Below are 1,038,975 nucleotides of genomic sequence, written 5' to 3' on the forward strand. Positions count from 1 at the left end.
GCTCCTGCTGGGATTTGAGCCAGGCAAAACGCACGTTTTAACTTTTTAACAGTAAAGATGTCACCTCACGAAGGAAAGGCCTGCAGGGATGGAGAGAACTGCATCCTTGGCTGGGCTTAGTGGCTTTTTCCCCCTTTCCTTTCCGCACTGTCCACGGCATCTCCTGGGCATCCCCTGCAGCCACTGCATCCTCCCCGGGCTCCTGGTGCCCTCCCCACTCCGTGCCGTGGTCATTAGGGAGATTTCAGAGCTCATTACCTTGCAGGGGATCCATGAAGCAACTCAGGGCAACATCTCATGGAAAAGGAGATTGGAAACGGCCGTGCTGGAAGGGATAATGGGGAGAGGGGCAGGGAAGGGAGGTCTCACCCAGCATCCCACCCACGCGCTGCAGGGAGGTCAGGCGTGGAAGAATTCCAATTCCACCTGGCCATTGGAATATTTGGCTGTGCTGGGAGCTGCTGGGTGTGATGAAGGCCGGGAATGGGGAAGTTCAGACGGTGGGCTGCGGAAAACCCCGCAGACAAAGCCTCCCTCATTCCAAAACAAACAGCACGTGGGGCTGGGGGGCTCCCACAGGACGTGGGGTGCCCCTGGGACACTGCACAGCTCTGAGGGTTGTAAGATCGATCCTTACACCATTTGGGGCACCATTTGTGGCAGTTCTGGCTTCTTTTTTTTCCTCTTGCCAAGGTCGGGATTAATAAACAGGAAACGTTGGTTTCGAGTTCAGACTTGGATGTTTATTGTTTCTTATCTATTTACAGACTCACGAGCTGTGAGCTCTAACTAGCAACTAAGAGAAATGAGGTAAAATGGAGAGCTTTTAACTCTTTCTAAGGTTATTTAAGAGATAATTACCCAATAACGACGTGACACCTATATTATTTATACTTTTGACGCAATAATGACCACCCAAGGCCCTCAATGTGGACCTTTTTCACCCAGTTACAGAAAACCACCCAAACCCATGAGAAAGAAGGAAGAAGGTGAAGAAGAAGGACCCAGACAATGCCCAAAGTCCTCCATCTTGTCTCACATGCATTACTAAATACTAAAATCTTAAATCTAAGTTTTTTCCCCCTGTGAGATCCCACAATACTATTCAAACTACACACCCACAACCCTCGTGCCATCACTCAATCCTGGGAGCCTGTTCCAAGGCCGCAAGTGAAATGTGGTGCTTGCCTGGGGGTCAGCACCCCTCAGCTCAGAAAGCCTGAAATTCTCAGCCTCCAGGGCTCCAACGCAAAGCCAGCTGGGGATAGCTCACGCCTTTAACCCTCTCTGCCTGGGCTGCCCCCAGGCTTGCAGTGCTGCTGGGGAAGGCTCCAGTGGGGTGTCACATCTCCCTGGCTGCTGCCCACGAGCCCTGACGCCATCTCCTCATCCTTCCTCCGTGCTCAGCTCACCCGTGGTGCCCCAGACAGCCCCAAAAACGCCGGTGCCCGGCGTGACCCAGGTGTGGAGGGCAGCGTGGGCGATGGCCACGGGCCAGCTGCCCTGCTGTGAGACCTCCCACTCTTCTCCAAACAATGTCCCCTTGTCCTCCCCAGGGGCTGGGGGCAGCGGGGCAGGGTGGTGTCGGGGACAAACCCCATCAGTGTGGAGCCCCAGACACAAGAGAGCCACAAAAGGGTCAGACAGGGCTCCCAGCAGTGCTGGGGTGACAGCTCCATGCCAGGGCGCTCCAAAGGCTGCTGCTCCTTCCCTGCCAGCCAGCACTGGGGACACATGGAATGAGTGGCACACTGGGGACAGGGCCAGGGGGCGCCGGGCTGGGGGAAATCAAGGCACAGAAAAATTCTCAGAACCTCGTGCGTGCAGCCCCAAATACAGCAGACAATACAGGGTTCCACCTGAGGCCCTGGAAAAGACTTCCAGCTTTAGAGACCATAAGCAAGGATGTGGATTTATAGTTTAAGCAGAAACATATTAAGCTTGGGTGGTCATTATTGGGTCAGAAATATAAATAATATAGGTGTCATCTCATTATTGGGTAATTAGAGCTTAAATAACCTCAGAAAGAGTTAGAAGCTCTCCATTTTACCTCCTTTCTCTAACTTGCTAGTTGGAGCTCACAGCTCGTGAGTCTGTAAATAGATAAGAAACAATAAACATCCAAGCCCGAACTCGAAACCAACGTTAATCATAAACATATTAGTGAAGAGTTTTAAGGTTTTAAAGTTGAGATATAGAAGTAGTTATAAAGCCAACAAGAAGTTGTAAGGTGTAGTTCTGTAGGATTTTGTGCCGCTACACGATTAGGTAAAATTGCCCGCGTTGCAGCAGGATGTGTGACACAGTTTAATTAGCCATGGGTGTGAAAGTTAAAACAATCTGTGCAGCAGTAGATTATGGGCAAATAAACCTTTAGAACCCGTGGTAACCCGTGGTCTTGTGCCCACTGGCCACAGGCTCCTGGCCTATGTGGTGAAGACGTTCTCACCCATCATGAGACCATAGAAGAAGAGCAATGAATCGTTTTAAGGCAGTGGTGCAGTCTCTCTTAAAATGCCGACACCGGGGGACTGAGGGGGTCCCACACATCTGCACTCCCTTGGCTCAGCACGGAGCAGCTCGGGTGGCAGGGAGCCCTCCTGCTGCACGGCTGGGGAGGCACCAGGCAGGCACTGGCTTCGAGCTGCGTCAGGAGTTTATTTTTCCAGCTAAAATAATTTAATTCAGTGGAAATTCTTTCTTTTCTCGACCTGTCTTCTCCTGTAACCAGCCCGTCCTGGGGAATGGCTGATGAGCTGGATGGGAACCAGGCTGGATGGCATGTCAAGTCAGCAGCCACAGGAAGAGCCAGAGTTTATGTCATTTATTTTCCTACCAAGCATAGCTGAGCTGGGGAAGAAAGTGGGGGTGGGCTTGTTTTTTTCTCACCAGCAGAAACCTAAAGCCCCAAATGCCATTTCTAATGGAATTTATTATTCCTGATGTCACAGCGGGGGGGATACGTTGTACTTCCAGCTTCTTGCAACCCCCAACAGGCAGCATGGCAAAGGTGGAACAAGGTGCAGAGATGCGGCAAAAATAATCAGGTGGCAGGTCCATTGCTGCAGCAAAATCCACTCACCTGCTCAGGGCTCAGCAAATCCCTCTCCCTGTGAAGATCCTTGTACAGCAAATCCACCAGCTGGGATCCTCGTGGGGTGTGGAAGGGTTGGACGTCGGAGCTGAGCCATCCACTTGTGGTTTTGTTAATGTCTCCTGAGCAGCAGAAGTTAATGAGCCTGTGGGAAGAAAAAAAAAAAAAAAAAAAAAAAAAGCTTGAAATTAAATTCTTTCTACCGAGGTTGCCAGCTATCCATTACAGTGAATAGGACAGTTATCGTGTGTGAAATGTGACATGATTAAAACCACATTTGTAAAGGATTAACTGCACCGTAACAGCTACACGTCTGCTCTGAGGTGGTAAAATCTCCCCAAATATGTCTCTAATCATCTGTACAATAACCACGTCGACAAATCGGAATGAAGACGTTATTGGGGTGAGCGTGGACTCCAGACTGCACTTGGTGGGTTTGAGCAGAGGGAAGTGGGGAGGGGAAAAAAACCTCAACAGCAATGAGAGGTTTGAAGGAAAAACAACTGTGGTTTGTGGAGATCCAGCGGGGTGTGAATGTGGAGAGCGTCCATGGGGACACAAGTGCCACTGCCCTGGGTCACAGTGACCGCAGGCTGGCATTCCAAGGACAAAATCCTGCCCAAGCCCAACCGCGCTGCTGCACTTGCCACCTGCTAAACCCCAAGGGATACCAGGAGAGAAACCCTTTAGCTCACAGTTCAAGCATAAAAGCACCCAAGGCAGTCTGCTGTGGCTGCTCCAGGACTTTCCTGCGCTCTGTTTGGTGCATTCCTCACCCAGCATCCCGACTCCCTGCTCCAGCATTGCTCCTGGGGATGGGTTTGGGGCGGTGGCTCCCCACGGTGAGCAGAACAGCCGGGTGCAGAGAAGGCATTCAGCAAAAATAAACGCCGAGACAGAGCTTGAAATGTTTATTTTCCAACTCCAGGCCATTCATCCAGTGACACCGCTCTGTTCCAGTGGGTCTCCCTCTGTTTACATCAGATGATTAATGAGACACAGATTGTCTTTAACCCTGATGGATGTCACAGCCACCAGGGTATGAATCTGGGCTCGGTGGCCCAGTTCTCCTCCCACCTCTGCCTGCAGCCACCACTCCATCCTCATTGACCCTCATTCTTCCCCTTTCGTGCAACCAAAATCAAGATTTTATTACAATATTTGCTTTCTGGCCTCTTCCCCTGCCCTCAGCAATCAGCACTCCCGAGGCTGGAACCTCTGATGGTGTGGGAAAGGGTCTGAGCTGCGGGAGAAGTGAAGGGACAGATCCAACAACAAAAGGGGAGAAAAAAGGGACAAGACAACTTGGGCTTGGCCTGCCCAATGCACAGAGATCTGTCAGGACACTCAGGTGTTGGAATTCTGGAAACTTAGATTTGAGATTTTAGTATGTAGTAATATATGGGGCAAGATGAAGGACTTTAGGTGTTGTCAAAAACCTTCTTTTTCACCTTCTTCTTCCTTCCTCTTCACGTGTTTGGGTGGTTTTCTGTAACTGAGTGAAAAAGACCTGTATTGCAGGCCTTGGGTGGTCATTATTGGGTCAAAAACATAAACAATATAGGTGTCATCTTGTTTTTGGGTAATTGGCCCTTAAATAACCTTGGAAAGGGTTAGAGGCTCTCCATTTTACCTCGTTTCTCTAACTGGCTAGTTAGAGCTCATGCCTTGTGAGTCTGTAAATAGATAAGAAATAATAAACATCCAAGTCCGAACATGAGCTGTGATTCCCGTGTATTAATCCCGACCTTGGCAGGGAAAAAGAAGCCAGAACCATCACACCCAGGCTGATGCTTGAGTTTGCACCACAACCAGACAGGGAAAAGCAGCCCAGCCCCAGGGTGATGCCCCCTGCAGAGGACACCGGGCTGTCCCTGCTCCAGGACATGTTCTACACCTCCAGCAGCCCCCGCACCTTTTATCCTGCTGGGCTGCTGACCTGCTCAATCAACACTCAGAATCCCAGGATGGTTTGGAAGGGAATTAAAGCTCATCCAGTTCCACTCTGGGCAGGGACACCTTCCACTGTCCCAGGCTGCTCCAAGCCCTGTCCAACCCGGCCTTGGACACTCCCAGGGATCCAGGGGCAGCCACAGCTTCTCTGGGCACCCTGAGCCAGGGCCTCACCATTCTCACATGGAATAATTCCTTCCCAATATCCCATCTAACCCTGCCCTCTGGCAGTTTGAACCCATTCCCCTTGTCCTGGCACTCATGGCATGGCCTGTGGGCGCCAGGATCACTGGCATCAGGTGGGATTCACCTTTCTCCAAGGGGAAGAGCTTTGAACTGGACTTGAGGGAGGAGGGGAACAATGCCAGGTTTGCCCAGGGCTCGCTGTGTCTGACCCCCCCAGGGTCAGGAGGATTTGCTGGGTACGCTGCAACCCGTGAAGTTTTACAGAGATGAGCCAGAGGCAGCAGGAGCCAAGAGGGAAACCCCAGAGAAAAACCTGAGAGAATTAAGGGATGTTCCTCTAAGAATGTGACCTGCAAAAGTCCCTTCCAACCAAACTGTTCTGTATTTCTGAATGGGGCTGGATTGAAACCAGATTGAACGTGTCACTTGCAACAATGCCCGTGCATCCCCTCAGAGCACAGCTCCAGGCAGCAGCAGTGGACACATTTCTCCAGCACTCAAAGCTCAAATTGAAAAGCTGCCATTAACATTAAAAGGAAAAAATGGCTTTTTAAGAACTCCATACGTTTCTATTTCTTTCCCCTTCCTTTCCTTCTTTCTGATTCACCCCTCTGATATTTTGCTTGGACTCCAATCCTAATGCATTCATCCTTCTTAGCACATTTTTGGGCTCTTTCCACCATTGTTCTTGGAAACTTTTTTTTCTGTAAGGACATATATTTAGATATACAACCTGGTCTCCCACATGAAAAAAAACCCCAAAAAAACCCACCTCAGGCTGGGAAGGGAAGAGCACAGAGAAAAGGGAGCTGGGGCCAAGGACGACACGGTGACCGGGCCTCCAGGTGCCAGCAGAGGAGGTGACATTGCCACGGGGACATTTGTCCGTGTCTAGCATTTGCTGGCTCAGTCTCCAGCATGGAAAAGCTTTGCTGGCACCAGTGCAGGGCTGGTCACTGCAGCTGCCCCCGTGGGCTCTGTCAGGGGAGGAAATGCAGTGACCACAGCGCCGTGGCTCCTCAGCATCCCTGTGCCCCTCACTCCAGCCCCTGACCCGCCCGGGGGAACAGAAGCACGTCCCAAAATCATGTAAAACACTCAAATACATCTGCAGCGAGGTTTGGGGAGTAGGCAGGGGTTGCAGTGGCCACAGTCACCCCACACTGGTTCCCTGTTTGACCAAACTGGGACCATCCAGTCTCCTGCAGGTCCCACCTGGAGCCAGTGGAGGCAGGGGGGGTTTGGCCAGCCTGGATTTAATAACCCCTGAGCACTCAGCCCGCACCCAAACATGTCATCTGAAAAGGCAGCTCCGAGTCCAAGAAGCACTCGCAGGCTTTTCATAAACACACTTTAATAATCTTCATCAAGAATTTTAATACAGAGCGAGCTGCCTGCCAGGAAATGCATTTACACTGTCAGCTGCCGAGAGAAATAGCCCTGCACTGCTGCTCAATAGCAGAAACACCCTCCCTCCTTCCCTCCCGGCTTTTCCTCTCTTCCTCTTTGGATGAAGTGTGCTGCTTTGGAAACTGGAGGGGCTAAAAACCTTGGCAGGGAGCCAGGCAGCTCCCTGGAGCATCCCCTGAACTGGGGGCAGCCCCTTTGCCCTGCCCAGCCTGCCCCCACCTCCTGCTGAGCTGGACCTTGTGCTTCACCTCTTTTTTTTAAATTATTTTTGGGAGGTTTTAAGACTGAAAGCAGCGTTTTCTTCCTCTCCCATTAACCTGCTGGAGGTGCTGCTGTTGGTGGTGGCGAGGGAAGGGTGTGTTTTTAGGCGATGGGAAGAACAGGGGGTTTTGAGCTGCGGATACGATTACAAAAGCTTTTCTTTCACAGCAAAGCTTACCGGGATCAGACCACATTTCCTTGCTGGCTGTGGTATTAAGCAATTAAAAGGATTAAGCGAGTGCTTTACCATCCTCCGGCACATCAGGTTTTGGTTTGTGCCAGAGGCAAATACCCAATTTGATGTAGTCCGAGCCCAGAGGGCTGGGATGGTGGGAATCACATTTTACAGCTTTTTTTCCCAACAGCTGAAAACACTCTGGCTGTAAGCACCCTCCATATGCTGCTCCAAGGCATCCGCACCCTGCTCAGCCTGTTCTCCCCAAGGATGGACAACCAGACCCCTCTGTGCCCCTTGGAACTGCCCCAAAGCCAAGTGTCACCAGCCCAGAGCCCAGAGAGGGGAAGGGGAGGTTGGAGAAACACCCCAGGGGGACTTCAGCATCAGCATCTCCTCCCCCACACTCATTGAATCCTATATGACATGCAAGGGGGATTTTTGAACACCGATTCCCGGGCAGTTTTGTCCATTTCTAAGTCTGTCCTCAAGCGATTGACACAAAAGGATTCAAACCCCAACGTCGATGCAGCGAAACCAAACGATGAGATGAGAAATACACATCCCAGCCTGTCCTCTCTGAACCTCATTCAGCAGGGGTGGGGAATGCCAGCTTGCCAGCAGGAATGGCACTGCCACCTTCCCCTTTTCCTTGTGAAGTTCCTGCCTTATTTATTTGCTCGAGATGTAAAAAAGCAGAAATACCAACCTTGTGCCAAGCGTTTTGAAGTCGCAGCACAAGTCTCCTTTTACAGGCAGGGGTGCGGAGGGGGAGAGGTAGAGGAAAGGTCACTTCTGCTGCAGGAATCCCCCAAAAGGCTTTGAAAGAGCTGAAGGGGCTTTTTCATCACACACACAGTCCATGGAGGGTCAAAGTGCCTGGGCTGGGGGGAACAGTGATGGGAAGGATGGATGGGAGGTGCTTGTGTGCGTCTGGCTCTGTCCCTGCCAGGGCAATTCAGGCTGCAGGGCAGAATCCCCAAAGAGTTTGGGTTGGAAGGGACTTTAAAGCCATTCCAGTCCCACCCCCTGCCATGGGACACCTTCCCAGGCTGCTCCAAGCCCCATCCAACCCTGGACATTTCCAGGGATCCAGGGGCGGCCACAGCTTTTGTGGGCACCCTGTGCCAGGCCTTCAGCACTCTCCCAGTAATACAAATAAACCTTAAAATCAGAAAGAATTTAAAAGGCACAATCCCTAAAAACCTCTCTGGAGAAGGCAAGAAGCTTCTGTGACTTTCTGAGCAGTGCAGCGAGCCTGAATGTAAAGAAACTCATTATCCCCAACAATGTCCTTCTTCAGCTCTTCAGGGCACCCACAAAACTGCTCCCACACCCCCCAGAGTTCACTCCCTTTCCCTGCCCAAGGGATGCTCCAAATCTGCGTGCAAACTCGAGGCCGCGGCACAGTGGCAGCAAGATCTGCCAGGAAATGATGAACCCCAGGCCTGGGAGAAAAAGAAACTTCTAAGAACCTCCAGCTGTGCCACGGGACTCTCCAAGTTGCAACCAGGAGCTTCCTTGGCACGAAGGGGTTTTTCCAGGTGATCCTTGCAGCAGCTTCTCCCTGTGCCTGAGGCATCCTAAAAAAACCCAATCCCTGCAGCTGCAGACACACCACAATCACGCTCTGAGTGGCCACGGGGAAAATGCAGGTATGCAGGTGCCTCCCATGGGGCTGGAAGCAGCAGGCTGCGCTGCCACGGAGCTGCTGCTGCTCCCCGGGGGCTCAGCGCTCCGGCGGCCGGAGCGGGATGTTGTACCTTGTTTGTGTTTCTATGGAATTACCCACCCCGCTGGCTCCCATCCCGCAGCCCCCACCGGCTACATCTCCACGAGGTTAATTTCAACATGAAAAGCAGCCTCCCAGGAGCGAACTGCGGTCGATTTAAAATAATAAAGAATGAAAATCTCAGGTTTGATGACTGATCCCGGGAGAGCGGTTTAAATTAGCGCTAGCCAATCGGCCACGAAAGTCATGGGGAAAATTCCTGCTGGACTTCTCTCCTCAGTCCACTCCCTGGCTTCATTTTCCATCCCCAGATCCTTCCAGCCTGCAAACATATACAGTGTTGCCTCGGCAACTGGGAGACCAGATATACGTACACGAGAAAATGAGACAATCTCTTTCCTCCCTGATTGCCTGGAAGGTGGAAAGTGGAAACCCATTCTAGTCTGAAAGCTACAGCAGCTTGTACCAGGCACACTCACAGCTCAGCCTGCTCTTAAATTTGCCACCTCCAGCTCCCACGTGGAGATAAATCCCCCTCCTCTCATGGGTATCCATAGAACCAGGTCTCTCATCCCATGGGATGCTCAACACTCGCAGAGTCACCAAAAAATGTGCTTTGCCCAAAGGTGTTCTCTGTCTTGCACACACCAACAGGCTGATTCCTCCGTCTTCCAGGAGCCCAGGTCCATGTGTGAGCTCCAGTTTAAGAAGCAAACATGCTTCCACTCTAGTCTGGGCCTGAACTTTCCCAGGATGAGCAGGGACACCATCCACAGGTGCCCCATCTGTGGTCCTCGGAAAGTTCCTGCATCTCGGGGGTTGTGTGTGCACGAAAAATAAGCAGCAGGACAGCAGGAGCTCCAAGCTGAGTATTTCCATCGTGTGGTGTCTCACACCATCATTAAATCCCGCTCAGAATTCCTGATGCTGTGCCGAGCATCACCCTTGGCAGCCCCTGGAAGCCTCTGCAGTCCCCGTTTCCTTCGCAGCCCCAAATTCCCTTTGCATCCCCCAAAGCCCTTTGCAGCTCCTGATGCCCTTTGCATCCCCCATTTCCCTTTGCAGTCCCATTTCCCTTTGCAGCCCCATTTCCCTTTGCAGTCCCCATTCCCTTTGCAGCCCCAAATTCACTTTGCATCCCCCATTTCCCTTTGCAGCCCCTGAGCCCTTTCAGCCCCAGGTCCCTCTGCACACAGCTGGGACGAGGCTGCCCTGCAGTGCCACAGGGATGTGTCCAGAGATGTCCCACAGCCACCAGCACCACCCTGCCTGCACAGCCCCTGTCTGCAGCAGCACCTCAGCTCTCCTGGGGTATTCCCCTTCCTCTCTGAGCCGTTTAGTCCTTATCCTGGGAGTCCCATCTGCATCATCAGCATTTTCCCCTCTCCAACCCCACACCTGAAGGACCTGCCCGGTCCCCTGGGTTGCACAAACTCCCTGTGATGTGTTGGCTGAAAAGGGCAGGATGTAAAGCCCAGCTCCCCCAGTTCACCCCAGCGCAGTCTGTGCCTCCCCACGAGCTTTGCTGTGAGCTGTGGCTCTCGGAGCACTCCTGAGCTCACACATCTCCCACCAGGAGTCGATTGCTCCGTGTGTCCCCTGATTGATTCCGACATGGACAATTTCTTACAAATAACAGGATGGCTCCAAAGCAAGGAAAATATCTGGAGGAAGGGGGGGGGGGGGGCACTTGTGGATGTCATGGATACAACAGGCTTCTCTCCAGACATTTACAGCATCCTTCCCCAGCCTGCCCAGCCAGGCCTGGGCCCATGGAGCCCTACTCCTTTTTTTTCCATCTGAACAGCACCAATCCAGCAGCAATTCAGTGAGAGAGGGAATGGGAGGGGCTGGGCAGGCAGTGTCCACTACCTGCTCATGTCCAAACAGCTCATGAGTTGGGGATATCCTTCTGCAGGGGTTCAGGAGGATGGGAAACACCTTCCCAGTGAAACTGAGCTGGAAGATGGGCTGGTCAGGGACATGGATCAGGGGCTGCCTCCATGATGGAACAACAAGAATTAAATTTCCTTTCTGCCCTACTACAGCGGAGCCCAATCCAGGACAGGAGGCTCTTGGGGAGACATTCCTTCAGCTCAGCCCCAAGTCCTCTGCCTGAGACGCCATAAAACCCTTAAAACTAAATTACAGCTTTCACAAAAGCAGCACAGGCTTTGTCACAGATCTCAACAGAGCCAGGAAACCCCACCTTGCTTCCATTCCCCCCAGCATTTGTTTCAATAAAGCTCATCCTCTGATATTTCAGAGATTCCCGGAATGGTTTGGCTTGAGGGACCTTAAAGATCATCCCATGGAACACCTTCCCCTATCCCAGGTTGCTCCAAGCCCCATCCAACCTGTCCTTGAACACCTGCGGGGATGGGGCAGCCACAGCTTCTCTGGGCAACCTGTGCCAAGGCCTCAGCACCCTCACAGTTAATTTGTCCCATCAAATAATAAATATTCCTGTTAACCCCACTGTTCCCTGTGCCAGGGGCGTAACCAGATCCATCCTAACCTCATCTCACATCGGGATTGTCATCAGCAAAACCAGGACAGCAGCACCACCACCCCCTGAGCATTCGGAAACATCGAGAGCGGATTTGAAATGCAAAACTGGGATGGCAGAGGACAGCACATCATTACTCATGAAGACAAAGTGAAACATGCTCTGCCAAAGTGTGAAAAATTTTTATATCCAAACACAAAGTGTCCCTCAAATTTACAGCTCCCTGCACGCTCTGGAACCTGGACGACATTTGTGGGAATGGCTGTGAAGGTAAACTGATTCCTGCCAGTAAAATGTGCCCGTGCTGGGGTGCAGAGAAGATGAAGTGAAAAAAAAGGGTGGGAAAATGGGATTTGATCTGCTTTTTAAAGCAATAATGGTTTCACTGAATAGCCTCACAATCTGTAACACGCAGGGTGGAGCAGGATTAGGATCATAAATAACTCCAGGGAAGAAAAACGATGCCTTTTCACACGCTGGTAGCATGTGATCTTCAAAACCAAAGAAAGATAAAATAAATGTCTTCAAATATCCCCATTTTCCATCCAGAAGGACTGCTTTTAACTTGTTTTACAGGGATCACTTTATTCTGTGGATGCAATGTGGCCACCTCTAGGCTGGAATGCAGCAGTGCCTGTGCCACGCTGGATCCTGCTGCAGGAGGGGATGGATATTTATCCCATTAAAATGATGAGCTGTTAGTGATAACAACCTCTGGAAGGGGAATTAAAAACAGTTCTGGCAGTGAGGCCGGCCTTGAGTCGATGTGAGGGTCCAAGAGAATTTTGTGCATTAGGAACCATCCTGGGATGTGACCAGAGTGGGGATGCTGGATCCTCCCAGCCCTGCTGGTCCCTTTCCCCCTCTATTTTTGATGATTAAACATCCCAGGTTTCCACCGCGAGACCTGTTCCACCTCTGAACAAGCCTCAAGATAAAGGCTTGAGATACAAACCATAAATCCTACCCCACAAGCAAGGGGTCTGCAGGAGGAATTCCACATTCCCAGCTGAATCAGCCCCATCCTGCAGCTTCAGCTGTTTTCTCACAGGGGAAGGGCAGAGAAATTCAGACCCATCAATCCATGGCTGGGAATACAGAGCCAGTAAAAACGCAGGTGGAACTCTAGGTAGTTGGGATGCATTTCCTTAAACTGGAATTTAGGCAGGAATCCAGGACTAACACCCTCCACCTTCCCTCCTGCAAACAGCGCCGAGGGCTCTTTAACAACCGCCGTGGTCGAGGCCTGGGTTAATGTCTTATCCATAAGTTATTCAGTATTTCCTTTTAAAGACAAAATAGTTGGAATACCACTCTTTCTCTCTGTAAATTACTCTTACAACCCCTCCTCTGCACTATTTCCAGAGCTGGGAAGTGTCCCTTTCTCAGGAGTCCCAGCTCTCGGTTTTTTATGGGAACTCCAGTGTGAGGGAGTTTATGGTGGCGTTAATACCCACAGAGATAAAAGCAGATCCTCCTTACCATCAGAGCTTGGTGGAGCTGGGAAAAGAGGCTTCCCAGCCGTCTGGTCATGTCCTAGAGCATATCCTGGGTGGGTTTTGGGGGCAGGAATATCTCCCAGCCCTTCTATGAGGTGACATCAGGGGTTGTGATGTCTTTGGGTGGCTCTCCGAGAGATATGAGCTGCTCCTGCTGTCCCAACCCAAAACCTGAGAACCTGGCAGCTGTGATAACATGATTTTCACACCAAAACAATTATACAGAACCCCAGAGTCCCAGAGTCCCAGAGTCCCAGAGTCCCAGAGTCCCAGAGTCCCAGAGTCCCAGAGTCCCAGAATGGTTTGGGTTGGAAAGGACCTCAAAGTTCATCCAGTATCAAGCCCGGGCCACAGGCAGGGACACCTGCCACCATCCCAGGTCACTCATGTATACCTAAATATGTCCTGGTCCCAAACACCTTGGAAAACTGGGAAAAGTTGACCACAGGTCTGGGTCCATCCAATCCTGCAGCCTGCTCAGGAAATTATGTCCCATGGCAACGTTTGATTAACATTTTTTTTCCCCTCTTCTTCTTTCAAGTTTTTCAGACCTTTGTTGAAAAAATGAACAGAGAAAAGCCAGAATTATTCTGTTTTCTGGCATCAGAACTCCTCCTGGCAAGCTCATTCCCACGTAAGGGATCATTGCTGGGGAGACACAGCTTTAGATGAAGATGAAAATTAGATATTGAATGAAATTTAGATCGAGAGAAAAGGCAAGGAACTTCAGCGCCCAGAGCAGACAGGGTTTGGCTGGAATGATGACAGAGGGGAATCCTTTGCTGAGGTTGGAGGACGCAGCCTAAAATCATGGCTCTTTTTGGCTCCCAAAGGGTAACATTTTCCCAAATGCCTCAGAGCCTTTAATCCTGACGGGATTTAGGGCTTAGTTTCTTAAACAATTTGGAAACTCGTCCCAGGAATGATTCTCATGTATCGCTGCAAGGCTTTGTGAACTGGTGTGAATTTAGGGTCCACTGCCCCCCATCTCCTCCTCCTCTCCTGCTGGAATTATTCCACACGGACACACGCAGGTAAGGATTAGGTCTTTCCCTAGATGGTCCCATCCTTCTTTGGTACGAGCTGCTGAGGGCTACCAAAATCTTACAGCCACCATGGAGGAGCTGGAAAGGCCATGGGCAGGAGGAGTTTTCCATCCATCCACAGCACAGACATCAACAGCATTCTTGGAATAGCTCAAAAAACCAGGACTCCAGAGAAATGGCATTAGGAGGGGGGAAAAAAAATGATGTGGCTTTGATGTCCTGTGCCATAATAAATAACATAAAAATTCATCTATATATACACAAACACATATATATGTTATATTTTTATAAATATACACACACATATATACACACACATATATATGTAATATATATATGTGTGTGTTTTTGTTTATGTATATACACACATATTTACGTTATATTTTATATATATACATATTTGTAATATTTATATACATACACACATATATATACATATGTTATATTTTTATATATACACACATATTTATGTTATATTTATACATACACACACACACATATATACATATTACATATGTTATATTTATGTGTGTGTGTTTATATATATACACACAAATATATATGTTACATATATATACATATATATACATATATATGTTACATTTATATATACACATATATATACATATATATGTTATATTTATATACACACACATATATATACACATATATCATATTTATATATATATATGCACACATATACACACATACATATATGCATGTAATGTATGTATATGTGGGTGTATATATATATATACATACATTTATACACACACATATATATTTATATACAGACACACACACATAAAACAAAGGAAATTCCATGCTCTGGGAAAAGTCCTCAGCAAACCCAGCTCCCCTTTTGGTAGTTGGTAAAAACATCAGGCACAAGGTCAGGCAAATTATAGCAAATCAAGCTTGACACAAATTCCTGGCTGGATTTTTCTCCTCTAAAAGAGAGCCATTTTCTGGCGTTTCTAAGCTCATTTGTGTGAAAAGGTAAAACTAGCAAGGAATGGGTATCCTGGAATGACAATCTCCATGATTTTCAGGACAACCTCTGCTTAATCCTTACCAAACACAGCAAAAGATGATTCAGCATCAACTTGGAGCTCAGCTTAAACAGAATGGGGCCAGTGTAGCTCATGAGTGGCAGAAGGCAAGCCCTGGGAAGGAAAGAGGGATATTTTATTGTTTCTCTACAGGTGAGCAGAGAGAGGATTTACCGGCTGTTCCCATTCCAGTCGCACAGAGCACAAACCTTCCCTGTTACAGCCTCAGGTGCACTTGGAGTCGCTCGGAATAAACCTCCACACTGTGCTTTAAGCCTCTGCCTCAGTTATTTCCCAGTCACAGCATCCCTCTGAGCAGCAGTGGGGGTTAAGAGGGGAAAAACCTGTCTGAGAGCACAGTATTTCCAGGAATTTTCAGGAAAGATGACCTTTTCACGTTTCCTGCCCATTTTTCCTGCCCGTTTCCAATCTGCAGCAATTCCTGTGGATGGCACAGGGCAGCCTGGATGGGTCCTCTCCATCTCCTCCTCCAGGACAGCATTCCTGAAGACAACCCCACTCCCAGCAATCTGGGGACAATTCCCAGCACAGGGACATTTTGCTGTCACTTTCCTTGTCCTTTTCCATCCTGCTGTGGTCTTGTTTTCCAGGGATATGGGATTGCCAGTGGTGCAGTGTGAACCTGACAGGGCTTCCCACCCCATCTTCCTCAACACCCTCAGACAGAATGTTCCAAAGGCTCCCAAAAGATAAAACCCCCTCATGCCAGCCAGAGCCTTGCATGAGCCCAGCAAATAAACTCAGAAAAGGGAAGGTAGAGCAGCTCTTCCAAAGCATTAACACCAAAAAACCCACAGCAGGAGTCATTTTCCCTGCTCTATTTTCACGTTTCTTGACAGGAATGGCAGCAGCTGCAGTGGAAGGAAGAAGAAAGGCCTGGCCTAGAGCTCTTTGATGTGTTGGTAAATGCTCCTAAACGCCCATTTGCATTTGGATGGAGGATCTGGAGCACTCTGTAGTCTGTCATGGAATATATTTTGGTTTTTTGAAAAATGTCAGTGAAAGAAAAGAAGTGTTTCCTTTGATATTTCCCTTCAAAAGGTTTCAGGCTTCTTTTCAAAAAGGATATGCCAGAACTCTGCAAGAGGGGAAATACCCAGACTGGACATTTCTAAGAGAAAACTTCCATTTGAAAATAATTTCTGCCCCCTTCTCCCCTTAGGATCCCTCTCATCTTGTCTTCCCCCTCCCTGTGTTTGAATGGCAAATTGTTCCCACTCCAGATGCATTTTTTTCATTCCTGCCAGGTGCAGCTTTAGCTGTGCTGCGGAACCCAGTGGGTCTAAAGGAAGATCCCACCAGATGTTTCACGGTTCCATTCAGTGCCAGAGGTACCTGGTGCTTCCCCAGGTCACCTCCCTCTATTATGTTGTGGCTGCCAATTATAAATCAAAGTTTTTAAATGGCAGATAATTATATTATATTATATAAATATAGATATATAAATATATTTATATACAAATATATAAATATATAAATGTGTATCAAAGATTTAAAATGACAGATCATTATAAATCAAAGATGGCGCATTCTGGGATAGGGTCAGAAATGACAGAATGTGTTCTGAGTGAGGGTTAACAAGGGGCTGGTGGTAATTCACAGTATGAATTCAGCTAAAAACGAAGCCAGTGCTCCTATCAGGAGCTTGGAGGGATGCAGCTCTCCCTCCAGCCAAGGATCTGAACACTGGGAAGATTTTGCCTTGCAGATAATCTCACCTGGAGGCTGCTCAGTGCAGGACTTCTCTCCAGCTGGCCTGTTTGACTCCTAACAATCAGGTGTTTTTCCATCTCTAGTGCCCTATAGAGCCCAAATTCAAATCCTGGCTTTATAATCCTGGAGTGATTTGGGTTGCAGGGACACTAAAGCTCATCCCACCCCCGCTCTGGGCAGGGACACCTTCCACTATCCCAGGCTGGTCCAAACCCTGTCCAACCTGGCCTTGGACACTTCCAGGGATCAGGGACTGCCCCAGCTGCTCTGAGCACCCTGTGCCAGGGCCTCCCCACCCTCACAGGGAAGAATTTCTTCCCAATATCCAATCTACCCCTGCCCTCTGGCAGTGGGAAGGCATTCCCTGTGTCCTGTCCCTCCATCCCTTGGAAAAGGAACCCTACTGCCTGCAAGGGCTTCACCCCCACAAGCAGAGAGGTAAAAAACCCCTTCTCTGCTTCAGAGCCGATCCAGATTTAACCTTACTTTGCTTTCCTTCCACAGCCCAGGGATTCATGTGTTCCCTCCCTGGACACCTGGCAGGGTCTGGCTCAATTTCCCTCCTCCCAGGCTGCTCCAACATGCGAGCAGAGAGCAGAGATAAAGCAGGAGTGAGACCAGGGCTGTTCCTTGGCTGTGCCACCTCCACCTCCCCTCCAAGAATCCCAGAGCCCTTCCCTGCCCGGGGCTTTGGGCTCCCAGATGAATGCCCCCTTTGAGCTGCCTGTTATTAAACACACCTCCGGGCTCCAAATCACGACACAAACGATTTGTTTTGGATGCCTCGAGCCACCGGTAAAAGTTTCCCTTGTTTTCATCTTCCCAGCCCCGGCAGAAGGCTCCTCTCCTGCCAGCCTAGCCAGAAAAACAGGAAAGGCCAGAAAAATCACCCAAAAAATGGGTGTCACACCACTCACAGCCACCCTTCCACACTGGGTTTGCTGCATCCACTGGAATATCACGGATACCTGGAGACTGAAGGGAGGAATAAAGGCAGGCTGGACTTACCTTGGCTAGACCTATAAGCCATTTTCCCAGAAACATTCTGGAAGGTTCATAAATAACACAAGGTCAGGCTGGTTTTGCAAATTGCTCCAGAAGGAAACAATTTTGAGGGAGTAAAAATAGGCCCCTTGAACTTTTTCACCAACCTAGGCACCGGGCTGGTTCCTCTCATGCCTATGATTTTCCAGTTCCAAGTAGAATTGCCACTTCTAAATTTTCACCTTTTAAATTTAGTTGAAAGAATGGGAATAGAAACAGGAAAAAAAAAAAATCCCCATGGACCAAAACAAGTCTTGATTTGATAAGAAACACTTCAGATTTTTTACTAGCTGAGAAAAATCAACAGAATTATTTGGACTGAGCCACAAGCACTTTCTTAATTATTAAGCTTTTAGGAGCTGCTTGTAAACCACAGAAACCATTATTCACACAGGTCAGGCTTTGTATACCTGACCTGGGAAACCTCGCAGAGGGCAGAATTTAAGACTTCCTGAAAATTATGGCAAGCCCAGGTTTTCTGATGGGTCCTTGCACTTGGGGAAAGAGCTCAAACCTCCCTCCGAGAGCTTCAGATGCCACGGGGGGGTTTGGCCTGGACCTGGCTCCGAGCAGGGGTTGATGTCTCATGAGATGACAGCAACAGCTCCAGGTTATGGAGCAATCTTCCAGCTGTTCTCATGTAAAGTTTGGAAATGTGGGGGGAGCAGATGGACTGAGGTTTGCTCATCCTGTCTTGGGTTGCAATGCAAGATGCAACCAGAGCTATGTATTCTATCACCAGCTGTTCAAAACAGTTGGGGAGGTGTTTCTCCATCTCTTCCAGGCCCCATCCTCCCTCCAGGGGATCTCTGCTGTCCATGGGCCATCCAGGCTCACCGCAGGGCTGATACAATCCCATCATCCCATGGGGAGAGGCTCCACCCAGGGGGAGGAGCCCAGCATTCCCGCCTGGATCAAACCTGGCATTCAGAACACCAGCACAGCCTGTGTGCACTGGATTCCCAGAGGGAGACCGGACCCATCTCAGCACCACTGGACCTTCAGAGGAAACTCCACCCTCCTACAGGATCATTGCTCCACCAGAACCACATCTGTCACTGCAGGAGGACTGGACTGGGCTGACACCAACAGCCTGACCAACAGGGCGTCGGGTTGTGTTCTGACTCAGTGTTTTCTTTTTTTTGTTCGCTTGCTTTTTTTTTTTTTGTACTACTACATCTTTATTTTTCAAGTTTCCTAGTAAAGAACTGTTATTCCTATTTCCATATCTTTGCCTGAGAGCCCCTTAATTTCAAAATTATAATAATTTGGAGGGATGGGGGTTACATTCTCCATTCCAGGGGAAGCTCCAGCTTCCCTGGGCAGACACCTCTCTTTCCAAACCAGGACACCTCCCAGTTCAGGTGAGTTGGGCCAGGCCATCACTCGCCCCTCCTGTCCAAGCCCAGCTGTGGGAATTGGCAGGGAAGGACAAGGTAAGGGTCTTGTCAAGCCTCTAAAATAGGGGAATGATCCCTTAGGATTTGAGCTTTAATATTTTTCATCTCTCTGTAATCCTGCAGCTCTTTAGTGCAGAACTCCAAACTCCACACACAGTGGGAGCTGCTGCTTCCCCACTTTGGGCAGACACAACAATTCCTCTCCAGGCCTGGCAGTCAAGGACACCCCACTGCCTCAGCCCCCAGAGATGGAAACAAAAGTCAGTTGGGGGCAGCAAACTTGGGGTCAATGACTTCATTACCTGGAGCTGGAATTGGAAGATGAACCCCCAATGTGCAAATGGACCAAACTGACCAAAGTGTGCAAAGCCGTGCCCATTGTCCATTTTGGGTGCAGCCCCTGGGGGGCTTTGTCTGCCCTAAATGTACCTGGAGACCCTTCAGTAAACAGAACTGCTTTTTATTCTCTTCATTCTGTCTGCCCTCTGTTTTTAGGTAGCCCAAAAAGGCACCAGGTGGAGAGGGGAAATTTGGGTGGCAGGAGGCTCTGCAGGGCTGACATCACCCCCCTTCTGTGGGTTGGGGGTGATTTAAAGCAGGGCTTGGGTGGGCCTAGGGGGAATTTTGGGGGCCACAGCCTGGAGGAAACCTGCCCAAAATTCCACACTGGAGGTTGGGGGTGAAATCCTCCAGCAGCCTCCAAACCAGCACTGGAGCAAGCAGGGAGGCAGAGAGAAAAATCCTGGAATCCCTCAAGGGTTTGGGGTAGAAAGGACCTTTCTAGTCCAACCCCCCGCCACGAGTGGGACACCTTCCACTCCATCAGGCTGCTCGAAGCCTCATCCAAAATATTTGGGAAACAACCGCAACTGCACTAATTTAAAGGTAGCACCCATAACCAGGAATCATTTTTAATTATTATAATTTTTTAACCGTTATTGCCTTCAAAGTGGGTTTGCCCAGTCAGAAAAGAAGTTAAAATGTGTAGGTGTGAGCAAGCTGGCTTCCCTTGGAGAAATCACAAAGCAAAGAGTTCATGACTATAATTTGAGAGGAGCTTTTTTGCTGAACATAATAGGTTTGTGACCTCGGTGGTTTTAAGCAGAGGAAGGAAAAAAAAAATAAAGCAGGAGAAACTTGCAGTTTGGGTCAGAAATAATTTGCTCTTGGGAGAGTTTTCAGGGAAAAAAAAATCCAAATATAAATAAAACTGGGTCAACTTAATATTTTCACTGATTTAAAACAGCATTCTGTTTCATTTTGATTCATTCTTTTCATTTGGTAGTTTATTCTTCCAATTTAGTAGAACATTTTATTCTCTTAATTTGGTCACTTCTTGAAAATCCCCCATACAAAAAGAAGGGTCAAAAGGGTTTATTTTGAAAAATGTCAAAGCAAAACATTTCTACATCAAAAAAGAAAAAAAAAAAAACCACCAACAACCTCAAAACCCCAAACGTCTTTCTGGCTGAAATGTACTTGCCAAATGAGACTGGTATTTGTGAGTCATTTCTCCACCACATTTTTTAGTGAATTTACTATTTGTCAGAAAGAAAAAAGAGAAGTTAAACCTTGCCCTAATGAGAGCACATATATGTTGGGTTCAAATAAACAAACTCACGAAAAAAAAAAAAAAAGGATTGGAAAGATCTTCCATTTAGTGTGCATTTAGTTCAGCATCTGTCCCTGCACAAATTGGGTGTAAAATAGAGGCACACAGATAAAATCCAGACACAGCCACCCCCCTTCTCCCTTCCTACACATATTTCCCCCTCAAGACCTGGGGAGCTGCAAGCCAGCCCGTGGAGAAAAGCAATTTCAGTAATATATTTCACCAAATAGGCTTTTAGGTTTATTTAAAATTCAGAGCGGGGCACGGTGAGTGGGATTGCTCAGGGAGAAAAACCACTGGGAGGGCTGGCACCTCGCATCCAAGCATGAGCAGGATCTTCATCCATGTCGTTTCCCTCCTCTCCATGACATTGCCCCACAAGGCCCCTCCTGTTTTAGGGAAGTTTTCTCCTCCTGCAAACGGTTTTCAAGGTTTCAACAAAACCAGCACAGAGAAGATGTGGCTGCCCCATCCCTGGAAGTGCCCACGGTAAATTTGGGTTTAGTGGGAAGTCTCCTGCCCATGGGGTTCAAAGGAGATGATCTTTCGGTTCCCTTCCCACCCAAACTATCCTGGGATCCTGTGATTAAACTTTCCAATGATGTAAATTCAAGAAATAAACAGTGAGTCCTTCCAGGTAAGCGCCAGACCTTGTTCCCTTCCGCTGCGGACAGAGGGTTTCCTGAAGCCTTTGCTTCTGAACAAGGAGGAAAAAATAATGGTGAAAACAACAGCAACTAAGGTCCAGCTATCAGCGTGGAAAATTTTTAGCATCTCCAGCTCCTAGAATTAATAAAGCCCAAGTCTTTACGCTTGTCATCTCCAAATGACTCTGGGCAGCTGCAGAGGGTGAGATCAGCCCGTGCTGTCGTGCAGGGGAGAGCTGCAGCCCCACATTCCAGCGTGGAAAATGGCCCTTGCTGCTCCATTCCCATCCCCTGTGCACGCACCCAACAGCATTTCTGTGCTCCCCTTCACTCCCCAGGAATAACCCAAGGAATAACCCAGTGAATCCCCTTCACCCCCCAGGAATAACCCAAGGAATAACCCAGGAAATCCCCTTCATCCCCCAGGAATAACCCAAGGAATAGCCCAAGGAATCCCCTTCACCCCCCAGGAATAACCCACCCTGCAGACAAGTGGTAAAACCCGCAGCTCCCCAGGCTGGGATTTGCCCCTGGGATTTACTCCAGAACAAAACAACACAGGCACAATTCAATATTAAATGCATGAGTTGTAGTTCCAGTCTCTGGAGCTCTGCTTTGCTCCGTGGTTCTACAGAACTTCCTCCCTTTGGGCTGAACTGCAAAAATCCCTGCTAGGACAGCTTGAAAATGGAACCATTTTCCCAAGGGAAGATTGTGCTTTCATTTAACTGGAAAAAGCTCACCAAAAGCATCTGATTTCCTTGAAAGTGTTTGACTTCTTTTATTGGAAAACAAAATGACCCAAACCTGAAAATTGAGAAGTACCACTTTGAGCAGGGAATGATAATAAAGTTTTGGTCACTAATCCTTTATTTTTATTGCCCAACAAGTGTTAACGCTTCCCTTTCTTCCCTGGACACGTCACAAAGGAATATTTTTCCTGGACAGGCAGCACTTCCACTTTGCATTCAGGCATCTCTGTAAAAGCAGAGACACTCAGGATTGTGGTTTTCATCTGCCTGGCCAAGGATCCAAGTGCAGTTCTCTAGCAGGGCTGTGTCCATGAGACCACCAGAGTGTCCCAAGGCCAGCTTGTTCCCCCAAAAAAGGCTCTTTACAGCTTCTTTAAATCTTCCCTGGGTTCATCCCACACCTTCTGCCTGCAGATTGGACAAAACCAGCCCCGTGCCCTGCAAAGGAGGGAGGACAAGACCCCTGTGCCCCCAGAGACAGCTCGCCCTCCTGCTCTCCTCTGCTATCTCCTCCACCAACCCACCACAGAACATAAACACAAAACCTTCCTCCAAATCCCTTCCCAGCGTTCTCTTGGGAGACAGGAGCCTCTCCTCACTAAGATTGACTCAACCACCCACATTTGCAGGGTTAATGGCCTAAAAAGCTTCAGATTTGGCTGTTCTGAAAAGCAGTTTCCACCTCCCCATGCTCCCCCAACTCAGGCAGCCCTTTGGTCTCCACTGGATAATTCACGGCGTTTCCCAAGGTTGTTGTTTTTCTTTTTTTTTTTTTTTTTCCATGAAGGCAGGCTATGAATACACCTGCTTGTTCGTGATTTTTCTAATGAATAATCCTGAATTATCCATGAAATGCTAAATGGCACCATGATCTCATCAGGCATTAACCATGCATGAGACAAGCTTAGCAACCCGGGGAAAACACAGCAGCCCAAGCTGGAGACCGCTTCAGACAGGGATGGACTTTCCAAGTACTTAACGAGGCAGGAAACAAGAATGTCTCTCCTAGAGATAAGGGCATCAGCACCAGCAGAGATCAAAGAGGCTGCGGTGGGCTGGGGCTGCAGTGCTTTGGGATTTCGCTCCCACCCCGACAAGCTCCGTCAGACCTGCTTAAACCCTATTTTACTCTTTCATTCTTATTTTTATTTTTTCCTTCTTCTTCCTGTTGTTTGTCTCCTCTTTCCCCTTTCTGGGCTTGTGTGCTGGAGGGGAAGCATCTGCAAGGGTAAGACTAGCAGCGTCAGTCAGTGTATTTCAAGGGCAGCATGAGCAGGAAAACCCTCGATTTGAAGGAATTTTTCAGTTGAGAATCAACTCGCAGAGAACTCTGATCACTGGCCTGGGGGTATTGAGAGAAAAGGAACTAAAGTCCTTTGTTCTCCCTTTCTTTCCCCTATTCCAAAGGGAAAAACAGCTCAAGAGAACTGTGGGGAGGGTTGGTTGGTAGTGACTGGTGTTTGCACGGAGCTGTGCTGGAGCAGGGAGCTGCAGGGGCAGGACCATCATATTTCACAGTTAGAGACCCCTCAGCTCCAAAACCCACCTGGCAGCCCTGATGGTGCCCCAGTCCCTACTCACTCCCTCCAGAGCAAGGTGTGAGTGAGATGCTCAAGTTACACTTCCACAGAACCTTGGAATGGTTTGGGTTGGGAGATCACCCAGTTCCAGCCCCTGCCACGGGCAGGGACGCCTTCCACTATCCCCGAGTGCTCCAAGCCCTGTCCAAACTGACCTCGGGCACTTCCAGGGATCCAGGGGCAGCCACAGCTTCTCTGGGCACGCTGTGCCAGGGCCTGCCCACCCTCACAGGGAACAATTCCTTCCCAATATCCCATCTAACCCACCCTCTGTAAGCTTGATGCCATTCCTCCTTGTCCTGTCACTCCAGGCCCTTGTGAATTGTCTCTCTCTTCCTTGTTGGCTCCTTCAGGCACTGGAAAGCCACAATTGGATCACTCTGAAGCTTTTGTTCTCTCAGCCTTTCCTCCCAGCAGAGCTGCTCCATCCCTCTGATCATCCTGGTGCCTCCTCGGGACTCACTCCAGCAGCTCCAGGTCCTTCCTGAGCTGGAAGGCAGCTCTGCAGGGGTGGGGGGGGCACTGGGGAAACTGAGGCATGGAGGGAGTCAGAGTTGCCCAAACCAGAGGCAAACCCTGCAGCAAGGTCAGGTGCTTCAGCTTCAATATTCTGAGGCTCCATTTAATCACAACCCCCTTTCTGCCCTCCACTCCAGGAGCCTGCTGTGCTTCATTCCCTTTCTGATCAAAGCCAGCGCGAGCTGTAAAACGGGGATGGTTTACAGTTATCTAATCATCAGCTTTGCAGTCCCTAGACACTCTGGAGCCAAAGGTTTGAGTCCCACCAGGATTCCCAAGGTTGTTTTGCTTTAGGAAGTTCCCTTCTGAGGAGAGATTTAAACCCCAGCTCTGTACTGGGGAGATGTTTCCTCAGAGGGATCAGAGAAGTAGAAAACTGCAGCCTGGCCCTGAATCACGTTTCCCTACACCATTTGAGGACCACAACCTCCGTCCTCTGCTCAGACATCCTTGTTCCCCAGGTCTGGATTCTGCAGAGTGCTCCAGGATGTTTGCAGGGGGGGAGGCTGCTGATTTAAGCAGGTCCCGATCCTGATGTCCCTTGCTCCATGTGCTGACCCAGGGCCTTGCACAACACCACGGGGAACGAACAGGGTGATTAATGCTGAGGAAAACACTTCTGGAAGCTGGTCATGACAAAGTGGCTGCCTGAAGGAGGACTTTGAGTAACTTCTCCAGCTCAGCTTTACTCAGTTACCCCCACAGGCCTTACTCAGTTAACCTCAGTGCACCAGGTGCCAGGAAACCCTTGGACATACCCTGCCCTTTCTGGGCAGGAATGAGATCCCGCTGACAGCTGTGCTAACAAATTCCAAGGAAATGCAGAAAGCTGGAGCACCTCTTTGTGCAGTAAGGGTGGCCCTAAAGGCATGAGAACGCTCACAGAGACCCACCCATGACCCAGACATCTCCTTTCCCACTGTTCCGGTGCCTGGGCTAATGGAGATACCGAAGGTGAAACTCTGGGAGTGTTTTCACACCGCAGGGCTTTGTGACACACCAGCCCCTGCCCTGGCACCCTTTGGACAAACCCTTCAGCAGGGCAGCAGCAACTCTTTGTGCAGACACAGTCACTTCCACACCAAAGCAGGGTTCCAGGCTCAGGGGGAAAGGAGAAAGTGGCTGTAAATCCCCTTTTCTCCTGCCTGCTCCCTCTCCAGAGCAGGGAGAAGGATTTTGTGGTATTTGCATAGCAGCCTGGCAGGGGCTTTGATGTCTTTGAAGCCTCCAGCTGCCACTTCAGAGCCTCACCGGACTCCCATTGATCCAGGACGCAATCAGAAGGGGGAAAGCCCCAGCCATCAGGGTGTTTTTATAAATAAAATTGATTTTGTTATCACCTTGCTTTTGTGGATGGCTCCAAAGCTCAGAGTCTAATGTCACGTCTACATGGCAAAGCTGTTTGGGGGTGTCATTCCCTCCTCAGGCTTTTCCCCTGGAGCCAAACCTTTATCGTGTCTGGGGTAAGAAGCTTGCAAGATGCAGAGTTGGGAGGTTGTTTGTCTCGTTGAACAGGCTCTGAAGTAAAGTGCCTTTTGCCTCTTTTGAGTGCAGGGAAGTCCACAAGCAGAAGCAGGTGGTGCTGGATTTAACACTCATATTTTAGCTGGCACTGAAAAGGTAAAAAAAGTCATAGAGATCCACCACATTTTGGAGTACCCCAGGAAAACAGCCCCATTTCAAGCACAGGAACCCAAGGAAATAAAATCCTTCCACTAGTCCAGGTTGCTCCAAGCCCCATCCAACCTGAACGCTTCCAGGGCCGGGGCAGCTACAGCTTCTCTGGGCAGCCTGTGCCAGTGTTCTACCACCCTCACAGAGAAGAATTCCTTCCTGATCTTTAACCTAAATTTTCCCTCTTTCACTTTGAACTCAATACTCCTTGTCCTATCCATCAAGCACTGAAATATTGTGCGGAAGAATCTTACATATTCCAGCCAATTCAGAGCAACGCTTGGTACTAAAACATACACAACCAGTTTCTCCACAAAGTGGAACACTCAGGGAACCAATTCAACAAATCCTTATTGCTGGATCCTGTTCATCCCTGGCAAGGAGCTGACAAATTCAGGGAGGATTGTGGTTCATTTTGTCCCGACAGATGTCAGAAGGAACAGACAGAGCCCCCTCACTGCCTAAATCTCATCTCACAGCATCATCACTGATTTCAAAGTGTCCTCTGAGCTGGCAGAGGGATCAGAGTGTGTGTGACACATGTTGGGCTGGCTCAGCTCAACTTTACAAGCCTATTCCTCAGTACAGTTTGTATTTAAAACACTGGGGACACAGTCATCCAATTAGAGCAAGCAGAGGGAACTGGGAATGATGCAAATTCTCAAAAGAAAAATGGAAAAAAATAGCAGGGAGAGCAAATGAAGCAACAAAATGCAGATGGAAGAGGGCAGCGAGGGCTGGCCAGGGATACAGCTGGGACTGGGAGGGTTAGGAGGCAGCAGGAGAGGAGCAGAGGGAGTTCAGGGAGTCCAGAGGGACACAGTGAGTGGATTTAAGGGAACAGAGCTGATGCAAGTCCCGTGCCCCGGGCTTGGGGGAAGGTCTGATTCACACCAAGTAGAGTCATTTCCCAGGTTACCCCGAGGTCTCTGGAAGACCTTTCTGCAAAGGGATCCTGAGTCTGGGTTCAGGAGAGGGCTGAGTTTACCTGCACTGGCCTGGCTCCAAAGTCAGCCTTGGAGACACAACCCACACACTGTGTGCAGCCGGGGAGGTGCATCTATGGGCTGGATGTTCCTGGGGAGGGCTGGAGCTGATGGTTACAGGCTTGAAAACCTGTTTGCAAGAGCAAGCTGTGCCAGGAGGGCAGCACAGAATGGAAAGGAACCCACCTAAGAAAGCAAATTGCAGAGCTGAGCAGTCACTGGGTGGCTGGGAGGATGCAGGGGTGGTTAAACTGCACTGGGACAGGATCCAGTAAATTCCTTTCCAATGCCTTGGGAGTTTGTTCTAGGTTGTCCTGAGATTATTCCAGCCAAACCCCTGTGCTTAATGTCCTTTGGATATTTGTGCCTAGGCGTTTTGTTATTTTACCATGGTTTTATCATCATCAGATGAAGAGTGGGATTCCTTTTTGGCATCCCTCGCTCCTGCCTGCTCGCTTGGGTCCCAAAGCAACCCTTGGATTGTTTTCCAAACTCACTGCTCCACAAGTGCAAGGACAACACGAGAGGCACCTGATCCCAGACTTCCAGCTCCACAGACACAGCCTGGGCACCAAATCCACCCCCACGATTCCGGGAGGCCGGGGTTGAGCAGCTGCAGACAAATCAGGTGCTGTGGTTTATCAGAGCACTGGAGGAGCTGCAGCTCCCCTGAGGAGTTGGAGCAGCCTGGAAAGGGCTGAGTTCCTGCAGTGCCCACCCAGGGACACACACCCAGCTCGGGACCCTGCTTTGCAAGGCACTGCCAGGCCGGAGGAGGGAAGGAACCTCTCTTTTTGGGATGCTGCAGAGAGCAGAGGGGAACTGTTCCGCTCCCTGGGCAGCACAGCAGGGCTGAAACCTCTCTCTCTTCCCAAGCTCCTGCTGCAAGCCAGGCTTAGGCGGCACTGCAGACCCCTCGGGCAGTTTTCTCACCCTGCCCCAAGCATCTCGCTGTGCTTCCACTGCACCCCTCCTTCCCAAGGGTGCCCCAGCACTGGATTAAGCTCCAGACAGCAGATCCCAGGGCAGCAGCAGGCTTCAGGGAATGCATCCTCCCCCCACCCCCGCTGGCTTGCGAGGAGCCTTAAAAATGCCAAATTCCAGTATATTCCATTACACCATATAATCTCAGCTCAAGGTTCCCGAGCATGCCTTTAATTTTAGCTTAATAAAGCTGTTATTGTCCACTCATTAACGACTGCTTATTAAAACCATATTTATTGCATGTGGCGCTGAGAGATCTCGCAGAGAGCCCGGGGCAGCAATCCCTCCCTGCAGCCCGTGGTGTTTAACGAGAGATCCATGTGGACAGGGCTGGGAATTCCCAGCAAACCTGCTCCTAATAAGCACTTGTCTCAGCTGAGGTGCTGTGCACACACCTGTGGGTGCACCCACGCCAGATGCAAATGGAACGTGGGGTTAGGGGTTGTGTTTTCACAGCATTAGCATTGGTTTGGGACAGGATGAAAACACGTCACGGTGTGACACCCAACAACAGCAACAACAACAAAATTAGGGTGGTGTTAATTAATGACAGTTTTAAAGATATTTAGCTGGGGTGGTGGGCAGCATCCAGATCCTCCTGCATCCTCCCTGGTGCCCAGCACTACCCCCAAACCAAACACTGGGACCACAGGCCTGAAAATGAATTTTATCGTGAGGCTGACAGACTTGCTGAGATCCAGAGATAATATCAATTCCAGAAGAAAAGCCCTGTGCAAGCACCAGGCTTTTTGCTTCCCATAGCCCAAGGATAAGAGATACTCTGCTATTGGTGTGAGGCAAGCTGGCATCGCTCAGTTTTATGAACAGGACTTGCAGAAAACAAAAGCCTTCTGCATCCCAGAAACTGCATTTTCAGTTCCGTGTTCATAGACTGGAGCCTCCTGGTTTGGGTGCTGTGATCCCAATTATTGAAATACCAAGAGTCTCAGTCGCCCTGCAGATAAGGAAAGTGCGTGGGGAAGAAGGGGGAAGACAGGGTTACCAGGGATCTGTCGGCATCTTACCTTGGCACCCACCCTCTGCTGTGTCCCGGGCCAGCAAAGGGAAATCAGAGCCCAGCAGAACTGTCTGGGATGGGGATCCACGGGAATTCACAGAGCTCTCTGCGCCTGGGATGCTTTGGGATCCCTCTCACACCAGTTCATGGTGTGACAGGGATGCTTGTCCTTCTTTGGGATCATTTCCACTAACAATTAATGGTGTCTGGGATGCACCAACCATCGACCCCCACCTGCAGCACTTGACCCGCCCCAGTCACTGGCCCAGGTTTGTTTGCTCAGCTCCAGGAGCCTCTCTGGGTCTTACAGAGGGGGCTTTTTTTAGCTCTGACTTTTGCAACATTCAAAAACACTCCCCCTCCTTCTCATTCCTTGTTTTCCCTCCGTGCAGCTCAGCCAGAAGTTGGGGGCAGGAGGGGAAACACTGCCAGAAAAGCTCCCAACAACCCTCTTTGGAGACAGGGTTTATACACTCAGTTGTCCCTTGTAAACCAAGCCCTGTGTGAGATTTTTTTTTTTCCCAAACCTTTCAATCCCCTTCCTTGCCCTCACCCCTCCTGCTTTGCTCATGCTGCAAATATGCAGAAAAAAAAAAATACTTGGGTACAAGAATGTCCTTTTGTGCTGCAGGAGAGAAGGGGGCAAGAGGAAAAATAAAACAACCCAGGCTGCAAAGAGGCAGCGGGGAAGCATCAGCATTGCCTTGGCTGTCCTTTCCCAGAGGGCTCCAGCAGGATTTTGTGGATGGAGAAAGGTCCCAGGTGCCCCAGACCACAGCGTGGCTAAAAACCACCACGGCAACATCACCCCCATGATCTGTCTGGGGAAGTGACAGCACGGAGAGCTGGTGCTGGGATTGTTTCCCTGACATCTGTGGGCGGGGGAGGTTCAGATATTGCTTGAGCAGACAAGGTCAAGGTGCACACGTGGAGCAAACCTTGGTGGGCACACTGATCCTGGGAGGGAGCAGGAAAGGGGAGTCCAGTGCGAGGTGGGAGATGCATTTTCATGGAAGCACCGTGTTACCTGGGTGGGATCTCGCTTATTTCAGCTGGAGAAGGAACCCATCCTTCCAAGGAAGGACCTTGAGAGGCTTGAGCATGTCCAGAGGAGGCACCGAGGCTGGTGAGGGGCCTGGAACACAAACCCCGTGAGGAACGACTGAGGGAGCTGGGGGTGTTTAACCACGAGAAAAGGAGACTCAGAAGTGACCTGATCACTCTCCACAACTCCCTCAAAGGTGACTGTGCCCAGGTGGGGTTGGTGTCCCACCAGGCAGCAACTGACAGAACGAGAGGACACAGCCTTAAGCTGCGCCAAGGGAAATTCAGGTTGGATATCAGGGAAAAGTTTTTTACAGAAAGGGTGATAAAGTACTGGAATGATCTACCTGGGGAGGTGGTGGAGTCACCGTCCCTGGATGTGTTTAGGAGAAGACTGGATGTGGCACTGGGTGCCAGGGTTTAGTTGTGGTTAGGGTTGGGTTGGACTTGACGATCCTGGAGGTCTCTTCCAACCTGGTGATTCTGATTCTGATTCTGATTCTGATTCTGATTCTGATTCTGATTCTGATTCTGATTCATCCTGCTGGCATCCCTCTCCAAGGCCCTTGGTGTGCAGAGCCTCTGTCCCTGCAGGACCTGACGTGGCCCAAATCTTTTGGGAAAGGGAAACACTGAGCACTCTCCAGCTTGCAGCAGGATTAATAAAACCCCAACAAAGCAGGATTTGCTCTGTTGTGGTGAGGATGGACGTGTCAGCACAGCGAGGCTCCGAGGATTCCTGGCTCCAGCTGGGACAGGATCACAGTGCAGGAAAGAGAGTCCTGGAAAAGCGTGTCCCTGCTGAGCAGATGTGTGGGAGAAGAAACTCCAGCCAGTCCAAGCAAGGCAGGGATCTGTCACCTCCCGGGCGGGCAGAGAGTGGGGAATGGCAGCAGGTGCCCAGGAGCATGGGGCCGTGCAGGCAAGCTGGCAGCAGCAGGAATTACTCACAGCATCCTCAGCACAGCGCCAGCATGAGCTCAGGAGCAGCTCAGGGCCGGGTGATGCTGTCCCCGGAGCCATCACGTCATGGGAAGGCATTGGCCCTGTCAGAGCAGGTGGGAGCTGCCCGCGGGGTCCCGGCTGGCTGACACAGTGATGGACGAGCTCCGGGCCCCCAGCCCGGCAGCTCCACTCCCTGAGTTAATGGAAATGTTACACACACGGAGCTGGCCCCTTCCCAAAGCCACTCCTGCCTCGCAGGGGGAGCTGCTGCTCACGGGGCTCTGCTCCACTGGTGGATGCACTGGAGGGAAGGAGCCAGGAGCCATCCCCGGGCTGCAGGGCATGGCCAGGAGTGATGCCTTGGGAAGGCTGGCCTGGAACAGAGACTGGGCAGAGCCAGAGAATAAAGTAGGGATTTATTAAAAGGCCTTTAAAGATCCACCTTGGGCAGGAGAGGAGCCTGGCCAGGGCTACACCCAGGGTGGATCCAAAATGGCCCCAAAATGGACAAATGGTCACGAGGTCTCACACTTTTATAAGTTTTGGTTCATTTGCATGTTGGGGTTTAATTGTCCAGTCGCAGCTTCAGGTTAGGAAGTCCCATCCTTCTTGTTTTCTCTCTTCAGTCCAACGTTGTTTGTGCTTTTGGGCCTGAAAGCTGTACTCATTGTCCTGGGTCTCCAGCAGGAAAAGGATTTGTTTTGTCTCCCTGCTCTGTGCAGAGCTGAGTGACACTGAATGTGAGCTCAGAGCTGCACCCCTGGGCAGCACAGAGCCTGAAATACATGAAAGCTGAAACTTAAGGCAGCAGGAGCTCTTGCCTGTCTCCTCGGGGCAGGAAGAGTTCCAAAGGGCTCTTTTCCAAGATGAGTGTGCCAGGAGGACCCCAGGGGTCACCACCCTTTGGCACAAGGTGTAAAGGCAGCAGGACACATCCCTTCCCCAGCTGTGCTGCACTGAGGCACCAACCAAGAGGTAAAATCCTTTAACACTCAGGAATCAGGAAAGGGTGAGGTTGGAGATCAGGGAAAGGTTTTTTCCCCAGAGGGTGCTGGGCACTGCCCAGGCTCCCCAGGGAATGGGCACGGCCCCGAGGCTGCCAGAGCTCCAGGAGAGTTTGCACAAGGCTCTCAGGGACAGGGTGGGATTGTTGGGGAGCCTGTGCAGGGCCAGGAGCTGCACTGGATGATCCCTGTGGTCCTTCCCAACTCAGGATATCCTATGACTTCATGAACAGCCCGTGAACTCGAGGCAACATTCAAGACAGGGAAGGTCAGAAGATTTCTGCACTCAGCCCTGACAGCTCCCTGAGGCTGTTTTCAAACCCCTTGCAATGCCTGGTTCTTCCATCCCTTCACAGAGTCCAAACCCGAGGAGGGTCTTGTTTTTATTAAAATGTTTTACATCTTTTATAACCTCCCTGCCAGCTGGATGGCTGCACTCTCAGGGCAATTATATGCATCATCTAAACATCATCTAAAATGAAAGGAACTTCATTTAATTAGGTTATTTAAATGACATGTTTGATGGAAAAGGCCAGGCAGACTTAACAGGATATTTAACGCTCGCGTTTCGTTTGCATGAGTACAGAACATTATCTGAAAGCCTGGGGAATGAAGGGCAAAATTCCTGGTGACTCCAGGAGAGGCTGTGGAGCAGATGTTGGCAGGGAAAAGACCAGAGAGGTGACACAGGAGCTGCCACCTGGAGAGAGTGGCACCACTGCCATGGGGGAGGCTTCTGGAGGGAATTCTCCCTTTGCTCACAAGCCTGTGGTTTATTTCTCCCCTCCAGAAATAGTCCTGCCCACAAGTTTAAACTGTTTTTTCCTCCTGCTTTTCTCCTGATTTCCTCCACGTGGAAAAGAAAGCACGAAGATTTTTTTTAAAAATGGAAAATACTTTCCCTTCAGCAAACCAAACCTCAAAGCACATCTGCTGTTGAAAAACAAGAAAACTGGGATTTCCTACCGAACCCAAGAGGTGCACTTCCAATTCCTTCAGCTCCTCACTCCTAAATTTGAGAAGCCTAAACCTAAGGGGAGATTTTAAGTCTATTTTAGGGGCATGACAGAAAATACTTCCAATTTCATTACCTTCTAAAATACACACACTGCAGGTGCCAGAGGCAGAGGAGGCACCAGGGCGGAAGGTACAGTCTCAGGCATGGCACCAAGCACTACAGCTTTAAAAAAACCCCAACAAAACCCCAACCAAACAACTACCAAAAAAACCACCCCAAAAAACCCAAAAAACCCCCCAAAAAACCCCAAAAAAACAAACAAACCCAAACCAAAAAAAAACCCAACAAACCCAAAACCAAAACCAAACCAAGCAAAAAAACCCCCAAAAACCACACCAAAAGAAACAAAAAACCAAAAAAATTCCCCAAAGCCCCCACAAAAAAAAACAAAGAAAAAAAACCAAACAAAAAACCCAAAAAACCACCAAAACAAAGAAAAAACCCACCCAAAACCTCCCCACAAAAAACCCCCAAACCACAACAAACAACCCCAAACCCGCCACAAGAACAAGCTCCCCCTCCCCTTTGCACACACAAGCAGCATTTACCCTCTGCAGATGGTGTTGTCTCCATCCTGCTGGAACACACAGAGCTCAGACAGCTTCACTTTCTGCACAGGCAGCGAGCAGTGCTGAGAGCTGAAAGCCAATTCCTAAATGCCAGGTTCAATATTTTCCCGACTCAAACAGCAGAACAGCAAATACAAAAAAAAAAACAAACCCCGAGAATACAGAGAATTGCCCTTGGGAAACAGAGAGGAAAGACACATCTGTTAGGCTTCACCGAGGAATTACTGGGAAATTTTTAGATTCCTCTGGCTGCCTGAAGTGTTTTGAAACATCCTTTTCCACGGTTTCTCAGGAAGAACGAGACACGGACCTTTCATGCTTTCCTAGATGCAGCTCCGGGTTGTCCCTGTGAGTGATGCAGTGCCCAAAATCTGAATGCTGGCCACAGCAGCACCAGGCACCCTCTGTGACACCCCTCACCACCTGCAGCCCCGCGTAGTGACGCACCCCAGACCCCCAGCAGGTGCTTCCAAACGGGGAAAGAGTCTCAATTTACCTTTGCACATGGCGGGAAGTTTGGCTGGAAGATTCCGTGGCTTTCTCACTGTAACTGGCTCGGAGCCAGCCCAGAATTGTGGATTGGACTCCGGGAATGTAACTCAAAGACAGTTGTTCATGTCATTGGGGCAAGGGCCAAAAAAGCCCACCTAGGCTGTGAAGTGCTAAAGAGAGAGAACAAAGAAACTCCGGGATTTTCGAGGTGTTGGAGCAAGATGCAAGAGGTTTCTCAGGCTCCCGTGTGCAGCTTATTATTTGTTTTCTGTAACGTTTGTTATTTTGTTATTTTTGTCTTTATTAAACCTTTTCATTTACAAAACACCTTCGAGGGGCAGTCTCGCTCAAATTAATCGTAGCCACTTTTCTGCCAGGCTGGCCCTCAGAGTGTGGGTCAAACCCCCAGCCCTGTGCCCAGGGCAGGGAGCGTGGCAAGGAGAAGCTCCAGGGCTTTTCCCTCTGCCCCTTCCAGCCCAGGAAGTGGCCAAAAATGTCAGTGAGTGAGTCCCCAGGGCTGGAAAGGCTCTGTGAGCCCAGCTCTTGGCTCTGTGTGGTGGTTTAGCACGAATATGAAGGGTTTTTTTCCTAAGGGAGTTATAGTGGCGTGTATCTCCATAAACTCTGAAGAAGCTCCTCTCCCAAAGTGATCAGAACTGTGTTTAAATAGTTTTAACTGAGTGAAAATCATCGTTTTGTCTCTGTGATGAGTAAAAAAGTGAACAGTTTGTGGTAGAGAAAAAGGTGTTTGAATGTCTCCATTTTTTTTTCCTTTCCTTAATGTATGTCAATAAAATCTATCTGTTTTAAGTTAAGCCTGTTTCGCCTTTTTCTCCCCAAATCCTCTCTCCCAGCTGGCAAACAAAATTTGGTGAACATAAAACTACCGCACTGTGCCACGACACATCCCCTTGGCACCTGGCCCTGGCTCTCCCTTTGGGTCTCTAACCCCATCCCTCTGCCCCACAGCTCTCTCATCCTGTCACACACACACTCTCCTCTGTCCCCAACACTTCAGGACAAAACTGTGGGCCTGAGAGATTTCAGCCTGCTGGCAGCTGCTACCTTTCTCCCAAGGAAAAATTTCTCAAGAAAGCTTCTTTTCAAAACAACCTTGGCAAACAACTTTCCTTTCTCCGAACAATCTTTCTCCAGGTGGTGTTTTGCTGTTTCTCTGGTTTAAACCGATGGGATCAGAGAGGTGTCGTTCCTATTCACCAACCGTGTTACGTCTGTATGGGAACACCTGATAAAAGGTAGTGAGAATTAAAAAATAAAGCCTTTTCTCTATGCTCTGTGCCTTCTGAAATACTCGGAGTCTTTCTTTGGTGTCCTAGAGCGACACAAAACAGCCCACGAGGCTGAAGGAATAAAAGCAGAGGTGCCTCTCGAAGCTGCAGGAGCTGCTCTTAAATCCTGACACTTCTTGAGACAGGAAAAGCTTTGGAGGGGAGAAAAACTTTTTGCTCGTCAGGAAGGTAGCAAGGAGAGTAATTCCCTGGGAATTTCCTGGCCACAGGCAGCCTGCAGCTGTGGGAATAGGCTTTAAAATAGGCAGGGAAGGCAGGGTGGGGTGCAGGAGGCAGCGAGAGGCCGAGGAATGGAGAATATTGCACACGGGTAATCCTCCTGGACGGGGAAGGGAAAGGCTGCAGGCACAGTGAGCCCGGACTTTTGGGATGAAAATACCTCCAGGATTTGTCTCCACAGAGGTGCATTTTGGCACTGGTGGCTGCTGGGTGGGGCTGGGAGCACAGCTCGGTGTGAATGGCAGTGACACTGGGGCTCCAGGCACACCTGCCTCCCCGAATGAAGACATTCAGATCCTCACCAGCACAGCTTTTAGTAATAATGATTCTCAGTATAATGATAATTCTCAGAGTCCTATAGTGACAGGACAAGGGGGAATGGCCTTAAAGTGAAGGAGGAGAGGTTTAAATTAGAGATTAGGAAGAAATTCTTCCCTGTGAGGCCCTGGCACAGGTTACCCTGGGAGGCTGAGGACTCCCCCCCTCTGGAATTGTTCAAGGCCAGGTTGGACAGGGATTGGAACAACCTGGGATGAGTGAAGGTGTTACAGCAGGGGCTGGAATGAGATGAGCTTTGAGGTCCCTTCCAACCCAAACCATTCTGGGGTTCTAGGATTATCCTTTAGCACCATTATCCCAATTCGATGCTCAGCACCACCTCCCCCTGCCCATCCTGCTGCCGTTTCCAAACCCTCTCCCTGCCAAGACTACAATTCCCTGACTGCAGTTGTGCTGGATTTCACTGCAGCCCATCTGTGAGAGCTCAGCCTGACCTGCAGGGCCTGTGCCTTCACACAGGGACAGGGAAAATGCTTCCAGCACTGGGTTCAGGCGAGTCCAAGTGACCCTTCCCAAACCCGGCAGAATCCCAGGGAATCCTCACCATGGCCTGGACCTGCAGTGCAGGCACTTGGGGAGGTCTGTGGGGAGGAAAAGAGCCCTGGGAAAAAAAAAAAAAAAAAAAGAAATGGAAGTCTGAGAAATTTACTGAGCTTGGCTTGGTATGTGGTTGTGCATCAGAGCTGGGTAAATGAAGATCTCAGGGAAAGCTTGGTTTGGCTCAAGCCAGAACAAACTTTTTCCAAAAATGAATAAAGAAACTGAAAACCAGATCCCCAAATAGCTTCAGTTCTTTTCCTGCTGTTTCCAAAACTCCATTTCTTCTGGTGAATTAACTTTTTGGACCTCCTACAATGAAACAGCCACTTCTGAATCCAAACAGAGCAACCCAGAGCACGTTCAAATAAACACTCTCCCTGTGTGTATTTGTATCTTTCATCATGTACTAAGCTTCGTGTAGGGCTTATTTGTATTTGTAAACTTTGAGATAAAGGTACTCCGAGAGTTTACTTCTATGTAACATCACACATCCAAATAAACTGCAGCACAAATCCCGTCCAGGTTTACTTTTCCCCCCTAATTTCAGACTTGAATTTCCTCCTGCCCTAAACCAGCAACAGCAAAGCCAACGAGGAAAACTGAACACAAACAACCTTGTTCACTTGATTCCAGGCTGCAAAAAGCTCAAGGATTCAAGCTACAAATCCAGCCAGAAGATTCCAAAAATGGCTGTGGGATTGGCAGCAGCAAGAGATTAATCACTTTTAATGATACTTAACGTTCCCACTTCAAATTAATTTAGGTCTTCACGAACCATTTGATTTCAAAATGGGTGAAGAAAACTGGCAGCAAAATGCACCACAAGAATGGGACTGCTGGGATCAGCGTAACCCTGAGTGTGATCCCTGTTTCCTCACGTGGTCCAGGACACGCAGGCACACTGATGGAACACGGTTTTGAGATGGGAAAAAATCCCCTCAAAAAATCACCAGATGGAGATGGGAGAAGGCAAAGTGTGTCTGTTTCTCTCCACACCGTGACAGGATGAGAAGCACATCAAGGCCTCCAATTTTTTCAGTCCAGCATCCTCTGAAAACACAGACATGACCAAAAGCACCCCCAAAGTTGTATCCAGTTATCATTTTACCTCTCAGCCACAAAATAGGGACCTTGGATTTTTTTTTTTTTTTAATCTGACAACTGGCCCAAGACACACGTGCAGAACAATTTTTCACCACAGAGGATGTGATTTCCATGATTACCACCTCACCCAGGCTCCTACCAGATGGTTTTTTGGGGAAAAACTCATGGGGTGCAGGCAATGACAGCCTTCCTGAGCAAAAGGGATGCTGAATCTCCTCCTGCAGTGGACTCCCCTTCTGTCCAATAATGGAACAAGCAAAAAGAAGACAGGCAAAAACAATAACCACATTCCTTCAAAAAACTCCTCAAAGAGTTTTCTTGTGAATTGTATGTCCAGAAAACCTTTTTTGTGGGCTTGTTTTATCAAAACCATCCCACTTCCTATATCAATTATCCATTACATGGTATTTCTGGCGTGTCACTTGATGTCTTGCCCGTGTTTCTTTGCACTGCAATGAAAAAATGTCTTGTCTATGAAGAAACTCTCGGATAATCTGAATTTTCCAGTTGTTGGCAGCTCAGAGATTGTTGGGTTTCATTTTTCCTTTTTCTTCACAATTGCTTGTTGACTGGCTTAAGGAAACATCCCTGTCCTCAGTTCTCTCTTCTCCCCAGCAAAGTGAACTCCAGGGAAACCCTGATACTCCACATCCTGGACAAGTCTCCATGAATTGCAGCAGAAGCCACGGGCACAGAAACCCATCCAGCCCTACACACCTGCAGGTATTTCACAAAACTGTCAGCAAGGAATAAACCCAGGGGCGTATCACGTCCCCTGAGTGGTTTGCAAACACCTTGAGCTGGGCTGAGCGCAGGGTCTGACCCTGTCTCAAGAGACCACTTCCTTCCTCCTGGATACACAAACCGAGAGTGATTTCCCCCGGATCAGGGTCACAGTGATGTCGGAGTGCACCAGAAGAGGGAAGGCAAGCCCAGCTTGCATCCCTGCCCTGGGACTGATTTCCTGACCGCTGCAGCTCAGAGATGCAGCCCTGGAGTTGAGCTCCACTGGTTTGCAGCAACAAACAGGTTTTATTAATTGCACTGGAGCCACCTCTGCGTCGCTGCTGCTTTTCCTGGCGGTCCCCCGCTGTCTGGGAGATGCTGATGTTGCATTTCTCCTCTCGGGCTGTTTGATGCCGCCATCCCTCCGATCCCCCCCCGGCGCCTTTCCGTGCTCTCCCTGCTGGCTGCCGTCCCTCCCATCGCCTTTGTAATCCTTTCCCTCTGGGCATCAGAGCCTTCCTCCCACCTTCAGCCAAACTTGTCCTTTGTCCAGCCGGGTCTGCCACTGGTTTTCTTTAATTCCACACCCTTGTCCTGCCGGGTGGGGATGAGGCAGATGCTTTGCTGTGGGGCTGCGGTCGGGCTTCACCCTCCTCTCCTTTCCTTAGGAAGCACCAAAAGCTCAACCAGATTAAATAAATTTCTCCCGATTGTTTTGGATTTGGAAGAAGGTGAAATTATCCCCCCCCGCGCCCCTAGAATCCTAGTTTTTCTGCCTCAGTTTACAGTTTTAAGGAGATTTAAGGGCCCTTGTGTTTATTTGACAGCTCTCCAGATGCAGTTCCAGAGCTGCATTAAGTAAAAACAGATGAACTGAATCCATTAACCTCTTTGGGACACTGTCTCCAAACATTGTGGAAGTCAACATCCTTGGAGAAGCATCTGATTCCCTGAAAGGTGAGGTTATTCCTAATGAATCTCTCCAGGGGAGTCAGAAGAGGGAGGTGGAATTTTTGCACATGCAATCCTGGAGATGGCTTTTGGCCGCGCCGTGCTAATAAATAAGGACTAATTTCTGAGAGCATAACTCATGCTGGTGGGAGATAAGAAAGGAATGCGAGTTCCCTCGGAGAGCAGCCTAGGAGAGAGTTATCCTGCAGGATCAGAGCAGGAATCAACAGCAGAGGCCAGTGGCCAATAATAAATCCAGCCTTGCAGAGCAGACCCCGGATCATGGATTCTCACCCTCCAGGCGGCGGGGGAGCAGGAGAAGAGCCAAACTCCCCTCACGGAGCAAGGACAAACACAGACTCCATTGGAACAGCAGCCCCTCGAGCTCAGATTTGAGGGGAATGCGTTCCTGCAAGGGGAGACAACAGGGAACAGCACCAGTCCTCCCAGCCGGGGTGTCTGGGGTGCTCCTGGTCCGGAAACCCTCAGGGAGGAGCGAGTCAGGTCCCAGTGGTTTCAAGCTGGAGGGTCCCCAGGCAGCCCAACACTTCTCCACACTCAAGAGAAGCAAACCTGGTTCCCTCTGCTCCTGCTCTGCCTGCTCCTCATTTCCCGAGGGATGGAGGTTCAACCAGCACCTCAGGCATGACGGGTCACCTCCAGCATCATCCTGTGGATTTAAAATCCCCATCCCTGAAGGTTCAGTTGTTTAGAAACCCTGGATGTGTGCATTCACCTTCCTGCCCAGCCCTTCATGCTCTGGCTGCCTAAATTTCCCCCTCTAACTTTCACCACAGGAAGGTTTTCACCTCAACTTCTCAGAACCATAAAATCAAGGTTTGGGTTTGAAGGGACCCTCCTGCCACGGGCAGGGACCCTGCATGGCCAGTTTGTCCCTCCTCCTTCAGCTGTAACAAGCTGCTGTCCCACACGTGGCTGAATCCTCTCCTGACACATTCATGTTCCCAGGATTAATCCAGTAAGGAGTGATTAATTTTTAGTTGGGAATCCTGACCTGAATTCTATAGCTCTACCCTAAAACTTAGGAAATGCTTAGTGTCTATCCTGACCCTTCCCAGTCTGAGTTTTAAAGGCCTCCTGATCCTGGGTGCACACTCCAAAGGCCGCCAGATCCATGGGAATAGCAGAAGCCATTCTGCAGGACATTTCCTATTCCTTGTGCTTTCCACAGAACTCCAATTTCTGGTCTCTGGGGGCTCTGTACACACCTCCCACTTCATCTGTTCCATTTTTTTGGCAGCCAGGCCTTGCTGTAGCACCTTCCACTGTCCCAGGTTGCTCCAAGCCCCATCCAGGCTCACCTTGGACACTCCCAGGGATCCAGGGGCAGTCACAGCTTCTCTGGGAAACCCGTGCCAGGGTCTCACCACTCTCACAGGAAATAATTTGTTCCTAAAATTTATTTCATCTTTATTGCATGACACGGAAGATGTTTGATCTTTCTTCCAGCACCCACCGGGGGTTGTTGGCACAGGACACTAAGGAGGAGTCTGTGTGGATGGTATTGGTTTCACGTGTGGTGTTGTGTTCATGTCTTCCTTCCTTTTAGGAAGCCTGGGGTCTGCACATTCCTTTTGTCTGCTCTGACCTCCTCGGATCAATACCTTCCAAAAAATCTTCCTGAAAGTTCTTGGCATAGGCAGGACAGGATCTTTTATTCCTTAACAGTGTCAGAGGGGGCAGAACATGGGAGGACAGTGCCAGTGGAGCACTGGATCTTGTGCCAGGCTCCCTCCCCAGGCAGTTCTCCTCTGATGGGAGCAGGACCAAAGCCAGGGAGAGTTCAGGAATCCCAGTTTTCAATGGAACAGCTGTCTATCAGGGCTGACAGCAGACAGAGCTGCTCCAGAGGACTCCCAGTTGTGCTGAGGGCTGGGTTTTACTCCTGCTCACTTGACCTGTCCGCACTGGGACAGAGGGAAAGGGACACCACATTCCTCTGGAAAGCAGGAGCTGAAGCCCAGCTCTCCCTCATGGATCAAACTGTTTCTGGAGAATTCATTGCACCTGGTCTGTATTTACAGACGAGGAGAAGTGAAGGGAATGGAGCTGTGGAGAAAATGGGGTGGGAAGATCAGATCTCAGCTATGCAACCCTGCATTGTTCTGTGAGCAGTTTAAATAAAATCCTCTATATCAAACCAAAGCCAGATTATTGAAGCTGTAAGGGGATAATCCAGTTTCCTATCCAACCCTGCATTTCCCCAGCACATCTTTTAACAGGATCTCAAAGATGTGCTCAAAATAGATGGAAAAACTGTGAAAGAAATGCACAGCAATCCTCCAGTGCCTTAAAAATCACCAGGGAAGGGTTCCTTGAAAGCAAAATATTTAGGGCCTTGCAGGAGCTTTGTATGTATCAGAAAAGATGCTTACCCAAACTGGCAAGGACAGGCAATTCTGCCACAGCAGGGACTGTGAAATCCATTTCTGGGATAGGGATTCCTGTGTTAATGAAATGCAGTTTCGTGTCTGGACTCTGTGTTTATTAATTCTTATCTATAGCACAGCCTCAAGAGTTGTGAGCTCTAGACAATAAGGTAGGAAATGGTTGTCTAATTCTATCCAAGTCCTTTTAAGTGCTATTTACCCAATAATGAGATGACACCTATATTATTTATACTTTTGACCCAACAATTGACCACCCAAGGCCCACAATGTGGACCTTTTTCACCCAATTAGAAAAAACACCTGAAACCAAGAAGAAGAAGGTGAAGAAGAAGGACTCAGACAACGCTCTGAATCCTCCATACTGCCCCATATATATCAGTATATACTAAAACCTCACATTCTAAGTTTTACACCCTGTGAGGTCACACAGTTCGATTCAAACTCCACACTCACAACCCCAATCCTATCACTCAGTTTTGGAACCCTGTTCCGCGGCCTCAGGTCAAATGTGGTGCTGGCCTGAGGGTCAGTGTCTGTCAGCACAGAAAGCCTGAAATTCTCAGCCTCCAGGTTTCCAACAGGAGGGGATTTTAAAGCTCATCCCCTTGACTCTGGGACACCTTCCACTATCCCAGGTTGTTCCAGGTCCCGTCCAACCTGGCCTTGAGCACTTCCAGGGATCCAGGGGCAGCCACAGCATCTTGGGACACCCATCACTTCACACACACCCTGGGCTCCACGAAGTGTCCTCCCAGTTTCAAACCCACCTTGTTAACTCCATTGGGACCGTGCCAGCGTGGCTGAGGACCCAACACAGTCTGTCACCTGGTTTCCAGTGCCCCAAAGTAATTCCTTCCAAAGCCCATTTTCCCTATTCACCAACCCATCATAAAAAATACCTGCAAACACCCGGCAGTAAAAACCTGCTGGGGAACACGCTGGGATTTGTGGCAGCAGGAGTGCCAGAGACATCACCAAATAGCTATGCAGAAAGCTCTATTTTTAAACCTTCACCTTGGCTACCTATTAACTCCTTTCCTCCTGGGAAGAGGCACAGAGATTCCTCAGTTTGCAGACAGCAACAGCCCCAGTCCCTGCCTTTTAACCTTTACGATTTGTTTTCATCTCCAGGAGGGAGAACTGCACCCCCTGGACTCCATCTCCAGGCTGGGCTGTGTTAGTTTTGGACAGACCCGGAGCTGTTTCATACTTGGCACCGGCAGGGATTTGTTACACCAGCTGCTCAATAACAACACACCTGTAAGCAAAGCCTGGGCTGGGGGCTGCAGGGGGACCCGGGGTGGGTTTAATTATCTCCGGGTGCCACGGTGATGCCAGCATGACCTCATGGTTTATTTTAGCCTGATCTGACACGATGAAGAGCCCGTGTTTGCTCAGCTGTCTCTGCTCCCTCCAGGAGACCTGGCTGACCCACGGGCCAAGCCCCTGCCCCCGACGTGGGCACCTGCAGGCAGGAACTGGAGCCGTTCACCCGGCCTTAATGAAGTTGCATCTCTTCCCTGCTGATGGATAATCAATTCTCCTCTTGGAAAGCTTCGCTGAAAGTGGTTCGGGGTTTGGTTTGGCTTTCCAAGCTGATGAAAAGGATTTAATTCTCTCTTTTGGAAGTCTGTTGCCTTCCTACAGCGAGCCAGGAAGCTACAAACCCAATGGCATCCACATAAAGACTGGGAAAACATCTCTGTGGCAAGCTGAAGGCTCGGGCAGGAAAATATGAGGCCCGTTTACGTAATAATTATAACTCACACTCGCACAGAACCTTTCAGCGGGGGATTAAAAAGCACTTTGCGAACATTATCGACCACAGCTCTGCTCTGAGGTAGGTACGATCCCTCCTTTCTCTCCAGGAGGAGCCAAGGCAGACAGAGGTGATTTTCCAGCCCGTGTTTTGAGGAGGCAGCCTGCACATTCGGGGACTTCAGTGTTGGGATGCTGGATGTGAAACCACAGGAGGTCTGGTGATGCCACTGGGTTCGGTGGCTGTGTTTCAGAGCTGGGGTTGGGATGATCAGAATCCTCACGAACCTGCTCTAAAATCACTGAATGTCCTGAGCTGGGAGGGACCCACAAGGATCACAGAATCCCAGAATGGTTTGGGTTGGAAGGGACATTAAAGATCATCTCATTCCAACCCTTGCCATGGACAGGGAACATTTACACTCGCCCAGGTTGCTCCAAGCCCTGTCCAACCTGGCCTTGAACACTTCCAGGGATCCAGGGGCAGCCACAGCTGCTCTGGAATCAAGTCCAAATCCATCCCTGCACAGGACAGCCCCAAAATCCCACCACGTGCCTGTTTTGAGAAAGTCAACCCCAGGGCTCCTGCACCCAAAAGCAGTGACCACTTCCACAAATAAAAACCTACATTAAAACCTGAGATTAGAGTCCAGGAGTTGTAATTACCAAAGCTTTGGAATAAATGCACTATTTCAGCATTATTAATGTGCGAGCTCGGAGAAAAATAACATGGTTTTTATCACTCCTCATGCTTTAGGGAATAACCAGATGTACCATGGAGCACAGTTCATTCCACCCTCACTAATTTCTGGGTTTGCAAGTGAGATTAATAGATTTTTGCTCTCCCCACAAAATTTAACTGCAGAATTGAAGGATACCGAGCCACACTGGAGACAAAAAGAATGCTGAGGTCACCTCTTTCCTCTTGCCTTGTAAATAGGACACAGCCAGGACAAGGGAGATACCAGGAGCATGAGAGGCAGGAGATGTGACAAGCCACCCCTCGAGCCACCATCACACCAGGGCACAGGGCTTGGAAAAATCCATCACAGGCCCTGCAGAAGGAATGTTTCCTGGAGATCTTGAGAGGCCGTGGGAAATCTGACCTTTAGGAGGAGAGGAGAGGTGACCCTGAGCTGGCTGCAAGGGTTAACTCACTAACCCTGCTCCCAGTGCAAACCCGCACTGAGCTCAATTACTCTACCCAGGTTTTAAAAGGACCATAAAACATATATTGCATTGGCAAGATGGTCAAAAAGCACCCCTGGGATGTGTGCTCTGAACTGCTTAGAGAGGCTTTGCCTGAGCTGATTTTTATTTTTTGGTTGGGTTGGGGTTTTTGCTCTTCGCTTATCCAATCCGTCTGCAGAGTGGCGAGGTATGTGCACAAGCTCTGGGAGATTAAGGAGCTTCTATCTAAGTGCTCCACTGACATAAACAGATCGCAGCGGACCAAAGGGATCAAATTCCAGAATATCAGAGGATCTGTCTCCCACTGACTGCCAGCAAAGGGCACGCTCCTGCATCCCTAAAGCTGAGCCTAAATCAAGGCACGGACTCCCAGCTCACTGCTCCCGCATCCCTAAAGCTGAGCCTAAATCAAGGCACGGACACCCAGCTCACTGCTCCTGCATCCCTAAAGCTGAGACTAAATCAAGGCAGGGACTCCCAGCTCACTGCTCCCGCATCCCTAAAGCTGAGCCCAAATCAAGGCAGGGACTCCCAGCTCACTGCTCCTGCATCCCTAAAGCTGAGCCCAAATCAAGGCACGGACTCCCAGCTCACTGCTCCTGCATCCCGAAAGCTGAGCCCAAATCAAGGCAGGGACTCCCAGCTCACTGCTCCTGCATCCCTAAAGCTGAGCCCAAATCAAGGCAGGGACTCCCAGCTCACTGCTCCTGCATCCCTAAAGCTGAGCCCAAATCAAGGCAGGGACTCCCAGCTCACTGCTCCTGCATCCCTAAAGCTGAGCCCAAATCAAGGCAGGGACTCCCAGCTCACTGCTCCTGCACCCCTAAAGCTGAGCCCAAATCAAGGCAGGGACTCCCAGCTCACTGCTCCTGCACCCCTAAAGCTGAGCCCAAATCAAGGCAGGGACTCCCAGCTCACTGCTCCTGCATCCCTAAAGCTGAGCCCAAATCAAGGCAGGGACTCCCAGCTCACTGCTCCTGCACCCCTAAAGCTGAGCCCAAATCAAGGCAGGGACTCCCAGCTCACTGCTCCTGCACCCCTAAAGCTGAGCCCAAATCAAGGCAGGGACTCCCAGCTCACTGCTCCTGCATCCCTAAAGCTGAGCCCAAATCAAGGCAGGGACTCCCAGCTCACTGCTGCTCTCCACAATTTTGCTCTGGACCACTCCAGTCTCAGCGGCCTTCCCCGATCTCAGCCCGGCTGCTCCTCAGGCATGCCAAGAAGCCTTAAAATGTGGCTGCTTTCAGGGGAGAAGCTGCAGAAAAGTGACACCTCATTAGCACAGACATCTTCCCCGCGCGTTCCCGGTGAGTCACATTGGAGCAGGAGCACAAACACATGTTTTTGCTCCTCGGCCCAGCACGGTGCCAGTGCAACCCGGGAAAAGCCCAGGAGGGTCTGGGCTAGCTCGGTGTTGTCATCACAAAACAACCAGCCCTGCAGTCCACATGGCAACAAAACACTCTCCTTCCCACACAACACCCTCTGCTCTGACAAATTCCTTCTGCAGGTAGGGGGAGAGAGGCTCCAGGGTGCAGGAGGGGTTTTTGAGGACGAGGAACAGACCGATGAAAGCGCTTTTTATAATATCCAAATGCTGGTGTCGGCAGCGACAGGGGGTGCAAAGCTGCAGGTATTCACTAGGACCGCGGTGAATTGGCTGGCTCAGGGGTTTGCTCTCTGGGTTTTGTGGTGTTGTGGCACTAGGCTGAGCATGAATAATATGCAAAGAGGCCTGATTAGCTGTTAGGAGCAGCTTTAATCGCCATCTGAGTGGGGAAACTGAGGCACGAGCTGACGATTACCACACACGCAGTGTAACACCAGGAGCTGAGAGCTGGAGGCACAGCAGCACAAGGGATGTGAAGTCACAGGTGATTCTGCGCGAGCAGAGGATGCAACTGCTTCAGGTCAGGTGAAACAGAAACATCGCAGTCCACATGACCTGGCGCAGCCGCCTTCTCCTGCTCTGGGATGGAATTCAACAAGCTGTAGCGATTTCCCACCTCAGGGAGTGAATGGTTAATGGTATCAGAAACCAAACTCAGGTCCCTCATCCCCTCAGCGACTTCCAAAGGGCTCGCTGGGTAAAGCACAAGAACAAACCCCAGTTTTTGTACTAAAGCACCTCATCCAGCCTTAGCCTACAGCGCAGAAGGCAGCCTGGCACACACGGCACTGGGGGAAGCTGGGAGGGGTGTAGGAGAAACCCCCTCAGACTGGGGCTGGAGCAGTCCAGGTGCTCTTAACCCTCCCTTTAACACAAAGCCAAGGGCTGAGGCCAGACCTGCAGCAGTGCAGGTATTCCAGACTGGGGCCACCTTGCAGCCGTGCCTCAGGAATTGCTTCCTGTGTCCACTCTGCAGGGTCAAAGCCAAGCAGGTGAGATTCCCATCCCTGGGAGTGTCCAGGGCCAGGCTGGACAGGGTTTGGAGCACCCTGGGATAGTGGAAGCTGTCCCTGCCCGTGGCAGGGGGTGGAACAAGATGATCTTTAGGACCTTTTCCAAGCCAAACCATTTGATGATTCCACAGCTCTGTGAGATACCCTCTGCTCGAGTTGAACTGAGTCATGCGAGTTTAGTCATCACCAAAAGCCATCCAAAGCTGCTCCACTCCTCAGATGGTTTTATCTTATAGTGCCAGGAACTACAACATCCTGGAAAAAGTCTTGAGAAAGAAGTTTTGCTTCAGCAGAATACTTTGGACTTGCAAAACCCGACAAAACAAGCCCAGTTCAGCAACGAGAACATCCCCAACTCTGCTGAAAAGGAACCTTGGGGCCTAACTCGAGCACCAGCACTGCAGTGCTCTGTGGGCTTTTAACAGGCAATAGCTGACCTCATGGGCTGAGGGTGATGCCATTTTAGGCTTTGCCTTTTTTCTATGTTCTCTGTATTCTTCACACACATATTTGGAGCTCTGTAACCTATTGTGTATTAGTGACCAGTTTCCCCAGTAATTTTCCAGGGCCTTTCCCCAGGCAGAAAGACAAAACGAATTCCAGAGCTCCGAGCCCCAGGGGTACAAGGCCCCTGTGCCATCCTGGTTCCTCCAGGCTGCCGAGGCTGAGAACAACTCTTGGAGATACATTTGATGGACAAAGCGCAGCCCGTGCCCAGGAGGAGACTTCAAAGAAAGAACTTGACCTGGGGGGGAATTGATCACCCCTTGTCCTCCTAATTGGTGCTTTTTATCAATTATGCTGATTTCCTAAAACCTTTAAAAATGTCCTCACCCCTGTCAGGGTGGGCTTTTGGGGGCATCTTTCCACACCTGCCCCTGAAGGCCTTCAAATAAAGATCCCCTTCTATATTACCTCCTTATTGAAATTATCTCGAGTTGCATTTGCCAGTTGGGAAAAAGGGCAGCAGGAAAAAACCCCACCCCTGGTGGCCCCAAACCCGGGGTGAAGGCTCCAGGCACAGTCGTTCCTTCCAGATCCAGACAGAGCATCACTGAAAAGCAAGTCAGAGCCAGGACCAGGCAGTTTTTTCAGGCTGAAAATGACTGTACTTGGAACTCAGAGACTCTTCCGAGCTACGCTTCATCACGTGTCTCTCTTCCTGATTTTGTACCCCTCCACTTGCCACAGAGGGGGGTCACACACCCCTGAGCCCTGCTGCTCTCCAGAGCCCGGCCCAGAACAGGCACTGGCAGCTCTCCGCAGTCCCTTCCAGCCAGAAATGGCACACAGGGCAGAGCTCTGATTAGGAAAAGCTGTTTCACAATGAAATGCAGTTACGGGACAACTGGTGGATTCTGCCAGGAAGAGTTTATTTTGTGCTTCTTCTTTTTTTTTTTTTTTTTTTTAAAGTAAACTAAAGTAGAAAAACGTGTGATTTTTATTACTGGTGAAAGGTGCTGGATTTGTACTCAAAGGAAGCCCAGGGTTATGAAATGAGCTGGGGAGAACTCATTGCCCGATCTGATCAACTTCTGCCCTGCCCCGACTTTCTTCACATCCACATCACAGCAGCAAGAACTCAGAAATACCATTTTTAAGGATTCTCCATTAGCTTCTGACTGTAAATCAGAATAACTGACCTAAGAATCATCAAAACTCAACTGTTTGTATTCCTCCCCTAAGATTTTTCGGTAGAAAAACCTCAGTTTCCTACAGGAATTTCCAAGGCCTGAAAAACACGTAACCAAAATCCCCCTAGAAGAGATTAGTAACCAACATGGCAAGCAAACCTCAGCAGGGGTTGGATCTTAATTTTCCATCTGCAGATGAGGAACATGAGGCACAGCTCACCCTTGGCTTAGATTGTTTTCCCACCTCTGGTGGTGTAAGGGCTGTGGGATTATCCCAGGAGCTCTTAAAAAAAGCTGTCTGGGTTTAAACACCCACCACCCAACTAGTCAAAACACATCAGCCAACACAGAATTTTGGAGAAATGAGGAAAAGGAAAGATAGTTGTGTGCTGATAGTGGTAGAGAAGATGATGGAGAAGGAGGTGGGGTGAAGAAACTTTAAATCCAAATCCCTTTTAGCAAAAGCATCACCGACTTCAAACTAAACGTTGGCAACAGCAGCTCCAGCTGACAGCTCTGAGTAATCACAGAATCCTGGAATGGTTTGGGTGGGAAAGGACCTTAAAGATCATCCAGTCCCACCCCTGCCATGAGCAGGGACACCTTCCATTGTCCCAGGCTGCTCCCAGCCCTGTCCAGCCTGGCCTTGGACACTGCCAGGGATCCAGGGGCAGCCACAGCTTCTCTGGGCACCCTGTGCCAGGGCCTCCCCGGCCTCACAGAGAAGAATTCCTTCCCAATATCCCATCTAGCCCTGCCCTCTGGCAGTGGGAAGCCATCCCCCCTTGTCCTGTCCCTCCAGGCCCTGGCCCAAGATCATGGCATTGTACTTGCCCTTCCATCACAGAGGGAAAGAACATCTAAGCGAAGAAGAATCCTGTTCTGTGGGAAAGAAAACAAATGTGTTGTGCGCTGCTTCCAGCACAAACCCTGCACGTCCCCAGGGCAGGGTCCCCGTGGTCCCTGCTCCGACACCCCCCGTGTCACTCAGCACCCAGCACAGGCCTCCAGAGCACACACCGAGCTGGGGCTGCTTCACACCACCAGACAATGTTCTCTCCAGCATTTTTCTTGGCCAGGGAAGGGCTTGCACGCTTGATTAATTCTGCTGAGGGGAGAGGCGGTGAATTCCAGGCCACGGCGCTGATGGGACGCGGGGATGGAAACCATCACTGCTGAGCACGCGAGCGAACCTTCTCCAGGGATGTCCCCACAAGCGCTGAACCCTTCCCAAGGTGCAGCTGCTCACACCAAAGCTTCTCTGCTGCCCCACTGCTGTGAAAAATAGGGCTGGGAAAGAGCTCAGGCAGTGCTAGGATGCAATCGTTCCAAAGAGCTCCGACCACAAAATAACTTCCCCTATCATGTACAAAAACAATCATTTTGGAAAAGCCTCCTGTGAGTACATACACTCATTTACACTCTGTTGTTATTATTATACATGTTATTCTCCAGTGGTGATGAAATCCATATGTCTGCTTTTCCCCTTCGTTCTTTCTACATTACTATCTGAACCTTTGATTTATTTCCTGGCTTTCCAAATTGATTATTCAGAGCCGTAGAGGAGGGAAAACATGATACCAGAGGCCCAGAGACAAAGTCATAAGCAAAAACAAAGGGGGGAGAAAAAAAAAAAAAAAGGAAAGACCCCAGTGCCAAGTATCACACATCTGTAGTGTCTCTCCACAGAGGTGGGGAAAAACACGGAGCTGTTCTCCGAAATGAAGCAGACAGGGATTTATTGGGAAAGCCACGGTAAACTAAACTTCTTGGGCAAGGGTTAAGAAACTAAGGACCCCATCTTATAAACACTAAAGCACATACTTAACTCGGTTCTGACATCAAAGCCGCCTCACGTGAGCGGAGCATGTGTTTGCAGGGCACGAGGGGTTAGGGCTGCAGCCATAAAAGCCTGAGGAGGCTGGGACAGAGAGGCAAACAAGCAAGGGATTAAAAATAACCAAAACACAGAAAGCTGGCAAGGAGCTCTTGGCAGCTAAAATAATAATAGTAAAAACCCCACGGAAATTCAAACATTGCTAGCATTCTATATGCGAGGGATCCTCGATCTGTTTGTTTGCCAGAGCCAACGCTGAGATGCTCTTGCTGTTGGGACCTTTGTTCTCTGTCACCCCTCCGAGCGCATGTGCAAAGCCTTGGAGGTGAACAAACAGCTTTATTTGCTTAAAACTTCTCACCCAAACGAGAGGGGCTGCAGAGCAGGCTGACTGCAGGGTTGGCAGCATCTTCCCAGGGCGATCTTCTCTTTCCTGGTGCTCGGACACTGCCTGATGCAGATAGAGCAAAAAGGTTGTTTAATGAAAAGGCTTATTAACAAATAAGTTGAATGACTTATCCACCTGTCCTATTCCTCTTGTATCACTGGGAGAGCACCTGCATGTCCCCAGTGCGGCTGAGGACCCACTCCCAGGAAGCTCAGCCTCAGGAAACACATCCACTGCAGTACAGAGCAGTGGAGAGTATTAAATATTCCCCCAGGTTCCACAGCACAGCCTCGGTGACTCACTTCACCCTTTGAGGGGCCACTTGTTGCCACCTCGAAAACCTCAAGGAAAGAAAAAAGTGCGTTGTAGAAAGTTTACTGTGGTTCAAAATTGCGTTTTTTAATGGTGGATTTCCACCTCCTTCTCGCGGGCAGAGAGGAAAAGCCTCACCCGTCACTGCCCTTGTGCAACTCCTGCCAGCTCACAACAAGAGCAACACTTGGAAACATCAAGCTGGAGCTGGAAAAACTTAGAGACAGCAAAAAAGTGAGGAAAAAAACCCACTTACCCACGACTTGCAAGTTTCCTGTGGGAAAATTAGGATTTTTTTTGGTGGAAGGCTGTCAAAAAAGGGATTTTTCCCATAACTTACTTTCTTTCAAGGGAAATGCTGGAGCTGCAGCCAGTTCTATTCTAAAGCTCTTTGGTTTCCAGTATTAGGCTGGGAATACAATAAAAATAAGCTTCCTTGGAAGAGTGCTGGTATTTCTAACTCCTAATAGAGCTGATTTTCGGACCAGCACGAAGAGCCATCAGTAGTCTCTCAGAAACTGTCACTGGGAGACAGAGCAGCACTGATTAAAAGTGTCAGTAGGAGCTTTGGAGAACAGTTTAGCTCCTGTTCCCTTTTCCCAGGCTGTTTCCTTCGCAATATTTCTCAGAGACAAATTATTAATTACTCTCCCAGAGATGAGAGAGCCTTCACGGTGTCTCTGCTGCTCAGTGTCCACGTCAAAGATGGTCTGCCAGACTTTGGCTGAGGAGCTTGATCACCTCTTCAGCCACCTCTTCCTCCCCTGGCTCAGCTATAAACACCTGGCCCAGGCCAGATGTCCAAAACCCCAGCTCTGATACACAAACCTTGTCTGAAGGGAAGGGAGCTGCTCACTGTTCTGGCTGCCGGGAAGAATCCTCCTCTCCTGGTTTCTTTACCTTCTCTCAGGTTGTTGGGAGGTCCCAGCAGCTCCACCTTGGGCTGGGAGGGCTCTGTGGAGAGCCCTGGGGGCAGACGTGCAGGTTCTGCTGGTTATCACACATCAAAAATTGCATTTTCTGGGCCCTGCTCTTCCACCAGCTCGTTGTGAACAAGGCACCAAGTCCTGGTTTAAATATTTCAGGCCGTTAAGGGATGAAGCGCTCACGACTCAGACTAAAGGACAGTCCTTTCCTTTCTCTGGACGTGAGCAGCAAACCAGGAGAGTTTGACAAGAGATCCTCACTTGGTGTGCTTTAGGAGTCACATCCCTGTGTTAGGGATTTCACTGACTGCTTTAGAAGTTCCTCCCCACATCCAGCCACTGAAAATCAAAGACGACTCCTGTGAGCAAAGTTACGGAGCCTGTGCTTGCTCCTTCCAGAAATAAAAGTGGAAGAAAGCAAAGCCGCCACAAAGAGAAATTGGGGCTTTCTTAAAGTTGTTTTCTGGGCTAGCTGAAGTGCCAATCCCAGAGCACTGCATTCCAGGAGAACCCAAGGCACGTTCACTGGAGCAGCTGATCTCAGGCCCTTGATACCACGGGACTAAATCAGCACAAACTACACACAACCAGGAATGTGGGGCATTTCTATCCCCGGCTTCTCCCAGAAACCATGAACTTCCTTCCTCCACTCTGGAGCTGTCTGGGTTTTCAGCATTTGGTGCCACATCCCACACAGGACTGGCAGGAGGGTTGCAGCAGCCTGCAGCCCTTGTCTTTGCACAGCACTGCAGAGGGATCATGTCAGGGCCAATCCCTCCCCCCACACCTATCACTTATTATTACAAGAAAAATAAATCGCCTTGGAACCAGGAAAAGTCCTTTTTTTGTGGGTTTTTTTTTTTCCCCTGTCTTAAGATTGTCTCCTCTTACAATCTCCAGCGTAACATTAAACCTCTCTCCAGTCACACGAGCCCCACTGGGCATCTGATCTCAGCAGCCAAGAGCTGTCCTGGCAGACAGAACCCCCGGGCCCAGGCTGGGGCAGGGAGAATACCTCGTGCTCTGATAAGACACAGCAGAAGGAAGACAGAGCCTCGGGGGCTTTGCTGAAGCCTTGCAGCTGGATGAGAGAGCAAGCGCAAGGCTTGGTCCTGAGAGCTGAGGAGTTCTTGCAAGAGAAACAGCTTCCCCTGGAGATCCCATCTGGGCCAGTAAACAGTAACCTGAGAGGGGCTGTGGTTACTGAGGGATGCCAGATAACACCCTCATCCCGTCACCAGGACCCAGACCCACCCTTCCCCAATCACTTTCCCAGAAATTCAACCTTTTCCCAGGACTGCTTTGTTTTGTGCAGAAACGCTTGTTTGCTGTTGCCCTGCAGAGGTGGTTGCGAACACACTGGCGGCCACGTTCCCTCTGCTCCTTCACCAGCCACAGCCTCTCCCAGACTTCCTGGAAGAAGCCCTGCAGCATCCCCTCACTCAACAGCAACAGGTATGGAGCAGATGGTACCAGGAGCATCCAAGTCCACCATCCCTTTCCAAAGGAAAACCTGCAGCTAAATGGACTCTTCATCCCTGGAGGTGCTCAAGGCCAGCTTGGATTGGGATTAGAGCAGCCTGGCCCGGTGGAAAGTGTCCCTGCCTATGGCAGGAAGTTGGAACAAACTAATCCTTAATGTCCTTTCCAACCAATTCTGTGATTTTATGATTTGATAAACACAAGCTCGGGATGAAGAGAGGGAATCTATCTGCCCTCCAACACAATGCAGAGGCATGAGCAGACACCAGTGACCTCAGCCCCCAGCCCTGAGGAATACCAGGAATTCTGTCCAGCCTGGGAATACCAGGAATTCTGCCTGTTCCGTGGCTTCTTGCCACAAATAAAAGTGATGGTGCTTCGGGGGCTGCGCTTTCTTCCCATCGCCGAGCTGCCTCTGCACATTCCCAAACAAAGCATTACACCATGTGAAAAGAAGGCACAAGCCCTGCAAAGCCCATCCCACTGGCTAAGACAGGAAATATCTCCCATCATCTCAGCTAATCCTCCACCAATACAATGAGAAATGATGTCCAACGGCCGCCAAAAGATTATTAAGTGAAGAACAAAAATACTGCACCGCCCATCGCGACGGAGCCAAAGGCAATAAAAGGGGAAATACAAACTGCAGGCAGTGGCTGGAGGGAGGAGGGGGCAGGAGGAGCAGCAAACAGCAGGCAGTGCCTTCAGCAAGGCCCCAGAGCTGGAGCACACCTGGAATCATGGAATGGGATCAACCCAGTGGTTTGGGTTGGAAGGGACCTTAGAGCTTATCCAGATTCACCCCCTGCCATGGGCATCCCTCCACCAGACCAGGCTGCTCCAAGCCCTGTCCAACCTGGCCATGGACACTTCCAGGGATGGGGCAGCCACATCTTCTCTGGGCAACCTGTGCCAGGGCCTCCCCACCCTCACAGCCAAGCATCTCTTCTCTGTATTTAAGGGAAATTTCCCCTTTTGTAGTCTGAAGCCATTAGTCCCTGTCCTATCACCACATTTCCTGATGAAATAATCACACATAATCAACCATCAACAACAATCACACACAAACCAGCTTTAGCATTCCTGCTGCTTTTAGGAATAAGGCATTTGGAGGCTTGGGATGAAATTCTTGCAGTATCTCCCTATGGCTCTTCTCCCTGGTGCTCCAGAGAGTCTGTAAAATTAAACACAACATTTGGATGGACAGCACTGAGGGAAACTTGGCATCTGCTTCAATACCAGCCTCCAAAATGCAGTTCCCAGGTCGAGTAACTTGTTTTTAAAGGCAGCATTCCTCGAGATATTTTTGTGTTTTTTAACAAGTGCATTTGAGGCGAACAGATCTGCAGAGGCAGCGGAGATGAGCCTCCTTCCCTTTGATCCCTCTTGGAGGAGGTCTTCCAATTTTAGTGAAAGAGCTCACATATGCCGCTGACACAGGAAATCTCAGTTTGGGGGATTTATCAGAAAGTTATTCCCCCCTCCTCAAAAGTTTAGACTTGATTTATTTCTTTCCATATGACATAACCCCTCCAGTTTAGTTCTCAGATTCCCGTTTTCAGTTAAAAGCAGTGCTTTGAGGTTTCATAGAGAAAACACCCACATCATCATCAAGCCCACTCTGGACTATTCAGAACTTCCATTCCACCTTCTCAACACCTTTCTCCATCCCCCCAACAAACCCTGCCCAGCCTCTGACCCCTGTGCCACCCTCACAGCCAAGGACATTCCCCAGCTGACACTGCCAAGTGATGCCACTTCAGAGCTGGACTCCACGATCCTTGTGTGTCCCTTCCAACTCAGATTATCCTGTGAAATGATGAGGTGCTTCAGCCCCAACCACCTGCAGAGCTCTTGGGGACAAGGAAAATTTTAAAAACACAAAAAACAACACTTTTTTTTTTTTTTCACCCTACAGCATGCAGACATCCTAGATGCCCTTGCAAACCTAAAAATCCATCAGGGCTTCCATAACTGCTGGTTTGCCCTTCTCTGGCTCCAGGCAGCAATTCTTCCCTGGCCACAGAGCGGAGCTGGGCTCAGCTGAACTGAGCTCTGTCCTTTGCCAAATCCCAACAGCCGAAGCCAGGCTTAATCCCCTGTATAAACAAAGGCCTGGGAAACAAACATAATTGGGTTTAACTGGGTGTTTGCTGACATTTTTGATAAGGAGCACAGGGATGGTGGCACTCTGCAGAGCACAGCCTCTCCTTGGTGAGCTCCTCGTTGCCCTCAGTTCCACGCAGGGATGGATTTTCACTGATCTGATCCCTGCAGGGAAACTCTGCTTTTGTGTGCTGGAACATCCTGCCTCACAACACCACCGGGCATTCCTGGTCTTCCAAAACTCCCAGGAACACCTCTGGGTCAGCTGAGAAGTCATGGTCAGTGGAATCTGCCTGAAGCCAGGTGAGGTGTAAACACCTAAACCTCAGCTGGCTTCCCCAGCAATCATCACCCAGCCTGATTTGAAGGCAAACCAGCAGATTCCAACACATTCTGCAGTCAGAAGTACCCGAGGAGACCCCGGGATCAATTGTTGTGGAGCACAACAAAAGCCTGGCTCTCAATTTCAGCTCCTCTTCAGTCAGGTTAGAGTTGCACATTTACCAAAAATTTGGTTGTTCCATTACAGTTCAGCAAAACACAGGGACGGATGATAAAGTTTGTGACTGTGGCACCACAATTATGCTAATAATGATAATAATAGAGGAGGCTCCTTCCCAGAAGGTTTGCAGTCTGGTGAAGCAGCCAGACGGGGCTGGAGCAGAGGATTATCGTTATCACTGGCTGCTGTGACTCAGAGGGGCTCACCCAGCAGTCACACACGGCCTGCAGCAGTGCTGGGAAGGAGTTCAGCATCCCAATTCCCACACCCATAACCTCCCACGTGCCAGACTTCAGCAGCTCCTCTCCCCACGCCTCCCCCACCTCCGGGACCAGCCAGGTTTGGAGACCAAAGCTCTCTTTCAGAGGGAAGAGTCCTGCAGCTACTCATTTCATCATCACATCCTCCAGTTTCAGAAATCCCCCAAGACTCTTGACAACAAAGTCTGGTTTGTGACATCTCCCAGCTCAGACTTCTGAATTTCTGCACGCGGGACGCTGCAAATTGTTCTACAACACATCGTTAAAACCCTGTGGGGACCCTCGGGTGGTTCCACCAAAGCTGAAACATCCAGCACATTCCAGAGGTGCTTTCCTTGAACGCAACAAATCCTTGCAGCAGGGAGACCTGTCCCGACTTTGGGGTGTTCTGTTCTGGCATTGTGCAATTGCCCACACCAGTAACAGGGCGTCGGTGGCACAGAGGGGACACACGCCCTCCTCTACAGCATCTGCCACCTGCTCCAAACCGGCACAGTGAGGCCTGGGGGGCAATTCCCTGCTCCTCTGCCCTCCAAAGCCGTGAGGAGCAAACTGGAGGATGTGCAAGCCTTGATGCTCTGGGTGCTGCTGGGTGATTTCATTTCTTGGGTCTGCTCCGAGCTCAAACCCCATCCAACCACATCCTCACCTCCAAGCTGCCGTTCCTGTTAAAGGGAATCCTTTTCTCCTGGAAGGCTGAGGAAGAGGGTGGCTCCCAGTGGAACTCCCCGTTAAACTGTCAGAGTCATTCCAGGGCTCCAGCACTGAGGACAATTGGCCACCTGGGAATGGCTTTGGTTCCAAAGCCTGACGACTCCTCACCCCTTCAGCAGTTCAGAGCCCCCCGAGGAGTCACCGGAGAGAGGAAAGGTGCCAGGGGCGCCGCACACCTTTGTTATTCTCCGTCACTCCTGGAGGCACTTGTGAGTCTATGGAGAGATGAATATGCACGTGTTGGTGACTTTGACACCTGAGTGTGCGCATCCAGAACGCTTCAAGATAATCCCCGACATCCCAGCTTCCACCGGCTCCTCCCAGGGACAGCTGAGAGCACGTTAATGTGGAGCCTGAAGGCTTGAGAGCCCTGTTTATACTTCCCAGCACGATACTTGTCTTTTTATTTGCGATACAAAAACCACCAGAGACCCAAGCCTAGGTCAGCTCCAAACCCTCCCAGGCAGCGCTCTCCCCGGCCAGCGTTTCTTCCTCCTCTATTTACGCACCTGGTGATTTATGTGCAAACTTTATCCGTGGCAAATTACATCCAGGGCTTTGTTCCCCACCCAGAAGGGAGGGGGTTTCTCCCCACTGCAAGAGCCACCTCGAAAGCTAATCCCATCCTCCTGCAGCACCTCCCTGCCTGGCAGCACTGACACACGTGTTCCCTCTCCTATCATCCACAGCCTCGGGGATTATGAAACACTTTGGGTTTGAGTGGGTTTTTTTTTTTTTTTTTTTTTTTTTTTTTTTTCTTTCCATGCCTGGCAAAATCTCACTTTATTAAGTTTGCTGTTTTGGCAGCGAACAACCAGCAACTGTTCTGTGTCTGGTTTTCTCCTGCTCACTTCTACCTTTCCACAGCAGCCTCCAGACCGTGCTTCCCAGGGCAGGGGAAGGACCACAACACGGTGCCAACAACCTGCGAGCAGAAGACATCCAAGTTTACTCTTCCCCGTCCTCGTATCTGGTTACCCAGCAGGAAAGGCAATTAAATTGTCTGGCTGAGGATAAATCACCACAAGTAGCCACTCTTCCCTGACATTGACTTGTTTTCTTCTGTGTCATAGCAAGAGCTTGAGTAAACAGCAGGCAAACATCGACACAACTCCAGGATTCCATTTCAAAGGAGATCTGGAGCCGTCACCGGTAGCACAGGCCACAGGTGTGGAGTTTCTTTGCACTGACACATGTTTATCTGCAAGATGTTCACAGAGCAGTTTGATGGGAATTTGGGTACTATTTATGCTGAACCTGCCCAGAATTTTAAACTCTGGATGGATTGGACGGGCTAAGGCCTGAGGCAGCACATATTCAATGGATGTGGGATCAGAAAAGCCAACAGAAGCATGCATGGAAGTTGTAGAAGTTTTTTTATTCTAAACAGCTCACCTTTTGCCACATAAAGCTTAAAATCTCTGTATAGGTCTGCAGGAGCACGGAATTGGCACACAGGCTAATTTTAAACTGTCTGAAGCAGAGAAAAACATAATTATAGAACACTGGGAGCCACCTCTGCTTGTTGCTGGTGGTTATTGAGCTCCCATTCCGTGCTCAGTTGTTTCTCATCCACCAAGAGGAGCAAAAAAAAAATCTCCCACATCGTATATGTTGCTTTATTTCCAGAGACTGAGAGCACAACTGTGATAGAGCAGAAGTGATCCAGCAGCTGTTTCCCCGTGATACTTTCCCAAAACAAAGCTCGTCTTTAAACAGCCACCTACGTACCCAGCACTCCTCCTGCTCACCCCTCTGGCCAGACACCACCACACCTCAGTCCATGTTCTGCTCCCCGTTTCAAGCAGGAAACATTGAGTTCCCCAGGAACAGGAGCGACCTCAACACCCACTCTGTACCCATATTCTGCCTCCTCCCTGTCTGTGGTCAAGGGTTTCCTGCCTTCCACTTCTGCAACCCTGCCCAGCCCAGCCCGGGCAGAACTCCTGCTTCTTCCATGGCTTATCTAAGCTCTTGCACCCATGTGGCCGCAATTAAAGGATGACTTCTACTCCTCCACTCTTGCCTCCCTGGCTCACTGCTAAGCCACTGCTCCTTTGCTCCCCTTCTCACCGTTTTATTTCCACATCAGCTGCATCTCTCCAAGGGGAGTCTCCAGGAGACCCCAGCTGAGTCTGGGTTTCTCTCTGGTTACCCCTTTATGTGTTCTTGTGCCAGGGAAGCCACACATGTCCCTGCAGTGCCAGCTCAGTTTTCCCACTGTCTGCCTTCAGCCCATCACCACCCTGCTGTGATCCAGGAGCCCTTTCTCCAAGGGCCACACACAGCCCCTGTCCCACCCTAACATGTCCCACAGGTTTCCTCTGGGACGTTTCTACTGAACAAGGGGGAAAGGCTTTAAACTGGAAGAGGTTTAGTTGGGATGTTGGGAAGGAATTGTTCCCTGTGAGGGTGGGCAGGCCCTGGCACAGGTGCCCAGAGAAGCTGTGGTTGCCCCTGGGTCCCTGGGAGTGTCCAAGGTCAGGCTGGATGGGGCTTGGAGCAGCCTGGGACAGTGGAAGGCGTCCCAGCCCATGGCAGGGGTGGGACAAGGCGGGTTTTAAGGTCCCCTCCAACCCAAACCATTCTGGGATTCCCTCATTCCTGAATCTGGACATGAATGTACTCTCTACCATCCCACTAGGAAAATCTCCAGTGCAGAAAAGCCTCCTTGCCCCTCTCTCCTTTTCTCCCTGCCCCTGGACCGATGCTTTGTGCAGTTCCTCACCCCACGGTGATGATCTCCCCGCCTGGAAACAGCAAATTTCTCCATCATTCCCTTTGGGACAAACCCCTCAGATAACTCTGGAGGAACAAACCCCCCTGACAAAGGCATTGACTCCACAAAAGGAGTACAGTGTACTCAGCCAAGGAGAGCAGGGGCATTTCCAGAGCTCCAAGGTACTCCAGCCACTGGGGATTTGAGAGGAAGCCCTGGGATTTGCCTGTGTCACGCAATGATGAAACAGCTCCTAATCCAACAGTAACTAAGGAGGATGTTAAGCCACAGCTAGTAAATGAGGTCTTTTGAAATCAGCAAGCGCAGAGAACTCGTATTTAAAAAGGACCTGGCCAGAGAGTGCTCTGGATCGTTAATGTTGACTTTTAATAAGTCTTTGGAACACTGAGGGCTGGGAGAAAGCTTATGTTGTGCCAGAGTTTTAAGAGGATAGAAACAGGATGACCCACATAATTATCCACCTGTGACCCTGACTCTTATCCCAGGTGAAATAATGGAACAGCTGTAAAAGAACTTCATTAATAGAGCATTAAAGGAGCGTAAGAGCAAATGCCAACAGCTTGGGTTTATAGGAAGCAGATTTGTCACTAAGTTGAGAAATTGTTTCGGAGTTGAATACGTTCCCTGAGTTTGCAGGCTGGATGTAAAAAGAGTACAAAGTTTATACAATTTAAAGCCAACGGAGGCCTTACAAAAACCTCAGCTTTCCTATCCCTGCAGAAGGACTACCAAAAGAGTTACAGGATCCCAGCAAGCCAAGAAATCCTGGGGCAGGATGGGCAAGCGACCCTTGAGTCTCCGTGTGCTGCAGGAAGGGACAATTGGAGGAGCAAAGGGAAAGGAACAACCACAGCAGGAATTTCTCCGGTGTGAAGGGCAGGACGCTGTCACTCCCTGCTCTGGGTTCCCTTGGCTCAACCCTTCCGCGACCAAGAAGCCCATTGGTGTGATTAGTTTCAATTAAATTTAATTAGTTTTGTTTTCATTGCAACCTCAACACAACATTCATTAAAAAGTTGATTTATTTGAGTCCATGAGCTGCAGCACGAGGATGAACACTGGGGACGTTTCCAGGCACAGCCCAAGAGCTGTGACACTGAAACAGCAACGAGAACCAGGACAAAACAGCGACATCCCAGTGGTGAGGGCCCGGTAAATCCTCTACACGTCAGCAAGGGTTTGGGTCCTGTGAGATGTGAGGGGAAGGAGCTGCTGGTTGTGTCACCTGCCAGAATGAAGCAGCCAAACTTCCCAGTGCTCCCCAGTTCTGTGTCACCCAGAGGATCCACCTCAGCTCCTGCAGCAGCCTGGGAGGTCAGCTATGGCGTGGCCTTCAGCAGCCAGCCAGTTTTCCAACCCAAAAATCTCCAGCCACGACCCTGTCGTCTTGTGCCTGCTTGTGAGGCCCTGGCAGCTCCAAGTGGGGCAGAAAAGTCATTTTTTCACTCCAAAATTGTGGGTCATGAGCAATGCACTCCCCTCTGCCAGACAGCTGGGGTACCCTGGGCATCCCATGGACAGAGAGAAGGCCTGGGAATTACTTCAGAATCCCCCTGATGGTCATTGCAGAGCCCTTATGACTTCATCTCAGTCACTGCTATGTTTCTGAGAGTCAAGAATAACATGAATTTTTCCATATCTTGTGGTTTTTGGAGGGTGTGAATAAATTCTCATGCTGTGAGTTATTTAGGTATCAGCAAACCCAACCCAGCAGCAGTGAAGCCATTGAGCAACGCAAAAACCCCCTGGAGGAGATGTGGCAGGCCAAGACTCACCAGCATGACACATCAGGAGGTCCTAAGAGTCCAGAACCACCAAGAAGAATTGCAGATCCTCCTTATGGTCATGACACACTCAGAGATGTCACCTAAATTCTGAACATGTGGAAAACTACTTGACCTTCTCTCTCTACCCTGGGTTTCATGCCTTGTGCACATGCATGAATATAAAATGCTGAAAGACAACAGACCTGTGGCCTTCTGGACCATCAGGAATCGAGTAATGCCCCAAAGCCCTCAGAAAAAATAACTCGTTGGCATGTCAACAAGAAGAGCTGTGCCACAGTGACTTCCCATCTCCGTGCTGTCCCTTCCTAAAGGTGGATCTTGGCAGGAGCTCTAAGCTGAAGGAGTTGGAATTGATGATCCTTGTGGGTCCAACTCAGTTCACAGAGGTATAGGATCATGGAATACACAGGAATTTCCTGATTCTCTTGAGTTCTCAGGGTTGGAAGAAGCAGGGAGGGCGCAATGAATGGTGGATCCCGAAGCCTGAATGCTTCCCAAAGGCAAAATTCTACCCCTGGAGCTGAAGGCTCCTTTCCTCCCAAAATACCTGCTTTTACCTGTGTGCTCCTCAGCTGTGCTAGAGCCTACAAAAGATGTTGACTTGCTGGAGTGAGTCCAGAGGAGATCACGGAGATACTCCAAGGGCTGGGGCACCTCTGCTCTGGAGCCAGGCTGGGAGAGCTGGGGGTGCTCACCTGGAGAGGAGAAGGCTCCAGGGAGAGCTCAGAGCCCCTGCCAGGGCCTAAAGGGGCTCCAGGAGAGCTGGAGAGGGACTGGGGACAAGGGATGGAAGGACAGGACACAGGGAATGGCTTCCCACTGCCAGAGGGCAGGGATGGATGCGATATTGGGCAGGAATTGTTCCCTGGGAGGGTGGGCAGGCCCTGGCAGAGGTGCCCAGAGAAGCTGTGGCTGCCCCTGCATCCCTGGGAGTGCCCAAGGCCAGGTTGGACAGGGCTTGGAGCAGCCTGGGACAGTGGAAGGTGTCCCTGCCCATGGCAGGGGTGGAACAAGGTGACTTTTAAGGTCCCTTCCCACCCAAACCATTCCAGGATTCTGTGATTCTACAAACCCTCCCCCCCACCCCCCGAAAGCCTCCATTTTACACTCCCTGGCTTTTTGAATCCTGCTCCTACATGAACAAGTGCAGGAAGAACAGGAGGAGAAGGAGAGACCTCATTTAGAACTGAACAAGGGGAAATTGCAAAAAATTACCTAAACCTTTAGGAACATATTTATATTTTGATTTCAAGTAATATTACTTCCTGGTTTCCAGCACATATTCCCTGGGCGTCCCCTATCAAATATCAGGCAGTATTAAATCACTGATCCCTGATCCCCGTAGCTCTCAGAAAAACATCTGTACTAATTTGTTGGTTTTCCTTAACACGAGGGCCAGCTGAACTCCTCCAGGGCCCAGCCAAGTGAGATCGCTGACAGATGCAGAACGAAAAGTGCAAAGATTTTTCCTTTATTAAAAAATAAAGGTTCCACACTCCAAGCCCTGGGCCCGTCGCTTGCCAGAGTGATGAAATGACACGCGGCAACCTTGATGCAACGTTGTTGTGGATACAAAAACAGGGGTTTACCTCATGCTGCTCCCCCAGAAAATGACTGCTGACGGCACAGGCAGACTGGCACAGGCCAAGGGGTCTGGCAGGGGGACACGGCCCTGCCCTGCTGAGGGTCTCGGAGTGTCCCAAAGGGAAAGAGTTATTCAAGTTCATTGCCCTGGGAACACAGCAGATCTGGCGCCCTGCCCCCTGCTAAGGATCTCACTCTGTTTTGGAGAAACTTTGCTGCAGCAGCTCAGCACAGAGCAGGGAACGGGGACGGAAGTGCAGGTAAAGGCAAAGTTTGTCCTTGTTGAACATGAGGTGAATGAACCCAGATCATGGAGGACTGCTGGGATAAACTCCAAAGCCCCTGAGGGATGAGGCAGCACATTTGCTGGGCAGTCCCCAACACCCCCAAGGCTTTTGTACAGACAAGGCACAACAAACCCGTGCCACAGGTGGGCCAGGTATCCTGCAGGAGCACACAGGAATTAATAACAGCTTTCCTTTGGAACCAAGAGCCATGCTCCTAAGACAAAGCTCCCTTCCAAGTTCACAAGAATCCTGAGTAACAGCACTGCCTTGGTTTGCACTTTCTGTGGTGGGCTCCGTGAGATGGATGCTCCTCTTCTGCAGGACCTCACACACCTCCCACCCAATGCTGTCCATAGCTGTCCTTGCATTCATGGGAATTTTATCCATTTTCATGGGAATTTTATCCATTTTTATGGGAATTTTGTCACTCCAGCTGCCAGGGAAAGAGCTCCTTGCACCAATAACCTCAGCCATGTGTTTCACCCCGGAGATTCGCCCCAGAGCTTGTCAGCACCACGTCTCTGTGGTGGGCTGACTCAGCGCCTGTGCCAGTGCTGGTGTTTCCCAACGGGCGCTTCCCTGCGGGGAATTCTCCCTGGAGATGGCCCAGTCAGAGTGCAGAGGATGCCACAAACCCACATCCCTTCTCCAGCAGCAGCCTGGGGATGGATCCCGGCCAGGGGCACTGGGCAGCCCATTGACAGCCTGTATCTGCTTCCAATAAACTTTTTATGGCCTGTCAATGGGCTGAATCCTGTGCAATAAAATCGGTGTCATAAAAAAGGTCTTGCAGTGCCAGTGTCCTTTCCCCCCACTCTTTTTAATTTGACGACATATGGGAGGGGCTGATTCAGAAGCCAAGTTCATCATAATTTTGGGGTGGGGGGGTGGAGGAAGGGTGAAAATGACTTTCAGTTACAATGGGAATTTTTGGAGCCTCCTTCTGGGGAGAGCAGCCATTTTCAAAAGTGACTTCATTTCCACAGCTGGCTTCCCTCCCGGTATTTGAACAAGCAAGCAAAGAAGAGTTCAGAAAAGTAAATGGGTTTCAAAGTTTGGTTTGATCGGTTTCAAATTTAACAGCCCTAAGCCAGACTTTGGAATTCCAGGCAAATTTGAGGCTGGTTTATTTTATCAGGCTGCCAGTGCTGAAGCTCACTGGGCAGAGATGACCCTGCACAGGAGACAGCTTCACACACAAGACACTAGACGGGGAACCTGGGCAACCTCAGCTGTAGATCTAACACCACAAGGCTTTTGCGTGGACTTTTACAGGGGTTAAAATGTTTTTCCCTTGCCTGGAATGTACTTTCGTGGCAGTCGTTGAGGGCCACATCCACTCATCTCAAATCCCTTTCCAGTCCCCGGAGTCGGTGACATGGGGAGCAGGGGACATTTAAGAGCAATTCAGACTTCAGTAAAGCACCACTGGGGACACCGGGACCAAGGAGACTTGAGGGCAGGAACAGTCTCTTCATCCCCCGCTTTAAAATGCAGATAACATTGTTTTCTTAATGAGCACGTTCGGAAGATAAATCGGCTGCGGTGGTCGAGAGGCTCCAAGACTCGGGATCCGCAGCCTCAATTCCCAATCCCACCGAGGGCTCTTTAGGGCACTTCTCACCCTTTATTGGCCGCCTGGTTATCGGGAAAAGCTTTCCCCGGGAGGAGCAGGGAAGAAAGCTGTGATAAGCAGGAGGGATTTTCCCTGCTCCGACTGTCAGTCCCCCCAAACTTCGCTGGGAGCAATCCCCGAGCCTCGGAGGGAGCTGTAAATCCCGTGTCCCAGCGTGTGGCGGAGGGAAGGAGGTTCCCCAGGCAGGGGGCAAACATCTGGAGCCGCGGACAGATGTTCAGCGCAGCGCTGACCCGCGGGGTCTCTCCCCGTCAGCTCTCGCTGGTGCTTCAGCAGAGATAAGTCACTGACGACGCTGTTTAAATGACTCTTGGCAGGGGGAACAACACCGAGGGCCTTCATGAAGAGCTGCTCTTTATTTGTCAGAACAGCAGAGCCAGTTAATTTGTTTTATTTCCACGTTATTGCTGTCCCTGGGGTGGGTTGGGGGACGCACGGAGGGGAGGAGCTGCTTTCCAAGTCTTCTGGGCTGGATGTTCGTGTCCAAGACGTGGTGGAGTTCCACAGCTCCATCTCCTCATGTCACATCCTCAATTTTAAAGGGATTTTTTGAATGTTTCGGGTGAAAAGGGGGGTTGACAGCCATCAGTTTGGACAGGAGAGAGGAGGGAAGCTGCCCTGCTGTGACACAGAGGGATTGGCTCCGTCCTTGCCCACTCCCAGGACAGGGATTTAGGCTGCTGGGCAGCCTCTGGTCAGGCCGGTTTCCCACAGCATCCCAAACAGCAGCTCCTTGGAGAGCCCTGCCAGCAACCCTGCTGGCCAGAAATGGAATTATATAACAAAATCAACGTCTCCAGGTGGCATCGCAAGAAGAGAAAGCAAAGACAACACTCCATCCCTCCGTGACAGAATCCTCACTCCAGATTTCACATGGCTTCAGGAGCCTCTCACTCCTGCTCACCCCGGATGTCTCCTGCTTCTGTGGATTTCAGCCTCTGCAGTGCACGGCAGCAAACTCCAGCTCTGGGCTTTTGGATCCAAAATAAGAATCTCTAAAGACAGCAGCTGCCAGATCCCTTTGTAAGGAGCAGGAGAGGTTCCTGTGAGGCCGTGCATGGATCAGTGAAAGGGCACTGGAACTGCAATGGGGAGAGCAGGTTCTGGGCAAGCTGGGTCTGATTCCTTCCCGTTTCACCTCACAAAGGTCACCCTTTCCCCCTCAGCCCCCACATCTGCAGGGATATCGTGGAATCACAGATGATGGATTGCCAGCCTGCCCCAGCAAATGGTGAGAATGAAGTGGTGCCTGTAAAGCACGTTGGGAGACTGGGATGACAGGCAGTATATAACTTCAAACTCTATTAGATCACTGCACCATCCCCTGGGCCAAAAACCTGCCTTTGCAGAAAAGATCCAGACACAAAACCTGTTATTAAGTGAGGACGTCTGACAGTAGTTCAGCTGCATAGAGATGTTAAATAGTAATCATAATGAAACAAAGCTCAGCGCTTGAGGATGCTGTACATCTTCAAAGCACTTCACCAAAACGTTTACTGATTGTACCCAAAATAAATTGCTCGCAGCTGCTGGAGATCCATGAGGTATTCACAAGAAATGGATGGAACCTCATCCATCCTGCATCATACCGGGGGTGCATGTGCTAGACTGCAATCAAGAGCTCAAAGGGAATAACTCGCAGGGAGCTGAGATTTAGTGCTCTCCTGTTCGCCTCAAAAGAGGGTTTATTGTCAGAGAAAGCAGCAGAGGCCTGAGCTCCTTCCTCTCATTGCAGAAAAAAAATTGTGACAGAGCCAAAGCCTTCATTCAAAGTTCAATGTCATCCTGTGAAAACTCCTATTTCAACCCAATCCGAGCAGAAACAGCCCCGTGCCAGGCACCTTAAGGCATCTTTGGTGTTGAGGCACAACCAAGGGAACACAGATTTTTGGCTCTCTTGTGCCAAACACAGCAAACTCCTCCAGCAACTCCTTCCACCCTCATCTGTCTTAATTTAATGTGGATTTCACTACTGCGGATCCACATTATGTCAAAAAATTAAATCTGTCTCCCCAAACAGCTCCTATCCATGACTTAGAAATCATCCCAGCCCTCCTCTTGCAGATTAAAAAGTCCTTTCAGGTGCACAGCAAAAAATGTGTAGCTTCAAGTGCCAGGTAACAAACGCCCTCAAAAGAGTAGCAGGGCACTGATATCTAAATAAACCCACAAGTTTATTTAGATACCAGTTTGTTTCCACAATTACTGGCTGGACTTCCACCACTGGAGCCAGTTCCTGGCCTGTTCCCTGCCAGAGCCTGGCTTCTGCCTGGAAAGACACATCAAAGACCTGCAATGAGCATTAAGGTAGAAAAGGTTGATGTTCCCTCACTTACAGTGCTGCCTCGGAGTGGCCGCCTAGAGCAGAGGGCAGACAGGGTTAGAGAACGAAGTGGGTGTTTGTTAAAGGCCTTCAACAGCTCCACCCTGGGCAGTCAGAGCCTCCAGAGGCTGCACCCAGCGCGGACCATGGGCACGAGTTTTTCACACAATTATAAGTTTGGTTCATTTGCATATCAGGGGTTAATCCTCCATTACAGCTTCAGGTGATGAAGTAATTTACGCTCAGTTTGCTCCTCCCCAATTCACTTTTGTTTATACTTTTTGGGGCCTGAGGCTGTCTGTGGGTTCCAGGCCCAGAAGGATTGTTTTGTGTGACCAAAGTGTGAAGACAGCAGCCAACACTTTATATGGAGTTTAAAGTAATGCACTAATGCAGCACAGGATTTGGAAAAATATAAAGGCTAAAACCTTAATGCATCAACAGCCACAGCTGACCTCAGCCCTGTGCTTACCACTGCCTCATTCTGTGGTTCTTCTGCGCTCCCTGAGGGCAGAAGTTGGAAGAAAACAAGCCTGAGAAGCCCCCAAACCAACCAACCAACAACTCAGCCTTCAGTCCAGCCCTGCCAAAAACAAAGGGGTTTGCCCAGCACTAACAGCTGGTGCTGACCTCACAGCAGGGTGCAGCACAGCAGGGCAGCTGTGCAACAACAGGAGGAAGGACGGGGCATGGCCAGCGGTGAATGGCACCCAGAGCACCCTGGCAAAACCTGCAGGGAACAGCACAAATCCACACCGAGAGGTCCGGCAGAACATTCTGGGGGATGAGCCCAAATGAGCATCACCGTGGAGAGATGAGAGGCAGGGCAGGAATAACACAGGCCAGGAACCTCCCAGATGCCAGTGGAGAAGGAATAACACAGGTCAGGAGCTTCCCAGTGGATAAGATCAGGGCAGAGCAGCCAACCCTGCACCCAAAGGGAGCTTCTATGAGACACCAGTCAAGGCTTGGTGGGAAAGGGGAACAGCAGGAGTGAGAACACGGTGCCACAGCCTAGGCAAGGGCAAAGCAATCCTTGATTTTCTTTCATACTAAAGCTCAGAGCATGCAGGGTCTCACAGGAGCCTTGGATTCAGCCTTCGCCACCCCTGGCTGGAGCTCATCCTGCCACACGTGGTCACCATCCCCGCAAACCCCGAGTGACTGCCTTGCAAACGGAGCCCCCAGCAGGCTCCAGGGCTGCCCTTGGTGCTGGAGGCAGCAAACCTGTTAAAGATGAGCTATTTCAGGGCAGGAGCAGCCTGGGGAGCTTTGCCCAACTCTTGTCACCCGAGGAAAGCACCACACCACATTTCCCTGCTTTGCCCCCACTTCACACACACCCCCACTCAGAAGTGGGATTTTGCTTGGCAAGCGACACTTTAGAGAGGGGTCACCGTGTTCATGGGGTGTTTCAGGCTCCTCAAGAAGGGAATCACACCCTCACGCCGTGCTACAGCTTCACTGGGTCTGTGTGGATTATTTTAAGGAAAGTTTAAACACAGCCCACATCATTCTGAGACATGGGCTTGAGGGCACGAGCATGAAATAAGGGCTGACACTCTCATCCCTGCCTCGTGCATGGTGTAAAATAGCCTCAGAATCTCACACCAGCTGGAGCTGTTGGGTCTGGCCTGACGTGAGGGCACAGTGCTGCACTGGACAGAAGGATGCCCTAAGGGACACTGAGGATCTTGCTCAAACCCCCTTTTTACGCCGCTCTGGCACGTGGAGTTTGCAGCATAAAACCTCTGACAGGCTGTCAGCAGGTTGCATTCAAGCCTGAAACACAGCTTAAAAAATAGATCTGTGTGGGGCATCAGAGTGGGACGAGCCAAGAGCAGCTGGAGATGAGCCCTGGAAGAGATGGGCAGAACTCACGGGAGCTCCCAGGGCAGGGATGGTCTGAGGAGATTCTCGGGGCCACCCCTCACCCCAATGCTCCTGCAGGGTCCAGGCACGGGCCAGGGAGGAGAAACCCGGGAGGGCAAAGCACACACAGCACCTGCTCAGGCTGTGCCTGGATCCAGTCAGCTCTGTCAGCCTCTCAGTCGGAAAAAAAGCCACCACTAACACACTTTCTCCCATCCAGGGCTCTCTCCTTCCCCTCTGAGCTCATTCATGGCTCGGGCTCTGGGACAGCTGCGGGGTTGCCAAGTCCCCCCAGCTCAGCGAAGCCCAGAGCAACACGATCGGGATGATGGCTGGGCCAGCTGTTGGAAACCACTGCAGGGCTCCAAACAGCTCAAGACAGAGCAGGGGAAAACAATAAACCAGCAGAAAGCCCCTCATTCCTCTGCCTCTGCCTGCACATTGTGGTCTCATTGTTACCACCGGCCCTCAATGGCCAAGTGAGGCCTGGCCAAGATGACAGCTCATTATGAATATTTTAAAAATACACTGGGTGGGGACTGAGGAGCCCTGGGAACAGGCGGTGGATTTTTTCACACCTAAGTGATTGTTTTGAATGCAGCTCAGGTCAATAGAAGTGACCTCCATCCTGACTGGGACCAGGGCCAGGCGGCTGCAGTGTGAAGTTCCCCCCTCCAGGCACCGTCAGAGCCACGCTGGAGTTCATGGAGTTCCAAGGAGCTTTAGGAGGGCTCATACACATCTTTGTACAGGCTCTGCTTGGAAGAGCTGCCCCACTCAGCCAGCTTAACTCAGAGGCAGAATCCCCTCTTTACCCAAAAAAACAAACCGAAACAGTTATTTAATAACAGAGTTCTGCAACAAACCCCCACAAACTCATTCAAAAAACATCATTTTGTTTAAGTCAGAGCACATTAAAGCAGAGAACAATGCCCCTGTGTAACTTAAATAGGGAAAACGCTCTCTGCCCGTGGTGGCTTGCACAGGGGGCTACCAAATGTCCTCAGCTGACACCAAACATCAGCCAAGGGACATGGAGAGGATGGAGAAGGACAGGATGTCTGCTCCCTGAATAAGTGGGGGCCAGAAACAACAAAATTCAACAGATCAGAAAGGAAAATGGGATTTCAGGACACACAGACCCACAGGACCCCCACTGACAGCAGCTGGGTTTGACTCTGGCTTGTTCTTCCCAACAAAACAAGGGAAGGGGAGAGAACTGGCTAACAACTAAAAACATCCACAGCAGTGCCCAAGTACCAGGCCCTGCATGAGACACCCCTCAGCAGGAAGGGGGGACACAAACACTGGGGATGGTGACAGGGGATGTCAGGGAAGCTGAGGAAGAGCAGCAGCAGCATTCAGATAGAGAAGAACACAATATTTTCTCAGCATATCTGAGAAACTATTCCTGCAGCTCGACAAAAACCTTCCAGCAGCCCCACAGCCTCCAGGCAGGTCTGCCCAGCCCCTGTTTCCAGCAGGCAGGACAAGGACTTGGAGCTCAGTGGGATTTGATGCCAGCACCAGGGATAATTTTGCTGTTTTCCCCATTTCCCCCTGCTCTGTCTGGCAGGGCAAGGCCACTCTCTCTTACACCCCACGGCAGCCACAGGGCCCACACCAAGGCACAGGATCCTGGGGATCTCCCTCGAGATTTTTGGTGCCTCTGGGATGGGAAGGGGGCCAGGCTCATATTCCATCAGCAGTCCCACAGGTGCCCTGCCCCACCCTGAGCATCAGGACTCTCGGGAGGAATCCCCACACCCCTCCATGCTCTGCCAGCTCCAGGGAAACTGCCGAGGCCTGACCCATCAGCGCTGCTCAAAGCACATCTGAGGAGGCAAAGCCAAAGGTGATGCTTCCCTTTGCAACCTGGAAATTCACAGAATCACCAGGTGGGAAGAGACCTCCAAGATCATCGAGTCCAACCCAGCCCTGACACCTCAACTAAACCCTGGCACCGGGTGCCACATGAGGCTGCAAGGACAATAAACCAGCGGGATGGAGCTCCAGGCTGTGCCTGCCGTGGGGATTCCTCCTGAGCTGCCTCCACCACAATCTCCCCAGGGCACAGTGGTGGTCCTGGGCAGTTTTTACTCCTCTTTTCAGGGCAGCACTGCTGGAGCCCTGGGCACCGAGAATTTCAGACTTCCTGTGCTGACGGGCACTGACCCCCAAGCAAACACTGCACTCGACCTGAAGCCTTGGAGAAGGCTCCCAAAATTGAGTGACAGCACTGGGAGTGTGGGTGTGGGGTTTGGATAGAAGTGTGTGATATCACAGGGTGGAAAACTTAGAGTTTAAGGGTTTAGAATATACTAATATATATATATATGTATATATATATATATAAAGCAAGAGGGAGGATTTAAGGCAGAGGCCAACAGTTCTTTTTCACCTTCTTCTCCATGGGTCTGGGTGGTGTTTTGTAATTGATAGAAAAATCCACATTGCAGGGCACGGGTGGTTGGTTATTGGGTTAAAAATAAAAAATAATTGAGGTGTCATTTCGTAATTGGACAGTTTGCCCTTAAAAGGCCTTGTAGAGAGATGGACACAGAACCATTTCTCACTTTGTTAGCCAGAACTCACAGCTTGTGAGACTGTAACATAGATAAGAATTAATAAACATCTGAACACGAACGTCTCCCGTGCAATTAATCCCGACTCTAACAGAAAAAGAGGACAAAATGCTACACAGCACGTTCACCCTGGTGTGGGACAACCCCAACCAGCCCGTTCTGAGTGTGCCACAGAGGAGAGGAAGGAGCTGCACCCCTGCTCCTCAGGAGACTCCCGGCTGCTCAGAGGAGCAGGCACTGCAGGGTCCAGGAGATCCAGGGGCTGCCACATCCTCTCGGCGCATTAACAGCCGACGAGTTCATGACCAGAGACTCTGCTCCAGCTGAACTCCTCCCTTCCTGTCCTTTCCCTCCCAGCACGAGGGGCTCTCCCCTTGGAGAGGTCTCTCACCTACAGCAAAGGCTGCGGAGCCCGAGGGTTTGTGTTTTGGGTGGGAACAGGAGCCACCAGAGCCTCTCCATTGCTTTTCTCCCCCCAGCCTCCAGCAGGAGCCTGCTGGCAGCTCCTCACCCTCCTTACAGCCCCAGCTCCCCACTCCAGGCTCAGCCCCACTGCCCCCACTGCACGACACAGCTCATCCCTGCCTGAACACCACTGCTGGGCAACTGGCTTCTCTCTCTCCCAGCCCTGTTTCCTCTGAGGCTTTGCTGCCTGCACACGAGACAGGACAGATGGAGAGGCTGCTGCAGCCCAGGGTGCCCTGAGGGACAGTAATTGCAGGATGAGGTAAGGCAGGAGGAAGTGGGTGCTCTGGGCTGAAGGGAAGGACAGCTGTGGCTGTTCCCAGGATCTGGAGGAAGTTAATTGATAAATACCAGAGCTGGACCTGCAGGAAAACTGGGCATTTACAGCCAAGAAAGCAGAGTTGCTGTAGAAGGAGCCCTGGCCTTTGTTGCACAATGTCCATGGAAAGCACTCACTGTACTCACAGAGCAGGAGGCAGAGTGGGGATAAGCAAACTCGCACCCCTCACTCACACAGCCCAAAACACAGCTCAGCACAGGCCCCCAGCCCCTCACCTCCCCAAAAAAACACCCTCTCCAGCAGCCAGCACTGCAGCTTGTCCCGCGCAGCTGCCCCTGGGGATCTCTGTGTGAGAAACTGCAAGATTCCCCCGGGCTCAGACAAGTCCAAGGCACACAGCATCCTGTCCAGCCAGGGCCCGTAACTCTCCGTGCCTGACAGCCTCTGCAGCCTCAGGGGAGGCTCAGCAGCAAGCAGGACCTCATCTCTCTTTACAAAACACTATTAAACACCCAGCCAACCGCGTGGTAAACAAAAACCACAAACCCCTTAGCTGGAAGCTTCGCAACATTCAGCAACACAACCTTGTGCTTCTCGGGACGCTTGCAGTTAAAATTCAAGAAAAGAAAACTCCAGTTGGTTCCCGCCACGCATAAGTTCAGCTAAACCCTCCCTTATCACACAAACAGCAACTCCGATGCAGCCAGGACATGCTCTGCTGTCGTGTGCTAGCTCAGGATGCTCTGTGTCAGAAAGGGAAAAAGAAATGTGTAAGCCTTCCGAAAAATCAGGGTATAACACGCTCACATCCTCCTTGCTGCTCCTCAAGCCTTTCATCTCTGAGGTCACTGCCAGCTTCTTGCCACAAAAAGGACATCAAACGGGCCAGAGCTGCCTCTCTCAATCCTTCCCGGGAAAACTCAGCGTCTCCTGAGCCTGATTTACATGACCTCGTGCCCTCACACACCCGTGAGGACAGGTTAATTGGAGCCCCAGGGTCACCCCTCCTTCTCTTCTGCAGGTGGTACAGTTCACTTGGTTAGCCCTCCTCCTCCTCTTCCTTCTTCTCCTTTCCCAAAGGGATGGCCCAGGGAATTGCCTTTGAGATGCACTTCAAAGCCTCTGTGTGACTGATGCAGGAAGATTTGGGCAGTCCTGTATTTTTCCACTTTATCTCAAAAGGCTTAGAGAGAACTCAGGGAATGACCGAGCCAGAGAACCTCTCTGAACTGCACTCGTGCACCTTAACTCACCTGTACCTCCCCAAAACTTCGTGTTTCATGAACACAGATCACTGATGAGCACCTCCAGGTGCAGCAGGGGGACACAGCCCCAGCCCGTGAGTGTGCACACACGCACAAACCACACGTGCACAGCCCTGTGTGCGTGTGCAAACCATCCGAGCTCCCTCTGTGTTTGCCTTGGCTGCACAGCCTGCGCCGGGCGGGCTGGGCCAGGAGATATCCAGGCACAGATAAACAGCAGACAGCTGCTGGGAGCCAGAGATATTTGGTGATTAACAGCTGCGTGGAGCTCCACAGCAGAGACCCCCGACCTCTGCAGGCCCTCCAGAACAGCCTGTTTCCTGTCAGATTCCTGCCTGTCAGGCAGAGGCTGGGACTGATGGGAGGAGGCTCTGTGAAATCACAGGTGGGAAAGCTGGTGAGGAGAAGCCCCAAAGCCCATCCAGCCCTCTCCCAGCACTCTGAAAGGGATGGATGGGCTTTAGGACGGATTGGCTTCCCAGCACCTCATGAGTCATTATTTCAATGCTTCTCCAGTCGAGGCAGGAATAGCAGAAATCCTGTTCTCTCCTGCTTTAGCAGAACCAAGTACTCCAGAACAAGGTGCTGTAGGTGTTTCACTTGGAGCTCCTGGCAAACGGGCTCTTCTCTCCCAGCACAGGCATCCAGCAAGTGGCAGACTTGTCCTGGGAGAGGAGCAGCTGGGAAAAGGGGTTTTGGAATAAGAATGGGGCTGATACATGTGGAAGAAAAAAAAAAAAAATATATATATATATATTACCCCTTCCTACCAAGAGCGAACAGAGTCATAGAATCCCAGAATGGTCTGGGTTGGAAGGGACCTTAATCCCAGAATCCCAGAATCACCAGGTTGGAAGAGACCTTTAAGATCATCACGTCCAACCCAGCCCTAACACCTCCACTAAACCATGGCACTGAGTGCTGTGGGATTATCCCTTTTCCTGACTCAGAGATGGGGCTCCTGAGAGGCCATCAGGCCATAAAATCTTTAAAAGATTTTATTCCGTTTTCAGTCTCATGTGAAGGGTGGGACTGTACAGATGTTACAATTCATGCCATCACAATCAGAAGCCAAACTATTTTTTAATTACAATCCATTATAAGCATTTTTGGCCTATCAGCTTTTGCCACACAATGCTGCTGATGTCTTAAAGCCAGTCATCTAAAACAATCCCTCGTGGGCCTTACCACAATACACCTTTCACAGTTCTATTTCTCCAAAATAGCTGGTCTATTTACAAGGCCATCATTTGAAACTTGTTTCCAGTTCTGTTTCTCTCTCATCAATGTCTGTCCCATCCCATGGCCTCTCTAAATCAGCACATTTCATCTCAGAGTTTGCACAGAGATGCCCAAGACTCTGTGAGCCTTCTGTCAGGCTTTGGGAATCCTCTACAAATCCATTTCTCACACTGTGCCGCATCCAACCTTCCTCTAAACGCACTCAGGGATGGTGACTCCACCACCTCCCTGGGCAGACCATTCCAGAAGCTCCTCCTGTTCCATTTGGGCAGGGACACCTTGCACTCCCCCCAGGTTGCTCCAAGCCCCATCCAGCCTGGCCTTGGAACGCACATTAGCCCTTGATGCCCAGTGGCTGTAGCTGAGTGTGTCCAAAGAGCTGCAGGAAGCTCCCAGGAAGAAGGAGGGTTCTGTGGGGTTCTGTGGGGTTCAGCAGGATTGCTGAATGGAGATCCTTCCCCTGCAGCAGCAGCCCAGCGGTGCCTTACACACCCCTCCAGAGCTAGAGAATTTTGATGGAGAAAAGGGGCGAGAGGTGGGAAGCTGCTCGCGATGGGACTATAAAAAAGTCTAGGGATTGGTTAATAATGTGTGGCCTGAGAAAACAAACACAGCTCCCCACCAAAACCCAGGTTCAAATAAACTGGTGGTGTTGTCATTAAACCCCGTCATCTGCATGTCTGTTCTCCACTGGGTCAGGTGTGAATTTAGGGACCACGATGTGGGGAAACAGCCCCCCAACCCCATCCTTTGGGACACTCTGAAATCCAGATGTGGCTGCAAGATGCCACGGCTTGGACTCATCCCTGCGTCCCTTTTGTGGTGAAGCTGAACACACAGAGCTGCAGTTCCTTAAGATTTTATGCAGAAAAGCCTACACTGAAGGCAATGGCTCCTTGTCTTCAGAATGCTGAAGCCTGAAGATTCTAAAAGGCCCGAAAATGTGAAAAGGCCTCCGAATCTCTCCTCCTCTCCTTACTCTCAGCTTTCTCCCTGCAACAGGCAAAGCCCAGATCTGAAAAACCAGGTCTAGTCCTAAACCCCCCCGAGCTCCGTGGGGGAGTGGAGACCTCCACAGGCTCAGGTTGCCCTTTCACGGCTGACTGCAGCTCATCAAGGCCCAGCATCTAATAATGAACCGAGGAGCCGAGCGCTGCCTCTGACAGCTTAACTGATGGCTGTAATTAGCGACTGGCCCACACAGCTTTTCATTAGTGCACAGCCCAAGACTTGTTACTCCTTGTGGAGAGACGGTGCTGCACAGCCAGGGAAAAGCCACCATTGAATGTTGCTTTATATATGTAGATATAGATATATATATATTTTTTTTTGCTAGAGTTGGGATTAAATGCTGGAGATGGTATTTTTGTGTCCGCACTCAGGTATTTAGTAATTCTAATCTATATTACAGTTTCACAAGCTGTGAGTTCTAGCTAACAGAATAAAAATGGAGCTTTCTCTCCCTCTCTCTCTCTCCGAGGCCTTTTGAAGATAAACTGTCCAATTAAGAAATGACACTTAAATTCTTTTTATTTTTAACACAATAACCAACCACCCCTGGCCCACAATGCAGATTTTTTTGTCCAATTACAAAATATCAGCCAGATCCATGAAGAAGAAGGCGAAAAAGGACTGGCCTCTGCCCCAAAACCTCCATCTTGCTTTTCATATATTACTATATTCTCAAACCTTAAACTCTAGGTTTTGCACCCCGTGATATCACACACTTCTGATCAAACTACGCACCCACAATCCCAGGGCTGTCACTCAGTTTTGGCCCCCAAAATTGCCAGGCCCCCAACCTGCAGGGGCAAGGGGAGCAGAACAGCCTGGGGCAAGCAGGGAGCTCTCTGTGCTCTCCTGGGCTCCCACCGGGCTGTCAGTGTGTGTTTCCAGTGGCATCCTGGGCACACCCAAGCACGTCCTGATTTCACTGCGCCTGGCACAGTTGTTGTTTTTTTTAAACTTCTGCAGTGCCCAGATGTTGGTGGCTGCACTCAGCAGTGTCTGAGGCTCTGCCTCCTCCTCTCCAGACACGCTGTGTGCCCCTAGAAGAGCCTGAACTTCTCTTTCCTCAGCCCAGGGCTCGCTGGTTTTGGCCGAGATTCACTCACCACCCTCGCTGAGTGCTGAGATGTCCCAGCACGGCTGTGGCAATGCTGGTGCCACAGGTGTCTGTGTCACTGCCTCTCTTTTCCTTCATGGAAAAATTAAAAATGTTTACTTACAAGGCAAATCCTAAGCATGCTAAGAAATCGACTCATTTTCTAGGTGACAGGTAGAACAGAGTCCTCTGGGCTCCCTTCCTTCCTCTGCCTTTCCAAGCAGGACCTGCTCCTCCTACATTTCAAACAAGATTTTGGGGTTTCTTAGTTCGATTCTGCAGCTTTGAGTTTTCTTACTGCAGGGTAATGTAATGCTCTTCTCGTGGCTGTTTTGTGGAAGAACTTGTGATTCGAAATGGCAAAGCGAAGGAAAAGGAAGTAAACTGGTTATTGTGCCAGAAACACTCCTGGCACTCCTCCCGTTTCTATTTTCCCTTACATTAGAAAGCTGGAATAAATCAAAGTGAGCAATTCACTGGCGAGCTGATGAAAGGGGAGCAGAATCAGCACTCTGGTCCCTTGTACTGATATAAAAAAGGTGTAGTCCCATGCAGGCAACAGTTTGCCTGAATTGCAAGTGGTGGGGATGGAGAATAGCCCTGGAGTGTTTATTAGCAGTCATAACCTTAATCAAATAACACTCAAGGATATGTAAAGAAATCTGTTCCACTGCAGCCTCCCAAGCCAAATAAAGGAGTAAATGGGACTTCTATCAAAAATCTCTTTTAAAACTTATGCACGCTGGGTTCTAAAAAAAAATAAAAAAAATTCTCCCTATTTCTTGGGGAAGAGCCAAAGCTCCGGAGGAGCTGCCCTAGATCAAACCAGCAGCCCAGCATGCCAGGCATTCAGCCTTGCTGGAACCAGCTCCAGCGCTGGAGAGGGAAGATGCTCCAGGGGAACCTGCCTGCCTGTGTGGAAGGAGGAGGATGAAGGAGATGCTCTCCCAAAGCACCAAGGTCACGTTGGATGGGGCTCTGAACAACCTGGATTAGTGGAAGGTGTCCCTGCCTGTGGCAGGGGGGTGGAATGAGATGATTTTTAGGGTTCCTTCCAATCCAGACAATTCTGGGATTCCGTAACCATTGGCCCTACAGGCATCTCCCAGTTCAGAGATCTTCACTTTGCACAGCAGGAGTTTCATTCCCTCCCTCTCCCCATCTATGGGGCTGCTTCGGTCAGGGTTTGCCTATTGTGTGGAGTTACTTGGGGCAAAAAGAAAGGAAAGAAAAGAAACAGACTCTGTGTAATAGAGGTGCATGTAAATAATCACTGCCCTAATCCCTTCTGACAATGAAAGATATCCAACCAGAAATTGTTCGAGCCTGTAACTCAACCTGAAATTTAAGCACAAGGAAGTCGTGTCAAAAGGGGACTTGGGTTCCCATAAAAGCCTCTCGACTTCCAGACCCTGGGCCCCTTAGCCAAAAAAACAGAGCAAACTTCCAGACATAACATCCGAGAAGTGCAGGCCTCTCCAAGGGACTCGCTGGAGAGACAACCACCAGGAAAACAAGCGGGGAGGAGGAAGCCTCCGAGCCCAGATGAAGTACCTGCCACGGGCCAGAGGCACGGTTTCCATCAGAGCTGCAGCAGGCCCTGGTACATCATCCCAGGAGGGCTGCAGAAATCTCTCAGGGAAGGCATTCCAGACCGGACAGAGCCCTGGGGAATCCGTGGCTGCAGTCTGCTCTCTTGCGCAGCAGCCTCGAAGTTGATGCATGGCAGAAGAACCCAGCGGGGTGCAGGAAGAGGAGACCCTGGGCAGACAGGGGGGATCAGTGACCTATTCGTGGTTCCAGTTCTCTGGCTCCATCACTTCCATCCCACCAAGGACTCATGGAGTGTGAGGCCCTGCATGGGCAGGGATAAAAACCCTCCTGGAAGCAGCACACGTCACCTGGAGAGTGGGGGGACCTCCCGTGGAACGAGTCCTCCTCTCTGTGTGAGGACACCTGAGGTGAGCACCTCCCTTGCAGCCAAAGAGAAGCATCAAGAGCCAGAGTCTGGGCTACTTTTAAGAGCAGAGGGCCAGCTTTTGGTTTTCCCAAAGGGAGAGAAGCCCTGGGAGGGCACTGTCCTTTCCAGGCCCAGCAGGCAGCCTGCCCCATTCCCTGTCTCCACTCACCTTGCCTTGCCTGCCCTACCTCAGCAGCTCCTCATGGACTGCCAGAAACCCAGGTCATTTTTCCAGCCACAAGGCCCTGAGGTGAGTCCAGGGTGTTTCAGTGTCCCCCCTCACAGCAATGTCCCATGGTCCATCAGAAAGATCCCTTGGGAGTGTGAGAACCTGTCATTGCTCGAGAGGAACCCCAAAGATAGAAAAAAAAGAGCTGCCTCCACAGCAAACAGAAATTTCCTCCACAGCTGAGCCACGGGACGAGCGAGTGGTGGGGGTGTGGAAAAAGCATCACTGAATAACCAGACCTGTTTGAGAGCAGGTCACAGAAACATGGGATGGTTTGAGCTGGAAGGGACCTTAAAGCCCATCCAGTGCCACCCCCTGCCATGGCAGGGACACCTCCCACTGTCCCAGGCAGCTCCAAGCCCTGTCCAGCCTGGCCTTGGACACTTCTTAGGCTTTGATGCCCAGTGACTGCAGCTGATCTTGTCCAAAGCTGGCCTCAAACACCTCCAGAAATGGGACAGCCACAACTTCTCTGGCAACCTGTGCCTCACCATCCTCACCACAAACAACTTCCACCTAATACCTGAATTTTCTAATATCTGACTTGCTCGCCTTGGTTTCTCCCATTATTTCAGATTTCATGGACCCCCTTTATCTTCAGACTCCCACCAAGGCACCAGCTGTGCTCCTCCAAGGCCCCTGGCCTGTGCTGCTCCTCGAGTGCTGTGTCCAGTTCTGGGTGTCTCAGTTTAGGAAGGACATTGAGATGCTTGAGTGCATCCAGAGGAGGCCACGAGGCTGGTGAGGGGCCTGGAACACAAACCCTGTGAGGAACGACTGAAGGAGCTGGGGGTGTTTATCCTGGAGAAAAGGAGACTCAGAGGTGACCTGATCACTCTCTACAGCTCCCTGAAAGGTGTGTTTTAAAGTTGTGCTCAGGTGGGGGTTGGTCTCTTTCTCCAGGCAGCAACTGACAGAACGAGAGGACACAGCCTCAAGCTGCACCAAGGGAAATACAGGTCGGATATCAGGATTAAGTTTTTTACAGAAAGGGTGATAAAGTACTGGAATGGCCTGTCCAGGGAGGTGGTGGAGTCACAGTCCCTGGATGTGTTTAGGAGAAGACTGGATGTGGCACTGGGTGCCAGGGTTTAGTTGTGGTTAGGGTTGGGTTGGACTTGATCCTGGAGGTCTCTTCCAACCTGGTGATTCTGATTCTGATTCTGATTCTGATCCTGATTCTGATCCTGATCCTGATTCTGCTCTGCCTGCACTGAGAGCAGCATCACCCTGATGGAAAGGAATTTCTAGAGGACAATGTTTGGAAAACAAGGAGCAGCCCGAGGAGGGCAAAGCTGTTCAGCTGCAGGACTCCTCATTTTCCCTGTGCCTGGAGCAGCGCTGGCTGCGCTTCATCCCCTTTATCCCGAGCCTGCAGACACAGGATTCCGCTGGTGTTAAATTCCCCCTGCGTGCGGCAGGATTCCTCCCCCGATACACCAGGGAGCTCCTCTCTGCTGGTTGGGAATTTCCACCGGGATGGTTTCTCATCGGAAAATGCCAACACGCTGAAATCAAAGCCCCTTGTGGGAATGTACCAGTTTCAGGGAATCTTTCATGGGAAACTTTTCCTCAAGGCCAGGCTGGAGCTTTCCCCTCGGGAAGAGTGAGCGAGGGCTCTCCACACCCCACATCCCTGTGGTCCTGGGGATGGGGACACCCTCACCCCCTCTGTATTTTCTGTCCCCCACGTCCCCACCCCCAGGAGCCCTTATCAAGAGATTCATGGCTCCACAGGTTGATTTCACCCCAAATAAATGTTGTAACCTCCGGGACACAGACCCTTCCCCCCGAGGGCAGGACGTTATCCCAGGACACGGGAAGTGCAGGTTGGATGTGAAGCCACACCCGCTGCGTGTTTCTCTTCTAGATCAAGGATGCACCAGCCTTTCCTGCGAAAAACCAGGCAGAGCCTTGGGATCACCTGAAGGAGGGCTGGAAACGGGCTCAGATCTGGGAGAAGCTCCCAGCCAGGAGCTGGGCTCTGCCCTGCACGGAGCTTGCAGGGCGGTGTGGTGGCACGGGGGGGTTCCCGGGGGTCTCCTGTCCGCTGGGGCTTTCCCTGGGCCCTGGCATGCCCCGCGATGGCCGAGACAACAGCACCATCTTGTGACTCTGCTCGGCCGGGGGAAGGATTCTCGGGATGCCCTCGAAGCTCCCTCTCGTGGATCCTGCAGCCAGCGGGTCACGCCGGCCCAGATGTTCCTCTGCGGCTTGGAGCACCCTGGGGTAGAGGAAGGCGTCCCTGCCCACGGCAGGAATGGGAATGAGATGGGCTTTAGGTGCTTTCCAACTTAAACAGCTCTGTTATCCCACCAACCCTTGAATTGGAGGGTTGGGAGCAGGCGTGAGGGCAAACCAAGCTTTGCAGCTTGCCTGCACCCCTGAACAAAAAAAAAATTTGGAGAAACCACAGGTGGGCATGGCAGGACACAGCACGTTCAGCCCCAAGCCCATCCACAACAGCCAGGATCCACATGGGGATGTGGTGCAGGCAAAGGTTTATCCTTGGGGTGGGCAAGGCTGGATCTGATGGCTCAGACTGCTCCTGTGGAGCACCACGCACGGCTTTAGGAGCTCCCAGGTGCCACTACATTTATTCCCCCCCAAAAATGCGAAGAGCTTGAGTCTCTCTTGAGGTGCTCAAAGCCAAGGGAGGTGTCTCCACCTGTCCCTGCAGTGCTGGGGCCTGCAAGCACAACTCTTACAGGCAGCATAACTGTAACTTGACAAGTTTTTTGGCACTTGAAGGTTGTTTCAGGAGCTTGCTCCCTGCAAACACACTGTGGCAATGCTGCCGGTGCCTGCCAGGCTCTCCACACCTGCAGGATCAGAGCTGGCACTCTGACGGGATTTGGGACAGTGCTGGAGGGGATCTACTCGTACGAAGCTGTTCCTTTTCTTTCCCACGTGATTTCTTCCCCTACTGCAACCATTTTCTAATTTTGCATCGTGATGAAATCGGGTCCTTCTGAAGTTTTCTCCCAGAAGGGCCCAGAGGGCTCAGAGATTGCAAAACCTCCCGGTGCCACCTTATCTGCCAGTGCTTGTGCTGCACTCCAGGCTAAACACAGCTGCTGCCAAGCACCAGAGATGAACTTTCTCTCAAGGACAATGGCAGCCTAAGGAGCTTTTTAAAGGGTATTAGGAGCTTTAGATGTAGCTTTAGATCCGTGTTTGCCACCCCAGAGAAGGACTGTGGGTCCTGCTCTCTCACGCTGATCTCACACCCGGATGTCTCAGGGTCCCTGCTGTGTGCTCCTCTCCCTCAGCCACCTGATTTTCCTCTCAAGCCACAGCAAAGAAGTGCAGCTTTTGCATCAGTTCACAGAACCATCACATTTGGGAGAGATCTTCAGGGTCATTGAGTCCAACCATCAACCCAGCAACATCCTAATCACCCCTAAAGCATGTCCCCAAGTGCCACATCCAGACATCACCACCTTCCTGGGCAGCTTATTCCAATGCCTGATTGCTTTTTCAGCCGAATCTTTTTCAGATACCCAGTCTGGACCTCCCCTGCTGCAACTTCAGGCTGTTTCCTCTGGTCCTTTCACTTGAGACACGGCAGAAGAGCCTGGCCACCACCTCACCACACCCTCCTGTCAGGGAGAGAAATGAGGTGTCCCCTGAGCCTCCTCTGCTCCAGACTGAACAAACCCAGTTTCCTCAGTCACTGCAGACATTTCAGCCCTGTTCCCCTCCTTCCCTCCATGCAATCTGACTTTTTCATTCCCAATCATTGTGCTGTGGGGCTGTTCCCAGCCTTCCTGCATCCTCTGCCTCCCTGCTCCATGGAGACACTTTTCCAGGGCTGCCAGGACCTTTCCGCACTGGAGTTATGCCTTGCCCTGTCCCTTGCCATGTGCACTGAACTTTCCAGGGAATATCCTGCCTGATGGCGTGCCAGCCTTGTTGTTGTCCACCACGGATGAGATAATGTCTCTCAAATCTGCATCTCTGACACGAGGGCGTCCAACCCCCTTTCTCTTGTGGCTGCGTTCCAACTTCAGGACAGAAATGACCAGCAGAAATATGAGAAGTTTGTGACATTCTTGGCTCGGGAATCGTCGGCCTGGCGTGGAAAGGAATGAGATCAAAAGGGATCAGTGTTATTTTCAAGGCCTTGCTTTGTGATGCACCGTTCCAGAGAGGCTTTTGGGCTCCAGGTGAACCTTGCTGAGGAGGGTGGAACAGGTTATTTTTGTTGATGGAGCACACTGGGACAAGAACAGCCTTAAAAAAAGAATTGGTGGTGCGTTGTGGCTGTTTATTCCCTGCACACTGTTTTCCTCGAGACAGAAGAGCCAAGGGATGGACAGGAATGCATCCTGCTTTTCCAGGCAGGTGCTGGCAGGAATACTGCCAAAAAAGATTGTGAGTGCCTGCCTCACAGGCCAGGGGGATTTTCAGATGGTGCACGTGAATGTGGGATAAAGCTCTCGGAACATGCAAGGGTGTGTTTGAAAGTGTGCTGAGAGCGGCAGCCAGAAAAGCAGTTTATAGAATTCACTTGAAGGGATGAAAGGGAAAGCCTAATGGCCCTGATGGAGCGTTGGAGCCCAGAGCAGCCTTGGTACAATGAAGGCACATCGGCTTTGGAGATAGTGATGAAGTGCGGTGCTGGGAACCCCCCGCCAGCCGTGCCAGGAGAGCTCCGGGGTCTTCATCACTTTGTCACAACAGGAGCAAGGAGAAGCAACCTCCATCCTCTCAGAGTTGTTCCAACAGCGACTTCCTCTCCCAAGGCTGCATGCAGAGGGGCTTGGGAAAAGATCTGGGTGAGAAATCAGCGTGCAGTTTGCTGCTGGTGTTTGCAGCACGTGCATGCCAGTGATGAGGGAGGAATCGGAGACTTTTTGTTGGCCTAATCAGATAAAAACCTTGCTGAAATCCCCACGGCTGCAGCAACACGCTCTTGTCACACAGATGAATCCCTCCAGTGGCCCTGACTGTACAGGAAGCAGATAAGCTCCACAGTATCTGTTGAGGAGATTTCCCAGAGCTAAAGCTCTAAAAGTGGCTGCAAACACGAGCAAACTGGAGAACACAGAGCATTCAGCAGCATCTTTGCAGCAAACGAGTCACAAGAGCTCTTGGCCATCAGAGGGAGGGGAGCTCGGCTCTGTTCGCTGTGCCAGGACTTGTGTCCTGCACCCCGTGGCAGCCAGGCCCAGAGAGGATGAGCCCCAGACCTGCCAACCCGAGCTCGTGTAACCCCAGCTCAGCTCCCGTGGTTCTTTCAGCGCATCCTGTACTGAGAGAGTGCCCGAGACACCCAGACATGGCATTAGCTATCACAGAACCCCAGAATGGTTTGGGTTGGAAGGGATCTGAAAGATGATCTCGTTCCAAAATCCCTGCCATGGACAAAGGCACCCTCCACTAGCCCAGGTAAGTGGAATTCTAGTGATGCCTTAAGGGGGGAAACGATGCCTTGAGCTTTAGCTTTCATATCTTCGGATTCTGGGCTGCTTAGTTCTGAGCCTCACACTCAGTGTCACTCAGGTCTCTTCACAGAGCAGGGAGACAAAACAAATCCTTTTCCTGCTGAGGACCAAGGACAACTTTCAGGCCCAAAAGCACAAACAAGGATGGCTGAAGGGAGAAAACGAGAAGGATGGGACCTCACAGCCTGGAGCTGGAATCGGACAATTAAACCCCAATATGCAAATGGACCAAAACTTTTAAAAATATAAGACCTCATGACCAGTCGGGCATTTTGTGACCATTTTGGATCCACCCTGGGTGTAGCCCTGGCCAGGCTCCTGTCCTGCCCAAGGTGGATCCTGGAGGCCTTTCAATAAATACCTACTTTATTCTCTAGCTCTGTCCAGTCTCTGTTCCAGCTCAGCCTTCCCAAGGCACCGCTAGTCCTTCTAGTGGAAGCCCAGTGGATTTCTCCAGGGGCTCAGGGCTGCCCTTGGGGCGCTGTGCATGTCTCAGCCTCACAGCAATCAAGTGAAGCTATTAAATATCAATCACTTCCCATGAAGTTGACGTTTTTAATCCCCACGCTGCCTTCTCTTTTCACACACTGCTGACTGGGGCCTTTCCCCACTGCGAGGGCTTTTTCCCCCTTATTGCTCCCTCCCAAAGACATAATAAAGAGCCCTTGGAGCGGATGGCGGGGGGAGTGGGTTAAAAAAAAAAATAAAAGCAGGTTCCTTGCTGGAGCCAGGGATTCATCTGCCTCTCCCCGTGGAGATGAAGAGGCCCTTTCACCCCAGCAACCAGCAGGTTGGAGCTGGATATGTGCTCAGCAGCAGGGCCGGGGCTGGGAGCTGCCAGCGCGGGGTGTGACGGCGGTGACATTTCTACCTCAGATTAGAGGGCACGGCGCACAACCGCGTTGCAGTTGCTGGGGAGACTGTCCCTTCATCAAGGCGGCGGGCCTGGGAGCGAGCTGGGGTAGCCATGGAACGGGGCCCAGCGTGGCTCCCAGCCCTCTGTGCAGAGCAAGGTTAATGAGAGCTGCCCGGCCCGCCGTGCCCACCGTGCTGGCCCAGACCGAGCACAGGTGGGAGCCCAGCGCCCCAAACCCCCGCCCTGCGCCCCCGCTTTGTTCTCCGCTGCTGCCCGCCGATTTTCATTACAGATATCCTCTTCTTATGCGCTCGCGGAGGGAGAGGGGGGGCGGGAGAGGGGCCCACACAAAGAGAAAGAAAAGGCTGCCCGCTAGAAACCCAGTAATTACAGGGCTGGGGCTTTCCTGGAGGAGGATTCATACGGATTCGACATGGCAGCGGTTCACACGTCCGGACCCTCCGGGGGCAAGCTCCTGGTTTGATTTCATTATCAGCAAGCTGGGCTGCCCGGAGACTTCTGCCCTGAAATGAGTTCCCAAAAAGGGAAAGTTGCACTGCTTTTATTTGTGCCTTTGAAAGCAGTTTTGCTGCTGCTCATGGAAGCCGCTGCATTTGCTCGGGCACGGGAGGGGAGAGCACAGGTGCCACGAGCTGGCCTGGCAGCACCAGTCTGGGTGGGATGGGAAAGGATTGGGATGATGTTGCATGTAGGTAAAGCCTTATAAAATAAGCGCCTTGTTACCCTTAAAAAAACGTAAAAAATGAAAAAAATTAGCCTTGTAAGATCATGGCTCAGGCCTGCTACTTCGGCTAAGTAGAGGAGGACTATGGGAAAGTGACTCAGCTGAAGTGGAGGTAGAAAAACAAATTCTGTAACCATGATGTGGTCACACTGTGGTGTGTGGTGGTCTGTTGAATTATGTTTGTTGTGATGTACAACTTTGTAACTGATACAACTGATAATGGGCGAACTGCTTGAAAAGGCCTGGCTTTTGCAATAATTTTTTTAAATTTTTTTAATTTTTATTTTGGCTCCCCTTTGCACCTGCCTGGGGACTCTGCAGCACTAGGGACCCTCACCCACAGGAAAACTTCTTACAGCATCCCAGAATGGCTTGGCTTGGAAGGGACCTCAAAGCCCATCCAGTTCCAGCCCCAGGATGGGCAGGGACACCTTCCACTATCCCAGGTTGCTCCAAGCTCTGCCCAGTCTGGCCTTCAACTTCCAGGGACGGGAATCCACATCTCTCTGGTCTGTTATTTAGATGTGCTCACCATTTATTTTAGGAAAAGCTGGTGGACTCAACCCTTCAAACATCTCCTAACCCCAGACAAGTGGAGACTCTGCTCTCACAGATAAGTCAAATCTCTGTCCTTCCAAGGGAGGTAAAACAGGACCCAGGTGTAAATGGAGGCAGGTGAAGCCTCCCAGGAAGCAAACTGGACCTTTATGTCTCACTTGTCACAGGTATTGTGTGATTTCCCCCAGCTCAGGCCAGGTGGGGCATGCCAGAGCATGGCAGTGTTGGGATGTTTGCACAGCTCTGGGTCAGTAAAAACCCCATTTCACACCTGGGTGAAACCATGGCTCAGATGAACCAGGCCAAGCCATGCAGGAGCTCTGAGAGAACCCAGCCTGTCCCCTCCCTGCTCAGAAAGCGTGTTAGATACCTCTCCCTGTCCCTAAAGCCTCCTCATGTATCGGACACAAACCCGAAACGGGGCCTGTTTGGGGTCACTTTACACCATCTCTCTGGAAAATGCATCTCAGGACCAGATTTTCACCTTGCTTGGTGCTTTGCCAACAACTCTGGGACACCTGTAGGACACTCAGCAGTGGCAGGGCTGATGAGGAGACAGAAACCTCAAGGGAAGATGTTTCTGCCTTTGGAACACACACTTTTAGGCGAGTTACCTTGATCCTTTGTGGTTTTATGATGTGCACAAGACAAGGACCAGCACATCAGTGCACTCTGCAGTCCCAGAGGTGAGTACACTCATTTGATGACAAACGGTAAGAGATCTGCTGTCATGGACAGGGCCCCCAGGAGCAGAAGTCACTTCATTCCCTGTAAGCTCACAAACAGCATCTGCCTCTGTGCTTGTGGGTGTCTGAATCCATTTTTCTTGGAACAAATGCAAACTGAAGTCTGGGGTTTGGGTAATCCAATCTTCTACTTCAAAAAAAAAAAAAAAAAAAATCCCAGAATGGTTTGGGTTGGAAGGGACATTAAAGCTCATCCCATTCCACCCCCTGCCACGGGCAGGGACACCTTCCACTGTCCCAGGCTGTTCCAAGCCCTGTCCAGCCTGGCCTTGGGCACTGCCAGGGATCCAGGGGCAGCCACAGCTGCTCTGGGCACCCTGTGCCAGGGCCTGCCCACCCTCACAGGGGAGAATTTCTTCCCAATATTTAATCTAATTCTACCCTTCAGCTCAAGGCCCTCCCCCCTTATGCTATCCCCACATGTCCTTGTGACAAGTCCTTCTCCAGCCCTCTTGGAAGCTCCCTTAGGTCGTGGCAGGTGAGTTCTGAGCCCCAGGTTAATGGTCTGGCTCCTCATGAAGACAGGCTGACTCACAAACCCAGACCCCAGCCCAGCCTTTGGTTTCCAAACACGCCGAATGTTGCTTTGCTTCTCTCTCTTAATTCCCATCGCCTTTTCTTTCTCTCTTCATTTACTTCTTTATTTCCATGGGTCTTAATTTCCTGCACCCCGAGCCCCGCTGAGCCCAGGCAGTGCCTACATGGGATTGCGCTCCACAGCCTTTCCCTGCTCAGGGAAAGGTCAGGGATGGAGGTTAGTGTGGCGAGAAGAAAGGCAGCAGCAGACAGACAGAGAGCTCTCATAAGGGTCTGGCTGTGAGCTTCTCTGAGAAAATGTCAGCTCGGGGAGGCTGTAACAGCTTTAATCTGCACTACAAGAGGATTAAAAGACTCGTTCTCACAGGACAAAAGGGAACGGAGGGAGCGGAAGGAGTGGAACAAGGGGAGAATGAAGCCTGCAAGGGGAGGAAGGGAGAAAGTTAAAGAGCTCAACTCTAAAGAGCATCAGGGCTTAAAGAGCTCCAGCCTGGAGTGTAATAAATGTGAAGTGGCCTGCACAGAAAAGGGGCTTTGGCCAATGGCTTTGCTTTTTCACACTAAGCACACACACTTCAGGCTGCTCCAGGCAAGGCAACTTGTTATGTTTGGCTTTGTTGATTTTCGGGGGCAAAGGAGTAGGAGGGGGAAGCAGAAGGTTAATGAGGCTTTGCCAGCTGCGACACTCCAGAGGAGCAGTGGGCACTCTGTGTTTTAAACAGTGCTTTGGGGGCTTTGATCCTCACCCCTGCTGTCCCTCCAACCCTCCTTGTCCTCGAGGGCCGGGGTGGAGTGGAGGGGCCTGGGAACAGGAAGGAAGTACGTGAAATTGCGGGACGCTGTCCTCAAGTACCGCTTGAGCAACCCTTTCACCCGCCCGGCAAGGCTGGGAGAGGAAGAGTGGGATTGAAAGGGGAAGGAAAGAAGGAGACTTGAAATACTTTTCAAAAGGAAAAAAAGCAAAAACCAACTGAATGCATGAGTTGCAGCAGCTGTAAAGGCCAAGGAGCCGCCAACACAGACAAGGAGCTGTGCTCCAGCAGGGAAACCAGGCACTCAAACCAGCGCAGGTACTGCAGGAAACGGGGGCTCTCAGGGCTGCACCCCAAACCAAGGCATGGCTGCTCTGCCTCACCTGCAAGGTTTGGACATGGCAGATATTCTTGGAGGCAGGAGGACTTTTCCCCCATCCAGGACATATTTTAGTCTCCCAAAATCTTTGGAGAAATGACACAGGAGAGGGAGGTCAGACACCAGCCACAGGTCCTGAGTTTCTCCCACGAACACGCTCACCAGCCTCGGGAACTGGCAGAGGAGAAAAGCAGGTTTCCAGCAGGGCTGGAAAATTAAATTTGAAACTGAATTAAAATTAAAACTGAATTAAACAGGGCTGTAAACAAGTTCTCTCACCTTCCACCCTGCCCACCTTCCCAGCTCCACAGCCTTACAAGCCAGGAGAGATGCACCAGGAGAACACGAGGCACAATCAAATCAATGTCTAAGGCAGCTTTTCTCTCAGCAGCTCAGCACAGTGCTGGGGCCTGGCTGGTGCTCTGGGCACAAATTCTACTGAGAGGGGAAAAAACCCTAACTCTGTAACATAATAAGCAAGTTCCAGACAGGAATTAAAGGGTATAACATATCCAGCCGAGACAGGGCCTGCAGTGGCATTAAGGTAGGAAGAATATAATTACCTGACCTGGACCGTGGCCAGGATAATGGTATTCATTTATTGCAACAAAGCCTGAAGTGCCAAAACCTGGATTTTCCATTTAAACCCAGGAGATGGCAAATCACAGCTCCCTGATTGAATTTTCCCGACTTCTGGCTGGAAGGAAGAGCCTTCCTGATAAGGGTGAAAAATGAACACCCACCTCAGGTGGCAATGATGGGAGGGCTGAGCCTCAGCTCCACTGGGGAAGGCTGATGGCATCCCAGAGCCATCCCAGGCTCCCCAGGCAATGCCTGCATCCTGCAGCACCCAGCACATCCTCCCACTGGCCAGGACTGGGCTGCAGGCAGCAAAACCACGCTCAGGCACAAACTCAGCTCCAAGCACGGCCCCGAGTTCGATCTGGTATTAATTATCCTGTTCTGCAGAGATAAATGCTTAATCCTCTGGCTGTTGACACTGGAAATGGCCCAATCTACCCCGGGGTGGATATTATCCCAGGGAACTTGGCCTCAGCCATGATCCCACATCATGTGCTGTACAAATGTTCGCTGCCTTGCAGGGAATGGATTTCACAGGGTGCACGGGCTCCTTCCGTGGCACAGCTAATCCAGAAAAATACATGACCCAAGCACTCATTGTATCAGGTTTTCCTTCTTTCCTCTTGGGTTTTTCTTCCTTTGACATAATGTTACAAATTTCAGGTGGAATTCCTCATTTTCAGACATTCCCCTATTTCCTTACAGCTTACCAGCTTTCCTACTCCAGCACTGATAGCAAGGAAATGTTCCTGCCCAAGGGAAGTGGAGATGGGTCTGCACAATCCCTGCGTCCAGGGAGTCTTGCCCTGTTTGCCAGAAGAAAGGCAGATGATCCACATTGCTTCCCTGGTTTTAGACTCCCGGAGAGCCTCAATCAAGGAGTTTGTGTCAGGGAGAAAGCAGCCACGCTGATGGGGTGGGAAATTGTTCTGATTCCTGGCCAGGCTTTAAGGACTTTGTTCTTTCCCATGTCTGAGCAGTCCCACTTGTGCCAGGAGGGAAAACCTGTCCCACTCCCACTGCCACCTGCCCTGGCCATGCATTTTGTGACACCTGAGAGACACCTCCTCCTCTTCCCACTCACACCCAGCCTCTTCCCCACTTGTTCTTCTCTTCCCCTTAGAGACCAAAGGCAAATTTTAAACTCTGACAGAGAAGTAAGTTTGAAATAAAGTATTATTGCACACACGTACGTGGGAGTGAAGGTTTGCTCCCCATTTAACAATGAGACAGGTTTTCCAGACAGCACAATTCCACACAGACTTCAAGAGCACCACGAAGAGCTGATACAGAGGGCTGAGTACAGGAAATAGGACAGGGAGTCAGTGCATGTGGGACTTTTTTCCCCTAAAAACACAGTTACTTAGCTTAGAGTGGTGCCCTGGAGCTCTACACCACTGCACTCATACACAGGAGCAATCCAGGAAGCCTCCGGTCAGCTGTGGGAAACTAATGCAGTGGGAAGGATTCACCGAATCAGCCAGTGGTGGCTGGAGGCAGATCACACCCAGCCAGGAGCTGCAGAGGGAGAGCTGAGCATCCACCTGAGGCAGGCACTGCTCTTCACCTAACAGGACACAAGGCTGCAGCCCTTTACTGAGATCAACTCTGGCTGCTCTCACCACCTTCCCTTTAGAGAGGTGGCTGGAGCCTTCTGCAAATTCCTTCTACAAATTCCTGCAGAAAAAAAAAGGAGCTCGCTGGGAATATGACACACTGAGCGAGCTTAAGCTTTTTTGTTTGTTTGTTTGTTTGTTTTTTGGGTTTTGTCAACTTTGTTTGTTTTACCAAAGCAGTTTTTCTAGTCTGGGTCCAATGGAAATAAACTTTCAGCCCACCTGAATGCAGAGGTTTGTATCTGCCACCACGGTGCTCCATTTAATCCCGAGGTCACAGTGAGGCAAAGAACTCGCAGCAGAGGAAAAGCTGAGCTTTTTATTGGATTTGTTTTACTCCTTAACGACACGATGCAGAGAGGGGCTATTTGCTCCTGGGCACTTCACCTCAGCTGTAAGGCTGTACCATGATCTCCCAAGGAGAGACTGAGAATTTGAAGCCCAGCCAGTGAGAGCATGAGAAAGGGCTCAAACCCCTCAAATCTGAGACCAGACAGGGGGTTCTGGAGAGTGAAACAACCACTTTGCAATTCAAACTCCTTAGGTCTGTTCCCAGCTCCCACACTGCCTTGACAGGGCACAAAAGGAAATCTCCTTTCTCTCTCTCTCCGTCCCACCTCTTTGTATCTTAACACAGAGGGGGGCATTGCTGCTGGGACAACCCCAAATCATTGCTGCACCAGCCCAGCAAAGCACCGGCTCCCAGACTGGCAGTAATCACGGATCCTTTCCATCTGCAGGACTCAATATTCAGTCATCTGCATAATTTCAGAGGTGGGGGATAAAAGAAGGGAGAATTTGGGCTTCCTGGCAAAGGAGAAGTGTCAGCTCATCCTTCCAGTGCCATACCCAGTGTGTGTAAGGGACTTTTAGACTTCTGCCCTAACCTGGAGCTGGCAATGCATCATTTGCACTCCATCATCCTCTCCAGCAAAGCCTCTGAATATTATCCCTAATCAACGACAGAGCACAGTCCTGGAGCTCCAAAGCCACACAATTAATTAGGAAGCAGCAGCAAACAGAACACCAGGAACATCTGGGAAGCCACAATGGGGCTCTGCTGCATCATCTGGTGCCGTGTCCCCCTCCCGGCTGCTGGGGTGGGAAATGGAGGCAGGAGGGAAAAGGAGGGAAGCAGGAGTCTGGCAGTAAAGACAAGGTGAAGCAGCTGCTCCAAGCAGGTATTTGAGGACTTATCTGAATCCTGCTTCCCAAATTGCTGCTTGGCCATTTGGGATTATCCCAAAGCACTCTCCACCTCATCTCCTCCTAAACTGCTGAACACACACCTCCCTTCTTCTCCAAGCAAGTGGCCAATCCACCATCTCCAAAGCCTCCCTGCTGAAAAATGGCTCCAGTAGTGATGCAGAATTGATTTGCTTCATGATATCGGACTCTGTCTGGTCTTGGGATGTCCTTAGAGCTCCCTAAAAATCTATTTGCTTGCAGCAAAATGATCCCTCTCTGTATTTTCACACAACAGAAGCACAGAGCAGCTCACACTGCTGTGTACCCGTTGTGAAGCAGCTCCCTTGGGAGGAGCAGCAGAGGCATGTTGGAGTTACACTGCCTTCTCTCCAAACACGCCATGGAGCATCCTGCTCCAACAAACTGCAGGCAGTCTCTTACAGCCTGGTATTCCACGGGTCTGTGAGATGAAACCACCTCACATCTGGTTCTGCAGCACAGACACTGCATGTGATCCTGCATGGTTCCCCGGCTGGAGCCTCCTTTGACCTGCAGGAACACCTGCAGCAGCCAAGGCCAGCACTGGTCAGTCCGTATTTCTCCCAGAAAATACACCAAAGCAGGTCACCAAACTGTCTGTTGGGGCATGTTCTGAGTCCTTCTGCACTCCCAGGAACCTGATTGCTGAGCAACATTAAATGCTCACAAAACCATTCAAGTCTTGGACAACCTGGAGAAGCAGCTCCAGATCCATGTTCCATGACCTGAGCAGCTTTCCAGAGCCCTGCACAGAGCTGCAGCAGCAGCAGGCACAGCCAAGCAAAGCCCAGAGACCCAGCCATGGACAGCAGAGCTCAGGCAGTGCCTGCAGGCCCTTTGCTGGGCTCTCACCCACTGTCCATGACACACCCAGGATCCCCCTGGGCTCCAGGGACTCCTCCTCCTCCAGAGCTTCCTGTGACAGCCACGTTTGTGTGGGAGCTGATTCACTTGCTGTGTCCCACATGGGTCAGCTCCTTTGGTCCTGTGCCTTCCAGGTGACTGTCCCAGGGATTAAAAGGTGACTCAGAAAGCGGAATGTAAGTGATTCCTGAAGTCCAGCCAAGCTACCACTCCTCCCCAGCCTGAGGAGAGTCCTTTTCCCAGGATCACAGCCTGCTCCATGGAGAACTGGAGCAGTGGCAGGGAGAAGCAGCTGATCTCTGTCCCTGAGGCAGGGCAGCACCCTGGAGCCCTGCTCTCACCTCCCAGGTGTTTGGGCAGTGGGATACTGAACTCCAGGACCACATCTCCACATCCATCCTTTGCCATGCTCCTTCTGGTGGCACAGATGGTGCAGAGCAGGCACAGGGCAGGCTGCTCAGACAGCAGGGACAGCACTGACCTCCCTCCACCTGCACAAACATCAGCAAGACCCCATCACACCAACTCTCTCAGCGCCAGCTGCACCCTGCAGCCACAAGAGCAAACCTGCATTCTCTGCCTGTGGATGTCAGAGACGTTCAGAAGGGTGGGGCAGGACCATGGGGTTTGTGGTTCCTTCTCCAGCTGGTCGGGTTGGTTCACTCCAGGCTCTCCATCAGGTCAGCAGTGGAAGAACAGATGCTGCACAGCATCTTCAGCCCCTCACACTGGGTTTGATCCACCACCCAGCTGAAACAACCCCGGAAGCAGCTTCATTTAGCACTGGCTGGAGAAATCCCTTACAAGAAGCTCCCAGGCACATTCAGTAAAGGCTGAAAATCCAAACACTCCGTGCCTGTGGCTGCTTTTCTCCTCCACTGCTGGGGCACCAGCCCTGGTTAAAGTGCTGGGACACCTTTGTCCGGGCCACTGCAGGGACATGGTGTGGCAGCTGCAGACTCAGGCTGCTCGCTGGAATCCTTCAGAACCAAGAACTCCAGCAGAATGTCCAGGAGGCAGAACACCAGATGCCTGGAATGGAGAAAAGACAAAGCTTAGGCTGGTCAGGGCGTGGGAGGCAAAGCTCAGCACAAGGCAGGAGTGTTCCAAAGCTCCAGGGGACAGAGGAACAATACTGGGTCCCCAGGAGAAATGTTTTCAGAGGTGGTTCAGCTTTTCTCCACCTCCCCCAAACCAGTGGGTGTTGAAGCTGCTGAGCAGCACAGAAAACACAAATGCATCTTCTGGAGCAAAACATGTGTTTAACAGGATCACAGGATGATTGAAGGTAGAAAAGACCTCTGAGATCATTGAGTACAACCTGTGACAATCCCCACCTTGTCACCCAGACCAGAGCACTGAGTCCTGCTGTTCCCTGGACACCTCAGCAGATGGGGACTCCAGCACCAGCCTGGGCAGCCCTTTTCAATGTTTAACAACCCTTCCAGTGAAGAAATACCTCCTGATCCCCAGCCTGACCCTCATTTCCCTGCTGTCCATCACCAAACCAGCACTGGGAATAGACAGAAACATCCCCTACGCAGACCTGCAGCTCCTCCAGAACCAAACTAAACCAGGATTTTCTTACTTCCCTGACATCCACTAAGCAAGCAGGCCAAACCACATAATCAACATGACTGGCTCAATAATCTGCAGCCACACTGAGGTCCTGGACATGCAGATGCCTCCTGGTATTGCAAGTCTGGAACAATTAGCTGGCTGTGTTTAGTGCCAGGCAGCCCTGGCAGAACCCTGGGCACAGCCCTCAGCAGGGTCAAGGACACAATCTCATACCTGTTTATCACAGGCTGGCTCAGCGACTCCAGCACCACGTTCCAGCTCATCCGACACTTACTGGTCCCAAGGATTTCCTGGATCACATCTGTAAGTGTTGGAGACAAAAGCTTTAGGAACTGCACGTTTCCACAGGTCACTCTCCTCCTGGTGGGTGCTGAATCAAAGCTTTTGATGGTGCTCTGAGGCTGGGACAGGAGGGGGTGCCAGGAAAGCATTCCTGGCTAGAAGGGTACATCCCAGCAGTGCTTTTTCATGCCCAAAGGATAGTGAAGGCCTTTTACACTACATCAAAGAGTTAAAAGTTCAGACTGCACTCATATGGATTAGGCAGCAGCTGCTTTAATGCTAAAGGTCCCCGTGTCAAACTTCAAGAGAGGGAAATCCAGTGCAGCTGGGACTTCAGTGCAGTGGAAAAGCCAGAGGCTTTGCACGGTGACTTTCCTCACCATGGGACCCTGTGGCAGCAGGTGGGAGCAGAGCTGTCCTGAGCCCTGCCTTGGTGAGGAGGCTCAGCAGCACTGTGAGCACTGAATCATGGCCTGGCTACAGACAGAACTGCCCAGACACACATCCCTTCCCTCCACGCTGGGCTGCTTCCCAAATCCTTACACAAACTATCCAGAACTGGAAAACTCCGGGTTTTGCTTGCAGGAAACCATCAAACCTCAAGGGTCATGAAGGTTTCCCAGTGCCTTGGCACGAGCAGCCTCCATCTCTGCATTTAACCACATTTGCAGAGATCCCAGTGCACTGGAGCGTTCCCCAGGCACTCTCCATCCCAGGGGCAGCTGCCAAGTCTCCAGGACACACTTACTGGGCAAGATCCCCATCAGGCTCTGCAGGGCCTGCTCTGCTGTTGCTTTCTTCTGCTCCTCTGTCCTGGGGGGTTTAGGCACTGCTGGTAGAACTCCTCCAGGCCAGATGGATTCCTGGAGCAACTGCAGGTACTGGACCCAGCGCTGGGTGCAGGTCAGGGTAAGCATCTGCACTTCCAGCCACCTGCAGCAACAGGGAGAGGGGGAAAGGTCAGGAAATGTCTGGCCTGGAACAAAGTTGGGGTATTTCCACCCATCAAGAGCCCTGGAGGGGTAAATCAGCTTCCTTGGGTTTGTTAACGTGTGGTTTTTGTGTCTGTACACCAAAGATTTTCACAAGTATTAATCAGCTGAGTTTTCCAAGCACCAAAAGCGGGATATGTTCCCTGTGTTACATACAAAAGGGAAAAGGAAAGGCCATAAAAAGGCCCACCACTCTGCTGATCACAGGAACCCAAGCGAATCACCGGCCACTAAAGGAAGCCCAGCTCAGGGATGGGCATGGCCTGAAGCTCTTAAGTTTTCTCCAAGCACAATCTGAGACAGAGCTGGGAGAACTGGTGTTTAACTACAAACAACTCCCAGGAAGGACTGGAAGGACACGAGCTCTGTTCTAGTACCCTCTGCTCCTCTCATCAGTCCCTCTGCTACCAAGACAGTCAAGAATGTCTTTCCTGGAGACCAAACACATTCTGAGGATGACAGGCCATGAATATCTTTATGCTTCACCCTCCTCTCCTCCTGCTGTCCAGTCCTGCTCCATCCACTGATGGCAAGCAATGAAATAATAGAATCCCCAAACAGTTCGATTTTGGGGCCTTAAAGCTCATCTCATTCCACTCTGGGCAGGGACACCTTCTACTAGACCAGGTTGCTGCAAGCCCCATCCAGCCTGGCTTTGGAAGGCCACAAGGACGGGGCAGCCACAGCTTCTCCAGATACCCTGTGCCAGGGTCTCCCCACCCTCACAGCCAAGAATTTTTTTCTTCCCATCCAAAATCCAACAGAACTGCTGACGGTCCCTCCCACTGGGGCAGGACTGTGCCCTTTCGACAGTAACCACCTGCAAATCCCCAAATCCCTGCTCCACAGAAGGGCCGGAGGCGTCTGCAGCTGCACTGGGATGATGTGTCCCCACCACCCAAGGGCTGGCCAGGCAGTTTCTGAATCAACCACACGGATGGACCCTCTTGCCCAGACGTGAAATCACTTCCCACGTCACAGCACAAGCCATCAGCCACAACTTCCACTGCCTAAAATGTTTCCCCTCAGAACTAGGAGAAGCCGTGGGTGAATCCCAGAGGATGGTCCCTGGTTTAGCAGGGCTCAGGGTGCAGCACTGATGGTGCTGTTGGCCTCCCTGGCAGGAGGCTCCGGAGCGAAGCTGGGAGTGTCGGCACGGCGCTGGGGAAAGGAAAAGGCTCATGATTTCGCCAGTTCTTCCAGATTCCCAGAGGACAGGAGTCAGCCAGCAGGGCCAGGAGACCCGCTCCTCTTGGCAGCTGCTCTTCGTGCTTGCAATTCCGTCACCACTACGCCCCGGCAGCTCCGAGTACATCCAAGAGCCCTGCCAAGGCAAACTTTATTTAACCTGCGCTCTGCCAGACTGTCTGCATTCTTCCTGGGCCAGGCATTCGGGCCAAGGGTGTCCTTCCCTCCCCACACAGCTTCCCAACACCCAAAGGGAAGCAGGGCAAAGGATGCAGGCAATGCAGCTTGGCATCACGTGAGACAGGAGTGAGGATCCCTTTGGCAGCAGGAAATGAGGTGCAAGCAGCAAATGCTTGAGGGATGCACACCTGGGAAAGGCCAGCTGGAAATTTGTAATTTTTCACTATGAAACCTGAAAAGGAGTCTCGGTGCAGTGGAAAGGCCTGGAGTGTCTCAGAGGAAGGGACATAGGTGATGTTCCCAGCACTGGAAATGGGGAAGCACATCCTCCAGGCTCAGCATCACCACGGACACGGAGCACGGATGCTGCAACAAGACAATGCCAGAGGTGCCAACCTCCCACCTGTCCTACAGGACAAATGTCACACCCCAGTCCTGCCTGGGAAAAGCCGTGTTGGAAATAAAATTAAAAGGGTTTTAATCCCCAGCCATCAGCAGATTTTAACACTCTGGATCGTGGTAAACCCTCCAGCTATTCCCAACCAAATTAAAGTGTTAAACTGTGACTTCTCTAGGGGCAAGAGTTTTCATTAACATGGTTTTCCATTAACACGGCTTTTCATTAACATGGTTTCTTACACACCCTGCTCTCCTAGCTGAGAAAACACCTGACAAGCAACAGAAGTTCAGAGACTTGGGGAAAGAGCTTCAGAGTCAACCCTGCACCAAGGGGCTCAGACTGAACGTTGACTCCAAACTCATTACAGCAACAGCCACTTTCCAGCCTTTAAAAGGTTGCAGAAAGCAAAACACAAGCTTTGTTTTGTTCTTCGAGACGTTCCTAAAATAGCAAAAAAACCCCAAGCAAATAGTGGACAGAGAGAAAGTTGAACCTACAGAGGACAGCACACGTTTCCAGACAGCTCAAGAGCAAGCTGAGAACTGACAAGTGCTGGAAGGCCCCACACAAACAACATCCCTAAAACCACCAGAATTAGGCAATGAGGCCCCCAGTAACAGCCCTAAATGTGATCACACATGCACGTACTGTGAGCAGGCGAGGGCTCACAGGTCTCGATTCCCACAGCTGGGAAACACCACGGATGGATTTTGTTCCTTAGGCTGGCAGCTTTGGGAAGCAGAGGGCAGGACCTGAGAATGGCTCCGTGGGCCTTGCACAGCTCCACACAAGCTCCTGAGAAGAGGCCAACTTGCCCCATTACATGGTGCTCAGACAGCTGGGGAAGGAGCACCCAAACCCACCAAGTTTACAAGGAAAAGTCAAGGAATCAAACAGGAAATGGGACAAGAAAGAAGGAGAAACCAAAGGCAGGTGCAAAGGGAGCACTGGGTTCCCTTCTGCCAGCCTGTCAGTGTGTGGAGCCATTCCAAAGGCACTGGGAAGAGGAGAACTGTCAAGACTGGCCCACGTGGCTCTAAATCCACTCTGGGAGAACAGCAGAGGCTTCGAAAGAAAATCTCAGAACACAGTGACCTGTAGTGAAGAATCTTCCTCCCTCCTCTCAACCACAGTCAACACCCATTTTGGGGAATCACATTCCATTCCAACACACACAGAGGCTGCACCAGCAGCATTTAAACTGTGAGGAGCAAAGTAATTCACAGAACATCCTGAATTGGAAGGGACACACAGGGAGAGTCAAGTCCAACTGCTGGCCTTGCACAGGACATCCCAAGAATGCCCCCTCAACTCCCACAGCTGTAGCTACAACTCAGAGAGAATCACACCAACTTTATTGAGAATTCCTACCTGAGTAAACCCCAGAAAATGGCAAATTGACCTTTCCATCATGCAGACTTGTTGCACCAGGATCGGGATTGACAGCTCAGGAACTCCAAATATCTGCTGGCTCAAAGCTGACCTTCACCAGCAGGTCACAGATGATTTTTTTTGTGCTATTAAAGGCCTAAGCATTTGAGATTCATGTGCCACATTGAAAGCACACACACACACTGCTCCCAGGTAGAAATAAATCCACCAAGAAACATAAATAAACTTCTCACTTTTTTTTTTATTTTTGGATGGCTGATGAGTTACTATTTTCATTCTGCTATTTCATGAAGAAATAGCCTTAATAAGAAAGAAAAAATAAACCCATCACAGAACCATCTCCTTACACTTCAGCTGAGACCAGAAATAGATAAAGTGACCTCCTGGGCTCAGAATGCTTTGATAGTGCTCAATGCAAAGAGCCAGACTGCAAAGGCTGCTGGGGCCTGGCAGATAATCTGGAGGGGCATAACTTGCCCATGCTGTAAGGCACCTCTGTCTGAAATAGCTGCTGGTGGAGGAATGAAATGGCTGCTAAAAAAGAGCCAAATTAATGCCACGGTTTAAGCAGGACTCCAAGGTCAGCCGAAGGGGTCCATTATGATAAGAAGGCCCTGGGAATGACAAACAAGGACTGGGGCGTGCAAACCTTGGCCTTCCTTGGGATCCTAGAGACAACAAGGGCTGCTAGGAGGGAGGAAAGGCAGGCTGAGAGGCAGGAACAGGGAAATGGGCTTGGTTTTACCTGGCTGGATCCACACGCTTAACTGGACTATCCACAGAGCTCAGCTCAGCAGGTAAAGCCTGGACAGGTGGGATTTGCTTCATCTGGACATTAAAGATGTACCAAGAATGAACAAAGAGATGTAATACTCTCCAGATCTGGAACCACCTGCCAGAAGTGGGTAAAGCTCTGCTCTTTCTGTCCATCAAGGTGAGGATAAGGACTGAGATCACTTCAGCTAAGGAACAGTCAAGTTAAATATGCTGACTGTACTTGGAATCTGAAGCAACAGCAATCGTGATTTCCTCAAACCCAGGGGTTTTAAGGATTGAGATAAACACAAACTGAAGGCCAGGCTAGAAGATGACAAAGAGGAGGAAGCCTCTCTGCTTTAGCTGGATAAATACAAACAGCTCTACAAATATACATGAACCAGCACGCCCAGCCCAGCACTGACTGCTGCCCACCCCAGAACATGGCCCCCCTTTCCCTAAGGAATTCCCTAAGGAATACAGTGTGGATATCCAGAAGCTCAACAAAGTCCTGTGGGACCGACGTAGTGAAAAGGATTGAAGGACAAAAAGCAACATCTGGAAAACACGAGGCATTCAAGCATGACTCCGAAATTAAGAAAGTCTGGTGCTTAAATCACCAGACCATCCCTGCCTTTCCAGTTCTTGTTCCCCAAATTCCTCCTCGGATAACGCACAAGATTATCCTTAACTCAAGGGCTCAGGAGGAGCAACATTTCAGTGCTTTGACTGCAAAACTTTTCTGAGGAAACCTTGTCAAAATGAAGCAACAGCTGCAGTGGGCACAGCAAGAATGGAAAAACACAAATGGAGAGTTTTTGCCCTGAGGTTCAGCTTTCAGCACCTGCCACCTGAGCCTACATCCACCTTCTCCACACAGCAGAGACCCATGCTCAGCTCAGCACCTTCAAAGCAACCTCACACCTGTCCAGGCCATGGGTAAACCCTGTGCTGAGGAAGGAAACAGGAAAGGAAAAAAACAAACCCCTCCATAAATCAAAGAACATGAAGCATCCTGAGGCCTTTTAAACTTCTGCACAAAGTAAATTCACCTTCTTGAAATGTTCCTCTCCTGCTGCCCTGGGAATGTTTAGACCTGTCCTGGAGCTGGCTGGGGACATCCTGGGCAGAGGGATCCTCCTACCTGCCTACCCAGGCAGAAACCCTGGGAGATGTGGGTGTGCAGGACATCTCAGTGCAGGGCAGAGAGGGAAAAACAAAATCATTCTCTTCTGCAGGCAATCATTCATCCCTGCAGGGAGGACACCACCCCTTGGTGCTGGGATTTCGGTGCCATTTTATGTGTTGCTCCCTCCAAACACACCTGCTGCAAGAAGAAATCATGGAAACTCACAGGACTCAGTGTCTTCACCCTGCAGTGAATTAACCCAGTTGCTCTGGATTTTGCTTCTCCCAGCCTAGATGTTCCTGTGGTGTCCTGGGGCTCAGGGAAGGGGGGAAAGGGACGTGATTAAAATAATCGTCCCCAAACCTCCTTCATTTTTCACAAAGCATCCTGGCTTTTGATAACATCTTCTCCAAGAATTTATTGAGCCAATTAAGCTCTCAGTGGTGCCCCAGGGAGAGGCCAGGCTGCCTCAGCCAGGCCCTGCTTGGAACAATTGCTTCATTAGCCCACTTCAGGATCAAAATACACAAATCCACTATTAACCCTTCTAAACCCAGGGAAAAGTAAAACCAACAGGGAGACATTACTTCCACTCAATCCTCTTCTTCTTTGTTCTATTTGAAATAGGAAGTTGTTGAGCTTTTTTAAATCTAGGAAGAAAGTTGGCACGTGTAACTGTTGAAACAGAATCAGAGTTAAAATAATGTTGCAATTATTATCAAAGCATGGAGTGCTGGCTTCGTTCTAGTGGCTGTTTTTGGAAGAATGCTGCTTCTAGAAGAAGGGAAAAAATTTTGTTTGGGACAGAGATTGAAAGCCAGATCCAAAATTTCCAGGTGCTTGGAGACAACTGAATCGAGGCCCATTTCCAAGCTGATTTTATTTACTTTACATATACACACCAAGACACACAGAGTCCTGAAATCGCTTTTACTGACATACCACAGGCTGCAGTTCCTGCTGCTCCTCACGGCTACGACACAAACAGCCAAATCCAGAAATGAGGAGTGAGATGCCATGAGGTTGGTTCCCCCAGTTCCCAACTCTGGTGCTGCTTTTAGGCTCGTTTTTTAGGGCCAGGGACTTTGCTGCCACATACCTGGGCCTGCCAGCACAGCCCCTCCGTGTGCAGCTGCAAAGGTCCTCATCAAACTCCCCAGCTAACAAACCAGGAGATTGAGTGGATTTAGATGCCCCAGCTGCACTGATATTGCGTTTCTGCCTGGTTGTTTCTGCCAGCACAACTCAGAGGCACTGCCTGAGGCTGGAGTGGTACCTGCCAGCCAGGCAGCCGTGGGGACTGGGAGCACTGTCTCAGCTGTCACACACGGCCCCTCCACGGCTGCAGGGCTGCCAGAACTCCCTGCCCAGGGGCACTGTGCTCCCAGGGGTGCTTGGCTGCTCCAGGTTTACTCAGGGACACTGAAGAGGGTCAGGCACCACTCTTTGCTGGTGGCACTTTCCAGTCAAGAGGATCAAGGTGGCTGCTAAGGGTCTTTGTGCCGGTTCTGTTGGCACAGAGATCAAAGAAAACCCAAGAGAAAATCAGGGAAAAGCACCCAGCCAGCAGCTCTCTGAAGCTCCAGACCTCCTTGACTTACAAGTGCCTGTGACACTCAGCCTGACAGCAACTCACCACAGGAGCCCAACACCAAGGTGACAGCACGAACTTGCAAGAACCAGTTCCCAAAAGCATGATGGTCACCTGCAATCAGTCTCAAAGCATCCCTGGCTCCCCACTTCAACTCACACAGACTGGAATATCACCTCCTCCAGTCTTCCACTTTGGCCAAGGGATGAGGGGACATGGACAAAGCCTGGAGGAGCACGGGAATGACCCAGAGCAAACAGCAAGCCGAGCAGTGCTGAGCTCATGGGTAAGGCAGGGATGATTTGCATTTATTTTAATCCACACCCAGTGGAACACGACACCTGAGTAGCTCCACATGCTCCTTTCAGGGACAGGCACTTCCGAGCCTGGCACAGACTCGGTGCCCCAGCCCTGCTCAGGTTCCAGGGCACAGACAGCCGGGCTGTGCTCAGACACCTTTCCCCCCCTCAGTGCTTTGTGGCCATGCCTTTCTGTTGCGCTGCATGGGAAGGAGCCAGGAGAAGCTTACAGATCAGGATCTGCCCCTCGAATACTCCCAGGTCCATCCTTGGGATGCTGGCCCTCTGCTGGGGCTCCCCTCTGGAAGGGGAAGCAGAGGTGGTGTCTGTCACCCTGGCCCAGCACTGTTCCCAGCTCTGCAGGGCACTGGCAGACCCCAGACCTGTGGCCACCGTGGGGACAACTGAGGGCAGGCTGTGGGGTCACAGCACGGCGTGCTTCGCGCCTTTGCCGCGTATTTTTAACACCTCTTTGACTCACAGGGCTCTAAAAAGCACCCAGATTCTCCAAACGCTTCTCAGCTCTTCCACTGAACACCCAGAATAGCCCCGTGTGCTCCCCTGTGCCAACAGGTTCCTGCTGCAGCCTCCCAGGGGAAGAGGAGCTGATCCTTTGCAGCCCGCGGGAGGGGAGCGGAGCCGGACAGAGGCAGCGGGTTTGTTTACAGGCACGGCCCCAGCATGCAGAGAGGCTGCTGGAAGCGATCCTGGGCCCCGGGGTCATTCCCACTCCCAGCCCCTCCATCCGCCTCTCCCTTCAGCTCCAAAAAAGGCTCACTCCCTGTTACATAATGGGATGAGCGCAGTGCGGAGCCGGGCTCGCACACACGGCCGCCCTTTCCTCAACAATCCCTTTTTCGGTCATGGAGCCTTCCTCTCCCCCTGCCACGGAGCTGACAGCAGGGGAGACGGATGGTGCCTGGCCCCAGCTGGCCCAGCTGAGAAGAAAGGGGGAAGGAGGAGTGTGGTGGGGTGCTCCTTGCAGGGAACAGGGAATGCAGCAGGTCGGGAGGCCCCACAGTCAGTAACAGCGTGGTCACAGCAATATTTGATGGCACTGCCAGCCCAAGGGAGAAAGTCCTCCAAGAAGAGGGGAACTGGATCTTGGGAGAAGCTGGATCTTGCTCTTGGTGTGGGTTTTGTTGGTTTGTGGTCATTTCTATCACTCTGCACCGAGTGTCTCATGCCAGAGCAGAATCATCATCTTGCAGCTGCAAGAAGGCAGCAGGAGCAGCACCTGCTCTCCAAATACAAGCTGGCAGAGGAGTATCAGCAGCAGCTCCCCCAAAACACTGCCAGGACACCTCCTTTTCATCCCCTGCCACCCAACCCAGCCACTGACAGGAACAGGATCTAATGTCCTGAAGGGATGATGCCCACTCATACTTTGTGACCAGCAATGGTTGAAGACATGACACAAATCCATCTGCTGTCCATGTCTGTCTGCCTGTTCTCAGAGGCAGGAGCAACAATTCCTTCAATAGCAGATGCTCCCAGAAGAGTTTCTGGTGCTTTCCCCACCTGCAAAGGGTCCCCAGACAGTGAGAGCTAGAATGGCAGTGCCAGGTCTGGCCAAGCAGGGATCATGTTGTAAATACTTTAATGGAAGAGGAATGTCACCAAATCCACACTGTGTCCCTGGACAGGCAGGTCTGAGCTAGAGATCTTCTGGCCTGCTCAGGACAGCAGTGACCACCTGGGCCAGGAATGAGGACAAGTCTCAGGGACAGGGTGAATGGCAAACAGCAGGAAGGCTCTCCATTCCCAGTTCTCCTCCTCTGAGGAGGCAACTACAGGCAGCAGACATGGGAGCAACCATCCTCCTGGAGACAGGTCAGTCCCCACTGTGCAACTCTTACCCCTGTCCCCTGGGATTCCTGACCGTCCCAGAACAAAAGCAGAGCCAGCCTCAACGTGTGGATTTCAGCAAGGACACAGGGTTTGTTCAAGAGGTTGTAGCTGCACCCTGAACTGACGGGGACACCAAGAAGTTCCCCGTATCACCCCCAGGCAAAGCTCTGCCTGCAGCACACGTGTGTTCACTCTGATCTGCCCAAGTGGAGAAGCTGCAAACACATTCCTCCTCACTAATCCACCAGCACAACTCAGGGAGCTCCTCCACCTCCCAGAGCCAGGATGTGCTGCGTGTATCCCAGCTTCTCTAGTGGAAAATGCCAAGGCCACGTGTGGGTGCTGCAGGCTGCCTGGGTGACCAGGACATGGCTTATTAGGAGGTGATGATGTGCCTGTTGAAGCGCTCATACCTCCGTGCTTACACACACAGGTTGGGTTGCAGCTAGTTCCCAAGAAACCAGAGCCCATTCTGGAGAAGTGGGAGCAACCCCCACCTCCTGCCACTGAAGGAACAGAGCAGGACTGAAGGACAGCAGTCCCTGACCTCAAAGCACTTTGGCAATCTCTGCTGAGGGCAGCTTAAGTTACCAGCTGGGTTATAATGAGCTGCCTTGCACATTCTGATGATGGCTTTGGATGCCTGTGGAAGAAGAAAGGGCATGGGAGTGGGAAAAGCACTGCTCCAAGACTCTCCCAAGCCCTTCAGGGAAGTCTTTCCTTGTACTCCAAAAAACCACATCCCCAGCTAGTGATAGTCACCATCCTACACCAAAAAACAGGAATTTTCTGTTTGTGTGTCTTGGCCTTGAGCCTTACCACCCAGAGGCACTGGCCCCAGGAAAGCTTGGCAAGTCCATCCCAGCTGGGAAGGAAGCCTGTCCCTACTCCATGCGTGGGTCCCTGCCCCAGGCACAGGCAGAGCAGAGGGGTGCAGCAGTGAGAGCAGAGACCACACTCCGAGCTGTCATCGACAACTCTCTGTTCCCTGGGCCTGTTTATTCTGTTTTTGCAGAAGGAACAAGCTGCAGCCCTGGGCAGCGAGAGACCAGGAGGCCAATCCTCCCTGGAGAGCCACAGAGCTGGGCACTGCTGCCCTTGCATGAGCCAAGGCTCCCACTCCCAGGGCTGGATCTTCCCTTTCCCTGGTTTCAAGGGACAGGAGGCTGCCCATCAGAGCTGCACCACTGCTCACAGAGAAAGCAGCTCCTAGTGCACATCTCCAAGGTGTTCACTCCATTTTCATGGAGCACCTGCTCTACAGAACCTTGCTGGTTGATGCACACGCAGCATTTATCTGCATTCAGGCATGAGCTCCACTTCCAACCGTGTCTCCAAAGGGATGCCTCACTGCCAGGCTGGTCACTCTGGCCTTACCTTTGAACCAGGGTCCCAAAGAGCAGGTTGAAGACCTTCTGCATGTTCTCTGTGCACAGCCAGCTCCAGTGATCCACCAGCACCAGGCGAAGCACGTCCAGCGCCAGGTCAGCCAAAGCTGTCTCCGAGTCTGCCGGGAGGAAGAGGAGGAAAAGATGAAGAAGCCACCTCAGGGCAAATCTGGTGAAAAACATCATCCCCAACTCGTTCTTTTCTCCCCAGCCTGGCCCTTTGTGCACACACAGATGACCTGCTGCAGCCCAGACAGTCTGGGACCCTGCCCTTCCCATTCTTTGACTTTCACCTCCTCCAGGCAGCCCCAGTCTCCCACCAAGGGCTGCGCCAAAGGCTCAGGTTCTTCTCCATTGAACAGCAGGATTATCAAATCCCAGTCCACACACAGGGATGGCCATGTGCCCAGAACAGGTGACAAAGCAGGTGGTGACTGTAGCCAGGAAGAGGTGCACTGCTGAGGACTATTATCCTGCTCTTCCCCTTTCCTTTCCCTCCATCCCGCCGTTTTCCAGGCACGAGGCTGTGTTGGTGGCTGTGGGCTGCCATCGTGTGGCAGATCCCAGTCTTGGCAGGACGGGGGATGAACCACATCTGGATAAACCAGGTTAAACACAAACCCACACACCTACCCAAATATCTCTGCTGTCACAGGTCTGGGACACCAAACCTCCCTCTGATCCTCAGGAGGATGGCAGAGCCTTCAGCAAAAACAGCTTCGGCTTGGTGAGGAATTACTTTCATGCTGTTTGGCCCTGAGGTGGTGTGCTGAACAAGCTCATTGACGTGCCACAAAGCTGCCCCAGACAGCCGCTCCCAGGCCACCACCCCCACCTGAGGCTGCTGCCTCGGCTCTGTTGTCCAGGTGAGATCCTGTGCAGCAGCTTTCCCTCATTTGGCTCCCCTCGTGCCTCATCTTCCAACCTCTCTGTCTGCAGAGACAATTTACACTCACAAGTTACTACTGGAAATAAAGGGAAGAGGGATTCTGGACCCCACACCACTCCTTCCCTCCTCTTCCTAAAAGCTGGACTAATTAATTCCAGGATTTCCCTCAGAAGACAGGACACTAGGCACCTCTTGCTCTGGGCCATGCACAAGTTACTCCCCACTTGTTTTTCCCTCTGAGACTTGACTTCCCAGTCTGGAGCAGGCTGTTCAGCTTCCCCATATCCTCACACAGGGAGCATCCCCAGCAAGCTGTTTATTCCCACAGCATCCAAACCCTCTTCCTCACAGAGCTGCTGGCCAACCACTTCCCCAAAGTCACACCACGAGCAGATAGGGACATGGGTTTGCCTTCATATCCAGACGTTTGTTCCCCTCACCCTGCCAGCCCAGCCTGAAGCATCCCAGACCAGCAAGGACTTGAGATACTGACATTCCATTTCCCTCAGAGCTCAGCTAACTTGGCCTGCTCTGTGCAGAACCCTGGCCTCCAGCTCCAGTCCTGCCTCCCCAAAACCATGTGTTTTGGGCATGTGTTCCAAGATTACAGGCAAAGCTGGTAGCACAGGCTGGGCTTCAGAACACCAGGCCTATCCTGTCACAAACACGTGCTTGCAGTCAGAGCTTGCCAAACTTGAACCACTGGAGAGGAGTTTTTGGGAAGTTCCAGCTGATACAGCTCAGCTATTCCAAGAAAAAGATTGGAGAACATATTTTTGCATGTGTTTAGGATAATCTTGTAGCTGTTCTGGGGCAGCCCTGTGCTTCAGAGGAGGGTTCTAGAATCACAAAGGGAACATCATGCCTTGAACTGAGATTAGATTTGTGCTACTCCCATCTAATCTATCTAAACTTCATCTCAAAAGGTCCTTTTGTAGTGTATGGCTTACTGGAAACTACCACAAAACTGTGATTTGGCCAATTTTTAGTTTGTAAGAACTTGATTTTAGAACATCGCCAGTTTAAACAACGTGTCCTTAGGAAAATTCTTTGGCGGTGACTGTGCTGAGCACACCAAGGTGAAGATCTACAACCGAGCCAAAACCCAATTCGCTCCCACCAGCAACAATGCTCAAAGCAATCACCAAGCAGCACTGGAAAACCTCGTTTGCTTTCCCTTCAATCAAGATGCAACAGGCAGGAGAGCAGGTCCTGAAGACATTTCAAGCTGAACCTGCAGATGTTGGAGCTGCTGTGGTGCTGAGGGAGAGAAATTCAAGCACTAACAGAGGGGCTGAACTCACCAGCATCCAGTGTGCTCGGCCCATCCGTTTCTTCCTGCACAGAGATCTCCTTGGCTCCTCTGCCTCCCTGGCCCTCAGGAGCTTTGCTGGGGACTGCTTCCAGCAGCTTCTCCTGCTTCTGGATGAAGGATTCCATAGCAGCCAGCGACAGGCTGCCAGAGACCTACAAAAGTGTGTTAGTGCCACAGAGCCTGGGGTCTGCAGTGCCCAGACAACCTCCCACCTCCTGGCTTGCACCCAGGTGTAGCCAACAGCACTACCAGGGCTGCTGATTGTCCTCCTGCCAAGAGCTGGCACGTGGCAACAAGGCTGCAGCAGCCACGAGCCTGGTGGAGGTTGATAATTCCCAAACAGGGCAGCGATTGGGGTTGTGAAAGGGATTACATGAAGATCTGAACTTACAGCACCGCCCTCCCTGATGGAGTACACGATCCTGTCGTGAGCTTCACTCGCACTCAGCACTGGAGTGATTTTACTGGATGAGAACCTCAGCCTGGACCTGGAAAGCAGAGCCATGGCAGAGTCAGTTTTCTCTGCAAGCTGCAAGTCATGAGTGTTCCAGCCTCAGCCAAGTCCTACGACCTGTCACTGCTGTCCACATCCAAGCTAAAAAATCTGGTTAAACCTGAAGTGGTTCAGAACAAGCCTCTGCCTCCAGGATAACTCGGGGATGGCAGTGAAACCACACGACAGAAGCATTAAAAGCACTTTTCCTCATGTACCTCTGAGCTGAGCCAAGGTTTTCCAGCATTGCACAGGGAGGTGTGACACAGAAGCTGATAGGGAGATGAAGGCAGATGCCAGCAAGGTGTGAGCACTGCAGCACACACAGGGAAGGGCTCAGAAAAGCCTCTGAGATGAAACACACTCAGCAGGATTGTGAAATCCAATTATAAAAGCTCACAAAAAGGAGGATAGGAAAGGACACTGGGATTTTGGGACAAATTGTAGAATAGCCTGTTTATCATTAAGGAATGTCCTTTCCAGCCAAGATGGTTCCAAACTTGTACTTTTTGAGTTTGCATTTTGTCCAAAGCAGCTTTTTCCAGCAAAACATCACTTCTTGGAAAGAAAAAGCCATACTTGTGCAGAAATCTTCCCTTCCTTGGTGAGGGAAGAATCACTGATGAGACAATCACACTGAGACTGGGCACTGTCAGCAGCACCAACTGGTGAGGAAAATACCTGAAACCATCTTAAATATTACTCATAAATAGCTATTTAAATGTTTTCTGGGCAAGGCCACTATGTGGAGCACATGGGAGAGGCAGGAGGGAACTTTCAGGTAGGTAATTTACAGCTGAATTTTGCAATCACTCCCTGCAAATAAAAGCAGTGCACACGTTTAAGGTTAAAAAGCAATTCCCCAGGAGCATTAGTGTCTCTGCTGGCAAATGGCAGCACCTCAGAGCTCCCTGAGGAGGAACCCACCTTCTGTGGAAACCAGAGCATTCCTGGGAAACCTTTTAGATAAAGTGGAGCTCAAAGAGTTGTGTTCAGTAAGGGAAGGAGAAAGTAATTCAGCAAGACAGAACTTAGTAATGTAATTTAGCAATTCAGCTATGACAGAATTTGCTACCCAACACATAAAGCACCACCTCAGCTCTTCCCCATCAGGGGCTGAGTTTCTGCATTAATTCCTTGCCCTGCAAAGCTGAGGGAGCCCTTACTTGGTCGCTTTCTTGCCGTCTGTCTGGGGTTTCCCATCCACTTCTGACTCACTCAGCTCCTCCGTGGGGCTCTGGGGCTCTGACCTGGGGAACGCTGTCTTCAGGGTGTCCACGATGGCATTGACGACGATCTGCAAAGCCAGCACTGCCTTTAATTACTGCATTCACCCTTGGTACTCAAATATATCAGGAGTCTTGAGACTTGCGCTGCATTTTCCATTAAATAGGTTCTTTAACACAAGCTCTGACCCTCTGTAGCTTTAGGGGTTTCTGAGCCCAGCTACAAAGAAAAGGTTTTGGCTCCTGGGAGACACTGAAGCCTCCCTGGGGGCAGCTGGAAAGGGCTGAGGTGAGCAGCTCCCCACTGCTCCCACCTTGTCTATCCTGGAGACCACGAAGGGCTTCTTGACAAAGGCGATCCTGGCGTCGGTGTTGAGGGCCAGGAACTCCTGCACCTCCTCACTGTTTGCAATCTCAGGGACTGCACACAGTTGCTGCAAGGACAGATGGAGAATTAGATCATTTCTGAGTCAAGCTCCCAACCTGATCAGGTAATGTGGAAGAGACGTGGTGTGCTCCACTGTCTGCACGAAGCTGTCCTGAGCTCTGCTTTTAGCTCACAGGGGCACACAAACATCTCACCTTCAGGAAAGATTCCAGCAGACTTTTCCTGGCTTCCACTTTATCACTATCCATGTTTCCAAATGGCAGATCAGGGAACAGCTTCTTTGGGCCTTTGATGTCTAGAAAGGAAACAAACCCATTGGCAACCCAGAGAAAACTGCAAAATTACAATGACCTTAATTTAAAAGACTTGTACAACTTAAAATCTAAAAATTTTCAAGATTAAAAATTAAAATGTTAACATCTTAAAATCTAAATACGGATTTTATTCTTTATTAAAACCTTAATGCTCTAACGATCAAGGCCATCTGCACTGCCTGGCATCAGCCTGAGGTACTACACAGGCACCAGTGTTTCTATCCACTGTTATGGTGCGAAACTACAAAGCCAACTGTCGTGGAATGGGAAGAGGAATGTTTTGAAACACTGGAATTTGCCTCCAGAAGAGATAAATCATTCCTCCAGCCAGCTCTGCACGGAGCAATGGAGACACAGCCCAGCACCCAGAGCTGCACAAGCAGGGCAGGAAACCCTCGGAGCAGAGGAACAGGGAATGGGACAAGAGGGAGAAGGATTCTCTGGGGGAGCCACTGCAGGCACTGACTTTTGAGGAACTTGCGGAGCTCCGGCTTCTCCTCCAGCCTGGTCTGGAGGTTGAGGAACTCGCGGTAGCGGCGGTTCACGGTGTGGTAAGCCACCTGCTGCAGGCTGCCCGCCGCCTCGCTCTCCAGGGCTGTCTCATACTGAGGAGGAAGGCAAAGGCATCATCCTGACACATCCTCAAACAATTCCGCTCCCTGCTGGCCCCTGATCCCCCTCACCCAGGAACTCCTCACTTCAACCCTTCCCTGAAGATGAAGGAACCAGTCACGATGGAACAAAAGCAGGAGAAGACTCAACCAGCCCCACAGGACCCCATGCCACACCCAAATTGCCACGGTGCCTGCTGTTTTCCCTCTCCCAGACAAAATTTACTGTGGACACACACCCAGAGCAAGTCCTCAGCTGCACACACCAGTCCAGGTGGCGGCAGCGCTGTGGCAAGGGGGTGAGTGCCCGGGGAGCCCTCACCTTGACGGTGTACAGGGTGTAGGGGTGGAAGCCGGTCCCGCTGTGCTCCCGGGCAGTGATGGTCCCGGTTATCCGCAGGTTCTGGATCACCACCGGCCCCTCGGGGCTGCTCAGGGGCTCGAAGCTGAAGGTGCTCATGGAAGCTGTGGGGGAGGATGAGAGCAGGGGCAGGCCCTGCCCGGGCTCTGGGGGAAACTGTGCTGGGCCCTCTGCTGCTCCCAGATCTCTCCCCAGGCTGGAGGGTCTTGGTGAGGAGAACCTCCTAGGGACAGCTGGGCTTTCCTCCTCCTTCTCAACCGCTGGCTCGATCTGGATGTCAGGGCAGGAGCTCAAAGCAGAGGTGGGAAGCAGGCCAGTATCTGAGCTGGGGCCAGCGCCCTGGTCCAGGTCCCCTGTGCCATTCTCCGAGGCAGGTGCTCCCTCTGGCACAGAGGGGTCCTGGGGGTGCTCTTCAAGGAGCTCTCCTGCGGGGGAAGGAGCCAGCAGCTCCACGTCCTGGCCCAAGTCAGGTGCAGGAGATTCCAGCTCCAAACCCTCACAGGGGAAGAGGGATCCCAGGGCTTGGGGGCGCAGGAAGGGCTCCTCCGCATGGCATGACCTGCTCACCTCCTCTCCCTCCTCTCCAGCAGCCTCTGCCTCTCTCCTGAGCCCCTCCCCAGCCCTCGGGGACGGGGGTAGCCCGGCGGGCGCTGCGTCTGCCTGCCCCGGGAAAGGCAAGGAATCCGGCACTGGGGGCGCAGGCTGGGGCTTCCCAGCCCGGGGCTTCTTGGAAAACGCCCCAATGAGCAGCAGGTTGATCCAGTCGGGATCAGACATCTTCCTGACGGCCGGCAGCAGCACGTTGCAGGCCACCAGCTCCACCACAACGAAACGTCCCGTCCGCGTCTCCAGGTGCGGCCACGGCACCAGCGCCCGCAGCAGCGCGTCCACGGCGGCGCGGGCGCAGCCCACCTCGGCGGCGGGGCTCTGCAGGGCGGGGTGCGGCCCCGCCAGCCGGCTGTACTCCCTCCACAGCGTCCGGCCGCCCTCGGGCTCGGCCCTCAGCGCGTCCCGCGCCCGCAGGAAGCTCTGGAGGTGCCGCCCGCACAGCAGGAGCAGGCGGCGGGCCAGGGCTCGCCGGTCCACCCGCCGCATCCGCCGCCTCAGCTCGGCGGCCAGCCCCAGCATGGCCCGCTCCACCTCGGCCTCGAAGGCCGGCTCTCTGCTCACCGTGCGGTACCAGGAGGCCACGAAATCCCGCACCACTTTGCGGACGGTGCTGGCGATCTCCTGCTGCAGGCGGCCCTCGTCCGCAGGGCAGCCGGCCGGGGCCCGCAGCGAGCTCACGAAGCGCTCCAGGCGCAGGCGGCGGCCGCGGGGGCCCAGGGCCGGCGGGCCCAGCCAGGCCCCCAGCACGGCCAGCGCCCCGCACAGCAGCCCCAGCGCCCGCAGGTCCAGCAGCAGCTGCAGCGCCAGCAGCCAGCCCAGCGCCACCAGCAGCGCCAGCAGCGGCCGCCGGGACCCCGCGGGGCCCTGGGCCGGCATGGCGGGGCGGGCAGGGGAGCTGTCACAGCCCGGAGGGGCGGGCTGCGGGCTGTCACAGCTCGAACCTCACCGGGCTCTTCAGAGCCCCCCCAGACTGTTCGCGTTCAAGCACCCCGAAACCTCACGGGCACTGGGGCTCACGGAGCCCAGCGGATCCGGACCCCTGACTGCGCCCCGGGGCTCCTCAGCGAGCACTGCGCTGGTCAGAGCCCCCACACCGGGACCCTGCCCGGCCAGCGGGGCTCACACAGCCCAGCACACCGGGACCTCCCGGGTCCCCCTCCGGGGCTCGTAAAGACTCCCGCACCGGGCTCCTCATCGGGCACCGACACCGACCAGAGCCCCCCGGACCGCGCCCTCGCCGAGCGCTGGGGGCTCGGACAGCTCAGCCCCTTACCGGGACGCACCGACCGTGCTCCTCACCGGGCACCGAGGAGAGGCACGGGTCCCTCACCGGGCACTGGGGCTCACAGAGCCCAGCAAACCGGGACCCTTGAGCGGGTATCCAGAGGGACCCTCCCAGGGCCCCGGGACTCGACTGAACGGACCTTTCACCGGGCACTGGGGTACCTCACCGGGTACCTCAAGCCCTCACCGCCCAGACCCCTTCACCGAGCCCCGACACGCAGCCCGCAGGTGCCGGGAGAGCGGGGCCGGAGCCGCCACACCGGGACCCGCGGGCCCCACTCACCGCCCGGGCTGTCCTCGCCACCGCCGCCACTTCCGCTTCCGGTGCTGCCTCCCGCAGCGCCCCCCAGCGGCCCGGAGGTCTCACCGGCGTTCTCCTAACACATTTTAAACTATAATTATTATTAGTATTGTTATTATTATTTCTAATCTATTGGTATTAAATTACATTTTATTATTTTTATTATTTTATTATTAATTCTAATATTAATTGTATAATGGTTGTATCTAAATTCTATATTAATTAGAAATAACTAATTTTAATTATTTTAAATATTTAGGTATTACTAATAACACAGCAGTGACAATTTTGTATTAGTTTTATAACACCCATAAGTACAATAATTTAGTAAAATATATTTTTATAAATTAATTTATTACTGTTGTTAATAATAATACATAAATTTCGCAGCCGCTCGGAACAAGCTTTTGGGCTTTATTTTACGTGCACAAGGAAAAGCATGAAAGCAGGATTTTACATTCATGATTTTTTTTAAAACAATGATAAATACTACTGTTGCTTGTATGAAAACGAAGTAAAATTGAATTTATTTATGCAAGTGTTAAAACTAGGAAAAAAGTGTAACTCCGAGCCCCTGGAAAACACCTGAGCCTTGTTACCTCATTAAGGAGCAATAAAAAGAAGAGGCGTGATTGGTGAAATTGGCGTGAGGCTCGTTAGTGGCGGTTGGTAATTAATGGGGTGATGCTGCTCAGCTGTCACGGGGCTGGGGGAGCAGCAGTTTTGTGTCGGGTCTCTGTGGATGTGGAGCCCCTGGGCGCGGTGTTGGGGTTCTTCCCGAAGGAGTTTGGACTTAAATGTTCCGTGGGTGTTCAAAAATGCACCTGGATTTTCTGCTGGTGGGACTGAGGAGGTGCGGAGACCCCCAAACTCTCTCTAGAAGAGGCTCCCTAAAGTTGCTTATGGAGCTGCGGGGACACCCCATGAAAACGACAACGCGGGATGGCAGCAGGAATGAGACATCGCTGCAAAAAGGTAAGAAAAAAAATTTTAAACTCATTTAAAACCACTTTGGGGAGCAGGGGACTTGAGGGGGGCCCCCACTGCTACCAGAGTCCTGGTTGCATCCAGATGTTGACAGTGTTGCTGCATGATTTGTTTGTTCTTCAAGATATTTGTGTTTGGTGCTGAAAAACTCCTCAGCTGCAACCTCCAAAACCTGCCAGGGGATTTCTGCTGCCTCCCTGTGTGTGGTTGTGGCTCTTGGGCTGGTGCTAAGTGCAAAAAAAACCCCCTAAAAGTGGGAGTAGAGGTTATTCCTGCCTGTGGCAGGGCGTGTTGGGTGGGATTTGGGTGCTGCAGGTGGCCGGGATGGCAATCCTGAGGTGGAATTGTTCGTTTCCAGTGAGGAATTTTGTGAGACTGTAAAAGTCGCCCCAGATATGTCAGTTTTGAGAGTGCCTTTCAGCTCTGTCTGAGTACCGCAGGAAGATAAGGCACCAAAGAAAACGGCCTTTAATCAAAACCTTACTTTTTAATCAAAATCTTTCTGCTTGAATCTGAGTTTTCAGGGGTTTTTTTCTTTTTTTTTTTTTTTTTTAAGGATGCTATTTTTAGCCTTTCAGTTGGGCTCTTTGCAGCCTGCATCCTGTAGGAAGCAGAGGGATGATGCTTTCCTGCACATCCAGGGGTGTCTGTGGGTTCTGGGGCTGCCTGTGCTGTGCCCCTCGTGGTTTGGGTGCTCCCACCCCTCTGTTGTGTGTTATGCCGTAAATATTTATGTTGAACAAGCTCCTGTGTCAGGTGGGTGTCGATAAATGCTGGAATGATTATTTTCACAAGGAAAAGTGTGGCTTGTGAGCTGTTTCTGGCTCCAGAATACACCAAACTGGGGGACGAGCTGAGCTTTTGTGGTTAACAAAGCTGAACAGCTGAGCCTGGCTTATCCTGCTCCAGCATTAACCCTCCGAGAGATTTCCAGCCCCTTCTCCTGCTGGATCTCACCACGCTGCGGTTAAAACCTCGTGCCTCAGTTTGCCCTTTACCTCCAACCCTCCCCAGCTGTTTCCTTCCCTTTTCCGAGTGAGATTTGGGACCGCTGAGAGGTTTTTGATGAGCTGAGCAGCCTTGCCTGTGCACCAGCACGGCAGAGCTGGGGGATGCTGAGCTGCCAGAGCGATGCCAGCCCTTTTAAATCACCTTTCTGGAGGTGACAAACGCCCCTGCTCCCCCACCGGCTTTTTTATTGCGGGTGGGAGAGGTCCTGGGGCAGGTTCTCACTCTTCCCGTGGTGTGAAGGAGCTGTAGTTCCCGACTTGGCGAGGCCAATTAAAGGTTTAATTTATACCAGGTGCAACCCAGGAATCTGACAGCTTATTGTGAATGGAGAAATGCAGAGCTCGGGAGGGGAGGTGCTCTGAGCAAAGCAGCTCCTGGTAATCCTCCAGCATGAGAGACACTGATATTTGGGGCTGAAACCACCAGTCCGAGGTGTTTTGCCTTTCCCAAGCACCTGGGTTCATCCAGGTCACAAGCACAAGGCTGGGGACAGGGAGGAATTTGGGAAATGTAAAATTTGGAAATTTAAATGTTTATGCCCAGTTGAGTTGAATTGTGCTTTGTCCACCTGGCCCCTCTTGGAAAGGGCTGCAAAGCTGCTTTGGGCGAGTTTTAATAGGATGGGTAAAATTTTTCTGGAAACAATGAACTGGCTGGAGTGTGCCGTCACCTAGAGCTCCTCCCAGGAGGAGAAATACCTGCAATTCCTTGTTTTGACAGCAGTTTTCTGTGTGGGAAGTGACTTAGAGTACAGTTTCTCTTCTTGCAATTCGGGTGCAGCTTCATCCCAGGGCTCTTCTCCACACTTTTCCCCCTGCCACAGAAAAAGCAGGAATAGTTTAATTAGATGGATGGGGAAAGTGGGGCAATATAAATCCCCTCCCTAACCGTTTTCTGTAGTGAAATTTGGGGCTGCTGCCCATGTTGCTGTGCTGTTAAGGAGGATGAGTCTCTCCTGCAGACCTGCAAATAAATGGGGTGGATGTTTAAAATAAGAGGTCGAATATGGAAGACTGACACCAGAATTTTCTGTGGAATTCAGAGGAGTACGTGAAGCTTTTGGGATGATTTTCTCAGCTTGGACTTTGACTTGAGCTCTGCAGCAACTCCAGCACAGCCCTGGAGAGTTGTTTATGAAGTCCTTTGGGTGCCTGCATCAAAAATAACTCATTGCAGAGCTTCCCTCTATTCACAGCCCTCCTTGCCTAGGCGTTATATCAGACTGGCTCCTCGCATTTGGTTTTGTGGGTGTTTTCCTTGTTTCATGCCTCTTTGGGAAGCAGGGTTATTAACATGGAGACTGCCTGGACAGTGTCTGGAACAAAAAGACCATGATGGGGCCCCAGTTGCCAAGAAAACGTTGTAATTTGGTAGGTTCTCTGCCTCCTAAGCAAGCCTTTAAGTGAACAAGTGACTGCCTTGTTGCTTTTCTTGCCACACTCTGTCTGCTTTGAACTTAGCTTTGTGCGTGCTGCCCTGTGATGTGGATTTTGAAGGGACTCTTGGGCTCTGGAAGCTGCTCATCCCATAATATCCTGAATCTGGGAATGTTTTCCGCAAGGGTTGATAGCTCTGGTCACCCACTGATTTGATAGTGTAGCCCTGTCTGCCAGGGGAGGGAGAACAGGAGTTGTAGTGAGGTGGAGACTGCTCTCTTCTCCCAGGGAACAAGTCAGGACCAGGGGAAAAGGCCTTGAGTTGTGCCAGGGAGGTTTTGGTTGGATATGAGGGAGAATTTATTGGGAAGGGTTGGAACAGGCTGTCCAGGGCAGTGGTGGTGTCACTATCCTGATGCCTCAGGATTTTAACTTTAATATTTTTCATCCATCTATAATCCTGCAGTTCTTTAGTGCAGAACTCCAAACTCCACACACAGTGGGAGCTGCTGCTGCTTCCCCAGTTTGGGCAGACACAACAATTCCTCTCCAGGCCTGGCAGTCAAGGACACCTCACTGCCTCAGGCCCCAGAGATGGAAACAAAAGTGAGTTGGGGGCAGCAAACTTGGGGTCAATGACTTCATTAGCTGGAGCTGGAATTGGAAGATGAACCCCCAATGTGCAAATGGACCAAACTGATCAAAGTGCGCAAAGCCGTGCCCATTGTCCATTTTGGGTGCAGCCCCTGGGGGGCTTTGTCTGCCCTAAATGTACCTGGAGACCCTTCAGTAAATAGAGCCGCTTCTTACTCTCTGACCTCTGTTTTTAGGTAGCCCAGAAGGCCTCAATCCCTGGAGGGGTTTAAAAGCTGTGAGGTCTGGCACTTGGAAACATGGATTAGTGGTGGCCCCGGCAGTGCTGGGTTTAAAGTTTGGGCAGGATGATCTTAAAGGGCTTTTCCAACCTAAATGATTCCAGGGGTTTGCTGTGGTGCTGGAGTGGTGTCTCTTCATAGCCAGTCCTGACTCTGGGAGGATGTTGGGTTGTAATCAAGTGTTTGGGATCAATCCTGTGTTGGAGAGCTGGGAAAGGGGAAGGATGTGTTGTCCTTGCCCTTCCCAGGTCTATGTGCCACACCTTGAGGATTCCTGGTGTCCCATTATTTGAGCATGGATAATCACTGCATCCAAACTTGTGAGCTGCCCCATGGCTTGGAATGCTTGCAGATGTGGTCCACAGAGGGATCACACTTCATCATCTCCTATATCCCATGTCCCTCAAACCCTCCTACAGGGATCACACTCCATCACCTCCTGTACCACACGTCCCTTAAACCCTCCACACTTCTGTGCCCTTCTGGGATAGCAGCATCAACTTGTGTTGATTAACGTACTCCAGACTCATAAATCGAAGGAAGTGGATTTGGGGAAGAACTTTCCTGCCTCCAGTAAAACTTGCCTCTAAATTATTTAATGAGCTGCTTAAGCGACTCAGCCATTTTGCATGGAATTTGTCAAGGCTCCACCGGCTCAACCCAGAGCGATGTGACAGCCACACTTTTATTATGAGCAGCGTATTAATCTTGGAATGGTGCTATTTGTTTTCCTCTCTTGCTTTTATGGTGCTTAAAAGCATGTATCTTCTCCTGAAAATCAATAACTGAAGCTATGAATAATAAAAAACACTGCAGTGAATGGCTCGTAGAGATCCTACGGATGGAAGTTGCAGCAGTAATGACTCTGTTTGCTATCCATTAAGTATGTGAACTCAGAAGAATTATGCAGATTATAATAGCTGTATCAACATAAGTATGTTTTGCTGATAGACTTTCCTGATTGGATCCACGGGATATAAGCCTGCTAATCCCTTGTGCGGAGGACCTGATTATATTAGAGTGCTCTGCAGATTTGCAGATAGGAAGTTAAGGAACAATTTAAAAAAAATTGTCGGCTGTTGCGTGGGGTTTCTTAGAAACACCGTGTTTGGGTTTGTTTGTGGGTTTTTCCGTGTCTTTGGTGGAAGCCAAAAGCCCAACTCCAAGCTCCGATGTAAATGTAGAGGTTTTATGTACTAAAAGTGTGAGTTGCCCTGTACTGAGCAGTAAATGTCCCAGCAGTGTGGCACAGAGAGGCTTGAGCAGTGATTTGGAGCTGGGAGGAGACCTCAAGTGGTGGTGCTCAGCCAGGTGACCAACTCCTAACTGCACGTGGATGTTGGATGCTGCCATGGACCCCTCCTGGCCTTCAGCTTTTCAGTGGTGTGGCTGAAGCTCATAATGGAACTGCAACAGGGAGAGAAAAAAACAAATCCCACCCTGTAATTAAAATAATCAGCTTGCTGCGCACTTGGCACAAGGTTAAACGTCACTGCAGTTCCGTGGGTGAAATTCTGCACGTAGGATCTGCTTATTAATATCACCTTGTTAATACAGTGTGTCACCTCAGGAGGTGACAGTGCGCTCTCATAAGTGACAACGCGCTCCACAAAACCTGCTTCCTTCTTCTTTTTACAATGTTCCAGCCCTCTTAAAGCTGGGCAGGCTGAGACTGTTCCCCAGGGAAGTGATGGATCCTCCTCACCTGGCTGGGCTTTCCCTGGGGAGGTGCCTCGAGTGGTGTGTCCAGGTCTGGCCCCTCCCTGGAACAGAGACATTGAGGGCAGGGAGTGTGTCCGAAGGTGAGCTGGAAAGGGTTGGGAGAGTCAGTTCTGTGAGGAGAGGCTGGGGGGCTCAGCCTGCAGAAAATGGGGCTCAGGGGGGACCTTCTCACTCTCTGAAACTCCCTGACAGGAGGGGCAGCCACGTAGGGGCCGGGCTCTGCTCCCAGGGAACAGGGACAGCACAAAGGGGAAACTCCTCAGGTTGCACCAGGAGAAGTTTATGTTGGATGTTAGGAGGAAATTCTTCATGGGAAGGGTTGTTAGATGTTAGAAGGGAGGTTTGGAGTCCCCATCTCTGAGGTGCCCAAGGAACACCTGGATGTGGCACTCAGGGCTCTGGGCAGGTGACAAGGAGGGCATTGGTCACAGGTTGGACTCGATCTTGGAGGTCTTTCCCAAGCTCAGTGATTCTGTGAAGGTGCCTTGCTTTGATACAGTGGCTGCAGCAGCTGAGCCATTCCTGTTCTCTGCAGGATGCACGACCCACATTCATTACCTGAAGCTGTAATTGGAATTAACTCCCAATATGCAAATGGGCCAAACACAAAAGTGTGAAAACTCATGACCCATTGTCCATTTTTGGGTGCCGCCCCTGGGGGGCTTTGTCTGCCCTAAATGTACCTGAAGGCCCTTCAGTAAATAGAACTGCTTTTTAGTCTCTTTATTTTGTCTGGGCTCTGTTTTTAGGTAGCCCAGAAGGCCTCAGTCCCTGGAGGGGTTTAAAAGCTGTGAGGTCTGGCACTTGGGAACATGGATTAGTGGTGGCCCTGGCAGTGCTGGGTTTAAGGATTGGACAGGATGATCTTAAAGGGCTTTTCCAACCTAAATGATTCCAGGGGTTTGCTGTGGTGCTGGAGTGGTGTCTCTTCATAGCCAGTCCTGACTCTGGGAGGATGTTGGGTTGTAATCAAGTGTTTGGGATCAATCTGGTGTTGGAGAGCTGGGAGAGGGGAAGGTGCCCCACAATGAGGTGTGGCAATCCTCCACCCATGCCCCTGCTGGATCTCCTTGGCCCTGCCCTTCCACGTGGACTCTTGGATGTGGAGCTCCTGGTGCCTGACAGACACCTTGGCTCCCCTCTGCCTCTTGCTTTGGTCTCTGGAGAGACCTTGGCAGCTGCAGGAACGAGTGGAAAGGACTCAGCAGAAAAAGATCCCCCAGTCAGCAGAGATGAATACAAAATTGAAATATGCTTTCCCCCCCCTTTTTTTCCCTTTTTTTTTGGAGTAATGAAAGTACCTTTCCACCAGGATATCTTTCCCAGCATCTCTGCTCCATGCTGAGGAAGGGGGTGCAGCATCACAGCTTGTCAGAGTTTTGGGGATTGCAGGAACTTCTTCTCTGTGAACTGGATGAGTCTGTGACAGTGTTTGCTGCAAAACTCCTTTGTTTTTTGGAAGAAATCAGCCCTGGGATGAGTGTCTTCAGCTGTCTTTTGGTGCGGGGGATGTTTGCAGCTGGCGCTGCTACCTGGAGTGGACCTTTTGTCCTTGTGTCTGTCTCTTGGCCCCCACTCAGCTCGAATTTTGCCTCAGCTATGGCCAAAAAACGGAAATTTATAGCTTGATGATGCTTCAGGGTCCACAGGACAATCCTTCATAGCTTGAATTCCATCTGGGATTTGAATGCACTTAATTCTGGTGGGAGAACTCCAAGAAGGGAGCTGTGTCTATGGCGCAACATCAGCTATAGGGTTGCCCTCATTCAGCGAAAGTGGAAGAGCAATGCCGTGGATTGGGTTAGATGAGGAATTTTTAATCAATACTGGTAATTTAGTGGCTGGGGAACCCATTTTGCTTCGTGCCATGGCGGTGTTGCCTCATGCAGCAGCCCCAACTAGCATCTCATTAGCAAATAAAATTGTTATTTTCGGGCTAATGCTGTGAGTTAATGTGATGTGAGCATCACGAAACCCCAAACGTGCCGCACGCAGAGCGGGGCGAGTTGCAGTGATGAATGTCATGCAAAACTCAGAGGCACTAATTGAAGGTGGTTTCAACAGAATATTCAATTAATGCTCTCTGCGTCGCAGACAGTCTGGAAAAGGCGCTGTTTCCTCCCGAGGATCTGTGTTACTGTGCAACAAACAGATGAAAATGAACCGTTTTACGGCCGCCTAATTGAAAGTCGATGCACCGGTTTTATTAAAATTTTCATGGTGGGGGGGAACTGGATGCCCCAAGGGCCCGGTAAGGGGATGAACAAGCTCCCTCTCCTCTGCTGCCTCGCATCCAGCCTCGGGCTGAAGCGACTGAAAATAAATTCCTGACAAATCCCAGCTGGGATCTGCGGCCTCGCCATCTCCCATGCGCGTGGATCCATTTTCTGTGTCCTCTGCAGGATCCTGGGAATCGCTGCTTTGCGGGGGCTGGTGGGTAAGGAGAAGGAAACAGCTTTTCCCATCTTTTTTTGAGACAAAAAACTAGGTTTCTTCCAGCTTTGAGTCTTTTTCCCCTCTTTCTTGGTGCCATGGTGCCACATGTTGAGGAGTTGAAGCTTATTAGTAGGAGTGTGGAGCAGAAGGAGCTTCTCTGCTCTTCCCTATCACCTCTCCAGGGCATTCCCTTAGGGTGGGGAATGAAATAATTTATTGGGGAATAAAATTGTTAAAGGAATTAATTAAATTTTTCTGTGTGTTTTTTTTCTTGTCATCCTGCTCCTCTGCATTTTCCAACCCTTGTTTGACTACCTGGGTAGCTGCAACTCTTCCCAGCCTGCCTGAGGAACCGTGGATATTCTTGAGGACATGACTGGGAGGGATTAGCTTCCTCCTTCTATCATTTTAACAGCTCCTCTCTTGCCTGATCTATCAATTTCCAAAAGTTATTGGCAGGGATTTGTGATATATTTTGAGCAAAATGCCTGGACCTGTGTGGTTGCAACTCCTGGGTGCTGGAAAGCAGCAAAAGGAGAACGTTTTCCATGCAGCTTCTGAAAATCCGTGTGCTTGATGAATGGAGGCTGTAATCTGAGCCATTCCGTGGGGCTTCATCTGACTATTAATTTATATTCTTGCCCCCCAATGATGATTTAGCTATTTTAAAGCCTTATTTATGACGAGTCCCTATCCCCATTTTGTCATGGTGATGTTGTTGTGACAATGGGAATTTACAGTTCTCCCTGACAAGAGCCTGCAAGCCAACAGGCTGGGTATTTTTTGTATTCCTACAGGCCTCATTTGTAACATAAAGCACTTAATAATTGTTATTAATGAACCTGCTGTGGTCGGTCTATAGACCCAGCTGGAAATCACATCTGCCATCAGTTTTGCAGCAAACTCTTGGAGTTGAGGGAGGTGTGAGCAGCCAGTGTGGTGCCCGAGGAGCAGCGGGAGCTTGCTTGGCCTTTTTTTGGGGGGAGAATCATGGGAATTTTAAAATCTGAACGGCTGCTGCATGAGGTAGCAGGATCATAATAGCGAGGATTAAAACCCCAACTGCTGGTTTCTTAGGGACAGAGTTGCTGGGACAATTAAATCCGTGCTGGTAAACAATTGCTGGGGACTTTAGTAAACATCCTTAGGGATTTTCAGACTCATTCCTCATTTGAAAGGAAAGCAGCCAAGATTTTTTTACAGCCAGGTAGGGATTTCTGACCAGTTCCAGTCTTGGATCTCCAGCCTGGGATGGAAAGATAACAGATGCTTCTCATTTATCCCCATCTCTCCCACTCGGTTGTGTGTGACCTTGAGGAAGGTGTTTAATCTTCATTCCTGGCTGGAATGAGGTGATGTTGTATTCCTTTGGGCTATGGCCAAACTGGTGTAAAGGTACAGGCAGCACAAGCTTTTCTGGTACTATCTTTGATTAAACCTTGCAAATCTCATTCCTGGTAGTCCCTCCTGCTCCAGGATATTCACTGGCTCGGGATAACGGGCTCGGCTCTTGGTAGAGGCGTCTTCATTACAAACAGCAAATTGAAACGTTGTTTGGAAGTGCACAGATGCTTCCCAGCGATGATGTCAGTAATTAGATGACTTGAGAGGGTTTAATCCATCTCAGCACCCCCCAGCTAAGCCCTCCCATCCCAATCCACATCCCCATGCCTTGACCACGGTGTTGGGAACGAGGTAATCCTTGCGAGTATCAGATCTTCGCGAGGAGGATATTTTGCATAATTGGTTTCTGACAAGGCCTAAAATACTATTTAGAGTTACAGGGCTGAGTGTTAATTTATGCCTGCTCTCCTCAGCGTAACTTCGTTACACGAAATGTTATTTATGACGCCGGCTCAGATCTATTGTGTGTTGGTGAGAGCGCCGGGATAATGGAGATGTATCGCTCGTTGTGGCAAGAAGCTATAAAAGAAACGGGGAGATGCTTCTCTGCAGTTATGGACTTAATTTTTTAATGTGAGCTATGGTAGCGATTGGGAGTGATGTGATCTGATAGTCAATAGGAAGCAGGATGGCAGAAGGGCTTTTATTCTTTGTTGTTGTTGTTTTTTTTGGGGGGAGGAATAACTTTCTTTTTGGAGATGTTTTTGAGCCTTCTTGCTGCGTTTGAAGTGATTTGAAAATGGAATAGTGGGTATTGACGCCTCGCTGCTTTGTTTCTCTTTAATTAATTGTGAGAATTATACTTAAGCTTAAATCACATGAAAATTTAATCCTGTATATTTAATATGATGCAACAGCCTAGAAGAGGTGAATAAATGGTGTTTTGCTGTCATCAATTTGATGCTTCTTGACTACTTCAAGCACTTCCACTTGATGGAAAGGGTGACTCTATCCTCATCCAATTCTGAAATACATTTGAAACGCATTTTTATGCCCTTCCACCAGTGAAATTGTCTTCAGCTGTGAGTTTTGGTGGCGGTGGTGGCTTTGATTTGAATGGGAGCGAAAAGCTGCGTTTCCTCACTCCTTTAAACATTACAGGCAGAAACATATCTCGGGTTTGCATTACCTTATTTATGTCTTTGTTGCAAAAACACAACAGGGAAACAATTGAGGGAAAACAAGACTGAGGTTAAAGTTGTTTTGAAACAATGCAAATACCGGATTTGAGGAGTATCAAAGCAGGATGATTCAAAGTTGTCAGATGTGATTTTTTTTTTCTCCCTCTTCTGTGAAATGAAATTTCTGCAGAAAAAGACCTGACTCCGCAAAGTGCTTCTCTTCCAACAAATCTCATTTCTCTGATGGAAAGTGGTTCCATCCCAGCTTTTTCCAGTCAAACTTGCAACTTACCCTTTCCTGGGCTGGATTTATTCCTCTGCTCAACATGTTTCCTTGTAATCGAGACATCCCCAAAGCTCTGGGAAAGGAATCAAAACAGCTCCGGGTACTTCAAAGGGTGGAAGTCGCTGTGTCAGATGTCCTGCCACAACTAATCCAGCGTGTGATGTGACCCCTTTCCAGGTGTCCCTGCCTCTCTCAAAGACCTTGAAAAGAGCCCAGACAGACTGAACTCAACTCCTGCTTAAATCACCTGCCTATGCTTCTGTCCCTGTGAAAATGCAGGGGACTGGGGGATATGAAAGGCGCGCGAGGCAGATGAAATGAGAAACAAGGGGAAAGCAGGAAACATGCACAGGCAGGGAAGGTGTGAGGCAGAGAGTAAAGGCTTTACTGCAAACGGTAAAAGCCAATATGAAACAATCAGGCTGGACATAAAGCCAACAATTTACCGAGAGTCCCGCCACAGTAAATCACGACTGAGCTCCTTCTCATGTCGAGTGCTGATGCGAGCAGAGGGAGCTCAGGATGGGGAGCAAAGAGCGGTGCATGAGCAGGAGGGTGTGTGGGCTGGATGTGTGTAAAGCACATTTCTTCAGCCTGGAGAAGATACTGAGGTCAGACCCCATCTGGGTCTGCAACGTCCTCCTGAGGGGCAGCTGCGATCTCTGCTCTCTGTGAGCAGGGACAGGACCAGAGGGAAGGGCTGGAGCTGTGCCTGGGAAAGTTCTGTTGGATATCAGGGAAAAGGTTCTTCCCCCAGAGGGTGCTGGGCACTGCCCAGGCTCCCCCGGGAATGGCCACGGCCCCGAGGCTGCCAGAGCTCCAGGAGAGCTTGGAGAGCACTGCCAGGGATGCCCAGGGTGGGATTGTTGTGGTGTCTGTGCAGGGTCAGAGGTTGGACTCAATCCTTGCTGGTCCCTTCCCATTCAGGATATTCTGTAATTCTCTGCAAACTGTGGATCATCCTGGCTCGGTTCAGAAAGGGCAGATGATCAGCCTCACGGTACAGCCTGGAGAGTGCACTGAAACTGCTCGCTCTTGGCTTCCCCATGAGCTTTCCTGCAAACCCATAATTTCCTGGGAGCTACTTGAGGAGTAAAACCCCACCTGTGTTTCAGTTCATTGAGGCTTAGAGTAACACCCATCAAAACTGGAAGGAATCTATTGTTTATTCTTGAAATGTCATCCCTAAATGATGCAGAGAACCCTTGTTAATATTCTCTTGGAAGGCTGTGATGATCCTTCACTTTTCACTTTGCATTTAAAAAAAATTTTCTTTAAGGGCTATCACTTAAAATATTCTTTGCAATTATGGTTGTTAAAAAAAACCCCACCACAACTTAAAATCCCCAAGGTCAAAGCAGTCTCTTCTTTATATGGCTCACAATAAATTACTTGAAGTCTATTTATAGCATAGGGAAGACCTTTTTATGTAGAAAGGATCATTATAAAGTTGCCAGGTCGTTAATTACATTGGGTTCTTCTACTTGCTATGTGAGTCATTTCCTTGAAGCAGCGAAGATCCTGGTGAGAGATAATGCAGTAAAAAGTGCATTAAAATGCCTCAAATGTCCTTTTGCTCATATCTGTACATCAGTCAGAACGACAACTGATTCCAAAAGGGCACCGCCGATTTAAATCAATAATTTTTTACTGGTGTGGCTGTGACCCGTGTAGATATTGGGAGTCGAGGCAGGGGGCTGGTTGTTGGTGATGCTCAGAAGTATTAAAGTTTAATAGACTCTCCAGTCCTGTCCTGGCTGTCTGTCACATTGGTGCAAATCCAACTTGAAATCCGTCGCTGCCGGTGGGGAAATGCAGGTGCAAGAGCAGAATCCAGCCCTCGGTGCCTTGTTTACCAGCCCAACCACCTGCTTGAGGAGATAAAGCAGCTGCTATCTCTGCAGCTTTAAATGTGACATTCAGCCGGTTAGATGCCTGGTCCCCTCATCACTTGAGATGCTTGTTGATTTTCCTTAAATGTCAGGAGAGTTTTCAAACACAATTTGAATTCGGCAGCCAGGCTTGGGTGGCAGTGCTGTCACCTCCCGCCTGGCTCTTCCACAAGGTCCTGTCAGTGTGGGGGTGTTGATTAAAATGTTGGGGTGAGGGGAAATTAACCCCTTTTTTACCTGCAGGAAGTTAATTTTCGCTGTGATTTACCTCCCTTGCCCTGTCCCTTTCCACAGGCTTTGGTGTGGGGTTGGAGATGGGCTGTTCCCATCCTGTTTTCCTTCCATCCCATGATGGTCAGAGATGGGACCAGTAAAGAAATGCAGTCTGGCTTTTTTTTTTTTTTTTTTTTTTTTTTTTTTTTTTTTTTTTTTAATGGTGCCCATAAAGAAATGTTCTGCAAGGGAAAACTCAGTCCTTTTTCTCTAAGTTTTTCTCCTGCAATGCATTCCCCTGATCCTCTTCCACTTTCCTTGGAAGTGATGGCATCACTTGGTGGTGATGGTGTCAGGACGAACAGGAGGTTTTATCTTTCAGTCTTGCTTTCCAGAGGGGTCCCTCATGTTTATGGGGGGAAGGAGCAGAGGGAAAGCCTTTGGAAGGTGTCAGCTCTGGCTCTGCCTGCTCTCTGTTCAGCTGAGGTGTCCCTTTCAGCCTGTGCAGGAACACGGACTGTCAGGAGACTAATTCTGGTTGGGATAAAAAACAAGGACCACTTCATCCAAGCAGATCCAGACCGTGAAGCTGTGAGATGAATCTGTTCTGGATTTGGTTCCTGTGATTTTTCGGCTGTGTAAGGTGCTTCCAGATAAAGCCAGGCAGGATTCCTCCTGCCTCCATCAGCTCTGAACAAGCTGGGTTGTGGCTGGGAAGACAATCCATGCTCTCCCAAGGTCTCCAGGCCCTCAGCAGGTCTTTGAACTTAAAGGGGAAACATTGGAAGGAGCATTGCCGTCATCACTGTGGCTCTTTAGGACAAAGAGGTCTTCAAAACATGGAGCTGATCTAAATCAGCTTTGTAGCCCTAAAGCTTTGTCTGCTGGGGATCACCCCAGAGCTGGAGAATGGTGTTTTTTTGAAAAGCTGTGGAGACAGAAGTGTTCAAGGCCAGGCTGGACAGGGCTTGGAGCAATTTGTTCCCATGGAAGGTGTCACAGGCGTGGCAAGGGGCTGCAATGAGATGATCTTTGGGGTCACTCCCAACCCAGACCCTTCTGGGCTTCTGTGATGTGGGTTGTGAGGAAGAGGAGGAAGAGGTGTGCAGGCACAGAACCCTGGGCACTGCTTTGTGCAGGTCAGGCAGCATTTTCAGGAGATTGGCTCTCCCCTTTTGAAGGGGCCAGGGTGGCTGTGGGGCAGGACCAACGTGCTGTGTCTCCCCACGAGCTCAAAGCCTTGGCTATCAGCCCCTCAGCCTTTCACAGCCTAATTACAACTCGCCTGGTGCATTGGTTACGACGAGCAATGAAGATATAATCACTGCTGTTATTTGTCCTTCCTGGCTCCAGCTGTTAAAACAATTCCTCCTTCACAGCCCAGACAATTTCATGGCTTTCATGTGTCCCCACCGCTCCCCAGCCCCGTGTGTGAGGAGCCATGCTCCAGGATCTCCATGAAAGCAGCCTATTTCCTGCGTGAAGCCCGTGAAATTGGGGAAGATAATATTTTCAGAGCTGCTGGTACCCTGATTGCATGTTTGTTTGAAATGACAGTTTATGTTGTCTCTCTCTTTCATTAGGGAGGTTCAGCGATCGCGATGTTATTAACTAACAACAGCACTCACTGCATATAAACATGATTCTGCAGAGACACTCCAAGGAGCACTTGAAGGCAGAGGGGAGGGAGATGAAGAAGGAAAAGAGATGTGATGCTTCTTTTTCTTTTTTTTTTTTCCTTCCTTTCCAGAGGAGGGAAGGTTTGGAAGAGATTTTTTAACTAGATTAGGAGCTCGGAAGAGTTTAATTTTGTACTGAAAGCCCTGAAAGCAAAGGGGAAGGGTAGCACTGACTCCAGGGTGGGATGTCTGGCATTCCTGCAGTGCTGGGCTCTTCCAGGGCTTCAGACAGAACACTGGGAAGCTCCTTTCTGTGCAGCCCAGTGTCTTAAAGAGGGCTCTGAAACAAAACTTGCCGTCTCCAAATGCTTGATCTTTTATCCTTGGCCTCTCACATCACACATCAATCCCTACACTAAAATTACATCAACACTCATGTAATGTAACAATGAGACGTTAACAGTCTGCATTACAGCAAATGATAGAAAAGCAAGTATTTCCCCAAACCCGGATGTGCTGGAAAATTTAGTGGTTTGCTCTTGAAAGACCTTCTAAAACTATTTGGGGAAAAAAAAAATAAATTAATCTGCTTCCAGGTCATCTAACACAGTGGATAGGCCACTTTGTGGGTTGGTTGTTTTTTTTTTTTGGTTTTTTTTTTTTTTTTTTTTTTTTTTTTGGTTTTTTTTGTGTTTTTTTTTTTTTTTTTTTTTTTTCCACAACAGAAAGTAGCAATACTTGTATGATGCAGCACTTTCCTGCCTTTTTTTTTTTTTCCCCTTGTGTGATCAGTTTGGACAGGACCAGGTGTCATTCTCCATCAGGGTGGGAGATGAGGGTTTTGTGTCGTGCCTGAGCAGATCCTTTCCAGCTTTGAGCTGCACCCGGTGAGATGCAACGTGCTGCAGCTGTACCCACCTCCCAGCCCCTGCAGCATCTCCTGGAGTGGATCCTTCCTCCACTCCCGGCTCCAGCTCCTCGTCAGGAAAACGCTGTCACTTAATTACCAGCCCGTGACTCCATCCCAGCAGTCCCTGTCCAAAGGCTCCTGGCAGCCCTGACAACTCCTGTGACAATTCCTGTGACAGGAGTGCTCTGCCTGGCGCCTGCCAGGGGAGCCGGGGCTGCACGACTGTCTTGATGCAATTCGGAGATGGGAATCAGTGTGGGCTGATGAAACTGCTGCTGGGGAGAGGGAAAGGGAGCAGGGCCTTTCAGGTTTTATAAGGGTGTCATTGGATGACGAGTTGCTGGAGTTTTCATGGCCAGAGGCTTCTGCAGCTAAAATATCCCACTCAAAATTCCAGCAGCACCTCAAAACATCCCCGCTCAAGTCTTGCTGTGCAACTTAGGGTGGCCGGGCTGTAAAAATAGCGTTTTCCCCAAATTTCCTGGGCTCCGTGTGGAGAAACAGCAGTGTCTGGGGCTGACAGCGAGGATGAAACTGTTCAGCTGTGGCATTTGCCCTTGGAAACACCAGAAAGGCAGCTCTGGCTGTGGGGCCAAGTGGTTGGATCTGTGGTTCTTTCATCCCTTGCTGGAATTGCTGGGAGAAGAGGAACTGGTTGTCCTGTCAGGACATTGGAGGGCTTTGCGCCTAAATCTGCGCTGTCTGTGCCATGGAGGAAGGAGATAAATCGGTTTTGTGTGTGCACCAGCACCCAACCTGCAGGGTGGATGCGCTGCTGATTTCCCATGCTGCTGGTGCTCCCTCTTATTAAACATAAATAGCTGTGAAATGGACTTCGGGAGAGGAAGGGAGGGGGGAGATCTATCCTGAGGTACCAACTCGCTTAAAATGAAGCCAGTCAAGTTGTTTATAGCCAAGACTGCCCATTATAGGATCCTGTTTGCAGCGAGTTAACTCTCTGCCAAGCGGTAATTGTTCAGGCTAAAAATTTCCATGCTCTGAGTCTGCCTGGGGCTATGTGAAATTGGGGGAGCGGGGATGGGTTTTGTCTGGTTTAAGGAGGAAAAAAAAAAATGCGACTTAACGAAGCTGAAGAGATCCAGTCTCTCCATGAGATGGAGGCAGAGACTTGGAGTTTGGCAGGGGGATGTGGAGGCTGTGCAGGAGCCGGCATTGAGCAGGGAGAGAAGCGATGGGTCTAGAGAGAGATAAGTGTCTATTTTCATTTCTACCCCCTCGTAAACAGGAGACTTTGTGTCTGTAATGGCTGTTGTCGTGTTCAGCCCTGGATGGGCCGCTTGGTTAATGCGGATCTCCTGGCTAGACACAGAAAAGGTTCAGAGAGATTGTTAAAGGGGTTTGATGAAAGGTATAACAATTTAGGGAATGGCAGAAGGCTCCTTTCAAGCCTTAATTTGGCCATTTGCATGGGTTTGTTCACTGTGATTGCTGGAAAAGATGTAATTGGGTGTTATTTTCTCTATGGGAGAGCTTTGTCTCCTGCCAGGATGTGTGAGCTCCGCTGCAAACACAGCTCCTGGCTTCTGGTGTGTGTCCATCCTGCCGGCAGGAATCACCATGGACAACGAAAGGACAGCAAAGGCTGGAGATGTCCTTAGATGCTGGTTTCCAGCAACCTGCGGTTAGGGAATTTGAGCTGGATGTGTGGGACTGCTCTCGCTCCAAATCCCTTTTCTCCCTGAATCTGGTTTCTTACAGGTTTTCCCCACACTTGTGCCTTTCACGGCACTCTGGTGCAACAAGTTTGAGTTAATTAACGACTTAATGTGCGTGTGCACACAGAAAACTCTTCTGTTTGGGACTTGAAGCCTGCAAAACCCCAGAGCCTGAACTTCGGGGCTGCTCCTCGCCCATGATGCCGCTGGAGGAAGGCAGGGAGCTGCATCCTTTCCCTCTCCCTGGGAGGAATGCTGGGCTGGGGGGGTACCCGAGCCTCCTCTGAAGGGTGGGCTGGCTCTGCTGGGCCGTGTGGATCCGTCCCTGCGTGTGCCAGCTGATTAGAAAGCAGAAGAATGGCAAGAGAAAATGAAAATGGGAAGGAGCTTGACAGCCCATGGAGAGGTATTTCAGCTGCAACACAAAACATTTGGTGGTAATTATAGAATAACCTTCATTTAAATGCAAATAAGCCTGTAATTAAGATAAGGGCTCTGTCATTTGCCAGCATTCCTCCTTCCTTCCTGTGCCAGCCATGGCTTTGGAGATGTTCCCCACCTCGCTCTGGTGCTGCCTGTTTGCTCGGGGGCTCCTGTGGTGAGGGATAAAGGAACCCAGTTCTGCTGCCCCTGGAGCCCATCCCAGCTGAGCAGGGGAGTCTGGGATGGGGCTGTGTCTTGCTTGGACCCTGTGGCTGACGGTTTCTGCTAAAACCCTCACTCCAAACTCAGCTCTGAGAACTGAAAGCTGGGTTTGGGCTGTTCTTTGCTGTTGAGGTGAAGACCTCCACTGGCCGTGCTGAGGCTGCAGGGTCCTGCTGCATCTGGGAAGAGCTTGGGGGCTCAGTTGGGCGCCCAGTTCACTCAAAGTCAGGGTGGTCCACAGTTCCCACTGCAAGGGTGTAGCCCTGGTTCCGTGCCTGAGATCTTTTGGTTTTCTGAAATTCTTTTCCCACGGAATTTTCTGTAAACAGGAAAAGTGTTTTTTGTAACTGTACCTTTGTTATTCATTCCTTTCCCTAGGAGGGACTTCTTCTTGATGTCCCTCTGCTCTGACCAATGTGAGTGAAGAGGTTTTGCCTTTGTGTCACCAATCAAATTGATCTGTGTAAAATAGTACATAAGGGAGACACATCCCAAAAATAGGGGAGTCATTTTCAGACTTCTGCAGCTCAGAATCTGTGTTGTTGTGGTGTAAAACAGCGTCGCTAGGGTGAGGTGTAAGCAGTGTTGTGGAGGGTTTTATGATACAGTTCTGCGTGAGGCCAGTGTGTTATCAGCCCCACGAAGGTGTATCAAGCTCTGAGGGTGACCAGCAACCTCCCAGAAATGGCTTAAGAATAATCAGCGAGTTGGCTTCATCAGAGGTGTTTTGAAAACGCAAAAGGTTTAGTTAAAGAGAAAATAACAAACTATACGGAACAAAAGAATAAAAGCCCTGCACAGTGCAGGGAGGGCCCTTGCACCTGCTGAGACACCCCGAAAAGCCTCGAGAATCTCTGTGCTCTCTCTTAAGTATTCAACGATCTAGGAGGGTTTTTTTGCCTTGCTGCCCGACAGAAAATACCGACATTCCTTGAGGAACAGCTAAAGATTCCAACAGGTGCCTTTGTCCTGGCACTGGGATAATTACAGTGAGAGAACCATGGAAGTTTCTGGTTCTTCTTCCTTAGAAGTTCAGGGGTGAAACTGAAACTCTTTTCCTAATATAGAAACACCTGCTCAGGTGTAGGGGTGCACTGCAGCATCCTCACACCTCCTTGAAGTGAGGGCTGGTCTCACTGGGGGGATGGATGTTACCTTGCTGTGACGCCAGGCTGACAGGCTGAGCTGGAGTGAACTACCCAGGCTCTAACGATGGAGTAACAACACAGCTCTGTTTTGGATGAGGTGAAAAAACACAGGTGGCGGCTTGGAAATGGCAGGCGTGGGGAGACAGAAGTTTCGTTGCTCCTGGAAGTGCTGGGACGGGCAGGAGCTGGGCTCGCCCTGGTTCTCCTGGCTGGGGAGGGAAACGGGAGCGCAGGAAACAGCCATCGCTGGAAAGGTTAACCAGCAACCTTTGCTTAAACTGTCTCAATCTGTATGAAATGTTATCTCTCTGCCTGACTAAAGATATGTGAGCCGAGGGAGCGGAGATGCTCCCGGATTGTATTTATCTAGCCCTTTGAAAGGGCGCTTGAGGAATTAACTCGGCGGCTTAGGAGAACTTTAATGTTCCGATAAGTGGCTGGGGCTGCGTATCCACCTGTCGCGGTGTGAAACTTGCACGGGAGGAGGAAAACTCTTCATCCCAGCTGTAAAGAAGCTGCCAGTACTGCCGGTGCCGCTTCCCTCCTGCCTGTCCCGGTCCCACGCCGCTGAGAGCCAGCACTGCTGTCTCAGGGGCTGCGCTGGCCTCTCCCAGTCCATCTGCATTGCAGATCCTGTGGGAATCGTGCCTGGTACATTCGCTTACTCTCTTTTTCTTGTCCATCCTTCTTGGGAGGCTTCTGCGGGTGTCAGAGAGGAGGAAAGGTGGGGTCAGACCCTGTTGTGTTGGGAGTGGAGGGGACCCCAGCCTGCTCCAGGAGTCTGGGGTGCTTTTTTGGGAGATGATTTGGGACCTGGAGCTGAGGGTTTTCCATTCAATGGCTCCCGGGGATGGAGGAGAAAGGCAACCAAATCATTTGGAATGGGTGGTGGTGGAGATGATTTCCTCTGGATTTCTCCTGGGCGGAACAGGAGACCTCGTGATCTCTAAGGTGTAAAATAAAGAGGTCACATTTCTCTCAAATATTTGCTCTTTGGTTGCTGAGCTGAGCAGGGCAGCTGGGAGAGGCTGGACTGAAGGTTTTCCTTGCTGGAGAAGACCAGAAATTCACAGCCTGCTAGCCTCAGGTGATTTCTGTGCTTCCAGAAAGTTCCAACTGGAGAGTGTGTGGGAGTGTAAAGATGCAATTAAACAGCAAGATACAGCAGCAAGCCCTCAGGCTGCTCAGGAAAGACTCCAAAGGAGCAGAGGGAAAAAAAAAAAAACAAAAAAAAAAAGGAAAGGAAAATTTGCTGGTAAAAGTATTGAATATATAAAGAATATGTGGATACAACTATGCTTTCAATATCTGAATAATATTGAATATCATTATGAATAATAAGTCATCATAATATCCAATATTTTCAAATATTAAAATATTTGAATATCGATTGGTTTAATATTTGAATATTGATTGAATATTGATTCAATATTTGATTATTGGCCCATGAATTATTCCCCTCAATGTACAGCCAGCTCGGTGACCTATAGAGTGATGCTGCGTGTGCGGGGGGAGCGGGGAACGCCTGGACACGGGATAAATGCCTGATAAGGACAAAGGGGAGAGAGAAGCCCTGCGGGAAAAGTCTTCCGCTGCCCACGAGATGGCAGACGGTGCCCGTGCAGCACCTGAGCACGTCCCGCCTGGGCTGGGGGTAAAACCACGCCTCGGTCTAACCTGCCAGCCTGGCCAAAACCTCGGCATCAGGGGCTCTTTTCCCACGTCCAAAGCCTTTTGGAGTTGCTGTGGCATCCTGAGAGGTGCGAGAGGCTGAAGAGTCATGGAATGGGTTGGATTGGGTTGGGAGGGACATTTAAAGCTCGTCTCGTTGTCCCCTGCCATGGGCAGGGACACCTTCTGCTAGACCGGGTTGCTCCAAGCCCCATCCAGCCTGGCCTTGGACAGTCGCAGGGATGGAAAGAGATGGAGAGGACCTTCCATCACTTTATTTTCTCTAAGATGGAGCTGCTGCTCCTTCCCTCTGGCTGATGGGCCCACTCAGGAATCCTGACGTGGTGCTGGATGTGGGAGGGGAGCCCATTCCCCTGGGAAGGCTCTGTGTGCTGGGGAAAACCCTCATCAGCTGCCTCCTCGCTCCCCCAGGCTGAGCACAGGGCTCGCTGTCAGCCTCCTGATGCCTTATTGATCACTGCCACTTGTAACTCTTCATTTTCTTTGTTTCCTCCCAATCCGAGCAGCTGTTGGGTTTTCTTCTCCCTGCCTCTTTGAAACCAATTTGAAGGTTTGAGACTTCCTGGGTGTAAATCTGGTTTTAAGTTGGAAAAAAAAAAAAAAAAAAAAAAAAAAAAGAGGACTCCAGCCCTTTACCTGCCTGCAAAGGGGGACGTGGGGGGTCCAGAGCTCACCTGGCACAGGAGGGGGGAGAGTGGGGTTTGCAGCGGGGGGACTGTGGGTCCGAGCTCCCCGGTGATACATTTGGGGTGCAATCCCCTCTCCATGGCCCATCCCAAGAGCAGCAAAGGAGGCCCCCATCAGCACAGCAGAGGGCAGCAGGGCCCTGCTAAGCCAGCCCGTCCTGCTCTCCACTCCTTGCCCCAATTGCTACAATAGTTCATGTGCTACAAACGGCCCCAATTACAGTATTGATCTCCTACACGCCGGGAGCTGCTGGTAGGTCCCTCCCCAGCTGGCCTGGTAAACAGAGCTCTCCATCAGCAGGCACTCCATGGATGTCACAGAGCAGCTTCCTCCTCATCCACAGCCCTGCGAGGAGAGGATGAACCGTTCTGGGGGGAGTGGGAAGAATTTGGGCCACCCCTTGCACACCCAGTGGGCGTTTTTTGTGGTCCTAAAGCTGGATCTCTTCACAATATCCTAGGGAGGCTGCAAGTGGCAGGTTGGTGATCATGTCCCATTTGTGCTGTGAGCTGGGGATGTGCTGATGGTGCTTTATGGGGGTACTTCCCATTTTCCGTGGGTTACTTACATGAGCTCCTCAGAAAAGTGAGTTCTGCCCTCCAGAGAGGTGGAAGAATCACAGAATGATTTTGTTTGGTGTAAGATATTGAGTAGAATCACTAACCCGCATCCCCAAGTGCCACATCCACATGGCTTTTAAATCTCTCCAGGAATGGGGACTCCTCACTTCCCTGGGCAGCTGTGCCAGGACTCACCAGCCCTTTGGGAGACCCTTGCTCCAGTTTAGGAGGAAAAATGGGATGTGATCCATGGTCCCAGTTGGGGGATCCATCTTTTGGGGGTTATTTTTGCATCGCATCACGTAGCTGAAAGCCAAATTTCTTGCTCTACCCTCATGGGATTTCATCCTCATCAACCTCATGTTTAGTTTTGGTGAGGAGAAAGTTGATTTGGTTTGGTGTGTTCCAGCCTTTGTCGCTTTCATGGCTGAACCAAAATAATTCAGCACTTGCAAAGCCCTGGCTGCAGGGTCCTTGAGGACAGGGAGCAGAATATCCTTCCTGAGATATTTGAGGTTCAGCTGGACGTGACCAGACACGTGTGATGGATAACGGCGGGTCACGAGTGGATGAGATCTGCATTTTTTTCTGGCCGGTAATGCAGTGTAAGGCATGGAATGTTTCACTCTGCAGAGCCCAGCGGTGTGTGGGGCATATTAATTTGCCAAACCTCTAACTGGAGCTCTCTGTGGCTCCTGGGAGCTGGATCACAGCTCAGGATGGTGCTGCTGTCTCTGCAAGTTCAGGACAAGGGTTTGTTTTTTTCCCCTCACTTTACCCATCTGGTCACCCTGTACTGCTGATATGGGTGAAAATTAGCAGAGTGCAGTGTTTGCTCTAGAGCTGATTCCGTGTGCTGTGGGAAAGCTGCTTCCCTGCCCTGTCCCCATGCAGGGGATGCTGTGCTGGATGAGTGGAGGGTTCCAAACCCTGGTGGAGCTGCTCATATTCCATTCACCACCCATCCCAGCCAAGGACAGCTGTGTCTGCTCAGAAATGGAGTCCACAGCGGTGTTTTCACTGTCCCCAACTGAAATATTGTGGAAGGACCCAGGGACATCCATCTGTCCTTGGGGTGAGGCGCTTGAGGAGCAGAGAGGAGAACCACGTTCCTTGGCAGTGCAGGGTGACCTGGTACCTGCTGCTGGGATCAGCCTCATGTCCCTGGGCTGTGCAAATCCGTGATCTGGGTGTGCACAAGGGGATAAGGACAAAGGGGGAAAGGGAAGCCCTTGGTGTGGCCTCCTGGCTGTGCTTTTGCACCAGCTGAAACAAGTGATCCCAGGCTTGGCTGAGCAGTCCTGCTTGGAGCATCCATCCTCATCTGGAAAGGGCTGAGTTGGCTTTAGCCTGGCTCCTGGTGTGTGTCTGCCTTAAATTATTCCTGAGCAGCTGTGGGGAAAAGTGTCCCAGCAGGGCTGAGATGCAGAGGGTGACATTGTACATTTAATATCTGCTGGGTGATGAGTCCTGCTCGTGCCCCTTTGGGGTGGGAGTGGAGTCTGGAATGATCCCATTGCCATTCCTCACCCTCCCTGGGGTTCGGAGGGCTGCCCTGGCTCTGCAGCCTCCCCGAGTAACCACAATCCCATCAAGCCAACGGGGCAGCTCTTCCATTGTGGGGGGGGGGATTTACCAAGAAGGTTGGCAAGCAAGAAGGATTTAAAACTCCATTTGTATTCGTCCACTGTTGCAATTTACAGCCAAATTGTGAGAGTTGGAGGCCGAGAGAAAATCTCTAGTTGCCATAACAACCAACAAACTATAATTAGTCAAAGAGTTGAGGAGAGGGGTCCAAAGAAGGGATGGAAAAAGGATCTGCTCTTTGAGGGATGCTGATAGAGATCAGAAAGCCTGGTCACGAGCGTGTTACGGGAGAACTAATCTCTCTAGAAGCTGTTCTGACTTTAGGCCCCCAGTAGAGTTGTTTGAAGTCGTATAAACTCTGGGTTCTCTGATGTTTCCACTTCTAGAGGATTAGAAACACCCCATGTGTTGAGGCTGGTGCTCTTGTGCGTGACTGGGTTGTACTGGTGGAGCTGTGCCGGCTGATTAAAGGGGCTGCAGAGTTCTTCCTTGACCTGGAGAAGGTGGAGTGTGAGGAAGAGCAGAGCTTGAGGAGCCAGGCTGAGCTGCAGGAAGGATTCCTTCAGCTTGGCAGGGAGATGGAGAGTGACGTTTTGGCACTGCTGAGTGACCAAAATGTGTGCTCTTGATGGGTGATGGGGACTCCCTTTCGCTGGTTCTTTTTACTGGGCTCAGTATCCCAGTTTAGACAGACGGGGATCCCTGTGCTCTGCCCTGCAGCAGCCCCCAGAGGCTCATGCCCTTGCCTTCCCTAAAAACACATTTTCCCTTTTTGTTTTGCTCACCTGGACCTTGCTGTTCTTAGGGCTGAAATCTGCCAGTGAAGTTGCCTGAGAGGTGAATTTTAGCAGAGGAAAATCCAGTGGCAGTTTAGATCAGGATTAGTGGAAAAGTCCTTTCATGGACCTTAGGACCAAAATCTTATTTTACCTTTTTTTTTTTGGTCATAATTGCATCCTGATGTGGCACAGACCACTCTGCTGTTCCCTGTCCCAGTTCTGCAGAGGGAACGCAGGCAACAAACCACGTGGAATGTGGGGAGAGATAATTCCTTTGTGTCCCTGAGCAGTGCTGCTCCAGCTCCTGCCCTCTTACCCCTTCTCATGCTCATTTCTGAGGATGCTGCTCCTGTGTGCACAGGGGCAAGAGCAAGGCAGGCAGCATCCACATGGCAAAAGTCATGCTAGCATGGAAAAAAAAAAATGCCACGGAACACCTCACAGACAATATAGAACAAAAAACCCCAAAAACCCAAAACAAAAACCCCCCCTTATAATATGTCTGGAATACAATGGAAGCAAAATCTCCTGGCAGCAAACATTCACACACTTGACTGCCAAGAAAAAAGGACTTTACAGAAGACGAGACATGAAAGGGATCCCTGCACAAAAACTAAAAGTCAGAACACAATAGTGTGTATTTCAGGCATATGAAAAGGAAGTGCGACAGTAATACTGAGGAGACAAGATACTCTAACAGAACCAGGAGGTGAGGAGGGAACAAACTCAATCAACACTGACACGGGAGGCCTGGAGAAGGCAGCTCTTTGAATGGATCAGAGTCCCTAAAAAAAAAAAAAAAGGAAAAAAAAAAAAAGAAGGCAGCAACCCTGCTTGTTTTTTTTTTTTTTTTTTTTTCTTCCCCCCCTCAGGAATTAATCTCTCTCCACTTTTCTCAGCTGGTGGAGGAAGAAATGACTGCGTGAATAATAAACACATTGCTAAGACCAAAAAGATACCGGGGGCTATGTGCACTCGTGGGATGGATAAAATGTTCTGTGTCCAAGGGAGGGTGTTACTGGAATTTCTCTGTGGAAGGTGTGTGCAGAGCTGGGGACTGGGGAGGTGAGGAGTGGGTCTGTTTCCTGGGACAGACTGGGAATGTGTGGAGAAGGAGTGGAGCAATGAGGGGCTGGGCCCAGGGCTGTGCAGGAGTTCATTTCTCCCTGTCTAAAATCACAGGATCCCAAAATGGTTTGGGTTGGAAAAGACCTTAAAGCTCATCTCATCCCACCCCTGCCATGGGCAGGGACACCGTCCCCTATCCCAGGTTGTCCAAGCCCTGTCCAAACTGGCCTGGAACACTCCCCGGGATGGGGCAGCCACAGCTTCTCTGAGCAGCAAAAAATCAGCTTTTTTTCCGGTCAGTAAAGACTCCCAGCAGCTCTTACGGCAGTCCCAAGGATCTGGGATCTGTGTGGGATCTGCAGTGGTGTCTGCAGGAGCCTTTTCAATTGCAGAAGGGGCTGGTGCTGCTGGGGCTGGGGGTGCTGCGAGGGAGGGAGGCTGAGAGAGAAATCCCTGAGCTGCCTCCTCGCTGTCATCCCCGTGACAGGGAGGGAATTCCCAGCTGGGCGCCTTGTACATCTCTCCTCTGTCAAACCTTAGTGAGAATTCCAGCCTTAGAAGGTCTCTTTTTTTTTTTTTTTTTTTTTTTTGGGTGTGTGTATATTTAACAAAGGAGATTATTTCTGTTCCACTGGAGTGACTGGGGCTGGTGCTTCAAGGGGAAGATACTATCACTGAGCTCAAACTGCAGGAGCTGCCAGGGCCTCAGCTCTCCTGCTCCAATGAGTCGGTGCCAAAGCAGTACAAGAGCTGCCTTTTTTTAAAAAAAAATTAAATATTCAAATACAGTCGAAGGGCTTAAACCTGGAGTTTTGCTGTCCTTGAAAGGTACAAGAGCCCAGAGGCAGAGAGCAGGGCTTTCCAAGGGTTTGATAGCTCTACATGAGAACTAAATTCCCTTTTAATAGGTTGTTCTCTCTTTCCAAGATCAGAGAGCTCTCCTTTCCCCTCGCTCATCCCTGGCACGGCCCCGCTGACTGCAGTTCAAGCACATACATTATTTTTAATGATGTCCTGTAACAAGAAGCCTCCTGCAATCATCCCGTTTAGATCTGGAACCTCTAAAGGACGGCTCGGAAAATCTGAAGGGCTGAAGCACCTTGGGAAGAAATAAAAATCCCCAGCCAGGCGTTTCCATGCTATGGCTGTGCTGGTTCTGAAGCCCTGATGCCACAGCTGAAGGCTGGAAGGGGGAAACAATTTGATTATCTGTGATTTCTCCAACTGAGCTTTACTTTGGGGCCCAGAGTGCAGCCAGGAAGGTTTTGGTCTGGTGCTATTTGCCCTAAAACAGAGGTTTGTCTCTATTCTTGGAGTCTGGCTGCTCTCAGGAGCCAAATCCTTGGCTCAGGGTAGCATTTTCTTCTTGTTTTTTGCCTATTTTACAAGGAGTGAATTTTCTGAAAAGTAAAAACCAAACCTGGTGCCAGTTTAGTCAAATTTACCCCTGAGGGCAGAAGGGGGGTAGGTAAGGATGGAAGCATCCCATTCCCAATGTGCAGAGATAACACCCAGAGAATCTGTGGCTGCTCCACCCTGGGAGTGTGTGAGGCTCTTTTAGATGGGATTGGAGCAACCTGCTCTAGTGGAAGGTGTCCCTGCCCATTTTGGGGTGTGCAACTAAACTTTATTTAAATTCCTTCCAACCCAAACCTTTCCAGGATTCTGAATTCACCGTGTCTCTCACCAGGAGCTGACTGGGAGTTTAATCTGAATTATGCTGTGGGTAAGTCTGCAAGGAATGTGAGGGACTGGCAAAGGTGAGTGCAGCTTGTAGGAGCACAGGACCTTGCTGCTTTGCCTGGCTCTTTCCCCGTTTACCTGTCCTAATGCTTTTTATGGGTTTGCCATAAAAGAACACTCATTAGTGTTGATTTTCATTAATGTTGATGCACCAAAAGCTTAATCACTCTTCTGTGACCAGCAACCCCCCGTTCCCAAGGGGGAGCAAAGCTGTTGAACAAATTAGCCTTACAGATTGGAGGCAGAGCTTGCAGATGCGACAGCCTGGGTACCAAAGCGTGGGGATTCCTGCAAAATGCCAAAGAAAAATGACACTCAGAGGCCTTTTCCCCCCACTTTTTTTTTTTTTTTTTTTTTTTTGCAGTTTACACCTTGGCTAAATCAGGCTGCCGAGGCAGCTCAGCCCTTCCTTGTCTCACCATCCCTGGCGTGAGCTGTGCTGTAGTTGGGGTGAGGAGGAAAGTTATTCACGGAGCAGGATGAAACGTGGTTATTTCTCTGCTTGCCACCAGTTCTGTGGTGGCCGTGAAGCCCCTCATTTCTTGCTGCCGTGGTTCCTTGTCCGTGATGAATTCAGAGCTTTTCCACCTCCCGGGGTGTTGAGAGGGTGCGAGCACATCGCTTGAATGGGGGTGGGTTTTGCAGCGTGAGGTTGTTAAAAACAGCCGGCATCAAAGCGCGTCCTTCATCTCTGCAGGACCGAAGTGTTGCAGCACCCTTGCTGGGAGAGGAGTGTAAATATCCCGGTGTTTTCCGTAAATAGGAGGGAATATCCTCAGGCTGCAGCCAGGGCGGGGGCGAGGAGCTCTGCAGCATCCCTGCTGGCAGAAAGTGCTGGGAGCTCAGGGAACGCTCCCTCCAGCTCCCAACAACTTTGTCACCCCGAACCGCCGCTGTTCGGACGGGTGCAGCCCGCTCCTCACCTTCCTGGTGGTTTGCAGCCCCAGCCCGGCTGCTGCCCGGCCGTCAGGCTGGTAATGACTTTCCTTCTCCCTCCCGGGCTGGACGTGAATGGCTGGGCTGGAGGTGAAAGGCCCCCGTTCCCATTACCGATCCAATTTCCTGGACTTTTACCGGCTAGATAGGAATTGCCAGAGCGGAACAGCCTGATGGGCCATCGAGCCCGGTGTCTCCTCTCTGACAGCAGCTTGTGTTTGGCGTGTAATTAAAAGCCTTTGTACTATTTGACTTGTAATTTAATATCACGCTGCCACATCCATATCTCATTCGGGAAAGAATAAGCCCTGACATTTGCAAAGACAGAGACGAGCCCTCACCCGCGCTGAGCATCGCTCGGGGTGCTCGGCCAGGGACTCTGTGCCCCGGGCATGTGTTTCCTGTAAGGTTCGGCACAGCAGCAGGGACGCTTCCCTCTGGCACGGGGGAAAAACCTGGGAAGAGCAGCGTTTGCAGGGAGCAGCTTTGTGGCCGCTGCTGGGGGGAGTTGTGCTGTGATTTATTGGGCTCTGCCGCAAACGCTGAGATTAAGGAAAGTGCCTTTAATGGTCCTTAAAAGCTGGGTTTGGGAGCCGAGATGAACCCGTTTGATTACACCCTGCCTGCCTCAGCCTGGGCTCTCCCGAGCCCCAGCGCTGCCTGGCGTGGAGCCGGAGCAGATAAGGAGAGGGCACAGCCCCGTCCGTCAGCGCTGCCGCGGGGGCAGGACGGCAGCAAGCCGCGCTCCCAGGGTTTGCTGGCAGTGCTGTGCCTGTCCCCTGCTCCCAGCAGAGGGGCTGGGCTGCTCTTCCTCCATTTCACAGAATCACCGAGTTGGAGAAGACCTTCAAGATCATCGAGTCCCACCCAGCCCCAATACCTCAACTAAACCCTGGCGCCGAGTGCCACATCCAGTCTTTCCTTAAACACATCCAGGGATGGTGACTCCACCGCCTCCCCGGGCAGAGCATTCCAGTACTTTATCACTCTTTCCGTGAAAACCTTTTTCCTGTTTGCTGCTCCCTGTCCGTGCTGATCCGTGTGGATGGTGCTTTCCCTGTGATCTGCCCTTTGCTCTGCTGGTGCCTGGTGGCATCATCCCTCCAGGGAGGGTCTGTCCAGAGCAGGAGCTGCATGTCTGGAACCAAGGGAGCTCTTGAGTCCGGCTGACTTCATCAATGGACAGCTGGAGTCCAGCCCTGCTGGGAGGGAACTGGGGGTGCTGGTGGGTGAGAGGCTGGATGAGGCCATGGGATGGGCACTGGCAGCCCAGAAATCCAGCTGTGTCCTGGGCTGATCCCCCAGCGTGGGCAGCAGGGGAGGGGGGATTCTGCCCCTCTGTCCCCTCAGGTGAGACCCCACCTGCAGAGCTGCCTCCAGCTCGGGGGTCCCAGCACAGGAAGCACCTGGAGCCAGTCCAGAGGAGGCCACGGAGATGCTCCAGGGCCAGAGACCCTCTGCCCTGGAGCCAGGCTGGGAGAGCTGGGAGTGCTCACCTGGAGAGGACAAGGCTCCTGGGAGAGCTCAGAGCCCCTGCCAGGGCCTAAAGGGGCTCCAGGAGAGCTGGAGAGGGACTGGGGACAAGGGATGGAGGGACAGGACACAGGGAATGGCTTCCCACTGCCAGAGGGCAGGGATGGATGGGATACTGGGAAGGAATTCTTCCTTGTGAGGGTGGTGAGGCCCTGGCACAGGGTGCCCAGAGCAGCTGTGGCCGTGCCTGGATCCCTGGCAGTGTCCAAGGCCAGGTTGGACAGGGCTTGGAGCAGCCTCGTGAAGGGACAGGGGTTGGAACAAGATGAGCTTTATCCCTTCCCAAGCCAAACCATTCTGGGATTCTGAGCTGGGCTCAGAGGGGTTGAATGTGGAGCCTTGCAGGTTGGAATCACTCTGCTTGTGATGGGAAGCAGAACAAAGTTTTGAGCCCTGTGTTTGATGGGAAGGAGGAGCTGCTGACCACCTTTTGCTGGCTGTTCTGTGAGGAGAAATCTCACCTCAGTGGGGTTGCTCAGTGAGGTTTTTTGTTGGCACCAGGGCCTGCTAAGCTCCTCTCCATGGGCGGGCTCTACTTAAGACTGATTAATTTACCCACCTGAGTGCTACTCCTAATTGACTGAGCCTACAACAAAACAACCCCGGGCTGATCAATAGAGAAATAATTCGGCAAATTGTGGCCATAAATCATTCCTGATCGACGTGTTAATGAATAAACCAAACTAAATCAATTTTCTTTATTAAAACACATTTCTTTCACCCAGTATTACTTCAGGCAGGTGGTGTGAGGAGGGGGATGGGGTTGTTCAGCTGCTTGTGCTGAGGTGTGATCAGGGCACTGCTGGGTCTGGGGTGCAATCCCAGACAGGCAGGTGGAGTGAGGAGCATCTTCTGGGAAGTTTCATGTCCAGCCAGCCAGGTGTTGGGGTGTTAATTAGCCGAATTATTGCAATGTTTCTATCTGCAAAGAGGAGATAAAGGAGGCAGGTGACTGTGCTGGTGTCTCACCACTGCTGTTGGCACCCATCGCTCACACTCCTGGGGTGATCTTCCACCTTTGACACTTTAGATCTTTCAGCTCTGATGTTTTGGGCGGTTGTCCCACCGCTCCCTTTCCCTCTGGGGGATCTCCCTCCTTGCTCCGTGGGTTTTGCTGCTGCCAGAGCTGAAATTGATGCCTTGCTCTGTCCTCAGACCTTTCCCATGACCAACCAGTGGTGATTTTTCCTCCTGGTTCCAGGCACTCAGGGGCTCTGATCTGTATGTGAACATCCAAACTGCTCCCCTACGCTGAGCTAAAAAGAAATTTGCTATTCACAGAGTTCACAGAATGACCAGGATGGAAGAGACCTTCAAGATCATCGAGTCCAACCCAGCCCTGACACCTCAACTAGATCATGGCACCAAGTGCCACATCCAGTCTTTCCTTAAAACACATCCAGGGATGGTGTCTCTGCCACCTCCACGGGCAGACCGTTCCAGTACTTTATCACCCTTTCTGTAAAAAACTTTTCCCTGATATACAACCTAAATTTCCCTTGGTGCAGCTTAAGGCTGTGTCCTCTCGTTCTGTCAGTTGCTGCCTGGAGAAAGAGACCAACCCTACCTGAGCACAGCCACCTTTCAGGGAGTTGTGGAGAGTGATCAGGTCACCTCTGAGTCTCTTTTTCTCCAGGATAAACAACCCCAGCTCTCTCTTCCTCACAGGGTTTGTGTTCCAGGCCCCTCACCAGCCTCGTCGCCTCCTCTGGATGCCCTCAAATGTCTCAATGTCCTTCCTAAACTGAGGGGTCAGAGCTGGACACAGCACTCGAGGTGTGGCCTCACCAGTGCCGAGTACAGGGGAAGAATGACCTCCCTGCTCCTCTGGCCACACCATTCCCTCACCAAGAAGAGTAGGACCAGGACCAGGGCTGCTTTGTGCCCTGATTTACAGCCCTGCTTGGCCAGAAGAGCTGCTGGGGGTCATTAGCCTCTTGCTGTGTGTGATAAGCACCTTGGAGAGGCGTGTGAGTGCCCCAAGTGCCTGTCCAGGGACCCCCAAGTTCATATTGATTTTTGAATAGTGCAAATGAACAAATAACAGTGCAGCAATAAAAAGGGGGATAAATAACCGGGTACTTTGCACACGGAGCTGCGCACGGCCGAGTGAAATGTGACACAGGCGAGCTCGGAGAAGGTCAAGTTTTTAAATCTAAACTGGAGTTAAGTAAAATATTGGCTAACTAACTGGATTCCAAAGCTCATAAAATGTTGATAGTGCTGAATGTCAGCTGGAATATATCTCCTCATCTTTTAGACGGAGAGCTGGTGCTTCCCTTGATCTTCCTTTCCTGGGGAAATGTTCCTCTGGAGCAGAAGGGATCCTGTCAAGTGGCTTGTTTTCCTCTGTGTTGGCAGGGCAGAGCTGGAAAGGTTGCTGGGGTTAAGAGCAGCAGCGAAAGCGAAGCTGGAAGCAGCGCCGCGAGTCGCCGTGCTCTGATTTCCTAAGCTGAGCAGCGGCTGGAATGGCTGAGGAGGAGGCCTGGGAGAGGAGCCCAGGGCTCAGACCCTGCCCGGGCATTTCCTGCCGGTGTCGAGTGTCAGCAGGGAGGGTTTGGTGTCTGCAGTGTCTGCTCAGCCTGGACCCCTTGTGCTGCAGTGCAGGACAGCACCCTGCGAGTTCAGGTCTTGGAGTTTGTCTGGCAGGGACTCGCTGTGAGGGTGGATGTGATGTTGTTCCAAATGAGATTTCCCACTGGATCTGCCACAGCTTAGTCCCAGAAAGGTTTGGGTTAGGAGGGACATTAAACCCATCTCCTCCCACCCTCTGCCATGAGCAGGGATAGCTTCCACTGTTCCAGGCTGTTCCAAGCCCTGTCCAACCTGGCCTTGGACACTGCCAGGGATCCAGCGGCGGCCACAGCTGCTCTGGACACCCTGTGCCAGGGCCTCACCACTCTCACAGGGAACAATTCCTTCCCAATATCCCATCTAACTCTGCCCCCTGGCAGTGGGAAGCCGTTCCCTGTGTCCTGCCCCTCCATCCCTTGTCCCCAGTTTCTCTCCAGCTCTCCTGAGTTCCTCTTTAGGTATGAGGAAGGTGCTATAAAATAATTAATAAACTCGAGGGTTTAGCTAGAGGAAGAATCAGCTTGTAATGCCCTTTTTCCACCCTGGCATTGCCCCCCAGCTCCCAAGGCAGGGCAGGGCGGCACCCAGGGCCCCCCCGCTGCAAACCTCAAACCACAGAACCCGCAAAGCTTCGGGCCCTGAACCGAGCTGCTCCTGCAGCACAGAAAACAACAGTGCCACCGCCAAGGGGTGTTGGGAAGACAAGTCAGTTAACATTCGTGCCATGCTTTGAAACGGGAAGGCTTTTGAAGCGGGGATTTGGTTCTCTGCTTTCCTTTCTCCTTTGTTCCCGTCGGTGCCCCGCTCGGAGCGCGGCTCGGCGCTGTGCTGGTATCAGGGTTTGATGGCCTCCCGCTCCCCGGGAGAATTGCCTTCCCTCTCCGTGGCTCCACTTCAAGGCAGCGTGTTCAATTGGTATTCTCCGTATGGCATTCGCTCCACTTGTACATAGCGCGTTTTTATTCAAATAACGGTATTGATCGGGGGAAAAAAGTAGTGGAGAAAATAAATGGAAACAAATAAACACAGAAGGTTTGTACTAAACTTCTCCAAGGTCTGGCCCTGAGAGTCAAGGAAGCGTCTGTGTCCCGTCTGTAGGGTGATGCAGCTCCTCCCTCCTCTGGTAGCCTGGAGGTGGAAGATGATTATGGCAGTGGGAGGAGTTTAAATATGCAAATATGACCCTGGGAGGGGAGGTCAAGCCCCGGCACAGGGTGCCCAGAGAAGCTGTGGCTGCCCCATCCCTGGAAGCGTCCAAGGCCAGGCTGAACGGGGCTTGGATCACCCTGGGATAGTGCAAGGTGGGATAGAGATGATCTTTGAGGTCCTTTCCAGCCCAAACCACCCTGGGATTCTGTTGTTGGGCTGGCGCCTACTTGTAGATACTGATCACAACCACCTCCTGTGGAGATAACTGGCAATAAATATGCCTGGAAAATTGTGTATTGCACCAGCTCAGCTCATGGAAAGGCCGTGGAAGGCTGCATTACTCCTCCTTCCCTGGAAAGGACATTTCACTGCTGTTCCTTTGACAGTTTTGTGGTGGGGACAGAATCTTCTTTTTTATTAGAGATATTTTTGGGCTTTGTGATTGATATGAAGGCAGAGGGCATTGCCTAATGCTATTGGAAGGACTTTAATTTTCAGCTTGCTTGTGGTTTTGATCTTTTATTGTTTTGGTTTTATTTTAAACGAGCCTGACAGAGGGAGGAGAGTGTTTAATGATGAGCTGCTTACAAAGTTCTGACCCTCACACTCAAAGGACAGGAATCCCTTTCTCATTCTGTGTTCCAACCTATTCCCAACCATTGGGAACTGTCCTCTCCCAGATCGGATGTGGCCTTCAGGTGGCCCAGGTGGGCATTTTACCTCGAGTGGCGCCTGCAGGGATTTGGGAGTGATAGAGTGTGCCGTGGGAGCTGGCTGGTTCCAGCTGACAAGATAATGAACTACTAAATAAAGCATGGGAGAAAGGGAAATCCGTGATAAATCCACCTCTCATGTGCTGCAGAGGAGACGGATAAACTCCCTCTCCTCTCTTGACAGAGGGATTTGTCTCTCCTGTGGCTGTTGCTGGAGATGTGGTGAGGATGCTGCTCCATCCCAGCCCTCCTCTGCCACTGGTGGGCAGAGAGAGAGACAGACAGACACAGGGGTGATGTGTGGTGTCCTCCTGGAAGGCTGGGCATGGCTGGGGACATGTCCCCGTGGCCCTTCCTCGGGCTGTGTCTCTAATGCTGGTCAGTGACTGCAAACCAGTCAGGGCTGACTCTGGGGCCGGAGGGTGTTGTCCCTCTCCTCTGGGATGGGAGCATCCTTCCCCCTCTCCCCTCACTGCATCCCAACTCGACACCACAAACTGCAACTCCAGCCCCAGTTCCCAAATCCAGACCCTTCTTCCTGCTTCTTCCCGTGCTCCCTTCGTGGGGGTGTGCTGTAGCCTTGGATTGTCTCTGAGATCAGTGCAGGGGCCGCGCTGGGTTGGAGGAGTGTTGGAGGGGGAGAGCTGGGGGCTCTGCGGTGCAGACCGTTCACCGCTCCGGCAGTGCATTAATGGAGAGGCAGGGAAGGAGCCGAGGTGTGTCAGAAAAGCACTTTAATGTGCGGGTCAGGGGCTGGAATGATGGGGAGGTGACAGGGCAGCGCTGGGATGTGTCACTGGAGCCAAGCAGCCCCAGCAAAGCGCCATTAGGGATGTTCTCCAGAGCGTGATGGAGCCGGGCTGGGGTCAGGCTGGCTCTCAGCCCTGCCCAGCAGCTCGGAAGAAGTTGGCTCCTTCTTTCCAGTGCACTCCCTCTCCCAACTCTTTTTTTCCCATGTTTGATTAATAAATCATGCAGTTTGCCCAAGACTCCCTCTGTCCCCACCCAAATACAAACATTCCCCGTCACCACCACCTTGCGACTGGCAAAGCTGCTCCCTCTGACAATCAATTACCCTCCGGAGATGAAATTATTGTTTAATGGCTTTTGGAACAGGCTCCTGCTCTGACATTCATCACAATCAATAATGCATCAGCGGGGACAAAAGAAATTACCTGCCTCCTGCTAAGTGAAAGAGTCCATTTGTATTCACCGCGGCCCCTTCACGCCCACTGAGCCGGCAAGCGCAGGTGGATCGCGCTGGCGGCACGGAGGGCAGCTGGCTCTGCCTGAACTCTGCAAAAGTTGGCTGCAACTTCATCCTCGCTGCTGCTTTCAGCAGGGCTGCCCGTGAGAGGCAGGATTAGGGCACGGAGGGTGCCCAGGGGATGGGCTGTGCAGGTGAGGTTTGCAGGGTTTCCTTAGGGTGAGGTTAAGATTGAGGTTGTGCCTCGCTGGAAATGCAGCTGGGATGGGAATCCTGGTTGCTGGAGGGCAGCAGGGGTTTGGAGTTCGTGTGTTGAGGCTGGAAGGGTAGCTGGTGTTGAGAAAATTAATCCACAAACGCCAGAGGTTTACGTCCAGAAAGGAGACAGAGGAGCCCTTTTACTTTATTCCAATAAAGGGAGAGGCCATGGGGCATGTCCTCTGCGATCTCTCGAATTTTTGGAGGACGCAGCCTCCTATTTATCTCCATTTCCCAGCCACATTTCCCTCTCTCTTTCCCCTTTGGCTGAGGCACTTGAGAGTTACAGACTTCCTGGAGTGCCCAATACCTAAAATTCCCATTTAATGTGTAACCCCCCTTTTAATTTTTAATTCTTACAGAATTTATGGGGTTTCTCCCGTTGTTTTTTTTTCATCTTTCAACATCCAATTTCATTTCTCAGCAAACCCACGGTTTGTTTGTAAAGGCAAATATCTCCTTTTCCATTCATCAATCATTGGAGTCCTTCCCATTGTTTCTTTTATCTCTCAGTGCTGGTTTTATCTCCCAGCAGACCCACAGTTTGTAAAGACAAATCTGTCATTCCTCGCACAGGGATCATGGTGGGGGACCTGGGGGTGAGGCAGGGATCCCCGGGCAGTGACATTATCCCTTGCAGGGGTCCCTGCTCTCCCTGGCTATCCTTTGGTCCCCATCCCCAGCACGACAGGAAGCTGCCTCTGTTTTTACCCAAATCCCAAAAGCCAGATCCTCCTCGGAGGGCTGGCTCTGATCCATCCAGCTGCTCCCGGGGCTGGGGGTGACCTCAGCGCGTCCCTGGGAAGGGCTCGGCGGGATCGATGCAGCCGCGGTGTGAGCAGCGTGTCCCTCAGTGTCTCTGCTGCTCGGCTTCCCGATTATTCCAGGCAGGAACCTGGGTCTGGCATGGGGAGCTGCAGCGTTAGGGAGCAGGGCTGTGTCCCAGCAATCCCAAAAAACCAGTTGCTGCAGGGAAGGCTTTGTGTTTTCTGCCTTTAAATAAAAAGCTAAAAAGCCCAGAGATTCACTAGGCAGAGGATGATCCTGGCGCTGCTTCCTTTAAGGTGACTTTTAAGGTATCAGCCTCCCAGAGGATGCCATGGCTGTGCCTGGGAGGATCTCAAGGTGATTAGGCAGCATTATTTTATTTTAAACATCCATCCCAATTAGTGATGAACCAGCTCAGTGCCTGAGCACCTCTTGCCTCAGAGGCCGGTTGTTTTCCCACCTCAGCCGCTGCTTTCTCCGCGGTGTAATTGGGGGAGTCGGGATCGAGGTGGTGACGGATCAGCTGGGATCAAGTGTTCTGAGCAAGCAGGTCCGTGTTTCTGCAGGGCTCTGAGCAAGGTGAGTCCCTGCTGTAGAATTCTGAGAGGCAGGAGAAAACCCAAATTCAGCTGTGGCTGCCCCTGGATCCCTGGCAGTGTCCAAGGCCAGGCTGGATTGTCCTGTGGCCAGAGGGGAAAACAAGTGCTTGTAAAGGGAGGAAAATCCTCTCTGCTCCCTGTGCAATAGGCAGGGAAACTCCTTTTCTTCCCACAGGTCAAATGTACACCTGTCCAGGGAGAGGAAATCCCTGGATTTCCCTGCACAGGTGTGTTTTATATGGACACACAGCCATCAGCTGACCCTGCAGGCGAGAACCTGCCTGGAGCTTCTCCCACTGCTTGTTCCTTCAGCCTGGAGCTCCTGCAGCCTTGTCTGTCCAGGCCGACACCCAGAAATCCCAAACCTCCCACATCCCTTGTGCAGTGCAAGTCTGAGGGATGAGGGGTGGCTGAGGAGGCTCAGCCTGGAGAAGGGGAGGCTCAGAGGGGATCTCCTCCCTCTCCACAGCTCCCTGCACGAGCCTGGAATTGGGTGGGGGTCAGGCTTTGCTCCCAGGGAGCAGTGACAGGATGAAAGGAAATGGCCTCGAGTTGCACCAGGCAAGGTTTAGCTTGGATATTGGGAAAATTTCTTCGTGGAAGGGGTTGGTAAACTCTGGGAAAGGCTGCCCAGGGCAGCGGTGGAGTCCCCATTCCTGCAGGGATTTAAAAGCCACGTGGACGTGGCCCCTGGGAACACGGTTTGGTGGTGGGCTTGGGGGAATGATTGGACCCGATTTTACAGACTTTAATGATTCTATGGTGCTCCCCATGTGTAAAATAAAATGAAATAAAATGAAATATAATAAAATAAAATAAAATCCCTTTGTCCTGCCTTCCCCCAGGCTCAGGCTCCTGCAGCTCCCCAGAGTTTTCCCAAAGTCCCATTGATCCCCCGGGTGATGAAGCTGTTGAATCAGCGCTGCCGTATTTGTTGTGTCGAGCTGTCATTTTTCTCCCAGGATCTTAAAAGGATTTTTAACTGTCAGCTCCATCCCGCATCTTTGCTCCTAATAATCAATATTGATTTTCCTGTAATGCCGTCCATCTAGATGCCATGCCTTATTTGCTGTAAGATTAGAATCTCGATGAGCTTATAAAATAGAGCACGGATTTTCCTCATGTCTCTGCACGTGTGCATATGCAGAAAATACCCTGGAAAGATGATTATCTCCTGGGGGAAAAAAAATATAAATGGAGCCATGCACTGCAGCTGCAACAAATATCCATTTTGGTCACTTTGCTCGGCATTAATATGTGCAGAGAGATCCCCTGCACCTGGGATGCTGCTGCCATTCCTGGATTGTTTTTATATTTTATCCTGTCCAGGTAAGAGTTTTGGCTCCTAAATTTCAAGCTGGGCTTCATTAAAGGCTTTTTAAACAGATTTTCCCTCTGTGAAGGGGCTGAGTTTCCTAATTATCATCCCCGACATTAATTCCTGCTGCACGTTTGTGTCTCTAAGTGGTATTTTTTCCAGTGGGAAGAGGTGGGTTGTTAGAAACCATGAAACTGGTTTTACTGGTCGTCTTTAATCCCCCAATGCCTTGGGGTTGGCCAAGAATCCAATTGTTCTGCTGGACAATGAAGACAAGACATAAACTATACCCCAAATATGTGGCTGAAATTTCCTGCATGGCATCACCTGCCTAAGCAATAAATGATATTCCTGCACTGGGTGTGTTTTTCCAGGAATCTTGTTTGTCAGTGTTTTGGGTCAGAATATTGTAGGATTTGACTGGAGACAAGCTCCTGTTCCCTAAGCAGGAAAAGATTTTCTATAAGGAGTCTCAGCAGAGATAACATGAAAACAAAAGGTGATTGAATGTGACTGAAAATGGGCCTAAGAAATATAGGGTTTTACCAAAACCGTTGGGAGAAAAAGTCGATTTTCCCATTTTTGACAGAGGCCTGCCAGATAAGATGCTTCAAATCGGCTTATTGAATTATAAACCACCGACATTTTGAAGCAGAACGCTTTGCTTTGAAGTGAAATGCTGAGATTTTTCATTCTGACATTTCCCAATTGATGTTTTTGGTAACTTTCTGCACACCTGGTAAAAGTGAGATTGGGGGGGGAAGAGTTCAAGGCATTAAAATACTGAATTGCTGAAGAGGTAAAAAAAAAATACCTTTTTGTAGATAATTCTCATTAAAACCAATGAGTTCAGCTTCTGCTTCATCTATTCCTATTTATGATCCCAAATGTCCGTTAGCTTGTTTTTTGGGGGGGATTATTTGTACTTAGTGTGGCAAAGATCCCTTTGTGCTTTGCATCTCTGACCCATTGGAGAGGGTTTTCTTCAATATGATGTTTTTTGTTCCATTCCACTCAAAACTTCAGGATTATTGAAATGAGCTCCCAAGGAGGGGAGGTTTCATGAGATGGTTCCAATGTGGGTTTTTTTTTTTTTTTTTTTTTTGGCTGGCATAAATAAATATTGTCTCCTTCTGGGCTTGCTGAGATGAGGATTTCTAGGAGAAAGCTTGATAGATTTATTTTTGATTCCACACAATTCAGTTTGGATAATAAAGCTGCTGTTCTTGCTGGAAATAGCTGCTGCAGTTGAGGCAGGGACACTTTCCACTAGACCAGGTTGCTCCAAGCTCTTTCCAGCCTGGCTTTGCTTGGATTTTGCCCACATTGCCTCTGCTATGAATTCTTGGCTATGGGATGGAGTTTGTCTCCCCACTTTGTGCACCAGGGATGTTTTCCCCAGCATCCTAAAGAGGGGAATATGCACGGAGAGAAAGAAGCTGGGGGGTTGTAACATGCGCCAAAAATCTGCCTTATAAAATAAATATAAAATAAATAAATAAAGCTAAGGAGGGGAGGAAAACGAAACATCAAAAGAAGTGAAACGGCAGCAAAAGACAAAGTGAAGCTCTGCTTCTTAAGCACCTTTTGTGACTCTCCCTGCACATCCCGCTCGGATTTCCTCTTGGTTCGGGGCTGCAGGAGGGGGCACAAAGCTGCGGCTGAGCAAAGCTGAGCCAAGGATGCTTCATATGGTAATAACCCCTCCTGAGAGTCCTCACATGAAAGCCCTGCCCCTGGCGCTGCTGATTAGACAGCTCTAATTGTCTCCCATGCCTGGAATACCGGAGCAGGGAGAAACCCAGATAGTGTTTGCTGAGCCGACCGAGCTCCTAAAATAAACCCCGGCTGCGATTGGGAGGGGAGAGTCGGGTCCTGAGAGCCACAGGTGCTTCCCATGGAGTGGGCGATGGGCTGAGCACGGCCCCGGGCTGGGGGGGATGCTGAGGATCCTCCCAGCCTGGTGCCTGTGGGGAGAGGGTTTCTGCTCAAGTTAGTTTTGGGAAAAGCCTCAGCTTTAGCTGTATGTGCTCAATAAAGCTTTTAGTTCAATACCTCTTAATGCTGAGCCTCAGTGTATTAACTCAGGACTTCCCTGGGATCGGGCCGTGAACATACAGCAGCTCTTCCTGCAAGGAAAATCGTGGATACTCCCGCCAATATGTGATAAAAGTGGGAGATACCTTATCTTCTCTATATTATCTACTGCAGCTGCCTCTTTGCTCCAGCTTGTGTCTGGGACCTTTTATGGTCCCCAAAACCCAGAATGCTTTGAGTTGGAAGGGACCTTAAAGCTCTCCTGCCTCCACCTTCCAGTATCGCAGCTTGCTCCAAGCCCCATCCCAGGAGCTCTTCACTCCCAGAGTTTTTTTGCAGCCCTCAGCTCCCCACAACAAATATTTCAGCCAAGTGTTGCTCTCACGTCGCCTGCATTTGCAAAGGAGCAATTTATCAGAGTGATTTTTATTCTCATTAAGGCAAATTAAGCCCACAAAGCTGGCAATGGATGGGGAGAGAGGTGGAAAAAAAAAAAAAAGGAAAAAAAATTGGCGCTCATGAAATATTTATTAAAAACAGCCATTGTAATAAATATTTGAAACCTGGTTATTAATGTTAAATCATATCAACGTCAAGTGCGTGTTTCACACGGTCTGTTCTGCTAATTGGGTGCAGGGGTTGGCAGACCCGTGGTGCCACGGGGTCAGCTGGCACCAGCACCAGAGGAAAAGCCGAAAATGCAGGAGCTGATGGAAATAAAGTGGGAGAGGAGCAAGGGCTTGCCATGAGCTCGTGCACTGGTGTCCCCCCGGCGTGCCCTGGTTGTAACCCCAACGCCTCTGCCTAAGAGCTGCTGATTATTTTCCAAAGCTGCTGATTATTTTCCAATATGGAACGAGCCCCCTGGCTCGTCAGTGGGGCAGGGAAATGATCCCCAGGAGCAGGGAAACGAGGGCTCCTGCTGGAAACTACACTCTGCAAAGCGAGGAAATAAATCTTTAAACCGGGATAATAGCGCAGGCAGGAAAATCAATATTGATTATTAGGAGAAGGGGGCTGTAAAACTCACTGTGAGGCAGAGGGAAGGGTTCTGTGGAGAGCAGCTGGGTGAGTGAGGACAGGCAGGTGGTGCAGGAATCTGTGAAGGATGAAAGTGAGCAGAAGGAGGGGCTGTGTTTGATCCAGGAGGTTCACAGTGGGTTTGGGATATCCCCACTCCTCCAGCGGGATGTGGCAGTGCTAACCCATGGACGGGGACAGGGATCAGGTGAGGGAATCCTCAAACATTTGGCTGTTTTTCTTGGCTTGTCTAGGAAAAATTGATCAAAAAATGAAAAAAAAAGAGTCTCCATTATTAATGGAAGCAGTCGTTAGTTCAACTGACCTTTTTGTTCGAAACGTTGCTTTTGCCTTTTCCAACAAATGGAAAGGATAAAAGCTTGAAAGGGAAGCAAAACACTTGGAAAAATCCCAAACCTGATTCCCCTCTTCTTGCAGCGGGTGTGAATGTGCTGCCTCAAAGGGGTGGGGCAGAGATAAGGGCAAACCTACTCCTCCCTTACTAGAGGGTTTTGGTGAGTGAAACTCCGTGCCTCAGTTTCCCTGCCTTGGAGGTAATTATTGAACTCGTAATTATTCTGAGATTAGTGGTAATCGTTTCACGTGTGATTATTCAGAGAGTGTGGGAGCACAGGGCGGCTGGATGGGCACTCTGGAGCTGCAGGGATGAAGCTCCCGGCTGCATCCTCCTGATCCCTCACGGGCTGGGGAGGGCAGATCCCACCGATGGATCAGCTCAGCCTCCTCCTGGCAGAGGTGGGACCTGCGCTGCCTCTGCTCCATCCAGCCCCCTCTGCAACACACATTTAGGGGTGCCAGCCCTCCAGGCTGAGCAGCAGCGGAGTTTTTTTATAAAAATATTGGAAGCAAGCAAATAAATAAATGGTAATTTAGTCGTGGACCCATCCCAGCCTCCCATAAAAGCTGGTGCAGACCAGATTTACAGCGCCGTGCTGAGATGCTTTTATGTGAAACAGAGCTTCAGAGGGGAAGCCATCTATCAGGCAAGGAGCCCGAGTGAATGAGATTTAAAAGGCAGCTTCCTTTTGTTCCCTAATAGTTTGAACAATTCGGTGCGAAAGTGGAGGAGGTGGGAAGGGGGAAATCAGGAGGTGTTTGGAATGACATTCAGAATGGCAACACCGCGCACCTATTTTGGTAATAGGCTTTAAACTCCTGAGAAGGTGAATCCTCTCATTTCCAGCGTTTATTTTCTCCTTCGCTGTAAATTTATCAGTCGGGGTCGAGTCTGTGCAAGCTGTGAGGAGCCTGATGGGAAACGAGAGCCCGGGGTCCTCGTTAGTGCAGGGAACCTGTAATTTCCCCGGTTTCAAACACTCCTGGGTTAATTTGAGTTTGCTTTTCAAACTTAGTCATCGCTGCCTTGTGAGCATGGGCTCTTCTGCTCCTCGGCATCCCTGCTCTCCTGTTCCCTGGAATCCCTGATTCTCCTGTCCCCTGGAGTCCCTGTTTCCTGGAGTTTCCGTTCTCTTGTATCCCTGCTCTCCTGTTCGCTGGAATTCCTGCTCTCCTGCTCCCTGGAATCCCTGTTCCCGTCCCTGGAATCCCTCCTCTCCTTCTCCCTGGAATCCTTGCTCTCCTTCTCCCTGGAATCCCTCCTCTCCTGTTCCCCAGCAGCCCTGCCCTCTCCTCCCTGTCCCTGGCAGGTGACATCCCTTGGCTGAGGGTGTCTGGCACACCAAAGCTGGGCTCGGCATCCCCCCAACCCCCACACTGACCAGTAAATCTCCTTCTCCTGCCTTTAACCTGGGAATTGAAGTTCCCCCATTTAAATACAAAACAATTCTCCCCAGGCTGTTTCACTGCCTCGTTTTTGTCCTGAGGTTGGGGCAATGCTGGTTCCCACATCCCTGAATCCACCATTTCCCCTTTCCACACACGCAAAGGGGATTTCCAATGTCATTGGCAGTCGCTGCGGGCTTTTTCCTCCCAAGAAGCGCAGGCCAGCAATTCCAGCCTGCCAAAGAGAGGGGGAAAAAAAAATCCTCAGCTTTAATCTTTGTGAAGGGAGAGCAGGTGAGGGAACAAAGGAATGGGGAAAGCGAGGAAAGAAAAGGGTGGACAGGAGGGTGCGGAGGGAAGCTGGTGCGCAGAGAGATCAGATGGAAAAGGCAGCTTTCGTGGGCAGGGATGTGAGGGGGAGGACAAAGGGCTGGAGGCAGACACTGATGGCGTGTGGGGAAGCAAAGCTTCAGGCAGGAGCCTCCTGGGATCTCTCGTTTTGGGGGAGCTCCATCCCGCCCACACGGGCGTCACCTCCCCAGCAGTGACAGGACCCAAACCCTGGGGGCATGGACATCTCTGAGCTCTGGGGACTCCCAGATGGTTCTCAAACCATCTCTGTGTCATCATTCCTAAAATCCCTGGGCTGGAGTTTTTCATCTCACGTTCCCTGGTAGAGCCGAAGGAAGGAGTGGGGAAATTGATATCCTGGGATTCCTGCTGGGAAGTTGTGGGTCATGAGACTTTGTGCTTCCCCTCTGTGATGGGAACACCTTGCACTGCCCTCAGCCCTCAGGATGGTCCTGGAGAGCTGGTCCCTCTCATCCCTTCTCCCACAGAGCTGGTGTTCAAGGAAAAGGAAGCACCATTCCTATGTGAAAGGATGGGAAAGCCAACATTTCTCTTGGATGGCACGGATGTCCAAGGCATGGCTGAAAGGTGCTTGGGTGTGCACGTTCCAAGAGTCTCTGTTAAGGGGAAGGTGTGCAGGACCTGCTGGGAAATAAGTTATGCCTGCATGTGAAACCCAGGAGATGCAAATTGACACAAATCAGCTCCCCGAACGAGCAAAAAGCTTCTAAAAAGTTCAAATGCATTGGCTTTGTAGCTTAGATTTGAAATGACTCAGCAGTGCAGGTGCCTGGTTCTTCCCTGCTGGAGAACAGATCAGAAGAGAGCACAAAAAGGTGGTGGAAATGAGACATTTTGGGGTGATCAGAGGCTAGTCCTGGCTGCCCTGTGGCTTTCCCTTTCTCCCCACTTAGACACATGCCAGAAATGTATCGTTTTCACAGGTTTGGTCTGGTTTGGGTTATCTCTGCCCTGGGATCAGGGTCTCTGAGGGCAAAGCAATTCCTCATTCAGCTCAGAGGAAAAGGCTGGAGCAACGTCTGGAGATGGCTGAACATTTATAGGATATGATTTCAACTATTATCATAACTATCCTGTATTGCATCGTCTAATAAAGACATCAGCTTAAACCCCTTACAAGTGGCAATTACCTAATAAAATGCAGTAAGGATCTTCCAAGTTGGCAGTAAAATTAGCATTACTGGGTTTTAATTAATAGCCCAAGCGTGAATGGCTCTTCTATGTCCTGTGCAAGAGGAAGGGCTGCGTGAGTGTTTGTGTGGATGGGACAAGAGCGGGAAGGGGAAGTCAGTGAGCCCCGAAAGGGGCTCCATGTCTGGAGGGGTCGAGTGGAGAAGGGGATGTGTGGGGCCAGTCTGTCCTGTGGGGAGCAATGGGACTGCTGTGCTCTTGTGGAATCCCAGAATTGCTTGGGTTGGAAGGAACCTTAAAGCTCATCTCATCCCACCCCCTGCTAAGGTCACCTTCCAGTGTCCCAGGCTGCTCCAAGCCCCAATGTCCAACTTGTCCTTGGGCACTGCAAGGGATCCAGGGGCAGCCACAGCTGCTCTGGGCACCCTGTGCCAGGGCCTCAGCACCCTTAGAGGAAGCAATTTTTTCCAGGTATCTGATTCAAATCTCCCCTTCTTCAGCTTAAAGCCATTCCCCCTTGTCCTGTCCTGATCCACTTCTCCACAGACAGAGCAGTGATGCTGTTATAACATCACAACTCCCTGGCACGGGAAATCCCCATGGGAGCCCAAAAGCTCCTTGTACCCGAGTCAGGGCTTGGGGCTCTTTGCAAAACCCCTTTTGGAAACAACACAGCTTTGCCATCCCCTGCAAGGGGGGTGATGTCCCCTCGCAGCTCTTTTTCCCCGGGTTTATTCCATATCCGCGATGCCCAGAGGGTGCAGAGCCCTGTGAGGACGCTGCCCCTGGGGAAGCAGGTGAGATCTCCCTCCCCCTGCAGCCACAGGCACGGACAGGGTTTGATCTGGGCTGTGACAAAGTCAGCGTGTCAGAAACCGCCGAGCACATTTGTGATGGCAGAGTGACTTTATTCCTCACTTGGCAGAGTGCCTTTATTCCTTGCAAATTTGTGATGGCACAGTGACTTTATTCCTCGATGGCAGAGTGGCTTTACTGCTCCTTCCTGGCTTTTATGGTGGAACTGGAGGGGTTTTGATGTGCTACAAGGAGCCCTAGAGCGAGGCTGGCTTGTGCTGTCATCCCCCATCCTCTCTGGCCTTTTTTCTCTGCCCCCCTTCCCATTTTCCTCTGCTTGCTGGCAAGCTGCCTGGTGGAAGCAAATCGCAGGGATGCTGCACTGATGGAGGGAAGGACCCCCGGTGTGCTTCCCAGGAGGGTGCCTCCATCAGCCAGAGAAATCTCACTGCAACAGCAAGATTGCTTTTCTGGGGAAAGGGGGGAGAGCCCAATCTGCCTGCAAATGTGCATGTTGGAGAGGGGAAAATCAAACCGTGGCGTTTAGCAGAGCCAATTTTCTCCAGGAGCAGGGCGAGGGAAGTGGTGGCTCAGATTGGTGCTTCCCCAGCTAATTGTATTGACAAAATAATGAAAGTATTTGTATGCACTTGTTCTTGTTGTGTATAAACTACAGCAAATAGAAATCCACAGGATTATTTTATTTATTTTTTTTCCGGTATTGCTGTTCTCAGGCAGTTCAGAGCCGGGAGATGGAGGGAATTCACTGCACTGGCAGGTCACTCTGCCTTTGTGTCCCACCCTACTCCTGCCCCTGGCGCCCCGGCAGGGAGGGATGGGGTTTAGTCCTGCCTGTGCCACAACTCACACACCATCTGGTGTCTCCTGGGATGCTCCTTAATTTAAAGGGTGGCTTTTGACTAAGGAGCATGAGCCGGGGGGTGTGTTGGCTCCCAGGCAGCCCTGGCGTGGTGGGAGCAGCTCCTGGAGTTCCTGGGATCTGTGTGAGCATGGGATTGATTTCCAGAGCTGCAGGAAACTTCATCCCAAAACTCCTGGGTCCCCTCCAGCAGCTGTGTTTCTTCCCTCTGTCAGGAAACCTGGCCACTTCTGTTGAGCCCGTACTACAGTGGGATTTTTTTTTTTTTTAAATGTGGTTTTTCTTCTTTTTGGCAAATCTGCTCCTTTAACCCGTTTCCAGTCCAAATTGAAATCATGGGATCCCGGGATGGTTTGGGTTGGAGGGGACTTAAGACTTGTGTCATTCCACCCCCTGCCATGGGCAGGGACACCTTCCACTATCCCAGGGTACTCCTGGGGGATTTGGGTGGTCTCAAATTCGGGGGTTCTGGGCTGATTTGGGGGGACTTTGAGTCCAAATTTGGAATTCTGGGTTTTTTCTTGGGATGTTTTGACCCCAAATTTGGGGCATTCTGGAGTGCTTTTGGGATGTTTTCCCTCCAAATTTAGAGGTTTTGGGGTTTTCAGCCAGAACTTGGGGCTTGTGGTGTGATTTGGAGGGGGTTTAACTCCAAATTTGGGGGATTTGGGGTGATTTGGGTTGGATTTCATCCTGCTTTTGGGGGTTCTGGGCTGGTTTGGGGGGTTTGGCTCAAATTTGGGAGTCCCAGGGGTTCGAGGGGTCCCAAATTTGGGGATCTTGGGTTTTTTTGGGGAAGTTTTACCCCAGAATTTTGGGGGTTTTGGGGAGGTTTTGGGGCTTTGACCCCAAATTTGGGGTTTTGGGGAGATTTTACAGCAAAATTTGGGGTTTTGGGTGTTACTTTGGTGGGATTTTTCCCCAAATTTGGTGCTTCAGAGGAGCTTTTATGGGTTTGACCCCAAATTTGAGGGGTTTGGAGCAGTTTGGAGCAGGATTTCAGCCCAAATTTGAGGGTTTTTCAAGGCCTATCCAACCCCTGAACACTTGCAGGGCTGCAGCTCCTCTGGAATGCCTTCCCTTGCTCCCGTTTTATGGAGTGGTTCATCGCACGCTGCTGTGTGAGTGAGATGATGGAGAGCGGTGCTGCTGGAGAGTAATTGTTTAACGTGCCCGCTGATCCCACATCTGGGATCAAGCTGCCAATATTCCGGCACTTTGGAGCCGGGGCTTGATCCTGCATCTATTTATGGCCTGTTCAGGGCTGTGCATCACTTGCTGTTTGTTACAGAGCTGCAGGTGCAGCTCCATGGGCACAGCCTGGTGGGTTTGGCTCGTTCAGGGTTGTGGAACCCGGACTGCAGACTCCTGGTCATGGGATGGGATGGGATGGGATGAGGGATCTGCCCTGGGAAAGCCTTAAAGACACTGGAGCAAGGGGGTCACTGCAAATGCCTCAGCTTTGTGGATAAGGGAGAGGAGAGGGGAGGGGAGGGGAGGGGAGGGGAGGGGAGGGGAGGGGAGGGAGGAGGAGAGGAGAGGAGAGGAGAGGAGAGGAGAGGAGAGGAGAGGAGAGGAGAGGAGAGGAGAGGAGAGGAGAGGAGAGGAGAGGAGAGGAGAGGAGAGGAGAGGAGAGGAGAGGAGAGGAGAGGAGAGGAGAGGAGAGGAGAGGAGAGGAGAGGAGAGGAGAGGAGAGGAGAGGAGAGGAGAGGAGAGGAGAGGAGAGGAGAGGAGAGGAGAGGAGAGGAGAGGAGAGGAGAGGAGAATGACCTCTGCTGCTGCTTTTCAGCTGTTTCTTCTTCTTTTTCTCTGAGTTCTCCTTTCCCTCATCCTCAGCCAGTGCTGCTCAGGAGGGAGACCTGCTGACCAGCCCTTCTGGCAATTCCAACCACCCAGCTGTCCAGGCCAGCGCTGGCAAAAGGGGGGACCAGTAACTCTGGAGACAGTGCAGAGAACCAGGAGCCCTTCACAAAGTGTCACTGATGTGGAAATACAGGATCAAATGAGTAGCAATTCGTGTGTCACCGCATGACAGAACAAAGCCCTCTACCGAAGAATTAAAGCCATAAATATCCTACAGGGCCCCTTCCTGCTAACATGTTCCTGACATCTGGAGTGGCAGCCCACTGGAACCTATCTGCTGTCAAAGAGCTGTTGCAATTAAGTCGTGAATGCAGAGGGGAGAAGGGGGGAAAACAATTTTTTAAATGACTTGGCAGGTGATGGAAAACCAAAATACCCTTTTCCATTAACGTGAGCAAATTTACCTTAAAAGGAACTGGGTTAGAGACTCAGGAAGTTAATTGCCGGAGTCATTCAGTCAGTTTTTGGTCTCCTTGGGGCTGGTGTGGGAGCGGTGGAGGGCCTGGGGTTGGGTTCCCACCTGGCTCTGAGCTCCTGCAATATTTAACACTTTCTTGGCCTCCCGTGCTCCAGCGTGGCTTGGTGGGCACGTGGTGGTGCGGGAATCCAGCCGGGACCAGCCATGGGGCTGGTTTTGGAGAGGCAGTGATGGGATTCACCATGCCAGGCAGGAGCTGTTGGAGTTTTGGTGTGGGGCAGCACCACAGCCTGGTGCTCCCGTTGTGCGGATGATGGAGGGACTTAGGAAATCACAGAATTACTAAGGTTGGAAAACCATTCCCAACGGGTTGGAATTCCAGGTGGAAATGGCATTCCCTCCAACCATTAACCCAGCACTGGTGTGTTCACTAAACCGTGTCCCCAGGTGCTGGAGACCTGCTGGGTCTGGATGTTTTTAGGTGGGACTAGAAGGAAAAGGGGGTCAGAGTTGTGTGATTAGCTCGAGCTGTGCTTTCAGAACCTGGAGGACACTTCCTGGGGTTTTGGGCTTTCCAGGAGCTTGCTGGGTACAGACAGCCAAGACCCAGTGATTCCTCTGTGGGTGAGCATTGCCCCTGCTTCAGTGGGAAGCTGAGGAGATGGGAAGGGCCAGTGGAGGTCCTGAATTGCTGTTCTCACAGTCCGTGGGGCTTTTTCCCTGCCAGCCTTAGGAGGAGCCAGGCAGCTCCTTGCAGGTGATCTTCACCCCCGTCCCTCGCCCGCCGCCGGATTTTGGATGCCTCAGCCAGGCGCTAGCCAGGGCATCCTTTAGCAGCCCACGGAGCATCCCCAGCACACCCAGAGCGAGCCACCCATCCAGCCCAGCCGGCAGGCAGGGCTGCAGGAGCCCCGGAGGCTCATTGGGATTCCGGGCACTGCTCGGTGCCATCCTGCTCGGCGCCTCGCGCCCTCCCCGCGGAGCAGAGGTGGGACCGGCGGCTGCGATTTGCATTTCTGGAGTTTGCAGGAGGTGTCACCAAGCAGAGACACTGGCAAGCTGCGTCTCGCAGAGAATTCATTTTCGGGGGGTTTCGCTCCCTCCTTCCCAATCTGGCTGGTTTGATCTCGGTTAAAGCATCCAGCTCCATTGCAAGACACACCAAAGCCAGCACAGGCTCTGTGTCGGGCTGGGTTTTCCTCCTCGTTGCCCCAGGTTTGGCTCCTCTCCAAAGGGCCAGCAGTTGGGAGACTGCCATCCCCATGTCTGTACTGGAAATCTTTTTTCCTCGCTGGTTATCTAAAAATCCAGGAGCAGAATTGATCCTAAATGCCTCCAGGTGACCACGGCAAGCTCAGAGAATAAAGAATCGCAGTTGACAAGAGGCTGAGAATCTCAGGTTGTGTCAGTGACTCTTTTGCAAGATTATATTTAAGGTACCTCGGAGTGGACCTGATTTTCAGAAGGGCCCTGATTGAAGATTGATACTTGTAAGAGACTATTTCAGAATTACCCGTCACTTTTGGCTGCAGGTTTGCTAAATTTTCAATTATTCCACCAGCAACGTAGTGTTGAGAAAACTGTTTTCTGTAATATTTTTCCCCTCTATAATTTACACAAATGGGGGAAAACGACCTAAACTGAATAACCTGTGGCCAGCGATTGGAGCTGTGCTTGTGTTCACTCCTTTTTGTTTAAATATTGTATCTTCAGCCCGAGGTGATTCAGCACATCCTGTTTGGGTTTCTTGTGTCAGAAATAAGGACTGAGAATCAACTGGAGAGGAGGGGTGTTTTTGCCCTCCTGAATTTGGGTCCACCTCTTAAAAGTAGGGAGAAAACCCACCCGTCCTCCTTGAAGTTCCTAGGAGACCTTCCCTCTCCATCCCTGCTGCCCTGCCTGAGGTTTGATGCACTTTGAACACTTATAATTGCTTTTAAAATGGGCAAATTGTGGCCTCAAAGGAGTTTCTTCATGGTTTTGTAGGAGGAACAGGGCTGGAGCAGCTCCCACTGAGCCCAGCTGTGGGTGCTCGTGGCGTGGAGGGGCTGAGCAAGGAGCAGGGACGGGGAGAAGTGGTTTCAGGGGTGATGCCTCCACCTCACACCATCCAACCTCTTCCCCACCGCAAGCACCTGAGTGATACAGGTTAAAACCTGGCCAGAGTCTTATAAACCAGGTGTTAATGCATCAATCTCTGAGGGTCCAGCCCTTGCAGATCGGCCTAAAATAATTTGAGCGAGGCTGCTCTTCAGAGGTGTTTTGTAAAGCTAAAGGTTTAATAAAGAAAAACAACAAAATCACAAACGTTACAGGAAACAAAAGAAAAGCTGCGCACAGGTGTCCGAGAAACCTCTGACACCCTGCCAGAAACACTCCAAAAAGCCCTTTACTTTGGGCTCCTTCCTAAATAGTGAAGGTTTTAGGAGGGACAGCCTGACCTGCTGCCAACAGGGAGAGATACAGGATTTGGGTTTCACTCTCGGAGCCCAATCCACGCTCCTGTGCTGGTGCTGAGCCAATTACAATGAGAAAAACACAGAACTTTCCAGTTAAACTTCCTAAAATGTCTAAAGGTGAACTGAAACTCCTTCCTTATTTGGAAACACCTGCCGGGGGTGTAGGGTGCACTAACACACCTGAGCATGTCGTCCATCCCTAAGCTCCAAACCCCCACCAAAATCAGGCAGGAATTTTCCCTCCTTCCAACTTCACCTTGCAGCACCTGTGCTGGAGCAGCAGCCAGGTTGCCTGGGCTACACAACCATCCTCTTGGATTATCCCTGGTAAATAATATTTAGTTTTTCACTGGGAGCAAATGGCCTCGGAGTCCATGGAGTAATTTTGGGCCAGCTTGCACCGCCTGTGAGTTTAACTCTCCAATTTGGCCTGCAGCAGCGCTGGGCAAATTGCTCCCAGCAACTGCTTTATTCATCCCCAAAATGTGGTTTTGTGCTGACCCAAGCGGTCGACTCAGCACATGTTTTCAGCCAGGAAAAAAGAAATTAAAAAAAAAAAAAAAAAAGAAAAAAAAGAGGCAAATTGTTTCCAAATGGTGCGTGTTTTCTATAAAGGCAGCTATACAGGATGTTTTTGAAGGGATGGTGGAAGAAAAAAAAAAATGCCATCTGAAAGCGGGGTGTTTCAGCTGGTTCAACTGCTCTGCTCATGTTTTCAGCACTAGGAACACAGGTGAGTGTTTTTTAACTGACCTGTTGTGCTCTTTGGAGTTTTATCAGGAGGCCAAGGATCCTGGATGTCTTCCCTGCATGGGAATGTTGAGGGGAAAGATTTAAAATAGGAGGAACTATGTTATTTTGCGCTGTCGGAGAACTCTTAAGACCAACTTTAGATTTGGACCCGGGTGTTGCAGGTCCCCAGGAATCACCCTGATGCTTGTTTGTTTTCCATGTGAAGACCCACCGACTTTCAAGGGGTAGCTTAACCCTTTTCCTTCAGCTGCAAAGACTGAGGTTCATTCCTTCTCCAGCTGTGTTCCAGCTGTTTGCCAGACCAGGAGCAGCCTTGACTGTCCCAGGGGTGGCACTGAACACTTGGCCTCCCCGGGAGCCACCCTTGGGTGGGTGTTTGGCCACGTGAAGCTGCAGGACAGCTCTGTCTTCTCCCCTTCAGGCTCAAACCACACCAGCTGGGCTGTCTGGGAGATGGGAACTGGCAGATCCTTATGGGAAAGGACCTGGGAACGTGGAGCATTGGGACTGCGGTGTATGGCAGAGTGACTTTATTCCTCAGTGGCAGGGTTCTTTAATTCCTTGCAAGTCTGCGATGGCGCAGTGACTTTGTTCCTCAGTGCCAGAGTGACTTTGCTGCTCCTTCCTGGCTTTTATGGTGGAACTGCAGGGTTTTGCTGCGTGGTTTTGTGCTGACCCCGCTGATTTACAGGCAGCTCTGGAAGGCTTTTCCTTCTTCTCACTCAACAAACCCGATGTTTCATCCATGGAGGGCTGCTCAGCCCGGTGCCACCTCCCAGGGCCACAGCTGGCAGTGGAGGCTGATCCGTGCCCAAGGCTGTGATCCTGCTCCTGGGCACTGCTCCCAGCCCTGGGGCCAGGCTTCAGCTTCACCCACTGCTCCATGGATTTGTCTGCGGGGATCTGAGCTTTGGGGGATGGAGGGGGCTGTCTCAGCAGCACTTGCACCTGCTCCTGCAATTTTATGGGCGTCCTACAGCAAACTGGCTCCCTGGAGAGATACAACTGCGGAGATGAGACGCTTTGAAATGGGTGAAACACGGCGACAACGGCTCTGATTAGAAAAGGGGAGCGTGGCTGATGGTTTTGTCTTATTTAATGCTGACATCCTGAGGTCAAACCGTTCCTCTCCGAGGAAAGCACAGCCCCATTAGTCAAACACAGCAATCTCCAGCTTTGTAGTTTTGTTGCATGATTTATAAGCCACGGGGGTAAAAAAGAAGTTTTTCTCTGGAAATACCAGGGAATGTTTCTATCCTTCCTGCGTTCCCTTGCTCATTTTAACTTCAGCTTTACAACATCAAAGCTGGAGTTGAGCTCTCCTGGTACCCGTTTGCAGGATTCAGTATCCTACAACGTCTGGCTGCTGGCTCTCGCCAGTTGTACGGCAGAAATTCATCCCAAATCCCTCTGGAATTCTGGAAGTGAGCATGTCCTGTTCTAAAGGGGTGGTACAGGAGCAAGGAATCCGTTCCTGAGCTCCTTGGCAGTGAGTGGCATGAGCTCTGCAGTGCTCGGAGAGTGGGCTAGCTGAAATCCAGAGGTTAATTTTCCAGTCCTGATTCCTGTTGGGAAATGTCAGCTCATCCCTGCCTGGGACCTCAAAAATGGATGTTTAAGGGACTGAAACACCTCTCTGCTGCTCTCAGCAAGGCCTGACATTTCGGCTCTGTGTGAACTCTTGATCAGGTCAAAAAGTAAAACTCCCTTTTAGGAAAGATTTTAAGATGATGGAGGGCTTTGTTTCGTTCTGCATTTGCAACTCTAATGTGTTCTTCCCCTGCGCTCCCACCCACTCCTCACACTCAACCCCAGACTCTCTACTCACATGGCTATCAGTGTCACCTCTCAAACATGTCTTTCCTTGGAAATCCAGCTTTTCATCAATTAAACATTTTTGACAGCTTTTCTGAAACAAATCTTAAAAAAAAAAAAAAAAAAAAAAATCAATCTTTGCTTTCCCGCAAAGTTTTGGTGGTTTTACCTCAAAGGACTCCAGCAGCCCTACCCTGGTGAAGGTGATCCCAGAAGGATTTTGGGGCAGCTTTGTGCTGCTCCCATGGGGCACAGCCTCACACCTGGAGCTTGTCACTGTTGCTGTTCAGAGAATTCCACTTAGTGCTGGCAGGAAAGGCTGCAGGGGGCTGGGATGGAGGTGCGTGTGCCAGGTTTGTCCCAGTATCCCGGCCAGGTCCTGTGCAGGGTGTTTGATTTCTACTTCTCTCCTCCCCTAGAAGCCCCCAGGTAACCACCCATCACCCTCCCCACGCAGCTGGAGCCCCTCTGCTCCCACCTCTCAGTCCATCTGCATCCCTGCTCTGGCTGGTTGGGGTCTGGCCTTTTCCCAGCCCAGCCCAGCTCCCCACTGGACACTTCCTGCAGGGGTTCCAAGCACAGACAGGTAACAAGGGGCTGCATCATTTACAGCAAGGGCCACATTCCTGGATCCAAACTGCCATGGCACAAACCTTGTGCAGGTGTGAGCCTTGCCCAGGGCTCGGATGGGCTGGTGAGCTCTTTTTCTTGGAAAAACGGGTAAATCCGTTGTTTGCTTCATCACCTTTATCCTCTTCTGCTGCCAGATTCCAGCCCTCCAATGTGACAGAAGACTTTGAGCTGAAATCAGTTTGAGTGTCAGTGACCTCCTCCATGGGTCCCTCCTGTGTTTGGGGAGCAGGGCTTGACAATCACATCCCAGACACAGCAGACGCCTTATAAACCATAAATGCAGCAATCACATCCTCCTGCTAAAAAGCAGGAAAGCTAAAAATAGTCCTGCAAATGTAACTTCTGTGGCCAGCTTTGCCCAGACCTCGCCCTTTTGCCTCAGAATAGGTCCCGTATGTTTTATCTCCCCTAAATGCAGTGCAAAACAATCTATTCCCCTCCCTGAGAATTCTTGCCTTTGTCATCCATCCTTCTCCTCCCATCCGAATCAGATTTAATTTTCTTGCCTAGTGGCACTTAGAAGCCCCTAATGAACAGAAGGTCCCATCCCTTAGTGCCAATCATACAAAATTGGTTTCGTGGGCATAAAAATGCTTCAGTGCTGAGACTGAACTGGCAGGACATGATGGCTTTGCAGTGACTTGCAGACTCCTTTAATTAAGGTGAACATGTTTAGCTGGGGGGAAAAAAAAAAAGCACAGTCCATGCAAGTATGCTAAGCATGTTGATTTAATTGGCAATTACTGAATTTAAAGTAAGCGTTCGAGTGTAGCCAAGCCCCTTGTAAGACAAAGTCCAGCCCCAAAGTCCTCTGAGGCAAAGCACCAGGAAAATGAGGCAGGGAAAGATTAAACGCCTTGCCCAAGGTCATGTGGGAAGACATGCTGGAGTTGGGAACTGAGCTGGGATTTCCTGTGGTTGTCCTTCCTCCGCAGCATCCCTCACATCCAGGGACAAGGGGGATGCCCTCAAGCTGAGGGAGGGCAGGGTCAGATGGGATGTTGGGAAGGGATTGTTCCCTGTGAGGGTGGGGAGACCCTGGCACGGGGTGCCCAGAGAAGCTGTGGCTGCCCCATCGCTGGAAGTGTCCCAGGCCAGGTTGGACAGGGCTTGGAGCAGCCTGGGACAGTGGAAGGTGTCCCTGCCCATGGAAGAGGATGGAACTGGATGGGCTTTAAGGTCCTTTCCAACGTTTCTGTGATTCTGGGATTCTCTGATTCTCCTCATCAAGCTGTGCTGCTCTGTCAGCATCGTGGTGCTCAGAAAGGCTTTTTACACATAATCTCCTGTGGCTTGGCTCCAGTGTCCTGCTGCTCTTTCCTTCCCTCTTTCCAGGGGCACTGGGAATGCCATGGAGCAGCTGGGGCGGGGCTTGTGTTTGATCCGAACCTGCCCTTTGTGCCCCGACCCCAAACACCCTCGTGCCTCCTTTCCCCCAAAGCCCATCGGTGTTTGGGGTGTGGGGCCTGCCGTGGGCACAGAGCAGCTCATCAAATCCTGCCCCCTTCACTGACCCCTGCTCTGCTCATCAGCAGCCGGGGAGGAATTCTAATTCCGCTCATTAGGGGTATTTGTGCTCCCCTCGATTTCCGAGCACCTTTCTGCATTTAAAATCCCTCCCAGAGCAGGTGGGGAGAGCTGCTGCTCCCTTTCATTCCCTATCACACAATCATCTCCCGGGCATGGCTGTGCTGCCGTGGCACTGGGCATGTTTGGAGGGACGTGTGGAGCCAAGCCGGGACTGTGAGCGCCAGCCAAGGACTGGCAGAGCCTGTTGGCACTGGCCAGCAAGAAAAAATTGTGGTTTTTATTCAAATACAGATTTCTTTTTTTTTATTTATTTACTTTTGCTATAAACCAGATTATTTTGTGAGTTTTCTTGAGGTTTTGCCACAAACTCCCCTTTGAGGAGGAAAGTTTCAGTAAGAAGTTTTGTTATTTCACTAAGAAATTTCTGGGGACTCCAGACCTGTGATGCCGAATCATTTATTTCTGCAGAGGAACATTTAAATTCTGCTTTTTTTAGTGCTTCCCTAAGCTTTGCAAGCAGGGAAACCTCCTCCAGAAACAGGGAAACTCGGCTTTTCTGGTTTCTAAGACTGCTTTAATGCTTGCTAAAGTAAATGTAAATCTTTTGCCTAAAAGTAAATCCTTGTCCCAAGGTGTGGGACAGCCCCCCTCAGCTCCTCCTCTGCGTCCATTGTGCTCTGACTTTCCCTGCTGAGGGAACGTGGAGAGATCAATTAAATCCAGCACAGTTCAAATTTGTTTTCTCGTTCCTCCAAAGAGCAATAAGTCAGGGCGTGGCTGGGCAAAGCTCTTTGCATTTTGAAGCTTTGCATCCTGCAGCTGGATGGAATGGGAACTGGGGATAGTAGAAGGTGTTGTGGGGATGGACCAGGGTTATACGGGGACAGGGATGATGGAAAGGTTTCTAAAACATAATTACTCCTGGAATTATCTACTGGGGACCTAAAGGAGTGAGGGATTTGTGTGGAAAGTGCTGACTGTGGAGGTGATGTGAGCAGGGAGAGGGGACTTTGGGCAGAGGCACTTCCAGCCTGGAGAGGAGGTGTGCCAGGGAAAAGGGCCAGAGAAATCCAGGCAACAGGGCCAGGGCAGGGTGGTCATAACTCCCTGGAGGATTGATTTGCCAGCTTCTAGCACAGGACAGCAGGAGCCTGGAAAGGAAGGAGACCAGCTCTGTGACAGCAACCAGGTGTCACTGCGGCTTTTGAGGGCAAATTGAGGGGCAGGGGAGGAGAGTGCCCGGCTTGGCTTGGGGTGGGCTGCTGGAACCCCTTGCTGGGATGTTGGGAATGTCAGGAATGTCTGTCAGCTGGGAACGGATGAGGATGAGGATGTCTTTGTGGCACCAGACTCAATGCACACAGCCTTTGGACGGGAGGAGGCTGTCGCTGTCCAGCAAAGGGAGGAGCTGCCATAGGATGCTGGACGAGCTGATCTGAGGTCTCTGTGGGCTGACAGAGGGACAGTAGCCAGGAATGGGGGCCCCCAAATTAATAAATCAGAGCCTGCCCGGTGAGATCCTGGGCATCAGTGAGGGAAGGGCTGCTGCCCCTGCCTGCAGGGGCTCCTCTCTCCCCAAGACCCTTAAACACACCCCTCCAGCAAGCCAGGAGTTAAACAAACACAGGGATTTCTGCAAGATGCCTACCACAAGCACATCGTTGCTGCCAGCTGCCAGCTACAAGCGTAACATATTTCTCTGTATGTGCCACTTACGCTCCCCACGATGACTGTGCACACGGGGAAGGCGCCCGTGCCTCGGCGCGGGGAGGGAAGCGCGGGACGAGCCGCTTGATGGGGGCAGGAGGCTGGTGGCAGGAGTCTCTTCTTTTTACAGAAAGTGAAAAATCAATCCCTGACCTTTAAAGGAGTTTATGAATTCCTGGCTTAGGGATCGATGCGCATCGATTTCTGTGTGTCTGCGTGGGCTCGCCGCGCGCACGGTCAGGTGATGGAAGCCGAGTTTTGCTGAGTCTGGAGCAGGCAGAAGCAGGTGTTGTCTCTGTTGAGCTGCCAGGAGTGAAAACATTATTTTTCCTCCTTTTTCTCTACCTTTTCTGCGTGGCAGCTGGAGGTCGAGGTCACTCAGAGACACTGTGTTTGGTATTTCGGTGACAGCACTTCCCTGCCTCCTGCCCTGCTGCTCTCCATCAGCCTGTAGAGCATCCCTGTGTCTCCCAGCCCTTCCCAGGGATGTTGCTGCCTGTGTCCCCTCATTTGAATGTTCTGGAGCATCCCTGTATGTCCCAGCCCTGCCCAGGGATGTCACAGCCTGTTCCATGCCATTTAAAGCTTCTGCAACAAGGGGGGGCTCCTGGCTTGTTTTGGGGGGCAGCGTCACTGTCCCTCCCCCCAAACCCAAACCCCTCGGGGTGAGGTTACAGCTGCGCGTTCAAGGGGTGATTTTTGGCAGAGCTGGTGATGCGGGTATAGAGGTTTAGTGGCAGTCGGGGCTGTCACCCCTGGGTGAAGCCCCCCAGCCCAGACTGGCCCAGGAGGTGCTGGTGGGAGCCCAGATCCCTGTGACTGGGTAGCAGCAAGCGAAGCCCTCCCATTCCCACCCCAATAAAACAGCAATTTCCTCAAGACTGCAGACTCAGCCAGCACAGAAGTTAGCTTAATGAATTAAAACTCAAGCGTGGCTTGACCTCGGAGGTGTGACGCTCCTCTTGTGAATGAGGCTTTGAGGGAGGAGACGTGCTGGCAGCCCATTCCCCGACCCGCTCCCACGAGACGTGTGAGCAGAAGCAAAGCCCTCCTGTGCACATTTCTATATATATTTGGTGTATATTCGTGTCCGCCCACTGATCTCCCGAGATGAAGCCGTGCGAGCTGACAGCTGCCGGGGAGCCGAGAGGTGCTGGGGGTGGGAGGGGAACAGAAGGCTCCAAAGCCTGTTCAGCTGCCACGGGCTGGGGAGGGGGGCAGGCAAACAGAAAGGCTGACGTGTTTCAACTCACAAATGCTGCGGGAAGCGTGGCACCAAGCAGCAGCTCCCAACAGCACAGGCCGGAGTCGAGGCTCGGGAGCAGCGTGGGGAGAATTGCTGTTTTCTGCAGCAAACCCCAAATGGGCCAAAAGCACCAGCTGATATTGCAGAACGGGTCAGGGAAGGGGGCACAGAGGCTCGTCTGGTCCAGCTCCCTGCTCCAACAGGGTCCATGCTGGAGCACGGGGCACAGGAGCTTGTCCAGACGGTTCTGGAACATCTCCAGGGAGGGAGGCTCCACACTCTCCCTTGACAATTTGTTCCACTGCTCAGTCACTGCACGGGAAAGTTCTGCCTCCTGTCCAGGGGAAACTCCTGGGCTCAGTCCCTGCCTGTTCCTCTGGTGCCATTGCTGGGCCCTGCTCTGCCCTCCCTGCAGACAGGGACACCCAGAGACACCCAGGGATGGACAGGGACACTCAGGGACACCCAGGGACACCCAGGGACATACAGGGACACACAGGGACACCCAGAGACACCCAGGGATGGACAGGGACACCCAGGGACACTCAGGGACACCCAGGGATGGACAGGGACACCCAGGGACACTCAGGGACACCCAGGGATGGACAGGGACACCCAGGGACACCCAGGGACACACAGGGACACCCAGAGACACCCAGGGATGGACAGGGACACCCAGGGACACCCAGGGACACCCAGGGATGGACAGGGACACCCAGGGACACTCAGGGACAGACAGGGACATACAGGGACACCCAGGGACACCCAGGGATGGACAGGGACACCCAGGGACACTCAGGGACAGACAGGGACATACAGGGACACCCAGGGACACCCAGGGACACCCAGGGATGGACAGGGACACTCAGGGACACCCTGGGACATTCAGGGACACCCAGAGTTGAGGGCCCCTTTCAGCTGGGGCTCCTCTCCAGGCTGAGCAGCCCCAGCTCCCTCAGCCTTTCTTGGGCGTGGAGATGCCCCAGGCCCTTCCTCAGCTCCAGGAGCTCCTGTCCCTGCTGTGCTGAGGATCCAGAGCTGGACACAGCACCCAGAGGTGCCTCCAGGACCGGGCACAGGGGCAGGATCCCCTCCCTGACCTGCTGGGAATGCTCTTCCTGGTGCATCCCTGGATCCCTTTGGCCTCCTCACCCCCAGGGCACAGGGCTGGCTCAGGGACAGCTCACTGTCTTCTCTGCAGAGCTGCTCTCCGGGTCACCTCCAGCCCAGGATTATCCTCCCCAGGAGCAGGACCTGCAGCTGTTCTTGTTGAACTCCAGGCAGTTCTTTCTCTTTCCTGCCCACCTCTCCAGCCTGTCAGGGTCCTTCTGGCCACTCCCCCCAGCTTTGAGCATCTCCATCTGCATCCCATGAAGGAAATTGGAAGTTAGGAAAGATGTGTTCACTGAAAGGCTTGTCCAGTCCAGGGAAGTGGTGGAATTGCCATCCCTGGAAGGGTTAATTGAGCGTGGATTGTTATTTGGTGTTAATTGGATGTGGTGCTTAGGGACATGGGTCTGTGGGGGCAGGGCTGGGTTAATGGCTGGACTCGGTGATCTAAGAGCTCAATTCCAACCTTTGTGACCCTGAGTGTGGGAAAAGAAGGTTATGAGGCTCTTGGCATGGGGAAACTGAGGCACAGAGAAAGAGTGAGCCCATGGATTCTGCAGCACAGTGAGGAAGCGAATTCAGACCCATCTTAAGGCATTTTTTCCCAGAAGATCCATCTTTTCCCCTTGCACCCTCTCCTTTGGCATGTTTTCCAAATCTTTGATCTAAAATGAAATCCAGTGGGAAAGATACTCCCCTTTCCCTTAGAAATCAGGGGATGGGGAGTGGGTCCTGCTGCCAGCAGGGCTTTATCCCCCACCCCAGGACCCTCCTACCCTCCCCAGAGCTGCTGATGCCTGGGCAGGGATTGGGGTCCATGGGGTGGGAGCTGTGAGGGAAAACCACCCCATTCCTGGTCAGCAGGGATTCTGTCCCACTTTATTTAATCCAACAGTTTCTCCAGCCTCTCCTACTGTCTCTCCTAATGTATTCCTATTTGTTTGATCTCCTACAAACTTCCCCTCTCTGATCTTCTGATGAAATAATAAATCTGGGGCCCTTGAAGACACTTCACGGCAGGAGGCTCTAAACGAAAAGCCTTTTAAGCATTTAGAGGTTTTTTAATGTGACAATCCCCTCCTGCAAGGGTACAGTATATCCTGGCTTGCTCCTGGCTGCTCCCTGGGCAACACGGGGCCATAAAACTTCTGTCAGTGGGAACACGAGGGTGTGGAATATCCTCCTGCCATGTGGCTGAAGGGCTGAAGAGCAGATGCAGAGGCTATTTGTACCTTAGCTGTTGCTCTTTGGGACACGAAAGAATGAGGCAGGCAGCAGAAAGGTCAGCAGGAAAGTCTTACGTTAATTTTTCTGACTCCATTTTATATGCACTTAGATCAGAAGGCAAAAGATTGGCTACACAGGTTGCCACCTCTTTGACCTCGTTGGTGAACGTCACCATCAATCACATTTCTCCTCCCAGAGGAGAAATGTGTAAACAAAATAGATAAATTCTAAAAAATATACATAGTTTTCTTGAAGCTGCGTGAGAACAAAATGCAAGCACTGAAAAGCAGGAAAACTCAGGGTGACACTCCGCTGTACCCAGACTGTGATGGGCAGAACGTGGATGTGCTGGATGCAACTGGGATTGGGAGGAAAGAGGAGTTGGAGGGGAGGTATTGCTTATTTTCGCTCCTTAAACTGCTTTAAAAGAGTTTTAAAAATCACCGCAGAGTGTGTGGGAATGTTTTTTTGTGATACCCGGCTGGAGAATGTGAGGAATAGAGGTCGTTATGGGCAGCTCTGCTCGTTATCGATAGGGATGTCAGCCTGTGGTGTGATCTGTTTGCAATCCTTGCTACTCCAATTCTGAGACAGGAATTAGTGAAGGCCAATAGCCTGGGCACTGCAGACAAGCTGGATGGATCCATGTGCTGGGTTTTTTACTGGGAGCTCCTTAATGGCATGAAAGCTCTTGGAGTATCCCACAGATGAATGAAAGGAGATTTTGGTCCCAAACAGAGACAGTAGAAAATGCAATTGCAACTATGCTGAGTGCTTAGTGAGACACGGGAGCTGCTTCTCCAGAGAAGCTGTGGCTGCCCCTGAATTCCTGAAAGTGCCCAAGGCCAGGTGGGACAGAGCTTGGAGCAGCCTGAGACAGTGGAAGGTGTCCCTGCCCCTAGCAGGGGGTGAAACAAGATGGGCTTTCAGTTGTCTCTCAACCAAAACCATTTAGGGGTTCTGTGGCTGAGCGTCCTGCCCACAGTGTGATGGAGAGCCCCCCTGCCTTGGGCTGAAATGGAATTTATTTAGTGCAGTTAGAGACAGGGTTGCAGCCTGGATCATCAGAGCTGCTGAGCAGTGACCCCAGCACCCAGGCACTGTAAAGCCTTTCCTGAGCCCTCTGTGCTGAGCTGGCAGCAGCTTGTGAGGTCTTTGCAGTTTTCCTGCAAACCCCGGGATGTTTTGCACGGGGAAATGCTGCGCTGGGTCCGGCAGGTCCGGGCACTGCTGCAAAACCTGCAGCAATTGGGGAGCTGTGGAAAACACAGTGCCATCGTGTGGCTTTGCTCCTGGTCCCTGCTCGCACGGCAGGGACAGAGGCTCGGTGTCCCCGCGCAGCTCGGCAGGTGCTGGCTGTCCCTGATCTCTTTAGGGCGTGTAACCGTGTTTGTCTCTTTAGTGGTTCTGGCTGCTGCTGCTCTTCATTGCGTTGGACCCCCCGGCCTGATCACATCAGGGCCCGCAGCTCCCTAACCGGGTTTGCTGCTGTGAGGATTTGTGTGGGAGGAGGAGAGGGAGGAGGAGGGCAGGTCCGGGGGATCTGGCAGCGAAAGAGCATCCAGTGCTGGGAAATGAAGTGTCTGTGTTGGGGGCTGTGTGCTTGTGCAGGGCACAGGCGTGTTTGGGGAGTCTGGAGTGTGACTCATGGAATTGTTTGGGTTGGAAAAACTTCCAAGATCATGGAACCCAATTGTTAAGCCAGCCCTGCCAAGCCCATCCCCAAACCGTGTCCTCAAGTGCCACAACCACGTGGGTCTGTGATCCCTCTGGGGATGGTGAGTCCAGCACTGCCCTGGGCAACCTGTGCCAGGGCTTGGCGACCCTCTCCATGAGGAAATTTCCCCCAATATCCAACGTAAACCTCCTCTGGCACAACCTGAGAGGCCGTTCCCTCTCCTCCTGTCCCTGTTCCCTTGGGGCACAGCCTTACCCTCTCTGGCTGTCCCCTCCTGGCAGGCAGTTGTGCAGAGGCACAAGGTCCCCCCTGAGTCTCCTTTTCTCCAGGCTGAGCCCCTTTCCCAGCTCCCTCAGCCTCTCCTGGGGCTCCATTCCCTTCCCTGAACCTGCTCCAGTATCCAGCCTGTCCAGATTCCTCTGTGGACTCCCTCAGCCCCTTTCACTGGAGGATGGCACATCTCAGAAGTGCATGAAAATTACAAATCCTTCATTTCTAGTGAAGGGGGAGGTTCCTTTCCCTCCTCCTGCCTTGGGGTGGAGATGATAATTCCCTTTCCCGTGCTAATGGATGTCTCTAAGTGCTTTCCAAACGCATGCATGGCTGCAGCAGTGCCAAGCTGTCATTTCTGCCATCCCAGTGGCATTGGGGAAGTTCGGTCAAGAGCAGGAGGAATCCTTTGTGCCGGGTTCTGCACGCGGCTGGCACAGCTCTGCACAGAGAGAAGGGGAGGCAACAGACAAAACGCTTTACCCAAGGTCACTGAAGGAGAGAACAGTCCAGGTATTTTATTTCCAGGACCGATAGCCTTTCCTTGTGTTTCTTTTTTATCATTCTGGCTCCTTTTTCCCCCTTTTCCAATGGTGGCACTTGCCGTTTCCATCCCATCCATCGCGAATATTTGGGCAGTCAAACACCCAGGACTGCCTAAACGTCCTTAAGTGATTTTAAAACGAGGGGAAAAACATGAGCTAGGAAGAAAATAATGAAGTTTGTGGCTCTGAATCCTAAGCAGTCGCTCTGGTCGGGGCTCTGTGGTGCGCAGGGATGAACTCATCCTGTGCCAGCCAATTGGTGCTTCCCTCAAGCCAAGCTGCTTTATAATTAAGTGATAATTGTTTTTGCTGGGGAGCACACAAGAAAGATAAACAGCTTGAGGAATCAATAAGCATCAAGGTCATAGGCTGAGTTATTTACTGAATCATCTGCAATTTATCTCCCAACTTTTCTGTACAAAAGAAAACAGTGGCTCTGTTTCACGGAGGGTTTGGAAGTGCCGCGTGAGAAAAAGAAAAACGGCAAATTTGGGGCTGTCATCTGAAAAGCCTTCAGAACGAACCAAGGAAGGTTTGGGGTCAAACTGCCAAGGAGCAGCGCAGCCATCCATGCACACGCAGCCCCAGACCCACACATGCACTCGCTCTCCTGCATTGGTTTAACCAAATCGATGGGAAGCCCTGCCTGGACACTTACTTCTCATTAGCTTAAATTTATCCCTAATTGGCGTGGACCAAACTGCCCTGAACTCGCTGTGCTCTGTGTGTGAGCAGCCCCTCACAGCCATGGATTTGCATCTCTTTGCAGCTGAATTCGTGCTTGGCAGAGGCCGGTGTGCAGTGCTGGGCAGTCAGTGAGTGCAGCACAGGGGTGGAAGGAGCAGGAGGACCCTCAGTGACAGAAAGCAACGGGTCCTTTTCCAGCTGGTGACAGCTGGAAGTGGCCTCTCTGTGCTGTGCTGCTCCCAGCTTCACTCTTGGCCTGGTCCAGTGGCAAAGAACAACAGGGAATAGCTTCAATCTCACAGGGGGTAGGTTTAGATTAGATGTTAGGAAAAAAATGTTCCCTGTGAGGGTGGTGAGGCCCTGGCACAGGGTGCCCAGAGCAGCTGTGGCTGCCCCATCCCTGGAATGTTTAGTGCCAAGTCTTAGCCTGGCCTAGTGGAAGGTGTCCCTGTCCAAGGTGGGCGGGCTGGACTGAGGTGAGCTTTACGTCCCTTCCAACCCAAACCATTGTGTGATTCTACCCTAAGCTGAGACTGCTCCTGCACTGTAGCTGATTTATGGGCACCTGTAGTTCCACGTTAGTCATGCCCTCCCTTGTGGTGTGTGGTGTCTCAGGCTTTGCTATAGACCCTTGTGTATGTTCCTCAATCACTAAAATAATGATTATGGAATGCTTTTCACTGGGAGACCTCAATTCTGGTTGGTATCTGTATTTTACTTAGGGGAAAGCAGAGACGATGCAATGAAGAGTTTAAAGTCCTAAAGATTATCTACTGAACCAGTACCAGAGTGGGAACCCCAGCCTGGTACATAATCCTTTGGACAGCACTGACCCCTTTGCACCAAAGAGGATGTTTAATTTATACAGCTTCAAGCGAGTGCAGGAGAGGCTTTTCCCTGGACAGAGATTGCAGTATCCTCATTACTTTATGTGAAATCCAAATAAGTTCTGAGCTGCAGAACTGATAAATGAATTAATAGTGCAGATATAGAATTCTGCAGCCTGGATTGGTTTGGGTTGCAAGTGACCTTAAAGTCCATCCTGTTCCACTCCCTTGCCGTGGGCAGGGACTGGCCTTGAACACCTCCAGGGATGGGGCAGCCACAGGCTCTCTGGCCATATGTGACCCCCATTTCCAGCACTTGGAAAATGCTCTGAGTGGGAGAACATTTCCATGTGAAATCTTTCCCCTTTTCCAAGGGTTTGGAGGAAGTTGTCGCGTGCCGCTTCGCCCACGGCAGCCCTGTGCTGCCGGCTGGCCCCAGCACAGATTAATGAGATCAAAATCCATCTGGCAGCTCACTGGCTGTTGTGGGAAGGCTTTGCCAGCACCGTGGCTGCGAGCAGCTCTCCTGCCGTGGTAATCTCCTCCTGCTGAATTCCACCTCCCTGTATTGGCTGGGTTTGGTTTAGATCAGTGACCTGGTGGATGGCAGAGAGCTGGGAGGATCATGGTGTTCCTGACTGTCATCCTGGCAGGGGGTGCTGGAAAAGCTTGAGCTTGACCTGCTGCTCTCTGATCTCAGAGCCTCACTCGGCTGCTCTGAGGCTTCTCTTCTCTGTGGGCTTCCTGCAATGCCCTTGGAGATGGTGTTACACCTTCCAAACCCTCCAGTTTTTAGCATCCCTAATCTCTTGATGGCTTTCCATGCACCTTCTCCTTCTCCTCCATGAGACCATTCCTCCCATTTTTCACCCTCCTGCTTTGTAATCCCTGTTGATCTCCATCACTTTGCTCCATCTCCAGTGTTTATTAGTCTCCCTTTTGTGGCTGCCAGAGCATCCTCCCAGTTCTTTGTCCTGGTTCCCTGTGCGCCAAACCATCAGAGCAGGTCCTTGGAGCCTGCCGTGCTCCTTTCCCTGTGGCACTGGAGCTGAATTTAAGCATGCTGGAGAGGGCTGGCTCAGTGAACTACCAGATCCCCGTGCTTGCAGGATCTGGAAATGCCAGGAGCTGGTGGTGATGCCTTAAGTTTTAGTTTTCATGTTTTTCAGATTCTGTGCTGCCCAGGGGTGCAGTTCTGAGCCTCACATTAATTGCTAGTAAGCTCTCTTCACAGAGCAGGGAGACAAAACAAATCCTTTTCCTGATGAAGACCAAGGACAACTTCCAGGCCCAAAAGCACAAACAGCAGTGGACTGAAGTGGAGGAACAAGAAGGATGGGTCTTCATAACTTGAAGCTGTAATTGGACAATTAAAGCCCAATATGCAAATGGACCAAAACTTACAAAAGTGTGAGACCTCGTGACCAGTTGGGCATTTTGTGTCCATTTTGGGTCCACCTTGGGTGTAGCCCTGGCCAGGCTCCTCACCTGCCCAAGGTGTATCTTGGAGGCCTTTCAATAAACACCTACTTTATTCTCCATCTCTGTCCAGTTTCTGTTTCAGGCCAGCCTTCCCAAGGCATCAGTGGGGTAGCAGAGATTACACAGCCTGTGCCTGTGTCACTCCCTGCTGCCCCATCCTCTGCATCCAGCCCGGACAGCGCAGCAGATTTCTGGTGTCAGATTTTGCATCTCCACCAGCAACATTGCAGACAAAACCTGGGGCTCCCCTCTACTTAGGGATATTTCATTTTTCTCACACTCTTCCTGGTTGGCATTTTGAGATGCTTTCCATGGGATGGCATTCACAGGTTCAAGCAGCTGTTGGACTATTATGTGGTTATCTCGGGGAGGAAAAAGTAGGAGTGCTTGACCCAAAGGTCCCTTCCAGTCCCCTGTACAAGTCTCTTTTGTTCAGTTTCTGCTCTAAAGCAAACCATGAGAGCCATGCTGTGACCCCCTTCCCCGCACATCCGTGCCACCAGATGCTTTCCAAGTGCTCTTCCTGTTATCTCGGGTTCCTTTATCTAATTAATTTATCGTATCGAGGAAGCAATTCACACACCTCCTCCTCTCTGCAAAGGCTGCAGTGCATTAACTGCCACGCTACCATCCAAAATTACAGCTTGGCAGAGATCAATCCTGGCTTTTGAAATCCATTTAAATGGATGGAGCGATCTCCAGCGAGAGGCTGGAGAGAAGAGATGCTGTGTTCATCTGTAATGAAACACGAACTAACCCTGAAGGAAAGACAAGAGCACGTGAATGGGGCCCTTGTTGGAATGAGCATTTCCCATGATGTTCTCATTCTCTTTCCATTTCTGCCATGTATCCTCTGCTTTCTCCCCCCTTTTTCCTTTTCCCTTTGGAGATGCTCTCTATAATGATCCCGTCACTGGAGTTTTCACGAACAGAAATGATTTCTTTTATTTCATTTGCTCACGACCTGAAGAAACTTTAAATGGAGCTGGTGGTAGTGAAAAGCAAGCTGTAAGCGTGGAGATGACAACCTTATATTATATTTATAAAGTCTGCCTTCAGATGAGTTGGAAAATACTTTCTGTACTTTGGGAAAGAAACTTTTGAAATTACTCTCCCACATTACCATTAATTTAATTTCTTAAAGTTGAAGTGTTTGCAAAGTCAAAAAGTGCTTCCATTCGCTGTATCTCTGTGTCATAAACTTCGCTGCTTTATAACACAAATTAAATTGTTTTGAAGCTCAGGACTGAAATTTTTAAAAACGCCTAGAGCACTTTGATTAGAGCTGGTTGGAAGAAAAAAAAATTCTAATGAATCAGTTTTCAAAATGAAAACACAGATTCACCGAAATCAAATCATTTTGTGTGGGGGGGGCATCACCATTTTCTCATTTAAAATTTATCAAAATGTTTTATTTCAATGAAGCCAAATCCCCTTGGTTCAGTTTTGCATGTAGGGTGTGCTGCAATCTGTAGTAGGGAACGGTGTTATGAGAGGAAAACAAAGCCTGTGATGAGACTCTCGTGCTATGGCTGAGGTCAACTCTTTGTTAAAAAAATATTGGAGGTTGGAATCTTGTTTTCCCTGGTTAATGAAGAAAATGAGGCAGGTTGGGATTTCCCAAGGACAAAGAGGTGGTGGTTGCTCCAGATGTGGTTTGTGGGGAGGTTCCTTCTGGCTCTGACCCCATCCAGCCAACACTTTCCATCTCCAGAGGAGCTCAGCTGTCGCCTCAGCTCATAAATCAAAACTTGCTCTGCTGGGGCGAGATTGCTTTGAAGATTAATTCCTTTGAAAGATTAGGGCTGAGGGCGAGAAGGGGACTTTTCTCACCCCTGGGAATGTCTCGGTCTGAAGGAGAAGTCAGGGCTGAGTGGTTGGGGACGTGCCTGTGGTGGTGTTTGGGGAGGGCTCCCCTGGAGCGGTGGGGTCCAGGGTCTCCAAAAAGAAGAGGTGCTGCTGTGTTCTGGGTCACCACAGGCCATGAATCTCTGGCTTCCTCATCTCCATCTGCTCTTGAGGAACATGATTCCATTGGAAATTTGGGAATTACAAGCTGGAGGATGTGCTCCTCCAAATCCCATCCCCATGGGAGGCACCTGCTCTCCTCAGCAGTCACAGACATCCCTGTGGTGCTTCTCCAGGTGTCCTTTGATTGAACCCATCCATGTGGTTTCACCAGTTGTGCACCACAGTCCCTCTGTGTGCAACACCAGTCTCTAATTCTCTTTAAACACAGAATATTCTCTCCTGGGGTATGGTCTGTGTGGTGGGACTCCACCTGACATCAAATCCTCCAGTGTTTGTTGTCAAAAAAAATGAAATTATCCACGTCTTGAGGAATTTCTTGTCCTAGTAGGTGACCAAAGCCTAGAGCGAGGCGTAAAGGGTGTTGCAGCCTCTGCCATATCCCATGAAACAACACTGAGCCAGCTCAGGCAGAAGCCACAATCCCGATAAAAGTCTTTCCTGGTTTCTTCAGAGCTCAGCTTTGCTCCCACTTGTTGCACTCCCAGTTCTGGTACATTTCCCATGCCCACGACATTGATGTTTGCTAATTTCGCCTATTTTTTGCACGATGCAGGGTTGGAAGTGAAATCTCTGTCCCTGAGAACCTTTCCTGCTCCAGCCTCTGGTGGATCTTGACATCCTTGCGCTACAGAATCCCGCTGGGATTTTGCACTGGGCTGGCCAGGAGGCTTTTCCATCCCAGTGTTGGCAGGTGCAGTGGGAGGGTTGGAATCTGGGGCTTGGCCCAGCCAGTTCTCCTGCCTGCTTGCCAGTTAATCCCCTGCCGAGTAAATACCTTCCCTTCACTTTATCGCCTCGCAAAGAGTCTTAAAGACAAACAGAAAAGCAAGAAAGAAACAAACCAAGGCACCCGCCAATAAATTCAATGCACCAAGGAAAACGCAGAAAACACTGAGCAAACTCCGAGCAGCCCCTTCGTCTGAGTTAATTAATTGGAGCCCTGTTTGGGAACAAGCACCCTGTTAAATCCCCCATTGCTGAATGCAATTTTCTCTGTACGATCGCTCGGTGTCCCTGACGGACAGGAGCCCAATCACTTCTCCGCAGAAGGCGAGCGCTGCTGCAGTGCCCAAGTGAAAATAATAGATTTTTAACACTGCTGTAAGGCTTGTAAATACCCAGTGGGAGCCGGTTCCAACCCTCCGCGACTGCCTTGTGGTCCCTCCGAGCTGACAGGAGGTGGTGTTGGGCTTCAGCTGGTGTTTCCTACAGCAGGAGGCACCGTGTTGGTGTTGGGGGTTGGAATAAGATGATCTTTAAGGTTGCTTGCAAACACAAACCATTCCACAGTTCCATGAATTTTTGGAGTTCTTTGACTTCTCCCACCAGAGTTTGCAGCGGGTGCAGGAACCTGTAAATGGCTGGGATGTGGGGTGTGGAAGATGATTTTTAGTGGAGGCAAAGACCTGGAAGAATGTGGAGCTGCTGGACAGAGTCCGGAGGAGAACTTGGAGTTATTCTGAGGGCTGGAGCCCCTCTGCTCTGGAGCCATGCTGGGAGAGCTGGGAGTGTTTACCTGGAGAGGAAAAGCTCCAGGGAGAGCTCAGAGCCCCTGCCAGGGCCTAAAGGGGCTCCAGGAGAGCTGGAGAGGGGCTGGGGACAAGGGATGGAGGGACAGGACACAGGGAATGGCTTCCCACTGCCAGAGGGCAGGGCTGGATGGGAGATTGGGAAGGAATTCTTCCCTGTGAGGATGATGAGGCCCTGGCACAGAGTGCCCAGAGCAGCTGTGGCTGCCCCTGGATCCTTGGAAGTGTCCAAGACCAGGTTGGATAGGGCTTGGAGCAGCCTGGGATAGTGGAAGGTGTCCCTGCCCATGGCAGGAAGGTTTGGAATGAGATAAGCTTCAAGATCCCTTCAAGCCCAAACCATTCTGGGATTCTGAGCTGAGACAAGCTGGGCTCAGAGGGCTGAATGTGGAGCCTTGCAGGTTGGAATCACTCTGCTTGTGATGGGAAGCAGAACAAACTTTTGAAAATAAGTTTTATTGGGAGTGAGGTGGTGCTGAACAGCCTTTGCTGGCTGTCTTGGACGGGGCTTGGAACAACCTGGGAGGCTGGAGATAGGTGAATGTCAAATTGCCTTCCAAACCAGCTTGAGTTTCTGTGCCACTGCTCCTGCCCATCCCTTGGGGTGGGAGAACACCTTGGGATGTGCAAAAAGCCAAGAAAGGACAGGGACTGGGCAGGAATCGTGTGGATGTGAGCAAATGGATGGAGTGGAAAATTTGGGATGTGTTTTGCTCAGCTCCGAGCGGCTTTTAGCTGTTAAATTGCCGGCTGCGTCCTTGAGCGTGAAGCAGCCCTGAAGATTTTGGTGGCTGCTGGTGCTGGCCAGCTGGCTCAGGCCACGGGGTCAGCTCTATTAAAGGCCTAATTCCCAGGCCCTGCGCTAACAACTTAACTATGTTTATGATATCAGCGAGAACCCATGTCAAATCCATTGTTGCATGATGTGACCAAATCCATTACTGCACACATGGAAATCAATTACTGCACATTAGGGAACATTTAACACTTGAGCCTTTTCCGCCGCCTTGTTTGCGCGCCGTGGCCGGAGGAATCGTTATCTGCCACTCTGGAAATGGATTTGCTTCTGATATTTTGTAACGTCTGCAGGGGGTGTGTGCAGGTACGGAGGGAAATGTGTGCGCAGCGCCTGGTTAATGGTTGGGGCTGAAGGGGCTGAAGCAGAGCTGGGTGGTGCTGAGCTGGAGTTACTACTGATGGGTTTGATCTCAAATGTGTGGGAATAAGTGTTTTCCTCCGCCGGATTCACACATTCTCCTCTAGCTGATGCTTCTGTCTCCCGGAGCCACCTCTCCCACGCAAGCAGAGCTCGTTGGCCCACACTGCTGCATTCCTTCTCTATTTTCTCTGCGTTTAGCAAAAAAAAAAAAAAAAACCTCAAGCAAACAGAAAACTGCGTGTTTCCTTTGGAGTCACGGAGGATCAGGCAAGAAAAGGTGTGTTGGGGTGTGCTGTGGTGGCAGGAGGGAGACAGCCCATGCTCACCGAGCTTTGGCTTCACCTTCCTCCTTAAACACGCTCATCCCCTGAGGTTTCCATGGGATTTGAGGCCAGGGATAGACAAAATCAATGCGTAATAACAGCTGGAAAAGAGCATCCCCCTCCTGTGTAATGGGATTGAGCAGAAATTTCTCCCACCCTGGAGCATCCCTTCCCACCTCAGTGGTGGGCTGATGCCCCTCTCCTTTTGCAGCACCCCAATTCTGGCGCCCCCTCCCCAGCAGTCGGATTTTCCCTGTCTACGGCTGCTTGCACATCCCACCTTTCCCCCAGCTCCGTGCCCTCACTTAGCAGGTGTTCTCCACCTTCCTTCTCCCGTGCACACCCTCGCACACGCTGCGAGATGAAGGAAATGGATGAAGGTTAATTTTTCCAGTCCCTCTCATAATGACTCATCCATAACGATTTCCATTGGTTATATTTCCTTGTGTGACAGAAACAATTTACTGCATTCCTGCAAAGCCTATTTTCTCTGCATGATCTGCTTGTGCGGAGGTTTGGGGAAGTAATTTACAGATATTTTGCCTCAAAATAGCTTACAAAGACAAAAGAGTCCTGTTGACACCAAGGTGCACTCCTCGTGAGCTGGGGAAACGGCATAAAACAGCTTAAAAATAAAAACACTTTGTGGTAGTCACTCAAAGTCAAATTCTACACCACACACTGTGGTCAAAAGCTCTTTTTGCTGGTGGGGAGGCGCAGGGCTTCTCCTAGGAATGCTTTGATTCGCGTTTGGCTTGTAGGAGGATCCTCAGTGACATAAATCAGCGGGAGTGTCACTGGGGGGTTGAGATGCTGCTTATGGATCTGGCCCTGGATTTTTTTGTGACAGGGGAAAGGCAGCCATGGAGCTGCCATGGGGTGTGAGAGCACAGAGCTCCTGAGCGTTTTCCAGGCAGGATTTTGGTGGTTTTGTTGTGGGATCAGGGCGAGAAGGCCCGGGAGGATGCAGGGGGTCAGGGAGCGATGTGTTTTGGCAGAGCCCAGGTTTCCTCTGAGTGTCAGTGCCCTGCTGTAACCTCCCTGCCTGGCCAAGCTGCTGCCTACACCAGCAGCACTCGGCTCATGACTATTCAAGGGAATTTGCTCAGGCAAATGCTTCTCCTGATGTCAGCGTTCAGATAATCACAGGATATTCTGAGTTGTGTGCTCAGTGCTCTGCAGTGGATAGCTCTGTTATTTCTTGGGTGTCCACTGCTCCAGTACATAATGCCCCCTCCCAGCTTGTTCCCCACAAGCTCGGCATCTCCCGTGCCTGGCAGGGCATGGGAATCACCTGTGGCTGATTCAAATGGGAGCAGCGGGGGGAAAAAAATTCACGCTCGCTTCTCCATCTGCTCACTTGGTTTGAATTTTGTCAGTAGATGGGGTGGCAGAAGGTGAGGAGTGTCATCCATGAGAGCAGGCACAGTTTTTGCCTTCCCCTGCAGTCTCTGGTGTAGATAACACAGATAACACCCTGAGGGCTGGGAGCAAAGGCCACTGGCACACCAGAAGCTGCAGGGTGAGGGCAGGCCTGTGTGCCAGGCACGGGGGATAAATTAGAGACGCTGAGTGGAGGGGAAAAGTTTTTCTGCCAAAGAGCTGGGCTGTGCTGCAGTCACAGCTCATCCAAAGGAAGCGGTTCATGCCATACATCGGAAAATTAGGAGTTGGAGGAAGAACACAGAGCTGAAAACATGCAGCTTTGAGAACAACAGGAGGCTCTGGTTTAACTAAAGATGGGCAAAGCACGGGATGATACCAGTTGGCCTCAAGTTTCTGCCTTGTTCCCTTCCGGATGCTGGTACCTGCCTCCAAATTGCTTGGGATTTACTGGGAGCCCTTAGTTCTATTTTTGTTTCCCCTCTTTTCCAATGCTCTGCTGTTCATTTTGGAAAGCAAACGCTAGTTCTGTGAAAGATTCGGTGCTGAGAAACCAAAACCAACCAGAAAATTCTTAGCACGTGCTGTTTTAACACCTGGTGCTCTTAGACCTCCAAGATATTGCAGCTGTCGAGGTCAGGACAATCACCAAAGCCGTGATGTTCGAGGGAACTGCTTGTGCTGCTGTCCTGCTATCCTGGGGAGCCTGAATCACGGGTTTGAGCTTGGTACCTGCCTCCTTCCAGCACCCATGTGACCCTTGGCGTCCCCTCTCAGCAGGGTGTTGGGGGGTCAGGGCAGTCACAGATCTGGGGCTGGGAAAGGCAGGCGGCTGTTGGCAGGCACGGGTCAGCCAAAAGTGGCTCTTTATCCCCCTCCCACCCCAGGAGCACAAGGGAACACAGGGGAGCAGAAGGGGACACAAGGGGACACAATGGAGCACAAAGGGACGCAAGGGGAAACAAGGGAACACAGGGGAGAACAAGGCAGCACAAGGGGATGCAAGGGAGCAGGAGAGAGCACAAGGGGACACAAGGGAACAGACACAAGGGAACACAAGGGGACACAAGAGATCACAAGAGAACACCACAAGGGAGAACAAGGAGATACAAGGGAACAAACAAAAGGGGACACAAGGGGACACAAAGGAACAAACACAAGGGGACTGAAGGGGACACAAGGGAGCAAAGACGAGGGAACACAAGGGGACACAAGGCCTCTTGTGCTGCCCACATTGTCACTCCCTGAGGCACGGGCTGTGGCGCCAGCCCCGAGGCCATGGCTGGCCCGGCCATCAAGGGCCCCTTTGTGCCGGCAGCGAGGGCCCGTGGCTGCCACGTCAGCCTCGTGTCCATCCGCGTGCTGTGGGTGACAAACGTGACACAACCACGCCATGTCAGCCTCGTGTCCATCCGCGTGCTGTGGGTGACAAACGTGACACAACCACGCCATGTCAGCCTGTGTCCCTCTGCGTGCTGTGGGTGACAAACATGACACGGCTCTGCCACGTCATCCCCGTGTCCCTCTGCGTGCTGTGGGTGACAAACATGACACGGCTCTGCCACGTCAGCCTCGTGTCCCTCCGCGTGCTGTGGGTGACAAACGTGACACAACCACGCCATGTCAGCCTCGTGTCCCTCTGCGTGCTGTGGGCGACAAACGTGACACAACCACGCCATGTCAGCCTGTGTCCCTCTGCGTGCTGTGGGTGACAAACATGACACGGCTCTGCCACGTCAGCCCCGTGTCCCTCCGCGTGCTGTGGGTGACAGACATGACATGGCTTTAAAATATAATATATTAATTAATGACCATTAACATCAATAAATATTATATATTATAAAACATCCTCAATTATTATAATATTACTATTATATTTTGATGTTATATATTAAAATATATAAAATATCAAATGAATGTTAAAAATATTAAATATTTTTATATTCAAATAATAAGATGAATGTTACATGTACAATGTAAAAATAACTCTGCTAAAAGATGTGGTTTTTATGTTTTAGCTTAAACATAGTAGTGAGGTAGATAATATATAGTTATGCTTGCAATTGAACTATCTTGTTTAGTTAGGATAACATCCAGTAAACACATGATGGAGACCCCTGTTACTGAGAAACCAAATTATCAGCACCTGCCATCTGAAGAAAATATAGACCCCAGCCCAAACTAGAAGTGATAATGAAGCCACAGCCAAAAAACACGCATGCTCTAAAAATAGCAGACCCAAAAAGTAACCGTGCTAAACAGTTCTTAAAAATATAGAAATATACATAATAGTCTATGAATATGCAACAGGCTAATATAATAAAAAAGGTATTTAAAGAATTTCTCCAAGACAGTAAATGTGCTCTTAGCTAAATGCCAAGCACCCAGCCGTTTAACCCTTTACTTTATTTCTGTCTCCTATTGCCTTTTCATTGCACTTTTTAAATTTTACCAAAAAAATAAAAACCAAAAAACAACCCTCATTTTTCACAGGCAGGAAGCAGCATCCTCACCCTCCAGATCTCCCCCCAGTAACTCATTTTTCCTCCTTTGCTTGGCTACTCAGCCTTCCCTGAGGCTCAGGAGCTGCTTTTGCAGCCCGGGAGAATCTGGATGTGTCCCTTTCCGAGGGTTGCAGAGAGAGGTTTGGGCACCTCAGGAGCTTCCTGGAGGTGAGAGAAGCTGGTGCTTCTCCTGGGAGCAGCAAGGGAGATCACAGCAAGGTTTTAACCCCTCCCTGAGGAAAAGGCTGATGGATGACTGCCAGCTCGTGTGAGTGACAGCAGGAGAGGTGCTGGGGCAGGTCACACGTGGCTGTGGTTGCACTGGTGAGGAATTGCAGCCCCTCTGGTGGTTGTATGTCCGTGTTCACCCTGCTGCATGCCCCATCCCATTGCAGAGGGTGTCCCCAGAGCACCAGGTCTGCTCCAGCCCCATCCCTCTGAAGGCAGGGGGCTGTTGGCATTAAGTTCTTGTCCAAGTGTACAGGTGGCAGCAGCAGCTTCTACCAGATCCAGGTTGAGGTATGAAAACAAGAACATTTCAGGCTCCAGGTTAATAGTGCTGCCTTTGATTTTTTTTTTTTATACCATCCATCCAGCACTGATATGAAACTTTCACCTGAAATCACAGCTATTGAAACCTCCTCTTTTGAAAATACAAAGCGAATTCCCTGGATGCTGAACACGTTTGTTGCAAATGCGGTTCGAGCCCGTTTCTATTCAGGGCCCTTTTCAAAAAAAGTTGCACACCAATCTGGAGGATGTCTTCTTCCTCGAGCCATCCCGACCTGCTGTGAGTATTCTGCACAGTCCCAGATGATGCCTTGGAGCAGGAACAAACCCCACCTCTGTGCAGAGCTCTGCTCCTCTACTCATCCCTTTCAAGTCTTCAGGGAGGGATTTTAGGGATGTATCTTTTGCAGGTTTGTTGGTAAAAGGCTGAATTTCTCCCTAATTTCATAGAATCACGGAACATTTTGGGCTGGAAGAGAACTTAAAACTCATCTCATCCACCCCCTGCCGTGGTCAGCAGTGCCTTCTACTATCCCACATTGTCCAAGCCCTGGCCAGCCTGGCCTGGAACAATTTAGGCAGCTTTGACCACGCTTGAGGGCCTGCATTTAATCTCCAGTTTTCCCCTATTCCTCTTTGCAGCAGGATAAGCCCTGCAACAGGGAGGGAGCAGGGATCTTGTGTAAGAGCCCCAAAAGAGCAGCTCGGCCGACAAGGTTTCTCTCTGTGCTAATTTGAAATGAGGTGAGCAATGGCAAATTGAGTTTCAAGGGCAGCGGAGACAACTTGTCAATTTAGCCTCGGCTCCTCTCCGCCGGTGCAATCCTTGGGAGCTGGAGCTGAGGCTTGTTTACGGCACTGGATATAATAGCTGCAATCCCCCAGGTAGATTAAGCAATTGCTTCATTTAGGACTCGCAAAACTCGATGACATTTTGAGGGATTTTTGTTGACCTTGCGAAGGGTGAGCGCTGATTTCCCCTCGCTGCCCTCGTGGCTTTTTCTAATGACTCCAGGGGGGAAAAAACAGAGCTTGTCAGGGTGGGAATTGCCATGGGATTGGGTTCGTTGGGGAGGTGAGGGTCTCAGCTCTGCTGGAGCCCCTCTGTTGGGTTTTCAGGGTTGCATTCCCAGCCAGGGATGTGGCTCTTTGCGGAGTGATGGGTGAGCAGGTCCTGTTTTCTTGGCGTGCCTCAGTTTCCCTCTATTAAACCAGCCCAGTGGAAGGTATCCCTTGGAACAAGATGAACTTTGAGCTTCTTCCCAGCTCAAACCATTCAAGGGTTCTATGACTCCTTGTTTAAAAAAACAAACAAAATAAAATGCAGAGATTTCCTAGCAACACTTGTTGGGCAAAAGGAAGGAAAGATGATTTTCTCTTGTGGGACCATCCAAAGTCAAACAGTGAACACAGGACTAGCCCCAGGCTCAGCAGCAAAACCCTTAAAACAGGTGATGTAGCACTGAGGGGAGCATGGAGGCACCAGGAGTTGTGGCAGCACTTGAGCAGGTGATGATGCATTTATGTCCTGTGCTTTCCACACCTCTCCTGCTGGTGTGTGCTGGAATGCCACCAGGCACTGGATCTGCATCTCCAGGTATCTGAGCCCCTCTGCAGACCTGCCAGAGGGAATCAGAGCAACGGTGTGTCCAGCCCAGGAGGCAGCTGCTGGCACCTCTGGCTGCCCAGGGAAAGCTGGAAGGAGTTTTCTCTGGAGCAGGAGACAAGGTCGGGGTAAGGGGTGAATCAGAATCATCAGGTTGGAAGAGACCTCCAGGGTCATCAAGTCCAACCCAACCCTAACCTCCACTAAACCATGTCAAGAATCAGAATCACCTTCAGCAGGGGCCACGGTGGGATAAACGGGCAACGACAACTCTCTGCTTGGGCGCTGAAACTCCTCAAGCAGAGAAAACAAATGGAAACTTGTGAAACATGAAGGAAAAACCCCACGACATTACCAACCTGAAAGCTCAGAAGGCGGGAGCGTGGCGGGTGCCATCCCTGCTCACCTTCCCGCTCTGCTCGCGGCTGATCCGATGTCGGAGCGAGTCTCGGCAGCGGGAATGTTCACAGCTGCATGTAGGACATGGGAAGTGCCTAATGACTGCTGGAGCTGGCGTAATTCCTAAGTAGCTGTGGCATGTGGCTGCTCGGAGAAGGATTTCGGGACTGACAGGCTGTGAAAAGTGATAGAGGAGGGAAATGCCAGGGTGTAGGGAATTAAACACACGCACGGATTAAATGAACTCGGGGCTGACAAGCAGGGCTGGGATCGCCTGAGCGTGGCGTGGGATGGTGAGGGCAGCAATGGTGTTTTGGGATGCAAGCATGGAAAATGGGTGAGGAGGGAGCAAGCCCTGGTTCATGCCATCCTCATTGTTCAGTGATGCTTCCTGGGATTTCTTGGATGTTCCAGAGGTTTCCATGGGAAACAGGGGCTCCCCAGCTGCCTGCTGCAGGTGCTGAGGGAGTTTGGGGTAGGAAGACGCAGGATCCATCCCTCTGGCCTTTGCACTCAGGGTTGCCTCACCATGTTTTTGGGGAGAATTTCTAAATCCCTTTCCCTGCCCATCCCAGCAGTGCTCCGTCTTTTCCACACACACATCCCTTCCCCAGGTTTTCATTATGATAATTGGGAAATGAAAATAATTTTCAGTATTTTTTTAAACCAAATGATGAACTGATGAGCTGCTTGTGCTCCTGCCATATTGCCAAGTGCTTTAATAGTCCTATTTCCTATTCAAATACACTTCATAAGTCATTGCTCAGATGGTCAATGAGCAACAGCCACTATAACTATCCCTGATTTTGCAGTGAGAGTGAGGAACCAGGTTGTGGAAGCCTAATAAAAGGAATGATCGGTGTTTTGGAACGGAAAGGAACACCTGGCAAGTTCTGTGTGGTTCAGAAGGATATTATGGGGATGAGGTGGTATTTTAGCATCGGGATTCAGGCAGAATTGAGCTCCTCCAGGCTGCGTGTCCTTGGATCACTTTGTTTTTAACCTTTGTATCCCTGCTGGCAACATGGCTGCACCAGGGAACTCAGCAGCAAACAGGGAGAAGCTTGGGAGCTCCAAAGACATGAAGTCAAATTCATATTTTGAGACAGGATAACACTCTGGGCCCTTGGGATTGATCCTCAGTATTGGAAAAACTTACTGGCTTCAACAAGCAGGAACTTGGTTTGCTCCATGATTCCTGGGTGCTCCTAAAAGTGAGTGGGAGCCCAATCTGGCTCTTAACCTGCAGGAGAGGGTCTTAGATAGATTCATTCTCAGCTGGAACAGGCTTTTTCCATCTCTCTGGGGTCGTCAAGGTGGTGAGGAAAGAAATCATATCAATAGTCCAAAGAAAAATAAAACCAGGACCCAAAAGAAGTCAAAAGCATCTTAATAAAGAGTAAAGTGCTGGAATAAATGTTATTAGAGCACCTTCAGCAGCAATAAAAGTATTAATTTGCCATTGCAGGAGGGAAAAAATAACAGCCAACAATGTGTTTATGCTGAAAACTGCTGCCAAGGATTGCTTTTCAGCCAGTGCATTCTGCTTGACTGGGATTTGCCTTTCCCCCTCCCCTTTTCCCCGCTCTTGGCGCTGCCTGTGTGGCTGTAGGTGATTGTGAAGGTCTGATCTGTTGGTAAGGTATTGCTCAAACGTTCACACGCAGCTCCCCAGGGCTCCACAACTCCTGATTTTACTTTATTTTCCTTATTTTTCCCCCCCTTTTTCTTTTTTTTTTTTTTTTCTCACCCTGAAGAAACCGTTTTGCCAGCAGCTGCTGAGAGGGTTTTACACACCAGACTGGCAACATCTGATGTATGGCCACATTTGGAGCCACAGACGACACCAGCCTTAATAACATCCCTCTTTCCAAAGTGCTTCCCATTAAATATTTATGAGACGATGCAGGAGCCGCCATCATCCATGAGCATCCCTTCTCCCCGTGGTTTAACTTTTGGAAAGGCAGGTGGGCAGCATTCCTGTTATCGTTCCTAAATAGCTCCAGGCTGGCCAAGGTTGGACCTGCCCTTGCTGATTGCGTTTGCAGTGGATGGATATCGGGCATTACGGCTTCACTCGGGGCACGGGATCGCGTGTGGAGGCAGAGAATTGTGGAGTTTGAGTCCTCTTAACTGCTCCAGCCTGGCTTCAGGCCAGAGAGATGATTTTTGTGGATGTGCAGAGGGTGGAGGATCGTGGCAAGCGCTGAGTGGAAAGAGTTGGAGCAAGACAAGGTCCTGTGCTGAGAAACTTTTTCTGCCTCTGAATAAATTCTCAATTTAGGGGCAAACTCTTCATCTTGATGCCTTGTTGGGACTACCTAAAACCAGAGGGCAGACCAAATTAAGGGAATAAAAAGCAGTTCTGTTTATTGAAGGGCCTTCAGGTACATTTAGGGCAGACAAAGCCCCCCAGGGACTGCACCCAAAATGGACAATGGGCACGGCTTTGCGCACTTTGATCAGTTTGGTCCATTTGCACATTGGGGGTTCATCTTCCAATTCCAGCTCCAGCTAATGAAGTCATTGACCCCAAGTTTGCTGCCCCCAACTGACTTTTGTTTCCATCTCTGGGGCCTGAGGCAGTGAGGTGTCCTTGACTGCCAGGCCTGGAGAGGAATTGTTGTGTCTGCCCAAACTGGGGAAGCAGCAGCAGCTCCCACTGTGTGTGGAGTTTGGAGTTCTACACTAAAGAACTGCAGGATTACAAATAGATGAAAAATAGAAAAGCTCAAATCCTAAGGCATCACTCTTACCTTACTTAGCCCCTGCCTTCCCTGTGGGAAGTCTCCGAGGCTTTTCCCACCTCTGGGTCCTCCCATAAGTCTTTTAAAATCTTGGAATACCACTTAGGTGCTGCCAAAGAGTGGCTGCAGGGGACAGAGGTGGCCTTTCTCCGCCCCGGGGGAGGATGAAAGCGCCGTTGCCTCTGGCTAACGATGCCTTTCCTTTGGATTTGGGAGGGTTTGTTTCCACAGCCGCAGATCCCGGCGCCGTTCTCCGCGGCGGGAATGTATCACTGCTGGCAATTCCAGCGTTACTTACACACAGCAGCATTAAAGCATGTATTATATCCCAAGGGGAGATGGTCTAAACTCAACATTTCCAATTGTTTTAAAGTTCTCTGATTTTACCCGAGCGATAACGATCTACAAATTGCACTCATCATCTCCCAAAAGCGGCTTTTCCTGGAACGTCTTTTCTGCCGGGAACTGCTTTAATAAGCAGAACTAGCTCCGATTTGCATTTCCACCATTGGGTTTGGAGGTTTTTTAGGCAATGGGCTTCCCCCACTGCCTTGCAAAGAGGGAGTGGAGGCACTGCCGGAGCTCCAGGCTGCCCAGGATCCTGCCAGGGGTGCTGTGGGATGTTTCTGGGCCATCAGGCTGCCTGGGATGCTACTGGGGCACCAGGATGCTGTTGGAGCACCAGGTTCCCCAGGACCCTGCTGGATCCCTGGGATGTTCCCGGGGCACCAGGCTGCCCAGGATCGTGCCAGGGGTGCTGTGGGCACTGCCTTGGGACGCTGCTGAGGCACTGGGATGCTCTTGGAGCACCAGGTTGCCCAGGATGTTGCTGGAGCACCAGGCTGCTCAGGATGCTGCCAGAGCCCCAGGGATGTTGCTGGAGCACCAGGCTGCCCGGGATGCTGCCGGAGCCTTGGGGATGTTGCTGGAGCACCAGGCTGCCCGGGATGCTGCCGGAGCCTTGGGGATGTTGCTGGAGCACCAGGCTGCCCGGGATGCTGCCAGAGCCCCAGGGATGTTGTTGGAGCACCAGGCTGCCCGGGATGCTGCCGGAGCCTTGGGGATGTTGCTGGAGCACCAGGCTGCCCGGGATGCTGCCGGAGCCCTGGATGTTGCTGGAGCACCAGGCTGCCTCGAGGCGCGTTGGCGCTTCTGTCGGAGGCGCCAGCCAAGCTCCCGCAAACCGCACACGAGCGTGTGAAAACTCACAGAGCAGCTTTAACTCCTTCCAATGCCGCCCTTGGAATCCTTAACCTCGGCGAAGGGCTTTCTGGCTGAGTTTCCAGGCGGTGCTGCCTGGTTTCTGTTTCATCCTCGGAAGGCTGAGTGGATGTGAACACGTTTGTAGCCTCCAATTCAGCGATAACGCTCCTTACCCCAGTAACTTCCACTCAGTGACAGGGTGAGAGCTCCAAAGCTGCTCACGGAGGCAGAGCAGTGTCTCTGTACAACAATCCAAGGCGCCTCGAATAAAGAAACGAGATTACAGCACGGAGGCTTTTAGGGGAGACAAACTGGGGTGATGCTTTAGCTTCCTGTTTGCTCCCTACTTATTCAGGCAATTGGATGGGTCATAACAATTTGCAGGGAGTGGTGGATGTGGGGTTGTGCTGCCATCCCGTTATCTCTCCCTCATGGCCGGCAGAAGTGGTCCCTAAGGATTGCTTGTGCTCGGAGCAGATGCACAAATACTCAGGGCTGTGCATTCCCAGCTCATGGTGTATTTAATGTGAAATCATGGCTTTAATCTCCACAGAGGAAGTTTTTAACCCTTGTAACAAGGAACAAAGCAACTGCCAGGAAAAGGGAGCAAGTTTTTATGTACTCCCATTATTTTTATGATTATCTGAGGACATTTGGGGCACGGAGGATTGGTGTCTGTGTATTTGTTCATTTGTTGGGTATATCCATATGGATGATACCTGCTGTGTGTGTGACGTGCAGGCAACTCAGTGCCGTGGGGCTGACTGTGCTCAAAGCCTCCTTCTCTTCCTGATGTTTTTATTCCCATGTCAGGGGCAGAGTTAGGGAAGTCCGGTGGGTGAAGAGGGAGATGGGGATGAAAGGCCGAGCCCTGAGGGTGAACGATTTGGTAGGAGATCGATGCTGGAAATGACATCAGGCTTGAAACCGTCCCAGCTGCTGGCGGGTGAGCCCCCAGGATGTGCGTGTTGGTCTGGAAATGGGACACATAATATTCCTAATAATTTCACAGGCAGCTCCCTTCATTTCTGAAGTGAGAGGAGCCACTTGTGCTATTCCGCCTGGCTCTCTTTATGGTGTAATCTCCCATTGAGATTCCAGGCACAGCTCCGCTAATTAAAATGATGAATGCCGGAGGAAGGCTTTGGGTTTCGGGTTGGGTTTTTTAATTTTTTTTTATCCTTTATCCTTCTTCTGGTGGGTCTCGCTGGTATCTGCACATACAGAGGCTGCTCCAGGCAGGGGATATTTGCTCGCTGGATGAGTAGCCAGGATAGATAGAAACGCTCCCGTACCCACACACAAACAGCGGCTCAGAGATCTCCAGTCCCACACGGCTCATGCCGGGCTGGGAATTGATGTGACACCTTCAGAGCCATCCCTCGGCAGCCCTCCCACCCCCAGCGAGGGTGCTGAGCTATGGGGTGAGGTGCCTTCCCGGGGCTCAGTGAGCTGCAGCTCTCCCGGCCTCGCTTTAGGGGCAGCTCCAGGGCTGCTGGCAGGATGTGCCAGGAGGGATGCAGGATCCCCAGGGGCACTTCTCCAGGGCTGTTCCATGCTCCCTGGAGTATTTTAAAGAGCTGCCGTGCTGCTGCCTACTGGCAGCCACGTACTGGTGACATTTATTTGCGCAAAAATAGCTGGAGCTAAACTTTGCTCGTTCCAGCTCCTGGGGCAGAAATCGAGGACTGTGAGGATCCTTTGCCTTCCCAAAACACCACCGGGGGGCTGATTTCAGCTGCCCACCAACACTTTCCTACTTCAAATGTCTTGTGGTTTAATTAATAAGAAGAGAGGCTAAATTAAGAGATCTGATGGGCTCTCTTCTGCTGTAATTAAAGCCTTGTTTTGGAGTAGAGGCACTTGAGAGCAGCGTTTCCATGCGGTGGCAAGATCAGGGAGCAGATGTGTTCTCCGGTGGGCTGTGAGGGAAGGGAATGAATGAGCAGAAACACATCAGGAGGGTCCGTGGGGGGGTTTGGAATGGCTGTCACCATTTGTGTTGTGCTGTCACCAAGGCAGAGCTGTAAAGAGCAGCTCTGTGGTGCACAGCCCGTGTGCTGACACGGGCTTGAGCAGGGAGGTTTTATTGGGGCAATCAGGAGGGAGCAGGATTATTTCCTTGGGATTTTTCTTTTTTCTTTCCCTTCTTAAGTCCTCTCTGTCCTCCCTGTGTCTGTGAGGAGGAGGATGGAAATGATGGGTGTGTTGGATGTGCCCCTGAGGTTTACGCACACAGGAGGCTGCCACATTCCCACATTCCAGATGGGATATGGGGCTTGCTGAGACAGCCCCGTGGTGTCCCCAGATCCAGAGCTGGGACACTGCACTCACTATTCCTTCTCCTCCCAACAAGGTGGCTCTTTTCTGAGCACTCAGCAGGATCATCCCATATCCCACATCCGAGCCAACCCGGACATGGGTGGCTTTGCCCACCCTGGAAAAGCTTTGCCTTCAGCTCCTTCACTTCCCCAGGGTGAAAAGGGCTGGAGGAGTTTCCTGATTTAGGAGTAAAATGAGGAGAAACTCCATACCTGAGCCAAAGGGAAAAGATCCCAAGTGATTTGATCAGTGCCTGCTTACCAGTGCATCCTCTGAGCATGCCAGGAGCAAGGAGAGCTTCAGCAAAGGGGTGACACGCATTGTCCTGGGATCCCAGCCCAGGATGCAGAGGGGATCAGTCCAGTGTCCAGCTGAAGTTGCTTTTCCAGCTCTGGGATGTCTCCTTTCTAGCTCTGCAATCCCATCTGAGTCATTAGCAACCTGACACGTTTTCCTGCTCGACTCTTCTTTGAATTCTGCTAAAAAAACCTGGAAATGGTGAAAGCCTGGTCCTCGGTGTGCTGTCATGGGATCGGTAGGGTTGGAAAATCCCTTTAAGACCGAGTTCCTCCAGTGCTGCCAACCCCTATCCCCAGGTGCCACATCCACATTCCTTTTGAGCACCTCTGCCACTTCCGTGGGCAAAAGATGACTTCCCTGTCACCTCAGTGTCCCCTTGGGACACAGCTCAGTGTGGGAATGCGCGGGCAGATCATTTCCAGCTCACGTCTAATTTCCGTCAGCCTTTGGTGAATTTGTGACTCCCTCCTCCGTCTCTGATCCAAACAGCTGGGCTCGTGGGGGCCCGGGAAGGCACAGAAATCTTGAGACAGATGCTCTGACTCGTACTGCTCTTTAATTCTGATGATTTAAATGGAAATCGTGAGCGCCTACTGCGGGATGAGTCCAGGCGCTCCACAGCCGTCGAGCGCTGTGAGTTTTACGATCGGAAGCGGGGGTTTTTTTTCAGGACTGGATTGGTTTGTTTTCATTTCTCCTCTTGCCTGCTGATCATCCGTCTCATTGTTTGGGTGAGACGCAAAGATGCTCGGAAATACCAATAATAATTAAAAATAACAGGCAGCAGAACCAAACCGGCAGCCTGTGTCTTGGCTGGTGGCCATTGGAAACAGCTCGGTCCTGAGGCAGCTGCAGGAAAACCCCGTGTCCTGGAGGTTCTGGGTGATTCCGGGGGAATTTCCATGGATAAAAGCACCCAACCTCTTCTCTTACTCTCCCTGGAGTGCATGTCTTAAGATTTTCCATCTTCATGGAGTCACTCAACTCCAGCATCCCACCCTCCGAATCCATCTGGCTTTCTGCCCGCAAGATTATGTTATATAAACCACCCCTAAATGCAGTGTCTGGGAAAGGGCCTTTATGTTTTAATTCCCAAATAGGCAGGGAAAATTGAGTGCTCTGATTGGCATCTGCAATCAGAGCCCCATTCAGCGGGCACTGTGAAGGGAGTTGATTGCAGTGAGCGCTGCTCTGACCTTCTGGGGCCTCCGCTGCTGCCTCGGCTTCATTAACAGGATAAATATTTTTCCAGAAACAACATTTCCGAGCTGCCAGAAGTCATGACAGGCATGGGGACTGTTCTGTGGCACGGTCTCTCTCGAGGCAGCTTTTTCACACGCTCTGTGGCTGAAGGTTTGGGTGCTGAGTGGGTATTTTTAGCAGTGTGGTGACGTGGCTGGGGACACCTGGGCTTCTTTCCTGTAGTGCCATCGAGTGGCACAGTGTCATCCTCCCTCCTTCCATGCTTTGCTTCCCTCAGCAGCTTTCCTCCCTCTTTTTTTCCATTGAGTTTGTGAGCAATGCAGAGCAAGAACACTGTTTTTGGGGTGTTTTGGCAAAGGAGCCTTGATATGGCCCCGGTGCTTTGGGATGACAACAGTGCCAACGATGGTAGTGGGGTGGTAAAGGGCAGCTGGAGATGTTGTGTCCCATGAGCACCCCTGGAGCACATCAGGGATGTGGATGTGGCTGATAACCTTCAATCCTGCGCTGTGACTGTGCTGCTGTGCCCACACCTTGGTACTGAGTCAAATGCCCCGGGGTGCCAGAGCCTGGGACTCAGATAACGGCATCTGCAGCCCCAGATGAGCCCCTCTGGTGAGTTACAGCCTGGTCTCTGCTCCAGGGGCCTCTCAGCATCCTGCAGCCGGTAATAGATGTTTTTAATTCTCAGAGAATTATTGAACAAACATCAGGGAAATATGTTTTACAGTCCAGCGCTGGCTCTGAGCATCATTAACATTGTTATTGGAGACGAGGTGGATGATTTAAGCAGGGACCTCTGACAAAGACACACACCTGTCCATGAATAAAAGGCTGCAATTTAATACCCGCACTGGTAATTAAGAAGAGGATAAGGGTCAAGTGTGATGCCTGTTTCGGAGGTGTCCCCAGGCTGGCAGACGGGGTGGCAGCACTAATGCCTCCTTCACCACTCCTTGGCGTGGGGACCAGCCCTGGCTGCAGGGAGGGGTCTGTGAGGGCACTGAGTGTGGGGCACCGAGTGCTGGCTGGGCTCTGGGCTCAACTCACACAGAGCTGCAGCGATGGAAACCAGCAGAGGCTGCCAAGCCAAAGAGCAGGAGCGCAGCCATATCCCCTCAGGGCAGAGCAGTCTGCCCCCCTGGCTGGGCACTCCAGCATCTGTGGCCCTGGCAGCAGCAGGAAGGGCTGGTGCATCCCTTCATCCCACGCCAGTGCCTGGGCAGTGACAGCTTCCCCCTGGCCTCTCCACCTGCCCTGATGCCACAGCTTGGGGCATTCACTTTGTTTTGTACTGAGCCCAAGGCATCCAGTTCCCTGCAACACTGAGCTCCTGAGGTGTGCCCAAGGCATCTCACCAGGGCTCTGTCACCAAACAATCCCAGAGTGGCTGGCTTGAGGCTGCCCCATCCCTGGAAGTGTTCAAGGCCACGTTGGGCAGGGCTTGGAGCCACCTGGTCTAGTGGGAAGTGTCCCTGCCCGTGACAGGTGGGTAGAAAGAGATGGTCCTTAAGGTCCCTTCCAACCCAAACCATCCTGGGATTCTTTAAATGATGCCAGAGCAATGTCCCTGTGAGCTGGGTTCGGGGGGAATGACGGAGCCGGGAATTGGATCTTCCCACTGCCTTGTGCATCTTCTCATTCGTGACACAGACCTGGGGCTGTGGCTGGGGAAAAGCTCTGTTTCCATTCCCTTTCACTCCTCCCTTGGTCTGCCGAGGTTCTCCTGTGCTGTTGGGGCTTGCACAGACTCCTCTGCTCTGTTTGAACCCATCTGTCCCGGGCACGGTGGGCACACATCAAGGCACAGCCTGTCCTGCCCTGCTCAGTCTCTCTTGCCTCTGACATCTCTGCCAGCCACTGAAAAGGCTGATGAAAAACCCAGCACTACAAACACGATAATCCTTGGAGGGCCTCAACAGCTGAAATCTTGTATTTTGGCTGTCAGTGAGCTCTAGAAATGCTGGTAAACACTGATTTTGCTTCATTTGGATGCAGAGATGAGCCTATGGGAGGGTTTGGAGGAGCAGAGCTTGTTTGCATGCATGTTTAAGCGCACAGGCGTAGTCGTACACATGTTGGCGCAGAGTTTGGTTCACTTCACTTGCATCCTGCGTAGGCAGCCATGCACGGAAATTACTTCTGCATCAGTCGTGATCCTCTGCTGTAATAAAGGACCAGCAGCTGGTGAGCTCCTACAGCTCCTGGCCTGCCTCCCCTCGGACCAAACAGCACCTCTGCTCCACCCACACACCTCAGATCGTTTTTGGTGTCCTTCTCTCCAGTGTTGCTGCTGCCTGTGGCTCCGGGAGAGAAGGGGGTGATGTAAATGCTGGGTCCATGGTGGGGAGACACCGGTTCTGATTAGGAGGGCTCAGTCCTGCTGCTGCAACACAGCTTAATCCCAGGAGGATTTGCATTGGAAAGGACCTTAAAGCTCATTCTTCTACCCCCTGCCATGGGCAGGCACACCTTCCACTGTCCCAGGCTTCTCAGAGCCTCATCCAGCCTGGCCTTGGACACTGCCAGGGATGGGGCAGCCACAGCTTCTCTGGGCACCCTGAGCCAGGGCTTCCCCATCCTCCCAAGGAAGAATTCCCTCCTAATATCTAATCCAAATCCATCCTCTTTTAGTTTAAAACCGTTGCCCCCTGTTCTATCACCATCTACCCATCACTGTTTGCACATTCTCCTGCGAATGGCTCGAGTGCCCACCTTGCAGCATCATGGGTTGGGAAACCTCTGGCAAACTCTTCAGAGCTGCAGTTTTGGGGAAGCAGGTTCTCTGGGGCTCTGTGTGAGTGGCTGGGATGTTTTTCCCCCAGAGTGCACCCACAGGTTGTGGGTTGGGTGTAGGCAGCTCGGTGAGGGGGCTGAGAAGCCGCCCACGGAGAGCGGCGGTGGGAGGAGAGGCAGCAGCTCGTCCCGTGCAGCCTCGGAGGATGAGTGGGCTCCCAGATGAGTGCATTGTTATGAATTCCCCAACGGTGGGGGAAAACTTTGATCAGAGCTTGCACCTCATTAGACATCAGAGAATTGAGCCGTGAGACACGGATCCATAGGCAGCCAGGCTTCATTAGCTGGGCTGCTCCTGGGACTGCCTGTTTGAGGAACACGGGGAGGCTACAAAATTGACTTTTGTTTTTAATTATGTTTATGAGGACTTGGTGTTCCCCCCCCGCCCCCCCCTCTGTATTATTTTGCTCTGAGGGCTCTAGTGAGATCAGCTTTGGGCAGCTGAAATTGGTACAGCTTTTTTCATCAAAGCGAGTCAAAATTTTCCTTTAGTTGAATACTGATGTGTGAATCCCTCTGCTGTGCCCAGGGGATCATATTTTGGATCATGGGGCTCATGGGCCAGGTTTCCATCTCGGTCACCACATCCCTTGTTGTGTTTCTGTGTTTCTCCTGCAGGAAACAAATCCCAACCTGATGTTTTGATTGAGCCCAAAAAGCCCAAGTTAAACATTGCAGTTCAGGGATGTCAGAAGCAGAAATGTCAAAAAGAAACATTTCAACATTTCCCAACCAAACCTTTTCAGAACTCTCTGATAAAATAAAAAGCAGTGGGATGTGTCAGCTGCAGTTTGGGGTCAAACAAGCAGATTTCAGAGCTGCAGAAATCACTGTGGGACAAATCCAGGCAGGATTTAGCCATTATGGCAGAACCCTTGCAGTTTGAGGCTGGGTTTGGGGAGCTTTGTGCGAGCTGGGCTGCCTGGTTTCCATCCTCTCCCCTGCCCTTGGTTTTTGGGGAGCCTCTGCCTGAACATCCCCTCTAAGAGAGCGAGGCAGAGGCCAGCCCCGAGCGAGGCAGGCACGGCTGCACAGCCACGGGCACAATTCCTGTGAAACTCCTCATTTGACAGACATGGAGGACGATAAATGTGCCCCTGAAAAGCCTGATTTGCACCATTCTCCTTCTCAGCTGCGCTCTTAGAAGAGACGTGCCAAAACACAGAAGCCCCACGTGCTACAGAGGGAGCCCACAGCTGAGAGGATGGAATTACTCACTCACGGACAGCGTTCCAGTCGGGATCACAGCTCAGAGGGAAAATAGAAGCAGGCAAGGTAGTGCTGCTATTGCCTCCAACCTGCTTGATCCAGGCATGGAGAAGAAAAGCCGAGTGCAGAGCAGATGAGAGAGACATTTGCCTCCTTGTGTGCAGGCTGACAAGAGCCAGGGGTGGAGGAATTCAAGCAGGTTCTCTCTCGAGTGGAGGGGGGAATAGGAATCCATCCAAGCTGATTAGTGAGAGGTCTCTCAAAGAGACAGGCTGGCTGGATTTAATTCCCTAGTCAGCATTCCCAGTATATTGATCTCCTCCTAAATAGGAAGGAGGGGGAGCAGAGAGAGGGGTGGTGGGGAGCAGGGAGAGGAGAGAAAAATAGGTTGAGGTGGTGAGAGAATGAAGGCAGAGGGAGAAAAATGAGGAGTGGGAGAGGAGAGCAGGAAAACAGGAAAATGGCAGGAATGCAGAGGTGGCAGGGAGGCAGAACCAGCAGTGATGATCCTCCAGCTGTGCCATCAGCCAGCCCTGGAGCTGCCACAGGAGGTGGAGGCATCACTGCTGGAAAATGTATGAATCCAGCTTGGTTGTCCTCCCCTAGATCCTTGTCCATGCTGGGGATGCAGCAGACCCCTGTGATGCAGCTGGCTGTGTCCAAGGAAGGGATGCAGGAGCATCTGGATGCCCCCCTGAGCTGTCTGGGAGAGGAAAGAGGATGTTCAGGTGCTTACAGATCAGTGTTCCAGAGCAGGGAGCAAAGGCAGGAAACTTCAGCATCCGCCGCCTCCTGCAACACCAGGGCTGGAGAAGGGAGAGATAAAGTCTTTGCAAGACAGGAACCCCCAGTTCCAGCAAGCAGGAAGCTTTAATTTCTAGCCCCAGCTGGTTGTGAGATATTGGGCATTAAAAGTACATTATTCTGATTGCTGTCTTACTTCTTTTTCCACTTTTATTCCTCACTTGGATTCCAGCTCAATTTTAGTGTGTAGTCCCTCTAGATCCACAAGTGCCAGGAGTCGGTGCCGTATACCACGCGCAGGCTCAGCCTCCCAGCTTTCAGATGGGATAATTAAAGCATTAATCTCTTACTCCAGCAGCCTGGAAGACAGCAGCTGCTAAAATAACATGGAGGGACTGCTACAAAAAGGAGCTTTGCTTCCAAGAGAATGGCAGCAGCACCTTTTGGGGTCAGCAAAGCTCCTGGAGCTGGGGAGGGCCCAGGGCAGAGCACAGTACTGGCCTTTGAAACTAGAGGCTGCTCTTGAGTCTCAGATCTGCTCCTCCCTAAACGTGTCCAACCTCCTACCAGGCAAAATGTTCGAATTTCTTCCTGTTAGGTTGAGCTTGGATTGAGTTGGTGGCTCCTTTTCCAAGGAGTTGATGGATCCTTGGGAAACGCAGCCTTGAGCTGGGAGATGAGGATCCATAGTGGGGTTGCTGGATGAAATCTCAAGAATTGTTGGCTTCTTGCTGTGGGAATATGAATGTTTTTAATTTTTTAATCATCCTTGTGGGAGCACTGTTTTAAAGTTTTTGGGGAGTGGGAGTTGTTTTGTTGTTGTATTTTTTTTTTTTTGTAAGTGCTCTTGCAAGTACCTTAATCTCTGTAGAAAAATATTAATTTCTGGGGCAATATTGAGGTTTGGGAGAGGGAGGGATCTGATATCCTGTGTGTGAGCTCTGTAATAAGGGATGTTTCTTCAGCAGGGCTAAGGAGAAAGTACTGGAGCGTGACTTTATTGAGATTACTGCTCACCTGTGAGGCTGGGGATGTTTGATGCCACTCTCACAAGAGTGACGGGGATTGTTTAGTCTTGATTAAATGTGGAACATCGCCTTCAAAAGCTCCACGCCCCCCCTGGGTACTGAATCCCTTCCCCTGTTCCTTTGGCATCCAGCTGCAAAACATCTGCAATGTGCAGAGGGGAGTTTTGGGCCCTTGTGAAGGTCCAGGGCTCTCCCTTAGATACATTATTCCAGAGGAGCTGCTGCCAGTGATGCCTTTAGGTTTTAGCCTTTGTAATTTCCAAATCCTGTGCTGCATTAGTGCATAACTCTGAACTCCATATAAAGTGTTGGCTGCTGTCTTCACACTTTGGTCACACAAAACAATCCCTCTGGGCCTGGAAACCAAGGACACCCAACAGCCTCAGGCCACAAAAAGTATAAAGAAAAGTGAACTGGGGAGGAGCAAACTGAGGGTAAATTACTTCATCACCTGAAGCTGTAATGGAGGATTAACCCCTGATATGCAAATAGACTAAACTTTAAATTGTGTGAAAAACTCGTGCCCATGGTCCGCGCTGGGTGCAGCCTCTGGAGGCTCTGACTGCCCAGGGTGGAGCTGTTAAAGGCCTTTAACAAACACCCACTTCGTTCTCTAACCCTGTCTGCCCTCTGCTCTAGGCGGCCACTCCGAGGCACCACCAGCGCAGATCTGGATGAAACTTCGGGCATCTCCTCTGAGAAAGCCCCTCCTACAGCCCCCAAACCCCACCACACACCCCACAGGGTTTCTCTTCACCCCTGGGTTTTCTCTTCATGAGGTGCTGTTAGAGCCCTGGAAGCTGAGAGTTTTGGGCTTTCTGCTCTGACAGGCACTGACCCTAAAGCGAACACTGCATTTGACCTGAGGCCGTGGAACAGGATTCCAAAATTGAGTGACAGCGCTGGGATTGTGGGTGTGGAGTTTGAATAGAAGGGTGTGATATCACAGGGTGCAAAACTTAGAGTTTAAGGTTTTAGTATATAGTAAATAGTAATATATATATATATAAGTCAAGATGGAGGTCTTAGGGCATAGGCTGAGGTCTTCTTTCACCTTCTTCTTCATGGGTCTGGGTGGTGTTTTGTAATTGGGTGAAAAAACCCACATTGTGGGCCAGGTGTGTTTGGCTATTGGGTTAAAAGTATAAATAACCTAGGTGTCATCTCGTAATTGGACAATTAGTGCTTAAAACACCTTGGAAAGAGTTAGAGACAGCTCCATTTTCTACCTTGTTGGCGGGAACTCATGACTCGTGAGACTGTGCTGTAGATGAGAACTGGACATGTGAGTCCCAACACAAGCACTGCGTCCCCTGAGCTTTGATCCTGGCTCTAACAGGAAAAAGAAGATAAGAAAAAAGAAGATAAGAAACAAGGTGCCAGTGATTCCCATGGCTTGATTAAAGCTCCTCAGCTCGATTTCCACTGGCTGCTGTGGAGAGAGGGAGAAGATGGAAGTGTTCCCTTCCCTGATGTGGTGAAGGCTGGGCAGGCTGACGGAACCTTCACAGCCAAAGTTCACCGAGAGGCCCCAAACCCTGAGCAGCAGCTGAGCTGGAGCCCCCATGTGCTGCCCATGGGGACCCTGATGGAGGAGCCCAGCCAGGGGATGGAGCTGGGAGTGCTGGAGCAGGGAAAGGACAGAGGAGAAGTGGTGGGGTGGGTGTGAAGTGGGATAAGTGAAGGGGGGACGTGGATTTTGTTGTTTCTGCCTTGTTCAGCTCTCCGGTGCATTGTCCTTCGTTTGATTTTGTTGTTTCTGCCTTGTTCAGCTCTCCGGTGCATTGTCCTTCCTTTTCTATCCCCCTAAGGGTAAATCCCTGCCTCTCCAGACTCTGGATTGCCAGCAGATCCGCGTTGCCACCTTCCTTCAGCTGCAGTGTTCTCATGGATGTAGGAATGAGCACAAATCCTCGGGTGTGATGGTTTTGGGGTTTGTTTTGGTTTGGTTTGGTTTTTTTTTGTTAAGGTTGGGATTATTAGTATGAGAGACGGAGTTTGTGTTTGGACTTAGAGGTTTATTAACTTTTTATTTATATTATAGTCTTCCAAGCTGTGAGTTTTGTCGTACTTCCAGTTAACAAGGTGCAAAACGGAGTGCCTTTTTATTTCTACAAAGTCTTTTTAAGGACAATTTGTTCAATTGCGAAATGCTACTTAAATCATTTTTAGTTTAAACTTAATACCTAACTACTTGAAGTCCACAATGCAAACTTTATTAACTAATTATAAAAATAAAAACTACTTAAACTCATGAAGAAGAAGGAAGAAGAAGGTGAAGAAGGACTTAGATACATTTAAAATCTTCTATCTTGCCCCATATATTGCTATATACTAAAATCTTAGAATCGAAGTTTCCAGAATTCCAACACTTGGGAACTGATAAAAATGTCTTCTGGAAGAATGGGTCTACACTGCAAAGGAAAACCAGAATAACCCTCCCACCTTCAGCCAGGAGCCACTTCAAGCCCCCAGCCCAGGGGAATCATGGCCAAAACGAATAAAGCACAGCTTTACTCAGGGCCCAAAGCAAGCCCTGCCCCAGGCTGCCCTGGAGGAGCCCCTGCTCCAGCCTCCCCTCTGCCCCCTTAGCAAGGACTGCTGAGGGGAAAATTAACTTTGAATGAAGTGGCCTGTGGGTAGATGGACAAAGGCCCTGGGAAGGTGATCTCAGGGCACACTTTGGGCCAGCTCTGCGTGTGCTGCTTTATGGACCTGGACTTCATTACCCTGAGAGCAGGGAAGTGCATTCCCACCCGGGGAGAGGTGAGTCTGCAATTTCCAGCTGAGTGAGCGGGTCAGGCAGAGTGTCAGCAAGACCTCCTGTGTGAAGCAGGAGATGTCCAGGCTTTTTGTGGTTGTAGAAGACAAGTCCTTGAGGAGCCCAGCTCCTCCTTGCAGCTGGAGGTGTTGGGAGGGCAGGGATGTGGTGCTCTCAGTAATGGGATCCACCTGCTCGCACACAATGCTGCAGGGATAAAAAACGCTCCATTGTGCCTCTGGAATAGCTGCAATTAACAAAATCTGAATAGCCAAGGGCTGGATTCATCTCACAGACGCGGTGGGAGGCAGCTCGAAATGTACCCACAAGCGCTGATTGGGGTCTTGAGCCTAATTAGACCCCGGGAGGCGCCCGGTTAGGATGCACGATGGATGTGGTGTGGGCTGCAGGCAGGTCTGTCCCGCACAGGAGCCCGGTGAGCTGCTGTGAGGAAGGGCTGGAAGCTGTCCTTGGGATGCTGCTCCAGCAGAGAGGGCACCTGGGCAGTGCCAGAGCCCCTGCCAGGCTGGGCAATGCCATCCCCATCCTGCTGCTGCTGGGATCAGACAATCCCGGCAGGGTTTGAGTTGGAAGGAGACTTAAAAATCGTCTTATTCCAACCCTTGCCATGTGCAGGGACAGCTTCCACTATACCAGGCTGCTCCAAGCCCTGTCCAACCTGGCCTTGGGCACTGCCAGGGATCCAGGGGCAGCCACAGCTGCTCTGGGCACCCTGTGCCAGGGCCTCCCCACCCTCACAGGGAGCAATTCCTGCCCAATATCCCATCCAGCCCTGCCCTCTGGCAGTGGGAAGCCATTCCCTGTGTCCTGTCCCTCCATCCCTTGTCCCCAGTCCCTCTCCAGCTCTCCTGGAGCCCCTTTAGGCCCTGCCAGGGGCTCGGAGCTCTCCCTGGAGCCTTCTCTTCTCCCACCCAGCTCTCCCAGCCTGGCTCCAGGGCAGAGGGGCTCTGGCCCTTGGAGCATCCCTGTGGCCTCTCTGGACTCAGCAGCTCCAGGTCTCTCCTCTGCTGGGAGCCCCGAGCTGGGCTCAGCACTTCAGGCGGGTCTCAGCAGAGCAGAGGGGCAGAATCCCCCCCTCCATGTCCTGCCCACGCTGGGGGGTGAGCCCAGGGTGCCCTTGGCTTTCTTAGGGACAGAACTGCGCATTATGGCTCCAAAGCTGTGTTTTATTCATGACTCAGCCGTTTCCCCACCTACAAGATGAGGATAATGATACATTCTTCCTTTAGAAAGAGCTTGTCGCCTCCGAGTGTGTTACAAACTCCGGTAACAATGCACCTTAATTGAACATTTTCACTTTTTCGAGTTCCAGGAGAAAGTTTGCGGCGAGAATAATCTTTATTTTATCTGCATTTAATACCGTGAGGTGTGTGGCAGAGTACAGATGGTCACATCCAAGGTGGGAAGAGGACAGAGAACTCTTTTGCCCCCCCCCCCCCCCCCTTCCCTGTTGTGACATTGGGACTCAACGTGCTGAGCAAGCACCTGTAAATCAAGGCAGCAAAAATTAAAGGCCCCAGTAATGGGTTGGATTAATCTGCTCTGACTTGACTGTCTAAAAGTTGGATGTCAACGTTTGGGGTTTGTTGCCTTGGGCTCCCTCCGAGTCGGTGCAGAGAAATGGGCATCTCCAGAGGCCATTTATCTCCTCCCAGACAGGCTGCCTGGATGAATTGCCCTCTGGAGGTGCTGGTCTCTCTCTCCGTGGATAGAACCCTGAGTACATCTTATATATTTATATGAAAAGTGTATGGAGAGGGATGAAGGTGAATCCTGCCTGTTGGGATGGAAAGGAGACAGCTCTGCAGCTGCCCTGGGTACCTGCAAGGCCACAGCTGAAAAAGGGGGATAACCAACATTTCAGGAGCTGCATCCCAAGGAGTGTTTCCCTAAGGAATATCCTGACTGAAGCTGGAGGTTTTTTGGCTGTTACAGTCACCTGTGTCACAGTTCGGAATAAATCTGCGTAGCTGCATCTCACACATGTGAGGGCACAGGACAAAACCTGCCGGCCTTGAGCAATCCCAAGCAAGCAAATAACACGGGTTCAACCAGCAAAGATTTGCATGGAGGCAGCAGAGTGATGTGCAACATTATAAAATCATAAAGCAGAGGAAATAGAAGTTTTGGGCTCCTAACTACCAAACCCCTAAGCTCTGTGCATTTTGTCTTCCTAAAAACTATTCCAGAGGTGTCAGAAACAAGCCATGCGCTTCCAGTCTCTTGTGTCCTCCTTCTGTATTTCAAATGAATAATAGATAAAGGAATCATTTTATTTAAAGAGAACGAGTTGAATAGTTTGCTTTAAAAAAAAAAAAAAAGAAACCACCAAAAAATCCACACAAAAAGCGCCGTGGCACTTGGTCCTGATTTCTGTTCTAAAGGAAAACTTCCCTTTTTCATTTATTATTGAAGTAAATTAAGCTGATTGTCAGAAACGTGTGTGTTGGGTGAAAACGCTGCCATTGTGAGTTGGGATGAGATGAATGAATTTAATTTACCCCTTCGGTACGTTCGGCTGGTGAGCAGCTCCAGCTCCCAGCTCCCTGTCTCCTCGTGGGAGAGCTCTGCCAAGCTTCCTGGGGGATTTTCCATGCTGGGATTTTGTTTCTTCACAAGGGCATCTTGTCCCTTTGCCCTAGGGCTGGACGGGGAAAAGGAGGACAAGGAGACGTGTGGCTTTCTTCGCTGCTCCCTCACAGTGTGTTGCAGCAGCCAAATCCTTGCTGGGTTTTTTTTTCCGAGCCAAAAAAGTGCTGGGAAGTTGCTCCAAGCAGGCCAGAGTCAGGTGCTGCTTCCAGATTTCCTTGGCCTGGAGATCCACGAGAGGCAGGGCTGCGTCCCCGGGCAAGGGATGAATTGGCAGCCAGGGGGATGCAGGCTGGGGCTCGGAGCCTCTCTGGGTACCTCGGGTGTGTCACAGGCTCCTACCACACACCAAAGCGTTTCTGTGCTGCTGTGGGTAGCCTGTTGATGCCATGAGGATTTTTTGTCTTTACTTTTATACCCCTTTTGTGTGTTCTCAGTGCCTGTTGCAGTGCACCCCCACACCCGAGCAGGTGTTCTTGTTTTAGGAAAAGAGTTTAAGCCTCACCCCTGAACTTTTAAGGAAGAAGAACCAGAATCTTCTATGCTTCTCTCACCGTAATTGGCTCAGTGCCAGGACAAAGGCACCTGTTGGATCCTTTGTTCCTCAAAAGATGTTGCTATTTTCTGTTGGGCAGCATACAAAAAATCCCTCCTAGATTGAATACTTAAGAGAGAGCACAGAGATTTTCGGGGTGTCTTAGCAGGTGTAAGGGACCTCCCAAAAGCACAGCCTTTGTTCTTTTGTTCTGTATAGTCTGTTATTTTCTCTTTAATTAAACTTTTTTGCTTTTTCAATACACCTCCCATCAGCCATCTCACTAATTGTTCTTAAGCCGTTTCTAGGAGGTTGTTGGTCACCCTCAGATCTTGATACACCTTCGTGGGGCTGATAACATGCTGGCCTCATGCAGAATGTATCAAGTGCCCTTGACAGGCATACCTGTAATTCCTTAAACCTGATAACTTAGCACAGTCCTGGTATTCTGTTAGGCCAAAAGATCAACCATCCTAAAAGGCTCACAACTAGAGGCCAGAAAGCCCCATGCTGTCTTGAGAAACCAAAGTCCCCTCTGGAATACAACCTGTAAACTAAAATCAGGCCCATCTAGGGCAGAATATTTTGGGATAAAGAGGTATCACACTCTTCACTCAAGCCTCTCATTGAAGCGTCTTTGTTAGATGTGGTAATTTGCAAAGTCAATAAAATTGTACACATGACCTACCATGTGTCTACATTTTTGCTGTATTCCTCCTTTACACCGTAAAGATCCTTATTAAATACCCCAGTACAAACCCTTTATCCCTTAACCGTGTCTGGCTCTTGATTTTAAGACCAAGGAAAAGGCATCACTGTGGTTTTGTTGGAAGTCAGGCTGTGGATAAACAGCGTTGGGCTTGGGACGAGGAGCGTCAGCTCCTTTGGTAGTTCTCCAAAATCCCCATTTCTGATCTTGCTTGCATCGGAGCGATGCTGCTGACTCCAGGCCCAGCTCTTCCATGGGTAAATGCAGCCCCCTCCCAGCCTGAGGTGGAAAAGACATCACTGATTTCCACCAGTGCCTCCAGGAACAAGCCAGGAGTGTTTCTCCTCTTGGAAATTGGAGAGGTGGGATCTTGTTAAACGTCCTGCAGGAATGCTGAGATGTTGGTGGAGCTCCTGTTGGGACAGTGAAGGCAGAAGTGTGCCTGAGGCAGGGAAAAGCACTCACCAGCTGGGAATAATGGGACTGCTGGAGGAGGAAGATGCTGCCGTTGAGGTTTCAGCCCTGGTGTGTGGTGAAGCAGCCATTGAATTCCAGGTTACTGCTTGTGCCACACAGGCAGCCAGGCAAAGGCTAAATCCTGTAATTATCCAATAATTAAGATTATGAAAACCTCTAAGATAATCAAGTCCAACCATTACCCAGCTCTGCCAGGCCCTCCATTAAGCCATGTCCATAAAATGTCCACGTTTCCCCTGGCTGCAAGCCCTGAGCTCATCCATGTCTGGGTTGTCAGTGGTAGAGGCTCAGAGAGGTGAAATTTCCTGGAGAGACCCCAGCTCAGGAGAAGACAGGAATTCTGGTATTGCAGGGAAAGCTTCTGCTGGAAAAGCAAGTGATCCCAGAACAAACACAGGGTGACTTCTCACAGGAGAGTGTAGAACCAGGACAAGGGGGATGGCTTCCCACTGCCAGAGAGCAGGATTAGGTGAGATACTGGGAAGAAATCCTTCTCTGTGAGGGTGGAAAGGCCGAGGCATTGGGTTTGGAGTCCAGCTGCTTCTCTCCTACAATGGTTTGAGACTCTCAAACCAACTTGGAGCAACCTGGTCCAGTGGAAGATGTCCCTGCCCATGGCAGGGGTTGGAACAGGATGGGCTTTAGGGTCCCTCCCAACCAAAACCATTCCATGATCTTGGAGCAGAGAGGGAGAACGGGGGCTGCGACCAGGTCTGTGCTGCCATAAATCAGCAGTGAAGGGGGATCTGATGCTGGGCTGGGCTCCGCGTGTGGTGGTTTAACGCTCAGGTGAGACCCATGTGCCGTGTTTGTGCTGAATTTGGGTGTTTGGAGCAGTGCTGTGACCTTCACGGCACCACACTCCCCCTACACAGTCGTGTCTTTAGGCAGTGCAAGATCCCTGGAGGGTTTTGGGATGGAGCACAGTAACCACAAGGTGAGCTCCAGAAAGCTCCAGTGACTCCTGGGGATGGCTGAGCTCGGGGCAAGAGCAAATGAAGGGCATCCTGCTGGAAAGAAAAGGCAGAGAGAAGGAGCCACAGCAGACCTTGGCACGGGGAATGTTTGCCACTCTAATATTGCTGGCTGGAGGTGTGATTTTTTGCTCTGCCAGTAGGTCTGTGTACACAGAACTCGCATGGCCGTTGCTATCACACCGCTCTAAAGTGGTTTTTCTGTCACGGCTTGTTCTGCCCAAGGAGCAGGACGACCTGTCCTGGTACCTTCCTCACCAATGGCACTGAGCCACTCATTATCAGCAGTGTTTGGGTACCTGCAAAGCCAGGGCAGTTGCTTGGGTCAACTTATTTCTTGTCTGGATTTGAAAAACTGGCTCTAGAAACTTGTTCTGGTCTTCTACTTATTATGATGTTTAAGATTATTCTCAATATTTATATTCTCAAATTCAATATATTCTGAATTATTCTCAAGGAAAACCTCTCCAGCCACCATTTTGTGCTTTATTCTCCCCCAGATTCACCAGCAGTCGCACAGGAGGATATGGCAGGGGGAGAAGGTTTGATTGAACCTTTTTCCCATTTGGTTTAGCTTGAATTTCAGGTGATTGTGGGAACTTCAATGACCGACTTTGGGTCTTGATTTCAGGGTCAGCCAGGCAGGGTTTTGCTTCCCAAGATCAGCTGAGGATCAGCTGCAGGGCTGCAATGAGTTTAGGGCCAGAAGGGACTTTTAGATCACATAAACAGGCCCTGGAAAGTCATTAGATACCTCTTTCCTGAGCCTTGGATTTGGTGTTTGTCGAACATAAATCTTCTGAAAAGGTGTTCAGGGTTGATTTAAGGATCTCGGGAGATGCTGAACCCAAGGCTGCCATTGGTAGTGGCTTTTAAAGGTTAATCACCTTTGCTGCTAAACATTTGTGCTGTATTTAATTTGGCTGTCTTTAACTTTTCGGTTGTTGGTTATTGCAGTGTCTTTCCCTGCTGGGAGAAATCACCTGGCATTTTCTTTGATCAAACTCCTTTCTCTCCCCCCCACAAGACTGAAGAGTTTCCCTGTGTCCTTCCGCTGAGCTTTGTTTTATCATCCAATTTATCCTCACAGATTGGGGTGATGTATCCTCTTTTACCTTCCAGGTTTCTCTTAACTTCCCCTCTTTGGTTATTTGATAAAAATTAGAAATTAAAAGAGCTTTGAAAAACTGATTTTCCAAGCCAACAGGATCCAGGGGATGGTAGAGGGTGAGGTTTGTGTCGTGCTGCTCCACTGCAGAAACAGCCCTGATAAGCACAGGAGAACCCTGGATACAGCTGGGCTCGGGCCAGAAATGGGTGGGACAAATCAAAAGCTTTGTGTTTTAAAGAATGTAATAGATTTTAAATTGCATTTCCTTTAATGAATGACTCACCCAATTACCACAGCCTGAACACCTGCGCCCGAGACCCGAAGTCTCCGGAGAGACTTTTGCTTTTACCAATATTTATTATGCTGAGTGTTATCGCATTAGGAGGACTCGGGGAAGGAGGGAGGCTGCGGTCACGGGCAGCACCAGGGCAGCCCCGGGTGATCCTCCTTCGGTGCTCTGCAGTGTGTGCCAGGAATTTCTGAGAGCCCCTCTCCACCAGGATGATCGGGAGGACAGGAGCAGGCTCTGCCCAAACTCCCCGTGCTGTGGGTGGGCTGATGTTTTGGAGTTATTTAGGTGGGGAGACTGGACAAAGGAGAATGGCTTTGGACTGATATGGGATGGAGTTAGATGGGATATTGGGAAAAAATTCCCGGCTGTGAGGGTGGAGAGGCCCTGGCACAGGGTGCCCAGAGAAGCTGTGGCTGCCCCTGGATCCCTGGAAGTGTCCAAGGCCTGGTTGGACAGAGCTTGGAGCAACCTGGGACAGTGGAAGGTGTCCCTGCCCATGGAAGAGGGTGGAACTGGGTGGTCTTTAAGGTCCTTTCCAACCCAAACCATTCTGGGATCCTGCGTTGCTCTTTCCAGTGCCCTAAGGGGCTTCAGGAGAGCTGAAGGGGAACTTTGGACACAGGCTGGGAGTGTCAGGATAAGGGGGAACAGCTTCCCACTGCAGAGGGCAGGGTTAGATGGCTATCAGGGAGCAATTCTTCCCTGTAGGGGTGACGATTATCCCATTATCAGCATCATAATAATCCCATTATCAGGCCCTGGCGCAGCTGAGGATCTGTGGCTGCCCCATCCCTGGAACTGCTCAAGGCTGGGCGTGGCTCTGAGCAGCCTGGTCCAGTGCAAGGTGTCCCTGCCCATGGAGAGGCTTGGAACGGGATGCAAACCCGCACCTTGGAGCCGTGAGGGCCAGGATAACTCAATCCTGACCCTTTTTGCACAGGAGTGGATGGCCTGGGAAGGCAATTTGATATCATCAGTTATTTCTCATCCCCCCTTCTCCAGCATGGAGCAGGTCTGTGCTGAGATCCCCTTTGTGTGGGGCTGGAGGAGCTGTCTGGGAGCAGATCCTGGGCAGGGCCGTGGCTGTGCTGGCCGGAGGGAGACAAAAATATAATTATCCCAGCTGCCTGTGCTCTCTGTGCTCTGCCAACGCTTCTGCAGGCCAGAGGGCTGAGCTGATGTATTTATGCACCTTCCCCTGTCTGTGTTTAAACAGCACCTTGGAAAACGCAGTAAAAGAAGCCACAACTCTCTTCAGTGTCCTCTAGGGGTTTTAATTTATTTTTATGGTGTTGGATCCTTGCTTTGTTGTGGGGGTTTTTTTTTAGGTTTTTTATTTTTTCTCCCAGTGCTGGAAGTTGGCTTTGCTGCAGAGCAGAGGTGGTGCAGAGAAACAGAGGCCAGTGAATTGCAGAGTGTGAAGAGATGTTGTGAGTTAGGATGGAGGGATGTGGCAGAGCTCCCGGTGATCTCCAGTGTTATTTTATAGTCTATACATTTAAATTCACTCTGGTTTTTTTTTCCCCCAATGGATCTAATTGTTTTGGGCCCCCGTTTTTCCTGGGGCACAGCCAGGATTCCCTGCTCTGTTCGTGTCTTAAGCCAAGAACTTCTCCTGCATCCCTTTGGACAAATCCTGGTGTGAGCTGAGGGTGCTCAGTGTTATCCCCAAATCAGACAGCCCCCACAATTGCTGTGGAGCCGCTTGCATTTTCTGGATTCTGAACTCTGGATCCTGTGCAACAAGGAAGGTTCCTGGGTGAATCCTTAGGCCACTGTTATGCACATTAAAAAATCGTTGAAAATAGTTTTATTGGTTCCCCCAGTGACTAAAATGGCAAGAAACAGTAAAATTCTCTGCATTTTGTATGGGATGAACATCCTCTTCTCGTTGCAGGCAGGACCAGGCTGATTTGAGGCCACACCAGCTCTCCTGGCCATGCTGGATGCTGCATCACCTCGAGGAGAAGACATCTCTGAGGTACCTGATTTTTGCTTTTGGTCTTCTCCAGGTTTGAGGTTTTCTGATTGCAAGGTGGTGTGTGTGCCCGGAGGGCACAGAGCACTTGTCAGAGCACTGAGGATGGTTTATCCTGTGGCTGTGAAGTGTGAAGTGCCCTCACAGTGGGTTTTTGGGAGCCTGGTTTCATCTGGCTGGCATTAGTCAGCCCTGTTCCATGCAGAACTGGAAGATTTTAAATATGATTTTGAAAACCTGGGGATGTTTGAAAGCTTATAAGGCTTTTGACCTGTCTCATTTATGCTCACCTCCTGCATTGCAAAGGGAGAAGCTTAGAAATGTGAATTATGTGAAATACAGTGTGAAATCTTTTGAGATGTCTAAATCATGTGCATATACACACAGGTACTTCCATCTCCTTAAAACTTCATCTCTCCTTGCTCAGTGGATGCGGGTGCTGGGAGGATGCAGGAGCAGCTGGGGAGGAGTTGGGAGGAGGGGGAGAATTATGAGGACTTAGTGCTCCTCATCTCCCATCCCCAGTGGCCTCCTGCTCCTCCTTTTGCTTCCCTCTGCACTCCATCGGGATCCAAATGCAACATCCTCACTCAAATCCCCTCTGGGATGTGGGGACAGCAGGAACAACCCCCAGTGTGCTCTGGGTTCTGCATTTCTGAGGCTTCCACGGCTTTTTGATCCTTTATTTTCTATTTCACAAAGCTGAGACCCGTGTCACAAAATGTCCGTTTGAATATTTCACATTAATATTTCTCCCTAAATGCAAGTTTTCAGAATCTACCTGCTTTTCATATAAGTGTGTGCTCTTCCTGCTAATTTTTCAAGTGGATATTTCAAACCTGGCAGTTGAGCTCGGGCTCTCTGCGGTGCTGCAGAGGCTTTTTTTTTTTTTTTTTTTTCTTTCTTTTTTTTTTTTTTTTTTCGGGTCTTGTTAAAGACAACAGTAAGTTAAATGTGTGCCAGGCAGTGTTGGAGGCGTGGGGGTGCAGGTGGGCTGTGCAGCATCTTTCTGAGGATATTGGTGGGGGAAAAAAAAACCAAACAAACCAATAAAACCCAACCTAAAACTTCAAAGCTTTTGAAAATTCCGGCTGCTGAGGGGTGACCCTCTGGTTCCTGCCTTCTCAGTGCCATCCCACCTCCCTGTCTTTTGTTCCTGCTGGCTGCTCCAGTCCAGTGCTGGTGTCCTTTGGTGTCCACGTGGGGTTGGAGGGCAGGGACCATCCTTCTTCCTCCTGTGGCATCAGAGCTACCTGAGAGCCCCTTCCAGAGGCTGCTGTGGCTGAGAGGGAATGGAAGGGTGAGGAAAACACAAGGAAAAGCAGAAAGAGGGAAGGAATGGAGGGAATGAATGAGGCGGTTTGAGCAGCACCAGAGACCCCAAGTTTTTCCAGTCATTCGGTGACACTGTGTGTTTGCCATCTAATTCCATCCCAAACACCCTAAACTGGAAATAAAGCCCTGTTTAATAAACAGCAGTTGGCATTTCATTTCCCTGAATATTCTGGGAGCAACTGCTCATTATTCTGATGATTTCCCCCCACTGTAATTATTCCAAACGACCATTCACAGATTCCACCGTTGACTTCCACGTCCATGCAATCTCAGGCTGGAATATGTATATATTTTGGTGTCCTATTGAAAATTCAATAGGATCCAATTTCAATTGCTATTGCCTTCGCCACCGTGCCTCCCCTCTCCAATTTCCCAGTGCTACAGCTGCACGGCAGAGAAGAAAGGATGCAGCAGACATAAACAGCAACGTCCAGCTGAAATGGGGAGAGAAAAATTACTTCCTTGTACTACCATGCTCCTGACAAGAGCTGACTCTTCCTTTTTTCTGTTGGTTTTTTTCCCCCCCTTTTTTTCCCCCCTTTTCTCTCTCTCTTTTTTTTTTTTTATTTTTTTTTTTCCTACCACATCCTATTTTCTAGCTGTGCCAGGCAGGTTGCAAGACTAATCTTGAATGTGCTTTGAGCCTGCTGTATAACACCACGGGCTTTTAAAGCTTGGGATGGGGGAGAAGGAGGAGGAGGAGGATGTGGGGAGTGCAATTAGTTTGGGGTGGCAGGATGAGCAGGAGAAACTAAAATTGCAAATGAGGGTTATTTGGGGAATACAAATCCCCTTCCTCCCAGGGCTGGTTCACCTGGCTTTCTCTTTTGGCAGATGGAGAGTGGGAGATGTGAATTAGATGGGAAAAAATTCCCTAGACAGTCTGCAGGGTCTCAAATGGTGCTTTCATCACAGCCAGTGTTTTGTAACGTGCGTGTTTATTTTCCCCTTCATCTGGAGTACAAAGGATGTGGTGTTTGAGACCTGCCAGGGGTCGACTGCTGACGGGAGGCTGGGCTGCATTCCGAGGTGTCGCTCCTGCTCTCGGGAACAGAGCAGGTGCTGGGTGCCTTTGAGCACTGCAGCAAAGGTGCTGCCACTGCTGCACCTTCCAGAGCTGAGAATGTTCATCAATAAATGACACCTGGAGGGTTTTCTGCCTGTTTCCAGCTCCTGAAGAGCTCTCTCGAGGTGGGATCGTCTGAGGCATCAAGGTGGCTGCAGGTTTCTTTATAAGCCCAGCTGGTGTGGTGGGTCACTGCTGAGTCACCTCGGTGTGACCTCAAGCTTCAGAGGAGCTGGAAAAGAGTTGTGCAAGAGTTTTTCCCCTCAAAATTTATTATCCCATTTGGAATAAGAGATGGGAATTATCCCGTTTGGAAGAGATGGTTAGAAATGCAAAAAATTGGAGGGTGAGTCTCTCTTCCAACACCTTCCAGGGCAGACTCGGGCAGCTGGCTGAGCCTTTGTCTTCAGTCCCCGAGTCAGAGAGGGAGCTTGAGGAGGGGGCCAAAAGGGAAGGGGAGGTGCGGATGTGCCAGGGCTGGGTCACCCTCAAGCCCAGCAGCACGCACAGGCAGCAAACAGCCTGTATCTCCTCGAGCCGTCTGTTTGCAGAGTCTTTGCCCATGCAGCGGTGCCTCTTCCCACATGGACTTGTTGCCTCCTTGTAATCCGTAGGCAAACAGACTTTTAATCAGCTGGAAAGCAGGGAGAGGAGGCGGTGAGCCCCGATAAGGGTCCGGTTGGGATGGGGACTGATGGCAGCACGAGCCCCGGCGGGTGGGTGCTGGGGAGCATCCCTGCAGTGTCTCTGGAATACAGAGAGAAATGGTTTGTTTGGGGGAAGGGATTGAAGGAAGGGAATAGTGGGACCAAGCAGAGCATGGCCACTGAGCACATCTCCAGAGGTTCTTACCACCTTGGTTTTCTTCTGTGTTGCTTGAAATCGGGAATTTTATGTTGGCAATAAAATTTCCTAGGGAATAACATCTCCCCAGGTGACACAGATGCCCCATCCTTGTGCACTGGGTAAGAGCAGGGCACTGTGGGCGTCACCTTCCTGCAGGGATGCAGGTCTCTGCTCCCTCTCAGCAGATTTGAGATGTCTGGGAGCATTCAGCCCAGGAGGGTTCTGGCTGGCTCTTGCACGGTGCTGTATCCAGGTGGGAACTTGGCCTGGCTGATCCAGACCCTTCTCCATCCACCCTTCTTTTCATCTTCTTCTGCTATGAAAACCACCTTGTCCCTCAGCGCTTATTTTACCATCAGAATCACAGAATATCCCGACTTGGGTGGGGTGACCCCATCAAACCCAGCTCCGGGTTCAGTTTGAAGGGAAAGCAAGGTGTGCTCAGTGCTGGAGCTGCCGGGGTTTTTATCTTCCTTGCAAGGTGCTGGGATGCCAGAGGATCTGCAGGAAGCAGCTAAAAGCAGCCTCAGCCAGAGGCCTGGGATTTGGGAAGGTGCTGTGGGCACTGGGAGCGGGGGCAGTGACCTGGTGCCCTACAGTACATGGCATTACCGTGTTTAATGTACTCAGCGCTAATCTTTCTCTAAACACAAGCGATCTTGCTGAGTTCAGCACTGAAAGAGCAATAACCAATGAAGGAGATGAGATTAAGAAAACTCACAAGAATCAAATGTGCTAGAAAGGGCTGGGGAAGTGCCAGGGGCACCGCAGTAAATGACCTCCCTGGGAATCGAGGACAAATAAAATCCATGCCCCGTGTCTCTCTCTCTCCTCCCAGGCGCCTTGTGCCGATGCCGGGGCCCTCCCCTCCCTGGTGGGGCCATAGATGTTGCTTTCAGGGTTATTTTTGCACTGGAATACAACAAATCCTCTGTGCTATGGGGCCGAGACGAGGATCCGTGTCGCTGCATTCAGAAAAACTAACCTCTCGAGCTCAAGGAGAGCTGCTTCAGTTGGCAGGAGCATTATTCTGTCTGGAACAGCCTTGAGAGGGCAAACAAAACCTCTGAGCTGTGGCTCTTGTTTCCAAAGGCTCTCTGCAGGCAGGGATGCTGGTGAGAGTGGCTTCTTTTAAAAATTATTTGTGAGCCAGAAACAGCCAAAAATTGACCCAAATGCCACCGGGGTGGGATGAAAATGGGGTGCAGCATCCTGAGGGAGTTGGTGTCCCAGCCGGAGCTCCGTTGGATTGGGTGTGGAAAAGTCTTACGAACAACTTGCTCAGTAGGCACTGTGGGGTTTTATCCGGCAGGATGGGATGGTGGAGGTGATGGGGGTGGATGGAGGTTCTCCCCCAGTGCTCAGCAGCCTGAGGATGTCCTTCACGGATCCCAGACATCCCAAATCTGCTGCCTCAGATCCCAACCCCTCGCGCCGTGCAGCCTCGGAGGCTGCGAGGATGACTTGGCAGTGATATATTTACTACAATTACCATCTCCCTTCCCAGAGGAGGAAAAAATAGATGAATAATATGTTTTGAAGGTGTCATGGAGTGAAAGCAGGAGAGGAGCTTGAGCCTGAACTTATGAATAACTTATGGGCTTCCTCCCTTCATGCAGCTGCTCCGTTTGGGCTTATCTTTCTCACCCGTAGGAGGTGTAATTAAAGGAGCAAAGCCGGGCACCCGTGGGCACGCGTCTGTCTGGCTCCGTGTGTCCCCTGCAGGCCGGGCCACGGGGGCGCTGGAATGCCTTTGTGCGGACACGTGGGCCGGGTTATGTGCGGAGCTTTACAAATTCTCCCCCTCGTCAGGAAGAAAAAAAAAAAAAAATGGTCATTTTGCACATAATTCAGAGCTGGTGTTTTTGGCAGGGTGGTGGGAGCGCTGCCTTAACTCTCCCCTTGGCAGAAGTGATTTTGGATGGGGGGAACGCTGCAAGGTGAAGCAGGTGAGCCCTGCACGCCTTGAAATCTGGGAGATTTTGGTTCCCTTCGTGGCACAGCTGGAAATTCCCTCCCTGGCCTCATGTGGCGGCTTAGCCTTCCCAAGTCTTATTTTTCCAGCCCTAAAATGAGAAGTAATTTGCTCTTGTCTCAACACCTTCCTCTGCTTTCTGTATTTTGACTTGAAGAGCTCAAGGGAGGGACTGTTTTTACCGGGTGTACACACGGAGTGGAACAGAATGGAGCCGGGATCTTATCAAAGGCATGCCAATGCTATTGTAATGCATACAGTAATTATAGGGATGTATATGGAGGGATGATGAAAAAAAATCCAATGAAACATGGCATTTCCCTCTGGAAAAAATGTTAGCGAAAGAAAACCACGCCTGGGAGTATGTCAGTTCCAGCAAAAAATGTCTATTAAAAATTATGCAGTGCTGTTCAGCAAGGTCACAGCGCTCCTTTTAGAGCCAGTTAGAGGTTTCCTTGCAAAGCAGCACAGCACTTTTTTCTTTTTCTTTTTTTTTTTTTTTTTCCCCTGCAGACTTTTAGTCAAGGTGTTGTGTTTTGGGCTTTTATTCAGATTTAGGGGCAGAAAAAAAAAATTGAATTTCATAGAAATTTTGCAGGAATTTCTGCCAAAAGGTGCCTTCTGCATCTCGATACGCACAGAGGGATGGTGTCCTTGGTTAACACCAGGTATAAATATATATTTATATATGATTTCCAATGAATAACTTGTCGTCCCCCCCCCCCAATCCCTATCTCAGGAGTGCAGCCCTGCTATCTGCATGTTCCTATCAGCCCAGCACACAGATATGGACGAGTGTAATGGAGATATTAGGCACTTATTGCAAGGCATTCTGTCGAACATCACCTGCTGTTCAACATGAAAAGTTGATGTTCCACAAAGCCACAAGCCAAAGGCTCCTTAAGAGCTGTTCTGGTGCATCGGGTAAATATCCGTGCTCGGAACGAGCGCTGTGTGGATTAATAATGCATGGAGCAAATCTGTAGGAAGGGCAGCCACTGCGTAGGGCTGACTTAGAAACTGCTCTCCCTGCTTAGGCAAATAGGCAGGGAAGTTGTGTTTTTTAAAGCATAATGTGTTGGTAATAAACCAGACCAACCTAATCGACCACTTCCAGCTGCTCCGAGCGCAGTCACCGGCTCGGCGTGCTGGGGTCAGAGGAGCCTTGCCAAGGGTGGTAAAAATTGCTGTGTGGCATCTTATTGTAGGGAATTTATGCTGGTGGGATGGTGGGGAAGCAGGGGAGAGGTTGAGATGGGATGGGGTTGGGAATCTTTCCCCCTCTCCAAGGGTTTTCCATCAGCTGGTGGTCGCTGGGGCAGCAGTGGGTTTGTGCACTCCAAGCCCTGACATCACGACAAGATTAAATCCTCCATCCCCTGTATTTGCTTCTGGAGAAGTATCCTGCTGCACCATGGGTCATTAGTGCTACTGTGCTAACGAGCTCTTCGTGCCCTAAAGAGCTGGGAGGTGGTGGAGGTCCTGGCAGGGTGTGAGGTGCTCCTGGGGGTACCAGAAGTGGTGCTGGAGAGCCCTGGATCCTCCTCGAGATCTGTGGATTGAACCAAGCCTTGGGAGGGGGAAAGGAAGGAGAGCTCAGAGCCCTCTGCATCAGTCTGTAGCCACATTTTGGCAAGTCCCCATGGGAACTGATGGATCACAGCAGAGGAGGTGTTGGGGAGCACCTAAGGATGGGTGAAATGATCTTGTCTGTGGCTGGGGGCAGTGTGACCCTTTGGCTGGGGACAGTGTCACCCTTTGGCTGGGGGCAGTGTCACCCTTTGGTCAGTGTGACCCTTTGGCTGGGGGCAGTGTCACCCTTTGGACAATGTCACCCTTTGGCTGGGGGCAGTGTCACCCTTTGGCTGGGGACTGTGTGGCCTTTGGCTGGGGGCAGTGTCACCCTTTGGACAGTGTGACCCTTTGGCTGGGGACAGTGTCACCCTTTGGACAATGTCACCCTTTGGCTGGGGGCAGTGTCACCCTTTGGCTAGGGGCAGTGTCACCCTTTGGCTGGGGACAGTGTCACCCTTTGGACAGTGTCACCCTTTGGACAATGTCACCCTTTGGCTGGGGGCAGTGTCACCCTTTGGCTGGGGACAGTGTCACCCTTTGGCTAGGGGCAGTGTCACCCTTTGGCTGGGGACAGTGTGGCCTTTGGCTGGGGACAGTGTCACCCTTTGGCTGGGGGCAATGTCACCCTTTGGCTAGGGGCAGTGTCACCCCTTGGCTGGGGACAGTGTCACCCTTTGGCTGGGGACAGTGTCACCCTTTGGCTGGGGGCAGTGTCACCCTTTGGTCAGTGTGACCCTTTGGCTGGGGGCAGTGTGACCCTTTGGCTGGGGGCAGTGTCACCCTTTGGACAGTGTGACCCTTTGGCTGGGGACAGTGTCACCCTTTGGCTGGGGGCAGTGTCACCCTTTGGACAGTGTCACCCTTTGGACAATGTCACCCTTTGGCTGGGGGCAGTGTCACCCTTCGGCTAGGGGCAGTGTGACCCTTTGGCTGGGGACAGTGTGACCCTTTGGACAATGTCACCCTTTGGCTGGGGGCAGTGTCACCCTTTGGCTGGCTGGTGGCAGGGACGTACAGGCATCAAACAGGGCTGGTGGCAGCATCCAGCCCGAGCTGCCAATCTCTCCCTGACATTTGGATCGTTGTCAGATCTGTGGATGGGGCTTGAGCCCAGGGACCTGTGCTTTGTCACCTTCCTGCAGCACAACGACTGGCCTGGATCTGACTCAGAGTCACTCTGGGTGATAGAGAAACACAGCTGGATTTCCAAGAGTTTGCAGCCAAGTCTTCTTCTGAATTGCAAAGTGAACAGCTCAGATTTTTGGAAGCCTCTGAGGAGGCATAAATACAAAAAGACAGGATATCTTTAATATTTTTTTTTCCTCTTTGTCATTTTTTTCTGGGTATAATTTTGTTTGAAGGGGCTGTGAGTCACCTCGAGCAATGAAATGAGACATCCTTATCACTTATGAAAATAATATTTAATGTGATAGTTTTTATTTAGGTTGTTCTAAGGGGGTCTCTAGGGGTTCAGAGCCTCAGATATTCTTTTTATTGGACAAAGGGTGGAAATAATTTAAAGCTTTTGTTCCAAGGATCTTTTCTGTGTGGGCATGTGGGTGTCACGTTCTTGGGTAGTGGTGTGGACAGATGTGTTTTATTTGGGAATCCTGAATTGGAAAAAAAGTCTACTTTATTTCTGGTGTTGTGAAATAGGGATCAATAGTTGGCATGGCCAAGGAGCTGAAGTAACAATTCAATCCTAAAGTGAGTCCAAGGGGTCCAGATGCTGCTCAGAGCAGGAGGTGGGCTTGGTGTGAGGAATCAGATGAGCGTGGTTACAACACAGAAAAACCCCTTGGTCTGGACTAAAAGGAGATTTCTGCTCCAAAACTGAAGAGTTTTTCCTTATTAAATTTGCTTTTAGAGCCATTTCCACATGGGTTTAGGTGTATAAAGGGAAGGGGTTTTGTTGGGGCTGTCCTGCAGACATCAGCCCCCCAAGGAGCAGGTGCCCCTCATCCTCTTGGGCCGGGCGGGAGGGACACGGGGTGTGTGTGTGCGAATCCTTCCCACCATCGTGCAGCTGGGGAAACTGAGCCACAGCATGGCTGCAGCTGCTCCAGGGGGGATTCACCCCCTTTCCCAGTGGGGAGGAGCTTTGGGGGGGATTGCAAGGGTGCTGTGGGGGTGTGTGGATGATGGGGCAGGGATGCTAAAGGGAAAATGTGGGGGGTGAAGATGTCAGGGCGATTTAGGGGGATGAGGATGCCCAGGGGGTGTAGGTGATGGATGCCCGGGAGTTTGGTGACATGACACCTTCAAAACATATTATTCATGCCCGAGTTGGGGGGATGCAGGTCCAGATGGAGGGGGTGCAGGTGCTGAGGGAAGTTTGAGGGCTGCGGGTGCCAACAGTGAGGGGCATGTGGGTACTGAGGGATGTGGGTGCCAAGGGATGAGGAGCTCATTGGGGTGCGGGTGCTGCGGGTGCAGATTCTGGTGGGGTTAGGGGGCTGCAAATGCCCGGGGCGGGGCAGTTTGGGCGTGTGGATGCCGGGGGGAAGTTGGGGACTGCAGGTCCCGATGGTGCTGGGGTGTGGGTGCTGGGGGTTGGGGTGCTGGTGGGGTTATGGGGGTGCAGATGTCGGGGGTGCAGATTCCAGTGGGGTGCTCGGGGTGTAAATGCCGGTGGGATTAGGGGGTGTAGATGCCAGTGGGGTGCTCAGGGTGTAAATGCCAGGGAAGTTAGGGGGTGTAGATGCCGTTGCGGTGCTCGGCATGTAGATGCTGATGGGTTTAGGGGATACAGATGTCGGGGATGTAAATGCCGGTGGAGTTAAGAGGTGCAGATGGCGCTGGGGTTAATGTGGTGCAGATGCCGGTGGGGTGCTCGGGGTGTCTTTGCCGGTGGGGTTAGGGGGTGCGGGTGCCGGTGGGTTCAGGGAGTGCAGATGTTGGGGATGCAAATGCCGCTGGGGTTATGGGGTCCAGGTGCCGGTGGGGTCAGGGGATGCAGATGCCGGCGCGGTGCTCGGGCTGCCTTTGCCGCTCGGGTTAAGGGGTGCGGGTGCCGGCAGGGTGCGGGTGCCGGCGCGGGGGGGCCCCGCAGCCAATGAGTGCTGCGCGGGGGCGGCTGCGTGCGCGGCCGGCGGTGTGTTGCAGCCGGGCGGCGAGTGCGGGCCGGAGCGGCGGGCACGCAGCGCCTGTCCTCGCACCTGCAACCCCTTCCGACCCCCTTCCCCCCCCCTTTTTTTTTTCTTTTGGGTTTTTTCCCCCTCCCCCACCCTCCGCTGCTTTTTTTCCTTTTTTTTTTTTTTTTCCCCTTCCTTTTTCCTTCCCCCCCCCCCCCCCCCCCCCCGCCCCTTTTCCTGCGCTTTGCTCTGGGAAAACGCTGGATTTTAAACCTCTCCCCGCTCGGCAGTGAGTGGGGAAGGAGAAGGAAAACATGGCCCAGGCCAAAATGCACCACCCCGTCTCTTGGGTGATCTTCGCCGGGATGGCCGCGCTCCTCCTCTCCCAAGGTAGGGAACGCCGCGGGGGACGCAGCCCGGGCGGGCGGAGGATGCGCGGTCCCACAGCAGCACCCTCCGAGGGGGCTGGGGGATGAGAATCCCCCCCAGAGAGGGGATGAGGATCCCTCCAGCGCGGGGACAGAGCTGGGAAAGGCTCCCCAGCCCGCTGTGAAGTTGCGGGGGATGCGGATGCGGGCACGGCGCAGGAATTCCCGGCGCACAGGGCTGGCGGCGGGGGGGACACTTCTCCGCTGGCGTCCTGATTATTTCTGCCGGTGCAGAAGGGTTCTGCCATCCCAGCACAATTCCGGCAGGATCAGTGATCCAACAGGCTGCGGGGGGGTGGGTAGCGGGGGCCGGGGTTCCTCTGTGCTCCCCCCACGCCTTTGCTTTTCCAGCAAGGTCGTCCGAAAAACTCGGTGCAGCCCCGCTCCCGCCGGGCCGGGAGTTGGGAAGTCCTCACGCAGTCTGTCCCGGATCGGCACGGCTGCCTCCCCCACCCGGGGGACGCTGCTTGGAGGGGAGGGGGGAAGCTGTGCAAGGGGAAAAAAAAAAAAAAAAAAAAAAAAAAAGAGCAAAAAGCGATGGGAAAAGGAGGGGGGAAGAGGCGGCAGGAGCCAACCCCATCTGGCCGGGAGCGCCGAGCCTGTCAGCTCGCGTTAGGCTCCTCGCAGCCATCTGGAGGGGCTGTGGGAGCGGGCTTTCCTCCATGGGAGGAGAGGATGGAGCCGCATCCTGCCCCGGGATGCGCCGGGGGCTGCGCCGTGCGCGGGGGGCGGCTGGTGCCGGGGCTCCGCGGCGGGATGCGGGCACTTCCCGGAGAAATGAATGCATCCCCATCCGGGAGGGGACGCGGGCGCTCTTTGGAGCGTGGATGCACCCCCGGCGCGGTGCGAGTATTCCTGGGCGAGACGGATGCACCCCGCGGGGGATGCAGGCGTTCCTCGGGGAGGGAATGTCGGTTCTCCGGAGGATGGATGGATGCACCCCGGGAGGGGATGAATGCACCTCCTTCTCCACAGCCGGATCCAGCCACCTCTGCGCTGCTCCGAGGTGCCCACGAGAGGCTGAGAATGTCCAAAGCATCCCAGGCTCGTCCCCCGTGTGCCGGGGTGCGCCGCAGCGGGACCCGGTGGGCTCTGGCAGTCCGGGCGGTGTGGGGCTGGGGGGCTGCGGTGTGGGCACAGATGGTGCCCGGGTGTCTCCCACCACAAACTTCTCTCTGCTGGGCAGGCCGGGCCCGCTGCTGCGGGGGGAGAGCCCCCCGTGCCGTATCGACCGGCACAGGCTGCTTAACATGCACATCACACGCCAAGGCATCGCTCCTCTTCGCCTTCCTCCCGCTCTGCCTCCTCCTGCTCTCTCCTTCTCCCAGGGCTGCTCCTTCCCGCTCGGCATTCCCGAATCCCAGGGGCTTCCCCGGGGCTTCGAGCCCTCGCCCCCTTGGCTGCCACCTCTGCAGGGCGCCCGGCTGGGGTGTGAAGGGTCGGGGCTTCCCAGGAGAGGGATGAAGCTGCACCTTTCCCTCCTAGCTTCTCCTGCCCAGAATTTGTGCTTCATTTATTTTATTATTTCGTTGTTTTATTATTTTTTAATGCTTGCTTTGGGGCTCCCGGTTTGGCTTCTTTGCAGTCTTATTCCATGCCTCTGGTCATCCATCCTATCTGCTTGCTCTCCCTGCTCCTATCAAAGCCTCCAGATCAAAAAGTAGTTGTGTTTTTTTTTTTTTTATTTCTTTATTTCTTATTTTTATAACTCTCCTGGGCAGCAGAGCAGTGGGGAGGAATGTGCTGCCTCCCTAAACCCAAAATCCCCCAATTCCCTGTATTACAGGAATCTGATGTGTGTGCCAGAAGTCCCTGAGTCACTCTTGGAGTGAGGAAAAGCAGGAACCCACGGTGCTCGATGGTCTGGGGAGGACCCAGGGCAGAGCTGTGGGGAGCCGGGTGAAATATTGCACAGGGCAGCAAAAAACTGGGGCTTTTTTGGGCTGGGAGTTGCTGCATTGTTGGAGGGAAGGAGTCCCCCTGGGAGGTTTTTTTTTTTTTTTTTCTTGCATAATTTTATTTAAAGGTCATTAAAAAAATGTAAACTCACCCTACAAATAATTTTGTACTTTAGCACAAACTTTTAAGGAGAGTTTTGAGAAATTTGGGTTCATTCAACCCCAAGGTAATCTTTGGGTCTGTATGCAGTGCTGAAAATCAGCAGTAGTGTGCTTCTGCTTCATGAATTCTTCTGATTATCACAGTAGTTTTTGGAATTCATCAGTTTTCTCCCTCATTTAGTGTCCAGAAGTAAAGCTGGCTTGTGTTTGAAAATGTGAAAATTATTGTCATGCTGGAAAAAACTGTGTTTTGCACAAACCTCCTCCAAATATCTCCAGAGATGTGTGCTGCCCTCTGCAGCGGTTCATCCACACTCCAGATCATTTCCCTATTTCCAGCCAAACAAACAATAAGAAAAGTGGTTTGTGAGTGTGCTTGAACGGAAAGTGGAGCGTGAAGTGGGATATTTCTGGGGCGTTTGACCACCTGCATTCCTGCAGACACCTGTGGGCCCTCCAAGTTTTGTAGATTGGCTTTTGTAGGAATTTTGTAGATTTGTTGACTTTGTGGAATGGGGGCCCTAAGATGGGAGCTGCTGAGTGTTGTGCCCGCCAGGAAGGAGCCCCCTGAGCCTTGGAATGTCCAAAGGAGCTGTTGGGTGCTGCTGCTGGGGAGGGAGGCCGGGGCATTTCTTGGGTGCTGCATCCCCTTGGGAAGGAGCTGGAGGCGTCCACTGCGTCCACTCAAAAGAAGGATGGAGCCAGAAAATGTCCAGCCACGACTTAGGGAAGGAAATGGAAAGAGGGGAGGTTGCAAAGGGTTGGGATAGCCCCGAGCGTCGGGAAGTGAGCGGCAATTTGGCAACACAGCTCTCATTGTGTTTGCTCTGTGTCTTCTGTGTGGTTTTTAAATAGCAGCAAGGAAAATCCGAAATATCCTCGCACAGGGACCGGGCAGCAGCGTTTTCTCTTCCCCCTTTCCCTGGCTCAAAGTAAAGGGGTGTCCTCACACGTGCCCCATGTCCCTGACTCACAGCCCACCTGGATTTCTTAAGGAAGAGGCAAAAATCTCACCTCAGCACTCGGGAGTGGAAGAGACAAGAAAACTCTTCACTCAGCCACGCGTAAAAGGATTAACCAGGCTAAAAGGTCATAGAAGATTTAGCTGGGCCTTTAGCATCAGTAAGCCAAGAATGATGGGAATTTGATTTACAAATTAGCATAAAGACCTTATTCTAATAAGCATACAAGCTGAAATAGGTATGTAAAATAATAGCATGTGTCAACATCCTACACAGAGCGTTCCTCATCCGAAAGAATTATTCGCTCGTTCGATGTGGCTGGGATGCAGATAATTCCCAAACTGAGACAGGCTGTGCTGGTGTGTGATGGAAAAGCTGGATCTCACCCAGAGACACATCCACAGCGAGGAGAGGCTGGGTGCTTCCCCTCAGGAAAGGCAGGATTTGGGGTCGGGGTTGGGGCTACGCGTCCTGTGAGAGTTTCCTGTCCGGGGAGGGGCGAGGGGAAACCTCCTGGCAGTTCACGCAGGAGGTAATTGCACTAATGAATGTGTGTAAGAAAAATGACGTGTATCGACGTCTTTTTGTGAATGCCTGGATTTATTGGTCCTCGGGAAAAATATTAGATGTGGTTAATAGTTCTCGTGCGGGTCAATAAAACGTGATATTCACCCCAACAGCAGAAAATAGCTATTTAATAGGTAATAACAGTAATAATCAATACCTACATGATTAGATAACCCAGTTATATGCAGTACATAAAAGGAGGGGAATGCACTCTGCCTGCTCAGTGGCTGAACATCTGTCATTCCTGCGGATCCTCAGCGGAGCTGTGAGGAGGTATCGGCACCTCTGGAAATCAGGCCACCACGAGGGATTAATTGGCACATTTTTAAGATGCAGCAGAGCAAACAGGAACCCGAGCAGACCTTTGGAAAGCAGTTGCACTGTGCAAAACGCTGGATGGCACCCAAAATGCTGGAAGGTGGGGCTTGGGATTTTGGTTTGGGAGGTGGAGTTGCAGGTGGGGTTTTCCACGTGGGGATTACTGCTGCTTCCCTGGGATCATCCCTGTGCTGAGCCGGTTACCCGGCAGTGGGTTGGCAGGAGACAAGGAGGAGTAAAGTTGTAGTTACTCTACGCTGTGTGTGTGGAGAGATCTCCACCACAACAGATGGAGATCAAAACGACAAAACTCAAAATGAAATCAAAAGGAAAGGTGTGTAACAAATTACCTCAGGGCACGGGAGCAGGGGCTGGAGTAGGTTTGTGTTGTAGCTACACCAGGTTTAGGAGCCCCACTGGTGGGTGGAGATGCGTGTGGTCCCGTTTGTGCTGACACAAATTCCAGGACATGCAGTTGTTTGCTGGCCATAATACACATGAGAACAAGGTGCCTGTGGCCATCTGCAGTGAGGAGGCAAAAAGTCATCTCAGATGTCCGTGGCAAAGGTCTGGAGCTGCAGCTTGGGCTTGGAGTTGAGCTCTTGGTTTCAAACAGGGACCAGAATGAGCAAAGGTGACAGATTTGGGGATTCTATGGAAGTCCAAATTGGTGTGGGGCTGCTCTCTCTTCCCCACATTTGGGGTGAGCCTCAGGGGTCAGAAGGAGATAAATATCCGTTTGATAAGCAGAGGGGATCAGGTGGGAGCTGGGAGCTTGGAAAAAACCTCCTCTGGTAAAACTAAACTTCTGAATCATCCTAGGGACCGTCCCTCTGTACAAGACAGGTGCTCTGGAGGCTGCAGCCGGTTTTGGGACATCCTTGTGCTTCACAAAACTTCTCCTTTCTCCACACAGGAATTTTGATCAGCACCATAACCCAGGCTCGTGGTTTTTCCATCTTCCTTTGGCTTACGCCTGAGACGAGTGCATTTGATACTAGACGTGTCGGCTTTGTGTGTTTTTCTTGCAGTTTTCACTTAAAAATACCCATATTGTGATTTCCCCTCTCATTTATTTTTTTCCCCACGGGGGAAAAAACTGATCAGTTGACAGATCTAGGTCAGGTTAGTGAGCAGGGCTTGTTGTTTTCTGGGATAAAATGGGAGTGGATGGGGAGAGCTCTTCCCAGGAAGCTCCACTCAGACAGTGGAGGTGGACTTTAGCTTTCCTCAGCCTGGGAAACAGCACGTGAAGAGCAAGTATTTGGCCACGGGGATCAGAAAAAGATCTTAATTTGTGTTTGTCTTTGCTTCCCAAACTTCAGTAGTGCAAGAAAGGGCAAAACTTCCCTTGCTTGTTCTCCAGCTGAAGGAACATGAGCTTTAAAGAGGAGAAATGGGATCTTTTTAAGCATTGCTGGTCACTCTGCTTTGATGGGCAGTGACAAATCTCCCGTTGGACTCAGCGGGACCCAGATCTGATCCCTCTCTGATATTCATAGCAAAGCCTTGGAGCTGTGACTTGGACTTGGAGTTGGGCTCTTGGTTTCAAACAGGGGCCAACATGAGCAAGGTGCCAGATTTGGGGATTTTATAGTGGGAGTCCAAGCCATGCTTCTGTCTCCTGTTGCCAGCCAGTGCCCACACCTCGACATGTGGGTTTTTCATGCCTCGAGAAGTTTTACAGGAAAAAAAAAAAAGTCTGGGAGGGCTGAGAGTGTTCACCTGGAGAAGGGAAGGCTCCAGGGAGAGCTCAGAGCCCCTGCCAGTGCCTAGAGGGGCTCCAAGAGAGCTGGAGAGGGACTGGGGACAGGGGCTTGGAGGGACAGAACAAGGAAAGGGATGACTTCCCATTGCCAGAGGGCAGGGTCAGATGGCATATTAGGAAGTAATTCTTGGCTGTGAGGGTGGGGAGGCCTGGCACAGGTTGCTCAGAGAAGCTGTGACTGCCCCTGGATCCCTGGCAGGGTCCAAGGCCAGGTTGGACGGGGCTTGGAGCAGCCTGGGACAGTGGCAGGTGTGTCTGTCCACAGCAAGGGGCTGGAATAAGAGGATGTTTAAGGTCCTTTCCCAACCTAAACCATTCTGGGACTCTCTAAAAAAAAAAAAAAAAAACCCCAGCAGGATGACAAAGAGTCATCCCTTGGTCACTGCACCCCTTGGGGCATCCCAATCCCTCCAGCCCTTCCGTGGGTGCATCCTGCAGGCATTGCATCCCGCAGGCATTGCATCCCTGGTGCTCCCAGCACATTTGGAGCAGTGGCTGGCCGCCGGGAGGAGCTGCCACCTCCCTCTCTCCCTCCCTCCCTCCCTCCCTCCCTCCCTCCCTCCCTCCCGAGCAGGCACCTTGCTCGTGGTTAATAATAAATCAGAGGTGCTGCCTTGCCGGGCTCTGTTATCTGCCGCCAGGAGGGAGAGCACGGACTTTTGATGCGCTTAACAGTTAATATGTCTGGTGCTGAAAGCTGTTGTAAATTAATTGACCCCTTGGCCCCCTTGTCCTGTTGACTGTTCCCACTAAAGACAGTGGTTGGTTCTTGGCATTCTTGCCCCCCTCCACCTCCTACTTTCCCTTCCTCCACCTCCCACGTGCTTCGCTTACTAATCAGGGCAGTCAAAAAAAAAAGGAGCCTGAACTCTGAAAGGCTTCACAGGAGCTGCGTGGGGAAGTCAGGATTCTGGGCATCCCCTGGGCCTCAATTCCTGGTGGTCAGGGTGTTCCCTTTAAAGCTCTGCTGGAAGCTGGCATGGAATCCTCTGCTTTCCCATGGGGATAACGGGGATGGAGGCCCTGCCAGGCTGAAAAGTCCCAGCACAGCACCGAGGACCCTCTGGAGGTGGATGGAAGGGTCACTTTGGGGCGTAGGCTAAGTCCTCCATCTTGCTTTATGTATATTACTACACACTAAACCCTTAAACTCTAAATTTTCCACCCTGTGACATCACACACTTCTATCCAAACCCCACACCCACAACCCCAGTGCTGTCACTCAGTTTTGGAAGCCTTTTCCAAGGCCTCAGGCCAAACGAAGTGTTTTCCTGAGGGTCAGTGCCCGTTAGAACAGAAAGCCTGAAATTCTCAGTGCCCAGGGTTCCCACAGGTCACCTGCATGCCCTGGGTGAGCTGTGGCTCGTGCCAGGTGCTCGCTGCTGGAACAGTGCTGGAACGATGGGGGCAGGTTCTGATCAAGGATTTTTTTTTTGGAAATACCAGGAAAAGATCCCAGAACAGTTTGGGTTGGAAAGGAGCTTCCATCTCATCCCATCCCACCCCCTGCCATGGGCAGGAACAGCTTCCACTAGACCAGGCTGCTCCAATCCCCATTCAACCTGGCCTTGAGGGGATGGTGTGTTTTCCTCGCACATCGCTGACCCTAGAAACCCTGATTTAAGTTGGAAAGGAGCTTGGAAAACCACAAAAGCTCAGTCCACAGGGCTGGTTGTGTCCCCCCCGTGACTCACAGAGAGCAGCTGCTAACGAGTGGGAAATGCCGCAGGAAATTGCGTAATATTGGAAACCAAGCAGAATGTTTCAGGTTTTTCTAATTCCAAACCGAAATAAAAAAGAACCATCGCAAATTCCCAGTGCAAGTAAATTCTGGGAAAAGTAAGGATTGATTTTTGAAGCTTTTTTTTTTTTTTTCCGGAGCTCACCAAAGCTTTATGTATAAAGTTGTGAAGTGATTTCAAACAAAAATAAAAAAGAGCTCCGAAGGCCGCGTTCCAGCAGTATCAAAGAGCCTGGAGTCTCCAGCCTTGTTCCATTTTGTATTGTTATTTCTTCAAAACAGATCCTTTGCTAATGTTTCCATTTTACCAGAAACGGAATTCTTGATTTAAAGAACTGGTTTGAAAGCCAAACCTGACCCGCCTCACTGGAGGCGTGACAGGCCCTCAGAGCAAAGCAAGGTTCATTAATACCATAATATTCTCTTTCTTTTTTTAGTGTTCGGGGCTTTTTTTCCCATCTTAGAGGAGTTATCTGGTGAATAGCACTTCGTTCCTGGGTTGGTTTGGGTGTTTTGAGCTTTTATTCCCTTTCTGCAGGACAGATGGTATTTAGAGATCAGAGGGTGCCTCAGTCAGACTTTTAGTTTTCCAGAGTCAATTCCCAAAGCCAGCACTGGGGTTTTTGATAGCGGGCCAAGGCACAGGAGAGCGGCAGGGCTGGCTGGCACGAGGTGAATTTGGATTTAGGATGAGTGACATCTCTCTTAATGAGGCCCTTTTTGGAACAAAGCTGGCGAGGAGCAGGATCTGTGATCCATTAGAGGCCGGGGTAGTGGCGGAGCCAAAACCGCCGTGTCATTGAAGACAACATGAAAAAAACCCTGTATTATTTATTGTTTACTTTTTGTGCTGCTTTTCTGCACGTCAACACTTCCCATTGTATGTTTTTTGGGCTTCAAAACCTTGACACCACATTAGGAACCACCTCCAAAGCCCCCAAATAATGCATAAACGATGATTATTCCTTCTGATCCACTTGTGTTTATGTAAATGGCTGGAAAAGCGTTTTTCAGCTTATTTCAGCAGCTTAAGGGATTCATACCAAGCCTATTATTGAAAAATCAGAAAGTGAAAAGCAACTTCTGAGACAAGGAATTAGCAACTCAATGGCAGCGTTGGTGCTGCAGGATCTGGCTGCACCGCAGATGGGAATTCCCTCGGGACTCAAAAATCCCACATGTGCCAACAGGTGGATGGGCTGTGAGGGGAACTCAGGGGAGGTTTGGGGTTAATCCAGGGGGATGAGGGGCTGGAGGCACAAACCATCGGTGCTGCTGGGGCTGGTGGTCTGGATTTTGGGGGATAATCCTGGCTCTCTGTCCTTGCATCCATGTGTGGGAAGGGGCTGCCAGTGCCATCCTTGCTCCATGCAAACCTTTTCCCTCTGTCCCAGGAGAGGTGGCACCAGCTACAGATTCGCTTTGGGCTCCATCCCGTTCCAACCAGCCCTGCAGCATCTCATCCCTCCTCTCCTGCTGCTTTTTTTTCCCTGGTTCGGTCCCTTTCCCCCTTCCTTATGTTAATTTCCCACCTGAGCACCAAGTACTTTATAAATAGCAAATCTGAAATGAATTTCCTAGCAGCAATCATTATCTCCCTCGACAGCCATTAAACATTCACACAAGCAGAGCAAAATGACAAAGGGGATTGATTTTTACAGTATGTTGGGGGGAGGTAGGAGAAAGGAAATATGTTGACAAGGCTTTTTTTTTCCCCTTATTTCCCCCCTCTCTGCCTTCTCCCCTCCCTTCCACATCCTCTGTCTTGTGGAATTCAAAATCACCCGTTTGGAGATCAGGTTGGGAGGGGATGGGAGGCAGCGTAGTTGGAAACAAATAACAATAAATTTAAAAAAAAAAAGGGAAAAAAAAAAAGCAGCAAGCTCCATCCCCTTCTTCTCCAGCCCCTGGAAGCCTCGCTCCAACCCCTTGGCTGCTTACAACTGGTAAACATGAAGTTGGTTCTGTGTCCTGGCTGTGCAGATGAATATGTCAGAGTTAATGCCTCCTAAGATGGAGGGGTGAGCTGCAGGGAATGGGAGGGGGCCCAATCTGGGAGCCTGCTCAGCAGAATAAATGTGTTGATGCAATCGTTGGGAGCGGGCGAGCCGCGGCCGAATGAGGCACTGTAGCTGAAAATTTAACTTTGATTTCAATTTTCATATTTGTCAGCAATAATTAGATTCAAGAAATGTTTTTGCCGCTGTTCTAAAATACTAATAAGTAGGAGCCTTTGTAGTATGGCTAATGGAGCCTTTTTTTTCCTAGTGGGCTAGAAAAATTCCATTAAAGGGAAAAGTCATACTGTATTACTGTGCTTCAACACGCAGTGACTTTGCTGCCACAGGAATATCTGCGCCGGGAAACAGCGCCCGTGCTCCCAAGTGCAGGGATGATGCTGGACCGAGACTGGCTTCCTGTGGTTGGGATTGGCTGGGCAGGGACTCGGGAGAGGGCCAGAGGGGACCCCCCACATCAAATTGGGCAGGGGGCGATGCTCTGAGGGGCTTTGGGAAGCTTTTGAACTGCTCGTGGGATGATATCGCAGCAGCTCTCATCCAGCAGGCTTTGGCAAATTTTTTTGGTGTTGCCATTTCCCTTTGGGTTTAAACCTTTGGATCAATGAGGAATTTCCCCTTGTCGGCTCTGCCAAAGGCAGAAGGCTCCTTCTACCCCTCCCCACCCTGCAGGGTGGATTTCCTTGGCAGCACGTGCCAGGATTTATCCCGGAGAGACGCCGGCAAGGAAAGTGATATTAAATTTGCTGGCGATATGCAGAGCAAATGGGGAAGCTCTAAGTTGTGTCATTCTCAAGTTACTTCAGCCTATTAAGCAAACAAAAGCACTTGTGGAGTGAGAAATGGAAATGGCCAACGTGGCCCGATTAATCCTGGATGTACAATTCCATTAATAAGCCAGCTTTTAATAGGTGGCTCTTTCCAGGAGCTGCTGGGACGAAGAATTGATGTATTCACTGTAATTGTATTGCAACTAATAGGATCGGAAGAAAATTGTATGGAGAACTTATTCCTTTGCCACCATATTCCAATCAGTTGAAATAATACAGGAGGGCCCGGCATGGTAATGAGACTTAAATCTAAACAGGAATATTTTAAATTTTCGTGTGTGGGGGGGTTTGGCCTGGGCTTTTGCGTCCCTGGAGAGTGGGCAGAAATAAAACAGCAGTTCAGAGAGGTGCTGGAGGAAATGGGGATCCCAATCCCAGGGGGAGTGTTCCGTGGTTGGGTGCCGGGGCTGCTGTCTCAGCTGGGTGACGGGACGTGGCTGCTGGTGCAGAGCTGTGCCGGGTCAGCCTCTCTCCTGAGTGCTGAGAGGGGTGTCTGGATGCCCAGGGATGGGACTGCCCCTTTGGCATCTCCCCCGGAGCCTTTCATTGCTGCCGCTGGCAGCGAGAGGAGCTTTCCCCCTCTGCAGTCACTGTGGGTCACTGGCAGAGCTCATTAACGAGCCCGAGGTCCTGGCTCCATTCATCCCGTTTATTCCCACCTCCATCTGCAGGCTCTGATGGTTTGCTGATCCTTTCTTTCCAAGGAACTCCTGCAAAAAACCCCTACCTCCTGCTTTGGGGAGCAAACGTACCTTTGTGGCTGCGGCTCTGGGGCCCTGTGGGATGCAGAGAGGGATTTGGGCTTTAATCCATGAGCGTCTCTCCAAGGGCTCTTGGAAGAGAGCTGTGGGGCTCCACAAATCCCAGGCAGGCTGGGTGGCTCAGCACATCCCAGGTGATGCACAGCAGTGCCCCAGATCTCCACAATATCCATGCGATTGTGGAATGATGCACATTAAAGCAAAGGAAATACTCATGTGGGGGCTCCCCGACCCAAAATCTGTGTGGTCCGTGATTACTGGAGCTGCGGCTTTGCCACGAGAAGTTTGCAGCCACTTTTTGTCTGTTCATCGCTGCTTCAGGGCTGTTTGTTTTTCACTCCTCCTCCCTATTTGTATGCATGCTCTGACCCTGCTTTGGTAACAGGCTAGAGAGTAAATAGAAAGGGGAGGGAAAAAAAAAAAAAAAAAGGCAAGGAGAAAAAAAGCCAAGGCACAGTTCAGCTCAAATCCCTGGGGAAACAGATGTGATTGCCTTCCAGAAATGGCTCCAATAAGGCCAGAAAGGAATATTGCTTTTATAGCTTTTGGGATATAAAACATTTAGAAAATGTGATTGACTGGCAATGCCTAATTTATCATTTACCCGTTTCTCTATCCACCCAAACACAGCAGTATCCTCAGACGGGCTCATTTCCACCTTTTTCTGGCTTTCTGCCTCTTTCCTGTGTGTGACACACGTGCAAACCCGTGTTCCCTTTCACGCCCAGCTGTGTGTGCACACAGGCACGTGTTTCCCCACGCTCCTGGCTCCTTGTCCCTGCGCCTGTGTCATGGATTTATCATCGTTCTGCTAAGCACTCAAACTCCTGTGGCTATTTATAATTAATGCTCAGAAACCTGCCAATCCATTTAATGACACCGGGAGGTCACGGCCTCCCTTATAGCTTCCCATTAATCATCATTAGAACAGTTCTGGGTTTTTTACGTTCTTTTTAAATGTTAATTCACCTTTATAATGCTCCTTTCAGCTCTGACTGTAAAGGGATACTCTGTAGTCACTCCAGACTGTCTTGCAAGTGTGTGCAGGTGAAAGGCGCAGTGGGACAATTGCACTTGATAAAGTCTCCTGGATGTCTCCCGCTGGAAGGAATTGCACTCACAAACCCTGCCAGATGGGATTTCTGCACAGCCCTCTGCCACCAGCTCCTCGCAGCAATGCTGGCACAGCTCCCCCTTCCCTGCTGGCTCCATCCCGGGTGCCGCGGAGCCCCTCACCATTTCTCCCTCCTGTGCTGCTGGGAACCACAGGGTCAGGGAATCCTAGAGTGGCTTGGGTGGCAAGGGACATTAAAAATTCCACGTGGTTCCCAAGTGGAATAAGCTTATCCGTGCTGGCACAGAGCTTGCTAAGGCCATGTCTGCTCTGCCAGGTTGTGCTCGGGCACATCTTTGCTGGGCAGATTTTTTGGATCTTTGCTGGGCTCATGCATAGTTTGGCTTTATGGGTGGTGGTGTCTGGGTTTGGGTGGAGCATCCAACCCTTGTGAAGGTTAACAAAATTCCCAGTTCCCACAGAGCAGGGCTGCTCCCATTGGCAAGTCCACCTCTTTCCTGGCAGTGCCCTGGGAGCCTCCAGCCCTTTTTGAGTGTCCCAAAGCCCCCCCTGTCATGGTCACAGCTCAGGGCATCAGCAGAGATGCCAAGAGGCAGCTTGGGGGAAGGAAAACTCCGGGTGCAATCTGGTACCTTTGGCAAGCAGCAGTTCCTCTACAGTTCCCCTCTCCTGGCTTGTGGCTGGAAGAAACCATCCCTCTCCAAAGCCAATCTGTGCTTGCCACCAATGGAATGGTCCCAAAGAGGTGCAATCCTGATCCACTTTGGGCTGCTGAGCCTTTTGGGAACGGTCCCACGGTGTGGTTGGTGCTAAGCATGGCTCCATGTGAGCTGTGGGGACTTTTCACAGCTCTGGGTGACAAAACTGCAGAGCCTCCCATGATTTCTGCTCCGTGTTCATCCAGGAGGGGAGAAGGCAGCACGGACACTGAGTTCCTCTGGTGGGAAGCATGCACAGCCCCGTGTGTGCTCGAGGTGCACAAAGATTCATGCTGGCCTCTCTTTTTGTGTGAAATAGGATCACTCCTGGTTCTTTGGACACTTCTGGCCTGGGTGAGAGCCGAGCCCAGCCCCATTTCTCTGAGTAAATACGCCAGCAGCATTTGGCTTAATGAACTGTGGCTTTTAATAAATGGCTCTTATCTTGCTGAAGTGCTGCTAAATTGTCAGGATTTAAAATTAGCCTAATAGATTTGTGGGCGATGTTTTATTCACTGGTTAGTTGGAAAGAGATGGAGAGAGGGAGAGATGGCTCCACCCAGTTCTCCCTGAATTATACACGAGTTATTTATTTGTTTGGGCCGAAGGGAAAATGTTCTGGATTAATGTGCGATGCCTCAGCACCTGACTTAATGAGAATTTAGAGACCTATCCCAAACTGATAGTCTCCCATTAATCACTCGGTGGCCCCTCTGCTTTGCTGTCCCTGGGATGTATTTTTCATGGTGGTGGTTGGGTTATGGTACCCACTGCTGCTTGCCAGGAGAAGGGCATGGGGATGGACAAGGGGAGTTTTTGGGTGCTGTGGTGGCTTCCAGGACCACGTCCAGCAGCTTTGCTCCGTGTTGATGTTGAAGTAGAGCCCGTAGATCTCTGCCTACACCACACCAACCTGTGCAACTCGAGCTCTTGAGCATAAAGTTGAACTTGCTCATTTTGTGACACATCCCCTGAACTTCCATGAGCCACTTCGCCTTTATTTCTTTTGGCAACGCTGAGCTGGTTATGATCCTGTTGACAGTTTGGAGACATATGGAGAGTCAAGGCAGAAACAGTGTCTTATAATAGAGTAAAATGGGATCTGGTTGGGATGAAAGATGCCAGGGAAATGTCAATCACTATCATTATCCTAACAAACTGCTGTACCTGCAGAGATAATAATAATATTTAGCAATTATATAGCACCTAACAAGCTCAAACAGCACAGACTGCAGCTAATTAAAACTCCCAAGACTTCCTTTGGGTGGGTGATTTCCTTAGAGCATGGACCAGCTTCCCAGGGTATTCTGTGGGAGGCTAAAGGCACTTCTTCCCCATTTCACAGGTAGGGAAAGGCTGGAAATCCGCACAGTGAGGGTGGTGAGGTCAGTCCTGGCACGGGGTTGGGCTCTTTGCTCCATTTGGAGCTGTTGGGTGGCCTTGACTTGGTCACCCAGATGGCCAAAGGTGTTTGGATGCATTGATGTGCTTTTCCATGTCCTTTTTGGAACTGGGGAGAGTTTGGGTGCTGGACACCCAAATGAGGGCCCCACCAGCTCCCCTTGGTGAAGCAGAGGTGCTGGTACAGATGGTTTTCAGGGCTGGACAGTCAGAGGGTGTTTTCTCCTGTGTCTGTCTGCTTTGCTGGGCTGCTGCTCCTTTGCTCTTGGTTCATCATCCCCCATCCCATCTGGACCAAGCTGCATCCTCAGAAACCTTTCTGGAGGGTGAGACATCAACCAACATCCCTAGTCTGGCTGGGTCACCCAAGGTCACAGTGGTGGAAAGCAAGACTTGGAACACTTCCCGGTTTGTGGTGGTCTCACCTGGCCCTCCCTGGAAAGCAGGATGAACCTACTGGTGTCTGTCTGGATCCATCAGGGCTCCCTGCTGTTGTTATGATTCAGGAGGGCTCACGTAAGGACATGTCACACTCTGGTTCTTGAAGGGCTCATAGCAAAGTTTATTGAAAGGAAGATTCTTTTATCCAGTGTTTGGGTACAATGAACAGGATTGGTCCTTTAGGGCACCACCTTCTTGTAAACATCTCCACCAGTAAACAAGTTGGAAAAACACCAGGTGTCAGGAGGAGGATGTCTACAAGGTTGTTTTGGGTTCCTCCTCACCATTTCCCAGGCCAGACTGGGAGAGTTCTGTCCTTGGCTTTCCCACAGGCTTGAAGATTCTGCCTGGAGCCTGAGAATCCATGTTCTGACCACTGTCAGTTCCCACATGCTGACCCCTGCCCAGCTGTGTGTAGCTGCAGCCCAGGGAGCCCGTGGTGTCCCTGTGACTTTGTGAAGGTCAGCGTCGGTGTCTGAAGTGGTAACAACGCGTGATGCGCGGTGTCAGCCGTAAAGGAAATATTGTATATAAAAGATAAGTTTTTTTTTTTTCTTTTCTTGTGGCAGAGGAACAAGGCGCCGGGTTCATTTAGCATTCATAAAGTCTTGCTTTGGAAATGCCTTTAAGTACTGCTGAGGGAGACTTGAAGGAGCATGTTTGAGAGTCAAATGCACATCTCCTTGGGCTCTCCTTTCATCTGCTTTAAAAAACACAATCATTTTTTTTAATCTTTTTTTTCCCCCTCTGTAAAAATACTAATCTTCTCCAACAGCAGCAGACACCCAGGGTGCAGGCGCTTGGCAATTAATTCAGTGAACAGAATAAGCGAGGAGCAGAGGGAAGGGGGGACTCAGCCAAGGACCCGAGGATGCTGAAATCTTGCCTGCTAATTAGGAGGCAGCACAGGATGGGGCCTGGTTAATTCAGGTGCTGAGTGTGTTGTCCGCTCGGGTGGCAACGTGGTCCTCTGCCATCCTCTGGGCTGACCTCTGGCTGAGAGGAAGGCCCAGCAGGGAATTTGGGTCCTGGGCTGGCTGGGGAAGAGTCCAAGTGGATGAGATGAGGATGAGTTTGGCTTGGTTTACAACCTGGCAAGAGTATCCCGACTCCAAGGCGGTCACGAGTGGTTGTTGGGAGAAACATGTGGAGGTTTTGGCGTGAGTCCTCCTTGGACTCTTGGCCGACACGTGGAGTGGAGTGTCCGTCCTCCAGAGGCTGGGCTTTCCCTCCTAGAGAGTCATCCTCTTGGAGTTCGTGTCGGCATGGAAATTCAGTGCACGATTCCTGCTATCCTCGCAGGAGCTGAGGCAGAAGGAGAGAGACAAAAGCAACAAGGGTTGTCGTCATCCAAACTTCTTCAGGTTGTGAAGAGCCAACTTCTCGGGAAGTGTCAGATGGGCAGAAGTTCAGCTCAGCCCCTTCTTTTGGCTGAAACTTTTCTCGTCCTTGAAACCCCTCTCCTTCGCTCTTCACTTGAGGGAAGGGAATTTACTGCGATGAAATATGTTGTCTTGTGGCTTTTTATGAAAACAGCACATGTCACTGCCCCTGTTTCCTGGAGCCAAAGGATGTGGCTGGGTTTCAAAAAGAAAAGGACTGGATGATTTCATTATTGCTAACAACTGTTCCCACCAAGATAAGGGCAGTCTAATCACATTCCCTGCGAACAAGTACCAAGGGAACCAAAAGGGAACGTTTCCATTTGATCTTCCAGTTGTCTGCTGTGTTTTGGTCCTCTTTGGTGCTGTGCAGTGCCAGGAGCAGGCTGTGAGGCTGAAGGGATTTGGGGGCAGCCAAGGCAGCAGTTCATGGTGGGCTGTCCTGGTTATCAGGGGTGTCCCAGGTTGGAGATGCTCTGCCAGCAGCCGCCTCCACATAAGGATTTATTTCACTGACCGCCTGCGGTCAGGGCTTGAATTCCACATCCCAAACTCTTTGAGCGGAGCCTGAGCTGATGAAGGAGGCTGAGCACTGAGCAGAGAGGGAGTTTTCAGCTTTTAATTTTTGATTTGCAAGTTGCCCAGAAGAAAAGTGCCACCTCCTTCAGAATAAAAAAAAAAAAAAAAAAAAAAAAAAAAATCAGCGCTTATGGCTAATAAATTTGCTTTTCTTAATTATGTTTCGCAGATTCCCGATGTAGATTCCCCTGAGAACTGATCCATAGCTGAAAACCCCCTGTGCAGTGAGCGTGCTCCATCTTTAACTGCCAGGAGGTGATGCTGACCGTGGTGCAACCCGGGTGGAGGGGGAAGGCAGAGCCAGCAGATGGAGGGGACCAGTTTTTGTCTGTGCCCTCCTCTCAACAGAGTGAGCTGCCACGTGTCCCCACTGCGACGATCCCTGTCGCAGGGAAGGAGCTCTCGAGGCTTTGATTTGCCCCCTGGCAAGACATAACATTATCATCTCATCCTTTAATGATTTGAGGACGGAACTGTTTTCCACATCAGTGTCTCCGTAGGCCTGATTCTGCCACGGGCGCGGGGGGCAGGCAGAGGGGATGCAGCAACTCAGCGTTCCCCCTCACCCTCTCGTTGTTTGCATGCCCTTGGCTCCTCAGGAGCTTGGGGGAGGCACTAATTGATCCATCCCGTTGGCACAGGCGGCCAGGAGTTGTCATTTGGCGAGCGGAGCGAGGTTCTCCCTGCTGCAGCGCAGGGTCACCGCTCCAGGTCCCAGCAGCGACCACCCAAAGAGAAAAGATGACTTATAATTACATTCGTAATTGAAAGTGATTAATGGTAGCAAAAGAACTTCGAGCGATTTCTTGTAATTAAATACTAATTTTAGTTCCTTTGCAGTGCCGAGCACCATGTTTGCCTTACTGGGGATATTTATGGCTGTGCCTTAGCACGGTTTAATATCTTAAAAATACATGTTAAGTCATTAACAATTTTTTTGGTGACTGGGTAAACAAGTAAACATCAATTAATTTGTTTACTTTGTGTCTGTAATGAGGTTCTATTATTTAAGATTTTGGAGGATTTCTATTCTGGAGGATTTGTGGCTTTGAGTGGAAGAGTGGAACCCTTGACCAGTCCCGTGTCAGGAGAGTCCTGCTCTTTGCTCTGGGCTGCTCTAGCTTCCAAAAATCCCCCAAAAGAGTTCTAAGAAGGAGGCAGAAACCACATCTGGAATGGTTTGGGCTCAGAGGACATCAGGGCCAAGTGTTGAGCCTGCTGGCTCCGAGGCTTCGGAGCAGGGAAAGGAGCTGTCTGCCCACGGCAGATGCTCGCTGGCTGTTGCTTGGTCTTGAGGAACAGAAGTGTCACAGAATCAGCTGTTTCTGCCAGGTTTTGGCTGCCTGTAAGTGACACCTTTCAAACTCAGCTGCTGCTCACGATGCTGCGTGTCAGGGGTTGCTCAGGGCTGCTCTCCTTCTCCCCTTGCTCCAGCTGCCAATGCCATCTCCTCTCCTCCCCTCTTTGGAGGCAGCTTTGACCCTGGATCCAGGTTGGATCCAGCCTTGACTGGATTTTGGAGAGAGATTTGCAGAATTTAGTATTTAATCCCTAGTACTAGCATTGTATGGATTTGATTTTGAATTTTGATCCGTCAGACAGGGCTGGTTTGGGTTTTGGCCGTGAACAGGGACCTGATGGACGCTGGTTTGGGTGGCCGTACCTGGGTACAAGCATTGGGGGTGACCAAATCGGGCAGAATTCCCATCCTGGGGAATGTCAGACACCTTCCAATGTCACAGTGGAAATAACTTTAAGCCTGGCTTTATTCATCGCCCATAGCAGCTCTTTCTCAAGCACTACAGGCTGAGTGTTACGCCCAGCTGTGCCCATGTCCTTCCTGCACCTTGACAGAGTTGTTTTGGGAATCTGTTTTCCCGAAAACTCGGTCCTGCTCTCATTGCAACACACTGGGCCAGAAAGCTCTTGATGGAAATCATGTCTCTTCCTCACCAGTTCCCTGATTCCTTGCTAATGCTTTTCATTCCCTCTTGCTGCTTGAGAGAGCTGATCGTCTGATTAAATTAAGACAGACACAAAAGCAGCTGGCCTGCCAAAGACTTGGATTTTATTAAAAATAATATTGTTTACAGAGTTCTCTCCCTTTATGGCGCATATAAAACAGTGTGTTCCACCCGAGCAGCCGGCAGACTCGCTGCAATTTACCCAGGAAGAGATGGAAAGACATTAAACCCTGTCTTGATGGGGAGCAGAGAGGGCACGGAGGAGACAGGGGTTGGGGATAAGGGATGGAGCGTAGCTGTGGCTGCAAGGGAGAGGGGAGGAAATGTGAGGGAAATAAGAAGAGGAAAGGAAGGATGATTCCCTGATCCCCACCTCCCCTTCTCCCCTCACATACCTGCACTGAAATGAAGCTTTCAGCAAGGAGAGGGATCATGGAAAAGGGGAGATAAACTAGGGCAGAGAGCTTCAGCTGGGGACACAGCCTCCGCTGGAGCGGGAGGAGAGCGGCTTGCCCTCCTTGCAATATTCAGGAGCCCTTCCCAGGCTTTCTGTGCAGGTGGAGATGTCTGTTCTCAGCTAATCTGAGGTCTTGCAGATGTTTTGCAAGCCCTGGGGCTGGGGCTAGGTCAGGGCTGGGAGCGCTGGCTCCTGCCCACACCAGTGCCTCACCAAAAAGCTCTGGTGCTGTGTAAATCATTTATTTGTGTTTTATTCGCACTTCAAGGGCAAAGGAGGGTGTGCAGAGAGCAGCACAGCGATGGGTCGTGGCGCGAGGGGCTGGCAGTGAGGCAAGGAGAGACAGGGAGGTTTTCCCAAGGTCACAGAGGCAGCTCGAGGTAACACCCGAAGGTGAAGCAGGGTCCTCACCTCCAGCAACCCTTGTGTTGGCTAAAAGGGGTTGTGCCTCGCTTTGGGAGTGAGGGATGAGCCCTGATAACAGCCTGCTGCAGCAGTGCCCTGGCTCTGCTTGCCTTTCTCTCCTCTTCCAGTGTCTTCTCTTTGTTTGTTTGATTTGGTTCCAAATAATTAATTGTAAACAGCCACGGCTAATGGTTTGAATGAAGGGCGGATGGGTGCTTTAATTAACTTGTGAAAGGATTATACACTTGTGCCTTCAGTCTCCCTGACCCCAGCTGAAGTGACAAGGCTTGAGCACCCCATGTTTGGAGGGGAGTTGAGCACCCCAAGAACACAGGATGCGCTGGGTGGGGGGATCAGCTTGGAAAAGCCACCCAGACTGTGCTGGGAAGGTTTGACAGGGATCCTGACTGTGGTCATCGTGGAATCATGGAATATCCTGAGCTGGAAAGGGATCCACAGGGGCATGGGGGTTACTCCTTTCCCCTGCATGGATGGGGCCCCAGGTCCCATGGGAGAAAGGTGTCCCACCCTATTTCCCTGGACCACTGAGCTCCAGCCCTGGCCCGGTGAGCACCTGACACTGATCCTGTGCAGCTTTTGACACTGTTAAGGGGTTTGGTGGCATGAAGGAAGTGTCCTTTGAGTTCTACAGACTTTAGAGATTTAATAAACCTGAACCACGTTCTAATACACGTGGAATTTGGGCGAAGCATGAGTCGCCTGCCCCTTCTCTGCAACATGGTTACTGTACAAGCTTCCAAGAAGATCTGCCTCCTCTTTTCCAACCTTTCCAGACCAAATCCAGCCATTGAATCTGGCTGGGAATAAGCTCAGCAGAGCAGTCATGGGCAGGAGGATTTCTGCAAAGCCAAGAGCTCAGGAGATGGTGAGACAGAAGGAGGAGGTGGCCCTAGGTCATCCCTGGCTGGCCTCCAGGCACGTGGGAGCCTGATGGGTGTCAAACCCTGCATTGATCCCTCGGTCTGAAGGCAGTGAGAGGTTTGGAGTCGTGGCAACAGGTGCTTCAGCCTCTGCAGCTCCACGCGTGGCTGCCTCAGAAGTTTTTGTGTCGAGAATTGGTGAGGAAATCTTGGAAGGAAAAGGCTGAGCTCTCGCTATCCTCCCCACCTGGCCACACACCTTCCCCCAGCCCATTCCTAGAGCTGACTCCTCCCAGGGGCTATTCCATGTTTTAGGACAAAGGTGCCTCCCTCATGGCTGTTTTAATGAGCAAATGAACACCAAGACCCAATTCCAGGAGGATTTAGTGATGGAGACAGACTTCTACAGCTGCATCGTTCAGGAAGCTGGGATGGAGTTGGGTCAAGTGATTCCCTGAATAAGGCAAAAGTGCTCTGAACATCCAGGAGAGGCACAAGGTTGTCGGTACATCGTGCTACTGAGTCACCGGGCAATTTCCTGTCCCTTCCCCTTGCAGAACACTCCAGGTGGGAGCTTTGGAATCTGTGCTTAAAACAAGGCTGATTGGGCTTGTTCTCTCATGGAAAATGCATGAGAGAAACTGCATTTCCATGCTGGGATTTTTTTTTGGGATCAAAAGTCGTTTTTACTCTAAACAAGGCTTTTTTGGCCTTTCTTCAGTGGTGATACGTGCCTCTAGAACCCTCCCCACTTATCAGGCCCCCAGCGAGCCGCTCGGTTTGATTGCTAATCTGCCTCATTATGTTTTTAAATGCACTTAAACAGTTGAGGTTTTGTGTCTTTTTTTTTTTTTTTTTTTTTTTTTTTTTTCCATTTTTGAGGCCAAACTCCAGCTTCTGAAGTGCCTGGCTGTCTTTTACTTCAATGGGAGCCTTCCCTGTTTATCCCAAGGCATAACATGGTCCTCACGCCGTTTGAAATTAGATGCAGTGATTAGAGCATCTCTCTGCACCTCAAAGGACAGCTCAGAGAAGAGGCTGGAAGTTGGAGCTGGGGGAATTTGTGCACTCAGATTTTTTAGGACTTCTGCACTTGTTGTAGCTCTCTACAAGTGACCTGGAAATGGATGTCTGCTGGCAGGTGATGAACTGGAAGCGGTGGTGGCGGCAGGAGGGCAGTGATGGCCACGTGAGGATGTCTCTGATCCGTACCTGTGATAGATGATTCTCTCTGTGCTTTTTTGCCCTGTGTTTTTTATAAGTAAGAATATAACTAAGAGTGGTGAAATACTCAGCAAACTGCTAAAAATTTGCTGCAGCTGGTACTCTGGGCTGAGAGTGCTACTGGCTCTGCCAAGGAGATGCCCCAAAGGCTGGAGCCCCTCTGCCCTGGAGCCAGGCTGGGAGAGCTGGGTGGGAGAAGAGAAGGCTCCAGGGAGAGCTCAGAGCCCCTGCCAGGGCCTAAAGGGGCTCCAGGAGAGCTGGAGAGGGACTGGGGACAAGGGATGGAGGGACAGAACACAGGGAATGGCTTCCCACTGCCAGAGGGCAGGGATGGATGGGAGATTGGGAAGGAATTTCTGGCTGTGAGAGTGGGGAGGCCCTGGCACAGGGTGCCCAGAGCAGCTGTGGCTGCCCCTGGATCCCTGGCAGTGCCCAAGGCCAGGTTGGACGGGGCTTGGAGCAACCTGGGATAGTGGAAGGTGTCCCTGCCCATGGCTGGGGGTGGAATGAGATGAGCTTTAAATTCCCTTTCATCTCAAACCCTCCCGTGATTCCTGTCTGACTCTGCTCAGTGCTGTGGGCTCTGCCCTGGGTGCAGACCCTGCTGTCTGTCAGTCAGGGCTGTGTCTGCAGGGCTGTCTGCAGCCTCACCAAGCGTCTACTCTGCCTGTAATCACTCCTTGGAGAGCCCTCCCTGGATTTCACAAGAGTTGAGCATTTTGTTTGGGAATTCAATTTGCTCGGTTGCTCTGCGGGGTTTTTTTTTTTTAATTCCTTTCACTTCAGTGTTTTTCCTGGGGAAATTGTGGGTGCCACAGGGAGGCGGGGTGGAGAGGACAGATGTTGCAGATGTGGGTTTGAGCTGATGCTGGTGGTACCTGGAGGTGCAGGATCCACCTGGGGCTTGGCAGAGGAGCAGGCACATGGTCTGGCAGTAATATCTTTTGCCCTTAGAAATACTTTTCCTCCTCTAAATGCTTTCTCACGGGGGTGAAACTTTAATGTCAGTGCTTCAGACAAGGAAATTGAGCCCCCCAAGAGAAGGAGGATGTGATTCCCAGGTCTGGACGGCTTCAGGAGCCACCAGTCCCACTCAGCTTGGGTGAAGGGGGCTTGTGTGGGAGGTCGGGTTGTGCTTGGGGTCTGACCTGAGAGCAAAGGGTGTGATCTGAGCTTGGAGACAACACACCACGATAACCTTTCGGCCTTCAAATCTTTGCCAAAGCATAAAGGTCCCTGTGCCCGCTGAGGTGCAGCCTTGAAATGAGGGAGATATATGGAAATACATTGGCTAGCTCTGTTTAATCCAGGCCAGCTGCCACCTTGCTCTTAATGATGAGCCCTTGCTGTCCCTCCAGGTAGGAGTGATATTTGTCTGAATTGCTTTAGCTTCTAACGATGGCCAGAAAACCTGTCCTGATTGAGTTGCCTCGGGAAATGTTCAGTGCTTCTGTCAGTCACTGTCTGAGGCTGAGCTGTCATTTTGGGCTCTGCTTTTTCAATCCTCCCCTTGTCAGAACCCTTGAGCGGTGCGAGAGGGGGCCTGGGATGGATGGAGTGGTTCTCTAGTTAAAGTCAATGCTCTTGCACAAACAGTGGTGTGTCCAAACTCCGCAGAAAGTGGGACAAGAGCTGGGGGAGAGCGGAGGGGAGAGGCTATGATCGCTCTATCCACTGAAGAGGGAAATGGAACATGGAATTGTCCCTGGAAATGGAACATGAATAAGTAATCTGGATAAATAATGGAGCTGTCTGAACTGTAACAATAAAGAATAAAAGTGCTGAGTGTGTCTTGCTGTGATTTGTGGGGTCACGCTGTCTGAAAGTGGAGCCCTTGCTCTCGCTGGTGAGAGGGAGCTCTCAGATGGATCTCCTGGATATCACAGAGAGGACTTGTACTCGCCACTGTCTGTGGTCCAGATTTTATGCCGCTGCAACAGTTTTGTGGACCCTGAGAGGTCCCTATGTCAGTCTGGTGACGAGTGACTTCTGTGGGATAAGGGTTGGGTGGATCCCAGCTGATTTCACCCTCCACTGGGCACATGAGCTGAGCTGGGCACCTGTGGGACTTGCTTCATGGGCAATTGGGCTGCCCTGTGGTGATGCAGCCCTTCTGCAAGGGCTCCGCAAGCCTCAGAGTTATCCCAAGTTCCCAAGCAAAATCCCCATTGCAAATCAGCGTTTTCTTCTTCCGTCTCATTGAAGGGTTGAGCAAATAATTATTCTCCCGCTTTGTATGATATTTATGTAAAGGAAGAGAGTTGTCAATTCTTCCTCAGTCTCCTCTTTTAGTGACAAAGCAAACCCTGGTGCCTTTCATCTTTCCCTGGAGTTGTCTGCTGCGTCTCTTGCCCGTTTCATTGCTATTCCATGGATTCACCCCGGCTCGTCCCGGCTGGGACGTGCAATCAATTGCTCCCCATCGATCCGAGATGTGTGTCTTGCACTGTGGCAAACGCACTTGAGATTGATCCGAGAAGAAAGGGAACCTCCAGCTGCAGGCTCGGGGCAGCCAGATGTGCTGGGAGAGAAGTCAAAGCGCCAGCACGGGTCAGTGGGGAGGTGATAACGTGTTAAGTTGCAGTGATTTGACCTTTGCCTTTCCGAGAGCCCGGTGTGCAGGTCGGGATGAAGCCCTTGCACTAAACCAAACGGAGCAAAACGATTCTCCTTTGTCCTTTTTACAACACTCATGTTAAGATTTGCCACCTTGTGTAGCCTGGTGGAATCCCCCATAATTTGAGCACAGCTCTAACACCCCAGTTTAGGTTTTCCCTGTCCTTTTTATCCAGTGGTGTCCAATGTTTTCTCTCTAAGTGTATCACATCACGGCCGTGCTCTTGGATTTCCTATTGCTCGTTTCCAGAGGAGATTTGAGATTCTGCTCCTGCCCTGGGAACCCTTCCAGCCCCCCTCCTCCTGGCTGGGCTTCATCTACAAATTTTTATCAACGTGCTCCCGGCTCTGTAACGCAAGCAGTTAAATGTAAATGTTGGAGAGAGCGAGGCTGGACAGACCCCGGAGGAATCCTGCTGTAGGTTGGCCTCCTGGCATGGTTGTAAATAATAGATAAGCACTCTTTGAGAGTGCTTTGTCAACAGGCTGTTATCCCTCCTCCCCTCTGCCCCCAGCCTCAGCGATTGCATCCACTCCGGGCTTCCTCAACTTTCCTCGGAGGTGCCGCGTGGGACTGGCATCAGGAGCCTTATTAAAGTCAAGGTATATCATGTCTACAGCTTTCCTCTTATCCACCAAGTCTAGTTATCCTGTCAAGGCGGGAATTAGGTTGGTTTGACATGATCTGTTCTTGACAAACTCGTGTTGGTGGTGGATGTGGGGTTTTTTTTTTTTTTCCTCACTTTATTAAATTCCCGGGCCTTACAAGCTATGATAGTTTCATCGTTTGTTTTAGTATCTTCCCAGTGATTGAAGCTGAGCTGATTGCCTACAGCTCCTGGGTTTTTTTACTTCAAGATATGAAGATTTCTTGCCCTTGCTGCTGGCCTCCACGAGCTCCCAAAGAGCAGCGCTGATGGCTCAGCGACGTTTCTGCCCGATTTTTCATCACTCTCCAGAGACTTTCCTCAATCTCTGCCAGTTTAATTTTTTTTTTAACCCCTCTTCTCCCCCTGCTTCAGTCTGAATGCTATTTCCCTGTTAACATGAATTTTGGAGCTGTCTGCTGACCATACACCTGCCTTTGTATGGATACAACCGAACATGGCTCTGAATATCTCTGCCACGTGCTTTCCTTCACTGCTTGGTGACTGACCCAACATTCCTTTTCCTTTTCCTTTGAACAAATCCAAGAGCCTTTTTATTCTCCTCTCATATCTCTTGCTAATTAAAACTTGTTTTGCATGTAAGTGCTGCTGACTTTATCCCTCTATGCCATTGTGGCTCTGTTATACCCATCCCTAATTATTATCCCTTGTTTCCATACTTTTTTCATGATTCCTTTTTTATTCCCAGGTCATTGAATGGCTCCGAATTCAGCCACAGCAGCCTCTTCCTAGGATTCCTACCTTCCCTTTGCACGGGGATAGCCTGCTATTGTGTGTCTAATAAAGTCTCTTTCAGTAACTGCCAGCTCTCCCCTTTCTTTGTGATTATTTTCCCAGGAGAACCCATCTACCAGCTTCCTGAATTTTTTGAAATCTGGCTTTTGAAGTCCATTATCCATGTTCCATGGCTTTCCATCGGGTTGAGAACTCAGTTGTTTCATCACCACTCTCACCCAAAATTACTTTCCTCCTTGAAGGCTGTTGTAGTCCCTGTTTCCCGGGCAGGAAATCTCAGGCTTTTCCCTGTGCCTTCCCAAACACTTCCCTTGGACAGGGATGGGCTGTGTCCTGCCAGACTCTGCTCTGTCTGTCCTTCTGCCTCTTTCCCTTAGTCCTTGGTTGAAGAAAGGCTTCCCAGGGATGGAAGGGCTTCCCATTCCCTCAGCTTGCAGCTTCTCCATGTCTCGTGCTTGCACATTTTGGGCAGGGCAGGGGGTGTCTTCCGGTTGTGTCCTGCTCCAGATGAGGATTTTGGGTGGTTTGCTGGCATCCTGGTCACCTCACTGCTTGTCCAAACCACATGGCCCATGTGTGTCCTGGTCGGTGCAGGAAGGACTGGATTCCTTTCCCAAGCCTCCTGCACCAGTGCCCCAGGAACACAAGGGTTTGGTGGCCATGACAGACCCCACGGGCAGGGACAGGACCTGGACATGCTGCTTGTCACTGAACCAGGCAAAAATGTCTCCCACTTGTGTGAGGTTTTTATCTTCTTTTCTTTGTGTTAGAGCCGGGATTAACACACGGGAGCCGCAGTTTTGTGTTTGGACTCGGTGTTTATTAATTCTTATCTATAGCACAGTCTCATGAGTTGTGAGGTCTGACTAACAAGGTAGAAAATGGAGGTGCCTCCAACTCTTTCCAAGGTAATTTAAGCATAAATTATCCAATCACGAGATGACGCCTTTAAGATGTATACTTTTAACCCAGTAATGACCACCCAAGGTCTGCAGTGTGGACCTTTTTCACCCAATTAGATAAAACACCCAAAATCAAGAAGAAGAGGGTGAGGAAGAAGGACTTGGACAATGCCCCAAATCCTCCATCTTGCCCTCCATACATTACTGTAGCCTAAAGCCCCAAAATCTGAGTTTCCAGGGTTTCAACAACTTGACTGTGAACTTTAAGGCAGCAGAATTGGGCGAAGTGATTCCCGTCCTCCCTAACAAAGATGTGTAGGGCTGCTTGTCCAAGACCTTTAAATGTCAATAAGGAATTCTGCACAGCACACAAATCTTGGTGGGGAGCTGACAGGGACTGCAGTGCAGGGTGAGCTCTGGCTCCAGAGCTCTGGGTCTGTCTGGGAGCAGAGAGCAGACCTGGGCACGAGCTGCAGTCACGAGCCCAGGGGTCTCAGCAGAGAGGGCTGGTGGTCACTGGAGCAGATCCATCTGCTTCAGTGAACCAGAGCAGGTTTAGATGGGATATTGGGAAGAAATTCTCCCCTGTGAGGGTGGGGAGGCCCTGGCACAGGGTGCCCAGAGCAGCTGTGGCAACGTCTGGATCCCTGGGAATGTCCAAGGCCAGGCTGGAGGGGGCTTGGAGCACGTTGGGACAGTGGAAGGTGTCCCTGCCATGGGCTGTGAGGTGCCTCCCGACCCAAACCAGTCTGGGATTCAATGACTGAGTAGTTTCTGTGGAGATGGCATGTGGGAGTCTCCTTTCCCATCGGATTAGAGGTGTTTTTTTTAAAGCAGCAAGGCCAGGCTGTGGCAGCTCAGGCGTGGTCCCTGCAGGGCTTGGATGCAAACGTGGAGATGTTGCAGAGTGGCTGGATGGCATCAGGAGACTCCCGGTGAAGTCTGAGCCTACAACAACAGGCCCAGTTGGAAATAACTCAGGCAAACCATCCTATTCCCTTGGAGTCTGGTGAGAATGAGGGATTTGCCCCTCCAGCTGTGCCTGAGAAACCACAAGTGTGTGTTGCTTCGCTTGTGCTGGCACCAGCCAAGGTGAAGTTAAACCCTGGCTGGCTCATGTGCTGGGTTGGTGTTAACCACAGGGATTTGGGGGCCGAACTCCCCCCAGCTGCTCTCTGGAGCACGGAAGGCTGAGCAGCCACTCACAGAGGCTGCAGTTTGGCATTTCTGCGGGGGTGGAGGAGCAGGAGCTGGTGGCAGCAGGGCTGTGGGTGCCACGGCCACGTCCCCACGTGCCAACACCTTGGCAGGGGGCACATGGGCACGCTGACAGACGCTTCCCAAAACAGGCTCTCGTGTCCTCAGGGACGTGTCACCAGCGCCCAGCTGTGACAGCTGGATGTGCTGCAGCAGGGAGGCACAAACACAGGTTTGGTAGAAAATACATCACCCAGGAGCTCAGGCAGAGGAGCTGTGGGGTGAGCTGGGTCCCACCGAGCCCCCCAGGAGCCCTCCTCTCTGTCAGAGAGTTGCAGTGCCTCTCCCCAGCCCAGCAGGACATTAAATTTAATGGATGTCCAGAAATTATCATATCTGGGAAACACTCATTAATCTCTGTCTGCCTCGCTGGGTTTTATTGTCTTCCCTTCCTGCGAGCCCCGCTCTGCCCTGATCCTTCCTCTCAATTCATGTCATCTTCTTTCCACCCAAGTTTTGCCTCCCACCCCTTTTGGTTCCTGCAGCATCTCTGCAGCCAGGGAAGCCCTTTGCAGAGTCCGTGATCCAGAGCCCGTGGACTGCAAGCTGAGAGGCTGGGGTGGAGCTTTTGAAACACATCTAGATTGTATCAGTGATTGTTTTTATTGCTGTGTAGGGCTGTGGGAGCAGAGAGGGAGATGGCTGCTGGCTGTGGGCAGGTGATGCTTTGGGCTGATCCCTGGGGTTACCTGCTGGATTTGGCAAGGGAACGCTCCTCCACACCTCCAGATGTGCTTCACTGATGGCACCTTGTCCCCATCTACACCACAGGGTGGATCTGCTGTCCACTCCTATATCCATGCCTGGAATAAGCCTGGATTTCTTGGTATCCCATCTTAAAATGACGGGATTGGAAAGGACCTCAAAGCTTGTCTTGTTCCAGCCCCTGCCATGGGCAGGGACACCTTCCACTATCCCAGGTTGCTCCAAGTGCCGTCCAACCTGGCCTTGGACACTCCCACACATCTCAGTGGCCGTTTGCAATGGCTTTTTCAGGTATTTAGGTATTTATTCTGGTATTTCATACAACACAGCAGCACATGCAGGATTGCAGTGATCTGTAGGGAAAGGCTCTGCCTAGCCGAGGACTAACTTTGGATGAAAGGTCCTAAAGAGTGGAGTCACACTGCTGGAGCAGTGGGGGTAAGCATCTCCAAGGCCCATCCAACTTAACCTTGTCCCTTTCCAAGGATGAAGCATTTTCCACCTCTCTGGGAAACCTTGTGCCAGTCTTTTACCACTCTTACCACAAAACACTTCTTCCTAATTTCATCTGTACAGTGAATTTTCCCTGCTCCAGTGAGCAGCCTGGTGAAGGAGAGAAGGTTACCCTTGCACAGGGGCTCCTGCTGTTTTGCAACATCCCTTCCCTGGAAGTTTCCTGACTGCTAAACATGTCAGTTTGTTGAAGTTGAGTGAAATAGGCTTCTTAACGAGTAAACTAATTTTTCAGGCTGGTGCCACTGTTTCCCTCTGCAGTGAGGGCCCTGCACATCCTGACACAGTTGGGAATAGCTCAGCCCCATCAGCAGGGCTGTAATTTGGCACCAAACCTCTTTCCACACAAAGATTTTTTTTGTTTAATAAAGCATAAGACTGAACAGTTTGCTCTCGCTCGTAGGTTTTGAAATACGCATTTAATTTTGGCTTAATGAGGAAATTATTGTGTATAAAATGGAATGCTTTGTCATGGCTCCCCAGGACGGGGCTGCTGTAGGATGAGAGCTGTTGGGACAAGAGATGCTGGGAGATCCTGGGAGTGGGGGATGTTGGGGGGAGAGACCTGGAACAATGAGGATGGACCTGCAAGGCAGCAGCGAAAGATCACTGGATCATGGAATAGTTTAGGTTGGAAAAGACCTTTAAGGTCACCCAAGGAGTCCAACCACTCCCCCAGCACTGCCAAGCCCACAACCAAACCATGTCCTAAAGTGCCACATCCACACCTGTCTTAAATCCCTACTCCAAGGACGGTGACTTCACCACTCCCCTGGGCAGCCTGTTCCAGCGCTTGGCATCCCTTGCCATAAAGAATTTTTTCCTAATGTCAAGCCTAAATCTCCTCAGGAGCAACCTAAGGCTGTTTCCTCTTGTCCTTGTGGTGCAACCCTAGGAGGGGAATGGCTGCAGCAAAGGAGAGCAAAGAGCTGTAGAGAGGAATGACTTAAAATTTCCAAGTATTTTTATTTATAGGGAGGTTTTCTTGCGTGAGCCTCACCAGCATCTGTAGAGCAATTTCATGGCACTGGTCTTCCGGAGCTGTACAGTCTGGGGGTGGCAGAGGAGGAGGTCATCAGATGCTCTGATGGTCCTTGGCGGAGGTGCAGAGCTGAGACCAGGCACTGTATGTTGTGGAAAATAAACGCCTGTTTTCACATCTGCATGGGAGGAAAAACAGGCGAAGGATTTGAAGATCTTTACTGCAGGTGAGCAGCAGCCAGGTGTGTTCCCTGGTGCCCTGACTTGGAGCACATCACAGCTATGGAAGGGCAAGAAATTCGGAGAATCCCAGACTGGTTTGGGTTGGGAGGGACTTCAGAGCCCCTCCCATTTCACGCCCTGCCATGAGCAGAGACACCTTCCACTGTCCCAGGTTTCTCCAAGCCCCGTCCAGCCTGACTGGGAGGACTTGCAGTGGCCGTTTGCAACGGATTATTTCAGGTGTTTTGGTATTTTGGGAATTCAGCCCATACAGCAACACGTGCAGGGCTGCAGTGCTCTGTAAGGAAAGGCTCTGGCTCACTGAGGATGAAAAGTCCTAAAGATCCAAGCTCCATCCAGCCCCTGCAGTCACACTGGTGGAGAAGTGGGGACGAGTTCAAAGCCACTGCACAAATAAACTCTAATAGCTTTCCTCTTGCATTTATGTTATTAGGGGGTTCGTTTGACTGGCATTATGATGATAAATGAAAAATGCTTTGCACCATTACGTTGGGCGCTAATGCGTAGTGGGAAGAATTTTCTACTCATTTAAAAAGGAAGAAAAAAAAAGAAAAAGGGAAGAAGAGGAAGGCAGAGGGGAAAGTGATGGGTTTGTGCGGCAGCACTGAGCTCTTCCCCTGCAGATCTGACCTTTCACATGTCCCCCCCTTGTCCCTCTTCTCTTCCTGGGCTGGGGCAGGCCGGCTGTTGAGCCCTTGTAATGCCCAGATCCACATCTCCACAGCTCGGTGTCACTCCCATCCCGTGCCTTACCCTCCCTTCTGCACCACATCCCACATCCCTGCAGGCTTTGGGATGCCACCTCCAGCCCCAGACACGAAGCAAGGGCAGCAGCTGTAGGGTGAGGGGCACGCTGGGCCCCCAAAAAGCTCACTCAAATTCTACAGCCACGCTTGGAAGCCAAAGGAGGAGTTTGAAAGTCCAAAGGCTTTCCTTGGTTTTCAAGCCGTGGAGCAAATTGAGTTCAGAGGGTCACTGTTACTCCCAGCTGCCGCGACAGAAATCCCTAATGCACCGTATGCCAGCTTTCTCCAAAGCTCCGGCTGCTTTTTTATGAGGCGCTGTCACTCTATTATCTGGCTCTGAGTTGGTCTTTAGCTCTTTAACCTCATGAGAAGGGAGGGAAAAGGAGCCTTGAAAAGGGGGAGAAATAAAGAGAAAACAGGATGCTCCAAGAGCAGCTTTTTCATCCTCAGCCGCTGAGCTGTAATTGTGTGAGGTTCTTTTGAAAGGAGCAGGTTTGAAATGTCCTGGCTGGGGGGGAGAGGGGGCTCCCCATGTCCTTTTTAGGGGGGGAGGTGGGTGCAGGGGGTCGGAGCTGACCAGAGACAGCGGCATCAAACGGGGACTGGCTGCCCTTGGTGCTGGTGTGCTGTCACCTGCTGTGGCCATGCAGGGAGGTGAGGAAGGGACGAGGAGAGGACCCTGGTGGCAGGTAAGGCCTGGAGGGGCTGAGCCCCAGCCTGCAGTGGAGGAGGAGAGCTCAGTGTGGGGCTGTGGCCTGGGGTGGGTGCTGGCTGGGAGGCATCACCCCTGGGTGCCAGGGGGCTGGAATGGATCACCCCTGGGTGTTCAGAGGCATCACCTGTGGGTGCCAGGTGCCAGGGTTATGGATCATCCCTGGGTTCCAGGGTGCTGGGATGGATCACCCCTGGGTGTTTGGAGCATCACCTGTGGGTGTCAGGGTGCTGTTATGGATCACCCCTGGGTGCTACCACTGTCATTGGGGTTGTGGGTGCCCAGTGCAAGCTGAGGAAGGGATGGAATGGAGCAAGGGGAGGTGGGAAGGAAGGAAGGGATGGAGCAAGGTGGGGATGGTTCCGGAGCAGTGGGATGAGATCCTTGCTGCTCCTCCCCGACAGTTTGGGGCCATAGCAGGATGGGTGGTGGGATTCTCACAGAGGGAAACTGAGGCAGAGGTAGCTCAGGCACCAAACCCCAGCCCCACTTTGCAGCCAGGAGCTAGATGGGAAGAGGAGGGGGAGCAGCCAGGGGCTGCGGATTCACCAAGCCCCCGGCTCCTTCCAGCAGCAATTTGCTGCTCCCGGCCGGCTGCTCCGTGGCACGAGACAGGGCTTTGCTCTGCGCTCTCTCCTGCATGCTAAACACGCCGGCTCCCTGCAGGATCCTGCAGCCTTCTGCACTGCTCTGCTGCAGAGGGGGTGGGGAGGCAGCTCTCGCCTTCCAGCACAGCAGCAGGCGGATGGTGGGAGGTGGAAAACTGCAGGACACAGCCCTGCTTTCCTGGACACCTTCCTGCCGGGCTGTTTTCACCCCAAACCGTCCCAGCTCGTGCACAGCGTGTGCCCAGCCCGTGCTGCTGCTGCTGCTCTGGGTGCTGCTGGAGCACAACTCACTCACCCCACAGGGATGTGCAATCCCAGGCCTGTGCTCTGCCTGTCCCGTGGGTTTGGCTGTCTCTGTTTCTGCTCCCCAGGGGATGACACTGTCCCAGGGTGGGGGTTGTGGGTACCAGTTCCTCGTCTGACCTCCAGAAGCTATCGCTGGTGATGTGGGATATTCTGACCAGGGTGCTGAGGCCATCCAGGGGTGCACAGCATGTCCCCTGCATGTCTGAGTGACAGTCACTCCTGAACCCATGCTGAGACTCCGCAGGAAGAAGTTTTGAAGAGAACAGAGCAGCTCCTACATTTTTTAGGGAACACATTTTTATTCCTTCAGTTAAGCGAGGTCTTGTGTTCTTCCTGTTGGGAATCCGCTTGGTTTCCATTTGGTCCTACTTGGGTGCACATTCCCCTTTTCTTTCCCTGTGTTCACGTCAGTTTATTCAAAATATGAGAGCAGGCTCTTGGAGTGGTCTTCATTGCTCCAACTCCTCCTCCAAACCCACTTGGAGATGGTTTTCACCAGCACTGGGAGCCGAGAGCCAGGGATGGCTCAGGCCAGGGGTGGTGCCAGGCTGAGCTTTGGGGCTGTGCTGGTCTCTGCTCTGCGGGGAAGTTTGAGGGAAGAGAGCTGCTGGGTGTATGCATGGATGGGAAGGAGAAGTCCTGAAGGGTTTTATCTCATGAGAATCCCTCAGGAGAACAAGCTAGGGAGGTGTGGAGAGAGTTGGGAAGGAGCTGGAGGGAGTTCAGGCTCTTGGCTGGCTGGAAACAGGCGGCTGCATGAGGAACAGCAGGAGCAAGGTGTCTGGGAGAGGTCTGGAGGCCAGAAGGACCCTTCAGTGTGGGCTGTGCTGGTGTCCCCAAGGGCTGGATTTCCACATTCCTAAATAAACCTCCATGGCTGCAGCCTTTGCTTGGCTTTACTGGCAAGGGAGGCTGCAGGGCAAGAGCACAGGAGGCGCCTGATGGTTTCCAGAAACACGTCCCTGCTATTTCCAAAGGGCTCCATATTTTTGAGCAAGGACCAGAAAATATCCAATTGTGCTTTTTCCTCTCCTCTAATAATTCCTCCTTTTCAGAGCTAAATAATAGAGAGGGAGAGGACACCAAAAATAAAAATGGAAGAGTTTTTTAAAGAATTTTTTTTTATCTGTTCCTAACAAAGAAACCACTAAGAAAACATGTCTGGGTTTGTTGTTTGTTTTTTTTTTTTTTTGAGAAAAGGCATTTTGAATGGGGTGAGGGTAGAGAAGGAAAGAGAGATCATATTAAAAACTTCCACCAGCTCCAGTAATGAGATTAAGGGAGCTGCCAGATGAAACCATCTGCCTAATCTTCTACCCAGAGTCGCTATGTTCCCAACTCCCATCCAAAGATGGGACTGAAGCCACTTTTTGCCATGGACTGGCTTGACAGGAGATGTACAGGTGTCTGCCAGGGAAGGACTGCTCACTCCAGACACGGAGCTCCTCGCTGAATATCTGAGGAGAAGGGGGAATGAAAAGAAAAGAAAAAAAAAAAAAAAAGGGGGAAAAAAAAAAAAGAAAAAAAGAAAGACACTCATAAAAAAGACAGTTTGACATTTTCTTGACTGTTTTGAAATTTTCCTAGCACAACAAGCTGTTTATCCGCCACTCCAGCTCTTATTGAATTAAAGTGTGGAGGGGGTGTTAGGAAGAAATCAATTCGTGCTCCATATGCTGCTCTGCTGGGGAACGCGGCTCTCTGCACACTATGGAATATGTAGGGAAGGGTGGGGGAAGGAGAGATAAATCCATCAGCTAACAAGATAAGTGCCTTGTTCCTCCATCTGTTACTGCTGTGTCCTTATCTGGGATTGCAGCATGGCAGCAGCGATACATCTTGTGTCAGGTATTATATTCCAAATCCGTATGAATGAATTCCCGCGCTCGCGCCGATCTGCGCTCCCGCCGCCGGCCCCGCCGCGGGGTTTGCCCGGCTCCTCTTCTGCCCTCCTCATTTGTGACTCCAGAGGGATCGTGCAGGGACAACTCCAGCTCGGAGAGGGGCTGATGGAGCAGGGAGGAGGGCCTGGATGATGGCCAGCCTCGGGATGCCAGCGGGGCAGACGTGTGCTTTACAGACAGGAAAATCAGCTTGGGAATAAAGCGCGTGTTTAGAGGTGGCAGGAGGGACAAGGGCTTCTCAGGGCTTTGCTTTTCTGCTGAGTCTCCATAGGTGGAGCACTGAATGGGCTTAAACCAAAGTAGGATGGGTCTAGATGGGATATTGGGAAGAAATTCTTCCCTGTGAGGGTGGGGAGGCCCTGGCTCAGGGTGCCCAGAGAAGCTGTGGCTGCCCCTGGACTCCTGGAAGTGTCCAAGGCCAGGTTGGATAGGGCTTGGACTAACCTGGGATAGTGGAAGCTGTCTCTGCCCACGGCAGGAGAGAGGAATAGGATGAGCTTTAAGGTCCCTTCCAACCCAAACCATTCTGGGTTTCTCTGTGCTACACATCCTTGGGCTGTGGAGGCTGTGGTCCAGCCCTCATGTCCAGTGGACAGCAGGGAGAGAGGCAGTGCCAAGGTGCCCTTCACATCATCCTTAAATTGGGCTTTTTTAGAGGCATCAACCTCTGCTATTGATGGAGGAGCCAGATTCCTGCCTTGGAGCAGGAGTTAGCAAAGTTTTTGGGAGCAGAAGTTGGATGGGATGGATCCACTCCTGCTGTGAGAGCGTGGGGAGCTCGTTTAGCTGTACATACTCAAACTCCTGATGGGCTGCTCTACCCAGCTGCAAACCAGCTCTAAAGGCATCTGGCTACAGAATGCCAAGTTTCTATACCGTGCTTGTTGTGTAAAATCAATTTATCTCTGGACTGGGCTCAAGACTTGCACTGGATTTCGTGGCTCAGTTTGGGATGAACCGGACTTTTCGGAGCTGGGAGCTGCTCTCTGAGTCTGCTCTCATGGCTAATCCTGGTGCACTTGTCATTGAAAGCACAAACCAAAGCTGCTGGAGAATTTTTGGGTGGTCTTCAAACCCCTGGTGTCTGTAGAACCAATCGCTTCCTGGTCTGTTGATTGTACAACCCTCTAGTGAGCTCGGGGTCCTCAGAGCTGTCAGCAGCCTCGGGGTATAAATCCAAGTCTGGCTGGGATGCAGGCAGGCTGGTAAAACCCACAGCATCATCCTGGAGTGAGGAACAGCTTCACCATTTGTTCTTTCGTGTTTTTGAACACTTGTGTGCTGTCGGGCCAGCTTTTCCTGGAGAGGACACTGTGGAGACACGAAAAGTTTAATCCGGGAATGGGAATGCATCTAAGTCATCTCAAACTGGCCATACTCCACTGAGTCTCTCCTGACCTGCAAGCCCTTGGGTTGCCCTCAAGGACCTGCTGCCACTGAGGAGATGAATTAAGTCTGTGCTGCTCAGAGAGGGTTTTCTCTCTGTCTCTCAGCATTGGAAATGGGATTTTCCTGGCTGGGAAGAAAAAAAAAAAAAAAAAAGAGAAAAAAAAGAAAGAAAAGAAAAAGAAAATCACAAAAGTTCTTTGCACAACTGGGCTGTGTGAGGCTGGAGCGAGAATGGTGAAGGTCAGAGCCAAATTCCAGCCTTTGGCAGCACGAGGGTTTGGAGCTGGGTGATTTATTTTGGGGCCAGTTTTCAGTCTGGGTTTGTGTGTGCTGGCACAAGGCACAGACTGTGGCACGGTGCCCAAGCCAAGAATTTAGAAACCTGATTTTAAACGTAAAATCTAATTTGGAACTAAAGCACAGGGATTGCTAATACACTCATGGGAATAATCTGTGCCTGGATCCTATTTTCTGCTTCTCATGTGTGTTAGACTCCTTTGAGTAACATCCACAGAGAGGGATCACTCAGGGTGATGTGCAGGGCTGGGAGAGAGTCAGGAAGAGGAGTCACTTATCACCAAAACCTTTGGAAGGGGAGAAAGTGAGATGCTGCCATAAAGCACCTGGCTCCTGAGCATCCCTCTTGCCGGGGACTGGGATCTGAGAAGAATTCTGAAGAAATGGTTCAAATGGACTCGGAGGGATGATGGAATTGTCTTTCTGCTGCCGAGGATATCGGTCCAGGTGGCCCTGGGGCGCAGAGGGATGTGGACAATGAAGCAGCAGTAAAAGCAGGAGTTGTGCCTTTTTTCAGGTGGTCTTTTCCTCTCCTTTTGTGCCTCTGAATAAAAGGAATGAAAGCGAGAACACTTATCTTTGCTGGCGTGAGCATCGGGGGAAAGAGCACGTTTCACTCGCAGAGCCATAAAAAGTTTCAGGAAAGAGTCGGGAACAGGACCCTGAGCTCAGCTTGCCCTGGGTTCCCTCAGAGCATGGGAGGTGTGGTTTGATCTTGAAATATCCTCTCTGAACCCGTCTCAAGCTGAAAAGGCAGAGAGATGCCTGAGGGAGAAGCGGGAGCATCGTCTCTGCCCTGCCTGCGGGAATCGGCGCTGGGACAAAACCCAGCTCCAAAGCCAAGACTGAGCAAACCAGGTGTGTCGAAGCCAGAGAGGAGCTTTTTTCTCATTCCCACCTTCTTGCTCTTGAATAAAGATGCTATTTATATTTTCCCTTCTGTTTAGCCCCGATGGGCTTAACCCATCTCTGCAGAGGCACCGAAATCCCAGCTCTAATTTCAATTAAGAGCGCTCCTTTTGATTGCAGCCCAGGCTGGGGTTTGGGATCTATTCCTAATCCCTATATTAGCACTGATTCATCTCCTCCATGAGCATTATCATCAGCGGCCCTTGGGGAAGGGAGGGGAGGGATCTTTTGGGAGGATAAATACCATTTGTTTGTGTTTGTATTAGCTTCCACGCCGCATCCTGATTACATCCCGCATTTTGACACAACAATTATTATTAATTTCCCGGCGTCTGCGTTTGGATTCTCGCCGACACAAAGGGAAGATGACGGATAATGTCAGGCTCGGTAATTGGGTGGGGGAGGGATGGGGAAGGATGGAGGAGGGGGTGCAGTTGGGATATTATTAGATTGCAATTCTCGGTGCGGAGCGGGGAAGGTATTTCTCAGCAGATGTCGGCGCTGGCTATTTATCCGCACGTTAGCGCCGGCGGAGCGATTGTCTGGGACACGCTCAGCTCCCTCACCCCTGCCCCTCTCTGCCCTCTTCCAACAGAAATCCCATCAGCCCTGTATTGTGGGAATTGGCTTTTCCAGGGAGTCCCGCCGGCTGCTCTCTGCTCCGGCGCTGCCGTCTTTGCAGTTAACTTGGCTGGGTGAGCCCCGGCTGGGAAGCGGCGAGCGCAGGGCTCTGCTCTGGGGGACGGGGTCTGGGAAAGCCCCCGCGGGCCTGGATCCCTCTGGTGGGGGGGCTAAGGAGCTGGTGCCCATTGTGGGAACCCCTGTGAGCCCCCCAATGTGACTGTGGGCAGAGCCAAGGTGGGAACCCGCCGGTCCTGTCCCCTTGTTCCATGAACATCCAACGGCCTTGACACTCAACCTTGATCCCAAGTGTTGGATGCTTGGCTGGGGGAAAGGTGGCAGATTATGGGCAGAAAGGTGATGGAGAAACATGGCCAGTGAAGATATCAGAGCAGGGCATGTGCCCTGGTGTCCCTCTGTCCTTGCTGGCGGGGATTTTTGATAACTGCCTGCTTTTTTCCTTCATCTGGCCTTCACAGGAGAATTGCAGCAGGGCTGGTGCGTTGAGTACAGCCCAGGTGATGCAAAATTCGGAAGAATATTCAGAAAAACCCTTGTTCAACAGCGGGCATGCACAGACAACCTTCTTCTCCCAGCTCTTGCATTCATCAGCTGATCACTGACTTGCATTGGGTCATTCCTTACTGCCATAGGTTGCCCAGAGAAGCTGTGTCTGCCCCGTCCCAGGTGGGATTTGGGGTTGGAACAACCTGGGATAGTGGAAGGTGGTGTAGAATTGGAATGAGCTGGGCTTTAAGGTCCCTTCCAATCCAAACCATTCTGGGCTTTGGAAAGCTGGTGGTGTCCAAAACAGAGAGAAGTTCTCCTGCCCTTCCCATGCCTTGCTGTTGTCTCATCTCTCCAGCAGTGCCTGTGCTTGTGAAACACTGCATGGTTCATCCCCTGCTCTTACCATGCAGAAAGAAGTTTGAGTTCAAGCTGGGGAAATAATAAATAAACCAAGGATCTAACTGTGATTCAGTGCTCATTGATTTCTGAGGCTGCTCCTGAAACATGGAGAGATGCTTGAGATGGAGGGGAAGCTACAGGAGAGGAGGAACAGATGGGTCTTTGAACCTTTGGGAAACCTCTCTCTTTATAAATCTCTGCAGGGTAGGTGATGTGCTGGAATATCTTTTAGTCCCCAGCACAGGCAGTGAAGATGGTGATGGAATTGCGTGGGGTTGATGGGGAGGAGACCTGCAGTCCTGGGGGGTTTTAGCAATGAGATCCCCAGGCTCTGTTTGAGCTCTGGCAGGGATTTGGGAGATGCTGCTGGTGCCTGACCCTGGCTGGGGCTGGAAAACGCCTTTACAGCCGTGCTTAGGGCAGCAGCACAAGGTCAAACTGTGTCTGCCTGAGAGAGGACCAAGAGCATTGACCTTGTAACTTGTGAAATCGTTTGAAGAGGGCAATGGGTTTTGTTCTTTAATGTTTGAGCTTTGGCTCTGCCTGGCATCCATCAGTGCTGGGTCCCACCCCCCCGAGGCAGCCCCTGGGCTGGGTGCTGCTGTGAGCACCCTGCAGTGCTGGGGCAGGAGGAATGCTCTGTTTCTTGGACTTGTGGTTGTTTTGCTCCCCATGCCCTGCTCTGACACAGCCAAATCCTCCTGCTCGTGCTCCCTCCCTCTGCATTGGGTCCTGTCCATCCCAAGCCCTCTCCCGTTAGAGAGTTCCAGAGCTGGGCCCTGGCTCTCCCTCATCTCTCCTGTGCAGGTTTTCCCTGCAGGGCAGGAGTCAGGATCATGGCTACATCCACATCGCCTCATGCATCAGCTGGGCCTTCCCAGTTATCCTGCAAAGTGTTTAACCCTGGGGACTGTGCTCCCAGGGCTGGCAGCTCTCACACAAAGGGACATCTGGGCCATCCCAGTGATGCTCAGCCACTTGGATGCCAAGAGCTGCGTTGCTTGGAGCTTGCACTTGTCCACTGGAAGGGCTACACACACACCAGCCCTGGAAGTCTTCAAGGCTGGAATGGGGCTTGGAGCAACCTGGGATAGTGGAAGGTGTCCCTGCCCGTGGCAGGGGGTGGAAAAAGAGGATTTTTAAGGTGCCTTCCAAGACTGACACATAGAGCTCCTGGTCCTGGTGGGGCACAGCTGGGATGGCAGGAGGAGACCCGTGTCCTGGCTCTGAGTCCTGCCCATGGATAGAAGCAGAAGGTGCTTCTGGAAGCTTTTCTCTGAAGTAGGGCTGCTTTCCCTGCTGCCCAGAGGCTTCTCTGGCCGACACACAAAGCTGGGCTGGCTGGAGCAGCAGCTTTGTCTCCACCAGCCATGCAGGAGGGGCTTTGGGATGAGCCAAGCAGCTGGACTGGGCTCACAAGGCAGAGTGAACCCACACTGGGGATGGGATCCTGGTCTGGAAAGAAAATCAAGGGATTTTGTTTGGGTTTTTCCCCTTCTGACAGCTTGTTGAGGGGGCTGTCATGGGGCTGGAAGCGGGGTGTGTTCCTGAAGTATTTACCTGTGGGTTGCAATGGGCTAGGCTTGGTGAAAGGAATGGATTTGATGCTTCGCTCTGAAATTAGGCCAAATCACAATCTCTGGATCCAGCAGCTGATTAAATTAAAGAACATGTGTTGCAATTAAATTCATTGTGATATTTAGTCTTTTTGGGAGCAAGATCAGCTGAAAGGGCAAGAAAGACTGAGTTAGGCAGGAGTGATGTGACGTGGTCCCTGTGTGTGCTGGGACCTGGGGGACGAGGAGCAGTTTGGTCCCAGCCAAGCCCCTTCTCCGTGTTTTCCCCTCTCAGACTTTGATCTTTTCTCTTCAGCCTTTAAGCACTTCCAGCCGTGGATTTGTGTGTTCAATATCCAGCCCAGTTCCTGTGGTGTTGCTAGGGGTTAGCATAATGGCAATAGTAAGGCAGGGAATTATCAGAGACCTTATCAGCACAGTCAAACCTGAAGGTTTTTTTTTCCATTTTTCCCTTTCACCCCAAAAGCAGGATGGGTTTTCTGTGCACTGTGACCTGTAGGTGCTGGAGCCAGGCCGTGGGGTCATCTCATCTAATAGCAAATCCTTTGTCCTTAGAACAATAAATCCAACGTTTCATTCCCCCTCTTGCATCTTTTTATGTCCATTTGCACATTGAAATCTCTTCAGCTGACTCCTGCCAGTCTTTACAAAAAGCTTTTGCTGCTTCAGATGTTTCAAAGATTGCAGGGTTGCCCATCAACCCGAGAGCTTTCCTCGTAAGCAGCTCCAGCTCTGCAGAAGGCAGTGGGAGGGAGGTAAATGTGTTTGGAAAAGATGGGGAAGGGAGGCAAAAAGAGAAGGGGTTTTGTACCCTCTTCTCCAGGGGAAAGCATTTTTTATCTCTAAATCTGTGTAATTGATGCTCAGATACTCTGGTGATGAGTGCCTTAGAAATGCATCTGCAGTAATAATCTAATATCCGTTTGTTAGGGCTCCAAGGAAATCTAATAATACTGATACTTTGCCTAATAGAGCTCTTTTCATCCCAGGATAAAATGCAAGGAGTTGGAGATGGAAAAGACCAATTTTAGGTCGTGCAGTTCATCTCCCTTCCCGTGCTAAGTCTCGAGGTGTCTTGCAGACATTAAATAATTAAGGAGTAGTTATGGCCAGGGAGGCAACTGAGTGAGGAGAGCAGCAGCTGGGGAGCTCCTGCTTGTGCTGCCAGGCTGGGAACTGGCAACTCCCCAGGATGGCACCTTCCCATCCCACTCCCGTGGTGAGGTGTGAGCCAGGGGCTCTGGGTTTTGCTGCAGCCTTGGTTGTGTGCTGGTCTGAGCATTGCTGAGGCTGGAGGTGATGCCCAGCTCCTGGGATCCTGGCCAGCCCAGCTGTGCTGGGACACTGTCCCTGCTGGATGGGGATAGAGCAGTGGCACCAGGATTCAGGGCAGGCGGTGCTGGGCAGGGCAGGGCAGGGCAGCAGCCTGGTGGCTGCAGGCACGGCTTCCTCTCATTCTGACCATCCACCTGAGAAATGCCAGACAGTGATGGAGCTCACCTGGGCTGGAAGCTCAAGGTGTCCCTTCTGCAGGAGCAGCTCCAAAGAGGAGGCTGTGACATGATTTTCCAGTTCACCGGCAGCTCCTGGCAGGAATCGCAGCAGATGAATCTCCCTCAGCTCCTGGCGGTTGCAATCACTCGGTATCAGTTTGTTCTCTTGTGGAGGAAAGCGTGTTAAGGGCTGGGTTTAGGTTTGCAGGGGATGCTCTTCAGCCTCGCCCCACGCAAGAGCCGGCCCAGCCCAGAATTCAGTCCCTCCACTGCTGAGCCCAAATCAAGCGTGTCCTGGGGCGACTTTTTGATGCTTGTATCCCCAACTGTGTGTTCTGTTGGTGCTGGATATTGAGTTCTGCACCTTTAAGTCTAGTTCTGAGAGGGAAGGGGAAGAAAGAAGTGCACAGTTTGTTTTTAGAGACAGCGTTCACTCCTCCACATTCCTGCTCCTGGACCAAGACAAGGTGTGATCCCAGCAATTCCCTGCCTGGGAAGCAGAGCCATGGAGAGTTTTACTCCCTCCCTGTTTGCTCCAACTGCCCGTGGACCAGGCAGCATCCAGCCTGTGGGGCTCCACTTTCCCCTGGGGCTGTGGAGGGAGGAGCAGCCAGGACAGCAGGAGCTCCTGCAGGACTCCGGCTGCTGGCAGTTTTAACCTGTCGTGGCTCTTCATTCCCCAGGACGAGCGTGGCAGGAGGGTGGGATTTGGGGATTTGCAGGATTAATGATATCTGCAGTGAGGAATCTGCCCCCTGCGGCTCCGTGCGGAGCGGGAGCCGGCGGCGCGGGGAAATCACCTGTGACCGCTCCCGCGGATGTGCCCTCCTGTAAATAACCTGGAGATGAAAATGTCAAGCCTGGAGCTCCTGATGCCGGGCTAGAGGAGGGGATGAGCAGAGGGAAATGCGTGCGTTGGTGTGGGAGAGCGAGATAGGGAGAGAGTGATGCGGGGAGACAGTCGGTGCACGATGGAGATGCAAACCCCGACTGGGAGGGCTGGAGCCAATCTCTCCCTGTTCCCCAGCAGGGAACAGCCTGGGAGAGATCCCAGGAAGATGTTTGTGATCCTGCGTGGGGCTCTGTGAGGATGGGAGAGTGTGTGCTGGGCTGTGAGTGACTCTGCCTTAGGATGCTTTCCCCAGGACTGCGGTCCCAGGATGTCCGGCTGCCTCCCGCTCCCAAGGGTGAGCCTCAGGGAAGGGATTTTCCTCCTCAAACACGGAGATGTGTCCTTTCATCCACACAGGAACACACGGCACCGAGGGGTGGCTGCTCCCCTTCGCTGGCCACGTCCTCTGCAGAGAGTCTTGGCCCTTTGCTTCTCTGCTGAGTGTTAATTAGAGGGCCAATTACCGTTCAAGGTCAATTGGGTTTGCACACTGGCTCCAGCAGCAATTGGAGGGAGCCCATCTCCTCATTTTGGGAGGTGGGAGGCTGCTCCCTCTCCATCATCAGCCTGGCAACGTGCCGTGCACATCTGGACTGCTGTGTGCACATCTGTGCAGCCCTCACACGGCTGATGGGAAGCAGCAGGTACTGGCATGGGGAGAGTGGAGAGGGGAGCACCTCTGCCACAGTGGAGTGAACCCAGAAACACTCAAATGGGAGGAAAAAATGGATTTGGGAAGCTGGCAGAGGTGATAGGGAAATGAAAGGGTTGGAATTGTTTAATCTGTGTTTCAGCAGCTGTGCTGCTGCTGGTTTTGCTGCAGTGGACAGCGGGAGGTCGAGGAGAGGGCAGGTGTCAAGCAGCCCATGAACAGAGACCTCAGCAAGGGTCAGCATCCTCAGCCTCAGTCTGCACCGCTGAACCTTGCTCCAGCAAGATCCAGACAGGAGGATTTGGCCCTTCCTGGGAGCTGTGGACAGTCAGGGTCTGCAATATCCTCTCCAGGAACTGATGTGTGCAGGGATAACACTGGCAGCTCCAGTGCAGCATGACTGGATGTTGCGCCATCCCAGCTGGCCTGAACATTTGGCTTTTTTGGGTGTGGGACAGGCAGCAGAGCTGGCTTTTCATGGCAGCCTCAAGTGCAAAGGCACAGCAAAGGCACAGGAAACACCTTCACGTGGTTCTCCCCAGCCTCAGCGTCCTGACAGGTGGCCTGTGCTGTGGGACTGGTGTCTGTGCATGGAAAATATTTTGTAGCCGAGATTTTGTCACCCCTCTGCTCAGCCAGTGTGCCCACAGCCCCCACGCTGGCCTTGCCATCGGGATTTCTGGGCACAAAACAAGGAGCAGCCAGAGTGGGAACATGCCCAGCGGCTGGTGCCTGCACCCAGGTGTGTGACACGAGTACCCTGCCCCATCCCTGCATTCCTCCCGTCCTGAAACTCCCCGTGGGTGCAGAAACATCCCTACAGCGTGCAGCCAGGACTGCACAAGTGCCCTGAGAGACACAGGCACGTCCACCATCTCCTCCTCCGCCAGCGCCTGCCTTCCCCACAGGCAAAGCTGGCTGTGTGAAATCCGTGCTGGGGGCACTCGCTTGATACCAGCTCCAGCCCAAAGCCGATGAGGAATGCACAGACTGGCAGTGCCGGACTGCATACTAATGGTGTGGGAGCTCGCAGGGAGCAGGGAAGAGAAAGGGAAGGAGCCAGACTGCAGCTCCTGGCTACCCGCGATTGATTTATTACCAGGTTTGCTGATGAATGTGTGAGAAACGCTATTGGTGATAAAGCAGAAAGCCCGTAATTAAAGTAACAGCTTTCAGTTTTTAAGCACTGCTTGGGTGTTTTCTTCTCTCTGGCAAATTTTGTGGCTCGGTGCCACTCGGCAGCATCCTCCCCCCCGCCATCCCGAGCCTGAGCTGCCTTTGGCTCCAGCCGGGAGGCGCTGTGCCAGCCCGGCAGTTGGTGAGGGGCAGGGTGCGGTGTGATTTGGTCAGTGCCTGATTTGGGGAGGGAATACAGCATTTGTGGAGTCCCGGTGCCATGCAGATCTGTGCAAGGAAAATTCCTCTCCTCCTACGCTTGCCAGAGGGGCTAGGCATGGTCTGGGGGGATACAGGGCACTGATGCTCTTCCCTAGTGTGGGGATCAGGGTTTTCTTTAAATCCTTGCTGCAGCTTGCAGAAAGCGCTCAGCACCTATCTCATACGTGTGTGCCTTGTGCATCCGCATGGTTTGCTCCTGCCCAGACCAGAAGCTTGCTCCTTCCTCCTGCCAGTGGATGGGCTGGTGCAGTCCAGCCTGGCTCAGCAGTGTGAGTGTTCCACATCCCAGCTGAGCAGTGTGAGCACTCCACATCCCAGCTCAGCAGTGTGAGCATTCCACATCCCAGCTCAGCAGTGTGAACACTCCACATCCCAGCTGAGCAGTGTGAGTGTTCCACATCCCAGCTCAGCAGTGTGAGTGTTCCACATCCCAGCTCAGCAGTGAACACTCCACATCCCAGCTGAGCAGTGTGAGCAGTCCACATCCCAGCTCAGCAGTGAACACTCCACATCCCAGCTCAGCAGTGTGTGTTCCACATCCCAGCTCAGCAGTGTGAGCACTCCACATCCCAGCTGAGCAGTGTGAGCACTCCACATCCCAGCTCAGCAGTGAACACTCCACATCCCAGCTGAGCAGTGTGAGCAGTCCACATCCACACCAGCACTGAGTCCCCTCTAGTGGCTCAGAGCTCCTTTCCCAGCACTAACCCACCCCATCCCCTCTCGGGGGGTGGGAGAAGAGGACCTGCTGCTTGGTGGGCTGCGGATCCAGCAATCCACCGGGGAATATCTGGTGCCCTCGGGTAGCAAATGGAGCAGAGAGGCAGCGAGCCCCTTGCAGCAAGAGGCTGTGATGGATGGGCCGGCGGACAGGAGGATACGTGTGGTGAAGGATGGGGGAGAGGAGGTGAGAGCTCTGCCGGTGACAGATGGACAGACAAGGGGGGTGTGTGGGCATGTGTGTGGATATATGGGCAGGTAGGTAGGGAAAGGGTCTCTCTGATGAGAGAAAGATTGAGAGAGATGGATGGATGGGATATTTATAGTGATGGCTAGGTAGATAGAGCTGGATGTGTGTTGATGAATAGGTGGATGATGGATAGAGGGCAAGGATTGTGGGAGCTGGCGAGCTAAAGGGTATATATGGTGCTAGATAGATTAGATAGAAGGATATATGTGATGATAGAGAGATAGTATAAGCAGCAGTCTGCGTCCCCAGCAAACTGCTGTTTTTAGTTACTCCGAGCTCATTTTGCCCTGGTAAATTCCTTATCAAGGCAGCTTTAAAAAAAAAAAAAATCTCCTTAAAAGAAAGAAAGAAAGAAAAAAAAGGAAAAGGAACAGATCACCACCAGCAGCACTTCCCGACTCCTCTGCCAACAGCCGCTGACCCGGGCTGGCTGTTTCCATGATGACAAATTAACTGATGCTCTGCAGCAGCTCCAAGTTTTTCCCAGCACCTGCGGCGGGGTCTGCCCGGGAGTCGGCAGGGAGAGCCTGTCCCTTGGCTCCCACCTCCCTCCCCGGTTTGGGGAAGCCTCTGTGTCCTCGGGCAAACTCCACGTGTCCCCACAGCGCTAGAGGCACGCAAGGCACCGTGTGTGGGATGTCCCCGGGGGGTGGGATGTCCCTGTAGTGTGGGATGTCCCCGGGGGAGTGGGATGTCCCTGGTGTGTGGGATGTCCCCGGGGTGTGGGATGTCCCCGGGGTGTGGGATGTCCCCGGGGTGTGGGATGTCCCCGGTGTGCAGGATGCCCCTGTAGTGTGGGATGTCCCCGGTGTGCAGGATGTCCCTGTAGTGTGGGATGTCCCCTGTGTGCAGGATGTCCCCGGTGTGCAGGATGTCCCTGTAGTGTGGGATGTCCCCTGTGTGCAGGATGTCCCCGGTGTGCAGGATGTCCCTGTAGTGTGGGATGTCCCCGGCGCTGGCTCCTTGGGAATGGGTTTTTCTCTGGGGTGTCTCTCCGGGCTCAGCGTGTTTTTGGCAAACCCCGGCGCGATTCCCGGCGTTCACCGAGGGAAGGGCTGTAAGATAAGCCTTGGCTCCTCTCCCTCTCCCGCTTCCTCCTGCAAGCAGCTGAGGAGCCCCGGGGACAGATTGCGCACAGAGGAGAGCGAACTTGCAGCCCGCAGGATGCGCCGGTGCTTCTCCCTCGTCCCCGGGCAGGCAGACAGACTCGGCAGACGCGGGGAAGTCTGGCGTTCCTCTGTGCCGATAGCAATTAAGATGTGCTAATGGGTTCAGATGAGCACCTAAAATATGTGGATGTTTCACTTGAGCCTTCTGGAAGCTTTTGCTCATCTGCAAACATTCCTGCTGGTGGGAAACGAAGGCGTTCCATGGCACAGGCGCCTTCTGTGATGGCATCTGGAGTGACCTCCCTGTCCTGATAGGGAGGGTGCGTGCCCGTGTCCTTACAAACAATTCCATGGGTGAAGTTTTGGGAGTTAAGGGATTGGAAATGTCTCCACCAACTTCAAGCAGCAGGTTTGTTGCAGAGCCCAGAGAGTTCGGCTCCTGGAAGAGCCAAGGGTCTGCACAAGCCTGAAGTGCTGAACTTTGGGATGAAATGACAGGTTTTAGGGGGATATGGGGTAGGCGGTTCGGGAAGGCTGCACCTTCCTAGTACCTTGGTCAGTGGGGGAAGGCAGAGGGCAACATGGGAATTGGGATAAAAGGGAAGCTGCACCCTCTGAAACACCGGGAGAGAAAACCCTGTGGGCGTGTGGCCCAGTGGACTCTCTCTCTTTATTCCAATAAATTTACAGGACTCTTCTGTCTCCTTGATGGGCCCTGGCTCCTCATAGCGGGATTTTCTGTGCACTCCCACACGTGGTGTGGAAGGTCAGGGAGCCCTCAGGTGTTTTCTGATCACCCCCACGGAGGTTTGACCTCAGCCTGCCTTTGGGAGCTGCAGGATGTTGTTTTATCCATCTCTCTATGGCTGTGTTGGGATTTCTGCTGTGGGGAGACACTGGAGAGGGACAGGAGTCCTGGACCGAGCAAAGGCCTCACCTCTGCGCTGCTGTGGGGATTTATTCCCACAACAGCCAGGTGCTATTTTTAAAGGATTTGGTGGAGAACACAGTTCAGACCTGTTGGCCTCACTGTCTCAGGTTGCTGATGAGATGAAAGGTCATTAGGTTCTCCCTGGCTCTTAGGTTCACTCAAGAGGTGGTTAAAGGGGTGGTTTCCTCTGCTGATACTCAGCACAGCAGCCAGAGCATCCTGGTGGATGGTTCAGGATCTGGCATCACAGGAGTCCCCAGGCTTTGCAGGGAAAGGCTGTGGCTGGTGTTTTCTGGCTGGATGCACACTCTGCATTTTGTAGAGTCATGGAATGGTCTGGGTTGGAGGACCTTACAGCCCACCTCGTTCCACCCCCTTCTACAGGCAGGGACACCTTCCCCAATCCCAGGTTGCTCCAAGCTCTGTCCAACCTGGCCTTGGACATTTCCAGGGATGGGGCAGCCACAGCTCCTCTGGGCACCCTCTGCCAGGGCCTCTCCACCCTCACAGGGAATGATTTCTCCCCAATATCCAATCTAAATCTGCCCTGTGTCAGCGTGAAGCCATTTGCTCAGTCCCTGTCTACTCCTCATCCTCCTCTGGACAACACATCCCCCGGTCACTGCTCCAAGTGCCCCGGAGTTCAGGAATAAATAATGCAGAGAGCCCATATGATGCTGCTTGACTTCTTTTTCCACAAGTATCTGTCCCTTTAGGAAGCAGTAGAGACCCATTTCTGGTGAATCTGCCTTCCCCTTTCGTGAAGTGGAAATAGATTCTTGCAATAATCAAGTATTTGCAGCAGACTGAGAGTCCCCCGCTCTCCTCCTGGATAGCGGAGGAGATCCCCTCTCATGCAGGCAGTGAGACATGGGGAAATGCATCTCCATGCAAATCTCCCTCCCCTTCCTTGGCAACTTCATCTCTTGATCATTTCTGACAGCCTAAGTTTTGTCAGCCAGACGCATTTGAGGCAAAAAAGAAAAAAGAGAAAAAACCAAAAAAAACCCGGAAAAACACAGCAAGTCAAAGCAAGTTGGAGATGTGGTTGGGGGAAGGGGAATAAGAGGTAGGAGGAAAAGGAAGGTCCCTGGAGACAGCAGTGAATATGTAAACTTTCTCGATTTCCTCTGCCTACTCATACCTCTGTGTGTTAACAACTAGACAGACATCTTGTATATATTTGATAAATAAGCCTCTCCATTTATTCAGAGGAGTGAATTTGTAGCTATTATGATTCAAATGGCATGACAGGCTCTGGATTGTTGTATTTTTTTTTTTTTTGCTATTGAGTTTACAAAAAGGAAAAAAAAAACCAACATGAAAATTGCAAAATTCAAAGCAATTTTCTTTGGCTATGGATCCTCACAATGCACAGATAGAGAGATACAGTTTTATATATATATATATATACACACAAAAATAATACAAAGGCCAGTCCGAGTGCCTCTTCCCTGGAGACAGGAGGATGAGGGGTGCAATAAATAATTTAGAAATTGCTACCACCACTTGATTCAGAGTGATGGATCTGGCATGTGTTCCAACAAGGCACATGCTGTATTCATTACCCATTGAGCTACATTTTAATTTCTCCCTCATTAACCTTATCTGTGACTGGGGTTGTGCATCAAGTCAGATCCTTCGGATGTCAATCAATTCATTAGATGGTTGTTTAGTTTGTCATATGTGCTGTTATCGCTTATTAGGCTGCCACGCCGATCAATCAATCAAAAGGCAGCGAGGAGCTGGCTGGAAGGGACACAGGCAGGCAGCAGGCAGGCAGCATTCCATGGATTCCATGCATAGGGCTGCCTGGAGCACAGCCCACGCCGCCCAAAGGAGCAGGAGCATTTCTGCAAAGTGGAAGGGGGAAAAAAAATAAAATTTGGAGGCGCTCAGATGGTTGCCGTTGATAACCACAGCTTTGTTTCAGGTCATTGAAGCAGGTTATAGGCACATAAAAATAATAATAATAAGGTTAGTTGAGTGTTTACAGTCAGGGCTGAAAGCTTGGTAGGAAAGAGGTCATCCCACCATCCTGCTGGTGCATAAAGTCTCTCCTCCTGACTGACCCTGCCTCTGTTTTCATCTGATATTTGCTCCCCATTGAGTTCCTCCAGGGTTTCCAGCTGATGGACCATCTAAAAAAGGCTCTTGTCTGGCTGGATCTACATTCCCACCTTCTTGGCATGGCTCATCTGAGTGTTATTCCCATTCATGGATTAAGTTAGAGGCCTCACCTGCCCTGTTAGGAGAGGGGCTGGATCCAGGACAGTCCCAGGAGCCCCATGTACCCTCCAGAAGAGCCAGCCCTACTCCTCCACAGCTTTGCTTCCACTGCTGGCACTTTGGGGGGAAGACCGAGAGCACTTGTGTGGAGGCTGGATAGCGGCCAGCAAGTGCCCAGGTGGCCAAGAAGGCCACAGGCATCCTGTCTTATATCAGCAATAGGAGAAATTCCTTCATCCAAAGGGATATCAAGCACTGGAATAGGCTGTCAGTGGTGGTGTCCCCATTCCTGGAGGAATTTAAGAGGCGTAGATGTGGCACTTGGGGGTGTGATTGAATGGTGGCCTTGGCAGTGCTGGGGGAGTGGTTGGACTTAATGATCTTAGAAGGCTTTTCCAACCTAAATGGTTCTGTGAGTCTAAGGCACAGCAAATTTTAATTTGTTGCCTTGGCTGCCAACAAATCCTCATACAGAAACTCCAGTGCCAGTCCCAAAACTCTCCATGGAGCATCCTGGAGCAGGTGAAAGCCCAGCAAAGTGCTGCTGGTTCTGGTACATCCCAGACTTCTCATTCCTCCTCTTCTCCCCAGCACGGGTCTGTGGGTGCTGCAGGGCTGAGTTTCTCCACCAAAATAAAACAGGGACCTCCAGAGAAGTTGTGGCTGCCCCATCCCTGGAAGCATTCAGGATCAGGTAGGATGGAGTTCTGAGCAACCTGGTCTAGTGGAAGTCGTTCCTATACATGGCAGGGGGTTGGAACAAGATGGTTTTTAGGGTCTCTTTCAACCCAAACCATCCTATGATTCCTCAAAATGCTGGTTCAGGTTTGTGTGCACTTGTGAAGGTGCTGCTGGGTGTTCGCTGCCCACACTGTTGGTGTTGGATGCTGCTTGCCTGGGAAATTATCCCTCTGTGCCTCGATCCAGGCAAGCTGTGAAGTCCTTGGCACTGAGCCGAGCTCCTCACAACCTCAATGAATCCCGCCCTGCTCCGGGAGGGAAAACCACTTCTCCTCCCACTTTGTGCCCCTGGTAGCAGCTAATGAGTTCCTTTTCCACCTCGCCATCCTCTCCCTAATGGCGAGGCAGGGACAGAAAGGACTCAGGTAGCACAGCTCCATCGCAGATGGAGTGAGGCGGAGCAGCTAGAGGGGAGAAAAAATATCCATCACTTTGCTTATAAAGTGCAGCTGGGTCTGCAGCCATTCAGAGGAAATGGCTGTGGATCCCCCCCCGTGTCATTCTGCAAAAATAGAGCCATTCTCCTCCAAGTGCTCTTCCAGGATTCATTTGAAACCCCCCACTGTAGATGGGCAGCCGTTGGGTTTGGAATTCAGGCTATTAAGAGGTCTGCTCCTGCCACAGGTGTCCTTTGGTGGCAGTGCCTCTCTATTAGGGTACAGCAGGTAGATGCCACCACTCAGTGTCGGGGAGGCCAGGACAAGCAATCCTAGCAAGGCGCCGGCGTTTCAATTAACTGCCAAGACAGCCAACATTCCAGGACCTGTACATCTCTCTCCGCAGCAGCCGGGATGTATTGTATTATAAATAACAATAAGCAGGCCCAGTCAAAGGCTGTAATTGAATCTCTTCATTTTGCTGACTCGGGTGAAAAAGCCCCTTTGAGTGAATTATGCCGCGGGGGTGGGTGATTTGGGTGAAGTGTAAAGGTAACACACACTCGCTGTAATTAAAGCAAACATCCGTCCCTGTCGGAGTCGCTGCCCTCGGCGCGTCCAGAGCTGCTTTGATGGTCTTGCTGCGGGCAGATCCTGTTGCTGGTCTGGGAAGCATCACTCAGCTCTCCTAAACTATCCCTTCCCTTGAAGGGGTGATCCTTGGTGACTGAGCTGCAGATGTCTGTTGAAGAGGAAAAGGGAATTCCCTCCTCCTCAAACATTGGAAGCAGTGAGAAGGGATTCCTCCACCCTCTTATGGTTTTCCTTGTAGTGGCACTGTAGCCTCCTTCCCACATAGCCAGCTGTTCCCAGCCTCCAAAATCCTCATTTTTGTGATCATGGAGACCTCCTTCTTGCTGATGATCTTCTGGGAGATGCCCATCTTGCAAACTCCAGCTGCGGGCCCAGCGTTAAGGAATTTTTATGGATTTAAGCAAGTACTCTCTTTTGTGGCTGAAATGGAGTCATGCAGGTGGTGTTGACGACAGGAAGGAGCAATTAAGTTGACCTTTGCTTAGAGCAGTAGCCTGGGATGTCTTTTGGCTAATGGAGAGAGCCAAAGGTTGATGCCTTCCAGTTCCCTTCCTTCCCTTGCGTCTGGCTGCTCTCAGCACACACCCTTCTCATCTCTTCTCTCCTATCCAATCCAACCCAGACATCTCCCCAAGGCCAGCACATTTTTCAGCCCAGATTTTGCACTGACAGAATATATTACATCTGCGGCGAGGCGGAATGTAAAGTGAGGAGGAGTTACTGGGGGAGCATAGGGAAACGAGGTTTTCTCCACTGCGAGAGCACAGGGTTAAATTGGCAGCTGCAGACACAGCTTCTTGGTCCCTCTGTGCTGCTTCAGGTTTTCTTAGAGATTTTTTTGTTGAGAACATGCTCCACCTTTTTTCTTTCCCCCCTCTAGAATCCACTTTGTATGTCACTTTCTTTTTTCTTTTTTTTTTTTTTATTATTATCTTAAACATCCATTATTTAGAAACTGCTGGAGCCTGGAAACCAATTTCCGTGCTTATTTCAAAGAGTTTGCAGCATTTAGGTGGTTATGTACAGGCTATTACATGGACTGACCATGGGAAAACAGCCTGGCAGGGCTGGGTGCCCTGCGGGGAGGGGACAGCGGGCAGGCAGGGGCGTAAATATGGGATAACTCCTGCCTGATGGACATTTGTACCTCAGGATGGCTGGGGGTGAAAATCACAGAGGACAAAAATCAGTGTTGCTTTTGGGACAGGGTCCTGTGCTGGAGGAGGGATGGAAGCCCAATATTCTCCCCCTGAACAGGGGGTTGTGGTGGGCAGCGCTGCCCCTGGGGTCCTCCATCCTGGGGTGCTGAGCTCCTGCCCGGGTGGGGACGCGGTTGTCACGAGTGTCCTTCGCTGTTCTTGGCTTTGCAGGGCTCAGCGTGTAAAGCAGAGGATCCCTGCGGATGCCTTAAGCTCCTCAAGGGATTAGGCTGGGTTATGAGCAATCCCAGGATGGAGGAAATGTGGAGGCAGCTTGCAGCCAGCCTCATCCTCCTCTCCTCAGCCAAGGAAAGGAGTGGAGGGATCGTTTTGTCTTGGTTTGGCCATTTGTGGGCGGGTGGTTGAGGAAGCCCCCGGTGCAGGAGGGCTCCCTCTTCCCAAAAGAAAACCCTTGCTGCTCATATTTAGGGCCAGGGAGGTGGTGGGAGGGAAATCCAGGCTTGAGGGATTGACTTCATCCCTCTTGTAAGCCCGTCAAAGCCAGCGGAGCCGCGGTAGGAGTGGAGCTGGGCGGGTGCATTCCCGCCCTGAGAGCAATCCCTAAATGCCATTGCCTCCGTGTGACCCTCTGCTGAGCTGCCTGGCAGTGACGGCAGTGACTCACAAGGAGCCCTCATGGTGCCACTTTGGTGGCGAGGGAGCACTGCAGAAGTCACCATCACGAGGGCATGGACAAAGGGAAGAGCTGTCCCAGCAGGACGTGCTCCTTTTTCCCAGTGTTAAGCCCAGAGTCTTTTATCCTGAGATTTCAAAAGAGCTGAAAAAGATCAATCAGCGGCATTATCTCTGCTTCTTGCAAACAGAATGAAGGTAGCAGAGCTGAGCTGGGGTCAGACAAGCCCCTGCCCTCCCTGGGTGCCCCCGTCCCTCTCAAAACTCTCCAGGGTGCCAACATGACCAACTGGGGTCTGCAGGAGGTGTCATCCATGGGACACCTCCCCTCCTGCTGCCCGTTAGAAAACCAAGATAGAATTATGGAATCCTGGAAGGGTTTGGTTTGGAAAAGATCTTACAGCTCATCGTGTTCTACCTCCTGCCCTGGGCAAGACACCTCTCACTATCCCAGGTGGCTCCAAGCCCCATCCAAACTGGCCTTGGACACTGCCAGGGATCCAGGGGCAGCCACAGCTGCTCTGGGCACCCTGTGCCAGGGCCTGCCCACCCTCCCAGGGAACAATTCCTTCCCAATATCCCATCCATCCCTGCCCTCCAGCAGTGGGAAGCCATTCCCTGTGTCCTGTCCCTCCATCCCTTGTCCCCAGTCCCTCTCCAGCTCTCCTGGAGCCCCTTTAGGCCCTGGCAGGGGCTCTGAGCTCTCCCTGGAGCTTTGTCTTCTCCAGGTGAGCACCTCCAGCTCTCCCAGCCTGGCTCCAGAGCAGAGGGGCTCCCGCCCTCGGAGCATCTCCATGGCCTTGCCCCGACTCTGTCCAGCAGCTCCAGGTCCTTCTGCAGTTGGGTGCCCGAGAACTGGAGGCAGCTCTGCAGGTGGGGTCTCACCAGGGGACAGAATCCCCTCCCTCTCCGTGCTGCTTTGAGTGCAAGATGAGTGACTTGGGATGACTGCCTTGGATTGGTTTGGTTTTCCAGGCTGCAGCCCAAACCTGGGAGCTCTGCAAACATCCACGCTGCAAATCCAACCATGTCAGAGCTTCCTGAGCCGGGGCCCTGCCCAGGGCCCTCTCAGAGCTCCATCTATCCTAATCCTCATCCTCACCACAGAAAGTTGAGGCTGGAATCCGAGTGGTGCAGTCGGTGGTGGGAGGCAGACAGCCGTGCTGTTGGAATTTTCTCCGCGTCGCTGTGAGTTAATACATTCCAGTAAATCATCCAAAATAATTTGCGGCGAATATCAATTTTCTGTGTGAACTTCTCGCTGGCTGCACAGAAGTATCTTCTGCCGACACGGCTCCCTTATTCTGCTGATCTGAGACAACAAAGCAGCTGGGGAATAAACAGGAGGCGAGCTGGAGTCCCCAGGGCTGCCGGCTCGAGGGAGGTGCCTGGGCTGAAACTCACTCGTAGATAAAACCCGGTGAAGGCAGGCGATGATTAAAGGCTAATTTGCTGTCTGTGTAGTGTTAAGTGCCCCCCTTTCCTAACGAGCAGGAGGCACTGCCAACCGTTCTGCTTCGCTGCCTCTCTTTTATTTACCTTTTCAATTATTTTAAGGCCTTTCCGAACTTTGATAACAAACGTGTTCTCCTCTGTGAGCCCTCTCTGTGCCAGGTTGGTGGCGGAGGGTGTTTTCTATGCTGAGAGAGACTTAGATGGGCAGCAAAATCTCAAAAAGAAAACCCCCCAAAACAAACCAGAAAGCCCAGGCTGCTCCGCCTGTCTCGTGATGGATTTCAGCCGTGAGCAGTGCTGGCTGTCGCTTGGTCGACCTTTCTCCCCCACCAGCTGGTAGAGCAGAGCTGTCCCAGAGCCAAAGGCATGGCTGCATGGAGCTCTGTCACCCCGGGAGGGTGGTGGCAGGGTGAAGAAGACTCAGTATTAGCATCTGAACCACCGTCTGCCCTCAAAAAAAAAAAAAAAAAAAAATCCCGAGGAAGAATTTTGGGTTGGTTTGGCTGTTTGTAAAGATGGCATTTTGTGATGTTTAAAGCGTGGTGCGCAATATTTTTAGTGTTATTTCACAGGATTGTATGACTGGTTAATCTTTGGCTACGCCGTGGCTGTGTTCACGCTGGGGTTGGGAAAACCCGATTTGGTGTTTTGGCTTTTGTTCTCTTTGTGATGGGAAAAGTCTTGCGGGGACTTGGGATGAGGAACCCACTCTATCACCAACTGGTTTGTGTTAGAAGGGACCTTGGGGCTCATCTTGTCCCACCCCCTGCCATGGCCAGGGACACTTTCCACTCAACCAAGCTGCTCAAAGCCCTGTCCCAGCCTGGCCCTTCTGCCATCTTTTATCATGGAGAGGAGGAGCCAGGTGAGAATTTCCAAGGGGGGCTGTAAAGGAGAGAAAGGAGGAGCTCCTTCCCCACTCACAGAGCCTGGAAGCAGCTTATCTCCATGGCACATACTGCAAATGTCTCCAGCATCACTTCTCAGGGGCTCTTTGGCCGCGGTTTAACCTGGATGCGAGGCTGTGAGTGCCTTCGGCTCCTCATCTGCAGGAACCCGCAGCACTGCAGCTGGAGGAAGGGAAATTGCTCCTCCTTGGTGCTCCCTGTGGCTCAGGCAGCTCCTCTCGCACCGTGCCGGGGTGTCCGGTGCTGGGCACCCGGCGGAGGCACAGCCCTGGGGAGCCCAAAATAGATCTGGGGCACCCATTTGCAACCGGTGCCAGGATCGCACACGGGCTCCCGGTGGGGGAAGCAGCCCTGATTAAAAGAACTATTTTTAAAGAGCCTGGATGCGGGGAGGAAGAGGGGATAATTAACTGGTGGCAGTGGCTGCAGGATGGGGCTGGATGGGTCCCTGTGCTAACAGGGAGATCCACACAGCCAGAAAAAAACCACAGCTGGGATCTAAAAAGGACTGACTCGCCTTTGTCTCCAAGAAACCCTCTATTTTATTATCACTGTTTTGTTTTCATAGATGTAGCACCTGCTCTTCGCTCCCACAGTGGGAGCAACCAGGGCATCGAGGGCTGGTTGGGAATTGTGTTTGTGCGGTGAAGATCGTCAGGAATGATTTGGGTGATGTTTTCCACCACGAAGAATTTATTTGTTTGTTTGCTTATTTGCTTTTTAGATGGCTGTGAGACAAGATGAATTTTTCATGCAGAAAAAAAAAAAAATCAAGTGTTTTATTGTTTGAAAAATTGGCTTTAAGTACACGTGTGTATATGTGCAGTTGGGAAAAAATGGAGCTCTTCAGTCATTTCCACATATTTATTTATTTGTGTGATGCATCATGCAGATTTATTTAATTGATGGCAGCACCTGGAGTGCGTTAGGCATTTCCTAAGCTCTCCCAAAGGCCGGGCTTTGGGTTTGTGCTCAGCCTAAGGACAGACAGACACGGCGCTGGAGGTCAGCAGAAGGGGAAGAGCTGCAGACAATTTATGTAGGAGCTAAATCTCTTCACTCTGAGCCGCCCAGAGCCAGTACCTGCAGCCTCTCAGGGGGCTGGATTAGCTCCTTGCCACCTCCCCAGAGTGGATTCAGTTTAAATATATATGTACATATATATATGTGTGTGTGTGTATTTCTCTTTCATTTGGCTGGGATAAAAATTGCTGAGTCAAAGATTCATTTTCTCCTCGAGCCCCTTGGAAGGCAGATAAAGGGGCTGGCTCGGCAGGGCCATAAATAATGCATAGAGCACAGGAGCAGCCAGCCCAGCCCTCTGCTTACAGGGAGAAGATTTCTCCATAACGTATTGCCCTGTCTCCGTGCCGGCGCTTCTTCACTCACCTTAGGCTAACTCCTACAGCTCGGAGAAATAAATAAATAAACCAGCCTAATAAAGCCCCTGGTTGCCACCATTCCTGCCTGATCCCGTCGCTGCAGCCCTCGGAATGCCCTGCCCTGTGTGGTGTCCTGGGTTTAATGCTTCTGGAAGTCACCGTGCTCAAGGTGAGGTGAGGACGAGGGGAAAAATTGTGCCTGGTTATCTTCCTGCCATCCCCCAAGGCTGGAACGCTGCCTTCCCTCCATCCCCCTTCGTCTTGGGGATATGGTTCTCGTCCATTTAAATGCAGAAAATGTCCCTGTGCCGAGCTGGGATGCCAAATCTGAGGCAGCTGAGAACGTGGAGGAGGTTCAGATCTAGCTGAGGTTGGGTCTTCACCCACAAGGCTTGTGATGCAGAAAATGCCTCCTAGGATTCACTCTTGCTCAGTATCATTGATCAAATCGCTTCCATCTGCTCCCAGAAGTCTTCCCCCTTTCCAGCTCTTGCTGCTGGTGGCCTGAGCCTCTCCACTGTTGGACAATGACTTGGGCAGGTTTGTTGGTGGGAGGGCGACAGCCCAGCTGAGGCATGGTTAGTCTTGTCTGCTCCACACAAAGCTCTCGCCTGCCCAGGGTGGGAAGAGGCTCCTGTGGAGCGACTGGGACTTGTGTGGGCTCAGCGCTGAGCTCTCAGCGATGCTCCAGGGAGCAGCCAGTGAGCCCTGGCACAAAGGGAGTGAGGGTGTTACCGAGTCAGTGGCGGCTCAGGGGCCTTTTTCATGCAGTCCCACACTGCGGGGGGCTTCAAAGGCCCCTTCCCTTCCCTTTGAGCTGCTTGTTCAAACGAGCCTCAGCCCTCAAAGAGAAACACCGAGCAAAACTGTCATAGTTCATCTGATTCCCATCAAGTCCTGATGCGATAAATTGGTCCCAGGTTGGCACAGGGGGTCTAGGTGAATAAACTGAACGGGTGGTGGCCCCCCTGTCTCGTGGTGCAGTCAGGAGATGCTGCTGAGAGAAGCCTAAAAGGAGCAAATGTCAAATCGATGAAAGAAAAATCTTTCTTCTCCTTTTTTTTTTTTGCCTCCCCACTGCTACTTCTGAAGTTTCTCAGCTTTCCCTTGGTCTTCGGCCTCAAATCCTTTGTCAGGAGCTACCTTTGAAACCAAAGAGTAGCTGTGGAATGGTGAGAGCGAAGGACACATTTCTCACCCTACCTGGACAACCTTGGAGGGTTTGGAGGAGCTCTGAATCGTCCCACTTGAGGGTGCCGGGCACCCTCTGGTTGGGGAGGGTCAGGAAGGGAGGTTGGCTTGGGAAGGGTAGCCCAGGAGTGCCATCTTCAGGATTGTCGTTACCTTTTTTCCTGAAGTTCTAACGAGCAGGTTGGGGGCTGCTACTGCAGTTTGAGCTCGCTGAAAATCCTCTGCGGCCAAGTTTTCCGTGTTTTACCCCAATTCTCCTCGCTGGCTCCTGCTGTGGCCGTTCATGCTCCGGGCAATGCCTCTTCAGTGACATTTCTTTGTCGCTTGGTTGTTTGAGTCCACATTTTCAAGGGTATTTGGAGGAAATGTGGATGGTTCGTTGACTGGTGTTTGAAGGAAGCGGCAAATTTAATTAAAAAAACATGAGGCAAAATTAGTAGTAAAGGAGACTGATTGCAAGGTTTGATGTAGGGCGGATTTAGGTGCGGCACAGGAGCACCGGGAAGTACTGGCTCCCTGCTCCATCCCGGTTCTCTGCCCTTGGGGAAAATAATAACAAGGAGAAGCTGAGGGAGGAAAAAAAAAAAACCCAACAAAACAACAAGCTGGTTTTTATTGTTGTTTGTGATTTTTACATAAATTTTTCAGATTGCACAGCCTGTCTTGTCTTTTTTTCCCCCTGTCTGCTCTGTTTAATGCAAACGGCACCTTCCCGCTGATTGCAATCACACACTGATTGAGAGCAGCTCCTCTGCCTGGGCGGGGAGGGAAGGAGGCAGCTTTAACCCTTTCTCTCACTTCCCTCTTTGCTGCCTCACTCCTTCCTTGCTTTGTCCCCTTGCCCGAGGACTCCAAACCCCCTCCCCAAACCTCCTGCTTATACATGCGCCAGAGGTCCGCGGCGCTAACAGTGAATTTATTTTCGCAAGTGAAAGCTTTGAAATAGATACTGACCTGCTGCTGCAGGGCACGGGCCCAGCTCCAGCTAACATGATTAGGAAGAAACTTTTCCTGCAGAGGAATCCTTGCCTATCTGCCTGCTGCAGCCGGGTGCCCCAGGATGCCGGGAGCAGCGGTCACCGGGGGAGGTGGAAGCCTCAGCTCGGCGAATCATTGTCTGTTCTATCCCAATTCCTGCGTCCTCCTCATCACAGCTGCATCCAGCAGCACCCGGCCCACATGGGCCCTTTGCTCCTTGCAGGTGGATTGGTGGGAAGCAGCCTCGCAGCTCATAGAAAGGTGGGAAGGTTTGGGTTGGAAGGGATCTTAAAGCTCGTTTTTTTTTTTTCCCCATGTGGTTTCTCCTTTTCGTTTCTCCAAGCAGTCCAGGTTGCTCCCAGTCTTGTCCAACTTGGCCTAGGGGTGTATTGATTGCATTGCAATTAGCAGAATTCCCATGGGGTGGTGGGAATTTCCAGGTGCTTCCAGGGATGGGGCATCCACAACTTCTCATGCACGTGCTTTGCATGACCCCAGGGACTGGGATCCAGGATCCAGGGATCCCTATAAAAAGAGCCTCATGGAGAGCGGCCATTCCAGCAGCAGTTTGGCACAATTTCTGCTGCAGCTGTCTGGGCTTTTTGCTAATTCCCATCTTGTGAGAACTCATAAAAGCTCTTAAATCTCCCTAATCCTTAATCCAGTGGACACACACCTTTTCACGGTGGAGATGCACAGGCTGTGGGAATGGTCCGGGAGTTTGATGAGAGCAAATCTCCATTCCACGTGTTGCCTTGGGGCTTGGATCACAGCACACGGAAATCTGGCAGGCACCGGGTGTGATGAGAATCCTCCCAAGAAAGTCACTCCTGCAGGCAGTGGGGCTGCAGCGATCCTCTCTGGCTGCAGGTTGTCCGTGTGGGGTGCAGGAGCTGGCTGTCAGCGAGGCCACGGGGCTGAGAGCTTCACTTCCTCAAGGCTGACAGCTTCACACCCAGCGGTGCAACCTGGTTTTGATGCATCATGCGAAAATAGGAGCAAAAACCGCCCTGGTCCTCCTCTGCAGCAGCTGCTATTCTGCTTGGAGGGAGCTCAGCCAGGCCGGGCGTGTGCATCCCAAAATTTGGCCATGGCAAGTCCCTCCCTTCTCTTCCTCGGCGATGAAGGTGCCCCAGGAGATAGGGAGGGGAGCTCTCTGCACGCACAGCGGTGCCTGCAGAGGTCGGGAGTGAATGTGTTCCATGGACTGATAAGTTACCTGAGAAGGGAATGACTTCAGGGATTGGATTGCGTTGCCCAACTCGGTTACGTCGAGATAACATCGCGGTTTGAGACATCGATCACTTCAAAGGAACCTGCAGAGGGATTTTAATGCCTCGCAAATTGCTTTTCCTTCTATTCAATTTACATTCACGATTGCACAGAGCATATTTAGGAGCTTTCCAAACTGCCACAAACAATGACGAATCTCCCCTGAAACGTTCTCCGGTTGCAATAAATTTGACCTGACAAAAGAGAGGGAGAAACTTCAGCCTCTTTCAGTGCCATAAGGGTCTCCTCACCCCACAGCGAGCTGGGGTTTGGGCTCCCCAGCCCCAAACCTTTGTGGGAAAGGCTTGGCTGTGATGCTGCAACATCTGAGGGCTGGGTCAGGATGTTCTGTCTGAGAGAAGTCACTGATCCTGAAATTGCTTCCCTGTGGAAAGTCTTATTGATGGAGCTGGAGCCTCTGAAAGGGCTGCTGGTGTAGATTAAACAGAGTGTGCTCCTGGCAGTGGGATGTACACTGCTCTTGCCACTGGAGACATGGTGAGGAAAGACGGGTCACTTCTGCACCAGAATAAACCCTTCTTGCTTTAGTTGGCGCTGTGAGGTTGAGCCCCGGTCCCAGTGCCCATGGGAGGGACTGATTGCCATCCTGACTAGCATAAAAATGAGTGGATTGGGAAGGAAGCGAGGAACTGGGAAAAAGGGAATGTGCACAAGGACCAGGCAGCATGGCTGGGATCCATAGCACAGGGCTCTTCTCATTTAACACAGTCTTCAGGCCATTTTTTCCAGGGATTCTTGCTATGGCAAGAGGCACAAGAAGTGCCTCTGGGCTGGGGTGTGTTTCTCTCTGCCAGGCAGGCTCAATATTCCCACCAGCCCCGTCACAGCCTCTCCAGTTCTGCCCAGCCCACCATCCCATGGGAATTCTGCTAATTGGAATGGAATCAATGCAGCAGACATTGGTTTTCTGGTGAGAGAGGATCCCTTTCTCCTGCCGGAGGGACAGGCTGATACCTGGGGGAGCATAGGAGTCCACAGCCTCATCTAGGGATCCCAGCCATGCTGTTTTGGGATTCCCAGGCTGCTCCAGCGCGACTGGATCTGATCCTCATGGTTTAGGAGATACAATGTGCCTTCAATGTTTGGTCCCTATGCTCCCCGTGGCCACTTTGCTCCCATACCCAAGGGTTTGGCCATAGGTATCTTTCTGTGGCTCCTGACGGGGAGAGGGCTGGCAGAGGACAGCAGATGCCAGGAGGAGGGAAAGATATTTTTGCCAGGCAATCTCCAGGGCTTGCTTCCCTCTAACACTGCTTTTCCCCATGCTTCCCAAAGCGTGGTCAGGCAAAGAACCCTCTCGCCCGAGTTTAATTTCATTAAAGATGTTAATTCTGACCCTACCTCTGCATATTCATGAGCCAGTGGTGTCCTTCCGCTGCCGTGGACAGCCAGGATGAGCTGCCATCACAGCACACAGCGGGTGCACATCCCAGGAACGGGAGGGTGCCACGCTCAGCTCAACCTCATTCTCCTCCAGCTCGTACCTGCTGGTTCCTGGAGGCTTGAAAAGCCATTGCAGAGCTGCAGTGGGCTTGTTCTGAAACCCCCACTGGGTTTTTCCAGCAGCATTTGTTGCTCCAAAGGACTTCTGCAAGTCCACGTGGCCCCTGCTTGCTTAGTTGCACCTGGATGAGCCCCAAGGCACCCCTAAGCTTCCGCAATTGGTTTCCCAAATGGAAATCTATAGATTCCAGGGGACAACTGAGCTCCCTGGCATGGCCAGGACATCAATGAAGTCTCCTGTGGTGTCCATGTCCTCAGATTTGTTATGTGGTACCTGCCAGAGCATCTCTTGCTCTGATAGAGCCAGAGATTTCAGCTGGGAAATGTCAGCTAGCCTTGGATGGATTAAGGGGTTTCGGCATCACTCCTGGCACCTTTTTATCTCATTCCTCCATGAAGCTGTGATCTCAGGGATGACTGTGCTCCAGGGGAAAGCAGCAATCAAGTGCAGCAAGGAGTAAAGCTCCTACAACAGAGCAAAACCTATTCCCAAGGCCCCGAGTGTGGACAGGCTTCCCAAGCCCTTTCATTCAGCTGGTGCTTCTGTTTGGGAGTGGCCTGTTTGGTACTTTCCCTGATTTTCCTGCGCCTTGGGGGTCTGAGATAAAGCCTGTCAGTATAACTCATCTATCCCAGGAGACTGGGAAGGGCTCTGAGGAACCGGAGGCTCTGGTGGCGTTTCTGCTTTCCAGCTGGAGCTGGCTATAGTGGGGCAGCCTCTCTGTGTGCGGTGTTCAGGCTGGTTGTGGCACTGCCACGTGCATCCGTGTCCCAGCTCTCTCCACCTCATCCCCTCCTTTTTGGAGCCACGCAGTAGCAGAGCACAAAGCTGCTCTGTCCCCTGGGCCCTCTTGCCCTTAGATGGCTGCAGAAGGCTGCCAGCCCCGTTACTGGGCTTGATTTAATCCTGGTTTTTGTGTAACAGTCTGAAAATCCTCACGGCCGTCAGGGCACAGCACATTAGGGATCGGGGGACACGTGTTCCAGCCTTGTTCTGGGCTCCTGTGGAAATACTCCCACGGCTGTTGGAACTGTGGGGAGGTGCTGGCTTGCACAGGCAGGACTAGATTACATTTAGAAAGTCCCTTCCCACTCCAACTATTCCATGATTCTGTTCTATGATCTTTCCCAGATGCTTGGGATACCCAGAGAAAATGAACCGATCTCATACTGGTCTCTTCTCCCAAGTGTTGTGTTTGGGTAGGGAGGTAGACTTGAGGCTCCAAAGAGTGAAGGAACATGATCCATGGGCATGGGAGTGCTGGGCCCCTCTCCTGTCCAGGCAGGTTATTTCCTCCAGCAAATCTTTGATCTGCACTGAATGCTTTCAGCTTTTAGGGCTCAACCCCTTTCCCTTGGATAGCCCTAAAAAGGCCCAGAGGAATTCTGAATTTTCAGTCTCTGCTGCCCTATTTGCTGCTTTGTCCCTCCAAATCCAAGTTGGCACTGTAGAAAATATCCTGATTATATTCCTTTCCCCTGCCTTGCCCCTTTTTCATCGAATTAGTGGCTGCAGCAGGGCTGATCATTAATCTTCCATGGCTCCGAGCTCTGCTGGTAAATCTGCTGGGGTGAAGCTGTGGAGTCATTGCCGCACAGGGCTCTGACCCTGCTCAGGGCTCAAGAGGGTCCCTGAGGTGTCACCCAGCTGGTGGCACGGTGTGGCTGTGCTGGCTGCCGGGGGGAGCAAGCCCTGGGCTGTCTCCCTCTCCTCTCCTCCTGCCTGGAATTCGCCAGTTTGCGCTGCACAGGAAGAAACGGGAAAGTCATAAATCAATCTCGAGTGTTTCTCTTCTCTTTAGGGGTAAAATAATAACCCCAAACAAAACAAGGTCGGGAGAAAGGAATTCCTAATGACAAACTTACTTCGGCTAGGACACCAGGGGCTTCAGCAATATGAGATTAAACCTGCTGTGCTGAGACTCTATTACTCCATATATTACTGTGTGCTGCTGGACTGATGGTTCTCACAGGCGGAAATATAACCCTTGGAAATGTCAAGGCACATAATAAAGAGACCTAGCAGGGGAGGCTGGATGGCTCCGGGGATTGATAAAGCCTTTACAGCACCAGGGCTGCTGTGAGGAGGGGTGGGTGCCCGCTGGAGCTCGCACACTTTGCTGGTCCCTTTGTTAGATGGCTCCAAGGGAGAGGTGACATGGGAGAAATTCTCCTGGAACAACTCCGTCTGGCCAAGTTTGCTTTGGAAATAAAGCAGGGACCTCAAAATGAAAGCTTGGATGAATAGTCGCCTCCTTGTGCAGTCCTCAGCTGTGTCTGTCCCCGGGGTGGCTGTCACACTTATACCTCTTCATTAGCTCTTAACACTTCCCATGTCCTCTTGGCATTGCAGATCCCTTGGGGACAGACTGTTTCCCTGGGAGCCCGACTGGGTCTCCTGGGCTTGTGTGGGACCACGTTGTAAATCTCTTGGGAAGTGTCTTCCTAATGGCTGCTGGATAGAGCTGGATAGAGCCATCTCAGGGGGAAGGCAGGCAGCACTTGGGATCGTCGCCAAGAACCTCGTAACAAATCCTCGAGGGCTGGAAAAAGCGTTTGCTCATTGGCATGTGGACCTATAAATCCTGGGTTTGGGAATGGGCACAAGCATGAGGTGCTGGATGAGCCAATGCCAGTGGGTCTGTGTGTGCTGTTCCCAAAAATCCCACTGGCCAGGGCTGTGCATAACAGGGCTCCCTGTTAGCCCTGCTGGGTGGCTGCAGAGTGTGAACCTTCCCATCCCTCCATGGCGGCTGTGGGCTCGTTAAGGCGAGGAGAGGGAAATAAATCTCCTGGAACTCATGAACTATTTACAGCAGTGCTGAGCAAGCAGTCTGCAATTATTTATTTATTCTCCCCAGGACGCTGCACTGGTGAACCCGGAGAGTTGGGAGTGCTGCCAGGCCTTCCCAGTCCAGCCCCACACTGTCTGCTCTGCATGGAGCTCCCAGTGGGCAGGACCCTGAAGGTCCCAAAAGGCAGCACACATGCCCTGGAAGCATCTGTGTGCTGTGTGTGCCTTTGGAGGGAATAAAACCCAACCCTTCCTTGTACTGAGGTATTTTCAGCCCTGCTCTGGCTCAGTGTTCTTGTGCCCAGGGCCACAAAAAGAAGGAAAATGGTATTGTGGAAGAGGAGGATATTTTGCAGGGAGATGTGTTGGAGGAGCCTGTTGCATGTGAAATGTATCTGTGTCTGGTTTGGGGTGTAAGAGAGGACCTTAAAGATAGTTACAGACCTTAAAGATAAATTTTTTTTTCCACTCCCTGTCATGGGCGGGGACACCTTCCACTTGGAACGTTGCTCCAAGCTCCATCCAGCCTGGCCTTGAGCAGTTCTGCAGATGGGGCTTGGCTTTATGGAATAGCCATTTTCCCCTGCGTAATTCCCAGACAATCAATGGACACTTAGGAGTGATCCATCCAGTAATTATACAGCCTCCTGTGTTTGTGACAACAGGTCCCTTAAACAGCCTAGAGACGAGTCAGGGTTTGCTGGGCCGTATCCACAGGGCCCTGCCTTGCACAGGGATGTGTCTGGGAGGCTCTGCCCTGTTGTCCTTCCTACCCTGTCCCTGTGCATTGCCTACCCCAGAATTAGGGTTTGTGGAGAGGATGCTGTGAGGAAGAAGGAATGGCCCCTTTCCCTTTCCTGGCAGCACTGGAGTCTCCTTACTGGCACTCAGGTTTCTTCAAAGGCATTTTCTCATTGTGGGGCTTACGGGCCAAGGACACTTCTCGCCTGCAGCTTTATATCTGTCAGTTTGATCAGCAAATGGGGGAGAGGGCCATAAAACTGTGGAGGCTGAGTCCTAGTCCCTTTAATCCCGCCAGGAGGGCCGGCGTTATTTCTCCGCCGGGAGCGCTAATAGGATTCTAATACGCTGGCAAATGGGATTTTTTACAACTGCCATTCTGCAGTTACGGAGACGGTGTGTCACTGGGACAGCCCTATAAATTCTGGAGATGGAGGGGGCTGGTGACTTGGGAGGGGGAATGGTGCCCTTGCTGGTGATGTGTGGGAAGGATTGGCTGGATGGCCCATTGCTGTTTTCCATGGAGCATCTTGGAGCATCACCATGGCTTGACTGGGAGGTGTTGCTGGGCTGGTGGTTGGGTTGATGTGGCAGGGGTGGTTTGGCTACTTCTAATGGACTTTTAGGGTTGGTGTCTGGAATTTTGGACTTGCCCTCCTTGCTCCCTCCATGGCCTCCTTGTTCCCTCCATGCCCTCCTGGTTCCCTCTGGGTCCTCCTTGTTCCCTCCCCCCTGGCATGTGTGTGCCCGGATGAGCATCTCTTTGATGCTCTCAGCAAGGAGTTGGGTGCTCAGTGGTGCTCACGCTGGTTTAAAGGACTTGCAAAGCCCCGATAAACCTGGGAATGTTCCAGCAGGATCCGGTTGTTCCTCCCCTCCGTTGTTACCCCCTGTCTGTGTCTCCTCTGTCACACTGTCTGGAAGGCTCCAGTGGGAAGGTCACATCCAGCTCCCAGCCGCCTTTCCCAGCCAGCTCCAGTGCTGGGCCCAGGCCAGTGGGGCCATCGAGTCTGTGGAGTGGCAGGACAGGGGTTTATTGGCAGTGCTCACTGCAGGGTGGCCGTGCATGGAACACCTGCCCTGGCCAGGGAAGTTCCCTGGAAGAGCAGGAATTATCATGTCTTTGGAACCCTATTCCTTGCCACGTGTTCAGGCACATGGAAATGCTGGTGGAATTGTAGGAGAGTGATGTATTTATGGCCTTGCACTAAATCCCTTGGCTAGAACAGAGCTGACAGAGAGGGCAGGCTCCATGGATGCAAGCAGATCCCACTCCATTTAAACATGACTCTGGCACCCATGGGACACACCGGGAGCTGCACTTCATCCCCTCCTCAGCAGGCAGTGCCTGGCTCGAGTGCCAGAGCCATAAATATTGTATCACTGTGTCCAATCTCAGCTCCGGGTTGATTTCCCTCCAGCCTTGATCGCGGGAAGGCAGGGAGACGGGATTATTTTCCAGGGCAATCACAGGTTGATGGCTCCTTGCAGCTGCTTCCACACTTTTTGCCATCAGTAAATAAGCAGGTCCTCACACTGTGCTCGGAGTAGCACCTATTTCCCTGGGACATTCTCCGGGGTTTCATCGTACTCTGCTGTAAATTGGTACGGCAGAGTGACCCGACCCTTCTTGTTTTACAGCAGCGTGGGCATGTCGGTTTTATCTTATCTATTATCACCTCTGCCCGAGAGCTAACAAGATCTCATCTACCTCTCCTGCAAATCTTATTTGTCATCACATTCCTACAGCTGCCCAAAAGTCCCACCCTGACGTCAGGAATCCTCATGCCAAGCGCTGCACGGGTTGATTGTGAGAGACAGAGCTGCCCCACAGGTAATAGAGCAGCTCTCCTTATTCCCATTTTACAGGCAGCTGAGCCAAGGGGAAACGCGTGGTCCAAGTTAATATAAACTCCTCGAATAATCCCCCTGTGATTTTTTCCAAGGTTATAAAGGAAGACTGAGGTTTGAAGGGAGATGTGGAGAGCGCTAAACAGAAATCCGGCAGTCTGTAAACAGCTCGCTCCAGGGTTTTAAATTGTCAGGATGCAACCGAAGCACCAGAGTTCCTTCCCCAATTAAAAAATAAAACAAATTTGAAAAGTTCTGCATGTAAATCGGCACCAGAGAATGAGCTCATGTTGTGCGATAAATGGGTGAAGGCAGGAAAATGTCACATTTTATTGAGGGAAAATCTGTGATGGGAGAAAAATATCTTCTCTGAGACTGATATGTTTGGGGAAAATAAAATAGCAGCAAAGTGGCTTTTTCAGAGTCTCAGCTGCAGGAGGAGGTGGAGGAAGTGGGTGTCCCTGGTAGGGATATCACAGGTACCTCTGCAGCCAGGACCTGAGAACATCATGAAAAAAAGGCTCCTGAGCTGCCATTGGTTCCAGCAGAGAGTTACTGCAAAATTTGGACCATCTGCTGCACTTCAGGATTTGCTTCCCCTGCTGTTCCATCCTCCCTGAACACATCTGGGCAAGGAGAGGTGGTGAGACAGCTGCTGGGGACAGCAACCCTTGAACTTACCAGGTGGTGTTTTAGCTCAGGCCGCTCCAAATTCTTCCAGATCCTGAAAATCCCAAGCTTTTCTCTGCTTGGAGTGATGGCTGCAGCTCTCTGTGCTCCCAAAGTCCTGGAACTGGGGTTGCATCAATGCAGTATCTCACGGGTTTTGGTGGGAATGGTGGGGATGTCCTCTCCTGGACCAAGGGACTCTCCAAATCATAGATCATGGAACCAATGAGATTGGGAAAGACCTCCAATATCATGGAGTCCAATCTATGGCCAACCTCCACCTTTTCAATGGGAACTGAGTGTCAGATCCTGTCAAGGCACTTCCCTCTCCCTTCTTTCTAGAAAAGCCAGGGGAGATATGTCCCTTGGACAAATTAATCTGGTGTTGTCACCTTGATTTTTAGTCTTTGGAGTGAGACTTTGTAGGAAATCATCTGGAATCGTGGCTATGTGTTGCAAACCTGTCAGTGGTGTGTGGGTATATTTTGGTTGGTCCTGCTCTCTCCGTGTGCTTTAACCTGAGGATATTCCATTCTCTGCCCAAACCTATCAGTAAGGTGAGAAGCAGGAGAAGGAGGTGAGATTTTTCCCTGTTTTAGTCCTGAAATTGGCTGTGACCAAATCCATTTGCTTGACAAGCAGTCAGGAGATCGAGGATTTGGACTTCGGAGAGGAAAAAATGCATCTCCAGTGCAAGTATTGCAGACCAGGATGGGTCCTGGAAGGGGTTTTCCACCTCCTGAGGCATCTGGCTCTGGGCATTGCTGGCAGCAAATCCCAAACCAATGGGATTTCAATGGAAACATCCATTTCTGCAGGTAGGAAACAAATGCTGACAACAAAGAGCTCAGCAGTGAGTGCAAGCAAGGCAGAAGAAAGATGAATATTTGGCTTGCAGAGAAATGTTTTATTCCTGTCCCTACCAGAAGAGGATGCTCCTTTCCCATTCAGAAGAAAAATGAGGTTGTAGTGATGATCTCTGGGTTTTATTTGTAGAAAGGATTTCATGGGAGGAAGACAAACAAGGAGGAGAGGGAAAACAAAATCGTGGAATGGTTTAGGTTGGAAAAGCCCTCTAAGGTCACCCAGTCCAACCAACCCAACACTGCCAAGGTTGCCATTATCTATGTCCCCAGGTGCCACATGGCTTTAAATCCTTCCAGGAATGGCAAATTCACCCCTGTCCTGGACAGTCTGTGCCAATCCTTTCAGTGTAGAAATTTTCCCCAATATCCAACCAAAACATCCCTTGCTGTAACTTGAGTCCATTTGCTCTTGATCTTCCTATGCTCTTGGCTGAACCTTAACACGATTTTTCATTCAATGGCTTTATGTTAAATATTTTTAATTGATTTTTTTGAAATAATAATTGAGCCTGGGAGAGTCTGAGAGCCTTTGTGCGCCCTACCAAGGATACGATGGATGTGAAAGTCGTGCATGGCCAAGCCTTGTTAGGAGCTGCAAACCCTCTACTTGACGGGAAATGGAAAATAAGACAAATAGATCAATTTTCATTGCAGCAAAAGCTTAGCAGTCGTGGGCTTCAAATTTCCTCTGGGGTCTAATGTTGTTTAACTCATTTCTTAATGGTCAGGACCATGGGGTGACTGGGGCTGTGGCCTTTGACTGCAAGAGAAATAGAAAGGTGCCCTAATAATGGAGCGTTGGGAGTTATGAAAAGGAACTGGATAAATTAGATTGTGGCCTTGTGTGTGGCCATGGCAGTGTCCTCCTGGAGAGATAACGATCAGTATCAACTGAGGGGATGGAGAAAACATGCCAAATCTGCTGTATGTGGAGAATCTGTTCTAGATATTGGGATGGGCCGTGTTCATGGAGTGGTGGGATTTCACACGTTCCAGGGGATTGCAGAGGGGCAGCTCCAAAATGCGCCGCTGGCAAAATCCAGGCAAGTTTCAGGGCTCAGCAGAGATGTGAGGGAATTAAAGCGCTGAGGAGGATTCTGTGTGTGATTTTATGGCAAGGAAAAGCTTGGTCAGGCACTGGCAGGGAGGAGTGGGTATCTCCTAACACATGGGGCTGATGTCCTTAGTCACGCCGGTGGAAGTGACCCGATGCGAAATAGAGTTATAGATTTTTTGTGCTGCTGGACATATGGCCAGAGTGGGATTTAGAACTGCTTTTGCAGCCTCTGGGCTGTGGCTGCAACTGCAAGGAATTGCTGATGCAAAGATGTTTCTGGAGACTCCTCACCATTACCAAGAAAATTAACATTAAAATAAAGACTTTTGCAATGCAACATTATATAAAGAGACCCAAGTTGAATTGAAGTACTTAATAAGAATCAAATTTTTGACTTAAAGCTGACTTTTGTCTCCACACAACCATTGCATGAAGCCAGCAGAGGCTCAGCCAGACCCATTTGTACATTTTTTGGTGCTGAAGTCTTGTCCAGAGCTGGTTCTCCTATGGATTATGCCTCATCTATTGTTCCCAGGGATTCCCTGAGCCCTTGGCACCTCACATCCTGCCCAATGGCCCCTGGGGGAACCGACAGCATCAGCAAACCTTGCAAACCTTCTTTAAATTCTCCTTTCTCCATGGGTTCGCTCCGTGGAAAGGAGCTGTTGGGAGGGGTAACTTATATCCCTTGCAGCAAGAATCTGGGATGAAATCCTCCTTGATCCCGGTGATTTGTGACATTTCACCTGTCATTTAAACTTCTGAAGTTGTTGCATTTGGGCAGAGCAAACCTCAGTGTACAGTGAAGAAAAAAATACGTGAATTAGGTGTGTGTAATACATACATTAGTATGTAAAACTCAGTCCATTGATGTTTTTAGTCCTCTTGTTGAATATTCCTCATCGGGAAGAAGGAGCGAAGTTCACAGCGCCAGGAACATAATCGAGCAAACGGCCTCTATGCTTATCAAGTGCCTCTGTTCTGCTTGGGCATTTAATCACCTGCAAAAGCCATTTATTGCCTCGTATACTCCTCTTCTATGAACATTAGCCCTTAAATACCTGGCATAATTAAAGGTGAAGCCGCAGCGCCGCGCTCCGTCTCCTGCCCGTGGAAGGGTAACAGATGAGGTGGGAGTTCTGGTGGAGTTCAAGGTGAGAGCCGTAAAGCCCATTTTCTGCATGTGTCAGGGACATTATTTTAGGAATGTCTAATTCTGCTGGCGAAAATTGAGGCTGGCTCAAATAATAATTCACGCTTAATGAACTTAGAGTTATAGCCCCGGTGCTGCGATTCCCTCCGTGCCTGGCGCGGTCGATTGGCCTTGTCAGATGTTTAAAGGATGGTGAGGAAATGACAAAAAGGATTTGATGGAATTAGACGGAATTCCCCCCAAAAAACCTATTTCTTTTGTGTTTAGATCCCTGTCTGGGAAGAAAGAGAGAAATTTGCCGCAGCTTTGGCTGTAATCCAGTCAGCTCCTTGATCAGGACTTTTCAGGGCTTTAACCTTGTGTGTTCTTCTTGCAGCTCAGCTCTTCAAAAGGGCTCCTGCCCTTCCTTTATGCGAGGGAAAACAAACACAAAGCCTTGATGAAGGGTTAATACCCGGCGCTGTGTGCAGGGAGCAAATTTAAGCACTCGTCTGCCACGTTCCTTGACGCACCCTCGGCTGCCCAACAATCAGACATCCAAAGGCTCGATGATTAACGCCGTTATCCTCGTAACACCCCTTTGATAGTAAATTAATGGGCTGTGGGATGTAGAACATCACACTGTTGCTGCTGCTGGGTTTATCCACTTGCCAGTTGTACGGCAGGGAAATGTTTGCCCGCTGACGAGGGTGGGGAGTGGAGGCAAGCCAGCCAAAACCAAGCATGGAGACAGTGAAATGTGGGTCCACTCAGGAGCTGGATGTGATGATCCTTATAGATCCCTTCCAGCTCAGGGGCATTGGATGATTCTACCCCACACAAACTGCCCTGGCTGCTGGTTTAATATCAACCTGTTTCGTTCCCAGGGAGTTTAGGTGCCATCTGCTGATGGTGGAGGTGTTTGTCCGTATGGGTTGTCCCATGACGTGTCCTAAAAAGGGCAGCAAAGCTGGGGAAGGTTGTGGAGTGGCTGAGGGAACTGGGGGGCTCATCCTGGAGAAAAGGAGGCTTGGGGGGGACCTTCTCCCTCTCCACAACTCCCTGACAGGAGGGTGCAGCAAGGGAGGGTCAGGCTCTGCTCCCAGGGAGCAAAGGACAGGATGAGAGGAAATGGCCTCAAGTTGGTGCCGAGAGAGGTTTAGGTTGAATATTGGGAAATTTTCTTCATGGAAAGGGTTGTCCAGCCCTGGCAGAGGCTGCCCAGGGCAGTGTTGGAGTCCCCATTCTAGGAGGGATTGCAAGATCGTGTGGATGTGGCACTTGGAGACGTTGTGTAGTGGTGGCCTTGACAGTGCTGGGTTCCTGGTTAATGGTCAGCGGTCTTGGGCTTTTCCAGCCTAAACGATTCCATGATTCTGTGAGTTCCAACTGCTACATCTTGGGACACCAGCCTGGGGTGAAGGAGTGGGGTCTGGGGTGAGTGGAGTTCACGACGATCCCCCAAATCACAACCTGTTTATCCACCCCTCTTCTCTCCAAGCAAATCCCCGTGACAGGATTGCTGAGCCCTGCATTGCTTCCTAGAAAGACAAGGGTTTTTCTGGCTGTTGGAAACATGAGGCATCTGTATAAACAATTGTATTAAGCTGCTGTTGTAGTAATTGTGTTTGTACAGTGGAGCAAAAAGGCTCAGTTTACCCCTCTGCTGTCTGGAAATGATTCCTTTAGGTTATGTGTGAAGCGTTTTTTCGGCGTGCTGATTTCATTCAGGGGAAGGAAAAAAGCAAAGATCCCATTACAGTGACATATTCTTCCCCAATGGTAACTTTATCCCCGCTTCTGGCTCCGTGCAGAACCATAATTCATTTTGTCACAAGGATAGCAAATAAATAATAAGAATAAATTGAGCAGATTATCTCATCTTTAAGCCATGCCCAGCATTCATCAAACCCATGCCAAGAAGTATGACTTATCCTCAGCCAAATTGATCCTACAAGAGCACCTACCTTAAGCTCCATTAGGGCACCTCAGAGCCATTCACCCATTTCCTGGTCCTTGGCTGTTTAAAATGACAAGTCATTAAAGTGACACATTCCCAAAGTGCCCTTTTTCTTTCTTTTTTTTTTTTTTTTTGATAATAAAAGGGCCAGTGAAAACCTAGATGTTCCTATTTTTTTCCCCATTGATTTTTCCTGAAAGAACCAAACCGTACAAAGGCTAAATCCAGTGCAGGAGAAGTTTGCTGCTCATGCTGCAGATGCAAAAACATCCATTTCTTCTCTCGCTTCACTGAAGTTTTAATAACAGCTGCTGCAGGGACTTTGCACAGGACTAAGGTCTCATTATTTTTAAAGAAGATGCTACTGTACATTTACTGGTGGTACTGCAAAGTGTTATAAATAATTAACGTGTAACTACAGCGACAAAACCTACTGCAGTCCAACTAATTGGTAAACAGTCATGTATTTCACTCGGAGAACATGAGAGGTATTACCACTTTCAGTGGGATGATTCACTTGTATAAATTTAAGCTTATGAATAATGGTTTGAGGGCCTGAGGTTTGCTTTAATTCATCTCACAGTACTCAAAAACCAGTGGATGCGTCAGATGAAAAAAGGTGAGGTTTGTTTCCCCAGAAAATATTGATTCTAAAGCCTCGTCTAAACTAAAACTGGGACTGAAGGAAGTCACTTTGGTAACAAATAACAATTAATTCACTGGAAGCCTTTGTGTTCAGTTGAAATAATATTCCCTGAACCTTCTCCGAGCCCCTTCCCAAGTCATCACAAAACAGCACGCCCTGAATGCAGAATTAGGTGGCTGATTTGCAGTTGTGCTCTCAAGGTGTGTGTGATGAGGGTTGTGCCAACAGCATAAGACTCATCTCCTACTAAGGTCTTATATGAGTTAAATCTGGTATATTTTATCTGGAAACATGTGAGGATGAAGGGCTCCGATTTGCTTCAACTTGATCTGGAACTTATTTAAGATTAGGCTGGAACAAGCCCTTTTCAGGCTGAAACAGTTAGTGCTCACAAGTGTTTTGCCCCCCATTTAGGTGGGTTGGTTTAATAACAGGGTCTTGTTAAATGGTGCAGGCTCCTGCTCAGCTCCACACCTTCTGTCGTTCAATCCTATGTGTGGATTCCAAGAGCAATTTTCCACCTCAGGTCTGCGTTACCTGTGGCAAAGGGAGCACAGGCTGGGCATGAAACCGTTCCCAGGTGAGAGGAGGAATGTGCTGGTGTGGGTTTCATGCAGGAGAAGGGAGACCTCAGGGTGGAGGCCAACACAGCAGCGGTGCCAAAGGGGGAAAGGTTCGGAAGCTGGACTTGCACAGTCCTCAGCTTTGCTGCAGGTACGGCGAGAAGCGAGGCTGTGCCTCAAAAGGCGAGCTGCCAGCGTGGTGGCACACAACATTTCAAGACCATATATAAATATCTGACCTATTTCTTATGGATAGCACAATAAGGACTCGATCAAAACCCCATTGAATTCTGCAGGAGTCTTTCCATTGACTTCAATGGCTTTAGGATTGGCCCCTATAAATGGCTCTTGAGAAGAAGATAGTGGTGCATTTGCCTGACTATTTTTATAATGTGTTTGATCACTCACTCGGTGATTTTTCCAACTTCAGCCGTTCGCGATGGGGAGCCAGTGCAAATTACAACGTTCGATGTCCAAAGAAATGTCTCTTGAAATTGAACGGAGATGCATAAAGCAGATAAATGTGTTGGCATCCCATGGCCGCAGAAATGAAAGGGGAGCATTAACACTCATTAAAAGGGACAAGTCAGTGCCACGCTTCCAGCGACCCTGTCATGGGAACATGAGGGTTTTCTCATTTATTTTTCACTACTCCCGGCTTTTGGACTAGCGTGGGACTTGCGGGATCAGTGGGCCAGCTCATCCCGTCCTCTTTTCTGAAAAATGGGAGTCTGGGGAAGGTCCAAGAAGCTTCTCAGAATGTGGCTGCAGAGTCACAATCACAGACTCACAGGATCTCTGAGGTTGGAAAAGACCTCTGAGATCACTGAGTCCAGCCATTAGCCCAGCACTGCCAACACATCCCACTCGGAGAAGTTTCTTTCTCTGAAAGCACAAGGGTTTGTTCTGTTCTGCCGTGGAGCTGTGCAGGTCCTCATTGGTCCTGGCAGTCCTTCAGCCTTATGGTTCCCTTTTAAGCTCATCTGTTTAATGACACCCGGTGTCAGAGGTTAATCATGCCTTGTGCAAAGAGGGGCCTCATCTCCTACCTCTGCACAGAGCTGCCTGTGGAATTTCACAGAGGGGCTCCTTTGTTTCTCCTCTTTGAGGACTGGGAGGCACCAGGCACTGGGTTTGTGGCAAAAAGCTTTTCCACCACCAGTTACAGTGAAATCAGAATATCTGGTACGATCTTTGCCACTGGACTTTTGCACGGTGTCATCAGTAGATAAAATTTCCATAGCTTGAAATGGCATAGATTTATGGAATTGTTTGGGTTCAAAGGGCCCTTCAAGCTCATCTCATTCCACCCCCTGCCATGGGCAGGGACACTTTCCACTGTCCCAGGTTGTTCCAAGTCCCATCCAACCTGGCCTTGGACACTTCCAGTGATGCGGCAGCCACAGCTGCTCTGAGCACCCCATGCCAGGGTCTCCCCACCCTCACAGGGAACAATTCCTTCCCAATCTCCCATCCAGCCCTGCCCTTTGTCAGTGGGAAGCCATTCCCTGTGTCCTGTCCCCTCAGGTCCTTGTCCAAAGTTCCTCTTCAGCTCCCTTGGAGCCCCTTTAGGCACTGGAAGACTCTTCCAGGGTTCTCTTTTTGTCTTATTTTATATAATAAAAACCAATGGAATCAAAATAAAAACCTTCCGTGATCTCACTGATCACTGGGAATATTCTGTTCCTGAAATATTCTGTGATGTGAAGAAAATTCAGTTTCAGATTTTTGCCCCAGGTTTCAAAGTCTCTCTCATATAAAAGAGAATTTACATTTTTTTGGCTATTCCCCCCCCCCCCCCAGGAAATAAAGCTGTCTGCTTTTGCTCTTGTTGGATCCCACTCATCAAGACAGGAACACTCAATCTTTGTCATGCCTTGAAATTCCCGACTGAAGGCGCAGAGCATTTCTGGAATATTGTGTTCATAGATTGCTTTATAAGATAATAATGGAGTTGTGTTTGGTTTTTTTTAAAGCCTTTTGTGGATGTCTTGGAAGCAACAGGAGGATTAGGGCTGGAAAAACTGGCTGGAGGTTTGCTCATCACACCGCAGCCAAATCTCTGGGTTCTGTAAGGATGCCTGCTTGGTCTGTCCTTGCCTTTTTTTTTACAGAATGGATACAAACACTTCCTTTGATTTCAAGGAAGAGGGAACCAATTTTTCTTGGAATATGGGGCCTGAGACTGTGCCACACCCCGTGGCAGGAGTTTGCCCTCTCAATGTCACCACCCGTCCCAGGATTTGTCGTTGAATTCTTTCCCTCTGTCTCTGATCCCCCTTCCATATGCAGCAGGAACGAGTCCGGGGCCACCGCCTCCCCCGGGGCTGCTGTGGGGAAGATGCCCACGGAATTATTTCACTTCTCCTCCACGTCCTTTCTCTCTAATTACTCCCCAGAAGACCCGTGTTGCTGGAAACCTTCCTGCTGTCCGTGCTCTGGGATTCTGCTTGGGAGCTGGTTTGGGGAGGTTGTGGGTGAGATGGGAAGATCTGAGGTTGTTCTCTGTGCTCTGACTCCACTCGCTGCCCACTGGGGAGACCTCCTGGCTCTTTTTCCTGGGTCACAGTGTCCTTCTCTGCTATTTACTAAGCTTTAAGCCCTCGATTTTCTCAGCAAATCCAGCCTTTGTGTGCCTAAAACAAGCAAGGAAACCTTTTCCACGTGAACTACAGAGTTTGTGTCTGTATTTGTTGTCTAAAATTCACACTGTGGACCCAAAAAGCAATGCCTGACCCAGGGAGCAGGTCTTAACCCCCCCCATTTTTAGTCTGCTTTAAGTAAAGGCATTGGAATGATCTTTCTAAATCTTGGGAGAGACCAGGATTATTTTGACCATGTGGAATTTCAGTGACTGCTCTGATGTATTTTGTTAGGATGCTCTTTAGAGAGATTTCCCATTGAATCCCATTCTGGGATTTCATAGGGACATCTGCTTGCTCTGTCCTTGCCTTTTTAGGGATGGATACAGTATTGGATGGTGGTCCCAGCCCTTGTTTTCAAGGAAAAATGATAAATTTTGGTTGGAATAAGTGGGTCTGAGGCTCCTCCACAACCTGTGGCTGCAGGTCACCTTCTCAGTGTCACTGCCTGTCCTGTTATGAATGTTGATATTCCCAGTGTCTCATTCCAGGGTTTAATATTGATGTGTCCCTGAGTACTGGAATAGGCTGTGAGAATGGACTGACCAAAGGCCTGGATGTAAAAAACGTAATTAAATAATGAAGAAAAATATAATAATATCAATAGTACTGATGGAAGTCAGCTTGGTGGCTGGGCTGCAATGTGTCAAAGCTCTGGTCCATGCACCTGCCTGGGAAATTAAACTGTTTTTTCTCCCTTTTTAAAGTAGGTGAGAGAATTATGCCCTGTACTTGATTTTTAAGTCTCTGTCCTGCTGAAGTGCAGGATCCTATATTTTCCACGATGGATTTGTCCATCAGTGCTGTTCCAGAGGGCCAGAGGGTGCTGCTGATGCTGGGGAGAGATCCCCCTCTGTCCCTGCTCTCAGGGACCCTCCCCTGACAGCCCCAGCAGGAATTCTCCCCATTCAAACACACCTTTTTTTTTTTTTTCTTTTTTTTTTTTGCCTAAAGGCGAACAGAAAATTAAGCGAACTGATCTGTTTAAACCTTTATAAATACGTGTTTAATATCTGCTTAATGGGAGATGGAATTTATGAGCCATTAAGTGATGCCGGATCGTTTTTATAAGAATAGAGAAGTCTAGTGGGAAAACTTCCTCCCGGGACATAATCTCATATTATTATTTTTTTAAGAGAGAGAGATTTAATATTTTACAGTTGACGTCTGCAGTGACACTGGGATATTTCCTACGCGGGAGCTTTCACAAGCGCTTTATAAATCTTGATGGGTTTAAGTTAATGAAATCCTTATGCCAGGGGGAAGGATTCCACCTCCTCTGCCAACGGGGAAACTGAGGCTCGGGTACAGGAATGTGCAGAGGGAGGGTTGGGATTTGTGAGTCCCACGTGGATCAGGGTAGTCCAGACACTTCATGGCATTTCCCCAGCGATGAGACAACGCTGGGCTTTGTATCTCCTTGGATTTGGGGTTTTTTGACGTTCATGTGGTTTTGCAAATGTTGGTGGAAGCAAAGGATGCACCAAGTGTCCTGCTGGGACAGCTCCTTGTCCCTGTCCTCTGCCCCCACCTCCGTCCCACCAGTCTTTTCCTATTTTTTCTTCTTTTCTTTTCCTTTTCCCCTTTTTCTTCTCTTTTCTTTTTCTCCCCCTTTTCCATTTTTTTTTCTTTTTTTTCTCCTATTTTCTTTTTTCTCCCTTCTAGTTGTTTCTTCTTTTATACTTTTCTTTTTTCTCTGTTCCTTTTTCTATTTTTCTATTCCCCTTCTTTTTTGGCCTTCATTTCCATTTTCCATTTTTCTTTCCTCTTTCCTCTGTTCTCTCTTTCCCCTTTTTTCTGTTCCCTTTTTTCTTTGGTTTTATTTTCACTCTATTTTCCCTTTCCCCCCCCCCCCACTCTTCTTTTTGTGCCCTCATCTCTCACTCCCTTTGCAGGGGATGTTGCTGATGTGAGTCCAAAATCCAACTCCTGGCTCTCCCAGGCTGCTGCTGCTGCAGTAACCCATCACCTTGGATCCACCTGGAGCATTATTGCTGCAAGGGCAGCCCCACCCCTGGCAGAGATCCACTGCACTGGGGGGACAGGGGGTTTTGGGGACATGGATCAGCCCAGGGAACATCTCTGATGCTGTTTGTGAAGTAAAGATTTTCTGCTTGGTGACTTTTGGGGGTGGCACTGCTGCCTGGAGGAATAAAGAGCTTTCTGCTTCCTGCAGCTGGGGCTGGAATGAGATTTTTTTTTTTTCTCTTCAATGCGAAAAACATCAGTGAAATCCCTCGGTGGCTGTTGCAGTTTGCTTCTAACATTTGGAGTATTTCTGAAAAATCCTCATGCATTTGTGATAAGAAACTTTTTTTTTTTTTTCCTAAACCTGCATTTTGAGGAAAATTTCAATTGCTGTATTCTCCTCAGAGGAGAGGATGGATGGACAGACAGGGGAGATGCCACAGTTTCAGCTCATCAGGTCACTCCCCATCAGGAGAGCTGACTCGGTGCTGAGCTGTTTTCCAACTCCAGCCGCATTTTCTCCCAGTCCCAGGAAAGCCTTGGCGGGGGGAGCTGGGAGATGCAGGGCTCTAGATCCCGGTGCAGGAATTGCATTCTCTCCCTGTGGATGCAGCTTCCTGGCACTGCTGACAAAGCCTGGGCCGTGCCAGCAGTGTCCCTGCCCCTGTCCCTGGCTGTATTTATCATTCCAGCCCTGTCCTGGGTTCAGATGTGGTCCCTGGCCTGCATCCCACCTCTCATCCCAGCCTCCTCCTGCCTCCAGCTAATTAGGGACAGCAGAGCCTCATTAGGATGGCATCCAGACCAGGGCTTTGACCCTTTCCCTGCAGCTCTTGGATGGGAAGTCAGAATGTGACTCACGTGGAGAGAATTTTGCAGTCCTGAGGACTGTCTGCCTCCTTCCCCCTGTTTTGGGGGTGCTGGGGGATCTCAGTATCCCACAGGATGCTCCTGGATGATCCTGAGAATGGCCCCATGGAGGAGCAGCGCTATCTCAGACTATCAGCACCCGTTTGTCGCGTTTCTTATGAATAATTATTAAAAAAGAAAGGCGAGAGAGGCAGAGAGAGAGCTGAGGAAATAATCTTTTTACATTTTAATCTGAGCAGTTTTCAAGCAGTTTGATAAGGCGGGTTGTAGAAATGTCAGCTTCCCCTTATCTCTAATTGACTTAAAGTAGAAGCCGGCTTTAATCCCGGCATGCAGAGGAGCTTCTGATGGGGAGATGAGGGCAATTGATTTCTGCCTTTTTAATTAACAGTCTGGCTGCTTTTAAAAACAATGGAGAGGGGGGAAAGGAAGGGGAAAAGCACATGGTGACATTTGGAGCTGACGGCGTGGGGATGGGCAGGTGCTCTGTGGGCTCTCCGGGAAGATCAAGGTGCTGCCCAGCTTCCAGAGAGTTAGGGTGGACTGGTTCCAGTTTGAAGAGGGAATTGCTTCCTGGAGGGGAGGCAGAGAGTGGGGCTGGGGGATTCCCGGCATTAAGCAGCCTGTGAGAGTTTGGGTTATCCCGTGCCAGGTCCCTGAGCTGGGTGCTGGGCGTGCTGGCTCTGCTCGGGCTGTGGGAGCGGTGGAGGGTGACAGTCTGTCCTGGGACACGTCCCTCACTCACCCCACAGGGGCAAACCCACAAGTGGATGGACAGGGGGACATGTTCCCACCACCCTCTGCCTCCTCCAGCATCCTGGAGCTGCTGTGAGGAGCAGGACCATGGGTTTGGTAGGGAAGGGGCAAAATGGATGTCGTTCCTTTGCCAGGCTTTCCTCTTGCCTCCCGGCCTTGCTGTAGCTCTGCTCCCCTCCAGCCCACACACAGGTCTGTGTAGGGATGTGTGGAAAGTGCTTCCAGCATGGACAGCCAAGGAAGTAGAGGTTTGCCTGGAGCCCTGTGGCAGCACACGGGTGAGCTCCACAGAGTCCCCAACCTCCTGCAAACTCCACATTTCTCTTGACCCCACCAGGCAGCGCATCAGCAGTGGGGAGGAGGAGAGTTTTCTGCGGACGTGGCTCCTGCAGCCGGTTCCTGTGCGGGAAGGCAGCCCAGATGTGCTGATGATTATGGCTTTCACAGCGGGGGAGCCGCTGCTGCCACCGTTCCGGCTCCATTTGCTGTCCTGCTGCAATTGGCTTCCACTTGTCCGCTTAAGTGTCAGCCACGCAGCAGAGGATTGTTTATGCAGCACTTAGGAACATCTACGGGGTAATGGGCTGTGCAGAGGACCCTGGCATAATTGGTAAAATGTCTGGAAGTGGATTAGCCGTGTGTCTACACGGCGGATGTTTGGAAATAGATACATACGTTCAATTTTTAAATACATATTAGGCTAAAGTCCCGGTTGGCCCGGGGATTGTGGCGCTGGGGTTAATGCCGTGTGAATGGAGTGGGTTCCAATCTCCCAGGAAGGCTGGGAGAGGCAGTGCTGGGTATCAGGAGGGGCTGCGTGCCCATGGTGGGGCAGGAGAGCAACAACCTTCCCCAGGAGAACACGCCCGTGCTAAAGAGCTGCTGAATCCCAGAATTTTTAAAGTTGGAAAAGACTTCCCAGATCAAGTCCAACCTGTGACTGATCCCCACCTTGTCAACTGCACCAGAGCACTGAGTGCCACATCCAGTAGCTCCTTGGACACCTCTGGGGATGGTGATTCCCCCAGGGATAAGGAGATTTGGACTGGGGCTGGAGGAGAGCAGAGGTGCAGGAGCATCCTGGGAACACGCAGCTCTGTGCCAGTGGTTTATTTGTACTTTGCTCAGGCTCTCAGTGGAGGTCAGGCTGTTCTCTCTCAGCCGTGCCCCAGCTCCTCTGGGCTTCATTGTGCTCTTGTGCATTCTTCAGCCTTCTTTTTACTCTTATTTTCTCCAAACACCTCCTCCCCTTCCTGCAGGAGGGGGAGGAACCACTAAACTCACCTGCCCAGGGGCGCAGCCTCTCCATAGCACCTGGAGCCATGCATGGCCACTTCCAGAGGTGGGCTTTGGGGCCATCCCGAACATCCTGGGGATGCAGAGCCCCTGGGAATGCAGAGCCCCGTGTGCCTGCTGGCACCAGCCTTCCCAACCCTCCCATTGCTCATTATATTCCAGGCGCTTGCAATGAATTGTTTAACGAGCTTTCTGCGAGGCTGAGCAGATGAGAGGAGTGCGGAGCTTGGAAAGGAGAGGAATAAATTGGGAATGCTTTTGATTTGTGAAGAGCTGTGATGAGCAGGAGGGAAATCAGAGCTGGAGCATCCCTATTGAGGGTTTGGCATGGAAAAGGGCTTAAAAATGGAGCTTGGCCCTGTTCTCTGGTATTTTTAGCCCGGATGCAGGATTGCAGGACCTGCACTGTAGCTGTGTGCGTTGTGAGTTCCAAAGGGTTTGGCGTCTGCTCAGAGCACTGGTTTATAGGTATCAAATTTTTGGCTTTTAAAGCTCCCTAATAATTCATAATTTCCTAATACCATGTGCTGTCTTGCTCGTTCTAACAAATCAATTTGTTACGGGTTCTATCTCCTGCTGAACCGTGGTGGGGAGGAGGAGGAAGAACAGTTTTTTTTTTTTCTCTGTACTTTTCACATTCCCTTTCATATCCTAAGGGTTATCAACCCAGCCACCAAAATGCCACGGCTTAATGTGACGGGTATTTAAAGTAAAAAACAATCCCAACAGTGAAGTAATGCAGCAGCAGAAACACTAAACCACGTCTGAAGTGATGAAGTTAGGTGCAAGTCCTGCTTTCCCACGTCCAGCTGTAATAAAAAATTGTCATCCTGTGTGAACCACTAATGTCAAGGAATCATGGAGTCCTAGAATGGTTTGGGTCGGAAGGAACATTAAAAACTGTCTTGTTCCATGGGCAGGGACACCTTCCACTAGACCAATATGTCCTGGTGAAGGAGCTTGGAATTCCATTTAAATTGTTTGGCTCCAAAAATGAAACTGTATATTCCAAATGTGTATTTCCAAATATGAAAATGTTTTCAAATCCACCCAGATAAAAGCCTTGTTGCCTCCAGATCATCTCCTGCCTTCTCATCATCTCCAAGGAAAAAGAAATGGGGGATCAAGCACAAGGGCGAAGGTGGAGCCACCCAGGACACAACAGCCTTGATGGGTTGGAGGCTTTGCTCCAAATTCCAGAGGAGATTTGGCAAACCACAAGCTTTCATTAAAAATTAATGGAGCTTAGACTGGGAATTGCATGGAAAAATGGGAATTGGACCTCTAAAATCACCTTGGTCCTTTGGGAAGTGCTGTCCTCATGGTGCTGCAGACAGGGACGTGGTTCCCACCCCAAAGCTTAGCATGGAGGGAGATGATACAGCTCCGGTGGTGGCACTGATTTCCCATCAGGATCAGGCCACAGCTGCTCTTCCTTCAGCCAGCCTGAGATTTTTTTGCAGCTTTGTGATTCAGTATAATTAACATCTGGGAGGAATTAAAGGGGTCTTGGGGGAGAAAAGCAAGATCTGAAGTTTAAATAACAATTTGGTTTCAGCGCAATTAAAAATAAGCTGCTTTGTGATTACCGGCGTGGCTGATTACACGGAGATGTAAACGGGAGGAGAAGATAAAGGTTGGGATGAACAAGGAAAGAGCAAGAGGCTGAGGAAGGGCTAAACCTGATCCTCAGGCTCTGGGGAATAAATCCAGGTTGCACCAATAGGATAAACATCACAAAAAACTGGAGCTCGGTTGCCACTTGTGGTCTTCTCTAGAGCATCCTGCTCATTCTTTATATGCAAATGTGGATCCGAGCTCCAGCTCCACTCACCAAAGAAAAAAAAACAACCCAAACCCACTCCAGAAAATCAAATATTTTGCAGGTTGGGTGCCAAGACCCTCTTGAAGCTGATTGGTATCAGTGGCCGTCTGGGAAACTCATGCGATTCCTTTAATTGCTTTATTTTCCCTCCTCTGATTGCATCTCGCAATGTAGAATTGGGAAAGAGGGAAAACTGAAGCAAACAGAAATTGTTGTGTGCAAATGAAATGCTCCACTTGCCCAGCAGCAAAACATTTGGAGAAAACTTCAGCTTCGGGTCTGATTTGAAATGAAGCCAAATCTTTACCGACTTGCGGCAAATTAAGGGTTTAATCCTGGTTTTGGAGGGGGTGAGGCTTTGTGATTGGATATGTGCAGTGAGGAACAGCTCTAAAAAAGCTTTTTTGGGGGGGGTTTGGCCATCTGCACCCTGGCAGGAGGATACAACAGAGTTCTTGGGGAAATGGCAAAGTGAGAAATACATGAGTGATCCAAGGAAATATCATTCTTAGCAGGGTTTAGTTGGGCTGTGGAAGTCACTGGTGGAAAACACAACTGGGAACAGCTGATTGGGAGAGTGGAATGAGGCTCCAAACCTGTAGGTTTGGGATGGGGTGGGTTTGTGGAGGCGAGGATGCTTTGCTGCACCTCCTGCTTCCCATTTATCCCTAAACCTGCTGTGTCCATCCCCCAGGCCAGTGATGGACCAGCAATATCCCAAAGCCTACAAAGCTCAGAGAAGGACTAAAGCTCCTCATTTCCCTACAAACCCGTGTTGTTCCTTGCTGGTGAGACACAGCAGAGTCCCTGGTTTTCCTTTCTTTACAGATTTCCATATTTATTACTCCTGTTGCGCCACAGGGGGGAAAAATGTTTTGCAATTGGAAATTTCAGTGGGTTTGGAGATGCCTGTGCTCCTCCTGCTTCTTTGGAGTGTTGGCATCCTTTGTTGCTGGATAATTATATTTTATCTGTTTGAGGTGATGTTTTTGGTGGGTTTTTTTTTTTATGGTTATGTTTTCTCAGGAGGTTTTATGTGATGGCTTTATTTAGATCCTTCCTTGGGCATAAAACCTTAGAGCACAAACGCAGCCTCTGCTTTGCTCGGAGGGAAAAACGCCTGTGTGGAATTTGTGGTTTGGGATTGTTTAGTTCCATGCATTTTGAAGGGTGGAAGGTGAGCAGACATCAATGTTAGAGGAGTTTGAGAAGCAAAAGTGACCCTTGACTGCCTTAGGAAAATCACCAAAGTTCCTCATAAAGGCAACCAAATGCTTTTCAGCCTGCGAGCAGAAGGTCTGTGACACACTTCCTTGTGTTTTGCATGGAACAAACATGCTGAATTCATGGGAAGCTTTAAAATTTGATTTTTAAAGCCCCAAAGGCAAGTGGAGCATGAGGCAGGAGAGATCTCCAGGTTAGAGATCTATCAGATCTACCGAATCTATCAGAAACCTGGAAATGAGATGTTTTTTCCCAAGTGGCAATGTGGGATGTGGCAGATGTGGGAAAGTCTCTCACCCCTTCAGATGTCTCAGAAGTTATCAGTGGGAGTGGCATGGGTCAAAAATTACAACTATTCTCATTTTGAAATACATTTGGACTTGTTTTAATGTCTCTGCTATTGTCCTCACCTATTTCTTTGACTGAAGTATGTAGACAAATGAAGCCTGGAGAGCTAACAGCTCCCTGGAACTGATTTGGGTGGAAATTACAAAGCATTTTTTAATCCCTTTCTCTCCTAATTTTTTTTTTAACTTTAAAGTGAATTTGATCCAATAATCTCCACAGAAGTAGCAATTTCGCACAGAAATCCAATTTGCATTTCCAAAATACAGCTAGAAAAAACATTCCCAGCTTTCACCAGTTACCACCGACTTGTGTTTCCTCTGGGAACGAGTCTCTCATTTGTCTTTTAATTTCTCAACACTCACTTGGTGCTTAGTTTTGGGCACAGATTTATTGCAGTGATCATTTCCCCAGCAGTTTGTACCTTTTCCTGTACAATGTAGTTGGTGTTTTGCCTTGCAAGTGGTTTGGGCAACAGTGGGAGTTTTGTTCCTTGGGCAGGAACATCGTTCAGAGCTCAGATTGAGTCTTCTGGGCGTTGTAGGTGCCTGAATAATAAATAATACTAGCAAAAGTCAGGAGCAGAGGATAATTGGACAGTGAAATACTTTGTGTTGGAAGTTCTGCTGCTGCAATGGACTTGTTCCTTTCCTTTATTGACCCTTGATTAAATTTTTGTAACAATTACAGACCAATAATAGGCAGCAATTGATTTCTGGGGAGGTGAATATCAAGATTTACGGACGGGAGAGTGGAACTATTGACTCTGAGGAGAATAATAGCTGGAATCGAGTGGGGGGTTGCTCATGGAGGCAGGTTCATTTCCTGATCCAGTGATTTCTGTCTCTCCAGCCTGGGAATGGACAGACATGGAAATGCAGAGCCCCTCGGTGTGTGTCCCTGCCTGCTGAGAGCTGTTCCCCCGTGGCTTGTCATCGGATGGGCTTTGAGAGTGGAAATCTAATGGATCTCCACATTATCGTGGAATTCCAGACTGGTTTGGGTTGGGAGGGATCTCAAGGATCATCCCATTCCAGCCCCCTGCCACAGGCAGGAAAGGCTTCCACTCGACCAGGTTTCTTTAGAGCCACCTTTGTCAAGCTCTAGTAAGTTCTACGCAAAATCCAGTTTTGTAGAATCCCCAAACGAATAGAGAATTTGGGTCCTGCCTCAAATCCCTGAAATTGCTCCTTTTGATGCTTTGCTGTCCGATTCTTGGCACTGAATTCAGCTCTTTTGTTTCGGGAAGTGGTTTGCGCTTTTCTTCGAGATCTTTCCGTTTCTGCTGCAGTTTGGGAGGGGAAAAAAAAAAAAAAAAGTGCTCGCCAGCTCTCCTTTCATCTCAAAAACTCTCCTAAGATCCCACTCTTGCGCTTATCACCTTTTCCAATTGAGGCTGGTGCGCGTCCTTCCCGGGCACTTGAAATTAAAGGGTGCTTTGAAAGAGCGCTTTTCAACGGCGTCGGGAGGATAACAGGCAGCTGGAAATCGCTGCTTCCATCTCCGAACCGACGGGAACCTGCCTCTCCCGGAGGATCTGGAGGTGCTGCTGCCTCCTCCACCGTGCCCGTGGATGTGCCAATAGGTGGCAATCTCTCCACGCACACACGGACGTGGCACCTCTCCTCAACACGTGTTATTATCCTGGCCGCGCAGGAGCCGATGTGGGAAAATTGGATGTGGCACGTCTCAGGCGAAGGGAAAGAAGAGGGGGGGGAAAAAAAGGGGATTCGTCTCATTTATGGTGCTGCCTTGGGATTCCCGCCAGGGTTTGGTGGCTTTGCTGGGAGGGTGGGGTGGGGAAGGGGGACAAAGCAACTGGCATGTCGCTTTAAGAGCTTTTGTTGGTGTAATGGGATCCTTGATCTTGCGGCTGCATAAATCACAGGCAGCCAGTTCAAGTCAATTCATATTTTTGCAGTTCGTTAGCAGCTCGGGAGGAAATTGCATTTACTATAATTGCCTCTAATTGCACCAGATTAGTGATTACAATTATTGATGGTGGCTGATTATTCATTAGGCTTCAAATCAATTCCCCTGCTTCATCATTACCCAAAACAGTAACTCTGATGAGGAGAGAAAGAGGTCTGGAGGAGTCCGCGGCCATGCTCCTGCCAGGGAGCCTGCCTGCCTCCAGAAGTCGTGTGAAATCAGCACTCCGAGCTGATTAATGCCTCGACAGGATGGCAAAGGTCGTTAGCCAGGACTCGGGATGCTTTTGGTGGCCAGGAGATGAATTATTCCATCCCCTCTGCACGGGCAGTGCTTCTCCTGTCTCAGGTGGCTTCCTCAGAGGGGCTGCTCTCTGCTGAAAGCTCTCTGAGCTTTGTGGAGGAGAGTCTCAACAAGCCATGGGAGGTCCTGCCGTGGTTTGTGGCCCCGAGTCAGGAGAGCAGTGGCACGGAGCGAGCGAAGGGAGCGGCTCTCCCCGAGCAGCCCCGGCTTCCCGGAGCGCAGCCCCAGGTGCAGGCAGCCACCTGCGCCGCCTCCAGTGATGCCTAATTGTCACCAGAGCTGCCTGACTCGCATAACAACCAGCGCTCCCGGCCACACACAGCCCCACAGCGCTTGGATTCTCAGCTGGAGCGCCGTGTGATGCAGGAATTGGGTTTGCCATCCCAGCCGTGCTGTCCTCACCCTCTGCCCTCTGGCGTGGGGGTCCAAGCTGCAGCCAAAGCAGGTGCTTTTTCCTGCGGGCTGCCCTGCCCTCCCACCTGGACAGCCACGGCTCTGAGGAGCTGGGGGCACTCGGGATAAGGCTGAGCAATTTATGAGGTTATGTTATCTGGCACTGGGTGATGCTGGCTCTGACTGAACGTGATGCTGCACACAGGTCTGACCCAGCAGAATGTGTTCTCCCTCCCTCCCATCACCACTGAATCATCACAGAATGGTTTGGGTTGGAATGGACCTTAAAGCTCATCCCATTCCACCCCTGCCATGGGCAGAGCCACCTTCCACTGTCCCAGGTTACTCCAAGCCCTGCCAAACCTGGCCTTGGGCACTGCCAGGGATCCAGGGGCAGCCACAGCTGCTCTGGGTGCCCTGTGCCAGGGCCTCCCCACCCTCACAGGGAGCAACTTCTTCCCACCTGCCCTCTGGAAGTTTAAACTATTTTCCTTTGTCCTGTTCCTGCCTTTTCCAAAGTCCCTTTCCAACCACTCCCTGTCTGCAGATGAAGGGTGCTTCAAAATCCCAAGCTGTCCCAGGGGCTCCTTTGCAAACCCTAATTATATTTACCCTAAACTGACTGGTGGGTGCTAAGAGTGGATGTGGTATGGGAGAGCTTGAACAGGTTCCCAAAAGTGATGGGAATACAAGCAGCCTTCAATACTATGGGGATCTCATCCCAGCCATGCCTCCTGCTACCCCCCACAGTGAAACAGACCCTGGATTCCTTCATTCTGTGGGGACTGGGGGATGAACTCAGTCCTTGGAGCAGCTCCAGTCGTTGGCCTCCTCCCCGTGACTCGCACCAGCCCAGGGACCCGTGTGCCAGAGTTATGCCTGTCGGGCAGGATTGGGATTTGTAGCTGAGCAGGACAAGCAGGTCCCAGCTGTCTTCTTAAAGGCCACTTATTACCTACATTTCCCACCTATTGATCCTGGTTCTGCTGCCATGCTCAGACACTGCTAGGAAAAAAAGAACCATAAAAAAAAGGGAAAGGTTGGTTCTGTTCATTAATCTCACCCGCTCCCATCATGGGGAGGAACAGGGCCTGAAGGCTCAATTAGCCTTAGTGGCTGCAGCTTGGTGACACATGGCAGCTTCCATCACTTTCCTCACGGATTCTTTCCCTCCCCATGTCTGTCTCCAGCTGTTTATCCCTCACAGCTGGCCCTGAGAGACCTTGGTGGTGGGAGATAAGGTGGGGAGCACTGGGAAGTCCCGGGAATTGCATCCTGCACCCAGGTGAGGATGGGAGTGTGGTGGGCAGGAGCTGACTCAACTGAGACAGAGCAGGTCACTGGTGTCTGTCTTCCCATGCAGGATTTGGAACTGCTGGGAGATCCATAGGGATGCTTCTTTTCAAGATCTGGGATTTTTATCTGAAAGTGAAAGGATTTGGATTCCTAAATCTCCATCCCGCCCTTGAAGTGCCAGTGCTGTCGCCATCTCGGATGTGTGTCACCTGCCAGGACTGGGAGGAAATTGCGTGGGCTGGAGGGACATCCCACCTCACTCTAAACGTCCCACATGTAAATCTGCCTCATCTAGACCTCCTGGAGTGCCAGGAATTACATTTGTCCTGAAGGAGATGAAATTCAGATCGTGGTGCTGATGGCGCTTTATGACATCTCCTGCTGGGGCAGAGGCAGAGCACGCTCTGGTTTAGGAATATCCCAGGAGTGTTTGCAGAATGGGAGTGTGCCAGACAGGGCTGGGGAATCATCAGAGTCGTGGGATGGCTTGGGTTGAGAGGGACCTTAAAGCTCATCCCATTCCAGCCCCTGCCCTGAGCAGGGACACCTTCCACTGTCACAGGCTGCTCCAAGACCTGTCCAACCTCACCTTGGGCATTCCAGGAATGGAGCAGCCACAGCTCCTCTGGACATCCTGTGCTAGGGCCTCCCCGCCCTCACAGGGAACAATTCCTTCCCATTTTCCCATCTATTCCTGCCCTCTGGCAGAGGGAAGCCATTGTCCCTTCTCCTGGCACTCCAGGCCTGTGTTTAAAGTCCCTCTCCAGCTCTCCTGGAGCCCCTTTAGGCCCTGGCAGGGGCTCTGAGCTCTCCCTGGAGCCTTCTCCTCTCCAGGTGAGCACCCCCAGCTCTCCCAGCCTGGCTCCAGGGCAGAGGGGCTCCAGCCCTTGGAGCATCTTTGTTGTTTCCTTTGGAATCTGTCCAGCAGCTCCACATCCTTTTTATGTTTAGGACTCATCCCACAACTGCTCCTCCTGTCACTCCCACCTTCCCAGTTACTCTCTGCCCCTTTCCTGGGCCTGGCAGGGCTGAGCAGCATCCATCCCATTCATCTGGGAATTCCTGCCTCCCGCATTTTATGTACCATGACTGGTCTGTTTGGGCCTCTCTGGTTTGCCTTCTAATTCGTCTGAGCATATGCTCAGGAGTGATTTGTCTGGTGATTGTTCACAGAAAAGACTCTTTCTTTTATCCTGCCATTCTGAATAGCCACGAGCATCTCGAGTCCCCAATTATTTTGCAGTTTGCATTCAGCAGGAAATGCCATAGCAAAATTCAGACAACTTGGATTCTTCTCCCACTGTCTCTGAGTGTCCAGACTTTGCAGACAAAGTAGGATTTTGGAATGCTGTGGAGAAATCTCCCCTTCCACTGAGGAAAGAAGCAACTCAAAAACACGTACCCAAACCAGGTTCTAGGTTAAAAGCAACCCCAGTATTTTCCAATCTGATTTTTAAGGACCAAACTCCTGCTGAAGGTTTGGGATCAACAATACTGAGAGCGCCTTCCATGGGTTTGCATGGAATTAGTTAATACGGATTTATAGAAAAAGGGGCTTTAGAGCAGTTCTCTTTGAAAACTTTAACTTGCTAAAATTAAAGGAAAAACTAAGGTACCAGTAGGGAATAAAACTGGCATCATCAGAGCCTTTCTAGTGGAGCCACACAGCTTGAACTGGACTAATGAGCCTGAGAGTTTAAAAAAAAGATTATATATGTCTCTATATCTCTATATCTCTGTATCGCTGTATCTCTGTATCTCTATATCTCACATTTGGACCTTTGAAGTACTGGCAGTTGGATATCTTGGGTTTGGCTGGGCTGCAAACACACATGATACAGGATGTCCGCTATTTATTCTGAATTTTCTGCATTTTACTACTTCCAGCGTTGTTGCAAGATGCTCCTCTCCCTCCGTGATGCTGCCCAGGGCCCAAAAGTGACATTAAGTGGGTGCAAAGTTCATCCTGGGGATAGCTGTGACCTTGGTGATGGCAGAGGAGTCTCCTCTTCATCATAATGCCGAGTCAGCATTATTTAGGAAGCTGAATAAGGACTTGGGGAACTGGGATTCCCATTTTGGGGTGGAAAGATCTTTACCTGCAGATAAAACAAATTAGAAAATTAATCAACTAGCTGAAATGGTTATATCCAAGCTGGATAATTTACCTGCTTTCAGGCAGTGTCCTTGCAGGGTGTGAACCTAAGAGAGCACACGATTCCCAGCCTCATCCCTCTCCCGCCTAAATGCTCCAAGGGAGTTTTTGGGCGATTTACGGCTGACTTAGGAGATCAATCTCTCCCGGCAGATGGGAGGGAACTCATTTTGGGGTTTTGAAGCAAACACAGTTAAATCTTCTTTTCCCGGCTGAGCTGCTTGTCTTGGAATGACAGGAGGGCGGACGGCTGGGAGCTCTTCCTTCCCTGCTGCTGCCGGGAGGCTCAGCGATGCTTCTGCTCTGCTCCTGGCTCTCCAAACTGCACCTGCCTTTGCTGGGGCGAGCGGGTGTTGTAGGGATCTGCCATGGAAAAGGCTGCAGGCTCGTCACCACCAAGGCATTGCCGCTGTTTTTAGGGGAACCCCCAAAATGCGAGGATTTATCTGGGCGTGGACAGTAGAGCTGAGAGGGAACCTGCTCGTGGGGGTCTGATCCCAGTGGCTGAGCTGTCACTTCTCTGTCTCTGTTGGACACCTTTCCATCCCATTTCTTTTTGATGGCTTGGAGGGAAGTTACCTGCTATTGTCATGGAAACGAGCTTGGCTGCAGGGCCAGGTGGCAGCAGGCGGCACGGAGCCATCTGACCCTTGCCTGCCTCTGATTGCCCCTGTTTTCCCTGACATCCTCGCTCCAAACCTCCCCAGTGCTTCTGCCAGACTCACAAACGGCCTCCCAAGGATGGAAGCTCAGCAGGAAGGGAAAGCAGAGGGTTGCTCCTAACCTTGGCAGGAGATTCCAGCTTTCTGCTGGGCTTTGTGTTGGCTGAGCCCACAGTAGGGTGACTCCCCCTCTCCAAATTCCCTCCATCCCAGGCCTGAGAGGAATTCCTGAGCGAGTGGAAGTTGTTGGAAAAAATATCCCCTGTCAAAAAGAGGGAAGTATCCATATCAAATTGAACCTGAGGCAGATTTGTCTGCTTTCTTTGACTGATGTTACAGGAGGAAAATTGAAGTGAAACACTTGGAGTTTATTGAAGAGATGAGAATTGACAATTTTACCTTTCTATTCCTTTGGTTTTGGTGCCATTGCTCACGTTTGGAGTTTGGTTATTGTAACTGTGCTGAGATGAAAAGCAGGATTTGTGGACAGCTGTTCCTGGCTCACAGTCAGACCTCATGGGAGTCACAAATCTGCTCCGTGCCTCAGTTTCCCCTTCCACACGAGTCCTCCTTAGGATTAACACGGCCTGAGCAGTGCAGGATCTCACTGGGGCACAGCCCAAGAGGCAGAGAACAATACGGAGGTTGGAAACGATCAGAAATAACTTTTTGTCAGTGCCCAAATTCCCGATCCAACCGACAGCCCTTCGGAAAGGTCCCAGCTGCTGGCGGGGAAGCGGCTGCTCATCCAGGCGGGACGGAGAGGCGCATGATCCAGCGCCGCGGTGCCGGAGAACGACAGCCTTGTCATGCTGACTTATGATGGATGAGGAAAAAACCTATTTCTCATCGGCGCCGGGAAGACGTGAAGTGTAAAGAAGGATGCACCAGGAGTCTCCGGGCGATTCATCTTGTGTCGGGCGCGCTCCCGGAGCCGGCGGAGTCGAGAGAGAGCTTGCGCCGGCAAAGCCGAGAGGCGCGAGGGAAGGAGGGGCCGGGGAGAAAATTCATTATGTGAAGGATAATCTCAGCGGGAAATATCAAAATGTCAGCGGCACCCCAGATAGGGGAGAGGAGGGAAATTAACTGGGGGCATTTGTCACCTGGTTAACCAGGCGTGGATCAGAGCAGAGCGGTTGGATGCCGAGGTGACGGCTGCCAGGATGGCATGGGAGGCCTTGAGGAGGAGTGAGAGGGGCAGAAGGGGATTCACTGGAAAGGGGAATTTTGCCTGCTGTCTTACAGGCAGTTTCTGCTTGGTGCTGTGGGTGCCACGTTGAGCTGGCGTTTTCAATGGAAGTTAAAAAAAAATAACTACATCCTTACTGCCGAATGGCTGCTCTTCACCTCTCAGGAATTAAAAATCTCAGGATATTTATTAATCCCAAAAGATGGTGCCTCTCTGCTGGCACCTCAGTTGGGGCTGGTCACTCCCAGCTTGGCCACTGGTTCTGGTCCCAATAAAGGCTGTGGAGCCCCAGTAGCCACCGAAGGGAACAGGGGGAGCAATTGGGCTGCTGGATCTGTGCTGTTCTCTGCCCAACATACATCAGCCTGGCCACATCCTGTGGTTCATCCCTGGTGCAGAGAGAACCAATTTCCAGCACAGGAGCTGAGCTCCCATCTGGACTGCAGCAGCCATGTGAAAGGAAATCAGGACCGAGCCCATCCAGAAGAGAAAACCTTGGTTTTCTCCCTGGCCAGGGCATTCAGGGAGTTTTAGTGTTTTATCCAATCCTACAGTGAATTGCCATGCACAGAGCTGCCTTCAGCACCCCCACAGGAGCTCGGGAAGGCTCTGCACTCCAGGAGGGTTCCAAATACCTTGTTTTCTGTTTGGTAAATCTAAAAGCAGCTTTGCTTTGAGAAATCTCTTGGGTCAGGTGGCAGCAGTAAATGACCAGGATGTTTAGAAATGATTGAGCCATTTATTTCTGAGTGTCACCAAACCCGCTGCCCCAGCAGCGCTTCCAGCTCCATATCCAGGGAGAAGGTTTAATAGCTGGAGTCCCAAGGTGCAGGGTTTGGGATAACAGTTGGGGCTTGACACCAAATAAAAATCCCCTATTAAAGAAATCAGGTAAATTTACTGTGTGAAATGAACCAACTTAAACTGCTCCCAAACAGACAATATATTGTACTTTTTTAGTGGGAGTGGAAAAATTATCGGGAGCGTCTGCAGCAGCCTCTTGGTCTCCTGCCCGTGCTGCTCCTGGGGTTCTGATGGATGCTCCGTGCCTTCCTTCCCCACCGTAAAACCCTCCTTCATCCAGGTGATACAGAAACCCACAGATGGGAGCGCTCAGCATCTCAGAGCCGCTCTCCAATGCACTCTGCAGCATCCAGGGAGCTGCTGATTCCATCCTGGGAGCATTTGGAGAGGTTTCTGCCTGTGCCTGAAACCAAACCCACGTGGAGGTCTGGGAACAGGTTGCACTCCTCAGAATTAATGTTCCTGTGTGATGTGTTGTGATCAGGGAGGAGAGCCCTGCACTGAGCTGTTGCAATCCCATTGGGGACCCAGAAAGATCTTAGAGGTCTTTTCCAAACTGAATTCCGTGATTTTATGAAGCGAAGGAGTGTTGGAAAGCTCTGGGTGAGAGACATCTACTGTAAAATCCCAGGGTGCCACTTAGGGCCCCATTCCACTCTCAAAAATTGCTGTGTTTTCCCCTGTTTTCCCAACAATGCTTTTTCCATTTGATTTGACTGAAACTTCTCCATTTCAGTGCTAGTCCTGTGTCCTTCAGCAGACACAAACCCCAAATTATTTTTCCTATCGATCCTCGCCGCGAACGTCGTGGGGAGCCAGAGGTGTAAGTGCCACTCTCTTTCTGCGCCGCTCTGTTAAGTGAGACTTTCAGTAGCAAATCCTGAAAGGGAAAGACAAGTCTCCTCCACAACCGGAGCCCCCTTCTCCTTCCCACCCCAGGAAACTGTGGTACAACTTGAAACCGATTAATAATACACAAAGGGATGATGTGGCTGGGCAAAGTGCGGCGGTTTCCTCGGCTACCTCGTGTTATGCTTTTATTAAGCTGCGAACTAAAGCGAAGGAGAGGGAGTGATTTTATAGCCTGCAGCGTCTTGTTTGCAGATTATTTTTTCCAAAGATGCTCAGTAGAATATCAATTGGCTGTGATGAGACATGCCGGCAGGTGCTGCCTTGCACAGAGGAGGCTGCGCGAGCCGGCACAGTCCCTCCTGGCATCCCTGTGCTCATCCCATGCTCTGTCTCCATGGAATACGGGCTGACACGGGTGGAACGGAGGGAGAATTTTGGGGCGGGCGTCGCAAAGTGCAGAGGATGGTTCGGGACTGAGGCAAAGCCCCGCTGGCTGCGCTGTTCCCTGCCTGCGGCCCCAATCCAGAGGTTTCTGGGGAAGCACAGATGTTCAGCCCTGCACGTCCAGGTTGCGATGGCACCGCTCATTAGCGTTTGCAGGGAGCGCTGCTGCGGCGGCTGGGGCTTGGACGGGGGACGAGGAAACAGCCCGTGTGTCAGATGGCAGAGAAGGGCAACAGGGAAGGAAAAGGGGAGAGCACCCGGCGGAGTGCGATGACTTCCCAAAGTCACACTGCAGCGTGGGGAGGGAGCCAGGAGCCTGCCTGCTCCCTCAGCCCCCCGACCTGCCTGCTGGATCGCGCTACCCGAGATAAAAAGCATCTTTTGTCTCCGCTGGGGGGACGGGCTGAGGGCAGTTCGGGGCGATTGGCGTCTTTCCGAGCGACTCTGGCGAAAGCAGCTGAATTCCTGAGTGTACTGCAAGAGAAAAAGGGGGGACAAAGAAGCTAAGCAGGGGTTTTGCTTTACAAAAGTAACGCTTGCTGGCTCTTTGTGATGCTCTGAGCCCTCCACGATGCCTTGGAGCCCCTTGAAGCACCAGTCGGTGGAGGGTGCAGGCAGATTCCTGCCATCAGGCAGAGCTTCCCAAGAGCCACAAAGCCCAATCAGCAGGAGAGGAACAATCGAGGCGCCGGCGGTCTCGGAGCTCTTCAGCTGATGAAGAAGAGCAGGGTCTGGACAAATTTGGAATAAGAAATCAGCTGCTGAGGAGGAACACCTAGTGACCTAGCTGGGGAAAGGAGGCAAAAAGTTCTCCTCTATTACTTGTGTGTCTTTTCAGAGCATCTTTAATCACATCCCGCGTCATCTTCATCAGAGGGAAGGTGGTAATCAAGGCAGCTGCCTGAGGCTGATGCTGTGTCTTTATGCTGCCGAGGCTGTTCTTTTTGGTGTAGTCAGGAGAGCAGCTCTGGAGTGTGGGAGTGCATTTGGGATGTATTTGGCTTTTTATTTTTTTATTGGAGCCACTTAGGAGTTGGCTCACATTGTGCTAAGGACAGGGATTGAGATGCTCTTGCCTAGGGAGTTAACGAAAGACAAATGCAATGTAGTCTCTTATTTATTTTTTTTTTTCCTCCTGCCTTCTTTCTTTCTAGTGGTAAAATGATAGAATTTCATGCAGTCAATTGAGGCTATTGAGTTGTTTTGCCACTAAAGTTCTGGAGCATTGACTGTATGGATTCACAGTGTCCCCTCGCAATAACATCCCTTTTAACAATGTGCTATCAAGGGAGAGCTGTGCAGGCTTTAAAAGGTTTTCCACGATTGTATTTCTCTCTCTCTCTCTCCACTTGATGTGCTGAAAGCAAACCTGGGGCAGGTTTCAAGGGAAGAAGGAGGCCTCGAGCCATGGCCGTGAGGGAATTGGTTGTGCCTCTGTCCTGCTTTATGGCAAGACACAAAATCACAGATTTTCTGGGAGCTGGAGGCCCGTGGGATGCTTGTCCTTCCCTGCTGGGTCCATCACTCCAGCTCTTGGCTCCTTCAGGAGCTACTGAGAGACAGCTAATACTCTGTACTTACAATAAAAGTAAGGGATAAAAGGAATGCAAACCCAGGGCTGAGAGGGAAAGCAAACAGCTGAAAACGCCAGTTTTCTCTGAATTTCTGTGATTCCCCCTCTGTGTGTGCTCACCTTCATTTGCTGTTAGCTCTGCTCTGCTGCCCAGAGGAGACCTTTGCCTGAATGGAGCAGCACAGGGACGTGCCAGGTCCTGAGATCCTGGCTGGAATCCCATCCTGGTCCTTCTCACTGTGGTTCCATGGTCCTGTTGGTCTTTTCTCTCCGAAGGCAGAGTTTAAATGAGTTGTTCCTTCAGTGGCTTTGCTGAGCATCCCCTGGTGTGGCCCCCGTGGCTGTCACAGCTCTGGGGAAAATCTTGGCACCCTGAAGGTTCCATCTGGGGCTGGGATAGCTGGGCAGACCCCTGTGGGCTCAGTGCCTCGGGTTATGGTCCATGTGAGATGAGCCGGAGCCGAAAAAGGTCTCAGGAGCTGTCACCAGGGTGGGACTCAGCCCCCTGGGGTCTCTGTGCTGTTCAGTGGGGCAACTCAGAGAATCCCAGACTGGTTTGGGTTGGAAGGGACCTTAAAGCCCATCTTGCCCCAACCCCCTGCCCAGATCTCAGCAGCTCCAAATCTCCAGAGGTCTCTGGGGAAGCTCCGTGTCTGTGCCTGCTCCAGGAGCATCTCCGGCATTGCTGGGCCTCCCACCAGCCCATCCATAATGCAGATCCCTCCAGGTGTCCTTGCTGCAGTATCCCTGCAACTGATCAGGCTGAGGCTGGGATATTTATGAAACTCAGCTTTCCAAATTTCAGCCAGTTTTAACCTTCACTGCTCGGTTTCCTGTCTCTTCGGCGTGTGCTCTTTTAATAACTGTAACCCATCTGATAATGTTGTTATAAATTAATGATCTGTTTACAACCTTAACTCTCTTTTAATGAAGACTTTTTTTGTTGAGGAAAATAAAAGCTGCTGTAATTATACCTTGTAACTGCAGGGTTTTATAGCCGGTGAACTCATCCAACAAGCAATTTCGATTAGTTTATCCAGGCAAATATTCCAGTGTTGATTTCATACATATAAAAACCACACACAGCTACTTCCATGAGCAGCAGAAATAATTGTTCCTGGATCCCTGTGCCTGTGTCTCGAGAGCAAACTCATGCTAGATTTTCTGATGCTTAAAAAAAGTTGAATTCACAATGCTTCCTTTTCTCTGGGTAAAAGCTTTAATAGTATCTTTCATCTGACTAGTTCCCTATTTCCCCCAAACTTGTATCTTGGAGATAAATGTGTCCTTCCATCAGATTTTATTGAAATGGGTTATAAGGTTTAGAAATCACTGGAGATGGGGAAAGGAAACAGCCGGGCAGGCACTGCCTGTGTGTAAGGCTCATTTCCTCAGGAAACCAGGCTGAAAATACTTTGGGTGCCATTAAAAAGTTGGAGCTGTCATTTCAGGGGAAAGCTTCAGAGAGACTTGGAAGCTGTTTTCCAAGTGGTTAGTTCAGTCTGTGTTTCTCAAAGTGCTCAGCTTGGATGGCTGGACAAATTCCTGCATTTTGGAGGCTCAACAGCCAACTTGTTGAGGACACTGGAAACCGCGGCTGTTTCTTTTGGTACCTGCACTGAGCCAAACCCGTCGGATCCTTCTGGAGGAGTTGGCCCACACAACATGTTGGTACCTTTGTTCCATTTTACTGGAGATTCCAGTTGTCATGAGGTTCCCAAGGTCCAAAGAGCCCTCGCTTCCCACCAGCTGGGGCTGGGCCTGATTGCCAGAACCTTTATGCCAAGGACTGAGACAGGGAGCAAAGGCGATGGGCTGGGATCAGGGCGATCTCAGTTTTGGATTGCCCTTGGTGCTTTTGGCAGAGCTGCAGAGGTGGGTGCAGTTGGGAGAGTCTGTCATTAAGTCCAGAAATTCCTGTGGGATTGGGAAAGTCAGGTCAGCCCTGCATGCTGGTGATGCTGCAGAGGAGTGCATGAGGATGGTGATCCCTCTCGTCTCTCGGAGCCACCCCTTCTCTCCACCTGGAAACCCCCCCTAAGCAACTGTTCCCTCCTCCCAGCCTTGCTGATCATGGATCATACAATCACAGAATCCCAGAATTGTTTGGATTGGAATGGATCTTAAAGCTCATCTCATTCCTACCCCCTGCCATGGACAGGGACACCTTCCACTAGACCAGGCTGCCCCAACCCCATCCCTCTCCTAACCCTCATCTGACCCAACCTGGCCTTGGACACTTCCAGGGGTGGGGCATCCACAGCTTCTCTGGGCACCCTGTGCCAGCACCTCAGCACCCTCACAGTCGCTGGGAATCTCCAAGATTCCTGGCTGTCTTCGGGCACTTCTGATGTTCACCATCCACGCCTAACCCCGAGACTGTTGCGCTCTCACAGCATCCTGTCCCAGCCCTGCTCTCCTGTTGCTTCCATGCTGCCATTGTCCATGGATCTTCATTGGCCAGCACTTCCTGTCTTCTGGGCTTTCTGCTCATGTGAGATGTGCAGGTTTAAAAATAACCAGTGCCGAGCATGAAATAGGAATTCTGGCTAATGAGGGCACTGGGGTTCACTGCCCACGGTCACTCTGGTGCACACCTGGCCTAAAACCTGCAGGGTTTGTGCCTCAGACATGACCTTTGCCATCCTGGGCATGACACCTGGCTGGTGTTTCTCTGTGCTTCTCCTCATCATCCTCAGAGTATAGAAAAAAAATGAATTTCCTGGAGATTTTCCTCATTTTATTTGAGCTCCTTTCCTGCTGTAGGATGCTGCCTCTGCCTCGTGGATTCCCCACGTTATCACGGTGTCAGTAACAATAGCGGAATGATTTTTTTCTTTGGAGGCTGTCTAGCGAGGCCCCTGGCGCAGGGACACTGGCCTTGGCATGTTGAGCTGCATCCCTGCCCTGCAATCAATTCCTCCAATTCCAGCCCCCTGCTGCAACAACAAAAACTTGAACCAAAAGCATTTCCCGCCCCTGAAAATCCATTACAGTCCCTGTCACCGGCCTTTTCTCACAGTTGCTTTTTTAAAATTTTAATCTATTTTTTTGTTGGGTCAGTGGGGCTGTTTTCCCATCCTGATTACAAGGAGTTATCGGAGAAATCCTTTGCCAAGTGTCAGCCCACAGCCACCTGAGGCAGCTGGAGCAGGAGTTATCAGTATTTGAACAGGTATGGAACAGGCTCCTGGCCACAGACTGGGGCGATGTCCTTCCTCTTGTCCTTGAGGCAGGCAGGAGGGATTGGCTAATTAAAGATGCTGAGGGAAAAATGGCTTGGATCGGAGTCTGGCTGGTCCCATGAACTCCAGCTCTCCGTGTGTGGGCTGAGGTCCCCAGATGCTGAGCCAGGACCATGCCTAGGGATGCTCTGGCTGCTTTGAGCTGTGCTACCACAGCTGCTTTTAGATCCAGCATCCCATTTTAAAATTCCTTTTCCTTTTTCCTTAAGTGCAGACCTCCAGGCGGTATTTTCAATCATTTTGTTTTACTTCTTTTTCTTTTTCTTTTTTTTTTTTTAAATTCCCAAGTGACGCTGCTATCTGAACCTTGGGGACGGGAATGAGAACATTGTGGGAAATCTATGCCTTAATTTTCTCTCTATATTTTTTTCCCCCCTTTTCTTCATATCTCCACCAAGAATCTGCATAAAGCTCCTCCATGTATCATTTATTCATCTGTATTTCAGTGCGAGAGGCTCTGCCTCGTGATGGAGATGTCATTTGCAAAATAATAAGGTCCCGCTTGCTGCAAGAAGAGCACCCCCACTCTTCCCCCACGAGGTCATTGCCTTCAAATTATGAATCTTTTTAACCATTACCTCGTGGGTATCCGTGAGCACAGCACTCAGATTAATTCCAGGTCTGCTTCCTTGCCGTCTCCTTTGCTTTTTCTTCTCGCCGTGCGTTCGGCTCTCGAGTGTCGGATCAGGATTCCTAATTGGGTCGCATCAGAGGATCTTTGCCGTCAGCTGCTGAGCTCTCTGCGTTGTGCAGGGACGTAAGTCACAGATATCACCCCGTAATTAAGCTGGTATTAGGTGTTGGAAGTGGTGTCTCCCTGTTTGATCCCTTCCTGTGCCCTACACGGCATCCAAGCGCCCGGCAAAGCCGCAGCACACGCTGGTCCCTCTGCTCAGGAGGAGGTGGAGGCATCGATAAAAAAGGACTTTGTTTGTATTGACAGGGTCATTCCTGGAGCAGGTCACTGTGTAAATGATGAGGGACAGTGAGGCGCTGGTGTTTTGGTGTGAAAAGGGCTTGGTTTTGGCCTCTGGCCATCCAATCCAGCAGGACACGTTGCAGACCCTCATGGAGGGTGCCCACAGGAGCCAGGGATGCAGAGTTGGCTTCTCCCAAACCCAAAATCCACGGGGACAGCCTTGATTTCTAATTTGGCTCATCCTTACCAGAGCCAAGGGAATTGAGCTGTGCCAGCGGTGAATCCCTCCCTGTATAAAGATGCATTTATGGGACTTATCCCTGGAGCCCACCTCACTGTCCTCTTCCCTAAACTTTGGATTTTATTCCTGGCACCTGCCCCCAAACTGACCTGAGGCAGAGCCAGCTGCATCCCAGGAGCTGCTCACGTTGCTGCTCTTACAGGGGGGAAATTATTAATGACCCAAGGTGTAATTATCTATGTCTTAAGCCTTGCTCAGGCTCCGCCGATATCTTTCCAGAGGAGGGAGGAGGGGTTTCAGGGAGACACCTTGCTGTTTAATAAATAAAAGAAGAGATTCATAAAGTGTCTGGCAAGCACATTCCTCACATAGAAATGTTACGGAATAGCACGGGATGAATAATAGAAAAGGTTATTGAAAAATTCATAATTTCCAAGCGCCAGTGAAGGCCAGGCTTCCATGCCGTTTATTTGCCTGTAGAAAAGTGATTAAAATATATATTATTGTCCTGTCTATAGGAAAATGTATTATTAAGTGGATACTAGCATGACATTTGAAAAATCCATTTCATTCCATTTAGTGGTGGGTGGTGGGAGGGGAAGGGGGGTCTTTTTCCTGCTTTTGTGGAGGAAGGTTTTAAGGGCGTTTTAGTCAGGCCTTCAGAAAAACAGCGAAAAACATAAAGAGGGGGAGGGTTTAATTACAGCCCCTTCCCTCCCAGCGGTGCCCTTCGCTCTCTGTTTTGATGCCTTTTGCCTTAAAAACGAAATGAGATTCCTTCACCTTTATTTATTGCTTTAATTGCTGAGAAGGGGAAATGAGGACAGACAGCGGGGGTGCAGGGATGAGGGATTTTCTCCCTGGACAACACAGCTGAAGTTTTGGGTCTCTGCCATGGTTTTCAGAGGTTTTCATCAGTTGATGATCTTGTAATGTTGGTTTGACCAGGTCAACCTCGATGACCTGGAAGCAGAAGGACTGTCCTCCCTCCAGGTTGTGCTGGTGGGGGTTGGTGACACCCAGCTTGTCAAACTGGGTTCGTCCCTCTTGGTTTTGGGTGGTTTTGTTAACCTGAGTGCCTGCACAGGCCATGCTCACAGACCTGTCCTGAGTGTTGGCCTGGAAAAGGTGGAGGATTTGGTTTTTTGGGGGGCATGTTGACTGTGTTTCTTGGGGTTGATCCCTCCCCAATCCATCCAGCCCAGTTGTACAATGAAGGGTGAGAAATTGTCCCAAGAAATTTTCTTGACCAAATACCAGGATTTTGATCAATGTGGCTAAAAATAACTCCAACTTATCTTCCTGTCCTCTTGGATAATTGTCTCCTCTCCCAGCCAGCAGACCCCTGCTGGCAGGGGGAGAGCAGTTGTTCTGGGGATCGGTGTGATGCGAGGTCTCTGGGCAGACCAGGTCAAACCAGAGGGTGAATTTGTGTCACACCCGTGGGATCTGGTTCCTAAAGAACTCCATGCATAAAACATCTTTCCACAGGCAAAAGACACACGTCACTGAACAGATTATTTTGGGATATTTGGGCTTTTTCTTCAAGAGCAGCCTCAGGAGATGGGCATTTTGGGCAGGAAAGTTGTGTCATGCATAGCCAGAGGCATTTTGTATATCCGCTGCATACACTGAATTGATCTGGGGATTAAAAGGCAAGAACTGTCCCTTCTGCCCTGTTAATGTCAGCAGGGATACGTCATTCCACATTAGCCTGGATCCTTCCTTGAGAAGAGAGGTGGGAGCTTTTCTTTTCCCCCCCCCCCATGCCTTAGATCTTGAGCAGAGTCTATATTTGCTGCGTTAATGACTCGGAGCCAATCTCCAGCTCCTCTTCAGTTTTATTCATAGATCCCATCTGGGACTGTCGGAAATAGAAAGGCAAAACCTGCAAAGAAGCCATGTGGCAGGAGAGGACATGAGGCAAGGAACTGCTTCTAAAAAGAAAACAAGGCTTGGGATCGACTTAAACTATTCCTCAATCTGGAAGGATTTGCCACGTATCCTCAATTAAAGCAGTTAAAAAGACAAAGCTGCTGCTTTTGTGGTTTTAATGAAATGTTTTGATTTTGAGGGAATGTTCAAAATTGAGCTGAGTCTCCAGCATCTCAAAAAAGCCACTCACAGAGCGCTGATGTTGAGCATCTCTGGAGGTACCTCACTCCGTCCATCCCTCCATCCATCCATCCCTCCATCCCTCCATCCATCCCTCCATCCATCCCTCCATCCATCCATCCCTCCATCCATCCATCCATCCATCCATCCATCCATCCATCCATCCATCCCTTGTGTGGAAAGCCTCAGACCCTGCCCCTCAAATTAGATAAAATACATAAACACGAGCGTGTCTGAGATGCAGAGGTGTTCACTGTGTAAAGCTCTTTAAATCTGCATGGAGAATCAGGCTGGGAGGACAGGAATATCGAGATCTCGCTGCAAAGGAGAACTTAATGTACCCAGAAGCCGCTGATAGACTGTCTGATAGCCGGAGTCACAGCCTGATGGGCAGCCTCTTCCCCTCCTGCCTGGAACAAAATAGCTCTGAGCAGGAATAGACACTGTGCCTAGGAAAATGGCAATATTTGGTGTGGAGGGGCTGCAGCTTGGTGCTCACCCTGGAATTGTGAAGGATTAGGGGAAAGGAGTTTGGGCAGGCACGGGGATGACAATTTGGCAGTGGCAGCTCCGTGGTCAGCATGGCAAATGCGTGGACACAACTTTTGTGATCAGCTATCTCTCCTTGCTTATTTATTTTTTCTTTTCTCCCCCCCCCCCCCATCTTATAACCTCCCCCCTTCTCTTTCTCTACCTCTCCCTGCCCAGCCCCAATACCCATCTTGGAGGATCTAAATTAAAATCTGTTATCATTTCCCGGATAATCCCCTTTGATGCCCTGAATACAGCAGAATCTGTCCTGCTTCAACCTTGCATGTAAGTGCTGATAGCTTTTGAACAGCTAAATGGCTTTGTATATCTCATACAAATGTCTGTCTCATCCAGGAGCTGGCAAGCCCCGCGCAGTCGGCTGGGGAAGCTTTATGAGTTACAAGTGGAATTACTTCAGAGAGATGCTAAGGAGGCCAAACCTTTCAGAACACGTTCCCTTGGCATCTTCTGTCTGGCAGGGACGGGACTCGCATTGTCTTAACCTCGCAGAGCAGCTAATTGCTGTCGTGGTGCTGATGCCGTTTGTCATCAGGGCTTTCCTGCATCCGAGCCGCTGTGCCAGCCTGGATCTGCCCCTCTGGGCTTGGCTGGGGATGCCAGCTTGCCCCAAACCCAGCTCCTGGGGAGCTGTGGCTCGAGGAGAGCTTGGGCATGGGGTTTGTTAGTGAGTTTTGGGCAGAGCTGAGGACAAAATGGGTGTTTCATAGAACCCCAGAATGGTTTGGGTTGGGAGGGACCTTAAAGCTCATCTCGGACCCACCCCCTGCCATGAGCAGGGACACCTCCCACTAGAGCAGGTTGCTCCAGGTTGGTTTGTGCATCTCTGCCCAGCCTGGCTCCCGATGCAGTCAATGTTCTGGCTCAGATCCTGGTGCTCTGTCGGGCGATTGAAGAGACAAGGTCTCCATGGTTTGCGTCATGAAGCCAATTTCATTGAACACACCACGGCTGGTTTACAGACCTTTCAAGCACGAGCTAAAAATAACTACCAGCCTAAACAATAACAACCATAACAACAATATCTATGTTACTTAGTGACGTGGCTTAACTAAGCTTAACTTTGCTTGGCTATGCCTTGACTGTGGGCTAGCACAGACCTGTACAGGCCTGTACTGTCTTACATACATACATCCACCACTATTTCTTCCTCCTTCAGGGTCCTGCCTCGACTTGCTAGGGCTTGTGGCCCTCTAGCACATCTACTTCTGTCATGAGTTCAGCAGTACTTTGAGTCTTGCTTCTTAGCTGTTTTCCCACATTCTCCCAGCAGAGCTGATCTTTGTGCTGGGGCTCCTGATTGCATCCCCGGTGTGATCCTTGTCCCTCTCCATCCTGGCTTTTCTCGTTAGTCACAGGATCATGGGAGTTCTGTCAGACGCTCCCTCCTCTGCTTTCCCTGGGGATCCGTGTTGTGTCCAGGTGCAGGGTGAGGGATTCCTCCCTCCTTAAACCAGCCCATCCCAGCACCACAGCTTGTGCCATCCTTGTGTGGAGAAAGGAGGACACAGACCCTTGCAGAGGGGAGTCTGTAAACTGACAGATCAGGGCTGCTTGGGGATGAGCAGGTCAGTGGTGTTCCTGGATATCCCAGGTCTGGCAGTGTGTTCATCCCCTGCCTGCCACGGTTTAACCCCAGCCGCAAGCTCCAGCCCAGCCCAAACCGGCAGAGTGCTGCAAAACACAGAGTGCAGCACAAAGTAATTGCCTGTCTAAAATAAAAGCCTCTCCAGCCGGGAGAGAAACCAGGAATCACTGCAGCCAGTGACGTCTTTGTGCCCCCTTCGAGGACCTGGAGAGATCTGTGGGCATCTGGGGAATACAGGGGAGGGAATTCTGCGGGAAGCTGATGATAGTTGAGCAGTGGCCGATGACATGAGCTGATGTGGCAGGACACAGCTGTGACTGGGAACATCCTCCCTGCTCCCCGCCCCAGGTGATGGATATAAAATCACAGCCCCGTGCCTGGGGAGCGGCACTTAGCCAAAAACCCTGAGGAGAGAGGATTGATGGGAAGGAGCCAGAGAAATGAGGAAGGGCTTTATTTTTAAAAGGAAAAGGAACAGTAAGTCCTTTTTAGTTGCAGCCACTTCTTCCCCATGACTGCCTTGCTGCTTCTCGCTGGTGCAGAGCTGGGAAACAGTGGACCTACATCCCTTGGTTAAATTGTGGGAGCATCAGTGATGGGCGGGGGGCTCCTGGGGGGACAGGAAAGGGGAGCTCATAGTTCTGCAGCTCACCAGCCTTGTGTTCAGCTCAGGGGGAGAGGACAGGGCACAGCCAGCCAGCGCCAGCTGCATTCATTCCTCAAAGCTGCCTGTTGTGCAGGAATTCATCTGCCAAATCGGCCAGAGAGCTAGCAAAGAGCACCGGAGTGGACTTAACCTTCCACCTCTGCTTGTGCTTCCTCAACAAAAAAAACCTGAACAAACTGCTCTTGCTGAGCAGGGACTTTATCAGAATGAAGGGGGAAGCAGGCAGCTGGGCTGCCAAGAGCTGCTGGCTCAGGGCAGGCAGCCCTGGCTCTCCAAATGTCCCCTGGGAAAGGGGGATTCAACCCTGCTTGCTCTTTCTCTCCAAAGGCTCTGAAAGCTCCCAGCTGTGCCAGAGGGAGCTTCCCCTGGGAGCTGAGGTGCCATGGCTGGTGGGAAGGGTTCAGGAGCTGACCTTGCAGTGTCAGATGGAGCCGTGGCACAGGCCTGGCACGGGCTCTGGCTCTGCATGGCACTGCTCTGCCATCCCCCTACAGGATGCTGATTTTCCCCTTTGGACAGACATTCGTGGCTGGGGACAGCAGCTGGTGCCATGAGTGCCTGTGGGAAGAGCAGGGCTGGATGCAGCCCATCGATCCCTCTGCATCCAGCCCTCTGCATCCATCCCTCTGCATCCATCCCTCTCTGTCCATCCCTGTGCATCCATCCCTCTCTATCCATCCCTCTGCAGGCACAGCCTGGGCTGGCAGAGCTGCAGGCACGGTGCCTGCCTTGCCCTTCTGACAAGGGCCAGATGTGTGTCCCTGTGACTGGTGACTCCGCTCCAGCAGTGGCCCCAGGTGCCCGTGGGCAAGGTCAGCCCTTCCCAGAGCTCTGTCTCAGTTTCTCCCCTCTGCAGAGCTGGGATCTTGCCAGGGAATATGGTGGTGGGTTGTTTTCAGGCTTTGGGATCAAAGCTGGTCTCTGCTGTGATGGTGGAGGGCAATTCCTCCCATCCCTGGCATGTGAGGATGCAGAGGGCAGAGATTTGAAGCTTGAGCCCCGAAATGAGCAGTGTTTCTAAGACTGATGCTGTTGGGCACTGGTGTGATGAGCTGCTTCCATTCTCTGCATCCTCAGGGGCAGGAGCTCCCTCCCACTGATCCCCTGCTTTTCCCCCCAGCCTTTTTCCCCCTGCTGAATCCAGTGGAAAAGAGAAAAAGCACTCACCCCCCCTTAATGAACTCAGCATTAATCGCTTGTGTCAAATCCTTGTGCTAACAAGCTGAGGAAATCAAACAGGCATCCCCGGGGAGAGCCAGGGAGTCAACACTCATCCATTAAAATGGTAATTTTGTATTTTTCACCGAGGCATTTGTCGCCTCTTGCCCTTGTGCACTCGTTAGAGCTTTGGCCTTTAAATTATAGTGAATTTTTTTTAAAAAAATACCCAAACAACTAAACCGCAAAACCAACTCTCTTCAGACTTCTTCCCTTCCTCTTCCCAGGAACGCTGAGCAGTGTGCAGGGGAGTGTGTCTCCAGGTGGGCCATTATTTTGGCTTCAGTAATGGCAACAAAGTGCTTGTGGCTTCCAAAACAACTCCTTTTCTCCCACTAATTCAAAAAACTGATCCCCACCAGCTCCAAAAAAAGCGACTTGTGAGTGTTTTGCTTGAATCCAAGTAGGAATTTCAGGTCATCCCGTTGTTCAGGGCCTTGCAATAGTTTCTTGCTTGTGAGGTTTCTGGGAAATCATGGAGATATTTGCATGTCCCCAGGGGTTTTGTGGATGTTTGAATGCAGGAGGTGGGGGCCGGCAGCTGTCTGCTGCTCCCTTGTTTGAAAAAGTTGGTGGGAGCGAGGTTTTTATTAGGCTGCCAGAGGAGGTGGACAAATGCAGCATCCCTTCATCAGAGCTCAATCAGATCTGGGTTTTCAGCATAAAAACAGCTTTTCCCACCTGCCTCAGCTGCTCCAGTGAAAGATATCAGCTCTCCCCACAAACCTCACAGCTCCGTCACTGTGCCAGTGGAAGGCTGTTAAAATCCCCGTGCGTGCAGCAGAAAGACCAGGAGTGATTGAAATGCAGCATCTCCAGAGAGGTCTGGGAGAGGAGGAGCAGGCAGGAGCCACAGCTCTGCTGCTTCAGCACTACTTGGCCTGGGGAATACCAGCCTCAGTTTCCCCATCAGCAAAATAACAGCAGGAAAATATCCTTCCTGCTGAGATCAGTTCCCCCTGATTCAGTGGAAAGTGTCCCTGCCTGTGGAAAGGGGTGGAATGAGATTTTAAGGTCCCTTCCAGCCCAAACCATTCCATGATTCTGCGATTCTGGAGGCATGTAGAAGATGCCATGAAGGCACAGATTGCTGTTGTGTCAGTGACACTGAGGACAGACACGATTTTAAATCAAGTCAACGCTCATTCTGAGCCCTAGGCAGGAGCACGAGGGTTTGGGTTGGGATTGGTTTCCCTTTTCTGGCCGGGATAGCTGTAGAGCTCAGTGACTGCGTCCTGCAGCTGGAGTTGCTCATTCCCGGCCTTGCAGAGGTGGGACGGTGCTGTGTTGGGCTCGCAGCTCTCTGAGACAGGGGCTCTCTCATCTCTCTCGCTCTGGCACAATTAATACACCCTCACGACGTGTCAGGCGGCGTGGGGATGCGAGCGCGACGGCGGCGGCGTTTCCCCGCGGAGCCCGCCGTGCGGAATCCCATGAATAATCATGCCCGCCCTCCTCTCCCCACACGGAAATATTCCGATAAATAAATAAAACAAATGACATTTTTTTTTCGTTCCGTTAAAGGTTTTTTTTCTTTCCTTTTTTTCCCCCCTTTCTATTTTTCATCAAAGCTCTCCCTCTGGTGAGCAATTTGCAGGCAGCGTGGCGCGGAGCGGCTCCGAGGAGAGGATCTGCTGTGCTTGATGTGTTTTTCATCATCTCATTGTCCCATTTTCCGGGACGAAGGAGACTGGAATGGGGAGGTATTCCCCTCCCCATGCTGGTTTCTGCTTGCCTTGATCTGGCTGCTGACCACACTCCCCTGGAGCTGGGACCATTGGCACCCACGAGGTTCTGCCTGGACAATAGGAATGGGGAGAAGCCACGAGTGGTCAGCAGGGGTTTGATTTTACCGACTTGGCGTTAAATTAGGGCTGGGGGTGGGTTTCAGTGGAGATCTGGCTGTAAAAGCAGCTGTGTGTGCGTGTGCACAGTGGCGATGCCACGGGCATTCCGCAGGGCTGTGGAATCAGGATTAATGGCTCCAGCATCCTTCAAGCAAACTGTATCTCAGAGTGCTTTGTGGAGTTAAATGACACAGGACGGTGGGTAATATATGGTGTAAAGCGCTGGAAAACAGCGGCACAAAGATATGGCAGGGGGAATAAATTAAAGCCTTCCGTCAGAAAGCCAATAATGGGGAAAGGGGGAGTGGAGAGGTGGAAACAAGGGAGAGGATATTTATTTTCAGCTGAGCTATGGAAGGAGTGGAGAATCAATGACTAGAACATACAGCACCTCATGCATAGCACCGATATATACACAGCCCTGGCCAGGTTTCGGGAGGGGGCTGGGGGTGCCAAATTCCTTCAGCTGCTGCTAGAAGGGATGCAGTGTGTTCCTGTGTCCCCTTGCAGGTGGATTTCTGTTTGTTTTGGGTTTTTTCAGAGGTGCTGAGAGCTTTTAAAAACGGTCTGGATTTGCCCTTAGCTGGGTCCAGCTTCCCTCCGCTTCTTCGGTGATTCAAGGTCAGTCTTGCCTGGTGTCATGCAGCAGCCGCTGTGAACCTCATGTAGAAAACTGGATTTAGCCTCACACCTTCCCCAAACCTCCTGAAAGAGGGAAGTCTCAATCACCAGGCTGGGAACGGGATATTAAACAGGAATTTTTACACCGTAACCGGGACAGCAGCATGGCTGCACCGACTCCTAGGAGCCAAGGGATGAGCACTCCATGCCTTGCAAGGGTGTCATCCATCCTCATTTATGGTTTATTCAAGGTCATGCAGTGCAGTGGGACAAAGCAGCATCGTTGCAGGCTGTTCTATGGAGGAGGGGCGAGAGGTAGAGGAAGGAGGGTGAGGTGAGGGGATGAAGGTCCCTCACGTGCCTTGTTTGCCAAGTTTGCAATGCAAGGAGCGGCTTTGCAGGCGTCCTCAGGTCCCTGGCTGTGCTGGGGAATGTGTCAGTGCTGCTCCCCAGCTCCCCGCTCACCCCCTCTGGTAAGGTAATGAGATGCAAGTCTTTGGTGTGTTTGACAGGCTGCTGTCCTACAGCGCGGGAGCCGGGAGTGCTCAGAGGCTGGGAGAGGAGATTAATTAATGCTAAAAGACACAGTTTGATGTGGCAATGAAATTTCGATTATAATAATCTCTAATTATCTTGTAGCACAAGTGCCTCGGCTCTCCCAGGTGTCTTCCCCAGTTTGAAATTGTTATTTGTCGGCATCCAAGGGAGAGAGGAGCCGGTGCCAGTGCAGGGGGTGCACCTGGGGTCCCCTGGGATGGGGAGCCCAACTTCTGCCGGGGGTGTCCCTCAGTGGGTACATCCATCTGTTTCCATGGATCCCATCCCCGCCTGCTGCCCCAAACCAGGGCAGAAGAGGGGATTTGAGGCATCCTCAGTGCACTTTCCACGGAGTGTAAGAGCACAGGGAGGCAATCTGAGGGCTGTGCAGCTGTTTTGTGGCACTTCCACTTTGCCTTTCCAAAGTGTGTCATTCAAACACCTGGTCCCTCACAGTTCTTTTTTTTTTTCGTTCCTGATGGTTTTTACTCAAAATCAACTCGTTCCCAGGGAGAACTTTGGTCTTGACAAAACGACACTTTACCCAGGAAAGTAATTTCCTTCAGCTGCTTTATTGCCTCTCCTCCAGGCTTAGCGAGCTTTAAAATCCTCCTCCTCCTCTCCCATCAGCCTGAGCCCTTCTATTCCCAGCATCTTCAGCTGTGATGTGTCCCTTCCCAGAGGGATCCGATGGCCTTTGGAGAGGTCCCTGTGAGCGGGGCTGGACGATCGTGCTCCGTGCATGGAATTGCAGATGGACACAGAGGCACCTCCAGGAGCAGCAATAATTGGCTGCTCTGCTCCTCAGGGTTGGAGTGGGGGGGTCTGTGCAGCTCCGAATCGTATTTATCTACTCAAAATAGTCTCTGGGGAGGAAACATCTTGGGTTTGGGGTCGTGGCCCCTGTGGCATTGATGCCTTAGGATTTGGGATTTTATGTTTTTTACATTTTTATAATCCCGCAATTCTTTAGTGTATAACTCTAAACTCCATGTACAGTTTTATATATATATATATATATATATATATATATATATATATATATATATATATGTTATGAGTTATGTGTGTATATATACATATATATATACATATAGCTACTGTTTTCCCAGTTTGGGCAGACACAACAATTCCTCTCCAGGCCTGGCAGTCAAGGACACCTCACTGCCTCAGGCCCCAGAGATGGAAACAAAAGTGAGTTGGGGGCAGCAAACTTGGAGTAAATGACTTCATTAGCTGGAGCTGGAATTGGAAGATGAACCCCCAATGTGTAAATTTATCAAAGTGTGCAAAGCCGTGCTCATTGTCCATTTTGGGTGCAGCCCCTGGGGGACTTTGTCTGCCCTAAATGTACCTGAAGGCCCTTCAATAAACAGAACTAATTTTTATTCCTTTAATTTTGTCTGCCCTCTGTTTTTAGGCAGTCCCAACAAGGCATCAGTGTGCTCACCAGGCAGAGACTCAGTTTATCTGGTGCTTCCCGGGGCTGCGGGGGCAGGAGACTTCCTGTAGCCACCAAAACCCCACAAATCCTGCGGGAGCTCCTCTCCTTCCCAGGAGCAGCAGCATGGTGGGGGAAGGCAGGGGGCATCTCCAAGCCCAGCGTGGGGAGGGGTCCAGCCCGCTGCTGGCTGTGACCTGTTGCGTGTCACTGTCGGTCGCAGCATTGTTCTAAGATTAAAAAAAGGTGGGGAAAAAGCGGCCAGTTCCAAATGAAGCAGCTTTTCCAAAGCCTTTCCCATTCTTTCATCCTTGTGGGTGATGGAGAGCCCACCTCCAGCCCCCACTGCCTTCCCATCCAGCTCCAAGCTTCTCCAGCAGCCTCCTGCATCCCAGCCTTGTACTTCAACATCTCCGGAGAGGGAGGAAAAGCAACACAAACCACAAAAAAAACCCCCCATCCCCATGTGGGTTGTTTGGAGTCACAGCTCTGTTTGCAAATGAGCTTCGGGGCTCACTGGGTAAAAAAGGGGCATGCTTGGTGAATCCCATTTCACTTCCCCAATGAACTGAAAAACTCTTGGATAATGGGTTATGAGTTGTAGATCTGTTTGATTGCATTGTTGCAAAGTGGGAATTGTTTTGCAACATAGATTCTTAATCACTGAGGCATCTGTGATTGAATGTGTCGAAAATTGGTTGAAATTGAAAGTTAACTATACTGCAGACAGCTTATTCTTGTGTATAATTGAAAATAAATTCTAATACTCTTCTTGAAAGAGGCTGCCAGGAGGAAATTTCCAACCTTGTCCTCTCCTCAGCTCCCTCCTCCAAATCCACAAATCCTCTCCCTTCCCCTCTGATCCTTTTCCTCTGCATCTTTTAGAGCTGGGAAAGAAAAACCAATCTCTGCACATCACTCCCTGCATCCTCGGCTGTAAAATATATAGAACCTGCAAATAATTCTGTTTGGAATGCCTGGGGATGGGAGAGGTGGAAGGATTTAGAGGACCAGCACACTGGGATCAGGGTCTTGTTTGCCAAACAGTTCAGTTCTTCTCTGAAGTGTTTTTCAGTGTGAACAGGCTCATAAAATTCCAGGATGGTTGGGGTTGAGGGGGACCTTAGAGCTCACCTCATTCCCCTGCCATGGGCGGGGACACCTTCCACTATCTCAGGTTTCTCCAAGCCCCATCCAACCTGGCCTTGGACATTTCCAGGGATGAGGCTTCCCTGGGCAGCACAACTCCTCTCACAGGAGGGTTGGTGCTGGAGGGGAGCTGAGCTGCAGTTGCTCCTGGCTCTCATTTAATTCAGCATCCAAGGAATGTCCTGTGGAATTGAAAATGGACAAAATTAAGGCTGATGCAGGGGAATTTTATACCCACGATAAAATTTTAGTAGGGATGCAATTGCCCTGTGACACCTCCTGCCCCAAGGCATTAGGGAGCTGAGAGTTTAGCAGACTTCAGGAAGAATGAACTGTTCCAGGGAATCACGTCATTTGGCACAGTGTGGGCTGGGGGAGAAACCTTTGCCAAGGTGCTTCCTGCAGTTCCCAGGGGATAGCAATGTGCAGGACATGAAAGAAAGATGGGACTCCAAATATTTCAGAAGGCAAAGAGCATGGAAAAAAGGCTTTTATTGTCTAGTTCTTACTATCTTTTATAAGGTGTTCCCATTCAGACTTAACATGGTTGGTGAGTAGGAACGACACCTCTCTAATGCCGTTGGTAGAAACAGCAAAACACCACCTGGAGAAAGATTGTTTTGAGAAAGGAGAGTTGTTTGCCAAAGTTGTTTGGAGAAGAAGCTTTGTTGAGAAATTTTTCCTTGGGGAAAAAGTTAGCAGCTGCCAGCAGGCTGAAATCTCTTAGGCCCAGAAATATCAGCCCCACAGCACTGGGGAATAATCCAGGCCACAGGTCACTTGGGATGAGCCCAGAGCTCTCCTAGCCCAGCTCTGGGTGACTCCTCCACCCTCCTGCCATCCTGCCCTTGGCACTGCAGTCCAAGCCCTTGCCTTGCTGTGTCTCCCCCAGCCCATCCGTGGCTCCTCACGCTCCGGGGATTTTTGGCTTAGAGATGATGATGCTGCACACAAAAGGTCCTGCCTCCCCGTTTTATGCAGCCCACGGGGGTGAAAAATCAAATGGTTCCCTGCTTCTTCCAAGCTTTTGGCAGTCTGCTGGGGGTTATTCTTCGTGGGATGAGAGGTCAGTTCTGCTTGACAAAGGGAGGGGACTTTGGTGTTGTTTTTTTTTTTTCCTTGCACTGATCTGGAGCTATTTTTATTCCTTTTTCCACCCTGTGATGGGACAGGCAGTCAATAGGGTGCTTTCATGGCCTCATTTCGGAGATGTCTTTGGAGGAATTGAAGAGATGGGTTATTATTAAGTCCTCATCAAGCTAAAGATGTTTGAAACCACACCGGGACACGCTCATGATCTAAGCCTGGACCACCAAAGAGGAGAGGGCAGGGCAGCAGCCCAGGATGGGGAACAGAAAAATGAAAAGCTTTTTTTTGTGTATTGATTCCCCTTTGGTTGCTTGGGAAAAGCAGGAAAATCTTCTGTGGTGCCCAGAAAACTTGGGACAATACTGCTTCCTCTTGGAGGTGTATCATGATTTTATAACAAATAATCACTATTTAAAGCTAGGTTAACTATGGACATTTCATCATTCCTTAAAATTGTCATCCAAATTTGGCATTTGACACCTTTTGGGAAATCACCAACAAGGAAGTAAAGCAAGCAACTGCCCAAAACTCGAACTGAGCTAAGCAATGCCTTTGCTTGTATCAGAAATTTGCACAAAATCAAGTGAATTGATTTTAAATCAATTTATTTTAAGTGGTGCAAACTCCTAATACAGACAGAACTAGTTTAACCTTTGCTAAAATTGATTTTGCTTGCAACAGTAAATTACCAAGTGAGACTGAACTGATTTAATGGAGGGTTAAGCCTGTTTAAGTGTGTCCATTTTTGGGGGTTTCATTGGTTTGGAGAGTGAGGGTGGCCCAGTCCTTGGTGGGGGCTCAGGAAACCTGATTTTCCTTTCTTGCTCTGCCATAGATGTTGTCAAATTCTCCTCTCTGGGGCTTGGTTTCCTCTGTGGGATGGGTAATTTTAAATTTTCCCTGTTTTGTAGGAGCATTGTTGACTCGGTGGTGAGAAGCACCTTAGGGGGTGTCTGTCGAGGTAAAAATAGCTGCTGCTCCACCAACTCAACTGGAAATGATAACAGAGGAGTTGCTAACAGGTTTAATTTAATTGGTCAGGCTGAACCAGAGCCATATTCTGTGTTGCAGGATGGAAAAATTGACATTTTTCCAACATAAAGTTTAAAGCCCGTCCCTGCGCTGCCGGCATCCCTCCTCCATCCATCAAACCCTGCATTTCAGGATGCCTCGGAGCATCTCCTCCAGGCTGGAGGGGGCTGCACGCTCCGCAGTCCTACATCCCTTTTGTTGTGACATTTGTTTTGCGGGGCTTGTTTGAAGAGATGGATGGGAATGCTCCGGCTTAGCCTGGCTCCCCAAGGCTCCCCCGTGCTGAGTTTAAGGTTAAGGTGGTTTTCTGTATGCCAGAGCAGCTCAAACCTGCGTCTTTGGACGTGGAGGAGCCTTAGTCCACCTGTACATCTGTTTTGCAGTGGATAGTAAATCCCTGTGACTTGTCTGCGAGCGATGTGATTTGAATTAATCAAAATGCTCAACTGCAGGAGGGGGGAAAAAAAAATCGGGTCTAGATTGACGGAAGCAATGGAGTGGTGATAACTGTGTTTTAATCCAGTAGCTGAGGACTCAGAGCAGCCGCCTGGGAATCAATCCTGCTTTTTTTTTTTTTTTTTTTTTTTTTTTTTTTTTTTTTTTTTTTTTTTTTTTGCCTGGAGAATTTGAAGTTGCAGCGCCTCAGGAAGGATGTCGGCAGATGTGGGGTGCAGGGCTGGGCCCTGCTCGGAGCTCTCTGCCTTGTGTACCTGTAGGTGTTTATTAATTAGGAATCCAAGTGGCTCCCTCGTTCAGAGGTTACGAGACTCGCTGGGGAAGCTCCGGTCCCTATTCTCATTAAGGTTTAATTATACAAAGTAAAATATCAACAACAGGAGGGTGCAAGTCCCTCAGAATGCTGGATGAGGGGGTGGCTGGCAGGATGCCGGACATGGCTCTGGGTCCCTGTGGATGGGGAAAGCTGGATGGCTCCCATCTGGAGTGGAGGGTATCAGGATCTTTTCCCTTCTCCTGTTGAGCTGTGGTGCAGATTTGGGGACTCCAGCCTGCAGTGGGGTGTAGCCCTGGTTCTGTGCCTGAGGTGTTTTGGTTGTCTGAAATTCTTTTCCCAGGGAATTTTCTGTAAACAGGAGAAGTGCTTTTGTAACTGTACCTTTATTATTCATTCCTTTTCCTAGGAGACACTTCTTCTTGATGTCCCTCTGCTCTGACCAGTGTGAGGGAAGAGGTTTTGCCTTTGTGTCACCAATCAAATTGGTCTGTGTGAAATAGTATAAAAGGGAGACACATCCCAAAAATCAAGGAGTCATTTTCAGCCTTCTGAATCTCGGAGTCCGTGTTGTTGTGGTGTAAAACAGCGTCAGTGGGGTGGGTGTAGGACAGCGTTATTCCCACAGAGGTTGATTGCCAACCAGGTATCGCTGTGGAATGAATGGCAAATGATCCAAGGCTGCTGTTAAGTTTCCATCTGCCTGCATCCCAGGAGCCCATAAATTCCAGGGATAATTAGTAGCTGCCATACAGAGAGCAGCAGGGCACTAACCATTTTTGCTCGAGGTTTGGAGCCACTGGAGCCATGGGGAGGAAGGGTGAGGAAGTTCCTCCTCCTTGGAACAGGAGAACACCAGCACAGCCCATCATCCCAGAGGATGGGAGCACGCAGGGAAGGCTCTGGAGATGGGTGACTTCTTTTTGTCTCAGAGAAAAGGTAATTGATGAGTGAAAGCATCTCTCTGAGAAGTCACCCCAAGCTCTTTGCTGCCTGCAGCCTTTGTCTCTGCTTCATCTCCAGCTCTTTTACCACCACAGGCATTTTGATCCTGGTTTCTGTGTTGTGGAAACTGAGGCAAGGTGGTGATCGGTGGTTTTACTGCCAAGATCAGGACAAGTTTCCTGGTTTTCCTGCTGCTCTGGCCAGCAGGGTGCAGGTTGTGTTCCCGGGTGGCTGTGGCCAGGGCGGAGGCAGCTGGGCAGAGCTGCTCCGGAGGAGGCAGGTGGTAATGAGTTCACGTTTTAAAAGTGCTCTCAGGTGAAAGTTGCTCTCCAGGAGAAGTGCAAAGAGTGCTGATTTGCATTCTTATTGCAGGCAATATCCATAGGGAGAGAATGTCAGAACAGCTGTTATGTCAAATTACCTTCCTCCAGTAACAGGGGATTTTATCTGTCATCTCGTGGAGGGCAGAGGCACTTGCACCCCTTGGGGGAAGCCTGGGTTTGCATATTTTTTGCATCCAGCGCTTTGTGTGAACGACTCGAGTCCAGCGCTGGGAGAGGGGCTGGGTGAGCAGCAGGGTGAGGGATGGAGAGCAGATGGAGCAGAATAAAGGGCTGGGATCAGCCCAGGGGCTGCTCTTCCCCATCACCTCCCCAGGATGGTGCCCAGGTCTTTCCCCATCCCGGCCTGTGGCAGCAGCTCGGCGTGTCCTGCGCCGTGACGCTTTTATTACAGCCTTTCAGTGTAATCACTTCTTAATTAACTCAAGCAATGGCTTTATTTCTCAAAGCTCGTTTCCAAAAGCTTAATTTTATTTCAATGCAAAATTAATATTTTTCGTTCCTCTGCTCGGGAAAAGCTCCCGCATCCGCGTTAGGGGGGAGAGGAGGAAGCTGAGCCAGCACAGCTCCTCGCACCAAAAGGTTTCTGCTGTCGTCTGTGTTTTCCCAAGCAGCCATCAAGTTCTAGTGATCATTTACAGGGAGGAAAAAATAAAAATAAAACCAAGATCGTTAAAAGGCTCCATCTGGACGGTGCTAAGGATGGGTGATGGCAGCGGGACTTGGCCCTGCCTGGCCTCAGCTGTCCCCATTGCAGCCAGGGACAGGCAAGCAGAGTATTTTTACATTTAGGTGGGCTCTGGGGGCTTGCAAGAGCCTCCAAATGTGCTTTGTGCCTCTGGGCTGTGCAGTGAGGCCCTGAAAGGAGGAGGGTGCAGTTCATGGATTTGGTGCAACCCAGCTCTGCATGTGGAGGGCTGGATTTGGGCAGGGGTTGCCCTTTGTTTTTGTGCCCGGGGCAGGGCTGCTGAACAGCAAAACCTGCTGCTGATGCTCCCTCTTCCTTACCCATCCAGGATACCCCCAGGCACTCCTGCCCTCCCACAAATCCAGTTCAGGCTCAGCTCAGGCTTGGTTTGTTCATGGTGACCCCATTTCATTCCGAACGTTGTACCTCAGTTTTCCCTTCCGCAAAAGCATGCTGATACCTTTTCTTGAGGTGCCCTGGAACCTCTCAGGAGGGCAAGGTGCCACTGCCATTGTCCACGTGGATGGCTCCAGCTGGGCTGTGCCTTTTGCCCAGGACGGCTCCGAGCAGATCCAAGCTCAGTTAGGTCTGACAGGACGTGTCCCTTCCCTGCTAATCCCGTGTGCTCAGTCCGGGCCAAAGCTGCTCAGTGGCATTATGTTTCTAAAAAAGCTTCAGATGGGACAGCGCACTCCAGGGAGAGGGCCACAAGCAGGACAGGGTGTCCCCAGCCAGGTGAGACACTGTGCCCCGAAATAGCCACAGGCCAGCTCAGATGGACTGGCTTTGCCTGGCCTCTGTTTGGGATTAAATCACATCCCCCAAATCCCAGCCCGTGGCCAAGCCTGGAATCTGTGACTCATTCCTGCAGGGGCCAGGACACCCAGGCTCTGTTCCCCGTTCCCTGACAGCCTCCCCTCCCTGCATCCCTGCTGGGGGATGTGTCTGTGCCCTGCAGCCCCAGGTCACGCAATGTTAAATATTCTGTGTTACTCATTGTAAGGGCTGGATCCCGCTCACAAGCTTTGGTGCATAATTCTTTTGCTGTGCCCTCATTCCCATGCTCCAAACAGAAGGAGTCTAGAGCCAGTTAAGTGCTGGAAGTGAGGCAGAGGGACGCTGAGAGATATTAAATCTCTGTAGCCTTTCAGAGGCTCCATAATTCATAATCCTGAAACGCACAGGCTGATAATTGCCTTAATCACTGGAGAAACATGGCCAAAATGTACTGAAATAAGCCATAAAACTCATTACAAGATAACAAGATTCTATCTATTCTCGGAGGTCGCGTTAAAGCTTGGCAGGTCAGGGAGTTAATCACCTCCTCCAGCAGAAGCAACACCGATAAGCAGCGGAGCAGAGCCCGGCCCTGCCCCGATCCCCCGGATCCCAGCCTACCTCCCACAGGCATCCCAAAGGGATGGGCTGCAAGGGGCTTTGGGGAAGCTGCCATGAGGACATTGGGGTTTGGATCAGCAGGGAATCACTTGCCTTGGGGAGGGGTCCCCAGGAACAAAACCAGCCTGAGCTGAGCCTGGAGTGGGAGGGCAGGACGGCCTGGGGGTCTCCTGGCTGGGTTGGGAGGGGAGAGGGAGCATCAGCTGCAGGTTCTGCTGTTCAGCAGAGACAGGGCTGTGCAGGATGAGCTTTCCCTTCTCATCAGAGAGGTGATGCTCTCCACGCTGCCTGCCACAGCCCAGTGCTCCTGTATCCTAAAATCCTACATTGGTTTCAGTCGGAAGGAGATTTAAAGACAACCTGATTCCAAACCAGGGACGCCTTCCACTCGACCAGCTCACTGCAAACCCTGTCCAGCCTGGCCTCGAACGCTTCCGGGGATGGAAGGACACACCTTGTGTTTTCTGCTCCTTTGCACTACCAATCCAGCCTTGGAAAAACACACTTTGAGAGGGAGATCCCTCTGCAGAATTTTGTGTGGGTTGGGCTGCTGTGTGCCCTGTTTTACAGGGATTGATAAATAAGGATGCTCCCCTCCATCCCTCATGCTGCATATCCACTTTGCTCGATCCCAGATCCATGCTGTGCCATATTTTGGGGGCAAAACTGTCTGGGATCGTGGGTTGGGGTCCCCCTCCCGCTCTGGAATGTCCCTGTTAGGTCTGTGCCTGAGAAGGGCCCCTAAAAAGGGCTGTGGGGGCTCCCCAGGTGTTCCCCCACCATGGGACAGCCGCGTGCTGGCCCCGCCGGCAGCTGCCCTCCCGCTGGATTTGTGGTGATGGATAGTGGGCACGAGGCTAATCCATAATCCCCAGTAAATGCTGCTGATGAGTCAGTGCTCATTTAACATGAAATAGCCCTCCTGCGAAATCCATCTCCTCGGATTTAGCACAGCTACTTGTTGACTAAATATTAATTGGTTATTAAAAAGTATCGGTGAGAGGGAAGGAATTCTGAGTTTCCCAGGGCTGTGGCTGGTTCTGTTTCCCATGGACGTGGCTTTTCCTGGTTCCTGGACACCGTGACCTCTCCTTCTCCAGTACCTGAACCCTCCTTTCCCAAATTTGTTATCCCCCTTTTATTTACCACTCTCAGCCTTGAAGAAACTGCAGGGGAGGGATCAAGCTCCTGGCATCCATAATAGCAACACCTTGCACATCCCTCTTTCTCTGACTTAATCCTCCTTCCTTTTTGCTTCTTTTTTTTGCACGGATTTTTAAAATAATTATTGTTTTTCCCCCTCTCCCCTGCCTTGAGGGATTAATGCAACAAGGTGGAACAAGGACAGGGGTTGATACCTGTGACACTGGGGAGCAAAAGGGGCTGGGGGGAGGGAGAGGAGTGCTGGGTTAGCGAAATGTCTTCTAAACCCCTCCAAATCCTGCTGTGCAGGAGGGGAGCTCTGAGGAGCCATGGGAGCTGTGCCTTCCCCTCCACCCCACTGGAATTGCAAGGCTGTGGGAGATTCCCAAGCCTGGAAAGGGGAAAAGGACCAGAACACCTCTCCTGATGGAGCGTGGGGGGCTGAAGGGGATCCTAGACCCTGGGATGTATTTACAGATATTGGAAAAGGGGGGTATTGCTTGGAGATCAGCAATAAGGGATGCAGCATCCCTCCGTGTTGCCACTTGGAGAGGATCCATTCACTTTGCTGTGGCTGGAATGGGGCGTTTTAAGCAGAGAATTGGGAGAAATGTGGATATTCGGTTATTCATGGGGAGGGTCCTCAGTGGCTCTGCCCTTGGTGCAGATCTGAGCAGACCCTCCACATCATCCCGAAGCCACCTGCAGTAATTTTCTCCTGGACAGGATTTTAACCAGGAAAATCCTCTCAGTTGGAAAAAACACATCATTTTCTTTTCAGTATGGAACGAAGAAAAGGAATGTTTTTTGTGTGCTCGCCACGGACCTGTGTCCTGCTGGGTGACAGGAGCAGCCGTTTAAAGCTGTCATGCATTTTTCTGTCCCTCCTGTTCCACAGGGGCTGGTGGGTCCTGCAAATGAAGATCCCCACAGGTGCAGAATGTGTTGCATTGCCCAGTGTGAAAAATCAATAAATATGCTCCCTGCAAAGAAAAAGAAAAAAAAAAAATCCCAAACAACAAAAAACCCCAATACGCAGGAAAACTTGCTAAAAAGCAGAGAGAAGGGAGAGCAAGAGCTCCTCTCAAAGGAATAGTTGTTGCAGAGGGAGATCTTGGGAAGCTGATAATAAATCCAAGCCCTTCGCTGGAGAAGTGCAGTGGGATCAGCGGGGCTGCCGCGGTTCCCGGCGGGAGGACGCACGAGCTGCTGGGCAGGGTTTGACTCTCACGCTGCCTTTTCCCAGAAGGGTTTTCTCACATTCCCACCCGGGCTCTGCGGTGATGCCCGGGGCGGGCCCGGCGGCCTGTGGTCCCTCTCGGCACGGCTGGAGCATCCCGGGGCCCCGGCCGGGGGACCCGGCCACTCCCGGCCGTCGGCGGGACTCTGTCCCCATCTAGCGATGGCTGTGCCGTGCCTGGCGCTGCCGCAGCTCCGCGGGTTTGCTTTCCATGGCACGGGAAAAAGCCGAGCTTGACCTCTGCCCTCGCCTCCCTGCCCCAAACCCGCGCCAGGCAGCGGGAGAGGGAAACCCATCACAGCCGCTTCTGCTCCTAAAAGTGAGGGAACTCCGGGAGCTGGGGCGGGTGAGGAGCGGGCAGGCTGTCACCACTCCTGATTTTGGGATGGAGCTAGAGAAAACCCTGAGAGTTTCAGGGGGTGAGGAGCATGCAGGCTGTCACCACTCCTGAATTTATGATGGTTTAGGAGAAAACCCTGAGAGTTTAAGGGAATGAGGAGCAGGCAGGCTGTCACCACTCCTATATTTCAGGATGTGCTAGAATGAGAAACCGGTAATTCATTACAGCAGGGTTCATTTGCCAGCTCTGGGCTGGGACTGCAGAGCACTTAAAGCACCCTCCAAGTGAGTCTCCCAAAAAGGGATTTTTGTCTCATGTACCCACAAAAGAGAGGTGTGAGAGCAGGCAGGGTTGGGGTGGGGGGTGTTTGTGAATCCCTCAAGGGGAGGAGGAGGAGGAGGGAGGTGAGGATGAAGCACTGGCAGCTGACTGTGGCATTGTGAGCGCAGGGACAGAGGTGACGGAGCTCTCAGTGCTCCAACCTCCCACTCCAAACAGGGGCTGCTGGGCTGTCTCAATAAAATAACAATAAAACCCTCAGGAGAGCGCTGGGCTGAGCCAGGCTGAGGCAGGAGGGGTTTTAAACCAACCTCCAGCCTGCCCAGGAAGGAGCAGGGCCCGGGATGGAGCGCTGCAGAGGAGCCCAGGCTGCAGCAGGACGTGCTGTGCTCTCTGCTGGGTGACTGTCCCTGTCACTGCTGCTGCAGCCCTACACGTGGCAGAGGCGTATGGATGGATGCAGGGGTCCTCCAGCTGTTCCCTCTGCTCCCGGGGGGAATTGTCTGCACCACGCTCAGCCTGAATGAATAACCAGCACATCCTCAACGCACCCTCAGCATCCCCCTCCGGGGCCGCTCATGGGGCTGCAGAGGCTTTGCAGAGGGATCAGGAGGGATGAGACCAAATTTCTCTCCCTTCCTGTTTGGGAGAAATTTCTCTCCCCCTTCCTGTTCATCACATTCCTACATTTGAGGGTTTCTATATGTAGCTCATATATGTGCTGTAAAGGTGGGCAGGCAGATGGATGGGGACGATAAAACTGCTCTTTAATAACAAATATCTCTTTTTGGCACTCAGCTTTCCTTAGAGATAGGGCCTGTTAGGCTGCAGATAGCACTGGTAAGGAGAATTGTCCTTAAATTGTTCAGGAATGAGCTGGAGAAAGCTCTTCATTGAGTCCTGAGCCGCAGGAGGAGCAGGGAGGTTTCCAGAGCTCCCCTTGCGCTTGGGTTTCCCATCCCTTGCATGGGATGTGCTGAAATGTGTGGAGATTGGAGCAACCTGGGATAGTGGAGCTAGAAGATCTCTAAGGTCCCTTCCACACTAAACAATCCTGCAAGTCTCTGCTTTCACCTCCTTTATTTGTTATTTTGCATCTCTCCAGCTCTTTCCTTCACCCCCTCAGGGGGGAAGCAGCACAGGTGGGACAGGAGGAAGTGGGCATTGGCTGAGCACGGAGCCAAAACCAAACCCCAACTATATCAGAGGGAAAAGTGGACTCTGAAAAACCTTTGAAAGTAGAGAGTCCTTTAAAAGAGTTGGAAAAAAAGATAGGAAGGGAAGTGGGAGGAAAATATCTTTCAATTTTTGCCATTTCAAAGCTTTAAGCTGACCTGATTTCAAAGAATACGTGTGTAATACTTTCCCTCTTTCTTCTCTTTTTCCCCCCTAATAGGTAAGTGACATTTTATTCTACTTATCCTTGAGGCAAAGTTGGATTATTTTTTTTTTTTTAGAGAGAGGGGGATAAGACATGCAGGGAAGGAGCCACACAGGCACAGCAGCCAGTGGCACCAGGAGAGAGGCATCCAAAAGCTGTCCAGGTAGGTGGCTCCAGGTGGGGACTGCCACCAGTCCAGGGAAGGGGTTCAGCCCTCGGGGGACATCCAGCCATCCCAAAAATCCTCAGGTGTGTCCAGATTTGAGAAAATCACAGGGAAAATCCTCAGGAGGGGCCTTCCCAGCAGCTGTAGGGAAGCAGGGGAGGGTACTGTTGGGAAGAGAAGCTCGTGCTGGCAGTCAGGACTGTGGGCATGGGGCTCACTGCCTGGTTTTGGGTGCTGCTGTGGGATTGGGGTGGAGGGGATGTGCTGAGGGTGAGTGTACGGGTAGGATGGCTCTTTGGTGTTTTACAGCCTTTTATTACTGACATTGGATGATGTTTGGGTGCTTTGGTGTGGGGCAAAGCACGACAGACATGGAAGTGGATCTTGTCAGCACATGGAAGCGCTCTCTGAGCTCCTGGAATACGTATTGCATCTCCTTGTGCGTCCCTCCCATCCCTAAAAACTCCTAGAAATGGGGCCAACCCTTGTCTTCCTGGGTTGCTGCCTGTGGACACCACCACACAGGGGGAATATCTGGGATAATTTACTGGGAGCTGGTTTTGCTGACGGTAGGAATGAGGTAATTTCTTGGGGGCCGTTCCAGGCTGATCTCCTGCGAGTGTGCTGACATCTCCTGAAGATTTGGCCTGGCAAGGCAAACCTGAATTACAGCAGCAAATACCCTGGGCACCGTCCAGGAGTGGCTGGGGAAGAATTATTGTTTCCTGCTCCGTTTTGCTCTGCAGCAAGATGACTTTATAACCACGTGTGTGCGTGAGGGGGACGGGGCACTGCCGAGCAGGAATGCGGCTGCAGGGCCGAGCTGGGAGTGTGGGAGAGACAAAAATACCTGTAAACAACAGCAAAAACCCCAACCTAAGCAAACAGCAGCACATCCCTCCTCCCAGCATTCCTCTGGAGCCCAGAGGAGTGCAGAGCAGCGGGTTGTAACCTTTGTTGTCAGCTCTTTCTTTATTTTTCATCTCCGTTTCTGCTCCTCATAACCGAGTTGACCACTGAGGGAATCCCACTCTGAGCACGCTGGTGCTGATGCTCCAAGGGTTATCCCAGGGCCCAGCTCCGGCTGAGCTAGAGAAACATGTGGAAATCTACAGTTTTTGACTCAAATGGAAGGCAGAACTAAGAAAAGAGGCTGGAAGATAATAAATAGAGGCCGCGGAGATCTCAGCTCTGTTGGAAGTTGTTATTTCCATGAAGTCCTACCCCAGGTTTGCACGGATGAGCAGCTCCCCGGGACTCTCAGGGATTGCTGTTCTTCGTTAGCAGCTTGCTGTGGGGGGAATATTTTCAAGCCGCATTCTTGTTTTTCAGCTGCTTTTCTTTATCAAGAGGAAGTGTCAAAGCCCTTTTCCAAGCGTGTTTTGCTGCACCGGTGTGGGGGTTTGGGGAGGAGCAGGGATGGAGGCGTGGGGAGGAGACAAAGCGTGCAGGAGCTGAAGCACATTCCCACAAATAATTAGTTATATTAAAAGTATAAATCGAACCTTTTTCGGCGAGGAAAACGAGGGCTTGAAAAAAGTCAGTGTTTTTATTTCCGTGTTGAACTTCGGTGTTCTTTTTTTTTTTTTTTTTTTTTCCCTCCTGCTCGGATTTGCAGAATAGAAAGGGAAAATTAAAAGTAAATGACTTAAAACCCACTTTGCTCCAAGAAGATAATTTTCCCTTCACTTTGATGTTTTGTTTCAGGGAGAGGGAGGGAGTCCATGCGTAAACTCGAGGTTTTATCGGGTGATACTTGAGATCCATCCCTGCGAATCCCGAGCTCCCGCCGGCGGCCTGGGAGACCCGGGATGGATGGGAAAAACAGAACGGAACACCCCCGAGGGGAGCCCAGCCGAGAGGCAAAACACAAAGTGTGTTTGAGGCAAATATTTGGACAATCTCAAGGCTTTGTTTAAACTAAACGTCAACTGTTAATAGCCGATCCCGCAGGGAAAAGCGGATCCTCCTGCCGAGCGCAGATTAGAGCATCGCTGATGGGGGGACCGCAAAGTCAAAGCAGTCCCAAGCTCCAGAGCTTCTGCTCGGATCCCGCTTGGAAAAAGCAAGAAATCAAGCAATTTCTTGCCCAAAAAAAGATGAGCGTGCGCATCCCTCAGTGGTTTGGTGTCAGGGAAATAAAAGGCGCCCCGCGGCCCCGGGCAGGGCCGAGGTTGGTGCTGGATGGAGGTTTCCGTGTATGATTTAACAAAAAATGTGGGAATTTACGGACTGGGAGATGAACGCAGCACCGAGGCTGCTCCTCCACCCCTCCAACCCCGCTATCAGACTTCACAGGAATTAGGAAGCGGCACTATATAGATTTTAATAATATTTCCTTTGATCTTGCTTGTCCTCATCCCTCTCGCATTCACACCCCCCGTTTTTGATCTCTGTAAAGTGTTTACACCCCACAATTATTGTAATTACCTGTAGGAAAACCGGGAGCGAGCTGCCAAACCTGTGTCAATCCAAAGGGTTTTAACCTTTTCCCTGCTGGGCAGCGCTGGCAGCAGATGCCTCTGAGCCGGTTCCCCGTCACGGTGCCCTGCTGGGTGCGAGCTCTGCTGCATTAAATGTGTTAAATACTGCAGGTGTTAGAGCAATTGCTCAGGGCTTGGGACGTGTAGGAGGGGATAAAAGAGCTTTTGCTCCTTCTCTGATTTTCCCTGCCTGTCCCCGGACCTCTGCCTTGCATGAGGAAGGATGAGCTGGAAGTGGTTCCTCCCCAGTCCCGGCTGTTATCCTTTCTCCTTTGGGATGGATTTTCCCTCTCTTTGGCCAATTATTTATTTTTTCCTCTGTTTGCTGCCTGGGGGAAAGCTCACTCGGGCACTGGAACAGGCTCCCCAGGGAAATGGTCATGGCTCCAAGGCTCCCAGTTCAAGGAATGTTTAACCAATGCTCCCAGGCACAGGGTGGGATTCTTGGAGCATCCTAAGCAGCCAGGAGTTGGACTCTACCATCCTTGTGGGTCCCTTTGAAGTCAAGATATTCCATGATTCTTGTGGCTTTTTGGGGATGCCCAGCTGGAGGTGACACCAGGAGCAGGACAGTGAGCGATAACAGAAAGAGAAATGGAAAATCATGAAATTATTATTACAGGGGAGCCGTGATTCCATCACACCGAGGTGGGATGTCCCCGAGGGAAGGGCAGTGTCTTGCAGGGATCAGTGGAAAGGGGCTGGGCTCAGCAGGACCTGGAGGGGGTTTGTTTTGCTTCAGCTCCAGCCAAGTCAGGGGCAGATGGTTCCCTCCGTCCCTTGAGTGAGGCCGATGGGAAAAATCCAACTTCAATCCAACATTTCCCAGGCCTTGGGAAAGCTTTGAGGGTAAAGCCTGGCAGATGAGGAATCCCTGCATGTGTCTGCTGCTGCAGAGAGGGGATGGACTGGGCTTCCTCCCCCTAAACACGATGGAAGTCTCGGGGGAAGCACCGAGCACCACAACAGGTGCTGTTTCCTCCCTCACTTCTAATCCCTGATTTCGGACAAACACCGACCCAGAAAGGGAGAGAAGAGGAATTAAATTAACGAACACAATTTCTCCCTGTCATTGCACTCTGACTAATGAGTCTATTTCTGGGTAATAAGAAGGAGCAGGAAGTGACAAGGCACTGTAATGAATTAGTGGCCCAGAACCTCGTTAGTCAGAATAATCTTTCCATGAAAGATAAACGATGCAAACATTAATTATGAAGCCGCTGCGGAAATGCATTTTGTTATTTGGCATCCCAAGACATCTCTCCAAGTTATTACTGAAGTGAGGTGATTTAAGAAACAAAATAAAAGGATTATAAAAAGAAATGAGGATAATATGTTGGGCTCCAAGCAGGATCACCTTTGTGAAGTGATGCACGAGGTGAGCAGGGGGGTGATTTCCAGGGGGCAGCACAGATTTCCAGGGTGTCCCTGTCTGCTCGTATTAATCATCCCTCTGCCACTGCTGCCTGTGGGTGCCTGCCAGCCCAGAGCCCAGTGCCAGAAGAAATGTCAATCCAAAGAATTGCACCCTAAGGGGTTTAAAAAAATAATAGCAATAAAAAAAAAGGGAAGTAGGATTTGGATTATTCATCTATGTCACTCTCCACGTGAGATTGCAAAGGTTTGGCTGCATGAGTTTTGGCCAGCCCAGTCTTTCCATAGCTGGGTCACTGCTGCTTCCTGAAAGAGATATCTTAAAACTGGCTCAGGGGCATCTCTGTGAGCCATAACCATGGCTTGTATTTCTCTGGAGGTAATGGTACAGCAGCTGAAACGAGGCTGGATTTTAATGAGGGGGGGAAAAAAAGCAGGAACATCTTTTAAAAAAATACTAAAATTATATAGATATTATATGTATGTCTATAGATTTCACGTGGGAATAAGGAGAATCATTCCACCCCCACTCTCCAGCTCCTGCCTGCTCCCACCTCTGCTGTATTAGTGCGGCTTGTCCCAATTTTCTTCTTTGTTGTTTTTATTCCCAATGTATTCCGGAGCTCTTCTCCCCGATTTCAAAGAGGCGGCGCCCGGTGTTTGGGCGCAGCGCCGGCTCTGCCTTCCAGGTGCAATTACTTTGCAACACAACTTTGTCTGGTGCGGTGCCTTTCATGGCAGCAGCCGGGGAAAAGGGTCTGGGGGGTGTGGTGGGGCTGGGGAGAAGGCAGGGGAGAGGGACGTGGGGAGACGGAGGGAAGGAAAGGGAAGGGGAGAGAAATCTGGGGAGGGATGGATGGATGGATGGATGGATGGAGAGGGCAGGAGAGAGAAATCTGGGGAGGGATGGAAGGAGAAGAAAGGGGAGAGAAATCTAGGGAGGGATGAAAGAAGATGGCAAGTCAAGAGAAATCTGGGGAGGGATGGAGGGAGAAGGAAAGGGAGAGGAATCTGGGGAGGAACGGAAGGAGAAGGCAGGGGAGAGGTACGTGGGAAGAGGGATGGAAGGAGAGGGAAAGGGAGAGGAATCTGGGGAGGGATAGGAGAGGGAAGGAGAGAGGAATCCAGGGATGGATGGAAAGAGAAGACAGGGGAGAGGAATCCAGAGAGGAATGGAAGGCAGAGGCAGGAGAGAGGTATCCAGGGAGGGATGGAAGGAGAGGGAAGGGGAGGGGAATCTGGGGAGGGATGGAGGGAGAAGGAAAGGGAGAGGAATCTGGGGAGAAACGGAAGGAGAAGGCAGGGGAGAGGTACTCGTGGGGACGGATGGGAGGAGGAGGCAAAGAAGAGGAATCCAGAGAGGAATGGAAGGCAAAGGCAAGGGAGAAGAATCCGGGGAGGGGTGGAAGGAGAAGCAGCGTTTGTGTCACATTTTAACACAGCAGCGCTACCAGTGACACCTTGTCACCCCCCGAAGCAGCTGCCGGGGTGGGTGGGATGGATCTGGTGGATCTGATGCTCTTCTGGGACTCTGCTTCCCTCTAAAGCTCCTCTTGGACGACCTTAAGTCTGTGCCACGGGTGATCAGGTTTAGTTTTGATGCCCTGGGGGGCGGATTTTATCCGAGCAGCAGAACGAGTCAGGTACTCGCACAGATGCTTTTGCAAACCCTGCCGAGCATTTCCAGCATTATTTCAATGTTATTTTGCAAAACCCTTTTCCTCGCCTCCCTGGATCGTAGGTCGCCGTCTGCTAATGGGAAGCAATAGTGGAACATTGCCTTCGCAGAGGGTTGCAGGATACATCGGTAATTACGAGGTGCTCAGGAGGGGCCGTAATGGGGCCAACCGTGAATTGTGGCAATGCAAATACTCCGTAACAATCTCGGTGCTGCCTCGGAGGGTCCGTCTCGAATTCGAGCGCGTTCCTACGGCTCCAGCTGCTCTGAGATGGGTCTGGTTAACGCGACACAACTCCAATAGCCCGAGGGTGGCTGCGCACCGAGACGGGGCTTTTGGGTCTGGGTCAGACTCAGTCACACCAGTTTAAGATGTTTTTATGGTTCCCATCTCGGAGGTCCACGTCCTGACTGCTTTACTTGTGGGGGTGGGCATATTCCGTGGGAAGAGAGGTGGGAGCCCTCTCTAGTTGCAGAATTTGTGGGTTATTCTAGTTAGCCAGCCCTGGCCGAGCACGCAGCTGCCACAAACCCATAAACATCTTTTCCTAGAGGCAGAAACACGCAGTGTCAGCCCGTCTCTCATCCGGTTCCTTATGTCGAAATGGGACCTGTATATAGAATCCCAGACTGGGTTGGGACGGAAGGGACCTTAAAGCTTATCCAGTCCCACCCCTACCATGGGCAGGGACACCTTCCACTGTCCCAGGCTGCCCCAAACCCCGTCCAACCCGACCTTGGACACTGCCAGGGATCCAGGGGCAGCAACAAATTCCCTGGGCAGCCTGTGCAGAGGCCTCACCATCCTCACAGGCAGGGATGAATTTCTTTCCTATATCAAACCTAAATTTCCCCTCCTTCAATTTGAACCCAGACAATGAATGATCTCCGCTTATTGTAGGCCCTCAATCACAGCATGAAATTCCCTGTAATCACCACCATCATCCTCCGCTATTGTCTCATGAAAGCGAGAGAGAGAGAGAAAAGAAATAACCCCGACCTTGTCTTTTTAAAACGTTGTTATTGTTTTCCGGCAATTGTCGCCTCGTTATGCCGGTGCTTGAGTTAAAGGCAGAGAGAAACAGGCTGGAAATAAGCTGAGGAACAGCCGTGTTAAAGCGCTTTGCACCGGAGCTAAAGGACTCCGGGGCCGGGTAATTAAGGAGCCCAGCATCCCCCCCCCGCACCCGGGAATTGTGTTTCTGCCTCAGGTGCTTCTCTGCATGTTCAAAGTGCACAGGAATGGATCAAACAGGATTTACTCCTTTCTGCAAGGGCTGCCTGACAAGCCGGGATTATGGGAAAGCATCTGATGAGGAATGAAATGAGACATGGCAAAAAAAGCGCTCCTTTAGAAAAATACAGGGAAGTGGAGAGGAGGGAAGGGAAGGGAAGGGAAAAGCGAAAAGGGAAGAGGGAGAAGGGAAAAGGTGAAAAGGGAGGAACAAATGAAGGTGTTGTCCTGGCTTCATGGCCAGCTGGCTCCTTGGGTGGCACGGGAATAGGAGCAGTGGCCCATGTTCCCATTAGGATGGTTGGGAACAGCCAATGCTCCTGGCCTGAAGGAACATTGAGGTTTTGGGTTGATTTTGAGAGGGGCTTGAAGCTAAATTTCCCAGGAGTCCTGACCTGCGAGGTGGGTTGGGGTCTCCTGTAATATTCCTGCCGTGACTTTCTGCCCCTTTGAGCCCCTCTCTGGAGCTCGGCGAGTCCAACAAAGCGATCTTTGATTTCAGTGGATTGAGGATGGAGCCTATAGGAGAAGGAGAGCATTTATCCCAATAAAATGTGCTGAATCGAGGAGGTCGCAAGGGGAAGGGGGGAATCTCTGCCAGGAGAACTGGGCAAAGAGCCGTGTCCTAATTCAGGGCACAGCCACACACCCTGGGGATGTTTGCACCCCTTTCCCCCTCCTGCCGACCAGGAGGTGACACCTTCACCTCTGCACACAGCTGGAGCTGAGCTCTGTGCTGTGCTGGGAGCAAGACCTGGAATTCCCGTGCAACCTTCCCGGCTGGAATTCCCGTGCCAGCTTTGCCGGCTCTCAGCGTGCTGATGTGCTGCCCGTTGTCTCTTGCTAGGAATTGTCATTTTGGAGGCTTGAAATCCCCACCCGGACCTTGTGTTTTCCCTTCTCCCATGTCTCCTTCATCCCCCAGCCCGGTTTCTGGCCCCCCGGGGTGTCTGCTGTGCAGAGCCGGGCTGGGAGCTCAGCCGCCGGGAGATAATTGACTTGGGAAGCGTTTCCTGTGACATCTGGGAAGGAAACAAGGGGAAATGTGTTATTTTACAACCTTGATACTCCTGACCTCGCTGGAAATAAATACTCACCCACCAGCCCGGAGAGATGGGATGCTGCGTTTGATGGAGAGGCAGGGACCGGAGCGCGGGGCTGTGCTGGCCTCGCTCGGCTCCGGCCGGTACTACAAGGCTCCGCGGCGGAGTAAACTGCTCGGGAGGATGCACGGGGATGCAGAAGGACAGCCCCGTTTTTCTCCCCATCCTGCCGCTGGGGGCTCAGCTGCCGTGCCGGACGGGAGATCCCGGTGGCGCTGGTGCGGAGCGGGGGTGGTTTGCTGTGCCCTGCGGGGTCTCCGGGGGATCTCAGCACCCCTGGGATGCAGCAGCTGGAGCAAAGCCCCTCCATGTGCCACGATCCAGCTGCTGCACCCCCAGATGGCGAAGCTTTGGCGCTGACACCGTCCTGTGCCCGATTCCCCGGGCCGGGGGTGGTGCTGTGACCTGAGTCCCTCCGGGGCACCCAGGGCACCTTGGCTGCCCCTGCTGTCCCTGTCCCTCTCTGCCATCTGTGCCAGGGTCGTTAAAGGTGTGAATTAGTGCTTGTCGTGGGCACTACTTAAAGGTAATGAAGTTTACTTGGCTGGGTAAATTACCAGCTCTCTTTAAATGGCCCTTTTTTTCCCTTCATTACTATGCAGATGTATGCTAATGAGATGGTCTCCAAACACAGCTTTGATGACCTTCTAATTTTTATTTATTTATTTACTTGACGAAGCAGTTTTGGCTGGCAGTGTAATTTAATTAGCAGCTCCATTTCGGAGCCTGCCTGGCAGCCAGGGGAGAGGAGCTGGGGCTGCAGAGGGGCTTCCCGAAAGGAGGTGGGGGGCTCCCCCCAAAGCTGGGGGTCACAGAATCCTAGAATTATGAAACGGTTTGAGTTGGAAGGGACTCTAAAACTCATCTCGTTCTACTCCCTACCACGGGCAGGGACAGCTTCCCCTATCCCAGGTTGCTCCAAGCCCCATACAACGTGGCCTTGGACAATTTTAGGGATGGGGAGCCCACTGCCTTTCTGGGCAGCCTGTGCCAGGGCCTCACCGCCCTCACTGGGAAGAATTTCTTCCTAATACCTGATCTAAGTCTCTCCTCTTTTAGTTTAAAACTGTCCCTCCGTGTCCTGTCACTCCATGTCCTTGTAAAAAGTCACTCTCCCTCCTTTTTGTATTCCTGCTTTAAGCAGCAGGAAGGCTCTGGCCTGTCTGAACTACCCAGGGGTGTATTTAGGGAGTGACCGTGCACTGGTGGGATTAATTACGTGAAGTTTCTGGGGTCCTGCGGAAGGAGAGTGCTGTAAATAAGCTGAACAAGAGGAAATCTTTGCATCTGCTCTGAAGGCGGGCACTGCAGGGAGCATCTCCTGCCGGCAGAGCCAGCCCGTGCCGTGCTGCCAGCTGTCCCCTGCCCGGGTGGCCGCTGCCAGTTCAGTGTCTGGGGACAGAGCAGTCCCAGCCCCGGGGACAGGGACCGCCAATGAAACTCCTCTTGCCAAGCACCAGCCCGGCTGCAGTGAACGGCAGCTCCGCTGATGGATCGGGAATGTCTCTCCTGCAAGGGAACGTGTGGCACAGCAGGAATCAGGGCCTGGCTCGGGAAGTCAGGTGCCTGGACGTGCAGGCAGTGTCTGAGCGCCCATGGGTAGCCTTGAGGAAGCGTGATTTCCCAAATTCCTCTTCTACTGGACGTCCCCTCCTTTACCCACATCCTTTCTCGGTGCTCCTTTGCCCCTTCCCGCTCCCACCGCCCTCCAGCTCACTCCCAGCCACAGTGCATCCTCCTCTTCCTCCTCCTCCCCTCCAGCCCCCTCCCAGCCACAGAGCATCCTCCTCCTCCTTCTCCTCCTCCTCCTGCTTCTCTCCAGCCCCTCTGGAGCGGTGCCGGGGGGCCCCGGGGTGCCCAGACACGGCAGCTCCAGCTGCTGCTGGTTAGGTTTAAGTGTTTACATTTGTTTATCACAAAGACGCCCCTGAGATTTCCTGGCTCATCCACAGGCTGGGCCAGAGAGCTGAGCGAGGAAACCCAAGGAAGCCGTTTGTCAGAAGAAAAACCCCCAAAAAACACCCCCAAAACCTGCACCCGGCGGTGTCCTCAGCTGGGAGGTGCAGGGAACAGAGCTGGGTGCCTAGGTGGGGGCTCTGGGTGATCTGGGACCCCCCCAGCTGGGGCCAGGCAGGACCTTTCCATGTTTTTTGGGTGCTTTCACAGTTGGACCAGGTTGCTGGCCCCGTGGTTCCCTTGCAGCTCTCACTGGCTGAGCTTGCCATAGGGAGAATAATACTAATAATGATGATAATATTAATAACAAGAATAATGATCTGGCAGGGATTGCAGCCTCTCCTGCCCATTCGTTCCGCCTGGTTAGAGGCTAATGGGAAAGCCAGAGGAGGGGACCACAGCCCGGAGGAGCTTGGCTGGATGGAGCCTCCCACAGCATCCTTCATCCTCAGGGATCCAGAGCAAGGCCAGGCAGGGATCCGAGCAGTTCTGTGCACACAGATGGTGCTGGTGGCCAGGGCAGAGCCTGGGAACGTCGGTGCTGTCCTCCAGGGGGTACAAAGTGGCCAGAGTGTGAGGTGACAGGGCTGAGGAGTCCCCCCGTGTCCCTGTGGACCCCCAGCTCCAAAGAGGATGAGCTCCCCCAGCCCCTCTCATTATTTGCTTTTCAAGCTCTCCGCGCTCTGTGCAGCAAAAGCAAACAGCCGCCTGCCAGGTGGGCAGAGAGGATGTCGCACACCTCTTCCCGGCCTCTCATCCCCTCGTTTTGTCCTCAGCCAGGAGCTGGGAAGCACAAAGACATTTCAGTGAGCCGTCCCCCTGCAGCCCCGGGCTGGGCCAGCGCCGGGCTGCTGGCAGCAAGGAGCTAGTTCAAACTTTTATTGGCGTATTCATGTCCTCCGATTGACTGATAAACTGGCTCCTCATTATGTTTTTGTGTTCTGCTCGTCTTTTTAATTAGCCTAAGGGCCTCATTAGCAGCAGCAGCAGCAATGACTCTGTGATCAGCCTCGCCTGGCGTCCAACCTGCATAATGTCGCACAGGCTCCGTGCAGAGGGGTTACCTGTGAAGTGCCTCCCCCTCCTCCCCAAGCCCCTGTCCCCGAGGGAGAGGGCTTGGGAACAGTCCCGGAGTGGGATGGGGAGTGGCAGCGCTGCCTTCATGACGGGATGCTGCAAAGAAAGAGGCTGCAAGTGCCAAAACGCTGCTCAGAGCTTCTGGCTCCTCTGCCTTGCTCCTCTCCCATTCCCTGTCGGGTGGTGGTTTTATGCCTCAGTTTCCCTGCCTGAGCCCCGAGCCCCTTTCCCTCCTCCTGCCCTCAGTGTCAGCGGAGGGTGAGGATCCCTCTTGCAGGAAAGGCTGCAAATTTCTCCCGGACTTGACTTCTGCACCCGACTTTGCTGGAGGAAGCCAAAGCCTCCGGTGCCGTGCAGCAGCCAGGGAAGGCCCTGCCTCGGCAGCCAGCTGGTGCCCCCTTGCTCTGCCTGTGCCATCAGGCAGCCAATTAGCAAGAAATTAATATTGTGATTAGCAAATATTATGATTTTCTATCTGAATCTGTAATAAGCTGATTATTCACTCGTGAGTAGAAGCCACTGCTGGTGGATGAGGCTGCCGGGATGGCGCCGGGCAGATCCAGGAACACCATCATCATCATCCTGCCTGGAATGGGGGATTCCATCCCGGCCTCCATCCCCAGTGCCTGGAGGGGAGCAGGGGCAGGAGAGGAGCAGGAGGAGGAGCAGGAGGAGGAGCAGGAGCAGGAGCAGGAGAGGAGAGGAGCAGGGGCAGAGTAGGAGAGGAGCGGGAGCAGCAGAGGAACAGGAACAGGAGAGGTGCAGAAGAGGAGCAGGAGCAGGAACAGGAGCGGGAGAGGGGCAGGGGCAGAGTAGGAGAGGAGCGGGAGAAGCAGAGGAGCAGGAACAGGAGAGGAGCAGGAGCAGGAACAGGAGCAGGAGAGGGGCAGGGGCAGAGTAGGAGAGGAGCGGGAGCAGCAGAGGAACAGGAACAGGAGAGGTGCAGGAGAGGAGCAGGAGCAGGAACAGGAGCAGGAGAGGGGCAGGGGCAGAGTAGGAGAGGAGCGGGAGCGGGAGAAGCAGAGGAGCAGGAACAGGAGAGGTGCAGGAGAGGAGCAGGAGCAGGAGAGGAGCAGGGGCAGAGTAGGAGAGGAGCGGGAGAAGCAGAGGAGCAGGAACAGGAGAGGAGCAGGAGCAGGAACAGGAGCAGGAGAGGAGCAGGGGCAGAGTAGGAGAGGAGCGGGAGAAGCAGAGGAGCAGGAACAGGAGAGGTGCAGGAGAGGAGCAGGAGCAGGAGCAGGCAGGGCTTGCTGCAGGAGCGTGCAGGGCTGCAGCCTGTCAGCAGATGGCAATGCCCTCCTGCAGCACGGCAGAGCAACCCGGTGGCACTTTGGGGACATCATGGGCTGCTGCGTATCACCCTCCCCCAGGCAGCACTGCCTTGCTGAGCAATCCCACAGAGAGAGAAACGGGCTCGGCGTGCTGAGCTGAGCTCTGGTTCTTCATTTTCTGGCTTGTGTGGTTCCTGGTGCAGCTTTTTGCATTTCCTTTGCACCAAGGGAAATATGGGCTGGGTATCAGGAAGAAGTTTTTTACAGAAAGGGTAATAAAGTACTGGAATGCTCTGCCCGGGGAGTGGTGGAGTCACCATCCCGGGATGTGTTTAAGGACAGACTGGATGTGGCACTTGGGGCCAGGGTTTAGTTGAGGTGTCAGGGCTGGGTTGGACTCGATGATCTTGGAGGTCTCTTCCAACCTGGTGATTCTGTGAATTCTGGGATTCTTCATGGGTCTGGGACTGTTCTTCCTGCTCACCTCAGAGCATCCGTGGTGCTCCTCCCCAGAGGGGATTGTAGAATTGTAAAATAGTTGGGATTGGAAGGGACCTTTAAAGGTCTCTAATCCAACCCCCCTGCTGTGAGCAGAGAGACCAAACCAGGTTTCTCCAAGCCCCATCCAACCTGGCCTTGAACACTTCCAGGCATGAGGAGTCCAGCAGCTCTCTGGACAACCTGCTCCAGTGTTTTACACCTCAGACTTTCTGTGCTTTCCCTATCAATTTTATTATTTTTGACCTAGCAAGTGTCTAGGTTGAGGTGGGACATGCTGAGGGGCATCAAAATCTGCTTTTCCTTTGCATTTTCCTGTGCATTTTGGATCTCGTGGAAGGCATCCTGTATTCAGGTGTTTATCCTTCAAAAAGGTATTGGCAAACTTCCCTCCCTTGCGGTTCCCAGAATACTGATGAGGCATGAAGAGAGATAATTTTCTCTGTGTTGTTAAAGAGACATTTTCCTCTGCCTGGGGAAACTGAGGCACACACAGTGATTTCTCAAAGGCAAGGAAAAGGAGCACGGGAAGCAGGAGGAGAAAGCAAGGTTTCATGGACTGAAAACTCTGTTCTCTCCCTGGACCTGTTTTGTGCCAGTCTGGGATGGCTCGGTTTTGTTCTCTTGCAAAAAAACACCCCAAAATGGCCAAAATGTGGTAATTTATGACCATCTCGTGCTCTGGGACTTCGGGTGCACAGGGGCCAGATCTGAACTGACATGGAAACGCGGGGTTTTATTCGGCACAGCTCCGTACTTGTGAAATAATCCGTGGTTTCGGCGGGTTTTCCATGGAAGAGCGAGCTGAGCACTAGATGGCGAAAACGAGCTGTGGAAAAGGCCTGTGGTCCTCACCCCGCCATCCTCCCCTCCCTCACCCTTCCATCCTCCCCTCCCTCACCCCGCCATCCTCTTCTCCCTCACTCCGCCATCCTCTTCTCCCTCACTCCGCCATCCTCCCTCACCTCATCATCCTCTCCTCCCTCACCCTGCCATCATCTTCTCCCTCCCCCCAGCATCCTCCCCTCCCTCACCTCATCATCCTCCCCTCCCTCACCCTACCATCCTCCTGGCCCTCATCCCAGTGGGTTTTTGTTTTTTTTTTTTTTTTTTTTTTTTTTTTTTTTTTTTTTTTTTTCTCCTCCCCATGAAGATTTGGGAAAAAAAGAAGAGATAATTTGGGAGAACACGATTTCTGCAGCTGCAACTCTTCCCTGAGCTTGAGCATCCTCAGCCCAGGATGCGTTGGCTGTGCAGGTGCTTCAGCTTGGCCCTCCTGCTCTTCCCCTCCCTCCCTTGCTCTGTGATCCCCCCAGACCTGTGGCTCACACCGAGTCCCCTCCAACCCCACCCGCAGGTGTCTGAGGCTGGACAGAACTCCTTGCAGCACTGGGAAGTGCTGATGGGGTTGGAAATGGCAAAGGCGGAAGTCTGGTTGGAGAAGGGGTGAGAGGATGTGCTCCAGTGCTGCCAGGCATGGACTTATCCTGGCCTGCTCAACCTGCTGTGTGAGAAATCACTGCACCTCCCATGGGCATCGTGCCACCTCCACACATCCCAGGGCGTCTCCACTGTACCCCCAGGCTGGATCCTCAGGGATTTTCCTTATAGGTGTGGGTTGCTTTTCCTGCCACTGTGCAAACACACACAGAGCATCTTTGTAGAAACAACAAAGCAGCGTCATCTCCTTCTCTCCTTCCTCCTCCTCTCCCACCTGACGCCGGTATCCCGGGGGGTTTGGATGCCTGGGGTCTCTCCCCTCCCTCTCGGGGAGCAGCTGCTTGGCAGCACCAGGCAGAGCCTTTCCTGGCTGCCACCGGCCGTGGGCAGAGCAGGCTCCTGCTGGTCAGCCATTTGTTTGCTCTCCTGCCATCGGGCTGTGCCGAGCTGGAATCGCTCCTCCCCGGAGCATCCTCTCCGCCTGTGTGTGTTTACGACCTGTGCCCGAGGCGTGTTTCCTCCCGTCGAGAGCTGGCCGCGGCTCCTGCAGCTGCTTTTCCTCCCGGTGCCAAGGCTGGAAGGAGTCTGTTGCGTGCTAAAGCGCCGCGATCCATCCCAGCAGGGCTGGCTCCGGGAGAGCCCGGCTGTTTGTCTGTCCGCCCTCAGAGCCGCCCTTCCTCCTGGTCACACAGCCCTGGTGTTCCCACCGACACGAGGGACGTGGGAAGAGAGGGGAGAAAGCCAGGTTGGGTGGAGTTCTGTGCAGCGTGTTCTAGTGAAAATTCGTCCCTGCCCATGGCAAAAGGTTGGCACAAGGTGGATCTTTAAGGTCTACCTGTTGGCATTCTGGAAATCAGATTGAAGATTTTAGTATATAGTGATGCATGGGAGTCAAGATGGAGGGCTTGGGGCATTGTCTGAGTCCTTCTTCTTCACCTTCTTCATCCTTCTTCTTCACCTTCTTCCTTCCTCTTCATGGGTTTGAGTAGTTTTCTGTAATTTGGTGAAAAAGGTCAGCACTGTGGGCCTTGGGTGCTCATTATTGGGTCAGAAATATAAATAATATAGGTGTCATCTTGTTATTGGGTAATTGGTGCTTAAATAACCTTAGAAAGAGTTAGAAGCTCTCCATTTTACCTCATTTCTCTAACTTACTAGTTAGAGCTCACACCTTGTGAGACTGTACATAGATAAGAAAAAATAAAAAGCAGCACTTATCCAGGGAATTTATTTTCTGCTCAGGATTTGCCACAATCAGGAACTGAATTCAGGATTTCAACTTCCTTGCCTTTTTTTGAGCTTAAATTACAATTCTCTTGTCTGCTGCGTTGCCTGAAACTCTTGAGTATGTGGATCCAAACTTCCCCAAAGGCTGAGCAGTTTGTAAATGCATTAAGGCCCTGTCCCAGCCCACGTCAGGGGAGGTGACCGCGTGCTTGGTGACTCTGCGGGAGTGACACTGCACGGCCAGGAGAACAAAAGGCAGCTCGGTGGGGACATGGGGACTCTGATTCAGGCTGAGTTAGAGACACCAGCTCTGTAATCACTGGCAAAAAGGGGATTAAGAAGGGGCTTCGTTGAGGGCTTACACATTTCTGAAGGGAATTGAGCGGATTGATGCCACGAGGCTCTTTGAGCTCGCGTCAGATTAGAGGAACAAGTGGGCATCAGTTTAAGCCAAGATGCCGCAAAGCAGGACATTAAAGGAATTGAGGTGAATACATTATATATATATTTAAAATATTTTTCTGTTCGCTGTGATTAGTCAGTCTAAGTCATTGACTACCCAAGGCAGCAGTCAGAGTAATCAGTGCAAACGACTTTAAAATGAAGCCAAGTTGGTAATTAGGGATAACAAATGTCATGTCAGGAAAGTGGTGGCTTGGCTCAACGGCGCTGGAGCTTTGCAAAGATTGTCCAGCCCCTGTGTCCAGCCAGTGAGGGAGGAGGAGGAGAACCTGATGATGCAGAGGATGTTGGGCCATGCTAATTGTGTCCCACTCAGCTCTGTGCAGGTTAATTTGTGGGATTGGTGGTGTCTGACCGCCCTTTTTGGGGTGCTAAGGGAACGTTACTTGGACAGGAAGCAGAAGGATGAGGGAGGCACAGCCAGAGAGTAGCTGAGCAAGTCGACTCCAACACCATGACGACTTTGAGGTCCCCATCAGCAGGTTTCAGAGTTAGCATCTCTCGGTGTGAGTGCCTGATAAGACATCTGACGTTCAGCTTAGCACCGAATCTCCTCTGCCTGCTGCAACTCAGAGCCAACAGTCCCCTTCCAGAAGGGAGGCGCGGTTTTTGCCTGTTTGTGAAGTGCACAGCAGGGCCCTGATTTCAGCTGCTATCTCTGGGGCTCACTGGAACAATAACAACATCAGAAATCCTCGAGTTCTGTAATGACTGTTTTTACAGAGTCTCTTCTAGTTGCGTTTGAATTTTTTTTTTTAATTTTTTTTTTTTAAGCTGCTCTGTGAATAAATTGAAAGCAGGATACAAACCACAGCCAGCCCCCTGGAAAGTGTCACCTTCACAGTGACGCCGACCGTGGCGCTGGCAAAATCTCCTGTCGGGTGTCGCGCTGGCAGATGGCAACGTCCGCTGGGATGGAGAAAATGAGCAGCTGAGAAATCCTGCAAAGAAACGGCCCAACCAACCCCCCGATCCACCCCGGGATGTGTGTCCGCTGGGAGGGGGGAATGCTGCCACAGGGTGTAAGATGAACTCTCCCGGCTGGTGTCTGCTGAGCCCACGGGCCCAGGCAGTGACAGGAGGAAGGGAAATGGGTTTAAATTGACAGAGAGCAGGGTTAGGTGGGATGTTTGGAGGGAATTGTTCCCTGTGAGGGTGGGGAGGCCCTGGCACAGGTTGTCCTGGAGAAGCTGTGGGTGCCACATCCCTGGAAATGTTCCAGGCCAGGTTGGACGGGGCTTGGAGCAACCTGGGATAGTGAGAGCTGTCCCTGCACGGGGCAGGGGGTGGAACTGGATGAGCTTTAAGGTCCTTTCCAACCCAAACCAGTCCAGGATTTTACAATTCTAGTCCCAACCACCTTCCCAACAAAAGCAAAGCTAGAAGTAGCCTGGGAGTGTTTTATCTTCCTCTTCTTCCCCTTCTTTTTCTTTCTCCCATCCCTGCTCATTCCTTGCCATGACTCCAGCAGACATCTGATGAAGTGAAGGGATTTATACTGGCCAAAGTGGAATGTATGAGGCTGATTGCCTTCATCTTATTACCCTTAATGGGAGCCCATGGAGATAAATCCTCCGGGATCCTGATGGAAGCTTACCTTTGAATATCTGGCATGCAGCGTGAGTTATGGGAATGCTGAGTCTGGGGGAAGGGGAGTCACACGTGCCACCTGCTGCAAAGCACAGGAGGTAAAGTGCTCCCCTGGGGATTTAGGAGTGGTCCTGATGAGACAAATGACACAGATGACAACTCTGGGCTGGATTTTTGTATAGATGGGTGTTCAGTGGCTGCTTTTGTGGGGGATCCCCCTGTCCTGGTTATGGTGGTGGCCCCATGGGTGGTGGCCTGGGGCTTTTTCACTGGATTTTCAGCCCCCACCGTGCTGGATCAAAGGGGACAGTGGGAGGCACCATCCTGTTCTCCCCACATCTCTGAGATGCTGGAACAGATCACACAGAGAGGTTGTGGATGCCCCATCCCTGGAAGTGTCCAAGGCCAGGCTGGACAGGGTTTGGAGCAACCTGGGATAGTGGGAGGTGTCCCTGCCCATGGCAGGAGGTGGAATGAGATGAGGTTTGAGGTTACCTCCATCCCAAACCATTCTGGGATTCTGTGATCTGTCCTTGATGCTGGCCATGGAGGGCCATTTCCTCAGTGGATAAGCGAAAGGAAAGGAAGAGCCCTTTCCCAGAGCTGTCAGAGCTACAGTCCTGCTGGTATTTACATTTTTTCCCCCAATAAGCCCTGAACTCCCTGGCTAATTAAATAGCAAGTGGCTATTAAGCTCTTGCCTAGGACTAAGGTTTAATAAGGCAGTAATAGGCACTGTGTGTTTGTACGTGTGTACCCAGCCTGAGGTGGGAAACCTCAGCCCAGGTGCTCTTTAAATAGTCAATAGTTATTTATTAAACATGGGGCAGCTATCCAGAGAAATTTAAATTAAAGGCCTGGCTGTGAGATGAGCTTGGATTTAAAGAATTAAAGGGTTAGCAGCCTAGCACAGCATGCGCTGGAATCCTAAACTTGCATTCCTAAAACTGGAATAGCAGAAGGAAGCAACACATTGCCATTTAATTTGTGTGAATTCCCTGTTTGCTCTGCAAATACCAGCGAAGGTTAATGTTTTTAAAAGTTTTGGGCTGGCTTGTTTCCCTCTGATGACAATCTGGGTGTGGAAAAGCCCAAATGGCAGCTCTCCTGGTGGTGTTGTTTCCCAGTGGATCCTTCCAGCTGCTCTTCCTTCCTTGGTGTGGGGCTGATGGGCACCGTATGTGTGAATTATCATTAAATTATGGAATGGTTTGGGTTATAAGGAACCCTAAAGCTCATCCCGTTCCTCCCCCTGCCATGGGCAGGGACACTTCCCACTAGACCAGGATGCTCCAATTCCCATCCAACCTGGCCTTGAACACTCCCAGGTGTCCTTGGAAGTGTTCAAGGCATCCACAGCTTGTCTGTGCAGCCTGTGCCAGGGCCTCAGCACCCTCCCAGGGAAGAATTTCTTCCTAAAGAGGTGTGAAAATAGATCTTAGACTCCAGGCAGTGACCTGAAGCCTGTGAGAAAAGTTGGCCTAGGAAATCATAAGAAGGAACCCAAAACAATCCCTATAAACAATCCTTGTACACATCCTCCTCCTGACACCTGGTGTTTTTCCAACTTGTTTTCTGGTGGAGATGTTTACCAAAGGTGATGCCCTAAAGGATCAATCTTGTTCATTTTACCCAAACACTGGATAAAAGAATCTGCCTTTCAATAAACTTTGCTCTAAGCTCTCTGAAGAAATCAGAGCTCTGCGTGTTGTTACATGAGCCCTCCTGAATGGTAATGATAAAGAGGATCGTCTTTTCTTCATGGGCTGCACCAAAAAGGTGATGCTCAGTACCCTACAAGAGTGGAGGGGGGGACAAAACACCTCAGTTAGGGCGGGAAATTGCATCCATGGATGGATAACACCTGCTCAGGGCGTGGAATGTCAGTATAAAGTTAATCAGCTGTCAGCATCGCTTTCCCATTCCTTGGCTTCCCTTTCCCACCGTAGTGATCCTCACTTTATTTCTCATTCCGTTTTCCTCCTGGGGGGGGATGGGATAGCTCTGTCCTGCTCACACTTGAGCCAGATGCTTTATGACATCTGGGGGCTCGCAGAGCTCCCCACGTGGAGCTGCTTTTCCTCTGGGTTTGTCTCCCCTGCCTCGGCAGCCAGCAGGGAGCTGGTTCCCAACAAGTCAGCTGTGCCTGCAAGCGCCTCGCTGTGTGTCAATAACTTTGCTACAGTTGGTTCAGCATTGCTCCAGGAAAGAACAGAAAAAAAAAAAAAAACAAAGCAGGGGGAGTGTGGGAGTGGGGAAAGAGCCTTAACTGCTGCTGTTTATCCCTCTTATTTTCAGTTCATTTTATGCGGTTTCAAACACAGCCGACACTCACCCGGGTCCATTAATGGAAAATAAAGGTCAGGGCTGGAGGCAGCAGTGCTGCCGTCCCCGGCTCCCACGTGGTGTGTGGTGAGTGCCAGGGCTGCAGGATTTTCCATTTCAGCCTCATCTGGGGGGACCAACTGGGGCTGGATTGGCTCCGAGCGTCGGCAGCAGCGGCTCCCATCATCCCAGCCCAGGAGTGGGGACAGCACCAGGCAGGATGAGTCCTGCTCACTTCCCTGGCCAGGCTGGATGTTCTGCAGTGTATCTCCCTGCATGAACAGTGTGGTTACGTTTAAGAGCCAATTCTAACCCCGTTTCAAGGATTTAGGGTCATACCGGACAAGCTGCGCCCCAAAACCTCACTTGTCCTGAAATATTGTTATTAACTTTCTCCTTAAGGCAGATTTACTGATTTTAAGGATTCAAAGAGGATGAAGTTTATTTGCTGGTTGCCGATGGTTTCAAGGTGGGTCCCTCTGATCCTCCAAAGTGTCCCAGGAATATGATCAGCTGGAATATTGGCCGTGAGTAGCACTAGTTGCTGACACAGGTTAGGCCTGAGGCTCCCGGACTCCATCCAAGCGGGAAACATGAGGATTTTGTCAGGGTGATACGGAGGGCTTGAAGCCATGTTTGGGTGTTGTCCAATGTGACCGAGGGGCTAGGACACTCTCCTCTTTCAAGAATTATGCAGAATGGACTTTTATCCCTTCACATTTTGCTGGTCCTTCAGCCTGCACATCCCATCTCCCCACAGGAAATTAGGGAATCCTGTAAAATCCTTTGGTATTTGCCTTTTGGGTTTTTTTTCCCCCCTGAAATTTGCTGCTGGGCTCCATGCAGGGCAGCAGGAGATGCTGGAGAAGTGGCTCTGTTTTCCCTTGAAATGATCCCAGGCCTGTGTAGGGCTCTGGCAGCCCCATCACCTTGCTGTGCCTCTCACACCTCACTCAGCTCTTGGCTTTATTGCCTTTGATGTGTAAACCTGACCAAACTACGGATCCTGAATAAAAGAATCCAGAGCAGCAGGTTGGCAGGAGCTGGATGACAGCAGCTGGAGCAAACCTGGTGGGCAGCAGACCCTTAAAGAGCAGGAACTCGCCCCTCCTGCCTCCCACCAGAGCTGGATAACTTATTCAAGGCAGGCAAAAGCTGGGTTTGTGCCTTGCCTTTGTATTTTCCTTTATTTGTGGCGTTTCCTCCTGGTTTTAGCTCCGTGTGAGGCAGCTCCTGCCTCTCCCCTGTGCACAGTCGCTGGGTGATGTCTCTATCAGGCTTGTGCTGAGCATCCCTCCCCAGTGTGGCAGCAACTCCCCCATTCCCAGCTCTCCTGACGTTTCTACGTGACAAAACCCTCCTGCCATTGCCCTCAGGCTCTTCACTCCAGCTCTGACAGAGGGATGGGGGAGCTTCATTTCCAGCTCGGATACAAAATCTCTGGTGCTTTATTCCTTCCAAGGCACTCACCTGGACACTTCCCTGAGGTTAGGATGCTGCTGCTGCTTCCTCACGCCTCCCTCTTGCCTTATCTCCTAACTTTTTCTTGTGCAGGCTGTAAAGATCATCCCTGCTTCTCCAAGGAGCGTCTCCAGGACTTCTCCATGGGCAGTGAGCCCCGGGGCAATGGGAAATGCTCTTTAGGATCTTCGTGTTTGTATTTCAAAGCACCAGTGGAGTGGGACTGGGATTTTTGCCAGAGTCTTGCTAGAGGGAAAGTTTTCTCTGGCTCAGTTCACACAACCAAGATTTCTCTTTCTTTTCCCCTCTCTGCTTTATTCTGATAGCTTTTTAACAGGATCAGCTAAATAAGCAGATAGAGTGTACCAGTTCACAGGCCCCTAGAGGTGAGGAGCCACTGCAGATTAAAGTATTTTTTTGTGATCTCCAAAGCAGCTGTATTTTTTATGCTGGCCCTGTTTTGCTGATCCTATTAAGGGGTATCGTGGAACACAGCACCCCGTGGCTGTGTGTGTCTGCCTTTCAGGGAGCAGGACTTCTTGGCTGTGTGGTGGATCTTGTGCCTTGCCTCATTGCCTCCCTTCCCAGACTCTCAGACAAAAGGTCTCTCCTTAAGCTGAAAGGAGATTTCCATTAATTCAGGACTAAATTCCATAAGGTTCTTTAGGAAAAGACATCCCCCACATCTTGAAGGTCACCCTCTGCTCTGGAGTGACTCATGCCCTGTTGGGATGGAGGGGACAGTGACAGTTCAGGGGTCAGGCTGGAAATTCCCTCATTGTATTGATCCCTGTATGGGATGCAGAAGGCAAGGTCAGGGGACACGTTCTGTCCCCTTTCCCAGCTCTCCCATATCTCAGGGGGCTGTAGCTTCATTTCCCCTCCCCAGTGCCCCCCGAGGTGCATTACTGCTCTTCCAGCCCATCTCCACCCCTCCCCTGTTCCCACCGCAGCCCCTGGCCCAGGGACTGTGCAGAGATTTGAGGTGCCATTTCTCTCCTCCCTTGTTCTTGCCCTGCTGAAAACCCAAATTTAATCTGAGTTTTTAAAACCAGCTCTTCTGCAAAGCGCCGGGCCTGCTCACCCTGAGCCACCTGTCAGCTCCAGAGGAGCCTGCCCAGGGACCCCCTCTCACACTAATGAATAAGGACAGTAATTAATGATCATTGCTATTTGTGTTGAGGGCTAAGACTGCTGTCACTGCTGACTGCTCTGGCAATTACCAGGGCTGCTCTCTCCCTGCTCTGGTCAGCGGGAGAGGAGGAGGAGGAGGAGGAGGAGGAGGAGGAGTCACAGAGATGCTCAGGAGTCACAGAGATGCACAGGGCTGGCCTTCTCCAAAGTGTCCCTCAGCATCACCTTGCTGAGTGTGGGAGCAACCAGCAGCAGGTCCCTGTGGTGCTCCTGCCACCTCACCCTCCTCCTCCTCCTCTTGGTATCAATCAGGCTGTTGGAGCTTTCCCAGATGGGTCTCACTTTCTGTTCCATCTCATTTGACACTTCATCAGCTGTAGACGGCAGAGAGACGTGTCAGCTCCTGAGATCCATCCCCGACCTGCCAAAAGGCTTGTGCTCCTTGGCAAGAAATGTGATTATTCTGCTCTGCGGCAGAGATTTCTCTCGGTGTTATCTTGGGGGAGGAAATCTCAGCCCCCATCCTATTTCCTGCCCCTTTCCCAGCAGAGGCTTGGTGCTTATTCTGGCGTGATGGAGATGTGACTGTGCTTCACTGGGCTGTGCACAAACTCACACCTGCCAGGTGAAAACCTCAGCAGCATGAAGGGTTCCTGGTCAAAAGAGGGGGAGAACCCCTGTCTTTCCCTATGGAAGTGCTCTGAGCCTGGAGATCTCTCCTGGAAGCTCTGATGCCTGCTCAGTGTGGAGAGGGAGGCTGGGCAGGTACAACAGTGCCGCTCCAGGAGCCTTGTACCTTCCCATTCCGTCCTTCCAAATTCAGCTGGAAAAATACTGAGCCACTCCCCAAACTCCCCTGAGATCCAGCTGCTCATCCCTCCCTGCAGCTGGTCCTCACCTACGTGTTCCAGCTGCTCTCTGGGTGACTGGTGGCTCGTGGGAAGAGCCCACGGCAGAGACAAAAATTCTCTGTATTTTTCCACATTCCGCTATTTTCTGTGTGTGTGGGCTGCTGTCCCATAAACACTAATGATGGACATTGTGTTTTGAAGCTGTTTGAAGGGAGAACATAAAAGCTAATAGGTAAAAATATGCTTTTCCATGCAAATTCCTTAGGAAATTTAACACAGCTCTGCTTTCAGCAGGTTTTGTGATGCCCCTTTCCATGGGGCTGGTGCTCCCACAGGCTCAGTCTTCCCTGTGGAGGTGGGATCCCATCCCTGGGCTCTGCTGCAATCAGCTCAAACCGAGCAAAGGATATTTTTGGGATTGTTGGCAGGTGGAGGAACTAAAGGAGGTGAGGATTTAAGAGCCTGGATTCCTCCCGTCGCGTACCGGGGCTGTGACTTGTGATAACGCCCCAAGGCACCGACTGAAATGCACGTCATAAATTAGAACCAAAAATGTGATTACTTTGTCGCTTGGAAGACAAATGTGTGTGCCTGGGGAGTAACAAAGCAGGTTTGATTTGTTGTTGTTTGTACTATGTTTACTATTATTATAACTTATTCCAAATTATTCCGGTCTGGAACAGAGACGAGGCTGTGGCTGGCAAACCTCTTTTGAGGGTGGGTTTGGGGAAAGGACCAAATCCTAAGAAGCTGAGTGTTATGGCATGAAATGGGCTTGAATATTGGGATGCTGCAGGGGGGAAATTGGGGAGGTCTGGAGAAGGTTTGGGTAATGGAGGGTGTTGAGTGGAGCTGGTGCACATCAGCTGGAGATCCCGACCCAGGAGTGCAATCACTGGGAGGATGGGGAGGTTCTGGTAGAGGGTACCCAGAGAATCTGTGGCTGCCCCTGGATCCCTGGAAGTGTCCAAGGCCAGGCTGGATGGGGCTTGGAGCACTCTGGGATAGTGAGAGGTGTCCCTCCCCATGGCAGGGGGTAGAATGAAATGATCTTTAAGACCCCTTCCAACCCAAACCATTCTGAGATTCTATGATAAAATAAATGAGAGAGAGTTGTCACCCCCTTCTGGGGACAGAAAGCTGAGGTGGAGCCCTGCTGGAGATTTGCCCACCCTGGGCAACCTTCAGCTCAGAGCTGAGTCCTTGACTTTGGACCCAGCTTGCTGCTCCACCCCTCCCTCTGAGCAGCATCTCCCAGGAGCAATGAGCTCCTGAGACCCTCCGAGCACCTCCCGAGATGAGTGACAGAGGATCCTCCCTTATTTTCTCCCCCGTAGGAGCAGAAATCTCCAAAGAAATCTCCATCCCCCCTCATTCCTGACTCGGGGAAAAAAAAAAAGAAAGAAATGCAGCTTCTAATACCCGTCTCCACAGGAATCTCTAATGCTAAAGAGCTTAGAGGGAGCACTCATGACTTTGAGAAGAGTAAAAGCCTCCCTTGCCCCCTAAGCGGTGTCCGGCTCAGTGAGCCAACGCGCTCTGATACCGTGGCAGATGGGTATTTCTAGCATTTGTTTTGATGATGAAAGTGTACATTGTGCTCAAAGATGCCCCCAGGACACATTGTTCTCTGGATAAAGGGATGAAAATTAAAACTAAGTTTCCTAGGTCAAAAGGACGCTCATTAAACCATTCAGGCCTAAGAGGAAAAAGAAGGGGAATAAAAAAAAAAATAATAATAAAAAAAAAGACCCAGCTAACAAAACCCAGCCCTTTCCTTAAAGGAGGGTGGCTCTGGAGGAGGTGTGTGGGCTCAGTTTGTTGTGGTGTGTGCTGGAAAAGCTCAGTTTGGATGATGATCTTGGTGCAGCGCACACTGTCCCCTCTTAGGGAGCAGGTTTGGGGCTGGAGGGGCGGAAAACCCCGGGGTAATTCTTATTTTGGGGTTGTACGCAGTGAGTTTGTACCCAGCACGAAAAGGCAAAGCCGTGGGGTTTAATCCAGGGAGAAAACATCAGGATTTGGTTCCTTGCATCACCAAGGCGGTGGGAAGCCAGGGGTGTGGTCAGCTGATGGTGGGAGCAGCATTGCAGGAATGGGATCACCCACTGCAGTGCTGCAAGGTGTGCGGGAAAAGAGGGGGAAAAAAGGGAGAAACTGGAGGAAAATGCAGATTTCCTTTAGGTTTGGGTCCAAGCAAGCGCTGTGCCTGCTCCCTCTGTGCCTGCTGAGCTCTGCCCTCCACTTTCCAACCCCTTCACTGCTGAAGAACAAGCCAGGAGCCCGTTAAGAACCACATTTCCCTGGGAGAATGGAAAAACACCACGTCGCGGAGATGGAAATGCCAATCAGCGGGAGCGAGGGGAAGAGAGGAACAGCGTGTGGCCTCTGCAAATTGCAGGAAAAGTGACACAGTTATTCAGAGCCGCTCGGGGAGGGAGGGAGCTTTAGTGGAGAGATGGGAAAAGTGGTCTCAGATTCCTTTTATAAGCGCATTATTGAGCCAGCATGGACAAATTGTTTCCCATTTTTGTTGCCCCAGTTTCCCCAGCTGTTGAAAATGGGACCGATTTTTTTACCTGCTGCCTAACAAGGATGGCAGAGAAGCTTGGGTTGTTCTTGCCAAGCGTTTGGGCATCCCCAGGAAAGTGATGCCACGGAAAGGCCGGGCACTTCTGGGGCTCAGTAACAGGCTCAGGCACTCAGCTGTCAGATTTAGGCTCTAAACTGTTGTTATCCCATTGGAAAATATGTAAAGGCCACCCAGATAATAACTCAGACCACCCACCAAAATAATCGGGTTTTGTTACTCACCATATTTAAGAGATGAATTGAGAAAAAACCCCACATTTTAAAAGACATCTCTCCCCTCTCCCCTTCCCCAGAACAACCCCAAACCAACCGTCCTCCTGTTTATTTTTCAGCGTGTCTCTCTTGGAGCCGCTGCTCCCCTCATTTGGGATTTGATTTGCCCTCCAGAGATCAGCAAAGAGCATCAAGTGTCGTTTTAGTTCTCTCCTCTAGATCAAGGGAGAAGATTAATAGATGAGGCTTTTATTGTGTGTGTGCTGGAGTGTGGAGCTCTTGTTTCTCCTTAAACGTTTCCTGCCTGGAATCAAATCTGGGACTCTCTGCCCCAGAGTTAACACCAAATTCCTCCTTTCTCCTCCCCAAAACCATATCAGAATTATGGATCGCCTTGACAGCAAGAAATATCCTGAGGCTGCCAAGTTTTTCATCCTTTTCTCCATCCTCCACCAACCCCCATTTGTATTCTGTCATTAAAAAGGTTCCTTTTGATCTGGAAATTAATTTCCAGATAAACTCGGGCACACGGGAAGCGTGCAGGGCCGTGCGCATCCATGAGCAGGAAGTGGTTTGGTGGCACCTGCTGCAGATCAGTCCCAAGTTCTGTGACATCCCTGAACCCCAGAAGTCCCGAGTGCAACAAGATTTTTTGTAGGATTAAAATCTTTGATGGAAATATAGATGTATAGGAATGTGAGCATATGTTTTTTAAAATCTCAATTCCCCTCTCCATCCCCTTTTTTTTCCGAGCTTTTCCCTTTGAGGGTGGCAGGGCTTTTTTCAGGAGCTTCACACCTTTCTTCATGCAATATTTTTTCACCTGCTTCCAAAGCCAAGGCGCTTTTCCTGATGCTCCAGCTGATAGGGAGTCCTGCTGTAATCCCAACTTTCCTTTTCCCTTTGAAGTAAGTCTCTATTCAGGGTGGTTGAGCACAAAAGCTCCAAAAGGCAGCTGCTGAGGGCTTAAAAACAGGGTGAAAAGCGGGAAAAATAGGAAAAAGCTGCAACTGCATCATTTTCTTTTTAATCCTTTTGTATTTTAAGGGCTGCATTCACCTAATGAGGAATGCCTGTGGAAAAGGGATCCCTTCAGAACAGCAGTGAGACACGTGGGAGGGGAAGGTGTGGGAATCACAGAATTCCAGAACAGTTTGAGTTGGAAGGGGCCTCAAAGCTCCATCCAGTGCCACCCCCTGCCACGGGCAGGGACACCTCCCACTATCCCAGGTGGCTCCAGCCTGGCCTTGGGCACTGCAGGGATCCAGGGGCAGCCACAGCTGCTCTGGGCACCCTGTGCCAAGGCCTGCCCACCCTCACAGGGAACAATTCCCTCCCAGTATTCCATCTGCCCTCTGGCAGTGGGAAGCCATTCCCTGTGTCCTGTCCCTCCAGCCCTTGTCTGAAGTCTTTCTTCGGATCTTTTGGAGCTCTTTTAGGCACTGAAAGTGGCTCTAAGTATTCCTGGAGCCTTCTCTTCTCCAGCTGAAAATCTTCCCCCAGCCTGTCTTTGTAGGGAAGATGCTCCAGCCTCTGGAGCAGCTTTGTGGTCTCCCCTGGACTTGCCCCAGCAGCTCCACGTCCTTCTGTGTGATGGGAAGGTGTGGAAATCCCAGAATTCCGGACTGGTTTGGGTTGGAAGGGACTTCAAAGCTCATCCGATCTCACCCCCTGCCCTGGGCAGGGACACCTTCCACTGTCCCAGGCTGCTCCAATCCCTGTCCAACCTGGCCTTGGACACTTCCCAGGATCCAGGGGCAGCCACAGGGCTCATAAATAAATTTCATTTCCTCGTGCCTCAGTTTCCCTTTCTCTGCTGCCACCTGGGCTTGGGAACACGCTTGGGAAGGGTCCATGGGCTGAGCACAGCCTTGGGCGCTGCTGAGAACCTTAATCCAGACCTAAAAGGTGCTTAAAAAAATCCTCCCTGCTTGACTTTCAAGTGGATTTATCTGTAATTCACTCTCCATGTATGTACTAGGAAGGATTTGGGCTCTCAGAGGGTGGGTTTAGGGTTTTTTTAAGAGGCATTACTTTTTTTATTCTTTAAAGGCAGCACACGAGGGCAAAAGCAGCTAAGTTCACCTTTAAGGATTTATTATCATTCCTCTAGAGCAGGTATTTACTGGGGGCATTTCTCAGAGGAAATGACTGTCGATTATAAAAAATAAAATAAAATAAAATAATAATAATAATGATAAAGAAAACCCTCTCTCCTGAAGCCAGTAACCTTGTGGAGTGATGGATTGTCTTGCTGAAAGTGGAGTTAGGGAGAAATGGAGATGGAGAGGAAGGAATGTAGATACTGTAACATACTCCAGGGGGTCGGGAAAGGGATATGAATTATTAAGTAAAATTAATAATTGAAATAATTAACAGCTGCAAGAGATTTTTTTGTCCATCCTCCACATAATAGGGGAGCAATGTTTAGTATCAAGCTGTAGTAACCATGAGTAATTTGATGTTAATTAATTCGTTGGCTCAGTATTCCAAGCATTTATGGGTGTTTTCTTTCCTTATAAATATATTAATAAGTTTAAGTCATTCTACAAAAGTAATTTTGAAAATAATAATAATAAAAAAAGAGCCTTGGCAAATGCAAGTCATTTATTTTTGATCAGTAATTAAAATGGCTTTTCCCCCACTCTCATGTACATCAGAGGAAAATGGCTTTGTTCTGAGGAGCGTCTAATCCTTATTTCCCTTCCTCTGATATGAATTTATATCATTGGTTATTTGGGTCTGGATTTATGGGTTATTTTTCATCGTGGGCTTTTGGAGTCTGTTGCTGGAGCTCCTAAAGACGGGAGGTTTTCCTTGGGAGGTTTTCCTTCCCCAGCCCCATCGCTCTGAACCCCCTGGATAATTCAGGAGAGGCTCTGAAAGATGGAGTTAAATGATGTATTTGGGGCAGATAAATTTGGGAGTGCTGGATGGGTGGGTGATGGATGTGGGTGGGAGGAGCCAAACCCCTCTGGGAGCCCTGCTGGGAGGGAAATCCATCCAGAGGGAGATGCAGGGGCAGATAAATGGGGCGCAGGGGGGTTGGTTGCAATCCCAAATGCTCCTCAACAGGGTTGGAGGTGCAGGATGCAGAGGGATACAGGGATACTTGAAGGATGTGCGGCTCTGGCAGGGCACAGCACGGCTCTGCTGGCCTTCAGCTCCATCTTTGGAGTGGAAAGGATCCCATATGTCCCTGTTTGGAACAGCAAAGGTGTCCAACACCTGTCCTGGGATCTGCTCCTTCTGCTCATCTCACAGCGAAATGCCACGACTTGGAGTGGTGTCGTTGCTCTTCAGGAAAGGGTTGGTCTGGTTGAACTCTGTGGGGTTTTCTAAGGGTTGGCAGCCTCAAACTGAACCCCAGGCCATGCTGCTGGAAGCAGATTCCCTTTCGGAGCTGAGGTGGCAGAGGTGCTGCCCTCTGTGCCTCACTTCGCTTCCACCTGGGGAAACCGAGGCCACAGCGACACACGGGAGAAAAGGCTCGGGGCTCCAGGCAGGGCTGTTTTCCCTCTGGGTTGGGATGTGGGGTGGGATGCTTGGTGTTGGGGATGTTCAGTGTTTGGCGTTCATTTGGGATGCTCCATGTTTGGGACTCTCGGTGTTTGGGGATGCAGTGTGTTCAGGACGCTCTGTGTTCAGGTTGCTCAGTGTTTGGGATGCTCACAGTTTGGGATACTTGACATTTGGAATGCTCAACTTTCAGGATCCTTGGCATTCAGGATGCTCCGTGTTTAGGATGCTTGGAGTTGGGGATATTCAGTGTCTGGGATGCTCAATGTTTGAGATGTCCACTGTTTGGGATGTTCAGTGTTTCGGATGCTTGGTATTTGGGATATTTCATATTTAGGATGCCAGTGTTTGGGATGTCAGTATTTGGGATGCTCAGTATTTGGGATGCTCAGTGTTTGGGATGATCAGTGTTTGGGATGCTCAATATAGGGGATATTTCATGTTTGGGAGGTCAGTGTTTGGGGTGCTCAGTGTTTGGGATGCTCAGTGTTCGGGGTGCTCAGTGTTTGGCATGTCAGTGTTTGGGATGGCAGTGTTTGGGATGCTTGGTATTTGGGAGATTTCAGATTTGTGATGTCAGTGTTTGGGAGGTCAGTGTTTGGGATGCACACAGGCTGTGGCCGCAGATGGAGGCTGTAGGATGGCAAATGGCATCTCCATCCTCAGGGAGCAGCGGGATGTTATCTGCAGGCAGAAGCAGCCGTGTCCCTTTGCAGAGCTCAGCACAAAATAGTGGAGCAGGAAAGGAGCTAATTCCCATCCTCATGGGCAGATGGGAACCAGACCTATTTCTGGCCTGGCTGTGGGAGAGGAGATTGCAGGGAGTTTGGATATCCAGGCTGCTTTGGAGCTGGGTACCAGGGGCAATTAAGATGCTGAGCTGGAGGCATAGAGGGAATCCCAGGAGATGGAGCAAAGGGTGGGAAATCCTTTTTTCCCCCCACTCCAAATGCTGTGGGAGCTGCAAGGTGCCTGGCGGCAGGGACCGACTGCTCCTGCCCCAGGGAGTGAAAGCATTAAAAGTTGGAAGTTAAAATGATGGAGCTGAGCTGTAGCAGCAGAGTTCTGCGCATTTCTCCCACTCAGGGATTTGCCCTATATTTAATTTTTTTCCCTGACTGCTTTAGTGACTCTGTAAACGTTGCGGAGTTTTTGTGTCTTTTTTTTTTTTTTTTTCCCTTTCCTGCTAGATGAAGTGGGTTTGGTTTTTATTGAATCAGTTCCCTCCGAGGATAGAGGTTGCGAGTGGATAAAACCTCTTTCAATCCCATAAAAATGCCGTCAGGGGATTCACTTAAATTTATTTAATCCTGTGCACTTTATCGCGGTCACTTCATCATGGCAGGTAAGTGGATGCTAATGGATCCCTTCTTTTTATGGCCTGCAGACTCCTGGAATTAGATCCCCCAGCTGCAAATCTCTCGTTTGTGGTTGGCATTTTATCTTCTTTCTTTTATTTGATTAGCGGAGGGAGTGAGAGGCACGACGCTGATTTCAGGGAATTAAGGCTAGGACAGCTCGTTGCTTTAATCTGCTCTGACCTTCTGGGTGGCTCCAGCCAAAATTTCACCTGGAGGAGACGCTCTGAGGGTGTCAGGACACAAAATCCCTGCTCCAGCCCTCCCATCCCAGTGAGCTGGGATCTCTCACTCCAGGTTCGTACGATCAAACCCACAGAAAGCTTCTGCTCTTCTCTGCCTCGGCAATGAGTCAGGGCTGATGTGAATTTGCCTCTTCTGATGGCCTGATTCACTCTGCTCCAAACCTGACAGGCCTTTTCCACTGAAATGTTGAACTTCATTGTCACTGAACCATTTTCCTTCATAAAGTCGAAGTGTTTGGGTGCTTTCGGGTGAAGGTTGTTGAATTGCCTGCTCCATTAATGCTTTTAAAACGGAGATATTTTTTCCTGTGCTGTCACAATTCTGCACAATTTTTTTTTTTTTTCTGAACCTGTTTTAATATCTAATTTTTGCCTGCCAAATCTGGAGCCTTGTCTTGTCTGACCTCTGAACTTCAGGGTGTGTGATGCTCAGGCTCGGGGATGAGGGATGCTGACTCCATGTGGTCCAGCCCCACCGGGGAGCTCCAGCACCTGTGATGCTGTTGAATCCTTTCCCACCAGGAAAATACATTATCCAGGTTTAGCATCCTGGAGTGTAGTGCCTGCATGGAAACTCAGGCCAGCTTAGGCTTTGGAGAACCTGAGGGCTGCAGGGTTTGTGTTCTGGGGCATCACTTTTTGTCCCCAAGGAATGCCTGCAAATCTGTCCCTGAGAGATGACAGGCTCCTCAGGCTCTCGTGGAATGCGTTGTGGGGTCTTATCTCCAGAAAAACCTTACGTGGGGGAGATAATGGAGAGTTTCCTCATGGCAAAACATCCTTCTATGGCACCAGGCACCCAAAACAACCCCAACTCCAGAATACTCTGCAGGGGAAAGGCAAAGCTTGGCGTGGGGAAATTAACCTGGTGATTGGTGCCATGGGAGGAGTGGTGCCTGTGGATTCCCAAAGGGATTGATTGCCTCTTGGAATGGATCCCCAGCATGCCAGACACTTCCCTCTTGTGCCCCCCAGGCAGGGGAAGGCTGGTGTTGGAGTGTTAATGGAAAAACTGAATAACACCGGAAACGCAAAACAATCGGGTGAAAACCAGAGAGTTTGAGTTATTAAGGAGCCCTCTCGCCACTCACTGTGGAGAGAGAGGGGGAAAGGGAGGGAATATTGGTGTTTGGGAAGCCCAATTATTTCTGAACGGCAGACAGTCTTATTAACTTGGGCAGAAAATTAATTACTCTAATTAGAAAAACTCATTGGAGTTTGGTGAGGAGTTAGTGGGGGAGATGATGGTGGGGGGGAGCTGGGGAGTCACGACAGTCGTGGGAGGGAGGGGACAGAGGAGTACACGAGCAATGGGGGAGCTGCTCAGAATAATGGGAGAAAAGAGATGGGGGAGAGTAAAGAAGATTTTTTTTTAGTCATAGTGGTCTAAATTTAGCTACTTTAGTCTTTAAAAAACATGAGTATTCTTACATGTGCACACTCCTATAAATATATATATAAAATATATATATATGCACAGACTCATATATATATATATATATAAAATATATCTGGAATGTAACACGGAGATTTATCCATTTCTGTGGGTGGCTGTATTTATTTCCGATGCGCCAGCCCCGTCAGCACGGGGGGTTGTTAGAAAGTGCTGGGTGGGTGGTTTTTTTTATCTTCACGGATTTATGAAGTCCTTAAAACATCTGTTCCATCCTGATTCCACAGCCCTTCAGCAGCTCGGGGAGAGGGAGATGTTCCTCGGAGGAGCTGTCTGGCTGCGCATGGTTTGGATAAAGATGCATTTGCTGAGTGTTAATAGTGGTGGTGCAGGAAGGGGGAGCAGGATCCTTCCTTGGAAGGGATCCCAGGAAGGAAATTCATCCAGGATTGATGCTGGTGGGCCAAAATGCTGTGGCACGGGAGCGGGAAATCAGGAGCTGGGATTTTTTGAGGGAGTCTTGTAGGAGTTCAGTAAGAAATCAATTTTCCCTTCTTTCCGCCTATGAGCTGTGGTTACAGAGTGAGTGCATTCACTCATCCCCACACAATAAAGACAAACACTTGATTCCCAGGCACATGGTGGGATCCTTGGGCCTGCCCTGTGCAGGGCCAGGAGTTGGATTCCCTGCTCTGTGGGTCCTTTCCAACTCAGGATGTTCTCTTTCTGTGACCTTGACTCAAGAATACCGAGGCCAGAAATGGGCAAGGACCAGGATCTGGTAGTCAGTCTCCTCATCACAAACCCAGCAGCCAACCTTGTAACACTAAAACAAATTCCAAAAACCTGAGATAAAGCCCAGATCTGGATGAGACGGAGCTCTCTGGTGTTCGGGACCCTGGTGTCACCTACGAGTCACCACGTGGCCAAGCTGAACGTGCAACCTCTGGATGGAAGGGATGGTGCTGGATTTACAGCTCAGCTGCAGCCCTACACGGAGCACCCTGTACCCCCATCCCGAGCCCCAGAGCAGTGCCCATGGTGACACTGTGGGACTGGCAGGGGCTGAGCTGACTCTCCAGCCCCGCCGGCTGCACGGCCCCCGGCTTCTCCCCAGTGCCTTTGCTCTGCTGTCTTTGCTGCCTGTTACTGAAATAACCTGTCAAGCTCTCGCTAATAATGAGCCATAAGTCAGATTCTCTCTGGTAGGTTGCCCTGGGTGTCTATCACAGTCTTTAGGGGTGACCCAATTATGGTAATTGGCCAATTTTTTGCTACCGGTGTTCAAAAAGAATTGCCAAACAAAGGAGGAGAAATCAAAGCTCCCTAGAAATTAGCAGAAACCCCAAATCTACCCATTTTTCAGACCTTCTTTTTAAAGGCGTGAAGCGCCTTTAATATTAACCTCTCCAGTCTGATACCTGCAGAGAAGAGTGAAATAAAACCCCAAAGGCAGCAGATCACGTCAGTGATGCTCCACTCGGGCACCACTTCGTGTACTCCATCCCCGGGATTGCTCACAGCCCAGAGACACAGACATTTGTTCAGCTTCAGAGCCCGAAACTATGTATTTAGAGCAGTAGTTTCCCTCCCACTCAGTCATAAGGCCTTGATTTTGCAAGAATCTCTCAGATTATACAAAGATGGACACAAAGGGGGAAGGCAGAGGAGAGGTTTCTTTTCCACCCAGCTGTGTATGACACGCGCCTTCAGTCAGTCAGGGCAGGATAAAGGGAATAAAGAACAATTTTAGCCCCATCCTTGCTCCTTCCCATCCGCCACCACCCACCTTCTCTTTCCCCACTCTCTGGCCTTGTGTGGAGCACCAGTATTATTTCTGCATCGGAATAATAATAATACAGAGGGAACACACTGCTACGACTGCTGTGACCTCCTGCCCAGCGGGCTCGGCAGAAACGCTGCTGGAATTGCAACTTGGCACCGAGCTTTGGAGCGAAGCATTGCTCCCGGCTAATCTATAATTTACAAAACACACTCAGATTCATTTTTTATGGGCTGTTTTAGATATGATGCCATTTAAAAAGCGGAAAGAAACAACGCACCTTTTTAAAGGTTGCTCCTGGTTCTTCTTGCTCTTTTTTTTTCCCCCTTCTTGTGGGAGGGCATGTTATTTTTGTTGCTGTTGCCATCTGGCCACAGAAAGGGAATTTCTGTCCTCTCACAGGTGTTGGATTATTCCCTGCGGTGCTGGGGACAGTCTTGTGTCACAACCTGCACCTTCAGCATCCAGACTGGCCGTGCCTACAGCCCTCTGGCTGTTCCTGATGGCTTTTCCCCTCTCTGCTGGCTTGGGGAACATATTTCAAAGGAGGAAAATGATGTTTTATTCCACCCTCAGCTTTTGCTCAGGAAGGCTGGGCAGGGATAGAGAGGGAGGACTCCCAGGGTGATGCTGACATCCCCAGGGGTGGGGATGGGCTTGGACTTCCCACCTGTATCATCATCCCACACCTCCTGCATCCTCTGGGATATAAAATTCCTGGTACACCGAGAGAGGAAGAGTTTCTGGGGTGACCCAGCAGGGAGGGTAGAGCCTTTCTGGGGGAGACCAAGGCTTGTTCCTCTGGTGGCAGTGCTTCTCCCAGGTGTTTTATTGCCTGCAGGCTCCTCTCCTCTTCCGTGTGCCTTTTTATGGTGCCCCTTCCTGACTAATGCGAATCCCATCCGGCATATATTAGCGGGAAGGGCATCGTTAGCAGGAAGAGCAGTGCCGTGAAAAACCAGCCATGAATCTTCCTGGGCTCGCAGGGCTCAGGGAATAGCAGGGAGGAATTAAATATGTTCATCCTTACAATCCAAAGGGAAAGGAAGAGGTTTCTCCTCAGCCCCCGGCTGCAGCCTGTCTGTGGTAGGATGATGTAGGTGTAATTAACCTCCTCCCCGATGGAGACTGAGCTGCTTTTCAGTCCCCCCATGCCTTGGGGAGGCTGATCTGAAACAGAGACTGGACAGAGCTGGAGAATAAAGTAGATGTCTATTGAAAGGCCTCCAGGATACACCTTGGGCAGGACAAGAGCCTGGCCAGGGCTGCACCCAAGATGGACTAAGAATGGTCACAAAATGCCCGACCGGTCAAAAGACCTTACATTTTTATAAGTTTTGGTCCATTTGCACATTGAGGTTTAACTGTCCAATTACAGCTTCAGGTTGTGAGGTCCCATCCTTCTTGTTCCTCCCTTCAGCCACCCTTGTTTGGGCCTGAAAGTTGTCCTTGGTCTTCAGCAGGAAAAGGATTTGTTTTGTCTCCCTGCTCTGTGACGAGAGCCGACTGGCACTTAATATAAGGCTCAGAACTGCACCCCTGGGCAGCACAGAATATGAAAAACATGAAAGCAGAAATTTAAGGCATCTCCCCCACAAGCTGCCCAGTGTGGGAAGCAGTGTCTTGAGCAAGAAAAGCTTCATATCTGTTGATAGGTAGAGGCTGTGATCTTCAGCAGCCAGGTCCTGGGATGCAGGGAGCACCAGCAGAGCTCGTGCTCATTTGTATCTGTGTGCAGATATTGGTGGTTGTTGGGTATATTGGTGTGCATCGGGTGTTTTATGCCTCCCTTCATCCAGAAAATGGGGAATGCCAGCGCACTGGTGAGGAGACCTGCTCTCCTCCAGAGATGGATGGGAAATCGCTTAACTCCCCTGACATTTCCATGCAGTCCCACAGATCTTCAGCTGTTATTTTAGCCAAACATTGAGGAGAAAGGAGCACAAACCACTCTCTGTGCCATCCAGATGATCTGGGTGGATGCTGTTCCATCAGGTGTGTGATGGGAGAACAGATCACACCTACAGCTGATCCATGTGGTCTCCTACAGGGGCACAGATGGGTTCAGTGGGGTTCTGGTGCTAAGAAATGGTTCAAGTGACACAAACCTCTTGAGGAAGGTGGGTTATAGAGGGGAAAGATGGTCCTGGGTGTGTCTGGAGGGAAAGGTGGAGTGGGAGCCTGGCAGAGTCCAGAGGAGGTCTTGGAGAAGCTCCCAGGGCTGGAGCCCCTCTGCTCTGGAGCCAGGCTGGGAGAGCTGGGGGTGCTCACCTGGAGAGGAGAAGGCTCCAGGGAGAGCTCCGAGCCCCTGCCAGGGCCTAAAGGGGCTCCAGGAGAGCTGGAGAGGGACTGGGGACAAGGGATGGAGGGACAGGACACAGGGAATGGCTTCCCACTGCCAGAGGGCAGGGCTGGATGGGAGATTGGGAAGGAATTGTTCCCTGGGAGGGTGGGGAGGCCCTGGCACAGGGTGCCCAGAGCAGCTGTGGCTGCCCCTGGATCCCTGGGAGTGTCCAAGGCCAGGTTGGACAAGGCTTGGAGCACCCTGGGATAGTGGGAGGTGTCCCTGCCCATGGCAGCAGGTTGGAAGGGGATGGAGTCCAAGGACTCTTCCCACCCAAACCATGCCGGGATTCTGTGACAGTTCTGTGACACAGCAGCTGACAGGATGGGACGTCTGGCTCCACTCCTGGGGCCATGCTGGGATGTCCAGCACCGCCTTAAGAGGCATCAAAGTGCCGTGTCTGAGGAGTAGTAAATCTGGAGTAAAGCTGGAGTAAAGCTGGAGTAAAGCAGGAGCAATGCAGTCTCTAGAGAGGAGCACGTGAGTGAGGAGCGCTGAACAGAACCAACCTGATAATGAATGCTGCTGTTACAGCACCTGTCACAACTGCTCAGCAGTTTAATACTCTGCAATGTCAGATGAGGGAAACATCTTTCACTGATGATTGCCGCTTCTTTTTTTTTTTTTAAAGGGAAAAATATTCCATTCTCTCAGTGTTTATTTTCCATTCATCCTTGTTTTTTAAAGGTGGGGAAACTGAGGCAGCACATGGCACCGGCAGTCCTGGGGGTGAGGGGTGGTGTGGGTTCCTGCGGCATTGCTCCCCCTCCTATCCCCTGCTCCTGTAAATTCTTGGAAAAGAACCCTGCAATGCTCTTTGAGGAAGTCCTGGCTCTCTGCACGGTTAATATTTAGGTCAGCAGAATCGAATTCCTTTTAAAATCATAATATTATCATTGTAATTGCAAATGTTTTCATTAGGCGCCGGCAGTGGGGAGCCTGGCACAAGCCTGCGGAGGGGCTTTGTTTCCTGCTCGGGTGTCCAAAGGAACAGCAAGGAATACTTTGTCCCTCTTTATACCCCAGCTCCAAACCTGTAGCTGACAGAGGGATCTGTGGCTGTGCCCTGCCAGCATTGGAGTGTGGACAACGAGAGGCACGAGTGGCATTGCCAGGCTGGCGTTTGAGCGTCGCCTTCCCACTGCACTCCCAATTCCCTGGCAGAGAGAATTAGCTCTCCTTAAGTGAGTTATTGTGTCTCCAAGCCAGGGCTCTGCTTCCAGAGAATGAGACAAAACTCTCCGGGGATCCAGTCTTAATACCACCTGCTTGGGAGTCCTGATAGGGGGCTTAGCGCTGAAATGAATATTCATCCTTTGTGGTGGGAGTTATGATCCTGCTTCCCATCTCAGGCGGGATTATAGCCCTTTCCAGGAGGGATGGCTTGGGGATGGCTGCTGTGGGATTGGGGAGCAAGGAGGGGACAGTCTGTTCCTAAATGTCCCTGTCCCAGGGCTGTGATACAGGAGGAACTGGGGAGGGGCTGTCTAATCCCAAATATCCCTGTCCCAGAGAGGAGGAACTGGGGAGGGGCTGTCTGTTCCCAAATATCCCTGTCCCAGGGCTGTAAGGAGTCAAGCTGGAGTCCTGATTTTCAGGCAGGGCTGGTGAGATGCTGGCTTAGGTTGGGACAGGGCAGAAAAAGTGATGCCACCTTCCCCATGCCCTCCCTCCTTTCCAGTCTGGAGATCCAGGATTCTCAGTGTCCAGGAAGATCATTCCATGCAGCTGCTGGCAATCATCCATCAGTCTGTCTGCAATACCTCCACGGGCATCCTGCTGTAGCACCTTCACACCACCCGCAAATAATCCGGGGCTATTTGCTGTGCAGGAATTGATCCTTTATCTGGAAACATGGAAGAGAAAACTGCAGGAATCGGATCCTGCATAGCAGAGTTCCTTTGCAGCTTAACTGTCCTGAGCTCGGGCTGCGGGAAGCTCTGCCAATCCCTGTGGCAGCCTGCAGGAGATAGCTGGACTTTGTTATGCCTTGATTAAATAACATTTTTGTTGTTACAGCAGTTAATCCATCCAATTCCCTCGGCGCGTCGCTGCTCAGCGATATCCGCCTGGGATAATTGGGATGGTGCCGGCGTCAGGGGCATCTCCCACCCCCTCACCAGCGCTGGAGGAGGTTGAGCACAATTTTTTTCCTTGCAGTTCCCCTCGCCAAAATCACAACCTGTGCAAACTCTGCCCTGATCAAATCTATCCAGCTGCAGTTTCGGAGCCGTCTGTTGATCAGGGAAATGGGCTCAAAATTGGCCCCTTTAATGGGGACGTGGCTCTCACACAAGTGTTGGAATTAATGGCAGTGCCCTGCTGCGAGCTGGCAAGTTGGGCAGTTGATTCCAGTTACAGGAAATTGCCATAATTTCTGCTCCATGCTCCTCTCAAGTGACACTAAACATCTCTCTCTTTTTTTTTTTCCCCTCCCTTATTTATTTATATTGGGAGAAGAGGATGGTACGTGGGTGCTTTCCCCCACCTGAACTCTCGTCTTGTTTTCATGGCAACCCCTGCTTAGCAGCAGACCTTTTGTGTACTGGAAAAGGGAGGGAGAAGGGAGGTCTGGAAGGAGAAAAGGATGGAAATTAGATCTGCAGGGCTGGTTTACGGACGGGGCTGTTGGTGTGTGGATGTTGGGGCTGCTGTTCCTCTCTGGGGTATTCCAGGAGATGTCTGAATGCTGGAGGTGGAGCGCTGGGGTCCTCAGGGTGCCATTCCCACAGCATTCCCTGCAGGTCCCTCAAAGCCATCCTGCAGAACATCAGGAATGGCTTCTCCTGGCAGAGCCCCTTGTTCTGCTGCCGGCAGGCTTCTCCTCGGGTGAGCCCCTGGAAAAGCAGCTCTGTCACACTCAGCTTTGCCAGGGGAACATCAGCTTCTTAAATTAGACGCTGGAACACAAGTGTGTAAATATCCCACCCTGCACTAAGGGTGCTGTGGGTCTGAACTCTTTGTTTTTCCCTGCCTGAAGCTCATCCTCATCCTCATCCCCCTGGATGCTCCATTGAGTTTGGTGCTCTTATTTCCTCCTCTCCTGCTGGCAACGTTTACCTGGGGAAGACTGAAGCACCAAAGCTCCAGGGGCTTTGCTCCCAGTTGTGAAACATGGAACACAGTGAGCTGGAGGGAGGGCTGCAAAGATGGATGTGAGGATGTTTCCAGAGCATTTAACACTGCTGTGGGAAGCACCAGAAAACGTTGAGGAGGAGGTGAATAATTTTGTCTTTGGAACAGGTTGGAACAGTGTAAAATAAATAATTTTGTTGTTGGAACAGGTTGGAACAGTGTAAAATAAATAAGACCTGGAGCCAGTGGAGCACTGAGGGCCTGAAGCCTGCCTGGGGTGGGGATGTGCCAAGAGCTGGAATCAATGCCTGACCTGGTATTCGAGCACTTCACTCCTTGACCCTCTGCTGGTTTCTTACCATGTCCTGGGGTTTTTCCACAATTCGGAGCAAAAAGTTGAGCTGAAATTTCTGGGCACAGGCTGTCTTTGAGAGCTCAACACCAGCAGTGCTGGAGGATGGGGGGATCCCACATCTCCTGGCACAGTGGCAGAGGGATGCTGGCTTTTCCCTTGGGTGCCTCTCTCTGTAACAGAGTCTACCCAAAACCCGAACAAGAGAAGGGAATTTCTTTCTCCACCTTTAAAATTATTTCTTTCACTGTTGTTTTTCCTGGGCTCAGGGTGGTGCAGGATGACTTATCTCTGCTCAAGTTAGGATTCTTTTATTTCCAACCAGACCTGGCCCTAAGTCATGCAGCGCTCCTTTGACAGAGCTGTAAATTCCCCATGGCAGCCTGGCAGGCAGTGAGCAGGGTGAGGACATTGGGAGAAATGAGTGTCTGGGGATATGAAGGGGATGAAGCTCCTGGCATCCTCTTCCAAGGAGGAAATAGGGGCAGGGGTCACAACCCAAAGACCCTGAAACCTTTTTTGGGGCTGTTCGTGTGGGAAAACTGGATAAGGTGATTCTCTTTTCTCCCTGAGGGAATATTGTCTTAAGAAATGATGGCAGGATGGCAGCATAGGACAGGGGAATGCAAAGGAGCGCACACAGGTGTGTGTTGAGAAATCTGTAAATAAGGTTTTAAAATTAAAATAAAACCCCATCACATGCAGCTGTGAAGATCCCAAATTGGTGAAGGCACAGTGTATTGCTGAGGGCTGCCTGCCAGCACCAGCAGCTCCCAGTGGCAGTGGCTCAGGAAGGTAGAAAGTGGAACCTGATCCTGGTTTGCCCCACGGGAGAACAAGAAAAAACCCACAGCTGTGAGTTTAGTGGAGCATCAACAGAGCTGGCAGCTGTGGGGGAGATCTGGTTTGTGTGTTTTGGGCTCACGTTTGGTTTTCTGATGGTGCGAGTGTTGGTGAGGCCTTTTGAGAGCTCACAGACACCCCTTTTTGCTGGAATAATCTCCCCCCTCTTTGCTCTGGGGTTTCTGCCAGGAACTCTGGACAAGCTCTTCATCCTCTGTGTGTGTGTGTGTGTGTGTCTAAGGGTGAGTTGTCACCACTGTCTAAGGATCATGGAATGGTTTGGTTTGAAAGACACTTTAAATCTCATTCCACCCCCTGCCATGGGCACAGACACCTTCCACTATCCCAGGCTGCTCCAAGCCCCATCCAACCTGGCCTTGGACACTGCCAGGGATCCAGGGGCAGCCACAGCTGCTCTGGGCACCTGTGCCAGGGCCTCACCACCCTCAATTCCTTCCCAATCTCCCATCCAGCCCTGCCCTTTGGCAGTGGGAAGCCATTCCCTGTGTCCTGTCCCTCCATCCCTTGTCCCCAGTCCCTCTCCAGCTCTCCTGGAGCCCCTTTAGGCCCTGGCAGGGGCTCTGAGCTCTCTCTGGAGCCTTCTCTTCTCCCACCCAGCTCTCCCAGCCTGGCTCCAGAGCAGAGGGGCTCCAGCCCTGGGAGCTGCTCTGTGGCCTCCTATGAACTTGCTCCAGCAGCTCTGTATCCTCACATTTTGGTCTCCAGCTCTGTTTTCCCATCACTCCCCCACTCGGAAGCCGCGGTGACGCCGGGGCTGAGCCGTGCCGCGCACTTGGGAGGAGAGAGCCAAGGGTGTCAGCGATGCCCCGGCAGGCAGTGCCAGCCCCAGCCTAATTCCAGCCCTGCTCCCAAGGGGAAGAGTGCAACTCTCCCTTTCTGCCCCCCTTTGCCAGCCAGCGCCATCCTGTGATCCCCACTGACCTTCTTAAAAGGGATCAACCGCCTCAAATGAAGAGATGAAGAGTGAAGGGAGGAGCCAGGAGCAGGAGGAGGAGGACTGAAATTAGGAGCAGATATTAATAACCATGTTAAATATTTATCTGACCTCCTTTCACATGATCCTTTTTAATGGTGACCCAAAAAGCTGATGTGATAATGTTCACTCTCACTCTTTTTTCTGCCTCTCTGTCAAAGCTTTGGGTTTGAGCAGGAAAAAAATGACTTTTCTCCTCTTCTTGGGTTTGAGCAGGAAAAACCCGACTCCTTTCTCACCCTCTTGGGTTGGAGCAGGAAAAAATTGACTCCTTTCTCACCCTTTTGGGCTGGAGCAGGAAAAAAACCGACTCTTTTCTCACCCTCTTAGGTTGGGCTGTGGGAGAAATGGGAGTCCCAAAGGAGCCTCCATTAATAAAGTGACACTGGTGATGATGGGCTTGTACTCATGGACTGCTCCTGCCTTAATGACGCTCATGCTCATCTGACTGAAGGATTTGTCGGGTTTTTAAAATTTTTCTTTGCTTATGTTTGTCCTGCTCTGAATGGCTCCAGGCGTTTTGAGCTGTAGCTCGGGGAAACATCGCTGCCTTGAAACGAGAGCTCAGGGACGGGAGCGTTATCAGCTCAGTGAATGTACAAGTCATTAGTGAGGGTTGCTGAATTCCTGACTGCTTTCCTCCTCCACGCCTGAAAGGAGGTTGTGCTGGAGTGCAGAAATGTCTGCTGTGGTTTGACCTGTTCAGGGGAAGATGAGAGTGGGACAAAGAATGGGAACAACAGGGTTTTGGTTGTGGCTCTTATGAGGCAGGCCCAAGCTGGGGCACAGGGGAAAAGCAGAAATAAGTCAGGGTAATTTTAGTTCAGGGAGCTCCATCGCGTGTTTCTGATCACATTTTTTGCTGTTTTTCCACTTAGCCCTCGGGTTTCCTTCTCTCATCAGCTCCTGAATTGCAGGAGCATCAACTGTGCATCCAAACTGCTCCGTGTTTTCCATCACCTCATCAGCCTGCCTTTTGCTGCTGAAGTGCCTGCTGTGCTCTCCCTCTTATTTTTGTGGCTCAAAGCCCGTAAAAAGCCCTTGAGAACAATGTGAAATATCCTCTCATATTATAGTATTTGTCTTTTTAAAGGAAGCTGAATCCATTAGAAGCAGGACTGAATACAGTAGCGGGATTTTTCTAATCTTGCCGACATCAGCCCCCTGGGAAGAGCTCCTTTCAGTCGACTTGACTGGATCCTCCGGGATTTAATTTGTGTTTTCCATTTAAACATCAGTTAAACCACATCATCTCCCCTCTTGGCCTCAGTTTCCCCTTTGCAGGGTGGAGCTGAGGGCACTTTGCAGCTCCAGGATCCAAACCTGCGGGGTCTTCCCCTTGCTCCGATGTCCTGCAGAACCAACAACCATTTTAGTGGGGCAACGCTTCTTTTTGGGGTTAAATGAATGAACTTAGGGATAAAAAGGGGCATTTGAATCCACTGCCAGAATGCAGAGACCCTGGGACAGATCGCTCCCCACCCCTGTAAGTGTCCAAGGCCAGGTTGGACAGGGTTTGGAGCAGCCTGGGATAGTGGGAAGTGTCCCTGCCCATGGCAGGGAGTTGGAATAAAATGAGCTTTAATGTCCCTTCCAACCCAAACCATTCCAAAATTCTGTGGTTTTTCCATTGGAATGGCTGTTTCCAGGACCTGCTTTAGGACTGTGCCTTTTAAAATTAATTCCATTTATTTTTGGGGAAGGAAAAAAAAAAAACCAAACCAAAGCATGTTTTTTGCATTCCTGAACTTGTCCTGGATGGAGATTTCCACAGAGAGTCTTTCACCAAGTCCCCATCCCCACCGCCTCCAGCAAAACAGAAATGTGTTTAATCTTCCTAAATGTAATCCTGTTGTAGAACAGGAAATTCTCCGCTGGTCAGAGAGGATATTAAGATGCCTGCTCTGAAAAGTGTTTGAAATTATCATCATTAATCTGGAAATGATTATTGCTTAGTTCAAGCTGAGTAACGTGAAAAATAAAGTTAACCTGAAGTGTATATGGGGAAAAGTAAATTGGATTTTTTAAAAAGCTCTTGTTTGCCTAATGGAAGATAAGATTAATAGCATGGCTCGGGAATTTAGAAAAAGTGCAGGTTTCCAAAATTTAAAAGCAACTGGTGTTTAAGGTGTTTGGAAACCTCCCAGCTGGAAAGATTTCTGTCCGACCCAAAGTATTCCATGAGTGTGCCATTCCATGAACCAGAGGTGCTGTGACTGGCAGGTGGGCTCAGGAAGGGGTGAGGGGGGTTCAGGTGTGGGGAGGGCTGTAGGAACCTGATTTCATCCTCAGTCAGTGTGGGAGGAGCTGGAGCCTCTCTGATGAGCAAAGCCAAGTTGTCTAGGTGTGACTTCCAAGAGAGGTTGGGAATGAGGAGTGTCTTGGAATCCCCACCTGGATTCTTCCAGAATCTCTCCCTGAAGGATTGTGACTTTATTAGAGGCTCCCTTGTCACTGTCTTTGACCACATCTGGGTTAGTTTGGGTTGGGTTTTGCTTCCAAGCTGAGCCAGCACCTGGCAGATGGAGACAGCCACAGGATGGAAAGGAGGGCTTTGGGAGGAAGTTCTTCTCCGTGTGTTTTGAGCAGAGATCAGAGATAATCACTGCTCTTCCTTTCTTCTCAGCCCTGCCTCCAGTGTGTTGCTGTGAACTCTCCCTGGTGTGTTCTTTCTGGTTTTCTCCCCGATTTGGATCTGAGAATCATCTCCTCCTGACACCTGCTGAGCTCCGATAGCAGCACAGTCATAAATCCTGGGCTTCTCTTGCCTCCTTGATCCATGTTGATGCTCCTTGATCCCAGGTCTATGGGGGCAGCAAACTCTTGTCCCCAGCTCTGTCCAGACTCTGTGCTTGCATTGACAGAAGGTTAATACCGATGGGGTTTCACAACTTTTTGATTTATTGTCTTTCAGTGTTCATCACTCTTTTCTTTAAATTAAAACTCCCTCCAGATGGGGTTTGTGACACAGATTTATTGATCTGCAATAAAACCTCCCTCATAACCTGTACAGCTGCCCATTCATCTTTCAGTGAAGGAGGGATCATTTCTCTGTGGATGTCCCAAGAATGAAAGCGAGTTGTTAACTTCTTCCCTCTTCTGCCTGTCTGGTTTCTTCCGTGTTTTCCATGGTTCTTCTCAGGTCATTTACAAGGCTCGAGATGGGAACAGCATCAGTTCTGAGCTACTCCTCATGCTCCTTCTGTCTTCAGGTGGGATTCTTCAGGTTGTCCTGTGCAGGGCAAGGAGTTTGACTCCAGTGAACCTTGTAGGTCCTTTCCAACTCAAGATATTTTATTATTTCTTGGTTCAGGTGCTCAGAAGGTGATGTGGTGGTAGAAAAGCCGCCCGGAAAAGCCCCATGGGACGACATAAGACATAACAGCCTGGTTCAGATCCTGCAGGTCCTAATGAGGCTTTTACCCCTGACTCTGATGGGGATGTACAGAGGGAGGGAGCAATGGCAGAAGTTGTGTGGCTTCTCTGGTGCAAGAAACAGCAATGATAAGATGCTGGAATAAATCCTAGCAAGATAAGTTGGCTGGAAGCTGAGATGATCTCCTTGTGTGTGGCTTCTTGCAGTCACTTGGCGTTTGTTTCACAAATGCCTCAATTTCCTAATCTAGGAGGAACCCAATCAGAAAGTGTTGTCTTGGGTGGTGATGGGATTTTGCTCAAGTCTCTGTTTTTAATGACGTGATCACACCTTCCATAATGGTTTCAGTCTTGGGCCTGAGTTATTAACAAGGCTGGATTTTTGGTTGGTTTTTTTTTTTTTTTTTAAGTGTGCCCAGAAGAATAGTGTGTCTGATAAAAAATATCACAGAATCCCAGACTGGTTTGGGGTGGAGGGAACCTTAAATTTCATCCTGTTCTAACCCCCTGCCATGGGTTGGACTATCCCAGGTTGCTCCACGCCCCATCCAGCCTGGTCTTGGACATTTCCAGGGATCCAGGGGCAGCCAGAACTTCTCTGGGCACCCTCTGCCAGGGTCTCAGCACATTCACAGGGAAGATTTCTTCCCAATATCTAATCTAAATCTGATTTCTGTCAGTTTGAAGCCATTCCCCTTGTTCTGTCACTACTTGCTGTTGTAGAGTCTCTCCCCATGATGCTGAAGTATTGAGTTGCTGCAATTTTAGGCAGATTGATAGAAAACATGTCCTCAGAACACAAACTAAAGTCTAGACTTGCCCAACTCAATTCTTCTTCCTGAGTTTCCCAGCAGAGAAAGATGAAAATGAAGTAGAAGGGAAAATTTCCGTGGCCTGAAGCCAACCCCTCGAACTTGCATTTGTGTGTGAAGTCTGGTTCCTGACTTGATAGACCTGATACTTAACAGCCTCAGGAATCATGTAGAGCTGCTCATTCTTCAGGAAGCAAATGGGATTAGGGAAGGATCAGTCGTCCTGACAATTGGAACAGGGTTTTTTTTCAGGTGCCTCAAAGCACAATGCTGTGTGAAGCAGGATTATGGAATGTCTGCTCCAAGTCACTTGATGCACTGAATGTGTATAAAGACAGCCTGTGTAAGGCTGGCAGGTGCTGGTGAGTACATGAAGGATGATTTTGGGTAACTGTCTTGACCCACCTACATCTCTTCAGGTCACAGAATCATAAAACGGACTGGACTGGAAGGGACTTTAAAGGTCATCTCCTTCCAACCCCCTGCCACAGACAGGGATATCACCCTATAAATCAGGTTGCTCAGGTCACAGTCATGCCCCAAAAATTTCTTTTCTTATGCTTCACCTAAATTCTAGAGGTGGGCAAAGCTGTACCAGCAGCCCTTTGGAGGTGGGTGGAGCTGTAGGAGAAACACATGTGCTGATGGAGACGTGGATGGATGGATGGATGGATGGATGGATGGATGGATGGATGGATGGATGAGGTGGCCCAGAAATGGTAAATGGGAAAGGACAGAGGGGTGAGAAGTGCCCATGGATAACTCAGGATGAGAGCTGGCCAGGGCAGGGGCGCTCAGGGGAGGCTGGGTGAGTGTTGAGTCAGAAGGGAAGGCACTGTCATTTGTCACCATAATCAGGAAGCCAGGCTGAGAAGGTTTTAATCACTGTGCACGGCGCTGGAATGCAGAGCAAGTTTATGGTTTACAGTGAGCGGACTGACACAGCTGATTGATGTCAAATATGTCATGATGTATATTGTAAAGCCAGGAGATTTAATGGTGTAACTCCATGGTAGTCTTGGAAGTGAGGAGCTGCAGAGCAGGGAGTGATGGATGGGCTCATTTACATGTAAAATTGCCGATGGCATTGACAGCACTGGTATGCGGAGGGAAGATAAGAGAGAGACAGTGAGATTCACTCTGACCCTGATACTGAAATATTAAAATACAGCTGTAGGATCATCTGGACTTTGCAAAGTGACTGCATGTCTGGGTGTGTGTGAACACATAAATACATGGGTGCCCGTGGTTATAATTGTGTGCACAGGGGCCTTGGCGAGGCACAACAGCTCCGGGCGTTGTTGGCTCAGGCAAGGAGAGTTTGTGCTGCTCCCACACTCTCAGGGAGATGAATCCTGTTATTTCCTGGCTTTGCAGGAGCCTTGGTCCCAATGCTTTTTGGGGCAGAGCAGAGGGAGCTGGATTCATCCTGGCAGCCGGGCTGGGAAGGGATTTCTCCAGAAAGCACAGGCTGGTAGCTCAGGGCTCAGCGTGGCCCATGGCACAAGGCTGGTTTTCCAGCTTCAGGGCTCCATTAATGCTGATTCCTGCTGTCACCTGGACAGCAGCAGGAGTTGCCTTTGTAGCTAGGCATCTCACTTCTAATTTTGGTTAAGTGAGGAGGGGAAGAAAAGAAGAAGGGAAATCTGGGGCTGTGAGATGATACCAAGTGAACGTGGTGGGGCAGAGAGCCTGGCCGAAATAAACTGTCCAAGGAAGATTTGTTTTCGTCATGCCTGCTGCAAGCCCTTCCAATTCCTGGCAGTGCTCTGTAACACCATCATCCAGGGAGCAAATTTCTCCAGGATAACACCACTGGGAATTGGTGAGCTGCTGGCAGGAGCCTGAGGAAGGTCATGAGGAGAAGCAAGAGGGCAAAGGGAAAGCCTGGAAGAGGTGCAGGCATCCAGGAGGTTGCAGACCCGTTTTGGGAAGATTTTATCAGGATTTAACTCTTCATCACCCACTCCAGCTCAAAGCCATTCTGCTGTCCCCCAGCACAGAGTACCTGTTCTGGAGAAAACGCCTCCAGTGAAGCTGATGGGTTCACCCCCAGGATAATTCACCCTTGTTACATCATGGAGAATCTGTGAGGGATAAGCAAGGGAAGGGAAACGCTGATTTGGGGAAGGATGCATGAGCAGCCCAAGGAGGGGATGGATGTGAGAGAGGAGATTATTCAAGTCCCTTACTCCCTAATGAGGGTTATTTACACGGCATTTACCTCCATCCACTTGGTCCCTGTTGCCTTTGATCCCATCCCTCATTCCAACCTTCTAGACAGTCATGCAAGGACCTCAACTGGGGAATTTTCAGAGGTGGGCTGACAAAGAACCAAGTGAGCTGACCCTGACAGAAACACTTAAGAGGCTTTGCAGGGGATTAAGTGACTGTATTTTAATCTTGTATTTTAATTCGTTGTGGGGATGAGTCGTGGGTCTGCCTGGGGCTGTGGAGTCTCTCTCCATCCCTGTCCCTGGCTGCAGATGCTCCTGGGACAGATGGACCAAGTGGAGCAGGCAAAAGACAGTATTTCCAGGAATTAATTTGAGTTGCTCTTTCCCTAAATGAAAAGCCTGATATTAAAATTATCCTTGAAAAGGACTTTTTTTTTTTTTTCCCCCCTTAAATTTATGAACTGCTCTGTGGTCTTTGGAGACAATTATAAATTATAGAGCAGCCATATATCTGAGCCAGAGTTGGAGGCAAAGGGGCTCTGTCAGGGAGAGCAGCTGTGGGGGCAAGGGGAAAAGGATTTAGACTTTTTTAGGCTTTTTTTTTTTACTTCCTGAGCTCATTTTGGTTCTGATCCCAAATCCTTGGAAGATGTTGTGTATTCCATTTCCCATTAACTCTCACAGACTTCAGAAAGCCTTTTTCTGAGCAGAAATTGGGATTGCAATGCCAGATCAGCGCAGTGTCCTATCTCCAAAAGCTGCCAGCAGCAGATGCTCAGGGAAAAAAAAAAAAGTACAAGAGAGTTTTGCTGGAGCAATAAATTTCATGTGGGAAGTTGGCTGGGGGCTGCACAAACAATTATTCTTAACCTGTCCTTGCCCAGATGGGTTCCTGAGATAAAACACAAGGGTCACAAGGATTTGAAATGCTGCTGGATGTGGGAGAACTGGAAGGGTCATCTGTGTTCCCATGTAGCCCTGAGCGTTAAATGACAAGAGAACGGTGAGGGGTTGAAGGGAAAGGTCATGAGGAGAAGCAGGGGGCAAGTGGAAAGCCTGGAAGGGGTGGAGGTGTCCAAGAGGTTGCAGACCCATTTTGAGATGGTTTTGTCGGGATTCAGGGGTCATCTGTGTTCCTGTGTAGCCCTGAAGTTTAAGAAATGACAACAGGATAGGGAAGGGTTGATGCTTGTTTGTTTTCTTGCAGTTCCTCTCTGCAGCTCCTTGAATCCATCCCCAGGGCAAGAACATTGGGAGGATTTCTGGGAGTGCCTCACAGAACACCATTCCTGACAAAGCGATGGGTTTATACGGATTTGGAGTTGCAGGGGAGAGTTTCATACATGGTGGCTTGCAGGAGCACTGTCCCATCCCCTCACATCTCCTGTGTCCTCTCTGGGGATCCATAGAGCACAAACCCCAGATTTGGGGCTGCCCTAATCCCAGTAGATACACTGGTACTACTGGGCATCAATTTGCCCATTTTTAGAGGGTCTAATTGTGCCCAAATCACTTTGGCTCTAATTGCCCCACGTGGGAAACACGGATTTATAGTGACAACTGCCCAGTTTGTGTCACTGGGGCACAGAGCTGTGTCCCCGAGGGCCATGTGGCCTCTCTGCAGGCCAGCTCATGGCAGACAGAGAGCCCAGGTGGCTCAGCTTTCCCACTGTGCTCTCCCAGGAAGGGCTGGCTTTCTCCTTGACTTGTTCCACGTTTTCTGCCAGAACAGCCTTTGTTAAAAGAAAAGACTGAAGGGGTTTAAATGATGACTTTGTGCAACGCTGTAAAGCTGCCTGGATTTATCATGGCATCCCTGAATATTTTGGGTTAAGGAAGGGACCTCAGACCTCACCTTGTTCCACTCCCTGCCATGGGCAGGAACACTTTCCACGAGGTTCCCTCAATCCCTGTCCAAGCTGGCCTTGAACACCTCCAGGGATGGGACATCCTGAGAGAAAACAGCGAGAGATGGAGTCTCAAGGTTTTTGGTGAGTCCACCAAATGAGGAGAGATAATTTTGGGGAGACTGGCACAGCTGGTTTCTGGCTTTGTGAGTTCCAGGGTACCAGCCCTGTTCCTGCAGAGTGGGGTAGGAGGATGCTGGCTGGGTTGTCCCTGCCATGGGGAGCAGCAGTGCATCCTCGGGGTCCCCTCATCCCTCCTTGGGATTTGTTCAGCCTTGTGAGGCTGTGTTTTGCAGGTTGCACTAAAGATGGGATGGTTTCACCATCCATTGGGTGCAGCTGCCTTTCACAACCTCTGGTGACAGGGACAGGTGGCTTTCCCGAGCATTCAGGATCCTGTTCCCCCCCAGCTTCTCCTCAGCTCCCCTTTTGCCCTCTGCCATGTCCCCATGGCACCCACCCATCCATCCCACCATCCCTCGTGTGGGAAGCTGAGGCCACTTTTTGTTTGTTTATTTTAATTATCATCTTTCTCCGTGGCTCGGCGCTCCCGCAAGGGAGACAGCGTCCGTGTTAATGGGATTATGTGTGCTGTTTGCTGATGTGGACGTGCTCACCACTTCCTCTCCCTTTGAATTTCACCCGGATAATTGATTTCTGTCTCTTCCTTGGCACTTGCTTTTGCAGCACGGGGTGTTATTAGTCCCCTTTTGTTTCATTGCTGAGAGATGAAGCCTTTACACGGCAGCCCAAGCACAAACAATTGTTGGATCTCTCATTTTCTTTATTAACTAACTGGGGATTCCAGGCAGCTAGAAGCCCTCAGAGAGACGTAATAACCTCAGTGATGGATTGGGAGCAAGGCAGCTCCTTCCTGCTGCCAAGAGGTGGGCTGGATTATCCAGGTCTGGATTGTTGGTCATGAACCTAAGTGGACTCTTGCTGTCTCCTGCCCGCCCATGTATCCCAAGATGCTGGGAGCTGAGGGAGCAAACCCTTCCCTGTTCTGCATGTGAGGGGCTGAGGGTGGGCTGAGATCTGTGGCACTGGCACAGAATTTCCTTCTGCTGTGGCTAGCGGGGAGGGAAGAGAATCGTGGAATGGTTTGGGTTGGGAAAGAGGTTAAGGCTCTGTGCAGTCCCACCCCCTACCATGGCCAGGGACAGCTTCCACCATCCCAGGGTGCTCCAAACCTCATCCAGCCTGGCCATGGGCCCTTCCAGGGATGGGGCAGCCACAGCTTCTCTGGGCAACCTGTGCAGGGCCTCCCCACCCTCACAGGGAAGAATTTTTCCCCAATATCCCATCTAATCCTGTCCTCCTTCCCCTTAAGGCCATTCCTTCTTGTTCTGTCACTACAAGGGAGAACGGCCTTAAATGAGATGGTGGAAGGTGGCTGGTTCTTCTTAAACTGGGACATGCAGATTTAGGAAAAGCGGCATTCCAGGAGAACAGGCCAGTTTCAAAGGGGGGTTTGAACAGAACCAAAAAATGCAAGGAAGATTAAAACATTTTTGCAAGATTTCAAAATGTAATTTTTTTTTTTCCTGGAAAAAAACAAGTGATTTTCTGGCTCAAATTATAAGATTGAAGCGTAGTTGAATTTTTCTTATAATTAATAAGCAAAAACATGTGAAATCTAAAGGTCACGTTGACTTCGGCCCAGCTTTCCTCGAGTTTGACTAATTTGAGAGTTTTGGTTTATGGCTTCTTCCCCCCTCCTTCTCTGCACGGGAAAGGGCAAATTTTTTATAGAGTGGGAACAGTTATTTTCTTCCCAGCTTTTTCCCAACTGCAGAGATTTCCATAAGAACATCATGTCTAATGCCATACAAACACTCCGAGCATGGAGAAGACATTGGGCTGTTAAAGAGAACTCAACTCCATGGAAAATAAATACAGTTGGGTCCTCACTTGTTAGACTGGCCTTTGCTCCAGTCTCTGGGCAGAAAGGGGACGTGCTCTCCCCAAACACAGGGACTGGCTCCTCTCTCTGCCCTTCTGGCTCTTGGCTTTGTTTTCTTCTATTTGCATAATTTCTCGGCTTGTTTTCCCTTCTCATTGTTTTTTTTCTCCTTTCGCTTCTCTTCATTTATTTCCTATTCTCTTGCTGCCTATTTTCTCTTTGATTTTTGCTTTGTTTCTTCCCTCCCTCTCTAGCCTCAAATGCGGGTAGTATGAATGAGTGATTTCTAGAAGGAATAAAACCAGTTAAAAAGGCAAAAAAAGCAGCAACATTTTCTGTGCATCACGGTGTAAAATGTACAATAATCAAGCAGAACCACTCTAAATGAATTATGGCAAAAAAATGCAGATTACCAACATGTCAAATACTATTAGCGCTGAGATTTGTAGAAGCAATGTATGCACAGAGGAAGGGGTTTTGTATTTTAGTTTATTTCAGCCTTGCTTTCTTTGTAGAGCGAGCACCAGCCACTCCTAACAGCTGGGTTTGGTGCCTTGAATGAATTACTGATAAAAAAAGAAAAGCAGGACCTTTTCCCAGGACCATTTCTCACCGTCTCAAGTACCAAGGTGTGACTTCTTGCAGGAACTTCAGGTGTGTTCCTGTGTATGTGCAAAAGTCTCATTTCCTTGGATGGGATTAATGATCCCTTATTCCAACTGGAGAAGGGAAATGGAAGAGAATCAAAACTAAAAGGTCACAGAAAGAGGAATTCTGTCTAGAAATTTGATTTGCTGACGTGGACTAGAAAATCAAGGAAGGATGGCTTTAATTACAGGGATTCCTGAAGGACCCTAAAGTGTCTCGTGGCATCCTCAAGGACTGGTGGGGTTGGCAATTAGTTGGTGGCCCTGATGACCACTGGAAGAGGCCACCAGGGCTGTTCATGTTAAATACTCATGGAATCATAGAATATCCTGAGTTGAAAGGCAGCAACAAGGATTTTCCAAGACCAAGTCCTGGCCCTGCACAGGAGAGCCCCAGGAATCCCACTGTGTCTTCTAACTTAGCTCTCCCAACAGCCAAGTTTGAGGACCTCTGATGGGGACCCTTTCCTTCTCCAAGTTTTATGAATATTTATTATTAATAATATTGCCCTCCCCATTTTATTAACAAAGATTGCTCTTGAATGATCACAGCTATTTCTCCATGTATGGTGGAGTTTGGAAGGATGAGGAGCTCAGCCAGGAGATGAAAACATTCCGAGTTTGGCCAACAAACCCCCATCTCCACCTCATCCGTGTTTGCTCCGGAGTGGATTCTCTGAAGAGCACGAGGAAGGAGCACGACTCCAGCTCTCTTTCATCGAAGCTGCTCCATTTTGCATGAATAAATATTTGTTGGGCCAGCAGGCATTTTATAGCCCAACAGCTCGGGCACTCAGCCGGGATGGAGGAGACGTGTGCTCAGGCCCCCGTTCCAACATGTGGTTAATTATTTATCTGCAGCAGAATGGCTGAGACAACAAGCCAGAGGCCAGGTCTGCAGCCTCCATCGCTGGGATGTGTGGTTGCCAAGGGAGGCCATGCATTTTATCCCTGCAGATAAGTGGCTTCTTTAGGGTTCAAGTGGCTTTGCTGCTCTAGGTCTGAGCAAGAAAGATTAGACTGGATTTTAAAGATTGCTCCTGATAAATTGGGTTGGTCTGGGGAAGTGGTAGGGGGGGGTTGTATTTTTCTATGTGGAAATTTTCCAAGATCTAGGAAAGATGATGGCTCTTTGAAATGTGCAGCTTTTGCCAGGATGGGATAACTCTTTCCCTTCACATGTTTTCTATTTCTATTTCTCTTCTTCCTCGGACACCTTGCACCAGTTTCCCTTCTCAAAGGACAAGTTGTCCAGCCTGGATTTTGTCCAGGCTGTCATCTACCCGCTGCCCAAGGAACACTGCACAAGAGGACCTGTTTAGTGCAGGGATCCTGGGAAATCTCTTTGAAGAGCTCAACTGATGCTGTTGTACACCATAATGACACAAAGACTCTGACTTCAGAAGGCTGAAAATGATTCTTTTATTTTTGGGATGTGTCTCTCCTTTTATACTATTCTACACAGACCAATTCCACTGGTGGCAAGAAGACAAACCTCTTCAATCACATTGGTCAGACCAGAGGGACATCAAGAAGAAGTCCCTCCTAGGGAAATTATGTAAACAAATCTGCCCTTACAAAAACATGTCTCTTGTTTACAGAAAATTCCCTGGGAAAGGAATTTCAGAAAACCAAAACATGTCAGGCAGGGAACCAGGGCTACACTCAAGGTTCAGCTGAGGTGGCTGTCGAGGCACCATGTGTGTCCTAGACCAGAGGTCAGCAAAGAGGTCACCTTACTCAAGACACAGGCATTTAGTTTAAAGTCAGTTAATTAGCAGCTGAATTAAAGTGAAATAAGTTGTAGTCTAATAGACCCATGGCTTGCAGAGGTTTCTCCCACCCATGCTTTTCCAGAAGGGCTGAGACTTGAGAGATGTCATGTGGTCACTAATGAAGACACGTTCTGAAGTCTCCAGCAGTTCAGACTCTCATCCTCTGCTATTGAGTGGGAAGAAAAAGGTCACCTTCCTTGACCTCCCCCAGGCAGATCTTATGCCAAAGCAAAGCTGCAGCTCCTTGACAGAAAGGCTGGGAAGCAAATTAAACAATACAAAGTGTTTGTCAACCCTCTGAGGCTTCTTCATCACTGATTTGCAAAATCATGCTGCTCCAACCGGCTAAAAAGTGTCTGGGATACTTCAAAAAAATTACACAATCAAAACAATTGACTCAACTAGGAAATGCTTTAGAAAACCTGTTTAGGTTTTTTTAAAAAAAACTTTGGGCATCTTCTTACTGGTGGTTAATAAGAAATAATGCAGGAGGTGTGCAGTTAGTAATGGGAGGTTCCAGCCCCCCTAAGACTTTGGATTTGGTCTGTAAATGAAAACAGTTTCAAGGTGTAGGTTTAATCTAAACCTGGAGGAAGTTTAGGCTCAACTTCAGGTTGAAACCTGCTCCTGCATTGAGTGGGGGATTAGATCAGGGGTGTCCAGAGGGCTCATCTGACCTGATGGCTCTGGTGAGAGACATTCTTCATGTCATTGCCATGTTGCTTGGATTTTCCTTTCAGAGTCATTTGAAAGGATGTCCCTGAGTAGGAAATCTTTACGATTACCTTGCTCTGGTTTTCTCTAAACACTGGATTCCTGCGGAGTGCCAGAATAACGACATTGAGATGGTCAGTGAGAGCTGGGGAAGCCTCCCAGCCATGGCACAGGTTCCAGTTCCCAGTGCTGATGTCCTTGGTGGCTGGGCTGCCCCAAAGGTGACAGTGACTTTATCCAGTGCCATTTGTCCTGTTGTTTGCCCGGTGTCTGAATCCATGTTTCTGCTGAGGAGCAGCTCGAGGACGGCCATGTGTGTAGTGCCACGTTTTATATTAAACAAAAATAAATTCCCTCTAACGTGAGCTTTTCAGACAGGTTGTCCTAATATATTAACTTCTGTCTGTGTTTTGAATAGTCAATTTCACGGTGAAATGAGTTCTTAATAATATATTTACCACCTGGGAGAAATCTCCCAGCCATCTGGAAAGGAGTGGGGATTTAGTGCCTCCAAATGGAGATTGTTTTTTTATTTATTTATTTTGCCCACGGTTTATTCCCTCCCCCAGATCAGACCCAGAGGATGCTTTGGGTCTGACTTGACCATTGCAGCAGGTTTCTGGGTCTTTTGCCCCATTTCCAGTCTGGCAGGAGGTTCCCTGCCCATGGTAGGGGGGTTGGAAACAGATGATCCTTAATGTCTTTTCCAACGCAAACCATTCAGGGATTCTGGGATTTCTTACTGGTATGGAGGTGTCAAGAAGCATGTGGAGGTTCTCCACAGCTTCTCAGGCTGGAGACTGGTGTTAGGGCAGCATGGGGCCATGTCACCTTCACCAAGCCTAAGCTGGGATGTCTTCTGTCCCAGGCACTGAGGGACCTGTTTGGAGGAAGAGGAATTTTTCTCTTAGGTCCTGGCAAAGCCTTTCCCTTCGGATGGAGATGTCAGTGATACATGGCCTAAATCCAGGCTGGTTTGTGTAATACATCTTTGGAACTCCGCTAGAACAGGAGCCAGATGCAAACCAAGCTATCCCCTGATTATGTGGGGGAAATGGTGAATTCATCATCACTCGAAGCCTTTTAAGCAAGACTGATTGTCCTGCTAAAACCCAGCCAGCGCATCAGCAAGAAGTGTTCGGGTTTGCTGGTGTTTGCCTGAGTGCAGGGGAATAATCCCTGTGTTTGCTCCGGGGCTCACGGGGTGAAATTGCATGGCTTGGCTTCTCCAGGCTGTCAGCTTTGATTGTCCCTTCTGGCCTTAGACGTTGTGGATTGATGGAAACTCATCACGGCCTTTCTCTGGTGTCCTCACGTAGCTCCCCCACGTGCTTAACCTTCATCTTTTATATCACTGAAGTCGGAAATTCCCACGTGGCTGAGAGAACTTGGTGCTCGCCCAACACAAGTCCCTGTGGAAGTGGAATCTGATGGCTCCAGGGCTTGAAAATCATTAATTTTGTTTGCAGAAGTGATAGCATTAGGGATATTAGCATATCCCCACCCCCTGCTTTTGCACAGGTCGCTTGTGTGACACGAAATGAAACTTTTTGCTGGGAGATTTTGCAAAAGCCACGTGGGATGTCATTGAATTCCCAAAACTGCTCAGAACACGTTTGCACATGTCATTGCAGGGGGAAAGCTCTGCAGCCTTGCTCTTGGAATTTTTCCGTGCTGCGGGAATATGTGTAATCTGGTGGATTTTATCTGCCAAAATCTTCCTGTTGGGAAGACAAGAAGGTTTAAAAGTGAGGGGGCAGCAAAGTTAGCACAGACCCATCTCTCCGCAGTCACAGAATCCTGCTCTGTAATTTCCAGTGCTGTTGTATATGCAAATTAAAGGCATGAGGTCGCAGACTCATGGAATGGTTATTATCCTTAAAGATAATATAGTTCCACCCTCTGCCATGGGACACCTTCCACTATCCCAGGTTGCTCCAAGCCCCATCCAGCCTGGCCTCAGACACTTCCAGGGATCAAGGGGCAGCCACAGCTTCTCTGGACAACAAGTCTGCCATCCCCAAAAGACATCTTAAATCTCCATTTTTTTTTTATTTTTTTTTTTTTTTTTGGACTAAATAAGTTCAGGAAGGAAAGCAAGTCCCAACTTTCCATTTTCCACTGTTACACTTTGCAGGCCGGAAAAGGGTGAGGAGAAGGGTTGAAGGTCCCCTTCAACTGAGGTTGAAAGCATTAAGGTTTTGTTTGTCAAAACCATTTATCCCACCTATTTCAGCAGTGCGTGGCCAGGATGCCTCCAGCCGTCCACACATTTGAACTCCACAGTCTCTAATTGGGTGCAGACACCTGGCAGCTCCTGAAATATGTATGGGAGAGGGGAAAAGACAAAGGGGAGTCCTGTTAGGGCTGCATTTGACATCAGGTTCCACCAAACCCCTGGATTTAGCTCTCCTTGAACTTGAAGTTGGCAATAATTGAAGACCAGATTTGGCAGCTGCTGTTCTGACATGATATTGCTGCCGGGTGTTATGAAAACCACTAGAGCCAGAAACCAGTGCAATATTCTCTGCTTGGAGTTTGAGCTTTCAAACATTTGAAGCATCAATCTCTCGCTAGCGGCTCCTGAGCTATCAGCTCCTACAATCAGGTGGAAAAGAGTCTTTCAAAAGTGCTTAGTTACTGGAACAGTACAAATGCTTTCTGGACCAGTAAATGCTTCCATGTATTGGTCCCGGAGCATGATTAGGATGATAAAAATCTGCACCCTGAGCAAATGCACTGCCTGGATGCTCCTATTGCTGAAATGTCAAAATAACCAGGAGGGTAAGAAAGGATGCAGGGCCCTGGCATCAGTTATCTCATCCTACGGGGCTGCTTCCAGCTGTGTTCTTGCTTTTGTTTCGTGGCAAATGAGTGATTTTCCCTCTTGATCTTTTAATGTGAAATCTTTGTTCTAGAGTCTCTGAATAGGCTGATCCCATTGTCCTCACCCCATGGATTTATTTGTAAGATTTAGGGTGATTCAAGCTATACCTGAAAGTTTTAGAGACATGGATGATCTTTGGGGCATGTGGGGGGTCAGACATACACTTGGGTCTAACTAGAAAATGCAGGAAGTTTATTAATCCTTGTTTGATGTTGTCAGGATCATAACTGGACTGTTTTAATTAATTCAATGATCATGATTCATGTGTCTGAGTGCTAAGACAACGTTGGCGTGGCCTGAGCTCTGTCTTCCAGCCTTACAAATACAGAATCCGGACCTACATTGGGCAATCACTGCTACAAGCAGCACTTTTAGCTATTTAAGCTAATCTCAAACCTCTGTTTGTGATACTGGCACTGAAACTGCAAGTTATACTTTGCAGTTGCTGTGATTTTATCAGTTATAATGGATATTGTGGGCTTGAACCCCTCAGGATGATGATTTGGGGGCTGAGGATTGTTGCTATTTTAACAGGACCTTGGTGGTATTAGTGCTTTTGACATCAAACGTTGGATGAAAACAACATTTTGTTGATTTTCTTGCATGATTTTGGTTTCACAGGGCAAATTACCCTGGATTCTTTTGCTTTTAAAAGCTACATGGCTGGTGAGCGATGGTGTGGGGCCAGATCCAGTGGAAGGAGCTAACAAACTCTGCACAAGGACCCGTTTCCTACCAGCAATGTTTTTGATTGTCTCAGCCCTGTCCCTAAAACAACTGTGGGGGTTCAATTTCCCCGTGTGACGTCACAGTGCCTTGGCCTCATTTATCTTGGGCCGATGTAAAAGGTGGGGATGTTTTCAATTGAAACCATCTCCATTCTCAGCCCATTTTGCAGGAGCCGTTTTACTGGTGATGTGACATGATATCAATAACAATGAGGTTTCTCGCTGCCTGCTCTCGTTGTTTATGGAAAAGGAGTTTCAGAAAACATATTATTATGGAGAATAATGGATGGGCTGTAGGGAGACAAGGAAATAATTGCATTGAGGGGGCTTGAAAACATCATAAAGGCAAGAATGGAGTTTGGTTGGACTCTCATGTCACAAGGTCCCAAGGACTAAACTAATTCCCCATAAATCTGCGCAGCCCATTTAGACTTACGGGATTTCTTTTCTTCCCTTCTCTACTAGATTTTTCCCCCCTCCTCTTTTCCTTTGAAGAAACACCACAGAGGAGATGGAAGTGAATAAAAGCCACCCAATCCCCAATTATGGTGATTAATTATCCGTTTGTATTTTGTTAGCACCTATAGATTCTCTGTCAGGGGGCTGAGAGTCATCCAAGCACAGGCTAGAAAAACACGCAGCCTTTTTCTAAGGAGCTTGGAGCTTTTTTTTAAAAGGAATGAATAAATATTAAAAATAAAAACAACTAAATAATTAAAAAGGAAAAGGAGCTGCCACAGAGTTGACATCCAGATCAGAAGTATTGCCAGCACTCTGACTGCTAAAACCTTTGCTCTGGGTTTATTTCAAACTGACAGAGGGCAGGTTTAGATGAGATATTGGGGAAAAATCCTTCCCTGTGAGGGTGGGGAGGACCTGGCTCAGGGTGCCAAGAGCAGCTGTGGTTGCCCCTGGATCCCTGGGAGTATCCAAGGGCAGTTTCCACAGGGCTTGGAGCAACCTGGGATAGTGGAAGGTGTCCCTGCCCATGGCAGGGGGTGGAACAAGATGATCTTTAAGGTCTTTTCCAGCCTGGACCATTCTATGATTCTCCTCCCTCCACTCCATTCTGCAGTTCTATGAATTTTGGCTGCTGTTGGGGAGATTTCAAGTTGTTGGAGCCATTAATTTATAAGCAGAACCTGTTTGAATTAGGTTGTAAAAATAAGTCCCTCTCAGGTGCCACGGCAGGAGGGAACTGAGAGGGCAGGATGAGATCCCCAGTTGTGTTTTTGGAGGAATTTGAGATCCATCGGGCATGAGGTTGGAAGGAGTTGGGCATCTCAATCCTTCCCACATTCCCAGTCCTGAGAGACACAGGGGAGAGCAAGCATCTTCCCAAAATTTGGCTGAACACTTCCCCTCCAGTGGTCCTCCCACAGGAATTCTCAGATTGCTCCATCACAAAACCCCCATTGACTGATTATTTCCCAGAGACATTTCCCCTCTCTTTTCCAGTCAGTCATTCCCGCCTCCCAGGCCCTGTAATTTTTATTTGCATTACATCAGTCTGGGGGAAAATTCCGAAAATCAGGACTTTGACCAGTTCTTTCCGAGGGAGAATGAAAAGGCCTTTTCTGCCTCGGGGAGGGGTTGTTTGTTCCAGCCTGGAAGCACGGCATTATAATTATCAAGGGATTAATCTGAAGGACTAAATTGGTGGTGGCTGGTCGTTACACAGCCACGGACTTCCTGGCATTTGGGGTCAAATTCAGGATGAATGAGACAATTGATATTGCTTGGGTGTGCTGGTTGTGTCATTTTTCAGCCCTGTTTTCTCCACATTCCTGGATTTTAGGATCCTCCATTAGTTCAATATGGACTCACGCTGGTTTAGCTCTGTCACAGCTGCCAAAACCTGTGACAACTTTCCGAGGGGATTTGTACACTTGCACCGGTCTGGAAGATTCCCTGTGGTGGGAACGGCTCCACGCACTCTCCCAACCCAATGTTGGATGAATAATTTCTTTTAAAATTCTTTTTCACAGCCGAGTTGGTGGCCAGGGCAAAGGAACAACATGGCCTTGAGGTCACCTCGGAGAAAAGTGGGGAGCTGGGTTTCATTCAGTGACGTCAACCCAGTGTTTCTGTCAAATCCTAATGAAACAGTTTATGCAAACGTGGAAACCGACCCATATGCTTCACTCAGCGTAGCCTTTTTTTAACCTTTTAGATAAATGTCAATTTCTTGGAATGACAATGACATTTCAAGTGAGAGATTGAAATGTAACACACAAGAAACATCATCCAGGAGATGTTTTGACTTCTCTGCAGCTCCCTCCTCTCCCCGTTCTATTTATTTTCCGCGAAAACTGTTCGCTAAACCTGACTTGAATCCACAGATAGTTTCGGTTCCTGAAAATGACATTTTCTAGCAAACACGCCGTCAATCGAAAACAAAAAGAAATCAATCTTACAGGCTCTGCTCACCCCTGGTGCCGGAGCCAGCCCTGGGCTTTACAGCACATGGTGTTGCTCAGAACCACTGGGGCTGGGACATGAGGGGCTTCTGACCCTCTCTGACATGCAGAGCTTTTGCTTTTCCCTCTTTGCAGCCCAGGAATTTTTCCATGTTGGATCAAATGCTGTGCTTTGGTGGCTCTCTGTAAGGTTGGAGAGGAGCATTTCAGGGCTTGGTCACCATCCTTGCTGGTGAAATGCACCAACCAGGCTCCTCTGTAATGAAAAACAGGATCAGAGAGTCCCAGAATGGTTTGGGTTGGGAGAGACCTTAAGGATCATCTTGTTTCAAGCCCATGCCAAGGGCAGGAGCACCTCCCACTGTTCCAGAGTGCTCCAAGCCCTGTCCAACCTGGCCTTGGACATTTCCAGGGATCCAGGGGCATCCATAGCTAACCTGGGAACCTGTGCCAGGGCCTCCCCACCCTCACAGGGAAGAATTTTTCCCCAATATCCCATCTATCCCTGCCCTCTGGCAGTGTGAACCCATTCCCCTTGTCCTGGCACTCCAGACCCTGGACCAAAGTCCTCCTCCAGCTCTCCTGGAGCCCCTTTAGGCCTTGGAAGGGGTTATAAGTTCTCCCCAGAGCCTTTTTCCTCTACAGGCTGAACATCCCCAGCTCTCCCAGCCTGTCTCCATAGGAAAGGTGCTCCAGCCTTTGGAGCATCTCCGTGGCCTCCTTTGCACTTTGTCCAGCAGCTCCATGTCCTGCTGATGTTGGGGTCCCACAGCAAGACACAGTGTTCCAGGAGGGTCTCACCAGAGTGGAGCAGGAGGGGACAATCCCCTCCCTGGACCTGGTGCTGATGGTGCTGGGAATGCAGCCCAGGACAAGGCTTGGCTTTTTGGGCTGACAGCACACATTCCCAGGTCAGGTAAGATCTGAGTGTCCTTGTCACACAGAGCAGAGCTCTGCATTGGCATCGTGAGCGCCTGTCTGCCCCGATGGGTAACGGAGACATGGAGTGGGGAATGACACAGCCTGGCACGGGATGAGCTGGGATTGGAGATATGGATTGGGCAGTGACACAGCCTGGCATGGGATGAGCTGGGATCGGAGATATGGGGCAGGCAATGACATCCAAGGCTTCCATGGGATGAGCTGGGATTGGAGATATGGAGTGGGCAATGACACAGCCTGACATAGGATGAGCCAGGACTGGGAGCAAGGTGCTGGCTCTGACTCAGGAGAGCGATGAAGTGCAAACCTCGAGTACTTCATCACTCAGGCTCTTGCTTAACTGCTGTCTTATGAATCAGTTGGTGCCCACATGATTCCCTGAGTCACCGTCTAGAAAGGGATAAACGCCGCTTCTCAGCGTCTCATCCAAATTGTCCTCCTTCAGCCCCTTTATTTTGGTTTGTGAAAGAAAAGCTTCAATTTACTGAGAGAGGAGATAAATCAAATCTTTGCTGTGCTGCTTTGCTTCTGTTTTACCCCAAAGAGTGTGTGGCTTTCATAGAATACAGAATGCTTTGGGTTGGAAGGGACCTCAAAGCTCATCCCATTCCACCCCCTGCTATGGGCAGGGACATCTTCCACTATCCCAGGTTGCTCCAAGCTCTGTCCAACCTGGCTTGGACACTCCTAGGAACATGGCAGCCACAGCTTCTCTGGGCAATGACCTGGGGAAGTCACAGCTGCGGGAAGGTCGCAGGGTGTGAGGATGGCCCTGTCCCCCCGCCTGCTGTCAGGCGGGTTTGTGGCACAGAGCAGGGTGCACCCATGTCACTCCCTCTGTCCAGTGTGAGCTCTCAACCTTCTTTACAGCCAGGGAAAATTAATGGCAGGCAGGTTTGGAAGGTAGATTATTTCATTATCATCGTAATTGGTGCTTATAATTAGTTGTTACTCTGGCGTGTGATGTGCCTTGAGCTCTGCGGCTGCAAAGTGCAGGAGCAGAAAGGAAAGGCTATTTTTATTTTATTATTAATTATGGCTGTTGTTTATTTTATTGGATATTTATGCACTTGCTGTTTCAATCAAGTAACCTCAGCTCGTTTGGCTTTGCAGCAGGCAGATGGTTGGGCTTTGCCTGGCCTGGCTCTGGTTCAGCTTGGGCTCTGCCTCCTGCTCTTCGGTCAGCCGTGCCTCGCTTTGCCCAGGAGAAAATTTGGAATAGCTCTGCCTGCCGCGCTCTGTGCTTGTGCTGTGCGTCCACAGGAATTGCAAACCCCGACATCAGCGATGCTGGACGCAGATCCCTTACTGGGGATCCGGAGCAGCATCGCTGCCTCTCCCGGCGGGGACCACCGCCAGCCCAGGCGTCTTGCTGGAGGACAGAAGCCTCTTGTCAAAGGCAAATCACCCTGGAAAAGCCGCAGATACTTGCTCTGAGTCAGGCAAAGGGCCCCCTTTGTGGTGCGTCAGCCTTTCCCCGCTGAAACAATAAATGGCCTTTTCCTCGTTAAGCTGACGCAACCCAACAAAGCGCCATTGATTTTGGTAGGTGCCTCATCAGTGACAGCCAGGCAGGGACGGGCTTTGTGACCCCACCGGCTTTTCCAGGCGCTCACGGACACGCGGCTGGGTTTTAATGAGCACTTGGGGCCACAAAGTGGGTCAGCACTTTCATCTGCTCTGCCTGGTCCCCCCAGCCCCGCTCCCTCCTGCAGCAGGGACCCGGGGATGTCACCGCGCGGTGGTACGAGCTGCCACATCCCGGGGCTGGCCCGAGGGGGGGTGTCAGGGTGGGGAGGGGTCCTGCTGGGACACGGGGCTGGACCTGCTGATGCGGCTCCCCACGGATCCCGAGCTTTGTGCCAGGGGCCGGCCTGGTGCGCTTTGAAGCCTGAAACCTTGAGCACTTCAAACGGCAGAGGACAGGGCGATGATGTATGGGAAATTAATATCTAACGGGGCTAAAAATTGTTCTGGATGTCGCCCGAACTCCCCTTCCCAGCTGAGCTCTATTTACTTTCATCCCAGGCAGAGCATTTAGCACAAAGAGACCCCTTGCACCCTTAATTTCCGAAAACACAAAGCCTTCCATTTCACCGCATCCAGCTGAAACCTTCCCCTTTTCTCTCTCATTTTCCGGCTCGCTTTTGAAACCCACTTCTCCCTCGCTGCAGCCTCTCAGGGGATGAAGCAGCAAAGTTTGGAAAGGAGAGCAGGTCGGTAACCCTTTTGTGGCCGGGTTGGTGCAGGGAGGGCACCCGTGGGTCAGCCCTGGCGGCAGCAGAGCCCCGCCGGCACCACGGGCACGTTTAGCACCGGTCAGTGCACGGGGGAGGATTTGTAACTGGAAATTGGGATGCTGGAATCTCATTTATGTCGCAGTAGGGGGATTGCAAGTGAGAGCTGCCTCTCTGGCACAGAGCAGAGCATCCCGGAGTTGTTTTGGCTGTAGGGCAGGGGAGGGAGGATGATTTCAACACCAGGGCACCAGCCGGGCTCAGCCCTGAGCTCTCAGTGTCACGTTGCTCTCCTATCTCTAGGCGCTGCACCCCATCTCGTTATCAGAGCTGGGAATGAGTTCAGGGAGGATTGCTCCACGCCGAGTGGGAACGGTGTGGGTTGGAATGAACCTGGCATTTCACACCCCAGCGCTGCGCGGACAGGGAGTGCCTCAGATTATCAATGCTGGGTGGGGAGAAAAAAAGTCAAAACAAGTCATGTTTGAAAACAACCTCGGGATTTTCCCAGGCTGATTTGCCGGCCCTCCTTTATAGGCTGGCGCAAAAAACACCAAAGGAAAAAACACCGAAGGAAATGTAGTTCCTTAGTGCTGACAGGTTAGAGGTGAGTGTTCCTGGGTGATCTCCCCGGGGGCAGCCCTGTGCCGAGGGCTCGGATAATTGGGATGGATCCAGCAGGGCTTTAAGAGGCAGAGCCGGTGCTGGGGCAGCAGAGCCCTTTCCGTGGGGTCCGACCCCACTGCTGCAATCCCGGGATCCTGTCGGACCGAGGTTTTGACTTCCCTGTAAACACAACCTGGGACTGCTGTGCCGAAATTGTGAAACAGGGAAGGGTGGGACCAGCAGTGCCCTGCCATCTTCCCGGCACCCAGCTTTGCCCCGGGGCCTTTCATTGCTGCAATTTTACCCGTGTCAATTCCAAGAGGTGTGTGAGTGCCCGGGGCAGAGGTGCCGCTCCCACTCTCTTGTGCCGCGGTGCTGCTGCAGGTGGGGCTTGGGCTGGGGGTGCTGACCCTGAACAGGGACCCCCCCTCCACTGCTGCTAGAAGGAGGCAGGAATTGCAGTCTGGGGGTGGAAACTTGTTCCTGGTGTAAGGGCTGGGTAGTTTTTAACTCCTTATATATATATATGTGTGTGTGTGTGTGTGTGTGTGTGTGTGTGTGTGTGTGTGTGTGTGTATATATATATATGTGTGTGTATATATATATACATATATTTATACATATAAATATATAAAACTCCTCATTTTTAACTCCTAGTTTATATACACACATATATATAAGTCTTTTTTTTAAACTCCTCATATATATATACACACACACACATATATATATAACTCATTTATTTTCAACTCATTGTATATATATACACGTATATGTATATGCTCAGAGAGGTTGTTGACTTCTCACCCTGGGAGTGTTCCAGGCCAGGCTGCAGCAGCCTGGTCTAGTTGGAGGTGTTCCTGCAGGGGGTGGAACGAGATGGGCCTTAAGGTCCCTTCCAACCCTAGCCGTTCTGTGATTCCGTGACTCTAATTTTCTATATATTTGTATACACTGGGTTGTTGAAGTGCTTGCAGCCACCGTGTGCCTTTTGGGGTCACATCACAGTGCAGTTGGGTCCCAATTGTGCCCTGGGAGCCCAAGACTGGAGTCTCAGGTGTGTGCAGGACATGGCTTTGTAGGTTGGTGCCTTCATGCCATGCTGTTTCTCTGCACTGGAGTGAAATTCCATATTTTTCACTTTTTGTTGCTTCTCAGCAGCCCCTGGAGAGCCCCTGTTAGTGCTACTGGAAGTCTGACATCTCCCCCTGGATATGAGCCAGCACGTGGAGCCTCCCCCAGCCCCTGCAGGGACAGTTTCCCGTGACCCCAGGGGTGTCCCTGAGCAGGTGCAGGTCCCGGGCACGTGTCCCTGGCCATGGCACCTGGAGCAGCTCCCAGCCCACATCTGCCAGCCACGACGGATCTACCATTCCCTGCGAGACCAGCGGCTCGCCAGCCATCCCTGCAAAGCTGGCACGTCTTCCATCACCCGAGGGCCTGATCCTCAGCTGGTGGGAGCTGGCACCGTGTCCCCCAGCAAACGGCCCAGCTGGTCCGTCAGCGGCTGCTGCTGCCCGTCCCTGAGCAGCCAAACCTGCAGCAGCCCAGGGCCAGTTGGAGCTGCTCCCCTCTCTCTGCCTCCCACTCTTTTCCTCACTTCTCCCTTTTAATTCTCTCCCCGTCTGTTCATCTCTCTCCCCTTCTGTTCATCCCTCTCTATTCTTGAGCCATCCTTCTTTTCCTTCCTTTTGGGAAGGAAGGGAGGAGAGCGATCCAACTCCATCGGTTTTTCCTCTACCCTTGCCTAAAATCTCACCAGGTTACACTGTGCTCTAATAGACTTTAAGCCAATCTGTCTAATGCCACTGCAAAGGTCAATTAAATTCACCCTAAAAAATTTACTCCTGGCTCATTATACATTTGGAAAATGACTTAGAAGCACAGGCTGCCCCAGAGGTTTCTGATATTTTCCTAATGAACATGTCTCTTAATGGAAAGAAAAGAAAGAAAACCAACACCAAAAAAAAAAACCCCAAAAAAAACCTCACAGCATTTTGAAAGGAATATTTTGCTGGTCCACTGGAGAGAGTAGAGTAAGGCTGAGCGTAAGGCGAAGAGAAGGAGGAGGGATGTGTGATGCAATGTCTCAGCGAGGTCATTACACCACCAGAGGAATTTTTTTAAGGAATTTGCTTGCCCAGGCATTTAGGCAAGAGCTTTGACCTTGTGTCCATGCCTGGCACCTCTTGCAGGGTGATTTGGCTTCGTGCTCTCAAGGCACTTCCACGTTGGCTCTGACTCAGGTGCACTCACAGCCCACCCACGGCTTCCTCACCCCGGCAGCGTTTCGTGCCTGCGGGGACTCGCAGGCTAAAGGAGGCAAAATTAATCAAGTGAATGATTAATTGCAAACTGTGACCCGGCTTGCTGAGAGTGACAACTTTGAAGGGCTTTTCAGGCTGAAGATGCTCAATGTGAAAGGCCTTTGTGGACCCTGAGAGGGTTTTTTTTTGGTTTGTTTTTTTCTTGAGAGAGTGGTGAGAGGCCTCTTGAAAGCCCTGTGCCTTTGAGGGCACAGAGCTATTTACTGCTCATCAGATTTGCATCCTCATTTCTAATGTGTAAATCCAGCCAGGTGCAGGACAGAAATAAATTCAAAGATGTTCACTGGTCCTTTGGGCACCCGGCTGTGGGTGCTCCCCACAGTGCCCAGGATTGGACTGATTTGGAATCCCTGTCAATAATGCAGAGGTTGTGTTAAATATGAACTGGATTTTGAATTTAGAATTTCATTTCCTGTCTTGCAAGTGGAGTTTCTCAATGAGGAGAAGTGGGGGAAGCAGAGCATCTCTCCAAGAGATTTCCTAGGAGTAGGAACCATTAAGAACCAGCAGAGGTGCTCGGAATTAAAATGAAGCAAATCAAGGCAATAAAAGCACAAACGTGACTTTGTCAAAGTCAACATGTTCCCTCGGGAAGTTTTAAATTTCAACAAAACAGCGTTTCTGACCAAACAAACAGCTCAAATCCCTCCCATTTGTGCAGGGATTTAATGGCCTGGGATGGTTTGTTGGGCAGGACTGAACGTGTAACATCCACTGGTGCAGAGATGCCGCCATTGGGTGTGCTGGGCTTCACCACACCCCGGCTTAGTCACTTAAATCATAGGGAGCTGGTTTAACTTGGTCATCTGCCAGCCAGGGAAGACCTTCCAGTGCCTAAGGAGGCTTCAAGAGAGCTGGAGAGGGACTTTGGAAAAGGGCCTAGAGTGACAGGACAAGAGAGAATGTATTCCCATTGCCAGAGGGCGGGGTTAGATGGGATATTGGGAAGAAATTCTTAGCTGTGAGGATGGTGAGGCTCTGGCACAGTTTACCCAGAGCAGCTGTGGCTGCCCCTGGATCACTGGAAGTGCCCAAGGCCAGGTTGGATGGAGCTTGGAGCAACCTGGGACAGTGGAAGGTGTCCCTGCCCATGGCAGGGGTGGCAGAGATGTTCTTTAAGGTCCCTTCCATCACAAACCCTTCCATGACCTGTGCTCCTCACAGACAGGGCAGTTCATCCCTTCCTGCAGCATGTGGCTAAAGGATGTGGGATACCTGGATTCCAGCCCTCTCCTTGTGTCTGGATGAAAAGCCCAGCCTAAGTACCATAATCTAAACCAGGCTGCAACTCCAGGCTGAGCCGCTGCCTTTTTCCAAGAAGCTGCTGGGAATTTTCTTGCAGAGCTGTTTTTTTGGCATGGGGAAAAGCTTCAGGGAAACCGAAAGCCTGGGCATAACTCCCTTCAGTTTGTCTTTAATTACAGCTAGGGAAGAGGTGGTAATTACAACACACCTTTCCCTTGCACAGATCCTCAGGTGGAATCAGCGCTCAGAAATATGCATACTAATCAGGAGCCTGGGTTTTGCCAGGGTTGCTGTTGTGTTGGTTGGGATTGAGCAGAGCGAAGCTGCCCAGATGGCATCCAGGATCTGGCTGGCAGAGGAGGCTTTGTGGAGCGACGAGGACAGGGAAAGCTGTTTTCTCCCTCTTGCTACGGATATTAGGCAGGAGCTGGGGACAGCGGGATGGTGCTTGCAATGTCAATTATTAGCGTGTTTAGTAAATTACCTAGTAAATTGGCCCTTAAAATTTCCAACTGCGTGTCCTCTCTTGCACTCCAAGCCTGCAGCTGAGTTGTTTACACTCTTTCAGCGGGGAAGATGGATCAGCTATGTCTCAGCTTCTGGATGTCTTGCAGAGAGGAGCCTGAGCTGATCCTGCACGCTGTGCCGGGCTGGGAGGCGGAGGGAGGGCCGTGCCCACAAGTGCAGGAACCCTCACCTTGGCCCAGCTTAAAGCTGAAAGAGCCGTGACGGGGAAGGCAGGACCCCAGGAATCTGTGTCCTTGCCATCCACGGGGTCCCAGCAGGTTCAGTGCTGTTTGTGTGTGACAGCATCTCCCGTGGTTCTCCTGATTGCCTTCCCTCTGTGCGCTTGTTCTTGGCGAGGGCTGTGCCTGGTGTGGCGCAGAACCGCTGGCACCGGGGGATGAGCTTGTCCTGCTTTTCTCGCAACAGCAGGCTGAGGGAGAGGCTGGCAAAAGAGAAAGGCAGGTATCTGTGTGATGGGGAGGGAGAAGGATGCTCTGCAGGCTGAATGAGATGAGTGAAACAGTGCTGGGGAGACTTTGCCATGGTCTACTTGCTCCCTAAGCTGATCTGGGGGATTTATCTCCCTCAAAATCTGTGATTAAATTGCTGGGAGATCACTGTGGATGAGCCTTAGGGATGCTTCTCAGCAAGGGCAACCCTCACCAGGAAGGCTGGTCCCGTGTGCTTTTGGGCTATATCTGCTCAGGGTCTGCCTTGGGACCTACCTTTGGGGTTGGGACAGCATCGAGAAGACCTGGCTTTGGTTGGGACTGATTCCAGGCCAGATCCCCTTCCTCCCCCGTTTTGCTAGGTGGGGTGTGCATGGTCTGTTTTCCATTGCAAGGCGCATTTTCCTTTCTGTGCATTCCCACCTCTCCTTTTGCCTTTTCATGTGTTCTGGAAAGGTCAGCCCATATCTGGAACATGCTTTAAATTTGCACAGAGAGCCAGGGGCAGGAGGAGAGGGGAGCATCGTGCTGCTGCAGCTCCAGCCCTCTCAGAGGGAGGTTTGCTGCTTATTTCACTACTTTTATGGATGGATGGGATGCAGGACTGCGTGAAAACCCACCTGCAACCTGAGGAAACCACCTTTTCTTAGCAGAAGTCCCCCAAAGCACAGAGTGGTGGTGTTGTAACCCCAATGGCTGTGGTGATGCGCTGTCCCCCCTCCAGCCTCAGCTCTTGGGGTGCATCAGCCTCGTCCTTCCTCTGTCCCCGGGGTGATCCTCACCTCCTGCAGCCCGCTGCTGTCAGCCGAGCCGAGCCCCCCCTGCTCCGTGTCCCGCTGTGCCGGCAGCGCGTGTCCGCCCGCTCCCCTTGCCGCCGCATCCCGCATCCTGCATCCCTCGCACTTTTCCCGTGGCCCGGCGCCGTGCCCCCTCCTTGTCTCCACGTCAGGCCCTTACCTTGCCTGTCAGGCGCTGCCTCCTCTCGCCGGGACCTGATGCTGCTTCATTTCTGTTTTAATTTTGCTGCGGTTTCGCGACAGCCACTGCGGGGTCAGGAGTTACAGAAAGGTTACTGGTGAGTGATGGGTATTGACATCCTTAACAGCGCCCTGACCCCATCAGTCTCGCTCTGTTCTTCTTTTTTCCTTACACTTGCCCTGGTTTTTTTTTTTTTTTTCTTTTAAATTGGCCTCTTTCATGCATAAAGCTGCTTCATCACATTTTTACCCAAAGCCACAGCCGGCCAGGCAGGAAGGGAAGGGCTGATTTGCCCTGGCTGGCATTGAGGGAAGCTTTCATCCTCTTATTTTCCTATCCCAGAAACCTAATGTGCTGCTTTTTGCCCCCCTTTTGCCATTTCATCTTTCCAAATGCCCACCTGGACTGTCGTGCTTGTGCCTGGGACTGTTGTGGGGGCTCACACAAACAACCAGCTCACCTTGTGCAGGGCCAGGCTGCGTGTTGGAGGCTCAGCAGCAGGAACGAGCTCATCCCTGCTCCTTTCCCGCAGCCTGCCTCCTGGTCTGATGGGTTCCATGTGCAAACAGCTGGGAGAGCTTGTCCAGAGATGTGCACCAGGCTGTAAAACCCCAGCGCAGCAATTCAGGTGCAGCCTGAGAAGCCCAGAAGGAGTTGGCAGTGGGGATATGACAGAATTTCTACTCAGAAATTGAAAAAAAACCCTCAAAAAACAAAAAAAGAAGCCTGATTTAATTTGTTTTGATGAAAGAGAGTAGCTTTAGAAGACCCTGGCACAGAGTGCCCAGAGAAGGTGCAGCTGCCCCATCCCCGGAAGTGTCCAAGGCCAGGTTGGACGGGGCTTGGAGCACCCTGGGGTAGTGGAAGGTGTCCTTGTTCATGGCAGGGAATGGAATGGGATGACCTTGAAAATCCCTCCCATCCCAAGCCATTCTGGGATTCTGGGATTGTGCATATCCCAGTGTTTCCCCCCAGCTGAGGTTCATGGCATCCCCTCCTTGCTGCACCTCATAAACCCCAGCCTGGCAGCCCATCACTGCTTCATCTGGCCAGACATAAACCTTCACACAGGCTGTTTGGAAATACGGCACAGCTCATTTTAAACGTGTCTTATCTCCCCGCTGAGGAGCTGCTGTGGCTTAGCAAGGCTGGGTTTGCCTCCCTCCGCATCTCCCATCCCAGTGCTCTCCTTCCCTCCATCCCATGACAAGCTGCCGTGACGTTATCAGATGCTTCAGCACTAAAACTCCTGGCACGCAAACTTCTATTTTTTTCTTTCTTTTTTTTTTCTTTCTTTCTTTCTTTTTTTTTTTTTTTTGTTGCATCCATAAAACTGGCTGGGAAAACTGCTGAAGCAGTAACCCTGCTCCGTTTTAAAGGCAGCTGCAAATCAGCCCCACTCCCCGGTGCAGCACTGAGCTGGTTTTATGAGCCCTAATTAAACAGGATCTGCCCTGTGGTCCAGCTTCCACCCAGCCTATCTGAGAGATGGGATTTAATGGCTGGGGTTATGGATCTGTGTCCGTGGGCTTCGGTTCCCCTGAAAATGAACTGCAATAGGGTGGTGAACGGATTAAGGTGAACGGAAACAGCCCGTGCAAAGCTGTATATCAGGTGTGTATTTTGTCTTAGCTGAAAAATGCGGGCTGGGGACTGAGTCGACCTGTTTGAGGGTTGGACAAGGAACAATCTAGCACTGCTTTGTGATGCTGAAAAATGGGAATGGGCATTAAATGCAGGAAATACTCACTGCTGAGGGAGCGCCAGGGCTGTCGACACGCCTGGGTTGTGCCTGTGGAATACCAGGGCAGAGCAGGGGTTTGGTTGCTTCAGGCTGGCTTGGGCCAAGAGCCTCCTCAGGATGGGATGGCACGGGCTGTCCCTTTCCTTGTTTTCCTGTGGAAATCTTTTCAAGGTTTGTATCTCCTGACATTTCTTTGTGGTGGCATCTCTACAGGAGGAGCCTCACGGTCCTGCTGCGGCAGGAGGAGGGAAGTGCTGGCACCCGGCACTTGACAGTTTATTTGAACCCTTGAGTCTTTCCAAGAAAGCAATTTCTTTGATATTTCTCCTGGCATTTGAAGAGGGGAAAAGGTATTTCCCACAAACACTCACTAGTTTTAGCCTTCCCTTCCCCGAAATGATGATTTCTGTCTTTGTGAAAGTCGGCTGCATCTTGCAACCCATAAACACGGTGAGGAGGAGACTTTGCAGTGCAGGAACTCTGTAGTGCTGTCCATAAGGATATTGGAATTTTTCATGGCACAAGGGGATCCTTCCAGACAATTCTGTGCACCCAACACTGGGCTTCCACAACCGTGTCATCCACAAGCAACAGTGAAATATCAGCAGCATCATGGCTGGGCTTAAATCTTTACTGAATCTCCATTTTTCTTTCTTTAAATGCTTACAGAATAAATGGAATTTATAATCAGAAACCATAAAATCCCTGATTTATGATTCATCTTGATGACAATATTTAATAACTCGTGTATATTTTATTACATCTTTTTAATGCCCTGTTGTGGAATTTTACTTAGGCATTTCGCCCTCTATATCAACCTGTCTCAGCACAGATGGGCTGACTTTTTTGCCTCGGGCTGGCGACGGAGCCAAACGTGCTCGGGGCTGGGCTCTTCCCAGGACTGCCATCAGTCTGTCCAAGCAGGCACAGAAAGCAGAGCTGGACATCCAGCCGTACTCCAGCTTCTTCCAAGAGCTGCTGCTCACATTTCAGATCTGATGTTTTTCCCTGCCTGGGCAGCTCTTTTCCAACATCCCCAGCCAAGTCTCGGTGCAGGTGGGGGAGAGACATTCAACTGTAGGGCCTCTCTTCCCTCCTCAAGGACTTTTTGCTTGGAAACGTGGAGCTATTTAGGTTATTGCTCAAGTGTGTTCTCCTCTGGAGAGCTCTCCCTGCCTTTCTGGGACCATTAGTGAAAATTAGCTGCTGCATCCCATCATCCCCCAGCCTGCTGCACCCAGGGAACCGATCCTCCCACGGGGAGGGGATGCTCACAAGCACCAGAGCTGCGTTCTGGCTTGGCTGGAAAGCAGCAGCTCCCTGCAGCCCTCCCTCCCAGCTGGCTTTTAGAACTAGAGCTGGAATGCAGGGAAATGAGGGATGGGCAACAGCTTGGGATGGATGTCTCCTGTGGTTTGGATGCAAGAGGGCTTCACATGCAGCCTGTTTTGGATGTTAAACCCGTCCCAGCACAGGGACAGTTGTATCTAGAGCTAGTCCTGGAGGGGCTGCAGGCTTGGGGCTACATCAGCCTGGTTTTAACCTGTTTTTTCAGCAAGTGAGCTGGGATTGTGTGGAAACATCCATTTTCCTCCAGCTGAGCGTGGTTTGGTGGTTTGGTTTTGTTGCTCCTCAGGAAGGATGATGCCCCAGCACTACACTGTGAGAACTGGTAGTGGTCAGAACATGGATTCTCAGGCTCCAGGCAGTGCCTTGAACCCTGTGGGAAAGGCAAGGACAAAACTCAGTCCGGCCTGGGAAATCATAAGGAGGAACCCAAAACAATCCCTGTAGACATCCTCCTCCTGACACCTGGTGTTTTTCCAACTTGTTTACTGGTAGAGATGTTTACATGAAGGTGGTGCCCTAAAGGATCAATCCTATTCATTGTACCCAAACACTGTATAAAGAATCTGCCTTTCAATTAACTTAGCTATGATGCCTCTGAAGAGATCAGAGTCCTAGGTGTGGTTACATGAGCCCTCCTGAATCGTCACGATAATCATAACGATACACCGGTGCTCGAGCAAGCCGGGCGAGGGGATGGGGCTGCAGGAATAGCTGGAGCACACGGGGCTGGGGCTGGCAGGCGCCCCAGGAGCTCGTTGGGAGCGTCTGCGCAGCGCTGACAGTCGCTGCCCATCCACCCGGCGCTCCCGCCCGCTGCCATCGCCTGGCTGCTCCCGCCTGGCAGGAGCCGGCCGGCCGAGCAGCCGGGTGGGGAGGAGGAAACGGGGCGAGACGGCGGCACAGCCTCCCCCGGGCTGCCCGCAGCCATCCGCACGGACGGATATATATATATATATATATATTTTTTTTTTTTTTCCCGGGCACCCAACAGCAGAAGGACATGGAGCTGCTGGACAGAGTCCAGAGGAAGTCATGGAGATGCTCCCAGGGCTGGAGCCCCTCTGCTCTGAAGCCAGGCTGGGAGAGCTGGGGGTGCTCACCTGGAGAGGAGAAGGCTCCAAGGAGAGCTCAGAGCCCCTGCCAGGGCCTAAAGGGGCTCCAGGAGAGCTGGAGGAGACTTTGGACAAGGGCTTGGAGTGACAGGACAAGAGAGGATGTATTCCCACTGCCAGAGGGCAGGGCTGGATGGGGTACTGGGGAGAAATTCCTCCCTGGGAGGGTGGGGATGCCCTGGCACAGGTTACCCAGAGCAGCTGTGGGTGCCCCTGGATCCCTGGTAGTGTCCAAGGCCAGGCTGGACAGGACTTGCAGCACCCTGGGGTAGTGGAAGGTGTCCCTGCCCAGGGCAGAGGTTTGAAATGGGATGAGCTTTAAACTCCCTCCCATCCCAAACCATTCTGGATTTCTGTGATACCTGGGGTTCAGCATTTTTTTGGGTTGCACTTTTTGGTTGGTTGTTTTATTTTGGAGCTTCGGCGAGGTGACCCTGTACTGTCCCTCCAACAAGGAGCACAGCAACCACTTGGCTCTTGCCTGGAGAAGACAGAAAAACCAAATACCTGAATTCCATGCACTGTTACGCACCCAGCAGTCTGTTGGTCCTGGGTGCTGACGGTTCCTTTTGAAATGAACAGAAAAATTCAGTCTCCTTCACAATGTTTTGACAGTTTTTTGGGTTTTCTTGTTGGTTGTTTTTTTGTGGGGCTCAAACTGTTTTGCAAAGAACTCTCAGGGCTGGATGAAATGTTTGTGCTGGGAAATCAGCCATCTTCAAAAGGGCTCCTGCTCCCTTGCAAAACATTTGCAGAGTTTTCATCTGCGCGTTTTGGCTCCTCTGATACCAGGCAGGAATCATCCTGGGAATTGTCTTCCCGATGGTTATTCTGCTGTCTCTTCTAGGAAATAGAAAAAGGTAGAAATGAGGATAACTTCAGCCAACCAACAGCAAGAAAACATCCTCTGTGCTGCAGGTTGGGCTTGGATGGTTTTGGTCTAAACAAGGTCATTGATCCCGAACAAAAGCCTGCCTGATGTGAGCTGAATGGCTGAGATCTCAGATCACAGGGACTTGGAGGAACTTTTGCCCTCCTTGAGTGCCCCCAATTGCCTTTACTGGCTGCATGTCACTGTTCAAAATTTATTTATTTCCTTGTTGAACACCATAACCAAAGAGGATTTTGTAGAATCAAAGAATCACGGAATGGTTTGGGTGGGAAGTGACCTTAAAGCTCATCTCACTCCAGTCTCTGGCACAGGTATGGGCTCCTTCCATTGGGGCAGGTTCCTCCAATCCTCATCCAACCTGGCCTTGAACAATTCCAGCCATGAGGCAGCCACAGCTTCTGTGGGCAACAGAGAATTTGAAGCTGCTGCACTGGCTGGGATGAGCAGGATGATCCCTGTGCATATTTGAGGAAAAAAAAAAAAGTCATTGTCAGGATAAAACTCCTTCCCTGGAAGGTGGAGGTGGCTTCTCAGAGCAGGCACATCACAAGGTTGGGCTGTGCCATTCCAGCCCTAAATTAAAGTCTAGCAAAAGAGAAGAAGCCTCCTGATGTCACCAGGGGACACGAAAAGGAGGACACTCACCCGTCAGGTTGAGAAGCAAGAAAAAGAAGAAAACTTTATTTTGAAATTCTGACTTATATAGTGTTTGGAATTTGTTCAGGGATTGGGGGACAAGGTTAACACCTCTCTGACCCCACTGGTTAACCTGGAAGTCCATCAATTTGTCCTTCCCCCTGGAAGGAATATATTATTTACAAAATATCAGTCTTTGTTTTTGTTACAAGCTTGAGAAAGCTCCAGTAGAAAATGCAAACATCAGAAGGCTGAAAAATCCGGGCAACATCCTGAGGAGGTGGGAAGGGACCACAGTCCCTAAAGATCTTCTGGGCAATGTTGGAAATGAAGAAAGGGAATTATTCCTGCTCTCCAAAAGTGGTAGGACAAGGAGCAGTGGCTTGGAGCTTTGGAAGGGGAAGTTTTTCTGCCTGGCTGTTAAGAGAGTGCCCCCCAGTTGGGAGGGAAGGGGGAGAGCCCCCAGGGAGGGAGCGCTGGCGCCGGCCACAGCGCAGAGACAGGACGTTAATGGAGGCGATGAAGGGAAGGATCTTTAGACAACACAAGAGGTCAACCTGTTGACCCGAGCCAGCTCTCTCCTGGCCCAACAATCTGTACGGTGCCATGATAAATTCCACTTGCCTGACTTTACTGCAGGCGCTTTATCGCTCGACTTAATGGCTGGGAAATGTCTTCACTTGACTGCTCCATTCAGACGAGAGGGCTGTCTGTGATCCTCGGGCTTAAGCAACAATTCACTGCCTGCGAAGGGATGATGCCTTTTTATTATCTTCCCTCTCAGAGCCTGGACTCGAGGTCCTGGCTCCTCTTTGCCTCTGATTTTTCCCTTTGTGACCTCGCTCCATCCCCGCTGCCTTGCAGATTCTCACAAGCTGCCTTTGGGAGAGCGTGTTTGTGGTTTCCATCCTCCGAGTTCTGGTTTGGCAATGGTTCTATTCATTCGGAGATGGGTGGGTGGTGAGGGGCTCCCCAAGGGTGTTGTGACTCCCTTGGATTCCAGCCTGGAGAGTAGGAGTCAGGTGTGGAGGAGGATGCTGGCAGCAGATGTGTGTGGTGCTACCAGCCCTCCTGTTTTTATTGCAGGTCTCAGTGGTCTCATCAGAGTTTATGGCGTTTTTTTAATGTTGCTGGCACCGTGCAATTGCAGAGGAATCCAGGCTTTGGTTGAGCAGCAGCTTTGAGATGCTGGGGTTGCACAAAAACCATGAAAATATGTCTGGAATCTAGCAGCTCATAAAACCAGCTCGTCTTTATTATGACTGCTTTTATTTTAGAGGTCAAAATGAAGGCTGGGGGGGCGGGTCTAATTTGGAGCAGTGGAGGTATGGAGGTGCTCCCAACGGGAATTTTGAAGGAGTCCAGTGCTGTGCTCTGCTGGGTGTGGTGATGGAGGGGTGGCCTGTGCTGCAGGGAGCTTGGACTCATTCCTGGAGGGAGCCAGCCGTGCTGGAAGCTTTGATTTAAGGAAGTGAGGGGGAGATGATGTTTGAGGCAGAGCCGAGGCTGTGGATGTGTCCCTGGGCTGGGCCGAGCAGTGTCTGGGAATGACGCCGCAGGCTGGGGGCGAGTGGGTGCTGGCAGAGTCCTTCCAGCTGCCCCCAGGCTGTGCTCCCCATGGAGCCTTCACCTTTCCCTGGGTAAACACCGAAGGAAGGAATGTGTGTCCCTTTCTGGAGGCTGTTGGGGTAAATTGTGAGCATGCGACGGGAGCGGCAGAAGAACTGTCGCCATCAGCGGCTCCTGGTTAATCTGATCCGAAGATTCCTGCTGTGGCCGTGGCTGGAGCTGTCCCTGCTCTCCCTGCCAGTGCAAATGGAAATGTGCAGGCTCCTGATGCCTCTGTCTGGATGGAGGGAGACAAGGGAGGTCGATGAAAGAGGGATTTTCCTGTCTCCACCTGTGCTTTTGCATCTGCATCTTTTTTTGCTTTGCTCCGTTTGCCCATTCCCAAATGCACCTCAGGACATGGGGAGGAGGGATGGAGAAACACACCTTTGGAATCCTGACTGTGAATCATGGAATGGTTTGGGTTGGAGGGGACCTGAAACTCACCTAATCCAATCTCCTGCGGTGACCAGAGACATCTTCAACTAGACCAGATTGGTCAGAGCCCATTGGTCTTCCATCAGTGTACATTTCTGCACAGAAAGTGCCTTTATTGCAAAATTCTTGGGATAATTTTATTTTTTTGTCCAGAGAAACTGATTTTCCATTGGACAAATCTAAATCAAGGTGATTGCCCGGACGGAGCTCAGTAGTTTTGTTGTCTGATGGCCAAGCCAGGAATTGTTCCTGCTGGCCAGGGAGACCTGCTGGGAGGCAGTGGGAAGCACCAAACCCCAAAACCTCAAAGCCTAAAACCCACTGGAAAGCAACTTGCCATGCTGTGTCTCATCTGCAGGACACAGACGACACTACCAGGAGCTGGGAGCTAGCTGGAATGTCCTTGCATTAGGTGAACAGAGATGAAAAAGAATCTATTCCATGAAAATTTTACTTTTAGTAAATTTCTGCTGAGACAGGGAAGTTAGAGGATATTTTCTTTTTTATTTAAACATATATATATATATATACATGCACATATATATTTGACTTTCAGCAGCTTTCCATTTCCTAGTCAGCTCTCTGCACGATGCCATTTCTGCAGGCACCAGATGACTTCTTTCCCCCTCAGGAAATTTTCTAATATCAATTTAATTTTGACTCTCACAGCTGCATCTATCCCGCGGGGAGCCCACTCTACGGCCTTGCCAAGGAAGTGTTTCCTCTTAGCTGCAAGTTCATTTTCCAGCTTTAAAACATCATTCAGTCATTCCTAACGAAAGGTATAATCAACTTTCAGGCTTCATGGCTTAGCTGAGCCCCTAATGGAGATGGGGATCATTCCTGTAAGATCATTCCGACAATGGCTCGGCCCTTATTTCCCATGGCAGCTGTGCTGGCACCTTGCAAGGGATGGATTTCAGTGGATGAAACTGCTCCCAGGGGGATTAGAGCCAGTCCACGTGGATGCAACTCCGTGAGTTGCTCCCTTGGGATGCATCCTGGCATCCCGCAGGGATTTGCTCCTTCTCTGTCGTTGTGGCTCCACAAATCCTGCGTGGCTTCTGCAGGAGCAGATGATAAAGAATTTAGTCCAGCTTGAGTTAAAACAAAGAAAAAGAAGGAAGAAACAAACCCAAACGGCAAAAACCCCCAGCAAAAACACAGTTTGTGTCCCATCTGATTGTATTTCCATGCCCACGTCTGCTCTGCATAAATGTTTTGGGAGCACCCAAAGGGGAATTGTCTTCATTTTCCATGCCGTGCTGTGCAACAGGAAGTGTTGGGGTTATTCCAGACTTTGCTGAATTCCACCATGGATACAGTTCCGTACATCCCCTCCTGTGCCCGCCTGCTGTGGAAATATGAATGCAAACAGCACCAGGAAAACAGGATCAGGTGGAAGGAGGGAGCAGTAGGAGACCTGTGAGGAACATCAGGGCTGGGCTGGGCTGCCTTGGGAATGCAGTAGTGTTAAATAAGGTCATGGAGCACTGGAGCTCCAAATGGGACCCCATGGAGCAGGGTGGGATTTTGTCCCTTGGATGTTTCCCCAGCCTTGTGGAACAGGAACCCTGTGCTGGTCTGGGGGGAGGCAAGCCCTGGAAATCATGGAATAGGATGGAATGGAATAGAAAGAAAGGAGAGGAGAGGAGAGGAGAGGAGAGGAGAGGAGAGGAGAGGAGAGGAGAGGAGAGGAGAGGAGAGGAGAGGAGAGGAGAGGAGAGGAGAGGAGAGGAGAGGAGAGGAGAGGAGAGGAGAGGAGAGGAGAGGAGAGGAGAGGAGAGGAGAGGAGAGGAGAGGAGAGGAGAGGAGAGGAGAGGAGAGGAGAGGAGAGGAGAGGAGAGGAGATGGAACCAAACAGAATTGGAATAGAAGAAAGAATAGAATAGAATAGAATAGAATAGAATAGAATAGAATAGGAGACAATAGAAGACAATGGAACGGAATAACTGAGGTTGGAAAAGCCCTGTAAGATCACTGAGTCCACCCATTTCCCCTGTGCTGTCACACCCACCACTCAACCAGCTTTACACAGCTTTTAAATTCCTCCAGGGATGGGATTCCACCAGTGCCCTGCTGCCAGAAAAAAATACCCTGGGGACCCAGGGACACTCAGATGTGTCACAGGGCAGAGGAAGAGCTGTAGGGATGAACCCACCCCTCAGCCAGGGCTGGGTGCTCTCCCTGCAATGGGCTCTTAGGTTTCCCCCTCCCTGTTCAACCCTGAAGTAGCTTATGAAGCATCGAAGTGACAGAAATTGGGAAATAAGCAAAACCTCCAAGTCCTTCATCTCTCTCCCCAGAGGAAAAACCCAAACAGATGAGCCAACAGAAATTTTTAATTGAAATGTTTGGGTACAAATTACCTGACAATCCAAACAGAGGAGTTTGGAACCAGCGCTCGAGCTTCTCGTTCAGAAAATATTGAAGCGTCGCGACCTGACACTTTCAGAACTCCCCATAAAGCTTCGGAAGTGAAAAATTAATCCGGAGTAACCTCTTTCTCTGCTTTCCAAAAGCTGATTGGCTTTTGATGGATGCTTTTACCTCCTCAATAGATCCCAAGCAGCCGAGCCTGGCACTTCCTGTTGCGTGGTGTGAATCCCTGGAGCATCAGAGGCTGGGAATGCGCATGGGGCTGCCCTGGGTGTGAGCGACTGCTCTGGGTACCTGGAGCATTTCCATTCTTACCTCCCATCCTTTTGCTGTGCCTGTCAGTCCACGTCCATCATTCCTTCTTGCAGCAGTCAGGTGTCTGTTGCTGCCGCCTTTTATCCCTCTGAATCTACCTCATGGGATTAGGCATGGAACAGAGAGTTGTAGCATATAATAGCAGGGCTGTAATTACCTGACGAATACGGTGTAATTACACCGTGGTAAAGCTTTTGGATAACCTCACCACCTCCCACTTGTCCCTATAACTGGAATTTCACTACATTTCAGCTCTTAACATTACCTCCACCTCCAAAAATTGTGGCTTTGGCTTCCAGGTCACCATGGAAGGGTATTTTTAACATTCAGTGGCACCACTGATTTTGCACTTACGCTTTAATTAATTTGCAGCCATGGAGCCTTGGAGTTGTAGGAGTAGAGTGAAAATTGCAGGTGTGGGAAGCGGAGTTGTGGTGCAATCACACGGCAATTGCTGGACAATCACACCCCTCAAGCTCAGCATAAAGCCACACTGAAGTTTTGGTGGGGGTCTGTTGGCACGGGTTTGGATGAGCAGAGGGATCTGAGCTGCTGCAGACCCCTCTGTGCAGGTGCAGACAGGTTGGACTTCTCACTCTCTGCAACTCCCTGACAGGAGGGTGCAGCCCTGTGGGGGTCAGCCTCTTCTCCCAGGGAACAAGGGACAGGACAAGAGGACACGGCCTCAAGCTGTGCCGGAGAGGTTCAGGTTGGACATCAGGTGGAATTTCTCCATGGAAAAGGTTGTCGAGCACTGGAAGGGGCGGCCCAGGGAGGTTTGGAGTCCCCATCCCTGGAGGTGTCCAAGGAACACCTGGATGTGGCCCTCAGTGCTCTGGGCTGGGTAACAAGGTGGGGATTAGTCACAGATTGGATTTGATGACCTTGGAGGGTTTTTCCAACCTTAATCATTCTGGGACTCTCTGAATTCTCTGATTCTCCTTCAGTTAGCAAGCTGTGGAACAGCATTTTCCCTGATCCATCCTGCTTGCAGCTTCGAGTCCCTCAGCCCAGCCTGGGTGTGACCTGGTGGCATCACTCAGCAAACTCCATCTTGATGAGTGACCCAAAGCTAATTACCACCCTCCTTGCACATTTCCATCCCCCTGACTCCATTAAAACCAGCCCAGCCATTTCCCTGCCTTTTGGAGCTGTTAGTTGGGATGCACAGACAACAAGCACTGCGACATAATGGATTTTTATTATTATTAGGCTCCCAGTGCCTGTTTCCCTGTCAGTGTGACAGGGCTAATGAAATGTCCCCACTGCTCATGGGGCTTGGGAGGACAATTTGGGCGGATCTCCACAGCATTTGGAAGAGGTGGAACGCTGGTTGTTATTTATTACAGATCTGGTTTACTTAGCCCTGGGTTTATTGAGTCTGTCTCCCACTTGCAAATGCCGACCACAGCTCCCAGCGCTGCTCCCAGTGCCAGGGATCCTTCCTGGTGCCTCTGAGCTGCCAGCTGGACTTGTTGTGGACTCCAGCTCAGGCCAGTGGGCCAGGTTCATCCCTGGTGTACCATCATTGACTTTAATTAAGCTGCCCCAGGGAGGAATTTGGCCCGCTCTGTCTGTGAGCTGTGCGCTGATGCCAGGCAAAAGGCACAGCGGGTGCCAGCCAGGGCTGTGACAGCCCCATTTCAGCGTGGGACAAAATTCCTGCACCTCTGTCTGCTGTGTGACACCAGCATCCACTGATGGGCAGGGAAAAGGGAATCCAACAGTACATTCCTTACAGGACTTCACGTCTCATGGGATTCCAGATTTCATCTCCCTGTCTTGTTGCCTGACTGCCTGGAGGTAGACAGGGAGAAAAAAAGGGGGGAAAATGGGCAGTGGATCCTTAAGTAATGGAGATCTGAGTCAATGCTGAAGAGCTGCTGCTCTCAGACCCTCTGGACCCGACCCAATTTGCTCCTTACGTGCTTGTAACTGGCATCAGAACACGTGTGTAGAAGCAAACCTTTGTTTCCTGGTGGCAAAGTTTACACCTGGTTTACTCAGGATGCTGGGTAGCACCGCCCCAGCATTGCCGGGGTGGGTGACAGTCACTCCTGCAGCATCAATCACCTCAGTCACCCCCCGGGGCAGCGCTGGACCCTGCCCGTATCCAATGTCCTCTTCCATCGCCTCCCGCACACTGCCCCGAGGCGGCCGCTTCCCGGGGAGAGAATTCACTTGCCTGGTTCAAAGCAGAGGCAGAGTTTCTGTGCTGGCAGATCTGGGGCAGAATTTTAAGTGTGTCTGAATTTCCTCCCGCTCCATCTGAAGTGAGGCACATCCAAGGATGCAGCCCTCGGCTTTCATCCCCCTCACCGCAGGCATTGTGAGCTGTTCTCCTCTGAATCCGCTCACCCGGCTTCGCGTTTCCTGGGGTGTTTTAGAGAGCGGCTCTGGCTTTCTGAATGCAGGGGCACTCTGAAAAAAATACATGTCGTTAACTCTAAATGCAACAGACCCGTGGCTTTTAGCGCATCCCCTCACCTCAGTCTGCTGGGGTGCGGTGGGATGGGGTTGGCTCTGTGGTGGAAAGAGATGGATGGTGTGATGCGATGAGGTGAGGGCAATAATGGGATTGAGATGGGTGCTGTGATGGGACAAGGTGGGTGTTATGATGGGACAAGATGGGTGCTGCGATGGGATGAGGTGGGCATTGGGATACGATGAGGTGTTGCCATGATGGGATGAGGTGGGTGCTGTGATGGGATGAGGTGAGAGCAATAATGGGACGAGGTGGGTGGCATGATGGGGTGAGGTGGGTGTTGTTGCGATGTGTTTTGAGGATGAGGTGGAGCTGCTGGGTGCACAGGGATTTATCTGTGGCTCACACAGCCCGAGATTTGCATCTCCCACCATCTCTGCCCTCCTGTCATTCCCAGCCCTTCTCCTCCCCAGGGGCTGTGAGGCCCTTTTGTCCCCGTGGCTGCACATCTCGGGTTATCTCAGGACGCGGGGTGCAGGGAGCAGCAGGTTTGATGACAGCAGGGACACGCATGGAAAAGCTGTGGTGCAAACAGTTGGAAACTGATAACTAGCAGTGATGCCTTTGCCAGGAGGGGGAAAAAAAAAGACTGTAAATTTGCTTTGTTTTGATATTCAAATACTCCTTTCCGTGTATGTGCTAATGGGTACGCTGGTGTTATGGCATTATTAGAACAAAATATTCAGATGATTCCTAACAGAATTTGTGTTTCACAAGCTACGTGGAAATGTTGGCTTGGAAACTGGAGCGGTGTTAGGAGACTGCTTCTCCCAGGGGGTAATAACTGTCCTGAGCTGCTCTGCAGGGCTGGGGCTTGGAGTGTGGGATCTGGGTGAATTCTCCCAGGAATCCCTGCTAGACAATGTTCCCCTCCCCAGTATGAAAGGAGCACCCTAAATACAGACCAGGAGCAGCCTCAGCCCCTCCTGTCCTTGATCCCTCTTCCTCACATGCCTCCCAGCTTTGTGGGATGTCAAAGGCTGTTTTGAAAGGACAGCTCTGCTTCTGCTGTGTAATGGCAGAGCTGAACCTGGGTCAGCATCCCCAAGATCCCCTCCAGCTCTGTCGGCTCCGTGCCTGGATTCCTTGGCTGAGGCCAGGCTGAGGCTCTTAGTTCTTCGTTCCCACTGAAATGAGCAGCAAATCAATGCAGGCCTAATAAACGATGATTGGGAATTGCTAATAGGAGTGTGGGAGGGCAGCCCTGCCTCCCAGAGCCAAGATGAGTATGGATTTTCTTGTGCCAGGGACTGTGAATGCTTCTGAACTCCCCAGGGAGCCTTGGATGCTCACCCTCTCCCTTCACCCTCATCATTCTCCCGCCGCCTTAGAAAGGAACCTGGCAGAGAAAATTAGCTGGGATAATTAGCTGGAGGTGGCAGGGAGGGCTCAGCCTGGGTGGGATGGAGTGAGCTGGGACAGGGTGCGTGGTGGGGGCAAGGAGCAAGGAGTCAGGGGCAGGGTTAGACTGGATATTGGGAGGAAATTCCTAACTGTGGGTGTGGTGAGGCCTTTCCACAGGTTTCCTAGAGAAGCTGTGGCTGTCCCTTCCCTGGAGGTGTCCGAGCCCAGGTTGGACAGGGCTTGGAGCACCCTGGGATAGTGGAAGGTGCTCATGGTGGGAGGTCTCTTCCAACCCAAACCATTCTGGGATTCTGTGATAAGATCATCTGCCCTGGTCAGAGTTTGGTCCCCATCCCACAGCTCCTGTGCAGGGGCAGGAAGGGGAGAAACGAGGTCAGAGATTGGGAACGTTCTTGGAAAGGTTCTCACTTAGTGCCTTATTGCTGGGCTTCAGCTCCAGCTCCTGGTAGCTGCTCTCTCCAGCTTGCCTTATTTATGGACTCACATCTCCCCTACTCTTTTCCCTCCAGCAGGCACGGTCCCAGCACCCCACAGGCTCCCCATCACCAACAGATCAGCACCAATGAACTCCCTGCTCTGCTCTGCATTCGGCAGCCAAACCCCTCCTGCCCTTCACATTGGTGCTGCTGGGGGATGATGTATGAAATCCAAGTCGGTTTGATTCATACGAGTTGTGTTCACCTTGCAGAACAGGCTGTCACCAAAAATAATAAAGCTCCTTGTTTTAATGCCTGGAGAGGCTGTTGGACGAGCGGCAGGACAGGTTTAGATCCTCTTCCAAGGAAAAGGACGCTTTTGAGAAAGACGGATTGCAAGCCACGGGATGGCTGCACAACCGGTAAATAATAATTAGGGCCATGTCTGGAGGCTGCACAGGGAGCAGGGACCTGTCAGGCTTCCTGTGACACTGCTGCTCCGGGCAGGACAATTCCTGACCCACGGCCTGTAAGGTCTAAATGACGTTGCCAGGAGCAGGGGGTTGGCAGCACGGGGTGAAGTGACTTGTCCCTTGTCACCCAGGAGAGAGGTGGCACAGCCCTGGGTGCTGCAGCTGCTGGTTCGTGCAGGGATGGAGACCAGGGCGGCTGCAGTTCATCATCCCTTACGTCCACAGGCCTCTGCCAGGAGAGGCAAAGCCCTGCTGGGCAACTCTTTACCCCCTGATTTATAGTTCATCCCTTGAATTTTTCTCACGCCACAGCGCAGCCCTTCCCTGAGCTCACGCTGCTTCCAGGAGGTATTTTCTGTGGAGCAAATGCACCAGCACAGTATCCAGTGAGGTTGAATCCTCATCTCTCTCCTCTTTGCTTGGCATCAGACCTGCCTGGTGCCCCCAGCACAGCCCCTTGGTCCTTCTCCCTTTGGATGCTCTGCTGTCTCCTGCCTCGGGATGTGATGCCCAAAGCCCCGTCCTCCTCCACGTCCTGGAGCAGCCCACACGTGCACACGGCATTGAGGCAAAAAAAGTGTTAATGGGGGGAAAAGTTAACCACGTTTATTGAACTGAGAAAAAGGTTGTTTTTATATCCCTTTATTGGAATATAAAGACAGCTTTTATAACCTTTTAAAGGGGCATAAAAGCAGCTCGGAGACCAGAAACCTTGCTCCAGTGGAAGGCAGGGAAAGGGGATGGGGAAAGAGGAAGGGAAAGGGGAGGAGAAAGGGAAAGAGGAAAGAAAAGAAGGGAAGAGAACATCTGCCATGTTCTGAGCTCAGGAGTAGCTGGAGGCACTGGCTGGAGCTCCTGAGACCCCAGGTCCGGGGTGGTTATGGTGTCACCTCTCTCGGGGAGGTTTGCAGCCCTCACTGGTGCTCACAGCCCTGGGCTGGGACAATGTTCCTCCCCTCTGCCAGTGCAGAGCCATCCCGGGAGGGGATGGTGTTGGACTTTATGAACTCACCTCTTTCCTTTCTTTTTTCTCCCCAGTCTTCTGTGAATAAATACTGCTTTGGCTTGGTTCCTCCTGAGGGAGGTGGGAACATGTAAAGGTCTGGCCTTGAGGCTGGAAGGGAAGTTTGCTCTGTGGCTGCTCCAGTCCCTCCTGTCACACCCAGCCTCTCTGGTGGCACTTTGAGGCTTCTGGGCGGACCAGCTTCCAACCTCAGTGGCCCGGAAAGCATTGGTTAATTTGGGATCTGGGGCTGGCACACTCATGGGTGGGATATCCTCTGTCCCCTGATGCTGTCTGTATTTTGGGATGAGCACAGGGCTGTGCTGCAATCCCTCTCCTCCATGGCACAGGATTCGCTGCCTCCCAGCCCATCCAAATCAGCAGCTCCAGCTGCTGGCCTGGATGTGGTTGAGAGCAGCATCTTCAAATCCAGGAGGAAGCTCCTTCCACCTCTCCCAGAGCTCCTGGACAGCGCTCTGCAAGCATTTGGCGTTGCAGGTGGTTGGAGCCCAGCCTCCTCCTGCTGGCACACGCCTCCCAGGACAGAGCTGGATTTTCTCCATCCAGTGGGCGAGATGTGCCTTTTTCTTTGCCTTGTTCCCTCAGCAGTGGCTGTGACACGACATTAAGAGAGGAGAGTGACCTTTCCACCGGTCTCCAGCTCCGGGAAGGGGAGGGCTGAGCCCTGCCTGCAGCACGGCACCGCTGGAATGCGGATAGGTCACGGGGCTCCCTTATCCCCACGCCATCTCCCAAATCATCAGCTTCCCCAGATAATGTTATAGGGCTGCAAAGAGGACGGGAACAGGAGCAGCTGCTTCTAATTTCCCTTCATGGGGAGGGAGGCGATGCTGAGAGCACCCCGCATTCTCGGCACATATTTTTCATCATTATAGGCAGAAATGCCAGAGCTCTGACAGATATTAATGCAGTTCACACCGGGAGAAAATCTTCTTTCCATCAGGCTCCATATGCAGCACGAGGGCAGTGCCATTTGCAGCCCTAGGGAGGATATGTTTGAAAGGTGATGTGTTTTTTACCTGGGAAGTTTTATTCCCAGACAAAGTTCTGTTTGGAGAAAGGGCACCTGAACCCATCCCACTGGGGGCTCTGGGGTCACTCTTCGTGGACCTGGGTGGAGATGCATTTGCAGCAGTGCTGGGAATTAATCTGGATTTTGGTGTAAATTCTCCTCTGCTGGCTCTCTCATGCCTGTGTGTCACCACGGGGGTGTCATTGTCCTATGGAGCAGTTTTGTCACCTGGACTTCCATCCTACCCTGACCCACAATGGTCCTGTGAGGTTTTCAGACTCATCCCACAGGGAACTGCACCTCCTTGCACCCCTCAGCCTCCTTTTATTTGCTTATCCCACTAAATATTCATCAGTAACATTTAAGACAAAGGAAAGAGATAATTACAAGGGGAGAGTTTTTTTGCAGTATTAAAGGTTAACAGAATTCTTGGCATTTGTGCCTTGTCGATCTCCATGTAATTATGCTCATTTCCCAGAATTCAGAGGCGACTGTGCCTGTTAACGCTCAAAGATGGTACCCCGGGAATTAAATTTATGAGATCATTTCTCAAAATCTTCAGATTCAAACCAAGTATCTTGCTTAATGGCATGACTATTATTAATATTATTCTTGGATGCGGAGAGCTGTGAGGGTCAGAGGACCAGTGGCAAAACTCAAATTGATACAGGCAGGCAGCAGCGAGCCTGGACTTTTTTTTCCCAAGGAATGTACTTGAGCAATTTGGTGACTTCAGGGAAGCAGACTGGCAGAAGATGGGCGCTGCAAAGGTGCTGGTTTGAGGTTGAAATGGGAAAAAGCCGATTTTTGGCAGCAGCTGGTGGGGGCTCAGAAAGGAAAGCTTGGCTTGGAGGTGACTGATGCCAGTCTGGAGGCAGGTGCAGGCTATAGGGAGATCAGAGGCTCCAGGAGAGGCTGAATCCAAGGATGCTTTCACCCAGCAGAGCTGAGCACACTCAGTGCTTTTTTAGGGGCTCTGCTCTCAGTGTTTGCTTTTTGCTGCATGTGGTCATCTAAGCTATGTGCTCCTTCCCTGCTGTCTGCTTCCCCTGGTGTTGTGGGGACTGAGCAGTTTTCTGTTCAGAAAGGGTTTGGGGGGAAACTGAGCTGGAGGGGGTGAACCAGCCAGGCTTTTTGCTGCTCCCTGCAGCTGAGGATGTGTGTGATATCCAGATGGGCTGGGGAAGGCTTGGCTCAGTGTGTCTGCCTTGGGACCATCCCAGGAGAAGGCACAGCAACTCCTGGAGCTGCTTTTCCAAACAGTTATCTAGCACCGAGCCCCCAGACTGTGGGCAGAGCCTCAGAGGGGGTAGAACCTTGTGTTTTCACATTTAAAGGAGCTGTGCTGGAGCTCCCAGATATCCATGGTGAAGCCTGAGGAGTGTCTGCCGTTGCTTTTCAGCTTATTCAGCTTTTTCCCCTTTTCACTGACTGCAGGGATTGAGTCGTAGAGCTCTGGGTTAATGTCACACACTTATCAAATGCCATTAGATGGATAATGGCATGGCTTTATCCCACATCATCATTGTCCCTGGCACCTGAGCCAAAAAACAAAAATCCCACACTGTGAGATTTTTTGAGTCTGTATCAAAGAAGTCTTTTGGGGTGTTCATACAGCACTGTGACCTCACAAGGAAGCCACGAGAAACGGATTTATGTAAAATCAATATTGATTTGTACCAAGGATCAATCCCAGTTCATAATTCTCACTGTGCCAGCATGGCTTGGTAGCTCTTTGATCAGTTTTTTTAACTCTCTGCATAGATGATGGAGTCATCTATGCAGAGAGTCATAGATGTGGAGTCTGGACCTGCAGAGGTGTCACCTCATAAATGCGTGTGCCTGCCTGGGCTGCTGGACAAGCCCCGGACACTGGGGGCTGTGGGAGAAAGGGCTGATCCAAAGGGAAAAGTGAGGCCTTGAGGGCTGCTTGGCATCCTCCCGATTCTGTGTCCCAGCTGCAGCCCTGCCTGGCCTCTCTGGAATGTACAAAGAATCCCAGGATGGTTTGGGTTGGAAGGGACCTTACAGCTCACCCAGTGCCATGGGACACCTTCCGCCAGCCCAGGCTGCTCCAAGCCTTGTCCAACCTGGCCTTGGACACTGCCAGTGACGAGATCTCAAGTATCCTCAGGGTGCTGCTGTGTGTGAGGGCTGTGGGGCGTTTTGGCTTTCCTTTTCCTCCGGGGTACGCTCAGGGTGAGATGGTGCAGGGAGATCAGCCCCGTGCTGGGTTTGCAGCACCACTTTGGGACAGATCTGCAGCTTTTTCCAGGGCACCTGCTCCTCCTCCAGCCCCTTGGCTGAGGCTTTGCAGCTCAGGCCACCCTGGAAGGAGTTAATTCGTGCTTGAGAAAATTCCGAAGTCCCTGAGCACGATGAGAGCAAGCGACAAACCCGAGCCTAGCGGTTTTTTAAAGGGCAAACAAAATGTTCCTTTTTTTTTTACTGCGAGGCGCTTGGTGCAAAGTGCAGGCAGAGCAGGGCAGCGTGGCTTTAGGGGAAGGCTCCCAAAAGCACATTTTAGTTAAATTTAATAGGGTGGTTACTGTAAGTTTATCTAAACTGCAGTTAAATATTAACAGCATCTGTGGCGGGGATTAATGGGGTCTCCTGCGTTGTTTTTAAGCACGGTGAAGAGGGTGCTGGGAGTCCCCGCCTGAGAGGGATTGAGGGCCCACGAGGATGCTGCTTGCATTCCAAAACCTGCCCTAGAAACAGCCCTGAACAGGAGATTTCTCCGGCTCGGAGCGGGAATGCCTTTGGGGCGAGAAGGGCTCCGGCCAAGTAAGGCTCCCAATCATTGTTCTTTAATTGGGGCCACCGCTAACGAGGGGATAAATGAGGCAGCGAGCGGAGCTGGAGCCCGCGTCCTTTGTGGCTCCGCTGAATGGCTGCAGCAGTTATTCAGGAAAAGCTCTCCCGGAGCCGTGTGTCATTCACCTGACTAACGCCAAGGAAATTAAGCACTTTTTTTTTGTGCAACTCGGAGCTTATTGGAGAATAATGTGGTATGCGATAGCACGGCCGGCGTTATAAAGTCGTGTTTTCATTTGGAAGGAACGAGAATGTCTGGAGCATAAATTATGTTTCTGATCATATTTTGGCCATTCGAGATTAAAAATAAATTTCCACTTTGGGGCTATAGATTGCCATCTATCAACTCCCTGAAAAGGGAAAAAAAAGGAATTAAAAGGAAAATCTGGCAGTACGAATTGCCTTGCTATGACCTACTTATTGAAAGTAGTTTTTTGTTCTCCAGGAATGAAATCCATTGGTGTGGGGAGGTGTAAGGATTGTATCGATGCAGGTTTGCAGGCAGGTCTGTAGGATGGGAGGACCTTTAACATGGACCTGCAAGCAGCTGCAATAAAATAGAACATAGATCCGTGCTGGATACTTCGGAGGAAGCAGGAAAAAAAAAATGCAAGCAACGTTGTTTCCCTTGATATAGAGGAACTTGAACTGCAAATTTACATCTGATTATCGGCCTTTGGGACAACTCCGATCTGCAATTAGCTGCTTAAGGCTTGGTTTTGCGTGAAAAGCCCGAGACTGGGGCAATGTTTGCTGGGAGGGTCCTTGCAGAAGGAGTCGGGGTCCCTCGCAGCAATCCAAATGCCATCATTCCTCCCTGGGGGACATTTTTGGGATTGCTTTGCTCCCCGCTCTGCCTCTGCACCTCCTCCTCCCCAGCTATCGATAGAGACGCTCCTTTGGGAAGCAAACCCACAGGGTTTTGCTCCTTCTAACCCCTTCTCCATCCAGGTTTTCATCACCCTCCCCTCCAGCTGCCATTTCCCGGGGGGAAAATCCTTCCCCTGGCTCCGTCCTTGCCGCTGCATCACTTCCCACCGGGTCCAGCCCTTGCTGCTTGTGCTGCCCTGTTTGTGGTCTCTGCCAGGAGAGGGGGGCCTTTAGCCTTGCTGGAGAGAGGAGAGCAGCCAGATGGATACGGAGATAAAGATACACCTCCAGTGTGCCGCGCTTGGCTCCTTCTGCTTGTCTCCTGCCTGTTGCTCGCAATGAGGAGGGAAAAAAAAAAAAAAAAAAGAAAAAAAGAAAAAGACTTTCACCTAAGTAGGAAGAAAGGGAAGAAGTTGAAAGCGAGAGGCTGTTTGGTGCTCAGATGGGCTCAGCCCGCGTGCAGCAAACTCTGCTGCTGCTGTGGTCAAAACCCAGTGAAGGAAAAAAGACTCTCTCATCCCCAGAGGAGGCTACAAAGCTCTCTTTCTCTCGCTGCTGAACCTTCACAGCTGGACTCAGTTGCTGGCTCCACTGCTGCTGGAGCAACTGAATTATTTAAAGGAACCTTGATTTGGTTTTCTCTTTGCTGTTTTCCCGCGTTGTGTTTATTGTCTATAGATATTTTTATAGTCCGAAGCAATTACAGCTGTCAGAAAAGAGACGAGCTGTGACAGGCTGATTTATATGTACATTGTATGTATGCAAGAGAGGGAGGGAGACCAGGGATTCTGCCGCGCTTTAGTATGCAGGAGCATATTGGATGTAAATTCCTTGGGATTTTCAAACAATGCTGCTGATGATCTCCTAACAGTGGGCCAAATTCAGCCCTGGCGAGGGCTGGAACAGCTCTGCAGGTCACATCTGCCCCAGCCTCGCATGTTTGCAGTGCAGGGAGATGGTTTTTTTTTTTTTGTTCGTAATTTAAGATGCTCCTGGCGATCCGGGCCTGAATTCTGTGTTAAAAGGTTAACTGGCTGTGGTTATTGGAATCCCTCCGGTTTTGCTGACACAGGAGTTGGTCTCTGCCCATTCAAAGGAGCGGCCCCACAAAGAGCAAGCTCTTGTGTGCTGGTCCTGCAGGTATCCCAGCGGGGTCCCCATCCTGCCGGGGTGCCTGGATGCCGCAGCATCAGCAGGATTGGTGTGATTTATTCTTTGCTATCTTGTACACCCCGGTGCAATGACACAACCCTGGAGAGAGGATTTTCCCCTGCCTCTCACGGTCTCTCCTTATGCAGCGCGGTTTCAGAGACCCCTCCCATGCAATTTGTGGCCCCAAAGGATCCGCTGATTGCAGCATTTCCCCCCCTCCCCTGCCAGTTCTGACAGCCGAGTTCACTGCAGGGATTGAAGTCCTTCTGCCAAGAGCTGGGGAAAGCTGCCGTCTCCTCTGGGAAAACACAGGGCTCGAGGCAGCACGTCCCACCAGCGCTCAATTCAAGGAGCAGAGAACCTTCAGACAAGGAAAAAGTAGAGAGACTCGCAGAGCAATCCCCTTCTCGTGTGACCAGTCAGCATGCACAATAATACTAAAGCTTTATTTGATGGAGTGTTTCCTCTGCCCGGCACAGCTCATAATGTTTTAGAGATTAAATAGCACAGTTAGTGAATTAAGCAGTAGTTTACAGGGGATTCGGAGACTCCAGGGATTAGTAACGGGCTATGGATCCTTTCACATCTAGGTCACCAGTTTGAATCCAGCTCAGGTTGCCAGCAGCGAACTCAAAAACAACGGCAAAAACCACCCCACGCTGGTGCCGTGCAAAAGCTGCCGGGCACACGGTGGGGGAATGGAGGGAGGATTTTTGGATAAGGCAAAGCAGGGAAGTCACTGGGCACAGCAAGGGGGGAGACCTGGTTTTCCCTAAGGCTGAGCTGCGGGGGTTTGAGGGGTGCAGCACCCCAAAAGCTGTGACCTGACTGCTGCCTCCAGGACTCTCTGCTCGGAGGATGCTCCCCAGCACCTTTTCACCAGCATGGAACTGTGCCTGGAAATATTAATGTGTTTAGCCACTAGCGGAGGGAAGGAGGAATTACTCGGCATAAGCAAATGTGATATTTGTTAAATTATGAGCTGATAAAAAGTACGCGGGGACCGTGCTTGCGGCTGGGGAGGAATTTACCACTTAAGCTCACGCTGTGTCTGAGAGGTGCAGGGGACCAGGAGGACACGCTCCTGCCTCTCCTCATCATCACCTGCCTTGGGAGGGAGGAGGGGGGATATTACCCGTGCCTCAGTTTCCCCTCCTGCACAGTGACTTTGCCGCCTGGGATGGGGAAGGTGCCGAGGTAGAGGAGGGCAAAGGGGAGAGTTGTGCGGCGCTGGCTGCGGGACGCAGGTAAGCGCAGGGGGGAGAGAGGAGAAAGCAGAGGAGGAGGGGGTCTCGCCATCCCCCCGAAGAGCGCGGCGCGGCGGGGGTTAATGTGCGTGTCCTCCTGCGCATCCCGCCCCGCTGCCGCCCGCCCGCCCGCCCGCCCGTGTGCGGGGCTCGGGCCGTGCGGGAGCCGAGGCGCCGGGCAGCGCTGGAGCCGCTGCCATGACAACCCCGGGGATGCTGCCGGCCGGGGCCGGGGTGCTGCCGCCGCCCCCCCGCGCCCCCCCCGCCCGCCGCTGAGGCCAGCCAGGGGCTCCGGCAGCCTGACATCCCCGCATTCTGCATCCCGCCGTCCTCTCATCCCCATCCTGCATCCCGGCATCCTGCATCCCGCCTGGACCAGCCCCCCGGCAGCGGGGCGGGAGGAGAGGAGCTGCAGGGCATCCCGAAGGCTTTTGCCCGCTGTGCCTTCTTGCGCCTGGACACCTTTGCTAGCTCGCCTCGGGGGTGTTTTTGGGGGTTTTTACTGGTTTTTGGACTGCCCCCGCCTCGGGACAAGCGTGCGGGAGTGGGGTACAGCTGGGCCCCCCCGGCGCCTCCTCGCCCAAGTGAGCCTCGGACTGCTGCCCGAAGAACCGGCTCGCCCAGCACCTTTGCCACTTCTCCTCCTCCTCTTCCTCCTCCTCCCCCCGGCCCTCCCGTCCTCCTCCCTCGCCCGAGGACAGCGGGACTCCCTCCGATGCCGCTCGGCAGGCTCAGCGCTCGCAGCCAGCCTTGCCGGGGGCTCTCCTGATCTCCGTGGAGCTCCGCAGCGCTCGCCCCGGTGGTTTTGCTCCCCCCCATCCCTCCTCTCCACCCGCCCCTTCCCCCTTTTCGCCTTGTCGGGTGTGTTTTTTGCCTGTTGGAAAAGTCCCCGCTGCCCAGGATGGGGGTCGGTGGGTGCTTGGCCCTGCCCTGGAGGTGCCTGGTCGTCCTCTGTCTCAGGCTGCTCTTCCTTGTGCCCGCAGGAGTGCCCGTGCGCAGCGGAGATGCCACCTTCCCCAAAGCCATGGACAACGTGACAGTGCGGCAAGGGGAGAGCGCCACGCTCAGGTAGGAGCAGCTGGGCCGGGGCCTTGGGGGGGTCGGGGGGTCCTGCTTGCTTGGTGGCTTTTGGGGACGTGACTCAGTTTCCCCGCGGGGGATGCGCCGTGCCGGTTTGGCGGTGTAGGATGGTACCGGGCAGCGAGCTGAGAGATTGGAGTGCCGGGGGAATGGGTTTGGGCTCAGCCCTCCCAGTTGTCTTCGGGAAAGTTACCGGGGGTTGAAAAATAAGGGAATGTGATTCCCTTTTGGCGCCCTGCCCCACAGCGGTACGAGGCAGGGGCTCCGTTGCTGTGTCGGTAGCGTGGCTCGGGCGCTTTGGCTGCGTTCGGCGCGGATAAATCCTGCTCTGCTCCCGGAGTGCAGTGCCCGGGGTGTCTTCATCCGTGTCAGACTGCCCCAGCCCGGGGAAAGGGGGAGGTTTTGACCTCCTGGTGTGGCTTTGTGATTTTTTTTTTTTTTTTTTTTTTTAATGTCCAGACCTGCTAGAATAGGGAAGTGCAGGACGGGGCTGGCTCCGGACAGGTAGATGCTCCACTCCTTAAAAATCCCCTTGCTCCAGAGGCGAGGGGTAGCTGCTCCCTGGCAGCATTCCCTCCCTGGGAAGGGGAGAGATGGGGGCTGGGCGTTGCACCAGGGTCCTGTCCCCTGCAGCAGCAGCGATCCGAGGGGTGTTCAGGGGCTGCCGAGGAATCCATAATTTTGCTCAGCATAATTTTTGGGACATCTTATGCCCAGACACTCGTCCCTGTCCTCACAGCAGATGGGCGCAGTCATCCCAGAGGATGTTTGATAGGGACATTAAAAATCAAAAGCCAGGTTTTAATTGCAGCGCTGGGAAGCGGCGCTTGCAACTCCGGCATGCTCGGGAGGGACTTTGCTCCTCCGGAGCGTTGCATAGGTGACACCAACATCTGCGGGGACAGCTGGGTGTGTGCGGTGACACCGCACTCCTGCTCTACACCAGCCAGCAGAGAGGGGCCGAGTCAGAGCAGGAAAAACAGCCCTGGGGGGAATTTCAGCAGGAATTTTCCTGCCACTCAGTTGTTTGTAGCCGAATCTTGTGTCCCCCCACAGCCCCTGAGTGTTCCTGGGAGGGTGGGGGCTGTGTCGTGGCCGTTCCTTTGGGTTTGTCTTGCGTCATGGCACGGCTGGGCAAAGAGGCTGGAAAACGGGTGGCAGAGGGTGGAGGACAGAGTGTCTCGCTTAGGAATTGGAGCTTGGCTTAAAAAAGTAGTGGCTCCTTTTCTCTCCTGAATCGCTGTGTTCTCCCAAGTGCCAAAAATCCTACAGACCCTGCTATCAAAGAGGGAGGGGTGTGGGTTACCGGGGGTCTGGGCAGAGAAATGCACAGCGGGTGAGGGGGTGCTCTGCAAACTTCTGGGAAGAGGCTCTGGTGAGGGCCTGCCCAGGGTTTTGGGCATAGATTGGGGATCTTGATCCACACCACGGATCGAGGTGCTCTGCCCTGGCACTGGGTGGTCGCTGGTGTTGGAGGAGAACAAAGGGAAGCTTGGGTGAGTCAGCAGGAGGGATTCTTCTGTCAGGGAGGCTTCGTGGGAAGGGGGACAAATCCTGCTCCAGGGAGGTGGCTCTGGGGAGAGGGAGGAAGGACAGCAACGTGTCATCATCCCAGAGCTGCCATAGGTGCATCCCAGTAGAGCCGGGAGCTGGCCTGGTGGCAGGGGCTGTCCGTGTCCCTTGACAGGTGCCTCGTCAATACAGGTGTGCCCCAGGAGAGGAGCACACGCGCTTTGGGATGTGCAGCCTGTGTGGATGCTGGTGACATTCCTGCTGTCTTGCCCCTGGAGCAGGGATTGCTCTTGGAAATTTATGGCTTGCTGCCACCACCAGTGCTCTACTGTGGTGACAGAGAGGTGCAGGAGTGTGGTTTTGCCTGGGCTTTTTGGAGGTGTTTTCCTGCTGGTTTGAGGTGGGAGCAGTTGGCCCAGCAGGCAGTGGGACATTGCTGCATCCCCTGGTCCGTCCCAGTCTTGCTGCGCCGTGGCACGAGCTGGGAGGAGCAGAGCATGTGAAAACCAGAGGAAATCAAGGGAGCATGAATCTTCCTGCCTGCTCCCCTCCCAGCCCGGCGTGCCCATCGATCTGTTGTGGAGGAGTTAACTTGTGCAGAATAGCAATGCTGCTACAAAGGCTCTGGCAGACCCCAGCCATGCTCCCAGCCACCTCCTGCCCAGCCCCGCATGGGTGGCAGTCAGGGAAGGTGGAAAAAAAAATCAGGTCTAATCCAATCCCACTCATTTCCATGCAAGGTGGGAGGATGGGGAGCTGCAGCCAAGGATTTGGAAGGAGAGATGTTTCTAGAGGTCCCTCCTTGGTGTTTCACAGATGCCAAAAGGGAAGAGCAAGCTGAAAACTCAGCAGCAGAAGCTGCTGTTTCTCTGGGAGCAGTTGGAAAGTCCTGTCCCCCACTCTTCCCAAGGGAGAGGCTTTGGCTGTGGAAATAGGTTGTTTTATTGGGGTGGCAGGTGCTGAGGAGCCTGAGAAGCTGTCGAGCAGCAGTGCCCTGCCAAGAGGCTCTTTTCAGCTCTGTCCCTCCAGGCAGAGCGAATTCAGTGCTGGGAAAAAAAAAGCTGGATTGAAAGCTGCAAGGAGACTTCTCTGTTGTAAAGGCTTTGCTCCATTCAATCCACTGTAGGGAATCAGTTTAGGACCAGAGACATTGGAGATGTTCAGATATTTCCTTCTGGCTTCCTTCCTTCTGCTGGAGGGTAGAGGTATGTCGTGGATACCAGCACTTTGGAGGACTTTTTTAAATTTAAATCAAGCTTTAGCTGTTGGGTTAGAGCTGCTGCCTGGGATAGGAGGGGTGGGATTCACTCCTGGATGCAGCAAATCCTGTGGGAATAGGGAAAGGGTTTGAGGGTGTACAGTGTTTTTACTGATGGATGTGTTGGTCCTGCCTTTGGGGTTACACTGAGGAATTGTGTGCAGGTGAAGGTCAGAGTTTTCTGTCCTTCCTTGTGTCCCCAAGTACAGATTGTGAGGACGAGGCTGATCTTCATCCCCTCCCACCACGTCCAGCCAGCTCTGCCCTCACCAGCAGCAAGCGGTTCGTGCTGGAGAGGGCCCATCCTGAACTTCCATGCAGTGCTTGAACCGAGTCCAGGCGCTGCTGAGACCTTTGGAGCAGCTCTCTGGGCACCAAAACAAACGGCTTGATTATGATTTCACTTTAATTGGCATCAGTCAGCGCTCTCCATGGCGAGGCTCTGACGTTCCCATCAGCAGCACAGGCGCCTGCATGGTGTCCCCCCGAACCCGCCTGTGCTCCTCTCTCCATCTCCTCTGGTTTCCTTGGCAGGGTGATCCAATGCCTTCATTTGTTCTCCTCTTTGATTCCAACACTAAAAGTCAAATCTGAGTTAAACATGAGGCAAAGCTTTTTTTAACCCTGATGTTTCCCGTGGTTTCCACTCAGGCTTTGAAAAGGGCTGTGAGCTTTGCCACTGAGCTCTGTCATTCTTTACCTAAGCCTGTTTTGCAAATTTATTTGGCCCCTGTTGTGCTCTTGAAATAATTTTGGAGAAATGATGACTTGGCTGTGAAACAAAACAAAATCAAGCATGTTTGTTTGATGGGTGCAAACAGAAAGTGCTTGTTTGCTAAGCAGAAAAGACTATTTTTCGGAGATGGGTCTGTTTTCTGTGACTCTGCTGCCCCATCTTTCCCCCTTCATTCACAGAAATTTGCCTTGCTGTGTTTTTATTGTGTAATAGAAAAATAGAAATGGTCTCCCAACGGGTAAATGTGGTGTGCTCCAGCACCCAGGTCCTGGGGGAGCCTCCGTGTCTCCCCCAGCGCTGTTCCTGCCAGGGTTTGAACAAGGCTGATTCTCGCTGAGGTTTTGGGCAGCTGCCTTTGTGGTTTGCAGTCAATGAGTGCAGAAATCCTGCGGGGGGAGGAGGGCAGGGGAGCCCGTTCCAGGCTGTCTGTGCCTGGGAAAGCCTCGGCTGAGTCAGGGGGGCTCAAAGAGCAGCGCCCAGCGCCAGGCTGGGCTCCTGGTGTGAGCAACAAAAGCCAGACAGGGCAGAGGATGATGATGAAAGGGGCCTGCCCCCATTGCCAAACCTCCTCTGGTGGCTGCCCAGCTCTGTGTCCGTTTTGCTCTGGGCTCCCACTCCCACTCTGAGCTGCAAGAATCCCACTCAGGGAGTGTTAGTTGTCCACCCTGTCCCACCAGCTGAGAACACGCCAAGTTAGGTATTGCCATCCCCTGCCCAGCCAACTCCTCCCTTCCCTGTACACCACATTCCTGATTTCCAGATCAGTGCTCATCTGCCTCTTCAGGGTTCAGACCTGTGGAAAACTCATCCCATTCTGACGGTCTCCAAGCTCAGTACCTGGTAGTTTTCATCCTGCTGCAGTTATTTATTTCAGAGACTCCTGATTGCTTGCCTGCGCACTTCCCAGCTCCAAGCCCCAAGTGAGGGATATAGCTGGGGCTTGCAGAAGCCAAGGTGTGACACCTTCGCTTTTCTCAGTTCCTGAGCAGTAAAGGAATTCTGAGCCCCTGGGATGGGCTGGGAGCGGCTTCCAGCAGTCCTGTGGGCATGGGGTGAGGATGGAGCTAAGCTGCACACTCATGCCTTAAACCCAAGTTAATTCCCCCAGTTCTCCAGTATCCACCACCTTTGCCCCTCCCCTTCAAACCTCTCTCCTTTTCATCCTGAGGTTTAGGGAATAAATTCAGGGCTGTGGTGACCCCTCCTGTATTGAGGTGAGGAAGGAGCAGAGCATGTTCTCCTGCATCCCTCACGGTGCCATTTCACCCCTGCCTCTCCTCCTCCCCTTGTCGCTGGCTCCTCCTTTCTGGCGGGGGTTTTGTCCCCACATTCCTGGGGATGCCCCGTGGGGAGGCTGCAGGAGCCCCACGTGCAGGGTTTGTAGCTCACGAGCCGATTGCTTTGCTGGCGATGGCACGTTTCTGAGAGAGGAGTTTATTACTAAAGTGACATGTCAGCAAATCTCTGCCACCTCTCTCCCATCTCGGAGATGGAATCAGCTTAAAGTGGTGAAAAAAAAATTGTCATATGCATGGATTATTCTTTTTTTTTTTTTTTCTTTTTTTTTTTTCCTGAGTGCAATTTCCATCTGAGATGAGACAAGCTCCTGATTGCTGTGCCAGAGGAGGGTTTCCCTTTATAGCTTTCCTGGTAGAGCTGCTGCCTCTGGTTCACTGGAGCTGTGGTCTCCTAGGGGACAAGTGGGCTTGTGTGGAGCTGTCATCTCCATCCTGGCTCAAGCATCTCACATCTGGAAAGGCTGAAGTCACACAGACTACATTGGGATGGGGAAGGGAGGCCAGAGCAGCCCCACAGGTGGCCAGTGGAGAGGTGCTGGTGTTTCTGATGGTTAAGGCAGGCTTAGGAAATGGGTTTTCAGTTGTCAGCCCTGCCCTCAGCTCCTCGTGTGACGTTGGGTGCCCTCCCAGGTCCTATAAATGTCTTGATTCGTGCACAGCAATTGCAATGCTTCCTTTCTCTGCTCCGTGAGTCATCTGCTTGCGTTGCAGTCTCTTTGTGGCAGGATTCATCCCTCTGCAAGGAAACTGCTCTAAGAACGTCCTACTGGAGGGCACCAGAGATGTCCACCCATGCCCTGCCCTTGCTTGGGGTGTAAAGAAGGGACTGGGTGCTTCATTTGGGTGGGAATTGTCATTTTGGGGGTAGCTATGTGGCTGGGGTACTGCAGAGCTGCTGGGAGGGTGGTTGATTGGGTGGGAGTGAAGTAAAATCAGGGATATTGGTACTTGGGAAAGCAATGCCTCTGTGGGGCTGCTCACAGCCCCAAATTCTGCTCTGGAGCTGCCTCACCACAACCATGCGCTGATATAAGCCTTGGACCCAAGCACTTGTGGGTGCCAATCCAAGGGATGGCACCTGGCCTCACCTCTGGCCTTTGGCTGTCGTGATGTGTGTCCCTATGTCACCCCGGCAGAGCCCTTTGGGCCACGCTGCTGCTGGCACTGCAGCCCTGAACTGGCAGCTCCACATTTGTTAACAGAGGTGGGCTGGGGATGTGGGTCATCTTCAGCTTGCCCAAGTCTTTGTCACTTCCGTTGGCTTCACTGGAGTTACTCCAATTTATGCTGTTGGAAAAATCCTCTTCTTGATCAGACAGAGTTGTTTTCTTCCCCCCAGACCTGCCAAAACCTGCCACTTTGAACTCAGACACCCTTATTTTCTTTCAGAGGAAAAAAATCAGGAAGGAACTAATCTACAACCACATCAGTGGGAGCCTGGGCTAATAGAAATTGTAATGAGAATCCAGAGCCAAACAAACGGGCAAATGGGGAAAATGCAATCCCACCGATGCGACAGAGAGATTTGTGCCAGCAAAGGGGCTGATCCAGGGCTCATTAATGTCACCACGAGTCTTTATCCCAACTGTAATGGACTGGGGATCAGGTTGGAAGACAGCATTTCAGCCTTGCGACAATATGCAGGCTGTTAACGGGTTGTGTGTGGAATAGCAATGTGGGATTCCTTCTCCTCGGGGTTTGCTCCTTGTTGCATGCGGCACCTTTGCAAAGCAAGTGGGAAATTCCTTCTGCTCCCCTTGGGTTTAGTTCTCGGAGGTGCAAGGCTGTGAAGGAGCCAAGTCTGAGGCTCAGGCTTGGCTGTCTGGTTGCTGCAGCGTCTGTGGAACCGCCAACAGCATCTCCATCATGAGGAGATTAAAAACCCTGGTTTAAATAAGGATTCTTCAGCTGCCGGGGAGTGGTGTTGGCTGTCACCACCACAGTCACGCTGGGAAGCATCCTGAGTTTATCTGCAAAGTGAGGAGGCAGATGGGTGGGTACGGAAAATCTGCAGGCAAACTTGACTTTGCAGCTGGATTCTCCCCTGGAAAAACCAGGGAGAGGATTGAGGAAAGGTGTGGGGAGCTGAGCCTGGTCTGAAGGTGGGGACACCTCTGGGGGCAGTGCTGAATAGGAAAGGACACCAAGGGTCAAACGGGAGATGAGTGAGTCCAGCTCTGCATGTCAATGAGGACAGAGTAAATAAGGGATAAAACCACCTTCCAACATGAGCAGCTGGTGAAATATCACAGGATTTTTTTCCCAGAGATGGGAGATTTTGACCGGCTCTGTGCCTGCAACCATAAATGGCTCTGACACCTGTGTCTGTTTTATCAGACACATGCAGAGCCCCGGCCATGATCCAAACATTCATTACTTGGGATTTTTGAGTCTCTTTTTCCCCTTTTTTTTTTGTCATGGTGGGATCATTATTTTCACATCTTCACATCCTCAGTTCAGCAAAACCAGCGTGTTTTTCAGCCTCATGGTTTTTACACATCTCTAATAAGAACCATGGGAGGAAGCTGTTGAGAAAAGCAAATTCTCAAAGGTATGAAAGGAGAGCAGGGCAGCTCCAGGCTCAGAGACGCTTCCAAATCTCAGGATACTTTGGACCCAGAGATAGGCACAGCACTAATATTTGAAGGCATATTTGGATCCTTATCCTTCAGTTCTCCAAATTCAGTCAATTTTATGTGTAGGGCTTTATTCCTTAAATAACCTTTAAAAACATAAAGATAACTTTTAATTATCTTCCATTCCTTTTCTTCACTTACAGTCCAGTAGAAAGCTCTTGATGAGCTCAAAGGAAGGGTGAATGAGGTGAAAATTCAAGGAATTATTTTCCAAGTCCTTTCTCTTCCATTACTATTCAGCAGGAGCTGGGAGAGCACCTGCTTCTACTTTCATTCAAAAAATTCAGACTTTAATCATTTGTTAAATAAGAAAATACTTTTTCTTTTTTTAATTCAAACCCAGATATTTTTATTAAACGATCCATTTCTTTCTTGCATACCTTGACTGGAAAGGATTTGACTTAGAATTCCCTTGTGGGGAAGAGGGCAGGTTTGGGTTTGCTTGGAAAAATATTATTTCTTCCCTTTTATCCGAGTTTGTGAGTTCAGCGAAGCATCTTCTCAAATGTTACAGGAAGTTTTCTGATGAAGCTAAAGCAAAATTTGGGGTTTAAAGGTGTTTTATAGGAAATAGTGAGATTCTGATTTCATTCAGCCTCAGAAGGCAAGGCTTTCTGAACACACAGAGTTTCCCTTTAGCTGAAAATAAATCTTTCCCTACTCACCTCTAAACTGCTTTACATCTTGGGTCAATCATTACTTACCACTATTTGGAAGAGCTGCTCGCTCTGTTTTGAATCAGGCAAAGTTCATACTGAATGATGTTTTCCAAGGCCAAACTTCTGGCTGGCCAAGGCACATCAGGACCCTGTTTGCTCTGCAAACTTCCACAGTGTGGGAGTGAGGGCAAAACGTGGCGGCGTTGGGAGGGAGCAGTTTGAAGTTTCCTCATGGTGTGTGTGTGTGCAAGTGGTGTGATTTAGTCCTCTACAAACAGGAGGAGCCAAAGGTTTCTTGTTGGCTTTGACTGGTGGAATTAAAGTCTCTTCCCTCTCTTGCAGTCTGTGGCAGGGCAGGATGTGGGGGTCGGTCTCCTCTCACGAGTAATGAGTGATAGGGCAAGAGGAAACGGCCTCAGATTGCACCAGGGGAGGTTTAGTTTGGACATTAGGGGATATTTCTGTACCAAAAGGGCTGTCAAACGCTGGAATGGGCTGCCTGGGGCAGTGGTGAAGTCCTTATCCTTGGAGGGATTTAAAACCCGTGTGCATGTGGCACTTGGGGACATGGGTGAGCGGTGGCCTGGGGGAATGGTTGGAGCTGATGGTCTTCGAGGTCTTTTCCAGCCTGAACAATCCTGCAGTGGGAAAGTCAAAATCCCACCTTGGGTTGCTATTGCTTCGTCATGGAGGTGGTTGGTCAGGGGAGACGCTTTCACTGGTGCATGTCAGCTGGGCTCCTAAATTTCTCCTGTTGTCCTTGTCTCCTGGAGGATGGCAGCTGCAATTTCCTTGCTGGTTCCAAGCCAGCAGCTTGCAGACTGTTGACATTGCTCAGCAGACACGGGGCCTTCACCTCGGACACCTCTGTGAGTCTGAAAACAACACAGACATTTTTGGCCTTCCAGAGGTGCTCCTGGTGACCTCCATTCATTCAAGTGGCGCTGCCTGAAATAATCTGAATTACTGAAGGGACCAGAGGGTGATCAGCATCCTCCTGATCCTTCTAGAAAAGACTGCAGGCTTGGTGGCCGTGCATTGTTTGGAGGGACTTCACCCACCTGGATGTGTCTGACCCTGTGGGGTGGGTGGGAGCTGCAGGATGATCCCCTGGCAGGTTTGGTGGGGAGAGAAGCTGCAGGTGATGCTTTGAGCAAAGGGCTGTGCCACCCACGCTGCACAGGGAGGCTTGAGAGGCACCGTGGGGCTGCCGAATGAGCACGCCGGGGACGTGTCAGCTCTTCCTCTCAGCTTCCCTCCGCAGCGCCAACTGTCAGTAATTTAACTAACGTTTTGTAAATAAATGTGGCATTCGGACAGCTGTCACCGCGCCTGTTATAAACACTCCCTTTGTCACTAAAAGCTGGCAGTGCTGCTCCGTTTCCCCTGCAAATGCAGCCACCACTGCCAGTTTAGCTCCCGAATCCAGGGCTGTCAAGGAATCACATGCCGGGCGGTGGCCGGGACGCCGCAGCTTCGCACAGGGAGCCTGGCGAGGCGCTGCCAGGGCCTGGTGTGAAGGCAGCTTTTGCATCTTGAAAATAAATAAATGGCCTGAGCAGTGAGTGAGAAAACCCATCAGAATGTGGCCGTAGGGCTGGTTCCCAGCCAGGAGCCCGGGCGGTCCAGCTGCAGTGTCGCTGGTGGCACTTGGTCCTGCTGCCATCTCATCCCGGCCCCGTAGGAAGCACTGAGAGGATGAGAGGGGGAGCTCAGCCAGACCCAGCGTTTGATGTGCCAAGGGAGCGATTTGGCACGGGCATCGCAGATGCTTTTCACTTTGAGCAACCTGGTCTAGTGGAAGGTGTCCCTGCCCATGGCAGGGAGCTGAAGTCAGATGAGCTTTAAGGTTGCTTCCACCCCAAACCACTCTGGGATTCTATGAAAAGTGGGCTACTGGCTCATCAGGATTTGGTTTTGGTGAATTTGGACTCTCTGGGACTGGTTGGATTTGAGTGGTGAGATCAGCCCTTGGAGATCTGTCCTCTGCTTATCGGTCTTGCTCAGCACCCTTGTCCTGTCAGGAGAAGATTCTACACTTTCAGGCAGTCAGGATGCTTCTCCTGCTAATGAACAGGATGGGCCCAGGGTGCCCAGAAAAGTTGTGGCTGCTTCAGCCCTGGAAGTGTCCAAAAAGCAGGTTGGATGGGGCTTGGAGCACCCTGGGATAGTGGAAGGTGTCCCTGTCCATGGCAGGGTGTGGAATAAGATGATCTTTAAGGTCCCATCCATCCCAAACCATGTGGGGATTCTACGAACCTGGAGAAGGAATGCTGTTAGGTTTCTCCTTGTCTGTGCTGCTTTTCTCCTCTCATCTTTCCGGGACCTGCAGCTGCAAACTCCCTTTGCCTGTATTCTCTGTCCTCGTGCAGGGTGGTTTAACTTCCAGCTGTCAGCACCTATGGCCTGGCCGTGCTGCAGCGCTGGGTGATGCAGACAGTACAGAAATCAGCACATGACATCTCTCTCCCTCTAAGCTGCTGTAAAATTAGCTTCATCTCAAGTGGCAGAAAATGATCATATCCTCGCTTGAGGGCGATGAAGAATATTCCTGAGTCACTGCTAGTGATGAAACAGGCAGAAAATCCAGAGTGATACACAGCTGCCCACTCAGTTCTAATCGCTGAGGCCATTTGCTGCTGCAGAGCCTCAAGACACAGCTTCCTCCTCCTCTCCCTCCCTTTCATCCATCACTCCCCATCGCGGCCAGGGCTGCAGATCCCAGCAGGAGCAGAGCAATTTCCCATCCCACCAGCGAGGCTGCAGGCTGTGAGCAGTGTGTCTTCCTTCCCTGTTCCTCTGAGACGAGAGGAGGGGGTCAAAGCTTCCCTTTCTGAAAGGAATCAGAGGGAAAAAAATGGAGCCTATCCTTCTCAGGTCTCCTCCTTCCACACTGTGATCCTGCAGTCTGGGCAAAACTCTCCTCTGAGCTCAGCCTCCTCTCCACAGATTTTCCCTGCTGTCTCTGAAGCAGCTGCTGTGCCCACGAGGATATTTCCTTTTTGTCTTTCTCCTGCATCAGCTTTAGTTCAAAGCCATCTCCCTGGATTTTTATGTCTTGGATAAAGCCACCCTCTTCCCTACAACTGCCAGCTCAGTGCTTGGGAAGCCTCTTGCCAAAATTGCTGGCAACTAAGGCCAAAACACCCCTTCAAAACAGGGATGATCAGAAGCTAAGTGCTGTAATCCTTCTCTTCCTTGCATATGCTCCCTGGCGGTGTGGTAATGGGAAGGACTCCTTGAAGGATGACTCCTGCAAACCCTGCTTCCCCCAAATTCAGATGGAGGCCCCCCACACTCTGGGGGCAGGTTGGAGGCTCTGAATTTCCTCCTCCTCCTGGTTTTCCATGTGGCTCCATCACCTTGTTCAGCAGCGTTTAGAGGGAAAACCGTAACAATCCTGCAGTTCATCGGGTGTTTGAATGAACACTCTTTTTCTCCAGTCAGGGCTTGTCAGTATTTATCCCTTAACCTGGTTTTCAGATGTTCTGTATCCTGCAGATTTGCGGGATATGCTATTCACACAGAACTCTCCTGGTGTCAGACTTCTGCTAGGATCGCTTCAGCGCTCCCGCCAGCCTGCCACGGGAATTAAACAGCCCTGGCAGCAGAACAGGGAGAAATGTGTCGGAGCACAGGGCTCCTGCCAGTGTCAAACAAAATTATTGCAGAAGCTCGCTTCCCTCCCCCTGGAAAGTGCTGCACCAGCACGAGTTTCCCGCACTGGTGGACCAAATCTGGGCAGTTTTTTGTGAATCCTGCTCCCTTCCATAATCCCAGACAGCTCTGCACTCTGGGCAGTTATTTGTCAGCACAAGCAGGTGCAGAGCTGCAGGACATGGGCTGAGCATCTTGCTTTGGTGGTTATTCCAGCACACAGCCGCTTTATCCTCCCGTCAGGCAGCACCAGCAGCTTAATTTCCTGTTTGCCTCATATCTTTCCCCAAAAAACACAGTCTGGATGGTGCGCTTTGGGTCAGGTTCAGCAGGAGAGCAGTGTCAGAATGAGTGTAGGGCTGGGGATTTTGGGGTTGAGTGTTGTAACAAAGCACCCCCTGAGCACAACTGGTTCTGCACGTGTCAGCCATCAGCACACACGGAGACCAAATTTGTGTGTGTTTATCATGGGGTCATAGGAATGCTCGGGCTGGAAGGGGCCTTAAAGAAAATCTAGTGCCAATCCCCAATATGTAAATAAATACCTATCTTTATATGCAAAAAATATAAAATATATAAAGAATTTTTTAAAGAGAAATGTATTTATATTTGTATACCCTGTGAACAAAGGTAGGAGAGATGGAACAGATGGCAAGCCTGGATGCCATAGCTATAACCTGGAAAAGTGTTTCTGTGGAAAAGCAACACTGGGGGCTCCTTTTGGGAGAGGTGAGGGGACAATCCTGTTGGTAAATGCTCCAATCTTTCCTCCTGGTGCTGCCAACTGCTGCTTGTTTCCCCTGCTGCGAGTCTGAAACCACCCCAGTAACCTCTGGCAAAATCAGGGGATAACAAGGATGGAAGGCTGACTTTGTTTGTGGCATTCAGTTATTCTTTTTTTTTTTTCCTGGCTTGGAAAGGAAGAAATAAAGTTGGATTTCAAGTGGGGTTGTTGCAGCAATGGAGGGAAATGAGATCTGCTCGTCAGCTGCCTTCTCCTTCCTCGTGTCCCCATAAATAACCCTCCTCACTCGGAGGCTGCTCAGCTCCTACACAAGGGACAGAGATGGCTTTGGTCTTTTATTTTTTTGCAGCGGCTGGTGGGTTCCTTCTCTTCCCTTTCCTGCCTGCTCCTTCCCAGGGCTGCTGTCAGGTAAAGCAGTTTCCCTTGCCTGGTGGAACAAAGGAGAAATGGTTTCCCACTGCCAGAGAGCAGGGTTAGATGGGATATTGGGAAGAAATTCTTCCCTGTGAGGGTGCTGAGGCCCTGGCACAGGGTGCCCAGAGAAGCTGTGGCTGTCTCGTCCCTGAAAGTGTTCCAGGCCAGGTTGGATGGGGCTTGGAATAACCTGGGGTAGTAGAGGGTGTCCCTACCCATGGCAGGGGATGGGACTGGATGACCTTTAAACTTCCAACCCCAACCATTCTGTGATCCCGTGATTCCAAGGATTTTTGGCTAGGTTTTACATTCAGTTTAGCCTGGCTATGTCTGTATCTCATCTGGCTAAAAGTCTTCCACACCTTCTTTGTGGATTCATGGAAGAAAGGTCGGGTGTCCCTTTTCCTCTTCACCATTCCTGCTGGCTTTTGTGAACCAGCTGCCCGGTTTTGGTCAGGTTTTACAGGGAGGTCACATTCCTACAACTCCATGAAAACAGTAAATCTTGAGAGAGACACCTCATTATCCTTCTGAAGGAATGACAGAACCAGCTCGACTCTGGTACGAGACACCCGAGAATCCGCGTGGGCGCTGGTTATGTGCAAAACTCGAGGGAAGAGGGAGCTCCAGCCTGGGCTTGCATCATTTGAGGTTTAAAATGTGTAGGAAAACACACGTCTTCCATGCAATGTGTGGAACTGCTCATTAAATGCAGCAAGGAGCGCAGGTGGGGAGGGGTTGGGCGCTCCAGATTGTGCGTAAGGAAAACTGCAGAGCTGATGTTGTGTTGGTGGAGAGAAGCTGCCAGTCCTGGTGTCAAGGAGAAGAGACAAAAGCTCAGGGCTCTGTGCTTAATTCTCCTGCTCTCAAATGGGGGATGCTGCACTGAGCTCGGCTGAATGGGAAGACCGCAACAGCTGGTGGTTGTGGCATTGCTGGAACGGGCTGGCTCACCCTTCCCTCCACTTTGAAAAAAAAAAAATAAAGGCAAAAAAAGGCACAAGAGCACTGACAAAAAAAAAAAAAAAAAAAAAAAAGAAAGAAAAAAAAAAGCCGGTAACTCGCTTTCCAGAAGTTCCTAATGCTGCAACAGGCAAAGCACAGGAGATAAAAGAAATATAAAAGCGAGGGAAAGAGGGGAAAAATGCATTTATGAGCTCTCAAACTAACAGCATGCAACTCTCATATTATTTTTCCTCCTTAGCCTTTGAAACAGAACAACGGCCTGCAGCCTTCTCGGCAGATGGACAATGTGCGTGCCTTAACCACTTAACAGCCATTAGCCTAATTTCACGTACTGGAGCCAAATTAAATAATAAGTAAGAGGCTATGAAAAGCTGGTTTGGAGGCTGCGTTACTGCCTTTCACTTGATAACCTTCTCATAAACAGATGCTCTCTCTCTACCCTATTAACCTTGTCTGAGAGTGGGGAGGGGGCTTCGGTGAGGAAAACAAGCCAGACCTTGGTGGGGAGGGGGGAGATGAGCTGGAGGGGCCAGATGTGGGGGGCTCTGCCTGTTTTGGAGGCTCCTCTCGTGTTTTGTCCCCGATGCCCCGGCCCTGGAGAGGGCCCTGAGCAAAGAGCCCGTTCTGCGGTTGCGCCCGGGTCACTGGAATGTGCCAAATGATCCATCTTGATCAGCGAGCCCATCTGTACCTGCTGGGCGAGGCTGCACCACCCGGAGCTGGATTTGTGGACAAATCTGCTTTACTTGGAGGAGAGGGGAGATGGTGCTGATAGACACGAAAGGGGAGGTGGCCACGAGGCTCAGTGCCTAATCCCTCCTTGCTTTTGGCTCGGGGGCGGGGGGGCTGCTGCCTCCTCCGTCCCCCCTGTGCCACCGGCTCGCCCTTTCTATGAAGTCGTTTTGCTGCTCTCTGCCTCTTTTCCCCCTGCACTGAAATAGAAACAAAAGTACTTGCCTAAGCTCTGGGAATTTGAGAATATTAGCTTGCAAAATGCTTTCGACACAGCTTTCGTGCTGGGCGGGTGAGGCGTGTGCAGGTGTGTGCAGAAAAGGTGTTCTGCATTTCTTCCTGGCTGTGAAGGTTTGGGAGTGGCTGCCCTAATTCCTCACCACCCCCCACCAACTCCTGCACTGTGCTTCTACATCTCAACTTTAGACCTTTAGAAGTTTTCAGGGGATTATAGATGACCATGCAGCTATTTTTGGTGAAAGCTTTTATTTATTAAAAAGCCATCTTCCTTCATTAAGAAGATACATTGATGGGAAATAGATGAGCGGCTCTATTACTGGCGTCTGCTGTGCTGGGTGAGCCTGGGGCCGCTGAGATCGTGTGTTTTGTGCCCTCCCTTGACGCAAGAAACGTCTTGAATGGAGCCAAGAAAATTTTGGTGCAGGAAAAACCCCAAATTTGCTGCATCAGTCATCCCCTCACCCCACCTGCAGCATCCAAGGCCCTTGGATAGATGTGGGAAGGTTTGGTGCAAGATTTCCTGCAGTTCCTTGGTGCCAGCAGCAACTTGACTTTGCCTCCGAGTTGGTTTTCCTCCTTTGTCTGAGTTGTCACACAGGCTCTGATTTCATATGCAAAATCCATCCTCTGGCTGGCACGGAGGCCGATGGAGCCGGGGTTCTTACGAGTTTACTTCATTTTAGTCCAAGTAGGAGTCAATGATTTGCTGCCTGTGGTGAGGACGTTTGGAAAGGCTTTGAGCTGAGTAGATTCTCTGAGGTTCAGATGAGGATGAATCTCATTTTCCTGTGGCCTTTTCCCTCCGTGGGGCACTCGCAGCGTCCCTCTGCTGTACCTGGCTGCCTATCTGCACTAGGCTTGCAGGTACTTAATGTCTTTGAGCCATCTGTTCCTCTGTCAAATTTAGTTAAAATTGGCCAAAGGCTTCACGAATTATTGGGGAAGATTGCTAGACAGAGGTGTGCAGGTGAAAAGCGCGACTGAATAAGCTCATCCCAGTAGGACTCAAGGCTAAAAATGTATCAGGGTATGTTATTTGGAGACAAGGCAGCTTGGAAAATGGGATCCATATCCAACCTTTCCCCAGCACTTGAGATATGAGCTTTAGAGTGTATTTTTTGGTGCTGCAGAAAGCTCCTCGGTGGAGATGGACTTTGCCTTGGGTGGGATGTGGCGCTTTATCTTTTATTTCTGGCAATGCATGGCTTCCTGTCCAAAATGAGCCCCATCCATGCTTTTCCAAAGCACTGGTCCTCACCCCAAGATGCTGCAGCTGTATTTTCAGGCAGCTGTTTGCTGAAGAGCTCCTCCATCAAGGGCTGGAAGGGCTCTCTCAGCCTGAGTAAGACATTAACTTTGGGAGAGCAGTGTGCTCCTGTCAGAGACTGCTTCATCATTGTCTTAAACCAGGATGCTTTGATTCTGTCATGGATTCTGTGCTCCCATAGACCCATCCAGAAATTTTGGCATCCAGAAATCAGGTATCTGATCCCAGCAGGTTTTGGGGAAGTGAGAGGGACCAGCCCAACTTCCAGAGTCTCTTGTTGATTACAGGAGGACATGGGGTAAGGGGGAAGAGAGAAAAAGCAAAGAACTGGCAAAAATTCTGCCAAAAGCTCGATCTATGAGCATTTCCATGGGAGCCCAGAAAAGGAGGAGCAGTCTGGGATACCTGCTCCTGTCACTGCAGGTGTCTGAGGTGATGGATGGCTGTGGCGGAGTGTGTTTGTCCCCTTTGCAGTCCCTGGGGAGCAGTGGGCCTTTTTGGGGTGCAATTCATCCCGGTCTAAGGCAGGTGTCTAAAATAGGTCGGACAGATTGTGTCCTAGCAGTGCCTCTTTCTCTCCATTTGCTGTGAAATGGGGTCCAAATGGCTGAACTTGGCTGGTGAGGTGATAAGTGCCAGCCCCAGCATTTAGAGGAAGTCACAGGATCAGAATAGAAAATATCTAACATTGATCAGGTGTATTAGAGCCTCCTGAGGGTGTGGAGCAGCAAGAAAACACCTGGTACTGCACTAAGCAGAAACGGGAAGAAATGGCTTTTTTTTTTTTTTTTTTTTTTTTTTTTTGGCGAGTTTTTGCATCCTGAGTCCGTTTAAATCTCATCCCCGTAACTTCCAGGAGACTCAGCTAAGCAATTCTGCATGTGGCTTGTCATTAGGTGCCTCACCCAGCAACCTGCAAGTTCATTAGTATTCTTTTTAGTGCTAACGAAATGTCTGAGCTGCATCTTTTCTGCCTGAGAGGCTGAAACAGAGGCAGTAAAGGGAAAAAATCCGACTCCAGCTCTACGGAGACCACCCAGAGCGGGTCCCTTCTGCCAGCAAAGCTCTGCTCGTGTCAGTGTGGCAAAACCACGGGAGCACAATAAAAAACCCAACCCCAAAAGTAGTTGGGAAGAGAATTTGAGCTTTGTAATTGCATCTGGAGCGGGGTCTCTGCCAACGTGGCAGTTTGAGCCGAGGCTCTTCCCACCCCAGCGCTGCAGAAATCCATGGGAGTGAACATCTGCAGGTAAAGAGACAGAGTGGAGGATTAGGTTACGGATGTTCCTGTTTCTCCTGCCTCTGTGAGAACCCACAGGGCTGCTTGGCTGTGCTTCCAGGGCTGGAAAATGTGGATCCAAGCTCCGCTGGTGGGTGAGGAGAAGGCAAAGCAGAGCGAGGGCTGTGGCTGTGCCCTGCCTGCCTAAGAGGCTTCATTGATTTTTCTTTTCTTCAATGGAAACAGAACTGACATCCATTAACCAGCCTCCCGGCCTCTCCAGAGCCAGCCATGGAGGCAGCAAAGCCTTTATCGCTATTTATTTTTTTCTTTTCTCTTAGGCTTGTGGGTTTCTCTCCTATTGCTCCTTGCTAATGCCTAGCGGCTCTGGCTGCAGCCTGGGGGATGCAGAGGGGTTTGAGAAACACGAGGTGGAAATGCAGCTCCCCAAATCTGACTTATCCCCAGTGTGTTTTGGGAGACCCACCATGTATTTAACCATCTTAGACCTCCACAGAGAGCTCTGTGGAATTTTTGGGGTGAGATGGATGGGAGAAACCGTCTCCTCTGGTTTTATTTGGCAGCTCGGATGCTTTTTGCTCCCTAGGGAAAGGAGCACAGCCAGGCTGTGAATCGTGGGGTGCAGTGTGGATTCTTGGGGTGTTATCAGGCTCTGGGAAATGAGATTCTTCTCCAGAGGCAGCTCCAGGCTGAAGGGTTTCATTCCTCTGCTTGGAATGAACATTTATTTGATAGAGGCTGGAGGTGAGAGCTGAGGGGCCTGAAGAAGCAAGAGCCAGGATCTGCCTGCAGAGGTGGGATGCTGGTGCCTTCATCATCTGCATCCTTCCCACCTCCTGGCGATTATCCCAAGTCACTGTGCAGTTGTTCAGGGGAAAAAGCATTTTCCTTTCTCAGAACCTGTGGCAGGGGAAGAGACCAAAAGCCGTTTATGGATGGAAAATGGAGCTTTCAATTTCAAGTTTTGCAAAATAACTAATCTATATTTAGCATTGTGTCTGTCTATATGATGTAGATTTATGAGCCTTATGTATATTTTATCCATACATATTTGATCTTAGACAATTAATGTCTCCTGAGTTCTCAGCAGAATTTTTTTCCTTGGTATTTTCCTTATTTACTTCTTTCTCCTCTTGCTTTGGGTGGGTTTGTTCCTCATCACTGTCACCGTGCAGCTCTCCAATAACTGTGTTTTGTATTCAGTTGCAGAGTTTTCTTTGGGGGGTTGGCTTTTTAATATACAGTTTATGAAGAAGGCTGATATTTGGGAACCATGTATGTTTACAGCAGAATGTTTCTGCAGAGAAAGGGAAGGTTTCGGAAAAACAAAGAAACAAGGGGGAAAAAAGAGATTATTGGGTCTTTCTGGCCAGTGAACGCTGCAGAAATACCTTTGACATTTTCCCAGACTGATTAGGCAAGTCTCGAGCTGACTCAGGTACCCGCTTTCCAAATGTCTCTGCCTGGACCAGACCTCAGCTGCAGATTTAATGGCAAACCTCTCGTTACTATCCTGGCTGCGCTGCACCTGCTGGAAAAACAGCCTGGGCTCTGGATTTTAATGAAGGAGTTGTTAATGCTGTGGTGCATGGAAAGCTTCCTGCTTTATTAGGGTGAGACAGGAGCTTCCTCTCTCAGCCATCCCCATGTGTCTGGAGAATGCTCACAGTACCCGTGCACATCGATCCCATTCCACTCCTAGATGCTGGTGAAGTTAATGAATTCCATCAAAATCAGGATCCTGTCAAGGATGTGCTGTCCTTGGCTTTCTGGGTGGCTTTTTGGTATTCATCTCAGCAGCTGCTCCAGAAACTTGGTGGGACATGTGGTTGTGTGGAGGCACTGGGAGTGAACGTCCTGAGCTGGAAGAAATTCACATGTTGGAAATGGAAGCACTGGGAGCTGTGGGCTTTGTGCTTGATTGCTTTCCTGATTGGTACTATTTTAAAAAAAATGCATTTGAGAAAGAATGTTTGATTTCAGGAGTGCCTCGGTGCCGACACCATCTCTGTTTGTTTTCCTTCCTTTAGCAGAAACCTTGTAAAATTTTTATGAAGCATTAATGGAACAGAGATTTCTTTTTCCTCAAGCAAATTTCCTGAGGTGAAGGTAACCCCCACAGCAGCCCAGTTCTCCACTCTTGAGAAAATGCAGGACAAGGAGTGCTCTGGGGTAGCTCCCAGAACATCCCTGATGTACTTCCCACCTGGCATTAGGAAGGGAAGGAAGGGTCCATTCTCATCCTGGTGTGTGCAGTGATGTGGTTGTTGGCCCTGGAAGGACAAGCTGCTGGGAAGGATGAGGAGGAGGCGCAGGATGTGTTGAAAATCGAAGGGATGCAAACGTGGATCTTCAGGTCAGCATCATAAACTAACCCTGAACTTGAGGTTCACCTCTACATTGACCTCTCAGTTTGTGGGGAAGGATATTTGAAGGTTAGTGAACATCAAGGGGAGAAAAAGTGAAACACAGCATCCCAGCCATCCTCTCCTGGTATCCCTTCAGCGTGCTAGGAATGTGCTTGCAGGCAGTAAACTGGTCAGAAGTGACAGATAAGAGGATTCTTCCATTTCTTTATTTTTTTAATTTTTATATCTTCTTTGTTGGATGCTGACATCTTCCTTTGGAAGAGAAAGGCTAAGCTGGGATCAGAGCAAAAACTCAGAGGTTGTGGTTTCTCTGTCCAGCTCTGCCAGGGATTTCCAGCCGGCCTGGTGGTAGAGAGCTGATTTTACAACAGTGCCTCAAGCCATATCCCTTCAAGAGTTAGCTGGGTAAGGAGAGCAAACAAGCCCTGGCAGCAGCCCTGCAGAAAAGCATGGAAAACATCCAGCTCCGAGGAGCTTAATGGGAAGTTATTAGCCGGAATATCCTCCTTATTGTGGAGGCTGGGCTGCCTTATCATCCTGACAGTCCCGAGTAATTGATGTCCCTTCAGAAGGAAGGTGAGCGCAGGATTTGTGGCTCAATGGGAGCTTTTGCTCTGCTTGACCTTCCCGTTGGCTGAGGATTGTGACACCGGTGGTGCAGCTCTGGGAGCTGGGCATGGGGCACTGGCCAGGATCCATGAGGGACAGGAAGGTCGGGATGGTAGAGGATGAACTGGGGGCAAACGGGGACACTGATGGCTCGTGGTGGACATTTGGTCCCGTGTGGAAGCCCAGGCTCAAGTCCCACGGCAGAGCAGGGAACATTCTGGCATGGGGAGTGGCTGCTCAGATTTGGAGGGGCGGGGTTGTCCCTGTAGTTTGCCTAATTTGCTAAATGATGGAGCTCAGAGCCCTGGGAAATTTCGAGCCTGGGCGCAGATGAGTCCCATGATTACGGGTTAAGGGATGTTTGCAGTTACTGTAGGCCATGGGACATAAACCTGCACCATCCCTGTGATGCTGAGAACACCTGGACGGGGCTGGCAGGGGCTGCTCCACCTGCAGCTTGGGACTTTTGTGTTCAAAGAAAGTTTCACCAGTTATCACAGAAATGGTCAAGGCTTGTGTGGTTCTGGAAGGGCTTTCACATCCTCAGGGTTTGTTTTGACAGGAAAAAGAAATAAATCAGAAGCTTCGAACGTTAACTCTTTCTGTTCTGGTCCCTATATGGCTCTTTGTTAAACTACCCTGTCTCATAGATTTTTTTTTTCTGAACTTTCTTCAAATATGCAGTAGCAATCAAGGCAATTAACTGTAATTGCAGAGAGACTACCTTGTGAAGGCGGGCCGCAGAAATAGGCAGGTAATTACAAGGAGTTATAAATGGATGGTTATTTACATCAGGAGTGATGCACAGGGATTTAGTTATCAGAAGTGGCAATTGGTGGTTGAAGCACAGGGCAGTTGTCTGGGGTCATTGGTCCGAGATCCTGCTGTGCCCAGGCACCTGTCTGGTGTTGATCTTTCCCTCTGCAACTTGGGCACTGTGTGCCCACCACCTCGGAATCATCAGCAAGCTGTCAGGGTCTTTAGGAGTGCTCTGCTGTCTTCAAACGAAACGAAAAGATTATTTAATTAGGCTCATCTCTGACGCCATGTGGGCTTTGAGGGCGAGCTGTTAGATCTGATTCCTGAGCGATGCCTTGCTGCCCTCCTGCTGCTCAGCAGCTCAGGGTGGGCGGGTCGTCAGCAGCTCCAGCAGCACCCAGAGCTGCCCCATTGCTGAGCTGACCTGTGCCTTACTCCTGCTTGCAAGGTCCTCCCACCTTGCAGTTGTAGAGCTGCCTTTCTCTTCTGAGACCAACGAAATGCCTTTTAGGTGTTCTTCCCCTTGGAGAATTCATGGGGCAGAAAGGTCTGGCTCGCCTCTCCATGCTCCTCGTGCTTTAGGAACGTAACCTGGTTGCTACAAGGGCCAGCCACGTCGGTGTAGCTACGTGCTGTGCTTTTGTAGGGCTGACGGGAGCCTCATGTCACCCTGCTGCCACTTCTCTCTGGAGGAGCACTTTGCAGGCATCATGCTCCACGCTGAAATGATTTTTTTAAACCAGACTTGAGAAGGCTGTTAGGGGTCGAGGAGAATGCCTTTCCTGTAGTAGTGACGAGCACCCTGAGGGAGCAGCCATCACGGGCGTGGCTCCGAGGAGCAGCACAGTCACAGGCAGTCTCGTTTCTGGAGACAAGGTACTTTAGTGGCAGGACATCTTGTAAGTTGTGTAGGATTTCCTGGTCCTGGTGTCCCCAGAGAGATGTAAAAGTTTCAGTGCCTGCTTGCTTGGATGTACTTAGCAACAAAGAGATTTCAATTATTTAAAGGTACAGGAAGACATGAAAGCCATTATGAAGGGACCTGGTGCCCTCAGGAGATGTTGGTGGCTTCCCCTCCAGCTTGCAGGACTGGCTGCAAACCCCAGCACTGAATCAGGGGACAAAGTGAAGTACAGATGAAAACCACCTTGGGATAAAGCTGGAGCTGGGCAACTCAGATTTTCAGCCCAGATGTGGCTGAGTTTCACAGCTGAGTGAAGCAACTAATTAATTACCTTGTGCTGCTGGGTCCATCATGAGGGAAGGCGATGCACAAACAGCAAATGGATTTAGTTACAATTTTAACCAAAATTAAGCCATTGTGATCAGAGGTACAGAGCAGGGAACTCTGTCTGGGCTGAGGACATGTGAAGTGGGTACAGTGCGTGACCAGCAGGTCTTCTCCAACTGTAGAAACTCTTCTTCACGCAGAGCAAGTACATTTGATTTATTACAACTGGAAGTGGAAACAGGACTGGAGCAGTAGGAGAATTAAAAACATGCGTGGCATGGATATGATACAGAATAACTAATCTTTGCTGACATTTACTGTCAGTCATGGCTAAGGAGAAGATAACTAACTCTGCCTCTCATGTTCTGTGGTCTGCCGTCTTCAGTCATGAAGATAAATGTCAGGCATCAGCTGTCCTTGTGTACAACCATATTCTGCTTTCAACAAATTCTTATGCTGGAATGGGAACATTTGTGGAGCCCAGACCCAAAATCCTGGAGACCTTGTGTGGAAAGGTTTTTGTCCCAAAAGAGGGACCTGAAGTGTCCCCCGCACCCAGAGCTGCCACGGTGGCATTGGTGGTGATGTCCCCATGAGCCAGATGGAGCTTGGAGGAAGGCCTTGTGCTGCTCTGATTTTCCTGAAGTGTTTATATCCTACATGGGTCTGCCTTTACACTCAGTCAGACATGGGATCACTTTTCCCATGGACAGCCGGACCAAATTCCACATGCATTTTTCCTGTAGAAATAATAATGCCTTTTTAGCCATCTGAAATCATTTCCCCATTCATACAAGAGCTCTCAAGTTGTCCGGGGGGAAAGGGAAAGCATGGAAAAATAAACCCAAAATGGCTCTTTATTTTCGAGTGTGTCATTTGAAATGAGGGGGGGCCAAACACTCAGCTCTTGTTGCTTTAATTTGAACTGCTTGACTCGGGGTTATTTTGGAAGGCGTGTGAAGTGGAGGAGGTTCAAGTTCAGTCACAAGGTGGGAAAATATATTTTGGGGCTTGTGCGAGGAGATTTGAGTTTTCTTTTGTGTGGGGGTGAGAGAAGCATTTATCCAGCTTATCTCCTTCGTGGAAAAAAAAAAAAGATGGAGAAAGTCACGAAGTCCTGGGAAGACAAACAGGGATGTGCTCCTGTTGATGGCTCGGCTGGGGAATCTGCCTGTGGACACTTGCAAATTCTGTTTTCCTCCTAGAGGTGCCTACAAGGGCAGAGTTAGCAGTATATTATTAATAATAAATAACAGTAGCATGGTAAAATGTTTACTTAAACATCCTGTGTCATTCAGTGCATCTCTCTGTGCCGAACAAGGGAAAATTGTAAGCACGTGTGAGAAGGGTAAATATGAGACTGGGTGGGACATAAGGTGACGATCAGGAGCTTTTTCCTCTTCTTGGTTTTTTTAGTTTGGTTTTTTTTTTTTTTTTTTTTTTTTTTTTTTTTTTTTTTTTTTTTTTTTTTTTTTGCTTAGATATTATAATGATCCAATTCCCAGTTACCCAGGTGCTCTGTAGGGCCGGCCGGTCATTTCTGCACGCAGGATGAATCCAGGCCGGGTGAAAAAGTGGAAGGAAAGGTCGAGTAACGTTCCTGTCATACAAAATCTGCGGGTGATGGGGGAGGGCGCGGGGCTATCGCTGTGTGAGCTGCAAATAGAGCTGTTAGTGTGCCATCAGATAGCTGCCGGCCATCGATAGCGGCCGTATCAATGGGATAAAGATAAATGCGAAGATAAGAGAGTCGGGTTTGCCTTGAAATCCACTTGTGGTTACCAAAAGGCTTTGTCTTCACGTTGATTTCTTCATCCCGCTCCTGTGGTAAATGCCAAGGCTTGAAATCTTATTTATGGTGACGCTAATGAAAAAATGTCCAACAGAGCCAGCGCTTCACCCAAAGGATATGAAGATCTTCTGTGCTGTCTTAATTAAGTGAGGTAACGGGGAGACTTCTGAAGCCACCCGGCAGGGCTTGAATGGCTAATTCTCTCCAGCATTGCATTAAAAAATTAGGAACATTTAATAAGCGGGGTTAGGTGCCCCCCGAGTTACGGTTTCAGCAAGATGCAGTTAAGCCCAGTCTTTTTGCCTGTTTTTGAAAGTCTGACTCATCTTTCCCAGCACTTCTCTGGCAGCTGTGAGGGCATGAAACTTTTTTAGATCAGAGATAAGATTCATGTCGTAATCACATGATTCGGGGAGCTGGCGCTTTAAGGGAAAGAGTGCTAAAAATAGCCAGGATTGGTGACAAGATAGTAGCAATTTTGGCTTTTTCTACCGTGAAGGGCTGGTTGCCAGCTCTAGGGAAAGGAGTCAAGGGTTTCATTCTGCAGTGGGGCTCCAAAATGTCATTGCTCCCGTGGTAATGTGGGGTAATGAAAAAAAAAAAAAAAAAGAGGAAAGGATAAGGAGACAAAAAGATGGAATGGGAGTGTGAGAGTAAGTAAAGGGGAGATTTGGAAGGGGTAAATATTAAAAAATAGATAAAAGGTGGGGAGGGAAGCAGGGCACATCTTGGACTAGTCCTGTATGGGCTCGGATAGTGTTGGAGGAAGACAAAGGAATGAGACAGAGCGAGAAGCACAATGACTTTAATTTGTAGGCAGAGACTGTTAAGAGAGAGAAAAAAAAAGGTGATTTGAGTTCTTTTATTCATTACTAACCATAAAAGGCCCAGACTGTGTTGCCAGTGGCTTTAAAATCCAGGATCCTATTAAACCTTCCTTGATAGTAACTCAGCACTTGGAAACGGAGTTAAAGGAGCAGCAGGCGAGAGGGAGGAGGGATGGGGGAGCTGGCTGAATCCAGGGGAAACTTAGGGCGAAGGTCTCACCTTTTTCCTGGCACTGTTTTTTGGGATCAAGTGCCCGTTTTCTTGGAGAACCATGACAGAAATGGCAGCATCCCGATGCCCCTTGCAAAGGGATAGGCCCCAGCTGCTGCTCCCTAGAAAGGGGCACTGCTCCCCATTCCCAGGTATTAAATCAGCCTTTATGCTGCTGCTCACAAACCAGCTGCAGCTCCGGGGAGGCTGCACGGAATGCGAGATGAGATGGGAGAGATCAGCAGATAAATGCGATGGATAAAGCCAGCAGCAAAAGGTTCTTTGGATTAAGTCCCTGTATGATAAATAGCAGCGTGTGTCTGTCTGGTTGGAATTTGACACCGCGGTGAGGTGAGGCTGGGCTGGATCAGGACAGTGCCGAGGCGGGACTGGGAATGTACTGGGAGAAATGGTTAATTCCCCCTCTTCACCTCCAGCATCACCAGCGGTCCCTGCACACCCCCAGGGACTGTCCTTCCCTGTTTTCCACCGCGCTGCCAACCTGCAAAGCCCGCGCCCAGCTCAGGGGAGAGGTGTAATTAAAAGAGCTGTTCCCAGAGACCCAACGACTTATTGATTTTGTGTGTGTGTGTGTGCGGGGAGCGCTCGCTCCTCTCTCCTCGGGGAAATAGCAGAAACCATTCATTCCTAAGCCAGACTCGCAGCTGACATGCAGGTCTGTGCCACACCACGGCCTCAGCTCCCTGTGACACGTGCACAGCAGTGCAGCCAGGCAAGGAAATCGCTCCCACGGGAGGTACTCGAGGGGATCTCAACTCCTCGAGGATTTTCCTTCCCTGCTGGGGTTCTGGTAGCAGCTGGAATACAGAGATGCTGTATTTCACCTTGCTCTGCACCTTGTACTCAGCATCTCCAGGCAGCGAGCAACAGGTCTGGGGAACCTCCACCACAGCTCTGATAGAGATGTCACTTGGCTGGGAAAGAAGGAGAATGAAACAGGGCTGAGCATCCCTTCTCTGAGGGACATCTGAGAAGGAAGACATCCCTTCTCTGCGCATCCCTTCTCTGAGTTGACACAGAGAATCCGGAGAGGCACAGGGAACTGCTGCTCCGGTTCGTGAAGTGGGTAATCAGCCCTTTTTATGAAGTCTGACTCCAACCTCTTTGAATTTCACCCCGTGTTCTTCCTGTTGTGGAATAGAATTGACTGATAAAGGTCTTATCTGGTCACTGTGCTTGAGGGAATCGGCGCAGCCAGAGGAGGAGCGTGGCTGTGACCGGAGCCTGGTCGGGAATGCAGGGTGCAGAGCGTGGCTGGGGGATGGAGGGCAGAGCAGGGGTGAGAGGACTGAGTGACCCCAGCAGTGTGGGGTGACAGCCATGCTGAAGTGGCCAAGAGGGATGGTGCAAGGAAATGGAGCTTAGGGTGAATCCCTTTCCGTGTGGAATTTGGGAATGGCCCGCTGTAGCTACCTTTGCCTTTCCCAGAGGGGTGCACTGTGTTTGCAGATGGTTCCTTTGTTTGCTTCATAAGAAAAGTGACAAATTGCAAAATTAGCCAGAAGTGCAGGCTTCTGTCATCACTTTCCTTTCCTAATGGAAATCCAGAGGATCCTGCGTAGTAACTAATCAGTCAAGCGGAGGAGTAAGATGGTTAATGCAGGAAAAATACTCCTCTCCCTGCCTTGTCTGGGAGAGACTCGACAGCCTCATGCTCAGTTATCAATCTGAGCCGTGGAAGGAGACACTGGGAGCTCTGCCTGTCTGAGCTGAGGAGAACATCAGGGTGGGTGGATCTGGGCATTTGAATACCTGAAATAAACCCTGTAACAGAATAAGGAGATCCTCGGCACCTTTCCCCTCTGTAGAATTATAAAGAAAACCAAAGAAATCCTCCAGTCCATGGGGTCTCCCCCTAAATCAGGCATTTCTGAAGGGGCTGAAAGGAGAGGAAGGAATCTCATTAGCCACCCTTTGGAAGCTTAATTTCAGGAGAGCCTGCCAAAGTTCCATCGCCCCTTGGATAGGAAGTGTTGGAGGGCTCCAACAGCAGCTGTCTGTGTCCAGACCGGACTGGGAGAATTTCTTTAAGTATTATTTGAGGATTTGGCTGGCTGGAGCTGGGCGAACTACGAAATCCAGATGTTGTTGTACTTGGCAAGGGCACCTTGCCCCTTGCAGGGGGCAAGGCTTTGCCCTTTGCTAAAGCCTGGACAAACTTCCATTAGGAATTATGCGGAGTCCTCTGCATTTCAGCAGTCTGGCAAACTTCCTTCGTGTTTGCCCTGCTTAGCTTGTGGAATTCTGCAGAGCATCCATTTTCCTAGAAAGCTTTGCGCCCATCTGCTCCATCGACTTCAGTAATGGAGTTAAGACCCCCCCTCCCGAGTCAGGGTGAGGAGATTATCCCTCTAATATAATTCAAGGAAACCCCTCAGCTCCCATCTGGCTCAGGCAGTTGCTGGGTGATAGAATTCACTCCAGAAACGAAAAACCTGGTCAATGTGGCTCCAGATGGAGCGCCTGCAGTTGGAGGTGACTCTGGAAGAGGGGGTTAAACAGCTCCACCAAAGTTTTTCCCATTTTCTCTCAATTTTGAGGCTGAATGAGCTTGTTCACTGAGGACACTGGTGTTTTGTGGAGAGATTTCCGGAGGTAAAATGTCTTTTTCCAGTTTGTGGAGTTGATTCTCCAGCTGGATCAATGTGTAGGGGCTCTGTGCCTCTCTTGGACACAAAATCTCTGCTTTTCCATCGCCTGTCTTGTGGATTTAGGCATCATGGGAATGGGATTTGGGAAAAAACTCCAGGTACTGAGTATTGAGGAGGGGGGAGCGATTCACAGCATCCCTTTTCCAAAAGGTGTCCTGCATCCCCCAGCAAAGCTGGCTGAAAGCTTCCCATCATGCATTTGCCATGGAAAACATTCTGTGTGGAATTTTGCTGCGTTAAAAACCACCCTCCTAACAGCAAAACCGAAAATAAAAAAATACAAACCCATAGAGACAAAAGAAAAAGATATTGATTTTTAGTTTGGATCCTTCCAGAGGAGTCTGTGCAATCATCGGTCCCTGTCTGTCTGCCTTACCCACTCCTACCCCTCTGTAGCTTCTGAGCCCTTTGGCCAATTCCTGGCCAATTTCTACCCAATTTGACAGAAGGAAAGAGGTCTCAGAGATATTAAATTTCTATAAATTTCATTAAAAGAGGTGGCTGGGTAAAGGAGCCCAGCTATTACAGCAGCCCCATGAGACTGGGGCTCCAGCATATGCAGAGCCTTTGTTAGACAGCAGACAGTGGCTGAGGAGACTTTTCTATATAAGCAATTTCAGGGAGGAAAAAATCATCTTTGACCAGCCCTTGCACCTTCAGAGCCGCCAGGGAACATGGCTAGAGAACCCTTGAAGGCCGTGTTACATTTGTTCCGTTGCCTGTGGATGGTTGTTCATTCAGAAATGTACTTGTAAGTCCCCGAAATAGGTCACGAGCGGGATGGAGGCAGCGCTCCGGCCTCGTTCCGACGTCTCCACACCAGAATAAATTCCAGCCGTGGAGATCTGCCTGATTTCTTCCCCCACCCCAGCACTCTTTGCTTTTTTTTTTAAATTATTATTTTTATTATTTTTTTTTTTCCTCCACGGCTGAAAATGCTGAGCTCCAAATTGGGAATTGGTTCCGAGCAGAGCCCCGCGCGCCCGGCGGGGAGAGGATGCGGAGGGGTGGAAGGAGGCAGCCGGGAAGGCCAACCCAAAAGCTCGGTGTTATTAAGATTTTTAAGATATACAGTTTTGATAAAAGCTTGCAAGTAGCAAATTTGCTATCAAGCCTAATGTAGCATGGCAGATTTTGTCTGAGCTAGCAAAGGATCACATTTGCAGCTCCTCTGAGGCGGGGAAGTGGGCTCAATAGGCTATTTTCCACATCCATGCTCTGTTCCTAAAAAAAAAAAAAAAAAAAAAGAAAAAAAAACAGGGAGGGGGAAGAGTGGAGATGGAGAGGAAAATAAAGATAGTTTCTCTTTTTTCACTTTGCCCTGATTTTGCATGCGTTCGCCCTGAATGTTAATTGCCAATAACCTGCGCGCTCAACGCCGGCTTTACCGTGGGATTTGTGTTTTGCTGGGTGTGCAGAGTTGCTTAGGAATACTTCCAGATGGATTGCAGAATTTTGGCAAGTCTGGCATGTTACCGATCTGTTGACATTTTCGTTTTGACCCTTGTTTTGTGGAATTTATACCTCGCTGCATCCTCCTGCGCCGTGCTGAAGCTGTAAGGCTGGTGAAGGGATGGGAGGAGGTGGAGACAACATAAAGTATCCATCAAAAGTTGGGTTAGTTGGATAGTTGATATTAATCAGGACCTGGCTTCTGCCATCTGAGCTTGGGATATATTAAGAAAATAAGAGTTTTGAGAGAAAAATGGTTAATTCAGCTGTCCCACCATCACCTGGAGGGGAACCTGATGCAGAGAGAGACAATTTACATGGGCTTGGAGGGAAGGGACAAGGGGGAATGGCTTCATGCTGACAGAGGGCAGGGTTAGAGGGGATATCAGGAACAAAATCTGCCCTGTGAGGGTGCCCAGAGCAGCTGTGGCTGCCCCTGGATCCCTGGAAGTGTCCAAGGCCAGGTTGGACAGGGCTGAACGTGTGACCCAGCCAGAGGATGGGATTCTTCACTCCCCTTCTCAGTGCAATAAAACAGATATTTGGATGCGGCCTGGAGGAGACTGGGTGTTTTCCTGTGCTGATATACTCACATTTTTCTCATGCATGAAGCAACTCTTCTTGTTTTAAGAGACTGTGGCGTATTTTCCTGCTCAGGAGAGCATGGGGAGATGGCTTATTTTTTTATGGGATCAGGCATGTGTTTTGTTAATGCCCTCTGCGATGTGCTACTGGTTTTATTTGCATCATTTACTGTCATTCTGTGGCTTAGTGACCCGATGTGCTTCTGCCCTGGCTCCCAGCACCGATCCTGAGCATCCTGCAAGCTCTGGCCACATTCTGGGATCTTGTATTATCCTTTTGCCCTTCTTTCCCCCGTTTCTGCGTGGCATTTGGTACCTCGTGCAGTTTATTAATGCTTCTTTGTCACTGCCTGCCTGATGGGTTTTCTTTTCTGCCTCCCTACCGCATCCCTAATCTTCCAGTCTTGGCTTCATTTAAGGGGGGGGGGGGGAATCAAAACCCTGCTGCTTCTGCTAAATCAAGTGGTGTTTGTGTTGGGAAATGAGAGAGTGTGATGCCATCAAACTCACTTATTCCAGAGCTCCGCTAGGATTGCATCCTGGCTGCTTGCAAATCATGTTACGTGGAGCCAGGGAGCTCATGGCTTGGAAGAACAACTCCCATGGCTGTGCCCTGCCCTGACAGGAGGGAAACTGCTTATTTTCCCCCCCCTATATTTTAGGAAAAAATACGGGGTTTGTCTTTGTAAGGGCGGTGATGAGGCTCTGGTGCTGCCCCTCATGCCGTGTCCTCCCCGGCAGCAGAGCTGAGCCAGGGTGACGTCCCCCAGGGCTTCCCTGGATTCAGCCGGCAGATCTTGTAAATGTACAGGACCATTTAGGCTTTTAAGACATCTGAGGTCACTTTTCATCGCAGGCTGGGCCGCTGCACAGTTTTACAGGGTCATAAAAGCCCTGACAGGAGTCATAAAAGCCTCCAATTGCACTGCACAAACCCGCGGAGTATATTTTAAGGGCCCCTGAGTTTTCATTTTGCTGCTTTTATGGGAACTCATAAAAGCCTCGATGAGCACAAGCCCTGATTGGCTCCTCAGCACGGAGGTAGTTAAAATTACAGCCGACGACAAATTGTTCCAGTCTAAATAAATCAGGGGTTTGCACAGAATGTGGGAGAGGAGCCCCGCTCCCCCTTCCTGCATGCGTGGACACGCGTGTTCTCCATGGGGGTTTGGCACCGCCCCGGTGACCTGTGTGCTCTGCTGCCCTTAGGGACACGTGGTGGCTGCCCTGTTAGAGGACACGATGTGACCCGTGCTGGGCTGGCCTCCCCTGGGCGCGCAGTTCTGCTGCATCACTCACCCTGCATTATGCTCACGCACGCGCCAGCCCCGTTCCCATCTTCCCTGCTCCCACCAAATGCTGCCCCGTAACCTTTCTGCTCCCTTCCAACCCAAACCGTCCTGTCCTGTCCTTCCACGGTGATTCATGTCCCCCAGTGGCACTGCAGGGCCGTCCCTGCTTTTTTGTGCCCAAACAGATGCTCTGCTGGCTGCCACTGAGGCAGGGACAGCCCCCTGTGCATGGCAGCGGTTGTGGCTGGAGGGGTTTGGCAGCGTTTTTGGGCTACGTTGTATTTCTAGTGAGCAATGTCGGTTTGTCAGGAGGGAAATATTTCACAGAAATAGCTTGTTGTGGTGTTTATTTTTAACATTACCTAGCTAGACGGAAATAAATAAGAGTGGTTGAAATTCAAATGTGACGCTTGGAAACTACAGAATCAGACCTCTGGGTGTGGTGTGAGCTGAAAATGGGAATGCTTGGGATGAGTTCCCTCTCTTCCTGGGGCAGGGGAATATTTCTTGGTTCTGACAGTCTCACCTGGGCAGCTGTTGTGATGGGGAGAGGGATGTGGTGACGGTCAGTGCCATGGGAGGAAGGAGGCAAAGCAGGTGCTGTGGAATGCTTGCAGCAGCAAGTGGAGCCTCTGGGTTTGTCATGGAAATCTCCTTGGGTGTTGTCGTGCTCTTTGCACCGAGCTGGGAATGCCGAGGGCAAGTTTTGGTGGCTGGGTGTGCACTGTGCTGCTCTCCCTGATCCCTTCCCTGCCGCTCATTCCCATGGGCATCTGCTTTTCTGCTGGGATATTTCTAGCCTTCCCCAGAGCCAGGGGTAGGAAAAGTCCCCATCAGTGGCCACCTCCATTGCTGTGACCTCCCCTTTGCCCTGGCTCCGTGCCCGGGGCACTGCCGATGGTGTGAGGCATGACCTGTGGGGGCTTTTCTGGCTCCCAGGGCTCAGACAAGCAAAGCCAAGCCCAAGGGAGCAGGCTCAGGTCCCACTGCCCCTCGGAAAGGGACTGGCCAAGTCTCAGCTGTGTGACCTTCCAGCCTGGAATCTGCTTGTCACAGCTTGGGAAAGAAAGGAAGCGATCAGAAAGGTTCTCTTTGCTCTGTGAAGATAAATGTGTCTTATTTCTGTCTTGCTGGAGCTTTATATAGTAATTATATCAACTACAGCTGATCAAAGCATTTGTTAAAGAGAAAACTATCTCTCCTTTGCTTTTGTTACTGTTTGCAGCCAATTTGACAGGCTTTATATCTCTGACTACATTTTCTCTTATTTTCCACGCTTGATTTCTCTTTTTTTCTTCCTTCCCCCTTGTTGGCACCTGGCACATAGATGTATCTCCCTCCCCTCCTCCCCTTCCCCTTCCCCCTCTCTCCATCTGGCTTAATAAAAATGTTTTTTAAGCCATCCCAGGGACTCTGGAGCAGCAGCAGTCATGCAAGTGCTCAGTCTACCTGGGCCTCGTGTTTTGGCAGAGGTGGGAGCGGGGAGTGAGGTTGTTCAGCCAAGCAGGAGAGTGCCCGGAGCAGCTCCCCTCGCTCCTCACCTCTCCTGGTTTTCTGTTTTCTGCCATTATTGTTTCTTCAGGTGTTTGCGAGGGTTTAACCTCTCGTCTCAGAGTTTTTCATGAGACTGGCACGAATGGGCTGACCTTTTGTCCGAGACATATCCACAAATCCCAGAAAGCGCATCCTTGCTGCTGCTTTAATGTTATTATTATTTTTTTAGGATTCCTTCTTTTCTTGTTGACTTTCCATTTTTCTCTAATCTCATTTGAAGCCTCCCTCTCCTCCAATGTCTGTACTCCTTTCTCTCTCTCTCTGTTATTGGCTTTATGGCCAAATGCTTTAATTTATTTGCCATACAATATCTCTTTACCACCGTCCTGGGGATACAAATTGTTTGAAAGACGTTACAATAATATCCAGGCTTGGCACATCTGTTTGTCAGTGCGAAGCTTTTCCAGCTCAGCCGCTCAGGGACGGGTAGGAGGAGGGTATTTTCCTCTGCTTGAGCAACTAGGGAGATTAGATGTAATTACCTGGGCTAAAACTGAGCTGGGATTGGAGTTCCTAAAACAAAATGTCCTGGGAAGCTGCTTCCTCCCCAGTATCAGCGCTGTGGTATCGATATCAGCCAAAATGATTTGTACCCTGGTGCTGGTTAGTCAGAAATTCTCTCCTTGCACAAGGCTTGAATTGATAACTGGGGGAAGAGCTCTTGGTCTAAGCAGGGGTCAGAGTGGGGGCATTTGTGTTCAGGCTGCTGGGGCTGGTCGGGAATTTGTTGGTGGGGCGGGGGTCTGGCTCTGTCCCTGCTGACAAGAGTGTGGGTGCTCCGGTGGCTTTGCACAAAGGTCACAGCAGCAGCGGGGACAGGAGCTGTCCTTTTACCCATTCCCAGCTGGGAAGGGAGCTGCAGAAGGCAGAATGGCACGGTTGGATTTGCAGAGGGTCTCCAGCAGCCTCGAAGGTGATTTATTCCTGCTGATGCCTTTTAGCTGCGAGAAGCTCAGCGATATTAGCAACATGCTCTAACCAATTGAGCTAACCCAGCTGCCTTGGGCTGGGCTGGGGGTAGTGCTGTTCAATCCCGTCCGTGCTTCAGGCAGGCAGCAATTGCCTCCCCCGTGGTGTTTTTAGCTCTCCTTATCAATGCACTTCATAACTCCTAATGTACATTGATTGCTGTCTATTCCTCTTTTATTTTTGTGTTATGCTTGATTGCTGCTTTAGCAATAAGAATAGGGCTTTTAGCCAAAATTGTCTTTTTTGGATTGTGGAGTCCTGACTTTTTGGCTCTCTAATAAGTTTTGTGTTACGAGCCCACATTTCTCTGTTGACATTTTTCCTTCCAGCCAATTTCTCCCATAATTTTCCCCCGCGTAGGAAATGAGTCCTTTTGAAGGCCTAAGTATATATATTACTGATTGGGGCAAGCCTTTATTATCCATTGTGAATGTAATCAGGTCCTCATCACTAGTTTCTTGATAATCACTGAGCACCAGTTCAGTCATTAATTTCGTCTTTATCCATCATGTCTTCTTTCCACGTTATTTGCTAAATAGCTCGGACGTGATTGCGCCACTCGGCATCTGAGCTTGTAACTCTTTGCTTTCTTAATGTGTTTACATTGTCAGGGTAATGCTGTCCCTGCTACTCACTTCTGGGGGATTTTACTGTGAAGGATGTTCAGCCAGCTCCAGCACGGGAGGGGATGAATACTCCTTTTGTTGGATCATCACCATTGACGGTCTTTAGACCCTGAGGTTTCAATACTGCCTTGCCTTCGAGCTCTAATTTATTATCTCCCCAAATCAAGCTCCTCAGAGCTGTTTGTCTTCCCCCTCGTTTGCAGCGTGGTGTGGAAATCCATCCTGGTGTGTGGTTTCCCTCCGAGGCCTGTGCCTGCTCAGGTCGATCCGTATGTATCCAATAGGTCGAAGGGATCAAAAGCTCTAAAAGTAGGAAAATAAATGGATTGTAGCAAAGGCGGCCCAGTCGTTCTGGCCGCTCGGTGCTGCCAATAATATCTCCTCGCTTCTTGTCAAAGAGATTTTCCAGTTCCAGCTGCCTCTGGGGAAGTCCTGTGGTGTGGAGGGATGCAAGGAGGGAGGAGTTGTTGGAGAGGCAGAGGGTGAATGGCTGCTTTGGGTGGTAATTTACAGAATCTCAGAGGGGTTTGTGTTAGGAGGGACCTTGAGGCTCAGTCGCAATCCCTGCCATGGCCAGGGGCACCTTGCACTATTCCAGGTTGCCCCAAACCCATCCAACGTGGCCTTGGACATTCCAGGCATGAGGCAGCCACAGCTTTGTCAAGGACGGTTGGTTTGCTCACTGACTAGTCTTGGCATTTGTGCGCTGCTCGTCTTTTTTGGGGTACCCCCACTATACTACCACTCTCTATTAATTGCAGGGGTTAATTAGCCAGGACAGGGCTCAGTCCTGCCATGCTCATAACTTCTGGTGCCCAAACCAGCTTCTAAGACCTGCCCCGAGCCTCAAGCTGCTCCTTCTGCATTGTGCAATTAGGGACCCCTTCAGCGCCTTTTGAGGAGGTTTTCAGAGCTCCTCTGAGCTCTGCCAGGGGGAATCTGAGGCTGCAGGCATTAAAAACCCAAACCTCCAACTGCTGCTGATCCCTGCACCGGTGTGAAATGAGCTGAGGGATGACAGGAGCCTCAGGGGGGAAGACATGGTGACTTGCAGGATTGAGCTGAGCCCTGGAGCCATCTCTGCTGCCCTCCTCCTCCTCCTCCTCCCCCAGCCAAGTGCTCTGCTAACTTTTTTATCCTGACAAGCTGCCATGCTCCCTCCTGGCTGCTTCTGTCTCCTGCCTTCCCTCAGTCTGCAGGGATTGGGCACTTAACATAGGGAATGAGACTCTCCGTGATTACATTAGGCTCATGAAAATTGGAAAAACAAATGCAAAAGGGCTCTGAAATCTGTTTAAAGCCACAGGCTGGTTTTTCATCTATGGGGGTTTGGAACAAATGTCACCAGAAGTGGTTGTTTGGTCCTTCTCACTGTGCCCTGCCTGGGTGGCAGTGACTGTGACAATCACCCTGTTTTGGGGTGGCCGGTTCTGTGCCCCCACATTCTTGTCTGGGGTGTTGGAATGTGGCAGCAGGGCAGGGAGCTGGGGGTGTTTTATACAGCACAAAAGGTGCAGCACCAGCTCTGGTTTTGTTGCTTTTCTGATGGAGTGATGGAGTCATCAGTCATCAGGATGCGCGGGGAATTTTCACAGAATCCTACAATGGATTGGGTTGGGAAGGACCTTGCGGATCTTTTAGCCCCAACCCCCCTGCCATGGGCAGGGATCTACCTGCTAGACCAGGTTGCTCAAGGCATGTCCAACCTGCCTTGGAGTTTTGAAGAATGTTGAGTTGCCACTTGGATCAACTTTCAATTTTTTCAAATTGTTTTAACTGAAATGTGGAGCTGTAAGTGATGGGTACAGAGATCCTCCACCCCATCAAGGATCAGCAGAGAGAATCTCCAAGAGGATTTTATCCCAGCCTGTGCCTGATGCTGAAGAGAATGAGGAGAACTCCTGCTACAGGGCAACCTTAGACTGACAGTCCCATGGGAAAGATAAATTCAGGAGGCAACGGATGCCACTGGATGGTGGCTGCAGGATAGGGGAAAGCTCAGTGCCTGCTAAAGGAGAAACCTGGGAGCTCTCAGTGCATTGAAAACTGAGCAGCAAATGGATTTCAAAATTCTCGATTTTGTCCTTCTTGATTGTGTCCTTCTTCCTTCTAATGCACATCTCGTCCCATCGGTCACCTCTCCCCGTTCTCACTCAGAGTTTCAACTTCCCTTTCTCCAGAGGCATCAGCCCCTCTGGATAATGTGCCCTGACAGCTCCTCTTATCAGAGCTTTCAGCCTCAGTGTGCAGGGCTCTGTGGAAATGGAAGAAAATCCACCTGGAAAATGCTTCTATGGGCTGAAAACAAACTGCACCGAACACCCAGCCCAGGCAACTTCTGCAATTCCCAAAGCCAAGCAAAACCTCGAGGGGCTTAAAAATGAGCAGTGGCTGAGCTTTGGGATTTTCCTCCTATTTTCCTGCACAGTTGTGAAAAATGAAGGATGTGGGAGATATTTTACCAAGAGGAAATCAGGTAGTAGGGAAGTGCAAAGGCATCTGCTGGGGTTTGTTCCTCAGTCCTTCCCCACCTCCCTCAGCCTTTCCAGAGCAGGGGAAGGGCTGGGAGAGCCAGGAGCGCCTCGTGCCCTTGGCAGAGATGCTGTGCCAGGACAAGGCACTCGTGTTCAGTTCCAGCTGTGCCTCCAGGGTTCCTGGTGTGCATCTCAGCTTTACCAAATCCCCATCATTTTTGAGAAGATTAAAGCTGCGCTTTCAAAAATCCCATTTTTTGATAGTTTCTTTGCTTCCGCCCCCCACCTCCCTTCCTATTTTCCCTCCTCTCCATCCCCCCACTCATCCACCACTCCTTGCTGTCATCCATCTCCTCACTGTACACACATGGAGAGGCTCCTTTCTGTTATCCAGACCTTGGGAGCTTCTTTTTTTTTTTAATTAGGAATGAGTGAAAGGCAACAAAGTGATTTTAAGGGGCCACATCCGGCTGCGGGATGCTGGGTCCCGCTGGAGAAGGAGCTGGAAATGTTCAATTTCTTTGTGTGCTTTACAATTTCTTCTATTGTTTTAGGATCATATAATTTACTTTGTTTTAAATACAAGGGCTGCATAAACCGCCATCTGTATTATTTTGTGGACCCTGACATAAATTTCCATTATGGTGCTTATTAAAATGTCTCTTTAATGCCCAGAACATCGACAGCGTTTTGCAAAGTGTGGTTTTTTCCCCACTGCCTTGTGAATTGACTGGATTTATCCCTGCCAGGAGTCTTTTGGAGGGTGATGCTCGGGGGGAGGGAGAATCTTTTTTATCTCATCCTGTTCAGTGGAGCTTGTGCCCCTCACAGGGGCTCCCAGGCCACCTCAGCGTGAGTAAGCAGAGGACAGCAAGTCCTGCTGGGACAATGCAGCCATGAAATGCACCAGGATTAAAAAACTGGAAAAGCTTTTATGAAATATGCGCGTCTCTTTCTTTTTACCCTGCCCCCAAAATCCAAATATTTCCTGCGAGTGCTGCTGTTTCATCAGAGCGGAGCTTTTCCTAGAAGCGATCTTTTTATTCTGCTCAGTGTTTGTGCAGCGTCTAGCCAGGCAAAGATCCCGTTCTCCATGTGTTCCTAGGCATCCTTCTAATAACCGTGGTTAATAATGAATGACAACCATTAAATCACTTTAAATATGTACGAGCAGCACGATGGAGACCCTTGTTTCCCGGCACTGGTAATGCCAGTCAGGTGTGGATAAGCACGTTGCTCTCTTGTGCCACGGCCACAAAAGGGGGGACCCTGTAGAGAACTGGGGTAATTTCCTTGCTTGTTGCTTTATTTAGCAGTAAAAAAGCCTGGAAATGGGATCAGGAGAGACATTCCCACGTCGGCCCCGGGGGTCGGGGGGGCATCAGTTCATCGTGGCGCCGCAGAGATTATGTGAGGCGGCAGCTGCTCTGCCTCCGTGGGCTCCACCGGGGTAAAGCTCGTTTTGTGGCAGCTTGATTCCTGCAGGCAGAAATAATCCAGATTAGAGGGACCTGCTGTGCTGATGGGAGCTGGTGAACAGCCAGCCAGGAAAGCCTCTGTGCCCATGACCTGAGTGTCTGATCAGGGGCTGTGCCACATCTGTCTAGAGATACAGAATTGTCCCTTCCACAGTCCCCACCTTCTGCCCTGGTGTTGGACCATCTCCTCTGGCAGGATCCAAGGGATGCTTTAGCCCTGTCTCCTTGAGTCTGTGGTGCCTCTGCTCCAACAAAATGCCTTTTTCTAGTATTCTGCCTTCATGCCACAAATCTGCCTGCATTGACAGCCACAGGATGAGGGACAGATTTCGGCAGAGCTGTCAAGACCCCTCCAAGGTTCAAGCAGCTGAGGGGGACACCTTCCTGTCCTGTTCCTTCTCACCCAGGGCGCTTTGGCTGCCATCCCCATCGGGGATGAGGAGCCCCCAAACCCTCTGCATGCTCCCTGCACCCCTCATAGAAGGCAGTCCGAAAGGAATCAAACACTCCCTGTTGTGCCCACACCAGCACAAACAAGAGCGGGATTTGCTCCTCTCTGGTGCTCCTCACCTGGATGAACCCAGCTCTGGGATTTTCCACTGCCCTGCACCTCGTCTGTCCCTCTTCTTTCATCATGCTCCCCTGGTCCCAGAATCCTGCTGCAATTCAAAGGAGCCTTTGGAACACAGGGATGGTGCCCAAATGCTTAACTTGTGATGGCTTTGGAGGTGTCTCCGTGCCACACGTACCCTGGGGAACTGTGGAATGACTGCACAGGGATGGAGATGGCAACAAGAAGCTGTTTCTGGCCTCTCAGTGGAGTAGAATGACATGAAAAGCTTGTCCAGCTGTGACAAATTCACATCATTGCTGACCTGCTGAAGTGGGGCAGGAGGAGGAATGCTGAAGCATGCTTGGGAAATGGGGAGGGAAGGGCGTGAGTGTGGAAGAGGAGTGGATGAATTATTTAAGATACGATCATTAGAGGAATGGGAGGGAGGAAAAATTAAATTTTATTGCCTTTTGCTTTGCTTGCAGTATTGAAAATGGGGGAGAAAAATCATTTGGGATCAAGCTGGAATTCAACCTTAGTAACTGACGGCTGAAGGGAAATAAGGGAATTGTCGCTGGGTTGACTGTTCCTCATTCAGTGAGAGCAGAGAAGAGCTTTGCTGAAGACTTTTCATAGTGAGATAGGCCAAAAGGCCAAGGGAGCAGCAGAATCCTTTGGGATTGTGCCGGAGAGGTCTGTTCCTGCTGCAGTTCTTGGTCTGGAAAACCAGAGAGAAGAGAAGAGCAAACTCTGATTGCCTCTGCTTTGTATGGCACCTCAAGCTTTGCATGGATAAACCCCACAGGTTTTGGGCAGCATCCTGAGGCATCCCCCTCCCCTGGGGTGTGGTTTGGCAGGCACTGCTTTCATCCCCGCTCCCTTGGTGCTGGGGTTCCCTTCCCTCAGTTGTGCAGCTGGGCTGGCTTGTTCCTTCCTTCTTCCAAGCCATGGTGGCAATGTCCTGGTGGGACCTGTCTCCCTTTCCTGGGATGAAGCTGCTCCAGTCTTCGGAATAGGATGTGATGCTTCTTCCCAAGGCCTGGCAGAGGTGATGCTGAAGGCTCTGGACAAGTGCTTTTATAGTCTTTTAAGATTTCCAGAGCCACTCTTGGAGGGCCGTTAAGACCTTCGGCTGGTGATAATTGGATTTGTAAGACAGTGCAACATGTGATAAAGTGCTCTTGTTGGACCGGATCCCAGTTTTCTTCTATCATTCCTATTAATGTGATAAATGTCGCTGTCTCAGCTGATAGGGCCGTGTTGGATAATAAGATTGGAATCAGCTTTGATTTCTCCAGCTCAGTTCTGCATCGAGGCTCGGCAGGAGCAGGCAGGAGAGACCCGGCCAAGGTGCCCATGGCTAAGGTGGGGAGTTGTGTCCCTTCACTCCACACTGGTTCCTGCCTGGCAGGGCAGGACACAAGGAGATGGATCCAAGGCAGCAGCTGTAAGCCTTCGGACCCCTCAGCATGGAGTGGGTGAGGAAAATGGCCTTGGAGGAGCTGGAGCAGAGGCTTGGATGTGTCAGGCAATGAGAGCTCTCCTAATTAAAGCTGATAGCAAACAAATGTAGGAGTGGGAGGACAGCTGGGAGGCACAGTCCAATTTGGAACTGAGCAGCTGTGAAATTGGACCCACTGACCACAGCTGGGGCTGGAGGAGGAGGGAAATCAGGACTGGGAGAAATCCATTGTGGCTTTAGGTGATCTTGTTGCTCCCTGTGGGTCTTGATGTACCATGGTCTACAGGACATCCCACTTTGCTCCTCGGGAGTTATGGAGCTGTCCAGGTGCTGGACCATGGACGAGTAGAGGGAGAGGTGGCACTTCGGCCGCCCAGTGTGCTCCACCTCCTCTGCCATGGTGCTGGTAGCCAGAATGAACAAAATCTTTCCTCCAAGGCATTGAGCTGAGGCAGAGAGAGGAGGACAGAGTGAGGTTTTTCCATGTCCAACCTCCAATATGTAGGAGAATTAATGGTTATCCTTTGTGTGCATAGATGAGGGTGTCTTTTAAAACCAAAAGCTCTCCTAAGCTGGAGATATTTTTCCCCTTGTCCTTCTCTTTGTGTCTCTCCATTTCATTCCTCTGAAGATGTGCTGTGCTTCACTGATTCCTCGGGAAAGGGATGTGTGTGCTGGGGAGGATAATGCTGCTGCGGCAGTCCAGTGTGGTGAGCAGTAAATAGTCATGACATCCTGCTCATGGCTTTTCGTAGGACTCGTGCTTTTCCTTGCTAAACAAATGCCAAATGAAGCCGCCTTCCTCTTCGAGGGTGGTTTGAAGAGGCAGCTGGAGGCACCAGCCTTTGAAATTAGGTGGCAAACTGAGCCACTGTCTCTTTCTGCCTGATATTTTGTGCAAGATGAGGGCAGCAGGAGGAGAGGGCTGTGTCCAGCCTCCTGCCTGCCCCTTGCAGAGTGCTTGGCCCTGCTGCCAGCTGTGACCAGGAGCGGCTCCCGAGGCTTAAAACATCACTGGGGTTTGGTGTGGAGGGGGACAGTGGCCAGAGAAAGTCGTTAAACACCCCCTGTGTTTAAAGTTGGACTTCGCCAGCCGTGCAAGCAGAAATCACAGCGCCGCGAGGCTGCTGCAGGGATCATCCCAGTGTTATTATCCTCAGGTTCCCTCCCTCAGGGAGCAGCTGCACTCAAAGGGAAAGAGGAGCACACACTGTTCAAAGAGCCGGGCAAAGTACCCTGGGCCTGCTGAGCCCCGTGTTGGTAAATGTTATTTCCCATCTTCATTGACTTCCCGGCGTGTCCTTTCCACTGGCTCTGATTGCTGCTTCTTCCACTCTGGGTTTTGTCCTTTTCTGTGATTGCTTTGATCTATACAACACACACACACCAAAAAGAAAGAAAAAAAAAAAAAAGAAAAAAAAAAGGGGTGAGGCCAGCAGGCAGCAATGTAGAAAATCAAAATTAAAGAGAAAAAGTATTTATAAATAAATACTTCCAAGCCCTGAATGATCTGCCCTGTTTGGGCAATTTGCAGCTTAGAAGTGAAGGATTTGAGCACTTGATCTGAAGCTGAGCAGGGTTGGGAAGGATGCAAAGAGCAAGAATTGCAGCAAACTGCTCCTGTTCTGGGGTTTGGGAGGTGAACTGTGCCTGGAGGATTTGTTTTAGTTGTTGGGAGAGATCTGGTGAGTCTTGCAAAGGCCCCAAGATCTGCTAGGGAGAACAGAAGTGTTGGGGATTAACAGCATCAGCATGGCCTGAGGTGTGTTTGTGGCAGGAGCTAAAAGACTGAGAGAGGAAACTCTACCTCTTCCTCCTTATCTTGTGGAAGGTGTAGAGGTACCTCGGACATCCAGCTGTTCCCACAGCCCTGCTCCATCACAACAGGGCAGCCAGAAGGATTTGGGGGTTGCATGTGCGTGGCATCTTTCTTGGTTGTGGCTTTGCATTGTCCAAGGGTATTTAGGCTGGAGATCAGGGAAAGGTTCTTCCCCCAGAGGGTTCAGGCACTGCCCAGGCTCCCCGGGGAATGGGCACGGCCCCGAGGCTGCCAGAGCTCCAGGAGAGTTTGGACAAGGCTCTCAGGCACGGGGTGGGATTGTTGGGATGTCTGAGCATGGCCAGGAGTTGGATGTGGTGATCCCTGTGGGTCTTTCCAGCTCCAGTTCTGTGGTTCTGTGTCTGGACCAGGGACTGCCTCATGCTGTGGCCAAGCACAGCTGACCCCGGGTCTCTTACCATGCCATGGTCTTCTCTCTGTCCTGCCTGCTCACTGCTGTCAGCTGTGGCCGCTTCTGCATGAGCAAGGAGTGTCAAATACACCCCAAAAATGTGCTCTGCAAGGACGAGAGATCTCAGAGCAGGATCCAAAAGCAGCTGCTGCCTTATTACACCTGACCTTGCACCCGGCGAGTCCGTCATCGCCTTGTCGGGACGGTGACACTCGGTGCAGCACAGAAATCCTGCTGGGTATAACCCGTGTTAGACAAGCAGGGGATGCTGCCCTGCTCTGCCTGCGAGATGGGATCAGCAGAAATGGCACCAGGCAGAGTTTTCCAGCTGCTCCAGAAGGGCCAGGCAGAGGAGAGATGCTCAGGGGCTGTGAGCCCCCTCCGCCAGATGTTTGCCAGTGGTTGCTCCCACCCACCACTATCAGCACTGAGCTCCCTGCATCCTCTCGCTGTATTTCCAAGGCTGCAAATACTCAGCTGCCTGTGCATCACCAACTCGGTGGCCTGACCCTCAGTCATCCCCTATTTTAACTTTTCTGGGCTCTGGTGTGTTTTATTGAAGCCCTGGAGCAAAGGAGTGCTCCTTCATGTAGCACTTTATGTGCCACAGTGCAGTCTTTTTTATTATTATTATTATTATTAAACGTTGGGTGTTTTTTTTTTTTTTTTTAAATCTGGAGAGAACGGATATTTATAATTTACCACCTAGGGCTTGGTAATTAATATTTGTGTAGAGCTCTCAGCGATGTCTTGGATGTGAAATGTATTATATAAATAAAGACCGTCTTGCAAGCAGCAGGGGAAGAGGGGAATTAAATAAAAACCCAGGTTTCTGCAATGTAGATGGGAAAAAGGGGAAGCTGGGAAGGGATTCAGCATGCCCAGCCCCAAAAGGGCTGTGGGAATTGTTATCTGGGATGCTGCCTGCGGAGGTCAGGGGCTCCAGGCCTGGAAATCTGAGGCTGCTCAGGGCACGTGGAATGAATCCGTGTTCTAACACCGGGTGCCAGCAGAGCAGGAAATGCGATGAACTGGCAGGAGCTTTAAAAAATGTTGGAAATATCTGCGTGGAAGTCCTGGGGATGAAATGGGCTGTGGTAGAAGTGCTGCTGCAAGGGGACTGTCACCACCTGGGTGCTCCTGTCCTTGTCCCCATCCCCTCATTCCTCTGGGCTGCAGAGGGGCAGGAGAGGAACTGTGGAGGAGCCAGCACTCCTCAGTCACAGGGGTGTGAACCCTGTTGTCCCCAGGGAATCTGTCCAATTCTCAGGTGACATTGTCCTGAGAGCATCAGGAGCGAGGATGAGGGAGAAAATCCCCCTGCCCCTTGTGGGGTTACCAGCCCCTGGAGAATTTTTGTATCAGAATCCCAGAATGGTTTGGATAGGAATGGATTTAAAGCCCACCTCGTTCCATCCTCTGCCATGGGAATCTCCCACTGGACCAGGCTGCTCCAAGCCCATGACTGATCCCTTTTGGGAGGCATTTGGGGTCACTGATGTCTACAGGTGCTTAAAATCCCTCCCAGCAAACTCTGCCTATTCACAATTTGACTTTAAAAGAAACCCATGAAAAAAACTGAAATATGTATATATTTAAAAAAAGGGGGGCAATAGTTGTAAACCACTCCCCTGCATGTCTCACAGTTGGGCTTAAAAAATTCCATCTGCCGCATCCCATCACAGGTTTTCACAGTCATAATAATTTCCCTGGAACAGGGAAGTCTGGGTTGACTGGAATTATTACTGAACAGAGCTCAAACCACCAATTTTGGGTCAGGGAAAGGAAAAAATCCATCTAGAAAACTTGTTTCATTTTCCAGAAAAATATTTGGATTTTTGTTTCAATTACTGTTTTGGGTTGGTGTTTGTTTTGCTAAATGTAGCAAACTGTGGTTATGAAGGTCAGAGAAACCTGCTACCTAAACCAGAGAACACCTGACAATGAAACAAAACCTTTATTTTCTGGTTGAACAAAATATTTAATTTGACTCAAACAATTTTTCACCTGATTTTTCACTTTTGTCATAAAATCAATTTCCTGCATAGCTCTGTTCTCCCACGCTGCCAGCCTTGTGGAGTCAGGGAATCTTTTTTCCTTTCCTTTCTTTGTAGCATTTTCTCCTTTCCCTCCCTTTTTTGCTTTTCTTCTCTTCCCCCCCTCCCGCCTTTTCTATTATTCGTTTTTGTTTGAATTTTTCTCTTCTCCTTTTGTCTGATTTTTTCTTTCTCCCTTCTTTTTCTTGCCCCTTCTTTCTTTCCCTTCTCCCCTTTCTTTCCTTTTCCCACCTTTCCTCTCTCCTTCCCCCTCTTTCTTTCCTCTTTTCTCCCTTTCCCTTCCCCACTCTTTCCTCTTCCCCCTTTTCCTTCTCCCCTTCTTCCCTGTCCTTTTTCCTCTTCCCCTCTTTTTTCTCTTCCCCTCTTTTTTCTCTTCCCCCTTCTTTCTTCCCCCCCTTTCTTTCCTTATCGTCTTTCTTTCCTTTCTTCCCTTTCCCCCTTCTTTTTCCCTGCCCTTCCCTGTCCTTCCCCTTCTCCATTCTTTCCCTTCCCCTTTCTTTCCTTTCCCCCCTTTCTTCCCCCTTCCTCCCATCTTTCCCCTTCCCCACCTTTTCCCCTTTCCTCTTCCCTCCCTTTCCTTTCCTCTTTTACCTTTTTCTCCTTCTTTCCCTTCCCCTCCTTTTCCTCTTCACCCCTTTTACCCTTCCCCCTTCTTTCCCTTTCCCTCCTTCTTTCCCTCTCCTCCCTTTTTCCCTTCTCCCCTTTCCCTTTCTCCCCACTCTTTCCCTTTGCCCCCCTATTTCCCTTCCCCATTTCTTTCCTTTCCTCATCTTTCCATTTCCCTCCCTTTCTTTCCTTTCCCCCCTTTTCCCTCCTTGCTTTTTCCTCCTTCTTTCCCTTCCGACCTTTTTTTTCTTCCCTTGTCTTTCCTTCCCCCTTCTTCCCTTCCCCCCTTTTCTTTCCTTCCTTCCCCTTCTTTCCTTTTCCCCTTTTTTCCCCTTCCCCCTTCTTTTCTTCCGCCTCCCTTCCCTTTCCCCACCTTTCTTTACCTTCTCCCTTTTCTTCTCCTTTCCACCTCTCTTTCTTCCCCCTTCTTCCCCTTTCTTTCCCCTTCTTCCTTTCTCCCCTTTTCTTTCCTTCCCCTTCTTTCCTTTTCCCCTTTTTTTCTCCTTTCCCCTTCTTTTCTTCTCCCTCCCTTCCCTTTCCCCTCCTTTCTTTACCTTCCCCCTTTTCTTCCCCCTTCTTCCCCTTTCTTTCCCCTTTCACCCTCTTTCCCTCCCCCCTTTTCCTTTTCCCCTCCTTCTTTCCCTTTGCCCCCTCCTCTTTCTCCTCCTCTTCCACTTTCCTCCTTTCTTTCTCTCTCCCCATTTCCCTTCCTCCCCCTTTCTCCTTTCCCCCTCTTTTTCCCTTCTCCCCTCCTTTCCCCCCTCTTTCCCAGCCCCTTTCCCACCTTTTATTCCCCTTCTCTTCCCCTTTCCCCCCTCTTTCCCTTCCCTCCCTTTTCCTTTCCCTCCTCCTTTCCCTTTGCCTCCTCCTCTTCCTCCTCCTCTTTCACTTTCCTCCTCTCTTTCTCCCCCATTTCCCTCCCTCCCCCTTCCCTCTCTTTTTCCCTTCTCCCCTCCTTTCCCCCCTCTTCCCCATCCCCCTTTTCCCCCCTTTCCCCCTTTTTTCCCCTCTGATCTCCTTGCCCTGCACTGCTGCTCTGGCAGCCCTTATGTAACTAATCTGCAGGTAATATTGTGATTATATATCGGGAGCCATATGGTCCTGTGCAGTCACTTCCCGTGTTGTTAAACTGCTGAAGCGGATAAACTCCATGTCCATGCACAAAGTAATTGCACAAAACTAATTTGTGTTTGCAAACAGAACTGAAATTAAGTATGTAAATAAGCAGAGCTGCAGACTAAATATTATAGTAGGGAAGGAGGGAGCAAGGGGGGGGGGGGGGAGGAGAAAGTGGAAACAACTTCATAACTGCAAAGTACGATCCATGCAGGAGATGGGAATGGGAAGTGTTTCTAATGTGCAGGGAGCTGAAGCTGTGAGCAACTCTTGGAGGGTTTGTGGTTATAAATCCTGCGTGTCTCCAGCACAGGCCCTGCCTCCAGCTGCAGCACCAGCTCCGTCATCCAGGGGGGAATAGAGGGATGTTATAATTTAATGGGTTTTTCTTTTTTTTTTTTCCTTTTTGCTGGGAAATAGATCTAGTTTAACCCCGTGTGTCATTTGGTTAGAGGCTCCGTTTTATTTGAAAACTTTTCAGGAGGAATGTTTTATAGCCTGGGGTGAGCAGCGTGAATAATGGATGTGGGAGATGCTTTGGAGATGGATCCATTTGGGGTTGAGCAGCAGCTCCCTCTTCCCCAACAGGCACTGACCCCGCTGTCCATGGGGTGTGAGCTTCTGCCTGAGCCAGGGGAGAGGCTGAATTTGATTTTGGGGACTTCTGGGGCGTCTCGGTACCAGTTCCTGTTGGGCAATAGGTGGGATCTGCAGGGATGTGTCCCAGGGAGATGCAAATGGAGTTTTGCAGTGGCGAGATTTGGGCACGGGGGGGGTGTGGGGGGGTGGATTTGTCACGCCAGGAAATGGAATATTTGCAGTGGGGCAGACACTCTGCACCCACCCGAAATTCATTGGGGTGTCTGAGGGGGTCACGAGCGATCTCTGTGTGTGCTGTGATCCCAAAGCTGGGCGAAGCTGAGCGGTGATGACTGCTGCAGAGAGGCTCTGAAGGGTCCCTCCGTCTCCCAGCCAGCAATGGGAAGGTTCCCTCTGCTGGCAAATGCCAGACTGGCCCTGGAAAAGCTCTGGGTGATTACACCGAGCCAGCGCTAAGCCAGAGAGAGGCTTTAATTGCAAGATGCTTGGGAAAATGTCACCGCGTGTACACACATGTGACATCCTGTATTTATCGGGAGAAAAGGTGCTGGCATCCCTGCCTCCTATTTATAACCCTGTTAGAGGCTTGTCTTGGGACTGGAAGAAGAGCTCAGCTTCTCTCTACAGGTTTTTACTCCTAAAATTAGCCCCGTGTTTGGCTCCTCAGATGGGTGCTCGCAGGTGACTGTGAAATGAGTTGAAATCTGCCAGCGGAGGCACGAGGCGAGTGCAGTGTCATTATTCCTGCTATCATCATTAATGGTGATGTCCTTGTCATGGAATTGTGGATTTCAGCTCTGTTAGAAACTGAAAAGCTTTAAAAAAAAGCCAGGGAAATAAAAGAGAATGGCTGTTTACCAGATGGATAAGGGGCAGAACTGCTTGAGGGATATTATGACTCCTTGTTTTCAAGATGGCGCAAAAGCACAAGGTAAAATAGATACATTAATTGATAAATAAATAAATACTCCTCGAAAACAGATGGGTTCTCTTGAGCCCAAAGCAATCTCTCTTTGTTTCTTTTCCAAGCTGGTACTTCAGATCAGTGCTGGAGAGTGCCCGGCACACAGAAATCTCCTCCAGTGTTCTCAGGGCAGGATCTGCACCGGGTGGGTTTGCCCCAGGTAAAGCATCTGAACTGGTTCCAAGGCTCCTGATTTCTCTTTGTCTTACAAAGACAATCCCCCCCCCCCCCATCCAACTCCTTACCTGCTTCTGCTTGGGCTTCCTTGCCCTGCAGCCAAACTCTGCCCCTCTTCACAAATAATGAGATTCAGCAGCCCGGGAGAGACCACGGAGCTGTTCCCCAAAGCTCTGACAGGAGAAATCGGTTTTTGCAGTGGGGTGTGCTGCTGGGAACAGTGGTTTGATGGGTCACATCTGGGACAGATGGCTGATCACCCTGGGTGACCTGCCCAGCTCCCAGCTCCTTGTGGGGAATCAGCAGGGAAGGCTGGGAGCAGTTTCCAGAGCTCTCCCTCCAAGGCATCCCATGGGATGTTTCCCAGCAGCAAAAATCAGGGATCGTCCTGACCCTGTGCACCCTTTGGCTTGGGAAAGTTTATCCTTCAGCAGGTGTGAGGCTGAGTGGTTGAAACCAGAGGAGGGTTTGGTCCTGGAGAAACTCAGGGAGCATCCTCAGCTTCAGCTGTTGGGGAGGTGTTCCCTCTTGTTTGTGCCAGAGCTGTAGAGACAAAGTTCCCACCTGACCTTGGCTGTCACTCTGAATCACTGCACACTGCCCGGGCTGAAATCTGGCTGAGTTCAGGACTCTCATTGCAGATTTGCAGCTCAAGGATGGGGATCAGACTCTTTGCCTTGACCTAAGCTCAACCCCAGCCTGCAGCAGGCAAGGCTTTGGGCTGGGGAAATGGGAAGGTAAAATTTCCAGAGCTGAGAGAGGCTGCTGGGAGGCTGATTTCTACCCTTAGCCATGATCATTAGGTTCTGTTGTTGTGCAAATGTTTTAAAAATAACTAGGGAGGAAAAAAAAAAATGCAAGTGCAGGGGGAAAAGCACTGATAAACACAGCCTGAAATGCTGTTACAGGCAGACTTTAGAGCCTGAAATCACCTCAAATGTATTCTGAATTACCTTGAGCATATTTAGACAGATCTATTTTTCATTGCAGGACATTAATGTACTGACTTGGGGGATTTTTTTTCTCTGCACAAACATTTCTGTCTCATGCTGGGAGGAAGGAGTAATAACCCTCCTTAGCACCAGGACAGGAAGAAAGACTTCACAAGGGAATGGCTGGGGAGATAGTTGGGGGCATGGCTGTGAATTTGAACTCTGGGGAGTTATTTTTTTTGGCAGTGCAATCCAAGGAAAACTGGAGCTTTGGAGCTGACTCGGGCTCTGGAGTCTTTTCTGATGAGGCTAGAAATGATTTTCTTACCCATCATGTACAGTTTGCGAGGCTGTCGTGCTCCGTGCAATATCTGTATCCCTAAAGGTTTGTGGATTCCCAAGGTATCCTTTCCACAGGCTAGGATTTGAGGAGCAGGTTGTATGAATTAATATAAATAGTAGTAAATGAGCTTTTTCTCCCAGGATCTGGGATATTAGGGCACCATCCCTCTGCCAGGCAGGGGCTTTGTGCACATCTGGGCATGAATTAAATAGGAGCTTGAGCATCCTGAATCCCAAATCCTGAGTTTCCAGCTGGATAAGAGGGTTGGGGTTGTTGCAGTGCCTGCAGCTCTTGCTGTGTCCAGCAGCAGGAGGACGTGGGGATGGAGAGGTCTGGGGGTTGGATGGAGGAGCAGGAGGAGGAGGAGAAGACACTGAAAAAATCCAGTGCAGCTGGTGTCCTGAGCCGGGTGGGGATGTCTGTGTGAACAGCAGGTGAGGGGCAGGAGGAGCAGCACGGCAGGTGTTGAGGGGCTGGCCCGGGAAGGTTTTAGGAGAGGAGGATGTGAAGGCACACGGGCTCCTCCCCGTGCAGGAGCTGCCGTGATGGGAGGAGCTTTACGGGGACGAAGAAAAGAGGAAGATTTCTCCCAATTTTGGTTTGGTAGCTGCAGTTCCTGGGCTTTGGTGGGCCAGTTCAAGGGAGAGGATGGAGCCTGGCATGGAGTGAAAGACTTCTCCTGCCTTATGGCACTTCCAGGATTATCCCTGAAGGCAAAAGGGGTCTCATATTTCCCTCCTCCTCCTCCTCCTCCATGCCTGGCTCGCTGCCTGCTTGGAGGAACTGTAACCCTTCCCTGTGTCCTTATGATTAATGACAGAGGCAAAGAGACACCGTGGCTGCTGCTCAGCTCCTGTGCTCAGCCTCCCACCCACGCTGTGCCCGACCCTGGGGAGGGCAGCCTGTGCCTGGATAGGGGACCTGGGCTCATCACATCCCTGGAAACACAGCAGCATCCCTCGGGAGAGCTGGGAATGAGGTGTTGCCCTTTCTAGCAGGGATTTAGGTGTGCAATCAAGGCAGTCCCTGCAGACGGTGTCAGGGCAAAGGCTGGAGCTGGGGGTGAATGCCTTGGAAAGTTTCTTGGAGCTTCCATGCTGTCCCCAGTAGTGGGCAGGTGTCCAAGCAGATGACTTTGCAGCAGGCGGTGGGCTGGTCCCTAAATAAAATGGGGCAGAAACAAGGTGAGGTCTCTCCTGTTTTCCCTTCCCCTGTTGCTACCCCCTCTCCTGATCCCGAGGATTTTATTCCATTTCCGCAATTCATCACCCATGGCTTGGCTGTGTCCTGTTGTCCTTCATGTTGCTTGGTTGCTGCTTGTGGGCAATTAAGAAGAACGTATCAATAGCAAAATGTGTGAACTTCCCCTCACCTGGATGGTTTTTTCCTATCAGGAAGGCAGATGGAGATGTAGAGCAATAGGTAGATTCAGAATTCAGCTATTAAAACACCTAAAAGTAGAGTCTTCCTGCAAATATAATGTAAGGAGAGGGTTCTAAGAGGATTTTCATCAGTCATAATGTACAGTTTCCAGGGATTTTTTGTCCTTGCACTGCCCTTATCTCCAGCATTTCCCTGCCTGAACTTCCAAGGCTGGTGCTGTTGAATTCAGCCCAGTTGCCATCTCCACGGAGCCCCATCCATGGCAGGGCTGTGGTGTCCCCTAAACATGACAGAGCTGTTGGATGGAGATCCACCTTCCTGGCTTTGGGACTGCTCATCTGAAGCAGGCCTGCAAGGAGTTTGTGGATTAACTAAAGCTTTAAAAAAATCTAAAAAAAAGAGAGAGATTTAATTTTTTTAATTAAGTCGATAAAGCCTGTGTTGTCAGAGCACAGCATGCCCTTAGCTGGTGACCTTGGTGTTATCAGTGCTGTCAGAGATCTTTACTGCTTCCATCCTGTTCCCCAGGGATGGAGTTTTCCTCGTGTTGGTGGCGTGACTGCCGGGACGTGACTTGTCTGGAGAGGGGGCAGAGCACTGAGCAGGAATTTTGGGGTGAGGTTTGCAGTTCTTCCACAAAGCCTGGAGCTGCAGCTGCATCCCCCTGAGTCCCCCGGGTGATCCCTGGGGATAACTCTGTGCCTGGCAGAGTCTTTTCCCTTCCTCCGTGGTGGAAGGGGACAAGATGAGGTCAGCTCGGTGTCCCCCGTAAGGACTGAGGAGGGGCAGAAGGAGGGAGGCCCTGGTGGGAGATGGAGAGCAGAGGAATGTGTCTCGGCCTCACATTTTTCCCAGCCCTCCAGTTTTCTTTGTGGGAACTGGCCTCTGGTTTTCCTGCCTCAAGGAGGCAATGATTTGTCAAGTAAAAGGCAAAGAAAACGGCAGTGATGAGAAGACAAAAGGGAACATTAAAAACCCTCCAGAAGAAAGCAGTGTGGGCTAAAGAATGGTCCCTGAAAAATATAAGGCATGAGTCCGAAGGAAGGAAAAGGGGAGCATGCCAAATTCCCCTCTAATCCCCTCGACAACAGTCAGATATAATGGGTTGCCAGACTTTTCCCTGAGCTTGTTTTGCTTGGGGCCGGAGATTTTTTACAAACTCTGGCATGTTGGGAATTTTAATCAGGGCCAGGGCCTTGTTCGTGGTGATGTTTATAAATGTGAGCGGAGGAGAAAGTCCAGATTTTGCCCTTAAAAAAAAAAAAAACAAAACAAAAACGCCAAGAAAACAACAACAACAAAAAAAAGCAAACGAGAAGAAAAAAAAAAAAAAAAAAAAAAAAAGGGAAGCTTACAAGCTGTTCCCATCCTCATTCTGTCCCAGCTGATGGAAAATCACCAGCACTTGCCTCATGTAAATGGCACTTTATCCACTGGAAATGTGAATGCTGTCACCAGTGGCCAGGTCTGTCAAGCTTATCAGCTGAGCTGGTGAGACGGAGAGATGCACCCAGTCCTGTTCACGCCAGGAGAGTGAGATAATAACATCTGGAGGGGAGAGAAGGCAGCCAGGCTGACGGGCAGGAATTAAGGCGCCCTGTGGATGTCCATTGCTTATTCACCCCTGGTTTCATATTCAGGAGAAGGGCGTTTGCGCTCCCCTCGGTTTCCTTTCTTCCTTTCATGCTTTTGAAGAGTCAACCCGGCAGAATTAATTCCCTCCTCCCCTGCTCCCGTCTCTGCATGTGTCATTCCTCATCTGCACCTGGAACAGGCTCTGGTGGATTTACTTTGTGGGCTTTGGGTGCTGAGAAAAAGAGGGATTTGGGGGTTTTCAGGAAAAACAAGGAGCGGTGTGGGAGCAAGGAATGCCCAAGGAGACATCTGCCATGGGTGACGTGAATCCTCCTCCAGAAGCACGGCTCAGGAGGAGGTGTTTGTGCTGGGTGTATGGGAATGAGGGATTGCAGCCAGGAATCTGCTGATGGAGTCACCATCGAGGGCTGTGCCATGGAAAGAGGCTCCAGCAATGGCTTTGGAGGTGTTTTGGGTTAGGGGGATGTTTTTCCAGCCTTAAAAGGGGGGTATATGAGAAGAAAGGGAGTCTGGAGATGGATCCTTATAAAACAGGGCAGCTGGGAAATGAAGCCAGGGATAAAAGGAGTGCAAAAGTCGGTTTTGTGGGAACTAATCATCAGCTTGGCATCAATGTATGGAGAGAAAGGCTTCCACTCTCCTGGGAAAAGAACCACCAGGAGGAAGGGGCTGTCCCTGTGCAGCACTCCAGGAGAGCTCTGGGATCTCTCCTCAGGCAGCCCCAGCCTCGGAGGGAGCATTAATGCAGATCAGAGGTGTGTTCCATATGTATGATCCTGGAATCTCTGCTTCCAGAGCGAACCCCAGGCACGAGCTCTATAATGTAATGAGTTAAACTGCTTGTTCGCAGTTCCACTAAAAGCAAATGGACTGGGAATTTGTTTTAAAAAACTGGACGGGGCTTTATCGGCCAATTAATCAGGATGTATAATGGATAAATTAAAGGGCAGAGTCAAGCGAGGCTGCCAAATAAAAACCAATAAAGTGCAATCTGGAAATGGACATGACATTATGGGATGCTGAACAACAGCAGCAGGGGGGATCAGCACATGGCCTTGGGCTCCCCAGGTCCCCTTGGCTTCCCAGTCCGTATCTTGGAGGAAAACCCATCCTGTGTGGATTGTTGTGGCTCACAGCAGGAGGAGTGTTTCTGCTTGAGGGGTATCACCATTCCTCTTTTAAACTGGAAGCTGAACAAGCTACGGGCTGGATTGAAGGCGGTTGGAGAGTTGGGAACTTCAGAAATTCAGATGAATCGTGGGCAGCCCCACGGGGTGAATTTTGCAGCACCCACGGGAGGGTCTTTTTCTCTCTTTTTAATTGACATTGCTGGGAATAGCAACATTCAGGATCCCTGGATATTACAATAACTGCTCCATTGCCTTTGTGGCAAAGGTCTTCCAAGGAGCACAGGCAGGGGGCTAAAAGGAAGAGCTGGCAGTGGCAGGGATGAGTTGAAGAGCTCATTTCCTCCCAAGCTGTGCAAACTCCGCACAGTTGATCAGACACCAGAGGAGCTGCGTGCGGCTCCCTCGGCAGCACCGACCCCTCTGTCTGTGAGCAGCCCTGGGGAAGCTTTGGGAGCAGCAGCTTGGCAGATTTATGACCCTTCTCCCTACAAGCCTCCATGGATGGGGAATTTCCTCCCCAACAAACAAAGCCAAGCAGTAAATTGGCTTTGCAGGTAGGGCTGGGGAGCGCAGCAGTGGGATGGGAGGTGCTCAGCTCCGGGATGAGTTCCCGGCTGTGCTCACGCTCCATAGCTAAGCTGTCCTTTAGGTTTAAAAAATACATGAATTTGCTTGGTGCCTGCCATGACCATCCTGCTTCCTCAGGCTTTGTCTCATGGCGGTTATAAAATCACCGGGAGCTCTCCTCTCCAGGTGACTGAGGCTTCCTGGGAAAATGAGGTGGCATCTGCTTCTCCAGCACTGGGTATCATGTCACAGCTCCAGCTGGGGCCTCTTCCAGGTCACTTGGTACATCACAAGTGTTTGATGCATCCTCTGAAGGGACAGCAGAGGTGTGAACTTGTCGGGAAGAAAAGCCACAAATTACCAGAAATAGATTTTTTGTTTATTTTTCAATTATTTTTTTTGGTAAGTGAAAGTGTGAAAAAAAAAAAAGAAGAAAACTTTTTTTGGGTCCTTGCTAAAACAAAACCAGCTGGGTAACAGCACCAGGGCACTACAGGCAAGGAGGGAAAGATATTTTAATGGTATTAGGCAATATTTAGTTAATGGAAGACAGATCTGATGGACAGGAAGTGTTTGGAACACCGGCCATGCCTTTTCCTTGGGAGCTTTGGTTGCCAGACCGATCCCACCGTGCGTGTTCTGTAGCGTCGCTCCCTGTGGAGAAACTTCCATAAGGAAATCTTCTAGTTGAGAGACGAGGCCAGATCCTGACGAGCATATTGTTTGTGAGCAAACACCGACAGCTCGCTCCTCAGCTGCTGCAGACACGGCCATGTGGCGACTTCCCCCCCCCCCCCCCTCGCCCCAGCTCCGGAAAATCCCTGCTCCTTTTTGCGTTATCAGCTAGGAACCTGTCACTCCTGACGAGGCTGTTACGGATCGAGGCAGGGCTGTGTTTGTGGGGTGCTGGTGGAGCTCAGGGTCAGCTCCAGAAAGACTTTTCCTCTCTCCTCTGACTCCCATGTTTTTGAAAATCCCACTGGGTGCCTGCCTGCTTTTCCAGGGCCTTAAATCTCTGTCTCCTTCCTCTGTCTTGCCTTCAAAGCTGCAGGGAGTTTAAGTTCAGGAGGGATTTCATTGTGTGTGTAGGACCCAGATTTCCCATCGGCAGCACGAATAAACACTCCTTGTTCCTTAGTTGGGGATCAGGAGCTGAGTGTTATCTCAGTAAAGAGATTGGGATTAGGTTTGGGGGCTGTTTTGTCTATCAGAGAGTCGTGGAGCTGAGGAGGGGTGGAAGGCAGGGCACTGTGTGCCAGCCATCCCCATGGTCCTTTTGAGGTTGTAGCATCACAGCTTTAGTGGGGTTGGAGGGTGAGGAGGGAGCTGGGCTGCCTTTGGGATTGCAGCAGGAAAGGGAGCTGGAATCCCTTGCAGAAACACGGGATGTTGGTGCCTTCCTGCCTGCCCACGGGCTGAGTGGCAACGCTTTGTCTCCCTTTTCCTGCTGGGTGCTGCAAAGAGGTTGCAAAGTGTTCTTTAAAAGCCTCTCCCAGCCCTCCTGGAGGTGCTCAGGATCAGGGTGTGCCAGTGGGATGTATCCCGATGGATGAGCACCCACATCTCCTGGGCATCCCCCCCGCAGGCTGACTCAGAGTGCTGAGCTTGCTGAACTGGGGCTCTCGGGATTAATCTCCTCCACTGGCTCCGCTTCCAGAGGCTCAGACTCAAAGAGGATTTGCCCGGCGATAGAGTAAATCTTACCCAGCACATTTGTTTGCTTGCAAATCACAACCATTCCCGTGCACCCCGGGCCAAGCTTTGCATCCTGTCTGTGGGCAGCAGAGGCCGAGAGAACTTGCTCAGCAAGGGAACAGCTCAGTTGGGTGCAAATATCCCTCCTCATTCCCACAGGGAGGCATTGGGTGCCGCTACGCCATCCACAGAAGATGCTCATTGTCAGGGATGGGCTTTGCAGGGGATGCTCCTGGCCAGGGATGCTCCTGGCTCACTGCATCCCTCTCCTGAGGAGGGAATCACTCCTCAGCTCCCCGAGGAGCCTCCCTGTCTGCAGCCGTCCTGCCGGAGCCTGTGCCGCGGGGTGGGCGAGCTGACGGCTGCAGCGGCAGGAAGAGCAGCGTGGGAGAGGGTTGGAACCTAGAAAATCTGGGCATGTTTTCTTCTTTTGGACAAATAGCTTATTCTCTGAAAAAATTCAGTTGTGGGTCGGCCAGCGCCATCTGTGAAGCCCTGCCAAACGTGGCGAAGAGTTTCAGCCAAGAGTGAAAGAAAAGGAAAAATTAAAAAGCCTGGAAAATGTCCATTTCCAGAAGCGCTTTGCAAAACAAACATTTCAGGTCTTTCTGTCCAAATTACGTTCCCTGTTGACATGTGTCTGTTTAATAATATATACTTTTTCCGAAGGTTTGGAGAAGATGACCTCAAGTGCTCTGGTTATTTGATTTGTGGCTTCTGTGCGGGACATTTTTTCTCCCTGGACACAAAGCTTTGGGAAGAGCAGATCCAGTCTGCTCAAGGACCTGTCTGGGGCTTGTACAGTGATTGTTGTAACCTGGCCTCACTCATGGACTGGTGTACAAGTCAGTGTGGTGGGATTGACTTTTCCGGGGAAGGGTGGCTAGTTTGGGGTGCAAACAGTGCAGCATCTGCTCCAGCTGTTAAATATTGAATGTGGGAGCTGTGGGGAGTGGCTGGTGGCTGGGTTTGCTATTTCAAAGAGAGTTGGCTTTTCTGGAAGGGCGCAGCCACACGTACTTGTGTTTCCACTTCCCCTTTCGTATCTCTCTTCCCTGGTAGTTTCTTTTCTTCAACACTCTTGGTTTCCCATCTGTGCTCATCCAAGAGCTGTGGCCCCAGATCAGTGTTGCCAATCCTTTCTCATGATCAGATTTTCGTGGAAAAGAGGAAATAACGCTGGGTGGTTGCCAGCACGGACAGATTCATGTAATAATTTAAGCCTGATGAAACTTCCAGGATATCACCTGGTTGAACCTTCTGCTGATGTGGAAATCATGTGCATAGCACCGATGTTATCACAGAATCCCAGAATGGTTTGGGATGGAAGGGACCTTAAAGCTCCTCTCATCCAGCCCGTGCCAGGGGCAGGGACACCTTCTACTCTCCCAGGTTGTTCCAAGCTCTGTCCAACCTGGCCTTGGACACTTCCAGGGATGGGGCAGCCACAGCTGCTCTGGGCACCCTGTGCCAGGGCCTCACCTTTCTCACAGGGAAGAATTTTTTCCCTATATCTAATCTAAACCTGCTCTCTTTGATCACCAATCCATTCTTTCTTGTCCATCACTACATTCATTTGCTTCATGCTTTTAAAACCGCTCCACCTGCAAACCACCAGGCATTCCAGTAAAATATCCTCCAGACCAGTGGAGGTCTGGAGTCATCAGCTTGCTGGAGCAGTTTATTTGGCTAAATATGCCATTGATTTGTTTGGGCTGCATTCCAACCGTGTGGGCTTTGTAAGTCAATACAACTCTCGTCCTCCTCTCCACGCTCGGTAATTGCAGGGTAGTAGATTCTGTTTAAAAAGGACAATGCTCTGTGCCTGCTCCCACAACAGGAGATGGGAGGGTCAGCACCAGGAGAAGAGCAGGGTCAGGGCTTGGTGGTGTGTTGGAGAGCAGAGGGAGAAGGAGGCAAGTGAGGGAACATTTCCAAGTTGTTCGAGGAAGAGACGAGACATGGTTGTGTCCCCTTTTCTCCTGCTGTGAATGTCTGGGAGTCTCTGCCTTTGAATGTCCCAGGGCTGGTCACGTTGGGAGGAATCACAGTGGATCACATGCTCCAACCTCCCAGGGACATCCCAGAACACATGGAATGGCATTTTGGATGGTTCTGGGATATCTTCAGTGATGGAGACTCCGCTCCTCTCTGGGCAGCCTGTTCCAGTGTGTGCTCACCTGCAGAGTAAGGAAGTTCTTTCCCATCTTACAGGTTTCCATCATCCTCAGGACTGTCTCCCCTTGTTCAGCCCATGAAGGTATCATCTGCCCCTCTCTTAGTTTTTGGTGCTGGCTGGGGAGGCACAGAGTGTCTGGTGGAGGAGACTGCCTGGATATGAAGAGATGCAGGCTCTGTCCCCACATGCTGTCCCTTCCCTCCATTGTGCTGTGATGAGGTTCCGTCCCTGATCCGGGTGTTTTCCTGCTTCCCAGCACAGATCCAGTCCCAGCTTAGTGGTTACCAGCACAAAAGTCACTGTGATATGTGATTATAACACTTATTAGTGTCCGCAACACTTATAAGGGACTCTGCTACCCCAGGGTAAAACACTCTGGGGGACACAGGGGTTAAAGAGCTGAGGCCAAGGGCATGGCCAAGTGGGACAGGCTTTTCTTTTCCCCTTTCTCTCTGGAAGTAGACAATTTTAAATACCCACATTCCCCCTAGAAATGTGGTTTTATCATCAGAAACTGCACACCCACCTCCCCCAGCACAACAAGCTCCCCAAACGGGTTCAAAACTGAGGTGGAGGGACTGAACAGAAGTCCATTTCTCAGCGAGAAACCAAGCCTTGCTTCCAAAGTCGCTCTGCATAACTCCATGAAGGCCAGGCACACAGGCAGCTGGAAGCGTTCCCCTCCCCACGCCGATGTTTTTTTCCGAGCTAATCACGAGCGTCACCTCGGGGCGCCTGATTGCGGGTGAGGTCCGTGCTGATTTCCCGGGGAGCCTCGAGGCGCTTTAATCCCGAGCCTGGCGCTCCCAGGGAGCCCCCCCAAAGCCAGCCCATCTCCCCCCATCAGCAAACACACCGCACTTGTTAGGACACAGCGCAGCCGAGCCTGCCACGCCAATCAAGGCGCATTCATGCGGCCGGGCAGGGTCTTCTCGCTCTCTCCAGTGATGTGTAATTAGTGTATATTTAGAATAACAAATTCCTGGCTTGCAGGAGGGATGTAGTCAGGGCCAATTCTGCCCCTTGTTAGGAGGAGGGGGTTGCATGGATGCCTTTTCCTGGAAAAAAGGACACCTGAAAAGAGAGGTTACTCCTTTCCTGCTCGTTCAAGTGGATTTGCACATTGAACTGCTGCTCTGGGAGCTTTACCTGTACCCTCAACACACAGGGCTTGTAAAAGCAGTGGGAATCTTTGGATTTTATGTGCCTTTCCTGCTCTATTAGCACTGTACACGGACAGCTTTGCCATGGGATGTTTTTTGATGCAGCTCTTGTCCTGCACAGATGCCAATTTACAGTGCCTGCACCCACATATGGGTTTGTTTTTAGTGCTGGTATTTATTATCTGCCTTCCATCTAATGTCACTGTCACTTCCACGTCTGCCACCAATTGCCAAGGAATAAATACAATTAAATCAGCATCTCCTTAGGATAGAGAGAAGGGAAAAACAATATGTATGCTGGTTCTTTCCAGTCTTGCTGGGCTTGCTGCATGCCATCTCCATCCCAGCAGCTTTCAGGATGTCTTTGCTGGGGCTGGAGCACAAATAAGGCAGGGGAAAAGATTTTTCCAGGTCCTTTGGAAACACAGAGAGAAGGAGGCGATGGCAGTCAAAGGGTGGAACTGTCAGACTTGAAGAAAAGCCATTTCCAGGCAGGGAGGAGGTGCTAATTAAATTAAATTTGAGATTTCTGCCACTCAATCCTGAGCAAGTCTGAAAAAAACCAAACCCAAACAACCTTTAAAAATAATTAAAAGTTAAACCAGAAAAGGAGAAAAACAACCAGGTGGGGAGGGGCTCCTGACTACAGGGTTTGCTGCTGTTTCCACCCCCTGGTGCCTCTCTCTGAGTGTGTGCAGCTCTGCCGGAGCCCTTTGGAGCTGCCTTCCCTTTGATGCTGTGATTGATTTCCCCCAGGGATGGGAGAACACCACCTGGGGAAGAAATTTATGATTATTTTTAGCTCTGTGAGCACCGAAGGGGATTCCGCAGCAAGGCTGAGCTCTGCCTGCCTGAACCTCTCCCGGCCCATCCCACCCCCGGTGCTGTGGGTTTGGTGGGAGGATGTCAAGGCTGAAAAAGCAAGATTACTGCTATGAAATTAGGGAATCCTTGTAGCTCCTCATGCACTGGCACAGAGAAATTGTGCCTGCCCCATCCCTGGAAGTGTCCAAGGCCAGGCTGGACAGGGCTTGGAGCCACCTGGTCCAGTGGAAAGCGTCCCTGCCCATGGCAGAGGGTGGAATGAGATGAACTTTAAGGTCCCTTCCAACCCCAAATATTCTGGGATTCAAGGCTAAGCAGCCATGATCCGAAAGGAATCTCCTTGAGAGAGCACCTGGAGGCAGCAACTCAGAGCAGGAGAGGGTTGGAGGAACGTTGCTCTTGTAGAGGGCAGAGCAAACAGCTTGGAAAAGGCAGCTGAGTTTGGAAGTGGTGCTTGGATCGATGGTATCAAAAAAAAATCGTTCAGGCTCAGCTCGCAAACGAAACGTTTCAAAATGTCAGTGGATTTAAAATCTGGGAAAATATTCTGACTGGATTTCACTCTTTTGCCTCAGCAAAACCCAAGTAGTCTGGTGTTTGCTTTTGAGCTTTCAGATTTGTGGCTGATATAAAGCAAATGTAAAGGAAAGGTTGCAGGGAAAGACTGTTTCAAACAGAAGAGTTTGGAGTTAAAATCCAGAACAAAAAGTGGGTGAATTGGTGTGTCCATGGTGCTTCTCCCTTTGCAAACCCGGATTGAGTAACAAAAATAGCACTTTCCTCAGAACATCTCATCCATCCCTAATGATGAGATGGAGGGAGAGAGCCAGAGCTCCTGGATGCTCCTCCAAACTGTGGGAAGAGCTTGGACTGGGATTTTGGATGGGTGTTTGAGCTCTGGGCAGCCAGGGGGAATGATTCCCACCACCCAGTGGGATACAGGAGCACGGGAGGAGAACCACGGGTTCATGGACCAGGCAAGCCCAGCTCCAGCCCCCCCTGCACCGCTCTGTCTTCTCTCCAGATGGATTTTTCCATCCTCTGGGCTTGGCCTTTGTGGTGGCGAGGCTGCTGACGGCGAGAGCCGGGGTGCTCTAATTGGTGGGGAATCGGTCCTGAAATGTCACAAAGATTTATATCTCTGTGCAGCCTCTCCAGGTGCTAATTGTGCTACAGGCCCCTGGATAACGGCTCCAGGAGAAAATAATCCCAGGCTCCCCTGCTCTCCAGCCTCTTTTTTTTCCCCCTTTTTATTCACTTGGTGGATCTGAGGGCTGGGAGGGGCACCGTGCAGGCAGAGGGAAATCTGTCCACAGCAAAAGTGGGAGCAGGTTTAGTAGGAGTGGGGAATAATAGAAAATGTCACTGCAGATGGCACTTGGGTGGGATGCAGCTCTTCAGTGCTGCTGACACAGGGAAATTTCTGGATGGATTACAATTGTGGCTGCTGGGAGGCTTCCCAGCAAGGCCCTTCTGCAGGACATGGAACTTCACAGCCCTGGCAAGGAGAGAAACCCCAATTTTTTCCCTCCAAGAGAGGAAAAACCTAATTTAGGGGTTTTTTTCTCCCCAAGGGTGGCAGTAGTTACTGGGATGAACCATCTGTGGTGGTTTGTCCACTCTAGACCAACGCAGTCAGCCTGGTTTGGGCAGTCCTGAGCAAGGTGCAGGTTGCTGTAGGCAGGTAATGATGTGTTTTTGTCAGACAGGACAAATTTTTTTCCTTCCCCGGCTGAAACAACAATATTGATCTATCGTCTTGGTCAGTTACATAAAGACCATCTGCATTAATCTGATTTAATGGGGATTTAGCTGGCACGGGAGGGAACCTGTTACTGTTCTAATCTCATTTCAGCAACACACCGCTGCTTTTTTTAATACTGTTTTCCTTTCCCCCCCATCTCTGCTGTTCCAGTCTATTTGGATCAGACTGTTTCTGGCTTGTTCATTACTTGGTTTTGCAGCTTTTCCATGACTTTTTGCGATGCTGTATGTGCTCCCTGGTGTCCCAGCCATCCCAGGAGCCCCAAACTCTTCTGTGTTTGAGCTTGCACCCCAAAATTTGGATAATGTTGATCTGTTTCTGCACAAGGGCTGGTTGCACCCTTGGGTGCTCCTGCACAAAGAGGAGGTGCTGGTGACTGCTGTGGCCATGGGAACCCTTCACTGCTGACCTCTCCCTACCCCAATCCTTTCCCAGCAGCTTCTGGACCACGTGTTGAGGTCCACAAATTGAACCTCTGCTGCTGCAGCTCCAGAGGTGAGACTGAGCCGGGTTTTGCAGCGCCAGGCCTCCTGATTATCAGTCCTGCGGCAGAGCAGGGAGTCCTGATGGGTTTTCCCACCTCCAGATGGTGAACAGGATGAGAAGTACATGAGTACCAGGGGAGGGAAGATCAAACATCGCGTTCCTGGCGCTCATGCTGGAGGCTGGGGAATTGCTAGGACCGAGCAGTGAGAGGCAAATTAAAACCTTGCATTAATTCCATTAACTATGATCATCTTCTCACCAGGGATGAGTTTAACTGCTCGCCATTAGTATTTTTATAGTCAAAAAGTTGCATGGAGAGGCCCACGCACCATTAACTCGACCCCAGGGCGGGGATGGTGTGATCCATCCTGGCTGTTCACATTCCCTGGGTGCACCGTGATCCCACAGACCCTCCATCCCTTCTCCCGCTGCCTCCCCGGGAGGGAGAGCGGGGAAGGTGTTAAAAGGCAACACCAGGCACCGGTTTAATTTGCCAAGTGAGTGGCTCAGTCCAGCTGTGCCATTAGTGCCTGCACAGCTGGACTGCTGTGCTGGTGGCAGCCAGGGCTGCGCGCTGAGGTCTCGCTGTAGAACCAACAGCAAATGCATCATAAATGCTCAGCTGCCTCTTGTAGCTCGAGGTTCTGTCCCATAGTCAGAGGTGATAGGAATTTTGGGGGTTTGGGTCATTGCTGAGCTCAGTTTCTGGAGGTGGTGGAGGTGGGAATGGTCCCAGCGTGGCGGCACCAGATTTCTGCTGTGCTCTCAGCTCTTCGTTCCCTTCTTTTCTTCTGGAGAGGTGGTCAGGACAAATGGTTATTTCCAAATTCATCTGTGACGTAGAGCCAGACTTTTCCCACCTTGCCAAGACACCAAGGATCTGGCTCAGAGGGTGCATCCACCTCGTGGCTGAGAGGTTCCCAGACCTGCTCTGGGAATTGTGCAGCATTCCCAGAGCCAGGAGGCACCATGTGGTTGGGATTTCTGACTCCAGAAGCAAAGATCCGTCCTCAAAGCATCCTGCAGTGCTGTGCCTGGTGCTCACCTGCCCTCTGGCACTGGTCTGAGCTCCCTTGGCAGGTGTTTGGACTGAGCACATCCCTCTGTTCAGCTGGGTGGGGGTAGGTTTGGCATCTTCTACTCTTTTGGGTTCAGCTTTGTTTAAATCCTTGTTTTGCCTGTTGCCCTGGAAACACTGCAGAGGAGAGGGATGGGAGAAGGGAGAGCCAGGTGACTTGGTGCTTCCAGTGCACAAGGGACAATGGGAGCATCTCATGCCATGCCATGGGGACAAATGGGAGAGTTGTCCACAGCACTGGTTATGCACTGGGACACCTGAGTGAGTTCTTTGCAGTTAGGGTATCTCTGTTAGGACATCTCCAGCTGAGGGGTGGAGGAGGAGGGGACAGAGAGGTGCAAAACCAGCTGAACAAGTGCTAGCTAAGCACAAATGGCTTAGAAGGAGCTTCCTCCTGGGAAGTTGTATTTCCCTCAATGTCCTCCTTGGACATTTACTTCTGGATGCTCAGTGAGCTCCTCCAGGTCTGCTTGTTGTCAACACTGATGTGCTGCCTCCAGACTTATCTTGGAGCCTGGTTTTGTTCCTTTACCCCTTCAAATCTGTTATAAAGCTCTCCTCTTTCACAGAGATCCTTTGAGGCAGGGGTACCCCACTGTGGAGACCAAAACACCCCAATTTCTCCCTCTTGTCTTCCCACCTTGTCCAAGTCTTGTGTGCATTGGGAGCTGCATTTCTTGCTGCAGAGCTGGGGCTGGTGGAGCAGGTTTCTGGGTTGGAAATAAACCTCCTCAGATCCACCTGAGGTCTTTCCTGTCCCCTCTGAGATGTCCTGGAGCCATAATCAGCCTCTGCACAGCTTGTGAAAAGTCTCTCAGCTCCATTGGCCATGTCCTCCTTGTCAGGATGGTCAAAACCTTGACCATTGCAGAGCGAAACGCCTCAGGGCCACGCTGGGACATGTCCATGCCAAACCAGGTCCCCTTCTTTGGCTTTGCATCCATCCTTCTGTGCCCACCCACACCTGCAGCTCAGGGTCTGCAGTTCATGGCCAGGGCTCTGAGGTGGCACAGGCAACAGGAGAGGAGTGGGATGGGGCTGGTGGCACAAAGAGCAGCAGCTTCTTTTGCTCCGTGCCCCATGGCTTTGGGGTCAGACGGAGCTCCGCAGAGGGCACACAACTTGTCGGGAAGCACTGGAGAGTTTGTTGGCAGCCGGTGATTTTTCCTCCTCTTCTGCATGGATTACACTTGTTCTCTGCTTGCCCTTTTCAGCAGGGAGAGCAGTTTGGATACACATTACCTACATGGCAAAGTGTGCTCTAATTGGCCAAGAATTGGTCCTAAAATGTCAGGAAAAGATTTATTTCCCAGTGCAGCCTCTCCAGGTACTAATTTTTCTATGGGCCGCCAGATAATGGCTCCAGTGCACAATAGCTCAGTTCCTAATCAGGATACAGAGCTGTAATTGGGTTGAAGGGATTTAAAATCATTAAAGCCACATTCAAGGGGAATAAAAAAGGAACTCCCCCACCTCCTTTCCCCCCCAAGACTGAGTGACTGTGTTTAATGAGCAACTCCTGGCATGTCACTCGTAATAGGCAGCAATGAAGTTGCAGCGAGAAGTCCAAGGGCAATCAAGAGAGACTTTGTGGCCTTGGTATGACTGGTTAAGGAATCAGGAGCGCAAGCAGAGCTCTCCTGTGTCCTTCCAGTCACAGGGAATGCTGAGGGAAGAATTGGAAAGAGCCAGCAGATCAATACCTGGCTCTGAGCCTGGTGTCAGGGGGAGAAATTGGGGTGTTTTGGTCTCCACAGTGGGGTACCCCTGCCTCAAAGGATCTCTGTGCAGGAGTCAGCAGAGCTTTAAACCAGATTTGAAGGGGTAAAGGAACGAAACCAGGCTCCAAGATAAGTGTGGAGGCAGCACATCAGTGTTGACAACAAGCAGACCTAGAGGAGGTCACTGAGCATCCAGAAGTAAAAAAGTCTCAGGTTGTTCCATTTTGATGATTTTTCCGGTCTGGAATCCAGCCCTGCCTTGGCAGTGGGAGCTGGGAGTCCAGCTCTGTGCATCTCCAGGTCCCTCCTTACTGCTGCATCTCAGTGTCCTCCAGCCTGGGGTGCAGGGTGATTTCACAGTGGTTGTCCCCATTTCATGGTTCTGGTTCCATACCGAAGTTTTGGTGTTGTCCTCTTGATGAGATCAGTGCAAAGTGGTAAAAATCACTGGTTCTGCAGCGGGCGAGGAGTGGCAGGTAAAGACCTGAGCAAAACTCTCCCACACTGAGCAGAGCAAAATTGTTTGGTCTTGCTTTAATTTGCTTAGACTCTTCCTTTCTTCAGCATCCTGCTCCACAATCTCATTCACTGAATTCCCTTTTTTTTCATGAGACCATACCTTAAAGTGTGTTGAGACCTTTTAAATTCCAGACCCGTCCCTCCACACCCTTGCAAACCCATCGGCCTGGTGCCACCCACCAAGGCCACATCAGCACAGCTCTGCTGGAACTGCAGTGGCTTTTGTCCTTCAAGCCGTGTCCTGTGCTGAATTCACGCCGTTATCTGGCCTATTACAACCTCAGGTATTAATTTCCCCCAGGTCTCACTTTCCAGCTCTGCACCCTCACTCCTCTGCGAGGATCACGGGGAAAGGTGACGTCAAGAGACTCACCGATGATGGGGGGGAAAGCGATGTCCAGGTTTAATTGGCAATGATTGTTTTGTCTTCTGTACAAAAGCAGCAAATCCCCAGAAGCTGGAGAGGAGCACAGCTGTTTATGGCGAACAGAAGCCGCTGCTTATCTCCTTGTAGCAACCTGTCTCCAGGAGATCACGGCTTAATTAACTCGCGTGTTATCGAGAGCGAAATTGTACAGACATTGTTAAAAAAAATAATATTAGAAAATAAAAAAAAACTAAGAGGAGATAAAGTGGGAAGGAAGGAGGTGACCTGGGAGCCAAGTGGAGTGAACTCTGTAGGGAGACAAAGCGTGTGGCCAGCGGTGGCTGCTGGAGGCGATGGGTGAATTTGCATGTGGTGGATGAGCTGGAGAAGGGAGAGCAATTCCCTGGCCACAACTGATTCTCAGGTGTGGTGTGGGATGGACTTGCCCAAAAATTCATACCTAGGTTTGCACTGGACGGGGTTTGTCGTTAGGAGGGGATCACTGTGCACAGCTGGAGTTGGAGCCTCATGGGCACCCTGCAGATCACCACAGGGTTCCCTCCTCCTCCTCCTCCTCCAGGCTGCTGGAAGGATAACTGCAGTGCTGCTGCTCCTAGGCTCTCCATCCCATGGATTTGGGGATGGGCCACACCCCTCAGCCTCTGATTTCCTAATCATAGAATCACAGAATGGTTTGAGGTGGGAGGGATCTTAAAGATCATCTCTTTCCACCCCCTGCCATGGACAGGGACACCTTCCACTATCCCAGGGTGCTCCAAGCCCTGTCCAACCTGGCCTTGGACACTTCCAGGGATGGGGCAGCCACAGCTGCTCTGGGCACCCTGTGCTGGAGCCTCACCAATCTCACAGGGAGGAATGTCTTTGTAACATCCAATCTAAACCTATTCTCCTTCAATTTTAACCCATTTCCCCCTTGCCCTATTGACAAGGACAAATAGATCCGGAATGACTAAATGGGGCAGTTATTTTCCATCAGATTGGAGTGCATAGACCAAGTGGCCACTTGCAGTCTGAGGGAGGGGAGAGCTGAGTCCTTCCCGAAGATACTTTTCTCTGGGAAAACCTCATTCCCAGCTCTTAGATCCCAAGTTTGTCAGCATCCCTGACTTCCAAGCTTTCCATCCATCCCACACCTCGGCCAACTGCCCCATCCGGGTGCTGGTGCTTTCTCCCAGACAGTTCACCCCAGAACAAGGGGCATGGCCTTGCTGGTGCAGGTCTTCCTGAGGATGTCAGGAAAGCTATTGCTGGAGGAAATTGTAAAGCAGCCTCTCAGCGAGGGCTGTGGAGTCACTTGGAGAGTGGTGCAGAGGGAAATCTGACAACCTCTCCCATTCATCGCTCAAAGTGCTCTGCAGATCAAAGCCAGGGAGACAATAATACATTTTGAACTAAGAACATTAATTTGTATCCACACCATTTTAATAAATAATTTTTTAAAATCCAGTTCAGCCCTGTCATCTCGAGCCAATTCCATTTAATATCCAGCCCTTCGACTGACAGGTTTTTAACACCATAATTAGCATGTATGGCTCTTAAAAGCCTCTGCCAGTATTCTCAGGTCTTCTCTACATTACAGCATCTCCTCTCCTGTCCTCCCAGCCCCCTTTTCCAATACTGTTATTCCATTTGTAGTTGTTTATTGTGCCTGCTGAGGCAGATTAAAGACAGGAAGGAGCCAGAGAGTTGTTCTTAGGGGCTCCTGTGCAGTGCAGAGTAAGCATGGCAGAGCTTAAGGATTCCAAATCCAGAGCCTTGCTTTTCAAACCGTGCGCTTGACAAGAGGAGATCATTTCAGAAGGATTTCATTGTTGCTTTGTTGGGTCGTTTTTGTTTGATTTGGGTTGTTTTCTTTTTTTTCCTGTGGATTTATTTATTTTTGAATGGGAAGAATGAGGAGCGCCAAGGGGTTCTTATATAATGATATATGAGTGAGGGCTGGGGCTTAAAAGGAAAATAAGAAAGGTTATAGAATACTTGGTCATATTGTAAAGTTTGGCAGCACCAGGAAATATCCTCATGAGTAGAACAAAGCTCCTTGGGCTCCATCCAAAGGTGAAGGCAGCGCTAGCAGAAGCCAAACACAGTCCAGTCCCCCAGTTCCCTCCTCAGTGCCTTTAAGTGGGATGTAAATTGTCCGCAGCACAGACACACTTCGATCTGGGTCTCCTTCCTCCAGCAGAAATTGCTGGTGAGAGCTGGAGCCGTTTGCCAGTTCCCATTTTCATGTGGGATCTGGCTCACAGAAGGAGCAGGATTTTGTTTTCCAAAGCCACCAGTGTGTGAGGGGAGAGGAACCAGACCTTGTCCAGAGAAACAGAGACGCCAAATGCTTTCTTGTAGTGATTTTGTTCCACTTCACTCTTGGCTGAGGATGGGCCCAAAGCAAAATCCCAGCTCTGAGCAAAAGCCTGAAAGCTGAACCTGCTCCCAGCCTGCAGCTGCTGCTTATCTCGGTGATAGGAATCAAACCTGGAAACCTGCGGCTCTGCTCTGTGGCTGCACCTGCCCCTTGGAGCATGCTTGTCCTGTCCTACAGAGGTGTGTAAGCCTCGGGGGCATCCGTCTGTCTCTAAATCTGAGCATTTCTGGGCTGGAAGGCTTCACGCTCTGCAGTGAGCCCTGTGTAACCCCCAATCCTTCCAGTGACCTGGGAGCAGGGCAAGGATTATCCTTTTGGTTTTGCCATGGCATGAAAATCGAAGCAAGGCTTTGAGGCAAAGCAGTGCCAAGCCCTGTTTTGCCATTCAGGACCTGCTAGTGTTATCCCCATTGTGTGAGGAGTCGCTGGGGAGGGCTTTGAGGATCCAGGATGCTCCCCAGCACTCAGCAGTGAGCATGTAGGATCACAGGACCACAGAATCTGCTCAGCTGGAAGGGGCCCATGAGGTTCACTGAGCCCAACTCGTGTCCCTGCTCAGGACCATCCCCAAGAGTCACACCCTGTGCCTGAGAGTGTTGTCCAAGCACTTCCTGAGCTCTGTCAGGCTTGGGGCTGTGACCACCTCCCTGGGGAGCCTGTTCAGTGCCCGAGCACCCTCTGGGTGTCTGACTGTCCAGCCCTGGCAGACACCCACCCCTCCAGGTGCTCCCAGCAGTGTGGGCCAGTGCACTGAAGCACAGCAGAGCCAATTTGGGCTGCAAAGCCCCATCCCTCTGCCTGGCTCCGGGATGCTCAGAGCTCATGCAATGCAAATCTGCAGAAAGCTGCAGCAAAGCCCTTGCTCTGACTCATTATTCCGACCACAGCAGATGCTTTGCAGAGGGACACTGCCTGTCCCCTGGCCGTGGCATGAAGCCACCAGCCCCGGCATGCCACAGCAGCCCTGCCAGCTGACAGCTCTGACAGGATGATGGGCTTTGGCACCTTCCCATCCCCAGCTTGGAGTTGGCCCACAGTGCCCTCCTGGGTCCACGGGGGCTTGCAATAAACTTTAGGGCTTGTGCCTGGCTTATTGTTGGCACTTGATGCTTCTCCTTGCTGCTCTGGTGGTATTTCTTGTCCCTGGCTCGTGGCTGGCTTGCAGCTGCAGCGTGCTCGCCCTCACGCTGAGGGGGGAAATTACTCTACAAGCCCCCAAATTGATGTAGAGTTAATTCCTTGCTGCAATTTGCTAAAAAATCCTCCCTCCTCTGTGCTTTCACTGTTAAAGATCACATGGAGTGGCTGGGTTTGGTGCCTGCTCTGTGGGAGCCAGCTGCAGTCCCTCGTAGCCTTTTGTTTTCAGATTGCCTTTTTGGAGAGATACGAAAATCCACCGAGGAATGATGGGCGAGCTCTGCTTTGTAAAGCTTCGCTCTCCTTTCTTTCTGGAGTCCCTGCAAAATGTCAAATGCTTTTTTTCCTGCCTCCTAAGTGCACACATTTACCCAGGTCCCTGGTATTTTGGGAGCAATCCCATTTACTCACAGGCTGTGTAGGAGGCACTGGCAGAGGTTGTCCAGAGGAGCTGTGGCTGCACCATCCCTGGAACTGCTCAAGGCCAGGCTGGACAGGGCTTGGAGCAACCCGGGCAAGTGGAAGGTGTTGAGGTGGTTGAAATGAGATTGAGCTTTCAAGTCCCTTCCAACCCAAACCATTTTGGGCTTCTGTGATTCTGTGCCTGATTCTCAGTGCTGGTCTGGAGCACTTTGAAAACTGGAGCCTTAGACGTAGAAATTGCAAACACTGGTGATTTTTGGTGCAGTGGCCGAGATGAGCCAGCGTGGTCATTTCCATTCCCCTGCCTTTACCCACGGCTCTCTTTTCTGTCACTGTGAGCTCTCAGTAGGAGATTTGGGCACTTTCACTGCGGGTTGTGCCTGATGCAGATTCCATCCGCAGTCTCCTGCTCCCAGTGTCACTCGTGGCTGGTGTCCCTGCAGCAATGAGCCACACAGGGTGAAGGTGACACTTCCCCTAAATCCCCAGCCCCAGAGGCTGAGCTTGACATGGGTCAGCTTTTGTACAAAACGAGGGAAAAAAACCCAAAAACAAGCAAGCAACTGAAAGTTGAGCAGGACAAGAAAAGTTCAGGCTGCTCTGTAATGTCAAGGTGAGCAAGGCGATGGCATTTACGTGTGAGAGAGCCGGGACTCAGGATCTGGGATTAGTGTCAGCTCTTCTGTGGCAAACTAAATTAGGAATGCAGAGGCTGTCTCTGTTTATGATACAGGGTTGTTAGGTGCTTCAGGTACTGTCATTCTTATTTAAGGATATATTTAAGGATTAACAGTAAGAAGACCAGCATTAGCAGGAGAGAAATGAATGTTAGTGAGCTTAGGCTTGGAGGGCTTATTTTTTGATCATCATCATCATGTGAGCTGCTTTAGGAGAGATGAGCTCCAAGATGGGGAGGGTAGAGGGAGATTCTTGTATTTTTTTTTGCAGGGAAAGAAAACGTTTTGCAAGTTTGAATAGAGCTCAGAACTTAGCAACAATGACGGCTGCATGGGTAAAGCTGCATAACTCCCCGGAGCCGGTGCCTTTGCTGGGCTGGGGATCTGGCTCACAGCACCCAGCCTATTTTTAGCCTCTATTTTTTTTGGTGTTTCTTTCTTCTCGTGCAGAATGTGAGTGATCAAACAATGTCCACGGATTTCTTTGTTGTTTGAAATCATTCTGTGTTTTTAATTGGCAGCTTTTCTGTTTCGCCTTGATCGTGGTTGACTGCAAGTAGGTTACATTTGCTCTGAGCTGTCTCAGGCACCTTGGGCTGGTGTGGAGAAGTCCCCTCCTGATCCTGCTCCTTCCAGCTCGGGTGTAGCACAAAGGTTTTCTTGCTGCCAAACGTTTTCTTATGTGTAAACGCCACGTTTTTGCTTCCCCAGGCTTTGGCTTTGATATTTGCTGCCCACAAGCACCTGGCACTGGGGAAAAGCTGCTGAGGATTCACAGCTCTTGACATCCCAAGATTTTCTTATTTTCAAGGCTTTTCTTAGAGCAGAAAAGGGTGAAAAGATTGGTTCATTTGTGCAGTGGGTTAAGTCGGTTCTGATGGCTGACATGCAGGAAGGGGGAGGTTTCACTCTCCCCCCACCTCTGTTTGAAGGAATAGCATAGAATGTACATCCCAAACTCCTGATTTTGACGTTCCCATTTAAACAATTTTAATTATTATCTTTAAATATTGCAGTTGTCAGGTCCAGCTCATCCTTTGAGGAGAGTTGGGTGTGCAGTGGGCGGTGTTTCACCCATCTGCACTGAGGCCTCTGTAAAACCCTTGCTGGATGATGGAGTGGGCACCCCATGACTCCAGCCCAGCACTGCTTGGGTGCCAGAGAAGAGAGGGGACAGGCTGAAGTCAAAAAGGTGCCCAATTTTGTGTTAAAAGTGCTTAACCAGACTGGACAACTCCAGTATCCATCCAACAGAGTATCCATTACTTCTGTGCTTCCTGAAGCTGAAACAATTGCTATTAAACCCCATCACATTGCATGACCTACATTTGACTTGAAAGCTTCCTGCTAATAATTAGTTTGAATTTCGATTTAAAAATAAACACATTCATATTCTAGGTTTCAAAACTTGAAGAAATCAAGCCCCTGGATAGATGAAATCCCCCAACTTCCCTCCTGGTCCCTCCTCTCCCTGATTTTCACACAGGCAGTGAGGATGGAGTGAATTAGCTGGGCTGGTGGAGGAGGAGGGTTTGGATATAATGAGACCACTGTGCATTTTCCTGGAAAACTGCAGGAGCCTCAGTGCTTGGAAGATTTGGGCCATCTGGATAAAGAGGGTCAAGCTTGGCGTTGGCAGGGATGAGGCAGCGGGTGCAGCGGGACAGCTTGGCCTCGCCAGAGGAGCTGTGGAGAGCACAGAGCCACGCTCAGAGCCCCTGGCAGAAGGCTCAACCCTTCCCTTCCCTTCCCTGACTCCACAATCCATCAGCATTGTGCTGCTTCTTCTGCTCCTCGCTGTCCATCTGCCTCCACAAGGAGCATCCCGAGGCATGCAGGCAGCGCCTGGCACTTGGCAGGGGACGGTGGGTCACCCAGATGATCAGGTGTTAATTAGCAGTTCTGGGGAGGTGGGATCTCTCCCAGAGAGGAGAGGTGCAGCTGGGCTGTGTCCTGCTGTCAGCTCTGGGACGTGGATGCGTGTTCCTGGCAGAGCTCAGATCCCATGCGATGGGATGCAGCCATGGCAGCGTTCCCATAAGGTCTGCGGTGCTTGTGGCACTGGCAACACCTCATCATGTGCCTTTGTCCACACACCTCGGGGCTTTCTGTTGCTGGAGGTGGAAAATGCAGAAAGCTGTTATGGACATAATGCTTTTCCAAAATCCCGGTGTCCTCATTCAGTCATTCCAGGTCCAAGCTTTCCCCTGTATTTCTTGGCTCCGGTCTCCTTTTGTCATGGTCTGCTACCACGTGCACATGGGTGGCTTTGTGCTTTTAAGAGAAAATGTGAAAGGTAGAACAGCCAGAGAATGTGTTTTTGGGAGATGCATCCTTGCCTGGACCAGGTGCTCCCTTCCCACCAGGTACCTGTCCACCCCCACCCCTCTTGCATTTGGCAGCAATAGCCCAGTGGGTTGGGATTTTGGAGTGTGCTTTTGTAGGCAGATCTCACAGCACAAGTGGCTGCACCTGGGAGAAAAAGCCCGGCTTTCTGCTTGATCCAGAAATCCCCTAAAACACAGCATAGCACCGTGGGGTCATTGTCATTCCAAGCTGATGAGGTGTCCATGCCTTGGAGCAAGACAATTCCTGCTCCTTGTAATTCCTTTATGGCAAAAAAAAAAAAAGAAAGTCCAATCAAACTTCATAGTGACAGAACCAAGAGGATCCTGTGGAAATTAATGTGAAATCCTATAGAAAATGGGAGACAATGAAGCATCCCTGGTGGGATCCCACAGGTGAATTTTTTTCCACCCATGGGAAGGGTTTTATTCTCCCGCTGCTTCAGCAGCACTTGCCCATAAGGTGTAATCCTAAATGATGCCACTTCAGGTGCTATTTTTATTCAGGAAAATGTCAAATCCTTTCTCAGAACTTAGTGACTTGTTGTCTTGGTAATTTCTTGCAGAAACAGGATCTATAAAAATCCCCTATTTTCTTGGCACTAGGCTTTTCTTGTCTATTTGTGATGTAAATATTTTTTACAATCGGCGGAAAAAAAAAGGGTGCTGCTTCAATCCTACAAGCGGTGTAATTTCCCCCTAGATTGTCTCCTGCAGGACTGTGCACTCAGATTTATGGTCCTGGCCCAGTGTCCTTTGAAGCAGTGTCCTTGTACACCCAGATTGTATCTGCCCCGTTCTCTCTTCATGCACTGGTTCCTAATCTGAACCCCAGCCCTTGGGAAGCTGGAAATCCAGTACTGTGCGGGGTTATATCCATTTTGAGTTGTGTGGCAATGTGGAGGGCAAACTGTGCTGTTTAGTGGGGATTTTCTTCTAAATTTCCAACAGAAATGACATTTTCTACAACAAATAATCACTTTGGCAATGAATCGTTTCCAAATTCTGGCAGCTCCGAGCCATTTGCAAATTAAAAGAATAAAATCAAAAGAGTGCCTCTGATAACACTGAGATGCTGTGCACTCAGGGGGGCTTGGGGCTGGGTCTGCAATGTCAGAAATCTCCTTTCCAGAGAGGCTCCTGCCTGGTGGCTCCCCAGTGAGGGTGACTGGCTCTGCCATGTCCCAGTGAGATTGGGAGCTCTGGGCAGGCCTGGTGGCCACTTCCGTAGGATCAGAAAGGTTGGAAAAGACCTCTAAGGTCCAAGGATTAAGCCAGCACTGCCAGATCCACCACTAAACCACGTCCCTGAGGTGGTGATGGAGGAGGAAGGGCAGAACCTTTGCTCCCGCTGTGATCAGCACTGACATCAGAGTTCATGGCTTGGGGTTTGCTGCAAGATGCAAGCAGAACCTTTGAGGAAGGCAGGGGGTCATTTTGGGATGTTCCTGCCACCATCCAGACTCCTGGGCTCCAATGCACTTGAAGTGAGATCCGAGGGAAAAGCAAGGCAGGAGCTTGCACAGCCCTTCCTGGGAGAGAGGGAGATGATGAGCAGTGTCTTTCCAATCACAACAAGATCCCCAGAGTCCAAGAGGAGCGAGGCTTGGGCATAAAAGCCAGAGCTGCCCTAATAAAACATTTACTGGGGTTTGGAGACCTGTGGGCTCTGACACGGTGCATACATATTAAATGATCAAAGTTTCCATGCCTTCCGAGGAGCCGGCTGCTAATCTAATGCAACCCTTGGGCTTTGCTCACCACTGACTCTGCATGAAAGCAAATGCCGGCTCTGTTTTCCTATTTAAAAGATTTCCGAGCTAAGCCGGGCGGGTCACAGTTCAGGAGGCAATAGGATCTGGCCTCTTCAGGGCTTCGGCAAGGAGGGGCTTGGGAAGGTTTGTTAGGGTTGAGATGGGTCCAGCTCCATCTCTCAAGCTCTGTCTGACTCCTGCCGGCCAGCTTGGTGCTGCCATGGTTTCACTCCCTCCTCCTCCTCCTCTGCTTGCCCCTCGCTTCCCTAAATCGCTCAGTCCACATCCCATTGCCCGGCTCTGCCGGCTTTTAGGCTCTCAGCCTGAGTGTGAAAGTGCTGCCATTGGATTAAAACCAAAGCAAAGGGAGAGAAAAAAAAAAACCACCCAAAAACCCAACCCAAACAATCCCACTCCGTTCGAATTTATAAACCCGGCTCACTCGAGCTGGAATGTGCCGAGGAGGAAAAGGAAAACACAGAGCCCCCGGGGAGCTGTTTTTCAAAGTGATGCAGCCCTTTATTTGCCTGCCTCCACTTGTTTTAGCTGCGCAGGGAGGCAGGCAGGTAGAAGCCTGGCAGGGTGCTGGTTCCTGGCGCTGGGCTCCCTCCGCACGGAGCCGGCTCAGCACCTCCGCAAACCTCCAGCTCCCCCATCACCTGCTGCTGCTGCTGCTGCAGAGCAAATACTTCACCTCCTGCTCGTCGCTGCTCCAGTGGCTTGGGACTGATGGGTTTGGTTTTCCGCTTGGTTACAGCATTTCTTCTGCTTCTCGAACGTCTCTCATGTCTTTCATGTAATTCCTTAACTAGTTTCCATTTACTGGCGGTCGCTTTCTTTTAAGGTACTTGAATCTGTTTGATCATCAACAAATTTCTCTTTCTGTTCCTCTGATAAAAAATTAAATCTGGGCACTTTTTGAAGGCTTCTTCCCCACCCCCTTTTCTCTTCCTCCATCCCTGCTCAGTGGGGAATCAGTCCTTTTCTAGGAAACGAAAATAAATAAAAATTAAAGTTCAAAGTGTGATATCTCCTCTTAAGAAGAAGAGGGGAAGAAGAAGGAAGAAAGCCCCACCATATATTCTTACAGATGTGACATCAAAATGGAAAACTATAAAGGACATGTTTTCAAAGGCTTGTACAGGGACTGAGTTGGATCAGTAGGAAGCAGGCAAAGTCTCTCTGGGTGCTTTGAAATCCCATCCCCAAGCCACCAAAACTGTTGTTTTAGCTGGAGTGCTGGTGTTTCTCCACCTGCCACAGCAGCTGGATGGGGAGCAGAGACTGCTGCGGGCCCCATGTCACCACAGAGGGGTGGGGGTGAGCTTGGGACAAGGGAGTGACATCGTGGCTGGGTGCTGGCACCCCCTGCATCCGCTGTGTCCTTGTGTCACCTTGGCACCTGCATCCATGTCTGTCAGCAGAGGCATCTCCTCCCTTGCTCACTGCAGAGGAGATTTGGGTGTGATGGGAGATACAGCAGCGACAAAGCTTGGCCAGCCCCTTGGGAAGAGACGGTACCCAGGGCAGGACAGAGCTGTGGGACCTCGGCTCCTGCTGTGTCTTGGTGATGGCCACCAAAATTTGGGCTGTGGGGATGGGCAGCAAGAGCTGCTGACTCTGCTGAGAGCTGCCCGTGCCTGGGGAGAGGCTGCCTCAGGGCAGGGCTGAGGGTGGGGTCACCTCCGGTTTCCCACCAAGCTTGGAATGGGGTTGGGAAAAGCCCCGTGACGCCGTGGAGCCGCAGTCTGGTCTGGGGGCTCCCCCTGGCAGTGGAGGAGCAGCTGGGCAGTCCTGCGGGGTGGCAGATGGATTAGCAGCTCACTGTTGCCCAGGTAACTGCCTTTCCTCCCCTGAATCCTGATTATTTGGTTTCTCACCATACGACGTGGGGCCCTGCGACTCGTTCCATCCTTCCCAGAGCTGCTGGTGCTGTGGCAGAGCAGGTTCCCAGCTCAGCTCCCTCCCTCCCCAAAGGGCTTTTTACCCTATGGGCACAGTGGAGGCTGAGCCATCCTGGGACCATCTGAAGGAGCCACTGTGGGGCTTGGAGCGGCCAGGATGTTCCCCAGGGGTCTCATCCAGCCTAGTGGCTCTGTGTAGATAAAGGGTTCAGCGTGCCGGTGGTTGTTTCCTGCAGGAAAAAGCTGTTGAGCTCGAGCAGCAGCAGTTTGATTGCATTAAGAGAAATTAAAGGAGTTTCCAAATGTGTGTGAACCCCCTTGGCTGCCCCAGGATGGAGGGGGTTGGGTCCAAACCCAGCTCAGCTTCAGGTCTGGGTGTATTCAAGGTCAGCAGAGCATCTCTGCTGCAGGCAAATATCTGTGGGCACAGGGACCAGCCCGGCACTATCCAAGCCTGGACTGTGCATCTCTGTTTTCTAGGGAAGCTCATAACAGCCAGGAAAAAGTCCCACAGCTCCCAGCAAGCAAAAGCTCCCCCCTGCTCTGGGGAGGACTTGCACAGGCACTGGAGGCTTTAGGAGGTTGAGTGATGTTTCAGACAGCAATTTTTCATCTGTCACTTCATCTCCTCCTGCACCTTCCCTGAGTTATCCTCAGCACAAACTCCTTTTCCCAAGATTTTCTCCAACAAAACTCCCTCACCCCGTCCCTTCCCTCAGTGCTCCTGGAGCATCCTGGCTGTCTAATGTGGAATACAAACGTCTGGAGCCCATGGTGTGACATCCACGTGCTTCCAGCGACAGCACAGACACCTGCCTGATGCAATCGATTATTCCTTTTGGGGAGGAGGAGCTGCAATTAATCTCTGCTTGTCTTTAGAGCTTTTTGTTGTCTTTCTGGCTGTTAAACTGCTTGTGTGGAAGGAGAGATGTCCACCTAATGGTGGGAACCTTGTCTGGGGAGGAGGCACCAGGAAACCTTTGGCTTCTGGGATGTTCCTGTTGTCCAATGTGTCTCTGGTGGAGTGAAGAGGGAGATTTCTTGGTTTGCAGCTGGTTCGGGCCACGGGGTGGGCTGCAGCCCGGTGATGTGCTGAAGTTTTGGGGCTGATTGTCTCACTGTGAATCCCTGGCTCCTGCTCCATCACCTTGGATTAATTACAGTACAATGCAATATACATTTATATGGTGTCTGCACAAGTGTCTCAGGGCTTCTGCAATCTGAAAAATCTAATTAAGGTGCAGCCTCCAACATGAATGCTTATCACCAGGATGCGTGCAGGCAGCCGGGGGCAGCTGCCTCCCCGCCTCAACCCCGAGCAGGATCCACACTCTCCTGGCATTATTAATTACTCCAAGCTTGGTGTCCGAGACACCGATCGATACCGCGGCTCTGCAGAGATTGGAGACTGAGTGAGTGTGAGGGAGCTGGAGATAACCATCAGCCAGAGACGTGGTGGAGGCTGTTCCTGGCCTGGGAGGAGGAGGGGAGGAGTCTCTTTGCAGACACCAGCACGTGTTTCCTGGTGACTTTGAGGCTGGGATGTTACTGATGGAGAGAAGCGTGGTTGATATTGAATCTTGGCCTGGAGAGGGTCATGCTTTGGGGATTGGATGGGTGATGGACACAGCAGCATCACTGCAAAACTTATTGGACATTTTTATTGTGTCTCAGGAGTGGCAGCAGCTGTTGGGAACACCCAGAAGGGAGGGAGGGAGCACCACAAGTGTGATGAGAGCATAAATAACCAGGGGAAAAGGGAAAGGAAATGTGAAGTGGCCCTTTAAATATGAGCCTCCAGAGCCCAGAGCCCAACTAGCTTTCCCTCAAGTATTCAAATGAGATTGCAGCATCAGATTGGTATGCATTAGGCTGGTCTCAATGAAAATTAACATGTAATTGCTTCAAATGAAGTAAGTGAGGAGGTAATCTGTTCTTAAATTGGATTCGCAGGATTTTGTGGTACCATAATGCAGCTGTGAAATGAAATATATTTTAAGGATGATGTCCTCAAGGGGAGAGGGAAGGATGGGGGGGTCTTTACTGGGAAGGGTCCCTTCCCTCACTCCCTCTTTTGTTTCTGGTCCCATAAGTGCTATTTTATAAATGAGGAAAGGCCTCTGGTGCCATGGCATGGCTGGAGAAGGTGCCATTGCTTTGGCTCCATCATGTTTCCTTCCTTGACATCCCTCCTGTCCCTCCCTTCCACTTCCTCTGCTTCTCCACTTGCCTTGCTATGTCAGTGCCTGCCCAGCCTCTCCTATCAGGCACAAGTCCCCATCCCATTGTGATGAGTCACATGGGAGTCATGGGACGAGCACTTGAACTTTGTTTTTGTAGCAAACCACCTTCTGGTTAGGTGGTGGGAGAAGATCTGGCTCTGTGGTGGGGTCTGTGTGTCTGTGAGAAGCTGTGCAGGCTCTTGTTGAGGATCTGGGTTCTCTGTCAGAGCAAGAGGCACAGTTTAGCTTCTTCTCTCATCTACCTGTGCTCTTCTGCCAAGAGAAGAATCACCCTGTGATGCAGCACAGCACTGCCAGGCCTCAGGATTCATCTCCACAGGCTTGGGATGTCCCACTCCTCCTACTCAGCCTTGAGTTGCCTGGACCACCTCTCTATTTTAATTTTAAGGATTTGCTGCTTGTCCTTGTTCTGTCTCTCCCCGTCTCTCCCCATCTGGCAGTAGAAGCACGAAGAGCTCGGGCGTCGTGGTGAAGATGCAATTAGGAGCGTGAGGGAGAGCTGGTGTAGGAAGGTGATGTAGTAACCTGCAATTATTGCCAGGCTAGAATTAGAGAGATGGCATGGTATATATAGATGTATTATATATAGATAGGGAATAGATAGATGGATATATATAGATATGGTGTGTATATATATGTTTTATAACAGCGTATTTTTGCTGCATAACATTGTGGCTGCCCCATCTCTAGAAGTGTCCAGGGCCAGGTTGGAGAGGGCTTGGAGCAACTTGGGATAGTGGAAGATGTCCCAACCCACGGCAGGGGATAGAACAGGATGATCTTTAAGGTCCTCTCCAACCCAGACCATTCCATGATCCTATGCAGACCCAGCTGGTCAGCAGAAGGCATTGACACTGCAAGCTCCCCCAGCTCCCCGGTGTCTTGGGCAGCTCTGCCAGTGCCTGGAAAACCTGATTCCTGATCTTGTGCCTTTGCCTGGGCTGGACTCCCTGAGTTGTCCCCACTGTTTGCAGCACCTCTCCCTCCCTCTCTCTCACCCCCTGCTCCTCCTCACAGAGCCCCCGGGCTGGCACCATCCTACAGCAGCCTCCAGTTCCCTCCTCTACCTCTCTCTGCAGCCCTGGCAGGAAGCGTTCACCCCTCACCATTCCTGTTTTGTGCCTCAACTTCTGAGGAAAAGCCACTTCAGTGATAATTTCCCACTTGTGATAAGTTAAGTGCATCGCTTCCTTTGGAATACATTTTCAGTGCAGTTAAGCTCAGCAGTCCCTTGCCTGTGTGCGTAGTTAAACGCGCTCCTTTGCAGCCTGTTGGGGTGGATGGCATCTCTTTATTCCAGGGCCATTAGTGTCACTTGGCAAAGCAGAACCAGGATTTATTCCGGGGCACAGTTCGTAACTGAGCGAGTTCAGCGCCGGGGATCGGCTCTGGCTGCTGGGAGCGCAGCCGGCAGCAGGAGAGTGGGATCTGCCAGGGGGGCTGGAGGGTGGCGAATTGAGTGGCTCAGCCCGGGACTAGGAGGAGGCAAAGGAGCATTTTTTTCTGGAGAGAAGTGCACAGCAAGGAGAGAGATCCCAGTTCTTTTGGAGGCAGAGGGAGAAATCGACTTCTCCACACCTCCTCGGATGAAGAGACCTTGTTTTCCAGGGTTTACACTGCTCCGTAACGCTTGAGGGGAGAGGATGAGATCATCAGGGAGTTATTTTCTTCTTATGGCATTTTCCACACCTCTTTTTGAAGCTGCCAGAGCCCGGTCCTGGGCTGGGCTGGTGCCCTCCCTGCAGGAGTGAGGATCCTTCCGTGGGCAACCTTGGAAGACTGCCCGGGTAGGGGTGGCTTTCAGTGAGGGCTGTTTGCCTGCTGGCATCCAGGAGCCTCCTGTTCATTACTTGGGCTTTGGGAATGTGAGGAAGGAGAAAACCCTGAGGAGTAACTATCCCACAGCTCAGCGCAGGAGTTCCCTGGTGCGATCCGTGTCATTTGTAAACCACCCATGTCCCTAGAGGGCTGCCCGCAGGCATTTTGGTGCCGGTGTCAGCCTGTCCCCGGTGCCATTAACACTTCTGGAGGACCCCCAAGCTCCGTGGTGGCCCGTGGGGGCAGGCACCGCCGGGCTTAGGGACGCGCTTGCCGCCGCGCTCTGCGAGCCGCTGCCCTCATTGATGTTTTGAGGCACGCTCCGAGATGCCGAGATGGGAGATGCTCTAGATGTGCAGAGCCCTGTTGTTAGCAGAGACAATAGGAGGATAAATAGAAAGGCTGGATGAGCCGAGCACGGGACTTGGAAAGGTGCTGGTGCGCTGCTGCATTGCAGAGAGATGAAGACTTTTCCAGACGAGCCGTCCCTGCCGGCTGCATCGCGATCTGCCCGCCCTGCACCAGCCCGGGGGCCGGCACTGGGGTCTCCCAGGACTGTCAGGACGCACACGGAGGTGTCCATGGAATCCGTGCCTGCTCCCTACCCTGCCTGATGCTCGGTCAGCGGGAGCTCCAGCTCTTTTTGCAGCTCTTCTTCCCTTCCCAGTCCGGTTTCCTCCTGTTTCCTCGGCGTTTGCCAATAACCGTGTCTAAGGCAGCACACTGGGAGTTGTTTGCAGCTCTGTGAATCCCGGGCAGTGAACCAAGGCAGATCTTTTTGAGCCCAGTATTATTATTAATGTAATTAGTGTGAATCATTTGCATGTATAAACTTTCAATTGAGGAGATCAGGTACTTTATAAACATGAGTTAACTCACACTCCCTGGCAAGGAGGTGCCAGATATCTTTAAAGCCTTGCAGAGGGCAGGAATGAAGGGCAGGAACTTGCATGAGCCAGTGGGAAAGGCAGAACCTCCCAGTTCAGGGCCCTGACTCCCTCTGCAACAACCGACATGGAACTGTCTGGGCAGGGAAGAGAGGGGGAAGCACAAAGAAGTTTTATTTTTCACTTTTGAGTGTTTCTTTTGACCAGCTCAGTGGTATTTTGAAGAGGCACTGGGCTGGCAGCTGATCCAACGCTACCTCCTCACCCTGCAGCCTTTGGAGGGGGGGTGGGAGGAAGGCGCCAGCCCCAGCAGGGACCCCCCTTTCCTCCTGGACCCCGCTGCTGAGTTAATCCTTGGGTCAGCTCCTGCCTGTCAGGAGCCAGGCTCCCCATGCAGGGAAGAGGTTTCTCAGTCCTGTGAGCCCTCTGTGCTGTGAAAACCTCCTCGGGCTCTGTCTTTGGTGGTGTCACATCAGTGGGAGCTCCAGGGATCCCCTCCAGCCAAACTCACCATGAGGGTGAGGATGGCTGAGCTGGTCCTGGGGAGCAGGTGAGGACAGGAATGCCAAGAACTGGATCACGGCCACTCCCCCCAGCAGGGCTGAGCCTGCAGCCCCCATCACAGTCCCTGACTGAGCACTGGGGGCTCGCAGCAGCACCAAACCTACGGACGTTTGAATCCAAGAGTCCGACTTCCACTGTGAATGTCTCCTGCAAGGAGCCTGTGACCAGCACATCCACCCTTGCCGTCCAAGCTCCATGGCCTGAGCTGGGTGTCCCTGCTCCAGCAGAACGGATTATTGCTGGAGGAGCACACGCTGTTGCCCCGTGTGTGGGTGCACACGCGTGCTCTCGGCGTGTGCTGTGTGGGGTTGGTGTGCAGGGCAGCACTGACCAGCCCCGAGGATGTGAGCAGATGGTGCTGCAGGGAGGGCGTGTGAGCAAAGGCAGGCTGGGTGTGCACGGAAAGGGAGCAGATGCTGTAAATCCTGCTGGAGAAGGGCTGGACTGGGAGAAATTGCTGGTGCGTGACTTAGCCCAGCGCAGCAAAGAGAGCAAAACCAGGCTGGGTTGTAACAATGAGAGGGTTGGTTCGATATTTATTAGTTAAAAAGCTTTCAGACCATGTTCTATGTGATATCCACACCTCAAGCTGTCCATGGCATGGGTATCCCAGCCTCACAGGATCCTGGGCAGTGCCTGTCCCAGGGACCGTGGCAGCAATCTGGCCCCAGCTTTCCCTTTGCTCAGGAGCTGATGGCCAAAATTCTCTTCTGAACATCAGAGGAAAGTCTGTGAGACTGAGCCTGACTGGGATTGAGTTGTTCACAGCCCGGCCTTTAATTAATCCTAATAAATAACAATAAAATGTGATAATCACAGAAATAAATCTGAGATGTGGAGCTCTGCCTCCGGCGGTGGGCTGGTTTCGTTGATCATTTATAGCTCGGCTGACAGTGCAGAGGCAGGAAGGTGATGTCTGGGCCATGAGAAGCTGGGGACCAGGCAGGGCCAGAGCATACTGTCATCCTACCCAGCCTCAGTGGGAGGATTTGCACTCAATTTTAGGATCAACCCCAAACTTATTCCTGATCTCTTTAGCTCACAGCAGAGACTAAACATTGATGGTGTGGGATTGATTACAAATCTGGAAGTGTGTGGGAATAGCTGAGTTAGACTGGGGAGAAAATGAAAAGACATCTGGGGATGCTTGATGGTGGGTGTGGCACTTGGGGACATGGTTTAGGGGTGGGCTTGGCAATGCTGGGTTAATGCTTGGACTCAGTGATCTTAAAGGTTTTTTCCAACCTAAAGAATTTGGGTCAATGCCGTTGTGAAATTCCGTCAAGTGGCCAGGATTTAGGAAGGTGCATATCTAGGGTGGGCATGCTGTGAAAATTAGGGGGTCATGGAAGACGAAAGGAGCCTGGGGAGGGTCAGTTTGGTCATAGCCCAGATTGGGCTCCCACATTTGCTGGGGTGAGCCAAGCTTAGCCCCATCCCTGCCTCCCCATGATGGAGCTTGTACCCTGATAATTGCAATGAAAGCAGCAATCAGGTTGGCAATTTTGCTGAGCTCTTTTCAGTTCTAATTAACATTATTCATTTCTTGTGTGTCCTGCTGGGTTGAGACAATCTGTGCTCTCCAGCCCAACCCTCTAGAACACCAGCAATCTGCATAAGAGGCAACAAAAAAGTGTTGTGTGCCAATTACTACACTTCAGTAATTAAAAACCTCCTTCCCCCCACTGCCTGCCCACCTCCTCTCCTGTCATTTTTTTGTGTGCAAACTCGAGAAAGCAAAGAGAGAAATTCAGAAGGGCACGTCACTGCTGGCGTGTGCCATCTGTGTCTGCTCTGGAGTCGCAGGGAGGTGCTGGGGGCTGGATGCAGCACGGGTGGGATCAGTGGTCAGGGAACTCGGCATCAGCACCCTGCTGCTTGTTTATTCCTGGTACTTGTTTGTGAGGCTGTTTTGTCCCCACTGATGGCTTTGTTGGCATTTTCAGCCCGGCTCATTTTTGTGCTCGCTGGCAGAATCCTCGTGGCGTTGCTTTCCCTCCTCCAATTTGTCTTTGAGTTCTGTCCCTGCAGCCAGGTGGGCTGTTGGCTGCACCTGTGGGGCCCTTTGGCTGCATGAGCTCAACCCTCAGGCTGTGGAAATGTTTGGGAATACCAGTCCGGGGAAGAATGACCAGTCCCTAATGGACCAACTTGATAGAAGAGGGTGGATAACAAAACCCAGGAGTTTTGGCTGTGGGAGATGTTGATAGATCTGGAAGGGGCAGCGCCAGCCTGTGTCCCTTTGCACCCATCACACGTCATTTATCGGGGAGTGCAGGGCGAGGGATGAGCAGGTGGGTTGGGACAGGTGGGGAGGATGGAGATTCACAGCTCTCACCTTTGCTCAGTGCGTGTAACTCTCTTAAAATGCCCAAATTTGTGGTCATTTTGAGGTGACCTCAGAGGCTGCAGGGAGCTGAGGGTCTGGTGCAGCGTGAGGAGCTGCATCTCCCTACAAACCATCCCTGCCTGCCCCAGGATGATGTAGCAGTGGTGAGTTAGACAGAGTTCCCATCTCCCAGAGGAGAAACCCCGAGGCTCGGGACTCTGGGTTTATTGGGAAAGAAGCAGCAGAGAGAGGCAGCAGGATCCAGAGCAGTATCATCTCTACCTTGTGCTGGCACGCAGCAGTTTTATCATCTTCCTGGAGAAGTCCTTGCTGTCTGAGCAGGAGTGGAACAAGGATTAAGGATCTTGAGAGAGAAAATTACCTCATCTGTGCATAATTGTTTTTAGATCATCTTTTTGGAGGCAAGCGCTGCCTTCCGGCACCCCAAGGACCTCTCCCTCCCTTCCTTCCCTGGCACATCATGGGCTGAGAGGGAAAGTGAGAGCTTCCAGCGAGGTAGAGGAGGCATCCCAGGGCTTTGCACTTTGCCAGGAGCAGAGTGGGCAGAGGGGAGGCTGTGGGCTCGGCAGTGGCTTTGCTCTCCACCTGTGCCTGGAGCGTGGCTTCCTGCCCAAAGCCAAAGGCTTTCCGCTCGGCTGCCCGTGTGTGGGAGAGGAGGCTTCCCATCCCTGTGCTGGGGAGAGGAGCTGCTGGAGGAGGGGAGGAGGAGCAGATGGAGGGGCTGGAAGAGCATCAGGTCGCTGTGACGAGCCTCGGCCATGGGGACCCCAACCGGAGCTTGTGTGAGGAGGAGCGGGAGGAGCGGGAGGAGCAGGAGGAGAAGGAGGAGAACAGCTCTTGGAAGCAGCTCAGGAAGGAGCAGAACTGCCAATCCCTAAATAGCCCAGCGCATCCAGAGGTCAAAGCACCTCTTTCCCAGGAGCTGCTGCTGTGCTCTATTATATATATATATGTGTTGGCTCAGGAGCTTTAAGAGGCAGGGAAGAATATAAAGTAACAGCTTGAAGCTTGCTGATCCCAGGGACAGGGAAGCGTGTCTGGGTGATAAGGAGAGATTGTGCCCAGGTGCTGTGAAGGGCGAAAGCACTTATTTCACTGCTGCCTCATGCGTTACCTGAGCCCCGCTGCTTTTCAAAAGCACTTAAATGCCCATATGATAGAGGGAATGCTTGGATTGCACACTGTCTGGCTCCATTATTATCCAAGGATCTCCAAGCTGATGCATTTCATAAAGAAATGTGGCGTGGAGGAGGAGAGAGGAAATATATATTTTTAGTTCAGCCTGCTTACAGTTCCTCAAGGTAACGTCTGCAGAGGGGGCTGGTTAAGAAATTCAAGTCACATCTGGTTTCTCATCACCCAGCCCTGGACACCCCTGTGTTTGTGTAGAACCACCACAGGAGCCTATTTCATGGTACCAGAGCCAAACACCAAATAACCACTTCATTTTATTCGTGCCCCATAGGTCTGAGCTACCAGCAGAGCTGAGATTTGGAGTTCAATAGACTAAACCCATCCTCTGGGAAGAAATCTCCAGTTTAATTCAACTTCTGCAACTAAACTCTTAGACCTTTTACTCAAGTTGTAATGCAGCTGAGAGCAAGAGCCAAGTTCTTGGTGTTCAGCCCATACTGAATCTATTGCTTTTTTTAATGTAGATCATAAAAATCTGCTCACATTTAATTTATTATTATCGTCATATCATTATGGAACAGTAGTGAAATTGTTTCATTTTTTGGCTGTTTTTCACACCAGAGAGGGAGGGTGGAGCAGGAGTTGGGTACTGGCAAATCAGGGGTCTCCTGTGCCGCAGACAACACATCTCACCTTGGGCACATCTCCTCTGTCACCCCGAGCCCCCAGAAGTTGTGTGTTGAGGCTGGTTGGGTTATTTTGGCTTCTCCTGTAATCTCTGGGGCCAAAGAGGTTCCAAAAAGAAGCTGAATGAGACGAGACAACTTGTCTCCAGGTGGGTGCCTGTGTCTTCCCTGGCACCAGTAATGGACACAGGAATAGAAGTCTCCCACCACAGAATCATTGAGGTTGGAAAAGCCTCTAAGATCAGTCCAACCATTCCCTTTTACTGCCAGGCCCTCTGCTAACCCATGTCCCCAAGTGCCACATCTGTGTGGCTTTTAGATGCTTCCAGTGACTCCAGCACTGCCCTGGGCAGCCTGTGGCAGGCTTTCGCCACCCTTTCAGAGAAGAAATATCCCCTAATATTCAATCTAAACCTTCCCTGGTGCAACTTGAGGCCATCTCCTCTTGTCCTATCATTTGTCACCTTGAAGAAAAGGTGAATCCCCACCCAAAGGAGGCTAAAGGACCCCCAAGAAGGGGGCAGCTCACCCAGAGACAGGACACACTCCCTAAAGTGCCCAGGACATGTCCACGTGCCACAGATATGCCCATCCTTGCCATCACCTCTCCTCTTAGTGCAATCTGGCACGTGGAGCCCATTAAGTCCTTTACATTCCTTGAAGTCATCCCGAGTAGGATGTCCTGGAAGCTGCTGGGCTCTGTCTGGGTGCCTCTGAGGTTAATTTGCATCCCAGTCACTGCACAGGTAATGAAGTAGTTCAGGGAAGAATATAAACAGTGGATCTTAGGCTGAGTGGTTTTACACAGGGACATTATGCTCTGGAGCCAGCATCCAGCAAAGTGTGGCTAAATCCCTATGGCTCCGTAATCCCAAAATTTCTCCCAGAGAAGCAGGGGTTTAGCTGGCTGTGGGGGCTGCAGGTTTCTGCTCTTTAGAGAAGGTCTTGATGCTTATCTGGAGATGATTGGTGGCAGTGGGAGGATTCAAACCTGGCTTGGGGACGGGGGGTTACAGGGCTGGCAGAAGCCTTTGGGAGAAGCAAGACTGATCCCAGCTGATGTTGACAGGAAAATAATCTCCTTCAGGATCAAAATAATTTCTAGGTTTGCACTGTGGTGTCTCTGGGGGGAACTCAGGTGCTTATTGAGGCTGAATATAGAGGATTTCTACCTCCAAAGCATCCCTGGATAAGTGAAGTGCTCAGCTGGGGTGAGTGCACAAGTGAGGGAGGTGCAGGTGATGGGTACAGAAGGAAAAGCTGACAGAGGGGACAAATGATCCGATGTTCAAGGTTTCACTTTAGAGGTGTGTGTCAGAGCTGGCTTCCTCCAAAGATAAATTTTCCTCGCTCCTTTGTGAAGCAGCACAAGCTTTCCCAGCACCACTTTGCATTTCTTTGTGTGGCTGCAGGGATGAAGGTCTGTGGAGAGAATGACAGGTGATGGATTTGGGCAGGAAGTGACAACCTGCACCCCCCAAAAAAAGTGTGGACTCGAGATGGAGGTTTGGGCACAGCTCTGTTTGTCTGGGAGTTAGCAAAAGAATACATTGGGATGGAGGAGTGCAAGGCTGGTACTGGGTGGCTCTGACCTCCCTGCATCTGCAAACTCTGTGAAGCTCTTGGGCAAATCTCTGGAGCTGCTGGTTTAGATGGATATCGGTGCCCTGAGCACCGCAGGGAAAGTGCTGACCTTGTCCTCTTTGGACACTGAAAGCACTTGGTCTCTGAAAGTACTGCTGACAGCAAAGCTAAAAATAGTGCCAGGAGGACCAGGAGGGCTGGGAGGGAGGGAGGGAGAGCACCCAGGAGCAGCTCACTGATGGGTCACCTCTCTGCCTCTCCCCAGGTGCTCCGTGGACAACAGGGTGACCCGAGTGGCCTGGCTGAACCGCAGCAGCATCCTCTATGCCGGCAATGACAAGTGGTGCTTGGACCCTCGGGTGGTGCTCCTGGCCAACACCAAAACCCAGTACAGCATCCAGATCCAGGATGTGGATGTGTACGATGAGGGCCCCTACACCTGCTCCGTGCAGACAGACAATCACCCCAAGACATCGCGTGTCCATCTCATCGTGCAAGGTAAGAAGAGGGGACTTTGTTGAGGAGTTGGGTTTGGGACTTTTCTTCCTGTTCCTTTTGCCCTGGTGTCGTCTCCTCCCATTGTTCCTGTGTTGAGCACGTGACACTGCTTGGTGCAGCAGTGGAGGCTGATCCACAAGCTTGGATCCTCGCAAGCTGGGTAATGAATTTCACAGAATCAGGGAACTTGCTGAGTTGGAAGGGACCCACAAGGATCAGGGAGTCCAACTCCTGGCCCTACACAGCAGCATCCCCAAGAGTCACACCACGGGTCCGAGGGTATTCTCCAAATGCGTCTTGAACTCTGTCAGGCTTGGTTTTATCCAACTTTGCTGACATAATCTCAGGCTCTGATACAGGCAGCTCTGCCTCCTGACAGTCACTGGCAAATCCACAGTGCTGTTTGTTGTTGTTGTTGTTTTTTGATTTTTTTTTGTTTTCCAAGCTGGAGGCAGTGCTTGAAGTAAAACTTGTGTTGGGGGAAAAGAGAGAGCCGGCAGATTTGTGTGCTTTGTGGGGGTGTGTGTATGCCTAGCAACAATATGTGTTTGTGTGTTGAAATTCCCTACTTCTGGAGGAGGAAGAGGAGGAGAAAGACCAGCACAGGGTGCTGGAGCATTTTTGGTGGCTAAGTGGGTGCCTACATGTGCTCTTCAGCAAATGTGTGAGCACACATGACTTCTCCAGAGGGGACAGACAGGTGTGGCCACATGTGATGGTGAACATTCATGGAAAGTAGATCCTGTGTCTGTGACAGGACAAGGGGTAGCCTCGTGGAGAGACACACGGAACCTGACGAGCTCTTAGCCTGGGGGAAGATTAATGGAAAATTTCTAATCCCTTGCTAGCAACTGTTTTTGGTATTTTTTTTTTTCCTGCTGCTTCTTCTGTGATTTGGCCGGGAGCCCTCTTAACATGACACACCAGCCTGAGTATTGGAATCTCGTCTCGGGCTAATTTTCGAATGCTGATGGGTGTATTGATTTGGAAACAAGCTGGGTTAAAAAGGCATTGGTCTTGTACACAGAGTCGGGTTGAGCTAATCCACCGTCGATATTCCAGGCCTGAGCACTATTGACAGCCTAATGAATAGAAGTGGGGAAAAAACCCAGACTCAGGGCCTTTATTTTCCCTCTTCCCTCCCTTTTCATTTTCCTTTTCCTCTTCAAGCAATCAAGCTGACTAACCAGAGCCGGACTTTCTCCATCTCCATTAAGCGCGGAGGGGAAGCGGATGCATTGCCAGCCCCGGGTCTGGCTGTTTATCTTGCAATCTCTTATTACCTGCCTGAGTTTCTTAAGCCAAAGTCGATCACCAGCAAGTTCTGAAGTCGCTATCAGATGCTGGGGTGATGCAGGACAATTTCTATCTGTTCTCTTCTGATTCCCCATTTCCTGACCTAAATTTCCTGTATCACCAGACATCCAGGCCCATCCCTCCCGTGTCTCGCTGTATCATTAGGAAGAGATATTTGGGTACTGCAGGAAAAGGTCAGAGCTTAACTCCTTGCAGCAGTTAAGCACGGGATGATTCAGTGATGGGCTCTGTCCTGTAATGTGCTGAAGATCCTCGTGCTGCAGGCAGAAATTCCAGCTCTGGAGAGCGAGCCCCCTAATTTGAAGAGCTGTTCTTTGGCTCACCCAGCCCTTTCTCAGAGCAGGACATGAAAGTGAATTATCGTGTCCAATTAAAGGGAAACCTGCCTTAATGACCTCCATGAAAATTGGACTGGGGTGCCAGGATTAACTCTCCTGCCTTGGAAAATGGGCCCTATAAATATGTATTCTGGAATAATCCTGTCCAAAATGACATTCAGCTTGTGGGAAGTGGGGCTTATTCCCCCTCCTAGGAAAGCAGGGTGGCTCAGCACCAGATTTCAGGGATGTGCCAAGTTCAGCACATGGCCCTGGGACGTTTTGCCCCTTCCTGCAGCCTGATAGGAAAGGAGAGGTGATGCGAGGAGGTGGGAAACAGATTTAGCCAGGAAGAGGGAGGTGTGCAGGTTGCTCTAAGCAGGTCCTGAGTTTTCCCTTGCTGCACCAGGGAAGGGCCTGGGGGCACGGCTCTGGAGGCAGGAGCACTCCAGCCTCTCAGGATGCAATTAAATCGTGCCCGGGGGCAGGCTGTGCTCTCCAAAGGGACTGGCTGCCGGGGGGCAAGGAGCTCTTCCCCTTCCGGCCAGGATTGCAGCAGCCTGCTGCTCCCCCAGGCAAGCAGGATGGGTGCATATCAGCCAGGCTCAGACACTCTGAGCCCGTTCCTGCATCCTCCTCCTCCCCAGGTCCGGGGGATATCGATGGGAAACAGCTATGGAGGGAGACATCTGTGGTTGTGGCCAAGGGCTGCTGGAGGGAAGCAGAGCTATGGGAGGGGGGAGAGCAAAAAACAGGAGAGGGACGGGGGTGGGAGAAGGATATTCCTTCAGGGTACGAGGGTCAGGAATGATCCCCAAGGGGAGAATCAGGTGGAAACACCCGGAACTGAGGACACCCACACTGCAGCAAGGGGTGAGCTGCACATTTATTTCTGGGTTGGCTCCATTGGATGGCCGAGATCCCAAAATAGGTGGGGAGAAGGCACCTCAAGAGCTAATTTATCCCGTCCCCCTGCAACCAGGCAGAGACCTCGCTGCCAAGCACATGTGAAAGCTATTCTTGAAAATCTTTAACAAAGCAGGTTCTTCAGTCTCCCCAGACAATCTATTCTACTGCTTTGCTACCTTTTTAATTAGAAAATGTATAGCTAATATCTAACTTAAACCTTCTTTGTTGCAAATGAAGTGGAGTTTTTTCTCAGCCTATTCCCAGTGGATGTGGGGAACAATTGATCAGTGTCCTCTGTAATAACCTTTTGCTTTTGGGAAGGTTGTTATCCTGGTGCCCCTTAGCTGCCTCCTTTCTGAAACCATCCAAGCGCTGTTTTTCCCACATTTGCTCATTGGCCAGGCTTTCAGAAACACTTGTCAGTCTTGAAATCCTGATACAAAAGGGAGAAGGTGATTGCTGCTGATCCAGGAATAGCAGGTCGGTGCCTCTGTGCTAATGTGGGACAAACGAGCTCAGGAATGAGACAACAGACCCTTGGCACCGAATGCACCAAAGTTCAGACCTGCTATTTTGGGGACTGCTCTAAACGGGGTCAGGCTGGTGGTGCCAAGCTGAGGTCAGCCAACAACGGGGCTGCCAAGGGGACAAGGAGGTTCTTAGCACCTGGATCTCTCCTGGAAAAATGAACTCGGGTTACAGACAGAGCTAAAATGAGCAGCTCGGGGAGCATCCCTGTCATCTGCAGGGTCTGGAAGGTGCTCCCACTCCTTCAGAATTCGTTCCTTCTTAGGAGGAGTTGCCACCAGACCAGACAAAGCACCAAAAAGCAGCACTGCCTGTGTTTGCAGGAATCTGCCTTGGATCTTGAGGAGAGCGAGATGGTTTTGGGAGTAAATCCCATAGAAACAAAATCCAAGAAAGCCGCACTTGCAATAGGCAAGCTGTGAACTTGGAGCGGGGCAGAAACCCGGAATGAGAAAGAGGATTTAGGTCCCACTGACCTCCGAGGAGTGATGCTTTTCCTTCCTCTCCTCTCCTCTCCTCTCCTGTGTCCCACCCTGGTTTCCTTAGCGAGTCCTACTTCTTGCAGCAGCATCTCAGGCACAGCCTCCCCCTTCTCCCTGCTCCCCGCAGGACATTTCAGCTATTTAAGCCACTCTCCGGGTTCCTGGGTTTAAAGGAGAAAGGGGAGGTGGGAGGAGAAGGACGATATCTGAAAAGCTGTTATTTGTATTGATAATAAGCCGTCTCCAATGCGTGCCTGCAAAACACTCCCACTGCCTTGTAAGATGCATTAAGGGAAGTTGGCCTTATCTCAGTGCGGGGAAATGGACTTGGGGAAGGAGGCACGGAGCCTGCCGGAGTTTAATCTCACTTAGGCACACGAATTTGCATGATAGAAAATGGTGGAATTTTAGTGCTTAAAAAGAAAGAAAGAAGGAAGAAAAAAAAAATAAAAAGGCAAAAGCAGGCAACTGGGGGATATTAGCGCTTTCCCCGCTTCTTTATCACTTTCCCTGGCCCTATCTGGCTCTTGCTGTTGTCACTGGAGCAACTAATCACCCCTCCCCTTTTGTTTGGTGTAAATGAGTTTTCCCCACTCCTTCCCGAGCCCAGGTTAATCTTCAAATCCCTGCCTTTGTCTGGGAGTTAATTACCTGCTCGGCGGAGTCGGGGGGCTGCGGACACAGGTGGCAGGGGCTGGCAGGGGGCAGAGGTGGCAGTGCCGGTGGCATCTGTCCCCGCATGGGGAGCAGCACGGCCGAGGTCTGTGCCGGCGAGATAAAGGCACCGGTGGGGCTGCGGTGCCCGGGCCGGCTTTGTTTCAACCGCCAAACTCTGCCCAATTCATTTTCCTTTGATGCCACGGGTCCCTTCCACTCGTGGGACAGCAAGGAGAACTTTTTGCGGCTGTTTCGCTGCCTGGGAAATGCCTTTGCTGGGAGGAAGGCTCGGTCCCTGTAGTCATCATCATCTCACCTGTGGGGCTGAGCCTGTGCCACCAATGCCGCTGGTTCTGGGGGCAAGGAGGGAAAAGGGATTTGCCCACCAGTGGCAGAAGATGTGAGGAAACTGGGCGCGTTTGAGGCCATGGGCTGGAATTTCACACCGGGCAAGATACTCCCCCTGCTTCTGGCACGGATTTACTGGTGTGTCCACACATTTCACCCCGTGGGAGCAGCTATTCCTCCTAGAAGCAAAAGCAGGTTTAGATAATAACTCCTAAAAGACACAGGGGAACTGGGAGAGCCTCCCCAAAGCGGTGGAGGGGAGGAAACCAGCGGCACGAAATGGAAATCGTCCCTCACTTCGCCTGCGCTCTCGGCTCCTTTGACTGATGTGTTCCTTCCCCGTCTCTCTTTTGTTGCTAATCACCGTCCCTCTGTCAAGGCATCTTTGCCTTTTGTATCAGGGCAGCTGTGGAGGACTGAAGGTCTCCCACACGCTCTCACGCACTGGCCTAGTTTTTTGGCTCTTTATCCTCGTTTTGCTCTGCCCTCGGGGAGCATCTCTGCAGGTCCCACATCCATTACTGCCCCTGGATCTCTCCATCTCCAGCACACCCTCGGGTCCCAGCCCTCGCTTCTCTGGGATGCGCTTGTCCACGTTCCCCCGTGGAGTGGCCTCGTAGCCGGCCAGGCTCCCTCCAGCCTCCCCAAAGTCACTTGACCTCTTTGCAAATCAGTTTAACATCTGTGAGGCAGAGATAATAATTGTCACCTACTTCACAGGGGGGTTGATGAGGATTAATTCATTAATGTCGACAGAGGTCTTTGAAGATGGAACGCGCTATCTGAGAGCTAAACGTTATTATTAATTAGCAATTATATCGTGGGGTGGGAGCAGGGAGGGAAAAGAGACTCCAGGGTCTGTACTGTGGAAGAGTTTGCTCTGGGCTCACATTCTGCCCTTGCTGCAGCTTCAGGCTGCCCCAGTTTCATGTCCGTGCTGCTGCTGGAGGGAACCAGGCACGCCGCATCCCACTGGGGGTGTGACCCACCGTGCCGCTCCTCCTACCTGGGGCTTGTGGATGAGCCCGCTGATGTAAAGAGTGGGAGGGATGGGGAGGTGAGCAGTGCTCGGGTGAGTTAACATTGTTAGGAGGGCAACTTGGCAATAGGGAGGTTGGGATGAAGGGAAGGCACAGAATCCCAGAGTGGTTTGGATAGGAAGGGGCTTTAAAGACCCCACTTTAAAGTTCCACCTCCTGCCATGGGCAGGGACACTTCCCACTATCCCAGGTTGCTCCAAGCCCTGTCCAACCTGGCCTTGGACACTGCCAGGGATCCAGGGGCAGTCACAGCTTTTCTGGGCACCCTGTGCCAGGGACTCACCACCCTCACTGTAAAAAATGTCTTCTTTAAATCTACACCACATCGACCTTTTCCAAATTCAAACCATTCCCTCATGGCGTCCTCTGGGCTTGCCTGGCACCCCAGCGATGAAGCAGGCCAGGCACCGCCAGAGTCATGGGAGGATGTATCCTGTTCCCGAGGAGAAATAACTGGCAGGAGACTGGAGCAGAGGAGAAGGAAAATCCAGTGATTCACAGGACACACAGACTGGTTCAATTTCCTTCCTGTTTTTCTTTCTTTCGTACACCCAGGCTGTGGCTGATTCCTGTTTGTCTCCCCGGTGAAGTGGTAGTGCTGTAGTCCTGTGTGTCACTGGGGTCCCTCAGGGCAGTCAGAGTTCTTTGTGGTCCCCTCCAGATGTCCTGTGCCTCGGTGCTGGGGGCATTCCCACCTCTCCGCTATTTCCATCCTCCCCGGCTCAGCTGTGTGCGCTTTTGTGGCAACGAGGAGAGCTGAGCGGAACTCTGTCTGCTACTCCCTCAGAGCTGCCGAGGTCACCCTCAGATCACCCCTCTTCTAGAAAACAAGAGTCTGCTCCTCTTTGAGCCTTTCTGAGCACGCGAGCTGCCGGCAGCCCGGTTCACCCAACCTCTCCAAAGGCTTTCATGGAGGGGTCACCCGCCTCACCCAGAGCCATTCAAGAGTGACTCTGCTAATCCCTTCTGCGGAGCGGGTGAAGCCGGGAGGCCAGCAGCTCTCCAGGCAGGGAGGACTGGAGCTGTGTGTGGCTCTCCAGATGCGCAGCAACTCCCCTTTCCTTTCCGCATGGATTTACAGGGTGGCACAGCAGCACCCAGGGTGCGCGCCGGGCACCTCGCGCTGCCGCCTGCGGTTTCCAGAGGAGCGCTGTGATAACGCCGGTGGGGGTTTAATGAGGTCACTGCAGTTTAATGTTACTGCAGTAATCTCTTTTGTTTTACTACATTAAAATATTTGTGGTGGAACGGTTGGACCACTGTAATGTGATATCGCTACCTTAATGTTATTGTTGCCATGGCAACACTAATGGCAGCTCAATAACATTATTGCAATTTAATCTTACGACAATAAAATTAAGGGTAGAACAGTGAGACCTCGGCTCCGTAATGTTACTACAGTAACAGCATTGTTATCGTAACCGCGGGAGCGGAGTCAGCCCGCTGTAGTGTAACATCGGTACCGGCGCTTTGTTGTTACTACAGGAACAAAATCACAGCAGGGGATGAATGGGAGGAGACGTCATCCCGTGTGCCGGTGCTACTGCTACCCTGGGGCTGTCAGCATGGGGAGGTCATGCTGTAATCCCATCACTTATTCATCTAATTCTTCAATTGTGGTGTTTTTATCGGGGTCTGTCCTCTTCTCCCTCTGTTGCTGGGGCTCTTTGGAGCAGGTCTGTTGTTTTAGAGGCAGTAACTCTGCAGGGAAGGATTTAAAGCACTGCCTCCATCTAGTTCCAGATCCTTCTGGCTGGCGTTTTATAGCATGTGGCTGTTATGGAGTGATAACGTTTTATATTTATATGTCATCTTTCAATGTGAAGGATCCCGGCACAAGCTACAAATTACTGCCGTGCTGCAGGGCCAGGCAGACAACCCAGCACACGCAGCGTGCCAGAGGAGGGGTTTCATTCAAGGGCACTGATTCCTGTGCAAGGGAGAGTCTCCTTTGCCTAGAGGATTTATCCAGAGCCCCCAGAATTTGTGAGGTGGGGCACAAATCTTGGTGCACCCTAAGCCATGTACCCCAAGAAGCACCTGCCATCGCTGGCGTGGGTATGGGCTAAATTCCTCCTTTCCCGGCTGGCAGCGTTGTATCAGGGCTGGAAGGGCAGTGGGGGGATAAGGCGCAGGTGACATCTCTGTGCCATGCAGGGGCTCGCTGCAGTTTTCTCCAGCCTCCAGGGGAGGGAGGCAGAGCTGCTGGTCTGTCTCGAGCATCGCAGAGCTTCCCTCATCCTCCCCAGGCCCAGCGCTGCTGGGGATCCACACTTGCCGTGCCCAGGGATGTGTGCTTTTGGCCGAGGGGTGTGCCCAGGGGTTTATGCTTGTCATGCCCAGGGATGCACTCCTTCTGTGTCTGGTGATTCATTATTATTTTGCCTGGGTACGAGCTCTTGCTGTGCTCAGGGATGTGCACTTTGTGCCAGGAGATGCAGGTTTGTTGTGCCCAGGGAGGCACTCTTGATGTGCCCAGGGATGCAGGTTTGCCATGGTCAGGGATGCACGCTTGTCATGCCCGTACCTGCACTCCTGCCATGCTCAGGGATGCAGGTTTGCCATTCCCAGGGATGCACTCCTGCCATGCCCAGGATGTGTGCTTGCCGTGCTTAGGGGTGCACATTTGCTGTGCCACCACACCTGCTAGCCCTGCTTAGTGCCCCAATTGCCCACTTGCCCACCTGAACTACGCACACCACCTCCTCTCCTGCTCACCAGGCAGGAATTCTCCCTCTGCTTTGAGCCCTTGTGCCCCCTCCCAGCTTGTCAGATCTCCATCCCCAGGCAGCTCTTTGGCACCAGAATCTGGGGGTGTTGCTGCCCACTTGCGTTCCTCCAGCCCAGCCCCAGTCTGAGGCTGCTCAGTGCAGCAGCTGCTCAGCTCCCCTCGTGCCTCAGCATTTGATCTCTCTCCATGAGTATTTGGATTCTGACCACCGCAGTAATTCCTTGTTTGTCCTTTAATAAAAGACCCGTGAGCTCCCCTTGACACCGGAGCTGGAATCACTGGGACCTGGGGCGTCCTGTGTGCCAGCTCTTTGTGGCAATCTGGTTCCACATCCATCCTGCCAACCCCGCTCCTCCGGGGGTTACATGTTTGAAAACACGACCAGCAGCTCATCTCCCATTCACTGTTTTTCTCCATCATTTGCTTTATTAAATATTGATTTTCTGTTGCATTATTAAACCTTAAGTCTTGAGCATAAATTCAGAGTTGATACTTTAATCTGGCTCTTCTTTTTGGCCTTTAGAACTGATTTTTCTGGCCAGTCTCTCCGGAGGCGAGTCCAGAAGCAAAAACCTGTTGCAGAGACTTGGGCAGTCAGAGGATGAAGCAAAGGGCTCTTCCCAAGGGATTTTTGTCTGTTTGGTGTAGTCTTTCCCATGAAGGTGGCATCCATGGGGATCCTGGCCTGCAATCCTGCACAGACCTCGAGTGAAAGGAGGTTGGGGAGGAATCAGCCAAGTTTTTTCAGGGAATTTTGTACGTTTCTGCCGGAAGGATGTAGCCCTCTCTTTTTTTGGTAGCACAGAGTGATTGCAATCTGGAATGGGAATTTAGCCTGGAGCCGCTGCGTGGGCAGGGTGGCAGTGAGGCATCCAGCCTTCCACGTGCCTGGCTCTGCTCCCCAGGGTTTGCTGCCTTGCTCTGCCAAAATTGCCCTGCTTGGGAGCAGGACTCTGCGAGGAAGGGAGCCACAGATGGCAATGCCTTGTCCCAAATGCCTTCCCAGCTCTGGAGTGATGCTGCACAAATCTGTGCTGCTTTTTTACCCTACAAATCCTCAGCAAAACCACAAATGGCCTTGGCCAAAGCTGCAGGCAAAGCCAGAGGGATGTGGGTGGTAGAAAGCCACCAACAAACCAGGAGCAGCGCAAGTGGCCACCAGCACATCCTTGATAGCCACGGTGGGTAGCTGTGACCCCCAGGGTGATCCCTGCTCTCCTCCCGCTCCCTATCGGAGAGCTGCACACTGCCAGCTGCTGCCAAACCCCACGCTGCCAGCAACCAGGTGTCTGAACATGCTTCCAGAGCCAAGAGAGCTCCACGGCCAAAAGGGAGGAGGGGAAAGCAATGTGGCAGCACCAGCAGGTTCAGGAGGATTTAAAAAAAAAAAATAAAAAAAATTTAAGAAAATTAGAGAAGAAAAAAGGCAGAGGGAGGTTTGCAAACGGCTTTTGGATCCCCCATCCAAACGGGGCATGGAACTTGTGCCTGGCAGCTGCTGTGCTGAGCAGTGATTTAAAAGCAGACTCCCAGCAGCAGGGAAAGAGGCAGAGGGGGAAGCAGATGTGAACACAATGCTGGATATAAAGGAGAGGCCAAGGGAACAGCTGCCGAAAAGCTGCCCGGCCCTGCTGCCTCCGAGGGCTAGAGAACCTCCAGCAAATATCCCCAGGCTTGAGGACAGGCTGGGCGAGGTCACTGGGAGAATAAAGGGGGAAACTGAGTGGAAAATGTGGGATTTTTCACCCTGTTCTTGCATGGGTTTTGGAGGAGAGGGGGAAGCTGAAAAAAAAGAGCTGCACTGAAACATGGGGAGAGTTATGATTTTGTTTTTCTTTCTGTTCTGGTAATGAAATGGAGAAGAAAGAGATTTAGAAAGACAAGGACAAGCAGGAAATGGAAAACAAAAAGGCAAGGATCTTTGTAAAAGATGTGGAAGTGTGATTCTTGAGATATAAACAAGATATTGAAATTTGGTCTTGAAATATTTCTGGTTTGAGTTTTCTGTGCCTTCTGTGCCCTTTGTCCTGTCCCTCAGAAAGGAGGTGGATTCGTTTCTTAGTCCATGACTGGATCCCTGGAAGGGCGCAGCATAGGGTGGGGAGGTCTCCTTGTTTTAGGTGGATCCATACCCTCATACAGAAGGAATTCTTCCCTGTGAGGGTGGGGAGACCATGGCACAGGGAGCCCAGAGCAGCTGTGGCTGCCCCTGGATCCCTGGAAGTGTCCAAGGCCAGGTTGGAGAGGGCTTGGAGCACCCTGGGACAGTAGAAGGTGTCCCTGTCCCTGGCAGGGGTGGAATGAGATGATCTTCAAGGTCCCTTTCAACCCAAACCATTCTGGGATTCTGTGATTTTTCATTTCTGGGTTACTGGTCCCTGTAGTAGAGATGCCCAAAGGATTTCACCTCTCCTTTTTGGCAGCATCTTGTGTAGTTTCCTGGGTAGGATTCGGGATGAGGCAGGAGGGGCCACAGTCCCTGTGCTGTCCTGTGAACAGGACTCAATCCACCCTCCTCCCTGCCCAAGTCTCCTGCCCACTGGGCCCCCACAGCCAAGAGACTCCCCAGTTTGTGCCCGGGGCTCTCCTTGCCTGGCCCAGCACTGACACAAGGCATCAACAGAGATGTCTCCTCCATGGTTTGCCCTCCTTGTAATCCCTCCTCCTCGCAGCCAGCCCAGGAGCTTCAGCCTTTGATCCTCCTCCTCTTTTGCAAACACTTCTCTCTGCTTGTGAAATTAAATCTCTCTCACAGTGATTTCCTTCCCTATCTTTTCTTTTTTGGCCGAGTCTGTCTGAAATATTCTCTTTTTTTTGCTCCTTCAGCAGCAGGGCTATATAATTGATGGCCTCGCCAAGCTCTCTGCGCTGAACATTAAACCCTTCCTGCCTTGGCTCCGACCGGAGTTCATTACTTTCTGAAAAGCTCTGTTGTCTGTTTGTGCTCAGATGATTGTTGTTGTGGAGGGGAGGATGTTGTCGGCACAGGGAGAGGAGGAGGGGTTGGATTTGGCCAGGGCTGCTTTGTAATCAAATCCCTCTCCCTTTCGCAAATTTTCAAGTGGAAAAGGCCTCTTTGAGTAAAATTGAAATATGGCACCCTCCTGAAGCAGAAGCACAAAACTCAGGGTCTGAATTAGTGCAGCAAAAGGTTGTCTGGATCTTGGGGCAGTGGGAAAACGCTGCTTTACAATATAGCCCTGCTCAGCACTGGGCTGGAAGGAGCAGGGGCTGATTTCCTGGGACAGGCATTTATTACCACAGCACCTTTCCCAGTGAACCTGCTGCAGTCATTCCTTCCAAGCTCCTGCATCCCAGGAGCTGTCCTGGCGAGGACAAGCCGCATGGAGAGCTGGCAGGGTCCCGTAGTGTCCTGACCCTGGAGCTGGGGGTCACTCTGTGTGTGTGTGTGTTTTTTTAAATGATGCAAACCCTTCCTGCACATTTTGGCCTTTCCTGGCAAGACAAAGTGGTGCTTTCTGTGCTTTGCCCTCACGTCCATGACGCTCCTGGCTCCCCGTCTACCTCCACGGGCTTTCCGCACTTAAAACACAGCAAGGCTGAGGTGATTACGAGGATTGGAGATGCAGTGACACTTCCCTGCCAACAAGTAATTGATTTATTAAAGACATTACAATGCGTTCATGGTTGAGCGTTAGGAGTTTCCTTTGAACTCGCTCAGAAATCCGAGGGGATTGTGCCTGTTTGCGAGGATGGCGGGCAGAATAAATCTGGGCTCCCCCATCGCCTCCCCCCCCCCCCCCTTGCGCTGCCACAATTTCATTTCCCTTTGACTGGCGCGAGTAAATATCACAGCTCGACAACTCCAGTCCAGTGACTGGTGTGATCCAATTTAATAGCATTTAAAAATTCAAAGTGATTGTTAGCCAAATGGAAATGTAAGATTTCATACCCAGCCTGCCTTGGGGAGGAAAGGGAGAATTAGGGAGGGTGCGGGGGATGTAGACAAATGGACTAGATAAAAAATAATGGAAAGTAACTTAATTAAGAGGCTCGAGTCAAGTTAAAAACAGTAATGATTTTGAATCGGAGAACCACAGGTATTAAAAATGAAAGGGAAAGAGGAAAGAAAGGAAAGGAAAATGTGGATAAAAAGCCTCCAAATGATTAAATGGGAGGAAAAAGAGGGACAGGAAGAATGGGGTAAAAATAGTCCTTCCATGTAAAGTAGGAGCACATGGGGAATAGACGGTGCTGGCGATGAGGCTGGGCATTAGGAAGACAAATAGGGAAATTAAGGATGCTCTGGCGGGGATAATTCCCTGTGGCTTTTCTGGCATTCTCGGAGGCACGAGTGTGGCCGAGAAGAAGGCTCGAGGGCTTTGTTTAGGAGAAACAGGAAATGAAGGAGTACTCCTAATGGGAAAGGAGAACAACCCCCGCGTTCTCCAGGCGCATCAATATCCTTCCCTTGTGGGACCGTCGCTCCCTCCTTTTCCTTTGCTTTGAGCTCTCTCAAATGTTTCTTGGCTGGGCTGAAATTGGGGATTGGAATTTTAATTGCCCCTCTGTGCGCAGGGATGCGCGGCTGTGTCTCGGCGGCCTGGTGACTGATTTTTAACCGTGGAGCTCTCATTGCGTGCAGCCCAATGGAAATACCTGCCCTGGCAGCCACCCTCACTCTCCCTGTGTCTTTTTGACGTGGTTTTCCAAGCTCCACAGAGCCTGAGAGGCAGGTGCTGCAGAGCGTTGATCCGAACAGGCGCTTCTGGCCCATTCGATCTTTGGGTCTCATTTCTCCATCCGTGAAGTGGGAATGATAACGCTCCCTTATCTCCCAGGGCGTTTTGGTGATAGGGATAAACCACATTGGATGGCTTGGGAAGGACAGTAAGCATCATCCCATAGACTCTGGGTCACTGGGATTTGCACTCCTGCTTGTTCCTGGCACATTTGGTCAAGCTTTGGCTTGGTCCCCTGGGCATGGGGCAGCTGTGAGTTGGCCTAGAAATGTGCCTTGAGATAGGGTGAGGGACCAGAAATGTTCCATAGGAGGGGTGAGGAAGAGTGGGGGGCTCTTGGGGCCCGAGAAGAAAAGCCTGAAAAAGCAGGGATGTAAAGAAATGACTAAGAGGAGTAAGGAATGGATCAAGGCATCTTTGGGAAGGTAGACCCGCCTCTGTTGGAGTGATGGATGAATCACGAGAAGTGTGTTCCCATGGGGATAGGAGGAGTGGCAGCACAGGGAGGCATGGATCACCTCACCTGTGCTTCATTTTGAACTGCTGGACCTTGCTGACCTCCCGCTTACCGGGCTTTGTTCTCCCACTTCACAGGCTTTGTTCTCCCACTCTGTTCTCCCAGACAAACAGAGTCTGGGCATAAGTAGCAGCCTCCAGACCACCTAATCAGAAAATAACGGGGCTGTGCTCCCTGCCCGATCCATTAATTTTTACCTGGAGTCAAAGGCAAAGATGGGAAGAGGCCCAAGCAGAAGTAAAAGCTCTGTCTGGAGCACGAGGGGCACCTGCAGCTCAGGAGGGATGGGAGGAAAGGAGCTGTCTGGGGACAGGCAGCGCTGGCAGTGGAGGGATGTAAACAAATAAATGAGGCAAAAAGGGCATGGATAGACTCAGAAGAACCGAAAAACTCAATCACACATTAACACCACGGATCTCGATGGTTTTTGAAGTAAAGGCGCCTGGTCCAGGGAGGCATTTGGGGAAGCACAGCTCGTCCTCCTGCGAGGGCGGGCGAGCCCCGCCTGGGCACGGGCTGGCAGCTCCTCGAATTAGCTGAGTGTCAGCGTGGAAGTGTAATCACAAACACTCACTTTGTGCTCCAGCCCAGGGAGAGGGAGCAGGAGAGCGAGAGCGCCGAGATAAGAACAAATATGCAAGAGCATAGTGTGTTTTTAATGGAAGGGAGATTTATTTCTTTCTGTGTCTTTTTAAGCCTCTAGATAGATCATAAAAAAACCCAGCCCAACCCACACACAACCTGTCTGCCTGAAATAGCCGAAATGTAATTTAAAGAGCATCATTTTAACTAATACTTCACTTCAGAGACACCTGCCCTATATTCATTGGAGATGCAGGCTGCATTAGAGCATCTGATTTATCTTTGGAGAGGATGTTTGAGCTCCTTTGTTCCTGTCAGGTCCCTTTTGAGGAGTAAAGTGGCACTGGGGCAGTTCAGCAAGCTCAGCCCTTGGTGTGATGGCCACTCTACATTCACAGAGAGCTGGAGGGGACAGGGAGAGCCCCTCTGCTGTCCAGGAGCTGGGTGGGGAGCGGGAGGGTAGGGCACAGCCACTCTGGCTGGTTGTGGGGAGGGGAGATGGGGGTTTGTGCAGAACTTAGCAGGACAGCCTGGGTTGATGGTTCAGGTGAGGAATGTTGTGGATATTTGTCTGTAGGAATGGGAGACTCCAGGTTGACTGGGAAAAGCTACAGGTACATCCACCTGAGACACGTCCTAAACTAGATCTGTGCATCCATCCCCATGGAGAAATGCCCCCACATCCAGTTCCTGTGGCCATAGGCTCTGGGTATCTTGTAATTTCATATGTTGTTGTCTTTTTAATGAGCCTGCAAGGATGAGAAATTCTTGTCATTATGTTGATGGAGAGAGGAGACCCAACACGACCGAGGGTTTCGCCAGGAGCACCCTGGCGGAGCCGGCATCCATCCATCCTTCTCTGCACTTATTGACTGGCAGCAAGGAGGTTTTTCTATCATTAAAACCAATGGGAAATCCACAAATCATGATTTTCTCCCAGGGTGGAGGAAAGGATCCTGTTGGCCTTCTTCCCCCAGGTCCCAGGCTGGTCCTAAGCAGCCCCAAGGTGGGGTCACCTGTCGAGGACGAAGGAGTGCAGGGATGAGCGTGAGGAAAGATGGGGAGAGGAGAGCTGCTGTGAAATCCCTCGCTCGCCCTCTCTGATCTGAAGTTCACTTGTAATATTTTCCCTGACTCGGGTTGCTAATGCGTTTTGTTCTCCAGAGTGTGCGTGGCCCGACTTCCCGCGCAGCCTTTAATTAGTTTCTGGATGATGACATCTCCGCCGAGAATCATCTCGTCGTGTCCCTCCGATCTCGGGGGGAGATAAAGGAATCTAATAAAGACATCCAGCATTTCGAGGTGATGGGTTTGACAAGCTTTGTATTAACCACGAGTCGTGTTCAAACTTTCTGGGGTGCTGTCGGCATGGTCTGGCTCGTCCCCACACAGGGATTTTCCCAAGGGTCTGATGGAGACTTCACTGGGACCCAGTGGAATGAGAGGAGCTGGGGACCCTGCATCCCCTGAGCAGGGTGTGACAGAGTCACTGTCACTTTGATGGTCACCGTGGAGGCAGTTGTGAGAGAGGCTGTCGTGCTTTGAGGAGAGGTGTCAATAATGCTAGAAAAATGATGCAGGTGTCTTAAGGATTCGAGATCCTTCAATTTTCTGCCTTTCATGAGGCGTTGCTTGGCTTGCAGGGGGAATCCCAGGTGGCTCAGGGTGCAAAAACTGGAAACTAGATCCGTGCAGCGTGTGTGGAGTTGAAAATGAGATCTGTCTAGACAGGGAGCTGAACTGCCAAACACTCCTTATTTGGCTGCATTTCTTCATGGATAATAATGGAAAAACTTTGCTTTTATATCTTTCTTCTTGTTCTCTTTCCACTCAGCATCATTAGACTCATTTTGAAGGAGTCAGTGAAGTCCAGAGCAGTGCCACATCTTCCTTCAGGCATTGTAACATGAACACAGAATTCTCCCAAACCTGAGGGAGGCATTCTGCCTCCTCTTAAAGCGGCTTATTAATAGCCATGCAAAGAAACTCTGGTTTGATTCCCCACAGGTGTGGGGCTTGGTGTCAGGTGTTCTCCTCATTTCTTTGTGAGGAAAAATGATGCAGATCCCTTCAGAATCTTGAAAACGAGGGAGTGAATCTTGTGAGGCAGCACCCTGCCTCCTTAGGGAGCTGCTCTTGATCCAGGCTCGTGACCTGGACCTGTCCAGAAATCAGGGAAAAATTCTTGTGCCTGAGCCCCAACTCTCCTATTGTGGCACGTTTATTGTGGTGTATCCCTTGTTGACTGCAGCAGTAGTGCTGATTTATGCTGTCGTAAGTGGAATCAGATTGGGCTCCCTTTTGGCACTTAGCTATAAAGTTTGTCTGCAGAAACCCTGCTGTTTATGCGGTGAATTATACCCGCGTTCACAAATACTTTACTAATGAATGATTGGGAACGTCTTGTTTCCCCCTCCTCCTCTGAGTTATTATGATGCTGTGCTGTATAACCTGCTGCAGAGACGGGCGTAAAAAATCTCGTGTCCTCCAAGCTTCCCTGCAACAGGAGCCGTTACCTGTTTGGGAAATCATTTAGACACATTTCGGTGCCGTATGACACATCTCATTACGCCTCGCTTTAGAACGAGCAATTGTCATTAGTTATTTATTAATTGCTTATTAAGGTCGTTATGTACGTCCTCTTTGTTTCCAGTCTTCTTTTTTCACGGCTTTGGCTGCTGCCAGGTTTGTGAAGAGGGGGATCAATCCCTTGGGAAAGCTGTGCTGAGCCCGGGACGGGGGTGGTGGTGCCAGCCCAGGGTCCAGGCAGCCCTGGGGAGCAGGGTGAGCACCCACAAGGGGTTTGTGTACAAACCTTTGTGACTGAGCAGGCTCTGAGGCTGTGTTTGCCCTTCCTCACACCTTTGGAAAGGCTCAAAACAGGTCCTGATATGATGGAAGGGTGATATGAAGGAAGGGTGTTATGATGGAAGGATGATATGACAGGAAGATGAAGCCCTCCCTGCTTTTCTCTTAACTATAATTGTGTTAGAGCAGCACAAACTGATTTAAAAGCCCATTATAATACACCTGTAATTGAAGGCACAGGGCTCTCAATTTGCCCCCTAAAGGCAGAAAGCTTTGGAACACAAAAGAGGGAGGAGGCACCACGGAGGTGCCTGGCACTGTGGCAGCCAGCACCGCACCTTCTCCTGACCTGGCAGCTACAAAGTGCTCTGGTTACAACCTGGAGGAGCCCTGGAGCTGGATGTTTGGGTTCCTGCCTTTGGCAGACCCTGGCTGGCTTTGGCAGACCCTCAGCTGCCAGGGGGTGGGCTGACTTTGACTCAGCATTGCTGCAAGCAGGGTTAGGACACCCAGGATTCCCCCTCACCAAATCCCAGTGGCAGGACCCGTGGCAGCAAACTCTGTAAAACACAGGGAAGTCTGAGTGTGACAGCAGTAAGAAGCTGTTACAAAAAGCAGGAGCAGTGTCAGGATGATGCTCAGGAAGCTGCCAGTGCACATCACAGATCACCTGCAGAACGCAAGTCTGACTCTCCCTCTTTTTCGTTCTTCCAGACACTTTTATAGTTGTTCTTTGTTGTATCCTTTGATCTGGAGCAGATGTTGCTCGTGCTGAAAGATGGAGGTTTGCATGTTTTATGAAGGGGAAGCAGGGCTGGGCTTACCCACTCTCTCCCAGGCTGTGCCAGGGGCTGAGACCCCTTTGGCTGGGACGGGCACCTGCTCTGCCTCACTCCCACACCAGAAGGGATTTGCCACTCTGGAAAAGTCACAGGTGTATTTCTGCACTACTTGCTTGGCTCCTAAAAGTGAGTCGAAATGGGGCGATCGAGGCAAAAAAAATTGCAATTGCTCCTAGAAGGAGGACTAGGCAACTTGGTGAGGCTCATTTGAAATCCCGTTGCCAGTCTGAGGTGGAGAGCTTGTTCCAGATGCACCTTCCACTCAGTCTGATGCGTGGCTGAAATTTGGGGTTCTGGGGTGTCAAGAGACAGAGGTGGGGACACCGGGTCAGGGAGAGGACAGCCCAGACAAGCAGCACAGGCAGTACGTGCTAGCAAGGTGGGTGGGGAGGTGATGGTGGAGATGGAGATGGAAATGGAGGTGGCAGGGCCAAAGCAAGGAGGCAAAGCTGCTGATGTTGGTGCAGTTTGGGATGAGCTATAAAAGGCAGCTGGAGGAATAATCAGGGAAGGCCTCTGCCCTGCAGTGTGTGCCATGGGAGAGGAAGCAGAGGAGGTGGTAGAAATCCCGGGGGAGCCCCACCACAATCCCAGGATGTGAAGATCTGTGTGCAGCACTGGGATACAGGCATGGGATGTGTGAGCTGTGCACCTGTGCTGGCTCAGGAGCGGGTGTTTGGAGGTGAAAGCAGAGCAGGGATCTCGTCTGTGCCAGTGGCAGGAGGGCGTCTGTGCGCCAGGGAATAGATGTGTGCCGGCAAGCACATATGCTTGGATGCGGAAAGACATCTATCACCTGCCTGAACACCCTCAAACGTGGAGCTCACCATATGCTTTAGTTAAATATTTAAGCAATCTGCTTTCTGTCCTGGGGACTCCTCGTGTGCGAGCGGGCACCACGTCAGGGCAAACCGGGAGTGTGCCCTGGGCACCCATGGCAGGCTGAGAGCACCCAGAGACCTTCCCCAAAACCCTGGCAAGGATGGAGGGGGGAGAAAGAAGGAGTCGGATCAGCGAAGCACCAGCCTGCCCCTGGGGAAATCTGTGCAGTGTCACCGGAGCAGCTTGGCCAACGCTGCCATGTTTAATCACTTCCGAGCGAGAGAGATGCTGAACACGAAAGGACTGCCCGCAAGGAGAGGGTTCCCGCCTGGGAAGCCTGCATTTACTTAGCTTTATTTATTTATCCATTCCCAAAGGGGCACAGCTCCATCTGCGCCCTGCTTTTGCCAGAGGAAATGTCTCCTCTGCCCCACTACTGCAGAAATGCCAAGTGCTGGTGAAAGTCCTTTAATGCAGAGGGAATGGAAGTGCCAGTGACTGTTAAATCATATTAAATATGTACCTGGATCATTTTTTTATTAAGATTTCCCTCCCCAGTCTGGTAAAAGCCTTACAACACACCTGTTGTGTCCCTAGAAAGGCATTTGGAATTGTTTTTGTGGTTAAATATTCAAATATTTATTAGCATACAATAACCACCGTTAAATCCTATCACTGCATAGGCAATTCCAGACTTAGTTAACAGCTTCAGTGACGTTTCTCTGGTTTGCTTCCCAGATGTTCTTCCCTCCTCTCATTCCAGAAGGGGCACAGTGCATTGCATCTCCCTCAAAGTGTCCTGAGCTTGCCAGAGTATGGCGAACTTTTTCCCTGTTGCATGAGCAGCTCGACCTGATTTTTATAGAATTATGGACAGGTTTGAGTTGAAAGTTGAAGACCCTCTAGTTCCACCCCCTGCCATGGGCAGGGATGTCTTCCACTATTTCAGGCTGCTCCAAGCCTCATCCAACCTGGCATTGGACAGTTGCAGGCATGGGACAGCCACAGCTGTGGGCACCCTGTGCCAGAGCCTCGCCACACTCATCGTAAAAAACTTCCTATACCTGTTCTAAATCAACCCTCCTCAGGTTAAAGGCATTCCCCTTTGTCCTATCAATCAAACCCAAGTTCAAGTTGTTTTAATTATGTTTTATAACCTGGTCAGTTGATTTTTGTCTCTCGCCTGGGTGGGTGCAAACAGGTCTGTGCAGTCCCAGAGCGGCAGTGTAAAGTCTGCCTTGTTTTTTTTTAAAGCCTCTGCAAAACAAGCTGAATTGGGTCGATGTGGATTCAGCAGTTAAAAACATCAGAAAGGTTCCTCTGTGATGCAGCAAACAGCGCATTAAAGATGATGGATCCTGCTTTATTTTTCTTGGGACTTAGAGCTGGAGGCTCTTGCTGCTTCCCAAGCAGAGGTGGGCGATCACTGCGCCTCCGCTTGGCTCTTCCCACCTCTCCAAAATGACAGTGGTAATACCCCCTTGGCCTATTTTTGTTGTCCAGACCCTACACTCTGTGTTTTTAGAGCACACATGGATTTCCTAGCTGGCAGTCCCAGCCTTACCAGGAACACACCAGGGCAATCATAATGATGTTGTAATTAATTGCATCTCCTCAGTGGTCCTGGCCGTGGGCAGAGGATTCCCAGCTCTGAGTGGTCCCACAGGGAATGTGCTGTCCCCTTAGTGACACCACAGCATATTTATATTTCTTTAGGTGTTCTCTTTGTACCCTCCAGTGTCCTGCCCCACAGCCCCCTCTGTTTGAGAGCAGCTGATCCAGAGTTGTTCTCCAGTGCATGATTAGCAGATTAGCCATCGTGCCCAGAGCAGCAAAAAAATGAACTCCCAGAAGCCCTTCAAAACAGAGAATAATTCATTACCCACCTTGATTTCCACTTAAAATGTACTTTAACTACACTTCCAACTACAAACCCTAAATCACCATCATGTTCACAAAAAATCCATCATTTTTTATTTTATTGCACGGCACTGGCATGACATAATCCCTTCCAGAGCGTCTTGGAGTGCTTTACGGATCAATAAATTACTTACCTGCACAGCAGAGGCATTGCGTGCAAGGCCATTGCAGTCATTCCGGCTTGGCGCAGCCCGGGAAGGTGTGGGAGGTGGGGAGAGGCAGGGAAGGGAGGCTTGGGAATGGGGGCTGAGGCAGGAATTGGGGTGTTGGGCTGCAGCCCCAAGTGGGGGGATGAATGGGGCTCTCCCAGCAAGGGTGGAAGGTGGAGGTGGTTTGTGACTGTCCTGCAGAGCGCTGCAGCAGGGTGCCAGTCCCTCCTAGGCTCCAGAGAAAGCCTGGGAATAAACCCAGGAAGGTGATGGTCTTTATTATGTTCTGCAGGTGCAGGCAGACAACAGCAGCTGATGGTTTCCCTCATACACCCCCCTGCAGATCTCCCTGAAACCCCAGCACTCCCCAGCAGCCACATCGTGTCCTCTGCTCATGCAGCAGGAGCTGAGTGTTCCCTGCTTGCTCCTCATCCCTTCCCAGCCCTCCTCATCACCCTCATCCTGTACCTGTGTCCCTTCCTGGGGTCCCCTGTATCTGACTCGCTCCTGAGTGCTCCTGGCAGTGCCAATGCAGGGGGATGGCTTTCGTCCCCACAGAATTTCCCTTCCTTTGCACGGTGATCAACGCCAGAGGCTCCTCAGCAGACTCTCTCTCCATGCCCAGCTCCTCTCGGTGCTCCTGTGCTCACAAGGGCCTGGCAGAGAGTCTGCACAGCTGCAGGAAAAGCTGCAGAAGTTTGGACGGGGTGATTTGTGTTTTCTCAGGAAGATGCAGCTCCGCTGGGAAGGGTTTGTCCTGGCTAAGAGGACACAAGGAATGCTGGAAGAGGGGTAGAAACAAGTACTGTCTTACACCACGGAGGAGCTTCTCAAGCCTCCCTAAAATGACTGAATCCCCTCTAGCTACAGTTTCTTCCCACTTCATCTGTGTCTTCTCTGCCCCCTCTTTTCCCTGCTTGTTCCTGCCAAGTCAGATGAGACTGATGGGATACTGCATAGATTGTCAAAGCAGAGGGAGGATGGAAATTCAGCCTCCTTCACCCACAGTTTAAGATTTGAGTTGAAGCAGAACCATTTTCATTTTCCTTCTCCTCTTTGCGTCGTTGCAGTGTCTCCAAAAATCATCGAGATCTCTCCTGACGTCTCCATCAATGAGGGCGGCAACGTCAGCCTCACCTGCCTAGCCACGGGCAGGCCAGACCCAACAATCACCTGGAGACACATCTCACCCAAAGGTAAGAACCGAACGTTACCAGAAATATTTTGGGAAGGGCACAGCACTCTTTGTGAGTGGCTGGGGAGGGGTTGGTGGCTCGTTCTGTTGCCAGGAGAAGGTGAAATGCCCCAAAAAGATGTGACTCAACACAGGGCTTGGTGACTTTGGTGGAGGAGCATCCATCCTGGTGGTCGGGAAGAGGAGCTGATGGTTTCGGTCCTGTGGAGGACTGGCTGTAGGTCCCAGTTGGAGTTGTTGTGCTTGGAGGTTTATAGAATCAGGGAATACTCTCTGTTGGAAGGGACACAGGGATCATGGAGTTCCTGCATGGGGCAATTGCACTGCACAATGAATGTGCTTGTCGGGCCATGTTTTGAAAATTTTTCAGGCAATTCTTACAGGTTGCTTCAAAGGAGGATTGTAAATAGTGCAAATGAGCAGGAAAACACATGAAGCATTAATTGGTGCCCTTGTTAATTGGTAAGCAAACCCTCAGCAGAACTGTGTGGGTGTGACTGCTGGGAAGCAAATTCCCAGGCGTGCAGGGCTGTATAATTTCAACCCCCTTTCCCAGCTGCTTTTTGGCACTTGCTTTGCATTTTGCTGCCCTGTTATTCCCAGGCGGCTGCGAGGTTCTCGTGGGTGAGCCAGGGGTGAGCTCCGGAGGCTCTGGGCGGGATGAGCCGTGCGGCCAAGCGGCAACGCCTGCCTCCGATCCTCTGATCCTGTCTAAGCGCTTCAGTTCCACCTCAGAGCCGTGCTTCCCCTGGGCTTTCACCAACGTGGGCTGTTGTTCCAGACAACTGCCTCAAGCTGTCCTGGGGGACGCCCGGCTGGGCTGTCCGGCAGCCCAAGGAGCCGGTGCAGGGGCGGCAGTGACGGATGGCGCCGTGGCTGCTCTCCCTGCCCAGCTCCTGACGAGGGCTGCGGTGTCTCGCTGCAGCTCCATTGATTTTTTTGCTGTTTGTCTGTGCTGGAGAGAACGGCTGGGCCAGATCCATCACTCTGGCACAGCCCAGGCAGAGCAAGCTGAGTCGGTGGCATCTCAGCCCCTTGACTTGTCAGGAGCCTCTACAAACCCTTCCCCCAGAGCACATGTTGGCTTATCCAGTGTAGGTGGCCTTGCTTCTGAGCTGGTGGCTTTGGTCAGGGTCTGTTCATGGCTCCATGTGCTCCTCCCCACCACTGAGCATCTCTGTGGAATCAAAGTTGCTGTCACTGTGTGTCACCATCAGGCAGCATTTATGGTCGAGGCAGTCCATGTGTTCCCACCTTGAAGCCTTTTCTTCCTACTCTTCCCCTTGTCTACCCTGACAACATGTTTTTGTTTTGCTCAGCCTCCTCAGCACCTGTTTTTCACAAGCATCTTGTTTTCCCACAGCCCCACTCTCCTTCCCACCTCCCCTCCTGCTCCCCAGAGCCCTCGTCTCCCACATGTGCCCCTTGCTGCCTTCTCCCACATGCCATCCATCCTCTCCTAACCAGGCTCCCAGCTCCTGATGCCCCTGCCTTTCACAAGGGCCATTTTCTATGTTTGCTGCCATCCAGCAGGTTTTTTTCCCCAGGGAATCTTTACATGCGCTTGAACCAGATGTTTCCATTTTACTTAGGACTTAGCTGCTATGGAAACTGAGGATGCACCAGGAGAGGAAGAGTGAGCTAATCAGAAATTACCTGTGGCGCTGTGTAATTTGCAGCAGCAGCTCTTTCCTGATTTTGGCCATGATTAGGTATTCTGCTTTCAAAACTCAAAGGGAACAAATGATCACAGAGATTTACCAGAGCCTGGTCTCCTGCTGATGGAGGGTGATGAGCCCAGAGGTGGCCCAGGACAACTTCCATGGTTGCCCTTCTCCGTGGGCAACTCCTCTGTTTCTAGGCCTGCCAAGCCACCAAGGGGAACCTCTACTTCTCCGTTTTGCATTCACCACACACAGCAAAGATGAAGATGGGAAGCGTGAGGCCTGAAATGAGAGCCAGAGAAAATGCATAGAGGTGCTCTGGCAGATGCCAGGACAGTATCCCTTTTCCTAGTAGGATACATTCTAATTCAGAGCACGGGGAGCAAGCAAAACCCAAAGCTTGCTGCTGGCCCCTCTTGGTTGATGTTCTGCTGCTCATCCCATGGGAAGTCTTGAGCGAGCTGCCTCCTGCTTCTTCCATCTTGCTTAAAGTGATGGAGGAAAGGGAGAAGGGAGAAGTGTTTGAGAGAATGCTGGTGCATAATTTAACACAGCGGGTGGAGAAGTGGCTCTCAGCAGTGGTGCTCAGTGTGTGTGCCAGGCACAGGGATCCTGAAGGTCCCCATGCTGACACTGGTGAGTACTGCTCTGTCCAAAGGCACTTCGCAGGTTTTATGATTTCCTTGGCACCTGTGAGCACGCAGTGCACCTCTTGGTGGTAAATGGAGCAAATAAAAGTGTTTGTTCACCAGGGAGTGCACAGGCAGGCCTTTCAGAGGATATACACCGAGAGCAGCCCAGCTCCCTGGTGACTCGAGCCCCTTTGCCAGCCACTCCAGGCTCCTCTGACTGCTTGGCTGTTCTGCCTCTGCTCCAGTGAATTTGCATTCAGTGGCTTGGGCTGGTAAACTCTGCTGAATTTTCCTGCCTGCAGCTGTTGCCATGTTCTAGGAGCTGTTAAGCCCATTTTGGAAGCTCTGTTCAGTTTGGGAGCTGGAGGAGTTCGTGCAGCTGGGATGAGGAGAACGTGTTCATGGTATAACTCAAGAGCTCAGTGAACCTGAGCAAGAAAGTTTTCTGCTTCTGATTTTGTGAAATGCAGATGTGCTGGCCCTGTTGGTGCCTCCATCAGTTCTCAGACCTTGGTCCTACCTGTGTTTACCCTCATCCTCCTGCATGAACAAAAGCAGGCTGTTGGCTCTGGAGAAGTGTTTTGTGAGCCTGTGGCTAGTCCAAATACGGTGTGACAAAGCTTGTCTTCTGTCCCTCTGCCCCACTTCTCTCTGTCTTGTTTTATTTCTCCTCCCGGTAATGCTGTATTAAGTCACAGTAACTCCTGTTAACGCAGCTGAACAGATTGAGGCGGAAAAAGAAGTAAAGCTGCTGGAGTCACAGCTTCTTCTGCCTCAGCAGAGGAGGCTTTGAGGCTTTGAGCTCTGTCCTGGCATCACTCGTAGCAGCAGAACTGCCAGGCACTGGGGCTTCAAAACTCAGCTCTCTGAAACTACTGTGATGTGCCAAGATCTGGCATAGGATGAGGCAGCTCCATACCTTCTTGGCCCCCATGGGGCCCAGACCCTTGGGATGGTGATTAAGAGGGTGAAGGGAGGGAGCAGAAGAGGCAAAGAGAGAGAGAATGATGTAGATAACAGGATGTAACACCTGGCATGAAGGCAGCAGCACGTGCCCAGAGGAGGTGGAAGTTGCATAGACTTGGACTCGGGTCTGAACGGCATTGATGTGTGTGCCCATCAACATCCCTTTTGCACCCTTAGGTGCTGAGCACACCTGTGTTTCCAAGGCTTTGGCTGGATTTCAGTCCCCAGCCTCATGGTCTGTAAAGTGCGGCGAGGTCTTCTAGTTAATAGCCTGGTTTTGGTCACTCAGGTGTTTCCATAGTTACTGGGCTTTTTATTTATTTTTAGGGGGTAACTGATGTTGTCATGGCGATTGTCATATTGTCAGGCCAGTTTTCATCTCTCAGGGGATGAGGGCTGGGGTTTCTTGGCTGGGAAAAAGCACAGCATCCCTGGCCACCGGGCTCAGGGTGACGCCAAGGCACTGGCACCGAGAGTGGCACCATGTTGAGCTGTCCAGGGGATATTTATCTGTGCTGCAGACACGAAACTAGTCATGCCTCGCATTAAGCTCGGGAAACGTGCCAAGGAATTGAAGTGAGGGATCTCCCAGGAGGGATGAAGGCTCAGCAGCCTCTGTCCCACGAGGAGCAGGCACAGTTGAGCAGTAATGATGAGGAGGGCTCTGTGGGCAGACAAGTGGGGTTATCGTGCCATGGCAGGGCCAGGGGCACAAGGAAAGGGTGTAAAGCTGGATGTGTGCATGCAGATCCCTCCAGTGGCTCATCCAGCACCTCTCTGCCACACACAGACATCCTGAGCCAGAGGCTGCGTCCAAGTCGTCATCCTTAATGACCCTTGATGGACTTTTCTGCCATGGTTTTATCTAATTGCTTTTTGATTATTGCTGTAGTATGATGGATTCTGGTGTGAGGCTTAAGACAGTGGCTGCCAGGGTAGGAAAACATTATGGTTTGGCCAATGGTGTATTTACTTGTAAGAGGTCTGATGGAGAGGCCTCTGTGGTGGGAATCCCTCATTAATCTCAGGATTAAGCTGGGTGCTGAAAGCTGGATCCCATGCAGAGCCTGAGCCCTGAGCTGAGGCCCAGCTGTCATTGGTGGGGCAGGTGATGCCTCAGTGCTACAAGGCACAGACTGGGGAGATGCTGGGATGATCCTGATGTGGCCACATCCAGGATATCCCCCATGATCAGCCCGTTTAACCTCCACAGCCTCCCTGGAAGAGGTACAATTGCAGTCCCTTGTCTCCCAGAGCTGCGGGAGGATAAACACATTCCAGACGTGAGGCACTCAGACGCAGCAGTAATCACAGCTTGTATATGCACTTAAGATAGATGAGACACGGTGGCCTGATGTGGCAGAGGTCTCATGAGATCATCTGTCTATACATCAGCAGCAAACCAGCAAAGGGGCTCTGGGAGAAGTCTGGTATATTTGGATATATTGATTCTCCCTGGCTCTTGGCAAGGCTTAAAACAAGAGGACAAACATCTGCAAAAAATATCCAGCTTGAAGAGGTGCTTGTCCCTGGGAAGGGGACACATCCTCCCATCTCAGAGGTTTGTCCATTAAGCACGTTGCCTGCCATCTTCATCCTCCCTGGAGAGGAGGCAGAGGATACTTATAGGTTGGACATTGGATCTGGAGCCCAGCTGGGAGGCACAGGGAGTAGGGGGATCCACTTGGGCAGGAAAATCTCTGCCTGCATCCGTGCTGCCTTGTTCCTCCCCTGATCAGCTGCACGTGCTGTGAGATTGCTCCTGTTAGCCCAGCCTCACGTCACCTCATTAATGGAAGACCAGAGAGCCGTGTCCTCTGCTGGCCCTTTTAGCAGGGAAATACCTCTCAGAGGGAGCAGATGGTTTGTGTAAGGCTCCTTCTGTGTTCATCCTGGGTCTTGTGTCTCTGCTCTGCCTCTTTTCTGCTTCGGAGATTTGCTTTGAGCCAACACGAGCAGTGTGTCAAAGAAGGGAAGCGAGTGATCCTGCTGTGTGATGGAGCACAGAGCACAGCCTGAACTGCCAGCTCTGGTTGGGCTGGGATGGGTAGGGTTTGGGTGGGTTGGGATGGGTTTGGATGGGCAGCGTTTGGATGGGTTGGGTTGGGTAGGGTTTGGATAGGTTGGGTTTGGATAGGTTGGGTTTGGATAGGTTGAGTTTGGATGGGTTGAGTTTGGATGGGTTGGGTTTGGATGGGTTTGGTTTGCATGGCCACCACGTTGTACGTGCTGTCCCACCTCGCTTTATTGCGTGTGTCCTTCCTGTCTTTTGGTGTCTGGGTGACTCAACAGAGGTTCAGCTGTGACCCACTTGATGACCAAGCACCTTGTCCTCCTTCCAAGAGGCAGTGGCAGGCCTGGGCTCCACTGTATTAACTGGAGCATTTCAACTGGCTCCAATCCTGTCGGCAGCTCAACCGTCCCCTTGTTTACTGTTGAAATAATTACTGCTTTGCCATAATATTAGCTCTGAGCCGTGACTCCATTACCATTATCGCCGGAATATTACCCATTTATTATCTCCCAGCAACCCTGGAAGATGAACACTAGGCTTCAGAGACCAATTGTTTTACAACAGACAGGATCTTGGTGTGCATTGTTTAATGAGGTAAACTACATTATAGCCGGCATTAATTTGGCTGTGGTGCTCTCCACTAAATCATTGTTAACCTGTAAATCTGCCACCACATTTGATACTCGTTTAATCAACGTGTGCCAGACAGAGCAGCCGGGCAAAGGGTCAGCAGTGGTCCAGCTCTGCTTGTATCATGTAGGGTATACAAATAGAAGAAATAAATAGGGTGAAGTGGCCGTGGAGAAGCAGGACTTTGGGATGGACCCTGGGGGTTTTTTGTGTGGTTGTGGTGAAGGAGGCAGCTGGCATTGCCAGGGGCTGCTTGAGAAGAGTGTGTGGTCACACATGTGACCACCAGCAAGATCCTGAAGGGGATCAGGAGGATATTTAGCCTGTTGAGTGCCAGCAGCTTCCCCAGCAGATCCCATGGGGGTGGGATCTGGCCCAGCAGGAGACAGAATCTGGTGGAATCACGTCATAGGCTCCAGGTTGTTCTTTCTCCAAGGAATGACTAAAACTTGGTTAGCGTGCCATGTGGATTGCTTCTTTTAGCATTTCCCTTCCTGATGCACCCTAGCTCCTCCTGCTTTTCCAAAGCAATGGGAGATTATGTACTTTCAAGTGTATAAAAGTAATATTTTTGGTTCCCTGCATGGTGGAAATGAACTCTTGGAGCTGATTTTGCATATTTGGCATAGCTACCTCTAAAATATGCATGTTGGTACAAAAATAACAAGACCCCTTCCAGCTACAAATGAGGCAATGTCTTTCCCTTAAGAAAACGGCGAAAAAACCACCCTCTTGGTTTCAAGACTTTCCCTAAATGCAGCTTTGCAGTGTCACACTTTCCCAGTTTGCCAGAGGCAGAGAGGGATCTGCTCCTCATCACAGTTTGGGGAGGCAGCTGCCTGCTGCCCTAATAGGGGGCAAAACCAGGGAGACCTGCCTGCACGCCCAGATTTCATCCTGTGCCTTATGCCCTTGGTCCCTGACCCCCTTTCCCACAAAGGCGAGACCCACTGAGGAGTTGCAAATGCCCTGATCCGTGCTCTGCATGGCATTTCCCTGCAGGGAGAATGGGATATGTTAATGGTGTGGTGGGACAAAGCGGACAAAACCCAACACACCAGCAATGTCAGCTTGTTGGATTTTCCATCTCTTCGTTACTGCTGAACACGACTCCCTATTTCCCTGATAAATGCATAGCTTTGTGTCTCTCCCTGTCTGGGACTTTCCTTTCATTCAGCTGGCCTGGGGAAGAGCAAGGGACAGGAGTGTCTTAGATTCCAGAGATCTTCGCGCAAATTAAAACCTTTTATCAGCCCCTAATAGCTGTGCAAACTAATTATATTTGGGCCAAACTTTGCCAGCGACTCCCCTGAGGTATTATTATAAAAATCTGAGCTGTGGAAATGCGTCCCCATTCTGTCAACACCAGGTCGCTCCAGCTATAGAAAACCTTGCTCTGGCTCCTTTTAGCTCCCGTGATGTGCTTTGCATAAGCTGCTGCTGTTGTTTTGAGGAAGGAGAGAGCCTGGCTGGGCTGTGTCACACGTGGCCCAGGTCTGCTGAGCCAAGGACAGGGCTGTGTGCCGGGTGATAGCGCTGAAATATTTATTTGCACAAGGCCTGCTGGCCTGGCTCAGTTTGTGGCCATCAGTGTGACTTTGGGGCTGTGGGTAAACAAGTACTTTCGTCCCTGGAGAAATGGGATGTGGTGATGAGGGGTGGGAATGATGCTGGAGAGGTGGGGATGCTCAAACACAGCAGGCAGGAGCTGGGAATGAGCAGCACAAGGAGAAAGCACATGAGGCTCTACATGGGTGGTTTTCCCAGTGCCAGTTCCTCGCTGGGTGGCTCCTTGTGGTGTTGGAGCTAATTCCCACCCAAATTTGTTCTTCCTTTTTCCTGACATCACCATTTGCTTCATTCCTTGCCTTATAACCTTGTTCCCAAGCTTGCCCAGGGTAGGGCACCAAAGACAACCCCATGTTCGCCTACCCCCACTGTCCATAGATGGAGGCAGCACAAGGAAATGCTTTGAGCCAAACTTCCCAGGGAGAAGGAGGGTTTTACTCTGTGCCACCATTCCCCCACCATCCTCATGCTCTTCCTGGGGCGCTGATTGCCAGCTAATGGGGCGGAGCTATTGCGAGCACTCTCCATTAATGGAGCAGAATATAAACAGAATAAAGCCTTCATTTCCCGGGCTGTGACTTCATTATTAATATACTTTACAGTTCACAGGTTGTTCATTTGCTTCCATGTTTTCTCAGCTGGTGTAATCTGCTGCGCGGAGTGAGAAGAGTCATAAAATTTCCATTTCCAGTTGAATGTGCGTCCAATTCGCCGTGAAATGTTTCTCTCTGTCGTGAATATTAAGTGCCCGAGGAGTTGGTGGCCCCAGGATTAGACAGGGCAGGTTGCCAGCCCCTCTCTGCGTCCCAGGGGTGCGGGAGAGAAGTGGGTGCAGAGAAGGAAAGGTGGCAAGGCAGAGTGGAGGGACTGAGGGAAGAACCATGTGGCAGAGGGAGGAAGAGGGGAAAGAGGAGGGGAGAAAGTGAGGATTGAGGGAAAAGGAGGAAATTGAGTGGCAAAGAGGCTTCAGGGGGGGATGTGGTGGGTGAGGGATGCTCCGTCAGAACTGACCTACATTCACCTCCTCGTTTCCCTGTCCCATGACCTTGACACTTGTCAGGGAAGATGTTGCACCAGTGTTTGCTCCAGTTTGTAAATCAGTTGTTGATGCCTGTGCTCGGTCACTGCTGTGGGCCTCAGGGTTGTGCCCTTCCCCTGGCCTGGATATGGGTAGAAAAAGAGTCTCCTTGTCTCTGGTGAGGCTGAGAAACGCTGCTGTGTTGTAAGGGCAAGGAGCTGGAACGTGCTGGAGAGCCAGAGTGGCTCAGCTGCCCCGTACTGAGCTGGAGAACAGCAGTGAGCAGCCACAGAGCTGTAACAACATTTTAGACACAGAAAAAGTGGCTTTTCACATGAATTTGGGGAGAAAAAAAATCATGCTCTGCTCATGTTAAACAGCCAGCAGGAAATTTGTTGTCTATTTAGGGTATTTAATGGCTTGTAGCCAAGCAATGGGTTTCTGGGACAAGGAAGCAGAAATTTGGGTAGTTAGGGCAGGTGGTCATGTCCCAAGGCTGGGAAGGTGGTGGGACCAGCAGTGCCATGGAGGGGTGCCCACAGCTGCAGCGCCACTGGCAGTGGGCACATCTGGCAGCACATCTGGCATGTTACTGCAGCTGGAGGTGGTGAGGGATGTGTTCCCTGGTTACCCCTCCCCAGCCTGCAATAGTAGCAGGGGATGTGGTGTCACTGCTGGGAAAGGGGACAAAAAGGCAAACCGAGGCGGCATGCCCAGGCTATGGGGGTAACCTGGGCACTGCCCCGAGCCGATGGCACCGTTTCTTTCTGACTCTTTGCTGAAATTTCTTCAGCCACAGCATTCCTTACTGCAGGGGAAAAAAATGCCTCTTCCTTTCCCATCTCCTCTCGGTCGAGTCAAGATAATAATAGTCTTTTTCTGATCCCCTGAACTTTCCCATCTGCTTGGTAAAACAATGGCAATTCTTTTTCCTCCTGGCCTCTCTCTCTGTCTTCCTCTCTTTTATTTTTATTCTCCTACGGTATAATTTAAAGCCAGAGCAATGCTGTAGCCCGTGGGTTTTTCCCCTTCCTGTGACACACTGCTGTTATTTAAAATGGCTTTTCCCTTGCAGAGCAATGCCTCTCGCTGCCCTCCCAGCTCCTGTAGCAGGGCCAATACCTACACAGAGGCCTGAGGAGGGGATGGTGGGCTCCAGAAATGGGGCTCAGCCCAGTCTCCAGTCCCCCATTCTCAGTCACCCAGCATCACACATCCCTGAAATTCCTGTCACAACCACCCCAACCCCCCTCCCCAGGCCCAGGACATCCTCACCAGCCCCCCTGAGCCCCAAACCCATCCAGCTCATCACCCCTGCATTTCCCTGGCTTCTCTCAATAAGCCACAATATTGCGAGTGATCCTGCAGAAATGGAGACATCAGTGCCATAAAACACGAGGGACAGAGCAAGGCCACTGGGCTGGAAAATAGCGTGTCTGAAAAAATAAAGACGGGATAAAGATGATGGAGAGGCGACAGCCAGTCTCACCCTGCCATGATTCAGATGGCTCTGGGGGGTGAGGAGTGCTCAGGGGGTCCCGGGGGAAAAAGAGGGATGGGAGATATCTCCCATTTGCAGGAAAGTTGTGGCAGCGACAGAGTCCAGGCTTTCCATGAGCTGCCTGCAGGGATATGCGTGGAGAAGGGAAAGTTTCCCAGATCCCCATGACTTCTTGCCAGCACTGGCGATGGATTTAGCCGGCACTTGATGCTTATTTTTTTACTTTAATGCCATTATGCCACTTGCTTCCCATCTGAGGGATATTTCCCTAATGCGGCTGAAATACGGCTTAACCGAGGTTACAGCCATTTAACACTTTGCATTGCAATTGCTTCTTAAGAGCTTGTCCTGTGGAGAAAGCCTTGGGGTTTAAATTTCCAGCCGGAGGGACCCTTTGGTCCTGGCTGCCAGCAGCTCTTTTTCACACAGATCCAGAGGAAAGCAGGGTGCCTCGAGTTTGGAAGGGGTTTGGGAATGCTTTCTTCTACACAGCAATGCGGTTGCAGGGAGTGGTTGGGAAGGGATGTGGTGGATCTCCCGCGAAATCTTTTCGGGTTCTCTGCAAAGCACCTGCAGATAACAGGCAGGAGCAACCTTGGTTCTTGCTCTCCTCGCCAAGCCCTGTGCACCACAGCTTCTCCTGGAGCCAGCAAAGAAGCTGCCAGAAATGGGATGAGCTCCAGAGGAGCCAAGTTGCGACAGGATTTAATGGAGGAGCAGCGTTCCCACAAACAGGATGCGTGTTTGAGCCATTTTCTCCAGCAGCATCTGTCGCTCTCCAGCATCTTGGTACCATTGCGACAAATTATTTAACCACTACCCACTGTACCCCATCTGTTAGGCAGCCCCTCCGCATGGATGGGGCCCCACTTCCCACCTTTCCAGAGGAACTCACCGGCGAAGGCGGAGCGCCAAACAACAGGACAAATTAAATCAAAAGCACAGCTTCGCACCCAGGGGGAAAATGCACATCAGCTTTGACTTATTGCATGGCGCACGCTTACAAGAGAGAAGCAGCGGCTTTTGTCACTGCAAGGGGCCATGAAAAATGAATTAGGGCCGCTGCTGGGAGAGGGCACGCAGGAGAATCTTTCATTCCGGCAACGCTGTCCTCTCTCACCTTGGAAGCAGCTACGGGGGGAAAAAACCACTGGGAGGAAGGAGAAGTGAGGAAAGGAAGGAGAGAGGACTTTTTGTTGGGCACCTGATTGGATGCTCTGGGCTGTGGGAGAGAACATGGGAGGAAGAGTGGTGCCAGGAGCAGTGCTGGTGCTCGAGCACGGAGCTGCTGGGAGATGCTGTCTCCTCAGGAGCTCTCTGGAGAGGGCTTGGCTCTGTGGGAGCCTCACCATTGATTTTCATATACCTTTTGCATTTGTTTTTGCAAGGAGGCAGGAAAGCTCCGTGGGAAGTGGCTCCATGCCAGTCAGAGCCTCTGCTGAGCATCAGTCCCTCCCAGTGTCACCACAAGGGTCACCCCTACCTTTCCAGGGCCAGGGAGAAAGGTATCCAGCTCATGCTGGTGATGATGGGTGGGAATCATTAAGAACAGCCGCCCTCTAACGAGCCCTGCACCCATCTTTGCTGCAGATCAGATGCCATTTAAGCTCTTTGTGAACTGTAGCCGTTGCTAATTTGCCCTAACATGGTGACAAGTGCCCTCTGGACCTTTTCCTGGGGTCCAGTGTTCTTATCAGCACCCCAGGAAGCGACAGGATCTGGGAGTGGCTGAAGACAGTGGCTGCCACTTTGCTGAGCCTTGAGCTGCCTCTGAGCTCTCCCTCTCACGGAAATAAAAGGGCTCATTCTTTATTCGACTCATTTACTCCTGAGTTAGAGCCTCGTTCAAGGGTGGTTGGTCCCCGAGTTGTTTTGTTTTGTTTCTTTAAATATTAATTTCCATAATCCATTTATTTCCCAAGGAACTACTTCTTGCAAACAAAAGGTTTAATGCTCCTCTTTTATTCCCGGTAACAAATAAGTTGTCTGAGACGTGCAAACATCCCGGCAGCAGCAGCAGCAGCAGCAAGCCATGCACCGTATGATGCCACAAACCACACTGAGGATGTGAAGGGACGGGGGAGATGCATCCCTGAGGGATCACAGGTGCCACAGCAGCATGTCCCTGGAGATGCTCGCCCAGAGAGGGAGGGCAGCAAGCCAGGCCAGCACCGGGAAGCCCCCACAAGCCGGGATTCCAATCTTTTGCATGGAGGCGTCTCTGACATGCCTTTTAGAGATGGAAGATTTGAGAGCCGAAGGCCGGGGAGCACAATAGAAGATAGACTGCTTGTACCTCATTGTCTGGAGAATAGATGGGCTGCAGGCTCCCGGAGAATAGGAGCTGCCACTCAGGTGGCTTTAATAGAACAGGCGGCAGATAGATTTCAATAAAAGAAATGAGTATAAATATTGTTAGCGGAGAATAGAGGGAAAGTGAAAAAGATCTTGTTTAACGAGTCACAGTGGGAAACTTTCAAGGACTTTTAAGCTAAAAACTCTTCACAATGGTGCTATAATGGATGGCTCAGGCAACTTGGCTGCTCTGGGTAGCATCAGTGGGGTGAGCGGAGTGGGCAGGCATCCCCAAACACCGCAGGGAAGGGCACTGCAGGGAGTCACAGACTGGTGTGGGTTGGAAAGGACCTCGAAGACCATCTCATCCCAACACCCTGCCATGGACAGGGTCACTTTCCATTAGACCAGGTTGCTCAGGCCCCCAGTGTCTTGCTTTCACTGTTTCTGGAGTTAATGCCACTATGTGTGACTGCAGGCTGAGTGACCAGGAGATGTGGTGGCATCTGGAAGGTCTCTGCAGGTCACCTGTCCCAGTGACTAGTGAGATGTGTGGCATGTGCCCGCCGAATAGTTAAATATCAGAGTTGTTGTATGAGATATGAGCCCCAAGTGTGATCTCAGGGATGCACTGAGCAAACGGAGCCACAAATGTGGATCCTGTCTCAGTTCTAGCTCTGCACTGAGCAAGTTGAAGAATGTGTCTTTCCCGCTTTCGTGACAGCTCCATGTTGGAATGTACCTGTCCAAATCCCCACATCCTGACCCTGTGGTCACGGGCAGCCAGAGGTAGGACCTTCAGAAACAGTCACCTGTGCTCATGTCAGCACAAAATCAAGCCTGGGTGTATCCATCATATCTTGGAGCAAAACTCCAGGCACCCTCGGCTCACCTGTGCTGCAAAAAGTTGGAAGGGGAAGAAAAGCTACAGCACTGCATGGCCGTAGGCAAGGAGAGTTTCCCACAGCCCCAGGGAGGCGGGCATGCTGACACCAGTGGTGGAGAAGGACTTATACCACTCCTTCAAAGCCTGTGCTGCCATGCACAAGGAGCAAAATTGGCTGTGAGAGTTCCCCAAATCCGATGTAAGAAAGGGTCCAATTAAGGAAAACATGTTTTCCCTCTGTTTGGTGACACCAGGCACAACTGGTGATGGTCACCACCCCTGGGGTGTGAGGATGAGGAGGAGAGACCTCAGACTGCAGCAGTGGAGCGAGCTCCTGCCAAGCTCCCACATCCCTGAGCATCACGCAGTGCCAGGCAGCGAGTGCACCATCCCCTGGGGCTTTGCACAACATCAGGCCACGGAAACATGCTAATTAACACGGAAAAGCATGTCAGAGGAGAGATTTCCTTCCTTGTCATCGAGAAACTTCAAAAACAGTGGCTTGGCCCCGTGTAAGCACGACGCAGACTCTGATATGCTGTGTGCCCGTTTCTGGGGTGACGGTCCTGCTTCTGAAGGCTTGTGAACATGAAGAACAGGAGGCTGGTACCCTGTACCTCATGTAGGTGTGCTTCCTAAAAGGATTGCTCAGCTAAGGGGGGTCACAGATGGAGATGGGCTGGAGCCTGTGGTTAAGGGATGCAATATTCACAAGAGGAGGAGAGGAGTTTGTCTGGGTCGATAGGGTAATCTTAAAAAAAATCATTTTTTGAATGATTGCACTGGATGGTTTCCAGCAGGTTAATTACCCCTAATCTTTGTCCACTGGAGCGTGGCAGCTTTAAGCTGGCACAGTGGGGGCCTGAAAAGAGGGGGTGCACAGAGGAGAAGCTGCCCTAGCTGGGGTCATTCACCTGATCGAATAAAAATGGGGAAGGGAATTTCAGAAATGGCTGAACTTTGTTCCTTATGTGTTAATTGAGCCATCAGGAGAGGGTAATAGTGGTTAATAAGAGGTGAGGCAGGTGCATCCCCCAGTTTGGCTGGGGCATGTACTGGAGGCAGCCTCACCTCTTGTTTACCCACCTACCTGCGGCTGTGTCATGCCTCCTTTGAGAGGGATTTGGGGTGATTTGGGGTGGTTCCTTTCCCCACCTGCTTCCCCATCTGCTCTGATTCTACTAAATCTCCCATCCTGCACTTTTCCTCTCACTGCTGCACGAAAGAGAGGTGAAGTGGGTCTCGGGTGCCAACAATTCTCTCATTACCTTTGTGTGTTTTATTTATTTACCATAAACTGTTATAGGATGGCCATCAGCACCGCATCGGGGTGACGTTTGAAATATATGGCTCTCGGGTTTAGTGCGTCACTCGGAGCCGGGAGTCTGCGCGATGTTAATTTTTATTGCCAGAAGTAGCCATAAATTGATAGTTGAGAATTGCTGTAGGGACTGTAATTAACTAGTTACTATTTCACCTCCAAAAGGAGCAATGTTTCACGCTCTTACTTTTACTTATCTGGAATCAGCTGCTGTCAACATCCGCTGAAGCCCGTATAAAGATTTATAGACCTTGGAGGTAAATATTGACTAATGGGCAGCTTGGCTTAATGTTCACCTTGAAGGACAATAAATTGTGCTATTGATTGAAGCAAGATGTCAATATCTGCATTGTTGTAAACATTTTAATAAAATTATCTCCATAAAATATTCTCTTGCTTTGGCTGATCGTGGCCAGTGGGATCAGTGCCTGGAAAATGCAGCAGCATGGTGTGGAGGGCAGGGCAGTGCTTCAGGATCACTGGTGGGACTTGGAGTACCCGGATACCAAACCTGTTGTGGGACCACTGTTGAGGTTGTGCCTTTGGGCTTTAGAGGTGAAAATCTTGCAGCCCTGTGTGGCTGGGCTGGCTCAGCTTGGTCTGAGGGGCAGGGAGTTGGTATGGACACAGGAAAGAGCTCCAAAGAAGATTTTTCAATGGCATCACGGGCAGCCTTCAGCCAGGGAAAGCTGTGAGCAGTGTCCTGGAGACCTGAACATGGCTGCAACAGTGAGCCGGGGGACAGTGGCATGTAATTAATTTGGGAACATGTGTTCACTTTCTGGTGAGTTATTATCTTGTCAGAGGCTCAATGGAAGCAAATGGGGAGGAGGAGTCAGAAGGGAGATGAGTTGGGATGGGAAAACGAGGAAAGCAATGGAAAGAGAAAGGCACGGAGGGAGCAACATGGATGCAGGAGGCATCTGCCCACACCTCACTGCATCCGTGCTGTGTGGGACCCCAAGCACAGCTTGGCCATCTGTTGGATTTGCCTTGGTGCTCCGTGCCACACCAGAACCTCGCCTCTGTGGCTTCTCCACTGCTGTGGTGGTCAAACATCCCCTTCCCTGAGGCTTTTAACAGAGATCTGCAGAGCAAGTCCTAGATACTGCATAGTGGTCTGTGTGCAGCCTCCTGCTCACTGAGCACAAGGATTCAGGCTCTGCTTTTCCATCTCCCCAGCTCACACTGGGTTAGTTCATCATCCGTGGCTGATGAGCAAGGATTACACTTGTGCGTTGTCCACGGCCATTCCATTTCTGGCCCGTATTATATTATTAGTATTAATAATAATAATGATGGGTGCTGGCTGTGCTGGTTTTCTAGCTCCTGAGGAGATGAGAGAGCTCTCCATTAATTCCTGCAATATTTCAGCTCCTAATTGTGCTCAAGCAGAGACAGCCTTGAAAGTTCCCACCATCAATTAAGGCAGAGAAGGACTGGTACGTCTGGCAGAGTTCCTGGAGCTGCAGGGCTCTGGTCAGGCCTTGCCCTGAGCATTCCCAAATTCCAGGTGCTTCCAGGAGGTGAAGCAGGTTTCCGGATCTGTTTTTTTGGGGTTTTTTTTGTTTTGTTTTGTTTTGTTTTGGTGGGTTTTTTTTTTTTTGTTTTTTTTTTTTTTTTTTTTTTTTTTGTTTCCACAGCTTTATGGATCTGTTTTTTCTGAAAAGCCACTTGTATAGGAGAGGATGGGGAGATGTTGTCTTAGTCACCTGGTGTCACCTGCTTCACCAGTGGGCAGGGACTCTTTATGTCACCCAAATATTTGAGATGCTGTAGCTGGGACTGAGGAGGCATCCCTGGGCTAGAGCCTCTTGCAGGGATGGTGCTCCTAATGCTGTTGTCAGCTGAGCACGATTTACATCACATTGTGCACAGGACAGAAACAGGAGTCAGCTCCGGCTCAGAGCATCCTGTCTCTGTCCGGGGCAGGCTCTGTTTGGCTGTAGCCAAATTCCCAAGATGCCAGACCCTGAGTCCCTCTACTTCCAGCTCTGCCTCTCCATCAGCTGATTACCATGCACATATCTCAGACTTCAGTGCCACACAGGCATGGAAGAAACCTTCATCCCCCAATTTCCTGAGCTTTTACAGGTAGAAATCTGACCCTTGCAGTTACTTTAATGAAGTCTATTGCTGGCGAACAAAAGGAACTCAAGCTGCTTTGCTCCCTGATCAAACCAGGCGCACAAATTATGGCTTGACTATGGCAAGAACTAATTCTTGCCGTGTATGAGCTGACTCTGGAACTTGGGAAAGCCCTTTGGTGAGTTGGGAAGCAGTGTTATCTGAGCTTTTGCACAGCCCAGAGTCAGATTTGTGCGTGGAGCATCTGAAGGCCACCGGCTGTGTCGTTACTTTATCAGCAGGCAGCGCTGTGCTACAGAGAAGCCGATTCTAGGTCAGCCACAAAAAGAATTTTTTTTTTCCTCCCCTCTCCTTTTCTTTTTGTAGTGCTGCAGGGCCGCTGGATGTAAGGCTGTAATTTGTGTGTCTCTAAAGGATATTGATTTTGGGGTAACGCCTTCATATCTCACCCTTCAGTTGCGCTAAGTAGTGATGAGCTCAGCGGTTTGCACCACGAGCCACTCGGGTGGGAATTTCAGCACAGGGCTGAGGACACTGGTGGATGTCAGCAATTCATCAACAGGAAAACTCACTTCACTCCTTTGCAAAGCTCTCACAGGGCTGCCTTCCCAGTTAGGCCAGCCTGGGAAGGTGGGATGCAGACGTGCGTGCATGGGGTCCCCAGTTCAGGGAGCAGTGGACATGCAAAGTCCCAGGGATGCTGTGGGGGGGTGGCACCTGTGAGGTCTGGTGCAGGGAGAGAGAGCCAAGGTGGGATTTCGTCATGGCTGAGCATATTTGCACTGGTTTGAGTTGACAGTAGTGGCACCTGGGATTGCAGCAGCAGGATCCTGGGGTGCTCACTGTGTCCAGCTGTTCCGGGGCATTCCAGGAACACCATCCATGGTGGGTGGGGGAGTCTGACCACACTATTCCTGCAGCATGGGAAGAGATGCCCTAAAAGCATCAGCCTGGTGGGATGCAGGTGGTGTGTGCCCCGCTGGGAGCCTCCCACGTGTGGATTTTGCATTTGTTAGGAGCAGGATGCACACGGTTGGCCGGCCAAGCGCAGCGAGCTGTGGCCCATCAGGTCACGCTAGCACAGACAGTGGTATCCGGGTGGGATGCCAGGGCTGGCCCAGCTCACGGCATCCCCCTGGGGACCAGGGACCTGTGCTTGGCCTCCCTGCCATTGGCACTCACTCCCAGAAACAGCTGTCCAGAGCTAATTTATTTCCTAATGCTGCAGCAATGTTAATTTATAAATTACACTGGTAATTCGAGCTATTATTAATTTCAGATGGTGTAGGGCAAGCCTAATTAAAATATGACACCAATTGCCACACATATGTACCAAGGACTACCGTTTAAAATTTATAGGAATATTAAGTGTGACACAGGGCTCAGAGATGCTCTGTGCAGTAATTACAGCATCCTGGCTGCAGGAGATCCAGTGGGGAGATGTAAACAGCAGGAAAGGGAGAAGTTGTCCATGTTTTGGGGGCTGCAAAAAGCAATTTTTGCTGCTTGTTTGGGGGATGAACCTGGGGAGTCTTGTGGCCCAACCTGCTCCCGGCCAGCCAAGCATTGTGTGCTTCCAGGAGTTTGTCAAAATAAACAGAGCTCCTGCAAGCAATGGGGGCTGAAAAATGCCACTGAGTGAAGGAAATTCCACTGATTGCATCTTTCTGGCTTTGAGTGAAACAAGAAGCTGCACTGCAGCCTGGATGGAGAAGAGGGGGACAAGTGCAGCCCCCCCAGAAATGAGCCTGGGGTGGCACAGGGATGAGGTGTTTCACCTAAAGGGGGGTGTTGGCACAACCTCTAATGTGAATAGACTTGCTGCAAATTAATCGAAGCTGAAAAATTAGAGAAAGGTGTTTACGTAAGCCTGGAAATACCTTCCAGCAGAGGGGATGTGCAGAGGTGAGCTCAGGTCATTTTGCAGGGTGGAGGTTTGCCCACTTTGCCCACCCTGAGCCCCTCAGGGACATTATCTCCAGCAAGTGATGCTCTCAGTGAAGCCAGAGCTGCTGGAGCAGTCCAGCGTTTGCTGAAACCTTTCTGTCACGGATTTTCTTGGAATGCAGGGGCACAAGGGCATTCTGGGCTGGCACCTGCAGACTGAGTGTCCCAGTGCAGAGTGACACGCTCACAGATGGCAACCAGCCAGTGGGCACAGGTTTGTTGTGCCTCCCCATCACTCAGGGCCCTCTGTCTCTGCCCCTGCAGCCGTGGGCTTCATCAGCGAGGATGAGTACCTGGAGATCACAGGGATCACACGGGAGCAGTCGGGAGAGTACGAGTGCAGCGCCTCCAACGACGTCTCAGCACCCGTCGTGCAGCGAGTCAAAGTCACCGTCAACTGTGAGTCCCTGGGACCAGCAGGGGACACGGCTGGGGCAGGACAGGGTCACATGCCACCCCACAAGGGAGTGGCACTTCAAGTGAGGCACACAAAGGCCCCAGAGTGAGACAGGCGGCAGCAGTTTTTCTGAGCAGGTGGTGTTTTGCCCTATTTTCTCCTCCTTTTTTTCGAGCTCCATCTTTTTCCCACCACCTCCTCCTCAGCTGTCTGCGTCAACCTGGGTTTTCTGCCCATGGAGAGATGCTGTGCTGATAACCTCTGAGGAGAGGAGAGAAGTGAGCAGTAAATAGAACTATTTTTTTTCTGTTAGAAAAAATGAGAGACAGGAAGAAAACAGAGTATTTCACGTTTAGACAGACATGAAGACCCTCCTAAACCTTTCTCTGGTCACTCCATTAGCTGGACATGTAACAACCATGAGCTGGGGGTCTCTTGTTTTTGGAGGAGAACCCCCATGAACCTGAAAACTTCTGGACAGCAGCGCCAAAGTGGCAGGAGCTGAGCATGGGCTCAGAGATGATTTTGGTGCAGGGAGAGAAAGAAGATCTTGAGGAGCAAGGGGAGGGGATAGAGATCTATAAGGCTGCTGGGTGTTCACCCCGGGTTTCCCCTCTCCCCGCAGACCCTCCGTACATCTCGGATGCGAAGAGCACCGGGGTGCCAGTGGGGCAGAAGGGAATTCTGCTGTGTGAGGCCTCCGCTGTCCCCTCCGCCGACTTCCAGTGGTACAAAGATGACAAGAGGTAAGAGCCTGGGGGGCACAATGGGGGGAGGACACCAACCCCACGTGGGCTGCACCCAGTGCCAGCAGCTTCATAACCCTTGGCACAAGCCTGGTTTTGATACTGAGGCATGTCCCCCTGACAGCAGCAGGTTGTGCTTGTGCTGGGGCAAATCCAGGCATTCCAACAGCTGGAATTGCCATTATCCAGGATCTGTTAAAGTCTTTATACTTAACTCATCGAATTTGTGGAGGGGGATTTTCCCAGGAACCTCTTGCAGCCCCCACTGGGGCAGGATCGTTGCTGCCCATGCCTTTGTTTGAAGGTGTTGTGGTAAATCCCTGCTTGGGTGAAGTATAATGTCCAAAATGGATATTGGCAGCACAAATCCAGGCACTTAAGAGTGGATGAAACCTCTGTCATCTCTTTAAATGCTTTGGCCAGAAGGCAGCTCTTGGTAAAGCAAAAGAAATGTGTCAGTCAAGAGACAGGGTTTGCTGCGCTCCAGAGACAGCCTGCCCTGCTTTGGGGTGAAACCTGCTTTTAGGTCATCCAGCAACTTCTGTGTCCTGCCAAAGCAACAGCCCAGGGACATGGGTGGGGAATGAGGAGTGGAGCAGCACAGCCCAGGGTGGGTCCCAGTCTGGAGAAATTGCCTCTTTCTGGCCCCAGGCAAAGTGCTTTTAACCGAGTTTTGTGTTGATTATCCTTGGAAAGCCCAGAGGGGCTATGGTGTGGCCAAACACAGGACAAGCCACACCGGTCCCTGATAAGGAGGGATGTTTTGGCCAAAAAAGCTGCTCCAGAAGCTGGAGGGGAACCTGGGTCTGCCTGCCTCACTCAGTGTGAGAGGAAAGGAGCAGCAGATTGTACAGAGCTGCGGATGTTTGTGTGGCAGATGAAAGGCTCTGCTCAGAACTAGGTCAGATCACGAGGGCCTGCGGAGTAGCAGCAGGAGCGGGCTCAGCCCGCCCGATCAGCACCCAGCGTGGATCATAACGAGAATCCAGCACTTCCCGGGAGGAATTAGCAGGAGCTGCAGGAGCTAAGCAGGATGGGGACACCAGTACAGGGAAGTCCAAGCACTTGGCTAATGCTTCAGCATCTGTGCTGGCTGAGAAGCCTCCCTGCTGTGCTGGGTGCCTATTGCATCACCCATTGCAGGGGTGAGAGAAGAGGAAGGTCACAGAAGGCATTCTGCAGAACAGAGAGGACTGAGGGCATGAGAGAGAAACCAGACTCTTCTGTAGGGTGGGAATGAGCCTTTCCCAGATTTCCTCCCAGGCATGGGAGCATCCCTCTCTCTGCACAGCATTTGGCAGGTCCCAGCACCATCCCATGACCCTGCAGCAGTGAGGATGCCTCTGGTCACACGGGGATGGTGTGGGCTGGCAGCTGGAGACCCAGCAGAGCAGCACCCATCTCCCTTACCTTTTCCAACACCTTCCCTTCTCCCTGTTCCCCCAAGCTCTATGTCCCCACTCACAGGCACAACCAGAGGATAACTGGGCATGGAAAATAGCGGCCACTTCCCTTCCTGATGCCACCCCCATGACCTCCCATTCCTCTTTTCTCCCAGACTGGCTGAAGGACAGAAAGGGCTGAAAGTGGAGAACAAACCCTTCTTCTCCAGACTGACTTTCTTCAACGTCTCCGAGCAGGACTATGGCAACTACACCTGCGTAGCCTCCAACCAGCTAGGGAACACCAACGCCAGCATGATCCTCTATGGTGAGTAGGGCTGAGGGAACCAGCCAGGAAGGGGGAATGGCTTCACAGTGACACCACCCATGGGAGAGACATGGGAAGGGTCTGCCATGTCTTTTGGGGGAGATGTGTATTTGCTGCTGATCCTTTCTGCCCTTGGCACGTGGGCTAGAGGTTGCAGGGAAAGGGGGGAGCCTCCAAAGCTGCCTCCTGATTCAGGTGCAGTGTCTCCCATCATTCAGAGGTGTTTGGCACTGTGTTTGGGATCAAAGTTAGGAGCTGGCTGCAGGTTTCCATCTTCTTGCTCTGATGGGTACCTAGGAGAGCCTCTGTGTGAAGGCATCCCCCTGTGTCGATGGGTGGGAGCAGAGATGCTGCTCAGTGTCATTTCTGCCCCATTCCCATGTGAGAACAAACAGGCTCCCTGCTCCATCACCTTCCAGGTGGTGTTTTCTGCTCCTGCCCAGCAGATATATCCTTGTTGGACGTGCCAAGGGAGATGGGGAGGTGTGGAGGGCAGGGAGGAGGAGGCTTGTACCCTTGTCCCAGGACTGTTTTCCCTGCATGCTGGAGCTGGGATGAGAGCAATGCATCCCTCTGACACTGCTCATGGATGGGAAGGGCTGTGATTGATTGACATATTTGTCAAGCCTCTTCAGGTGGCAGCAAAACCAGGGCTGTGCTCTCCGGGAGCAAGAAATGGATGACAGATCTCATCCCTGGGCACTGCTGGGGATATTTCCCTGCTGGGCTGTGGGGTGTGTGATTCTCGCAGCTGAACAATGTAGAAATGGTGACTGAGTTCCTCCAACCTCTCCCCAGCATTGTCTTTCTCCTTGCCACCCAATTGTTGTGCCTGGTCATCTCCTCATCTCTCGTTATTGTACAGTCAGAGGGAGCAGAGCAGAGTGACAGATGAGCCTTCCTTGTCCCCGGGTCCCTTGGGGATGGCTCAGGACTGTCTGTGCCCCAGCCATGCAAAGCGTTTCGGGGTAGGGAGCAGTCCCACAGTATGTGCCGGGCTCTGGGGTGTGCCGGGGCAGTGGGAGGCGTGTGGAGACCCTGGGAAGTGCTGTCCATGTCTTGAGGAGGGGCTGGATGGATTCCAAGGGAGCAGTTTTTTTAAGGATGTCGGTAGGGGATGTTGGGCTTTGCCAGGGGCCACACCACGGCCGTGGGGTCAGGGTGGCATCACAGGACAGGCTTATCCTCCCCTGCCACTGGTATTGGCAGCTGTGCCAGGTTCCCCTGAGTTGTGACAGAGGAGTTCATCCATCTTGGATGCTCAGACCCATTTGTTCCCCCAGTAAAGTCCAAGTCGTATGCGATGAAGGTTCACCTCTGCTAAGCCATCATTAGTGTTGCTTAGGAACTATCTCAATTCTCTTCCTCACCAGCCTATCTGGTAATCCAATAACCCCGAGTTTTAGGGATACCAACACCTCTGACCACCCAGGCCTGGCTCCAGCTCTGTTGCAGGCATGGGGTGGCTGTGCCAAGTGCCCAACAGCCTGAGCCACATCCTTAGCTGTGGTGTTGCAGCCTTCCAATGTGTTTATGAGGTTAAAATATTAATTAGTGGGGGCCTTCAGTTTGGCATCTGCAGATCCAGGCTGGATGAACAGGCTAAAAATAAAGATGACATCTCCCTGCTGATGAGCTCTTGGTTCCTTGGGTTCTAACCCATCTGTGGGACTTGTACTGTGATGGCAGTGTCAGGTGGGAGGCAGGGAAGTGTCCCACAAAAGCCTAAGCTTATTTTATGATCCCCCCTTAGATTTGTGGTCTGACTGTGAATCCCATCAGGGAGCGAAATCAGAGTCCTTTGACCGCCCATAATTTCCATAAAGGCTGCATTGATTGAATGATCCATTCAGTCTTGAATAAATGAGTTCCCTCGGGCGGTGACAGTTCCCTGAGGAGACTGTGGCATGCAGGGGTCCCCCATCTCCTGGTGCAGCACCCCCAGGTACAACCCTTCCCTAATCAGCAGTGTGATGGTCCCAAGCATCATAGGGCCGAGCTCACCCGTCCCTAAGCAACTGGTGTCCTCAATCTGGGGATTAATTGTCTTTATTTATCAACGTATTTGTTTATTTAATACAAGATAAGAGGGAAGTGGATGCGGTGGCTGCATTACCTGTGCATGAGAAATGTCTCTTCTGTGAGGTTTTGGGGGACAATTTTGTGAGTGGCCCCTTTTCTCTGAAGCTGATTGTTTTGGAGCTTTTCCCCACAAAAGGAGGTTTAATATGTGCAGGTACCGTGACATGAGCCTTTTTGGGGTTGTGCGAGAGGCTAATGTAGCGTTCATCTTCTAATCCTTTTTTTAATCTAATTTTTCATGGAGGTCAACTGGTGCTTTATTTAACATGTAGCACTCGTTATTCCAGACCTGCCGCCTCATTCAGCGGCTCATTTGGTGCTGTCTGGGATGTGATAGAGTGCTCAGGGAAACCACATCATTCTGTGGAGTTGGGGAGAAAACCAGCCCTCTGCTTCTCACCCATCACACAGCCCATGTTGCTCCCAGAGGTGGCTGTCAGGCCATAAATCTTTTTGGGATGTTGCAGGATTAGCAAGAGGGATGGGCCCCGAACTCACGGGGCAGAGGTGAACCCCCTGCACCCCCATATCCCAGCCCCTGTGCTTTGCCTTTTGCACAGGGTGCAACTACAGGCTTTGGCAGGTGTGAGGTCCCGTATTCAGCTCATCTCAGGTTCCCTCCGAGATGAGAGGACCATGGCCCCACAGCAGTGTGGTGTGATTTGGGCAACAGATCCCATTTCTACCCCATCCACTGGTTTTCCCACCCCAAGTCGAGGGCAGGCTGAGGGAGGTGTCTCGAGCCTGCACTTTCCATTGCCCTTTTGCCTTAACTTTCACTTGTTCTTTAATTTTTAGAAGAGACAACTACCGCTCTGACACCCTGGAAAGGTCAGTAATTTGGGGGTCCCCCACAATGGCAGTGCTTCCCCCGCTGTTCCCCTCGGGCCCCTCTGGCTCCCGTCACAACTCATCTCAGTGGGAGCCGCAGCACCCACCACCTGGATCTCCTGCCCCACAACCCCACTGCTTTCACTGGTGTAGGGATGAATTAGGGCTTTCTTCGCTGCCCTCCCATGCTGCCCCCTCCCCGCCAGCCTCCTGTGCCTGTCTGGTGGTGGTCTGTGCCCTCTGCATGCCTGTCCCCATCCCATGGTGTCCTGCTCCCTCCCCATTGCCAGGGCAATGCAGGGATGTCTTTGGGCTGCTTTCCCAGTGCTACTGTGTGAGTGGGTCTTGTGGCAGGTCCTTTCTCCTCTGGGATGCTTCTAGTGCCTTTTTTATGGGATGAGATAGGGGTGGACATGCATTTGGTCCCCTTCCTGGTGTTATTCTTGGCCAGGACAGCCAGCTCTCTGCTGTGCAATCTTACTATCCGGCCAGCTGGCTTGGTGTCATCTTGATTTTGGGGTGGCTTCATTTGTGATGAATCGAGTAGTCAGTCCTTGGGATGACTTGTAGATGTTTGTGGAGGTAGTGTGTGAGACCTGGATTTGTTGCCTGGATTTGTGAGGTGTCTGATTGTGCTGGAGAGTGTTGCTGGTGGGAAAACAGATGGTTACTGATGCTCAGTGCCCTGGTCAGGTTTTGAAGTGAGGGGACGTGTCCTGGGGTTTCAAAAGCAGTTGTGAATCCGACCCTGTGGTCAGACCTGCTTCCACAAGATATAAGTGAGGATGCCTTCCTGAGGTCTTTCTCCACCTTAGTCTTCTCCCGGGCCAACTATTTGGTGAAAAAATGGGTGTTTTGGTGAAAGCTATTGGCTAACATACCCTCCACATCCTTTCCCACAGTGAGCTTTGAACTCCTCACCCCCTGTGGTCCCCAGAGATGGGTGGGCTTGGCTCTTCTTGACCACCCTTCTCGTCCCATCTCCTTATGGTGGTCTGGGCCCATGCTGAGCACCACAGAGACTCTGAAGAGGTGCAAAACACCAAGTCCTCAATGTAGTGTTGCTGGCAGTGTCTCTGCAGGGTGGGCAGGTGGTTACTGTCCCTCCCACGGGACACTAGTGGGCAACAGGGTGGTCACCCTGGGGTGGGCAGAATGTGCTGGGCAAAAACTGTCATCTCCCCTACGAGTGTGGATAGAAAATTGGGACCAGTTTGGAGGGGGCTGAGGGAGGTCGGATGGAGAGTGGACTTGGGATGGGGGCTTAGGGCTGAAAAGGGACTGCAGAGGATCCTGTCCCAAACACCAGCATCTGTGGGGACAGGGATGGCTGTTCCATGTTTGTGAGACAGCACAGATGACGGGGAGAGCTCCACCACAGAGCGACCCCACCACGTGCCACACCACCGGGGCCCCGAATAGCGTGATGATTTTTCGGATTTAACCTTTATTTCATGGTTTCTGCTATCCGTTGACTTTGTGACCAACCGCACGGGCGTTGCTGTCCCTTCCCGCAGGCCCCGGCGCAGTCCACGATGGCAACAACGGCGCGTGGCGGCGAAGTGGCTGCGCGTGGCTGCTGCTCCTCCCGCTCGCCCACCTCGCCTGCCACTTTTGACCCCAGAGCCGGCCCGCGGAGTAGCGGCGGCAACGACCACGGCCAGCGAGCGCAAGCGGAAAGGAGAGGAGGAAGAAAAGAAGAAGGAGAGGAAGAAGAAGAAGTGTTCACCGTTTCCGAAAATAATCATAAGAATTGAGAGAGTATCCGGCCAGGCCACCTGGGGGAGGGAGAGAGAGGAAAAACACGCAAAAACAAAACAAAACAAAACAAACACCAACCCCACAAAATGGGAATTTGGAATGGAGAGAAAAGGGAAAAAAATTAATAATCCAAGGCTTCCGCTGAAGATGCAATGCGACTGAGTCTTTTTCTTTTCACCCTATTTTTTTTTTTTGTTTTTGTCCCCTGCCACTTTTTCCCCCTGTTTCCGCCGTTCTCTGCCACGGGCCAGCGTGGAGGATGGACGGGGCCATCAGAGTGTGGCACTTGTCCCCTGCCCTGTCCTCTTCACCGCCCCTGCCCGCCTGCTCCCTCCCGTGGGACCCTCCATCCAGACACACCGGTTTTCTCCTTGGCCAAGATTTCCCCGTCTTCTCATGGATTGTGCCGCCATTTGTGTTTCAAAATATATATATATATATCTATATCTCCACATATATATATATATATATATATATATATATATATATATATATGTATGTATAGATATATAGATCTTCAACAGTTACCACACCACCACGAAAGGAAAGGGAGGAAGGAGACCGGCATCGAGCCACGCTTTCATCGTACCATCCGCGGACATCGTGAATGATAAGGGATTCTGAGTCATGGTTAATTTTATTAATTGTATTTTCTGATACGAGCCTAGAACTCTTAGTTCCTAAAAAACAGAAATGCAAAAAAAAAAAAAAAAAAAGAGGGGGAAAAAAAAGAAAAGAAAAAAGAGGAAAAAAAAAATCCAGGAGAGGGGGAGCAAGCGGAGAGAAGTTTGTTTGCCAAGGAGGCAAGCAGCCAAGGAAGTTTGTGAGCCCAGCGAGGAGGAGGAGGAGGAGGAGTCCTGTGCTGAAACCCCCCAAAACCGGCCCAAAAGCGGTCGTCTGGACAGTTCCTGCTGAGGGCACAGACGACACTCGCCGTGCGTTGAGGTGGAGGGAGATACTGAATCTTTTTATGGGATATATATATACAGTATATATAAATATACATATATATATATATATAATTCTTTTTTTTTGTTAGAGTTCTAGCCACGGTTTCCCAGCAGGGTTCCTTCCGCTGCCATTACTGCATGCTGTATATGGAGTTAGGTGTGTATCGGTTTTCAACGAGACAAGCGTCTCGGTCCACGCATCCCTGACCCCCCTCGCCTTTCCACCCTCGGGTCACCGGGGACAGAGGGTCACAGGGGACCAGGGCCCCTCTCCGTCGCTTTTTTGCCGCGTGGCCCTGGCCTTTCCGCGGTGGAATAAAGCGAGCTGAGGGACGGAGGGAGATCTATATAGCTCAGTTTTATATATTTTTTATATATATATATATATATGTGTATGTATATGTGTGTGTGTGCGTGTGCGTATGTGTGTGTGTATATATATATATATATATATATAAAAAAAAAAGAACACCACAAAAGAAATAAGAAAAAGGAGACGAAGCAACCGGCCCCTGCCGAGGCGCAGGACCTGTTGCCTCGCCGTCCATTTCAGCGGGGGCTTCTCCTGCAATTGGTTTTCCTCCTTCAATTTCCTTTCCTTCCCGGCAGCCGGCGGCGGGGGGCACGCGGGGGGCCCGGGCGCGGGCAGGCGGGCGGCGAGGGGGCTCTCTCTGCCTATCCATTAAAACGATTGTTCCATGTGGCCGCTCCGTCTGGTTGTGGTGCTCATTGCCGCGGGGGCCAGGGCCACCCCGCGTTCTCCCCTTGCGCCACCAGGAGTGGGGAGGGATGTGGGGAGGGGTTGCTGGAGGTGGGGCTGGCGGATGGGTGCACCGAGTCATCACAATGGGGCAAGAGAGCATTGGAAAGGTGACCCCCGGACCTCACCAGTGAGCCCAGCAGGAATGCTGTCACAGGTAAGGCTTTGGTGAGTAGAAAGTGAGAGTGTGAGGCACAGCTGTGCCCTATTTCCCTGCTCAGGACCCCACTGAGTGCCCCTAAGCTCACGGTGTGGCTCTCTAGCACAGCTGCACAGCGTTGCAGGGGATGTTTGTGGAGCAGCTGAAGCAAATCCTGCCTGGGAAGGAGAGACAGAGAGATGTGAGGTGGGTGCAGGGAACAGGGTCCCCCATGCAATGCACACAGGTGAAGCACAGCAGGACTGTTTGGATGTAGGTGCATTTTCCTGTCCTTGGAGCCTTGTCTTGGTGAGTCCCTTGGTTTCTGGTGATGCTGGAAGGTTGCTTAGTGAGTTTGGTCCTCAGCCTCATCTGTAGCCTCCCGGTAGGCTGGGTTCTTCAGGTCACCTGACACATTTGCAGGATCAGAAGTTGGTTGCTATTGATGGCATGACAGTTTTGTGTGAGGTTTTTTTTATTTCTTGACCTTATGATGTAACCCAAGAGATGAGCATGGAGAAGAGGGATGGGAAGGTGCTGCTTTGAGGTGTGACATGCAATGTCCAAGTGGTAGCAACATGGGGTAAGGGAAGAACCATGCTCAGGCTTTGTGGCACATCCCAAGTAAGGGACAGGGTGCTGAGGTTGTGAGGACAGGACAGCTGGGCACAGGTAGCAGGGCCAGGATGGTAGAGATGATGGTGTTGGTCTTTACGCAGGTCTTGCAACTCCCAGGTTGGACCAGCCAGCCACAGTAGAGCAAACCTGGTAGGAGAGGCAATGCTTGGCATCTTGGGGCTAATGGGGAGGGATCCAGGGTAGGTATGGAGGTAACAGGGCTCTCTCCCTCACCTCCTCTCTATAATTGTAACTTTTTGGTGTTCTAGGTGAGAGATCAAGGAGTGTCCAGTGCCAAAGTAGCAGACAAAGAGGAAGTTAAAGAGAGAGAGGCGGCTCGATGGATGCATTTATGTAATAATTTATTGACATAGGTAAGGGTGTCTCTTGGTGCTGGGGAGGGATGGAAGTCATGGTCTGAAAAATGCCCTCCCTCCCCCTGAATGTAGCAGCTGAGGTCCTTGTCCTTAGGCACAGGTTGGGTGTTACTGAGGGCCATGAAGAAACATCCCTCTCAAGCCAGGAAAGGGAGATGGAGAGTATCCCATGGCCAGAGAGGGGCTGCATCACCTCCCCGTGCTCTGTGATGGGGACAGTGCAGATGAGGCATCAGGATGTGCCATGAGCAGGAGCGTTTGGGCTTCTGTAGGTATTCACTCCAGTGGAGGCAGGTCCAGCCCTGTGTGTCCAGCAGAACTGGCATGGGAAGATGGGAAGCATTAGGGAGGCTTGGATTGTGGCGGGATCCCCAGGGGCCACATGCAAGGGGTGAGTGTGCTCTGTGCTTCGTGGCACCTGTAGTTACATCAAATCAACCCTGGCTCCCTGATGGGTTGGGGTTTTTGGAAGAGGCTCAAAGCAGAGAGTCTCCCATGGAGGTCACCACTGCGTGATTCACTGCAGGTGACATTGAGCAAAGTGGGCAAGGTGCCACATCCCTCCCAGATCCCTTCCCTGAGGAGGTTGTTGGATTTTGGGAAGCACTTACCTTTCTGCTGGGGTCACCCGAGGGGGACAGCAGAGGTGTTCCTGATGTGCAAGGTCACAGCAGCTCATAGCAGTGGTGGGATGGAGCTGTTTGCTTGTTGTGGGGTTCAGGGAAAAACCCTTGGGATGGGCTTTCCATTCCCATGCTGGGGAAGATGAATGGAGGTCTCAAAGTAAACAAGACTGATGGGTCTGTCACAGTCCCACTGGCCCCAGTCTCCTGGCAGCAGGTCTCACATTAGAGGAGCTTGTTGAATGTTTTCTCCTGGTTGATGTGGTGTGGAAAGGTGAGGCATCCCCTGGGAGCGGAGGGCACAGCCTGCTGTGAGATTACAGACATGTCAGGGAGACAGATGCTGAGGGTCACGGCTCTTCTGCTCCTGGTCCTCGAGGGTTTTGTCCTTTGACAAAGACGTTTGGTCTGCATCGTGCACTGCCAGATCATGACAGGAGCAAACCTTGGGAGTGCATTGTCTGCAGAGGCATCTCTTCGTGGGGGCAGGTTTAGTTGTCAGAGTGAGCGTTGTTGCAAGATGATGGAGAAGATGCTGGGAATGTCTCAGTCATGGAAAAGAGGCCCCCGATCATGCTGCTTCCACTGAACGTAGGTGAGTGATGAGAACTAAGACCGTCCTTACCCTGCAGGGACTCCGTCAACAGGTGTGTGCTCATTGCTCATCAGCAGACAGAGGTGGGCAGGACCCGGGACACACTGGTGGATTCCCAGGGGAGATGCATGGATGGAGTGAAGGGTGGCCCAGAGAGCAGCAGGCCCCCGGCTATGGGGCTTGAAGCATCACTATCACAGGGGACGATCAAAAGAGGGTCCAACCAAGTGCTGGGTGAGACCCCAGGAGTGGCAGAGGTCCCAGGCACTGGGGACCCCTCCCAGCTCAGCTCAGCAGGTGCCCAGCACCGCATCCCTTCCCTGGGGTGCGCAGGGCCCGTGAAGCAAAGCCCCGAAGGTACAAAGTTCGTCAAACTTTATTGATACACTGCACAATCACAACCATCTCTTTTTCTTGCCGAATTAGAAAAGGTTACAACTACAATGTAACATGCACAAATCTCAGGTAGTATAGCCACCCTTGGAATACAATGATCGACAGAAACTCAAGACCGGCCATCACGGCCGTCAGCAGGAGAGACCCGAGGGCCATACCGCCCCCGCCCTGGGCACCCAGCCACCCCCCGGGCATCCAGACATGGAGAGCAGTGGTCACAAATGGGTCTGCCACCCGGCGGGGCCGGCCTCAGACAGCCAACACGTTCCTCACAATGGCACGTTACATGGCACGAGAAAGTCGAATGCTGTCCTGGCAGGGGACAGGGGAGCCCACCCGACCCCGGGACAAGGATGGGATAGGGGCAGCCCTGGCACCAGGCCCGCCAGCCTCAGTGTGCGTCGTGGCATCTCGTCGCCGCCACTCTCTGATTTGCCATGGCCTCTGGCCCTGCGATTCTGCAGCATTTCTGCTGTGGGGACAGAGAAATTTGGGGCTGACCAAGGAAAGGGCACGGGGTGATAGCGGGGGACTGCTGTGGGGCAGTGCAAACCAGTAAAGGCATCAGGGCAAGGTGTGTCCTGCTGTGTCCTGCACCCATGGTACTTTTGGAGCAGGCATGTGGGAAAGGATGCGCGTGCTGCCCTGCTGTCTGGAGACAGTGCCATCCACATGTGACAAACACGCCTGGGGCCATGGGATAGGACCCAGATCACTGACAGTGCCACCTGTCCTGCATGCCAGTGGAGAAGCAGAGCAGCACCGCAGGGACCGCAGGACGCGGACTCACCCCATCAGTGCCGGATCCCCGTCCACCAGGTAAGCCAGCACTGGGGCAGCCCCTGCCTGCGGCCAGGCGTTTTTTGTCAATCAGCCATGGTACATGTTGAACATCCAGGGGGAGGGGGGGCAGGAGCATCCATTGAGATTTTGTAGCAGGTCCTGGGCAGCCCATTGAGAGCAGGGATGAGGACGGGCACGGCTGCATAGAGAACACGGTGGTGGCCCATCATGGCCTCTGGCTCAGGGTGGTCTTTTCCATCTTGTGTGCTGAGGGCTGGCACCCCAGCTTCCTTCCAGCCACAGAAAGCAGGTTTGGGCAGCAGCAGAGTTTGCAAGGGGAAGACAGCGTGTGCGTGGCTGTTGTTCTTAAGTCATCTCGCTTATGGAGGGAGAGGGAAGGGACAAGGCACGGGGAGGCGCCGGGTCAGGGCAGGGGACACTCTGTGTGCTTGCTCAGTGCCTTGCTGTGGTCGAGTCTCCCCGTCGCAGCAATAGGGTCCGGTGCCACGCGTGACTTTTCAGGAGCAGGATGGGAGTGTCCATCCTCAGACTGTGGCCCCAAAGCATTCCTGGGTGGCCATGGAGTGAGAAGAAGGCTCAGGGCTGCCACAATGTACCAGGCAAGGGGGTCCATGGTGCACAAGACCATCAGGAGCACAATTCCATATGCGGGGAGATGACATGGATACCACCACCAGGGGTGGCAGCTCCCAGGGCAGCTGGAAGAAGCAGAGAGGGCAGAGTCTGGGTGTGTCTGTTTCGGTGTCGCAGGCAAGTTGCAGCAGGGAGCATTGGAGCCATCCTTGTCCCTGCTGTGTCAGCACAGCAAATCAACAGAGCCCAGGCGTCCTCCACAGGGTCAGACACATCAGACTTTCCTCAGGCAGGGGCATGTGATGGGCATGAGACAAGGCAGAGTGAAGACATTGCAGCTCAGGGCCCTCAGAGGGGCAGGGATACAGACGGTCATGAGCATCAGAGCCGTAGCAAAAGGGCCTTGCCAGCTGGTGTTTCGATCTGTCATTCAGAGCCTCTGCCCCACGCTGGTGATGCTGTGCTTTTGATGTGCAGGTTGGAAAGTGCTTGGAAAACAAGCCCAAAGTAAACTCCCCAAAAAGTGCTGGCAGAGCATCAAGGTGAGAGCCATGGGGCAGCCCCTGCTGTCAGGGGGTCAGCAGCAGAGTGGGCAGGGATCTGGAGCGAGGAGTGAGGGCCTGACTGTCCGATGCAGCGTGAAGGCTCTAGTCTCTAGGAGGGCTGGTGGCAGTCCCCAGGGCTCACATTCCTGGGAGAGCAGCCTCGTGTCCTCAGGAAGGTGAGGGGGTTTTAGTGGGAAGCACAGGGATACGATGTCAGCTGGAATAAAGAGTAGTGGGAAGTGTGGGACCCTCAAAGGACGACTGGTTGTGTGGGGTGACCCTCTCCCAAAGGGCCAGAGAGCATCCTGTCAGGAGCAGAGGCAGGTGACGGGGGCCTGGCGGCATCGGGGTGCTTAGGGAGGAGCTTTGGCGACGAGAACTGACATTCAGGACCGAGAGGGCTGAAGGCAGAGCCAGGAGGCTTCAACCTTGGGGTCTTTTTGGGCATAGGCGGCTTAGTGAGACGACGAGATGGACATCCCGGTGAAGGCTCTGGGTGGCACCCGCCCCGACGGCTCCATGCCCCCAGCGCTGGCCGTGGGGCAGCCACGGGGGGCACCGCCCGTGCCGGGCCGCACCCCCGGGGCCATGGTGGCGGGTGACAGTCTGGTGGCACGTGGTGGGGTCTGTACAGCGGAACCGGCGGCGAGAACGATCCCGGCACGTGGGAGACGGGGCCATCCTCGGACGCTCGGCGCCGCCGCCCATCCTCCGGTGCATCGCCCGTCCCGTGGAGAGGAGTCCCCGGGCGGCGCGGCGGCCGAGCCCACGGCGGGGGAGAGGTGCGGCGAGGCCTCCCGGGACCCTCCGCTCCCTTATCAAAAGTCGAGGAGGAGGCGAGCGAGGAGGGTGGCCCAGAGGCAGAGGCCAGCAGCCACCCGGGATGCAGCGTTGCCGCCGTCGTGCACCGCTCCGGGCCCTGTGTGGAGGAGAGAAGAGGAAGACAAAAGGACAGAGTTAGGGCCAGCACTGCAGTGATGAAATAGAGTGAAAGGAACCCACCTCCCCTACAGTTCCTCTTCACATCCCACCCCTAGGCTGACCAGGGTGTTGTGTTCCCCCTCGGAGGGGTGGTGGATTTGTCCATCCTTTGGAGAGCATAGTCAGTGTTGAGGAGGAGGTGAGGAGAGCTTGAGGAACACTTAAGGGAGGCACAGTTCTTAGAGGAGGAGGAGGAGGAGGAGGAGAATGCCCTGGGCAGGTGTCTGTCCAGCCCCACCATGCTTAGTAGCTGCCCTCCTTGGAGAGTCCTGATGCAAACAACCATGTGAGGGCCACCAGGACCAGAGACTTTGGTGCTCCGGGCTGGCAAAACTCTGTGACTTGTAACAAAGGATCATCCACTCAGGAAATGGCACTGTCCACATGTGGATTCTCAGGTATGAAGGAGTGTTCTGGGGTTGCTGAGGGGTTCTTGGAAGGCAGGTCAGGCAGGGAGGAGGTTGGTCATCTGGGTACACCACTGGAGTGGAGAACTGTTGCTTCTTTGTGTGTTAGGGCTGTTATTTGGGCTGCAGGGCACACAGTGGGCCAGTCAGGATAGGATGAGACAGCTGGACAGAGTGAGGGGAGCAGAGGAAGCCACCACACACTCTACCACAGGGCCATGGGTTGGTCTGCACCCCCCCTGGCCATGGAGAGGCATCTGGGGAAGTCACAGGTCTGAGTCCCAGTACTGGCGTTCTGAAAGGGAAGAAATAGAGAAATAAGTACTCAGCTGTCTTAGCATCAAAACTCAGGGTATGGATGAAGTGTGAAGTTAATGGGATTCTTAGGTATTGTGAATATGCTCTCAGGCCTCCGGTCACCTGGAATGGGTTCATCACAGAATCCCAGAATGGTTTGGGTTGGAAGGGATCTTAAAAACCATCTTGTTCCACCCCCTGCCATGGGCCAGGAGCCTTTCCATTATCTCTGGTTGCTTCAAGCCCCGTCCAGCCTGGCCTTGGACACTTCCAGGGATGGAGCAGCCCTGGCTTCTCTGGGCTCCCTGTGCCAGGGCTTCATCACTCTAAAAGTGAAGTATTTTTTCCCCAGTATCTAATCTAAACTCATCCTCTTTCAGTTTAAATCCATTCCCCCTTGTCCATGCCCTTATCAAAAGTGCTTCCCCAGCTCCCCTGTAGCCCCTTCCTGCCCAAATCATTCTGTGATTCTATGGAATCATATCCAGTTACAATAATTTCCTCAGGATGGTGTTATTCCTTGTCTTTTTATCTACTGATTTTTTGTGAACATTCATCTTAATTCAGGAAGAGGCAAAGGAGAGTCTGAGATGTTAAATCCAAGCACTGCCAAAAGGTGAAGGAAATGATGGGAAGATTGAGTGATGAGCAAGAAGCTGTGTCATGCCCATGCTCAAACAAAATTGATTATAAGAGCACATGATCATCTAAGGGGAGGTAGAACTGCTGTGCCATAATCAGACATTTCCTTGCTGAATAGACCTTGTGATACGAAAGGTGGAAACCCACATTTGTTAGGGGCAGGGAGAGCCTTTGCAGGCAGAATGGAAAGGGCTTCTTAGCTTGGTTTCCTTCACACCTGTTTCTGCTCCCTCTTCTTTGGTTTTGACCCCTCAAACCAATGGCAGCAGCTCAGCACATCACCCAAAACCATAAAAATAGTGAAAATTCCTGCAGGTTTAATACTAAACGCTGATTAGCCGTGAACTTTTATGTATTTACACCTGCCCAAACACTGCTAAATCGGTGCCTTTCTCTAGTATCTCTATAGATGTGGATTTTAATGTGTGACTAATTCTTATCACTATTTTCTAGTTCACAGTTCTGCGCTGGTTATTGGCTTTGATTTAATGACACTTTTAGAAATTTCATAATCTATCCTAAAGCAATTGCATTGTGGTTGAGTTGGAGAGCTCCCAAATAGATAAGTCACCTAATACAGAGAGGAAATAAAACTAAAAATGCTGGGTCATTACTAGAAAAAAATAAAACAAATATTTTCTCTTAAATTTATTCTTTATCCTTTTCTGTGGAAGAATGCATTCTTGTATCAGACAGCTTGGCCTTGTAAAGATTGTAAAGATATTCTACAGAAGAGACAAAAATAAAGATACAGGGACAAAATAATGTAGTAATTAGATACGATCACAAAATCAGGGCAGATGGCTCATTTCATCACAGGCTGCCTGTGACTCCTGTGTGTTCTCTGAACTGTCACTCTATGGGAAAAGGACAGCACCCACCAGGATAGGGAGAGAACTCTACTGAGGCTCCCCAGCCCTGTCATCCCAGCAAATATTTTGGCTCTGCTTTGCTCAAACCCCAGTGCCTGGGCATTGAGGTGTGAGTGCACCTGGACTCTGGCTGCCCCTACTCAGCTTATTTCTTATTGCAGTTATTCATTATTGCAGTTAGTTTTTATTGCTTGCTTTTAGCTTTCTTCCTCTTGATTTATTTTGTGTCCACTTTTCTGGATATTTTCTTCTTTTCCTGCCTATTTCCTTCCTTCTCCGTGAGGCAACCTTAGATTTTTTGAGACCTTGATTTGAGTACAGGTGGCAAGCTTGGGATTTTGTTTCTCTCCTAAGATCTTGAATACAAAGGTCAGAAGGAATCAGTGTGTCTACGGTGAATGGGTTTTCTTAGCCTGTGTTGGAGTTACTTTCAACTCCAGTGTGAGCTGTGGGAATAGCACAAATGTTTACAGAGCCAAGCAGGCCCTTCACACGCACCAAAAAAATAGCTTTTCCTTTCTTTTCCTGCCAGGACAAAAGTGCCGTGCCTTCCACTTCACTCCTCCCAATTTGTTACAACATTGACCTTTCTCCAGGTGAGATACAGACATGTGGAGATGAAGACTTAGAATGTGTCTCTTGCTGCTTTCCATTTCCAGGACTCAGGAGAAATGGGAAGGGAATGTGCCCACACTCAGGGTGCTGCTGGAGCTTCTCTTTCCTAGAGGGCTCAGGAAAAGGCAACTGCTCCTCTCTGCTTCTCATGGTCTGCAACAGCAGCTAATGGGGGAAAGTCTGTCCAATTCTTCATGTCTGAGGAAGTCCTGGGGCCCTGCTGGGGGGAAGCCTGTCCAGTGACTCATGTCTGAGAGCAGAGGCTTCTAGAGTAATTCTTGGCAACCTCCCCAGGATGAGATTTTTTCCTGATATTTTTCCTTAGGTAACTGCATGGTCCTTCAAGGCCTGTCCCTGCTCATTGAAGGGGGGTTGGACTAAATGACCTTTAAAAGGTCCCTTCCAAGTCAAATTATGATTCTAAGAAGGCTCCAATAGGGATGTTCACCTCCGTGACTGAACAGCAGCCCAGCACAGAGCAAGGAAGAAAAAGTGTTGGCTTCTTGCACACTAAAAGGAGACACAAGCTGAGCAAGATCTAAGGCTTGCCACAAACACAGACCCTGGAACACCACGGTAATGTGAGCACTGACTGTAGGTAAGCATTTTATAGCAGAGTATAATATATGGGTTATTTATAGCATCTAATGGCAAAGTCAGCAATTGGCATTTCATGAAATAGTTTAGAGAAAACGCAAAGTACCAAACGCAGGAAGACAACTGCACATGTGAAATACAGGGACCAAGTGGAAATAAGAGTGTGAAAAGAAAAAAAACCACACGTATAGTAGGTAGAGAAGGTGATAGGTGAGGGCAAAGTAACCCCACAGGATAACAGGGAATGTGCTGGGAAAAACCCTACAAAACAAAACAGCTGAGTGAAGAAGAGGGAGTTGTCCCTCATCCCTTCACAGGAAGATGGAGAACAAGAGAACACTGATAAATACTGAGGAAAACGAAGATATCCCACTTCAGCTCTGGCATCATTCACCAAGACATGAAGGAAAATCTTCCCCCTCACCTCCAAAGCTGCCCAAACCACAGTGCCATGGCACAGCCTCTGCCCCCCATAAAAGTGCTCCCGTTTGAGACTCACAGCTAATTTAGGCCAAGTTTATTAAAGACTAATTATTTGCCTGTGTGTTGATGATGATTAAAGCCTAACCCTGGGTGATGTGTCATCTTAATGATTGTCTAATAAAGCCTGGTTTAAGGTTTCAAGCTGTGTTGGTGTCTTTGAAACATCTCACCAGATCGGGATGGACAGAGGGACGCAGAGATCCAGGGGTCCCAGCCAGAAGAGATGGAGCTGCAGAGCTTTGCTCTATCTTCTCCCAATAAAACTGAGTGCAGGAGGAGCTTGTGGGAAGACAGGCCAAGAGGGGCAGATACTCACAGGACACAGGTGGGATGGAATTTGGAGGCACAGCCAGGGCCAGGGGACAGAGGGAAGGGCCAGGGAGCCTGTCTTGAGCAACTCATGGTGACAAGGGAACCTGGAAGCCACCAGGCAAGCGGGGGTGAGGGTGAGACCGACACAACACTGGCACCATGGCAGGCAGGCATGGCACAACAATGGGACACGGGGGGTTCCTTGGTGTGAAATGGAATGAAAGGAGTCACAACAGGGACACAAACTCAGGTTCAATCTCTGGTGTCACTGCTGGAGTTGGTGACCTCAAATACTGGAACAAGAGAAATGGTTGAACTCACTGAAGCCCAGCATGGTCCCCAGAGATGGAATGTGACCTCAAACAATCCCATGTTAATTGGCTCACTCAAATAACCCCAGTGACCTAAAGTAACCCCAAAGTGCTCTGTAGAGAGTGAGTTTGACCTCTAGTAACCCAAATGACCTTTGGTAACCCCAAAATGAACTGGTTGACCTCAGGTAACCCCCCAATAACCTATAGTAACCCCAAATATTAACTGGTTGACCTCAAGTAACCTCAAAGTCCTCTGCCCAGAACAAGTTTGACCTCTAGTAATCCCAATGCTCTTCAGTAATCCCAAATGTTAATTGATTGAGCCAAAGTAACCCAATGATCTAAAACAACCGTATAGTACTCTACAGAAGGTGAGTTTGTCCCAGGTAACACCAAATGCTAATTAGTTGACCAAATAATCCCAATTAACCCCAAGAGTTAGCCCTTTCCAGCTCTCTTCGAGTCCCTTTAGGCACTGGAAGGGACTCTAAAGCCTCCCCAGAGCCTTCTCTCCTCTGGGTGAACACTCCCAGCTCTCCCAACCTGGTTCCAGAGGAAAGTTGCCATTTCCTGAGGGGTGTTTGGAGCAGAAGATGCTGGGGGGATGGATGGCTGAGCCCAGAGTCATGAAGCCCCCAGCACCAGCCACTTGGTGGGCATCTGCCCAGCTCCCACCCAGAACATCCACACAGCATAATCCACTCAAATAACAGCAAAAAAATCATTCTGTTGTTGACCACAGAGAATGGAAGCCTGTGTAATTCCCCACCCAAGAGTGTTCTGTGCCCTGCACTGCTTGCAGCCAGGCTGGCTGTGGCACCATGGCACAGCAGCGTGTGACCACCAGCTCCTGAGCTGTCCACCAGCAGATTCCTGAAGCAAAATAAAGCTGGGCATTGCAATTCTCCAGACTCTTTGGCAACAACTTAGGAGTTTACATATCTCAGACTTTTTGTGGGGTATTAATAATGGCAGGTGGCAACTTGGAGAAAGATGAAGTGAGGTGTGAGCTGCTCCCTTGACCTGAAAATCAGTGCTGGTGGCAGACACAAAAGAGCATTTGGACAGACTTACCTGCCCTTCTAAGTTCCTGTAATGCACAAAAATAGATGTGGGGTAATTACTTTCTCTCCTGTACAAAAGACCTGGTTCAGATTTATACTCCCTGAGTACCACACTGCCTCCTTCTCCTCTCCTTTCTAATTTCCACCCCTAATATCGCCTAGGTTTGTCAGATTACTGGTTTGTGTGCACAAATAAACACAGAAAATCACTGCAATCACAGACACTCCACTGCAATAGGTAAACAGGGCAAAGATGCTATTTCTTACCAATTTTTTTTTTTTGCATATGTTTTGCATTGATTCTTTTTTTTTTTTTTTTTGCAAAATTCAAATATTTGTAGTGAGGCTCTGGCAACGCAGGTTGCCCAGAGAAGCTGTGGCTGCCCCTGGATCCCTGGAAGTGTCCAAGGGCAGGTTGGACATTTGGGATTGGAGCACCCTGGGGGTGGAGCTGGATGAGCTTTAAGGTCCCTTCCAGCCCAAACCATTCTGTGATTCTATGTCTTGTGTTTTAAGTGTTTTAAGTCAAGCAGTCTTTAAATATTGAATCAGAGCTCTTATTCTTAAAGACATAATTGCTTTCCCTTGCTTTTATGTATTTAGTCTGAAGCTGCTGATTTTTAAGAGAGTGCACAATAAAGCATGAGAAGATTTTATCTCTCCATAGAATAATTGGTTTAAATCACATCTAACACTTGGTGTTTTAACTTATATTCAGTTAACTCACCCAATCATCAATCACAAAGATTACATACTAGAAATGAGACCCTGAACATCGGAAAAATGCAGATGGCATCTTTTGTAAAACATCTACATCTCTCTTTATTCCAATATCTCTTCAGTGGAAATGGCCAATAAAAGGTCCCAGAGATCCCAGTTTGGAATGGGGGCTTGGGGGAATTTCCCTTGGTGAGGGACACGCTACACTTGAAAGAGATGTAAAAATCCAGGTTTGGGTGATTTCCCCCCTTATCTCTGCATATAAATATACCTATATAAATAGCAAGTACAAAATGCAACATGCTCATCAAAAAGTGAACCCAGACATTAAATTTTTAAATAAAAGAATCAGCAGATTTCCAACCACTTGTGCTCCTCTCCCCTTTGGCAAAGGCTGGTAGAGACTGTCCAAGAAACACCACGCACATACCCAAATAGAAGCTCTCCGCAGAGCCCATCTTTCCCACTCTCCCCTGTGTTTCCAAGAAACTGCAGTTTTGACTGACAAGCTGTTGAATTTCACAACATGTTCACAAAATGAAAAAAGCGCAATCCTCTAGGAGGGATGGAATCCCACCTGCTTATATTCCTTTTTGAGTTCACTCCATGGCCTGCTCCTCGCTGCTCCAGAGTGTTTCACTCAATACACATTTGAAAGATGGGGTGGAGGGAAACAGAATATGAATGTTTGCCTTTTTCTCCATTAAAAGTTATGAAATTAAAATAGCTTTAGGTATCCTTGAGTGTTCACACAGCAATATCCAAAGGATGTGCCAATATCCTTCCAAAGACAAATTTAAGCTTCAATGTTGGTGCAGGTAAATAACCACATGAAAACAAATGAAACATTTTAAGTTTTAAGTTTTCCTTGCTAAGGCTTTTTCTTACTGTCTCACGAGTGAATATTTTCCTAGTCCTCCTTATATAAAACAAGGATTAGAGGAATATTAGTATTCCACTGAACAGACCATTACTGACAGGAGTAGCTACAAGAGAGTTTGTTAAACTCTGCCACAGGATTTGGCTCCTACATCTCACTTTTTATGGATGATTTTTAATATCCCTGTTTTGTCATCAATGGAATCACCTCTAATGTACTTCACTTCAGCCTGCTGGACGTGTTTGGGGGATTAATTTATTAAAACAAGGTGAAATCTTGTGTTCTCTGCATGTTGGCATCAATTAATAACCGGTGTGAGAGGATTGCTGTGCTGTCACGGGAGGAGTGTGTAAAGAGCAACACTAACTGCTGAGAGAAGGAAAAATGCCTGAAAACAGATGCTGTCAAATAAAAGATAACCATGAGACAGCTTGGAACAAAACCAAAAATCCCTAATCCAGTCTCCTTCTGAGGAGAGGGAGTTACCTGCACTGCAACTTTTCTTTAATCTGGTTTCAAGTCATGGAAAAAAGAGACTTGGGTGATATCATTTTGTCTCACATCAGAGAAAGAGCAAGTGCAAGAGTGCCAGCAGGACAAGAAAAGAGAAAAAAAAAAGGGGGGGGGGGATGTTGGGAAAACTGGATTGGAAACTTAATGTACTTGTTTGTGTACTAAATATCACAAATACAATATTTACCATATAGAGTCATAGAATCATCAAGGTTGGAAGAGACCTTTAAGAACATCAAATCCAACCATCATTTCAGCACTGCCACTGTAACTCCTAAACTCCTAAACTTTATATATATAAAATACCTCATATAAATTGTAAGTTATATTGCACTATATAAAAACTAATAATGTATATGATATATTCTATAATTGATATACCACGAGTATAATACATAATATTTATAAAGAAAAATATGCTTATATATAATAACATATGTCAACAAGGCACTATTATTAAATATATTATTTGTTTTCATGTCCATATATTTGTATTATTGATATAAGATTATCAATAATCTATACTACATTATATTTGTATGATATGACATTATATATGGTCTATTGTACTATACTGCATTATACTGGATATTGGGAAAAATTTCTTCACTGTAAAGGTAAAACACAAGAGAACAGACCAGAAGAGTGGAGAGAGAACAGAATGCAGAGCTTTGACCCAAAGAGAAGAATTCAGGCCAGGACAGAGGAGAACTGGTAAGAACAGAAAGGCCTGGACCAGCCCCTGCCCAAACACCACAGACTGGCACTCACCAGACCCAAACACAACCTTACAGAACACAACGGGACACAGTGGAGCAGAAAACACCAACCAACCCCACAACCAAAGCCAAAGATGTGCCCTTCCCACCACCTCAAATCACCAAGCACCCCTCAGATCCCACCAGAGGGCAAAGTTTTGCTCCCACTGTCCATCCTGATGCTGCCAACATCCAAACTGGTGTGGAAACTTCTCCCTCTCAACATCTCCTTGAGCTTGTACCTGACTTCCATCCTGTCCCTCCTGCTGGGGGAAGGCAAGCTCCTGCTGTCCTCCCTTGGATCGTGACCGCCCTCTCGGCTTATCAGGATGCCAAAGGGACATGCCACAGGTGCACACAGCCTTCCTCAATGACAGCTGTCCTCAATGACACCATTCCTCAAACACCTTCCTGCCCTGGCCACCTGAATCACCCAGGCTGATGTCACCCATCCTGCTATTGCCAGCACAGCGTGATCCCTGCTGGCAGTCCTGCCAGCAGCAAACAAGGCAAAACCCCCACAGTGCACCCGGAGCGCGTTCTCACCTGTGCCAGGCTCCCTCCTCACCCCTGTGCTCCAGCAGCACCAGGGCTCAGCCGACTGCTGGCCAGCTGTGCTGTGCACCCAGTGTTGGGCTGATACAGATCTCCTCCTCTCTGCATCCTCTGGCAGCACCTCACTGCTCGGGGTTTGTGCTGTTTGGAACCTTGATGGACCAGGAACACCAAATACAGCCAGCTCTGCTCCATCACTCCATAAATCCAGCCTCGTTCTCTTCATCCTCCTCCTCTTCATCGTGCTCTTCAAACTCCTCTTCATCCTCCTCCTCCTCTTCCTCTTCTTCATCCTCCTCCTCTCCAAATGCCTCCTCTTTACTCTCCTTCTCTTATTCCTCCTTGTGACCTCACCTCAACCCAGAAAAACTGGCACCTACCATAGAGGATGATGCTGGCGTTGGTATTGCCCAGCTTGTTGGTGGCCACACACGTGTAGTTGCCGTAGTCCTTCTCCGAGACGTTGAAGAAGGTCAGCGTGGACAGGCGGCCCTTGCTCTCGATCCTCACACCCTCCAGCCCGTTTGCTAACCTGCACAGAAACGTGGATAGCAGCGCTGGGAGAACAGGGATGGGGCTCTGGGATGGATTTTGCCCCTCCCTGGGCACCCCTTTCCTTCCAGCCAACATCACCATAAACCCACACATTCCCCCACTGGACTTGCGGATCCCAGTTTTGAAGACAAACCCTCCATCCTGCTCTCCATCCCATAACCCAGCCTGACCCATATGTCCCATAGCCACCATCCTTCAGAGAAACAACTCTGGGATTTCCTCAGCTGAACACTCACCAAAAGGAGTTGATCCCAGCCTTTTTCTACATGATGCCCTTGGGCACTGTCACCTCCTTCTATGTCCTCACCTTGTCACCCCAAAGCTGTGGCTGCCCCCCATCCTCCACTGCTTCTGCCCTCACCTGGTGTCCTCCTTGAACCACTGAAACTCCGCCACGGGGACGGCCGAAGCCTCGCACTGCAGGATGCCTTTCTGGCCCACCGAGGCGCCCGTGTTCTTGGCGTTGGAGATGTACGGTGGGTCTACAGAGACACGGCGCTGTGTCACACTGTGTCACACTGTGCCACACCTGCACCCACCCCCCACCATTCCCCTGTGCCCTGCACTCACAGTTGACGGTGACTTTGACTTTCCGCACATCTGGGACGGCCACATCGTTGACGGCGCTGCATTCATACTCCCCGGACTGCTCCCGTGTGATGCCGGTGATCTCCAGGTACTCGTCCTCACTCACAAAGGTCTGCCCTGGGGGATGTACTGAACGTGTGGCACCGTCACCCGTGGACACAGGAAATTCCCTGTGCCCCTGCCCCGACACCCCCCTCCTGGGCATCTGGCATCCCCTTCACCCAGGAAGCACTTGACAAGCATTCTGACTGTGAGTCACCTTAATACCACCCTGACTCCCTCTACAGGGACAACCATGCATCCTGTACAGGCCAGGATGAGCCCTCCTCAGACCCAGGAACTTCATCCACCAAGCAAGGGCTCACCTTTCCCGGAGAGGTGCCGCCACGTGACGGTGGGCTCCGGTCTCCCAAAGGCCAGGCACATGAGGGTCACGCTGCTGCCCTCGTTCACGGTGATGTCCGATGAGATGTTGACAATCTGGGGGGGCACTGCGAGACAGAAAGGCCACCAAAGACACCATCAACACACCAGCTTGCCAGGCGCAGCTGGGAGGCCTCAGCCATGAGGCCTGTCCCATCATGTGACACTGGTGGCCACTCCATTGTCCAGTCAGCAATTCCATGGCTCCAAATCAGTATCTTGGACTGGAGCCAAGCATGGATCTGGGCTGTGGAGGGGTCCAGCCCCCCCACTCCATGGCTGAGACCCCGATAACCAGCTCTCATTATGGCCTGCGACAAGGCTCATATTTTAGCATATTTATTAAAGCTGTTTAAATTACTGAGCGTCTGCTCCTTCAATACTGGCCAGGGTGATTTATATTACTCTATCCCCAGATACTCCATCTAATAAATAACTTGGCAATCTCCGTACCCATAAATATCCCTGGCCATGGCAAAAAGCAATTAAAGCTCGCTCGCCGATGCTGCTTCCTGGTGCTCAGGGATGTTGGACAGAACCCCCTAAAGGGTCTGTTCTCCAGGGACTAAATGAGGCCATATTTAACAACTCTCCCCAAACGAAACAGCATCCCTATAATGCCAGAAAGGATGTCCTGTGCCCCCTCCCAAGCACACAACGTGCTGAGAGCCCAGGTCAAGTGGCATCAGATGTCCAACCCTTGCACCCAGGGCTCTTCTGCAGTGCTGGGATTCCAGGATAATCACCTGAAAACCACAGTGGCAACACCAGCCCTGTCTGCAAGGGAAAGTGGGGCTGCCTGGCTCTCCTCACACCCCCAGAGAAGCTCTCCTCACACTCCCAGGGAGGTTCTCCTCCCTCCTGGCGCAGGAGAGGCGGCACAGCAGGATGAGCCATGGCAAAGATGCGGCGTGGGCTCTGCAGCCCTATGGGTTCTGCAAAGCAGTAAATTTCCCAGCAACTTGACACATTAATATAGAAGTACAGTCTGTTATAGCAGAGGGAGATTGTCTGAGTCCTTCAGGGGAAAGCAGCAATCCAAAAATGAAAAGTGTGTGCCGGCAACTGCTGGAAAATGTAGTTAACGCTCGGAGCAGAACCGGCCAACTCCGACAGCGCAGCCACAATGAGCTCTGGGAAGGCTGCAAATGGCCCTTCCTCACTCAGACAAGATGACACTAATCCATATTACCAGCATCCTTGCACCTCTCCCCTCCAGTAACAGCACCTCAAACTGGTACCAGGAACATCTGAAAACTACAAGAACATCCAGGGTAAGGCTCCCCACAGCTGGGCATTTTTCATCTGCTCCTGAGCCTGCAAACCAGCCCTCCTCGGGAGCAGTTTTGGTCCAAGATGACATCACCATCACTAGGGGATGCTGAGACCTTGGGATGCCACCTCTGCTCCAGACAGCACCTGTCTCTTCTTTGTGTGCTTTTGCCTGCAGATGCTGGACTAGAGCAAAGGTGTGTGATGCAGAGCATCAGCAAAATCATGGTCATCATTCTATCTTTGCCCTCCAGCTCAAGGCTGGCATCCCTTTCCTGTCCCCTGAGTCCCAAACCACAAGTACAAAATGAGATGCAGAAACTGCTCTTCTGGGCACATATGTGAGCCTGTCCCCGTCCTGGGCACAGAAATACTTTCATTCCTGTGGAAAAAATTACCACTACCCATAACCACTGCAGTCCCAGTGCTCCCATTCAGAAAACCCCAAGCCACACAAACCCACACGTCAGCCTGAGTGCCCTTCCCTTAGCAAAGGATGCTGACACAGACATGCCAGCAGGTCTCACAGTGGGGAACTGCATTTCCTGAACATCCAGAGGCCAGGGAAGCACAGGTGTGCTTCTATTGCCTGCCCTAATCCAATCAGGAATGTCCCTGTGAGTCAGCAGGGACATGCAGTGGAGGGACACCCACGGACATCACAGGGACCTCACTGGGCAGCTCAATACCCATGACTGAGATCATTGTCTACGAGGTTACCAGGACTTGGAGAAGGACATCGAAGGATCTTGATTACATTTTTATAGATCCCACTGACTGGGCTGTCAAGGATGGTGTCTCAAGGACACACTGGTTTGCCATGGGAGGATTTAATCCTATGGGAGGAGTGGGTGGAAACTGGGTCCACTTGGGGATGCAGGCAGGGTGAGTTTGGTGTCAAAAGTGAGTGTGTGGATAAAACCAGCCCACAGCCACAGCCTGTCAACACCTTGACACGGGGATGGCCAAGGTATGGCTGCCCTGACAAGCACATCTCACCAAACCTGCCTTGTCTCAAGGTGGTGACAGCTCAGGATCAGTGCTGGGCATGGAGTCCAAAGTCTCTCCCATGCCCTATAGACCTCTCTTGGTCCCCTCCCAGGTCAGGCAGCCCTGCTAATTCCTTGCAGTCCTCTAGCATGACTGTGGGTGGTGTTCCTAGTCCTTTACCTGCTGACAGCATCCTTTCCCTGATTTACCTTTGCTTCTCTATATTTCCCTCCCTCTGCTCTACACAGCTGCAGTGAGAAAAATAGAGCAGAACACCATCTCTATCCCCTTTTATGCATAGTCCTTCCTCACAGAAGTTTACAACTACAAGCAAATTGAATAAAGAATAAATCCCGAGGAAGCGATGAGCGGCACGGTCTCACCGGAGCGACGAGTGGCGCGCAGAGGGTTTCGTCAGCCCTGCGTAATATTAATCACAGGGAAGTTAATGCATAAGGTTTGGTAAGCCAAAAAATACATTTACACTGTAATTTCTTGTTTGTTGGGAAAGCCGGCGAGAGAAATTGAATGTGAAAGCTATGCCAGTAAATTCAATAACAATAAGCCTGTGATTTATCTCCTTCCTTTACCACTCGAGACCTGCACTGCCTGATGTGCTGATCCACACTCTCCGTGGGGCCTAGGTGTCTGCCAGTGCCTGCCACCATCCGTGGGGACTGTGAGGTGCCATCCCTGCCCTCACCTCCCAGACTGGGCCCTGCGGGGCTGGCCATGGGATCACACCTTGGTGTCACTGCCATGTCCTGTGATGCTACAAACACCACCTGGGATATCTACGGGACTCTCCCCAGTGTGTCCCATCCCGCCATCCTCTCCGGGCACCAGTGATGGCTTCGCACTTGCTGTCCCATCTGGGGGGGAGCAAAAGCAACGGCAAAGCTCAGACCAGACACCCAAGCGTAAGGAGGGATGGTCAGGGACGGCAGGGACGCCTCTCCCCTGCTTAACCGTGCGGGGAAAAACAGCATCTCGGGAAGGGCTGCGTGCTCAGTGACTGCACATGACGGTGACGCACACACCGTGTGCAGGCTGACTCATCCCCGGCCGCTCCGGAGCGCCGATCCCTACCCGAGCCACTCGCCGCCGCCGCCGTGGCCCTGGATTATTTTTAGCTGCCAGATCATTACTGCTGCACGCCTCGGAGCGGAGAGCCTGCATGAGCACAGTGGCTGACACATGCAACTGATGTCCCTCCTCCACATCATTAGCTCCTAATCCATTAAAAGAGGTCTCTTCCGACATTGCTGATAAGGGGAGATGGCAGATGGATAACTACGGGCTCTTCAAACCGCCAGGCAACAGCCACTTGTCCACCTCTGCTTGGGGTTCAGGTCCCCACAGGGGCAGCAGAGAGGTACACCTCATCCTCGGAGCTCTGAAGCCTCCACGGACACTGTCACACGGACAGCACACTGTGCTTCTGCCCTGGCACCTCACTTTGCATGCCCTCTCACACACCTCCTATTTCGGGGAGATGCAGCGTTCATGCAGCTCCCTCACCTCTCCAGCTGCAGTGTCCAGCTGTGTCCTGTGACAGGCAATGCTGTCACCAGCAGGGAGAGGGACTGTCACCCTAGCAGGGGAGGGATGCCTGCAGGAGATGACACTGCCTCCTTTCCCAGCACCCCAGCTGCCTATAGCCCCAGGCATCTCCAGCTCCGCACAAACCGCCCCAGCACAGGCAGGATGGGGCTGTCAGAGGTGTCACTGTGCAAGGTCTCATTAGCGTACAGAAAGTCAGCACAAAGGAGGCAAATATGCTGAAAGCTCACATTTTGCCTGTGCTTTCCATCTCCTCCACTGATGAGAAGCACAGCAGGGTGGCACCAGGGCCTCCTCCAGTCCCTGTGAATCTGCTGGAGGCACCAGCAACACGAGACCTTCCCTAGAAAAGCTCCTGCTTGGGGGTGATGCCCTTAAATGGGGCACCTGAGAACCAACTCCTGGCTGCCAGATGGAAATGGACGTTTTCCCTCTCTCCAGCTCACCACTTTTGGGGTGCAGGGGACACCTGCGAGGACACACAGAGTAACCCTGTGCAAATGCACCTCAGTGTTCCCGTGGGGATAGTGACTGGGGCAAAGAGGGGACATCCAGAGTTTTAACAACATGTTGCTTCTTGGCAGTGACGATGATCATCTCTGATCGAACTGTTCTGGTGACAGCCCAGTCTGAGAGGCTCATCAGAGCTGATTTTATTGAGATAATGGATTAAGCACTTCTAAAAGCTACAGTTTGGTCAACAAAATTCTTTTCTCAAATTTCCCTGACAGGCAAGCTGCGTGTCATGCCCTCACTTTTTCTACAGGCGCTCCACTTTGGTAATATCTTCCTTTTCCCTTTTCTTGGGGTCTTGAACACCCTCTTCTCACAGCCTTCCCCCAGTAAAACACTCTCTGTGGGATCCTTTTACAGGAAGGAACATGGCAAAAATGAAATACAGGCACTGAGCACCTTTTGCCGGGCGGAGTCGCCCAGCTGCTCACAGTGCATCCTTTTTCTCCAAGTTTTCACGTTGAGACAGGGAAAGCAATAAAACTGAAACTCACAGTGTTATACCTACTGTGTAACCACCTGTCAGTAAATTTATGAACAATTAGGAAGTGAGAGTGCTTCCCAGGGAGCTATTTGTGCGCGAGCTAAAACGTTCTTTCTGTTCGGAAATATAATGGGGAAACAACTTCACCAGTTCTCCCTCCTCTTCCCCAGTTTTGTTTTTTTGCAGTAATTAATCATCTGTTGCTGCTGGTCCCTGTGGCACATCTGATGCCTCCTTTTCACCAGTTTCAGGCAGCTTTGAGACTGGGAGCCCAAGGATGCTGTAGGGTGCACCCAATCCTGTCCCTTTCCTGTTCTCCCATCCGGGTTTTGGGTTAGCACATCATGGCAGGGATACTGGCTGTTCCTGTCTAGGCAACGTGTGCTGTTTTCTGCCTGCCAGTCTGACTCTTCCTCCACCCAGGCCTTCCTCCTCTCCCTGCCTTCACTCCTTCATTACTCTTTCATTTCTCCCCTTTGCTGCCTCCTGCCCTTTTGATGTTCTAGTGCTTTTCTGTGTGTGCATATTTCGTTCTCTCTTTCCTTTGTTCTAGGGTCTCTGGGTTTTTCTTCTCATCCTTTATTTTTGTTTGCTGGTTTTTTTTTTTTCCCTTCTAGTTGCTTTCTTCTTCAAACTTTGCTATTCCTTCCATATTTTCTCTGGGCTGCTTTGTTGAATTCACTGCCACATTGCTCCTGCATCACCATCATTTGGCCATTTTCACTCTCTTGCCCATCCTCTGCTCCTTCAGGGAGAAAGGAAGGCTGAGATTGGGGTACAGTTGCAACTTTCCATCCAGTCTTTTCCTTTTGGAGAAAAAGATCTCAGTGGGGGTGGCTTGGTGGGGGGAGGGTGGTCCTTTGAGAGCCTTAAAGAGCCAGTTGTTATCACAAGGGAAAAACAGAAGACTCAGTTTGGTTTTGAAACATGCACAGAGAAGCTACATCTGCACTGGTGCTGCTTTGAGAGGTAACAAGTGAGACACAGGAGCAGCTCCAGGAGAGCATCCCTCAGTGCATTTGGATAACACATCACACAACCACACCCTGTAAGGCCATGGCCTGTCAAAACCTGTCCTGGTTCCCAGGGAGAGGAAAACAGCAAACATCAAGATGGGAAATGGATTGTGCCACCCAGAAACAAGAGAAACAATGCCAACAGCTGGGAGAGGCTTCAGTATGGCGAGTAGGATTAAGGCAGTACAGGGAAGGATTCTCTAAATGAATTGGAAACAGAGGACATCTGAGAAATACCAAAGACCACTGTTAGGTAGGGATGGCCAGTACCAACGTTCACCACCATAATCTCCACCAGAAGGGATTCCAAGCTCACAGCCTCCACCAAAACACTGACCCTGAGCTCCACATTTCAGACTGAAGTACACCCTGAAGCTGCCCAAGCCATGAGGGCAGGGCTGTGTCCTGCCTACAGTCTGCCACACTCCTCACACCAAAACCATCCTGCAGCATGATGCCATTAAGGTGTGCTGGCTCCTCCTTGCAAGCCTGCACCTCCCAGGAGCTCTCCCTCTCCCCCTTTTTGAGAGGTGGCCTTTGCAGTGCTCACCACTGCAGGCAGAGCACACACTTTACAGGGATGGGAGCAAAGCCCTGTTTTTTGCCTCAAATTGAGGTTTAAGTCAGGAGGCTGAGACAGGAGGGCTCACCAAGGTCCTCCCCACTTCAGCTTCACTCCAGCCTTTGTGACAAGAGGAGGACAGGGTGGCTCATCTTCTACTTATGTGAGCTTAAATGCCTGCTCTCTCTGCATCCTAAACTCTCCCCAGAGCACACCGTGCCATAAGCACCATGTATGTCTTTGAAAGCATCCATCCCTTCGTCACTTCATCCATCCCTTCCATCCTGCCTTTCGTCAGGCAGCTCCTGACAAAAAGAGGAAAAGGGAGATGAAAAAAACCCTCTGGCTCCCTGCCATCTATGCTCTTATAAACCCTGTTAACGGCTGTTGCAATGAACCAATGCAAGCGACATATTAATAGTGCTACTAAGAGACACATTTACTGTTGACGGCGATTCCCTGGCAGATTTATTGCTGGGTTGCTGGGAGGGAAGGCTGGGCCCCTCAGTAGCACAATTAAAACCCAATTGAACACAGGCACAAAGAATCAATACTCTCTCCGGCCAACTTTTAGTTTTGCAAAATACAAATAGAAATTAATTGACCTGAATATAGTTGCTAACTGGTCATTACTGCTTGTTTGCCATCCTGCTGGCACAGTGAGGGCAACAAACGGAGGACAGACCTAAACCTCAATTTGAGGCCAAAAACAGGGCTTTGCTCCCATCCCTGTAAAGTGTGTGCTCTGCTCACAGTAACAGCCAGGACCAAACCCATCTTTGGAAAATCACTCCTTTCCTCTCAGCGCTGAGCAAAGGACTGTATGTTGTTCACCCTCACAGAAAACACAATTTAGCCACCAAGGAACTGCAGTGGAGCTGAATGATAGAATGGCTTGGATTAGAAGTGACCTGAAAGATCATCTCGTTCCACCCCCTCTACCATGGGCAGGGACACCTTCCACTATGCCAGGTTACTCCAAACCCTGTCCAACCTGACCTTGAACACTTCCAGGGATGGGGCAGCCACGGCTTCTCTGAGAAATCTGTGCCAGGGCCTCACCATCCACGAAGGAAGGAATTTCTACTTAACATCAAGCCTAAATTTCATCTCTTTCAGTTTGAACCCATTATTCCTTTTAACTACGATTCCTGATGAAGAGTGCCTGTTGACTTCCTTCAGATCCTGGATGGCTGCTACGGCACATCCATACAAACTTCTCCTCCTCAGGCTGAGCTGGGAACAGAGCACAGGAGGATTTGCCTCTCTCATCACCACCATCAAAGGCACCTACAGATGGATTTTCTCAGCTGGGCAAACCATGTGGTTTGAGCTTAACATATTGAAAGGGAAGTACAGACACTGCTCAGCATGGACCACTTGACCTGTGCCTGCACCCCCAGTTCCTCACACTCCTCCCTCCAGCTGTGCAGAAATGACACTGCTGAGAACCACAGTCATCGCTGCGGTGGGAGCAATTCAACAGGACTTGCTCGCACTAGGAAAAAAACCTTCCCCAGCACAGTTAGGAATGCCTCACCACCAGACTGTCACTCTGGACACAAATTCTCTCTCACCTTCACCTGCCCGTGCCTGCAAAGTGCCTGCATCACCCTGAAAAAGGGGTGAGGGCAGCAGGGGCTGAGCATCACCGCCAGTTCACCTGATTTCATTAGGTGCAAAGCACTCGGATACTTCACCAGTGTTGACTGGATGGATTAGCACGATTAGAGAGCAGACAGGATAAACAGATTAAACCTCACAGATGGACAGCTCGCACACAACTCAAAAAGGAGGGGAGAGACAGCTCCGAACAAGGGGATGGAGGAATGCTTCCAGTGGATCTCCACTCCCCTCTTCCCGAGGTGAGCACCCCCCTTCTTCACCACAGCCTGGTGCACACAATCTGGGGTTTCCCAGCACTCTCCCACAACCAGCAGGCAGGAAAACCTCTTGGTTAGGTGACCACAATCAACCCCTGCCTCTAGCCAATGAGAAGGGTACATAAATACATACATAACTCTGTTGGGGGCTTCTCAGAGACGTGTCGAGCCTAAGAAAGTTTTCAGATTTGCTCATTGCAAAATCAATACCCATCAGCTGTTTGAAATTAAAGGAAAGATTAGGTCCTGGTTTTATACACGCTTTATTGTATTCTGAGAGCTTTCTACTCAGCCAAATAAATCTTCTTTAAGAGGATTAGGAAACTTTCATTATCTTTATCTAACCTGAACTAACACTAACTCTGAAAAATTAATCTAGAGACCGGACAAAAGCCAGTAGCTGGTGCAAAGCCACAAGAATCCAGAGGCAGCATCCATCAGAGTGCTACTGGCCCCTCTGATCTGCCAGCACCTGGATCCCCCCACCAGAACAGCCTCAAGACACTGCTTTGCAGCCCAACAGCATCTGCTATATTGATACACTTGCCTATGAAGCCCTGTGCCAAGGGCCCTTCATGGCCCCACAGTGACTTCGACCTCTCTCCCAAAACCACGGAGCCTTGTGCTGTTGGGATCTGCTTCTCCTCTGTGCCTGGCAGCACATCTCTTTTGGCTCTCCTGAAGCATCTTCAAATGTGTGCTTGAGCACCTTACTAATGAACCCCTGATGGAGCAAGCTGAGCAACAAGCAGTTGACACAGGTGAAATTCACAGCAGGGCACAGGCAAAGGAGGAATAAAGAAGAGCTCAGCAGCCCCACTGCCAGTTCTCAGGTGTCCTCTGCCCCACGTGACAACTGTACAACACAGCAAAGCTGCGACAGTGCACGTTCATCTCCTCCCTGGCATGGTGGGCACTTGTCCACACCACTACTCCCATGCCATGCAATCTCTGAAGCAACTAATGCTGGCTCCAACCCCACCAACCAAGAGGGCCTCCAAACCCTTCCCAAGCCCAGGCAGCCTTCCAGATCAAACCATGCAGCAACAGCACGAGGCACGCACAGACCTACCTTGCACGATGAGATGGACGCGTGAAGTCTTGGGGTGATTGTCTGTCTGCACAGAGCAGGTGTAGGGGCCCTCATCGTATATGTCCACGTTGTGTATCTTGATGCTGTACTGGGTCTTGGTGTTGGACAGGATGACCACACGGTTGTCTATAGACCACTTGTCATTGCCGGCATACAGGATGGTGCTGCGGTTCAGCCACGCTACCCGCGTCACCCGGTCATCCACAGTACACCTGCGGGGGACACACAGAGAGAGGGTCACACACCTGGAATGGGACACACACACAGCATTGCAGGTCCCAAAAAGGGATGGGAGCAGGATGGGAATGTGGCTTCCACAGCACGGAGATGCTGCGGTGCCGTGGCTGTGCTCCCTGTTTCCACATCCCCCCACCTTGTGAGGTTTCACATAAACAGTGGGTTTGCCAGAAATAAAACGTCCCCTTTTTTTTTTTTTTTTACACGCAACTGGGGAACCACAGACAAAATTCCTATTGTTTGACCTCCGCAAACCAGGCAGACCATCTCTATCCCCTTTTCTCACCCACCTCCACAGCCCCCCTTGCCTTTGCTGCGCACTGAGAATTCCAGATGAAGCTGTAAAACGTGCTGACAGTTCAGCTTGTTGGCACAGCCCTCGAGCCATCCCTGGGGTGATAAACACCCCTACTGCTGGGGACAGGGGCCACGGCACATGCACAGGGAGAGAGGAAGAACAGAAACAGCTGGAGACGGCCAAGCCGGCACACAGGGAAGGGAAGGGAACATTTGGATAAGCAGCTGTAAATCCTACAAGTGCCTTGAAAACACAGCGCGGTCGTTTCCATTATTTATTTCCTGCCTGGCTCCCACCCTCCCCGCTCTGAGACGTGCAGGAGCTCGGCAGCTCCAGTCCATGGCAGTGAGTTACACTTGGCAAAGAATGGGATGGGGGGGAAGGGAATTAAAATGTTCCTGGAAAACACGGCTTTTTCATGCTCTTTGATAGATTCTTCTCCCTCTATTTACTTATGGCCTTCTCTGCTGCTGCCACGGTATCTGCAGCAAAAACTCTGAGTGGTTAAATTAAGAGCCCAGCATCTCCTGGGAGCTTCATCTTTGCCCCCTCAGGACCAGGCAAGGGGCACTTTCTCTTGGCATGAAAAAAAAAAAGGGAAAATCAAGCTAGACGTGAGCTAGCACCGGCAGTGGCAGACCTGCAGCAGCTTTGTGCAGCCAAGATTGTAGGAAAAGGCACCTTCAGTGAATCAAGAAACTCGTGTGAGTCCCTCTCCACATGCCTGTAAATTCAGAGAGGGGCTGGGAGGCTGTTCCTGTCCTCGTCCCCATTGTAGCTCCTCTCCTGCCCAGGCTCTGGGGGTGTTATATGCCTCCCCTGCTGAGATTGCAGAGCGTCACCTCGATCGAGATTATTAATCGGGTGCGGGGAAGGGGCGATACTTGGCATGTTTGAGGGTCCCCCCGGGTGCTCAGTTCAGAGGAACGAGCCATATATTCTCCTGCAAACAAGTAATTTTCCCCATGCAGGAGCTGTACGTCTCTGCCAGCCACATCACGTAGGGACGCCGGGGAAGACGGATGGCCCTCCACGCCTGCCGCGGCACCGTCGGCACGAGGGGAGTCCGTTCGGTGTCAGACATGCCCCGCCGCCAGCTCAGCTCTGCCGGACCACGGCAGTCTTGTGCCAGCAGACGGCATTGTCCTTGTCGGGAAGCCGAGCCCTCTCTTCCTTCAAATTAACTGGGGGAGAGCTAAGCACAGCCGAGTTAAGTTCGGCCCTGGGGGATTCCAGTCTAGTGGACTATTACTGCTGTCTCACTTCATTATAATGAATAATAAAGAGATACTTACACACGGTTTCTGTAAATTATTCATTGCGTGCACTGAAAAATCAGGGCAGCAATATGTAAAACAGACAACTCGCATGTCTGCGCTCATATAAATATCCAGACTACAGCCCTGCGAGGTACTCTCGGGTCCCCTCATTAGGGGTGAAGCACAAGGACTCGGGTTTGAAGTGACAGGGATGAGACACTCGTGCCGGCGCTGAGTGCGTTCGACTGTCGCTGCCCAGCTTTGGCTGGCGCATGTGGGATGTGCTTCCTGAGGAGATCTGGGGCTGCTCCAGGACACCTGAGAACTGGGGTGGTTCATTCTGCATTCACAGCTCACGTTTACATCTCAGAGCTGTACCTGCGCAAGCACCCAGGGATGCCCCAGGTGGATGTTCTCACAGGAGGGAGGGCAAGGACAGCATCACCCTCCCTTGTCTGTGGTGCTGGTGACTGGCACTGCCCTCAAAACCACTTGGAATGAGCAGGCAGCAGCAACTCGGAGACCTCTGTAACAAACCTATGCCAAGAGCAAGAAGGCAAAGACTCCTGCTTCTGATCCCTCCAGCTCACTCTCCAGTCACTGCCACTCAACAGCTAATTTAAGACCAAGTCCCTCCGGCTTTGTACAGCATCATGTTCCTCTCCACCAGAGCCCAGACTGTCCCCTTCAGCTACAGATGACCAGACAAACCACCCTCCTCCAAAAAACCAGCCCTCCTGCGCCTCCTGGGAATGTGTCAGAACCACCAGCAGCAGAAAATCCACATCCATCAGCTGGCACAGCACACATGGCATTCCTGGAGGCACCTTCTCAGCTGACCTCACCTTCCCACCACCAGTTTCTCTGTGCCCTGGCAATCGGCACTACAAAGAATGCTGACGGATACCCTGGCACAAGGAGCACCTCATCAGCTTCTTTACCTGTCTGGGAAAGTGATCTCCATTAGCTGCTAAGCTGATGGCACTCGCTTGTCTGCTGAGCCGTCTTTGCTCCCCATTTCCAATTGACCAGGATTATGATAATGTCTCCAGTAAGCAAACAGGTAAAGAGACTTCTGCAAAGTGTTTAGATAAAGCAGACAAGCTCTGACAAAGCTGGATAATAAAGCAGGCCAGGAGGTTTTCCCTTGAAGGGATCTAATTAAAACCAAAGACAAACCCCCATTAACAGTTTCCTGAAGGCACCGTATCCCTCTCCAGAAACTGCCTTATGAGTCCAGAAGGGACAAAAGACAATAAAGAGCCTGACACATGAGAGGGAAATAAACTTATCCTGGCTCTGCAGTTCACCAGGAGAAAGCCCATCAGCAAGGCACGGGGAATATCTCGGGAATGACATCATCAGCCCCCAGCATACGCTGCATCCCAGCTCCCCCACACACCCCTTCTTTGGGCAACGCGACCCGTCCCATCAGCTCCTCCATCTCTGCATCCCACTTACACTCTCATTGCCTTTGAGCAGAGACTTTTCACCATCTGCAATCCTACAGCTGCCTCCAACCACTGCTGCTCCCCTCCAGAGTGGCTGGGGAGCTTTGGACGTCGGGCTTTGCTGGAGCTCCAGCCCGCACAGTGCTCACAATGATACATGTGGGCTCTCGAAGGCTTCATCTCCTGAGACCCACATTGATCCCCTCACTCTGTGGGAGGACAGGAGCTGCTGCAGGGATCCCAGTGCTCCACCAGAGACGAGGTGATGAACCTGAACGCAGCAGCGCGAGAAGATGCATGAGGGTGGGAGCTGGGGGCACTGGCGCTGCGCTGCTTCCCCTCTAATTGCCCCCATTCCTCATTCTTAAATGCTAATTTTGAAGTTTGCCGTGGAATTATTTCACTTAGTGTCAACAATACAGATAGCTCTGCTGACGTGCTCTTTGTGTTTGGTGGCACGCAGCGCTTGTCTCCCTCCTCCTGCACCTATTAGGAGAGACCCCACATCGCTCCCACAGCAGGCTCCTTCCCAGCCCCATCAATGACACTGACAGTGCCTCTCCTACGTGTGGTTTGAGCCAAAACACCCTCCACCTTCATCCCCTGCCTTCTCCCGCCACATCACAGACCTTTCCTGCACTGCTGACTTGGCTGAGCATGAAGGAGAAGCCTGGTGCTGCCCTCAATGCCTCCCCCATGGTGAGGGAAACACTGTGACCAGGGTCACCACAAGTTTTCTGGCAGTGATTTGGAGGAATAAATGGCGCATAAAGGGTTGGAAGCATACAGGAAGTCTTGCAAAACCCTCTGCATGGGTGCAAAACATTCTGAGGAATGGGATGCATGGGACCCCAAAACGTTGATGCACACCCTAAGAAATCCAGGGGACATATTTGTTACTGAAGAGCCAAGGCCACTGGTCCCTGGCTGTGCCAAGAGGCTGGGGGGATGGATCAACCCAAATTTATTGTCCAAACCTGTCTGGACACATGGTGGGATTTTTGGTGTTGTCCAGTGCAGAGCCAGGACATGGACTTAATGATCCCTGCGTGTCCCTTCCAGCTGAGGATATTTGATGACTCTAGGATTCAAATGTCTCCTGTTTCGTTGTTCAAACCAACAGTGCTCTACTTCTAAACTCCTCTATGGCCCTTCAACCCCAAACTGCTTCTCTCTCCTGTAGGTAACGTGTCTCGTCAGGATGACAAATGGAGATGCCAAACCCAGTTGCAAACTTGCCGGCTGACCCAGTTTTCAGCAGCTAAAATAGCTCACCCAGATCGGGAGCAAAGCCCCTCGACAGTGACCAGGTGATGCTTCACCCTGGGAAGCCTCCAACCAAAAATACCTGTTGGGGTAGAACAAACACCCTTGTCTTTGAGAAGTAATTGTTAATTACACTTGCCAGGAGCTCCTAATGGGATTTCTCCTCCACTTCCAATATTTGCCCTCACTACACAGTTAAGGGGCACCGGATGTTTTTTATTCTGAGCGGCTGGAGCAAAGGCAGAGAGATTTATTTGTAATCATCGGAAATAAACACATTTCCTCAGAAGTAAACACAAAAGAACAGAACCTGGCTGTGCTCCCGCTTCGTTCAAGATGCAAATGAGAAGCAGGCCATCAAAACACAGCGGCTCCTCTAATCCTCTCCCAACAATGCAGCCCACCGCATTATCTGCGGGGACAATGGCATCTGCGCCGTGTGACGGCAGGTCCCCCATGGCAGCTCCCAGGGCAGGACTGCACCACCTAACCCTCCGTCACTGCCATCCATGCTGTTTATTCTGGGGGTGGAGGGCACGAGGCACTCTGTCTTTCATCATGGTCCTGTCCACTGGCACTCTGTCTCCTCTCCGAGACAGCCTCTCTCCCATCCATCCTGGGGGCTGGATGTGGAGTGCACAGCTCCACACCACCCCAGAACCCTGAGAAAAGAGAGCACCAGCTCCATGACATCCCAGCACCCCGAGAACAGAGAGCACAGCCCCTTGCCATTCCAGCACCCCAAGAACAGAGGACTCAGCTACACATCATCCCAGCACCCTGAGAACAGAGAGCACAGCTCCACATCATCCCCACACCATCCCAGCACCCCTAAAACAGAAGGCACAGCCCCTCTCCATCCCCACACCACCCCAGCACCCCGAGGACAGAGGGCGCTCGGGATGCACCATATGGTATCACCCAGCACCACCACCTCCCATCCAGCCTTCACCAACCACTCAGCATGTCCCAATCCATCACCACACCCATACCCCCCCGTGGAAGAACAAGGAACATGGGATGTACAAGGGCTTGGCCAGCTCAAACAGTTCTCCTTTTCTCCATAACATTCCTCCCTCCCCACCATACGCCACTCAGCCACTGCCTCCTGCAAAGCCACACACAAACTGGCTCTCACTCTGCAAGTTTAATTAATTGCCTGGCCCCACTGCTACTGCTCTGATTCCTCAAGTGCTCCCAGTGCTGTTCAAACACACTCCGGGCCACTGGAAAACCTGTTCCCTGCCAACAACCCCCTGCCCGAAACCCTCCAAGGGCTATGGGACCCTTCCATCCTCTCCAGAGGCTCGGGGCTTGCCAGGGAGGTTTTGTCCCTGGTGGTTCCCCTGCGGTGGCAGCTTGCCCACCAGCAGGCACCAGAATAGAAGCTGCTCCCCGTGAAAAATCAAAGCCCAAATTGATACATTAGCGACTGCTAAATATAAAATATCCATCTGCAAAGATAATAAGCCTGTGAGGGCAGAGGCTGTCGAGTTGCTCCATTTCAGATAGTTTAATGGTGTTTTGGTCCATGACTGCAGCTCCCAGACATTAGAATGATAACAAGATGATGAGGAGGGCGGGAGCCGTCTGTGAGAGGCATGAGAAGTCAAGACAATGCTCGCTGCACAGTCCCTGAGGGGTCCATGTCACACAAAACACTGGCTGCTCTGCATCCAGAATTCACAGGGCTTTGGGTGGCCTCTGTGACAACCCAGGGCATGCAAAGGCTGGTGCCGGGTCGTTGCCAAGCTTGTGCTGACATTAATTCAGGGAGGGGGGGGTCTGAGCCCCTTGGAGTCAGGGGTGGACCTGGGTACCACTGCAGGTGGCACAGAGTGTTCCTAAAGCTGATACAGGCAGAGCTGTGCTGCAGGTGGCTTAAAAAGCAATCGTAGCTTGAAGAAGGAGAGGATGGCCTGCAAGGTGATCTGCTGCACGGTTCCCCCACTGACGGATCACATCTTCTCCCCAAAGCCATTCACGGGATTTTCTGAATTAATGCTCCACATCGAGCAAATCCAGAAACAGTCAGCTCTGTTAAAGAGAGCCAGGCGTTCCCTCCAGTTCGTAAAGCCCTTCTTTCACTCCTCATTGCTTTTACTCCCGGCTTGCGGGGACACACCTCACCCTGACATCACTGGCAAGGGGAAGGGGGGCTGGATGTGGTCAGGTGCTCAGGTACAATTCTCCCAGCTCCCACCTGGCCTTCCCTTGTTTCTGATACAACAATGCATCAATATCCGTGTCCACACACCAGGATGTTCCCCCCGTGTGGTAGGGAAAGTCGGAAGGCATTAGCCTAAGCCCCAACAGCCAACAGCTGTTATTAGCTCAGGAGAAATCTTCATAAGGAAATATGAGGTGGCAGTAAAAGAAATAAAACGGAAGGCCCTCGGATAGAGCAGATCAATGGGAATGTTTATAGAGCAGGTGGCACGTAAATGCTTCCATCAGAGTCAGTCGATGCTGGCGGCCACACCTCATCTCCCAAAGATAGAGATGAAAATGAAGGCACTGAGCAGGGGCAGCCAGGCCAGGAAAACCACAGAAATTGGAAGAAGTGCAGAGAAGCATCTTTCCTTGCCCAAAATGGTACCTGAATGATCGCACTTTCTCCCTAACAAAGCCAGGCACTGATTTCAAACTTCCCCGTGGTCACTTGGCCATCCTGTGGTTTGAAGACAGCTGGGACATCTTCCCAGCTCCTCTCCAAAAAGACAGTCACCATCCAGCAGCATTTACCACCAAGGCATCAGTACCTGTCATAGGAAACATGGGCAGACAGCTGTTTTCTCCCCAGGAAAGCCAAACTCCCCTGTCCTCACACCAAGCCCCACCTTACATCCCAGCAAGGAAAATCCCAGTGAGAGACACCTGCCAATGCTATCAGCACCCTTCAAGGGTGCTGATTAAGGGGCACAATCTGGAGATTCCCCTGCTCTGTGCCGGCACCGGCAGAGCCCCCTGCTCAATCAGCGCCTGCACCCTGCCTAAATCAGTGCTAATCTCACACAATACAGCACCTGCAACCGGCTGATTTCCAGTGTTCTTCAATCAAAAGCAGCAAAGACAACACCGAGTTCACCGCTAGCAGAGCTGAGCAGTTGAGAACCTCAAGTCCTCTGTGCCTGCGCTGGGGTTGTAGGGTTAGATTTTTTCCTTGCTATCGCTTTTTCTTTTTGCCAGGCTTTTTCATTCATCTGCCCAGGCAGGGAGAGAGAGGAATAACTTTGGCTGTCACAGCTGGACATGCAGTTAAGTGCGGTAATTAGTGTGTGGCAACACGAGGCTCTGACCACTCTGATTCAGCCATCCTGATGGGACTGGTGGCTGTCTCCATCTCAGCTGGATAAGGGGGACACTTTCAACCCAGGAGGATGTGGCCATGGCACCAGCAGCATGCCACAGTTGCAAAAGAAGAAAGGATGCTGGCAGGCTGATAAAAACCTGGACCAAGGCACATCCACGAGAGAAGGAGCTGGAACAAAACCATCAGACACTTGTCCCTGCATTGCAAGGAGGGGAAATTGGTCTGAAGCCACCCCAGTGGAGGACGGGGTGGCAATGCAGCGAGGGCGTGCCGTTGTCACCCCAAAAGAGGTTGCTGGTGGAAACAGAAGCATGTAGGGCCCTTTAATAGGAAAGCCATCCATGTCCCCATCACGTGGGCCTCAGGCTCCCGGTCGGTCTCCCTGGCCACACCACCCTCCCCAAAAGTCGGGTGGAAAGCAAACCTCTTCTCACATCCTGCTGTTGATTACCACCAAAAATATATTTGTCATGAGATGCCCACCGCTATCTCTGTGGCTCTTAAGGGTAATGGAGAGGTTTCAGTCTTTGGAGGATAAGTCTCAAGCTCTTGGCTGCTTGCCCAGGAGGATTATTTTACATCAGGTTGAGTTCTGTAGTAATTATCTTCAAAACAGCTGGACTGCTGGATAAACTCACTGTATCTTAATGCACAATACGGGAGCAAATGCAGGGAATTAAACTGCAATTCCAGACAGATCGAGGGAAAAAACCTCTCGCAGGTGTTTCAGAGGCCGAGGCTCAGGGCTCTTCACGCGTTAGGGGTGGAGAGGCGTTTGCTCATTTGAAATCAATTCCAGCTTCCCCAGAGACAAACGGAGGGGGGAAGAGATGCTGGATGAAGATGTTTTACCCTCAAGCTTTCAGCGAAGAAAAAAACCCACTGTTTTCCTGACCCTCGTGGCTGGAAAATGAAGTAGTATTTGATCCAGGCTGGACAGCTTGAAGTTCCACACAACCCCGAGACTTCCATAAAAGCTCCAGCATTCCGAGGTCTTGGCTCCACACTGCGCCATTCACTGCGGTGCCAGCGGGCAGGAAAAGCCGAGGGGCAAACCAGCTCACTCCATCTGTGCCCCTCACACCTGGAAGTCACTCCCAGTGCCCACTGTAGCCCATCCCAAGAGGATGAAGGGGCTGACAGATGGACAAACCAACTCCCAGACTGGTCCACCAGCATGAATTAAAAGGAAAAAAGATCAGGTACCTTCACGACTGTGCTGCCACAAGACTTAGGTGCAAAATCCTTGCAGACGGAACTAATAACCTATTCTGCCGCTGGAGAGTGAAGCTGTATTTCATGGCGAACACCATAAAGCGCTCCTGCCAAACGCGAGATCTGTAAACGACCTGGGTGAGCCATCAGCTCAGGAATATAATTGCCAATTTGCAGGAATTTCACCAGTAATTAGGCAAAATAAAATAACCCACCAGAGGAAATCCTTTGCTCCCTGCTCCCGTGCCTCCCTGACCCATCTGATTTCCACTGACCGCTGCTCTGCCGGGATGAGGGTTGGATGCTGCAGGCACTAAGGCGCCAGGTGACAGCTCAGTGAAGATGAAGAAGTCATCTCCAGTGCCAGACAAAGAAGTCGTCATCAGTGTGAGATGACAACAGACACTCCTGGGCACCAGCCAGATGAAGACCTCTCCTGCTGGTATCCTCTCTCCGAGCATCCCTGAGAACCAGGAGCCTGATCTCGGTAACCCCAGGGGCCGAACAACTGCATGCAATTAGGGGGTTTATTTGTTTGAGTTGCACGTGAATATCCCAAATTACATTATCAGATCATAGTCCTGCTTCTGATTTATTCCTTCTTTGTTCTTCAAGTCTTCGTACATCTAAGCAATTAACCTCTCAAAGAGCTGGAGAACACATAATTATCCTCATTTGTCTAAACGTCACCAAGATGGCTGCCTTTCAATTAACCTTCTGGGAATGGAGGGAAGTTGGAGTGATACAGTGATCATTTCCAACTTCAGCCTAGGCTACTGCTTTTTTTTTTCCCCCTTAAAGTAATTTAATTGAAATATTCAGATGATAAAATATAGCCAGCTAACTCTTTCTGCAGGTAACGGGATCAAGAGGGGGCTTGCAATCGAAAAAGAAGTCAAACGTGGTACAGTAATATTATACCAATACGTGGCACTTCCATCTAAAAATATCAACGCATTTTGTGCTTATTAATGAAGGGAGCATTTCGCACTCCCCTGAGCCTTACATCACTTCAATATGTCACTGCTATCAAAAGGGAAACTGAGGCAGGGGATGTGCTGTAGCACCTGGAGTTTGCAGAGTCAATCCCTATGCAGCCAGGAGCTTCCCAGGAGCGTCCTCTCAAGAGCCCCTCTCCCATCCTAGGAGAAGTTGGCTCCTTCATGAAGTCAGCACGGGAGACGTGGTGGCGGCCGAGCTGCTTTCGCTTTTATTTATTTTAATAATAATAACCCCCTGTTCTGCTGAGCCAGTGTCTGCCACGCCAGCGAGCGAGGGAGCCGTTCCCACCCATCGCCTCGCTAATAAATATGCATTGTTCCCGCCGGGAAGTGCCAGGTCAAGCTTTGCACCAGCACGAAGCACGACACCAGCACCGTCTGGCACGGGAGAGCAATATTTATACACACCCCCGCTCATAAATACACAGGCAAAATAAACAAGCCGGCTCCGAAGTTCAGCGCATCTCCTCCCTGACAAGCGTGGCTCCTCAATTCCCCGCGGTGCCACGGCTCCGCTCCCGGCGTGAAATTGAGCTCTCCAAAAAGCAATTTGGTCTCCCGCACCGCTCCAAGCCCTTTCTAGTGCCTCCTGCACCGGCAGCACCGAGGTGGCTGTGGCAGGACCAGGCCTCACCCTTCCTGCACACGCAGAGGGTTGGGGGAGGCTGGACAGAGCTCCCACAAGAAGGGAAACCGAGGCATGGTGATGCGCAGGACTCATCCCCTTCATCCTTCCCTCTCAACCTCACGTGTGGATCAGTGTTTCAGCACCAGGCAGCTGATCCGCGCAGGCAAGTGGGGAGGAAAGGACGTGGGAACACAAGAGGGTCCCCACTGGGGACACCACAAACCCGCGTCTCTCCCGGTGCATTCATCCAGAGAGGCGAAGCGAGGGTAACACAATAGCCACCGAGTTTATTCTCGGCACAGGCTGGCGGCGACATAATTAAAATGCAGGTCGGAGTCAAGGAACCCTCCGATAAATCTTTGCTTTTGGCTCTTGGGCTTGACAGGAAGCCTATACCTGGTGCGGGGAGTACAGACCGAGGGGGAGGCACGGATAAAGGCTCTGCTTTATGGACGGCCATTTTAATGTTTCGTTTGAGTAATGGGCCTTGCAAATTAGCACCCCAGCGGCCTGAAATACATATTTTTCCAAGGACATGCAGGCTCCTGATCCGACAGGTGATGTGGGCAAACAAGCCCCGAGGGCAGCTGCGATCTCAGCTCTTTGTGGCTGCAGTCATATTCTATCCCAGCCGCGATGATGAAGAAGAAAACAGAGAGCTTGGAGGGGGAATCCGGAGGCTGGGGGAGGAAATGGAGCAGAAAATGACCCTGTGCGAGACCAGCGAGGGGCTGATGAGCGGTGGCAGTGGCAGGGAGTGCCTGGCAGCCTCTGGAGGGAACTGATGCTGCACTGGCACAGCACGGCTCCTCTCTCCCTCGAGGAAAACCGACGAGACACTCCAGGGCATGTCTGTGGCACATGACACTCCTTGCACAATCAAAACTATGGATCTCTGGCTCTTGATGCAGCTTGTGTGAACATCCGTCTCTGGGCTGAATATTCAGAAAGGCTGGAGGTGCTGCAGTCACACTGGGGAGAAGGGGGTTGTGGGGAAATGAAGCCGACAGCCAGTGGACTGCCCAGTGGGGCTCCAGCTTCCCCAGTGCAAACATGACCGGAAAGATGGAACATCCCTGCAATAACTGGGAGAGGAGAGTCACAAGAGCAATGGAGAAATATGTGTGGCTGAACACGAGGGGGAGCTCAGGTCAGAGCGTGCAGGGCAGCACAGAGCAGAAAGCAGAGCCTACAGCTCACTCTCTCTCTCCATCCCTAATTTCTTGCCCCCTCCCCTTCTCTATCTATGCATCCCACCCCACCATGTACATAATCCGCTGGCTGTCACCTTCCCACACCAGCACAAGATGTGCTGCAGCTCTGTCAAACGTCCAGAGGAAGAAGCTGGTCGAGCACCCAGGGGATGTGTCCGAGCTGCCCCAGACTGATGTAACTCTGCACAGCAAGGGGGGAACCCCTTGCACAGAGCTGGACATGTGGCATGGCATGCACCCAAATCGGAGCTGAAAATGTGCCTCCAAATTGTTCTGCACATCAAAAGAGGTGATGGATGGATGGAATTCTCCTCCTTGTCCACACAGTCCCCTGCAAGAGGCACAGGCTGACATCTTCCTGCCAACACACATCTGTCTGCCTCTGGATTTCAGTGCACAGACCATAAAGGATGGGCAGACAGGATGAGAGCAAGCTCAGAGCCTGGAGCAGCAGTTTTCACTTTAGTTGCAGGGTCATCAGCTTAGATCAAAAGTGTCCAAAAAGGGCTTGGGAGCAAGATGAGCTGGTGACCAAGACATGAACTTTGCCGAAGACCCCTGTGTAGCATCACAGTGTGTCACAGAACTGGAGATGGACTCCTTCCTGACCGACTCCATGCCCAGGGCACAACTTGCTGCGTCTCCCGCACGACTCCAGCACAGGGAAGTTGTACTTTGCGAGCACGCAGCTCTGCCTGCCGCTGCCACTCGCCCTGCCAAGTTTCAGTCATCCAGGATGTAATTTGGAGAGACAGCTCTGAACTCCACGGGAGAGGCAGGAGTTTCGGTGCAGTGTATCCAGCACTCCCGAGGCACTCAGGAGCCGCGGCACAGAGTCTGTGTGCCAGCCACCGGTGCGTGCTTCCCCAGCCAGGGAGATGCTCCGATGCTCCGGGGCAAAGGGGAAGGAGAGGCCTTTCAGAAGAGCCACACATTCCGAGATGTTGCTGTTTTATGCACCGGCGTCTCCCTCCAGGAGGTTTGACTCACTGAGGCAAGTGTGAATTTCCACCTTCCTCCAAAGGTGCAGGGCTTAATTCTCAGGAATTCTAACCACTCAGAGCCAATGCACTTCATTTATAGCCACAAGGAGTGGCCAGAGCCACCATCAGTAAATCCATGGTCTTGTTGCCACTCTAAGGACATGCTGAGAGCTCTTCCGAGAAATCCCTGCAGCTTTAATACCCGGAATGCCAAAAAGAGGGGACATGGTGATGCCAGCTATTTTTGCCACCCACTTATGTGCACCTACAGAGCAGAGAGACAGAGGACTGGGCCAAGGCGCACAGGAATCATTTTCTGCTGGCAAAGCTGCCGACTCAAGGAGAAACATAAAACCCTCGAAGAAGGGCTTGTCTAGTTTATTATAACATCGGCATTAATTTATGCGCCTGCCTTTTATGATTGTTCTCTATCGCAGTTCCTGGGGCTTATTTATAGAGGGCCATTAGCACAGAGAGCAGGCCCTGATGAGGGAGCATTTGCAGTCTGCCGGGGGACCAGGATATAAACTGAGCTGAGGAGGAGGCAGTGAGCTCTCGCATGGGGCTGCCGGAGTCCTCTCCCTGAAAGCTGAGAAGGATAATTTGATCTCAGAGAGTGATACAACTTCATTTCACGTGGCTGTCTCTGGGCAGGCTGCAGCCTCCTTCACATGCACTTTGCTGAATTCCCTAGTCCCAAACAAACTCTGCAGTGGGCGGAGGGGAAGAAGAGAGCTTTGGATCCAACCGTCCACACCAAGCACAGAGGCAGGGAAAAGCCTCTCAAGGGTGTGAAAGAGATGCCAGGGTGAGGAGAGGGAATCACAGAACGGTTTGTGTTGGAAGGGATTTAAAGATCATCTCATTCCAACCCCATGTCATGGGCAGGGACATTTATCACTATCTCAGGTTGCTCCAAGCCCCATCAAACCTGGCCTTGGACACTTCCAAAGATCCAGGGGCAGCCACAGCTTGTCTGGGCACCCTGTGCCAGGGCCTCCCATCCTCACAGGAGGAATTCCTCCCCAATATCCCATCTAACCCCGTTCTCTGTCAGCTTAAAGCCATCCCCCCTTGTTCTGTCACTACAACACCCTTACACAAAGTCCCTCTCCAACAAGGGGTCCCTCCCCAACTGCACAGTGTCCACGCAGCTCATCCCAGGATGCTGACATTGGCACTCATCCCTGCCCGGGCATCCCAGCCCTGCGCCCATCTCATCTCCTTCCACCTAAAAGCAAAACACTTTGAAAGCTGTGCAATCACCCTACGGTACACAAACGAACTTCACAAATTATTCCTATTTACAAACATCGCTCTCCAATCTCTAACACAACTCAGACAGGCAATCCTGTGCTGGCAATTAAAACCACAGGCACCAAAATGATGGGTTAATTAAAGGTCCAACCAACCCCCAAAACACAGCAATGTGCAGGGGAAAATGCATTGGTTCAAACCCCAGCGAAGCGGGTAGGTGGGTCTGTTGGCAGAGAGAGGCGATGTAAAATGAATTTGTATGATCAAAACCTTCCCGTACAGTTCGCAGGTAATGTGCGACGAGAACAAAAGCTTTAAATTCATCTACTAAATTATTCACTACAAATCGTCCTCTCGGCTCCCGCGCTTGTGTCCTTCAAGCTGTTCTAGGTGGTGATTACGTCCCCTCGGTGCACGGGGAGGCCTCGGGGAAGCGGCTGCAGGAAAGACGGAGCCGCCGATCCGACACTGGCAGCTTGATTTACAGAGAGAACTGGGGAGAGGAGACAGCAGCCCTCAGGAAAAAAGAAACTTCAAGCTCTAACCATCCCATCAAGGGGCTTTCTGCCTTCTTTATGTGGCGGGGTTTTTTTTGCTCTCTTTCGTTTTCCGCAACAAGCTCCCGCTGCAGGCACAATAGATGATGCTAAATTATTTTGGAATATGCTGAGAATGCCCTGCTTGGCCAAGCGAAGCCTCATAAATCATTCCTCTTCTTCCACTCCCTTTCCAATTCCTGATCTCTCTTTCAGGCAGTACAAAGCCAGCCTTCTGGGGAGCCCATTGCCCTGGCACTGGCGGCACTGTGAGAGCGACCGGAGCCGTTCCTGATGTTGAGGGGATGAGACCAGGAGACTGGGACAGACTGGAGCCACCACTCAAGCTGCTCAGGTCTCTACATACCAGAAATCGGTTCTGGAGCCCACTTGGGTGCAAGGCAGCCCCACAGCAGCCCGTAGTGGTCACAATTCCATGTACTGCTGGGAAGGGATGGGAAAAGCTGTTGCATTTATGTGTTGGATGTTCAAGCATCACCCCTGATGGAGCCGGTGACGAGGACTGAGCTCCTCTCTTGTCACTAGCACAGATTCCCTCCAAAGCAGGGGAGATGCTGGTAAGGACCTGGCAGGGCAGCGTGCCACCAGAGGTCTGGAGAAGAGGGAAGAAAGGAAAGCTGGGGAGAGGAAAGCCCTGCATGGAGGAGATGTGGAACTCATTCAGCATTTGTGCTGTAGCTGGAGTGGCTGCATGGCCCGGGGCCATCAGCCTGACTCTTTGCACCACGACACAAATCACACTTTTCACTAAAAACCCCAGAGCAGAGATACTGTAGTCAAAGGCAGAGGCCCCTCCAGCTGGATCTGATGGGAGGAAAAGCACTTTGGATGAGGAACCACAGTGTGGCAAAAGCACAGTCATTTTCTAATACCTGAAGTGACATTTTCCGAGTCCCTCACGCTCAGCTGTGACACTGACAATGTCATAATAGGGATATGAGTGCTGTGCTTCTCCGTGCTGGCCTGGTACCCATCACTCAGGAATGATGGAGAGGCGGCAGGCTTGGGAAGCTGCTGACAAGAAGGAGCAGTGAGCAGTTCTGTTTGCAGCCCTGGGCAAGGACTACATTCCGCTCCCTCCTCAGCTCAAAAAAAGGTGGATTGCCATCTTTCCATGGCTTGGCTGTGAGCTGGCCTGGGAGGGCTCAGCCAGGCATTTTGGAGGATGAGGCAGAGTCCCCTGAGGTCACCCCAGGGAGGAGGGAGCCCTGTTCTCCATCAGCGTACGATGCACCCAGAGCTGCAGGATGAGGCTCAGGGTACCAGAGGCAGAGCTGGGGTCCCCCAGCCCTCAGCATCACCCCATCACTCCTTCCACCTTCCCACCCACAGACACGAGTGGGGTTCAGCTTGGGTTGTTTTTCAATCACCGCCCTTCTGCCCTCCCCAGGAGAACACTACAAACCCCAAAGGCAGTAACAGCCTCAGCAGCCACCCCTGCCTCTCCAGAGCCTGAGCTGTATGACTCTGTAGCCACGCTGTGTTGTGCACAGACCAGATGTGACACTCATCCTGAACAGCCAAATTTCAGGCCCCTTGGTTATTCCTTAGATGGAGCTGCTATTTTAGACATGACAGACGCAAAACAAAAACAAAACCTAAAGCAGAAGCAGAGGGAAAAAGCCTCTGAGCATCACAATGGTGACAAAAATCCATAGTGAGGCATTTGTCTTGGGATTTTAACCCAGAGGAAGGTGAAGAAGCTAAGTGGAGCTGCAAACACAGGGATCATGTGTCCCAGCAGCCCTGTGAGGCTGGATGGGAGCTGCTGGTGAGCAGGGAGATGCCAAAAAACTCCGCCGACACTGGGACCAGGGTTGGGGATGACCCTGTGGACAAGGAGATTCACTCACTGGACTTGTGCACCACCACATCTCCCATGCCAGCCCCTTTTCTGGGAAAACCAGACAGCCACAAGCACATGGCTTCCCTCCAGTGCTTTCCCCAGCATTTTTGGATCACCCAGCTGCAATTCCCACCTTTTCCATCAGGACCTCTGCTGGAGTCAAACTCCCTTCAAGCCAGACCACCCACACCAACAAGGCCCAAGGTACCCAATATTTCATCCCCAGTATCCCAGAAGGGCTGAGGAACATGTGGACGCGCTCCATAAAGCCACCATTAGAGATCCCCTGATGGAGATGAATTATAATTTGCAAATTATTAAAACACAATTAACGGTGGTAGGGAGGTACTCCAGGCTCTACAAAGGAGCTGTACAAATGAGGAGTTATCAGGACCTTCGGTGTCCTAAGCACCTGTCAATTCTTGGTTGAAACAAGTGCATTAGCCTCGTCCAATATCCATCTAACCTTTCCACTCTCCCTTGCTCTGTTTCCCTGGCAACCAGTTAAAAGTGCTGGAAAAAGGCACAGCTGCTTTCAGAGAAAAGAAAAGGAAGAGGGAAAAAAAAGGCAGTGTGTTCTTTTAAAGCACGTGTGCTCGTCACTCTTTCCCCCCTCTCTCTCTCTGTCTCTCCTTTAAGTGTCTGTGTTTTCCCTGCCCAGCTCGGCTCCAACTCCGAGACCTCAGCACGAGCTGCCACGCTCAGAGGGCAATAAGCAGGGTGGGGATGGTTCTGCCATCCTGCTCACCCTGGGGATGGACAAATGAACCACGAGCCACCGCAGAAAACCACCTGGGGCTGCAGAGAAATGGAGTGGGCTCACGGTGGGGAGCTGCTGAAAGGGGGGATGCTGTCCCAAACCAGCCCATTCCTGGGGCAGGGAAGCTCAGTGTGCCCCCATGGTGTGCCCTGCCAGGCACGACACAGCAGAGTCACACACGACCTGCACAGCTCTCCGGCGTGCTACAAGCTGAACACTCCGTATTTCACGGTGCTCCCTGTCAGTCTCTGAGCAAAACAGCAGTTTAACAAAGATCAAGACTTGAGGCTGTCACTAAACCCTGCTCTGCCGCCTGCTAAACAGGGTTATTTTTCCTTTCCTGCCTTTTCTCCCTGCTCCTGCCTGCCTGGGCAGAGCCACGCTGATGAGTGTGGCATTTGTCCTGACACCTTTGGGAACTCGGCTCCAAAGAGTAGAAGGAAATAGCAATGAGAGCAGCCGTCACAAAAGCTGGGGTGGGGAGGATAGTGCTCAAAGCCTGTCATTGCCATGATCTCCTGTCTCCCCAATCGCATGCCAGAGAGGGGCTGAAAACACATCCTCCTCCCCAGGGACAACCCAGCACCCAGGGCAGCCAGAAGAAAATGGTGTGGAAGAGGGAAAGGTTTTCCAGGTGTTTCAGGAGCTGGCACAAAAGACGGAGCTGGGAATTCAGTAGGGGGGAAGAGCGGTAAAGGTGGGATAGGGGTCACTCAGCCCCCTCTGATGAATCCTGCAGTTCCTCATGGCACTGTTCTGTCAGGAAAGGTACAACACTGAAGCTGTTCCATCCTGGAAAATGCTGGGAATCTCTAGGGAAGGAGCCTCGTGGTGTTACATTAGCAGGACCGTGAATTTTCCTCCACACCAGACAGGCTCCAGGGGAACGAAGCCCCTGGGATGGCTCCATGGGCAATCAAGCCTCATTACTCTGCTGCTCAGTGAACAGCTTCATCCACTCATGGATTTGCTGCTCCATGTCCCAGCCTGGCTACTGGCACACACAGAAATTGCTGACAGCCCTGTATCCTTTATCCTGTCCCTCCCCAGCATCTCCATGAGCAGGGACTGATGACCACCCCCGCAGCAGCATCCCTCTTACATAGGGGACAGGGAGCAGAAAGGGGTGGCAGCGTGTGTGGGGAAGAGCTTGATTGTGTTAATTAATTGCCTAGTTTGAAGAGCCACTGCCACTTTGCACTCAGCATCTTAAACAGAGGGAGGGGGGAAAAGAAACAACCCATTAAACAACACACATGGGGGAAAGAAACCAAAACAGAAGAAAAAAATCACCCTAATCTAATGTTTTGCAAACACTGGGCACCCAAACAGCTGATCTTTGTCAGGAACCTTAGTTCCAAGAACCACTTAGAGGCTTTCATCAACACATTATAATATTAATCAAGACTCATAATGCAGAGTGATTTGCATGCCAACAAATATATTTACACTGTAAATTGTTTGTTGAGAAGCCTCAGAGAAATATGCAATTCGCTGCTATTGAACTTGGGTAGCAGGGAAAAAAAATAAAAGTACCAAATCCCTGTAGAGTTGGCTCCTTCTGGTTTTGGCAACACAACTCATTAGCATGCACTCACACTTCCACGTGGGTTTTTGCTCGCAGCCCTGTAGCTGGATCACAGCAGTTGGAGGGGGAAAAGCTTAGCAAGGTCCTCACAGTTAAATCCAGGTCACTGTCTTCTCCACAGGGGAGACACAGCCTCTGGTAAACTTGTGCAACAAGAGCCAAGGAGTCAAAGCACAGCAACTGTCACCCATGGGTGACTGACTCTCAGAGTGACCCCCAGGCTATTTATGCAGTTCTGTTGTGAAAGCCAAAGTGACCCCAGAGAAGTCCTGCTCCCACAGAGGGGAGGATGGCCAAGCACAAGGAGCTGAGAGGCTGGAGAGGCAGTGGCAGAGCTCCCAGTGCCCACAGCCCCAGCTCAAGTCAGCCAAAAAGCCTGAGGATGGCTGGGCTTGATCTTAGAGGTCTTTTCCAACCATAATGACTCCATGATTCCATGATGTCCTGCTGCAGAGGACCATGGCAGCATGTAGGATGTGACTGCTCACTCCTGCGACCTCCCACATGAACACTGCTCAGAAAGACAGCCCAGTCCACATCTCAGCATTCAGGGGTTTCACCCACCCTGACAAGCCCCCACAGACTCCAGGGCACTGTGTGGAGAGGCCAAGAGGAGCAGTTATCCTTATTCTCAATCCGCATCTACAGCACAGAGGGAGAGGACAAGATGAGAAACAACACCACTGGGAGGTCTTCTCCAACCTAAATGATTCCATGACTCCAAGAGCATTCAAATGGTTTGCACGCTAATACCACGCTTCTCATCCCAAGGGATCTTCCCTTCCTTTCTCTCCCACTGCTTTTCCCCCCTGCATTCCTGCTCTTCCCACTGCGGTGTGCAGGTCCTGCCGTGCCGGGTGTAAATGAGCACCTGCTGTGCTTCCCATCCCAACCCTCCCCGCCCCGCCTGCCTGGGGCTCTGGGGCTGGAAAGGATGATTAGCAAAGGTGTTAGAGGAGAATTAAACGGAGTATTCTGTGGTGCCTCTCTAAGCTGCTGAAGAGCGGATTAGCAGGAGGCATTGATCTCCTGGTTCAGAGACCTTCTAAAGAGCAAGGCAGAAAAATAATGGGAGGGAGGAGGGGGGAAGCTAATTAACACTTCCAGGGTAGCGAGCCCTCCATGTGGAGCTGGTATTAATAGACTGGATAGAAGATGCCCTGGTCAGAGTGAGCGGTGTTTGCTCATCCAGTGGGTTTCCTTCTGTGGTGACTGGGAAGGAGCTGGGAGACAGGACCAGCACTAAGAAAGGGGAGATCACAGAATCCCAGAAAACACAGAAGTCACAGAATCCCAGAATGGCTTGGGTTGGAAATGACCTTAAAGCTCATCTCATTCCAACCTCCCTGCTGTGGGCAGGGACACTCTTCACTAGACCAGCTTGCTCAGAGCCCAATGCAACCCAGCCTTGAACAATTCTGGGTGTGGGGCACCCACAACTTCTCTGGAAAACCTGATGACCCAGAGCAGCAGAGAACCCTGTCTCAGGTCACTGCTGTCCCCATGGAGTTGGGACAGGACCAAAAGCTGCTCTCACGCAGGTACCTCTGGCCACAGCTGCTGCCTTTGCACCATGTTTTTATGGGAAGTCTGAAGCTGAAGATGCACTCCTGCATCCTGGCTAGTTATCCTACCCCCCAGTCAGCAGCTATTTTGGGATGATACCACATTGCTGCTCCCAAACCCACCATGCCGCCCTCATGATGAGCAGGGAAAATGTTCTGAAAGCCCAGGAAGCATTTCAGCGGAGCAGCGAACATCACAGGAATAAACTTTGCGCGTCCGTCAGGTGGTTTGATCTGTTTGCATTTAATACTCACTTTCTCTACGTGAGCGCAGTGCAAGTCCCTAATCCCTGCTCAGTAATTACCGACATTAGAGGACCAGAGCTCAGTCCTACCCATCCGTGCTCGCTAATGCCTGCACAAGCATTTCCCTAACCCTCGCCGTGCCACGACATTAAGGACAAGCAGATGCCTTCAAGCTCTCCGCTCACAATGATTGCCCTACAAAAACATCAGGGAAGGAGAGAGAGCTTGGTTGGGGGTGAAGGGGCATTTTATTTGATAAAATCATAAAGAGCAGTGCATCCTGCAGAGGAAGAATCTCCGAGACATAAATGTCAGGTTTATGAACAATTGAGCTGCTCTGTGCTTGCCCAAAATTGCTCTTTAAGGTCAGGGCTGTAAATGTTCCCTCAGGAAATGGACTGCAGGACAGGAGCCAAGCAGGGAATGGTGGCTGTCCCGTCACCAAAGTGGGGCAGAGACACAGCACCGGGGCGAGGAGCCACAGCCCTGAGGTGTGGCTGCCCACACAATCCCAGACACCCACGCACACTGCCTTTTTTTGGGAAAAGCCTTGGGAACAGGAGCATCGCTGCCTCCAGCCCACTGCCTGCCAAGCCCTGTGCTGACACTCCAAGGAAGCATCAACTGCCTCTCAGAAATGCAGATTTATCTGTGCAGCCACAGCACTTGGACTGGTTGTGCCAAGATGCTGCACTCTACCTTGGAATTAAATGATGGGATGCAGACAGACCCTCTTCCCTGACAGTGCGCCCCCCATGGAAATGAGTGTTATTTTAGCAGAATTTGGTAAAGGAAGGCTCTGAGCCCACAGGGGAACCAAGGAAAAGCCCCAGACTATTTGAGAAGATAACAAGCTGAGCACGCTCCAGATGCTTCTAAATCTCAAGGAAAGACCAAGCAGATGTGGCTTATCCAGCTTAGCAGTTGGGCTGGCTGAGGGCCGAGGGGGCTGGAGGCAGTGTGGGGTGAGCCATCAGTGACACCAAGAGGACACTTCACACTGATCCAAGGATGAGAAATGCTGGCAGGAGCACTAAATGCTCCAGCACACCCTTGGATGCCAAAAGGGCTCACACATGACACCCAGTTTCACATCTGCACACACAGGGTCTCCCGGCTTTCCCTAAACCAGGCAGGGTGACAGAAGACTGAGCCTGGATCCACAGATCCCAGGATGTCTCTGCTCCTCCTGCCTGCCCACCAGGGAGGACACCCCATGAGGGAACCCCCAGGGCTCTGGAAAGCAGCTCGGGGCATAAATCAGAGCGTGGTGGAGCTGGGGAACTGCTCTCACAAAGGTTACAGCAAACAGCCTTGAGAGGAAGCAGGAAGGGTGAACTAACACAAGGTGTTTTATATTCCTTTGGGTTGTTACGACGGGACCTTGATGGGCCATATGGTCTTGTCTTGACCCTTAAATCATCTGATGCCCTTCTAACAGCAGCCATCGCTGTTGCTGGCTTCCATTCCTTGTTATTCTTGGCACTGGGAGGCCGGGAGCACGAGGCAGCTCAAGCCCTTAATGAGATGCATCAGATGGAGACCATCTGGAAGGAGCATCCAACTTTAACCTTGAGGGCTACTTGGAAAAAGACCTTCAGCCAGCAAAAGCCGCCTTCCCACCGACAAACAGCCCTCTCTTGACTGCTCTTCGCAACATTCCGGGGTCCTGGGAGCCGTCAGCCTCCAGAGAGCTCAGCACTGAGCCTCCTGCACTTGATGCCCACAAGATGGGCTGTCCATCTGCTCCCTGCCAAGGCACCGTGTCCTGGTGTGGTGGGAGGGCGGCCGAGCGGGGCAGGAAAGCGGCTGCGGGCACTCAGGGGAAACGGGGCAGCCTACAGCCAGGTGGGGCACGGCCGGAATAAATCAATTATCCAACGTTTATCATCTGGAAAGGCAGGAGGAGGCTCAGAGGAAGCTCCAGCTCCGGTTGGAAAGCTGCAGGGGATGGCTCTGTCCGCTGGCGTTTTGGACTTTCCTCGCCATTCCCCTCGCCCTGTGCTCCCAATCTCCATTCACTAACAGCCAGTCCTTTGCATTTCCTGATTCACGTCTACTTAAGGGCCCCTGACAGATAATGCAGACAAATCTTGCCTGGCCATCCGGAAGGAGATCAACTTTGCCATTAGCGGAAAAAAAACCATTTTCCAAACAACTCAGAGGCTTCTGCCTTTGTTTCCATCTCAATTAGAAAAGAAACACACAAAAAATGGGGGAAAACAACATTTATAACTCAAGTTTGTGTGATGAGAACCTGCTCCAGGTGGATCAAAACACTTCCCATCAATGTGGACTTGCTTCTGGGGTGAAAAAGCTGGAGGGATTTGCACCAGTAGCCTTAGGACCCCAATTTCATGGAGCAAAGTCCCAAAACACCTCTAAGCCTGCACTGAAAGCCAGGAAAATCTGTTACTTCAACCATTTGTTGAAGTGCTTCGCTCAATTGTGCCTTTGTTCTTTCCATTTTTTTAATTAAGATTGAAAGGCCGAGGCTGTAAAAAGAGGCATCGGGAAGCTGCAGCAAGGGAGCAGGGAAAGTTCATTTGAATGGAAATTGAGAAGCCAAATCCTTGGAAAGGCTTTCAAAAGCCACCTTAAACGACTTTCTTTGTTCTCTGGCAGGTTAAACACCTCATTGGAACTGGGATATCTGTCTTGAAATGCCTCTGCACATCTCCCCAGAGGCTGTTCTCCATAGCTTGACTGCACATGGATGGGCTTTTTTAGGAAAGAGCTTGTGCCAGGGCCAAACAGGAGTAGGATGCAAGGGGAGAGCAGGAGGGAGAGATGTGCTGTGCTGCCTTCCTAAAATCCAGGGCTTCTCTGACAAAGAACCCTCTAACAGCCCAAGTCCATCCCCACAGCCTGACCCAGACGCTGCTTGAGATTATTTGAGAAGGATCAGGCAAATCGTTTCATATCAAACATCCCCCTGAGACACACTGAGGGAGAAGATTCATTAATAAAAAAAAATCCAAACGAGCAGCACTTAGGCAGAGAGAGGCTGGGATGGAAATAGCAACCCCAAAGGGCTTTGGGAGGGCAAGCTTTCCTTCACACGGAGGGTGACCCGAGGGGACAGCTGAGCTGTGCCAGCTGCACAGGCAGCTCTGCCCATGGCAAACGTTATCAGCTCCACGCTGAAGGATTTATTCCCAGCCACAGACTTCTGCTGTCCAGCCAGGCTGGCTGGAATGAATCATCCACACACCCTGCCTTAATTTAGCATCCGTCCATCCATCTCACCGAAGTGCACGCCAGTGGATGGAGGCCCCGGGGCAGGATCAGGCCTAGGGGATGCACATCTCCAGGAGAAACCCAGCAGAGAAGATCCTGAGAAGTAACACTCCACAGCTGCTTCTCTCAACATCTACAAAACTTCAATTCTCCAGTCAGAGCTGGGCAGCAAACACCACCAGGGTGCTCTCAGATGACTTTGTTCCCACCCCTGGGGCTCACACAATTTTCATTTCCTATTTCTCCCTACATAAATCTCTCAGATGCTGTGCCCAACAACCCCAGTTGACTTCCTGGGGAAGGAAAAGCCTCTCCCTGTACAACCATCCATCTCATATCTGTCCACTAAAGATGATTTAAACCTTTCTTCAACATGCCTGGTGCAGGCCTGGACCTCAGAAGAGGCACAGCACCAGCCACCATGCACAGGTGAGAGAGAAGCAATTTTGGCAAGACAGGCTGACACCCCTCCTTAAGAGAAGAGCTAATTGATGGGGTGGAGGGAAGAGACAGCATGAAAGAGACAACTTTGGAGCAAACCCCCAGCTCCTGATCCAGCATCTCCACTGACAAAGCCACCTCTTGGTGCTCTCCAGGCCAAGAAGGGTTGTGAAGCTCCTCACACCTGCTCTCTGACCCGACACAGGCTCCTGGAGCAGCACAAAGGAACTGGGATCCCTCAGCCTTTTCCACTTGTCTCTCCCCTCTTGCTGTCAGCTTCCTCATCCCTTCAGTGGGATGAAGGTGCCTCCGCCAGGCACGGGATGACTTGCTGATAACAGGGAGCCACACAGGGAGCGTGCGAGCCACCCCGCTGTGTTATTAATACATGAACTTTGCCACCGCCCTCCCACGCTGCCTGCTGATTTTTATACCATATTGCATAATTAATCTGTCAACATTCTGTGACGAGGTATAAATATTAATAATACGATCACACAGTTGGCTGTTCCTTTTAAAATTCAAACTTGGCGAAGATAAATCGCGCACTTAATCTTAGCAAGCTTTGAAGAGTGTATTAAAAAGGGAGAAAAAAATAATAAGGGGCGGGGGGGGAAAAGGATACATTTGATTTTGCAACAGGATTGCCTGGTTTTACCTGGCTTTATCTTTCCCTTTCTCTCTGCCTCTCCCCTTTCTGCACATGTGAGGGTGATAGTAGCATTTGCTCAAATATTTGGGTGCAAGTACCAAAACGGGGTGGTGAGGGGAACCCACACACAAGCTGTGCCCACGTCAGAGGGTTCTTTCCTAGGTTAGGTCTTCCTGCACACATTCAGCTGGGAAAAAGAAAACAAAACAGGAATGGCTTAAAAAATGCCATCAAGCACTGTTTGAAGGGGAAGAAGAATAGGGGAAGTGTGTATCCTCACAGAGTTCTGAGCTGCTTTTAGTGCCACCCCAAAGAGCTGGATGTTAGGGCAGTGGTTCCCAGTTGAGCCAATGGGTATGGGAAGCTTAAAGCACCACCAACTTCTCAAGTGCCTTTAAAAACACAACTCAAGAGGCCCCAGCGCTGCTCAGCACCTCAGAAAGTGACTGCCTTGCCGACATGGGTTGTTCAAGGCAGCACACACACACAGAGTTTCTGAGCTCTTTGCCACATGTACAATCCTCCCAGACCCTTCCCTCGACAGGATGCTTGGGCTGAGGAAAGCATGTGGCACAGTCTGCAGCTGAGACCTCTGAGCATCCACCAGCTCCTCCGTGACTCCCCAGACCTGTCTCTGACAAACTCCACTAAGCCTTTGCAGAAGCAACTTTCCTGTTTGTTCCGGGCTCCAAGACCTCAGTAATGCTCTCTGCCTTCCCTGCTCCAGCCCTGCTATCCCAAGACTTCCATGCCCTGTACTTTCCACACATTGCTCATCTCCAGTTGAGATGTTGCCTCTTCCCGGGATTGCTCTGCCTCCCAAGACAAAAAATACAACAACTCTCTGCTCATGATGTAACACCTCGTGAGCCATGGGAATTCAGCCTTTTCCATGCCCATTGAGTCCCAGCTCATGTGCTCTTTCTAATCCTGCTTTTGTTTCTGAAACAGGAAGACAGGGAGGGAAAAAAATCATCACATCACCCGCCTCTCTAGTACAAATAAAGCACAGTGATGGCAAACTCTTCCCTCAATACTCCAGTCACTTTGTTTTACAGAGTACTGAAATGAAAGGGATACTTTAGATTAAAAGATTTGTTTAATGGTCTGATTAATTCATTCCAAACAGACAGAGACTGTTCTGAGGATCTCTGTTAGCTCTTAACCTTTCCAGCTTGGGGTTTTTTGGTGTATAAGCGATGTGTTTAAATTTAATATTCAGTGCCTGCTGCGCTCTCTCTGGGCTGGATCACATGGCTTTTCTTCTGCACATGGAGAAGGGACCAAATGCTTCTTAAAATATACAGAGAGGCTCTGGTAAACAAGGAGGGCAAAAGTGGGAGGGCTCACCTGGCAGCCCGCGCACGCCACAGGCAATTACCCCATTCACCCTGGTTCAGTTCACAAAATTAATTAGCACTGAATGCTGCTGGTCCATATTATTTCTGAGCTAATGAGCAGGAGAAGCTGCAAATCCAAAGGCAAGCACACCAGGTGGCCAGAGGCAAGTTTCCATCCCTCAGGAAGGGAGAGAATCCCACCCTGTGATCCCAACAAGAAGCTTTGCAAAGATGGGACTGGAGCTGGGAATTTGAGCACGGAGGTTTTGGGGAGGAGGGCTCACCCGCAGGATGGCAAGGCATGAGGGGAAACTGTTCCTTGGTTTTTGGAGACCTGGACCGAAGAGCAAGGGGGCTCTTCGTGCCCTTTGTGCCCTGCCTTCACAGGCTCTGTAGGGCAGCTACACCTGCACCCTGGTCCTGGCAGTGCCCGTGTGCCCTCGGCGCACACAGGGCAACATGGACATGACCATCCTTCACACAGGCACACTGTCCTGCGCCTTCCAAAGCCCCTGGCACCTTCTGCTCCTCCAAGGAGACCTGAGGAATGGCCATCATCAGGCATGGGCACGTGCTGTGACAAGACAGAAAGGCTGCAGGATTGGCACACAGGTTAGAGGTGACAGAGCTTCAGTTCCTGGCTGGCAAAGGCCATCTCTCTAATGGCTGTCACGGCCATGCTGGAATTCAGGAGGCCTACCCTGTTATACCAGCCTCCTGCAGGATTTAAGCTGTTTCCCTTTCCCTCTGTCCTCTCTAGCTGTGAAGACAGATTGAAACACAGTGCCACTTTGCCAGGGGCAGCAGGGACAGTGACAAACAGGTGCAGGAAGCTCTCCCACCATACACCACATTTTGTCCTCACTGCCACCACCACTCATTTCCCTGGCTGGGTACACACAGCGTGCCATCAACCCCGAGCAAAGACAAGCCCAGCAAAGTGAGGGGGAGATGATCCCCAGGCACTGCTCGGGCATCAGGCTGGGAGGAGTGGAAACAGCGTTTGGTTTCTGCCTGACGTGCGATCGCTGACGCGGGATCGCAGCTCTGCGCTCGCCTCCCCTCAGCCCGTCCTCTACAGCTGCAGAGAAATAACACCGCTCGCTTCAAGTGAGGCAGAAAGTTCAGCGCTGGCATCTGCTAAGAGTACTCCAGTCTAGTGCTCATCTCTCACGCAAGCCTCCAACCACTGCTGCTCCCCGATCACCCCCTCCTCCCAAAGGACTTGAGCAGGTTAGGAGAGGCTCCATCAACATAAACAGGACGATTTTGGGTTGCATGGACAACCTCCAAGCCAGCAGGTCACGAGTGCCCCTCTGTTCAGCCCAGGCTCAGAGCTCCCATTAACACAATGTTATTTCCGTGTTCAGCCTCCTGTGTGTTCAGCCTCTCAATTAATTTCATCTGACTGATCTCTGTTTGCCTGTTTTACTGACAACATATCCCCCCACAATACCAATTCCAACAACCGCAAATGAAACAAAACCCAAAAAAATCAGCTGCCCAGCCAGAACATCATTTTACTTTATTTGTCTGTTTATTATTTTTCACCCCATATGCTCACAATTATTCTTGTTTCCATTTTGCTGCTTAACAAGCAGAGGGGAGGGGGAAATCACATTCTTGAGTTTTTCCCTCTATCCGCCTTTCCCCCTTTTTTTAGCACAGAACAGATGTTTCCCACGTCAGTGTCACTCTTGACAAAGGCAGTCTTTTTCTGGTGGGAGAAAGATACTCCAAAGGAAATTTTTCTTTCCTCCAAGATCTACTCCCTAATTTTTTCAGGTTTCCTGGGGCTCTTCCTGTGTCTCCAGCTAGAGCACAAGACTGAGCACATCCTCTGGGTTATCCCCGCACATCAGACTGCCTGGAGCAGTCACCCAACCTTGCTCACAATCTTCAAGGCAGTTTATACAAAAATAGCACAATAACGGAAACTGCCATTAATGGGAATAAATAACTTTCATTAACGTCAACTGCAACTGTCCCATGAGGGAAAAGGAGTCCAGAATTAAAGGTATTTAATTAAAGATGTTTCAGAAATTTAGGTTTGATAGATGGAAGAAATTCTTTCCAGTGAGGGTGGGCAGGCCCTGGCTCAGGGTGCCCAGAGAAGCTGTGGCTGCCCCTGGATCCCTGGAAGTGTCCAAGGCCAGGCTGGATGGGACTGGGAGCAACCTGGGATAGTGGAAGGTGTCCCTGCCCATGGAAGGGGGTGGAATGAGATGTGCTTTAAGTCCCTTGCAGCTCAAACCATTCTGATTCTTTAATGTGGCGTTAGCACTGTAGGAGGAATTCACCTAAAACCCAATATTGATTATAAAACCATAAAACCACATCTAGACTGCAGTGAGGGCACCAACCAGCACCAACAGCCCTGACATGGGACAAAGAGAAAGGAGGTCCCCTCAGCTGCCTGCGAAGAGCATCACAGTCAAAACAGTTCAATCCCAGGGCCTGGTGCCAGGACCTCTGGCTATTTTTTGGCTCCTTGTTATCTACTGCTCTTGTTTTCTGACTGTGCCTCAATTGATGTGTATGAAAAATGGGGATGATAATGGCCAGCTAACAGTGGCAATCTTTGAAATACTGGCTCTGCTAAAACAGATGAGCTGTCTCAGCTTACAGAAGCGACCCTGTGAGCATCATCAGGGATGGAGTTCTCTTTTCTTAGCGTGAACAATAAATCACCAGCTCATCTCTGCTCTGGGATAGTCAGGGAATCGGGGTAGCGGTCGACAAGGTATGCTTTGGCAATTTCCCCCACAAGCATCACCTACTAAATATTGCAGCACTGACAGAGGGAAGAGAGGACCAGGGCTCACTCTGCCTCTTCCTCCAGCTCCCCTATGTGAAGAGAACCATGTGCTTGAAGAGAAAAGCAAATAAACCTCTTGCTGGAGAAAAAGGCCAGAGAAGTACAACCTGTGTGTATGTGGAGCCTTCAGAACTCCCATCTGTTCTTGCTTGAGCCAGTTGCACAAACTGGCTTCACAAGTGTGGAAATATGGCCAGGACTGAAGGGAGTTTACAAGAAGGATGGAGAGGGACTTTTACAAGAGCATGGAGTGACAGGACAAAAGGAAACAGCTTCACACTGACAAAGAGTAGGTTTAGATTAGATATAGGGAAAAAAAATTTCTTCTCTGTGAGGGTGGTGAGGCCCTAGCACAGGTTGCCCAGAGAAGTTATGGATGTGCCATCCCTGGAAGTATTCAAGGCCAGGTTGGACATGGCATGCAGCAACCTGGGATGGAGGAAGATGTCCCTGCCCATTCCACGGGGGTGGAACTTGATCTTTAGTGTCCTTTCCAATCAGGGCTATTCTATGATTTTATGACTCCATGTGTGGCCAAGAGACCCAGACATGAAACTCCAGGAGCATTTTCATGCATGGAGCAAACCCCAAGCCCACAGTCCCCAGCACATTCCCACCCCAAGCCCAAATCCCAGTGCTTTGGAGCCGCATCTCCTCCAGAACCGCCGTGATCGCTGCTGGCACCAGCCCCTTCCCCAGGACGAGATAATGTGCATTATTTGCTAAAATAAGTTTGACATTAATGAGCAGGAGTCTCGCTGGCAAAGGCTCACACTGTGCAGCAGATGTGGTGCGGGCTCACAGCTCCTTCCCTCACTGCCGGGTGGATGGGAGGAAGAGCTGGAGTCACGGAGCTGGTGTAACGCGGCCAAGAAGACTGCGTCAAGAGGGACTGTCACCACCAGTGCCAAGACAAGACGTCCTCCCAGCAGCAGCCTGGATGCTTTTTAAAGAGGCAGGCTGGGAAAGAGACAGATGTCACCCCTGATAGACAGGGCAAAGGCAGGGGATGGCTGGCACTGGGGCTCCACTCCCCAGGAAATGCTGACATGGGACATGGTCATTTGACTTCCCCCAGAAAATGGGCAGTGAGTGATTGAAGCATTCGTCTGAAAGTGCTTGTTCCCTCCAGAACATCAGCTTCAGATTCAAGCCAGGCAGCTCAATTCCTCATCTTCTGTGCTCAACAAACCCTGGTCCATAAAATTTATTGCCTGCTTCTAGATGACAACTGCACGGAAAAAAAAAAAAAAAACAACCCAAAAAAACCAACAAACCCCATGCTGTAGTCATGTCTCGTGTAGACAGCCTTTACAGATGGCATCACCACGGCTGATTTACGTGAGACAAGAGGCAGGCCAGACCTGAGTCATGGGAAAAATCCCATACCTGGTCAGCAACAAATACCTTCTCCTTGGCCCCATCCTCTCTGAGCAGCACCCCACCCCACAGGTCATCCTGGAGAAAGCTCCAGTGCATCCAGGGACTTGGGAGAACCGGAGCTCACTCACAGACACCTGCACCAGCGTGTGCATCACTGTGGAACACACATCCTCTTGCCCCTGTGTGGAAAACATACAGAACAGGCAGACAGAAGGCACAGGGAGGACAGCCATGGCAGGAGAGCTCTCTCTGACTCCAGGAACGTTGCAGTAGAACCTGCTGCTCCTGTTCCTACACTGACAAGGAGTTCAGTCCTCCTGCATTACATGCTTCAAAATCCCAGAGTGGCTGGTCAGCCCCAGGGAAGTGCACGCTCTCTCCACAGCTCAGGAAGGACAGGTACAAGACAGAATTAAACCAAGCATCCACTGACCCTGAGAAAAGGGCAAGGACTCGAGTTAACCAGAGTATCCGTGCTGCAGGACAAGTCTTGGACAGGTCTGGAGTGCCTGGGAGAGGAGCAGGGAGCAAAACCATAAGGGTTGGGGAAGGTCAGCACTGAAGTATGCAGGACTGATATCCTGGGAGACACAGTCCCTTGGCTCTCATCCCCACCAAACTCACTGCAGCCATGGAAGTGAGGGTTGTGTGAGCAGAGCAACATCTCTGCCACGCTCTGCCCTCCTGTGAAAGCTTCACTGACAACAGGGGAGAGACGCTGCAGCAGCAAAGTTCAGAGCAGGTGAGGACCCAAACCACACAGCATCCGTGTGTGAACACAAAGCAGCCTCCGTGAGGCTGGGTGGAATTCAGGGTGGGTGTGACCTGCTGAATCCTCCTCCGTGGCACAGGGGCTAAGGGGCTGTTAGAGTGGGGAGGCAGCAGGAGGAGGGGGAAAAAAAGCCATGGTGAATGGAGTGGAAAGATTTCTGAAGGAGCCACGTTTGTCACATTAAAGTGAGTGAAAGGCAGTGCAGGCGCTTCCCTGCCTGTCAAGTGTGTTTGTCTCTAGTCCTGGGAATTTTCATTATTCATTATTCGCCTGGCATGGATAGCAACAGGAGCAGGAGGTTCTGTCTAATCCCCACCTGATAATGCATTTCTGATAAGCGTGACGGAGCCGACGCCACTGACCAGATTCACATTTCCAGAGGATAAAATGCCATTTACAGTTGGCAGGCGCTGAAAATTCAGATTGGGGAGATAAAGGGAGGTGTGGGCAATGGGTCCCAAGGGCATGAGGGATGAGCAGTGATGTGGGCCTGGGGACAGAGGTGACATCCACACTGCTGCCTTGCCATCTGTGGCAAAGATGAACGCAAGTATTTAATATTATAGATGTCCCAAGTGAGGACAAATCAGCACAGGAAGAGTTTTGGGTAGACTTGTCTCATCCAACCCAATTCTTCCCTCTGTAATACAGAATTTAAGAAAGCAGAGGCCAAAATTAACCCCCTAGAGACACAATTCAGAGCTCCAGAGATGCACAGTGCTTGGAGAGACAGCTAATTCAGTGCTGCCTGGGGTCCATGTCCACCAGCAATTATCATGCCTCCGATCAACCTCATTGACTCCAATCCTACCACAGTACAAAGCTACAGCAATGGGCCATTAATATTTATCAGGCTTCATACGAGGAAAAATGGCTTGTATGATACATTCTGTGTAATTTATGTCATGTATTTTAACAGTGGGTCATGGCAGAAGCCAGATAACAATAACCTTGTCAACCAGCAGGATTTATAGCCTGGTTAAAATACATAGAAAGGTACCTGTATTATTGCAAACATAAGTATTTCAAGTGTGAACACTCTAAAGAAGAGGAATATTGGGAGAGAGGATATTGCCAGAGGGCAAAAACTGTGGCTATTTGCAAGAGAGAGAATTTGGGTCAAGTACATATATGAAAAAAGTTCTTGATGCCAAGATCTGCAGGGCAGTGCTACCATCTCCCAGGAGGAAGGAGGAGATGCTCCATTGTTTACAACATTTGAAAGTAGACTTGATGGAGAACTAAATATTACATATGGTGGAGAGGAGCTCACACGCTAGCACAGGGAGAGACTAAAATACAACCCGCTGTGAAAAGTGGCAATGGGGAGATGGCACAGCCTTTCCATCCTATTCCACAAAGAAGCTCCCCACACATATCCAGAGCTGCAGCTGCTGATTTTGGGTGACATAGACAAGCCTGCAATGCTTTCTGTTCCTGGCAGCCATGCAGAGTCAGCCAGGAAGGAGGGAGTGGAGCCTCCCCTGACTGCTGTGTGATGAGCAGTGTTATTGCCATCCAAGCACTGGTTCTGCAACCCCTCAAAAGACAAGGAGGCTGCATGGATACGACCAAGGACAGTATTTCACCTGGAAAAGCCCAGCTTGACTTTTAGATCCCAGCCTCAGCCAGCAGAAAATCTTTTTCTCCTCATTAGGAGTCAAGAGGCAAATCCACTAAGGCTCTGAGAAGATGGCACGTGGATATTGGACTCACTGTCCCTGGCAGACAGGGAACACGCCCAGAGAGCCCCAGACTGAATTGCTGCTGTTGGTCACAACACCATGGCACGTGCAAACATCTCAGCCAAGAGATGAACGCGGATTTACCCTCACCCTGTGCCTATCCCCTAATGACCTCCCAGGATCCAGGATAAAATGCCAGGGAGCAGGTTCTCCAGGAAAAGGGGAGGTGAGGAGCACCTGATCCCAGAAGACAAGAGCATCCCCGCAGTCTCAGCAGCAGGAGAGGCGCAGCGTAACTCCCTCCACACAGAGATCATAACTTTGCAACAGCAGCTCTTTAACAGCTTCCCTCGCTAACAAGCTGCTCTTGTTTTCATGTTTTGGAATGGCTTAATCCTGTATATGATAACATCCCCAACAAGCGAGTGCATTAAACTGTGACAGCTTTTCACTGACCTAAGCAATTGCATTGTGAAAACGCCATTAGCGTCTCTCTCTTCTTCATCTAATCCCCCTTTCCCCCCCTCTGCCTCTTCGCTGGCCAGTAAGAGCTATGCTCAACACCACTATTAAATTACCCTTAGAAATACGCTCCTCAAAGAAAATCAATGCACATGTGTTTTAACACTTGTCACAAATAGATCAGCCGGGCAATCAAACATACATCATTCCACCGAAGGTTTAAATAAATACCAGGACCACGTGTTGATGGTGCATTCCCACGGCTGGAGCACCTCTGGGCTGCTGCCGTGCCCAACACTGGGCTCTGCTCCACCTAAATCTCCTCTAACAGGGGTGCTGCCCGCACAGTGCCACTACTGAAAAGGCAGAAGGTGGAAGAATCGAGCCCCATCACACCACAGCTCATTGCACCTGTTTTTCCAGCCATCCTTGTGTACCTCCAGTGAAATTTGGGAGAGTGGAACAGGCAGCACAGCCCATGGCAGCATCAGGCTGCTCAGAAGCTGCTGCACAAGCTCACTCGGCTTGTTTTTCAAACCCTTCTGCTCATTCCCTTCCTGCCACTATTATTTACTGCTCTGGGTGCCAGTGCAGTTGCCAGATTGTCCCCACGTCTGTCTGTAAAGAGCCATGGCTGATGGTTTGTATGGGGAACATGCACACAGGTCTAAAGTGCCTGATAAATAGATCGTGAGCCTTGAAATCTGTTCCTACTGTGAAGATGTTTGCTGCAACTATTTTTACTTCAATATCATTTTCTCTTATTTTTTTTAGAAGCCATCCTTCCTCTTTTTTCCTTGGTCAAATCGGGACAGAGAGGGATTTCTTGCCGGCTAATTAAAGCCCCACATGTTAATGAACTCCCAACACTTTACTGCCTCAGAGTGTCTGCAGCCCCACAGGAAATTAATAAGAGCTTTAATCACAAAGAGACTTGAAAGGTCAGTGCCTGCTATGGGTCTCCAAACACAGAAGGCAAAGGAATCATATCATATTTTTAAAACACCCCGCTGAGAAGCCACGGGGCTGAGGCCAGAGGCAAAATAACAGGCAGAAAATGAGTGGTACAGCTGCCGTCACAGGGCTGGGGAAAAGCAGGACAGGAGAGGCTGTAATCACACGCTCTCCCTTTGTCTTCTATTTAATCTGCCCTACCTTTGTTATTCCTTTTTCTCTCAGAGCAAGGCCAAATTGCACGTGATCGATCTGCTTGAGAGTAACCCTTTACCAGCCTACCTGATGGCTCATCTCCTGACCTTCCCCTCCATCCTCTTGCTAAACGAGCTCTTCCTAGTTTTCCTCTCCTCATTACCAGTGTGCATCTTCCTAAAGCTCCTTTCAAGATATTAAGAGGTACAAGGAAAAATTGATATTGTAAGTAGATGCTCCAGATGGACCAATTACTGAATTAATCCATAATACCCACCTGGCTCCAGCAGCCAGTTATTTACAGCAGGTACCAAGGCACACACATAATCTATTCACTCCTCAGCACAATATCAAAGCGCAGCATTATGAGCACCAGCTCCACAAGCTATTTTTAGTCCAGCCCCAGTGAAATTTCAGTGCTTGAAGGACTCCAACTCGAGGAGCATCTCCAAGTGGAGGAATGAACTCGGAAGCATTGCTTGAAGTGGGTGTTCTGGGGCCAGAGAGCACAGCCCCATCAGCAAGAAGACTGGGGTGATGAGTTCATGTGGCTGTGCCTGGGAAAAACCTCAGCCTTTCACAGTTTTTAATATCCAGTCCAGCAGCAGCATCTCTAGGACCAATGGGAGAAACCAGCCTGAGGTCACAGCTCTGACTTCAGACCTGGTCTGGCCACCCCAAGATGCCCACAGCACAAAAAACCAGACCAATACTCAGTGCCCAAGTCAGGAAAGCCTCAATTGTCCCAACCTGGGCAGCCAAACCAAGCTGAAGACTCTTGGCTGTTGTGAGCACCCTCAAAGCTTTGCATCCACACATCCTCCTTGCCTTTCCAAGCCCCTCAAGAGGCTCTGTCAGCTCTTCACTCTCCTCATGCTCTCCCCAGTTTCTCTGACCTCTGAACCCACAACGATGTGATTTCCTACCTGATGGACTCTAAAAGCTTCAGCTCCTCTAATCACAGATCAATGGCCTGTTCCTTGGAGAGAAAATCATCCTCGGTGGCGTTTATCATCCCTGCAAAGTTCTGCTGTCCTCCTCTTTTCTCTGCCTCCTTAACCCCTTGCCGCCCACAGTCTCCTGCTGGATGCCCTTGGGACAGGCTGAGGAAGGAAGCAATTCCCTCAGGATGTACAAGCAGCTGCTCCCACCACCCTCAGCAGGGCATTTTCTGCAGAAATCTATGGTCCTGCCTTTAAATTAAGCCATTTATCCCTCATCTCCCCCAGTCTCCTCAACATGGTTGTAATCCCAATAGCAAGAAGGAACAAGGCCAGAAATGAGTCCAAGCAGAAACCAAACTTCCCTGCAAGTTGGAAGGAGGAACCAGAGGAGGAGGAAATTTGGTTACCGAAAGCAAGCATCCAAACATAAGAGGCAAGTCTGGCTCAGCCACAAAGTGAGCTCCTGCAAGGCTCATACCCAAAAGCGAGGGATCAGACCCAACACATTGCTGCTCCAGCCCAACTCCAGAGTGCATTCAAAGACTTCTGTGCTCCAGAGGCCTTTCAGATTTTAGGTTTACAAGCTAAATCCCAAGTGGGAAGGAGCCCCCAGCACTACCACTGAGGCTCAAATAAAGACGTGGCAATGCACAGCCCAGGAGAAAACCCAACGTTCCAACGGCATCAGAGACATTTCAGGCACCCTCCTGCTTGCAGGCTCACAGCAAGTGTTTCTTCCCTCGAGTTCAAAGTCTTTTCCCTTCGGGCAAGTTATAATTGAGCACCGTGACGTTCCCCCCACGGCCGCTCTCGGACGAGACCCATCATCGCTCCCATTTCTCTCTGGCAATTCCTCGATCTCATTTTGACTTACGGTTCCTCGTCCCCTCTAGGGATTTGGCCCCATCTACAGAGATAATTGGAAACACACCCTCTGCATTCTCCTCCTGTCAGGAGCCAGCTGTCTGAGGCTTTGAAGGCAATCTCCCTGTTTTCCTACTCCCCATGAAAGCGTCTGCTGAGATCCTGGGGAGCGGGAAGAGACAGCCCCTCTCCCTCCCCAAATATCTCATCCTCTGCAGGCCAGCCACAGCTTCTCCCTTAATTTCCAGCCAGATTTCATCTGACAGCACTTTAGGAAGCGATAGGAGAAATCACCATCGGAGCAATAATATGATTACAGTCCCTCAGCAGCCATAGCTGAGACTGCAATAACTGTGGAAGCTTTGGCCTCACCTCAACCCATCCTGCTCCGAGCACCCCAATCCCCACTCCCACTATTTTTTTTTTATTATATTTGATTATCTGGCTGCACCAGAGAGGGGGAAAAGCATGCAGACCTTTGGGAGATGCAGAGAGCAAACTTTGCTGCTGAGACTCAGTCCTCCCACCACATCCCTCCCTCCCTGAGACAGGGAATGTCTTCCCTTTCCCGCCGCACTGACGTTGGCCTTCTGAACAACTGGGATATATATATATATACACATATATATATGTATATATAAAGAAGAACAACCCACTTAATGAGCTCTGATACCCTCTTTGTAAAGAGTGGGAAATTATCTGCAAGTCTAGGAATATCTTCATTAAAAATGCATTTAGCTGTGGAGCGCTCAGAAAAGAGAGACCTGTAATACATGAAAGATTAGCCCCAGATTGCTGATTGGGCTCTTTCACATCGTTATGGTAATTAGACTCACACAGCCTGTTGTGCTGACTCTGACACTTTGCCGGGTTTGCCTTTGTCTGGGATTTAAGGTGGATTTTCCCCCATTCCTCAGCCCTTCTCCCTCCCCTCCAGTTCCTCTGTCTCGGCCCCTGGCCAAGGAGCAGGCACTATCTCGGCTCATCAATTTGCCAAATGCTGGGATCTGATTCACCCTGCTCCCGGCTGCCTCAGCCAATCCCGGCCCTGCCTCGCAAGAGGAGAGAGAAATTAATGGCAATTATGAGGTGTGAATGGATATTACAGCTCTCAATCTGATTGCCACTGAAACAAAATAAAAATGCAATTTAATCAGCCGATTATTAAAGCAAGAAACAAACAAAAGGCGATGCACCCTCGTCCCTCCTAACTCTCTTCCCTGCCTGTGCACCCTCACTCCAGCTGGGGCTGTCTTTGCCCCATCTGTATGATTGGAAAGGGAAATCCATCTCAGCCCACCCAGCCTGTGGAGCTGAAGCAAAGAGCTGTACTTCAGACGAGGAGTGAGGGAAGGAAAGCGCTCAGAAGGTTTCCGAGGAGGAGCACATCTAATGATTGCAGTTTCCAACAAGTCTCTGGGCTCACTCCTTCTTGTGAAGTACTGCTCCTCTTTCCTGAGCTGCTGAACTCCCTCTGTGGACCACATGGCTGCAGACCCCCTCCGAGCCATGTGGGCAAGGCATAAAGACGCCAGTGAGCCACTTGTTTAACCCAGACAAGGAGAAAGGGCCATTCCATGGCACAGAACCTGCACACAGGGAAGCTGGAATGTGCTGTATTGCTGCTTGGGCACCACTGCAGCTTCTGCCCCTGAGCTACAGCAAACAGAAAAACAACCTCTCCCAGGGGCCTGAACTCGGGATCCACACCCTACAAAGTCCTTCACTGCTCTCCACTGCCTGAGAATTAGCCAAGACCTATAAAAATCCCAAGCAGGAGGTCAGCAGCCCCTGGACAGCAAAGATTTCCAAAAGCCCTTCTAGCCACCAGCTGCTGAAGCACCTCTGGGACAGAGAGCAATTTGAGATGCAATAGTCAAATCCAGCCAGCCCAGGAAGCGAGGAGTACAACCACTGACAACCTCACCTCATCCCATCAAACAAACAACAAGGCACTACTTTCTCCCTCCTAAACTATGTCTGGGATTCTGCACTGCTGCTATCCTGGATGATAATGCCCCTCTGGTGACCCTGAACCAGTGCCAGCCCATATCATCACTCACTAATCCCAGCCACGAAGCCCTCTAACCCCTCTGCTCACCCTCTTATCTCTGGGCCCCCTATCTGCCCACCTTAGGTTTCAGCTGGCGTTTGTCTAATCCGGCTCCGAGCCCAGGGGATCTCACGGAGCCATTGGTCTTGTATTAACCTTATGGCACTGGGGCAGGTTTGGAGACTTTCCAAGTGTGATCTGAGTGTCTGACTCAGGATAATAATAGACAGGAACGATCGTAAATTAATCTTGTCATCCATCTCTCCCTTCCTTATACATGTATTAATGTGTTTCTGTAGCCCCTCCTCATCCTCCCTCCACTCCATTCATCCATCTATCCCTGGCATGTCCTTTAATTACCTACCCATTAGGCTTCCTCTTGCCTGGCTCCACGTTTGATCCCCTCTCTGACTGCACTGGGGAATATGTTTTAACCCTGCAACAGACCGTGGGGGAAGATTTGGGGCAAGTTTCTTGCTATGCTCCCCAGGAGGGTCTCAGTAAATTCCTTCTGGAAGCAAAAGAGCTTCTGGTTCAGTGGAGGAAGCTGTAAGCTGGACACCTACCCCAGGGGACACAGCTGGGGTGCCAGTGTGTTCCAAACCACCACCGGGCATAGGAGAAAGTCAAGGCTCACCTCCCATAAGGACTTCAGCTTTAGAAACCCACCCTCATCCCATCCCCTTCAAATCCTTCTGCAAAAGTCCCATTTCTCCAAGTCCTTGCAAAAAAGTGAACAGGGAGGATGCAATGAAGGCTGTTGCCTTTGCTTAGAGGGGGCCCGGGGCAGCACCAGAGGGGTTAGATTAGATATTAGGAAAAAAATCTTCATCAAAAAGGATGTCAAGCCCTAGCACAGGCTGCCCAGGGGAGCTGTGGAGTCACCATCCCCATAAGGACTTAAAAGATGTGGAGATGTGGCATTTAGGGACATGGGTTAGTGGTGGGCTTGCTAGTCCTGGGCTAACAGTTGGACTCAATGGCCTTAAAAGGTTATTCCCAACCTAAATCAATTGTCTGACTCCATCTCCACATGGTTTCAGGGAACCATGGTGGGTGCTGACACAGCCTTTGCCTTTGGAGGCAGCAGATGGAAGCTCCCGCAGCTCCCAGCCCCAGGAGCTAACGTTCATGTCCAGAAAGCACAGCAGAGGCTCTCTGTGAACAACACCACCACCACAAATAAACCCAAGCACCAGCAGGATGACAGCTGTAATGAACCAGTGCATACGTCCCACTCGGAGGTTTCGGAGAGGCTGTTCAGCTGCTGATGACAGATGACATTTGGATTTCGGCGAGACAGTTTGCACAGGAAGGCTGCAGAGCAGCCAGCTTGGAGACACCTCTCTGCTTCCCCCCGTAATTGCTGAATAAGCATTGTATCCCTGCAGCCTCCATCACTGTGCCCACATCTGGCGGGGAGGGACAGCGTCACACTGGGAAGCCACCACTTACAGATTGTCCCAGGCTCCACCACGGAGCAGCACCAGCTGTCCCCATCCCATCCCCAGCACCGATTTGCTCTTAGAGCCTCCAGTCATGAGACACCGATCTCCTCATCCCCTCGCAGCGCTTTCCAAAGCTTGCACCAGACTGCTGCTCCCAAATATCTAACCTTGATCTTCCCTACTGCAAATTAATCTGATTCCTTCCTGTTCTGTCTAGCAGTGGACACGGAGAGCAATCGATCGGTCTCTTTTCTATAACAACTTCTGACATATTGGAAAAAAATGAGATCGCATCTCCCTCTCTTCCTCCGAGTCCCACAGGCGGCACTCGGATGTTTTCCAGGAGCTCTGTTTGGCTCCACAAACCCCCAGCCCTGCTGCACAGCGAGAGGAGCTGATCTGCAGATCTGCCCCTTCCCTCTCCTGCTACTCTGAGAGTTACACAAGGGGTCCAAGCCCCCGAGCCTGAAGGACACAGGGTGGGGAAAGATACAGGAACTAATGGCTTTAAACTGAAAGAGGGAAGGTTTAGATTAGTTACTAAGAAGAAATTTTTCCCTGTGAGGGTGGTGAGGCCCTGGCACAAGTTTCCCCATCCCTCGAAGCATTCAAGGCCAGGTTAGATGGGGCTTGGAGCACCCTGGGATAGCAGAAGGTGTCCCTGCCCATGGCAGGGGGTGAAAGAAAATGATCCACGAAGTCCCATCCAACACGAGGCATCCTGTGATTTTGTAATATCCAACAGACCACGGAGTTGTTTCTAGCTTGGGCAATAGAAAAACTTCAAAAAGCAGCATCCAGCCTGTCTCCCTGTGTGCACACGGCTGCATCTCCTTCCAGCCCTGCATTTCTCCCTTGGAGTGCCCTGTGAGCAGATGCCCAAGCACCACCCTCCCAGGAGGGTCTGTGACAGAGCTGGTTCCCATCCCAGGGTCTGTGTGCCATCCCAGGGTCTGTGTGGCCACACTGAGCACCACCGCAGCATTTGGGGCATCAAAACAACAGAGAGCAGCTTTGTCAAGAGCTCTGCTATTTATACCTGAGGGCCTGATGAGCACCAGCCACAAGGGAGACACAAAGGCGAGCGGCGGGAGCTTGATTACCAATGGGTATTTTTAGAGCAAGCAGGGGGTGCAGGAGAATTCTCTGCTCCCAAGGCTGAGGGTTTTCATTCCCCCATCCGATCCCAAATGGCAGCACCGCTGCTGCTCCCCAGATTTCGACCCCTGCCTGCCAACTCACTTGTGCTCCCAACTGCAAATGGGTAAATCACTGCAATTACACTCAAAAAGTCACATCCCCGACCTTCCTTTCTCCCGCCTCTCTGCACACACGCCCCAGCCCCACAAAACAAAGTAATGAGTGGCAATTGAAATGCTTACACAGTTAATGAGCCCACGTCTCGCCCCGGTGGGTGCTGCTCCTTTGCCTGGCAGCCAGAGCAGGGTGCGTGCGTGGGAGCCCAGCAAGGAACCATCTCCAGTCAAAGGGGAGGCAGCAGCTTTCCCAGCTCCCAGGTGAGGCCGGGCCCCACCGGGCTGACTCACAGGCAGGCAGGAGCTGCTGTGTGCCGGCACATTAACACAGCTGTGTCAGCTTCCAGGTGAATCAGCTTTGCTTCATCAGACACATCAACACGCTCAGCACTGCCATCCCCTCCCCTGTTCAGACTTATTTTAATTGCAAGATGCAAATAGCATTCTCCTCTCATTTTTCTACCCACGTCCATCTAGAAATATCTCTCAGATCATCTACTTTTGCGTTCATGACTTTTTTAGCTCTCTCTTTGTCTCTTTCCCACTTTGTCCTGATCCAAGTTAGTAGCAGGGGCCAGAGAATCCAGAATGGGAAGGGTCGGGGTCTCTGCAGCCACTTTTTCAAAGACCAGAGGGTCTAAAAGCTGGACCCTTTCTGACCAAGACCTCAAAAACTGCTTCTCCAACGATGCCAGCATTCCATCGTCATCGTATGCACGACCCACAGGATGTGTGCCAGCATTTCTGGAGTTTCAGAGCTTCCCTTGAACACCTCATTCCCACATTAAAGATGCTGGACACTCAGTAGTTTCTACCTGTATAGAAAAATACCAGCACAGCACCTCTGGAAACCAGGCTGTGTCTCCAGGGACCTGTGGTGGGTCCAGGCACAGAGCAGCTAAGGAGAGAAAAACTTCACAGCGACTAACCAGCCACTTCAACACCTTCCCAAAGGGGTTCCTGCTTCTCAGCCACTCTAGGGAGGGTGTCTGCCAGCACACAGCTCCCCTTGAAGCTGTCAGCTCTTCCCGACTCCCCCTGGATTCACAAGAGCCATTTCAGCCTTGTCCTTGGACACCTCTTACACGCAGCAAATTAATACCGGCAATCAATCATTAATCAGAGCTCTCCTCCAGCTACCAGGGAAGGGAGCTGAAGCAGGCCAGGCTCTGCTCCCATTTATGTCAGACAAATGCAAGCCCGTGGAGCAACTCCAGATCTACACGGTGCAACAGACAGCAGAACAGGGCTGGGCACTCAATCACCAGCGCCGGGAGCCAAGCAGAACAGTCAGTGGCCCGGCAGCTGGGCCAGGCTTCAGCAGCTCCAGCAAGGCTATTAGCGAGGAGAAAAGGGAAGAAAAAGTACCCCGGTGGTTATTCACCCGCCCGGCCTCGCTAAGAGAATGTAATCATTAGATACGGCTTTTCCCATTATAGCTCGTTAATGACTTGCCATTGTCCTCCAACATGTGAGGAGGGAAGCATGGAGGACAGGATCGGCCTGATTGCTGAGGTGTCCTGCACTCGCCACAGTTGTAATTAAAAGCTGCTATTGCCCATTTCTTATTAGGGCAGGCTGGCAATTAAACCTGCTCTGCCAAGAATTGTGTCTTCCCTTATATATATACACACGTACATAGAGAGATATAGGTAAATTCTAAATGCAATTATTTGCAAAATAAGAAATGACCTCATTCTGCAGGCGTTTCAAAAGAACCCCCATCATTCCAGACTGTATAAATATTTTTAATATCTTTAGCAGGGTCATCCAACCCGTCCAACTGCTGCAGGGCTATTTCTGCCGTGCCTCAAATCACCCGTGCCCACCCTGAAATAAGGGAGCTGTAGTCCACGCGCCCAAGCAAGGCTCCTAACCCGCTTATTTTAATTATCTGTGACACCAGCCCTAGATGTGTACTGTGAAACTCATGATCTCGTGATTTCCAGCAGCTCTCTTCAGGGACCACGCCACACGTTACTGCCACAGCCCTGCTCAGAAACGGCTCTGCCTGTGGTGGGGGGACAGCACTGGCTTTTTTATTTGTAGCTACTGAAAAAAAAACATGCGGCAACTGCCTGGAAAAGGGCAGAACAGCAACTCGGGGGAGATCTGGGAGCCAACAGGTCTCCTAGAAGGATGCAACCTGCCGGAGAATGCAGGAGGAATGACCAGCAAGGCTCTGCTCTGGCCACAGAGCAAACACCAGGTCGGTGGTGCACACTGACACTCACCTGGTTGAGCCTCACACATCTCCAGAGAGTCAGCAGGGTTTCTTTTATTTTTCCGTGGCATGAAAAGCTCCAGCAGCACCAACACAGCGTGTAGCCCCCCTGCCTTAGGTCCCTGCAGACTCCTGGAAGCAGCCTGCCATGGATGCCTTTAATAACTTTGCAATCAGGTTTAAATTGCCACTGCAAAAGGTTTATAAAAGTTTGTGTTGCCTGCTAATTAAATCCATACAAATGCCGGCTTGGCATTAATTTACTGTAAAATTAGTGTGAGGCTACAGTGGGTTATTTTCAAGAAACTTGTCCACGCTGAACTACCACTGAGGAGCAGCTGACCTTGGGAATTATCTCCCCAAAGCCTCCCTGCCACAGATCAGACACAGCTTTTCTTCCAGGCGCCACATGCAAATATTGTTGCTTTTCAATTATTTGCTGACTGATCCAGTGGCTGGGAGACAGCAGCTAATTAAAATCTAATTGAAATAAAATAATTTCCAATTCTGCTGCCTTTCATCGCCTCTTGGAGCAAAGGTTCCTTGTGGCACGGACTGGCTGTTCTCAATCCCATTTGTCCCTTAGTTCTGCACACAGGCCATGTGCCACCCTGCTCTCTGCTGGGGTGTTTCTAGATGTGGGGCCAGGTTATATCCCCAGGGGGGGAAGTAGGGAAATGGAGGAATAAGGGAAATTTTGAAATAAATAGGGAGCAAAGTGAGGAAAAAGAAGAGGATGGCAAGGGGAAGTATGGAGCAGGCAGGGAAGGGGGAAGAGAGGACACAGCCAGGGAAGAAGGGAGCAAGCTCTGGCCATATGGATGCCCAAGGCCAGGCTGGATGGGACTTGGAGCAACCTGGTCTAGTGGCAGGTATCCCTGCTTACAGCAGGGGGCCTGGAACAAGATGAATTTCAAGGCTGTTTCCAAGCCAAACCACTCTGGAATTCCATGATCAGTGAGAAACTCTTCTCCCAGAGCAGCACCCAGCCAGCACCTGGACCAAGCCACACCTGAGCACAGAGGATAAATCTACCCTTGGCCCACTCTGGAGACAAAGCCCCACCAGTTGCCCTTGATCTAATTCCATGGGGAGGATGGAGCAGAAATGAGCACGACAGCAATGCCAGAACAGCCTCATCCTACAAGGCTGAGCCGAGGGATCCCCTCCAGCCACACAGCAGTGGGGGCAAGGAACAAACTGCCTGCACAACCACCTCTATTTCGTCCTTAGAAGTGAGGGAAAAAATCCTCTGCATAATTCAAGCAGAGGTGGCAGAAACGGCTTCCTGATATAGCTGCGCCTCAGCCACCGAATATAGAACTGGACACACTGTATAAAACCCAATTACTACTGTGAAAACCTCTCTCAGACATACACACTTGAGACTGTATTAACTCCAGAAACACACTATATCTTGTCATGCCAATAAAGTTCTTGACACTGAAATTGAGAGGAGGGAGAGCATCTATATGTACATGGGGACTATGGAGAGAGAGCCATGGAAAGCCAAGGATACAGCAGCAGCAGTTGATTATAACAAACCAGTTCAATTTGCCTGATACGGTTGCCCTAGTATTTTTTTTTTCCTCCTTTTTTCCTCACCGCCGTTACAGCTCAGCAGGAGAAATCATAGTAATAATTAAAAAAAATCCAACCAGAGTTATAAATAAAACGAGACAAAGAAAGAAAGGAAAAGGCACATGCAGTGTTTAGAGGCAGCGGAGCTGCCATGCCAAGGACTTTGGAGAGAATTCCTCCTGCGCACCCTCCCAGCTGTCCTGCTTTATCCCTTTGTGGCCAAATTGGATGCTGTATCCCCAGCTGGTCACTCAGCAGCACAGGAGGACCCCATGGTGATGCTGAAAGTGCAGGGATGGGGAGGTGCCATGGCCAGTTCCCCATTTTTGAGGTGATGGGGAGGCTCTGTGCTCCAGTGGAAGGAAAGCTGCCAGCCTTGCCCTCCCTGCCATTGTGTGTCTTTATTTGCTGCATCCTCCCCCTCCTCAGCGGCAGGTCAGGAGCACAGCTCCCTCAGGAGCACAGCACCCACCACAAGTCCCTCTCCCTGGAAGTTCTGCTCGCAGCTGGCTCCCACCTGGAGCGCAAGGATAACCAAAGCTGCTGCTCCTCAGGTTTCATTCCAGTGAAACCTTCTTCATTATTAATCCTTGGGAGAAGTTGCAGAGGATCACGCTGATCAAATGATATCTGCATTAGCAGGAACACAGCACAACTGTCACTACATTACACAGCTCTTTCTCCCTCTCAGTATTCACAGGAGCTTAAGGGCTAAACAAACTTCATTTGAGGAAGGAAGAGAGAGTGAAAATCTTCTGCCTCCACGACATGGAATGGGCTGTGGGAAATGGCAGTAATGTCTGGCAGTTTGAGTTTGGGGAAAGCATCACGGGTTGGGATATGTGGGAGGGAGAGGCACCAGGCAGGATGGAGGACCTGCTCCAGCTCCTGGTGGGCAAAAATCCACAGCAGCAACCTGTCGTCCTTCCAGCTGCAGAGACAGAGGAAGCTCCTAGAAAACAAATTTCCCTGTCCAAGCTCCCCCATAGTCGTGGGAAGAGATGCTGCAGAAGAGGATGGGGGACTGTGGATATTGCCACTGCTGTGTTTCTGCACAGCACTGGGGGGGGGGGGGGGGGGGGGAGTTCACAGCTGTCTCCAGATGTGGGGAGACTCAAATTGCTAAATATCTGGGGGAAAAAAAATCAACTCGCTTTTGGTCTCACTCATTCCCATATAGTCTTTTTTTCTAGCACCAATCTATGTGCCCGAAAGTGAAGGAATCTGGAGTGAAGGTCCCCTCGCATTGCTGAGGTGGCATTTGGGACAGGTCTGAATGTTTCTTGTCAAACCAGTCCGTGATCAAATGGGGAGCATAGGGCAGGGAGGGAGGAGGATAGCACAGGGCTGAACACCTTGCACAGAAGCTTCGGTAGCAAGTTTAATTTTAAAAAAATAAAGAAAAATCAGGGAGTGGGACATAAGGATTTGCACTGGGACAAGAAGAGGCCCTTCTCTGCCCCTCAGAGCATTGGCAAAATGCTTCCCATCCCCTCGTGCTCTTGGGGGAAGATGATGGTTCTTCATATTAATGATAAGTGTCAGCGTATCAATTTCAGCCTCTGCGCGAGTTGAGATGAAACATGTGCCAAGGTCAGGGCTGGAAGGCTTAAGTGTATCTATTGTCATCCACATAATAGCACACGGATTCATTTCTATCATTTTTATCTCCTTTCTTTTTTTAATAATCCTATAGCGAGGATATAATTCTCTATTAATACATTATAGAAGAAGCTTAATGGAAAAAAGCAGGGTGCTGCCTTTTTTTCCCCCGACTTACAAGCGGTGCATACAGACAGGCGGGGTCTGAGGTTGCCCATTCTCTTATTTTCTGAACTGAAAAAGTGTTTTCACTACTTGACTTGCCTCTTCTTTTCTCCCATTACCTCAGACAAAACAAGAATACAGAGCTGGGCCTCCTGGGGTGGCTCATTAGAGGCTCCCCCAAACTGGAGGTTTTCAGAGCCATTATTTCACGGTGCAGGGTTTAACAAGGACATTCCCCTCACGAGCTTTTCTCAAAAATAAGCATTCCAAAAGGAGGTGACAACACGATCCACCACCGAAAGTGGGGTTTCAAACAGCCAGAGCTACCCCTCAGCCTCCAAAGAAATCGTGTCTCAAACAACAAAATCCTAACAAGTTCTCCAGATGTCCTCTGAGCCTCCCAGAAAATAGAAGACAGACATATCTTGAATTTTTAATGTGAAAACACTCCGAAAAGTAAGAAAGCAAACAAAGAGGAACCAAACCAAACAAAAATGAAGCTTTTTAGCCCTTCTATATATGTAAATCTCTTCTCACTGATTCCAACATCTGTTTTTTCCTATTTCTTTTTTTAAATCTCAGCATAGCTACGTAAGAGAAACTACAGCAAACAACTCCAGAGCTGGAGCTACCAGGTGTGCTTTGGGAGAGGATGAGCTTGTCCCTCATCCATGCCGTACCCACCATCACACACAGCCACCAGCACACAAATAAATCCCTGTGAGCTCAATCTTTGGGAAGGTGAGGCCAGATTTTGCCTGGACAAGCCAAGTGCTGTCTGTGGCCAACACGATGTGCCATGGCCCATGCTGCCTTCCTGGTGACAACTCATCCATTTCACTGTGGTCAAAAAGGAGCTTCCAACCACCACCTTGCCAGGGAAGATTAATCTCATGGCATCTGGAGACGCAAGTGTATCAACACAGAAGAGACGACAACTGCTGGACAAGTAAAAGCACTTTCCAATGCTGTTTGCTCCCCCCAGCACAGCTGAGGAGCAGCCCACACGCATGGCGAGGTGTCAGCTGGACCTGTCATCCCCAACTGGGAGCCCAGCTTCCCATCACTCACTGCCATCGAGCTGCCTGTCACCTGCCAGCCTCATCACATCCAGCCCTAAAGTGCCACATTGTTCTAACCCAGTGCTGGCAGCCAGAAATGCCGTGGGGTGGAGGTGGGAAGGGGAAAATGGAGCAATGAGGGACCAAGACAATGACTACAACACCCTTGCACAATGCCGAGCCTAAGGTGGGGGAGTGTGTCCCACATCCACCACCACACCACAAAACATTTCTTACACACTTGTAGGAGGCAGCTGGGACATCCACCTCCTCTCCACAAAAACCCTCCTCCACAGGGGTTTTTCCTGTGACTCATCCTACTCCAGTGGAAAAGCCTGGTGGATATATATTCCCACCAGCACAGCCCTTACTCCTCATTTAAAATATGATGATCAGGGTAAATGGCTTCCAATTCCCTGACATTGAAAGCCCAGAGCAAAGAGATAAACGTTAACACTTCCAGAAAGCTGTAGAGATAGAGAAATTACGGCTGGCTCCTCTGTGGCTCCAAAGACCTGGCTGAACTCCTTCTGGGGCCTCCTGCTATTCCCAGCAGAGATCAACACAAGAGCTGGATGAGGCCCAGAGGTCCATGCTCTCAGCTCATTTTTAAAGGAGCCAAGGGTGTCCAGAAAGCCAATAATTTTAGCGTAGTCTAAAGAAAAAAAAAATAATAATAAAAGCAAAAGCACCCTTCTATTCATAGCACAGCTCCGGAGGATCCAAGTTGTAATTCTGAATGAAGGCATCCTTGGACGACAGCTCCTGGATCCCTGCTATGCACAGCAGGGATGAGGCTCAGGAGAGAAACAGGATTAAACCTCTGCCCAAGCCACAGGCTGAATCCAAATGCCAAAACATCCCAGAGTTCACAAGCAGGGGTACGGCGAACACAGGCACATCTAAAATGCTTTTAATCTTTGCTCCCGAAAGAGCAACCTCCTCCCGTGGGATTTCTATGGGAAAAGAAAGAGCTGCAGGTGTTCAAGGGGGGAAAAAAGTAAGAGAGGGATGAAAAAAAAATTATTCCCATCTTTGAAAACAAAGTTTTGGGCAAAAGACTGTCCTGGAGCTGCTGCTTGGCCGTGGCTGGGCGGGGGCCAGCACTCACTGGCTCCCTGGGAAGGGACATTGATCTCACCGTCGCATTAAACACCGAACCAGTGCTCACCGTGTTGAATTAGTGCCGGTAGATTTCTCTGCCTAGAACATGTTAGAAATCACAGTTGGGTTACAAGAATCAATTAGGGCCAGATGGGGGGTGTGAAGAAGTCAAACAATTTGCCTTATTGCAGGATTCAGCACTCCGGCAAAGGGTTCTTTACATTTTCATTTAGATTTAAAAATCACTCGAGTGCACCCTCTGTATAATTCAATCGAGGAACAGAAACTACCAAGCGGGTAAGAGATATAATGTTCTTCTCCAGAAGATAAAAGTGGGGAAAAAAAGAAGAGAGGATTATAGCACGGATCCTCAGCAGGGGGAATTCTGTGTGGAGATATGGAAGTTGATTCAGCATCACCATAATCCAGGGAAGTTAAGAGCACATCCTCTCCCATCATCCCTGGCTCCATTTGACCATTGGTGGGAAGTCAAGCTCAGCATTTTGTTTAATGAATCATGGAATCATGGAATGGTTTGGGTTGGAAGGACTTTGAAGATAATATAGTTCCAACCCCCTGCTATGGGCAGGGACACCTTCCACTATCCCAGGGTGCTCAGAGCTCCATCCAACCTGGCCTTGGACACTTCCAGGGATCCAGAGGCAGACACAGCTTCTCTGGGTAAACTGTGCCAGGGCCTCACCACCCTCACAGCCAAGAATTTCTTCCCAATATCCAGTCTAAACTTACTCTCAGTGTGAAGCCATTGCTCCTTGCCCTGTCACTCCAGACCCTTTTAAAGAGTATTTCTCCATCTTTCTTATCAGCTCCCTTCAGGTACAGAAGGCTGCAAAGTAGGTCACCCTGAAGCCTTTCCTTTTCCAGGATGAACAATCCCAATACTCTCAGCCTTTCAAACTCGATGGTTTTAGAGGTTTTTTCCAACCTAAATAATTCTATAAATTAGCAGGACAAAGCATATGGAGGCTGCTGGTGGTCACCACCCCATCCCCAGCAGGATGGGAAGCAGGTCACCTTCCCATCGATGGGACGTGGACCCGCATAGACGGACAGCCCAGCAGAGCCAGGAGCGGGTAATGAAACCTGGCCAAGGTTAGTCAGGGGAAAAAACTCCTCGCTAATATGCAGCACACCTCCACCACCGCAATAAAGACAAGATTGAATTGCAGAACGTGGCTGCAGGTCTTGTTTCTATACATTTCAATGTTGTGCTCCAACAGGTCGGAATATTGTTAACAATTCCGTCTGCAGAGGAGACATTGCTGAGCTGGGTAAAACATGTGGCAAATTTCTTTCTGGGCTCATCTTGGATCAGGTGAAGGCGTTTGATTATAGAGGCTCAGGGGTTATTTGCATTATGGGATTCCCAACACTCCTCCTGAAATGGTTCGGAGCATTATGTAAATCAGCCAGAGGGGAAGCTTTTGACGAATGTCTCAGCTGATGGAACAACTTTAATCTCAAACCTGGCTACTTTTCCAATTACCTCGTAGTCTTTTGCCAACAACAGCTTCATAAGGGAAATCCAGCCTTTACGGGGGATCCCTGAGCTGTTACGTTTGAAGAAGGAAAAGGTCAAAGGTCCTCTTCAATTTTCCATCTGTGTGCATGGGCTAATGTGATGTACTTCCCTCAGACAAGAGGAAAGGTTAAACGGAGCCCTGTCAGGCAGGAAAGCCGCAAGGCTTAAAGCCGAGATCTGCAGAGGAATCTGAGAGCCAAAGCCCACTGAAAGTCAAAGGACGATGAACATCTAAGCACACAAGGCTGTTCTGAACCATCTAAATGAAGATAAGTCCAGGTGCTTTTATGCCTGGTCTCGTCTGCTCCAAAGTACCAAAGGCAGAGGGAGATGTGATGGGGTCTGTCCTGCCCTCCATATGATGCAAGGCTGGCAGGGATCAGGAGGAGGAACTCCAGTATTGATGGGAAGGAAAGGGATGAAAAAGGGGGGCAGAGAAAGGAAGCTCTGTGCCTCAGACAGCTGCCCTTTTCCAGAACCCAGCTTGAATTTGCATCCACCCAGCATCACTAGAGATGTTCAGCTCCATTCCATTTTTATTTCTGCCTTTCCTCACCTTTTCCACCTACCAGACAAGACTGGAACTGAAGCAGCACCACTTTTCCTTGAGAAACCCTTTTCTTGGTCATGGACAACTCTTTCTGGGCAGCAGTGAACCCTTTAGCACAAAATCCCAGAACAAATCACAGCGTTTTAAGGAAGAGGAACATCATCTGGAGACTCCTCTCTGGCTGGTTTTTAGGTACAACTTCATTTCTGTTCTGTGTTGACAGTTGCTGAGCTGCTCCCGAGCTCCCTGCATTGGAACATACATTCCTCCCCCTTCGGATACACCTTGATTAATTTTGCTTCATTTATTATTTAAGCCTGGTATCTTCATGTAAAATATTGAAGACCTGACTCATTCTTTATTATTAAGCCCTGCCACGCACCCTTAGGAGGCTCTGAGGTCTCCGCAGCCTTCAATCTGCTAGAAGAGAACAAACTCATCTCAATCCCTCAGTAAATATGAGGGATTGCTGGAGGGATGCTGTCAGCATCCTGCTCCCTCTTACCTCGGCTGCCGCGCCGCCTTGCCACGGAAAACACTCTGAAAGGCTAATTCACTCTCCAACATCTGCACGGCTCATTTCCTGCTCTCCCCTCTCCCTCTCTGTTCCTCCGCAGCTGGCATTGAAGCTGGTCGGCTCCCAGTAATCCCCGTTTGTGGATATAAATGGAGCGAGCCAGGAGCTGCAACTACGGCCAATTAGACACCAAGGGCGGCTCTGCCGGCAAGGCCGCGAGGAAATCCCGCTCATCCAAAGACAGCCGGGGGGTTCCACGGACACAAAGCACCTCAGATTGGTAGTGGGGCACCATGCAGATTTTTTCCCCCACCAGAATCCCATCTGGGTCCCACGGTTTTCTAACCTTCCTTTCTTCTCCATCACAGACACATTTTGGTGGCAAACACAGCAACAGCCCAGCTTTCACAAGGTGAATGTGGAAAAAACGTGGTGGCTTCCCACCAACGTCACTCCCAGCTTGCATTCTGGATGCAGAAGGATGACAGTCAGTGGTCACTCCTATCTCCAAGGAAGCCATTCCCGAGTTTCCATCCTGACTATCAGAGCTCGCCAGCTTAAAAAGCTGGGCAATCAAACCATGTCTGGTGGTGGCTTAGGAGGAATTTACATCTGAATTTCACAGCTTGGTTCCAACTTCGTAATAGGCTGAATGGGAAAGGAAAATGTAGTGAATGCTTCCCTCCTTTGAGCGTGGATCTACACCTCGAAATAAAACTCCATGGCTAAAATTCATCCCTACTTCAAAGGCACCTGTGTAACTCAAAGGCAATAAACCCAGGAAGGGGAAAGAATAAAAATATTTCAATGGCAAAAGACAAGGCTTCACATTTCTGCGGCTCTCGGAGTACTTTGAAACGTAACAGAGCGCACAGCCAACTGCAGGTCACAAGAGAAGTCAAGTTCACACCTTGAAATCAAGCCCAGCTGATGGAAAGTGAATTTCGGAGCGATAAAAGACTATCGCAAACTCCAGGTGAGCACCTTGCGTTGAGCACTCAGGGTAGCGCCGAGCTCAGCTAAATGCAGCAGTCTGGAAGTCGCATACCTTGTGCATGTTCACCTTCAAAGGTGTTCAAAGAATGGTGGCCAACCCCAACCAGAGAGCTGTGGAGGTTGGAAAAGACTTCTTAGCTCATCAGGTCTCATCGTTAACCACCACAGGTTTGGACTGGGAGGACATTTAAAGCACTCTTTAGGGATAGTTTAAGAGGACTCAGACTGCACCAGGGAAGAATCAGGTTGGACATCTGGAGGAATTCCTTCATTGGAAAGGTTTTAAAACATTGGAAAGGGCTTCACAGGGAGGTGGTAGAGTCACCATTCCTGGAGGTGTCCAAGGAATGCCTGGGCTTGGCACTCAGAGCTCTGGTCTGGGTGACAAGGTGGGAATCAGTCACAGATTGGACTCAATGATCTTGGAGGGCTTTTCCAACCTAAATTCTGTGATTCTTAAAATGAACACCCTTTAAGCAGCTTTTTAGGGTGCACTGAACTGCTCTCTTGACTGACCCAATGACCACCAAGATGCTCAACAGCTCCCACTGCAATTTCAGCCAACAAGCAGGAGGTCTTTGCCTCCCTGCGCCCACACGCAGCTCTGCTGACAGGTTCACACCAAATCCGACAAGAAGCAAATTACACATCTGTAAATATCAAAGGCAGGTTGTTTTGTGAGAAGTTCAGCATCCTGAGTTCGGGTTTTCTTTTTTCTCCCATCTCCCCCCCCGCCTTTTTAAGCTTTGTCAATACCAACTATGTTTTTCTTCCTAGAAACTGTATAATGATGAGAGAAGCTGTTTATTTTTCTCTTTAAAGGGATGAAGTATTTTTCACCGTTATTTTACATGTCTGTAAAAACGATTTATGGGATTCAGCAGATGGGTTACACGATGCCCTTTGACTGCTCAAGGGAAGGGGAAGAAAGGTCACTCCAGGGTGAGATTTCAAGAGCTTCTTTGCTTCTCAAAGGCTTTTATGTGAACATCATTCCCCTGCTTTTCTGGCCAGGGAAGAGAGAATGGGATTGTAAACACTGATCAGCATGGGCTCATCTCGAGAAAAAAAGATGATGCAAGACAAATATAATTGCATTTGTTGAGGGACTAAAGCAGAAACACAGAAGGAAGACAGTGGATGTGCTTTGCTTCAGTGCCAGCTAATCCTCTGGAATGGAGAATGTGCAGCCCCAGCATGGGGAAGGGGGCAGGAACAAATCCCTGTCATGCCTCCTTGGCATGTGGTGACAACCAAAAACCACTGGGCATAACAGGACACACGCACTCCCTAAGCAAGTCAGATTGGATCTCACAAGTGTAGTGTTTTCTGGGATAGAAAGGCAGCCAAGCTCCAGAGAGCATCCAAACGAAGCAACAAGCCTCGATAAGGGAAACAGGAATTTTTCACTGGATAATGAGCAGGAAGGGTGGAAGATACTCATGTGAGGATCCACAGCTGATCCCGGGAACCGAGGAGTGTTTCTGTACCGGTATTTACCTCTCTTCCTCCACCACCTTTGCTTCTCCTCCCGCCCACTCCAAATGAAACCAGCACATCTTATCAGCCACATAAGCCAGAGACAGCTGGAAGGAATAGATTTCCTCCCTTCTTTCTCTCTCCTTTTTTTTGGATTTATGACAGAGAGCTGCAAACCAAGAGCCTCTATTCCTGGAAGAGCGAATGCTGGCTGGGAAGCCCTGCGGCTGGCAGATGCACGAGGCAATTAACCCCTGTGCAAGCAGGAAGGGATGGAGAGGGACTGCCTGCAAAACACATGGCAAAGGACAGAGCAGCTGATGTCCCTGCACCCCCTGCTCGCTGCCGTGGGGCACAGCTGGACAGGGGACTTCACCTCCCCAGGTGACAACTCTGTAGGAGCTACCATATGAGCTGGGGCTTGGATCACCCAAAGTATTTAGGCAGGCAAATATCTTGCAGGTCCTGAGCCCCTTGGAGCCTTCTCATGCCTCAATCCACACTCCTGTACCACGGAACCGAAGCCCCACAGCACCTAGCAAGATCAGCCGCTAATTAAATCGTTCCCACGACAGCTTGCAAGTTAGTTATGGCTCATTATCCTCACTTAACCGACTGGAGAAACTGAGGAAGGAGAGAGATTAAAGGATTTGCTAAATCTCCGGCAGCAGTCAGTGGCAGAGGCAAACCCCGAGCTCATAAACATTATAAATCCCCCACCCCAGGGCTCCCAGCCCCCACATCCCTCCACTCGATGTTTTTACTACAAACTTTTGCTCATTAACTACTGAGTGTATGCAAGAAGCAAAGCCTGGGGAGCACCTTGCTTGAGAGCTCATGTCTGGAGGGCAGGTATGAAAGGAAGAGAATGCTGAAAGCCAAAAGACCCTCAAACATCTCCAAAAACACAACCTGCAGGGGAGCTCACCCAGCCCAAACCACAGCACTTGACTGTGATCCTGAAAACAAGCCCAGTGCCCTCTTAGAGCCCTCCCAGCTGCTGGCAGTATCTCGGAGGTGCAAATACTAGCCCAAATTTTCTCCAAGTGAGTCAATAAATCAGTTGTGGGAAGAGATGGAGGAGCGGAGGGCCCCCAGGAGAGGCTGCAAAGCCTGGCGGCGATGGAGAGGATGCTGAGAGAGGAGGAGGGCTTGGGAGAGAGAAGCAGCGATGAATTTAAAGGGAATAAAGGAGATAGGAGAGCGGAGGAAGGGAAAGGAGCTTTAGAATAAAGGAAGAGATTGACAGAGCAAAACAAAGATGGAGGAGAGGCACAGAAATGAGAAAGAAGGAGACAAAAATAAAGGAGAAAAGCAGGAGGAGGTAGTGGGGGAAGAGGGGAGGTGGCGAGACAGGGAGAATTAAAACAGTAACAGCAATTTAGCAGCCGACTTTTATCTTCAAGTTTAACGGGAGAAACCAATCCACTGCAAGGAAGGTGGGTTCTGTCTCTGGCTGTCACCGCAGCACGACCACCGAGGAATGGAAGAGCAGAATTGGGTCCTTCCCCTCCTACCAGCAGTGCTGCTGTTCATTAAAGATGGGATATTGCCTGCTCCCCCCATGTGCTCCCCTGCTGCACTGGATTATATCCTCATTACCCCCTCAACGACAGTTTGCCAATCATAATTTGGTTGTTATTATTCTTGATGACGAACTCTGGCAGCTCCAGCTCCCTCGACAGAAAATTCCTGCCTCCCGTATCCTGCCCTGCCATAGGGAAGGTTGCTTTTCTTTATTTTTCTTTCCCAAGGATTAAAAAAAAAAAAAATCAAGTGAAGGTTTTTTTTTTTTTTTAACTCAATCTTATCTCTTTCCTTGTGTTCTGTTTGTTGTTTCACTGCAGATGGGCTTGGTTTAGAAACAAACAGCATTGGCTGTGACACCAATAACTTCCGCCTCCCCAGGGAAAAGAGAAACCTGGCAGAGCAGGTTGGAAGTTGGGATGTGGGGCTGCACAACCCCGCTCTGGGGAGCAGCTCTGTACCTCCAGGCGCCCCACACCCTGCACAGCACTCTGCCCTGAAGTCTGTAAGTTGTGCAGCTGGAAAAACAAAGCAGAAAGAATGGATTAGACCTTGGGTCTGAGACTCCCTTTGCCCCTCTGGCTTTATCCAGTAAGAGAAACCATTCCTCAGCTTGTCCTGGAGAGCCCACGTGCTGAAAAATGGGAGTCCTGAAAAACCCAGTTTAGGAACCTCAGGAAGCAAAAGCCCACAGAGATGTCATGAAAGGGGCTGAATGAAATATTCAGTCCCAGGTTTGCTGGGGCTTACAGTGGGGTGCTGACCCACACAGATTTGGGATGGCAGTGGGATTCTCATGCTCATGCTTTGGGGCTCACAGTGGGATGCTGACCCACACAGCGACCCAGCAGAGAGGTTTTGGGGGATTTCAGCCCTGGGGGCAGGAGCACACCGCTGTGAGCTCTGCCCAGACTGAAACCAAAGACTTATTTATGGGGTACAAGCACTGCCAGCATCACAGACAGCCCAACTCCCGGAGAGGTCCCCTGGACAGAGACATGGATTCACAGGAAGACACGAAAGCACCAGGACAAACAACCCAAACAGGATCAGAATGTCCCAAAAAGGCCTTCCTTCCTATCATCTTTAAGCCCATGGCTCTCTCTCCCTAAGGCAGCCTCTCACCACAGGCACAGAGCAGCGATTTGAGGGCAGACACTGCATCTTTCACTTGTCCTCCCCAGTATCTCAACAAGGCTGACGAGCAAAACCACAATGCAAAAAGATCCCTCTGGAGATGGGAAATCGGGGTCATCCAGTTTGTCTCCGTAACAGTATCAGGCAGGGGCTGGAAGCGCCGCTCCTCAGAGCTTCACCTTGCAAATAAATAGCTCTGAATTGCAGCCAGAAGCAACGGGATCTTTCAAAGACATTATCTGGGAGCAGTCAGTGGAATGCACCTAAAGTCTCATTAATCATCCCGCCGCTTACAGTACTTCTTAATGGCTTTTATGGTTTATCCTTTGAACGCCAACAAAGAGTGTGATTTCTCCTGGCTTATTCTATTAAACAGAAATCAATATCTAACACAAATGTGCCGACGGTGGGAGATTTGGAACGGCCGAGGAGGCACCTGTCGGGCCTTCTCTCCTCTCCTCTGATGTGGGCAATGGGCTCTCCGAGGGGCAGGGGTCTGCTAAACTCAGCTCCTTGTTTTGCAAAGCCAGGCCTAAGCAGGAGAGAGGCTGGGAGCTCACACAGGGGCTCTGAAACACGTTCAGTGACAACTTCTTTTTCCTGGCGCTCAAAACTTCGGAGGCAAATGCTGCGAGCGTGCAGGAGAGAGAAAATAGAAAAGAAAGAGAGGCAGAAGCCGAGATAGGGTGGTTTTCATCTCCTTTTTATGAGAGCTCTTGTGAATTTGAGTGATGCATGTGAGGCAGCTGAATCAACACTAAGCACAGGTATAAATAAGCTTCTGGGAACACGGGCTCGGGGAGCTGAAGCTTGTTATTAATTTTTGCAGTGTGAGAGGCTGGCGAGAAGAACAGGCTTTGGGTCTTTCGCTCCCTCTTGCACCCCTGGAAATGGGACCAGAGGGTGAAAAAACAGGAAGAAGAGGGAATTTGCTGTGCTGAATTAGTTGAAAATAAGCACAGCTTTAGGACAGGGATGATCCTTCACCAGCACGGCTTTCCAGCCCAGCTCAGGTCTAACTGGGGCCCCCTGGACCACACCAAGGGCCAGGAGTGAGAGCAGCCACCAAAGTGATTCAGCTCTGGGGTTCAACCTGCATTACACACGGCTGGCTCCTACACACGCAGAAACAGGACCCAAAACAACTACAAAAAGCAGCATTAACCACCTCAGAAACCAATTCCAAGATCCTAATAGGAAATGAAATTTGTGTTTGTTAAGAACCACTTAGAAGCTTTGGAGCCTTCTCTTTATGCTCCTCTCAGAAACACACTGTTAAGTAATTAGCAATTTACCAGGTTTAAACAGTTACAAAAATCCTCCCTGAAAACACCAGAGGCAAATCACATCACTCCAGAAATGAGCTCTTTCCTCCAGAGCCCTCAGTGGTACCAACCACCTCATTCCAGAGAAGGAGCAGGGCAGAGCCCACCCCACTGCTGCCTCAGTGCACTCCCAGCGTCCCAGAGCACGTGGGAATTACGGAGCGTGAGTGGGTTTAAGTTTGTTTGGTGCCTCAGACGTCTGGAGCTCTCCATCCTGGCACATCCCAGTCCAGCCCATCCACACACTGGTGTGATCAGCAGCAAGAGGATTCTGAGTCCAGAAGCATCACAGAGGCCCCAAGCGCACCTTCCTTTCCGCCTTCCTTTGGGTCTAGCAACACCCAGCTCCAAGCACTTCCCTATTCCACAGATGCCACCAAAAGGATCCAGAGGAGATGAGAGATGGAGGGGGTGAAATTGGGGAAGGAGCCAGCCCAGGCAGCCCACACATCAGTGCTGATGGCACCTCCTGCAGCACCCTACAAGATTATTTAGCACGGCTGATTGCACTCACTTCCCTCTTCAGAAAGTTTCTCTTCATGGAGAAAAAAAAAGCAAATCCCCGAATAGTTGGGGATGCTCGAGGCACTTAACTACACTTAGCAACCCCGAGCCTGCCAGAAACATCCTTGTGCAAGTGATGATTCCAGAATTAACTCCCAGCTCTTGGCGTGCTTGGAAAAAAAAGGAGAGAAGCAGGCAAAGCCCCTTCAATGGCAGCTCTTGATTCGGGTTCAGCACCGGTTCACGCTCAGCTCTTATCCCACCAAACGCTGCCTGGATGGGGAACAGCATTTGACCTGCTGGGCAGCATCTTCACCTGCCAAAAACAGCTGGAATTTTGGTGGTTTGGGTGAGCATCCCAGCCCGGGCTCCAGATGCAGCTGCTGGCTGGGCTGGCGGTACGTAATTCAAGAGGAATCACACAGCAGTGCAAAGATGCAGGTGAAGAATCAGCAGGTTAAACGTGTGTGGGAACATCTCTGGACTGGGTTGGGAAGGAGCTGCCCCATGCCAGGTTCCTGGAAGGAGAGAGGAATCACCTGCTCCTCCGCCTGCTAAAGAATTAAAGGAGGCAATGAAAGAAAATGCCATTTCTCTGGCACTGCAACAAAAGGTCATTATTTTTTTATCTCTTTCCCAGGGAAGGGCAGCACCAGTTTACATAATTAAAGCTGTTGGGATTGTCCTTACACCTGCCTGGATCCTTTTAATTATTTATTTTCTTGGCTTATGCTTCTCCAGCCTGAACATGACCACAGCACCAGAACCCTCCCAGAGCCACTCCTACTCCTGCCACGCCAACTCGGAGGCAGAACCCCCAGCCAAAGCAAACAGCTCCAACATCTCTCCTCTGAACTGAACTGGGTGTTAATAATTTAAAGCTTTACGGGTCCTTTTTGGTTGCGTGGTAAATTATTCACCGATTTCCCCCTGCTAACAGCACCCCCGCCCACGGCGCGCGCGGAGCAGGTGCACCCACACAAAGAGAGATGCTCTTTACAACTTCGGAGATGCTCTATCATGTCAAAGAGAAGGGATGAAAGGCAGAGGGAGGACGCCAGCCTCAAAAATCACATCCTCCGCTATTGCTCTCGAATAGATAAACGCTCCAGGAGAGTTTCGCGGGGCATGTGATGATAGGAGACGTTTTTGTGATACACAGGTGTGAAAAAGGGAGACAGGCGGGAGAATAAAACCTGATAACACTTCACTCAGGCAGCGGCAGCAAAGGCAGGTGCTTTTTATTCCCCAGCTGCATAAACCAAGAGGAGCAGAAGGGAAGCGTGGAGCAGCCGAGCCAGCTCAGATCCCAGGCAGGATCTCACCCTGGATGTGAGAACCTCCTGCAGCGAGGCAGCTCTGTTCTCCCTCCACACAGGTATTGCACTCCCAGCAGCTCAGCTCGTGGGTTTCCAGGCTTGGGTGCACAGTGCCTGCCTGCTCCTGACAGCCTCCCAAGGGTTCCCTGGAAGCAACCGGGTTCATTTGCATCACCAAACATGAATTTAACTTCTTTGCAGAGAGACTGGAAGTGGAAGATGGTCAGAGGCAAGTCTGCTGCAGGATGCATGGAAAAAAGCCCACCTGCTAAAGGAGGTTCTGCCTGATAAGCTGAGGGCAAACCCTGTCCCTTGAGCCCAGCCTGAACTAAACCAGAGCAGTGCAGTGCACAGGGAAATCCCAAAGGATGTGAAAATTAGAGGAAATATTATTATTTTTAACTCCGAGATTAGGAGTAACAACTTTTGGGGCTTATCTGGGAACCACCTATGCATGCACACACCTACACACATGTGTATCTGTGGGAACCACTTCCTGAGACACCTGCACCTTTGTTTCCATATCACACTGTATCCTTAATTTCTCTATATCCAACACTTTCTTAATAATCAGCGTCTTTTGCCCTGATTTTGAACTCCTCAGGGTCCCTTTCATCTGAAGGAGCCTGTCAAAAGGAAGATTCCTGCAGGGACCTGCTAACAGGGAGCCTGGGGGTCATTCTGCTGGTCACATCCCACCGGGAGATCCTTGGAATGGTCTGGGAAGGGCAGTGACAATGACAGCTCAACACCAGGGTCCCACAGGGCTTTTCAGACATCCTTGGGGGACACTGCATTTCCTGCAGCTCCCAGGAAAATGTTCTCCAGCTCTGCTGTGAGAAGGACGGTGCTCATGGGTCAGGTGACACAAGTGGGATTTATCACCCGACACACTGGGAAGAAAAGCCAGTCCAAACTCAGCTGAGCGCAGAGGTTTTGCCTCAGCCTGGGCTTGTGAGGGACACGACCTTTCTGAAAACTCTGTTATTTATTTTGATAATCCTTTTGTTGGGATAAACGCTTTGCTCTTGCCACAGCCCCAAGGTCACGGGAGTTAATGAGGAGAGGAGAAAGGTCAAGTGAATGGGATCTGTCCTTTGCAACCGAAGGCGTTAGTGAATGAGAGGTGAAATGAGGGGGCTGAACTCCTTCTCCTCTGCTTTTCACTCGAAAAAAGGCAACAACAGCAACACAGCTGCAAAGTAAGTCTCTCTTTCTATCCCTTCCTTATTCTTTTATTCCCATTACTGCCCTCATCGCTCTTCCCTAGGTGGTACCACCACCTCCATACTCCTCTTCACAAGCTACACCCTGATGGGAAGAGAAGAGGTTCATATCCAAGCCCTGGATGCTCACACAAACACCCCCAAGGCAGCAGTGTCCTGCCCCCTCCAAGGACCCCACATGCTTTTACAGACCCTAACACCGAGGTGGCCTTAGAGCAGAGCAAAGGGGTGGACGGGAATCTGCCAACCCCTCCCTGCTTGGATACAGCCATTTTGGTGCAGAGATCTGCAAGAAGAATATTAAGCTTGGTCTGAATGCAGCAGCCTCGCTCAAGATTTATGAAGGATGAAGGAAGGAAGATTCTGAGGCAAAGCATCATCTCAAAAATAACTGCCGAGTCCTAGCGGGTATAAAAGATCTGTCCATAAACCAGTTTGTCATCACCAGTCAATAAAAAAATTCAAGCAATGGGAGGTGGAGGAGGTGATAGCTGAGGTCCCTCTCCTGCCACGCTGCCCCTGTGTGATCCCAGCTGGATCACCTGCACACAGAGGTGCGCAAAGGCCATCCTCAGCCTGGCTCCCAACACACGTCCCCTGCCCCAGAGTCCCAAGGTGGGCACAGTTACACCCATCCAGTGCACAGAGCAGGGTCTGATGGCCAGGCAGGACCAGGGCAGCAGGACCAGAACAAGAGGGAAGGGCCTCACGTTCCTCATGTTCAATTTCTAATTGGATATTAGGAATGAGTCCTTCATGGAAAGGGTTTTCAAGCACTGGCACAGGGCAGTGGTGGCATTTAAAAGATGTGCAGACGTGGCCCTTGGGGACATGGGTTAGTGGTGGGTTTGGCAGTGCTGGGGAATTGTTGATCTGGATAATTTTAGAGGGCTTGTCCAACAGAAATTATTCCGTTATTTAATGGAGGAGGATAGAGTCACACCCACAAAACCCATCTGGGGCACGGTGTCAGCACCAAACCCAAGAGCTGGTACCTATCAGATGTCCAGGAGGACCCTGTTTCTCTCTGCCACCTACTGCTACCACTTCAGCCACCTTCTGAGACAGAGAGAGGGGATCTGGTGCCAACTCAGACAACCCATGCAGGGCGAAGCCTCCTGGCCACAAGCTGTATCCAGGCAGAGCTGCCCGAAGAGGCTCTTCAATGAGCTGCACCAAGCTGAGGGCAGTTGGCAAGCACAGCAATAAACTGCTGTGATAAAATCTGTCTTTAAAGGAGCTTGGTGCCTTTTCTTTCTTTTCCATGGGTTTTTTGGTTTTGTTTTTGTTTTTTTTTTTTAATGCTGCCTGATACAAAGGAAAACACCCCAGCTGGTAAAAGATGAAGGAAAACTTCTGTCATCACCTTTCCCATCACAGGCAGCTCAGGCACTCCGAGACACTTCTGCTACCTGCCAGCCCTGAGATCCTTCACATCTGATTTCCCCGTGCTGCATGTTCAAAGACGGGACATCCCCGGGAGGTGGGGCTGGATCAGCCGCCAGGGGCTGACGGCAGCAGAAAGGGAAGTGCCAAAGCTGGGAGGGATCTGTCAGAGTTCTCCAGGCTCTCATCCAGCTGGGGCAGGCCTGTTGCTTTGCTGTAATTCTCCAGTGCTCTGTCAAGTCAAATTTTAAATAGCTCAGGTGATGGAGAGGACTGGGGAGGCTTCAAGTTCTCTCCAATGGGAGGATTTCTTCCTCTGCAAAATAATTTATTCCCTAAGGGAACATCTGATGATTGCTTTGGCCCACTTCAGCCTCTCCTCAGCTTCCAACCTGATGGATCGTGTCCCTCTACCCCAAACTCCTGTAGTGTCTCTCGGCAAACTCCTTTGCCCATCAAGGCATGGGGACAACCCCAGTGCTACCAAGCCAGTCAGAGCCAGCACACACAGAGAAGCAGGAGCAGCACCAACATGGGGGGAAAAACCCCTTTTCTACCAAGCCCCAGCCATAAATTCAATTATTTGGGTGCTTCTCTGCTGGAACAAAAAGGAACAAGGAGGGATATTACTGAGGTTGATTTAGAGCCACCAAGAATGAAGCACACCAGCCATGTGAGTCCTTGCTTCTTCTCCATCTCACCAGGTTTTTCATTCCCTGAACCTTCTGGCTGGAAGAAAAAAAAAAAAAAAAAAAAAAAAAAGGCACCTCACCATCCCTTCTCATTACTAATCATTCCCATCAGCCTCCCAGGAAGCACTCTGGGGCCACTTGACCATTAACAGGGCACTAAATGCAAGGCAGAGGAGGATGTATTAATATCTAATAAGAGTGATAGATGATCTGAGCCACTCGGGCACTCCAGCTCAGGTACTCATGGCAGGTACTGGAGCTAATTTAAAATAATAATAATAATAACAACAATAACGGCAGCAGCAGCAGCAGCTGCCTTCATTTTCCAAGTCAATTGATTCCTCAGCAGGAATGCCATCTTGACAGATTTATTTTGATCGAATTGTCTAATTGAATACAGTTCTTGTTTCCCTTCACTTTGTGACCTTTCACGCCTGTGAAATAAATGCGATTTGGAGAATTATTCCTCAGCATCAAACTCAGCTCCTCCAGGGCTGGGGTGCCTGCCTTGTGTCACCAATGCTGCCAACAGAACACTATCAAAGGATGCCAATGCAAAGGGGGTGCCCAGGCATGGGCACTCTGCCAGTTTTTCATTTCCTCTTCCACTGTAAAAAATGTTTAATAAAAAAAACCCCAACTACTATAGGAGGTTTGCAAGAAGAACAATCAAACGTCCTGGCCGTTTGGGCAGATTTTATTTTCTGCCTATTCCTGTCCCCAGTATTTACTGTACCACAGCTCCTTCCAGTTTAATGAGAGAAGATTTGCTCCCAGTCCTACGATGCTGCTGGAATAAGATGTACCAAGCTCTTCCCTTCATCCCGCAGAGACACGGACTCCAACCCCCACCAGCCATTCATCCAACTTCACCTCCTCCCCAGGCCCTCCCAGCTCCCGCCTGGGATGCTCTGATGTGCCAGATACGAGACGATGCTTCCCATAAATTTCACAAGAACGAGTATCAAAGATTAAAAATAACTAAGCCACGTCCCTCACAGACAAACGCTCTGTCTGCGCGCCAAGAGAGGTCCTGGTGAGAAGAGTTGCAGCTGAATCTTTTATAATAATATCAATCAATATTAAAAATGAATGGCCTGCTCAATTTTTAAAGCATCTTAAATTAATCTTTAAACACAACTATTTTGCTTAAACCAAAGGCTTTTGGTAGCCTGAGAATGGTATTTCCATCTGCTCCCTCGGGCTCGTGCCAGGTAGCTGGAAGAGGTCTAATAAATAAGCAAATAATATACATCCAGCATAATTCCCTTGAACCTCAAAAGGGGGAAAATGCAGAATTTACTGCTAAATTCGTTATTGACTTAGCTGCAAAAAACATCTTTGTCAGTGCATTATAATAGGCTCTATCAAGACTTTTAAACCTGCTAAATCCACTGGGTTGAGGCTGGATAACAAACCTGGCTGCTACCCCTGGAGATCAGGATGGTGCAGGACCACAGAACCACCTGGGCTGGAAAAGACCTCTCAGGCTGAGTCCAACCTGTGACTGATCCCCACCTTGTCACCCAGCCCAGAGCACCGCAGTCCTTCCTTGAACACCTCCAGGGATGGCGACTCCACCACCTCCCCGAGCAGCCCCTTCCAATGTCTAGCAACCCTTTCAGTGAAAAAAAATCCTCCTGATGCCCAATCTGAACCTCCTCTGGCACAACTGAGGCTGAAAAAGGGAGGAAAGGGGGCACGGGGAAGGCATGGGACTACAGTGAAGTTGGGTTGAACCCATCTAATCCCCTCCAACAAACGCCTACATCTAAACAAATCAAAATTTGGACATTACCTCCATGCTCCAGGGGCTGCCCCAGAATCTCAAGAGCTTTCCCAGCACAGGAAAAGCCACTCAGTCAGGCAGGGAGCTTCCCAGTGCAGTGTTTTTAATATATTCAGGAGAATGTGGCATTTCTGATGGCAAGACTTCTGCCTCGCTTGCCGTTTAATGTTAAGAGGGTTGTACAGTCAGCAGCGTTTAAAGAGTAATGACTGTTTTCATGGTAAATGCTCTGTTAAATAACCCAGGATTATTGTGTTGTGTTATTGCATATATAAAATGGCATTTCAAAAAAAAAATAATAATTGTTTTAGAACTAATTGATGTTTTTAACCGGCTCCGTGCGTGGAATTTTTATTTGGCGGAGGGTTGGGCTGCTGTCAGGAAGAGGCAATAAAGGCAGGGAGGTTTTGACCTGCCAAACTCACTCTGTCTGGGCTTTGTATGGTTCAGGTGCTGCTTGCGGTGGAGCAACAGGAGAAGGTTCAAGCTCTCTGCTCTAAAATGCAAAATTTAGCCACAGGCAGGCATCTCTGCAGCCCAAACCTGAGCGTCCACACACGGCTGGAGCATCCCTTGGCCACCCACACATGGTCAGTGAGGCACCAGGGATGCACCGTGCCAGCAGCACCCCTGCCTCCAGTCTGCAGATCTCCTTCTCTCAACCCCCCCAGCTCTGGTCGGTTGTCCATGTAGTGACGCTTCAGAGCCATCCAAATCTCCCTGGGGGGTGACACATCCCCCTCCCCTGCTCCCCAGTGTTATTTCTGCAGACAGCAAGGGAGAACCGCCCTAATGCTCAGGCTGATGAATCACTGGTGAGCAATCCTGCTGCGGGAGTTTAACTCTGATCGTTCCAGGAGGGATTAGGACGGCTCAACTCCTTCCCCGCACCCACTTCCCGCAAGGGCATTGTCCTCGCCGCATCCTCAGCAAAGCCATCACCGTCTTTTCTCCGATCACACGGTGATTTTGGCATCTACCACAGCCCTGCCCTGCTCAGCTGAGCACAAACATTCAGTGACCGTGTGGCTGAGAGCCCAAACCCCGTTTACACCCCTCGGAGTCCGTGGGTGTTTCAGTCCTCAGTCCAAGGGTGGAGAAGTGCTCCTGCCTCTCCAAGCTGCAGCCTTTGAGCTCCTCTAAGAGCAGCTGCCTCGCTGACCCCTGACTGAAGACTCACAGGGCACTGGAGCAGTCAGAAGCACCGGCAGGTCCTGAAGCTTCGGAGAGGCAGCGACTTTGGGGATGTGCAGTTAATTACAGGAGCTCTCGGAGTGGCTGGAAGGGAGAGCAGGGCCATCAGAGCCCACAGTTAAAAGCCTCAACCATCTCCTAAGATCCCTGAGTCCACACATGACCCCGGTGCCAGCGCACTCAGATCACAGGGTGAGAGAGCAGGGGGTGACACACACCTCCCATAGAGACCCCGGGTGTCACTGAGTGTCATCCCTTGCAATCTGGCAGTTCATTAACTCCGAAGAGTCCCCATCATCTCTCCTCTGCGTACCAGAGCACAACGAACCACCTCACAACAGCTTATAACAAACCAGAGACCCATAGTGCAGAGGCCAAAAGCCACCAGCTCTGAATCATCACAGGGAAGGAGGGATGAAAGGCACCATCGTGCCCCAGACCCTGGCAGCAGCAGGGAGTGGGTAAAAGGAAAGTGTTTAAATGAAGCACACGATGAGGTTTGCAGACGGGCAGGGAGGAAAGCTCCACACTCCTCCGGCATGGGAAGGATGGCACAAAAATAATTGGGCTGAAAAATCTAAGGGAAGACTGCCCCAGAGCAGGAGAGTTCAAGACCACGAGCCTGGTAGTTTGAAGTTGTTCCACTTCTTCAGAAGTCACTCCCAGCTCTGTCTTTGCTGAGCCATCTGCCTCACACCAGCACTCAGGGTGGACCCTCTGGACAGTCCCAGACCTGGCATCCTCAGGGCTGGCCAAACTCACCCATTGCTGTCCTGTAATAGGAGCTGTCACCTTCTGCTACAGTTTTTCCCAGTCCCCAAAGACAAGCTTGATCTGATCTGGGAGACCACATCTTGCTTTAGGAATCATGGAAAGGTGACAGGAGTCATCTCCTTTCTTAGCATCACCCCATGCTCTGCTCACGTCCTGTGATGCTACAGCAGCTGCCCAACCCAGGAGGGGCTGGTTAAATGCAGCTCTGTGTGCTCTAACACTGCCAATAATATCGCTGGCTGCACACACAGACTCTATAAAACAAGATACAGACGTGAGAACCTGAGGCCAAAACAGTCTCACCATCATTCTCTCCCAACGTCACCCTCTGCAAAACCCAGAGAAGCCTGTCCCTCAGACAGGACAGCTCCTCAGTTCATCCTTTCCTTCTTCAGAGGGAGCCTTCTCCAGGTCCTGGGGCTGTGTCTGAACTCTCTCCCTCCCCTGGAGGCACCTGGATCCCAGAAGGACAGTGCCCTAATGGGTTACATCTCATTACCACGACCGCAATGTCAAACCACGTCTCCCTTTCCCTTCAGCATCTGTCTCCACGGTATCCAAGTGCCTCAAATGAGTAGAAAAGTCCCTTTGTGTGTTTTCCCAACCCTTGGCTGTACAAGCACCGTTTAATCAAGCTCAGTAATGAAGGCAGAAATGAGCCAGAACAGGCTGTGCTGCCACAGGCAGGATCAGCACAGACTTTGAATCAGAGGTGGGGGCTGACCCTGCTACCCACAGGTGACAAAGGGGACAGGAGCAAAAATGGGGTGAGGCACCTCTGTGATGTTCCAAAGGACCCAAGCAGCCTCAAAGTACCAAACAGCCCATGGGCACGTCAGCTATAACACAAGCGCGTGTGGTAAATCCCAAAGCTGTCCCCACACATTAACACTGTGGGATACTTAATTCTCCAAGGTTCCCAGGCTTAAGATTAACCCTCCATAGAGGCAACACTCGCCTGAGGACCCCTAAAATATATTTAGGGCACAAAGTCTGTGCTTTGGAGTGTACTCCTGCCTGGCACTGCAAGCCCAGATGCTGCTGCCAGCTCCCAGGCTCACTTCTGAACGTGGTGCCTGCTCTCTGGGCTTGGCTTTCTCCCTCTCTCCAGGATCCTCCTCGCATGGATGCTGTCACCATGTGCTTTAATTAGCACTTCCCTCCAGCCTGGCCAACTCCTGCTTCCAGCATTTGTGAGATGACTTCCCCATCTGTAAATCAGGCATCAGAAGACATCTCTCCCTCCCACACCATCCCTGACACAAGTTCTACCCTGCTGAGCATCCATCGGATGCTTTGAGGGGAGTCACACACCTGATGGAAGGTGCTTGGGAAACACAGCTTTCTTGAAACCAACTCATTTGGCCAGAGCTCTCTCCATGTCTGGTGTCACACTGTCAACTCCCACCACTTGATGCTTTTCCCTCTCTGCTCAAATCTGCCAGTCCTGGAAATGGGACTACATGAAGGTCTCACCTTGTACAGAGCTGAAGTGCATGTGTGGAGCTGTAGGAACATGGTTCAAAGTTTGAAACCACAATCTGAGATCATCTTAGAAAAGCCACAAAGCAGATAAAAGTCACTTTAAAACACAGGATCCCAGAATGATTTGGGTTGGGAAGGGGCCTTAAAGCTCATCTTGTCCCAAGCCCTGCCATGAGCAGAGTATCTTCCACTATCCCGAGTTGCTCAAATAATCTATAATTTAACTAATCAAAATACGTGGGTTTTGTTCCCCCCCTGATGCTCTGGACTTTGCCCCTCCTCTTCAGACTGATCAACCATTACTATCACTACCAGGGAATTACTATTTCCCCCTAATCAGGAAGAAGGAGAAACACGTTTGCAGCCTGTGACCACAGGTGCAAAAGACTCCAAAGAACTTTTATTTTTTGGAAGAGCACGTTCATGATCCTGCTGCTGCCATAAAACTCCCTGCAAGCTGTTCTGGGCAGAGACTATCTCTGTGCTATACACTCACACAGTGCCTGTCCCAGTCTCCAGGCCCTACTACAATATAAATAATGATAATCCCTCACTCAGCAATACAATGAAACACTTGCATGATATTAAAAATTATTTAAAATTCATACCTACATTGGGAAATTATTCAGTAAACTCTAATTACTTATCAAAAGCAACGATGATAGTTTTAAAGAGAAGGAGTGCCCATAAATACAGAGCCATAAATAAACTGCTTCTCGGTAGCACGAATTAATTTGTATTTAATTGCTAGAAATTGCTATCAATTACTAAACATTCCTTGCAGAATAGGCAAATTCTTTTAAGAACAATTTCAATTGCTAATTGACAGTCTTTCTTTTTAAAAAATTTTTCCTCTTTCTCATCCTTGCTTCTACTGAGTGCAGAAGACCTCCCAGCCAGTGAGGTTCTGCACTTTTGGGGGGCAGAGAGAGACCTGTGAGGAGCCAAGGACCTGCTCAGGCTTCAGGAGGTTTTACCACCTGTAAAACCCTGACGAGACAGGAAAACCAGTGCTGAGAAACATCCCTGACATAGCAAGGAGAGTGATTCCTTGCGAAGGATTGAAAGGAGGGAACTAAGAGCTGAAGTTACACATCCATCACACATCCAGGGAGAGAAACACCTCCCAGGGACTGCGCATCTCCCCTGAATGCCACAGCAAAGCCTTGGCAGATGCTGAGGGAGGCTCTCTGTGCTCCACTGCTCCTCTCCAGAGCCAGACCCTGCCCTCAGTTGGAGGCTGCAGAAGGATGCTCCCACTCCCGCCGTGTGGCAGGACACGAGCCGAGCCGCACGCCTGGCTGCCACTTCCCGCCTCTCCACGCTGAACAGCCCCGCTATCGCTCCTGACTCATTTTCTGGTGTTTTCTGCTTTGCTGTTGGCATAACATCCCATCAGCACAGTTAATTACATCCACGCTGAGTGTGAAGGACAGGCTGAGTCTCGCAAGGAGCCGGCGGCTGTGCAATCCTTCCCGCTGCTCTCGCAAAACAGCTTCCATGGATGCTGACAAACTGCGGCGCGGGGCTGCCGCGTGCGAGACGGCGGCTCCCGAGGGAGCTCCTCCCTGCAACACCAGGATTCAGGATTGCTCTTGTCCCCACACCCCTCCGAATTCCCCCAGGGTCCCTGCTGTGAGCTCAGACTTGTGGCTGCAAACGTCTTGTGTTGGGGATGTCCCATCGCTGGAAGTGTCCAAGGCCAGGCTGGAGCACGCTGAGATAGTGGAAGGTGTCCCTGCCCTTGGCACATGAAATGAGCTTAAAAGTCCCTTCTAACCCAGTTCTGGAGCTCTCTGATCTCCCTGACCCTCATTGCCCAAACAGAGGCTACACAGACTCCAAAAAAGTTTGCTGGAAGCACAAGATGCAGAAGAAACATCTGCCCACAGCAGCTGATCTGCCCTCTGCCAGCAGAGAAAGCCCCGGCACAAAAAGCCCTGTTCCCACCCAAACCCACCCTGCTGGTGGAGACACTTGTACATCCAAGGGTGAGGAGCAGAGGAGGGTGCTGGGAAGAGCTGTTCATGTCTACAGCTCGATTAAAGAGAGACCCGGGGTCTCCAGGACTGTCAATCCAACATCCAGACACCGCTCCATCACCGTCCCCCCAGGAGCGGGCTGACAGTCACAGGGAGCCATGTGCCAGCCATGACAAGCAAAGCAAGTGACACACACACATCTCCTGCTTACAATAACAGCCCTTCCGTGTCTAATCCATCATATTCGATGCAGATCTCTTACCCTGAAGTGTTGTCAATGAGGATTTAATTTAGTGCTAATTAGACAAATATTGCATGTTGAACAGCCATTGATTATTAAGAGACAGGGAGCGTGGCTCGGCTCAGCAGTGTGCACGGACACGCTGGATTATATCCGGGATGAGGCTGGTAAATGTCTTGCTGTTTCTAATCATCAGATAGTAATTAACGTCCAATAACTTGTAACTTGGTTTATCATTATAGATTTAGGAAGGCAGTAATAGTACTGTATGCTAATTAAATATCAATTGATTATTTAAGGCATATAAAGATTTAGCAGCAAGGTAATAGATATACACAGTTGTTAAAGTTTAATATCCATCACATGGCATTCCCTTGTTCTATTAAGTTAGTGTTTAATGAGAAAGAGTGTTGTTACTGCAGGAAACTTTTGGATGGGAGTGTCCAAAATGTTTGGCAGCACGCAAGGTTCAGAGTCTCTAAAAGGAAAAAAAAGTCAGGAAATTTGGAGCCTCAGGTGAAGTGAGGCCAAGCAAGAGGTGGTGGCAGAGCCCAAGGCACTCCTAAACCTCCTACCTGACATTTTACACCTCAGCTTTCCCCTCAGTTCATGCAACCCCCACCCAAAAACAAAAACAAGTTGTCAATTCCCTGCTGGAATAAAACTTTGAAACCCCAGCCCAGAACCTTCTGGAATTTCACCACTCCACAGGGCAGCCTCATCCAATTGGAAGACATACACAAGAAGCTGCAGTTTGAAGCAAACTTCCCTAAATAATAATGGGGGGAAAAAAATCAATAGAGCCTCGCCACCCCCTCTCCCACAGCACCTGCCCCCAGAGCTGCCTCTCCTCCCCAGGATGGGCTCTGACCCCAGGCCCAGCACCAGTGATTTGGGAGGGTTGGGAAGACTGAGCTCCTCCCCACATGAGAGATAAAACCAGAGATGAGAGGCAGAAGCCCGGCATCTGAAAGGGAAAAGATAAATGGCTTCTAAAGGGAAATAACCTGCTGGACTCCATGGGTTTGGCAGCACCCTGCTAAGTGCGGCATCAGTCTTGAAAACCGCTGCAAGCTCAGCAATCGGAGGACAAAACACAGGATTTGGCGAGTGAGGCTGAGCAGACGCCTGGACTTCTGCCCAAAGGGAGCCCAAGGCCCAGGACCATCTGGTTTCGGCCACCCTGGATGGTTCCCAGCCTGGGGAGATGGGATAGGAGAGAGATGGAGCGGAGAGAACACCTTTCAGTGCATGGAGCTCTTTCCTGCAGACGGGCTGGCCCTGTTGCTGATTTACCAGGCAATAAAAGCAAAATCAAGGAAAATGCCTCAAGTGCACCCCTGAGAGTGTCCAACCTCAGTTATAGAGTCTGGGCAGGCCCCAGCTGCCTCTTAAAAGCCTGTCTTGTACACAATGGGTCGGACGTGACTGGGGAAGGGGTCCAGAGATGGCTGGCTCTGTGATGGGTGCTGGAGCATGACACCCACAGCAAGGAGAGGAGGAAAAGTGCTGCTGCTTGGAGAAAAAGGGAGCAGGAAGCAGCAGGATGAGGCCAGCACCCATCCTGCTGCGGGCTGGAAAACCCCATTGCATGGGAGGAAAATCAATGCACTCCATCATGGGCCTTCCCCCTCGGGGCACCACAGGATGGGGTCTAGAACGGGACATCAGCAACTGCACATCTGCACTTCAGAAACCTCCAAAGTCCTTGGTGGCATCCCAAAATGCCAGTCCTGCAGCACAATGGTGCTGTGAACAGGCACACTCCTGCACAGGCAGATTCAGGACATAAGGCCAGTTCCCCAAGCTCTCTGTGCTATCCAGAAGGATGTTACCAGCCATCTGCACCCTGAAACTACCGCAAAAATGGTTTTTCCTACCCATTGGGAATGGATCTTAGACTGGGCTGGGTCTCAGAAGAAGGGAAGCACCTTAGAACTGCCAGCCTGCTTCCTTACAGCTGTCCCAGACAGCGATTCCCACTCCCTCACAGGGCAGCAGCTCCAGCCTTGCCCGGGTCACCATCTGAGGCACCCCCTGCATCCCCTCTGCTCACCAGGCTCTTTACTCCATGGCACAGATGAGATTCGATTCGTCTGACACAATTTCTCCTTGACAAATCTCTGCTGGCTGTGGCACAGCTTCTTGTCTGTTTTAGCTGATCACGAATAATTTTGCTTGTTTTCTCCAGAGCTTTACCAGGATGGAAGGTGAGCAATCTCCTATGATAGTTTCTCTCCCTTTTCTACACCTACCACTATATCTGCCTTTCCTCAAGGGTCTGGAACATTCCCTGCCCTCTGGGATGAGCAGCAGTGGTCCTGACATCACTCCAGCCACTTCCCTGCAGAGCCAAGCAGGAACAGCATCAGCCCAGGTGATTTAAACCAGAACTCCAGCAAGAGAGCTGAGCAAAAGCTGAGAGAAACCCCTCTTATATAGTTTTGCAGTGGAGTTTACCCAAGCTGCAGCAGGCAACAAAGAAATGTCAAGAGCAATGAGACGAGGCAGGCGAGGCGTCGTAGCAGATAAAGGATTCTTCAGGTATGAGACAAAACCAGCTTTGGAAACCTCGCAGAAGTGAGTTTAAAGTCTCCAGAGGATATCAATTGAGAGTCTGTCACTTGGTGTCAGGATAACTTTCTGGACAGCTCTCGGAGCTTGTTAAGCTCTCGCTTGGGCTGCATTTGAGCTCGGGTGGCAGCGCTGTCTGCGAGCACCAGTGCTGAAACCAGAGAGGAAAACGATCTGCTGCGTTCATGCAGCTTTTCCATTATCCCTCCAAAATTCCCCACCATGACCTGCAACACCCTACTGGTGTTGGGCACGGGGAGCTCAGACGGTGTTGCCCCAAGACATGGTTCTTCAAGGAGGAGATGTCTCTAAGCAGGAGCAACACTGTGAAATTGGGCTCCTCTCACCCCAAAACAGGGGCTGGGGTGTGCAGGAGGGGTTTGTGGGCACAGGGCGGGAGATGCAGGATGAGACGCAGCAGCCCGTGTAAAGCAGGTGGCCAAACCAGACGGTCGTAACACTGTCTCAGCATCACAATCTATGGCTCTGGGTAGAAAATAGCCGCTTCCCCCACAGCAATCATTTCATCAAAAACCCTGCTAGACTCCTGCTGTTCCCACTAGCCCTGGATCCCTAACTTTAATTAAGTCCAAAGAGCCTTCCCGCAAGAACAAGGGAGGAGAGGGTGACTCAGACAGCGATGGGACCAGTCAGTGCAATTATCATACAGTTAAGAATATTAATTAAAACCAGCCCTCCCCCCAGTTTAAAAAAAAAAAAAAAAGGCAAACTAATCAATTCTACTTAAAGGAATATACGGGGATGAGGAGAAGGAGCAGGGAGGGTGACGGAGACAGAGATGGGATGCGCTGTGAATGCTAAGAGCTTCCCACCGTGGCCGCTGCCGCAGTCAGCCCCAGGCCTGGCTGCTTCCAACAGTTACTCCGAGTCTCCTCAGAAACGGGCTCAATCTCTCCTTCTACCTGCTGCCGCATCAGAGCAACTCCTGTGATCACACAAAGGACTTTAAATCTTGGCTTTAACTGCCTTGATTGAATTAAATGCAACACCACGGCAAAGCAGGCTCTTCATTTCATGTAGGAGCATGGAGCCCCTGCTCTCCCGCTAACGGCACTCTCCCTCTCTCGGAAATGATGAGTTGCTCACGGGTTATGCTCTTTAAGAAAGGGAAAAAAAAAAGTCATCTGATAAAGTGGGTTATAAAACTGGTGGTGGTAATAAACGGAGAGCAAGGAGCCTGATGCAAAGCCTGCAGAGAAGGCAGAACCCGCTGTAGGGACACAATATCTGAACCATGATTAATACATGACCACGGGTGACAGCTCAGGAGCAGCGCAGGTGCCACCCGTGACACAGGGAACAACAGCAAGGGAAGTCACCCAGACACCAGAGGGAGGGTGTCAGGGGAGGATGATGAGTGACTGGCCCTCAAGGGTTGAAGCTGAGGGAGTGGAAGGTCCTGGTTGGCACCTTCGGCTCAAGTGCCTGCAGCCCATCAGTGGAGATGTTTCCACCACTGCAGCTGGGATAAAACCCAGCCAAGGTTTCCAGGCAGGATCAACCCACCAGGATAGCCAACCACGGCCTGCCAGTGATGCCCCCACAGCAACCCCAATGAGCAGTGTGCAGTGAAAACTGCGACTGAACAGCATTCTGCCACAACAGCCTCTGACTGTGGGCACCACGGGACAGGCCACAGGCTCGAGGGACAAGGCCAAGCAGTGATGTAATGAGATGGGAACAGCCGTGCAGTGACTCCTGATCCTCCAACAAAGCTACTGTCCCGTGAGTGAGAGCTGCAGGAAAAGGCATCTCAGCTTCCTGGGTTTATGAGAGGAAAGGGAAGAGACACTGCAGGAAAGGACTCTGAGTGGAGAACAACTGATGAGAGCACAACTCTGGCACTCCCAGCTCCTGCCTGAAACTCTCCAGGCTGTGTCACTCCAAGCCAGACCTGCAGGGACCAGCAGCACCATGGACTCATCACAGAGGGCGGAGAAGAGCTCAGCTCCCTCCTCTCCTTCCATGTTCATCCTCCTTTCCTGGGACTCTCTTCTCAGTGAAACAGGGATAAAGAGCAGCACACTCCCGTGGCTCCTACCAGCCCTGACATGGAGCAGGATCTGTCACAAGAAGGTGCCCTGGGAGCATAAACCATTTCTCTTTATCAGCCTCTATTATTATCACATTAATGGAACCTTCACTGGAAGGATGGATGCTCAAGTACCCAGGAAGCACTCCTGGCTCTTTCCTGCCCCTCCACGGGAGCAGGGCACTCTGCCGACAAATCCCCAGGAGAATTACGGCCGGGTTCCGGGCGCAGACACGACTATCGGTTCTTTTTTATGAGCCTTCATTGTTATTACCACCTATTTCTTTTTACATTCCTGCCAAAATACCAAACATTAATCTCCCTCGCTCCCTGCAGGCAAAACATGGGTAATTGGATTTATATGGGTTAGAAATTTGTTAGATTTTTATATAAATAAATATATATATACACACACACACATGCACACACACCGGGAAAATATAAAAAAACCAAGTGAGGGGATGCACTATCCCATTGGAACTCGGGCACCAACTGGCTGAAGCCAAACCCCCCACATTTCTGTGCTGGCTGGAGGGCTTTAATTTAGGACCTCATCCCTCAATGCTGAACTTCACACACTGAGAGTTATCAGTCATGGATTTTTCTTTGGTGCACCCTTTGCAACGCCCTGGTTTTACGTTTACCCGCTCCCTTCTTTCACCTGATATTGTTCTTTCCCCCTTCTCAACTTTTCTTTCTTTTCTTCCACTTTCTCCCTCCTGGACTCCCATTCCTCTTCTCTCCAGCTTCAGCCTGGAGGCGGCACCACACACAAACCTTGGCACACCAAGAGAAGAAAAAGCAAGATGTGTGACATGTCCTCAAGCGTCCCCACTCTGAACCCACCAGCAGTGGAGATGGCACAAAGTACCTCATCAGCATCAGCACAATTTGCTGATCTTTTACAGGATGAGAAAAAAAATCTTAAATTTACAGCTTACACCATAACAGATGTTGTTCTCATTATCCTCCCCCTCCACAGAGAAACAGACTTGGAGACCCATTTGTATCCCAAGGAACAAGTCCATCAAGTGAGCATAGTCATGGAAACAACTCATTTTAAGCAAATCTTGGGAAATATTCATAGGAAAACAGAAATATAAAATGTGAGTGTTTTGCACTGAAGAGCCAACCTTGAAGGGTTCTGTCAGGAAAGACAAGACCTACACATCAAATCCAACCTGCAGTAAACAACCCATTACAGGCTAAAAATTGTTGACATGGGCTGTGGGGAAATTATTTTTCTCATTAAAAAAAAAAAAAAAGAAGAAAAAACAGCACATCCTAACCCTCAAAGGCTGCTCACAAGGACAGAGGAAGAAGTGATAGTCACCGAATCAGATATTTCTTATGAACTGTCTGCTAGGCTGCAGTATCTAAAGATTATCACTTAAAACAATATGTCCAGCTGTTGTAAAAAAGCATCCGTGGTTTAGGGCTGAGGAATGCAAGGAGGAGGCAAACTGTGAGAGCAGTCAAGGGAACAGAGAAACTCTTTGGAAAGCAGGAATGTGAAAGACAGCTACTGTGCCCCCGTTTCGTTTTGCAGCGTTAACACCTAATCCTGTTCCAGAAACAAAGCCCTGAGCTCCTGGAGGAGTGTGCGTGATCCAGGGGAAGGACAGCTATTACCAGGGAGTTTATTATCCTTGCAAAAAGATCTCTGTACCCTATAGCGCCAGGATTACCAACAGTTCAGTCTCATCCCCGGGAGGTAAATATCACCACTTGGAACTACTTCTGCTTAGTGGAGCTTAAAAAATTTCGTGTGTGTGGGGGGGGTGGGGTTTTTTTTTGCTAGACAAGAGCACCTTCCCAGGGAGGTCGTGACCCTGGGAGATGTGACAGTGAGGGTCCCCTTGTCCCTCTGCAGAGCCCCACCAGCTCGCTGTGCTCTCCAAACCAGCATTTTCTGCAGCAAACCCCCAGTGTTGCGGTTCCAGCCTGTGTCAGCAGGACTCCCCAGCTCTCTGACACTGAGTCCAGCCCTACACCCACACAAAACCTGCCTGGTGCTGGCTCAGCAGGAGAGGAGCTGGCACAGCCAGCAGCCCAGGCCTTGCTGGCTGAAGGTGAATTCCCCAAAGCCAGCCCTGAATCTCCTCAAAGCCAGACTCGAATCTTCCCCTTGCACAGCAGGACTGTGCTCTTGGAGCAGGGACAACCAGTGTTGGGGACAACGAACTGCAGGGAACACACACCAACCTCAGGGACAACCAGCCTCAGGGACAATGAACCACGGGGAACACAGCCTCAGGGACAACCAGCCTAGGAACAATCAGCCTCAGGGACAGTGAACCACAAGGAACACCAGCCTCAAGGACAATCAGCCACGAGGACAGAAAACTGCAGGGAACACCCTTCTCAGGGAAAATCAACACAGGAGCAACCAACCTTAGGGACAATGGACCACAAAGAACTGCTGTTCCTCATGAGGAACAACCAGTGACAACCAGCCTTAGGGACAATGAACCACAGGGAACACCAACCTCAGGAACAACGAGCTCCAGGGACAACCAGCCCAGGACCCACCAACATCAGTGACAACCGGCCTCTCATTGCACAACCCAAGAAGTGACCTCACACAAACCAGCCAGCCCTGACATGAGCTGGAGACCAATATTCACCCCACAGGGAAGGACACCAGTACTTAAACCTCCATCCAGCATGTCCCTCCCCGATGCCAACAAGGACAACAGCGTGGCGGGGGTTGTGAGGCTGCTCCAGCCCCACCAGGGTGGGAAGGGGCACAGCCAGGGACGTTGGGTACCAGCTCCATGGGCTCAGCATTTTGGCAGCATCATTGGTGCAGTGGGCTGGGGAGGAAGGAGCCCTCCTGCAACCCCCTGACCTTTCTCCAACCACCCTTCCAGCGGCTGCAATATTCAGTGAAATTAGCGGGCACTGTAATTACAACTATCAGGAGCAGATAAGACAAGTTAAATACCAGCTACCTAGGGAGAAATTATTATGCCAGCCAGGAGGATCCAAATGCCAGAATCCGTGGCTGTAATTTCCCTGAGTCGCCAATTACAGCTCTGCCACGCAGCGAGCTCTACCTTGGAAACGGCAGGTATATATTTAGCTGCTCCAGAAAACTTTTTGGGCAGGAGGGGGGGGGGGGGCAAAGGAAGGGGCAGCAATGGAGCAAGTCCTCACTAATCTGCTCTGTGCTAATCCCCACGCTTTTAGCATTTTCACACAAAGAGCGGTGACTCTCTCTCGCTCCCCAGCAAGGATTTAACAGCAGAGACGTGGCTGCATTAACGCTTCTTTTCTCTGCCAGGTCGGTGGCTGCTGTTGCAGGGCGGCAGGTGAGTGTCACAACCCCCATTAACAGGTAGGTACACAGAATATCAGCAGTTTGACTGAAAAAAAAGCAAAAAAATGTAGTTTCCTGACTTCCCAGACCTATGCCTGGAGACTGTGGTCCCGCCGCCTGCTCTGCTGGTTGTATTTCACTGAGGTCTCGTCGTGTGCTGGGAAATAGACTGCGGTAGGTTATTACACCAAAAGAAAAAAAAAAAAAAGAGGAGAATCAAAGCAGCATTGTCAGAAATAATTAAAACTATAATTGCAAAAATAAATGGAAGAACAGCATCTCATGATGTTTTATTCGGGCTTTTTATTTTTAATTGGAATTGTTCTCACACTCGCTAATTGACAGAATACAGCCAGGCACGGAGTCTCGGATATGAACGAGCAAAGCTATCCTGACTTCTTGGTCTCCTTCATGGGCAGGCAGTGGGAGAGGCCATGGGTTCACCAGAAGCAGACAAGCCCAGGGGATTTGACTTGAAAATTTGCCCTTATATACAGAGATAAAGCAGCTCTGTATTATTTAGTTTGGAAAAAAAGCCTAGTTATACCTGCCTTAGCTTCACCTATGAGTATTCCTCTAATCATCACTGATAAACCACTGCTCTTGAGTCATTTTACAGATGGGGAAACTGAGGATGAGAGCAAACAGAGGGGCTTCCTGAAATCCTGGTTTCCCTGTGGTGACAACCACAGAGAAAACTCAGCATACCCCATCTCCCAGCTAATCCCTCCAACCTCTAAGACACACTCTCTCCCTTAAAAAAAAAAAAACCCAAACAAACCAACAATATTTCTTAAATGCAGATAAAACTATAAAGCCCTGAAATTTTGAGCAGCTGGTGGTTTATGTCTTTATGAACTGTACTGATGGCTGCTGTAAAGGTCGGTTTGCCAGCGGCACAGCGGGACGCTCCCGTTCCCATCCCCATTTTAACACCGTGGGAATACTGGCCACAGTTTCCCCTTTGGATCATGGAGATGTTTCCACCACTGTGATGCAGCTGGGATAAAACCCAACCAAGGTTTCCAGGCAGGAACAACCCACTGGGATTGGCCAACCCTGGTCTGCCAGTGATGCCACCACAGCAAGCCTAGGACACACATCCAACGAGCAGCATGTGGAGAAAGACAAGACTCAATGGCATTCTTCCCAAAAGCAAGAACTTAATCCTTGTTTCCCCATCAAATCCCAGTTGGGAGATTAAAGAGTGATCATCTCCAACATCCCCGGTGGTCCCCAGTGTGCTCCTTGTCCCATTTCATGTCCCAAACTGGACACGCGTTTGGGACACGTAACACGAGTTACTCCTGCCATCTCAACACCTGAGCTGTGTGTTCCTGATTCAGGGAAGAGGCAGTTAGGTTTTATTTTTAACAGTACACAGAGAATTTCCATGGTGCCTTTAGTCCCCGGGAGAGGAAAGGTGCCTGAGTATTATGGGAATTGTTTGTTCTTACAATAAAAGGGAGTGAATTACCAACAATCTCTGTTAAAAACAGAAATTATTTGTTGCTGATCTAAGATGACCTGCAAGTTGCCTGTAGGTGGAGCCTGAGTTTCTGCAAGGATTATGCTGAGCCTCCCTCGGAAAAAGGGTGGAGAGCTGGAAATGGAAGAGCCCAAAATCCAATACAGGAAACCCACAAGCAGCCTGAAAAGCCTCCAGGTTTCCTCCACCACTTTCACACAGGTCTGCTTGCTCTCCCAGCTCCTTTCTGCAGTTCAAGGGGTGGTTAAAGGGCTGATCCTGGAAAGCAAAGAGCTTCCACCAACCCTGCAGGAGGCAGGGAGATGTGCAGGCTCAGTCCTTCTCACGACCAGGACAAGGGAGAGGACCTGGCCATCCAGACCTGCCATGTCTGGGGCTGATTCTGCGAGAGCTACACGCTGGAAATACAGCTCTCAGTTTTTCCAAGCTCAACTCTTTGGTCTGAGCCCCAAGAGAAGCGTCATTTGTGGGGAGGACAACTGAGGACACCACCACCTCCTCCTGCTCCAGTGGGTGCACAGGAGAAAACACCATTTAGCAATAACACCACTCACTGGGAAAGACTTCCCAGGGCACTTTTCCCTGCCTGGCTCTTCATAGGAAAGCACAACCTGCAAATGAGCATCAGCCCATCCTCAAGATGCTCCACCTTTGTCCTCCTGCCTTCAATTCCCCACTGATGCCACCTCTTTGGCTTGCTGTCTGCAATTCCCTGCCCATCTCCAGATCTCAAGGGAAGATGGAAAACAACTTGCCACCCAGAGGCTGCAGAGGGGCAGCAGCAGGGAAACAGGGAGAGGAGGGAAGGGAAGGACCACTGGGAAACAGCAGTGCAAGAAAAGATGGAGCAGACTGGGAGCAAATGGGAGCTGGAGGCAGAAACCTGCCTGCTGACCTTGAGAAGAAGAAAGCGGGGGGGGGGGGGGGGGGGGTAAGGGCATGGAAAAGATGCACAAGAGAGCCTGGGCATGAGCAGATTCCAAGGGGGGGAATGGATAAAACCAAGTGCTTTTGAGGTAGGGGCTTCCCATAAGTGTCAGCATTTGGGGGATGAAGAGTTTCTGACGGGAAGGCTAAAATCTCCAGGGCTGCTTCACAAACATTCCCTCCTGAAAACAGCACAGAAAAGGGGACAGAAGCTTAGAAATAAATAAATAAATTGGGGGGGGAAGGGGGGGGGGGGGGGAGGAAAATAAAAGAAAAAAAAAAGAAAAATAAAAGGAAAAAGGAGATCCAAGTCAGCCCTCTGCTGGCAGCAGGCTCTGCTGGACCTGCAGGGGCTCCCCAGGGAGCAGGCACAGGCACCTATCCTGCTCTGGCCGTCACCAGCATCGCCTCCGAGAGCCCCAAAGGCCACACTTCACTACGGAGACAAATTCCGACAGCGAGGAAAAGAGCGCCAGGGCCAAAGGCACCTCTCCAGGGGATTGTCCTTCTTTTAACTGCCTTGCTCACACAGCTCAGGTTAATCATCATTGCAGTTCAATTAGGAAGAGCACAAGGAGACAGAGCCCTCTGCTCTCCAGCTGTGCCCCAGCCCCCAGGCACACAGAGCGATGACAAGCGTGTCCCAGCGGGTCCCTGGCAGGCACCAAAGAAAAGGGACAGCATCCCGAAGTCTGGCAGTGGCCGTGGTGAGATGAGGGCAGGCAGGCAATCAACACCTCCCTCCGCAGCACGGAACCCACAGAGCCTCCAGCCAGACCCTGATTCCCACAACCACCAAACACTTCCCCCTACAGACCCCACCTCAGGCACGGAAAACCTGCCCGGCCCAGGTGAGCACAGCACCCTGCGCTCAAACAGCACCAGCTCACGGCTGCTCACGGAGAGCGTGACGGGCTCTGTCTGTGCCATCCCCACGCCTGGCTTTGGGAAGAGCAGCTGCTCCCTGCTGCAGCCCTGCTCCTCCGGGTCTGAGCCGGGGAGCAGCCAGCCTCGGCTGAGGGGCACACGCCGACCGCTGGTGCAGACAAACAAACTCCTCCGGGCTCTCTTGCCCCACCATCCCCGAGCTCCTTCCCCCGGTCCCACGGCTCCCGGATTAACCAGCTCCGGTCCTCCCGGGGCTGCCTGGAGCACGCACAGCACGACCCAAAGCCCGAGCCACACGCTGCCTCCCCGCTGCCCTCCAAAAACAAGGCTGGACTGCTCCTCCAAAACAAAACTCGGCTGGCTCCGCTGCTGCAATGCCTGTGGAGGGCTGCTGTGCTACCTGGGCAATGCACCGCGTACACCTGTAACTCATTCAGGGAGGGAAAGGGATGCTCGGCTGTGCTGAGCGGCACGGGAGTGACCCATCTGCATATCAGCCGCCCGTGTTTCTCCTACAGCAAACAACGTAAGGGAAAGCATCCATCAGAATTCATAAGATGCACCCCTGGAGTAAAAGATTGATTTGATATTAACGGATTCGTGCGGAGACTATAAAGTGATCGAGGCGAGCTCTGACACCTCGGAGGCATCGCAGCCCTGGAAAGCTGCTGGCAGTGCAGCCTGGCACCGGTGCCTGGAGCACGGACCCCTCTCCCCTCCCACAACTTTGGGAGTGTCAGGCAGCACTAACTCACTGTCTGCCACCTAAACCCCTGTGTCGGCTCCTCGTCTGGCACCCGCAGCCCCCCGCAGGAGGTTGCCAGCCCCGCGCTGCAGCCCGAAAAGCACCGGCGCATCCGTCCCTCCAAAACCGCTCCGACGGCGTGACCCCACCGCCACGGGGACAAGCTGCCATCCAGAGCGTCCCCTGCCGCGATGGGGACAAGCCCCTGGGACACGCGCAAAGTGTCCAGTTGGTCCCAGGACCAGAGGGCACAGAGCATCCCCCCAAAAGCCGCAAGCAGGACCCCCCGACCCCCCCAAGGCCCCGGCCCAGCTGCTCCTACCTGAGCGTGGCGCTCTCCCCTTGCCGCACTGTCACGTTGTCCATGGCTTTGGGGAAGGTGGCATCTCCGCTGCGCACGGGCACTCCTGCGGGCACAAGGAAGAGCAGCCTGAGACAGAGGACGACCAGGCACCTCCAGGGCAGGGCCAAGCACCCACCGACCCCCATCCTGGGCAGCGGGGACTTTTCCAACAGGCAAAAAACACACCCGACAAGGCGAAAAGGGGGAAGGGGCGGGTGGAGAGGAGGGATGGGGGGGAGCAAAACCACCGGGGCGAGCGCTGCGGAGCTCCACGGAGATCAGGAGAGCCCCCGGCAAGGCTGGCTGCGAGCGCTGAGCCTGCCGAGCGGCATCGGAGGGAGTCCCGCTGTCCTCGGGCGAGGGAGGAGGACGGGAGGGCCGGGGGGAGGAGGAGGAAGAGGAGGAGAGAAGGTGCGGAGCACGAGATGAAGGTCACAGATGTGTGGCTGCTGGAGACGCTACTTTCAGCTGCAGCTGGGCAGGCGCTGCGGAGATCTGGCATCAAAAGTTTATAACCCACGGAGGAAACGTGAGTGTCTGTGAAAGGAAGGGGAGGGCGGCATCGGCACCGGAGGGGGCACAGCGGGCCGGGGCTGGGCTGTTCTCCGGCTCTTGAGCTTTTGTTTAAATCACAGAGGGAAAGGAGAATTAAAAAAAAAAATACAAAAAAATATAAAAAACCCAATAAAGCTCCCCAAAATCCCGGTTCTGTCGCAAGATCGAAACTTCCCCGCGGAGCTGCAGGCGATGTCCCCGATGCTCCTCGGCTGTGCCCAAAGGGTCCCGGAGTCCCCGCGGGGCCGGTGGCTGCTCCGGCTGCGGCTCAGGCGCGCAGCGGGGCGCGGGGGGGCGGCGGCAGCACCCCGGCCCCGGCCGGCAGCATCCCCGGGGTTGTCATGGCAGCGGCTCCAGCGCTGCCCGGCGCCTCGGCTCCCGCACGGCCCGAGCCCCGCACACGGGCGGGCGGGCGGGCGGGCGGCAGCGGGGCGGGATGCGCAGGAGGACACGCACATTAACCCCCGCCGCGCCGCGCTCCCGCACAGGGACCAGGGCTGCCACTAGCCGAGGGACCCCCCCCAACCCTTCACCCGCTTCAGCCCCGCTGCAGAGGGGGTTTGTTTCGCACCACGCACCCCTGAGCCTTCCCCAGGGCTCCTCAAGAGCAGCACACCCTTGCCCACCCCAGCATCTTTCCCTGCATCCACTTGTTGATGCATATCCCTGTGGGGGACGGGCTCCACTTTTTCCTCCCTGTGAGAAACAGGGTCCTGTCCCCACGTCCTTGCTCCACAGGATGGTGTAAGGCTCCAAAGCTTCTGCCTGTCCTGTCCCTGCTCCCTGACACTGACATCCCTGATTTAGGAAGCCCAAGGGCTTTCCACCCTACCACTCACAACAGAGCATCAACAACAAATTTCAACAAATTTCCTCCTTTGGAGACACCCTCAGACCACCATTTATCTCCTCAAAGAGCAACTGAGGGTACCAAGACCTTAGTGGCCATCCAGACAGACACATCTGTGTGTGTCCACAGAAGGAAACCAACCCCATGCTGCCAGTGTTACACAGTTCCTCACTCAGGCTGGACTTCGGCTGGGTGGCTTCCTCCAAAGGACATCTGCCTCCTCTACTGATGCATTCCAGGGCACCTGCCCCTTCCAGGGGGAAAATAACCACGACTAAAGGAGTTTTAGGTAATTCAGGAGCCTGAACTCATCCAGAGATCTAAACACAGCTGTTAGAACTGACAAAGGGGTTTTGCAAGGGGTTTTCAGTGATCCCAAGCCCAATTTTCAGCAGAGCAGGTCCTTTGTACGTGGCAGTGGCACTCAGTGACCCTAAACACCCACTAGCCACGGGCTGGCACTGCAGAGATGTGTGCTGGCACCCAGCACCAGCTCCAGCACCAGAGGGATGCTGGCTGCAGCTTGGATAAATAGGACAGCCTGGGAGCCCAGGGAGGCACAGAGAAAAGCAGGGCTGAGTTCTCCATCAGAAAGCTCTTCAGCTGCTGAAAAGTTGGCTTAACCCCAAACGTGCAGGTTGGCTGCTTCCATGCCTGGGATTTTTTGGTGGGGGTGTGGGAGGATGGGAGAGGAAGGACACTCCATCTCCTTCCTGAGCTGCTCCAATCTGGCATGGAGGAGCCGTGTCTGCTGGAAGGGACAGAGCAGCAGGAGCCCCCAGCAGTGAGACCAGAGGTGCTGCTGAGTCTCACTCAGCAGCAGGATGAGCTCCAGGGGACAAGGATGCTGCAGGCACCACAAGCTCTGCTGGGTAAGATGGTGTTTACCCCTTGGGATAGAAGCTGTAGGTGTAGAGTGCATGTAGCTCAAGGCCTGCTAGAGCCAGAGCAGTCCAGGAGAGGGAAGATTTATAGGGGAAAAAAGCCTGTCTGCCTCACAAAGAGCCTCTGAGGAGGCTGGAGAGCCATGGATCCATGCCTGCAAAGGCAGGGAATAAATGAACAGAGAACTAAACTGGCTGCTACAGACAGGTAAGAGGACATGGGGCATCAGAGAGGGGAGAGAGAGAGGGCTGGAAAATTAACGTGATCCATATCTATGTGACTGGGTAGGGACCCAGCAGCCTGGAATGGTTGTGCAGAAGACATGGCTCAACCACGCTCATCCCAGAGGCCACTTTGGGCACCCAGAAGTGCTGCAGGCAGCCAGAGCAGCCTCTCCTGGCTTGGTATTCTGGGACACCCCATCACAAACATGTCCCAGTCCCACTGCTGGGGTTAACAGCACCTCCCCAGTGGCTGCACTGACACCAAATGAAGGGAGCGAGATGGGACGTGGGAGAGAAAAGGGCAAGGGAAAAATACTTGAAATCCAGGCGGCTGCAAAAATTTGCATGAAGCATAAAGTCAGCAGAGGCAGAGGCACTTTTGCACTGAGACAGTTGCAGACCTGAGGTTGTACAGGGTGGCTTCAGTTCAGGTCCGTGGCTAAAAATATCGCCTGGCTGAGAGGGACTGGAGGCTGGCACAGGCCCTGGGGGCACCAGGCATATGGCAGTGGCGGATCCTGCTCCTCACGGTGACGTTAACGAGCCCTGACCTTCTCTCATCATCCCAGAGGCTCAGAAAGAAACGGAGCCGGCAAGGACGAGTCCCTGCCCCTCCCCGGCTCTCGCCTCCCAGCCGATTGTCAATCTCGGCTTTTATTAGCGGTGCAGTTTGGCCTCCCTCTCCCTCCGAGATTTCTCCCTCGTTGCTCTAATCAGGAGCCTGCAAATGTCAGGAGTACAGGCCCGGAAGTAATTAGTGAGGGACCAGACCCTGGGGGCCGTGAGGCAGCTCAGCCACAGAGCTGCCCCAGCATCATACTGGGAGGCAGCCTGCAGCCAACTGGGCCCAAAGGATGACCACCCTGGGTTTCATTCCCCAGTCTCATTCCTGCTGCCAGATTATTTCTCCTTTCTCCACACAGCTCAGGGCACACTGAAATGCTCACTGAGCAGCAGGGAGTGAGTCCAGCTCCCTTGGGGTCAGTGCAGTACTGAGGGGTGGAGTGACTGCAGTACCACTGGGACGCTGCACACTTGGCCAGCAAGTGCCACCTCCTCCTTTGGGACACTGCCTCTTCCAAAAAGAGATCCAAGGATCATTTCTCACTCCTTTTAAACCTGCCTGGGTAGGGGAATGCTGGGAAACATGGACACAGCTGCACCATGGACATGCTTCACCCTAGGACAGTAGCTTTTCCCTCAGCGGGCACAACAAAGCATGTGATTGTCACAGTCCTCAGCAGGCAAAGAAAATTAAATCTTAAGGCAAAGATAATGGGAAAGAACTTTTTTCTTTTTTCTTTTTTTTCCCCCTTCTCAGAGATGAACTTTGCTGTCTCTCAGCTGTTCAGCCTTGTTCAAAACAGAAGGGGTTAATGCTGCACCCAGGAAAGCAAAAACCCGGCAGAGATGTAGGGAAGTGCAGCCCATGGAGGCCTTGTGCTTGTTTAATCAAAGAGCAGTCTTTGCTCCCAGGGATTCGCCCTCCAGCAGCAGTGGAAGTGGAAGTTCTCCAGATCTCCCTCTGGAAACCCCAGACAAGATTTTTCAACAACAGCAGCTCCTCTCTGGTCCCCAGCTGGCAGACAGCCACCGGCACTTTTTTCCCCAAACTGGGCTCTTTTCAGGCATCTCTCTCCTGGGGCAGGGGGAATCCTGAGCATCTTGGCCACCCTGCCTGGCCAAGACATGTGTGACACCTCCGTGGTGAATGTGGAGCTGTGTCTCCGTACCCTGCACCATCCAGATGGTGTCTGGGCTCGGGGCTATAAGATTTTTTACTAATTTCTTTCCACACTATTATCCCCTCCTCCCTTTTCTCCCACCTCCTCTTTCTCTCCCTCCTTCTCTCCATCTGTCCCTACCCCTTTTCTTCTCCACCTTTCTCTTGCACACTTGCAGCTGCTAATTTTTCCCCGGCATATTTGGCAATCCATCCCGACACCTCTTCCCCCACACCCCTCCACCCCACTTCGTGCTTTTCCCATTTGCTGCCGAATATTCTCATTTCTTCACCCAAAAGAGACGGCACGAGCAAAGGCAGGAGGAATATCCACCCTCCCCATGCAGGGAGAATCACATCTCACTGTCCTGGGGCAAAACTGAGCATCCACCAGCTTGTGGGAGGGGGTACAAAGCAAAGCATGACCCCTTTCCCAGGTGGAAAGCCTTAGGAATGGGATTCCCAGCTGCACTGACCACTGCCAGGCCACTGCCACACACACACGCCTCCCCCTCTCTCACCTCGGCCTCTTCCCAGCAGAATTTATTTACCCCACTTAATTTTTCCAGTTGTTTTATCTTGTTTTATCTTCACACTAAATCAGGCTCTCTCTGCAAACGGAACTTTTATTTTCCATGCTGTTACGTTTAATGCGTTTTATCGCGTGAATTTAGCAAAAGAGAAAAAAAAAAAAAAAAAAACACCAAAAACAACCTGCTAAGGTAATTATGGGAAAAAAAAATGTGGCTTGTTCTTCACATTGACCGTGGTGCTTGAGCTCCATGGGCAGAAAATCCAGACTGGAGGCTCAAGCTCCTCACTTACAGCTGGCTCAGGGCTGGTTTAGCAGTCAGTGCCCAGGTAGCCCCTCCAACACCATCTTTCTGCCTGAAATTCACACACAAATCCTTTCCTCTTCCGTAAAATCCCCCCAAGGCCACACAAACCCAGCCTGGAGTCAGGATTACAGCGTGGGAAGGCAGGTCGTGGTTGAGCAGGACCCACAGCACGGGGATCCCTGGGGATTTTAATGGGATTACTCTACAGTTAACGCTCAGCCGCAATCCCCAGATGAACCCTGGCATATGGCACCTTTAAAGCGTGTGTAAACCTGACAAGTGAAATCCAAAACCGAGGCAGCTCCACAGACACCCACCTGGAGCAGTTAAAGCAGCCTCATCCTTATGCCAATTATTAAAGGAATAAAAACCACCAGCTCTGAGAACACCCGGTGCTGCTCAAGCAAAGCTCGGAGGGGTTGGGACACCCAGGGGCAGCAGAACCATCACAACATCACCCTAAAAGCTTGAAAAACACGGATTTAATTTTCCTGCAGCATTTCTGGCAACCATCCGGGATGGTTTAGGGTTTTTGAATTTTTTTTTTTTCCTAAGGAAATCAAAATGTTAAGATTTTCTCCACCATGCCAAGATTTTTTTTTCTTGCCATTTCTGATGGTATTTAGTGCATTTGGGCAAATTTTCAGCTCCTGTGTGGTCCCTTTCCCTGAAAACCCAACTCTAGAGGGAAGGGATAGGGGGGCCATTACAGACATGTGACATTTTGCTTCAATGCCAAAACATTTCCATATCAAAACAGCCAAAGTTCAGGCTGCTTCACCAAGGACATTGTCTTGGAAAATAAACAAAAACCAAACCCAATAGCACAACAAAAACCCCATCACAGTGCACAGTCTGCCAGAGAGATCCTTCCAGGAGCCCTGTCCCAAATTTCCCACATCCCTGGGAAGCAGACAGTGACAGAACACCGGGGAATGACTTTGACCTGACACAGGGCAGCTTTAAATTGGATATTAGGAAGAAATTCCTCACTGTCAGGGTGAGAGGCACTGGTCTTTTCCAGAGAAGATGTGGGTGGCCCATCTCCATAAGGGACCTTAAAGAACATCCAGTGCCACTCCTGCCATGGGACACCTTCCACTATCCCAGGGTGCTCCAAGCCCCATCCAGCCTGGCCCCGGACACTCCAGGGATCCAGGGGCAGCCACAGCTTCTTGGGGCGGCCTGTGTTTAACAGGTTTCCCCATCATTAGTAAGGGGTGGCCTCTCCCTGGGACAAGGTGTGGAGACACAATCACATTCTCAAATTAGTCCAGGAGCAGAAGAAACACCAGAAAAGGAGATCTGGACCACAGATGCTGAGCCTGGGCATGAAATATGCATTTGAACCCTACCAGCCATCACAGACTGGGAATGGAAATCAGGATCTGGGATCCACCTCTGCATCTACCACAGTCTCACCCTGGCCATGCATACACAGGGAGGGTGTTGGAGACCTCAGCTTCCCCCACCAGCCCAGTGGAGCAGGAATCCTTCTCCCCTCTCCTGGGAACATTACAAGGCTCATTTCATAGATGCACACAAAGTGTTTTGTGAGCTCTGCGCTGAACTAATAAAAGAGCAAATAAATAGATATCACATTGCCCTGTTTTTCCTGTTTCTAAACACGAAACCATCGCGTAGCCTCGGGGCTTATTTACAAAACGCAGAGATGCAGGAATGATCAGAGAGCAGCTGTGCCACCTACACTCCGTGCTGGAGGAGGGAAACACCACGCTCTGGGCTGTCCTGGGAGGCTCCAAACGGCATCCCCAGCACAGGTGAGAGGAAGGAAAATCCCATCTTCCCATCCTCCTCGGTGTATGCTGCTCTTTTTCACACCTGGAGGCACCAGAGCCTCTCTGCTCATGGAGCTGGCTGGGCTGGCACCACCAACTCCCGTGGTGTCCCTCCAGCAAATCTGTGTGATGCACGCTGCACACCTTGGAGCCCCAGCCAACAGGATTTGTCTGCCCAAACCAAACCTTTTATACCAGCAGAGCAGCCAAACCAGCCAAGATTTCAAGATAAAGAGGGAAGGAAGAGAAAAACGTGCCTGACTGATTCCATGGAGATAAAGGGTGCCTTGAAAACTTGTATTCCCCTGAAGGATTGGCACTGAATGCAGCACTTGTGTTCCTCTGCCCACCATGTACCCCAGTCCTCTCCAACATGGTCCTCTCAGCTTGGGCAAGACAATCCCAAATATCCCCGTGGCTCTCACCACCACCAGGGCAGCCCTGCCACGCATTTTTAATGCTGCTCAGAGAAGCTGTGGCTGCCCCATTCCTGGAAGTGCTCCAGGACAGGTTGGAGCACCCTGGGATAGTAGAAGGTGTCCCTGTCCATGGAAGGGACTGGGACTGGATTATCTTGAGAGTCCCTTCCAACCCAAACCCTTCTGGAATTTTCACACCTACACACACACATCCACTCTCCCAAACCAACCAACACAAACCAGCCTCCAGGACATCGCACTGCTGGGGCAGCTCCTGGGAGCTCCCACATCCTGCCTGTGCTGCTGCTGGAAGGGGCAGAGGCAGGAGGGCTGGGAGCAGGAGAGAGCTGGGTGGGATCTCTGCAGAACTGGGGAGGAAATTGCCCTGTTCCCACTCCTCACCCCATCCACGCTCTCCTTTGTCTCCAGGCGCTGCCAGGCAGGTTTGGCAGTCGTGTTATGCAGGTAAAGGTCTGAACACTTGTTCTCAGCCTGTCTGAACTACCCAGGCTGCTCATGCTGCAGGTCCCAGGAGAAATAAAAATTCTCAGTATTTTCAGTCTTCCCTTCTGTGGCCAGTGCAGGTGATGTTTTTTCACCTTTGAAATTCCTCCTTCTAAGGGCTGAAGTGAGGGGGAGAAAACCATTAGGTGAGGGAAGGCTCTTGGTTCCTGCAAGCTTTGGAAAACTTCCCTGGGAGTTTGATGGGATCTGTGGGTAAATGCTGGTGCAGGTCTCTGCTCTCAGAGGCAGCAGAGCTGCTCCCTGCATGTCTCACTGCTGATTTATTCCCAGTGGTACCGGGCACAATGAGATAAATATGCAAGTGGCACAGCCGGGGTGTGGATGGGAACATCTCCATCTTCCTAGGTCAGCTTCAATTCATCTGTTTCCGTCAGCCTGGCCTCAGCCATTCACTTCTGACTCCAACCCAATTCTCTTCAAAGCCCGGCTGCTCCTGGATGCCGGGATTAAAATCTAGGTTTGCAGCAAACAAAACTAAGGGTGTTTTATGAGGAAGAGTAACCTTGGGGGAGGGTTTGACTGCGGTTTCAAAGGCTGAGCAAGGTTTCTGTGCGCAGCTCTGACTGAGTTCTGCTTGCTGTCAGCAATCCCTGCTATCTCCAGGCTGCTGACAAGCCGACAATCCCCGATACCGCAGGAAGGAAACAACCTGCAAGCTGCAAAGCCACTATCCCTTTATGCAGAGAGAATGACAAGGGAGGAAAAGACAAAGGAGCCCAAACACCTCTGGGGAAATAAGACAGCTTCCCACAGATATCCTGGAAGCCCCAGGCCCCTCCAAAGCATTGTTCCCCGTGGATACATGGCTTGGAGCAGCCTAGGTTGTCACCAGGAGCTGTTGCTCCACAAACAACCAACCCTGAGGCTCCTTCTTCCTTAAAACCCCTTTAACCCCACCAATTCAAACAAGGACTCAGCACTTCAAAATCACGACTGCTCCCAAAACAGCAGCCACTGGCTCCAAATTGATCTTCCCAAGCTGGAAAAGGCGGTGCAGGACACCAGGGTGACCTGGTCACCCCCAGGGAAGAGCATGAGAGAGCAGGACGAGCAGGAGAGCTCCATCCCTGCATCTCCTCCCGCTCCTCGTTATTAAAGCCGGCGTTTGTCATGTTAAGCAGCTGTTCTAACATAAAGCAAAAACTGTCAAGAAAAATATGAGTGTTGCAGATGGGCGGCATTTTCTTCCTAACTGCTTTATTTTTATTTATTTGTGGTTGCTTTTTTTTTCTTTTTTTTTTCCCCTTTTTTTTCCCTTCCCATCTCCTTCACCCTTTACAACCACCCCTGCTATTGCAGCTGCCTCTGTGAGTGAGCCACCATCCTGATAAGCAGCCGCTCGCTCGCTTCTTCTGGTTTTCGCAGGCTCTTCTATTCATTGTTGTTTCTCTGTCGCTACAAATTGGCACTTCTAAAGAGATTTCCAGGCCAAGTATTAACCCCCTCCGGAGCCCAGGCACATAAACACACACGTTATTTGTCAAAGGAGAGGAAGGCAGTCGAGCTGCAGGGAAATTTAAGTGACTTGTCTGAAAGAGCAGCGAGGAGCTGCGAAGGCAGAGGAGCTGACAGACGTTTCTTACTGCTACAGGACCTGCTCCCTTCCTTCCAGCCCTGTCTGCAGCCAAACCCCTGAAATCCTCCCTCTGCCCCATAAATCAGCAAACTCAGCTCCCTTCCTGAACAAGAAACAGGACCCAGGAGTCCTGACATCACACAACACAAAATCAGGTTTCCTCTCATTGCAAATTCTGGTCGAAACTCCTTTTAGAAAAAAAAAAAAAAGTTTTATAGAGGTTTTTATTTATTGTCAACTCCTGGATGATAAAATGAGGCCGCTACAAGCCCTATTTATTTCCCACCCTCGCAGGAAATGGAGGGGCTGAGATGTGAAACAAATCCAGGGCTCCAGCACTGACCCTGGGCTCGTGCTGGTTCGCAGAGCGCTGGGTGATTATTTTATAATAGCTGATAGCATCTGTGATTTAATGCAGCTGTTAGAAATTAGCAAGGACTCCATCGAAAGCGTCCCAGTCACTCACGATAACAGGCTAATAAATCATTCCCCCAGTGCTCCGTGGCATTTATGGTTCTATTTTAGAGATGCAAAGCATAGATCCGGCTGCTCTCCTGGATTTATTTTTATTTATACTTTTAATAATGCAATTAAATAAATAAATTTAGGATGTTGTGACTCTGTTGCCAAAAATGGCACCGATGAGAACTTCCCCTGCATGACTTCCCTTCGTTATTTTCTCCCCACTAGCCAATTAAAGGGAAAACAAATGGCTCCAAAGCTGCTCCAAGATATTGTTTCCAATGCACTGGGTGAAAAATCTCACGACACGGAAGTCCAGGGGAGGCAGGAAGGGAGATGGGGGAGGAGAAGGAAAAGCTGGGCTGGCTGTCACTCTCCTCTCCATCCAGATTTCTTCCTATCACCCCTCAATCCTGAACACCCAGAGGCTACATTTCATGGATACCTGCAGGAATGCACTCACAGCTGCCCGGCCTTCCCTCAGCCAGCAAACCCAGCTTTATTAATTCCTTATGGGGTGATAATCTGGAGCATTCCTTATGCTCCTAAGGAAGCAGAAAAGCAGCAGATTCCCTGTCTCTCCCTACTGCAACCTGGGTGCTTAAAACCCTTTCCTGGAATGGGATGCCTGATCCCAGAGCTGGAGGAGCTGCCCCGAGGCCGCACGGCCAGCCTGGCTCCCCACTGAGCCACTTCAGGATGGAGCACACCCTGCCCTGTCTGCATCCTCCCAATCAAACCGAGGGAACTGCATTTGCTGCCAGGGATTGTGTGTCTGGCTCAGCCATCCTGCTCCCCAGGGAATGGCCAAGGGGCAGGTGGGAGCAGCCCCACAGAGAGGGAGCTCACTGCTCTGAGGAGAGCCCCAAATCCTTCCTTCTCCCTCTGTTTGCACCTTGCCACATTTTGGGACATTCTTGTGTCCCAAGTGGCTCCAAAAACTTCACAAAGGGTGCACCAAGGAGCAAAGCACCCATCACTCTGCTCACCATCCTCTGGGATCCTCCTGCCTCTGCCTTGGCACACTCATTTTTCCACCTGCCAGAATTTCACACGCACCAGCCTTCAAATGTCTCACTGATGGGGCTGGAGCAGAGCAGAGCCAAGTGGGGTCTTTAGAATTGGGAATTCAAATCCAGAATTGGGAGGAAAACCCTGCCATTCCCCAGGCTTTCATGCCAGGGAGAGGTCAGGATGCATCTCTCCTGCTCTTCCCCCTAAATGAACTCCCTGAATTCACCATGTCCTGGAATCCAACACACCATCCATGGACAGCTTCAGGTCACAGCTCCTTTCAAAGGGCTTCTCTGACAGGGTTCACCAGGCTGGCTTTCCTCAGCCACTCTAGAGAGAGAGAGGGAAAACCTTGGGAGCAGAATTGGGACTGGAAATGCCTTCACTGACTCCCAAGGGAGGCTCATGTTGGCTCACGTTTTGAGCTTTTGTAGAGGGTTTCTTTTCACACTCCTTAAAATGAGCCTTGTCGTGTATTCCCCCACACGGCCAGTGAGCCTGACAAACACACAGACATCCTTGGTGCTTTTCAAGGTCAGCTTCACCCTTGGGAGGTTTCCGTCACCTGAAGACCTGATCCATCCTGAATCCTGTGTGGAGAGCCCTGACCCAGGTGGAGAGCAAACACCCCAATGCCTCATCTCAACATTACCAACCTCCTTGCTCTCATGCCTTAAATCCCACCAAAATATTAAAATGAGACAGTTCTTTCTCCTTCATCTGAGAGTATTTTCAGCTAATAAGGAGAAGGAACAAATTTATTTCTCAGTCACGCACTAAACTCTGGTGTTAGCAAGTTTAGAGTAAGCCAACACCCAATGAAGTCTGCACAGACTTCACTGGAGCTGAAGCAGATCTCTGCTGGGTCCATTTAAAATGCTCTAAGCATTTCCATCATATCCTTACTTTTAAGTAGAGTTACAGTCAGAAAAATTACTCTGCATACATGACCCCAGAGGTTTCATATTTCTTCTCCTGCAGTGACAGTTCTCAACCAGATCTGCTTAATTTACAAGTTGGGAGATAGGGCTCCTTTCCCCCCTCCTTAAAACTGCCAGCCCTGCAAATTCCTCCGGAATGGAAATAATTGCCTCCCTTCACCAGCTCTGCCACTGGAGTGCAGGATATACAGCCCTGGGCATGGCTCCCGAGTGGATGGGACAGGGAATCCCATCCCAGTCCCCATCCTGGCTCTTGCTGACCATGAGCAACCCAGAAACTTGAACATGAGGATCCTCAGCACTAAGATGCTGAAGATGGAGATCTTTGGAGCTGCAGAAACCTCCATGCCTGGCTGGGAGGTCTCCTTTAATTATAGAAATTGATTTTTTTTTTTGCAATTACCGTTTAATATAATGCAATCTCTCATTAAAGCAGAGGGTTCAAGCGCTCTGATCTTTTCCCATTTAATAAAGACAGCAGGAGAAGGCTCTGGGAATTGGCACCACCCACCAGACTGGCATCTCCAGCTCGGGAGCGCCGGCGCAATCAGGTCAGCCAGGAGAGCTCTTCCTGGCGTGTTCCCAGCTCCCTGCAGAGACAAAACAAGCAGAGCTGCTCCCCAGTGCTCCAAGCAGGGAGATCAGAGGTGTCCTGAGGAGGAAAGGGCAAGGAGCACAGCCTGGGAGCTCCATGGCACTCTAAGATCCTTCTCTTTGCTCCCCCTGTAAGTTTTTTTGGGTTTGCACATCTCCCGTGGATAGAGGAGCCATAAGTCCATCAGCCCACCTGGGATTTTTCCTGCCATTCCTGACAGCTTGCTGCCATCCTCAGAGTCCAGAAACATCCTGCCTGACACTGAAGCTCCTCAGATGTCTCTCCTGGCCCATGAAGTATTTTGATTTTGCAAAACCCCTTTAATGCCTTTCTAAAATAATCCAGCCTAGACAGGCATTCCCATGGGTCCAGCCAGGCCTCATCCCACACCCAGCATCCAAAGGAAAACTCCTGTTGCCTTCTTCAGAAGACATTTGGTACAATTATTCCCTCCTTTACCCCAAATCCTTCTTTAGCATGCGAGAAAATGAAGCAGCCTTGATCTCCACAGAAAGAAGAGGGTTTCAGAAAGCACTTGTAGCAAGACTTTAATAATAAAAATTCTAATTAAATTTTACATGTTTAAGTACATTTGTCATGTATTTTCATTAATAGCATTCTGTGCTGTCTTTAATTTGATAATCTCCTCACCCTGTGCAAATAACCTCCTCCAAATCCTGCGGCACATCTGGCACACCAGCAGCACAGGGAGCTGGAAAACATTCCCGAGGGTACCCAGCACATGGGGGGCAGAGATCCATGGTCCTCTGCTGGGATCAACGTGAATGGGAATGGGAAACACGACAGAGGGAGCAATCTGGAATTGGGTACCCACAGCCATGTTACGCTATGGCAAGTGGAGATGTGAGAACGCTTTTCCTGCCAGGACCAGCACACAGCAGGTGAAGAAGCAAAAGGACAACAGGAATCAGAGGCAGCTCTCAGAAAACACCCTGGTTTTAAGAGCATTGGCACATTAAAGACAAGCCACTCAATTTTCCAAAGACTTGAAGATCTTCTGAGCTTCAGCTCCTCTCACCAATGTGGAAGATAAAAGTGGGAAACAAGAAATTATTCCAAACATTCCTCAGTCACAGAACCACAGGATCAGCACAGAATAGTTTGGGCTGGGAGGGACCTTAAAGTTCATCTTGTTCCAATCCTTGCCATGGGCAGGGACACCTTCCATTATACCAGGCTGTCCAAGCCCTGTGCAGCCTGGCCTTGGACACTTCCAGGGATGGGGCAGCCACAGCTGCTCTGGACATCCTGTGACAGGGCCTGCCCACCCTCACAGGGAGGAATTTCTTCCCAATATCCCATCCATCCCTGCCCTTTGTCAGGTAGAAGCCTTCACACTTGTCCCATCAGCAGTTCTCAGAAAACATCCTATTTTTGAAACCATAGGCACACTAAAGACAAGTCCCTCAAGTTCTCAAGGCCTCAAGGATTTTCTGAGCTTCAGCTCCTCTCCCTAATGTGGAAGATAAATGTGAGAAACAAGAAATTACCTCAAATATGCCTCAATTGATTCTGACCTCTCTGATTCCATCTTTAGAGGGGGCAAAAAACCAGCAGACTGAATCCAGCTGCTTGTTGATTCCTGCCTGGAGCAGGCTGGTGTTTAGTAGTAGCTGGGCAGAGCTCTTCTGCAGTTATGTATTTATTTTATGAATATTATTATTATTATTTTTAACTGTGGAATCATTTTATTAATATTAATAAACCCGTAGAAAGTGCTAATTTCCTCCATCATCCTCCTAATTACCTCTATTGAATTGTGAGGATCATCTGCATGAATAATGATTCCCCATGCATTTGCTTCACTGTTCAGCAAAGGAATCGGCAAGAGCCAGATCCTGCACCCGCAGATGGCAGGGAAGGAGCTTTGGAACCACCACCAGATGCCTCCTGCAGTAACTCATGGCCTCTCCCCAGCTTCAAACTCCTGGCTGGGCCACCAGAGTCATTCTGCATGAACACAAGGTGTTGCCTTGGTTCCATGCCTGAGGTGTTTTGGTTTTCTGAAATTCTTTTCCCAGGGAATGGTCTGTAAGCAGGAGAAATGTTTCTGTAACTGTAACTTTGTAATTCATTCCTTTCCCTAGGAGGGACTTCTTCTTGATGTCCCTCTGGCCTGACCAATGTGAGGGAAGAGGTTTGTCTTCGTTTCACCAATCAAATTGGTCTGTGTAAAATAGTATAAAAGGGAGACACATCCCAAAGATAAAGGAGTCATTTTCATCCTTCTGAAGCTCGGAGTCTATGTCGTTGTGGTGTAAAACAACGTCACACAAGGGGCAGGACAGGTCTGCTAAGGGGAGGTGACCTCCTGTGCTGCTTCTCAGGGAACAATGGATCTCCCTGCTCCTCTGGAGCTCCAACACCTTCTCAAGTCTTTTCAAACAAAGATCACATGGAGAGCCAGTGACTCTTTGTCTGATCCTCCTGGTGACTCCAGAGCCAATGGCACTTTTGGACGACTCTGGATGAGGCAGAATCTAAGCCTGGGTTTTGGTCAAGAGCAAGGAGCCAGCACAGCATCACTGAGGAACAGCTGTGACTGCCCCATCCTTGGAAGTGTCCAAGGCCAGGCTGGACAGGGCTTGGAGCAACCTGGGGTAGTGGAAGGTGTCCCTGCCCATGGCAGGGGGTGGAATGGGAAGGTTTCTACAGAAACACCAAATCACAGAATTAATTATGTTGGAAAATACCTTTGAGATCATCAAGTCCAACCTATGACCCAACACCACCTTATCAACTTTTAGGTCCTTTCCAACCCAAACCATCCTGGAATTCCATGGTTATCTCCCTTAATCACACACAGGGACTGGAACCAGAAGGTCCCAGATCAGGTGGAGGAGGTGATGCCAGGGACATCATACCCAAAGCGGGGTATGCAAGACAGTCTTCCCAGGAAAGACTGAGAACAGAAAAGCCTTCCATTTATTTCTTTTCTTGCTGCTGATGCCAAGATGCTTTTCCTTTCCAAGTCATCTATAAGCTCCTGAAACCACAGCCTGGAAACGTTTTCCAGCTCCAGAAACACCCCAAGTGCTGCTGCTCAGCACGAAACCAAGGAAGATGCATCAGTGTCACCTCCATGGCTCCTTCAGGGTCCCTGCTGTGCTGGCTTTGCAAGATGAGCCGCAAGAAAAGGGACACCAGCGCATTTCTGCAGCGTGTGACTCCAGCCCAGCCTGGCAGTGACAGCTGCACAACCCCCTCGGGCTTGCTGGGGGACCATAAGTCTTTAAAATATGTATGATGTTCTTGGATGGGCTCCATTCCCTGCAGCTCCGCCATGCCAGCAGGGCTGCGGGATGCGTAGGGACGCCAGCACATGGCACTGTGGCACCACATCCCCACGATGGACCCCGGGCAGGACCTGGCATCCTCTGCCACCACTGCTGCCTGCTGCAGGACATCTGGCTAGGGAGAAAATTCCGAGCACGAAGGAGAGCTCCATAACCATAGCTTCTTTTTTTTTTTTTTTCATGGAAAAGCAGCTCTGACCAGCTGCTTGCTCAGGCAGAGGAAAAAGATGGGATATTTCTGAGTCCCCCAGCCTGTTCCCCTCACTGTGAGCACACTCAGCTCCTGTGACACCCTTCAGCCATGTCCCCATGCTGCAAGGTGGCCACGGGCAGCCTTTCTGCCTCCACAAAGTTCCCTTTGGAAAAGGAATAGAACACACATCCGTGTTTTCCTGGTGGGGAGAGGGAGGGTAGGTTAGTGAGGCTCTCATTTCACAGGAGAGGCTGCCCAGATCCTATTTGTATTCATTTTCATGAAATCCCCATAAAAGTCACTAATAGAACACAATCTGCTAATTAAATTTCACGCAGGAAGGCATTTTCACCTTAGATTAGCAGTGTCCTTGCACATTTTTTGCTACTAATGTACTAATAACATCTTATTTATCTTATAAATGAATTCCGTTAGACTTATCATTAAACTTGAGATATTAACGTGCTCAAATGAACTCAACGTGAAAGGAGGGGGGAGATGTGATAATTCCAAAGGGATGGAAAACACAAATCCGTTTTCCTTCTATTCTGCAGCTGGGAAAGAAAGGCAGCGGGCTGGCAGCTTTGGGGAGCAATGTCCTGACTTTAATTGCTGCAGAGGTGTGAGGGAGGGCAGGGAACTCTCCACAGATCCTGCTGCCGGGGATGTTCTATCCTAGCAAAGGACACACCCAGAGCTTCTGCATCTCCAGGTTCTCTTTGTGGGAAGGCCCATATTGAGTGGTTTCACACCACAGGAGAGGATTGAGATGCATCTCAACCCACCAGACCTTTCCTACAGACCTCCACCCCAACTCAAGGAATTTTGCTCCGGCCACAGATGTCCCATCCAGGGAGAGGCACCTGTTTCCCAGCCCAGGGCTTGGCTTTAAAATATTTGTGGGAAGCAGGAAGGAGGTGGGGGAGAGTCGTCCTTGATCATGAATCTTGGCAGGATACGGCTGCTTCCCCACGGCTGGCTGGGAGGTGGATAACGGGGAGGAGGCCAAGCTGCAGTGTTTAAACCCAGATCTGCTTCCTGAGAATCCTCCCCTTCCAGAACTGGATTTTCTGAATGCACATCCTCCAAGGAACTCATCCCTGTCCTGCTGAACACCACGCAAGGGTGCCGTGCCAACCACCAACACCTCAGCTGTGCCTCAAGGAAGGGGATACATTTTTTTATCCAGCTTTTCATTCTGCTGAGGTTTTTCATCCCAAATCAAGGTTTAGTCTTTATGCAGATGGGATCAAATCCCACCCTGGCTGAGCCAAACAAGAGCAGTGACTGATTCCTCCCCTTCGTACGTGGCTCTACGGTGTTTAATAACCAACTTCGCCGAAGGAAACAACATCCGACCCGCGATATTCTGACAGCAGCATTTTCTCCCCCTTTCTGAAGATCCACGACTTTCCCACTTGTAATTGGATGAGGCAACATTGACATCCAGTGGCCGATGAGATTAATCGCAGCGAAGCCGGAGTGAATTCCCGGGGGATGGAGCGAGCTCTCGGCGAGGGCTGGCGGTGCTGCCTGAGCCGCGACAGGCAGAGAACAGCGGCATCCCACTGCTGCACGTCCCTGCCAGGTCCACTAAACCACTCAAAACAGCGGGATAGGCATTCCAGGCTGCTATTCCCAAATCTTCCTCCACGCTGCAGGGGGCTGAGGGTCCAGCAGCACAAATCAGCATCGCTGCTCCAGCTGGAGGTGTGTGAGTTTGTGGCTGGTGGCCCCCAAATTCTGTGCCCCAGTCTTGTGAGAAGCACAAACACTGCGGGGTGCAAGCCAGAGCTGCCCTGCTTCGTTTCACAGAGTCATTTTCCCCTGAATCATTCATGTCGGAAAAGCCCTCTAAGACAGCCAAGTCCAACCATTAACACTGGATTTTTCCCAGTGGCTCACCAGCACCTGCTATGACATTCCACAGAGGTGGGGACACATCTTGCTAAACACAGATCTATCCTGCCAGTGGGCAGCCTCTCCTCAGGCATTTACACCTTTCCTACTCCCACACGGAGCCAAAACCTCCCAGCTGAGCATCAGGGCCTGCCCAGGAGCCTCTCTGCTGCCTCAGGGGGATGGATGAACTCCTCGACCTGGATTTACCTCTCCATCTGCCCACAGCACAGAGCTCTGCCCATCACGCACCCAGCTCCACATGCTGCTTTACCTCCACAGCACCGTGGCACAGGGCTGAGACAGACTTCTGGAATGGTTTGGGCTGGAAAGGTCTTTAAATCATCCAATCCGATCCCCTGCCATGGGCAGAGACACCTTCCATTCTCTCAGGTTGCTCCAAGCCCTGCCCAACCTGGCCTTGGACACTTCCAGAGACGGGACAGCCACCGCTTTGCTGTGCCAAGGCCTCAAGGGTTGTAAAGGGTTGTAAAGGTTTTCTTTCCAATCTAAAACTGACCTCTGTCACCTCAAAGCCGTACCCCCTTGTCCTGTCACTCTGTGCCCTTGTGAATTTTATGGATACTCATTACGATGAATAATTTGATGACTTCTCATTCTCAAAAGGCATTCCAGATGCAAGCTACAGCTGGACACCTGTGAGATTCGGGGGAATTCCTGTACTTCTTGTTTACAGACAACAAAACTGAGGCCCCAGGAAGGGAGTAAGACTGTGATGGATGGGGCAAGGCTGTAAATCCCTGGTCTAAGCCTGAATCCAGGCCGTTTTGCCAAGCACAGAACAATTTGCATGCCTGCGGGGGCAGTTAGATGCTGTTCCCTCCCTAGACAGCTGTAAAAAACCAGAAAGACTCCCCCTCCTCAAATCTGCTTTAAAGGTTCTCCAGTTTCTGTGGGGCTTTAATTTTATTTTAAAAAATACTAAGGCAGATTACATGCTACACAATTAAATATTGATTGGGAATTCTCCCCAAGTAGGTTTCCCCCTCCATCTCTCTGCCTCCACCGGGAGATGTCAAGTTCTGTTTCCTAAGCTGTCCCCATCCAGTGATTACGTTCATTAGGACACCAGTGTTGTGGTTAAAAGTACTTTCTTTGCTGCTGTACGTTTAATTAGACAACTCTTTCCCAGAAATTATTTATAGCCAAGCTTGGGAGCTATAGTTAGTCCGAATGTAAATAAGATTCAAAAGGGAAATCCCAGGGCACCCCTGTGGCTGGTGAGCCGCTCGCTTCAATCCATTAGCACTGGTCCCAGCGCCCCTGCTTAGCACAGCCTTCCAGGGCTTTATGGCTGCAAGTTGTGCTATTTAACAAAATAATAAAGCAAACCAGCCCGGGCACAGGTTTCCAATCCAACTTTCTGATGGACAATGAATATTTTCCCTCTTGTCAGCGCAGGGAGCTGGGAAACTCCCCCAGCTTGCAGAAGGAACAGGATGTGGATGGAGGAGAGCAGCAAAAAAGACTTTGCCTTCAGTAGGAAAAACCTCTAATTAATTAGAGCAATATAGAACTTTGCAAAAAAACCCTGAGAACACCTGAGCAGGGTTCTGGGTTTGTTTGGAAAAACTGAGTTTGGAAATGTGCTGAGGAAGGAAGAACCCTGACCAAGCCCAGTGTCTTAAAACCCCTTGCAGCACATCCGTGACACGTCACAGCACTGCAATTCCTGCAGGAAAAGCGAGGACTCAGATCTGATCCTCACCAAAATGACCACAGAAGTTTAGAGTCCCAGAGCTATTATGGTTGGAAAAGACATTTAGGATCATCATGTCTGACCTTATCCCTGGAAGGGATATTTCAAGGTCATCTGGTCCATCTCCCAACCAGCTCACAGACACACCCACCACCTCCAGGTGGGATGTTCTCCCCAGTCCCAGTCCTCCTCCTGAGCCCCCTTTGGAAGAAGCATGGTCAGAAACCCAAATATCACAGAATTCCAGAATGGTTTGGGTGGAAGGGACCTTAAAGCTCATCCCACCCCCTGACACGGTCAGGGACACTTTCCATTATCCCAGGTTTCTCCAAGCTCCACCCAGCCTGGCCTGGTAAACTTCCAAGGATGGGGCAGGCACAGCTTCTCTGGACAATGGTTCTGCTGTCAACCCAGATTTAGTCCTGGGCTGGACAGGCACAGCCATCCCACCATCCCACAGGAGCTTTGTTGAGAATATTTGCCAACCATCACGTTCATCATGCATTAACAGAGCAATCCATCCGGGATCCGCTGCCTCCTGCCTCACAAACACTGGCATCACTTGACGGCTGATTCACGGGGTTAATCTTGCATTTTCACACCTTTGTCTCCTCTCCTGGCATTTGGGGGAGAGGAAAACCGCACTCAAGCGGTGTTGTGTAGCACAGCAGCACTCAGCTGCTCGGAAATCGCTGCTCCAGGCAGGGAGAGGCCACGCACGTGGAGGCAGCTGACAAAGTAGGAAAAACGGTAAACCTCTAAAAATCTCTGCACCAGGCGTCGCATCCACTGGCTGCATCCACACGCCACGCGTGGCTCTGCTGGGAGCAGGAGGAGATGCAAAATGAAACGCCAAAATCTCAGCTGCTACTTTAGATTTCGGCCGCCAGCACGCCGAGCTCCCTGGTGCCACAGAGCTGCCTGCACGAGGTGTCCCTGGCCCGGTGGTGACAGTGCCAGCAAGTGCCACCAGCACTGCCAAGCCCAGGCAGGAGCCATCACCGTTCTGGAGACTAACACCGTGGGGAGGTCTATTATTTTAAACATATAATTGATTCTAATTCATCACTTATCGCACAGTGACAGATTTTGATATAGTTTATTATCTCAGTCGCAGCACGAGGGCCCGGGGGGGCCGGCTCCTATTGTTCAGCGGTTCCTGCTCCTGCCTCATCTCTAGCTGCTCCCGTTATCTGTCTGATTAAGTTAGGGATTCTGGTATCTGGGGGTCCCCAGGTAACTGTCAGCACTCATCTCCTCACCTGGCAGGATCTCAGCAGCCTTTGTGCCCCTCTCCTCCTTGACCTGGCTGTCAAGCGCAGCCGCCGCGCTCAGAGGACAGTTTGGGGACACAGAGGTGGCCGTCACCTGCCTGCTCCCAGCATCCAAAGAGACAGGTGCCACAGGATCAAGCCCTTTGGACCATGCAGGAAGGAACCTTCATCCTGTTGCCTCCATCCCATCCCTCGCTCCTGGCACCTCGTCTGGGAAATGCAAAAGGGGCAGAAAGCAAAGGGGTCCAAACCTGCCTGGTTTAGCTCGGGGATGCACAAACACCTCCCTGCTTCCCAACCCCTTCCAAAACCAATTCAGCCCCGATCCACAGGGCTGGGCACTGCTGCAGACTGAAGAGTCCCACTCCTATTCCTCCTCCTCCTCCTCAGTTCTTCCCCTCTCACCACAGATAGGGAATCACAGCCAAAACGGGTCGATTTGCAGAATTTCCATTTCACAAGGCACTTTCAACTCCTCCACACTTTGTTTTCGCCCGGATTCCGAATGAAAAAACCCGAAAGCACCGGCACAGATGCACAAACGCCTCTCTGCTTCCCAACCCCTTCCAAAACCAATTCAGCCCCGATCCACAGGGCTGGGCACTCCTGAAGACTGGAGGGTCACACTCCTTTTCTTCCTCTTTCGCCCCAGTTCTTCCCCTCTCGCCACAGATAGGGGATCACAGCTAAAATGGGTCGATTTGCAGAATTTCCATTTCACAAGGTGCTTTCAACTCCTCCACGCTTTGTTTTCGCTCGGATTTGGAATGAAAAAACCCAAAAGCACCGGCACACTTTCTTCCGATGAGCTCAGCAACTCTGAAACTGCCAGAAACCAGAATTTTCCTTTGACGCTTTAAGGAGCCACTTTGCAATTTCACTATTTCATTTCAGCATTTTAGATTATTTTGAATTATTTCTACAACATTTCCCGATGCTAAATGCAACACTGAGCATCACACAGCACATCTACGAGGGTGTCATTATGTGACATAACATAATGATTGAAACATTTGATCCTATTTTAAAATCATTAAGGGCTGCTGCTTTTCCATTCTGATTGAAACATCTTGGGCTTGTGGTGTTTTTTTTTTTTTTTCCCTAGATCAAAGCGTGTCTTGTTCAAAATGTAAGGAAACAGTTTGACATTGTTCAAAAATGGCGTCAAAACCAGTTTTTACAACACAAACTGCAGAGACTTTCATCTCCGTGTCAAACTACTTCATTACAACAACAAACATGAGGCACTTTTATCTAAAACTGGGATGTTTTTGCTGACTTTAAGTAGCAGCTTAAAGCTGCCCTTAATTATTTTAAAAAGAAAAGGAAACACTGCAAGGATTAATCTGCTTTTGTGAGGGCGATGTCTCGTAGAAATTTATGAATAATAAAAACAAGCCTCCCAACACAGTCACATTCAAGAAAAACTTTAAAACAATGGAATTCTCTGGGATTTTTCTGCTGGGGAGAGTGGTCTGCTGAGGAGAGGGGGGTCTGTGCATCCATGAGGATGCTGGAAGCAGTATCTGTGTTCTGTGACCCTTTTATCAGCCATCACCAAGTGATGTAAGACCAGGTGTGGAATAAAAACCAACAGCCCTGACCTCACAGCCAGTCTTCCCCTGCAAACACACCGGGAAAGCTCAGGAAGGAATTTTTGCTGAGGGTAAAAAGGAAAGCTCAGTGTTGGTTTGGACTGGATGTCCCAGCAACGCCATCCCTGATGTTCCCTTGCAGCAAGGGATGCTCTGTACGGCCAGGAATGAGTAACATCACCTAGACAGACCTTGATAAGCTTTAATTTGATAAGAAATACTATTGAAATTCCTTCCTGTATCTGGAGGGAGTATCCAAGGAAGTTGAAGAGGGTCTCTATCAAGAACTGTAGTGCCAGGACAAGGGAAATGGAACAAAATGACAGAGAGCAGGTTTCTATTGTGATACTGGGAAGGAATTCCTCCCTGTGAGGGTGGTGAGGCCCTGGCACAGGGTGCCCAGAGAAGCTGTGGCTGCCCCATCCCTGTTGAAGGCCCAGCTGGATGGGGCTTGGATCATCCAATGTTTTTTTTTCACACAGAACTCAGTGCCAGGGGAGCTGAATTGTCCAACGCCTTGGAACAGTGGGAAGGAAGCGAATAGTAACAGTAATTATAAATGCATCTTAGACTAAACAAAGGGATATTTTCCAAACACACACCTACACACAGAGAGGGGGAGGCTGCAATCTGCCCAGGCTTCAGTGCTGATTCAGATGGGCTCAGAGCAATCCAGAGAGAACCACGCCAGAATGGAGCAAGTTAAACACTCTGCCTGACCAGAAAAATTGCCATTAGAAGCACCAGCTTAGAAAACACAACTTTTCCCCCTCCTTTGGGTGCCCACTGGCACCACGGTGGCAGGTGACCAGCGGCAGCTTGGGCACGATGCTGCCATTCCCAGAGCTCTGCATCCATGCTGCATCCTTGGAAACCAAAATCCTCCTCTCTTACAACCCAGAAGAGGCTCTCAAGGTTCTCTCTCAGCTCTTCCTGGGAGAGACTGAATATTTCAGAGATGGGCTGGGGCTGGGCTCTCGGGTGCAGGAAGGAGAACACTCTTTTCCCCACCAGCTATTGCCTTTGCTGCTGACATTTTACTCGGTGCACGATGAGCTTCCTCCCCCACTTCCCCTAGGAATGACACCGCTGTTATCTCCACTGCATCTAAAGCACACACAGACTCAGTTTAGGGACAGTTAATTTCCAATTCTTTCCAGATGGGTTGGAATAATATCCCCAGGTGGTAAATACATTATTAAGAAGGCAGTTTGGTGTGAAATTGGCTATTAAAATATAGATAAAGTTTAATATATTGAGCTCCTTGTCAGAAAAATCACTTTAGAGGGAGCTTATTATTTGTTTGATATTAAAAGAGTCACAGCTCCGCACCAAGTGACAAATGGGGAGGGGGAGGAAATGCCACCAGTAATGAACAAAAGCTTTTTAACATTTAAATTTAGGTTTCCACTCAAGGCCCCGTGCTGTTGTGGCCACACCTGCCCGGCCAATCCATTCGCAGGCCAGGAATTCCAGCATCCCTGCCCATCCCAAACCCAAACCCTGATCCATCTGCAGGGGCCAGGAATTCCAGCCTCCCTGTCCATCTCGAACCCTGAGCAATACAGCAGGAACACCCATTGCTCTCCTTCGGGGAATTTCAAACCAAGGCACTTCCCCTCCTTGCTCCATGATTCCTCACCCCTGGGGCATTTAGGGGCAAAAATCAAAATAAGAATAATTAAGAGGGAAACCCCACTTCATAATCAATTCAGTGGGATCACAAATCCTTGGCATGATGTAGGATGTCCTAATGAGGGCAAGACTTCCCTCTCACTAGAGCGTCCCATCAAAAGGGAAAAAGTTTTCCAGCAAAACCAGAATAAAACTTTGGGATGCACTTCCCACGCAACTGGAGCAGCAGCAGCATCCTCGCCTGGGTGGGATTCCTAAAGGATAATCATGCAAAACATCCCCGGTATGATGCGGATTAATCAGACGGAGGGAGACAAGCTGCATCTTCCCGCGGCTCCGTGCAGGGCTCCAGTTAGGTCTCCTATTACTAAGACTTCATTAGTTTTACAAAATATCCTACAGAACATTTTCTAGCGGGCTATGAAGAATCATAAATAATTAAAATTAAATTACACTTGTCAAGGAAATGAACGAACCGCTTCTCCGCGATGCATTATCCTCCCGAGCTTATGCCTTTATTTTTAAATATCTCTCTTAAAAACTTTGCTGGTTTTTCCAGGGTTAGAACAATGTGCTCTTTGGACAAAAAAATTGCCACCGACCTGATTTTTACCCCAATTAGCCACAAAGCAGAAGGAATGACAATTTAAATCAATGGTGCTGCAGCACATGTACCCACATTTGAAATCAACAGTGGTGTTAAAAGCATTATTAATCAGCATTATTATTAGCTGGCAATTAGCAAACTTCGATAATTGGCACTTATTAGATCTTCCACTTGATGACAATTTACTGTCAGAAGCCTTTGAGGGGAGGCACAATAACAGTGGAAAACATCTTAACTAATTAATTAAGCCTCCCAACAGCTCCAGAATCCTTATAAATTAAAAAAAAAAAAAGAAAAGAAAAGGGAAAAAAAGGCATTTTGTCACTGCCAGAGTTTGTGTCAGGGCTCCTTACCCCGAATTAAGAGATTGCTCTGGGCTTCCAAAAGGCACCTTCACATCACTGCCCCATGCAGGAACTGGACTCCTCTCTCACCTTCTTGTGCCCTTAGTTGTAGTTATTTATTCCTTTTTTTTTTTTTTCCCTCACATTTGCCAAAACTATCTAAAAGTCCTTTCCACAAGTTCACACCTCCAGGGGTGCAGGGATCCCTCTGGGGATGGAGGGAGGAGAGGAAAGGGATAGTCTATCTTCCATTTCTGTCCTCTTGATAGGTTCTAATGGTTTGGATGTTTTATCAACAGGTCCTCTCTGCTACAGGCAGTTGGAGCCTGGAGGAGGATGAGGAGAAAGAGGAGAAACAGGAGAAAGAGGAGAAAGAAGAATAAGAGGAGAAAGAGGAGGAAAAGAAGAAAGAGGAGGAAAAGGAGAAAGAGGAGAAAAAGGAAAAAGAGCTCTGTGAGCCTGGCTCAGCTGAGCTTGGACCCCTGCCTCAGTTTACCCCTTCATGACAGAAATCCCCCTGTGATCACGCTTCATTAACATCTGTAATGGGATTGGAGCTTCTGGGATGAGAGGTGGGATAGTAGCCCACAGCATTAATGAGTTAATCAATATCTAATTCCTTCAATATTTGCAAAAACAATAAAAAATCCCTGAAAACACAATTTACCAGGGAAGCTTTACACACTCAGATTTACACCCCAGGCTGGTTCTGACACTTCATTGCCCAGAAGCTGCTTTTCATGGGGGGGGTGGGGGGTGGTGAGTGTGCTTTTTTTGGCTTTCTCCTATAACAAAAGGGGATGGCCCAGCAAGAAGCACCTTAAACAATCCCAAACCTTCATCCTGGCGTTGGAGAAGATGGAGCACACGTGGCAGGATACGGAAGGGGAGAGCCACACACTGAGTGCTGTCCCATGGAGAAAGGTGAGGTACAGCAGTAATCTCTGTTTAATTGCACACAGCACCATGGACAGCAGACAGGCACCAGGGAGAGCCAAATCCCCCAACGATTCAGAGCCTGAGTAGGACAAGCTGGTGGTGATGCTGTACTGGGGTTCCTTTTCCCTCCAAAGGGTGCTGAGAGCACATCCCCTTTGGAGGATGCCCTCAAGGCTTTGGGGAGGAAGATCCAGATCTCATTTACAGTCTCTTCCAGGCTGCACTGATTAGCCAAGCACCAGCGCAGATCTGCAGCTGCTTCTCCAAAGAAAACTCCTACCCCTCCATGACATCTCCTCCCCGCTTCTCTTCCCGGCAGTCAGACACGGGCAATTATCCGCCCAGCCCGACTCCCGGCCCTCCACGCCCGGCTCCCCGCGCCAGAGGAGTTTGCAGCAACTGCCTCCACTAGTGGGGAAGGAGGAGGAGGAGGAGGAGAGGAAGATCAAGGTTGCTGCTGCTCATTTCAAAGAAGGCCAGGAGAAGTTTGGCGGAGGGGTGGGGCTGCCTGCAGGCTTCCCCAGAACATCTTATTAGAGTCACTTTCACACATCACTTGAAAGCCGCCTGACAACGTCCTTCCTTTAACAAAGCAAATGTTGTATAAATTAATAGTCCTTCAGGGAAAGACAGAGCTGAGCGCTTCCTGTGGCAGGCCCCACGGCCACTTTCCACAGCCCGCTCTTGGGGAGGTCACACGAGGACACATGAGCAGAGGTCCCTGGATGCCAGGTACACCTCAAAGCCTCTATGGAGGAGGCTGCAGATAGCAAAACACGCCCTGAATCCCGATTGCTCCGGGCTGCTGCATTCCTGAGGCAAGCCCAAGGATCCCTCTCAGTCCCCATCAATATTTCAGTGCACACGTTTGTAATTTATGAAGGTAAAGTGACGCTTTTGCAAAAGCCATCGCGTGTTCGCAGCTCTGCCGCCTGCAAACCCCAGGGCTGCTCCTGCTCATTGCAAGTCGCAGGTGCAGAAGGCCTGCAGAGAGGAGATAGGCTGTGGGCTTTGTTCAGAAAAACCAGGAGACTCCTGGATTTGAAAGGCACTGGAAGCGCTATCCAACCTGGCCTGCTCCAGCTGCCACTCATTGCTGCTGTGTTTGGCTCCCAGGGCACACACAGGAGGATGCTGGGCGGGGACGCCAAGCAGGAGAGCTGCTAAGCATGGCCAGGGATGGTTTGGTGTTAAGATGGAGCTCGAAATCCTCCTAGAGAGGCTCACACCTGGCTCTGCACGAGATTTTGGTTGTGGGACCCTTGGCCATGAAGTGCCTTGGCCTTTCTGCAGCAGCCTGGGAACCTGCACACAGCACATTCCACCTCTTTCCTACTGGACTCCTGAAAACCACATCCCCCACTGTCCCCAGCTTCTTATCTTAGAGAGAAGGTTCTGGCAACCACTCTCACAGAACTGTGGAGTCATGGTATGCTTTGGGTTGGGAGGGACATTAAAGATCACCTCATTGCACCCCCTGCCATGGGCAGGGACACCTTCCATTAGAGCAGCTGCTCCAAGCCCTGCCCAAACTGGCCTCGGACACTTCCAGGGATGGGACAGCCGCAACTTCTCTGGGCACCCTCTTCCTTGTCCAAACCCTCGTGGAAAGACTCGAGAGCAGGCGGAGCTCCCTGCACCCCACCCAGCCACTTCGCGACTGCATCATCCTCCCAGCAGCTCAGCCCTCGTGGTCTTTGCACAGTGCTCCTAAAAATATCCACGGAGCCGGCTGCTGGTTTTCTCCCTCCCCTCACTTTGCTACAATTCCCTTTCATCATGTTTAAAACCCCTGAGCTTCCACCTCCATCCATCCCCGCGTCTGCGTGGCCCCTCGCCAGCGCCCCGCAGTTGATTTAACCTCTGTTATCTCTGTGATTAGCCCCGCCATGGAGCAGATAGTTGGCTCTTATCAGCCCATTAAAGAGCCAAAGAACGCTGTTACCAGTTTTTTATCTGCAAAACGCACACAAAGCCCTGCTGATTATTCTATTAATTTGTTAATGAACCTGTCTTGCCAGACAGACTCTCAGCGCCTTTCGAAGTAGGGGTAGGGAATTTTAATCTTCCTAGGGGTTCAGGCCCTGGGCTCACAAGGTTTTTCAGCTCCAAACTTCTGTAGGATCTGAAACAAAAAGTTCAGCCCCGTTATCAGCTGCCAAACACATCCGCGAGGGTTCAGAAACTGCTCCTGAGCGGTGCTGCTGCTCAACACGGAACAGGAGGAGCTCTGACAGCGACCACCAAGGCATGGATAACTGCTGAGTCCCCTCCCCAGCAGAACCCACCCAAACCCTGAGCTGAACCAACCTGGAGATGATATTGGGCAACAGCACCTTGAGCCCGACTTGGAGGAGTGTCAAGCAGCCAGATTAGCTCAAAATCCTCAATTTCCCAGTCAGGGGTGCCATGGAGAGCCTGCGCTGCCAGCACCGTGCACCTTGGGCCTGTTTCTAGGGAAAGACAGCGCCTGGACCCAATAGCACGAAGGGAGGGAAATCAAAGCCACTACTCTGGACCTCGGGTTGGACATCAGGAAGAATATCTTAACTGAGAGGATTGTCAGGCATTGGAAGGGCTGCCCAAGGAGGTGGTGGAGTCACCATCCCTGGAGGTGTTCAAGAAATGACTGGATGTGGCACTTAGCGCTCTGGTCTGGTTGACAAGGTGGGCACCAGTCACAGGTTGGACTCGAAGATCGTGGAGGTCTTCTCCTACCTAAATTCAGTGATTCTATGACCTGACAAGGAAGGTCTCCTTCTCTGCCAAGGACGGATCAAAATCCTCCAGCAGACTCAGAAATAATGAGATATTAAAAATAATATATTTGAGGCTGCTTTTGCCGACCCTCTGAGCCGCTGAGATTTGCAGGTGCATGCTCTCCTGCTCTGCAGGAGCCTTCCCACAGCACCTTAATGCCTCCCAATCTTTAATATATTTACTCTTGCAACCCTCCTGTGCAGAAATGGTGATATTACAACTGCGGAGAGACTAAGATGACACAGAAAGACAGCAGCAAAATGAGAGGTTCAGCCTGAATCACCTGAATCCTGAGCTGGTGCGGTAACCACCAGCCTACACTTCCTCCCTCAGAGCTGCTTGTGGCCAGAGCTGCTTTGAACTGGGGAAGGGATGAAGAAAAGACCCAAATAACCAGAAAACCATGGTGGGTCTGTCAGGATTGGGCTGCTTTTCTGGCTTGCAGAACACATTTGCCTTCTTGGCCCACCTCCTCCTGAACACAAAAAAAAACCCCAAAAAACAACCCCAGTTGCTTTCCAGTTATTTTTAGGCAAGGACGGCTGGATGCTTAAGTACTTCTAAAGCTGCCAATTGCACAACAAATTAAATGCATAACCCTGGAGCACTCAGAGGATGAATACATTAAGGACAAAAGAAACATGTCATCACACCCACACGCAGCTTTGTTTACTCTGCATTCATACATGACTCTGTTGTCACCTCCATCCCTGACTCCTAATGATAAAAGACAAAAGGCAGAGAATTCCTGCTCAAACCCCCAAAGTCTCCATCTGATATGCACAAATGCAATTTGTCTCCAAGCCTCCCGAGGCCCCTGGTCGAAGGGAGATGAATACAGAAAGAGCTGTGGGTAGAACCCAGCCCAAGTCCTGCCACAGAGCTTAGAGTACAAGCCAAGCTCAGCCATCACTGCCGTATCCAAAAATTTGGGACCAAGCTTGCTGGACTGGCTCAGACATTTACATATCTGGAAGAAAATGATTTCCCATGGACATTTGAGAGCCGCTATTGTTCCTATAGGAGCCCTCCCTGTTTATCATGCCGTGTATTTTGTATTCACGCTTCTGGCTTTCAGCTGTGCTCTCCAAATCAGCCCTCCTGTTTTTATGCTGAACCAGGGCCTGATGCAAAAACCAGAACTGACACTACACCATCAAAGCCACGCTGCCTTTGTTAGATCCACCACTTGGAGCCTCCTCTTCGTTCATCCTTGTCTCCTCAGAAATGAGTCACCTCATTTCAAGTACACATTTTGATGCCTCGCCCCAAGTTTCCTCTGATACATCCCCAATTTGACAGCAGACTGGAAGTTTCTTTCAACCAAAGCATTTAAATACCAAAGCATCCCCAGCACCTGGCAGGGCACGGAGCAGCTGGGCCTGCAGGTCTGCTCCATCTGCTGCTGGCAGCGGCTTTCCAGGTCAGAGCACGTTTGCACTGCACAGAGCAGAGACAACTCGTGCTGTAAGGAGGCCAGAAGAGCTCTGCCTTAATGCTCCCCAGCATAAAACCACGGGATCCATGGCTGAAAAGAAACAGGGATGTGTGGGAGACAGGCAGATCTTGAAACAGACAAAAATACCCATTTTGCACCCAAACACGGTCTTCCACAGATCCTCAGGGAATGGCCTTGGGAGGTCCGACAAGGAGATAATACTCTGGGAGGACCAAGTCCCAGAGAGTCCCCTGGACAGGATCTTTATCCTTGACTGTCTCAGATCCTCATACCAAACAAGGGACTTTGAACCCTTCCCTAAGGAAAAGGCCACAGGAATCCCTGCTTGTCGTGTTTTTGTTTTAGTTCCGGAGACTGATTTGACAAAAAACAAACTGAGAAAAAAAACATCCTTCAGCTAAGAGTTTTTCACTACCTGAAGTTCATTTACAGCACTCCTTGCCTCACGTTTTGCATTTCTTCCCTTCACCACTACAAGGTAACACTCAACACACAAAGACAAACCCATCTGTGCAATTTTCAGCCTGGTGGTTTTCCTACACCTGAGCACAACTTGGTGTCAGCTCCTGTCAATGGTTCTAAGCAATAAATATCAGCAACAGCACATGAAGGGGAGCTGAGCAGGAACACACTGGGGGAAAATAGTCTGGGAAGGGGTTATTCTTCCTTCTACAGTCTGGTAAAGGGAACTAAACCTCCAGATCCAAGCCTCGTGTTATTGCACAGCCTGCTCTTCCTCCCAGCATCATGCAGGTGTCTTCACCCCAAAGGACTTCTCAGAGCCCAGGATCCTCCCAACAGGCACTGTCGTCTTCCTCCCTGCCCGCACCTTTCTGTCTAACCAGTGCTTGGTATTTGAGTCTAAAGGTTAATTAAGTGTGGCTGCAAGAATGAAAGGCCACAATCAATTACCGGGCCTGCTTGTCCATTTGAGTCAATTTTTAATCATGGTGATTTGGTATTTTGGGAGGCGTGGGGTGAGGAGAAGGGCGAAATTCTCTTTCTTTCCTCTCTTTTTAAAAGGTATTTATTGAAGCTGGATAATTCCCCTGTCTCCAGGCAGACAGCACGCCTTCCCCTGGCACCCGCCAACTTCTCTCGCCTTCCCTTTGTTTCTGCAGCGCTCCAGAAGAAGGGAGCAGAGACAGGGGAATGCAAGAAAAATGGGATCCAGTGCATTCCCATCACAGTTTTCCAGACCTGCTTCCCCAGGTTTTTCCTGTCCTGAGGCTGGAGAGACTGGAAATGGACCCTGCACATTGCTGGGTTAGCACACGCACATGTGCCCTCAGACCCTCGTCTCCACAGCTCTTTGAACTCTGCCCAAAACTTGTTTGCTCCAAGATATTCACTTCCAGAAGTCATAGGGCCACCCACCTACCTTTTCAGCTGGATAAAGACCCCCCCAAGCACTCCCCAGGCAGCATTCCAGGTGTACCCTGCTCATACTCACACCATATGCAAACAAACCTTCCAAATCTGAGCCACGTACACCCCAAAACATTCACTGCCACCACCCCAACACTCACCCCTTCACACACAGCCACCACCCCAAACACAACTCACTCTCCCACCCCCAAACAGCTCCTTTTGCCTGTTGAAATAATTAACTATTTAAAATTCAACCAGTGCTAATCACAGCAGCCCGGGCTGTGTTCTCATTACCTGGGATCAATTCCTGTTTAATATTCACCTCCAGGGGCAGATGTGGCTGGAACAAGTTGCCAATTTCTCTGTGCTATGCCAAAGCTAATGAGTGGCTCCTGCTATTGTAGTACAGTCACTCTCCTGTAATCAGTCAAAATAACAAGCAGCAGCACCTTCCAGGGACGCAAAGTCTTCTACATAAATATACACAGACAGTCAGCCACGCCAGTGGACTTCAAATCTCCGTGAGCTATGGCCAAGGCACAGCCCTTTCCCCAGCTCCTGGCTCAGGAAGCAGCTCCTGCCTTAATAGGGCATCACAGCCATTTACAAGAGCTTGTGCACATCTGGAAGCTCCTCTGGCTTCAGAGCCTGCACAGCTGTCCCTGCATCCCTGCACACACACCCACACCTAGGGCAGACATGCTCCTTGTCCCTCTCCAGCTCCAACAAATGGATTTGCCCACCAGGAGAATGATCTTCGAAGTCATTCCTGAGGAATTCCATGTGTTGTACATCACACGCAGTAACTCGCAGCCCTGAGAGTCACCCTGCCCTTCAAGCCTCTCTCTGTGGAAGAAAATAGGGCTCCTACAAGGTAATAGCAGGGAAAACCCACCCCACCTGCTCCCTCCAAGGCGTTCACTAATAGACCTTGTATGGGATGTGACTCATTCCTGCCTCCCATCTCTCCCACATGAGTGAAAAATGGAGATATCTGATGGAGATATCTGCTGTTCCTGTGGATTTTGTGAGCACTGGGGGAAAGTCAGCTCCATTCCTCTGGGAAGAGCCCCCTAACACCTCAGGCTGGTGGGACCATCACCAAATACCAGCATGAGCAGGATGACTGACCTCACTCACAGGGACGTGAATTAAAAGTCCTCTTAAGGGTGGCCTGATTAAAAGGATGCAATGGTGAGACACAAGGAGCACAGAGGAACAGAGAGTGGATCTTAGCAGGGCTATAAACTTGTCACCCCCACATCAGCTGGCTCATCCGTGTGGAGGTGCCAGGGGCATGTCATCCAGGGATGTGCTGGGAGTAGTGAGCGTCAATTCTCATCAGCCTCAGAGTGGACAGGTCACAGGACAGCAGGAAAATGGGAGCTGGCAGGAAGCTTCATCAAATGTCCAAACAAGCCTATTTTTTTTTGTTTGTTTTTCCTTAGCAGCAATTAAGGGCAGAAGATTAAACCAGAACATTCGCAGCAAGCAGTTGTCACCCTGGCGGGTGGCAGGGACCTGTCTCCAGCCAGCACTGCTGGATGGGAGTGACCTTGGCCTTGGGAAAACCCAGAGGGAGAGGGAGAAATGCCCACCAGCTCTGCCCCTCTCCAGCCATGGCACCACTGATGGAGCAAAGCGAAATCGTCTCCCTGGTTCGTGTCCATCACCTCCCAACAGCTCACAGGGAGGAGGAGGAAAACCACAGACATCTCAAGGCACTTTGCTCGCTGAAAATCAATAACTGGTATTAAAAAATGGATCCAGTTCCCATTGGAACAGACTGCTCAGGGCTCTGCCATAATTCTGCAGAACAGTCAATATTTACTGTAAGTGTCTCAAATAAAGCCTGAGCTTCGATTTAGTGAGATCGTTATTGTGCGTTAATAACATGCCAATTGATTATTAAACATATTTACCCAGGGTATGAAAAATAGGCTACGAGAGGAAAGGGCATCTGATGCAGGAACATGATGTTAACTGAGGAGCCTAATTGTGCAGAGCTGCATTAGCCAAATTATCTTCCTGTCGTTAGGAAACGTTTTATAAAGGCATTAAAATGCTACAGACAGAGGAACGATACATGAACAATCCAAGGAGTTGGGCAAGAGGACAAATTGCATCCCATCAATGTGCTCACCGTCTTCATGATGTCCTCCCCAAAAAATGGAAGTAAAAGGCTGGGAGAAAACCACAAACTTTATGGATAACCCCAGTGCCATCTACTCCTGGATCCCGTGTCCCTGCTGTCAGAGAGCTGGTGACAGTTCCACACGGTTCAAAGTGACACATGGCTGCTGCTGAACAAAGCTTTGTGCTGTCTGAGGATTTTCACAGCGCACCCACAAATGTCACTTCAAGTAACACTTGTGGCTCGGCAGTCAATTCTCACTTTGAAAATACAGGGGAAAGTCAATTTCTCTGTGTTTTGCTCCTGAATCCTGCTCCTTCTGCTGAAAACCTCGCATAACCGATGGGGCTTGCTTTTTTTCCTTGTCCTTTTTCCACAAGTTCTTGATGAAATGTAAATTATTCTCAACTTTGATCTTTATGTTTCCTGGCTCTTTCTGATTATATTTCTTCCTTAACAACTTGACTCGAGCTTTCTCCAGCAGTAAAGGCTCCGCACTCCCATCTGCACTGCACAAATTACTGAGCAGCCCAGTGCAATAGCTCAGAACAGGCCACTCTCTTCCCTAGCAATAGAAATTATTTCCATTTGGAGCAATATATCCTCCTGCTCGATGGACTGCTGCTCACCAGGCATTAAGATTTTGTTCATCTTATGCCGCAGGGCAATTTTGAATGCACCAAGCCCAGGTTGCTCGGCCACGGGACGCTGATCAAATTGGTGTTAGAAACAGGGTTCTCTTGAGCAAAAGGAGGATTGGGATGTGCAGTCTCCCCACATGCCCTGAAGCCTGTGGAGGTTTCAGTGGAGGGACTTTGTTTGGAGCTATCCAAGGAGCACGGGGAACCTGCAGAGCTGGGCTTTGCACTCCCTGCACATAACACTCCTCTGGCTCCACGCTGAGTACACTCATTATGTTTGGGCTACCGGACACATTTTACATACAGCTGATAATAAAAAAAAGGAGAAGCACAGATATCTAAAGCCTGACTATTTTACAATATTAAAAAAAAAAAAGGGGAATTAAAATTCAATTCAGAGCCAAAGCACACGATGCTTTCCAAGAGGTAGCACTGGAGGCCCATCTCCACCCCCTGTCTGCCCAGCCTCGGCACAAACACCAGCACTCTGCATACCTGGGTTTGATCCTGGTCTCCAGGCAGCAAAGGAAGGCTGGATAATTCATGTGTTCTCACAGGCAGCGAGAGAAGAAAGGTATAACTTGCCTTCAGGCTTCCCACCCCTCCTCCTGAGATACTCGTGGCTGGTGTGGCTGCCAAGACTTTCTACTTTCAGCTCAAAAAATGTGATTCTCAGTGTCCTTTGTAGGGAGCATCTCTCAGGGATCCCACTGCCAGCTTTCCCCCTGCACACCGAGCCTCACCACGCTGACAGAACCACCTCCTCGGCCCCTTGTGCTTTCCGCCTCTCCATTCATCTAAAACCCTGAATCCTGGAAGACCTCAGTGCTCTGTCAGCACCTTTCATTGGAGGATTTCGGAGCATCTTCCAGACATGAACAGAACAAACCTCCCCACTCCCCTAGGAGGAGGGTAAGTAAGACTAAGATTAATCCCAGTTCAGGAAATGAAGGCCTGAGAGGTGAGAAGAGGGAAAACAAAATAAAAGCAACACAAGAAATCACAGTGGGTCCCCAGCGCCTTCGATTTACCTTCCACTGGTCAAACTGAGGTGCCCAGACCTTGAAACACAGCCATGAATCCCAGCTCCACCCTGGGCTGAACAGAGACCTCAACCCTCCTGCTCCCCGGAGCCCATCAGCTCCTCTCCAGCGTTATTCCATCCCTGCTTCCCTGTCCTCCAGAGAGGCTCAGGAGAGACACAGCCATGACAAGCTCCCCAGAGATACATGGACCTGTTTGCAGAATATGACTTTTTGTCGCGGTGTTTGATGGAGAGGGAAAGTTTCCCCGGGAAGAGACGGCTCTGCGGCAGGCACCGCCGGTGCCGGAGGGAAGGTGACGGATAGGGTGGCGGATGGCTCTCTGTTACCTCTGCTGTCTGCCTGAGTGCTGCTGGAATGAAGATAATCTATGAGCAGCAGCGAGCATCAGCACTGCTCGCTCCCCTGTATAAATCAGCAGGGCGAAGCCGTATTGAAGGCGACGCTCCCCAGCCTTCCTCCTGCCTGCCCGCAGCATTATCCATCTGCTGCTGAAGGTCAAAGAAGCCTCCAAGAACAGGATAATCACTACAGAGAAGAGGGTTACACTCCATCACTCGCAGGGTGGAGACAGCACGAGCATGGGAAGGGTGCAGGTATCCTGTCTTGCTGCTCTCCCTTCTTCCCACCCACATGCGGATCCATCCCTGCTTCCACCCGGGCTGAGCTTGGCTGTTGGCCTGTGGGAGCATCAAGAGGTTCTACCTGCAAGGGCTGGGTGGGCTTGTCAGCTTTTCACTGCACCCCTGTCTTGATGTGAAGCCCTTGGCCTGGAGGATAAGGAATTTTCATGCCTCTTTTCCAGAGAAAGGAGCCTCCAGGAGTGAAACAGCTCAGGGCATAGAGCCAGTTTCCACCTGGGACACACAGATAGTCAGGCAAGAGGAGAGGAGGAGTAAGGCAGTAGAGGACACACTTCTGAGACCTTAAGGAAGCACTCTGGCAGCAGGAAGCATCACTACTGATGTCTCTTAAGAAACACCATCCTCATATCCATGGAGGGACACTCAGAGCTGGGCAGAGGATGAAGCCCAACCCAGGCAGACCAAGGGTATCTTGCACTGCCAGGCTTGGAGGCTGTGATTTATCAGTCCTGTTGACACGGTCAATAACCTCATCCCTCTTTTTGACACAGCTGTGATGAAAGAGGAGGTCGGAGGGCGTTCAACAGGCCCTGAGGTGTGACTGATGGTCGGGAAGAGCCAGACTCCCCCCAGCTGTCCGCCCTGAGGAGAGCCTGGCCCTCATCCACCATAAAGGTCCTTCCCTACTAGAACTTGGCAATGGCCTTAATTTATCTGCTGAACAACTTAATTATAGTCAGTGCCCAAAATGAGCTAAGAGAATCATTGAATCTGCCCCAGATCCTTCTGTCCTCCCTCCATCTCAGCCACTGCCCAAAGCAACTCATTACTTACTTCCCACTCTGCACTATTTCCTACGAAAGAGCCACCTATTCCTTGTTTCCTTCTGTGCCATCTTGCAGAGCTGTTCCTGCCCACCTGCCAGAAGAGTGTGTGCAAAAACCAGCCCAGTCCCCCTTTTCTGGGACATGGTTCTCTCTCCCAGCCAGTTCAAGGGTGCTCTTTTTAGCACACTGGGGTTTTACAACCCCACCATAAGGAGAAGCAGGATGGCCTTAGGAAATCCGGGCTTGGTACTTGTGGCATTTGTCTCTGCCAGTCAACAGCCATAATTGGTCCCCGCTTTAGGGAGGGAAAAGAAATAACCTACCTCCAAAAACACCTCTCCAATCAATAAGAATTTGTCCTTTGCATCTGTGGCACGGTGGCTGGGGGCTCCCTGGGGTTGCTGCCAGCCTATTTTTCTTTCCTTTCTCTGGCCCATCGTTTAAGCCTGGTGCTGAGCTTCACCTTTGGACCCTCTCTCTCCCCCAAGCCGATCAATAACTAACCCTCTGCTAATGACCTTTCCATCCCTCTGGAGGAGCAGATCCGTCAGAGAGCAGGGACGAGCCAGGAGCTTGCTCATCCCTTCTTGGACAGTGACTAATTGCTGCCATTAGATGCAGAATTACAGACAAAGAATGAAGGCAGGGAAATGACTGACCCGATGTTTAATGCAACCGGTGTCCGAGTGTCCATTGCTGCCGCAGTGCCGGGGGAATTGAAATGCAGCAGGGAGGCCAAAGTCCTCTCATGATCATCCCTGGGCCAGCTGGGCTGCCCAATTACACTCCCAAGTCATTCCAGTTATTCCAGGCCAGTTATTCCTTACCAGAGGAAAAGATTTTGCTGGTATCAGCAAAGCTTCCTCTCCCAAAAACAGGAGCGCTCTCACTCAGACTGAGTATCTCAAACCGGTTAAAAATCTCCTGCAGCACACCAGTGGGCATTTCTCTCCTCCTAAGACTCATTTTTAAGAACTCCGGAACAACTCAGAGCATGGGCAATATTTTTCCCCTGTAGCTGAGCTGCTTGTTTAATCACCAAGAGGCACTTTGGAGGGAATGAGGAAAATTTCCTCCCTGTGAGGGTGGGGAGGTCCTGGCACAGGTTCCCCAGAGTGTTGCCCTGCAAGTGCTCAAGGCAGGGCAGATGGAGCTTGGAGCAACCTGGGATAGTGAAAAGTGAACCTGTCCATGGCAGGGGGTGAAATGAGATGAACTTTAAGGCCCCCTCCAACACAAACCAGTCTGGGATTCTACTAAAATGCAAAAAACCACCATTCCACATTAAAAAAAAGATTAAATTAATACCCACAACTGCTTCAACCAGCCCTTCTCCACAGCACAGCTGCTCTCCAGCCTCTCTGAGCCCAAACACAGCCCAGCACAGGTCTGACACCAGCAACACAGCTGGGATGGGCACACAGCTCCACTGTGACCAGTGACACTGGTGCAGGGCTGCTGGAGCCTGGCACACACCAAGGGCAAACACACAGATCCTTTTGATTTGTACACGGAGAAAACTGACTTGGAAAGTCACTGGAAGAGCATAGACAAGCAATTCCCACCAGCGTGGAAAGCAGGGAGAGTTTTTTATTGCTGCTGTTGTCACCACTGCTGTTTTCCTCCCTGCAAACCCCAGGCCAGACTATCCCTTTTTGTAAAGCAAGCCTCTGATATGGAAAATTTCAGCGGCTTTCAGCGCACAGCTGAAGCAACATATTCCCATCTCAGCTTGGCCTGCCTGTCTTTATGCATCTGATTGAGCCTGAAGATCTGCACCTCTGCCAGTTACAGCTTTGCTTTAGACTCCGAATCAAGTTTCTGTGTGCTGGGCTCTTTTGTGGGGGATTTCTAAGCCCTGAACTGCCAAGCGCAGAGTGAAACAGTCAACGCAATTATTCTGCGCTGGATCAAGCCCAGGCGAAAAGCAGCAGGCACCTTTCTGCCTGCTCCTCGTGAGTTTAGACCATGAATTTACAAAGGAATCAGTGCAAATTGTACAGCTGAGCAACGGGATTCTATTCAGCTCAGAGAGGGTTGGTAAAACACTGATGGCAGCGGCTCTGCCTGGTTTTTTGTACCTCAGCTGAGCAGGTGTGAAGGTGCTGGACCAATGCCTGGCACAACCCCTTGCTCCAAAAAATCCCTCTGGGCTCGTTGGGCTCAGCCCCCTGTGGGACCACGACCACCAGACCGGCCACCACAATGTCCCAACAGGGCTGCACCTTGGGGCTGGCAGGCACAAAGCAGCTTGGGTTCCTGACAGACCACAAGAGGAGCTTCGCTCGGGATTTGCCTTTGCAGTCCAGAGCGGACGGCTCTCATGTCTTTGTTAGGATAAGAAATGAGTGGTCATCGGAGTCAAAGCAATTAAGAAGAGCGATTACCATAACATGGGGCATCCTTCTTCCCTGCCTGCTGTCTTGCTTAATTTCCCAACTCAGTGCCTTTCCTGGGAAAGCTCACGTGGAGGTTTTAACCTGCCAAGGAGGTTTTTCCCCCATCTCCTCTGCAGCTGCCACCCCTCACTTCTCTCCCTGACTCCCTCACCCCTCTACCAGCCACACTTGAACCACAGTACAGGATGATTTACCAATTTGAAAAGAAGTTTTTAGCACCAAATCTTTTCTCTGGTGCAGTAAATATTCCTCAGTGCATCCCTGAGGAAAATGCTGGTGCTGCCAGCCCTGCTCCACACGTGGCTCTGTGGCAACTCTCCTGCCTGGGGCCTTGTTCTATCAAGGTAGAAAGAAGCAAAACAGTGAAGGGCCATATTTTGGGTTTTCCTTTTTTTCCCCACAAAGCCATTTCAAGTATCCCTTGTGGGAGAAGAATGCAGGAGACATTTTCTAAATATACACACCCGTATCTTTCTCAGGAGCAATATCGTCGGCTGCAGACAGAGACAGGAGGTACAATTGCCGAGACAAAGAGAGATTAGACAGACCAAGAGCAGAGAAAAATGTGCATTTAAAGCGTGATTGATCTAGAAAGACTTCCAAGTGCCTTGTGAGTAGAGTAAAACTTTGCAGCATCATGCTCCGAACTGCGCCCACTCCACACTCAACGTTTTTCAGCGCACCCAGCGGAATATTAAACTGCCAAAAATCCAAGTTAAAATGCCCACGGGTAGGAGGGGAGCAAAGTGCCAGACTTCCTCGTGGCCACTCACCTTTCACCAGCAGCTCACAAAAGCAGGACCCTGCACCCAGCAATACAAACCAGGATGAGCATCCCCATGCTGCACCCTCTGTACCCCCCGGCCCAGGAGCTGTTTTCCCAGAGACAGTGCAAATATACCCAGCAAACACAGCTCCTGGGGACTCCAGGAGCTCCACAGACTCGCAGTTACATAGCTACAAACCAGCATTTTAATCTCAAAGGCAGATACAGCCTTGTTTGGGAGCTCTTTGGCACAGCTCAGAGGACAGTGTGGCACAGGGGATGGGAATGTTCCCATCAGTAGCGCTGGTCTCTGCCATCCTTCTTCTCCCAGGAGCTGATCCTGATGATGACTGATCCAAAGTGAAGGATGCTGAAGTGAAACCGTGTCTCTCTATCCCGGGAAGCCTGAACTGCTTCTCTCCCACCACCCCATTGCTATTCACTCACACACAGCGAGGTTTATGCTCTGCTTGATTGGCACGCACTTAATTAACGCTAATGGAGCACTCGCATCACGATCCAGGAGAGATTCGGAACCCCAAAGTATACTAAATCTAAAGAATTACAGAAGAATTCATGGCCTAATTACAGTGTATTGTTGAAATACTACTTAAATACAGTGATTATTAAAAGCATATTATTGATTGGGGTTTAACTGCTATGTAAATAAATCTCGTCGAGGCAAACTGAGTTACAAATTCATTACTCAGCCGTAAATCCTCTATAAATATTTTTTCATAGAATCAGTTGTTGTTTATTATACAATAAATGTCTTATTAAGCCAAAATTAATTGCGTATTTGGGGAAACTTCATTGAAGGCTCCCTCCCCTCCTCTGCCACATGGGTGCTTTGCCAGATGTCCTTTTAATATCCCCCTTCCTGGCTACCTGTGCCCCCGGGGCTGGTGGGGAGCAGGTGTTGCGTCTGCCTCGTGCCAGAGCAAACCCAGCAGTCACAACGTCAGGAGAGACCTGGCCCAGCCATCTGCAAGCCTTGGCAATTAGCAAAGCTCATCAGCTGCCTCCTCCTTTCCCAACCCAGCTCCCACAGGATCCCCCCTTTTCCCACGCTCCCTCCAGTGATGTGCCAAGAGCATGGCCAAAGCGGCCCAACCTGGCAAAGCAAGGCCCACCACGTCTTGGGCAGCCAGATGACATCTCCCAGCAGAGCTGGTCAAAAAAGTAAACAATTTAAGCCAGAAATGATGAAATTTCAATGGATTTCCCATGTCTTCCACAAGTGCAGGCAGCCAGGCTCTGTAACTGGGCAATTTTCACGGGACCCAGCAGCTAAGAAAGAAAGAATATGAATTCCTCTTTGGGCATGAACTATCATGATGAATAATAAATAAAATAAAAAGCAGCAATATTTTGCATCTACCAAGAGCTTTTCATCTGTAGAGCTCAAAATGATTTACAACAAAAAGTAAGCGTTAGAGGTGTTAGGAAAGCAGAATTTCCTTCCTCTGGGAAATCTCTGTAGTTCAACATTTGTTTTCATCTTGAGATAGGGTGAGAAGTTGAAAGGTTTTTCTGGAATCATCAGTTCCGCAACGCTGAAATTCAGAAATGGGGACTTTTTTTCTTTGTTTCATCAAACCGGGGCGTTGTACCAAACTGCATTTGCAATGTTTTGATGTACCAGTTTCAAACAAAAAAAGTCTTAGTTGGATTTTCTCCAGGAAATAAAAAAACCTGCGGCATAATAGATGCTCCTGTTTCCAGCTCATTCCTATCACCACAGATGTGGATCTCAGCAAAACTCTGTTTCTTTATAGAATTTTTTTTTCATTAAAATTCACCCCGCTCCAGGATTCCTAAAGTTCCTTTTCCAGACAAGGAAACCAGAAGGCTGCAGAGGTGGGATTAAGCTCCCACGGAGCAGGAGTACAACATTATAGAATCATAGCATACACTGAGTTTGAAGGGTCCCACAAGGATCATTTAATTCCAGCTCCTGGCCCTGCACAGACACACCCAAATCCCACCCTGTGCTGTGTTTTCCAAAGGCTCCTGGAACTCCGGCAGCCTTGGGGCCGTGTCCATTCCCTGGGGAGCCTGGGCAGTGCCCAGCATCCTCTGGGGGAAGAACCTTTCTCCTAAAATCCAACCTAACCCTACCCTGGCACGGCTCCAGCCATTCCCTCCTGTCACCAGAGAGAAGAGACCAATGCTGTCCCTCTGCTCCACGCCAAGACGAAGCTGCAGATGGCCATGAAACCTCCCTCAGTTGCCATTCCCATGTAACAGTCCCCATCCTCATCTGGCCAGTCCATCCCAGAAGGCACGAGGAGCAATCTCTGCCCGCGCTGTGTTTTGTCCTAAGCAGGTGAAAAAAAAATGAGCTGGGTTTGAACACCACAACACCAGGATGGGAAAGGCTGAATCCATCTACTGGAGAAAAACGAATGCTCTCATTAGAAAGCTTAATTATTAACATCAGCCTCCAGTTATTCTCCCTGACACTTGTTTCATTTCTGCCTCCAGAGCAATTGCTCTTTGCAGACCCACGGCACACGCTCCCTGTCTGAGCCTGGCTGGTGACTGCTGTATGAATTTCCCTGTCCACCAATCCCCCTACCCCCAGAGAATCGATATCCCCTCATTCCTAATGCCTCAAACAAACAACGAGCCCCCTTCTTCTGCCCCCTCCAAATGTTTGTAAAGGCTGCATGCCACGCAGAAGGAAACGAGACAGGGACAGGACAGGATCATATATATTTTCCTTGACGTACCATTTATTGGAAACACATCAGTAGCTTTTCCAGAGCTCCTGATGGAGAATTGATCGCCGGGTCATAAAACTAAATTGTGGTGCTCATAAGAAGAGTAAACACAGGAGTTGGTGGAGGGAGACCGCAGTGAGGACAGAGCTGCAGAAGCAGCTGCCTCCAGATCTGCTTAAAGGCTCCAGGGATTTGGGAGTCCACGGGATAAATTGGATCAATGCTGAGCTTCCCCTGAGAACCCATAAATCCCTAAATAACCAAGTGCACAGCCCTCTCTGGACGCCACCAAAATGGGAATGAGTGAGATGCCTCCCAAAGGTGCCCAAAGAATGAGGGCAGGAGCCTTCCTGGTGCCCTCACACCCTCCCCAGCACCGGCAGCGTGTCCAAGGCAGCACACACGGATCTGGGGACATAAAAGCTGAGGAGGAAGAGTGCTTTTTGCTTCCACTTTCCTGGCTGCCCGAGGGGTTGAGCACATTTTGCCCTATACTCCCTGAGACACGTGGCCCAATTACACAGCAATCAATTTTGGGAGCACTGAGGAGATAATGGAGTGATAAGGAACAGCCACTGCGGATTTGTCAATAGCAAATCATGTCAAACCAACTTAATTTCCTTTTTTGACGGTGTAATTGGTCTCCTGGATCGGAGGGGAGGAGGCACCAGATGTGATATACCTTGACTTCATTAAAGTGCTTGACATCGTCCCGCGTGACATCCCCTACAAGGGAAGCTGGGAAGAAAGCTCAGGCAGCACCAGGGGTGGAAATGTCATCAGCTGAACTGACACGGGGAGCAGCTGCCAAGCATTTCCCATCACTGAGAGAGGGCATTTCAAATGGCTTCCCCTCATCTGTCACAGGCCAGATTCTCTTTGCTTTATACTTCAGAGGTGCTGGGGATAATAAAAAAGAAAGAATCTGAGACCTTTCAGAGAGGAGCCCGGAATGCTCCAAAAATGAGGACCAGAATTCAAAATATTGGTGATAAATTAGACTAACAATAAAAAGAAAGAATCAGAGAGATGAAATTCAATAAAGACAACCGCAGAGCAATACAGTGAGGATGAAGAAATCAAAGGCCAGGTAGACGGCAGTGCTGTGGCACAGGGTGTGCAAACACACAGTCACCAGGTAAACACGAGCAGGGCTGAGAGGAGCAGCAGGCCCCAGTTTGGGATATCAGTTCCCAAGGAAAACCACACCCCTAGCAGGAATGAGTTGAATTGGGAGAATGTGAGTTATCCTCTTGCTGGAAATTTTGAGAATGAATTAAAGATCTGCCTGAAATATTCTTGACCCTTTATTAGCAAGATGCTGGCTGATCTCTTGATCATCACAACAAACAAGTGGTTTTCTCTCTGCTGCCTTCAGCAGGTCTGAGCCATGAAAAAACTGAGTCCTGCCTCTAAAAAAGTCTTAATAAATCCATCCTAGCAGCTGGTTAGAAAGTGCCTACTTGTTTAAGAGCTGCTTTTGCTGCTAAATGCCACCAAAGCATTGTTACAAGAGAGCAACAGGTGGAGAAGGAACTAAGGGTTAGACAAAGTTCGGGCTGATATTTTCCTAGTCACCTCTGAGACAGATGTCCTCTTCTTATTAAAATTAATGGGAACTGAGCATCCCAATCTCCCAAGTGACTTTGAAAATCTCAGCCTCGCTCCTCGTTTCCTGCCCAGCACCTACACTGGTGCCTCCTTCCTTCCACCCCAGCACTGCCAAGAGAACCAGGGTCACAAAAAATGACATTTATACCAGAATAAATTATTGTTTTGTTTTTTTTTCCCCTCTCTCTTCACTCATCTCCCTTTGATTCTGCTCACTCTGTAATTTACATACAGATAACTAATTGCACATTAGGAAACAAAGGAGGGGAGGAGAGATGAGATCTCAGATCTCCTGCAATCCAGGTTGGATGGGCACCTGTCCCAGGGACAGCCCTTCCTACTCGACATCCACAGGGCCAGCAACTCTGCTAAGGGCATCCATCCTCTGCCTGCAAAGCAAATCACACCTGCAAGCCCCCACAGCCCCAGCCCTGGGGGAATCACATCAACCAAACCCAGGCAATGTGCACGGATCACAGCCAATATTATTCATGGGCAAATGAGATCCCAAACACTGCCCGGCCAGTGAATAGACCGGTGAAAAATGCACTTGGCAGGAGGGAATTCTGACACAGCTCTTCATAACCAGGAGGAAAATGCACCAAGAAAAAGAAGAGTAAACAAACTGATAGACTTCTCTGCACTGATAGACTTCTCTGCACCACCTGCCCTGAAGGCACTAAAATATTCTCTGCTCATTATTCTGAATAAGCTGGACAGGAAGTGACTCCTGGCCCAACTGGGCTGCTGTGGATGCTCCCATACAGCTGAGGGGAGATGTGAGGCATCCCACACAGCCAGGCTGTCCCATGTCACCTCAGCTGCCTGCTGTGGAGGAAATACTCAGGTAAGTCCTCTGGGATCATCTGCTCAGAAGATACCCTTCACCAGGTACAGGTCACGGAACCATTAAAAGCCCCATTGTGCACCCAGTGCTAATAAAATCACATTAAATGCACCTGGAAGGCCTGCAAGCCTCCACATCTGCTGCAGCTGGAGGAGAAGGCCTAATTCTGCTCCTGGGTCTCCCTGGGTCACCTTCCCATCCCCATGGTATCAGGGCTCTGGAAGGTGCCAAGCCCTTCACACCTTTCTTCTCCCAACCCTCACATGGTGCAAAATCAAGGTACCTGGAGACTGGCAAACACAATCCATTGGTGACCTGCTCCAGGCTCAGCAAAGAGGTGTGAAGCTCCTAAAAGTGCTGGGAGCAGGAACAAACCTCTCCCATGCATTAATCGTGGCTTGATTTTGAACAATCCAGGGCAGAGAGGAGGGATTGATGACTTGAACACCCTCTCTCCACGTCACCACAGGTTCCTTCCCTCTGCATCCCCTCGTCTCCCAGCACATCTCTCCCAGCCTGGGGCCAAGACATCCCGGGCTGACAGCAGCCCAGAAAGAAACAGCAAATTGGCCAAAAGCTGATTAATTCCTCCCTTTGCTTTTCCAACCATCCTGAGATGGCAGCGAGAGGGAGAGGATGAATCACCCACAGGGGATGGCAGTGCCCAGGTATGGTGAGAGGAAGAGGAGACACAGAGTGAGCCTGAGTGTCACCTGCAAAAGAAACATCCTTGTGGGACTAAATTGGATCCAATATAATAAACTATCATCTTGAAACGAGTGCTCCAATTGAGTTTTGATGTAAACACTAATATTTTCTCCACTCCGCTATTCTCTTCCACGGAGATCTCATGTTTATTTCACTATGTGTCCTACCTACTATTGCTCTCATACATCAAAGGGTTCGAGGACAAGGAGCCTGATTTTGAAAACATTATTCTTTTAAAGATTTATTCGCTCGTCTTGACCACCTCCTCTGCTGAAAGGGAGAAGCTCTCCATAAATTATTTCAGTGCCCTATGTAAAACATGCACGTGCATGCCGCCCTCAGCTCAGCAAACTCTGGGAGGAGACCTCCCGACCTTCTCCCTCCTGGTTCATGTTTTCCTGAGAGCCTTCCTTGCCCTCTCCACTCTGGGCTACTCCAATTACCACCCCAAACTAATCCTATCATGATCCCAAACAGGGAGAAGCTGTGACATACCCAAGGTCATACGGGGACAGTGTGGAACAAAAGGGCTCTCCAGGCACCTTGATGCCCTAACTTGCGCTTCTGCCCAAGTAAGACCAGGCCTGGGGCTCAGCCTAACACCTCTAAACCCTGCTCAGAGCTCTGTGTGACAGTGGCATCCACCAGAGCCCCCATGGCCTCGCTGAGAAGTGTTGGCTCTAAGCAGTGCAGACAGACACATGTCGGAGAGATGAAGAATTCATCTCCTCGTTTTGTAGCCACAGAGCCTGACTCACTCAGGGTCACCAAGGACAGCTGCAAGAAACATGAAAAACTTTGCAAAGGCCGAGTAACAGGCAGGTCTTTGAGGAGCAGCACATGCAAAATTAACCGCTTGCTCCCTCTGCCCCTTCACGGCAGATGCTGGGAGCACTCAAAGGAGGCTACGTTTATTTAAAATTAAATAAAAGAAGCTAAATTTGGCATGCAAGAGCAAGTGCACCTGGGGGACTCCTTGCTTCAGGGCACTGCCAACAGAAGAGGAGTAACGAAGTTAAGAAAGCAATTAAGAAACTGCTGCAGACACTCGGTGGGAGGTTGGCTGCTCCTGAGTGAAGCGCAGCATGCACAGTGATGAGAGGAGATTGCAGCCCTGCTTCTGCCCCCCCGCAAACCCAGGAACTGAGTGTGTCTGAGCCCACCCAAAGCCCGCAGCACATAAGCAGTGTTCGGGCTTTGTCCTGCTCCTCCGAGCACAGATGTGTCCTTTCAGTCTCACCTGCTGGCCTGGAAATGGGAGGATGCCCACCTTGCTCACCCTGACCCCACAGCTCGGAGAGCAGCAAGAGGAGCAGGGCATCACCCAGGGTCTCCAGACCCTACCACAATCAGGGAGCTGAGAGATACATCCTAAACATCCAACTGAGCATCTCCTTCTCTGCATCCCTGGAGCCGAGCTAATTCTGCTCCAGGGCTCACGGGGCGGGCACTGCCAGCCTTTCACCGCTCGTGGGATGGGGAAAGCTGCCAGCACTACGGAGGGTGGCGGGACAGCGTGGCCTATGGAGCGAGGATCCAGAGCCTTCTGCGTCTTGTGTGGAGTTTTGTCAGCACCGTGTGGAAGAGCCGCAGCACTGCACGCTGCTCCTCACCGCGCAGCCCAACCCGCATGGATCCGCATGGACCCGCACCTCCGTGGGGCTGGGTGCTGCTGTCACACACCTGCCCCGTGCAGCACAAGGCTTGGCATCCCTCGGGATGCCTCAGACATGCCAGCGGGCAGGGAGGATGCCCCAGGACCCACGAGGATGCACAGCTGCCTGCAAAGCACAGGCGTGAGGCCAAGGCGCATGAGAGGGGGGCACACAGAAGAGAGAGGCCGGGAATGCTGAACAGCCCTCAAGGCTACTCTTGGGCTAAAATTACCCACCACAGGCTGCACGCTGTGTTCTGGCTCTGCAGCCCTTTGCTCCTCAGTGACTCATCGATATTTTGAGGCTGGGAGAGATGGTTCTGACGATTTTTAGCCTGGCTTTGGAATAAATGGCAAACAGTGATTCAGAGCAAACTCCGGGTGTCCAGTGCCTGGTCCAGGCAGGGAGTCCATGGAGATGAGGAGAAGCAGGGCTGCAGAGCATTCCCCAGTCCCTTTCAAAGTCTCTCTCTCAGCCCAGGTGGTTTCTCTCTGTGCAGAAGCCCGAATGCAAATGAAAGCAAAGTAAAAATGTTCAAAGGCTTCAAAAACCTCTACGTGAGATTCGGGCAGGCCCAGAGGCGCCCCTGCTTCTCTCTCCACTCACACTCTTGCTCCAGGTCTCAGCCAGATCAGCCTCCCCAGTCCCTTGTGCCGTTTGAACATGGGCACATGCCCTGACTGCAGGCTGGAGCAAACCCAGGGAAGGAAATCCATGGCCCCTGAGGGAGGCACAACCATGTGCACACACAGCATGTCTGCAATGGCTCAGTGAGCTCCAGCTCAGATCACTGAGCCTTCCCCAAATCATCATCCCCAGAGCCCCCAGGAGCAGAGAATATTCCTCCAAAAGCCAATTTTTAATCCGTCAGTTTGTCCACATTGATGCAAAGGATTTGGAGAGCCACGGATACTCCCAAGCCTTGGGGTTCTCTCTTCTGTAGGAAGGTAAAGAAAGTGAAAACATGCCTCAGAGCAAGAAGAAAGACAAGACCAGTAAGATCAAAGCCCACACCAGGCTTAAACCCACCAGGACATAACTCTGTCCTTTCCCATTCCCTCTGCCCAGCCAGCGAAACCCTGAAACATTCCCTGCTCCTCTGGCAGCCTGAGGGCTACGTGGGAATTGTTTTGCTTTTCCTTTCCTGTTGGATGGTCTCAAAACAGGATTTTCTGAGCACAGGTTCACGACTGCAGAAAGAAACCTGCTTTGTATTAGTGTGCCATGGGACACTGAGTAACAGAAGGGCATTTCTGGCTCAGCAGTGGCCCAACAGAAGCTGAAATGTCAGGCGCAGCTGACTTGCATGATTTTCCATTGATTAAGATGACAAAGTTGGGCCAAAAGCTTACAGAGACCGATTACAGAGGCCTGATGCCATCTAATCTAAGCCTTGGTTCAGTAGCTTTAGGCCTAAATCCTAGCTTAGTCTGCAAATGATCTGTGCTTCCTTGGTTATCTCCACCAACTCGGAGAAAAAGCAGTCATGTAAAACCACACACGGGAAGATGCTAAGGAATTAATGAAAAAAAATTAAACATATGTTTTCCCCACTCTGAGGCTGTTCCTTGGGAGAGAGGAAAAGCAAAAAGAAGGAGATGGAAGGAGCTCGTCCAAGCACCATGATAGGTAAAGCCACACCTTGAGCCCCCGGCAGCGCAGCAGTGCCGGCAGGAGCTGTTTAGCTGAGGGTCTCACCCCTGTATCAACAATAAATACATCTGCAATAAATATGCAAAGTTGTAACTGATTTGCATTGACATTTGGACTGGGGGGAGAGCCGAGGGGAGAAAGAAATAAAGTCCATTACAGCGCGGAGTAATTTAGGATATTACCACCAGCATCTGAATTACAAATCTACCTCTCATTACTGGTATGTTAACCGGGAAAGGCAGCTTCTCCACAACATGCAAGGCAGAGTTTATTAGCATGAATTTGCATAATAATTAGCTCTGCAGCAAGCAAAGGCTGTTGTGCCTTTCAAAAAGCCAACTTTCAATGTCAATATCCAGCCCCAATTTGGCTGCTGCCCTTGGGCCCTCCGGCAGTGAAACCCCTCAGCCGCTGCCATATCCCTGGTGCTGGTGCCTGGTGAGATCCAGGGAGGTCCTGCCTCATCCCATAGATGCTGGGAGGCACAGGAGAGCTCCTAGGGAGGGGTTTTGGCCAGAAAACCTCATTGCACAAAGAGTTTCTGCATTGCACAGAGTCCGTGTACTCCATGAAGAGTCCCTGCATCCCATGGAGAGCTCCTGAAAACCATGGAGAGTCCTTGCATACCATGGAGAGTCCTTGCATACCATGGAGAGTCCTTGCATACCATGGAGAGTTCCTTTCCCTGCTGCCTCAGCAGAGCTGCTGCTGGACAGCTACAAAGAGCTCCCAAAATCTCCCTTTAAGGTACCTCCATCCCATTGCTCTCCAACAATGCCACGATGAAGAAAAGAGGGTGATGACAGAGGGAATTGCATTTATTCTCCATCGACCCAAGCTGGCTGCCAGAAGGATGACACTGATCCAGCCTGGCATTTTCCAAGTAGCCTTATGCCAATCACAGACTCTTTACTAACCAGAATGGGGGAAAAAAAAAGGCAAAAACATGAGGCTATTTTAGTCTTTTTGCTGAAACTACAAGTTTCACCTTCTAGGGCTCTATCTATAAATATATATACATGTAGGTGCGTTTCAAATGCAAATATCTCAATTTAAACAAGCCAAAGAAAACTCACTTGCTGGTGGAAGGAAACTGCACTATTTTGTTTCTCCAAATGTTTTCTTTGAATTTATTTATTTTTTTTCACAGCTTTTCAGCAGAAAGGCTTGCCTGGAAAAACTCACTCTCTCCAGTCCCCAGTGCTGCAGGCAGCCTCCCCTACCTTGCATGATCCAGGCTTTCTGCTCCAAGAACTTCTGGGGACACACCAAACACACTTTGCTTCACAAAGGATAGAGGTGCTGTTCCTGCTGTTTTAAAGACAACGTGTCTCGGTTTCCCCTAAAATGAAATTACTCCCAAGCAGGGACTGAGCTGATCATTTCTGGGTAGCAGCATCTCAGTGTCCGATTGAACTCGGCTGCTCCCAACACAGGAAAATCCTTATGGCAGCTCTAAAAAAGAAAGGAATTACCCAGCAAAGTCTCAGATCTGCCATCTCCAGGCCTTGGGCTGCAAGTCCTGCTCTCTGCAGCCTCTCCTCACCTCGACACACACAACTCCTGACCAGCGGGAGCGGTGACGCACCAGCTTTGCCTTTCAGCATCTCTCCGTGCTAGAAATAGACCTCTCAGAAAGAGCTTTTTTTGGCCTGATGCTGTCCCCAGTCCCGTTTTCATCAGAAACCCTTTTAACTCACCATCTCTGGGTGTCAGCAACCTTAGAGAGGATAAAACTGCTTTAGAAGATGCAGCAACTCCTTGCTCTAAAATCTGGGTCCTACGTGCCCTTGAAAACCACACCTCAAAGGAAGAGCACCCCTAAATACATTCTATTCTGCTATTAATTCAGACAGACATAAATAGGGTGGTATAAACGGAGTCTGAGCAGCAGCAAATAAACCTCGGCACTTCCGCATGTCCTGAAAGATGAGGAAAAAGAAATGATGCACGTTTGAACCACTCAGCATCCCCCTCAGTTAGCAGAAGGCTTCAGAATTCCCTGTCCTTGAAAAACAGGAGGGGAATGAAAGGAGGAAAGCAGGATGCACGTTCTGAGAGGGCGGAATGAGGCAGCCGGGATGAGCTGGTGCTGGGGAGTGCCGGCACTTCCCCGGCTTCTCCAGGAGGCGCGGTCGCGCAGGGACGGGCTGTGCCGGCTCCAGGCCGACGCGAGATGGTGCTGCTTGCCCGGGCACGGGCGGGGATGCGGGGCCGGGGTGCGAGCGGCGGGCTGGGATGGGGATGAGGCTGCCCAGGCAGGGATGTGAGAGGGGGATGCGGCCGGCGGGGCAGGGATGCAGGTGACCAGGCAGGATGCAAGGCAGGGATGCAGGTGACCAGGCAGGATTCAGGGCAGGGATGCAGGTGACAGGGCAGCGATGCAGGTGACCAGGCAAACCGCAGGATGCAGGGCAGGGACACAAGGGAGGGATGCTGTTGTGTAGCCAAGGATGTAACTTGGCAAACCTGGGCAGCGATGTAGGATGGGGATGTGGCTGTCAGGGCAGGGATGCAGGTGACCAGGCAGGATGCAGGGCAGGGATGCAGGTGACAGGGCAGGGATGCAGGTGTCCAGGCAGGATGCAAGGCAGGGATGCTGTTGTGCAGCCAAGGATGTGACTGCCCGGGCAGGAATGCAGGGCAGGGATGGGATCGCTGGCACAGAGATGCAGAGCAGAAGGGCAGAGGTGTGGTTGCATGGGCAGAAATGCAGGAATGCAGGGAAGCTGGGGCAGGGATGAGAGTGGCCAGGGCAGGGATGTGGCTGCCTGGGCAGGAATGCAGCTGCTGGCACAGGGATGCAGAGCATCCTGGTGCATGGGCAGGAATGCAGGGCAGCAGGAATGCAGGGATGAGAGCAGACAGAGCAGGGATGAGAGTGGTTGGGGCAGGGATGCTCCAAGTCCTCTCTCTTTGCGGCCCCTCACACTCCTGCACCACACCCAGCAAGGAGCAGATGAGGGAAATGCAGATGGGAAGAGCTGGCAGGAGCCAGTACAAGTTCCTGCAGCTCCTGGTTTTCAGCTCATTTAAAGTCTGTTCATAGAGAGAGAGAGAGAGATGGGTAAATAACTCTATTCCAAAGCACTCTCCACCTCAAGAGATTTGCTCTCGAAGAAGGAAATGCTGAGATTCTGAGAGAAAAAAAAGTCTGCTTAAAAGTTGAACAAGTGAAAAGACATCATAAACCACATAAACACTTTTCTTCTTCCTGTTAAAATCAAATATTTGTTCCCAACTTGAGCTTCTAAAGAAAAGTTAGGGAAGCTGTTCCTGATTTTTTTATGAAATTCTACTATACAAGGCACATGCCATGCCTGTTTTTCCTTTTGGAAAAACACGGAGCTGACGATCCAGCAGAACTCATCAGCAATCCCAACACCCATGTGTGCAACCCCAGGATAACAAACCCAGGCAGGGACGGGGAGGAGGGGGAGAAGTGGGGAAATGAACATTTGGAAGAAGATGATTCTGTAGTGAATTTAAAAGGAGTTATCAGCTGCTCCTGGGTAAATCAGCTTGGCTAAGATAAGAACCAGAACAAATACTTATTCTAAATTTACACTGACCTAAACCTGAATGCTTCAGGGTTGAATAATTTTGGTGAACTATATATTTTTTGTGAAATCATTTCCTGGGCTTCTTGCATGGGTTGAAAGAGATTTAGCTGGGAAGGATAAATTCTGGCTGCTCATATACTGTTGTCAAAAGGATGGGAAGGAGACACAGATACAAACACTGATAGATGGCAATAAAAAAGATCTTTATAGTGGTTCAGTTTGTGCTGTTTCACTGTGGCAAAACTACACCAAGATTCCTCCAAGCGATTTTTTTATGTCTCACTGTTTAAAGGGCTCATCCAAAAAAAAAAAAAAAAAAAAAAAAAAGTCCCAAATTTTCAGAAAGCCCTTCATGACTGCTCATCCATAGACAGGCCTCCCAAATCATCACCTCCTAGGAGAAGTCTCAGTTTAGCTCCTCAAGATGGCATCACCCAGGAAATCCAGCTGAGATTTCCACCACACAGACTAATTTGGAGAGCCTTAAAAACATTCCTTAGCTTTCCTGCCCTGCCTGAAGAGACAATTAGACCTACTGCCTGCACATCTGGCCAGGTGGGCTCCACATCTGTACGTGCAGCTGCAGGCTGTGCTGATCAGCCCCAGGCACTGGCCTGCAGCAGGTATCCAGCCAAGGTTGGAGGCTGCACCCCAAGGACAGCACCTTTCCCACCACCACACCCCAGGACAGGTGAGCTGCTGCCTGCAAGGACCCAGTGCTGGCACAGTCCTTGTTGTCACAGACACACAATTGTAACCTGGCACAGAAGGCACAGAAACATCCATCTCTCGGTTCCTGTCCTGCCTGCACAGCTGGGTTCCCTTCAAGCCCCCGCAGGAGAGACCCTTTTTCACCAGGAAATGCTCACACAGGAAATTTTCCCTGCTCCATCTCCCCCTCCATCCCCAGAGGAGTAAAAGCACAGGCACGGTGTCACAGGAACAAGCAGAAGCCAAGTTTACATAAACAGTGGAGAGCAGGACGTAAAGGTTATTTGTGCCTGCAGGCTGCTTGGGGAACCTGTGAAATACCGAGGGCTGGCACTAGACAGAAAATTCCTGTAACGCTAAAGACTGCAGCTTTTTGAAGTCCCTGAGCAGTGCAGGGGCAGCTGAAAGCGAGTGTGAGCAGCTAGAGCAGGTGGTTCAATGTTACTGAGCACCTCCCATCCCTTCCTGGTGCTGGACAACAGCCTGATCCCAACCTCAGCTCAGGAAACATCCACTCACCTGGCTGAGACCTTACAGGAGTGGGCAAAGACAGGAAAATTTACATTTATGTTGTACCTCACACTTAACACTGTTTATGAGGACTAATTTGAACTCTGGGAGAGTTATTCACATTTTATGGCTAAGGAAAACAGAGCCATGGAAATCAGGCACCTTATCCAAAGCCCCAGCAGAGCAAATAGAAGATCCAGGGTTGGAGTGAACAGAGCAGCAAAGATCTCCTCCTCCCACCCCACAGATCACAGCAGGAAAGTGGCTGGTCCAAACTCCGCAAAGCAAAAATGACCCAGGAACAGGCAAACCTTGCAAAGTTGTGCAGGGTCTGGTCTGTGGGACAGGAGAACAGTGGAAATCAGGGGACAACAATCCATGAGGAGCACATTCAACTCCCAGTTCCAACAGGATCTCCTCAAGGTCACCTTAAACCAGTCTCCTTCATCCCTCTGAACTGGGAATGGGGACAAAACTCTCCCTTTGGCTGATTTTCCTTATTCTTTGCTCCCTCACAGGCAGAAACTCTCTCTTATCACTTGCTCATGGACGACCTAGATAAATTAGACAATTCTGAAAGCTCCCAGACTATACCACAGCAAAGAGCCAAAAAATACTGAGATTTTTTTTTACATTTTTAACCCACCTTCAGGTTTTGGGGAGGGACTAACAATGTTTCTTTCCTACCAGAGATCTTGCTCAAGGCAAGGCAATTGAGAGGGAAGGAGTGAGTTACAAGTGGGCTCACAAAGCACCAGTGTTTGCATGTGTATAAATATAAATACATCTCTCCGGGTGTGTACACACACTCACATGGTCTTGGGATGAGCAGGGTGGAGGTGGAGCACGTAAACTTGGGCAGAGATAAAAATCAACTAAAACCCAACCAAAATTAACAAGGGGAGAAAACCTTTTACTCAAACAAAGAAAGTCATTTTGCAGCCGCCGATTTTTTCCCCCCTTCTTTTTTTTTTTCATTTTTTTTCTCTCTAAAACCGGCATTGTGCAGAGCACTGTTCCTTTGCGAGATTTCAGATGTTGCCGTGTTCAAATGAATCCCATTTTGTCACAATCAATGACTTTCCCCGCTCGTTATTACCTGCAGCCCTCCGGAGCCGGCGGTGCCGCTGGCAGAGCTCCAAGCGCCGGGCGGGGAGGCAGAGGAGCCCACACCTCTCCAAAACCCACAGCGAAGGTAAACGCGAGAATGTCACCTACACCTGGGTAATTTTTAATTTTCTTCCCTTTTTTTTTTCTCCCGTACTGTTAAATTACCTCCAGCTTATTTGTCTGGCTAGAGGTTAATGAAACATTAATGATGTTAATGAGCCTTTCATGCTGCAAGTTTTTTCAAGAAAGAGATAGAATGGCTGTTTTCCTTCCCTCTTAATCTTTTCCATCATTCGGGAGTTGCAGGGCCAAAGCAATTAGTGACTAAGGCAGCTCTGTCTCCCCTCCCGGTCACAGCCCAGTGGGGCAAAGAGAAGAAACCTATTAAAGCCCCTTCACATGTCCACAGGTGAGGAGCTCACGGGCTGATGCAGCCACGCTGCTTTAGCCAGAAGGCAAAACGCCATTCAGGGGGAAAAACAGGGGGAATAACAATCTGGAGCTGTCGGGAATGGTGAAGTGTCGCCATTAGCTGTGCACTGTTTGTTAGAGAAGGTGACAAGTGATTTTTAAAAGGTTCGAGGAGGTTCGGGTAGGGCTCCAGAGCCGAGGGGTGGCTTGACAGCTTCCCCCATCAAACCCCACGTCAGTTTTCATCCCGCTGAGCTCTGATTCCGGGTGCATGACATCCCTCTGGATCACGGCCAGCCAAAAAAATCAACCCTTCCTTCCCAACTCGTTCGGTTTAAATACAAAAAGCGTGTGATGGGGGAAAGACACGGCAAGAAAAGAACTAAAAAATTCAGAGGAATGGCTGCTCTCCACCCTGCCCATCTCCACCCTGCTGCCTCAGACACCGGGCAGGATTTCTTTATCGTTCCTTAATCCCCTCAACACAACCACAGAGTGAAAAAAACCCCACTGGTCTCAGCCCATTTTACAGGAGGTTCGTCCCACAGTGAGCAAGGAAGGTGGGAGCTGGGGTCCCTACACTGCTGAGCCCCCTCTGCCACCACAGTCCCTGGTGCAGCACCGGGAGGTGACGCCGCCTCCGCTTCCCGTGATGGATGCGCCGGTGCCAAAGGGCACACAACTAAATTACGAGCTGGCACTTACAAGGAGTGAGGGCTCTGGCTTGTGCTTCCATTAGAGGGTATCTATCTGCATTTAAAGCTGTGGCGCTCTGATAAGGAGAAGGGAGGAAGCCAGAGAGACCTCAAAAAATTGCCTGGACGAACTCCGAGATAAGACTTTTCAGACAGACAAAAAAGCCTGTCCTGATTTATAGAGCTTCGTCCGTCCTTGACAGTACCTCTGGAGCTCCTGATCTCGGCTGTAAAAAAGAAAGTTCCATCAGAAATGTGTGTTCTGCCCCCAAACTATTTATCCAGACAACCTGTCAACCCACCACAGCCAGATCCTCTCTTGACACGGACAAGGCAGCAACACAATCGGCCGCCTTTTATTTTTACCCTCTCCTCTCCCCTGCTCCAACTAATCACAGATGCTTTGTCTGCTCAATAATAAAGATCCCGGGCGCCTCAGTTTCCATTTTTTTGTTATCGTGCCTTTCACCCGGCATGTTTATTTATGACTGCTACAAAGCACTTCCACGGGAAGATGCCATTAGGCTGGAATGATGCTCCCTTGACATTGAGATCAGAATCGGCGCAGGAGCCATGCAACAACTCATCTTTATGTTTGCTTGTCTTAATTCCTTTTCTTTTACTGTTGTTATTATTGCTGTTATTATTATTATGATTATTATTATTATTATTATTTCCAGTGCAAGGGCTGCCAGGGAGGGAGAGGCAGAGGGGCACATGCAGGACAGAGATGAAGCAGCTCTGGCTGAGGGCACAGATGGCACGGGCTGGCTTGGATAATCCTGCCCTCTTCCAGGGCAGCTGCTGGCACATGGGCCGAACAAACCCATTAAGAGAACAGGACCCCCACTGACAAGGGCACAGGGATGGATTTACCCTCGCTCATGGCTTGCCCACATAGCGGTGCAGGAGCTCCCCCAGCAGAGACAGAAATCCAGGGAAAGATGGATTTTGGGGAGCTGAGGTGCATTGCTGTTGAGGGGAGGGCAGGGCTGGGGAGCAGCACGTGGTAGTCAGGGGTCAAGGTCTCACTTCCAGCCAAACCCTCGTGGTCAGCCTGTGCTGATGGGGTCACTGGGGTGCTCTGCTTGCAGAGCCTGGCTTGTCACTGGACAAGAGGAGCAAGCACACAGTGACCGTGACTTTAACCCTCTCTCCAGAGCCCCTATAACCCACCCAGCCCTGCTCTACTCTCTTCCCCTGGAAACTCCTGGCAGAGTGCACCATGACCGCAGGACAGCTCTCCAAAGCTGTGCAAACACTCCTGAGACCTTCTCAGTCTGCTCAGCAGATGAAAATGGGGGGAAACCAACCCTGCTGCACAGAAGTCAGCTGTCCCCTCTGCTTCCCAGCCCTCAACCACGCCAGAAGGTGGCCCTGGGGCAGGGGACACGCTCCCTTTCCAGCTCTGTCCCCCAAAGGACGGTGTGCCCTGTCTGCCACACTCAGGCAAGGCGCTGGGACAGACAAAGGGAGGGTTTTGTGGGATCTGGCACCGCTTCCAGCGCCAGCCACGGCGCGTCCTTCCCCGGCACCGGCTCCCTAATTAGTTCTATTGGTTTCAACAGTTCGGCGGGCTCGGGGAATGTAATATTTAACACCCTAGAGGGAAGCCTTTCACGCCAATGCCTCTTTCATCATCTCTGCCCATCTGGTGCTCACTTCAAGCTCGCAAAGCACCACCTGCTTGGGAAACAATGAACTCCTGTGGCTCCCTGTCTCCTCCTGACTGGCCAGACCCTCCAGGAAAGGCATGTGGGAGCAGCCCTCCCCAGGGCAGCAAGCTTTGACACCCATGGTGCATGTCGTGTTGACTCAAAAAGGGATTATTAGTGTGTGTTTATGCCACTCTCATCAGGATGATGATTCCAAGGGAGCAATTTGTCCAAGGGAGCAATTTGTCCCTTCATGGATTGCTCCACAAGAGCTCAGGAAACGCACAGCACGTCCATGGGAGAGGGGCAAACAGGCCTCTTGTGCTCCTCCTTTCTTGGCAGCCTCACGACCACCACCCTTCCCAGATTAATCAAGGATGGATAACTGGGTAAGGGCCATTAGTGGGGAAAGGATGGGTGGTGCAGCCTCACAGCAGCAACAGGTAGCATGTGCTGTCTGTGTGACATGGTGACACCCACGAGTGGCATGTCAGGACCCGGCTGCAGTGGACAGTGCCAGGTGGCCATGGACACTGCACCATTCCAGCCTCTCTAACAACAAGACTGAGCAGAAATAGGAATTGAGCCCATAAAACCATTTGCTTTCTGCAGCCACAGCAGCGCGGCTGACGTTTGGAGACACCACTGCGTCTGGAAATGATTAGATTCCTTCCAGTGACTGACACCTGCTAATAACCTGGAGGATGGGTAGAGCATACTCACATTGTCATCTCCAGCTATCTACAACTTCATTTTCCATCATCTTTGTCACTCAAGGACAGCAGCAAAGGATATTATTGCTACTGGTATTGTTATTTTTATTGTTATTATTTAAACCATGCAGCGACAAATCCACAGGTATTGGGCTGGGTTGGGCAGACCAGCAGATTCTCCTTCAGACCAGAGTGAAAATTATGGGGAGCATTATGTACAATGCATTTTTCTATTAAATTAAAATAAGCTTCTCTTGACAAAGTTCGGTGTGCTAAGCAGCAATGGGAAGGACGGAGGGTTTAACCTCATGCTCAGGGAGGATGGATGGATGGATGAATGGATGGATGTTCAATCCCAGGGAAATAAAACCACATTCTCCCTACAGAATGCTGAACTGTATTTCAGTTTCAGAGGCCTCCTGCCTCTTCACATAGACCCTATTATTCACCCATCAGTGCTAAAAAAATAATAAATAAATACACCAGTGTACAAGAGTGCCAAGGGCAGCGAAGTTAAAGGACATTATAACTCTTTAATTACATCGGTCTTGGAAAAAAAAAGAGCTGTCATTCCCTCCTCCTTCCCTCTGGGGAACACTCGGTATCTACCTTGGCCAGAACCCCCTTAGGAAAGTTGTCACAACATATGTCCTCCCTGTGATTCATGCCAGGGATGGGTTTAGTCTTGTATTAATATTCCCTACCCACTATTTACTGTGCTGCATTCCCACACAGATGCACACAAACAAATGCCTTTCATCTCCTGCCTTCATAGGAGGGGGGGGAAAAAAACCTTAGTTAAGCTTTCAAGATAAGGCTGGTGTCTGCAAGTCACTGAGTTTAGCCAGGAGGGAGAATTTTCTTCTGTGAGCACCTTAAGGAGGGTTTAAAAACATGATTGCAAGGAAACAACCCCTCGAGGTCGCTGAGGACCCTGCCCTGGGGACCCTAAACACAATCAGTCATCACACCCCACCTTCCCACCACACCCAGCCCATCATGTGCTGCTCTGCCATGCCCAGAGCCATCAAAAAGCACCCAGAGAGCTCTGAGAGTGTCTTCAAATAAGAATGTTTTTAAATATATTTCTCCCTGACAAAAATGCTCTTTGTAGAAGTGAAAACGGTTGTCATGAACCCATCGCCCACCTCCTAAAAGATCCCATTACATTTCGGCATTGAACTTCTTTTTCATCAAGGAAGTTATTGGAACAGTGATGGCAACAGCCAATAGTGCTTTCGATTAAAAATGTATCACAGCGTTTTGTGATTTAAAAGCAAACAAACAAGAAAGGCTCCATGAAATGTTAATGCGCACGTGAGCGGGTTTGATTCCTGTTTGCTGTTTGTTTGTCAAACATTTTCAACTATCAATTAATTATCCAAACTGGGCCAGAAAGTGGAGCCTGATCCTCACCCTCATGACACCAATCAGGAGGCTCCAGCGGCACCACTGCTCCTGTGAGGATGCACAATCCCGGCTGTGGGATGATTCCAGGAAGGTGAGCAATGAGTGATCATCCTTTCACCCCTTTAACCGACACAAGAGACTGATGGGGCTGCAGCCCATCAGCAGCTCCCTGGTGACCTTGGAGCCAAGGCCATCGCTCTGTGTTGTCACAGCCACATCACGAAGCCCAGGACATCTTTTGTGGTGATCTCTGACGCTGAAGGACACGCCACGAGGGATGGGAAAGGACTGGCAGGTGCCTTGGTTAGCCCCACATCCTCCTCTCCTGCTGCATCCTTAAAAGCCCTTGCAACACCAAAGAGAAGCAGGGAAAAGGCAGAAAAAAAAAAAAAAAAAAGGCAAAATAAAGAAAAGACACCATTGGAGCCGAGGCAGGTGAATAAGGAGATATGGCAGAGTCAGGAGGCAATGGCCCAAGGGACCCATTAACAAGATTCCTCCCACACAACATCCAGGAGCCCAAGCCATCAATAAAACCTGCTCTCCTCCCCAGCCAGCCTTGCGTGGCTCTGAACTTTCCATCTACAGCCTGCAGATTGGATTCTTCCGTCATCACCATAAAACCAGATGAATTGTCCACGGCTCAGGGACCTGTGAGAAGGCAGGACCCTCTAGGCAAGAAGGCAGCACACCTCATAAAACCACTGCTGCCTTCCAGCAGGGCTGGCCCCGTGATGCCAGGGTGGGTGTCTGGTCCTATACACTGCAGCAAACTCCTCTCCAAGATTTTCATACCCTAAAAAGAGGGGTGGAGATCCCCTGCCCTCTTGCAACCCAACAGCTCAGCATGGTGATCTCTGCCTCAGCACATCCCCAGGTGATACCTGCATCTTTTATTGCCTCATCCCTCCCTTGTCAGGATGTGCAAGGAGCCCTCTCATCCCAAATTTCTCAGGAATAGCTACAGCCCTTGCTCTGCTTTTTGCTGCAGAAGCCCAAAAAGCCAGTGGCAAAAGCCATTTCACTGCTGCCTCTTCCACTTCAGCAGCAGGGAACTACTCCTGCATGGGCGGAGAAGGGCACACAACCCATCCTGGTCATGGACAATGTGTCTCCTGCTGTAAGATCCTGTCCCAGGAGGTGCTGGAAAGCATCACCCTGCTCATAACCCCTTTGTGGTACTGGGACACCCTGGCTGAGTCAATGTTAGTGCCATTGAGGCCTGAAACAGGACATTCATCCTCTCTTCCCACAGCTCTGGGGGTGAAGCAGCAACTCCAGCATTGTGAAAAGCACCATCCCAGCCACAAATAAAGTCTTTGGAAAGCAGCAAGAAGCTGGAGCAGACAGAGCCTGGACTCTGCAACAACAGCATTTCTTCCTGTTTTGTTTTGCTTTGCATTCTCATTGCCAGGTTCATTATCTGGGCCCTTATTCCTGCACACGCTTCCCATTTTTCTCCCTCCTATCTCCCCACGTCCAACGCAGCAGCCTGTATTAGTTTATGTTAACAAGCTGTGGCAGCAGTAATCCTGGCCTCTCCAGCTCCACTGCCTGTTCTGCTGACCAGGCACATTGTTTGTCTCCACTGCCTGGTCCCCCGAGCCTTACTCCACCTCGAATCCCAGCCTCCTGCGGGAATTACACCAGGATATATCCCGTGCCAAACACTGTGACCACGCTGTCGCTGGAGCGCGAGTTGGGAAACGTGCTGCTGCCCCACTGCCATCTCTGCAGAGCACCAAAAGGATGGAAAAGGGAGGTTTTTTTGGTTTTTTTCTGCTCAAAATAGAGGCTTTCTTTCTGTGCTGCAGAAACAAGCATCACCCCCGTGGCCCCAGCGTGCCGGGGGCTCCCGTGTGCCTGGCAGTCCCTCCTCCTGCTGGGCACGGGGCAGGAGGCCGGGCTGCCCTCTCCGTCCTTCCCCACCCCTGCGATGTGACAGCCCGCATTTGTCTCCTCAGCTTTGACTTCCTCCTCGGCCCAGGTTGACAGCCAACAACACTTGGAAAAAGAAGAGAAGAGGAGGGAAAAAAAAACAACAAAAAACCCCCAAAAAAACCAAACTAAAGGGCAGCTGCTGTGGCGGAGGGAGTGAGGAACAAAGAGAGATTTCAATCACTGCTCTGCTCCAAGGGCACAGGAGCACAGTTGAATGTCCGGGAGAGGGAAAAGCCTCGCTGGGTGCCTGGGCTCAGCCCTTCTGCCCGGGCACCTCTCTGTTCAGCACATCAAAGCCTGTCTTCCCACGCAAGCTCAGCCAGCAGGGGTGGGTGCTGGACCCTCTTCACCCTTCAAGCATGAGCAATCCACCAGCCTGAGGCCCTAAAATAAAGCTGTGTGCACAGAACCTCGTGCCACTGCACCAAGACACTGCTCGGAGCCCTGCTGGGCTATCGGTGGGGCTGGATTCAGTGGAAGTGTTTAACGAGTGGCGTGTGTGCTGCTGATTAACAGTGTGGCTCTCCAAGGCCAAAGAAGAAAAGAAATTCAGTGTAAGAACTGCAAACAATTACTTCTTTTAGATAATCACTGTTTTACAGTCCAGACACATGCATAAATATTGCATAATGCTGGGGCTCAGCACATAATTGTCAGATATTATTCAAACCGAGTCGCTGCTTTATTGGCAAGAGCTGTGAGCTTGTCACATCCCAGGGTCAGCAGCTGGATGGCTGAAGGATTTTCAAGGAAAGCTCAGGTAATGTGAGCAGCAGATCAGCCGTTCCCTAAACTGCTCAGCACCGACCTCTGCAAAGTGATCCCACATTCAGGAGCACGCGTGGAGCCTCTGTGTGTGAGGACAGGGATGAGAGGCAGAGGGAACAAGCAGCTCCCAGCCAGCTCTCCAGGGCAGGATTTGGGATCAAACCCTCACCCTGCAGCCACCAGGTGGTTTGCAGGGGCACCAACACCCCCAAGAGCCACAGAGCCAGCCCGCCCACGGCCACACACCTGCCCGTCCCGGGGAAATGCTGCTGCCAGAGCCCCGCTCGCGGTGCCGGGGCTGAGCTCCAGCCTCTTTGGACAGGTCTCCTTCCTCCCCTGAGCCGAAGCTGTTTTGTTTGCAAACCATCTGCTCGGCGCCCCACCGTGCCGGCAGCAGCCAGGGGGCCCAGATGGACGGGCTCTTTGAAAATTCTTTAAAACGAAGCACCCAAGCACAACGGCTCCATATGCCAAAGAGCCGGCCAGCCCCGAGAGCTGTGGCACAACCCTCCCTCCTCCCTTCTCCCTCCCTCCCTCCTTGGCTCGGCCCTGCCCAGACCCCAGTGTGCTCCCTCACCCGCTGAGAGCTTGCAAGCCTTACAGAGCCCACAAGCCTTTCCAGAGCCCACCATGTCCCTGCCCAAGGCAAAGTGGTGAGGAGGAGGTTGGGGCTCCCCAGCAGCCTCCGGCCTGCACCCTTTGCACAGCAGGTCCTGCCTCCTGTGGGTTGAAGGATCAGCCACTGCACTCCCTCAAGCTTTCCAAGGCAGGTTTTGGGGTGAGGAGAGGCAAGTGGAGAAGGTGAGGCTGACTCTTTGGAGAGTTATTTCCTGGCCCTGGTTCATTCCTAGTTTAGATGAGACACCTCTATGATTACTCTGCACAATAACCAGGGCTGGATTTGGCTCAGAGCAGCTCATGGACAAGCTCAGTGGCACAGGAGAAAGCCAGCTGCTTATGGGCAATAAACCCCTGCCTGGAAGCACAGCTTCCCTTCCCTAGGAAAGCTCTGCTTCACCTTCAAATACTCAGACAAACTTTCTCATTAGAAGGAGGAGGCAGAAAGAGATTCCTGCACTGTCACAGGAACTGGGGTTTTAAGGAAAAAAAAAAAACACCTTGCAAAACCCACACCACAATCAGATGAATTTTGATCCAAGCCACAGTGAAGGACAGCTCTGTGGGATTTCAGATAAATAAAGGCACAAAGGCCAGTGAGATTGCACTGACACCTTTCAGGCTTTGCTTTCCTGCCCCTGTGCCTTGAATAGCAAATCCTCCCTCTTGCCAGCAGCCCTGAACCCCACAGCTCTGGTGAGTGGGGTGGAAAGGATGGATTCTCTTAACAGAAGGTCAGCAAAGCCTCTGCGGTTTATAGATTTGGGATGTCAGAGCATGGGAAACCCTTCCTGAGGAATCTGCATTACCAAGGCCCCCCGCTGTGGTCCCAGGACACTGCTCTCACCCGTCTGAGGAGGCAGGAATTGCAATCCCAAATAACGGGGTTTCAGTGACCTGACTGCCCAGCTCCTGAGCTGCAGCATCACCCCCAGCCTGTATTCTCCATAAGGATCTGCTGAGAGTGTCAATAAGGAGAGAGATTACATCGTCTTCCCGAGAGAGAGTGTGGAAAAATCAGTCAGAGCAAAGAAAAGCTGCTTTAGAGCACGAGCTGAGCAGGGTCTGCAGGAGCACGCTGCTTCCCCAGGGATCGCTGAGCAGGTGGCGAGCATGGAATGAGAGAGAGATTGGGGGGTTCAGGGTGTCCTTCCTCTGCCTGGCTGGCCTGGAATGAGCCAGAGATGGAGCAGGGAGTGATGGAGAGAGGAACCCCCACACCAGAACCTCCTAAGCTGCTCTTCTCAAGACATCAACCTCACCTCTCACCATTTGGTGGTAGATGAATTTTTTTTTAAAACAAAAATCACACTCATTGCCTCCAAAAAACATCTGATCCGGGGCCCACAACTGCAGCAAAATAACTGTGAATGCTGGTAACTTTATCATCCAACAAGACTCACGTGAAATGCTTCTCCTGTGCTAACTATATGCTGGAGACAAAGGGAGCTGAGGCGGGACAAAGCTCCCGGCCAGCTGCTAATGGAGGACCATAAATTGTGCACAAAATCAGCCTCGAGTTCCTCTCTGCAGCCCTTGATCAAGCAGCACCCCACCAAATAATGGAAATCTCGCTCTTTTGTATCCATGCAAATCACAGGAGCCGCTGGAAATCGCCTGCATTAATGGCTTATCTGGTGGGCCAATAAGGGAAAAAAAGTATCCCATTATCTTGTCCACTTAAGCATTAGAGCAGCTCGAAGTGTTTTCATCCACCTCCTGTGAGCCTCGTGGCTTCCAGCTCTGTTCCCATGGATGATATTTCCCACCATCCCTGCTAGCTGCTCTCCTGGACAGACAGATGCCAGCCCCATCCCAGAGTGATCAAGCATTTTGGGATAGCCACCACGAAGGCCCTGCTGCTGCCCTGGGGAGCTCTGAGCATCACAAACCCACATTTACACCCAAAGGCAGAGGGGTCTGGCTGCCCATGGCTCTTTAAGGCTCACCAGTGAAGGATACCGTTATCCAGCTGGAATTCCACAGGGGAATTCAGGTGAGCAGACTGTAATTAACAGAGCTGGCACGATGCTGCATCTGACAGATGTAGAAATGCACCTTGAAAGGAGGAAGAGGAGGAGGGAGGGAAAAGCAGGAGAGCAGCAATGCCTACCCAGGGTCCCTCCCCACACTCTCGGGGGGGATTTGGGGAGATGCAGTGGCTGCAAAGGAGCAGTCAAATACGTGGCAATGCTTTCCTCCTCCTCGTAACTGTTGGGCAGGAGCAAAAACCCCATGGAAAGGCAGGCAGAGAGTCTCAAAAGCACAGATAGCGAGCTGGAGCTGGAGTTAGGCTGTCCAGCACCCTTGGGCGGAGATGGCTGACACTTGGAGTGGGAAATGGGGAAATTCATGCTCCTCGGCTTAGGAGGCTCAAGCCACAGCTCTGCTGTCAGGCACGTCACGCTGGGCTTTCGGAAAGCAACCAGAAAGCAGGATTTGTCTGCCTGACCCCGAGCCAAGCAGCAGTAATCTCCACCCAGCCCAGCTAACTCCCATGTCAGCCCCACTCCTCCACAAACCACTTGGAAGAAATTTGCCCAGGCAAATGCCTGTGAGCGAACATCCTGGATTTGTTCTGCTCTGGCCTGGCTCACACCAACACCCACACCTCCAAATCCTGCAGCGATGAACCTCCCCATCCCAGCACGCCCAAGGCAAGACCTTCAAACTGAAGCTTGGACAACAATGGCAAGGGCAGAAGAGCAGCTCTGCATCACCTGCTGCCCCCAGCACTGAGGCACGGCTTTGCCGCTTTCTCTTTTTGCTTTGTTGCATAATTTGACTGTCCCCTGCTCTGCCCTGCAATCAGAGTGGCAGTGAATTACGGCAAGGGTGACTCTGCTCCTTTCAGATGTCAGAGCCTGTGGTAATTGTGGCACCCACTTACATTTATGTCAATGGGGGAAGCCTTTGCATGGCAGAGATCTTGCCCTGCCAGTGCCAAACCCGGGACAGCCTCTGCTCGTCCTCTCTGGGGTCCTGCTCCTGCTTTCCTGGCGGGAATGTGGGCAGCGCGTCACCAAGCAAAGCTCCCTGTCAGAGGGGAACATGCTCCTCAGCTCAGTCCTGCTCCAGGAGCCCGTCCAAAATGCACAGCCCCCCTGTCACACAGCCTGCAGGGCTTCTCCAGACCCTCCACCATTGTCTCTCTGACAGAGACTCCCCAAATCCCCCCAGGTGACTTCAGCACACCCTTCTTGCCCTCTCCTCCCAGACCCTCAGCTCAACATTTCAAGACATGAAGGTTTTCCTCTGCAGGGATGTCCCAGGAGAGGGAAAAAGCCATCAGGAGAGTAGAATTTATCCCAGCTGCAGGAAATGTGCTGTCCAGGTGGGATCTTTGCTCATCTGCACCAGGAATGGGACCAAGCAGAGGACCAGGGTGGGAAGAAGAGGTCTGAGGCAAGACCAAGAGTTTCCCAGGAGTTCACCTCCCTGCTGGCACCCCCAGCTTCAGGCAGGGTGACACCAGCAGCAGGAGGAGTGTGAAAAGCCGTATGAGCATCCTTTGCCTCTTCTCACACACAGGAAGAATGCAACCCCTAACTCCAGCTGGAAAGGTGGATGGAGAGAATCAGCAGGAATCTCCCAGGTCAGGCAGCGTTTCCAGACCCCCAAGTGTCACATTTGCTGTCACACTGCCTGCCCTTCCCCTGGCTCCTGCAGAGCTCCCATCCCCATGGCAAATGGGCAGCTGGTTCTGAGGAGCAGCGTAGTTTAAAAAAAAATAAAAATAAAAAATAAAACAAGTCAAAACCCACGACACCAAAAACAAACATTGCAAAAGACAGAATGCATCAAATATTAAAGGAATCAAACTCCTCCTGTCAGCAAGGAGGACACAGAAACTGTTCCCAGATGTGGCAGGGCTGTCACCTTCTCTGATCAGCTCGGCTTCAAACAGCTTGTCACAGGGATGTTTGTGCTTTCGGGGTCCCTAACCCCAGTGTCTCTCCCACCCTCAGCTCCTGAGGAGGGCTGGATCCTTCTCTGGTGTAAATCCACCTGGAGCTGCTGCCTGACAGCTCAGACAGGCTCAGGGCCGGTTTCACTGGCAGCAGCAAGTGCCAGTCGCCATTGTGGGGACAGATCCAGGGAGGGGACGAGCCCAGGAACACCTGGTTTGGCCAGGAGAGCCCACGGGGAGGGCACAGCACCCTCCTGCAGTGTATCCATCCCAATCCTCCCCAGCTTGCACGGCCTCAGGCACAGCAGCAGCTCCCAGGCTGGATGCTGCTCTCCCTGGCACAGGCACACAGGGAATGAGAGCACAGCCCTGGGCTCTCCCTCCTCCCCACGCCACCCCTGGCACCTCGTGCCACAGCTGCAGTGTCCTTGATAAGAGGCGCCACACCCCAGCTGTAAACCAGCCTTGTTCTGCAAGGGATTGACAAATGAGGAGTCTGGGACTGCTCCCAGGAGCTGGACCATTGCTCCGAGCACCCAATCTCACCTTCCCAGGGCGGGTATTGAATACCCCTGTCCCAGCTGCCTGGAAAGAGGCACTCCCACACAGGACAAAGCCCTGCAGGAACACTGCTCCCAGCTCCCGGGGATGCTAACTCTGTCCCAGGATGATTTCCAGTACCACAATTCTATTCCCACTCTGCATTTGACACATCACTGCCTGAGTTTCAACCTCTGAATCTGGGCTGTCTGAGCCTATGAACTTCATCTCTGCTGGTGGGTGATGCCAGGAATATTAAAAAAAAACCACAACCCACAACAGGCTTTGGAAGGTGGCTGCGTGCCAGGTTCATCTGTTCCCAAACTCCTCAAAGTTTCGTGAAATCCCTCCCTCTCCCTGCAGCGCACAATCTGCCTCCCCTCCTCCCCAGACCCCCACCAAAGCCTTCTCTGACCTTCCCCCTGCACAGCTGCTGCCTCCAGGGCAGAAAAAAATGTGATTGGAGGGAATTCCTGTGGCAGGGCCCTGGCTGTGCCTCGCCTCACCCTGTGGCTTCTCCCCGTGCCACAACCTTTTATTGCAGCAGCAAATTGTTAATGGCCTGGCTGTTTGGAGCAGGAATGAGCTTGGCTTTCCCAGGGAAAAGCAGCTTTGCAGCTGTTCCCCCAGGTCCCATTTCTCCAGGTCTCTCCATTTAGCAGCCACACAAGGGACACTGGGGGAACCACGGCCTGGGGGCTCCTTCCAGCGCTAATTTAGGCCCATGAAATATTCAACAACCCCCAGAATAACCCCACAGAAGATCTGATGGACTCTCTGGGACTCCCTGGCAATGGGATCTCATCAGTCCAAGGATGCAGCACCAGGATGGGGTGGGATGTGCTGACAAGGACAAGGGGAATCAGCTTTTCTCTGCCTCAGCTGGAGATCACCCAGCCCCAAACCAAGTGCTCCGTCAAGGTCAAACAAACAATTTTTGGAGTGTCCAAAGCACTCACAGCCCAAAACAGCTCTTCTGAGGAGATACTAAATCTGAGTATCTGCTCTTGGAGGTTCTGCCCACAGAACCAACCCGGGACCCCCTCCCTCCAAACTCCTTAATTTAACTTTTTCCAGAGCACAGAGCAAGTCGCTCTCTAATCAAGGGAGCTCTAATGTGGTAATGCCGGTAAATTGTAATTAATTTTCCCCCTAATTGATGCGTGGGAATATCCGGGACCCTCATTCTCCTGCCTTCAATTCCCTTATAAATATATGATTTGACAGGTTAATTTGAAAGTAAAAGTTCGGTTCTTTCCAGCAATCCAAGCAGAAGCCCCAGAACAGAGCCGGCTGCCTCACTATGTGAGGCAGAATGAAAAGGGTTGAAGTCAGGTTACAGTCGTCATCATCATCATTTTTTTAATTTCACTAATTTAATTTCTGCCCCCCCCCCTTCCCCCCACCCCTCCTTCTCAGAAGATAATAAAAGCTTCATTTCACAGTCCAGAAAATTTGGCAGCCAAAGGTGACAGACAGCCAAGGAAAGATGGGAAAGATGCGTAAGAAGGGTGACAATTCCTTCAAAGTTAAAAGACGGTGCTCAGCAGCCCGGGGAAGGGCACAGGAGGGCACACAGGACACTGAGGCATTAAAATCCAGCTTTCCCAAGGTGGCAAAGGGAAATCAGGCAATACTAATGATGCAGCTTGGTGCCAGAGGGTGCAAAATTCCCTGTGCTGCAGGTAAATACACCTGCAGCTCCCCTCCCTGCTGGCTGCAGGAGAGCCAGGTCACCTTCCCTGAGTTTTAATGAGTCTGGAGGCACTGTCTGGCCCTCGTGAAGCTTTTTTGGCTTGAAACTCATCAAGTCCAAGGCTATTTTTTCCCCAGGACAGGACATGGCACCGCTCCCACCCAGAGCCCCAGGGCCCTTCCACGCAAACGCCAACTGCTCCTGAGTCCGCGGGGAAACAGCTCAAACACAATCACATAAAAGGTTTCAAAATCTTTCTTGACTTGCTCCTAATTAGAAAGGAAGCATCAAACCCAACCCTTTTAATAAGAAGAAACATCCTGGGTTGATATATTTAACCTTTTCTAATGAGAAGTTGCATTGAAACATCCCCTCTCCCATTTCTCCCAGGAGCTCTAGCACTGCTCCCTCTCTGCCAGCCCTCTCCCTGTCATCTCCACGGGCTCCAGCCTGCAGGTCTGGCATTGAGTCAGTCTGGAAATGCCATCCCCATCCCCTGCATCCCTCAGCACCAGGGGACACAGGCTTCTCACCTCACCATTCCTATTGGAGTTATAATAAAAGCCCGAGGAGCTGGGGAAAGAAAGGGCTGAAGTCACGCCAGACACTGGCCGAGGGAATGATAAAGGATAAATAAACGCAAGTCTTAGATGAGGGTGACTGGCAGAGAGTCGAACTTCAATCCTGGCTGCTGAGGATATTTACTGGAAGCAGATCTGGACTAAGCAAAGCATATGGGAATGCTGTTCCTCCAGAATCAACACCAGCGCTGTCTCCTGCCAAGCTGCGTTTTGGGGCTTAAGGGACATTTTTGGTGGAAATCTGCAGGAAAACGTGATGAGGAATGTGAAAAATGTGCCTGGATTTATGTCTCTGTGCTGACAAAAGGATGTTCAAGCAGTACATTTTGTAAAATCCCCGCTCCTGCTTGCTGTTTTCTAACCACGTCTCTGCTTCTTGGTCACAAAACTGCCCTTTTCATCCACGTAGCCAATTGCAGTGGCAAAACACCAACAAAATCAAGCAACAACAAAGGCAGGCAGAGGGAAAGACAGGCCTTTCTTGTGCTTTTTGGAGTAATCCAGCGATTTGGTGGAGTTCCAGGAAACGAGACAAAACTATCAATTTGCAGTTCCAAGGGCAGCCGGTCTGATCCCTGCCCATGCCTCCCCCAAAAATCACTTTGCCCAAATTCAGGGTGGGGGAACTGCTGAGCCCCTCTGCACCAGCGAGGAGCTGGAAGTTTTCTGAGCCCTGCAGAGATGCAGCAGGGATCAGGTTTTCCCATCACATGCATCTCCCTCTCCCTCCTGCCGCCTCTCATAAAGGGGAGAGATGTCATCTGACAATTTCCCAGCGGGGGAAAAAAAAGGAAAAGAGAAGAAAAAGAGGGGTTTTATCTACTTTAGGTTATATTTTTATTGCCAGCCGTGACTGTAACATTTGTTCTGATTACCAGATTAATCACCAGATTGCAAAGCCCATTAAATAAAATCAAGTCGGACAGTTGAGGTGTTCCAAGAGCGATGTCCCTCGGAGCGTGTCCCAGCCTGCTTCTCCCTCATCCTCTCCCTCCCTGACACTCATCTTGAGAGAAAGACCATTCCCCAGCTAGGACAGAAGGGCAAACAACATTCCCTCTCTCCTGATCCGTCGGGAAAGGCCAGCACAGCTGTATTCCGACACCGCCGGCATCACCTCTCCCCTGTCCAAGCTCTATTTGCCAACCCTGCACATCATCAATTAGGGTGATGGACAGCACAAACAGGTGAAGATGTGTTTCACAACCCTCGGCTCAGGTCTCTGCAAATGAGCGCTGTAGATCTCCCCTTCTCCTAATGCCACCTGTCAAAAGCCTCCCCTCTTCCCGGGAACAGGATCCCGCATCAAAGCACAGTTAAATGGGGTGTAAATGCCTCTTTCACGCACAGAAAATGGGCTGGTTGGCAGTAATAGGGGGAACTGTAAATGCTGTCAGCGGCTACATTTTGTTTATTGATTTACACCGTGTAATGGGATGACTCGATTTGAATCATATACACAGGTGTCATGTCCCATTCATCGCCATCGGATTTAATAACCACAACAGTGCACCGCCGAGCCGGGCTCTGCAGTGGGCACAGAAACTGCCCAGGAGCTCAGGGATCCCAGACCCCTGGGGTCTGTGGGCTCACAGCAAAGCCAGAGGTAGGAGAGGCGCACCAGGGTCTCACCCAGCCACCCCCTACGGTCACGGAATGGGTTGGAAGGGACCTTAAAGGTCATGGTAGAGAGGCTGGAATTCGATGGTCTTTAAGGTCCCTAAAGGTCATGGTAGAGAGGCTGGAATTCGATGGTCTTTAAGGTCCCTTCCAACCCAAACCATTCTGGGATTCTACACTGTACTTCCAACCCCACAGCCCTTGTGATGTTCACTGTGGTACTGGGGCAGTTTTTGTGTTTGCCCTGGGTTTGGGGCTGTGAAATTCCCTGCGGGCACACACAGATTAACTCATTGACAACCCTGGAACACCTTCCAGAACTATCCATCTCTGCTGGCACAACCCAAGCCCGCAGACTGTGCCTCCAGCCCTCCACCTTTGCAGAAGCTACGCAAAGTCCAGGAGCCCACAGCACCAAGGGAGAAGGGAAGGGATGAACTCCCCTTGACAAACTCTACCTGCACCATCCTAATCCCGGGCTGAGTTCACCCTAACACGGCAAACCCAAGGGATTTCTCCCTTCTGCATCGCGCGTCTCTCGAACAACACAGAGGAATTAAACCCCATTGCTTAATTCCTGCGGCATCTGCCAGGCTTCCCCCCTTCCAAAAAAATAAGGAATCCAATCAAGAGCCTCTGAGCGTGTCACCCCGGCGGTTACGATGCCAATTAGGAGAGAGTCAAGCATTCAAATGGCCAAGCAAAACAAGGCAAATGACAAGTAATTTAAACCCTGCTGGGCACTCTCCGACGAAGGCGGCTGCCGTGTCGCAGTGAGCTGCGGCACTCGCTAATTAGTAACCACTCAAAAGCCTGTAAATAGCCCTAAAACACTCTCCGAGTGCCGACAGCGACGGGCTGTCGTGTTTATCCCTGCTCCCGGATTTATCCCTGCTCCCATCACCTCAGGGTCCCACAGCTACCTTCGCTGGGACAGGGGACAGGCGGGGACACGGGTACAGCAGGATGATGTGTCCCGTGTAAAAGTGTGGCTGGGACAAAAATGGTGCACATTGCATGTCCTGGGACTGTAGACTTCTCTTCCCGTTCCCAAACCTCCACAGCAAGCCAGAGGTGCCTCTGCAGAAGGGGCAGGGTCACTCCCACAGTGACACAACCGCACACCCAAGCCCCAAATCCTTCCTTTCCACTTCTCTTTTCCTCACCAGGAGAGTGGGGGGAGGCTGGGACGGCACCGCCTCCATTTTTTTCAGGTCACGAGTCCCCTCGAAATACCATCACTTGGAGCAATGAAGCTGTCACATTTTGTATTTTTAGTTTTTCAAACCTTATATTTCATTTCACCGCCAGCTGCTGAAAAGGATGAGCAAAAGGCCAGAGCACGGAGCAAAAAATCAATACACTGCAGGAAGACAGAAGATCTGTTTCTGTTCTTCATCTCTGATGCCGGGTACCCAGGGAACATCACTGCAAACAAGGCTGGGGGCTACTGCCCTCCTGCTCAAGCCAAGTCCTCTGATTCCCCACCCCAGTCATCACAGAGAGGGACACCCTCACTGCCAGGGAAGGGGCTGGCTCTTTGGAAAATGATTTCCCCATATGGATGAAACTGAATGAGTCCTATTTGGGTGGTAGGCAAAAAAAAACCAGCCCTAAGGAAAGGACGAATGCATCAATTTCTCTCCAAATCCTCCAAATTCCTCTCCTCAGACTCTTCCTTTAACTCATCCCACACAACCTACACATTCCTATTTTCCATGCTGCCCATGGGATTCCCCTTCCCTGCTCATCAATGATCTCACCTCAATTTTCTACTCGGAGCTGCTCATTGTCAACACCCTCAATTATCACCTGTTCCCTTTATCTTCTCTTGCTCCCTCCACTTTGGGGGTGAGGTCCCCAGAAGTCTCCCTGAAGCCACCTTGGCACCAAGTTCCCTCAGAGCTACTCTGGCTCCTCAGCACAGGCTGAGGAGTCACTTGTGCTCAGCCACTTCATGCTCTGCCAACCTGCTGCCTGTACAGTGTGGGAACGTATTGGACACGTCCAGAACAATCAGACTCCCCTCGACAGGCTCGACAAGGGAGCCAGCAGCTACAGGAGCTCTCCGAGTGGAACAGAAATGAAGGGATTGGCATCCCAGGCAGTAGAAACATCTCTCAGATGACAAACCAACCTCACTCACAGGCCAGCCCAACTTGAAGGGGCAGGAAAGATCTTTCAGGTCACAGGAAGATGCAGGTAGGGGTTTTCTTGGTGTGCAGAGGAAGTGGAGGATGGATGAGATGCAGAATCAAAGGCTCCCTCCCGTTCCAGGCATCATCCTCCCAACAGGTATGTGATGCATCCAAAACACCTCAAAAATGAGCTGATACAGCAGTTGAATAGGTCAAGTCCTGAAGTGCAGCAGGATGTGATGGCTGGTATTACCCAGCTGGTAACACCATCCATCCATCCATCCATCCATCCATCCATCCATCCATCCATTCCTTCCACAGGGGCCCCTTCCCAGCAGGAGCCTCCACATAAATCAGGGGGTGAGGAATAAGCATGGAGCATCGGAACTGCAGAAGCAGCAGCACTGCAGTCATAAATCAGGATTTAATTCAATCTTGTGAGATGCCTCGTTTGATTAATTTATGTCAGCGCTTTCTCTTCCACCGGCAGCTGCTGTCCTTCCCCGCATCGCCTCTGCCTCCACACTCCTCTGGACAATCCAGCAGGCTCCAGGCAGGAGGAATGGCCAGGAGGGGACACAGCCAGGCCCCATCCAAAGAGATCTCTGTGAGACTTGACCAAACCCGGCCTCCTGACCTCTGCCAAAGCCCCTGGGTATGCTGGTTACACCCACCTGCCACCCCAGGGCAGGGCCACCGATGGACGTGGGTCATGGACCTGTTTGATGGAAGACACATTCAAACCCCTTCCCAACATGGTAGAGACTCCCTCAGATCCTGGTCTTTTCCCATATATTGCTCTCAGTAACAGAATCCAGCACCACTGTGTAAAAAAAAACCCTGTCCTTTAAAATGGGGGCTGATTTTTTTTCTTTTCTTCTTCACAAGAAAACCAAATGCCTGTTGCCACCTTAAAATAGAGATGGACCTTATTGAAAATCCAGATGCTTCATCTGAGCCACACTTTCCTGGGGGAAAGAAATTACTGAACTAAATGAACATGGAGCAAGGAAATAAAATAATACCCATGCTAGCTGTCCCTGCTGAATCTCCAGTAATGAGAATCTGATCAAGTGCTGCATAAATTAACTGGTGTCTCAAGACAAGAGGGTGTAAGAGCGACATCCGTACTGACCCCAGCAGCCTCAGCCTTGCCTGGAAAGTGTCCTCCCTGAAAGCACATTACACCCTCCAAACTTCTCTGTGAACCACTCATTTATTTAGGAAGGAGGTAGGAGACAGGGAGAGTGATACTTGGGCCATCTGGCTGAGCTCTCCCTCCTCCCTCCCTGCACAAAAATTAGCAAGAGCCTGCAAGAAGCAATGGCACATGTTTAATTCAGTCCTGCAGAGGGCTGGAGCCGTATTTTGGGCTTGGCCTCCTCTGCAAGAAGGGTTTAAATAAATCACTGGGTCAGAGATGCAGACACTGATGCACAGGGACTGCAAACAATGGACATTTCTCTTGCCCTCCATGAGCCTTCCCTCTGCCAGATCCCAGGGCCAGGAGTTGACACAGGCAGTTCTGTAGCTTAACCTGGTGCAGCCTGGTTAGCATCAAAGGCAGCTCAGATAAAGCTGCCTGTGAGATGCACGGCTTTGTTCTGAGCAGCCACATCCTGGTGGGGATCAGTGCCAGGTCCTGGGCTGGAGGACTCGGGCTCTTTGCTCCCCAGGGGCTGGCAGGAGTTTGCTGGAGCACTGGAAGACCAAGCTGCTCTGGCATTGCAGAGGCAGAAAACAGACTGTTAAAAATCTGCTGAACCCAAGGAGCTCTGGGCAGCCCCATCCAAGCCAGAAGGTTTCACACCACAGGGGCTGCAGGTTGACACTCTGCCCGAGCAGCTCCTTGCTGGAACCTCACAGTTTGTGTGATGGAGAAGGTGGGAAGATGGCCTGGTGGCCCAGGGACAGCTGTGCCTGCTGGGTCTCTGTGTCACGGACAAAACCCTGTGGTTTCACTCACATGCTCCATCCCTCAACACGGTGCTGGAGAGGCCCAGCTAAGGACACTGTGCCAGGCTGCTGTCAGACCAAAAGCCAAAACTGCTCAGGGACCCTCACTGAAGAGGGACCAGTGTGATGGAAATGTTCCTACACCTCTCCTCTCTTCCCAAAGAGCTTTCACCATGCAATGCCCCAGATAAATTCTGGCTCTGTACTGGACTACCAGCCTGGGGCAAATCTGTCTGAGCACCTGTAGCGTCCCATTGTCCTTCCTCATCCTTCACCCTGCTCCAGAAAATGGGGTTTATAGGGAAGGAGACAATCCTAAGGGAAAACACTGCCCTTCTCTTTTCACCCCCAGCTCAAGGCAAAGAACAGCCTTGCTCTTCCTGCTCTGGTCCAACAAACTCCTGCTTCAACCTCTTCCCTCTCACCAGCTTTAACCCTCTCATCCTGGCACATCACCCTGGGAGTCAGTTCCCACTGGCCTCCCTTGGGGCTCTGTCTCTGCCGCTCCTCCCCAGACTCCCCGCAGGCTCCTCTTCAGAGGAGACTCCACTCTCCCGCTACATATCCGAGCAGCAGCAACTTACAACATTTGGAGCAGTTTCAGAACGTCTTCACTGACAATTTCCTCAAAGGCCACTCTTCAAACGGCGACAAACCCACCTTGATCTCCTCGGCGGAACAGCGGGAGACGGGCTGAGCCTGTCCTCTTAATTGGTGTTACTCTCCCATTATTTCCAGGCTGGTAGAAATCCTGCAGACTCCTCTCCTGGCTGGTGGGCAGAATGGGATTTCCTCGGGACTTAGCAAGGAGCAGCACTCCGAGGCAGTGATAACTCAGAGCGCACCTCCCCGGGGAACAGACACGAAGCCAAGGGCTTACAGGCACTGTCATTTCACGCCTGCCTCGGAGCGCAGCGGAGATGGCTCTGAACGGATTGGGAATGCCATCCCCTATTCAAGCCACAGACAGGCCTGCTGCACCCAAACTGGGTCAGGCCATGCTTTCAGACTAAGGTAATTCCTCACAAACTCAGCTGGTTTTCATACGTATTATTCACATGTCAGGCTAAAAGCTGTCCGAGTTTCCAAGGGGGATAACTCCGTGCATTCTGGGAATCACAGCTGTGATGTCCCTGACACTTCCAGGCTTGCACAAACCAAATCAGCACCCAACATTTGCCAGCCACAACTGTGAGCATCCCTCAGCACAACTGACCATGAGGCTCTAGCATCGCTTTTTCCAGAAGTGAGGGAATAAGAGCATCCTTAAGCTGGATGCACCAAGGCATGGGTCTGCTGGCTTCCCAGTCCAGCCCACTGGAAAGAAATTCCTCCAAATTTGAGTGAAATTGCAGGCAAGGAAAATCCATTCTGTTACCAAACCGTTAAGACAGAGTTATGTCCTCACATGCAGCAAGGACAACACGGAAGTGGACTTCCAAAGGTTGCATTATTTACACTGAAGGCTCAGCCAAGTTGGAGACAGATCTGCTCATTTTAAATCAATCTAATATTTATGACAGAGCACAAAAGATTATGGGCCAGAGCCTCAGCCAGTGTAAATCAGCGCAGCACTTGACCCAGGTGAGGACCCAGTTCTGGCTGTTAGCTTTTAAAACTCTATTTTTCTTTAGCTCTGTAGCTCTTGCCAGCCACATCTGGGCAAAAAGAGCCAAAACTGTGGGGAGAGACAGAGACCGGTTTCTATCATCAGGGCTGCAAGGAAAGTGACCAAAAGTGAGGAGGAAGTTTGAGAAGTCCTAGCCTGGAAGGGTCTGGGAGTATGTGAAACAGCTAAAAAGGAGAATTTAAAGAGTAGATGATACATGAGGTCAGGAAATCTTCTTTTTGTGAACTCTGTTATCCCCACAGAGTTCAGGGATGGGGAGTGGGAGTGCAGCTCCACCGGACTCCCCACTTCTGGTGAAGCCCAAATAGTCCATGTAAAGCAGCCCTGATTCCATAACCACATGCCAAGGATGCAAAGGTGCTGCCTATTGGCAATGGGAAACCACCTGATTAATTTATTTAATTGTTTTTTTTTTGATTTGCCAAGATTTAGCAGGATTTGCAGCCCTCTGGCCCTCCCCTCACTCCCCAGCTGCCCCGAGCTGCCTCTCCCCAGATTTTGGAGACTGCCTGCAAGGAGGAGTGGAGTTTTTGTATCTGTCTCAACAATTCCCAGATTTGCTGATGTTGTTCCTGTGTCTCCTGTTGCTTCTGTGCCCTTGAGACAAGGAATCCTGATGAGGTCCAGCCAATCATGCTCACGTAACCCTAAGTGCTGCTAATCGAATGAGCAATTAGAGCAGGATGCTTCACTTCCACAGCCCTGTTACTGTGCATTCCCCAGCAAAGACACCGTGATGGATAACAACTCCATATTACTTATTAAACACCTAATACGGCTTTAACAGTTCTGTTTACTGAAGAGTGTTAATCTTAATGAAAACAATATTTGAGGCAGACTGGCAAGGATAATTCTCTACCCTTTTATCCAGGGATCTCAGAATACAGAAACAGTAATTGATCCTCACGGCATCTCTGCGGGTATTACACCTTTTTAAAAGGGTAAACAGAGGCATGGAGAGGTTAAACGGTTTGTACAAAGTGCATTTGCTTCTTGGAGAGTGTTCATTTCTGAGCCCTCAGGAAAGCCAGGGAAGCATGTCTCTAACAAGAGAGGTCTGTGGTTTTTTATCCCCCTTTGCCTCTGACAAGGCTGGTTTGAGCTCTGCGATGACGAGGGAGCTGAAATGGGGCTTCACAGAAGTCAGAGATGGAGGAGACCCACGAGGAAACTCCTCGTTAAATCAGGAGAGATCAAAACACGGCGGGGCTCCAAACCCTCCTGCTTTGGCACACGAGTCCATCACTGACTGACTGAGATGTGCAGACAAAACTTCCCAGGCAAGAGACCATCCCAGGTCCTGGGCACCTGTCTGCCAAGCATGTGGGACTGGAACCATCAGGTGCTGACTGGACCAGTATCCCGGTGCCCAGGGCTGCCAGAGCATCCCACTCCCACTGCCCAGGCCAAGGACACTGGCACAGGCAGGGCTGGTGGAAAGGGAGTAAGGAGAGCTGGAGCTCCCTCAGCCCAGAAAATTCATTTTGCTCTCCTCCACAGCCTTTTCTGCCCTGTCAAGCCAGGAGAGGGTGTAAGACAGGAGGAGGCACGACAGAGTACAGAAAACACTGCCCTGTGGCACATTCTCCAAGTAATTTTCCAGCTCTAAGAGTTCACAGGCTGCCTCTGGAGTGAAAGAGATGTCAAGGTTCATAATATTTTCCTATTTTTAAAGATAAATACTCTTTTACCATCCCAAAGCCTTCACTATTTACTACTTCAGTCCATCTCATAAAATTCATAAATCTTTCCCAAAATATCCCCCAGCCAGAAAAGTCCAAGTTAGTCTCAATTCTAAGCAATGCACAAACCCTTAATGACAAGCTCCTGATAACAAAGGCATCAATCTATCAATCCACAGGCTGGCAAAAAGCACCTTAAGAGGAGGAAAGGAGGGACACAGAGCCAGCGCTGAATCACCAATTTCATTAGGACAATCACTGTCCAAACGCCTTCACATTTGCGTAGGATTATTTGATTTCCCCCAGCACTGAAAGGTCTTTCATTACACACCAACAGCACCATAACAACAGACCTGGAATGGGAAGGAGAGCCATCTAAATTAATATTGCTCCTGAATTCCTCTGCCTGTGTCAGTGGGGACTCTCAGCGAGGCCCTCTGCATATGAAGGGCAACTCTGAACACTTGCACCCTGTCACCAAAATGACGCCTATATATCTATATGCTCTCATACATACACCTATGCACCCAGTTCTTCAGCAGGAGTTTAATTTCACCCAGGTATTCTCCTGACACCTTAGCAGGTGTTTATTATTTAAAGTCCTTCATCTGCTCTAGTGAAACTCCTGTCCCTGAGGCCACAAACACGCCCAAGCAAAAAAAAACCACCAAAAAAACCAAAAAAACAAAACCAGAAAAACACTCAAACCCAGCATTCGAAATGGGTGCACAGACAGAAGGTCTGGCAAATCTGGACATTTCCAACATCAGTATCTTGGGAGATGGAGACTGAAACAAATTGTTCTTAGCCCAGAGTAATTTCACAAGATTTTATCCATGCAGCAAAGTCACTTTCCACCACCGAAAACGATTTTCTGCCATGCCTGCAGATACCACCAGAGCACTCTCAGCTCCTGCAAGTCTTGCAACTCAAGAGGGGAATTGTGGACATGCAAGTCACGTCCACCCGGATTTAGCTCCCACAGCCTGGCAAACGCATCCCCTTACAGCCCCAGAGCTGACAACCTGTTAGCACCACGTATGAGCTGATCCCGAGTGGGATCCAACCCCCTGCAGCTCAGGGCTCTGTCGGCTGGGAGAGACAGGGAAAGGCAGGGACAGCAGCTCAGGGGTGGATGCTCGGCAGGAATGTGGCAAAGCAGCAGCAGAATATTTACATGTGCACAGCAGCGTTAATGACCGTGCAGTTTGCACTCATCCCGGGTCCTGGCTGTAGACCCCCCCTCTCTGCTGGATCAGCCAGCCCCACTGAGAAATGCACTCCCATCCCTTCTCTACTGCAGCAGGAAGTCTAAATAAGTGCTTTGCACACATTCTGGGCTTGTTTACACGCAGTTCCTGTACGAGCTGTACTGGCTCAGCAAGAAAGAGCACAGCCCAATGTGAGGGATGGAGTTATTCTGCCATAAAGGCGCTGTGTCAGGGATAGCTTGTTCGCACATGCATGGAGAAACTGCAGGGCAACAGTGAGGGTTATCCATTATTAGGGAGCCTTGGAATGAGCCTTTCTCCAGCAGGGAAAGAGCAGGTACCTCTGACCGAGGTTTGCAGCCTCAGGGGATACCTGAAAGGTGTTTCAGTCCCAGGGAGGAACCCCAGGTTTTCTCAGCCCTCCCTGCAATGCAAAGCTCTCCATCCTTCCTAAAGCCTCCAAGCCTTTCAAAAGCCTTTCCTCCAACCTTCCAAAGCTCCCATTCCTTTCCCAACGTGATGCTGGCACTCGCATCCCTCTCCCTGCCCAGCACATCCCTTTCCCTGCCCAGCACATTCCTCCCCTCCCCGCCGTCACTCCACCTGCGGCAGCATCCCTGCCTTGTACATATTTTGCTGGGGAACTTGTAGGGCTTGTCTGGCTAATGAAAAGCTGCTTTGGATCTCCCTTTGGGCTTTTCAGGAAGGATTAGCAAGGTTTCTCCAAAGCAGACACAGCAAGACAGTGTGTTTCTCTAAATACATCAGGGACTTCTCCGGCGCTTGGCTTTGGCAGGGGCTAAGTGCAGTTGTCTCACAAGTTGTCTCCTTGCTTGGGTGTACAAGCAGGAAGGTGCTGTCAGGCATTGATACGGGGCTGCTCGGGCTCTGCCTCTCTGGGGTGCTGCACAAAATAGCGAGTGAAAGCTGTTACCTGCTGACAGCTCTGCCCAGGCTCGCTCAGAACAATGTGGGCTGCAGAGAAGCTTCCCTGCTAAAGATGCTGACACTGGCACCAGCTGTGCAGCCCTGGCAGAGTCCAAATCATTCTCTGCACTCCACAGAGCCACCATCTCCCCCTTCTATGTCTCCCCAGAGCAAGACCCAGGAAGGGCCACCCACTGCTCGCTTAGGGAGCACAAACTCCAGCTTAACTTGGCATCTCCCTGGTCTCCCAGACAGCATCCATGGCCTTTCTCTCACACCCTGCCACAAAATGAAGTGAATTTCCTGTGGTCAAGCAGCAAAGCCAGGGCAGAGCTGGGATCAAGGCTGACCTCCAGCTCCACAACCTCCTCAGGACACTCCAGGTCTTTAGGGCATCTGTGCAGTCCTAAAACTGGTTCCATTCCCAGTGATCCTCTTGGCCCCACACAGCCTCAGAGCTGCCTTGTACTTCTCATCTGGAGTAAGTGGGGCAAGCAATTAGCTGTCTCAACAACCCTTATGGGAAGCTGCTGTTGGCAGGGGTAATTGAATGTTATCCCAGCAAAACAAGGGGAACAAGATGTGATAGCCATATCATCTCAAAATAGGCTACACACAGGCCATTCATCCCTCTCTCTGGGGGCCTGGCTTTGTTTGAGCAAGATTATGAACTCCCCTTCAGAAGAGCTTCATCATTTCCACATATTTCCCATTGGCCATGGGCAGGCAGGATCAATAAAGACGTAATCCGAGAGACAGCTGCAAACACAAAAGTTCCTAATGAATTCCTGACCAGCCGGGCAGCCCAAACACGAGTCCCCGTCAGCTGGGAATTTGTGCAAAGCCATCACTCCAACACGCTGAAAATTTCCCCGTGGAGGGCAGGACCAGAGGCAAGATAGTGTCAGGTGGCTCCCAGTCCATCTCGGAGTTATCCCTGGAGTAATTACTCCTCCAGACATCAACACCTCCAGCCAGGGCAGAGACTGGAGGCACAGGAAGGTATATTTGAAGAAAACACTATGGAAATGGCCTGGCAGTGTGGCCTTGGGGACAGAAAGTTGATGTGTGGGTTATAAAGGATGAGTCAGTAGCCCAGATCATTCCCTCCAGCCTGGCTAATTCACAGGCTCCACCTTTCTCCTTCTTCCTTTCTCTAACTCCTCCCTCTAAATGCAGTTTAGCATCTCTAAAAGTACATATTGTCCCACCATCTAAACAGTTTTACTACAGATGTAGCAAGGAAAAAGAAAACACACATGGATTGATGTGTTCTTAAATTGTACTGGACAATTTGACACCTCTTTAGGAGGTAAAAGTTCCACTGAAGGGGATAACTGGAGTTTTATTTCCTCTGTTGGACCACAACATCCCATAGCTGCTAATAAGTTAAAAGCCAGCCATCCAAAATTCACCAGGTTTTTTTTTGTGGCAAAACACATTTTACTGGTGGTTTTCCACGTTTTTGTAAATCCTCCTTTTGGAAAATTCATAGCAAAACTTTCTAAGCCATCCGGGGAACGTGGGATATTAAAATACCATTCAAATGAAGCACAAACCCGAAATCCCGGGTGGGTTTGTAAATTCCAGTTAAACTGTCCTGACTTTACACTAAGTCCCTTGCTCCCCCAGAGGACCCCGTGGATCTGCTGCCACTATTTAGGTGAAAAACTCCTCTGAGTGATAGAGATCTGTCATTTTCAAAAGCTGAAGGAACAAGATGCTTATCCAAGCTTCCCAGAAGTCATTTTGCGTGCATGCAGAACCGCAGATATTTCCATCCCTGTTCACTCACGTCCCTCACCCACACCCACAAGAGCTGAAAAGGGGGAACTCTTCCCTTTTGGGGCCACATCTGGTCAACAAAACATCCTTAAGGGACTCCCAAACAGCAGGTTTAGTCAAGAAATTGATGCACATATCTGCATAAATACAGAGAGACTCAGTGCAATTACAGGGGTCTGCCAGGAGCAAGAATAAGTGCAGGGGAATTTGAGCAAAGCCCTGCAGCTAAAGGTCCAAAGATCTTTCATTTTACTTATCATGAGCACAAGAAAGCCTCTCCAGGCAGCATCAGTTCAAGGCAGGACAGATAAAAACACAAGAGGTCTCTCATTTTGCCTTGTAACACAGAGGTTAAGCAGCGTGCACATGGCCTCCAGCCCCTGGGCAAAGCCACGTGTCTTGGGTTGTGGGCAAAGACAGAGTTTGCAGCTCTTTGTACTCACTCACTGCTTTCCAAGCCCTTCCTGACCCACCAGCCAAGCCTGGAGTCCAGTCTTAGACATCAAATACTCCACTCAGTAGAAGTAATTTCAATGCCCCAGCGACTGGGATCATGCAGCAGCATTTGCTACCGCTCCCGCTTCCCCAAAAGTTTACAAATGATGTCACTGATGGCAGTGGATCACGGGGATCAATAAGTGCTCTGCTGCAGTTTGTACTGAGCTAATAAAAACACTCAGCACCGGGCACTGGCCCTGCTGGCAAGCACTTGGCTCTGATTGACTCCGGCAGCTCCTCGGTTAAATGGGCACGGACCAGGAGAGCAGGAGGTCATGTCAGCCTGGGCTCCAGAGTCATGTGCCAGCTTCAAACCAACGGGTCAGGGAGGAGATCAATGCTAAAATGGCAGAAATCTTCTGCTGTTTCCTGCTACCATCCCTCCCAGACTCCCTGTGAACTTCATTAACACTTACTTGCTGAGGCAGGTGATGGATTTCCAGCTCTGGCCCGTGGGTATCACTCCTTCCTGCAGTAAGGAAGTGGAGCCTTTCAGAGATCTGCCACAGGCCCTTTTTAGGTACATGATGAGAAGGATTCAAGTGGCAGCCCAGGACGCTTTGAAATCAAACACCTTCTTTTCTATTCTAGGTGTTGCTGTGATTTTTTTGAATGGCCACAGTGTGCCTGCAGCGAGAGCTCACGTACCTAGCAGCACTCAATTTAGCTGTATGAATAGCATTAATTACTGAGCGATTAAATGACTTGCTCAAAGTCAAAATGAATCAGTGGCAGCACCAGAGAAACAGCCCAGCGGTCCTGGCTCCGGGTCCTTCACACCTGACATCAGATCTCAGGACTCCAGCCACCTGCTTGGGTGATATTTAGGGACTTAATTGCACACCACCATCAGTGGTATGAGCCATGCTCCAGGTTTCGAGGCTCAGGCAAAGCTGATCCCCAAGGATCCAGAGGAAAAGGAGGTTCTCTGTGGTTGAAAGGCTGCTTTGTCACCAGCTCCTCTCCAAAGTTAGCTGTCAGGAGCATCTGGGCTTTTGGCTGGATCGCTCTCTGATATATGAGGAGCATGCTGAACATGTGCTGCCTGCAGTTGGTACAAGGTTCTTTGTCAACCCAAGCATTGCTTAAGTGCCCATAATAGGGAACAGGTTGCCCAGCCGTTCCTCCTCCCCGATACTGATTATGGGGGTATAACACTGCACAGAGCAGCAGCAGCTGTCTTTCACCGCCTGGATATTCCGCACAATAAAGCACTGCAAGTTCCTTCTCCCGAGCAGTCATTACCTGCTGCACCACAACAGCTCCTGCAAGCAGGCTGTGCTGCCTCAGCCTCGCCACAGGCAGCCCCAACTTAAAACAAGCACTCAGCAGGGCCGTGCAGAGCCATAGCCCTTCCTGTGGGAGCTGACAGTGGTCAGAACATGGATTTTAGGCTACAGGCAGAACCTTGAAGCCTGTGGGAAAGCCAAGGACAGAACTCTTTCAGTCTGGCCTGGGAAATTATGAGGAGGAACCCAAAACAATCCCCATAAACAATCCCTGTAGACATCCTCCTCCTGACACCTGGTGTTTTTCCAGCTTGTTTACTGGTAGAGAAGTTTACAAAAAGGTGGTGCCCTAAAGGACCAATCCTATTCATTGTACCCAAACACTGGATAAAAGAATCTGCCTTTCAATAAACTTTGCTATAATGCCTCTGAAGAAATCAGAGTTCTACATGTCGTTACATGAGCCCTCCTGAATCATAAGGATACCTTCCAGTCCAGCGTCCTGGGTGATCCCTGTGGGGCCACAGGAACGTTCAGGAAGCTGTATGGAGGAGTCTGTGCATGCAAAGAGGCAAAGGGAACAGGCAGAATTGGCTCATCCTCATTTATGGTAACAACAGGCACCGTCAACTCTGCATCAGCAGTGTCACAGCAACCGCATTGATCCCTGTGTTACACGAGACTGGCACCCCGTCCACTGCCCTATAAAATCTTAATGCCAGCACACACTCTCACCTCTGCTTGACTTAAGCCCTTGGGTTTAGTCCTACAGGCACAAAAGAAAAACCAAGCGGAGGTTGCAGCCCAGGCTCCCTCCTGCCCTACTCCAGCACTCCTCACAAGCTCCCCACATGTATTACTGCAGCAGCTGGAACGAGCAGCTTCTGTGCCAAGTTCAATACACACAGAGAGGAACAAAATCTTTTACCAAAGCTGCCTGCAATCAGATGAGAGGAGTGAACAAAATGATGTGCTGCTGGGGAAGAGAGAGGCAGCCTGTAAAGCCATTTGCTGAAGGTCACGCAGTCAGGACTGCAACAGAGCAGGACTGAGTCCTGAGTCCCAGGTTAATTCCTCAGTCTCTCCACTTTGCAGATCCCACATACATTTGGGTTTACCTCTTTTTGAACTCCTTCCAGAGGCTGGAAGGCAGTGCTCCGTGCCTGCTGTGGTCTTCCTGAACTTCTGTCCTGGCAGGGATGGCTCTGCCTGCACAACACTGAGACTTTTATGCAAATGAAACCGGGGGACACTGAAAGGAAATACTGGGGCACCTTTAACCACCTCTGCTGTTCCCAGTTTTAGCAACAAATGGTTTCCACAAAGGTGATCCCTCTTGGGAAGCCAGACAGAGGAGCTGGAGTCTCCCAGGGGAAGGCTTCTGCATCCCCACATCTCCACCTCCACAGGAAGAACTCTCCCTAACTATTCCATATCCCCACATTCGCCCCTGGATAACACCGCGGCTCATTTTGTCAGGCTGTCACTCAGCACATTGTTCATTACAGGGAAATGAACTCTGTTCCCGAGCGTCTGGGGGACAGAGAGTAATTGGGTTCTGGGCAGCCTTTTCACTTAATTTACTCAAGTTGTATTTGTTTCTTACAAAATTAGGTTTTAGCGGCTGACGGACAAGACATCAGAGAAAGACAGAGGCAAACAGATGGGATAATAAACTTGGAGAGGGAAAAAAATTATGCCTCTCCATCTCTCCTTTTTTCTTTCCCTCAGTGTCTCAGTCATCTCTGCCACTCTTTCATCCTTTTATAAGAAACATGGAGGGCTGCTGCTAAAAAGCTCTACTTCATCACCATGTGGCTTTGTAAAGGTAACCTTATTATCTAAGTTCATCCCAATATGGAAAAAAGGATATTTAGTGTGGGTTAAAACATGCCAGCAGAACAATCTGCTGAGTTTAATGAAATGAAAACATTTGCAAGAACCTATTGATTGTGTTGACATTTTCAGCGAAAAATTATCAAAATGTTATTTTTGATAAGGTTGAAGTACTTCATTTCAACATATTATAATTATATCTGATATCCTTATGGAGAGAAATTCTGAATATAATATAAAAGTCAGAAGAAATTGCCTCAGCCTGCCAGAATGAATCAGTCTAACCAACACCAGGCTTTCTCATATGCTTACACTTGGGGCAAAGCGAGACCCCAAAGGGAAGAAATCCACCTTTTCCACCTGATTTTAAAGCCTTTTCCAGCAGCACCATCCTGCTGCAGGAAGGCAGGAGGGGAACGTCATGGGGTGACTAATTAAACCCATTATCTCTGCCCCAGCAGGCAGGGACGACCTTTGATGGGCTGAACGTCAGCACCTCTCATCTCCCACGGTCACAACACCCCTGGGTGCGTAATCCTGAGATATTAAATCCCTTCTCTGACTGAAAGTGGGATCTGAAGAGCAAACCTGGCGCCACCACTTCCTCAGTTTGCTCAGAGAAAGGGCATGGGATGGCACAGGGGGCAAGAAGAGAAGGAAGAGCACACAGGGTTTCGCCTCGCCCTGTGGCACCATAAATTATGCATCTGCCTTCATCCATTATTCAGCATAATTTATTTTGAACATTTAGATCAGCAGTTTGTGTGAGGGAAAAAAAATAGAAGTGGAGGGGAAAGGAGGGAAAAAATAGGGAATTAAGTGAAGGAGAGAGGGAAGTACTGGAATGGATGATCCAGTCATTAATCAAAGACAGGTAAGGAGACGACAGGATGAGAAGGAGCAGCTGGAGAACCACTTAAATAATAACAGGAGCTTCAAATCCCCCAGGCCTTGAGGAGAAGAGGGTGAATGAAAAGCCCTGTGCACACACTGGTTTAAGACTATTAACAGGCTCAGCCTCTTTTCCTCCCAAACCCAGAGCTCCTCACACCCAACAGAGCAGGGCTGGAGAGCAGGGTGGATCAGAAAAGAGTTTTCTGAAGGATGTTTTCCCCAAACAACTCAGGGCAGCCTCCCATCGTCCCTCATCTGCCCCTCTGAGCTCACCAGCCAGCCCTGATTGGTGAATTACAAATGTTTTCTGACACAGAAACCTCAATGTATATTGGCATATTACTCCACAGCTAATAAATTGAAGGAAATAACAACTTGCCCAGCAGACATACCCCAAGCCTGAGACTGGTAAATTCAATGAATAAATTGCTTCCATGAATTTTTCACTCAAATCTGACACACTCAAGAGCAGCTGTCCCATGGCATTATCAGCAGCTCTGAGGTACCTGGGGGCAAGAGGAAAAATTGTAACTGTGATAAACTGGGCCAAATTATCACCATGAAATATCCCTTAATGCAAATAGGAGGTGCCCTGGATTTGCAAAAGTCTCCCTGTGCCCAAGAAACAGCAGGTTCCTCTGCAAGCACCTTCTTCTGCATCTCGAGGGGCTTTTCAGACACTCATTCCAATCCTCTGGAGAGCGAGGAGTTGCCATCTGATGGTGCTGTGAGATCCTTGGACAGCAGCAAGCGATGGATTCAGGTTAGGGGTGTGTGAAAAAAATCACAAGGGGTTGCAGGAGTGTTTACAGAGCAAATGCAAGTTATTGTCTGGAGGAAATCAATAGAAGTGGTGGCTTGTGCCTTTCAGATGTGTAGGGAACCATCAGCTTCATTTAATGAGAGCCAGTTTTGTTTGCAGCTGAAAGGAAAAGGTTTTTATTCCCAAATTGCTGTGACACATGAGGCGCTCGTAAAAACCAGAACACCCACAAATTCCTTTCCCATCTCCAACCAGGTTGGGAACACACTGAAAAGCAGATGATTTGCATGATAACCATTCACATCCCAAGTGGGCACAGCAGAACTGAGTCCCAGCCAAACCCTCCAGGGGTGCCACTGAGGCTCGGTGTGAGCTGGGAAAGCCACCAGTGCTGATGAACAGAAGGCAAATGATTCCATGCACGCCCCTCTGCTCCTGTTTTTCCAGGCCATAGCCCTGGAAAGGCAACATGCAGGATGGGGCAGGGACAGGCAGGCTCCAAGTGAGCAAACACCGAAATGAGGAGGGGAGAGCTCCAAGTCTGGATGACTCGGCAGCTGCTCCTCTGTCAGGACTGGCACTGCTGGAGCACAGGAGCCACGGCCCGAGCATGGAGCAGTCCCTGCCAGGGCTGCAGCTCCCCTCCCCAGGGCAGCTCACTCCCCACCTTTGCAAAGCTGTTAAGAGAGGGGTGGGAACGTGGGGATGAGGCCCTGGACCACTTTGTGCACAGCACCGGGCTGGGGCAGTCAGTGGGACCCAGCTGGAGGCCCTCATGTCCTGGAGCAGCTCCCCACAACTCCTGCCCGAGAGGGGCTCTCGCTGCTGGTGAAGCCATTTTTCAAGTTGTCACCACTGCTTTCATAAAGAGTTACAAGGTCTCCTTCTCTCTGAGTAACCTCAGAGGAAAAGATGCTGATGGTGTTTCACCAGACAGGAAGGTTCCAGCTGGAAAACCATTCCTTCCATACACTTGTGTACCTCCAGGGCAGGCACAGCAAGGAGCGCCGTCACCACTCAGGGTTTAAATGTCAAATTGCTCTCATCCCTCTCCCCCTGGCCGTCTGTTTGTCAGTGCTCGCTTTTCCTTCATCCCCACACCTCACCTACTCTTACTCCTCCTCTTCTCAGTTCCCGGGAAACTCAATTCAATCTAAGCTGACTTTGAACGCTTTAATGGGACCAGATGGTTCCATAAAATATAAATGCGGGGATAAAAATACCAACAGACCTCTGAGCGATTAACTTTGGATCTACCCTGGCTGGGAAGGATTCAACTGAGCTCGCTGAACTGGCAAGTTTGCTGCCTTCCTCCTGCAGATGGGTTCATAAACTCTCCCTGTGCCTTTCATCTGCCTCGGGAGCGATGCCAGAGGTCTCTCCACCTCTTTTATGGTCCTCCAGCCCCTTCTGAAGGTCTGCTCTGCCAACCTGTTAATGTGGCATCCAGTCCTTCCTCAAAGAGGTGTTACAAAGGGAGAAAAGCCATTCAGGGTTCTCAGAAAGGCCAAGTTAGCAAATGCTTTAATTCGCTGCAGCAGACTATTTTGGGCAACACTGAACAGAGGAGATCCTTTCACATCATTTAAAAATATCGAGAAACTTTCATAGATTGAAAACCAAATTAAGACTAAAATTATCACCCAATTTCACTCAGTAATTTTTGCTGGCATGGAAATGATCATTCCATGCTTTCGAAGTGAACAGATAATTCCAGACTTGAAAGGCTCACTTCAACGGTAAGTAAACTTGTTAAATTAGGGGTTTGAAAGTTATAATAAACTATCTGGATGAACGTGATGTGGCACAGTGTGGCTTTTAGAAAATAAAATGTCCCCTCTCTAATCCATTAGAGTCCTTTGAGGCAACAGTACTTTCAAGAAAAGCTGTTATTATTTATTAGGCCTTCAAAAATGTCTTAATTAATAATAACCAGTACCCCTGAAGAAGCAGCAGGCTCCGAAGATGAAAACCATCTTCCTGCAGATGCCTTGTGAAGGGATGTCATTTGAACAAGGGAAGTACACAAACTGAACAGCAGCTGGAGGAAAACAGCAGCTTGTCAAGATCCATACGAAGCAGGGATGTGGGAGAGTGAAAAATAAAAGCCCGATCTCCTGAACTGTGGTTCTCCCACTCCTGTATCAGGCGGATTCCCAAAAATCACATTGATATGGCCAGGAGGACACGAGACCACACTCAGATTAGCTGGATTTGAGTCACCATGGCTGAAAAAAATCCTGTTTTAACGACCCAAACCCATATCCCAGAGCTCCTGAAGGGTTTTTACCACTTTTACCCTTTCACCTTTAGGAAAATGGAGCTTTCCTTACCCATCCTGGCTAAAAATCCAAGGTGTGCACCTCCTACCACGGAGGAAACCCCCTCAAAGCTGTCAGGGCAGCAGAAGGAAAAGAAAGAAAAGAATGCCTCAAAATATGAGAAATTGATAGCAAATTAAATCAGCCAAGCCAAGGTGAAGTTTTAAATGGCATGGGGAAAAAAAAAAGTTGTCAAGTTTGAAGCATTTGTGATACAAATGCTATTCATTTTAGTCAGGAGGAGAGGACTGTGGGAAATTCAACATTATCTAACACAGGCAATTAAGAAAACAATGACAGCTGAAATTTAATACAGACAAGTACAAGGTAATGCCTATCAAAAGCAACATTGCCAACAACTCATATACATTGATGGATTCTAACTTAATTGTAACCACCCAGGGGAAGGAAAAAACCCACACATCACTCTGGACAACTTAACAAAAAACATCTGATCAACAGCCAATGGCAGCCAGGAAAGCAAGACATGGAGAGAAAGGGAGAGAGAACAGTAAATAAAAGTATTGTTGTGCTTTCATGGAAGAAAACAACATTCTCAACTTGCAATATCACCTCCTGCATTGGAAAGACAGAGGTGTGTAAAGAGAATATGAAAATAACAATGAAAAAATGTGGTCCTAAACACATTTCCATACCTAATGAAAAAGTTGTGGGTGGATCGTTCAAGAGCAGGATGAGAAAGGAGAAAAACATTTCAAAACAAAAACCCGAGATTGCATGATGCCTTTTATTCATCCTCCCATAAGGAAAATCACAAATTCACTGACACTGAAAGCCAACAAATCTGGAAGAGACACACAGTGAGTGCCTCAGCAGAAACGCCCAAACTGCTCTGGGAGCATCATCCACGAGTTCCCAGTGGTGCAGGGCGCAATTCCCCTGATCACAGGGATGATCAGGTGTGTTGCAATAGCATCGGATGTGAACACAAATGTCAAATCCCAAAGACGTGTTTGTAGGATAAAAATCCATTAGGATCTGAATGGAAGCTGAATGAAAACTTCTGGGAGTCTGGGAGACCCTTTTGTGGCTTTGGCCAACCTGGTATGTATTTAATGACAGGTCCTTATAGAGGTTTGAGGCCAATTACCAATGGCTTGCATTCAGAAAAGAAAATTTTCCTTCAGTTTTCTCTTGGGAGAACTTCTCCCCTTAGCTCCCGAGGAAGCCAGGCACTGCTGTACCCCTGTATCCCGGTATCTCAGCATCCCTGTATCCCTGTACACCTGAACCCCTGTGCCCCTGTATCCCGGTATCCCTGTACCCCTGTATCCCTGTACCCCGGTATCCCTGTACCCCTGCATCCCTGTACACCTGTGTCCCTGTACCCCTGTATCCCTGTACCCCTGAATCCCTGTACACCTGTGCCCCCGTACCCCTCTCTCCCTGCATCCCTCCAGCAGCAGCTGTGGAAGCAATACAGGGGCACAAGGATACAGGGATATGTATCTCCGTGTCCCTGTATCCCTGTGTGCAAATCACAGAATCCCAGAATCACAGAATCACTGCGTTGGAAGAGACCTCCAAGATCATCGAGTCCAACCCAGCCCTGACACCTCAACTAAACCCTGGCACCGAGTGCCACATCCAGTCTGTCCTTAAACACATCCAGGGATAGTGACTCCACCACATCCCATCCACGCAGATCATTCCAGTATTTTAATACTCTTTCCGTGAAAAACTTTTTTTCCTAATATCCAACTTATATTTCCCTTGGAAAATATCAGGTGATGCTGATCACGGGGGCGCTTTGCACAAAGGATTTACCGGGGGAAAGGCTAGAAATCGGGACCAGCAGCGCGGCCTTTCGCAGGAAGCAGGATCCCGGCAGCGTGCGGAGAGGATGCGCTGCAGCAATAGCCCGGCTCAGCAGCGTGAGGCACTATTGATTCAGCTTTCACCGAGCGCAGAAAGCAGCGGCGCTGGCCTGATGTGACCCGGGGGGGAGACATGACACAGCTGAACAGGGACTGGGTCCCTCCGTGCCACTCACAGGAGCATCCCTAAGGTCGGCGGCTCTGTGAGGAGCCCAGAGAACCGTGCAGGAGAAGAAGCCACAGGAAGGAGGCATCACCCTTCATCCCTGCCAGGCGGGGGAAGAGAGCCCTTTCCTTTCCTCGTAGGACACTTTATTAATTCCTAAACTGTTGACAAGCTCGGTGGGGAGGCGGGGAGAAGGTGGGTGTTTGTGGGGACCTGGGATTTGCAGCCACGGGCTGCCACCGCTCATAACCAGGGGTGGATGTGAAGGGCAATCTGAGCACATTTGCAAACAGATTTAATAATAAGGGGCTGTCTGCCTCGATGTGTCAAGCTATCTGCAAGTACTGCAAAAGAATATCATCGAGTGTGACATAATGCAAAGCAGGATAAGGTCATTTGCTTTGCTTTCCTCTGTTTTAAAGCATCAGAAAAATTCTTTTCAAAATACAGCTTTCACAGAAACATGACCGGCTGCCTGAGGAACGGCTCGAGATCAAGCGTTTGATATTCAAAATTAATCCCAGGAGGACGACGCGAGATGCATTCCCTTTCCCTTCATCCATTTCCAGACTGGAGATATCTCTCTTCCATTAACTCAGCTCTCCCCCTCCTCCCTTCTCCCCCAGCCAGGTTTTCTTCACAGGCTCCAAGTTCATCTCTCTGGTTTTTTTCCTCTTCCTGAACCATTGATCTAAATGAGGGGTCTGATCCCACACTCCTCATTCAACAGGGATTTTCAGCAGAGTGAAGCCTTCACAAGTGAAATCTTAGATTTTATCATCCCTGCGAAGCTAAACAGCACAAGTTTGCAGCGAAAAACACTCAAGGTGAAATTAAGACAACTGGGGACTCCTGCAGCTTTCACCTTCAGGGAGAAACAGAAACAAACCTGAGAAGGAGCCTTTAATGACAACTCCAAGAAGTTATTTAACTCACATCTATTTAGGGTTTAAATTGAGATCACTGTGACACAGACAAGAAAAAGCCTTGCATGTGGGGAATGTTTAAAAACACAATGTCTTGCTTTTTTTCTCTGGCACCAGAGTGGATTTCCAGGCTGTCCTTTCCCTGCAAACAGGTCACCTCTGTCCAGCTGGGCACTGCTCGTTGTGCCCAGTGTTGTCACCGCAGACACGCTCCCCATGGAGCTCAGCTGGGGGCAAAGTCACTGCAGGGGATGAGGGTTTATAACAGTCTCCCTCTGGCAGTCCCCAGCACCAAACCACCACTCAGACGCCCAAAACAGAGCCAATGAGCACAGCTGGATGCTCCCAGCACAGCTGGATGCCCCCAGTGCCCCACTGCAGGGAGCGGCAGCTGCAATACGCGAGCACACGGCGCAGTGAGGCCATAGAGAGACCCAGGGAGGGGAGTGAACTTTGCAAAATACGGCTGTTCCTTATGGAATGTGGCATTAGAGGTGGAGCCCTGGTGCTGGCACCTCCAGAGGTGTAAACATCTGGAGACAGTTCTGGCTGGGGACACTCGGGGACTCGCCTGGCGCTGGCAGCAGCGGAGGCGCTCAGGGAGGTGTCGGGGATGGGGTCACTCACAGCCAAGAGGCAAGAACCAGTTGCAGAAGAGGTCAGGGGAAAGTCACAACACATAAATCCAGGCTTTGTCAGCGTCGCAGCGCAGCTGTGGGAGAAGTCCTGCTGGGAGCACAACGGGGTCTTGGGGCTGCGGTGCAGAAGCACAGCTGCACACAGCGCTGCACAGCTGCAGCAGCAGAACCATGAGGGGAAGGGCAGACTGGTCCCAGCTGAAGCCTCAGCACAGTTCTCTTTCCTACCTGGTCCCTGGGTAGCTCCTAACACTGTCAATAACTGCTGTGGAAAGCTGAACTAAAAAGAAAGGAAAAATAAAACTTAAGCAAGCTGATGCTTAAGGGAGAAGCCGCCCCTTCCTCTGCCCAGACATCAGCATTGTGCTGAGATTTCAGCTGAAGTTCAGCCTGGAGACAAGGAGGATCAGGGGAGACCTTATTGCTCTCTACAACATCTTGAAAGGAGGGTGGAGAGAGGTGGGTGTTCAGCTCTGCTCCCAGGTAACCAGTAACAGACAACAGGAAATGCCTCAAGTTGCATCAAGGGAAGTTTACATTGGATGTTAGGAAAATTTCTTCACAGAAAGGGTTGTAAAGTTGGAGCAGGTTGCCCAGGGAGGTGGTGGAGTCAATGTCCCTGGAAGTGTTAAAAAACCCCATATGGATGTGGCACTTGAGGACAAGGTTCAATGGTGAACTTGGTGGTGTCTGGACATGGTGATCTCAGAGGTCTGTTCCAATCTGAACAATTCTGTGATTCCACATCTGCCCATGGTGACTGACTCAAAGTTTCCAGCTAAAGAAAGGCCCCAGGCCACCAGCACAGTTCCTGGCCCAGCCAGATATTTGCATTCTCCTCCCAAAACTCCACATATCAGGAGTCCCCGGGGCCAAGGAGCTCACAACAAGCACCTGGATGGGCTGAATCCCCAGCCACAAACCTCTCAGGAGGCTTTGGGAAGCAAAGGCCATCAGTGTGGTGCTGTGGCCATGCCCACAGCTCCCAAACTGACCAGCTAAACTCCTTCAGATGGAGGAACACAGAGCCACACCCTGACTACAGAATGATTTCAGTGGTTTTTATGGGAAAGTCTGCTGTGCACGTGGCCCAGGAATGGAAAGCCAGGTCATTTAGCATCCACCAGGTCTCCCCAAATTCACTGCCAATCATGAAGGTGAGCCACCCTGCTGTGTGACATGGGGTACAGGCAGCCCACATGCTGTATGTGGCCCCTTGGGCTCATTTATCAAACCCAAAGTGAAGGATCCTGACCTCCCCACCTTCTTTTCCACCGGCAGTCGCTCCTTCACGCAGGAATCCATCCCACATTTGTGCTTCCCAAAGGTCCTCCAAAACTACAGCTGTCCCAGCTGGTATCTGGGCTCCATTCAGCTGCACTGAGGAGACCTCTCCTTTTTAACAAGCCTGTTAACATAACACACAAAACCCTCCAGCTCTCAAATTTCTCACGAGCCCCAGAGGAGTACAGGAAATTCTTCTTAATTACAATGTGCGTGTTAAGTAAGGACACCAGAAAGCAGCAGCTGAAACTACCTGGGTAAGGTTGTGAAGACATCACCACCACTCCTGCTTGGGTTTAAGCGTGGCCACCACCCCTCGGGGCTGTGTCACCCCCAGGGGTTGGTGGTGAGGCCACCAAGGTTGATTTAAGGGGGACTTCAGAGCGGGAAAGGTGACGCTGGAGAGTGACACCTGATGCCGCAGAAGCAGCAGCCCGCGACACAAAGTTTTAACTAAATAATTACAAGTCGCTATTTCTTTAACAAAAAAGACCGAGCCCTTGAAAAACCACTTGCAATGCCACGGCAGCAAACTGGGCTCGTTTGTCATCTGGCGAGTAATCACTCACCGTCACAGGAGTTTAACCCTGTCACGGGAGACAGCGGCTCTGTCACTGCCGGCAGCGGCACGGCCGGGCGGGGGATGTGTCCCTGCGGGTCACTCCTCATTCCTCGGGAAGTGGCTTTTTCCCGAGGGCACGGTGCGTGTCCCCGGGTGCACATCCCCACCTCACCGCCACCCGGACGCTCACCGTGACTGGATCGGTCCAGCCCCGCTTCTCAGCCGAGCGCTGCCACTTAGAATTTGCTAATTAGGTCCTGCTAATGAATTCCCGCCGATGCCTATTCACAGCACATTTGTGCTCCCTCTCTGCCAGCGCTCTCGCACACCCGTGCTGTTGGGAACTTGTCTGAAATCTGGGGGATGGTGCCAAGGAAGGCCCATTTCGGCTTCATGGTCATGAACGCTCACGCCAGGAGCACAGCTTAACGCTGCATTCATCCAAGGAGGGAGCAATCACAGCCTGCCCGTGTTTCTGGCTCTGGCAGGAGAACAAGGATATCACACATCATCCATTATTTATCAGGGCATTTTACGGCTACAGAAGTCTCTACTCCCAAGCAGGTACCTACAAACAAGCTACAGATGAGTCCCACTAGCAGAAATTACCCATCCACGGCAACTGGCTCTGGAGGAACCACAGTCTGTCCACCCGTGGATGAAGAACAAGCAGGGAAGGTGAATTATTTGTCCAGACAACCACCCGGCCCTTCTGCTCCCCAGCACAGATCCCCCTGTACAGCTGACACGCACACTAATAAGGGAAATTCAGGTAGACGCTCAGTCGACGCTAAATATTCTTGTTCCTTAGACACTTCTTTTCATCCCCAGGATGTCTCAACATCTGAGCACGGTAATTCCCTAGTGATTAACTTCTTTATTTATTTAAAACAAGCAGAGAGGTTTCCACCAGCGCGACTGTCACTCGGCGTGTCTCTCCGACAGCGCGACGGGGATGATGTGTGACAAACGCTCCGCGCCAGGGCTGGGTGTCTGCTCCAAAGGGAGATAAATCCCCTGACCAGGGCACTCCCTGGGGGGCTCCTGCCATCACTGGTGCAGCAACAGCTCCCAGTTAAACAATAGTCAGTGCCTCAGCTCTTCTCCTCCCTCCAAACATGCCCCCCAAAAACACGGGAGCACCGAAGTGCATCAGACACAGCCCATGGACAGGGTGGGACACAAGCTGATGGTGGTGACAGGCAGCGAATCCATCCTCCAAAACAACCCTCCACAGACTCCCAGCAAAGCACTAACTGGCAGCCAATGGCTGAGGCAGCTCAGCACAGAGAAAAATCTTTAAACGCAGAAAGAAATGCGACAGAGGCAAGGGTAAAGCTTTGCAGCTTTTCCCCAGCCTTCCCAGAGGCCGGTAAGGGCTGCTCCTAGGCAGAAAGAGGAGAAATGAGAAACAGTCCTGCTTAAAATGAATAAAATATGTCACTCCTGATCTTGTAGCTATTAAATCACTGGCTATACAATTACTTAATTATGTAGCAGTTAAAAAAGGGGGGTGGGGGGGTGAGATGGTATTTTTCCTCCTGAAAACTTCAATTTGCTACCTCAAGAAAATAATTGCTCGATTCAAACATTAAATAATTGAGACATTCATTAGTAGTCCTATTGTATGATTAGCACGAGGAAGGTACCATTTAAAGACTTAGAAATTGATTCAGCTGGGAAAATGAGAGCCAGTTTTAATAGGCTGAATGGGACCATGGCCTTGAGGGCTGGTGGCTCAGCAGAAGACAGAGGCAGGTTGTCACTTCACCCACCAAGGGAAGCATTCCCAAAACTCACAGTGCTGGCTTCAGCGAGGGTGTTTACAGCCCAGCTGGCTTGTCCTGGTGGAGGTTCATGTGATCTCCTTGTCTGTCACAACTATTCCTCTGGCATGAGCACAGTGAGGATCTGTGTGCTCACCCACAACACCAGAACACCCAGCACTCTGCCCTGTCCGTGGTGCCACAGGGCTCTCCAGAAAGCCCTAATCCCCCTCAGACACACCAACTGGCACCTGCAGTCCCTGCCTGGAGAACACAAGCTGCTGGTCCCCTCAACTCAGACCTCAGCTACACCTCAACATGAACCTTGAGTGATTTCACTGCTGCTGCAATAACCAGCTGAGAAATAACCGAGGTTGCAGGAAAAGCAGGAACCCTTTATCCCTCTAGATGCAATCGAGACGTTTACAGTGGCTGAAAAAACTTGCAAACATGCTCCAGCCCAGCAGGAGGTGGGAGAAAGCTACGTGGAGTGGTCAGGGGATGGCAGCTCCTGTAAAAGAGAAAGGGCAAAGGCAGCACCGGAGGGAAAGCAATTACAAGCAATAATTGGCAGAGGCTGCCATGTGGAAACACTCTCATTGTTTAAAATTTGACCCACTGCGAATATCTTTCTTAAAATGGTTATTGCCTTATCCTCTCAGATCTAAATAGCCCTCTCCACACTTGGCTGCTCCAGGGAAGACTAAAGAGAGGCTGGTGAATGCAGAGGATTTTTGGTCGGTCAGTGTTTACCTCCTGACCCATCTGATGGGGTCCCGAGGCTAATGAGAGGCACATCACTGCCTGGAACAGGCAAAACATTCCTGCTCCATCCCACCCATGCCCTGAGTGGGTTCACGTTCACACCGCCAGTTTTGCTCAAGGCAGCACTTTCATGGAACAGGCCACGGACAGGACAAGCATCCCCCACTCTGTGACAGAGGAGATGTGTGGAGAGGGAAGAGCACGGAGCAGGAGGAGCTGCTGCAGCAGCCCCTGACTGTAGGCCAGGCAGCTGCCATCCCTCAGCCCTGTTTATTCCCCTTTAACAAGCAGGGAAGCCGGGGAGTTTGAAGTCCTAGACAAATTATTCATCCCCAATTTAAGTCTGGAGTTGAAAACTGAAAAGACAGCTTAGAGCTGAGCGTCTTTCTAACTTAGATCATGATATGGCTTCTTTTATGAGCCGACACCTTGCAAATATATTTTTTTCCCGTCAGAAAATACTGTTACATATACAAAAGATGGGCTTTCCTAGTGAGGGAGAGGGTTATCTTCATTCCACTCTGAGCAATTCTAAACCTCACCCTCCACCAAAGATTCGGGTTCTTCCCGACAGTGGATCAGACAGCTCAGAGACTCTTTAAGGTGGAGCACGAGCTCCTGCAGCTGCCTCAGCAGCTCCCTCAAAGCTGCATCAATGTCACTGCCCTCCCCAAAGCAGCATCAATGTCACCACCAAGCGATGCCACCGGCAGGAGGGTGGCGAGGTCCCAGCGCAATCCAGGGCCGTATTGAACCGGAACGATCGCGGAACAAAAGTGGCCGTGTTAATCTCATCTCCATTGAAAAATAATAATGGATCAAAGTTTGCCAAATAGAAAAGGACAAAATCAGCAGAGAATTACTTTAATTATTACCTTCAAGCTTGCAGGAAAAAAGTAAAAATTGGTATTACGACCGAGAGCACGCGCAAAAGGAAAACTATAAAGGAAGCACTTGACAGTGTCCCTTTAATTAAAGTGCTCTGAATATCATTAGCAATGGACCTTTGGAATTTAAAGCCAATTACAGTCTAAATGCAAAAGTTACTTGCTCGCCAAGTCGCTTACACAACATCTTTCAGAAGTGGGCTTGGTGCACAGGGAACAGCTTTTTCCCTGCTAAATTTTTATGCAGGGTGGGGGACGTCAGTGCAGAGAGATCCCAGATAAAGGAGGAGCGAGAGGATCCCACAAGAGGCTGCAGTTATGGGTCTGAATATGCCCACTGCATCCTGTGATGCACACAGGGCTCATCGGCCAACAGATGATGAACCTTAAAGCATGGTTCAAGAAGTTTTTGACTTGCAGGAAAGTTAAATATTTGGGATCGACAGGCCGGCAGCCTGGTTAGTGTCATACAGATTTCTGCTCGTGCTCCTGGGACCCAAGTGTTTCACAGCAGCTCAGGAGAAAGTCAAGGCTCTGGAACAAGGTTCCCATCACATTGTTTTCAAATGAGGTTCTCCACTGCTGCCCAGCCCAAAAAGGGACAGAAAATCCATTTCCTTCGGATTTGCAACACAACATCGCCCGGGATGTGGCTCTGCCCACAGTGAGATGTGGGATAGTGCAAATTTGTGGGACACGTCCTGGCTCCCAGGTAATCCCTCCCACACTCTATCCCAGGCACTGCCTCTGCAGGCCCTTGTGGTGTCCCCAAGGTTTGGGTCAGATCCTGACTATGATGCAGCAAAACCCTACAGTTTAACTCCTGGACAAAAGACCACGGCAGCAATGCCAGGAGATGATGGCTGTTTGCAGGGAAAGAGTTTTTCCCGTGGCACCACAACGGGGAGAATCCTGCTGTGCTGGGGCTTGTGCTCTGCACTGGGGTCTGGAGGGAAAGGGAAGAACAGACGGCACAGGGAATGATTCACCCCAAAAGTTACACCACGACAGGGCCAAACACATGCTGGTTTGGGTTATCCCTGGGTTTGGGATAATCCATGGGGCTCATGAGAGCTCTGAAAATGACAGAGGACCCCAAATTCTTGTATGAGGGGGTAGAGAGGGAGCAGAAGGCAAAAACTCTGTTCCTTGGTGCCCAAGACTTCTGTCACTAAAACCAAACAGTAATTAAGCATTGATAATCGTTTTCCTTTCCCTTCACACCTTTCATCTTTATGGAAAAAATCCTGCAGACATTACAGACTGCACAAGTGTTTGACTTTCAAAGCAAAGCGGGGAAGCATCTCCCCGGCACAGCATTCGGTGGGACAGCAACACAAACCCAACAGAAATATTCATTGCCATATGTTTCGGGAACAACTTCCACAGACGTTCATTAGTATCATTGCCATGAAACTCTCCAGGACTTTCCTGCAAGGGAAGCGGCAGTTGCTAATTAAAGTGCAGACGTCACCCTGAGCAAAGATGGGGAGGCTCAACACCTCCAGTTGAAAGAGCAAGAAAAGGTGATGGAGGATGCTGTAGATCCCCAGCTCTGTCCTGACTGTAACCTCAGCTATTCCCAACCATTAAAAAAACAGGATTTCAAAGGGAGACTAATGATTTCTACAAGCTCCACATATTCAGGATTTTTGGCAAATAAACCACAGCACAGAGAAACTCTCTTGCCCAACTTTGCTCATGCAGAGTTGCCCAAATAAGACACAAACCAAAGCACTCATTCTATAATTAAAACAAAATTGCCCAGTAGTTTGTGAAACCAAGGCTGGTGCTTTCCTCAAGTTGTTTATTATTAACACTTCCAGCTGTTTTTTTTGTTTTTTTGGTGAATGTCCTGAGGGACTTGTGTGGAGCAGAGATGAGGAGCACTGGTCTTTTTTGTGCTTTCACCTCAGCAGCAGACAAAGCTGCTGCCCACCAGGAGCTGCTTCTGGCAAGTGCCAGGAAAGCGGAGGCTGGCAGGAGAGGACAACCCCACATCACAATATCTGAGAAATTTTCTCCAGACAACCAGAGCAAGGAAACCAAGCCCAAATCTGGGATATGTTCCTAGGTGTGCCACAAGAGCCTTCTGAGCTGGGAGAACCAACTCCTGATGGAAAACAAAATTGTTATTCAAAAGTTGCAGGCTTAATACAAACTCTCAGAGCCTGAAACATCAATTCAGAAGGGAATTAGATGTGGGCTGATGGCTTTTCCAGGCAATTTCTTCCATCCTTAGCTGGACTCCCAAAGGGGTAGCACAAACGAGAGAAACACAGCAAGAGGAGGAGGATGGAGCCAGAATCAGTGCTTAGACATGATGACTGATTCTGTCATCTTGCAGCTTCCAGCTTCCCCCCAGGGCCCACCACACGCCTCTTTACTGAACTCTGAAGCACATTTTGCTCTTCTGAGCCCTAGGAAGGAGCATAACCCTGGATGGCAGAATGGTTGGGCTCCATTTCCAAATTGCTCCTGACTGGCTGCACAGTTCTGGGCTCTGCGTTGCTTTCCCCATGTGTAAAAGAGACCTCAGCAAATTGCTCTGAGACGCTCAGGAGGAAAAAACATCACAAATGCCGCTTTTAATAACTTAATCCGTGCAGTCCTGCAGTTATCCTGCTCCAGGATCTCCCCACGGAGCAGCAGAACACGTGTGCGCAGAGCTGCAGAACACAGTTATTCTGAGGAGATGGATAGACAGGGGGAGAGACAGCCTTGACAGCCAGCAGAACATTTCAAAGAATCTCAGCTGTCCAGGAGTCATCCATCATCCCCAGGAACACCAGCGAGCCAGGGCTGTGGGATCACAGACAGGGTTTAACACCTGTGTTCATCTACACGGGGTCCCAAAGGGCATCTCCTGGGCTGGGACCCCAAACCTGGCTCACAGCCATGGTAAAGTCCCCAGGGACATCACCTTGAGTTGAAGATGCAGAGAGTGAAAAGCTGTTGCTCTCTAATTCGCATCCCGCTGCCTGTTACGCATTTCGGATGCATTTTATATGCAGATTCATATTTATGAATCTTATAGATTCTTATTTATAAAGCAGATTTATCCCCAGGCACAAAGCCCTGCACACACAACAAGGTTAAGTTCTGGGATGAGCACGCCAAGGCTGGCTGAGGGGGAAACTGAGGCAGGCCAGGAGCAAAGAGACCTGCCCAGTGTTCTGGGACTGAAAACCAGATCTTATATTCCCAGACTGGCCACAGGCATTGCCTTTTTCACTCCTCCGATCCCAGCCAGGAAAGTAATTTTATTTTTTTATAACACAGAGCAGACCCTCTTTGGTCCTTTCTGCTGGGCCCCAGTGGCAGCAGTGGTGAAATGCTCTTCCTTCCCAGCACTTCAGGCAGGCAGAGCAAAGCCTCAGTATGCTGATGGGCAAACAAAGACCTGGGTTTTGTTCTCTCCCTCCACCTAAGGAAGCACAAAATCACTCAAGGATGTTCGTTGGTTTTAATCAATACAGAAAGAAAATGGTTCTGTCTGTTCCCTTGCAAGGAAAGAAAACATCCCCTGTGTGCTAAGTCAAAGGAGAGAGCTGGAGAGTGAACTCCTCAAGGGAGGAATCATATTCCCAGACTCCTGAGCCTACCTCCAAAATGAAGTAGGGGGAAATACAATATTTTTTTTCTTTTCCCCTCACTGCCACATCACTCAGTGTCTCCCAACCTGTAATTTTCAAAGTGACATCTGGGAGAAATTACTCATGGGGAGAGCCTGACCCCAGCCCTGATGAGACTCCCATGTCCCAGGGGTGTCCTGACAGCCTCTGGCAGGAGCAGTGTGCCATCCAGATGGACAAGAGGATCTAAAGTTACCTTGGGATAGATTTATCCCTTTATTCCTTTCCCTTTCTACCTTTACAGACACCATCCAAAGCCACCTTGTTTCCTAGAGCTCTCCAAGGTGGGCATGTGGAAAGCAAGCTGAGGAATGGCTGCAGGCAGAAACATCCCAAGGATAACCCAGGAAGGGCCTGCCAGGAGGGAGAAACCCTGAGACCGTGCTGGGGGAAGCAGCACAGACATCCCTGCACAAGATACCCCTCCCAAGAAGTCTGCAAAACCACCCCAGTGGCTCCTGCAAAGCCTTGGCCTCTTTCTGTGGCCAAACAAATCCTCCCCCACCAGCAGAGGCCTTGGTGGGACAAACTGGTGTCCTGGAGGTGACCACAACCCTGACCCACTGCTACCTGGGTGTACAGAGATGCTCCTGCGCCGTCAAACCCCCACGCAAGGAAGGGGTTGCAACATTGGCTGTAAGAAATGAACTGGAAGGGAACAGAAGGACCTGGCAGGCAGGCAAGGTTTGGGCTCTGCAATCTGGATAATCCATCTGAAATTCAGAAAGCAATGAGGGGAATGGAGGAAGAAAAAGTAATGAATAAAATGAAAAGGAGCACAAATCTGTCTGCAGCCGTTCTAAGCAGCAGTTTTACCTCTAAGTGCTCCGACAGACTCAGGAGATTTCCTAGTAACACAATATTGGGAGCCAGGGGATCCTTAGGATATTTTGGAAATCATATAAACTGCACACCAACACCAGGAGTGGTCAGGCTGAGAGGAACTTTGCCCAGGATTTTAATCCTCCTTTGGAGCTCCATTTTAAGGAGGTTCCAGAGGGCTGACCTACCCCAATAATGAGCTGTGATGCTCCCATCTCTTAAGCACCCCAAAATCCCTTCTTTGAACACCAGCCCCCCCCTTGCTGGTTAAGTAGGGAAGGGAGGGAATGCCCAGAGGGAGGGAAAGGTAGCGGGGATGTCTGGGAGGAGAGACGGACGGCGAGGAGACGCAGCAGGAGAGCAGAGAACAGATCCCGAGTCTCATTTAAAGAGGGGGGAATCTGCAGTGCAGACATGGCAGGAAAATAGAGAAAAAGCACATCAGTGCAAGAAAGCTCGAACAGATGGGACTGGGAGCCTGCAAGGAAAGGCAGGGATGGAGACTGTAAACGCACGGACAGCAAAAGCTGGGATTTGCTCCTCTTCCCAGCACAAGAAACTCAAAGCAAATATCAGATGCTTTGCTTTTCCAAACACCTTTTCCAGGAGTTAAACACAGTGGAGGCTGGAGGAATTCAGAGCAATTTCCCACACACATGTCACTGTCAAGGCTCCAAGCAGTGCTTAAAATGGACACCCCAGCTGGAATTTGCTGTGTGCAGAGACAGCACAATTACCTGCCTTTGTCTTCTCCTCTGCTGCAGAGAGGAGGAGGAAGAAGGTGAAGCAGCCAGATCCATGGGATGCCTGAGCAGCTCCAAAATGGGATCTCAGTGAGGGCAAAGCTGCTTTGAAACCACAGAATATCCTGAGCTGGAAGGCACCCACAAGGACCATCAAAGTCCAGCACGTTTTAGCTGACACCATTCAGGTCTAAAAGCAGGGCCACCTGAGCTATCAGGGTACGAGCCTGACAGCAGTGGAAGTTTTCCATCAATCCAAGCCCCATATTTTTTAGGAGCATTATGAAATTAGCAAAAGCCATTGCCTCCCTGCAGGCCTTACACTCCCAGACACTCCAGCTGGACCCCTACATCACAATAAAAAGCCCAGTGGTGTTTTGCAGCTCAGAGGCGTCTGGCACAGGACTCCAAGACTTAAAGTGAAGTTAGCTGATCAGTCTGTCCCTTTCCCAGCAGTGCAGGCACAAAACAAACCCCTCTGAGTGCACTAAAACTGTGTTGAAAGCTGCATTCATCCAAAATCTGGGCTGGGAGCAGCACCAGGTACCCACCCCCAGCAGGTAAAGCCCACCCAAGGCAGGCCAAAGGCTGCATTAAACAGAGAAGATGCCTTGAACGAGGCAAAAGCAGTAACTCAGCGCAGGTTTAAAAGTGACTCTGGTGGCAGAGACGGGGCTGGAAAGGCAGAGTTTCTCCTCCCAGCCCCACAAGCCGTCAAGGGGCTCCCTTTGTGCTGCTCCCTTTGCACTTTAAAGGGAGAGGTGATAGCAGAGAAGAGACTTGAGAGGGGAAAGCCCTGCAGGGCAATACGGTGTTAAAAATGCAACAATTAAGCGAGCACCTTTTGAAGGCGCTGGTGAGAGGGGCTTCCCGACACACCAAGGTTAGGCAGCTCTCAGAAGTGGTTTTGTTTTCCCGGAGAGATGGGCCTGTTCAGCTTTTGGCTCTTCCTCTGCAGCAAAGATAACTGATCTCCTCAGATCACAGCATATTCAGGTTCACTAATAATTTAGATAAGTCCAGACAAGCTGGGTTATTAAAAGTAAAATAAAATTAAGAGAAATCTGGAAATTTAGACGTATAAATCTACAGGCATTAGGGAGAATTGAATTCTTTCTTATATGGGATGTAAAATCAAGTCTTTTTTTATACGATTCAATTATAGATTGATGGGAAGGCTCAGAAACATGGATTAATGATCTTTTCTTAAAGGAAAAAAATTATATAAGGGAAAATAAAAGAGAGCCATATAAAAGAAAGAATTACTACTCCCCAAACCATGATTAAGGTTTAGTAGGTTACGTTCAGAACAGCGTAAAAGGGAATTTGTGGATTCCCAACCATATTAAGAGAGTATAAATGGAGATAAAGGAAGCAGCATGGTACTGTAAATTATTGTCCCTGCAAAGGTGGGGGAAGCACATCTCCAGTGCGTGGGACCACCAAGGAGATGGTCATTTCCCATCAGGAAGAAGAACGTGTTTTAATGGAATCTGGAACTCCTGAAAAGTCTCAGATTTTCACAGACATGGGGCAATTGCATGGATGGCAATGGAGCTGGGCTCCATTGATTTCCACCAGCTGGGGAGGGAATATCAGCTTCTCCTAGTGAAGGGAAAATGATGGCAGGGGCACAGCATGAAATAGTCCTGATGTTAGTACTCCACAGCACCTCGCTCAGCCCAGCCACCTCTGTAATTCATCCCAGCTTAAGTATCCAAAAAATCAATGCAATCCAACCAAAAAAAGCCACTCCAGGCCCTGTGCCCAGAGCTTTCCTTATGCTCCTGATGATTCAGCCCCCAGCCTTTTATAAAAAAGGATAACGCCACAGGGTTAACGGGAAAATAACCATCTTCAAAAGCCGCAAGGCGCTCAGATCCTATGGTAATAGGAGGCATGGAGTACCTGAGATAATCTGGTTTCTAGAGACTATTTCCCTAATGCTGAGTCCAAGCCCCACTCAGCGTGGTGCAGCAGCCGAGCACATTGTCAGGGAAGCCATTGTTTATGGCTTTGTCCGAGAAGAAAGCTCTATCTGGGTCACACATTACAGGGGAGCGGGCTAGGAGAATGCAGCCCCGGACGAGCTATGGAAATGAAGGCAGTAAATGCAGGAAGAATAGAAGGGAAGGAGGTGAGAGGAGCTGGGGAAGGATTGCATTGAGGGGGGAAAGTGGCATAACCAGAGCTCCTGCGCCGCGACACTGAAATCTAATTCACACCTCTGCGCTGCCTGCCCGTGCGGCTCCTAAGCACGGGAGAAATGTGGAGAGAGCACCCAGGATTACTTTTCGAGCTCGCCTCCAAGGGTAAAAACCATCCTCAGCCAGAAGGTGGGAAGTTGCAATAATATAAATAAATGTATAGTTACATAAATAAAAGGCTGGTGGCTGATTCTCACGTTTGGCAAGGGGCCGGGGCTTTGCGCAATTAAAAGGAAAATGGATTCCAGCGGAAAAAGAACAACTTCCCCTTCTTCAGGAAGATGTCTTTCTGATGAGATAAAACCTTTACTTCACTCAGTCTGGAGCAACATTAAAGGCCAAGGTAGTATTTAAACTTGCAATTAATTCCCAAGCATTTTGGAAGGCTGCGATCAGATGGCAGCAGTTGAGCACAGCGCAGGAGGAGCAGGAAGGGACAGGGACTCAAAGCTGTAAAACCCTTGGAGCTGGGAAGAACTTTCGTCAGGTTTTTTATCAAGTTCTGAGGTTTAGGTTGTTTTTTTCCCTTTCTACACCATTATCCACAGACACTGCAAATGGCAAATCCTTTGTCTTTCATCCCAGGGAGTTTGCTCCAGTATCTCCTTCCAACGCCCACACAACCCACTGCTCTCCACCCCTACTTCCATTAATTGATTTGTACGAATCCTCCTGTCAAAGAAAATTGCCTGGGAAATCCAAACCCTGAAGACAAGTCACAAATTTTAGAACCCAAAGATTTTGTGAAATGGTAACAGCTAGTGGGAATCGGGAAACATTATTGAAAATTAAGGGTCTGGGGTTAAATCAAAGTTTCTCTTTCCCTCTAATAAGATGACAACCCAGACCATTTGACTGACTGCTGAGACACCGACTCCTCGCTGGCTTTAGATTGCTCAAGTGCTCAGAATTTAATCTCAAATGGCTGTTATTGAATTTTCCCTTGGACTAGCTGGCTGACGGGCACAGCAAGAGAAGCCAGCCCCTACTCACCCGGGCAGCCTCCCAGCCTCTGGAGTTGGAATACCTGCTGCTACACGAGGGCTTTGCAAGAGCTTTTGCTCCAGCACCTTCCAGGAGGGAACAGCATGGCTCAGGAGGGAGGAAAACACCGGGAATAATTTATGGAAGACAGGCTGGTTGCTTCTCCACACACTGTTTCTTACCACAAAATGTATTAACTGTAAGCAACAGCAAGGAACCATGCAAGAAGTGATCCCTCCAGATGTGTTTAACGCCCGGCGAGGCGAGGCAATCCTCCAATGTACACATGGCTCTCCGAAGGGTAAATGTTTCCCAGCTTCTACCGGCATATTCCTGTCATTTACACAGCGCCGTCAATCACTGCTCTCCCAAGAAGGGGAGCAGTGTAAACTCATGTTTAATGCCAGATTTACACACATTTCTATTCGCCAGTAAATGAGACCATTACATATGTTGTGTCAATTGATTTTTATAGTCTGAGCTGTGAGCGTTGGCACAGGGGAAGTGCAAAGGAACCCAGGCGCTGGAAGTTGGAGCTGGCTCCTGGTTTCTCCTGGTATCGCCCCATCCTGAGGCACATCCTGACCTTTACCCTGTGACATTAAATTTCCCCTGGCCGTGGACTTTCTCAGCTCTATCAGCTGATGCCATCCCTGCTGTGCAGACTTTCTCCCTGAGCTGTTCCCCACTGCAGGGAGGGAGGCAGCTGTGCCGTGTTTCATGCATGGACCAAAATCTCGGGATCTGCCCCAAAGTTTTGCTAGGTCCATACTGAGTGCGAGGCCTCAGAATGAAACTCAGACCTGCATTAACCCCTAAAGCACAACCCAGGGTTGGTTGTGCTTTGCTGAGGCCACCACAACCACAGGGCAGGACACTGTCTCTTCCCTGCAATGCCACCAAGGAAGCTCATGTTCAGCTGAGGAGTTAATTCACCACCCTTTTAAGAAAGTCCTACTAAGGACGTCTTGCCAAAACAAAGCAACCTCCCTGGAAGAATTATCATTTGTAAATACCCCCCAAGGAGTTAGCAATTCCCTTCCCCAAGATGACTCATCCTCCTACGCAAGGGACAGCGAGAAGAGCAATCACACCGAGGTGTCAGCGCTGCAGAGCCGGCGCTGCCTCCCTGCATTGCCCCGAGAGAGGCGACGGGCACAGCCCTACCTGCCCCCCACAGCATCACCCACCTCGTGTCCCCTCCTCTGAGCAAGCTCCCTCATGGGGTGGCCTCTCAAGCAGTGCCACCTGGACAGAGGGGATGATCCATGTGCAGGCAGCGTTTTGCTGCTGACCTGGGTGCTTTGCCTTCATCAACATGCACGGCAGCACCTTCCAAGGCTGGAGAAAAGGAGGCTGATCCTTTCAAGGGGCGGCTTTTTGCACCCCCCGCAGCAAAGCAGAGCTTTCTCTCCATAATTAACTGCTCCAGCCGTGTCTTGGCTGAGCTCCACCAGCAGCACGGCAGAGGCAGTGACCTCCAAGAGCAGAGCCCTGGATTTTGGCGGAGCCACTGCTCCCCACCACCCAGGCCACGCCATGAAAAGCCAGCCTGCGGATGTGGGAGGCAGCAGAGCCATTCAAACCAGCCACAGGCAGTTTCACAGAAACAGAGCTTCAATCCAACATTAATTTGCAGCATCCTGGGCTGAACACTTTAGATAAGGAGCACGGGAGCCAGGGAGATGACAGGGACAAGCTTGTGACTGTGGCACATCTGTGCGTGATCACAACACCCTGCCTGGATCCGCTGCGGGCTCCGGCGACCTGGGTAACACAATGGCAGGATGGTCCTCACACGCAGGCCCCTTCTCCAAATCCCCAGCAACATCTTTTTTTCGCCCTCCCTGCAGGGCTTAAAGCCTCATCCTGCTCCAGTTATTTTGAAAGGGAATTTAGTGCCTTGCCATAAATTATACGAGCATTGGACATAAGCATCGTTTATGCACAAATCACTGTTCCCTAGAACAAAGCAAGTATCAGCCTCCTGACAAAACACTTTTTAGTAGGATTGGCAAATGAATAAAACCTCCCTATGAATACCAACGTGCTGATGAAAAAGTCCTACTGATTTTAATAGAAAATTATCATTTTCCTATAGGATTTTTGTGAACCATCTCGTTGAATTTAATAGAGATTTTCTATTCTGGTCTGCAATTATGTAAGAGTTAAAATACCTCCAGAGACGAGGAGATTATCTATTACATTCTATAGGATTGCAGAGTAATTTCCATAGAATCCTGTTATGTTTCTATAGAGCCTGACAAATTTAATCCCTATTGAACTTTAAAGGGACTTTTCCATAAGGGACAAATAGACACTGACATCTGTTAGCTGCAAAATGAGTAATACTCAGAAAATAGAGGCCTTACACACCACTACTGCACTCGAAATGGTCGAAAGATGTCTTGAACAAGCAGCTTAATGGGGAAAATGCATTAAATTGGTGTCACATGGCTGCATTAGTAAGGCTGTGTTGCAACATTTCTTTTATACACAATGTCATTTATCCAACCAATGCTTTACAAATTGCATTTGCTACCAATGCGCACTTGATCTCATCATCCCATGCTGGGACTTTCCTGTATCAGCGAAGGAAGACTGAGAACAATCTAAATCCAGGAGAAAAATGTGGAGCTGGCGATGTATCCGTGCACATTCCTCTGCCCTAATGGTTCTAATAAATGCATCAACTCCCAATCTCTCTCTCTCATTGAACTCCACTGTGCAGCTTGAAGGGCTGCACTTCTCTTTTATGCTCAGTACTAAAGGGAAAAAAAAAAAAAGCATTCAGCTGAGCTATCTGGAGAATGAAGTCTTTTAAAGTTAACTGTAAGGTACTTATAATGAGGAACAAAACAAGCAGGGACAGCCTAAGGTTTCCTACACCAACATGACAATTTGTCCTAGACTGGTTCAAGGAACAAATTAAAAGACACGACAGCCCCTTGGGTCTTTTTCCACCTTTCCCTGTGCAAGCTGGCATCAAACACAATACATCCTTGCATGTGGCTCTATCACCCACTCATCCAGTTATTCCTCAAAAATCCAAAACCCACTCTAAAAGGTCCTTCAGGAGATCTCAGTTTTGAATGCATCCCCTCTGCAGAGTTGCTCTGGTTCTTGCCTAGCCGTTCCCTCACATTTTTGGAGATTTTGGGTGCTTTAAGATCGCCCTGGATAAAGAAGCTTGGGTGTCCCTAAGCCAGTCTTGTGGCACTTAAAGACATACGAGTTGCTGGAGTGATCACAGTAGCCCGCACAAGAGCCTCAGAGCAGTAGTAATAGAATAGTAATATCCAAATTAACCTTCAAATTATAGAGCTGACAGGGAAAATTATCCGAAAATAGTACAGGAGGCATCTTAGAGAAGGAGGGAATTGGCAATGTGGACCTAAATCCCCTGACAAGCATCTGGCAGTGGTGGAGCTGAGGGGACCAAGCCAAAACTGGGCACCCAAAGCCACATGTCTGAAGACACCACAGACATACCCATGGCAACGAGAAGAACAAGCACCTCCATATGTCTTCCCAACTGCATTTCCTTTCCAAAGAAAAGGACAACGTGGTAACTGAGCACAGCAGGAAAATATATGGCTTTAATATTTTCTCATTTGCCAAATGCTGGCGGGGTGTGGACAGTGTGTGCAGGGAAGGCTGTGGGATGGATTTGCTTTATTCCTTCTTCTGAGCTATATCTGCAAGTGAATAAAGTCCCAAGTGGTGCCAGGACAGCTCTTTTGTATAGTTACTGCCCAGAAACCCCTCCAAAGCAAGCCTAGACCATGAAGGGGATGCATGGCAAAAATCAATGTATAAGTTGTGGGTACATCTCGCGCCCTCACTGCTTCCCTTCCCTTTTTTGAATCAGTTCCTGTGTTTCTAGAAACCAAACTTAGCTTCCACATGGGCTAATAATGATGATGCCTCATGTCCCTTTTAGGATCCCATTACTGGGTATGCCAACATCCACGCAGAGTAAACCTCACCAAGGTTTCATCCTAAGCGTTGTAAGACTGGAAAAGTGAGAGAAATGAGAGAGGCTCATATTTCTAATACCAAAAGGAAGCACAGGGAGAAAGCCTTTGAAGCCAGCAGCCAGGTGAGGGTTTTCACACACACATTGCTCCCTGGGACAAGGGAAAAGACAGCTCTGGAGAAGGAAGAACAGGCCAGGCAGACACCAAACTTCAGCACTTAGACCAGAAGGCAACTGTTTAAATGAGTAAAATTTTAATTTTTTTTTAAATTTTAAAATTAAAATTTTAAATTTTAATTTTATTTTTTTTAATTAAATTAAATTTAATTTTTAAATTTAGGAGTAAAACAACAGGGTTGGAGTTTCCCAAGGGCTCCACTTGGGTCTGGGCCAGCTCCTACCATGCCCACAGGTACAGCCCTCACTGACACCATGGTCACAAACAGGTCCTTGGTGTGACCTTGCATTTCAGGCTGGCATCACTCAGGGCATTTCACCTGAAGACTTACCAAGGTCCACATAGGAGGGAAGGTGCTGCCAGCCCAATTTTGTTAATAGGAATGTCACATCATGCAATTGGCTCTAGGGAGCCTAAGGAAAAGTTTCCTGAGGTGATGGCATCCCCACAGGGCCCACGGGCAGGATGAAGGAAGGGATGCTTCTCTTGCTGAACCCAACACTGAGCTGGCTGCTCCACCATCCACCGCCAGGGCAGAGCATCACTGCAAGGGGAAGTTTGGAGCAGTTTCAGCCGGAGCAAGCTGTGCTTTGCTTCAAACCCTCCCTCCCCACGGTGTGCCCAGGGCCGCGCCGTGCGGAGGCTCGGCATGGCCGGGACGGTGATTTGCAGTCTGCTCAGACACAGCCCTACATCACTTGGGAGAATGAACCTACAGTTTTATAAACTATTTATTAGCCCTGTCCTGTAGCGCTACATCAATATGGCCATCGGTGAAGCAAGGCAGGAGCTATAAAAATACCATCTATCCAAAATAAGCTTCATAAAATCAAACAGAGGCCAGTACAGCCTAGGATGGGATTGTGACTTGACATATAAAGGGCCTCTCAATCTTTGAGATAGACCATTAAAATCCTCAAGCCCTTTTGGTTCACAGAAGTCTAAAACAAAAGGGGAAAAATAATGACACCTTTTCTGGCGGAGCAGGAGAAGGCAGCAAGGCAGTTGTGCAATATCATTTGTTTCCACAGAAGCCAGATTACTCCCTCTTCCAAGCAAGAAAAGTACCAGCACCGAAAAAAAAAAAAAGAAAAAGAAAAAAAAAAAGAGTAAAAGAAAAAAAATAATTAAGTGCTTGTTTTCCTTTGCCTTCCCCACCCACGAGCTGCTTTTCAACAGGCAAAAAAGTTTCTTCTCTGTGTGCCAGCAGTGATGTTCCCTGCTCGGCACAGGAGAGGCGGTGCGGGAGGGGGAGAGGGCAGGCACGGCTGGAGCACACCGATATCCCAGCCTGCACTCCCCCTGGCTCCCGAGGCAGTGGGGTAAGGCAGAAGGCAGGTCAATACATTGTCAGAGATGATGATTAACATTTCCAGCCAGTGCTCCCTCAAACCACCTCTAAAACATGTCTTAATAAACTGCATTGCAAATAGCCTTGTATTTCTACCTCGCTGCATCTGCCAGGGTGAGATAATACAGCGACCTGAGGAAAAGTGACACACAGGGAATGAGCTGCCGGGAGTTATACGACACCATGAGACCTGGCTCAGCACATCGCTTCCAACCCAGGGTGGCTCTTGCTGTGGCTCACCCAGGCTTTTTGGGGCTCTGTAGAAACAAGGGGTACGCTTTGAGCAAAGAAAATACCAGCTCGCAGAAGGTTTGGGGCTGAAAGGGTTTGAGGAAGAAAATCGCCCTGAATTGCTATTGAGTGTGAAAATCGCCGTACGAGAGAAATATTTCAAAGTCAGGCACGTGACAGGTTTTTTTGCAGAGGCAGGCACCGTGCTTTGAAAGGTCAGAGGGAGGTGAGAGCAAGCACAAGCATCATTTTCCTGAAAACACGGCCCTGAAGCTTTCCAAAACTGCGTGATGGCAACCGGCTCGGTGACAGTTTCCAGCCTTGCTGAAATACTTGGCTGGATGGAGCACGGCGTGGCTCAGCATCACCTTTACGGGGGATTCTGAACCTCACACCTTGCTGCACTGCGATGCTCAACCCTGAGGGAGACAGTCAGAGCTGACAATCCAAACTGCAACTCAGCTTCTCAAAGCAGTGAACTGGAAATGAAGCTCACACACCTTCATGCCCTTCCCCTGCTTATCAGCCTGCCTCAGTAACATCAAAAGGGAGAGGAAACAGCTTGGGTTGGACACGGGCTGAAAAGAGGAAGGAAAAGATTTGGGTTTACCTGACAAGTCACCTTCAGCTGGGCAAGGATGTTTTACATCCCCGCTCTGGACCTTCAAGTACTTCAACATTAAGTAAATGCCACTTACCTAGGAGGAAAAAGAAGAAAAAGTTAAAGTTCACCAAGTATTTTAACGCAACGCATTTTAAAAATGATGGGGTTTGTAATTCACTTGTAGGCTGGAGGAAACACAAAGGGGAAAACTCCAGGTTTTAATACACTTTCATAAAGGTCAGCTCGAATGGCACAGGGTCACAAGGCCATCCTATGAGCTGTTTGTTTCCTTACTTGCTTCTCACAGTCTCAGCTTTTTCCAACCCCCCTACCCAAGCCTGTAGAACAGGCCTCAGATCCAGAGGCAAGAGCTGCCTCTTCCCATCCCAAAATTTGAATCCCTACAGAGTGGTGCTTCCTGGTCTTTCTTACATTGTTTTATTCCCAACAGACAAATTACCCATCCTTGGTCAAGATCTGCCACCAACCTTTCCATTTCTGCAGTCCCAAACAGGCAATGCCACCAAATATTTCCAACATCAGCCCTGATTCCATGCTCCAGGGGGAAAAAAAAAACCAAACAAAAACAAACAAACAAACAAAAACAAACAAACAAACAAACAAAAAACCCCACACAAAACAACAAAACTGCTCAGGATCCATCTTTCCCAAGCTCTATAGCTGCAGCAATTCATCCTTCCAGGTGGGGATGCCCTACCTGATACCCAGCCCACCAGGCAAGACCACAGACATGGGAAAAACACAGCTATTCACCCTTCCCTTCCAGAAAGGCCAGTTTGACCTTCTCTAGGACAAAGAAATTCCAACTTTGCCAACCCAAATCAAAAAATCCACCGCATGGATACAATAAATATTAATTGGAGATAAATGAGAAGGCTTTCCCATTTTTTCCACAGGCATTTGGAAGCATGGAAAAGCAAGCAAGGAGGCTGTGCCCATCCAGCTGTTGCTTCATGGGCTGTCGTAGGAATTGAGGATGATGGGATGGGGCATGTCTAGCTAATGTATGGTTGTGTGTACTCTAAATGACTTAAAGGGTGCCTGGGGCTGTGGACAGATGCTGCTAAAACACACAATTGAATAAATAAATGGAAGGTAACGGAGAGGGGAGCGATGCCATGGGAGAGCAAGTGGCAGAGTTGTGTGCCAAGGTGTTAAAAAAACTCCCACAGAGCTGCCTAAACCTCTTCTGGGGCTCCGCTGCTACGTGTTTCAGATGCTGAGAAGATTGAACTAATAAAAAAGAAATGAGAGAACTGTCACTGCAGATTACATGGTATTTATTCCAAAATCTGCTCATTACAGAAATTTGCAAGACAAATGGGTTTTTAGCAGGAAATGGCAGCTTTTCCTTAAGTGTATAACGACGAGCAGATCTGGTTGGGAGCTGAATCTCTCTCTCCCTTTACTGAGCTACTCCGGCTCCAAGTCTTACCAACCACCCGACAAATACTCGCGAGGCTGAAAAAAAACCCAATTTTTTTTTTTTTAACATTCTCCACCAGCCTCTTCATAATCCTATAAGAAAGTACGATTAAGAAATATTTGAAGCAAGAAAAGCTCATTTGGCCTAGAGAGTTTCTAGGCAGCAAGAGCTTCTGCTGCTCCTCAACAGCCTGCAATCGGCATTGCTAACGCTCTGGATCCTTCCTTCCTCGCAGGGAAAGCCCTTCACCAAGAAGAGTATTTGTGGTCAGGCTTTAATCCCCCAGCCTTGATAAATGTTTAATTCCTGGGCCTGCCTTCGTATCTGAATATAGACTGGAGGTGCTTCGCATTCTGCCGTATCCGAGTGCTTCTAATGACATTTTGGCTTCTTTCCCAGTTAATTCCAAGTGCCTGAAACCCAAGCATCTCCCCTCTCTCCCTCCCCATCGTGGATGCACATGCGGATATTTGACTGATAATATACAGAGCCAGAATATGTGGGTTTAAAACAAGTCTCTGCAGCAGAGACTCAAGAAGGAAGAAGAAGAAGGGGGAAAATATGCCTTGAAATATTACAGAGTAGGAGCTGTCAAGTTGAAAAAGCTTCTACAAGGTTTTCAATGCCATAACTGTGTTATTTAGCTGGGGATGAGAATTTTCAGACACATCAACAGGAAAAAAGGGGTTTCAGGAGGGAAAAAAAAAAAAAAAGAAGAGAGAAGCGGCCTGTCTTATTTGCAGCTCTCCTTTGTTGGAAAGCAATTACAGCCTTACTCAATTTATGACCCAGAATGCACCCTAATCTACTTGTAAATGCATCTTATTCACCACACAGCACTTTCAGATACAGCCAGGGTAAATAAACGGGAGATTGTTCCTACCTACATTGCGGCACAACTGTTAATTGTAACGCCCCATGAAACTTAATTATGCAAAGCAGAGTGGCGACACTGCAGCCATTAATGAGATGTTTGATTCAAGAATAATTTGTTGTTTGGAGCCTCGGACTTGTTTTGCCTGTCCCTTCCACTGTGCTGCACTAATTCTCAATTCGTGCTTATTTTAATAGTGCGGCAGCGGGGCACAAAATGGCTCGGCTGAGGCAGCAACGGGAGGGCTCCTGGTTGGAATCCCATTTTCCAAGTGTGCAGCAAGGCCTCACCACATGGATTTCCCTCACTTCAACAGATTCAGTGGAAAGCCGGTGACGGGACACAAAACATTCTGCAGGTAAAGTACTGGGAATGCTACTAAGCCCTTTAAGATTAGGGACTGGCTAAAAAGATAAAAACTCAGCTTTGTTAGGCCCCCAGAGCCTCCCAAAGCCACGCTGGGTTGGACATGGGTGTGAATCCTGTTCACCACACACACGAACACCCACGGCATTGCTTCCAGCTCCTTTGCAATGGCTGGATCTGAGCAATGCTTTGGGCTGAGCCATCGCGTTTCCTGCCTGGAAATAACATTTTAAAAATGACAAATAGAAGTCGAGAAGAGGTTGAAGAGACAAAGAAAAAGCTGACTTGGAACAAGAAGTTGTAGTACACCCACTGATAAGGTAGGTGATAGATAGAGCTACAAGATGTTGCGTGGAGACTCTCCCTGCTGCTCTAAGAGACTTCCTCCCTAAATGGGGAAAGGAGATTGGTAGTCAGACCAAAGTCTATTATTTAAGCCTCTGGTTATTGATAGAAACACACTATCTTTTTAAATTTACAATCAAGCAAGCAATTCACTCTTTCCCATTTACAACAGCACAAGATGTTTGCTCATATCTGCCCTGGAGATGCCAGAGTCTTTCCTCCTCTCGGTTCTCTCCCAAGCTCTGACTGCAGAAATCCTTCTGCTAACATCATCTCCGAGCTTTCCCCTCGTTTTTCTTCCTGGTGGCACGCTCTGTTCCTGACTCAGGCCGAGCACTGACCCACTTCTCCAGTTGGCTCCATTAATACCTGTGATTAGTAGGCCTTGGAGCCAACAGCCACCACCAGCCCATGAATCACCAGGATTTCTTCCCTTGCACAGCACCAGCAAGAGGAAGGAGCCAGGGTACTTTATCTCTGATATATCTGCTGGTGATAGGAAAGACATTGTTGGTCTACTGCAACTGTCTATTTTTTCCCTTATAAATGTGACTCTTAAAATAGCAAGTCACGAAGAGGGTTTTAGACATATTGGAGGCCCTTGGGAGCGGGGCCCTCAGTATTGATAGCAACAAGATAAAGAGGAGCCCGGCACGCACCGAATCCCGCCGACGCCTCTAATAAGATCAGGACAGATGACAAGGCACTCAACTGTGCCCCAGCAAGGTCATTACTGAGCATTAATAACAGAACCCTATTATGAACAGATCACTCAGTGGTAGAGCCTTCCCCACCTTCACTGCTGAGAAAGTCACAGCACCCCAGGCCCTGGAGCAGCAGGTTTTGGGTTCTGCTGCCACTCACCTAGGCTGAACATGGCCACGGGAGTCGAGGTGCCCGATGGAAAAATCCCTGGGGGAAATCTGTCTTCCTATGAAATGCTCATCATGGAACCATTTAGGGTGGAAAAGACCTCTGAGATCACTGAGTCCAACTGTTGCCTCAGCACTGCAAGGGCCACCACTAAATCACGTCCCCAAGTGCCACATCCATGTCTCTTAAATCCTTCCCGGGATGGGACTCCACCACCCCCCTGGACAGACTGTTCAATGCTTGACAGCCCTTTTGGTGAAGACATCTTCCCTAACACCCAATCTAAACCTCCTCCCAAGGCCATCTACTCTTGCCCTGTCATTTATTACTTGGGAAAATAGATCAATCCCCACCTGGCTCCAACCTCCCTTGGGTGGTTGCTGAGAGGGAGGAACTTTCCCCTGAGCCTTCCCAGCTCCTTCAGCCACTCCTCACAGGACTTGTGTTCCAGACACTTCCCCGGCTCTGTTGTTCCTCTTTGGACAAACTCCAGCACTCCATGTCATACTTAATGTCTTTGTATCTTACTTGAAAGTCATGACCAGCTACGTGCATCAAATCAACTTTTAATATTCTCCTTCCCCCTTGCCTTGTGTGACCCCCTTGCAGTCCAAACCAGCTCTTCCTGTGAAGATACTCCCAGAAAAGCAGCAGCCAGCCCTGCTCTCCTCTGCCACAGCATCCAGCAGCTGTTCTCTCCCTTTTCATCTTACACAGAAGAGAAGGTTCAGATTTGTCTGTTCCTCCATCCACTGCCCTTTTTCCAATGTACTTTGGAGTCCAAGCCAGGGACAACTGGCAACACCAGAAATCTGACCCTGGCTCTGCTGAAACTCTGAGTGAAATTACGCCAAGCCCACTGAATGGATTTTGACTTTTAGAAAAATAAAAAGCATGCCTGGAGAAGGGCGAGATCCTTCTTTTTCGAACAATTTTGTCTTCTCTTTTCCCCTTACTGTCTGATATTTCATTTTGGGTGTTACTTTGATTTTATAGAAAAAATCAAAACCAATCTGACCCCAATTGTCCAGAAGTACTACGAAAAAAAAATATCTGATATTCACAGAGCTCTGGTCCTATTGCCCTAATTCTCACCTTCTCTTATTCTGTAATTTCCTCCTTCGTAACGCGGTGACTGGAGCTGAGTGCAGTGTCTCAGACGTGCACTCAGTGAGGGCTGAGATATTATTGTTGATTTATGGGGGTTGGCTCTGCTTAGGGAGCAGTGATTTACTTCGGTGTGTTTTCACAACGCTGCCATCTCTTTGGAGACAGATCTCACCCTCAGCTTCCCCACATCCAAACACCTGGTGCTAAGCACTCGGTCACAGATTGCTGAGACATTTCCCCATCTTTCCTCCTCTCTCCAGCTTTGTTTCCAGGAAGGTCATTACCACATTTTTGCTCCCCTAGGGTTTAACAGCCCAATTAGGGGAGACAGCAACACTTCAGTAGGTGCTGGCCAGAGCATGGCCTTATCCCTGGAAACCAATTCTCCCTCAGACTTAAATACGGACCCAGTTTTATACGTCACTTATCTCCACAGTGGAACAGGTCAGGAATTACTCTTCCCAGCTTTATCTGCTATTCAGCTCTGCCTTTTGTTGGTCTCCTTCTTTTGATGCTGTGAAAGCAGCAGACCTTGCACACAGAGGTTTCCCAAAAGTACTTATTTTCCTCCTATGGGAGCAGGCACCCAAAAATCCAGCCAAGTGACCACACCAAGATGAAGCACGCTGCTCCCTGGGTTGTTTTTCCAAGGAGAACTGTGTCTGCAAAACACTCTTGGGAGACAGGAAGAGGAATGGGAACAATGCTACAGCAGGACCTGGCAATAAATACCTGTTAAAGGGGCCTGTTATGGCTTTGCCTTCTGCAGTGGTTTTATACATACATAGATCAGTAAATACTGTAATAGAGGCAGTTTTCTGTACAACACCTTTTGCTGCTATTTTGCAAGTGCAGATACATCAGTGCAGCATCAGGCTCTTAAAAAAGCTCAGGAAAAGCTGCTCAGGGAAACTGCTGGTGCCATTACCCAGCACCCACACACCAGAACACACCAGCACGCCTCAGACTCACATTTCTGCTGCAAAAGAGGGGAATCAAGACACTTTCAACAGCAGAGCTCGGGACTAAGTGTCCTATGGAGCAAGTCCCAACACCCCGCTGGGAGACAGGAATCACGATCACCTCTTTGTTTCCCATCTCCCTTTTCATCCTCCCTTCTCCACCGTTTCCCCCGCTGCAGGAAACCTTGAACGCTGGCTCCCTACCAGAGGTATTGAGAAGCTGAACAACTGAGCAGCATTCTGAGAGCCTTTGAAGGAGCTGTACAATGTGGGAACAGTGGTTCACGCCAAACAATAACGTGTCCTCGCTCGCAGTGCGGCCCCCGCGATGACTGTCCTCAGCACAACTGTCAACTCCACTCCCGTTGAAGGATCTTTATTATTTGTGATGAGCTATGAAGCAGGGTGGATGCAGCCTGATTTTGCAGCTCCAGCACTTAGGGGAAAGAACAAATCGTGTAAATCCGTAATCGGAACCACGGAGTTAAGAATAAATGTGGAATCCCATCAGGTGACATCTCGCTTTAGGTCCATGTTTTCCCTTGCTGCCCCCCACATCTCTCCTGTGAAAGAAGCACCAGCTCCTCTCCCCTCCCATAGCCCTTACCTATTATTTATTTCTGCCTTTTACATCCTCAAACATTCCCACATTCACTGTAAACTCCAACACTCTCTCTCTTAAGCAGTTTCAGGCAGTTCCTCTGCAGTGCTCATAAGTATAAAATCTTTCAGTGATGGTTGCAAAAGGCGAAATCAAATGACAGGTTGATTTAGTGCAGCTCTTACTAACAGCTTGCAGAAATTAGAAGTAAATAGGAGGTCAAACAGCTCGCAAGCAATTTGACATTGGCAATTGCAGCTTAGTTAGGCTCCTCTAGTAATAAAGAACCACTGTGTCTTTCCTTTACCTCAGTGCTCGGCAATAGAAAGGTCATTACCAGCTAAAGATACTGCAAGAATAACACTTTAAACCTTTATTATTTTTAACAAGACATGGGTATTTTAAACAGTGTCTGTGCAATACACTGGTGGCATGCTACAATGACTGGAAATGGCTCAAAATAATAATAAAAAAGCCAAGTGAAATTGGAAACACAATATGGAACCATCCATGGTTCTTAAAGCTGTGTCAGTCAGTTAAGCAAAGACTATGCTTGGGCATAAGTGAGCATGAAATTCAATATAAACATCCCGAATGTGGTAGAGAAGCAGATGAAATATGTATACAAAATGCTAAAGTAAAATATACAATGAGCTTTGTATAAATAAACAATAAAGGAATAAGAAGATTATGAAAGAGCTGTCTTTATGATACATAGGATTGCTGAGAGTCAACCCGTTCTGCAATTGTCTGACTTAGATACTTTGGGGATGTTGATTATGCTTTTAATTCTCTTTCATCAAATATAGAGGTAATTAGGGACAAAATAATTCCAGTAAATGTCAACTGCCTAAGACTTGAGAAAACTCAGAAGAGGCAAAGTCATACACAAATGTTTTGAAGTGAATAATAAATGAATTATGGGCTCTAAACAATTATTTTTTGAAGTATCCCTAATGTAAACTAACCAGATGCCTTGGGTGAAGGGGGTGAGAAATTGCCTTGACAGGCCACTAATTCTTTCACTGCAGATCCCTTCTGTGAAGTGGGGATTATAAAAATAAATAAATAAACAAATGAAAGCAAACACAAGAGGCACAACGTGGCTTAAAAAGCCAGAGAAGGCCAGTGCAGTTATTACAAACAACTGCAGTCCTAAAAAACATTTCTGAAAGTTCCTCTCTGAACTTCAGTGCCCATTTTCAAATGGGAAAAGCGCATCCCTGGCTTTCCAGACCCCCCTCTGCAAAGCACCAAGTCCCTCACTTAGAGATGTGTGTCCCCCAAAACAGCAACAGCATCACTAAGCCCAACTTGATTCCCGACTTCCCCACGCCTCAGTTTCCCACCTCTCTAATGGGAATAATAGCAGGGGCCCATTTCCCGAGCTGGAACATTGCAGAAGCACTCAGGTGCCATGGAAACGGGCGACATTTCACCACCCACGCTCCCCCAGGCCGGCTCCGTTATTCAGCAGAAATGCAGATGGACCAGCAGCTGGCCCAGAGGAAACCTCCTCCTCCTTCTCCTGGGTGTAGGACAGGCAACATTTGGCCAACCTCTGCTCCCAACTCCATTTTGTGAGTGTCAGCAGCCGCTGTCTGGGTTTTGTCCTCTGGAAAGATTTCTCAGTCCATGCCATCCCACCAGGACACATCACTGAATGCCACCTGCAGGCTCCCCTCTAGATATTCTCTGCTGGGGCCCAAAATCCTGCATGCAGGTGCAAGGAAACACATCCCCAAGGTGCAGAGGACTCCCACATTGCACAGAGATGCTCAATACCCCAGTCAGGATTACCAAAACGGCTGAGGAGCAAAGATGTTCCTCTCCTGAAAGCTGAGTCCAATCCCATCCATGTACAGTCTCCTCCATGCCCTCCCCGAGCAGGGAAAGGGTCTGACCTGTAACTCATCCCACCTTCACCAAGCTGCAAGAATTACTCATCATCGTTCCAAGCTAACAATTTCCCAGATACACCCCAACTGGCCACACCACAGGTAATTAGAGCCCACAGCCACCAGTGATTCAGGAGGGTTAGCACTGAGCCCCAGCGTGGGATCCAGGAGTGCCCTGGGAAATGATGGGACCATGTGGGTCATGCTGGTTCATCTGCACATGATTGCCTTAATCAGAGATAAGACTGACAATAGAGCAGAAATTTGAGCTGCAGACCAGGTCACACGGGCCAGCTTGGTAGGAGACAATGAAAATCAGAAATGTCAGTAGCAGGTCTATAATAATTGCATAACAATTTCAGATAATAATTTTACAGCAGAATTTTTTTCCCTGGCTCCCTACTCTGTGCAAATCCCAAATCAAGGCTAAACTGAGGGGTTCAAATGCCTGAAGATTTTGACAATGAAGAACAAAACCAGTAAGGAACATCCTCACACTGATTGCCACTAGGATGGAGGGACAGGGCCACCAGGAGCCAGACGCAACCAGAAAAAAGCAGAAACATCACCCTGGCTAGCAAAGGACACAGCTCCACCCCACTTTTGTCATCTTTCCCCATTCAGCAGACAAGCTCCTTGGTCACTGCAGAGGACCAGGGCCGTGGAGAGCAATTCTGAGCCATCTATGCCTGCAACCTGTATTTGTTGCTCCCTTGAGTGGCTGCCTCAGACAGGCTTTGCTGTATTTTAGACCTGACATTACCCAGCAGGCAGTGAAAACTGGCTACTCATTAACTTTGCCGAGATGGGAGCAGCTCCCATAAAAGCCACTGAAACCACTCCAGCATTCGGACTGTGTGTCATTTAGCTGTGATGTGTCCCTCTTGCTGTTTGGCTTTTCCTTTTCCCTTCAGTTTTATTTTTACGTGGTGACATTTGGAAGAGAAAGCCATTGAAAGCGGCGATATTGGACACTCAATTCCTGGCTCCCTCGCTGTCACTTAGCAGAAAACATTCAGAAATTTGATATTTGATCTTCCACCTCCTCTTTGATCACCTTTTTGTGCCTCTACCACTCCAAGGACAAAGTGGCTTAATAAATTGGAGAAATGGGCTGAGGAGGCTGCTCCAAGAGGCATTCAAAGTAAAGGCAGAAATCAGATGTACAAATTACTCGCTAGCCAAGATTTCAGCAGAGATGTCGAGAGATTTGTGTACTTGGTGCTATTTCAGGCCAAATTTCCCAGAGAGGGACTCTGGCTGGTTAGCAGAGAGTTAAACAAGGCTTAATAAAGGCAAATAGTTAGCAGGTAATGGATTGCTGAATATTCAGCCGATGAGGCAGTGCTCAGCTCATGTCCGTAGCCACCAGCAGCATCATCCACTGATGGATTTATCCCAATCTACCACTAATAACTGCAATATGCTTCTAACATCTGCTAACCACTTATTAACTCTGTACAGACTCCTGAAGAGCTATCAATAACCCTAACTTTAATAAGAAGGGTGACCCCGTACCCAGCATCAGGACAGAAATGTCATTCAATCAACTTTTCTGGCTGGGCTGTTTTCCTCACAGAAATCTCCTGGGAGCATCAGGCAGGACAGAGCAGCACGTTCAAGGTCAGAGAGTCCTCAACCAGCCTTGTCCTTGGGACTGCAGAGCCCCAGCCCCAAACTTCAAGGCAGTGCCATATATCAGGCTGCACGTCCTTCCTTTGAGCTCCTCGGTGGCCACTACACAGTTGATATTCACCTTTCAACCATAAAAAAAAAAAGTTCATGATGAGATCAAGCGCAGTGACCTCATTCTGCATGCACCAGCTTCCCATGTTAGAGCAGATATTTTACTCTCTGCAGATGTGAGGTGAAAAGCGTGTGCTGAGGGGAGGCACCACAGTGAGAGCCGTGGGGAAGGACGGCACAGAAGTCACATTTTCTTTCCATGAGGGAAACATCCTCCTTCTCCACAGCCTGCTCAGCTGCATGGGGAGGGCTCACAGGGAGGAGGACACGGGGCAGAACCCTGCTGCCTTCTCCTCACCCTCACAGATGGTCCCTCCCTGGTGCTGCGGGTGCCAGCACGTCCCCAAGCCTAACGTCACATGTCACAATGTGCTAATAACATTCCATGGTGCTCTCCTTGCACAGCTGCATGACACTCCCCACTGCACAGAAGGGGAAACTGAGGCAGACTGGGTCACAGCAGATGGGTTCCTGCTGCTGTTTCAGTGCTGCTTCCAGCTCATCTCCCAAGGTCAGTGTGCCAGCAGCACTCTCACATCCTGCAGGGATGGAATTAACAAGCCAAAACCCAATTCTTCCACCAACTCGAGTCACAGGCAATCTTCAAGCCAATGGATTTGGGTTCCAGCAAAAGTTTGAGTCCCAAACTAACACAACTGTGCCCCATCCTGTCCAAAGGGGACCCTATGCCAGCTTATGGAGTTAACACCCCATTTGCCCATCGTTACTCCTTCCAAAATAAACAGGTTTATGGTCACGCCATCATTCCATCGGTCCAAGACTCATGGAAAAACCCAGCCTGCACCGTGGCCAGCCCCACCACAGACCGGCTGCGGATCTGCTGCCGCTTCAAGAGCCACTTTCTGCATCCCAACCTTCCAACACAGCCCTGCCAACCTCTACCACCTGTTCTGCTCTGGCCTGTACCACCACAGCCAGGAGAGGCCCTGGCATGGCGTGGATCCCCATGGGGTTTGCAGCTCCGTGGCAGCGCCGGCGGGTACAGCTGCCTGGATGCTGCTGCATCCCACACCGCTGTGCCGGGTAATGGCCATTGCAGCACCAAATTAACGGTGCATCTGCTCCTCGCTGCAGACGCCGCCGAGAGTGGGCTGTAATTTCGTCTCCGATCCCCCAAATAATGTTTGTTGTCGTGCTGTAATCTTGGCAATCAATGTAACAGCTGAACAGATCGTTTCGGCTGAAATATTTGCTAAACACGCGAAGACCTTGAAACCACACCTCAGCGTGTGCGCATTGTGTGCAGAATTACACACTGAACTAAACGAGGGCTGGGTGGGGGGAGACATGGGGAGAGCTGCCAGCCAATTAAAACAGAAAAACAACGAGGAAAAAATACCAAAACACCAAACCCTTGTGAGTTTATCTGCAGCACCTTTCACCAGCAGCACCTTATTTCCTGTAAACCAGGCAAAACAAAGCTTCAAAGCGCTCTTTGGAGCACTCCGCTGTCCAAGATGGATCAACTGAAATGTGTATGCAAGGCTCTCAGAAGTGGAATTTAATGGTCACAAAAATCAATTGGCCAAACCAGCTGCACGCATATTAACCTCCTGATGTCCCTCTCACTCAGCGCTGCCTTCACTCAGCCAGCTATAAATAGGCTAAGCCACAAAATGTTTTTATTTAGGGAATTTAGCAAGAGCTGCTTTTTTGATTTCTGTGTTTAACCTGCTTGAAGTGCCAGGCTGGGAAATGAAAGCAGCAGATTAGTGAAGACAAAGCTGCAGGTGACCAGGTTACACTCATGGCCACACTATCAACCACCTGCACATCCTTCTGCAAGTCATGGTACTGTGATATTTCCCTTTTTCCTCTTCAAGAGCTGTGTTTATTTGGAAATCAGTTTCCTGAAAGAAAGAATCTGACTTAGATACAACAGCTGGGCTGCAGGACCCCGACTGGGGCTGGGTTCCCCAGGCATTAACTTCACATTTACCTGAAATAACACAAGGTCTTTGGGGACAAGAAAGAAAAGTTGCTCTTTTTTTGAGCAAACTCTTGTGCTTCCAAGGTTTTGATTTCTTCTAGCACTGCAAAGCATTTGTATAAATTAGTGCAGACATCTGAGATGCATCAAATTTGACAGGCCTGGGGCAAGTTCAAACTTCTGATCACAACATCCATCACAAGCACTGAGCTATTTATCAACAATTGATCAAAAGAAAGAGGGAGAACAAAACCTTTCACTTCAGTAATTGATACCTAAGGACTGACAAGAGCAGGCCCACCACCTCCCCCTCAAGACTGCAGATTGCTTAGTTGACCCCTGAGATAAATTATTCCATTAAAGCACCTCACCAAATGTGGACCTTCAGCAGACCCAACACCACAGTAGGGAAAAAAAATATCTCATGGACCTGCTCAAGCTCCACCTTTGACCCTGTAATTCAATCATGCAAAACCCCTGATGCCCTCAGTGTAAGAAATAGCTGGAAGAGTTTAGAAGACCAGAGATGTTACTGATGGAAACAGGGTCTGGGATTCTGGATAAGAGGGGACAAACAGGATCTGGGATTCTGGATAAGAGAGGTCACTTACCGCTCTGCCACGGCCTCCCAGGGAGGCCAGGCACATCACCCAGACTCCCTGATCTCACTCCCGGTGGGGTTGGTATCTCTTTTAGGGGAAAGAAAACACATTTGCAAGTCCGGGGTGCCAAGATATGACAGCAAAATGGACAAAATCCTTTCAGTGAGACCCAAGCAGCCTTTTAATCCTCCAAGCAGCAGATCACAGCTGCTGAATCACAGCACTCTTGACTGGGATTCAAAAGAGAGAATTTGGGGTCACTGGGCACCTCCATGGTGATGTGTCAGGCTCAATTCCTTGGCTGTGACACCCCATCCATTTCTAAACATCTCATTCAGTGGGGTTTCAACCATCTGCACTGCACAGGGACTCGTCTCCAGCCCGGGCTGCAAATTTGGCTTGGATAAAACTGGCAGGAGCCAAGGAGGGAAGCCAAGGGGACAATGGCCTGGAGCCAGGAGTGCCACACCAGCACAAGCAGCACCTCCACGGTGCCATTATCCCAGGGACCGGGCTCTTCCCTCCCCAGAGGAGAGGAGGGAAACACTTTGCACATCTTTATCACGCCGCAGCCTCTAATCCAGCGGCGGCGGGAGCCAGCCTGGCTTGCCCAGATCCCTCATGGAGACACGAGCCTGCCAACCTGCTGAGGAGCAAACGGCTGCCAGCGCTCCCAGCCTTGGCAGCCCTCCCAAGGTGGAGAAGCAATGGGCTTTCCCTGGAGGCACCAGGCAGACAAAGCAAGCTCCCTGCTTCCTACAAGGCGTGTGCGGCCCTTGCCAGGGGACACGTGTCCCCAGCAATTGTCTGTTGGGCCACAGGACTCCAAGGGAGCTAGGACAAAACCTCATTGCAACAAGGCTCTTCATGGAAGCCGTGTGCGCCAACCATGGCAAGAAAAGACATTGATTTCTCTTTTTTTCTTAAATTAAAAAAAAGTAGCCATTTTCCACACATTTGCTAATTACTCATCAGATTTTCTAATGAAGGTGCCACATGACTCCAAGAGAGCTGTGACAAAATCTCATCGCAGCAAGGCTCCTCGTGGAAGCCATGTGTGCCAATCATGGCAAGAAAATACATTGTTTTCCTTAAAAAAAAAAGTAGCCATTTTCCACACATTTGCTAATTACTCATCAGATTTTCTAATGAAGGTGCTGTGCTGGGCGCTGGGAGATGGAAGGATTTTCTGCTAAAATCAAACCGGGAGTAAGTGCGGCGTTTACCAAGGGACAGGCAGCTTCAAAGCTTTCCCTTCCACTTAGATTTTAAGCACTTCTACAAAAGAACATTGATTTTGGGTTAAATTGACTGATTTTATTCATAGCTGGTTCGTATGGTGTATTCAAAAGACAAATTGTATGAGACTGCAAGCTATGGATCAGCTCTGATAATTCAGAGTCCTCTTTTTTTTTTCTTTTTTTTTTCCTTTTTTTTTTTTTTTTTTTTCTAAATATTTTCCATGCTTCTAATTTGCTATTATTTGGCCCCTGCCTGGACAGAAAAGGCATTTTCACAGTATGGGAGCCTGTCTTTGAAGGGAGAGTATTATATTTTAATGCCAATTACAACACAAGTAAGAATCAGACATCCCTGCAACCCTTTAGAGCTCCTGCACAGCAAATGGCCTATTTGGGGAGGGGATGTGTGTTTTGTTCAGAGACATTATATTTATGCAGAGAGTTTATTGACTCCAATTTAGTTGAAATATATAATAAACATGTGTATCAAGCACTAAACACTTGTGACAAAGATCAGCTCTAATCCCTCAGGTGCACTGCTGTAGCTGTTAAGAGAAGTGCTATGTGAATACTCCTTAAAAATATCACACGCCAGGAATATTTAAGGCTATTGCACATATTAAGCACAAAGCAGCAGATCCGGGAGATGCTGCCAGGTGCCTTTGGACAGGCAGGAGGGAGCATCAGCTCCTGCCACCCCATCACAGGTCCCTGTAAATGTCCTAAAACATCCTCCCAGGCTGACTTCAGCACATCCCTCCTCACACACAGCTGGCCAGCTGTAAACAGCTGGATGCAAACCAAAGCTGTGGTCTGAGGCTGGGCAGATCAAGCACTGTGACTATGTTTCCCCCTGGAAACGCAGATGTTGAAAGCCACTGGTGAGAGGAATTCTAGGGGGAATTGTTTGCAAAATGTATCTGAGGAATTAAGGCATCAGCTGCTAAATTAATATCTGCATCATCACTCCTAGAATCATTGGAAAAGCCCTCCAAGGCCATCCTGTGCCCAATGCCCACCTTGTCCCCAGCCCAGAGCTCTGAGTGTCACATCCAGGTGTTCTTTGGACACCTCCAGGGATGGGCACTCCAAATCTCCCTGGGCAGTTCCAAGGCCTGAGCACCCTTTCCTGGGGAAATTCCTGCTGGTGTCCAACCTGAGCCTTCCCTGGCCCAGCCTGAGGCCGTTCCCTCTCCTCCTGTCCTTGTTCCCTGGGAGCAGAGCCCGACCCCCCTGGCTGTCCCCTCCTGGCAGGGAGTTGTGCAGAGCCACAAGGTTCCCCCTTAGCCCCGTTTTCTCCAGGCTCAGCCCCTTTCCCAGCTCCCTCATCTGCTCCTCATAGGCCCTCCAGACCCTCCCCTATTAACTTTGGTTCCATTCCACATTTTCGTGCAGCAGCAACACAAACCTAAAATGGCAAAAATCCTCCCATCCCCACATCATGAAAGGCTGCAAGATTCATTTTCTTAACTAGGAGGAAGAGAAACTTAGCTATCAAAAATCTTTCTCAAGAAACCAAAAGTTTGGTGGCCCCAAACAATTCTTGGGTTGAACTCACCGGATTGTTTCAGAAAGGGGAAGAATTGAACAACTTCAAAAGATGCTGAAACACAAAAACATGCAGAGCATTCGGTTCAAAGGCCCAGGGTTTCCTTCTGTTTTATTCAAACCCTTTGGGAATATATTTAAATAAATGAAATCTAAACAAAACAGTGGTTGTTTGCAGGGAGTGGGGCTGAGCTTTCCACACCTCCTTTTTTTTTTTTTTTAAAGAATTTTGTCATCCAGCAAATGAGCAGAAAAATGTGTTATTCACTGAGCTCTACTTAATGTGCTGAATAAAAAATAATAAATAAATAAAAAAGGAGTACAAGTGCATCAATCTGAACAGATAATGAGAGCCTGGTGGTGATGAACTTGAGGGAAGCAGGACAAACCAGCACTGAGAATTGTGTGGGGCCCAGGACCCATTGTTGTGCTGTACACACGCTCCCCAACAGATGCTGAGGAATTAGGAATGGCTCCTGCAGCTGTGGACAATCCAGAGGAACATTTCCAATGCGGCTGCTCATGTCACACCCTGAACGTGGAGGAAAAGAGGGGGAAGAAGGCACAGACTGCAGAACACCAGGTCAGGAGTGCTGCTCCTTCAGCTGGATTTTCTACTGATCTGGAATTACTGAAGTAAATGCCTTAAGAAACACCCAAACATCCCAAATCTCTCTGCATTTCAAGTACATTAGGACTGTCAGCACTCAACCACTACAACCACCTACCCCACACAAGAGCTACAACCCTTGAACAGGGGATGAGATTTGGACCAACCCAGGAGCATCCCATTCTTTTTTCCCCATGAAGCCCAGAGCCTGAGTCCAGCACCCTCCCTTCCCCAACAGCCAAAATCCCACCAACTTTTGCCACATCCTGGCACCTCCTCTCTCAGTTTGCAGCCTGGGATGCCAGAAAGCTCCTCTGTTATCATTTCAGGGCATCCGATGCTGCTAATTGATACACCGTAATACTCTCATTTACTCAGCAGCAAGCTGGAGCGTTGATAATTGATGGATTGGTTTGCCTTTGATGATCTGCAAAATTAAAAGCCCCAGCTCTGCGAGATGCTGAGGATCCCACGTGAGAGCCTGCAAACTCTTGGGCCCCCACTGCAGCTGAGCAGAAAGGAAAGGCACTCAGGACCAGGCAGGGCTGGACCTTAATTCAACAGCCTCCATGACTTTGTGGAGCTGTATCTATTAATATGGATTTAATTGTGGGTTTATATCTTATTACTGTCAAGTGAAATGAAATTAGGAGGAAGGAGATGCTGGTCCTCCAGAGAGCATCTGTATTTCCAGTCCCAGAGAGCTTTAGCTTCTGGAAGAGGGTAAATAGACAATAAATGTCAATAAGACATCTCTTTTCTGCTCTTTTTTCATGAGAAAAATGCTTCCTGCAAAAACCCCACAAATCCAAGGGGACTGCAGGCATAGAGCTGTGCACTCCTGCCCAGTTTCATGACGCTTTTCTGAGAGGAGCTGCTTTATCCCAGCCCAGCTTCCCTAGGATACACCCCGGAGAACATCAAGTGTAGCAAACAAGCAACCTGTGCCACGAACCAGTTGCTGAGTATTTTTCTCCCAGCACGCTCAGCAAACTGCATGGCTAGCTATGGAGGAGGGGGGAATGTCTGGCCACGCTGACATTAATCAAAACAGGATTTCTCGAAGGAGTTTTACAGATTCCTGACCCAGCATCGCACGGCACATTCACGAGGTCAAGGAGACGTATGCTTGAAGGATGGCAGTTGCGTGGCTCCTCTCAGACACCAAGTCAGTCAATCCATACTTTCCCTCAATACATTATTGCTTCCTCAGAACAACTCCCCCATTTGCAAACGATGATTAACGCTCTAATCTTGGCATAATTGCTCCTGCCTCTCAAACCACACCAAAAAAAGAAAGAGAAAGGGGAGGAGCGCTGAGGAGTCACTGTCCCACTGTCACGCCGCCGCTTCGGAGCCAGCTGTCCACGAGACAAGTCACGACAGCAGCGCTGTCCACCTGCCTGGGGACAATGTCACAGGAGCTGAGGAGGACACTGGCCATCTGCATATATTCCCCTCATTACTGTCTCTCCAGCTCAAGTCACCGTGGCTTATCGGGTTTTAAGACGCAGCAAGGTCATCGCTACCAAAGTTCTCCCGTTCACTTCCCAGAATTTGTTCTAGTTATTCCTATCTGGGTGCTCAGATTATTGCCATTAAATTATGATAATTTAAGCATCCTGCATTCTGGGCAAAGCAGACAGAGATACCCAGTCAGGATTCCTGCCAGAAACACGGGCTGGCTGCACCTCCTGAGTATCTCTTAATTATCTCTTTCTCTTTCTGGTGGGGAAAAGGTCTGAGCTCAGGTGAGTGCTCCCTGCTCTCTTCTATTTGATTCAATTCTCCGGCTCATGAAATATGCTCCCGCTTCCTTCGAAGGACAAATGAAATGAAGCAGCCTCTTGGAAGGAGACAAACGACAGAGGATACGAGTGAAGACATAATTCAAGAGACTTTGGGAAAGTCGGGTGGTGATTTTGAAAGGTACTCAAGGAATTAATCCAGGAATGAAAGAAACAGAGAGGGAAGTCAATTAATTCACTGCAGCACTGCGTGGACCTCTGACTGGAAGTGAGCTGCAAGGAGTGCCCAGGGAGGCTGAAAGGCACTACAGACACTGTATTTTTTAAAAAAGGGGGCTGAAAGGTGGTTTTTCATGCACAGAGAGAGGATGTGGAGCTGGAACAGCACTAAGGAGGTGGGCAAGAACAAGAGCCACCAGGATTCACCTTTCCTCCTCCCTTTGGTGAGCCCCACCGTGGCTCTGAAGGGAGGTGCCTTGGATGATGGCATTTGGCAGCACTGTGTGCCTAACAGCAACCACAAAGGACTGTCATGTGGCTTCAAGGACAGACAAAGCAGGAAAAAGGGATCTCCAGGAGGTAGGGAAGGACAGCTGGGCACTGAGCAGCACAGGTGATGCAGGGCTGACAGAGGAAGTCAAAAGGAATTTGGCAGAGAGGTGAGTGGACAGATGGAGTGTACTCAGGGCAGCCAGGAGCAGCCACCACCCATGGAAAAGTCCTCAACAGGTATTAAGACCATCACTGGAGGAAGGAAACAGCAACACCTGGGAACAACACCGGCCAAATTTTGTCCCTTGAGATCTCTGGAGATACCGGACTCTCCCTGCAGCCAGAACTAGGTCATCTCCAGCAGCACAGACCAGCAACCAAACACAGAAACCCAGAATGGTTTTGTTTGAGAGGGACCTTAAAAATCATCTTGTTCCAATCCCCCTTCCACAGGCAGGGACACCTTCCGCTAGAAAGAACAATTCCAGGGATGGGGCAGCCACAGCTTCTCTGGGCACATTTTAGTGGACACCATTTTAACCACACTGTGTTTGTTCTTTGAGGCTCTCCAGAGCCCCAGCAAGGACCAGAGGACGTCTCTCTAAAGCACCGATGAAGCCGGAGGTAATTAAATACGAGGGGCCTCCCATTGTCAGCGTCGTGCCTCTGTTTTGGCAGCCAGCTCCAGCAGAGCAGAAGAGGGAAGATTTGATTTTAATCACACAGATTTCAGGTTTTATTTTGCTCATTAAAATTTCTGATAAGGATTTAGTCTGACATTATGCAGTATTTTGGAAGAGGATGTGTGGCAGTGGGGGGGATTGAAGCAAACCACGTCTCCTTGTGATGAGAAGATCTCTCTGCCTCCCCATGACAGACACAAGGATGTCAGCAGGTGTTATTTCAAAGGGAAGGGATTTGGGGGGGAAGAGGGAAGCAGGAGGGACTCATCCACACCGAATCAAGGATCTAAGCCTTGGATTATGGAGAAAAAAGGTCCAAAGTCTGAGATTACAGGGCCCATTTCAGAGCCGCCTCCCGGAAGCCACAGATCGGTTACTCTCCTAATGCCTCTCCAGGCCCCATCAGAGGGAAGGGAACATTTTTCCCAGAACAGAACCAGAGATTTCCAGTGTCTCAGCCTCCCCACATCCCTCCAGAAATGGCTCCAGAATAGGCTGGCACTCTCCATTCAGCTTTGTCCTGGCAAGGGGAAAAATGATGGAGTACAGGGAATGGAATTGTCACCATTTCACTGCGTTCGGGAGCAGCATCAAACACTTTGGGGGAGAGGAAGGGTGACAGCTTGGACAGGGGAGGGAGCAATTCTTTTGTTTGCTTGTTGATTAGGATCCAGCAATTGCAGGCAATTTGCCTCCTATTTCTTCAGCAGCTTTACACAAATACTACTTTAAGACCTAAGTGTTATTCACCAAGAACAAGAAGCCTGCATGAAGCCAAAGTCACCTGAGCAAGAAATAAATGAGTGAATGTGAGCTTCACCCGGGCCTGCTATTGCCAGACATTTGGATTTGTCCCCACAAAAGCATTTGGAAACAAGATGGATTTCTTTGTCCCCAGAGGATGTGTTGTTCTTTTAATAAGCCTTAAACCAAGCGAGTTGTGCAGCGTGAGTCGTGCAGAAGATGAGATGAGCTTTTAACTGCAGTTCCCTGGGTGCTCTCAGCCTGCGTACCCACCAGCTACCAGCCAGGCAGGAGATCTGGGGAATGAGCAGAAATCCGGGGAACAGATGGAAAAAGAATCCATGAAATACCCAGTAATTCCCACCAAACCAAGGGCAGCCAGGATGACAACAGCAAGAAATGCCCAGCCAAGTATTTCCAGTGTATCTGAAGGGCTCGTGCCACCACAGAGGTTCCCGGTGCATTCAAACCAGCACCCAGAGCAAGAAAACTCCTCTGCAAAAGGGATTTCTCTGGGTCAGCACTGCCAGCCACTGAGGCAGCAACTGGCACCAGTCCCCTCTTGAACCTCCCCTCAATGGTGACTGGGCCTCAGTTGTGTGCCAGGTGCTGCAATTAGAAGGCAAAGAAAAATAATGCAAATGACACCATTCATGTATTTTTAAATTCTTCTAATGGAAATCAGTAGCTGGGAATGAGCAGGGATGCACATCCTAAGTGCAGTGAAGTCCCAAGGGACCAGAAATCCATCCTGGATGCCAGGAAGGGATTTGATTTACTGTGCCAGCTATAATACATGACTGCCCAGGGTTGGATCTGTCCTCCCCACCATGGTGCTGGCATCGAGTCCCCAAACCCTCCCCCAGGAGAGACACAACACCCAAAGCAGCAGCAAAGGGCTCAAGCTCATCATTCTTTGTGGTCCCAGCCATCAGGTGGCCCCCGGGGTGCTTTAAACCCCTCTGGTACCCATTAAAGGAGTCAGTTCTGAGTTTAAAATCAATTAAAAGGCTTGGGTTGAGCCCTGCCCTGCCCTGCCCCGGCAGCCCTGGCACACCGTGGGGGGTAAAAACAGGGAAAAAAGCTATTTGCATCCATGGAGTGCCGAGCAGGACCCCTGAGCCACCTCCCCCAGCAGTGAGGCCACCTCTTCTCAGGTGTTGCAACTCATTTATTAGATCTCTCCTCTCTTTTCTCCTCCACCTTTCACTGCCTTTATTATCTCTTTTTTTTTTCCCCAACCAAAGGGAAAAGGAAGAAAAGGAAATCTCTCCACCACAATAGTGTGTCAGGCTCCTATCATTTTCAAACCCTCCTCTCCCCTCCCTTTCAACTCTCCTTACTTAGCAGAGAATTTTTCTTCATTAAAATTAAGCCTCATTTCAGGCTCATCTTTTTCTCTCCCTCTCCTTTTCTCCAAATTGAATGAAACGTGATCTCCATCAACCTGGCCTCCCCTCCCTCTCCACTCGCTTTCAGAACCAGGCCTTCCTCACCATAAGAGTAAAAAAAAATTACCCAACCATCCATCCATCCATCCTCCTCATCCTCTCCTCTTGCTGCTGCAGGAAATCAGCCTCACTGAAGGCGACTGTTTCTGCCAGGAGCCGCACGATTCCCCCGCTGCCCTCTCCCCCCGCCCCAACACATCCCACTTTCAGCTCATTCTCTTTAATTGGGAAGTATTTTCTCCCACATAATGGAATGAGACCTTCTCCTCTCATTTTCTCGCTGGCGTTTTTTTACCTGCCTTAATAATCCTGCAGCTCTCCTGGAGGGGCTGGGGGGATCCTCCCATTAATCCACACCCTGCCAGAGACGCCGAGCGGCTCAGCCCACGCAAGCCTTGGCATCCTCTTGTAGGAAAAGCAGACAGATGGCTTTAGCAGGGCTTTCCCCTCCCCTCCAGGTTTCCAGTAACCTGTGTCACCACTGGATGGTCAGCAACTGCTTCAAAGACACCTTGGAGATGACAGCAGGCACAATCGGCACATCCAACCTGACCAGAGACTCTCCCTGGCTCCATGACCAGTGCTCAGCAGGGATAACCCCATCCCATTTCCCAACCTCTCCCACCTTTTTTGTCCTTCCCTCCATCCTTCTTCCCAATGCTGCTTTCTCCTCCTCACTCCAGCTTTTTCTCCACCAAAAAAAAAAATGTATTTAACATTCCCTGATGCTCAAGGCCAGCGGGCTCGTTAGCTCTGCTACACCTGGATCAGGATCTGGAGACAAATTGCTGCTTCATTATAGGAGCTGAGGCTCTAATCCATTTTTTTTTCAGGCTGTTTAACTTGTAAGGACAACAGATGGATACAGGGCTGTATAATGCAGACTCCTTAAGATCCATCACACAGTCTTGGAAGTGCAAAAACACAAGGCTGAGGAATGTGAAACCAGAGCAGATCTTAGAGTGGTCACCTCAAATCAGGCACAAAGAGAAAATGTGCCAAGACTGGAACTGGACTGAAACTGCCAACTTGTATTGCTGAAGATTAAAGGAAAACCAAACTTTTTCCCTCCACATCCCACAAAGTCATTTAAGTTTTTTCACTTTTGTCTCTCCAGTGAAAAAGAACAAGGAAAAAGTTCAGTAAAAAAAAAAAAATTAGCTAAGAAATGAACATACTCCTACTTTACTTTTGAACGGATGATGTGAAAGAGCCGCAAACTGAAAACCTCAGGTTTCACTTTGGGATTTTACAGAAAGGAAAACTTTGACCTACCAAAAGACCTCCTGCAAATATTTTAAATGAGAAAACATCCAGCACCATCTTCCTTTCAGCGTCTCAGACAAGAGCTGAACCCACCTGCAGAGCTCTCAGGCAGTGCAGGAGGCTCTCAGCTCCCTGCCCCCCTGCCCAGATGTGCAGCACATCTGCTGACCCTGCCAAACCAGCTGTTTGCTTTCTGCCCTGCAGAGCTCCAGGGACCCAGAAGTGCCGTCCCAGTGCTTGGATCCACCCGAGGTGCACACAGGCACCGACACGTGGGTTTGGCACCCACAGGGAGCAGCGCCCATCCTCGCCAAAATCCAGCTCTCCCCGGGCTCTGCTCAGGCGTAACACAGCAGAGAACAGCAGCACATGCTGGGAACACCCTCTCCCTACCAGGCTGGGGAGAGGGGCCTCGGAGGTTGGCTGAATCTCTGAACCATCGGCCGTGGAGAGGGGTTTTCACCCCTCCGAGGCTTTAAGTGTTCCTCCCTCCCGGCAGCAGCAGGTGCCTTGGAGCCCCCATGGAATTCCATGGTTTCCCCATGGAATGCGTTGTTTAGGGCTGCGAATGCTGGCATTTCTCAGGCCTTTAATCACCTCGCAGGGGATACTGAACTGGGGAGCCTGGCATTTACCCTGGCACGGCCTGATCCTCCCGAAGGAGCCTCTGCTCCAGCCAAGCCCGGGGCTGCCAAAGCAAACCGGTGCCTGGCCTCGGGGCAATTCCCTCCTCTCCCTGGAACACATCCCAGGGACGTTTTCATCCTCAGGGCACCAGAAGACTCAGAAATCACAGAGCTCGTGCAGGGATGGGCAACCATCCTTCCCAAAGCCAGCAAAGCCTCCGGGAACACTCCAGCTTTGCAGAGGAAACCTTGGACGCCCGCCACAACACGCTCGCCGCTGGTTTAGGGATTTGCTGGGACAATGGCAGGGCAGCAGCTCCTACCCAGGGGCAGGAGGATGAATAGGCACAAGAATCCCTATTTAACACACACAATAGCCCAGCCCGGCTGCCCGTGTAGGTTCACCCGGCATTTGTGCACGTTTCCCCGCTCCTTGGACTCTCTCCTGGTCCCTCCCAGAGCCTGGAGGCAGTAACTTGCCTTCTTATCTGACCCAGAAGGACGGCCAGCTGTCAGCACACAAACACGGCCTTTGTTTATCCTGAAATGAAAGCTCAGTTAATTAAAACCAGAAATCACTTTCTCTTATCTGCAGCCTCTGGCCCCTGTGGCAGGCAGGAGGCTCCGGGGCCGCGCTCACGCCCCAGGCTGCTGACAACAGCCCCCACACAGCGTCCCAAACTCCCTGCCAGCACCTGTTGCATCCTCCTTCGGGATTCATTCATGGGCAATGGGAATTGGTAAGGCAGCAAGAGCTTCTCCACATTCCCAGGCAGGTTAATGCCGCTCAGTACTGCCCCATTCCCTGACCACGGGGCTGCAGAGCCCTTGGCTGATGTGCAGTGAACTTAACGGTCTCAGGGCTCTGGGTTTGGAATTCTGGAGTGACCGAGTCCATTGTGCTGTCACAACTGTTCCCTCACAGCCCAGACCAGCATTTCTTCAGCCCCACGCAGACATTTTACCATCCTTTTCCCAGCAGCCAGCCCCACACCATCACCAGAGGGACCCCAGGCAGGGGGTGCTGCTCACAGCCAGCCCCACTGTCAGCCCCACAGCCAGCCTCAGAGCCAGCCCCACTCCCAGCCCCACTGCCAGCCCCATTCCCAGCCCCACTGCCAGCCCCATTCCCAGCCCCATTCCCAGCCCCACTGCCAGCCCCACTGCCAGCCCCACTCCCAGCACGGCTCTGGGTGTGCTTTCCAGCCCTTGCCAGCAGCAATCATGGTTATGCAAGGCAGGAGCTTGACAGAGTGCCAGTTCTGCATGCTGAAAATTGAAAGCGATCAACTTCCACCTTGTGTGTAAGGCAGAGAAAATCACATTCAACTCATTGAGAGGCTTCAACAGCAGAAAGATTGATCAACTTGATGAGAAGTGACTCTCTCTGTCTGCCGTCCTCCTTCCCCCCACCCTCCTCTCCTGTTGATCCCAATTTCAGCACGAACAAGGGAGCCAAGGGCCCGAAAAGGAGCCCATGTGCTGCTGGCTGGGTCAGATATATGGAAGAAGTTCTTCCCTGTGAGGGTGGGAAGGCCCTCACACAGGTTTCCCAGAGAAGCTGTGGCTGCCCCATGCCTGGAAGTGTCCAAGGCCAGGTTGGACAGGGCTTGGAGCAACCTTGGATAATGGAAGGTGTCCTCGCCCATGGCAGGGGTTGGAATGACATGAATTTTACTGCCCCAAACCATTCCATGATTCTATCCCAGGGTCAGTTCTCCCTAAGCAGGCCAAAGCTGCACCAAACTGCAGAGGATGTTTGGTGATGTTCCTGGGTACCACAGAGGACACAGCAATGGGCTGCTCCTCACTCTGGGGACACGAGGAGGATGCCCAGGGTGAGGGACCCCACCTCCCCCAGCTGCCGGCCCACACACAGGCTGCTCCTCCCCTCCCCTCTCGCCTGGCACTCCTCACTTCGCCATTTACACGTGTCACACCAAAATCTTTCTCATTAAGCAGAAATTGAATTTCGTTAATTAAAGCAAAAGAAATCAATTAACCTTATCAGCAAACGGGAGCCATTGGAAAGGGAATAAGGAGAAGGCATCCCTCCCTCTCACCCCGAGCCTCCCCTGGATGCTCAGAGCTGTGCACGGGCAGCTCACTGTGGGCTGCAAACAAGCGAGACGGGACTGCGGGGAAGGTGGGGAACTGCTGACGAGAGGAAAGGGATTTCAAAGCAATTAACACCCCCAAGATTTACCATCAGGTTGACAAGCTCTCAGAGTAGCCATCACTCAAACCTAAGGATTCAATTAATTTTTTTTTCCCTCTTCCCCCAACTCCCCTGGTAGCTTTGCACGTAGCAGCAGAATGACTCCAGTGTGGAGAGAAGATTTAAAAACCAAACAGAGCAGAGTGATTTTAAAGGAGATAAAAGCATCGTTTCCCCGTGTCCCCCAACAGCCAACATTTGTTTTTCCTTCCTTTGCTGTTCGCCTCGTTGGCACAGCTCAAATGCAGCCATTTTGTCACCACCCCTGGATATTTGTACGTGCTCCTTTGCTTTTGCATCTTGCAGAACCTTAATCCCAGGCTTGAGCCTTGTAGGGAAAGGCTGGCTACTCTGGGATGTTTAATCCATGCTAAGGGGCCCAGAAAGGACCTGGCAGTGGCTCTGCCACAACACCTGTCCCCAGTAAAGGTGATGGTGGTGAGGTGACAGGAGACACCCAGGCTCGAGCACATTTTTAATCTGATTAAGACCGTTTGTCAATAATTGTGTAATTTTTTCCCAGCCAAATGGGACAGGCTTTACCTCCAGCCCTGTGAACAGAGTCTGTGGGACCTCCTGCTTTTCAACACCGCCCTCTGCAGAGGCAGGGAGTCAGGGAAGCTTATCCCTGCTTCCCGTGGGCAAGGATGCTCCAGAGGAGAGCTGACATTCAGAGCGCTGGTGGAAATCTGCAGTCTGAGCATGAGCCTCTCCTCCAACCCAGGCAGATGAGCTCAGCTCTTTGCTGCTTCAGGTTGTCTCTTGGGGTGGATGTTTGCACCCAAATCTGCTCTGGCCAATCTTCTCTACCTCTAAAAGGCTCAGCAGAAGGAGTCCTTTAATGTCTCAGTCTCTCTATGCAATAAAAGCATCACAATAATAATAGCTTCTGCTGAGCACCCTTAATCTGTAGAGATCCAGGCACTTTAGAGAGGAGCAAAGCTATTATATCAAGGGGACAGCAGAGAAAAGAACGGGGACAGGGGGAAAATATGAGGATTTGCACACGGAAATCAGCAACTCAGGCAGCACAGACCCCCCAGTCTTCCACACCTCCCTCCAAAGCCTGGAAAACAGAGACACAGCCCCCCAAAATCAGGCGGGATAAAGGAATGAGCAGGTCAGCAGTGCCCACCGGGGGCAGGTGCTGAGAGCAGGGGGAGGGAAGGTTTCCCTTTCCAGCTGGAATGCTCTTTGCTCTCCCCTGGGCCCCTGAGAAAGGTGCTCTCAGGGGTGATGAGCTCTTCCTTTCCCATGAGAAAGGGGGGTGACCTCCCCCAGTTTCCCCACCCCTAGAAGGGCATGGAGTTGTCCCTCTCCCCCACCTCCCACAGCCTCTGATCCTCCTGGAGCCCAGACCCTACACCATCCCTCACTTACCCCAAAACACCACCCATGGGAGGCCCCACAGCTCAGGAAAACTTTTGTGATGCCCCCCTCTCCCCCCAAACTGCCAGTGGGCTGCAGAGACCCTCAGATATCCCAGGAGAGGGTTAGAAAGACCCATCATTGTATCAAGGAGCCAAAAATCCTCACTCTCTCACAAAATTTTACTGCAGTCTTTGCAGCCCCTGCTCTGTCCTGCCCTTAAACACCCCCAGGCAGCTCTCAAACCTCCTGCTGGAAATTCCAGAAAACCTCTCCTTGAGCAGCCTAATGAATGAGGTGGGTTCATGCAAAGCCCGAGCCCAAGGATGAAAGGAGATGGAGATCTTCCTGGCTGATTCAGGGATTTTTTTCCCACAGATCAGGATGCTCAGTTCTACCAGGTGTGGTGCTCCTCCTGGGAGCAGGACTGGCAGACCAGGAAAGCCCAGGAGTTAGCAGAGATTTCCTGAAGGATTCTCATCTGTATGAGGAATCTTTGGGTTGCAGGGCCAAACCAGCACGTGTTTTCAGGAGCCCAGACAAAATTAGGGAAGAAAGAGATGCAAATATCACAGGAATGTGCCCGGCAGTCTTTTGTGTGAGCACATTAGAATACAATAGAAATGTGACTAAAAAAGACTCAACAGAATAAATACTGCACTTATAATAGGCCTCAGGGAGAGAAAGAGATTTAATGGCAACATATTAAATGTAAATCAACACAAAAGGTAACTGGGAAGGGAAGAGATATACCAGCTTAGGGATTATAGCACAAAGCTGTAATATTTACTCACGAGATTAAGGCACTTATAGGAAATGAAATATTGTCCTTTGGAAATAATTCAATCCTTTGCCTTTATCCAGGAGGATTGGATATATCAAGCTGTTGGAGAGACGCAGACATAAATTCACATCCAATACTAGTGGAGGGATGGGGATCTGCATCTGTCACAGTGCTCTACGAGGGCCCCAGGTTTTCCAGGGAAAACTCATCTTGGAGCAGCAGCCTCTCCCTGCACATTCCTACTGACACCCAGAGCAGGGATTTTGGATGGTCTGGACGAAGCAGAAATGACTATTTCAGGGGGAACCTTTCTTGCCCACAATTCCCAACCATCCAGCACATCCTGGGATCTGCTGACCTGCTGGTCCCCAGCTGGATGGCAGGATAATGAGGGCAAGGCTGCTCCAACGTCCTTTTGGTCAAGGTGATCCCCATCCCTTCCATCCTCAGTGTCTCAGTTTCCACATCTGCAATTTGGGAGTGTTTCCCTGCTGTGTAAGAAGCTTCAGCCAGAACATGCTTGAGGAATGCGACGTATCATCACCAAACATAAGTTACCTCCCAGTTTACTGCATTTTTTTTTTTTTCCAGACAAAAATAAAATTCTAACAACTCAATCTGATTTCCAGGTGCCAGGCAATAAAGACAATCTTCTGATTTCACAACTGCAAAGTTTCCCCTAAACCAGATACCTCAGCTGCTTCTATGGCCCCAATCAGCAAAGCATCTTTAGCACCTCGCAATCTTTAATAGACTCGTCCTCTGCAAACCCCCGGTGAGGCTGGGAAGTGCTATTATCTCCTTTAAACAGGCAGGGAACAACGGCTGGGAATCAGCCGCCCCCCGGCGTTGTCTCGCTGCATTGGAGACCTGTCCAAAAACCTTAAATTAAACCTGGGCAGTGCCAGGCTGCCAGGCTGGGCTTAACTGCTCCTCGCTGCAGAGGACTTGGTGCTGCCAAACCTAAGGCGTCCTGGTGGCTGAAATGGACGGTTTAAGGTTAAAAATAAAATCAAAAATCCAAGCAAAACCCCCAACAACAATGGGGAAAAAAACAAAAAACAAAAAACAAAAACCCACACAAAGCCACAACAACCAATCAAATGAACCAACGCTACCAGAAAACGGTGGGGAAAAAATAATGGGGAAAAAAAAATAAAAGAATGCTTAAACTCAAACAAGAAGACTTCATCATCCTTTTAGGCAGACAGGGAGGCAGGAAAGCCAGACCTCCCTGTGGAGCTGTCTCCAAGATGTGCTCAGCACAGCGGAGCTCCTGTCCCTTTCCCTGCATTTTTATTTCTTTTTTTTTTTTTTTTTTTTTAAGAACCAACTCCTGGTGGAGAAAACAATATCGGCACTGAAGTGTTGCTGCCGGCTCGGGGGAGGGAGCCCAGCCGGGCTAAGGGGACCATTAGCTCTAAAATCAGCCTCCACTTAAACGCTCCCGGGTTAATTCCGGATCAACAGCCTCTTCAGCTGCCACGCCTCGGGTGTTCCCCGGAGTGCTCCCAGCCCGGAGCATCCCACGGCCCTGAAGTGGTTAACGCCACTTTGAGTGCTCGGGGAGCCTGATAGACACAGTCCCACTCTGCACTTTATTTAATAATAATTACCCGGATAGTAAATGCGACCCTGCTGTTTTGCTCACTTAAATTTTTTTGTTTCCCCAGCTCTGGCAGTGTCACTTCTCCCGAGGCGGCCTCCCCCACTTGGCAGAGTTAAATTGCATTCTGATTCTATTAAATGGTACTAAATGTCTTCGAAATCAAAGAGCAAATATAATTTAAGTGCCATTTGGGTCTTCCCACAGGTTCTCAGCTGTTCACTCTGCAACCAACCTGTAGAAAGCTGCCTGGTGACAGGGGTATAGTTTAAAAGGAAGCACGCAGCCGGCATGTACAATACAATTCCCTTCCACAACACGGCCTTTATGGAAATTCACAATGCACGGTGGTTACAGCCTCAAACACAGCAACTGCTCTGAGCAGCGGAGAGGAAGGGAGAGGGGAGGAGAGCTGGGGACAGCGCTGCGCATCGTGGCACTGGCATGGGGTCCAACCCACGGCAGGGGAAAGCAGGAACCCGACAAATCTTCCCTGGATCCAGATCTTACCACGACACTGAACGCAGCCCAAAGATGCCGCCCACACCAAAGCCCCGGGAGCCCAAAGCACACCCCATTAATCTCAAAACACTCCCCTAATTCTGTTTTTACAGGCAGGAAGGAGGGCAGAAAGGTTTCAGCAGGGCTGGCATGTGGGGCAGCCCTTCCAGGGAGATCCCAGGGAGATCCCAGGAGAAGCAGTGGTTCACAGGCAGAGAAGAATAGGGAGCAGTGATTGCTCCAGCTAGAAAGAACCTGTAAGCAGAAAGTTAAGATGATAAAGCAACCTTAAGGTGTTGGTTATATGTAGCAATTTCAAGGCTGGTTTTTAAGGGCAGGGGCTCAATAGAAGCAAAAAGCACTTAATTAAGGTTTTCAGGCACACCAATTGACCTGAGGTGCTTTCACACTTCCAGCAACTACCGACCAGGAGTGTTTAAAAGCAAAGTGCAGTGCAGAGAGAAGCAATCTCCTTTAAGGCAGCCGGGCTTGGGTACCAAACTGGGAATAATCTCACCCAAGGATGTTCTTGGCATGGCGCGAGCTCCTGATGAGGCAGAGCTCACCTGCAAAGGAGCAAGGCTGCAGCCAGCACACCTCTGCGAGGCCAGGAGGCAGCCTGCCAGCTGACAAACCTGCTCCTTAGCTCCTGCTGAGCAGAGAAACAGTCCTGGGGGCAGAGCCCAAACCATCACATCACCACCAGCCAGAGAGAAGGGAAGAAATACAGCTGTGTACAGCCTTTCTCCCACTCCGGTGAACAAAATGACAACCTCTCTGTGCTGGATTCTGGCAAGTCAGGTTTTTCTCCCCCTTCATGTTGTGGATGGACACAGTTGGCTCCATCAATGCCCATCCTCTGCCTCCAGCACCTCACCTCACACACAGGGCACAGCTGCAAATCTGAGGGTGCTGAAAATGCAGACACATAACACAGAGCTCGATTTGAGCATCGCTAACAAAAGACACCACGAGGCAAAGCTCATCTGGAGCTGTCCAGACCAGGAGGACTCACTCTTCTGCTCCCTCAGCACAAAGCCACAAATAGTTCAGGCCCTTGCTCTCCTTTGAGCTGGTGGAAGTGACTAATTGTATTTTGAGAGAGAAGCAAATCATTGCTCAGATCATCTGCACCAACTCCAATAATAGCTGATCTTCCTGCAATGATCTGCCACACAGCTCTCAGGCTGCTGCCTAAGCCTCATTAGGCAGCAAATGCTGTGCAAAGGCTCTGTGAGGTCAGAGTCCAAGGCTCTGCCCTGCCAGACCATGGCTCCCTCTTCCAGCCACAGCAGCATCCCCTAAAACCGCTGAACTGCCAGAAAATGGGGCCCATTTGCAGCCAGAAGAAGCTTTGCACAAACATCCCGGCTGCTCAAATCCAGTGCACCAGGAGCAGGAGGATAACAGCTCTCCAAAAACTTCTGGCTGCTGAAGAGGTGACTGAGATGGGCAGCTTGGGAGGCTGAAAATGCAGCACTCCGTGGTGACTGTGAGGTCGTGGCACCAGTTGCCAGACTCTCCCCCTAGGAGCACTGTTTGGGGGAAGTGCATGGCCAGCACCTTAAGGACAGCAGCTCCTGATCCTTGATGGCCTTTCCAAGCTTTTATCCCCGCCCTTGGGGATACTCAGGCACTGCTGACCAGTTTGAGAACCAGACAGGGGTTTCCTAAGGAAATCAAAGGTCTAGCAGGGATGAATTCAGCCCTGACCCCTGTTCCATTGCTGCAGAGCAGCCCCAAGCCCCAGGGATGCTGCTCTAGCCTGAGGCACTTCCCCAAGTGACCCCTGAGCAAAAACCTTTGGATATTACACTGGTACCTGGCACCCAAGGGTTTGCCAGGTGTCCTTGTCCTCCCCCTATCCCCTGGCCAGACAAAGGGGGAAACAGATCTGTTTTTAAGCTTGCATCACTCCCCTGTAGCGAGAGCAGCCCAGGGTTTTTAAACATTCAACACTTCCTGGCCAGTCTGGCCTGCACTACAGAGCTGCTCAGATCAAAAGATCTCCAGCTCAGAAGATTAAAAGGCTCCAGGGATGGGTAAGAGGATGCAGAGCTCTTCACCTCGAGGTGGCTGGCCCCATTTCTAGGTCAGGAACAAGCACACAACCTTTTTCTTCCACAGCAGAGGAAGCAGCCAGCTTGGCTTCAGCTGCTGTCTGTCGGCTGTAAGGGTAATAAAGTATTGGAATGGTCTACCTGGGGAGGTGGTGGAGTCACATCTTAAACACATCTTTGGATATGTTTAAGAAAAGACTGGATGTGGCACTTGGTGCCATGGTTTAGTTGAAGTTAGGGTTAGGTTGGACTCGATTATCTTGGAAGTCTCTTCCAACCTGGTGATTCTGTGATTTTGTGATTCTGTCTCCTTTGTGTTCCCCCTGTGCAGAGAAGGCTGTACTCTGCATTTGGTTTCTGTGGGGGGCAAACAGGAGCTGGGCTGGCACACAAACACCCTCAGGGACCCGAGATGGGCTGAGGCCACCCCGCTGCGTGGCCATGAGGAGGGAATTGCCAGGTGAATGATGAACGGGGGATATTTTGGAGGGGATGACTCAAAGCCCACACCTGGGGCAAACAGGGATATCCCTGGGTGGTGCAGGAGCATCCATCTATGGAGGGACGCTCCAGCCTTCTCCGTGCACCCTCTGGAAAAAAAAAGCGTGGCACGCTCAATTCACGCCTCGGCTCTCTCCCCGACAGCTCGCAGAGCCCGGAATTCTTGGCTGGGCTGGCAATCTGGCACTTTCCTGCCGGCGCCGGCTGCACGTTCGGGGAGAGGGGATAAAAATACCCTGAGCGTACCCCGCAGCCTCCCCATGCCCGCAGCCTCGGCTGTGTCCCCTGCCTCAGGGAGGTGCTGCAATGCCGGCAGTCACCGCCGCCCTCCCCTGGGGTCTGCAAGGAGAGGTGGGCAACAGACAGAAGGGGCTCTTCATCGCTTTCTCTGTTTTTAACCCCCCTGCACGCAGCTGTTGAGGGAAGCAGTGGTGCTTCCAGGAAAGCCACCCTCAAACCGTGGTTGTGGCGCTCTGGAGTGTGTTTAATTCACGGAACAGGAGAGTAGGACTGTGTCTGTAGGCTGGATCCAACAGCCTGGGCTCAATAATGTGGATGAGAGAGGACTTTTAAGAATTCAGGGGAGGTTCTCATCATCTCGGGGATGAGTCATCTGTTGTCACAAGGATGATGTCACAGTTACTATGTCCTGTACCAAATGTTTCTGTTGTATGGAGTTAAATCATCATCTCAATCCCCTTTAGTTTGCCAAGATTGGGACAATTCCTTCAGGAACTGATTAAAGTCACCTTCAAAGTTGAAGGGTAAGGGCCAGAAGAGAGCTCTAAGATGATCCCTCTGTTCAAATTTTGCTCAAATGGGAAGATCTTCTTCTAAAAGTCCAGCAACCATCACCTCAGGAAGTTCTTGCCTTTTCAAAGGTTGCCAGCCAAGCAAATCCTCCAAGTTTCCTTCACCACCACCAGAGAGCTGCAAATAGTGAGCAGTAATTCTCAGGTCCCCCCTCAGTGACTATGGAGAAACTTGGGCACCTACCAGAACTGAATTTTTATGGAGTTAACAACAGGTGCCATGAATTAACTCTCTGTCCCCAGAGAAACCATGTTTATGAAGAGGTTCTCCGAAGGGTGCATTTATAACCAAGACTTTGACACCTGCCTGAAGTTGCAAGAAGCAATTTATGAGGCAGGGGGGAAAACAGTTTGACTGGGCTCAAGCCTGCTGAGCTGCAGCAGATGGCTCCTGCAAGAGTGAGGAAGGAGGAGAGACATCTCTACGCAGTTACGAAAGGTTGCCTCCTCTTCTTAGTCTGCTCTTCCCCACCTCCTTCCCCACACTCCTCCTCCCCGAGACAGAGAAGATGCGGGAAATATGCCGGCGAATCCCACACAAGGCGCTGCTGAACTGACTTCTCCAAGTTACTTCACTCCCATCCAATTCATCCAAACTTTGCAGGCAAACTGTGGCCTGCTGAGAGGAAACTTGGTCGCCTCATCAGCGTTCACGTCACGTCAGCCTTGCCTGGCTTCACCTCGGCAAGGGCTCACCGCGTTCTTTGCAGAGACCTCACGCAGCTCGGCAGCACGAGGTGAAACCGAGAGGCTCCGAAGCAGCATGGATCAAACCCAACAGAAATATTTGTACCAGGCTCTGTGAAGTGAGACCGCCAAGCTTCTCACGGCTTTAATTATGGCTGGCAACCTTCCACGGCGTTAATAAACCCGGTGGTTCTGAGGCACCTTTCCTCCCGCAGGTCCCCGAAGTCACAGCCCTGTGCAGACGTGGTGGGAGCGTGTCCACCAAGGGTATTGGGATGCAGCCACTCCAGCTTCCACCTTCCAAAGCAGCCAGTAAGGTTGGCCAGGCTCCATCCTGCTCCTGCTTTGCAGGGATACATGGTGGGACCTGCTCCATCATCCCTGGACTGACACGCAGCACCAAGGCTGTCTGAGCCAGCTCAAAGCAGAAGGTAATGGCTGGAACTGGAAAACGAGCAGCACATTTCCAATCTGATCTCCTGACTTGGGTCCTTTCGTGGCTTGTTTCTTGTGCCATTTATCTTCCCACTTTCCAGTTTTACTAAGTGCACTTTTTTCTCTTTTGTAAAGAAAACTGTTCCCCCTTCAGACCACTCATTATCTGCACTGCTAATGGGAAAGGATCAGTGAGGAGGGGGTCCAGTAACCCCCACTTTTCCCCTACACTGAAGCTTTTCCCAGTACAAACAAACTCCAAAATGGGACCAGGAGAAAATATAAGGAATGCCCCCTCCATGCCTTATTGCAAGGTCATCTGCAGCCACATTACATCTTTTACCCAGGGGTCTCCCGGGCAGCCAAAGCCTCATTCAGGCCACAAATCAGCCTTTCCAGGAAGGAAACAATTTCCTTGACGGCAGAGGAACAGAATTATCCATTTGGAAAAACGGTGCCTCGTCAAGCTTGACACACACAACAAAGGCTCCATCCTCCACGACTGGCAGAGGCACAGGAGGCAGGATGAGTGGAATCCCACAAAACATCATTTAGAGGTATAAAATATTCACCATAAATTGCGAGGCCACTCGGGACCTGGCATTCAAAGAGCAGAGAAGAAAGCGGAGCCTCAGCAATGACATTTGGCTCCCGAGCTCAACTTTCTCCCAAAGCCCTGAGGGGAGATGAGAAGCTGGACGAGATGCTCTGGCAGCAAAGATCCACCTCCCATTCCGGGCTTTTAATCAGCATCTCCCACAATATTTCACCAGGAGTATTAATACCTTTAACCCTGTTTTACTAGGCAGAAAGAGAAATAAAAGATGTTTGAGAGAACAGCTGCCTCTCACATATCCCAGTTTGGATCTCCAGCCATTAGGCAACACTTCCAAGAGATAAATCAGGAGATGAGGAGGCAGAAAACTTCCATGAATCCCAAAGGAAGGAATCAAGGAAACATTTTCTTATGGTTAGGGAAGCTGCTGTGTATTTATGAGGCTGCTTTAATGGGGAGGTGAGGTGAGTGTTTGATAGCAGGGATGGAGCCAGGGGCTTGCACCCCCTGAGATGGAGGTGACCAACACCCAGCAGGCACCTTCCCAGTCTGGCACTGGGGAGGGGGGACACTTCATCTGCCACTCAACAGAAGAACTCCTCAGCTGCTTTCTGACATCTTTCTGTTTCCTTTCTCAGCTTTTTCCTTCCTTTCTTTCTTTCTTTCTTTCTTTCTTTCTTTGTCTCCTACCACACACCCAAATTTCCCTCAGAAGGTGAACACTTCCCAAGGAAATTTCACTTTTGATGAAAACCCAAGTTTCTGTCAAAAAACAACCCTGATTCTCCTGAAAATTTTTCCACTAACTCTAATAAGTAACAATAACACTTGGATCTGAACCGCCCCTGGCTTGGTTTTGTTGTTTGCAAACGCTGCTGGAGGCTTTGCCCACCTGTAGTTACTATTTCATTGCTTTGTTCCTGGCTGTCAAACTTCATCTCTTTTTTTTTTTAACCTTAACACCATATGCTTCCTAATGAAAAACGTCTCCATATTCACACCTGAAATTAGAGTCTTGTGTCAGCGCTCTTTCACAGAGCCCTTATGGAATTTCACTCCGAGGCTCAAGGTAAATGAAAAGGCGAGAGAAGAGCCTTAAAGAAGAGAGAAAGGACCCTTTTTTTTTTTTTTCTCATCTCCCCACAACGAGTGCAGCAGAAGACACCTTTCACCAGAGGGCTGGGCTTAGCTTTATGGAAAATTCAGATTTCAAAAAGGGGAGACGAAAAGGGTCAGGGCACCACGCACCGCAGCCGTAAGAACCACCTGGGCTTTTCCCTCGGAATGGAGGGTGGGAAGGTTGGCAAGGCTGCTTGCTCTGAGCTGAGGCACAATTTAGCTGTAAAAAGGTGGCCAAGACCCTCTCCCTATTTTCTCCCCTATTTTCAGAGGTGACCTTGCTGTTTGAGAAGATTCCCTGATGAAATTTGATTTGCTGACTGGCCTTATCTTTCTGGAGGGTTCAAAAGCAGACGGCACCCCACAGCCTTGGCAGGTAAATCCAGGTAAAGCTCCTGCAATGGGAATGATGTCCCCGCAGGCAGCTCTCCCTGGGGCACCACACACACAGCATCCCAAAAAGCCCTGAAAGCTCCCCCTGAGCAGCGTCCAAGTGCAGGGAGGGCAACACCACAGCTCGACAGCTCAACCCACTCTGCAGCACGCGATGTCCTCAACACCACCGAGGATTCACGCCAAGGACAGGAAGTTTCAGAAGTTTCCAAGGAAACCTGACATGCTTTTGCAGGAGAACTTGAAAAAGCAGACAGCACACTGCTTGCAATCAGGGCTTAAAGAGCCTGCACGGCTGGAAAATTGCTGTTTATTTTATTTCTCATCCGCAGCACCGGACAGCTGAGCGGGATGTGGCGGGGGAGAGGCTGCGGATGCTCCGGATCCCAGCTCGGCACCTCGTGGCACGAGGATGGAAACACTCTGGCCATCAAGCTGTGCTTGGCCTTGAGTCATCTCCACAGCCCCTGCTCCTGCCAGGCCAGGCTGTCAGCGAGGCTTTCGCTTTACTCCCAGCAAGCACTTAATGAGCCAGCGCTCACCGCGTGCTTAATTACACCGTGCTTTGCATGTTTGTCATTCCAGAATCCCAGAATACTCAGCGGAGCCAGAAGGGGCTGGCGTGACCTGCAGGCACCCGGAGCTCCAGAAGGTGCACCCAGCTCAAGTCCCCAGATTGTTTTCAGCACCTCAGTGTGGCCCCAAAAATACTTTACAAAGTATTCCCTGTGTTCCCCTGTTCTGTGCAACAGCAGGGCCAGTTACTGCACCTGCTCTTCCCTGATGAGAAGATGTAATCCCAAGAATTGACAGAAAACACCACGAGGATAATTAGGATTGCATCCTCCCAGTCCCCAAAGCCAGCAGGCAGCGCTGAGAAAGAGATGCTGGGAAGGAAGAAAAGCAGCTTGACAGTGGAGCTCCTGGATGCAAGACAGAAAAGAGAGTTGCTGCAGAGGAATTTCTGGAGGTATTTAAGTCCTGGATTAGGTCCTGCAAGACATGTTTTCTGTTTTGACAAGGAGGACGTGCAAGGTGGGGAGCTATGATGGTTTTCTCACACGGATTTCAAAGCCTCAGGCAGAGGTCAGCGAGCAGCGATTGGAGCGATTCCCGCAGCCCCCGCGGGGCACGGCGACCCTTCACTTCCCACCACCACCTTCCCACCAACAGCCCACAAGGACTTCTGGCAAAAACTGCCACCGTGCTGTCAAGGAGAGAGAAAGAACAGGTTGAAAATGCATCTTGTTTATGTGTGGGCAGCTAGACTAGGGAAAAGGTTTATTTAAGGCATTGGGAAGGGGTTTGAGCCCCTTTTTCCCTCCTCCATCCACTTAGACCAGGAGTTTTCCTTCCCATCTTATCCCATGACAAGAAGTCAAATTGCTTCCCTTGACAAGAAGTCAAATTGCTTTTTTGCTTCTCCCCCCCCCCCCCCAACACCTAAAAACTTGGGACCTGGGTGCAGACCAAAGCAAAAGACCAGGGCCCCTTCAGTTTTAGGTGCAGCCCTGCTGGGGCTGCACCAGCCCAAGCTGCTCTAGAGTCAAACAGGAAGAAAGGATAGAGCAAGAAAAAAGAAGAAAAAATGTAAAAACCCAGGAGAAAAACTGAAAATTAGATCTATTTATTTTACTTCAACCTTCCCCAATAGCTGCTGGTTATTTACCATTATCTCTCCTTGCAGTGCTGGTGTTGCGCTGAACTCCCCTCCTAAGGCTGCTGACAGTCCAGGATTACCAGGCAGTGCAGCAATTCCTGCACAGCCTGCCCAAGGAAGACCCTCTGTGCCAGAAACAACCAGCCCCCCTCGAGGGGGAATGAGGGGAATGGGGACAAGAGAGTCACAGGACCTGCTGAGATCACACCAGGCACACAGAGATGAATTTTACTCCCAGGGACCCAGCAAGGATCCCCCCGATCTTCTGCTGCTCCCACCTTGCACCCACAGATACGAATTTGGAGGTGCCATGCATAAATTTTCCCCCTCAGCAGGATGCTTGCCAAGGCAGAGCTGCTTCTCTGCTGCACACCACAGGGATGACAACAGTGCTCAGGTAGAGGACAGTGCCTTTGCCACCCTTCTGTGCTCTATTTGCTCAAGACACAATTTGTTTGGCCTGGGTGGGAGGGGCTACACGCAGCATCTTGTGTTTTATAAGAAATATTGTCCCTTGGGAAGGGCTTTAACCAGCTTGTACCTCCAAGCATGGATGAGCCCTGGAAATGACCCACTGCACGATTCATCTGAGATTTCCTTGTCTGCTTTCAGCAGCCGGACGAGGAGCTTCACTACCCACCCCGAGTTCCCACGGTCACGCAGAACGTTTCCCAAACCATTCTCAAAAACACCACCCCTCCTGCCGAGATGAAAAGAGGGGGAGCTTGGCTGGGTTCCCCCGCAGAAATGAGCCCGTCACTTCCCCCTGTCTGTGCCGGAGGCAGGGGATGCTGCTCAGCACAAATAACTCAGGCTGAGAGTGACCCCTGCCCCCAGAGCTGAAACACGGGCACGGGGAAATCAAGTCTGACCAGATGAGGTCGGGGAGCCAAGACAAGGGGGCTGCTTCTGGCTCTGCCTCGGCTTGGTCTTGTTTTTCAAGCAATCCCTGGCCTCTGCCTCGAAGTCAACAAAACTCTCCTAAAGCCAGGCTTTTCCCTTGGTGAGTGGCCAGCTGGGGATATCCTATTCCTTAAAATATGCATCCTTAAAATACACACCCTTCACCCCTGCAGCCCCCTGCAGCCCCCTCTCCTGCCTCCTCAGAGGGTGCATTGGCTCCAGCATCCTCCCATCTGTCTCAGGCAGGTCAATGCTCTGTCACCCTTTCACCCATCCCCACAAAACAGAGAGCTCTGGAGGGAGCTGCAGGTGTCTTCCTAGATTTATGGCCTCTTTATTTATTTGTATTGATTTTTAAAAATGCTTTTGAAAGGAATAAAAAAAAAAAATAAATTAAAAAATAAAAAAAGGCACAACGACTGTGCCCATCCCTGGAGGCCTGGCAGTGATTAGTGCTTAATGCATCTGTGGTTGCTCCCGGCACCTGGGGACACCCCAGCGCTATGCAGACATCCAGACTGGGATAAAAACACCCTTGTCCAGCTTTCTGGAGGTGAGAGGCCAGCATGGCACTGTCCCCATGCCATGGATGGCAGGGTCCTGCCACCAGTGGGTCCTGCACAAGCTCCCAGCTTCCCCTCAGAAACGTCTCTCTTAAGTGTAGGGCTCAGGGGTTATGGCAGCCCTGCTGTGGCTCAGAGTAAGTTGTTGCAATGATTAATTACCCTCCCTTCAAAAATCGGACACTGCCTCTATTGTAAATGAGTCCAGCCTCACCTTCCAGCGCTGGATCCTGACACACTCTTTGCTGCTAGATTAAAAACCTGTCCATTTTCAGCAGCTTCTCCCCCACAGAGAAATATGTAGACCACAACGAAGTCACCTCTTAACCTCCCTTTGATAAGCTAACCAGGAAGAGATGCTTCCCTCACACTCCGAAGTGAGCCTTACACGCCTTAATTTACCCAAATGTTTTGTTTTCAGCTTTCTGTGTTGGCTTTTTTCCCCGACTTCTTTTGAAATATGCTCCCTTGGAGCTGCACAGAGCCCTGTTAAAAAGGTCCTGCTCGTACTTGTAATGCCACCTCTAAACACTGGTTACTCCTCACGTGTTCTCAGAGACACTTCTTGCCCAAAGGAGTTCGTATTTACACTGAAAGAGTGACATAAACTGAGAGAAAATAAGGATTATTATCCCTGCTGTCTAGATGAAGGGATCAAAGCAAGGAGATGAAGAGATTTGCCTACGGCCATGGGGAGTTGAGGAGCTGCCTGTGCTCACCAATGCCAATAATTATTTAGCAATCAGAATATCCACAGATAGCAAGAGGAGCACAGTTCAGATCCTGGATCTTGCTGCTCCGATGGTACTCCAAGACCTTCACTGTCCTCACAACAGGATTCCAGTGCAGAGGAGCACAAGCTCCTTGGGGTGAGAGGCTGTTCAGAGAGTTTTCCATCACTGGGAAGAAAAGAAAGGCCCTGTTTGGGCACCCAGACCAAAGAGAAAACCAGATTTCCCACAGGACCAAGAGCCAGTTGTCCCCAAAACTCCATCAGCTGGAAATGCCCAAACCAAGGTTCAAGATCCAGTTCAGTCCCCACTCCAACAGGGCTCTGTGCAAAATCTTGCCTGTGCCCTCTCTGACTGAAGGCAGGGGCACCTTTGTATATCCAAAGCCTGTGAAAAGGTTCAACCTATCCAGGTTGTGACTCTTCCTGCACTCTGCAAAACAGGGACGGTCCTACCTCCTCCCCAGCTTTTCATAACTCCACAACTTGGGATGGAAAGCTCCTCCCTGACTCCCCTGCCTCCAGGAGAAACACCATGTTATGGTTTGTCACCTTCCTGGTGACAGGGAAGTTGAAAAAGGGACTTGTACTTTTTTTTTTTTCCCTCGGTTTTTTTTGTTTATTCCCACCCAACATCTGGCTTCTCCCAAAACTTCCAGCGGCCAAACATGAGGGACTCATGTGACAGCCAGCAGGGATGGCAGCCTGCTCCAGCTGGGTGCTGAATGAGCACTGCTAATTCCACTCCTGCCCGGATGGTTCTGATAAGTTCGGAGATAAACACAGCCATCACAAGCAGTTTTTTCACGCTGCCAAGTACCCTTGGCCAACACTGTTCTCCTCACTTCTTCTGACACAGTCCCACTTCATTCCCCTAAGCCACTGATAGGACAGTCAGAGGAGATGAAGAGAAATCCCAAGGTGCAGCATCCCTCTGCTCACTCCTCTCTGGGAAGATGACACGAAGGGATCCATCCCACTTGCCAAACAGTTAAAAAGAAAACAGTGCAGCACATCAAAACTGCACTTTAATTAACTTGGGATTGTTTTCCCTCTCCCCCTCTTGCCTTTTTTTATTCCTTTTCTTCTCTGTCTCCTGGCATCAAGAACCAAATTGAGATGCAGGTGAATTCATTTTCATAAACTATCAGTTTCCATCAAATCTATCTAATCCATCTCTCTCTACAAAATCCCTTAAGCAGAAGATCTCGCTCCCACTCTGCCTTCCCCAGCTGTGTAAGCCTCGCAGAGCCGGCAGAAATACCAAGCGTGGGTGGCACTACAAGTTCCCAGCTCTCTCTAGATGTGAATATCACTGAGCTTACACGTCCCCGCCGTTCCCTCTAAAACATATGGCTTTAATGTAGCACCAGTCACTTCCCATCAAGATCAAAGTTTAAATATATCTGCGGACCAGGACGGGCAGAGCAGGTGCTGCTTTTGGGTCCAGAGAGAGGGGCTGAGCTGGGATGGAGAGGGGATGAGCCACAGCTGGAGCACAGCTGCAGGGAGAAACTAGGGATGGATAGAGAGGCTGGGGTTTGGAAAGGGGTTTCAGCCGGGAACGCACATCCCTCAGTCCCTGTCCCTCCACAGATATGCCACAATACCCCGAAATTCCTTCATCCAACTGGAACAGCCAGACAACATTCCCCAGATCTGAAACAACTATGATGCCTTGAGTTGGAGCTTTGATGTATTTCAGGCTCTGTGGTGCCCAGGAGTGCAGCTCTGAGCTCACAGTCAGTGTCACTCAGCTCTGCACAGAGCAGGGACACAAAACAAATCCTTTTCCTGCTGCACACCAAGGACAACTTTCAGGCCCAAAAGCACAAACAAGGGTGGCTGAAGGGAGGAACAAGCAGGATGGGACCTCACAACCCAAAGCTGCAATTGGACAATTAAACTCCAATATGCACATGGACCAAAACTTTTAAAAATGTAATGACTCGTGACCGGTCTGCCATTCTGTGACCACTTTGGGTTCACCTTGGGTGTAGCCTTGGCCAGGCCCTTGTCGTGCCCAAAATGTATCTTAAGGCCGTTTCAATAAATACCAACTTTATTCTCCTATCTCTGCCCAGTCTCTGTTTCAGGCCAGCCTTCCCAGGGCATCAACTAAAAACTCACGATCAACAGCGTGAGCAGGGCCCTGCCTTGAATGTCACACTGGCTTTTCCACAAACTCTGCTTTGAACCTCTACCACCCAGGGACTCAGCCTGCCAGGCACAGTGATGGCAGTGGGCAGGATCAGGGCTGGGGAGGCAGGAGAGGAGGCAGGAGGAGATATTGCATTTCTTTCAGCATCACCCAAAAGTGTTTATCAGGGCCACACACAAAGGTATTGGCCGCAGATTGAATTCATCTCATGGCAAGTGTTTTCCAAAGCCTCTGGGAGCTGGAGGGCTCATCAGAGAATCTTAATTGGTTTTCTCTTAAAAAACTCCAAATGCATCAATTAAAGCAATATAATAAACTCCTGCCTATTTCTCGTTATGAATAATATGAGCACAGCAAGACAACACTGCAAAGAAACTTTCTCCAAATTCTCTCTCCCAAGATGGAGCAGCCAGGAGAGGGGAAAGGCTCTGGCTCCCAGGGCAAAGAGGGACCTGGAGAAAGGAGAGGATCGATATGGTAATGCACCCCACACCTCCAGCGAGTGCTTCCCAATAGGGAAAGGTGTCAGTTCACCTTTAGACATTTTAGGAAGTTTAACTGGAAAGTTCTGTGGGTTTCTCATTGAAATTGGCTCGGAGCCAGCCCAGGAGCATGGACTGGGCTCCAGGAATGTAACTCAGAGCCTGTTGTTCACCTCATTGGGCCAAGGGCCAAAAAGCCCACCTAGGCTGTTAAGTACTAAAGAGAGAGAACAAAGAGACTCCAGGCTTTTTGTGGTGTTGTAGCAAGCAGGAGACTTGTCTCTATACTGTGCTCAGCTTTGGTTTTGTTTTTTGTATTATTTTCCTTCCTTATTAAAAACTTTTTGATTCTTCAAGCCACACTCGATCATGCCGTCTCGCTAATTAATTTTTGCCACGTCTCTGCCAGGCTGGACCCTCAGAGGTATGGGTAAAACCCATCGATCCTGACTGCTGGGATAACATCCTGGGGGTTAAGACTGGGGCTGCTACAACCTCCTTTTTGCTGGGGTTCATGCTGCTGCCAGCCAGGTCTCTTTATGCTCATCTTTCATCTCCCTCTCTCCTTTTATTTCCTTTCCAGTGCAGGCACTTGCTCTCAGGAACTCTGTTTCTCTCCACGTTGTGGATGGCTCTGCCCTTTCATCCCAGCCTCCAGAGGCTCCAGCAAAGCTCAAAGTCTCACCCTGGCCCAGGCAAAGCAAACATCAAAGCAAGGAGCTGATCCTCAGGCTGGGGTTCGGATGCCCATCAGCCCAGCACATCCCAAGCTGTCCCAAGGCCACCCCATCTCCCGTGGGTGATGGATCTTGGTGGGATCAAGGAGATGGAAGGTGGGCAGTGGAAATCCAAGACCTGACATTCAGCTGAGAGCCAAAGTTACAACAGCAAGTCCAGTTTCCCTACTTCTGGCGAAGTTTTTCCCTGATATATTTGTTTCAGCTCAACAATCACTGAGTCCCAGAGTGGCGTGGGTTGGAAGGGACCTTAGAGAACATTTAGTTCCACCCCCTGCCATGGGCAGGGACACCTTCCACGAAACCAGAGCCCCATTCAACCTGTCCTTGAAAGTACCAGACTTTATCTTAGTAAACTCTCCGGTGAATTAATCTCCTTTCGAAGTGCTCAGTGATTCTATTTCCCAAGTTACGAAGCCAGAATCCGATGGGTGAACAGAGAAAAGGAGCCAGTCCCCTGCATGCACAGCCACATTTAAAAAAGAAAACACAAACCAAAACAGACCTTGCTCCTTTTGTTCTTTCTCTTTATTCCTCCCCAAAAGTAGGTTATTTATATTTTAATTAAAGTGAGCACAATGTAACTCCATGAGTTTGGCCGCTGAGTGTTGTCTCAGCTCTGTCTGGAAGATAAACAGGTTCAAATACTCTCAGTGTGGCCCTTTTCTGGGAAGCGCAGGGATCACGCTCACAATTCATCTTAAACCATCACAAGATGATGCCCATTAGTGGGGAGAGAAGGGGTGTTAATGAGATGAAGTGTGAGAATAGGGGGGAAATGAATAAAAGCAACAGCATGAATAGCACATGAGAGGCAAATGAAATAATTACTCCATTCACCATTGTTACAACAACACAATAAATTTAATGCAATTTCTAAAGGCCAACCAGTTTTCTTTCTTACTTGCTGCTTCTTTTTTCAGCCCCCCCCTCCTTTTTTTTAAGTTCCTTTTTACAGTTTCAGAATTATGCTTTAATTAGCATAACATTTAAATTAGCGAATAGAATCTTAATTAGCTGAGGAAATAGACTTTTGTTGGAGTGGTTGCTAAAACAAATAAATCCTCTTCCTCTTTCAAGAGCCATTTGCTTATGGCACATTTAATAGCCTAGTGTACCATAAACAATTTGAGACAAGGATAAGTAATTAAATTAGAAAACATGCCGACAGAAGTAGCCCAGCCTGGCCTTCTGGAGCTACAAGGAGATAATGCAAACCTCCCTTCAGGAGGGAAAAGTGGCCATGCTGGGATGTTCAGTTTTTGTTTGCAGAATTCCAGTTGCTCAATGTTTTGGGTTGAATATTGGAGGCTCGGGGGTGGTTGAACCCTGACTGATGGAGGGCTCTGATGGGAATGCAAGGAAAGGGTTGCAGAAAGTTCATCCAGAAAGACAAACCCATAAAGGATGCTTCGTCTTGAAGAAGGGAAAGCCCACAGTGGTGAAGGTCTGGGATGAGTGGGGCAGGAGCCACAGGTTGCAATGCCAAGGGAATTCCCCTCCAGAAATTCTTTCAGTTGCTGCATTTGAGGTTCATCCACCCCAACAGGAGACCCAGGTCAGGGACCACCTTCTGGGTGTGATCTAACTGTGCTCCCAGCCTGGTCCCTCTCTCCTGGATAGGGAACATCTCCCCCAGCTTTAGCCTCAGCATGGTTGCAGAGGAACCAGTGCCTGAACAAGGTGCCTGAACAATTCCTGTCCTGGAATTCTATTCCGTGAAAAATGCCCTCAGCAGGCAGCTCTTCTCTCTCCCTGTGCCAAGAGAGTGTCAAGTCAGGCAGCTCAGGCTGCAACATCCATATTCTGTCTCACTCACATTATCACAAGTGATAAATTTTTTCCTATCCCTAAACAGGCAGGATCCTTTCATTAATATTGTTAATATTTAGGCGTGAGATTTGTGGATTAAACAGGAAAAACAGCACCACCCAACATTTCCACATGAACCCTTGGGAGGACATGCTTCCAGATCCTCATCTGCACAGGCAAGGTGTACAGCAGGTACTTAAAACCCTGGATAGCCCCAGGATGCAACAAAAATAAGAGTCTTAAGCCTCTTGCACTCTCAGCTTTTAAGGATGAGCAGGGATATTGTCAGCCAAGAGAGGTGGGGAAACAGCAAGACCCAGGGGAGGATGTATTCGTTGATCTTCTCTGCCTTGCAGAGGATTGTGACAACCGTCCTCACATCCAGAGCATCTTCCAGCTGATGAGCAAATCCTTGGGTGGCCCTGGGAGGCTTCTCCCTGCTGGCCCTCCTCTCCAACACAACCCTGGCAGCTGAAGATGGAGCGTTTCCAGCAGCAGGGCTGCTCTATCCCGCTCCGGCCAGGCAACTGCAGAGAGCAATAAAAGTTTAATGGCTCCCAGTGGGTCGATTCCAAAAGAATGAAAACGCTATAAATCCAGCATAGTGCTTATGTGGAGCTTAAAAACAAACTGCTCCAATCACACTTAGCGAAGTCGTCCAGTCTTCACAGAAGACAGGGATGAAAAGGAAAGATTTAACCTTAGCCATGCCTTGGGCAGAATTCAGGTTGGGCAGAAAAAACAGTTTGGCCTCAGTGGGAAGATTTTCCTGGCTTTGTTGTTATTTAGCACGATGTAAATCCTTGTGTGTGCATCCCTGCCACGAGGGCTCACACTCCCAGGCTTCACCAGGGCCTCAAAAAAAGGCTGTTAAAAGCCTTGCTCCATGATGGTTCCCCATGCAAAACTATTCCATCCCTCTGCCTCATTCCTCCTCTCTGTGCATTGTAACAGCCAACAATTTTCAGTAAGAGCCTCTCTCAAGGAAAATGCTCCATCACAGGCCTAACCCATTCCTGGCCACCACTTTCTGTCCATCTTATCTGCCTTTGTTCCCTGCTTCACTACACCGCTGTGGGCTCTGGAGCTCCTTGGGAGGATGGGAAAAGCAAAGCTCCCTGTGTGTAATCCCATTTCTGACAGCAAAAATGCCTTTGGGGTCGTGCCTCTCCCAGGGTGCAGCACAGTCCCATCCATCTTGTGTCCCCCTGCTCTGTGGTGCTGATGGTGCCAGGGATGGGGATGGCTGCAAATAACAATTAACCTCTGCTCTCCCCGGGGGAAAAATCGATCAGCAAAGAGGAGCCAAATCCTGGCTTTTTCCACCTGTGTTCTCCTTTTCCAGCAGCAGTGGCAGTGCCATCCTCTGGGTTCTTGTGTTTCTCACTCCTCACAAGCTGCTCTGCCCTCAGCAAAAAGAGCTGTTAGGTCTCAGGGAGGCTGAGAAGAGCAGCATTTCACAAGAACACTGACACTCATCCTCTCCCGACCTCAGTGGCTGGGAAAACCCACGCTCCAGGCAACAAGACCATCCCAAACCAATTGAAAATTATCCAAGGAAGTCAGATTCTTTCCCATTTGAAAATAGGTCATCACCCAACCCTCATTTCCTATTTCTTACACATCAATTTTCAGCTTTCACGGCTGAGCCATAGAATTGTTTAGGTTGGGAAAGATCTCCAAGATCATCCAGCCCAACCTTTGAGTCCAGCCAAACCATCCCACAGAGTTAAATCCCATGAAATACCTTGCTCTGCTTCTAGTGGAATGTTGATAAGTCAAGTGATCTTTGTTTCTAATTCCTGTAAGGAATATAAATATAAAGAGGATGTTTTGGTACTGCTGGGATGAGGACACTCAGCCTAAGGACAGGCTCCCCTCCAGCATCTCCCATCCACAGCTTCCCTGTGGGAACCCCAGCACCCACAGACCAGTAATTCCTCATTTTTAATAAAAAAAAACCGTGTTTAATATTTTGACCCATCACTTCTAAAGCCCAGAAAGCTGCTGAAACACCACAGCTGGAACACTGCACCACGTAAACATCCCTCTGCCAGGAGACAGAGGCACTGAGTCTAATTACTAAAATTGCATCTACACTGCAGTCACAGAAGCTGAGCTGGCTTAAAATGAGCTATGCCCTCATCCCAAATAGCACTTTTTATGGACATACTTATAGACACAGACAAGCAAAAAAACAACAAAGCCAAACAACCCACCAGAAAAAGAATCTCTCTTCTGGTAAAACTCCAAATGGCAGCCAAATTCCCTATTACAACTACTAAACTCTTCTCCTTAGGATACTTCCAGCCCTTCCCTGCTTTGTTGGGGGCAGGGGATGCTCAGGACATGGGTCAGGATGAGGATACTGGATAGGATTGGATGTTGCAGCAGTTCCAAACACTTGGAGTTGGAGGGACAAAGTGTCTGATGGAGACCAAAGCAAAACCCCACCCAATTCCTTCACTCCTTTCACAGCATCGGCGATTTTTTTCATTTTTTTTTTAAATACATTTCAGCCCTCCACAACTCAGACACCCCAAAATGGCCCAGCTTCATCCTCTAAGCCATTACTCCAGCAATATTTATAGTTTTCCAAGAACAAACAAAGCCATCACGCCGAAGCCTGAGCATTAATGGCACAGCCTGGGGATAGATGACTTTGGGGAAATCACTGTGGCGAGCGCGGAATGGTGATGGATGGAGCAGGAAAAGGGGGGAAAGGAAAGGAAAAACAGCAGGCTGCAGAAACAGGGGGGCAGTTTGCAGACTTGAGTAGAGTCACACCTCCTTGCTCCAGTGACAAATCTGCTCCATTAGGCCTATAAACCACACTTTGCCATCACCACGCTGCAGAGAATGGCCTGCGCTCAGTAATGGGCCCCACAAGGCAAATGCAAGCCCAAAACAAACACTTTTCTAAACGCCTCATAACTTTTTTGTTCCACCTGACTGCAGTCAAACCTGAACTCCGACCTTGCTGTTTCTGCCACACGCTTCAAACTTCCAGGAAGAAAAACCAAGCCAAAACAATACAACAAACCTGGTAAGACCCTCATCTGCATTCCTGGGCTGCACCACCTCACAGGGCAGCCCTCTGATGCTCAGCAGAAAGAATTTTCTTTCCTATGCTGCTTTTATTTAATGAAAAACAAAGGGTCACCACAGAGGTGATGATGAGAGTCAGGATTCCTCTCCAACCGCCCATCTTCAGAGAAGTGATTTCAGGGAACCATGGAAAGGACCTGAGTGAGAAGGAACCCACAAGGATCACCGAGTCCAGCTCCTGGCCCTGCAGACACACCCCAACAATCCCATCCTGTCCCTGAGAGCGTTGTCAAAATGCTCCGGCAGCGCTGGCAGCCTCAGGGCTGTGCGCATTCCCCGGGGAGCCTGGACAGTGCCCCGCACCCTCTGGGGAAAGAACATTTCCCTGTTCTCCAGCCTGAGCCTGCCCTGGCCCAGCTCCAGCCGTGCCCTGGGTCCTGTCCGTGGTCACTAGAGGGAAGAGATCCGGGCCTGTCCATCCACTGCCCATCACAAGGAAGTTGTAGGCTGCTGTGAGGTCTCCCCTCATGCCTGATATCCCCCAGCCCCAGGATGCTGACCCTGCTGTGCCTTGCAGCATTAACACATCCCGAGATCCACTGACAGAAGGATGCTGCAGGTAAGGGAAAAATGCGATTCCCTCGGACACAAACTCTGACATCCTATCTTAATCCGCAGCTGCAACAGGAGCGCTACCCTGGGACCTCACCCCATGTTATTAAAGCACTCCAGATGGTTTTGATGGGGAAGAGACATTCATTGCGATACCCCAGACACCAAGCTGACATCTCAGCGGCTGCAGGAACATCACAGAGAAAATCGGTTCCCCACCAGAGTGTTTGTGCAGCAAGAGGGAACTCGTGAACTGAAGCAGAAAATCCTCCACGACTGCTCTAGACTAATAATTGCCCAAACGCCGGGTGGTGGCAAAAAAAAAACCAACAAAAAAAAAAAAATAAACCCAAAAAAACAAACAAACAAAAAAAACCACACAGCGATGCCTGGCTTTGTAACGAGCCCTGCTCCTCGACCCGGAGGCAGGGGCTGTGCTGGTGCCCCGAGGGGGCGAGTGAGCCGCGGGACACGGTGTCCAGCAACAAATTAAACGCCAACAGAGCCGCCTCGCTCAGCCCGGGCACCCTGCGGGCAGCAGAGATGAGCTCGCTCCGGCTCTCCGGTGTTTGCTCCTCTCCAGTCCCCTCCCGAGCATCCATCCGCACCGCCTCTCCTCTCATCCCTGCCTCCTTCGCCTCTCTTCCTCCCGGCATTTGAATCTCGCCCTTCCCAGGGGCTCTGCCTTCTTCTCTCCCCTTGCAGCAGCGGCACAGAGGGACAGAGGGACAGAGGGACAGAGGGACAGAGCCCGCGTGTGCATCGTGGTTATTTACAGGTGCTTCTCCCTCTCTTTCTCTCAGAATTCCAAAGGTGCAAAGCCACCCGGAGCCCACCTCGGACTGGGAAGGCAGCCAGGCTGCTCGTGTCACCACGACGTCCTTGCACTGCTCAGAGGCTGGGCAGGAAAAGCAAAGGGGAAAATGCCTCTAGGGAGGTGCTGCAGGATGCTCCCTACCCCAGGCTGAGGCTGGGAGCTGGGAAGAGCCCATCCCAATTCCCAACGCACCGCCACCCTCCGTCCTCACCCTGGAAAGAGATGTCACAGAATTAGCGCATCAGAAATGAGCAGAGAGCCCGGCTGTAAGCAAAGGACACAGGGAAAGCTCCCAGGAGGGACGGGATGAAGGGGAAAGGCGAACCCCGGGCCGGGGGAGCGGGCGGTCACAGCAGCCTAACCTTCAATCACCGCCAGGCAGCCGCGCTTGGCTGCGAGCAAAATAAAAGCGATCGCTGCGGCCTTTTAAAGAGCAATATAATCCGGGGTGATTACCATACAGAGCGGCACGGAGAGAGCTCGGCACAGCGGGAGGCTCCTGAGGAGTTTGGCTGCTCCGCAAAGCGCAGCCTGGTGCTTTTTGAACCGCGCTGGCAGCGCATCGCCCCGGCTCACCCGCGCCTGGCATCGCTGCCCGGTGCCCTCCCCGGGCACACGCGGCCCTGGAGAGCCAGGGAAGGCTTTCCATCGGTGAAGCTAATGAGGCCGATCGTCGGCTGATGCTGCTTGGCAAAACGCTGCGGGTATTTTGCTAATTCGCACCACCAGAGAGTCCTACCCCAGACATTCACGATCATTCTGGGGTTTGGGCACGCTTGCTGGCTTTGGTTCCCCCTGCTCTGCACGCTGGACTGTTTCCCCCTCTGCATCAGCGAGGCTGGAGCTGGTCCCTCCTGCCAGCTCGTGCCAGCACAGATGATGGCACAAACTGTGCAAAGGGAGGAAAAATAATAACCAGGACCAAACCACTTGGCAGAGCAGTGCCGAAGGCATGTTCTGTCTCTCTCCTTCACGTGGGAGATGAACGAGGAGCTTTTAGGAGATCACTCGTGTGTGTGGGACAAGGAGATGCTTTCTGGCGAAGAAATCCTGCCTGGAGGGAGGTAAGGACATCACTTGAAGAGGCACTTGGGCATTAGAGGGCACTGTTTGGGTGAAATGAAGCTCATCTCCAGCCAAGAGCTCCTATTTGAGCCAAGCCCTCCCAAGGTATCCACCAGCTGTGAAACCTCCTCAACCACTTAGATTTTGCCCAACCAAAGGACATCAGAAATTACACTGATTTGTGATGCTTTCACAATGATGATAATAATGCAAGTTGCACTTCTGGAAAAAAATCTGCCCCTGTTCACATGAGGTAAATCCCCTTTTGAGAAGACCTGGGGCTTGGAGGCCGCCATGCTCCAACAAAGAGCTCTAAATACAACAGTGCCCTTGGGTGAGAGCCCATTCCACCACCTGGCGTTCAGGTACCCAGCACCAGAGAGGCCAAATGCTCATTTCTGGGGGTGCTCTCCCTTCCACTGCTGCCAAAATGAAGACTAATGATGATGGTCCCACCCGTCCACACTGTACAAGAGCATCTTCTCCTTGAAGGGCAACAACACAAAGAGAGAACAAGCCCATTTAAAACTCTGCTTTCTCTGCAAGTCAAGCCCACGTCTGACCTGGCAGTGAGAAAACAGCTCAAGTGATGATAAGGAAAACAGCAGATCAGGCAAATTTAGTCAGACTGGATTATGGGAGACCAGCAGTCTCCAGGTTCTCCATAGAAGAAGTATATCCAGGAGTCTGCGGTGAGCTGTTCCAACGAGAGGCAATAATTGAATTTGTTTTCATTTAATTTGAAGGACCTTTAATTAAAAGCCAAGCCTGTGTGTGCAGAGAGATAAAGCTGAGCACGTGGAGAGCGGGGGTAATTTGGGTGCTGAATGCAATAATTAATTGTAAACGTGGAGGTCAGGAGCCGGGCTCTATCTCCCTGCAATCAGCACGCGGCGCTGGCCGGCCGAACGGAATGGGCTCGCCAGCGCCGGAAACGCTTAAGTGATTTTTGAAGCCTTAATGGCAATTATAGAGCAGCGAGGAGGTTAATTTGCAGAGTTCATTAATCAGAGAAATAAACACGTCAGCGATCGCCACGGAGAGGGGAAGCAGGGGAGCCTGCCTTGGAGATGGAGAAGGCCGACCTCGGCAAAGGGCGTGCCAGGGGATGGGGTTTGCCTCCTCCACTTGGGGTGAGCTCTGGCTTTTCATGCTCACCACGAGCTGTGAAACCCTTGGCTGCTCACCCCGGGGCTCCTGCTAACCAGAACTAAATATTCCCCGGCTCCTCGAGGTGTTAACTGGATAACAAGACCACGTCGCTCTCCAGCTGGTAACTCCAGCCCTCTCTGTCCTGCTACTCCCCCTGCAATCTCAGCTTCTCGTGCATTGACACTTTATTACTGTTGGTGAAAAGCTCCTCAGCTTCTCAATAAACCTGGCCACCACCTCTGAAGTGACAACAGTCACCCTCAAATTTAGAACTCACCCCAATTCCAGGAGACCTAAAGCCCAGCCCTCCCAGTGCATCTCTTCTCCAAATCTGGGAGAAATGGACTTTTAACACAGCACCTTCGATGTTATGTCAGGTCACAGAGTGTCTATTAAGGGAAAACACTTAGAAAAAAAGAAAATGGCTTGAATCCTATTAGGCATTAGTGAAGTTAAGAGATGGGTGGCTTCCTGGACAGGCATCATGAGGCAAGAATGATGCACCATGGAAGAAAAATCTCAGCAATGAGGTGAGGATAGTCCCAAGCTGCAGCAGGAGAGGAAGGGGCCAGGAGTCAAGGGTGTCTCTGCTGCCCCACACAGCTCAGACAAAATGGAATTTTGCAGTGGGAGGAAAACCACTTCAAGGAGTGAAGGGGGCTGGAATCCTTCTGGGCAGAGCAGCAGGAGAGCTTCAGCAGAATCCTGGGATAAAAGCAGAGCAATCCAAGGCTGGAGACCTCCAACAGCTCCCTGCATTCCTGGGGATCTCCTGGCTTTCCTTCCCCTTCAGGCTGAGGAGAATAGGGTGAGGCTTTAGGGAGGAGCTCCACACTCTCAGTGAGATGGTTCTGGAGAAGCTGGGTGGCCCCTTCCAAGGCTGGTGTGTCCTCCTGTCCCTGCTGCTGTGGGACCAGCAGGAAGAGCATGCACAGATGGAAAGGTGTTTCAGGGAATGCAGCACCAAGAGCTTTTCCTTAGGCTGGTAATTGCTCCCTGGAGAAAGGCTGTACGTTGCACCAATTTATTTTTTCCACTCCTTCCTTTCTTCCTTCCTTCCTTCCTTCCTTCCTTCCTTCCTTCCTTCCTTCCTTCCTTCCTTCCTTCCTTCCTTCCTTCCTTCCTTCCTTCCTTCCTTCCTTCCTTCCTTCCTTCCTTCCTTCCTTCCTTCCTTCCTCACAGATTATTTCAGGAACTGATTTCTGATGCTTTTTGGGATGTACCTGCACAGAAGACCCGTACTTCCAAGGCAATGGACAAAAAGGCTCCAAACCCAGCACACATAGGTCTTGTCTTGCTGATCCATTTGTCCTAGTGCAATTAACACGAGTCAATTAGTCCATCCATTGCCTTGGCTCTTCTGCCTCTTCAGGCGCTGTTATCCCAGGGACCTCCATATGGAAAATGAGTTTTAAACACCTCAACAGACTTCAGGGATTTGTTTTTACAGGAGCAGCTGTGTTCTTCAAAATATTGAAGAGTAATCTATGACATCAAGCAGAGTGCCAAGCTGAGCACCTGGAGCAGGATAATCCCACTCACTGGAACAGCCTGGGAGGGGATGAGCTGAGCAGGAGAGCTGCTGAGAAGGACCCGGGGCTTGTGTGCAGGATGAAGAAGATGAGCCACTGTGACACTGTTTTACCCTACAACGACACAGACTCCGAACTTCAGAAGGCTGAAAATGACTCCTCTGTTTTTGGGATGTGTCTCCCTTTTATACTATTCTACACAGACCGATGTGATTGGTGACACAAAGGCAAAACCTCTTCAATCACACTGGTCAGACCAGAGGGACATCAAGAAGAAGTCCCTCCTAGGGAAAAGAATGAAAACAAAGTTACAGTTAAGAAAACACTTCTCCTGTTTACAGAAAATTCCTTGGGAAAAGAATTTCAGAAAACCAAAACACCTCAGGCACGGAACCAGGGCTACCCCACTGCTATGAAAAAAGAGAAGAACCAGCCTCCAACTGCAGGAGGTCCAAGGAATCTGCCATTCCCCCCTAACTGGACCAGGGAGAAATTAACAAGCAGCACACAAGTGTTCACTGTGACTTAGTCCCTGTGGCTTTGTCCCTCTGTCCCTGCGACCAGGTTCAGCTCCTGCCCTTCTGAACACTGAAGAGAGTCCATGATGTCACTGAAGGGCAGCCCAAGCCATCTCCTCCATGCCCACTCCTCCTCTCCCCTGCTCCCACTAACCCCAGGTCTGGGGACCAGCCAGGATCGGTGTTAACTTTTCTGCCTGCTGGAACTGTGTGTAATTAAGCATTTTAATTAAAATCTACAAGAGTGATTGCCCTGTCATCCTCTGAAGGGAAGGCTAATCACAGCCCTTTTATCCAGTCCGACGAGTGGCCCAAGGACATGATGCTGGGCAGAAGTTTTGGGTGGCAGCAGGAGTGTCTGTAAGGGGCCAGGCCCTCACCTGCAGCTGAGCAGAGCCAGAGCCTGGCATGGACACAAAACCTGAACATGTGGAAGCTTGGATGTAGAGACGGGAGGATGCAGACCACCCAGGGAAGTGCATCACTCACTACATCTCATTCCCTCAAAGGATTTAGACCTTTGGAAAGCCCTTCAAGGACTGTTTTCACACCACAAGCAGCCTCTGTGCCACTGGGGCACACCAAGCCCACCTTGCTCCAGCTCCATCCGCCCTCCCTGGTCCTCCACAGCCTTCTCCTGCTGCCTCTCCCACTCCCTGGCCAAGAGCCCGAGGGGCTGTGGAGGCACAGAGCATCCTCAGAGCGCTCACCCTGATTGCAAGTGAAGTGTTTGAGCAGCCTTTCAAAAGTTTTCTCCCCCAATGCCCGTCAAGAACAAACAAAGTATTTGTTGTTGTTGGAGTAAAAAATTCATCAAAATAAAGTAAAATAAAGTCAGGAGCAGAAATGCACACATCTACATTTGACTAAGTGGGGAGAGAACACACTTGGAAACTTTTTGATCAGAGAAGAGAGCCTCAAATCCTGACAGAGAAAATGTATTCATAATTTATTAAAAAAATAATTTATAATTTATTTTAAAATTCATCAGACTCCTCTTTTTTTTCTTTTTTTTTTTTTTTCTTTTTGCCTCCCTTCTGACAAACAAGATTTTCTGTAATTCCCTAGGAGGGCAACCGATGGGGACATAATTGCTGAAGGCTTCTCTGCTTTCAGAGGTTGGGAACATGAAAAGACAGAGCAGCAGTGCCAGCGCCACCCCTGACCAGCACCCCTGCTGTCCTAACCCCTTCCAGGGATGCTCCTGCATCTCAGAGCCTCTCTCTCCTATTCAGGGGCTTTACAGACTTAAAATAGGAGTCCCCCCACCCTCCCTGGCTGCTGCTGGGTTCCATCACCTCACCAGGCTTCATCCAGCATTCAACCCTTGGCTCTGACAGGTGAAAAAAAAAAGCAGCCAGGGCACAACGTTGCGGCTCAGATCCCTCCTGCTGGACTCCTTATCCGGGAAGATTATGAGGTTTACTGCTGCTTCTCCATTATCCTAAATAAAGCAGCCTTTCAAAATTGCTTCAGACATATTAGATCATGTACTTTTTACACTTCCAGAGACACTGGTTATAATATCTTTTTAACAACACTGGGCAGAATCTATTTTCTTCTTCCACTGAGCTGAAAAATACTGTTTTCTCAAGGAAGAAGAAAAAGGAGGAGGAAAGAAAAAAAGCTATTGATTTTGTTTAGGGTCAGAATAAAATATCATTGGAGTGGGTGTTGAAATCCTCAGCCACAAATTACTTCCAAAGTGACAGTTTGGGCTGTGAAGATTTTTCTTGTGAAATAAAACAAAACAAATGAAACATTGTGTTCTTCCTCTCTGTGTGCACGTTTGAGGTTTCCACCGGCTCCAGCTGGTTCCTGCTGGGTATATTTAGCGTTTCAATCTATTCTCTTCCCATTCCCATCCCTGCTGGAGCTGTTGCATGGCCAGCACCAAATCCTGCTGCCCAGATGGAGTGAGGCAAAGAGAAATGCTGTGGGTGGGATGTGGAGGGACAAGTCCCAAAGCCACAAGGAGAGGAGACGTTGTCCCCTCCGATGCCTGGGGGATGCTGTCAGCTCTCTCTTCTCCCTCCCTCCTGCCCCTCTGCCACTCAGGAATGAGGATGGTACCCAGCATGCCATGATTCAGCACCCCCCTGGCCAGGACTGGCTCCTCTCACGCTGCTTTTGAAATCAAAAACACCCCCAGGAACCTCCAAACCCCGGAGCTCTCAGCCAGGTTTCACTTCTCCAAAGAGTCAGCAAATTAACCCCCATTTATATGCACAACCCACTTCCCTCTAATCTATCCATCTATCTCTGCTCTCTGCTGGTACAAGAGATGAGTATTGGCTTTAAATACAATAATTTCTTTATAAATAAAGAACAGGCAACGCTTGTGAAAGGGAAACCAGATGTCTACCTCGGGCTTCTGTGCTTTCTGCTCCTCAGCATTGTGTGCGGGAGATGGGAACACGCCACTGGAATGAAGAGATCTGCAGGTCCCTGCCTCCCACTCTCAATTCTTATTTTATTTATTTAGATTTATGCAAATGCAAAAAAGAGGTCACCTACCCATATGCTCTCCATGCCCTTGATGTAACTTTAAAATGCATCATAAAAATGCCCGGTATACCACAGTATAATTCAGTACCACACACCAGCAGGTAAGAGAAAAGCCAAAATCTCCCCCTGCTGCAAACAGACACATTCCCACCCCGGCAACACCTGCACACACACAGATCTTAACTTCCATCAGCTCTTGCCTTCCCCACCACCTTCTGTTTGGGGCAGCCAAAAGCTTTACCCCCACACATCTGCTTCTCTGCTCAACATCTGTCCCCCACTGGTCTCTCCATGTCCCACATCACCATCCAGGAGCCACTCCTGCTATCCCATGCCACAGCCAAAGGGACCATCCCAATCCTGCCACTGGATCAGGAGCCCCTGTTCTTCTCCACTCTTCTGAGCATGGTGGTCTTAGAAACCTCTTGGTAGTGGGAGAAGGAAGAAGAATGCTGCAAAAGAACCAAAAAACTCATTCCCAAGTGTGCCCTTGTGGCACTGCCAGACTGGTCTGATGGAGCCACTGTATTCCAGGCAGGCCAAGATATTCCCAAGCACACGGAGGCTTTTGTGGCACCAGGGGATGGTTTGGACCATGTTCCTGCTTGGGACAATGCACCCACCCACACAGCCACACTTGAGCCACCAGCCAGCACAAAACCCAGCAGAATTTTGGACAGGAAAGACCTGCCCATGACTCAAGCCAGCATGAGGATGTAAATTTTTAATTCCTGAACCTCACGGAGCCAACCCTGACCCAGCAGCAGAGCTCCCACGGCTGGCTCCTGCCTTGACAATGCCACGGGATTTCTCCGCAGCAACTCTTCACGGTTCCCGGCCATCCTCCCTTGGGAGCACGTGCAAAGAGTGAACTAATGAGTCTATTAGACTTAATTAAGCTAATGTGAAATTATTTACTTAATCTGGGAAGATCTTATGATGGCGAGAAATCCCCATGGACAAAAGCTTCCAGCTGCCTCACACGGGCGGGCGAGAACCTTGTGAGCAAAGACCATGGAGATGCTCAACCACAGGGCATGGGAAAAGCGTGGAGAGGGGGCTCAGCCCCCACCACAGCCCAAAATCTTGCGTGGCATTCCAGCACCACCAGGAAAACCAGCCAGGAAGCCCCAGCCGTGTTTCGCCTTCATTTTCCAAGTGCACATCTCTCCCCGGCCAGCAAACCCATCCAAGGCTGGCAGCTGGGAGGGAAAAGTTTTCAGGAGTGGTTGGCCCCTGTCCCCCATGGATGGCGAGTGTCCCTCATCCCACAGCTCCTGCAGCCAGGCTGTGCCTCAGCATGGAGCGGGAGCGCCCAGCACAGGGGAATTTGCCTCACGCATTTTCCTGGTTATTTTTTTTCTTTCTTTCCTCCCTTAATGTAGAAAAGCTTAACGCTCGCTTTGAATTCCTAATACGACTGAGTTCTTTTTGCCACTTATTTTGTTTTGTCATGCACTACATACAATTACACATCTCTAATCCGCAAATCCTCCCCCGATGCTGGAACACGTGCCAAGCCTTTCCTTTCCACGGCCGCTGCATTAAAAGCCTTTGGAGACGAGCTGACATCATGGGATGCCGGGATGCCCTGGCATCACTCACAGCCACGATTCTCCACACACAGAAGCCTCTGACCCCCAAGGGTTGGAGTTAAAAATTCCCCAATCCCGCCCTGCCTAAAGAGAGAGTCTCCAGGCCTGGCAGTGCAGCCAGGAGGCCTCGCCAGGACTAAATCCCAGAGAAGGAGCCCCCTCCATCCTGGCTAAAGGAGCTCGGCTCAGCATCTCTGAGACGGAAATCACATTTTGTAAATCTCCCACAGTGAATCAACTCCCCAGTCAGATATGAGCTCAGCAAAAAACTGGCAGGCAAATGATCTCATTAATAATCAGCACTATCAGGAGTTTCTGCTTCTCTCAGGCAGCCAAACAGGCGAGAATTTATCTGGGAATGGGAGCACAGCTACCTGGAACACAATGTAATTATTGCCCCAAGGTCAGACAGTGGCAGCCATGCTGGCAGGCGCTGCCCTGCTCACAAGTCAGGCCACCTGCAAAGGGGACACCAAAGCTTTGGTGGCCCCTTACAATGTCTGTGCTGGTTCAGACCTGGGTTCCTCATCCACAGAAGTGGCCTCTCCACCAAATCCAAGGAAAAGAAGCTAGAAGTACCCCCAGCACATAAACCATAGTGTGGGTTCTCACCTGAGAGCATCAACCCCTCAAACAAGCCCTGGAGGGGACCAAGGGTGTCCCTGCCATCCCTGCTGGGACACCCAGAGCATTTCAGTGAGGCATCAATGAGATTTCAGTGAGGAGTTAATGAGATTTCAGTGAGATACCTATGTGATTTCAGTGAGGAACCAATGCAATTCCAGTGAGGAACCAATGAGATTTCAGTGAGGAATCAATGAGATTTCAGTGAGATATTAATGAGATATCAATGTGATTTCAGTGAGGTATCAATAAGATTTCAGTGAGGTATCAAAGAGATTTCAGTGAGATATCAATGTGATTTCAGTGCGGTATCAATGCAGTTTCACTGAGGTATCAATGTGATCTCAGTGAGGTGTCAATGAGATTAAAGTGACATTTCAGTGAGATATCAATGAGATTTCAGTGAGGTACCAATGCAATTTCAGTGAGATATGAATGAGATTTCAGTGAGGTATCAACGTGATCTCAGTGAGGTATCAATGAGCAGCAAGGGCACAAACAAGCCTGAGAGTTTCCCTCCATACAAAAAGCCTCGCTGCAGCCTCAGATCATCTCCCGACCCCGCTCAGGGAAAGAAGCAGTAAGAGAGACATCAATTTCCAGAGCTCTGCTCCAAAATCCGGCCTTCGCCTTTGAAAGCGTAATTTATTCAAGCTGCTTTATTATTGCACAGCCCAGCGTCGACGGGGGATTATGGAGAGGTCACAGCTGGAGCAATAACAATAATAAGAAAAAATAGTGAAGTCGGGAGAGCATCTTGTGTGAGCTCACCGTGCAGCAGGGACTCAGGTTTTTTTTTTGGAGCCACAGCGTTGGAAAGCACAGGAAGAACATCCCACGTGCCACCAACTTAACACGAAAGTGGCATCCAACAAATCTTTGGGGGAGCAACAGGGACGGGGGCTTCACACCCCCTCTGTTTGTGAACCCAATTAGGCATATGTTGAGGAAAGGGTGTATGTATATTAGATTTTAATTAAGCAGTGTTAATTATAATCTATGAGATGTGCTTACTGCTTATCTGATAATTATGAGAAAGCCAATTTGGCTGCTGGCTTGTGACTAATTAAGTGGAATTAGTAATGATAATTATAGATTTAATTTTTTGTTTGCCTTTATTGGCAGTGCGGGGGGAAAGTGGCTTCCAGGGCTGGGTAGGGCAGGGATGGGAAAAGTCACGGGGAGAGGTCACCACGCCAAGAATTTGGCCCACAGAATGGGGATTTGCCCAGGACTTCCCAGAAAAGGAGGATTTTTGGTGGACCCCCCCCCCCCCCCAATTTGGCATTAATAAAGAGTTTTGCAAGAAATGCTGATGGAAACAAAGTTCTCCTAAAAAGCAGCAGTTTCGTGGAAGATTGGGCTGGGTTTTGGCAGCTCATTGCACAGGAAGCCGCAGGGTTTTTTTAAAAAATATTGAAATCTTGGGCAATTCAGGGAGTTTGACTTTTCCAGCCACAGGAGGAAATTCCCTGGGGATCTCACCCCTTCCTCCCACACCCACCATGACCCTGACTCCTGTTCTCAAGAAACAGGGGACTTTTTAACACCTTTTTTTTTCCCCCCCAGTGTAAATTGATTAGCTACAAAATACATACCAAATCCTGCAAAAACTGCCCAAACCCTGGGAACGGGACTTGCATATATTCAACGTGCCCACAGGTTGCTCTGCCTGGCTGCAATCCTTGAAATACTCATTTTTCTCCCCTTTCTGAGCATGCACTGCACTCAGAGGCTGCCAAATTGACCCAAAACATAAAAGCAAAGCTTTTATGTGAGACAAAGAATAAAAATACAGGGAAAAAAAAAAAAAAAAAAAAAAAAAAAAAAAAAGAAAAAAAAGGAGAGGAGGGGGGAAAAAAAATAAATACATTGCAGCTGGATTTTTAAAAGGCCCAGCTAAACTTGCAGCTGCACGGGCAGCACGTGGAGCTGTGCAAGCTCAGCTAATGATAATTAAATCTCCTGCTGCAGGGGTGAACAGCAATTTCGCGCTAGGTCTGCTGCCCGGGATGAGAGCTCTCCCGGGAAAAGCCACGGCGGCAGCGCAGGGCCGGAGGGGTCGGACGGCGGAGATGCTCTGCTCGCTTGCCAGGCAACACCCGGAGCCGGCGATGCTGTGCCCGGCTCCTTCCCGAGAACAGCAGCATCTCCAGCGCCGAGCTAAATAATACATGGCGATCCCGGGGATGAATTGCAGGCGGAGAGCAGGGAATTAAAAAGACAATGCCGGCTGAATGCATTAAGGCAGCAGCCCCGGTGCAGCCGCGCTCATTTGCGAGGCCCCGCTGCAGACGGGGGGTCCCCGCTGCGGCACCCCCAGGTCCTCGGCGAGGACGGCAGGGCTGGAAGAGCCTGACCTGACTGCAAAGCGGCTCTTTGCCTCCAGAGCCTTCGCATCCAGGCTCTCTGCAGCCGGAGCCAGGGCGTTCCCGGGATGCAGCCTCGGCAAGGGGCTGCGGGAGCGGTGCGCTGCTCTCCGCACGCCGGAGGAGTCCCCGGCACTGACCGAAATAGATTCTTTGCCCAGCTCCCGGTCGGCTAAATTTGGTGCCCGGCCCCCCCCTCCCCGGATCCAGGGAAGCAGCACAGGCAGATCGCTCGTGTCACATCAGGAACTCTTCACCGCGGCAGGCAGGGACACAGCCAGCCAGCAGCCGGCTCGCACGGCTCCGAGGAAGAGGATGGCACGCAGGTGATGCTCCTTGCTGGAGGAAGCAGGAGTGAAACAAACCCCAAGTCCCGGCCGCCTGTGAGCATTAAAGATTATCTGCCAGACAGACTCTTGCCCTGACCTCTGTGGTGGCTGGTTTAAAGAGATTGAGAGCAAACTCACAATTTCTGGGTTTTTTTCCTTTTTTTCCATTTCAGCAGCTACTCAAAAATAGGCTTGTTCATAGAGGGAGAAATTCCCCACGAGTCACACAATATCCAGGCCGAAAAATACTGCCGGCATCAGCCCGATGTGACCAAAGCACACGCACAGACGGACAAAATTTGACCTCGTTCCTAATGATGATCAGAGTTTGTGCAGCCATGGACATCCCTACAAACTCCCTCCTGGGTTTCCACCTGGGATCCTGCAGCACATCAGGATCCATTATAACAGGGCATCACCCCTAAGTGCCTCTGCTGAATCATCCATTCCAGCTCCTGGAGTTAATTTCTCCATGATACATTAAATACCTTCCCTTCCTGTCCTAAAGAGCTGTGGATGCACTGGGAGAAGCACAAATGGTTTTGGCTCTGACTCGATGCTCAGTTCTGCAAGGGAATTGCTCACTTGGAATTCCCTGAGGAGCAAGAGAGATAAAAGAGGTCAGTGCCCAGTCCTAGAGGGATAAATAATACTCCAGCTCCACGCCAGGACCTCCTGTTGAACACTTCCACCTGTAGTTGGCAAAGGATGAATCACTGAGTGCTTCCCCACCCCTCTGAAATGAGGAGTAATGGGGTTTTAAGAGAATAATGCTTCATAACACTCGGCATTCTGTTGGATAAGGAAAAGACAAGGCAGAAGCCAGGAGCTGATAAAAGCTACAGCTTGTAATTCCATTGCACCTTCTCTACTCAATAAATGGGTTTCAGTCAGAGCATCTCTTCCATCCAACCCAAAAAGGACCTGAAGGGTAAGTTGATTGCATTGATCGTGCATGCATTTTCCCGGCAGGGAAACTGGCCCCGTCCCTGGCTGCTCCTGTCCAAAGTACTCCACTTACTTATTATGGGAATATCGCCAGAGACTCCAGGGCCAGGGAGCGGGACGCTACGGGGAATTCATTGCTCTCTGCGTGCTGGGAACATTAAGTGGGAAGGCAAGCAGGGGGGTATGGCAGCGGCTCGGCTCAGCCTCTTCCCCAGCACAGCCCCTGGCAGACAATCACTCCTGCCACGGGATTTGCCAGCCCCGTGGGATCCTTCCCACTGGCCTGTCGTTAACCCCTGAGAGAACAGGGGGACTGCAGGGGGCAGAGCAGCATGGATGTGCTGAGACGAACTGCCCTCAAGCTGCTCCGTCCCCCACAGCTCTGTCACCACTCACACCTCACATGTGCATCCTCCAGGCAAGAAACTCCCTCTTCATCCTCCCTCGATGCCTACACGCAGCTGTGACACTGCTCAGGGGTCCAGCCCTGAGCCAAACCATCTCCTCTGCTGCTCCCCAGCTGCTCACCACTGCAAGGTCTGCTGGTGTGACGGTGCCCATCCCTAAAACCCTGCCTGTCTTCCCCAGGGAAGAGTGTAAATCCCTGGACTCGGTACAAAGCACAAACTCCTCTCAGTAAGATCAACACTGCTGTTGGGATCCACTGTTTGGAGGGCACTGCCATCCCAAACCAGCCACAGGGAAAGCTGATGGAACAAGGGGTCTGAGCCCAAATTCAGCATCAAACCCCAAAACTGGAGCAGAAGGCACTGCACAAGCTCTGTGTCCCAGCTGTCATGCCCTTTACCCAGTCGTGTCCCCCGTAAGGGTTGGCACACGTGCCGGGGAGGTGGGAAGGGGACATCCCAGGGCAGCATTCCTTCCTTCTCCACTGCAGGAATGACAGGCAGGACACAGGGCAGGCTGGCAGCCTCAGAGCAGCGCTGCCCAGCCCGGGGACACGGGCTGGGGTACCTGGGTTTGCTAATTAACCCCGAGGCGATGCCCTGCCCGCTCCGCAGCACTCCTCCGACAGAGCTGCCCCCACCTCTCCCGGCAGGAGGCTGAGCCGTGCCTTGCCAGAGTGTCTTCGAAGGAGAAGGCTATCAGCTCCAAACAGCCGAGACCTTTAGCTCAAATCCATTAATCCTCTTTATTAAACCCGGGTCACCTCTGAGTCCTGGCAAATTAACCAGCATCTCCCCACTGCTAGTACATCAAGAGGAAACGCGCTGTACAGCGCCTGTAATTTTCATGGACCAGGGCTCTGAGGTCAGAGGGCTTCCCGGGCTCCAGTCTCTGCCTTTGTCAATTTAAAAGGGAACATCGGCTTGAGCTTGTATAAATTACGAGAGAGGCAGAGCAGGGGCCCGGGGCGCTCGCAGGGCGCTCCGCCCGCTCCAGCCGTGCCACTGCCCCCGCCCCAGCCGGGGGGCAGGAGCAGGGGACAGCGAGGCCACGTGTACTGAGTCCCCTGGGGGGAAAAGTGGGGCTGGGGATATCCTCCAAACAGCTGGGCAGGCAGGGCACCGCGCTTGGCATCCTCCAAGGCTACCTTGGCCACGTGCCTTCTTACTGCCTCTAATAAATGGCACGTCCCTGGTGCCAGCCCAGCTGGGGAGCAACAGAAAGGGAGACTGGAAGGGCTTTGCTCCAGCTCAGAAGTGGGTGGAAAATTGCTCCCTTGTTGCCTAAAATTTCACCATTTGAATTATCTCCCCCTTTCTGCGCTGTCCTGTTGGAGCCACTCTACTCTGAGTGCTCACCACGCCAGCACCAAAGCGAGAGCGGCACTGGTTCTGAAGAGCCAAGGACATTTAGCTGGGCTGGGGAAGACCTGGGGCCAAATCTCTTATAAAAACTAATTATACACCCACTAGAAGAGCTATGAAGGAGAAAGCCAGCCCAGCCTGGCCTGAGGAAGAAGAACTCTGTGTGGGCTGAGGGATAAGGCCAGCATGGGGATCAGAGGTCACAGCACTCCCTTCCTCAAATGAGTCTCCTCCTGCTCCTAGAAACAGCATCTTCAAGATAAGCAAGCTTCCCAGAGCCAAGCAAAGAGAGCTCCTACACTCTGTGAGTGAAGATAACAAAAACTCCATTTTTCATGGGGAAAAAAAAATGTGGGAAAATTTCCAAGCGGCTCCTTAAGAGCTGTAAGCATCACATCTATTCCCCTAAGACAACTCCACACCTGACACTTCCCAGCACACTCTCCATCCGTAGCTTTACCACAGGGCTATAAATCCTCTGGCTTTGGCTGAAGTTGCTGTGTTTTTTACACCAGCATAGGCCGGCAGAGACCGAGCTGGGGAATCATGATCCAAAGGCCGGGATGCTCGCCCTTAACTCAGTCCAACAGCACGAGGAGTTTTCAACCTGGGGTTGAGATACAGGTGGGATTAACACACAGCACCTCAAATCTCCCAGCCATCAGCTTGTATCACAGCTGTAGTTTTTTATTGAAAACATCACTTCTTGCTGTATTTAATCACGGCAAGGTCATTTCGGTGACAGTTGTCAGCATCCTGGCCAAGGAGCCAGAGGAGCAGAGCCCTGGCCTGCTGGCCAGATAAAAGGAGGAGATGCTGGGTTTCATTTCCTTGTTTTCAATTGAGAGGTGCCCACCTCAGTGTGCAGATTAAGGTGTGGGTGGGCCAGTGTCAGCCTCCCATGGGCAGAGATGGGAAGCTGCGGCTTGCTCTGCTCATCAGGAGCCCAGAGGAGAGAAATTGCATAGTTCTCCCTGTGGCCCTCTGCCCACCTCGAACCAATTTCTGCTCCTTTTAATTCAATTCAGCTCCTCCTGACCCTGGCTGGCTGGAGTTTCAGAGTTTCTCTCAACAGATAGCACCAATTACAGAGGTGTGAAAATGGAAGGCTTTCAATTCGGAGAACAAACCCAAGAAACTGGGACTTTATTGAACTGAGAATCAGGGGGTGGGGAAGGGGGAGCAGGCAGGGGCATGGGCTCAGAACATCACCTGTGCTCGCTGTAAAAACCAAATTCTGGGACTGATCCCTCCATGCGTGAAGACATCCCCAGGGGCTGGAGTGGCAAATTGCAGGAGAGGTGCACGTTCAGGTGTGCAGAGCTGATGGCAGCTGGAGATGAGGGATGTGGAACCCAGAGCTGCACCCCTGGCATTCTGCCTCGCTGGTTACCAGCTGTGTGCACCTGCATTCCCCACCGGGCTGATTCCAGACCCTCGGAATCAGATCCCACACATCTGACACAAACTGAGTTTGCTTCCCCACAGCAGATCCTGGCTGGATTGACTTTGCACCATCTGCAGCCCAATCCAGCCGTTAGGCACAGCAGCACCTCCCTCCACACCCCTCTTGGTGTGACACCGCTTTCTGTCCTCCCACAAAGGCAAGGACTGTGGGTCAAGCCTCTGGAAACACAAGTGGCAGCATGAGCCTGGTCAGATCTGGGTAGGAGGGCTCTGGCAGTGCTGGAGGAGCTGCCTGACAGCCTCAGCAGTGAGATCAGCACATGGACTGACTCTATAAAAACTGCACAGTACAGCCTGTGATGATCAGAGAGTCCCCAGACAAAAGCAGGAATGTTCAGTTCATGGGAAGGAGGCAGGGATAAGCACTTCCCTCATCTGAGCTCACTGTAGCTCTTTGCCCAACATGCCCTGATGCTAAAAAAAAATTTTAAAAAGCTGAAATAAGTCCTAGAGGCCCAGGAGAGAAAATGGGGTTACTCTTATGGGAAGCAGAACCACTAAATAGGGTGCCCACCATCTCTGGATGCTTCCATGGGCTGTAAGGATGCAGTAAAGCTTTCCCCAGACCTGAAAATTCCCCTCTCCTGTCCTGTCTCCACCCTACTGGTCAGACCATCAGCACAATGCCCATGTGCCAGCCAAGCCCAAGGGCTTCCTTTAATCCAGACACTGGAGACTTCTCCAGACTTCTCTCCACCCCTGGAGATGTTCAAAGCCAGGCAGCCTGGCCTAGTGAAAGATGTCCCTGCCCATGGCGAGGGTGTGAGATGAGATGATCTTCAAGGTCCCTTCCAACCCAATCCATTCTGTGATTCTATGATTCCCTTCCTCGATGAGAAAAACCTCACATGGCAAAGCTCAGTCTCCCAGGCCAACACACCAAGAGCAAGGGGGGTCCTCTCTGAATTTTGAGCAACTGCCCATCTGGCTGGCACATCTGAGCCAGGCTCAGCATCTCATTTTGGAATCCCAGAACTGGGGAGGGGAGCACCAACAAAAGCAGTGGCTCATTCCTGCCTCTCTCCCAAGAGTTCCACGACTCGGGAGCAGCTCTGAAGCCTTAAGTTTTAGCTTTCATGTTTTCCAGATTCTGTGCTGCTTAGGTGTGTGGTTCTGAGCCTCACATTAAGTGCCAGTCAGCTCTTTTCACAGAGCAGGGACACAAAACAAATCCTTTTCCTGCTGAAGATCAAGGACAACTTTCAGGACCAAAAGCACAAACAAGGGTGGCTGAAGGGAAGAACAAGAAGGATGAGACCTCACAACCTGAAGCTCTAATTGGACAATTAAACCCCAACATGCAAATGGACCAAAACTTATAAAAATATAAGACCTCCTGACCAGGTGGGCACTTTGTGACCACTTTAAGTCCGCCTTGGGCGTAGCCCTGGCCAGGTTCCTCTTCTGCCCAAGGAGGCCTTTCAATAAATACCTACTTTATTCTCTTATCTCTGCCCAGTCTCTGTTCCAGCTCAGCCTTCCCCAGGCATCAGCTGGGAGCGTGGTTTCCAAGCCAGTGCACGGCACCTCCTGTGCCTCCAGCCAAGCTGTGGCCGCGGCTCCTCCAGCACTGCCCATAAATCCTGCAGCCCGGTAAACAGCGGAATTACGGCGCCCCGCCATTGCTTAGCTGCCTTTGACACTAATTGCTCTGCGGAGTGTGTGCAACTGGCAACACCTTATTAAAAGTGAAATATATTATACTGTCCACTTATTGGGACTTTATAAAGATAAAGTGTCCCGAGGATACGGAGAGGCTGGCAAAGGTAGCGGCTCTCGGCCTCGGAGCGGCCGGCGGATGCTGCAGAGCACACAGCCGAGGCAGGGCAAGCACTGACAGGACAAATGTGTGCTCTCCCTGAAAATCCCAAAGAGCATTTCCATCTGGAGACCAAGGGCTGAGTGAAGAGCATGCTTGAGAATTTTCTCCTCTGTTCATCTCTTCCTTTCAAGCTCCGGGATCATCACTCTCAAAGCTCAGGGGAAAGACAGGCAAAGATGCAACGTGAAAGGGCAGGGGGATCAATCACGTGCCGCCCTCCTGTCAGCCTGGAGAGGAGCAGAGGCTGCCCCTCAACCCACAAAGTCAGGCTGTGTAGGAATAGGGTAAGAAGCTAGTCTGTCGTTTCTTCTAAGTGCAGCTAACAAGCAATCTGTAAGTTCCCGTGTGAAGCTATTTTGAGAATGAGAAGCTCCTTTAACACGACAGTCTATTCTGAGGGTGAAAAATAAGTACACCTGTAATAATGAGGGATTTGTCCCATGAGAATCAGTAAAGAAAATATGTAAACCCTCCAAGAATAGGTGGATTTAATAGACAAGTAAAATCCCATTTACTAACCAATAGAATAATTAACAAGGAAGCTATGAACCAATTAGAAGTTGCCCTCGAGGTTTGTAAAAACTGCATAAAAGACAGCATGGGGCCATAATAAAGAGCCTTCTGAACATTTATGGTGTCACTCTATGCGTCATGACCGCCCTAACAATGACAAGGCTGATCATGAATTCACATTTTCCTATTTCCAGACATCGCTGCCTGAACTGTGGTACAGACTCTCCTGCCAGGACACAAACTGGGGCATCCAAGTATGAACCCAGGAGTCTGGTGATGCTCCAGCTCCCTGCCAGCCCAGCACAGGGATTTTAGCACCCAATGTATTGATCCTGCACTCTTTCTCCTGTGTTTCTCAAAGCAGGAAGCTGAAACTCCACTGTTTCACAAGGAAAAACGCACTTCAGATTTGGAGCTACAGCAAGAACACGTCTCTCAAACATGTGTCTCTGCACATGCCTTGGGCAAGTCATTTTCCCTCTTTATTCCTTGACTCCCCTGTCTACAAAAACAGGTACAATGAAATTTCTCTTCTCCGTGAAGTATTTTAAGATCTACTGGAAACAACCACTGTGTAAGAGTGAGACCTGGTATCACCGAGTTTCAGTAATAAACGTTTTGATCCAGGCCCCCCGGCCTTGTCTCACCAGGTAATTTTGGGAGAATTTTCAGGTTTATTTTGAACTGATGGGCTATTTCTGGTTGGGAACACAGCAAGACAGAAGGAAGGCAGACACAGGGGATGCCATCAAAGGCACTTCTGCAGCCTGCAGTGCTCACAAAGGAGTGGTGAGCAGAGAGGGCACAGAAAACTCACCCATGTGGGGTAAAAATCAGCTTCTGAGGACTTCTTCTCAGTAAAATTGAGATATTCGCAGGCACATCACAAAAGTCATTACATCTACATCCCTCCTGTTTTGGGGAGAGTACAGACAATATTATCCATCACTTATTGGTCATCTCCCCTGTGGCAGAGAGGAGAGACCCATCTCCCACAGCCCATGTGGTGCAGAAACACAGCCTGCATCCCACTTTGATTCCTGAAGGAAACGGCACGTCCTCAGCAACGGATTTGAAATATCCAGAGTCTTTGGTTCAACAAGTTCAAATCCAAGCAGGATCAATACCTTCTCACTCCTGAGGTATCAGCAGGTAATTGGATATCGTGCAGTGATGAGTAACCTAGTTTGCTCAGAAACTGCAAACTTTAATCTTCATCCATTCCTGGTACATAGAATAGCGAGGGAGGAACAGATCAAAGGAGAGCAGATCAAATTCAGCTGCATTTGGACCCAGATTGCAGAAAAAAGGATTCATTCTTAAGCAAAATGGCCCAGGCTTCTGAGGTTCAGCACCTTGAGAATCTTGAGTGCAACACAAGGCAGGGAAGTTTCCACTTCTCCAGTGCAGACACCTGTGACCCCAGTGCCACCTCCCACGGGGTTTAGGCTGCTCCTGACCCCCCAGCTTGGACCAGAGCCCTCTCCAGATTCACACACAGCATCTGAGCACCTCAACCTCTCCAAATATCAATGACTCCCAGCCCAGCCCTCTCCCCTTTTCCCATTTCCAGCCCTGCAATACCCATGACACCATCCCTGGTGTAGGCAAGGCGAAGCCGGTCCAGTTTTCCAAGCAGGAAGGTCCTACCTCGCTGTAGGAAGTTCCCACATCTGCCATGGAAAGGAGAAGTGCCAAGGTAGACTTATGGGCAGAGTGAGACAGGAAAGCACCGGGGGCAGCAGAACGACCTATTTGACAGATTTCCCTGCCAATCAAAGCTAACTTTGCTGAGAGCTTTTGACATCTGATTAATTACGTGGCGCTGGCTCGCCTTGAAAATCCCGAGTTTCCGGCAGCCCTGGCTTTTCCTCCTCGCAGCCCTCGGCGGCCAAACCCGCTCCCCTGGTGCCAGCAGAGGAGGGCATGGCAGGAGGTGGCTTTGCCAAAAGTCCTGGCCCGTCCCTTGGAGGAAGGAGATAAGGAGGGTGAGGGAGGGCCGAGGACAGAGCCCCTTTGTCTGAGGTGCCTTTTGTCACGGGGAGATAGGAGGAGGCTGCCGTGCACTGACATTTCGGTGACCAAATTAAAATGCACCGCCACAGAGACTAAATGTCATTAGCCTCATTAGGAGTGATCGCATTAAAATAAACAACTGAAAGGGGGGAAAAGAAAAAAAAATAAAGTGGAAATTAGCCAACGCCATTAAATAAAATAAATAAATGGAGAGATCCTTCGAGGACGGCGCAGCCAATGCCAATGGAGCTGTGAGTCAGGAAGGGAAGCAGACAACACGTCCAGGGGCTCTGCTGCCACCCTGGACTGTGATGAGACAAGTCCACTGCTGCTGTGACCCCAAATGGAGCTGCCCCTTTGGGAGAATCCTATGGGGTCTAAGTCTATGGGGTCTTTGGAGCTCCCAGAGAGTTCCAGGTTGGCTTTAAGGACCTCAATGTCCCCCAGGGCTGGCACTGTGGGCACTGCTGTGCCAGCACCTCTGCATCCCAAGGGATACGCCCCGTGTGCTGCTCTGACAGCAAGGAGGATTTTTTTTAGCAGCATCCAGGTTGCTCTCAGACACATCCCAGTCAATTACTGGCCAACACCAACTACATTTGGCTGATGCTCTGTGACAGGACCGCCACATGAGGTGGAAGGCTTGGTGAAAGAAGTGCCACTTTGTCCTTGTAGAGAGAGGAATTTTTCCTCCAACCCCTCTTGCTATGCAAACGCCATTTCCTTTGGGGCGGGAGAAGTCATCAGAAGGTCCTTGCAAGATCCTGCTTATGACAGAGCAGATTCGAAAGCCCAGAGATCTCCTTCCCCCTCCTTCCCTTCTGTCAAAAATTATAATCATCATTTTCCAGCTTGCTGAACAATCAAAGTGTGGCCTATATTCGCTGGAGCTCCTTCCACATGCTGCATGCATAGCAACAAGTCCAGGAAACAAAAGCCAGAAGTAAACAGTTGGGAGAGAGGAGGCAAAGGGCTAGCAGGGGGACAGCAGGGGGACACTGCTTAGAAAACACGTTGGGCACAGCCTGGTTCAGCCCAGTCTCACCAGTTTGGAGCTGCTCTGAGGGCCAAAGCCTCATGTGAAGACCTCTTCTTCCATCCTCTGCAAGAAGCATGGGAATACACATGCCTGGGAAGCTTGGTTAGTGGGAAATGTGGTACCAGAAGGAAGTACAAGCCCTCCTGCTGGTCCTCGTTTGGCTGAAGAGCCACCCATGGGGTGAATCATGGAGAAAAAGCCTTGCAGAGCACAGGTAACCCCAGCTGCCCTCCTGGGAATCTCATATCCACTGGAAAACCCCACGAGCACACCAGCTCTGCTCAGCACTACTGACATTCCCTGTGGTTTTGCTGTCCAGGCAGTCTGAGCTGGTGAGGTCCAGTCCCAGCACTCCCTCCTGAAGTGCAGAGCTCCCAGGGGAGCTTTCCTGGACTAGCCCTTCCCTGCACTTTGCAGCCCGCCTCAGTCTCCAGAGCAGTCAACCCAGCACTTTTCACTAGCGCTGAATTCACAGAAAAGTAAACCTAAAAATATCTCCTCTTTTTCCCCCTTCCTTGCCTCATCTCACACGTGTCCCTGGCGCACATGACTCTGCCGCACAGGCAACAGGTTCAACTTCCCAAAAGCAGCTCCTCCCAAGGGGGTGGCTCTCGACACTGATGGGTCCCTGCAGTACCTGAGTATCCCAAACCACTGCCCTCAGCCAGCCCATGATGTCTGAACCTAAGCTACGACTAGAGGGAGAGTCCCCCAGCTCCCACTCAGCCAGACCCCACAACACCTGGGCTCACGTGTCCATCCTTTCACGAGGGTGACACATCCCCTGTCACTCCCACCAGGCAAGCCACCTTGCCTTGGTCGCCCTTAGAGGGTGAAAACACCATCCCAGAGCTTTGGAGAAGCAGGCAGGGAAGTGTTTCCTCCCTCTAAGCATGAAACGAAGAGGAGCTCCCTGGAAAAACCCACCCACGGAGCAGCAAGTGTCAAAGCCACCTCTGTTATGTGCTGTTGCTGCATTGGTAATTATAAGTACCGTGCCTTCATTAGGGAAAGATGACTGGGAGGCAAGGAGATTTGCAGAAAAGCTGTTATTATTTTTAAGTTTAAACAAAAAGGGTGAGTGTGACAGCTGAAATCACTCCCCATCCTGCACATGCCAGGAGCCAAGAGCATCGCAGGGGGTGCACAGAAGGTAAGAAGGGTTCAGGATCAGTGCCCAGCTTTGCCTAACTGGGGAGGGAAAGGCAGGGCTGCAAAGCTGAGGGTGACCCCAGGGTGATAAAGGAGATTACAGATAAATAACAACAAGTTTTCCTCTATCCCCACCTGACTGCAGCAGAAGGATCCTCCTGGGTACCCTGTTTCCCACCCCCCACCCCGAAACCTGTCGGGGTTCATCACAGCACCCCAACAGCTCCACTCAGTGATTTTGGTTTCTTACCAAGCAAAGCACAAACTCCGAATTTCATATTCAAGTGTAAAATACGAACACATCTGTTTATGCAGCTCAAAATTCGCCATAACCAAATATTCAAGCCTTTGGAGAAGATTTTCAAAGGCGCCAGTTAAGGCACAGAGCTCCCATCGGTGCCTTTGAAACATCTCTCCCTTTTCAGTTTTTCACAGGGATTCGCACCAGCAAAAGCTCCTCCACCCGGCCGTCTGCAACCGCGGAATGCACAAAGGAGACGCTGTCAAAGAGAAACTGCTGGAAAATGCAAAGCAAGGTTCAGCATTTTGGGGCATCCTGAAAGGCAGCTGCCAGAGCCACCGGCCCCCGGAACCCACAGCCCCCAGGGCAAATTGTTCTGAGAACTTGCACTGGGGGCGGTTTGCACGGAGCAAGAGCTGGGTGTGCCTCCTCTCCCGTCACGCTCTCTCCCCACATCGTTTGGAAATGACAGCGAGGGCTGCTCCTCCCCAGCAGAAATAAAGCATCCTCTAAGAGGCCGGCATCAACCTTCTCCCTGTACTGGGAGCCAGGAGATGGAGAAATCGCCCTCTGACAGGGAAACTACAGGCCAAGCCTCAGGGAGAGGCAGAGGAAGACCAGACAGTGGTTTTGGGCTCACACCCCATCCTGCTGGGACGTCTTCCCCAGCTTCCCTGACTCCTGGAAGACTGATGGTTGCAGTGCCTTATCCACACCTATCCCCAGCCTTTGGGAGAGCACAGAAAATCCCTTTAAGCCCCTCTTGCTCATATTGAAATGACACTAAAGCAGAACTAATGTGCTCCAGGTACTTATTCTCAGGCTTAGTCGCAGGGATCAGCAGCCCTCCACCAGCCCGGCATCCCCCACCAGAGAGAGGTGACAGTCATGTCACAGGCAGTGGGAAAAGCATGCTCCTGCAGCAGGGAGCCCTTTAGGAAGGGATGGGAAGGTGTTTTTAATGCCTGCAATGTCCATTTCGTAAATTTGGATGGGTTTTACAACCACCACCAAAGCCCCAGCAAGGATGAAGTGGCACAGAGTCTCTGGGAGGGTGCAGAAAGCAGGTCCTGGGTGCAAGGGTGACCGTGGAGCATGCAGGGACACCCCAAGCTCTACCAGCTTCACCTTGATCCCCGTGCCCTGGAGCAGTGAAAAACAGTATTGTCCATCTCTCCCTACACTGCCAGATTTTGTGACCGCTGCCATGACAAGTCATTTCCCCCAGCCTCCAAAGGCAGCGATATAAATGTCCAATGAGGTTGATGAGCATTGATTTGTGCCACCTGTAGAGCCATGATGTCACCCTGTAACTGCAGCTCAGACAAATGGATCCCCCCCTGCCCCAGATTCATTCCCCACCACAGCCCACCCTCGTCTCAAAACAGCAGCACCCACACTGCCCAGCAGTTCAAAGCATTTGCCAACAGCTTGACAATTAAATTACCCACTCACCTCCCCATCCTGCAGTGCTGGGCTCATTAAAAAACCTCAGCATCCTTCCCACCTCAGAGAGCAACCCATGTCCAGGAACCCGCCTCCCCCAAGGCTCCAGATGACAACAACACTAAGCCTTCGAAATTATTTTAGATAGAAACTTGTCTTACAAAGAAATAAAAAAGCTGCAGAGTAAGACGCTCTCCATGACCAGAGGGGTCAGGGTTTCATTATTGCATTAACCTTTCGTGTCTTTAGATTCCACGAGAGTAAATTGGTAACGAGATGACACGAGACCCAATGGGAAAAATGCATCTTTCCTAACAAAAATAAGAGAAGGGGGGTAGGACAGAGGTGGGAGCAGGAGAAAGAGGAAAAACTGGCAAATAAGCTATTACAGCTAATAATAACTTTGCGATGCTATTTTCTGCAGGAGCCTTCAAGTTGTGATGTTTCCCTTCACTCTAATTACACCTTCTAAAAGCAGGTTCCCTTCTCACTTTAACCACCCCGTGTGAAACTCCCGCAGGATTCAGATAAAAACGGAAAGGAAAAGAGTTGGCATCTCAGAAACAGCCTCTGCATATCCCAGGGGAGCGTCACCTGCATAAAACCCTTGGGATTACGCCTGCAAATAATAAACAGCCCCAAAAAACCCCACTTTGGGAAGGTGTAGGCTCCAAAGGACAGCAGGGACCATTCACTTTCCCTCTGCCATCCACGACTTTGCCAACATGACTCGTGTTCCAGCCCACAGCAGTGAAACCATGACTGAAATCACTGCTGGGACAGGTCAGGCAGGGAGGGAAAACATCCAACGTTCTACAAGCCAGGCACAAATAAAAATGTTCAAATGTTCAAATCCAGGGCAGGAAGGCAAAGCACCGAGCAGCCCAGAGTATTTCCCTTCCTCTAATGCAGGCAGAAGGGTTTGGATTGATGGATTAAGGGCTGAGCCCAGCCAGGCAAAGTCCTGGGCTGGTTTAGCTCAGGGGACATCCAAAGCCAAAGCAGATATTGCTGCTTAGTGGAAATAAGAAGGAAAAGCTACAACTGCATAAGCGTGGATCAAGAAGCCTCTCCCAAGTTTTCAGGGGCTTAAATTCAGGGGTTTTTCCTTCCCTGGCACACACAGAGGCCAGAGCCAGCCCAGGCCTTGGCTTGGCCTTGGCCCAAACAGCCACATCCTGAGGAAACTGCAGCAGGGCACTGGCAAACAGCAAATGAGCCCTGTCAGGTTTCTGCCAGCTCCTGCAGCTTAAGGACATCTCGATGACAGCCCATCAAGTGTCACACGTCCTCCCATTTGGCCCGCACAGCTGCTTCCATGCATTTCTCTGCCATTCCAACCCACAGAACCTCATCCAGCATGAGGGTGAAAGAGCCAAAGCTGTACTCAGCGCAGCCTTGCTGAGGCACGCCTGCCCCCACACCAGGCACACCCACCCTGTCCTGATGAAGATCTATTTTCAAAAAAAATCCCTTTACATGCACAAAGTCAGGCAGCTCACACAGCCACGGCTGCCTCGTGCTCACGTGCCAAACTACAGATGCACCATTTTGGTTTCTGGTGTTGCTGAGGAGCTCGAGGCTCTGCTGTCAAGGGTCCTCCACCACTGCTCCCCAAGAGCCAAAGCTCAGCCCAGGGGACAGCGCTGACCCCAGCGCTGATGCACATCCCAGCCCCCTGCCATCCCACAGAGGGGCACCCAGCCCATTCCAGGGGGTCCTGTGCCCACTGCTCTGCTCAGTTTGCACCATGGCAGCTCCACAGGACCCAGGATGTGGCTGGTCCCATGGCACAAGCCTCCACAAGCAAGTTTTAACCCAAGACCCCTCGTGTTCAGCGCAGCTGTGGGCAGAGATGTTCGCCAGCTGTGACACGAGTAACCTCTCCCCAGCCATCCTCACCCTCCTGCCACACACCCCAGCCGTGCACAGCAAAGCGCTGTGCTGAACCATGGGCAGCTGCTGAAATCACAGCCGTGCCTCTCTCTGCCCCCCCCGAGCCCGACAGAATTCTCCCTGGCAGTCAGAAAACACACAGGTTGGGTTAAGATCGGATCCGAGCCTCGACACCCAGTCCCCATCTGCTTGCACAGGGACGATAATCTCCCCAGCTGCTAAAAGTGCACATCATCATCATCATCATCATCATCAGAAATCCGCCGGTGCCTTCCTCCCCCCGGCGCTGGGCTCCGCTGTCCACCCCCCTCGCCCTGGCTGCCTGCAGCGCTCGCTGCCCCGCGAGCATCAGCACGGAGCCAGCGCTGGATCCAAACCCAGCGTCTCCCCCCGGCAAGGCGCGGGGACGAGGCCAAGGCACATTTCGGGAGCCACCCGCTCAGTTCATCGAGGTTGCGGCACCGGCACGGCCTCCCCGGGTGCCTGGATTGAGGCGGGGGGTTCGTTTTCACTTTGTAAAAGGGAGCGAGGGGAAGGCGCCGAGTTTGGCTGGCAGGAATCAGGGAAGCACGGATGAGGGGAGCCCAGGGAATAGCATGACAGCTCTCGGAAGAGGGAGGGCACAGCAGGTGCCCAACTCTGAAGGGGAAAAACTGCACGAGCCCATCATTTCGAGGCGGAGGTTGCCCGAGGGGACAGACCGTGCCCGGCTCGGGGGCCGCTGCGGGATCCCGGCCAGCCCCCACTGCAGGTGCCGGCACCGCTCAGGTACCGGCGGCTCGGTGCCCACCTGGGGGTCCAGCAGGGCTCCGGAGCCCCTCACTGGGAGCACTGGGCAATCCCCCGCTGCAGAGCAACTCGCTGCCTTGCCTGCATGTGCGCGTTCGTGCTCAGCGTGCGCGGAGCCCGGGTCCCCTGCGCGCAGAGCCCGCTCGGCTCTCCCACCCTGCCGGCCCCTGCTCTCCCACCCGCTGGAGAAAAAAGCTTTGTGCGCTACCTGGGATGAAGAGCAGGGCAGTGGTGGCCGTGAAGACGATCCAGCAGGCAGGATGGTACATCTTGGAGCTGCGGTAGGCGAGCGGCTGCTTCGCTTGCTGCTTGCTGCTGCCGCCGCTGCTTTTCGTCTGCGCTGAATTCTGAGCAGGTTTAAATCCAATGTTTGCAGAGGGAGGGAGACGGAGTTAGCGAGCTAGAGAGAGGGGGAGAGACGGGAGCAGGCAGTCAGCGTGTCTGATCTCCCCTTGCACACGCACGCACACTCGCACACAACTGGCAGAAGGAGCACCAGGCTCCGTGCGTGCACCGGGAGCGCAGACCTCCTACCGGGCACCCATTGGTTCAGGATGCTGACTGACACACGCACACCCGCTCTCCTGCGGGTTTCACTCCGCAACCAGGGAGTTAAATGCAGGCATCGACCCCCCGAGCATCTCTCCCGGCACCAGCTGGTGCCCGGGATGCTGGGAGCAGCTCTGGGATGGAGGGAGCAGCCTTGGGATGGAGGGAGCAGCTCTGGGGTGCAGGGAGAAGCGCTGGGATGCAGGCAGCGGCTCTGGGATGCAGGGAGCAGCCCCGGGACCTAGTAGCACCCCCAGGATCCAGTGAGCAGCCCCGGGATGCAGGGAGCAATCTCAGGATAGAGGGAGAAGCTCTGGGATTGCAGGAAGCATCTCTGGGATGCAGGGAGCAGCTCTAGAAGGGAGAGAGCAGCTCAGAGATGGAAGGAGCAGCTCTGGGATGCAGGAAGCAGCTCTGGGATGCAAGGAGGAACCCCGGGATGCAGGGAGCAGCCCCAGGATGAAGGGAGCAGGTTTGGGATGGAGGGAGCAGCCCCGGGATGCAGGAGCAGCCCTGCACGGACACGGGCATGGTCACAGCGGCTCCTCCTGCACCAGCCGCCTGCAAAGAGGAATTTTTCCTTCTCCAGACAGGAGCTGGCTGGTGGGGCAGCCCCGGGCTTCAGCCCCTTGGCTCACCCTGCCCTCTGCTCCCCTCGCCGGGAAGGCAGCAGCAGCTCTTCCTACTGCTGAGGCAAACCAGGGAGCAATCCAAGCTTTTTAGCATGAGTGGGTGTTTTTCACACAAAATCTCTGAAACCAAGCAGCAATCTTCCCCGTGCATCCCAAATGGAGACATGGGGGGGTTTTTTTCCCCTTCAGCAGCTCACAGAGCCCCCAAAAAGACCCTGAGCTCAGGGTACCTGCTCCTGCAGACCCCCTACCTGATACCATCCCATACCAAGGAGTTATCCTCAGGCTCTCCTTTCCTTCCAGGATGCCACAATTTCCCTCCTTACCCCCAGACCCCTTCCCTGGCACGTTCCCACACCTCTGCTGGACCCTGAGCATCCCCAGTGCAGGGCTTGGGCAGCTGTCCCTGCCATGTCCCATCCCACAGCCACCTCCAGACCAAGGCATACACCAGTCAGGGCTGGAGTTTGCTGCATTGCCAAAAAAAAAAAAAAAAAAAAAAAAAAGGCTGCAAAGGTTAGTTTCCAAAACCAATAATACTTATTTTTTATATTTTCTGAACAAAAAGATGCTTCTTATTTCTCATTAATTACAACTTTGTCAAAAGTTGTTTTGTTTTAATGCTTCAGGACAAATTTAAACTTTCAGTTTCTCTCAAAACAATCTCTTTCCCCACTAACTCAGGGTTAAAGGTCTCTTTTTGAGTTCCAGCCCAGCCCAAGAGAACTTTCAGCCCAACACATCAGATTTCCAGCTAACTCACCGCAGCTTTCTGGCACCAGCGGCCACACACTCCTCCACATCCCACATCCCAAGCTTTCACCTGCTCCTCGCCTTAGTCTCTGTTCTCATCTACCTGGGCTTGCCCTCACCATCCCTGGATCCCCATTTTCCTGGATTATTTTCCCTTTTTCCCTTAAACCATCCTCTCAGGGAGCACCTGGCTGAGAGACACTCTGCATTGGGGTGCAGCAATCCTGGGAGAATAATGATGCATCCACAGACACCAATTCCCACGAGCTGAGGCCAGAGCTCTCCTGGCATCCAAATCCAGCCACGAACCCCTGGCCATTCCCTCCCCTCGGGGCTTTTTCTCTGTTTTTCTCGCCCATCTGTTACAACTCGATACCACCACATCCCCATCCATGCACATCCCTCTCACCTGGCATTATTTCCATACATAGCAGCACTGGCAGGAACAGGAATAGTGGGTCTGGTGCACAAAGCCATATCCATTGTGCTCTGGAAGGGGTATCCTCACCACAGAGGGATGGGAGCCAAGCACACGCTGCCAGGACACACTTCCTCTGGCTTTTAACCATTAATCCTACTTCATTTTCTATTCTGCATGAATAAACCACAAGTTTTTAGAAGCTTTTAACTCACCCATGTTCCCACATTATCTGCTGAAGGCATCCCATCTCCTGCATCCTCAGGAAAGCACAAAAACAAAACAAAAAAACATGACTAAAGATATAACTCCTTTAATAAGAGTAAAGTTGTGTTGTTTGACCTCTGAAAGAGCTAAATCATCACATGGAGCAACAACCAGCGAGCAGAGTGTCTCCCTCAGCCGGGGATGAGGATAGGGATATTTCTGTCCTGAATTTCCCTCTAAATGACACCCCAAGCAAATTTATCCTTTGTTTCACACGTATTTTTGGGAAAAAACAACTGCAAAGAGACATTTGGGATTTCCCAGGGCTGCCAGGCACGTGGCTGCATCCTTCCTGGCCAGCCCAGGACAGGGACATCTGTCCCCAGGGGAAACTGAGCTGCTTTGGGGCTCAGCTGAACCCTGTGCCTGCAGCTCATTCTCCAAACCCACACAGCGAGCTCTGAATCCACCCAAGGCAAAAAGAAATAAAGTTATCTTGGAGGAACTAAAGGAAATGAACAAAGAAATCATTTCTAATTAACAGAAATGTTTGATGGACTCAGAACAAACATGTTGCTCTGCTTTCAAACCCTGAGTTGAAAAGCTATATTTGGGTAAGTTTCAAAACAACACATTCTTACTTTTTTTTTTTTTTTTCTCCCACCACCACACTTCTCCCATTTGCTTTTTTTTTTTTTTTTTTTTTTTTCACCTGGCAGTGATTATTACCCAAATCCAGCACACACTGAGCTGCTCTCTTTGCATATATTTTGGCCAATTAGGCTGGCACCCGAATTGCCAAACACAGCTCTGAGGGTGACCTCGGAGCAGACCTTTGGTACCTTGCTGCCTTTACCTTCCCATCTGCAAAATGGGAACAAATGTGCTTTGATCACCAAACAAATCCATCACTGCTCACCAGCTCTGCAGGACCGAGCAGGCACTGGCCTGTTTCATTTGTTTGATTTCCAAGACACATAATAAAAAGGTGTATAAATATGTATTTAGCTGGTGGAGCTTTTCTGGGATATTTGGGGTTGTTTGCTTTCCGATATCAAGCAGAGAATCTAAAATGCATATTTAAATTTGACAGGCAGCCCCCAATTGGAGAGGAGACATTCTGCTCCGCTGGGCACATTTAGACATGATTTTTGTGTGTATTTCCAGAGGTTTTTTTCCCCAGCTGTCTCAATGCATATTCACATCTGGGACCAGAGTAGTCTCTGGGGGAAATAACACATTTTCAGTGAAGCAGAGGTTTCCTCGCCCTCTGCTTGCACAGCAGGGGAGAGGGGGCAGAGCAGCCCAGGAGAGCACTGTGAGGAGCATCCCCGCTCCCACCATGGGACGTTCCATCACCAGAGCAGCCTCCCCTGGGATGATTCCTTCTGCCAGGGGTGATCCCTACAGGGTTCTACATCACCTCATGCCACAGATCACCACGTGCCACAGATCACCTGATCCCACAGATCACCTGGTCCCACAGGTCACCTCATGTCACAGATCACCTTGTCCCACAGATCACCACGTGCCACAGAGGAGCTGTGTCCCTGCCCCTCCAGGTCCTGAGGACCATCCCTGCTCTGGCCACCTCCACTCTCCTTCCCAGCCCCAGCATCCCACAAGCTGTGCACACACCCCCAGGGACCACCCCACCCGGACCAGTCCCAGGGAACGGGATGGTGCCTCTCTGCAGGGCTGTGACTATGCAGGGAGCCCAAGTGCTGCCTGCTTACGCTGGGAAGTGTAGGGGGGCAAAGCGGGAGTGCTGGGATGGGCAGGAAGGGGAGCCTGGAGAGTCTGCATGGGCAGGATGGGATGCAGAAGGCTTGGCATGGGCAGGAAGGAGAGCAGAAGGGTTGGGATGGGCAGGAAGGAGAGCAGAAGGGTTGGGATGAAAGGGATGTTGAGGTCGACAGGATGGAGAACAGGGGCTCTGGGATGGGCAGGAAGGGGAGCAGAGGGCTCCAGGGAAACAGAAAGCCTCCCCAACCGGCCGTGCCCGTGGGTTTCACCCCCGTGCCCTCTCCGCAGGGCCCACCCCAGGCAGCCCCCGCAACCTCCTCCCGCCCGCGCTCCCCCCTTCCTGTCCCCTCCCTCGGGGGGTGTGTGTGTGCTCTGCTGAATGAAAGGCTACCCTTTTCTCCTTGACATCTTGTTAGAATGTGAATACAACAGCTATTGATTTGCATTTCGTGCAAGGAGAGAGAGAGAGGAAAAAAAACCTCGCTTTTTTCTTTTTCTGTTTTTTTTTTTTTTTTTTTTTTTTTTTTTTTAAATGACTCTCTGAACTCAAGAGCTCCTGCAGGAATAAACAACCTGGATGGGGCTTGGAGCAACCTGGTGTAGTGGGAAGTGTCCCTGCTCATAGCAGGGGGTTGGAATGAGAGGATACCAACCCAAACCATCCCATGATTCTATGAATTGAGCACTCACCACCTCAAGCTCTGCAAGGAGAGCACAAGGACCCACCTGACCATCGTTTCATCCCTGCAGCCCTTGCCAAGGGCAAACGCTGCGAGTTACCCCAGGCTGGGCCAGCAGCGTCCACCCAGCCCCGGGGGGAAGGTAAACAGAACAATTAAGCTGGACACAAGGCAACTAAATGAGCAGGAAAAGCCAAGGGAGAAGCAGGCTGGGGCTCGGGATGAGATGGAGCAAGCAGCACTGCCCACCCCTCGAAGGTCCTGGCTTGCAGTGCCATCAGTCAGGCTCCTTCCACGCAGGTCCCCAACCATTGTGACACAGACACCAACTGTCCTGCTACCCTTCCGTGGGGAGAGTGTCCCGCTCCTCCAAACCAGGCCAAGCACACCCAGCAAGCAGGGAAGAAACCGAGGGGGAGAAATGAGGGTGCTGGCATTGGTGGCTGAGGGCAAACAGCGATGCATCGCCTCCCCCAGCGGGTTGCTGGGGGGATTAATTAGTGTTTGTAAAGAACTTTGAAGATAAATGAGACTGTGGGAGGGCTCCTAACCAGGAGAGAGGGGGAGACGGGGATCAGGGAACCCAGGTATGGTGTGGTTCCTTATCTGGTGTGCAAGCTGCAGCCCCGGCTGGGCTGGTGCCACGCAGGTGCAGATGAAAGGTAGAACGGGAAAATTTCCGCAGCGTGAAAAAAAAGGAGAAATCGTGCACACGCTGCTTGGGAAAAATGAGTGAGAGAGAGATGAAAAGATGGGATCTAAGTCTCTAAAAGCTGTAGAGACCTGCTATTGATTCTGGCTTGGGAAGAAGGGGCCTGAACAAGAGCTGGTGTGTTGTTAAGTGCACTTATCTCCTCTTGTTAGATGGCAGAACGGGGCCAGATGGACAGGGTCCTAATTCCCGTCAAGAATCATTACCTGCCGCATGCTGGATGAGGCACCTCCAAAGATGTGCTGTGAGCACTGCAAAACGTGGCAGCACCAGGAGGTCGGGACCCCACAAAGTCCCTGGACAATCCATTCCAGTGCTGGAGCACCACTTCCCTGAAACAGCTTTTCTTACATTTAAAGAGGATTTCTTGCGCTTCGATTGTGCTCGTTGTCCTCTCTGGGCATTCCTCTGAAGAGCTCAGCCCCTGCATGCCCCCAGGTGCTCCCAGAACACCACCACCACCCCCAGAGCAGCCCATCTCCTGGGAGGAATCCTCATGGGAAGGAGGACGGTTGGAAAAGACAGCGAGGGAGTTTGCTCCCCTCCTCAGCCGTCAGGAGGATGGGCCAGCGCCAGGAGCGATGAAACACAAGATACCCTCACACAGATCTTTGATCACAGTAATTACCCATTGTTGTCATGTACAAAACATTATCTCCACGCAGGCATCAAGTTCCTTCTGTGCCACTCCCATTCCCTCACGCCCCACTGCTCCGGGCTCCCCATCCCACCCTCACCAATGATGCTCTCGCCAGGACCAGGGCAGGATTCCCTTCTCCCAGTCAATGGGTTGAAAGCAAAGAGTTTTTTGTTTGCCTGGCTTTGATCAAAAATGACTGAATGTCAGGGAAAGAGAGGGGAGAAAAGAAAGAAAACAGGGCAGAAATGATGCATCCCTGATCCATAAGCAGGAGACGGTTCAAGGATGAATCCAGGCGTCACTCACTGGCTGCGCGCTTCTGGGGGTTGGGTTTTCTCTTCTTCTTTTTTTCTTTCTTTTTTTTTTTTTTTTAAGAATGAGAGAGAAAGAAAACATTTTTTTAAGCTTTGCTCCTTTTCATTTTTCTCTGAGTTCAGTGGCTTTCCTCGTCAAGCCTCTGTAGCTCAGGTAAGAACAGAGGGCTCCAGATTAAAGAGCAACACGGCAGCCAAGCAGAAGCCGTCAAGATAACAGAGAGGACGGAGGCAGGAAAGACAAAGGAGGGAAGTCTGCTTTCTGCAAGATTCCCACTCTCAGCTTTAATGTAGATTATTCCAGAAACAGGGATCAAGCTGATCAAGCTGCACATTTCAGACTCCAATCCTGACCCTCTTCACCTGAGCGTGGGGTTCCAGGACAGTGATCAGCATCAGGAGCCCTGGCCTCAGCAGCAGGAGCTCTGACAGACATTTAATCCAGCCTGGGTTTTTGTAGATGCCTGGGTGGGTGGACAGACAGACAGCACGCCAGACTGACAGCTCAAAATACCTCTCTGCACGAGCGTGGGTAGCAACCGAGCGTGGAGCCTCCTGCCAGAGCATCTCACGTGCCGGCGAAAAACACAGCCCTGCAGCTCATCCCAGCCCTCTCCCCTCTCCCAGGGCACCCAGCGACACAGGTTTGGGAGGAAAATTGGTTCCATCACTGCAGATCCCAACAAGAGCCCACCAGCTGCGTCCTGCAACATCGCCCACCACAGCCCCTGCAGCCACGGGATGCGAAATTCCCTCTCCTGCCTCAGCTTTGGGGCATCCAACCCCAGCGCTTCTCCTTGGGACCAAAAGCAACCTGCAGTGTGGGAGAGGATTTGCTCAGAGCCATCCCCCACACAGGAAAGGTAGGCACCCCCCAGAGCAAGGGCTCAGCAGGGCCCACATCTCCTGTGACAATGACTCCAGAAATGACATTCTCCGAGAGTCCCGAGAGGTTCCCCAGGGAAGCCTTCCCTACTGGCTTGTTTATAGATCTATTCTTAGCTCGACTTGGACTCATTGCAGAAGCAGCAAGGAGCCTTTCATCCCGTGACCCCGAAGTACCTCAAAGAATATGAGCTGAGCCTTGTGAAGAGGAAATATTGTCCTCTCTGTTTGACAGAGGGGTCAGCCTACGTGTGAGGCCAGGCAGACAGGCAGCAGGAGGAGCAGGGAATAGCAAACAGGCAGGAGAGGCTTTGGATGTGCACAGGGCGAGAGGCAGCCCAGGGACACCACGGGCAAGAGGAGCACACGAGATGCATCCAAAATTGGATGGACTGGGGGGGCTCAAAGGATGGAGAGCAGGGACAAAACTCCAGCTGGAGAGCCGGGGCTCTCCCAGGGGTGAGGGAGGTGCTCCTTCCCTTCCAGCAGGTCCATTCTGGGGGTCTGTCTGCTCCCACAAACCCACTGGCCTCTGCTTGAGGCACGGGGAGGTGGGAAATATGTGGCCAAAACCTGTTTACAGCAGAGCAGCAGGAGGGAGGCTGGATAGCCACAAACGCCGTGCAAGCAGCCCCTTCCTTGGGAGGCCCCCAGGAAAAGGCTGTCCTGGAGGTTGTTGTTGTGACGAAGACACCAAACCACCGTGTTCTCACTCTGCCCTTTAATGACAACAACTTCATTTCTTTTTTTTGTTAATCATGCTGGAATGGTGCTCCCAGCTGCAGGGCCCTGTCCCAGAGGTGTGACGGGAACATCTCCCATTAAAGATGGGAGATGCTCATTGTTGCGTGGCACCCCTAATTTGGGGAGGCAGAGCAGGTGCTGGGAGAGGGGGCACTGCACCCTCACACAGCACAGAAAGTCTTTTCCATATGCTGCCTGATCAGTTATATCAGTTTCTTAAAATGCTATTGCACAGATATTTCAGAGGCATCCTGTAGGACCATCTGGTATGTTATATATTGCACAGAGCCCGGCCAATTCTCGGATCCTGTAATTTTATCTCCTCCATTTCATATGCGGCGCAGGCATTTTGCGAGGCGGCGGGGAATGGGAATTTGTGGAGTGACGGAGCGCACGCAAACCTAAAGGCAAGGCCCAAAACTGAGAGGCACTGGCAGCTCCCACCCACCCCAGGCTCCAGAGAGGAGTTTTGGGGCTGCACGGGGATGTTTGGGGTCACCCAGTTTGTGTGCATTGCCCAGGGCAGAGCGCAGCTCTCTCCATCCCTCCCTCTTCCTCCCTGCCTCCGACAGCAACGCTGCGGGGTGGAGAGACGCCTCCGGCATCTCACAGATGTCCTTTTCCCTGCCTCCCCCAGCTTTTCCAGGCGGCACCGTGGTCCCCACACTCCCCATGGAAGCAATGAGCTGCACTCCAGCACGTCTCCTGTGCGAGCCCAGTGTCCTCCTGGGAATCACAGAGTCACAGAATGACCAGGTTGGAAGAGACCTCCAAGATCATCAAGTCCAACCCAGCCCTGACACCTCAACTAAACCCTGGCACCCAGTGCCACATCCAGTCTTTCCTTAAACACATCCGGGGATGGTGACTCCACCACCTCCCCAGGCAGATCATTCCAGTACTTTATTATTCTTTCCATGAAAAACTTTTTCCTAATATCCGACCAGTATTTCCCTTGGTGCAGCTTGAGACTGAGTCCTCTCGTTCTGTCAGGAAGGGATGCTGCAGCTCCATGCTGGGACTATCCCTGCCATTATTCCTTTTTCCAGGGAGAATGTGTACACTGACCTTTGGAAGTGTCCAAGGCCAGGTTGGATGGGATTTAGAGCAACCTGGGCTAGTGGAAGGTGTCCCTGTCCATGGCAAGGGGTTGGAATGAGTTGAGATTTAAAGTCCTTTCCAACCCAAACCATTCTGTGAGACCGTGAATTATCATGTGCCTTGGCCCATCCCAGAGCCCATCAGCGAAAACCATCTCTGCTTTGTGGGGAGAGCAGCGACAAGCCTGGACAAGCATAAATTCCCAAGCTATCCCCATGGATAGCTCTGTGCTGCAAGAGCAGGGAAAGCACCAAAAATAACCCCTGAGGTTATTGCAAAAATTAGACTGGAGCAGGTGGGCAGAGCAGAAAGGAGAAAGCCCTGTCCTCCCAGAGCCACAAATTTTGGATTTTAAATCGAGCGCTCCCAACTCATCCATCACACACTGACACCACTTTATCAACTCTTTCTCAACTGACAGCAAAGTTTGGTGCTGCTCCACTCAATTTCTTCTGATTTCATTAGGAAAAGAGACATTAAAAAGGCAGAAATGTTCTGATTTCCTGTGTTTTGCTGGCTCCCTCCTCTGGCACTTGGAAATATTTTTATTTTGTAATGGGTTTGGCCATGAAGTAGTTGGAAATATGTCCTGTGTTCTCCTTGGAGCTGTTCTTCAGGACAAGCAAATCTTGCTCTGACTCATCAGACGACCTGTTTTTAAAAGCTTTTTGTGTCCTCGCTACAATAATTAAAAGGAAAAGGAGAATTTACTAAAAATAATGCCTTTGCCACTGTCTAATATTAAAAAAGTCAAACACACTTTGAGAAAAGCACTGTCAAGCAGAATTAGCAGCACTTAAGCAATTCCATGTCCCATTGCTTAAGGAAGATGCAAGAACCTCAGAGACAACTCCTTGAGTGTTTACCACCCAGAAGGGTCTTCCCCTGGCCACCATTAATATAACATCAGTGTAAACCTGGAAGCCCCATGGCTGATTTTCCCCCCGAGACACATTTTGTGGCTTTATTTGTTTTTAAATAAAGATATGACCCTCTCCTGTGGAGATGTGGCAGAGCCTTCACAAAGGTTTTGGTGTCAGGCACGAATTTCTGCTTTCAGTTGCATTTTATTCTTCTCTTAGCTCATTAATAAGCATTAATATCTTGTGTTTGTGGCATTTAATATTCCCCCCAGCACTTCAGTTTTGCTTTTGAAAGGGACACTTTCAAAAGGCTTTTTAAACATTATTTTGCTATTGTTCATGAAGTGGTCCTGACAGAAAACAGCATTTCCATTCTGGTTTAAAACTTGTAAACAACCTTTCCCCTTTCTAAAGAAATGAAATGTGTTTATCCATCTACCAAATCCCAGCCAGTGGAGAGCTACAGGGAGCCTGTTAACTCTGGGAGCTCGGGGTGGGAGGTGCTGGAAAATAATAAATAATAATGCCAGTTTCTCCATCTTTCCTCTAAAGTTTAAGGACTCTTGGCACCTCTACCCAGCGTATAAAAACAGGTTTCGTTTCAAAACATGAGCTTGGATTAAGGACATTCACCTTTTTTCCCTGGGTGTGCAACACCTGAGTAACCTAATTGAAGGTTCTCTGTTACAGGCCACGAAATTTAAGCAGGTAATTAACAGCAGGAGCAAGTTCTGCTCCCGAAAGAAACTGAGGGTTCATGGCAAGCATGTGACCATCCCCTCCCTTCCCCAAAGGAAAATCTGAACCCTCCAGAGTGGGGATGAAGAGGGAAAAGAAGAATTTCCGAGAAGGAGGAGGGAAGTGTGACCAGCACAGGGAGGAAATTGCTACTCTAAGGCACAGAAAAATCACCAGAGCCCCTCAAAGGCTGCTCCTTCCTTTGCCAACACAGACCCCTTCCCAGCTGGAGAGTTCCCCGTGCCTGTCCATCACTCCCCACACTGCTCTGGAACACTCAGCCAGCTACAGGCTACATAAATATTGACAAGGTGCATTCTTAAATAAATAGCTCTGCTCGAGCAGTCGATATTGACCACTCGGAGAAGGCAAAACAAAAAGGCCTGGGGGACGAGGGGTTTCATCCAGTCCCAAATTGGATAATCAAGGATGGAGCCAAGGCATGGGGACGGCCCTTTGTTTGTGTCCTGACACCAGCTGGGCCACGAGGAGGGAAAAAAAAAAGCCCTGGAGAGACAAGGGGACAAAATCCTTGCATGGCAATGATGTCTTGACGAGACATTTGTTTTTATGGTTCTGCTGCCTTCTGGTCAAGTAACTTGAAAATTCGATAGTGTGAGTGGAGAACTGGGGCAAGGGAGGAGCAGGGAGGCAGCGCGGTCCTCTGGGGACCATCCATCACAGAGGCAAGGCTGCCAAACTACCCTGGAGCTGGCCAAGTGTGTTTATGGAAGAGATTAGAGAGCTCCTTCTGGGGATCAAAGAAAAGCTCTCCCCCAGGAGCGTGCTGCCTTCAACTCCCAGGTTCCCAGAGGAGTCCTTTAGCAGCATCTCCCGCAAATATTTTCTTTGGGAGGGTCACAATCCCACGAGTCTCATTAAGGACCTTGAAAGAAAACAATACTTAATTTGAGGGAACCACACTTGATCTAGTTTTGAGTCAAAATTCCACATGGGTGCCAGCACTGGGTTATTTGGATGCAAAGCCTCGAGTCTCAATTTCTAACCCAAAAGGTATCCACTGGTGCATCCCCTGCGCCCTGCACTGTAATTAAACTGGAAATTATCATTCCGAGTTGCAGCCCTTGTGCAGCCAATGGAATTCATCTCTCTGATATTCAACCCATAAAAAAATAATAACTACAACTGGAGCTTGCTGGAGGAAATGAGCGTCGCAAGCCACGGGGTTTGGATCACAGGAGTTCAAACCCACCGGTGGCAGGAACCTTGCAACTCCTGGCCCCTGGTAATGGGAACTTGCCTATTCCACGAACTCCAAAAGCAATCCGAAGGAGAATCATTCTTTATAATTGTTTTTCAACTTCTCCTCCAGCTGGAGGAATAATGACTGCACAATTCTCCTAACAACATGATCATAATCTATCAGTTCTATGAACTATAGAATGAACCCAAAGAGATAATTGGTGCAGGCACTGAATGATAAACATGTCAAGATTATGATTTCTTTGCTTAAAAATGAAACGAAGATATGATTGGAAATGCCATGCTTGGGGAGTATGAGCAATATTCCCATGCTCCATCATCTAAATTAGTTTATAATTTGCATACACTAGTATTTTTAGGCATTGTTCGAAGGCAGGGGAGCTGTAAAACATTAAGATCCAAACATCACCAGACTTTGTCCTTCAGTGGCACCTTCCCAGCCGTGCATCAGGAGGTCCCATTACCCCGGGAGCATCTGCAGCTCTGCCTGAGTCTCTGGGGGTTTTATCACCTCCTTCCACAGGGTTTTACAGCCCCAGAGACTCGCTGGGAGCTCGAGGTGTGCGCGCACGCCAGCAGCCAGCTCAGCAGGCGATGAATTTTAGTGCTGCACCTTCCCGCCTGCCGGCTCCCGACGCTCCCAGAGGGATGACAAACCCAGGCTGACATTCAGCTCGTAGCAAACTTAAACCACAGCAAAATTCTCCTGATTTCCATGGTTTATACAGGAGCTGCTGCGCAGCCTTGTGAAGTGATCAGCCCACGGTGCTCTGTTGAGTTAAACAAGGGACAAAAGCACCTCCACCCCAAGCTGTGTTTGTCTGAAGGCTGAAGGAGCCTCTGTCTCCCCTCCTTCCCTGAATCCACCTTCACTTTTTTTAGCAGCAGTGCCGATGTAAAAAAGGAGGGAAATGAGCATCTCCCAAAACCTGGGGAGGGGATATTTCAGCTCCAAATCCAATGCACACCCTCATCCCAAGCAAAGATGCCCCACATCCCACAAAACTCCCTGTTTCCCCTGCCCACGGGGACTCCCTGGAGAGCACCAGGTGGAAACGGAGCCTGCTGAACCATGAAAGAGCAGCTAACAGGTCCCTGTGCCTGTGCCTGTTCCTGTCACTGCTCAGAAACCCCTGGGGGCTCCTGGGGAGCACGGGGGAGGGGGTGGGAGGCAGAGCCAAGGCTGGCTGCTCGTTCCATATGGCCCCCATTAGCCTGCTGCTGGGATGGCAGTGACAGCGTGGCGCGGGCCAGCTGCCAGCCAGCTGTGGGGACATCGCCCCACCCGGACAGCTCCTGCTCCAAAGGGGATGGGGAGGAAGGAGAAAGAACCTTGGTGGGCTTTGCTGCAGCCCCTCCCATGGATCCTCCCAAATCCCTGCACAGGGAGCGGAGCCTTGACCCGAAAAGCCGGCAGAGCATCCCACACACAGAGGGATGGGAACCACAAAAAGGGACATCTCTGTTCTGGGACAGGCTCTGCAGAGCTTGGGAGCAAGGGGGGAACACCAGTGAATGGAGCTGGAAAGATGAAAGCACCAACTCCATCCTTTCTCTGCTAAAACAGAGTCCCTTAAAGCAAGTCTACTGAATTAAAGAGGAAACCCCAGAGAGCCTCCATGCTCATGAATAAATTCAATTTGCCATCTCATTTTTGAACTTATAAAAAGCCAAGGCTCTCTAAACAAGAGACAAAGCCTCACACTATGCCTCCAGGCACCTGGAGATGAGCCCTCAGATGGGGCACCAGGCTCCTCGGGGTGCTCAAGCAACCCAGCTCCATGTCCCTTGTCCCCTCTCAGAGCCCCAGTCCTGGTGACCAAGCCCCGTGCTACAGAATTGGTCACCAGACACACAGTCAGGACAGGAAGGGAATTTGCATTATATCTTCCTGTGGCATTATTTTTTATTCTGCTTGTATTATTACTATTATTATTTGCTTGTATTTTCCCCCTCCTCGCTTCATGCTGCCTTATCCAGAACTGCTGTGACAGAGCCCCTCTGCTTGGACCCTGCTCCCTCACCCACCGCCTGCCAACAAAACAAATCCACCTTTTAAACAGCAACCCGAAATCCAGTGTGATGGAGGTGCTGAACAGCAGCTGCTTGGCTCCAGTGACCAAGCACCTCTGATTTCACAGGTTACAAACCACCACCAGCACCTCTCCAGTGGGACTCTGCAGGCAGGGATGCCCTGGCCCAGCCTCTCCCAGAATCCTGGATCTGCACACCTGAGGCTGCCTGCGGCCAGCAGCACCTGAGCAGGTTTCTAATGTAGCTGCAGTGCAGAGAGAGGAGCCCCAGCACATCCTGGGCACCGGGGCCGTGGGATGCTGGCTGGCACTCCCCCTGCATCACACCTGCCCAGCTCCCCCTGCTGTGTTCAGCACACTTGGGAAATTTGGGTTCGCAGTGGGAGCAGGCCAGAAGCAAATCCAGACAGAGACTCCCTGGGTTCTGCAGATCCCACCATGCTGAGCTCTGTAAACCGAGGGTTTGTGGCTCTGGCAGCTGAAGGGAAAACCAAAGCGATCTGATCACACCCCTCCCTCCTCAAACACCATCACTCCAGCCCTAGGAGTGCTATTAAAGGCTCCCTGGTTTTTCCTGCGTTTTGTTGCTTGCTGTGTCCCTCGTGTGTTGGGAACACAGGCAGCACAGGCTGGCTCAGCACGCAGGAGCCAGCACTGAAGTGCTTTAGGAACCCAAGCCAACTGAATTATGTGCTGTAATGTGTTCAAGAAACACTGACACACTTGTCAAACTCTTCACAATTCCTCCTTTCTCTTTTCCCTTTTTATTTTTCAAATTTCTGCCTAGCTTTATAGATCATTGGATAACATTCAGAAAATCATGGGGATGATTTTCTTTTCTTTCCCCATCATTGCCATCAAACGAAGTTATTTGTGAATACATCTGCTGGAAACCAAACCAAACGAAACATGACAAGTCTATTTTCACCGTTGGCAAGGCACCGAGGTGCTCACAGTCCCGTGTGTCACGCCTGGCTGTGGCACCAGGAATTAGGGAATTTTAGAGAACATGGGAAGCAGGGTGTCCAGAAGGTGACTGCAAGAGGAGCTGCAATGGGATTTTACACCAGGGGAAGGATTCTCTAATGGCAGAAGGATGAGGAAGCCAAAATACACAGGAACAAGCCATCCTCTCCGATAAAATACAGCAGGTTTCGGAGTTGCAACATCCCAGTGCAACCTATTACTAAGTCATTAGCAGTAAAGTAATATTCTAATAGTCACCAATTTGACTAATAAGCCTCCAAGGCAAAGGAAATGCAAAGACAAAAGGCTCTGCCTGATGCACCAATTAATCCTGGTGATAAACTCCTGAATCAGAGACAACTGTGTTGAGGCTTGCTGAGGTTTGCTGAGGGAATCCTCTCCTTCTGGAGAAACACAGGTGCTCCTTCCCTCTACCTGCTCCTCTGCAGCCATCTCCATCTGCACCGCAAACCTCCCGAGGTTACAAGAAATAAAATTCCTTTTTTAGCATGTCCCAGAGCCAAGCACAACTCTCCCACCTCCTCCCAGCCAAACTGCAAGAGTTTTTTCCCTCTCCCAGCTGTGGCTGGAAATTCTTCCTGAAGAGGTGGTTCAAGGGCCAGGGGAGCCTCCTGGACTTTAGGCTTCAGAGCCAAATCCTGAGGATTTGCCAGGGAACGCACACAAAACCCCAGCGAGGGGCACAGCCCAGGATGGGAAGGGGAGCCAAACACTCTGACTTAGGCACACACCATGCCAAGCATGGCCCTTTCTGGATTTAAAATCTTGATGCTTGTGAAATCTCTTCCCAAGAGGATGCCTGGAATAAATTGTCATCTGATAATAGCTACCAGGTGGTGAGGGAAGGAAAAAACAGACATGCACAGAATGTTTTGACTTCAAACTCATGTGGATTGTCAGAGAGGGAGTGTATTTCGTGTCCCTCATGCCCACCGCCCCCTCCCCATTTTTACCCCCTCATGGATTTTTATAAATTATTTTGGCTTTCTTCAAGTGTTCGGCAGATTCCCTGGGGCAGTGGCTGAGGCCAGAGGCAGAGCCCAGAGCAAACCCACACCACTCCTCAAAGGCTCAGGGGTGGCCAGGTTGGGGTCTCCTCTCTAATTAAGTGAGTGGATGAAGAAAGTCCTGCACAGACATCCCGCTTCTCTCTCCTTCCCCCATCCTCCCCACCTCCTGCCTTCTCCATCTGCCCCTTCCCACTCCGCTCCTCACTCCCCATCATACCTGTAACCTTTCCCATTAACACCTGCCCAGGCAGGGAAAACCCTTCCTGAGCTCAAAGCATCTGCTCCTCATCAATTTGCCACGGAGCTGCCTCAGCCTCGGGCGAGGAGCAGGCACAGAGCTCCCTCTCCTCCCAGGATGACATTTCCAGGGCAGGGGAGCAAAGGGCAATCCTCTCACCGGCTTCAGAGGCCAGGGAGAGGCAATGTCAGAGCTCCCTGCTGCATTTGGGGAGTGCACATCCCTTTCTTCCTGCTCCAGGAGCCTGATGCTGCTCTGTGTGAGCCTGTGAAGGCACACACACACAGATTACATCTTGTTCCTAGCAGGAAGAGATATTGACTTGGAAAATATCAAAACCGCCTCTTAGCCTGCAGCACCCTCGTCTCACGAAACAAAAAAAAAAAATAAAAAACACAACAACAACAACAAAAAAGAAGATAGAGGTTGAATCAAAGAAGAAGAGACATTTTATTACACAGAATATCCGAGGAAATTTGGGTCTGTAATGAGGAGGTCAGCACTGAGAGCAAGAAGGAATTTTAAATGGCATCTCGGAATGTTAGGGAACTCAACACAGCAGGAGGGAGTGAAGGAGAGCTGAGCTGCTCGGCCACCCCCTGTGGGAGGGGACATCCAGCTGAAGGCACCGAGCAGTGACAACCAAGAGAGCATCAGCCACTCCCCTGCATGAGTAGGAAGAGCTGCTCAGGTCCAGAACCACCTAGGCACTGCCCTGGGCAGGTCAGGGCTGCAGGAAAACCCAACATCCCAACCCCAGCCCTGGCTCTGCCTCCACAGCTCCATTCCTGCTGTGGCAGACACGACTGGAGGAAAAAGAAAGTGGTCACAGGCAGGCACTAATGATGAGTGCCAATCTAATAACACACATAATGCAGGCAGCTCCATTGCAAGTGTAATTGCAATCATAATGCAATCAATACCAATGGAAACACCGTATTTATACAGGGCCTTTCATCACTCACACGGAATGCAGTCAGTGCCAGTGCAAATATGCCAGCATCTGAAATAAAATATTTGCCACACATCTCGTGTACATGCAGACCAAACACTGCATTCGGGAGAGCCTTGGGATGTTGAAGGCTTTGGGAAGTTTCTGGGCATCTGACAGACTCAGGGAAAGCAACATAAAAATCCCGGGTCCAGCTGTACTTTGAGAAATACCAAAACCTCCATTCACATTGAATTCTCCTTAGCTTAAGTCACGATTTCCACATTGCTCTGCCTGTCAGCTCCCTGCCCTGGCACATTGCTGTGGTCAGGCAGTCATTAACCTCCTGACGGGGAGAAAATGGGGAGAAACGCTCCTGGCTGCCAGCAGCATCCAAATCCTCCCCACAGGGGCTGCACCAGAGACCTGTGGTGCTGCTTCATCCAGTGATGGGTGAGCCCCCGAGCTTGGCATTCCCTGCTGGCATCCCTGCAGACACCTGTGACTGGTTCCATTAAGGTGAAGCAGCTGAAGGACTCTGACATTTGGGAAAGCGCAGCATTCCCAAGGCTCTGGAGCCCAGCAGCGCTGGGAGAGCAGAGAAAACCATCCTGCCCTCACTCACCATCCTTCTGCCCTCTGTATCTGATCCACACAGTCCATCACTAGGTCTTGACACATTTAATGTCTCAGTAAAGAAAAACATGATGTGTTGATGCTCCTGTAAAGCTCTGACAACTGACAGCCTAATGGCTTCTTATTTTTTCCCAGCTGCAGTTTAGAAAATGAAATAAATTTAGGTCCTTAAGGAGGCTGGCTGCTCCGTGAGTAACGTGTTTGCTGCCATCCCAGGCACCAGCTCCGGGCTGCAGGAGCAGGGAGCAAGGCTGGGGAAGGGAAGGACGAGGGATGGAAGTGGATGGAGTTGCTCAGTACTAATTTAAACATCCAAATCCACCGGGAGTATCCTTCACTTCCGTTTGGTGAAGGCCAGAGCAGCACCTAAAACTCCAGCTGCAAGTGATGCTTCTGTCCTACCCTGGAAGTGATGGGTGGGGGAACAGGATCCTGTTAGGGTGGATTTTAGGATGATTGGGAAAAGGTTTTCCCCCAGGGAATGGGCACAGCCCCAAGGCTGCCAGAGCTCCGAGAGTGTTTGGGCAGCGCTCCCAGAGACAGGGTGGGATTGTTGGGGGGTGTGTGCAGGGCCAGGAGCTGGACTGGGTGATCCCTGTGGTCCCTTCCAGCTGAGGATACTCTGTGGTTCTCTGAGCCCTCTCTGGTTCCATGCACACGGAGGGACTGGTGCTCCTGGGGCAGTAAGAGTCGTGAGACACCGTCACAGCTCCCAAGTCTATTAAGCAGCGCTGCTGTAATTAGGCTAAAGCAGAGCATGGCCACAGGGCTGGGAAGCAGTGATGGAAAGCCTTTCCTGAGAAAAGGGCTGGCTCCTTGCGGAGCACACCCCAGCCATCACTCAGCAGCAGCTCGCCCAGACGTTATCCGGCCTCAAGGCAGCAGAGTGGAAACCCTTTCTCTGAAATCTTCCTGAGGCCCTGAGCGATGGAAGATGGACAGGGCTGCAGACAGAGCTCTTATCTCACCACGGAGCCTCTGCAGGGCAGGGAAGGAGGCTCAGGAGTGGGGACACCACTCCCAGCAGCTTGGAGGCAGCTCACTTCTGGATGCAGACGAGGAGGGATGGGGGTGGTGGGATCCTGCTGCCCATTACAGTCACTGTGGGACATCACACCCTCTCCAAGGCATCACACAGCTGGCAACCCCAGCAGGGAGCTCCCAGCCATCCAGATTTTGGCACCTTGGCAGTGCCAGCATCATTTAGAGGGCACTGCAGAGGTAAGAGCAGCTCTGATCTTAATTATGTGGAACTCTCACATTCAGCTAAAAGCCATTTTTCTTTATTTATTTCCCCGCACAAATGAACTCCTCTTTAGGCCATTTCCCCCGTGAAATCCTGGCCCTTGTTGCAAAGCCCAGCTTTGATGGTGGAAGCTGCCGGACCCCACCAGCCTGTACCAGTGAGCAGTAAACCCCAGTGACCCCAGCGTGAAGGCTCAGGGGACCCCTTTATCATCCCACACCTTCCCACTGGAGGGAAAAGCCAAGCAGAAAGACAGGACAGCTGCAAAGCCAACGAACACAAACTGCTGCACCCCCCACAGCCCAGCAGCAGTGTGGGGTGGGGGCTGCAGCCCGCTTGCACACCCCCAAAATCCTGGTGGTGACAGGAGGAGTTCACACAGCCCCTCCAAGCACTGTCCCTGCACTCCCAGCCCAGCTGGAGCCCGGGGGGGACCTGGTCCATCTGCACACACCACACGCCCCTCGGGCACAGCGAGGAGCACAGACTGTTCCTTTCAGCACTTTTCTCGCCCCAAATTTCCTGCTCTCCCCCTCCCTCACTGCCAGAGGCTGTTTTTCTCTTGATCCAGGCCAGCTTCAAAACCAGGGCCACTGCAGCATCTCTTTGCAAGTGGTGTTTACTTCTCTAAATGCATTCCCACCCGTACTCAGGATGACCCCGTTTCTTTTTGGAAGCTCCCAGGACTTGGAAAAGGGATGAGAAGGGAAGACAGTCTGCAGGCTGCTCTGAGGCCAAAGATGTTGAGATTTTCAAAGAGGGCATTGAAGGTAGGAAAGAAAAGGCGGTGTTAACTGCTCTGAAGGGAGCAAAGGGATGGGAAGCAGCAGAGGAGAACTTAGAGAAGCTCCAAAGCATTGGGAACATCGGGGACAAGGGCAAAAGCAACCTCAGCTCCCTGACTCTGCTATGGATGAGTTCATCTCAGCTTGGGAAAGTCATTCCATTCTTCCATATCCTCCCAAAAATACCTGTGGCCATAAGAAAAGCATGTTTGGGAAAGTTTGGGCGGGCAGGGAGAGGCAGAGAGGAGGAGAGTGATAAACTCAGGCTCAAGAGCTGCTGGGACCAAGCGAAGGGCCTCGTCTCCTTCCGAGCACGGCAAGACACATGGAGTGATGAAGCCGCCAAGAAGTTATAATCAGGACTAATAGTTTGAGGTTCTTAATATTCCTGCAATCCAATAAATCAATGCTGCTAAATACGAGCGCGGGAAGGCGAGCGGGGGATTGACAGCACAAATTAGGTTGGGCTGCAGGGAGAGATTTCTCAAGTAGTTGGTTCCGTCTGAGCTCACAGGCAGCTCCTGAGCGAGGGGCAAGGTGAGGATGCTGCAGAGACACCTCTCAGGTGAGCTGTGCCTCCTGTCCAGACACCTGTCCTGGCATCAGCTGCTCCCAGGGTCCTCTCCCTGCTCAGGGAAGAGAGAGCAGCCCCACCCACCCCACAAACATTAACTGCTTGTTCCCCCTGCTGCTCCCCGGGCACTGAGAGGATTAGCTCCGTGTTTATTTCCTTATGGGTGTGTTTAAACCATCATTCAAGTGCCAGGAATTATTATTAGAGATATAAAAATGCTGGGATTTACAAGAGGATTAGTACCCTAAAACAGAGCTGCTGCTATTCCTGCTCTGATCCTCCCGAGTATCCCAGGAAAGACTGTTGTGTTCTGGGGGAAAACTGTGATGAATAACCTTCAAATTAGGAGAAGGGAATAAGATAGCCTAGCTCTTCCAAATCCTCCAGAAGACACCTTGCAATTACAGGAGATCTAGATCAGATCTTAAGCAAATACCAGAGCTACAACTTCAGCCGAGTTATAAAACATTCCTGTGAAGGGAATTACTCAAACACGTTCAGCATCCACTTCTGGGTTCAGCTCTAAGAGGCCATACAGACAGCTCCTATCAAATTCAGCTTATTCCTTACGAAATTCAAACTTATCACAGCCCAGCATGTGTTATCAGCAGCAAAAATGGGGTGGACAGATGTGTTTCCATGCACTTGTCCCTGTGTTAGCCACAGGACATCTGCAGAGAAACCAGGATATTCAGCCCAGTCATCTCCATCTTCTGCTCTGTCCTCCAGGAATGAAAGGACCAGACTCAACACTTGAATCTCTGTACCCCTTGTCATATGGAATGTTCCCAGCTCCTTAAATCATTCTTGTCTGCATATGATAAGGGATTGGAAGGGCTGAGATTATTTATCTTAAAAAGGAGACAAATAGGAAGTCTTATGATAAATGTATATGAATTAATGAGTGAGGGAGACAAAGTACATCTGGTATTTCTACCCTCCCTGCCTTGCAACACAAGAAGTCCCGTTTGATTCCACTGAAATAGTGACAAATTCAAAACTGATGAAAAGAAACACTTTCCCTAACCAGCCTATGAAATCCGTCAAAGCCCGGAGCTCGGGAGGTTTCAAAGACATTTATATCAATAACACGGCTCTCTAGAGCTAATGGTCAATGCTAATGAAAAGGAGAGAATGAGTTTAAGGCCCTCTTTAAATGACTGCAGTGGGCTGGAGAGAAGTCCTGGATTTTAGCCAGCAATTCCAACCTGAAAAACTCTACTTCATGTCAGGTGCTGCGTGGATTTTTTAGGGGAGACTGTTCTCCCCAAATCCTCTGCTCCTGCCTGCGATTCAGGGCCCATCTCACAGCCCTGCTCTAGGCACTATGAATTCAAACACATCCTCTTAGGAAACATTTGTGTTTCCCTTCCTACCCTCCCACCCAGGTAAAAGAGCACAGGGAGGTCTGGAAAGGTTGTTTGTTGTACGCCAGATTTCAGCGCACACTAGAACTGCAGTCTGAGCTCCCCAGGACTTCTTATTTCTTGTCAAAACTCATCTGTATTCCTTACCCCTGAATTACCAGTACAGGAGAGCACCACTGCTCTATTTTTCCTGGGAGCTGTTCCTTTGTCTTTGGTCTCTCTCTATCATGATTGTTATTGATATCAAAAGCAGTGCCCAGAGACTTCAAACAAGAGGCAAACCTCGATTAAGCAGACATTGTAAGAGATGGTCCCTGCCCTAGAAATCCCATATACCAGAAGAAAAGAAAGATTTGAAAACATCCTCAAGGTCACAGAAGGAATCTGCAACACATCCAGGGGAAAAAGTAGTGCTGAGCCATCCCTGTCCAAAATTCACCCCATCCTCCTGTTTTCCCATCACCCGTGGCTGTAAGTTTCACGAGCTGCTTCTGCATCTGCTGTGACAAGACCAAACCTGGCCCACCACATCTGCCTTTTTAGGCTCTCAAAACTCAGGACATGCACATTGCAAGGATCTCAGCTCGTCCTTCTCTCTTTCTTTTGCTTCCCACCGTGTTCTTCATGGCTGGCGAGGACCTCTGCATGTGACAGCCTCTCTGTCTGAGCAGGACATTAAACTCACGATATTAAGGCCAGGTAATTAAGGCCAGCTCTCCAATGAGTCCTGATAATTGACTGAGGAGGTCAATGGACCAAGCCAACAAGAGAGATGGACTCTTCCCAAGGGCAGCTCTCCTTCTCCACTGACACAGCTTGGGACTTTATTAGACAACAGAACTCAGAGAGTGTGGAAGTCCTCCAGCACCCCTGAGCATAAATCACAACCCAAAAACTCTGAGCAGAACGATGCTTCCCTACACAAATACCTTGCGAAACACGGGGCACATTTGTCCTGGCCATCAGCAGCTGCAGTGATCACTGTAAGAGGTTTGAGCACAGCAGAATGTTCTTTACTCTGGAGTGTAACATGCCCATTATTAAGTGCTATATAATGCCGAGCTCCTGCTGTAAAAGGGTCTTCAGAAATGACAACATAAAGAATTAACGTCCTCCAAAACAGGGCTCAGGTGAAACCTGATAGTTAAAGCTGGGGAGAATTTTATATCAAAATCCTGCAAGTTTCACAGGAACATAACACAAAGCCATAAATCACATTGGCTTTGCTCACAAGGTTGGTGGAACTCAGGAAATATAAAACCCCCAAACTTTTGATGAACATCCCAAGTCCTGAGCTTGTTACATGGTCCCAAGCCACTGTTTTTCAAACCCTGTTTACCAACACACCCTCAAATAATTCATGGGCTCTTGCCAAGCGTAAGGCAAATACTACTCAAATTAATAAAGTCACAGCACTGTCCAAAGCAGGTGTAACATGGGGATGGCATGTGGAAGACATGGCTCCTAACGCCCAAGGAATGAGATCTCTGACTGCAGTAGGAGTCCAGCATTGAGATGCAGCCCTGCAACCCAAATCCCTCTGCCCAAAGCAGAGACAGAACCATTTTTCACCCCCACACTGTTTCAGCGTGGAAATGATGAGGAAGCACTCAAATACTTAATAAAGGCCATGAAAAAATATACACAGACAAAGAAACGCCCCCAAAAAAGAACATGGGCACAGCAAGAGCTCAGAGAAGAGTATTCTTCAACAAACCACCAGCACTTTTCCCCTTGTGCTCCATCTCCTGTGACCTACTGATGCCTTGGAGTGGCTACCTAGAACAGAGGCTGAACAAGATCAAGAGAATAAGAGTAGGTATTTATTAAAGGTCTTCAATAGATACACCCTGGGCAGTCAAAAGCCTCTGGGAGGGGCTACACCCAAATTGGATGGCGGTCACAAGTTTTTCAGACAATTATAAGTTTGGTCCATTTACATATCAGGGGCTAATCCTCCAATTACAGCTTCAGGTAATTAAGTCATATGGCCTCTGTGAGGAGAGGAGTTTTCTCCCCTCTCCAACTCACTTTTGTTTATGCTTTCGGGGCCTGAGGCTGTTAAGTGTCCTTGGGTTCCAGGCCCAGAGGGATTGTTTTGCCTGACCAAAGTGTGATGACAGTTAACTACATTTTACATGGAGTTCAGAGTTCTGCACTAATGCAGCACAAGATTTGAAAAACATTAAAGGCTAAAATCTTAAGGCATCCCTTAAGATATGGATATGGTTATGGATAAGGATATGGATATGGATATGGATATGGATATGGATATGGATATGGATATGGATATGGACAGGGATAGTCCCTGCCTTTCTGCCCCCTTTGCAACACCACAGTGTCACAGACCTTCTCCCAGTTTGTGGGAACAGGCCAGCAGCAGAAGAGAGGCTTTTCACTCCGTATTGACAATATTTTGTAGTATTTGCACTCTTAAAAAAGCAGGAGCACAGCTTCCCCAGTGTCTTGGAGCACTGCTATCAGTACCTGGCCCACAGATTCATATTTCTGCAGAGTGCTGGGACTGGTGAGTAGTGTGACCACCTCAAACCTGCATCTTCTATCACCTACCTTGCCCTGAAGGTCCCAGCACAGCAGGGCCCAGTGTCCAGCCCAACCCCTGTGAGGCATTTTGCCAGAATGTGTCTATCAGCAAACAAAACCTGACTCAAGAATAAAGTTGCTGAGGACTTTCATCGGGTCCATTTTGGTGGCGTTGCTTCCCCTGGCCGTGGATTATCGATCTGTGAGGAGGAGAGGCAGCAGCCAGGGCTGATGTGCTGTCCCTCAGCCAGGGGGAACGCACGGCGCTGCCGGGATCCGCAGGTAACTGATGATCCCATCTGGCACGGCAGCGGGAAGTGATTGATTTACTCTCCATCCTGGTACTTAGACTTTTCACCCTCAACAGGCCACGAAGCCTCGTTCATCATCTTCATCAATCAAGTGGGCAAATATCATTAAATCTGCAGGCCACAAACAGCATCATTTATATTTTTGTCTTTTTTTTTTTTTTTTTTTAACTTTGTTTCAAAAGTTTGTCACCTCCTCTTCCCACATCCCTTTCTGAAAAATAGTGCTTCCACCTGCCAGGAGTTCAGTGAGGCAAAATGCAGAAGCTGAACCCTGAGAAGAGGGGATGGCACCTTTAAGGTCCTCACTCCCAACCCACAGGGAATGCTCAGAGGAGTAGAGCATTCCCAAATTCTCCAGAGCTGCCAGGCATCAGTGATGCCTGGTTTGATCCCTGTGTGCTCCTGGACACACCAAGGGTGTTTTGCCACAAGGCTGACCCAGGACACACCTTTTAAGTGCCACCACCCAGGATGCGGCACAAACCAGGGCAACCCCTCAGAATTCAGTGGAGCAGCCATGACCTGTCTGTGTGTTCATCTGCCCCGTAACTTCCCAAGGACAACGGGTACCTCCAATTTGTCACCACTGTTTATTTAAGCATTGATTTTTTTTCCTTAATGCACTTTTTCAAAGTCACGTTTTACAGTGTGGGAATGTACCAACACCTCCAAGCACAGGATGTGCAGGAAGGGGACGTGAAACCCATCAAAAATCAGGGATAGGTTTGAGGCCATCCTGAAAGAAGCTGACAGTTCACCCTGGCAGGTTCCCTCTTTCCCAGAGCTGTGTGAGCCCACTCTGTTCATCCCAGGGCTCTGACCAGCCCAGAGTCAATGCTGAATGGGTGGATGGATGGACAGCACTGCCAACAAGTTCACTGCCTCCCCTCCCAGCAAGACACTCCATTAGAAAAGTTTTTAAGAAATATAAAGAGAAACAGCCGTAAACACTGGGCAAAATAATCTGACTCAGTGAAATTTCCAGCGAGTTCAGAATAGCCTGGAGTGAAAATCCATCTCTAATGTGACTGAAAGAGCCTTGTGAAGGAACAGATGCAGCCTGTAAATTAAATCACCAAGAAAGGTTGGAGGAGCCAAATGAAATCTCCACCTGCCATTACTTCTGAGGCAGAGACAGGGCTGGGCACAGGGAAGGAGGGCGATGGATGGGCAGACGAATCATTTTATTAGCCTTAATTGCCATTTCAATACCATACCCATGTCTCCACGTAAGCCTTCATTCTCTGCAAAGTTGTCAGTTCATGTCCTGAATGGGCCAGGCTTGTTATCAGCAAGGCGTTTACAGCCCCTGGGCTGTGCATTAATTAAAAAGGCTTTGTGCTGAGGCTCATTCATTAGCACACTGCTCCTTTAATCACTGCCTCTTCAGCCACCAGGACAATCTATAAATCTCCTCAAATATGAAATAATGAAGTGGAATGGTTCAATTTATTACAATGTAATAAGGCAGGATAATGTGGGGGTGGACAGGGTGGCACTGGAGCTGTCTCCTTGCCCAGCCTTCCCACCTCGTTATTGACAGCGGCCATGAGTGAGGAGAGCAGGAGGGATGCGGGACAGGATGGAGAAAGCACGGGACGAAGATCTTCCCATCTCCTGCCATCCCTCCCACATGAAACCCAGCATGCCACAAGTCACTGAGGAAGATGCTGAAAGCCAGACCTGGTTCCTTGGCGTTGGGAGGGAGGCTTTGCCCTGACAAAGTCCCCAAGACTCTGCCCTTTGATGCAGACACCAGTGTCCATCAGCAGTAGGGAAGTCTGTAGACTCGATATTTTCTGAACTTGAGAAGAGCTAGCTCTTCTCAAGGGAAACTATTCAACAGTTTTTATTTTTCCCAAAACAACCCTGTGTAAACAATGTTCCTTTCCCACAACAACAGGTGTTGTTTGCTATTTCTGTTACTGAGCCAATGGGAGAGGTGTCAGCCCTATGGACCAATAATGTGTCTTCTTAGCACAGCGTGTTATAAAAGGGCTGAATGAATTGTAAATAAACCCTTCTGATTTCTACTGCCTCCTGACTGGAGTCAAGCGTCTTTATTTCGTGTCCTATTGTGACAGAAGTTTCTCACTCTCCATCCCATTTTCCCATCTGCGCCCCCATTTCCCCACTTCTCCTCCTTCCACCATTCCTGGAAGGATCCAGGTTGAGCTGGACAGGCAAGTGCCAAGGAGCAGATGTTCTAGGGAACATCAACAAGCTCCAAAAATTCACATATTAACTCAGCACAAAGCTCCTGTTTCCCCTCTCATGGCTCATCTCCCAACAGCTGGGCTCTCCAGTCAAGCTGCCAAATAAAATGTGATTGTACACATCGGGTTAATTAACAGAGGGAGACGGGACAACACTTGCCTGGCTTTGCATTTCCTAAATAAATGCATCAAGGACACCTAACTAGTGAGGGGAGGCCAAACATGCGGTTTTCTCTCCGCAAAAATTGGAGACTAAAAATGCCAGGGGAAGAAACAAAACTTCAGCTATTCCAGAAAAGCAGCCTCAGCATTCAAAGAAAGTGCAAAATGAAAACTGCCCATAGAAAAGTTGACAAAAGCTAATTATGCTCTAGCATAGAAGGGAAGCATTTAGAGAAAAGCAGGAATTGTAAAGAACACTGTAGTGGATTTCAAAAAGTTACTTTTCCTTGTCAAAAGATACCAAGTAAGAAACATCAAGTTCACACTATAACAGCTCTACCATTTGCCATTTTATTTTCATTGCTCTCCTTATTTAGTCTCAGAAGCCCTTGAATTCTTATTCACTGTTATATAATTAATGTGGTTATTAATATAATTAATACAAGCTGTTGATTTATCCGAAATTCATTCCGAGGGAAGTGAGTTGTGATAAATTCACAGTAAGAAAAAAAAATTAAACTATCAGAATATCCCATATCAACATTCTGTTTAAAACTGAAATTTGTCTTAAGGATTTTATTTCAGAACCCAGGTTAGGATTGTTCCAGGTTTTTCCACAGGGAATATGTAAGCCATAAACGTGAATCTTTTTAACTGACCCAGCTTAACCCTGCTGGGAGGGGGTGCCCTGGCCCAGAAAAAGACTCAAGAGTTTAATTTTTTTCTCCCTATTTATTACCAGAAGTGCATTCAAATGCTGTTAGAGAATGGGAAAATGATTCTTCCTGTGTTAAAAAGGCCCAGTCGTACACATTGCTCAAACCCACAGCTCTTTCATACCAGCAATCTGCTAAGTGCTAATTTATCAAGACAAAACCTTTCATCTCCAAGGCTCCCCAAACGTTTCATTTGCTGGAGAATCACTCACCCCATCACAATAAAATTCCAGATCATCCACAGGGCGCTGCAAGCAGGAGGTTTGGGTCCCTCTTCCCCTCCAGGAAGGGTTCCTCCAGGAGAAGGGCAACTAATTACTGCTCAAGTCAATGAATTAACCCTGTCCCTGGCTACTCCGTGAGTTTCAAGGTGCTTTTTAGAGGGAACAGCGTGGCAGGGTCCTCACCATCAGAAAACTCTATTACACGGATCTTCAAAAAAGCTCATTACTACAAAGCTACCAGCATTCAATCCCATTAATAAAACACATCGGTGTATAATTATAATATTAGGCACTTAAATTGCAGTTTTCATCTGCGGCTCTCAAAGTAGTCTACCAGAGTAAATTGAGTCCCCCCTAATTTGGGCTGGTCAGAGTTTTCCATTTGAAGCTTTTCCTGATGGAGAATTGGATTTTGCGTTTGAAAAGAAAGTCACGAGAAGGATCTGTTGTTCCTCAAAACGGTTCTTTCCTTCTGGCGAAGGATACGCAAAGGGGAAAAATCCCACAAAATCTATAGAATTTGATGGGGAGGAAGAGTTAAAATGCTGCCAAGAAAGGAATAGCCATAATCTATAAACTTCTTTTGGTGACAGCAAAATCAGCTCTGCTGCAAACTGTTCGCGGTGTGTTTGCACACTATCCAACATTTGCATTGGGGTTGTCCAGCTTGCAACGTCATATCAGGGATAAAAAAGACAAAAATGCTTCATTTTGTGGACAAAAGCATCCTGTGAGCCATTTTTATTCTCTGATGGAATCTCCAGACTGGGAATCTCCAGGTTGCTAAGAGCTGCTCCCCAGGTCTGGGCTGCTGGGGACAAGGCCACCCTCTCTGTGAGCTGACAGCGGCACTGCCCGTGACAGATGGAGGGCGACAACCACTCCTCCAGTGCCACATCCTGGTCCATGCTGGAACAAATCTGCTTCCAGCAGGCAACGAAGCTGAGGAATTCAGAGATGAAGATGAAAGTCTTGAGGAAATTGTCTGTCTGGGAGCCGGAGCCAGGCGGCACACAGGGTTCAGTGCTAATTTGTGAGGAGACCTGTGTGCTTGGGAGGTTATCCCAGGAATACCACTGGAAATGATATCACCATGGGCACCCACCAGGCAGCTCCCTCACAAATATATTCCCTGGTAAACACCAATTTGCAGCAATTCCAGCTATTAAAACAACTTGAAGAGGACTCAGATCTCATTTTGCAGAGAGCGCAGGGGTCTCGAGGACTGTTTTTAAAGTTTTCCTGCACTGGAGTTAACAGTCTATGGCTTTGATATGTTCAGCTGCTGTGCTGCTTCCAGGTTTATTAAATTTACAGCCAGAGAGACAGCATGGCTTGTTATTTTTCCCAAAGAATCCCCAGAAGAAAGGCAGAGTTTATCAGGCGTTAATGCAAGCTGCAATCTCGGAAACCATGGGTGTCCAGGAGACCCCTTTCCTCCCACCACATGACAAATCATTGCTCCATGCACACATTTATTCAAATCTCAAAAGGGTTACACACACATACCCACCTTTGGACACTCACATCGACAAGAGTGCACAGATTAAATAACCAAATGCAGTCCTCAGTGGGGAAGGTTAATGTACCTGCTAATAGAAGATAAATACCCCAGCAGCACCTTTGGGCACTAGGAAATACCCCAAATCCTCCTATTCTCCAAGTATTTATCCCCCACTGAAGAAGGGGCATGGTTTTGAACATGAAAACACAACAGAAATTATACATTTCCCCCCCTGTTGATGACCAAAAGCTCCTTTTTGCTGAAACTGCTTTTCAATCAGCTCTCATTAAAACTTTTGCTGGATCTGGAGAGGTTTTATGGCCCATCCTCACACGTGCTTGGTGACCAAGTGGCTCGCAGGATGATGCATCTCCAGGTTTCCCATGCTGCTTCCACGTTCTGTGTGAAGGGAGATTCTCCCTCAGGACAAATAAGAGGATTTAACGCTGCTCATCACAGACATCCCTGAGATGTCTGGGTAAAACCCCATTAAATCCATCCCGCTTTTTGCAAACCCTGAGGAAGGAGAAGAAAGGACAAGGCCAGGCACAAACCACCAACATCTACTGTGCATCACGAGGGGAAGAGGTTGGGCTCTGGGGACATTTTTCTTTTGGCACTTATTGTCTTCTAAACTCCGCAATCTATACAATAGCTATGTTTGTAATCACTCGAAAATTTTCAATTAAATGTAAAAAACCAGAAACAAGTAAATCTATTCTCTCTTTTGACTGTTTTATTGATTAAAATGGATGCCTGAGCTGCGGCCACTGAACCATGAAAAGCAATCTGTCTTGGATGGGTAAGAGATCGTTAGGAAATCGTTGTGCTGAGGCAAGAATAACTGTGCATGTACACACACGTGTGGAGCTGGGCACAGATACCCACATGCTACCATGGAAAGAGCCACCTGCAAACAAAGATTGTGTCTATATATTTCACTATCGAGTTCAAAGCAAGCTGAGGTGTTAGCCTGTCACAAGACCTCTCGTTTTCCAAGTTTCATCATTTCCCTCAGCAGCCAAACCTCGTCTCTGTTGCTGCAGAGCACAAAAAAAAAGAAAAAAAAACCGAGGTGGGAGAAGAAAAACCTCAAGGTCTGTCATGTGTTACAAGCTCCGAGAGCAAGGAAACCACTCCTTGGGTCATTAGGAGATTTTCAGGATGGTGACAAGGAGATCCTTCAGTTGATGTCTCGGCTTCCTTTTTGTCCCTGTCCTTCCAGGGCGAAGTGGAGGATGTTAAACGAGTTCTAGACATCACCGGGAACACTCAGTTTTGCAAAGCCTGCCTGGTTCGGGTGTGAGTTAACCTCAGGCAAGGCAAAGGAGGGGAAAAACTTCCCACATGAAGCTTTTGCCACGAGCCCTCACTCGCAGATTCCCAGCCTGCAGCGGAGCCATCTAATATTGGCTCCTAACAGCCACGGGAACAGATGGAGAGCACTTCACTCTGCGCTGACAATACTCTGCTTCTGAAGCAAGACTACTCTGGTATCAACTCTGTTTTATCTCAGCACCTCAAGTTGAAGCTTAAATTAACCAAACATTGCTTTTTTGTTGTTGCCCATCACACAAGCCTCAGGGAGTTCAGGTCTGCGAGTTCTCAGCCTTTGCAAGAAAATCCTCTTATTTGCTGAAGCCAGTCCAGAGCCTGCTCTTCTCTAGGAGTCCTGGACCCAAACATCACCCCGGGGAAGAGCCCTAAGAGAGGTCAGGTTGGGAAGCTTTGCTGCAAAACACAGCTCTGAAATCATCAGCTGATGCTCATCCTCTCCAACAGGAGCAGCAGGAAACTCCTTTCCAAAATCCACTTCCTAGCAGCTTTTTGAAGGCTGGGACTGAGACCACAGCAGCTTTGTCCCACCAACACCGGTCTGTCCTCATCTTAGCAATGGAAAGATCAACAGCAGCCACTCGCCTGTCCTGGGTATCTGGGAGAGGCAGGGATGTGCTCAGCATTGGCTGAGCCAGACTGGAAGGCTGGGAATGTTCACCAAAGCAGCATCACTAACGAGTTTAGCCCAGAAACAAGCTGTCATTTAGGAAGGAGGGGATACCCACCTCCCCACACATTCATCCGTGGTATTTGCTAATGGGAAGAACGAGGCACAACAGCAGATTCAGGCTGACTCACGCAGTTTGTACTTTTATTGGGTGCGTTTTTCCATCCCCCCCTCCAAAGTGCAAACAACGCACAGGAACGGCGCTGAGTGAGAACAGATCTTTGGGAATGGAGCTCCAAATCGTTCCAATTCTGTTTATTTGGGTGTGGGAACCCTGAGACCATGACTCCATCCCGTGCTGCAGGCAGGGAGGGGTAAGCACAGGGTGCTCGCAGACACTGGGCAGGTGCTTTAGAAGAGCCCTCAAATAATAATAGTAATAATAATTGTAATAATAATAACAACAACAACAACAACAACAACAACAACAACAACAACAACAACAACAATAATAATAATAATAATAATAATAATAATAATAATAATAATAATAAATCATTGCTTTGATTTAAAAGAAAAATTGTAAGAGAATAAACTTTTAAATCCTCCAACTGGACAGGCCTAGAAAAGCCCTGCCAGGCTTTAGAGGGCAGTAAAATCTCTCATGCCATCACCACACCACAAAGCATCACCTAAAGGCAGCAGCAAACATAAACTGGAGGGGGTCTGGAGCCCCACACATGTGCAAGACCAGGCAGAGGTACCAAGAGGAGGCACTGAATGGGTTAGTATCTCCCAGATCCTTTAATATATTTTCTCTAATTAAGCTGTTCAATTCGGCAGCTTAAAGAGCTGCCGATAGCTGCTACAAATTGATTTATCTTTTGATGAAGGTAAAATTTGCTGGAAAAAATGAGAAGCAAACAACATATGGGTTTGGGAGGGATTAAATTACTTTGTCTTGTGTTAAGATTCAAACATATTCTGGAGGCAGGATGAGTCTTTTACAAGTAAATTGTTTTTATACTATATATCCATTTCTTTGTAAACAGAAGGATCCTCATTTACACATCCACCTACAATACCTGCTAGGTAACAGAAGCAGATCCTTAAAAGCCAGATGAGATCCCAAGCTTTCCGTGGGCACACATACACAAATAAAAAGAAATCATCCTGCAACCCTTCCCCCCACCAGGATGGGGGAGAAAAAAAACCTTCTGGAAACACAATAATCCATAATAAACATGGCCTAAGCAGTCCCCACAGGGAGGGTCATGACCAGCTACCATGGGGGCCATCAGGGCTCCAAAACTGCCCTGAAATTCCCAATCCATCCCTGCCTGTGAGCTGCAGTCCCCTTGGAGAGCACGAGCTTAGAGTTTAATGCCACCACTTCATTATTCTGCTTTACTCATCAGTAGGAAATTTCAGGTGAAGAGGGATAAATATTAAGAGTAAATCACAGGCAGCCTGACAAGACCAAGCAACAGCAGCAGCCAGAGCAGGGTAATTTGCTTGATCTCGGATGAGGAGTGTCCCTGGTGGATGGGATGTTATAACCTCAGTAAGGAACAGGAGACAAGGACTTGGCTCCTGCAGCTCCAGAATCAAAACACCCCGGGCTCTGAGCACTGACATCCCCTCAAACACACATCCTCCTCCTTTCCTCAGCAAAGCCATGCCCATCTCACCTCCGCAGCAGTAAGGAAATCCCTCTGTGTGCTCCCTCACTCCAGCCCAGCTCCAGAGCATCGCTAGGTCTGTGTCTCCAAAAAGGGAGCTCAAGAAAGGTCACCAGGAGGGATGCAGCAATACGGAGGGGCTGCATTTATTAACTGTTGCTCCCCACGTCCCCTTTATCAGCTATTTTGGTCACACACATTTCCTACACAAGCACATGCCAGACATCTGAGAGTGGATAATTTGCCCAGACAGGCAGTAAATACGTCCCATCTCATGCTTCCTCTGAGAATAATGTGCTTGCCACTGTCACCTGTCATGTAAATCATCACCTTGCAATTTATCCTGAGCTACATTTCAACTGTTTCTGGACCAGGGAGAAAAAAAAAAAAAAGAAACCCTCAGAAAGTCCAGTAACTCCTTCTGCAAAACATAGATGCTTCTTCCCTGGCCAATATTCTGAATTTATTGAGGGAAAGACATCTACTGAATTTATGGCTTCCCAGCTGAATTTCCAACTCTTAGATTTAAAGGAGTCCTAGACTCTCTCTGAGCTGTACAGAAGACATTTACATAAGTTTTTGTGCAGCATTCCTTCAGCCTGTTCCTCTCTCACCATATGAGTAGCCAACAGCTACCCACTGAGTTACTGCAACTCAACAACTTTGAGGTGGATTTGAAAAAATCCCACGAGTTGCATGAGAAATGACACGCCTGTGATTTTTTTTTTTCTCCTCATCCCTGGCATTTTTTATTTAAATCTTCCTGCAAAACCAGAGTCATGTAAAGAATTGGGGTTGATGGCGCTGCCTGGGCTGCCGCCTTGCAGGGGAAAAAAAAGAGAAACTATGTTTTCTTTCCAGAAGCCAGCACAGAAAAGCTCCCATGGGAACTTTCCACTAGAAAAAAAAACAAGACATGTTCCCCAGAAATCCATTTAAAAAGGTCCAGTGGGAGGTTCTCTAGTGGAAAGTGTCCCTGCAGAGGATTGGAAGAAGAAGGCCTCCGAGGTCCCTTCCAAACCACACCGTTCCATGATTCTCTGAATTCATTCCCAGCAGAAATTCCTCCAGCCAGCTGGGCTTGTCGAAAAGGTTGGATTTAAAGAGGTCTTTAGGCAGCTTAAGCTGGCTGGGGGTGCACAGCCCTGGAGGACCCCTGTAATCTGTGTCCTCTGGCTGCAGAGAGAAAAAGCCCCGCGCGCATCTGTGTCTCCTCAATTCTGTGTTCGAAACACTTGAGGATCTCTCTTTTGTTCCTTGCCTGTCTCCCTTAATCCTTGCCTCAGTCATTATTCAATATTTGGTTTTGTGACTACATTATTTAACTTGGCGGAGCGTTTGGGGACGTAGTTTGCATAAAAGCCGCTATTTTTAAGCAGCGGAGGGGACCCGTCACCGAGGCGGGGAGGAGACAGCAGTGACAGCAAAGAGGAGACCAAAGCTTCACCCATCAGGAGGAAAAAAAAAACCTCACCAGGGAAAAGGCAGTCGCAGGATCGTCATTCCAGGGAATAAATCACCAAAGCCAACTCCGGTGTCAGTAATTTTGTGACGCAGAAAATTGATTCCTACGTTACAATCAAGGAGCGCCCCGCTCCATAATGTATGCTCGGCGTTTTAACATAATTATTTGCGCAACAGTTTTAATGTTCGCAGCCTTCCCTGGCTGTCAACCTGGAAGTAGCGGAGGAAAAAAATATAAAATTTTAAAATACTCTTCTTCTTGTTCAGAGACAGGATTAAAGGGAAAAAAGAAAAATCAATCTCCGAGCAACCTCCTTTGTATTTTGTTGTGACAAGCCTGAATTTAAACAGCCTGTGAAGTCAAAACAACGGGAGAAATATCAATACACATTAATTTAATCAAGAAACACAACTCTGCCATGCCAAGCCCAACTTGGCTTTATTTCCTCCGAGGTTTCTGTGGGAGCTGATGACACCCTGATATCTGCCCAGCCCCCCCCCCCCCGGTGACTTCTCAAGGGCCCTCTCTCCATTTGGATGCTTTGCCACACAGAAATCAAAATTCCTGGTGCTGCAGCTCCCCGCTAGCACATCTCCATCTCTCCGCCCCTAAAAAGCTGATTTTGCTGGCAGAGCCGCCCCGAGTGGCCGTCCTGCTGCATCCTTATTGTGTGCTGGGGAGCTTTCAAAGGACAGGCAGATAAAAGGGTAAACATGATAACAAAAACTATCTCCAGCACACTTGACTCTGTCAAATCCTGGGCACAGCGCGACTCTTTGAAACAAGAATCTCATTAAGGAAGGGAGAGTTGAAAGGATAAGCCCCCGCATACCAAAGGCAGAAATCAGATGTGCTTGACCTTTCAAATGAATGTACATTTTTCTGAGGGACTGTTCATGTCAGAGTAATTCAAACAGACACGTGATAATCCTCTTAAAAGACTGAAATTTGGGTACTGGATTGAGCACAATGCCGCGGGATCTGCGGGTGGTCTCGGCGCTGTGCTCCGTCCTGCCCTTGCTCCCAATTTCCTGATGCACCCTCAAGTCTTGTCCCCTCCCTGGGCTTTCATGTCCCCACACACACACAAGAGATGTTTCAAGTCCAGGATTCATTAACAAGGCAGCATCTTCTGTGCTGGCACAGCTGGAAATGAAAAGCCGATGCTCCTTAGCACAAATTAGGTGATTAAACATTTTGGATGGAAAAAAAAAGTGCCCCAACAGCAAGGGAAGAGGGGAATTTCCTTCCAGACAGGCCCCATGTACAAATCCAAGAACCATGAACCCCACCTGGGTCGTGAATCTTGTAAACCAACATAACCCATGTGCTGGGGCTTGCTGAGAAAGAGAAACCCTCAACGGAGCCATGAGCATTCCCAGAAAGTCCAGCAGCTTCACAGGGAAACATTCACATGGAGAATGGCTGCAAATGGAGATGTTCTCTAAGCCAAGGATGCACTAATTACAGCCCAAAGGTTGTTAATGAGCACAGAGAGCAACTGAAAGGTTTCCTCATGGACAGTGTTGCTGGAGAGGTCACCAGAATGAGGTCCAGGAGTCAGCCTGAATCACCTTCCCCTCAGCCTTTGGATGCCCTGGTCAGATCTAGTGACTGTCCTTGAACTTCAGTTCCATTTCCACCGACGACTTCTGGGCCTTGCTTATCACATCCATTTGTTCAGCACAAACAGATTCTGCCAAACCTTAGAGATCACTGATCCTGGGGAGTCAACAACCCCACAGACACTGGGGGAAAAGGGGTTTTTGGTGTCTATTTATGGCCTGTGTCTGTAAACAGCCCCACAGAGTGATAGACCATGCAGTGACTAATACCAGGTTTCTTTTAAAAACCCCAAAAATCAACAGCTCAGCTTTTCCAGTGGAATCCAGTGGTGTTTTATGACCTGTAAGGAAGCCGGGAGTGCACCAGCCTCCTGCTGATGTCCCAATAACATCAGCCCCAGCCGCGGCAGCACACACAGGCTGCTGGCTCCTGCTCATGGATATTGCCATGCTGGACAGGTACCTTATGGCTTTGTATCCTCAGGTGAGTCCTGCCCTTCCTCCTCCCCCTGGGCTCCCCAGCACCTCATGTTAAACAGCTAATATTTGTTCAGATCCTTCCTGACACTGTCTTTTGATTCTCTCCACAGTGCATCAGCAGCTCCAGACTCCTGGAGGAGCATCTCCATTGCTGGGAGGAAGGAGAACACAGCTCCAGCCAGGGAGGAGGGTGGGACTGGGGGACTGCTCTGCTTCCACGTCAGCCCCCAAACACACAGGACAGGCTGCAAAGGAATCTCTTGGAAAAGTCAGATGTGAGGGTGTCAAGCAACTCACGTCACAAGAGACGGACTGGAGCACACTGCCCTTGCAGTGACTGCGGGGAACTGCCTCTCTCTGTCCCAGTCCTTCTGAATTCCAGGGAACGGAGCTCATTTTATGGATTCCCAACCAAAGTTCCAAAGAACCACAGGTTCAAAGTGCAAACCAGCAGCAGGCTCCCTGAGCAGGCTGAGTCCCGCTGTTTCCAAGCCCCTGTCAGCACAGAGCCTGGGCTCCATCCCTGAAAGGATTCCTGCATCTCCAGTGGCTCTCTGAAGGCCACCCAAGGAAATCTCTGCAGACCTTCCAGCACAGTGAGCAAGGAAGGACACAGTGGTTGTCACCAGGAGAAACCAGCACCTCTCCCCCTGTGGGGACTCTTCCCTCTGTCCTACATGAGGCTCTCACATCCCATCTCCAGGCCCCACACTGTCCCCAATGCAGGACCCTGCTGGATGTGCCGGCAGCCACGTCCCTGCTGCTTCCCAGGCGTTTTTCACCCCTCCTCTCCACACTTCCTAACAGCTCATGAATTTTATAAACTAAACTCATTGTAACCAAACCATGAAATTGCAAATTTAACTCCGTCAACAAACAAAGCTTTGGCAGGGAGCTGCTGCTGCCTGAACCTTTCCAGCAGGGAAGGGAATCTCCTCCGAGGGACACTGCACCCCCTTCAGTCCCCCTTGGCCGTGGGGACGTGGCACGGATGGGATTGTGCAGGACCCTGGAGCATCACAGCCTACACAATATCACAGCTCAGAGCTCCCAGCAGTGCCGGCCATTCTCATCACCCTTCTCTGTCCTGGCCATTCCCATCACCCTTCCCAATCCTGGCCATTTCCATCACCCTTCCCAATCCTGGCCATTCCCACCAGGGATCCAAAGGCACGGAAAAGCCTCGGCAGCGCCAGGACCCCGGGGCAAAGCCCTCCCCGCTCAGCCACCAAGGCTCTGCCGCAGCCCCCGGGTCCAGCCAAGCCTGGCTCCCGCCTCCCCCTCTCCTGGCAGCCCTGAACGCCGTGTCCACGTCCAGGGTGGCCGGCAGAGCCTCGTTAAGTTAATGGAGTGCTAATTAGCTGGCAGACCGAGGGGAGGGATCGGAGGCGCTGCCTCATTTGCTCGGTGGAATTGGGCCATTAAAGGAAGGGTGGGCTGCAGAGGCTGCCGCTGCCTGAGGGATGCGGCGGGATCTCCGCGGGGACATCCGGGGCTGCACAAACCATCTTCCCGCTGTGGAAAAGCCTCTGGAGCGGAGAAAGAGGGTGCTGCCTGCACCACTGAGGACATGGGAGCACCACCAAGGAGACCTTCTCCCTTCTCCCATCGCCTGCAGCATCTTCAGCCTCGGCTGCTGGAGCCCTTCCAGCACACTCAACCAAGACAACCCTTCTTTCCCCCTCACACACAACTCCCAGTGACCAAAGGGACTTTCTCCAGGTGGGAAAAGTGCAGCGTGTCTTGCCAACATGCCAGTGCCACCTCGCTCCAAACAAGCACGGTGCCACGGGGTGTTTCTATGGCAACAAGCAGCCGGTACAGCAGCGGCACCGGGATTCCAGCACCACCGAGATTCTGCTGACGCCCCAGCCAAGGTCCCACTGGGCCCAGAGTGGAGCTCAGCCTTTGAGAGGCTTCAAAACCGACTTTGTGCTCCTTTCCCAGGGCGGTCACAGCACTATGGCCCACTCAGGTATCCCACACGTGGGAAGGACACAACATTCCTCCTGTGGATGTCACCATTAGCTGGCCCTGGCACTGGCAGCCCTGCAAACTCCCAGCCCAGAGAGCAGCAGCAGAGCTGGGGTCATCAGTCACAGAGTTGTGCTATAGGCAGCCTTAAATCCCAGGTCTACCTTCCCATCGATCTCCTCAGCTCCGTGAAATTAAGAAAAACGCAAGACAAACACAAGCGAACGTCCCCGAGCAGGCTCTGTGAGAGGCAACCAAACAGCTCCAGTTCCCCCGAGCAAGGCTGGGGCAGCGCCTGGCTGGGAAAAACAAACCCCAATTCCAGCCAGAATGCCAATCTCAGCTTAAATATCCCCCCCTGGAACCCCAGGAAAGGGGGCCTGCAGTACCCGGCATCGCCAGCATCCACAAACACCTCCAGAGCCTTAGGGGAGGCTGCAGCAGGAGAGGGGCTGCAAATCCCTTTGCCATGGAGTAAATCTGCCATCAAATGTGGCAAGAAATGACAAGGAACACCTGAAAGATTTCCCTCCTTCCTCAAAAATCACTTTCCCAGAGTAGATGTGCACTTTAAGGATTAAATGTGCCTGGACAACTCAACACAGCATTATTAATGTCTATTTTCAACAAGCTTCTCCCTTCCACCCATCTTTTCTCTCTCTCTTTTTTTTTTGACCATCAGTTTAAAGTCTTTCCTGTCCAACCATGTATTGTGGGAGGGAAAAAAAGAAAAAAAAAACTTGTTTAAAAAAAAAGAAAATAAGAAAAAAGTAATTTAAAAGCTTTAAATCCAGTTCTCTGGTCTCCGACCCCCTGAAGATTCCTGCACAGAAAATAAAGTGCTTAGCTGCCCTCCTTAAAAAGATTTAATCTCCCATATTTCAGAGCTTGTATGATTAAACCCTACCTCTAATTCTGCTTTCAGAGCCTCAGCCAAATCTCTGCTTAAAGGGAAGCGGTGCAGGCGCCTCTCCTCCCCTCTCCCTTCCACACAGGGGAGCAGAGCTGCATCCACGTGGATGTGGGGGAAGAGCTGGAGGTAGAGAGGCAGCTCCAAGCCTCCCTTCATCCTCCTGCTTCCTTGCCAGACGTGGAAATACCTTTTTTTTTTTTTTTTTTTTTTTTTAGGCAGCTTTCAAGAAAATTGAGCTTCCTTATATGCAGCTCTGAAGGAATAAAGAGTGTGGATGTGCAGGGCCAGCTCACACTCCCAAATATCATCTGTTTTATTCCATCCATGGCAGTAAGGAGGGAAAGAGCCTGAGATAAGCAAGGAGAGGAGAGCCAAACTTCAGCTGGGAGAGTTAGGGCCGGACAGAGCCCAAAACTTGGCATGAGAACACCCAAACAAGGTTTGTCTCCGAGATGAGGTGCTCCCTGCAGCAGCAGAGGATTGGATGGAAGCAGGGGCTATGCTGGAAACTGGATCCTGCTGAATTCCTGACAGGCTAATCACTCATTTACCCCCAGCTAGGAATTATTGACCAATTCTAGCAGACAAGAGAATGCCAACCTGCCCTGTCCCAGGCACCTTCATCCCGGGCCAGCAGGACACAGAGCTTCAGCAGGAAGGCTGCAAAATAAAAACCTCACTTTTGCTTCAGACCAACACAGGCCCTGCCCCTGCCTTCTCTGCTTTATGATAGGCACAGAGTTTGTTTAAAACCTGCGCTAATAAGGCAGAATGCTTATTGGAAGTGCAGGAGAAATCAGCTTTCCTGAGACACAGCACAACAACTTTCACCAGCTGAAATGTGGAGGGAGCCAGCTCTCCAACACACCCAGCAAGCAGCAAACATGGCCCAGGGCGAGATGGAGACAAATCTCCAAGGAGCAGAGCCCTGCAACAGCCAAGAAGGTGATTATTGATACGGGAATGTTGTAGCTCTCACCAGCACCAGGAGATTTGGACAGGGGCTTGATGGAAAAATATCCCCTGACACTTCTGCAGAAGAAGTTTTTGCTGAAATTCCATGGGCAAACGACACCAAATCAAGTTTCACACCTTCCCCATCCCCTTGTTCAACAGAGACTTTTATGCTGCCAAAACCTATTTATTTCTTGCAAATCTCTCTGAGCTACTGCTCATGAATAGAAATGCTTTTATCAAAAAAACTGTTCACATTTTCCACTGAAAATTTTGAAACAAGTGTTTTCAGGGGGAGGCAGGTTGCCTTCTGTGAGAAAACCACATATAATGCCCCTTTGGAATATTTTTACTTCAAAAACAAATAAGAAAAGGGATTTTAGGTATGTCAGCCTATGAGATGGGAACAAAAAGCTGTCACTGCTGCTTCTGGGCTTGGTTTCAAAGAACTTGGCCTCAGACATCCCCTGTGGAGCAGCCACTTCTCCAGGGTGTGTTCCCAAGGACCCCCATCACCCACCCCAGGCTGGGCTCTGCTGCTGCTGCAGAGGATTCACTTTTGAGCCAAAAAAACACCGTGCGGAGGAGCGAGTGTGTCCAGGAGCACACAGAGCTGGGCTCTGAGCAGCCCCAGGTCATTTATCTTGATTTCTCTTTGCAGTGCTGGTGAAGGCTGGAAAACATCAACTGCATTTGCTGGGCTCGAATTCAGCACAAGGCAAAAACCACGAGTGCTGCAAGGGCCATGCCAGGGGCTGCAGCAGCCCAGGAACCCCCATCCTGCCAGGAAGGGGATCTCCGGTGCGACCTCCCTGAGGACATCGCTGTCATGAGCTTCCCAAACAGCACAGAGGGGTTTGGGGCTGAATCTCAGCCCCAGGACAGCTGCTGTAATTATCAGGGCAAACCATGACATTTGCACGAGCATGTGAGATGTGCATCCACCAGCTTTGGATGGTCCATTATTGTCATCTCCTGGGGTAAACCACCACCCCGGAATCCAAGGCAATCCCACTTTTAATTAAGGCTTTCTGAAAGCCTTAATGTACAGCCACTTTGGAAATTGCTGCATCTGGTATATTTGGATTGCTTTGGGAAAAAAAAAAAAAATAAACTTTTTAGTTCCCTAATGCGAATGCATTGTCTCCTCAGCCCTGCTAAACATTTCCACGCAGAAGAGAAAAAGGCATCTGCTGTCCCTCTCACCACAGATCCAAAGGGCAACGGTGTGTGTGGATAAATGAACAGGTAGATGTACTTTCATTAAAATCACCACGTTTAAATTACTCACAGACGAGATTGAAGACATGAGGTTAAAAACTTAATTGACTAAATCAGCTGAGACGCTGAGGGCTGATTATATCATTTAAAATAAATGTAATATTGGCCATCAAAAAAAAAAAAGAAACCACCGTACAATATTATTACATATCAAAAGCCATTATTCAAGAAGCACAAACAATATCCTCCTAAAGCCCCGGTGGATTTAAGAACATCACCCTCCCTGCTTCTTTGATTGTTTTCCTTCTTCCACAAACTGGATTGGGAGAGAAAAACAGACGCCTTCCTGCGAGTCCCTGAAATTCAGCATCGCAATAAAAATCTCTCTGGCTGCTTTCTCATCGAGGGCTGCACCTTTGATTTAAGGCTAAAGGTGGGCTAAGGCACAGCCACCTTGCCCAACCTTGCATGGAATTTGGGATATACCCTCATGATGTCCAGGTTTAACCTTGGAAAGTCCAACTGGCTGAAAGCCGTCTCCTCTCGCCAATTGTCTTCTTCAAAGCACTTTGGGTTATCCAGGCTCCATCCACTTCCAGCTCCACACTTTGTTCCTGCAAGCCACCAACAGCCCCAGTGTCGGAGCTGGTGGCTGCCACCAGATTTGTCCCCATGCCAAGAGACAGGAGCACTGTCCCCCCTCAGCATCTTGGGGACAATACACCTGGGCATGTGGTGTTCACTCCCTCCTTGCTACACCATCCATTGCAGAGACAAAAACATTCACACTCTTAATAAGGGCTGGAAAAGCCAGAAACCCTTCACCAGACCAGGGTATTCCATGGAAATCCAGATCAGCTTCCAAATGGTTTCCTAGCCTGGACTGGGATGTCGTTACAGCATGAGAGTTATCAATCATGGATGGCCCTGGTGATCCTTGACCCCAGGTTGTGGTGTCACAAGGAGATGTTTGCTCCGTTCCTCCTTGTCCCCCTCCTCTCCTCCTGCTCCCCATGGACAGGCAGGAGGAAGGACCCAAACCAAGGCAAAGCAGCATCACTAACCCCCACAAACCAGGCCTGGGGAGGTGGAGAACGCCCGCAAGCCTCAGTACAACCAAAACCACACAAACCAGCCCCTGGGCTCCCCATTACTCCAATTACATTCTAATTACAAGCAGCGCCATCAAGGGCTTCTCAAACGCCGTGTCTGTTCTTAGAGGCTCCTGCAAGGCAGGAAAAGCACATTAATATGCGAGTGCCATGCCCACGGAAGAGACCACAGGCTGCCAGCACTGCCAGCTCGATGGGAAGCAGCCTGGCAGAGATCAGGGCTCCCTGGATGTTGGCTTTGCCGGGCTGGCAGGCAGCGGTGCCATCCCTCCTCACCTTCCCTCATCCCTTTGCCCGTGGAGCCAGGAGTGTGCTCCAATTAGTCATTCCCCTCGTTTCCTCCAGACCTGAGGGATCTTTCATGCAGCTGGGCACCCACCAGGGCTCACCCAGCTGCCAGGATGAGCTTCGCCCAGCGAGGAGGGAGGGTGACAGGCGGCAGGGCAGTCACAGCGGTGTCACAGCAGGGCTCATCCTAAATCCAAACCACCGTGGCTAGGAAGAAAATTAACCCTCACCCAGCTGAGAGCAGGACAGCAGGCTCCTCATCTGTGCTGAGCTAAGCAGGAACACAGTTCCCCCTTTCTTGGATCCTATCAGGATCCTTGATCCAGGATCAGGGTCTGGCCTGGATGTGTCTGGGATCCCTGGCACAGCCCCTGTTTGTCCCCACACTGCCATCCCCGTGGCTTTTAGGGCGTGAAGCACGTACTGTGTCCCATGGAGCGTGCCCTGCAGGGGGGCTGCATTACAAAGCCATTTACTGAAAATAAGAATCCCGAGGCCCCAAGCAAATGCAGGGTAATTGCAGGGTGTGCAGGCGTGAGGCTCTCCGAGTCCGCGCACACTGCTGTGATCAGCCAGGCTCCGGGAGCCCTCGCCAAAACCCACCCCGTGCGCTGCCTGAAACTCCTCCCGAACACGCACACGGCTTCTCCAATCCTCCCTGCTCCTCTCCTGCTCCGGAGGAGGGAGGCCGGTGGCAGGAGGCAGCGGCAGGGCTGGGATGCTGCACATCTGGCAGCTGCAGAACTCGGGGTGGCTCCTCTCCCCAGGCTCAGGTGTAAAACGGGCAGCAGGGCATCATCCAAGGCAGGGTGCTGCTCCCCTGCCTGCTCCCCCTCGGCCTCGCAGGGCCTTTGAGCTGCTGGATGCTCTGCAAAGAGCCGGTGTGGGCAGCAGAGGTGTTAAAATTCCCGTCACGGCCCGCGAGGAGACATCCCCAGCATCCCGCTGCAGAGCGAGCTAATCCTGCCAGGTTAATTCTCATCCTCAGTTCATTCCAGCTTATTAAAGCCAGCAGGCACCCTGCAGAGGATTCATTACCTGTGTCACTCGAAGGCAAAGCTGGGCCTTAATGAACTGAGAAATGGGGCAGCGGTGCTGGGCAGGGTCCATCCTGGCTGGGGGGATACCCAGGGCTCCTGCAGCCCCGTTCCCATGATGGGCAGTGCTGTCATAAACGAGAGCAGTGCTCAGGTTCTGAACGTTCTGCGCGGTTCCAAGCTCCATCCAGACACATCTCGCTCCCATTTCCTCCCTTACACCTGCTCTCCCCAAACCCCCAGCCCAGCCCAGCTGGCCTTGGAGCTCAACCCGGAGCTCAACAGCTTTTATTTGCTGGGAATTACTGGCAGAGGGCAAAAAGGAGATGAATTTTCAGCTAGGTGAGTGAGCACATTACCAGACAGAGAGATGGCAGCTGCTGCAGTACATCTTCATCCCTTTAAATAGTTCCCAGCCTTCCCCCTGCAGAGCCGGGCTGGCGGTGGGAGAGAGATCTCTCCTAATTAATCTAGTCCTCTCCATCGCTGGTGAAACCGAGCTGGGGCTGGTGGATAAAATATTGCAGGAGCTAACAGAGGATGGCAGGCTTGGGGCAGCGAGGCAGAAAGCGGCGCTGGACTTCAGCCGAAGGGGGACAATTATTTTACCGCCATGCTATGCCTCTGTTCCCAGACCTCTCTGGCATCTCCCAGCACCAGCTTGCCTTTTTCATCTGGGTTTCATCCTGCCCCCCCACCCCCCCCAGTCCATTTTTCACTCCACTCCCTTTTTTCTCACCGGGTGGCTATTTAATTTGTTGTATTCCATGCTTTCCTTTTCATGAGCAAAAAGAAAAAAAAAAAAAAACTTGCATCTGAGCTTTCTTTTTCTCTCTTTCTCTCTCTCTCTCTCATTTCATTTTCAAAAATTTTGCTTTTTGTGGGAGAAGAAAAAAAGAAGGGAGAGGGGAAAAGAATGGGATGGAAAATGCTAAAGAAGGCAAGAGATGAAAGCGGCTTTTATTCACAAGAGGGAGGATGCAAAAAAAGAGTGAAGAGAGCATTGGATGCCGCTCACACAATTATTTTGGCCATACAGGATTGAGACGTGTTGGACAACAGCTTTCAGTGGCTGCAGCAGAGCAAAGCCATGCCCGAAAGCACTGTGGCATCCAAAAAAGCTGGGACAACAGCACGCTGGGAATGCCTGGGAATCACTTTTCTCCTGCACGGGGCCGGGCTGATGTTGCCACCTCAGGAAGACACTGCCTTCCTCCTCAGTGCTCTCCCCAGCCATCATCTTCCCTGACAGCTCTGCTCCACCTCCTCACCTCCACCCACTGTCCCTGCAAATCCTTTTTTTCTCTCAGGAGCAGCATTTTGGGCCCCCACAGCATCACCACCGAGCAGCTCAGCAATATCTGCACACGCAGCCCCCAACACTTTGCCTATTTAAGTCCAAGCAGGTCTGCTCAAGGAGGAATATTATCTGCAAGAAGCAGAAAGTCTAAAAAAACCATCTTTGCTGGTGATCAGAGAAATTGAGACAACAAACAGCACAGGAGGGAGGCAATCCCTCATTTAAACCTGAGCGAGGAATCTGGCTGCCAGATCTGGGCTCTGCTGATGAGAGTGTTTAAAAACCAGTGGGAAGGCTTGCAATCCTCACAGGGCCAAATCCAGCCCAGAAAAAAGTCCCTGGCTTCCCATTTGGCTGTGGCAGGGGAAGAGGCACAGAGAATGTCACCAGGGTTTGCCTTGGATGAAGAGAGAAAACAAATTACCATGGATCATCAAAGGTACCAAAGCCCCCACAGCCATCCTCATCTGTGCTAATAGCAGGGCTGGCCCCTGAAAGGTTAAAAATACCATCAGGAAATCAAAGTAAATGACACCTGGGCGCCAGCAGCCTCCCACCTAGAGCCGCCATGCCTGCCAGGATGCCCAAAGCAAACCTGCTCACTGTTAAATGCTATTTCATCCTTCCTGGCTGGCCTTCATCCACGGGCTTTTACTTTCTCTCCTCCCCCACAAGGCTTTAAAGAGCATCCTGGTGCTCCAGTGATAGCTCTCAATTACTGCAGAGCCAGGAGATGTTTGCTTTTAATAAGTTTTCCTAAAGAGCAGAGCAGCGGTGCTTGAAAAGGGATGGATATCACAGCTCTGGGACACCCCGAGGCGGCAGCTCCGGCTGTGCCAGGGCCCTGCACATCCCCTGGGTGGCTTGGACACCTTTCCCTGCTCATCCCGTGGCTCTCTAGCCTGGGGCTCCCTCTGCCTGTCAGCGCACTGTGCTGGCTGTGTGCTGTCCCCACGGCCGGGGGGACATTCACGCTGCCAGTGACAATGGGTGGCCAGAGCAGGCATCACCAGTACCTCCTCCTGGAGGTCTCAAATCCACCACCCAAGCCCAGAGCACAGGGCCACGTTATCAGGGGAGCAGGGGAAGGTTTTCATGTCCAGCTGAGCTCAGTTCTCACCTCCTCCTGCCTTCTCCTTGATAGCAGCTGCTGAGAGCATCAGTGAGGCACCAGCACCTCCTCCAGAGGTTCTACCACGACTGAAAGTTGCTGGCAGCTCAAGTAATAAAAATACTGATGGCTGTTAGACGCACCGTACAATTTTAACATTTTAAAAACCACCAAAATCAGTAATTATCTGGGCTTAAGTAGGAATTAATGGCAGGCACCAGGAGGTTCCAGCAGGAGCGCGGGCCCTGTGCAGGTGACACACGCAGACGTGTCATTCCCACCGAGCGTGGGGGAACGACGGCAGCATCCACGTTGCCATGGCTCTGCAGATCTCATAGGCTTTCCCACAACAATGGTAAAAATAAAATCCAAAAGTATTCCCAGCTCGGGTTTGCCTCCCCGCCAAGCATGGAGGTTGTATTGCCAGGTTGGGATGTGAACCCTGACAGCAGCTCTGTCCTGGGGGGAACAGGGAAAGCCCAGCCACAGGGGACAGCCAGAGGCAAGGATAGAGCCCTGGCACTGCAGGGTGTGTTCCCTGGGCTGGGTGTGCCAGAGCCTGGCAGAGATCAGGGGTCTGGGAAACCTCACCCAGGGCTGCTGGAACCCTGACTAGGAGAGGATGGCAGAGCCCTGCTTGTTTAGGGGTGGGATGGCAGCAGCTTTCACTCCACAGCTCAGGTGGGATACAGGGGGATGTGACTGAACAGCTGCACAGCACAAAAATGGCACTGAAGTGACAAAAGACTTTTGCAAAGCTCTGGTAATGCCAGGAGAGCACTGCCACCCACAGCCTCTCCCAGGAGCCCTACACCAAACCACAGGAAAGGCACATTTTGCCTTCAGACGTGTCCTGTGCTTCTCAAATGTGCAGTTCGGCTGCACCTGGATCCTTCTGTCTCAAACTCCACGCTCCCAGAGGAGCAAACTCTTTTCTCACCCCCCTGGTTGCTCTTTCCAGCAGAAACTCCCAGCTCTTTCCAGATCAGCTCATCCAGGCTCCATCAGTCCCAAGTGCCTCAGCTCCAAGCAGGAGGGTGGAGAGAGCCCAAACCCTGCTCTGTAGAGCCTGCCAGCATTTGTTTGCAGGTGCTGTTCACCTCGTGCCATCATTTCCCCTGTCTGGAAGGCTGCTGTGTTATCTCTGCTGCCACCACAGCCGGCAGCTCCCTCTGCTCCACACGCTGCCCCTCTTTGGAGGATTCCATTCCCCTCCCCTGCACTCCTGCTCTTCTCCCTCCTCCTGCAGCAATCCTGGGGGCACTGCGGACTGGCAAAGCCAGAGGCAGCAGCTTTGGGCTCTCCCTTCTCTCTTTTCAGAGATGGAGCATCCCCAGCCAGGCTCTGTCACACCTCAACGAGATAAAGACGGGACAGGAGTTTTAAACTGTTTATCAGCAGGATGTGAAGCCTCCAAAAGGGAGAGCATGATAAATTCACCCAGAGAATCAGAGGCACAGAGTGCAGGGTGACGACTTATCCTTCACCATACACACAGATTTATTAAAAATTTAAAATTGCTACATAGATCTAAAGGGCCGGGTTATTTATTTTTGCAAGGCTGATCAATCACATGTGTCCCCACAGGATACCAGACCTTTAACTACTCATCTGATTATTCCTGCTCTACCTGCTCTAGCCCCAGTGCTTAATATTTCATCCACATGGTTCCTGGGCAAAGCTGGAGTGGAGTCTGATCTCCTGGCAGAGCCTTTGGATTTTATCAGCTCCTACTCAAGGGCAGAGGTGGAAGGAAAGGAATAACTTTTCTTTTTCCCTCTGCCCCTCCTTTCAAAGCTACACATTTATCTTCAGTCATCACCAGCCTAAAAATACAGGGGTTTTGATCATGAATGACAGAGGTGACGTGGTGTTTCATCTCCCTGGAGAAGGCATGGCTGGAGAAGTCCTGGGAGTGACACGTGCGCTCACCTGCCTCTCCTGCAAACCACGTTTTAGCAGCAGAACTGAGGCTTTCCACAGAGAAGGAGGGGAAGTGTTGGAAAGGCGGGTTTTTGTAGTCTATAAACTGCAAGGAAAAGCTCACACCGCCTCCCCGAGCTGGCTCCAGCCATGTGTTTAATCTCACCCCCGTCACTGCAGCCCACCTGCCAGTGCTGCACAGGCAGGACAAAAATGCAGCTCCGGGCTGGGGGGTGAGTCCACAGCAGGGCTGGGGGCCCTCCCCACAGCTCAGCACCCTCCAGGGCACAGCTAAAGAGCTGAGGGAATTCTGCAGCCCGACACGCTGGGATTGCTGCTGCCAGGAGGCTGATCTGTCCCCTGGGAGGGGGAAGATGCTCAAAGCAGCTCCAACCACCCTGGATTTTGCAGCAGACACACATCCAGCAAAGGAGGCAACACCAAAGCACCTGTTTGGGAGTCAACAGCACTTAAACACCTCCATGCCCACCTGTTGCATCTCTTGGCATGTTCAGGCTCAACTCAGCCTCTGGAACCTGTTGTTATCCCAAGGGATGAGGGCAGAGGATGTGCTGAGCACCAAACGGGAAAGCTCCAGTGCTCCCCACGGAGTGCTCTGTGTGGGACAGTGTGGGCCTGATATTTCTGGGTCTGAGAGATTTCAGCCTGCTGGCAGCTGCTAACTTTTTCCCGAGGGAAAATTTCTCAAGAAAACTTCTTCTCAAAACAATCCTGGCAAACAACGCTCCTTCCTCAAAACTATCTTTCTCCAGGTGCTGTTTTGCTGTTTCTCTGGTTTAACTAATGGTGTTAGAGAGGTGTCGTTCCCATTCACCAATCATGTTAAGTCTGCATGGGAACACCTTATAAAAGGTAGAAAGAATTAGACAATAAAAGCCTTTTTCCTGTGCTCTTTGCCTTCTGAAATATTTGGAGTCTTTCATCTTTCTTTCATGTCCTACAGCAATGGGACAGAGCCCCTCTCAGCCCAGGGCTGTGTTATTCCACATGTCCCTTTTGTGCACGGGGCTAATTGAATGGTGATGGCAGCACTAAGCAGCCCCCACGCTCTGAGACCAGAGTCGGCCCAAGCTCTGAAATCGTGTAATTTTTTGCATGACTGAGTGTGCAGATGTAATAATAAAAATTTTTTAAAAAAAAATTTAAAAAAAAGAAGAAAAGAAAAGGAAGAAGGAGGAAATCAGGCCCTTAAATGAACCTATGATGGATGGCAAGGAATGATTGAAGGAGTAAAGTTACAAAGAGGCCAGAGGGGAATTGCCCCACTCTGACCATGCAGGGAGCAAGAGACCTCCCCTGGTCAAAGCTGTGCCCCTCTCGGAGCAGAGGTGCTCTGTCAGACCTCCTCTGTGAGGAGCAATAGGCTCATTAGCAGACCCAGAGCTCATTAGGGAAATGCAGAGATGGCAATTACCCCTCCAGCCATGCTATGCCAAGCGTGGACTCTGTCTGGCCGGAGGGAAAATGATGGGAGAGAGAAAACTGAACCCAGACCTCTGAGAGCTTCCTCCATCCCTGCCACAGGAAAGCCCTGCAGAGCTATTGCAGACTGAAATGCCTCTTCCAAGAGCTCCTTCCTTCCTTTGTCAGGTTATGCTTCTCCATCCAAGTCCTTCCCAGTGCTCCCAGTGGAGCTACAGCCACCACTCCCTGCGCCGAGATGCCCCAGGGCCATGTCCCTTTGTCCCTCTGCCTCTCAGGTGGTGCACAGGCCTAGGAGAGGTGACAGATCCCTGGAGCAAGGTGAAGGATGGCATCTGGCATCCCCCGCTCCATCTCTGCATCTCAACAATTCCCAAAGGCAGGAATTCACTCTCCTGGCTCAGGTCCCTCAGCCAAAGCCAACATTAAACCTGCTGCTGAGGCTTTGCACGGCTGTGGGTGCAGAGCCAACACCCCAGCACGGCCAGGGCATATCCAGGGAAGATTAATAAAGCCTGGAGGATTGACAAGGAAAGGCTGAAGGGGAAGAGCTGGCTGTTAATATAATTCCAGGCACGCCAGGTGCCCCTATCGCCCACATCAGGAGGAACAAAAAGAGTTTTCAGAAGAATCACGGTCAGTTAGCTAAAGATTTATGAATTTTATTCTTAGTGCGCTTTAATTGCGCCTATAAATTAAAAATGAACTGATTCTGCACTGTGTAAAGTGACTGCATTCACCTAAAAAAATTGCACTTCAACTTTTAATTCCACTTCAATTGCACGCAGGCACCGCGGCAGCGCTGCTCCCGCCCGGCAACCTGGGCTCGGGCCCTCTGGAAATTGCCTTGGCAATCCCATTCCACCTCAGCTAAGCACATACATTTTTTAAAAGTTACTGCTGCGCCGTGCAGAGCGACATTAATTGAGTGTTAACGAGCTGTCTGATCAGCTTCCCACTGTCCTTATTACTGGACGTCAGGGTCTCTGCAATGTCCCAATTAAACGGAATCAAAGAATACTTAATGCACGGTAAACTGGTTCCCAGCCACTCGAACTGATTACCCAGCTGTTCCCTTTATTTGGGGCCCCATTAAGCGGCGCAGTCTATAGTGCCCAAGCAGCTCCTATATTCTGGGTTTAAATGGAGATTTTTCAGGAGAGGCTGTGGGAAGTTTGGGGTGGCAGACTCGTGTTTCATCCCGAAACAGGGTGGTGCAGAGACATAGGATGAGAGGAAATGGCCTCAAGTTTCACCAGCTTAGATATTAGGAAAAGGTGTTTTTTTTATGGCAAATGTAGTGAAACGTTTGAAAAGACTACTCAGGGAAGTGGTGGAATCACCATCCTGGAAAGAGTACAGAAAACATGAGGATGTGGCACTTGAGGACATGGTTTAATGGTGAACGTGGTAGTGGCTGGACCCGATGATCTTAAAGGTCTTTTTCAGCCTTAAAGATCCTGGGATTCTGTAACAGAATCATCATAATTCAAATTGGGCTCCTGGACTCAGTAGGCATTTTGTAGCTCCTGTTTTATTTAACCAGCTCCAGTGATAAAGATGGAAAGGGAGAAAAAAACTTGAATCGCTGAAGAAGAAATGCCAATATCCCCATACCAACGGAAATACAGAGCCTACAAAAACCCCATTGGCAGCATAAGATAAGCTCAGGACATCGGGAAGGACCAGCAAACTGTCCCTGCATATCTGCTCTGGGCTGGCAGGCTGCTTTGGCATAAAATGGTGGTTTTGGTTTGGCATCCACCTCAGCTTGGGTGGGAAATACAAGTGCAAGAGATTCCCTGAGGAAAAGCCCCCCAGGCCCTTGCTGTACGTTCTGTGGAAATACCCAGGGATGCACAAAGTCTCCCAGCTTTGTCTTTCATACTTCCAGACGGACTCAGCACCAGAAACGGGGGGAGGTCAGTGAGGTCATTGTGACCAGGGGGGAAGGAAACAACTTGACAGAGCACGTGGGTCTCCCATCACAAAATTTCTTTGGAGCTCTTGAATCACCACTCCAAAGGCTGGGAGCATCCCTCTCCCTGGGATCACCCTTCCCACCAGGATCACCCGTCCCACCAGGATCACCCATCCCACCAGGATCATCCCTCCACCAGGATCACACACAGCCACCAGGAAAGCTGCAGAGCAGAGACACCCATCACATCCTCCCAAATGCCAACCCTGCTCCAGCCAGTCCATACAACAGTCCCACGTCCCACGGAAAATCCTGGGATGGGGACAGAGCAGAGAGTCCCGCCCACGTTTTCCAGCCGCAGGAGGAAAGCTGCTCCAGCTGTCTGCGGGCTCGGCGGTGACACCAGTTGAGATAAAAGAGAATTTAAGGTGCAGAGGAGAACCAAGGAGATCCTTGTAGATTGGAGGAGAACAAGATAAGGGAGCAATGATTAATACAGGCACATTACACTGGGATAATTCTGAGCACACGCAATTTTGGCGGATGGGAAAATGCGATAGCGCTGCGTCCTCACAGTCCCCGAGCCGAGGTTCTCCCGAGTCAGCCTCAGCCAGCCACGCTCTGGGGGCAAAGAAAACAGACTTTTAAGGATCATCAGCATCCAGTTTTGGGAGAGAAGCCCATGCTTCACCGAGGAGGGCATTCCTGGAGCTCGGGCAGTAACAGTTTTATTCGCTGTTATTTTACAAGACGTTGGCAGAGCGCGCAGCACAATTATCGGAGCCTTCAGCTCCCCCTGCGCCTAAATGGAACAGTCAAGGAAAATAGTCTAATTTGACAATTTTCAGTCAGTTGAAATGATACGTGGAGGAGACATGGAAGAAGGGAAGCGTATTATTCACTATTTGATAAATTATCCCCATTATGCGGAAGGCAAATCTGAGCAGGGCCAGCACGGGCGGTTTTGGCAGCTGCAAAGGGCAGGGCTGTTGCGTTGGATGGAGAAACAACCCTGCTCTGCCCAGCCCCTGCCTGTGAAGCCACAAACCCAAAGGAAAGGGGGAAGATGTTTGGAAGAGTCCAAAATTTATTGCCCTCTTCTGCCACTTCCACATGTCCCTCTCTGCTCTGGGGAAGGGTCTCATTTTGGCCACACTTTTCCCTGGTTTTCTCCTTTCTCCCCACCAATCCTTACCCTGGTGTGGGTAACAACCCCAGACCCTGCTCCTCCCAGCACCAAACAATGCTGCAGACAGACACACACCCCAAGGGGACACCCACTGCTCTCCCAGACAAGTTCTTAGGGATCCATGTGAACGCAGACACCTCCTCCCCACACCCCTGCACCCCAAAGCCCATCCCCAGCGCTCCCGATCCGCACAAATGTATTCATGAATTCGCTCAGAAAGTTCTCCCCGTGCTCGAGCGGGTGCTGCTTGTAATTGCTGGCGGCCAAAATCTGTTCTGTTTTTTCTGGCTGAGGTACCAGGCAATCATCAGCTGTAATTATTTCGAGTCTTGTTACAGATGGATCTCGGAGCTTTCAGTCTTAAGCAGAATTCATTATTCAAATGCTGGCTCCAGCCTTCTGCAGAGGGGTGGGCACGGGCGCTGCCGGCCCCCCGCAGCCGCCGCCGGTGACAAACGCTCGTGGGGAAGGTGAGGATGTGGTGGGATCTGCTTGTCAAAGCCACCCCTGCAGCTCCCTGTAGTTCCCACCCCACACATGCCTTGGCTCAGGTTTGATCCAAGGAGAATGGGAGTGTCTGAGGGGAGCAAAGCTGCAGGGAGCTGGCTGGGGATAGGGTCAGTACCAGCCATGCCCGGTCCAAAAACCTCCAAATTCTGGCTCCGAGCTCACTTTGGATACATGACAGCACAAGAGAGGAGCCCTGGGGACTCAGGAGTGACTCCAAGCAGCTGGACAAGGTGTTACTGGACCAAATCACGGAATCATTTAGGTTGGAAAGCACCTCCCAGGGTCATGGAGTCTGTTTAACCCATCACTGCCCTGTCAAATAAACCAGAGCACTGAGGCCCAGTCCAAGTGTTAAATGGCAAAAGTGAAGTTGAAAAGGGAATAGATTGGAGCTTTTTATTGACCAAACCACCGATTTCAGCCTTTTCTTTTCAATTTTGAAACTGCTAAAGTCAAACACTTGGAGATCCTTAAAATACATTGGGCAGAAAACATTCCCTTCCCAAGGGAAAGCACCTGCAGGAATAGCAGTGGGCTCAGGGCCGGGCTCTCTGTGGTGCTCAGGCACAGCTATTTGGGGACCTGCCACTGAAAATCCCCGTGGTGACAGTCTAGGAATCACAATTTACAGCAGGAAGACTCAAAGTCCAGCAGGAGAACCAACTGTGGCTGCACCATGTCCACCCAGATGCACACCTCACTCCCCTCTGGCTCAGAATTCCCTGTCACAGGGCCAGCACATCCCTCTCCTCCCTCCATATGGATTTCAGGTTTATGACACATCAAGATTTGCAAGGAAGGCATCGAATTCCAAACTTTCAGGGTCTGTGTAGGAGAAGTAAAAAGGGGATGTTTCCTGGCTGCTCCTCAGGCCAGAGCAGGGGCAACGTCCAATTTAAAAAGTCAATATTTTCTGCAGGAAATCTCAATCATCTCTTTTTTTTGGGTTTTTTTTTTTTTTCCCCTTTTGGTCCAAAAAGATTTCTTTTTTTGGTCAAAGTTTCCCAGGAGGAGGGGAAGAGGGATGCTCGTAGCAGGCAGCAAAGTGTTGCTAATCTTATGCACATACAAAATGGAAACACCGCTTCCTGGTGGGATTGCTGCTATTTTGTTTTTATAAAAATTTTAATCTCTGTATCCCTCCTGCTACTGTTTGTATTTTTCGTGTGTCTATTTGAAAAGCAAACAATATTGCCGGCTCCTGTGGCGCTCTGGGTTTGGGTTTTGCTTTACACTTATTTATTTTGCTCAGCAGTTTAAATTATTATTCCCTGACCCTGCAAATATCTTGTTGCACGTGGATCGTGGGGCACACAAGCGAGACGTGCCCGGGGTTTATTTGCACTTGTGAGCACAGCGCTGGGCCCAGGGGGAGGTAAATTAATTTGAACTCCAAAGAAACAAACTCTGGTGATGCCCCCCAGCACAGAGGCCAATTTGAGGTTTGTTTGTTTGTTCAGCACCCACTGGTTAGCTGGACAGGCTGGAAATGGGATGGGAAAGGGCCAGGAGAGGCTTCAACAGCTCTGGGTGATGCCAGAGGATGTCGTTGTGTCCCCCTCTGACAGCTGGGAAAAGAGAAGTAGAAATCCCTTTCTGCTCCATCCCCACTGCTTCGGGGCCAGGCACAGAGAAAACAGCAAAAAAATCTGTTTTATATCAAAGCAGAACACTAAAAAGAGGGAGGAAACATCTCATTCTCTCTCCAGGAATGAAAATCTAAATAAAACAAGTCATCCCAGGAGCACCAGAGCTGATGAATCCTGCCTCCCTCGGGATTTCTGCCTGGAGCTTGAATGACTCAGAGGAAACAGCCTGCGGAGCTGGGGCTGGGAGAAAGTTTCCCCAAAGAGGGGCTCAAGATCTGCACTTTTGGGATCCCCCGATCCCAGTTAAATCCTACAACACAGCGGGAAGTTAAACCTCTGTCAAACCACGCTGCTCCTGTTCCACATCACTCCCTCTTTCTCTGCCTTTCCCCACAGAAGCAGCTGGGCCCAGCTCCTTCCCACCCCAAAACCCCAGCCTGTGAGCCTCCATCCCACAAGGGTGACCTTGTTCTTACTCTTCCCAGTCTGCCCACCCTCCCCAGGACCCCTGCCCAGCCATCCAGCCCCCCTTTCACCCTACAAATACCTCAGTAGCAGCCAGACCCATCGAAAACAGGGAGAAAAATCCTTCCTGGGCAGCAAACAGCAAATCCAGCCCGGCCATCCCCCTGGAAAAATGAGGTTTCACCTCCAACTGAGGGCTCAGCAGCTCCACTCTCCCTCCTTCCCCGGCAGTTTGGGGGTGTCCAGGGGATGGGGGGAAACCCTCTGTCCCCCAGGATGCTCCCTGGATCCCCAAAGGCCAACAGGACCCAGCTCTCTGTGCTGGAGCAGCTCCAGGGCCACCACCATGGAGGTGGAACCCACCAAACCCAAGTCCTGCTTAGAACCCAAAAACTTTAATTCCTCTGGGAATTCAGTATTAATTTGTTGTGCCCCAGGCTGAGCCATTGGAGAGCTCTCTGGGGAGCTGGGGGATACTTGGGCACACTCAGGGACAGTTGGTGACACTAAACACAAGCCCTACACTTGCAGGGCGGTGATTTTGGGGAATGCACCTTGTAAATCATTTTTCCTATGGGGTATCAAGAGTGGATGAGAGGAGTTTGTTTCACTGCAGCTCTTGGACACCCCACAGCAGAATTTGGGGAGGGTTTGTACAACGTGGCTTCCTCTCAGAGGGAGAAAACCACCAAAATTCCCTTTCCTGAAGCAGCAGAGCTGAGAGGAGGCAGCTGCACACAGCAACAGCTCCATTCACCTATTTAAAACTCCAACCCTTCTATTGTAGCTAAGGAATTAAACCCAAAAATAAAGACATCCACGACTCACCCTCAGCCTCCTCCACATCCTCCAGCTCTTCCACTCTGCAGGATGAAATTCCCTCTCCAGGGGCTCAGGGATGCTGGGAGGTCCCAGCCCATCCTACGGCACCCAGCCACGTGTACTGGGCTGGGGGAACCATCCCAAATTCCCCAGAGCAAGGGAGCCTCTGGATGGGGCCTGTGATAGCGAGTGAAAAATGTGCTGTGAGTTAAAAACACGGGGAGAAAGCATGGACATATCCCCCTCCAAACCCCAAATCACCTGTTTATTAATGAGAAACTTCATTTTTCCTACTAGAATAGAACAGGGGAGGGGTTTTCTGGAATCGTTTGGGTTGGAAAGACCTCTTAGGTCATCGATTCCAACCTCCTGAGCCCCCCCCCCCATCCTGCCCAGACCTGGTGGTTTGGGATCTGGGATGGGGGTGCCGAACCCAAAATTGTTCTAAGAGTGCTCTAAAATCCCAGCAGCAGCACAGGGATGGGGAAGGACCCTAAAACCAGGAATTTGGGAGGGAGAGGAGAGCAAAATTCACCCCGGGGATGAGGATGTGCAACTCCCCAGGTCACAGCTGAACCCCAGGGGTGCTGCAGGTCCCGAGGAGCACATGCAGGGCCCAGGAATCTCACCCAAACCCACACCAACAGGGATATTTATTTCTGCCAGTTTACCCACAGCTTTTGTGTCTCGCTGAAAAACAAAAGCCCTGAAGAAACGCAATTAAAATATTATAATTATTGGCGGTGGAGTATTTGCTTTTATCGGCTCCTATTTAAAAAGATGCAAATAGGGGCGTTTTTAGCATTCCAGTCAGCCCGGCTGCCTCCTGCAGGGATGGAAATATTTGCTTTAGTCAACTTTGTTGTGCTGATTTCCTACTTTCCCTTATTTTCCCCTTTTCTTTTCCCATCATTACACTCACTCCTCTTCCCTGGCACCGAGTCCCTTGTGGTGGTTTTGTCTTTTCCATGGAGTTGGGGGGTCCTCAGTGCTCCAGGGGGGGACTGAGCCACCCCGGGGGTGCCCTGGGGTGAGCCCCCCTTCCCATGCCCGAAGCCCCCAAGCTGGGGGCGATCAGAGCCCGGGGGGCTGCAGGGCTGGAAGGGGACAGGGGGAGGCTGTTCTGCACCTGGGGTGGGGTAAGGGGGGATTTTGGGGGACGGGGGGGGGCTGCAGAGGGGCGGGGCAGGGGCTGGGTGGGGCAATCCTGAGCCAAGAGCGCCCTCCTCTGGTCACTGCGGCCGGGCACAGCCCTGCGGGCCCTCCCGGGGACACCCAGGGCTGGGGGACACGGGCTGTCGGACATGGGCTGGGGGACATGTGACATGAGCTGGGGGACATGGGCTATGGGATATGGGCTGGGTGACATGGGCTGGGTGACATGGGCTGGGTGACATGTGCCATGGGGCTGTGTGACATGGGTTTTATGACATGGGCTGGGTGACGTGGGCTGGGTGACATGGGCTAGGTGACATGTGCCATGGGGCTGTGTGACATGGGTTTTATGACATGGGCTGGGTGGCATGGGCTAGGTGACATGGGCTGTGTCATGGGCAGTGTGCCATGGGTTTTGTGACATGGGCTGTGTGATATGTGCCATGAGGCTGCATGACATGGGCTGGGTGACATGTGATGGGAGCTGTGTGACATGCGCTAGGTGACACGTGCCATGAGCTGGGTGCCATGGGCTGGGTGACACATGCCAAGGGGCTGTGTGACATGGGTTTTATGACATGGGCTGGGTGTCGTGGGCAATGTGCCATGGGCTTTGTGACATGGTTTATTGACATGGGCTGGGTGCCATGGGCTGGGTGACAAGGGCTGTGAGCTGTATGACATATGCCATGGGGCTGTGTGTCATGGGGCTGTGTGACATGTGCCATGTGCAATATACCCAGGGCAATATACTCTGGACCATGCAGATTTTGTGCTGTCCCCTGTGCCCTGTCCCCTGTGCTCTGTCCCATGTGCCCTGCACAGTGCTGGGCTTTCACACACCGTGTGTGTTCCTGCTTTTTGCTTTCAGTGTCAGAGACCAAGCAGGTGACAGAGAGGCCACCAAGAGCCCACGTCCCCATGGGCCACCACAGCTCCTCAGCCACATGCCACTTGCTGCAGCCCCTGCACCAGGGTGGTGACACCCAGACCCCCACACCACCAGGCACAGGGAGTGGAGGGCTGGACTTAGGCTGGGATCCATCCCTGGGGGCAGGAGAGGAGGGACAAGGGGACAGCTCAGGTGCCCACTCCTCATCCAGCTACAAGCAGGAGCCTCCAGCGCCCCCAACCCCAAAGGTCTTTGCCCCCTCTTACACTCACAAAGCAGCTCCCCTCCATGTCCAGCTTCCCCCTCATAAGCCTCCGAGGGTAATTAACTCTCTAATTAAAGATTAGAGCGCGGCTGTTGTTGGGTTTTCCCCACAGGGACAGTCCCACAATCTGGGCAGGGATAATCCAAAGCCGTGTGCTGGCTCCGGCCACGGGGTTTGGGTTTGGAAAGGTCATTCCAAGGTGCAGAGGAGGGGTGCAGGACGTGCTGCTTCCCGTTCCTCACCCTCGGTGCTGATCTGGGGAAAGCAGAGAGCAAGAGGAAGGAGAAAGGCTGGGAAAATTGTTGTGTGGGTCCACGGGGAGCCTGGCTCCCACCCACCAGCCCCAGTGATGATGCTGAGGCAGGACAGGTGGGCAAGGGGACACCCCAGGGAGCTGGGATTGGGAATAACCTGTGAAATCAAAATTTTTCATTCTTTTCTTCCCCCTCCTCCTCCCTTCAAGGCCAGAAATTGTGAAAAAAAAAAAAAAAAAAAAAAAATGGAATATTTCCTACAGTTTCCGAACGTCAGTGGGATCAGTGTTGGGTGAATCCCTGGAGAAAAGCCAAGGGGGAAAAGGAGAAGCCCAGGCTGGCACCAAACACTCACCCCCAGCTCCTGGGGGTCCCCCAGTGCCCCCCTTGTGCTCTCCCAGCCCTTTCCTCACCCCGCTCCCTGCACAAGCCCGGGCAGTGCTCAGCAAGGCTCTCGTCCAATGTTATTAAGTTTGCCTTGCTCATAAACCCCGCAAGATTATCAAAATGCAAAAAAGGCCCTTTCTGTTCACCCCCTTCATCCTCTGCTTTGCACTTTCGATCAGATTCCAGCACAGCTGGCTAATTTCCCTGTTTCCAACCCTTTTTGCTGCTGGGTTCTCATGCCGGAGGGGGGAATTCTGTGGCATCAGCCAGCCTTGAATTCCACGGAGGGGGAACCCACCTCAACCCCACTTTTCTCCCCTGTTTTGGAGCAGATCTCTGGATTTAGGCTCTTTCCCAACCTCTAACAACCTCCTCAAAGCAACAGGCTGATATAAATGAATCATAGCCAGACTTTCTTCTTTTTATGTCTCTACAGTTTGGCCTTGTTGTAGAAAAATCTATATTTTAACCCTAATTGTCTCCCGGTGGTAATGATTAAGGCATGGCTGGGTGATTTGCATTCCAAATGCCACAGAGCTCTTGGTCCAGCCTGGATGAATCCCAGGCTCAGTGTCCAAACCCCATTAAAAAAAAAAAAAAAAAAAAAAAAAAAAAAAAAAAAAAGGAAAAAGCCCATTAATGTGCACTTGCTTTTGATACAGTTTGTGGGAGCTTCTCGCTCCTCCGGCAGCCACCAGTTCCTGTTCCCCATCTGAGCATCAAAGTGGGGAAAGGTAAAGATTCCCAGAGATCTTTTTCCCACCACTGGGGCGAAATAAAACATCCTGAAGCTGCTTTACCGTCTCCTCCTCCCAGATTTGCCCTGCATGGGGAATTTGGGATAATTCCCCCGTCCACCTTTCCCCCAAAACTCACACCCACATCCCTATGGTTAATAAAACCTCCCCCAAGAGGGGAAAACCCAAAACAGAGTCATCCTTTGGGGAATTGCAAAGTTATATTTGGAATTAAACACAATAGACCTGAGATAATTACATAGCCAAAATACCTATATATAAAAATATTTCCTATGAAATCTGCATATTAAAAGAATTCCCACGAGAAATCACACAAAGCAGCAGAAATTGGAGAGTGGAAACAAGTTTGTAAATAATGAATATGTATTAAAAAAAATGAGATATAGTCAAGTTAGGAAGTAGAGGAGTTGCTAGGCTGGTAAATATCAGCCTATAAAGAGCAAATTGCAATGGAGCCTGAGTTTATTTAGTCTTATGTGAGGTTTTGTAAAGGCTCAGTCCAACCTACTCTGCAGCTCCATAAATGGAGTTTTCCATTATTGTTTTGCAGATTAAAACACACAGGCTGCAAGTTGAGGAAGGACATTAACCTTTTTTTTTTTTTATTATTGCTTTTTATAAAGTGATATAACCGGCTTTATTATATTTTCAAATTTCAATGGAACGAGCACTTTTGCTGGGATTTACACATTCCCCCTGCAGTTGGGGAAGCTTGGCAGGGTTGTTACAGGGGATGAGACCCCCAGCACCCAAAAATAAAAAGAGAGTGATTACAGAGCACATCTTTATTCATATTTGTCAAAAAAAATCAGGAAAACAGCCCCACAAAATGTTGGAAAACCAGTGTGCACATACAGGAAAACATGGCTGGAATAAATTAAAGGGAAATGCAAACCCTGCTAGGGATAACTATTTGGAAAAGGAAACGAAAAATGATGTCTCTTGACGTTAAGAGCTGAAATACCATCCCCACGTGAAATTCATTTTGGATCCACTGCCTTCCCAACAGGAATCTTGAAGTCTTGCTGGATCCCTGGCCACGTTTCCCCCTCCCACAGCTGGAGCAAACCCAGCTGGCCCCAAAAACATCCAGTCCCACCCCATTCCCGAGAAGAAATATCTCCATTACAAAACTCCTCGAGCCTTGAGGGTTGCTGGAAACACAGAGAGAAAGGGAAGACACACCTGTATTTTAAATTCCACAAGTTTAGGGCTGGTTTATCCCCTCCTCCCTCACCAACAACCCCACCTGAGCCGTGCTGGGCACTGGAACAGGCTCCCCAAGGAAGTGGTCCCAGCACCTGCCTGACAGAGCTCAAGAAGCATTTGGACAACATTCTAGGGATTGGACTGGATGACCCTTGTGGGTCCCTTCCAACCCAGAATATTCTGTGATAATATGAATTCTGTGTACGTACTTTCACTTCTTTTGCACGATTGCACTTCCCAAAAGCTCTTTCCTTGCCAAACATGAGCCCGAGCCCCTTTCCTCCCAGCAGAGCTGCTCCATCCCTCTGCTCCTCCTGGTGCCTCCTCTGGCCTCTCTCCAGCAGCTCCACGTCCTTCCTGAGCTGGACGGACCTCTCTGCTCTCCGAGCTCATGGAGAGGGGGCAGTTCCTCCTACCTCAGAAACAACAGGATTCGGGGATTTTCCTCCGCTGTAGGAGCAGCGACACAAAGGTGGGCACATCTGGAAGTCAACCATTCCCCTCAGGAGGGAAGACCAGGAGGCTGAGGCGGGGCGTGGGGAACAGCCCGTCCTGGCGCCGCCGTCGGCGAACGTGAGGGCAGATCTGATATCCATAAATCAACATATTCCTCATTTCCGAGCATTGCAGCCTGACAGCTGTTACATGAGCACATTGTTAGGAGCTGTCAGGAGCTGATACATAGTGCCTTTTGCAACATATGTTGACTTTTATCTAATGTTGTTCCGTAATTAGCCCCGGGGAGTGGGAATCTGGGCAGCCGGCTGGCTCTGTGATCTCGGCTAACCTTTGCTGCCGGGGGGAAAAGGGCACAGCCGGGAGGGCTGCGAGCTGGGGACGCTGCCATGGATGCAGGAGAAGGCAGGTGGAGTGTGGATGTGAGTGGTACCTGCAGTCCAGCACCTGGGGATGGAGCAGCTCCGCTTGCCTCCTGCAGTCCCTGAGCGGTTTGGAGCCATCTAGGAGATAAAATAAAGCCCCAAGGGCTCTGGGAGCTTCCCTCCTGGATGGAGCCTTGAATTCCAAGCTCAAACCAGGCCCTGGGGGTCCGGGATGAGGAGGGGACCAAGAGGTTCTTCTCTCATGCATGGATGGAGAGGGACGACAGGGATGATTTACTGGCCAGGATGGGAGATAAATGGAGGAGCAGATGGTGGAGTTAATGAGTGGAAAGGGGAGATGGATGGACAAAGAGACGATGGAGACAATGTGGTAATGGATGGTTGCACTTCTGCCCAGATGAGGACGAATGTTCTGACGTGTCCTCACAGCCTGGCTCCTGTCTAGGACCTGAGATGATGCCCACAGAGGAAAATTCCTGGTCACTGTCCCTCTCACCACTCCATGGTCCATGTCACCCTCCAGAAGCACCTTTGCTGTCACCAAAAATGATTCCACTCCCTCTTTGAAATATTCCTAGGGTCATGCTCCACCAAAACAAGCATCAGAGTGCTCAGAACACGTTGGTCTCTACAAAAGAGCTCCCAGCTCTGAGGAGAAATCCCGTGGAACTGATGGCTGCAGGGAGAGGACACTGTCCCACTGCAGCCCCTCGGCTGCCTGGGCTGTTTTCCCTTCCTCGCTGCAGCCGCTCGAGCTTGAAAAAACAGGAGAGGAAAAATAAATCAATAAGACACAAAGATAAATATGCTTTGCATGTTGCAGCCGATTCCTCTGGACGTGCCGTGGTGGCTGCATAATTCATAAACTCACCCCTAATATGCAAATGGGGCAGCTCCCGCCAGGCTGGCCCAGAGGGACCCGAATTTTCCTCCACTGGCAGACAAGCCCCCGTTATGTGTGGTTTTGGGGTGCAGGGTTGTTTTTTTTTTCCTCCTGTTTGCATTCAGCCTGGCTCTGCTGAGATCCCCAGTGTCACCCCACAAAGCTCCTTGGGGGTTTGGGGCTTTCAAAGATGCTTTGCAGGGATAACATCCAGCACAGGATTCATTCCCTGCCCTGGCTGCAGAAATCCTCCTTTTGGGATCAGGAACACGCACACACCCCACCACAGAGTGACCCCGGGACAGCCCCGGGTTGGGAAAAGGCTGGAGAATGAGGCACAGCTCAGCCTGCAGGCACCCACGAGAATTCTCTTGGGGAATAAATTCCCGCCCAGCCCCAGCCAAACACAGACCACTCTGCGTCCACCCACTTACAAACTTCCAAGGCAGCACTTCATCTCTCCTCACAAAAGCCATGTCTGTGAGAATAAACCCCAGCCAGAACCCAAAAAACTTCTCTAAACTGAAGGAAAAATCCCTCTGCATGTGTCTAATGCTGCATCAGCCAACTCACCCATGGCTGGGCATCTTCTTGTGGGGCAGAGCTGCACAGCCCCTCTCACTGCAGGGTTACTGGTATTTTGCTGGGAAAATCCTTTTTCCCCACATTTTTACCCTGTCCCCCTCATTCTGGATCGCTGGGGGGATGATCCAGCTGAAGATTTCCCCGGGTGCTGCACGCTCATGGAACCAAAAGGATTTATGCCACCACGTCAGGGATGAGACATTCCCCCTGTCCCATGGAACCCATCCCCTGCCCAGAGCCTCCCTGGATGGATTTGATCCAAGGATCCAGGTCTTTAAAAAGGAAAATTTCATCGGCATTTCCTTCCCATCCATCAGACAAACACAACAGAGGAGGAAAGCGCCAGGCTAAGACCTTGATGCAGCAGAAGGGCAAGAAAACCTACGTGCTTTTATGAGGGATTAGGGCAAACTTAGTTGTGTCTTAAGCTACTAAAGGCTTATAAAAGCCCTGAAGAATAGGCTGCACTCCTCGGAAAAACCTCCCAGGGCTCCACTAAAAAAGTCAATTTAAAGTGCAGCCTGCCTCAGTGCAGAGCCATGCTCTGCAAACATCAATCCCGGTCTTCCTGGAGAGGCGAGTTTGAGGGGGGAAAAAAATAGGATTTGAGTCCCCTGCATGAGGGGCAGCTGGGAATAAACACTGTTTGTCAGTGTGGGTGGGAATGATGGGCGTTACAGAACTCAGATAGATACACCAACTCCTCAGATGGAAAAGCAGTTTATTGGTGATTTTAGCACGGCAGCATCATCAGGGGCTTGTTTCAGGCAGCACACGGAAGACCAGGATCTCTCCTAGGGGTCGGCAGTGTCCTGGCAGGGAATGCTGTGGAGGAGACTCACCTTGCTCAGCTCCCAGCTGAAACTCTCCCTTTCCAAGGTCTGCCCACAGCCTTCTCCTGCTCTCCCCAGCTCTGTGCTCCTTCCTCCTCCATCCCGCCAGCAGAGCTCACCAGGAGTGGCTGCTTCTCCCAGATAAATGGCTTAATTAGCTTCCTATTGACTCAAGTGAGCACATTCCTCCGGCAGGGCTGGGAAAGGAGACTCAGCATCCCGGGGAGCAGATCCTGCATCCCAGCAGCACCACAGGCTGCAGGGATGGAAAGCTCTTTGCCCTATTGAATCACAGCTGGGAAAGGCAGATCCAGCCCCAGGAGGGGGTTTCTGGTCCCTGCATGAGCGTCCGTGTGAGCATCCCTGGAGTAAATTCCATCCTGTATTCCCTGGGAGAAGAGGAACACACAAAGGGTGAGAGCGTGGCAGGGGGAGAAATCCAATAAACAAAACTATTTCTTTATTTTCAGGAGGGGGGGAATAAAATAAAATAAAATAAAATAAAATTTAAAAAACACAACCAAATAAACCCAAATAAAAAAATATGGTAGTACTAGTAATGATAGTAATGATAGTAATAATAATATTAATTATAATGCAGCTGCTGGACAGTAAGCTGGAAACCCAGGCATGAACACCAAATATGTCTGCAAGACACAGGGAAAAAATTTTAATTTTGGAAACTGGCAAAAGATTTGAGATAGCTGGAGAACAATCAGCCCTTCCCTTCGTGCCTGGAGGGACTGACAAACTTTGCATAAACAATTTTCTTTCCCTCTGATGTGGAAAAACTGCCATGGAGCAGTGGGAGAGGCCGATGCTGGTCCCCACTGAGTTGGGGAAAGCCAAGCCCAGAAGGATTCCTTGAAAAATGACATTAATGGCCCACACCAGCAGGATGAGGGGAATGCAGGGGGAGAGGGGGAAGCAGCAGCTCTGATTTCTGATCCAGGGATCCTGTGCTGCTTCCTGACCATGAACCCTCGACCTGGCCACCCTGACCTAGCAGGAAAAGCTATTTCTCTGCCAAGTTAATTGCCATCCATGGAAGACAGGGTGGAGGGTTAGAAATAATCCCTTTTCCAGGCAACCCCCCCCCAGACTGCACCATCTCGAGACAGGCACCAGCACTAGAATATTAATGTGGTGGAAGATGCTGTCCACCTCAGCCAGGCACCAGCTCCAGCACAGCAGAGAGATACCAGGAGCTCAATTTGTGTTTGCCTGAGCCAAGGAGAAAATCTAATTAAACATGGCGTGGGGGCTTGGAGGAGCTGGGGATGGGGCAGGAATATAAAGCGCGGCCGCTTCCCACAGATCAGAGGGCAATATTAATAAACCCACCGAGTGGGGCTGCGGGATCAGCTGGTAATATTGATAAATGTAAAGCAAAGACAAAGCAGCCTGGGAATATTGGATGGTGAAGCTGATAAAAAGACAAGCAGGGATGCAGGCAGCCCTGCCATCCTGCTGGAGTCAGTGGTGCAGCTTCTCAGAGGGATGGCACGGAGCACCCCACAGCCCCACAGCTGGGCATGGGGGAATTTTGGCCTCATGGGCCGCTGCACCCATTGCTGTGCCCCAAAACCTGCAGCCCCAGAGCAGCACAGCTGCCCTGCACACCCCAGAGCCAGGGCACGGTGGGAAGAAGCTGTGGAGACACAGGCACAGTGTCTGGGATTCATCCTGGGGAAGAACTGGGGATGGGGATGGCAGCAGTGGCCTGGGGATGTCTGGGAGAGCACTGTGGGCTGAGCTGGGGGGCACAGAGCCCTGGAGGTGCTCCCTGCTTAGTCCATCAGCTGCAGGGATTTGTGTGGATCCCACAGGGATGGGGCTGAAGGGGACACAGAGCCCTGGAGGTGCTCCCTGCTTGCTCCATCAACCGCAGGGGTCTGTGTGGATCCTGCAGGGACGGGGCTGAAAGGGGACAGAGGGCATGGCACGGCCCCCACAGCTCTTGGCCCTCCCCGTTACCTGCAGCCTTTCATCTGGAGCATGAGGTGAAAGTTTTATTTCCTTCCACCCTCGGCAGAGTGACCTTGTGTGTCCCCGGAGCCCCTCGTGCAGGGACTGTGCTCCCCCAGCTGCGCCCCAGCCAGCAGCACATCGAGCCAGGGGGATCAAAAAGAGCCACTGAGTGCGTTTTAAATAAAAGATCGCATCTTTCAGAGCTATTGGAGTGATGATTTAAACATGAAGTCAAAGCCAGTAATGGTGTTGTCAGAGCCGTGGCGGTAAATCCAATCAATAATTCACTGATAGCAGAAACTGTGCCTGCAGCCAGACCTACTGCGGAGGGCACCGAGCCTCCCCCGGAGCAGGAGGTGCCTCCCCTCTCCTCTCTGCCACCTCCTGCCAGTGCCACCCGCCCTGGCAGCAGAGGTTTGGCCCCCAGTGGGGTTGGGAAAGAGCCAGGAGCCAGATCTGGGCTCCATAGGAGGGAAATGCTGCCTGGCTCCGGGGGGTGAAATAAATTTGTTACCTGGGGGCAGGTGTTCAAAATGCTGGGAACACCTCGGCTCGGTGATTACGGCTCAAGGCTTTTTCTCAGCCCCTGCACCCTTGGAGAGAGTCCAAACTGCCCTCAGGAAATGTCAGCTGTCCTCGTGAGGCTCAAAGCACTGCCAGGGGACCGTGCCCAGGCCGTCAGCACGGCTGGGCTGCCCACCTGTACTGGGTGGACTGGGGATACTGGGGGCTCACAGCTGCCATGCACATCAGTGCCATCCTCCCCCAGCCCAGGGAGCATCCCTGTGACCCACACAGCCTGGATGAGCTCCAGCAGCGTCATTCTGATGCCTCAGGATTTGAGCTTTTCTATTTTCCATCTCTCTGTAATCCTGCAGTTCTTCAGTGCAGAACTCCAAACTCCACCTACAGTGTGAGCTGCTGCTTCCCCAGTTTGGGCAGACACAACAATTCCTCTCCAGGCCTGGCAGTCAAGGACACCTCACTGCCTCAGGCCCCAGAGATGGAAACAAAAGGGAGTTGGGGGCAGCAAACTTGGGGTCAATGACTTCATTAGCTGGAGCTGGAATTGGAAGATGAACCCCCAATGTGCAAATGGACCAAACTGATCAAAGTGTGCAAAGCCGTGCCCATTGTCCATTCTGGGTGCAGCCCCTGGGGGGCTTTGTCTGCCCTAAATGTACCTGGAGGCCCTTCAATAAACAGAACTGCTTTTTATTCTCTTAATTCTGTCTGGCCTCTGTTTTTAGGTAGCCCAAAAGGCATCAATTCAACTGCACAGTCCTCAGTCACAGCCCAACCACCCTGAATTTGCCCCCTCACTCCCTCTGAAGCAGCACGCATCAGTTCTCCTGTAGACCCAGTTGGAAGAATTCCTCCTCCTTCCCTCAGGGTTTTGCCAAGCCTGGAACAAAGCTGGAGGGCAGCACCTGAGCAGCCCCACAACATCTTCCCACCTGTGCTGGTGATACGGAGGATTTTTATAAATGTAAAAATACAAGAATTTAGAAGCAGCTTTTGGTGATTCTGTAGAAGTAGAGAAACAGCTTGTATTGAGAACACATAGAAGATTAGCTATTAAGCTTGGTTGTTAGGTAGTTACTAAGTATAAGTCAAATAGGTCAGATGTATAATGTTGAAACTCAGCAAAGCAGGACAGAGGTATTTGTTAAAAATCGATAAAGCAGAACTTTGTGGCTTGAATTTAGCAAAATTAAGCTCTTAATCTTCGGCAGGAGCAAAGTGACTTGAAAAATAGCTAAACTTCCACTGTGCCTGCTTAGAAGCGAAGATCAACCTGAGGAAGACGTCGGCCTTCCTCCCAAAACCCCAACTCACGACCATCAGGAGGCGTGGCAGCTAATTAGAATACAAAATGAGAGAAGGCGGGGAATGGGCGGGTGGGGAGGTGTGGCTCTGTGGGATCAATTTTTGATTAAATGTGTATTTAAACCGGGCAGGTGTGGGTTTGTGGGACCAATGTGTGTTTAAACCTGGACCTTGTCTCGGCCGGGTACTCAGGGTTTGGAGGAGATATCCCGCTGCGTGTCCCAGCTGGAAATAAAACACACCTGCTTTACAATTTCTAGTTGTAAAATCCTTATTCGACGCTTCACTGGGACCACGGCAGGACGGTCCCTGACCCCTGCACCGACAAAGCAGGGGTGTGCAGGGTCCAGGGCTGCCTCACCCCCCAGTTTTGGGGAGCAGCTGGTGAGGGATGTGAGGACAGCCTTTCTCTGCATCCCTGCTCGCCCCTGGAGAGGGGGTTTAACCGGGAGCTGGCACCTGAAAGATGCAGCGGTGCCCTGAGCTGAGCATCCCTGCTCACCGCGGGGGAGCTGGGGTTTAACCCTGGAACCGACCCTGGGGGTGCTGCAGGGGCTCAGCCACATCCCCAGCATGCTGAGGAGTGTGAGGGCAGCACATATTCCACCCCGAAACACCTTGCAGGGAGGCGGGGGGGGGAACTTCGTGCGGACCCCAGCGCTGGGGGATAGCTGAAGGGCAAGCAGGGGGACAGACAGACAGACAGACAGACAGAAGCATCCCCTGCATCCCGGCCCTGTGGGGGACACACAGGGTGGAGGACAGCGATGCTGGCCGTGGTCCAGGCAGCCTCTTCCCCCTCCAAGCTCACCAGCAGCGCCGGGAGCTGCCGAGCCGGCACTGCCACCTCGTGGCACGGCCACTAGCCGGGCTGGCGACAGCGCGGTGGCATCACCCGGTCCCGGACGCGCTCCAGGGCTGCACAGAGGCTTTATTAACCGGGGAGGCTCCTGCGGGATGAAGCAGTGCTAAAAAAGATGGCCCCAAACTCCAAAGGCAGCAGATCAAGGGGAGGGGAGTGCGGGTTAGCCTGGTCGGAGGAGACGGATGACAAAGGGAAGCTGCGGGAGGGGACAGCAAGGGACAGGGCTCATTGTCCATCATCTCCCTGTCAGATGGGGCTGGGGCTGTCTCCCCTCCTACTCTTTGCCCAAAACCAGGACCTGAGCACCAGCGTCCATCCCATATCCACCTCAGCCCGGAGCACCAGCTGGGACATGCTGCAAATCCCAGGGGGACAACACAACTTGGGATGTTTAGGGCAAAGAACAGCCCAGCATCTCCCCACAAACACCTCAGGGGCAGCCCACCCCCCTCCCCACAGCCCCTCCGACCAAATCAATGACAGCAACCAAGCCTTTTTATAGATATATTTATTTTTTTTTCTTTTTTTTAGCAAATGTTTATTTATATCAAAATACAAAACATTTCTGAAGCAGGGTAATGTTACATGAGGAGCAAGTTAATCGATTCCAAAACCCATCATTCTCCTACAGCATGGCTAGTTGTACGTAACATTGCGACACTGCCAGAATTTCTTATAGTGGGTACATTAAAATAAGAAAATGAATCAACTCAAGAAGTCAATCTATGAACATGCAATGTTACCGGCGATAAATTAAGTACTCAGCAGGCCTTAAAATCCCAACAGGCAGAGACCGAGGGACCAGCTACTCCCAGTAAGGCAGGGCTTCAAACTCTCGTTTCTTCCAATTATTATTATTGTTTTGTTGTTTTTGTTTTGTTTTTTTTGTTGGCTTATTAGCATTTACTCATTAACCGACAACAGTCCAAGAGCCAAAAGGACCCAACTTTCTTGGCAGAGTGGGATTATTGCTTAGAGCTATCAAAGCAGCCCCAGCTCCCGGCCGGCCCCAGGGGAAGGGCTGGGAGAGGGCTCGCAGGGCAAGAGCCAGGGGTCTGCCTTGGCTAAGCACTGCGGAGGTCGGGCTGAGCTGGAAGATGTAAAACCCCCCCGGGGAGGGGGCTCGGCGGGCCGTTATCCCGGGGATCCCGGCGAGGTCTCGGATCCCTGCCCAGGGCAGGGTAGCACCCAGTCAGAAGGAGAGTTTGGGGTGAGGGACCCCCCCTCCCCCCATTTGTACCCCTCATCGCACGCCTAGGGAGCGATGCTGGAATTTTGGCTTTCCCTCCCCTCGGGGCCGGGAATTCCGGGGAATGCCGATTCCCATCCCGGGGAATTCCAGGGATGCCGATGCCGAGCGCGGCCACCGGTCCCTCCTGCTGGCATTTCCTGGCCCTGGCGGAGGCCGAGAGCAACAATACAGATACAGAGAGATTATAGAGAGAGCGGAATAAGTTTCGTATAAGGCTTTGGTACAGCACCATCATGTCCGATTTATTTGTAAATCGTTTACAGAAAAAAAAAAGCTTACTGAAAAAATAGTGTCTTGTTTCTCTTATCTTTTTTTTTTTATTCTTTTTTTTTAATTATTATTTTCTTCTGAGGAACATACCTGAAAGTTCAAAAATTAACCCTCTAGTTGCCGTCTGGGCTCCCATCAAATGCTCGTTTTGCTGTGTGCAGTTCCAAAAGGAAGCGACTCGATCCCAAATCCCACCAAGTTGTGACACAGCCCGCCCAGCTCTCAGCAGCCACCAGTCACTAAAATCAACACCACAGAAACCCAGCAGCTGATCGCTACTCACGGTTTAGTAAAAATTAAAAAAGAATTTTAAAAAAAAAAAACCCAAAAAACAACCTAACAAAACTTTCAAAGAAAAAGAAAAAAAAAATGTCACAACAACGAACGTTATGGAACCAGCGGCACTAGAGTTTCTTTTATTGTTATTGTTATTTTAAAAAAGTCAGTTCCACTGGTTACCATTGAAACAGCACCAAAGAGCACCCTAACGTGTGTTATACATTGTAATACTTGACAGTCAAGAGATGGAAACGAGGTTGGATGGTCTAGTCTTTATATCCAGAGGCAAGAAATTCTTCTTAAAAAGAGGAAAAAGTTGTCCCACGCAACCAGAGACGCGTTGGGTCCGGAAGAAAATCCTGCCTTAGGGGAAAATACTATGGGGTTAGGAGGGGATTAAATCAAGAGCTACCTATGGAGGTCTACGAGGATTCAGAGTCTACAAACCTATTAAAAGGGGATTAAAAAGTCTGGGCTCCCCCGGAGAGCCAGGGATGCTCCCATGGGAGAGCTGGAGATGCTCCAGGGCTGCTGCCCGAGGAGCTGGCGTGCAGGCGTGATCCCCAAATGCCCAAGGGATGAACCTTAGGGCGACGTGGGCATTTCCAGGATTTCCAAAGGGCTTTCCCACATGGGAAATGCCAAGGGACCGGAGCCTGCACAGTCTTGTGGAAGGTCCTGCACCCCCTGGGGCCACGGGAGCATCCCCTGCCTGCTCTCTGCCAGCCCCAGAGAAGGAAAGAAAGGGAAGTTTGGCCTTAAAGTGCACCTGGGAGGGCAAGGAGCGAGTGCCAGCATCTCCCACCGAGCCAGAACCTCCCCGAGCAGAGGCAGGCGCTTCCCTCAGCTCCCAGCCGAGCGGGAAGAGCCTGGGCGGGGGCTGGAAGCAAACACCCCCCGCCCCCCCCCCCCGGAAAGCAAGCTCCGAGCAGGTGTGCGCGGATGGAGGCAGCGGGGATGGTGCCAAAAAATAAACCGAACCAAAGAAACCACGGGAAGCGGGACGATGGTGTCGGAGCCGCCGCCCCTGAGTCCCCCGGAGCGCGGGGAGGGAGCAGCTCCCGATGTGTCTGTTTGGCATCCAGAGGGTTAACGGTACTGTGGGAAGTGTGCTTTGTAAACATTTCTAGCTTTCCTTTGCCTGTTTTTTTTTTTTTTTCTGTAAGTGATTCCAGGGGAGATGGGGAAAGGAGAAAGCTGCCCGCCCCCCTGCCCACCCCCAGCAATACCCAAAGCCCCGCCGGGGGGGGGCAAGGCAGCCCCCCAGCCCGGACACCGAGAAGTGAGAAATCTCATCCCTTCTCTTTCTCCTGACATCCTTTTTTTTTTTGTGTGTGTGTGTCTGTTTGTTTGTTTGTTTTTTTATAACATATAAAATACTCACTTAATGTATTTACCGCTAATAAATGCAAGTTAGTCCCACCAAACATGCTTTGCTTCGATATCAAGAATTGGTGCTGAACAAATCTCGGCTGGATATTAGAAACATCCCCCACCCCAGCCCCAGCCCCACCCCCCCCCCCCGACCCGACGAAGAAGAGAGAAATATCATGGAAAATACAGGTGACACCTACGGAGGACACGGGGCCGCTGCGAGGGGCCAGCTCCCGGGATACATTCGTGCCTCAGCCGTGGGGACATGACCACGCTGAGGGACCTCTGCCTGCCTCTGGAGGGGTGTAAGCACTCCGGGGCGGTGCCACTGTCCCCTCGGGGACATCTGAGCCCAAAGAGCGTCACCTGGATCCCCCCAGAGCCCGGGATTGTGGGACACAGACCAAGGGGAGTGAAGCCCCGATCGCCACTGCCCAAAGACAATCCCCAAATCGTGCCCCAGCGAAGGTAGAGGGGTGGTTTGCAGCTCCCTGGCAATGCTCTGTCCCAAACTGGCTCCTTGTCCCCCCACAGCCCACAGGGAAGGGGGCAGGGATCTGGCGGGTCCGCACTGCCCTGCAGGAAAAGCCCCAGATACCCCCAGCACATTCCCACTGTGCCAGGCCTCAATGTCACCTCCCCCATCGGGACAGGGACAGCCCCACATCCTATCCATGGGGATGGGGAAAGCCTCACATCCCTTCCACAGGGACAGGGAGAGCCCCACATCGCTTCCACAAGGAAGGGGAGAGCCTCTCATCCCATCCAGAGCTCCAAATCCCACCCATCCAGACAGGGAGAGCCCCACATCCTGCCCCAGTGGACAGCAGCAGCCCCCAGGGCACAGGTCAGCCCTGCTGGCCAGGTATTGACATTCCCTACGGAGAAGGTTCCCTGCTCCAGCCAGGTGCAGGGACCTGGAAAATCCCACCGTGGCCACCCGGGTGGCTCTGAGGGGCTCCATCAACTGCAGAAGGGTTTCAGAAACCCTCCAGGTTTCTGAGGGCAGCGAGGACAGGCGACCAACAGCACCCAGGGAGGCAGCAGCGTGGGGACCCTGTCCCCACAGCGTGTCCCCAGCCTGTGCCACCCCCAGGCTGCAGCTGCCTCATCCTCCCCGAGTGCCCTCGGAGCGCAAATTTGTCTTTTTTCTCCAAAAAAACAAAAAAAACCCAAAAAAACCCAAAAAAAGCCCAAGACAGCCCTCAGCGGAAACACCACCTCACCACGGACCTGGGCAAGCTGGCAGCAAGCCCAGGCTTCCCCCATCTCGGGATTTTTTTTTTTCCCCTTTTTAGTGTTTTTTCCCTATTGAAACAGCAAACAGCGATGACGCCGGGCCCGGAGCGGGCGGATCCCTGGAGCACTGCAAGACCCCCCAGCCTGGCCCAGCCCTCCTCTCCCTCGCCACCGTATTGCTCAAACAGCACTAGGCATGGATACAAAAATAAAACAGCTATGTGACTTAGATATATATAATTTTTATATATATATATATTTGTTTATATATTTTTTTGTCTATTTATAGGTGGATGGAGAAGCAGAGAAGCTGAAGCGCAATATAATGTAAAAATACTCGCTCTGCTCCCGCTGTTGAGACTCTCCCCACCTCTGACAGCCTCTCTCATGCTGCACAGAAGTTTCTGACACCTATTACTAATGAATTATTTTAAATAGTTATTCTCCCCCCCTTCTAAAATAGAGAGTAAATATATATTTGTTTAATTTTATATACAATGCGGTTTCGATACACCAATATCATTTCTTTAGATAAAGATACTGGGGCTCATTTCTCAAGTCTTTTTTTTTTTGTGTGTGTGTGTGTGTTTTATTTTAATCTAAGTGCTGGGGGGGAGTGGGTGGAAATCCAAGGAGCTTTCAGACCCGGGAAGATGGGCACCCTCTTTTGCAGCCCTGCAACCTCAGGAGAACAAGAATAAAAGCTCTCCTGGGAGAGAAAGTGTCATTTTGATGGTAAATCCAAATTCTGGGCAAAGTGTCCTCCATGGGGGATTCCAGCCCCTCCATCCTGCATTTCCCACCCCACTGCAACCAGTATAAAAATCCTTAGCTACCCCTACAGCGCATGCTTGCCTCATCCAACACCCCCGAGCCTGGACCAGCCCCTCTGCCCCCCTGTCTCTGCCCACCCCCTCCCCAGGTCCTTCCTCCATCCATGCACGTATCAAAAGTCAGCCAGAGCCCCAGGACTGAGGATGCTCGTCCTGCTGCCACGCAATGCCGAGGAAAAGAGCTCAGCCAGCTGTGCCAAAACACCTAAAAATGGGGAAAAGGGGCAAACACAGATCCCTCTCATCCCAGTCACTCAGGGAGGGGAACAGGCTCCCATCTCCAGTGCCTTCCCACAACCACACTGGTCCTCCCTGCTTGGGAATGTGCCAACTGATGGGAATTAAGTGCAATGTTAAGTTTCTCCTTCTGCTGGCACCAGTGTTGCCAAATCTGGTCGCTGCTTCCCAGCCCTCAGTTCCTGGATCAAGCATTCCCTGACAGATCTCTAACAGGAACAACTGCACTTCCCACCTCTCCTTCCCACAAACATGGGCAGAGAGGAGTCAAGATACGCAGAAACAGAAGAAAAAAAAAAAAAAAAAAAAACCAAGAAATTTAAGCTGAAGGGGGGAAATGAGAGTAAATATCCTGCTTTCTGTAAGGGCTACCCCGTGCCCAGACAGCACAGGGATGGCTCTGGGAGAGCAGTGGGAGTCCAGCCTGAATCTGGCTGCCCCCATGGCTGGGGCCAGTACCAGCTCTGGCATCACTGTGACCAAACCCTCTCTCTGCCTCAGATCCTCAAAGTCCTGCTAATGAGGTTTAAAATAAAAAGACGCTGTCAAGAACATCTTGTCCCTCCCAGGAGGCACTGCTGGGGCCGGCTGGCAGAGCCGGTGCTGCATTCCTCAGCTCAGGGGACAAATTTAGCTGTATCCCTCTCTCATCCCTTCTGACTCACGCTTTTCTGGGAAGAACAGAAGCGAAGCAAAATGCTTTCACATGAGTAACCAGAGAGCAGCATCTAGAGGGACTCGAGGGAAGGGTTTTCTGTGCGGTGCAGCATTTTCTTTAAGCGATGGCACCAGAGATGAGGCAATGTGACATCCCCCTCCCATGTCGTGTCCTGTGTCACACCCCACGTGCCTGGGACCCGCAGAGCACAGGACCTGTCCCTCCTGCTCCTCACACCACGGCCCAGGGGTGAGTCACAGACAATGAAGAAAGCAAAGCTAAAAGCTGGGGATGAAATAATGAAACAGAGCGATCTGTCGTGTGCAGCAGGACCACAGCGCAGGTCACGCCGGTGCCTCTCCATCCCCAAATTCCCCTCAGGCTGCAGCTGCTCCCAGTCCCTTCCCCACTTTGCCCATCCTGACCCCCCCGCGCCAGCACGGCTCTAAACTCTCCCCTAGAGACACACATACCCCGACATGCAAATCTACTGAATTCTGCAAACTTATCTACCTTTGTCCTATGCTTCTCTATCTATTTATATCTCATATGTACAGTGGGTTTTACTCCGGTTCCTTGAGAAGATTGCCTTCCAGAAAAGCCCTGACTTCAGTCTAGGGCTGCAGCGAGCCCATGTGGGACGTGTGGAAATCCCTGAAGGTCCAGCCTCATGGAAAAATACCTCCAGACAAGAGCTACAGCTGAAACCAACCCAAAACTCCGAGAACTCCCAAATCTACGTCACTGCTTGAAGCAGGAAGAGAAACCAAAATGCCAGGCAGATTTTTGTCCTAATACAGACGGCAAGGTGGGAGCAGCACTGAGTCTGGAACGTGTGTCACGTCCGGATGCCACCAGACGTGACTAAGCCCTACCAGGACCATGCCTGGGCTGCTAAGCCCAAATCCAGTGTCCTCAACACTCCCAGAGGCAGGGACAGCAAGTTGTTATTCCCTTTATATTCCCTTTGCATTCATATATCCAAACAGCATCACCTCCAGCCCTCCTCCAAAGCGGGTGGCACTGAGCCAGCTGACAAGGTGACGAACACCAGATGAGCAGCCTGGAGTCCACCAGTGCCCCAAAACAGCCTGCAAGTCACCGGTGACAGGCAGAGGGCAGCAGGAATGAGAATCCTCCCAGGAAAAGCATCCCCTGCTCACACAGACACCCTGGGGGTTCACGGAGACCTCTCAGCTCAGGGGGCAGGCTGCAAAACATGCCGAGCTTCAGACTGGGAAGAGACCCTGGGACCTTCCAGCTCCCCCATCCCACAAACTCATCGCTCCCTGTGCCTGTGGGTGCTGTTAGTGGCAGGCACAGAAATGGGGCCCCACAAACGAGCCCTGAACTCTCCCTCTCCCCTCCCTTACAACCAACTTGCATTTTCCTTCCTGTAAACACCGCAGAACCAAAACGCCGCTGGGGCTGCACGGCAAAGCCACCTCAGAAACACGTGGACGAGAGCTCAGCAAGTCCTGCTGGAAAAGCAGGCAAAGCATTTTCCCTGCTCTTTTCCCCTGCCTGCTCCAGGACTCATTGTTGGACAGGCTGCAAGGGAGAGCACCCCAGGACCACCCCTTTTCCACAGGATCTCAGTGGCGTCCTGTACCCACCTGTCCATGTCACCTCCCCCAGCTCAGGGTGCCCCAACCCTGCAACCCCCACGGCAGCATGAAACCGGCACTGGAGCATCCCCACCATGGCCACCTCGCAGGGAGAAGCACCAGAAAGGACCCCCCAAAACTGGGCTGGCTCCCCTACACTGACACCTCAGCAGAGCCCAGGGACAAATATCCTGGTGATTCAGAGGCATTGTTTACACCGTGGGCCAGGATTTGCCAAGGGGCCTAATGGAACATCACATTCGCAATGTGCAAGGAGGAATCGCACGGTTACTGATACAGAAAGAGCTGTCTACCTCAGAGCAGCTTAGAAAATAAGAGAGTTTGGCCCAGGAAGATAAAAAAATCAAGATATATTTTGCAGCATGAAAAAAAAAAATAAAAAAAAATAAAAAATGAAGAAGCAGCAGCAGCAGCAACAGCAGCTGTGTTTGCAAACCACCAAAGCGACACGGAGTTCAAACGGGGGTGAAATGGGGGAAGTGTTGGGCATCGTCTGACACGGCTTCGATGTTTCCAGGTCCACGGAAGGAGAGAGGAGCAACCCTGAAGGGCATGGAAACCAAAGGGCTGGGAGAAGCGAGGAGGTTGCCAAAGCAAGAGGCGAGCCAGTCAGCCAAAGCACGGCCCGAGTCTATCGGAAGGTAACTCGGTCTAGCAGAGAAAGGAGTTAAGGATGGTTTTAGGGAGGAGCTGCTTCCACGAGGCGCCCGGGCGGGATTTCCCACTCCAGCAGCGTGGCAGGTACACGGCTGAAAGAGAGAGGGCTGCAGCTCCAGCCTCTAAAGGTCGAAGACCATGAAAAGCCCAGTGGCTCAAAACACCTGCAAAAGGAAAACAACTCTCAAAAGACTGACCCAGCAAGCCAGCATGCTCTGTCAACCTGCCCTGCACTCCAAGTCCTCTAGAGCTCCTTAAGATGGGATGGGGCATAGTCCTGAGGCAGCAACCTCAAGAGCCTGAAGACAGCGCCTGGCCCATCCGAACGGGTGTCGTAAATCGTTTGGAAAGCGCTCAAATGGAAAAGCAACCCTCTGTTCAAGGGGCTGAGGCAATGAGAGCAAAAGGAAGAGCAAGTTGGCCATGGCACAGGCAGCACAGAGCCTCCACGCCTCCCCTGGCCCCGAGGGTCACTTGTCCTGTCCGTCAGGAGCAGCCCGGCTGGAGTGACCGGCGAGCTGAAATTGGCCAAGCCAGGTAGAGTTTTCCCCGCTGCCGAGCGGGAGAATGGCATTAAATCAATTCAGATCCGAGCAGGTTCTAGGGAAAAACCCTAAAAACACACCCCAAGAAAAGAAATTCGCAGTCATACTGTTAGCAAGGTTGAGTTCTCACTCTGAGAGTTGAGGCTCTTACGTCAGGTCACTCGTCACGTCAATAAAAAGCCCTGGTGCAGGCTGGAAAGAGAGGGGCATTTCTGCCAGACCCTCCCTCCTTCCCGAGACAAACCTGCTGATGGTTTGAGACCACCTACACGAAGTTGTTAAAGCTCAGAAATATCTGGTTATCGATTTAGAGGATTCATTGTCCAGTGGTTCAAACCTTACTTAGGGCCTGGAGATTGGAAAAGACACGGTGCTCTGCTTTTGGTGGTCACAGGTTCCCGAGCATCCTGCTGGGAGAGGAAGGACAACCTCTAAAACCAGATATATCGAGGCAGAGCAACCAACAGGCTCCGACCTAAAAGTGTGGCGTGGTCGGAGAGCCGGATCACAACCTTGAGCTCACGTCTTTCTCCAAACATCTCAGCCCTTGGAGGTTCAACCAGCAGCAAGAGCAAAAACCAAGGCAAAGCAGAATTAAAGGCGAGATTGCAGAGAATCTCTTGGCAATTCTACCTGGGAATAAACAAAAGTTTCATTTGCAAATAGAGAGCCTGGGGCTAAAAACATGCCTGCAGGCTCTCCAGCTCTCCTGACTCTTTTTCTACAGCCTGAATCCACTCAAAGCAAGAATATCTACATGAAACACTCGGTGTTTTATTCCCAGGCAGGCTGGAGGGTTTAGCACTTTACCGCAGAGGAAGAACTGTGCAAACCTGGATGCAGTGGTTGATTTTACCACTTCAAACTAAAAAAAAAACAAAGAACCAACTCTAAATATTTTAAAGGTAGGGATTGCTTGGTATTAGCACTAAGCATTTACATAGCACTTGCAGTCTGTAGGCCACCAAGTGCTTGTCCAAAGTGCTCAAATATGACTTATCCCCATTTTACAGATGGGAGAACTGAGGCACAGAGAGGTCAAGTGACTTGCCCAAGGCCACGCAGTCAGAGAGTGGAGGCAGAGCAGGAAAGTGAGCCCGGCTGTTCTCGGGTCACACCTTGCCTGCTAAAAACAAACCAAAAAAAAAGGCCTATGCAATCCAGAAAACCACCAGCCACCAAACCTACCCTATTCTGAAGAGGAAATACATTCTGGTGAAGAGTTAGAACAGCATTACTGAGAGGAACAGGGGGCAAAGGGAGGGGACACAACCCCGGCGAGTGTCACAGCCGACACATCCGGGCTGGAGCAGGAGGAGAAAGGGGAAAACGGTGAAACCAGCAGCAACGTATTTTTAAGCTGGCGCAAAACGCTGGGCTTAGCTTTGCACGGAGCCATCCACGTCCATCCGCAGAGCTGGGCACTTCCAGATGCTCTCCCCGGGGCTCAGCACCTGCCGACGGAGGCTTTGGGGACCACGCAGCCAAACCCCGTTCGCTCGCACGCCTGCGTCTCCCCACTTCGCGGTTACCGGCAGAGATGAAACCATCACACAGTGAGAAATCACATCACCCCGCGGCACTGAAGGACATTTGCCTGAGATACACAGAGTGTCGGGCAGAATTAATCAAACCCACCCTCATCAAAGCTGGCACACGCCGCACCTGGAGGGGGAAACGCCCTCAGATCACATCAGCCCCGTTACCTGCGCGCTCGCACGGCACCGAGCACGCATTACCGAGGCTCGAGTGCATTTGCACGGCAGACAAATGGTGATTTCTCACATCTCACATTGATTCCAAGGCTCAGGGTCTTTCTGGCTTTTCCCTTTCAGAGATAGGTAAGGAAAGATGTCACGGATGGTTTTGCTGCTGTTACCTTCACGTCAAGGGAGGCTGGGAAGGGGGAGGCAGGGAGATTTTCACAATTACAGCTTTGCTGGGAATATTTGGTCGTGTTTTTATCATAATCAGATTCGTGGGATTACCAGTTCCTGCCTGGGCTGTTAGGTTCTTGTCACATAATTACACCCTGTGTCATTCAATTTCTTCCGGCGATTGAGGGCCAGCTGCTCAATCCCACACATTCCCCCTAAACACGCGCTGCAGACACAGATGTCAAAAGCTCCATCCGTGCCTTTGAAGCCTAGAGATCTTTTCCATAACCGAGGTGCAACACCCCCCCTTCCCAGCCCACCCAAACTGTTTGGGGTGGGGGAGAAGTGGATTTGAGGAACACCCAGCCCAAAGCATCCTCCCCAAAGCATCCCCCGGGTCCCCCCAGCTCATCCCCGCCGAACCCCTCAGAGAGGTGACAGCGCAGGGGTGTCCCCCCCCTCCTTCCCATCACCTCCATCCCCCCGTGGTGTGACACCAGCTCCCTCCACCGCTCCTGTTCAACCTCCCGGGACCGGCGCTAGGCTAGAGCAGGGTGGCGTGCCCGCTGGTGTCGTCGTGGTCTACGCTGTTGAGAATGGCTGTCTGGTCTTCAGGGAGCTGCCGGTGGCAGAGGTCGTCCTTCAGCGCTGAGAGCCGGGCGAAGGGGTCCTGACGAGGGTGTCTCTTCTTCTTGCGGAGGCAGACAGCTTCGTCAGGCGACAGTACCTGAGAGCTGGGAGGGTGCTGAACCTGGGAGGCAGAGCCGTCTGGGGAGGGGGGAGAGAAGGCAGATGGGACTGGAGCCAGCGGCAGGCAGAGCAGAGCGCTTTGCTTGCTGAAAAAGGGAGTGACAGCAAGCCTGACCCTCAACCCGCAGCGTGGCAAGAAGGGAGAACGCTGGGCACCAGGGAAAATCAAATTAACACTCAAAATCCAAACAAATGACTAAATGTGGGCGATGCAGGGAAAGGAGTCGGTTTGGAGGAGCAAAGGAAGGACAACCTGCAGACAAGCAGCCCGGGGAGACATCCCTTTGGGAGGCAGGGAACAAGGGCAGCATCCAGGAATGGACTTGGAGACCCCCAGCGCTGGAGCCGGCAGGGATCAGCCTGAGCTCTGCTCACAGCAGGACACAGGGAATGCTGTTGGGGACCGCGAGGTCCTCGCACTCACTGGGTTGTTTTCTGGATTTCGAGGAGCCCTTGGATGACTTTTTGGGCTTCTTTATCCGCTGGTATTTCAGAGCTTCGAGCCTCTCAGGTGCAGCAGCGTCCCCGGGCGGAGATGGACGTTTTCTAGGAAGGAAAAGCAGACACGTGCCATCAGCGGCTCCCAGCCACGCTCGGGCCTCTGGACGTCCCCGGTGGGGGATCAGCCGATCCCAGCCGGCTCTGCCGTGGAAAAGGAAGAGGTGAGAAACCCAGGGCCGAGGGGGCAGGGCCAGCCAGGCGTGCCAGAGCGCGGGATGGAGGAAGTGAGGCGTACCCGCTGTCCGCCTACGTCTCCTCCTGGTTTTCAAGTGGCACCGCGACCTGGCCGGTGCCACCGACCAACGTGGGCACCCCCAGCTCACCTGCCTGCCATGCCAACACTGCTAAACAAAAACAGGACGGGGCAGATCCTATGTCCGATAAGGCATTTCTGGGAAGCGGTAGGAAACCCCTTGGGATGGAGAGAGAAGAGAAAGAGATAGGCAGAAGCAGCACGGCAGCATCGAGACGGGCACCACGAGCCACCCGGGGCGGACAACACCGGCGCCACAAACAGCAGGGAGGCAGGATCCTGCTGGCCCTGCTCCCACAGCCAGAAAAACCAGGGGCCACACGACAGACAGGGACACCAAGGGCACACACCGACAGAGCTGGGACAGGTACCTCGTTCCCAGGTCCCTGTGAGAAGCGACAACAGAAACGCGACAGCACAGGAGCATTTGCTCCTGGAACGGCGAGAGGCTGGGAGCTGGAAATGGAAACACTGACAAGGTTTTATTGCGAGGACAAGGAGGGCATTTGCAAAGGGATGCTTCCTGCAGGAGAACCAGCAGGTGCAAGGGATAGTTTATCAGCTGTACCCCCTAAGGAACTCTTCTACAGGAACCAGCTCAAGGTGCAGCGTCCTCCCCTTTGCAAAGAGATTTTTTGTTTTATTTCCTTCACTGTACCTGTTTTTCCCATCCAAGGTCTGGAAAGCATGACTGCTGTAGAAAGCAGAGCATTAGAGGGAAACCTTTTCCTTAGGAGAGAGGGTAGTCCAGCTCTTATCTATAACACATCACAGCATCCCCCCTTCTTGCTGCTTTCCCATCTCTTTCCCCCTCTCCATTTTACTTCCACAACCCTCCAAGAGTCACCAACCCCTAATGCCACAGAAGAAGCCTGAGGCCATCTGGGATAAACCCAAGCCACTTGCAGATAAGGTGTCCAGAGAAGACGGGAAGCCTCCATAAAGCACCTTTCCCTGCGATAAAGCAAACACTTTAAGCCAGGCTCCAATGAGGAAAGGAGATTTAAGCCAGCCTGCCAGCACCCTTCAGAGAAGGAGATAACTCTCTTCCACTCTCACAACTTGGTCACCAGAGGTCAGCAACCAAACCCTGTCACAGGAGCCACACAGAGGACAGTGCTGATGGCAGCTCCTGCAGCCATCTGTGACCGGGGCAGGGATGAACAAACCCCGCAAGCCACGGGCAGCAGGAGGAGCCACTTCAGCTGGCTGCAAGAGGCAACATCAGTGCCTTCAGACTCCTGCTTGGGCACAGAACCACTGAGGATGATGCCCCCCTGTCTGTCAGCAAGGCGTGCCCCATCCAGCGTTGCAAAAACACCGTGGCTGCTGGCAGGAGCAGCAGGGAAGGGGCGAGGACATGGGCTGCAGCACAGACCCTGCACTCCTGGGCTGTGGTACCAGAGTACACCCACCCACGGAGAGTTTGGAGCTCCTCACCTCCCCTGGGGTCCAGGCAGAGCCTGGCTGGCACTGAAGACACCCTGCAGGCTTTCCCCCATGGGTCCCCACATGTGCCACCACTGCAGAGCACAGTGTGACAACAGCGCTTCCCATCCAATATCCCAAGCGTCTCCAGAGCGTTGAAATTTCAGCTGGAGCGCACAGGCAAGGAGCTCCCAGGAGATTTTTCCCCTTGGGGACCAGAAGGGTTTTTGGGTTTCTTTTCTTGAAGATGAGTGTGATTGCAAAGCTGCTCAGTTCTGCTGGCAGCACTGGAGAGCACCCAGGGAAGTGCAGCGTGAGGTGAAGAAGCAGCTGAGGCGCAGCAGACGCAACAGAAACCCAAACACTGGGCACAGAAAAGCTTCTTCTCATGTTTTCCAACGCAACAGAGACGTCAAGGTGCGGGGAGCTCCTGGAGAGCCTCTGTTCCAGCTCCCAGCAGAGCATCACATCAGCCAAAGATGAAGCAGCTCATTAGACATGCCGGGAGTCCCTCTGGCTGGATCCAAGCTTTTCCTCGTCAGGAAGACGACGTTTACATTTGCAGAGCTCAAACACCTTCCCAAGCGCAATCAGCCTCTTGCGAGGGATGCTGCCAGCAGCAGCAGCAGCAGCTCTACCCTCTGAGCTGAACCAACACAGCCAGCCACACACATGCTGGCTGAAGGTAGGACCCACAGGACACAGCATGGCATTCCCTGCAGCAGTTCCTGCTTGACTGGCCCATGACAGGCTTTTCCCACTTGGAGCCACCATTCTGTGGGGTGCACAGGAGTTACATTCCTGCAGGTACTTGGCTAATGGTGACTTCAGCTGCTGCAGCTCCACTGCCCACAGAGCTCACGTGGGCCAAGCTCTGGACATCACCGGGCTCGGTGATCCTGCCACCATCCTGCCCACCGGCACCTTCCTTCTACCACCTCTTCCCACCACCCAGACAGCTTTGCCACTATTATTAAAGCTCAGCCTGTGAAAGTCACTTGCTCTTTCCACTCTTTTTTCTTTCTAAGAAGAAGCTGTTGTGGCATGCTGACAAAATTAAACAGATTTACATGAGGGATTATGAGGAAATTGCCTGAAGCTCATTTCCACTAGTTCTCCGTAATTGAACTCGTATTTATACACACAAACATAAACAGTGAGTGCACTGAACCCATGTGTCACCATAAATACTGTCTGACCTCTGGCAAGGAAGAGATACAGAGGACAAAACGATACTACTCAGCAGCCAAATTTTATCTGCTCTACCCACCCTTTATCTCTTCAAAGGGCGCCGATTCTTCCAAGTTAATTTTCATTTTAAGCTCAGCCAAAAGCCTCTTCCTGCCCCCAGAGTTCACATTTTGGGCAGCTGCCCACACACGAGGGAGATCTTGAATACCAACATACGAGATGTTCAGGGAGGCGGGCGAACTTCTTCTGGAAACTTCAGCACAGAGCCAAGGAAAGGAGCTTTGAGAAACCCTTGTGAACTCCTGGCACCAACCTTCTGCGAGGCACCACCAACACCTGGAGCAGCAGTTTTCCTCGAGTCTTCAAAGGAAAACCCTTCTGCATGAGCAAGTGTCTGGACTGCATGGATTGGGAAGCACTAGAGAGGCCACAAAGGTACTGAAGGACCTTCAAGAGTCCCAGGAGAGGAAAAGGAAGTAGAGGAGAAGAAGTATCCAGCCCAACACACATCTCAGCTGCTCTTCTTCAAATGTCCTTTCACATACAAAGCAAAGATAAAGGGAGAAGATCCCTGAAAGAAGACCCAGTCTTTCCACTCAGAAGGGGACCCCATATAAAAGCAGAGTCCTGGAGATACAAGGATACCATACATGTGTTTATATATATTTAACCTCATAGAGGTCTCAACACACCCTCCCTGTCTCCTCCTCTCCTTGAGCCAAGACATTGACATCCAGGAACAGCTTGGGCATGTTAGAGCATCCACTTGGATAAAGAAGAGTATCCACTTGAAAGGAGCCCACTGTGTCCTTCAACCCTTCATCCTCCTCCCATGAAGAGCTCAATTCTCCTACACGAGGTTCCTGCAAGTCAGAACTCCCACTCTGCTCCGAGGCAGCGCTGGCTGCTCCCTCCATCCCGGAACGCTTGGGATCCTTCAGCACAAGAGGTGCCAGAGAAACACCACGGTGACAGCCCCAGGCCAGGGCCGCTGCTCCTGCCAAGACACGGCCAGGAGGGAGGGAGGAAGGGGCTGGTCACAGCGGGGAGCACACCAGAGAAGGGGTGCCCTTCTACAGGTCTGCAGACACCACAACTCATCTACACAACGGACTGCACCACCATGCTGACGGAGAGGAGAGAAGGCGAGGGAAACGGGGGAGGGCTGGACAGGAAGAGGGGGATACAGTCACGGGGAAGGGAGGGGAGAGAGGAAGATAAATGAAAAAACAGGAGTGAGAAAATATATAAGGAAATCAAAGAGACTGAAAAGAAAAATAAAATAAAATAAAAAATAATAATAATAATAATAATAATAATAATAATAATTAAGAAAGAAAAGAAAAACGCACTCAGACAAGCGGACTCACGACTTCTCCAAGCGGAAGGAGGCATGGAACACATGCAGAGGATCAGCACATGGACAGTCTTTAAAGGGGAACCTGTTTTCTTTCAAGTGGGGAGCGAGGGCTGCTGCTCCTCCCGCACGCCTGGCGCCAACATCCCCTCGTCACTCAACCCCCAAACGCCAAGCCCCCCAGCTCCCAGCACTGGCAGTGCTGCCCCGGCAAGGGGGGCCTGAGGAGGCCACTCAGGCCAGGCTGCCATGCCGAGGGGCAGGGGAGCTTGGTGCCTTGTCTGTGGTTTTTGGGTTTCCCTCTGCAGGGAGACGACAGCCCCCTTTTCCCTGTTCCGAGATGCGCGCTGAATCCTAAGAGAAGAAGATGGGAGAAGTCCTCGTGCTGGCTCAGTAACCGCATCATTTATCCCTGCCCATCCATAAAAACTACCTGAGCTTCACTAGCAAAAGCCACCATGCTGGAGCATGGAGCTCACATGCTGCCTCTCCTCCTCCTCTCAGCTTTTAATGCTGCAACAGAGAAATCTGGCTGGTCTGGTATAAAATCCCTGTGCTCTGCATGCGCTGACAATTTTATGACCCCAAATCATCAAGAAATTACTTGGCTGGGCTCTCTGCAGGATTCCTCGCTTATTGAGGTGAGATTTATTCTTCTGGTTTCCCCTTTTAGGGGATAATGACTCTGGAGTTGCTCCTGTGACTGCAGCTCCCAGCAGCATCCTGCAGTAGAACACACGTTCTGCTTCCATCCTGCTCCTGCTCCCATCCTGCTGGGCAGTGTGACCCTGCTCCTCAAAATCCATCAGCCCACAGCAGCCAGCACTGGATCCAGCCAGGGAAAGAGCCACACCAAACTCAGACACGAGCCTAGACTCATCTCTGCTGTGCTAAAGCCATGTCTGCTCACGTCCCTAATGCTGCCAGAGCAGGGAAGTGCCACAGAGCAAGAACAAACAGCCACATCCTCTCGGAGTGTTTCCCCATTTCCCAAAAAGCCTGGCACAGCGCAGATCTCACCAAGGCTTGGTGTCAGCTTTGCTCCTCACGGGATGCCCTGCTCAGGGATCAACAAGGAAAAACAGAAGGAGAAGGCAGCCGAGTGCTCAAGAGATTTGGATGGGTTTTGACATGCCAAGAGGATGGCTCCTCCATGGAGCACACACATCCAACACCCCCTCCTCTCCAATCCTGCTCTCCCCACTCCAGGACAACCCTCCAGGTCAGCCGGAGGAATTCCCCTCTCCTGGAAACATCTCCCTGATTTCTCTAGGCACCCCACCCCTCTCTCACGAGGCCTTTCCCAGCCCAACAAGGCTCCTCAGGCTGTTGGAGAGGATCAGCCAGGACCTTGCGTCTTCCCAACCAAGGCAGCAAAGCTTAACCTTCTGTAAGACCTGTCCTAAGGAAGTTTGGGTATGGCCAGGCCCTTAGAAACAGGTCCATCTACAATCCCGTCTCTGCTTTCAGACCCAGCCTGGCTCATGGCCAAGCAGGTCAGTGTCAGTGCTGCCAATCCTCTGGGTCACAAATTACTATTATCCCATCTGGATTTGGCAGTTTTAGTGATATTCTTCTGCTTCTAAGGTCTGAAAACCATCTCCAGATTACTCCACCCCAGTTCCAGAAATGCCCGTGGCTATCTAGGAAAGCAGCCCCATGAAGGCAGCCCAGGAGGAATTTTCTTGGAAGAGTCTTTCAAGATCTGCTTAGGGCTGTTTAACTACAGCTGGGTCTGAAGAAGTCAAAGATTTCTCCAAGGAGAATTTCAGGGATGGAGGGATTTTCCCATGACTACACTTGGGATGGGAAGGAAAAATCACCTTTCTGGCAGCCTGAGACCATAGTTCTGCTGCCGTCAAGCCTACAATCCATCTTGGGAGAAAGAGTTCTCCCATTTTCTGTGATTGAAGAGACTTTGGAAAAAGAAAACAGATCCAGATACTGCAACAAAATTCTTCATGTGCTGGATTTCATCTGGAGACTGATTTTTGGAGCCCACCCTAAGCAGGCTGTCTACAACTGGTGGCTCCAGAGATGGCTGTTTTTCTGGCCTCAGGGGGTGGCTGTGGGCTCCTCCTGATCTGGATCATCTGGGAAAACCCCACCTCAACTCACACCTCCCTAACATCACACAATCCTCGTGCACCCTGTCAGGGCCAAAAGTGCCACGTGTGTCACCATCCCCTAAGAAACAAAGGGTGGCCCGGGGAGACGGCAGCTCGGCTCATCCCAAACCCCAGCCCCGAAGGCAGGGGAGCAGCGTGTGCTGCTGGGAGGGGAAACCCAAAAGCCACAGAGACTGTGCGTCCAGAGGTGTTTCCTAAGTGTTTTCGCATTCCTTATTCCCCTTTAAAGGAAGAGATGGTTTTGGAAAAGCCCCTTCCGTGTCCCCTGTCATGCCCCGCTCCCGGCCACCCTCCACAGCACCCACACCATCCTTTCGGACATGGATCACCCTTACCTATTGAGCTGAGGAGAAGCTTGTCTCGACAACACTGCCCAGATAGCTGAGATTAATCAAAAACAAAGCAGTTATCAACACCCGCAAGGAGCCGAGCTCCGCAACACATCAGCACGTCAACAACTCCAAAGGAAAAAGGAGGGAAAGAAACCAAACTGAAACACAAACGAAACGAGGCTGGAGAAGAAAGGGGGAAAGAAACAGAAGAGAAAGGAAAAGAAGAAACAAAAACGATAATCAACAAAGCGAATGGATACACTGCATAAAAGCACGGACAACAGTGCTGCTCTAACACGGCTCTGTCCTGGAGCTGGCTCTCCTTGGCATGCCCTGCTAGAGACATGGACCTGTGACTACATCCCTGACTGCATCGCTCCGTAGCTGGGTTTTCCAAAGGCACACAGAAGTCGTTTCAGGCTCGTCCAGCTGCTCTCCCTCCCCATCCTCTCTCCCCTGAGCCCTCCTTCCTTCCTTCCGTTCAGTGCCGGAGGGATTTGCTAAGGCCATAGCGCTTCCAGGTACCAGAGGGCGGGAGTGAAATGCGGAGGGCACTGCGGGGTGAAACGCTGCCTCCCCCCTCCCCAGAACACAGCCTCTCCTCCGAACGCCTCCGACCGCGCCGGCTCCGCGGGGCCGGCGGCCCCGGCCCCCGACTCCTCTCCGCCACAAGCCGGAGGAGGGGGCTCGACCCCACCACACAAGAAGCCAGAATGAAGCAAGACAAAAGGATGGGACGAAAGCACGGCTACGGGGTCTAAGGTGCTGTGAAAGACGGAAGGAAAGAGGAGAAATAGAGAGAAAGAGAGAGAAGGAGAGAGAGACGCTTTTGCCTGGAGCAACCCTGGTACCTGGAAAACCAGCCGCTACTGTCTAGTGCAGCCACATCCCTCTTTAGGGCAGGATCTGAGCGTGCCGGCAGCCTCCCGATCTCCGCTGGGCTTAGTTTATTTTTATTTTTCCTCCTCTCCTGACATGCTGCTGGTGTGGCTAAGTCCTTGATCTCTCCCTGCCCGCGTCCTGGGGCTGCAGCATCCCTTTTGCAGGTGGGGCGGTGACCGTGATAGCTGTTTCTGTCATGCATTAAAGCTCTCTAGACTCCGCGGGAAGGAAGAGGAGGAAGACAGAGGCGCGGCGGCGGCGGCCCTAACGTTCGAAGAAAGCCAAGAGCCAGCAGCTAGAAGAGGAAACAACCTCCAGTGACACCAGGACACTTACCTAAGCGAGCCAGGTCTTTGTACACCTGGTAGACGGCCCGTAGCCCGAGTCACGGCGCTCCCAGATTCCCAAGGGACCGGGAAGGTCGCCTGCCTAAAACCCAGCGCTCTCGGGCGGCGGCCATGCAACCCGTGCCCGTGGCACCAGCCTCTGCCTAGCAAAGCCCGCGGGACACCGTCTCCAAAAGGGATGCTGCAGCGTGCCCAGAGAGACCCTACCGGTTGGGATGGTGATGGCAGGGAGGGAGTCAGAGGGAGTGGGTAAGGCAGGGTGGGGGAGGCCAGGAAGGGGCCGGGGCGGGTCACCACGGGGCTCACACACTTACCCTGTGGCGGCTACCGTGGTGGTGGATGTCGGCTCCGGTTGGAGAATCTCCTCGCCAGCCCTCCTCGGAGAAGGGATGTCTCCGAAAACATCCATGGTGTCCACGGGCAGGGAGGAGCCCTGGGAGTTGGAGAAGCCGGTGCCCACGGGGGTGAAGGCGGTGGTCGGTCGGAAGCTGGGGCTGTCCCCGCGGCTGCTGGGCGCCGGAGATCCCGTGGAGGACGGCGTGGATTTGCGGGAGAAGCTGACGGCCGCGGGCGGCTGCAGCGTGATCTCCGACACCTCCGCCTGCTGGATGAGCCCCGGGCGGGGCCGGGCGCGGGCAGTCAGCTCCGGGGAGCTGTTGCGGGAGCTCAGGGGACTTTGGGTCAGAGGAGAAAGCCTTGAAGGTTGTAGCACCACCTGATGTAAACTGGGCTCAGCCCTCCTGACCTGCCGAGGGCTGGGCCGAGGTCGGGGTTGGGGCTCGTACCACCTGGTGTCCAGGCTGAATGTGCTTGTGCCGCTGGGGCCGACGGGCTCGGACGGTTCGTGGTAAGGCAACACGGGTATGCCCATACCTTGGCTGGTATGTCTTAGCTGCCCTTGACATCCCATGGGTTGCATAGGTTTGTCCTGCCACTTGGTGGTAGTGGGCACGGAGGATTGACCCCTGCCCGGTGACTTGCCGGTCCAGCTCTTTGGTGCCTCCAGGGGCAGGATGCCCGAGTAGGATGCGGGGACCACCTGGAGGGAGGAGGGGGGCGGCCCCCGAGGAAGGCAGCCCGTGGGCTGGGAGCCCTCGGCCGCCTCGCAGGGCTGGAGCTGGTGGGGGAACGGCGCAGGGGCCAGCTCCAGGCTGCCGAAGGGGAACTCGGCCCTGCCCCAGGGCTCGGGGGACCGGCCCCCCGTGGGGGTCTGGGCCAGGGGCAGCGTGCTGTTGGAGGCGTTCTCCCCGTTCTCCTCGGGGATGGTGGGGTGTCCAAAGGGCCCCTCGGGGGGCAGCGGTGGGGAGGACATGACCGAGCTCAGCGGGCTGACTTCTGGCATGTAGAAGGGCGGCGGGTCCACCTCCCCTGGGCTGCTGCTGCTGAGGTAACCGTAAAACTGGTGGTGGAAAGCCCGGGGGGCCGGCGGGCGGGCCTGGCCGGTGGCCTGCAGGGTGCCGGGACCCTCCAGCGCCCGGTGGAACCGGGGGCTGTATGCTGGTGGCTGAAGGTAGGACTCCTGGCTGGAGGAGAGAGGGGTGAGCTGGGCTTTCAGGGCGGTCACGGAGGTGGGGACGACAGGGTCGTCGTTCTCCTCGTCTGACTGCCTGAACTCGGGGTACATGTCCGTCTCCTCCACGAAGGGGAAGCCCTCGATCCGCCGTGTCTTCAGGGAGGGCTCCATCTCCGCCGGGTCCATGACGAAGCGTCCGTCCGGCCCGCGGCTGATGAGCTCGATGGGAGTGGTGGCCTCGGCTTCGGCCTCCGCCTTGGAGACGCTGTACTTCTTGCTGCTGATGGCTCGTTTGGTCTTCTTGTAAAGGGAGAGCTCCTTCTCCTTGGTGGGGCTCAGCATCCGCTTGGCCTGCGGGCCCTGGTCGTCAGAGGACTCCGAGGGGGGACGGAGCGTGCGGATGCTCTCGGGACTCACCTTGCCGGAAGACAACCTGGACCACAGGGGAGAGAAACCGAGAGGGGACGGTCACCTGGAGTGGAAAGGAGGCCTTCTCGCCCAGAAGAACAACTCTGGATCCGGAAAACAAAGTGCTACCAGCTCTCAAAAGAGGAACTTCTGGGAGAAACTGGCAGGGGCTAGCCAGGATGGCAGAGTCTCGCCAGCAGCAGTGCTCAACATCCCTGCACCTTGGGAGGGCAGCTCAGAACACTCGGGGCAGAAAGCTCACACCAACACCCTGCAATAAGCTCCACCAACACCCCAACACCTAGCAACAAGCTCCACCAACACCTTGCAACAAGCTCCACAGCCCTACAGGGAAAAAAGACACATCCAGAGCTCGCTTCCAACTCCTTCTGACATTTCTTATGTCCACCTGAGCTATCCATGCCCAGGAAAGGCCCTGAGGGACATCAAGCAAATGTTCCCTCCCACAGAACTCGGCATCTCACTTGGAGATGCTGATGGATCATTTCAGACCAACTCTTTCTCCCATTCTCAACACTCAGACTTTAGGCTGAGCACCTCAAAAGGCAAAGAACACCAGGATAGTTCCCTCATTCCTATCCAGAAAGCCTTGGACAAACAGGATTGAGAGGCAAAAGACAGCAATCCAACAGAGACAGTGCAGGTTATTTCAGTGCAGTGAACTGAAAACAAGTAAGATTCAGATCCACCAGCACCAGGACATTTTGCAACAGTCGAGGAGCCAAAGAACGAGGTGTCCACATCCCAGACTCTTGCACTCCCACCGGGAAGATGCTCCTGCTGATTTGCAGCTACACGTGTTTTTGATGGGCTCTGCAAGGAGCTGTGGTTTCTGCAGCACCACGATCCACCACCTTTGGGCACATGTGGAAAGAGGCTTCAGCAGGGCACTCTTCAGGAGAAAAGATGAATTTCCCAGGAAAAAAAAGAACCAACAGAGAATGACTCATAAACTACACCGAGCTGGCAGGAAGGACTCCATATGCAGCAGGCTAGTCCTTGTCCTAAGGAGCCCCTTCCAACTGGTGTGGTATTGAGTTCCATCAGCCAACTCCGGCTTTGGAAAACGTTCACAGATCCAGACGGGGTCGTCTCTTAGCTCAGTTTCCTGCATTTGTCCCTGCTGCTTTCTGCTCCAAAGCCCATTTGTCTCTTGTGAACTGCTGTGTTCCCAAAAGTTCCGGGAACACCCAAACACAACTCATCAGGAGAAACCAAATAAGGATGAGACGTTTCCATTTGAGCTTAGCAATCACTGTAGGAGGGAGGCACCTTGAAGACCCCACAGCCTGGTCCTGCAACTAAGACAGATACTTACGGGGACTCCAAACTCTTCCTGCAGTGGGTTATCGAGAGAGGAGGGTCTGGAAGAGAATAAAAAGGGGAAAGAAGAGAGAACGCTGAGGAGGCGCAACACCACAGAGACAAGACAGACTCAACATCAAGACAACAAAAGACACTCAACAAGAGGCCAAGGTTTCATTGCTCCAGGGCTTTAATGGTTGCTGACAACAAACAGCTCCCGTCACAGGGTCCTGCCCGTCCTGCTGCCGCAGCCCCGCAGGCTGGAGGAGATGGAACCGCTTCCCTGCCCTCTCCAGCTCCCCAGCCACCCTTTTCCCTACCAGCCGCTCCTGCATGGAGGCTGCAGTCCCAGTTTTCGGGAAGCAGTGCAGCAGGGTCTCCTTTGGGGTCTTCTCTAGCCCAGCACTGCCCGCTCCAGGTTGGGAGCAGCTGGAGAGCCCAGCTCCGGGGGGACCCGCAGGAGGTGAGCGGTGCCTCCCCATCTGCATCCCAGAGGACAGCCCAGCCCTAAACCCCCGGCTCTAGGAGTTATCACCACGTGGGAGAGCTCCCTCGGAATTCCCAGGCTAGTTTCTCTGGCGCCTCTTCACCCACCCTGCCTCTCCCGCTCCTGACCACGGGCGATTTCAGGCGAGGGAGGAAGTCAGGGCTTCACCTGAGGACGCGCACGGACGAAGAAGAGACAGACAGGGAAGAAGGTTACGACCACAACACAACCAGAGGGGAGAAATGAGGAGGAGACAAGGAAGGAGGGAAGAAGCACACCATGAATGGACTCACCTTTCTTGCGCTTGAGCTTGCGTTTGCGTTGCTTGTTGACGAAGCAGGCGGCGAGTGTGCTGAAGAGGATGGCAGCAGCCAGGAAGCAGATGGTGGCAACGATGCCAGCCAGCACCGGGCGGGCTAGGCCCTCGTCCGTCAGGTCAGGCTGAGGGAAAACATCTGGGGAAAATACACAATTCAGTGTTACACCTGCTGCCCTCCCCAGGGAGCTGCCACAGTGGGAGTCTCCAGGAATGACGATCTCTGTAAAGACCCTGCTTCCAAGCCAGCCCATCCAGGGCGCACAATCAGCACTGCTTAAGGGCCAAGGGATTTGGTGATCTCACACCAGATCACAGAACCATACGTTAGTTTGGGTTGGAAAGGGCTGTTTAAGGCCGTCTAGTCCAACTCTCCTGTAATAAGAAGGAACATCTTCAACTAGACCAGATTGCCCAAAGCAGCCTGATAAACCTTTCTGTGTTAGCCGGTGGACACCCAGGGAAGCAGCCTCCAAACCGAGCAAATACATATTTATGTCTAAACACACACAGCTGCAGCAAAGCTGCCGTCAACTCCTGGCTGAATAACACGCTGCAGCAGCACAAGGTATTTCAACCTCTTTGTCAGTGCTTCATTACAGCGTTCCAATGAAAAGTGGGCTCCAAACCCTTACGACACCCCTTTGCTGTACAGGAGCACACATGAAGCCCCAGCAGACCTCAGCTGTGGGCACGTGCAGATGCGCACCCTGCACACCTCAGTGCTCCTGCCGTGTGCCATATCCAGGAGCAGCACGTTCCCCCACGGAGTCCGGGCTTTCAGCCTGGGAGAGCAGCTGCCTGGGGCCGGGCACCTGCCAAACTCCATCAGAAAAACTGGGCGTGAGGAGCAAGGGCAGCGAGCAGTGAGGTTGGAGCAAGGGCAGCGAGCAGCGAGGCTGCAGCAAACTCTCCTCAGCACACTGGCACCACTTGGGGGCAGAGAGAGACCGCTGCATCGCAGCACAGCCGAGGCGGATTTTCCACGAGAGCCAGAAAATCCGGGCTGGCCGCATCCCCATCCCTTCCTGCTGCCCTCGCCTTCCCCAGCGCCATCACAACCCTCCTCCGCCTGCCCCTCGGCTGGAGGAGCATCCTCCGAGCTGCATGTGCAGGGAACACGCACCAACTGCAGCACGTTGCAGTCTCCCACTTGCAAAGCTCTTTTCCCTGTGGACTCTGCACTGCAGTGCTACGTTTCCCTCCCTCCACCTTTCATTCCCGTTTCCAGGCTGCGCCAGTGCCCGCTCGGAGCTTTGTTCTCCAGGCTCACCGCAGAGCCGGGGCGTGCTGGGCTCTGCAGTGCTCCGGGGATTTGTCCTCGCCTGCTCCCATCGGGAGGCAGCCTGGGGTCAGCGCCGTGTTCGGCACATCCATCACAGCCCCGCAGCCCCCCCAGCCCAGCTCACAGCCCCACAGCCAGGGGGACAAGAGGAGCCAGCCCTCACCTGTACTGGACACGCCAGCGACGTTGCTGGGTTCGCTGATGAGATCCTGCATGACCGCCAGCACACGGAACTCGTACCAGGTGTCCTGGAACACCAAACGCACCTGTCAGGGACCCCACACAGCCTCCAGCCTCATCTTACCAGACCCTCCAACATCCCCAGGATAAACAAAACCCTCTAACACCACCTCTTTTATGTCAGCAAGTCAAGCTTTTATCCTTGCCTGGGGGGGGGGTGCAGCCAGTAAAATTCTGGCATCCACCCAGACACAGATACAAAACTTTTTCATCTGTTTATATGTTTTTCATCAAACAAAAATTATTGTTCATTGGTTCTAAATTACACAGTTCTCTTTCATTAGTTAGTATTCTATCCTCTATTGGTTATTGATTTCTCGCTTCTTATGCTAATTAGTGCCTATTTTTAGTCTTTTTAGTATCTTTTTCCTCCTGTAGGGACTTTCTAATGTATACTGAGACTTTGTTAGTCTCTTTAGCTTCTGGTTTCTGCAAAATGTCCTTGTGGTCCATAAATCCTACATTCCAACCTCAACAATACATCCCTCTCTCCCAGGCTTTGTTCATTGAAGCATATCAGAGTGCCTTTATCAAAACTTTAAGTTTCAGTCATTTTCTCAAGCTGTGTTCCTACGAAAGCAGCTTACAACAACTTTGCCAAATGCTGGCTACGGGTCATTGAAGAATAACACAATATTTGCAATTTATATGGATATTGATTATGATTACCTAACACCATTAACTAAAATTATTAAAATGTTCTATCTTTTCCAACACTCGCCCAGCTCCTCGACCGAGCACAGGGATCGAGCCACTCCCGAACTTCCCCAGAGCTGCAGCAGATGGTGCCAATACTGTCACACAACCATGAATGCTGGGAAAGATCACTGAGCTGGGTGTGGCGTGGGCAGCCCCTGCTCACCTGGGACAAGTCCTTGGCAAAGAACTCGCTCTCGGAGCCCGGGATGCCGTCATCCAGGATCTCCCACTTCTCTGCCACGCGGAATTCCATGATGTAGCGGTCGATGGGGAAGCTGTGGTTGGCGGGAGGGAGCCACGACAGGAGGACGCCTTGCTGTGTCCGGTTGGCTGTTAGGCACCTCGGTGGGGTAACCAACACCAGAGGCTCTGGAGTTGTTACAGGGAATGCTGGGGACAGAGCAGAAGGGACAGGGACACCTCTGAGATGGGGCAGAGCAAGCACAGGAGATCCTCTTCCACACGTGCCCCTGGCAGCAGCAGGAGGACTGCTGTGGCTGTTCCCACATTCCAGGAGTTTAGGGCACATCTTGGGAGTCTGGCCTCTTACCACGGAAATAGAAAAGTGGATTTTCAAAAGGCACTGGACTAATGAGGCCGTGACTCCAGGCCTTCCTGCTTCCTCCCACCTACACCTGAGAGCCCAAAGGCTCTGAGCTGTAACGAGTGATCTCGTGCTCTATTAATATCTCCTGATCCCAGCTGAACCTAAGGAAGATCTGAAAGGCGACTGGCACGGTACAGCTCTCCCCTGCTGTCTCTCAGGACAAGCTTTCCAGAGCCTCATGCATCCAGCAAAGTCTGCAAGCTTCATCCAGGACCCTCCACAAACTATCTCCTACATGTCTGGAAACTCTTGCCGACAATGTTCATCTCCATCTCCATCCCCAGCAGACAGGACACATGGAGCAAGGCAAAGGGCTCCTTCTCCCCACAGACCTCCCAGATCCCTTCCCAGCCCTCCCCTTTTTCCCAAGGAGGACGCACCTAGAGTGTTCACAGTGACCACCTCACTGAAGGAGCTGGTGCCCAGCTTGTTTTGAGCCAAGACACTGAACTGGTAAGCAGTCTCTGGTTCCAAGGTATCCACCAGTAGCCAACTGGAACCAGCTGGCACAGGGAGAGACAGCCAGTCATGGGGTCCAAACTGGGCTCTCTTCATCCTGCCGAGAGAAAAGGGAGCATCCTCAGGGAAGCTGTCTTTGACAGGGAGGACAAAGAGGCAGCATTAACTTCTAATGCAAAAATGGAGCTTTCCCGAGCGATGGTTTGGTTTGACAGCAGTGATGTGGATGGACATGGGGCAGCCACTCGCCACCCACGAGCTGGGACAGGACACCATCCCCTCGTGTCCCACCAGCTCTCAGGGGCACTGCCGCCAGCTCTCCCCTCTACCCTGAGCTGTGTCAGGGATAACAGCAGTGCCAACAGCCCCGCTCTGACGTGATCTCCACCAGATTCCCACGGGCAAAAGTGGGAGCTGGAGCATTTTGGTGAGTGCTGCAAAGGGAACGGCTGACGCAGGAGACAGGCCTTGTTCCCATTTATACCTCGACATCTCCTGAGCCAGAGCCAAGTTCTCCCTCAGCTGTAGCCCTGTACATGTCATCCCACGAGAGACATTTAACTAAATCCCCACCTCTGCCACATTTGCACAAGTTGGGGGCTGCCAGCACAGCCTGGGGCCACCACTCAGGGTTTGGCAGAGCAGCAGAGGCACTGGCAGGGAATTCAGGACAGAACCTTTCTGCTGGGGTCTAACCACAAACCCAGAGTAAGAAAATGCTCCCAGAACCATCCCAGTGCCACCCAGGAGCATGCAGCCACTTCCACAAGCCATTACATCCCACCAGGATCCCACATCCCAAAGCAGCACCACTGCACCACCACGATACTGCAAGTACCGGAGCTTGTGTTAGAAAGATGCTTTAGGGAGTCTGAGCCCTCAGCTGCAGGTTTTGGTGGTGCCCACAGAGGATTTGGGAAGGATTTGTGCAGACGGTCTGTCCTGCACAGGTAAGGGGGCACATCTGCAGCCACTAGCACACAGCCACGTGAATCCACCCAGCAGGAAAAGATGGAACAAAGAGAAATAATGCTGCTGTCCAGGGAGCAGAGGGTGAGGCAGAGAAGCAGCAGCAAGCCATGGAAACGAGCAGGTCGGTGGGGAGCTATGCATGTGTGCCTCTGCCAAACCCAGGGAAAGCCTCTGGATTTCTGCAGCCCCAGCTGGGACTACAGATCCCAGGATCCCCCACCACCGTGGCAGAGGCAGGAGGGCAGCAGGGCAGCCCCTCTCCTGGGCAGGTTTCCCTGCAGTGTTTAATCCCACTGCCCTCACATCCCTCCTTCCTGGCACTGCTGCGGGCAGGGACACACGAGAGAGGGGCTGAGGGTGGGGAAAGCAGAGGGTAAATGCAGCATTGAACTGGGGAGGACAGGGAGGACATGGTGCAGCTGGAATGCTGTGGTGGCCCTGGCCAGCCCTGGGGAGCGGGGTTTGCATTTCCCGACGCGGGAGGAGAGCACGAATCCAGAGAAAATGGAGCCGTGTTTTGTCTGAGCATCCCACAGCCACAGCAGGGAGGAGAGCACACGGATGGCGCTGCATGAGCCAGCTGTGCCCCAGATCCCTGGTCCCAGGGAACAGCACATCCCCCAGGGATCACACCCCAGGGTCAGGGCAAGACAGATCACTGTCTCCCTATCCAAAGCCCCCACAGCTCCCTGTGAATTCCTTAATGCAAGCTTGGTGCAAACACCCTTCCCTGCTGGCTGCTCTCTCCCTGTGGAGTCTGGAAGAGCCACGAGGAGGCAGGAATCTGAGAGCAGGTTGCAGAGCAAGAGCAGCAGCAGCTGCTGATGCAGCCACATCTCCAGAGCAGAGAGGTTTAACCACTCCTTCCCAAGGACATTTTCATCAAAGCAAGGTCTGCACTGCTCAGCTTGCTCCCTCATTTTCCCCCTTCTGTTCAATCCATTCCTTCTTCCCCTCTCCAGACAGACAGCCCAGCCCCGGGCTGGAGCAGAGCAGAAATCATTACAGGCAGCGTCTCCCTCTCTCCTCTCTATCAGCAGCCTCCATCAGGGCAGATTAAGGCAAGGAAAGAATGAGAGAGCGAGAGGAAAGGCTGAAGAATGCCAGCCCAAGCCTGGAAAGGGAAGGCATCACCCTCTCCACGTTTCCAAGGATGATTCTTTAGAAGAAGCTGAAAACAGCAGAGCCCAAAGGAAACTCCAGCCTTGCTGCAGCTACATTTCTCCCTCCCCTGCCCCAGGGGAAAGGCACAGGGCTGAGCCTGGCCCTGATGCACCCACCAGCTTTGTGAGAGCACAGGAGCTATGGGAGCAAAGCCCCAGGGGAGCTCAGCCCCAGTGCCGGCATCTCACAGTGGCTGGTCATGATCTCAGCTGGGATTTAACCACCTCCAGGGAGCCACAGAGCAAGGAGAGAACATTTCTGCTTAGTCACAGCTCTTCCAGGACACACTCTCTAAAGGTTGCATTTTCCATCCTCTCCCTGGCTGTTAAGCCTCATAAACAGTTTATCTTGAAATTAGATGCCAGAGGCACAGCTACACGAATGCAAAGCATCTCCCATGTACCACAAGCAGAGTAAAACCTGCTGGGGCAGACGGAGGCAGTGGCCAGCACAGAAAGGAGAGGAAATACGGGAACTACACCATCCCACCACCACGCACGTCTCCGAGGAACCCCAAGGGAGCTCAGCCCTGTAAGGCCCACAGAGCCGGGCACGCCACCCTCCCCACCCTCCTCCCCCCCGCTGCTCCAAGCTCGGGTTGGCTAGGAAGGAAAAGAAGCAGAGAGCAAAGCATGCCAGGATGACTCACAGAGGGCCGTACCAAACTGAGAAAGTCTGCTCGTATCCACCGTCATAGCCGGGCTCCCAGGAGACGTTGGCTGAGGTCATGGCGGCCACGACGTGCACGCTGGTCGGGGCGTGAGGGCTTGTCCCTGTGGAGACAGGGGACAGCTTAGAGGGGAGCAGCACCAGGGTTCAAGGGGTCTTCTCCCAAGCCACAGTCCGAGGGGACTCCTCTTGCAGCAAGCCTATGGCCAAGGCCATTTCTGCTGGAAATGGCAGCAGGAGAGGCGGCCAAAATAACAGCACAGAGAAAGGCAATCCCACCAGGAAATAACATCTAAAGGAGACGTTGCTGTTAGAATCATAGAGTGGTTTGGCTTGGAAGGAACTTGAAGGGACATTTACTGAAACCCTCCTGACATGCTGTCCTGGGGCTCCTAAATTTGCCCTAAACCAGGACAAATATTCAGGGACATCTTCCACTAGACCAGGTTCCTCCAAGCCCTGTCCAACGTGACCTTGAACACTTCCAGAGACAGGGAAGCCACAGCTTCTGTGCCAAGGCCTCACCAGCCTCAGAGGGAGGAATTCCTTCCCAATGTCCCATTTAAACCTTCTGTCTCTCAGCTCAAAGCCACTCCCCTTGTCCTGTCACCACAAAGTTCTCTTTGTGACAGGGAGCATCCCCACCTCCTGCCTTGCCTGGGGGGCTCTGCCCCGAGCCCTTGCCCCCCTGCCCGTACCTACGACAGTCAGGTGGGTGCTGGCAGTAATGCTCGCGACGATGTTGGTGGCGACGCACTCCCACTCGCCGTGGTCGTCCTTGCCGAGGGAGCGGATCTGCAGGGTCCCGCCGGGCAGCGTGTTGTGCTTGCTCCTGCTGGGCTTCCCTACCTTGGGCAAGGAGCGGGGTGGGGGGAGGCGGGCAGAGAGAGAACAGACATGACTCAGCAGCGGGTTGTGGGGCAGGGCGAGGCGGCGGCGGGGTCACTAAGCTACCTGCGCGGCCCAGGGGACACCACCGGCCACCGGCAGGGGATCCGGTCTCTCCGGTCGTGGCAAGGCAGACGGTTCCCCCGTTTCCGAGAGGACCTGGGGGGCAACGCGAGAGGCATGCGTCAGGAGGCTGCTGCTCAGCGCTCACACACAAGCGGGAAACCCCACGGCACTCGCACGGACAGCGAGCCCCGCGCCAGGGCTCGACCTCCGGCATCCAAAGCTGAAACTGCTGCGGGCAGGGGCCGTCCCAGCAAACCCCCTCCCGGGATGGGGAAGGCACAGGCTGCCCCAGGAGATGCCCAAACTGCTCCTCAGCCTGAGTCAGCAGCAGATGAGAGGCAGGACCCTCCACATCAGAGGTCAGGGCAGCAAGAGCCCCATGGGGATGTGGGAGGATGGCGTGCATGGAGGTGCCTGGAATCTCTCAAGCCAAGCGGAAAGATGGATCTTGTAACAACTCATCTACGCCCATCAGCCAAAGTTGTGCAAATTCCACGTTGTCCTGAGTCCTCTTCAGCTGTTCTTCATGCAGGGGACTCTGCTGATCAACACCAGGACCGACAGGTTGATGCAAAGAAGGAGGAGCAGAGGAGCCCACGGACACGTGGGGTTACCAGTGCAAGCCCAGGAGTCCTTCAAGAGACTGGTCAGCACTGGTGGGCTGATGGGGAGGGAGGGAGTTGGATTCTGCCACTGGCAAACTGAACCCAGCCCAAGCCAGCCATGACTGGAGTTGGAGGAGATAAGCCCAGGGCCACAAAATGAGGAGGACCACCAGAAGGCACAAGCGGGATTGGAAAGAAACCTGGCTGAAACTGAAAGAAACCTGACTGAGACTGGTGAGGGCACAGAAAGAAAAATAAGATGGAGAGAAAGACTAAACAGCCAACAAGCTTTAGGCAGGTCACTTGCAATGTGTGCAAGGCATGGTCCTCCTCGTGCTGCTTGAAGGGACCCAGAGATCCAGCAGCTCAAGACACAAGGATTGGGGATGGTCCCACTGGGTGACAGAAGGACCCAGCTCACTCTCAAGAGCCCTAAGAAGGGCATGGAAGGCTTGGAGGGAAACTCCTGTCAGCATGACGACGAGCCCAGGAGGTTTCCTCCTCCTCTGTCCTATGGGAGCAGTAAAGGTGGGAAGCAAGGGGAAGGCTGCAGGAGGACTGGAAAGCCCTCGTTACTCCCAGGCTGTGTCACCACACCCTGCTCCATGAAAAGGGACATCTTGAAATCTTAATATCCAGTTCAGGATCATAAAAACAGCTTCTTGCCAGGGTCTTTGAAGTCACGGGGCAGTAAAGCAGCTGCTGACTGGTCCAGAGCCAAGAGACCCCTGGATGTGCTGTGGTGACACATCCCCTCCCGTCCACTGGAGGTGTGTGCTGCGAGAACGGCACTGCCACGACTGCCACGTCCTGCTGGTGACCTCCTGGGAGGCAGGCAAGGAGGAGAGTGTCCTGTGGGCAGTGCTGGCGAGGCAGAGGGGCCGGGGCAGGGGGCAGCGTTTCAGCTTTGCGGATGCTGCCGTGTCGGTTTCCCGGGATTACTCGGTGGCCACAAGCCGGGCTTCCCCCACCCACCTGCGGGACAGGACGGCAGTGGCTCAGCCCAAAGCGAAGCAGCTGTACCTGCAGTTTGTTCTTACCGGGACAGAGTGTGGCTTCTCTGTCTGCAATATTCACCAAAAGCCAAAGGCACTGCAGATTTGTCTGGCAGGCCGGGTACCTTTCTCCAGGCGATGATGGGAAAGGGGTCTCCGGCAGCAGCACAAGGAATCAACAGCTCCCTCCCTGCCTCCTGTCTGTACTCCCAGCCTGGTAGCACCGTGAAATAGGGGGGGTCCTGCAGCCAAGGGGAAAAACAACGAGTGTCACCCTGCCCAAACTCCCATCACCCAAACCAAGCCTTTTCCAAACCAACCCAATCCCCATTCTGGATAAGCTTGAAGCATTGCAAGGAAAATTGTGTGGAGCATGTGTGCTAAGGAGGCCTCGATGGCACACCAAATTACACACCTGGAGGGAGATTCTCTCCAAAGAGCCACTGCACTGGAGCATAGAATCATGGAATTCCAGAATGGTTGGGGTTGGAAAGTACCTTAAAGCTCATCCCATTCCACCCCCTGCCATTGGGCAGGGATACATTCCACTATCACAGACTGCTCCAACCTGGCCTTGGACACTTCCAGGAATGGGGCAGTCACAGCTTCTCTGGGCAACCTATGCCAGGGCCTCCCCACCCTCACATGAAAGAGCTTGCTCCTAATATCTAACCTAAATTTTGCCTTTTTCAGTTTGATCCCATTACGCCTGGTCCCATCTCTACAGTTTCTGACAAAGAATCTCTCTCCAGGTTCCTTGCAGGCCCCCTCAGGCACAGGAAGGTTGATGTGACAACTCCACACAACTTCTCCTCTCCAGGCTGAGCAGCATCTTGCTTTTTACCTCCTCGAAACAGGAAGAAACCCACCCACATCACATCAGCCATCAACCTGATTTCCTCGCCCCGGCAGCCGCCCCGGCGGATGTGTGTGTCTGGTACACAAAGCGTTATCATCTGAACCTCGGCGAGACACCATGAATCACCACGGCTCCCTCCCAGGCACAGGACTCCGTGTTCAGGGAGGGAAGAGGCAGCAGCTCCCACCCCAGCTACGCCGGGAACTGCACTGGGAGCCAGGCGCGCCCCAGGCGCCGCACGCAGCCGGAGCACGTGGAGCTCAAATCATCCATTTATTAAAATCCTCCTCAACCCAAGCCCGGGCCAACAGGGCTAAGTGTTTTGTTGGCAAAGGGGACATTCCAGGGAGATGTTTCCTCAAAGTACCCCAGTCCAGTGTCAAAACCCATGCTGCTGCTCCAGCAGGCTATTTCCAGCTACACCAGACAGGGTGCCCTGGGGGTTTGCCTGTGCTGGTGGGAAGCACATCTCCAAGCACAGCCCAGACACACCCTCACCCTGGAGCCTCTGCTGTTCCCCACACAGCCCCGGGAGCTGCTCCGGGCACAGGAGGACACTGCTCCCAGCAAACCCGTGGGATTTTGGCAGAAGAGTTACCTTCAGTACCAGTCGGGCAGGGGGAGACTGGCCCATCGTACCCAGGGCGTTATAAGGCACACAGGTGTAAGTGCCGAGAGCATCTTCAGTGGCCTCCTCGATCCGGATCGACCCGTCTTCCAGCAGGTTCCAGCCGGAATACTGCAGAAGGGAGAAGCAGGGAGCTCACTAATCTAACCCCCACCACAGCTCCTTACCTCCCCCTCAGCCAAGCCCTCCACCCATGCCCAGGGTGGCTGTCACATCTCTGGGAGATGCCCAATCCCACTCCCAACATCCAAAGCACCTCCTCAACAGTACAGAGAAGAAACTTGGGCAACATCAGCCCGTTCAAACACAGCCAGGCTCCTTCATGTAGCCCAAAAGATTTAAGATCAAAATCTAATACTAAATAAAACTTGTTCTGGAGTCAGCAAGACATCTCCACCTGGAAGGCTGAGGGCACCAAGGAACAGGAGGCCACAGCAGCAACAGCTTTAAATGGAATTACAACTTCAAATCGTTAATATTTAAGCAAAAAATTTAAAATATTGAGTGTTTGTTTTAAATATTTAATGGCTAATATCCTTGCTCAGACATATCAAACCATGATTAGTGGAAGATGTAGATTTGTTAAAAGGGTCTTTTAACCATCAGTTGCCATTGGAAAAATAAACCAGGGCCATCAGGAGGTGACTTTAGGGGGAAGAAGGAATCAGATGTGGGAGACACAGTATGTCCACTGTGGGCTCTGTACAAGATCTGGAATTAACTCTGCCCACAACTGACATGGAAAAGCACCATCATCCCATCCATGAGATTCTTCCAACAGAAGGGGACCCACAGGGCGCCTGGTGTTTGCTGAGGACATGAGGGTCTGAACCCCCCTGTGCCCCCACCTCCCCTCCCCGGGGGCCCCGTTACCTTCTCGATTCGCAGGGGACGCCCGTCCTTGTTCCACTTGACCAGCGTGACCGGGGGCTCCGCCTCCACCGGGCAGCGGATGTACCCATGGATCCCGATGGGAACGTAGATGATGGGGGGCATGTTCACCACGCGGGCAGGATCTGGGAGGGCAGCAGCACCACGTTAGCATGAGGAGAGAGCCCGTCTCTCCTCCCAGCCTGGCTTCAGAGGATCTACCTCACTTTTGCAATGAATTCCGAACCCAGCACCACCCTGGCTCCCACAGGCTGTTAAGCCAAGCTTGCTATACACAAATCCACCGGAATACCTGGCATTTCTGCGAGGCTTTGCTCATGTCCAGGGTGTTCCTACCTGGGGCTCATTAAAGATTGCATTTAAGAAGAAATGTGAGATACGCCTGCTTCCAATTCCACACCTGCATCCTGCTGAAGCCTGTGCTGCTCCATTACAGCACCACATGTGCCAGGTGTGATGAACACAGCCTGGTCTTACATGCCAGCAGTCAAAGCTATTTCAACTGCCAAGCCTTAAAACACACCCAGATGGGAAAAGGGATCTATGTCCAGGCTGCCACAAGTCCTTTACCTCCTGTATCTGCTTGTACTCATGCCTCATTGAGGCTGGGTCATGTTGAACAGCAGCCACCTCACCCTTTCCAAGATGCAAAAACCTTAAAATACAGATCTAACCCCCCCCTCCCATGCTGCACCACCCACACAGAAAGGTGTCTCGCAATCCTCCAGTCTAGAATGTGTCATTAACAGCACTTCTAAGAGCTTTTTAATTAAGTGCGAGTGGGTTGAAGAGAATCTAGACTTTCTTTAATAAGAAGATTTTTTTAAAAATGTTATTTTTAATAAGAAGAGTGAGTATTTCTACAATCTCGTCTAGACACCGGCAGCACGAGGTTATGGGAAAATCCTGATGGGGCTTACGTTGCATTAAGGGATAAATGTGGGGGTTTTGGGGTGCAGCATCCCTGCACTGCTGATGCAAAGTGGGGGATAAACATTAAGGTGCTTAATGGGAAGGGATGGAAGATGTGGGGGTGTCCTCTCCTTATCGCTTTCTTGGGGCAAAACCAGCAGAGTTTGGGAGCTCTGCTCCCAGCACGTCACCCCAACCACTCCCCAAAACCGCGCACCCCCGGCAGTGGCACCATAACCCAGATTGCCCAGCGCCGCATATGGAGCAGGCTTTACCCCCCTCTGCTGAACTCCTCCTCTTAGGAAATGTAATCAAGGACTCCAGCAGTGCGGGAGAGGGTAATGGGATAGAGCCTTTCACTACTAGGTCACTGGCCAGGGGCCAGCCCAGCCCACTAATGACCCAGAGCTGTGTCCCCATCTGCTTCGGAGGATGGGAAGCTCCCTCTGAAGGATGGGAAGCTCCCGCCCATGGCAGAAGCCCCGGTGTGGACGAGGTTTGCTCAGGAGGAAAAGGGTTTGTGGCACCCAAAGCCGAGCACCCTTCCTTGTGCTGGAGGCTGGCTGAGCGGCAGATTGCGGGAGCGCTGTCCTCCCTGCCATTAGAGCTATTTTTAACAGCTATCAGCCCTGACAAGCGGCCCTGGATTAGCGGCAGGGCAGATTTAATGGCCTGAGGCCGCAGGCTTTCCCGAGAGCCATCCAGCTGGGCACATCCAAGCCCCAAATCATGCCTGCGCCTGGGCACAGCACCACTCACACCGTCCCCCTGCCCACTCTGTCCCTTCATCCGTCCCCACAGGCACCTGCCAGCCCTTCTCTCAGAAGCTCCCCACAAACCAGCACCAGGTCTAAAGGCAGCAGCAGCTCTAAGGCAGCCTTGGATAACCCACACTGAGAGCCCACTTTGCTCAGGCCTGTCTTTCATTATGAAATAAAAGCGCCGCAGTCTTTTCGAGCAGAGCAATATTGCAATTGGAGCGGCGGCAATTGAGGCCATTACTGTGGAATGCCACAGGATGCCGGTGGCACACTACCCATTACCGCCCGGGGATCCCGGGAGAACGAGCGAGCGAGCGTGGGAAGCAACGCTGCTGCTACAGCCCTTTCTCCTCCGCTTGTTTAGATCACTTACCGCCTGAAAAATGTGACACGCCGAGCCCCGCAGCTCGAGGAACGGCCGAGCCGCAGGAATGAGGCCCCGAAATCAACACCAAAAAATACCCGTTGGCACTGAGAGCCCTGACCCGGTGCCTCCCAGCAGGGAGAGGGAGCAGCCATGGGATGATGCTCACCTAATTAGAGAACACTTGTAGCAAAGGTGGACACCGGTCCCAGCTGAGCTGTGTCACTCAGGCTGCTCAGACCATTTGTTTTCTTGTCTCCCACACCCACGTGGGATGCTCTCAAGCTTTTTTGCTGAGGATGATTCCGTGTTCATCCAAAGGCTGCTGTCACATCAGCCTGATTCTCCCAGTGTCATACCAGGACAAGAGAGCCTCTGGGGCTGCCTGTGAGCCAGGTGTTATCAATCCCAGCCCCGTGCCCGCACTCACACTGCACTGTCAGGTAGGCAGAGGCTGATGGCGAGCGGCCCAGGCTGTTGCTGGGGATACAGGTGTATTTTCCAGCATCCTCTGGTTTGACACGGAAAATAATCAGCGTCCCGTCGATCAGGATCCGCACCCTCAGCTTCAAGTCGCTGCGAGAGAAGAGGAGAGGAGGATCACGAGGAGAGCCAGGGGCAAAGCCCAAAACAATCTCAGCTCCCAGCACAACCCAGGAGCAGCAGGAGGAGGGGAACACGCTGCCCCGCCAGCCATAAACTCACTTCTTGAAGTAGACGTTCTCCTCCTCCCAGTACCACAGGTAGGTGAGGTTCCCGGGATAGGCCTCGGCCTGGCAGGTGAACAGCGCATCCTGGGAGATGTTGACCGTGATGTTCTCCGGAGGGGAAACGATAAAGGGAGGTCCTGCAGGGGGGAAGAGGAAAGTGTCACTCCCATCACTACAGGTGTCCCCACAAGAGCTGCTTGGGTTCAGCTCCATCACAGCATCTTGGCTGGGAGCTGCTGGAGGGCTCTGGGGCAGGGCTGGTCCTGATCCTCTGAGAACCACAGTGACCCTGCTATTCCCAACCCTCTCCCTAATCTCCGGGCTGACTAAGAACCACAGTGACCCTGTTCTTCCCAGTCCCTTCCCTAATCTCTGGGTTGACTGAGAACCACAGTGACCCCGTTCTTCCCAGCCCTCTCCCTAATCTCTACAACTCTGAGGAGGGGATGCCCATGGTGGTTCTCCCAGGGCACACAAGGACACGCCTCCCTTCATCCCCAGCACTTCTTGAGGTTAGTATCACCCACAGGAAAAATCCAGGGGGAACAGACTGCCAGGAGCCAGCAGCTCACCACTGCCACAAAAGCAGAGCAGAGGACACCCCGTGCTCCTCTCTCTGCTGGTAGCTGTTGACCTAATTAAAGATTTATTTAATAAGAGAGGGAGCAAGGAGCAGGATGCCTGTCATGCATCACCGCTGTCTGACGAGGCGCTTCATGACAGCCTCAATCTTTTCCCCGCTTCCCAAACAAAACCGAGCTGCCATCAGGGCCTGGCTGCTCATCAGCACGGCCACCACCGTGCCCCAATTAAGCGGATTCCTCCATCCTACAAACCGGATGCAGAGCCACGGGGCAGCCAGCACCGTGCCAGGCACAGAGGCCTCGGGGGCGGCTCCAGGGTGACACCACAGCCCTGTGGCCCGGGGAGATCCCCCCATCCCGGCTTGCCAGGGGACGCCGAGCAGCTGGAAGGCCTCACCTTGGACGAGCAGGCGCGTGGTGTGCACAGCCTCGCCCTGGATGCTGTAGGCCCGGCAGGTGTAGGCACCTCTGTCCTCCCGGCTGACCGAGAGCACCGTGAGGCTCCCGTCGCTCACCTGGGAACAAGGGAAGACCCTGGAGCGTGGGCAGGGACCCCCAGGGGGACGGGGGAAGACCCTCCCTGCTTCCCACGGCAGGGAGCTGCCGGCGCTTTTAGGGCCGGATGAGAGACGGGTTTCCCCGCTCTGCAAGACTCGGGATATTAATAAACCAACACATGCGTTTCTGCTCGACGCCAAGGGGAAGGGAAAAAAAAATTCATGAAATAAATAAATAACCATCCCAGCGCATTCATCTCCCAGAAGTGACTGGCAGGCAGCAGGCTCCAAACCACTGCTGCCAAGAGCCCCGGCACCATTGGAGCCTCACAAGGAGCCTTGCTGGAGTATTCCCTGCCCCCCCAAAGACCTGCTGGGGAATGAGGGGGAGACCCCAGCTTGGCCACTGTCCTCCCTGTGGAGCCACCTCTCAGCTGGAAGGGGAGTGGATGGATTCCCCCTGGGGACACAGCAGAAGGATGGACAAGGGACTGCCACCTTTAGGGTAGCAGCACCCCCATGCACAGGGAGGCCTCCCAGCCAGGCTTTCCCCCCACCTCATTCTGCCTCATCCTTCTATTTCAATTAGTAACAAATGATTCCTAATTACTCTCATTAGTGCCTGCGCTGATTCCAATGCCTGATTTACCAATTACAGCTCAGGGGGGAATCTCTGCCTAGGAGCCTCTGGGATGCAAAAAGGGTCCTGAAGGGGAGGGGAGGAGGGGAAATCCTCCCTGCTCAACCCTCCGCTGCCCCAGCCCTGCTGCATCCATCCCTGCCGGGGGGACACTACCCCAGGCTGCAGCCCCCACCCCATCTCCAGGGTCTTGGCCCCTGGGCTGAGTCCACAGGGAGCAGGTCAGGTGCAGGAGCAGGGCTGTCCCAAGCACGTGGGGGGTCTCCAGCCTGCACCCAAGGGCTGGCAGCGTTACAGGCCGCAGCTCAGCAGGGATGGGGTGGGGGAAAACGGGCACCTCACCAAGGAGAAGTGCTGAGAAAGCACGGCTGGCTCCAGGCACGGCGGAGCTGCCGCCACCGTGGTCATGTCAGCAATGTCCCTGCCAGCTCCCAGCCCAGGAGTCCCCACGGCAGCCCTTCCCCACCTACCTGGTACTTGCCATTGGCACCCAACAGGTCTCCCTCTCTGAGCCAGGTGACGATGGGCTTGGGGTTCCCGAACGCCATGCAGGTCAGGGTGACGCTGCTGCCCTCCTTGGCCTCTACGTACTGCGGCGGGGTCTCCGTGAACGTGGGGGGAGCTGGGGGCACAGGACACCACCGTCACCCCCCGGGTCACCCGAGGCCACTGTGGGTCTGGGGGCACACGGGGACAGAGGGGAAGCTGCTGCCTGCACACAGGGGACACTCTGCACATCCCCGCGGCGGGGTTGGGACCACCCCGAAGGCAGACAGGGCTGCAGGGACAGGGGTGTCCCTGGGGACACCGACCAAGAGGTGCCACATCGCACCCCAGCCCTGTCCCCTCTCCTCCCCACCATCACCACGTCCTCCCCCCACCCCGTTGCACATTAACTCGCTATTGTCAAAACATGGGAAAACACCGCAGTGCAGATCGAAAGGCTCCTTCCTGATGAAAGAGGCTGGCAGGATTACAGCCCGCCCCTAATTACCCGCGGTTGTTAAAGCCCACTTTAGAGGAAGACAGGTTGGCAATTTAATCTGCTTGGGGAAAAAAAAAACTAAAAAAAAAGAAAAGGAATTATATTTTGTTTCCCCCCAAATGATTTTTATTTTCCCCCTAAGAAAATTAAGCGTTGTAATGCGCTGGGGGAAAGCCACAGCCCTCACCCTGAAAGCAATTCCTCGGGCTGGGAGGATTATGGTTATTATATTGTTATTAAGCCCTTGCACGTCCCATGCTGCATAAAAGCCCCAAAACTGGCCCATTTTGCCAAGGGGAGGGACGGGGCATCTGGAGCCATTTTCCAGCCCCTCCGGATGGCGGTTTGCAGGATCCGTGCACGTGGCAGAGGTGAGCCAGGCACCACCATCCTCCTCCTTCCTCCTCCTCTTGCCCTCCTTCCCGAGCCCTCGGAGCTCATTAGCAGCCTGGGGGAGAGCAGGAAGCGGCAGGCAGGGCAGCAGGCAGGGATGGGGATGATGGCCTGCACGGCCCCTCTTGCAAAGCTCCCGCTCACTAATTGGGCTCAATTAGGTGGCTCTGCTCTGTGCCATCCCCCCAAAGGTTAAATTAATTGCACAAGGTCAAGGCAAGACCAGCGAGGAGCTGCCAGTGGCCACATCTCTCCAGCCACCCCACTGCAGCAGGAGAGGCACAGCCCTGCTGCTGGGCTAAAAATAAAGATCTTTCTCCTGATGCGGAGGATGACAATTTGCTAATTAGTTTAATATACAGCCTTAATAAAATGAAAAAGTAATTTGAGTAAATCTGAATTTCAAGAAAACAAAGATTTGATTTTCTGATCTGTTTGTTGAGAAGAGATTCATTCCCAGCCCTGGCCCTTGATGTCTCTCCTTTAAACGAGCTCCACATAATTAAACTCAGGAATCCCTAATAAAACTTTGTCCCTTTTGAAGTCACACCCTGGCTGGAGCAGCCAGCCTGGATGGCTTCAGGCTCGCGTGTCTGCCAGGAACGGATGCCATCGAGGCCCAGCATCCACCAGACATCCAGCATCCAGCTGAAATCCCACTCTGGCACCGCAGGGACGCCGCAGCCCCCACCCCGCTCACCATTGACCGTGAGGTGGACCCAGCTGCCGTTGTGGAAGGTGTCGTACTGCTGGTCCAGCATGAGCACTTTGCACTCGTACCAGCCCTGGTCCTCGGAGCGCACCTGCTCAATGCGCAGGGAGGCTTTGTCGTGCAGGCTGGCCCGGCCTGTGGGAGAGCACAGCGTTGGCACCACGTCCCCCACACCAGAGCAGCCCCTGGAGCGTCACTGCAGGGGACACCCCATCCCAAACTGGAGCAGCCCCCAGAGTGTCGCTGCAGGGGAAACCCCATCCCAAACTGGAGCAGCCCCCAGAACGTGGCCACAGGGGACACCCCATGCTGACACCAGAGCAGCCCCTCAGAGATCACTGCAGGGGACACCCCCATCCTGACACCAGAACAACCCCCAGAACACCACCACAGGGGACACCCCATCCCCGTGTGGGCACTGTCCCAGTCTGGGGCTGGCTGAGCCGCACGGCGCGGTTGCGGCCGGTGGTGCCAGGCCGGTGGTGCCAGGCCGGTGACACACTGGCCCGTCTGGGGACAGCAGAGCCAAGCTGCCAGGTCCAGGCAAGGTGCCTGGAGCGATGTCTGCCCGCAGCGACACCGGCCTTCTGCTCCCAGCCAGGGGCTGGCGGCGGCACAGCCGGCTCACAGGCGTGCCCCAAAGCCTTTCCCTGCCTGGGAGACTCCCAGAAAGCAGGGCGGCCCTGAGCTGACCCCGTGCACAGCCCCAGAAACTGGGTCAGGAGCAAAGCAGCCTAAACCTCCACCCTGGCTGTGGGATCGCTCATTGCTGAGTTGAGTTTGGCAGGGCTCAGCTGGGCTGGTGCATCTTCCCTGCTGCAGCATTTCTTAGAGAGCAATTTGGACAGAGAATCCCACAAAACCCAGGGAAGATTCCCAGGACAGCATTCCACAAGGAAACAGATACCACAATGGGTCAGTCCGGCCACAGCAACCTTCTCAGGGCTGGTTTCCAGCTCACAGATCCCACCGGAGGACACCGGCCACGTGTCACAGGCAGCACATTGATGAGCAGCCACATGAATTCTGCAGCTCCAACCTGTCACCTCCGCCCAGCACGTGGCCCTGGCTCCATCCCCACCGTCCCCCCAGAGTCCCTCCCTGGGCTCACAGCTGCTCTGGGACACAGCAGCAGCAGCAGCAGCAGCCACCGCCACCACGCGTCACCCTGGGTTTCTCTGCCTCGCTTGCTCCTGTCCCACGCAGCCCAGCTGGCTTCCTAACGCTGCTGCTTAATTAAAACCAACTGGGTGGAAAGCGAGCAACGAGAGGCAGAGCCCGCGTGGTTCCCGACGGAGGAGCGGATGGAGCGGAGCCGCGCAGCCCGGACCGGGCCCTGGCACCCTCCCCTCGTCCCCCCAGCACTCACCGGCATACTCCGGGTCGACATGGGGAGGGTAAAACCCAAACTTGATGAAGATGGGGATGGGGACGCCGAACTTGAACCACTCCACGACATAGGGAGGGGGCTGGCCCGTCAGCGGGTGGATCACATCGCATCCCAGGACCACGCTCTCGCCAGCGCGAGCGGTCACGAACTCGGGCTCCTCCCTCGAGCCGAGGGCACCTGCGAGGGGGGAAGGAAGAATCCATGGCTGGTCCCACTGCTGGCCCCCAGTATCGAACCAGGATGCCCAGAAGAGCCACAGCAGCCATACTGCCCATCCCCAGCCACCTGTCTCCAACCAGGGCAGTCTGTGGGTCACCCTTGCCCCAAAAGCAACAGGGGGCCCCAAGCCCTTATACTCAGCTCCAGGGCCACCCTGAGCTACCACAGGAGCCAGGACAGTGGCCACCAGCACCCCAGTGCTCCAGGACAGCTTCCCAACCTCTGCACCAAGGCAAGGGCGATACCCAGTGACCCCACAGGGGGTTTGGGGACCCCTGCTCTCAGTAGAGGGGCACAGAGCATGCCTAGCACTGCTCCCCACATAGCAGCACCATCTGGGCTACCCTGTATCCTTGTGGCAGGGAAAAGGCTGCTTTTAGCTTGTGCCCTTGCATCCTCCAGCGAGCAGGACTGAGCATACAGGGACCCCTGACCACAGCTCTGCTGTGCCAGCTCACACACCCAGCTGTCCCACCGGTGCCAGGGTGAGCTGGGCCCCCGGAGCCACCATGCTCCAGCCAAGTCCAAATGTCCTCGGGCATCCCCGAGAGCCCCGAGCCTGAAACCCGACCTGTGTGTCGGGTCTGTCACCCTGCTCCTCCCAGCTGGGTAATTACAGGGGACTTTGGTCTCAGCTCCGAGGCTGCTCCACCCCGGCCGTGCCGCCCTGCTCGCTGCAGCCTGGCGTCATCCTGCTCTGCCAGCAGCAGCAAAGCTGCATCCTCAGCACGGCGTTCAGAGCGCGAGAGAGAGGGAAACCCGGGGATGGGGGAAAGCCAAACAGGGGGGGTCCCCAAAACTAGGTTTGGACCCACATCGCCCTTCCCATCAAGGAAGGGCCCCCCGTTTTCCTGGCACACGCGGCCGCTGGCTGTTCCGGGGGGGATGCTCGGGGAGGGATGCTCGGGGAAGCACGTTCCCACTCCTCCGCGCTGCTCCTCGGGGCCGCCGGTGATTGGCGGCGAGTGACATCACCGCTTCCCCGCCGCGGGAGCCGAGCATCACCGAGCATCACCGGCTATTTTTGGCTCTGGCACAAGCGCGTACCGGCGAGAGGCCCGTGATGTGCCACCCCACGGGCCCACCAGCCGAGCGTCCCCGCGGGAAGGGCAGCGGGCAGAGCTGGCCGCGGCTCGCACATGGCACGCACAAAGGTGTGTCCCTGCAGAGGGTCACAGCCTGATGGTCACCCGAGCGTCCTCAGTCCCCCACGCCACCAGCAAACCGGGCACGGGTGGCTCTTTAACTTGGAGGGCTGGCTGGTGGCAGCGGGGTGGGCGACGCCGGGGTGCAGAGCTGCGAGCCATCTGCAAGGAGCAGATGCTGCATTGCACACCCACTGCAGGCACCCGGCTCTGCTCTGGGGGTCCTGCGGAGCTGGGGGGTCCTGCAGGGCCACGGATCCGCCCGGACCCCGGCGGGGCGGGGGGGAATCGCTGAGCACACACGTGCGGTGTGCTCGCACACCCCCGCGCACGCTTTGCACCGCCTCGACAACACTCTTGCACCTTTCCATCCCTCGTTAGCGCTGCATCGCCGATGAGCTCCCATTCGCACCCTGTCAGCAGGGACGGTGTCAGCCCTCCCCTGCCACCCCGGTACTGAGCTGTGAGAAGCCGTCCTGACCCCGCTGTGCCCATCCGGGAGGGTGAGGGGGGCTGGAACCCCCCGTCCCTGCCCGTGGTCCTGCTGCGCTGATCGGGGACAGAGCTGTCACGTGCTGCTCAAGAGCATCCAAGGACGCGCTTCCCCGGCCGCCTCGCCCGAGCGAGCAGGTCCCCGGCACCTCGTCACCTTCAAAGTGACACCCTGTACCCACCAGCAGGAGAGGATGGAAATAGCAGCACCCAAACCCCTTTCCCAAGCCCCCCCACCTACCCCGGCGCTCCAGCTCCTGGGCTACCAAGAGGGAATCTTGGTTTCCAGCACCTCTCCACCAACTGGAGCCTGGAATGCTGATGTTTGCCCAGCTGGAGCAAGCTCGCTGCCCAAGAGGCCACCCAGACACCCTGGGGATGGGCGCCAGGGAGTCACACTACGCCAGGATCCCCTGACTGGCTCCCTGGCAGAGCAGTGGGTGACGCCCCCGGGGAGGGGACGAGCCAGCCGCTCCGCCGGACCCACGCCTGGCCAGGGCTGCCCGGGCGCAGGAAAATAGGTCATCCCCGGCAGCTCGCAGCGCCGGTGTCTGATCGCAAGGCCGGTGGGGAATTGCACGCACGGCTGAGCATCACCTCCCCAGCGCACGGCCGACTGGCAGCCACGGCGGAGAACCGGCCCCCGGCTCTCCCCAGCTGCCACCCGCCCCAATACCGGCCCCGTGCCCTCCTGTCCCCACTGCCAGAGCGCCAGGAAGGCAATGGGGAGATGTCTCACGAACCTCTTTGGGTCTCCTCAACTTCCCAACCCTGCGGTCCCAACCCTGACCAGGTTTTCCTTCCGAGTCCAGACCATGAAGAAAGCGAGCAATGGAGACTGCAGCTCTCGATTCAAAGTGTTTTCTCACCCCCACATTTGTAGGGAAACGCTTGAAAACAACCCGCAGACGCCAGAAGAAACAGAGCACAAATAGACGGGGTATTTTTAAACCCACTTGATTTTCCCAGCCAAGTTCAGAGAGGTTTCAAGGCTGAATCTGCGGTTTGGAAACGGGGTCAACATCAGGGAGCGGCAGCAGGGATGCGAACCCCAAATCCGCCTCGGTGCAGGAGCTCACGTGAAGCTGGGGGATGCCTCGTAAAGAAAAACAAGTAATCAACAGGCTTCGTCATCCAAGCAGATCCAGGAAAAATAAAAGCACGCCGCGTGCCAGGAGGCAAGAATACAAGATGCGGAGGTGGAGTTGAACAGCATCCCAAAGGGAGAGGAGGGAAGGCTGCCGCCACCGAGACGGTGCCACCGCGGGGCTCCCCAGGATGGCGATGCCAAGGACGGGGAGACCCTCACCTGGATCTGGGCATCCAGTTCCTCCAATCCTGAGCGGAAGGTGCCACAGGGCTCAGTGAAGCTGAAAGCATGAAACATCTCTGCTGCACTCGCTGAAGCAGGACCCTTCCTGCAGGTGCTTTGTGTGAGAAGGACATGGCCAAGGCAGAGAGGTTTCCAAAGGAATTAACCCCTGGGAAGGCTTTCCTGCCGGGCACAGTGGACACCCATGCCCTGGGGCAGAGAGGGCATCCTGTCCTGACCCACCATCGCCTTGCAGCCCGCTAACAGAAGCACCACTATCCATTTCCAATGCTGCCCCACACCCCTGGCACTCATCCCCACCCTCATGGGGACGGCTGAGGGAGCAAGCACAAGGCCCGGAGCCTGCAGACCTCTCCTCCCTGGTGAGCCGAGACGAGATGTGCTCTGACACATCCCGCTCCCATCGGTGGAGGCGGGATATGGCAGGGATCTCTGAGGACAAGGCCACCAGCATGGCATATGGAGGCCAGCAGGGAGGAGAGCAGGCAGCCATTGCCATGAAATGAAGAGGGGGGTGACTGCAGCCCAGGATGGGGGACAGGGACAGCGTGCTGCAGGAACCCCGGCTGCCAGGGCAGGGTGTGGGGTGCTGGGAGATTGCCTGCCCCCCACCTCTGTGGCCCCCTAAATATCTCAGTGGGGGTTGCACCCCCCATTACCAACCCAGTCCCTTTGCCTATCTTGGGGTATCCCGGAGCCCCCCAAAAGCATCCGCCTGTCTTCTGGTGGGGGGAAGCCCTTGGGCTGGGAGCACAGCCCTCACCCCCTCCCCCAGCTGGAAAGCAGCATCTGGGCTTTCAGTGCGATTCCTGCGTTTTAAACCCGATTTTCCAGATGGATGGAGGGCGACGCGCAGGTCAAGTGACATGCCTCAAGGTCATGCGGGGCCAGGGAGGAGAAGGATTAGCAGCTCTGAGGGGTGGCTTGGTGCCCCATTCACAGTGCGATGGGGACTCAGAACCCCGTTCCTGGGCACAAGGGGTGTCCTGTGGGACCACCACCACCCTCCCCAGGCAGGCAGGCAGCTGCCCTGGCATCCCAAGGGGAATGCATGCATGGGACGCTGCCCCACAGTGGGTCCTTTTTCCCTGGAATGGCACAGGTGGGAATGTGCCTGGCCGGGCAGCGGCTCTGCAAGCAGGTGGGAGCACAGCTTGGTGCTCTGAGAGGCACGGAGATGGCGCAGGAAAAAAAATTACTTCCCTGAGACCACTTTACTCCTACCTGGGTGTCCCTTGTGCCCACTCCCTCTAATAGCCACCAGCCCGGTGTTGAGCATCCGGTGTTGGCAGCTGCCTCGTGGGAGGCATCATCTCCCAGCAACGACCAGCAGCTACCTGTGTGCTCCCTGTGAGCTCCCTGTGCGCACCACGGGGCCGAACAAGAAGCTGTGATGGGAGCTGGAGCACCAAATCCATCCCACAGGAGACCTCCTGCAGCTGGAGAGCGCTGCCAGGGTGCTGTGCCCCACACCACACCAGTACCCCCGTGCAGGCTGGCATCGCCCTCCCCGTGGAGCAGTAGGTACCATCCCGATGCCTTCACAGTCCTCCAACAGGAAACTGGGATGCAGGCAGCGCTCCGAGCTGCCCGCCAGCAGCTCCTGAATCACGCTGTTCCTGGCTCAGGCAGCCCTCCCACCAACGCCAGCCTCTCCATGGAGGAGCGGGAGGAAGGGAGTTGTTTTTCCAAAGGCCAGCTGGTCGCTCAGGGCTCCCAGCTCGGGAGATTCCTACCGCAGGGAAAAGGAGAGGGAAGGACTCCTCCATTGGCACGGCATGGGGTTGGACCCACTGCCTGCTCATCTGCAGAGCTTCTCATCCAGCGTGAAGGCACAGCCTCCAAGACACAGGGACCAGAGGTGAACGGGAGCTGTGCCACCCTGCCACAGCTCTGGAGAGGAACTTGCAGGGCTCACCCACCACCAGCAAAGCTGTATCTTCCAAGTCAAAAGGCAAGTGAGCCGGCAAAGCATCGCCGCAAGGACCCTCCGGCAAGCCAAGTCATCGACCGAGACGCTCACGTCCCTCCCTGTCCCGCGCGCTCCCATCCAACAGGTCCAGAGGAGCAGAAAACCTCCAGGGAATGATGGAAATGGGAGCCCGGCCAACGCCCTTGGCTGTTCCCGGTGCCAAACCATCCCCTTGCCAGAAGAGAGCGGGGCCAAAGCCGCACGTGCCGAATCCAGCGGCTCCCGGTCCAGACTCCTCCACAGCCAAAGAGGCAAAACCCAAGAGCTCTGCGCCGGGTGCGAGCAGGGGATGCAGCGCTGGCACTGCCACACCGAGCCACTCCAACCCGCCAAGGTCAGCGCCAGCAGCATCGCCCGCCGCGATGTCCAAGGAGCCTCTTCAAGGAGCCCTCGCCCGGGGCTGGCAGAGCTGAATTCTCCCTCTGCAAACCCTCCTGCTGGATCCACGAGCATCCCCACTCACTGTGTGGTGCCACAGCGTCACACGCTCGTGGGAGAGGGAGGAAAAGCCCCTCGGTGTGACGGCACTGCTGGGAATGCCAGGAGGCCGGATCCCTCCTCTGACACCCACTCCTGGCGCGGTCACGTCCTGGCTCTCCTCCCCCATGCCATAAGAGAGGATAACGCACCCTCCTTCCCTCTCTGAGCCGATTAACGCCTGGAAAGCCCTTGGAGAGCCAGGCAAGAAGGCTGCCCAGGGCCAGCACCGCTGCTTCTCAGCCTAGCAAAGAGGAAGTGGTGTGGGAGGAAGGCCACGGCAAGAGGAAAAGCCCCAGTGAGGGCATGGCACACAGTGAGCCCCAGCTCTCTTCCAAAGCCCCGTCCCCAAGCGATGCGGGGTGACAACTCCCCCTGAGGATGGGACAGTGCTGGCATCAAAGGGTTGCAGCAGCTGGGGCGAGTCCCGTGGGCTCCCTGCCCCTGCGGGGGCCACGCCGGCCCGCAGCACCCCCTCCCCCGGCACCCACCCACGCATTACTCACGGCACGCTCATTCATCACGTACACGCTGCTCCACACGCACAGCACCCCCGTGCCGGGGCTTCCCGGCACCCACCCACTCCGGCACCAGTTCCCGGGCTCCATCCGAGCGGCTCCAGGGTATTTCCAAGTTCCCAGGTGCCGAACGCGCTGCTCTGCCCCTCTCCCCGGCAGAGCATCCCTGTACAAACCGCTGCTGCAAACACTGCCTCACCACACTGCAGCACGCAGCTCGGGCAGGCAGCAGCCGGCCAGGGCTCAGTAAAAAGGGGCTACGTACCCCCAAATGGGGCAGCCCCATCCTGGCCCCCGCGAGAGGACAGCCCCGTGCTGACACACACCTCCTTGCCTCCAGGAGCCGCCTGCCAGGCGAGGACGACAAGGGACTGTGGCACGGCACAGATGTGACCCAGCGGGCTCGAGGAGCGCTGTGAATTGGGGGGGCTGCAGCACCCCGACACGTGCCCCCTTTCAGCCCACCCGTGCCCCCCGAGGCAGCGTCCCCCCACCACGGGGAGGGGAGCGGTGGTGGCTGCCAGCCAGGCATCGCTTGCTGCCGGCAGCCACCGCATCCCCACGGGCAGGGTGGGTGACACCCAGGGCACGGCTCCGGGGTCTCATCCCGGGTAAGGACCACCGGGATGCAGGGATAACCATGTGCCCAGTTAGGAACCAGCGGCAGAAATGGGGGACGGTGCCGCACCAGCGGCAGGCAGCTCCCCTCTACCTGCAGGGATGGCTCGGAGGAGTGGGAGGGGGCTGGCAGCTGAAAGGAAAGAAGCCGGAGCAGGAAAATGAGGGTTATTCCTTGCTGCCGTCTCCGTCCTGACCTTGGACAACCCTGTGCCTCAGTTTACCACAGCACAGCAGCCAGCCTGCAGTGGGGGGAGAAGGAGGGCAGCCTCTCCTGGGCGGGGGGGTGGGAGCAAAGTCACCCCCAAACCCGCAGCCGGGGCGCTGCAGGGGAAGGCGACGAATCCCTCCTGCATTTCTCCTTGCCCAGCTGGGCTACCCTTGCAGGGAAGGGCAAACGCTGCCCGCACCCCCCCGGAGCTGCCGCAGGCGCTTCCTCAGGATGAGAGAAGAGATCCGAATGCGCAGAAAAGCTTGCCCATCCCTGATCAAGGGGAACACTCAGCCAGCCGTGCTCCCCCCCGCCAGGACCCGCACCCGCTTGCCTTCTCCCAAAGGGAATTTCCAACCCCTGGGCAGAGGCTCCGCCGCACCGCGGCTTCCCGAACTTCCCCAGCTGCAGCCGCTGCCCTCGGGGAGGTCACGGCCAACCCCGCCGAGCGCCTGCGGAGGGAGGATGCGCCGGGCGCTCCCGGCTCCCCCCGGCAGCGGGGGATGAAGGAATCGCCAGCGCCCCGCCGCAGCGGGAAGCGCTCGGTCCCCGCACCGGCAGCGGGGAAGACGCGAACCCCGCAAACCCCCTTCGCAGCCGCAGTTCCCCCTCCTACCCTCCTCCCCAGCCCCTTCCCGGTTCCCTCTCCCCGGGACGTGATGCCCCCCCCCGGTGCGCGCATCCCTCCCGGTCCATGCGCATCCCCCCCGCCGCATCCGCTACACCGGGAGAGGAAGGGGGGGGAGGACACGCAGAGGCGGCCCCGCCGCCGCCCCGCAGACCCCGGCGCGCCCCTCCCGGGCTCACCCCGGCGGAGAACACCCCGCGGCCGCACTCACCTTGGACGGGCAGCCCGCGGGCGCCGAGCACACTTGCTACCAAAGCGGCCACATACCAAATCATAGTACTACCGGCCCCCGGTGCGCAGCATCTTCCGCCCGCCGGGCGGCCCGGCCGGGGCGGGGCGGGGCCGGGCCGGGCTGGCCGTGGCCGGGCAGGGCTCGGCGGGGCTGGCGGGGCCGGAGGGGCGGCTCAGGGCCGGCCGCCCGCCGCTGCGCCCATGCCCGCGCCCATCCCCGCGCCGCGCCGCGCCGCACCTGCGCTCCGCCGCGCGGTGCAGCCTAGCCTGCGCCCTTTAGCGGCTCGGCACCGCCCCCGCCCGCCGCCCATTGGCCGCGCCCCGGCGGAGTGGGCGGTGATTGGCCGCCGCCGCGGCCCGGGCCGGTTCAAGGTGGGTTGGCGCGCACGGGGCCCCTGCGCCGCAGTATCATGCGCACTGCCGGGAGCGGCGCGGTCACCTCCGCCGGACGGTCACCTCCCCGCACGGACACCCGCCGGGACCCGCACCGCCCCGCGCCCGCCTGCGCCCCCGCGCTGCCACCTCCCCGAGTCCAGATGAGCCACCGCACCGCTTCAGTGCCACCTCCCCGTCCCCAGATGTGTCACCGAACCGCATCGGTGTCACCTCCCTGTCGCTAGATGTGCCCTGTACCGGTACAGTGTCACCTCCCTGTATCTAGGTGTGCCCCTGCACCGGCTCGGTGTCACCTCCCCGCCCCCAGATGTGTCACCGAGCTGGATCAGTGTCACCTCCCTGTCCACAGATGCGCCCTGTACCGGTACAGTGTGACCTCCCTGCCTCCAGGGGTACCCCTGCACCGGCTCAGTGACACCTCCCCGTCCCCATATGTGTCACCGAACCGGAACAGTGTCACCTCCCTGCCTCCAGGTGTACACCTGCACCGGCTCGGTGTCACCTCCCCGTGTCCAGATGTGTCACCGCACCTATTCAGTGTCACCTCCCTGACCCCAGATGCATCACTGCACCAGCTCAGTGCCACCTCCTTGTCCATAGATGTGCCCCTGCACCAGCTCAGTGCCACCTCCTCACCCCCAAATGTGTCACCGCACTGTTTGAGTGTCACCTCCCTGTCCACAGATGTGTCACTGCACCTACTCAGTGCCACCTCGCTGTCCCCAGATGTGTCACCAAACCAGATCAGTGTCACCTTCCCATCCCCAGAGGGGCCCCTACACTGGTACCATGCCACCAGCCTGTGTCCAGATGTGCCCCTGTACCGGCTCAGTGGCACCTCCCCATCCCCAGATGTGTCACTGCACTGGCTCAGTGCCACCTCCCCGTCCAGAGATGGGCCTCTGCACCAACTCATTATCACCTTCCTGTCGTCAAATGTCACTGCACCTACTCAATGTTCCCTCCTTGTCTCCAGATGTGTCCCTGCCTTGGTGCAACATCACCTTCCTGTCTCCAGATGTGTCTCCTACACCAGCTCAGCATCACTTTCCAGCTCAGTGTCACTCCCTGTCCCCACAGGCATTCTCTGTGCCAGCTCAGCATTACTTTCCTGTCCCCAGCTGTACTCCTGCATAGCCTTAGTGTCACCGCCCTGTCCCCAGATGTGCCCCCTCCCCTGATGCAGTGTCACCTCCCTGTCCCCGGCTGCCACCTGCCCCTGGCCATGCACTGCTTCTGACACGCCAATGACAGTTTGTGACTAGGCAGGATCACCTCCCTACCACGGGCTGAGCCACCTGCCCCCTGCACCAGCTCCACATCAGCTGTGCCATCTGTCCCTGCCACCCTGCACCCACCTCAGGGTCACCTCCCTGCCAGCTGCTTGGTGCCACTGCAGCCTTGTACTGCACATCACCCCAGGGTAACACAGCTGCCACCCTCTGTGCCCTGGCAGAGGTCCAGGGTCATTGCCCCACCAACCTGGGACAGACATGTCACCTGCCCCTGCTCCAGCTTGCTGTCACCTCTGCCAGGACCCTGCACTGCTCAGTGCCACCACCACGGCTTGTTGTCACATTCACCTGGCACGGGCTCAGTGCCAGTGTCACCTCTAGCACCAGCTGTACCACCCCCTCCTGTCATTGCACCACCTGTGCCCCTTCCCTGCTCCTGCTCCACACCATTTGCCTGCTGTGACAGCTCCTTGTCACCCTATCCCCTTTGTCCCCTGCTGGGCACAGCCCACTTGACAAGAGAGAATTTGGGTTCATTTCAATGGAAAACGGGCAGAAAACAAGAAGTGTCCCTGTGCTCCCCCATCTCAGCCCACCCAGCCTCCCTGCAAAGACCTGGCCGTGCCAGATGGGCCAACAGCCGGGCTGGCTCCCCCAGGAGCGTGCCAGCCATGGAGAACGGGCCACTGAACTTCCCCTAATGACAGCCAGCCCGGGAGGGGACAGGCTCACACCGAGAGGGGGACACACCCTTTTGTCCCCAGCACTCACTGTCTACCCCTTGCCCACTGGGAGAGTATCTGGGAAGAGGTCTGAGCAGCTGCTGGTCTTCCCACCTCTTCCCATGCACGTTCAGGAAAGAAGCAAAAAAAAAAAAACACCCAAACCCCAACTCTTGAAGAGGATGTGGGAGTTGGAGAAACATCCCACAGCTTCTGCCCGGAATTACATTCCTGGAGGATCAGATGTTGGCACAGCCCTTGGCAGGAGGCAAGAGCATCCCCCAGCCCAGCCCCAGCTCACGCGAGCTCCCGGGCACTTTGCTTCCCCAGCAAATTCCAAGACCTCATAAAAGCCTGACTCAGCTGCTAGTGCTGAGGCCTGAAGTGAAAGCTTGCAGATCTGCATGGGGGGTTGGCACAGCCTAGGCTGACCCTTGTGCTGGGGCAGTTCTGCTCTGCTCTCCAAGCTGCTCTTCAATTTCCTGACAGTCTGGTTTGGAGTGGCCCAGGAGGGCAAAACCCCTTGGCCAGCACCCTTCCCACGCTGGTCCTGCCACCTTCAAAGCACCCAAAAAGTCCCAGCCAACACTCACTGCCTGCAAAGCAGCCAGCCCAGGGCTGGCAGAGCTCCATCTGCCCTCGCTCAGCCAGACAGAGACGACGCGTTCTAGTCTAGCTGGAGTCCGTGTCACCAGTCAGATCATCTCCATGTCTTTACCTGGGTTTTGCCACAATTTCAAAGAGGAAAAGCAAAATAATTAAGGGCATTGATGGCACCTATGGTAACACAGCCCAAGCTGGGAGGCATCAGGAGCCCGTGGTGGATGGGGGGACCCAGCCCTGATCCAGCGTGTGCATCCCCAAGCCGAGCCCAGCACAGGGGCCCCGCCAACATCCCTCAAGAAACTGGAAATATGGGCTTGGTTTGGAGCATGGCTGTCAGTTCACACCCTTGTTTCTCCAGACTAATTTGCTGGTTTCATGAAATCCATTCCCCACTGCTTTCACACTTCTCTCCTTCTCTATTTATAGCTGGGTTTATTTACATGAGCAGGGCACTCCTTGTACTTGCACGTCAGTCTGTGGTGGCAGAGCCGGGAGCGGGTGAAGGAATCAGTGGCAAGGCAAGGAGCGCCCCAGTCCCTGGCCATGGCCACCTCCTGCCACGGCCACCTCCTGCCACAGTCACCTCCTGCCCAGCACGTGGGAGGCAGGTGGTCAGCCCTCCATGCCAAGGGGATGAGCTGGAACCAAATCAGCCAGACAGCCCCCAGACCCACACAAATGTCTTGTCCCCATCTCCGCAGGGCACAGCACTGCAGTTCCAATGGGATGCAGGTCACCCCAGAGCTGGCACCTTCCTGCCCCACATTCCCAGCTGGAGCTGCTCTTGCAGCAGCCTTTTTGCTGACCTGAGCCATACCCGTGTGTTGTTCTACTGACCCAGGGATGCCCTTGCCCTCCCCACAGCCACAGCCAGCAGAGCCCACCATGTCCAGCTGAGTCACCTGATAACTGCCCAGTGATAAATTCACCGCTCTGCCCAACAAGAGGGATAAAAATGTTGTCGCTTTTTAAAAGAAAACAGCTCTGACAGATGAGGCAGGAGTTCTCAGATTAGCACCAGAGACCTGGGGGATGCAGCTCTCCCCATCACACACATCCATCTGGGAGAGACGCAGCCCTGGCTGAGCCCTGCTGCATTCTCCCTCGGACTTGGCTCTCAGGATCAAGAGCAGAGATTTTGGGTTGGGAAGTGGCACAAGAAAAGTGGGAATGAGCTACAACTCAGGCTGGAAATTCCAGGGAATTCCAGCACTTGGAGCAGCAAGCTTCTGGATCGGACTTCGTATGGGGCAGCAAAAATACTCAACACTGGAGAGGGGCTGGCCTGTAAATGGGACTTTGCCAGGGTATGGATTACTGTCTCTGTCCCTCTAACTCCTCACTGCCGATGACCAGTCCAGGAAAGCAGGAATCTGGACCCAGCTGCTTCCCACCTGGCCGAGGGATGCTCCAACCCACGCGGGGCTGAGTCTCCCTGCACAAGTACATGATTATTCACAGCCTCCAGCATTTGCATGGTGGAGTCACGAGTCTCACAACACCTGATCTCCCGGGAGAGCTGCCTCCTGCACTTCGGAGGGAACGGCCCACATTCCAAAAGTGGGACTTGGTGTCTCACAGCATCCCACATGGCCCAGCTGTCACCTCCTCCCCTCTCTGCACGGGGACCAGGAGAACCCACCCCATCCCTGCCACCTCAGCGAGGAAGAGCAACAGGGCAGGGGCCCACAGGAGCGCTGAAAACTCGGGAGCTGAGCCTGGAAGTGCTGAGCCAGCCTGCAGTGTCGCTGCGTGCACGGCGAGCCTGCTCTTTGGAAAGACCAAAACAAGCCCCCTCAGAGGACGAGCAGGCAGATGGGCTCGACTCACACCCAGCTGGGGTTAGGCTCATTCGCTCCTCGTCCCCTCTCCGCTCGCCGGTGGCTCATCACACACGCGTGACTCCAGATGGCAAACAAGGAATTATCCTGCCATGCCTATCCTGGCTGCACATCCAAGTCGTGGAATGATCCACCTGCGGTATTTCAGAAAAGACACGCTAAACTTGTGTGAAGAGGGGTCAGTTGAGTCACGGTAACAACTTTCTCCTCCCGTTAGCAGGTCTCCAACAGAGCTAATTACTCATCAGCCCACTAATAGACTCACACAGCACTCCCTGGATCAAGCAGCAGCGATTGTCTGTCTTGTCTTGTTAACCTCAAAGAAAGATCCGACTGTGGTAACGCGATACCCCATCCTTATCTCATCACCTGCTTCTCCAGCCTGAATATGTCTTTCCACGGCGCGGAGCATCCCTGTCCCAACACCAGCCAAGGGAAGCCTTGCTGTGCTGCTCCACGGGATCCTGGCCGGGGCAGATGCAGCCTGGGGGTCGGTGGGAGTCCACCGTGACCTGGTGTTTGCTCCCCCAAGCAAGGGGGACACTGCTGCCCCCCCCGGGGACCCATCTCACCCTTCACACAAAGCAGTGCTGTTGTAGCCCCCCCCATCCTACTGCCTCATGGGGGGACACACCCCTCTCCATCCCAAAAGGACAGAGTGTACCCTGCAGCCCCCTCCAGCCCGGCAGCACCACCCAGCACTGCCGCCCACCCCATTACTCACTGGGGCTCTCTGGCACCGGGAACACACCTCCCTGCGCGGGAGCACAGGCACAGCACGTGCTCCTGGGGGCTGCGGCGCTTGTCATCGGCACTGTCATCGCCATGAGTAACCACACTCTGCCTCGGCTTCCCCGAGAACATCCCCGAAAAGCCAGGAGCGTGCCGCTCTCCTTGCTGCGGAGGGGGGCAGGCACGGAGCCACGGCAGCTGCTCAGCTCCCTGCACCGGGGGAAACTGAGGCACGGGGATGCGGCCATGGCGGACAGCTGAGCTCCCGGAGGGAGCGGGACAAGGCTGGGCCAGCCCAGAGGAGCCCTGGCAGGCTGGGGGGGACTGGTGACTCAGGGAGGGGCTGGCTCAGCACTGTGGGGCACACGCCGTGTGCCGGTGCTCCAACCTCTCGCCCTGGCATCCTTTCCATCCCCTGCACATGCAGCGTGTCATCGGCTGTGACACACTCTGCTGACGTCCCCGGATCATGTGGCATCAACCTCGTCCGTAATTACCGGCGCAGGAGCTCTTCTCCTCTCCCTGTTCTCTGCTGCTACCGTGCCGGGCTCCCCGATGTCCGCGGCCAGAGCCCACCCCAGCCCAGTCCCACCCTAACTGGGGGGCTGCTGGTCACTCCAAGCCCTGCTCCCCCAGGAGCCTTGTTGGTGCCAGGCAGGGAGCACCAGGATGCGGGACGCTCTTCAGTCCAAGCATTGCCAGCCCAAAATCCCACCAACACGTGCTGGCCCTGCTGCAGGACAAGCCTGTCGGGGTCCCCTCCACAGCCAGAGCCCACAGCACCCCAGAAAAAGGACAGGCAGGTGCCAGGCTGGGCTGGCCGAGGGCAGGGAAGAGCACTGCAGCCCTCCCGAGGAGGGGGGCCGGGCTTGGAAAAGGCTTTTGCTGCCTGAGAGAAGGGATCTCTTGTGCAGTGCCAGGAGGCAGGGGAGCCTCAGAGCCGCCTTTGTTCAAGGCGAGAAGATGATGGCTGCAGGGTCTGTAGCCTCACACTTCTCTGCCCAGGCTGAACCAGTTTTTCTCCTCCCTCAAAGTGATCATCTTGGATGGGGGGCTCAGGGCGGCCCCTGAGGATACAACAGCCAGAGACCATCCCTTGCTGGATCACTTTTCCTATAGTCATACCAGGTATACCCCAAACCCGGGGTACATCATGGATGGGGGAAACAGAGTCCAACCTCTCAGGGAACCTCCTGTGTCCCTCCAGCCCCAGTCCTGCTCCCGCAGCAGGTGGGCAAATCCTCGACTCCCGCCAACAACAGCCTGACAACCTGTAACAGGATTGCCCGAGGCCACAGCCCTCCAAGCTGTCTGCTCTGCACAGGAGGCCAGGCACAGTGAAAAGAGGCTCTGACCCTTCCCTGTGTCCCCCCCAGGCACAGCCCAGGTGCCACAATGAAGGGCTGAAGGAGACAGTGTGCTCAGGGCAGGTGGCTTTGGAGGCTCCCAGCTCAGCACCCTGTGTCCCCAAACTCAGGGCATCACCACAATGTCCCCAAGCCCTCCCCGGATCAGGAGAGACTTGGGGATGAAGGTGCAACGAGCAGGTGACACTGCAGCCAGCCATGGGGAGGAAATCCCCATCCAGAAATCACACGGTGGCCCCAGCCTTCGGTGCAGGGGATCCCAGGTCACCCCTTACTGCCACAGCACTCCCAGGGGCCAGGGGGCAGCAAGTGTGTCCCAGGGAGAGGTGACAGCTCCCCAGGGCTCTCTTGGGGACGTGAGGGTCCTGCACCACCGGGACACACAGCTCCCCAAAGCCTCCCTGCAACCGAGACGGGCACAAACCAGCGAGACGAGTTGGCCAGTGCTCAGCTGCCGCTGAAACCAGCCCGGCCAGCCAGCCCGGCCCGGGAGCAGCGGCTGTCGGCATCGCTTCCCGCAGCTGGGCTTGGCTCCCTGTCAGCTTCCCCCTCCCCAGGCTCCCTCCCTGCCAGGCAGCAATCAGCCCTGCATTCACAGGGCTGCGGGAAGATGACTCGGCAGCGAGTCAGACCACTTTGGGACAAATGTGCAATCAGTCCCCAGGAACACGCCTCACTCCCCTGGAAGGCCGGGAGAGCTCCAGGGAATGCCCTGGAGAGGCCGTGGGCACGGGTAGGACAGCACCTTGCTTTGCTGATGCTCCCCCATCCCTAAAAACCCCCCGCTCCAGGGTGCCCTCCTAGTCCTGCAACACCCTTCTGACACACGAGCTCTGAGCTCGGGCAGGAGGACCATGGAAAGCTCTCCCCATCTATCTGCCTTCACTGAAAATGGTCCTGGGAGCGGAGCAGCTGGAGAGCCTCAGCCCCAGCCTGTTTTCCCTGTCAGACAGCAGCAGGACAACTTTCCGAGTGCTGAGAGCCCGGGAGACTTGCAGCTGATGTGTGCCTCAATCCCCCCTGGCTGCATCAGCACTCCCTGTAACAACCTAGGCAGCACGACAGCCACGCTTTGACCCACCAGATCCAGGGAGAGCCCCCTCCTCAGTCATCCCAGCCCTGACTTCCATGGATTTGTTCCCCCAGACAACAACATTTCCCTCCCCATCTCAGGCACTGGTGTGTCGCTGCTGCTGCATACTGACATTTCTTTCCCGGGATGCCACTTATTTATAGCATGCCTGACCTTTTCCCCAAGTTTACATCCTCCTCTCCCTTCCCTTCCACCCACCCAACTCTGGGAACCACCACTGGGAAGCTCCCAAGCCCAGCTGTGTGCAGACATCCCCCAGGGCCCGGCTGGGATGTGGTTCTCCAGCATCACCATGGGCAGCACGGGAGGACAGAGCTGGGGGTGTCTGTCAGGCAGGAGCCCCCTCCTTTCCCACTGCAAGGAATAGCTTCCAATTAAAGCAGCTGCCTTTGAAATCCAGATGGTCCATAATTCTTGCTGGGGAAGAGGAGAAATTCTGTTTCACTGCAGCCCCCTGCGAAGGCAGGGCTGTGGAATGCAGCAGGCTCCAGCCGTGTGGGTGGGATGTGCCAGCGAATTGCAGGCTGGAAGGCCAAGGTGCAGCCGGGAAATTTACATCGCAGCCCGGCTCAGGGCTCCGCTGCCGCTCCCTTGGGCTGCAGGGAAATTTCTCCCATTTTTGCCCAGCTGTAGCAAGGCCCAGCTCCCACCAGGAGCCCCCATCACTCTCTCCTTGGGTAATGCAGTGGGTTCCCTCCCTTGCAGGCACCTCCCACCACTCAACCTCTGTCCAATTTGGGAAAAAAATGCCCTCTGGAGCTGGAGGGCTGCTCCAGTGGAGAGGGAAAGCACGTTTGGAAAACACCCAGCTTCAGCATCCATCCCTTTGCAGCGCAAACCCCCCTGTTCCTGCCAGCCCGGGATGCGGGGTCTGGGTGCCAGGAAGGGCAACCCGGCTGCTGGAAGAGCGGGAGCCCCTCACCCTCCCTGCTGCCTGTCCGTCCCTCTGTCCCTCCCCAGGCGATGGGCTCCGGGGGCCCGTCCCGACCTCCTGGCCCGCGCCGCCTCTGCTGCTCTAATTACTCCTCTCGCACCCGGCGCCGGGGCCCTCCGACCAAATTACGATCGATCCTTTGCTCCAGCCCAATCGATGCCATTGACTGAGGCATTAGAAAGACAAATCCGGGCTCCCCGCCCCGGGAAGGCGGCGGCGGCCTCGGGGCTGGGGGATGCCACCACACAGGGAGAGATGTGGGAGGCACAGGGATGCCCTCGCTTGGTGCTCTCCATCCCTACATCCATCAGGAGAGGGAAAACACCTCCGATGACCTGAAAGCACCAGTTCAGTTGTTCTCCAGCCGCTGGACACGAGACAACCGACAGCAGGGATCAAACTCCTGGAGCACACAGCCCTGATCAGCCAAAAATCCTTGGCAGGAAAGGACTTCCCTCCCAAAAACTCTCCTGCTTCTGCCCAGCTCCCACTCTCTTTCAATAAAAGAAAAGATTTTCCCTCAACCTGCTGAATCAGCAAATCCAGCCTGCATCCCAGTCACCTGAATTAAGCAGCAGTGATTTAACAACACGGGCAGCTGATGAAACAGCTAACCTGGCAAGGGGGAGAGCTCAGTGGGGCAGGCCTGCAGGGGACAGGGATGCCATGGTCCTGTGTGGGCTGGGGATGCTCTGGTCCAGCTCTGAATGAGATTGGGGATGCTCTGGTCCAGCCCGGAATGGGATGGGGATGCAATGGTATAGCCCTGAATAGGATGGGGATGCTCTGGTCCAGTCCGGAATGGGATGGGGATGCTCTGGTCCAGCCCAGAATGGGATGGGGATGCTCTGGTCTAGCCCTGAATGGGATGGGGATGCTCTGGTCCAGCCCTGAATGGGATGGGGATGCTCTGGTCCAGCACTGAATGGGATGGGGATGCTCTGGTCCAGTCCGGAATGGGATGGGGATGCTCTGGTCCAGCCCTGAATGGGATGGGGATACTCTGGTCCAGCCCAGAATGGGATGGGGATGCTCTGGTCTAGCCCTGCACAGAACAGGGAGGACAGGATCCAGCCCTGCCTGACACAGGGATGGGCCATCCTCCATCACACCACACGAGGAACAAATCCAAGTGCTGCCCAGTAGCCACCAGCAAGGCTGCAGTGGGGAATAATTGAATCACAGCCCGGACAAGGGATCACTGGCTAAAATCCCCCCTGGCCCAGCATTACACAGATGGGAAACAGAGGGGGGCCAGCCCTGAGCCCCCTCCTCCCGTGCCTCCCAGGAGCAGATAATAGACCCCATGTGAGCAAATTACAAGGAATTTGCAGCCATCCCATCTAATCCACAGGGGAGACATCTGAATCCTACAAGGAGCATTTGGCTTCTGGGTATAGAGGAGCTTAGAGACATGCAGAGGCATTAAAAACACGCATGGGGATTAAGCTGGGAACTGGGAAGGGAGAGCACAGCTGGAGACCATGGGTAGCTCTGGGAGAAGATGGTTGGGGCTATCCAAGGACTATGAGCAAACTGGTTTTTTGGGAATGTCCAAGTGTCCCAGTGTCCTGATCTAGGCTTGGAGTCTGAGGCATCACTGGTGGAGGTGGGAACCCACGGGATGCTGCCAGACAGGTGGGATTTGACCATGGTGTGCTGAAGTGAGGTGTCACAGAGTTTTGGGCTCCAACACCCAAGCAGGCACCAGGAGCTGCAGCCTGTGCCCAAACCCACATCCAGGTCAGATCACCCAGCCTTGGGGTCGAGCAAAGTCAGCCCCAAGCATCCCCCAGGATCAGGTCCATGCCAGAGGGGTCTTCCAAGGATAGACTTTGGCAACGTCCCTCATCATTTGGGATTTATTCTGATCATCTCTAATCCTCTGCCTTGATTGCAGAGGCTCCCAATCTCATTAGCTGGGCTACGCTGGGTCGTTATTGATGTTGGGGGGTGTTTAAAATTGATATTAATCCCATCTCAATAATCTGGTATTTGTTGATTTTTATTTTTAGGCTCTCATGTTATTAAGATGAGCTGAGCCAGCTCCTTATTCCTGGGGGCTGCCCCATCCCAGCAAAACCTCAGAGAACCATCTTGCAATGCCAAAGGTTCCCAAAAACCCAGTTTATCCCAGCCCATGGAGGTGATGCTACCTCTGGCCTTTGCAGGCTGTGAGCATCACTGAGCTGCCAACAACCCAGCAGCACTGACCCCCAGCTGCTCTCTTTTCAACCTGTTATTATCATTTTTCTTAATTATCACCGAAACAAGCGGCTTCCACTCGGCACGTTCGGGGACATGGCGAGTGCCTGATGAGGAAGGAGCCATTAGCACCCCGTCAAAACAGCGTCTCAAAAAGGATCTTTGACAAAATTGTCACCGGAGAGGCCGGGGGAGCGAGGCAGCCCGGCACAGCTGTACATCATTTTGACAGCTCGCATTAAGGCAACTTCAGGCACCTCTGGGAAATTACCTTCCCCGTTAAACAAAGCCAGGAGCAGGCGCAGTGCCTGGGGGCTGAGCTCAGCAGCTGGGGCAAAGCAGGGCGGGGAGGTGCCCTGGGGGAGCCTACAAACCAAGGGCCCGTGCCTCAGTTTCCCCGAGCACAGGCACTAAGGCACAGCTGCTGATGCTGCCTGAGCCTGGGTGGTCAGAAGGGGTTCCTCCACAGACCCTCTCCCAGCTCCAGGCTGCAGCTCAGAGCTGATGGCTGCTTACCCGCCTCCACTCCAGACCCTTGGCAAAAAGCAAAATGCCAATAACTTTGGGAACAGCTCGTGTTTAGCTTGGCAGGCCGGCTATTGTTCCTATACTGCAAACGCATGGATGGCACAGACATGTTTGGAGTGGATGCAAGCTGTTCCCCCCAGCCCCGCCACAGCAAGCGTCAGCTCCCAGCTGGAGGCACATCAAGCGGGGCTTTTTGGGATGAAACCACCTCCGAAGGCTCCCCCTATTAATGGGGTGGGAGAAAACCTGCTGTAAATGCCTTCCCATCCCCATAGTAACCCATCCCTCCATCCTAATCGGGCTGCTCTGGGCATATTTCTGCCCAAAGGCAGCAAGTTTTTAGCACAAGGTAGGAGAAACGATGGAGCAAAGCCAAAGTCAAGTACCACCAGCTCCAGCAAGTGCCTCGAGAAGCTCTCAGGGAGCAAAGCAATGCAGAGGCAGCAGTCCAAGGTAAAGATGTGGGGGTAGGGAGGGCAGCTTGGTGGTCTTGCTGTATTTTTAGTTCCCGGGTTTGAGAGCCAACAGTTTAATAGGGGAGGTTGTTTTAATTGGAACTACAGTCACCAAGAAAAACACAAGAGGAGTAAATATAGAAAAATAGTCATGTTTCTGGAGGTTCTTTGGTATTTGTCTAATTAAATGGAGCGCTTTAATTACACATCAAACAGTGCCATTTCTAAAAAAATTACCCACAGGCATTTGCCTTGATTTGTAGCGCAGCTGACACCAACTTGGAAAAACAAGTTTGGACCCCCACATTTGCAAAGGAGATTTGGAGACACCCCAGGATATTCCACAATCATCAGCCCAAGGATGCGGAGCTGATGGACCTCACGTGGTTTGGGATCCAAACCCACCTGCAGCTCCCAGGGAACCCTAACACATTGCTCCTAGCAGGGAAACCCTCTGCTGGAGGCCCTGACCCTTTTCTGGATGCCAGTCAGGAGGTTGCTATCCCCTGGTCGAGGGGGAGAAGAAGCTGGTGGTACTGATAAGATTCTCCTCAGAGCCAGACACTCCAAACCCAGGATGTGGGAAGAGCCAAGCAGCCAGAGAACCACCAGAGAACTACAGAGAACATGCACATCAAGATGCCAACCACCTGGTCACATGTGAACAGCAAAAGCCACTTTCCTGTGTGGTTCCAGACATGCCGGCGTGAGGAATCACCAGGTATGGAACCTTTTCAAAGCTGGAGACACCCAAGAGCTTTTTTTGATCCTTCCTCCCTTCATACCTGAGCGATGCACAGCCATCACTTGCAGCTGTGCAACCCACAGCTCCCTGCCTGCCACTTTGAAACGGCTCCCCGGCAATTACCTCCACAAAAAGTTATTAAGAAACGTCTTTGTCTGGAAGGGATTAGAATGGCAGTCATTAAAAAAAAAAAAAAAAATTGGCATGAAGAACTATGTATATTGCAAAACAAAATGTGTTGCTTTTTAATATGTTTTTATAACCCAAACAAATTTGTTTCTCACACTCCCAGGCTGGAAAAAGGAGCCGTCCGACAGTTTAGGATTGCAGTTTGCAGTCAGCTCCGCCAAGGAATCTGTTGCAAAGCTGTCGCAGCAAATAAATGCCGGTTCCCTGCTGTGCTGCGGCTCCGGCGGCACCGCTCCGGTCACCGCTCGGCGGCTGCATGGCCGCGGCTCCTGGCACCGCGGCGGGGAAGGTGACACGGAGCTGGGAGCCACGGGGACAGCAGCCACACGTACCTGCGTCACCCCCGCCGACAAGGACACGACGGCCTTGCTCGAGGCTTGGCGAGGCAGCACAGCCTCTGCAGGGGCATCGCTCCGTGCACTGGGATCTCACCTGGAGATGCCCAGACGGCAGGAACCCACCTCTGATCGCCCCATCCCTGTGTTCTCCCCTCACCGCCACCCTCTTTTCCCTCTCCCACCCGGGCCTGACTCCTCACCAGCAAAACGGGAGCAAGAAAATCCCAGCAGATGATTTTATTTATTTATTTTGCTGGGAACAAGTGCAGAGCCCCAGCTCCTCGAAGCATTTGAATATATGAGCATCTTTAGAGGCACCGACAAGGAGATGCAGCTCCAGGAGCAGCCAGAGCATCCCTGCAACCTAAAGCAGGAAAACACCTGCAGGGACCTACCAGCACCTTTCTGATCCCTGGGGTCAGTCCCACTGGAAGGCAAGCCATGGCAGGGAAAGGCCCGGCATATCCTGGGTCAGCTGGGAAAGCCTGAGAGAGCCTGAGCATCCATAGGGAGCAGGGAAGGCAAAGCAATCCCCTCCCTGCAGCAGCATTGCCCTACATGTTTTCCTCCCCCAAAACATCCCCGACTGTCACTCGCCTTTTATCACCAGAGCAGCGAGACAGGGCAGGAGACGCTGCTCCCAAATTCCCCACACTGTCATCGAAACTGGGAAATCTGGAGATTCCCAGCTGGTTGCCTGAGGGGGTCCAAGGAAATTATGCATTCCCTGCAGGAAGGCTGCCTGCAGCAGGCAGGGAGCCATCCCAGGCGGCCCCCGGGGGGGGGGGAATGCTGGTGCTCATCCTGCTTTATGCTCAGAGAATGGCTGATTCACGCTTATTCCAGGCTTCCCCTGCAAAACCTTGGATGAGGACAGCACTCCAAGCTGGGCGGGTGTCTTCCACAGCCCCACGCTGGGCTTCCCTTCGGGAGGGATGCTGTGAGCCAAAACCGTGGTGTTTGGTGTAAAAGCATGAGAGAAGGCCTCACGAATTAATTAAGGAGAACCAAGCATCCCTGGGATAAACCAGCCCAGCCCCAGACACCTGCAGCTCTCCCCAGCTGAGCTCCGACCCTCAGAACCTGCTTAGTTTTAGGCAGCACTAAAAAAGTCAACTCTATTTTAACAGCATATTCTTTTGCCTTTAAAATTAAGCCCTTAAATGATGCAAAGCAACAGATCAAGGATGGTGCAGGCACAGAAAAGGAGCAGGAAATCTCCCAGCATGAGCCAGGTTAGATGTTGGGGTACAGGGAAAGAAGGATAAGGGCAGGGGAAAAAAAATGGGTCGAGGAAAGATGTGGGACGGTTTTCAGATCACATTCTGCCCTACAAGGACACGCTGGGCACCCATGAGCCTTTCTCCCGGCTCCACAACTCACAGTTCCCCTCTACCCATCACCCCACAACTCTTCCCATCCCTCAGCCTCCCTGCAACATTCCCAGGCTGCACCTGAGGCCACGCACGCACGGGCAGAGTCAAACAATGGCCTCGACGCTTTATTCATTTGCAAGGATACAGGCAATTAACAACACCGCGCTTCGGAAACTCCTAATTGGTTTTCTGCCGAGGCTCCTACGGACACAGGTCTGTGCTTGGGTAGCTCTTCCCGTGAGCAGCACCGGGAGGGGATTAGAGCAGGGGGGACACGCAGGAGGCAGAGGATATTTATGACCACTGCCAGATAAAGAGCGAGGTGAGGCGGGTGACGCTTATCCCGCGGCACCGCTCCATCACCGCTGCACCCAAGGCGCGATAACGGCTCCGAAATGTTGGGTGTGATGGATGCTGCAGGAGACTGACAGTTGCTGAGGCAACCACATGCAGAGGTACCCAGTCCCCCCTTGCCTCGGAGGGGCTCCAATAGGGATGGGGTCCCCCCGTCAGGGTCAGGTGGGGACAAGCTCATTGGCCAGGGAGCAGCATTACACGGTACAATTAATTTTTATGGGTAGCTGCAGTTTTAATTGTTTCGTCGAGGCTTGAGGGTGCATTTACAGGAGCAACATGAGGGATGCAGAGAATAAAGGAGACCCCCCCAGGGGTGATGCAGCAGGGCGGTGGGGCTTGAATCCCCTAAATTCACCGCTGATTTTGGAACAAAAGCTTCTCCCCAGGCACCTCTGTAACCCAGGCATCTAGACCTAAAGCCTGCCTCTGCCACGGGGTATCTGGGAACACGCCACCGCATCCATCTCCCTGGATAACGAGGTTTTCCTCCCTGGGAGCGGGGAGCACAGCACGGGGGATGTTCATTAGTGCCTGCAAAGCCACGTGGAGACACACACGGCTGCCAGGCCCCGCACAGACCCCGCGGACAGGCGTAAGAGCTGCAACGCTGAACAAGCCAGAAAAGGTCTTGTCCAACCCAAAATTACCTTTTGTGTCTGGGAACTGAGCAAGAAACAATTTCCCTGCGTTCTGAGCAACACCAGTGTGTTTTCCTGCCCATAACAAAGCCATGGAGGAGCAGGACTCCCCTAACAGACAGCAGCAGCCGCTCCATGCCCAAAGCCCTCCAAGCTGCATTCCCTGGAGCTCCAAGCGGAATCCCCACCAGAAATCCAGGTCCTGCTGGGGGTAGGGCTCTGCCAACCCTATCCTGATGCATGCACCAAGGTTGGTTTCCCAGGGGAGGGGACATCCTCTTGCAACCAGAACCTCCACCACACAGCCCAACCATGTGGCCAGTACCTGGCCAGGTGAGACACAGGGTCACCAAAAAGAGCAGGAACCAGGGCAGAGAAGCTGGAATGATAGAAGGGCTTCTCTTCCCCTATTTAAATCTTCACACTCTGCAGCTGGGGTTCCCCCGGGGTCGGGAGGCTGCAGGTGTTTCCTATCAGGGCACTTCTTGCCCCTGGATCGTTCCCCACCCCACATTCTGCTCCTGCTCATGGCCGTGCCTTTGGGAGCACTGTCCCCCTTCCTTCCCCTCATCCATGGGAATGCCAACTCAGGGCAGCAATGTCGTCCTCCACTTAAAATCCTCTTCCCCCCTTCAGCCCACATTGATTATTTTCCTCCATTAAGAAGCAGCGTCTGTGGCTACAAATCCGCCAGCGGCTCATCCCTCAGCACCCCTGCCTCCCCTCTCCAGTGCTCTTCCATTAGTGCTTCCATCCATCCATCCATCCATCCATCCATCCATCCATCCATCCATCCATCCATCCATCCATCCATCCATCCATCCATCCATCCCTCCCAGCATCAACCTCACCAAGAGCTCCCTAAAAAATCCTCTAAGCCAGGAGTAAACTCCCCCGAGAGGGGGGCAGTGTGTTCGCTACCCTCCCCAGCAGTGGGGCAATGTGTGCACCTGGCCCAGCAGAAAATTCCACACCAGAAAATTCCACACCAGAAAATTCCACACCAGAAAATTCCACACCAGCATGGCACTAGTGCCTTCGTGGAGCTGTGCCTAGATCCACCAGACTCCACCAAAACCCCCAGACCCAGCTGTGCTCCACATCTGGGGGGCACGGGGGCATTCTTGAAGATACCTGGAGGAGAGGAGTGCAGGAGGTCACGACCCACAGCCACATGAGCCTCCTCCAGCTTCTCCTTGGATCAATCATCTCCAATTAGCCCCGAGGAAGCGGCACATGGAGAACCGGAGGCACCAGCACGGGCACAGCCCCCGCCTGAGCATCCCCCCCCCCCCCGGCTGACGTCCCTCCAGTGACACCGGGGGAAGGAGGGGGCTGCAGAGAAGTGGGCGGTCATTGCTCCGTAGGAAAAATGAGTCCCCCATCCCCTGCCCTCCTCCTCCTCCCCGGTCCCCCAGGTTGATGCACAAAGAATAGACCCAGTTGCTGGCGGGGCTGAGTAATGCTCTGAGCCGCTCCTCCCCGGCAGTGAGTAATGCCGCTTTTGTCTCCCGCGCCGGCACCACATTAGCCGGGAACACGGTGTTAGCTGGGAATAGGCGTTAGCCAGGAACACGGCGTTAGCTGGGAACATGGTGTTAGCTGGGAATGGGTGTTAGCTGGCAATGCAGTGTTGGCCAGGAACACGGGGTTAGCTGGGAATACGGTGTTAGCTGGGAATACAGTGGTAGCCGGGAGCATGGCATTAGCCACAAACACGGCGTTAGCTGGGAAGATGGTGTTAGTTGGGAAGAGGTGTTCGCTGGCAATACTGTGTTAACCAGGAACACGGTGTTAGCTGAGAAGATGGTGTTAGCCAGGAATAGGGCGTTAGCCAGGAACACGGCGTTAGCTGGGAACACGGTGTTAGCTGGGAACAAGGTGTTAGCTGGGAATACAGCATTAACCGGGAACACGGTGTTAGCAGGGAATAGGCATTAACCAGGAACACGGTGTTAGCTGAGAACAAGGTGGTAGCTGGGATCATGGTGTTATCTGGGAACGTGGTTGTTAGCTGGGAATACGGCATTAACCGGGAACACGGTGCTCCTGGCACGGCCACGGCTGTGGTGCTGTCCTGGGGGCAGCACCTCGGGGGTGGCACTCGCTGCTTACGTGTCACGCAATGCCGCCTCTGCCCAGGATGTCGTGGCATCTGTGCCCATCTTGGGACACCTGGGCAGCACCCTCTGCCCAGGCACTGCTGGTTGGTTGCCCTGGGTTGCCATGGCCATGGTGTAGGGGCACCCCGGGCTCCCCTCGCTATGCTGCTGGACCCCACGAGGCATCAAGTCCATGGAGAAGCACATTCCCACTGGGTGCCATGGAAACGTGGCTCTCGTGGAACAAAGGAGTCTCCGCTTCTACCTGGATTTTCCTCCTTCCTGAGGAAACACCAAGGTGTGAAGGGTTTGACCCCATCAGCCGCAGGTTGCCCAAAGCTCCTGCCAGCAGCTGCCCCTGGGGTGAGGGGTTTCATCCCTGGCTTTTCCCCTGGGGCACATTTTGGGGTGTGGGGATCAAGCCCCGAGGGTTCCCAGGGCATCTTTCCCTCCTGGTGCTGAGTCACTCGGCCCTGGTGGCACCCGGGCTGCGGCAGCAGTGCGGGGCTGGCGGGTGGCTCCTGCTCCAGCACCCACACGGCAGATGGAGAGCCTCTCGCCTTGTCATTGGATTTTATTTTGTAATTTTGGGCTGTTATTTCTGGTCCTCAGCATCCTCTCCCCTCCCTTCTCCCTGCCATGTCCCCTGGCCACCTCCTCCCTGGGAGGAGCAGAGAGGGTGGCCGTGGCGAGTGTTTTGTTTTTGCTCAAAGGAGTGGAGCTTGGCTTTCAGTGACTCTACAGCCCTTGGTGGTTTCCCTGTGGGACATGGCAGGCTGGCAGTGTCCCACACGGAGCAGCACTGGCTGGTTCACTGGTCCCAGCCAGCCCCCAAGCTCCTCATGGCACTGACACTGCTGCCAGACAAGGCAGGTGATGCTGGTGTCCCCTGGCTGAGGGCTCCTCTGCACATTCCAGGGCACAAGGACATCCTGCTGTGCCCCGGGGAGGGGACAGTGCTGGCAAAGAGAAAAACACTAGCCCCATCTCTGCCCAGCATCCCCCTGAAGGGCCATGGGCAGCACGAGTTTGCTGGGTCTCAGCCCAGTTCCCAGCAGGCAGGAGACTGGTGTCACCAAACTGATGTGACAAGCAGCACAGACAGCCAGAGGGATGTTGCTCCTCAGGGCCTGGTCTGTCCTTTGCAGGGGCCCTGAGAGCCTGGTGTCACAGCAAGGATGATGCCGCTCATGCCCACAGCACCCAACAAAGCCCCAAATGTGGGTCACAGCCACCAGCAGTGACCTCATGCACAACCCCCCCCAGCCACCCACAGGGGTGACAAAGAGCACGGTGACGAGGCTCTGGGATGCTCCTGTGGGGATCCAATTCCTCTCCTGGTCCCTTTTCCATGGCCGTGCAGCTGAGCCCAGGGAGAAGCCTCTCGGCAGCGCTACGAGTTCAGCAGCTCAGCTGCGTCGGGGAGAGGGAAAGGAAGAAAGAAAGAAAGAAAAAATCCCCAGCGCGAGCAAGACAGACTATAAATAAAAGCTGGAGAAGTGGGAGGCAGCAGCCACAAGGGCTCTCTGAAGCAGCAAGAAAAGCAGGTGCATGTTGGCTCCGGCTCTTGATGCCTTTGTGATTCCCGAAGAAGCCTGGGTATCCCTAATAACCGGGCTCCGGGTGGGAGCGGGGCCGGGCTTCCCTCCCGCGAGCTGGGAAGGCGCAGACATCTGAAGAGCAAATTCTGCACAGGATGGATGGGAGCGACGTCGCTGAGCCTGGGGAATGAAGAGAGCCGAGGAAGAGGGAGGAAGGGAGGGGATGGAAGGCTGAGAGGGAGCTGCCGGCACCGAGACAGCCCCAGCGGCTTCAGGTTTAATGGATGAAGGGGATCCTCCAGACAGAATTCCTACCGGATTTGATGGTGGATGGAGGGAACTGCCAGAGCTCAGCCTTGGGTACATCCAAACCGGGATCCTCCCAAAAACTGCCCTGCGGGGATACAGGAGCAGTGGAAGGAAACTGAGTGCCTGTCACTCCCCACGGTCACCCGGAGCTGCTGGGGATGGGGACCCCGCGCTCCGCCGGCGCCTGCCAGCACGGAAGGAGTGGAAAGAAGAGAGGAAGAGAAGGAGACAGATGGGCAGCAATGGAAACATAAGTTAACTCGAAGGAAGCGGATAAACAGCAGGCAGGGAGCAGATCCCAGCACATATGCTGCGCCGCAGCCAGCCAGGCACAGGGAACTTCCTCGCCATTCCTGCTCCCCTGGCCTGTGGACGGGGCTGGGCCGTGCAGGAGGTCGGCAGCAGGATGGGGTGAAGGCTTGAGGCTTGGGGTGAAAACCCTGGGAAGGTCTAAGGCCAGGGTTTGCAGCTTGGGTGCAGCTCATGGCCATGGGCAATTGTGGAAAGCCAAGGCAAAACCTGGCCAAAGCCACATCCATGAGATGGAGGTGACCGCTAGCTGGGGAGTCACAGACCTATTCCCTATGACAGCTGGGCTGGATTTGACCAAGGAGTGATGGTTCCTCCCTTGCTGGCAGGGACAGGCAGGGTGGGAAACTGGATTTGGGCCAGATGAGTTCTCCAGCCTCAGTTTCCCCAGCCAGGAGAGGGGAAAGGAGCAGCACCAGCTCCTACAAAGGACTGGCAGGACCAAACAGGTGCCGACGCAGCAGCAGCAGCCGCAGGTCACTTCTGAGGACTCCAGCAGCTGATGGACAGGGAATGAAGTCAATTCAAAGCCGAAGCAGGGAGGCTGAGACCCCCAAAAGTCCTTGAGCCCTGCAGCACGGTGCTGCCTGCTGATTACCGGGGACCCCAGCGCCAGCACAGCATCACCGGCTGCTCCGGCCACGCCACCACGGCAGGAGGGGACCCCGGGCACCCCGCAGTGCCCCCCCTGCCCACAGCAGTGCGGCGGGGTCTCTGCTGAGGGGGCTCTGAGCTGCCGCAGCCCACGACTCGCCCGGAATAACAAGCAGGCGGAGCCGCGGAGCTGCCGAGAGCATCTCTCCAGCGACGTTCGGCCGGGTGCTAATGAGCCCCGGGCTCTCCGATCTGCTCAGCGAATGTCATGACCCAGATTAATTGCTCAAAAAGACACCCAAAGGCTGCTAATAAAATAAAAAAAGGGAGAAGGAGGAGGGAAAAAAAAAAAAAAAAAAAAAAAAAAGAAGAAAAATCAACCCCACAACAAGCCCCTTATAGTAGCCAGCACCCCTCCCTGCGCATCCCAGCGCCCGGAAAGCACTGCCCGTGTCGGGAATGCGTGTCAGGGCAGCGGGCCAGGCAGTGCCATGGGCGCACACAGCCGCCCTTGTTCCCCGCTCCCCTCGGGCGCTCGGAGCCGCCCGCCGGCCCCGCCGCACAAGGGCCGCCTGTTCGGAGGCAGCCGCGCTCCCGGCGGGATGCCGGCGCTGGCCCAGGGGTGACCAGCGTGACCGGATGCTGCCGCGGGACCCCCACAGCCCTTGGGGGCTGCAGCTCTGCCCCCTCGGAGGGAAACTGAGGCGCTGGGAGCCGAGTGCTTCAAGGGACAGAGCTGTTTCAATGTCGCCCAGGTCCTCGCTGGCACGGCGCGTTGCGAGCAGGTGGCCTTTGCATCATCCCCAGCCGAGCCCTTCCTCCCGTGAGCAGCCTTTCTCCTCGGAGCCTGCAGACATCAGCTTTCCTGAGCCTTTGATTTCCCGACCCTCCGGCAGCGTGTGGCTGGCCCGGGGGGCTCTTGTAGCTGTCACTCAGCTCCTTGTTACCTTCTGCACCGACTCAGTGACTCCCACGCAGCTCCAGCCCTTCCCCACTTGCCATGGCCACCCCAGAGGCCACCCCGGCAGACCCCCCAGTGGCACAGCAGTGCTGGGGGTGGGGAAACCCTCTCCAGGGATGTCTGTGCCCAAGGGATGCTCCCACCAGGACAGGCTCTCCACAGCCGCTGCTCAATTGGCTACAGCCGACGGCCCGGCTGTGGGGCCATAATCCAGTTACTGCCTGAAAATACCTTCCTGCTCAAAAGAAACGTCTTCATCAGCCCATGGACATGGCAGCTCTCACCCTTCTGCAGCCTCGAGAAAGAGGAGGGAGCTGGAGGGTCTTCCTGCCAAGAAGGCAGGAGGAAAAGGAAGAAGGGGAGTGGGAGCAGATGGGAGATGACCACCCACCCAACCGGCTGCTGCTCCCTGGCCTGCAGGACTCCTGACCTAGTTATTGGCCACTGAGGCAAAGCAGAAAGCAGAGAGGGATGGAGGAAAGAGCCCAGGCTCAGGTCTGCAGAAATCTGTGGGTGATGGACAGGTTAACCCAGGGCACTTCCAGAACGGTCTGTGAGACAGAGCCTGGCTGCGAGCCACCACAGCTCAGCCCTCGGTCGTGTCGAGCCGGCGACGAGCCACGGAGACATTCCCAGATCTGGGAGAAGACACCTCCTGACAAGAGACCTCAACTGCTGCACCCACGCAGCCGAGAGGAGACATGGGGGCTGCCATCCCCCCGGAGCACTTCCACTGTGGGCACTCGGGGAGAGGCAGCACGAGGAGAGGAGCGGCGGCTGCGAGAGAAAACCAGGAGAGCTCAGATGAGAATTAATAAGCCACAAATTGGTAGCAGCAAGAGGAATTAATGCTGCGAAGAGGCTGCCAAGTGCCACGGGGAGAGAGAGGCGCTTACTCGGATTTCCGCTCGGCTCGGAGCTGTGCCTCTCATCCCAGCAGCAAAATGGAGCCAGCCCTGGCCTTGCTTCATCCCAGCACCTTCGGAGGAAAAATCTCCGAGCATCCCTCGGGCTCTCTGGGAAGCACAGCCATGTCCTGGATCCACCACAGCCTGCTCATGCCAAACCCAGGATCTGCAACACGCCAGCGTGTGTTCAGCGATGCCAGCAGCTGGATCGGGACCTATTTGGGCAGCAGCGAGCAGACCAGCTCTATTCCTGGCTCCTGATACGTGCAGGGCTTGGGAAGCAGCTCTCAGTCTTGCCCGGCACACCGGAGCCTGACTGCCAGCCCAAAGCATCGCTGCAAGACAAGCACCATGCCCAGGGATCTCTCCGTGCCGGGCAGGAGCAGCCAAACTCCCCTGTGTCCATCTGAGCGTCCAGCAGGACGTGCAGGGGAGCTGCTCCCCGTCCCCAATCACCGGGACACCTTTGGAGACCGAGAGGTCGCACTCGGGAGCCCGCAGCTTCCCTCTCCTCTCCGGCAGCTCCAGCCCCGCGCGGTGCCGGCTGCGGGCGGCGGTGGCTGCAGCGGAGGTGGGAGCGATGATGACTCAGGAGATAATGAGGCAGATCAGAAGGAGGAGAGGAGCAGTGAGAGGACGCGGAGAGGAGGCAGCTGTGTCCTTCGGGCCTACACCCGCTCCCCCTGACGTGGCACCTCAGCTGCGGTGCAGGAACACGGCACCCCCGGCCCTCTGACTCACCCGGGGGGCACGGCAGCGTCGGGGTGGGGCGGTAACTTTAACCCCATCCCTCCTTCTGCCGGGGACGGGGGTCTCCAGGCAAGCAGGGCTACACGTGGGGAACCACCAGGGGGATGGCTGTGGGGTCCCTCCAGACCCCCACCCATCGCCCACGGCTCGGGCTCTCTGCTGTGCCGCCCCACAGGGACCCCACAGACCAGCCTCCCTGGCTTTGAGCTCCCAACCCTTTCATCCCACCTGCTTCCAAACCTGCCGGTTCCCCAGCTCCCGATGGATAAACAGCCTCTCCTGCTCGGGGAAACTGAGGCAGGGAGGCACCAGACTCGCCCGAGGCTGTTGTTTCCAACCAAGCCGGCAAGGGAAGCCAGGAGTCCCGGCTCCTTTGCTCATTTCCATCCCAAGCTCATTTATAAAGTCATTTTCCCTTTGTGTCAGTGGCAGAGCAGTGCCAGTCACCCACGGGGTGGGTGACATTGCTGGATCACTCTTTGTTCACCAGTCTGGGTGGCTTCATCCCCACCCAGCAGCAGCGAAGGAGTTTCTAGCCCTGAGAGGTGCCCCTGCCTCGCTGTGCATCCCCAGGGCACAGCACATCACCTTTCCCAGCCTCAGTTTCCCTTCTTAACCAAAACCTGCTGCAGAGGCAGGCCTGGCACTGCTGGGTGCCTCAGTGTTCCCCCTGTCAGAGTCCAGCCTCGGGGACCTTCCCAGCAGAGCCAGACTGGGCCCCTCCATGTCTCAGCATCTTCCTTTCCCCGGGAGCTGAGCCTTGGCAAGGGGAAGGAGCTGCTTATGCAGAACAAATGGAATCAATCAAAACAAAAGGCAGCGGGCCTGATTCTATTTATTACCCATCCAAGGGTGTCAAACGCATCTCCAGACATCCACAGCCATATGGAGAGGGGGAACCCGGCAGGGCCACCCCGGTGGGCAGGGACAGGCAGGGACAGGCAGGGCCAGCCATGCCTGGGCAAGGACACACAGCCACTGACTGGCCATTCACCCTGCTCTGTCCTTCAGCTACTCCTGGGCACATCCCTGTCCCTCCCAGCCTTTCATCCCACCGCCTGGCACCCTCAGCCTGCTCCCTGGGACTGCACCAGTCCCCAGCCACCCACTGCCTAGGGATGGTGCCACGGGTAGCAGCCAGGGCACATGGAGTGGGGGGGGATGAGGAGCAGGGCACTGACACCTGCCCAAAATAGCTGGCACTGGATGCAGCACCACCTCCACGGGCACTTCAGGCACTCAGGATCCACGGTGGAGGATCCAGCAGCAGGATCCAGCCCACGCTGCCGAGTGAATTAAATCTGTGCCTGCTTTTCCAGGAATGCCACTCATGTTAACACACACTCCCTGAGCTCCAGGTACCTTCTCACTGCTCCCTCGGCCTTCCCAGCTGCTGGAAGAGGTGAAGCTGGAGGTACCTGTGTGCTCCTCTCCCAGCTGGGGCAGTGCCAGCCCTCTGGCATTGGAACAGAAGCTGGCAGAGGCAGGAAGACCAGGGAGATGGTTTATTGACCCTGCTGAGGCTGCAGCAGGGCAGTGTCACAGGCCGTGTGCCAGAGGGACACGCTGGCTCCTGGCACATGTGGCCACGAGGATCTGCAGGGGAAGGGGCCTTTGTGCCTGGGAGCTACTGCAAAACACCAGAGCCTCCTGTCCCACCTGGCTGGCACGGGGCTGAGCCCAGCTCAGGGCTAACAGCACACCTGGGCACAGCCCCTGGGGCTGGCACCTCCAGGTCAGCCACGCTGGGCTGCAAACTGCTCTTCTCCCTGTCCCCAGCACGAGTGCTGGGCCGTGCCTCAGTTTCCCCTTGCTGTCGGGCACTGCCCACCCTGGTCCTAGAGACTGCCCCACCTGCCAGTCCTGGGAATTGCTGATCACAGAAGGGGCAGAGGGCAGGCTCCTGCGGGTCTGGGCTCCAGCTCTGGGGCGTTGGGCCCGTCCTGGTGCTGACAGCCCCGGGGGGCACGGCCATGTGCTGTGAGCCCTCCCCCAGGCAATGAGGAGATGCCAGCTTCGTGCTTCTCGAAGAACAAACCGGGCCACGCAGCTCCCCTCGCCATCCGACTCGGCTGAAGCTGCCCGCTGCATCCCTGGGGGCCGCGGGGCTGGACCTGCCCCCTTGGAAATGCCCTGGGGACCCGGGCACTCGGGGGGCTGGGGCAGGGTGGGACTCGCAGCGTGCTGAGGGCGCCGAGGCTCAGCCGCAGCTCCGGGAGGAGCATCCCGCGGGAGCCCGGCAGCGCGTCCCAGCCCCGAGGCGGCGGGGAGGATGATGACGACGATGATGGTGATGATGATGATGATGCTCGGCGGGGGATGAAGCTCCCGGCGCGGCTACAGGCTCCCCCTGGCGGCCCCGCCCCGCCCGGAGACGGGAAGGGATGGCGTATCCCATCAGCAGCATTCCCATCGGCAGCATCCCACACCGGCTGCATTCCCCATCAGCAGCGTCCCCCGTCCCGGCTGCCTCCCTCACCGACAGCATCCCGCCCCGGGTACATCCCACACCAACCGCACCCCAAATCGGCAGCTTCCCCCCACCCCCGGCAGCGTCCCACACCAGCAGCATTCCATGTTGGCAGCGTCCCGCATCGGCCACATCCCGCACCGGCAGCATCCCCGGGTCCCCCAGGCCGCCAGCTGCCCTGTGTGGGGCCCCGAGCTGAGAACCGCAGCATCCGCCCTCCCTCCGGCCCATCTCCACCCAGCAGAGACTCAGCTTAAGCCCATTCAGATGATATTTCAAAGGAGGATTAATGAAGGGCTTCGCACCTGAGCCCTTCCCAGCATCCTGAGGGAGGGGCTGGCCCCCCTTTTTTGGGTTGGAAGGGGCTTTTAAAGGTCGTTTAGTCCCTGCAGCCCGTGTCAGCGTGAGTCCCTGATATGGGCTGTGAACCCCCCGGCACCCCGAGCACCAGGACAGCCCCTCCATTGCAACCCCACAGCTTTTCCAGCCCTCAAATCCACCCCCATCCCCTGCAGAGACGTCCTGAACACCCAGCTCGCAGTCCAGGCCCCCAGCAGTTCTCAGGGGGTTTTGCCTCCACCAGACTAAATCCAACAGCAATCAGGGAAGGGGGGAAGGAGGGGAGGGGGAAGAGGCACTATTTTCTTTTTCCAATTTGATCTTATTAAAACTTCATTCAAAGAAATAGACTTTTCATCTCAAATCTCATGCAAGTTTCATGGCGCTGCAGATGGCAGAGTGGGAAAACGCCCGTCACAGAGTTTAATAACAGCACCCAGCCCTTAAACTGGCTCCTTCCCGTGCCAAAACGTCCCCACTGTGCACCCGGAGCACACCCCACGCTGCCCAGCATTTTAAGGACCATCCCCCCTCATCCTCTAATGGCTTTGCTCACGCTGTCGCCAGTTAAATCTGCAGCCCTCTCACACGAATAAATAAATCCCCCTGGATGTGCCAGATGCAGGCACGAGCCCGCTGCCCCGCATCAGCAGATCAGCACGGCCGGGCCGTGTCCTGCTGTCACCCCTCGCCGCCCGCCGTGCCTCAGTTTCCCCAGCTCCGGAGCAGAGCTGTGGCTCCGCAGGGAGGGGAGGCAGCGAGCCGTGCGCCAGCGGCGACACCGGCGGTGACACCGCGGAGCCCTCCCGTGGGACCGCGCTGAGTGCCGCGGGTGCCTGGGTGCCTCAGACGTCCCCTGAGGACAGAGGAGCCGCTTCCCCCCCCCCCCCCCGAGGCTGCCTCCGTGGGAGCAGTGACTAAACAGCATCCCCAATACAGTCATTAATAAACATCGATGCCGCCCGGGCGCTGTCGCCTCCGCGCCGTGAGGAGCCCGGCTCAGCATCCAGAGAGGTGCTGATTCATCACGGGAAGCGGCTCCCCTCGGCTCCCCGGGCGGGCACGGGGCTCACAGAGGCTGCTCAGAGCTCGTCTGGAGCAGGGGAGCCTGTGGAGGCCTCCTCTCGAAGCCTGGCTGCTGCAGCAGCAGCCACAAACGTCAGCAGGCAGCTGCAGGGCAGCTCGCTCCCTGCTCCCCGTGTGAGAGGGAAGCCCAGGCTCTGCCCAGCTCGGAGACGGTACGGAGGGGACAGGACTCGGGTGCTGGCTGTGTCACAGCTCTGCCGCAGCCACCAGCGCAGCTGTGGGCTCAGGGTTACCCACCAGGGACGGGCTCTCCATCCCTCCTGTGCCGGCACAGCCATCCAGGACTGCTCACACGGAGCCGGCCCACATGGACGGGGAGCAGAGGCACCCAGTGCTGGCTATCCTGGAGCAACACCCCCGTGAGCGAGGGGCAAACCGGGGGAGATGCAGAGCCCGGAGCTCTGCCGAGCCCGTCCAGGCACCCCTGTGGCCGCAGGAAGGGCAAAGCCAGCGCCGGTTCTCCGCGGGCGGGCGGATGATAACCGCACACCCACAGACATCATCCTCTGGAAGACGCCGGCACATCCAGAGCCTTCTCCGGCAGATCCCCGCACCAGCCCGAGCCTCCTGCCACAAGGGGGAACTCCTGGGCTGGAGAAATTCATCCCAGAGGTGCTCCATGGCTTTGCACCCTCGGCCCTCCCAGGGAGGGTTTTTCCCCAGGGAAGGATGCTCTGCCCCCGCTCGGCACAGGGGGCCTCGGGCTCCTTCGCTTGCCCCAAACCACCTGAAGGCACCTCCCGTCACCCTGCCCCGGGGGAGGGGCTGGGTTCATGGGATTCCTGTCTCTGACCTCCTTTCTCCAGCTGATCCAATCCAAGGGATGAAGGCCAGGCAGGGCACACGACTCACGAAGGGGGAGGGAGTTTAACTGAATGAAGGAGCATAGCAGGGCAAGGTTTCTGAGACATTGCTGAGAGTGCCACAAAAAAAGCCACATACTCTGCGTGGGTGGCTCGGTCAAGCAAGGACAGCCTGGACACTTGTATCATCACTGGGAAGGAAAGCCAACAGGACTTCCAGGAAAAATGTCACAGGTCTGGCTCCCAGTGCTGTCCTGCAGCACTCACACAGGTACAGAGGGAGGAGGATCTGCAGCCCAGCTGGACTTGCCACACGCTGGGGTGAGCCCAGAGTCCTTCAGTGGGGCAGAGATAAGACTGAGCACTGGTTCCATGTCTGGCTGGTGCCATCCAGCTTTGTATTTCCACAGCCAGGCTCTGTGGCCACTGCTCTCCCACATGGACATTCACCTTCCCCTCCACCTCCTCGAAGGCTCCAACCCCCCTCAGCTGCAGAGGATGGTGTTTGGCTTGGCCACATGGCTCTCCAAACAGCAGGGTGGTTCCAAGACAAAACCTCCTATGGTGCTGCTCACACAGAGCCCACGGGAGTGTCTGTTTGGGGAAAAGTATCGGATAAACTCCAGGCTGGGTGGGATCCAGCACTGAGCAGAACCCATGGGGGCGTCTGAGCCCATTGTCTGAGCCCCAACCCCACATGTGTCTTGATGACACTGGAGACAAGCTCACCTGGAAGGGACCTGGGCAATGCTGCATCACCTGAAGAAGTAACACCGGGGGGACAGAGAGGCAAATGAAGGTCATGAGAGGTGCAGTGGGGTTGGGAAGTAATTCCAAAACCTTGGGGTGACAAGATCTCCCCATGGCTTCGATCTGCACAGGAGAAAGGAAAACAATCCTTGGCAGATAAATGTGTTGGGAAGAGGGCGGGGGATGCTGAGGAATTTGTCTGCCCCCAAGATGGAATACCAGGAGCGAGGGAGAAAGAGACGGAACACAGGAAGGGGAAGAAAGATGCCAGGAGGATGGAAGAGAGAGGCATGGACCAGCAGGATTAGCAATGATAAACTTGCAGCTAAATTGGGCTTATGTCAGCATGTATTACCCGGGAGTGACAGCAATGATGGGCTTGCTCATCTGCCATTTATAAGTGGCAAATTCTCCCTCCATCCTGTTTACTATGAATTAGCTGGCATATGTCTAATCGTCTTTGCAAGCACCACTCGACTGGCAGAGATTAAGGCCCTGCTCCTCCTCCAAACCAAGCACAGCTCTCCTCTGCAAGGCAGCAGGACACTGCTTCCCCCAGGCTGCCCAGGGAGGGGACCAGGGACAGCACTCAGGGACACAAAGCAATTCCCCCCAGCCTCACAGCCCTCCAGTAACCCAAAGTCCTAAAGCAGCCAGGCCCCAGATCAAGAAATCCCTGCTCCTCCAAGGGAGCCTGAGCAGCTCTCTTCATGAGACAAGCCCTCCTCTGTGACTGCCTCAAATCCAAAGATATGGGATGCCATCACCTGGATAAGCCATCAGGTAGGTGGGCCAGGGAAGTAAGCACCAACAGGGACTCAAGAGACCAACAAGAATTAAATCCTTGACTCCTTTCCAAGCAACTGCTGCACTTGAGCACATTGCCAATGCAGAACCCGACTGGTTTCCATCACGAGCCATGAAAACCAGCTTTAGCCAGGGATACACATGGAGAAGAGCTGGGATGGCGAAACCCAAGGCACTTATTAAACAATAAAGCAGAGCAAGAGGTGTGTGTGTGCGTGGGGGGTGTTTGCATGGCCAACTGCCTGCCTCAGGGCGTGTGTTGTTTGGCGAGCAAGGTGCTGCTTGGGTGGTGGGAGACCCTTGGCTGACACTGGCCTGTTAGTCAGGCATGTCAAAACAACCTTGGAAGGCTTGGAAAATCCAGCTTGCAGACCACACTGCTCCACCACTGCAGCAGGAGCCCTCAGAGCCAGAGTAAACAGTGACTCAGGCAGGGAAGGAGCACAGGGGATCACAGGGAGATGGGCCTGCAGGGAGGCAGCGAGGGGCTCTGCTACAGGAGGCTGCTCTCACCTGCACAGGCTGGATTTGGAGACCAGGCTGCCCTCCTGCCATGATGCTGAGGAAGCAGAGCAGCTCCGTCTGCCCCCGGGCATGAGCAGCCTGAGATCAAGACTGAGGGAGCCCTGAGCTTTGCAGAGCACCCTCACTCTCCTGAAGCAAATGCTTTCCCCTCTGCTCCTCACCGTCTTTCAAGAACAGAGATAAATTAGACAGAGCCTTATCTCTAACAGCTATTAGCGTGCCTGTGCACCAGAGTCTCCATGAGATCACGGGATCAGGAGAGAGAGGAAGCCTCCCCTTCCCACTGGCAGTACATCCTTGCTCCCACACCCCAGCAGAGGAAAGGGAGTTGTATCCACCTTCTCCACGCAACCCCAGCCTGGGAAGCAGCGCCTGCTGCTCCCAGTGACGTGTCCAGCAGTGCTGAGACCCGAGTCACCAGCCCCAGCACCCACCCTGCCACTCCCGAGCTGGTGCCACCCCCAGCACGCCTTGGCAGGGGCACAGTCAGTGTGACGTGTAATGACCAGCTGGCCGGGTCTGCTGGGGGCTGTGGCAGCCCAGTGAGGACTTGGCTGTGAAGAGGAGATGTGCAGCACGCCACAGGCTGCCCGGGGGCTGCCCTGGGCCAGCCAGATGCTGTTTGCTCAGAAGGGAGAGGAAAGCCCTGCTCACACCAGCCATGCAGCACAGCTGCCTCGTGCCCCTGCACTGGGGAACCACAGCTTCCAGCAGGCTGGGGCTCTGGAGGGTGCTGGAGCCAGGCAGGCAGCTCTGCTTGGTGCTGAAAGGACAAAGAGACAAGGTCCTGGTTGGGGACACCTGGTTCAAGGCCACCTCTAATTGGTATCACTGTTTTCTCCATGCCTGGACCAGCACAGGGTAAGGGAGCTGAGTTTGGGGACGTCCCCAGGGATGTGGCTTCTCCAGGTCGGGAGAAATGAGCGTGCAGCTTGGAGGCAGCTGCAGGGAGCTCTGAGCAGGCACTGCGCCGTGCTGCAGGACCAGGAGGCAGCTGTGGCCCTGTCTCGGGGGCTTAGCTGGCTCCTCTGTGTAGCTGCCACCCCAGCACGCTGTTGCAGGCAGCCCCCGAGGAATGCAGGCGTTCCCCACATCCCAGGCTCTGCTCCTTCTGCTCCTGGACTGTGTTTATTCAGCAGGAAGGTTTCCAGGCATGGCCAGTCCCCAGTGCTCACTGCCTGCCCTGCTGACCACAGACGTGAGAGCCCTTGTGCACAAAATATCCCGAGAATACTGCCTCTAATTAGAGGGTAGAGTTAAAAATACCCACAGTCCATAAAGAGAGGGAGGCAGACAGGGAAAAGGCACATGCCAGTGTGACTGACGCCCCGGGAGGGAGACGAGATTAGGAGCCACTCAGCCTCACACATACAAATGATTCAAAATAGATGAGCATATGCCTGAGCAATGAACTAGGGGGAAATGATGGGACTGGTGTAGGAGTGGGGTCACGGTCTGTGACACCACGGAATCAACAGCTTGTCTAGACTCCAGCAGACTAAAAAAGAGATGCTGTCTTCAGCTAGGAGTGAGAGGCACTGTAGCACAAGGCCATCCATAAAAAGCTGCCCGAGCAGCAGGGGTGGTGTGAAAGAGGGATGGACACAGGCCAGACACCTGCATCTCTTCCCGGAGCTGCTGAGAATGTTCTGAGAATGATCTGCTGAGATCAGGAGTGACGTGCATAAACACATACCTGCAGAGCCTTAAACCGACCCTAGGAATCCTCCAGGACAAGGCGGGACTTTGCTTCCAAACACCCCACCCAGTGAGGCTGAGAGGTCCTGTCCCACCAAGGGGACCCAAGGGTGGGATACAGCTCCTGCTCACCCCAGTGCAGCCCCGGGGAGACTTTTCCTCTCTGGTGGCCATTCTGTCACCAGTCACACATCTGCCACACGCAAAAGTGGCTCTAGAGACATTTCAGATCATCCAACAAAATCACATCTGCCGGTATTTTCCCCCTGAGAAAACACAGTGGCCCAGGACCCTCCTCTTTGCTGCAAAGTTTTTTCTTTAGCAGAACAGATTCCCCCTGAGTGCTGCTGCTCCCACCTGGGCAGCACAAGCAGCTCCCACCTCTGAGAGCAGCCAAAACCTCTCTCTGATGGAGCTGTCTGCCTCTTCCCAGGCCAGCAGTGGCCTGCCACAATCCCAGCATCAAAGTTAAAGAGGTCTGGAGCCAAGCTGCTGGCTGGGGAGGGTCCAGATGGACAGCCCTGAGGGCTCAGACAGGCTGCTCCTCTCACACAAGGTACGGCACAGCTCGCTGGCAGAGCCCTGGGAGCCCGGGTGCCTGGGATAATCACATTCCTGCCTGCCATGTGGACTGCCGTTGAAAAGCCATCGTGACAGGCACAGCCTGTTATTACAGGTTTGAGCAGCTTCTTCCCAGCAGGGCTTGAAACTCAGTTTGGGCCTCCGGGCACTGCGAGCATCAAAAGGATCCATTTTCTCTGAGTCGCCTTCAGATCCCAGACACCTGATGTACAACACGCTCCATACAACCTTCAGAAATCCCTACGGGTTTTTTTTTTTTTTTTTCCTAGTTTAGTTCTTGGTCACCCTCCCTCTGTTCTTACAAGTGCCAGGAGCGAGGTTCCACTGCCTTATCGCATATTTTGTTCTCCACCACTCCCCACACAGGCTGTCCTGGAGCTGGGGAAGGCCCCCGTGCTCCTGTGCTCCCTTCCTATCATCCTGCAGATTCCTCTTCTTGTTTGGAGCATGGATTGGAAAACCCTTCAGAGAACAAGGAAATCATAGGAGGAGCTCCCTCCTCATTCCTGAACGCATCCCAGTGCCACACAGGGCTGCCCTCAGCACGAATTTCATTCCAGTTACTTGTTTGAACACTAAATAAGGAAAAGGGAGCTCCATCTGTGTGTGAAAATCAATGTTTTACACAGCAGTGCTTTGCCATCCCAGGTTGATGGGCGCTACAATTCCTGTACAATATTTATTGTGACTCCTTGAGCTTGCTGAGTTTCACGTTTCAAAGGGCTCCTCAGAGGCGATGGCAGCTGAAAAGGCAGGACCTGGCTGCAATGAAACCACGGAGGCAGCACAAAGAGAAGAGCTGGCACAGGTTGTATCAGCCCGAGATGAGCAATTGGCACATCCCTCCGGTGCAGGATGGATATCTGAGATGATGCCCGAGGTTTCACACCCCGGTGTTATCCGTGAAGGTGATATTTGCTCTGCTCTCCAACCCCAGCCTCTGCCTGCATTGATTACTCACAAGCACACTCTCAGGGCATGCCTAGGCTGAGCTCCAGCAGCCTGGAGAGGGAAATCGAGGCTTAGGAGAGCTCCTCAGAGCAGATCCAGCTCCCTCCCGAGTGGCCCAGATGGCCTGGGGGAGCTGACACGCCTGGGCACAGTCCTCCTGTGGCTGTCCCAGCACGACTCATCCCCAGTCACAGCAGCTCAGAATGGTTTGGGTTGGAAGGGGCCTCAAAAGTCATCCAGTTTCACCCCCTGCCACAGGCAGGGACACCTTCCACCAGACCAGGTTGCTCCAAGTACCATCCAAACTGAAATAATTTCCTTTTTTTTTCCCTGCAGTCCAGCTAGAGACCTCCCATCCTTCTTTGTCTCTTCTGTCTCATCTCGTCTCTGCCCTGATCAAGCTGCTGCTGGAAGCTAAAGATGATCCTGACACTTCAGTGATTGCACTTTATCGCTGATTATATTCGCTGTCATCACATTTTACTTCTCCTGTCAGAGCAGCCCAAATGCACTGTGTTAAAATGATTCCTTACTCGACAGGGACCCAGCCCAAAGATTGCCAGAGTCAGGTTTTAAGCCATAGAGCCTTATTAGGCGATTCCTTCCCCTTCATCCTCAGGGAAATGTCCCATCTGGCCATTTGAATTGATGAGACTCCCTATATTAATTTCACCGGGCTCAGATCAGCCCTTTAAATCTACTCATTAGCATCTCGAGTTAGATCTGCTACGTTATCAGGTTAAATACATTTTTACATCCCTTAACTTCTGCCAGCTCTGCCGAGCTGGTTTACAGAGCAGAGGAGAGCTCTGGCTTTCATTCCAGCTGCTTGATCTTCAACAGCTTCTTAATTACATCCTCATCAGACTCTGCTGGCAGTGACGCAAGAGCCAGCATTAACACAGAACTCGCTCTATTCGGGGCCACTGTCCCACGCTGATAATTTTTGTTGCTTTCTGTTAATCAAAGAAAAAGGTCCTGGGGCACTTTTGAGGACCACACAGCAGCTGGGGATGCTCCCTGTGCAAAGCCGTTTTTCAGGGCAAAATCACTAAATCAAACATTTGTCTGTCAGAAAGGATTTGGTCCAGCAGGAGGGCTGGGGGAAGGTGTCCGTGCCCCTGGGTGTTAGAACTAAATGATCTTTAAGGTCCCTCCCAACCCAAAGCAGCCTGTGATTCTGTGACTCAGGAAGTTCCTCAAGAGCAACATCCTCCGTCCAGCTGTTTGTTTATGTTTCTTGCTTACTTTAAGTTGTTGAAAGTTTATAGTGAAATTCACAGACCAATGAGAGTTGGCTTTTTAGGGTATATTCTCAAAGAAATCTCTTTTTAGGAGTTCGTGTTAAATACAAGGAGGATACTTTGGAGCAAAACTTGGATGACTTTTATAATCAAAATGTTGCGAATATCCTGGCTCAAAAACATTAAAGTCCTCCCAGCGCCTTACACGGGGTGAGTTTCCTTCTTTCCACAGAGCTTAAGCAGCGGCTGGGACCGGCTCCTCTCTGCACCACGGCTGGGATCACTCCCTCTCCCCTCCCGTGGAGGTTCCACTGCCGGGATCACCCCCCCCCCCCCCCCTTCCCACTCACGGGGATCCCAAAAGCAGGACCACTCTTTCTCCCTGCCGGCTGAGGGTTCCACTAACCGGACCGACCCCTCTCCCCACTCCCCACTCCCTCTCCCCCGATCCGGCGGGGGTCCCACGGGCAGGAACGACCATTCTTGTTCCCATCCGGATATCCCACTGCAGGGACCATCCCCTCTCCCCACTCACGGGGGTCCTAGTGCCGGGACCATCCCCTCTCCCCACTCACGAGCATCCCACTGCCGGGATCATCCCCTCTCCCCATTCACGGGGGTCCCACTGCCGGGACCATCCCCTCTCCCCATTCACGGGGGTCCCAGT

At 51.2% G+C, this 1,038,975-nt stretch overlaps 4 protein-coding genes and 4 long non-coding RNA genes across 24 annotated transcripts in view; 2 read left to right on the forward strand and 6 right to left on the reverse strand.

The window, feature by feature from the left end:
- Positions 1–313, reverse strand: part of LOC136300823 (uncharacterized) — a 1,041-nt gene extending 728 nt beyond the window's left edge. The window contains exon 1 of the long non-coding RNA XR_010723737.1: positions 259–313. This is a non-coding gene — a long non-coding RNA (uncharacterized lncRNA). The remainder of the gene's footprint in view (positions 1–258) is intronic.
- Positions 314–91,174: 90,861 nt separating this feature from the next.
- On the reverse strand, positions 91,175–113,834 carry SNX19 (sorting nexin 19). 3 transcript variants are annotated; one of them, XM_066203411.1, is made up of 11 exons: positions 112,311–113,834; positions 111,844–111,982; positions 111,258–111,358; positions 110,990–111,109; positions 110,616–110,746; positions 109,348–109,444; positions 108,946–109,108; positions 106,742–106,871; positions 96,335–96,519; positions 95,518–95,605; positions 91,175–94,755 (listed from the first exon to the last, which is right to left on the reverse strand). In XM_066203411.1, the coding sequence occupies exons 1-11, from the start codon at positions 113,832–113,834 to the stop codon at positions 94,623–94,625; spliced, it is 2,811 nt and encodes a 936-aa protein (XP_066059508.1). In that variant the 3' UTR covers positions 91,175–94,622. The 3 variants fall into 3 exon arrangements, with proteins under 3 accessions (XP_066059508.1, XP_066059509.1, XP_066059510.1); XM_066203412.1 differs by lacking the exons at positions 91,175–94,755; positions 95,518–95,605 and having other exon boundaries at positions 96,439–97,902; XM_066203413.1 differs by lacking the exons at positions 91,175–94,755; positions 95,518–95,605; positions 96,335–96,519; positions 106,742–106,871 and adding an exon at positions 107,643–107,685.
- Positions 113,835–115,200: 1,366 nt separating this feature from the next.
- Positions 115,201–143,134, forward strand: LOC136300796 (uncharacterized). Its single transcript, XR_010723733.1, has 3 exons — positions 115,201–115,518; positions 141,928–141,997; positions 142,678–143,134. It is a non-coding gene; the product is annotated as an uncharacterized lncRNA (long non-coding RNA).
- An 84,679-nt stretch (positions 143,135–227,813) lies between these two features.
- On the forward strand, positions 227,814–584,214 carry LOC136300898 (protein CEPU-1). 7 transcript variants are annotated; one of them, XM_066203605.1, is made up of 9 exons: positions 227,814–227,967; positions 446,613–446,697; positions 534,638–534,870; positions 556,613–556,738; positions 575,533–575,667; positions 576,291–576,411; positions 577,970–578,121; positions 581,002–581,034; positions 582,552–584,214. In XM_066203605.1, exons 1-9 carry the CDS (start codon positions 227,892–227,894, stop codon positions 582,650–582,652), a joined length of 1,062 nt encoding a protein of 353 aa, XP_066059702.1. In that variant the 5' UTR covers positions 227,814–227,891; the 3' UTR covers positions 582,653–584,214. The 7 variants fall into 7 exon arrangements, with proteins under 7 accessions (XP_066059702.1, XP_066059703.1, XP_066059706.1 ...); XM_066203606.1 differs by lacking the exon at positions 227,814–227,967 and adding an exon at positions 342,053–342,074; XM_066203609.1 differs by lacking the exon at positions 227,814–227,967 and adding an exon at positions 416,744–416,789.
- Positions 584,215–587,215: 3,001 nt separating this feature from the next.
- LOC136300900 (opioid-binding protein/cell adhesion molecule homolog) lies at positions 587,216–884,001 on the reverse strand. 5 transcript variants are annotated; one of them, XM_066203614.1, is made up of 8 exons: positions 883,815–884,001; positions 693,042–693,126; positions 610,107–610,339; positions 600,694–600,819; positions 600,311–600,445; positions 600,102–600,222; positions 599,566–599,717; positions 587,216–590,094 (listed from the first exon to the last, which is right to left on the reverse strand). In XM_066203614.1, exons 1-8 carry the CDS (start codon positions 883,873–883,875, stop codon positions 589,994–589,996), a joined length of 1,014 nt encoding a protein of 337 aa, XP_066059711.1. In that variant the 5' UTR covers positions 883,876–884,001; the 3' UTR covers positions 587,216–589,993. The 5 variants fall into 5 exon arrangements, with proteins under 5 accessions (XP_066059711.1, XP_066059710.1, XP_066059713.1 ...); XM_066203613.1 differs by having other exon boundaries at positions 600,311–600,457; XM_066203616.1 differs by lacking the exon at positions 883,815–884,001 and adding an exon at positions 693,311–693,871 and having other exon boundaries at positions 600,311–600,457.
- A 50,743-nt stretch (positions 884,002–934,744) lies between these two features.
- On the reverse strand, positions 934,745–940,323 carry LOC136300865 (uncharacterized). The gene is made up of 3 exons (XR_010723753.1): positions 940,212–940,323; positions 939,466–939,547; positions 934,745–936,251 (listed from the first exon to the last, which is right to left on the reverse strand). It is a non-coding gene; the product is annotated as an uncharacterized lncRNA (long non-coding RNA).
- A 20,714-nt stretch (positions 940,324–961,037) lies between these two features.
- Positions 961,038–964,151, reverse strand: LOC136300849 (uncharacterized). The gene is made up of 2 exons (XR_010723746.1): positions 963,895–964,151; positions 961,038–963,802 (listed from the first exon to the last, which is right to left on the reverse strand). It is a non-coding gene; the product is annotated as an uncharacterized lncRNA (long non-coding RNA).
- An 84-nt stretch (positions 964,152–964,235) lies between these two features.
- On the reverse strand, positions 964,236–1,003,866 carry IGSF9B (immunoglobulin superfamily member 9B). 5 transcript variants are annotated; one of them, XR_010723758.1, is made up of 22 exons: positions 1,003,803–1,003,866; positions 995,958–996,155; positions 994,577–994,723; positions 992,969–993,120; positions 991,759–991,876; positions 990,773–990,914; positions 990,498–990,643; positions 988,013–988,155; positions 987,110–987,250; positions 985,778–985,894; positions 984,053–984,145; positions 983,797–983,947; positions 983,079–983,202; positions 980,215–980,390; positions 979,391–979,617; positions 978,452–978,536; positions 976,981–977,142; positions 976,214–976,259; positions 973,268–974,899; positions 972,576–972,901; positions 971,728–971,773; positions 965,053–965,079 (listed from the first exon to the last, which is right to left on the reverse strand). XR_010723758.1 is itself a non-coding variant. In XM_066203570.1 (21 exons), exons 1-21 carry the CDS (start codon positions 1,003,864–1,003,866, stop codon positions 964,328–964,330), a joined length of 4,398 nt encoding a protein of 1,465 aa, XP_066059667.1. In that variant the 3' UTR covers positions 964,236–964,327. The 5 variants fall into 5 exon arrangements, 3 of the variants coding, with proteins under 3 accessions (XP_066059667.1, XP_066059666.1, XP_066059668.1); XM_066203570.1 differs by lacking the exons at positions 971,728–971,773; positions 972,576–972,901 and adding an exon at positions 964,236–964,551 and having other exon boundaries at positions 964,958–965,079; positions 983,091–983,202; XM_066203569.1 differs by lacking the exons at positions 971,728–971,773; positions 972,576–972,901 and adding an exon at positions 964,236–964,551 and having other exon boundaries at positions 964,958–965,079.
- Between the last annotated feature and the right edge of the window lie 35,109 nt (positions 1,003,867–1,038,975).

This window comes from Chamaea fasciata, unplaced genomic scaffold (assembly GCF_029207755.1).
Source record: "Chamaea fasciata isolate MVZ Bird 193981 ecotype frontalis unplaced genomic scaffold, bChaFas1.0.hap1 SCAF_24, whole genome shotgun sequence".
NCBI lineage: Eukaryota > Metazoa > Chordata > Aves > Passeriformes > Sylviidae > Chamaea > Chamaea fasciata.

Excerpts from the sequence above, each read along its gene's own strand:
- SNX19 (XM_066203411.1), bottom strand. The coding sequence starts at position 113,834 with ATGCCGGCCCAGGGCCCCGCGGGGTCCCGGCGGCCGCTGCTGGCGCTG. Across the intron at positions 111,359-111,843 it reads GCTCCGCAAGTTCCTCAAAA|ACATCAAAGGCCCAAAGAAG; the intron begins GTCAGTGCCTGC and ends TTTCCTTTCTAG. Across the intron at positions 94,756-95,517 it reads AGCCAGCCTGTGATAAACAG|GCATCTGGTGTTCTGCCTCC; the intron begins GTATGAGATTGT and ends TCTCCATTCCAG.
- LOC136300898 (XM_066203604.1), top strand. The coding sequence starts at position 446,531 with ATGGGGGTCGGTGGGTGCTTGGCCCTGCCCTGGAGGTGCCTGGTCGTC. Across the intron at positions 575,668-576,290 it reads AGTCAAAGTCACCGTCAACT|ACCCTCCGTACATCTCGGAT; the intron begins GTGAGTCCCTGG and ends CTCTCCCCGCAG. Across the intron at positions 576,412-577,969 it reads TGGTACAAAGATGACAAGAG|ACTGGCTGAAGGACAGAAAG; the intron begins GTAAGAGCCTGG and ends CTTTTCTCCCAG.
- LOC136300900 (XM_066203611.1), bottom strand. The coding sequence starts at position 693,208 with ATGGGGGTCGGTGGGTGCTTGGCCCTGCCCTGGAGGTGCCTGGTCGTC. Across the intron at positions 610,340-693,041 it reads GGGGAGAGCGCCACGCTCAG|GTGTACTGTGGATGACCGGG; the intron begins GTAGGAGCAGCT and ends TGTCCCCCGCAG. Across the intron at positions 600,820-610,106 it reads CGTCCATCTCATCGTGCAAG|TGCCCCCCCAGATTGTCAAC; the intron begins GTAGGTCTGTGC and ends TCTGTCTCGCAG.
- IGSF9B (XM_066203569.1), bottom strand. The coding sequence starts at position 1,003,866 with ATGATTTGGTATGTGGCCGCTTTGGTAGCAAGTGTGCTCGGCGCCCGC. Across the intron at positions 980,391-983,078 it reads TCAGTTTGGTACGGCCCTCT|GATGAAGAGAGCCCAGTTTG; the intron begins GTGAGTCATCCT and ends TTCTCTCGGCAG. Across the intron at positions 976,260-976,980 it reads CAAGCTCAAGCGCAAGAAAG|ACCCTCCTCTCTCGATAACC; the intron begins GTGAGTCCATTC and ends ATTCTCTTCCAG.